Here is a 1,138,398-nt window from a genome sequence, read left to right on the forward strand (position 1 = left end):
TCTAGCAGATGTAAACAGACATGAAAGTAATTTGTTAGCCAATCTGGTTGTGTCTGTCCAGGTACATGATGATAATTTTTTCTCTTTCCTTACTCTGTTCTTCCAGACTTGGGGTCATGGACTGAACCTCATCAGAATGAATCCCAGAAGCAGAAAGACTTGTCCTAATGCCATTATCTAGTAAAAGTATTGCTTAACCTACACATGTTCCTGCTTTTACCTACTTAAATTAGCATGATTATCGGACTGCTTTATTTGATTTGTTCCTTCTTTTTGTCTGATCTCCACTATAGCAAGCTACAGGAAATATTAATTCCTGTTTAAAAAAACCCCAACATTTGCTTTTACCATCTTTCAAACTTGGAAATCTTCTTGAATCTGCAGAGAGTTTGTGCAGCTTGGTCCACCTATTCCAACCGTTGATGACAGAAATAGTTATTCCTCAATTTATTGTAAAACTTATTGTAATACCTATGTACCTACTGAGCAAAAGTAAGGAATGCTGCTTAAAGAGGTTACTGGTGACCTTGGTGCTGCCACTGATATTTCTGGACTGAGAATTTGCAAGCTTACAAACTCCTGAAGGAATAAGTTGGAGAAAGAACATGATCTCAAAGAAGACACTATTGCAATCAGAGGAAAAATTGTGGATTTCTTTCTTCTTTTACAGAAAGCTATTCAACTTTATCCAGACATGATTTAGACAATAAACAGGAGCATAGGGAGCAGTAATGTTTAAAACAGTAACTTTGTAAAGAGCTGTAGTCCTCTTCCAGATCACACCAAAAAAAAAAAAAAAAAAAAAAAAAAAAAAGTAAAAGAGGTAGATCTTTCAAAAGAGCTACATCTAAAAGAACCAAGGAAATCTCCTGGTCAGGAATAGGTAATAAATGAAAGGTGGACAAACCCACAGAATCTCATCAGATCTTATGCTGGAGTACATCTGCAGCTCTTCAGTGTCCCAGAATCAAGATGAAAGGTCACAGCAGACAGGCAGAAAGGATCTCAGAGAGCACGAGAGGTTCACGGGCTTTCATGGCAGGCAAAAGCTTCAAGACTTCAAAGGTTTGGGCATGTCACAAGCTGGGATAGAAACAGGAGGTGGGACACAGTGGTGGGACAGTCTTTGAGAAACCTGTTGTGGGATGAAACAAAGAAATGTGTATGATGGATAAAACACTGAATAATTTCTGTGCAAGAGATGTTGATTTGAAGATAAACACAGCTGCCAGCTTTTGTGCATGTGAGCAGTACATACAGAAATTAATTCCTGTTTTAGATGTAAGAATAGTAATTCTATTAATGGCATGCATTAAGAAGGACAAAAAAAAAGAGAATAAAAGAGAAATAAAATACTCTATTTGGGGTTGTAAGTGGATGGGGAAAAACATTAAATGAAAACAAATAGGATAAAAATGTCGGAAAGTCTGAAATGGAAAAACTGTTAATCTTCCTATGGATATATGCAAATAAACAAGAGGTTAATGTTAATTTAGCTTTATTATAAATTTTGGAGTATGATAACCTTGTTCAGGATGTCTTAGTAATTTCTATGGGACCAATTCTTACTTTGTTAGTTGGAGGGAACAATGCTTTTCTCTTTGTAGAGTCTTGGTAAAGCCAGGCCCTTCAAAATTCTGTTTAAACTCAATTATACCTCAATATATCTAGACTTTTGAATATTTTCATAGAATATTCCTTTGTATATGGGTTTAAAATTAATTGAGATTCACATACACACAGGTAGTCTTGCAGAGCTTGAAAAGTGAAGGAAAGTCTACACTATTAAATTATAAAAAGAAAAAACTATTAAGATAATGAAGCTACATGGCACAAAATGCAAGGGACAAGGATTGATCACAGCCTTTATTAAAGATGTTGAAGAGGATATTCACTTGCATAAGCTACTCTTTCCAGCAATATAACTAGCAGGGAGAAGAAACAGCAGCTTGAAGGGAAACAAAAATCTCTGCTTCTCTTCCTATTGGGTACCAGTGTAAAGTCATTGCATGAATCAAAAAAACACTCCAAGAAACCAGGAATGGCAGGAACCTTAGAATAAATTAGAAACCTAAGATAACTTAAATCAAGTGAAGTAACCCATATTTGTGTAGGCTAAATAAAGCACTTTATAACAAAAGGTGTATAATAGAAAACTACAATGTTACTTTCTTATAATGCAAAGGTTTGGCAGGCAGTAGTGCTGTGATAAATACATTCCTCTTCTGGCTCTGGAGCTTTCTTTCTGTAGAGTCTGAGGCACAAACGGGGCAGGGAGGTTGGGGGGAGCAATCAGGCCCTGAATGAAGGCTGCAGAGTTTGAATCTTATTTTCTTCCCCCTCAAGGCGTCTATTTTTATTTCTCATTTACTTGTCTGGTGCCTCAGAGAAAGTGCAGACAAGTATGCTTAGTATATCAAAGCACGATCTGCCTGTGTTTTAATAATTACACTGTCTCTTGTAAAATAACTTTGCAGTCTCTTACCAGATTCTGCCTTCAGACAGCTCTGCTTCGCTGCTCCATGCAGAACCTTCACAGGTTGGTGGGAATGGCTCCATCACAGTGATGCCCTCACTTACTGCAACCCAGGCATTAATAACTTCAGAGGTCAAACCTATAATACTTTCTCAGTCTGCTTTAAATGTGAAATCCCAAATAAGACATTGATCGTGACTCAGAGAACATTTTACAGTCTGAGGGCCAAATTTCATCTAGTCTTTCAGAAGCACACCCTCATAAAATAAATAAAAATTAATAAAGACGTGATCCTCCTATGTGGTGGCAGTGTCTTCTACAGATCCATACTTACAGCAAGAATTTTGTCATTAGGGCATTGTTTTATTGCTTTCTATATGACATGTGTCTACACTAGTTTTTGCTAACTAGGTAGGGAAAATCAAGGAATATAGTCACTGAATTATGACGGCAAAGATTGCCTCCCAGAGCACTACTCCACAAATACTGAACAAATTCTCTCTACTATAAAAGCAAGTTATCTTGTTTAAACAAATTATCTTTGATGCTGCAGTATTTCAGGAATTTGGTCACAAGGAAAGAATTCTCATATTGCATTTTTTTGTCAATTTGCAATCTATATTTATGGGAAAGCAGGATTTATGAATCATGTGCTTATAAATGTGAAAATGCTAATGCATTTACATTCTTCAAATTAAAAAAAAAATGTAGGCAAAATTCCACCAGGCTAGATCATTTCACTGACATATGCAATGTAAGAAGCAGTTTACATTACTCACAGGACTGAACACTGTGAAGACTGTATAGATTTAGGAAATATCAGGAACATCAATCACCATAATTTCTTTTAAGTCTGTTCTTAAGAAAAAGAGAGCTAAAATATATTGCTTTATCACTAAGAGCAGATGTTATTAGGCACAATAAAAACATTTCAAGAAAATTATTAAACAGATTAAAACCCACCTAAACTAACCAAACTCAAAAAAACAATGTTTTTTTAAGTATTTCATCACCTGTCACAGAACGAAAATATATTTTTGCAAGCAAAACATTAAAAGATGAGAATGCTACCCATATATACTTACTCAGGTCTAAAGATGGACTTCTTAGAAGCATGTGAAAACAGTAGCCTGTTTTTGTACACTTTTGATTGGGAAGATATAAATTATATTGCTGCAATCAGAAAGAAGGTGGCTGCTGGTGGAACTACCATTAAGTGCAGGGTATGTTGCATTTTCCCTCCAGAAACACTCATATGTCACTTTCACCTGGGGTGATGATCCCTCTTTTTGTCTTTTTAGTGTCACCATAAAATGGTGACAGAATAGTAATAATAACTAATAGTAGTCTCTAGCACTGATATCTGTCAAATTTGCTGCATAGCTGTTCCTCTGAGTTTTCCATATGGACTAGATTTGACCAATGTTAGCTTTTTGTTCCCCTTTAAATATTCTTAAGATTATTTGGCTTCCTGTATTTGAATTAGTATCTTTGCAGGGTAAGTATACATATAAATACCAAATGAGAAAACAGATTGATTTGGATAAGGCCAGTGAAAATAATGTTGCTAAGAACACAGATCCTCAAAAATACCTGTTCTGCAAACAAGAGAGGAGCACAGGAGTCTTGCTGTTCTTCGGGTGTTTGTAGCAAGTTGTTCACGAAGTCTCTTACCAGGGCCCTTTGTGTTTCTCAAACCCCAGCCACCCAGGCACTTTCCTGGCTAGCACCAACCATGTCAGCATTAACTTCCAAACCCCAAGACAGTTGGAGCACTGTATGTAATACTGGCAAATACATCTAAAGATATCATTTATGTATCAGTAAAATACATTAATTCTTGATTTAGTGTCCCACTAAATTAAATTGCCCTAATTTTTTGGGGATTCTCCCCTTTTGGAGGGAGAAAAGGTCTACTGTTAACTTGCACAGTCAAGTTGCAGGTATAGGAACTTCACTTATTTTCTTTTTTTTTTGAGAAAAATCAGCAGAAAACTGGTTGACAGCTGCCTGCTTTCTCTGTTTTCAGCTTTTCTTCTGATTTGGTTTTTTCCATTTGTCAGACAAAGAGAATTTCTTTCAATTTTAAAAATCAGGTTACAATTTTAATGCAGTCCAGTAAAAGTAATTGCATACACACTTTCCTTATGTCAAAAATATTATGAAAAATTTTGCACTTGGGAAAAACACTTAGGAAATACAAAAACAATAACAAAAGTAATCAAAATTTAGCCTTTACATTAGACAAGCAAAAAAAAACTGTTGTGAGTGTTCTAAGCCAGAGAAAAATAGAAGCATGTAAAAAACAGAATTTAAAAAATGTCAATTTTCCCTAGTAATGCTGCAGACTTGCAGCTTGCCTTAAACAAGACTTTAGAAGGTTTCTGTAGTCTAAATCTGACATTATTATTCTAAAACAATGTTAAATGCAAATGACATCTAAATTCTTCCAGCACATTTGGCAACAGACTTGCACCCCTGCACCCCTAACTATAGTGCCCTAACCAAAGCATCTTAATTAAGAGGTTAGTAGCTCTAGGCTCCTTTGCAGTCCAGAAAGACAAGGATAGACTTTTCTGGGACAAATTACACCATAGGCAGATGCTATTTTTTATAGTAGACTTTCTATATAAGTTCATTTTGGAGGAGTTTCAGCTTTACCACCTGCTAGGTCTTACTAAGCAGGTGGATGTGGATGTCAGTGTTGCTTGCTGCTTCTTATTCTGGTCTCCAACACAACTGCTTAGCAGTGCTATTGTGGGGGTCTACGCAAGAGAGGAGGGAGAAATTTGTATAAAGATAGGATTTAGAGTTGAAGGCTTCCTACTGGGTAACTCCAATGACTTCTCTTTTTTCCTTTCATCTTTTCGAGGCACCTAATACTTCCCGCAATCTGGGAGACCACAAGCTTGTCTTTGATATTCCTTGGAGGTCAGGTGGGCTATTCCAGCAGCTATTGCCTTGATGTCCAATCATAATGTTGATGTTCAGTCTTGATGCAATCAACATCAGTGCTTGTATGTCAGGACAAAGGGCAAGGAAATTCTATTTACTAGAAATATTTTTCTTTTCCTTTTTTTTTTTTTCCCCCTGATGAGATTAGCATATTTCAGTGGGGGAGATGGAAAGCACATGTGATTCTTTGTGGGACCAGTTTAGTACTCAGTGTAGCAGCATGCCAGTCAGTCAGCCAGCCAGTCAGTTTTCTCTTGATAGAAGTGAATTTCCTTGGAGGGTTCTGACTAGGACTGTTTGTTGTGTCTGTTTTTAAAAATAAAATTTTGCATAAATATTTTCTATCATTTCATATGAACAGGAATTCCTACAGTAATAGCTAAACACTCTTTTTAGACTCAGTTTCCTGAGGAGAGGGGAGAGATAAAACAAAAAATAAAGGCCATTTTATGACTTCTATAGTCAATGGGCAAGGGCACAGATGTCATTTATCTGGGCTTTTTTAAAGCCTTAGATATGGTCCCCCCACAGCGTCCTTCTCTCTAAACTGGGTGGGTTCAATGAGTGGACTATTAGATGAATAAGATAATGGCTGGACAGTCACATCCAGAGGGTCATGGCCAACAGTTCAGCATCCCAATGGACATCAGTGACAAGTGGTGTCCCTCAGGGGTCTGTACTGGGACCAGTGCCATTTAATATCCCCATTAATGACACAGATGGAGATGTCCAGTGCACCCTCAGCAAGTTTGCAAAAGACATCAAACTGAGGGTGCAGTTGCCACACGTGGATGATGGGATGCAATCTGGAGGACCTGGACAGACTGGGAATCTCAAGCTGGACAACTGGGAAGTCTCATATTGTTTAACAAGGTAAAGTGTAAGGGGCTGCACCTGGGTAAGGGAAACCGTCAGTGTAAACTCAGGATGGACAGATCAAGAATAGCCCTTCCCAGAAGGACCTGGGGGTACTGGTGGGTGACAGGCTGCATGTGAGCTGGGAATGGGCATTTGCAGCCCAGAAAACCAGCAGTGCCCTGGGCTGCAGCTGAAGCACTGAGGGCAGCAGGGTGAGGAAGGGGATTCTGCCCCTCTGCTCTGCTGAGACCCCACCTGCAGTGCTGCCTCCAGCTCTGGGGTGTCAGCACAGGAGGGACATGGACCTGGTGGAGCCAGTCCAGAGGAGACCACCAAGACAATCAGAGGGATGGATCACATATTCTTGGAGAAAAGGCTGAAAGAATTGAGATTGTTCAGCCTGGAGAAGAAAATGCTTATACATGATGTAGTTGTGGCCTTCCTGTACCTGAAGGGAGCCTACAACAGAAATGGGGCAAAACTTGATTTGAGAGTGACAGTGCAAGGGGGATGGATTCAAACTTAAAGAGAGTGAGTTAAGGTTAGATATCAGGAAGAAAATCTTTACTGTGAGGGTGGTGAGGCACTGAAACAGGTTACTCAGAGAGATTGTGGATGCCCCATCCCTGGAAATGTTCAAGGCTATGTTCAATGGAGCATTGAGCAAGCTGATCTAGCAAAAACTTGCCCTGACCATGATTCAAATTAGATGATATTTAAGGTCCCTTCTAACTGAAGCCATTGTAAAAGTCTAGAAGAGTTTGATTCTATTTAAGTGTTTGAGCTATATCACTTCTCCTCAGATCCAGATCTCTGTAAGCAAGCTGAGTAGAAACTGACAATCTTTAAAATGTGATATCACAGTATTCTTTTCTAAACATTATAGCCTCACTCCCAGAATTTAAGTTTCAATACTTATTTTTCAGATAAAAATTATGTTTTAAAGGGTCTGCTTAAAATTAAATGAAATTAAAATGTGGTTATAAATTTGTAAAAAGTCATGGATATACTGGATAGCAGGATCCCATTATGATTGGTTTCTTGTGTAGGGTTTTTTGTAAATAATTACTGTATTTAATGCTAATTAGGAATCCTTCACACACCTAGAAATTATGCCTTCCTCCTGTTGAAGCACATCAGAGAACCTGAAATTACATTATTTCTACTGCATCTAAACTAATGGGTATCGAGATATTTTTGGATTCATCTGTATTCAGGGAGATGCAACACTCCCCTGTCTGTCTTCCTTTCATAACTGCTATTATAAACTCCTCCACTTTCTTCCTATTTCCAAAATTTATAAAAAATAATGGTTGAGAAGATATTTCTCTTTTTCTTTTCTTTTCTTTTCTTTTCTTTTCTTTTCTTTTCTTTTCTTTTCTTTTCTTTTCTTTTCTTTTCTTTTCTTTTGTTTTCTTTTCTTTTCTTTTCTTTTCTTTTCTTTTCTTTTCTTTTCTTTTCCTTTTCTTTTCTTTTCTTTTCTTTTCTTTTCTTTTCTTTTATTTTCTTTTCTTTTCTTTTCTTTTCTTTTCTTTTCTTTTTTCTTTTCTTTTCTTTTTTCTTTTCTTTTCTTTTCTTTTCTTTTCTTTTCTTTTCTTTTCTTTTCTTTTCTTTTCTTTTCTTTTCTTTTCTTTTCTTTTCTTTTCTTTTCTTTTCTTTTCTTTTCTTTTTTTTCTTTTTTTCTTTTCTTTCTTTTTCTTTCTTTCTTTTGCTTTCTTTCTCTTTCTTTCTTTCTTTCTTTCTTTTTTCTTTCTTTCTCTTTCTTTCTTTCTTTCTTTCTTTCTTTTTCTTTTTCTTTTTCTTTTTCTTTTTCTTTTTCTTTCTTTCTCTTTCTTCCTTCCTTCCTTCCTTCCTTCCTTCCTTCCTTCCTTCCTTCCTTCCTTCCTTCCTTCCTTCCTTCCTTCCTTCCTTCCTTCCTTCCTTCCTTCCTTCCTTCCTTTTCTTTCCCCATCTCTTTACCCCTCTTCCTATACTCTGTCAGTCTCTCTCCCCCCTTCATTAGTTCATTCATTCATTTTTATCATACATTCACCAGTCTCTTGAAGATTTTGGTGCAGTTAGGTAGATTTCTTATATGGAAATACAAAACTGTCTCAACAGCTTCACACAGAGCTGCAGCATTTTGTAAAACCCTATGTGAGATCTGGCCTCATTACCCAGAACTCAAACAGCTTAAAAGAAAGTCACAGAGGTTTCAGGCTCCAGCTTGATGGCATAGTGCTGGAAGTGAACTTCAGACATTATCCTGGTGAACAGTCCCCAGCCAGCAGCTCACCATGTACATTGACTAGAGTTGCACACGTTGCTCTGCTAAAGTCAGCTGAGGAATGTGGATATTATTTCTATCTCAGGCAACCAGGATGAAGAGTCAAATTTAATACTCTCTCAGAACATTTGATATTAAAATTTTGCTACAGTCATAAAAAATCAGACTTGTGGGTCACCCTTTCAAGCTGTTTCCTGTCTCACTCCACCCCTGATTCAAGTTCTTTTGCAGCCCAGTAGTACTCCTGGCCACAGGTAAAAGGTGAGAGCAAAAAACTGGGGAGACTGAGCTGAGCATCAGTGTAAGATACTCAAGAAAACCTTACCTGAGAATAAATACAAGGTCAAATGTCAAAACAGGAAGGTATAAGAGGCAGGGAAGAGATGCAGGAAAAAGTAGCATCCTTATTTTGTTCTTTATGCTGTACTCCATGCCTTGTCCATTATAAATCATTTCTGCTTTAGTGAATGAGTGGCTGTTCTCCCTTGCATGCACACTTTAGTTCTGAGCTGCTGATACTTTCCAGGAATATTACAAAGGGTGACAGTTTTGTGTAGCCTTTACACCAACTAGACAATGAAAACCCAGAAAGCCCTCAGAAACCAAAAATATGACCCTTTGAACACTGATAATTTCTTGTTACTTCATTATTTTTAGAAGAAAAATCAGTATTTATTAAAAGGAAACAGAAAGAAAAATTGTTCCAGATCTGATACTATAATTCTCACCTGATTTTAATAGGTTTATTTGATTGCATAAATCAAATAGAAATTGCTAAGGATTGCTCATAAAACTGTATTGGTGTTTTGTTCAGAAGGTCAGAAATTATTAAAAAGAAGAGGGAGAAATTGTAACATTAAATACTTCACTGAATACACAGCCCTTTAATGTGTTACCTAATAATTAACTGAGAAACAAAGATAGTATAACATACTTACCTGTAAATCAATTATTTTTATTGTGGGCAAAAATAAACAAGAGGTATTTGCTTTAGAAAAAAAAAGATAGATATCAACAGTTTAGTGTGTTGTGAGAATTATTAAATCCCTTTTTTCTTCCAGAATGGAATTCACCTACATGCAAGTTTTCAGGAACTGATTGGCTTCAATTATTCTTTTGAACATCTAAGAAAGACAAACCATAGACATAAAAAGCTTCTGATATTTTGCATATTCATAATACCTCAGTGAATCACCAGGAGTGGCAATGCTGCTCTCTGAATGCTAATGTAGATGCAGCAGACAAGTTGAAGGGCAAAGCAACGTAGAAATAAACCAGATTTTCCCACTTGAATTCACCACTTACCTGTGAACATATTTTGTATTTTTCTTTTTTCCACTGTTACCACTACCTCTTATCTTTTTTTCATTAAAATATCTAATTATTTGATCTATAACACATATATGATAAAGTGACTAATTTCATAGGATTTTTATGTCAACAACAGTCACTACATAAGATGTCATTTTTAGTGAGAAAACCAAAGATCTTCAATAATTGTAGACTGAAGCTTATGTCATAAGAGTTACTAGGTATGCATTATAGCATGGTACAACATCCCTTTTTACTCAGTCTAGCAAAGAATACATGCTCACAACAGGAAATCTTAATCATCATTTATCAGTGTAGCAGGTAGCACTGTTTTCAAAATGTTACCTTCAAAGGACATATATCTAAACCTTTTCTAAGCACCTTTTTCTATTCTACCATAAAATTAATTAGCCTTTTAGTTTCACTGACTATATTTCAGAATTGAACATGAAAAAGATGAAAAATGTACTTGATCTGTAATAGAGCAACATTTTTATACACAGATGAAAAAGAAAGCCAACACTGCAAAACAACTCTTTAAAAATTTTGAAAAGTATTTTTCTTTATGTCTGACTGCAGCTGTCATTTCAGTGATGCTTGTGAGGGACAAATGTAAATTCAGGGTCATACTGTTCGCAATTCGTTCCCTCAGATAACTTTGCAAATTACAAAGGCTTATTTAGAAGAATTCTCTGGAAGGGCACTGAGTATCTCAGAAGAATGTATGTGATGAGTGATGTCAACGCTGTACTGGGTACTAATTATGCCATTTTAACAAAGGGAGGAACTATCTCAGCCCCTATATAGACATGAGAACCCCAGCCAGCACCTGTCTTAAATAGGAAACACATTTAATATACAATTCAGGCTTGTTTGCTGAAATCTACAAAAATATACAAATATATTGAAATACACGACTCAAAGCTGTTTGCTGAAAAGGGTTTTGTTGATGAACAGACACTCAGAGCTCTGTAGTTTAATGGAGAAGAGTTTCAATGTGGGTGTAAGGTCTCATTTGCCAGCTGTGGAGCACAAGCCTCTTCCAAACACACGGAAGAGTCCTGTAGATTTGATGGTCAAGTCTTTGCAAGTTCAGATTCCTCCCATTCTCCATTTCAGAGAGCATCAGAAAATTTAATACTTAGCATTTGCACCACAAAAAATTGGGGAATGCTTTACCCAAGATTGTTACTAAAGTGATTAACATGATTCTTTGAGGTGCTGAGAGTGTCCCTTGAAATTTAATCAGAAGCAGAACTAAATTAATCTGTTCTGGTGCATTGTGTCCTGAGGCTCAGTCATGTCAAGCTGCTCCTGCTGCCCATCTTAGAGCTACTCAGAAATGGATTGGTGTGGACCAATCCATTTCTGAGTAGAAGACATCGAGTTATCCTCCTTTCTTGGACTTAGAGGAAATTTTCTTTATCCTTTCTAAGTATCGGCTTAAAAGGAGTGACATGATCAGAGCAGTTTATATATGAGTGAGGTTTATATCTGTGAGAAGTTAAGAACAGCCCCAACAAGCTGGATTAGCAGAGCCCTGTACTCTCAATGCTTCTGGCAATGGCAGAAGAAGAAGGGTGGGAAGAGCACATCCTGCCTGTTCTGATTGTCTGCATTCCATTGCTCATTGCATTCCCCAGCATCTAGAGTACTTTTAGGGGTTTTAAATAGTAGGTCCCTGCCTAGTTCTTTACTGTCTGTTTATTGCTCTTTCAACCAGTTTGTCTAATCCCTTTCGCAGCTAGTGATGTTTGCCTTTGCAGCAGCCTGCAGCATCAAGTTACATAGATTCATTACATGCTGTGAAAAGAAATGCTATCTTTTCCATGTCTGAACCTGAATTTCTGCCAGCTTCAGCAGGTGAAGGGTGCCTTCAGCCCAAGCATTGTTAGAGTTGATGAATGAATGGTCCAGCACAAGCTTGTAAACCACTATATTGCTTCTCAGTTTTGTCTTATATAAACTGAGCCCTCCCATCCCTGAGACTCACTTTGTTAAGTCACTGGGTCACTTTGTGAGGCACTTGCTTCATCCATGCGACATCTTATACACCATTTTTGCACTTTGTTATTTCAGATTTAGGTAGTAGTTCACTGCAAGTTATAGTGTTATCACACCATAATTTTTGGTAAACGAAGACACTTCCTGGGAATCCCCAGTTATATTTTGAGATTTGTTAACTTTATATATTTGCAAACTCCAAAGTAGATTTACTGGTTTTGCTACTCAAAGAGTTTTTATTTCAGCTTTCTGTTGGAGAAATGTCAGCTTAGGACAAATCAAAATTGTCTGTGACAGTGTATTACAACTTTGCCAGCTATGAAAGTGAACTTACTCCCCAGCCTTTTTCATGCACTAGGAAGGTACAAGCCACTCTGTGTGGGATTCACTGCAGCTAACTTTAGACATTTATAGTTTAGTCGTCTACATCTGAATTAGTCACTTTGGGTTCTCTTTATAGCTATCTGAGAGAAAAGGCCTTTTAGAGCATGACTCATCTGACCTATTTAGATATCTACTTAGGAATAAGATGAATCATGTCCTATAACTTTTTCCCCTCCCTTGACTACAGAGGGAATTAAAATATTGACTTCTGCAAATAGAGTTAATTGCATATATTCCTCTCTATGTTATTTTGACACCATCTTTCTAACAAAAAGTTACTCTGGGTATCACAGGATGACTCAATTGTTTTAACAAATTTTCACCTGAGTTCCTGCTAAACTGTAAGCCACTGCTACAGCTGCTGTGGCAGGTATGATGCATTCAACAACCTTCACATCTTTCTTAAATGATGGGTCCTAGAACTGCACAATACTCAAGGTGAGGCTGCACACAGAACAGAACAGAACAGGATAATCACCTCTTTGATAAGCTGTTGGATGCATTCCTCTTCCAACCTACCCCTACAGGCAAGGGTAACTCAGGTACTTGTTAATAGATGCCTTGGGGAGGATTTGAGTGAAATTACACTGCATGATCAGTGTTTTTATAGATTTATATATATGTATATATAGGTAGGGTTTATTTTAGAACAATTTGGTTGCAACGGAAAGAAGATATGTAGCCATTTCAGTTATTAATATCTATAGTAATACAGAAATAGAAAAGTATAAAGATATCACTTAAGAAAATACATAAAGAAAAGAAAAATACAGGAAATTTTAAGAGTTTATACTGGCGATGGAAGTTACAACTACTTGTCAATCCACACTGAGACTCGATGATGCATTTTTGATGTCTGTTGGTTGAAGTGATGGTCTTGATCAGCCACAGGTGGGAAAAGCCAACAAAACACAGAGTTCAATGGGTTAATAATGTTCAGGCTTAAGTGAGAACATCCAGGTACCTTTATGAATTGGAAAGAGAAATAAAAGGGGTTTTGGGTTTTGTTTCTGTTTTTTTTTCTTTCAGATGGACAATCAGATAATATCCAACTGTGATGAGTTTCAGTGAGTTTTTAAAAGAATCTTCAGAGCTAGTGGTGATAACGTAATCTATTAGTACTGGTGTCTACAAAGTGTTGTAGTGCAGAATAATTTTTGCATTTTTTTTCCAAACACTGTATTTTTTCTTCATTCTTGTTATTTAATCTTAACCTGTAAAGTATGTTTTATTCTGTGTACTGCAGGACAGGTCCTGATAACTCTTCCTATCCAAGTTATCTCCTGCTTATGAATTTTAGACTCTTCACTCTGGCAAGACAATGTAAGCACAGCCCACCCTTAACACACTTCAGTGTGCTTTACCTTTTTCAATGTGCTTTACCTTTGCTTGTCAAATTCTATTCTTTGTAAAAAGTTACATCTCAATTTCTTGACAATTTTCAGGCTTTAACTTTTTTCATTATCTCATCCACAGCATACCTCTTAGGTCCAAACCAAAATTAACCTGAATACTTTCTGGTTCTTTCCCTCCCGGTAATAAGTATTGTTTTCAAACTCATCCTCAATTTTTTTGCATTGGGTGCTGTACTTCACATTTCTGTACAGGGAATTTCATGGCTAGCTTTCACTGCCTGACCCTACTGTACACTCTTTAACAAATATCAAGAGCTTCAGAGCTATTATCAGGATTGAAGCTTACTTCTGACTGCCTTCTCCTCTACTTTCATTCATTTCTTGCAGTTAGTGTTTAAAGAACTGTTTAAATCTTCTGTACTTTTCTTCGCATTTGCAGAATTATAGCTCTGGTGAGACTAGTATTCTTCTTTTCAGAATATCTTAGTAGTTTGCTTTATTTCTCATTTTCACTGATAAGAAATTAGTCAGAAGTGTCATTCCCATACTTCCTGTTTGGCTCCCATTCTTAGGATAACCTTGGTTTGGCAGTGTGACCCATAGACACCCTGGCTGATTATTGTCCCTTTGTGTTACCTTTTACAATCCTGTTCAACCATACCTTTAACATGGCCTCTTTTTTCTTGGCTAGTTCATGCTTTTTCTATTTCTAGCTTTTTCAGGTACAAAGCCTGAAGACTTTGGCCCTAAATCTATATTGAGGATTCCTCTCCCATTCTCTCTCATTAAAATCAGTATTCTGAATGAGCCTCTATTTATTAACTAGTGTCTAATTTTATTTCTTCCCTCGTTCTCTCGTTTAAGATTTTTTTTTCCTTTCACTCATTCCTGCTATATCCCTAAAAGTTGATTTTCTGTTATTTAGGAACTTAATTTTTTCTAATTTGTCGATGAACTAAAAGATCTTTCAACACCTTCAGATTTCCTATAAAATGGGACATCTTTTAAGTTAATGCATATAGCACCTAGCACAAGGATTTCCTGCTATATGAAAAAAAAATCTTAAACACAAAAGAAATAAAAATTATTTTAAAATATAAATATAAAATAATATTATAAATATACTTTAAATATCAATAATTTTATATTTAAAACAATAAAAATTAAATATTTGCACATTAATTTAATGCTTCATTTTCTGTAACTAACGTTAGTAATTATGTGGTATTGCAACTGTTACAGTCTTTTCTGTAATATATTTTCCCCTGTTATTTTGATAATCAGCTCAGAAATTAGCATGAAAGACTAATGGTGTGCAGGCAGTTTTATGATCTATGGAACTAGACTCTTTTCCCCACCTTCAAGGAAGATCTTTCAGTTATTAAGTGGAATTAATGGATATTAATTTGTTCATATTCCCTATGAAATGCCTGTACAAATTAAGAGTAAACAAAAAAGGAAACTGCCCCTCATAAAAAATTATAAATATGTCCAAAATGTTAGTATACTCATATACAAGAATCTTAGAGTTCTAATTTGTGAAATATTGTTCCTCAATAAATTATATTCTATTTCAGTGAACAGTAATTGCTAGGCATACTCAAATTACTGCTAACATTTCTTCTTCATCTTTTGCCATAGTTCACTGAAAAATGACAACTATCTCTGTGATTTCTTCAGAAATTTCTGTAGGTTTAGACTTATGCCAGTATTTAGAGTTTTGTATTCTAATATGGATGAATTTAAGGTAATGCAATGAAACACAATGGGGTCAGGCAGAAAGTAACACTTTTAGAGAAATAGCATAATAACATTTAACTTGGATCAGACTGAAGTGTCATATCTTGCACCCAAAAGCGGCCTTCTTCAATAGTTTTATCAGATTTTGAAGGACTACACACTGTTTTATTTAGCATCCCATATTTGCCAGTCAGCCAGGGCCCTCAGTTATAAATAAATAGAATTAATTCTAGTGAGGAACACATGTCACCACCAAATGGAAATATCAAGAAAGTATGAGCTGAACAGCAGCTCCACTCACTTCACCAGGTTGTCCAACATTTCAGCAGCTTTCAGTGTTTAAAATCTGCTAACAGTCAGGGAATCTAAGCAAATATAATACCAGATCTACAAACGTTGTGCTATCTGTGCTGCTTTCTTCCTGTCATCTTATTGGAAACCCATTTTACTAAACCTAGATTCAGTTGGACTGTTTTAATTTGAACAAGGACCACTTCAATACTAAATTGACTTGCAAAGATAACATTATAATATGTTAGGAATTTGGCTTGGAGGTTGGTTACCTATGCAGACTCCCTGGTTTGATGAAGTACCCTTCTACTACAAGGTTGTGGCTGTAAAACTTTTCACAAATTACTTTTACAATTAATAATACCTTGAAACATGGGGCGTAATGAGATTATTTTTAGGTAAAACCCACTTTGATGCTTGTCCCAGTAAAGTCAGAATACTTTAACAATCTTTGTTTAACAGTTACAAAAATATTTCCACGTGTGTGCAATCAAAACAATAGAGAAAGGCATTATGAGGAGATTTCTGTCTGTCTTGTTGCACTATTCCAAGGATGTACCCTTCGACCAGTGTGCTGTGTTTCCTTAGCCAACTGAAAAAGGATCTCAATGAGACATCCCTGTTGCCTTGATACCAGTAGCTGGCATTACAGGATGTACCTTTGTCATTCAAAAGGCATTGTCCATGTGTAGTGGAAATGAATTATTCCTTCATGAAGTGGATTGGGTTCCACTCAAGGTGTTGAGCCATACAGTATACTGTGAGATCTTCCCCATGTGTTAGTGAGATCAGTGAAAGTTCAGTGGGCTGCTTTGAAATCTCATCACTTTGTCCTGTCCAAAAACGCTTTAGATATTACTGCAGAGAAATTTAATTTACTGACATTATCTGTTTTACTGTCCTGTGTGTGAGTCCTGTATGTCAGTGGTGCTCTCTGATGTTTATATACATATGATTTTCAGGTTTGGTGGAACAGCTAGCTGAAAAGACCCTTTTTTTGGTTTCCAGTCATTATCAATGTGAAAGTACTGCCATGGTTCCCTTAAACAGTAGCTAATGTTCTGGTGCTTTATTGTCAGAATAATTTTTCCTCCTTTATTTTCACTGTAACCATGTAAACACTTAGCATCAGAAAAAGAAAACATGGAATATAGGACAAGAACAAGATCTACTATTAAGCAACAGTTGCTACCAGCTTTTATAGCTTAGAATGCAAAATTACAAGTTGGAAAATACCTCTAAGATCACCAAGTTCAACCATTAACCTAACACTGACAGGTCCCCCCTAAACTATGTCTCTAAGCAAGGCATCTACAGGTTTTTTAACACTTCCAAGGATGACGATTCCACCATTTCCCTGTTCCAATACCTGACCATCCTTTCAGAGAAGATATTTTTTGTTAGATTCAATCTAAACCTCTCCTGGTACAACTTGAGCTATTTCTTCTTGTCCTATCCCTTGTTGCTGTCACTCTGTCATAGAAGGAGATCAAATTGGTCAAGCAGGACCTGCCTTTCACAAACCTGCGCTGGCTGGGCTGGTGCACATGTCCGTGTCTGGCACAAGCAATTGGGAAGGTTCCTTGAATGTGTCAACAACTTTCTTAGAAGTGATTGAGGACTCAACAAGAGGTGCAATACTGAACCTTGTGCTCACCAGCAGGGACGAGCTGAGGGGGTTGTACTGCTCCAAGGCAGCAGTGACTGCAGTGACTGTGAGATGGTGGAGCTGGCGGTCCTCAGGGCAGTGAGCAGGGCCCACAATAAGCTCATTGCCTAGAATTCAGACTTCGGGCTCTTCAAGGACCTGCTTGGTAGAGTCCCATGGAAGAGAGCCCTGGAAGACAGAGGGATGGTTGAAATGCAAAGATCATCCTCTCCAAGCTCAGGAGCAATGCAGATCAGCAACGTGGAAATTGGGCAAAAATGCCAGAAAGTCTCCATGGATGGATCAGGAGCTGCTGTGCAAACTCAGAGTGAAAAGAGAAGCTTACAGGAAGTGGACATAAAATCCTATCAGGGTTTTATCAGGATTTTCTGAAAACCTGAAGCCACACAGGTAGTACCAAGTGTACTTGCCTATGCTAATTACATATCAAAGAGGACTTTGCAAGATTATGTTTGCTAAAGCTCCCTCTACATACCCAGATATATTCAGATAAATTTTCCTACTGACTTCATATCCCTTAAAGAATCCCAACCCCTACATGGAAGTACATCTGGGAGTAAGGCCTGTTGGGATTTTAATCTCCTAGCTCACTGTGGCAGGATACTTCTGTTTGAATTACATGTCCTCCAAGCTAATAAATTTTGATTGCTCTGCATTGTTAGCCATCTGCTCCCACCCCTTGGGATCCCAGTTCAAGATGGAAGTTAAAAGACAACAATTGAACCCCCCCAGCCAACATAGGGCAACAGAGTTTGTACAGAAAATTGGCAAGCAAAGGAGCCAGTGAAAAGTGATTGACACACATAGATGTGCACCAGCTTTTCGCAAGGACTGCCGATTTATTAGAAGTAGCATAGTAGCTATAATTGAAGTTTTCTATTTCTTCTTATTATCATACACTGTTTTCAGATTTTTATGTATTTAACATATTTTAAACAGTGGAAAAAAAGGCAAGGAATGAACCTTAAAACTCACAGCAGAGAAACATATGGTAGGCTGAACCGTATGAGGAAACTCTCATATACCATGCCAGCAGTCTTGAAGATGTATATTCCACTGCTTCCAGCAAATAAATTGGTCTAAGTGGCAAAATACATATATAAACATCACGTGTGACCAGCCAACTGGATTTAACTTCATTTCCCACCACTCTCTAGGCCCAGCCATCCAGACAGTTTTTTACCCAGCAAACAGTGCACCTGCTCAAGCTGTGAACAGTCAGTTTCTCCAGGAGAATGCTTTAAAGGCTTTCCTGAAGTCCATGTAGACAACATCCACAGCCTTTCCTCATCCACTAAGAGGAGCACTTTGGCATGGAAGGTGATCAGGTTGGTCAAGTAGGATCTGTCTTTTATAAACGCATCTTGACTATGCCATGTTGTCCTGTATGTGCCATATGGTAAATAAAAATTGTTTATTCGCTAAATGACATATAACCCTTTGGAAAATATAGGATATTTCATGGTGGACCTGTTATGTGTTTGCTCATAAATGAGAGAGCTGTAGAAATTTAGTTTGTTGGATATTTTTCATGACTCCTAAAGAATGCCCAGGAGACACTATCTTATAAAGAGTAGTTATTACATTTTAGCATACTCTCCAGTTTAAAGTAAGATAATTTCAAAGACATTAAATGATCCTTGTATGGAGTTTATTGCTTCATTATCTAAGGTATTCTTTAACCATTTTTTCTCTCATTATCCTGTCTAAAATGAAAGATATAAATAAGGGGCCATGTTTTCATTTGAAATGGCACAATTTTCGTGTGTGTGTGTGTGTAACAGCTGCTTACAACCCTAAGACCAGACAGTATATTGCTTTCTAAATAAATAAATGCAAAAAATAAGAGTACTAATCATCTTTTTATCTTCATGTTCAATCACGAGTCTCTGAAATTGTGTTTTGGTGGTGCTTTTTCTCTTATTGCCAAGAAAACTTACACTATATAGCACTGTAGTAGGTGTTAGTTGTTATTCCAGATAGCTGGAATTTGGGAAGACAGTCTTTATGATATTTATTAGATGACTTAGATCAAGGAGAAATTTATATGGAATAAGTAAAATTAAATCCTTAATTAATGAGACTATTTTTATTTCACAGGTTTCACATTAATAGAAAAAGCATTAATTTTAAAACTGCTTCATTTTGGGAGACAATGGTAGCAATTTTATAAGGAATTAAGGAATGGGTTTTAATAAAACAGAATTGTAGTGACAAACTGAGTAATAACAAACAAAAAAGAAAAAATACTTTGATTAATAGATTAAATAGAAAGACGCAATTTGCTTTACAATTAGATAGTTTGCTGGGCTATCACATGTAACAACAATGTGCACGGACACCTCACAAATGCTACTTTTCTTCCATGTTGTGTCTTACCTCCCAAAAGCAAACAAAACAAAGCAAAACAAACACAAAAAAATAAACAAATACTAATCAACCAAAAACAACCCAAAAAACCAAAACCAACAAAAAACCTAAAACCCATCAAAACCACACATACACAAAAACAAAACAAAACAACAAACAAACAAACAAACAAACACTCCAGGAGCATTGTGCGATTTTTTTATTTTTTTCATGTGGTCTAGAAAATTTAGACAAGTTCATTAATAATTACTGAAAGCTTTTCCTCAGGATATATTCTTCCTTTGTCCAAAATATTCATCCACTGTAGAGAGTAAAGAGATGATGTAAGACCAGCATTAATATGTGGTTTACTATATTTTCTGAGGTTTTTTCCCATGTTTGTACTCAAAAATTCTGATATCTGCCATCAAACTTTTAAATTACAAATTAGTGAAAAGTAAAATCTTCAGAAAAGAGATAATTTTTTTCAAATTAACAACTAGGTTGTTAAAAATTTATTTTGTTTTAGAGTGGAACACAGATTCTTGGCTTCTTTCTGTTCTTTCAATCACTTCTACTGGAATACTGAAAAGAAAAGAAAGCAACAAAATGTGACTTAAGTAGTTACCAGAGATATTTGGCTGCTTACATTTGGTCTACACTGGGTGTTCCTAAGTACAAGTTATGTCTCTATTCAAGACTATACACATTTAATTGCATTATAACACAGCAGATTTTACTCACTTCTATGTTATATACTCACAAAAAGGGAAAGGAGATGATCTTTCCCTAGGAATCACACTGAACTTTGATCTATGACCTTAAATGAAAGTGTTAATTAACACTCCTGAAATGGCTTTTCTGTGTCTCAAATCCAGAGATGCTTTAGTACACCTTAAGTATATCACAATAAATAGACCACATTTCTCCTGTGGTCAATATATGGTACAAGCATGAGAAAAAGCAGGATCAAAAAATGATAAATATTAAACAAAGGGGAAAAAGGCAAGAAAACAAAATAGGATTAAAGTGAACTTGTCATCTATTCTTTAAATGTGGATTTTCATGTCCTATTAATCTATTCATCCTGTCCCCACCACTCCCCCCCAAAAAAAGCCATTTAAGACATTTGAATATCCTTTTAGAAGACCCTTAGAACTGGGCATTGCAGTAGGCTCCTATTCCAGCAACAATGATTTTGAATTAAATGCTATGTACTTAAACATCTAAATGCACTACAAAAAAGTAATGTAAATTTTTGTACATCTGCAGGAAAATATTTCCACAGAGGGTGTAAAAAAGGGTATGTTAGAATGCTTCACGTTTAGCAACAAAACTGAGCTACACTTCAAACTGTGGACTTCTGCTTAGTTAAAAAAAAAAATTCAAAGAAGACTATATTTTATTCAAAACTAGGAAAACGCAGGGGATGGTAGCCCAAATATGGATGGACTTCCTTTATATTCTACTGCTGAAGAGGAAGGGCTGGTCCCAGAACAGATGGTTACATTGATCTCCCCGGTGAAGAGATCAATGCCCTCATGTCCATTTAAAAAGCAGTTCAGGCAATCAGACCTCTGCAGGAGTCAGACCCCAAAAGCCTGTTTCCATTTGGTGTTTCAGATGAAAAAATGAGATGGGGTCAGGAGCATATTCCCTTCTCGCAATGACCTGGGGAACTGCAACAGCAGTTGATGGCCTTTCAGAAAGCAGATATTGCATCTTCTTTTTTTTTCTCAATTTTCTAAGGATGGGTCATAAAAAGCAACAGCCCCAGCAACTTCATAAAATCCCAAAGGAAAGTTTGTTGTTGTCATTTACTTTCTCATGAAAATCTTCACATATATTGTTTGTGGATGACAGCAGAAAAGCTCAGAACAGAATGACTGATACATATCTGCTATAAAAGCTCTCTCTGTGTCAGCAAGAATGCTTCATGACAATTGGACAAGTGGAATTTTTGCAATTTTTGTGGATACTGCCATAAAATAATCTGATTTTAAAGAATTTGGGAGTTTTTCATTATGTATTTTACTCCTGTTATTTGAGAGACAGTAGAGAGAATGGCTGCAGTGTAATGAAAAGAACATGGTATATTTGATACTGGTTTTCTACACTGATATTTTTATCACACATATTATTGATTCTCTATCTTTCTAAAATGGCTCCTTTATTTGAGAAACATGTAATGCTTATCTTACTATTCAAGTCCTATGCCAGATAATTTTCTGGTTATTCTGTTTTGCTTACATGTGATTTGAAACCCAGACCACTCTTTGCTCCTCTGATGTCTGGATAGCATATATTATAAATACTTGAAAGATCTATGCCATTTGCACTTTGGCTTGATATTTTATATTCACATTTACTTAACTAAAGTTCCTATTAATGCTAAAATCTCAAAGATCAGACAAGTGGAATGGTTTCATAATACCCACAGATTTATCTCGAATCATTTCAGTGAAGAACTCAGTCATCTTTTTTATATTATTTGCCTATATTCAGAGATGTTATGTCAAAATTTACTGACCTACTGATATAAGTCAATCTGTTCAGACATGATGCTCTTGAAGTACAGTAAATGCAGGCTCAGAAATTGTTTGTATATTGGCCTAATAGGATAAGTAAATTGCGTAATATCTGTAAAATTTTCACCAGATATCTCTCAAAAACAAGAAATGCAAAGCATCCATGTTTAGGCAAAGATTATTTGCTGAGGGGTTTAAGAGATTGTTTATAGGAGCATGCTGAGCAATCACTATCTGGTGGTAAATGTTTTAGTTCCAGCATAGCTTGCCCAAAATCAACAGACACAAACCAATACAGAGAATTTGAAGATCTTGGGAAAAAAAAAAAAATCCTAAGAAGCTTGATTTCATGAAATCATACATTGTTTTGTGTTGGGAGGGACCTTAAAATACTGTTTAGTCCAACTCCTCCTGTCACGGTCAAGAACAGCTTTCTCTAGATGAGGTTTCTCAAAGCTTTGTCCAGTCTGACTTTGAACACTACCAGGATTCAAGGGCCATCTCATATCCAACCTCTCAACCTCCAGCTCTCCCAAGACATTCTTGGCAGGGCTGTTCTCCATCTGTTCATCTCCCAGTGCATCCTCATCCTTTAGAAAATGTTTTTCTGTTTAATTACTCTAGCATGTTATAGAGATTTTTGTCCATGCTGAAAAAAGTGTGTACAAAAAATATACTTTATACCTGGAACTAACATGGGAGAAGTTGAGTCATTTTTGACTAAAACTGCAGTTATATTACCTACATCCATAAGTTTTTGGAAGACCACTGCCTTTTGGAAAAAAATATTTAACATGTTCCAAAAAATAAGTAAAATCCACCAAGAGTTGCTAACTCACTTAAATATAGAGAGTTTCATGTTTTTTCAAGGCACATTTGGAGGCCTCCAGTGACAGGCTCGGAGCCATAACTCAATGTTTTATACTGGACTTAAAGTTTACTGAGAATGAACTCAACTTCTGTGTTTCATGCCTGCAGTTATTTTTTAGTTATAAAAGAAGAAATCCTGAAATTTCATGTTGTTTGATTTTGCTTTCTTTCTATTTATATTTTTTAAACAGCTCTAGTGCCAGAACAATTATAAGCAGAAAGTTGAAGTTTGACCTTCACTGAGAAGTACCTTTGCTCCTGTGAAAAGGAGCTTTGACAAAGGGATTCTACAAATTGCAGTTCTGAAGAGCAAGCACTTCTTTGTGTACAACTTTAATACTTTTTGTCTGACATTTGCAGTTAAACAAATTAATGGCAATTATGACACAAGGCTTTCTAGCTAAAACAGTGATAGGTTTTCATGTAGCCTTCTCTATTTCAGCCTGTGGTTTCACTGACAATTTTCTTCTTACAATTCTAGTATCAGATAGTTCCTTCTGGTTCTTTAAAACACAAATATAAAATGAGGATGCCAGTTCCACTCACCTTTGACCTACAGATTTCTAGTCATGCAAGAAAGGTAGAATATTAGATCTGAAATGTACCACACAAAGTTTCATACAAGTTTTGAGTTTCAAAGAGATTTTCAAAGACTGTCGCAAGGCTATTAATATATAACTAATAGCACAAATGTACAAAATAAAAATATTTTATTCCTGAAACTGCATAATTTTCTAAAAACTATTTTATTTATCTTCTATTCAATTCAATTCATTATGTGCTCCGTGAGTAACAGCACAAATACCTCTGTGAATAAGGAAAAATGCCTTCTGGCCTTCTGTTCTTTCATACGGGTGTAATTGTCATAATAACTAGTATGTTAATGAGTGCAAAAGAGGATATAGATCTATCTGGGTCTGAAGTGATAGTACTATTTTCACTTGTAAATTTGGTAATGAACATTGATATAGAGAATGTCTTTCTAGAAACAAATAATATATATAAATATTCATGAGGAATAGTTCAGCATGAACAGCAGAAAAACAATTCACCCTGACTGACACTAAGAAATGAGAAATGTAATATTGAAATAGGCTGTTGGAAAGACTAAGGTGTCTTTTATGTTACTTAAAACAGTGGAGGGGGGGAGGAAAGGAGGCAAATAGTTGAACATTATGTTTCAATAAGCTTCACTAAATAATTTAAGTGAAGACTTTACCTGTTTGTTGAGGCTTCACTTATTCAAAGAATCATAGAACCATTGATGTTGGAAAAAACCTCTAAGATAATGTAGAACAACTGTTAATCCAGCACCACCCTGTTCACTACTAAACCAAATCCCCAAGTGTCACATCCACACATCTTTTGAATGCTTCTGGGAATGGTCAGTCTGCCACTTCCCTGGACAGCCTATTTCAGTGACTGACCAACCTTTCAGTGAAGAAGTGTTTCCTAAGATCCAACCTAAACCTCCCCTGTCACTTGTTACCTGGGAGAAGAGACTGACCCCACCTGGCCACATCCTCCTTTCAGGTAATGTAGAGAATGATAAGGTCTCTTCTCATCCTCCTTTTCTCTTGGTTTAACAATTCCAGCTCTATCAGCTGCTTCTCTTGGGGCTTCTCCTTTTGACTCTTCTACAGATCCATTTCCCTCCTCTGGACATGCTCCAGCACCTCGATGCCTTTCTTGTAGTGAGGGACCCAAAACTGAACATGGGATGTGAGGTGTGGCCTCACTAGTGCTGAGTACAAGAGATCCAGTTTTGATTTTCAACTATGAAGGTCAATTTTAATTTTCTGAATATCTATTCCAATTTGCTCAAAACAAGACCACTCAAGACCCTAGGCCCTAAACATGGTAGGATTGATCATCGGTGATTTGGACTAGATTGAAACAGATAATCACGCAAGACAAACATACAGCAAAAGCTTGATAATTTCAGTGTGGGTAAGCTGTACTCATACTTTTGGTTTCCATATTTTGATTCTCTTAACTAGCCTACATGTTTTTTCCAAAAGCAACTTTCTCAGAATCTGATATAGATGTTTGTTTAAACAACTGATAATCTGTTTTGCTCTACAAAAGAACAGACACAGCAGCCTCCAAAAGAAGCTGATTCATTTTTAATAACATATCAAGAAAAATCAAAATTCTGTAATAATGCCTGGATATGACTAATACTTGTCTAAAATATATTATTGCAGGATGTTGTTCTAAAATACTCTGAATGGTACCACTGACTCTGCTACTCAGCAGTGAGAGCTCAATCAGCTGATGATGGAACATTCCTTTGATCTGATTAGCACTTAGAAATATATCTTCCCACTTATGTTTACAAGTAACTCCCTTCTTTTTCATTGATGGGGAAAATACTTCTGGAAGAGAGAACAAGATCATTAACTGGCTGACTTTGGATGTTCAGGCTGTAGCAATTAATTTTGTACTATTGGACACACTTTTTTTACAAAAAGCCTTGAACACCTGTGTCCAAGTATGCACAGTTTAATATTATATAAACTTCCCAGATCTGTTTACTCCATGGGTAGAGAAAAATCCTTCATGTCTTAATCAATGAACCCACTGAAAGAACATGAAAAATTATGAATTGACTTGCCATGTTGGATAACAAAGTTTTGAAGGTGCATAAAACAGAATTTTCTTTTTAAAAAGTTTATAGACCAGGATGAATTTAGGACAATTAGTTCTAAACAGTATGGAGATATACCCAAAAGCAAAAATGTTCTCCCATATTCAAGGCATCATGTCCTATTATCTTCAAACTTGGAAATAATGTTTCCTGAGGACAGAAACCATGTGCAGTCATTAGAAAATAAAAATCACAATGTCAGTGAAAAATAAAAAATATTATTTGTTGAGTTCCTGCCACAAACTTTCACAGAATTAGGGCTTCAGGGTATAAAAGTCCTTATCTTAACTTATTTTAAACAAGGAAAGCCATTATTGAAAGTTTAAATTAGAAAATAAAATAATTAAAAGAAGAAAAATAAAATCATTTCTAAAAAGACTACATCCACTGCCCTCCAAAATAAAACCCCAACAAAACACCAGATTAGAGATTTCGTATTTTGTAAGTCTTATACAGATTTCTTCTCTTGGTTTGTCAAGGCATTTATCTGTCAAAAATCAATTAGGAAACACTAAAACATCTCAAATGAGATTTTTCCTGTGGCTTTTCTTTCTGATTTGTTGGAATCCAGACAACTTTCAATTGGAAAACTCCCTTTGAGGCATCTCCCTGTGCAATACTAGAGCTCCTTGCTCAAACAACCCTGGCAGATTTCTCTTAGAACAATGCAAATTCCCATTGCAAATTCCTTCTTTAACAGATGCAAAGGGAAAGGGCACTGGTGATGTCCTGTGATTTCCTTTCAGTCCTTGTAGAAGGCTGGATCATATCACAAAAGATTTCCTGACATCAAACAATAACATCATAGTATCAAGAATACAAAATTCCATTGAGTAGTGCAGTCTTTGTCAACACATAATGCTGTGGAGGGATGTCACAGCAAATCTTTGTGATAAGGCTAGGAGACCAAACATTTTGTGATTTACAATAAATTATTGCTGTTTTTCACTAAATCTTGAAGTGTTTCCAAAAAAAAAAAAAAAAAAAAAAAAAGTGGATTTCCACTGTTCTGACATTCAAACATCACAGTCCTGAAAACTCTCTGGATTACTTTAGACATGAAGACTTACCTGAGAATAGCAGATGCACCCTGAGCAGCTTTTTAACAGCAGCACAGACTTTGTGACTATTTCAAAACTAATTGCAGAAAATCCATATGAATATCACTATACTGATAATTTGTGTCTCATCATTGCTTTTTCAACCCTCTCATTCTGTGTATCCCAGTCAGATATATTGTATCCAGTCACACCATGTACTTTCCTTTTTGAGATTAATTTGGTTTCTACAGGATGAATGACTAAAAGAATGACTAATCTGTCCTTTTACTCTATTATAATGCAATATTTTTCTCTTAATATGAATTTCTATGTGATTATTCCATATTTTCATCAATGTAATGGACAGTTTCAGTTTGCCCAAGACACATACCTTTTTTCTCCAAATCCTTTTTAATATTTCTAGTCTTTAAAGCTATGCCAGTAGCTTCTCTCTATTTCTCTCTCCCTCTCTCTATTTTATTAAAGCATCCACATTTTTAATAAGCTTTCTGCAGACTTAACTACCTCTTCCCCCAGGAAATAATTCCTGTTCTTATGCCCCAATGATTTATTTTAGTGTTTCCATGGAATAATCTTGTAGACATTTATTCACGGCCAGTGAAGTCAGTAATGTGCTTTAACTGCTCCATCCACCCCCATATCAGTGGAGAATATTATTAACACCTGTATTTCTAGTTATGTACATATTTCTTCCACATCAGTTCCAATGCATTGCTCCCTTAGGATCAGACTAATAAAGGTAGTATAATGTTTACAAATTCTAAGAAGCTTTTCTCATATGAGTTTCCTAGTGATAAGCTAAATAATAAATGAGCATGACCTTTATGAATTTGAGTTGGCTGCATTTCCTGAAGAGCTCCTATGCTCTTTATTGTGTCCTGATTCTTCATGTTACTCCAATATGAGCTCCAACAAATAAAGCAAAGTCATATGAACTACAAGAGCAGCACCAGTTATTGCCTTTCTTACAAACGCCAGGCCAGTGAAGGTGAGTGAAGTTAATGTCTCCAACTACGGATTTGAACGAGGCCTCTTTAAAAAGTTTAAATCTGTGATGAACAGCCTGATGGAATAATTTTTTGTCTTTGGAAGAAATTTTGAGGCAAATGAGAAGGAATCTAGAAATTTGTCACTCTAGAGAATTCATAAAAAGCTGACTACAAAACATTGTCTCAGTTGTGATCTTTGCTACAAGACCAGCTCACAATCTCATATTCCCCACAAAGTTTGGTACATGTGGTGAATTAATAAATGTAATCCAACCATACATACAATTCTATATCTATCTTGCTAAAAGCTATAAACTGCTTTTTAACCCACATCTATGTATAAAGATAGTTTCTACTTATATAATTTCTGTCTACCATATGTTTCATCTTGGCAGTCTTGTTATTTAATTTTAGAGTGTGTGGTTTAATATCTACTGACAAGAAATTATACATACACCTCTTTTTGACTATTTGTTTCCCAAACATATATATATATACTAGAAAACTAAGAAATTTAATAATAATTTACCTTACCTATTGATATTTCTGACAAATAAGAACTTAGGTAATTTTAATTAAAATACAGTACTATAAAATAGTACTATCACATTAGTAGAAGTCAGCATTTTGTGAGGACTAGTGCACCACTCAGGGAAGTGACAAACAGATTGTAAGCTGTTTACTTTTATTATTATTTAACATTATATACCTTAGTAGATCCATGTCATGTAACAAAATGTGCTACGCCTTTAGCTTCCATCAATTATGGGTCATACAGCAAAAATGCCTTTGCCCGTATCTAGATTTCATTAAGCTAAAATCCATTTATATTTAACTGCCTGACATTATTAAAACCCTACAGAATTAGTCAATAGTCTTTGAAATAAAATGAGTCCTAAATAAGTTTGTCCTTGTTTCTTTTTAGTAACTGGTACAGGGCTGAGTTTTGAACTTAATGCAAGAATAATGTCAATAACCCATTGATAGTTCAGTTGTTGCTGAGCAGAGTTTACTCTTAATCAAGCACTTCTCAGTTTCCCATGCTCTGCCCGTGCAGGTGCACTAGAGAGCAGGGCACAGCATCGACAGGACAGGAGACCTGAGCTAGTCAAAGGGACATTCCTCACTACAGAACATCATGCTCACCACACACACTGGCAGGATTTTCTGCAGGGGATCAGAGGTGGACTGGGGATTGGTCAGCAAGTGGTGAGCAGTTGTTCCTCTTGGTGTTTATTCACCTTTTTATTACAATTTCTATTATTACTATGACTATTTTGCTGTTTTGTTGGGGTTTTTTTTGTTGTTTTTCTTATCATTGCTGTTAGAAATATAATAATTGTATTTTATTTTTAAAAGATTATTAATCATTCTTTTATCAAGCCATGAGTTTGACTTTTTCTTCTCCAATACTCCTCCCCACCTGTAATTCATTGCTGGCTCAGATTAAGCCATGACAAACTTGATTAAGCTAAGAAAGTATATTGGTGGTTGAAGAAAAATGAGGAAAATGCAAGTGAAATTTTAACTTTAAGACTTTTTTCCTCTTTTGCATGGTTTGATACAGAACTGCAAGAGAATAGCAATAAATGAGCAAATAAATAAATAATTCTCCATGATTTTGTATTTTCCTCCATGTAGTCCCTGATAACTCAGTTTTATGCCCTCTTCTCACAAATAGTAATTCTTAAATCACCTAGGTTTCTAAGTTCAGGGATAATGTCTATACAATCTAGCTTTACTCAAAAAAAGAAAGTCCAGATGAGATAACCATGATAGATTAAGAATTTCACTGAGTAATATTTTAAAGAAAAAGTGCTTTAGAAGGCAGCAATAAGAGAAATTATTTCAACTGACATTTTCCAGAGAAGTTTTTAAAATTTGATCAAATGTTAGAGTAAAAAAAAAAAAGACCACTGAAAATTCTTATATATACATATTTTCTTAGGTATATGTATGTGATTTGAGAAAAATGAAAAATGAAAAATTAATTTCAAATTTGAATTAATAAAGATTTGCAACTATTTAACTAATTTTAATTAGTATTAAAATGTTTTCTTGTTATTAAAAAGAAATTGTTATTATTGTTAATTATTGTTAAAAGAAAAGTTATTATTGTTATTTATTTCTGCAAGGGGTTCTGAAATGGGCCCAGGGTCAAAAAGAAATGCATTTACCTATCAGTGGCTGGCTTGAGGCTTGCATAGGCACCTTTTAGTTTCCTCGAATCAGATCTTTGTTCAGTATAAATGAAGGTGAAAGTACTGATGACAGCAGTTATATATGGACTTAGAGATGCTGAAAATCCATGCTTTTTGAGATCAGAAAAGGCCATCCATCAAAAACGATCTTCTGAACAGTATAAGCCGTATATCATCATGCAATAATTGTGGTTACAATTTACAATCAACAATTTACTTGTGATACCTCTTTTAAGATGTCATACATCCAGTCCCATTCTATTTTACTCCATCCTTTCTGTCTCATTCTGGATTCTGAGTTTTTCAGACTGAAAGTGCATAAAATACCACATACCTGGAATACTGTTCAGTCCTGATTTGGATCAGTATTTTTTTTCTGGTGTCTACTTATTTCTCAATGTTAACTTCACTGCTGAGTTGTCAGTCCATTTCTTGCTATGAAGTCAAGCAAATAATAGAAACTACAAACATCTTTGATACTCCACTAGGTTGTTTCTGTTTAAAGCTATAATTTTTACTGAAAATCAAATCTTGGAAAAAGCTAATCAGCAAAACAAATATATTTTCTTGGTCTTCTTATATGACAAAAGTCTCTGTAATGCACTTAAAATATCAAAAATAGACAAAATACCTTTTGTCAGAACTTAGTGAGAGTTTCTTAAAACAGTAAATGTATATACATCATATTAATTCCTTTTATCAGCATGTACATCATACCACATTTTACTACTCCAATGCAGCAAAAAAGTCTCTCTTGTAAAAAGTTTAGCAAGCAGTCGAATAAAGTAGAAAGCTTTTTTCACTATAATGCATTTTGGCAGAGGCTATGCTCTGAAAATAAGGAGTTCTTTCCTATGCCAGAAATGTTCAGAAGGAAAATGCGACATTCAGCTACAGAATAATAACCATGAAAAAAAAACCTGAATTCACAATTGTATTGCTACCAGAAACTGATTTTCAAAATTATTATAATGCAAAAATAAAGCTAAAACCATAGCCAGAAATTTTATGCACTATGTCAGCATTCATCAAATATTTCACAACAGTGAATTATTTAAAGTTTAATATTTAAATTTTCCATGGACTTTTTTAGGAAAATAATAGCAATTTACTCAATAACAGAAATTTGTTAAACAAAATAGTAAAAGAGATTGCAGATCCCAAGAAAAGTTGAAGAGTAATTATAGCTCCAACAAATAATGATTGTGATTTTTTTCCTCTTTAATCGATTAACAACTGATCAACTTAAAATTCTAGGGCACAGAGTAAACATTTTAGGCTTTGAAAAATACCAGCATTTTTTGACAGAATTACATCATTTCAAGATGCTTATTATGGAAAATAAACACCCAAATAATTGCTAACATTAGGTGCCCCCGTTTTTACTCATTTCTTTTTCTAAATTAATCTTAAACCAGCTAAAATTAGACATATGAGTTCCACCATCATAACTCCTTCTTTCTGCTAAGTGACAGAGAAATCCAGATAAGGCAGGGATAAGGAAGGTTTCAGCAGCCCATGTGATAGCTTGGAGTGTTTTCTCAGAAAGAATGATCACACCTAATTTCTACTTTTCCTTCCACCCAGCTTACAAATTATTTGTGATTACAGCCCTGGAGAAGAATTTGCAGCACATGACTGATAAATTCAAAAGGTACTGACAGGCCAGCAGAGACACGTAAGCGATGCTTCTTTTTATAAAAGTGACCTGCATGCAAGTGCATAATAAAACAACAGAAAGATTATAAATAATCCAAAGACCAGCAGAAACATTGTTCAGGATGGCATTTCATATTTGCCATGCTTCTCTCCATGACAGCTCAGTAGTCTGTCATGTTAATTGTGTTGATGACCCTTGGGCAAATGCTTCCATTGTATTTAACAGATTGGTTACCCAGTAAACAACCTGAGGTCAGAGGTCTGTTTTCATATGCTACAAATCTGCTCTTGAATTTGCGTTAAATTATTATTTTCATGGCTAAAACCAAAGGACAAATAACAGACATTGAATTGAAGCAGGTAGATTAATAAAGACAGCATTAGCTCAACAGTATTTATACAAACTGTGAATGCCTATGAATAATTAATGTGTTTTTGAAATCAAGTCTAACCAAAACAAACCAGCACGAACTCGATTGCAGCTCAAGAACATTTGGGGTGTAATCCTTTGGGACTCTGGTCTGTTCCAGGGCACTTTAAACTCTGTTACCTTCATTCTTTCCTGCTGAGGATGGATCTGATCTCTGACACTAACAGCTGCTCAAAACACTTCGAGCTCATTATTTACCAGTTTAATCAGTAACAGCAATGCACCACTGGACCCTGTGCAGCCCCACATGCCATGATCCTTTCCTTGTCCCAACCCAAGACTCTCTAAATGATGCCTTCATCTGTTTCATGTAATTTTACCACAGGGCTCAACGGGTACAGAGGTGCTCACACTGGCCTTCACAGCACAGACAAATGCTGCCTCAAGGATTAAGGTATTTTTCACAGCAGATTGCTAAGCATTGACATTCTTTAACCTTCAATCTCTTTTCATGCTTACTCTTCAACTTTTTAGAGCAGTAGGTCATAAAAAAAGCTTGAAGCTGAAATGCTGCCTTAAGCTGATTAATTGTAATTTTTAATGGGTCATTGCGCTTTTAAATTTGCCATGTACATAGACTAAAAGAAAAGAAGAAAAAATTCTAGAAATCTCCTCTAAAAAAAAGCTTACTTTTTCATATGAGGCTGTGGTTGGAAGATCTAACAAGAGAATGGTGTGAAGGAAGTGGCTGAAGAGGTGACAGACAGAAATGCTTCGATTGGCATAAAGGGTGCCTTTACTGTGGAGAGCACATGGTGCCTTTACTGTGGAAGCCTTTTCTAGGTGAAGAAGAGTGGTTGTTGTCCTAAGGAAAAGGTTTTTACACAGTCCTATCAAGAAAACAAGCTTCTTATATTCTGCTAAGATGTTACTATTATTCTTGAATAAATTATTCTCTAAAGCAAGGGAAGGTGCCCCTTGATGCTGTTATGCAACTCAGAACCTTTTTCTTTCTATTTCACAGAAAGCCCTGTGAGTCACTTGCATGAAACCACATGCTTCCAGCTTTTTAAGGCTTCCTATAAAGAAAGCACCTCAGAACAACTAACTGAAAATCGTTATCCTGAGTTGAGTTAGAAGATAAAATATACATTTATTTGCCTTTAAGTAATGTGTTCTTCTTCAAGGCTTTACACATTCATCCCAACAAACAATATTTTTTTTAAATTTGCACATTTCTCATTAAAAAATCCATCTAACCAAAACATTTAAATTTCTTCTTCAGCTTTTAATGATTTAATATATTTCTTTAAATGCATTTATTGAAATGTATTTCTGTGTATATAAATTGTTTTAATTTTGTCCTCCATTCCCATTAACACTTGTGGAATGACAGTACAGCAAGGAAATTATAGGAAAGAAAAAGGATGGGGTTTGGGGTTCTTTTCCAGATCAATTTATCACCCAGTCCAAGGAGCAGAAGTTTAGCATGTAGACTTGATTTCTGTAGAGCCTCGCTGATTTCCAGGTTTTTCTGTGAATACAGAAAATATTTCATTATTCTAGTTAAAACAATCTTTTTTTTTCCCAGAAGTAGGAAGATTTTCTGTTGAAATAAACAAAATAATTAACCCTTTTAATTATAATAATGTGAATGTTTCATATTCTTAATGACAAAAAGTTATTAATATTCACCATAGTGTATTTTTCTCTTAATGAAATAAATTGACATGGATTGCAGTAAAAAAAGCCCTATGTTATACTGTATAGTGTTATTCCAGATTGAGGATGGGTACAAGTCCAAAGGAGAGTCAGAATTTTACACTGGAATCAAAATTTTCTTTTTAGGCATTCACAGCTCGATGGATCTTGAAAAGCCTACACAGCTGACTGAATTCAAGGGTGTCCTAAAGTAAGCAAATGCACAAACATTTATTTATTTATTTATTTTTTAACAGGAGATGTTTAGTAGCTAATTCTGTAGGTCGAATAAATCTCCCTGTGCTGGACACACACTATGACCCTGTTGGACACTGCATAATGACCCTGGTGCTCTTTCACCTTTACTGAATGAAATAAACTGCAATTTTCAAGAGTTGTCACTTCTCTCTCTCACTCCCCCTCCCTTTCACTCCCTCTCTTTCCATCTCTTCCTTTTGTTCTCATCCAAACAAACATAATAAAAACGGGGGTCCCTCTGAACACTCTCCATGTTTTGTTGAACTTCTCTTGTAAATATTAAACCCTTTTGTCTTTCTCTATGGGGTTCCCTTGTCTCCAAATTTCATTATGCAGTGAACAGTGGTCAAATAATTTTCAGAAAATTTTTTGTCAATATGCTCTCCCAGTTTACATATCACATGTAAAATACAATTTCCTTTCTTGTATGTAAGTTGTTTGAAGTATCTATTTCAAGGTAAAAATCCAAGTAAGTGAGATATTTTCTCCAAAACAAATAAGTTATAAAATGTTAACAATTTCTTTATAACCATCCTTCTAGTCCTAGATCCTGCACATATATTAGTGTCCCAAAATTTTAGCTGAATAAAAACAAAAATATAAGCAACTCTCCATACAAAATGGACCAAATCTACATCCCAGAAGGACAACACAAAATATCATGATATGCTTTCCTTTTTATACACCATATAATCAGGAGAGACAGGGAAAAAGAGTTCCACTTCTTGTAAAAATAATTTACAAAGTAATGCATGGAGGTCCTTGGAAGTTTTCAAGACCAGATTGGATGGGATTTTGAGCAACATGACCTAGTGGAAAATGTCTCTGCCCAAGGCAGAGAGGTTGGAACTAGACAACCTTTAAGGTCCCATCTAACTCAAATCATCCCATGATTCCATGATCAGTGGTGAAGGAACTTAAAGGAACTGGCTTGTAAAAAACTGTCTAAGAGGCATCCTCATAAATTTAAATTATTGAAGACACACAACTGTTCCACAAATAAGAAAGAACAGTAGAAATGCTTTGGTGTATTTGGATAACAGCAGTTGATTCTGTAAGAACTTGTACTTTAATGTTTCTAATCTAAAACAAAAGTAAAATTTTGTATGACAACAGCATATTAGAAAGCTACAATACAGAAGAAAACATCTAACTGTGAAATCTGATGAATGTGTATGGAATTAGCATGGTACATGGAGGATGTCAGAATCTGTCTTCTAGTGTCTCTTTCACTGGGTCAGGTCTAATAAAGGATTAAATAGATCTTAATTTTATGATTTCCTGACCACAATTTTGTTAAGAATCATTTTATGATGTTGTTGGGCTTTTGTTTGGTTGATTGGTTTCTTGGATTCTTTTGCCATCCTACAAGACTGCTTCTGTCTTTCAGTTTCTTCTTCCAAACTTCCTATTTTCCACAACAAAGTCTCAGCCTGTCACCTCTGATCAGATTTGTTTTCAATAAACTTCCTTTTGTTCTCCAGCACTCAGGCTTATCCTTATAAGTGTTCATCAGTTTGACCTTGTGTCTTTTTCTTGTCTGATTCTTCGCCTGGCATGTTCAATTCCATTTAAATCATTACCTGCCTGGTCAGTCCAATTGGTCATTATAGGTCAAAACTATAAACTGGTGGATGGAAAGTTGTACAGGTGCTTCAATACTAGAAACCACAAGTCCATTAAGAAGACATCAATGGTTAAAAATTAGGCTAAGTGAGAAAGTGCAAGTGTCTGAAGTGAGTACGATGATTTTAGCATTTGACTCAGAAAAATGAACAGAAAATATAATAGAAATATTTCATCGATTTTGTATTTTAAAAAAATCATTATATCTATATCGTGGGAGATTCAGTCTCAAAATGGGACTAATAGTTCATTCATCAATGTTTCTGTCACACATGCAAGAAATTAGCCAAGCAAAAATGGCTTGGTGCAGAAATTTCAAGAAAATGTCTGATAGCTATATACAAATAAAACATAAAAAGTATATAAATAACTCACTGTTTTCTGTTATTACAGTGAATGGGGATATATGTAGAAAAACATAAACTTATTTTTGAATTAATATTTTTCTTGCTAGATGTGTATTTAATGATACTTAGAATCCAGTTCCAAGATTTCAGTGCAATTTTATTTTACTAAATTTTATGAAAAATGTTAGGAAATTTTTTTGCCTAAATAATTAAGCCAAAAGCCACTGGGAAAATGCCAGTTCATACCCATACAAAATTGTGACATTGTTTAATTTTCTGCTACAAAGAACAGAAGAAAAAAAGCTTGTTTGCTCCAGTAATAATCACAAAACAAATTCAATAGGGAACTTGCCTACTGATGCTGCAAGCACATTACAGACTCCTCATCCACAAGAAAGAAAGGCAATAAAAATGCTTTTCACTAGGTCAGCACCTTTGACACAAAACAGATAAACACATCCAGTTCCTGTCTGTCACAGAGTATTTTCTGATGGATCTTTAAAACACTGGCATGTAACACCTTCATGTCCTTAAAATTGTTAAACATTTGGCAGCATGTTATTAGCCTTGTACATACCAAAAATAAACCTTGCTCTTTCCTTCTTGCTTCCATGCTCACATATTTCAAACAACAAAAGCATATGTAATAATATTGCAAAGGGTTAGAGTTTAACACAGAATATTACTGTTAGCATTCTACCTTGCATACATTTCTTTCTTCATTTTGCATCCTAAATGCAGCAAGAGATGGGTTTACACTCTGAAAGAACAAAAAAATTACAAAATTAAAACCAAGTCATGTTTTACATTGCTTTTGGGTGACATTTTTCTGTATAAGGACCTAAAACTTCAGGCTGAAAATGTGCATATGCATTTATTTTTTATTTCTCTCCATATTTTACTATGTATGAGCATTGCTCAGCAATAACTCAAACACCCCTGTGTTCCCAACACTGTTTTAGTCACAAACCCAAACCATAGCCTCCTACAAACTGCCACAATTACCTCCATTGTAGTCAAAATCAAACAGTAGGTTTTAGTTAAATTTTAATGACTGTTCAGTAATGTTGCTTTGCTGTGACTTAGACCACAGGGAGTCACTGCAGTACAAACAAGTCATTGATACCTCTATAGGCCAATGGATTATGGGACACTTTATTGCTGAGGACAGTGTAGGTGCACAGTAACTTCCTCTAATTTCTGAGATCATCTCTACAAAATCTCTGCTCAGACAGGAGAATTTGCTGCCAGGCTGTTCATTTTCCCACCTTGCAAAGTAGGACTGAGATTTGTATTTTTGAGGCATTGAAAAGAAATGCTCAAGAAATTAATTGAGAATATTGCTACCCCTTGCAACATCTTAAGATATTGCTTGAATATGTACAAATAATTATTTAACAAGGTAGCAGCTAGTAAATTTGCCTTCTTAGTATGAGTATGGGCAGCAGAGCACTGCTTCAACATTTACATCTAGTTTTCACTTTTATTTCTGTTGCCTCTCATTATGGTGAGCTGGTAACAAGACAAAAATAATTATTAGCGGTGAAATCAATACTGTAGAAAATGGATTTTAAAGCACAATCTAAATGCAATGTTAGACACAGTTAACATTTGAATGGTGAATTGTCATTGTTAAGTGTGATAAAAGTGTATTAGCTCTTACTATCCTATATATAATTGGACTAGCATTCCATTGAGAAATTGTACAAACAGAGTCCTGTTGTGGGTCTTCCTTTTTTTTTAAGCTATTGCACTTTAAGTGTAATCGATCACTTGGCGATTCTCTCAGTTCTGTAGCATATCCTGATAATCTTGCTATTCTATTCCATATACCTTTGTCATAAAGCTCTATGTGTATCTGTGTTTATGACAGAGCAGTACATCTTCATTTTTATATACCTGATAATCCCAGTGGTCAGATTCTCAATGGTGTGGAACTGCTTTGCAGATCTCCGTGTAGTTTGTAGTTTCCATATTCTCTACATGTAGTTAGTTGGTTCCTTACTCATCTGCTACATATTTCACATAAAAGGTTGCTTAGAAATTGCCAGAGGGAACATAGCCTTCTCAGTTTGTTTTCAGAAATGTTTGCAACAAAATAAGTGCCAACAGTGATCAACTCCAATATTGACTCCTATCAATATCAAAAAAGGGATCACTATTAGAGGGAGTTGTCTGTGTATTTATTAGGGAGCAAGTATTCTAAGATTTTAAGAAATCTATCAAAAAAAAAAGTAGGAATTTTATCATTGTTAGGCAGGATCACATGTGCATTAATTCTGGAAAATCACAGGCTTCATGTTTAGGAAAAGGATATTCCCAGATATCTCTATCACCTCTTGACTGAGTTGCCCATTAGTTAGCTGAAATTTTCTTCTCCTTAGTCAATGAGGTGAGGTCTGTGCAGCATCTAAAACAACTTTCCAGACTTGACTAAGAGTGAGTTGGAAATAGGGATGTATGGTGATACTGGGCTTGGACACATTTTCGTTGGGTCTCTTCTCTGTTGCCTTTGTATTTGTTTTGTTGTTTTGGGATTTTTTTATTTGCTTGGTAATAGAAAGAGCAAATCATTAATATTGCACACAAATGTTGATAACTGATCTGAGACAGAATACATTAGCAATAAAAATATCCAAATTTAGGGCATTTTTCTAAAGTAAGATAGATGACCAAAATAGAAAATAAGTTTGATACTGTGCAGACAATGTCAATAAATAGGAAGTTAACTAGAGCAGGATTATGATCATACAAAGTCAAATTCAGTAATATAAAAATAATATTATCAAAAAATAATATCTTCTTGTGATAAAACACATCCTTTAAAATTGAATATTACATTTTTATAAACATGGGAGGTGAGAAATTGTCAGAAACAGTAAAGGGGCTTGATGGTGTGGTGGGCTGATATTGGCTGGATATCAGGTGTCCACCAAGCTGTTCTATCATTAAAAAGTGGGGGAGAAAATAAGAAAAAAAAACCCCAGCCCTCACAGTTGAAGATAAAGACAGTTTAAAAAGCAAGATAAAAGGTCATGCATGGAAGGAAAGGAAAATTCTGTACCTCCCATCAGCAGGTGATGCCCAGCCACTTCCTGAGAAACAGGACTTCAGCTGTGCAGAAGCTGCTACAGAGGGCAAATGTCATTACAGCAAATTTGCAGCCCTCTCCTCCTCTTCTCTCAGCATTTACATCTGAGCAGACATCCTGTGGTATGGAATAGCTCTTTGCCCTGGCCGTGTCCTCTCCTAAGATCTTTCCCACCCTCAAGCTACTGATGAGGGGGAATGATGGGAGTCGTTCTTGGTGCTGTGTGAGCCCTGCTCAGCAGCAGCCTAAGCTCTGCTGAGTTATCAACACCTTTCTAGCCCCCAGTGCAAAGCACAGCACTCTGAGGGCTGCTGTGGGGAAAACTAACTCCATCTCAGACAGACTCGGTACAGATGCAAAATTTGCTATCCTAATTTTGGCAATTATTTTCTATACATAATGAAGACATTTTCTGTTAAGAGAATGAAGACTCAGAGAAGTAAAGCAAAATTCTGGGATGTTATCCCCTCCCAGTTTACAGCTCTGAAGCACCTTAGCATAACAATCTTTTCACAATGAAGTCGAGAATTTTTAGTCAAGCAGTGGAGAGAAATTTGCTCTGAATGCTTCTTCCTAGGCAGGTGTTCCTTCTCCACCCTGTAGAGACAGAAAGAAAACAAACAAAAAAACTTTAGATGAAATCCAAACACGATAATGATTACTTATTAGCTGCTGTTTACTCACTCTGCAGTTAGGTGCTTCTATATCCAAAGTCATTCAGCCCTCATGAGATAATAACAATTAACATTCTTACAGCAGATTACAAAGTTAATTTTTTTTTTTTTTTAGAAGCTGAAATGGGTGAGCTGAACACAAGTCCTAAGTACTATTTTCTATGATTCTAACTGGAACCTAGTCTTTGTCAGTCTTTGTTGCTGTGAGATTTGTGGGAAAAAAAGCATGATTGTTTACTTTGTGATTTAACAATAATTCAAAAATTGCCTAGATTAAGTGTCTTTTTTTACCACTATTTTATTTAAAATTGAATATCAAAATATGCATAATTTTTATGCTAGAAAAACAGTGAAAGCACTTAAAGTTTTCAACTCTTTAAGTTTAAATACTTTTAAAAATACTAATCTTATTTTATCTTTACCAAATAAACAAATATGTGATATCTAATGTATGTTTTACTTTTTTTTTTTTTTTGCTATACACAAATGAACCAGAAATAGAGTACAGTTTATTAGGTCTGTTCTTTGCTTTTTCTCATCATTATTCCCTTTATAATGCCGAGAATAATTTGTGGTAATGACATGAATCTCCTTTGAGTTATTCTCCTTATATCCAACCATTTATGCATTTCTGTTTTATGAGTGGATAATGAAAAATAACAAATAAAGATTTGCAAGGATGTGCAAATACATGAAACACTGTACTATCTGCCTGCTCAGATACAATAGGAATATTTTCAAAACCGTAGGTAAAAATATTAAATTTATAATTCTGAATCTGCACAAAAGAATTTCTATGTTTTCTTAAGAAAAAGTTATTTTTTAAAAAAGTTTGCAATGAACACAAAAATTATATAGAGAGGAACCCTTTAGGTACTCTGCATACTCAGCTGATGAAGAATTCTGTGTGTCTGAAGGACATTCAGGGCTTGAATGGTCAGATGTGAAGTATGTATATTTAATTTTGAAGTAAATGTTTGTGCTTCAGGTTTTTGTTCTAGTTTTCCTTACTGCACTGTGTTAACCAAGACTTATTTACAGTTTGTCCATGAGGTCTGTTGAATAATTTTCAAATAAGGAAAAAATTAAATAAAAATATTGCACTTGCTTTTCAAAGTGTCCCATAATTGTAATCTTTGAGATTCGCAGATGTTCCTCAGGTTGTAGAATTTGTATGTAATGCTCTGTGGGAAAAATCAGAATCAGAATAGGAAAAAATAATTTGCATGCATTTTTAGTGGTGATAGAGTTAATTTCTTCATGGTAACTTCTTTGGTGCTGCGTTTATAATTTGATAACATGGATGTTTTAGGTTCTGCTGAGCAGTGCTCACACAGGGTCAAGGCCTTTTTCACTTTTCACACCACCCGTGAGTGATCTGGGGGTGCCCAAGAAGTTGGGAGGGTGCAGAGCCAGGAGAGCTGACCCCAGCTGCCCAGAGGATACCCTGGAACCATACGGGATCAGGCTCAGCAATAAAAGCTGGGTGAGGGAGAAAAAAGAGGGAGACACGCTTGGAATGGTGGTGTTTGTCTTGTCAAGTCACTGTTATGGAGGATGGAGACCAGCTTTCCTGGACATTGCTGAACTGCCTACCTTTGGGAAGGGGTGAATTAATTACTGACTTTGCTTTGCTTGTGTGCACAGCTTTTGCTTTACCTATTAATGTCTTTAAAGCCACTCGAATTTTCTCACTTTAAACTTGTGCTTCTCTCCTCATCCCAGTGAAGAGTGAGCATTGAGCAGTTCTTCTGTGGGGCTGAGCTGCCCATCTGGGGTTAAACTTCAAAAATATGATAGGTAAAAATGGCCATTTCGCAGGGGAATCCAGGAGAAAATTAAGCACATTAAAAAAAAAAAAAAAAAAAAAGAAGAAGAAAGTAAAACTTGAATACTTGTTTTGGGTAGATATATATATATATATATATATATATTTATTTTTTTTCAATTTAGCTCTGATGGAAAGTGCAGGTATCATAAAATGCCTTATCTGTTTTTAAATTCCTTGTTCTTTTTTCTAAAAGAGAAGATAAATCTATCAAACTGTTCCTTTATGCCTGATCCCTTTTGACTTTTTCCAGCTATTTCCTGACGTTGATCCTCATGATTAATATCCTTGTCAGGAACATCACTGCTGTTTTTCTTTGTGCTGCCATCCCTTTCAGCTTTGGCTGTTTATTCTCAACATGCCCCTACTGATGTGGGGCTCTGAGGAAGCACTTGTATCCAATGTCCAGAAGTTACTGAGGTGCAAGTGACCTTATCAGTGAGACAGACTTCACTTAGGAAGTGTGAGGCACCACACTGATTTTTAAAACAGATGTTCAATCACACAGACACGTCAACTGAGATGGAAGATGGAACTGATAATAGGTGGCTGTCTACCCCTGTGGCATTTCCACTGTGAAAAGATGATCTACTTATATCAATATATTGTCTGTATCAGAACATGATGAAACCAAGAGCACTGAGATACTCTCTTATGGCAAACCTTTGCAATTGTTTCAGCCAGAGCTTGCCTTTGTAGCACACTATTGAATTTGTATGTACCTAAACACAGAGATGGCAGAGGCAGAAGGAAATAGAAGGGGGGAAATAGATAGATTAGTGAAAGAAAATATAACATGCCACAAAGAAAGCAAAAGCGGAGGGGTTTCTGGTATCTCACTTCGTTTTGTTTTGATACATGTTAGGAAGAAGGTTAAGAGTCAGAGAGTTTTGGAGCAGAGGATGGTTGGGGATGGACAGCTCTTTAGAGTTTCGTGTGATTCCTGTCTGCAGGAACAACAGACATCTACCTTGTCTCGTTTTTGGCACTGAGGGCACATGGGAAAATCAGTGACTCAGAACTGTGCACCCTTATGCAGGTTCTTGCCCTCCTCAGCCACAAAGAGTCTGCACGTCACCCCCTGCTCACTCACTCAGGATGCCAGTTTGACTGTGCCTGCTCTGCTCTCCATGAGATGCTGAGGGAAACAGTGACCATGGACATGGCTAACAGTGGTTTTGCTCCTACTTCCTTAGTATTTATAGGGAGATTCCAAGGGCAAAAGCACTATGAGGAATTAATTAATCAGTAGTGTCTATGGTATATGTGCTTATTTGTAAACTACGAGGATTGCATAAAATCCACAGAGATAATGGCAGTTGTGTATTTCTCACACGTACACACTGCCCTTACACACCTCAAGAACTGTATTAGTCAGTTCAATTTATTTCTCAGAAATCTTAATTTCTTTCTGTCTGATTTACAATATTGCCTGAGAGATTGTTCACAGTAAGTTTTATACTTCTGTGAAATTCCATGGAGAGAGATTAATTGGAGGAGACTCATTCCAATATATTCCCCCAGGAAGAAGAAGATGGATACTTTATTGTAATATCAGTGTCAATTCAGAGTGTCTGCTTCTTCCAAAATACAGGTCAGCTGAATATGTAGCACTTTGTTATTTCCTCCATGCAATTTATCAGCTAAATTATACCATTGGTACTTTCCAAGTGTAAGATCTTAGTTCAACCACAGAAAACTCACAGCTTTTCAGAAAAGACCAGCATGGGGAACAACCACTTCCAGAAACCTGGAGCAGCTTTCCTGTCCTGATTTGGAGTGATGGAAAACTGTACTCTGAGTACTCATGTGAGAAACTCAGGTTAGATGTCAACCACTGATGCTACCTCAAACCGTTGCTTACCAGGTCTAGTTGACTTTGACTTCACTTTAAAAATTTATGGTAAATGAAAGACAGGATCTAGCATTTAGAGATATGTAGAGAAAGAGCTAATGGCACATCAGAGAAAAATGTTACAAGACCATTTGTATCTTGATGTCACACAAATTTATGCAAAATTCTTATGCCAAGCATGTTAATTTATTTAAGGAAAAAAAATGACATAACAAGATAATAGTGATAAATGAGTAGCAAAACCAAGTTAAGAGGCAAGCAAAGATTTTAAATAAGATAGTGTAATGCCATCTTCAGTTAATTAGTAATATTTCAAAACTGTAGCTTTTTTATGATTCAAAGGGAGAAAGAAAAAGTGGAATTATTTTAAATTTGCATATTTTATTTACTTGGTAAATATAACCTTGACTAAACCAATGCAAGAATAGCATCATTACACTAGAACCCAAATTACTTTGTTGTTGTTGTTGTTGTTGTTGTTGTTCAAACATTCTACTTATTTCAGGAAACCAAATTCTGATTTTAGATATAACACTGTGACTTCATCAGCTTACCCAAAATGAAAAAATATATTTTAAAAAAGTAATTTATACTTCTTTCTTATTATTCTTTAGCTATGACATATTAGTCATTGCATGTTGATAATTTATATTATTTTAGTCAGATATGCTTTATCAGTTCTTTTATATGCTTTACCTGGGTGTCTATATGTTCTCAGCAGTTAGGGTTAATCTCTGTTCCCTCATCTTTGTTTCTGTTAAATATTTGTTTCAAATTTCTAAGGCCTCACAACTGTGGTAGCTAGAATTTATTTAGATTAGTTGATTTAAAATGTCTTAGTCACCAGGATCGCAGAATAATTTGTAGATTACAAATGGTGTATGATTGAATAGTACTGTGGTGATGCCAACCAGTAGTTGAGTTTCTTCAGAGTTATTTGCTCCTTCCCTCACCCTTAGTGGGATCAGGGAAGAGAACAGAAGAACAAAAGCGAGAAAACTCATTATTTGAGATAAAGATAGATTAGTATGTGAATGGAAAGGGGGAATGAGAAGAGGACAGACACCAAACCAAAAGAAATCAGACCAACATATAGCAAGTCTCTGAGCAATGGCCTCCTGGAAAGCCAAAATGTTCTTACTCCAACTCTCTGTAAGGATGAAATCATATGACATTAAATGTCTCTTTGGCCAGTTTGGGTTATTTCTCCCAGCTGTGTTTCCTGCCAACCTTTGACCCACTCATGCTTGATAGTCAGGGAGCAGAGTAAGAAAAGAAGGCCTTGACACAGTGTAAGTACTGTTCACAAGCATCAAAACATGGATGTGTTACCAAAACTGTTTTAGCCACAAGTCCAAAGCATCATACAAGCTGCTATGAAAGACAACTAGCCCAGTCAAACTAAGTGTTTCAGATCCAACTGGTTTAATGAAAAAAAAAAAAAAAAGTATCTTTTCCATTAATTTATTCAGCTTAAATGCTCATTTAGCTTTGAGTTTTATATATTGACTCATATCTTTCCATGGATATATCAAGCCTCTTTCTAAATAGGGCCTATGCCAAGTCATCAAAGTATATGTCTTGAAGACTGCTTTCAGTTAAAACTAGTCTCATGTTAAAAAAAAAAAAAAAAAAAAAAAAAGTATTGCAAGATTTTGGGTTTATCACCAGTGTTTAGATGGTAAAATACAAGTACAGCAAGTTAATATGAAGCTTGTCTCTTGGTTGTCTAATGGCTGTACAAACAGAATGTTTGATAAATACAGTTACATCACATAATTGCATAAGAATAGCTGTGTGGGATTAGAAAAAAATCTTATATCAGAAACAATACTGAAAGGAATAGAAGGAAATAGTATTCTATTCTCGCAATATACCCATGAGGGACAAAGAGGAGTTATTAAAAGTGTGGCAATAATGATATGGCATTATTATCTTTCTGGTTGTGTGAACAACAATCTTACCAATGTATCCTGTTTAACCAGCATAAGGCAAAAGAATAATGAAGTTTTGTAGATTCATGTGCAGTGCAATCATGGCAATCAGCGTGAGGTTCCATTTGCAAGGCATTGCTGCTGTCACCATAGTTTCTGCTTTTCTGCTTCAGAGGGCAAGATATTAATATTTTTATATTGTGACTGACACAGCAATATGTAAATCACATGATTGACACAGAATCTGTTCCAATAATATTTTTAAAAATTACCTTTTCTGTAATCAAATGCACCTGAGCATGGCACCGAGGGTGATTTTTTGTTCCTGGATCACAAAAACGCAAACCCCACAGAAGCATGGCCAAAGTGCAACAATGATTTTCATAAATGTGGGATAGTGCACAGCCAGATATTACACACTTGAGTAAATTTTGTTTCCTCTTGTTTAGTGGGAAGCACTGCAGGTGCGTTTTTTGCAATTAAGTGAAATTATGATGACACTTTTTTTTTTTCTAAATGTGAGAATTTCATTTAAAGGATTCTACTCTAAATAACCTTTCACCTTTTTCCAGATTTCCAAACCCAGATTTTAATCTCCTCTGATTTAATGTTTAAAGACAAACATATCTTCTACAGTCTCCAAACAAACAAACAGAAAACAAACAACTAATGTCATATACAGATTGCTCCTTTTTTTTTTTTTTTTTTTTCTAGAGGAGATAACATCTGCTTCAAAGCTCCTGCAAAAATACCTGCGTAGGGTTTTCCTGTTACCTATAAAACAAATCTCTGTCATTCACTGAACTGGGAGAAGGAGACAGTAATGCTCTTTAGTGTTATTTTAGTAGCTATTTCAATAGTATTCTTGGCTTTTTAAATTTGGAAAGCAGCACGATGTTGCAGTGAGTAAACCATTAGCAAATGGGGCCTAAAAGTAGACAGGCAAAGATGATTAGGCAATTCAGTGTTGACAACTCTGATTTATACGTTGCTGTAAAAGCTAGAGGAGGCTAGATATCTCTTTTGAAATCAGAAAAAAGAAATACTAAAACTAGATGACATTTCACGATGTTATCGAAAGAGATATCATATTTCCTCTTAATTTCCTATAGGGATTATCTTTCCAAATCAGATCTTGTTGCACATCCCATCCTTAAAGCAGACAGCATAAGATGCTTCAAATAGGACAGCATAACTGGGATAACTTACTTACAGATGAAGCTTGATCTAAACTGGATAAAATGCATTCTTCTGATCATAATTTATTGACTTTTAGTTATTTTCTCCACCTAAATATTTATCAACCATGTTAATGTCCTGTCTAAACTACTTGTAAGCTACTGGCTTCAATACCACATTGAGTTAAAAATAATGTAATGTTATATTTATTTTAATTTTTCTGTTGCTTTTTCCTTGGGTTTCAGAACTGCAGAATGAAAAAAGAGGCATTTTATAATCCATTTTAAAAATACGTACCTGTATTTTGAACTGTGTAAATTGGTTTTAAAGTACTCTGGTACTTTCCATATTTCTAACTTTTGTCACCAAATTCATTCACTGCAATATAAATGCATTCTTATAATTGCATCCATCATTAGAAAGGTGTGGTTGTTAACTTCATTTTTTCCTTATGCAGTCTAACATAGATTCTTTCCTAACCACTGATGGTCACTGGTTTACACTGATGACAGCATGGACTTGATAATTTCCCCTACTTGATTCAGCTAATTTAACATGATCGATGTGTACAATTTTTTGATGTCTTCTCTTGTTATGTATGCTGCTGTTTTTTTGCCCCTAGAGAATTTAGACTACCATCCCATTCATATCTGCTTACCATTAGGTCCCCTAGGAGTCTTCACAGCTTTCTATGACTAATGTATATTTTTGTGGTATGCTATTTTGTCAGCTTTTTTCCTAGATTTTTAATTGCATATTCACCACAATCCTAGCAATCCTACGTAAGTCTTCTTCTAAGGTAAGATTTACTGATTGATGTTTGGGACTTAGGCAGTGCTTTGCTTAATAAAGCCAGAAGTATTCTTACTGTCACTCATACCAAGTTTCCAGGCTAAGTGAAAACCTCTGGAGGCCCTTCCAAAAGCCTTTAACTCACTTGTTTGCTACTTGTCTGCAGCTCTGTGTGAAGTATTACACATTCAGGTCTGAGACATATTCCTTGGCAGCATTCCAGTGACAATTCCATTCCCTACCTTTCCATTCACTAGTCCAGAAGCAGTGAGTGAGTCCTTCACACACTCTAATACACACATACACCCAGTGTATGGGGTGCAAAGCAACAGAAATGTAAGACCAGCCACGGTGCCAGACCTTAGAAACCAATTTCACTGCTTCTTTTGATCAAAGCTCTAAACAAGAACATGTTCTTGAAAAAATAATATACTAGAAAGGGATTTTAATTTTGTTCAAACTTTTTACTCAATTTTTTTTCAGTGTTAGCAAACAGCAATCATAATTATAATTGGAGACAGAAATTAAATCAAATGCGAGGGTGCAAAGTGTTGCTTAAATGAGTCTGTTTCTTGCATTTAATGAACGACATAGGAAGAACTCCTGTAAGAACCCAAATAACTAAATGCAAATGACTGTATTTGACTGAATATACTGCAATTTAACTGTAGCCTACTGATTTCAGTTTTACCTAAAAAGAATCATGAATATGTTGGTGTGTACATTTTCAACACCCTCATCAATATAAATATGAATCGAGGAAGGCTATGTAATGCCTGTGAAAATATTTTACTTATTTTACATTCTTCAAAATCCATATTTTCCTCCTATTTCTTATTTGCACGTTTCTTGCTTATGATATAAACCACTGATTTATTTATTATTTGAGTGTCTCTAGACAGTTATTTCTATTCTGATTCTCCTTCTACAGTTTCAAGAGACATTCCCCTTCTTTTTTTTTTTTTTTTTTGCTGTTCTGCAAGGGTTTTATCCTCCAATTTTTTCCCTGCCATCAGTGTATTTGTGGATCTCTTAATTTAATTTAGAAAATATTTCTTCTTATTTAAAAGCTATCAGATTGGATCAGAACCCTCTAATTATTTTTCTTTGCTCTTGCTTCCTTCCTATTTTATTTTTGTTTAAGGGTATGCAATTCTGTTCCAACTTAATTTTTTCTATACACATTTTTAATTAGCTGGTGTTCCAAGTCCAAGAAGTTAAATTACATTATGTTTCATTAAGAAATTTTAATTTGCATTGTTACTTGCCATTCATTATCTTCTGTTGTTTTAAATTCCTCTTTGGAATTGTTATCTCACAAAGTTAAATTTTGCCATGTCTCCATGCAACACTGAACTCAATACTCAAACCCAGTACTTGACTGCATACTCCAAAAACCTACATTACTTATATTTAAGGACACTCTCTTTTGTGCTCAGTTAACATGAAATGAAACTTGACCTGGCTATGAGAACTTCTTTTATAAATGTTGTGCACCTACGTTTCTTTTTTCAACTCCTGTGCAAAGTTCCACCTAGACTGACAAACCCTGAGGAAAACCACTATGAAATAAATTCACCATATACTTACCTTCTCAGATTTTCTTGGACCTTTTATAAATATCTCAGCATTGCCTGAGCAAATGAATATCTGAATTTTTGTTTCTTTGAAATTTTTGTCAATTCTTTTTAATATATTTTAACAAATCTAAGCAAAAATCCAAACTAAAGGAGGCTGCAAATCCTATTTGTCCTATTTTTCCCCACCAAGGTTATCAATAGTAGATACCATCAGAAACTAAAATTGAGAGCATTAACACTGATACCCACATCACTCTGCAAAATGTCAATATTGCAGAGAGAATCAAAAGACAAATTTGAATAGCTGTGTAAGTGAACTCCCTATTCAGTAACTGTAGAGCCCAAAGTGTGTTTCAGTGTTCAGAAGGTAAACACCAAAGGATTTCACATTTCTTAAGTAATTTTCCTGCATTCATTAGTATAAATACATGCATGGTTGAATTTGCTAACATAAATATTACATTTTTTCATGGATTTCATCAACCATTGCTCATGTATGTAGTCTTAGCAATATCAGTTAATAAATTGCCTGTGTAAATACCTATATGCATAGCTCTAAACAATCCTGAATGCTCAAAAGAAGTGCTTCTACATGAAATGATTCAATATTTGATTCTAAAAATGCAAAAGATGCTTCACAAAAATAAGCAACTGCTATTAAACAGATGAATTTTGCTGCTGTTATTTATTTCATATCAAGTTTATTACCTGTCAAAACTGAATCAATTATCCCACAGTACCTTTATATGTCTATTATTGATATTCTAAAATCTGAACAGTATTTAATGAATGGACCAGAATATTTCCAGTAAAAGAAGTTAACTTTATTTTATTTAATTTTAAAATTATACCTCTTGTAAATTCTTATGCGCTTTCTTCGTTCAAATGGAAAATTAATATGGTCAGAAAATCTCTCTAAGTTATCTATTCATGTATTTGTTTCTATTTCACGTAACATAATATTCTCCTTGTAGATATGCCAATCCATTACAAAATGATTTTAACATTAAGGAAGGTTAAACACCATTTAAATCAGCAGAATGCCAAGGGATGCTCTGGAGTCTCTATCACTGCACGTTTTTAAGAGTATGTTTGACAAACTTGTTGGGAACAGTTTAGGTAGAGTTTATCTTGCCTTAGGGCAGAAGGCAGGATGAGATAACCCCTTGAATTTCCTTCCAGTCCTAATTCTGGTGATTCCTAGCACCTTCAACAACATTATCTCTTGCAACAGTAAGAATATTCCAGGAAGTGAAATGACCTGTATCAACGATTTCAAAGATCCTTTCCAAAGCCTTTACTCTTTACTAAGATTTCATTTGCTTTGAACTGCAGCAAACAAATTTGAAGAATAGATTTTTTTATGCATGTACATATGTTTGTGTAGTTGTCAGCAGTTGTTGGCACTGAATTTATTGCTCTCTAAAGATTTAGTCTTCCCTTTTGTCTTTCAGGTATGGGGAGGACCCACTAGAAGAGAATGCCCACTTACTCTCCTGTGCCTTTTCTATGCTCTGGTGCTTAGACTGAAGTTCTGCTTACACTGGGGGTAAGTGGTGGTGAGACAGCCTCAAAGGCAGGACACAATTGGCACATGGCTCAATGGCCACTGTTCTTCCCAGGATGTGCTCTTTAAACATCAGCCCTCAGCCTCTCCCCATCCTGTCCCCCATGCAAGGCCACTCCTTGCTTGGAGCTGCAGCATCTTCTCCCCAACACCCAAAATGCCATGTCATCTAGCTTCTTTTTTTTTGTTTTTTCCAGGCAGTGCAGAGAAGTCAGAGGGAAGAAGCAGCTCTAACTCCATTATCTTACTGTTCACATAAAAATCCTAGCACAGTTTGCTGCCCAGTGACAGATTTCTAATCAAACAGAAACTTCAACTGCTCCATTTCTTTTCTATTTTATTCTGCACTAGCAGGTTCTTCTCTTCTGCCTTACAGAAATATTTTAATGACACTTTTTCAGTCTAAACATTTCAGATTCACAGAAATCTTTCAACTCAAATGTTGTCTCCCCCTCCCCTTTTTTTTTTTTTTTAAGTTCATTACTTTAAATGATACCTCGAAACTCATAAGGGGTACCTAGTCCCTAACCTCCACTGACCTTTAATTAAAGGTGGGTGACTAATTGCCCAGAGTGCAACTGAAAATTGCCCAGAAGCCTTTCTTATACATACTCCTTCCTTTATCATCTTAAATGCCGCCTTCTTGTACACTAAGTTGAGAATATAATTTTCTCTGAAAAAAAAATCCCTAAAAATTTTCATTAAGAACTAAACAAAAGGCACAAGAGCACAAAGGCCAACGAGACCTTCACATGTCTCCAAATTTCTCTTGTCAGTGTAGTATGACATTCATAGAGGAGGTGTACTCTGCTCCTCTAGATATAATTGAAAATATTCATTTGATTTGAATAACATATAATCAGTCCAATAAAGGGTATAAATCCTCTCAGAAATTATAGTAATAATGACTTCAATTATTTGCTCCTACTAACTATCTCAGATCTTCCCTTAATCTTATTATAAGTACTGTTTTTTTAATAAAAGGAAGAAGTACACCTAAATTCATCATGGACTTTGGAGAAATTACATTCAGTTCTGCATTACAGATCACCTTGGAGGTATACACTTATTAGTATGGACATAAAATGACACAAACAAGTTTGGATGAACAGAAAATGGTTTATATTCTTACATTAAACTCAAGCCAGGTCAAATATAAAAAGGAACTAATTTTCTATGCAAAGCTTGAAGGTTTCTACGAGATTATAGAATCCTCGAATCATTTAGGTTTGAAAACACTTTTTAGATTCAACCATTAACAAAAGACTACCTGGCCCACCACTATACCATGTCCCTAAAGTGCCACATCTACAGGTTTTTCAAATACCTCCAGGGAGGTGACTCCATCACGTCCCTGGGCTGCCTCTTTCAGTGTTTACCAATCCTTTTGGTGAATAACTTTTTTTCTAATATCCAGTCTAAACCTCCCCTGGTTCAACACGGGGACATTTTTACTCATTGTATCTCTTGCTGCTTGGGAGGAGAGGCCATCATCCACCAACCAGGAACTTCATCTCAAGTAGTTGTAGGGATCAATTACAGCCCCCCTGATCCTTCTTCCCCCAGATGTCTCAGTGACCCCTTACAGACTTCTCTAGATCCTTCACCAGCTTCATTTCTCTTCTTTGGATACAATGATAGACCACAGAAAATGAAATTGCTTTATTCAGCAAGGATCCACTACATGTTTGGAAAAGATCAATGCCTAGTTTCTGCAGAGAGTCTTTGAAGAAACCTGCCATTTGCTAATTGTGTCCAAAATAAAGCTGGATTAGCAATGAAATTCTTGGTGCTGAGTTCTCTGAGTGATACCAACCAATTCTTCTCTCAGTTACCAAGCCTTGCTTCATATAACTATGCTGAAGCATAGTTCCTGAAGGAAAGAATTGGGAGATAAATGCCATGAAGGAAAGGAAGGAAGACTTAAAGAGAAACATCAAAAAGTGTTCCATGAGTTCAAGATTTAAAAAGATGTCTTGCAAAAGAAGAAACACAACTGCAACTTCTAAAAGTGTGTGTGTGTATATATATATATATATATATGTATTTTAAAACAACAATAAACCTAACCACTACACAAACAAACCACCCCCCAAAAAACCTGGAAAAAAATCAACTCAAAACACCACAGATGAAGTGCCAAAAGGTTATTTATTAGGCAATATTTTTTGCCCAAAATGACTGTAAGAAGCTAATACCACACTGAGCAGTATAAACATTTATTTAATAGCTGTTGTTGGGAAACTATATATTGACTTTTCCACTACAGGTTGCTGCTTTTTCAATGGGGAAAAAAGGGTTTTTATTAAATTGAGACAGTGGTGGAAAAAAAATTTAATGTCAAAGAGAAGCAGTAATTGGGAAGACTAAATGATCAAAACAACCCAAATTTATTAGTGTTTCAATTTATTTTACTATAGTTTTTTCTAATTGTCACATATGAACTTGTTAATATTGCAGAAGCTGAGGGGGTTTTCTAAGGGAAAACTGATTTTCGAAAATTTCAAATTCTTTGTTTATCATAGTTAAAATAGTGGAAAACAATTGCAAAATCCAATTAGTTTTAAAAGAACCCATCATCCCTCCTGATCTGTTATTTATATATGATGGATTTTACTAGGCATTTATTAATTCTACTCTTCCTTTAATCTCCATCTCATTTTACATAAAAATGATGACTTCTTTATAACTATCCATTTTTATTTGGTTTTTATAAAAAAAGAAATTGTAGCATGATAGGTGAAAACAATTGCAATGACCAACCTGAGAATTTCCCTAACCACATCACTTCCACTGCTAATTTCTCCAGTGCCTACAGAATTCCTGCTTTAAAACTGTTCCCTGAAGCACAAAATCCTTGCTTTGTTTTACTGTACCACTGATGGGTTTTTTTTGGTTTACTGTATCAGTTACGTCTTCTGCAATAAAAAGGTTAAAAAAAAAAATCTACTGACAGAGCTGCTTTCTTTTGGTGAACAATTTTGTTTGGAACATCTATTTTCCTATAATGTAACTGTGAAAGCTTACTTCAGTCAAGCTAAATATGTATAAAGTAATCAATCCCTACACTCTATAGAATGCAAAAATTAATTGAAAATCTTAAATACTTAAGTTCTAAGAAACTTTTACACTAATATTAAAATGGGATGAATTAAAGTTTAATTTTTTTGCAATACTTCATTTAATTCCTCCCAGCTGCCTGGGATATAACCTTGGTAGACAGCTCTGCCCCACACCACTACTTGCTCACTGCCTCATGTTGAGACTGGGGAGAGTATCAGAAGGTCAAATTTGAGAAAACATGTGGTTTGACAAGTAAAGACAGTTTAATGTGTAAAGCAAACACTGCATGCAAAGCAAAGCAAAACAGGGATCCATTCATGCTTCCCATGGGCAGGCAGGTGTTCAGCCATCTCCAGGGAAGCCAGCATCCCTCACGTATAACCTGGCAAGACAAAACACTGTAACTCTGAACCTCCCTCTTTTATATTCCCCCAGCTTTTATTGTGGAGCACGAGGCCACAGGGTGTGAGGTGTCCCTTTGTTCTGCAGGGGTCAGCTGTCTGAGCTGTGTCCCCTCCCAGCCCCCTGTGCACCCCCAGCCTGCTCTCTGCTGGGTGGGGTGAGGGTCAGAAAAGGCCTTGTCTCTGTACAGGTACTGTTCAGAACTAACTAAAACATCCCTGTGTGCTCAGCACATCCCAAACCTAAAACATTCCCACCTCATCAGCTACTGTTGAAGAAAGCCAGCTCCTTCTTACCCGTAACATGTACAGCAGCAAATGTAAGGATGGTTTTTAGTGATTTGTTATCTATTCAGACAAAAAATTATTTTAGAAAAAAATATTATTTATGATAGAAAAATCCTTTCTTACTGAAATTAATGTATTTCCCTATAGATCTCACCATTTAAAAGACCCACTGTGTGCTTTTGACTATCTTGTTTTTAGTATGGTGCCGGGCAAGGCAAAATGATCTCCTTCTATTTTTGTGTATATAATTAAAACTCAGTCCAGCTTGCTATGCAGGGTGTTCATGTACCACAAACTTTTCTGCTTATCACTGTACTGGTCCAAAACTGTGCTGTGGGGAGGTGCACATTTTATTTTTCTTTGAAATTTTGTGTTTTTTAATTTCTTCTTACATCCATAAGGTGATCATCCAGCATATGAAGTTGGTATACATCGTTAAGAACATAAATCATGATATTTCTTAAAGTTTGCTTTCATCTTAAATAATTAAAATACTAAACACAGTTTTAAATTTCTTTTTAGAGCTCCCCTTTACCATCCCACTGTACTGTATTTTCTACTGCACTTGCCAGTCCCTGTATCTTTTTATTCATTTGAAAGGGGAGAAAAGGCCCCACTAAAGGTGGAAGTCAGTGGAGCTGTGCCAAGTTGCAAAACTTTCTATTGCTGATTGCAACACATCTAATTAAGGAACAGTGAATCTGCAAAGAAACAAGAAACAATTATTGCTGTTGTTATTATCCATAATGCCTCACAGGGTTCTGGCTTCAAGGGATAGCTATTGACATCCATGCTTCCACTCCTAATTAGTGTTCCAGGTGTAATTGAAATGTTTCATTTCTCTATCAGTATGATATGGAGTAGTTATTATAAGTAAAAGTACTGTCTAACACATTGTGTAAAATGTACATTTTCACTTCTCTTAGGGCTTTCTGGCAGATTATGCTTTATTCCATAACACAATTGTAATTTGTGGGGTGGGGTTAAGAAAATTACTCTAACCTAACACACTGGAGTAGATCAGAACAAAATACAAAAATACCTCTATGGGGTTTGGATCTGCTTTCCTCTGCTAGACACACACCCTGATTCACCTTTTCAGAACACCAAAAGGTATAATATGACCTGAGATTTTTAACATACATACTTTTAAGAAAGCCAAAGTTGCTGCTGACAGCTTCATCGTGCTTTGTATATTGATGAAACCTGCTTGTACTAGGAGTGTGAAATTATTTTTCATTTCATATAGCAAAGTGCCAAAGCAACACAGATGTTCCATTCAGGAGTCTGGGCTTAAATTTTCTTTTCAGAGAAGTGTTAATTTCATTTTATACAATGAAGAGGAAACATCTGTCATATAACACATTTGTTTTCAAGTACATGCTGCATATTTTAAATGTATTTCCTATAAAACTTGAAATCCAAGGTTTAACAGAATATACACAAATAAATTTATTGGGTAATAGTAGCATAATGATTTCTTAAAGATGAATCCCTGAATGCAACTCCTTCCAAGAATTTAGATGGTTATGGGAAGTACAAGATTTCTTAGGGGCATCTTAATACATTCTTCTGCATTTTTGTTTTTTTTTTTTGTTTTGTTTTAAATATCACTGCTTGAACACATTAGTACTGTTTTTCTACTGTCATATTTGAAATTTAATTCCCCACTTTCAATACTGTAATGTACTCCATTAATAGTTCCTGATCTAATTGTTAAGCTATTTCTAAGTACTGAATTACCTGTACCTGTTTCAGGTAGTAGAATTATGAATGCTGTTTTCAAGGGAGACACTTTATTGGCCTACTGTCTCTGTGTTTTTTTTTTCTTTCTTTGTTTGTTTGTTTGTTTTTTTTTTTTGTTTGTTTTTTTTTTTTTTTGTTAAGGGCACTGTGTAACTAAGAGGACCATTAATGTAAAGGCACCATTAGGTGGAGGTGCTGCTCATAATGTGCTGAGGAAATCTGTTAGTTAGAGTGCATCTTAGACAGGAAACATAACTTGACCTGAATATTCTGACCAATTTCCTGCCTGACAGTCTTGACATCTGGGAAAGGTTTCTGTTTCTGAGTAAGACTGCTAACAAAACACTACAAAACACAATCTGTCGGAAATATTTCAATCTCCTTGACTTTTGTCTGTCTAGGTTGACCCAGTAACTCTTCACTTGTTCTGATTTTCCTCAAAATAAACATCAAACATAAGTTAGAATGTGATTGGATCTACCAAGCAACTTTGATGTCAATGACTCTCAGGCACTGCTGATAGTCTAGTGCTTTAGTACGAGTAACAGCTGTGCTACCAAGACTTTGTCTTTTCTCGGTCTCTTGAAGAGGCTGGGAAATAATCAAAACAGATTATCTTCCACAAGACAGAGCAACTTCTTTAAAAAAATTACCTGCCTTTTTGTACAGTTTTTAGGTAGAATATCTGGCAGGAATAGTGTTAAACGTGAGTTTATTCTACAGTGCTGCTGTTTCATCTATTGTTTCCTCTGACTTCAATGGCTTGAAAGGACATAACTGACAAAAAGTGGTTATGAAAGAAAAGCTATTACCAAGCAGCTCAATAGGAAAAGTAATGGTAATAATTTTAACTAAATGGCAATTGTTGACCATTGCTTACCAAAGCCTATAGTGAAAGGATAATACTGATTTAAAATGTATTAAATTACAGGAGTTCAAAATGTTTCTTCTTACATCTGCACTTTGTTCTCCTTGATGTTCTTTGTACTCTATTATTTTTATCCCCTTAAGAAAGTCTGCGCTGTCTTTTCACAGAAAGGATGGTAGGGATGGACATAGCAGACCTATTTAATGAGGTAGGTGTTATAGTACATGACATAGTGAGTGTATTTCATTCACTGGAATGCTGTGAATTGCATTTGCTTTTTCTCATTTTCCAGACGGATATCAAACTGAGAAACCTTGATGTCTCAAAGTTTATTCTTTTCCAGTCTGATATAATTAGTGATGCAATTGTTGGAGGTGCAGGGGGAGATAATCTTTCATGGAGAGTCATCCTCTGCACTTTGCTTTCCTATTTTTAGTGTGATTTTGCTGACATTTGGGTTCCTGTCTATTTGGGAAGAGGACTACTCAAGTGTAGGCACGTGAATTTTCCTGCACTAGAGTATTTATCAGGCAGACAACTGTGGCACACCATGATTTTGATTCCTTTATCTGGGATATCACAATTTCAAAAAGCTCATAATGTAGAAGTCTACTTTTTAAGGTGTGTGGTTCTTTGGATCAAGTGGTGCTTTCTGAAATAGATGGAATCTCCTTTCACAGCAATTCCCATATAGACAGGTCCCATCAAGTAGTCTGGCACCCTTTTACCTTTTGTTCTCTTTTGTGCTAACTAAAGCATATGCTAATAAACAAATTAATATAGTTTTGATAAAAACCTATTTATCAAGAGAACTTCTCTTTTTCCCTTGGTCTTTTCTTTGGTGAAAAGTTTTATTATATAAAAACATACATATCTACTGCTCAAAATCTGAGAAACAGCAGATTATAGCAGACAATAAACTGAAAAAAGTATGGTTCAGCAACTTACAGAAAAAAAAGTAAGAGGAAAAAAGCAAAGAATTTTTTTTTTCTATCAAACACATTACAAAGAATTTAATTAGCTAATCTGGCATCTTTCAGCTTTCACATATTTCTCTATATTTATTATGACTTTTAAATGCTTATTTTCTGCCAAATGATTCATAGCAGGTTTAGAGAACAAATTCTGTCATTTTTAATGTAAAATATTTAGAGAGAAAGTACTGAAGAAATGTTAAGGGAATATAAAAGAACCTGCTTGTGTGGAGAATATTTAACTAATGAAAGAATCACATTATAAATTGGTAGTTGAAAGAGGCACAAAACATATTGCAGATCTTCACTGTTCCCAGAAATTTATATTTCCAAGGTAAAACCTTACATTTTGCTTCACTTCTTGCCCTACATTTGAAACCCACACAGACATTTTAACAGTGACCTCAAGAGACTCCAGTCATGCTGCAGGCCACAGGATCCTTGCTAATGCCACGTAAGGATTTGGCACTGTCTGACAAGTCAGCCAAGCAATATCTCCCTCCCAATGGGCACCTGTTATAAAGGGTGACATCCTTACCTGGTTTACTGAAATCTGGGAGTCCACCTCTAATTAGAGCTGACAAAAACTTGACACAATCAGGAGCGCTGGGAAACAAAATGCAGTTTCTTGAGCATAACAAAGCCTTCAGTTCTTTCCTTTTAACATCATTAAGAGCCCTGAGGATAAAAACAGAATGTGAGGGAAGGATAATATGATCAAAAAGAAGGAATCCTCCACCGCCTTTTTCTCTGGCATGAACCAGGTTTTAACAAAAATACATTTCAGGCACTGATACAGTAACAGTAGAAATGAGGAATAAAACTTTTGTAAAACTGAGAAAATAGTAAACAGAATGCTCCAAATATAAACTTCTATTTAAAGAGGGCTAATTTTAAAAATATTTTAGAAGCATAATTGAGAGAAATCAATGCATAGTTGGGATGAAACAAATACGCTATTTGTTTATAGTTATTTATAAAAACATTCAAAATATACAGACAGACATGTATTTATGATAGGTGTGTACATTTTCAGTAAAATTCAAAGACTTTAGCTTAGTGCTGCAAAATGAAATACTTTTTAATCTGTATTTTTTAAATGAAAACTGCTGTTCCAAGACTGTCCTTGTCAGTAAACATTGGCTGACCTGCTTGAGCAGAAGATTGGAGCAAACGATCTCAAAAGATGCTGTCCAGCCTCAACAATTCTGTGAATAAATAAATAAATGTAGTGAAAGTAGATCAGAGAGTTAAAGAACTAATCCTTAAACTCAGCAGTATGCCTCTGGATTTGATCTAAAATGAAGATGCATTTGATATTCACGTACTTGTACTGTTGCCCATGAAGTAAATCCAATATATGCAGCTGGATGCATGATGAGCGTGTGGTATTTTACTTCTCCTGACGGGAGCAGAGGCTGTCAACAGTTGAAGATACCTGGAGTGCTGTATGTGGATTGAAAAGAAAGCTCAGGGAAAGGTCAGGACATGCCATGGACTAGCACCACGAGTATGCGAATGGACGTTTGTTACTAGTGGTGTTTTAGTACTGCTGCCCAAAGATTTCAAGTTGTCAGTAGTAATCTGAAAAACCATTTGAGCCAAATTTATTGCCAGTAAGGATATGATGGAGTAGGGAAGAAATGGCTGGAAGACATTGCCAAGCTAGTACTCCTTAGTACTTGTGTCTAGGTATGGGCGATAGAACTCGGTTCTAGCTCTAAATGCAGATAGAAGCTTGAGATAAACCTGTTTGATAAGTCCTACCAGGCACTCTTGCTGGACTAGAACATACCAAAATTCACGTTCATTGATTTTGAAAAATTGTGCAATTTAAAAAGGAAATGTCATTAGTAATCTTAAAAATAAACAGTTTTCATTTATATATGGGTGACATGACTAAAAGTCAGATATGAGGCAAATGCTTCCAACCACATTGTACATGTATTTCAATATAGAATTAGACAAGAAAACACAGGCCAGAAGAAGCTCTTGAACATTAAATTTAAGTCTCTGTAATAGCAAACAGCTATAAAATACATATAAATTCAAAATGGGCCATGGTACTATATTACTTGTGGGTTTTTGTTTTTGTTTTTCAGATGTCTTCTGTATTATTCACAGACCAGAACAATTAGTTCAGTGTTTGGATTGATGCAGTGAGAAGTAAAGTTTTTGACATCCTCAGTGAAAGACATTTACCTCTAGAATCCTTTGCTGAAGGAAAACAGAAGCTATTCTCTGAGTACAACTCAAAACATTCTTTTTTTTTTTCAGCACGTAAAAATACAACCATTTAACAGATGGATATAGTAACCATAATAGGATTTACTCCGTGGAGAAAGCAGAATGTCCTAGTCTGCGAGCCAATTAGTCTATCTTTACTTATTCTGTGTCTCAGAGGAAGAATGTCGATTCAGGAATCCACCTCCTGCTTGATTTTATTTAACTTCAGGCCATTTTCTAAAGTTTGACCATTCCACCAAACTCCTTTAAGACAAACTGATATTATAGGTTTATATGCCATAGTGGGAAGTTTATTATTTCTTACTGTGCACAACTGTTCTAGTCCAATTGTAAATATGCTTCATGACAGAAAAAAAAAAAAAAAAAAAGTGAAAACAAAAACTTAAACCCAAAGAATTTTGCAATGCATGGAAAGTGAATATATTTTTTCTCTAACCAACTGGAGGGGAAAAAAAAACCCTTCACATTGTTATGATTTTGTGAAAACAGAGGGAATAGCTTAAGAGAGAGGGTGGGAACATGGGGGAGTTTATGATAACAGATTAAAGGCACGTCACCAAAATTCTCACCCCATGACCTCTAGGTCTGTGTCAGGTGAGTCTCTGTTAGTGTCTCTTCCCAGTGGAAAGTGAGTGAGAACCCAGTCTGAATCAATATTGCAAAGTGCACAATGCTGAAATGAAGCAAAGTAAGTGCTCACCTGTGCTTTAGGGTAAGCATACATAGCTATTTAAAAGTATTCCCTAGTAATTTGCTTGTCTTGATTCCCTTTTCCCCCGTCCCTCCTCCCATGATGCTTCACTTTCCAGCTTGGCATCCCAGCACTGACTCTTGCCAAGCTTCTCTTCTCCTTCTCCATTGTAATCGTTTATCTGGTAGCTCTAGGCTTGCCTAGGATTTAACCTTGTTGTTATCTTTGATACATTCAGTTAGGGTTGACAAATCTTTGCAGAACCTCCATAATGACAACTTAAGAGTTTCAGATTGTGGCTCTTTTTTCAGGAGTAAATGGAAGATTTTTTTTTTTCCCCTGGAAATAAATTTTCAAGGTCAACATATGAATGCAGGATCATATATGTTCTTAAAAAGTCCAAAATAAACACACCTCAAATGAAAAATTAAATGAAAAATTAAATCAAATTTAAATTAAAAATTAAATGAAAAATGGTAACTCTAAGGGTAGTGTTTTTATTAATATGAAATGGTGGGATGCCATTCAAATGAAGGCATAATATTTTTTGAATATCCTTTAACTGGAAAATGTTTGCGACATCTTCAGTACCTTAAATATTTTTTCATTCCAAAAAAATGAATACTTTATCATAATAAGTTATTTGTTTCCAACATGCAAACTGCTAAGAAATGTAGGCACTTAGAGGATAAAAGGAGAGATTAACTATTAATACAATGTGTCATCAATATTTGACACTCTACTTAGTATGACTATTATCTACTACAATCTACAGAAAATATTCTCCAAGCTCCCACTGCATTGCTCGAGTGCCATATGGCCATGCTTGTTTTTCTTCAAATAATTTTTACATAAACAGCTGGTGAGCTGTTTTCTTTGTAACATGGCACATATTTTTCAAGACAGTTAGGAAGGACTGATGTAACACCAGTGTCTGTAGTGCTTTTCGTGTCAGGGTTGTAAGGAACCTCCTATTTATTATTTAAAAATTCCTAGCTCGTTCTCTGTTTTGGTTGCTTTGGGGGGAGCTGTTTTTAGTTGTTTTTTTTTAAGTGACTGATGAACAAAAAGACTACATTTTCCCACTTTCTGCTGATATAATCTTTGAAATAAGACTGGGTATAAATGAATGCTTGATCACACAATAGACAGTCAAATTATAAAGTCTTGTGGAAGCTCTTTAATAACCATTTAATTAAAAGTGGTGTTCAGCTAGCCTAGAATTTGACCTCTGTCTCCTTAGATAAAGGTAAATTTGAGCTGACTGGTAGTACAGGGATTATTCCACTTACATGGTACTCAATTTATTCCATTTATTGTCTTATCCTATGCAATTCTGAGGGAACAATACTGCATAAACAATAACAAAAACTGAGTAAAAAGTGGATTTAAAATCTGTTCCTTAGATATCAGTGATGCTTTTTCAAGACTATGCACCAAAGTCTTCTTCACCCAGTGATACTACTTTGCAATAAGCTTTATGTGAAATTTAACTTTCACAACGTATTCACCTGAAAAGCTTTTCAGCAATGCTTCCTCTCACTTGTAAAGACAAAGTGATTTTATTTTATAAAACACACACACACATACATACACACACATATATATATAGAAAATCAAAACTTTTAGAGACAGGACTAAAAGATAAGAAAATGCCTTAAAGATTTTCTTCTAGAGGCTTTCTGTTGTTTTCACAAGTATCAAGAGTGATACATATTTAAAACGTTGTTTATACTTCTTATATGTATATAGTATATATTATATATATATACATTTAAATAGATTGTAAATATAATTTATATTTATATATAAAATATTTTGTATGTTGTTTATATAATAAAATATTTTATAATTTATAAATAATTTATATAATTATATGTTGTTTATATAATGGTTGCCCAAAGCAACCATTTGTGGAGAAAACACCACATGGTAGTTGAGAACCGTTGAAAACAGTTTAAACAGTTGAAAACTTTATTGAGGTTTGTGGAGAATATAAAATTTCAGGTGAGTCAACTGCTGTCAGAAATGAAGGGTTAGTTTCCCTGCCTCCTGTCATAACGTCACACCTGTTCACATGACAACAGAAAGTTTTTTGGAGGAATACAGAAGGGCAGTACTACACTGAAATGGTTACTCAACAGCAAGTGAGCAGATTAGCACCTGACAGCAAGCACCTATAATAAATTCTTCAGTTTGTGGATCTGGTACTTGATTAACACTTGATGTAGGTTTTCCTGCATGTTCCAAAAGACATTATCTGCAGATTAAAGCAGTAAACGGATGGATGAATTTGTGGTTTTTTGAATTTTACAGGGAATTGCAAACACTCTTGAAAATAAATTAAAATGCTTACCAAGAGCAAACAGTTAAAAAAAAAAGAAAAAAGGTACTTTTTGTGGAATGCTTAGAAACATGTGTTGGGTTTATCCTTGGGTTTTTTTCTTGTTTGCTTGGTTGGTGGGGGTTTTTGGGTTTTTTAGGGGTGGGGGGTTGATTGGTTGGTTCAGTTTGGTTTGGTCTTGGTTTGTTTTGTTTTTTTCCTATAGACTAGCTGCACCTCTTACTTGAAGCAATTTCCCATTATAAATTCATTTCAAGAATTAAAAGTTAATTAGTTAATTTTACCTGAATTTAATGATTTTTAGGTATAATCAGTGAGAGATTAAGAATGTGTCAGACCTGTTTAGGCAGATATGAGCAGAATTTATTCAACAGCTAGTTAAAATGAATGAAAGAATGAAAGTTTATCAACTCCAGAGAGGAAAAATAAATGTCCCCACTGTTCTTATTCATCTTGCTCCAAACCCAACATTCCCTGCTAAGCCCTGCTGCGCAGAGATCTATATCACTTTTTGCTTGTCAAAGAAATCTTGATTTTCTCTAGACTGGGGCCTGAAGCAGTCTACTATCTCTGCTTCCACATACTGAACAACTGATAGACAAAACGAATACCTCCTGGAGTTCTATCAAAAAAAGTCTACCAAATAAAAGGATAAACTGAATATATAAATGGCCCATCTCTCCAACTGCATGCATTCCCAATTAAGTAGGAATACCAAAGAGAGGCATGAACACCAGGAATGACAGAGTGTCACCATCAGGAGGTGACACAGACCCAAATGGACCTTCTGCTCAATGAGGAAGTGTTTGCAAGTTGAGAGCATAAGGAGGTCAAAGATGCCAACTGCATACTCAACACACATGCTCCAATTCTCTGTATTGGGCAGAACACTGTCATAACCACTCAGTGCAATTACTTTGTCCCATAAAACCAAATATGTTTGGTAATCTGTTGGCTTGTTTCCTTCCCCTCTCCCCCCCCCCCCCCCCCCCCAATTACTTATTACACATTTGCTGTGTTTTCTTATTGAAATTGTGCAGTAGTACTGCCTTAGAGTGGTAATATTGTTTATATGGGAGACCAATTTACATTGTTGAAATTGCCTTTTATGAGACTGCAACTGTTTTGATCTGGTACTCATATTCTGCTGTTTGTGTTTGCAAAACATAGGTATTGCTTCTTCTGTTATACCATACCAGTTATGAAAGACTTAGCACTCAAGTGATCAAAAGTCAGTCAAACTCTTTATTATAGCTGTAATAATAATAATAATAAACTTACAATATTTCTTAAGTTATGGAAAAATGATGACAATGTACGTTTGTTGAGGGAGTTCAGTGAATACAGTAACACTCAAAAAGTCTCTAAATATTGAGTTTTAGACTGGATGTGATTTGTATCCCCATAAATAAACTTATTTTGGAAAATAAAAGATACTTAAACTTTGAACATCTGCTGTATCTGTACAAGGTGTTATATTTTGACAGCTAAGAAGAATTTTGTTTCATTGAGTCTTTTAGTGAAAACCTAATTACTCCTGGAAAAAGTAGAAAAAAAAATGGGGAGGTGATCCTTTAGCATCGATTTTAATCAGGGAATATGTATTTTAAATGAACCGTTAAAAGTACTACTCTAACAAGCCTGTAAACATTCACCTTTTAAACAAGATGCATTCACTTGAATAAATATTTTGACACATCAGTCAGACATTGATTAAATTAGTTCTCTAAATCATCATCTAAATACTTCACTGAAACAGGGTAAAGTGATTACATCTTTCACACAGTAAATTCTCATTTAGTTCCAATACTAAAGGGGAAAAAAAGTCTTTGAGCTCCAAATTTGAAGTTAAGGTAAAGATTAAAGAACTGATCACTGAGTTAATCTTCTCTAACCTCACACTGGCAGGCATTGGAATTGCCTCGATTTAATATTGTTTGAAAAGAGCTCTGACTTTGATAAGGAACAGCCATGGATGTGAGAAAAATATATGTATTTTCATAGACAAATAAAAAAGTTCCCTGAATATATCATTGAGACATTTATTTGCATTTTTTGTTGTATGACAAAACTTCAGGACAGGTGGAAGTGCATGTAGACACAAACACAGACACAAAGGTATATACAAGTTCCTCTTTCATGATATGATCAATATTAAATCATAATATTAAACCACAACTCAAGATAGCTCACTATTTTTCCTCTAAGAGTCTTTTGTGAAGGCAGTTTATCGTTTCCTTGATATTCATGGAACAGGTTTTTTTCACAGACCTTTACACTTGGCCAAAGGTCAGAATAAGTCTCTGAAGGAACACATCCCATGTCCCTAAGACATTGGAGAACGTCTAAGACACGTGATTCCATCTAGGATGGCTTTTTAGGTCTGATCTTGCTGGGGTAATTCTCCTGTCCAAAAACTTAAAAAATAAATTAATTAAATATATAAAATAATTTAATTTCTATTGTAAAGAAAACTGAAGCCGAAAAGCTTATTATAAAGAAGCTAAAATCATTTTTATCCTGAAAAAATATATCAGATTTAATAATTTAAATCCAAATGTAAATGTTACTGATGCTCAAAAAATGAGTTAACTAATTTTGCTTCAGAAATGTTTCAATCTGTGCATGTTTTACTTACACCATATGTTTTTGTAGCTGAAAGATATTCAAAATTTAATCAATGCTATAGCAGAAAATGAAGTTCTACCAGCTTATTAAACAGTAGGAACTTTAGTTTCTAAAATCTACTCAAAGAAAAGTTTCACATTAAAAAGGTCGTATCATGCTATTTGGCTACATTAAATACAAATTCACTTGTGTGATGTAGTGAAAATCACTGGGTATTCTAAACTTTGCAGAAGTGGGGATGTGACAAAGTCACTGAAGTAATAGCACAGAAAGATTCTCTGATCCGCTGTGCAAAATTTGATGCTCCTTTTTTCATACCTCTTAACCAAAACGTTTTTTTCTGCACAATTTCTACTGCAGCAAAGGGTATTTTGCTGAGTGTTTTGTCCAGACTGTGCTGAACAGGCTGCAGGTGACAGCAGCACAGGTATGTGTGACTGCCACTTGGCTTTCAGTGCTCTCCACAGCAGCTGCCTGGTGACAAGGGCTCTGTGCACTTTGCAGCCTGGACCAGGGCTGAACATCCTCAGGCTTCCTGAAATTAAATAAAATAAAATTTTTTTAAAATATTTTTTTAAAATATTTATTAAAATAAAAAAAATTTAAAAAATTTTTTTAAATAAATTTAAAAAAAAAGCCACATGGAAATGCTAGACTGTTCTCTTCTACAAACATTTGACTCTTGCAAGGGGACTTATGAGCATAAATACATTTTTAACATTGGTGTCTTTATTGCTGGCAGAAGTAGGCAGCTTTCTTTATCTCAAGAGAGGATCTTTGAAAAAAAGAAGAAATAGTCCAGTGACACCTCGTGCTAGGCTCGTGAAAACCAAGTGAAGAGCAGCATTTACTGTTTCTTAGTGAGTAGCATTCCTTCTCAGTCACTTTGTGAGCAAGATGTGTGGAAAGAAAGGCTTGATGGATCAGCTTAGGGTGCTACTATGTGGAGATGAGGCAGGACTGCCCCATCTATTCTACTGTGGCTTTCACAGCTTTCTGGAAAATCTTATTTTCAATTCACTCTTTTAGTATAAAAACAGTTTAGGGAAACAATCTCTGAATTTAGGGATTTTATGTTTGCAAGGTCACCGCATCAGTACATTCAAGAGTCAAAACAGCTGGATAAGATTCTCATTATGATTGATCCAAGTGAATGAAACAGTCAAAGAAGATGGAAATAACTGCGGCAGAAACCAACAGAAATTATTTGATTAGTGCTATTTTGGACACAAATTATCCCCTTCTCACAGACATGCAATACTTCCATATAGTGTTCTGGGGACAATTCCATAGGGCTTACTGTAGAGAAAGCAACATCCAACTGTATTTGATTCAATTACACAGTTTTAACTCAAGAGCAATAAATATATCAATTGATTTAATTCTGTTTGGGAATCTAGAATAGTTCTATGATTTTATATTGGACAAAGGAACTATTTAATAAAAAAAATCTCAGAATTAGCATATCAAAACAACAACCAAAAAAAATTAAGACCAGGAATAAAATGAATAAAAATAAAATTAAAATACAAGACAATATAAAATGTATAAGAATAAAAATTACAGAATCAAGTAGGTTGGAAAAAATCTGTGAGATCATGGAGCCCAACCTGTGAAGGCATTTAGCTTTCCTAGAAGGAGAAATGAAGTTTTAAACTAAAATGTCAATTTTTTTTATTGTTAAGTTTGGTTTATAATTTGTGACTAGTGGAATTTTTTATTTCTGCCTCCAGATATTATCTTTTCCTGCTAAAAACTCTAACTCATTAAGATATGCAGGAAAGTAGAGAACAGAATTTGTTCTTGGCCATATAATTAAAAAAAAATATTTTGGTTTGTGCAACATCTTCCATTAACACTATGGTTCAAGATATCCTGTACAATACCTCAATAAAATTGTCACCCTAACCAATATAAATTAGAATTTATATTGGGAGTGAAATTACAAAATGAAGAGAGAATCTTTTAAAGGGCAATTTTCAAAGATAAACAGGAAAGAAGTGGAAAAACTTTTTTCTACATTTTATGTTCTGCATAAATAAAGATTATTGATAATGAACATTGTCAGTGTTAGGAATAAGCAAAAAGAAAAGAGGATGTCAGATGTAGGTAGTTGTAGATACTGTCTTTAGAAGAAGACCATGCAGTTCTTGAAAGTAAAATATAAAATATCATGCAGCAATGACCCCATTCTACTGACTGTAGTATAAAACCACAACTTGAGAGATTTTCTTATATACTTTCATGAAATACAGTTGTAGATTATTCATTGAAAGTTCACAACAGAGACTTGATGAATGGAGAGTGTGAGTTCAGAGTTCATTCCTAAACAACTAAAAAAACCCCCAAAAGTTAAGCACCAATAAAGCCAAGCTTATACAAAAAAAAAAAAAAGAAGAAAAAGAAAGAAAATCAAATAACATTATAATTTTAGGGGAATTCTTTAAATCCAGAATAAAACGGACATCAATTGAATGTCTATTCTTTCTGAAGTAATCAGGAGTTTGATTGCTTTTCCTCTGGCCAAAACCTTTCCAATAGATGCAATTCTTGTGCAGAAAGATGATTAGAGGGATGGAGCACCTTATGAGGAAAAAGCCAAAAGTGTTGGGGAGATTGTTCATCCTGGAGATAGAAAAGTCTTCAAGGAGGCTTTATAGCTTCTTCTTGTATCTAAAGGGGGTGTGCTGGAGAGGGACTTCTTACAAGGGCGTTAGTGACAGGACAAAGGACAATGGCTTTAAACTGAGAGAGGGCAGGCATTGATTAGATGTGAGGACTAAGTTTTTACAATCAGGGCAGTGAAACACTGGAACAGGATGTCCAGAGAATTAGTTGGTGGATGCCCTGTGCCATGAAACATGCCCGGTCAGGCTGGACAGGGCTCTAAGCAATCTGACCTAGTTGAAGATGCAGTGATGACCTTTAAAGATCCCTTCCAACCCAAACTATTGCATGAGTCTATGACTGATGGAAGCATTCTCAAGGGTTGTGAGTTAAATATAAGAACAATTTTTGTTGTGGCTGAAATGGAAGCTCTATCTTCTTCCTCTTATCTCTCTTTTTGAAACATGACAGATGGAAAGTAATTAATCTAGTTGTGAATGTCTACTGAGAGATGCTCAGTTTTGAACCAGACACCTCAGTTCTATTATCTATCCTTTTAAAGTCGATAGAGAGACACAGTGCTTTTACAGCATGAAACACATAGAGTAATTTAAATACCTATTTTAGATTAAAATAGTCATGCATTGTGCGTTTCCACTGCCAGCAATGGGAACCTGAGGAGATTCTGGTAGGTCTTAGCCCCACTTATTCAAATTAGATAAATTTAATTATATGCTAAGTGTGTGCACATAGAATAACATCTTCATGAAGAAACAATGGGTAAAAATAAAACACCAAGTTTTTATTTCCTTTGAAAAGATTCAAACTACCCAGTGGTATGTGTTAGTTATGACATCAAGAAAGTGAATTGTCTTCACTTATTGATGAATATGAATGTTCTTGCACCTTGAAGTTGAAATATCACTTTTACTTGCTGAGGCAGTAGGAAGAGACGTGTAACATGGAATGGGATGTCCTATTGAGCTAGTAGGAAAATAATGTGATCCCTACTGATATCAGAGACAAGGATGGGTGTGTACACAACAGACACAAGAGGGAACAGCAGAGACCCCAGTTGAGTGCTGCTTGCTTCTCTTTTAAGGCAGTACTTTATATTCTCCATTTTCCTTTTCCGTTTTTTTTTCCCATAAATAACTTTAACTCTAGGTTAAAAGTAGAAGCCACAAAACTGTTGGAGGGATCTATAAATAAACCAAAGGGAATTGTAGGAATATGGCAAGCATTCCTGCTGAAATAGGGGGATCATCATTTTTGGGATATATGCTGAAACCCTTGCAGAAACCAGACAAGCAGAAAAATATCTTCATTCTGACTTTAGCTTGTGGGTCAGGGGCACAAACTACCTAACAACTGCACTAGGGAAAAAGAATACTCTAACTGCAGTAGAATGTCATGCAATACATATGCAAATATTTTAATGCTTCCAAAAACCATCATCATCTGTGCTAGTTTCTGTCAGTATTCTATATTACATGCATTTATATTGCCAACACTGCCTCAGGCATCAGTGGCTAAATCTTTATTTTGTATGGATATATTAGGGCAATCTTACCTATATATAGCTAATTTATAATTGCAGAGAATGCATACAGCAGTAAATATATATTTTTGCGTTCTGCCTGATTTAGATGGTTTTATTTTTTTAGTTTCTATTGAAAATCTGAGTAATTTTATTCAGAATAAATAGTGTATATCTTTAACATAAACATATATACACAGACTGACAGATCTCTTTTAATTAAAAAATTGGCACAAGTTGTATTCTCCACCAAGGAGAAAGTTTAGAGTTCTGGATAGGTTTTGACCCACCTCCCACTTCAAGTGGCAAAAAACATGTAGAGTTGTAAAAAACATGTAGATTATTAGGATCTACATAGAACAAATATTTTTCCATGAACCAGGGAGGTGGGGTAGTATGATGAGTAATTAACTTATTTATAGATTTTTTATCAAATATGAACACTTTATTATATTTAGAAGAGTACAAGTCAAGATAAACAGTTTTCAGCACTTTTTTCATGTAGGATGGGAACTGAATGAGTAGAATTTAACTACAAATGGAACAACAGAAAAAATGAAATATCAGCATTATAACTAAAACTGTGTGCATTGTTTTCTTCTGAAGACAATAAACGACTTGCCCTACAGGTGTTGGAAAGGAGGATAATTCATACTGAGGGTGAGCAGTGAGAGACTCTCCACAAAACTCAAAGAAACCTTGGCTTGGAGAAATGTGTCTGAAATAAAGGTTTACTTGGTGCTTTAGCGGGACAAAATTACTCTTTAGGGAAAAGACATTTCAGGCAGGATTTTGTGTACTATCGCTTCTTTGCCAAAGGTGGGATATTGATTTTATTGCCCAAATTGTGGACTCTCTTTTGTTGTTGTCTCTTAAAACATACCCTCAAAATCTATCTTCTCTTTCCAAGTGTAGAATCTGGAAAAATCTGCAGAAATAAGCCACAGGACATGCTTGATACTACAGGATTTGGCTGAAGATACCACGGAGATGTCAGTGGTGATCTTTGCAGGTCTACTGCAGTTGGCACACAGGGGCCCTTTACTATTAAGGGGAATTAAGACACAAATCAATGCCTAGAAATGGTGCCAGTGAAATTACAAGAGAAGGAGAAAAGCTTAGATCCAGGAAACAGAGAGGTGGAGTGTTATATACCCAGTAATGCTCCAGGAAAAAAGGCTAAGCCACCACTTAAAATTGACATTTAGGGTTAGTTTATATAGTCTGAAGGAAAGGGTGATGGCCAACACTTTGCATAATTAGATGTATTTCTAATAGCCCATCTGCAGTCTTTTAAAACTGTGAGAAATATTTGTGCACAGGGAGCTTCTGATGAATTTCAAATTGAAATATTTGTTCTCGGGAAAACCACTGTGCTACTATCTTGGCAATTTATCTGATGCAGCCTCTTTGCAATTCATCCATGTAATCACAGTATAACAGGTGAGAATTAGTAGATCAAAGTGAAATGTTCAGGATCACGCAACCTATCTTTTGAGAGAAATAAAAACAAATTGCCTCTCAGCTTACCACTGGCAGAGATAGCTGCTCTTTATTTACTGCCCAGTGAACCACATGCAGTATTTAGCAAAGAAAATAAGTTTTTTAAAAAATCTCATTCTTTGAAGCATTATTTGACTACTGTTTGATTTTAATTTCCTGAAATAAATAGCAATAACTACTTGAAAAATTCTTACCAGTATCTGTTGTTGTCTTTGTAGTGCTGGCTTAAAAAAGAAAATAGCTTTCCTAGAGCTAATTTTGCATCAAATTTGCTACACAGAAATACACTTCTAGAAAACTAATGTCTTGCAGAATTTTTACTGAGACAAGAAGTTTCTCTGTGCAAAATAACCCCCAAAACCCAAACAAAGAGCAAAGCAAAACAAACACATGCAAAACCCCAACCCAAACCAAAATACCCAACCCTCATTTTAATTAAGGACAGGAAAGGAAAGCAATCCTAAGGCATACATCTGTTGATGAAAAAGGAAAATTAAATTATTAAAATATTATTTAGTTTCCAGTATATGTTCAGAATATATTCAATAACTGATTTCTGGTTTAAATGCTTAATATGGTGTAGTCAGAGTGAAGAGAAAGGTATGAAAACTAACACTTTGCACATATTTTCAGAGTCCCTGTAGGTATGTAAAATAGTATGCACATTCATGTAAAAATATCTTACATTTTCTATTAATTACTTTGATATCTAAGTTTGGTGTCTATTCCTGTATATTTGGTATACATCTCTGCCCTTTTAGCTTCAAACCAGCTCATTATGCTAACAAAAGTTAGTGACTTTTAAAAGCATAAGCAGTAATACTGGAGAGAAAACATATATCTGAAAATTCTCTGGTAGGAAATACCCTGCTTGAAAACTGAAATATTTCAGAAAAAAGAAAAAGTGTTTGTCAATTTAGAAGGAGAAGCATTTTCAAAATTATAGTACGTCCTGTACGGAGTACATTTTTGGCTTATTGAATTATATAATAAAACCAGGTAACTGCACAAATGAAGCATAGAAATAATCCTGCTGCCCACACTGTCTTCCCCAGGAGCAGACATCCTTTCCTTATATATGAAATACAAATCAGACAAAATGGATTTTAAAGTCCATCAACAAGGTCTTCTCCAAACCACACTAAGTTAACCATCACAGACATGATTTGTAATGTTACTTATATCCTTCTCAGCTTTTCTTTAATTCTCTTGCACTGAAATTAAGAAGAAAAAATAAATTATAATGCTATCTTAAAATAAAAGCCCAAACAACAATAATTTAAAAAAATACAAAATTACCCCAGTAACCCTTTTTTTCTTTTCCTACAGAGCCATTAAGTGTGTCAGCTCCTGTTTAGATTCCCTATTCCTTCTGCTTATCATCATCCCCCTTCCCTACTGTGCAGCCTCACAGAAACAACTTCATCAGCAGCTGTTTACACCCAAGCTTCTTTCAGAATGCTTCTTTCTATACATCTAAATCAGAAAGATGAGAAAAAATATTTCATAAATGTGAAGGGCTTCATGGAATAAAAGTGTAATGCTGGAGCTATGTTCAATGCCCAGCATAAGAAGGGCTCAGAAATTCTCTTCTTCCTTCATAGCTGTCAATGGAGGTGAGATTATCTCCTAGAAAAGATATTTCCTCTCTGATTTAAACACTTGAGAAAGTGAGGGTCCATTCAACCAGCCAGCATTCCAATCTCAGATTGCTAGATTTAAGGTCAAACTCAAGTTTTCCCTTCCATCTCATCCTATCCTCAATACACAGAATCCTTTTCTTTTTCTGCTTGTATGGGAATGTGTGAAACCATCAGCAATAAGAGCAAAACACTAGAGAGGAGAATATAATTTAAAGAGGAGTTTAATCTTCAGAGGCTTTGAGGTTTTTTTGTTCTAACAAATTATCAGAAAGTGCCTGATGGCTATGCCCTGGGAAGAAATAATCTCATCGTGGTATCATGACTAGAAGACCATCACCTTCAAGTCCTATATACATAAAACGTATTCAGGCTTCACTAACCCCATCCTGCATCTCACCAGTACATATTTTCTAAATTTCTTCTGAAATTACCTGTTTTTGCATCTCTACAGTAGTAATGGGGAGAGGAAGGAATACTAGCTATTTCGATGGACTGTAGCTATCATAATGTGCTGTTACAATCTATACCATAAAATCCTATTTTGTTAGAGCCCATGGACGTTATGATATAATGGAAGGGTGCCAAATGTGTACCTTTAATCTTAATGACTACTATTTCTGGTAAAGAACTAAACATCTGTAAAAGGATATTAGAATTTTATATGAAAAAAGGAAAATAAAAAGTAAAAAGGATTGGTGTACCTTACATTAGCATTCGATGAAGCAGTAGATTATAAAACTCAGTACAAATGAAGATTATTTCATTATTTCCAAAATTTAAGACATATTCAAATATTGAGAAAATTTATTCAGAAAAAAATTTGCAGCATCTACAGCTGGGACTTAAGAAACTACAGGACATAAAAAATCAATGAATTGTTTAAATTTTCTGTACATTCATGTGGAAATCATTACAGTGCTGTTTTTGTAATGCAAGACAGTGGCAATTAAGGAAAAGAATTTAAGTACAGAAGGAAAAATTCAACCAATACAATTAAGCATAAAAGGATGTTCAATAGAGCATCCCACATTAGTGCAAAATCAAAGTATGTTTGCTAATTATCAGAAAATGAAGGTGGGGTTCATTTAGATCTTGTTTTATATCTCGGTTTTATTTGTGCTTCTTACACTCTACACTGAGCTAGCAATTAGTACCAGTAGTCAATACAAGTGCTTGAAAATCTACTCATGTTAACTAAAAATAGAAACTGCAACATTGCTTCTTTAGTGATATTTAGAAGTTTCTGGTAATAATGCTAGCAGTTGGGATAGAGAATGAAAATTCACAGGCAAAAAAAATAACTGGAGAAGAAAATAGGAAGGACATAATTCCTCTCCAAAGAATCCTATAGCAATGGTGAAAATGGCTTTTTTCCTAAAGAAAAAAATCCGTTATCCTGGGTTTGAATTTAAATATAAGCAGAATTAGGTAAGTCAGGTAAGTGAGGAGAAATATTTCTCAGGAAAGAATGGGTTTTATGAATGTAGTCTCCCACTTATGCAAATGTAGGATGCAAGAGTTTCCACCCTATAGATTTTAGTAAGTGATCTGAGTCCTACTACTTTTTTTTTTTAGCTTTATTACCTAAAAGTTAAAAACCACTTCTTCAAAAAACATCAACAAAAGTAAGGAATTAAAGAGATTATCTTATGTTTCGCTGTTTCAGGTTATGCATATTTAATGTTGAAAAAAGGTGAATTTAAAATGTTATTAAAAATATTGCTGTGATTTGTACTTAATTTATTTCTGAGGGGAAACTGTATTTTAATTAACAGCGTGGAAAAATAACCTAATATTTGATTGCTGTTTTTTTCCAATAGAATTTCAAAATGCTGTATACAAACCAAATGCAAAATACACGTTTTCAAAAAACCTGGAGTACTTACAATAAAATATTAATGAATTAATTTCTTTTTGAGATAGTTAGGTTATATCTGGTTTTGTCAACACATAATTCTACAAACATCATGTCTCAGCATTTCTAACCTACTTTTTATTCATGGGTCAGGAATGGAAAGCAAGCTTTCATATTTTGTCTGTCAACAAATTTTGCCTGTTAACAAGATGGTTTACAGCTAGAAGGAAGCAAAGCAAATGTCTGTATCTGAAGAACAGTCTATGGTTTTCAAAAAATGGGTTGTGCACTCAATGATATTCTTAATTTACACAGTTTATTTGTTTAAAACTACAATGGCTTAAATTATTTCTCGAATATTTTTTGTTACATTTAAAATTTTACCAAGGACATTATAATAATTTTATACTGAAATATATTTGTCTTATAACTTCCTTTTAGTTTTGACATTTTTGTTTGTTTTTCTTTTTTTTTTTTTAATAAGGTGTGTGTTTAATTAAATATATTAAAAAAATCAGAACGCTTTCCTTATATTCCTCTCCACCATGTATATTTCAAACTTTTAATTAGGAACATTCACATCGATGATCATCTTTTGTTATTTTTATTTATCCATTCTAAAACTCCGTGTTCTGTGAATCATTTTCTGTTGAATGGAAATTATAGAAAAGAAATACAGAAAATAAAACAGAAGTTCAACTACTTGCAAAATAAAAAAAAATACCCTGAACTTGCAGAAATATATTTGCTATTTTGTCACAGTAGTGAATAACCCTATTTTCTCCAGAAATATGATGTCTGGATCAAAATAAATGAATGTAGATGTGCTGGTTTTACCTTGAAGCACCTTCAGGGAAAGGATACTAGGAAGTTTTTCTCCATAGGAGCTTCCTCTGTGGATTGATGGGACCAATTGCAGGCTGGGTTAGTTGTGGACAGCCCGACAAACCAATTGGAAAAGTCGGTTCGCTCCGTGAATCTCATTTGAAGCAAGTAAACGCCGGGAAAGCTCTCCGGCATCTCCGGGCTCTCCCAAGGTAACACCGACCTGGCCCGGGTCCCTTCCAGTGCGGCCCGGGCCGGGCGGGAGCGGCTCCGGAGGCTGCTGGGCCCCGTCTTTAACCGGGGGCTCCAGTGGCCAAGGGGAGCGGAGCCCATTGCTGGATTCTCGCCTTTTCCCGCTGTTCCCGTGGCTCGGGGGGCCCTGTCCTGCCGCCCTCACGGGCTGGGGGGAGGCAGCCGGGCCCGGTTCGGGAGAGCCCCCAGGGCTTTGTGTGCTGGGCAGGGCAGAGGGAGAACCCCCGGGCTGCGGCTGGAGCTGGGGGCGGGCAGCGCCGGAGGAAAGCCATGGACACACGGCCTTGGCACCCATTTCTCCTCTGCGTGCGCTTTGCAGTTCTCGTCCTGCCCCTCCAGCGTGGCCTGAACAGCCTGAGATCCTGACACAGCTCGGGCATGGCCTGGCCCAACTCCTGCAACTTCTGTGGGAGATTTTAACTTTCCCAGTGCTCAGATAAGACTTACAGACTTTCCATCTTTCCTTGGGTGAGAGGGAGAAGAACAGAAAGGATACACCAAAGTCAGTGAAGTAAAAGCTAAGTTTCTAAATGGAAGGAGAATGAGGAGATGCCATGAAGGTTGGCTGAAATATCTTTTTGTAAGTTATAGAGGTGGACTGTACTACGTGAAATAATTCCTTTAAACCGTGAAAAAAAAAGGAGACCTTGGGGGTGGAGCAAGGTGTAAAGTGTTTGAAGAATCCTTTGCCCCAAGGAAAAGAAGGGAATCTCTGTTCCTGGGAATGAAGTATGAACAGAGAGAAGTGAGCTGAAGAGAACTTTTGCCTTTAAGCAGCTCATCCTTAAAAGTAATTTGTTAACTTGGCCCACAACTCGGCTCTGGGAAGGCTGTGAAGGTGGGAGGAAATCCATGATGGCAGATCCTGGGCAGCTGTTAATCATGGAAAAATGGAGTCAAGAGAGAACTTGTATTTCCTCTCTTGAAAAGATCCTTATAGCTAAACAAAAAGAAACTCCTTTCCCTAAAGTGAACTGAAAACAATTATTTAAGCAAGAAGTTGACTGAAGTTTCTCTGTATGTTGTTAAGAGATGAAAAAGAGGAAGAAGGAAGTGGTCTGAAGATCTGCTCTGAATTTATTATTATTTTTCTTTGTGTTATTAATAAAGTTTATCTCATGTTAAGTTTTAAGCCTGCTTTGCTTTTACTCCTAATTCTATTTCACAATAAAAGGTAAATATATTAAAAATTAGCAAACCCAAACTATAACATTTTTGATGCTTTAGCCGGGAAACAAAAACTAAACCACGACAGTAGGTTAAAAGAAAAAGGATAAAATTATAGACATCTTTTAAATCCATCTTGCATGTGAGTGCTGTCCTGATTATAAATGTGGAGGTGGGTAACAAAGGAGAGAACTTCAGGTTTGAGCTCTGCTGTTCACTACCAAGTCCTGCCACTTGTGGTGCAAATATTTGAATGAAGCGTGTAAGATTCTGCTTGAATGTGCAGAAATACAATTGCCTATGCAGGAGCAGCACAGTGGGATGTGGCCCAGCTCTGTGACATGGTGTGTGCCAAAGCAGTCCCCACACCACGGAAAAGCAAGCCACGGATTTGAGTGTTGGAACAGCTTCAGAGCTGCATACAGGTTTTATCCATGCAGTTCTACATGTTGGAGTTTTCTAAGATTTTGAAATGCTTTGGACTACTTACACATCTTCAGCTTTTAGACAGAACATGTGTTATCACCAGTAGCTTCAGAAATGAATTTACTTCTTTGTGTTGTGGAAAAGAAGAATCAGAAATGTACATTTCTATTTCCCTTTGCATGCCTTCGTGATAGTACAGATGAATAATCAGCTAAGCCTGAGTCCTGTGCCTGACTAATATTAAAATGTCAGGACTTTATGGAAATGCCAGTGTTCTTCGCTCTGTTCTTCAGTGACACAGTGGTTTAAACATCCTTCTTGCTTTCAAAAAAAGGATCATGTATCTCGACAGCAACAAGATGTAGAAAGGTAGTAAGGTCCTGGAACAGGCATTCCAATCTATCCAGGTCAGGGTAAGGACTAATAAAAGCCTGGTGGTTTGTGCTCTGTCATATCCATATGGAGCTCCTGCAATGTACCCATGAAAATACCAGCCACAGTCAAAGAGAAAGACAGGACAATGCAGACACTCATGTAATTTGTCTTCAAAAGTACTTACTGAATGTTATAAAATAACTGCAAGTTTTGCATTCTAGTGAAGGTTTTACTCTTTTTAATTTGCAGAATGGTCATTTAAATAAAGGTCGATTGATTTTGGCATTTTAATTGCATAAATGCCTTCAGCCAGAAAAAAAAGAAAGTAAATACTTACTTGTTTGGCTTTGTTTTTTGCCTCGTGTAACTCTTGTAATGTCTTTTATGGGTAAAAATATAAAACACAGGTAATCAGCAAATAATCTCATCAGTGACTAACAGATTTAATGTCTTTATAACTGAATAATTTTTTTTGCTATTATAATAAATCCATTAGAATAGTAATTGTAGTTGCGTTAGCATGACTATAGTTTAGATCTATCCATTTTTACATTTAAGAAATAAGTATATTTCTTATATATGTGTGTGTGTGTGTGTGTGTGTGTATCATGCACATACCCCTATTTTTACCAGGGTCTACAATTAACCCCATGAAAATAACTTCACATAGAAATTTCAACTGAGTTTTTTCCTCTGTTTTATATTGTTATTCTTGAAATTTCATCATTTTGAGCTTACTTTCAAACAGTTTGGCCATTTCTAGTATGAAGAACATGGTCTTCAAAATTCAATTAAAACCTCCACATTTTCATTCTGTTCAAGTGATTGTGTTATTCCAGAATAGTTTTTTAAAGCTAATTAAGAGCAAGCAATTTTTATTGAATAAGTATTTTCTCATTCTATTAAAGACTTGTTAACAAAAAGTAAATTCACTTCAAACAATCAGCACATTACTTCATTTTGAAAACTTTGCCATGGTGATTAGTGAGTCAGATGAATGCTTGTGGGTAACACTGACCTTGACAGAACAGAGATGTCATTACAGGACTATAAAGAATAGAAAAAAATCCCTTATTTGGAAAAACTTCCAAAGAGACTTTGTGGCCATTGCATTAGAAAGAAAAAACCCAAATAATTAATTACAATTTTAAAAGTCACCCCAAATAAAAAACCCCACTATTAGGATTATGCTTGAAATCATTGTTGCTGACTAGTACTGTCAGTCATCATTGTCTGAGAATGTACAAGTTTTCTCACATGATATCGCACAGCCTAGGCAAAATCATTTGCTGAGTTAGAAGTAGAGATAATGGAGTCTGCAATCCAGAAAGGGGGTTCCTTCTTACATTTAAGGTAAAAATAGATCTGATAATAAAAATGTCTTTTTTTTTTTTTTTTAATTTGGAAGAGTCTTGAGCAAATGTTATATTCAGCACTTCTCTGACATATATTATGCAAGGTGACAACCACAAAAGCTGTAGGTGGGATGTAATTAGCTTTATTATCCCCATTTTACAGATCTGAGACATATAGCAATCAAAAACTACAGAATGCAGAGATTATAACACAGAAGCCTTTTTTTTTTTTTTTTTTTTTTTCTGGCATAAAAGAACTTCCAGTGATTTTATTAAGCATTATTTGTATCTCACTGGGGAAAAAAAAAAAAAAAAAAGGAAAGAACAAAAGCAAAGAAACAAACAAAAAGGACTCTCAATTTTGCCAATCCTCAGTCCTACACTAAACCCTCCAGCAGTTTGTACTGCCTTCAGGCAAGTCGCCTTGCTGCGACCAAAGCTGAGTCATGAAGATGCTTTACACGGGTTTTAGGGTTTTAGGTGTTTCACCATAATGAGGTGATCATCGGGGGTTCCCGCTGGGGTCTGGGTATCCCACAGAGACGAATTCCTAAGGAGTGAGTAATTGCAAGCTCTTTTCTGTCTGGAGGATCTAGGTGTGAGAACAGGCAACTGAGGCTCTTTGTGATTGTCAGTAAATTCTGCAACCTTGATGAGCCCATTAAGGGGGTCTGAAAAGGACGAGGGGTGTATCTAGTTGCATTTCTGAGGAAAGAGGGTGCTGGAGAACACATTGTACACGAAGTTGTGCTAGACAGCTACATACAGCAGGATTTTGGTTTGAGCAGGGTCTACTTTTTAAAAAAATCCCAACCAATTGAACACATTTTAAATCCTGGAGAATGCATCTGTGATTATTAACACCTAGCTCTGGCATTCTGTATGGGGAAGAAAGAATATTAGAAACATTGAGATTGTCTTTCTTAGAATTTCACTGCTTAAGACTTTTGTGAGTCTACCCATAATTTTCCCTGTTTTCCAAGATGCATATTTTTCAGGGTCTTTACAAGTAGATGGAAAAAAATAAAGGACAAACAAATGCTAAATCTTGTATATAGAAATTACCTATTTCTGTGAAGCTGAAGAAGACACAAAGTATTGCAAATGCTGCTCATAAATTTATTTCTATATTCTTCCGACATTCAGTCTCTCTAGGTTTTGGATGTTTTCTGGTTTTACAAGGAATTGTTTATCAGTTTACACAATGTTTTGTGGGCAGTTACTGTTCTTTGCTCTGTTTCACCCAGAAATATAAATTTGTGCCCGAGTTGTCATCAGAAAGTGTTGCACCCATTAAAAAACACTTCAAACTTTGTGGTAAACACGTTTTTGCATAGTTCTTTAGAGTTGCAGTCCCCATAATTGCTATGTCCTATGTAAATGAGCTATAATAACAGCATCTCTTCCTTCAGTGCTGAAATGCAGCCACCCTCAGGCGGGAGATGTGGTTCAGCAGTGCACAGCAGGACAGTTCCTGCCAGCTGGAATTCAAGGTAGGCTGGGTGTAATTATTTGCATTGAAATTTGGTAGACACTGCAGACCTCCTACACCTTTTGTTTTGTAGGACCCACGTTATGAGGACAACCTGAAGAAGATATTAGCACTTCTTTCTTCTTATTGATAAAAATTCCCCAAACAAACAAAAACAAACAAAAACCCCAAACCCTAAAGGCACTAAACTTCTTACTCATAGCATAACCTGCCCAATGCAAGACAATGCATACTTCTCACTACAGCAGGTCCTCTCTGTTCTGCAGAACTGACACAGAAATCCTTGTATTAACACTGGTCGGTCATAACAATTAAGGGAAGAAATACTTTGTTACCATTGCATTATTCTTGAGAAAGCTTTGAGAAGCTGAGCAGCGTTTAATGTCAGTTGCCTAAAAATGTCTGGCCACTTGGCAGTTGCACTCAAATCAGACTGGGTCAATTAAAAAAAAATGTAAAGAAGTTTTAAAATATCTAAAAGTTTCCTTTCCTTCTAGATTTATTTGAACCTTTACTAAGTATTTAATTTAAACGACATTAATTCAGTCTTCTTACAGTTTGACTGGTAATATGTCCAAAGAGGAAGATTTGTTCAATTCCTAAATCAAAGATTTAGGAGTGTTCCTGAAATTTGGGGGTGCTCAGAGGTCTAATCCTATACTCCAAGTTTTTTTCTCTTTTGCTCTCACAGTTGTTTTCCCCTCTATTTTTTCCTAATTCATCTTTATATATTCCTTGTGCCAAGTTGGCCCTTTTCTAACTTATCCAGCAGAATCTTTGGGGCTGACACGGCACTTACAGTTTTCCTTCAGGCTCAACATCCCACTCAAGGATGTCAGTCTGAATGTCAAATCTGAACAGGTTTTGGCTATTTTTGGGCCTCCCATGAAAATTTTAGATGTCACAGTCACCCGCAGTGATTGCCCCTTAAACTGGCATTTGTTGTCAGAAAGACTATTGCCTTGTATGCTGAAGAAAAAAATACTTCTCTCTTTTCCCCTATCTAACTTATGCCTGCATATAATTTATTCTTACACCATAAAAATAATTTTTAAAAAGCTTTGCTTATTTCAGTGTTTTTCTTGATTTCTTATAGTCATTTGTATGTACCTAATACTGTACAGCATTAGCTGAATTTAAATTTTAGTATTGGTAGTAAATTCCCACATGGAAAGATGTCTAGATACACATTTTTTCTAAGGTGTGTTTATAAATACAGTTAATTATCTTTTTCTGTGTATGATCATTATTGTAATGTCATCAATGGCAGCATAAATTAGAACCAGTGTTTCCAAAATCTGGTGCTTCCCTGCACAGACGATGAGACTTCTGTAAGAATTAAAGTTTTTATGGAAAATATAGGTAAGTAAAGAAACTTCCAGCAGCTTTTGTGATTCATAATGGAAGTTTATAAAATTTTAATTCTAATTTTCAGTTTCAAAACTTTGTCTTTTTGCATTTTTTGATTGGTTTGATTTTTTTGTTGTTTCCTTTTATTGTTATTTTTAAAGGATTATTCTGAAATATATTTCAGTATGTGGGTTTAGAATTTAATTAACACCTGTTAAACATTCCTGAACTAATCAAGCCAAGGAAAGAAAAAATTACCTCACTTTTCATTGGTTCAAAAAATCTCTCTCATTGTAGTCTCTTACTTAAATTCAGATAGATAATCCTTAAAGTTTGTCTGTTATATTATTAATTTAACCTTCCAAATGCAGTAATTGCTCCTATAGTGTCACCATTTACATCTATTTTCTACCAGTGGTAATAAACTGATTTTCATTCTTTTATATCTGTTCCGTTTTTGTTTTCAATTTTGTCTTCACAGTTCCCAGCTGTCTTAATCCAAGACTTTAAATAGATCACAAATTAAACACTGCAACTTCAGCATTTTCCATTGTTTACTCCGTCAGTTCTCTGTGACTAATCAAACACTAGATTAAGCTTGATTCAAGCTGACATTGTTGTGCAGTCCCTGGACAGGGAGTACTGTGTCTGTCTGGTATGTTCCTTGTTTTCAAAATTGTCTTTATTTCCATTTGAAACCCTACTGCTTTTATGCATTTAAGGTTCCTGCCAAAGTTATTCTTCAAAAACAAAGAAGACAAATAATGTTATATTATATGTGTAATTAACATATATAAATAATATGAATGAGTTCTTGCTAACAAAGTTTTAACAAATGTTGAGTTTCCAATATGAATTGTAGTTACATATTTGATTTTGGGAAATAGAACAGATAATATCCTGTTACTAGATTATGTGAATAATGTCCAGAAGAATATGTTCTACCAAAATTATCTTCTTTCATTGGTGTGCTAACTCAGTAGAATTTAAAAAAATGGTTAGTGAAATCAAATAATTCCTTTTAAGCTTTTTTTTTCCCCTGATGCATGCATAAATTGAGAATTTCAGGATATAAAAGTACTAAAATATAAGAAAGTTGCCCAACTATATCAGTTGGATGCTGAAGGAATCTAGCTTTTGCTTTGTTTTCGATGGAGTCAGGTGGAGCCTTTGGAAGTTTCTTCAAATATTCTTATGATAGAATATTGATAAATACAGTGATTAATGAACACTACAGTGTCAATGATCATGTCAATAGCTGTTTGTGGCAAAGTGTCTAAGTCTGTAAATTATCTGTTAGATACTTGAACTGGGGGCTAAAGACAGAGAGAGAAACCTACACAGTATTTTCCCTCCTTTGTAAAACATTTTAGATCAAGAACAAGCCCTGACTGGCATCTGATTGTGGAGAGCACTCCTTAAGGAGTGACAGCACTATTCAGTCACAGAGTCCTTGAGACATTCCTCCACGTACTTTGTTACAATACTTTGCCTTGAACAGCTTCTCTATTCTCTTTTTGGTGATGCCTCTTCCACACTGAATCCTGATTTCTTTGGAAGTAATTTATAACTTCCTGTCAATTTGCTGTCACACATGATGAAAATGTATTTATTGAGTGTGAAACAAGCTCTACAGACACCACTCTTCAGCAATCATGTTCATACTGCTCTGAGGTCTATGACTGGAAAACAAATCGCAGCTATTCTATGCAATCCAAACAGATATATGTGAAAACATGTATTACTGCATCACAAATATTTAGATTAATTTTTGCAAATTTTAAAAATAAAAAATAGTTTGCTGATACAATATTGAGTAAAGATTTTTTAAACTTCAAGTTAACGACGAATTATAAATAAAGAGGTGCTTGCATTTTAATTTGAGATGAGGCAAAATTTCAAATTACATTATCATATTTCTGATATGCATGCAAAATTAATATAGGGTAATTGGGCACAGAAGTCAACAGATTTAGAATAAAACTCTGTTGAGTTTGAGAGGTTGTTGTATTGTCTTAATCACCAGAGTAGTTTTTTTCAGATTCAAGAGAAATAAATCACAATCCACATATTAAACCAAACAAAAAAAAAAAAAAAAAAAAACCACCAACAATTCAGTTGAACAGGTAACAATTTCTTGATTAATTTATACAAGATTCATAAAAAGGAATGAAGCTACATTCTGAGACTTTGGGTATCTTACTTTACTTCTTTCAATATTCTCCTGTTTATCTGTGACCCAGTGTAACAAGACTGCAATGGATAAAAAGATGCTTTATCCCCATTAATATTCATGGATATATAATAATAAAATGTTTGAATGGTAATGATTATATATTGCTTAAATCTGAAAGAGCTATGCTAAAAACTCACTGTATTGATATACAAGCATTAAGGACTATTTACTCCAACTAATGGCAGATAAGCTTGATGTCACTAAGGACACAAAGGAAATTTTAGCCATTGCAAAATTAAAAAGACCAAGTCTGGAAATGTCTTCATGAGAGCTCTGGAAATCCTATGTAAGAATTTCCAAATAATGTTTTTTTTTTATATTAGTAGGAAAATTAATAGTGGGTATTGAGAGAAACTTTTCCCTTGCATTGGAGCAGTTAATTAGGCAACTAGAGCTGTTAAAAAATGACATCACACTAACCTCAGAGGAACACGTTCCCAAATCTCAGAAAGAGAGGATAGAAAACATAAGGTATTCTTAAGAACCATTTTTAGTTACCTCTTTGAATATCAGATTAGGTCTTCTGTCATCATAGTTCCTGCATTGACTGCTACTTAGTGAACACATCAATAATTGAACCACACAGTTTAAAATTCTGAAATACTAATTATGTATGTTGTCAATATGATTTCATAATATATACATATTTTGCAGAAAAATACTTAATTTCCTTATATTTCAAAAACACCATGATTACATGAATTTTCTCTTGGTTTCTTTTTCATTTTGTTGATTTTATTTTTTTTTTTTGTACTGCAGAGAGTCTCTTTACTATAGAACTAAACATTTTTATTATCATACTTGAAGTAGAGACTTCAGACAAGAACGATGGACTACGCAACATGTTTTACTCAGTATATTTGCACAGCTTTTAACTCAGAGACTGGGATTACTGGCCCTAATGTTTAGGATGACATTTAGCACCTTGTCTGGAACTGAAAATATCTGTTTGTTTTGTTTTGTGTTTTTTTTTTTAATCCAAGACCAGTTAAACATCTATTTACCCAGTTTCAACCCACAAAGTCTTTTTTGTACTGGGATATTTCATTTTCTGGCCAAATGAGCACTATGAGGTTTTTTCAGTGAAATCTTAAGACATACATCACATCCTGAAGTAGAGGAGGTTGTCTGCCCCACGTGACAGGGGGAGACAGATGCCAGGCAAGGCATCAAGCAGCAACAGGCTCAAGGTACCCTTCTGAGGCTAGGAGAACACATTCATGATGACAAACTCATGCGAGTTTGAGTCACAACTTTCAGGCAACTCCACTATGATGACACCAGGCCAAGGACCATCTGAGAAGTCAGCCTCTGGTCTGGGTCCAATCACACTGTGTTTCAGATACTATATTTCTAACTCTGTGTGAGCCATCACAGGTGTTGATTTTCCTTTTGGAAGAGTTATGCAGAGGGTGTTTACCAGGCAAAGCAGAAGGAAAATGTTTACTTAGCAATAAGTCATGGAAAGAGGGTACATAAACACAGCAATGAATATTTTTCTGTAAAAACAGTCCATACATTAATTTCATGTTTAATTTCTCCTCAATCCCATTCCAATTATTTTAGAAACTCTAAATGCAAGACTGATGACTTCCTTTTCTCTATGGGTGAAGAGGATGGTGTCAAATAGGATATTTCTAAGATTGTTGTTCCTACTAGTTTTTAAATAATTGTATCCCATATTCTGACGAGACTGACCTCAAGGATTCCCAAAGCATCTGAATAAATGTGATTAACTGCCTTTATTATTGTTTTAAAATCAAGTTCATGCTTGTGCTAACACCCCAAAACACCCAATCAAAAGTGACGTTCATAAGAAATCATATCTAGAGCTACCTATTATATATTCTTACCTATTTTAAGACAGATCCTCTTTAAAGCAGGCACCGAGCACTCACCGAACACCCACGTAGCAGAAGTGGGTTCTTGCAGTGAGAATGCTGTGTTCTGTATAAAATTCCAGTGCACAAAATCATACTTTGTGTTGTAGGAATTCAGTCATTTTCTCAGTGTGAGTATAGTAGACATGAAATGCATGTATCAAATGCATAATGCTAACAAATGAAGCTAATGATCACTTTGGCTAGTCCTTAAAACTGAATGGAATACTTATTATGTACATTTTTTTTTCCTCCTAAACATAGGCTATTACAGTAAACAGTAATGACCATCTTTTTAGCATTCTGTTATCAATGTAAGCTACTTAATGAGTACAAGTGTACTAATCATGATACATTAAATGGAGCCTGTGACATCCAAATAATTCCATTGAAAATCAAAATCTACAGCTAATTTTTAAACTCCTGGAAATTTGAGGATTTTAATAAAATCCCCAATTAGGACAGCATGTGGAAGGCAGAGAAAAATACTGGACAGGTGCCACTAAACATCTAGGACTACTACTAACTAATTAAAGAGCAAGAGTTTACAACCAGAAGTTTAAACAAGGTCTAGTCTGCCTACATTTGAGGAGAAGTTGTACCCAGGTACTGCTTGGAGCACAGGGCACACTATTAACAGAGTGTGTTCCAGCTACAGAACTTAGAAGTGCGCTTATCAGTTTGAAACAGACACTTTTGTAGAGACCTGAATGCACAAATGTTTCTGGTACCTAGCTTATTAGAATTATAATAAAACTAGTCTGTCAGTATTTAATAAGGAAATGCTTATTTAAAATTCCTATCTTCAAATGCTACAAGTACAAACCAGTGAGTCTTCATGAATCTTATGATACAGCTAGTTAAGCATGACTACTATCTTTTATGCCTAAAGTAATGTTTCTGGTGAAATTCAGTGGCTTGACATGGGCCACCCCAAAAGAATCAGTACTGGAGTTGATGAGATTAAAAATAGTCCCTTGGCTTTGTTCATGCTTCAGAACAATTTTGTGCTTCCTTTGTTTTTTAACAATTTTTTACCCATGTCTAGGTGAAAGATTGACTTTCTGTACAGCTGCCAATTGACTGGCAGTGTTCTATATCCAAATATCATCCTGGATGAAAAGAGAATGGCAAAATCTCTGCATGAGAGCTCTGTCACAGATATACTACATCTTCCTTTTGTTGTGGTCTAGGACTAAGTTCTATAAACGTGACTTTTTTCTCTGTCATGAGAAACTATAAGTCTCTCAAAAATTTTTTCTTCTTTAGTGGTTGAGGTGTGTTGCATGTATCATGGCCAAATGGAAAGAGCTTGCACAACCCTTTATTAAACTGGGAATGCCAATTTTTCAAAAATACACAGAAGCAAAATATAGCTTTCTTTGGTAAATATTTAGTTGGTTTGGATGAGATATCTTTCAGCATCCAGTAAAGAAGCACATTCTGGGAAATACAGTCCTTTGCTCATATTGATTTATTTAATGAAGCCTGAGAACCGACTTAAGAATGACTTGATACTGTTAACTAAAATAAATAAGTTGTAACTTGTATATCGCAAATACTGGTGGAACTCAGAAAAATGAAATAACATTGAGGAATCATAAATATGCCATTCAGCCAAGGATGGATATTTCTGGAATTGTGTTGAGTGGGGATTGCTTCATCGTAAAGCAAAATGGTTCCTTTTGGAACACTGCCCAGACTTACCTAACTGTATTAACTCCAAGCAGACATTGCTGCATAAATGTCAGAGCAAAATGAGCAATGGTAGACTAGACAGGCCTCTGAGACAAGTGTTTTAAATAACAAGTGCTTCCACACCACCACCAAATCTGACTTAAGAAAGAAAATTGGATACAAGGATATCACAAGAAAAAATTATCATAAATAAAAGTCTGATCAGAAGCATTATGCTGTGTGATTTATAGAAAGGAACAAGATTGTTTTCCCAAAAATGGACATTTCAATGGGTTTTCCAAAACCTGCAAATGCAATTTAAAATGTTGGAAATGTTTTGGAATTTGAATGTCTTCTTTTAAAGTAACTTATGATATATTATTGAAAGAGATGAAAAAGAATATACAGTAAATATGGTTTTCATTTGGGATTTTTTTTTTGTGTTAAGTCTGATGGAATATATTGTTCAATTGCAAGGTACTGAGGATAGAACTGCCTGCAAATATCGTTATTCTAATACATACCTCCTAATAATGGAAATCTTTCACACCAGTTTCTTCCACAGAGTTTTCCTCAGGAGGTGTTTAATGTAGTTTTAGTTATCATAAGAAAAGTGGTGCTCTAGCTGTACTTCATCTATGTTCCACTCCATATCCAGGACTGATACAAGTATACAATGTAAGTTACTCTTGATTCAGACACTTCCATTGATGCAAAACTACACTCTTTGACTCAGATGTATTAGCACAAATCCAAAACACACCCCAACAGCAGCCAGTGGGAAGGAAATTAACTCTAACCCAGCCAAAACCAGCACCCTTGTCATGTAGAAAAAGCAGTTCCGTAGAAAGACTGAATTATAAGACTAAACAAACAAAAATTTTGTTCAATTCATTTTAGCTATGTTTGCCTTTAACTTTTTTTACTAATTTAAAATGAAGGTTGGAACACAAAAGAAAAAAAAAAACAGCAAACAAAACCAAATATTTGTATTTTTGTGTGTGTGTGTATATTTTTTTTATTTTTTCCAATATGTGATATGTACCACATTAATAAGAAATTCCTTCATTAATATGAAACTTCCTTTAAGCTTTACAAACTTCAGTAGAGTGGCAGATCTATATTTTTATATCACATTCCGCACCTATTGCAAATATGGAAATTTATTCCTTTAAATTGATTTATTAAATATAATATTTTGAAGTTTAGAAAGTACTGAGATGGCTATTTTAGGATTGATTTATTAAACATGTCATACATTTCCATGATACATAGACTGAATCTTTAGCACCTTTATCTAAAATACAAAGGATACATCAAAAGGAGAGAACATGCTCTATAACTATTCATGTGTGTGAAGAAGAATTATTTGTGAAAGTATTTCTTCATGAGACAGGAGACTGTTCTAAGAATAGAAACAAAAGGTTTATCAGAGCAGAAGCAAAGGTCTGAATCTGAGAGTCAAAAACTACCATAAAACTTGTGAGAATCAGAAAAAGTAAAAGATGTGGGGAAAGCATTGTATGCAGGGGAAATAAATGCAAAAAGAATGGAAGGACAGTTTGATTTATGTCCTTGATGATCAACAACCTTGCAAGTTAAGAAACAAATTTAATTAATTATGTAGGACTGACAAAGAGTAAATTCAGATATAGCAGTAACTAATGATAAAACCTCACTGAAAGAGGAAAAGTTGGTATTCAAGTGGAAACTGAAGGCAAAGTATTCTTTTCAATTTAGCCTCAAACTGAATACATTCTCCAGCAGCAATCCCTAACTTATGCTTCACATTCTGCAAGATATAGAAAGGAGTTTTATTGATCTCTGGGAATAGAACTCTTCAACCAGCACAGAAAACGAGGCTTTTTTTTCCTGACTAGTAGCTCTGTCTGGTTTCACCAAAACCTTTGCATGACTAATTGTCTCATCACTAGTCACACCAGTGGCCAGGAGCACAAACCAATGAAAGGAACTCTGTCATAATACTTTCTCTGACAAACAGTGCATGCCAGGGTACAATAATAAGATAAAGTGAGAAGTTACATTACTCAGATAACAATTCAATCATATCTCTGCAACTTAGGAAAAAAATAAAATAAAATTAAATAAATAAGCAACAAAAGCAAGTGATTTGTCACTACAGAACAGCTCTACTGACCTCAAAGCTGAAGAGGAACCAGATATGGGTTCCAGTGAGACATCTGGGCCAAGCGACCCGGACCCATGGTACTCCACCAGCAGTAAGAGGTGAGGGATAATAGTGGATGACTGCCTGCTGCAAGGCACAGAGATGAACAGACAGAGAAACCTGTCTGCCAGCCTGATTTGTTGTCTAAAGAAGTTTGCTGCTTATGGAAGCCTGGATCCAAGATGTTGCAGGGAGAATGCTGAAGTGTGTCCAATCCTCTGAATATTATCCCCAGAAGTTTTTTTCTGGGCAACAGAAAAACTATTTTTGTGGGCAACAGTGGGAAAATCTGGAGAGTATCCATAGTGACTGAAGAGCTCTAGGGGCCTAGGTGGTGTTCTCAGTCCTGAGGCTAAAGGGGGAAAGATGATCCTGTATGCCAACAACTGTTTGCAGAGGTGATGCCAGAAACAGGGTTTAGTTTTTATGCCTCCAGAAACTGTTTAAGAATGAGCATCTGCTTAGGATAAAAATTGGTTTGTGGCACATGAAGAACAAGGTCATCAGGAGTAGTCATCTTAGCTTCATTGGGGGAAGTCGTGACTGACCAACCTGAGAAACTACAACAATGTCTTGGTAAATATGTGGATTTTTTTACCTTGATTTCAGTAAGGAATTTGACACTATCTCCAAGGAGATCCTTAGAAATAGCCTGTTGATGTATAGACTGGCTGAGAAGACAGTGAGGTGTACTGGAAATTAAATGGTAGGGCCTAGAAGATGGTGTTCAGTGGCACTAAGCCCAGTTGGAGGCCAGAAATTAGTAATATAGGCTAGAGTTCAATCTGGTTCAACATCCTCCTAAATAATCTGGGTGAGGGGCCAAAGTGCACCTGCAGGAAATTTGCTGCGGACACTGAACTGGGAGGAGTAGCTGATATTTCAGAGAATTGTGCTGCCATTCAGAAGGACCTTGACAGACTGGAGAAATGAGCTGGACCATTGGGAACTTCATGCCATTCAACATGGGGAAGTGCAGAGTCCCAAACCCGGGAAGAAAAGAACCTATACACCAGTACATGCTGGAGGCCAACCAGCTGGAAAGTAGTTCTGCCCTCCTTATAACTCTCCTGACTGTTATTTTTGGTACATCAGAAAAAGGGTATCTAGCAAATTGTTTCATGTACCAAGTCTGAGACATGTATTGAGTTTTAAATATGACATGTGTGGGTCTCTCAGTGACAGAGTCACAGTAGGTCTGTGATTATTTGTAATGCAAAATCTTATTATTGTTTAGCATTTGAGTGTTTGTCAAGCTAGGCTTGAGAAATGACTTCCAGAATTTCTTCAGAGCTGTACACACTACTTTCTTCTAGCTTTGCCCTGTCAGCACACAGCACACATGCTCAGGTAACCCAAATCTAAATGAGAAGGTCCTCCAATGATCTTGAAAGTGTGTCCTGCCAGGCTCTCTCCTTCCTGTTCTCTCTCTGTTAGTAACAGATGAGCATGAAGACAGTACACAGGCAGGAAACATTCCTATATCTCTGTTTCTTTGACCTAAGAAAGAGGTCTGATAGCCTTAGGACCTTGTTCCTACGTCTGAGTAAGGAAATCTTCATCACTGTGGGCTGTGTGCTCAGTACAACACTCATACATGTAGTATCGGATTGCCGAATTTCTGTGCAGAAGTCTCGTTCAGATACTTCCTTATGATTCATTTCTGCATACTCACAGCTATAGAATTGCTGTAATTATTCAGGATGGGCTCTAGGATTTCTGGGGACAGGTGTCACTGTTCAACTACCCTCATCCACTCTAGTGATTACATTGTGAAGAACCTTGGGAAAATGTGCCAGTTATTCCAGAAGTCAGCATGGACCCACAGACAAATCTTCACTGAAATTCTCTCACTGCCTCTGTGTGCAACCTCCCCCAAGTTTCCAGTTTTCAAAAGCTGAGTTTTTGATAACTGCTACTTCCAGGAATTTTTTTCACAATCTCCCCCTTCAGTTAAGCTTCGCACTTAACAACTTTCATGTAACTGCAATCTCAAAATTGTAACACATTTACTCTAATTCCGTTTATAAATATGGTTTTCAATGCTTGTTGTAACTTACATCTTCCTAGAGGCAGAAATCCTCTTTTTTATTTTTTTAATTTTTTTTCCCCTTTTTCTTTTTAATCTACAGTAAGATTTTTACCCCAGAACTAAGATATTTTACTGTAAGAAAAAAAAGAAGCACTGTCTTTTTTTCTCCCTTTCCCCTCAGTCTAGCTATGGTGTCACTTGTGTCTGGCTAGAGTGAGAACAAATTCACCATACAGCAGGAGTAGCTGCCTTTCTGTGTTGTACCATCAGTTTCTGTTAGAGACATGGAATCAGATTCAGTTTCCTAACTAAAATACCTGGTGCCATTTTTGGTGTCCTACGACCTTCATCTACTGCTCTAGAAACATGCAAATATTTTGTAGGCATTCTGTGTCACAGACAGAAACTACATGGACATGTCCCAAGCATTTTGCAGCTTTCAAAGTATCAATTGATGTGTGTATTTAGCAAACAAGATACTTCCCAATGAGTCATACTCATGACATGGCAGGGGATCTCACTTACGGAATTTGCCTTTATAGGACCCCTTGAAATCCCTTATTTCTTTTCAGATACTGTTACACACCGCTTGCTTTGCTGCTATTAGTGTGTAATTCTAAGAAATGTATACCTAACTCCACAGTTTTAATGTATTTGTAAAACAATATTTTTCATACTGTTTCCTTCTAACTCATTGAATTAAATATGACAGTGACAAGTTGGTACATGTCTTAATCTGTACTTCTTTGCAAAATGCTTGAACTTAAAATTCTAAACTTTTCTATTCTTTTCAGAGATTATTCACTTCAGTATAGCACTTATAGGAAAAAAAGAACCTACCCACAAACAGGCAATAATAGAACACCCCAAAAAACCACGCAATCTCCCCTGTTTCATATGTACCGTATTGTGTTTAGCTCTAGTATCCTTCAGTAAGGTTCTTTTTGGAAGGTGAAAATGAAACTGGGAAGTAGTTTCATGCTTCCCTTGCAGTTAATAGAAACAAGGATACCCTATTCTGCTGACATCTTTGACTTATTGCATGTGTACAATATCATTTCAGTACCACTCAAACTACCTCTAACATTCACTTGATCTTTTTAATTGCTAAAGTGACCTTCATGTTACTGTTTTTTTATACATTATCCACTTAAACTGGTCTCCTCATTTAAGTTGGTTTTGAAGGTAGGGAACATGTTCTGTCTCTCATGTATCTGGCACCCTCAATGCTAAAGCAGGCTAAGTTTATTCTTGAAAATAGGGTAAATATACACAATAATTTGTTAAAGATTTTTTCTTCACTGCATATTTTTTCACTGTTTTGTGAGGTTGCTCAAAGTCACTCTGTCTCCCCTTAATTTTTATGATATTTTTCATATGAAACAAATCACTTGATGTTCAGTAGACTAATGAAATCTAGTTTTCTATGAACTTTTTGATTCTTTGCCTGTTCCCTCTCTATGCACAGCCATGACACTCAGCACGAGACAACATGAGCCAAGGCTAATCCAGGCTGCAAGTCTGTGACTGACAAACATTGAAAATGAACTGATTTTGCACCTGTTGGTTATTGTCTCGTTTCATGGCTGAAGAGTTTTGCACTAATTCTGACTCATGGATGCCTGTCAGTCTAAAATATATAGTAGCATATTTTTAATCAGATTAACAGAAATTCTAGACTCAGCAAGATCTTTATTAGTCATGTCTTTCACTTGCAGATCTTGTTTTTGAGGGCTAAGAAATATCAAGAATATAATGTTTCTCCAAAGACCAGCAGATATTGATTTAAATGCCTTCAGTGTTTCTGGACCACCTCCTCCAGCTTCATGTCATCTAAATATTGCGAGTTTCTTTTGTGAAATAGGTGGTAAAAAAAGCCAATTCCCTTATTTCTGTGATAAATCACAGTTATTTAAACAACAATTACATCTCGATTTAAAGACTGGAAAAGTAAGCTTTTGAAATTTTTAAACAAGGCTTTGTCAATCAAGAACCTGCTTAGGTGAGAGCTCTTCCATGTGAAACAAATCTGCGCATAATAATATTAAAAAATAATAAAAATTAATAATTTCATAAACCAGCCAGCTGTTTACATCTTTCCTGGATATCAGTCTTTTAACCATAACGATACTTATCAGAGCTATCTGCCTATCTGCTATAAGTGTCTAGTGCCTCAAGAATAAAGCATCCAAGCTTCTTCCTTGATATGGTACCTCTCCCACAGCTGTCACAGCAGGCAATACCCACCAAAGCCTCACATATCGGCTGAATGAAGGACCCTGTATGTTACCTGTAATGCCTGAGTCCATCAGCATGTATTCTGTTCTTCCTCTCCTGTATGGCCCAGGATGCTGAAGCCCCACTGTGCCCTATAAACTTACAAGAGGTAATTTCCAGGTGGTCTCAATGAGAGTTTGGTCAATTGCTGGAAGTTCTGACTGAAAGGGATCATATACAATGCCTGAAAACCTTTGTCTTTACACTTGAATTGAACAAATTCAAGTAACAGTGCATCAGGAAGGTGCACTCACTGGTTTTGGAGCTCCATAAGACACCTGAGGGCAATGTATGTGGGATTTTTTTAGCTCCCCACAGCAGAATTATCTTATATCCTTTCTGTACTCGCTGGTGGGGGATGACAATGATGAAATCATATCACTGAGATGCTTGGCCAGCCAGTGAGACTTATAACTAAAATCCAGAAAATAATAGGAACAGGAAGTACAAAGGGGAAATATTTTGTAGAATATAAGCACTAGATAATAATTTTTCTTGTCACTTGAGCACTTGGCTTAGCTCTCCTAGTTCTTACTTAGGCCAAAAACTGAACGTGCAGAACGTGGAAGAGGAATAGGCACCTTGTCTGAGTGCAAAGGTGATGGGAGAAATTTGCAGAGCCAAGTATATTTTTTCTATAAAGATCTCTGTGAAGAGCTCTATCCAAGATACAAGGAAATTTTTATCAGAACTGAATGTCCCAGATAGTGTGGTGTGATAGTCTTTCCATCAATATGATGGAAAGAAATCCCTCTATCTGCAAGAAAGCAGTGAGAGATGAAGCAATGTGTTTTGTCTTGTGGGAAGAGGTTCATGGAGAGCTATGCTGTGGAATGAAATGAAGACAAAAGTGTGAAGCATACAAGTGGGATGGATTTTACAGTCTGTATGAGGATGGTGTCAGATAGAGCTGTCACTTCATAGAAGTCACAGTAACACTCTCAGCAACTTTATTTTGGGACTGTTCAGTGGTCCTTTCATGCATAGCTTCATGTGGTGATTCTGCTTATTATGTACATTTACGTTTATAAGAAAAGAGGTACTTCAGTGTTAGGTTATTTTATAGATTTTGATAAAATTTTGTAGAATATTGATTTCAAACATTAACACTGTATATTTGAAACCACTGTCAATTCAAAAGACATTTTAGCCAGCACTGGAAAGAGCAAATGACCACTACTGACTGACAAAATACTGAAGCCCAATAGAGTGTAGCTAATTAAGCCATTTAAAATTTCAAAAAAAAAATAAAAATTGCTGGCTTGCTACTGTATATAATGTATTGATAGTTTTAAAGTGGATTTACTGAGGCTAAACCATTGTTTCACAAACCTGTAAATGTCTAATGAATCTGGCTTTCAGAAGGCACTGATTGCACTTTCCAAGGCTACAATAAGGTAACAGAAAGAAGTGTACTGCCCTACTTGAGCCAGTTCTACCTCTGACACCTGACTTTGTCTGTCTTTCAAAACCCTGAAATTAGTTGTAGGCTGTTGCTCATCTCACCTTAGTCAAAAACAAGTAGAAGCATGACCTGAACTGTGAAGGCGTGGCTGTCTTAGCTGAGTGTCAGCAGCATCCAGCAACTTGGCAAAGAAACAACTAGAAAGTTGAATAGAGAAGTGCTGCTTTTTATTATGGTCATACTAATCACAATTGATAGAAGAGCATGATGAGCAAGAAGAGGCAGAAAACGAGTTAGAAGGTGCTATTTGCCATATTTACTTTCTTCTCCTGAGTTCCCTATTTCCATCTTCCTATTTTCTCAACCTTGTAAGGTTTTTCAGGGACAGTGGCATATGGGGCCTGTTTTGAAGGACTGCATGTCAAAGCTAAAGGCATAAATGAAATAAGAATTCTGTCAAGTCTTCCAGCTCAGCTAAGACAGTGGGAAAGTCTCTTGTGGACCTCACTGAGTGCTCCAGCATGAGGAAGCAGTTTTGTGGAGCCCACAGACAAGATCATGAGATTTCTTATAGTCTGTGATATTAGGCAGTGAAATTTGCTAAAAGCTGACAGTTTCACAAGCTATGAATAAGAAATTCCACTTGCCCACACTGCCACAATATCCGAACAGCCTGTTCTATATATTTCTTCAGTCCTTTGTACTACCAGATGCCATACATATATTATTCTGTAAAAAAAAATGCATTCTTTTTATAGAGGTGTTTCCCATATTCTGGCAGAGTTAATTGCAACACAGCATTCATCATTTATTTAGAACTTGGTTTCATGTGTTTGCATACTTTTTATGCATATCAGTTGCTGATTTTTTTTTAAGGTGTGATAAAGTCTGTGAATATTTTCTTTCTTCATCATGTTAGTTTTAGTAGTTTTATTTCTGTGTGCATGTAGTTAACATGAGATTTAACATTTTCTTATGCAATGGCTATAACAGAAAATGCATGTGTCAGCAGAACTAAAATAAGTTTCTGTGAAAAATCTCATAAAATAATAGCATGATATGGTAAAAAATATTCCTATGAAATAGGATGAACTTACCAAACTTTTATTTAAATGCTCCCCAATGGAAGATCCCGTGGCTTAAGAGATTACGTATTTTTTAATATTTTTCCTTTACTCATTTAACTAGATTTGTTGCTCTTATAAAAACCTTTAATTTTACTCTTGCTGTGTTGACGTAAATATGCATTTTCCACCATGCTGCCTTAATTGAGTCAATTGAAATTTTATAAATCTGCTTTAAGTATCACACTTTTGCCTTTCAGGGGCTTTTCCTACAAAAGTATTTATTTTCCCATATAGCACAGTTTTGTAATTTCATCTATGTTAATTGTAGCTTCTCCAATTAATTTCTTGGCAGGAATGTAATTTAGGCTAGTAGCATCTGTTTTCACTTTATATCTGTGCCATTAGTATAGAATTAACAAAAGCTGTACAGACGACACAAGTATTTGTATAAAAACAGTTACAGTTTTCTAACATTTGAATTCATAAAGCTATTTCAATGTAATTTTCCTGGAATATTCAGAACAGTATTAATAAATTTAATAGTATAATAAGTTGCAGTTTTATAAGGAAGGGAGTTTAATATAAAATATTAGTATATGATTTAGTACACTATTTATTCATTTGCAGTTAATGATTTGATAAAAAATGGAAAAGACTTTTTTTTCTTATTATGTGATTATATATTTTCTCATTAAAGAAACTAAAATGATAGTATTGATATAATACTGTAACTTATTTTTACAGTTAAAAACTTTGAAAGCTTTTAATTTGACTCAGTTTAATTCCTTTTGCTTATTTTTTCCCATGACTTTGACACACTATCTGAATTCCTGCTAAGGTAATATAATCCAAGCAGTAGAACAGAAATACTAAATACAAATGTTACTGAGATCTTATGACTGAACCAATCACTATTTTTAAGAGAATGGAGCCAGGTTCAGTGGTGCCCAGTGACAGAATTAGAGGAAACAGATTGAAACTAAAATAAATAAACTGAATATAAGTAGAATAAATAAACTGAAATCAACTGAAACACAGAAGGTTCTGCCTGGGCATCAGGAAACACTTTTTCACTGTGAGGGGGATCAAGCCCTGACACAGATTGGTCAAGAAGACTGTGAAAGTTGTAGATACCCAAAGATTTTGAGGTATCAAAAGGCATCAGGACATAATTGTGATTTGCTGTTATGTAGCCTTGCTTGGGCTGGGTGGTTGGACATGATCTTCAGGGATGACTTTAAAATCAGCTGCTTTGTAATTCTGTGAGTATGTTCATAGACATTATTTTTCTAGTGAGCTGCATCATTAGCTTGGATTTGGAGATAGTGCCCTCAGCCCCAAATTTTCCTTCTCTAAAACCATCTCAAATGTTTTTCCTAAAGACAAACTGAATAGAAGTAGTTTGTAATGGACAAGTCTAATTTAAATAATTGTGTCTGTCATCAGTTTTGAAGACAGGAAAAGGTAATATAAAAGCCACGTGGATTCCTACCTAAAGAGTGCTATGCCTTTGTTATGCAGTTAAAAACTGCATATTCAAAAGACTAAACTAATTCTGATGAAAAAACACTTAATACCAATACTAAGGCAAAACATTTTTGAGTGTCCAGCTTTATTGTCTTATTCTTTCCTTCTTTTTTCTTCAATGGTAAAGCTCAATGTTTTAATATTTTCTGAGGGTGTAGGATGCTTAATAAATTCTTAGCCTAAGAATATGTTCTGTGTTTCTGAGAGCAACTCAGTAAGGAGGGGGCTAGAATGAATTAGTCATGGTCACTTAGGTGACTTGATGTCCTTTAGTACTTTTCAAACTGAGGTAGGTCTTAAAACCATCCATCATCAGACATATCCCAAATGTCTCAGTGCTCCCAGGTTATCCACTTATCTTTGCTTTATTATTTATCATTTTAGCTTTACTGCTTCCTCTTGCTCTATTTCCTTTTCAGAAATTTCCTGCTAACAATGCAAACATCTTGCTGTAGTATCTTGCCTTTCTCAAAAACATTTAATGATTATTTCTATATTTCAAAATTTTAAAGAATCATTTATAAGAACTTCTGTTTAGCTGAACTAAATTTCATTTGATCTACTTTGTTTATATCAAGCTCATAGCATTTACATTTTCTGGGCAAAATCACTTGGCTTTTTATTTTTTTTTTTTACATATTTAAAAACTTTTGAAAGGAATGAAGTTTTCCTCAATCAAAAGTTTTCAGGAAAAAGACTATGATGTGGGGTCTAGCATGCCTACCAGACAGTGGAACTGGAGTCAGCCTGTAAATGTTTAATTCTACCAATTTTTGTATATCTTTTATTTCACTTTTTTTATACTAAAGACTGGGTGACAGAGCAAACTGTTAAGTTGGCCTTTTCATCCTCATATAAGATGTGAACAAAATTCTCTGTAAATAAGAGCAAGAAAATTTGAGAAACTGAATAGAAGTTTCAGTGCATGACAGAGAACAGCAGGCTTTTTTGAAGCAATGGGAGGAGACAATGTTATTAACAGAAGTTCATTTTAATAAAAGACATTGACAAAGACAGAGTCCCCATCAGTGGGAAGAATGGCAAATATCTATAAGGAGGGAATATTGTCATAATCAGAATTCCCCGCTAATAACAGACTCCATGGAAAAAAATGGTACAGACTAGTATTTGGGATGATGAGCTAATATGAAATAATATTAAATCCATAAGTCTAAGGGGAAAAAAAAGAGGTGTTGAATTAACACATAGCGGTCCTGTAGAGCTGAATGAAATGGCAATGACTGAATTTAGTTTTGTCCAACAACTTGAAACTTAGACTACCCATACAAAATTGTATTACTCCTTTGGAGCCTTTTTACTTTTGGAGCCTGACTTTTGTGAGTCAGGCACATCATTTTGCATAAGAGCCATAGCAGTATTAACTCCCTTTTCCCCTGGTTATGATGACACGAATATGTGCTAATTTATGTTAGGGTTTTTTTAAAGCTTCGTATAGTATAAAATGTCAGTAGATCCAGTAGTATTCAAACTGATTATTTTAGAAAAATTACCTTTTGTGGTCTCCTATTTGAGACAAAACAGAAGAGAGCACAGCAGGTTATTTTAGTTTTGTAGTGCTTATGTTAAACAATTAGCTGTAATTGTTGATTGCCCCCTTTAGAAATAGTCAGGTACAGTTATCTTATGACACATTTCTATAGTTGTTTTCATGTAGAATATACCCCTTTGGCTTTACATCTTGGGTACAGAAAACCTTTTTGCTGCTTGCTCCACTATCATTCCTATTTCAGACTGTAATAGAACTTCAACGTGTGCCAGTACTTGATGTTGTGATGAGCTTTGGAGCACAGTTTGTTCATGCCTTCAGGACCTGGAAGATGCAGACATGCAGAGACAAGAGCCAAAAAGTCTGTCCATGAAAGCTCTCGTATGACTGAGGCTTCTGGCACCATAAGGTACCATGTACATGAAATTATGGAAATGTTTTCCAAACCTCTCTTTTGTTACCACTGAAGAACAGTAAATCTTCACTAAATCATCACAAAATCCTATGGCTCTGTCTAGAAGCTCTTAAATGGCATAAAAAGGAAAAGCCATATATTCACTAAAATTGTAGTTGTATATTCAAATAACACAGATCAGAATGTCTTGCACATAAAATCAAGTAATTGTGTTTATTTGAGGTGGAAAAGGGAAATCTGAAGATTCTTTTGAAAATTTCTGTATGCTAAAATTTTTTCCTCATTCTGTGATAAACTTGGGCCTCCTGTGAGGACACCTGTTCCCCACAAAATAATAGGATATATTGCCCTTATATATATGGAGTCACTAATAGAGTTACAGTTACACAATTGCCAAAGAATGAAATAGACTCTTACCTTCATCATCACCATCCTGCCTGTGATGTGCTCACCAGAATTGTGAACTGGAATCTTTTTTTGCTTTTTGTTTCACATCTCTACAGGAATCTGTGTGGCAGAAACGGCAATAGTGTCAGACTCTATTATGTTTAATATCAATTATGACTTTCATAGAAAATTTGAAAATCAAGAAAATTTTCCATTGAAAATTTTTTTATTTTTGTAAAGAGTATTTTGAATAAAATAATTGTTTATTAAAAACAATTGGCAGCTATTTTGTCCTGAAAATAAATGCTGAAAATGCAAACACTTTCACACTTCAGATTCTTGACACGTATCCTAAGGAAAAAAAAAATCAAATTAAAAAGGTTTAAAATTAGTCCAATTAAAAAAAAAATATCCCAACAAGGTCTAGGAGGCTAATTCTCCTTTCCCTTTTGCTCAGAGTCACAGAAGAAGTTCTGGTAATAGATGAATTGATTTCCAGGTTATTCTGAATGGAGACTTTATTTTACTACAGTTTTTAACTCTGAATGCTTGCCTCAGTAAAAATAACAGTTATTCTTAGCAGCAGTTTCAAGTGGTTAAGCTTTACAGTCTTTACCAATGACATTTGATACGCCTTACTGAAAGATGTTTGTTTGTTTGCTTTCAGCATTTCAGCACTCTGCCTCTCTGAGTTTATGTTGACTTTAGTCCTGCCATGTATTGAGAGGAAGACCAACCATTAGAAGTAGATTTCTTCCTCAGATAAGAAGAAAAATAGAAAGATGAAGAAAGATGAAATGCAGAATTTGAATTTGAATGTTTAATGTTGGCCAAGTCAAAATCACCTTTTTCTTGACTTCTGCCATTTCCCTTCAGATAAGGTTGAAATATTTTTAGTTTTTATAAAATAAAATAAATATTTTATTCTGTGCCTCAGGTCACTTGTATACATTTTCTTTGAAATGGTTGGTAGAATCATTTAATACTGCTTAATTTATTTACTTTGGAAAAAAAATAAAAAACAAAAAATCCAAAAATTAATAAAAACACATTCATTTTGCTAAAAACAGAAAAAAACATTTCAATCTTATACCAATTTATTATGCTTTATTACTTTCCCAGCATTTTAATCTCTCTTATACTTTATGAAAGCCAGCACATCTCTACATTTCTTTCTGGGTGATTGACTCAATTGCAATCTCTCCGCTGACCTCGCTTGTGAAAGCTGTAGCATTCTTTCCTAGTGATCACTTTTATGGGACAAAGAACATCAATTAAAAATCAAGAGCAGAGGGACAAATAGCAGACACAAACTTTGATTACCAAAGAATTCAAGCTGAAAGGGTTAGAATTTCATGGTCATTTAGAACAGTTTGGGTTCTGTCATAGAACAATTGCTCAGTAAATTTGAAACTGTTTTAATATGGATCACATAATAGGTTAGTTGTGGTTTATTTCCTCTTTCTATTTCAAAATGACATTTTAAAAAATATTTGCATATTTTGAAAACAAATGTCATGCTCCCTCTCTGTCACTTTCTCTCTTTTTCTGTCACAATAAATATTTTATCATCACACAAGATATTATTGTATTGCCCGGTGGGTTACTGTCACTCCTGGAGTTATTCGCATTTGTCCATATAAACTCTGCTTGTGAAGTCAAAACAACTGAGAAAAACTTATTAATACTGCATAATCTTTAACAATTTTAGTATGAAACTAATTTTAAAATTTTATTAAGAAACAATTAACTTACAGTACGATTTTGGTCACTTAAAGTGGTTATTTTTGAGCCAATGTGTGAAAATTCCATTTTCTAACCTGGGGCTACTATATGTATCTGGCTGAAGCCAGAAAGCAGGACACTTAGGAAACTGCCTTTTAATATTCCAAGATTAAGGATTCATCCATTTGTGTGAAAAACTGGAAAAAATAAAAATCTCTTTTTATTTTGGGTTGGTCCTAACAAGAAGCGATCTCTGAAAGATCAAAATGGCACCAAGTAATATAATGGTGTTACAGATGACTAATATGAATAATAGCATCTTTAAAATGTTATTTCCAGAAGGCTAATATTTCAAAAGTAATTTTCACAGGAGTACATATTGTGACATGGTGAATTCTAAAATCCATTATACAAGTGGAAACATACTTGTGATTTCCAGGAGTGGCAGGTCAGCCACAACCCTTCATGATAGTCCCTTGACCAAGTAATGACTTGTGTACATATTCTTGTTGTACATAAAAACTAACAGTTTAAATTTCTAAATAATAACAGTTCTTTTTCTTAGTTTTGTTCCATGTCTTCATGTCAACCAAATGTCTCCTTCGTTCCATATTGAGATTTAATTTGGGATACTATGAAGCATTAAAATCCTCTCTGTACTGTGAAAATATTATCCTGTAGCCAACTTGCACCTCGTCTGTTTCCCTAAAATTTCTCTGGTTTACTGACTAGTTCAACGACCTCCCCCTTTTCATTAAGTTTTCTCAATGCCTTAGAACAGAGGCTAGACAGAGTTAGAGAATAAAGTAGATATTTATTAAAGGCCTTCGAAAGGTGTACTTTAGGCAGTGCAGGAACCTCACAGAGGCTACACCCAAGATGGACAATGGTCACAAGTTTTTCAGACAGATATACGTTTGGCCTATTTGCATATCAGGGGTTAATTGTCCAGTTACAGCTTCAGGTAATGAAGTCCTATTTCCCCAGTTTGCTCTTCCTCTTGATTCACTTTCATTTATATTTTTCAGGGCCTGAGGCTGTCCTTGGTTCTCAGGCTTACAAGGATTGTTTAGTCTGAACAAAATATGAAGAGAGTTTATTAATACTTCATATAGAGTTCAGAGTAAGACACTAATGCAGAACGGGATCTGAAAAATATGCAAACTAAAAACTTAAGGCATCATTCTCAAATTTTAAGTTTGTAGTAAAACTCCAGAACACCTGAATTCCATGTTTGTGATCTCTTGTCGCTCCAATTCTTTTTATACCAACCATAGGAAAATTATAAAATACCATATATCTGTCCTGCACTTTAGCAAGTGAGCTACCACAAAACCACCACTAACAAGTACTTCTGTGATTATATTGATCTATATCAAGCTATTACAAATTAATATGGCAATTAATTATATAGTCTCAGTCAATATTATCCAGCAATGAATAGCAGCAAAACCAAGGAGGTGTAGACTTTCCTATGACAGCAAAACCCAGAAGATATATTGCAGGTTACTACAAACTTATTGTTTGTGAATCAACTTTATCACCAATATAACAACACATATCCTCAAGGGTGTGCAGCATGGAAAGTTCCCAGAGACAGAGGCTCAACTTTGGATAAGACCAGTTTGAACAGTCAGTATATGCTGCTAATTTTTATTTTACACCTCTTATATTTTTCTATCCCATTTTATTTTCCCAGATTACTTACGCCTTTCAGAAAACAAGTTGTCATTACAATTGCTTGATTTTCCACTTTTTGATTGTATCTGAGAGTATCTCTAGTTTCTAGGTAACCCAGCTGTACTTCAGAGAGGCCAGCTGTACTTTTCAAGTTTCTGGCTCTCAGACCTTGTCCTGGGCTCACGGATTCCACGTTAGGAGACAATTTCTCTGCCCCTATTCTTCAGTTTACTGTTCCTTCTGTTCAGGATATTTGTTCTTCTAACAGGCCAAATTTAAGGCTGTTCACGTCAATCTTATTTTACATATTTAGTGACACCTCACTGTAAGTACATCATTGACCTTCAGTTCAATATTTTAATTAGCATTTTTCACTTCCATGATCTAAGATGAAACCTTAGGAAGTCTTAGCAAATAGTGCAAAAACCTGTTATTTGAAAATGTAGACCCAGATTTGGCTTCTAAACACTATAATTTATGGCTTGATGTTTTCATAGTGAAATCTAATTTTTAAAATTAAACATTTCAAAACATATTCAGAGTTTCTTTGAACTTGTTGTGCAAAGGAATAGTTTGATTAATTCAGTGTTCTCTTTCCTAGTATTTGAAGGGAAGGAGGTTGATTACTTGTTTAATGGATCTTCAATCATTCTGCATAGAAAACTTGAAGACATGTTCAGTTTGTTGCTATATTAATGTCTTTCAAATGCACTACTGCTTGTTCTGCATACACCTCCTCCTCGTTCTTTTCAACAAAATTCTGGGTAAACAGGAATTGTCGAGTATATGAAACATGCAGCATATTAAAAATAATATGTCTTGCACTGGATGCGAGTGAACGAGTTCCTCAGAGTACCTGAATGATAAGTGTGCTATATGCTATATTTTCTTATATGTGCGTGACAGCTTATAGCTTCAAATTTTGGTGGAGCACTGACTCATGCCAATGATTGTTCTATATTCTCCTCTAACATGTGTTCTCATGATAAGAAATGTGACAAGTACCAACACAAAATGCTACTCTTCTTTTTCTAGTTTGATGACAGAAAAACTAGGTTGGGATTATTGCCACAGCCAAAAAAAAATTGCATTTAGGACAGGCAGAAAAAGCTGTCTGGATCATCTGCAGGGTTAGGATGAGGGAAAGTCTCTACTTTTAAATGTCTTCACCTTCCAGCTGCTGGGGTTTATGAGGACTGTTTGTACCAGAAAGTGGTAGCTTGTCTCCAAACAGGATGAATGGTTGAAATGCTTTTGTTATGAGCTGAGGTTTCTTAGAGAAGCAGGTTGCCAGAATATCCATGCTCGAGGGTTTTGAATTATCAAGAAAGATGCTGGAATATCTACTGATATCTGCTGATACACCGACACCAGGTTCAGCTCAAAGACCATGAAGCTGAGGCAATGTCAAGTCAGACAAGGACAGTAGGAAGAAGACACCACAATTAGTGAAACTGAATCAATCCTGTGAATTAGAAAGAACAAAAAACTTGAATTTAGTTTTCATAAGGGAGTGGTCTTAGCATTTTAAGATATTGCTCTCTGGAAATCCTGTTCAGGTTTGACCAGAAATCTTATTCCAGTAAAGAAAACATATCATAAGTGTCAACCAGACATGCTTATTTTCAGTGGCTTCCCTTTTGAAAAGACAACATAATCTAAATGAGAGAAATTTCTGCTGACAAATATGAATAAGCTCCCTGCACCTTTCCCCCCAACAAAAAGAAGCATACAAAATTATAGGGAATGAATGCTCAAGATGGCAGTGTGGTTTTCTTTTCTGAAGAATTTTTCCCCTAGTAGTCACAGAGAATGATGTGGAACATATTTCTCACAAGGTCTACCTGATAATTATACTACATCCATAACAGTACACACAAATGGAGTTGCATTATTCATGTGAAAAGCACATTTCTTGTCTTGCAGAGTACTACCATTTATTTAAAAATACAATCTTTCAATTATTTACCTCCTGTCGTTATGCTTCATCCTTATTAGTCCACAAAAATAAACCCAAGGACTTTCAGTGACAGTAGCAACACAGCAGCTGAAGAACCAGGACGTTCATTTTTGATTCAAAAGTATCATGTCAAACCACTGAATCAATGATAAAAAAAAAGGCCATGTTTTCAAAAATGTCCCTGTTGAACAGAAGGTACCTTGGAACTGAAATTCTCTGGCTAGAATTTGACACAAACCTGTGAGTAGACATTTCATTCAGGATTTAAGATCACTAACTAACCTTTTTCCTGCTGAGTCTGGCCCTAATCTTGTGTTCTAGGGATGATCAGAAAGACTGTCATTCTGTATGTCCTCTCTGGGCATGTTTTCTTACAATCTGTGGCTGCCTTAGAAGTTAATAACATGCTGTGCTCTGTCCCAGAGCTGATGCAGAAATTTAACTCTTGGTCACTTAGACCACAATCCTAACTACAGTAATTCAGCACATTTTAATTGCAATGAAGCTACATTTTAGGAGCTATTGATCCAGCATGGTGTCAAGAAAGACTGTTCAAATAGAATTAGCCTCTTTACGCTACTGTCCTGGTTTGAAAGACAGGTGTTTGCTAAGGAAAGCAGAAGCTTCCCTTTGGACTGAAAAAACCCCGTGATTCTTCTGATTATTATAATTTTGGAATTAAGAGAGCTCTCAGGCAAAGATATGGGGGTAGGAATAACAGTTCGTTACTAGTGTATGTAACACGACAAACAAGAACAACAACAGCTATGAAATTACCCACAAACAGAACAGTAACTCAGTCCCAGTGTTTTTTGGCTGCAGGCACCTTTTCCCTGAGCTGCAGTTCCCGGTGCTGGGGGCGGGCGGGTCCCGCAGAGCCGCAGGAGGGCTGGGGGTGATGGCAGCGCTGTCCCAGGGGGAGAGAGAGATGGAGAGAGAGCTCTCCGCTCACGGTGTGGGTCCTGGTGCTCAGCAGAGTGCTGGATGGTGGTAGTTCACAGCGAGAAGACAGCCGGGCAGGGTCCGATGGTGGTTTCCCTACGCTGGGATGGCAGGGATGGGACACAGGTGGCGATCGTCCTTCTCGTCCGAACCCCGCGGGGGAAATGGGCCGAGGCCCAGCCTTCCGCTTCCTCTTCTGGCTGTTTGAATCTCGCGGGGTTCCCTCTTCCCTCCCGTCCCCTCCCCCTTGTCACCAGGGCCCAGTCAACAGGTATCTTAGCATGACAATGGGGAAAATTCCACAGAGGGAAAAGGGAAAGAAACCAACCCCCAACATTATCCACCCCGAATTTTCCCCTACCATCATGCTACATCAAATTAAAATCTTCAAATTATAGACATCCATACAGTTACAGATACAGGCACAGTATTGTAGGTAGTTCACCCTAAAACAAGGTCTCCTTGGGGTATGCATCGAGTCTTTCCATCCCTTTGCATGATCCACCAGGTACACCCTGGCCCTTGAGCAAAAACCAACCCCCGAATTGGATTGTCTTTGCTGGAGGCAGGGTTCACCCAAACAGTTTTTCCTAGCATACCTCTCATATGCACCACTGGAACCTTGTCCCCGTCTGGTGTTCTCAAGGGCTCAGACTGGGCAGGGCCTGCTCGATTAGTGGAACCTCGGGTGTTCACTAACCATGTGGCCTTTGGTAGATTAATCTCCCAGTTTTTGAAAGTCCCCCCACCCAGTGCCTTCAAGGTGGTTTTAAGCAGTCCATTGCACCGTTCCACTTTCCCAGCCGCTGGTGCGTGATAAGGAATGTGGTACACCCACTCGATGCCGTGTTCTCTGGCCCAGGTGTTTATGAGGCTGTTCTTGAAATGAATCCCATGGTCTGACTCAATTCTCTCAGGGGTACCATGTCTCCAAAGGACTTGTTTTTCCAGGCCCAGGATGGTGTTGCGGGCAGTGGCATGAGGCACAGGGTAGGTCTCCAACCATCCAGTGGTGGCTTCCACCATGGTCAGCACGTAGCGCTTGCCTTGGCGTGTCTGAGGCAGTGTGATGTAGTCAATCTGCCAGGTCTCCCCATACTTATATTTGGACCACTGCCCCCCATACCAGAGGGGCTTCACTCGCTTGGCTTGCTTGATGGCAGCACACGTCTCACAGTCATGGATAACCTGGGAAATACTGTCCATGGTGAGATCCACCCCTCGGTCTCGTGCCCACTTATAGGTAGCATCTCTGCCTTGGTGACCTGAGGCATCGTGGGCCCATCGAGCCAGGAACAACTCTCCCTTGTGTTGCCAGTCTAAGTCTATCTGTGACACCTCTATCCTTGCAGCCTGATCTACTTGCTCATTGTGTTGGTGCTCCTCATTAGCCCAACTCTTGGGGACATGGTCATCTACATGACGGACCTTTACGGGTAGCTTCTCTACCCGACTGGCAATGTCTTTCCACTCATCAGCAGCCCAGATTGGTTTTCCCCTACGTTGCCAGTTAGCTTTTTTCCATCTTTCCAGCCAGCCCCACAGAGCATTGGCTACCATCCACGAATCAGTGTAAAGGTAAAGCTTTGGCCACTTCTCTCTTTCAGCAATGTCCAGGGCCAGCTGAACGGCTTTGAGTTCAGCAAGTTGACTTGATCCACCTTCTCCTTCAGTAGCTTGTGCAACCTGTCGTGTGGGGCTCCATATGGCTGCTTTCCACTTCCGGTTCATCCCCACGATGCGACAGGAACCGTCAGTGAAAAGAGTGTAGCGAGTTTCATCTGCTGGCAGTTGGTTGTATGGCGGGGCTTCATCAGCCCGGGTCACTTGTTCTTGCTCCTCTTCATTGGCAAGACCAAAATTTTCACCTTCTGGCCAGTTTGTAATTATTTCCAAAATCCCAGGGCGATTTGGGTTTCCGATACGGGCGCGCTGTGTGATGAGGGCAATCCACTTGCTCCATGTGGCATCGGTGGCGTGGTGGGTAGAGGGGACCTTCCCTTTAAACATCCACCCCAGCACTGGTAGTCGGGGTGCCAGGAGGAGCTGTGCTTCTGTGCCAATCACCTCTGAGGCAGCTTGAACTCCTTCATAAGCAGCCAAGATCTCCTTCTCTGTTGGGGTGTAATTGGCTTCAGACCCTCTGTAACTTCAGCTCCAGAATCCCAGAGGTCGGCCTCGGGTCTCACCAGGTACCTTCTGCCAAAGGCTCCAGGACAAGCCCTTGTTCCCGGCTGCAGAGTAGAGCACATTCTTCACCTCTGGTCCCGTCCTGACTGGGCCGAGGGCTACAGCATGAGCGATCTCCTGCTTGATCTGGGCAAAGGCTTGCTGCTGCTCAGGGCCCCAGTGGAATTCGTTCTTCTTCCGGGTGACCAGGTAGAGAGGGCTCACGATCTGGCTGTACTCAGGAATGTGCATTCTCCAAAAGCCTATGGCACCTAGGAAAGCTTGTGTTTCCTTCTTGTTGGTTGGTGGAGACATCGCGGTGATCTTATTGATGACCTCAGTGGGGATTTGGCGCCGCCCGTCTTGCCACTTTACTCCCAGGAACTGGATCTCTCGGGCAGGACCTTTGACTTTGCTCCTCTTGATGGCAAAACCAGCTCCCAGCAGAATCTGGATGATCTTTTCTCCTTTCTCAAATACTTCCATTGCTGTGTTCCCCCACACAATGATGTCATCGATGTCTTGCAGATGTTCTGGAGCTTCACCCTTTTCCAGTGCAGCCTGGATCAGTCCATGGCAGATGGTGGGGCTGTGTTTCCACCCCTGGGGCAGTCGGTTCCAGGTGTACTGCACGCCCCTCCAGGTGAAAGCAAACTGAGGCCTGCACTCTGCTGCCAGAGGAATGGAGAAAAATGCATTGGCAATGTCAATGGTGGCGTACCACTTTACTGCCTTGGACTCCAGCTCGTACTGGAGTTCCAGCATGTCCGGCACGGCAGCGCTCAGCGGTGGAGTCACTTCATTCAATGCACGATAGTCCACAGTCAATCTCCATTCTCCATCAGACTTGCGCACAGGCCAGATGGGGCTGTTGAAGGGTGAGTGGGTTTTGCTGACCACCCCTTGGCCCTCCAGCTCACGGATCATCTTGTGGATGGGGATCATGGCATCTCGATTTGTCCCGTACTGCCGGTGGTGCACTGTGGAGGTGGCAATTGGCACTTGCTGCTCCTTCACCTTCAGGAGTCCCACTACAGATGGGTTCTCTGACAGTCCAAGCAAGGTGTTCAATTGCTTAATGTTTTCTGCCTCTACAGCAGCTATTCCAAAAGCCCACCTGAGTCCCTTTGGGTCTTTGTAATAGCCATTCCTGAGGAAGTCTATGCCTAGAATACACGGTGCCTCTGGGCCAGTCACAATTGGATGCTTCTGCCACTCCTTCCCAGTCAGGCTCACCTCAGCCTCCAGCAAAGTCAATTCCTGTGATCCCCCTGTCACCCCAGCAATAGAAACAGGCTCTTCCCCCACATGTTCTGATGGTATTAGGGTGACCTGTGAACCAGTGTCAACTAATGCCCTATGTTTTTGTGGCTCTGATGTGCCAGGCCATGGGATCCACACCGTCCAAAAGTCCCAGTTTTCCCATGCCTCTCCCTGGCTAGAGGCAGGGCCCCTCTAGCACTGGTTATTATTTCCTTCCTGGGCATACATGTTGGAGGTTCCCTCAAGGGGATCTGACAAATCATCCTCCCTTTTGTAAAACCCTGCATCTTGGTTATGGGAAGTTGAGGCTACCTTCACTTTAGTGGAGCTCCCTTGGTTAGTGTTTCCCTCCCTGAGTTGACGCACCCGTGCTGCGAGGGCAGAAGTGGGTTTCCCATCCCACCTCCTCATGTCTTCCCCATGGTCACGCAGAAAGAACCACAGGTCAGCTCGTGGGGTGTACCCTCTATCTCTAGCTGGGGGGCGTTGGGCTCTAACTCTGGGATCTGTGACTCACACTGGTGCTGCATTGACCCTCCTCATCTCCTCTCTCACCCCTCTTATCTCCTCCTTGAACTCCTCTCTGAGTTCCCTAATCACAGCAGAGACCTGAGCCTGCATTGGGCCATTCATTATACTCTCAAAATTTCTGAGCTTATTGGCAACAGAACCCACTGTCTCGTGGTTGGTGTCAGCATTAATGGCTGCAATGAATGTGGTGTATTGAGATGGCCCCAGGTGTGCCAGATTCCACAACATCTGCCCTGTGCACCTGACCTTGTCGGGGTCATTGTCCTGTTGTCCACCCCTCCCAAAGAGTACCTCCAGTATTGCCACTTCTCTCAGCTGTTGGATCCCCTCCTCAGCGGTCTTCTAGCGCATTCTATGGTGGTGCTCCTGCATTCTCTCTCTATGGACAAACCTCTCTCTTACACTCATTAAAAGCTGCTCCCAGAGGGAAAGGGGGCCTGGTTCCCTTACGAATATGTGATCCACACCTGAGTCCTGGGTCAGGGGTCCCAAATTCCTTGCCTCAGTACCATCCAGCTGCACACCTGTACCCATAAGGTCCCAGACCCGCAGTAACCACGTTGTAAAAGCCTCACGGCCCCATCGTACAACATCTTTACGCAGATCACGGAGACTCTCGTATGACAGGGACTCCGTGACAATCTCAACCTCTGGCTCCCCTGCTGGTTGTGAGGGCCCTGCTTTCTGATCCTTATTATCCAGGTGCTTTGTTTTCACCTTAGACTTTCTAGTTTCCACGGGGGCAACTGCTGCTGGCTGTGAGTGCCCTTGCAGTTCAGCTGGAACCTGGAGAGATGTAACATCTGTGGGTTCCACTGCTGCACCATCAGGTTCTCCCTCTTTAAGGCAGAGGGAGAGTTCCTCAAGAGCTGGGGAAAGGTACTCCTTCAGCATTTGGCCCATCTCCTTCACTAGAAACCCCACCCACTCTGGATGGTTCCTTTCTGAGGTGAGCTCTGGGGCAGAATCAGGCTCAGGGGCAACATCCTTAACCTCTGGGGCAGAATCCGTAGTCTCTAGGGCAGAATCCTTAGTCTCTGGGGGAGAATCCTTAGTCTCTGGGCCAGGGGCAGGGTCAGGCTCTGGGGCAGAGTCCTTAGTTTCTGGGGCAGAGCCAGGCTCTGGGGCAGGGCCAGGCTCTGGGGCAGAATCCCTATTCCTTGGGGGACATATCAGGGTTGTCATCCAAGTCAATCTCCCCTCATCTCGGAATGTTAAATAGAACAGGTTTACAAGGCCTATTAGCAATGTCAGCCACTGTATGATATCATTACTGCTTAGAAGAGATTTGAACCCCTCAAAAGCTGGTGGAGCAGACCCAAAAAACTGTGTAAGGGGTTGGGACAAAATTTTCCCTGGTGTCATATCCTCACAGTATGTACCATTATTAAAGTAACCCCAAAAACATACAGTTAGAGTGTGATAGCTCTGAATCCATGTGCCCACCTTCCAGAGGAAGTTAAAAATCCATGAATTTCTCACGTTATCAGCCCACAAAAGGAACTGGATAATAGTTACAGCAGCCTGAGTTATAGGACCCATGTTCAAGTAAGGGATTGCAAATGGGAGAGATAAAGCTGTGGCCACATGGAGCCCAAACCACGGTAAGCTGGACAACATGATGCCACCTAACACAAAACTGAGGGAACTCAAGAACTGTTATTCCTTTTTCACCCTTTTCTCTCAATGCCCTCAGGCCCCACGTTGGGTGGCCAAAATCTGTCCTGGTTTGAAAGACAGGCGTTTGCTAAGGAAAGCAGAAGCCTCCCTTTGGACTGAAAAAAAAAGTGATTCTTCCAATTATTATAATTTTGGAATTAAGAGAGCTCTCAGGCAAAGATATGGGGGTAGGAATAACAGTTAGATATAATAGTATATCTAACAAGACAAACAAGAACAACAACAGCTATGAAATTACCCACAAACAGAACAGTAACTCAGTCCCAGTGTTTTTTGGCTGCAGGCACCTTTTCCCTGAGCTGCAGTTCCCGGTGCTGGGGGCGGGCGGGTCCCGCAGAGCCGCAGGAGGGCTGGGGGTGATGGCAGCGCTGTCCCAGGGGGAGAGAGAGATGGAGAGAGAGCTCTCCGCTCACGGTGTGGGTCCTGGTGCTCAGCAGAGTGCTGGATGGTGGTAGTTCACAGCGAGAAGACAGCCGGGCAGGGTCCGATGGTGGTTTCCCGACGCTGGGATGGCAGGGATGGGACACAGGCGGCGATCGTCCTTCTCGTCCGAACTCCGCGGGGGAAATGGGCCGAGACCCAGCCTTCCGCTTCCTCTTCTGGCTGTTTGAATCTCGTGGGGTTCCCTCTTCCCTCCCGTCCCCTCCCCCTTGTCACCAGGGCCCAGTCAACAGGTATCTTAGCATGACAATGGGGAAAATTCCACAGAGGGACAAAAAAAAAGGGAGAGAACCAACCCCCAACAGCTACACATCAGTGGTCTGAACTAAAGAGATTTATGTGTTAGTATTTTCTATAGTACATTACTGTTCTATAATACTTTTTCACATTTGGACTTTACACTGAGATACTTCAGCTAGCACACTGATGGAGAATTTTGCAAGCTTTGATTTCTGCCTGCCATGAACTAAATAATAAAGTCATAACCTGATTCTTATCAGTCTCTTCCTTTTCTTAAGAAATAAAAATCCCACACATTTTCAACTCATTCATAAAAATAAATCTTGGAAATTCCCATAAAAATTATCAAAAATATTATTGCATTTGCAAGAAGAAAAAGATAAAGAAAACAAAACCTAGAAATGGATGTATCATGAAAGAACAATGAACACTTTCTTTGATCTTTTTCCTTTTAGAGGTACCCGAGTAGAGGCTAAACAAAATATAAAATTTTATTTCTGTAGTTGATCCTTGGTTAATCAGAGCATGAATTCCAAAATGGCTGAGGATGACAGTGAAACCATAAGATGTGTTAGTTCATGTTATAGTAAATTACAAATTTTGTTCCCTGAAAGTTGATTCTGCCCTGGAATAAGAGTGAGAATGGCATATTTGTTGCATCTGCCATGTAACTATGGCTACAACAAATTACTTTTGTTGTATGTTTTTAAAAGCTATTTCTACCAATTTAGACAACAGTACTGAAAATCAGATGATTTTAATAAGAGCTGGAAATGCTCTAAATGACAAAGATTCATCTACATTAGTATTTTGTCTTGTATCTAATGTACTATTTGAAGCCAATCACTTGGATTTGACACTCATTTCAGTACACATCACGGAGTAGTCTCAGAGTGCATAATTTGGATTTCCTCAGGATGCAAGTAAATCAGGTGTTTTCCAACAGCACACATAGAGCAATTCCACTATTCATATCTATTAAAAGAAGGTTAGAAACAGCTACAAACAGTAGTAAAACTCTCTGTAATTCTGATAACATGAATGTCATGTCATTAGCTTTAACATTTTGTTCTGCAGACAGTTTTATTGGTTGGCACTAGTTTTCCTCATTGCCAGATCAGAAGTAAAGCAGGCATGCAATTTCTTAATGGACCAGTCTAACTTCAAGGGAAGAATAATTGTGTCTTTTATATGAATACATGTAAGTTTTAGCTGTGGCCATCTCCCAGTAACACAATGAGAAATGCTGACCACGTGGGGTTTTTTTTTGTTTTTTTGTTGTTGTTGAGTTGGTCTTTTTTTTTTTTTTTTTGCTTTATCAGAAATCCCTATATTTGAATAATAGAATACTTTAAAATAATTCCCCAGGTTCACTTCAGTGGACTAACCACTTTTCATATAATGAAGCAACACTATTTTCCCCAAAAAAAAAAAAAATCCAAAACCAAACCAACAAGAACAGTGGTGTAGTAATTATGTAATTATTGCTGCATGATGTTATTCTTGCTTCTGTATTCATTATTCAAACCTGTTCGTGTGCTGGCCAAATTCCTGCAGAGTTCCATGCTGATTATGTGTATAAACTTTTTTTTTCATTTTTTTGGGGGCAGGAAAGGGTTGTGCTCTGGGTTTTGTGTTTGTTTTTCCCTTTCTGGTAATTCTTACTCTCCTAATTTTTATTCAGATTGCTCCATGAATATTCTCTTCTCTCTGTTGTTATGGAAATATACCTGAAGTCACTAGTCACTGCCAAAAACTGGCACATCTTTATTTTTAAAAGATACTATTGCTAAATCCTTTACACTGCTGAACACATATGCATCCATCCTTTTGTGAGAACTTTTATCACTCACACAGTTTCAGCCAAAGCCTGGCTAATCCTATAATATATCTTTTAGTGCTAAACCTAACCTTCTCAAGTTGTAAAAATAATAGTACTTACTTCTTTTGTAGCATTACACTTGAAACAGTTTGTTATCCTTAAGAAATTAGGTTTTCCAAAATGCCTATTTTGTTATTACTTAAAAGGACTAGAGTTACTATTACTATTTTTCAGTAATCAAATGCTATTCACACAGAACTAACCAACTTAACCAACTCTGAAATATTTGACAGAAAGATAATTGTAAGCATTTGGCCCACTTGACACCTTGAAGTAATCTGGATTGGTTTTTGTTCTTTGTTGTTTTTTGGGTTTTTTTGAGGATGTACTTAATCTAGTCACAATCCTCTTTGTGTTTTTCAAAATCAAGAAAGAAGCATAGAGAAATATTTCTAATTTTTTTTTAATATCTCAGAGAATGAGGTTTTCTTCTCAGTAGAAGAGAAGCAATAGCAGATTATTAGCACAAATGGAAGAGTGTTTGAAGAAATACCTTTTCATCAAAATATGCTGAGGAAAAGTTATTGAGTTTTGAAAGCTCATGATAGTCAACAAGGTTTAAGAGAGAAAGTGTCTGAGGCCCAAATCAAAATCCTTATGTCACTTCTCATGAAAGAACTGAGTGAAAACTCTGGGGTTTGGTTGTGGGTTCTTTAATTATTATTCTGGAGGTGTACACTTCAAATATATTCAATTTTATGAAAATATAACAACATTAGTTTGTGTTGGTTTGGGTGTTTGTGCAGGGGAGGGCAGGGATGAAAACCAACCAACCAACCAAACAACCAAACAGAAAACTGCAATACTTTCTTGATAAAGTGTAAGGAAACACTGTTTTCATTCTCTGGCTTGTTCTAAAATATCTAATTTATTTAATGATGTTTTTGATCTAGGAATGAAATTTCCATATAAGAAGTAGTAGACCATTGGATCCATTTAGATTGCTATTATTTGTTATCCTTAAAATAAGCCATCCATCACATTAAAAAAAAAAAAATTAAAAAATTGGAGAAGGCCAGAGCGTACAGCTGTCTAAAACAAGTACAGTATAGCAAAGCTGAATAACAGACTCTAAACACAAAGGACGGTTAAATTTCCTCTTTCCTTCAGATCTACAGAAATAAATAGGCCTAGAATTAGAAGCAATTACACTGTGATGATCTCCTCTGTGTAGCAGACATTTAAGGTTGATTTTGCAACAGTAACTCAAAAGATTTAACTCTAATATGATATTGCTGATATGCTGTTGCTTTTTTAAGAAAAGGAAAAATGGCACTGCTTGCTAATAAATATACTTAACAACCACAATAGAAATGGTCAGAGTAAATAAAATTGTGATTATCTTTCAACAGATGTAATAACAGACAAACACATAAAACACAGTTCACTGCAGAAAATTACATCTTTTTCATTGCCAAATCACCTGCAAAACCACAACACATATTATAATACAGTTTGTTGGGGGTTTTTTGCTGGGAAAATTATGATAGCTACTTCTGCACCAGCTGTTTTATACCTTCCCTTCTTGCAAATTAATTTAAGTACTCATATGGCAAAAGCCTTCCCTTTCCCCAATTTACATATGTAAATTATGAACTTCCCACCCTCAAGTGGCATCACTACTTACTTATTGTTGTCTTTATAGCATCCAGATTGACACAAAAGTGGAGACTCTTCTGGATTTGGCTTTGTAGAAATAAAAAAGAAAATTTTTTTTCTGCTTCATAGGGCAACAAAGGTTGGAAAAACAGAAATTAGTGGAATAACAGAAGCTACGAACAAGGAATTGCATTGGCTTTGTACTCATGTGCATTTGTGTTGACTACTTATACGTACACACACACACACATTTATATATATTGTTATATGTACATTTTTCACTCTTTTTTTGTAGTAACTATAGTTACATATCATTCATAAGGGTCTAGCATTAGCAGAATAATGAGTAGAGAACTCTCTGCAAATAGGGTTTCATGTAAAATTCACTTTGGACTGAGGAGGTAAGATTGAGTGATTCAGGCTAGCAGCATTCCCCAGAACATCAATTGTAATAAATGTATTTAGTATACCATCTAAACTAGCATTAGAAATAGAGTTATGATAAATAATACTGCACAACAAAATGATAGAAGTCAAGTTTGGGTAATCTTGTATCTAAGGTTAGCAAGAAAAAGGAAGATGCAAGTTAAGAGTACTGTGTTCTGTTCTGGGCACCTCACTGCAAGAGAGGCATTGAGGGGCTGGAGTGAGTCCAGAGAAGGGAAATGGAGCTGGGAAAGGGTCTGGAGTACAAGTGTGATGAGGAGCAGCTGGGGGAGATGGGGGTGTCCAGCCAGGAGGAAAGGATGCTCAGAGCAGACCTTACCATACTCTACAACTGCCTGAAAAGAGGCTGTGGAGAGATAGGCTTTTACTGCCAGACAGAGACTGAACAAAGGGAAATGGCCTCATGTTAAGGCAGTGGATGTTTAGATTGGATATATGGAAAAAAATTCTACCCTGAAAGAGTGGAACAATTTTGTTTAAGTTTTGGAACAGACTGCCCATAATGGTGGTGGAGCCACCACCTCTGGAAGCGTTCAAAAAATGAGTAGATGTGACACTTCATGATAGGTTTTAGTGACTGTGGTGGTGTTCAATCAAAAGTTTGACTTGATGACCTTGGTCTTTTCCAGCCTCAGTGATTCTATGTGGACAGATGTGAATTGCTCACACGGCTGTTATTGTTTGCTCCAAATAGAGAAATTCATTTTGCAGAATTGCTGTCTTCATAGCATTCAGGAGTTCTGAAGAGTGTGTGAACCAATGGAGCAGGAGCCATAGAGATGGATTATCAGGGAAAATTATGGTGTCAATAAAGACAAAAAGATCCCCACAAAATTGTAAACTGAGAACTTTTTTAAATTAATACCATCAGTATTTTCTTTCTTGTAATGTTAAATTTAACTTCCTGAAGATGTCTCCAGGAGTAGGTATAAAAAGTGAGGGGATGGTTAGCAGGCTTGTGGTTAGTAAGCTAGAGGTTTGGGTGGGCTCAAACAGCTGTAGAAACAATACTGAAAAAAAAGATCATAACACTGTCAACATTCTCCTAGCATCGGAGAGAAAGACTGGAGGGAGGACTTAGACATGCGAATGAGATAGAGACAATAATTAATGAAGACTTTCCTTTTATTTATGAAAATAAAATTATTACATACAGTTGCATTAAGGCAGAAACTACTTCTGATGCAGACTATGTGAGATTCTCTGTTGTGAGACCAAAGGTTAAGGGTACTTACCTTGTGTATCCAAGAACGCACGCAGGCATGTGGGCTTCCTTAGTGATCCCATAAATACTTTTTGACTCAAATTTAAGAGTTGGAATGCAGCCATTTGCATTTACAGATGACTGGCTGAAATTTACTGAGATAACTCTAATTTTATTATTCAGACATGACCCAGGTGTAAAAAAATTAGTTCAACTGCTTCTACATCAGAGCATCCTAGTCCAAAACTGAACAAACAAAACAATTAATGTAACAATTGTAATTGGTAATTTCCTGCATTAATTGGCATAAAAGTCCTCCAACAGTTGTATCAGTCAAAAATGCTTTATAGAAGATGTCATTTATTGCCAGTTAAATATTCCAGGTCTTGTAAAATATTTTTGGAGAGCACCACTAGATGCACTGCAGCACTCCCTTTCCCACCTGTCCCTTTCGTTCAGGCATGCAGAGGGAAACTTCCTGAGCAGAACACACCTAAGGTAAGAGCACACAGACATATGTAGAGCTAAGGAGGCAGGAAGCTAAGGATTAATATTGCAACCCAGTGCAGTCAGATTGCCATGGAGCTGGGAAAGAATTTCCCTTGAGATGTGCTGACACTCGGTGATGCTAAATGGCCAACTTTGAATTCTACCTATTTTTTTGACAATGTATTTCATATCTGTATTTTTCCCTTTGAATCTGTAATGACCTAAATCCCCTCTCAGTAACTATATGTATTTGTGGTTTTGTGGTTCTTTGTTATGCCAGGCTTCAATCCACACACCTCACACTGCAATTATAATTTTATCACCAAAGCTGAAGCACGGTCAGAGCTATGAGGCATCAAACTAAACCTTTGATCACCAGGACCTGAATTATAGGGCTAAAGATTGCATCAAGGTTTTTAGACATCCAGAAAATGGATTTTTGCTGAAAACAGTATTTTCTTAAAAGACAAATTACCTTTTCTGATACTCTTTGTTGTTGTTCACTCTAATTCCAACAAAAACTCAGTAATTTCCCACTCTTCTCTCTAAGCAGTAACTTCTCCATCTCTCAAAAGCTTAACACAAATTTTGAGCACTTTAGCAAGAAAAAAATAAAAAAAGAAGGGTCAGTGTCTTTCTGAAGCTACAGGTACATTCTGCCTGATATAAAGCTTTTCCAATTTCCAAACTGTCTTTTCCTCCATTTTTAAATTTTGTTGCTAATGTATTTTCCTTAACTTCATCACATTCTGTATTATGAGTAGATTTATGATCTCTTCTACTTTTCATTCTGGTTGGTTCAATTCTAAGCAGCACATAATGAAAAACATTTAGGCAAACCTGTCCACAATCACAGTTTCCTAAACAGGTTAAATGAATGAACTTATGGAGTAGTTCCTGTTATTTCATCACTTATGTAGACACTTCTGGTCTCTTCCAGCAAAGTTGTTCTGCTTCATTACAATTTTCTTTGCTTTATTTCAAATGATCTTCCATGGAGTTTTGTGTTCTAATCTTCAAAAAACACCTCAGCCCTTCCAAAAAACCCTAACAAATCAAAACCAGGAAAACAAACAAATAAAGAAAAAAAAAATCACTTCTATGTTCCATGTTCCCTAAATGAAAATATAAAGTTATGTACACTACTGGGTAACTAAACAAACAAACAAACAAGAAAACCACTTTGATAAAGTAACATTGGGATATATAGATGGAATAATGACAAAGTAGAAAGGGTTCACTAAAAGAAAAGTGAAAAAAAGTATAACTGGAGAAAATATTTACTGCTTCTTTATCAGTAACAAATGGTGAGATAATAGAACCAGGGTAAGAGTTACCATGTGGGCCTGTGTGTTGTGCCTTCCAGCTGATGTGAGTAAATGATCTGAAGGAACAATTTGTTCTCTTTCTGCTTCCCTCCTGCATAGAATTGCATTTCATCAACAAGTGGACACTCACTAAGACAACTCATAGAAATATCCCAGGGAAATCTTAAGAAGACAATGATGTCCACAATGACAGGAATGAGAAGCAGTAGAGAAGGAAATGGGACTCCTGAAAATTACAATAGAGCAACCAAATCTGATTTGTCAAAGTAAGGAAGAATAATGAACTGCTCTCCATCACTTTTCTAGAAAGGCTCTTTCAAATACATAGAGTTTCATAGTCAAAGTGTTTGTTCTTTTCTTTAGCCATTTTTTAAAATATTTGTTGTTTGGGGAGTGGTTTTTTCGCAGCCATGAAATACCATCCTATATCCCAATAGGTGATTTAAAACAAACAGAAAATTATATAATGCAAAGAAGAGCTTTAGTACCTATGCCAGCTGGAATAATACCTTTCTCATAAGAACTATTCTTCCCTCAATTTCTGTTTCAAAACTAATATCCAGGATCCTTGAGCTATGGTATTAAAATGATATAAATTATGTCCTATATGAAGAATACATACACTTTAGGAGTAAAAATGGAATTATACAAATGGGGCACATGCCCATCAGACTAGTCAAATTATTTCCAGGCTGAGATGTTGAGGGGTAATTAGGAATGCCTTCATACTGTTTTGTGACCACAGACTGGGTCGGAGTGAATTACTTTGTGCCAGTAAATCTCACAGTGCCAAATGCCTCAGTGACTTCTGGCTATCTTAGAGACAGGCATGAGCACACATGAAAAATGTTTTGCATATATACTTCATGTCTGCTGCCTTATTTAAATTGAATTCAGTTCCATTAAATTGAATTAAACACAAATTGTTTACTTAATAACTGCTGATTTATAAGTTGGCTTAAGGATGGGATGAAAAGGAAGAGGATCAGTAGGAGAGTAAAAACAGGAGAAGAATCAGAACATTTTGCAGGATTTTTCCTGTTCTAAAATTTGCTGTTCAAAAAAAATGGGGACTTTTTGTTTTTGTTTTTGTTTGTTTGTTTGTTTGTTTTGTATCTGACCTGCAAGAAGGAAAGAACATATGTTTTATTCAAAGTAATTTCCACAGTGTTTTCTAAAAAAATATTATATCACAAGTATATTTTTCAGGTTGGTGTAAGAATGTATTTCATTCACCAAAAATAAATCTCAAGGGTATATACCTGCCCACTTTATTCTTGTTTTAAAGGTGCATTTTTTGGGGGGGGTTATTTATTGGTGGTGGATTTGAGTTTTTTTTTGTTTCTTTTACATTATTCTGGCATGGATTGTATTGTAAAGACACTTTTAAAAATAATCTTATGTTCTGTCAATTTTTGTCTTGCACAAAAGGCATAATTAGCACTGTGAACTGAGTGCTTCCAGCTCTGCCAGTTATGTGAAGAATGCAGGTGCAGGTAAACAACTCCAACCTCACTGAGGAGTTAGTGCCTCTCTTCACCTGGATGTTGGAATACAGGCTGAATAATGAATGTGCTGTGTTTTATTGCTGTTCCAAAGGTGGAGTTTGTTAAAGAACTACAAAGGAATTTCGGAGAATATCTCTGTTACAAGACTTAATAAGATCATTGATTCCTTAAGTTTGATTGTGTGTCTGCTGCTTAATTTTTTTAACATACTGTTGAGCAGAAGAGCAATTCAGAGACATTAGATATTATACATGTTCAGTTTGAAAATGATTTGGTGCTTGCAGGTCTTGTAAGAGGTAGCCAATGAACCTGAAGTCTGCTTGGCAGAGGAGAAAACAAAAAACTTTAATTCAGTTATGTTATATTTAGACATTAAGTCAAGAAAAGTATCGCCCAAAAGACTCTTTTAATGTCTATGTCCAGGTAGCCCTAGCAGAAAAAATTGCATTAAGAGAGATGTAGTAACTTGAAAATTGTCTTAAAGTTTATTCCTGCTGTTTACGGAGTTTTACAGTACCTCTGAGTCTTCAAAACTGTTCCATTGCCTTATTAATACAATTAAACAGCAAATGGCACATTTTACCATTTAGGCACTAAGTTGGTAAAAAAGGTAAAATTGTTTGTCTGTACTGAAATGTGAGTAGGAGGAGCACAGGCTATCATGGGTACCAGTCGTTTGCAGCTGTCCAACATCTGTTCCCACCATCCAGCCACAATCCTTCTTGAACACACAAACACACACACACACACACACACACACACACACACACACACACACACACACACACACGTAGCTTTCCTGCCCTTCCTGGATAGATTTCAGTCACAAGGTCAGTAAGCACTGCCTCTCTAGGCAGTCAGCTCTGTTGTGATTTCATCTTTGCTCACAGGGACCTTCTTCAGCCGACGGAAAGAGACCGGGGAATGCAGAGCAGACTTTCCCACGGGCTTTATTTCTTCCTTGAAGGGGGTCAGGCAGAAGTCCAAATACATGAGTTACTATAGGTATTTTATAGGGTTTGGTAGGATCAAAAATAGGGTACAGGCTTGAAGCACCATCCAACTACATAGGAGTTCTATGTGTAAAACAACCAATTACAAAGAATCAATTCTAACCAACCACCTTCTAAAAAGATAAGCAAGGGTCTAACATTTTTCTAGCATTAGTCATTCTAAGTAAGTAGTTTTTCTTACCTCAAAGATAAGAGGCCCCAAGGGGTTCTCAGAGGGGTATCTGCAGAGGAATCCATCTCCTCCACACATATGCTCTCTTCTAAATGCAAACCTGCATGCAGTTGCAGGTAATTTGCAGAAGCAAGGTTGATTATGACAGATTTCTTTCCCTGGTTTGTCACTGGTTCTCAGGAAACTCGGTATTTCCATGTGTCAGAATTAATTTTCAGTAGAGACAGAGTTGGAGTATCGCAATTTTCAAATGCTTAAAAAAGATATTTGGGAAAAGAAAATAGTTTCATTTTGATCAATATTTAGCTTTTGAAAAACAAAATGTTATTGCTTATTTCAAGGCAAGCCTCCAAGACCTAAGATAAGAACAGAATTTTCCTGTTTCTTCCTCTGGTTCATATAATTTATATAATCCAATATTTCATAGTATAAATTGCTTAACTTAGTTCCTTTTGATATAGACAAAATTTGATGAAAATTCTTATCACATGTAGCAAACTAAATCAGTACTAGGCTATTAGCATGTGATTATCAATGATGGCAAAGAGGTTTTGCAACAATTTATTACTTAGAAAGATTGAGTTGTTCATAAGAAATAATTTTCTAATGTAAATATGCATATTTATATTCCTAAAAGCAATTCTACCTGGGTATTTTCACATAGTACTTTAAATATGCTTTTTCTATTAGACTGCAAATTTTTTGTAAAAGATAGCATAGATCATGAACACTCTCTTTGTAAAACTGGTTGAAAAGTTGAACAACAATCATGACTTGTTTCCAGTATTTCACATTTATAGAAATAAAGCAATTTGCCAAACTTACTTCTTGCACCTGCCTTCCAAATTACTCCTGTAGTTGAATCAATCACATTTTGTCTTCTATGGGAAAGCATTATGGAAGAGGAAAAAAAATCAGGATTACAGAAATAACAGCATTATAAGATAAAATACCCTTTTCCAAAGTCTGTGGAGGTTTCCAGTAGCATACTTCATTAGATTAAATTATTTTTAGAAGACAAGAATTATTTCTGGAAACCTGGTTACCTATTATGCATAATGAGCTTTGCATTTTTCTGCCCAGTGTCCAATCACTAAGTGCCACTTGGGAACATTTGCTTTGACTTGCTGCTCCTGGCAGTGTAAGAGACCATATAAAGCTATAAAGGACCACATACATCAAAATATGTTTTAGCATCAGACCAGTAAATGACAAATTTCTCTTTTTTTTGGTGTAAGTATGCTTAAGTAGCTTGTGAGAGAAATGACCAACTGTTAGAGAGTATGACTATGTTGAAGCTAGCTCTGAATTTTTTGTCTTATTTATTAAATGTGAGCATGGTTAAAATAACTGCATTTAAAAATTAGGACCCAGTATACACAGATTTATAGCTGTCTTCCAATAAATGCACAATTTGCATACAAGATTGTGTGTTCTCTAAGCAACTGAGATTCAGATTCACTCAGACAAGAATGAAAACACCAGCCACTTTAAATATGCCACATTAAAAGAAAATACTGTTGACAACAATTCCTCCTGTAGCTCAGTATGTGAAACTGTGAAGAGTGACAAGGAAACTATCTCTATGGTGAAAAAATTTAAATAAAAATGAAATTACATTTTAAAAAATCCAAGGAAATATTTTTATGAAAATCCCATGAAAACACCAGATCTCTATTCCTTCAATTACATAAAAGATTTATCTATTTATGTTGGTACATTTTTACAATCGCTGAAAACAAGTTGTTTAGCTAATAAAACAATCACCCTTTCCAGATGAGATTTATTCAGTAGTTGTCACTTAGTCTGCAAATAAAGCTCCTAGATAGTTATGACATGTTGTATCCAGTGATGTTGAATTGCTTCAATAGTGATTTTTATCTCCATATCCTTACAGTTATTAAACCCCTTTTCTTTAAACCTTCTCTCCATTACTGGCGGTATAATACTGTGACTGTGAGAGTGTACTTTTCAAACTGAAAGATAGCCATTCAACTATTATTTTGTTGAAATTGTTTAACGTTTTGGTTTAGATAACTTTAGATTTGTTTAAAGTGGCTCTTTCCAAAGTGTAGTTTGGTGATGAGAATCCAACAAAATCATGGTAACACTATGACTAGGATGGAATATTGTAGTGAAGGACAATTAATTTATTTCCAGATTATCTTCTCTGACACTGGAACCAGGTGCATTTTATCTTTTTGTTTTGGTGGTTTTTTTTATCCTTTGCATTATTTTTTTCCCATGAGGGAGGTTAATAAGCATTGTACAGCCGGGGTTGAAGGGAGTACAATAATTTTCTTAATCGGTTTTACCAAGCTTCTGCACCCTGTGTTTAGGTTTCTGGATGGACGTGCCATATCTATCCTCTCCTTACTCCTGGTAGAGATCAAATCATGGTTGTCAATACATCCTAGAGGAAAATTTTCATCTATGTACAGGTGGATACCTGAATAGTCACTTAACTAAGTTCCTTTGGGATAAATTGAGTATCTCTTTCACCAATATTATCAGAGATAATAAAAGACTGTACCCATTTGTAGTCACGCCTACATTGATGATACCTAAATCCAACTTTCCACATGTGAAAGTGAAAGTCAAAGATAAAAGAATTCTGTAATCAGATAAACCCTTCCTCATCAGAATACTTGAACATCTACAAAGTTTCCTCATCACTATTCTAGAGGTGGTGCTAGTCAGGATGATACTTCAGTTTTCAGTGGCACTTACACCATTAAACCCTGAAGAAGCAATTTAAAACAAAATTTCATTTTCTACATGTATATGGAATGTATTATTATGCAATAAGTTATACTCAACACAAAGCAAATTATTTAATGCATTTATCAGTGTGTCATTCACTGTTAAACAGATTTGTGGAAGATCAGACAGTTACAGAACAAACTAAAAGTATTTCAACATGTAAATATTGATTAAATGATCATGTTTCACATCTGTCATAGTCAATGATCTTTTATTTCCAATAAGAAATGTGTATATCCTGTTATGTTCTAATATATGGTAAGTTATCTTTATAGTCTAGGTAATTAATTTCCAAAGGTATGTTTCAGTCAAATGAATTATATTGATTTACATTTAGATAATTTCTTTACTTTGACTACAATAAACTTTCAATATAAATTTCAGCAATCTAAATTCTCTTTTGGCAAGTAATTATGCAGTTTGGTCTGATATTTTTTTAGTCAAGTAATTTAGGATTAAAAATTTACATATTTATGGATAAACTGCTACTTAATATCTGTTCTTCACAGATGCAACTTCAACAGAGGAGATATTTAGTACTAATTTTTTCTCCAGCATTTCAGAGCAAGTACTAGAGAATGTTTTTATTATACAAATGCATCTATTGCTTTGACACAAATGCAGGTATCAAAGTGATACTTTACAAGTGTAAGTATCAAAGTATACAAGTGTAAGCGTCAAAGTATCAAGTGTAGGTATCAGAAATGAAAATTTATGCATCTTTACCTAGTATATCTTTGTTATTCTTAATAAGTAATGGAAAATATATTGGAAAGACAGAGAAAAAGTCACCGATTTCTTTGATGCTAATATGCAATAAATAAATCTTTATCTTAATCTCTATAAAGAAAATCTTCAATATGAAATCAAAATCATGCTGTTTAAACATTTCCTGAGAAACTTTTCTAAGGCTTGAAAACTTCTGTCTAGGAAAAAAAATTGAATTCCGTTCATGTAAATTTTGTACACCTGTATGTATAATCCAGGAATAGTAGAAGAGATCATACAGGTTTTTTTTTATGTAGTTTATATTAATTTGACTCTTCAATGATGTATATATGAGGAAAGGAAAAAATCATCTCAATAATTTAATAAAGTTATCATAAAGGCTTTTCTTGCCTGTATTTATAAATAGTTATGAATAACAAACATTTTTCTTAAAATATGGTTAAAATAGATTTCTTTAAAAGTAGGTATCAAAAATAATCTACTGGCTTTACTTATAGAAGTTACACAAATATATTCTTTTTGATATCTAATTAAGTTTCATATATCATGATCCCAATCTCTGTAATTATCTGAAAATCTCATTATTTTCAAATTAAGCACACAACAGAAATGGAGGATTGCTAATTTGGCAAATATCTGGGGAAAATCTTTGAGACCTTATGTAGCCAATACATGAGTTATGTTTTTTAGTAGTAATGCATGACTATCTTAAAAAATAAAGGAAAAGGATTCTCATGTACGTATGTCAAAATTTATTTTTAAACATTTAAAGTATTATTCTTTACCATATTCTGAAAATGCCATTCCTGATCAACCTTCCTTAGCCATGAAGTTGTGAAAATTTTGGCAATAATCTGTAGCTGCTTTTGTCAGATATATTGTTTGTTTTTCCCTTGTTTTGTGCCTTGAGAGAATCCATTGTTCATACAAAGGTGTTTTAAGTCTGTTTTGCTTCATTTCACATTTGCCTTATGAAAATCATAAGCTTATGTTTCCATGAAGAATATGTAATATGTAGTCCTGCAAATAATTTAATCTCATGACCAGTGTTAGAAGAAAATATAATATTTACCTGAAACTGTTATCAATCTTGATCGTGTGTGTGTGTGTGTTTGTTTGTGTGTGCAAAATTATTAAAAACTAAAGGTAAGTTTTAATAAACAAAATATTTTGGGATATTCAACCAGTTTTCAGACTAGTATATGGTAGAAAGGGCTTGGAATATCTTTTCAGTTAGTACCCAATTGCAAGCATTACTGTTCTAAACCAGAAAATTATAATTATTATACATATCTATTAAAACACATTTCCATTTCTACTTTTATTAAACAGTATGCATATCAGTTTTTGCTCCTGAATACCTCATATTTATGCATAAATCTACTGGATTTTTGAACTTTCTATATTACATATTCTTCTAATATAGCTTCAGGTGGAGTAGGATATGATACATTTCTTTTCCACGATGACATACTTCACCGAGATGACCAGGCTCTTCAGGCAATATTTTGGTGCCTGACTGAAGTTAACATCTTTTCTTATTCACCACTGGAAGAGATTCAGATGCAATACAGACTACACTGGTTATTCGTCGTTGACTATATTGACTTTTCCTTCACCATCTTGTGCAAATGAGAGTTTAATTTCTAAAAACTAATGTTACATTTGCATTGTAAAATTCTCTGTATCACAAAAATAATCATGTGTCTCCTTCCTAATCAACAAATTATTAATATAAATCTTCTCTATAAACTACTTCTTAACTGTTTATATTTCTGCTGGAGTTAACTGTTTTCATAATCCTGTCTGAATTTTTTCTTGAATCTAAATTCCAAAGACATGGGTATACTGTCAATATTTTTAATCTTAAATACCACTTGGATCTTGTTTAAACTACTGGTTTTTCTCCTTTTTCAGCAAGCTGTTGCAGACTAGCAAGCACTTTGAAAATTTCCTATTGCCCTTTGTACTGATCACAGATATGAAAGAAAAAAAATTAAACCTAAACTCCCTCAGTTAGTCATGTAAATTTGGATCCCTAGACACATCAAGTTGATTTAGATAATTATGAAAGTTGATCCCACTTGAGGTACTCAAATATGGTGTAACATTTAAAATTATAAAGCATATGTGAAATATAGTTTATTAAAACAAGAGTGATACTGTATCTTTCTTTTTAATTATGCTTTCCCTCAGATAAAAATATGACTGCAAGTTTAAATCAAGTATTTGCTCTTGGTTTTACAAAGCCCTAAGCTTCTGTTTCAAACTTGCATCACTTGTCTGTACTTCCATCCAATTATACTTCTAAAATAAATGCGTAAGGCAGTAGGTTACTGTTTCACACAGCTCTAGCTGATACAGCTCTGAGAATAGGAATAGACTCGATGTTAGGAAGAAATTCTTATTGTGAGGTTGGTGAGGCACTGAAATAGTTTTCCCAGAGAAGCTGTGAACAAGCCATTCCTGGAAGTGTTCAAGGCCAGGTTGGATGGGGCTCTGAGCATCCTGGTCTAGTGGAAAGTGTCTGTGTCCATGTCAGGGCAGTTGGAATTAGGTGACCTTCAAGGTCCCTTCCAAGATGAACCATTCTGTGATTCTATCCCAGGGGAATTGTTTTATAGTCTTTGTTCAACACCAAACTCATTTGAACAGAAAGGGACACAGGGAAAGAGGGAGCTGAGACTCTCTCAGCTGGGTGCATCCAGCTCTTGCCACATCCAGCAGGTCTGAGTTCATTTGTCTCTGTTTTAAGCACCCTACACTGATGAGAAGCACTCTCATCTGTGAAACTCCCTTTCAATGATCAGGATGCTCCTAGTCCTTTTCCTGCCAATGACCGCCCTCTGGGAATGAGTCAGTATAATCATAGAATCATTAAGGTTTGAAAACACCTCTAGGAACATAAGGTCCAACTGTGAATGTGATACCACTGACATCTTTACCAGTAAATAATGTTCCCTAGTGCCATATTCAGACATTTTTGAACACTTTCAGGAATGGTGACCTAACCACTTCTCTGGGCAGTCTGTTCCCATACTACTCTTTTAGTGAACAAATTCTTCATAATGTCCAACCTGAATCTCCTGTGGCACTCCTTGACCACCACTTGGCTTACTTAGAGTTAGGATATTTGCACATGATTTATAAGGTTCACCTTAATTACAAAACCATCTTCCTGTCTACTATAATAACCATGTTTACTTTGCTCTAATTTAGTTTCTATCAGCTTATGCAGGGGGCAGAAGGTGGTGGCTTATCATGCAATATTCAGGTGGCAAAAGTCAATTATGTCATAATCAAAACAAACGTAAGTGTTGCAATTGAGACTGAGAAGCACAGAATGGAAGTGAAATTGTTGAGGCCTGTTCTAAAAGGCTGCCAACAGGAAAATCCCATTAAACCTCACTGTAGCAGATTGCCCTCTCTCTTGTGACTATGGCAGTTACGGGTCTCAGAAATCGGCTTTCTGCTGGGAGCTCACAGCTGACTGGTAACCAGAGTGCCTGTCTTTGTAAGGATGGTTGCAGGCTGTGCTCTGGACAGCTTGAGCCTGAGGTCTTTGGATTAAGTGTCACTTCAAGACACTCAGTGGAGAGAATCAGCCACATTTGCTAGTGAAAATATTACTGGGACAATTACTATTGGAGATACATTATAATAAAATAGGACAAGGTACATAATGTGAATATTCCCAAAACTAGCATTTCAACATCTCTCTCTAGTCAAGTTTTCCATATAACTCCTCAGAATGTTTTCCTTTGTGCTTGCTCAGCATAGCATTTATTGCTCTCCTTCCTAACTTTCAGTCATATACACATATCATGAAACTGAGAGCTAGTAATTTTCAAAATGGCTTTATTTGGTAAATAATATTCTTATATTAGACAAGAAATAGAATTATTCATTTTGTATAACAAAAGTTGGTATAAATGGAGATGAGAATGAGAAAAAAAGAATATGGGCTTGTTTGGCTATTACAGCTATTGAGCTTTAAGAATGAAAGGCTGTGCATTTTAATTTTATAAAACCTTCCCCCCCACACCCCAATATATAAATGTATCAAATAATGTATATATTGTATTGCCCTAATATTCACTCAGCACATCATTAATTGTCTGACTTCTTTCAGAAACCTAAACAAAAATGGGCCTAGAGGAAATATTGTGTTGCAGTGAAGAGGGAGGTCAATTGAAAGAGGAATGTCAAAGTGGTGAACTCAAGATAACCCTGATAGCACTTGTATGCCTACTTTATCAAGTACACCACACTGTAGCAGCCAAATGAAACAAAATTTTTCAAAGTAATGCCAGCTGTAAGAAAGACCTCTCAAGGCAGTGTAAGTTTCCATACACTCATCTCACAAAACAGTGTTGTTGCTAAGCTCTTCACATATATTACAGAATTTTTGTTTTTGCTAAATCTGCTTAAGGACACAGTGAAGTGTTTTCATTCCTTGATTGTATATAATACAGAAAAACTGCTAAGAAAGAAAAAAAAAAGGAGAGGAGAGGAGAGGAGAGGAGAGGAGAGGAGAGGAGAGGAGAGGAGAGGAGAGGAGAGGAGAGGAGAGGAGAGGAGAGGAGAGGAGAGGAGAGGAGAGGAGAGGAGAGGAGAGGAGAGGAGAGGAGAGGAGAGGAGAGGAGAGGAGAGGAGAGGAGAGGAGAGGAGAGGAGAGGAGAGGAGAGGAGAGGAGAGGAGAGGAGAGGAGAGGAGTCCAAAGTGAATGTCTTGAAAATGCCTTGTATCTTGTATGCTATCTCCCAGTTCAGGAGATCCTGAAAGTCATGTCTTTTCACCTTAATCTAACAAAAAAAAAAAAAAAAAAAAAAAAAAAAAAAAAAAAAAAAAAAAAAAATTTTTTTGCTTTTGCGTTAGGATAAAAGAACTTCAGATTTGATAAATTATAGCTAACACACATCCTCAAGGATGTTTCAGGGTGCGTGATTAGAAATCAGTGGCTTTCAATCTTCTTATGCTTTCAGTTAAATTTGGGTAATACTGACAGCCACATTCATCATCCTGCAGTGTTAGTCTGCAAAAGAAGTAAATGGGAATGCTTTGTGCTCAAGTTCCAGTGGTAGATAGGCATACATTTTTGTAGGCCAGAAATCATATACCTACATTAGTGTGAACTGCCAAATAATCATGCCCTGATGTTTCCTGCTGCAAAATTTTCAAACAAAATACAGTTTGCATTTAGGCAGAGCAAACTCAGATGTTTGCACCACTTCTACGTGGATGCAACTTGGATAAAACTTATATAAAAATATCACTAGTAGAACACATTCCTAACACAAAAGACCCCTTACATTCCATATTAAAGAAATGCAAAACTCTTAGGAACAAACCGTGGTATCCTTGAATATTTAACTTGAAGTTGAAAGATGTATATGTGAAATTTTTCTCCAGATTTACTGTTAATCAACACTGAGGATGCTGGGCTAATATTTTAACCATTAAACTGTTTTGAAAGGCTATCTTGGATTTCTTTTTCCTCTGGAAATTTCTTAAATAGACTGAAATCTCAGGTTGCTGGGAAGAAACTGTGCAGGTGTTTTTCAAAGGATACACTGTGAGTGACACAAGCAGGAGTTGGCTGATGAAGAATCAGACTTAGGTCCAAGTTTGTCCATCCTGTCTGCTGTCAGCTATTCTGCTGCTTTCAGTCCTGATGTTCTTTTGATCCCATTTAGCATTTGGTAACAGAGATTATGTCCCAGTTCCATTATTCTTCCACGTGATTTTAGCTTTGTCCTCTGTTTCTTGATTTTTTTTCCCCTATGTAATCATCTTTGCAAGCTTCTGAACAGTCCTGCCCTGCATGACCCCAATATTTTGGCAATATTGGTTTCCTCTGAGGATCTCTTGACGGTTTCAATATACCAAGCAAAAAAAGCAGCCTATGTTACCACACCAGTAGTCTTGAAATCTGCACTATAAAGCTCCTGCAACAATTGTACTGTTTGAAATCTGAAATGTAAAGCCTTAAGTTTTTCTTCAAAATAATCAAAGAATGTTGACCCTTAGTGAAAAAATGATGACCACAGAATTTATTTTTGGGTGTAGCATTCTAATTCTGGTCAGAATTCTTAAGTAGAAAAAAATAAAGAGGACAAAAGAGATATTATAAATAGAGGAATTCTTTATTGATTTGGACTTCCGCTCCCCATAAATATTATCTGCAATAATTACTAGTTGATCATTGTGAGGTTTTCTCCAAGGTCATTAAAACACTGACCAAAATAATGTACATGTGTGACTACAGAGACATTGTAGTGGAGTATCTCAATGCTCCCGCCATTACTAGATGAATGTCTTTTATCTCATATTAAAACCAAGAAATAGAATTTTTTTTCCATCATACTAATTTTTCAATGTAAAGGAACTTATATTTGTGATTTTATAGGGAAGTGTATCAACTGACCCTTGCATGGTTCTTGTGGAAAGAGGGCATTACCATCTATATGACTACTACTGTTCGTGTCTGAGACTCTTGCAGCCTTAAAAATGCACAGTTCATTCTGCAGATGGTGATAGCTCTACTAACACTTCTATTGTTAGTTTGAAAGTCAAGTGATGATATGTGTAGGTGTATGTGTGGGAGCAGTGCAAAGAATTACAAGGATTTTCTCCCACACTAATGATCCACATGGAAAAGAGGGCCTTATGAAACAATGTTCTGTTCCCCTGGTATTTTTAATCAGTCTGATATTTTGTTAGAATAGCATTTTATTACACATCTTGTAATTTTTCTATCTATGGACTATCTTTTTAAATTGAAAAAAAATCCTCTATGGTTTTTCTTCACACTTTCACATGTCACGATTTAAAAAAAAATAAGCTGTGTCAAACCAGAAAAAATAGCTGGAAAAATTAATGATTTATTCTGACACACATGTAATTTACTCTTCTAGCTTTTTTCATAATTATTCATTTGTTGAACCTGCTAGTAATTGGAATTTCCTTAAAAGACAGTGCCTGTCAGTTTTGCCATCTCTGCAAATTCCGTGGTGGCTGCAAAAGAGGAAATATATCAGTATTTGATGGTAAACATATCCTTCATGGTGCAGTCAGATGAGGATAAGGAAGTTGACCTGGATAAGCCAGATACATACTTCAGCTCCCAAAGGGCTTCTGCTTGATTCCTACAGCTCATCCAGGACATTTTAATATCCTGTATGGATTTTTATTGTTTCTGGTTACCCACCCAAATTACCTGCTCACTCTCAGGAAATATTATTTTCTTATAAGTAGGGTATGAACTGCTTCTGCACCATTCTCTTTTGTTTGTTTGTTTATGGGTATTTTGGGTTTTTTGGGGCTTTTTTGTTTGATTTTATACACACGTAGATAAACATATGTGTATGAGTATGTACAAATGTATTTATATATGCATACACAAATATTTTATACACAGACAAGCATATCTATGCACATTAATATATATGTCTAAATTTTGCATAGTTTTTGGTTCTTCTTCAGATATTATTTATACTCAGATAACAGAAAAAAATTCTCCATCCAAATCTTTCCCTGTCTTCCTCCTCTATTTCATTCTTCTACATTTGTTCCTGGATCCAGCCATTTTTTTCTCAATGCTCAGAAAAAAAACACCTTATCTGTGCATTTTGAATAATGAGGGCTCAGAACATCAGCCTTGGCTTATCTGTAGTTCTCCAATTGTTTTGTACTTTTGATGGCAACTGTGATTATACCTGCTGATAAATGTCCAACAAAATGCTATGCTCTATTAGAACTAAAAGAAATAATTCAACTATACACCCCCATGTAATTATATCTATTTTAGATTTGTTGATTCTTTTGTTTAAAGATTTAACCCAAGTCTATTCAAAATAGACTTTTCCATTCCCCTTACTCTGATATGAAACCTGTGCTTTCCTGTTATATATGGGAAAGTCTTTTGGTTTTATTTTTTTCTGAAATTAACATTCTGCCATTTAAAAAAAAAAAGAGCAAGTTTTCTTTACATTGGTGTTTCTGTTGGAAAACTTTTTTTAGGAAATGTATTGTTCATTTAACCAAAAACTCAAAAAAATGTAGAAATCTTGCAAATTATCCTTTACTTGCATGGCCAGAACACAAACAGGTTAGGATTCTCTCCTAGTGCAAACATTGTTAAGTGGTACAAAGCCACACAGTACTTAAAAATGATGATACACATCTGAATGATTCACTGAATGTTGAATATCCAACAGTTTTGTAAACTTGACTGAATCAAGTTTCTGCTGGTACATAGGGGTTCTTGGGAATTTTGAATGTGATCTTTCATAAGGGAAGTACTTCACTTATACTATATACTTTTTAATTCTACTTGTCTCATTCAGTAGAACTCGATGTCTTTGCATTTTCATAATTAACTACACAATAAAATATATATACAAGGTTCTATATAATTTCTGACTGTAAAAATTAAACATAATTTTCATCTAATCCTACCAACTATAAATTCTAATTTTGCATTTAAATTTACAGTTGGAGTTTTATTTTACATCATTATTTTTTGTACTACTACTGACTTGGTACACAGATGTAGGAAGGGCTTAGGAGAAAAACATTATAGGAAAACATTTTGAGTAGTAGTGTGATAATATATATATATAAATAATGTGTAGAGGATATATGGAAAAAAAGTTAAAATGTGGTTCTACCTGACTATGAGATTAGAATTATATCTAGGCACAGGATCTGTGGTTTCAAGGATTTTTTATGTGTATGGTTTCTTGGACTTTTAAAAAATTATGATTGGGAGGGGGGAGGGATTTTTTTTTAGGTTTTTTTTGTGTCCTTTTCAAAAAATTTGTTGTTGTTTTTGTTTGTTTATGGTTTTGTTGTTTGCTTTTCTTTGTAAGGAAAGAAATATAGTAGAAAAAACAGTAGAATTAAATTTAAATGAAATCATATTTATCAGTCAAATCTGTGTCAAAAAAGAGTGTCTAAAGGTGCCCATCCTTCAACAATAGTTTTGTCAGTAATGTGAAACCAACCCAATCTGCATGCTTTGTCTTTTACTGCACAGTGCTGTATTTTTATATTTTTATATTTCATCACTTATGAAGTTTTGATTGACTTTCTCTGTTTTCCTCTTTTGTCTGTCTGAAAGTAAAGGCCTTCAGGGAAAGAGGATCAAAGGAGAATGGTCTACATTCTGAGATGCAGACAAAATGAGAATAATTTTGTAATTATTTTTAATCCTCCAATAGTCCACAATCAAAGTGATGTAAATAAAACATTTTAATAAGTCTTTAGTTATGACTTCAGTGTTAAGATTTAAGGAGAAACAAAAACAAGCAAATGAAAATCAAACTAAATAGTTTTAAGAAATGGAAAATAGAAGTCATCTGACAAAAAAATAATCAATACTAAGGAATATGACTTCTTAATAGATCAGAATCCCCTGACAATTAACATCTTGATTTCTCATCCATTATACATGTACTTTAGAGATTCTATGGAGATGCTGTCTCCTGGCACTAAGCACTACGTAAATGCAGAGTGAGAGTGCTGAAGGTGAGAGCTTAGTCCTATACATGTCCCTGGCTGGAGAGGTGAGAGATGGAAAACATCATCCCTTTCTGCCACTTGTCAGCTGCATCCCAGACTGAAGTGGGAGGGAAAGCACTCACAGACGGTAAAAAAGAAAGGGAGGACCAAGCAATAGCCCAGGGAAGGCCCAGACACTGAAGGCCAAATCTACATCAGGTAGAGATCATACATCAGAGACAGATCCTATGTCTCAGCTCCGAGCAGAAGAGAGGAACGTGACTGATATTAGTAAAACTTGTTTATCCCTCTGTGTGGCCTAGTGCAAAAGCTAGAATACAAACACTGAAACACAATCCACACAAAATTGGGGAAATAAAGTTGTCTTCTCCTATTTTCCCCACAACGAAGCAAGGCTTTCTGAGTGTGAGAACTTGTAAAAGAAGCCTGTGACGCCAGTGAAAGTGTTCAACTACAGTACATTCAATTATTCTTATGCCTGAACCTTGAAGTATTTTACCTCTCCACTGGCTTCAGATGTTTGTCACCTTGTCAAAAATTACAAAACCTTGCAGATAAGCAAAAAGTATATAATGTTCACCAGATACTTCCTTATCCTATCTTAGATTGTCTGAATTATTTCCAGCTAATATCGTACCATTTCTGCCAAAATTTTTATTGATATGCATTTTTCAACTTCTAAGCAATAGGAAATCAACCTGGAAAGAAATTACAGGGTTCAGAAAAGTGGCTCAGAAATTCTCATCAGCAGCATCTGGGCTTTATTTTGTTTTGCCTTGGTGTGATATTCACATGTTCTGCAGATAAAGCAGAACTTAGTTTCATCTCCATTCTTGTGTTTTATATTTCTTTGTATTGGTTACAACTGTTACTTGCTGTTCCTTTGTGAAATGAAAGGGAGTTCTAATACAACAACTTGCAGATGATGAAACTTTAAAGGCTTAGAACATCAGTTACAGAATACTGCCCTTGATCACGGTTCATTGAAGTTGGCTGATTTTTGCTTTTCAGAAAAAAAAAAGAAAAAAAGAAGAAGAAAATTCACTATTGAATTCTCAGTGACTTTTGTGATCTGAGTAAAATTGAGTTATGTTAGGGATCCTGTTGCCTTCATTTTTGCTTTGCAAATGAAAGTCTCATTACATCTTTCTACATTATTCATTATGATAAGAAAGACAATTTTAATGCCTACATTACCCCATGACTCTGTGTGTAACCTTTTCAAATCCTGCCATTGGCTGCAATGCAGAGAAGTAAGCTGAGGCCATTGTTTGCATGATTTAATAATTTTACTATTGGAAAATGAATTGCACAGTGACTTGGTTATTCTGTGAGAGTTGGTTTGTTTCTACAGTTCTAACAGGAGTGAAAAAATTTAAAAAACTTTTTTCTGTCTGATGTGAAAAAGTTGCATAATAAAAAAACCTGTGGTGCTACATGATTTAGTAAGAACTGCCTTTTGAGATTTAATGCAGAATGCATTTTGGAGATGAAGGTGCAGATGTTCCTAAGCTTTTATTTGGAGTTTGTGTCAGGTTTAGGGATTAATTCAGTGAGAGAAGACCTTAAATAGCAAAAAAAAGTAAAACAAATGATTAAAATGTGAACAGGTCTAGAAGTGCAGTGAACAGAGTTAGGGTGTGGGTAATGAAGCTTAAATTCTTCCAGTATTTGTTCTCCAGATGAGTTCTGTTTCCTTTTCATAAGAGATACAGTCAAGTTCCATTTCTTTATAATATTGTAATAATTTTTGTACTGCATGTCCATATTATAATACTTTTCACTAGGACTTAATTGGTAGCTACTATGATACCACTTGATTTTCTTTAAATAACTTTGGCCTGTTCAGGATAACCATCAGTCAAAGCAAAGCTTTCATAAATGGTTCCATTTGGATATACTGTGAATAGACTGAAAATGTTAGGGTTGCAGATCATAGTCATGCATGGGAATTTGAGTGCTTTGTGCCAATAGTTGCATATAGAAATATTTATAGCAAGTAGCAAAAAGATATTAAAAATCACTCTTTGATCTTTCTCTCAAATAATATTTACACATTCTAACAAAATTCTCCATTTTCTTCCAACTTACAGAAAACGTTAAGAGAGTTACCCTGGTAAAACTGCAAAATTGTCCATCTGCTTGAATGTCTAGACTAGTACTAGATATTACGTGTTTTTTCAATTTATATTTTATATTAATTCAAATTATGCTTTTAAAAAGCAAATATTTGAAAATTATACAAAGCTCCTGTTTATTACTAATATTCTTGGACATTCAAAAAAATCAAGAAGTAAGGTTTGAGATTTTTAAGTTGTAATCTATACAAAAATTCATCTAGTTTAGATCCAAGACTATAAAAAAGATTCAGGACATTCTAGGTAATAGGCAGAGTACCAGCCTTTATATTTATATTAAATATTAGATTTCAAATCTGTTAAACTGCAAACTCTCTCCCAAATTCATAGCAAATTAACCCTCAATGATATGTCCAGCTATGAACATAAAGGGCAAATTTTGCAAGCAAAATATGTTTATAATTTTTTGTGATCTTGCTTATCTTATAGACAAGATTAGCATAATTTAGCACAAACATATTGCATAGTCAGCTCAGGAGAGAAAATAAAGTAGGATACTGAGATGCTAAGTGGAAACAGGTCAACAAATTCTGCCAGGAATTAAACCAAAAAAAAAAAAAAAAAAAAAACCCAAAAAAAACTAGTACTTTCTACTTATATATATTTTGCAATCTCTTGTGATTTTTTTCCCATTCCCCTGAAGTATCCATCAGTTTTAACTGGATTAAACAAACAAACAAACAAACAAACAAAACCAAAATACTAATAATACTAATAATAATAATAATAATAATAGTAGTAGTAGTAGTAATAGTACCTGACCCTGAGTTTATAGGTTTTTTTTGGAATGAGAAAATAAAGTTTAGTTTTAAATTAGTTCTAATTCCAGAAAGAACAATACAAAATTTTTACAAGATCAAAGGCCTAATTTTTGTCTTCCTTAGACAAGTCAAGGATACTTCTACAAGTACTAACCATTATGTACATAGTATGAGAGAAAAAACAACTCCCTCATCTCCTCAAGTTTCCTGTGAGATAGTGAGTATAATTTTCTTCAGCCATTACATTTTGTCCCACCCACTAGCTGAGTTCTCTGTGAAATGGAGTATGAGGTCCATTTACTCCCCAGTGTATAATTTCAGATGATTAGTTACACAGGAAAAATATTCAAAAGTAATTTCAATTGATTTTAGGCAATTGGAGGGGAAAAACATGCTAGCAAGAGCAGACAGAATATGAGATATTAGCAGATGATATAATCAGGTCATTTTCCGCAAGCTTTGGAAATGTTTTTTAAAGCTAATTTTGATTGTAGACACCTTTTTTCCTACAACTCTGGTCTTGCTGAAGTGCAACAGGCACTCTCCTAAATGGCTGACATAAACATGGGTTTTTTGTCTGAATGCAGCAAAAGGCAGACAAACACTGTCTGCAGTGTTTCATTTTGCTGCATTCACGCATGGGTGCTCTTTCCTTCCTGAGAAGAATATATGCTGCATGCAACATTTTCATACTGCCTTGCCTAACACATCTTAAAAAGACTATTAATTTTGTACATTACTACTAATTTCATCTACCAATGCATTTTAAAAATCTTGGTTGTTTATTTAAATTGTATGGCTACACTTCTGGTGTTGATTAAAACATGCCTGTTCTCAAAAATGGCAGAGACTCTTAATTACATTTTTCACTGGCAATGCCTCAGTTAAGCCTCACTAAGCAAGACTAGCAGGGAGATGATGCTGTATTTTACCTCCTTTTACCAAAGAGGGATAGAAGTATTTCAGTAATAGAAAAATGGGATTTTAATCCCATTCAAGTAGTGGAATAACCTTTTAGTTACAATGGTAGGAGCAAGGCATTAAATACATTTTAAGATATACTTTGGCAAATTCTGGGATAACAATGCATGTATTTAAAAGAGACTGTTTGAAGGTGGGATATTTCTACTGTGTTGTTACCTTGGACTAGTCCTTAACTGACCTCCATTGCATTCACAAACTGTTCAACTCTTTAGAGCTTTTATTGGTTGCCTTCTGGACAAAGAAGGAATCCTCCTATTCTTGATTCATGGTGAGGTTTCTCTCTTTGTTGATTTGTTTTTTGTTTTTTAAACTTTTCTTAGGTCTTCACTATTGACCACATTTATATAAGTTGTGAACAGTTGCTTCTAAAGTAGTAATTCTCACTAGACCATTTCCATCCAGCTCACAAATTTGAACTGGAAGCTAATATGAAATTTGTGGAGTTGAGGTGGACTTTTTTCCTCTTCTCATATTCTTGTCATAGGTCAAGTTTTTTTCCATCCTTTGGGCATTAAAAATTACCCTCCTCCCAGAACTATGCATGCAAACATTTGGGTTTTCACCTTTTCAGTGACACTTGTGCCTTTCATAGATTTGGGAGTTTCGTCTTATATTGGCTATTTAACTTATCTTCTGGTTCTAGAATTTAGTTGTACATGCTTTAGCTATTTTTATTGACAAGAATGTTGTATCAAAAACATAGTATAAGGTATACAGTAAAAATAAACAAAACACTAAATTTTGAACACATCCTCCTCCTCCTTCCTTTCTTCCTTCTGATTACATATTTAGGAACAAAACCTTTTTTTATTTTCCAAGAAAGTTAGTGATATGGCTGAGGATATAAAGGTTCACAGAGTGCTGAGAACCTACCATGTTAACGTCAATAGCTATTGTAGAAAAGCTTTCAATTTAATTTGAAATGGGACTGCAAAGTGGCTCATATGCTGACATATCCAAATGAATAATTTATTTCTCAGTTGGAGAAAGTATTTCAGTGGTAAGATGCCAACATGCTGATATTCACCCAGGAGATCTTTAACTTAAACAGCAGATATGTTTAGGTAGGTAAAAAATTATTAATGCAGCTCTAGGAGATAGAATCCTAGAAATTCTTCATACTTTATGCATTTATTTCCAGTGGAAGAACTGGAAAGATTTTTTCAAACCTAAAGACAGTGAATGAAGAGCATCAGAAATGCCATTGTATTCCTCTAGCAAAATCAACATTTTCTTCATAAAATCTTCCATGCTTTCTCCAATTTGCAGTGGCTTGAACAACACAGCCAAAATGTATGACTTAAAACACGTCCAAAATTTAGAAAGCTTTTTTTCATTGGTGTTAACTAGAAATTTTACAGACACGCACACATTTGGAATGGAATGGAATATAGAATGGAATATAGAATGGAATATAGAATGGAATGGAATGGAATGGAATAGAATAGAATAGAATAGAATAGAATAGAATAGAATAGAATAGAATAGAATAGAATAGAATAGAATAGAATAGAATAGAATAGCTCTGCTGGAAGGGGCTTACAAGGAACATCTATTCTAACTGTCTAACCACTTCAGGGCTGACCAAAATTAATGCATATTGATAAAAGCATGGCCCAAAATTTCTCTTAATCACTGAGAACCATGGGGCAACAACTACCTTCACCAGGAAGCCAGTTCCCCTATTTGACCACTCACTTCTTGGTAAAGAAATACTTCCTAAAGTCCAGTCTAAACAACCTCTGATGATGCAGCTTTGAACTGTCCCCACATATTCCATCTCTGGAATGCAGGGGTAAGAAATCAGTATCTCACTCTCTACTTCCCCTCCTCAAAAAGCTGCAGGAAGCAGTGATATCATCTCTCAGCCTCCTTTTCCCCAGACTAAGAAACCCTGAAGTCCTTAGCCGTGTCCCCTAAGATAAGGCTTCCAGCTTAATTCCTTCCCTCCCTGGCAGGGGAGGATCTTTTCATCCTTTTTAAGTGGTGGAGCCCAGCACTGCAAACAGCACTCAAGGTGAGGCCATACCAATGCTGAATACAGCAGAACACTCCCCTCTTTTGAGCCAGCTGTCAATCAGCTCCCACACATCCCTTTTGCAAGCTGGAAAAAAATTAGTTCTTCTTATCGTCTTTAATAGGTTTGTATCTTCTTAGCTTTTATATGTTAAAACTAAGCAAATAAGCTAATTCCTGTTAGCTAACATCACTTTTTGGTTAATAATTCAATCTATTTTTTGTCAGGATAGAAAGTTCAGATGGGGTTTGCATTTAAAGTTCTGTTAGCTTTTTTCCTTCATGTTGTCAAGTAAGTTCCAAATTCAAAAAGAAGCCTTATCTGGAACTAGTGGCCTTTGTGGTTTAAAAGAAATCCTACTGCACTGAGGGTAGTATACTGATTTCCCTTAGGGAAGATGGAGCGCATGTGCACACTATATAGTACAGTCAGATAATTGTACCAAAAGACATGGTTCTTCAGGTCAGGCATACTGGACTGGGAAGGCTTAGAAAGATATGGAAGTAACACCAGGAAATCTTTCAGAAACTGTAAAGCTGTCTGAAATCAAACAGTACCTTCATCTTGGCAGATCTTCACATCTCAACACAAAAACTGCCATACTAAACTGGCCAGAAGGTTCATTTAAAGCTACAACGAGCTGAAGGCACAATATAGAGAAGGAAGATGGAAATGCTATTGTCCTTCTTGTGTACTATAGCAAAATAAAGCCTGACTACATTTCCCCTGGTTTTCATGGTTTTATATTCAGCTCTGTCCTGTGATAGTGCTTTATTTTGTTAACTGGAGAGCTCTTATCTTCTTTGTCTCTTCTCTGTCAAAACCCATTTCACACTTGTTTCTCTTTTCTGTACAGAGTCTAGCTGTACAATACCCTTCCTGACAGAAGAATAATAAATGCCTGGAGAAGAACTGTGCAAGGAATGTGATGAATGGATTTATACACTGAGACATATCACGGTGGCTTTTGTTTCTTCCTTTCCTATTAATTTTTGAACATCTATCTGTTATTTTGTAAATCTAAGCACAACTGTTCAAACTTTTCCTGGTGCCAATAGCTAGTGTAGGACTTCTGATTTCATATTACTTTGTTTTAATTACTTCAGACACTTCATCTCTCATTCAATCACTTTCATAAGGGACTTTCATTTTCTCACTTTCACTTTCTCTCACTCAATATCTCTCACTCACTCTTTCGTAAACTTTCATACTGAATTATTGCTCCTACTTCCTTGAAAAACACCATGTCAGTTAACTTGGTTACCATCATACTTCTTCCCAGACCCCTCAGGGATATGTTGAAAGCATCAACTCCCAAGGATCTCTACATAATGGTAAAAGTAACTATCTTTTCCAACAGCTTATTTTTCTTCTTTAACCACTGATTAATGACTACAGGAAGACTTGATCCCTTTATCCCTTACCATGGCACCCTCTTTTACAGTGGTGCTTTTTCAAAATTATTTTTGAAAACCAAGTAGATATATCAGTAGTTATCTCTATCTACTTTATCACCTTTTTTATCTAAATTTTCACTATATTTGTGCAGCATAACTACAAAATCTGTGTTGACTTTCTACTACATCATATTTACTCATTTATTCTCTATTATAAGTTCAACAGTTTGTTGAGTGCAGATATAGACTTTCCATTTTATAGTTCTCCAAAGCCCTTTTAAAAAATGTGTATCACATTTGCCATTTTCAACTCCTTCAGTAAAAAGGACATTTTAAGTGATAAATTATACAATACAGTTAACAACTCAGCACTTTCATATTTCATTTTTCTTAGAACTCTATGTGAATGCCATCTGGTTCTGGAAGTTTGCTACTATTCATTTTATTAATTTATTTGAAAAGTCTTTTTATTAACATTTCATATAAGACAATTCCTGAGCAGTGACTTCTGCTAGAATAAACTTTAATATGTGACGCTCCTAAATTTTGCACATGGTTAAGGGGTTAATTAATTTTGGTTTTGTTCTAAGGCTTCTTTTAACTCAGACATCCTTTATATTATTCTTTGGCCCTTTGGAAGACTTCTTTGTTTTGGTATTGGAATTGGTTGGAATACATTATCATAAGGGTTAAATATTTTCCTAGGACAGAGTATTTCTCAAAGTCTCATTTTCCCTGTTTTAGTAGAACACAATTTAGAGTTGTTACAGTCACAATATTTGTATCTAGTTTTATTTGCTTAAATAAGACTTTCTATATTCAAATGGTCTTTCTCAAATTTGTTTAGGCATGACAGCTTTGTTATGTTACTTAACAAAAGTTGTTTTGTTTTTTTTTAAGAAGTACTACACTCTTAGAATTAAATTCTATTACAGGAGTAGTATTTTCAATACAAGAATTTTATTTCAGTAGAATTTCATCCTTCTGGTTACCAGTTCTATTTTCTTCAGCTTTACAAGTCCATTGTTTTAACAAGTTCATGTATTTCTTTTTCTTTTCCTATTTTTTACTTCTTTATTCATACACATATGCTGAATGCATAATGGCAGTTTTCCAGGTTAGAATTTTGCTAATTATTAATTTCCAAGGCATATGAAAAAGTAAAACAAAAGCTAAACTTGAGTATTGATTCAATAAAAAAAAAGCAAAGGAGAAAAAAGGCTTACAGAAAGCAAAGAACAGACATGTTAGAAAAGACAAACACCCACAAGGATGAAAACAAAGCAAAAATAGAAGGAGATGAATTGCTCCCACACCGGAATGCCAGCCCACACAGGATGCTGTGTCTCATCAATTCCCTTTCTTAGTGCTCGTCATGCCACATCTGGAATGCTGTGCTCAGTTTTGGTTCCAACTATACAAAAGAGATGTGGACAGGCTGCAGAGGGTTCAGAGAAGGGCCACAAAGATCCTCGTAACAACATTATGCATATTTTCTAATATTCATTTGTATAAGGCCATTGTGATAGCTTCATTTGCACGTTAATTATGTTTTTTAATAATATTTACATTTTTCATGCAAATATTGTAATAAATCATTCATCCAGGAAGGATCCTAGTAATTCCATAAATCCAGTACAGTAACTGGAACATAGACCAAGAACAAACAGCAATCAATAAAGATTCTCAAAAAAGTAATAAGTTCAAAGCAATAAGCTGCTTCTTTTCCTAGACTTTTTCTGTGACTTTTTTGTCACATTCCCTAGAAGACCATAGGCATTAATATGCATTATGAGCACAAAATCTGGAGTAAATGTGAAATAATATTTTGATTTCAACAAAAATAGCATAAATCATAATATAGCTGTAAGATTACGCACTGACGTACTCAGATCTGAGACTGCTGAACTGAGATTGCCATATTCTTAGCTTTGTTCTCTAGTTCCTACTTTTATAAATATATATGAAGTGCAATGTATTGTGTGAACATGACATCTACAGTGCATTATCTTACCAAGTAATTTGGCATTTTCAAATTTAGAAATATGAAACATGAGTTTAGCATGGTTTGTATTGATATTTTATTATTCAAAAATCTTCAGCAATTTCATTAGCCTGTACTTTCAAGAGTTAGAAAAAGCATTGAATTAAATGTCTTTATTTCTGTTTCCTTTATTTTTTTCCATGAAATTATTTTCATTGTATTAATGTATTTATTTCAATTACATTATTTTTGCTGGGGTCTATGGTGCAGCACAAAATGTTTGACCATACTGTTTCATGTACCCGCATACAAAAGTATTTGGATTACTGGTAAACAAAAGTGACACAGTCCAAGTCACCAGTAGTTCATGCAGCAGCTGATGCTGGCCTGTCTTTATCTCCTCAGGATTTGTGACACTTGGTTACCTTAGTCTAACACTTTCATAACATGATATATTTAAATATCACAATTTAAATATTGCACTATTTGAACCTCCTATCACAAGCATTCAGTCTTCTGAGATTTCTTGCCATTCATGTTTCCAAGGCTGCATCTGTGTCAAAGTTTTCATTCATCTAAGAGAAGAACAAGCATCTCTTTTGCAACGCTGCAGAGTACAAGGGCCTTCAGAGACTGTGCATTAACATCTACAGTTTGCAGTACCTTACAACACCATTCCTTTTCCCTTTCTTTCCAAACACATACAAAAAATCTGAATGTTCAAAAATATTCATTGCCAAATATACCTTTTAAAAAGACAACTGCTTGATACATTTGTTTCTGTAAGATAGACAAAGACTTTTTTCTTTTTTGCAAAATGTCATCCCTTTAAAGTATGGCAACCATACTTGGAGGCAAAACAAATCTTACACTGCCCCTACAAGACTCTTGAATTTGAAAGAGGAAAAGTAAGCTATTTTTAGGGCAGAGAAATTACACTGCACATGAAATGTACTATTCTGCTTGCTACCTAGTAGGGTGCCTTCGTAAATGCTGATAAAATGTATTTATTCCAAACACTACTGTTAACAGCTCATTGCCTAACTGAAAATAGCTTTCCTCTATAGGTGTCATTCTGCCCAAATTAAATTCAAGCAATTCATCTGATAAATTCAAAGATAGCAGTCCAACCACCTAATGCTAAATAGTTTATCAAAGCTATAAGGAGCCTGAATCCATAATGTGCAAGCTGTGAATATTTAATAAAATTATTAGAAGTGAGGAAAGCAGCTACTTTTAACTCATCCATCACAAGACATTTGCTATTTAAAAAAAGAAAATAAAAGAAAATAAAAAGAAAGAAAAAGAAAATAAAAACCCCAAAACATACTTATGTAATTACAACCTAATTAGGGCATTCTTAAATCTGAATGGGCATTGACAAATCACAATAACATTTTTGGTGGCAGCAGTAGGAATCCAAAGTTGTGCATATCAGTTGTTATACTGATTATATTTATTGTATGAAGGACTCTGTTCTGCAGTCTAATTCTTTTCAACTAAATTTATCTACTTATGAACAAAATAGACAAAACCAACCCCATAAATTTTTCATCAGTACCACTAGGTTTTAAAATTTTAATCCTTTTAAATTTTTTTTAATAAAAATCTTGTTTTATAAAGCCACAGACTAATTTATTCTACTAAAAACTTATAGTTCTGTGGCATTTAATGCAGTAATTAAGTACATATGCCTTACCAGGCTATGTGATTGAAATGTATCTTGTTTTCTTTTCCATGGAATTTATCTGCCAAAAAAAAATGCTGCATGAAATGTCACATGCTCCAAAGGATGAAGAGTGATACATTTTCCTGGAAATATATATGGTATATACAAGATATGTACAAGTCTTAAAAGATAAAAGTGAGCTACAGTTTTGACACTCTGTCATGTCTATGAGACTGAATACTTTGTTAGACTTCTGAGAAGCAGAGGAGTCCTTTCTTGAAAATACAAACCGAGATGCAGTCGCCACATCAAGTGGCATGGTGCTAATTTTTGTAAGTAGAAAGTGTCTGAGAATGTGTTCTTTGACGTTCTGTCTTTTATATTTTTTAAAATTTTCATTAATACTTATTAACTTTGTCACCATTTTACAAGTACATGAAGTTGGTATAAACTATGAGACATCATGTTAAATTCATATGTTCCTCCACAGTTCTGAGTTCTTGATAAAGTCGTGAAGAGCTACTCAGTGAATTTATAGTCTGTAGAGTATTTCATCTCACACTAAAGGAGACAGCTGGGTCTGGTCTACAATAAAATAATCTTTTACTGCATCAACAACACCTCCATTGAACTCTACAGGACCTAGACCACAGGAAGACTGTCAGATTTCAAATTAGCTGCCTAAAGAGAGGAATTTAACATTGTCTGAAAGATCCTTGGGAATCCAAGAACTTAATGTGACCCTGACTGGCATGACTAAGAAACTGAATTAATTGTACTCTGCTCTGGGGGTAGCAGAGCTAGGAAAGGTGTGAAAAAGGGCACCAGACACATGAAATCCACACATGCATGGAAGCACACAGACACCTTGATCTGAGCTCTGCTAAACCTAACCTGTGCCTTCCAGTACCACTCTAGAGTCCTTAGATTCCCCTACCCTGATAGATTTCCACATGCCATTCCTAAACCATGTGAAACACATATTGATCTGTTAGTGACTCTATTATCTCCATAAAAATTTCTTGGACATTGATGGACTGAGAGTCCACCTCAGATCAATGGTGCCCATGCCTGTATGCACATACAGTGTGGGCTGACTCCCTCTCTGCATTGGAGCACCAAGTTCTCCTTATATTCTCCTTTCTGATAATGTGGTTGAAGAACTTCTGAAAGAATAACTTGTTGGAGAATCTCCTTCACATTAAATATATATATATATATATATAAAAATTTTTTTTTAGTTCTTCCTGTTATCTAGATTTGGTTGTTTGTTTTTTTTTCCCAAAAATCACCAAAATGACATTGGAAATATGTTCTCAGTTTTTCAGAAGTCAATAACTACAGTGTTTAAATTCTCTTCAAGTATGCATTTATAGCATGCTAGCAGAAGTCCCTTCAAGTACATAACCCTATACTTTTCCAAGTTTTTTCTTTTTTCCACACAAAACAGACTGGCTCATTCCCAAGCTGTTGATTTCTCTGTTCTGCACTGGCTGATGCAGGTTCCTGGCAGCATAATTGCAGCTGACAGCAGCTGACCTCTCTGCAGAGTCTGAGACTTAGAGACAGAAATCTGAACAATTTTATGGACCTTATTTTGGTTTCTATGTTAAACTGAAATACCCATCTTCCATTAATTTGCAGCCAAAATCAGTTCATTAACTAATAATAAACAATTTGAATGGCTAAGGCTCTCAGACATGTTTGAGAGACTTCCATGAAAGTGCAAGTGTAAAAGATTAAATTTTGTATTTTGAATAATAGATTTATAGAACAAAATTTAAAGTCTGCTTTTAGAAATCAGTTGTTAAAATATTGGTGTGATCTTTTCCTACAAGAAGCAGAGGAGAAATGTTTTTGAGGTAATCTGTGAATGGGACAGTCCAGTATGCAGAAAATTCTGCTGTGGAGCAGAAGGTCTCTGCACTACTTACTAAATGGTAGACAGAATTCCACTGTTCCAGTGTTTTTGAGTTCTATTTTTCCATTTAGCTACTTAAGAGACAAACAAAGAAGTACAAACCCAAAAGGCTACCAAAATAAAATTCTGACTTTGTTTCAGTTCTGTAGCTGGGGGGGGGGGGGAGGGGAGGGGGGGGGAAAGAAAAAGAAAAGTTGGTTTATCCAAATCCATGAAACTGCACTGCAGATATTTGGACACATCTTTCATGATGTGCAGAAGTGGCTCTGCAACAGTGAAAATTCCTGCAGTCTTTCCTTTTCATTCTGCCAACACTCCTCTAGAACTAATGAGGTAGGATGCAGCAGAGCATGGAATACTAAGCAGTCTGAGGTGTGCATTCATAAGAGAAATACATAGACTTTGCAGGCTACATAAACACAGCTCTGCTTTTACATAGTGTGTAAACTCCATAAATAGCTGGAACTCCTCTAAAGAACTCTATGCAATGCAGGACAGGAGCTACATATATATTATTTTTGAAATAATAAGTCTTCCTGTCTCATTTATTTCATAGTCTTGGTAAAGATAATAGGGATGGGCAAGGGCAGAATTAGTGTGATACATATCTGGCAGGAACTGAAGCAGAGAGAATTAAAAAGACCTGGCCAAAATCCATGACACAGACCAAATGTACTACAAAGTAGATAAATCCCATCCTAAAATTTTATTTTCCCTCTATGATTAAAATATCCTTCTTCATCTTTTCTCTCATCAGGCCTTTTGATACCATTAGAATTGCTGAAAGGAGCCTTTTGATATGGTATTTTAGGCATCTTTGTCTTTTGGAGAAGGTTCGGAATCTGGTGGTTTTGGAAGTTTTGTTGTTTTCTTTTTAAGCTTCTCTTGAAACCTGTCCTGTATATGACCATTAACTAAGTCAAAGAGTTCCTGGCTCTCAGTGTGAGTCTTGATTTGGATGGCCAGAGCAACAGGGAGCATTGTGCAGCTAAAAAATAGCTTTTAGGCCATACTACTTTCATTCATCTGTAAGTGCTGTGTATCCATTGTTAATGTAGCTGATCATGCTAAATGCAAACAAGAGGCTTTTTCAGAGTATGAACTGATCTTCTGCACAAAAAATGCCATTCTTTTGATAACCACTGCCACCAAAAATTTCCTGTTACATAATCCTCTAGAAAGAATAAAAACTCCTATGATGTTATTTTACAGAGTAAGTTTGGCAACAGCTTTGCAGTGTGGTAACTTGTAATGACCTCGGCTCCAATCAAGCTTACAAACTTATAACAGAGTTGTGATTAACCCTGAAATATTTTCTAAATGCCCCATGCATGAGTTTGAGAGAATACAATTATTTGAGAATCCTGCTTAGAAGCTTTCAATCTCAAATTACTCCCTAATTTAGGCTATCACAGGAAAACAATATTTTACTATTCATTCCATTGAATAATCATTAATGAACTGCTCTAAATCACTAATATTTCACCTAATCTACAAAACGGCTTATTTTGTGTGTGTGCTTTTACTAGAGTTGATCTGGGAATGTCAGTTGAGTTTAGAAAAGCACATAAAGCTGTACAAACTGCAACAACTCCTATTTTTCATATTTAATATCATGTAGGCAACATCCTTTTGCAATATGCTCTCTACTCAAAGATTGACTACAGCCTAAGTACAGCTGTACAGTACTATAAAAAAACTGCAGAGGATTGTGCATCCATGTTTAAACCCTGCTAAATCTGACACCATAAAGTAGAATGGCTAGAATCTACATTCTAAGTACATAGTCAAATATTTTAGTACTCATTTTTTACTATCATTTTATAATAATACTTTTAGCAACATGTGATCGAGAAAGGAAACAAATTGCAGCATACGAATGGTTCCAAACCAAATTACTTGGGGATTTAAATGCACACTAATATTCAGATCCAAAAGAACACATATCTCTGGATGTTTTACTCCTTTCTTCTTTCTATCCCTTGAAAATATGTGTTGTTCATTCCAGCCAAGGATCTTACCTTCATCACCTTCTTCCTGAGTATGGTTTTTCATCTCATGACTAGAGGAACTGATCTCTTCATTATGAAAAAAAGTTAAAAATAAAAAAAAGAATAAAAGAGATTATGAAAATCCATTTCTTGAAAGATACATCCAAAGATTCAATGTACACTTATTAGGGTAAGTTATTTTGTCTCAGTCTGCCACTCTCCTTTGAAACATTTTATTATTTGTAAGAAGAACTGTTGGGTAGCATAGGTCAATGGATTTTAAATGTTCCTTCCTGAAAACACAAATTAAATTATCAATTAACTTCACACAGAATCATTCAGTTCTTGGAAAATACTTCTGAGAACATCGAGTCCAGCCTATGACCAGACACCAACTTGTCAACTAGACCATGCCTCTGAGTGCTACATCCAACCTTTCCTTAAACCCCTGCAGGGATGGTGACTCCACCATCTCCCTGGGCACTCCCTTCCAGGGTCTAATCACCCTTTCTGTGAAGGAATTTTTTTCCTAATGTCCAACCTAAACCTCCCCTGGTCCAGTTGGAGGTTGTGTTCTGTTGCTGCTTGTCTGGGAGTACAAACCAACCTCCACCTGGCTAGAGCCTCCTCTCAGGGAGCTGCAGAGAGTGATAAGGTCTCCCTTGAGCTGTCTTTTTTTCCAGGCAAAATAAATCCAGCCTCTATAGCTGCTCCTCACAAGACCTGTCCTCAAGAATGTTTAGCAGCTTCATTACCTTTCCCTGGACTTGCTCCAGCCCTTCAGTATCCTTCCAGAATTCAGGGGCCCAGAACCGGACACAGGACTCCAGGTGTGGCCTCAGCAGGACTGAGCACAGCTGAGTGAATCACTTCCCTGGTCCTGCTGGCCACTCAGTTACTGATACAGCCCAGGATACCAAATTTGCTACATTTGGAAGAATAGCACGTCTTAAAGGAGAAAAAAAACCAACTTGATGACTATAAGAATGATCAGATTTTTCTTGTAACATTATGTAATTTTCTTCTTTAGTTAAACAACAATCACTATGTTGCAAACAATGATGAAAATTTCCAAGCAAAATTATTTAAGAATTAAGAATTTCATTGTATTCTAAATGTGCGTAAAGATTAAGAATAAAATTTGAAATAGAACACAAGTCAGTTTTGTTGTATTTATTTTGTGATTCTCATCTGATCCATTAGTTTGGCTTTTCTCCTCCACCAGAGTTTCTTACAAGATAAATTCCCAGCTAACAAAAAGTTATTGGAGTGGGCACCATGCCACAGAATCTTCTGCAAGATATGTGCAGTAAATCAAGATGGGTGTCACTGGCTCCCCACTGCACCTATTTTCAGTTGGCAAAGCTGGTCCCATTTCCTCTAACAAATTAGAACTATGCTAAAACTTGATTGAGGACACATTGTCTCGAGCTGCATACCACAGACATTTTCTGCAGTTATGCATCTGGACAGTTGTCTCAATACTTACAGCCCCTGGGAAATGTTAATTTAAAATGCAGTCCTGAAATGGTGAAAATGTTAAATGTGCTGTGGGAAATTATTACAATTTCTACAGATATTGCAATGCATTTTGCAAGGGAAGACACGCCTGGTTAAATAAATGGGATGGGAATATGGTAGAATATAACCAGAGAAATACCATGAAAGTATAATTGTCAAGATCCATGGGGTTTGTTTGGTTTTGTTTTGCTTTCATTTATCTAAACAAGTTGGTTGGATGTCATTTGCTTACTTGTTTGTTTCCTGCCATCCCCTAACATTTGAGATGCGATTATCTGCAAAGTATAAATTTAAAACTGTCTTTATGCACTACTGTATATTTTGGATACATTTCATTAAAGCTAGTTAGTTCTTAGTTCTTAGTTTATTGTATTCAAGTGTCATTTTGTATTATATTTCACTGACTGTAAAATTGATTCAATAGCATAACTTTATTCCAAATATGCCACAAGTGATACAATAATTTAAATGTTTGGCCAAATGCTCTGCTGCCATAAGTATTTTGATGTTTTTGCTCAAGTATACTAGACATAAGAATTTCCTTTTACATAGTAGAGGATATTATTCTAAGGCACTTTCTGAGGTAAGAGATAAATTAGACTATTCAAATGCTCCAGAATTAAAATAAGTATGGAAATTTAGTAACCCAGGGTCAACTGATCCATTGTTTTATCAGAAAGAAAGAGGGTAAATCATTTGTTAGGAAGAAAAATTAAATGTACATACAGTTGACAAAACTGATAGCAAGATGGATTGTTATTAAAGTGATTCCTTTTAGCCCAGTGACATCTTCTAAGGTATTAAATAGTTTAGAACTCCTTCTGAGATCAGGCTGATATAAAATATTCAACATCCCTCCACTTCATGCCAAAAATATTTCACTAAAATTAGATTCAGGCATATTTAAAATAATTGGTAATATCAGCTTTGCACAGGAAGGCAAAAGGGCTGGGAGATTTAATAATACTTTCATTGATCTTTGCATATGAGAGTAATCCTCTTTGGAAATGAGGTTGCTAATGCAGGAACAAGCCTTCCTTTTTTTCTGGCTGTACACAAATTAACGATCAAATGCTTCTTCACAAAGTATTTCCTGTGAAAAAGAAACTTATGTGCTGTATATGAGTGGGGTAAAAAGAAGGTGATATCTGGTTCAAAAAAACCCCCAGGTATATCTGAATACTCAGGGGAATATGCCTATTCCATATGATTTTTTTTTTATTGGCACAGGAGATTTAGTTCTGACAATGTTGGAATTCAAGAAACAGCTAAAAACTGTAATTTCTGAATGAACAAACTATTCTGGAAAAACAATTGAAATTAAATCAAAACTTCATTTAAGACAAAATGCCATTGAAATTTTGTATGCTATTTATTGGTTCATTTGATAAACAGCTGGGTACATCCTACATGAATTCTTGAAGCTGTCAGAGATTGACATTGGCTTCTTTAGACAATTAAAACTCACGTAGAGTTTGAGACATCAGACATTCAGTTTTTCTTCAAGCAGTATTTCTAAACCCTGCTAAAATGGTTCATAACTCTTTAAAATGTTATGTTTTTAAGAGTAAGTGTAATTTATGAACAAACAATGCATCTTGATCTGAGAAATGACAGCACTTCATACACTCACACAAAGACTTGCAGAAAAGCAATCTCAGAAACCAAATGGCACTACTGAATAATCACAGAATCATAGAATGGTTTGGGCTGAATGATACCTTAAAGATAATTTATTCCAACCTCCATGCCATGGGAGTTTGGGGTTTTTTAGCTTTTGTAATTACAGATCTGTAAAACTCTATGTCAGTTGTTTTTAATACATACAAAAAAATTTTCTAAAACAATCAGAAAAGTTTGAAAGTAGTGGTTGAAAGACTAAGCATATAAAGCTTGGGATGTCAGGTTTAAGAAAATCAACTTATTCTGACTATTCGAGAGAACATTTGGAGGTGACTTCTTTGTGAAAATTACATCTAATAGTGAGAAAAAATTCCACCTTGCTGAAAAATGAATAGAAATATCTGGACATTGAAATTTGATTAATTTTTCTTGAAAATAAGCCTTTTTATCTTCTCAGCATGGGCAATTTTCTTTGCAACCATTTTATTGGAGTATCTGTTAATTATGACAATTTAGTTTGGCAATTTTTTTAATGATATTTTCCTAGTATATACATATATGATGCAGCCTAGCAGTGAGATATTTTTCTTCAGTTCACCATAAGCAATACCCTTGTCTTTAGCACATGTACTCATTTTCTAATTTTATATCTGTTACATGTAATAAATTACTACAAATAAATCTTCTCTGTCACTCCCCTCCTCACCTGGACATGGATAAGAAAATATATTCAAAGAATCATATGCTGAGATAAGGACAGGGAGAGAACACTCACCAGTTACTATCACAGGTAAAATAGGCCTGATTTAGAGATATAAAATGAATTTATTACAAATCAAAATCAGAGCAAGATAATGAGAAGTAAAACAAATCTTATAACACCTTCCCCCCACCTGTCCCTCTTTCCCAGCTCTACCTCCTCCCCCAGCAGTGCTGGGAGATGGGAATGGGGATTATGGTCAGTCCATCACTGGCTGGGTCCCTTCCACAGGGTCACAGGTCCTCCCAGGAAACCTGCTCCAGCATGAGTTTCCCATGGATTCATAGCCCTCTTTCAGGCATTCACGTGCTCCTGTGTGGATCCCCTCCATGGGCTGCCTGTGGATGTCTGCTTCCCTGTGCACCTCCATGGGCTGCAGGGACACAGCTGTTTCACCCTACCCTGCACCATGCCCTGCAGGGGAATCTCTCCCCTGGTGCCTGGGCCCCTCTTTGGTGACTGACCCTGGTGTCTGCAAAGTTCATTATCTCATATACTCTCACTCCACTCTTCTCTGCATGCAATTACTTCTGCACAACAATTTTTTCACCTTCTTAAATACCTTATTGCAGAGGTGTTACCACCACTTCTGACCGGTCCAGCGTTGGCAGCTGCAGGTTGGTCCACCTTGGACTCACCTGGCCTTGGCTTTGTCTGACACAATGGAAGTTTTTGGCAGCTGCTTACAGAACCCACCCCTGTAGTTCCCCTTCTGCCTCCAAAATCTTGCCACACAAACCCAGAGCACAATGTAAGAATAAAACTGACGTTTGGATTAGAAGATAATAATTTTGCTGCTGGGTACCTTGGAAGGCTTTCTCTCCATGAGCAGCACAGATATGATGTTTGCAGATCACCAAATGGAATAATCCATGCACACTTTATCTCATTTCTTCCTTCTCTGTTTGGATGCCTTTTAAGATTACAACACTTTATTCTCCCCTGTGCTTCAGAAGATAATATTTTTATCTTCTCAAATACTTTGATTTACCCTAAATTTTCATGGATAGCACTGTAACATGATAAAGAATTCATTGCCATACAAACAAAGCAGGGCAGAGGTTTGAGGGTAACCTGTCTCAGGTACAGGAAGTGACACCCAGGGTGGACACCCATTACCATGGGGCCAGAGGAAGACTTGCAGGTACCTTTAGGATTTTGAGTGGCTGGAGAAGGAACAAGGGAAACAGAAGGATAAGGGGATGAAAGAGGTTAGTCACGTAAACAGTGGCTGGTTACAGTAATTGAATAGCCGTGCCCTGTGCCTGATCTGTCATTTCTTCCATTAAACATTAAAAAATGTCTTCTCCTTCTGACATTTCAGTCCTCCATTTCTTCTCATTAAACTTCATTTCTGACTGTTTGTCTGGGTGAGCACAGTCTCACTACCTGTGTGCACAAGACCGTGGGAATTTCTGAGAGAAAGCAGCCAGAGTAGTGCCAGAGCTCACAGGGGCTGTGTGTGATGGGCCACCACTGCAGTGTGTGAGCGTGCAAGATCTAGCTAGTCTCATTCCTAGAGAGGAATATTTCCCAAAATAAATTGAGATACTTTGTCATTAGTCATTCAGGTAGATGAAAAACTGTTGATTGTTATGTATACGTCCTATATTTTGCTGAATTAGGGCCTGCAAGAGAAATGGCTCATGTTTGAAAAAAAAAAATGCCCTTGATGGAAATAAGAGACAAGTATCTGTACTGCCTGCATAAGTTATCAAGCATGGTACAGATGGTGAGGGACTTTGCACTGCAGATGGGAATGATTCAGAAGATGATAAAAGTTCTAAATCCAAACCCTTACTCCATCACTGTCTAGGGGTAGACATTGTTACAGGAAAATTTACTTATAAAGTTTACTTTCAGCAAATATGCATACTTGTGGGAGTGAAAGTTAGGGGACAAGAAAATGAAAGCTTTTCCAATGGTAATGGGAATCTTTCTTGTACTAAAATAATAAGTAAGTTATACATAGTATACAGTTCTTGAGATGCTGTGAAGATGATAATATCAGCAAATGAAACTGCTTTGGGGAGCTGTAACCTCGCAAGTAGTTTAAGAACATCAGGCTGAAACTCTACTCAGATCACTAACATGTAAAGTCTCCACAACCTCTACTGTGCTGGACAAACCTACAAGCTAAACACACAGGTATAACAAAGGCATTTATGTAGCAACTGTTATAGCATGTAAAAGAATCCTCAAAACAGCTAGCAAATTAATACCATCCCCTACCTGCAGTTTATCAGCTCTTTGATTTCAATGATAGTTTAAACAAAGGAAAACAACCACTCATATTTCATGCCAGGAATGCCTTCTAAGAAGGCATGCTATTGAAAAAAGTAATACAGCTATCCATTGTGTCTTCTTTTTCTAAAATCATAATATGATCCTTATATAGAGAAGGAAAATATTGTTCTTTTTAAGGTGTTTTTTAAGCCAAGACAAACAGCTGCTCTAAGAGAACTAGAAACTTGTAGTTACGAAAGTTTTTCCTAAATTGATTTCCTTTTCTAAACTTTTTTCCCAGATGTATTGAAATATTACTAAATTTTGGAAAGCTGAAATTACCATTTTGAACAGTGAAGGTGAGAAATAGGCCAAAATATGTTCTCTTCAAGACCCTCTGAAAAGTCAAGAAGTAAAGATGGCAAATTTTTAATAGCACTAAACTCTGCATGGGGATAATAAGAGTACATTTTCACAGTTTTTCTTGAATTTGGAAGCGTGATGTATCTTAGAATTTCTGTTTTATGTAATTTAAAATTTCCTCATGTTTTAGTTGATCTTTTATTATTTGCACAAGTCTACATTCAGAAAAGGAAGTGCGTTTAATTTTCTGGAAATAAGCATGTAGGGTTTTCTAAATGGCATTCACGTTTAGATTTTGCCAAGTTTCTCATGAGGTTGAAGATTTAACACCGAGCTGGTTTTGGCTGGGGTAGAATTAATTTTCTTCCCAGTGGCTGGTAAGGGCCTGTGTATTGGATTTGTGGTGAACACAGTGATGATAATACAGAGATGTTTTTTGTTATTGCTGAGCAGGGTTTACACAGATCCAAGGCCTTTTCTGCTTTTCCTGCTGCCACACTGGTGAGGGGGCTGGGAGTGCATGGGAGGAGACACAGCTGGGACAGGTGACCCAAACAGGGGACCACAGTCCAGACTGTGTGACAGCATGCTAAATGCATAAAGTGGGGTGAAGAAGGAGGAAGGGGCTATGTTTGGAGGGATGGAGTTTTTCTTCCCAGGTAACTGCCAGATGTGGTGGGGCCCTGCTCTCCCTGGAGGGCTGAACCCCTGCCCACCCTTGAGAAGCAGTGAATTAATTCCTTGTTTTGCTTTGCTAATGAGCAGAGGTTTTACTTTCCCTATTAAATTGTTATTATCTCAACCCATGATTTTTCCAGCTTTTACCCTTTTGATTCTCTCCCTGACCCTGCTGGAGGGGAGTGAGTGAGCAGCTGCCTGGGACTTGGCTGCTGGCTGGGGTTAAACTACAACAAACATTATGAAGTGCTTCTTATAAAACTTCTGTGCTATTATGTAAAGAAATGTTCTGCAGTCATAACTATCAGTTCTTACAGTAGACTGTCTCCTAGTATTTTTTTGCAAGTAATATATTCTCTGTCAAGTTGTTTAGAACTTCTGGTGCACAAACGTCTATTTATTTCCCGGAAAATGAGATATCTGTAAAGTTTATTAGCTCCAGCTCATATAATTAATCTTATTTTGAATTATGGAGAAGTGAAAACTAGATATACAGGCAGACAATTCAGATAACAAGTAACATTACACTACAGCATTCTAGGGACTAACAGATTTTTTTTTTTTTCGAAGCAAATTGTTTTCTATTTATGGAGGTACTTAGAAATCTCTTAAGACAGGAGTTCACACAATTAAAGTGGCTACTTACACAGGCCAAAGTGTATTTACTACTTGCTCATATTCAAACTGTTTTGCAACATCAAGTAAAAAGCATAGAAAATAGTCCTATAAAATAAGTACAGAACTGTAAAAAAGTGGTATTTAAGGTCAGTTCATGGGCAGAAATCTTACAAAGTCTTTGAAACCTTTTGTTTTAGCATCCTGCCCATGGAGCTCTGTAGAAAGCTTTACATAGTCAAGATACGGAGAGAAATTCAATAATAATTTTTTTTTCAGAAAGAGTCAAATACATTTTAGTTTCATGCTTTTGCAGCTTAGATATAGGTGAAAGCCAAAGATTATTTTAGATTCTTGCTCTGTTCTTGTAACCCCATGGAAACCCATGACTGCATAATGCAAAACTGAAAATGGCTGTTTTGTGTTCCTACCCATAAACACCTTATGAGAAGGCACTGAGTAGCAGAGCAGAATAAATGAGCTTGCACAGACCTGTGCCCGGCAGGTCTATGGGATTGCCTCAGTGGAGACATTCAAGAGCCACTGATAATTCATTGGTGGTTCAGCAGGTTCAGAGCCCACTCTGAGGCCAGGACTTTTCAGTGTCTCGTGTTCAGCCAGTGAGGGGTAGCATGAGCAGCTGGGGGGAAGGAGCATGGGCAGGGCAGCTGACCCAAAATGGCCAAAGGAATATTCCACACCATAGAACATGATGCCAAAACAATCAGCAGGGGGCAGCTGGCTGGGAGGGGTTGATTACTGCTGGGGACTAGGCTGAGCATCAATCAGTGAGTGGTAGGCAATTGCATTGTTCACCACATGTTTTTCATGGGGTTTATTCCTGTCTCTTTCTCCTTTCCATTACAATTATAATTTAACTTAAAATAATAATTATAATTTTTATTATATTTTAGTTAAATCCAACTATTAAACTGCTCTGAATTTAAGCCATGAATATTTACTTTTATTTCCACTCAGGACTGGGAGTGGTATCTATTTGCTGGCTGGGGCTAAACCAACAATGAAGTTGGCCCTCTTTGGTGAAGGTTCACACTGCCAGGTCATTATCAGCTTTATTGTTTACCTGGTCTTTTTTGTCAAAACTAATTCCTAGCCAGTCTGCCTTGGCTTGTACTGATGAATAAGGCTATTTGTCCTATTGAGCTTTGCATTCTCCCTTCTTGTATTTTTTGTATGCCTTTTTATTTCTTGTTTTAAAAATTATTTATTGTTGAGGTCGCTTCAGGTAGCAATGAACCATTTCTCCCATTTTGATATGAGCTGTGAGCTGGGTGAGGGTGCACACCATTCTATCACCCAGGTTGTTAGCAAAGATTATTTGCTGCAATACATATCCATAAACTGGATGCCATTTGTACATTGAACCAGTGATGAAAATAAGCTTTCAACCTGAGAGTTTAGCCAGTTTTGCACTTATTTATCAGCCTGTATTTCACTGAGTTGGCTGTGTGAATACTAGTGAAGACCATGCTGAAAACCTGTCCAAGGCCTTTCAGTACAGACTTCTCAGGTAGGGCCTATGGAGAAAAAGCTTATCGAAGTAATGATGACCATGACAGTCCTTTACTGGAATTGATCTTTATAAAATTATCTATATGTATCATGAGTAGATCAGCTTCGCTGTGGAAAATAAGTAAAAAATGCATATAAGGATACTTACAAAGATAAATATTTCCAGTATCACAAACTGCACAAGAACCTCCTGTTCATAGTATGCCAAATTACTACCTAAGAAAGAATATATTTGACTATAAAAAGCAAAAATAGAAGTCTTATCATGCTGCTTTTCTTCCAGTAGTGATTCAAAACTAGAATATATACCGATAATCTGCCGTTAGAAGTGTCATCACTCAAAAACATTCTGAAAGGGTTAAAGACAGCAATTTTGTAGCTGTTCTGCAATGCTACAGTCATGAAAAAGAGAGAGAGCAGAACAGAATATATTATTTAAGACATTAGGTGTTAAGTACCTAGCCCACATTTTTTCTCTGTAATCACACTGTATTTTATGTCTGCTACATGAAAAACACAGTGGCAAATGTACCAAATGTCTTTATATTCCAAGTAGGTAAATGGTCTGTTTTGCAAGTGAAAATGAGTGTTCATGCTTCACTTACTACAAAATACTATGCCAGTAGATAATGAGAGAGGAAATGAAAGAGAAAATAAATAAATAATACAGAATAAAAAAAAAATCATAGAGCTTTTATTGATGAAATAGTCCTGCTAGTCCAGGTTAACACTATCTTCATGACTGGCATTTTAATAGAAGAAATCAACTTCCTAAATAACATTTCATTGTGTATAACTCATTATCTATGAAACTTTCAATTTTTGTTTCTAAACAAATTGGGGCCCCTTTTTGGGCTACTGCAAACACTACATTTTCATTTAAGTAGCCTGAATACATGGAAATAAGTCAGTTTATCTCAGTTAGGAATTTCTCTCACATACCTTTAGATTGTTTTGTTCTCCCCCCCCAGAAAAGATAAAATGCTTGGACCTGAGCCGAGAATAAATAGGAGACAAAATTTGGGTTAGTTTGTTTTCCCAAAAATAATAGAAGTTTCCATGGTTTTATTATTGAGAGTAGATATAAATAACAGCTACAGGTCATCTTTGCATTGTTTCACATTAAAAAATAAATTAATATTTTACAATAAAACACCTAGTAAGAGTTTTGATATAAATCACTCAAATAGCCTGATGCAAGGCAAGAAAGACTACACTGGCTTGAAAAGGTTGGGTAAAGCCTGACATTTTCCCCAAAATGGGGAAAATTTGTAACAGAAAAAGAAAAACAAACCATTAGAGCAAGAAAAAGGACTCCACAACATCACATGAGAGCAAATAAAGTCAGGACATATAAATAGAAGAACTTGTCTGATAAGTCTGAAAAAGAAAAAAAACAACAAACCAACAAACTACAACCATCAGGTTATAGTTAGACTGAAATTTGATTATGGTATATATCAAGTAAGACTCATATCATAATAGATGCATATAGAACCCAAATCAAAACCTTACATGAAATCAAACTTAGAAAAACTAAAAGTATCTCTGACTCTGAAAATCTCTTTTTTATTTTAATATGGAGACCAAAAAATGAGCTAGGAAACTCAGCAGTTGAAAGAGTAAAATGGATTTATTTATGTTCCAACAGAAAACAGAATCTACAAAGCTTATGCCAGATCTATGTTCATGTAAATCAAGTAGAATCAGAAATTCTTCAGAAGACTTTTTCGGATCTTAAAAGGGGATATACAGAATGGAGACAGATTAGAAACCTTGTAAAAGACAGCTGGCACAAGGCATTAGACAAAAACTAATGGGAAACATTTTTTCTGCTTTTCAATTGAACATTAAATAAGGTGAGTTCTGAAATGGCACTTTTGTAATGAAATGAACACCATTTGCATTGATTCTACAATAGACTGAGAGCATCCAAAAGCTTGTAGTGCTTTGATGATTGTCAGAGGCTTTTATAGAAAAATGTTTTATCATGCGTTTGATCAATGGCTAGATCCCTGAAATTCACCCTTGTAAATAGCCAAAATCAGCAAATTCAAAACAGATCTTGTAAAAAACCCAAGTTCAACTGAACTAAGGAAAATCAGAGCATTTCTGTGTTCGGGTCACTAGTCCAGGAGTGGGAAGAGTTCCTTATCTGCTAGGTTATCTTCTGTGACCTTGCCAAATTCACTCAGACCAAATCCATGCAAGGCTGTGGGTAGAATTTAAGCATCAAAAGTTGAAATCCTCAAAAATTCTGCTTATTTGATAGCCAAAGACAGAAGAATTTAACATAAAATACACTTGAATATTAAAATTATCCCCTTTTACCTCTGGATATACTCCAAAGTGTCTCATCCTGGAGAACATTTGAACTATTTTGGGTACTTACTGTATTTCCCACTGGAATTAAAAAATGTTAAGGATGACAATGCAATCAAAACAAGGGGCCTATGAAGTGTTAGGAATGAGCAATAATGCAATATGGGAGATACACAGACTTATGTTAAACAAGGATTACATCACATGAAATTCATGTTTGTGCAATATAATCTTTTACTTATGCAAAAGTAGATAGACATGAGAAGTCAGTGCAGGCAATAGCATTAAATAGTTAATATTTGTCTAGAAAAATAAATGAGGTACACACGCTGTACCTCACCTCTCACCTTTGAAGGCAATTATGAAATTCACATATAGCACAGAAAAATGATATGGTGTTGGCACAAAGCAGTCTTTATGCCAACACATTACCAGAAATAACATCAAAAGTTAAAGGTTTTTCCAAAAAGAAATTGTAGAGAAGCAGGAAGAAAGACTAAATTATCCAGTCTGCTTCTGTTTCAGGACCTTGAATTCTCCAACTTCATTTTACCTTCAAAAGGCCTCTGCTGCTTCTATGACATATTTATAATAGCAAGATCTTAGCATATCTATTAATCAGTGGCAGTTTTTACGGAGAAAATTTATCAATGTGTACCATGAATCATCATGATCAGAAACTATTCTAACAACCTTCAGCTATTAAGCAAGATTTCAAGTTATATATATACGTGTGTGTGTATATATAAATACATATCTCACATATACATATATATATCGCACATATATAGAGATAGGCGTGGAATGTCAAGCAGATCAATGATAATTAATTTGTACAGTCTAGGAAATTATAACTATCTACCGCAGGCAATCAAAGATTTCTTTAATAATTGCACTGGAACCTGTTTTTCAAGCAATTAGAATTTAGTTGCCAGCAAACATCTTAGATTAAAAGAAATGGCATTTTAAAATTACATGAATAAAAATTAAATGGAAATTAAGACTACCGTTGTCTAATAGGCAATCAGGAACACAGGAAGATACAAATTCCCAGGACTACTGGAATAAGTTTAGTTCTGGATTTCCCAAGTTCTTTCAGTAATTTGAAGTGATATCATGGGAGTGATCTTGGATGTACTGATTATCAGGAGTTTCAGCGCCTTCTGTAGGGATTCTGAATGTTCTGTACCTAGGGAGGTAAGTCTATGGGACAACAAGTTTCTTTTCAAATCCTAGAAGTGTATAAATCAGAGAACGTACAGAAAACATTTTCCATTCTGATGTTATTTGCTGCTGGGGACTTACAATCCTAGTAGTCAGTGTTGGAAATCTATAATGTGTGGCAATATGTTATCAACGGATAATTGAGCTTGAATATTATTTATTGATATTAAACTTGACATTCAAAAGGATAAGCCTCAGATATTATGTTAAATACATTGTCCCATAGGATGCTTTGAATATTTTTTTTTAATTTAATGCGCTATTAGTATCAATGCAGCAGACATAAATTTAAGAAAAAATCCTAATGAGATTTGGGTGGGTTTAGATAATTCTCCAGTGGATTTATTATCTTAGAAAAGTGGTGTTCTAAGGCATTTTGATGACTCAGGGGATCATCAACAAAACAGAGTTTCTCTCATATCTTGGTTTCCAAACCATTTCATGTTAGTGCCTGAAGTTAGCATACAATGACTATTTAAGGCCCATAAGAATTGAGCAGTATCCTTGCCTCCACTTGGAAAAATATATCTTCTGAAAATAAGAGAGATATAAGAAATTTAAGTATAGTCTGAGCTCTAGATGAAATATAGTGTTCTGGTGACAAATCTGACTGACAAAATACAGTCAAGTGATAAGACAATTTGGTTTTCCCAGGCTTTAGTTCCTCTAGATGGCAATTGTTCTGCTGCAGGGTTTTATTATGAATTAAATTAATTCTGATTTTGGATGGACTGATGCTCATTAAGTTTTATATTTTTATAATCCCCAATTAGGGATTAGAATTTGTATGGAAAAAAGGCAAAACACTATACATGTTGCAGAAAGAAGAAAATAATTTTCCTGCTTCTAGAACAGAAGATTTTTCATCATACTGAACACTTACATAAATGGCTAACTGTGAACTCAGAGGAATCAGTCACACACCTAGAAGTTAAGCTATGAGAAAACATTTCCATTGGTGTAGTGAAGAAAATTAGTAATACACAAAGTTTTAAAGGAGAAAAAATTCTAAGTCCTCTATAAACAAAATCTAGATGTTTTTATAGATATAGATTTTTATGATAAAGATCAAGTAAGAATCCATCAGTCCCAGCTTCTGGTACTGCCCTGAGAGCTGCTTATGAAGGACTTAACGTAGAGTAATGGTTGCACATTGATTATTGCTGTGTATGATGATTCAAAGTAAAGTCTTCAGACTCTTATAGATGTATTTCATTTATAAGCTCATATTGTCTAACTGCTTTTTTGGGGAACAAGACAGAAAATGAAAGAAGGAAATGCAGGAGGATGCATTTGCAGGGATGTGAATTGTAACAGAAGATAAATAATAATTTTTCAATTAAAACCATATACAAAATGGAACTGTAGATCAGGTTAAGCCATTAGACCTTAGATCAGCAATGTGAAAGAAACCACAGGGTTTCTTATAATGAAGTTAAATGGATTTTGTTTTAATGTACATTTCCAGGACATGCTACTTCACAAGAAGGTGTTACAGATAAGGAAAAACAAGAAATTAATTCAAAATATGATAATAAATAACTATTAACTATTTCCTTATACCCATAGTTTCTCTGGTCAGACATAAATTGTCAGAAAGCAAATTTTGTTTTGTTTACAATATCAACAGAATGACTGGTGTTGGACACTCATGTCCTATCTCAGCTGATTCAGAATACCTTTTGCTATAAGTTTAATGAATAACACTCTGAGTCTCTTAAAATTTAAATTGTGATTTATACAAACCATCACCAAATCCTCATTTTTTCTATTGAATGGATTTCTGACTATGCCCTTTTTTTGAAAATATGTAAAAAATGCAGATATAATCTGCAGATGGTCTGAGTCTTGCACCTTAGCAAAAGAAGCTTTTGTTTCCAATGGTTTAGAGGATAAATACTGACTTATACAGAGTTAATCACACAACACCTTTCTTGCTGGGAAAAAAACAGTCTCTTTCAAAATGCCAGTCTGACTTTCCCCAAACATGTGCATCAACATAACTCCTCTGAAAGTGAAAAGACTTTTAGGCACTTTTTGAGAACATAAAAAGAACCCACAAGCAAACTCACCAACCAAAAACAACCCAGAAACTATAACTCACATGTTTATGAATCATCTGAAGCATTCTGTTCACCTGTTTTACTTATTTAATTTGTTAACTCCCAGTAAAAATGTTGAGTATGCCTCAATAAGTGCTAAAATGATCTAGAAGGCCAGCACTGACACCACACGAGCACCAATGGGAGAGATTTGTGCTATGATGAACTCAAATACCAAATAAAATTTAAAAGTCTGCCTCAGCATGGAAGGAAATAGACCAAGTGGCTGCTGTGATTAGGTGGTTTGAGAGCAATAGTTATCTTGAAATCTGCTCAGGGATTGAAAGCAAAATCTAACTACTTATGAATTTAGAGTGCAACCTGGAGATGTAGGAGATTGTCAGTACTAGTCTCAAGCAGCAAAGATATAAAAGCTGGTGGAACGCATTTTTTTCAAAGGGTACGTTTTTGAGGACTTTTGTCACATAGGTTAATATTTGGAAAATGGAAGGTTTTAATATTCTACTTAGCTTGATGGAGAATGGGGGCACTAACAAGGAACAGAAAGGACTATTCTAAGATGAGCACTGCACAAATATCACACTATCAAATTTCATGGTGCTCTTCATTTGTTTCACATGTGATAAGCAGAAGAATTGACAAGAAAAAATGAAGACACCCACAAAACTGCTGCTCAGAGATACATTGTAGAATTGTTAATATAACACCAAAACGAGAGAGAAATCAGAAAGGAACATTTTTTCAGGAATGAGTGCAATACAATATTAAATGTACTTACTGTGTCGCCATAATATTTTCTCTAGGACTCCGTCTCTGAGTTGCCCCCTCAGAACAATTAAATTTTGTCAAAAACTGCAACACAAATAATGAGTTAAAACAAGTCTTTTTAAATCCCTCTTTAATTAGGTAAAGCACAACAGCAAGTGCTGAATTGAAATTGTTAATACTGATAAAGTTCATGCTTTGCTTTACAGTGACCTTAGGTGTGTGAAAGATATTTATGGCCATAAAACATTTATTGTAAGGGGTGAGGGGCAAAGGATTGTGCTGAGTCCTGAGAACACCCCAAGGGAGAGCTCCAGGGCAGCCAGGAGTGGGGAATGGTGTCACTTCCCTTGACTGACTGATGTCTCAGCCATTCCTGGAATAGTAATGGGAGAAAGATCCAGAAGTCTGAGACCTTCATGTCTTCATGTCATGTATTGCAACTCCAGTCAGTCTGAGCATACATTTCTTCATGCTGACTGGGATTTATGTGCCCTGGTAAACCTTGAAAGCTTTTTGATTTTTTTTTTTTGTTTTTTTGTTTTGTTTTGTTTTCTTTTGTTTTCCAGGACACATACATAAAATCAGCTGTCTCAGGGGCAAGATATTTTCAAAATAGAAATGAGAACATCTTTTTTAGACTGCTGGTAACATTTTGTGATTTACTCTACATCCAACCTGACAGTGCTCTCTTAGCTTCATTAGAGAATGACAGGTGATTACACCATTACCTTTCTGAAAACAATATCCCACTTTGTTTCTCTCTGAACAGCACAATGCCTTACCTGATGAGAAGGGAAAGGTTAAATGAAGACACTGGTCCTACTTTGAGGGTTTGGAGAGTCTGGATTCACGACTGGTAATCTATCTCCACACAGATAGGGCACACTGCCAACATCTCTTTTGATGGTCTTCAGGCTTTGCTCAGTCCACAGTAGACATTTGTTTCCATCTTCTTATCTTCAAATACTGTCACAACCATGCACATTCCCAGCTATAGAAAAGCAGTCTTACGAATCAGATTGACATAACTCAGTTCTGCACCTTCCTTATTAACCATGTGATCACTGGCCCAGCTATTTCCAGGTATTATGTTCAATTCTTAGAGGCAGAATAAGAAATCCAGTATAAATTATTCAAGCTCTTTTTTTTTTCAATGTATAAAATACTGATTGATTACTGACAGATCACAGACCCCCTTCACACCTCTATACTGACTGTATCTCCGAACCAAGCTGAGGTAAGCTCTGCATTTCTAAGTAGCCATTTCTTTTTATGAATTATTGACTTCCTGTCTTATATTTAATCATGCTTCAGGGTATCATTTTCACCTCTTACTGCTTTCTCTATTGTTCAATTTTTTTATATGTCACTTTCTCCCTTGTTCTTCCATTTTCCTTCCATTTAGTTTTTTGCTACAGCTTTTTTGTTTTAATTAGCTTGAAGAACTTTAAAGAATTTATTTTTCTCCCCTTCATATATAGTCTCATTTCCTTGTATTGTTTCTTGTTTGTAATCATCTAGATGGTGACAGACAAACGTTGGCATTACATTAATGGCTGAGCAGAAGTTTTCTAATATAAAATTTGAGGAGTCCAGTGTAGATTATTTCATTAGAAAGATAGCATTTAAAGAAGGTATTTATTAGAAGATTTGTCTTTACGCTTCCTATTGTCAATAACCTGATACGGGAATTCAAGGCAAATCATCTTACTGATGCCATGAACTGCCATGTATTTTTCATTAACCAGAAATGGCCTGAATTCAATCATAGTCCTTAAACATGAAATGATTCCACTTAGAAGTCCAGATGGACTGTGCCTGCTGCTTTCATGGAAGCACTGCTGCTGGCTGATGCAAATATTCAGCAAGATTCCTGGAGTGGCTTGTGAAAGTCTGATATTGCACATTAGATCTTCTTTGCCCAAAGTGTCCCCACCGCAAACATAGAAAACATAGCCCTGTAGGTTATTTGTAGAAATGTCACATATCTTGTTAAAAATACTTGTTTAGACCAATCTTCAAAATTGTCCTTATTTTCTCACTTCTGCGTCTATTTATTCTCTTGGTTTTTGTCCTTTTCTGTTTGTCTAGAAAACCTTTTTTTGGTTCTCATTGTCATATTGTTTCTTTCTCTCATCATCTTCACATTTGAACTTCGTGTTTTTTTGTTTTGTTTTGTTTTTCTTTTAAATCATTGCACAGAGTTTTAAAGAATCATATTTTACCTTGACATATCACTGTAAACATAACGTTTCTCTCATGTCAACATCTGGCTATGTCTTTTTTTCCTGAGTCAGCCAGAAAAGTCAAGCTGGTGAAAAGAGGGGATAAGAAATAAATGAGATCTTTAAGCAAAAAACACTGTCATGTTTAGAAAGAATTTGCCTAGCTCCTGGGATAAATATCAATGTTATTATAAATAGTCATATTGTTCTCATGAGAAATAACTCTAAAATTACCAAATAAAACCTACTGTCATTATCTTTTACATTACAAAACTTCTCCCTCCCTGTCTCACTCACTTTCCCCTTCCCCCTTTCTCCTTTCCTTTTTCCCCTCTCCCCTACATTTTCCCCTGTTTCCATCTCTCCTCCTCCAACTTCTCTTCTCCCCATTGTTCCACATCCAGTTGACTCAATTGTTTTTTTTTTTACTTTTACCCTTTTGCAAAGTTTACAGTGTTGTTCTGTGTGTAGCAGAGTTTATATACTCACTTTTTATCTGTCATTTCCTTTAGCTCTGTGCTAGCCTTCCAGTGGGCTAGTTGTGCATCTGATCTAATAAGTGCTCCATAACATTGATGTCTTTCCCTTGTTGTCCTCATGCCCTTTTTGATATCATGGCTTCATGGGGAGAGCAACTCTGCTTGAATCTTTGCATTTTTCTGCTGGTGATATTTTGTTAAATGTTGTTTAGTGATTTTTTTGAATTGCTTTGACTTTGATGATATTCTGAGTACATCCCTCTCCTTGACATAGTGCTTTTATCAGAAAAGTTCAGGGTTTTTTTCACCAGCTTTTTCACCTGGACTTATCACAAGGTTCTGTTTCTCTGTTCATCTTTCTTCTAAACTTTTCCTTTTTCTACTTAGTACTGTTGTCAAACATTTTGTCTAAATTGTTGAAGTTTCTGCCATTTGATCTGTGGCCCTCATATGCTCAGTGTTAGCTTGGTCTCTGTGGCCTGCAGCATTTGTCAGTGGGTATGGTTTTTGATTCTTTATTCTCAACCTTTTATTGTATGACTGTGTGTTCACATGGCAAGCTGAGAAGCTTTTGGACAAAGTCTGAGGAGAGGTTTTAGTCCTAAAGAATGCATCTCAGAAGTAGAAGAATGAATGAGCAGATTCTGAACTCTTCTAAACAGATTAAGTGCAGGGAAATATGATGATGATGACTGTGGTGGTGATAGGTAAAGAGATGGTTGGAAGTCAAACGACACCCTAGACTGAGAAACTAATTGCGATAAATATGTATATCTAAGGAACAAGAAAAATATTTGATGGGGTTCAGAGGGTGGAGATATGGGGAGGAATAAACATGGAATTAAAGTGTAATTCCTGCTACTATTGGTATCATTTCTGCTGCAATGCCTGAATTCATCTCTTGTGGGTTACTGGGCAACAACTTGGCATCTTCAGTACTAAGACACCCCAAACCACCACTGCTGAAATGTATTTTCTCATCAGGCCAGGTCGACTGGACAAAAGGTTTTGGATAGTTCCGTTCAATTTGCTGCCCAGGAAGGGATTCTACCATGAGCAGTATGAATTTGTGACCTCACACAGGCCTTGTAGAAAACTGGCAGGACTCTGTCAATTTATTCAATTCTACCATATGTTCAAAATATTTTCCATTTTTGCCCCCCTTTAAAAATGTGGAAATACTCTGCAGTCATCAGTTGCTGTGGAAGTAGATTTTTTTCCCATAGAACTTATGCACACAAAAATATACTGTCTTGGTAGTTTATCAGGAGCTGCTAGGTGATTACACAGGAGGTTGTAAGTTTTAACTGCTGTTACACTTCACAGAACCACTCCATTTTTTCTCATGGGTAGTACCTATTAGCCATTATGTATTATTCAGTCTTTCAGTGATTATCTCTCAAGATATCAGAAAAATCCATTTTATCCAGGTGCAAAACCCCAACCCCTACTTTTAAAAACAGAACAATCACAGTACCCAAATTTTGCAGCTTTATTTTACAGCCTGGGTCATTAAATCAGCTTTCAGTAGTCCCTTCTGTTTCACAATTCTGATGAAGGTCTTATTCTACTATCTCACTTTTTCATGCCGCTTGGAGAAAAAAAATTATGCTAATAATAATTATGTTATTTAGGGTTATGAAGCATGGAACCTAAACCATTACAAACCTCACTGATCATCTAGCTCAGAACTTAGAGAATGAAATAAGAATCACGGATTTATAAAGAGATGCTAAAATGTCATCAATAGTCCAAAAAATATATCTTTTCCAAAGTTACTGTGCTTTGATTTGAAAGAGGTGTTTAAAGCATAAGGTACGTACATTAGATAACTGCATTATAGGAACAAATACATAATACTGTTTTTTTAAAAACCTGTCTAACAAAATAAAAACTATCCAATAGAAATTAAACAGTTATTGATGCACCCCATCACGATGGTGTTGGCAATTATTGCACTTGCAAGTAGTCTTAGTGCTCACCATGCTCTATAGATAAACATTATGCAGTCATGTGCATTGGCTGCAGATCAGGTGAGATGACAGAGTTTTTTAGGGGAAGAAATATTCTAGGAGCAGTATGGAAGTGAAAAATCTTCAGCACCAAAGTGCTCAGCAGTTCTCTCCAGAACACACCCCTTTTATATTCATCCCTCTGCAAACAAGGTAAACATTGCCTGTGCTCTGGAATCTTGACCACTAACTGAGACTAGGCACAACAGGAAAGGTACAAATTGTTCAGAAGAAGTAGGCCAAATATTCAACTAAATACTGGGGGTTTATGATGTATATGTGCATAAATTATTCCTACAGGGCAACTGAATGAAACAATACACCACGCCCCTTAAGCTGAGTCTAAACTGTTTTGCAATTGATGGGTCAAAAAGGAAAGAACCAGACAATATTTCTTGAAAATCTAGAACTTAGAAAACAGTGGGAAATTTGCATCAACCATGCAAATGTTACTCCAGACATCAGAATATAATAGCACTGTTAATAAGAAGACTTAAGTGGAAAAAACATCTTTAAGAATATGATTGGAGGGTGATTTTTTTATTTCACCTTTTTAGGTAACTCTGTTTCTTCCTTTGTCTGTTTGTGTATTTCTTTATTGGTTCTGTACAGAATGTTTTGGGACTGTTTTTTCATTGGTTTTGTAAGTATTGTTTTGGGCTGCTGCTTGCAGATGTTTCAATGCGAAGGCTGGATGGATTTTGTTTTATGGGCCAGGAGGAAATTGATGTTGGTTAGCTAAATCACACTATAGTAGTTGTGGGTGTGTAACATCACTCCACAGCCATTCAGTTTTAGATTTCTAGATATAAGGTTATTGTATGAATATCTGGTACAGAGCTGTTATCACAAAGGCAGCATTATAACTGAAGGCAGATAATATCATTCCTCTCATCTTTCACTGGCAATGTTCACTCTTTTCTTTATAAATATTAAACCTTTTACTTATGGTAGAAGTAACAAGACATTTAATCTTTCTCAATATGTAAAACTGACATGAGTTCAAAAGTTATATCACTGCAGCTGAGGAAAACTGCAGCTGCAATAACAGGGTAACCAGCCTTTGCTTATTTTTTTCTTTAAATATTTTTCTTTTTTTTTCTTTAAATTTTGTTTTAATCTTTTTTAAAGCTGATGCTAACAGGTCTTCCAAAAATGAGTTCACTGAATAAATACTTACTGTAAGTATAGGCCCAAGTTTGCAAAATGTTTCAGCTTCTTAATAACTATTTATCTAAAACATTAGAGAGTTTTTAATTTTAAAAAGAAATCATAACTTTGCATATCACATTGGAAAGCTTAAATTGATTTTATTATGATAGAATGACCCAGTAGGCACACAGTAGGCTAGCTAGCTAGTAATCAAAAAAGAAACTGAATATTTGTACATGCTTCATCAAGCAATTATCACTGCGATTAATTTTTTAAGGAGAAAGGAATTTTAGGGAACAATGATTATTTAGAATGTATATAATTATGTCATGTAAAATAGATGGTTCTAGCACTGTGTAAGTTTACTATGTTTTAAAATCAATAACATTTATTAATGGACTAATCATATTTGCTCAGCCTTTTAGTCTGCAGTTAATTGTTTAAGGTCAGGGGAAATTCCAAGCCTCATAGAGTATTTTTCAAGTGATAGGTGTAACAAGTATAATAATCAACCTTTTATTTATTTTTATTTTAACTTTTTTCTTTCCCTTTCTTTTAGTTGAAATGCTATTTTCTAGTATAGGTAGAAATAAAGCTGTGAGACAAAAGATTTGACAAAAGATTTGACAAAAGACAAATTTACACCTCTCTTATTTAATGCTCAATGGTTTTTCAATGGAAATCAGTAATTTCAGTCTCAAAAATTATTGTTGTCTTATTCACAGCAGAGGATCAGTTTACAGTGTTTCTTTCACTGTTGTCCTGAAATTTGAAAATTTTATCTATTTAATCAAAGCTCATTTTTTACAGTTGGTGGGAGAGGAGAATGAATCAATGTAGTTTCATTTTCTTTATTTTTTTAATTGCAAACAATGCTTCTATAATCTTTTTAGTATTATCTTAACAGTTTGCTGAAAAGTAATACCCATTAGCCCTTCCTTTTCTTCCTGCTTGTTTTGTTTTAGCCAGGTTACCACTGGTTAATAATAGACCTATGCAGTAAATGCAGTAGCCATTTCACTGATTTTCTAAATATTAAATTTTTAGAAAAAATTAGAAAATGTCCCTAAATCCAAGAGAAAATACCAAAATTTATTATCTGCCTTTACTGGAGAAAAGTAACTTTTAGAGCTAAACTTAAATCCGAGTTTATTTTGTAATGATTTTTGTATTTGCTTCTTGACAGCCTGTTTCTAATTTTGCTGGCAACATTATCATCACTAGTTTTGATTGATGATCGTGCTTTGGGAAGACATTTACAATTTATGTAATGTCCCATCAGAGAGTACCTCACTGCCAGCGCAAAATTGCTGTAATTTAAGACATATCATTTTCAACAACTATATAAGGGTTAAGTACATATAATAAATACTTAGACACCTCCTTAGTCACACCATTATAAATGCTTTAAACTGTGTTAATTTGACATTTACGTTCCGCTTGAAAAAGCATGAATACAGATTGGTACATGGCTACAGACTATGCCTAAAAGAAAGATTATTCTTTACACTTACAAAAAGTAGTTGTGACTTCTGAATGTCACTAATGGCATCTGAAATGACTTCACAGAGCTCTTAAGGGGTCATGTTAGTCCAGCTTCTGTGAAAAGGTGAGAATTCAACTGAAACTATCCACAGAGTATAAAAAAAAATAGTGGGGTAAAATGTAGTCTTTTATGGAAATAAAATAAGGTTTTGAACCAGAAGAATTTGATAAATCATTTGAGTGTGCTCATAAAAAAATGACAATATTTCTTTTTTTTAATTTTGATGTAGAGCAAAATAATATATGATGGAAAATAAAATGCAATGAAGTATAATGTGGAAGTGTGGATGTGTAAGATGCAATCATACCAAAGAGAAAATAAAGAAAAAGAACCATTCTACCTATGAAAAATGAAACATACTTCTTGATTCTGTAGCAGTAAAGTTGCTTGCTATTTGTAAGTAATTTACAAACGTAAGCACCAGTGACGGTCAATGAAACAAAAGGAAAAGGCAGAGCGGATGGGAACCCAGTGCTGTTTAACACCTGCGGCCAAGCACCACTCCCTCAGCACGGGGGAGAGGACAAGAACAGCGAAAGTGAGGAAACCTGTGGGTCGAGGTAAAGGCAGTTCAATTGGGAAAGCAAAAGCTGAGCACACAACAAAGCAAAACAAGGAATTCATTCAGTTCCCAAGTGCAGGCCGGTGTTCGGCCATGCCAGGAGAGCAAGGTCCGCAGTGGTAAGGGTGACTTGGGAAGAAGAACGGACATTCTGAATGTTTCCCTGTGGGAAGATAGGTTGAAAGGCTAGTACAGAAGGCAATCTCTCCTGCTGAATTCCAGCTGTACTGATTACAGAGTGTGGAAACCTCTGTGCCTGCCCAATAAGTTCGAGTGTTATAAAAGAGTACCTTTGCTGGCCATACCTTATAGTTATAAGTTTGAGTTGGAGCTTGAGATCTGGAATCTGCTGACTGTGCTGGGAGGAGGTAAGGGATGGATAATGTAAGAAGGTGTTGTGTGAGGGACAGACAGGTGTTAGGCAGCTGGGTAAGGGATAAATTAGGGTTCAGTCAGTCATGCTGAAGGAAACTTGCAGAGGGAAGGTGTTAGTGCTGTGTGGAGCTGCCTCTGAGGAAAGGAGTCCGAGTTGTTTGAGAAAAGCCCACTGACAGAAGGCATGTGAAGTTTTTAATAAAAGACTGGTGTTGGTGCCAGTCATGTCCACCTGAGCATAATAATTGCAACATTTCCTTTCACTCCTTCTTCCTTTTGTACACTGAGCATGGTGTCCCATGGTCTGGGATATCCCCTTTGTCACTTGGGGTCACTGGTCCCATGTCCTCTCACAGATTTTTGTGCACCTCCAGCCTCCTCACTGGTGATGTGGCACAAGGAGCAGAAGAGGCCTTATTTCTGTGCAAGCAGTGCCCAGCAAGAACAAAAATTTACCTGTTATTCAATGCTGTTTTCAGAAAAAATCCAAAGCACCGCCACATACGGGACACTGTGAAAAAAAACATTACCCCAGTCATAATCAGCTCAGTATCCAAGTGGCCCACACAAATTACACGAATATCATCATGGTTTGTAAAAGTGGCTTAGACATGCCAGATGATTCATACTGGAAAGAATACTTTACTGTAAACTGTCAGTTAACATAAACTGGAGAAGTAGAAGAGTTTTCTGCATATTTCTAGAAGTTGGTTTAAAATTACTCTGCATATCTAGAAGAAAAATGACAGAGCTGTCATAATAGGAGACAGATGTGGAAGAAAATATAAACTAATAGTTATAGTACAAGCTTTTCCATCATGAGACATCTGCACATGAAATAGATTTCGTGGTTCTCATTCTATTTATGGAAAAGTGGTAGGTGAAATTAAAATGTTTTAGGGTCATGTGCCATGAATAAAGGCACAGATGATCTCCAGAAAATGAGAAGATTGATATTTATATCACAAAGACAGAGAGGTGCTCATACAGGTTATGTTTGTATTAGGTGTTCACTGAAATCTGTTCTTCCTGATTCAACAGGAGCAGACCAATAGGTAAAATAGACGCTTCTGCTGTTCCTCATGTTTCTGTTGTGTGTGATTCACAGAGTTTACATTACATAAAGCTGGATACTTGGGCCAATTAGCCTTCTATACATATATTTTCAAGTTATCATAACAAATTATTCAGTAAACCATTGTTTCCTTGAATATGCACGCTTCCACTGTCTGCTTAGGAATCAGTGTCATTTCACCTATTTCGTGTAGATAACTAGCACATTATGGCATTTGTGTGTTCCCACTACCTTTACCTTTATAATCCATATAAGGATAAAACCTCACTTCTGTTCATGGTCTTGCTGCTGCTACCCCATATTTCAAAATTGCATTATGTGGGGGCTGCTGCCCAACCCAACTGCCCTTTTTGTTTTCTCAATGTCCACAGATACGTGTCAGAGCAGAGTGTCCATCCTTTGACTGCAGCAATTAATGCAGAACACTAGATTGCTGGTTCTGTTTTACTTCCAGTTTGAAAAGTAAAACAGTATTTGCTAGTTTCTCCTTTCTAGTGATTTAATTGAAGAACTGTCCCAGTTTGTGTGGAAATGTTTGGTGGTGAGGGAGCAACTCAGCTGCCCTGCCATGAACTGGTCTTTGGCATCCTCCCTTCCAATTTTCAGAGCCTACATTTATCTTCAAAGTGAGAGTGGGGGATAGCTTCTCTTCCAAGTGAGTTTTGCAGCCCATGACTTATCACTAAGTGGCAAGCCAGATCTAAGTGGGCAAACATAGTTAAGCGATGACCAAGCTCTCTGAGATGGAAGAGCAGTTCCAGGCTTATGAGTGGAAGATGAGAAGCTAGAAGGTGCTGAGTGCAGTGCTTGCCCCTTTTATGACACACAAGGACCACTTCAGGTGGTCAGAGTAGCTCAAGGGCCTTGTTACTAGCCTGTGAACAGTCTGTGTCATGCTACCCAGTGGCTGTATGGCCATGACCCAATTCACAACTTGATGCCCCCTCTAGACAGGAGAGCATATTTGGGTCTCGTGGTGAGATTCCTGTTTAGCTTCTTCACGAGGGAATATGTGCAAAAGAGAAAAGCTGCTCTGCACAGTCTGCAAATCAAATGCAGAAAATGGGCATAAGGGCAGGAGTCTCTTCAAAACCATGGTATTGTCTCATTTTAAACTGTTAATGTAGAGATGTCTATAAAGCTATAGAGATTCAGAAATTACAGGTAAATCTTAATCTTCTTCTTTTAACCTTTTTCATTATACAATGAAAAAAAGCAATTTCGTGTAAATGGAAATTGATACATTAAAAGCTCATTGTCTTCAGATATAATTGAGGCCAAGAGCTTAGCAAGATTCAGTGAAGGATTAGACACAAATGTGGATAATAAGAACATTCACTGTTATTTCAAATATATTAATTTTCTTTTTTTTTTTTGAAAGGATTTGCACTTTTAAAATTCTATTAATTGATAGGGATTATGAAAATTAACCTCTAGGAAGATTATTTCATTCCTGGGCACTACAGAGTTTATTTTTGCTCATTCCTTTTATGATTGACAGAATTTGGGATTTGACTGGTTATTCATGTAACGTAGTAAGAGAGTCAATATTCTAATATGCACTTTACTGTGCCAAGATAGCTGTGTCAAGTTTTATCAATACTGAAAATTTTGATTGCAAACTGAAATGAAGTTTTGAGGCATACAGAATAAGATGTGAACTTTCAATATTCTGAAACAGTTTTTATATTATTCCTCTTTCTTCTTCATCAGATCGTGAACATATAAATTATTCCTGTAGATGAATCAAAAAAGGATGAAATTGGTGGAGCTTCTAATCCTGCAGAGATTGCATTAGCAGAGCATAAATTTCTGCCAAACGCTTTGCTGCAGTTTTAAAAAGACTTTTTTTTTTGTCTCATACCTCTTGATTTGGTGCGTATAGTTCCGTATCCTGAGAATTCTAGGTAATTTTAAGTCAGCTCACCGAAAGCAATCCTGCTGAAACAAAACTATTTTTTGTTTTATTTGCACATATTAGTTTAATCTATGTAAAAAAGTTTAAAGCTGTAATGAAATGGGTTCCAAGAATAACAAATTAAGTTGGTCATAATTTGTGATTTTTGGATTTTCTTCTTTAGAATGTTTGGTCAGGCATATTGTAATTAATTCAATTATATTCTACAAGTGTGCAGTCTCCTATGCATACCTTTTTTAGCTTTTTATTCCTGAATGAAAGAGCATAACTTTATTAGAACAATGTTTCATCATGACCTGTCAAAGGAGTGAGGTATAAACAAAGGTTAGAAGGGAAAAACTTGATACTCACTAAAAATTAAATAGCACAGGGAGAGAAACTCAGTCTCTTTTCTCCTTCTTTTGTGGGGATATGAAACAATCAACTAAGTTATTTTCTTTTTTTTTTTTTCCCCAAGTGGAAAAAAAATTAAAATATCCAGTGGTGTATTTAAGCTGGCAATCTGAAATGATTTTTTTCTCTCAGTTTTCATCATGAATGTTCTAGTTTTACCAATGTCTGCTTCGGGATATTGACTATATGAAGAGTGGGAACATGTTTTATAAAATTTATGTAAAGATTTGGCGGCTGGAGCATGGAGGCACTTTCAAGGATTTCTGCACTAACATAACCCTATACATCTTGGTGAATCTTGATTTTTGAGCACTTGGGAATGGAAACAATTAAGACACATGTGGTGAGTTTGTTGTTATACTTCTGTATTCTATTGATTAATCACTCTGTCTTCTTTACACTGCATCATCACTGCAAAGCATTTTAATTTATTGAAAGTATACTTTATATAAAGTATTTTATATATTTTATACTTCATAGAAAGTATACTTTAGTGTAAATGAATAGACATTTTTGCAAAGGACAATGCACAGATGTCAATTCTATTGTACATTTTTTCCATTAACCCAGGAATGTGAGAAGTTGGTTGCACAAAATGCCAGAAAAAAAGCCCTTATTATATTATGAGAAACTGGAACACATACTGAACCTACTCATATTAAATAATTATCTACAAATATATCAGCAACTTATACTAGTTTTTATGTGTGAATTTGCTTAGAAAGTACCTTAATTTAAAAAAATGTGTGACATCAAATGCAGACTGAACGATTAAAATTCCTAATTTAGGCTTAAGAAATAGGGAGAGCAAATAAGTTTTGGGGTTGGGGGTTTACTTGCTTATAGTTTTTAAATTGAATGTTCATAAACCTAAGTAGCATTCACAGTTATGTCAAGTCACATCTGTCTGTACACCTTAACATCAGACAAGATTGTTTTTGCCTATCATATTAAAACTTTAATATTAAGTATCTCTAAATAACATCCTTTCATTTTCAGGTTAGGTTAATGAATTGTGAACATTGACTCTGGAACTCAATTGTTGATTAATCCTGAATGCAAACTCATTAATCCAACTTTTTAAAGGTTGTCCATCTGGTGTAAGTTTTTTAATCAGTGAAAGAATTGTTCCCTCAAAGGCCGATTATTTCCCTTCTAAAGGAGTTTAAATGCAATACTGACTGGGTTACCTAGGTACTCTTTTAATCCAAAAGAACTTGCCTAGCATCACCCAATAAACTAATGACAAAGTAAGGATTTAAACAGATTCCCGAAATTTTCGACTGTTCTTATATATTTAATTTTTTCATTTGTTTTTTTAATGCTGCTAGCTGTATATTTACATACTTAGATACAAATATATCTTTCTGAAACAGCTCTTAATTTAGAAAGGATTTGTCACCTTTTCATCCCTCATCTAGTGCATTTGTTATTCCATACATACAAATTAATTAAAGTTGTTAGGTTTTGTTGGGGTTAATCATTTGGGGCTTTTTTGTGTTGTTTGCTTTTATAAACTGAAAATTTTCAAATTGGTCTGGTGCAGGACTAACTATTGTATTATCTTGACATATCTGAATGGTTCTTCAAGACCTTATCAAGAAGAAAAACAATCTTAATTAAAACCTATGTTTCTGGTATTTGCCCAGCTTGAACTAGTGGGCCACAACTTATCCATTTTCATGAATAAAAAAAGAAACTAAAGATTTTTGTAGTAAAAATTCATTTAGTAAGCATAATCATGTCTGAATTAGAAAATATGCATAGTGACAGGTGCATCTTCCATAATGATTTGTCAAAAATGAAGGAAATGTATTAAATGAGATTTCCTGAAATATTTCAGTGTTTTGCTACCAGCTGTTTGGACTTGTACTTTAATTGCCCTTTTGCCACAGTACTTTTAAGATAATGCTTTTCCTTGACAGAGGGAAACATTGAATCTTTTAGACTACTCCTCTTGTTTATTTACATAAACCGTCAGTATATCTTATGCTTTAGAAAAGATATAAAAAATCTAAATCACTTCCCCTAATGGTGTATAATCTATGGAAGATTGTCATGCTGCCTGTACTGTAAAGCTACCAATCGATTTTTATGAGGATCATTAGGTGCTTTTGAGAATATCATCCAATAGTTGCACTTTCAAGGTACTGGATCTTTAGTTGACTAAAAACAAAATTTTCTATCTCTTGTGCTTGTATCATTATTTTTACGCTATCTTATTTTCATTTATCTACTCCTCTTTCTGCAGGAACTGTCATAATGATTAAATGTCCTGTGTAAAACATGTTAACTCTTATTATAGGAGAAGAATTTGTGGTGGGGGCAATAAAATTTCATTGTGTAAGAAAATAAGATAAATTGTGCCAATGGACTTAATTAATCAGAAATCTTATTGAGTGCTTGGTCTTGCATCTTCTTAATCAAGACACTGATCTGTAAACGGTTTCCACACTCATCGCTATCAGAAGGTACTAGACTTTATTATTATTATTTCTGTGTTATGATCACTGCAAAAAATGGAACAGATGCACTTGTCCCTTTGTAATTTTGGCCTACAGTTAGGTAGAAAAGCACAGAAACTGTTAAACAGCATAGCAATAAATGAATCCATCAACAAACATAACAACCTTGACAATTAGAGTTTAGTTTGGCCCAAAAAAAAGGAAAAAAGGAGTTATAAAAAAAGAGTTTGCTGTACCCATCTATGACTCTTTAATTGTTTGTTCCCATTACATAAATATTCTCAGGATCTAACTGCAAAACTGGGGATTTAGGCTGCTTAAATATTTTGGGAAACTTTCTATCATTCAGGCTCCATTATAGTTCTTTTTGTAATATAACCCATATTTAATTGCGGCAGTAAATGTGATCTATGTTTATTGGAAGAAGTGCACAACACAAAGAAACAGAGAAAATTAATGGGGCAAAATGAATCAGTGTAAAGAGGGAAAAACTCAGAAATATCAGAATATGGCTGTCATACGGCCTCTAGCTGACAACTTATTTAAGAGAGAGACCAATCTGTAAATGTGATCAACATTACTAACGATGATGATAATAATAGTAGCAATAAAAAAGATTATCCCTGAATGCATAACTGCAGTTTTTATTTATATTCTATGTAATGCATTTAAAGGAAATAGAATGCATGGCAATATGAAAGATTTTGGAAGCATATGACTGAAAAATATCCTTTAGTTATAAATAAACCCGTATTTCCTAAAGAATTGCATAATCATTAGCACCTCTTTTATGCTGAAACATGAAAATTGGAAAGTAATTTTTTTTATTTCTGCAGTTGCATCGGGAAAAAAAAGAAGACATTGGAAAACTTTTCAAAATGCATTTGAAAACATGGCTTTGATGCATTCATGTAGGCCTGCATGCATTGAATATACAGAACTTCTTGTTTTGCTCCTTGGTATAATGTTGTGACTTACAGTTGCTAGGGAATAGAAAGCTCAAAATCAAAACAAGATTGGCGCAGGCTGTTTTGCAAACACATTATTCAGATCTTGGTTTCTGATTTGTCTCTCTTTAGTGATTGACAAAGACTTCTTTCAAATGTGGAATGTACTAGCTGTCATATGTACAAACCATTCACTATAGGAAACATAAAATAAAGAATGCAACCATGTATTTTAATTGTTTAGTCAATGCTATATGACTAAATATTAGTCTTAGTATTGACTATAAATGTTGGTTTGTTTTCCCCTGATTTAATGGTCAAAGAAGAGGAACATATCAAATTGTGCAAGAGAGCTTCACACAAAGAATAGTTGTCTTTGTGTCAGCCTGATGAGACTATCATAATGATATCAGGTCAACATGTGGATTGGAGTGAAATCAAAAACCTAGAATGTTACAGAACATCCAGCAAGCAAAAAAACCACAGTCTCAGGTTCCATAAAAAATGAATTATAGTTGAAATATACATATCTGAATTCTAATATGGCTGTGCCTTTATACATGACTCTTGCTTAGCATATGCTCCTGGAAAAAAATTGCATAAATGGCAAATAGTTGCAAAGCTGGGAAACCTAATCATTCAGTGTGGTCTACTTAGTGCAGGATCTAACAAAAATCTCTAAAGAAATGAACTGTTCTTGTTTATTCTGGAGAAGAGGAAATACAACATGGATATGCTAAAAACAGATGTAAAGACAAAAGAAAGGAACCACTCTCCATGAGTCCTTCTGAATAGGACAAGCAGTAGCAACCATATTTAAGCCAAGAGAGTTTTCAAATGTAGCATAACAAAGTCTTTTTATGAGTAAGAAGTTAAGTACTACTGGCCAAGGTAGCCCACAAAATTTCTTTCAGAAACTCCAAACAGAAAATTAGTCAAGTGCCAGATATACCCATATGTCACAATGATTCCTTGATACATTCTATAACAAAAATTTTGATTTCTATATCAGTGTTATGTATTATTAGCTTGAGTTGTTTCACCATAGATGGGTGTTGATATCAAATAAGTAGTTTCTAACCATCTGCAAAGTTGGTAGCTGTTACTTGTGACCAGTTTTGGCAAAAGCAGAAATGATTGGCTGTCATAATGTGTCATTGTGCTACATTTATGCTGCTCTAAATTTGTCTTAGAATTCCGTTTATCCAACATCCTTCTGTTTACTTAAGCACAGTAGGTACTACCTTATTGGAATAAAATTGTACATAATTTCTATGACTAGTAAAGCATGTGAAAAAACAGCAGTACAAGTTTCACTGAAATTCTGTTCAAATTCAGCAGGTTGTTTGAACTGACTTTTTTTTTCCCTTGCAAAAGTAAATTGTCTAATTGTATATTAGGATTACATTGGCAAATCCTCCAAGTCAAGGTATATATCTGGTATGTGTCATTGACAGATAAAATATCTCAGGTAAGAGAATTAAAGGGTATGCTGAGTGGGAAGGGACCGAAGGAATCGGGGAGTCCAGCTCCTAGCCCTGCACAGAACATCCCAGGAGTCCCACCCTGTGCCTAAGATTGTTGTCCAAACACTTCTTGAACTCAGACTTGCTGCTGTGACCACTGCACTGGGGACCCTGTTCCAGTGCCTCATCCTCATCTAGGTGAAAAAACTTTTCCTGATATCCAACTTAAACCCACCCTGACACAACTTTAGGCCATTTCCCTGACTCCTGTGACTGGCCATGAGAGTGACAAGATCAGTACCTGCCTTTCTGCTTCCCCTCGTGAGGATGTTGAAGACCACAATGAGATCTCCCCTTGGTCTTCTCTTCCTCAGGCTGAACAAGCCAAGTGACCTCAGCCACTCCTCATAAGGAGAACACTGTGGAGAAGGATCCTGTAACAAACAGCACCAAAAGCTTTGCTGATGTCCAAAAAGATCACATCTACTGGCCTTCCCAGATCACCTAGGTGGGTTACCCTGTTGGAGAAAGAAATCAGAAATCAGGTTCAACAAGCAGGTCTCCCCTCTCATGAAGTTGTGCCGGCTGTAATCAGTGACTATTTTTTTTTTTATTTTATTTTTTGGTAACATTATCAGGGATAAACCACCATGAAAAGAATAAAAGATAATTACCTAAATGCTTGTTTCTTAGAGGAGGAGCAAGGATTTTTGTGTTATTTTCTGCATTTAGTGAAAAACTCTCCCAGTGTAACAGTTATTCAACTGTTCTAAATAACTCTGCTATTATACATACATTTCTGTCTTCTTAGATTAATTTTTAAGCTTTTTTTTCAGGCAATGTCCAGTTTTGAAAGGGGAACTAACTAACTGTAGATGAGTTTGGGATGCCAGCACTCATGTAAATGATCCATCAATATTCTGAGTGAACTTTACTCAGTTTCCGGAACAACACTGTCTCTTGTGGCATCCCCTCCTGCAGTGGGGACCTGGCAGGCAGAAGACATTTTGGCCAGTGCAGGCTGGCTGCCTGCTTGGGCAGCCCCCATAGGAGTGGTCAGCAGGTGGTGTCACTGACTGAGTCTAAGGGCTGGTCTGCATGGGGAAAGACACTCAGAAAAATCATTCTGGATTAGTTATTTAAGTCATATGACTAATTTGTGTTGAACCCCTGATTGGGCTGTCTCATAGAAAACTGTAATGACCTTAATGTGATTTGGCTTGATTTACTTTGGAAGCAATTTTAACTCATTGAATTAAACCCTGGTTAATTTTCATTATAGCTTTCACACAGGGATTTTATGCAGTTTAACTAAACCACCTGTTATTTACTCAGTATGTTAACTGGAATTGACTATCTTGAATTACCTTGTCTAGGAGATGTGTAAGTGAAGCCAGAAAAAAAAAATATTAGAATTACTTTATCCATTATTTCAGATTCTGATTTCACACATAATCTCCACACCCCCCCCCCCCCCCTCCCCCAAATGCTTGCTTAGAGATAAGTAAAAACTCTTGGGTTGCTTTTGAACTGACAGCTTTATTAAATGAATTCTTCAGAATTTAACAAAGCAATTCAATGAAATTTCCAAATTTGGTGAAAATGCTGTTTTTTGTTTAAACCTAATTCAGAAATGCCTGTTCTTGAGAAAGTTTGATCTTGTGTCTAAATGTGACAGTGATTCTGATACTCTAAGTTTTAATTACTAGGCATGAAAGTAACACAAGTTACTAATTAATTCAGCATATGCATGTTTGTACTTAATTTTCTTTTTGACTCTCCTCTCCTCTCCTCTCCTCTCCTCTCCTCTCCTCTCCTCTCCTCTCCTCTCCTCTCCTCTCCTCTCCTCTCCTCTCCTCTCCTCTCCTCTCCTCTCCTCTCCTCTCCTCTCCTCTCCTCTCCTCTCCTCTCCTCTCCTCTCCTCTCCTCTCCTCTCCTCTCCTCTCCTCTCCTCTCCTCTCCTCTCCTCTCCTCTCCTCTCCTCTCCTCTCCTCCATTAATACATCAATCTCTCATTCTTCAGTTTGTGGTTTTCTGGAATCTCTCTTGTTGTTTTTTATTGTCATGGCCAAATTTTGTATGTTTTTTCTTCTTCCAGAACAAACCAGTGCCTGGAATCACACTATCCAGTATTGTCTCCAAATGGACAATAGGAAAGGAGCTTCCTGGTTCAAGCACCTCCAGATATTGAAGGATCCAGAAGAGTCAGGGTCATGCATGACCATGTTTCTGAGGCTTTGACACTTGGCTTTCCTGAAACCTGGAACTCTGAATCAGTGCAAACTGAATCAGCTGCAAATGAGCCCTAACACAAAAGAAAGTTCTGGCTTTCTAAAACTAACCCTCAGAGTAAGATCTGGAATCTGGTCTTAGGTTCAGATAGCACTTGCAAGTGTGTGTGCATCCTTATGCATTACTAAATCTATAATATATTGGCAGGACAGAGTTGTTACACTTTATACTGGAATATTAGACATCTATATCATAGATAAATATTTCTCAGAAATTGTGCTTTCTGCCCAAGTCATTATTTGAATTATCAGCTTTCTTGCAAAGAAAGAGTTTTAAATCCATGTACTTATTGTTATCTGGGTTATTTTGTGGGTTTTGGGGATTGTGCTCCACTTAAATAAGGCTTTTGTTAAATGGCAAAATAATTGGTCCTGAAATAATGCATGGTAGTTTCTGAAAAGATTGCATGAAATGGAGGTGTTCTGAGGTGTGGTTAGCCACAGCAAAACACTATTATTGTACAACTTATGACTATCACTTTTACATGAAGTTCTGAATTTAATGCAGAAGACATTCAAATCTATCATGCAAAGGATTACTTAAACACTGGTTTGTGGGAAAAAAATGCCAGGAAGTTTGTACGAGGTATCAATACTCTCCCCTGGCTGTATTTTTACTCATAAGTGTACCCTTAATAATGACTATCTTTCACATCACTGAACTGTTTACAGCAAAGATTTAACATTGAAAAACCCAGCAATATCATAGCCTCTTACAGTTATCCTTGCTAGTTAAAACTACACAAGATAAACGCATTTGGGCAGCTAATTTCTTTTTTGATTCAAAAATATTTTGCTGGGACCCCAGGTTTAGTCAAACTGACAAGAGTTCCTACACCTACACCCTCACTAGAAGAAGGCTGATAAAGATTTTCTGTCACTTGCACTTCCACTCTTAGTCATTGAACTTTCATACTTGGTCATTGTAGGAGGCCTTGAACTCCCACAGTGGAAGTCTATTAATGCAGCAGGAAATAAAAAGTTTATGGATATCCCAGCCGGATGATCTGTTCCAGGGGTTAGACAAAGCCATTCAGATTCCTACAGAAAATATAAGAATGTATCGATATACAGAAATTTTCCATGGGATCAGGACGAAGATCTTTGGTAGAAGATATACTATGATGGAATATTGGAGTTAAAGAGCATGTTGTTGTGACAGTTTTACCTTTTTTTTTTTTTTTCAGTTAGGCAATTGAAATTATCAGGAAAAATTAAGCTATATTGGCCTCTGAAGGGTTAATTTGTTGAAACATGTCTTCCCCATGAATCTGGGATTTTATTTGGCAGAATACAGAAGAACCAGACCTATCACACAGAAAAACAGTAGGACTAAGTTGAGGTTTATGACCCTTTATGGGTCAGGAATATATCTTAGTTTTCTTGACCATTTGTGGTAGGTTGACCCTGGCCAGATGCAGCCAGGTGCTCACCAAAGCCACTCTGTCACTCTCTGCCTCAGCTGGATGGAGAAGAGAAAATAGGTTTGGGGGTCAACATAAGAACAGGGAGAGATCACTCACTATGTACCATCATGGGCAAAACAGACCCAGCTTGAGGAAATTAACTAATCACAAATAAAATCAGAGTAGGACAATGAGAAATAAACCCAAATCTTAAAAACACCTTCCTCCCATCCCTTCTTTCCTCCCTCTTTCCCAGGCTTAACTTTATTCCCTATTTCTTTGGTCAGCTCCTCACACATTGCTCCTGTGTGTCTTACTCCTCAGGGGGAGAACTCACACTCTTCCCCTTCTCCCACCCACCACCAAACTCCAAAACCTTGCCACATCAACCTAATACGTCATTTTTTTATAACACATAACTGTTTGGAAATGGAAGACACTTTGCTTCTGTATCAGTCTCTGAGCACATTATTGTTAGAAAAAGGAGAGTCCTCCTAGCCTGGAGACTTCACAGCTGCTCATCATACACTCAGCTATTTGGGTTCTCAGGCTGGGAAATGGATTTGTAAAAAGAGGTAGTTGCTTTTTTGGGAATAAATCTTACAAGCCTTTCAACTTGAACTCTTTTAATGACTCTCTTTACCTAGAAAGATGATTTCATGTTTGGTTTTTTGACTACCTTATATTGCCTATTTAAAACAAAATGTGATAGTTTATTATATTATTCTGTATTATATTATGTAGGAAAGATCAGCAATATAGTTGAACTCATGGGAAAACTGAACATTACAATGAATTGTGATCTTGAGCTGTATTATGATTTTATTTTGAAGAGTTGATGAATATCAACACACCTAATTTATCTGAAATGAAGTATATGCTAATGTACCAAAACATTCATAAGAACATCTGTAACAGCATATCTCTGCTAGGTATATTGTTCTTGATGACTAGCAAATGAAGATTGTAGAGAGTTGAGATGAAAAAGAGAAGTTATTTCTATGATATAACATCCCCTTTCATTAAACTATTCCAAGAGTAATGCTTCTAATTATATTTGCATATTATGACTAAAGAGCAAGATTCATAAATATGAGTCAGAGAAAGTCCCTAAAATGAAGAAGTTATTTTGATTTGCACCAGCTAAATTTGGGGCAGAGGTGCAATTTACAAAAATCATTGATTTCTTTCATCCTACCAGGTTAACTATTGCATATTTTATTGTACTAATACTTCCTACAGTAACTACAGTATTAATTTATAATTTTGACATTACAATCCGTGAAATCTTGTGTATATAAATCAGGAAACTAAACTGAAAGTTTAATAGAAAGATTTACATACTCACATAGTAAATCAGAACTCTGAAATTTAAGATTTTAAAATAAGTTTTATATGCAGCACACATGAATCAACACAATATACCTGATTCTGAAAGTAAATGTGCATAAATCAAAATTCTGACAGTATATGTTAATGAATCATGGCAAATAAGTTATACTTAGAAAGTGTTTTTAATGTGGCAATTTTCAATTTTATTTCACAGCAGATAGGCTTGCTTGAAGCAGTCCTTTCTCTTCTTCATTTTTGATGCAACATAAATAACAACCGTGCTCGTCATTCAAGAAAAGAAACTAGAAGTCAAAAAAGTAAAATACCAGACATGCATCAAATGCTTAATACACCTAGATTGTCAACTAACATAAAATCAAGAATGTGTAGCAGTTTAAACTGCATATAGACACTTTTGCTGGTTTTTCCTTTTAGGTAGGTAATTTTAAAGGCTTAGAAACACCCAGTTAGAAAATTAGTTGACTGAGTGTTAGTCAATATTCAGTCCTGTGTTTCGTGCTCTGTTTATTGTTGCCACTCCCAAGCCTTTTCTACAGCATGAGTCAAGGAGTAAAATTGTGGTAATTTCTCTGTCCACTGAGAATCCACTTCAGTGCAATCTGTTTAGGTGAAATAATGAACCTGCACCTAAGTTAGAAGACAGCTTAATATTTATTTCAGAGATAACAGCCTTCAGGACAACATATTACTGCTTTTATTATAGATTTACACTAACATACCAGACAGAACAGAACCTGTCAATGATCAGCTATGCAGCCTTGTCACTGGGTAGGCTTCTGCTTCATCATCATCATCATCATCAACTCCAAGGACACTTCCCTTCCATGCATCGCTTTAAATTCTTTGCCCTGATCTTCATACATGCATCCTCTGACTCTCAATTTCCCCATCTCAATCCAGTCAAACTTTGCAAGTTAGATAACTCTACAGTTCTTCTGCTTCCTTCTACCTTTTTAAAAATGATTATTCACACTTAGGTATCACCCAAAATTGTTGAACCCAGTTTAGGATTTGAAATAGCAATTGTGCTTCATTCAAAAAGCCTATGTGGGAAAGATCTTGCTCACTGTGATTTTTTGGAAGAATTTTGTCCTCACCCATGATATAGCCAGCATCACAAAAAGAAGTTTTGCATTTACCATATCCTGTGAGCACAAGGTTATAGAAAGTGTAACAAAGCTTGTTGCCAGAAAATTCGGTCCCTGTGGAAACTTTGCTCACCTTCAGACTACTCAAGACAAATATAGAATCTGAGCCTTGCTTCAAAAATCATGGATTTACTTCAGAACTATTTATATACTCTGTGACCATCAACATACTGTATTTGTCATGACTGTCACTTCTTATCAGATGTGTTCTTCTGCCCTTTCTGCTTCTCTTGCTGTGTTTTTTTCTTTAATATGAAGAAATCCAAATCCTGCAATATTTACATAGCAGTTTCAGTAGAAATCCAAGTAGTGATCAAGTATAAACTGAAGAGATATGGCACAGTTATTTGTAACCCCAAAATCATTGATTACAGTGTGAATTAAATACCCAAATAATTTTGTAAATCTGGTCCTTGGCCCACGGTGTAAAGCAGGTACCACATGGTGTTTTTTACAGATGGATCATATAAACTGTACATCTGTGAAAAAGTGTCACAGAGGTATTTCAGTTTCCTTTTGCCAGCTGACAAATAGAAATCAAACGCAGATGTTGCAGCAGGAAGAGGGAAAGAGGGAGAAAAGTCACTTCTCAAGGAATACAGGGAGCCAGCCTAACCCTCTGGTGTATGAGTTAGAAAAGCAGGCATATGTGCAACTGGGGAATTTTTCCAGACTCATTTAAAAAGATGTGATGGGCTCAATATTGTCAGCAGGAAGTTGAATCCTTCTGTGTATAACATTGGAGCTTGCAGCATCGGTGGTGAATTCACAAAGCACAGTGAAAATGAATAGCTTACACAAGAGATTTTTATCATACATAATTTCTTATTTTCTCTAAACCTTCAAGGTAGTAGTGTATTGCTAAAGCGTAGGGGAAATGTGCAACATTACGTTACTTGTTTATCATTTCTCTTACTCTTCTGTCTTTCCACTACATGAAATCAAATTGGAAAACAGCAAAAGAGAACCATTAAAGAGGGGGCTGAGTTCATAAAAGAGTGTTTCACCTGTGTTAATGACTAGAGACAAACATGTCATGTTTGCATGAATATTCATATATATGTAAAATCTAGGAAAAAAAACACAGCAAAAAGTGTTAAATAAATATATTCAACAGGCAGAGTCAAGAATTTTGGTGTCTTTTTAAAGAAGAAACAGTGGAAGATATCTTCTTATATTTTTCCCTCCAGGCAGAAAAATAGAAAGCAAATTCTAGGTCATATAGTCCTTTATCTTACATGTGGGGGAATCATTCTTTTTACATTGCTGTTTCATATTCAATGCAGCAGTACAATTCCTTTTGAGATGAGCACAAAGGAAATGAGACAGAGGGGAGACAGGGAGGAAGACCATAATTTCTTTACTGGGAGCACATGAGGCTGCTGAACTGGCTGATATTTCCTAGGACACCTTAAGTGCTTTCCTACAACACAAAAATTATTTCTCTCTTACTAAGGGGAAAAGTAGTACAGAGTCATGAAGGAGTGGTGAAAACCTTAAAGCTGTAGTCTTTAATTTTTATGGTATCTGTGTGTTTGGATCTACTAAATTCCCAACCCTGTTGAACTATCTTTCATATCTCAGTGAGTCACAACGAGGTACTTCATGACTCTACTCAGACACTACCTTTCCTTTGTAACCAAAAGCAGCGTGACCTCCATGCCAGTTCTTGGGAATCCATGTGCACCCGAACATTCCTTTTCCATTCTTAGCCCTCTAACAGTAACTGTGGAACTCTGAAGGGTGTTTGGGAAACCATCTCTACAGACCCATTCTGAGAAAAATTTGTCCTTTGTTAAGTTGAATGCATCGACTGCTGAAATCAAAACACATCTTAATAGTATGTGTTAATAAGGGTTAAGAAGGTGGGTTAATGAGATAAATTTCTAGCAACTTCTGGTCAAAAGAACAGCTCAACACATGTTCCCTGTAAGCCAAGTCATCACGACTGAAGTTACTATCTTGCAATAGATATTAGTACATGAGAAGCATGCAATGCACAGAAGGAAAAAAAAAGAAAGAAAAGAGATAGCTACTATTCTGTGGGAAATGTGTACATGGGCCATACAAAAAACCCCAAAAAACCTATCTCTTGAGCCACTTTTGCCTGAATTTTCTGTAAAATTCTAATTGCACTGCACATACTAAATGTCACATCAGCTATTCATTTCTTTTCTGAAAAATGTATGTTAACTCTATTTTTTTACCCAACTATTTCCAAGGTAAGGCCAAGGCAAGTGAATTGTTGAATAATCACATATTTACTTGTATCATAGCTTTCTTTGGCTTCTTTGCTTTTTTTTATAATTCCAACCAAGTAGCTCTATATGTTTTGATTAAATTAATGTTAATATGAGAGAAGTAATGTAAGAGCAGCATGTGAAACACAGTATTGTTTCACAAGTCGGTATTAGGGACTAGGCTATAGACTACCAATTTAGATCTTTAATATTTCTATCCTATTGTGATAATAAAGCTTGCTTCTTTGCATAAAATAAACTGAATGCAACTGACACAGTTGCACTTTCTTTTACATAGAAAAATAGCATTCTGCATGTTTTTTATGGATATTAACCACAATGAAAATCAAAATGGATAGATGATAAAATATATTTAGAAATTACAATAAGCATAAGATGTATACGTTTTATGCATATGAGTGTTCTTTTCTTGAACTCAGCTAAGTGATCAAATGTTTGCTGTAGCTTTTAATGCCTTTAATTAATTAATTTTTTACCTCTTTTTTTTTTTGGCTGGTATTCTACCCAAGGAATTTTGTCATTAAAAAAATCAAACAAAAACTCAAGACCCTAATGTTATCTCACTCCAGTACTTCTATCTCTAGCTCTGGGGAGCCCAGCACTGAACACAGATCTCCAGATGTGTCTCACCAGGGCTGAGAACAGGACAAGGATCACCTCCCTCTGCCTGCTGAGGATGCACTGCCTCCCTGGCCAGGAGCTGAGCTCAACAGCTCAGACTCTCTCTGCAAGGCCACCGTGACACAGCTCTCAGCCCCAGCCCTGGATTCTGCCTCCACTGTCCCCATTTCTTAGGTTCAGACAAGTGGAGAAATTAAAGCAGCATGTCCAGAGCAGTTTTGTGTTTGTAGAAGTTACAGAAATGCTGTAATGAATGGCAGCCTAATGCTAAACAAAGCTTGATGGCGGGGGGGGGGGACACAGTCTCTTGCAGGATCCAGCCAAGTTCAGTGAAAATCTAGGAGCACCCTGATTCCTGCTGAGAATAAAGCCTGCTACTACAGATGAAACAGCACAGATTCAACAGTATGTATGGCAATTAGCAGGTGCAGCAAACATCAGCTGATATTTCAACCAGTCCCCTGTGGCCTCAGATTTGGAAGCAACCAGACAAATCTTATTTGTACATTGGTGTTTTGCTCTTTGGGGCACTAAGTTTGATTTGATATTCTTGTGATGTTTGCACTGTGGAATCATTTTTCCTTTACTCTTGTGAAGAATGGTGAATCTGATATTTTGTCAAATTTTAGTTATTCTTTTATAAACATCAAAATATTATGAGATTTAGGCCTCAGGAAATTAAATATGTTTTGAATCTTTCTACTGTGATGAAAATGAATTAAAAATATGGTTCCAGAGAATAGTTATTTACTAAAAGAAAACCAAAGTAGCTGCATATCTTTCACTGTAATCAGCACGTTGTCTAATTAACGTATTCCTTTGTTCTTTAGTCTCTGCAATTGTAAAAGCAGATTTAGATGTACAGTCAAGCTCTGTAAAATGCACACCACTGTTTATGCCCCACTTTCTCCATGATTCCCCCCTTTCAACCCCAGTCTCCATACTCCAGTACAATGGCAATTAATATACAAAGACTAAAAACACCTTCTTTCTGTATCTCAGTCAAAATCCTTTCTTTCCTGGAAAATATGAGAAAGTGAACATGTCAAAACAGGTGAAAGACTGTAACCTGCAGATCAAACCTTGACAAGCTCGAGGTGTGAGCCCATGAAGGCCAAACTCAAGGTCCTGCGTCTGAGCCAGGACAGTCCCTGATATCAACACAGAGTGGGGTAAAATGGATTTAGACAGCCTTGCAGAGAAGGACTTGGGGGATTCTGGTGGGTGAAAACCTGCATATGAACTAGCAGTGTGTGCTGGCAGCCCATCCTGGACTGCAAAAAAAAGTGTGGCCAGTGGTCAAGAAAAATTATTTACCCTCTCTGCTCTCAAAAGGCACATCTAGAGTACTGAATCCAGCCCAGGGGCTCCCAGTAAAGAACATCTTTAATCTGTATGGGGCAGGCCAGAGGAAGGCCACAAAATTGATTAGAGAGCTGGAGCCTCTTCTTTGGAGACGGGCAGAGAGAGCTGTGGTTGTTCAGCATGGAGAAGGTTTTGGGGAGATCTAATCGTGGCCTTTCAATACATAAAGAGGGCTCATAGGAAAGGTGGAGAGGAGGATTTTACCAAGGCCTGTAGTAACAGTACAAGGATGAATGGGATTAAACTAAAAAAAAAAAAGGATAGCTAGAAAGGTATAAGAGGGTGGATATAAGGAAGAAGTTTTTTACTGTGGGGAAGGGGATGCCCTGGCACAGGTTAGCCTGAGAATTTGTCAATGCCCTATCCCCAGAAATGTTCAAGGTCAGCTGGGGCTTTGAGCAACCTGATCTAGTGGAATGTGTCCATGCCTATGGCAGGGAGGTGGGAAATAAATGATTTTTAAGTTCCTTCCCAACCCAAACCATTCTATGATTCAGTGCCACAAGACTGTAGCTCTTGATTTAGAGGTGGAGAGTTACCCATTACTATGAACAGTGGATTTCCTAGAATGAAACAGAGATGACCTTGAGAAAAATGGCCTCCCTGTCAGATCAGATATAAAATGCCATGATACATCTTAACCTGGAATAAGGCAAGCACTGGTTCACAATTTGTCCTGATTCTAGTAGAATTACAAACTACTACAGGTAAATGTGTTAGTACTCAAATTATGCCTCCTGCATCACTAAAAACCTGAAGATCATACTTGGGAATAAATTAGATGGAGCAAACAGTACTAGGATTTAAAGGTAAAATATAGTGTCAAATTTAAGCTAAACATGAAGAAAATAATCTTAGCAATAAGAACTTAAGACAGTGGAATATTCTCTTGGGAAAGTGATGGAAAGCCTTTCACTTCAGCAATGCACATGGAAAAGGGTTTTTTGTTTGATCTGTGATAGAAAGAAATTGGTGAGTCATTACAATGTACTTTGAAGTCCAACAGAAGAAGATTTTTTAAAAAATCTATGCCTTCCAGTCAAGTGTTGTAGCTGCTTCACTGCTCAGTTCTTGATATGGAGATAACCGCAAGAATTTTAAGAACTGATTTTTATGTGATGCCAGTTAGCACTAGGATCAGAAACAAAACGTTATGGACAGATGAACAGACTCATGTGGTTTTCCTACCAGCTACCTAAAGGGCCCACCAGGCAGTATAAATTACTCCATCCCACAGCTGTGTTTGACCTCCTTTCTGCAATGAAATTGCCCTGGATATGTCTGTCCTGAATGCAGGAAAAGAGCAGCAAGTCAGGTATATATCAACTACCCACACTGGTTATTTAAACAACCTGGCCCAGAACTGCTTGGGATGAGCACAAACCAATACAGGTTCCAATCACAGATGAGGCATTCAGACTCCACAGTCTCTGCAGCCCCTTCAGGAGTGTCAGGTGGTGGCCCCCTGTCCTCTCCCAGTGGAACTCAAACTGACCAGACTGCAACAAGATATTGCTTCTCTTCCTGCAAGCTCTCGTTCTGTCTTCATGGTAAAATTGTCTCAAGAGCCAGTCAAGAAATCTTTCCCCCCACGTTTTCTTGAAAATAAAAAATTGTATGTATTCCTACCTATTTTGCTGAAAATTGGGGTGGCTTGGTGAAAAGATGAGAAATAGGCAGAGATAAAAAAGATTATTTTTCTCCTGAGAAGAGATGAAACTTCTGGTTTCCATTTAAATATTTTAACTAATTCACAATTTTAGCTACTTACTGCCACAAGTGTCCATGCTGGTAACCTCAGCACAGTGTGAGAAGTCACACCCTGTTCCTGTGGTGATCAATGCAGGGGTGACTGGACAACCCAGTTTTGGCAAATCATTTGTTCTGGTGAGAACATGAGAATGTGAATACTGGGGAGGTGTGAATACCTGTGTCTTTGTGTTAGTATTGAATACAGAAACCTGTTTTTTAGAATATTCACCCAAAACCAACCATGCTTAAGAAGAAAATGATTGTCAGATTAAATAGTAAAGGGGGAATTATAAAGAGGATTTGATATAAAGAAGTAGTCACTGGGAATAGTATAAAAGAAGAACAAAAATTCATGACCAGAGGGAAAAGTTTTGCAGTGGAAAGGACAGAAATGAAACCTGATTTGGCAGTGACAGAAGTTGCCCTGGGGCATTACAGCCCCTGCCCAGCCCAGAGGGATGTCCCTGTCACTGTCCCTGCCTGATGCTGGGGAGTCCTGACTTGGCTGCTCCCTGCAGGTTAGGGACAGTGGGTGGGACCATTGCAGGTGTGTGCAAACACCTCTTTGACCCCTTTCCCATCAGTGTCAGGTTCTTGGGACTTCCACCTCTCCACAGAAGAATGCAGGCAGGGCAGCCCCCACGCCTATGTGGGCGGGAGTTACTGGTTAGCACCCCTGTCTTGGGGGAAATGTGAACATAACTGTATGTGTGCATACGTGATATGAAGATTTTGGGACTAGTCAGAGAAGAATGTTTAGGATGTTGGTTTTATTATTATCATTATGGGTTTTATTATTACCATTACTGGAATTATTGTCAGTATTTTTTGTTATTTCTTTGGAAAGTGTGTAATATTGCAGATTATTTACTGTATTAGATATGACTCCTGGATGTATTGTTGACTGAAAATTATTTACATGTTGTTCAGAAATCAATAAACTGCTTTGATTCTTTGATTTAATTTAGACTTTGTGAAATGAACACTTTCCCCCTTTGTCTATCAGAAAGCATTCAAATAATTTCCACTGGCCAAAAAACAACCTGCAAAAAAGCCTTGCAAAACCTGCCAGAATAAGGATCTGGAGAATCTACATGCCACTCAACTTGGCCTCAGTGACCAGCAAGGTTATAGATCAGATTATCTTGAATGTGACCACATGGCACATACAGGACAACCAAGAGATCAGTCCCAAACAGAATGGATTTAGGAAAGGCAGGTCCTGCCTGAGCATCCTGATCTCCTTTTATGACCAAATGTCATGCCTGGTGGATGAAAGGCTGTGGGTTTTGTCTACCCAGGCTTCAGCAAAGCCTTTGATGCTCTCTGCCGCAGCACTCTCCTGAAAAAGCTGGCAGCCCACAGCTTGGACAGCTGAACTCTTCACTGGGATGAGAACTGTCAGGATGACCAGATCCAGAGTGGTGGGAATTTGTGTTGCATCCAGTCGGTGGCCAGTCCCTAGTGGTGGTTCCCAGGGCTCAGTATTGGGTCCAGTGCTGCGCAGTAACTTTATTGATGATCTGGATAAGGGGATCAAGTGTATCCTCAGTAAATTCACAGTAGACACACAGCTAGGCGGGAGTGTTGACTTGCTGGAGGGTAGGAAGGCTCTGCAGAGGAACCTGGACAGGCTGGATGGAGGAAATGAGACCAGTGTGGCTCAAGAAGACCAAGTGCTGAGTCCTACACTTCGGTCACAACAAACCCCTGCAGTGCTGCAGGCTGGGGGAAGAGTGGCTGGAAAGGACTTGGGTAGCTGGATGAAAAGTGCATCTGGGGGAAAAAGGACCCGGTGATGCTGGTCAAGAGCAGCTGAACATGAGCCAGGTGTGCCCAGGAAGGCCAATGGCACCTGGCCAGGATCAGCAATGGTGTGGCAGCAGGACCAGGGCAGGGATTGTCACCCTGTACTTGGCACTGGTGAGGCCACACCTCAAATCCTGTGTCCAGTTTTGGGCACCTCACTACAAGAGAGGCATTGAGGGGCTGGAGTGAGTCCAGAGAAGGGAAATGGAGCTGGGAAAGGGTCTGGAGCACAAGTGTGATGAGGAGCAGTTGGGGGAGATGGGGGTGTCCAGCCTGGAGAAAAGGAGGCTTGGGGGGACCTCACTGCTCTTTACAAATACCTCAGATTGTGCTAGGGGTGGTTCAGGCTGGACATGAGGAGAAATTGCTTCATGGAAAGGGTTGTTAAGGAAGGGGTTATTAAACATTGGAATGGACTGCCCAGGGAGGTGCTGGAGTCACCATCCTGGAGGTGTTCAAGGAATGACTGGATGTGACACTTTGTGACGTGGTCTGGTGGACAAGTGCAAAGGTTGGACTTGATGATCTCAAATGTGTTTTCCAATCTAAATGATTCTGTGATTCTATGGAAAATCAAATATTTAAAAATACTTTCTTAATGGCAAAAATATTCATTTATATCACATTATTTCTTCTATCAATCTCAAAACATGATGTTGGATACATAAGATAATTTTATATTACTTGGCCTTTAGAGGTTTTTGAGAATTTTTCATAGCAGATACTGACTTTTGTGAAGGTAAAAACAATCCATCAGATTTTTGCAAAGATACATGTTTACCCACAGACACAGCATGAGGCATGTGGTGTTAAAAAACTTCAATATTCTATTTTATGCATTAAGATCAATTCCTCCCAAACTCAAATGCTAGAGCTGGAAAATTAATTTAAATTTTGTCCTCACAAAAAATTAGATATTTTCTTTCAAAATTTTTGTTATATATTTTTGCAGACTGAAAGTGTAAAATCATAAGACAAGAGGATACATGAATTTACAAGAAGCCTTAGGACATGAATTTACAAAAAGCCTCAGGACAGCTTTCAATAAGTCTAACTTGGCCCTTATTAAATGAAATCTAATGAAATCTAATGTCATTTCACGGCATCCTGTGAAATGTTATGCTAAGATTTTGTATGATAAATTTAAACAATATGAAATCATACAGCTAAGAAATTGCACTGGGAAATTCACTTTTCCACTTTCTCTAGCTTTTGACTCTATGTAGTGATTTTAGAAGAGTCTTGTTTGCAAATTATATAGGATAGGAGATATATTTGGAAAACATTTTCATAAGAAAGAAAAGAATAAGGAGATCAAATGTCTATAGAAGTCTGTGTGAAATCCCTGCACAAACTGGAAGCACTATCACATCTTCAGGCAATTGTCTTAGGAGCACCACATTTCTGTGGTTGAAGTTAGATATTTACTTGCAAATGATTCAGTAAAGGAGGTTTCCATAAAAATCATACTCTGTTTAAAAAAAAAAAAAAAGAAAAGAAAAACAAACCAACTCCCTGCAAAAATCCTCCACAAACTTGAAATATCTAAAAAACTTGTGAGAAGTAATCATCAAGATATCATTTCAATGACAGTTGCCTAACTTTCCAGTACCTGATGCACTCCACAGTGGAATGAGCTCAAGGTTTACCACCCAAAAATGTGAGCATTTTCTACACCCTTTGTTCATTTTGATATTTTTTTTGTTTTCCAGCTGTGAAAAAGCGTATGAAGTCTATGAAATAATTTTAAATATTATCGGTTTCTACTGGGCAGCTGAATGCTATCTTTCAAACAAACAAGCAAACAAAAAAGATTAAAAGAAGAAACACCTCTCCATTCAAAGATTCAGTATGCTTATTTTGGAAAGCTGAGGCTTATTCCACTTCACGAAGGATATTTAGTTCACTGAGATTTATGAATACAACTGCCTAAAAAAAATATATATTTCATTTTGTGTAAATGCATGTGTTGCAGTACAAATTCTCAAAGAAACCACTTATATTTTTAGGAAAATACAAACAGCCAGTTCTGGTAAACAGCCAGAACATGCAGAGACATCAAATTGTAAATTGTAAGGGCCTGATCCTGTCTCAGATTATTCATGATCAGCTCAGTGTGTATTAACCTAACTGCAAAACAAGAATCCAGTAAGATATTCAGTGGTTTTAGTAAGCACTCAGAAATTAGAACTGAACAAAACCATCTTTATTCTCCAGGAATTGTTTTAATTAAAAAAATATAAACAAAGAGAAGCAAAATGTCATTCAATTTTTTATTAGAATATGAAGATTTGTTGAAGTTTTTTAAAGATTAAAGAAAAAAATAATTTCTCTTTCCTTTTTGGGGTGGGGATATATGTGCACATAAGTATGTTTTAAATTCACTTTTCTTCCATTTTTTAAAATTTTTAATGTGGTTCCTTTTTATTGTATATCTAAAAATTATGGAATAAATCAGATGGGAAGAGGCTTCAAGAGCTTTCTAGTCCAGGCCTGTGTTCACAGCATTGTTAGGTATGAGATCAGACCAGGCTTCTTGGGCTTTTTCTTGAAAGTCCTACAAGGATGGTGACTGCCTGTAACTTTTTGTTGTGTTCCCTGCCCTGCTGTTGTTGGACAGGGGAAAGTTCCAAGGTTTGTGAGCGCTGGCCTTTCAGGCACTCAGCTTCATGGTTTCTCACAGAAACCTGTAGCTGGTATAAAAACACCAGGAGAGCAGCTCAGACTTTCCCCACAGGTTTTATTATCATCCATGAAGATGGGGGATCACACATGTACTTTTATAGAGTTTGGGGGGATCACAAGTAAACCAATGGAAAACAGGGTTAACACATTTTGGCCAACTACATTATCTTTCTTTGTTTGGGACAACCAATTATAAAGAATCAAACCTAACCAATAATATTCTAAAAAGATAAGAAGAGCTTGCATTTTTCTAACATGAGTCATTCTAAACAAGTAGTTTTTCTTATCTCAAAGGAGGTTCCAGGGGGCTGCCACAGGACTGATTGCAGTGGGATTCATCTCCTCTACAACTCAAACTCCCTGTACGACGTTACACTTCTGAAGCACTTCAACCAGCCTGGATTTCCAGTGTTTCCTGGCCACTGCTCCTCATCCTGCTGAGAAGCGCTGATGTCCTTGGCCTGGATAGAGGCAGGTGGCTGTTGGGATCCTGCAACAAGCCCAGCTTCCCTGGCACCTCCTCACACAGCCACTGCTCCCATCCTGACCATCCTCAGGGTCACCCTAGGATAATCCAAGTCTGTTTTTCACTGGCAGACCCAACTGGATGCAGGACTCTGGTGGAGGAATGGTCCCTTCCCTCATTCTGGGGATGGGAGTGTTGCTAGTGCAGCCCAGGGAGCTGCCGGGTCACAGCCTGGCTCATGTCCCAGCTGGAACCCCAAAACCTTTCCCACAGAGCAGCTCCCCAGCTCCTAGGTCTTTCATCCCTGGGGCAGGACTTGGCGTTCTTTGTTGAATTGCATAAGGCCTTTGTGTATTCATCCCTCTGACTTGGAGCTTTCTCTGAACAGAAATCCTGCCCTTGAATATATCCACTCTTTTTACTGCTCGCTCCTGTTTGATGTCATCTGCAAATCTGATGTGTGTCCTTTATGCCATGTCAAGACTGTTGACAGAATTATTAAACTGGATAAATCCATTCTTGTTTCCTGTTTTGTTGCTGCACTTTTAAAAAGGTGTTTCCTTAAATAGTAAAGTGAGGGAAAAAAAGATTAGTTTCCACTCTTATAACACCTATGGGATTTTAGCATTTTTTGTTGAATCCTTTTTCTTTCATCCTTTTTTTTTTTCATTTGTAGTAATAGGTGAAAAGTAGAATACATGATAAAATGGAAAAAAAAAACCTAAAAAGGAAATCTTTACTTGAATCATCAAGACTCTATTCCAAAATATTTATAATGTGAAATACAAGTTGATAGGAAAAGAACCTTGCAAAATAAGAGATTTTGATTTTTTAGATAATGTTTTTTAATTATTATTCTTATTTCTTCCAAAATAACATATATTCCCCCTTCTGAAAATTTCATTTAAATTACGCAATTTAAAAAATGCTAGGTTTATACTTACTCAGAGTTGATTAAATTGCAAGGAACCAGTCACATCCAGAAGAACTGGAAGCAATTACTCTGAATTAATGAATGCGATAAAGACAGAAAATCATAATCCGACTAATGAACACCCTTGATTATTTGTTGGATGAAAATTGGTTTAGATACTGTACAGATTGGGGAAATGGTCCTGTTGTCATTGCCAAAAAATTAGCGCAGAACCAAACAATTAACCAGGCAAGAATGTTACTAAACATTTTGCTACCAAGGAATGTGTGAGCAATTATTTTATCTCAGTGTGACAAGAGAAAATTACATTTAAACTGTGCTGCCAATAAACATAGCAACCTTCCCTTTTCCAGGATTGGTGCCTCAAGCAAGACCTGAGTGATTCAGACTGGAAAAGTTTCTGAGCATTTAAAAAATTCATTAATCCTGATTATCTGACATCTCCCCTGATAGATAAAACCCTCCAAGGTTTCTTTAAACCTCTTCTCTGCCAGAGTTTTACTTTGAGCTCTGGCATAACAGAACAGGACAGCAGGGATACCTGAAAATCACCTGGTCTGTATGTTTGGTATGAAAGAAAGCAGGGTCATATTTCAGATTATCTGTGACCCTGACAAGACAAGTATTTCTGTGAAGGAGACCACAGCAGTTCTCTGTGTAATTTATTCAAATGTTTAATTGTTCTCACCATGAAGATTTCTTTTATGTACCTAGAAAGAATTTTCCCATGTGTCCAAAGCCTCTTGTCCCACGCATCCTTGTACAGGGAGTAGCTTCTCCCTCTTTGTTGCTACTTTTGAGGTGTTGAAAGGCTCTGATTAGATCCCCCTCCTGAGTTTTCCCTCGGCTGGATGGTCCCAAATTTTTCAAACTTTTCTCCTATCTATGCTTCACCCACCTTGTTGACCCTGGTTTTTACACCTTTTTGAATGGAGGGTGGACCGAAACTGAGCACTGTATTTCATGTCTGGCCTAAATAATCTCACCTTATCACTTGCATATATTCTTAATGATCCATGCAGCAAACACAGAGCTTGCTGCAAGGGTTCACAGATGACCTATGTTCAGCTTGCTCCTCACAGCCCTCTAGGTCTTTTCTAAAATACCTACATCCCAGACATCCATCCGCAGCTGTTACTGCTGCTTGGGATTATTTCAACCTGGGTTTGCATTTCTCTTTGTTAAACATTATGCATTTTATGGTTCGCAGATCTCTCAACTTGTCAATACATCCCTGTACAATAGTTATTTATTTTGAAATGTCTGCTTCTAATCCCAGTTTGGTACTTACTTACCCTGTCACTGACAGAAATCAAGACAAGTCACCATTTCCACCTACCCAACGTGGTTCAGATTAGAAAATCTAAAAAAAATTAAAAATGCTCACGATAAAAGATTTGCAATCAGGAAAATACAAGTGAAGAGAATAAATAAATGTACAATATGTTTGAAGAAACAGCATTAAAGTATATGAAAGGATAAAAGTATATGAAGACTATTTGGAAGGATCAGACAGAATTTTAGAGCTATGCAATCCATTCTTCTATGTAAATGATAATAGTAGATTAATAATATAGAAAATAAAATAAAGACAGTTGACATACAACTCATATTTGTATTCAGTTATAACATTGTTATGTCAATTAACCTACCTCAGAAAAATGTACTTACAGAAAACAGGTAATAAATAGGCCATTAAATTAAAGGGAAGGACAAATGAAGATGTCTTACTTCCTCCAGTTGGTGAAGAAATGGCTGTAAAAATGCCCCTGGCCTTGGGTATGACTTAAATGTTAATGACAGTCGATTGCATTAACTGTGCAAGGGTACCACCCATAACTTTGTTGATAGAAGATGGAGGAAATCACACCAAAGAAAAGCTCTGAGTTCCTGCCTCTGAGCTGGAGAAGTTCATAGTGCCTCAATTAAATGGATGCTGAAGCAGCTGATGCTCAACAGATGCTGTAACTTGTTCTGTTTGGAATCAGGAGCTTCAGCATTGCCCTTGGGATACCCCACAGTCAACACAGCCTTTTTTGGCAATTATTTGCACCTTTTCCTTTCGATAAATTGGATTCTGTGACCTTTATAAACCAAGAGTATTATCTCACTGAAATAAGGAAGCTAAGAATATAGTCCAGCATACAGGAATTAGAAGTCTAAAATTTAGATAATCTGTTTATATTCAAAAAATCCTTCATCTTTGAAAGTTTCTATCTTCCTGCTCAAATGGCTTTAAGAACTTTTTTTTTCCTTTCCAAAACTAGATAACAAGCTCAGAAATATGTTTTCTATACATAAAAGCTCCAAATTTAAACAAAACAAATTAATTGCTTCTCATGAAACATTCAGAAATAAAAGCCTTTCAATTTCTTAGACACTTACATCTCTTCACTAAATTGCTGCAGGTGTTTATTTGAACATTTTCTTAAACATCTCTGGTAATGTTACAACTATGCTGATAAATGTATTTGGAATTACAAGTATAGACACTGCCAAATTGTTTATAAATTTTTCTTCTGAAATTATCTTCATCATACATTTCCATTCACTTTCTTGGCATTAAATTTCCAGTCAGAGAAAACTTTAATAAGATTCATTTACTTAATTCTCAGTCTGTCGCTGGCTCAGTCTGGCCTCTCAGACACACTAAAAATGTTAACAAGAATTTGCTGACTACACAATATAAGTATTAGTCAATTAATTTACCAGTAGTACCCATACCACCCAGAGTTTACTTCTCAAAATTGAAATTTTTCATTAGGACAGAGTTACTACTTCCAGGTTCTCTCTACACAGGTAACTGAATACCTAGCAATTTTCTATGTTAATATAAATAAATAGATGTATTTCTAAATGTTGCCTTTTTCAGGTAAGTGTATTACCCATTGGGAATTGTTTTGGCTGGTCAAATATAATTTCCAGTTTATTAACTGTACACCAAAATTTATCATGGCAGTGAAAGACAATCCAGGAATAATAAAAAAAAGAATGCTTAGAATTACTCACCTTAATATCTTTCTTCTCTTCCCTGCCAGATACTAAGAGAAAGGGGACTTTAAAACCAAGAATACACTTTGGTAAATATCCTATACAAATTGATTTCAAGACTTCATGTTACTGCTGCTCTTCTTTTTAATCAGTAAAGAAAAGAACATTTTATGGATAATTATCTCTGGGGGAAATTTTGTTATATGATCCAATAAAGAAAGTAAACTACACCACTACAGAAAATATTGTTTGCTAGTCATCAATAAACATTCTAAAAAACCTTTTTTGTATCTTTAGATTTTTTCATATCACATCACTAAATTTTTTATCTTCAGAGCATTATATCAGAGGGTTATGTTAGCACAGAAGGGCAGCCATCCTGGGACTTGGGAAACAAAGACTGTACTCAGCCATGCCAAAAATATAATTCACATGAAAAAATTCCCAAACCCATAAAGACAAATCCTTGTCTGGAGATGATGTGTAGTACAACAGCACACTGTGATGAAAAAGACATTGTGTGGTTCCTCTAAAAATTCCTGCTCAGAAGTACAGTCAGAAGCTATGCTTAAGCTGTCTTTGGTGAAATGAAATGATGAAGAAACTTAAAGGTTCAAAATGTTCCACAATTTAGTAAGTAAACCCTTCTGAAAGTAACCACTTGCAGTTAAGCACTGATGACAAGTCATCCAGAAAGAATGGTGTGATGCCAAGAGAAGGCTGTGGCCCTGAGCCCTGAGGAGCCACATGCCAGTGGTGTCTGAGCTGCTGGTGTCAGAGATGGGAAGGGACACTGAACCATGCTCACATTGTTTTGAGTAAAGGAAACAATTATTTCAACAAATGTGAAAGAAATTGGAACACAGGCGCGGGAATGGATTTAAAAGTGTTGTGCTTCAGTATTTTAACTTTACATTTTATTAGAGAAAATCAGAGTGGCCCATCCTGCCAAGATTTATGTAGAACCTTGTGGCATTTGCAGTTAGACTAAGCACACAACACAGCATGTGGAGAAACTTTAATGCCTTTGATAATACACCTTTTAGCAACTTACAGAGACTTAGTGATGTTATAGATAATGCTGCAACTCAGTTCTCTGAGGATTTTCAGATTTTGTCACAGGTGTGAATAGAAATAAATGAATAATGCAACATTGTTCAGTAGAAAGACTCTGAAGTAATGAGTCAGCTTAATGCAGGAGATGCTGTTCTCCTGGTTTCTCTACAGGGAAAGGAAATGAGACTAGAAAATGCACAATGGCAAAACAAAGAAACAAATGTGCATGACAGGACACGGACCCAAAGGCTTGAGAGAGTAAGACAGGAAGCTTTGGGCAATGAAGAAGTCTGCACAAGTTTACAGTGATTAACTGTGACAGTACCTTCAGTTCTGGGTTTGGATGTGTTTTTCTGTTTTTGGTTCTAGGGGCATACACCGTCTGTGTCTGCTCCCATGGCAGGGACAAAGTCTAGCACCTTGACTCCTCTCTTCACACTCTCTGTTCTGCAAAGGGATCTTTATTCTTCCTCCAGGCATGCAGTGGCCACAGTGTGCTATCGGGGGACACTGGGAGGCCCAGGATCCCAGGCTGAGCAGTGACTCACATGTGCCTGATGGAGCCACCTGCCATCAGAAGATGGTGCAGCACTGAGACAGGCTACAGGCTCAGTGGTTACAGAAAACAAAACCAAGCTGAATGCTGTAGGCTGATCATCCCTACAGCCTAATTTTTAACATGTCCACAAGGCACAATTGTGGCGGAAGCAAACTGGATTTTCGCTGGACAATTCTTGGCCATGATCCAGACAAGAGGATGCTCCATTAGGGGCCAATGAACTCCACAGGCAGAAGGGGGAAATGTGCACCAGCTTTGCTTCTCTTTGCTGTATGAGGTTCTCTAATAGTGTCTGGTGTCTTAGCACATGACTGCATGCCTTCTTTTTGTTTCAACACTCTGCTAAGCTGTGACATTATGCTCACTTTATTGCAGGTATTTTGGACTGAGCAAAGTACTCACAGAAATTACTTATGTATTAGAGCCACAGAGCAGCATATGAGGCACTGACTTACAGTTGAGTACTGTGGAGATGTATTACCATGTGTTATCATTCATCTCAGAAAAGAGAAGAATCCCTTTATTTAGGAGTACAGCTCCAACCCATGATTTGGATGTAAAGTCTGCTATAGCTCTCAACAGAATCAATGCTGGGAAAATGATTATGATTAAGGATTCTTATTAGGTTAGGAGCCTGTTCCTAAACCAAAAATCTAGAACAACCTCACAGACGGAATCTACACAAGCAACATTAACTGCAGTGAGCTGAGGAAAGCAAGGCAGCATGCTCCACAAACTCTGAGGAATCAGCCCTGGAGTCTCATCATCATAAACGGATCAGAAAAATAAAGCTCACATCTAGGAATGGAGCCAGAGGAACTGCTTACTGATCTAAGCAAACACACTGAGATTCAGTGTTTAAGGACCTGATTCATCAGCTTGTTAAAAATCCAACAGCTTTTACCAGATTGCAAACTTTCAGTTCAATCCTTGCTGCTGAATTACTTAGCACAGGCTTTGAGGAGAGCGGGAAATACAAATAAATAATTAAATAAACCCACTGGGAATCTTATACATGATACTTTCATAGAATTCTGCCCTGAGTCTGGAATCTCAACATTGGCAACTACTGTCACATACCAAAAATGTCACAGTATTTTCCAAAAGAAGGGCAGTATGGCAGCTCCTCAGCTTAAAAGAGCTTCCTACTCAGAAAGGCAGATGTCTAAAAGTTGTACAGCTTCCCCACAGCAGAACTAGTGCCAGCAAGGAAAGGTGAAAATCCTTTTTCCTCTTACCATCTGATATTCAAATATGACCTTCTTTAGTGTTTTAGATGGAATAGAGGCTCAGGTATAAGGAAAACTCTGAGAGGCCATTTCCTTTAACACATATAAAATTCTCAAGTTTCATTTCCTCACTGGCATATCTCTCCTGAAAATGTAGCAATTGTGTTCATTTTCATTGTAAGATAGAAGCATGGGAAAATAAACTGATTATTTGACTTTATATATACATACATATATATATGTATGTGTATTGACACACACACACACACACATATATATATATATATATATATATACACACACACACACACACCTAATATGCTGGGTATAGCTTCAAAATATAAAAATCATTGCACAAACTTGACATTATACCTATGTCAGCACACTCCATCTTTCAAATCCCAATACAGGAAAGAAAAAAGTCAGTTATTCATGCACTACATTCAGCATTCAGAAGCTAAGAAATTTTTCTTGAAGACAGCCATTATATGGCTCTTCTTTATTCAGTTCTCAAGAGGAAATGAAAGGCCTGTGAGGACAGCAACAATATGTTGTATATATATACTGTGTTGGAATTTGGAATTCCTTTGTCGTGCCGTATTAAGTGCAACCATGAGGAAAGATGAGGTCAAGGAGAAAAAAATCATGCAGGATTCCACTGCAAGGCCACAGTTTCCACTGCAGTGCTGAAGCTCAGACTGTCGCTTCAAAAAAGCTGTTAGACAAATACACAAAGGGCATTTTAAAATCATTTTAATAATAAAATATATGTCAGAACCCTACTGAAAACTAGACTTCAGTTCAGTGAACTGTGTTTTCATGCATTATACAGTGCCAATTGCCATGCAAATAGCTATGAAATAGAGTTAAATATAATTTAGGAGTTCTGTGTCTCACCAAGTAAGTGTCAGTAAGTACTTGGTGCATTACATTCAGAAAAATATCTTGTGACAATTAAGGTGAACAGGCACAGAAAGTCTGGGGAACAGAAGAGACTACTGAAAGTCCAATTTGAATTAAGGGGCAGAGATTGCCTTCAACTCAAAGATTGCCTTCAATTTCAAAAAATTCTCTGGGATTGAAGACGCACCTGAATCTTTAAGAACTCCTTGGGAATCTAAGGAGTGAAACACACTGAACATTTGGAGACTCTTTCCCATAATAACAAAATATTGAAGCTCATGATTTTAGGTACAAATTTCATCTTTATCTGGTTAAATGCAATAGAGATTACATCTTTCATGACAAAAAATATCTATAGCCTGTTTTTATAGTATGACTTTTCTCCTCAAAGCAGCTGTATTGTGATTGTCCTGTCATGCACACTCTCTGCCTGACATTGTGCTTGGCATCTGCTTTAACTTACACCAGCAACTTCTTGTGGTAGAGGGACCTGCACGTGGTGGAGGGACTAATTCATTACCCCTCTGGGTGGCATGAACCTGACTGAATTAGGCCTGGCAACAGCTTTGCTGTGCCCAAGTTTTTCTAAAGATGTTTCAGCAGGTCTTTGCCCCTAGAGATGCCTCAGAGTTCAGTATTTCCACTCCACAGCACTTGTCTCTGTCTCACTAAAAAGACAAAAAGAGCAGAGGACCTGTGTCCACTAAGCAGTGTGAAGATGCTGGAAAGGAATCTCCTGTTAGATAGTTCCAGTGATATGAACCTCCCTAATGTCTTCTGCTAGCAAAGAAACCAGTTTATCCAGGTGCCAAGACTTCTTTTCAGTTGACTCAAAGAAGCAGAAATTTGTTGCAAGTATTTATTTATAAAATAGTAAAACAATGCTACCAGTGCAGTGATCACAGAGTCACAGAACATGATAAATTGGAAGGGAACCATCAGGATCATCAAGTGCAACTCTTGGCCCTGCACAGGACACCCCAAGTGCATTCTCCAAATGCTTTCTGAACTCAGGCAGGCTTGGTGCTGTGACCACTTCTCTGAACAGTCTGTTCCAGGGCCCAACCACCCTCTGGATGAAAAACCTTTTCCTGATATCCAACCTAAACCTCCCCTGACACACTTCAGGCCATTCCCCCTGGCTCTGTCGCTGTCACCCCAGAGCAGAGATCAGTGCCTGTCCCTCCTTTTCCCTTTACAAGGATGTTGTAACTGCTGGGAGGTCTCCCCTCAGTCTCCTTCAGGCTGAGCAGACCAAGGGCCCTCAGCCACTCCTCATGTAGCTTCACCTCCAGAACCTTCATCATTTTCATTGCTCTCCTTAGGATGTTCTCGAACAGCTGGATGTCTTTTTTATATTGTGGTAACCAAAACTGCACACAGGACTCGAGGTGAGCCACACCAGTGAAAAGTAGAGTGGGATATGATGCGTTAATAAAAATAATACCTGGGTACATACACATCTTATAGTTCTTCTCCTCCTGCCTCAAAAGACAATTCTACAGCACTAATTTTATCTCTAAGGACAAATGCACAGTGTTTGCTGCTTGTTTTGGGAATTTGCTTTTTTTTTTAAATTATATTATCCACTGTTTATCTAAAAGAAGAGAGGCAGAACTAAAGGTCACAACTGAATAGGAAAAAACAAAAACAAAGATACAACTCCTCTCCTTCCTTAATCTCATGGGTCCTAACAGTCATTAATGGAAAAACACAATCTTGTCTTTTCAGATGCCTTTAGAAACAAATCATAAGTTGGGATTGTAGCAAGGTAAGATGAGTGACCAAGGCCTCCTGGCACTTGGCAAAGGCTGATGTGGCACGTATCAGCCCTGAAGGGAATTGCGGGTTTGGGGTGTTATTTGGGGTATAGGGGTATAATGGGCACACAGTGTGTTAGGAAAAAGTGTGCAAGAAGTTTCTGCTTGCCTGTAAGTCAGGAAAAATTCAGTCTCAGCTGAATACTGAGTGAAGCCAGAAACATCTGCTAAAGCTGCCATGGGAACAGTAGTTTCAGAGTAATGTGTGCTGAGACAGGAGAGAAATGGATGTTCAACTGGTGCCTCATGGAAATGAGTTAAAAACCCAGTGGTTTCACCCTCTGATAACAAGATAGCTGCACAGCCTGTATTTAAAGAATAATAAGAAGCAAATTCCTTCTCACCTTCTTTTTCTGTGAAGAAAATTGAGCAAAAAAAAAGTTTGCGCTACTTCTTTCTCTATTCACAGTCAAGTTGAAAATAAGCAGCATTTTATGAATACCCAGGCAGTGCATGTTTTATTTCTGCTTAGCAGATAAGCCATTCTGTGTGAAAGTTTTCACTCTGGAAATTGCTATTGCATTCTGCATATGTCACTCTACAATTTCAGAGGAAAAGATGAACTTATCACCTTAGTTGTTTTTTTTTTTTTCTTTTACATTAGGATGTCTATATGGCTCCATCCTGCTTCTTCTCTGTAAACAGTTTCACTTGCATTGAATGAGAAAGGACAGGAGAATAAATAAATTTTTCTCTGCTCTTGAAGTCACACTGCTTTTAACCTAAAGGAATCTGGGTGTTTCCACTCTGCCCTGAACAGCTTTAAAAGTAAGAGTGGAAGGTGAGAACATAAACTGTTACAATATTTCTCTTAGGAGCTGCTGTGCTGCAGATGGATTTGATAGTAATGTGTTTGTCAGACTTCTAGCACTCCTGCAATCCATCAGCAAAGGGTGAGTGTCCTGACTGATGATCACAGCAATTGCACCAGTGAACTGTTTCTAGTCTGACCATTTGGCTGTGAGGAGGTTTTACTGCTTAATGAAGAGATTACGTTATTAAACACTGGCAAGCTTTAGTTTTCAATTTTTTTTTTCTTTTCTGAAACACTGTATTAATGTGAAAGGCAAGCATTCATTGTGTCTGAAAAAAATGAGGTAATTGCAAAGGCCAAGGCCATATCATAATCACAAATTGAACAATTCTGTTACTACACATTAGATGCCCAGAAATTATTTGACGTTGAGGAAGAAGCAATATCCTTTTCCTCTTGCCCCCAGTACAAAATATTGAATAAAAAACATTTAATTAAGACTATTCTCCAGGCTACTGAATTGTTTCCATTAAATGTCCACCTCTCCTGACTTCTGCTCATTTTGGAAAAATTAATTGAAAGTAATTATGTCTTAGAACTCTTTAGTATTTTTGCTGTAATCAGTCGACTCCTATGCAGGTCTCCTACCTCTTAATGATGATATTTTATCTTGTAATCAGTGTGTGAGATGTTCTTTATATTGATATGTACTTCAAGCTGTGTCGATTAGCTTTTTGCAAAGTTGAAGAGCATCCTATTTCAATCTGAACAGACTCTACATAAAGTACAGAAATGTAATGTGAGTATTTTGCAGAAGAACTAGCAGAGGTATTATTTGTCTTTATTTAATCATAGTCCAATTCTAGGGTTTTTTGTGTGTGTATGTATACATATGTACACACATGTACATAATGTGTGTGCAGCTGGAGTTAAGTTGAGTGAGAACGTTGTGGGTAACCTCTGTCATCCAGGAAAGGACACAACACACTGGTACTACTTTATGTTTTGGAGAGGGGTAATGCCTACACTTTAGATCTGAAAAATTGATCATTGAAAAATGACAGAGATGTCACTTCTAGTTTCAGATACAAATTTTCCCCCCCAAAACTGAATAACAACCACATCAGCATTGGATTTTAATATCATTATATATTAGCATATCATATCTCAAAACCAAGACTCCTTTCACAGAAAGGTCCTTGGAGAAAAAGAATATTTCCATTGGCAAACTATTAAGTGTCACATCTGTAAGCACACATAGTCCCAATGACTGCACTGGAACCTCTGACTTGTACATTTAGACTTAAAACTCAAAAATGCTCTGAAAGTAAGTAATCTTATCAGACTAATATTTGAAAGCCCCAGGTGCTCTACCAGCTCTAACCTTTACTTATATTGTAGCATTTTTTAGTTGTAAGAACTGCAAAAAATCCCTTTTAAAATATAAAACCAAAATGGGTGTTAAAAAATATCATCAAGATTCTAAAGTGCAGCAAGACAGGACAATAGACCTGGCTGCTGAGAACTATCTCAAATATTTTAACTGTAATGCCTAAAAATCACTCAGGTTCAATTTGCCAATTTTTATAATGTAAATATATCACTAGTCTGTCAAAAAAATTCCCCGATTTTACACCCTAAAGGACTTAAGAATAGATAACACACCAGATAAAGGTTTACTGGAGGCAAGCTGAATGTCCATCCCAGATAAAAACATATGCATAAACCATTATAAGATTAATATTTCCTTTGCGATTCGATGCACATCCCAGTTTAACCTTTGCTTAATTTTTGCAGTATATTTAAGTGCACTGCTGAATCAGTGCCTCAAGTAGAGTAATTACATTGATGGCATCGTATCAGCTGGAAGCCTGGAGGTTTGGTTTTCTCAGCACTACCCTTTGAAGTAATTGTACAGACTTGTTAATGCTAGAGCTACCCAGACCCAGTGGATTTCAGAACATAGTGGGTATTTCCCACCTGATTGTGCATATAAGATTCTCAAAAGAGTAGTTGAGAGAAAAAGACCCTTCTAGAAGTTTTGATGGACATGTAGCCTCTAAGTGTAAATTTAGTTGTTGGATCTGATATCAAATGACTGCATTTAACTGTTACACTGAGAGAAACTGAAATCTTTGAAGCCTTCTGCTTCACTTTGAATCAAGGATGTCTGATCCACACACACAGAGGACTCTGTGGTCTCTCACCTGCACTACAGCCAGCCAGTCCCTAGAGCTGCCTACCTGCAGCAGCTGGCCTGGGCCCCTCAGTCCCTTCAGCCTCATGCCTCTCTTGTAGACTGGCACTTGGCATAACCTCACACCCTTCAGCCAAACTGACTTGCTGTTTTTCTGTGGTCATGCACACAGATCACGAAAACAGAGTGCACATGCATTTAAAACAATTGGAAATGGGATTCAGTGAGAGAATAGGAAAAACTATGCTGCCAGTAACCTGTTAGGGTATCACTAATGCCTTTTAATCTCCTTTTCCTTTTATTTTCTCATATTTGTGCCTCTTGTACTTACTTAGCTCATTCACCCAAACAATTCTTAAGCCACACCATGAAAGGTTATACATGATCCCAAAATGCTCTTCCATCCTGGATCCCATGGGCAGGAGTCTACTTTAGTTTACATGGTGGTGCAAAGAGAGCTTCTTTCAGTGATTCATTATTTGTAGTTTATAAACCAGGTTCAGCTGTCCTGTCCTTCTCCTTTGATAGTTTTAGGGACAGCTATTCAGCATTCTGTAATTTTCACCAATTAGATTTTCACTGATGAGGTTAGTAGAAGTCCTCCACCTGTCACTGTTCCCCTGGTCCTTGTGGGGTCTCTCTGGCTGATCTGCACAGTCTTTCTTTAGAAAACCCACGAGTCATGCTCCTTCCCCTCAGTTTCCTTTACCTTTCCTTCAGTTTTGGGTGTGGTGGTGGAAGTACTCTTGTACCACAGGCAAATCTTTGCACTTCCTATTTTCACCCATGTGTTACAGTCGGGACTATAATTTCTGAAACATTTTATGGGGTGAGTGGAAGGAGGTGACCTCAGAAGATACCTCCATGCTACTTAAGGGTGAAGATACTACTTAGCTGATCTTTATGCTCTGCCTTTTGTAGCTGGGGTCATGCTTTTCTCTGTCCACTGTCCATATGAGGTGTTTCATGAACCCATGTTAGGCAACAGAGTTAGAAGTGTGCATGTACTTACAGTAAACTATTACCACAGAAGAGTTCAGTAAAAGATACAATAATTTGAGAAAGGCAAATATTTGTACAATAATAGCACTTTTTGGTCACTGGCCTTGCCTAATATCAGATATTTTGCCTTCTGTTTGACATCAGTTACATTTCCTCAATAGCCTCACTCTGGGCACACATATTGTGAGAGCCACTTGTGAACTTCGAGAAGGATTTAGGTCAGAGATTAATGTACATTTGGAAGAAAAGTTACATTAATCCTTGTGGTATTGTCTATTGATAATATGTTAATCCTCACAGTATTTTCTGTGGATAATTTAAAGCAGCCAAGAAAAATGAATAAATTTTGCTCTAGGGAGAAGCGCATATAACGACAGCTTCTTTTGTCAGCCCCAGCCTACTGGGCTGATGCTGCAACTGTAGAAAACAAAAAATATTCTCACTGACCTGGAATGTGAAGACAAGTTTGCTAGTTAAAACAAAGAACCATAGGGAAAAGAAAAGTCCAGCAAAATGTGGTTAAGTGATACACTATTGCATGTGCATGCATGTGTTTAATGCTCTCCAGCAGAGGAGAAAAAGCATACATTCCATTTCACTTTTGAGATACTAGCAGGATCACAGTGCTGCCTGTAAAAAAAAAAAAAATGCTCTAAGAATATTTAAGGGGAACACTTGAAAAAAATCTGTTGTGTGATAGAAATACAAAGGATTTTTTTTCACTGGATAAGGTACAATGAAGCATTTTTAAGGCTTCCACTTTTAATTCTATAGAGAATTAAATTATATTCTTCTATATTTTTTTTAATCAACAGAGAATGTGCTGCATAGGCATATAAGGGAAAAGCACAGGGTCTGCACTGTGTTCTTTTCCACATTTCCATGAGTAAAACCTTAGAAACTGGGAGCTGTTGGACTGCAAGAGAAACCAGATCTACAAAAGAAAACTGTGGCTTTTAAGCATTTTTTAAATACAACCTGAAAGTCACAGACTACAATGCTAATGATAGTCCAATGCATTTCTAATGATAACTAATGCTATGGTGGCTCTTATTGAGTACTCTTTTCCCCTGTAGTTACTAATATAACAGGAAGATATTTTAGAAACTAAGGCAACAGAATCACAGCAAGCTTCTGTAATGCAGAGAGCAGCTGAAAGCCACAAAAACCCATCAGCAATAACACCGTCAGATTCTAGAGACAAGGAATGGTTGACAGTGCAGCATTAAGCATTAACTATTTGACTATGCATGACTATTTGACTAAGCATTAACTATGGCCTATGCAACATAGCATTAACTATTCTGTCTTGTAATAGCCTTTTGAAGGTGCTAGCATTAGAGCATGAAGTTTACCTTTATAAACTTTAAGTGTTCATCCACACAAGGGCTAGGATTTCAGCTTCAACCTGAGCAGCTTCATAGACAGACTGGGAGAACCTGATTTGGGCTTACTGAGAACTACTTTAATTTGTGACAACTAATCCTAGAAGGACTTTTTTTTTTTTTGCACCAGTTTTTTGGTAGGAAAAAAAAATGCATGTTTTGAACATTAACATGAACTGATAATTTATCCTTTTTTTCAGTAGCTTGTGTGTGCACATTTACAAGTTTACCCCAAACTGAGGGGTACTTCTATCAGTAATAAATGGTATTAGCACAGTTTTTCCAGGTATGTATTCATCTATTGCATTGCTTTTTAAAACTACATTTACCATTAAATGTAGATAATACTATTTTTAATAAATTTGAGCTTTAAAAAAGTTAATGATTCCTCCACCTCATAAATTTCTTTGTAACCCAACAAGAAATAAGGCTTAGGTGTTTGCTTTAAGAATGAATACAGGATATCCACACAACAATTTTTTATGGTTGTAATCGACTCTGATTCAATGTGAAGTAGAAATCTTCAAGGACTTCAGTTGCTCTCAGTGTAATAGTTAAATGCAATTATTTTACATTAGATGCAAGCTTAAGTTCATTCTTAAGAGACTGTGCATGTCCCAAATAACAGCTGCTAAAACGACCTTTTCCTCTCTGCTGCTGCACTGTTGTGAGATTCCTGAATGAAGCAATACATGACAAAAGGTTGCTCAGTCAGTATTAGCACATGCAGACCAGTGCACCCAAAAGGCAGTAGATTAATTCTTAGAATTCTAGTCAGAGGTCAAAACCAGCTGAAGACCACTTCAGCTTTGAAACTCATTATGTATAATCTTTCAAGCAACTGTCCATAGTGAGGAGGGTTTCCTAGCCTCAGCCACTACCACAGGTGATGGAAGCAAAAGGAGCAATAGCTGACTTGAACTGCATTCTTTTACACAGAGCCTGCAGTGGAGTTGTTGCTCTGCCATCGCTTGTGAACATAACTTTGAGCTCCATCAAAAGTGATCAATGGCATGAATACAGAGTAATAGAAAGAAGAAGCAGTACAAAACCTCATCCATTTTAAAATAATATAACATATCTGACTTCCAGGGATCGATTCCTTGTTGTCACATTAACATAGCACAACATGTATCAGCTAACTCCAGTTTTCTGCTATTAAAACCCAGTAGGTTTCCTTGGACTCTATTAGTAAATCTGACTTCAGTGGGTCAAAGAGGCTCAGCTGAAAAATTTTCCTGGAATTAGATTTTGAAGCTGTGGGGCATAAGATATTCTCCTCCTCTTGAATTCCCAGTTTAATTACTTTATACTAAGCATGCTGACAACAGAAAAAGCGTCTTTTCAATAAACACTTTTAATCCATACAAAAAAAAGAGAGTAGCTGTGGAGAGCTCTGTGGGGCTATAGCCTTTTACATAGTCTTCTAAGGTTACTCCTGTTCATTAGGAAAAACCACACACAAATAATTAAGGAAAAATGGAAAGATAATCTAGCCTTCCTGTATCCTAGCTGAACATACCAATGCTTTTTGTTGGCATGTAGTAACCACTGCCTACTGCAATGGATATTTTAGAAACCTGAGTATGTACTTCTGTCATTTGTTGAGTCAGACAGCCAGAATAGATTTTTTTAGTTTAGTTTTGACAAAAACGAAACTAACTTCATCAGTTTGTCAGGCAACTATACTTATTCAGTCTTATTTAGGCTGATTTTCATCAGGAGAGCTCTCTGTGCTTTGCTAAAATGAGAAAGCAAATCATCAAGTGCAAAAATGAATAAGGAAAATGGGATTTTTTTTTTCCTCTTTAAGCAGGGGCATTAGACATTAAGACTGGAGTAGGGAAAGTAAAGATTATAATGTCTCCTCCATACTACTCAGAGTTACTCTTGAGTGCAGGGGACAAGGACCTTTCTTCTCTTTAAGCGTCAAATTGACTTAATCGAGGCTCCACTGAGGCAGACCAGAGCAACTCACCTTAGCAAATTTATCACTCAGAAGGTGGAATATATTGGCCCAAACTGTTTCTTTTGTTTCCAAAGGGACTTAATTTGCTAGACTACGCTATCAGAAATCTGTGGTGTAGAAGCTGTGGCAGAGAAGTGGAAGTTGCTAATGGAAGTTAGGCTGAGTTTACAGATCCTTTCCATCTGGCGAATGGAAACGTGAATCTGTGACAGCAACAGGCATCAGCATGATGTGCAACACTTGGGTACCACAAGGGAGGAAGTGACTTTTGGCAGTCATCCTGATGCATTCAAGTTTCCCACAAAATTTCTAGACACATCAGTTTCTGCTTCTGCACCAACCTGGAAATATGATTCAGCCTTCACAGATGATTACATGTTCCAGTCTAGTTCATCCTCAATTCATTTTGGGCTTGCTAAATCATACTCTCCCTCTGCAGCCCCTTCAGAGCTCAGTTTGGGAATATTCTTCCAACTGTTTCTCTTACAAAAGCAGAAAAAGCAGAAAGTGTGTTTATTTACCTGGCTGTTAAGCTTCATTTGATCACCTCTCTGCAACAGAAAAGAAGTCCTTTACATTATATATTAATGGCAGAACAGCTAGTGATATGAGACAGATAGGAACTTTTTTCTGATATTTTTAATTTTTTTTCATTTTGAATAAATATTTTAGGCCTCAATCAAAACCTTTTTGTGCTGACAGATGGACCTGATTTTTCCCCAGACCATACTAAGTTAAATCAGGTGATAAAATTATTATACACTGAGTGAGAACAGTCCCGATTAAATTGAAAGGAGACTTAATCACATAATTTTTGAAATGTAGTTCCCTTGATGTAGCACCTGTGGAGGGGGTTTCCTTTCCTCTTATTTTATCATTTTAGGCTTCTTCAGAATTTTTCCTATTGGTTTAATATTAAGGTTTTAAAATCAAGTAATTTGAGATTATTTTTTCTCTTTGATTGAGCTCATATTTCATTAAAACCTGCTCAATAACTAAGGCTTTGCATGCTTTGCCCTTGCTGAATGCTAGCTTAGACTTTCATAAAGCAGCAGGCGTTGCTTAAAGGTGTACATTTAATTTTGCCCTTTTTTTTTTTTGTCAGAAAGGAGTATAGAATACTTCCTTGACTTAGAGAGATGGATTAAAAATAGGTGCATCTTACTGTGATTCTGAAATAAAAGTCTGCTTTGCTGCAGGATACTAGAATACATATGAGAGAGCCCTTTCTTGTAATAAAAGCTGGCAGCTGAGCTTTCATTACCTAGTCACAAAAAATGACATCTGGACTGAGACAAAGTCAGACGCATAGATGAAGAGAAGTTAAAAATCACTAGATCAGAGATAAAAATTGAGGTAAAACCATAACCAAGAGGTGACAAATGCCAAAGACAAGGGGAGTAAATTTCCCTGCCAAGGGATATAACCCTGAATAACAAAGAATTCAGGTCTCTAAGACTTACAGATAATCTGTTTTCTGTATGAGACTAATCATGAATTTATCTGTGTCAAAATGGATAAAAATATGTGCATCCAAGTCTCAGAGCTCCCACAGTCACACAAAGGAGCTCTGCAGTACCCAGGGGTAACTTTCAGGAAAATATTGCTCGAGGCTAAAATGAAATTAGCAGCATGGGCCTGATAGATCTCCTCCTAAAATAAAGTGGAAGTTTTCCATTCACATTTATGAGAGCTAGATTAGGTCTGATATTTATTTCTGTGATCCAGTACACTGACCATCAATACTGCCCTTTTGGTACAAATCCAGTTCATACCTGAGCTTTTAATTTGCAGATGACTCCCAAAGACACCATGAAAAAAGGGTTTATACCCTTGTTTTCTAACCAGCCTCATGGGTACTAGGTACAAATTTCTTAAAGTGATTCAGACATTAATATTCTGTGTCTTCTTTGTATTTTTCTCTGTCAAATATTGTAGAAATTTATTTTGCAAAGAGGTGCATAATAATAATTTTAAACTTTGCACATTTTAAACTGAATCACACAGTGAGTAATGTTGTTTGAGATGAAATACCAGTGAGATTGGTGATTAGAGGGAATCATTCTGGATTTAAAAGAAGTACACGTTTTAGCATGTAACTATAAGAATCAGACTACTCAACAGTTGCATTATTGTTGGATTTTTTAATCTAATTATGAAAACACATTAACATTAATACTTTATGGAGGGAAAAGAGTCTCCTGCTCTTGCCAAATGTTGCACAAATTATTAAATGTTTGTCAGGGGTAGTATTGTACAAGGACCCTGGGTGTATCACCTCTATTCACATGAATTAGCATTTTACATACAATAACAGCATCTTACCATCTATCCCAATGAATGCTGGAAAGGGAGCAGATTGCAACTCTTGATTTAATCTTTTATTTTAAGGACTAGTAAAACATTTCTAATATATTTTTAAAACTCATTGGTATTCTCCTACTCACAATCAGTGAAACAGTCTGTTGCTAATGTGGAACGAAGTACTGTTTTACCTGCAAAAAAGATGTTATTGCTTTAAACAGGCTTGGCCAAATCAGCTTCTTAAATCTTAACTGTGCAAGGCAAAAGGCTGAAAGATAGTTTATCACTGTCTGCAACAGGTGTGCTGCCAGCCAATTTCATTCGTGTTGAGCTGGCATTCAAGAATTATCTGCAATAATGGAAAGAGATTCTTACTTAATTTGTAGTCCAACTAATTGTTTCATGGTTTATGAGCTCAGCATTTCAACAAACAGGAGCAAAGCCAAATTCTGTTCAGAAACTATCTGCTTGAAAATAGATACTATAAGGGCTTCAACATTCAGTTTTCTGTTTAATTAAAAACAGGACCATCATTTCTAATATCCAAATTAAACTTTTTTCTGCATTAAAATCTTGGGGTGGAAAAAAGTTGAAAAAAAAAAGTTTTGAAAACATTAGCAAGTTACTGCAAATCTTAGAGTGATAATGTCTGCTTTCTACAAAGAACTAGAGACAAGGTGATGCCTTCCAAGGGATCAGACAGGAGGAGTTCTTAAAATAAAATTGTGCCAGTTTCATTGACTTATTCACCCAAAGACTTCAGTGATTGTTTCTAATATCATGTTGCAGTGTCTTTCATCTGCCAGTGAATGCTCTGCTGCACTCAATCACCATAATTCAAGTTGATTCAGATGCAGTTGCCAGGTTCAGAACCTGGAACATCCTCTTTAAAGGCATGGTTGTATTTTTCTTTTATTTTTAAATACCATCCCAAGAATGATCAGGGTAGCAATTTCTCCTAAATCCTTGTTCAGAAATGTAAGGGCAAACACAGTAATGAAGGGATCAGGAGGTACATATGTGATCAGTACAGAACAATTCACTTTTATCTGCTACAGAAAGAATGAACGTGAAAGAGGTTCACAAATTTCTCTGGAAATGTTAGGATAAAAAGAGACCAAAGCACAGAAGTAATGAAGAGGATGTGCAGTTATGATTGCCATTTGTAAAAGTCTTCAAGCAAAGCTGATGGCACAATGAAAAGAGAGAACCTACAAATGTAACTGCATTATGTGATTCACGGTTCACCTCTTGTGGAAAGAGAACATTCCTGATTCAGACCTTCTCCAAAACGCAAGTGAATAACACTATAAAATATGTTAGTGAGGGTTACAACACAAGCTTTTGTCTCATATTTCCACCAAGTGAAAGCCCTTCAAAAGACAATAAACACAGGTTTATTAAGAGAAATCTTCTGGGGGAAAAATGTTAATGTGGCTGCTTGACAGCTAAACACAGAAACCATATTTTGATGTTGCAAAGGTGCTTAGGTTAATGACATTTAGAAGGAATATAGCTAATATTATTTCTTAGCTTAGGAAATTGAGACACAGATGATTTGCTTATTTGCATATAAATTACTTTAAAAATTGTTTAACCAAGGCTTTTGGCCCCATAGTATCATGAAACTGAATTAAAGGGGTTTTTTTGTGGGTTGGAGGGTTTTTTAACCTACAGGAAGAAATCTCTGGGGATTTTGCTCTTGTATTTGTTTTTAGATTACAACTTGGACTTCATTTGAAGTCTGAAGATTCAATATCAGTAAGACACAAAATGAAGTGAATTATTAATTCAGGTCCTCTGTCTCAAGTTATTCACATTGGATGTTTGTAGCTTTCCACAAGCACCCTTTGTGCTTAAGCCACACAGAGGTGGGTGAGAGAAACTGTGAATTAAAGGCAGACTTCCTTATGAGAGGATAAGAACCCCTGACTGTGAAGGTGGTCCTTATTTAATAAGCTCAAACTAAGCTCTAAATGACTGAATGCACAAAATTGAATAAATGGGGTCTCAATTAACTTTTTTTTTTTCTGAGAGTTAGCCAATGGCAATGATAAAAGCCTACATACATCTGTCTAGGGAGGATGTAACACCTTTGCTTTTCATTGCTATATGCCTGTGTACCTGCTCAGCAGAGACATAGAAGTCTTGGACTCTATGAACAGTTTGAGAAGATAAAACATTTCAATTAGATCATGGTTTTATACTTTAAATTATTTGCTTCAATCAAACTATTTGTAATTTTGTTGTGTGGCTTTCAGAGCATTGATACATGGTGGCAATAATGCATTCAAACAGACATATTGATATTAGAGACAGCATGCTGTTACAGCTATTATGGCATGGATTTAAAAAGGTGTTCAGCATCTTTCCCAACCACTATGAAAAGTCAGCAACATATTTTCAAGCATAAGACTGCTTTCCCAAAATTGTGCAGTTAGTGCTTTTTAGCCTCTTATGTGGATTTTCCTCTACACAGCTCTCTTCCACTCGGGTTCACATCACTTTCTAATCTATTCCTGACTGCTTTCTTAGTCAAGTAATAGTCTGCATTATTGTATACCAGTGTGTACTAGAGATGCAGAATAGAGCCACAGAGAACCTCATACAATTTCTTCCCAATGCAGTCCTACGTCCTTTATCCGCAGTAGAATTCCACATTGTCGTGACAAAGAACTCCCTGGGCAGTGGAGCGGTATTGCCCAAATCTGAACTCTTTTAAAAACCAAAAATAAATTTCTAGTAACTTCAATGATCACAAAACTGGGGAAAAAGTAATTTCTCTAAGGACTGAGTAACTTGCCTTTTTTATGTTAAATTCTTACTTCTCTTGTATTAGTCTCTGCAGTGGAACTGCAGAGAATTTGAAATTGCTCTTTGAAATGCATTTAAAACTATTTCTTATGTTGGCCCCTTGCTTGCATATGAAGTTTTAATCTAGGAAGTATTTAAGTGTCCTCACCTTGATTAACTGTACCTGGTGTAAAAGGAACTCACTAAACTAAACATTGAAATGTTAATAATGTTTTTTTATAAATTTATCTTAGATAATTTTAAAAGAAACCCCAAAACATTCCTCTTGGACAGAAAGCCCTTTTTTTTCACATCTACTAAACATGTGTGCAAGGACCTTTTAGCATTAGAATTATTTGTCATTTAATCAATTCTCACTTTTTTAAAATTAGAATAGCTTTTTCTGTGTACAGTAATCAACATATCACTTATCACTTAAGACTTTTGTGATTATAACATCAAAACAGGTGTTTCAGATTGCAATATTGAGCACTAAGGAGAGAAATTTCTTGCTCTTTGTTTGTGTTCCCAAGGCTTTTTCTGTCTTTTTATTTTTGTTTGTTTTAATATTGTTTCCCTGTCCTTGACACTTTCACAGTTTTCCAATATGCTACTTCCAAGGGAAATGCAATAAGAATGGTCTTAATACGTTGGAGGTTTTTTTTAATTATTATTTTTTTTTCAAATATGAACACTGTACACGTTCAATTATGCTAAATAGCCTACACAATAGATCCCTTCCAAACTATATCAAGCACTAGAGGGATTAATTCCGTTAAACATACTCAAGTAGAGCAAGTATTAGTTTTCTACTCATCTGTAATAAAAAATAATTGGTTTATGTAGACCTACGCACAAACAAGACAAGTGGGTTTACAGAGACATTTAGGTAGAAAACCACATTATTGTTATTTCTAATTGGTTAAAAAAAATTGACAACACTTCAGCCTCTTTCTCCTTTTAGAAAAATTTCAATCACCTTCACATAACATGAAGAGTGATACTTTAAAGAAATGTTTTAATTTTTGTATTCTCCTTCACTCTCAAGGACTTTTTTCTTCCCCAAAGATAAAAGTATCTATATAAAACTAAGGTTGTTTGGAGTATCTGGAAATAGATTTCCAGTTCCTAAGGAATCCTTGAGACTAAGAAATTACTAAAAAAGAGGTGATTTTTTTTTTCAGTTCTTTCACTTTAGAGATACCTTGAAAACTTTTTGCAAGAACAATGCCTACTAAAAATCAAGCAAAGCAAAATTATGCAAACTATCCATTCATTCATGTAATGGGGAGAATTTATTAGACTCAAAGAGAACTATTTTTTCCCCATTCTCACATCCTTCCACCACATTTACAGTCTCCTGCAAATGTGTACATACTACAGGAAAAATGTTAACCTTAATGAGGTGTTGAGATAACAAGAGAATGAAAAAAGCTAATTCTGCAGCAAGTCCAGTACAACAATGAATCACCTTTCTTCCCCCCATATAAAAGAGAAAGAGGTTGGGAAGATGCCATGAAAACTCTGAATTCAATAAGAAGTCTCCCCTCTTCTATTTTATCAAAACTCATTGTATTCACTGGTCAGCAAGAAAGAAGGAAGGTAAAAGGAGAGAAAAAAACCAGGCACATTCCAGCATCAAAGGAAACATCTCTCTGATTCTGAGCACTGCTGGGACTTCAGTTATGTTGCTTAAGATGAGGCTGCAGTGCATTTCCATAGCACTTATTTTTCTTATCTACAATAATTAATTAAATATAGAAATCTTGCTGTGATTTAATAGAGAAGATTTTAATGTTTCAAGAAAAAGATTGCTTTGTATTTTGTAATCATGGACAAGGTGAAGAACATGAAGAACATGAAGAACATTTGGAAGATTCTGTGGTTCTGAAAAAAAATTGTAAGATTTTAATTATAAAATATTTCTTTTCTTTCCTGTTTATAATCTCAAAAAAATGTTTTATGTGACTTATTCACACAAACAATGAAGGTGTATGAACCTTCAAGAGGTTCCAAACTGAGGTACAATAAGGATACTGAAGGACTATAGGTTTTCAGCTTGCTGCACATAGTCCAAAAGGTTTTTTTAGTGACATGATAAAACTTAGTATTTGAAAATAATTTTATTTCAATATGCTATGATTTGAATTACAGCCTGATAAATCTCACAGTGAGGTAGACTCCCTGGACACATATAGAAAGGTATTGAGCTAATTTTATTACTATTTTTTCCTTTTCTTATATTATGCAATTTATTAGGGCAAATATGGTTACTTTTGCACAGTGCTATCTATGACATAAACACCCAATGAAATCCAAGAGATAACTGATCTTGAATAAAATTTTATTTATTGAATTATGTATTGGATTGCCTGCTCTATTATTAATCTTCTTGTTGTTGTTATTCCATTCTACAAATCTTCATTAACTGATTACATTCTCCACATGTTTTTCATAGGTTACATTAAAATCTTCAGCATTCTAGACATTGAGTAATCATCCTGTCACCCTGTGAGGGTGACTGAGCCCTGGAACAGGCTGCTCAAGAGAGGCTGTGGGGTTTTCTATCTTTGGAGATATTCAAAATTCTCTCTGCACTGTCCTGGGGAATCAGCTCTAAGTGGCCCTGCTTGAGTAGGTGGAGGACAAGGTGACCTCCAGGAGCCCATTCTCTACTTAGATTTGCTCAGGAGTTAACAACTAAAGTTTTTTAAACCATTTGGGCTTTTTTAAGAGTTAAAGAATTTGAAGTTCATATATTTGAACTGAGGGAATTATGAATGGAAAATGCACAAAGAAAGAAGTTTAAGTTAGTTGTTGGATTTCTGTAGCAGTGCACTTCTTGCTCCCTTACATGCAGAAACTCTGTTGTGGTGAAAAATGGGGAAAGATGAACAGAGTAGATACAGCACTTATTATAAAAGGGAGAAGAAAAATCATGAAGGCAAAGTAATTTACAGAAAGAGTCTTCACTATCACAAAGCAGCAGAGGCATTGCATACCCGCAATAATATTTTTGTAATAAATCTGTAGCTCCTCAGACAAGGCTGACAAATTTTACAGCTATTATACAATGGTAGAGTCATATATTGGTTTGGGTTGGAAGGAACTTTAAAGATATCTATGTGAAACCTCCCTGCCATGCAGGAGGAGCAGGAACAACTGTCACTAGACCAGGCTCTGAGCACACTTGAATGGTACCATTTAATGGTGTTACTAATTCTTGGGTATAGTGTTGGTTTGGCAATAAATTCCAATGAAATAAATGAAAAACAACACCACAACAACAACAAAAAGTAAAAAAAACTATAAATTAGCCTTGGTTAAAGGTTCTTGGGAACATGGAGGCAACACTGAGGTATTTTTATGAAAATCACTAAGGAGTGGTTGTTTCCTTTATCAGAGGGAGCAGAATAGCCAATGAAACAGAATAGCAAAGTCTAAACTAATGACCTTAGATTGACTTTAAAGATACAAGGGAAATTCATGTCCAGTAAATTGGCCAATAAAGTAGCATCTACGAATTTCTGTAGTCAGAAAAAAAAATTCAGTGCCCACTATATGAAGAGATGGTCTAAAATTAAACAAATCACAGAATGTGCTGAGTTGGAACTGACCCCACAAGGATCAAAGGCCAACTCCTGGCCCTGCACAGGGCATCCCAAGAGTCACACCCTGTGTCCAGACTTCTTGAACTCAGGCTTGGGGCTGTGAGCACTTTCCTGGGGAGCCTGTTCCAGTGCCCAGCCACACCCTGGGAGAAGAACCTTTTCCTGATACCCAACCTAAACCTCCCTTGACACAACTTCATATCATAAAAATCTACTAGCTAGACTAAAAACATGGTCTCAAAACAAACTTTCTTTGTCTAAGGCAGACTTCACATTATTTTGGATATTCAGTAAAATACTTGAGAATGAAAGGACCAGAAAAGAACATTAATAAGCTCACATCAAACACATGCTTATGCACTAAACAGAAATAATGTTTTAAGTACCTTGTCTGTTAAACAAATTTTAGTTGACAGTTTTCTCTTTTTCCCACAACCCCCCACATAAATCACACTGCTCCAATAAGAACACACAGAAGAAACAGAGCAGTATCCTGGCTAGCACGTCACAATCCACTAACTGCAAGATTTTCTGCATTTTATCTGACAACAATATGCATTCTCTTTCTTTTATTTTCAGCATTACTAAGTCAAGAGTCTTTTTAGAATAAAGAACATGGAATGAGAATTATGAACAAAATCTGATGTTACATTCTGAGCACTGTTGGATGTTTATACAATGTGACTTGCAGACTAGTACACAGCTGATATTTCACAGTGAGGTGAAATGTAGCAGCTGTTTCATTTTTCTGTTTTATCTCTTGTTATGTTTCTGTTATTTCTTTTGTTTTCCAGCAGAAATAGTTTCTGGAAACACACTGTTCATGCATTAGTCCAGATTTTTTTCCAATGGAATATATCCTCATCAGAGAAATATTCATATGACTCAATTAAAGCCAGTTTCTGTTTGCTATATGTACAGCCCAAAATGAGCTTTCTTAGAAAAAGTTTAATTTAAAAACTAACAGTAAAGTTAATCTTAAAGGATTTTGATATAGTTTTTAATATTCTCCTCCATCTGCCAAAATGGCATGGAAAAAAAAAAAACAAATATCCATCGATTTGCCTTTCTCATTTTTTCATCCAAGGATAGCTGAATAAGGAAATATAAAATGTTGACTACAATTTACAATTCTTACGGGCTACCATGTAAAGACTTACAGAATTTTACATCTCTCCTAACAGCTGGAGACTTAGTCAGATCCCTGGCAGGAACTGTAATCTTTCCTTTCTAGTTTTTTTTTTTTCTTTGGTGGAAGACTGAAGAGGTCCATAATTTATCATGATTGCTTTAAGAAACGATGCTGTGTAATAAAACATTCTGGCATGTTATTCTTTAAACATGGAAGGAATGGGAAGTATGGAGGGCTAACTTGGCTTGATGAGAAATAGTACATAACGACAGATTTGAAAAGTGCTCCAAGAAATCACTCAGAAAAACAGAATTATCATATATTTATGCTAAATAAATATAAGGAAAATGTATATAAGGAAACAACTATATTTCTCTTCTCTCATGCTCATTTATGCTTTGATACAAATGAAAAGCACAGGAATTTAATTAACTCTGAGCTGGAAGCCAAATGTTCTTTTATGGGGCCAGGGGTAGAAGATCAGGCCACAGTCAATATTGCGTTTCTGAAAAATGAAAATATTTCACAACTGTCTTTGATTTTTTTTACATTGTAAATGTATAATTAACTAAGCAAAATTTCTTTCTATACTTCTCTGGAATTATTGTGTTTTCTCTCTTTCAAGTTAAATAAGAAAGCTGAAAAAGGCCGCTTGTGAACACTGTGATATTTTGTACCCAAAGTTGCATACCCATCTTCTGTACTTTAAGTTTCTACAGTCTCTATTCCCTGAAATAATATTGGTCATTACATAATTTCACCAAATTTATAAAAATGTTTTAGAGAGTAAACATTCAGTCCCATGAAAGCAGACAAATTTTGCCTTTTGTAGTTTCCTTTCAGCACATATGTTTGAGAGACTATTTTGAACATTAGCAATAGAAATGTTTTATGGAAATTTTGAGAGAATAGGGGTTCCAACCATTCTCAAAGAAATGATCTGATGAATAAAGAACCAGAGAAGAACTTTTTTCAGAACTAGACCAGCATTGTTTTCAAGTTGATAAAAGGCCCTGGAATGTCTAAATGACCTATTGCTAGTCAGGATACTTTGTCCTATATACTTCTACTAAATATAATCAAACATTAAAATAATTAAAAATTCAGATCATTTAGGGCAGTTTAATTGCCTTGCTGCTACAGACCATCTTATATTCGCTGAATAATATATTTTATTTTTCTACGTAAAAGCTTGAGAATGTTATTTATCATATTTAAAAATATATGGCAAATATAGAAAGAATCATAGTCCTTTAGCTGGGAGAAAAGATGACATGACAGGCAGGCAGTACTTCTCTTTTGTTTCCCCTTTTCCTTTTCCTTTCCTTGCTTACAAAAGGAGGGGATACGCTTGTGTATACATACAAACTGAAGGCATATATATACATATACATATAACCCTAAGAATGTTTTTTTTTTATCTTTAGTGCTTATATAATAATATTTTTAGTAAAGATTGTCTCTTTGTAACTTTTTCTGAAAACTTTCCCTATTTTTTTAAAAAACTTTTCTTCTTAATATGAACGAGGAAAACCCTTTGGATCCATGGATTGAACATCAGGGATTTAGTATCTCCAGTTAGATTGTAGCCTAATTTCATTTAGAATATAATTTCAAGTATCTTTATGAAAAGATGGTGCAGAAATACAAAAATATATTTTACTAAGTTCTTAAGGAAAAAAAAAAGTGAAATATTTACTACATATGAACAAACTTTATGGTGTTTCCCCAAACACAAACATTTTTCCCACAGTACTCTTTGCTTCTCCTATTAGCAAAAATAAGCTCACTTTTTTTTTTGTAGAGGATACCAGTAAAACCACTGGGGTACCCTGAATAACCAGCGTCTCATGGTACTGAATTCAAGAGGACCACAGCCATGATTTTTAATCATGCATCAGTTCCCAACATTGCATTTTTATTAAAAAAACCCAACAAAACAACAAATACATACCCCAACAAAAAACCCCACAGAACCAAACCAAAATCCAAAGCAAGACTTTAAAAGAACAGCTAAGTCTGCATATGCTTGCTTTGAAAAGTTTTATTTATCTTATATACTTCCCTAAAACTGGGGGAAGATGTGTTGTCATAGAAGAGCCCTGAGATAATGTGTAGACAATCCAGCATGCCAAATTTCATTACTGCATAAAGGTTTATTTACAGTAGTTTAAAATTTGTTAAAATGTATCCCTTAAAAACAAAATAAAACCATAAAGGATGACAACACAGTAATGAATCGAAACCCAAGCAAAGGTCTTCTCTGACAATTTCATATAGATTAAAGCAATGTATTCACATTTCTTAACATTTATTTAATACCTTACCCTTGAAGTAAAAAATACATTTTTTTTCAGTTAAGATAAATTATTTTTTCCCTATTCGCAGTCAGATAAATAATAAAAAATTATAAATAATTCAGCAAACAGATACTTTACTGAAGATATAGAGCTGATTATAGCTATTATTTCTATTTGAATACACCATGGACTACAGGATGTTGTTCTTCTATACCTTTGGTAGAATAAAAACTTTTGTGAGTAGTTCAGACAAAATAAAAACAAAAAATCAAATTAGCTTTTTGGTATAAAAACTTAGCTGGCTGGTTTCATGTAAATGAGGTTACAAACTGCTCCTGTGATCCTTTTCCCATCACAGCTGAAGATGATAGGCATATGGATGGTGTTAAAGACTTTAACTGGAGCAGCTGTTTGCAAAATGAGCACCTGCTGATGGCAAAAGGGTAGGCTCTCACCTTCATTATTTTGAAATGTAGAGAGACTTGGCTAAGCATTTTCGGTGTGTAATGAAAGCCAGAAATCTTTAAGTTCTATATTTCCCTCAAACTTGCAAACAGTGCCACAGCTTTTTTACTTCCTGCACAGGCTCATGGTGGAATAAAAACATTTTAAAAGTAAACTGAGACAATAATTCTATAACAGATTTTATGTTTCCTTGAGTATTTGAGTAACAATTAACAGTGTAGCATGAGGAAAGCCACATGCAATAATTTCACCAGATTTAGGATGTCTTTTACCTTTTATCCACTCATACTACAGGCCCCATTCATTTTTGCTGTTCTATCCCGTTTCCCTCTGGAGCTGAACTTGCAGCTTTCTGTCTGTGTTGAGCAGAGATGTTCCAGGTGCCTTGTTTCAATCAGGTGACAATTCTTAGTCCATAAACTCTCCAGTGCAATTTACAGCCCCAGAAAGTTAAAAAGGCCAAAGAGAACCCAAAGGAACACTAAAATATGATACGGTGTGTCTTCTGGGTGCAAACAGATTGGGTTGCGGAGCAGGATAAGAAGTAATTACTGAAGACAGACTATTTGAAAAACTTTCTTCACACAGAAACACAACAATAGAATTTACCAGAAGACTCAAAACCTCCTGCCTTTTGCATTCACAGGTAAAGGTCTGAGATTTAGTAAAAAAAAAAAAAACATTTCTCAGCTCCCACTGAATTTTATACTTAGGACAGTTGTAAATTTCAGTATTTATAGCAAGACAGCAAGAGAGGTCTCCTTGTCAGTCTTGGATAAAACTGCTCAGTACAAACCTAGAGTCTCAAAGACAGATTTAAAGCTCAAGTGATATCAAATTCTATTTAAATAATATCTTAGAGAGGACATTGCAGGCTTTCTTGTCATAAGGAATAACAGATAAGGAAAGAGTAGACCTGAAGACCTGGATCTGCTGCCATTCCTGGCCTTGCTACAGAATATCTGATTGACCACTGGTAAAATGTTTAAACATTCTACAAAAGGGAGATAATCCTGTTTTACCTCCTAAGGACTAGGAGAAAATAGGTTCTTGCATTCCTTAGGCTTTTAAATATGCCACACTGAAAGAAAATTTTGATTCACAGTAACTGATTTTCTCTGTATAGACATGTACATGTGTAGAGAAAAATGCATGCATGAGTGTGTTAAACTGACCTCTGAAATATATATATTCAGTTTTGGTTTTTTTGTTTTGGGTTTTTTTTTTTTTTTTTTTTTGGGGAGGGGGAGGGCTATTCTTGCTTATTTATATGAAGAGAAATTGAACATGAATGTAACAGTAGGCATAGGTAACAACTGTTACTTAGGCTTTAAGGCACAGCCATGTTTTTTTACACTCCCTATGTTAAGTGCTTTTCTATTACATGATGACCTGTAGAATCCACAAGAACTGAGGCCAGAATAAAATGTTTAAACATAGAGAACCTTTCTAATTTAATGTGGTAAGACAATGTGCCAAACAACATTATTTTTCAAAGTTTGTTGCATATTTTTAATGACTACACATCCAGTAATCTCAGTTTTGTATCTCAGCAGTTTTAAAGCAATGGCTGCTCCAAAACCAGACTTCATTTTCTGCTCTTCTGGTTTCAGTGCTCAGCCAGAGGGAAGACTGCCACCTAATGATCTGTAGGTAAGTGCAGGTTACAGCTGGTATCTTTCCGTTCCAAGTTTTTGCATCCTCCACTGCTTGTAGGCTTAATAGACACTCAGGGGTGGCCAGTCGCTTTTATGGTTGGTTGTATTTACAAACACAACTGTGGAGCTGCTTGAATTAGAAAACTGAATGGGGAACAGTGATTTGGCTTTCTAACAATAAACAAGCCTGAAAGCATCTCAGCCTGCCTTTGAAAGGCTGTTGAGTGCAGCAGCAAGGCAAAGTCATCATGGGGGAAAAAAATGAAAATCCTGAAGTATCATAGTTTGCTTTGCTAAATTCATGGAGTTAGGCAAGACAAATATGACAGAAAGGAAGAACACATTAATGAGGAAAATATTACAATCTAATTGTAGGTTTATAGAGAAAACTTATTCTTCTCCCATCACAAACCTGAGAATTACTTGGTGGAATGAAAAGATAAGTACTTTCACGGTACATTTGAAAAATTGCATGCAAATTGCAAAGTTGTATTCAGTAGGAGTCTTATTTCAATGTATTGAGGCATTGCAGGGGGTGTCAGTCACATTAATACATGCCTCGGGTGGTTGAACGTTCAAGCGTCCCTTGTCTCCCATTGCACCAGAGGAATGTGTTAATGAGTCCATAGAACATAATCCTGTCATATTTTAATGCTATGTTAATTTAAATGGCTGAGGAAAAAAATCCTGGGGCTAGGAAGATCCATAGCATGGAGCCAAATGAAACCATGCATTTTGTCTTCATCTTCTGGTCACACAGACCTAGTTCTCGTGAGTGAGAAATTTCTAAAGACACCTTGAGGGAGGGGAAGCTTCTGTGTGACTTCCTTACTCTCAGCTCCATTGTCCTCAGGGATCAGTGATAATAAGACTGCTCTACCGAGGATTATTTGGGGGTGGATTGAGTATGACTTTTTGGAAACCCCGCTGCTTTGCTTCACAGAAAAGTTGAAGGATTTTTTATATCTCCTCTTTGTTGTGTGTTCTTAGCTAACAATTCCAAGGGAAAAATGAGAAAGAAAGTATTAAAAGGGCCTTTGCTGCTCAGCACTTCAAATACAGCCTTTTAACAAATGTTACAACTCCTCTTTTCAAAATGTAGTTTATTTTAAATATCGCAAGAATGAGAAGACTCATTCTGGCTTCAGCCTTCCCACAGATCTAGGGCAGGTATGACTGCTTAACTGGGCCAAGAAAATCCTGGGTTACCTTGTGCTTGCTGAAAAGTGATAAGTGATATGGCTGAACCTTTTTCTTATAAGCAGAGATTGCCTACTCAAGGCTTACCTGACATGGGGAATACTTGGTTCTACGGTGGTGACATCAAATTCTTTCATTCTTTTGGGTGCACATATAAGGATACTGGTGTCAACCCCCAGCCCTCTTCCTATTCAGAAGCTCCCAAGGGAGTTGTAAGCAAATTCAGGGAACCATAAGAAGTCTCTGAACAAATTTCAGCTCCATTTTAAATACAGAGAATCCAACATGGGAGTTTCTGAACAGCAAACAGTAATTATGAAAAAATACCAGAGCAATATGGGTGAAAATCATATTGTATGTCCTTAAGGATATGAAAGGAAAGCTTCAGCACTCTCAGGACTCCCAAGGTCTGCTGGAAATTTAGAAATCATAGCAATTTGAAGCTTCAGCAGCCCGAGAAGGGATTGGACACAAATATCTCTATTCTAAATACAATTAATGGGGAAGACCAAATTGCAAAATTTTTGTTACTTTCTCTCAGTTATCATTTCACTTCTGAATTCAATAAATTGTAACAAGACTTTACAATCCATTTTCTGAAATAGACCTTGTACTTTATTCAACATGGTTCCTGTCAACTTTCTTTCTGACCAGGTGACATAAGAAATAATTGGTAGACATTGCAAGCAGATAACCTGTACCCTCACAGTACCTCTGTCTCATAGTCCTGTTTCAGCTGTTATTTTGTGTCAGTTTCTCCCACAAAAAAATCCCCCGTGCATTTCCTCTTAAGAATGTCCTTTTGGCAACTAACTGGTGAAAAATCAGATTGGATTAATATGGAAAAAGAATATGTGTGTGTGTATGTGTGTGTGTGTATGTGTGTGTGTGTGTGTGTGTGTGTGTTTGCTTGGTCAGAGTCCCAGCTGTAAGGAGGAGGTCCTAATTTACAAAAATTTCAGATGTGAACTGGGAATTTCCTAAATTTCTTTTCCTCTTTCTAGACCCCTTCTCCTCATGATAAGCACACTTTTCCAAAAAGTCATTTTTACTCTGTTTTCTCCTGTTTAACTGAAGAGCCTCTCTCTATCTTAGGCTAAACTTGCTCCATTTACAGTCAAATTATAATTAAGCAAGCTTTAAAAAAATCAATTAATGACCAGATAGTTGTAACCACAAGAAAAAAAAAAAGAAGTGTATTTGTAAGAGAAAAGGATATTGATTACAATTCAAAGATATCTTAAGCACTTTCAACCATTGCTTGACAATACAAATGAGCTACAACCTTAGCTTTGATGTCTTTTTGCTTCAGTGTCTATTAAATTGGAATTTTATTGACAAACTATAGCTTACTTAAGAATTTATTCATGCTAAGTCATGCTGTCCTTTTAGCAAGGAGGGAAATTTGGGGAAAGATTTTTAATTAAGGGTTGTTGTTTTTTTTAATTCCCCTTTTGACTTTAATGGACAAAGGTGACATACCCCCTAAAAACTGAGTTCTTTTCTCTTACCTTTAAAAGCATCTGAAAACAATGCTGCAGGGAACAATTAGAGGTACAAGTGTCAAAATTATTAGTCTCAAGTAATAAAACTGCTTGAAAGATTGCTGCTTTCTTCACAATTAAACAATAGCCATAATGCCATTAGATGCCATCTTATAGAATTATGATCTCCAGTATCATTCCTTGTTTTCATGTGTAGATTCTTGTAAGCCAGTCACACCCTTATTGCCTGATACCATCAAGAAGTATTAATCTTTGAAGTTAAATTAATGTTATCGGTGCAAACCAAATTCCAGTCTGGAAAAGAGGGTGGGGGGAGAAAAGTTACTTGATAAATATCCCTTATTGTTGAAACTTTCTCTTGGGCAATTGAAACCTGCAGCATCTTGCCACTTAGAAAAGAGAAAGAAATTTAAATTGGTTATGAGTGATTTTAAAAAAAAACTAGCCAGTGTGGCTTAACCCTGAGGAAAGATAATAGCTGTTGATTTTTTTATTATGCCCTGGGAAGTAAGCATGAGAGATGTATGTCTTTCTTCAGTTCTGGCTCTATTTTCTATCCTCTCTGACATAGTTATGTAATTATTTAAACTAATTCAAAAAAGTTAAAACAATTTCAGTTGCAAATTTAGAGGGAATGAGTTGAAGTCCCCAAGGAATAATCCCATGCAAAACCAGAAATATGTAACATTTAATACCTACTTTCTGATGTAAGCCATCCGTTATGTGCTTTTTCACCCTTAGCCACAGGTAACTAGAAGAAACCAATGAAACTATATCAAAAAGGTTGTTCTTGAAAAGAGAGTGACTCCAGTTGTTTCCCTCCATTTGGAGATGCAGTATTCACAGAAAAAAAACCAAAAAAAAGATGACATGGTTAAACTGATTTTTACTGATGATTACTGACAGAGCACAATAGATGTTGGAGCACATTTCAACAGTGAGTTTTCTTAGAAACTTTATTATAATTTTCACTTTATTCTCCTTTTTAAAGAAATAAATAGGTTCCTTCTATAAGGCTTTAATCATTGTGTCAGATGTAAGCAGAATGTACAAGAAGTGATCTATTTGTGGGTTACAGAAAAGTGCCTTCAGGTTTATTTTTAAAGCTGATGGCTATTAGTCACAATTCCATAATTGCTTTTCAAGTGTTTAGAGATTTCAGGATATTAGTACTAAGTTCCTATTTTGAAAGAATCATTGAGTGTCTGTATAAGTATGTTATTATAAAGCATCACAAAAACCCAACAAAAATAGGTTTTTCTTTTTCCATGTTCCTAGGTATGTAAAAGGCTATTTCTGCAAGTGAGTCGGATTTTTTTAGCAACCACTTGGAATCCTTGTATTGCATTCACGGCCACAAAGATAGGGCAAATTGTTTTTAATAATCAGCATAAATTTTACTGAAGTTTTACTTGCAAATACTATTGTAACCATTGAAAAATCACTGTGTGTGTGTATATGTGTGTGTGTGTGTGCAATGTGAAACTTTCTAAATTTAGAAATTAATTTCTGCTTATTATTTTATATCCTCTTTACATATTAATGACAGGAATAACCTCATGCAGACTTAAGCATCTGTCATACACCTTCTATTTCCAAGCTTTTAATCCACTTTCCTGTCTAGCTGAGAGTGAAATAGATCCTTCAAAGGTGAGATTCACTTAAGATGTCTACACTAGAATGAGCTGAATCATTCTAAAGCAGCTTCTCTTTCTCCCCCATGCCTGTAAAGGTAGTCTGGAGCTCAGGATGATGATGACACTCTGATGATGGTGATGAGAGCCTAAACTTATGGAAGATTAGTTCTGCCCTAATTACCAGAGTTAGCAACACAAATTGCAGTGGCAGAAAATTTGTTTTAATTTGTTACAATACGTTGCAAAGTTGTCTCAGTATTGATTCAGACAAATCTTTGAAACCCAATGCAAGTATTCAACTTGTGATCCTCTGACAAAGATTAATGTTTTCAGTCACTAATGATAGTCAGACCTCTATTTAAAACCAAATACTGCCTTAAGAATGTTTTAGTTTTTCTCTTAGGGGACTGCCTTATATATATATATATGTGTGTGTATATATATATATGTGTGTATATATGTGTGTGTGTGTGTGTGTGTGTGTGTGTGTGTGTGTGTGTATGTATGCCCTGGTGGAAACACCTGAAATTGTTTCCATCTCTGCTGATATCAATAAAACAGATTTTGATTTGTATAGGTGTTAAAGTTTAGTTTGGTGTTTGATTTTCAGGTTTGTGAGTTTTTTCCCAATCATTGTCTGGGGATTTTACTGTATTTCCATTCTAAAAGAATCATAAATATGCAGTCAGACATACGACACAGATCTAGAATAACCTGAGAGTTACATGTCGGTAATTTATTTCAGTGGGATTTTTTAAAGTTAATGTCAAGCCACACAAAATAAATATGTGAGAGATAGGCCATTGTGGGGCAGAAGTGCAGGGAAATTGAACAGGAGAGAGTAAACAAATTATCTGAAAAAACCCTCTCAATACATAATCCTTCAATTAAGTTTAAATCATTCACTGTTGTTTCCTGTTTGCATCAGCAAGAAAATGCCCCTACTACACAGTGTAAAAGTGTGTGTTCTAAGAATCAGCCTGACCAGTATACCAGGTCAGGCAACCATCACTGCAGAAAAATTACACCCCAACACTAAACCTTGGGAGGCATTTGTTAAAGTTGTGGTGACCCCAGAAAAAAGTGCCAACGAGATATGGGACTGCCTATGTTAATACCTCATACATATTCCTAGTGCTCATTTCCCAATTAATTATCACCACTCCCAGTTCCTTGAATGTTCTCCCTTCCTTGTACCCCCATTTGCCCTCAGCTGATGCAGTGTTCCACCCAGCCCACCCCACTGGACCCTGCCTTCCCTCCTCCACCTCAGCACCACTTTCCCCTATACCCATTGGACCCTAACCTCAACTCCACCACCTCCCTTGCCCCATATTTATACCCTAAACCTCCCTTCGTCTTTGACCACTGGCTCCTACAGAGATCTTGTACCCTCAGCTATTGTATTCAGATTTTTGGGCCTCATCCCACATTTACTTTCATTATTATTAAAGTGTTTCATGTTGCTAAGTCGTGGTCGTCATATCGCTCTCCTTTTAGTTTTGCCACTTTTGCCCTGACATCTGAGAGCCCTAGAAGTATTGTCAAGGACCACCCTCGACCCTGACAGTGACGTTATATAGTGTAAAAGCAGTGACCAGAGATAGCGAAATTACTGGAAATTTACAGTGTTCATTGACCCATGAATTCCAAATCCCCAACTCCTGAGCAAATGCATTGCTTATTAGCAGTTTGTAATACCAAACCCTAATAATACATGCAGTTATAAAAGAGATGTACATTTTTCCGTATGTAATTTGTGCACAATTTTTTTATTTCTATGGGGTATTGCTAGTTAGTGTCTTCAGCCTAGTAGGAATTTTTAATTTTCCATAAAATAATTTTATGTAGAAAACATAACAGCAAATAATTCAAGGACATTCTGCTTTTGACCACTAAGATTTGAATTTGTCCTTCTAGCTGTCAGGTATTCTGTTCTGAACTGAAAATGTGAATTTTTGAAGAAAGTTGGTCTGATTTACGATTTTGCTTTCTTTTTTTTTTCCTCTTTATTTTCCCTATCTTCATTACCTGGTTGGCAACAAACATTGGAATTTCCTAATTATCCTAATAGATTAGTGTTGAATTAACATTATCAGCTTCTTTTGCAATTTTTGTCTTTTGCTCAGCCTGGGTGTGATCACATTAAGGTGTGATAGCAGTGACAGTACTTTGACATGCTGGTCTTTGTGTGGAAGCAGATGAAGGTGAGTTTGGGCAGTTATCATTCCTTCTAGAGCAAATTTGTACTTCTCAGTGAAATACTTAATTTTTAATTTAATTCCTCAAAAGATGGAGTCCAGATTCAATGCATTTGCACAAATCCATGTTACCACATGGTCACTGTTGTAATGCACACTGTCAGCAGCAAACCTGAATTTCTGAGGCTCCAAGATGGCAAAGCAGGAAGCAAGGTTACAGCCATTTTATAGTACCCACAAGTCTGATACTCTAGGCAACCACCTACCAGCTAAAATAGTGTTTAAGATGTCCTAGCAATTTCGCATTCTCTGCAGTCATATTTATTTTCTGTAACTACACCTGGGTAAATTGAAACATTATTTTTTTTAGTGGTGAAATAACAGTATACACACAGATATACATCAAGGTAACAAACCTGCTTTGATTCAAGCATCTCAGTAAATCACAGTGGATTCAAGACCTGAAGAATTTCAGGGAAGCCTTCCAGAAGTGTCTTCAAAAAATTCTAATGAACCTGTTCGGCATACTACTTGCTGTTTAAATATTCAACAATAATAAAATGTACTTTACCTTTATGAAGAGCTATATAAGTATTAAATAACTAAACTTCATGACTCCTATATATAATTCAAATAAATTTATAATGTAATTTTACTCTTCTTACGCAAATTAGCGATAAAAGTGAACAAGCCTTATACGAAAGAGTGAAGGATTTGTAAAAGGACCTTGGTTTCCTTGATTTTCTTCACTGATCCCAGTAAAATCACAATTTCCCTACAGCTGTACTATATAGAGAGAAAAACTAAAAAGCTTCTTATGCACTGGTTTTAAAAAGTCATTATACTGAAGGACAATAAAGCCAGTCTTACCTTAGATACAACATATAATTTAGATTTATATTTTTTTTTAATCTCAAGGCACAATTTTTTTGTCTATATATTGCAGACTTCACAGTATGACAATACATTTAGGTCCATGTTATACATATACTTATATCTGCCACTGTAGCCTGTTCTACACTCTGAAAAAGTATTTTCTGGGAGAATACACACGGTTCTGAGCACTCAGCAACAGCTGATTCTTTGATAGGAACTGCCATCAAAACCAATGGCTTGATGGCTGAAGAGTGACACTTTCCCCAAAGCACATGCTGAAACAAAAACATAAGCCGACCTCAATGTATCTACTATTACAAGTGTGGGTTTTTATTTTTAAAATTTGGCAAACTTCTAATTTCGAACATAATGTGTCTGCTTGTTTTTGTTGTTTTGCTTTGAAAAACAGCATTTCCTGTGAGTACTGACATCCAAATTACGTATAAGTAAAATATTTGAATATTTAATTATACTGTATGCCCTGGAGAGTGGGTGTGAATTGCGAATACCTCATGAACCTCCTGTTCTTGTAATGAGCCTACATTACTCAGAGAATAATCCTCAAACCTTGATAAAGTCCAGTTACATGGACTGAAGGGTCTCAAAAAGTGGGGGAGAAGGGGTGGCAGGTGCTGAGCCTTTCCCTTAGCAACTGTATTTCACAGAGGCTGTCACCAATACTGACTGTGAACCCTGTTTGTTCCAGTTTTGTGATATAAAAAGAGCGCAGGAGTGTGTCAACAGGATAGATTTTACACACTGGAAATGAGAGAGCGAGAGCGCGACAGAGAGAGATCTTTCATCTTGTCAATGCCTCTTCATCAACATTCAGATCACATTGCCTTCATTTCAGACCTCGCCACTATCCTCTGCCTTCATTCTTTTTTTTTATTCTGATTCGTGTCTCTTCACTGCTGAAAACAAAACTTTCTCCTGTGCTTTGACAGTTGTCTCTCTTCTGTCACGAAATGCTGCACCATCACTGTAGATCTCATAAAGAGCAGCTGTCCCGTTAGAAGAAAGAATCTTGGCCTTTGAAAAAAATTGGCATTTTTAGATTGAGTACGGCAAAACTACACATTGAAATGGAAGTTACATTTTTTCCAGGTCCCTTGGACAAAGTTATACAGGAGTGTTCTTTTAAATCTTAGTAATTGCCAACCCTTCATTTTTCATTATCTGCAGCTTTCTTTCTATGCTGTCACCGACCTTCTGTAACAATCATGCTAACCTTGTAGCATTTGCTTTTGCTGTTTATTTCAAGAGAATATTTAATGTAAAAAATAAAGCCAAAAGATGAAAAGGCTGGACATGGGACATTTGAATTTCACAGTATGGATAACAAAAGTTTGACAGAACTGTTTACAGATCTACAACAGCTGGCACTCTTCCTGAGCTGTATGAGGTCTCAGATTTGTTTGTGCTGTAAAGTTTTCCTGCAGCTACATAGCATTTCAGGAGGGTACAATACTCTCCTACCAAGGCTCTCTTGCTCCTTTATAGACTTGAAAAAAGATTCAGACAGAAACAGAACTCCCACACAGCCATAAGAAAGCCTGTTTCCTTTAACCCCTTTGCTGCCAATAAGACACAGGTCCTGCCATGCTGCCATCACCCACAAACAGATTTTTTTTTAGTCACTCCAGATCTGAGGGGATGTTAGGAAACTTACTGTCCTATGAACAGATTTTTAAACCTTCCTCAGATACTAGAAGCTCTCCTAGTAAGGTTACAGGTTATAGGCCATGAATAAAATGATTTAAAAAAAACCCCAAACAAAATATGTAAAAGTTAGTGGGTTTGTACCATTTTAAATGGAGTGGTATAATGAATATGGCACAATATCTTTATTAACTGTGCCTCACAGGCAGAAGTAAAATTGAACCTGGATTTCCTGCTTTTTCAGGATCTCCCATCTTTCTTCCTATTACGTTCATAATGTCTGTTTACTTATACCTCTAACATGAGCATTGAATAAATTCAGGAAATCTTACCTGGTAGCAGTTTCTTACTCCCTTTATGTTGAAGTAAACACCAATGGAAAATTAATTTTCTGTGCACTAACCCAGGCAAGTGACATTCCTTGTAATTTTTTTTCCAGATTCTGTGTTCCATTAACGGTGCATACTATGCATTAACTCTGTCAATAATGCAAAACTTTCAAGTTCCAGATAACTTAAAATGAAAACAAACAAACAAGCAAAACATATCCATGGAGATTCAGCACAAAGACCCAGCTAGCCCAATGTGTCATCTCTAAGAATGCCTAGTAAAAGAAACCTAGGCAAAGGGTAAAAGAAACAAGTGAAGCAGACTGTCTTTCTCTGGTGTGTCCTTCTGCCTTGGCTTCATGCAGTTTAGGCATTTTCTGGCTGGGAAGTTGTAGTCAGATTATTGTTGAATACAAAAGAGAGGTCTCTCCAACAAGAATGTACTTAATCTTTCATAACTGATTTATACTTCAGCCTTCAACATGTCCTGAGGCAACGAATGAATTATACAATTTAGTTATTTGTTATGCATCTGCTTTGAAAATGTCATAGAATAATTTCACTGGCTACCTCCTCATTCTTGTGCACTGAAAACACTGGTCCGTGCACTGTAACTTTACAGATCTCACATACTTCTCTTTGCATTATCTTTTGCAAACCAAATAAGTCTGCTCTGTTCAGTCATCCTCCATTTCTCTGAGCAAAGATTCTATTTGACTATTCCCGTGCCAGTTACTTTGCTTAATACTAATTACCAATTAAGACTTTCTTTTTGAGGCAGGATGACCTAATCATGTCTCATATTCCAGAAAAAGGTTTACATTTATTCTGTGGTATAATGTTTCTTTTCAGTTTTATTTTAATTTCTTGTCCCATTCATTCTTAATGTTTTGATTGATTGTTGGAAATTGCTTAATATTAATCTGACATTTTTGAGAAACTTTGATAGTAATATTGATAGTTTTCTTTTTGAATACTACAAGACCTTTGTGAAACAAAAAATATTTTAAACTATGGTGGCAATAATCGTTTTAACACCCTTAGATGCTAAAACATCTCATATGTCCTAGAACAATATCTATAAATTGACTACTTTTCAACTTGTTACTGCTCTATTGACTGGGGTTTTTTTCTGCTAATTTTCGTCCTACTGAATCATCTGCTGTTACCAATGATGGCAACCTTCATCTTGTAACGAGTTTGAAAATACTTTTTGTCTATGCTAAATGCTGTTAGTGGGTTGATTCTCAACATTTTTGTCAGGGCTGAGTTGCTATAGCTTTACATTTAATTTCCTATATGTAATTTATAACTATTTGGCTGTGAGTTTCATGTTGGAAAGAAAGGGTTTTTTAGTCTCTAAAAGACCCTTTACTATTTGTCAGGATCAAACTAGCCCTTTTATGAGGATATGATGGATTCTTTCACCAAGCTTGTAACATGAGATCCTTGAATAGTAATCTTTGTGCCAACTAATATTTTACCATTTGGAGTGTATTTTTTTAAATTTTATTTTAACTGACTTCCATTATATTTCCATATTGCCCCTCTTTACAGTAAAACAGTATTTCAGTAAGAGAAGGTGAGATTGTTTTGATATCTATTTGGAGGACTCTGGTGAGATTTGCTTCAGGAATTTGCATACTTCACAATGATTATTGTACAGTGGTACTTAACTGGCTCTTGAACTGGGTCTTGTGCACTGTTAAAAAGTAAAGAACCACTTCTCTTCTTGTGAGCTCTTCTCTTAGCTGTTCCAAAGAGCAACTGATATTATGCCCTAAACTTTAATCACCATGTTCCACCATAACACCCAAGCTGAGTTTTTTTATCACTAGCATCTTTAATTTTATTTTTTTTGCTTGCCTTCATAATCTTTCTAATCTCCTTTACAGTCATCGATCCCATCTTAGCTAGGGGGACCATAGTACACCTGTATTGATAAATTCTTCTCACAAGAGAAGAGAGAGCTTGGCAATCAAGACCTGTCATACATGTAATTAAGATGTTGATTTCCCCCCTCCCCCTTTCCACTGCATGTGCTATCCCTGCCTGCCCTCAGTAAATTATTCCCACATGTGCACCCCAGGTCTATATGTAGAGGTCTAGATCTCCCCATGGCATCCAAATAGGAAAATGAATCTACAAAACATATTGACTGCAGATGACACTAATCACTTATATTAATACCTGGGACAAACCTTTGCAGCTGCTGAATTGATGCACTGGTAAACACAAAATCAAGTTCCTTGCTATGCACACGTGTGCACATATAGTAGGGAGGCAGAAAATCAACAACACTGAATAATAAACATTTCTTAGGTTAATTAATTTTGACATGTGTAGCTTTATATGCAATTGATTCATGAGCTCTCTGAGGTAGACAATTCACACATCTTTGATTTTAGCAATCTCTTATTCTGCTTCATAACTTTCCAAAGGATATTTTTACTCAGGAACATTAAGCCAGTTACATTTTAGTCTGTTCCTGTCACAGTAGTTTACATCTATACAGGCAATTTATGGATTTGATTTTGTTTTTCTCAATCACGCTCTATGATGAAAGTTTAGTACTTAATGTACATCAGGATGAAAGTAGCCATAGTTCTTTGGGGACTTGCTCATATGGAACTGTATCTGAGTGAGGAACTTACTGCTCCTGGCAGTCCCATCACTCCCCTGGCCTTCATGACTCCACATTTTGGTTGGTCAACCTGCACCAAAGCTGCAGAAGTAATTCCAGTGGTGAGGGAGTGAATGCTTCAAAAGATGACCCTGCAATCAAAGGAACAAAATTTATAGAATGCACTCACTAATGACACGATGACCACATACATCCCATTCATGCAAACAGGACTGATACTGCATCTCGGAGAGAGAATGGGCAGGTGCTGACAGATGTGCAGGAGTGCACAGAAACTGTATTTATTAAATTGTATCTAATATCCACATGGATGGATTGGAGGGGGCTGCTGGGGAAGGTCTCTGACACCTGGCCCTATCACTGCCAGCCATGGCAGGCCCACAAGCAGGCAGGAGGCTGTGGAAACATCCCTTCAGTGCTGAGAAAAGCTATCAGCAACAGAAGGGTTCAGTGGCTGGAGTGGGCTGGGAAGGAGGTGCTGGGCAGTGTGCTGAGAAGGGGAGCAGCACAGCAGGGAGGGAGCAGCAGCCCATGGGAGCTGCTCTTCTGGCACATTTGCCACCTTCTGGCAATTTTTAGAATGAAAAAGGAAAATAAAATTAATAGAAAGAGAGAGTAAAAGTTTTCACAAAGCAGCTGGATGACTCAACAAAGTTTGCTTATGGTTTTGCTTTTTCCTTTAGGGTTTGGGTGTTGGGTTGTTTGGGTTTTTTTCAGATCAATTTGTCTCTTAATTTCTAATGCTTTTCACATTTGTGACTAGCACTTTCTCATGATGAAAAGTGAAAATCCCTGTACTGGCAGCTGTCAGGAGTTGGGAGGGGCATTATATGAGAATTGCTTTTGGATGTCTCCAGCCCTGTATTTTTCACCTGCAGCCATCCAGCCCTGGCCACTGCTGGGACACATTACTGCTGATTACTCTGATAACGTGGGTCACTCATTCTTATGCAACATTTTTCCAGATAATGCTTTATTTATGACCCTTGGTTAGACAACAGTAGTGCAAGACTGCTGTAACACCTACAGAAGCAATAGGAGTGTTTCTACATACTTTATAGGAATTGGATGAGATTTAAATTACTGAATACTTTAAAACTAAACAGACCCACAAAAGAAAATAATCCCTTATTGCTGCCTTCTGTTAGTTCCTTGGGGGAAAAAAATAAAGCAACTCTGAACTGAAACATACAGAATTTTTTAAATGCATGAATGCACCCCATCGTTTTAGTTTTCTCATCTTGTGATAGAGTAATGTTTAATTAAATAGATGAGGTATATCTTCTAAGCAGCTTATGGATGGGTATTATCTTCATCTGAGATACTCTAATGAGAGACTAGGGGAACAGCAAGTAACCATTTATTTTACAAAATGAAAAATGGGCAAGAGATGAACATTTAATTACCTTGACATTATCCTTTTCCATATTAGGTTAAAGCAATTAAATTGAAAGACAACAAAGCTAATATATACATATTTATTTATTTATGTACATATATATATGTACATTCTGTTTACTTGAATCAGTAAAAATCAGTGAAATGCATGTGTTAAATAGTAACAAGATATTTAGCTTTTATGCAATGTCACTTTTTATCCACAGGTTCTGTAATGCTTTGCTCAGGCCACCTACAACTGATGAGTACCTGGCACAGAAGGCTTGCCCTGGCAGAGCTGGGTACCAGATCACCTGAGCTGTCCAACATGCTCTGCACAAAGCTGCAGAATTAGTCCCACAAAAATGATACCAACAAGAAAAGCACAGTACAACTGTAGTATTTGGGACAACACAGCTCAGCAATGAGCACAGCACACATGTACTTACAGAAGGGTGTATGTGATTGTGGGGGGTTGACACTGTCTGGATGCCACCCACCAAAGCCTCTCTACTGCTCCCCTCCACTGATCTTGGCATCTGCAGAGCTCTTCTTCTCACATGTTCTCACGCTGCTTTTCTCTGGATGTGATTACAACTGCACAGTAATTTTTTTTTTCTTTCTTCTCAAATATGTTACTACAGAGGTGTTCCCACCATTCCTGATGGGCTCAGCCTTGGCCAGCAGTGGGTCCATCCTGGAGCTGGCTGGCCTTGGCTCTGCTGGACATGGAGGAACCTTCCAGCAGCTTCTCACACAAAACAGCCCTGTAGTTCTTTCCCCTACTACCAAAATCTGGCCATGCAAACCCAACAGCAGATCAGGAAAAGAAAAACGTAATTGCAATTAAAAGTATAAACAAGAATTTTGTTATTAAATCTCTTCTTTATGAGATTAGTGTTATCCCCTGACTAGGTATGTACTCGTTGGAGTCAGGCTCCTCTGTAAAGGAAATTGCTTTTGAAATTTTCACATGACACAGAATTAGGGATAATAATTTTTAAAATATTTTCTTTCTTGAACACTCTTTCCTAGACTTATGAAGGGGATGTAATATGTAAGGTGCAACATACAACGCACTCAACAAATAAAATGTAATTAATTATATATATAACCTAAAATATGAAAAAATTAAAAATATAAAATATGCACAAGAACACAAGAACTAGGAAATTAATCACATAGCAGATTTCAGGTTTTACTTTGTTCTCTCTGAAGCATTCAAGTCTACTTAGTCTTCCAGAAGTGGACAAAAAGGGAACCTGTCTCTAATAAGATCTATGCAGTTGTGTTTTGAAAAGAAAACAAAAAAGTTAGACAAAATGCTGAACTTTTTTCTTTACTGAAACTGTTTAGTAATTAGATTGAGAATGCAGTTTACATGATCAAAGGGTTCAGATGTAAATTTTTACATGAGCAGGGGTTCTGTTTGGTGTTTTTAGTGGGGGAGTGAAGGCATACTTTGGAAATTCTGATTTCATTACTTTTTAAATCTAAAAATCTATGCTTGCTTCCCATGCTGTCAGATTCATGTCATGTCATAGTTCTATTGTATCTGCACACTCAGCAAGAGAATGTGCAAGCACTGGTGTTTTGTGTTACCCTGTTTCTCCCACTGCATTTGCTAAAAAGTGGAAAATAAATACACAGATTTGAAAAAATATTTACTACCTAAAATCCACAGGCAGGTAGCAAGACATCAAGACCTGTCAGTCTTTGGACCCTCTGGACAAATTTGTTGGCAGGGTAAGCATGAGGCCATGAAGTTTTGTAGAAGTCCTGGCAGCTCAGGGTATCAGCTCTTGGGCAGTGTCCATTCAAGCAGATTGGATTTACTCACCAAGACCATTCTGCATGATGCTCATGTTCTCCAGACCCATATACTGTCAGCCCCTTCATTTAAGACATGTATTACTTTTAGAAAAGGTAGCTTACTTTGACTGCACTGTTTCACTTTCCCTAATTCACATTAAGTGTGATGAGCCTTTAAAAAAGGTATACATGAGGATGTGGTTTGTGCCTCTTCCTTTACTCAGGGGAAACAAGGTATCAAGATCACACACATGGTTCAGGTACAAGATACACTACTCATTCATATTAAACATTTCAGCATGCACTGAATGCCATGGAATTAGAACAATGTTTACAAAATAGACAAGATTATGCTTTTCTCTTTGATGAAATACCTTGAAAACACAAGTCATGAGGAGGAAAAAGGAGATCCCCTTCTATATTATAAAAAAACATACCTATTAAGGGGAGGATGAAGCAATTAGAGGTTAGGTATGTGGCTGAGAAAAAAAATAAGTTTAAAATCTGTTATGCTTGTGTTCATACAATTACATTGCTATTCACTGCAATTCAGTATCTGAGAAATGAACCGAATCTAGTTCCTTTAACCCTGGGATAAATTTAACTCAAGAACACAGGTGGTTGGTATTCTGCACGTGTGAATGGTCTACAGCTTTTCTGTGTTATTCGTCTGGTTTCAGCCATTTTAGCAGTTCCATTGTATTTTGTTAACAGCTTTTGACTTCCACCCTTTTTCATTTTCCATTTCTTCTGCCAGACAATTAATCAGCCTCTCTGGGAACTTCTATAGCTCCCATGACTACTGTGTAAGAACACCTAACAAACATTAATGCCTTTTTATCTTCACTGCACCCTTGTGAATAAGAGCAGTGTTAACTCACATTATACAGAGAAGGAACAAAAGGACGGAGACATTAAATGACTTGTGGAAGAGAAATCTGTAAAGCATCAGGAACTGAAGGCAAATGGTTAGGGTTAGCCCCAAGCACCTCCTTCCTACGCTCTGCCCCTTGCAGACTATGAGCAGCCTCAAGCATCTGTTGCTCTGTCAAGTCACAAGGAAGACTCCTGGAATTCCCGTAATGGAGGTGCCTGTGCTGGGAGTCTGTTGTCAGATCTCCATGGTGAGAAAGCAGCTCTCCCAAAGAATAATGGTGAGAATCAAAGTTGGGAACCCCTCTGTCTTTCTCTCTCACTCTGTCAAACAGCTAGGATGCCTGGGCTTCTAAATCAAGCACCCAAACCTGCTCTCTAAAATATATGGTGTATATGAGTCATTTAGCTAACATAAAATGCCCTATACTGATCCACAAAGAGAATCCCATAAAGTTTTTCATGTCTCTTTTACCTGCCCACGCATATGGATCACTCATCATGGTAGTATCTGAACGCCTGGTTTAACCAGTCACTTTTTTTTTGTGTGTGTGTGTTAACATTGGATTTTGACTACTGGTTGCTGCACTCATTTCTAGTTTCATCTATCTTTTTATCTGACATGAAGAATGCCATTCTGTTATAAGGCGAGGTGGGGTGTGAGCAAGTTCCACAAATTCTACAACAGCTCCCACCCCTCCTGCAACCCACTGCCTCTGCATGGCACATTATCTGCCTATCGATAATCCTTTATCATGTTCCATAATAAAATCACATTCTCCCACAGGCTGCTTTTTCTTTTCTCACTTCTCCTGAAAGGTATTGGAGGTTCAATAACTGTAGCAGTTTGGATTTCTCTCTGTGGCCCTACAGGAATCCAGGATGGATTAAAAGGTAAGTGGATGTTGCCTAGTTTCTTTGTCCCAGTTTTGGAGAGCGTTGTTTACAAATATATATACAGATACGTTACTGTACACATTTATCTCACATTGCTCAGCTATTTCCTGCTCCTCCCCATACAATGGGTTGTAAGAGTTCAAAATGCCTCTGATCCAACCCTGTACCTATGCACAGACAAGTCTGTCTCTTGCTTGTGTGTGTGCACCTGGAGGGTAAATGCAATGGAAGGGGTGCCTACTCCTCTGCACCTTTGTGCAGGAATGGGAATAAATGCATTGAGGGGAGTGTCACGATTTGAGTTATGTTTTATAGAATATTTGTTTAGTATAATAAACATCTGCAAATGACTATTTATTCCATGAAGTAATTAACATTCCTAATTAGATGCACCTTGCAGCTGCTGTTAATCTTAATTGGCAATAATGCAGTTACATTTTGATACATATCTTCAGAAGAGTTACAGAAGAGAAGTGAAAAAAAAATAAAGACAAAAATCTGAAGGGAAGGAAATAAAACTGTTCCCACACAGTTCAGAGAGTTCGCACAAAGAAGATCCCATGGCAACAGCGAGGCCCACAGTTTGCCTTATAAAAAATCCAAGAATAGATAATGTATCATCTCTCCTAAAACACTTCGCTTGGGAAACCGGAGGGGAAGGGGCGGGGGGAGAAAAATAAAGCACAAGAGGTGAAGCGAAGCAGGCTGACCCCCGGCCGTGCCCCCAGCGCTGTCCCGGCAGCGCGGAGCGGAGCGGCCCCGGCGCTGCGGACCCGGGAGGCACCGGGAGGCACCGGGAGGCGGGCGGCGCCGGGGCGGAGGGAGGCAGGGAGGGAGGCTCCGCTCCCCAGGAGTTTCTCCAGGATCCCTTCGGAAGGGCCCTCCTCGGCGGCTCCCCCCGCGGAGCGAAGCGAGTGCGGCGGTGTCCATCGGGTGGCAGTGCCGGCCCCTTCCTGCCGGCCCGGCGGAGGGCGCGTTCAGCCGAGCGAGCGAGCGAGCCCGTCTCGTAGGAACACAGGGATCGTTTATGCACTGCAGTTTCTCTCGCCTCTCTCCCTCCCTCCCTCTCTTCCTCTGCTCCCGAGGATATTTTGGGTGGATTGTGGTTATCAATCAAGACCTCCTCTTCTTTGCTGATCACTTGTCATTTTCACCGGGGATCAGTATCGTTCGGGGCAAGCGGATAACTGATTTTTTTTTCTCTTTCTTCTTTTCCATTTGGAGAATTTCCCCTCAAACCTCCCCCTCCTTTTTATTTATTTTTTTTTTTTTTTTTTTTTTTTTTTTTTTGGCGCTGCGGTGCGGGTGCTAGGACCCGTCAGGCACCCTCCCTCCCCCCCCCCCCCCCCCCGGGAGCGTTTTCCCCACATTCGCCCGGCACCAGGAAAGGAGCCCCCTCCGGACCGTCGCTCGCCGGATACTTGTGCGGGCAGCCGGGATCCGGCCCGCGGCGGCGGCGCGCTGGGCGCGGAGCTGCCCGCGGGCGGTGCGGGGGCCCCCAGGCCGGCCGCCCCCTTCCCCCGCCCCCCCTCGCCGCACCTGGATGGTACCTCCCGTCGGCGACGCGGGCACTTTCTGAACTAGGAAGGAAGGGGCGACTGGGGGGGGCGGGGGGGCGCCGAAGTCTGTATGGAATTACCTGCGCCCGCGGCGGAGCTGGCGGCGGTGGATGGATGGGCGCCGCGTCCGCGGCACTCGCGGCCAGCTGAGCCCCAGGAGTAAACACGGGGCTTCTCCGGCCGAGTGCGCAGTGTGGTGACCGGCACTCGCCTCGCTGACTGATCGCACCGGAGGAATATTTCGGGAGACTCTTGTGGGTAAGGTCATTTTATCCAGGCAAAAGCCCGGCATTGCTAAACTTGGTGGCGGGTGACTGAAATGGGCACTTTCGGGATTGCTGCATTACCCTGATGCGAGGGGCTCCAGCCGCTATTGGCAGTTGAGTGGAATAACTGCAGTAGGTCTTTTGGTGAGTGCTTTTTGCGATTAAAAAAACAAAAAAACGGGAAAAAAAACCACCACAAAACCCCTATCTCCTCCCTCTGTATTTGTGCATCCTCTGTATTTGGGAGAGTACTGCAAGAGCAAGGAGTCTTTAATTTTCCCTCTTTATATTTTTTATTTCCCTGGTTGTAATGTGTTTGACTGGAAAGGGTATGTGACAGCAAAGAAGCTCTCTGTGATGGAATTTAATTAATATGAGAGCAGATCCCATCCTCTGGTTAAATAGATGTTTCTAACTCTGTGCAGCGTTCTGCTGCATTTCATAGCTGCAATGGAGGTAGAGAAAATCTGCTTTTCAAGTTGTTAAACTTTAAGGTGGTGGTCTTTATCGATCGTGGTACAGTGCACTGGTGCTAAAGGGGTTAAATGCCATTGGTAATTTGGGATTACAACTGTTCCTGTAAATCCTGCAAGGAAATTATAAACTAAGGGGCGGTAAGGACAGAATTCCCTCAGCTTCATAGTAGAGAAATACCATAAATGTCACTAGCCGGAAAATATCTCATCCAGCTGCTCTTACAAAATATCTTTTTTACCCAATAACTTACCTACTGAAACCCCGGACCACGTGTATGGGAGTTGGGAGATGTGCAAACAGAGATGCTATCTTCGGTATTTCATACATACATGCATCTGGCTGAGGGACTGTGTGGGAATTCATTCCTGTTACTTGTGGTGTGAAGCGAGACGAGAGAAAAAGGAAAGATCATCTTCTTAAGAACAGAAGCGAGTGAGGGAAGCACTTCAGCCTTTAAAGATTTAAAGGGATCCTAGCAATGCACACTGGTAATCTCTCTCTGCAAAATCAGTCCTGATAAGAGGGAATGGGGGAAGGTTGAGGGAATCGATAGTGATGACGTTGTGCGTTGCGATGCACTGCAATGCTAAAGTTACATAGCGTGTGCGAAAATATGTACCCTTATGTACTGCTGGTGAGTTCATGCATAATGAATGGAAGAAGATATGCAGATCTGTCTGTAGGAAGATGGATGTATTTGTGCAAAGACGGTGATTATGTAACTTGATTACATCAGTGGCATCAGTCGCCGATAGTGGAATATAGCGTATCGATCACTTGGCTTAACTTTGTAGCGCTCCCGGGCAGCGAGGGATAGAGACCTGGGCAGAGGAGGGGAGATCCTTGCTCAAGCTCCTGACAAGGGGTTTGCCTCTTGCAGGCTGCCTTTTGCATCAGCGTGCTGCTGGCGGAGTTTCCCCGGGACAGGGAGTTCACGGAGGAGGAGGAGGAGGAGGAGGAGGAGGGGAGGCTGGCGAGGCGCTGGCTCAGCCACACCCGGGCAGAGAGAGGCTCCCGGAGCCCCAGGGCTGCACAGTGGTCCCGCTGAGCGCCCGGCTGCGCGCTCCTTCGCAAGGTCACGCCGCAACCTGGGATTTGGGTGCATGGCAACAGCTGGGCGGAGGAGGAACAAAACCGAAATTAAAATTGATCCTCCTCCTCTCCCCTCGCGTCGCCTACCTCCAATGGACACGGCGTTCTGCTGGCCGCTCTCTCTGCCGGTGCTCAAGGCAGAGCTGGGGCCGCTGCGCCCGGGTGTGTGCGGCGCCCGGCGCTGACAGTGTTGTGTCTCTCTCGGTGGGAGCAGTGACTGCTCACAGCTTTGGCAGGGCGCTGCTTCAGTGTGTCACAATACTGCGTGACTGACGGGAGAAAAAAGTATTGTCAGATACAACGGCTTCGTACACCTGTTACATTTACGGGAACCGAAAATGTGGTCCTTTTAACGCATTTCAAGCATCTTACAAGTGAGTGAGTGAAGAGCAAAGGTTTAAGAGGAGTCCCATTGGTTTAGCTCAGACATTTTTAGCAAATTGTCCGCGAAGGTAGCAATGTCAGGATATGCCTTAATGCCCCTTTTAGAATCCTGAATCGTTTCTCCTATCTGCTCAGGGGGAGGGGGAGAAAGAGCACTCCTTGAAGATAGGTAAGCTCACAAAGGCACTGCTGTGGGCCCATACCTCTAACACATGCATTTTCTGAAAAATGTAAGCCTGATGAAATCTTAACTCAGCTGAAATGAGTGATCTTATCGTCACTGACCTGTGTCCTTCCCACTTCACTCTGAATTCATTCCAGCAAAATGTCACTAAAATACTTTTCAGTTAAGAAGAGGTGAGGGCAGAGTGGGTTTTACATCTCTTGATAAACATGATCTTCACATACCTACTAGATTTAATGCACTATCAAACTCACAGTAATTTTACCCTACAGCAGCCTGAAAAATCGTTTTTTCCTGCTTCCCTGAAAACATCAGTATTTAAAGTTGTATCACCATTAGTTCATGACTACATTCATATTTCTGGAGGATAGGTCTGGGCAAGCACTAAAAATCCTGCTAATGCAGTTTAGAGTTTGACATTCATAGAGTATACTGAGTAAATTGGGAAAAAAGGATATGAAGTTAACTCTGTTTCCATCCTTCAGGGGTCAGAATAACACTATGGCAACTCCTATGCATTGCTGCAGCTCTTACAGTTTTCAGAAATGTCCATTGCATACTCTCTGCCACACAAAATTACAGTCATGCTCTTTCCATTGATTCCTTACAGGACCCTTTGTGACACACAGGGTACATACCTGTACCACCCATCTTAAAGGAAAGCACAATTGTTTCCAGAAGGTGTTATGAAACTGGTGCTGTAGAGGTGTAGGCACTGGCAGTGTAGGAATGTATCACATGATACATGTAAAGTGGCATGCAGCGTGTAAGGATTTGCAAATTCAGGACAATAGAGATTGGTAAGCAACCAAGTTTTATTATAGATTAATTTTATTGTTGTAGTTAGTAATGCCCATTTGGTAAAAATAGAGGGCTTCAGCTCCAAAGCAGTATCTCTTCAGTTTGCACCAAATGTAGCTTTTTTGAGAAAACTTTCCTTGCTGAAGTAAAGCTGTAAATCACTCGGACAAATGAAGAGAAAATGTGAAGAGAAATATTTACATAAAACATTCCCAGACTCCAAATCTTAGACCACTGAAATCAATGAGAGTTTGGCCACCCACTCCTCACTGGAGAGCTGGCTTTTAAAGAAAACAGCAGTGCATGAAGAATAATCTCAGTGCTTTCTGCTGAAAGAGCAGGCTTCTGACTGTCATTGTCATAGAAAACAGTAGACTTGTTTTAGTGCTGATAGGAAAATTTGAAGCAAGGCAGATCTTAATAAAACTTTTTTACTATTCCGTGATATTCTTGTAATGTATTCAGAGTACTTTCTGTGGCCATTATGTTGAACCCATGTATTAGGAAAAAAAAAAAATCAAAAAAAAAAGAATAATCAACTGAGGTTTTCCTTCTGTATATTTGCACTTACAGAGAAATGTTTGGATATACTTCTGTGTTTCATAACAGCTATGATATTTAGCAGCGGGGAATCTTTTTAATTTTATAGTTCACACTGCATGATAATATATGGCAATTGAAACATGAAGCTCTGATTAATATGATTAAAAACTAGCAACATATCTAGTGGTGCTGAAGTTGTAAAGTTTAATTATAGAAGCACCATTTGCACAGCTATAGGTAAGGTTGTCTCAGAATTTCTATTATAAAGCTCTGTCCTGTTTCCAACTCTTGTCTCAGGGGTCCATGAAATAAGAATTCATACTAGAGACCATAATGGCAGTTTTAGGTTATTGTCGTGGCCTGTCAGGTCAGTAATCCATGTGTTTCTTTAAATCTTTATATGAATGTCTACAGCAGCACCAAAGCAGCCATTATGCTCTATCAATTCAAGTATATTCTTTTATTTTAAAATGTAATTAAATATGCAGTGGTGGACCACTGTGACTTAGTGACTCAGGAGGGATCATTTAACATATCATTTTAATGCACTTTCATATAGTTTTCATACTCCTGGAACAAAAACAGATGAAATGCAGCAATTAATGCTTTTTGTGGCAGCTTAGAATTCATTTGCATTTAGGTGAAAACTCTTTTAGGGTGTGGGGAGGAAGGAGAGAATAATGAAGATGAAAATTTGTGGGTTTTTAATGTTAACATTCAAGCTTTACATATTCCCCTGAGGTAGTCACATATGGAACTCCATTCTGCAGAAGGGGAAAATCCTGTGTCATTTGTCAAAGCTCTGTAAGACCAGGGCAAGGAAATTCAGGTAGTGCTGGTTCTCTGTTTTAACACTGAGTACTCGGTTTTTCTAGGTTTCACTGTACCTGTGGTACCTCCTAGGTCATTTCATGGTGTTATATAGCACACTATTTGTGCCTCAGTAACTGGGTCTGAACAAATGAACCAAGGGCGTCAGTCAGTCTTACTGCTTTATGTGCTTTAAAGCTTCATGTTTATAGGAACAGCACACAGACATAACCATAATCCTTAAATAGTCATAGCATCAACTGCAGCATTTACTCACAAAGACTTTTTAATTGGGAATGAAGTAGGAGAAAGGGAGAACATGAAAACATTTAGATTTTTGCCAATGCAGTAGATATTGTTTCCATTTTATTTTTTACTTCTGAGAATAATTTAGGAAATGCTCAGTGTAGCTTATGAAAAGAAATACAGAAACTTAATTCATGTGTTGAGAAGACCAATACCATGTATACAAATCTATACAGTCACCAGGCAGACAAGGGGTAGTGATGTCAGAAATTCTGTTCTCTGGTCCTTCACAGCTGTCCACAGTGAATACAGCACTGTGAAAGACAAACAAGATAGAGATTGCACAATGGGTTAAAAGTGGAGGAGAAGAGTTTGTAAACATACAGACAATGCTGAAGTATCTTCTCAGTATCTTCTCTACCTTCTGAGATAGAATATATTTCTGTATTCCTTTTGCCTCTTCTTTACTAGGGATACCCAGATGCTTAAAGTTGATGCAGTTCCCAACTCCTACTGCTTTTTTTTCTTTTTTTTTTGAAAATCTTTAAAATCTTCAGTGCAAGGATCATCAACTTTTTACTTTCATGCCTGTTTGTAGTCATGCAATGAGATGGTGGTCTGTCAGCTGAGGTAACTTGAGGTCCTTCTCCATAAAATAATAAATTAATTTGTTCTCAGGAACATGAGAGAAGGAATGTTTTATGTTAAGTGAAAAGACTGGGAAGAAAAGGCCAATAATTTTAGAAAAGATAGTTAGTTTGCAGGAGTCACAAAGTACAAACCTTTGAATTTCCAACAAGGATCTCACAATGCTCTTGCAAGACTGACACCAAGGTAGTGCAATTGCTGTGTAAAGCTTCAATATCTCAGTTTTCCCTATTTAGTTCACTTAGTAATGTGTGCTTGGAGTGTCAGTAGCAATTTCTTCTGAATTCCAACCTAAAGTTTAGACTGTTTCAGGGGAAATGAAGTTGTAGTAATGTACATTCACTGTCATGTGAAGGGAAAGGCTTCTGCTGCTGGTTAGGAGTGGGCTTAACCAGCTCTGACCTGTTTGAGTTCCTAGACCATTTGTCTCTGACTGAGAATTGCTGTGCCTGAATGATGTCAGGAACCTTCATGTACATTTGTGCCTGCCTACATCCATTTGACAGTGCACCTTTCCTGGATTTGACTCTGAGCTCAGATCATATGCCCCAGGGATAATTCCTACACCAAGAAGATCTGTTGGTATGATGGAAACCTTGGGATAGAGCCACAATGTCTGCACAGAAATGTGTTTGGCCAGGATGCTTTTGTGTGGTACTGATCCCTGGCAACAGTTTTAGCCCCGTGTCTGTCAGGTTGCTGCTCAGTGCACAGAATTTCAGGATGGCAGCAGAGCACAGCTGTTACCATACAGCACCTTGGCATTCTGCATCTTTGACTTTCCTTTAATGCTTTCTGTCTCTTTCCACATTAAAACTTTTTTTCCTCCTCCCCCTTCTCCAGAGTGTTTTGTTTATTATAGAATAACATAACTGGAATTGCATGGCATTTCCTTTTCAACAAGTTGTGCATGTATGTTTGTGTACCACTTTCAGTAAGATCTACATGTTCAGGATACACATAGTTTATTTTATTCAACATCTCTTACAGAACAGACAAGGCCTGTGAACTTTCTCCTAGACATTTCTTTGGGGGATCCCATAGCTGAAGGTGGTGTGCTTACAGCAATGTTAAATCAGGCTGGCTGATTGGCACTGTCTCTCTGCACATACATATTTATTTAGTTACCATACACTCATAGAGTATGCCGAGTTGAAAGAGAGCCATCAGGATCATTGAATCCAGCTCTTTGGCCCTGCACAGGGCACCCCAGGAGTCACACCACGTGCCTGACAACATTGTCCAAACACTTTCTGATCTCAGACAGGCTGGAGCTGTGACCACTTTCTTTGGGAGCTGTTCCAGTGCCCGACCACCCTCTGGGTGAAAAATGTTTTCCTGATATCCAACCTAAACCTCCCTTGACACAACCATTTCCTTGAGTCCTGTCACTGGTTATGAGAGTGAAGAGATCATTATTGTCACCTCCACCGCCCCTCAAGAGGAAGTTGTAAATGCAGTGAGGTCTCCCCTCAGTCTTCTCCTGGCTGAACAGTAAGCTTTCCCCTCCTGACCCTTGACCATCCTCACAGACCTACTTTGGGTGCTCTCTAATAGCTTCATGTATACTCTGAGGGATCATTTCTGTAGCTCATTACTAGAGGAGAATTATGTACATGTACACATGCACAAATACAGGTACCTGTGTATAGGCCTGTGCAAGCATATGCCTTTACCTGTGCACTTATTCATACACCCAAAGGAAGACTGAGAGCCAGCCATAAAGAGGAAATAAAGACTCTCATTATTCCTTATGCAAAATGGAGGAAAACAAGAATCATTCAAGCAAGCCATGAGACAGTAGCTCCTTTTTAGGATTGATTTAGTATTTATTTTTTAATAATCTGTAAATGCAGCATATCTGAACACAACACAAGTGTATTTGGAATGTCATAGTAGAAACATACTTTGAAAGGACCATCAAAGGTCTATATGTGATCAAACGTAATTTTAGAAATGTACATGGTCAAAGTTTAGAAGGTACAATCTAAATGTTTCCTGTATATCTCCTAATATAACAAGATATTACCAAAAATCTTGCCCATTGTTGTGAGAAAGCTTAACCAGGGTATTTTCCTAGTTCATAGAAGAAGAAAGTTTTATATGTATTAAAAAAGAAATGTAAAACTTTGTGTATTATTTCTTGTATAACGTTTCAAAACACTTCACTCTCATACCCAGTATGAATAATTCATCTGCCTTTGGTAGCTTCTTATCCAGAAACCTATTAAACAAGAGGAAAAGACCAGAGAAAGAAGGCCAAAAAAAAAAAAAAAAATCTTCTATGTGAAAAGATTCCCATGTGAAGAAAGTGGTGAAGGTTCCATTTTATTCAGAAAAATATGGAAGTACAGATGATGCTGAACATGCTGCTATGGAATAACAGGAATGGTGAAGGCTATGGAAAGAAACTTTGGCTTATCTTATATATTGCTTTCCTGATGACCAGTAAAATTTAATTGTGGAAAATGTAAAGCGAATGAAGGAAAGCACTGTTTGAATAGTTCATTCAAGTCCTTTATCTCTTATGGACAAGGATACAGTGAAGAGAAAGCTGTGGTAGAATAGATTGGCTTGAAAAGGAAAGTTTTGAGATATTATATTGTAATGGATAACCTGGGTAAGAAGATTATCAGGCTGTGTAACAGATAGTTAGAAGGTTCTCACCTTCTGCACCCCAGTGGTGATGTAAATAGTGGATGTATGCGTCTGTGATTTCTGAAGTGTTAAAGGATGCATCTTTCAAAGGATTTGTTACTGGCTTCCCTTGGAGGTCTGACTGGATGGACTGTGTGTTCTTGAGACTATAGTTCTTCACTCTGTTCATTTTACAAACCCAGCAACTGTAGTACTGCTTAATAAAAATGTTATTAATGTTGACTGAGCAGCCTAATTTTGCTGTTTAAGTCTTCATTACTGAAGTCCTGGTCCAAAACACAGTGATGGAAATGGAACAAGGCCTACTGCACTCTGTAGGTATTGGATCAATCTCCAGTTTTATCATCTAATTCCTATTTTTTTTTCCTGTGGAAAAAGCCCCTCAAAAAACTGGCTTATGTTTAATAGGTTAACATTGATTACAAAAAGAAAATCTTGTAAACTTTAACAGAATCCAATAAAACCTACTATGTTATTGACAGTATAAACAGTCTTATTAATTTCCATCATTAAGGGATATGCAAAACCCATATTTTGTTCATTTATGGAAAGGAATGTCAAGTTTCTTAGAAGGTTGTTACACCGTCCCTGGTCTCTGGTACTGTGGTACTCTGGTACCAGTTGCTGTGATGAAAAACTCAGGAAGATCTTTAAAATCAATCACTAAAAATATATGTAGTGTTAGTGTACATCCTGAGCTAGTTCTTTCTAAAAAATAATTGCCAAGTTAATCAAAATACAGATAGGTTTCAGTCTTTAGTTACTTGAACTTATCCTCCTTCTTATTGCTTCTTCAGTACTTTATAACAAGGTATAATAATATAATATAATAAATATAATATAATATAATAAATATAATATAATATAATATAAATTCTGTCAAAAGACATGGCTCAATGGACAGGTGTTCTACTTATGGCTGTTCACTTACAAGGGACCTTTTTTAATTACTGTTTTCTCTTCATTTTGTCCATTTGTAGTATCACTTAATGCTTAAGACTGCCATATTAGCTAATGCAGTGTATGTCTTTTATTTCCTTGGTGTCTGAAAACAGGCCCTTTCATTAGTTCCAAATATTGCTTCCCTGTAAAACTTTGCTAAATTTGTCCATACTTCAATTTCTTGTCTCTAAACACTGAAAGACATAAACACATTCTGCCTTCTTGTATTTTAAGTGCTTCTTCTCTTTATAATATACGCTCCTTGCTTAATATTTCTATTTTATTATCTATGAAGTCGGGTTAGAGAAAAAGTTAATGTCAATTTTTCTTCCTGTCTCAGTGGAAATTAAATTTTTTGCCAGCCCTTGGAAATCATAGAAAGTATTTCCATTCTTCCAGCCTCCAGAAAAGAAGTAATTTCCATGTTGGTTGGAGGGTGAATTTTAAAATATTTTTTATTTATCTAGCACTTAGGTTTTGGGAGGATTGAATCAAAAGGTGCCATTTTAGTCATAAAATTTTAATGAAAACATTTTCTGCTCAGTAGAAAATTAATCAGGGAAGATATTTTCAGAGTACTTAATGCAAGTTCTTAGCAGAACAGGACTCTCAGCTAAGGTCTTTAGATGCTAAATAATACAAATATGAAAATAGTATTGTGAGTCATACTGCTGGGGGTGGCTGGGTCAGCTGCCTGTTTCCTAAACACTAATCAGTCTTTTTAATTTGAGATTGCTTCACTATTCATCTTCTCATTTTTCCTTGTTGGCTGACTTAATTATATATAAAATATGGATGGTCATGAATCAAAGGTAGCTTGTGGTTTTCCTTTCAGGGTTCAGGTGTAACCCACCTGGTTAAAAGAACAAAAATGGTAATAGTGATGGGGCTTTCTGGTTTTGAAGCTGAACTTCGACTCTGTATTTGCTCTTGCTCGTCGAGTCTTAATCCAGTTCCTGGGGTGTTGTGGGAAAGACTGCTGTTGGGCTCAGTGTGTAGTGAATTAGATTTGGGAATTTGAAAATCCTAGCAGCGAGGTTCTCTGATGTCCTGCAGTGGGTTTGCCTGTGGGCGCAGAGCCATCACCTGCTGCATGCTCGCAGGTACTGCCTGCCTTCAGCAGCTTTCCCTAAGGGAAAGCCAGAGCAGGGCTGCTCCTGTTTCTCTGGGAGATAATCCCAGAGCGAAGGGATCTCGGGTTTCGACCATGAAACCTCTGCTGTTTCTTTCAGGTCTTGTTACTGGAATTGCCAAGCCGTGCTCAGTGCCATCCTTTGGGCTGATTCCAGCTGACGGCTCTGGACCAGGGCTGGACCGCAGAGATGCGCGGTGACGCCGGCGGCATTTCCCCATCCCATCAGGAATGCCCCAGCCAGCGGGCTCCGTGCCCGGCACTACCTGTCGCCTGGAGACTTGTGGTTTCCATAGCTTTGTTTAATAGAAGACGTTTTTGTCTGCTCTGAAGATACTCGTGTTCGCTGATTTGGAATAATATTAAGTGAAGCAAGGGTAAACCGATTTCACACAGAATCTCCTGTCGGAGCTCTGTTTCGTCAAGAATAATGTTAGAGTAACTCCAGTGGAGCTGTTTCATTTGGCTTGCCAGACTGAGTCCAGTGTGAACCTTCAACAAAGATATTATTGCATTAATTGTAATGAATAAAGATCACAGACTTATTTAATTAACCATTGTCAGCAAAAACCATTGTCAGCAAGCAAAGAAGTTATATTGCACAGCCAGTCTAATGCAATCACAAGAGTATATTTTATGGCTATGAGAATATAATTTTCTTGTTAAAAACCTTTGATGTTTCTTGAAATATATGAAAACACAGGAAATGTTTAAATAAGGTTTGCCAGCCATCTCAAATGCCTCGTGTTAAAATTAATCTTTTAATTTTAATTTGTATTCATTTTGATGGGTTTCACATAATACTTATGTATATATACAAGCATATATAAAAATATAAGTAGAGGTATGGATATATATATATAACTTTTGTTATAAAATCATAGGTGTTAATATTGAAAGCACAACCATTATGTCAATTTTCATATGCTATTTTTACCATTATTTTAATAATTTTATTTGCACAGTTAAGGTCTGTTTAACCACTAGAGTTTTACTTCTCTTGTGCTTTCCTGCCTGGTCCAACTACACAGAAGATGCTCCTTTAATTTGTTCTTAGGGAATTCAAGATCGCTGTATTGGAGGTTTGCTTACTCCACCAAGACCCACTGCGCAGTCTCACCTACACATCTGGTTTGGAAATACACGTGTTTTTCCATCCAAGCTCCCTCATGTATTGCCACTGGAGCTGGTTCAAAGCTTCTGGAAGTCAAGGAGCCATCAGTCACCTGACTGGCAGTATCTTGTCATGTGCAAGGCAGGCTGCAGTCTCTGTGCTAGTCATGAATTCATAACTCAGAGGGAGTCTGTGTTTCGTAATAGGGAAGGCTGTGGGCAATAAACCTTGTAGTTTGAAAGGAGCTGCTTGATGTATAGATGGCTTTAGATTACCACTGGAGTCAAGATTTTAACATATACTTTGGTGTGTTTAATCCCACACTGATACAGAGTATGAAAGCCATTGCTTGAAAGCAATACTATATATGAAAGGCAGACTCCAGTTTGTCTCATAATGAAACCTGAATGCAGAAATGCAAATGTACAGTGTAGCCCAAAGTGCATCAGGCTGTATCAGTGCCACTTGAAATATGTAAATAAGCAAGTTTATTGTTCATTTGGCAGGGACTGTGGTTCTACAGTCCTCTCTTTTATTGCTATTTTTATTGACCTCTCAGAATTCTCTCAAATAAGCTTTCAACCTTATGCTTTCTTTTGTTGAATGAGGATGACTGTATTTTCAACTAGAGACAGTTTACTACAGAATTATCTTGTATTTTTTCTACCAAGATTGGCACAATATTCTTAGCTTGAGAAGGAAGTTTTTTTCTTTATTTATTATTTTACTGGAATTTTATGCTATAAAGATTATTGCAGGATAGAGGAGAAATGCAGTAAAAATATAATAGAGCAAGGTTGTGTTCATATAATAGCAAATCTTTTCACCTATAAACTTTATATTTTGTTTTGAGGATTAGCTATTAAGGCTCTAATTAAAAGAAAAAAAAATAACCCACACAACTTCCCCCCAGACAAAAGGAAAAGGGCAAACCAGAAAGAAAAAATATTTTATTTTGCAATTAAATTTAGATACACATTTATTTAAGTCCATAACTTGTTTTAAAGTAGAAATTGTCTTTCTGCTTATCTTAGAGGGCAGATAGACCCTCTTACTATTTAAAGCTTGTTTTTAAAATAGCTTCATTATGAAGGGGCAACATTTTTGCTCAGTCCTTGTCAAAGAATAAAATTATACAAAATATGCTGTCAAGCAACACTCACTTTACTTTAGATGGTCAGAAATAAAGCAGAGAGCCATCACTGATGTCAGTATCAAAATAGCATACGCTTCTAGGGGTTTCCATAAAATTTAGTTTATGGAACTCAAAAGTGTTGTAACAGAGTTATGGGAGTTTTACATATGGAATAACTGATTCTAGCAGGAGGTTGTGTTTTGTTGAGGTCAGGAATTCTAGATCACTTTTTCTGTTACATGGTGTGTGTGGTACATAGCTGTCGTGGTGAATACATGCATGAAGCAGGACTTAATTTATCAGTTCCCATAAGTAAATGGCTCCGCACACCTCTTCTTCTATTGAAAACTAGATTTTGTTTGAAAACAAGGACAAAAAGAAGAACATATCCTTAAGTGGTCCTGTATTTTATGTGCTGTGATACACAAATAAATCCATGAATTACCTTTGGCAATGTGGAATTTATTTCTCTCTATCAGCTGAGACGTTCTAGCTGTCACCAGTCACTGACAGTGATTGTGACACCCTGCTGCACACATTGCTTACATTATACAAAAATTCTCTCTTTATGTAGCGTGTTGTTCCTGAGATTTCATACCACAGGTGAACAATTAGCTGTATACCTGCCAGTTAGGAGAGCTGAGCTCTGCAATTAGATTTTGTGACAGGTTTTGATGACATTCAGCTTCCTTCTAGAGGCAGACTGTGAGCTGGCAGTGCCTGGCTGGCTGGCAGTGTGCTGGCTGCCCCAGATGGGTGGGCACAGGGTGTGTAGGCAGTGCACCCAGGAAAGGTGCTTGGAAAGGCACAGGGGGTGGTCAGCTTTCCCTTTCACTGCTTTCCCATCCTGTGCAGCCCTGTTGTTACCACATCCCTGTGCAGCAGCTGACAGGCATGGGGAAGGCTGCTTCTAAGATGGAAATTAAAGAAAAGCTATGAATAATGAGGGCATAGAGAAATCCGTGGTGCTGTTCAGCAGCCTCTGGCATGACTTTGGTTTGATCACATCTTTTCTGTTGCGTACATCATCCCTAAGGAGAGATTCCTGCCTCTTTGGCCAATGTCACCTGCCTTGGTGACATCAGCTCCCAAGAGAAGGAGAGCTTGGCTGGGAGTCTGTCCCCCCACCACTGCACTCTGTGGCCAGCCAGCTGGGTGGCAAGGAGGGGGACCAGCTTATGCTGGTTTTGGCTGCAATACACTTAATTTTCTGCGGGTGGTGGAGAGCAGTTCCAAGTTCCTGATGACCAAACCCTCTCAAACAGGTTGCTTGGGGCTACAGAATTTTTCATTTGACTTTGTGTTCCTTCTCAGCCACCTGTGGAGGACTCCTAGTCTTAGTTATTACTATTAAAGCTGTATTTTTAATGAAGTTTGTGGGGTTATTTTTAGCTTTGTTTGTGTGAAGTACAGCCTCCCCTACACTCCCATGTAGTTTTTCCAGACACAAAACTGGTAGATGTTGTGTGTCCTAGGCTACTTGCAGGGATAAGCTTAGGGATAGGATGGTACCAGAGGACTGTTTAATACAGACCAAACCAAGGCTGCCACCTTGGTGTTAGAGGCAATCTGTGCAGTGAACTGCCTTCCCTCACCTGTTGACTCCAGAAACCAGCAGTGAGCTCACACTGCAGTGTAGATGATCCCTGTGAGGGAGTTTGCTCAGACTGTGCTGCTTGGCAGTGCAGACGTGTTGTCTGACTTGGATTCCCAGGAGCAGAATGGGGTGATAGCATTTCTCACCTCCCTGGCACACTAAGGGAACAGACACATTAGAGACTGTGAGAAGTGAAGATATGGTTAGATGTGGTGTTTTGTGGTGTGATGAGAGTGCAAAAGACAGACTACTGTCTGAGAAGATGGATGAGTTCCCTTCAGTAAAGCTTTAATACATGCTGTATCCTTCCTCTGAAATGTGAGCTGGTTGTCATAGGCTCTGCAGTTGTTTCTGGGGATTTTGTTATGCAGATGGTACTTTCTGATTATCACATTTTAAGACTCACGCACACATGAAAGGGAATAGTGAAATGGAGAGGGGTAATCTAAATGAGTAAGAAAAGCATCCTTATAAACAGATTTTTTTCCCCCTGAGATAAATTAGCTCACTCTGAGCCTTACACATTGAAGCTCAGTCTCGCTATATCTGAGTTTATGAGATAGCTATGCATTTTTTTTTAATCGCCCTTTGAAAACCCCCAGAAACATGACTGTCATCACTGACATGCTGTGGAAACAGGTCCATGCAGAGCTGAGTACCATTCTCCCTGCCTGTTTCTCTCCATCAGGCTGGTCAGGTGTGTGCCTCCTGCTCTCTGAAGCAGGACTGGGAAGGCAAATGATCTCCAATGCAGGTCCCACTTGGGGCATCACCCTGTAACACAGATACTCTTCAGAAGTAAACTACAAAGCTTCTTAGTCTTGTACACTCCTTTCCACAAACTGCCCTGCCAAAAAAGGACTGGTGAAACAAAGGTTTGCTGAAATAATTTCATTTGACACAGCCATACTTTCCATTTGTAGGAGAACTGCACTGCATTCAGCACTCTAGCAGATCATGTTTGTTCAGCAGATTTCAATTAAAGGTGCTAGTGCTTTTAGAGGCCAAGCTGGACTTCTTCCAGAGCACACTTTTTATTTTCCACTCTGTACATAGCTCCATAAAATGTCTTTGTACAGGCAAAATGTGCATCTGCCTATACCCTTAGAAAGCCTTTGTGATTAAATTGTAGAAGAAATTCTTTTACCTTGCCCTGTCTGAATTGGAATAGTGTCTGCTTGTGGGAGGAAGCAGATATTGCGGTTCAGCTTTGGATGGGAATAGGGATTTTAATGTTAGTGAAGGAATTACTATGATTTCTTTCTATTAAAAGATAGCCCATAATCACCCAGTTTCCATTTCTCTCTGTGCTCTGCATGTTCAGAACCCATGCCATAGAGTTTACAAGAGAGAGAAATTGGATTGGGGCAGCTGGGGAGCAGGAGGTAATAACAAAACCATATTGGCAACACTCTTGACAGTATCTATCAGCTACCGCTTCCTTCTCAGTTTTTTGTAGGCATGACAGTGGAGAAGGGATTTGAAGGAACAGAGAATGGAGTTCATTCTCTTTTTAGTCTGCTCGAATGATTGAGGAAGGCTATAAAAAGCCACCTCAGGCTTAATTTCATTGTAGCCAATTCTCACAAATTGTCTGTCTGTAGGAAGAGCACAGAACTTCAGCAATGCCAGGCCACCTGCAGATGTCACTTAAGACAAATACAGCCCAGTTTTCATTGGACTATCAAAGCAATTAACTTGCTCGAAGTCATGGTGGTTCTGTAAGTTGATTTTAGCTATGGAACAATACATTTTTTTCAAAAATCTCTATGAGCCTTTCAGAATTCTGTATCCTAAATCACAACCCCATCTATGAAATCTCAGTTTAGAAAATAGAAAACTAAACTATCACTAATGAGGAGTAAACATAATTTTATACTACACAGTAGTCAGTGTATATAAAATAGTTGGGCTCTTAGTTTGATTTTGGACTTGTGACCTCGTATTAATAAGCAAGTTTTAATTTGAAGGGTTTTTAATTTTTAATGTAGTTTGTGTCATTTTACTTCTTTAATAATCAGAAGGTCACATGGTACCAAATGAAACACCTTATGACAATCTAAATTGAGTATATCATCCTTATTACCTTTATCAGTCAGAAATAATTAATTGAATTGTGAGTATTGCTCATAGATCATGATGTCTGCCCCTGAAAAATGCATTGACCTATAAATTGTCCTCCAGTAGCCATCCTCAGACTAGACAGCACTTGCCAGAAGAAATTTGTAGAAAGATGTCTTCTAAATGATGTGTGTTTACACAGTAAAGCTGAGTAAGAAGGCAGCTATTCAAAGCCTCTTTTTAAAGGTTTCCTGTTAGATCCTTTTTTTAAAAAAAATACAGTTTTCTATTTCTAGCATTAATTAACATAAATCACATATGAGATATGTTTAATTTATTTCTGTCTTGTTATTTTCGTGTAAGACAGGACACTGTTGGAACATAATACTAACCACCACATGAATTTATAGTTACATTTTCCTGGTGTCACATTAAGTTTTACCCAAATACAGTAAAATTGTTGAGCAGATGATTCCTGAAACACGTGTTTATTTTTAAAGGTTTATTTTACAACGATTCATAAACTTTAATTTACATCTGTATATAATTTGTTTTTCAGGATATACTCCAGTTTTTAATATATACACTCATTCTTAGGAATAGAGGACGAGGCCTTATTGTTATGCAGTCCCTACTCTCTCTTAAAACAGTTTTCTTTTAGGCTTGTCCTTCTAATCTGGTTTCTGCTTTCAAGGCCAAAATAGTTGCTGGACAGCTCAGATTCAGTGTCCTTTAATTGACATGACTTTTCCTCTGACTCATGTCTGTTTCCTGGTGCTATACAGAAAGAAATCATAACTTCTCTGATATTTATTGCAATAAGCAAGCTAAAACATTATATTCCATTTAAGAATTCTGTTCATCCTTACGTGCTTTAACAGCTGCCTTTGCACTTGTGGTCTGAGTTCTTTTGGAGAATACAGGAACCTCTACATTATGCCAGAGGAGGTCTTGCTAGTGCCATTTGCTCTCCCACACACCTGTCTTCAAGTGCAGAAGCTAAATTTGCAGCTTTTCAGTAATATGTCATTCTGATTTGTCACTTAAGATACTGTACTTACTGCATGTAGGTTTTCTGACAGCCGTGCTTCGCTGTCAGTCTGTGGCTGCCCCAGCTTGTGATGCTTTTCCACTCTAACTTAAGTGCGTATTTAGTGCTGACAATCTACCTAGAATCTGAAAAGTAGCAAAAAGTATTGCCCTCTCTGCTCTTGTAAGTGCCCATAACAGTGGGTTTTCTTCTGGCAATGTGGGGAATGGAATTAATTGTTCATAATCTGGTTTAAAAATTCATCCTGGTACCAGAAGGATAGACTATTTAGTAGCCTATATTATGCAGGATATCATGGTAGCTACTAGCATATAGGTATGCACGACTGAGCAGGTCATTCTTGCTCATGGAATCTGAGTACATTCACTGGATCACCAGACATAGTGGTATGTGTGAAGCTCAGACCTCATTGAATACATCTAATCTTCCCATAACAAGATGCTATATTTCTCATTGGTTCCTATAGTTATCAGATACTATTTAAAAATCCCCTCCTCTCAGCTCTAAAACCATGCCAGAAAATCTGGCATTTTAATGCAAGTCACAAATGCAGCTAAGGAAAAAATTATCCTTAATTTCAGACCAACAGAAATTTCACATGGCATATGTTTAGAGACGCAATACTCAGATACTTCATTATTAAAAAGTCAAGAAAGGGAAGAACAATCCACTTGGCATAGGAGGAGTACTAGCCTCCAAAACAAAACAAAACAAAACAAAACAAAACAAAACAAAACAAAAAAAAGGATTCTAGGAAAGTCAAGTGATGATAAAGTGTAATATAAGCATAATTTTAAGTAACCCCCCAGGATTTGGCTAAGTTTATCTGGGAGTGATGTAAATGAGCCTTTGTGGAGCAATTGTGTGTTTAGAGCAATTTTAAAGTAAACCCCATGTTTAATGTCCTAAATACTTTGTGGTTCCTCAGCCTTATGGCCTCATCATATACCAAATTTTTGTGAAAAAACAATTCAACTTACATGCAATTAAGCTTTACTGAGGATGTAAAATTACAGTATAGCCAGTGTGAAATAGGATCATCAACGATGGTGACATCTGTCAGACACAAGAATAAAACTGCATTATGAACCCCCAGCCCTGATTGTATACTCTCATTTGCGTAACCAGTGTTAAAAAATCCAGTTATGTTAGGCACTTAGCATTTCAGAATGGTCTTTAAGTGCAGGAGTGAGGCTAGGAGGGGGCACCAGATAATTTTAAATTGTAGGATTAGGATGCCAGAAACCAACTGGATAAGCAGCCGTGCCTGCAGTGGTGAATACAGCAGATCCATGGACCAGTTCAGTCTCCCCCAAACCATGGCTATGCCAGGGAGAGCACTAGCAGGGGAGCTGTGGGAATGGCTGCAGATCCAGCCTTTGAGCTTTCTTCCTGGCCTTATTTCCTGAGTCTAGCTGACTGCAAAAATGCAATATACGGTTAATTTAAAAAGGACTTCAGAGCACCAACCCCACACCACTTACACGCCAGAAGTTCCAAGCTAATAACTCCCAACATCCTATAATTAATTAGAACAAGAAAAGCTCTAGAAATTATGATGTGCCACAGAAAGAGAGCCGGAGAAATCAAGGGCATTTAGGGTGTCCTAGTATATATATGGTGCAATGGTGAGAGTAAGGACATAAAATTCTTTATTAAAGTAAATTAAGAAGTTTAAAAGAAGAAATTACTAAAGTCAGAATATAGGAACAAGTCCCATGTTGCATAAAAATCGTATAATTTTTCTTCATTAACGTGTAAGATGGGAAAGGACAGATAGGAAAAAGCAGTCCAGAAACAATTAGTTACAATTAGTTATTAGTTACATGAGACAAAGGAGAGCCAAATGGGACATCTAGGTGGGGAGCACCTTCACAGGCCCTTCTGTCTCAGCACTGGGCATACAGTGAAAATTGCTTTTCTAACTAATCTTGGGTATATTTAATCAGCTAGGCAAAGGTGTATTCATCCTGGCACAAGATGTAATAATTGCCCAAGGAAGCAGCAGGAAGAGGAAGGATTGCTTTAAGGCAGTTGCAGAAGTCTGAAGGAGCTAGCCAGGTGTGAAACAATATATCCAGAAGAGGAAGGCCACTGATTTTTCAGGCCTATGTCTTCTCCCCATCACCTTAGGTAAAACTGTTTGGCATTTGCTAGTAGTAATACACCCACATCAAATGAGTTTCCTCAGGTACCACCTGAAGAAAAATGACAGGAAAGAAATATATGTTTGTTAAATTTTATTTTGCTTGATTTTACTTTGCACTGCAGAAATTAGTATTGTGCATTTAGTGACGTTAGTAAATGTGAGGTCAATGCATTCACAACATTTACACATAGTTTTGAACATTTTCAAGGTGAACAGAATGCACATTTCTGTACCACTAGAGGAAACAAACTACATGTAGAACACAGGAAATTAGCATGTTTCCCCAAGCAGTAATTTTACAATATTTCTTTTCCGGTTTCTAAAAAAGAAAGGATTTATATTGCTCCATGAAGTAAAGTTTAAACCAGTCTTGTATACAAAAAAATGAGATGTTATATTTTTGATGAAGTATTATGTTCTTTGTATTTGAGATTCCAAAGAGAATTCATGCACTTTTCTCTCAAATAAGTTTTCCAAAATTAATAAAATAAAGAATAGAGCACTCTGAAGAACAACAACAACAAAAAAAAACAAAACAAAAAAAAAAAAAACCAAAAAACCACCACAAAAAAACAACCCCAAACCCATCTGCTTTTGTGCTGCGTTGGCCCTGGCTTGATGCCAAAGCTGTTCTGTCACTCCCCTCCTGAGCTGGACAAGGAAGAGAAAATAAAATGAATGGCGCATGGCTTGAGAGACCAGTCACTCAGCACTTACTGTCATGGGCAAAACAGACTCAACTTGTGGAAATCAATTGAATGTATTAGCAGGTGAATCAGAGTAGGGTGTTGAGGAATAAAACCAAATCTCAGAAAACACTTTCCCCCCACCCATCTTTTCTTCCTGGGTGAAACTTCAATCCTGATTTCTCTGCCTCCTTCCCTCCAGTGGCACAGGGAGACAGGGAATGGGAGCCGCAGTCTCTGTTGGTCCCTCCTCCTGAAACCCCTACCCTGCTCCAGTGTGGGGTCCCTCCCACAAGAATCAGTCCTCAAAAAGCTCCAGGTGAGTCCTGCCCATGGGTGCAGTTCTTCACAAACTGCTCCACCGTTGGGCTGTTCCAAGGGATGCCTTCCTACAGGAAGAGACTGCTCCAGTGTGAGCTTTTCTCTCCGTGGGTCCACAGGTCCTGCCAGGAGCCTGCTCCAGCGTGGGCTTTCCACAGGGTCACAGTCTCCCTGGGGCATCCACCTGCTCCAGTGTGGGGTCCTCTGTGAGCTGCAGGTGGATCTCTGCTCCATCATGGACCTCCATGGGCTGCAGGGTCACAGCTGCCTCATGTGTTCTTCCCCACAGGCTCTGGGGAAATCACTGCTCCAGCACCTGGAGCACCTCCTCCCCCTTCTTCTTCACTGACCTTGGTGCCTACAGGGATGTTCTTGTCACATATTCTCATTCCTCTCTTTGGCTGTTGTTGCACAGCATGTTTTTTTCCTTTTCCTAAATATGTTATCCCAGAGGTGCTGCTGCTGTCGCTGGCTTGGCCTTGGCCAGCAGTGGGTCTGTCTGTCTTTAGCTGTCTGTCTTTAGTCAGCTGGCTTTGGCTCTGTCAGACAAGGGGAAGCTTCTGGCAGCTTGTCAGAGAAGCCACCCCTGTAGCCCACCCATGGCCAAAACCTTGCTGCTTAAACCCAGTACAACTGGGTCAGAGTGAATGTTGCTCCGTGCTGAATGGTAACTGAGCCGAGTGTCAGAGAATGTTCCCAGTTACGTTGAGTCGCAGTGGGCTCTGTCTGCCTTAGCGCTTCGGTTTGAAGCAGTAGCACGATCTTGAAGGAAATCCCTTGGTTGTTCCCACTTCCCACACGTCAGTTCAGTTTTCAGGGCAGCTTTTGTACGATGTGGAACAGGTGGCCCTGTAGAGTGCACTGCTGGCAGAGTTCGGGTCCCCATCAGGAACGTGCGGCTCCAAGCGCAGCCTGCACTTGCAGCGAGCCTGGAGCTGGTTCCAAGGACGAGATAAAGCCTATTCTGCAGTGCAGTCTACAGCAGAGTGCAGAAATCGGGGCTTACATGCAATTGTTTTGATACAATTGTTTCGCTCTCTTTGCCGGGAATTGGCTGATAATATGGAAGAGATTTGTTTTGGTTTTGTTTTTTTTTTTGTTTTGTTTTTTTTTTTTTGGTTTTTGGGTTTTTTTTAGTTATAGCTGTTAAAAAAGGGGGAAAACCCCGATGATATGAAACCAGAATAAGTGAAGGTAATTTATATAGATACTGGTAAATGCATGAAGGGTATCATATGTGGACCAGTAAAATACAGTGAATTGAGTTGAATGAAGAAACACCTTTACCTTTTACCTTTATGGAAGAAATAAATTTCGTAATAAAAAATGAAAATGAATAAATAAGTAAATTTCAGCAAGATACTGCGATGTGGGCTAATATTTTATAAGTGCTCAGCCAAAGTTTTTTTTTCTAGAGCTGCCATTGCTCCTGTTAAAACAAGAACATCAGCTGTGGGCATGCACATTCCAGCTTCCCCATCCAGCCCTTCTGGGTTAAAGGAGGTTTCTGCTTCTTCAGATGGTCTGTAAATCTGACAACCAAATTTTCTTAAGCAGAATTTGGTTTAGGAATTTGACCCAGTTTTGCAAATAGCTTTAAAAGATCTGAAATGACACTTTGGCTCAAGAAGAAAAGAAAAAACAAAACAAAACAAACAAGCAAACAAAAAAAAACCAAACAAAAACAACCCTGAAAATAGGAAGAGGAGAATTTACACATTTCATAACACTATTTTGTCAGGTTTTGTAAGAAATGCATTATATAATACAGCCCTTTAATCCATAACAAGATTAAAAGTAATTGTTTTCCCATGTTCTGCTTTCCTCTGAGGCTGGTTCAGTACACATCCCATTGTTTGTGTAGTATTGCATTATTTAGTAAAATCCTCAGATATTGAACAGCTGTTTGTTGGATTTGACCTGCAACATTGGAGTAATGGCACTACAAAGACAACAGATTTTGGCAGCTGTAATTTCTGTACAGCTGAACTATGATATTTGCTATAATATGCTGCTTGCAAAATTGAATCTGCTTGTTTTTGTTTTCTGACTGTTTTTAAAGTAGCACCTCTTATTAGACCTAAAAAATTTTGGATGTGTACACAATTATTATAATGAGTTTGCATTTATTGCATTATACATTTCATATCCAAATCTAAATTTGAAGTTTTAAACTGGTCTGTTGAATATAAAAACTAGTTGATAATCAATGCTGTCTTAATTGCAAATGGTATCTTAATAGTAAAAATACAGTGCAGGTGTTGAATTTTGCATTTTCTTTTCTAAATGTATATTACTTTTTTCTTTTTTTTTTCCAAATGGCACTTGTCCCTGTTATTTTAATTGCAGTAATTGCAAAGTAGAGTCCAGATGCAGTTACTGTAATTTAGTGCTTTTTTTATTGACATAAATTCTGTTCACTGCTTAATTCTAAACTGTTATTTGTCTTAATATGTTTAGTTGATGATCATTCCATAACTGGAGGGAAGAGGTGTTAGATTAGGAGCTGGAAGATGGTGACTTGAGGAGACTTCACCAGCTGCGTAGACAAACAAGGCTTACTTTATTATTGCCTTAATAACAGCTATTGAGCCCTGAGTACAGAGCAGCTCCTTGGCACCTCGTTCCCAGTGTGCAGGGAACATCCGAGTGGTCTGCTCAGTTACCCTTCATTTCTCCTGTTTGTCATTGCTTTCCAGCCATCCTCTAGTCTCACTAAACAAGTTCCTAAGCAACTGCTGTAGAGCTCTTCCAAAATATAAGAAACATCCAGGAGGTGGATGCTGCTCCTGCCTGCTACTGAGCAGCCTGGATTCCCATGCAGGGCAGCAGGGAAGGGATGTGCCCAGCCTGGAGAGGGAGCTGGCAGGAGCTTGCATGAGTAGACCTGGGTTTAACACTCCATGGCCTCTTGCTGGAAGCGAAATTTGCACCCCCATGGAATTGCTCCAAGCTAAAAATCTGCAAGGTTGATTCTCTGTATTTCTTTTTGTTTAGTTTCTAAAGAAGATTTTGCATTAGTGTGCAAACTAATGCAAACTGTGTTTGCATGAGCCAAAACCAAGTAAATTTACCTGTATCATAAACTCCTGACCTTTTTTATATTGTCTTGATATATTTCTTACTACTGTCAGAGTCTTGACACCCTGGTACGATATATTTCCAAAGAGGAATTTTAACCATGACAGCCATTTTAATGACTTAAAGAATGCTAATTCATGGTGATGGAAAAGAAATGTTTTTGTAAAAGAATATTTTATACAAAAGTAAGGAAAAAAATTTAACTCCATGAAAGTCATGTGGAATAAGAGTGAAAACATATTTGAGTATTAAACAAATACCTGAAATAGTTCTAATTAATAAATTTCTTTGATACTTTTTGCAAATTAGAAGTACAGAATCTGTGCTTAACTATTTAATAGCCATTCAGAGAAATCTGTATTTGATCAATATTCTTGATGAAGGTTGATAAATATTCATTGTGCATTGCAATGAGCAATCTAGAAAGAGGTGATAAATCAGTTTGCAGTCCTGGAACAAAAGATAACACTGTAGCAGTCTGAACTTAGCCAGCCTGTCTCTGTTAACAATTCCTAGTTAACTATTTTGATTTTTAGCTGTAACTGTTGAGTAGAACAAGGGATTTTGTTGTTGTTCTTATATGTGAAAGAATGATTCAACAGGTTGCCAAGTGCTCTGGCATTCATGCAACAAAGCACATGCTCAAGTCCTTAAATGCCTTCACTCAAGCCTTCAGTCATTTTTGTTGGTTAGAGTTAAGCAGATGAAGAACAGTTTTGCTGGAGATATAAATAAATCATCTGATCATGTTTCTCTGTACATTAGTATACTGGATTAAGCTTGTTTCATTGACTTTGCTGCCTTAGGGCATTTGCCATTTGACAGAATCACTGTAGCTTCTTTGATTTATCAAGGATGGGGATATGTTTGGTGTTCTCTGTTACTATCACAAAACCGAGCAAGTGACTTGCAATATCTAATCCTGGAGAACTTTTTTTTTTTTTTTTTTTTTTTTTGATATTCAGAATGGAAAGAACTTGTAAAAGAAGATTTTCTCAAGTAGTTCTTACTGAAGTTGCATTTTATATTTAAGGTGGTCTGTTTATGCTCTCAAAAATTATTATTATTATTACTACTATTATTATTTTACAAGTCTTATTTTTATTTATATAGCTAATGGGAAATGCAGTACTTCTCTCTTAATGATATATATGAAAAATAATGGACACTTAAGTTTTGTAAGATGGCAAGGTTTATTTCAAATTTTGTTTCCAGACCTCAAAAAGGTACAGTTTTCCTGATTTAATCTGCTATATTTTTTTGTCTGTGAATTGAAATAGCCCCCATTATCCTGTTATTAAAAATCTTTTAATGACACCTGCAATTAGTTGTTCTTGCTGGTTTTATCATCTCTATGCTGCAGTGCTTTGCCATACATTTAAGTCTGACAGATGTAATATAGGTATCTATGTTTGCTACTGATCTTTTCAGTGTAGATCTGTCTCTTTCCAGAGATAGTGAGGCAGTGAGACAAAGTAATGGAAAGCAAAACAGGAGGTGAAGAAGCAAGGACCGTGCTGTGTGTGCCTCCTTCACTCCACTTGACACAGTGTGAGAGAGGAAGGGCTAAGGGCAAACAGTGCTGTGATCTGAGCTGGAAGGAGACCAGGCTCACTCCTCCTCCCACCCATGCAGCAGCATCCCCAGGAATCCCCGGAGCTCACTTGGAGCATGACAGATGACATTGGAAAAGACAGTTTTAATTAAAACAAAAGACAGTGTCTGTTAGATGCATCTATTTATAGATTAGGTAAATATGATCATCTTTTCATTGACTCGTAGAGAAACAGTGAGGATCATTACTACTAACATGTGAATATCAGCTTGGCTTTCATGTGTTGGCTTGGAGCCAGTTCTGAGAGTTTTTAATGATGCTGCCAAGTTTATAAGGTTCTCTCATGTAGCTGAGGTTATTCATGTGGATAAGTGGTTGTAGGGCCAAGGTCTGGTATCTTTGCAAACACCCAAGGCCTTCAAAAGATGTTTAATGGTAGAACTCACAGGCAGGGCCTCCAGTCTGAGTGCTTTAACAGTTACTGGTGTAGCTGAAAATATTTGATAATTAATGGCACTTAGTAAGTGAGAAATTCCCTTTTTTCATGCAGAAAGAATATAATATTCAGGTTTTATATTGAGTGAGCTTCTGTTTACCTTTCATCAATGGTAAAAGAAAAATATAAAGACAAGATACAAAAAAAAAAGTTGTTCCTTCCTCCCAGCAATTTAATTGGGTTGCAAGCATTAGTGCAACAGTATGGCAGAGAGTTTGTTTGTTTGTTTGTTTGTTTGTTTTATTGTAGGCTAGGTTCACAAAATAGCTTAATTGAAATTCAGTGCAAGTTGGGTTTCTTTTGTGTAGGCCTAAATTGGTAATGCTCAGGCTCTGAGGTATCTGAGGATGAGGACAAACTGTTTGTACAGGGACTGTGACTACAGTGCACTTCATGGACTAACAATGCTATAGTAATATTTGAAGAAAGAGGATGTTTTCATGTATTTTTTTAGTAATATTTTATTATTGGTACTTTTCAAAATAGGAAAATTTATTTTTAAAAACTCAAACAATTAAGATGCTCAAGCATTCAAATATGCTCGTTTAAAATTTCAAACAAGATGACTGAAGCGGTCTTTAAAATTGTCCCCATATTATTTATTATTATTATTCCACAGCACATGTTTACAGTTTTTTGAATGAAAATTTATAGGAAAAGAAAAAAGAACAGGTCAAGATACCTATGCTGCAACAGAGAAATTCTAATAACTTGTACTAAACTATTAATGAATTGTGACCCTTCATTGGTTCTAAATTATAAAGCTTCTTAGTAGTTTTTGCTGTCCAGGAATATGCATCTATCCTTATCTACCTTATCTACGAGTTCATGTAAAATTTGATCAATATTTACCAACTGATTTAAAATACGTGTAGGGTTTTGTGGACAAGGGACTTCAGCTTTACCTTTCTTTAAAAGGCATGAATCTTGTAACTTTTACAAGGTACTGTACAGACAATTCTGAAGTATGCTATCTCATGATGTTTTCCTTTATGGTTATTGATGTCTAGATAAACCTCTTTATTGTTCCCATACTTGGATATTTATGCCTAAGTTTTCAAAGCATCCAGTGTGAAATTTACGGAAGTTTAGGAGAGGCAGGTCCTTCGCGACTAAGAGGTCTCGTTCTATGATTTGGTGACTTGGTGAATGAGGAAGAGGCTGTGGATGTTGCCTAGCTAGACTTCAGTAAAACACTTAAAAGTGTCTCCCACAGCATTCTTCTGGAGAAACTGGTTGTTCATGGCTTGGTTGATTTCACTGTTCGCTGGGTAAGAAAATAGCTGGGTGGCAGATCCCAGAGATTGGTGGGGAATGGAATTATATCCAGCTGGAGTCGGTTCCCCAGTACTCAGCACTGGAGCCACTCCTGTTTATCATCAATAATCTGGACAAGGGCATCAGGACCACCCTAGGTCACTTTGCAGATAACCCCACACTGGACAGGAGTGCTGATCTACTGGAGGGCAGGAAGGCTCTCAAGAGGGATCTGCAAAGGCTGAATTGATGGCCCAAGGCCAGTTAGTTGTGTGAGGTACCTTGGACCTGCACTTGGATCCCAAATCCATGAAATATTCCAGGCTTGGGGAAGAGTGGCTGAAAAGATGCCCTGTGGAAAATGACCTGGGTGGGGGGGGAGGGAGGCTCGTCAATATATGAGCTGGAAGGCTGCCCAGGGAGCCAAGAAGACCAGTGGCATCCTGGGCCCTTCTCCACAAGGAAGACACTTGTGGTGCTGGAGTGAGTCCAGAGAAGGGCAGTGGAGCTGGGGAAGGGTTTGGAGCACAGGTCTGATGAAGAGAAGCTGAAGGACTTGGAGCGGTGTAGGCTGGAGAACAGGAGACTCAGGGGGGACCTTATCACTCTACAACTACCTGAAAGCAGTGTGCAGTGAGGTAGGGGTTGTCTCTTCTGCCACATAACAAGTGACACAACAAGAGGAAATGGCCTCCAACTGCCCCAGGTGAACTTTAGATTGGGTAATAGGAAATATTTCTTCTCTGAAAGGGTTGTCAAGTGTTGGAACATGTTGTCCAGGGAAGTGGTTGAGACAGTTCAAGAGTGTGTTCAAGAAGTGTCTGGATGTGATATTCAGGGACATGATTTGGTGATGGATTTGGCAGTGATGAGTTAACAATTAGGCTTGATAGATCTGAAGTCTTTTCCAACCTAAATTATTCTGTGAAATATTACAGGCTAGAGTTTGTTTTACTGTAAAGGGATCATATATACCAAGCCAAAGTATCATGGAATTGGTGAGGCAAAGCTTTTGAAGAAGTGAGATGTGTCTCCTGTTAGTGACCTCTGCCCTAGAGTGGTACTTCAGCCAGAACATATGGCATGTAGTTTTTCAGAATTTAGATGTCTTCTGCTGTTCTTTTACCATGATGTACATTTTTGCATAGTCTCTGGGGTCAAAGAGGGCTTCCCACATCTTCCTAGAAAGTGCCAGAAAAGGAAGCTGGCACTCCTAGGTACTGATGGATATTATATTTATAGAAATAGTATAAGAAATAGCAGGGATTTGTTCCTCACAGTAGCAAGATAAGACTTTCCTCCAGATTTTAGGAATTTCAGAAAGAAAAGTGGATTCTTCAAGTACTGTAGTTGCACAGATCACATAAAATTCAAAATAATGCAAAACACTCAGATATTTTTCCCAGTGCTGAGTGTCAACAGTGACAGCATGACTTTCAAGAGATGCTTGGGTAAGGTGGGAATTAACCTCTCTCAAATGCAAACATTTATAGACTGATTTTTTTTCAGGAGATAATGTAAATTTTATTATTTGCTTACACCTTGTGCATATAGGCGTTGATTTTTGCTGTTTGTTTCCACCTCTCACCGCTTTTTAAATCAGCTTGCTGTTTGTTTTGGGCTTTCTAATTATTTCCCTTATGAAAAATATGTACTTTTCCATGCCAGAACATGACAATTACAAATATTGAACTATCTTCTACCAGATAAAACTTTTATTTCAGCATACGTTAACGTTTTCCTGTCTGCCATACTATGGCTCATTTTGGTTTCAACGTATTAATGTGCTCTGCTTGGTGTTTTACACAGGGAAAATATGATTTTTAATGTGGGGACATCAGGTTTTCAGTACAATTTATATCTTTGCTTTAAGGTCTAGGGCTTCATAAAGGTATCAGGCCTTGCTGTCTGTGTGTGCAGAAGAGCCAATGGACCACACACTCCTGTAGATAGCAGCAGCTCTCCAGGGACAGGGTCCCCAGTCTTGGTAAACCTCTTAGAGTATCCTCACAGCTGTCATCCTCACAGCCATTGGGACTTGAACCTATAAACTTAAAAAAAATTATTACAACTCTGGTTAGAAACTCCACTTTGAGAACTGGAAATTCTTTTTCCTCAGTTGATCAAAGGGCTTTCATCAGAAAGGCTTATTTTCATGCAATCATCTAAAAGAGTTATGGCTAAGATCCAGAAAAAGTTTGTGCTTATCTTTCTTTGCATTCTGAATCAACACTGGCACAAATATGAGACTGAATGTGGGTATCAATAGATGGTAAAACTAAAATGATGTAAAAATCAGTATATACACATAGTGTTTGCAGGGACATTTGGGGGAGAGGTAAAATCCTTATAAACTCCTCTTTAGCACAGAATTGCAGAATGGTTTGTGTTGTAAGGGTACTTCTGGGATTGTCTAGGCCAATCTCCTAGGCAGGGACATCTTTAACCTGACTAGGTTGCTCAAAGCCTTCCCAACCTCACTTCAAGTCATAGAGCATCCACAATTTCTCTGGGCAAACTGTCACTATCTCACCACTCTCACTGTAAAAAAAAAAAAAAAAAAAAAAAAATCATCCTTGCAACATAAATGTACTCACTTTTAGTTTAAATTTTTGTCCTTTGTGTCTTTTGTTCCAAGAAACTCAGAATGGTTGGAGTTGGAAGGGAGTTCTGGGGGTCATCTAGTCCAAGCCCTTGCTAAAGCAGATTCTGCTTCTTTATACCCTACAGAAAAGTGAATCTTCTGCAACAGACCTGAATTTGTGTTTATGTGTGTCACCTCTGATGACTTTTCTGAGATAATTTTGGCTACTTGCCACTTCTGCTAGCACTAAAGATTCAATACAATTCAGGCAAAGCCACATGGTTCCCTTCTAGGCCCCTCAAATTAACTTCAGAGTAAGGTACTTTTACTGCACAAGATAGTAAATAAGGGAAGGAAAAAAAATAAAGAGATGAGGAGGAGAGGAGCAGGCTGACTTGCATATTCAGGAATGTATCTGCATAGCTGGCAACTCAAAAAGCCTTATTTATAGTTTAAATCCAAGAGGTTTTGACCTGAAAATAATTGGTAGGAAAATTTATAATAATATCACAATATTTAAATAACTTCTCAGACTAGAGATATCTTTTAAGTTGTGAATATGTGCAGATATTGCCTAGTTACACAAAATTAGTAAGAAAATTAGGAAGAAAAGAAACTACATCTCAGCTGTTAGGGATGTTCATCTATTTCCATGGTTACACCTTTCCATACAGAGTTCCAAGGTTTGGGTTAAAGGTGACTCATCTGACTTATGCTCTTCGTTCTTTTACTTTGCCATTCATTATTTGACTTATCTTTGAAACATTTAGAGCTCAACTTCTCTGGTTTTTTTTTTTGCAATGGAAATAGTAGTGATGATATCACTTATTCCCATTTTCCAAGATTTTTAAAACCTGAGTTTTAGACAAACTTGCTAGCCAGGGTTCCAGTATTTTCTCAAAACATTTACCTTTTATTGAATAAAATACACATTTTGAGTGGACAAATTGTCATTGCATCCCCAGGTACTTCCCACAGTGATTTCCATTGACTGGAGTACATGAGCTTGTGAAAACAGAGATGATCGACTGCACTGAGTCAACAACACACTCATTGTACTACCAGATGCTTTTATTTTCACATAGCAAGAAGAGCATTATGGGCCACTGTTTTCTTTTTCTCCCAGAAGGATTTTTCAGTGTACTTATAATTCCAGAAATGAATGTTCCATTGCATATTTAAAGAAATTCCTGTCAAGACCTTCAGAAATACAGGCTGTGCTACACAGACACATTCTTTATGAATGTACTGAACTCCCGGCATTTGTTTTAAGAGGTAGTTCTGGGGAAAACCAACAACAGCAACAATGAACAAATACCAGCCCCTCCCCACCTTCTTCTCTCATGACAATAATATATTACCCGATTATTGCTTTTTGTAATCCATCATCCATCATGTCTCACTGTATGAACGCAAATAGCACTACCTGAACTTCACCCCTGAGAGGTTATTTCTGTGCTTTCTCTGTGTTTACAAACAAAGTGTATTGTTTTCCCTCACACATATGTTATTATCTTTCTCTAAGTACTTGTTACAAATTGACTGTAATTTATCAAGTGCCTGTAATGGATGTTGCATATTTGGATATAGTTGGATTTCTAAATGTCATATTTATTACATCTTTGGGAAACCTATTATAAAAGTTTGTCAAAACCTTTCAGACCTGCTGACGGGTGTGGGAATATCACCACATTATTAATGAATTCTGCTTCTGCTGGTCTAGTCAGCAAACGAGAAATGCAAAATACCTCTGGTATTTTGTACTTCAGGTTGAAGCTAAAGCAAGAAGCACAGAATGAATATATTCTAAAAAATAGGCTGTGTTCTGGTGAATGCTAAGAAGAAAACACATGGATTGAAAAGCTACTGTTTGAATAAAGATATATTTTCTGTTTTTTCCTATTCAATCAAATTTTTTTTTGTGGTGTCACACATAAACTTTTAAATATTTACTCACTGTTTTTACTATCCTGGATTAAATTCAGCTTTAGTACAAGAAGTGCCATCACATTAAACTAAGGAAGATGGGGAGAAATATATATTTCCACATCTGTTAGAGAATTTATAGAAGTCATTAGAGCTGTAATAACGTGTAATTATACAGTTCTGACTGCAGTCAGAATCAAGACAAGTAAATGCTGGTATGCTAATAGCATTTTAAAAAAAAAGAAAAAAAAGAGAAAAAAAATCCTAGTCTTTTATTCCTTCATGCTCATCATCATCAAACAGGTAAGACAGTCATGGATGGATGCAACAAGAGATGAATGTGTGAAAGGTCCCCTTTTGCAGTGTAGCCAACCAGCTTGTCTGTGTCACTGTACAGCTGGAAGGAAGTGAGTGTGAACGTTTCTAGATTTCTAGTATTTGCAAGAAATGGAACCAAATTCAAAATACGAACATGAAAAGTACTTTTTAGGATATTTAACCAGGAAGAAGGAAGTGTCACTTTCTTCTTTAGCTGCAGAAGGGTCTCAGGTTTATGTACTCATTCCCAGCAAACTGAAGGCATTTGGGTCTTACACACTGCTGCATTTTGGTCTTATACGCACAGTGCTGTGTGTAAGCACTCTTGGAGCACTTCAGAGTGAGCTCTGAGATTGGCTGCTTGTGAGAGAGGAGAAACTATTTTCAGTTATGCTCTTTCTGCTTGGATCTGAGCTTAATATTGGAGATACACACATGAAGTCGTGTGAGAACTAAGAGCGCTAAGAGCAGAGCAGTGATTGCATAGCACCACATGGAAGGCAAGTATATTTTCAGTTCTTTTTCATGCATCATTTAATGCTCAAGGCTTTCATTTTGCATATCTCTTAAGTAATCAAGGTGTACAGACAGGAGGGAAATTATAAATAAATGAAAGGAGGAAAAGAAAGAAAAAAACTATAAGCAAGCATGGAAGAAAACGTCAGTAAGTGAAGTACCAATTGGAACATTGTCACTCTCTTGAACTCATATCAGGTATCCTCGAGTTTCAGACATAATTTGTGTATCTTGTAATGAGAGGGGAGCAGAAAACAGCAGGCAATTGCGTTCAATCCTTGGGAATTCCAGCTTATGCCAGTTAACTGGTATGTGACAGGATTTCTGAGACTTAAAAGCTAACTGGGGGAAAGATCACAGTCATGTCTGCAGCAGCCTTCCATGGCCCTGGGAGTGCCATGCCCTTTTATTGCCTAGGGAATTACCCAAATAATAGTGCCTTCATTCCTTACAGTAGTCTTGCTAAGAAAAAAACCCCTAAATATCCATGTCAACCTGTAGTTTTAAGGTGCTGTTTAATACAGAAACATAATACTCTAGTATGACATCATTAGCAGTGGCAGTTGTTGTCAAACACAAATCTCTCCTGGACTGAGCACATCAGATCAGAGAACAGATAAATATTGTAGAGACATTATCTCTGTGATTACTGCAATATGTTTAATAGTCCTTTGTTTTATGTTACGTCTCAGAAAGGATCTTTGAAGCTAAAATCCATTTTCCATCTCCATCAAGGTCTTCTATATTTTTTTCATCTGTACTTCAGCTGTGTAGACTGACTCTGATAAATATTTCTGATTTTTGTCATTCATTTTGGAATAAATACATTAAAAACTATGTATAAAACCACCATATTAAACCTCTTATTGCAACATTGAGTATTTCTAAGATTTTTCAAAACATTAACCTATTGGTGAGAAATTGAAAGTAACAATACCTTAGAAGAAACCAATTCAAAACTTGTCAAATTTCACAAGATAGACACTTCACCTCAGCTGCAGAGAAAGCAAATTTGATAGTAAGAGATCACAGAAGTGCAGGATGCTGAGTTTGGAAGAGACTGGTGGATGCCAACTGCTGGACCTTTGCTCCAGCAGGGTGAGTTGGAGCCATGCCCAGATGGCTTTTTAGTATCTCCAAGCTTGAAGATGCCACAGCCTCCCTGGGCAACCTGTGCCAGAGCTCAGTCACCCTCAGAGTGAACCTCCTATGTTTCAGTTTGCTCCTGTTGCATGTCCCTTAAGGAGAGCATGACTCACCCAGACATCAGCATTCAGGAGATGTATATGAGGGGTTCCTTCATGCTGTGTTTTCAGGCATTCATATAGAACTAACATTTCATGTCCCTTTTGCACAGATAAAAGAGCAGGTACTCTGAAGCAAGTGACTGAACTTGATCACTCATATCCTAATGGTTTCCTGCACTGCAGGGTATCCTGAGTAATAATTCCTTAGTGGTACCTCTTGAATTTAATCTCCACTGGAATTATGTGCTTATAGATGTGCACCATGGCTAAAAAATATTATCCATCCTTCCCAGTGTGTCATATATTGTATATTTTAACCAACACAAGAATATCGTGGGGCAAAATGGTTGAGATACACCACAGTCTGGTGATTAAACTAATAATCTAGCAGGTCAGGGATGTAAATTCGGTCTGTTCTCCATTTTAAGTAGAGATGGGATGAAAGCCTAGTTCTTGCCAGTTTTTAACTGCAGCTTCCATATTTCAGCTTTAAAATCTTACCTTAGTTGTGGTCCCTAAATCCAAGAGCGGACGAAGAGTAATATCTTCCTCTTACCTTATCCTGCATGTAAGGCTTAAGATTCAGAAAGTATTTTCTTACATTTATGGGGAACCTGTTCATTTAAATCAGGCATGCAGACACTGCTAGGCCAGAGGTTGTCAAGTGGGAAACTCTATAAAACTTGATTTGCAGTGACTGAGTATCTTTGTTGGCTGAGCTTTTTATCTTAGTTGCTTCTGCCTTTTGGTATAGCACCATCTAAATATTATTACCTTCTCTCCAAAAATACAGTGCTAAAATCCTTTCCAGCTGTTAACACCTTCCAGTTCTTATCAGCCAGTCTCCAGATACCAGCTCCAACCTCCTGAATAAAGAATTTGCCAGTAATACAGTGCACACCTTGCTTAGTCCCTCTTAGATGTAGAGTTTGATAAGACGGCAACAATGTTTGTGAGCTGATCACATATATGTGTACAGAGTCTCTTATAGGGCCTTATTTTTATTTTATATTACCTTTATGGCCTTTTGTCAGAGTTGACACAGTTATTGATGACATGTTGGTGTAGTTATGTAGAAGTATGTATTGGACCTAGCAATTAATGGATACCCATTCCTTTATCTATAAATCATCTGTAGCATTGCAATGTCAAATTTTAGAGACACCTAATTTTGAATTTAAACTTACGAGATAGAAGTTTTGAGGTTAAGCAACATATATTGTTATGACAATAAATATTTACTAATAGGATGGCTTTTTGAAAAGATTAAAAATAGTTTATGAGTCTAAATTACCTTCATGATGTCTGATAGGTCTCCGGTCAGAGCCCTTGCAGTCAGAGCCCTTCCCTTTCCCTCCTTACACCACCCCCATCAATACAGAACCTGATTGAAGCCAGCTAAAAAAAGGAAAATAGGTATGGGATTCAGCTCCAGATTTAGATTAGATACTACCTACAAAGCTCTTCTCCAATGAATGTCCCAGTAGAAATGCTGCTAGACTTTTACTGAATCTAGAAATCATGTGGAGCATTGTCCTTCTCATCTTCCATACTTATTCATGCTTGTAACTTTCTTTGGGCACACTCTTTACCCCTTCTTTGACACTATTTAACATTTGGAAGAGAACATTTTTCTAATGACGAAAAGGAAAATTGTCTTATTCATGATATGTAACTGCCATAGAAAATGATGTTATCTTTTTTCTGTAGAGACATTGCCTCATGCACCCTATACTTAAGTAAAGGATCTATGCAATCATGAGAATTACAAGTACAAGATGAAACAAAAATATAGAACTAGTCTTAGTTATCCCTCAGCTATGAAGCCTACTCTGTGGTCTTCTCATTAATGTCTAGACTGCAAACTAGAGAAAAGATGAGTAGTAAAAAAGCTATTTAATTTGTTTTGACTGAAAACAGTTCTTTAAATTATTTAATTTCATCCAATTAAGTTGCTTAAGCACTAGTGGAAACCAAACATCCTAAGAAAAGCTTCAAAATGTTTCAGTTCAGATTGGACAGTAAGGAAGTATTTTCTTCTTTTAAATATTGATGTATCAGAGATATAACACGGGGTGGAAAGAAAGGTCCTGCATTACAAATTCATTTGGATTAATAATGCCTTTTCTGTGAAAATATTTTAATATAATTAAATGTGAATCAGTTTCAAGCAATTTGGTAGCTATTTGGTTTATGTTAGTTAATAAATTAATGATTGTAATTAATGGAGGACTGAACATTCAGCACATCTACCTTGGGGCTAACAGACTGAAATAAAAAACTCCCCCAGTTTTGTAGGTCAAGGTGTATTCAATCAACCCAGGAACAGCCCTGGGTATTTTTTAAAACTGACGATATAATACTGGGAAATGATCAGTAATCTCTAGGTTGGGAGCATTATCTTACACCTTACAAATGTATATAATGTATATATATATATAATGTATTTTCTAGTTTCAATTGTCTTTGATAAACACTGTTTATGTAGTGACAAAAGCCAATCAAGTGCTTTTTTTTCTTCTGATGATCTTGATGCTGTCTTTACTTCTAAGGAGCCATGATGCAATAATTTCTATTGGAACTAAGAAGGTTTTTTTTTTTAAGAATGTAAACTGAAGAACATGCCAAGTCACTATTTAAAAAATGTCCCTGGCCTAATAATGGAAACCTGGAAAACTAATACAGATTCTAAATGGGGTTTTTTGTAAGGTAGTCTTTGAAGTTGCTGTATACGTGCTATAGTTTTGAAAGGCTTTTTTAGCTTCAAATAGCTAAGAGTACATATATTTAGCACATAATGTATCTACATCCTGAAGTAATGTTTTTGTTTAAAAATAGAAATACTGAAAGAGAAACTGATTGGAAACCAAGGTCACATGTCCATTATTTAAATTTGAGTAGTATAGAAGTTTCATTAGGATAAAAAAAATGTTTTCTTTTTCTGTTGATATTATCTTACTGGATTAATAAGTTAGCAAACAAAAGATGGTACTTTCCAGTGCTTAAAGGATGGGTAGGGTTCTTGGGGCTTAGCAGAATAGGGACAGAAAGATTCAGTAGGTGGCAGTCTTTCCTTTGAATATTTTCAGCGCCAAAATCTTAAATTGCTTTTGAAAGTTGTTGCCTTTTAAAACGACCCAACAATAAAGAGGTGCTCTCTAGTGGTTGTTCTAGGTTGGATGGGAGACTTTAGAAAAACTGCACTTGCCCTAACCAATTATTATATCAGAAAATTATACTCTAGTGACTTCCATTTCTTCAGTTGTGTCAGTTGGTTATCATTGGTTTTCCAAAATCTGGGGAATCATTGTTCTCCTTGAAACAATGGCATTATCTCTCAGCTGTTGTTGCAAGGAATTTAAGAAAATGCAGGTCCTTGTAACACTGTATTTATGATACCATGTATTGGTTGTTTTTTAGGATCACTGGACCGTGAGTGCATTACAACAGATCAGTATTTTTTTGTCTGGATAAGACTTGTAGAACCTAGATTCACCCTTTCTTAGGAGAAAAAAAATCACATTTTCTTAGGAAAACAGTGTGTTTGCCTCAAAGTAATCGAAGTGATATGACATTTTAAGAGCTGACAGACACTTCTCAAAACTAACACGAATTCAGGCCTTTTTCACAGACCCGAACACTTGGTGGACAGTTGTATTCTTATTTAACTAGGCAAGATGTAAAAGACAGTATGAATATAAACAGAAGATGCTTGGGACCGGTCAAATCAAAGAGACCTTTAGTAGTGACACGTGTTCTCAGAAATTTATACACATTTACGCACACAGAGCTTTGAAATACTGCCCATTAAGTTTTGTTTTCTCTTTGTCTGTTCATCTGAATTATTTTGCTTTTCATGTATTTATCGTTACTATAAGAAGCAAGTCACACACAGCTTTCCTGCCCTGATACACTTTGGGTAAGGTGTGACCCAGTGGAGTGCTCTAGGAGGAGGTCCCAAGGTACATGAAATGTCAGTACAAGCCATAATCAAGTTTCCAGCATGGCTCTTGTGTGTCTCCCAGTCCAGCTCTTCTGGTACTTGGTAACATCCAAAGACTAAATGTGACTGTTTGGTTTATTCATCCATGACAAATCTTTTGCAGATTTGCCATTTCATTCCCCTTTGGTGTTCTTGTAGCTTAACTGAATTACAACTCCAATACTAATAGTGCTGAAGTGAGAGTGAGGTTTATTATACAGACACTTCTCTTTTACTCCTCTAGGCATTGACATAATTTCTCTATTGAAGAGCACTTTTTCTTTAAAATTCATATTTGCAAGATGTCTTCTCATTACTGTGATTTTCAGTCTTATAATTTTATTTCAAGGACAAATGCACACTTTTATTCAGGCTAATTTTCCAGAGACAATGTGCTTCAAAGTGAGATTTATACCTTCTCTGATACAATTAGTCTTACTTAACTAAGTTTCCATTTTAAGACCTATTTTCTTACCTTCATATGAACGTTTAAGAGAAGTGAAGGATAATTGAATTGAATTGAATTGAATTGAATTGAATTGAATAAATGTAGGAACTCGCTAGTCTCTTTTTTACTCCTAGTAGTTGTTTCACTAGCAGAAAATATCCACTATATGGTCTGTGAGGTACTGAAGGAAAATAGTTGCTTTCATGCTGTTAAGAATTCAGTTCAATGTACTTGTAGTCCCTTTCTCTCTTTGTACAAAGTGGTTAGATACCATCTTGGCACTGTCTGGGAAATAGAAAAAGTCAAGAATACCAGTTTTGTACTTCATACAATGCTGCAGAGCTTTCTCTGATGGATGATTACATTCTGGATAGAGGTTGTGGTACTGACCTTGGCCTACAGAACCTGATATGATTTAGGGCCTGGATTGGTGGTGCAATCACAGCTGAAATTATTTCCCCTTCTTAAGAAAGGGTAAGTTGGTGTCAAATTATCTTTATTGTTAATCATTATTATTTGAGGGTAAGGAAGAAAAATGCGTCAAGTTGACGTTGATTATCATTCATCTGTTATGAGTTTTGAAATACAACAAAGATGGGCAAAAATATAGATAGCACATTTATGTTGTTTGGAAATAAATATTGACTTTACTTCTGCACTATGGGTGATACTGTCCAGACACTGAATGTTCACACAGATGATTTAATCATGTAGGAATAAGTGTTGAATTCAAAAATGGTCCAGTAAGAAATGAGAATCCATATAAAGTTTTGCACCACAGGACACTTTGCTTTCTGTTCTCATAATACTCCTTTTGCTGGCATTCTCAACCTTCAAATCCATAAGCAGAAAAACATGAGATATTGCGTAAGGCTAAGCAGGTTACAAGTAATAGTAGTCTAGAATTCTGACAGATAGTATCACACTACCCAAGTTAAAATGTATTAATATAAAATGTTTAGATTCCAATTTTCAATGCATTAAAAATATGATGGTGTTTTCTTTACCCCATGATTTCTTAATATATGATAAAAGTACTTCTTCTATCCAGGAGTTTCATAAATAGGACTGAACCAAGATCAGGCATCAGAACATTGTCTGTGTTAGCTCTTAAAGAAGGTTTCAATATATTGCCTTCAATACACTGAGTCTTTTGAGTTTGTCCAAAGGAATAGATGATTTATTATTAAATCCTTTTGTTTGTCACAATAAAAAGAAAGCTGTCCTCAGTCTTTCTGTAGATCTTTATAAGGTTTAAAATTTTAGATTGCTTGGGAATGAAGTAGTATGTGAAGCATTTCACACTTCTTAAAACTGCCCCCAGTGATATGGAGAAGCTGATTATAGTCAAGTCTGCTTTCCTTGTGTGCATTGTGCATTCATTTAACACTCAATATTTTACAGTCTACCTGCACAGTGCCAGAAGTGCCAAGAATGTTGAATAGTTATATTAGATTTGACAGAAATGTAACATTAGCTTCTGCTATTACTCCTGATGCCTAAAATGAGCACCTGCTTGAATCTGTTTGATCTGAACAGGTATTCAAGGGTGCATGTATTTGAACTTAGAGAAAATAGAGAAATTATTATGAAATGAAGTTGTGTGTGCATCAAACATCTTACATATCATGCCACCAGCTGGGAAAAAAAAAAAGTCTTGGTCTGTGTCTGAGGTATTTGGCTTCAAATCAGTCAAACAGATAGCAAAAAAAAAAAATAAAAATCAACTTTTCATTTGGAATCAGCAAAGCTCTGTGTCATCACTAAGACTTCCAGGCTCACCAAGGAGGTGATCAACAGAGCAGCCAAGCACTAAGAAGTCCTCTTGAATAGTTGGCACCAGACCAGAAGAGACACAGAGCTTGGGGAGTTCTGAGTTGTTGGGTTTTTTTTTAACTCGAAAAACAAAACAGCAAAATGGCCAAATCTGAAAATCAGAATCCAGACTACTGCTTAAACTGCACTAATCCAGATTTTGTTCATGCTTCGGGTTATCCAGAAATAACAAATCTGCATGAGAGCTAGCTAAGATTTCACTTTCTGCAGCTACTTATTTCAGGAACTAAATATTGTTTAAAACTTAAAAATATAGCTTACTTTAAATTCAGAATTTTCAATATACCTGCACGAAAGAGTGAATTAATTTGGTTTATATGAATCACCACAATATGTACAATATGAATTGTACAAGAAGTGCCAAACTATTCCAGATGTGATGTTTGATAGGAAAGGGCACTTAGTATTCTTTTTAATGAATCCTTGTTATATCTGAGTATCCTTAGTCAGTTGGTTTTGAAGTTAAATGTAGAAATTAGCACACAGAGGTTTCACTTCAGAAAACACAAATTCAGCTTTTAATTTAGGTCACTTTATCTCTGCTTCCTTCCTGTGTACTCACTTTCAGAAGGCTGGAACATAATGTGACTCAGCTTGACTCTCCTGGCAGCACCTCCTTAACAGAGGTTCACTGTTAAGACATTTGCAGGTCAGAGCTGATGAGCACTGGTGGGGCATGGCAAGCATTACTGTGTCTATCTGCTTAAAGTCCGAGTTATTAGTGCTTGCTTTTTATGAGGATAAGTTCATTCTTTTCCTATTTATCTGTTATTCCAATAATTAACTCATAGTGGCACTTCTATTTGCTTAATGACCCTTTTTTTGACCTAATTCTTAATATTTCTGCAAACATTATCCCTTAGCCTGTGTTCCAGATTAGCATATAAAAGACTTTCTGCAGCTTTCTGCTTTAACACTTTACCAGTCAAATTATTATTTCTGCTTTTAACTGGATTTTTAGCCTTGAAGTGGGTCAGTGTCATCTACCAACCTAAACTGGTTATATGCAAACATGCATGCACAAATTCAGGTGCCTTACCTGTGGAGCAAAGCATTTGAATAATAAAATTGATTCAGGTAACTCTGAGAGCATGCTCTTCAGTAGCAGGGATATAAGCAAATATCCAGCATGTCACTTTTCATAGGCCTTCTCTTCTTCACTTTTCTGACATGTGCCTAAAGCAGTGATCAAGAGACAGGTGTCTCTGAGGAGAATGGTAGTAAAATGACATAAGTGAGTAGAGGAGAAAGAGACATCAGATAATACTTCAAATAGAAGGTGAAAAGCTACACAGACTCCAGCAGCACAAAGCAACATTACTACATGGTTGTCCTACACTGAAAAAAAGAAAGCTTCAATAGAACAGTGACAGCATGATGTAATAAAATAGAGCTTGCCTAGTAAAGATTTTATGATTTCTTTTTGGCTTGTTTCAGGGACAGGAGAGAGCACTCTCCAGCTTTTCAAAACTGAGCCTTTGCATGATAAAGAACATACTTTTTTTTTCCTAATTAGTTTATTTTCTTATTCTGGAAGATAATGTCAACTAGATTTGTAATTTTCTCTTTTTTTTGTGTGTGTGTGTGTTATCTTTTTATTACTTTTCTAAAAAAAATCTGATTACAAAGTTAAAACTCGCCTAAATGCACCAAAACTTTATCAATAAAAGCATGTTCATGCCAGCATGTGTAAAATAATTCATTTTTTTTAAGTAAAGCTCTGAACATTACTTATGTTTTCTTAACTTCAAAATAATCAAGTTATAGTACATTGTTCTTTCTTTGGGATTGATCTACTAAATGAATTTCTGTATTTCCTGGGTTTTATTACATATTATCACAAGATTTATTCAGTTACATGTTGCATATTACATGGCTTATCTGCATGTTCCTTTACATCTGGACAGCAGGGACACAGTGTAAAGAATAATTCACAGAATTCACAGAATACATGCCCTAAAACACACTGCTGTAAAAATTTGTTGAATTTCTGTAAAGTACCTGCAGAGGTCTAACAGCTGAGAGTCAGCACAGTGAACCTATGCATTGAAAGCTTTTATATAGATGCCCTGGGCTTTTATAGCACTGCCTCTCTTCACTGACAATTTACTTTTCTAGATTTCACTAGGATCACACTATTACTCATTGTTATCACTAGCATGTCACTTTTACTCTAAAAGGTATCCTTCCAGTATTTGTAAAGCAAATTATATTTTCTACTGGTCTTATTCTTGATTTATTTATTCACCTTATAATTCTGCATAATTAGTATCTCTGTGTTTGTAGAATGCTGTGTAAGCTGTTTTCATTAAGCCTCTGGTTTTGAAACCAAAATGGGCTGTGATTGTCTCAAAATATATTTATTAGAGTGTGCTAATTAAAACACTTGAAATGTAATGTTCTGAAGTAATAGAATAATAGAGTTAGTTTGGGTTGGAAGATCATCTGGTTCCAAGTCCCCTGCCATGGCCAGGGACTCTTTCACTAGACCAGGTTGCTCCAAGCCCCATCCAGTCTGACTGGGCTGAAAGGGCACATTGCTGGCTCATGTTGAACTTCTCTTCAAGATCAGAAGAAACATATTACCAAAGAATCCCTGTGTAATCTTTTAAGTTCATTTACTAAAAACAATAAATTGAAGGTTTATTTTGACAACCTCCCCCTGCAGACTATGGATATATCCATGTAACCACAGTGCTGCTAAAAGGTACTTCAAAAACTGCAGTACAAAATCAGTATCATAAAAAGCATTTCGTTTCAATGAGAAGAAAATTCTAAAACATACATGCAGCCTTACATCATCTGCTTGTGTACTTTCCCTTATGTTCAATCACTTTTATTCCAGAAGAGAAACTAAGAGGTGAGAAAAGCACAGGGAGAAGCTTCTTCACAATCACTCCTATAGCAGTAGTAGCCTGAAATCAGGCTAGAAAAAAAAAAAAATCTCTAATCCTTGAGCTAGGAACATAAAGAGGAGCTAGGGAGGAAAATGTATTTTTTGCATCCTTTCTTTCCTTTATACTTAGGAGACTAACTTTTGGAAATAGGTCCCCAAAGACTATGTTTGAAAGAACATTAACTGTAGTTTTAAAGGATATTATAACTTCTTAAATAGGCAAGGTGTATCTCATTTCTTTTGAGCTCAAAGTACTGCTTGCAGAGGTCTTTGTGAAAACTTAGTTTCTTCATGAACAGTTTGCAGCTGGTAGTTTTCAGAGAGACTTAATTTGGAGAAGGTACTTCCCTATCACTTTCTGCTTGCAAGTGTTTAGACTGTGTAGTTTCAGAATGTTTAAAATGCTGGCATAGAAACAGCTGAACTTTTAAGCGTTTCACTGAAACTTATTCCACGCCCCTTACTACCTGGAAGATGTTGTTAAAGTTCAAATTAATTATACTTTAATGTTAAAATAGCTCATGCTCCTACTCAACTTTCCCCCAAACTGATTTAAAGATAATTTGCATATGAAGATTGTGTAGAATATATAGTAAGATTTTCATCCTGGTAAAAGGTGGTATTTATTGATGGTTCTGCTCAACGTATTTGGTATGTTCTCTTTGTTTTTTTTTTTAATATTTGTGATAGGTTTATATTGGGTTTTGGTTTTTCAGTGCTTTGGTTTTATGCAACTGCAATGGAAGCCCATGATTTTCACACTGAATTTTATGTTTTGGAGCAAAAGTAAAGATGAAGGGTGTAATTGCTTCAGCTCTGTAATTAAATCTTTCTGGTAGGCATGGATACATCTTAATTGTAATTCATTGTAAATACATGGATTTATGTTTGATTATTTGTTTGTTTGTTTTTCCTGGTCAGTTAATATATGTAATAAAGAGCAACAGTTTCAAAATACTTAGTTTAGCCAGTCCAAAAGGACAAGCTAATAAAAAGCTCTTTAGAAGACTGATTGAGGAAAATCCACATTGCCATATGACTAGATTTAAGTCTTCACAGCCATTGACTCAGACAATCGAACACTGAATGACAGAAACTAAGGTGTGACTTTTGCAGTCAGCAGCTTTATGATCCATGTGCATATAGCCAAGCAGTCATGTATCTTATGGAATGACCATAAATGATTAATAGAGCTGAAAAGCTGGGCCATGTGTCTCCTCTACTTTGAGCAAAACAAGTCCACCGCTCAATTTCTCAACATTTTATTCTACTGGGTCTCAGCTCATAAGTCTATCACTGGATCTCTGACTTGTGAGGGCTGACCATTTGCCATTTATCTGAAATGCACTGTATGCATAGACAGAAATTATGCTTGGACAATATTAATTTTTTACTTCCTTGTGTTTAGTAAGTTCAATTGTCCAATATACAATTAAAGAGTTGGTTTTGTTTTTGTTCTTTTCTTAATCTTTATTTGATAGATGTAGTCCATTTACCGAACTTACTTAGCCATAGGATTTTCCAATGCGCACTATTTTGGTGCTTCCAGATATATTTACAATCTATTGATTGAGTGTTTGGCACATTCTGATGATGAATCCTTGTCACAAAGAGCAGTATTTACCTCTCTCAACTGGGTTCCTGACCAGATCACATGCTATGGCACCAATATCATCCATCCATAGCAATCCAGGAACTTTCTTTTCTCTTCCATTTAATTTCATACCAGTCAGCTCTCTGAAATTTTCCTCATCCCATTGAATATCTATGTCAATTATAGGCAGCAAATACTGATGTTGGTCCTGTCATCCCATGAAGAAGTGATCCCACCAGCCACACAGCCACATCACTACTTATATCAAAGGAAAAAGAGGGTGTGGGGATTGGATAGTGTTTTTGTTTGTGTTTTGTTTTCAATTCACTTCTTTATACCAAGGTAACCCTCCCGTCAAATGGAGAAAACATCTCTGATTCACTTTGCTTACTGTTGGCCTTTTATGAGAACCTCCTTGTTTTTTAGAAGTTTGGTCCAGCATGACCTGAAATTCCCCACTCAAGTCTGACTTCTCTTACACAAAATACTATTATTTTATGATAATTCCACTATATTGGCTCATGTTTTCTTTTACTGTTGTCATCATTTATAGCTCTGGTCACTCTGAGGTGACAGTGTATACCTGTGCAATGGCTGTATTCCATGGGGACTGCCTTGGTGAGGTGACACTACCAGGCGCTACTGTGGCTGCTGAAGAGTTTCCTAACTGCTTTCCACCTTGAAAATCAGGTGTTTAATTTGCATCATGAAGGAGGTGGGGTTTATCCACTGTGCAATGTGAGCCTGTTCCTGCATAAGTGCTTCTGTGCTGGCTCCTCAAAGTTGCCTCTTTCGTATTTTACTTTCTTCTCCTCCAGAATTTCTCTGACTGCAGCAAGCCCAGCCTTTCTCCCAGGATGCTTACTGGAGGTTTGACATACAAATAGATTAAAAGACAGAACTGTGAGTTCTGTAGGAAGCAGAACAGATCATCAGTGCTCTGGTCACCAAACCCCAATTCCTGATTGTAACTGCAGCCAAGTCAATGAGTATTAGTTTAAAGCAGTTTTGAATCATTGCCATAATTTACTGAGGATCTGTAGAAGTAAGAGATGGATGTGGACTCCCCTGACAGTATCATTCTAGAAAATAGGGCTTTTCAACTTTAAAATGTTGGCCAATTTCCCTTTTTCTAGATAACTCTCCCCATACTCTCTCAGTGTTCTATTATTTTTAGCCCTTACATTGACTGCAAATCTCTAACCATAATATGACATCTGGTCTCTTCATGTTACCCTATATAAGAATGTCTCAAAGCCTGCCGGTAGTGAGAAGATTCATGTGTATGTTTTTTATGGCAAATTCAAAAGAAATTTTTGTCAACACTTCTTGCAGCACATTGTTGTTTTTGTTTTTTATTCATCTGGCTGTTTTCCTTTTCAAACCCTAAGCATCTGCCATTCACCCTGACTCTCTAACATGCTTGGCTAGTCACTTTTTTTTGCTCTTGATGACTGTCATCCTGCCAGCCCCCAGGGAGAGCTCTGAAACAGATCCCTACCTGCATTTGCTCAGCACCTTATTCCCCATCTGATGTTGTGAATTCCTGTTTATTTTCTGGGCTGCTAGCTGGGACAGAAAAGTGTATCTTCACACCCTGAGGAGGCATGGTTTGACTGCTTGACAAATAGCCATCCCAGTAAAAGTTTGGAAACATGGGCGGGGCAAATATGTGATTTGACTGTGCTAAATTCTAATTATTGTTAATAAAAATTGCAATGAGAACTTCTAAATTGCCCGTGGAAGAACATCCTTCTATTATCCCGGTCAGCTGAATCTCAGTTCCTGTGCTGACCAAGCCAGAGAGATTTAGAAGTCTTGCTCCCAAGGTCTTACAGTGTCAAATGAAACTGGTTGTGGGGATGGTCATGATCTCCAAATTCCTCAAGGCACTGTTGTGTCAACTGCTTTGACAGGGCTGACCCTGACATTGACCCCAGTGAAATAAAGCCACATACCAGCAGATTGCTCATACAATTATCACTACAGAGACTTACATCTGTAATGTCTCCTAAAGAAATAAAAGTAGCATTAGTAGCCATGCTGCAAACATATGGTGCCTCAGAGCAGCTGGGAAAACACGGTGCTCCAGCTTTCTTGATGGAAAGCACTTTTCCTCTGCCAACTGCATTTTGTAAAACAGTTCAAAGCCTTTTACCAGCTTTCAGGGAGCTGCTTGCCACAGGAAGATGCTTGTGAAAGGAGTGGGCAGGCAGGCACCCAAACAGCAGAAGTCATAAGATATCATGCTACCTCTCCCCATCTTCCAGTTTCTACACAGGGTGTTGGGATTATCTGCTGAGAGGAAAAATTACTAAAGGTACTTACATACAAGTAAACCCCCTACATCTATAAGATGGTCAATTCAGGTCATCAGATTAACTGAGCATTGGCCTTTTAAACATGCATTCTCTAGGAATGGTATTGCTAAATCAGTGTCTTCCTGCTGTACAAATTCTGTGTCTTTTTGGCCCACCTGTCTTCTCTGTGGTCAAATCCAGCACTGATCCAGTATCTTGACCAGTGTGTTTTCATACTGCTAATTTCAGATTTTACACTTACGTAAATGCAACCCCATGGCAGGTCCTAAAGATCAGCTGATTGACTTCTAAGAGCTTCCTTTCACCTTCTCCTCCAAGGGCATTTCTCTACTAGGTTCTGTCAAATACTGCATCTGATCTTCAGGTAGTGGCACTGTCTGTTCAACTTCTTGTTCAGGTTATTGTACTTCTCCTTCAGACTTAGAACCTCAAAACCATAGATCAGCCTGGGTTAGAAAGGCTTCAAAAGTTCACTCAGTCCAACCTTCTGTGGGAAAGAAAGCCTACAAAGAAAGGGAGACTTAAGAAAAAAAGAATATTATGAATATCAAGTCCATCTGTAGAAGACATCCTACAGTAGATAGGGAAAATAAGAATCAGTGTAAAAATGTTTTTAGGTCTACTCAATATAAAAACCTCTCTCATGGGATGGCCACAATGCATTTTATTTTCCCAGCTCAGAACATTAGCATCATATGATAGCTAGCTGCTCCTTCAAAGAGTAGAATAACCACAGGAAATACAGGTTTTAGGAATATAAATATAATAAATATATATTCTTACAAATATAGGAATTATATGTTCTTTGTGTGTCCTTGGTTTCTATGCTCCCGATCAGGATGAAGATCCATATTACATATTCTGAATTCTTCCTGAACAGTTTTCCCTCAAATTAAATGAATATCTCTCAGGAAAATAAAGCATCATTCTAAAGCATTGCAATGAGAGCACCTTTACTAAAAAAAAAAAAAAAAAAAAAAAATCTCACTTCTCTCTCAAAGAAAAGGAGGTAAAAGAAAGGAAAAGGTACAGATACAGGTTCTAAGAAACTCAAGGAAGGAAAGCCTTCCTTATTGAAGAGACAAAGATTTGTGATATAACCTAATAAGTCATTTTCAAATAATTACATTAACCATTGGTCATATCTTCTACATCTCTTCTTTCAATATTTTAATAAAAGTTTATACATAGCTATACATAGCTATATATCCCATAGCTGCAGTTTAGTTATCACAAAGTGTACTTATGGTATTTGGTGTATAGAGTAATTAAAATATATGTTTTACAGTCTTCTGTAAAACAGACATTCTTCCTGGATAGAAACGTTTTTTTTTTTTTTTTAAATCATCAATTGCGTTATTCAAGAATTGAAAGTAAGAGTAGGAGTAATTGAAAGCAAATCTGTCTCGGTGCTTCAGAGCAGTAAATGTTAACAGATGAAGTTCATAAATAAATGACAGTGAGGCTCCTGTTAGTACCTGTGGACCTGTGGAGAAAGGAGTCCATGCTGGAGCAGGTTTGCTGGCAGGGCTTGTGACCTGGCAGGAGACCACACTGGAGCAGCCTCTTCCTGAAGGACTATGTCCTGTGTTAGAGCAGTTTTTGAAGAGCTGCAGCCTGTAGGATGGACTCACCTTGGGGCAGTGCCAGAAGAGCTGCCTCCCATTAGTGGAACTCCGTGCTGGAGCAGGGAAGAGCTTGAGGAGGAAGGAGCAGCAGAGGCAATGGATAATGGACAGACCACAGCCCCCATTCCCTTTGCTCCTGCACTGCTGCTTGGAGAACAAGATAAAGACATGGGAATGAAGTTGAGCCCTAGAAGAAAGGAGGTGTTTTTTAGTTTTGGTCTTTATTCTCATTATCCTACTCTTATTAATCAGCAATTCATTCTGTTAATTTCTCCCAGATGAGTTTTTGCTCATGATGGTAATTGATAAGCAATACCCCAGTCCCTGTATCAACTCAGATGCTTGCTGTTGAATTTTCTCCCTTAGTTTTGTTGGGTGTGGTGTGATATTGTAACTTGGTGGACCCATGTCAGTTAGCCAAGGTTAACTTTCCACACCAGGGAAGAGTGACTTCACAGGAAGGCTAATGTAGGGGGTTTTGACCCTTTTGTTGCAGATTTCAAGAAATTCACCTTTCAGAGTCAGTCACAGTAAAGTGTATATAACTTTTACAAAGTATTCAACTTCTGCATGTCCAAAAAGAGATAGACCATTACTTCAAGTCCCATGACTTTAATGCAAGAGATGGAAAGGAAAATATTATTTGAAACTGCAGTTCAAAGTAGTCAGTGTTCAACATACATTTAAGGAAGTATGTTAAGAGAAACATGTTAATCTATAATAATTTAGAGCTATTCAAATTCTACAGCTTAACTGCAATACATCATTGGGATTCCCAACAGAAATAATATTCGGGGTTAATACAACATAATGAGGTAAAGGTTACTTGATCCAAACTAGTAGACATCTCCAGGCAGGTTTTAAAGAAGTTCCTAGTCACACAGTTAATTACATTCAGCCTTGCTAAATTGTCTCCTGGTTTCAATCATTTAGTGTTTTTTCTTGTTATAACTTGATGAAGTTAATTTCTTTCCTGTGTTCCTTAGAGCACATATCAACTAAGTACTATTGATTCAGTTAAATTGCATTGTCACAAAAAATGAGCCTGAGAAACGATCTTCAGAATTAAGTTGAATTTCTGATATTGTACATTGTAAAACCACTAGAAAATTTGAATTTGGGTTTTCAATTTTCAAATTTTCTCTGAATTTTAAGAATGATGATATTTTACCTAGTTGTTATACTTGTGAACTAAATGGTGCTCATGTGGATCTTAATCCAGGGTTTAAAATTAAGCACATGTAGCAAGTATAGCAGATCTGGTTGCAGCATAGAACGGAGAAAAAGCAAGTCCCTTAGGTAGATTATTATAAAAATATTACTATATAGGAGTCATGTCATAGACTAACGGTCTTGATTATGCAGTGACCTTATGTTAAAATAACTTATTTTTGCAATAAAACTTGAGTCTTTGAAGAAAAGGAGAATGGAAAGCAGATTAATATTTCTCTGAATGTTTTGTCCATTATGGAAAGAATCCTTGCCTATTTGCAGGCTTATGGTTTGTTTTATAGATTAGTTGCTTTGGAATTCTTCTCATGTAAACACAACAACCGCTTATTGGAATAAAAATAGAAAGTTATTTGCTGTGGCATTTGGAAATTTTGGTGATGAATGACATATACTAAAAAAAGGTAATACCTGACTCAAGAAAAGTATGGGGAAATAATTACAGCAATCAGGTTCATGGAAGAAAAATGGTGATCAAGAAATGTCTAATGATTGACAAAGATAGATGAGGCATATTCAGAATGCTAAAAAAAGTTGCAGCAACTGCTTTGGGAGTTGCCCATGTATATAGAATTTCACTGGAACGAAGGAGTTTGCAGGGTTATCCTTAAGTGCAGTAGAGTGGAAGGAATAAGTATCCATGGACCACAGTGTTCCACCCCTCTCCCAAAGGCAGGATATAATTAAGGTGAAGGGGTGCAAAATTAACAGAGACTGGTGTTTAACAGAGCTTGTGTATGTGAGAGTGTGAAGGGTCTGGAGCACAAGTGCTGAGGGAATTGGGTTTAACCTGGACAAAAGGAGGCTCATTGTGGGTCCTTATCACTCTCTTCAACTACACAAAGGGAAACTTTGTGTAGAGAGGTGGGAGGAGGTCTCATCTCCCAAGTAACAAGCAAAAGGACAAGAGGAAAATGCCTCAAGTTGAGCCAGGGGAAGTTTGGAGTGGATATTAGGAATAACTTCTTCACAGAAAGTATTATCAAGCATTGAAAAGAGGCTTCCCAGGGAGGTGATTGCATCACCATCCCTGGAAGTATTTAAAAATCTTGTAGATGAGGCACTTAGGGATGCGTTAGTGGTAGATTTAGCAGTGCTGTGTTAGGAGTTGCACTCCATGATCATCTAGGTATTTTCTAACCTAAATGATTCCATGTCCATATGAAAGGTACCAAAGGCACAGGAGACCACAGGCAGAATAAATGTGGACTTTAAAAAGCACTGATACAATGCTGCCCAAAAGGCTTGTATGATACCTTGCCAGGTATCATATCAAGGGTGTTATATATCTAGGATAATTTAATGGAGATATATTTCATTCATAGTTCTGAATAAAAACTTTATTGCATTGCAAGTGAAAAGAAATACAGAGTGACTGGTGAAATGTCAGAAGAATGAATATTATGGTTATCGTTTACCCTTTATAAGAAAGGCAAGAAAAGCTGCATCTTTCAGAAAGAAAACTTTGTACTTGAGAATGGGTAAACAAACATGGTCAGCAACTGAAACACGGGTTAGGCTTGATTATATTCAGATCTTAATTCATACTTGGATGTGGAGGGATCATTTCTGGGTTTCATGCTTGTCCCCAGTGGGATCACAACTAAGAGAAAGAAAGAAAGTCAGTCTTGGTGTTATTCTTTCAAAGGATTAGTATGTTCCAGGATTTGAGTGTAATTTAAGCTTCCTAACCATGCATATGTCTTCAGTAGATTATAAAAACAAAACTAAATTTCCATTGTCATTATAGCTGTTAAGTATATATTGCAATTCTTCTCACCCAGCAATGGGTTAGAGTGAAGTCATCTCTGGAGCAGATTTGCTATGGACTATTCAAAAAAGCCATGTATAGAGAAGGAGAATTGGGAGGGAAAGAGATAGGTATGTTACAGGGCAAGGAGGTGGTAAAAGAGGTGTAGGAATTTTATACGATCAAGAATAATTAATATAACATATGAGTCTGCATGGGAGAGGGAGGGAGTGAACTGTTCTGAACAGCACACATTTCAATGGCAAAATGGATTGCAGCATTTCTAACCGTAAGAGTTACATTCAAATGAAGGCAACAGTGATTAGTTTGGTTTATGGGGGCTATTTTTTATTTGGTTCACTGGGGTTTTGTTTGTTTGTTTTATGCAAACAAAACATTAAAGAAATGTTTGAAGGAATAAATGAAGATTTATAGGAACATATGGCTGTAGAGAAGAAAAAAAAAAGCCTAAAGTTCATAGATCTCGTGTTGGTAGAAAATTTAGACAAGAAATTGTTGCACAGGAATAAAAAGCTCATTAATAGCTACATGTAGCTCAAAATTTGTTCTATGATAAAATCAAACATGTCTGCTGCTACAACTGACTGGCTGTGAATAATTCCCTCATACTTTGGTCTCAATTGATAGCACCCTGGCAATTCCATGTTTATGAAATCAGATACATAATCATTGTTAAAAGATTTTGACATTCATATGCAAGCATAAAACATCACTGACTAATGTGCTGTTTATTGTAGAAACAGAATAATAATGGGTTTGGACTGGCACGATGCTATTTGGAGAACAGTTTACTTCTCAGGCAAAAAATTTCCAGTCCTTAAGCTTTTGGGAGGTTCTGATAATTCAATATTAACAATAGTTTCAGTCAAGAGACAGAAGAGCTTGCTACCTGTCAGGATTAAGCCTGGTTTGCATTTCAAAATTCAAGGTTGGACAAGGTTACTTTTTCTTTTTTTTTCTTTTTTTTTTCCCTGTAACAATTGTGAATAACAATGTAGCACTTCTAAAAATATCTCCAAGAAATAGAAATTAATCTGTTCTGCCTCTGTGAAGACTTTCACTACGTGTCATATACTGATAACATTACTCAAGTAATTATCATTGTCTCTGAGCAACTGTTTTCAAACATTTGATATCTTTTAATAAGGAAAACATAGTACATTCTACACAGAAGAGCTGGCAAGATTTTAGTTGAGATGGTTACCCAGGAAGACAACTAGGGGAACAGGAGATGTATTGGGGATTTAAAAAACAAGCAAACAAACAAACAAACAAACAAAACCAAAAATAAACGAAAAACCAATAACCAACCAACCAAACAAAAACAACAGAAAACCAGAAATTGAATACATAAAAAGAATACTGCTCCTGCACAGCATTATTGGTCAATAAAGAACATCATATCTCACAGGGGTACTGAAGGGATCTAGCAGAGAACTGCAGTTACCAATTGGATGTGGCTAGAACTGTAAACCAAAGTTCACAGAGATGTGTTCCAACACATCACTGAATTAACAAAATATCCAGTTCACTATATATATACATAGCACCATTTAAAACTTGTTTGCTTCACAAAAGCACTGCAACTGTTTACTTTAATTACTTCATTTTCACTTTTGGCATAATTTAACTTCAACACTCCAGCTGTAAGAATGATTAATGAACCTGCAATTAATTAATGTAATGGTATAAATAATAATGTATAAAACAGTGAGAAAGCACCACAGTGCTTTTTACTGTATTCCACAGGTGTCACATTTTCCTGGGTAACATTTTACGTCATTGAGAGTTAAATATTAATTAATTTGTCTTTCTTTGCCTTTTACTAAGTAAACTAAAAAGTTAGACATGCTATTACAGACCTGTGATTTAGAATGATATAAAGGAGTGCAGTGGTCTCCTGATCTCTCTTTTTCTTCAAAACTATTAGCTGAAATAACTGCAATTTAATTAGAAGAAGAGAACTTTTTATCTTATTTTACCATTTTATAATCAGGACACAGTGAAAACTTTACTGTCATTAACACAAAAAAATGATCTTTGTTTTTTTTTGGCTGCTATAAGTCATCCTGCCACATCCATTATCAAATAACTGATTTTCTTTTTTTTTTTTTTTTTTTCCAGTCTCTGGGAAGAAAAATACAGTATTGTTTCTATTTCTTCAATTCTTTGCTTGGTTTGAACTTTAGGGTGAATCAGAAAAGGTTTTCTTCCAACACTGTTGCTACCTAAATAGCAGTGGATACTCCAACAATGCACACATTCCGTTTACTTAAGCTTTAAAATTTTGGTTGAGCAAGGAGTTAATTGAAGGATCTCTTTCTCCTTTTGTTGTGTGTAATAGAAAGTTTAAAAACAAGCCTGTGCCATGCCAGCTTGGCAAGGAAAATCCATTCCTTCAGTCTGGGTGTCAGCCTGAAAAGCTGCTGTGAGTTTCTAGTTTCCTCAAATGCTGGTGAGATCTGTAAGGATGCTGTGGTCTTTCCATTGCCTCTGAGAATGTGCTGTGGGCTTGCTCCCAGCTGCAAGCAGTACTCTGTTTCCCTCAAAAGTGTCCCAGTTCAGACAGGCAGCAGCAGGGAAAGGGAAGCAGCAGTGCATACATGGCTTTACTTCAGATCCTGAAGCACTTTAGTACTGTCTGAATCTTCAGTACAGGCCAGCTGCTCATTGCACCTTCCAAGCAGGTTTCTCCAAAGGGAGGAGGCAAAATTACTCTCAGCGAAGCAAACTGTCCTGTCTGGTACTGGAGCAGAGCAGGAGGAGCAAACCAACAGCCAGTCCTTGGCTGTGCTGCTATTTGTAACTTTTTGTGTAGAATTAAGCATTCAGTAGAGGTGCAGTGAGCTGTAAGCAAGCAGTTGTTATAACGGTTGCTGTATCAAATGATCTAGATTAAATGCCCAGCTCAATAATGCTGGTTGATAAATCACGTCTCAATTCAACCTTCCCACTGCATCTTACGAGACCTGAAATATCCATGACACTGTGCAGGTCTGACTTCACCTTTCTGAGAGAGGACAGGTCCAGAAGCTGACAGCACTGCAGCATTTACCAGGCTCCATTGTGAGCTGACCAGGTTTTCCTGCATAATTCCTTGGAGAATGTGTGGAACTTATTTTTTTATATTTCTACTGGGGTGTGTGTCTTAAATTATGAGAAGGTAATTCAAAAATTAGTGTTTCAGTGGGAACTGTGCACTCTGCTCTCAGTCTATTATGTTAAATAATATGTTTAGAGACTTTCTGGGCTCCCTCTCCTCTTTCTGAACATCAGAAACAAAGAGGTTTTTCAGACAGGTGGGAGTCACTGGGAGAGAAGGTAAAGATTTAGGAAGTGCAGTGACTCAGGCCTTTCAGAGGCAGAGGAAGGAAAGAATGCATTTCCTCACCTTTATGAATATTTGCTGGATGAAGAAAATCTGACAGATAATAACAAGCCTTCTCCTTGCTTGTCTTTAGCATATCTCTGTGTAAGATCCCCCTCTCATAACCATTTTGTATTCAATCCCAGGAATGACTTTAATAATGAACAGAGGCTGCACCACTCCTGTCACTGTCTACTGATCCTTGTCATCCTCCTGCAGTGTGTGCTGAGCTGCCACAGTTTAAGATAAAGCTCTATTATTTAAAATCACTGAAATGAGAGTGACACTGTACAGCAGGAAAATGCACAAGAAGAAATTGTTTTAGCAAGCCTTATCTGTAAGAATTGAGGTTGCAAATTTATCCAGTTGTGTGTTAATATCAGTGTAAGTTAGTGAAGAGTGCAAAAGGCCTGAGTTGAAGCCTAATGGTTGACCTTATCCCCTTTTGCTGTCAATGAGGAGTGTGGCAGAATGTAATAACCTTCAGGCTTATTTAAAAACAAAACAAAACAAAACAAAACAAAACAAAACAAAACATTGAAATAGCAGTAAAAATAAGGAGACAATATGCTCTCCTTCAGGGAACAAAGCTGTCTAGAAAACCATCAGTGAATTGTGAACTGATAACTGAGGAAACTCATGATTCCTGGCTGGCCTGGACAAAAGGCATTGCTTCAATTATCTGCTTTAGTCCTTCTTCCTTCTTCTCTCTCATCCAGCTCTCACACCCCCTATCAAGTATGTGGAACTGGAAAAAAAGGTAAAGAAGTCTAAATGTAATTTCAGAGTTCACCGATTTAGCGTCAGTTGCACCTCTGACTCTTGAAATGTTGTGAGGCTCTGAAAGGAGGAAACAGTATGGAGAGAGCAGACATCATACCCAAAGGAACAGGATTTGTAAAGTCTAAAAGGAAGTCAAACAATGTGTATGAAACTGTGATAATAGCTCTTAAGCTGTAAGGAAAGAAAACAGATTTTCTTTTCATAAACTTATCCTTAAAGTGTTACCAATCGGTATGCGGATGGCTTCTTATATAAAAAACAGATTTTATGTACATAAGAAATATGTTTTGTGTATATGTGAATTCGATTACTTCTCTTTCCATTAACCACTGCAGGTCAATGCTTTCAGATTCTATGATTCTGTATTTTGAGCTGTAGCATGAAATATGCTAAAGAAAATGCTTAGACCGCATGTACCCCTACGTTTACAAAATTTTTTTTTTGCTTCCAGAAACTGAGTAAAGTCATAAGGCTTTGTATTGCTTTGATCTCTCTGATGCTGCTGATTCTCATATTAAAGGAGGGGAAAGTCTATAGATTTACTATGTATTAAAGTACTAAGTTTGGAAATGGTGGACAATATAAAACATTAAGGAATTGCTGATATTATTTGCATGTTGCTGCTGAATATGGTTGCTTAGTTAGTTACTGTGAAACTTTTATCTCCAATTTGTCCTAAAGGGTCATATTTGAGAACCTGGATACAAGTAGTTATAAAATTATTTGGATTATCTTGACAATGAACATCACCTTTAGTATGGTTATGCAACAGTCAGTTGAAAAAAGCTTAAAAATGCCTGTTTTTAAATTTTAGAGAATGTTCATGCTTTGGAAGATGAATCTATAGTTCAGTAAGTGTGCTTTTTCTTATATATAGCATATCCTATGTTAAAGTGCAGATTAGGTTTAATCAGTCTGCATCTGCTGCAAAGCTGCTCATGTTTATAGAGCATTTTTATTCTGACCTCACCTGGCTTATTGCTGCAGGAATTGAAGAGGAATTCCTTGCAGTTGTTCCCCCCGTGGAGGTTCTGCTTGAAGATATAGGCAAAGACATTTGCAGTCACACAGAAATCCTGTAATTGTGTAGTGCCAGAAGGAAGGGAAGAAATGTGAACAGTATGGTGGATGGAGAAAGAAATAAGACCATCAGCAAGTGGTTTTGGGAAGCAAAAAAAAAAAAAAAAAAAAAAAAAAAAAAAAAAAAAAAAACCAAAAAACAAAACAAGGTTAGAGGAGAAAGAAACTATTCTGTAAATAATAAAGCACTGATTCTTGCAAGTAATGGAAATGTGGAGCTGTGAATAGTTTCATTAAAGAGCTGTCATATGTACTGGTAAAACTCATGTTGCCACTCCAGTAAATCTCTATTAGAGAAGTCAGCAACTCCAGACTGCTCCCTACAATTGCCTTTTTGATGTAAAGTCCCCATACCTGATTATTCAAGGTTAGGATGTTTCTATGTTAACAAAGTCAACATTTCTTCTTCATTTCACCTAAAACAGGGAAAAGGGAATGTAAATTTTATGGCCCTGAGTCTTTTTAAACTACATTAGGATTTTGTTTTGCCATGAATAACTAGACTCTTACACTGCTCTAGAATATAGCCAAATGTGCAATCTTCATTTGTGTCTAGTACCTGTGTTCGTCATGAAAAACTAATTCTGTTACATGTTTCCAAGTAATTTTTGGATAAGAGCTAGAATTGGTTTTGCAAGTTCCATTTACACAGATTTGGAGCACCTCACTGCTGAAGTAAGAAGGTCACATGTTGTGTGGTGTCCCTAACCTGCCTTCCTGCTCAAGAGCTTTGCAGGGAATATTGCAGGGAACTCTGGTGGGAGCTGGAAGGGAACTGTAGGGAGGCCAGATAACTGCAAGTGGTGCTGATGAAGATGCATCCTTAGGACACAGAAAACACAATTAGGCTTCACTGGATTTCTCAGACAGCCACAGCTCAGCTCTGACTAATTTAGAGAGTATTAAGTTTGAACTAAATTATACACCACACATACTCACCTGCAAGATTAAGGGACATCACAACACTGTAGGCATTTTTGTTTCTCAGCTGCTCCAAGCTGTTACAGGAGGTGCCATGCAGGAATGTTTTCCAAGGGGACATGAGAGTGGAGGAGGTCTTGGAAAATGATAGATCATACAGACATGAAACACAGAATATGAATTTAAAACTCTTGTAGTAGTCTGGAGATAGAATTTCTCCAGCATTTGTCAGAATTCATGCAGGAGATATTTTTTTATTTGCTTTTTGTGCCTGTCCGGGAGAACTGGGGTAAGTACTTTTGTTCTTTGTGATGTTCCTGGTCGCAGGAAGAACAGCTGTCATGAATAAAAAAAAAAACAACATATTTCTTCCTTTGCCTTTGTAGAATTACTTCATGAAAAATATTTTCTTCTGAGGAAGGATGCAAATTGATCATCATTAATCTTAAAGAGAAGCAAAGGAAAACTTTATTTCTCTACAGACAAGGGAAAAAAAGAATTTTGGGAAAACATTGGAAAATACGAGAGTTCCATCACAACACATACTACCTTTTAGCTCTTATTCTTCTGTCTGACTGTATTGATTCTTATTTTTCACCTTTCTGTATACTCACCTTGTATTGCTGTTTCAAGGTGAGGGATTTACTTTCTGTTGAATGCTTTTCCCAGTGAAGGCATTAATTTATTCCACACAAAAGAGACATTGTCTCTTTAATTTTCATTGAAATCTTTTGCTGTGTTATCTACACTAATCTGAAAGCTGAGTAAAATCAGTGTACACATAAAATGAAATTATTTATTCAGTGCTTGTTCAATCTTATCAGTCATGTAAAGATTGTAACATACAAAGCAGATCTGTATCTATTTCCTTCTGTTTCCTTTCAAAAACTTTATCCTGTCTCCTTGATACTATCATTTTATGCCTACAGAATGCAGAAAGAACATGTTTTATGCTTGTTTATATTCTCTGCATTCTCACTGAAATAGGTGGAATTCTGGAGATATCAAATTTGTATTGATAATTTTGGTATATAGTGAAGTGGTAAAGAATATTTATAACATGCTTGAAAATAATTCTCAGTGATACAGTTTTTGATAACATGATAATTTCATATAATTCCATGATAATTTCATTTTGTCTTTACCACACCCTCACTGTTGCAAATTAAAAAGCCTATAGTCTATTTCTGTATGCAGGAGACATGTTCCCAATTCTATTCTAGAAATGTATACACTTCAAAGAATACACATCCTGGGACTGACTTACCAGTGCGTATCCACTTGTATAATCTTGCACAAACAGTCCTGTTGAAGTTAAAACTCCCAGATACAACACAATTACTCACATGCTTTATGGTTGCATGGATCTTGACAATTGCATTCTGCCCCTCAGCTAAAGGTTTGCGTTAGCTTCATCTGATAAAACCTTCTAGCTGAGTGCTCCCTTCTGTGAATATATATTTTGAAAGCTGACAAGGGTTAAGAAGTAGAGAGTATGGATTAAGAAGTAGAGAGCCAATTATAAACTGCCACACAATTTTTTTATGAAAAAACAAATACATTAGCTTTTAGTATTATAACTCTCTTTTTAGTGCTGTTGAGCTTTGCTGTTTACCTCACTTTACAGAATTTGTTCTCAAGGAAGAAATGCCTGATTATAGATTTCTTGCTGATGGTAGGGGAAAGAAGAAAGAAGATGTGAACATTTTCAATACCAGTCTTGACAATGACTTTCATTGTTGGGGAAAGAACTGAGGTCATGTTTGGCACCTAGCCCCAGACTGTTCTGCAACAGTGCTCTGTCCCAGAGTAGACCTTACCAAAGAATTCTGCTTTCAAAACTGGAGGCAACTATTTGCAAAACAGCAGTGCCAAAGCTGAATTTTCTAGTCTCTCAAGGACAATAGTAGGTTGGCTGTATTCTAGGTTATATTGTGTCATGACTGCTGGGTACCCACTGTACATATACAAACAGGCTGTATAGACAGAATTTGTCTTCCCTATGATACTAATAATGATAAAACTTTCAAAGTGAATGGTGCACAATCTAGTACATTATCTGGCTTGGCTTTGCTATGATAGCTGTCATAAATTGATTTTACATGTCAATAGCGGCTGTTAGCTAATTGCATAATTTGGCTTTTGGATGTGCTTCACATGCAGCCTTACATTTAAACAAAGCTGCCTGTTGAAGAAGGAATGAAATTTCCTTTTTAGTCCCCCTCCTTTGAATTACTTAACTCTGTAACCATATCCTTATCTTCCACTGAATGTAATTTAATGACTCTTAGAAAATTATTGAGTCAAGAAGTCTTTGGAAAGCAGTTATGCTTGTGAATGAGTGAGTGCATGTGTGTGTGAAGCAGAAAGGGAGTGATGTTGGGAGTGGGGGTTTCCTCGTTGTTATTTGAACAAACTGACTTAATGAGTGTTTTCCTGCAAATACCCAACTCTACAAAGAATTTCCCCTCAGAATATTATAGTAATAAGCATTGTGCTTCGGGAGCTCCATCTCTCCATGCTGAATTTCTCTCCACATTACAGTGGGATTTTTGGCAGGAGCTACAAAGAGCATATGGGATCTCAGTATTAGACAGAGATGTACTGCTGATGGAGAAAGCCACCGTGCCCTTACCTTGCAAAGATACGTTATCATGCATGGGAATTATGTTAGGGTATCTGAACATCATTCCTGGTTTAGTTAATTCCAAAAGAACAATACAGAATTATGTCAGTCAAAATGTTGTGGAAGCAGAATAATTAAGTCATTTACTACCTATTTATATTCTGTAAGGTCAGCTTATAAAATGTCTGTGGTATTTGCATGGCTGTTTGAATCAAATGTGTATTTCTTCCCTGTGAAATGAGCATGTACCTCTGCTTACTCTCTGCCACAGGAATTTTTGCGGCTCCATGCAAGTGAGCAAAATAGGGCAAATTTATACCAGTAACACTATGACCCAAATACTTGCTAAGCTTGTACATGTCACCTCATTAGATGCAAACTTGCTACTGTGGATTTTTCATATCAGCTGGCTGCAGCATATTTTCAACTGTTTAGCCCATGTGTCTGTTTAGCAGGCTGTATAATTACTGCTGTATGTGTCAAGACTATCCTAAGGTGATAACATCTTGTTCCTCTACTCCATTTCCCATACAAGAAAAAAAGAACAACTCAGTGTTTCTTCTCTTACACTGGTGCACATTTGCAACAACCTTTCCATGGTGAAGTTGCCAATTTACAAATAAAGGCAACAGTGAAAAAAATTGCACTTCTCTGCTCCATGTCACATGGAACACTACAACCCTCCTCTTTTCTTTTGCACTTCTGCTACCCACAAAACTAACTCAGCTTTCTTTGTGTGGTAAAACCCTTCTGAATTATTATAGTTGCAATGTACTTTCCTCTGTAATTTAGAAATGTTTTGTTGTTCCAAACACTTTTTTAAAATAAATTGACAAATAAATGAAAACCTTCTAGCTGCTTATTTACTTCATGAAGAGTTTATTATAACAGTCAAAAAATTGACTATAACATTGGAAGAAGTACTCCATGAGGACAGTTCAACTACATTGTAGACACACATCATGTCTCATTCACTTGGATTCATTTATTATTTGTCCATATGAGTTCTTTGTGTGTATTAAAAAAAATTGATACAGCTTTTTCTGTCTCATCTGCATTAGACAGCTTGTAAAACGGAATTTTCAGAGCACTGTGACCAGCAGAATTGCTTATGCAGTCTTAGCATTTATTTTTTAATAAAAGCCAGCCATGATCTTCACCTAAATAATATTCCTGTCTTCGTAATGGTTGGAGATGGATTTCACTTTGCCTTTAAAACTTCAGTAAATGCCATAGGCCTGCAAGAATAAATTGAGAAGGATTATTTACCTTTACCTCATTATTCTTTCTCTATTTTTCTTTTTCTAAAGAGATAGGTGTGGCTACTAAATAGTCCTCAGTGCTTTAAGAAGGAATGGATTTTAAAAGAATGTAACTTCATATGTTTCTACTAAGAAAAATTAGCATCACATTGTAAATCTCAGACTATCAGCCTGTTTGATAAGTAAATGAAAGAAAAATGTTTGGTTTTGTTTTTTGGTTTTTTGTTTTTTTTTTTTTTTTTTTGTTTGTTTGTTTGTTTTGTTTTTTTTTTTTTTGCAGATGGGAATTCTGTATGGACAGGATGTTAGGTTGTGAATGTCTAACATGTTGGACAGAGACATGTGGCACTGGGCAAAAGACTGAAATAGCTTAAATGCTTGATTCTGTTCCTGAATAAGCTTTTCTCAGTGAAATACCAGGTAGTTAAATCCAATTTATAAACCTCCTGCCTCTATGATGAATACATGCCTTTTGAAGGGATTTTACTCTTTTGGTCCGTTACCATTTCACCAGTATTTCATGGAGCAGCATAATTATTTTAACCCATGGGACACATACTAGCAGGGATGTCAGTATGGGAATGGAAAGGCTTGGAGAGTTCAGGAACAATTGTATTTCATAGAAAGAAGTTCTAACTAAGATAGCCAGAAATCAAGAAGACAACTTCTAGCCCAGGAGGTGGGAAGCAGCTCTTCATTTACAAAAATCCATTGGAAACCTGTGTGGTTCATTTCTCTAGGTTAGGAACCAACAGAATTACTGAAGAATCTCATATTCTATTGACCTTCAGAAATACTCAAACCCCATCAAAATGTTTCAGATTTTTAAAAGTGGGCAGGGAGGTCTAACTATTTCAACAGTATTTTCATTTTCTTGTCTCTGGGATGATACACAGGGAGAGGAGAAAGCAAGTCTTTCTTCCTGAAGATGTGCATTTGTTCCATGTAAAAGAAAGAAAAAGGAAAACATTTGAGAAATTTGCTCTATGGCATTCTGTAGATGAACATATATTGGTGCCTTACCTAGAAGAACATAGTATCCAAACAGGTGTCATTGGTGAAACATCTCAACTGCTGTACCATGCCAACCTCAGTGTACTAAGGACATGGTTTTTTATTACTTTTAATCTAATGCAGGGGTGTAAAGACATGATGTTCTTCTTTGGAAAAGAAGAAAGAGAATTAAGAAAATCAGATTGCCTAGAAACTGTTTATTCTTTGAAATGAGCAGCTATTGTTAGTGCTGCCATAGAGATTATATTTAAAAAGTCTGGTGTTTCCTATCTGCATTGCATTTATATTATTTTATTTTATAATCCTGTGAAAAGAAACATATTGAAAAAGTCTGTGGAATGTCATGATTCCAACTGATCTCCTTTGTTTCTGTTATTAGATTAGATTTCTCCAGTTTCATCCTTCTGCAATAGCCCTTGAAAGAGTATGCAGCTGCTAGTATAAAAGTCAGACATTTTCAATGTTAGGAGATAATTCTGTGCTTTTATGAGAAGATGTGTATCTTTTAAACATTTGAAACCTGCTGCCAAGTACAGCTCATAGTGTGAAGATAAATAATGTCATTAAACTAAAAAAAAAACCTTTTAATGATTGGTGGCTATTCAGTGGACTTAGCAATTTAACCTAACACTTCCTTAGAAAAATCACCACAGTTGCTCAAATTTCTAACCCCAACAATAATTTCAAGACAATGTGGCAGCATTCTTTTATAAAGTGGGTCACTGGTGATTTCCTGAAAGCTTAGCCCAGTAATTTTCATATTCTTTTTTATTGCTATGTCGAAGAAGAAATACAAAATGTGATTTGGGTTGTTAAAATGGCATAACATTATTTCAATTTAGCAGGGACTGTCTAAGAATAAGGCATGCTTTGGAGGTCATTCTTAATTCCCTTGAGGACAGCTGCTGTGAGCTGACAGATTTATACTTTGCCAGCACATTGTTTTGCCCTTTGTAATGGTGAAGAAAGTGATCAAGCAAATTTTGACTACAGTTCTCCTGTTCACTCCAGTTTTCACTGTTTACTGTGTCTTTTACTGCTGAGTATCAGCAAACTAAAAAAATTAGCACTTAGCTCATGTACCTTTTTTATTTTACACATGCATAGTAAATATTTTCTCTCTAGAAATACCCACAATATGATGTAATTTGTAATTTTTAATTGAAGAGATGTTCGATTAATCTTAAAGCAGAGGAAAACAGGAATACACTCAATACTAAAATGAATAAGTGATGAGTAGTATATGAACAATTTTACCAGAAATTAAAACTAAATCTTTCTGTAATTCTAAAGATGAAACAATTAAGCTTTTATTCATTTTCATTTTAACAAGCAGGAATAGGGAATAAAAAGGTGTTAAGAAGTTAGTAAGTTAGATTAATAAAAAGAAAAGAAACTTGCTTTTTTATTGTTACTCTAAATGTAAAATCTTTCCTAAATTCAGGTCAAAAATAGTCAATCAAACATGAATCTAAAAGTCCTCTTCCATTTGTAGCAGAGAAGGTGTTCTCAGAATTATGCCACATGTTAAAGATAAGGTCAGAGTGCATTCTTGCTGATTCCATAGCGCAGCCCGCAAGGAATGATGCACTGGAATGGATATTCCCTGCAAAGCTCAGCATATCCCTTCCCTTGGGCCCTTTTGTAATTTGACATCTCTTCTTTCTACCCACAATTACTCACTTCTAGAATCTTTAAACGCATTAGTTTTTAATTACAATTTTGGTGAACTTATTCTCTTGTCCACTCTACTGTATTACTCAGAATTTATTTGGCTGGTATTAAACACTGAAATTATGTTTACTCTAGCACTTCCTAAAAATATCAACACAATTGTATGCAAAAAATCCACACTTTTGTAACTAATTGAATTGTTTGAAAGGTCGGGGATTTTCCAAACAGCATTTTAGCAGGATTATTCAGGGTTTTCCAGGTTTACCTTCTTAGAAGTCATATTCCCAAACACTGAAGCTTGTGAGAGCTTGAAAAGATTTTATTAATGTGATCTCTTCTGTTTCAGATTCCTATGTGACTCGTTTTTTGCTTAAAAATAAGTAATGCTGTTTGACAAATACATTTTTCTATGAAAATGGAATCTCTAGACAGGTTCTTGGAGAGATCCGTACCTTGTTGTTTTTTCCTTAAAGTACAAAAATCTAAAGGCATGGTGTCACATGCCTTGTGAAGGTTAATTATTAAATTTCATTTATTCCTTTCAGTCCCTCACAAGGGCTGTGTTTCAGAATATATTCAAACAAGGTTTGCTTCTATTTTTCAGCCTTTGAATAGGCATGACACATATATTTTTGTTCAGGGTTTTTTGTTAGTGGTTTTGTTTTTTAAAATATTTTTCACTCTTCTCCACTCTCTTTCCAAGTCTGCCTTTCATGTTCTCAATAGAGTCTGCCCTTATCAGATACCCAAACATCAGCAAATGTTTGGGGTTTTTTTTAATACATTAAATAATAGATGTTATATTTATCTGGAGCAGTACTCAGCAACAGACTTATTAGCTAGTGGCTTGAGAGTGTATATTTGGATTTATATGAGCTGTAATGAGTGAAGAAAATATTTAGATTTCCAGAAAAAACATTAACGTGTAGTGTTGATGCATTTAAAACTTTGTTTCTTTATCAGATTCCTGATTTTAGCGAAGGGTAGCAAACCTGGAAAACAAATGCATTTGAGAACAATTAATTCCAAAAGGTCATAATGACAAGAAAATAAATTATTAAGAAGTCCTTGAGTTTTTATGCCTGTGCTCTCATATAAAGTGAGAGTTTATTCTGGTGGAGTTTATATAGATGATTGTCTTCAGAGACTGTGGTCAGCACTTCAGCTTCTAGAAACAGAACAGGAATTCCCATCTTCTTGGAAACAATTTTCCTTTAAAAAAAGGGCAAGGGAAATCAAGAGAGATCTATTAATCCTAAAACTGGTCTCTTGGGTTCTAATAAGTTCTTCTGGGTAAGATCCTCAGATTTGGTTTGGGAGTTGTGGTGAGATGATAACTCTATTCAGTAATCTGCCTCCTTGTCTTGCCTGTTTTGGTAGTCAGACTGTGCTGAGAATAGGATTACAAACTGAAGCCCTTTTGTTTCAGACAATATCACACAAGCATCATCTGTTGTTAGGGAGATAGTCATCCAGGGAACAGTCATTCAAAGATAGCATGATGTCTCTACCAAATTCAAGCCCATAAAGACTGTTCTATTGAAAGCAGAATAGTCCCTTCCCATTTTATTTTGAGCTACACTAGCAGCTGCTGTAATACATAAAACAGCTAAATGATTTCAAAACAGCATTAATGAATTTAAATGAGACCTGCAATCTGCTCTTCTTCAGTCAAACTTTCCACTACTTGGGATGAACAGGGACTACAGTTTGAAGGATGTCATCCCTGCTATCTAAAAAACTCCCATTGGGAATTGTATATGTTCACAAATAATGAAGAATTAACCTTGTTTAGAATATTTTATACCAAATAATTCTAAACCAGCAACAGTCAGAGAAAGGACTTTTTTGGCTGTAACACTGGTATTTTCCACAGTGGGGAGACAGAAATATTAACAAATTTGTGTGGATGATGGAACAGAGAAGATTATATGTGGACATAATTTCAAAGCTTCCATTTAATGTACAGTTTAGAGGAAGAGATGCATGAAATATTCTAGTGAATGTAAACCAACCAAACAAAATCTTTTCTATTTAATTTTGACTATATATTTTGAATAATTCAGTAGGAAATAGGTCATTAAAGAATTACCTATTACAGTAAAGTTTTTGTAGCTCATTTTCATTTTAAGTATTGACATGTATAACAACATCAATTTTAGGTACATGTCACAATCTCATGAAAAATCTCTATTCCCTGTCTAAATACATGTTTGTATTGAGAGACATGGATTTGATGGATGGACCACTTGGTGAGTAAGGACTTGACTGGATGGCCACATTCAAAGGGTTGTTGTTGGCAGCTTGATGTCCAAGTGGAAATCAGTGACAAGTGGTGTTCCTCAGGGATTCACTATTGGGACCAGAGCTGTTTAACACCTTAGTTGGTGATGTGGACCATGGGATCGAGGGCATCCTCAGCAAGTTTGCCAGTGACACCAAACTGTCTTGTGTAAAGTGTGCTGAAGGGCAGGGGTGCCAGCCAGAAGGACATTGACAGGCTTAAGGGGTGGGTCTGTGCAAGCCTACTGATGTCCATCAAGGCCCAGTGCAAAGTCCTGCACCTGGGTCACAGGAACACAAATACATCCCAAGCACAAATATAGGCTGGGCAGAGAATGGATTGAAAGCTCCCCTGAGGAGAAGGACTCGGGGTTGGTGCTTGTTGAAAAGCTCAGCATGAGTTGTTATTGTGTTCTTGCAGCCCAGAAAGCCAACTGTCCTGGGCTGTACCAAGAAAAAACCTGACCAGCAGGTCAGAAAAGGTGTTTCTTTCTTTTTACTTTAAAAAAAAACAAAACCAAAAAACAAAACAAAAAAAAACCACAAACAAACAGAAAAAACATTACTTTGACACCCTTCTGATTTGGTCTGGTACATACCACTACAAAATTTCTTTGGGCCACTTTTATTGAAAAGTAGTTTGCCTCATCTGCTTACAAAATGAACATACTGTAGACTAATCAAACTAAGATTTAGTTTGTTTAGTAAAAGTCTTATTAAGCATGCCCTTAAATTCAAGGTCTTTGCTCTGTTGGTTCAAATGAAGTCTTTTAAATTCAGAAACTGCTTCACAAACACTGATTATTTGGGGAGAGCTCTTTTTGAATGTATGGAGTCAGGACCTCTCAGCAAGCTGAAAATGTAATTCTCTTCCATGGTGACTATTTTATCTGAAGATAAGTACTTGTTTGTGAACTATACAGACAGTTCATTGCTGCCTGATATCCCAGGATATTAATCCAGAATTAACAAAAGCGTTGTCCTGTCCCCTAACTTGCTTTGCTGATGCAAAGCCACACTCAGACATTGCGATAGGTCAGGTTAGTCAGCAAGATAAAATGATGGCATCATGAACTTTGTATGCAAGTTAAACTAGAGGTTCAGTGAGTACTAGCAGACCTAAGTGATGATGTCTGTAGCTCTGCCAACTATTTTAATCTGTTCTTTGTCTCCCACATCATATGATGCTTCCTTGAAGGTTCCTTGTTTACAGCAGAAGTGAATAGCACACTCACACAATTCAGGGAAATAAATGTATTCTCACTGCTGGCCCAAAGTCAGGTAGAGGCAGAAGTGGAAGTAGAATGGCTCAATAGATGTCTTTCAACTGTAGAATCAAACCAGGAAAAAATTAGGAGTGAAAATCAAGGGAAGATTTATGTTCCTTCAATGTGTTTGGAAGACAAATACTTAATAAAGTAAACATAAGGATGTACCTACACTGTAATCTTCATGTTGGATCTGACTTCAACACTGACTTGTTTTACTTCAACAAATCAATCTTTTTATCTACCTGTGACAATTTAAGTTAAATTTCTTTTGGTGGACACCTGTCATGCTGCTGTAGAGTTTCATTATATTAAGTCTCTGTTTAAAACTTGAAGAGTCTGAATGGCCTCTTGCATTGACTTCTACCATACCTTCTGTTTCATGCAGTGCTAATTAGCCACTTCATTTAAAGTGAGGTATTATGACCTGACCTTCCTTCCTTTCACCCTCCCTTTAAGAAGCAAAGCTTCTTAATTACCACACCACCACATTTATCCCAGTTGTCCTGCCTTGGGAGATGCACCAGAAGGCTAGCAAATAGAATACAATATTCATAATTTCTTAGCTAGCACAAAATGCATGTAGAAGATGAAGGGAACCACAGGCAGGGTGTGATGGAGCACAACAATGTTTTAAGACTCCTGTTTGATTGTGCAGTGTCTGCAGCAATGCCTTAAGCCTCCATCTGCTCCTCCTCTGATTCTGCCATATTTGTCCCTGTGCTGTTAAGAGTTCTTCCTCTCAGCCTTTATAAGTCTTATAGCTTTTTGTGAGGAGGGGGTGTCTTTTTCTTTTTCGTCAAACAAGGTTGTTTTTTTTTTTTTTAACTCTGCTTTGGGAACTGCTGTCCTTTGGAGCAGTTACCTGTACTTCCAGACATAGGGTAGAGAAAATATGTTTTTTCTCAAATGTGGTTAATACTTCAATTCTCCTAGATCCTGAGTAGTGCTTCACATCTCCAGTATAAGAGAATATACTGATTTTTATGTCAGGCTAGTTCTTCATAAGACTCTCAGTACAAGTCTTGTCTCAGTTTATGAAGCATAATGGAGTACAGAGTAAAAATAGGGCTAGAAATAAAGACCCTATTGATTCAGTAAATCAAACCAAAATATGGAAATAGATTTTCTTTAGTGCATACACTCATCTACTCAATTTTTTATCAGAAATAATGAAAAGTTTGTGGTTTTACGTGGTTTGAAAAGATTAAGCCTATAGAAGAATGTAGTGGATTGGAAACTTCCATAATATTTTGGTGTTGTTCTAAGGAGCCATAATAACTCACGTGCAGCTACTGTATACACAGGCCTGTGCAGTGCCACGTGTGCAGGTTTATGGAGGAATTGAGCCATGGGTTCAGGCTCCACTACCTGGCCCTGAGAGTGGCCCCATGGGAGGTGCTCAGTGCCTGGGGCTGGGACTGCCCTGGTGCCCACAACTGCATGAGGAGCCCTGCAATAGCCCCAGCCCATGGAGACCTGCAGCCCTCATGGTGCCCCCAGTGAGTCTGCTCAGAGCAAAAGACACTGCTTCACATTATTTGATTAATGTTTTTAAAGAAAAAAAAATGCAGTTCTGTAAGAGATTTAAAAATTATTTTGATATTCCTTAGCCCTATACTGTCATGTATGAACCTCTAGGCTTTATGTCATAAAACTGAGAAGGAGGCAATGAGGATTTCTGTCATCACACAAGCTGGGGTGCTCTGCTCATCATTGAAGCCATAGCTTTGCCCTACATTAGCTATATGATTAACAAGTTCTCCTGAAAAAAAAAAAAAAGTAAAAAAAATCCTGTTAAAAAAAAAAAAAAAGGTGAGGTGTTTTTGTGCAGGAGGCAGCCTTTTTACTAGTTGCCTGACCTGCAATAAGGAAACAATTGAGAACCCTTGATAATTCATATCTAATTAAATTGCTTTCATGAATCTGTGTGGGCATCAGAGTTAATAGCATTGCTAAGAATAAGCTGTCAGCTCTCTTGGTAAGTAGGAGTCATAAGCTCCTCATCTACCTCTGCACTCTCTGGACAAAGAAGTTAGTATTGACAAGCCCTCAAATCAGCATTATTGAAAGGAATATATTCTGCCCTGGTAACACTGAACATGCATAGAACTAATAATTGTTGAAAAATAACCTTACTGTTAAGGTTTTTTGTCAGGGTACATAGCACTCCATTTCTCTGGGAATTGTCCTCTGCTTATACTACTATATGTTTCACCAAAGTTTTTTATATTCTGTTCTTTAAATTTGCAATAAAAACTAAGGGATTCACTTTGTCCATCCAAATATACATACCTTAAAAAAAAATTCCTTGTATCAAATTAGTGTTTAGATATTGTAGACTGAAATATTTTGAAATACTGCATATGCTTATAAGATTTAATATAAAATAAAAGGTTTCAGTGACTATATAATAGCAGATACAAACCCCAGAGTATACCAGAGAATGCTAAATGCTTATCATGACTTCTACTTTAAAAGCTGGAAATTAATTGATTGACAGGAGACCAAAGCATATTTAAAAAATATTTATATTATAATTTGAAGTTCATAGGAGCATAAAATAGTTTGGGTTGGAAAGGACCTTAAAGATAATCCAATCCCATTTCTCCTACCTTAGGAAAGGACATCTTACACTGGACCAGGATGCTCCAAGCCCCATCCAACCTGGCCAACAGTTCCAGGGATGGGCACTGACAGCTTCTCTGGGAAACCTGTTCCAGTGCTTCACCACTCATACAATGAAGAAGTTCAAGTTAGTTGATTGAGACAATAGTCAAAACTCTGTCAGTGTCTAATGGCTTGTATATAATAGAGCTAAAAGCTTCTTGGTGAACAGCTAATACTTGTTCCATTACAGCTGTGCTAATGTCCTCCATTGCTAAAACCTCAGGATTTTCTTACTACACTTGTTTTCATTAGCTGTTCATTTGCACATAATTACTGACAATACATGCACATTAAACTGAAAATAGGCTTCTGTTCTGAATGGAAAAACTTAAGTGAAGAATGTCTTGACTCCTTTAGCTGGGCCCCCACTGTATGCAATGGTTGCAGCTATTAGGCATCACAAAACAGTCAAATGTACACAGCTGTGAGCAGGATTCCTAAGGTAATGAATAATGGTCAATAGATGGAGCAAGGATGTTATACATGGATCTTTTGTTTAAATGGGATCTAATACAGATCTGTGAGGCACCTCACTCTGAATGCTTACCTTCTCCCTATATTCTCTCCAGTGAGATTAAGGATGGAAATTACTATGGGGACATTTCAAGCATGACACGATGCTGGCAACTAAAAATCTTTAATTTAACAGATCTTTTATTTCTGAGATTTTTTTTCACTCTCCTAAATCACATTTTATCGTAAACCAATGACACTGATGCAATGAGTGTGTTTTCATCTCCTCAAAAACCTTCCCTTCCCTTCCCTTCCCTTCCCTTCCCTTCCCTTCCCTTCCCTTCCCTTCCCTTCCCTTCCCTTCCCTTCCCTTCCCTTCCCTTCCCTTCCCTTCCCTTCCCTTCCCTTCCCTTCCCTTCCCTTCCCTTCCCTTCCCTTCCCTTCCCTTCCCTTCCCTTCCCTTCCCTTCCCTTCCCTTCCCACTTATTGTCTCCAAATAATGTTGAATAGGTGAGACAAAACCAGTGTTTCTCCCTGTTATGACAGCACTGGATGATGAATGAGTCCTTATAGTACCATTGTTTGGAAATGACACATTCTGGGCAGTGGCTGCTGCCAGTACTGGTGGACTGACCACTGACTATGCTTTACACTCTTGCTCTCTCTCTTAAACAACTCTTATATTCCTTGTTTGTTTGTTTAGAAGAAATGTTTTCCAGAATGTGTGGACTTCATAGACATCCAGCTCTTATTTTCAGAAGAAGTTTCATGCAATCAAAAGTATGGAATGAAACTATTCCACTGCCCAGTGTCAAGTCATTGTGTATAAATGTCAAAAGTACTTTTATATGCAAAAGTACATTACATCTTAATGTAAAAAGATTTTTAGAGCCTAAAGATAAAGGTTCTATAATCACCCTACTCTTTGCGCATCTCAGGACGACAACTTCATTTTGGGAAGTGTAGTCTGATTGGTATTCAGCTTCTAATATAGTGTACTTGATACATCCTTTCCTGCAGGACCAATACCTAGCCATCTATTATTCATCCTCCCTGCATTTGATTGATTAGATCTTCTTAATTTGACAATTTACATTTGTTTCTCCGGAGTTTTATTTTTTTTTCATAGAATTTCTGTAGCCTGTCAGCATAACTTTCAATACTGTCACTTGACCTCAAAAAGTTATGCAATTCATCCCACCTTGTTTAATATTAAAATGTAGCAATCAAAATATTTTTCCCATCATGTAAAGAATTAACAAATAATGCTGAGCTAACAATAGGAAGTGTAGAAGTCCATTTGGCATTTGGTCTTCCAGAGTGTTGGCCTTTGGTCATCCTGATGAAACAATGGGAGACTTTAATTACAGAATTGATTTTGGAAGCTCTAGTTCACAATTCTTCATGACAATAATCTTCTTTAACTAAATGTAAAAGAAAAAAAAAGAAAAAAAAATAAAAATAAGAAAGAACTGGAACTTTGTAAACTGTTCTACTTCTATCTTACTTAATGCTTTTTACAGCTCTTATTAATCTCCTGGTGTTATAATCAATGAAGAGTTAATAAGATTTGTGTGTGTGGTATGAAATTCACTGCCTGTGAAATAAATTTACCTTGCATCTGCATCCACTTCTAATCCCTCAATCGATGCATGAGCACAGCAGCCTCAAGCAACGGAGAGACAGGAGCAGAGAGATGACTGTCACTTCTTGTGGGCCAGAAGCAACCCAAAAACACTGTGTTCCCAATTCATTTACAGAGGCAGGGCTGGCTGTTATTGGAGAAGGAGTGATCATGTTCTTTCTCAGTGTACATATGGCGAGTATGTACTAGAATCCAAAATCCTGTGTAAATAATATAAGCGTCAGCTGTTGTTGCATCTATTTTTAGAATGCACCAAAAATCTTTTATTTTAGACATAATTTTTCAAGGAAGTAAAACCTCAGCAGTGTTATCCTAATATAGATTTATTATTTATGTTTTATTGGCATAATAGTAGTCAGTCAATAGCACAGATTCATGGGCAAATACACTTATGCTAAGTTTTGAATTCTGCAGAAACTAGATGCACTTCTAGCGAGCTTTTAAAGCTTCCTGGGGGCTTTCACAATAGGAGCTGATAAAATTTTATGGAATGCTCCACTTTTATGTTTAGAGTATGATGGGAATCATTCTACCCAGTACAACAGGGCAGAAATTAACTGAATAGTTTTGAATGAGCTACCCATAAACATTTGCTGCATTTATTTTACAAGTTAACATTTTGCTCGTCACAAACAGTTCCTTTGAAAGCACACAATGTGTGTATGTATTAGAGAAGTACAGCACATGCCCAGGAAATGGAAGCATTATTTTGTAAGTCTTGATTTGAAGAAGTTGAACCCACATGTCCCAAATGCCTCATCCAATTATTTTGATGACAGCAATCTCTATAATTTCTGAGGAAAACAAGGTGCTGTGCAGCTGTGCATGCTAAATCCAGGGGCCTGGAAAAAGAAGCAAAATAAGACAAGTTCTGGCTTAATAATTTTAACACTTCTATAGGAAGGAAGGAGTCCCAGGATTACAGTATTTTCTCCTTTTATTTCTGATGTGCATTTAATCCATTTTAGAGAAAATGGTTTTGAATTAGCAGCTTGGAATCCCAAGCCTGATGTACCACGGATAAGATCAGAGTGATTCTCAGTCCGTGAGTATTTGAAATTCCAGTTTTGAAAGGTTACACAAATACTTGTCATGGTGGGAGAAAATACTACTATTTTCCAGAAAGTTATTTTTGGGAAGGTTTTATTTTTATCATTATTCTCAAATTAAGATTTTGAAGAATCATTATAATATCTCCCAGCTATGAAAATTGCTACCCCCACAGTGAATATATTGTAATTTTGTTTGTGACCTAATACTTGTGTTATTTAGCTCGTGACCTGAATATATGTAAATCTTTATTTGATTTGCATTTTCCACTGTTATACTCTGAAATTTTAATTTTGGAACAGCTATGGTTAATTATCAGCTATTGTTAATTATCAGGATGTTGCAGCTCTAAATTCAGATATTATGTATTTAGTGAGTTCTCATTAGTAATACATAATTGGTAAACTGGAAGGTCTGCCTCTTCTGAAACCATCAGCTTCCTCTTAGTGTCAAATCATAAAATGCAGCTACTAATAAACAGTACTATTCAGTGTCTTAAAACTGTAATTTACTGTAACGAAGTTAAATGTAGTCATTATTTAGGCCAGCCACACTGGTTTGTGACCTTGGATCTCAGTACAGGCTGAGATTACAGCTGAAGGTAAGCAATAGTCATAGATCTGCTACTTTCGACTGAGGCAATGAAAATTTCTCCTGTGTTGGGATTATTAGGTAACTGGTTCTAGGGCGGTGAAATAGAAAGCAGAGTTTGGCTAGAAATTAAAGGCGTTGAGATGTGCTTTTCAAAAGCTAGCTAAACAAAGCAGTAAGTTAACGCTAAAAATGAAGCAGGGCTAAAGAATGCCATCCCAGATGGAATGATGGGTCTGGGTAGTTTCAAAGTTCTCTTATTCAGTGCAGCTAAATTCTCTACAATTTCAACAGAAGTTTTAGTCCCATTTGCAATCCTTTCTTCTTTTACACTTCTACTCTTCTTTATAGTAATAGATCAGGGTGTATGAAATTGTGATGTGATATGATTGCCAGTGTCTCAGGAAAGCTGACTTACATTGATGGCATGCAGAACAGAGCAGAAGGAGCTGCTCTGCTCTACCCACCACTGGTATAGTTGCATATTATCAATGAGTGAGTTCTTTACAAAGCAATTAAATAATGATAATCTTTGTAGAAATTGCAAAGCTTTAAATTATAGTACGCAGGGTGATGTATCAAGATGGTAAAGCTGCCTTAAGCTTTGTAAGCATATTACTCTTCAGGTCCTTGTTCATATTCAAAAGTCAAATTCATCATGTGGACTCTTGTCTTTGTCAGGCAGTAAGCTGATTGTAAGATCTCATACAGATACTGAATTGCTGCTTCTCAAATGCTTTTATATATGTGATCTTGCTTATAGTCTGCTGACATCTTAAAAGAATTATCATAGATAATTGATAAAATAGTGAACTCCTAAGCGCTTTATTATTATTTTCTGTAAGCACAAAACTGTTTATAATCTATGCATTTTCAAGGGGAAGCAGCAACTCTTCTCAGGTTATTTATAGTATTAAAATGTGAGAAATTTTCTCCCATTGGAAGTGAGCTTTTTGGAGATGGACATTGGTGAATGGTTGTTCTGGATTTCAGACCCTTTTGAGGAGCAAGGCTGGACTGTCCACCCCCAGGGGTGACAATGGTGTAGCCTGTGCACTCACCCATGGGGTGCAGCTCCAGCGTCTTTGAACCTGGGCATTGGTTGTGGGGTCTGTCAGCAGCCTCTGGCACAGCAGTGGTGAGCCATGGCCACGGACTGTAGCCAGGAGCAGAAGAAGACTCAAGAGAGGGCTGGAGTTGGCACATGTGTGAGGAATCCATGCAGAGATGGGCTGCCTGGAGTGTTGGCAGCATCCAGGTGGGGCCAGAGGTGGAGCTGGAGCCCAGCAGTCCCCCAGTGTCACAGAGGCAGGGACTGACATCCCCAAAATGAGCATGGGAGGTCTCAGGGTAGGCTGGGCAGGGACACTCAGGCACAGTACTGATCTCAGGACCTGATGACAGGTTGTCAAAATCTGCTTTGAGCAAGTGTAAGGGGCTTGTCAGTTAGCCTGTGAGATCGGGGATAAATGAAACACTTCTTTCTCCCTTTTCACAACTCTAAAGTGCAGAGGGAGATCATATAGTAAGAAGTGTAATGTAAATTGCAGACAACTTCCCTAACATCACTAATGGAAGGATATGGCAAACATTAAATTAAAAACAGGTCATTTGTAAGGGTCTAAGATCACCTTGTGTTAACAAAATTGTGTTTCTAGTATCAGCTGTGGAAAACCATTGATGCTGGTGTGATGTAAACTGATAACCTGAGTGAGGGTAAGGGGAGGGGTTATTATTTTGTATATAAACATTCTGTCAGAATATCCACAGTGGAGCTTCATCCTCCACATCCTTCAGTCCTTCTTCATCTTGAGGGAAAATACCTTTCTTATTAGTGACTCAGATGGAAGATACTATTTATCGAATTTTTGGAAATAAATAATTACTGTAATGTTTATTGATAATCAAAATACTTTAAAACTTCTGTTAGTGTCTGAGAAAGAACTTGCTCATTTTATCAAGTGACTATTCATAAAACTTTATGAAGACTGGAGTTTTTAAAAAATGCTTTTATCATAACATAGGTTCAAAATCAGAGTCCATTTACTTTAAGTTACATCTTGCAAAATTATTTTTCAAATGTATTATGTTGTTCTATAACTGCTACTATTAATAAATTAGAAAAATGGAATAAAAGTACTCATATAGGAAACTAGGGAATCCAGCTGTTCTGCTGTGGTTTTGCTGCAAATGGCTAGTCTTTAGAAACTTGCCATATGCAGAAAAAGAGCTTGAATACCACTTGAAAACCCATAAAGTGAATATGGGTTGAATATGAGTATACCTGACTGGAAAAGGGGTAATATAGCCTCAGTTTTTAAAAAGGGAAATAGAGAATACCTGGGAAACTACAGTGTGATCAGTCTCACCTTGGTGCCTGGCAAGATCATGGAGCAGATCCATCTATGCTAAGGCACATGGAAAATAAGGAGGCAATTGCTGACAGCCAACATTCACTAAAGACAATTCATGGCTAATAAATTTGAGGGTCTTCTGTGGCAGGTTTACAGTGCTGGTGGATGGGGGGAAGAGCAGTTGGTGTCCTCTAGCTGGACCTGTGCAAAGCATTTGACACTGTCTCTCATGACATCCTTGTCTCTAAAGTGGAGAGACATTAATTTTATGGGTGGACCAGTCAGTGGATAAAGAATTATCTGCATGGTCTCACTGGAAGAGTTTTGGTCAATGGGTCAAAGTCTGTGGAGACCAGGGATGGGTGATGTTCCCTGGGGGGGTGGTACTGGGAGCATCATTGTTTAAAATCTTCATCAGTGTACTGGTTTGAAAAGCAAAACCAGTGAGACTTCAAGTCAGTAATACAATTTTTAATAGGGAAGAGAAAGGAAAAACAAAATACATGCAATAATAAAAAGTAAAACCACTGACAGAGTCAGAATACAACCTGATACCCTGTCAGTCAGGGTGCTGGTGCAGTCCGATTAAATGGTGGCTACAGTCCTCCTGGATTATAGATGTGGTTCAATTGAAGCAGTGGTATTGTAGAAGGTGCAGTTTCCTCCAAAGGGTCCAGCGACGATGTGGAAAAAGCCTGGTTCTTCCTCTGGAATCCAGTGGAAAAAGGCTGCTCTTGGCGGTCTAAACCTCAGTTTTTATCTAGGTAGGAAAGGCTTGGCTCGTCCTCCTGGCTGGAGCATCTCCCAATGGGATGATGTAATCTTATCAGTTATACAGTAGGACTGAATGGCCCATTAACAGAAGATACTTCCCACAGAGATAAGGATGATCACCCTTCTCAGATGGTAATAGAATGTATATATCCTGTATTGTAAACCAGGACAATCAGTGACATGGACATGTCAGCAACTTTAAGGTCCCTTCCAACTCAAACCATTCTGTGACTTTATGTGTCTGTATGCTACTGCTGTTGTAAATATTTTAGGAGCTCATTTAGTTGCCTGAAAATACAAACATGATTATCCAACAAAATTATACTTGCAGTATTAAAACCTTGTCAGTTTAGGCAGAGGTGGAATTTCATCTTGATAAAAGAACAAGGCTACTAACCCTGAAAAAGCAAAGATACAGACTGGTAAAGGAGCAACACAAGAGCAGATAAGTGGTGTTAGATATCTCATATCAAAATCGTGCCATAAGTTGAGTGATGGTCATCAATGCATGCAGATTTGGAAGGAATGCCTTTTTCTTTATTTGGAAGGGCAGCATTTCAAAATCACATTGATACTCTTTGAATTTTTCTTCTTAATCTGACTTTATGTATTTAATACTATAAAAAGGAAAAACTGCATTATTTATTATCTTCTAGGTCTCCCTTTAGAAGTTAGGTAACTCAGCAATCATCTTCCTTTGTTTAAACATTGTTGCTGAACTAAACTTTTTGATTATTGCCTGTAAGTTTGCTGCCAAGTTGCTATAAAGGCTTTTGTTTGCTGTCCAGAAAAAGAAGTTATGGTTTCAAATTTTTCAGGCCTCATTGGCATCATAAGAACACATTCTTATGTATTCTACTAGATATGTTGGAAACATCAAGTGCATTAATCCAGTTTGCTCACATTTTTTTTTTAAAGAACCTTTCCTTAATTCCATATTCTTATATCTTTATGGCCATGACTTTTGAACTATTAAGAGGGAGAGATCTACTTCTAATAACAATACAAGATCATTTTAAACTTAGGCTGACGTATTTTTTATCTCAAGTAAAAGGCTCCTAGAAATGAACAGAGGCTTCTGTCCATCCTTTGTTACCTTAGGCTGATAGTAGATAACTCACTGCCTCGCTATCCAAGGATTTTCTTTCCTGCTCTATTTGCATCAGCACTTCTGACTGACTGAGTCAGCTTGGTGAATTGTCTAGGACTGCCAAGGACACCCTGCTGACCTGGATCCCACAGGGTCCTATGAGACCATTGGAAAGAGACTATCATCTCCTTTTTGTATGTCTTTGCTGTATCTGTACTTCCTCTTCTTAGCCTCTGCAGCTCCCCAAAATTTTTGTCAGATAGTTTTCAGATATGTGACTATCTCAGTCTGTGGTTCAGAAGGACAAGATGCTCAACTGTTTCTTCAAAAGAGGTTCCTCAATCAAATGACATGTTAAATTTCTGCAGTCTGCTACAATTTATTTGTCTCATAATAGATAACACACAATCCAGAAATGTTATTCATTACATAGTACAGAAAAAAGCCACTTAATGAAATATTTAGAAACATGCTAAGCAATCTAAACAGTGTGCAAAATACGGATGTTTGCTAATCCATGTTCCGTTCAAATACTATTGGTGACATTACTTCTTTACATAAGACTAAGAAAATAAATATTCAGCCCATATCAAGATTCTTTTTCATTGTAGAATCCTTTTATATGTTTAAGTGATGCATGTTTCTTAATGGAAACTTTTGGGAAAAGTAGATTATATTTTCATATACAGAGATACATAGAATAATTTTGAATTTCTCCAGATAGTTTGTCATGTTTACTATACCTTGTATGATGGATGGAGTCAGTAAAAAAATATCTTTAAAGGAAGGAAATAATGAGTACGAAGTTTAATAGGAAAAGTCATGATTCAGTTGGTTGGAAACCCTCTCCAAAGGCTCCACTGAATTCCTATTCACAGTGAGCCCTGCAGGACAGATGACATACTGGCTTTTGGTTTAAAACACTGTAACCATGCCTTCAAGCCATACTGCTTGTTTAATTTTTTTTTTTTTTTTTTTTTTTTTTTTTTTTTTCTGTCATGAATCACAGGGTGCTTGAACTTAGGAATGCTGCTTAGCATAGAGGAACAGGGGTGATTTAGACAGCAAATGCAGTAGCTTATTGGCTTCCTGTTGCTTTTGACTGATTTCTCATGAGTTCTTCATAATTTGATTGCTGAATCTTTTTCTTTACTCAGACCCTGGAGAGGACTAATTTTATGGACTTTTGTATTTGAAACAGGTATATTTTCTTTTAGCTACCATTTTAAGAATTGTGAGGGTTGTTCTAGGTCAGTTCATGACAATTTATGAAATCACATTGACTCTAATTTTAGGTTTTCCTTGCATTTTAGGAATTTAAGACTTTTTGTTTGTTTGTTTGTTTGTTTGCTTGTTTTGTTTTTGTTTTGTTTTGTTTCAAGATGTTTGAATTGTGTTCTGGACATACCAAACTGTCCTTTACAGCCTGTGAGATCTAATGTCATCCTATTCAGGGGTTTGTAAAGAACTACCACATAAAAAGAGACTATTACTGGACAGAACTTTTTCTTTTTTTCTTATGTATTCAGGTCGTTGTTCTTTGTAATTTTGTTACTCATTCATAATTTACCATGACTTTTGTGTCATTAACGCAGAACAGTCATTAAATATCTTGCAGATTTCAGAGTATGTTGCAATATTCCTTTTCTTTTGCTTTGAAGGGCATATGGTGGAGTGAGGTAATGCCACAGTTTTTGACATGTATATAAAAAAATTTTCAAACAGAACAGCAGTATGGGAAGGAAAATAATTTTCAAATAATTAGTCAACAGACATCAGCTAGCATTTATATGCTAACTGAGAATCAACCCTTTAAAGTTATTTTAAGGGACTGAGCCCATGGAAAATTTCTTACTTCAGTTAAATTTTATTCAAGTATTGGGAAAGGCCCAGTAACCGCCACCATAATAAACATAAGTACAATAAGGAAATCAAAATTTTATGTTTTTCTGTCTTATCAGGAACTGCCTTACTATAGTTAATTTAATGACTGCTGAGCTGTGTTGGGAAGCACGTGTCTATGTGTATGCATTTCCCTCACAGTGAGAATTTATGACAATTGAAGAGAAAAAACATTCTTGGTATTTCCCCAAAGAATGTAAGTCTTGATATACAGATGTATTTCTATTTCTGTCTCATCTGGAAAATTAGATACTTTCTGATCCAAATGCTATGCTATGGTATTTTTGTGTCAAGCAGTGACACCTTCTACAGAAAAAAAAGTTATTACTATGCTCAGTTAAAATTTGTGTGCAATGTATTCATGCAGAAATATTTAACATTTTTTCAGTGCTTTGGTTCACACAAACAAACAACCCACTGCTGAAAATTTGAAGTTGTGAACATTGCTCAAAGATGAAAGTTGATTGTATAAAGAAAAAGCAGCCAAAAATCCCTGGATCTAAAAAGACTTTCTTAGTCTACTATTCACCCTTGGAGTATAGCAGCCTTATACCCAAAGGGTATGTAAAACATGTTAAAATACATTCAGCTTAAAAAGCAACAACTAAGTTTATAACTACTACCATACATTGTCTTGGCTTTTTAGTGGCAGTAACTGAAAATCAGAAGAAAGAACAACCATAAAAGAACAACCATAAAAACGATTTTCATAGATGCATATGTAAGCTGTCTATCTTACTATTGCTTAATGAAACAGCAGACTTGTTCTGCTTGTTAAAATCAGAATTTCTTAATATTATTTTTAAAAGAAGAAATAAATTACAGTTAAACAACTAGTAAAATAGTCTCTTCCTTAAAAAATTCATTGCTGAAAGTTGGCTATTTCCAATTCATGAGATATCACACTTGAGTTAGTGTTAAGAATTTGACTTCTCAGAATTATGCCTTTTATTTTGCTTCCTAGTTTAAAAGCTACCTTAATATGTTACAATGTCTGGGCCTCAGGCATACTCATTGCAGCAGTGAAGGCATTTTCTATTGACTTTGTTGACTTGTTGTGAGATTCCCCTTGGGATGTTCCTTTTATACTTTCTTCTGACTTGCTTCTTTTGTTTTCACAACCAATTTCACAAGGGTGACATTCTCTAGAATAGTCAATTTCCGAGGCATTCACCTGGAACAAGGGACAAGGGACGTTAAATATCTGTTTTGAATCACTCATATGAATAACCTGAAGCAGATTTTCCACCGCCCAGACAACTTCCAGAGCTGTGAAGCACCAGCTCCAATAAACTGATCTTCGCTTTTTTGCATTTTCTTTGGTTGAGCGTTTGATTTTTATAATGTAGAGAAGACCAGAAATACTTCTCCACCTTCACAAAAGGGAGTGCAAACAGAAGAGAAGGGTTGGAAGGCTCTGGGGAGAGCCTATGTAAAATCTGATTTGTTGCTTATATTGCTGTAAGGAGGCAGTGGCTGCTGTTGGTAGTCATCCCTCCCTTCTTTTTTTCCTTTAGCAGTAAGTTCTTTCTGGTATTTCCAAAGACAGCAGCAGACTTTACTTTCTAGGGATTTATCACAAGTCATGTAGGCAGCAGCCAGTTTAGCTTATGCCTTTAAGTTAGAACTGAATCTCTGAGAATAAATGCACATGAGAGTGTCTTCCACAGTGATGTGTTTAAAATGCAATTCCTGATATACAGTTATAATAATAGTTCCCCTTGTTGACTTGACAACTTAAATTAGTGATATATGCATGGGCCAAAAGATTTTCATTTACTGAACAGTTTCTTATTGATATTATTGTATTTACTGAGGCTTGCTTTGATAGAATCAATCTTTATACCTACTCCATTGTTTCCCTACACAAATATATATAAATACAAATTAATACATGCATACACATACATATGCTAATATATGTATATATTTGCATTTATTCACAGTGATCAGCAATATTATCTTTCAATGCATGGTCAAAAAGGATGTGTTTGGATATGCTTTCACAGTCAGAACCTATTTACGGGATTTGTAATCGCACAGTAAGATCCCATGGCTCTTTGGGCAATATTTATTAGTCTCACACAGAGCAAGGAGCTGACTCTTGCTAGTACCCTGGAGGCTGAAGATATCAGCTTCAGGATTTCCTGTGGCATCAGTTAGTGCAGTGACTGGGAAATGAGATTTTGATTTCAGAAAGCTTGACTAAGGTCTGCAGTAAAATGTGGCATAACACATTGTGGTATCTACTCACTGTGACCCTGGAAAATTAGCCTTTATTGCTAACTTCTTAATTTCTGAAGACCTGTATTATCTATAACTGCCAGTTGTCATTCTACTTTGTTAAATTTTAAACTTAAATAAAAATGTTAGCATTACACATAATTTACCTCCTAGCAATCCCATATTTCATATTTAATTTCTAAGTTGCCTTAATTTTCTGAAGCAGCATGTGAATGTAGGCCAGTGACAGTCTTTCACTGTGATGCAAGAATGCTGAAGCTTGTTAAAAACCATGAATGAACAAAGGGTTGTGTGTTTCTCTGAGAGTACAAATATTGTTATAAAAATAAGATATCACAAACTATTGTCAAAATATGTTATCTCACTTTCTCATCTTTATTAAATACATAATAATGAATGTAGTAGATTTGTGCTTAGTTCTGAAATGTCATGAAATTTAAAGCTTTAATACGGGTTATATATGAAGTCATCATGTTTTAAGCAATCCTTACCATAATGCCCTTTTTTATACTCCTGCTGTTTCTTGTTTCTAACCTGTTCTCTTCTAAGATGAAGATATTTTAAGATACCGCTTTCAAAAAATGTCTTGGTGCTCAGTAACCTTATTCTCAATGAAAGTGCAAAAGATTCATGGTCTCTTTAGAAATCAAAACTTGTACTATGTGGTACCTTCTGAGAATGTTTTCAGTTGCCGTCCAGGGCTGTGATTAAAAGAGGTTAATATCAAAACCATATTGGTTTAGTCTGGGTCTTAGTTACAATATTAAAGAACCATTGATCCTAGCCCTTTCTTGTCCCCATTAGACAAGAATATTTTTGTGTAAGCTACTCTAATGAATATAGCACAGATAGGCTGCTGTCTAGCTTGAATAGGCAGATTTGTCCTCCTTTACTCTTTCTACACTCTGAAATATGAGATACTATCCTTATCAACTTACCCTGAAGAAAGATGATAATCACCATGAGTAGATGACAGCCTCTTACTTACATAAGGAATTAACAAAATGTTTAGTCCCTGCTCTCATCAGCAGCTCATACCACTTAATACCCAGAGTAAGTAAATAGAAATGCAAATCTTTTATTCACATGTTGGAGGTGAAGGCCAAAACACAGTCTGTGCTCTGCTTATCTCCATTCTAATTAACATTCACTTCTGATTTATTGCAGTGAATATGTTAGTTTGAACTTGCATGGGAACTTGCTCACCTAAAAGGAAGTTACAGGTGTCTCTGTTGGTTACTTTGATGTTTTCTAATTTCCCCCCTTTCTCTGTTCCTAAGAAGATGATCAGATGTGTTTAAAATCAAATCTTCATTTTATTGTGAATCTTCTCCTCAATTTTTGGTATTAATAAATGAGAGCAAAACTAATGAAGATGGGCATTATTTTCTTTTTTGTGTTGCTGGGTGGAAAAGGTTGTATGATAAAAAGGAATACATGGATGTTTCAGGAGTTCTGTTATAAAGTTTCAGCAGGGACCCAGTGAATTTTCAATGTGTAGACAAAGTTGTAACTTAAGCTCCAGCATTAAATTTAGTGTGTGCATGCGTTTGTTTTATTGTAATTTTTGTTTGCATACTTTTTAAAAGAAAGAAGAAAACATTTTTAGTGCTTTAAATTGCTCACAAAAACTGTATTTAGCTTTTCCACAATGTCAGTATTATGATTATTTTCTTCAAGGTTTCTTCAGCACCATTCTACAACCAGTGTTTCTTTCTATTTTTTTGGTACTCCAGGAAGCAGCCACGGAAGGACAGAAGATGAAAGCTCCTATTCCCAACTTGATTCTCTTGTATGCTAGTCTGGCTCAGAGCTTGAAGGTTGTAACCAAAAGGGGATCAGGTAAGTAAATCTTTATCTCTGTGGTTACAATGCGGCTTGGAAAGAAGTGCTTAATGCTTGCAAGTATATACAAGGATGCTGTTATGGTGTTTTGGAATACAGATAAGTGGATTTCAAATTCTGCAGCAAGAGTTGGCAACTTTTTATTGTTTTATGTGGACTTGATGAAAAAAAAAATCAGATATGCAATGTGAAATAAATGCAAACTTTCACCTGCTAAAGGAAAGTTATTCCCAGAACTTTTTAACTTACTTAAGACTATGCTGCAGTCAGTGTTATTGGGTTACTGGATTTATCTGTTTTAATATATACTTTGGGAAATTAAGATCATGGAGTTTGGGTTTAAACAACAACAAATAGATCAAATATTAAATTTAATAACCACGAGAAGGGGACAGCAAAATGTGTTTTTGAACGGGATACCTAATATGTGGTTGAAGCGTTTAATTCAGCAAAGAAAAATAGTTGGTATTCAGACAGTTGGGTAGTTTTGGATTCATTTTTTCTCCATCACCCTGAAATTCTAATTTTACCATCTTTGGCTTTTCACTGGATAATGAAAAAAATAGGGTACTGCTTCTGCAGTCTCTCTTGCTATATTGCACTAAAGAAAACTAAATCCTTAATGAAAGTCTTAATTCCATGTTGGTGGATTAATGAAAATCTTATTCCCATGTAGATTGAATTAGTTAATTAGATTTGTTGTTAGTTGTAGGTTTCCTTTTTGGCATTGGCATGTTTTTGGTAGCTTTTGTTGTGCTGTTCTGGAAGTCTGCCTCTGATTTATTTTTGCCTTTTGGTTGGTAGTAGTTGTAAACTGGTGCTTGGGGAAAGCACAGCTCTTTATACATTTTTGGCAACATCTTAAATTATACCTTGCATTTTCAACTGATTTTATTTGTAATAACAGAATGAAACAGATTATGTCTGCAATATTTTAGTAGCTGGAAATGTTGATGTAGGGAAGGCAAACATGGAGTACTACTACAAAGTAAGGTATTCCTTAATGAAAACTTGATAACGAAAACTTAAGATGTATTTGGCGCTTTTTAAACTCAAGAAACTTGAAATACAAAGCCTGTGTGGAGAGCAAAGGATCTGATGATAGGCTGACATGTTTATAGGATGTGGAAGCCTAGATATATATAATGTAGATGTCCTTTGCATATGTCTGGCTAAGATTGTCCTGTTTGATTAAGATTTAATACTTTTAAGCTTTAAGTCAAGGCCCCTTAAGGCAAATTTAGTAAAAACATTATTGATCATTTTAAAGTAAATTTTACAAAGACATCCATTTTTAAGGAACTAAAAAAATCCAGTTATCTCCTGTTACTTGAAGGTGATAATGATAACTTGGGTTTTCTTTGTATTTTATTTCATGATTTTTTGCCTGTATCCTCTTCATCTGATTAACCAGTGCAGGGCAAAAATGGTAAATATGCTATTTAATTTATGTTTGGGAAAGTAATAAGATTTCTGTCCAGGAAAAGAAAAAAACATGCACAACTTTACAAGATATACAGAATTTGTTCTCATCCTGATGATGTAATAAAAAGGAAATCTATAATGGAAATCTTTGGGTCATACCTTGTCTGGGGTCTTGATGTTTTTGCATGCTTCTCCTGTGTAAAGTTTCAATTAGGTGAATTACCAAGGGTGCAGTTTGTCATACTGTATGTGCAAAGAAAAAAATCTCTGGTTTACTGAAATCTCAGGTCCTTCTGCCTTTGGCCATGCTGCTGTGTCATTTTAGATTTGAAGAACTTCTGTGCTAGGTGGAATGTAATAGTGTGTGATGGTTCTTGGCTTGCTTTTGTTGTTGTTTGGCTGGATTTGGTTTGGATTGGCTTAGTTTCTTTACCTCCCTTGGGTGCTCAGGAGGGCTGTTTTTGCAATCTTGAAGTGTTTCTGTGAAGAAAACCTTATCTAACAGAAGTCTTAACAAAATAAAATTGACTTATGAGTGCTGTGAAAATATAAATGGTTTCCTAATGTTAGTACAACTCATAATTGGAAATAGGAAACAAATCAACTTGGAAAGTAGAACTTCAGTTTCATGTGAACATGTTAGCCAGAGGCAGAGCATGGTGAGGGTATGGTTTAAATATCTTCAGTGAGTTCCATTTGTGAGTGCATTTTGTCCTTGAAATGTCACCATGAAAGTGAAGAAAAAAAAAACAACTTCTATACTTACAAGTTGTTAGAAATATGGAGTTGCAGTATACACCTTCTTGAGATGTATTGATTTTCTTCCTTCTCTGTTATAAATTACAGGAATGTAATAGAGTTAAAGAAATCTACATTAATATGCTAAATAGTTGTTTTAAGTGGGATTTATTCCTTCTAATTCACTTTTGTTGAACCTTTCTGATGACCAAACCTAAAACCACAGATCTTGTATACTTTATTTATTAATTCTGTTTATATATTTCCATATATATATATATATATAAAATCTATTTTTAAGTTTACTTCATTTATTTGGTATTTGATATTAAAAGACCTCTATCCTCAAAAAGATGTCTTTTCAATACTGTCAGGGTACTTCACCTCTTTTCTATGTTTATTTATCAGGTCTACTAAAAAGATAGCGATTAATGAAAGAATGAATTTGCCAATCTGGTAGAGATACATTTCCAATAATTTCTCCGATTTTTCAAGAACATGAAAACTTACCTTCAGAAAGTAATTTTCTAAAATTCCATAGCAATTCTGGCCATCTATTGGCTTTCAGGACTGAAGTTATATCAAATAATTAGCTATATGTGAAAACTATTAGATCAACATGGTAATCTTGGTTTTGTTTACTTGAAAAGAAGGTTAAAAAATCTTTACAATGGAAGAAATCTTAGGTTATGCTGTATTGGATTTGATCTCTAATCATGAGAGCGGTCCTTATATAAAGCACTTAAATTACTTAAACGTAGTCTTTGAATCTTTCTACACCACTGTGTTCTTTGAATCAAATAAATATAATAATATAGGGAAGAAAGGGAAGAGTGTTAATCAAATATTTATTGCATTAGCTAGAAAATATACTTTAAATTACTTTGCTCACAGCTTTTCATCTTACCTTTTTAACACTTTATCTTGTATGATTGTCTCTATCTGACAGAAGATACCTTTTTTCCCCAGTTAATATTTTAAATAAGTTCTGAATAGTTTCAAGTTACCCTTTAATATATATTGAATTTCTTTTACATTGAGAGCACGTGATGACCCTACTTGCTACATGAGAATGGATGGGTGAGCAGTTTTAGTAAAAATTCCATTTCTAAATACAGATGATGCAAGAAACTTCTTCCTAATCCACGTATGCAAAAGACTTACATGCACACCTTAACTTTTCCTGTCAATTAGAGTTGACCATACAACACCTACAAATTGTAATGCCTTCTCAAGAAAGAAAGTATTCTTTGCTGCAAGCTTCCCTATTCCAACCACTAACTTCGCAGTGGATGTCATGTTAATTAATTGGGTGTTTCAGGTATTCAGTTAAGTCTCCCTGAGCCATAGAGGCTTCAGAGCCTGCAACAGTAACTGCAAAGAGGAACTTCCTTTTGTTAAATAATAGATCTCAGATAGGATTTTCTAAATGGGAAGCTGACTCTTGCACTTCTCAGCTCCTTTAAATATTTTAAAGCATCTTCCTTCATTAAACAGTTCCTGTCTGATCATAGTGATCTGCTTGATGCAAAGGAAGAATAAATACTTAAAGCCTACATATTTTGATTCGTTCAGCACATGGTTATACAGGAATTGAGTTTTACAAGAATTGAATTAAACTTCAGAATGTAGAAGATAATGCCTGTTTCTTAGCATGAATCCAAACCACATATACATTTCTGATGTGCCTAAAAAGTGTGTAGATTTACTTTTTGTGCAGTTCAGTTAAGTCCTTGACAATATTTTGAGAACTTTATGGTAATGCATTTCTAAATGTTTTCCTTTCAGTGATTTTTCCTGAAATTATCTAGATTAATAGTTTGAACTAAATAGTTGATTTTTTTTTTTTTTTAAGTCATGTGGTTTTACATTCATAGAAACTTAGTTTTCTGAAAGTCTCTTCTTTAGAGATTGAATGGTATTTGATCACTTACTTGTGCTGAACAGAGGTTTGGCTTATGAATTATTTCATATTCATCAAAGAGGAAATAGGTTAGGAAAGAGAGCTTCATGCTGATGCATATAGACTTTCTTCCCTATAATGTATATGTTCAATGAAATACTTGAGCACTGCATTGCCATCTGGTGGTTTTTTCCAAGGATGCTTAATAGACAAAAGAAAGAAAGGTTTGGGATTTTTTAATTTTTTTTTTCTTTTTAAAACCCAACAAATGTGGTAAAAGGGAAAATGTGGAAAAAAGTATGAAAAGAGGTGACATAAAGCAATTATGAGCTGATCAGTATATTCAGGCAGTATTACTGTATTTGCTTCTTTCATGCTCAAATTGCCTAATAACAATCTGGCTGCCTTATATTAGAGAGGTGAGAGTTGCTATTACTGCCTCTAGTTTTCTGTTTTTCTACAGATTATTTTGCATTAGAAGTTAATTAATATTCTGTGTTCAGTTCTGCTGCTGTGAATAAGAATTTTCTTTTCTAGATCAAATTTATTCTACAATTGAATTATTTAACAGGGTTTTTGGGTTATGTATGAGATCCTTCAAATCATTATGATGAGATTAACGTCTACATATGTATTTTGTCATGTCACAGAAGATTACTTCTCTTTATAATGTCTAGTATTTTTTTTGCCTTAGCTGTTATTACTCATTATGGGTGGTTCTTGCTGTCGTACTTGGATGAAAGATCAATATTGTGAAAATAAGGTAGTAAAGACTTTGACACTGAGATGCTATTTTTAAGTTTTATTTTATTCTTGCATGAAAGAAGTATTAATTTAAATGAGGTAAAAATTATTCAAGGTTTTGTCTTTTTTTTTTTTCCCTAAAAGTAGTGGAACTCTGAGAAAGACTGGAAATACATAAAAAAATCTCAAATAATTACTTCTTAAGAACTATAAGGTTATATGTTTCTAAATTATGGCCATCCATGATTTTTTATGATTTATTGCTCATGAAATAATATTTTAGATAATAATAATATATTAATAGAAGAATATCTCTGAACAAAAAGACAGTTGCTGGTTTTGACTTTTTTTAACTGGAAAAGGAGCATATCTGTGCAATACTGGCCTTAACATCAACAAAGCCAAGAGTTTGCACCTCATGAGGAATGTCATAATAAGAACTCAACAATGTTGTTATTAAAAAAAAACATAAGGAATTTAAGTAAGTCAAGACAGTATGAAAACACTTTGCATCTAGGAAGAGTTTTTGAATTGAGTTTACTCATCTGTACTTAATAATTGAATTGTCAATATTTTACAGGGGAGATATAGATAGATATAGATATAGATATAGATATAGATATAGATATAGATATAGATATAGATATAGATATAGATATAGATAGATATAGATATAGATATAGATATAGATATAGATATAGATATAGATAGATAGATATAGATAGATATAGATATAGATATAGATATAGATAGATATAGATATAGGTATAGATATAGATATAGATATGGGTATAGATATAGATATATATATATATAAAATCCATCTTACATGGCAAAAACACTTTGAGAAATTGCACACGTTTAAGTGCTGAGGCTTAGCAGAAATCTGGTACCCATTATTTGAGTATTTATATTTTTAATTTATTTTTCATAACCCTTCCAGGTGAGATTTGGTGTCCTGATTGTGTAGTACTACATATATAGTCATATTCTTCTTTCAGTACTTCCATTCTGGTTTTCATTCTGCTTGTGTTTTGGTTGCCTAAGTATTTTCCTTTTGGCTTCTTGTCAAAAGGTAATTAGTTGATGGATGTCATATTGGATCTGGTATGCACTGAATAGTAATAAGAAGGTTAAAACATTAATTAATATACTTGTTCTTTTTCTTATACAATTTATAAGCAGAACACTCACATATACTGTACTCCAGGTACTGTGAGCTTGGAGCAAAGCAATTACAGCCATTAAAGGATATGCTCCCTGTAAACCATAGGAGTTTATGTCAATTGATATTAATGGCTCCTAGCTGTTGTTTTCACTCCGTTACAGAATGTTAGCTTCCTATTATTAATTGATGAGACTTGTGGCTTGTTGTGTGGTTATGCAGAACCTGAAATAATATTTACAGTCTATGTCTATTTGATGTGCAAGATTAACTTCCACGAGCAATGGCTTTTTAAACTGGAACAATCAAGACTACTCTTATTACTATGAAAACTTCTTTTCCATCTCTCTGGTGACAGGAGGAAAAAGTATAGTGAATATCACTCCTAAGCAAATATGTGTGTACCTTTCTTATTGCACTGGGGAATGGAATTATTTTTTGCATCATGACCTGATTAAGAAGTGAACCTTGCTTCTTATGAGGATTGTTTCAAAAAACTCATTTTGAATTGGCACATAAATATGCAACCTAGTTTATGGTTGTAGCTGTGGGGCTGAATGGGGAAAACTCTGTGGAATATTTTTCTTTTTGAGGGAGAAGAGACAAAAAGATTAGGCTGAATATTTACAGTTAAAAACACAATAGGATAAACAGAAATCCTTGTTTCATTCACAAGCAACTTTCTTATATTGTGATCTATTCACTCCATATAGATTTTATTAACACTAATATTCTTCAGGTTTTTATCCTAAGAATAAAAGATGTTTTCGTTTTGTTTTTGCACCTGTTTTGTTTTATTGAAAGATGTTTATTCCTCCCCACTTAAATATGCAGTAGAAATCACTGTTTAATTTTTAATGTTACAACTTCCTCTTCATAGTTGAAGAATTAATTGAGTGTATCCACTTTCTTGGTTTATTTTCTAATTACTCTGCAAGATATAGTTGTATGTCAGTGAAGGAGGGAGTTTCTTGCTTTTGTACTTGCAGATTTCTTTTAATTATAGAAAATCTTCAAAAGAAATACAGTAATGGGGACAGCTGAGATGAATGATTTCTTATACCTGCTGGGAGGGGAGTTCTAGATGATCTAGAGATACAATGAGCTCATGTCTAATGTGTAAATCCACTGCTACTTCTTCAACACTTGCACTCTTTGTGCTGAGCTTCTGCTCTCTGTTGGAAAGAATTGTAAGGCCTTCCATAATTAATACAACCCACAGAAAAGTTTTACATCTTCCTATTACTACATGGCACCAGGATGTCAAAAGAGCAATTAGTGTCCTTTAGCACCTTCTTTAGACTTCAAAAGTATCCATATCCCCATCCCGGAGCAATTCTGACAAAGCCATTTACACCAATTTTGATATGATCCTCAACTTCTTAGTTTATGAAGGCAATCCTCCATTTGATTATTGTTAGGTGAAAAGGCATGACTTGCTGTTTGTAAATCAAGAGATACTGGGAGAAAGTAGGAGTGAAGAATAAACTTATTTAGTAAATTTCTGCATTTTCTGGAAGTTAGAGGGTTCCTTTAGAATATGTTTCTGAACCTGGTGTTTGGGGATTTTTTCTGTTTGCTTGTTTATGCCAACAGTATATGGGAAGCATTAGATTTTTTAAAAATAATAATCTTTTACAATTGTCCATATTTATTTAGCTACAGAATATTGTATGTGCTGTACTACTATGAAGTAATTCTCAATGTACAGTTTTAATTTGAAAAATGCTGAATAATAATGTTGCTGGAAAGAACACCAAATTTTGCTAGTTACCTGTGCTTGGTCATGGGGATGGTTTGGTTCCAATGGTCTCTACTCTGCTTTTATAAACTGAAGATTCTATTCAATATGTCAGATGAACAGCAAATATGAGGATTGCGTACCAAGGGATGGCAGTGAGACTATACTGTAAAGAAAGAAAGAAGGAAATATGATTCTGTTCCACTGGAGGATTTGGGCAGTAAGGAATGATTGCATCTCAAGCATAAATCCTTTGTGACACATTACTTGTTTTGGAGACGCTGTGAAAGCAGTAACTGTTACTGGTCCTGTGAGCATTTATGAACAGGATGGCTGGCATTTTAAAAATAGTTATATGACCTTTTGTTGTTTATAGGATCCATCCTGATACTTTTCAGCAGCCTGGGAGATTGTGAATAATACCGCAGAATGTGAAAAGACTGCCTGTGTTTTGGCAAAGGGTCAATGTTTTAGAGCGTGCAATATATATTAAGAAATGACTAATGATAGGAAAGGACACAAAACAAAATCTGAAGACAAAAGGACAGTAATAGATATTCTTACATACTTTGGTCTTTGAGTTTTAGTAGCTGCTTAGGATGACTCTTTTCTTCTACAGTCCCTGTTTTCCCTGGGGAACCATTAGTGATTATTTTACTGATTGGCATCTGTTGGCAAATGGCCTAAAAGATTTAAAAGAGCCAGTGACCTTTGATCAGAAATCACTGTTGCAGAAGATTTATTTATTTGAATATCATCCTGTTAATTTTATGTAGAATAATGACTATGGAAAATAAGAAGGAAAAAACCCTCAAGTACAAGTAATGGCCATCTGATATATTTGTCTTTTTTATTTAAGTGCACTCAGTAGTCAAAATTATTAAAATATAAAAATAATAGCCATGAAAAGAGGTTCTGCCCATTAGAACATAATTTGTTATACTTCAAAAAATTGAAATTTATGAAATCTGTCCTATTAAAATACTTCCTGACTTGCTCTTCCTGAAGGCTTGAGGGAGAAAGTGCTATAAGTGCTATATGGGTACCAACTTAACATGAAAAGAAGAGGTTGTCCTTTAGACTGCAATTCTGAATTCTTCAGATATTCTTGCTCAGACTTGTTTCAGCTGTTATGGCCTTTGCTTCAAAAGCAGGATACATAAGGTCTTATAAAATTTGTATTTTTTTTTTTTTCGAAGTATTGTTTTGCAGTTATAAGAATTATCAGCCTGCTGTAATGGTAAATTACAAGACAGTTATGTTAGTTGAGAGGTGAGTGCTCCTGTAATTTCATCACCTCACTCCGAAGGCATAACTCATTTCAGGAAACTGTTGGCTGTACTGATGCAAAGCAGACAACTGTGTTGAAATGATCTGAAAATTCATTTAGTGAATTAGCCCACTTCCACAAATGACTCTTTTTCATCCTTGACAAAAAGGAGCAGTTTTTACTTTCTTGAAAATAACAGCAACATACAGGGCTTGGTCAGACCAAAAGAGATCATCCAGCAGTAAAGCTGTTGTTGGTACTATTTTTTTAACAAGTACAAGGTAGACTTGTCTTAAATTCCAAATTTTCTGCTGAATGCCATTAGTGATATAACCCAGAGTGAACTCTGTGGCCAAAACAGAGACAGGGAAAAATAATGCAAAATCCCTATATATGTATGTAGAGATATCTGTGCTATGAGGGAAGTCTCAACTCCTTCCTACGAATCAGGGAGCCTAAGGAGATGCTGTTAAGCTTTCACAGAGATGATTGCTGTGGAGCAGCACAGCAAAAGAGGAGGGAGAACATGGAACAAGAGTGGTAAACTCTTTCTAATCAAACAACCTGAGCCAGGTATGAGAAGGAGTCAAGCTGCCATTTCTAAAGTGACTAATGCATACAATTCACAAGGGTCAGGCCAGCAAGGAGGCCAGTCAGTGCATTGCCTTCCTTCTGATGACTGTGCCAGGCACGTCACACACTCTGCAAAAAAAATCACTTTTTTGTCTCGTACGTTTATTTTTGCCATTGGCACTGTCTTAAATGCAACTTATATTTTTGTTATTTGAGAGACAAAACAAAATTTTAAACTTTGTATTTTCCTAGGAAATTGAATAAGAGTCAATAACAAGGCATTTTATTCAATAATAAACATTTTTTGAAACAATTATTCATCAGAAATACTAGTTAGTAAAAAATTTGCAAATATGCACACTTACATTTTTTTAATGTACTACGTGCTGTGAATTCTTAGCAAAATGGGACTATTAATGAATGAAACAGGAAGCATAAAATTAGAGAAAGTCTGAAAAAATCTGTGGCAAACCGTATTTGTCAGAAAATATGTTTTTTATTGTGAAAAGTAGCTCTCATGTCAAGGAGAGAAGGAACAAATTGCTTCTGGTGATTAGGAATGGTAAAATAGAGCAGCTTATATTATTTCAATATTTTTTTTCTCTATACATTTGAAATATATACCATAAAACCAACTTAAAAGTAATATGTAAGATTTGAGGTGAAGGAAAACACTTCTTACTCAAATCTTCAAAATAAACAGTTTTATGACAAACATATTAATAAATTATTTAATTTTATTGGTTTGCTTGAAATAACCACTGTTACTATCATCTGAACTTTTTTTCTTATAATTCAAAGTTAAATTATTATAATTCTGTGCAGTGAAATAATGAGATGTAACAGAAACCAGTTTGGACAGGGTGTTATTTAATAACCTAAAAATGTATCACTAATAGTTTGCTCAACAGTACACCAAAATGCAAGATCATTGTCCACAAATTGCACAAAAAAAAAAACCAAACAAAAAAACCCAACAAAAACACACACACACAATACCCCAAAAACCTAGTGGACAATTTTCAGGATGTAAGTGACTGAATCCTAGTGTGATTACACTTTTACAATGCCTAGAGAAGCTGAAAACCCTCCTTCACAATAAGACTCCATGAAAAAGCAGCTGTCCTTATTATCATCTGACTAGTGTTGTGCTATCTGGAATTCAGGGAAACTGACAATAAATGAAATTTTATGCATATTAAAGTAGGTGGACTGCTTTATTCATTCATGACTATGTTTCCATTTGTCGTTGCTAAGCAATGCACATGTAATACACCTTTGCATTTCATAGTAGCTGATACTCATCCATGTCAAAGCTGGCATGTTTTTATTCTTTGTGTTTGGTATTGAAGGCAGTTATGTTAAAATCTGCTGTTAGTTCCAGCTCTGCAGTCAATGCTACATGTAGCATTGCTCAACATTGCTGCTGAGGATTTTATGCCCAAGTTCTGAATTAGTTTTCCTGATAGAGACAGTTGAAAATGTTAATAAACTATAGGAACTCTTGGAAGTGAATTACTTTGACAAGCTGTGCCATGTGGGGGAGGAATCTGAATTCATGGATTCATGGGCTGAGGGCAGTTGTATAAGGTTCAAGAAAGCAAAGTGCCAGGTCCTGCTCTTGGGTCACAACAAACCCCATCTGGTGCTACAGGCTGGGGAAAGAGTGGCTGGAAATGTACCTGGGGGAAAAAGGACCCAGTGGTGCTTGTCAAGAGCAGCTGAACATGAGCCAGGTGTGCCCAGGGTCCAGGAAATCCAATGGCACCTGGCCAGGATCAGCAATGGTGTGGCAGCAGGACCAGGACAGGGATTGTCACCCTGTGCTTGGTGCTGGTGAGGCCACACCTCAAATCCTGTGTCCAGTTTTGGGCACCTCACTACAAGAAAGGCATTGAGGGGCTGGAGTGAGTCCAGAGAAGGGCAGCAGAGCTGGGAAGGGTCTGGAGCACAAGTGTGATGAGGAGCAGCTGGGGGAGATGGGGGTGTCCAGCCTGGAGAAAATGAGGCTTGGGGGGACCTTACTGCTCTTTACAAATACCTGAAAGGAGGCGTTGACGTGAGGGTCAATCTGCACCAAGGTTCAGGCTGGACATAGGAGCAATTTCTTCACGGAAAGGATGGTGAAACATTGGGATGGGCTGCTCAGGGAAGTGGTAGAGTCACCATCTCTGGAGGTGTTCAAGAAAAGACTGAACGTGGCACTTAGTGCAAAGGTTTAGTTGACATGATGACAATCAATCCAAGGTTGGACTCAGTGTTCTTAGGAGTCTTTTCCAACTTTAATGATTCTATGATTCTATGTAATTTTAAAAGTATCTGATTCTCTAATTATTTATTTACATCAGAGATTTTTTGTTATACTCTGAGAACCTCCCAATTCCTTTCTTTTTCTACCTGCAGTTATTTAATTAATATGCTCAGTGAAATAGCGCTTTATTTTCTCTCCCATTTGCCTGATCTTAATGTCTATGCCAAATTTAATATGAAGGCTTTAAATCTTGTCTCTTGCTTAGGGGAAAGATCAGGCATCAAGTTCCATCACACTCTAGAGAGAATAATGTGTTATGTTATGCTTTGTTTACAGTCCTTCACTGCTTTAAGCAATTATGAATGACCTGTTACAGATGAGAGTAGTTTCTGTTAATATTTACTTCTGTCAAAGCAAACTTCTTACCTTTTCCCCTCCTCTTGAAGACCTCTCTTGCTGAGCTTTGTTGTGTTTGTGGATTGGTTTTGGATTTGTTATTTTTTACTGCAGTTAGTTTTGGTATAAGTAGTACAGTGTTGCATATTTTTAAATTTTTGGGGTGAAATTACAATACCTACTGAACAAGTCTCTATTTGACTTGCGGTAGCATAATGTCATTATCTAAATATGAATAATTAAGTTGCCTGTATATATGAAATATAAGCAAATATGGAGGAAAATTCCATTACCTGGAATCTACTATTCCCATAACTGGTGTGGATTTCCTTTGCTACAGTTGTTAGTCGAATAATATTGAAGTGCTTTTGACCACAACTGAAGATGTCTGAGCCAAGTAATAATTTTGATTTTTTGCAGCTTTGTTTTGTAGCATAATTCAAGTTGGAAGAGACCTTTGGATGTCTCAGGTTTAAAGTAGGTTCAGCTCTGACATCAGGCCAGATTGCTCAGGACTTCATCCATGTGAGTCTTTTAAAACCTCCAGGGAAAAAGCTTGCACAAATTCTCTGGGAAATTGATGGACTCTTGCCTTCTGCTGGGGGTCTCAAAAAGAATGACTTAATGCATGAATTAAAAAAAAGAGTCTGGGATAAAAAATACCCTAAATAACCACAAAATCAAAACAACTTTTTGTATGGTTTTAATTCATATTACTCCTTTTAATCGGGATAAAGTCAGAAAAAATTCTAAATCACACAGTTTTAAGCATTGAAGAAGTTGAAGCATACTTAGTGATGTTGTCTGTTTCAGATTGGATCAATGGAGTCTGTTGTCATAGTAAACACTAAACCATTCACAGATGAGTCTCCTTGACCACAACTGACTTTTCAATACCATTTTATTCTGCAGTTTATTTTTTTTTAAGGTGGAAAGAGCACTTTTTTAATCTTCTGAATTGGATATTACAGAATCTAATACTTTCCTCAGGACTCTGCTGGGTATCTATCATGCTCAAGGATGAACCCTTCAAACAGTGGTTTGATTATGTAGGGTTTTCTTTCTTTTCTTTTCCTTCTGATGTTGGCATACAAATGTATTAGTGTGTCATCGCGGAAGCTAATCACAGGTAATTAAATTGTTTTGTATGCATCTGAACTCAGAGTCTTAAAGAAGGGTTGAACTGCTTCCTCTGGGAAAAAAAAAAAAAAGAAAAAAGATATAAAGGCCTGGCCAGATGTAGGAGAGGAGGCTATTTAATAACAAACAAAATGAAAAAAAAAATGAATTAATTTTGTTTTATGTAACATTGTATTTCTTCAGTTCCCAACACAATTAGACAGCTGTGTCTGAAAGGATAATAAAATAAAATACAAATATAATTCTAAAGCAGTGTGGTTCATGTTTAATACTGAGACTTCAAATTGGTTTTCACCAGTGTTCAGTTACTGACTTTCTCTTAGTCTTGGATGCTTGAAGCTCACATGGGATTATAAAGAGGTGAAGCACTCTGAGATGGAGAGCTAATTTGTTTAAAACAAAATCTAGATGAGGAACTTTAAATTTACCTTGAAATGGATTGCAAGTCCTACACAAATTATCAGTGGCATGAATCTGCTTCATGTTTATGAAAGATCTACTCAATGAACTAGCTGCAAGCGGAGAGAGAGGTGAAAGTGCAGCATCAGACTGAAGAAATCTCAAAACACGAAAATTTGGAATCTTCCAGCCAGTTGCATATAATGGTCAGATCTTTCTTATTTAAAGCCAACTATGTTAGTTTATTTCAAATGTTGGAAGAACTGGGAAATATATTTACCCTGAACAAGTAAAAGATATAACTTAAATATTGAATATAATATAGTTAAGCATGGCAAATATATTCCCACATGAAATATTTTATAAGAAAAATGTTAACTTTCATGAGAACGGTGTATTTATTAAAAAAAAAGGCAGAAAACATAAAATTCTCAGTCTTTAGTCTACCAAAATAATTTTATAGCTTTTAACTAAATGCAATTGAATGTTCTTTACCTTTTCAAGTGTATTATTTCCTCCTTTCTGGATACTCTCCCTTGTTTCTACCCAATAATCCAATTTTTTGTCAAGTTTCCCTCAACATTTGAGCTGTTATTGAGCTTCTTGCCTTGACAGTCTCTGTCAGTCTCTGTGAATATAAAGTACTTACTCTAGATGCATTTTGAGATCACTGCTCTTGACAATCAAACTCCTCAAAAATCTTTAGAATGTGTTCAGAACAGATGTAAATCTTTTCAGCTTAAAGAAACTCAGTGGGTTTCTGGTGAATTGTACATCACTTTGATCTTTCACATCAGAAGAAGAAACAAAATGTCGAATAACTCAATTATAGTTCTTAGGAATCACAGAATCATAGAATGGGTAAGGTTGGAAGAGACCACATCTGGCCATCTTTTCTACCTTCCTCCTCAAGAAGGGCCGTCCCAGAGCACCTGGCACAGGACTGCATTCAGTTGGCTCTTGAATACCTCCAGTGGGGAAGACTCCACAACATCTCTGCACAGTCCCCGAATAATGAAGTCCTTCCTCATATTCAGGTGGAATTTCCTGTGCATCAGTTTCTGCCCCTTACCTCTTGTCCTATTGCTTGGTAGCACTGAGCAGAGCCAGTGTATAAAATTGCCGTGCTGCCCCTCAATACCAAGCAAGCATTGCATTAAGGAGCCCATTAAATGACCCTTGGGGATCTGGGATCTGGCTTCGCCTCACTCTGGGAACAGCTATGCCGATTACGAAAACCTTTCTGCCTCCCACGTCCTATTAAAGGGCGAACAAAAACTCCCCTTTTCTTCCGGGTGCCTCATCATGTCCTCTGCTGAGGAGAATAAGATAAAATGCCATTATATTTTTCATTGTGTCTGCAGCCTGCATCATCCATTCAGAACTAAGGACTTTCTGAAAACCGTGCTGGATGACTGTTTTTATCGGGTGGACGTTTGTGATCCAGGGAGGAAATTTAATTTGGATAGCAAATAGAAGTTTCAGAAGTCTTTATTTCTGTTCCATTCCTTTTCAGTAAGTTCTGCTTTGGTTTTGAGAGCAGCACCTTCTCAGCTTAGTGCTCTTTGTATCCTCCTTTCTCTTCTTCCTCCTTTGCTTGCTCTGTGTCCTTTCCTAGTATCCATCTGTACCTGTGACAGCTCAGCCAAAGAGCTTCACCACATCATTTTCCCAGTCCATGTGCTAAAACAATCATTATGAAGTTATGAAGGCTGGTTGTAAAATATCATTTTAATATCTTGCTCCACTTGGATTTTGGCCTTCTCAGAGTTTGCCTTAGAGGGCAGGAACATCTTTTTCTTGCTGGAAACTGGAATTCCAGACCATTGCAGTGTGTGCCATGGATCACAGGGGGGAATTACCAAGGCTTCCAGGTTGCTGGTTCTACTTTGCCTCCCAAGGGGAGCTGTGCAGGTGCAGGTGACAGGATCCTGAAGCTGTGTGGGATCCCAGAGCAGACAGCAAATGTTTGTCTGCTGGACATTTTCAAGCACATTCCCAGCTTGAAGCAGAGGAAAGAAGAAACGGGAACCAAGGAGCTGACAGAATCAGGGAATGCTTGCAGCTGGAAGGAACCCTGTGCAGGTGTTAGGATCCCATTAGGAAGAGATGCCTCTGCCCAAAATGAAGGTGCAAATGAGAGAACATGGCAACAACATATGGATTTCATTTAACATGGATTTTGTTTATGAAGAAAGGGGAGATAGCGAGATAGAAATAAATAGGAGTGAGGTCTCAAAAAGAGAGAGAGAGAGAGAGAGAGAGAGAGAGAGAGAGAGGAAGAAAGCAGAAGATAATCGCTTATCAGATGATCTTTTAAGTCCTTCCATTCATTCTGTGATTCTAGATGTGTGGATGTGTATTTTAATTTGATAGTATTTTTTATGACTACTACTATTTAATCTTCTTTATCTTAGTCTTCTCCCTCTTCTTCTATACCACTACTACTATTCCATTTTCTTCATCTTAGTCATTTTAATTTTTGTTATTCTTCTTATTGCTTTTCCTATTCTGTTCCTTATTTATTTCTACTCTTATTGCTTCTTCTTCTTCTTCTTCAACTTACTCTTTGTATTATTACTCTTTTTCTTCTTATTATGTACTACTACTATTTCTTCATCATCTTCTTATTATTTTTATGGGTTTTTTTTTCTGTTTTTCTTTCTTATTACTACTGTTTCCTAAACACAAGTTTCATTGTAGTGGAAGAATGGTCTTTGTTGAAGTCCTGCTCAGCCTGGAGGGACACATCCAGGCGAAAGTAGCCCATGTGGCTTGCACTGGCTATGACCTCAGGAGGGGCAGGGGGCACTGATTGTCCAGTTGTGACCTCAGGAGGGGCACTGGGCACTGACTGTCCGGCTGTGACCTCAGGAAGGGGCAGTGGGCACTGACTGTCCAGCTGTGACCTCAGGAAGGGGCAGAGGGCACTGATTGTCCAGCTGTGACCTCAGGAAGGGGCAGAGGGCAATGATTGTCTGGCTGTGACCTCAGGAAGGGGCACTGGACACTGATTGTCCAGCTGTGACCTCAGGAAGGGGCAGAGGGCACTGATTGTCCAGCTGTGACCTCAGGAAGGGGCAGAGGGCAATGATTGTCCAGCTGTGACCTCAGGAAGGGGCAGAGGGCAATGATTGTCCGGCTGTGGCCTCAGGAAGGGGCACTGGGCACTGATTGTCCAGCTGTGACCTCAGGAAGGGCAGCGGAGCAGCCCCCACAGTGCCCGCAGTGCCCACCTGAGGTGGGACAGGCGTTCCTTGGGGGGAGCCGGCTGCTCCCTGAGGTCCTCTCCTGGCTGGGGAGCTGAGGGGCCCGGGGGGCAGCAGGGACCGTGCGGGGCAGGGCCCTGGCTCTGTGCTCTGGCTGTGGGGGAATGAGGCGACTGCCTTGGCACATCAGGGGCTACAAGGCCCTGGCCCCGTGCAGCTGTGCTCCGGCCCCATCCCAGCTCCGTCCCTCCCCTCTCCCTCCACAGCTGGCTGTCACCTGGAGTCTCATGCACAAACCCAGCTGCTCCATGGCACTGGGGGACTGAGGGTTCACCCCCTTCATGCATCTCCGTCATGCTGTGCTGCTGAGGCTCTCAGGTGAGCTGCTTCCTCTTGAGACAGCAGCTCTTCTGGCACTGGGCACCCAGGGCTCTGCACTCCTTATATATGAGGGCCCTGACACAACGGGCCAGTGTCACAAAGAGCCACACTCAACATCCCTTCCACAGCCGATCCCACTGGAACCGGCATGGAGCAGGGCTCCTCGGACTTGGCACTTGTAGCCCTGATGTGCCCAGAGCCTGTGAGGGTTTGGACACAAACCTACATGAGAGCCTGAGCCCCACTCTGCAGAGCCCTGGCTTTGGAGTGTGGGCTATTTGGGGCATGAGGCATGGGCCAGATGGATGCAGCCAGAGGGTTGTGGTCAGTGGCTCTGTTGGAAATGATGCAACTTTTAAATTTGTTAAGTCACTCTTGTCATGGGTTTGTTTGTCTTTGCCAAGGTGGGGGGGTGGGGTGGAACTGAATCTTTCTTTTTTTGTTTGTTTTGTTTTTGTTTTGTTTTGTTTTCCTTTTTCTTTTCTTGTTTTTCTTTTATTCTTCTTGGTGAAAAATACTTTTCACCAAGGGTTTGCATTTTGCTGGCTGAGGCCTGATGGGCTTCAGTCAACACAAAGAATATTCCTAGACTCTGAAAATTTAGCATCTAGAGGTTGGGAATAGCCAGAAGATACAGAGGACATAAATGGACATTAGCAAACATTATCCCCTGGTGCAGATGGAGACACCTGGTTGGAAACACAGATTTGTGTCACCAGCAAACTGCCTGAAGGCACACTCTGCCCTACCATCCAGAACAGGCAGAACAGGGCAAGAAGAGCAGTGCCAAGGAGGGGCAAAAAGGGCAGCTTTCTTTAGGGGGAGTGGAGCAGAAGTATTCTCCTTCAGCCTGCCAAAGACACTGGTGTCAAACTCAGAGGTTTTGTTGGTTTTCATACAACAAAAGGTTTCCCCTTCTCTCAGTGTTATGGGGTGATGCTGTTTGCACACTAATCAGCAGCTGCAAAGAGTTACGTTAACAGCCCCACATATTTTCATGTGATAAATAACCCTATTAATGTCTCCTCTGGGCACTTGGATTTGGTTACCAATGGCCCAGTCTTTCTCCCCCGAGAAAGAAAGGTCATAGAATCTTCATGTGCAGGAGGCCAAGGCCTGCTCACCTGATCTGTGGTAGAATTACCTTCAGACACTTACTTTAGTATGGTCCTCTGTATATTTTAAAATAACCTGAACTTGTTTATAGTTTCTCCCAATAACCAGTTCTAGTATTGTATTGCCTTTATTAAGCATAGAAAGTGCAGCAGTTGAACTGCATTAGTTCATAAGATGCCCTAAAGCCATCAAAATTCAAACATGTTTTTGAGTCTCGGTGTCATTCTGGGCAAGGAGGTATCAGTTTGCTGCTGGCCTAACTTTACTAGCTCAAAGTTTCCAGTTTCTCTCCTACCTTCTCTTCCTATCTGTGTAGTTTCACTTCTCTGGCCAGGAAGAGCTCACTGATACAACTTTTTGACAGACGGAACAAGGAATGAAGGGAGATGTTGCATTGCATTTATCTTGAGGAAGTGCCTTGTTCAGGAGCAGCTGAACCCTTCAATTTTCATCTCTTTCCTGTAGGAGCTCTGTTGTGTTTTGACATTTATGAATACATATTAGAAACCAGCAAACAATAGAGCAGTGATTTTAAATGAGTTTTGCTGACAGTTCAACTTTTCATGTACACCTTTCATGTGTTTACTCAATGTTTTAAGGACAATTTCTAACCTATTGGTGGCAGCCAGCTTTCCTTCGGTGTCTGCAAAACAAATCAGTGAAAATATGGACTGCTTTAAAAAAAAATAAAATTAAATATCAAATGTCAGAAGTTAGAAATTGACTTCCAGAATTCTCTTTTTGACCATCAAAGAGGATTTTTCTCACTGTTTGTTTCTCTATGCATGGCTATACACCTTTTAATTTATTTTACTGTGTAGTACTGCACATCCCTTATATGTTGAGAACTTTTTGTAAAGTAATATAACATTTCCTGAAATGTTATGGTTCTAGTAGAGATTCTATTATATGACATCATATTTATTTCTGCTCTGTGTAGTGTATACTTGTGCAATTTAGTCTGAAATAGGTTAGTAGATAAAAAACAACACAAAGGGATAACTTGTGTGATTGATAATGGAGAGGACTGGCAGGACAGCCGTCAGGCAGACTGCATGGTATATTTGGCATTTCTACAAAATCATTGTATTAAATTAATGGACACATCATTTTCAATCCTATAAAATTTGGCTCCACTTTTAAATTTATGTTATGGTCACAGGGAGGACTAATTTTCTTTTCTAATGTTTGACTTTTATAAGTGTACCATAACTGAAAGCTGTGACAGTGTGGTGTTTTATTACTAAGGAATGAAGTTAAGCAAAGACCTTTTAGCTGATTTCAGGTTTTACAAAATACTTTGAGACAAAATTTGGGTATTAAAAGGCACATGCCACATAGCATTTTGGAATCAGGTACTTCTTGATTTAAATATCTCAGATAGAACATGTGTCTCAACTATTTTTGAAGCTTTTCTGCCATGGGAGCTCATATGGTAGAAATGCTGTCAATTACCAGCTAAAGAGTTGACTTGTAATAATTTTTAAAAATAGATGTGGCAGTCAATTTAGATTTTGTATTCAACAGAGCAGAAAAAGAAAGTTTGAAATGTGGATTTTAAGTGTAATAGTAAAACTATACTAAACCAAACAGATGTTGTTATAGAATTGATTTAATTAATGCATTGAGAAAAAAAATCTTGTTCAACTCCATTTTTAACATAATTCAGAATTCTCTTACTTCTCTGTGTGCTATTTCCAGGATTTGGGAATGTGGACTACTTTTATTCTGGAGATAAATTTAATCATTTCTAATTTTAAAAAGTTAAGGCAGATAGTGTTGAAGCAGATTTTCCATTATGAAGTTGTATTAAGCCAGCACAACATAGTTAAGTAGTCTTCCTATTTACCTAAACACTTTCAGTTTTGAGAATAAAGATTACTTGGCATAAAGGCAGTGATCCTGTTTTTAGGTCTGAGTGCAATTAACTATTTTTCAATACATGCGGCTATAGCTTATGTGAAAATATTTGTGCATATTTCAAAATTTTGGCTTTGTTTCAACAGAGAAAGTTAAAAAATGTAGAGAAACATGACTGAGGTCTCAGCAATGGTGGTTTTGTGGAAGCTCTTTATTTTTAGCGTCAAGAGTATAGGACCAGTTTATACACTGACATTCAGTTTCACAAAAGAGAAGCTGTTGAAGAGGAACCCTCTTCACAAGGGAACATGAGAGAGCACCTCTATGGATCTTTAGCCTTAGAGGCTTCTCAACATCCCCTAGGAGATCTAAGCCTCACTGAAGCCAGTACCGTACACTTCCATGAATGGTTTGAAGCACTTGCCTCCTTTCCTTTCCTCCCACATCTAGTCAGTTGATAAAGCTGTCTGATAGTCTGTGAAGAAGAAACGTTTCTTCCGTGATGTATGTGCAGAGCAGAAAACAACAATCCTTATTCAAGCTTGTTTTTCATCTTTTCAAGAACAGTAACCCTACGAGAATTTTCTAAGGCATCTAACATCTTTCTCATTGCACTTGAGAATCCAGAGTCATCTAAGGAAGGTAACATTCTGCTGAATAATACGGTGTAGTATTTAATCTCAGTGTTCCAATGAAAAAAAAAAAAGTTTTGTTCTCTTCCTCTGAGCTCCTGACTACATTGCACTTTGCTTCACATTTGTTTTCACCAGGCAGAAACTGAATATTAACTGAATATTAAATATATATATGTGCTTTTGTCCAGCTACAGTTCTCAGAGTTTGCTTACTATATTATATTATTTTAAAATATTTTCCTTGACTTTAATTATGTAATAACTATATCCATTCCTATTTGCTTGAATGAAGTATGCAGAGTGATGATCAAAATCAATGAATACCTTATTTTTACCTATCATTTTTTCAAATGCTCAGAAGTTGAATTTAAATTTATGAAATTTATATTCTTACCTTAAAATTCAACCTTCTTCAAAAGGTTGATAAATTAAGTTAATATTTTAATTTGTTTGATTTCTGAATTAATCAATCTTTGAAGTAAGCAGACCTACAAAACTGTCTTTAAAAGCTATATCACAGAATCACTAGGTTGGAAGAAACCTTCAAGATCAAATCCAACCCATACCTCAACTAAACCATGTCACTGAGTGTTACATCCAATCTTTTTTAAAACACATCCAGGGATGGTGACTCCACCACCTCCCGGGCATTCCAGTACTTTATCACTCTTTCCATAAAGAACCTTTTCCTGATATCCAACCTATATTTCCCTTGGTGTAGTCTAAGACTGTGCTCTCTCATTCTGCCAGTTGCTGCCTGGAGAAAGAGACCAGCCCCCACCTGACAACAACCACCTTTCAGGGAGTTGCAGAGAGTGATAAGATCACCCCTGAGTCTCCTTTCCTCCAGGCTAAACAACCCCAGCTCCCTCAGTTGTTCCAGCATCTCCAAGTCCTTCCTAAACTGAGGGGACAGAACTGGACACAGCCCTCAAGGTGTGGCCTCACCAGTGCCAAGTACAAGGGAAGAATGACCTCCCTGCTCCTGCTGGCCACACCATTCCTGATCCTGGCCAGGAGCCATTGGCCTTCTTGGCCACCAGGGCACACTGCTGGCTCATGTCCAGCCGGCTGTGGACCAGCACCCCCAGGTCCCTTTCTGCCTGGGCACTGTCCAGCCACACCTTTAACGTCCCCAGCCTTTAACACTGCAGGGCGTTATTCTGGCCAAAATGCAGGACTCTACTTGGACTTGCTAAACTTCATCTTATTGGACTCTGCTCATCCATCCAACCATTCCAGGCCTCCCTGCAGAGCCCTCCTACCTTCCAACAGATCAACACATGCTCCCAGCTTAGTGTCATCTGCAAATTTCCTACTGAATGACTCAATACCCTCATTCATGTGGTCAATAAAAATATTGAACAGGACTGGCCCCAGCACAGAGCCCTGGGGGACACCACTGGTGACTGATCCCCAGCTGGATGCAGCACTGTTCACCACCACTCTCTGGGCCGGGCCATCCAGCCAGTTCTTAACCCAGCACAGAGTGCTCCTGTCCGAGCCATGGGCTGTCAGCTTTTCCAGGAGTGTGCTGTGGGAGACAGTGTCAAAGGCCTTGCTGAAGCCCAAAGAGACAACATCCAGAGCCTTTCCCTCATCCACCAGGTGAGTCACCTGGTCATAAATGGAAGCCAGGTTGGTCAAACACGACCTTCCCCTCCTAAACCCACACTGGCTGGGTCTGATACCCCAACCATCCTGTAAGTGCTGTGTGATGACACTCAGTGTAAACTGTTCCATCACCTTACTGAGGTCAGGCTAACTGGCCTACAGTTACCAGGATCCTCCTTCCCACCCTTTTTGTGAATGGGTGTCACACTGGCCAGCATCCAGACATTTGGAACTTTCTCAGTGAGCCAGAACTGCTGGTAAATAATGGAGAGTGGCTTTGCAAGCTCATCTGCCAGCTCCATTATCACCCTGGGATGGATCCCATCCGGCCCCATAGATTTATGAACATCCAAGCAGCTCAGCAGTTCTCTGACTGCCTCCTCCTGGATAATAGGGGGACCATTCTGCTCCCTGACACCATCTGCCAAGCCAAGAGGACAGCTGTCCTGAGGACAAGCTGTCTTCCCACTAAAGACTAAGGCAAAGAAAGCATTAAGCACTTCTGCCTTCTCCTCATCTGCAGTTACTAAGTCCCCTCTGGCATCCAGTAGAGAACAAAGGTTGGTCTTACCCTTCCTTTAATATATTTATAAAATATTTTTTATTATCTTTTACAAAAGTTGCCAAATTAAGTTTGAACTGAGCTTTGGCCTCTCTAATTTTTTTCCTCCATGCCCTAGCAACCCCCTTAAATACTTCCTGAGAGATCTGACCCTCCTTCCAAAGATGATACATCCTCTTTTTATTCCTAAATTCTGTCAAAACCTTGTTGCCCATCCAAGCTGGATGTTTGCCTCGTTGGCTCGTCTTTTAGCACACAGGAACAGTTCCTGTGCCCTCAGGACTTCTATTTTGAAGCAAGCCCACCTTTCTGGATACCTTTGTTTTTAAGGGCTGCTTCCCAAGGAACTCTCTGAATAATTCTCCTAAAAAGGCCAAAGTCTGCCTTCTGCAAGCCCAGTGTAAGAGTCTTTTTGATGTTCCTCCTTATTACACCAAATATTGAAAGATCTGTCATTTCATGGTCACTGTGCCCCAAGGGGCCTCCAACCACCACATCTGCCATGGGCCTATCTCTATTTGCAAACAACAGGTTTAACATAGTGGTGAGGTTCCCCTGGTGGGCTCACTTACCAGCTGAGACAAAAAGTTGTCCTCCACACACTCTAAGAACTTCCTGGACTGCCTTTGTTCTGCTGCATTAAGTTCCCAGCAGATGTCTGGTAGGTTGACTTCACCTACAAGAACAAGGGCTGATGATCCTGAAACATTCTCCAGCTGGTATAGAATAAATTGTCCACCTCTTCTTCCTGGTTGGGTAGAGGATAACAGACTCCCAGTAGGATGTCAGCCTTGTTAGCCTTCCCCTTAATTATTACCCATAAGCATTCAATTTCATTGTCATTAGTTTCAGTACCCATGGCAGCAAAAGCCTCCCAAATATACAGGGCCATCCCTCCATCCCTCCCTTTCCTGTCTCTTCTGGAGAGCTTGTAGCCATCCAGTGCAGCACCTCAGCTGTGTGAGCCATCCCACCACGTTTCTGTGATGGTGACTACTTTGTACCTTAGCTGGTGCACCATGGCTTCCAGCTCTTCTTGTTTGTCACCCATACTGCATGCATTGGTATACATGCACCTCAGCTGGGCTACTGATTCCACCCCTAACTCAGGCTTACCAGCCTTGGGCCTGCTTCCAGACTGCCCAGCCACATCCCCTTCTCCCTTCAAACCTAGTTTAAAACCCTCTCTATGCATTCCACCAGCTCATGAGCTAAAATCCTTCTGCCCTTAGCAGAGATGGAACCCATCCAGTTCCTGCAGAACATGTGCTGAAAAAGTTGTCCCATGATCAGAGAACCCAAAATTCTGCTGATGATACCAACCCTTGAGCCACTTGTTGATAATGTGAGCTCTCCCATTCCTTTCATCACGTGTCAGTTCCACCAAAGGGACTGAGGAGAACACTACCTGTGCTCCTGCCCTACCAACCACTTGATCCAGTGCCATAAAGTCCCTTGTAATTGCCCTGATGCTCCTCTTTTCAATCTCATCACTGCTAGCCTGGAGTATCTGCAGTGGGTAATAATCAGAGGGCTGAATCAGCCTAGGGAGTCTCTCGGTATGCATTTCTATCAATGTCAGCTTTTAAATTCCACATATGGAATAGAAAGAAAAACGCCTACAAAAAGTATATTTTCTTTTTCTGAAAGCTTGGTGCTTATAATTCTCTCTCTAATTCCAAACACTATAAGTAGCTTCTTAAGGTGCTTAAAGTGTATATAAAATTCCAATAGGTTTATAGTCCATCCCTATTTCTTTCCCTGTTGCATCTTTGGTATAATATTGCCTGATCATGTATATTTTGGTGTATTCTGGGAGTAACTATCCAGTCTTTTCTCACTGGTTTGTATGAACAAGGATAGCTTTAGTTCAGTACTATCCTTTAGAAAGGGAAGCATGTGTTTATTTTCCCAACACAAGTTTTAATGGCATCTCAAGGTAATCAAATTCTGGGGGAAAAAAAAAAAAAGGTTTGGTTTTTATTTAACCATACTAATTTACCTTGAAGTTTTCGGAAGAATATACCTGTCTGTGGTTGTATACTTACCCATATATATGAATGAAAGCAACAAGATTATTTTCAATAGGATGATGAGAAACATGGAGCATACACTTGAACATTCACAGGCATTCTGTATCTTGCCCAAAGAATTTTGTAGAAGTTAGATCAAAGACAAAAATCAACATCTGACTACAGATATAAATAAAATAGACAAATACTTGAAGCCACGTAAGAATTCATCAGAGATCCACTTGACACATTATTTTATTTGGAAGTAAAAAAAAAAAAAAAAAAATATTCATTTACAACACATAGTCTCATCTTTTACAGAAATCTCCTATTCAGCTGTTGAATGCAGGACACCACCACTCTATTTTCCATTAATTTATTGTAATCTTATTTAATTCTTCAAAATTCTCTTTAGCCAATTTAGCTTCATCACAAGAGCAATGTTCATCTGAATCAGTCCTGTGGGGACGATTTTTTACAGTTAATTACACATTCATTAACTACTAGCCCATAGAAAGCAGGATGTTTCTTGGTTGAACTGTTAATCAATAGATTAACCCTGTTCTTCCTGTTTAATTTTGTAGACACTGAAAAATTCATGTAAATATCCTTTCAATCTTCTTGTAAAAATACTTAAGTTCTAAAATAAATGCTGAAGAGGATATGATAAACATTTTTTTCTCACTGATGTCAAAATAAGTATACAAAAATCTCAGAATTATGATTTTTTTAGAGTTTTTTTCCTTGATTATGCTGACATTATGGAAATTGAGTTTTACTTTATGTGATGTCTGATTCTACAAGCTCTGGCATTTGATTCCATATTCTGGAATCAGTCAGTATTAGCATACTCTTTTACACAGGTACATTCCCTTAAAAAAATGGAACACTTTTTCGGATACACAGATTACTTATATTTCTAAATGTACTCAAGTAAATCTCAATAATTTCAGCTCTTTTTTCTGGCAATTTTTCATTTCCAATGTTTTCATTCAACACACAGGGATTTTTCATGTTTATTATGCTATAATGGAAACCAGTTAGTCTTCTGATTTCTGCTTTCCTTGGAGCTTCAGAGATTTGGAAAGCAAAATAATTGAAGCTTGTTTTAAGTGACCAGTCTAGTATAGATTGATTCTCCTCATTTGCACCAATTTAACAGGGTCTTTCTGACTCTCATAGAGTTATTATCTCCTGATTACTTGTGAGTCAGACCCTCTGATAAAGGTCTGACATGGCAATGCTAATTGGAAACTAAATTGTTATATTATGTATTTTAATAAGTGCTAGAGACAAATCAATGGAAATTTTTTCTGATGCAGTGACTCAGTGAAAAAAATAGTCTCACTAGAGTCTGTAGAGTTTTTTAATGAATTAGAATGGCTTGCAAGCCAATGGTGTTCAAGCAGCTGTAATTTCAGCATTCCATAGGGCATTTCAACAGTTTGTCTGAGATTCACAGGAGCAAATTATGCAAGACATAGAACATTGAAGAGGAATATGCATATTTTTCATTTAATTTAACAATTTACACCAAATTCAGTAAGCTACTTCTTTTTTCTTTTAAAGGGCTTTTGATATGAGCATCTAGGTGTTCATAAACATTTACAAAAGCTACATTTCAGTGTAATTTCTGTCCACACATTAATAATAAAAGTAGTCTGTGTATCTGTTAAAGTAGTTAGGAAAAAAAAAAAAGGAAATTCTGTAAAGGATAATTTAGTATAAATGCTTTCTTAAGCAAAGAGGTCTTGTAGTGTGACATTTGTTGTTTCCAACAGATTTAAGTAATATAAGCTCCCTGTGTAACTCTAGAAACAAAACAATTCTCAGCTCTTTAGTTGTTCATGTTTTAGTGAAATAAGAGATGCTACAGGAAACACAATATAACTACTCCTTTTAAAAAGTTTTTCAAATCCAATAGAAATTGGAAGATTAAATACTGCATCACCTCTACATGTTATTCATTAAGGCAAAGACTTAAGGCAAATTCAAATTTTAAGGAAGAATAAATCACATTTTGCTCCAATCTTTTCTTCATTTAGTTTCTTTTTTGGAGGTTGTTATGTGTTAAGATTATTCATCTTATTTCAAAATTCCTCTTCTAGAAATGCAGTTAAGTCACACAAACTTGTACTATATAAGCTGTTCACTAGTGTGTGCTTCAGATTTCTTTTTCTGTGATAATTAATTCTGATTTTGGTCTTTACATTTGAATCTTCGTGACAATTGCAATAAATCCAAGTTGTTCTATACCTGTTAACACAAATGGTGCTGAAGTCACCTGAGAGAAGCAGAAGAGTTCACAGAATTTAAAGTATCTGAGGACAAATCAAGACTCACTTATATCTGGAACTCTTTTATTAATGCTTTCAGAAATCATTAAAGTTGAGCTTGGCACTCTTTTTCTAAATGAAGGATTATTTCCTAGGAATGCTTCCTCTCAAGGATTAAATTTGGAAAAAAAAAGGTTAAGGGGAAGAGGACAGTAAAGCAATCCCTAGGATTTTTCATCATAATTGTTTTCACAAGGAATTCCTAGAAACAAATAAAGCAATGCTGTACCTGTAAAAAAGCATATTAATAATTTTCTGTCAAAAAAATACTTTTTTTTTCTTTTTTTTTCAGAATTAGAATTTCTTATTTCCTTTCCTACAAATATAAAGCTGTAGAATACTAGTGGGGCAATTCAGGACATGGCTGAACATGTTTGATTGGAGCATGTCTTTGATTTTGTCAGAAAATAGTGTTCATCTTTCAAAGCCAAATTTGTCTTTTTTTTTCTGTGAAAATGAAAGTGTTCGAGAAAAGGAAGGAAACTGAACATTTGAGTAAATACAGTTTAATATGAGCCTTGTACCTGACCTGAAGATGCCATTTATCCAGTAGAAAACTAGCAGGACTTAGAGTTTCACATTTATCTTTTTAATAAGACAGATGGGAAGGGAAGGGAAGGGAAGGGAAGGGAAGGGAAGGGAAGGGAAGGGAAGGGAAGGGAAGGGAAGGGAAGGGAAGGGAAGGGAAGGGAAGGGAAGGGAAGGGAAGGGAAGGGAAGGGAAGGGAAGGGAAGGGAAGGGAAGGGAAGGGAAGGGAAGGGAAGGGAAGGGAAGGGAAGGGAAGGGAAGGGAAGGGAAGGGAAGGGAAGGGAAGGGAAGGGAAGGGAAGGGAAGGGAAGGGAAGGGAAGGGAAGGGAATGTATGTTAGCAGCTGAAGGATTTCTATTAATGTAGAGAAGATTTAGTGGGCCAGGAAAAAAAAGATGCACACACATATGAATACTGAGGAAAAAACCCCACAGCAGATTGTATGTCTTGTATCAAAGTCATTGAAGAATAATCAATAAATGAGAAAATATTAATAAGTCTTCCCTTATCTTTCAGACTGTGAAACAAAACACTGCAATCTAAATACTAAAATTTACATGAGCATTTATCATTCCTGTAAAACAGAATTAGATTTTTGAGGCTATGAAGGCATAATTAATTATTTGCTTCATTTAACTGATTTATTGTGTTTTTCAGATTAATATTGGTGGATGGCGGTGCTCTCAAGTTTAGGGTAAAATTAAATATCAGAAAGAAAAACTGGAATTTGGATTGTTCTGATTTCCGAATTCTATTCTAGCTGTTATAATTAAAAACATTGCTTATTAGCTTATTACAAAATTTATCAGAGTTGTCCTTTTAAAAATAGGAAATAGATACAGAATGCAGTTTTTATAGTTGACATAGTTCCACCTTTGCTGTTCCATGGCTTTGATCAAGGGCTCAGTGTGGTCACAATCTTGGTTCTCCTGGTTATATCAAAATAGTTCACCTTCACTTTCCAAGAGGCTAGTAAGATAAAACTGGAAAATTAACTGGAGAATATTTTTTTTCTTATTTTTGTTTTTCAACATGATGTATAAATTTTCATCAGGTCACAGTAAAGCACAGGGAAAATGCAATTATAGCTAAGACAAATATTTCACAAAGTATTCTCAAACTCCTAAGGAACTGCTGGAGGTGCTGCAATTAAAATATTTATACTCTGTGTTCTTATTGGACTCTAGTTTTCTGAGATTTATGAGCTCCAGTAATCAGGAAATAATTTCCTGTAAAAAAGTGTGACTTGGGCTTTTTTTTTCAGCTTTAGATTAAATAGAACAATGATGTGAAGTCTGGTTACTAGGGAGTCTTTCTGGATCTCAGTACTTCACATGAGAGAGGAAAAAGTACAGTACAAACAACTTTGTGGCAATACTCTGTTTTGTAGATTTTTGGGGGCAGGTAAGGAGTTTCTTTACTTTAGGACCCCAGGCTACTCTGAAATCATACAGAAGATTACCAGATGGGTAATATGATACTCTTTAGCTGATTCCCAAGGAAAAAGATTATTTTAATTAACAGTGTAGACTTTATGGATGTTATCCATAGTGTTGTTGTGTAAATTACTTCGTATACACTTTGAAATATTTCAGATTATTTCTAGTTCTATTCAATGCAAATAAATACATAGTTGGTGTTTTATCATGTTTTAAAATATGATATACTTTTATGCTTAATGAATAGCGTAGGAGTAATTTAAAGTGTTAGGTAACTTGAAGGTAGGGGGAAGTAGGAAAATATTTATTGGAAAAATTGAAATTCACATCTTCTTTAGCAGCATCTCAAGTGATGTGTAGCCAATCTGGTGTTGCTACATGGTCCTCCTAACCTCTCCTGAGGTTTAGAGAATGTATCTTAGGAGTATTGCTTTGCAAACCCTCACTAATGTAAAAGGCTCTTTGTTCTGCCAGGAAACAGACAATGCATTTTAGCTCTGTTGGAAAATTAATAGCTCAGCAAGATTTGCTTTAAGAAGGTCAAGTATTGTCTAAGATTCTACCTCTCATTCTATGAATACATTTTTCCATGGACTGACATCATTCCTATATACGCCCTGATACCCTGAACTAGTTTATACATAAAGTTACAACCTCTACTTGAAATCCAGAGTTTTAAACGCAGTCAGTTCATTCAGTAGATAAACAAGTAAGTCCAGAAATACTTCAGGACTATATCACATCATCTTTTCATAACGAAAATTATTCTAGTACAAACTGAATCTTATACATGATAACATAATGTAATCTTTAACACTTCTGACTTTTTGTCAGGACCAGTATCGGCATCAGTTTTTAAACTGCTCTGTGAGAACTGAATTCAGGGTTTGGCAGTCTCTAAGTAGCTTGGATTGCGTGAGATCTGTGCAGTAGTAAATTAGTCTTTCCTGTCCTTTCAGACTTTGCCACTACAATATAAAATTGACTACCCACATGCAATTAATAAATAAAGACTGTTTACTTACATCTTAGGAGCTCTGTTTCAGAATTTAATGTGTAGTAAAAACAGACTCAATACAGCATGTAGAGAGCTGTGTAACCTAATTACATTATTCAATGATTTGTTGAAATCAAAGGATATGAAGATGTCTTAATCTTTTTTCATCATTTCCCTGAAATCTGGAAAAAAAAAAAATCTCATCACTTTACATTCACTGGCAAGGTCTTTGAAAACATTTTATACTATGCCCTAGTTATACAGGCATTTAATTAAATCTACCTGTAGGCAGTATTGAAAATGTACTTATCGATAAGTGCAGCTAGGATAAAGTTAGAAAAGTGATTACAATGCAGATTCAATCCTTATTACAAATATTAAATCAAGTTAACATTTTAGCATATCCTTTCTCTTCTTTTTTCCCAGTTTAAATAAAAGTAACTTTCTTAATCACTGTTTGTCAGATGCAGTAATTAATATTTCATTAAGTACTAATAAATCCAATAATGACCATGGAGTAGTTTCTTTTTTTTTTTTCAAATGTGAAAAATATATTCTCGTGGTGTCACCTTTTCCTGTCTTTTCATTCTAATTAGAGTGCTGTCATATTTCATGACAATCAAAATACATTTACTGAATTTTTTTTTCATCTAGTAGAGCAGAGGCAATAGATTCAGACAACCTTAGAAGTCTTCAAATGATACTTTTATTTTAATAATAAATTTCTAAATTGAATAATTGAAGAACAACCTCTTCTGGGTAACTGTGTGAAATCCCAGTCATCACTATGATACCAGACAAAATTTTGTCGTAAAAGATTGGTTTTAATAAAATTTATTAAATTAAAGCCTGAAGGGGAATATTGCATTATCTGATCTCTAATGGCTCAAACTGTAAAATTCCATGTAGTCACTTTCTGAGCTCGGTTATGTACTTGCATAACAAGAAAGTGTTTTCAGAGTTATAACTACTGTTCTTTCATCTTCTGCTCCTGAAGTTTCAGATTTCCAGTTTCAGATCTCCATGTTTATGCTTAGACAAGTAGATGTTTGGGTTGTTTTGTTTGCTTTTTTTTTTGTTTTGTTTTTGTTTTTGTTTTTATTTGTTTTTGTTTTAGGAAGGAGAAGAAACAAAAGTATTATATCTTAAAATTGTTGATCTTTGAGGAAAAGAAAAAAGAATGAACTGATGAATCAAGGGATGAAGAAAGTATGGTCTTTAACTTCTAATGCTCCATTAACAAGTTAAAAAGAATAAAATAATTTTGAAAGTCACAGCACAGGAAAACAATAGGTTTAAGTTAGGTTCATTTTCATGAGAGGACACATCTGTAGATATTGGTGCAGTCTTGCATAAATAGTAGCAGAAACTTAATTATGATTCTTTATGAATATTTCAGTCAGTAAGCTTTTCAGCTGATAAACTGCTGGTTTTTCACATTTGAAAAACAAAAGCATTGCATTTTAAGTTGGAATATGTCTACACATAGGTCATTGTATGAGGATTTGATTTATTGTAGAGCTGTTAATGGGTCTATTTAGGCTTTTTGCCCTATTTTTCTTATAAGAAATAACAAGCAAACAAACAAAAACAGCCTTCCTGTAAGTTCAATAGGGTTTTCATACTTGTTACTTAAGAAATCTAAAACACTTCCCCTCCTTCTAGTTCTTTACTATCACATTGTAACCAGTGTCCTGTACATCCCTCTACATCCACAACTCCAAACCAACTGCTCTCATTATGAAATCAAGTAAAGCTATATACTCGGCAGCTTCTCATAGACAAAATTTTTAGCAGTAACAGTTACTTTTTTCAAACAGAGAAAGGGTCAAAATTTGTTCTAAACACATGTAGGATTGCCTTTTATTCTAATTATTTTAACATATAAAACCTCCAAAGCATGTAGCTGAGACCAAGACACTGCTTTAGTGGTTTAATTTTTATTACTTAAAGGTAAATTCTGCCTTCCTTTGTGTTTTCTCTTAGCGTGAACACAGCTTTGGGGAGCAGCTTATGATACTACGATACACTGAAATAATTATATCAATAGAGTTTAACCAATTTAATTTAGCTAAGAGGCTGAAAATTACTGGTTTTAAATCCCCCAAATTCACTGGTAGTTCACAAACTTCTGCCCCATGAGAGACAAAGAGAATTGTTTCATTTCTTTGCAATTACTCAAGGCAGTTCTGGAAACATTATAACCCAGCTGATTTGAATGTACTGTCAGGGTAGCTCTGTGTGTCAGGATGTGACTTCTGGAGCCAAATCACATACATGCTTGTACCACCAAAGAAGAAGGACGAGTTACAGAAAACAAGTTACATGCAACATTCCCCCAGAACTGCTGAGCTTTCTGCAGCAGTCACCTCTGCGCCAGTTCTCCTCCTCCTCAGCAAGACTAAATGACTCATCTCTCAGTCCAGTTAGACAACATTGTTTTAGTATGCTTCATGCTTCATTGCAGATTGTGCTTTCCTCCAAGAGTTGTATTTTGAGAGAACTGCTGAGAATAGATTGTGTATCCTTCACCTGAGTCTTGACTATACTTCTGGCAGTGCTTGGATACTTTGGGATGTCCTCCATGCTCGCCTTCTGAGGGTCTCTAAAATTTTTAAAATCTGTCATGTGATGATATTTTGGGTTCAGCTAAATTAGATAATGTAACTGAGTTTGTTTAATTTATGTACTCTTTTTCATGAAACATGCATTACTTCACTCACAAAGGTTGTAATGAATTATTTTTATTACGGCTTCTTGAAGTAACAAGCTGTGAGTGTAGCTGAGGTGCCATAAGAGGACAAAGTAAATAAACAATTATTTTTTGTGAAAGAGTGCAGACTGAATTTTGGTCGGAACTCACTTCTACAAATAATTGTTATGGTTAAGAACTGATATTTTTTCCGTCCTTAGTATGTACTGCAATAGTGATCTTGTTTAGGTAATAATTAGTCTTTTTTTGGTGAAATAGAACAACTTGAATTTTGATGGTGTTTCTATCAGCTCAGAAAGCATAAAATATGTCTGGGGCCTTTTTTGGTGATTTGTTTTTCTTTTTTGTTTGTTTGTTTGTTTTGGGGTTTTTTTGGTTTATTTTGTTTTTTAATAGAAGACAAAATTATAAGCCCTTTGTTCAGCAGAATTGGTCTTATTCAAAAGTTGCACAAGGTGAACGTTTTCCTGTCAAAAAAATATTTTAAAGATAGTTTGATTCATATTATGCCTGCTATGCCTGAGATTTACCTGCTCACTAAACTGTAGATTTATTGTACTCTTAAAGGTATTTGAGGGTTGCCTGGGTCACATGTTGGTGTTATTATTCAAAAACTTCTGTGTCCTTGCGGGTGTTTTGAAGCATATTTTGTGAAAATTTTTATCTAGAAGGTTGGCAGTGCCATAAGGAGGAACAAACTCTGAATGTTTCAAGAAGGTCTGGGAATTTGAGCCTAAATCACTACCAAATGCATACATATTATTTGTGAATATATTCTTATAAGTATTTTTTTTAATTATGGGGGTTTTTTTTCCAATTTTTCCTTAGGCTCCTCAAAACTAAACTTGATTTCTTTTCCTGCCATAAGGATTAGGTGGGTTAGGTCAATGAGAAGTAGCTGTCTGTGAATAAAACTCAGTGACTGAAGGGTTTAACAATATTATCAATAATTTTGAGGATATTTTAAATACTCTATGTAAACTTGTAGAGCTGAATTAATCTCTGCCTTCAATAGATTTACCACATCCAAAAACGAGTTGCTTATCATATGCTACAAAGGTTTCTTTTCTAAAGCCTCAATGTTTTAGCTAAGGATGGATGTTTTATGTATTTCTTAAAATAGAAATCAAAGATTTATTGTTTCATTTTTACTTATGATAGGTCTCAGTTAATAGAGTTACACATTTATGAAGATAGTATAATTTGGTAATCAAATGACCTTGTAAAAGTTTCTTACCCTCCCATAGGTCCTATTGACAAATGCAGTGCTCAGTTCATTTGCCAGCTTTCCTCCCTTTCCTTTTCTTGTGTTAAATGAAGTGTCTATACTTGAAGTGCTGCTGTTTAATTTGAACTGAGGTGTAATTTATTTTTTCTCCATGCTGTAGGAGCCTCAATATGGAAGGATTTTCCTAAGTGAAATTTTGTTGTGTACCAGTGTAATTCCTGGTCCTACATGAAACTACCTGTGCTTCCATAGAGCACTATTTAATAAAATGAATTAACCCCCCTCTAGGAAGTGTAGCTGGCAAAGGCAAAGCAATGAAACACTTCAATGTACAAAGCCATAGGAGAGATGGATGCACAACTGTATTTCTCTCAACCTTCTCTTTGTGCTGAGCTGATGGAAGGATGCTTTGCCAAAGTCCCATGCTGCCTGATTTCCATGGTGCCTGAGTCTCTTTGCTCCCTAATTCACACTGCTAAATGACAGAGCCAGAGCAGGGGGACACTGGGATGACAGAGTCCCCCAGGCAGGACCCAGCAGTGTTGGCCCTGGAGCTGGAGGCCCGAACAGAGCAGGGAGCCTGTCATATCAGAGAGGGCACAAATAAGAGCTTTTTCTGAAACACATAAATAAAAAACAAATAGAAATCACTGACAAGTAAAATTAAAGGAAATAATCAAAACTTTTCAGTCTGAAGCAAATCAGTTATTCTGGCAACTACCTGTACATACGGCCATCTGATTTTATATATATAACTTTTTTCCCCTTATATTTAACTATTTGGTCTTGATTCATGATGATGAAACTTGCTGTAGGTTGACGTATTTAAAATTCTAGCATTAAAGCATCTTGTACAAGAGTTTTCTAGAGAAGTAAAAAGTTGCTATGCATATTAAATGCCTTGCAAGAATTTCAGGTTTAGGGGTTTTTTGTCTAGGTAGGCTGTGTATAAATTTAGATATTATTTTGAGTAACACAGGGAGCAAGAACAATCATAAGTTTTAGCAAAAGACATGAATATGCTCCATATGGCCTATTTAGAAAAAAAATAAACACATTATGGGCAGGTATTTTATTGTAAATATTGGCTTCACCCGGCAACAATTTTTTTCAAAAATTATTTATAACTTAGTGTTTGCATTGCAGTTTTACAGCAAAAAAAACACTCAGGTCACAAAAGTGGGTGTTTGCAAAATGTTTTCATCTCCTATCAGTAGTCATATCAAATATAACTTGGATAATTTAATAGAAAAGGTTTCTTATGCAGATTCTGCCTTATATAGATTTTTCTGCTTTTCAGTGTATTGTTCCTTAATAGCTCATTGCTGCCATCATCTATTGAGCTCTTTCATGTCACAGAGGAATCCTGTGGGATTGGAGCCAGTTCAGGAGAGCAATGACAAATGGTGCATTGACTGTGAAAAGCTTCTTGGTAAAATATGAGTTTCATGTCATGCAGTTTAATAACTCTTCAGTTAAACATGTCAGGTATTCTTTTGACCTTTCACAACCTAATTTTGAACATTATATGATGATGTAATGTGATAAAAATTGGGACAATACCCTTAGCAGCAGAACTTTCAGATAAATAAGTCTTTTAAGAAAATCCTGAAACAAATAGCTTTCTTCTGGGAATGCTACTGCGAAGGTAACAAATACAAGTACATATGTTATTTCAGATGGATTAAAGAGAATCCAGGAATCTCAATGTAATCTTCACATGAGTGAAGGCAGTTCAGAATGAGTATAGCCATTATTAGAGACTGCCAGAAAGTATGCCAAACGGTGGAATATTTTAAAACTTTATTCTGGTTCCCTAGTTTTTAGCCCCCTCTCTTGTAGTAGAGATGCTGTATCACTTGTGGATGTTTCCTGTTATTCAGTGTTTCTATTAATATGTGTGTACATTTTTAATTATTAGTATTAGTTGGCATTTAAGTACATAAGCTGAATAATTCACTGCTGTAAACACTGTACACAAATGCATGTCTAAATTTATTACCAGGGAAATGAATAATTTAAAATATACAATAAAAACAAAAGACAAATTTCTGAAGCTGTATGTGTAACTGACGAAATACTAAGATAGGGAGAAGGATAAACTGAAATTTACCTATTGTGGCATAAAAGTGACTCATAGCTCTGCACATAACTATTTTTATACCTCCTGATGTTAAAAGAGACAAGAATGTTCTCCTGAAGAAATTCTCTTCTCAAACAAAACAAACAACTTCATTGTCAGCCTCTTACTAAAAGAGAAGTTACTAGGGATAGGTTTCCATTTTCTGACATTACTGCTCTCACCCTTTGGCCATTGCTGGAGGAGGGCCAAAATAATTAGAGATGGAGAAGCTGTTCCTATGAGGAAAGGCTGAGAGAATTGGAATTATTCAGCTTGGAGAAGAGAAGGCTTCAAGGGCACCCAATTGTGGCCTTCCAGTACCTGAAGGGAGACTACAAGAAACATGGAGAGACTTTTTACAAGAGTGTGTAGTGACAGGATAAGGGGGAATGGCTTCAAACTGAAACAGAGTAGGTTTTGATGAGCTGTTGGGAAGAAATTCTTTACTGTGGGAGTGCTGAGGCACTGGAACAGGTTGCCCAGAGAAGTTGTGGGTGTCTCATCCTTGGGAGTGTCCAAGGTCAGGTGGGATGGGACTCTGAGCAACCTTGTCTAGTGAGAGGTACTCCTGTCCACAGCAAGGGGTTTGGAACTAGATGATGTTATGGATCCCTTCCAACCCAAGCCACTCTGATATTCTATGATTGATTCTGTGAACCAGCACTGCTGAGTTGAGAGTGACAATTTATTGCAACAATTGTTGGAATGGAATGAGGAAATCAGTACCTGAGAACCAGCCTGGGTTATAAAGAGACTTGGAGCTGATTGCCTCCTCCTTTTGCTAGGCTGCTTGTGTGAATTGTGGCATATCTGGCAATCTAAATGCCGTTTTTCAAAGCTGTTTAAACACCTCAAGCTAGTTGTAATTAGTGGTGGTAAAAGATCTTTTAGAAGAATGTGTTGCTAATTTCCATTTTTCCTGCCGGTATTGTGGTGTTAGAGGTCATGGTGCTCCATGAAGAAAGGTAAGTTTCAGTGTTTAAACTGGTGAACCAAAAGTGAGAGCTTTCTTATTTATACACAGTTAAGAGTTTATTTTCTTTTGGTGTTAGTGGTGGAACAGTTTTTCAGGGCTGTACTCAGGTGCCTAAATATTAGTGTGTAGCTCTGTTTAAGATGCTGTGAGGAATCCAGCTTGGCCTCTAGCTGCCCATGCAGAGCCTTCCTTCACTCCAGCATCACATCTGCCAACCACATGCAAGTGGGAAATTTTGAGTGCCTAAATGTGTGACCATCTGGCATGAGGTACTGGAGAAAAAAAAATGCTTGAAAAAAGAGCATAAGTGTGATATTTTCTGTATTATATTGTACTAACATTTTAATTAGTCTCCAAGTATAAAATACAGCTGGTAGGAAAGTTACCATTGTATTTATGTAAGGAGCTACTGTGTGTGTGTAACTTTAATTTTATATTTGTGTGTGCATAAATTTTTCACAGTTTAGGATTGTAAGGATTTGTTTATAAGAGAGTAGTTTATTTTTTTTTCTGAAATATGCCTCTTTTTAATGCAGAAACTATAACTAGTAGATTGATTCATAATTTTGTTGTATAGCAAGCACATTATAATGGCCATCAGTCATACTATCCTGGGGAAGATTTTACAAATGCCCTAGAGAATTCAATGTTTTTTTCTGCCTTATTCTTTTGTATCTGATGCCACAGCTAAAATTGGGGGTATTGGTGATGCAAGGCTGCTAGAGAAAAAGGAGGTTCTGCCTCACCTGACAACTCTGGTATCAGCACTGGCAATTACATATCCATACAGAGTCACATAGGGTGACAAATCTGATAAAATGGAAATGTCCAAAATTAGATACAGGTGGGAATAGGGAGAAGGAAGATTTCAGGTAGATAATATCAGGCCGTTTGTAAAACTTTGTCTCAAAATAAACAGAAACAAAAATTATCTTCTTAGTACCAGTCATATTTTGTAAAACAGCATTTTTACATGTAACTTCACAGACTAATATCACTGTACTTTTCTGGTATCTGAAAGCTTGCATCTTTGGCTAAATGACACAAGGCGCATCTCAAAAATGTTCTTCTGCATATCAGAATGAAGAGTATGTACTTTGTTCTAATTATTTCTATATCTTACAAATGAAACTGGTAATTAATCTAAGTGCACATAGAATTTTTGAAACTAAGGCTGTATTTCTAGTAGAACTTTTTGTTGTTTTATAGCACAAGAATGAATACTTGGAAGATGTAGCAATTCTGATCTTTTCCATTTTGTGAAAAAAATCTTGATTCAAATAATAAAAGAAGGAAAATATTTAGCTTTTCATCTTTCATGCTACTAATGAGAAAATCCAGAGGAGGACTACCAAGCTGACTAGAAAAACGGAGCACCACTCCTATGAGGAAAGGCTGAGAATTGTTAGGATTGTTCAGCCTGGGAAAGAGAAGGCTTTGGGGTGACTTTAGAGCACCTTCCAGTACCTGAAGGGAGCCTACCAGAAGATGGAGAGAGACTTTTTACAAGGGCATGTAGTCACAAGACAAGGGATAATGGCTTGAAATGAAGGAGCGTTGAGTTTAGATTAAATATTAGGAAGAAATTCTTTACTCTGAGGGTTGTGAGGCACCTAAAAGGATTGCCAGATAAGTTATGTTAGAGATGCTCTGTCCCTGGAAGTATTCAAGGCCAGGTTGGACGGGACTTCGAGCAGCCTCATGTAATAAAAGGTGCTCCTGTCCATGGCAGGGTTGACATATCTATATGGTCTTTAAGGTCCCTTCCGACCCAGACTGTTCTATAATCCTGTGAATCTGTGATTCTGTGTCAGTAAGTGTGGTGGTTGACCCTGGCGGGATGGCAGACACCCTCCAAAGCTTCTCTGTCTTTCCACACCTCAACTGGACGGGGGAGAGAAAATGCAGCAAAGGGCTTGTGAGTCAACATAAAGACACGGCGTTCGCTCACCTGTTGCCATCACAGGCAGAACAGACCCAGGGCTTGCAGTCAGTTCACCTCACCTTGTCTCTGCCACTCCTACCTCCACACAGGGAGGACTTCTCCTACTCTTGACCTGTTCAAGTGCAGGGTCTTTCCCAGAGCAGACTGTTCTCCATTTCTCCAGCAGAAGCTCCAACAGTGTTTCTTCCCACAGGCCACAGCTCTTCACAAACTGTTCCAGCGTGGATCTCCCATGTGTGGATCTCACAAGCCCTACCAGGAAAGCTGGTCCAGTTTAAGCTCCCCATTCCACATGGTCACAGGTCCTGCCTGGAGCCTGCTCCGGTGTGAACTTCCCCCGAGTCCCAGTCTCCTTCAGGCACAGCTGCCTGCTCTGGTGTGGGGTCATCCAGGGGCCAGATTTGGATCTCTGCTTCACTGTGGACCTCCATGGGCTGCAGAGGCACAGCTGTCTCCCCTGGTGCTCACCACGGGCTGCAGGGGAGTCTCTGCCCAGATGCCTGGAGCTCCTCCTGGCCCTCCTCCACTGACCTTGGTGACTGCAGAGCTGCTGCTCCCACATTCTCTCACTCTTCAGCTGCTGTTGCAGGTTGGCTTTCCCCCCCCTCCTCTGACACATTATCAACAGAGGCACTACCACAATGCTGACGGGCTTTGTCTTGGCCCTGGTCCATCTCGGGGCCAGTTCCTCTCTTGCACAACTGGCAGCTGCTCAGAGAAGCCACCACTGCAGTCCCCCACTACCAAACCATACCATGCAAATCCAATGCAGCAGCCTCTGCTGAGCCTGAGACTAAACCATTTTGTGGTTCTTGTGGTTGTACAATACTCTTGCATCAGAACGTATTTCCCAGTTAATTTGCTGAATGATAATTTAAGTGCGTTTCTCTTGAATAATTTTCAATAAAAGTCTACAGTCCTGTCATTTACTCTAATACTCATTTTTAGCCTTTTCATCCATAGATATACTCACATAATCAAGATGCTATCCAGCTACATTATTCTAAATTTGTGCATGTTTTTGATTCCCTTAATTTTTGTTATATATGAAACACAGGAAAGAAGACAAGATTTTCACCTAAGAGCTATAGTGTTTGAAAAAAATTATTCTGAAAAGTATTTCTTTATTACTTTTCTCTATGGATTTAAAGTTCAAATTCAACACCGTGAATTTAAAACAGAAATATACAACACACTGACATTCTTAAAGCAATGTTATAGGAAGGATTAAAGATGTAAAGGTCTTTGAAAATATGAAGTGCTACAGAACATATTATTGTGAAGGAGAGCAGGTAGACATTAAAGAATAGAGAATAATCCATTGCCCTCTACTACTAGTGTCCTTTAATCCAGTTAATTAATATTTGGATTTAGATCTTCATAAACATATTAGAAATAAGTAAATATCTACACAAGTCTAGATCCATGCAACTTACTATGAAAAGAAATAATATTAGGTACGTGACCTTCTGCATCATCTGGTCTCTACTTGCAAATTCCATTACAAAAAGCAGTAACTGGTTTTATAAACAATGACCATGAATTTAAGACACAATAATTACTAAATCTTGGGTATTCCCTGTTTAGAAATTGGTAAATAAATAAACAAAATTACATGTAATTGAACATAGATATGAGAAATAACATTCTCAGAAAATGTAATTAATAAAAATATTAAAATAAAAACCAAAACCAGCACTTAAAATTAACACCATACTGTTCAGTGACAATACAAAAACAATCCTCACTGGGCTTCTATTATATCCCTTATAATATACCTATATCTATATCATCTATATCTATAGATTAGATAAAGATGATATAGATAGATTTTAGAAAGAGGCAATAAAAAAATCAGGTATTAAATTACTGTGAAGCCTGCATCACCCTAAATTTGAAGCATATTCATATACCTTATGATTTCAGATTAAGTTCCTGAAACAGAATTAAAAAAAAAAAAAAAAGGAAAAGAAAAAAAAAAAAGAAAGTTAGGAATACTTCATCTCTTTATCTGGCTGGTGGGGTTGTTCTGAGGTTTTGTTTATTTTATTTTTTTCTTTTTTTTTTTTTAGCTGCATCTCCTATGTTTCGTGTAAAGGGTTTAGGTGGTAGGTAGTAGGCAGTAGTCCTTCTACAGAAGGATAAATTCAAATTCAAACCTTGTTTTCTCTTACTAACAATTTATAACAAATTCTAAAGTGTTGATGTTTATGTGACAGAATATTGATTCTGATTTTTTTTTAAATCTTTATGTTCCTAATAAAGCTTGTGAGATCTAAGTTTCTGCTGACCGGTGTATCTGTATATCTGTGTATATAGACATATTTGATTTCAAATGTTTCTCTCCTAGAACATGACAGTCAGAGTTTAAAAATATGTCCTTGTTGGTGTTTGCCAGCTTATAGGATCTGTGTTTCTGTATTCATTATGCACTCAGTCCTGTATTTTACTCTGAATCCAATCATCTTCTTTTTATAAAATGTCAAACTGTTCCTCTCCAGAATTCATGAAGGGATAAAATGCAGAATACCTGGGAAGCTTACTGTATAAAACAGAACATAAGAGTGGAACAGCAAACATATGGCTGTCTGAAACTCTGCAGCAAAGTATTAAACCAGAAATAATTGGGAAACAAAATATCTTGAATATTTCTACCTTAACTAAATACTTATGTCTTTAAAGGAAATAATTAGAAAACTAGTGGGGAAGGAATTAAACAATTTTTTTTCTTTTTTTTTCTTTTTTTTTTTTTTTGGTAATAATTTCTGTTTAGAAACCCCTATTCAGAGAATTTTTCACTTCCCAGGGTCAACGAAGTAGCTGGAGGGTTTTGGCTGGATAGGACACACATTATCTGAAGTAACTGCACCATATTCATTCACTATGAAAGGAAACTACTCTGCAACAAATGGATAAAATTTCAGTTCTAATAGAAATTGACACAAAGGCATTTAAAAATAGAAGGCATAAGTAGAATTTGTTGTTCTTCATTCCAATTAAAAAGGATGAAATTAATTTTCCTATGATAAAGAAGTCCTTCATAAATGATTTATTCATAGCCACCACTTATCCAGCAATAGTGCTGCCATTATTAAAAGGAATGATGAGTTAGATGAAACTCTGCCTACACGTGCAAACAAATGGGATTCATTCCCTTTTTTTATTGCATGTTATTTATGCAATTTGTGTCAGAGGCTTGGGTATTTCAGTCATGTTTTCATGTTGCATATGCTGCCATATTGTTGTACCAAATTATTTTCTCTTTCCATTGTGTTCATTATGTTTCTTGTGGCATGTGAGAAAAATTATTAGAAATATTTAGGGAAAGGACAACTTTTCAATAATATGAAAAAATAGCGTTTGGAGTCTTGTCTGAAATAGGATGATTTGAATATTTTTTGATGCTTCAAACATCTGAGTAGAAGGACCTTTATTATTTTCCTTTCTGTTTTTGTTTTTTTTTTTAATACCCCAAAATCTCCTTTTTTCAGCATCTATTGTATCTGTTGTATGTGAAGCTTAATATTTCAGTAGACTACAAACCAACATTTACAGTTACTCAAGTTCCCTTGGGCATTCTTTGAAGTTGGTGACTGAGGAAGCTTTATATCTACTATGCTGTACTGTAGGATTTAAGCACTAAGCATATTTTACCTCAAGAACAAATGCTCGCTGCAGTTCCAGGTTTCAGAAGCAAATTCTGACCTTGGCTTCTACCAACCTCAGAGGAAGATCAGAGTTGCCCAGATCATTGATTAATGGGTAGAGGGGGCTCCAGGCTGGGAGTTTAAGAGGAGAATAAACAAGGATGGAGTAAATGAAGTAAAACAACTGCTTTCCTTCTGGATCAGTTAGGCTGGTGATGAGTTGCAGTGAACCATTCATCCATGTTTTGTCATACTTCTGAAGGATGTGTATAGTTAAAATCAACTTCTAGCTTCACTTCTGGTGACCCTGCAGTGGTGTAGCATGTAATGCTTCCCTTAGTCCAGCACTATCCTCTGGGATCTAACTGCTATTTCTTTTGACAAAAATTATTGGGGTTTTTTTTATGTCAGTTCTTTACAGTAAGATCTAAAGAAGTACAGGTATTCCATAAATATATATTTACAGAACAGCCTCTGTAAAACACAGTTAACTTTCTTAGAAGGCAAACTGAAAAAGTCACAGTTGGCTTGTAACAACATTTAATGGGAGCTTGAGGAAATAATGAAAAATTTAATGCGGGCATGAATCACTCCAGAGAATACCAATCTGCAATCACTAATTTTACTGTCAGAACAGAGATTTCACCAACAGGTACAGTGTAGGCACTAAAAGTAGAAAAAAAAATATTATGCCCTTTGGAAAGACACATCAGGCCCATAGATTACTCATGTCTGTATAAAACAAAATTTACTTGCAGCCTTCTTCACGGTAGTAGAACTGCTGAGTCCATATGGGGGTAGTGATTTATTCTTACTCAGACATCCCTAACGTTAACTAAATATTATTTTAGTGTACTAATTATTTTTTAAATGCACAAACTAAAATAATGTATAATGATTGAAATTCTAAGTTCAGGTAAAACATTGCTGCTGTACATACAGATATAAGCCAGTGAATAATGCAAGGAATGAAATTAGGACTTGAAAGTCTTCATCGGTGACAGTTTGAATCTCTTTTGCATGGGGATTCACTATTCATAATGCTGAATACTATTACATTTTTGAATTTTCAACTTTAAGAAAAAGGATATAAAGTATATAAAGTATGAAGTATGCATTCAACTTCTGTCATTTTGCACTTATTTGTTGCCTTTTGATAATTTAACTGTATATAATTTTGAATATAATATAGGTATTTAATAAATTAGCAGTATACATTGAAAATATGATGACATTCCTTCTCTCTGGGTATTTCATGACATATCAATATTGCAACCTCTGTGTGACCTATCTTAACCCACTTTATGACTAAAAGCAAACTGGGTTTTTAAAGAAAAGATCCATCTTTCCAAACCTTTGGACTCTTCCCTGTATCTCTGTCTTGGCTTAGTTGAGCAGAAATGAATATAACAGTGGACATTCATATGCTGATTATCAAGTGATTAAGATCATGCTAAGTGACAGCTGATATTTACATGTATTTCTGATTTTATGAATTTTTTAGCAATTTTAGAAACAAACATTACAAGAAAGCTTTCTGCATTGCAAAATTCTTGTAGCAAAGTAAGTTATTTTATTTCAATCAATTTATTAATTTTGAAACAAAGTGAAGATTCACTGATGTTAGTAGGAGACCTGTTTGAAATTCTGGGTGGGAGACTGAGTCTCTAAATTTTATAAGTGGTGTTCTGTGAAAATATATGTTATTTGAGACAGACAACGTTGGATATTAGAAATCGTTTTTTACAACAAAATATTTGAACTTCCCTTATTAATTTGATAACTCTTACTGATCTAGGTAGTTCCAGCAAATATTATGGACTTTGGTTCTCACATTTTTCACTGGTTGCATTCTGAGGAGCTCTAAGGACAGTGAAAAGCTATATATATGCAGAATTATAGCCTCAGTGGTTTCTATTTTCTTTTTTTTCTATTACCCATACTTGAATTAGAGGAAAGCAGGAGTTGAAGGGAGCAGTAAAAAAAAAAAAAAAATCCGTTGTGATATGAAGTGTGTGATGAGAGATATATTGGGTTTGTCTAATTTGTGTCTAATTTATATAAAACATTTAAATCATAGGCATGTTATTCAAATAGAGAAGATTTTCAAAAATCTTGTAAATAAGGGTAAAACAAGAATTACCATAACCCTGAGTGTTTCCAAGTGGTTTTCCTACTGCTGTAGAAACTAAGTGATGATTTATTTGTTTCACTGTGATTCCAAGAAGACAGAAAATGCAATGTAATTTCAGACAAAGCAGTGAAATAAGGAGCCAATTATTATCAGAGAAATTCTAATAATTTAGCTGTGACATGAGTACACAGTCTCTGGTAGTGTCTGTGAATTACAAATTCCTTTTGTTTTGCCTTTGTGAAAGGTCTTGCTAGATTAAAAATTAAAAAAAAAAGAAAAAAGAAAAGAAAGGAAAGGAAGAATGCCAAAGATATTCTCACTCTGAGAATATGTTGCTTTTATTTCTTTTCATTGGAATAGTATCTGTGTATCTGTGCACATATAAACTCCATGACTCTTTCAGGAGGGGTGGAGGGCATAATTTAAAACTATTAGGTTTTTCCTTGAGCATCTTTTCCCATTCCTTTAGGTCACAGGTCTCTAGAATATTCACAAAGCCTTCATGATTTTCATTATTAGGCTATCTTTTCCAGAAAATTGGTTTAAGGGGACGACTGTTTAACATCTTCTGGATTATCTTTCTTTAAAGGAAATGAATGTTAACTGCTGAATGTTTTCCTGCATGCATTGCTAAGTTCCAACTGGGAACCTGAAGTGTGTGCACTAGTACTGCACCTAATAGATATGGCTGGCAGCGCCACCAAAAAATGGTAAAGAGCCCTTCAGTGCAAGAATGCAAACCCTACTTTCTGACATTGTATATTCTGAATTAACTTGAGCATGTTTCAAATCTGTGTAAGTGACAAGCAGTGAAATATCCTGCTGACAATTCTATGCTTTGGAAAGATGATGATGATGGTGATGATGACTATAATCATTATTATCGTTGTTGTTATTGTTATTATTATTATCTAGGACACTTCAGTAGACATTGACCCAAGAGGTTGAGATCCTAAAAATAGTGTACAAAAATAACTTCTACTTCGATTAAACTCTCCTACTCATTACTTGAAGTCATTATTTTTTTAATATTCCATTGAATAGATGAGTAAAACTTTTCTTTTGACTATAATGTAAGTTATATAAGCTATAATTTGATGTGGTTTTGTAACTCTTCCAGTAGAATTCTTTTCTTATTGCAAAAGAGGTAGCAACACCAATTTCCCATGAGAGTAGAGAATAAATTAATGAGCATATGGTGCCTTTTGTTTCCTCAAAACAGCTGTAGTTTTATTTTCAGTTTTACAATTATCTTCACATCATTCTTGATTACTCATTTTACCTTTGCTGTGATCATGTTGAGAATAAAGAAAGCAAGGCCATGTTCATGATGTTGAAAGAGAGAAGAAAATACAGGTTATTCTGCATTAAAAAAAAGACAATATTGTCAGACTTATGACTTGTGTTACAGCCTTGTAGATAGGAAAAAACCCCACAAATGTCTTCACACCAAAATCTTAACTTAGCACACCCTCAGATGCTTATCTATTCATTTTAGGAAGATTGCATACAATGATTGAAATGAAAATCGTTACTATTGCTGGTACATATTTTTGTTTCAGTAAAATTATTAACTATTTTGTTCCTCCTTTCACCTGCACCAGAAGGGTAGAATCATTCCCAGAGGTAAATATGAAGGGTTTTAACTCAGAGAAATGCTTAAAAATCCATTAAATTTGCAGTTTACTAAGACCTAAGATATTTAAATAAATGTTTTAGAATTTACATATCATTAATAGTAAGCAAGTCTGTACATATTTGGGTCAAATGAATAGCATTTTTATATTTTTAAAAAATCTGTATTGGTAATAGGACGCTATTAACTTGGCCATGGATTGGTTTTCATGATAAAGATGGGATTTCCAGAGCATTCTATAAGTGCTCTGGGTAATATGAACTCTGTAATATGTGAAGTTCTCAAAAAAAAAAAAAAAAAAAAAAAAAAAAAAAAAAAAAAAAAAGAAGATCATCTAATTACTTGCAACAGAGCTGGTGAGTCAGTATTTCCAGTCCTGAAAAAGTTGATGGAGTTGAAATCACAGATTTTTCACAAAGCAAATAAATCTGGGTAAATTTGAGGTTGTTGATGAACTCTTCCAAAAGCAGGGGTTTTCTGCTAAAATCAAAAGTTTAAACAGTATACCTGATAATGTGTTTGCCTACCTTGATGAATAAAAGGTGTGAAAATTAATTTTGTTTATTCTGCAAGTGTGGCAGGTTGTTAAATCTAGTGCGAATGTGTAATTATATTTAAAAAGACAAGAATTCAGCTTTCCTAACACTAATCTCTAATGAAATACCAAACTAAAGATTAGGAAAATGTACTGAACTGAAATGTAGTGTTATTTTAGCACATCTGATAAAGGCAAAACATTGCAAGTGTTGATAGATCTTTCATGTCCTGTTAAACTGAAATTTATACCAAATTAAACTCACTTTTAATGTCTTTCCTTTAAATTCTTTATGAGGTAAGGATCCTTTGAATGTCCTGCTAGTTTTGTTGATCTGTTCTGTGTTGTCTCTCCACTGTTGTTGTAGGTGTTGCTCCTAACAATTTAATGTCAATTTGCTCTATAAATAAAAAAATAATTTTCTAAATTTTCTGTTTATTTTTTTCCTTCTTCTTGATGCAAACTGAAACTTTATAATATTGTTGTGGAGGGGCTGGGAATGTGTGGTTTTCCTGTCACCACAAGAATAAGCAGAATCCAACCAGCAAAAAATGGGGTCTTTCAGTTAGATAAAAATTCAGCATTATGGTATTTGGACTATTGCAGCAACTGTAATATCTGGGGGGGGGGGAGGGGGCAGCAGAAATAGTGTGAAATAGCTACAAATTCCATTGGATAACTTTGCAGTTTTGCATCATAGAAAAATTCTCAAATTTGGCAAATTCTGGCAACTTTTCATTCCTTCATGTTCCTTTGAGTAAACTTTTGACACTACTTCGATTCCTCTTCTGGCCCACATATCAAATGGTCAAGCTCTACTGCAAACCTTACTGAAATAACCATCTGCTTTTATACACACTGTGCACTTTAAAAACTTAGTTATTGATATCTCTCACTTGTTCCATACTGTTTCCTCAACTTTTTTTTTTTTTAAATAGCAAGATTTTTTTCCTCCATTGCCTTGATTTTTGTCTCTCATTTATCTTGCCTCTCCTTTGGTACACTGCTTAGTATGAATCCACTAAAAAACATTCCCTTACCTTTCTTATAATACCAGAAAATATCTGAATGTTCCTGGTTCTTCACCAAAGCAAGTATTTGTGAGTTCCTCTATTATGTGTAACTCCATGTAACTGTGACCCTTGATGGAAACATTAACAGAGAAGATGAATTACTTATGCAGTCAATATTAAAAGCTCCTGCATTGTAATTTCACAGTGTATTCTCAGCAGAAATTAAATGAACATGTCACATTATCAAGAAATGGCTGAGAATCGAGGAATAAAATGCAGTTCTGATATCAATAAAATATTTCCTGTGAAGAAGCAAGACATAATATATGGAATGCACACTTGGTAATTCAGCTGTCAGGTAATGGGGTTTTTTTGAGTAACTAGGGAAGAACTGGGCAATGTGGCCCGGGGCAAACTTGATGTGATACTATTCTAAGATCCTAATCAAAGCAGTTAAAAAAATCACTTATGACCACTAGACTGAATCTGCCACATTCTGTTTTTCTAGACAAATGTTTGTAGGCAGAGTTGTGCTCTTTAAACAGTGCACTGAGGATAAATTTCTTCAATTAAAAAAACTTCCATTAAAACTTGTATTCTATGAAACTGCAGAAAGTTATCTCTAAGATTCTGACATATTTGAATGGATGAGTGCAATCTAATAATCATGTAATCTAGTAATCCCTGCTTTAATGAACAACAGTAGAATTTTAGGAACTTTCTTTTTGGTCCAGATGACTTCAATGGAAAGAATTACATTTAAAAGAACAATACAATTGTTCACAGCTTTTAATAGTTGCTATTTTACATTAATTTTGCTCACTGTATAACGCTTTTCTGTAGAGCTAGTGGTGGAAAGTATTTCTTTTGCTTTACCTTTTAGGTTGCCTTTATCACTAAGCATAAGCAATTTCTGTCTTAAATAGAATAATATAATAATTAAAATGTTATCTGATTAATGTACATTAATTAATTAATATAGATGGATCACTCCCTTATGATCACTCCCACATGTTATTTCTTTCACTATACCCCACAAATTCAGAATAGTTTTCCTCCACAAAGCAAGGTTACATTTAGTGGATTGCTGCCTCCCTACCTCCCTTTTCTTCCTTTCTTGAGAAAGGGGACAGCAGTGCATGGCCCTGTGGTCAGCCCATAAATAACACACTGCAGTTGAGAAGTCTCGAGGTCTCCCTTTGACCTGAAATTCTGGCAGCTAAATATAAATAAGTCAATATAAGAAGGTAGGCATGCCATGGTAGCATTTGGTGACTGCTGACATTTTCTTTCTGGAGAATGTCATACTTAGCCTGACTGTAGATTATAGTAGCAATATTTATATACAGAAGGGAATAAAAACCAACTCAATAATAAAATATCAGCGAATAAATGCAAGATTTATTTGCTGAAACAAGTACCTGAATACTGGTGGTGCATTCTGCTGTGGCAGTATCCTTTAAAGATGAAAGAGTACTTAACCCTTTTAGGATGCTCCCTGTTGGAAGCATGTAAAGCAATGCATTTTTAAGGGTGAAAGATAATTATTACCTATTGTTATATAAGATCTATTTTACCAGCTCTGAGTATATTTTACAAATGTTAAGAGACTGATGAAAGCAAGGATATAATTTTTAGGAAAGTTGGAGGGGAAAAAAGAAATTCTTAATTGTATTTAGCCAACCAAAGATTTGGGGAGGAAAGTTTGAGAAGACTGCTAAGAAAAACTAAGACGACTTAATTAGGTGTTAAGAAGCATAATCCCAAAATCACTATCATTCAGGGTAATTAGTTGATGATTGCTGTTCAGTTTTTGACTACTCTCAGACTGTGATCTTATTTTTGTTTTTCAGAAGATTATTTAATGTTTATGAATTTATTTTATTTACAACTTTTAGCATTTTTTTTTGTTTTGTTTATTTGGTTGTTTGGTTGGTTTCGTTTTACTTGCTTGTACCTTACTTGCATACATGCTTTATAGATCAGTCATGATAGAGTGATCACAGGAAACTGTTCATAACAGAACATTCAGAGTTGCCAGACTATCTGGCACTCCCTAGAGTGAATGTGGTCACAGCAGAGATTCCCATGAAGCCAGGAATTTAGGGATTTCTTTCACATTGATTATTAAGGAGGCTGCTATAAATTCCATTCTCCAATTAAATAGCTGCTGAAAAAATGATTAGAAAAAATAAAATCTAAAATACATGAGCCTATAATATATATATTATATCTGATTCATATTATTTTTATGTTTTAACACATAATAGAATTTTGTAATAATAGAATATTTCACAAGAAATAGAATTTAATCATGTAACGCGTATTGTTACTGAAATTTGGCAGTTTAATACATTTCTTGTTCAAGTCTAATAATTAAGGCTTTCCAGCTAATTTAGACTTTTGCAAATTGAATACCCTGCATGATGATTAAAGAACATCCTGATATTTACATGCCTTGAATTATTTAAGACAAATATTAAAATCTATCTACTGTAAATATTTTTTTTCAGTATTCTCTGAGGTAAATAAAAAGATGGTCCTGGACTTTATTGAGCTACCTATGGACCTGGATTACATGGTTGAACTCCATTTTTTAGCGTAACAACAAATATCCCGATTTTGGAAAGAAAACAGTCAAGACACTTTTATATCATTTTATATCTATGTCCATGTCTCGACATTCCTTCTTGTTACAAGGACTATTCCTACAACTGGTCTCCTAAATTAGGCTTGAGCTACCCCTCTACTACATTGTTTATTTCACAGAGTTAAGGTGTATTCCAGGATGCTGTACATTTGTCACCTGCTGCTGGCTCTGGCCACTGGCATCACAGGGCCACCATCTCCTGATTGTATTTGGGCAGCACAATAATGTTTGTGTGAACCTGTATGTTGAGAAGGGCAGCAGCCTCTAATGTAATGCAAACCATGCACTCATTTTTCTGGGTAAAAGTTGACAATTTTCTAAAGGCTAAATTCAAGTCTCTTGAACATGACTGTAGTATATTTCAGTGGGTGAAAAGAGCCTTCAAAATCAAATGTGGCAAATATAAGAAGAAATTTTACTGGTGAAAAGATCTCAATGAAAATAATATTTTTATCTTTATTCTTCTTTATAGATATTTGTGAAAGAAGTAACTTTTTTTTGTTGTTTTCAGTAATTGAAAATAGCACCATCTAACCCATGCAAGAAAGTCATTAGAGATCAATAAGGAAAAAAAGGAAAAAATAAGTTACTGATGGGTCTGCAAAGAGTTAAAATAGCCAGGCTTTGTGTCACTTCTTTTGCTTTGTAAGTTGTTTTCTGCATCCCGCTTTGATGTCTATATGCACTGAAATTGAAACTAATATTGACACAGACTTGTACAAAATCTGTGTCTAACATGACTACTGGATGGTAACTCAAGGTTCAGGATTATCTGCTACACGTAGTCCTGTGCAGTATATTCATCAAACAAATAGAGATTTCTTTTCCTACAGATTTGCCTGGGCACTTTTTGTTTGGTTTCATTGCAGGATTATGGCATTTTTAAAACCCAAGTACTTAAATTGCTATATTTCTTAGTTTTCTTAGCTTTCACCATCTGCATATTGGCAGCTGGCAGTCACTGTTCCAAAAAGCATTTAGCTATGGATCCAAAATATAATAGAGGCCTCTTGGAAGATTTCTAGACTTTAAAGAGCCTCCAAGAGTTTGTAATACCTCTGAGGGTTGTATTTAGGGATGCCTGTCAAAATGTTTACTCTAGTATCTTTACCAACATTGATGAAAATACACTATTTAACAAAATAATTGGATATTTCATGGAACTTCACCATCATCGTTTCCATATTTAAAGGTATCCCTTGTGTATGCAGCTCCTTACTTTGTTACATTGATGAGAAAATACATTATTTGAGAATATGGAAACTATAAGCGAGGTTGAAATGAAAGCCATCTTTGAGATACCAAACCTTAGTTACTGAACAACATGAAAACAATAGTATGGCCAGCTGAAAGTACTCCCCTCTTGATTGAACAATTCCCTCTGCTTGCAGACAGCTCCAAGGGTCAGAGCAGACCCTACTAGCTTGGCAGAAGGGGCCCAAAGAGTAGTTTTTAGGGTTTAAAATGTAACACGGTATGGTAATGTAATGATTCTTGTAGGCTGTATGTAAATGCTATAGGATCTGTATCTTGTGGTAGATTGGTTAGTGAAAATTATAATATTCAATACAGAAAAAGATTTATGGTATGGTAACAGGAACCTTTCTCTCTTGCTCGTCCTTTTACTATTGCTCTTACTCTCCTAGCTCTTTACTTTTCCTCTCTCAGCCTTCTTCTTGCTCTTGCTCTCTTGCTCTTTGGTGCCTGCTCCAAGCTGTGGCTGGCAGCTCCAAGCAGGGCCCTTGCACCCGCACCCTTTGCAATCAACCACAAGTTCCAAGACCTGGCTTCAGAGATCTCTCGTCTCCGTCCGTCCCGACCGTCCTACCCCTCAAAGCTCCTACAATACATGTCTTGTACTTTAGAACATTTGGCCACATCGGCAAGATTATGTAGATGGGCAATGACCATGGTTGGAGGAAGAAAAATAACAATACTTCTATTTACCAAAGGGAACTCTGTTGGGAACAATAGTGAATAAACATCTTTTGTTAGTCTCTTCAGCTTGAATTCCAAAGCGCATTTCAATTCTTTTTATCTCTGACAGACCATTCATTTAATATCAAGAACAGCTTTAACTGTGGCTTGTGCAGCTTTTTATCGCAAGTAAATGCTGAGAGGACACATAGAAATTATATCTGTTGTATTTATTTTTTTTATATGCTGGACATGATGCAAATGTACAACATGCTGAGATCAAATATCTGTGGGGCCGAAGAAAGAAAATAAAGCAAACTATTTAGGTTTTCAATAATGAACACTGCTTAGGTTGCTAAGGTTGTGGTATCTAAGTATTTAAGGGAATTTTTATTCATTTTGTACTAGGAAAGGTGCAAGGACATTGTACATCTATTGAAAAGGTAATGAGATAATAATGCTTGAAATGCTTTCTTAATTCTCAGCATTTTTTGATATCTTATATTTTCTTCTTCATTCATCCATGACTCAATTCTCAAACAATCCTACTGTGGCAGTAATATTACACATATTTTTTCTCAATGTCTTGGCACGAAGAATATGTGGGAGTTAGCTGTGAATATTTACTTCCTAATAGGTTTTGCCTCTATCAGTGGAAAGCATGGTATAATGCGCAAAAAAAAAAAAATTATTTTCCCTTTCAGGTTGTCTAAAAAATATTTTAAAGTATTGTTGATTAACCTAAATATTATAATCATATCTTGCATATTTCACAGAAAAGCTGAACTTCATACAATGCTGGGTTATTGATGGCTCAGAACTGACAGTTGTTTACTGTCATGTACAGATGAGAGCCCGCTTCCCAGCAAACAGGAACCCTAAAAGTAGTCTTTAAAATGTGCCAGGAATCTTCTACCCAGTGCACTGATGCACCCATTCCCTTCAGATACAGCTGATAAGAATGAACCCTAAGCCTTATCAGTAAGGCAGAGAAGCAATTTTTTTTCCTTTTCAGGAATAATGAGCTGAGAGTTTTCTCAGGAAAGTTCTTTTGCAGACATCCCAGAGTAGCTTGAAATTAAAATAAAAATGTAAAGAAAATGTTCCAGCTACAGAGGCATCATGTCTAAAGTGTGTATTTGAAATTGTGTACATTTATTTGAAACCATACCTTAATCAGGATGTCTCATGACTGACTTGTTCTGTCCATGCAAAGAGGTGTTTCTAAATAGTGATACTCAGGGTTGTGACCATCCCAGGAAGTGTTCAAAATGTGATTTTGGGCTTGGAGACATGGTTTAGTGGTGAATGCCAATGGTGCCAAGTTAATGGTTGTACTCCATGATCTTGGAGGTCTTTTCCAACCTTAGTGATTCCATGATTCTGCCATTCTGTATTGATCTCTTCTGATTTTGGTTTAATCTAGTTCTTACATCTTGCTGTTTGAAGTCAGGAGAGAGAGAATTCTATCCGGAGGTGGGGAATTCCCTACTCTCAGGATGAAGTGAATCTTTTGTTAGAGCCTCTTTCCTTATTCTACTTGCAGGTCACATTAGGTATGGATGACTACATGGAAAATACAGACTAGGTAAAAAGGAGTAGCAAAAAAAGTGGAAAGATTCAAATCCTGTTAACACATCAATAGATCACTCATTGTAAGGCTTGCATGTGAGTTATTACACCCATAGAAAAAAATGAAAGGAATCTTTAGCCTGAGGCTTTTCAGGTTGAAGAATACAACCAGTGGTGATGATTCCTGCAAACTGTTTCTCTGCTCATGTTGTTCATTTCATGATCTTCCAGTTCAGATCACAGTGTTTGCTAATATATTATGTATCAGCAGCAACATCGATATCTAAGAAGGTCTGAGGCTTGCAAAGATTGAAGATCTTGCCCACGTTTGGCTTCAGCTGATGCATATTGCAGCACATTGATGCTTCATGGGCATGAACATTTTTATCATGTGAAGCACTTGTATGAAAAACATGTTGCAGAATATTATTTGGTGAGAAATTTGAAAACCATTTGAAGAAATCTGTTCCATAGGTCAGTCTCTTCTATTGCACACAAGGCCAGTGCAGTGGATTTCCCAGTACAAAGACTTGTTCCTCCCTATTGCATGACAGTGTCTGACTATCTCATGACTGCTGTGGGCAAACAAATGCGATGAAATAAAAGTGTATCTGCTTCATGAGAACCTCTGATTTATTTTCTTTACAATTTTGATATGGTAGAACTCCTATGGAAAGAATTACTTTTGGGTTTAGCTTACGAAAAAGTCAGCATTTCATACTTACATATGCAGAAAGTCTTTTACTGAGTAGTGTTTCAGGTTGCTTTCATTTGGATATAGAATAGGACTTTGTTTAATAAAGTTACAGAGATGTTTAATAAAAAGGACTATGTAAGTATGAGGATGAAGCAGCAACAACAGAGAGCCTTTACTGCAGTATTCATAGATCTTATTGCTTTCCTTAACTTCTTCTCAATCGATTTTCTGTTTTACTTCTGTGAGTTCCCAGATTTCAAACTGAAATCCTTTGACTCGGCACTCTCAAATTTCGACACACATTTTTCCTTATTGTCCTCAGTTTGACATCAAAGTGCTCTGCAAGTCCTTCATTGCAAAGTAATGATCTTCTTCTGTAAAGTGTAAAGGCATAAACTGTTGTTATATGTCATGGAAAAAAAATAATATTTAATTTTGGTTAACTAGGGAAATAAAAACTGGGATAATGCTGGGAAAATTTCTATTTTCAGATTCTTCCACTTAATTTCTCACAGCCATTTTCTGGACAGGCTTCTTTTACCAGCATGAGCACTGTTTAACTGTTATCAAATTTTCCAGTCTGTTAAGAAAGTTCTTGTCCTACTAACATTAATGTGTGATGGAATAATGAATCACCAGTAAGGGGGAAGAGCCCAATCCTTTCCCTTAATTATGGAGGCCAATTACACTGTGAAAAGTGCTAAAGGCCAGAAGTACAGCCGGGATGGAACTCAGCTGCAGAAGGCAAATTTGTTCATCAAGAAATCCCACATATCCTGGATCTGGCAGATTAAAACAAGGTGTTTGAAAATAGGTCTTCACAGTCTGCTGTGTCCTGTCAGGATAGGTCCTCATTCCAGTAGTTTTCAGTGCCTCCTTGGTTTTCAAAAATTTTGTAGTTTTCTCTGGATCTGTAGGAGAATTTCGCATTCTTGATATACCTTTGAATCTACTGGGACTGCTGACCTTCATTCACTGTCAGCTGCACTGGCTCTACTGATCCCACGATCATGGTTTTATTCTGAGCTGTGCATTTGCACTCAGAGATTATTTCTGAGCTCCCACCATTGCTCTCAAGATGAGAACTATGCCATTTTACCCCAGAAGCATTCCCATTTGAGCCACAGGACAGCAGTCAGGATGAAGCTGGGTGTCCTCTCTCACACCTAAAAGTAATGCAAAATCAGCTCTCATGTAATGCGTGTTGAACAAACAAATAAAAATCCATGTTTCAGCTCAATGAGGTGTCAGTGAGATAAATTTCCACTCAAGGGTGTTTCACGAGTGCAAAATTCATGGGCAATTCATCCATAATGTGGAAATCTCGCATTTTGTGTTTTAGAGTTGTGTAACTTCGTTGACTTTTTAAAAAATCAAAATCATCACTGTCTGCTGTTGGTTTGACTTCATATAATTTAGTGAACTGAAGAAATATTACTGTGGCTTTTCTATCTCTGATTCCTTTACTGCTGATCAGAGAGGCAAGATAACTTCTATGCATATTTTATTCTCACTATTTTATACAGAAATTCTGTGAACATTTCTCAGTCACTGCAGTTCTGAAGTTCTAAGGAGGCATCCTAGGATTTCATCATAAATATTACCTAGGGAAGAAAGGGTTATTCTAGTGATTTTCCCATCTTACTCAATATGTGCAAATGGCTTATAAAATACATTGAGAGATTGGGGGTGAGAAAAGCATTACTTTCCATTTCATTTGGTTCTGGAAAAGCAGAGGATTGTAAGCCAAGTTTTTTCTACTGCCAAGAAAATCCAGTCTGCTAATAGTCTTTCTAAGTGTTTAGTGAATTTATCTTGATGGCACTACTTATTAACTAAGGCCCAGTGCAGCATGAGCTGAAATAGAGTAATTGGTAATTCATTGTAAACATGACTAGTTTTATGTCCATTTTTCATTTCTTCTTGACTGGTGTGTTTATACTCCAAAATAATTGGCTCCCTTCCCGTCTCCCAGCTGTGGAACTTGAGGAATGTTTTTTCCCTGAGTGAGGTGTTTGTCCTGTATTTAAAGTGTCCATTTTGAGGTTTGTGGAAAACTCCTCTTTGTTTCAAGGAAAAACAAAAACAAAAACAAAAACAAACAAACAAAACCAAAAAAAACCAAAAAAAAAAAAAGAGAAGCGACAAAAGATCTAATTTCAAGAAACAGCAATCTAGTTTCAGACTCAGGATACTAGGCACAGAATAAGACTTTTCAGTGCTCTCTCAGAGATGATACGTTGCATGGTAAAAAGTGGAGGTAAAGGAATGTGTGTTTAATGTGAAAAACATCTCATAGCCATAGATAAAATATTTGAACACAGAACAGGAACATGCCAAATATTAATATGATACTGTGGTGGATTAATCTTGACTGGATCAAGATTGGTGCCCACCAAGCTGCTCAACCACTCCCCTCCTCAACTGGACAAAGTGAGAAAATACTACAAAAAGCTCATGAATCAAGATAAAGGGCTGAATCACATACCAGTAACTGTCATGGGTAAAACAGACTCGAAGTGAGAAAATTAATGGAATTTATTGATAATTAGCAAGAGAATAGGATAACAAAAACAAATCTAAAAACCACCCCCTTCCCTTCTTCCCAGACTCAACCTCATTCTCAATTCCTCCACCTCCTGTGCTTGGGCAGTGCAGATGCCCAGAGAATGGGGGCTGTAGTCAGTTCATCACACACTGCCACTCTTTCCTCCTCACACTGCCCACTCCAGGGTAGTGTCCTTCCCGTGGGACACCGTCCTTCATGAACTGCCCCAGCAGGAACACTTTCCACAGGGTGAATTCCTTCAGGAAGAGTCTGCTTTAGTGTGGATCCCCCATGGGATCACAGGTCCTGTCAGTAAACCTGTTCCAATGTGGACTCCTCTCTACAGGGCCACAGGTACTGCCAGGAAAACTGCTCCAGTGTGGGTTCTCCAGGGTCACACCTTCCTGCAGGGCACATCTGCCTGCTCTGTCGTGGGGTCCTCCATAGGCTGCATGTGGATACCTCCTCCCTGGTGTACTTCTGTGGGCTGCAGGAGAACATCCCCCCCCACCATGCATGGTCTGCAGGGTCTCTGCTCCTGAGTGCATGTAGCAACTCCTGTCCCTCCTTCTTCACTGGTGTCTGCAGGGCTGCCTCTCTCATGTATTTTCACACCTCTTTCCCAGATAAATTTGTGTATTTTTCCCCGTTTTATCCCATGAGCACTATCAGCGTAGCCCATAAATTCAGCCTTGGCCAGTGATGGGTTAGTACTGGAGCTCTGTGGAATGGCTCTGTTGGACCTAGGGGATGCTTCTGGCATCTTCTCACAGAAACCAGCCCTGTGGCTCTCCCACTGCCAAAAACTTACTAAGTACACACTATACATGTACAGTGAAAGAATAATCTTCAGAGAAAACCCTGGCCCAGCTAAGTTATGCATTCTCCCATTTCCACCCTCCTGTGTGTCACCAAAGCTATCTATATGGTGAAGCAAAGTCTTACTAGAGGTCAAAATTTCTGATTCCTGCTTTTTTTTTTCTTTTTTTTTTTTTTTTTTTCTGTTTGAAATTTAAGAAAAGGTCAGAGAAGGAGAAAGAGCTTGTAAGGTTTAATGGCTGGGTTAAGTATGAACACGATTGGGGTTTTAAGGCTTCTCTATGGTAAGGATCAAAGAAAACATGCTTTATTTAATAAATAATGCTTACAATGTACTGTTGTAATGTCATTACAACAATATTACAATGTAATGTTATAACAACCTAGTGTTAAAACCATCTTCTTAGTGCAACAAAATGTTTCCCATAATTTAAGCATTTAAATAAGTTGTTTTTTTTTAATTAAACCAAGGTCTTATAGTATCCACTTTCATATCCATAATATTTTCTTTTTTCTCAAGAAATCTATCAGGCCACAAACTTTACAGAAATTTACTTAAGGAGTACCATTTCCTACATGGTAGTAGAGGATGTTTTTGTGAAATGAATGTGTTCAAGTTGATTCTTTTTCTTGAATGGAATGGATAATGAACAACATTGCAGACAATATCTAAGACACTAGCTCGTCTATAAAGTATTTTTGAAGTAAGGAGAGTGTAGGAAGGAAAAACAACTGGCGAAAAATATGTTCCTTTGCATCTTCCCGTTTTAAAGGCAACTAAAAGCTTGAATTCCCAAAATGGTGCCAGGGTTTTACTGTGTTATGGTTCAGCTGATAAAGTGTATCACTAGTTGTATTTGGGTTTTCTGTTAGTTTTCCCCGCTCTTTTGTCACAGAGGAACCTGGTATATTTTTTAAGCATTAAAAAACGTTTACAACTAGCTTACCTTGATTCCTTTGTGCATCACATTATAAGTCACCCTTTAGAAAAGGGAGAATGCATCTTTAGTTGTTATAAATTCACTGTCCTTATTGACTGCAATAAACGTTTACAATATATAGCATTAAATGTCTGGACAGAGAGCTTTCCCTAAGTTGTAAATATAGGATATACACCATAATAATACAAGAGATAGACTGTAAATCCAATCAAGACTTCCCTTTACTTGTTCAGACAGAAATATAATCATGAGTTTAAGAGTATGTGGTATAACTTACACTTGAAGAACTTAATGTCCAATGTGTTCTCATAGAAGGCTCAATGATTACAGTTTATTCACTGAAGTAATTGTGAACATGTAATTATTTCTTCCATTACTAATAATTACCCACCCATTTTACTTAGACATAAAAACCAAGACAAAAAAAATTAAATTAAGGCAGTATTAAAAAGAGGAAAAAATTATGCTCTTTAGTTGTAAATTCTAAAATAAAATATACAGAGCCAATGGGCCAAAAAATTGCTTTTGCTAAACAGTTACATAACCCTTATTTCTTATTTTGACTTTCTGTAGAACTCCAGTCAAATGGAAATTTGCATCTTTAGCTTTTTTTTTTCTTTTTTTTTTTTTCTTCTGGCATTCAGTTTCTTGCTTAGTGTCTCATCATGTTTTGTAACGGTATGTGTAGAGTGCTGGTTCTTGTATCAGTGATTGCGAATATTTATACAATTACCCATGCATAGAATTGCAGCTGTGAAGATGGAACTTCTAAAGGTATCTATATAAATGAAAGAGCAAGTCCAGCTGAAAACCTTAGTCCTTGGACAGAACTGTTATCAGCTTGCAATGAGTGCCATTACACGGAAATGTTAACAGTGCTATAAAAATCACTTGTTAGAGGGTAGGTTCTCTGGGATAGGGATTCTTTCTTGAACTATAAAGTTGGGAAAGAAGTTAGGATCCAGAGTATGTAGTTTACCTAGATGAGAATATTATTATTTCCTCTTACCTGGGACCCATTTTTCCTGCATGAAGAGTGTTTGTTTTCAGACTTGATGCTGTAGATTGGGTGTTTAGGTATTCTTAGAAATAATGGATAATTGAACACCCCAAAAGAAAACATAAGGCATATTCATGCCACATTCTCTTCTTTTTGATTTAAGATAAAGGGTTGAGAAAGAGACAAGTGTCTTTACTACACTAAAAAATTTAGCCTATAACTCTCTCTGCTTACTGAAAAAGTTTTCTTCCAAATCTTTGTCATAAGAGAACTGGCAAGATCTCTGGGTATATTTACTGGGTCATGCCACAAAGCTGACTAATGCAAACATGCAAACAAGCTGTGGAGCAGAGATCCCTTCTAATCCTCCAACCCCTTCACCTCCTCCCATGGCAATGGGGCATTGAACACTGTTATTTGTTTTTCATACAAGCTTTAAGAAAAACAAAAACCAGCATCCTCTCTAAAGCTTTCTTCCCAGGAGCACCTGAACGGAATGCAAAGTTAAGTGTATTAGTTAATTTGATTTTCGGATAACCTAGTTCCAAGCAATAACTGCATAGAGTTTATCTATGCTGTGACAGTTTAAAGTGAAGTATTTGTCCTGAAAAATTGGACAAATCATAGACTAACATTTTTTTCCTCTGAAATATACTGAAGCCTATTAAGTACAGGACTGATTTTGTAAATGTGATAGCAGTACAGCTCTTCAGAGTAAATGAAAAAAAAATACGGGGAACATTTTCAAAAGGTTCACGGCAACTTTTCAGCATCATTGCTAACTTAATGAGTATTTTTCAGTATAATTCATGCTAAACACCATGGGAGGAATCAATTGTGACAAGTAGGAGGACTAGTTATTGAGTTGTCATCAGATTGCTCATAATCACATATCTTCCCTGTGGATTTGTGCTTCAGTTCACACACTTAAAGTCCATTCACATTTCAATGTAATTAAACCTTTGCTGTATCTGTTTGGTAGGTTGTATTTGATTGCACCAACTATGTGTATTTTAGAATAAACCTAGTGTGATGAACCCAAAACATATCCAGATCTGTTTCTAGCATCCATTCTTCTCATTCTTCCAAGTAAATTTCCTTAAGAAAGCCTGGGTACTTTTCCCATGCCCCAAATTTCTCTTATTTATTTTTATCTGTTGAAATCCCACAGCTTCACCAGTTATTTCAGTAGTGACAGCCAATCTGATGCTTAGGTAATGCCTCCCTCTTTTACTTAATTTCTTCTCCAAAGTTAAGTTGGAAATCCTAAATGGAACTACAGCTTTGTCCTTCCAACATACTCTTAGCTTGTTTAGGTTTGGGTTGTTTGTTTGTTTGTTTGTTTTTGAGTTTGTTTGTTTTGTTTTGTTTTTAAATTCCATTTTTTAAAATCATCACTGAGGTGGTGAAAAGGCATTTTACAAAAAAAAAAACAAAACGTCTGTTCAGAGACAGAACACCTTCAGCAGCAGTAAAAATTATAGAAGGAAAAATAGTAAAAAACCATTTCGAGGCATCTCACTTCAATGAAGACAGCATTTCTGTGGTTCTTTTATCACTGGAAGGTAATAGATCTCCATCAAATGTTAACTTCCATTGGAGGAAAACCAGACAACAAAGAGAAAATGTGCTCAGATTCCAATTTTTAAACTTTTCCTTCATTTTTTTTTACAGATCATTATAAGGTCTCAATTATGAAGCCAAATCATGCACTCTGACAAATGCATCCAAGCTTGACGCCTCTTCTGCTCAGGTTTCCTTTGTGTGTGATTAAATTTATGCACTTATTCAGGCAAACTGAAAACATCGCTGTTTATTAGTGATTTTTAAGCAGAAGGCTTTCATACAGAAATTGTGTGTATGTGAATTTAATTGAGGCTTTTGCCACCTGTGAAAAGATACCCTGGCTTATAAAAACTGAATGTGAAATAATTTTTATCAGATGAAAAGCAAAATAAAAAGATGAAGAAAAATAGAATCTAGATAGATTTGTTGAAATTACTCTGTATTCAAATAATTATTTGTCACTTTATCTGTAATAGGTTCTCCCTTCATTAGTCATTCCTTCATTCCTAAAGAAAAATAGGCAAACATCTTTTCATTCAATACCTCCATTTGTCTATAGAATTACTTTCAAAAAAAGGAAGTGATATCTAAATTTAGGGGTTTTGTCTTCATTTTCCTTGAGGGAGAATTATGGATGGAATTTGATATGTTTCTTTGCAGAAATGACAAGAGAGTGATCCCAATGAACAGTTTATACTATGTTTGTCATGGTACAACAGAAATTATGCTATTTAGAGTTCTACTGAAAATCTGAAATGCCTGTACATGTCAAATAGATTGTCTTCCCATAAACTTATATTGTGACCCAACAGCATTTATCTTCATCAAATGTAATATATTTTGTATTCTGTATTTACTTTTCATAATGACACACAGAGTCTTAATAAATCAAAAGCAGGAATATCATCAGTTTATGTATAATTTTTTGTTGTTCAATGTCTTGCCTATTACTGCTATTAATGTGGTCTGGTTTCAATATTTTGTGCTAAGACAGTAGTATTTTAATTTGCTATTATTTTTCATCATAGAGAAACTGTGGCATCTGTCCTGTCCAAGCCCTCTTTCCTTGCACATCTTGGCAGTTTGGCTTTAGATCTTATGTACCATGAAGGAGGAAGTTTCTCTATGTCCAGGTGACTGCTTATAGAAAATAAAAGCCATAAACAAACAACCAGCCCCCCAAAAATACTGGAAACAACAACAAAAACCCAAACCAACCAACCAACCAAAACACTCTCCCCCCAAAAAACAATTTTAATAAGATTCACCTCTAAAAATAGGTAATCAACTGAGATTCTAAGTTCTAAGCTCCTGCAATAAGCATACTATGACTTTTAAAAAAGATCCTCCTGAGGGGTGACAGTGCTGCTCTGTGATCTCTGGGACATAGAGTATGCTAGCATTCAGAACATCTTATTTTATCATTTGTCATGCCTTGGCAGAGAATAGGCTGCCAGGTGTGGGAATTCTCATGCTTTTACCACTAACAGAAACCCTAAATCATCAGCATGTCTAAGACAACAAGAACTATTTAGTCTGATTGTTCAGTTCTAGATTTCATCCTTTCAGCAGCTAATGGATTTCTTACAAAACTTCTGACTGGTAATGCACAGCTAAGACACCAGAATAGTGGAGATTTAATGTTAAAGTTATGCAATTCGAATTTTAGACATATAAGTTAATTGGTTATTAAAAACTTCAGGCACACAAGCAGCATTAAATCTAAATTCTATACTTACACATGGTGTTCCTAAGTACAAATAGATCATCCTGAGACACAGTCAAGTTGCTTAGTTAGCAAAATCTTTAGTTAACCCTGCATTATTTCCATCAATTCCAAGGAAAAATAAAAATTCCTCAAAGACGCAGATGTTCAGTAAATCAAAAATGGTCACAGAAAACTGGAGTAAAAGAAGTGTTCCTCGAGGCTGTTGGATAAGGCTCTGCTTCCATCCTGTTGTAGTAGTAGTGGAAGTGAAGGAAACCTGGGAGGTTTCCTCATCTTTGTAAACTTCCCAGGAAAGCAGATCCACAACCTCACCGTTGTAAAAATTAATGTCTACTCTCATTTTGAATGTGAGAATTTTTTGTATGTTGCTCTATTCCTTCCCCTACCCCCAAGAACTAATCTCAGTGAGTGTTCTGGGGCTGAGGTAAACTGTGGTTTGTCTGCCAGGCTGGTTGTTTCGTGGACATGCAGAACTGATCTGTCTTTTCGTGAAATTAGTGCCACTTCCTGTCACTCTTAATCATGCATAATATTTGTAACTTTTTGTGTCCTAATGATTACTGGGGTAAAGAGACAACTTAGCCTTCTAAATGCTGTCACCCAGGTTATACTATTAGACTCTTCAGAGAGACTAATTAACCTGAGCAATCTAGCATGAAATTCTGGTTTACTCTGTTTTTAGAAACCTTTAATCAGTGAATCAACAAAACAGCTGGTAGAGGGCAGTTTTATCCTCATTTATTTTGCAAGCTGATACCTCCTTCGCTTATTGTGTGATGGTGAAAGAGTTAGTTAAAACAACTGTGGCACTGACATTTAAATAATTCTGAAAAACTCATAATTATGCATATATATATTAAAAAAATCAACAACAACAAAAAACAAAGCAACAAACAAAACCTCCTATTCTGCTGGTATTTAATCATTGCTAAATTTTTTCTCTTAAATGACCAAGTTTAAAAGATATGTTGAAATACTGGGAGAAATTTCAAGACTGGAAAGCCTCTAGAGATTCCTGTCAGAGATCCTTCAGCACTTTTTTGTCGTATTAAAAAGAAGAAAAACCTATAAAACAAGAGGTATAGTTATCCTTGTCTGTCTGCTTGCTTTGTTGTGGTTTAAATAACAAAAAAAAAAACAAAGAGGTTTCTTTTGTGGCAGAGGAGTACTTTTTCCATTATAGTGGATATGATTGTTGTAAGAAGGGATCCTTGGTGTTCATTATTTCCTCAGAGGAAAGGGCAGATGGTGTCCTGCATGTTAGTATTTCAGAACTGACCAACTAATAATCCTATATGTATATTTTGCAGAGTTAGAGATTTGTTATGCAGAAGCTGAACAGTCAGGGATGGATTTTTGAGTGCTGGTGCATCAGTTTATTTACATATTACAGGATATTATTTCAGAATTTAATCAGTTAAACCTTCCTGATGGTAAGTGTTGGGTAAGCCTCAATGAATAATCAAGCAAGTATTTGCTAAGCTTGTCTACATGTCTATATCACAAATCTTTAATGAATTGTCTGGTGGCACCTAATTTTAATAGTAAACCAATACAGATTAGAACAAAGTTTTTCCTTATTTTGAAATTGGTATGACATCCACATTACTACAAAATTAATTTATTTCAACTACTATTATTGCAGTGAAGAGCAAGTGAAATTATGAAAATGAATGCTTAAAGTAATCATTCTAATACACACTGACATTAATGCAAATATCCATGATGTAGGAGAAAAAATCATGAAGACTGGAAGTTCCAACGTGGCTGGAAGTGGGAGCTGGAAAACCAGATTAGCTGTCAGGCAAACATTTTTATAGAGTGATTGTTTAACCTTGGGAAGAATGATTGTGGTGGGTTCTCTTTTATAACAAAAATGTCTGCGTGGGTTTCAGGCAGCCAAGGTCAACCCACCACAAGGAGGTTTTTCCTCCCAAAAATATTTTCCAGTTTAAGTAAAAATCACTTAATCACTGTCTTATAGCTAAATTTTATGTAGGTGTTGTGATATTAATGGACCTTTTTTGTTTTGGCATTTTTGAACTGTTGATAAACACAGCACAAATGTACAGTAACAGATTTAGGTTCTTCTTAAAGCTGAAGACAGTACTGCCCAGTATTACAAAACTACATCTATGCATATCTTCCCATTGAATATTTTTAAACAATAAGCTAGTTTTTTAAAGATATAATGGATATGACATTACTTTGTCTACTCTACCTGAGAAGTATAGAAGAGTTTCAGCTGATCTGACAAAATAGTTACTCTATTTCTGTATTTTCAGTGTGAATATTTCTAATTGTCAGAGAACATTGTTTTTTTCAATTCAGTCTTTTAATCTTTTGAAAAAGTAAAATTATATTTAAGATACATAATAAATGATACCCTGATAGTCTCAGTACTTTTTCAAAGCTCTATGATTATCTTATGGACCTTTGGAAATTAAAGATTTTATTAGAAATATTAGGCTTAAAATAAATCTGCCTTTTGCTATTCATTCTATTGGACTTTTTTATCTGGATTAATTTGATCTGTCTCTCCTTTTTTCATCTTAATCCCTGCATTCCTCTGTATTTCCAAGTGCAAAATACTAAATGCATTGTTAGACCTGGGCTAAGATTTTATCCTCTTCCCTGCCACTCCCTTCTTCCTCTCTATCTCAGACAGATTAGTGGTCTGTCTTCTTTTTTATTTTTTCCTTTTCTTTTCAAATCATTTGACTTCAGGAATTCAGGGTCTGAGATTCAGATAAAACCCTGATGCTTCAAGCTTTTGGTATTTTCCATTTTAGCTTTGTTATACTGTTTCAAAGGACATCAGCAAAAAGTTTCAATGCTGAATACAGGGTATGCAATCAATTTCTTTAAAACAAATAGGTATTTTGGGGGAAGAAAACTATGAGTAACTGTGGCTCAAATCGAGCCCTAAGTCTGGGTAACATCTGCAAGCCTGAAACACAACCATTCTTCTCTCCTGCTCTTATTTATGAATATTTGCTTGGTGATTGTACCAATGGATACATAATCACAAATTGTGTACCTTTTCTCTGAATAGAGAATTTAAGTGTCTGAGGAACAGGAACTTATCTATATCATCAAAAACCAGACATTTGTCTATTAAAACAAAAGAATGTTGCAAAGTGCTAATACTAAAGGTATCTTTCATGTCTGCAGGCGACTGTGGTTTTTATTTGATGGTTGCAAATAGAAGTCTGTCCATTCAGTGTTCCTGATTATTTATTTGTCTTTGGGCAAGGACAAAGAAAAATAATTCGCTCTTATCATTCCTTTATGATAGGAAATAGAAATGAATTGAAAAATTGAAGTATATTCAAAATTTTCATGGGTTATAATTACATAGGCATACAGTTAAATTATACCTCTAAGATCTTCGTATGAGTGCAAAAACTTTCTATTAGACTTACTTTGCACATTGAATCCTGCAGTTGTTCTGAACAGTAAAAAAGCCCCTTTAATATTAGATTATAGCAGCATACCAGTAGTGTATTTTAATTGCATCTTAAGTCTTTCAATCTCAGTTATGTTTAAGCACGTACTTGACAGACTATTTTTTTTATGTTTGGGCATTGTTTACACATCCTGAACATTCACAGTTTTAGTCCTCTGACATTTTGAGTTTATTGATTGGATTGGCATTTCCAAAGATGCGGTGGCACTTCCCCAGATATCTAAGACATGCCTTTGTCACTTTATGTTCTCATGTAAAACCTAAAATTTAGATGGAGAAAAACAATAAGTAATATCTTTGGTTACACAGCACTGTATATGACCTGAGGTTTTTTTTATTTTTTTCTTGTTTTGTTTTTGTTGTTGTTTTTTTTTCTTTTTTTTTTTTATTGTGAAGTGGCAATATGGCTTATGAAGCACAGCTTGAGCATGGGAGAGAAGTGTGACTGTCTTTGTCTGATGTGCCAGCAGCCTGCTGTCTCTCTCAGAAAAAAACACCAGACTAGTGGTATCTGTTACTATTTGTAGGATTAACACCCCATGTTAATTCCAGCTGTTGCTCCTGCCATTGTGTTCCTGGTAACCAAATGAGTCCTTCCCGTGCCCAGCTAGGGCAACTGTGTGTCAACTTGGCATTTTAAAAGTCCTTCTTGAATTACTCAGAAATATTCTCTCTCTCTCTCTCTCTCTCTCTCTCTGTGTGTGTGTGTGTGTGTGTGTGCACCAGAGGTCCCTTTCCTATGTATTTATGAGTAGAATAGTACAAATACCTGATACACTGTGGTTTGTATGTAGATGATACGTTGCTTACTGTGATTTAATTCTTTATGTTAAAAGTACTACTGCTTTCCATTTGCTTGTCCAGGACATTTTCTGGCTTTTCCTGCCTAGGAGCATAGCATAGTGTGTGCAGTGAGACATACGGAGGATTCTAGTGAAAACACTTCTCATTCTTTCCATTTTGCATCAGTCTGGAGGACTGATCTCATCTGGATGGCAAAGAGTCCTGGTATCATCAGCACTGCTGAGCCTTTTTGAGTGCCAGGGGCAGTCTGAGTGACTCAGAGCTGAGACAGTAGGGCTTTTGAGAGCTGTCTCTGGGGCAGAGCCACATGGAGTCTCACAGTCACTGTGCTATCAAACACAACAATAAAGCTTCACAATGCCTGTGTGTGAAAATACCAAACTGAGGGGGTTGCTTTCTCATACTGATAAGAGCTGTGAATGGTGCAGAAGTTCAGACTCACATAGTTGGGTTTATTTTCCTCATGAATGAAGTCATCATAACAGATTTCAAATCTCTGATTTAATTCCCAAACCTGGCTGTTTCAATGATTTCTTCCAGATCTCTCTGTCTTTATCACAGTGGCCTCGGGCAATAGAGGCACACCTGCCAACATGAGTCAGAAAAAGTTAGCTAAGAAGAAGCACTCTATATTAATCACCATCTTGCTGACAAGCTTGTGTGTGATGTATGTGTGTGGGCTGCTAGCAGATTAGTACCTTGTGTAAGTATATACATAACACACAATCTGGGATTTCATTGATATCTGTAAAATTTCTCTTACAGTAAGAAGTCTTTTCAGTGCAGCTTATTATACCAGACACAGATGTCCTAAACAAAAAACAAGCTAAGGAACAAAAAATGGTCTGTTCATCCTTGTATTCTCTTGGTGTCAAGAGATTCTATGTTTTTTACAAACTCTTTTTTGTTTGCTTTTGAAAGCCTTTTTGCAGAACAATTGTTAGTCCTCTAAACAAATAATTCAAAATTTCATGTGGTGTTTAGAGTTTATTTTTTTGTTAATTGAAATGTTTAATTCCATGTGTGGTGAAAAGTATTTGGGGCAGGGAATACCTTTTCATTATTTTCATCTATAACATTATAATTCACTTAAAAGCAAAAATCTAGAAGTTTCTCTTCCACATTTTTTCTGAGTGATCTCATAATGTCCTTAGGTCCAGCATTTCTATTTCTTTTTATTCAGTCTTTCCTTTCTTCTTTGCCAATAGGCCTTTTGGCTTTATCTCTTCTCTAATGACAGACATTTTTTATTTCTCTGGCTATTATCCTTCCCTGAAATTAAACTCTTACTCATTTTGTAGAAGGCTAAATATGAAAAAGAAAATTCCAGGGACATAGGATACTGCTAAATAGCTGCTGAAATTCACTGAGTGCAGAACTCCTACCCTAGTAGGAGTAGTAGTATCACCAACAGGACAAATGAGTTGCCTTAATTTGGGAAATGAAATATGAAATTTCCAAAAATGGAATACTGCAGTGCTGCATTCTGCTGTGTGGGAAAGCACCCCAACATGAAGGTCATCATTTCTCATGCAAGCTCCTCTGTGACAAGATTGTGTTTTTCTGGTGGTCCTGAATGTTTAGTTATTATGTTAGTTAGTATTATTAGCTATTTAGTTATTATGATTTGGGTTACTTCAGTTTCTTAAAATTCCTGTGTTTAAACTGTGTTTTTGTTTTTTTAATGAAATCCCAGGGCTCAATTACAGTGTAGCTCAGGAAAACAATGAGGCAAATTCAGCTGCTTTTTGAGTTTTATCACATTTAATGTCAAAAATACAACAAAAAGCTCACTTGGTTATAAGATATTTCTTTTTGAGCATTTTGGACTACAAAGCTACATAACAGAACCATTCTTATACCTGTATCAAGCATCTACAGCTGCTGATAAGAGCCCTAGAACTATATAAGAGGACAATATTATTAGTATTTTCCCTCAGTAATTAAATATTACTCAATGCTTTTTTTAATTAGAGGAAATAACAAAAGAAAAAAGTGTGATATTCAAACAGACATGAAAGGCCTTTGCAGGAATAACTAGAATACTTAAATTGTTAATGGATTATACAATTTTCCTTTTATTTTACAGTTTTCTGATGGGATAATATATATATTTGAAAATGAAATTATTGTTGTGTTCTTAATGGTTATGAACTCCATTGTGCTAAGCTCTATATTTATTAAAAGAAAAATAGTATGTGCAGCTATGAGATTAGAAATCATCTGCAGGGAAACAAATTCTATTTCAGGTTTATACTGGGGAAAAGAGGGTATTGAGAGGACTACATTATGAGGAGAATGGGATGTACAGTAGTCCCTTGATGTGAGGAAATGATTTCTATAGCCAGCTATACCTGTACAGAAGAACTAATGACTGGACTTGTGGTACAAGAATCAGAGCTCTGGGGATCCATCGCTGCTGTTGATATTTTACCTGAAGTGATTTCTATACAGGCAGTTATGGGCTGAGATACACTGGCAGAAGAACATCTGATGTGAGCTCTGTTTTAGGGAGCAGCCTAACAAACACCAGTTGTCTCTTACCCTGTACTAAATTGTAGCAAGAGAATCTTTCATTGTGGCCACCTCGGCTGATTTGTGCAGGTGAGATGATAAGTCTTCCACTGCAGTACATTAATTAACAACGTTAGGAACGTTAGGAAGAAACAAATAGCTTAAGAACATGTTTAGGATGAATTTTATATTCCTCCAAGATACTGATATATGTTCTCCTCTTCTAAGCTGTCTGTTATCATCCAGGGAAGCACACAAGCCACATCTTTTCAGTAATCAATAAACTTTAGTTTCCACTTGTCATTTTGCTTCTATTCATTTTTTTTTCATGTACAGTCAACAGAAGCCTTTCCAGGAATGTTAGTGAGGGTGTTCTATGGCAATCTCCTGCAATGCAGCAGTAGTTCAGCAGAATGTTTGGGGGGTTGCCTCTGCAGAAGATACTTCAAAGATTTATTACTTATGATAAGCATGTTATTTTATTTAAAAAAAAAAAAAAGACAACCAAAAATATGTCCATGAACATTTGTGAAGATAAAATTGGCTTTCAGAACTTTGCTAACACTGGGGGGGGGGGGGGGGGGGGGATATATAAGTAAATGATTCTAATTAATGTTTGAAATAAAAATTACAAATTCAGAACTTTGGTGCACTCATTATGACATGAGTTTGACATACGTTATTCCATAATATTTTAAAGAAAATACAAAAACCAAAAAAAAAAAATACCCAAAACCAAATGAACAAACAAAAAAGACCCAACAAAACCAAACAAAACTAAACACAAAAAAGGGCTGTTGGACGCTGGGAAGTTTCCCTCAATATGAAGACAAAATAAAACAAAATTTGTTTTTCATTAAGATCAATGTCCTTTTTAAAATGAATATTATATATTTTCTCTCATTTGTCCATACTATTTCCATTTCAATTATATGTAGCACAGGCACATATTCTTTCTGAATATATGAAAATCAGACTATCAATCTTTTCATGTGTTATTGTTCCATATTTTCACTACATCTTGCATTTCTGCAATCTCATTTCTCTATTATGGTCCCATCCTTTCCCAAATAATCACCTTACTGTGAAAAAAAATCTTCTTCCTAGAAGTACTGATTACTCTTTGGCCTATGTTTTCAGCATATTCAATGTCCATTATCCAATACAGAAATTATTACTGAATTTTTAACTCTTCTGAAGAGGAATAGCCACTAATTTATAAGAAAGTGTTTGGCTTTTATTTTTACTTTCTAAAGGTTAGGAGTTTATTTGTTATAAAAATAAATTTTCTGGACTATTAGTTTGCAATTTAATTATAAATCCTTCTTAAGTGTTATAGTTTGGGTTTGCCAATTTTAAATATATTTACCTTTTGTTGTGAAATAGAATTAAAAGTAAAGCAGGCTTAAAACTTAACAAGGGATAAATAAAAGGTTCATTAATAACGCAAAGAAAAATAACAATAAGTTCAGAGCAGATCTTCAGACCACTTCCTTCTTCCTGTTTTTCATCTCTTAACAACATACAGAGACACTTCAGTCAATTCCTGACTAAATAATCTTTTCAGTTCACTTTAGGGAGAGGAGTTTCTTTTTTTTTTTTTTCCAAGCTATAAGGATCTTTTTCAAGAGAAGAAATTAGCAGTTCTCTCTTGACTCCACTTTTCCATGATTAACAGCTGCCCGGGATCTGCTATCATGAATTTCCTCCCACCTTCACAGCCTTCCCAGAGCCGAGTTGTGGCCGTGTTAAAAAGTCATGGGGTATTACTTTTAAGGATGAGCTACTCAAAGGCAAAAGTTCTCTTCAGCTCGCTTCTCTCTGTTCATACTTCATTCCCAGGAACAGAGATGCCCCTTTTTCCCTCAGGGCAAAAGATTCTTCAATCACTTTACACTGCACTTCCCCCCCCCCCCCCAGTCTCTCTTTTTTTCATGGTTTAAAGGAATTTTTTTCATGTAGTACAGTCCACCCCTATAACTTACAAAAAGATATTTCAGCCAACCTTCATGGCATCTCCTCATTCTCCTTCCATTTAGAAACTTAGCTTTTACTTCACTGACTTTGGTGTATCCTTTCTGTTCTTCTCCCTCTCACCCAAGGAAAGATGGAAAGTCTGTAAGTCTTATCTGAGCACTGGGAAAGTTAAAATCTCCCACAGAAGTTGCAGGAGTTGGGCCAGGCCATGCCCGAGCTGTGTCAGGATCTCAGGCTGTTCAGGCCACGCTGGAGGGGCAGGACGAGAACTGCAAAGCGCACGCAGAGGAGAAATGGGTGCCAAGGCCGTGTGTCCATGGCTTTCCTCCGGCGCTGCCCGCCCCCAGCTCCAGCCGCAGCCCGGGGGTTCTCCCTCTGCCCTGCCCAGCACACAAAGCCCTGGGGGCTCTCCCGAACCGGGCCCGGCTGCCTCCCCCCAGCCCGTGAGGGCGGCAGGGCAGGGCCCCCCGAGCCACGGGAACAGCGGGAAAAGGCGAGAATCCAGCAATGGGCTCCGCTCCCCTTGGCCACTGGAGCCCCCGGTTAAAGACGGGGCCCAGCAGCCTCCGGAGCCGCTCCCGCCCGGCCCGGGCCGCACTGGAAAGGACCCGGGCCAGGTCGGTGTTACCTTGGGAGAGCCCGGAGATGCCGGAGAGCTTTCCCGGCGTTTACTTGCTTCAAATGCCATTCACGGAGCGAACCGACTTTTCCAATTGGTTTCTCGGGCTGTCCACAACTAACCCAGCCTGCAATTGGTCCCATCAATCCACAGAGGAAGCTCCTATGGAGGGAAAGTTCCCCGTATCCCTTCCCCTGCAGGTGCTCCAAGGTAATACCAGCACATTAAGGTAAGTAGATGTCCAAAATGATGGTAAAACACAAGAATCTATGTAACTAAACGTATAGTGTTCTGAATAAGGAATTGCCATTAATTCTGGTAATACAATATTACTATATTCAGGGAATGGCTAGATACCTGTTACACTGTATACAGAATCATAGAATATTTTGCATTTGAAAGGACCTTAAAGATCACCCTGGTTCTACTCCTTGCCATGGGGAGGGACACCTTCCCCTAGGTCTCTCAAAGCCCCATCCAACCTGGCCTTGAACGCTTCAGGGGATGGAGCAGCCAGAACTTCCCTAGGTAACTTTAAAATTGTAAAGTTTTGTCTTCTTTTTTTCAAGTAAACATTGGTACCTTGTCATAAGAAACTGTGATTTAGGAGCTATCATGGGAGAGTAAAGCAATGTTGGCTGCTAGGGGGTCTGTGGAGATCCAGTGCTCCAGACCCAGGAAGCCACCAACCTTCCCACAGAGAGAGTCCCACAAGGAACTGCCTTCTAGGGGGTCTCCTGGCTGCTCTCCCAGCCACCGGATAAACCTCAGCAAGTGATGGCCAAGGCACAAGTGATCAGCTCTGATCAGTGATTTCATCTCAGCCATTCCAGCTCTGCTTGCCAGGCTATCCCTGGTGGCCATGGCCACAAGTGATCAGCTCTGATCAGTGATTTCATCTCAGCGATCCCAGCTCTGCTTGCCAGGCTATCCCTGGTGGCCATGGCCACAAGTGATCAGCTCTGATCAGTGATTTCATCTCAGCCATTCCAGCTCTGCTTGCCAGGCTATCCCAGGCCGACCCAGGGACAGAGAGACGGGAATTGTCGCATGGCAAATTCCACAGGGATTCCTTTATTATCCAGCATCTCTGTGAAGGGAACCAGGAACGACTGCTCCCTCCTGAACTGGAGGAAATACTGGGGTTTTTATGGGGTAGAGCAAGGGTGGTACCAAGGGGGTAAGACCAATGGGTTACAAAGGATTAACATGGGTACTAGGGCATGGTGGGATAACAGAAGCTACTCGGGGATAGCTCACCACAGTAAGAAAAGGTGAGCCAACCTAAGGAGCATCCTTCCAGGAGGGTTGAGATAAGCTAATCACAGCCCACTCCACGGACATCCCTCCAGGGCAAGGCCATGGGTGGAGCCATGGCAGGCCCATGGGCCTCCACAAAGCAATACTGAGAAAAAAAAAATCTGTATGTGTTATATTCAATATATTACATATACTCTTTGTATATGTTTATGTTAATGCATATGCATAGAATGCATATATTTTTGTGGCCTTACATTCATGTAGATATCTCATGTAATGCCCGATGAAAGAGGATTCCTACTTGGTAAGTGTAACATCAAAAATGAAAAAAGAAAATACCATGTTTCTTAACTAAATCATTTTTATTTCCCATTAGATTTTTGTGTAAGCTGCATAACGTTTATCACTTTCTACACTCTTCTTGATGCTGTCAGCTCAGCTACTCCATGGACATCAGCTGTTTTAATCCTGATGTGTAGGCTGATGTGGTTGTCTGCCATCATGAAAGAATTCATTTGCTTGTCTTCATGATTCCCTTGACTATGTTTTCCTTAAAGTGAGGTGTAGCTCTGCTTTATACTCATGGTGCTGCTGCATAGTTAAGAATTCTTTTTAAATTACTGTTTGAATATATAAATTATAAATCACATTTATTTGCCCACTACTTATTGCTTATTGCTTTTAAAATATGGTAAGATTGAGCTTCCCCCCCCCCCCATCTTTTACTGCAGAATTGCCTTCTAATGGCTGTGTTAATCTTCATATGTATTATAAAAGGACACAGGTGTAGTTCTTTGCTGGTTTGCTGGTTTGACTTCAAGGGCTATCCAAAAGTCTTTAAAATAGGTTTTATAGTGTAGTGCAGCTGTGCCTGATATCACCTAGTATTATTTGGTTTCATTAACTGATTTAGAATGTTGTTTTATTGACCAACATCTGTAGGCAGGTTTTGCTTTTTTCTGATACTTTGTAAATGAATGCACACATTTTGAAGAAATACTTAACAGTGGTTGGAATCTGAAAGCTAGAGAAAGAAAAGCACGGTCTAAAAGAAAAGAAAGACATAGTCCATTAAAAAGACAAGTGATTATAAGTTTCATCTGCAATGGCAGGTTTTCAGGTGGAAATGCACCTTTATCTTGCTTTATACATACCTGAGACTCAGCCTCTGACATCCTGCTCTGAGTTTTAATTTTCCCCACAGGCCCAGCAGTATTTTGCTGACCTGGGTGTTTATGTTATTAGTCGTGTGCCACTGTTAGTCTGCTGTTGGAGGTGGGGAGGAATGGAGGCAGCCCTGGAGCACACAGCTGGCACAGCTGGGACACAGCTGTGCAGAGCCAGGCAGTCACTACCCTGGAGCAGGACATTCCTTCAGAAGATAAAGTTCCTTCCTTTCTCCTGCCTAATTTTTCTACTGAAATTAATTTATTTTTTTACCTTGTAGGCTTCCTTAAAAAAAAATGAACAAACAAACAAACAAAAAAACAAACAAAAACCCCCAAACAAACAGACAAAAAAAACCCAAACCAAAACAACAACAACAACGAAAAAAAACCAAAACAAACAAAAAAAACCATCACCATCCCACAGTTTCTTCCTAGCTCCTGTGGGAGCAATTCAGTGAAGTAAAATACCTCAAAGAAAGCAGAATTTTTCCAATCTCACATGCCCAAGGCTGTTAAGTAAATCTATTATATAACTAGAAATACAAAGTCCTCTAATTCTTTTAGGGGTGCCTTTGAAAACTACCCCTGGCTTTTACTTTCTGTCATTTAACTGCAATTCTCCAGGACCAGAGGCAATCCTTTAATAACCTGCATAGCACTAAAGGCCTCTCTCTGTGTGAAGAGTTCTAACTGCTGTATCAAAGATATTACTTGTCTTGCTTGAATTGAAACTGTGCATCAGAGCATAGTTATTAAGAAAAATAAAACTTTTTTTCTGATTTTAAATATTATATAAATCCAGCTGGTCATATCAGATGGTCCCTGAAAAAAGTAGGGGCAGACAGAAAAACTTATGATTCAGGGCTCTGCTTTATGTTCAGTCAAGTAAAAGGTGCATTATTTAAATTATTATTTGCCCATGCTTTTCCTACTTCCATAATCTCCAAATGCATGTGATTATAAATCAGGGAAATCTATTTTTATATACAATTAAACTTGATATAAATTTTGGTTTTCAAAAAACAAAAAAAGAAATCCCTACTTTGCATGCAACATTATGTTTGGTTTCTGTTATTCTATAAAGGAAACAACATTTCTCCTTCCATCAGTTGCCTTTAAGGAAAGTATGTATGAATATACAGTATACAGTACTTATATATATATATATCTATACTTATTTGTTTGGGGTTTTTTTGTTAGTCTCATTATAATTCTGTATTGTTTAATGTAATAACATTATCAGACCTTGGCTATATAGACAGTTCTTACTGATTGGTTCTTTGAAGATTCAAAACAAAGTTGTGCTTTTATGCATTCATACTTTTATCCTCTGTTTCTTGGTTTGAGCAGACATTTTCCTGACCTGGATTCTTTTCATTTTTACTGACCACCATCCTACCAGTCTTTCACGTTGTGTTTACAACATTCATTGTCATCATATTTTCAAACATGCACAATTTCAATTTCATTTATGTTCATAGACCTTGAAAAGAATAATTAAGTAATTAAGGGAACATATGGAGAGAGATTATTTTTTCTATACTGTGCTATAATTCCTACACATTTTCTTCCAGTTGAATAGTCTGTTAGTATAGAAGAAATCTTAACAGTCTTTTGCATCAAATGAAAAAGAATGCATCTGCAGTTCTGCATTTCTATACCAACCTCACTGAAATACCAAAGTGCTTGAAAAAGTTATTTTCATATGAAAGAAAGAGGAGCTGTATTTTAAAGGACTGAGTCCTTACTGGTGCAAGAGTCATCTACTGACTCCGAATAAAATCCTGCTTAATAAGTATTTATGTATCTTTTAGAGGATACGTATGAGAAAAGGAAGTAACATTAGTCCTCTTGCTATTTCAGCACACAAAGACATAAAAAATAACAAAATGCAATTCAGGCTTGGGTTTCTGCTAGTGGATCTATTTTTGTGTTAATTTAATGCACGAAACTCTGTGTCTGTGGTAAGTATATCACATCTTCGTATGTGTCAAAATCACTTATGGTATTTAAGCAATCTCTCTTTTGGGGGGGGGTAGGGGGAATAGACTTTGGAGCTGAATCAGAGTTCAGGACAAAAGACACCTCTAGAAGATATCTTACATCTGATTAAAAACCATGATATAGCAATTTATTTGACTTATTTGTACATGAAATTGCTGTGACTTGAATTCTGTTAAATTAAAACCTCTGTTCTATTTAGGTGTCAGGGTGTCTTGGAACATGTGGCTTCATTAATTTTCTTGAGAATTTCTGAGTATAAGAGAAAGTACCTGGAATAAACCACTTCTGTCACTATATAATTTAAAACTTCAGGTAACTCAGGGGTGTTTCTTTTATAAGCCAATGAGTTTAATCTCCTTTTCTAACTGGAAAACATAAATAAAACTGCAGATTGCTGTTATCCATACTGTTTAGAAACTACAGAAAGTAATTAACCTTACGGATTTCTTTCTGTTACAACTTGAAATGAAATAGAAACCACTATAAATTCCAGAATGGTACAGCTTTTGGAAACCAATTTAGTAGCACATAGCACCTTTTAGGTGGTTTTTTTGTTTCTTTGTTTTTTTTTTAAATTTCTCTCTTATGGAAGTTATGTATTAAATGCTACTTCATAACTCAGAATGACTGAAAGACTAATTTTAGCTCTGAAGTGTTTTTACATCTAAATTGATCAATAAATTAGATGGATTAACTAATTTCCACAGTCAAGGCCAAGGACTATCAGTGTATGTAAACTTGATGATATAAAATTTATTAATTTTTCAAGCAGTATTTTTTTAAACTCTGTGAATATCCCTTCCATTTTTAAGTCTTTGAAAAGACTATTGCAAAGAATAAATTTTCATCTGTTAGGAAAATGCTGGTTTTTTATATGTTACTGAATATTCTGTTAGTAACACAGAACAGCACTAACCTGCAAAAACATGAGAAAAACTCAGGATAAATGCAATTTGTTTCTAACAGTTGCATAAATTATAAAGAACTTTCCTGACAAATTAATGTCATTGCATGGGGTTTTTTTGTTTGTTTGTTTGTTTTTGTTTTGTTTTGTTTGTTTGGGGTTTTTTTGTTTGTTTTTTTTTTTTTAATATAGCCAAGGTTTTACCTGATCGGAATAAAATGTTGTAGGTGAAAACAGTAGAATTACTGACACGTGAACAAATATACATGAATTCCCATTCACTGAATGAGAACACTTTTATGTTTGGTGAAACCTTTTAAAAGAATTTAGCTTAAAAGATGTCATTCTCCTGTTCAGAATTTTCCTAGGTCATAATTAATTCAGAATTTTTTAAATAAATAAATGGCAGTACCTAAGGAAGACCTGGGCTCTTTCCACACACATCAAATCCTGGAATATGCTAAATCAGTAGAACCCTTATGTATCATGCCAAGGATCATGCTACAATTCCCAGCAATTCTGTCTCTCAGGAATAATTCCTTTAAAGAGTAAAGTTATCTTCTAAAATGTCATGTTCTAGTGACAGATATATACAAGAGAAATTAACAATAGATAACTTGGTAAAAATACAAAACAATTCTAGAAAAATTACCCAGAAATGAAGTATAATATTTCCAATTTCCTCTCTGTACTTCCTCATCTTCAGTTCTGTTTTAAATTCCTCTGTATTTGAAATTAAATTAAGTAAATTTAAGAAATGCATGAGAAATCATGCAAAAATTACTTACCATATATACATTCCAGACTATATTTTGAGAAATAAAATGAACGCTTTAGCAGAAAAATAGAATAGAATGCATTATACAGATTTTTATATGAAAACAAAGAATATACTCATGTAATTGTAACCCCTAATGTATGTTTTCTATATAATGTGCCATTTCAGAGTAGTATTTTTATATAATATTTGTATCTTATTCATTGCTTCTTAATTTTCCACCAATGGTTCCGGTACTTACTGCTGAAAAAGAAAATAATGGTATTTCTGAATAAATTACTTTGATTTGGAATTCTTACTGAAAACAGCTCGACTTCATCTGAATCTTCAGTATTTGTTTCTATTAAGCAAACCCATTTACCTTGAGTTGATAAGCCTTCATTCCTCTGATCTTTAAAACCTTTTAGGTAAGTTGATTTATAATTAATAGTCAGCCTGTTAGATAAAAGCCCTGGTTGGTGTGTTTGCACATCTGTGTTTGCACAGCTGATACAGGGTGTATATTTCCATCAGGACAGTTTGGAGTATTGAAAACTGACCAGTTCTTACATCCCCAGTTTTCTCTTCCTCATAAATATGACATTAAAAAAATGTGAGTGATCTTTATTTCTTCCAGTATACATCTATAAAAGCACCAACTTGAAATTGCTGTAAAATTTATGAGGTTCTGATTATCATTGCTGTAAAGTATAGCTGGCATCAGTAGAGGTAGCTGGATTTTTATTTTTTTTTTTGTTTTGTTTTTAGGGATGTGTCTTGGTCAGATAATCAAATGGACACATACAGAAGTAAAGAAAAAAAATAAAAAATGTGCTGGTCGTTAGAAAAATATGATTCTTACCAATTTCCTCTCTTCATTATTCTCTCTTCTATCCTGCCCTCACTTATTATGCTTTATGACTGTTAGCGAACATTTGCCCTTCAATCTCGTTAAGAAATCATTTGAAGAATATCAGTATAAAATTAATACACTAAATATTTGCAAAGTACTTCATCTTTATTTTTAAGACAGTAAGGAGAAGAAAATACATGCCTGATGACAGATCTTCCTTTGGCCAGATCTTAGTGAGCAGTTGTGAACTTCTAGGAATTAGTGAGTATCAGTAGACTCCAGTACACCCCATTCAAACCAAAACCTTGCCACCTGAGATTTTTTTCCCACCATATTTTGTGTTCTGTTTGTTTCTTAGTTACAGCAATAGGGTGTCAAGATCATTAATTTCAATGCAAATATCTATTTACATCTCAGAGAAAATTTTACTACTTACATATAGCTGTGGACAGTTTCTTTTGCTTTCTGTCAGCATTTCTTTTCATTTATATCAACGACTTCAACTTTCTTGTTAAAAGTTTATGTGTGGGTTACACCTTCACACTCAGGTAATACCTGGCTCAAGCTTATGATGCCACTGCAAGATATTAGATTTCTATATACTTAAAATAAAACCAGAAATGAGAGAGAAGTACCATGTGTCAGAGTCTGCACTTGGCAATGCATTTCTTTGAATACAGGGTGGCTGTTTGAAATGTTTTGGAATGCTGTGGGAGCAAGTGGTATGATGTAGGAATCTGACTTGCACACCCTCAAAAACCCAGCAAGGGATGAGCTGCATCATGAGATACCTAAATGTCTTTAACAATCTTGGTCTTGTTACTCCAGAATTTATCTAATGAAAGAAATTACTCAAGTAAAAAGTATCTGTAAAATGTTCAAAAATTATCTATAGGTGCATACATTCATTGTAGGGGTGCATGATCCCTCTCTTAGTTTAAAGATTAAAACATGATGGCATGTAAGGTGAAGTTTCCAAAACTTCAAAAACACTTGTGAGCTCCTGTGTTAGATGACCTTCATTAGTACATTTCATGAGTGCATAACTAGCTTTAGGAAATATTACACTTTGACAAATCTAGTTTTCATATTATGATGAGTTAATGACTTTCTCTTTTAACTGGTTAATTAACACCAGCATTGCACAAAAGATTTCAGTGGCATGATAAAACATTAATTTAGTCTTAAGTATTTCAAGTAAATTTCTCTGAAATAAGAGTAGCTATAAAAGTAAATATCATAGCAAGATGAACAGAGCATTTCAGAAGACTATTGAATATGCTTATATTTTGGAGTCTGCATGTACTCTGTAAACATAGCCCTAAACTGCCAAGATTTGCATGCAAAAATCTATTATGGACTTTTTTTGTTCCAGTGGAAAAAAAAAAAAAAGTAATGGGAACACATCCATTTATTGGTGACCTTTCCCCCCCCCCTCTCCCTTTTCAGCTGTTAGTCACAAAGTAGAGAAAATTCAGTCCAGGTAAGAAAAACTCCTTCTGTAGGTAGCACTTATTTTTCTCGAAGGAGCTATTTCCATATTTCTGCAATATTTAAAGTACAGATCATGTAGCTCAGCCCTCTCAAGCCCCATGAATTAGGAACGCTTCTGTTCCTATTGCATCCTTGCAGTGCCTGCAATTCAAGCTTTCCCAGCACTACACAGGGCTGTCTCACTGGATGGAATGTGGAAGACCAGGCACCATTTGTGTCTTTGTTTTTCTTGCTAGGTCATAGTAAAGAAGGAGGATCTGTCTGTAACGTAGCCCTGTTGGATTTTGAAATGAATGAGGATTAGGACAATCTGATTTAAATTATATTGGGAAAGAAATAGGTAAACTTCAAGAAAATAAAGGTGTATTTCTTTTCTCTCTTTTTTTTTTTTTGGCCACATTTTTAATAAGCCTTTATATATATATATATATATATACACACACACACACATATATATATATATTTTTTTTTTTTTTCTCCCTTCTATGAACCAGCTGCAAAGTGCACTGTATACCACTCACATTTCTGGTTAACAAGTGGGATTCTGTTTGTTTGAAAATGTGTTTACTTTCACAGTAGAGAGCTCTCGACAGAGTTGCAAAATTAACTAAAATGAAACTGCTTTGCCAGTTAAGTTTCAAGAGTTTGCATGTGGTTCTGCTTTATAAAAAAATTCAATACAATGCTGCAGTTGCAACAGTATAAAGTTTATTCTCTAATTTCAGCTGTCACAATCACCAACTTCTTTAAATGGAGGGACTCTTCACACTTGATTTGTTGCTAAGTTTGCAGTACTATTGTACTTCTCATGATTTTGAGTTGTTCTGTAGGAAACAATCATATGTTTGAGTTGCAATATGAGAGAAACCACAACCCACAGGTTCTGAACTCTGAAAACAACTTCCCATACTGGTTCAGGGAGAAAAGTTCCCCCTTGCTAGCCCCCACCCTGACCATTCTGGTTTGGGATGAGCAGTTGCACCTAGACTTGGCTGTTGAATTATCTGAAAATCTCCATTGGTAATTTAGAGGCATGAAAAAAAAAAAATCACTGTTGCAATATGAAATATTTTACTTAATTATAAGAACTGAAATGTTTGTATTGTTATGCAGGTTGGGAAAAATCCTTTTCTGAAAGGGGAAGCATTGCATCCTTATAGCTTAAAATGTATTTTCCTGTCAATTAAAGTTTAAATTTAAGAGTTTGGGTTGTTTTATTTAGGTAAAGTTGATATGCACATTCAAATCAAGAGAGAGTTTTCAATTAAAAATGAGAAAGACAAGTAGAGGAGCAAGGCACTGCGCCTCAGAAGAGTACAGAATCAAATACTAAACAAATAAATACAAATTTTTAGGGCACATCAAGTTTCCTGGAATAATCAATGACTGTGGTGATGTAGAATGTCTTAAGTGCTATCTACATTGTTTTCTGGATTTATTACTGTGATATAGTTGTTCATTCTAGAGGTGAATAATACTTGAAATTATCTTTTGCAAGTCACAGATTATAGAAGCGATGTATCTGTTCTGTTCCCTACTGTATGGAAATACTTAGAGCAATACATTATACCAGAATGCTCCATCTCCAGTGCTTTCAGTACTACTTGCTCTGTGATCTCTAGAAGTATTCATTAATTAACGAAGCATAATGCAAATTATGGAATTTCAGACTAAGACCAAAGTAAATGAATGTACCTTTAAAAGGAGAAAAGATGCTATTGTTAGAAAAATTCTAACTTGGTTTATTTAAATTATTTGCATAGCTGTAATTAAGCTATAGTGCACTTCATTTCTGCATTAAAATTAAGTAGAATAAAATTATCACTGTTTAAAAGCATGCAATTAAATGTCATTAATGAGAATTTAATCACCATGTTTCATATTAGATATAATTAGCTAATGATCTGTAAATCTGTATGAAACACACCTTAACAATATAACACTTTAAATAATAAAATACCTTATCTAAGACCAAGAAGCAATTAAGATTTCATATGTGCCATATTTCACTGTCCATGAGAGAAGATAATTGAAGCTCTGATAAAGTATACAATATTAAATTTGACTTGTCCTGCCCTAAGCCCTCTGTACTATTATTTATGCTTTTATTTGGTACTTTCTATTGAAACTAAGGGTCTTGAATTTCTTTGCATTTGTGTTTTGATAATTCATAGCAGGTGAGGTAATAGCATCTGTTGCAGGTTACTCATTAAACTACTGCATAGATTTTGCAATAGTTATTATTGCATAAACTGCATAATTGCATAGATTATGCAGTAGTGTTGGCTTTAGTTACCTTGGGTTGTTCTTTACATTAAGAATTTTCACCAGAGAGAATTTTGTGATTTCTGGGATGAATTTTCTCAGATCCTCTGGGTATAGTTTCTGCTCAAAATCAGTGAGAAGAGCTTCTATTTAGTTCATTGCATCAGTGCTACCATAGGACTTCAACTTTGATGACATTAGGAGCTAAACTACTCTGCAAGTCTGCTGAAGTCCTGTCATACTAACTCTTCTTTTTTCCAGTCATCAAAGGAAACAGAGCCATGCAAACCCTAAGAAACCAAATGCTGATGTTTTATTACTATTTCCTCTCAAAGTAAAAAATATTGATGGGACAAAAAATACTGTTGAAATGGTGTTTTTTTATTAACTTACCCCCTCATGCTCTTATCTTAGTTTATTGAATTTTGTCATCTCTATAACTGAGATATTTCAAAGCTGTCTGGACATGGTCCTGGGCAATCAGCTCTAAGTGGCCCTACTTGATCTCCTGAGACACCTTCTGACCTCAGACGTTCTATGATTCTCTGATTACTTTGGTACCACCTTGTTATTGATATCTCATCACCATCAGAATTTCAACATGAGATGAGCATATTGTCAACTATCTCTGATTAGACACTGTGAAAGTACCATGTTAAAACTGAGAACCTTGTTTGCTTTTAATATGATGCACCTGGCCTTGAAGCTGTCCCATCAAAAGATAGAAGAGCCCTTTAGTAAATACGTTGCTATTCAGGGCAGACTTTGCACTGTATTTAATTTTTAACCTTATATTTACCTTATTTTGTTCATTGATTTATCTGTCTTTGGAGGCTGAAACAGAAAGTGAATCTTTCCTTTGCACGTGTTTTTGTATGTTATAAAGTGATATACTGCATTTCTTAATAAAGATTTGGAGAAGTATAATTCATCCACTGATCCAGACACGTTAGACAGTTTTTAAAATGTTTATTATTACATCATATAACTCATATCAATCCTTGCTTAGACAATCTTAATAATCAAAATCATCAATATTAGTCTTAAAGAAGGAGAGCAATAATTTTCTTGTACTACAAAGGATAGCTAAAAATCGCTGTCATATTTTAAATAATTCAAAATTATTTCTCTATTAAAATTCTTAACATTGCTTCTAAATACAGACTGGTACAGCATTAAGCTACATTTAGGCAGAAAAGAATAATCAAATTACTTTTAAATTTTTTGTCTCAGAATAAAGCATGGAGTTTCTCCATTAATGCATTGAAAGAAAAATATTTTTTAATTCATGTAATAGTTTCCCTCATTATAAATATTTTCTCTGTAACTCCCACATCATAGAAAGTACAGCTATATAAAACTGAAAATGTACTGCTAAAATTTCACCACTTCATAATAATTGAATTGGATGTCTGAATCTTCTTTGGATTTCCATTTATTTCATACTGCATTCCTAACCTAAGAAATTTAAATGTTACGCTTTTATAAACGTTATGTTTGGATTCTCATTCACAAAATGTTGTATTCTTTGATTTCTTAAAGATTCTTCATCACCATCCTCAGAAGTCTTTTATCACAGAACAAAGGTACAGGTAGCAGTTCATTAGAGATCTTTGGTAAGGCAGGTGCAAGGTGATTAGGAGGTGAAGGAGTGGTCCATTAAGGGATACTGAAACCGGAGCTGATAACCCCTGTGCTGGCTGGAAGGGCGGACTGGAGATGTGCTGGGATGGGGCTGTTCCTGCAGTGGGATACTCCACCAGCTCAGTCCTGCCGTCAGGACCTTACCCATGGGGAGAGAAGCCCAGCTCGCAGCCCCCTACAGATCCTGTGTGATGCTGTCCCTGGCTGTTGGGACTCCTGATTTCCAACAGCTGAGAGTCTGCGCTCTGTGAGGTCAGGGAACATCCTGTCCTCAAAGCATGGCTGTAATCAGCAATCACTCAGTTGAGATTGTGATGATAATCATTCACTTTCTTCGTGGATTTGCAACAGGAGGTCAGACATTTTTCTTCTCAAGGCATTTGAAGAGTGCAATTGTGTGCATTGATTAGGGTAAAACTGGCTTGTGAACTGTAAAATGTTTGAGCAAATCTATGAAAGGAAGCATTTCTCCGGTCTGGAATACATATTTCACCTACTAAAAATTAAAATGTGGGGAAATACAAACACCATAATCTATTCCAAATTATATAAATGAGGAAGACTGATTTTATATAGCTTTTTATTCACATTTTCAGAAAATATAATTAGAAATGTGTAGTTCCTAGTAAAGTTTAGCTGGAGAAAAAGAAGACGGACATTCATAATTATATGGGTGAGGAAAACCAGCATAAGATGGCAAACTGCACAACTTTGGTACTTTCATTTTGCATTTCATTTGCATGGATGTGCTTTTGCCCTTTCATATGCCTTCCTGGGGCCTGAACTTCTAGTTCCTCATGGGAAATGGAGGAGAGGATGTGAGTTGTGGTGCTGGATTTTTCCAAGCCAGAGGACCACCCGAAGGTTTTGGTGTGAGGTGTTTGGTTTCCAGTATGAAGAAGCATGGAAGATGTGAGATTATACCATATTATGTGTGGTAGGACATAAGCACTGTTGGCTAAGTCAGAAAGTGGAAGGATATTTGGCAATATCATATTTTCTGTATAGCAATGTGCACAAATTAGTTTGGTGTTCAGAAAGTTAAGATTTTTCCCAGGACATCCAGAATTATCACCCATATTCTTGGCAGTTCAATGTTCTACATACTCCAGAGATGTCTGTTATTTGTTGATTTTTTAGCTGCACAATTAAAACAGCAACATGACTGGGTACCAGGTTTCATTTCACCAAATAATTTTGAGAAACTACTATAAATTAAAAGATGACCAAGTGTTTAAAAACCAGATACTTTAGACTAATTCAAATAGATGTTTTTGTTGCAGATATCTATCATAACATCCCAGCTGCTGATCACATGAGGCATATCTCTTGACTTAGTGATAAGGAGGATATAATTTCCAACTTTAGTAACAGGTAGCTGCTGGTAAACACCTTCCTTTTGAAGTTGGAATGTTTCAGGTTCTAGCTTGAATTTTGAATATTTCAGCAAAATAGTCTTCAATTCTACCTAAAGTAAGACTTTCCAAAAAGTATACGTCTCATCCTCATTTCCCTGTTCTGGAAGTTTCAACAGAGGTTCATCGGAGCTATAAATCAGAGGGAGGAATTAATAGGAAAATAATTGCACTGTCTAGCTGAAACAGGCTCTCAAAGAGGCAGGGTACCAGAGTCAGGTGGAGAAGCAGACTTGTCAGTATTCACAGTTTGTGAATATTAAATCTGGGGTTTCTTCATCATTCTTCTGAGGGTCATAGTCCCTCAAGTTCATTAAGAGCCAAGTGTCTTCACTAGCCTGGTCATTAAATGTAATATTTACCTGAGTTTTTCAGAAATTAGTATAAGACTGTATATAAGTTATGAGTCAACATAGCATTCCTAAAAAAAAAAAAACAAACCCAAAACAAACCAAAACTAAAAACCTCATGTTAAGTTATGTGGAAACTATAAAGTTTAGGTATTTTCTTATTAATTTCATTAGTTCCTGCAATGCATTTGTTACCTGGTAGGTAGTAAGTCATTACTCACATTGAACTATAGACTCAGACTTCTGCCTTTTCTCCATGGCATATCAAACATATTTGTTTATTGCACCTTTCCAGTTTGGAGTCCTGCAGTGTTCATTAGGAGATAGAAATCTATCTAAAAGGCTGTAATTTTAGCATCCTTATATGAGTTACTGTCTAGGAAGCAGTTTGTGATGTTGGAAATTAAGTACTGCTACAACATGCATTTTAAGTAATCAGATGCATTCAAAACTCTTATCTGGGGAATGTTTCTGAGTCATAAAATGCTGATGGCTGACTTTCATTGAAGGTTTCCATTTTAGTAGTTAGTCTTTTTTGGAACCTTGCCTTATACTTAAAAGTGTTTAAAAATGGGAATCTTTGATTTGAAGACTAAAAACTCTAGTAATCCTTGAGAATCATGTAAAATGGAGTTTTCATATTGTCTTTTAACTGTGTGGCAGCTTTATAACAAAAGAATAAGACCAGACGTTAAAAAGGACACTTATCTTCGGCACTTTCCTTATGTCAACTAGGAGAGGTTGATGTGAAAGTAGAGTCTTGTGTAAACTCAACTGCTGCATGTCAGGAACATGGATTCCTTTGCTTAATGTAGACTGAATTCTGCTTACACAAAACAAATACTTTTCCTTAAAGACAATACTTTTTCTGAGGCCAGTCTGAAATGTTATCTCACAATTTTATTTCTCCCTATTCAAGTGAATTGCATAGATTTTTAACTTTTTTTTTTTTCCCCACAGCACTTCAAGTCAATAACATAGTGCCTTTAAGTAAAAATCTATCTTACATTTTGCTGTGTGTCTGTTAAATTGATGAAAGGGTTGCAAGTGTCCTGGGCATTCTTTACCCCTACTTATTTTCTTCAGTGTTCCGTCATTACTGGTATTACAGGCAATAACAGTCAAAGCAAAGAGATTTTATTGTTTCCTTTGTGTTGCAAGTGTCTGAAGCCTAGCTCTTAAATTCTGTAGTTCCATAGAAATAATTGCCTCTAGCCTGGGAGTAAGCTTGCTACTCTGCTTCCTAGTAATAATGATAAGTGGTGCATTGTCACTTAAACATAACACCTATTTAGCATAATAGACAGTGTTAGTATTAAAAGGAAAGCAACATTTGACTTCAGGTAGGTGGACCTTTCCATTTCTGCATAATAGTGAAATCTCCTGGATTTCTGAGTGATATCCAGAAATATCTCCTCCTATCTCATGAATTTTGTAAGATTTCAGAAAGAAACCATCCTTTTAGTGAAACAGAATTATGACATAATGTTATCTCAGTAACCCATGCTTGCTAGGTGTTATTGCAAACTCCCTGTGTATTTTTCCTAACTGACACCTCTACAAGTGTTTAAGCCGTTACCGTTCACGAGGGGCTTTTGTTTGTTTGGTTTGGTTTGGTTGTGTTTGTTTATTTGTTTGGATTATTGTTGGTTTTTTGCTTGTTTTTTTCTTGTTCTTTTTCTTGGTATTAATATCACTATAGTACTAGCTAGATAGAGACTTACTCTGTACAGTAGCTATGACCTTTTCCATAATGGGATATATGTGGTTGGTTTTCACAAAGTTGGTTTCCTTTCCCAAAGCCTTGTCCATTCCCTGTGTGGTGAGGTCTTTAACCCGCAAACACCGTTGCCATACTCTACCAGCAATACACACAATTTGCTGAAGCTTGAAAATTTTTGCAAAGCAGTTTAATGCTGAGGAGCCTTAGGATGCTTTTTGAGATGCCAGCATATTTGTTCGTGCTGCTTGCCACACCACAGGTTGTATCCATGAGCTATGGTGTCGTGGAAACCAGCTGAAAACTTTTTATATTTTAATTACAGAAGGCTTTTCCTAAGTTTGAATCCTAACAAGTTTACAAAGATGTCAAAGCTCAAGACACACATCCCATGAACTTTGTTGTAGAAGTGTTGTGTTATTTTTTCAGAAAATTTGCATGTAAAACTTTAAAGGATTATCTACAGTTCATAATGTTACTTTTTTCTGGTATATTTTTCCAGATTCAGCTATGATGCTTATTTTTCTTCAAAAACTTTGTTAAAAACTGAGAAATTGTCTCTCTTAAGTTGTATGTGTTGCAGCCTAATCCTTGTCCTACTTGCTTTTTGTAAATTATCTGTTTTGGAATCCCGTGCTTAATTTGTATATGCATTAAAGTTTTGTTGTTAAGTTTTGCAGTATAATTTCAGTATCAAGTTATTCAGAGAGCTATTGTCAGAAATACATATATTTCATTAATATGTTTATCCTTCTGCCTTTTTTGGATTGGTCTTTCTATCATGTCTTTCAAGTGAACTATTTATACAGGAATGGGCAGATGGGTAAGAATACTTCTGACCATCATTTTTTCTTCTCTGTGTACACAGATTATTGATTGCACATGAATGCTTTATTATTTCTGAGGTAGAATGATTTTTCAGACTTCGTATCCTTGATGTAGTTTACTTTTCAATTAGTTTAGGATAAACTAGAAACAAAAGCAGAACAAATCCCTTGAAGGAGAATGAATTAACAAGTTAGGCATGAGGTCAAACAGAAAGTAAATGTCCATGGGCACTTCAGAACCATCCCGGAGAAACAAATATAAACATGCATGCATGCTTCCATATATTATATAGGCAAAAAGCAATAACAAGAAATCAGCCATGAGCCAACAAGGCTGAAATTAAATGGAAGAGAGGGAAGTACAAAGAAAAACATATGTTGTATTTGTCATAGGTTATTAGTGTATTTGTTAATCATTAGGCAAATATAAGTGCATCTTTAAGAAAGTTTTTCATAAAGAAACTTACCTTTAAGCCTTTGTTCTCATTTCAAAGCCTCTAACAAAACCTTATTTTCCTTTATAAGTATACTCATTGCCCCAAATATGTGCAGTGGATGATAAAATGACATTTGAAAGCACTCAATTTTCTTACCTCTAGTAATTTCATGTGTTTAGATTTCAAATTATGTTTAATCAGTATTGTATAGTTGTAAAGTTTTTCATTAATTATGAACTTCTGAAAGTTTAATTTTAAAAAGGGAGCTGGAGTATGAGCCATTAAAAGAAAAAATCCAAAGTCCTTAAGAAATCCACAAAGTCAACTAACCAATTAAACAAACAAACAAACAAAAACAAGAAAGCAAAACAAAAACCATTCGCTTCCCAATGAACAAGAACAATCTTAAATAAGAAATGAGGGATCAAAGTTAGGTATAAGAGCACTTTGATGTTTCAGGCACATTAAACTGAAAAACTGATTGAAACTTAGTTCCTTTAGAATCTCAGATTTAGTTTAAATCTCCAATATTTGAAACATCTCACATTTTGAAAAAAACAAAACAAACAAATAAGCAAAAAAAGAAAATACAAAAATCCCAACCCAACAAAAACCCACAAACCAGTTTAGAAAATACTGAGTTAAGGGTAGTAATCACCTGTGGAACTGTCAAGTGGGCATGTTTTCCTTCCTCTAGGGATTTGCCTGTAGTTTATCTGCTAGTTTTACACGCATCTTCACTGCCCTGGTGGAACAAAGAAGAATCAGCAATGTGTCAAATCTTCTATGTCAAGTATACTCTCAGAACTTGGTTCTGGCAACCTCTGCTCATATATTGCAGAGCCATATTTTATGAGTGATTTCTTTATAGTGTGCAGATGTCTTGGTGCTAGTAAGGAATAATCAAATGCATAAATATAATAACAGCCTCCCTGTGAGCATCAGTAGCAGAACATGTAGTGACTGCAGCTATTTGTAATCCTAGACTGAAACCAGAATATGAACAGTCATAGTGAAAACAGAAAATGAGTTTTCAATCATGTTGATGCTTTTTAATTCACTGTTTGTTTTTTTTTCCTTTTTTTTTTTGTTTGTTTGGTGGGGTTTTTTTGTTTTTTTTTTTGTTTTTTTTTTTTTTGCGGGGGGGTGGGGGGGGTATGTGTGTTTCCCAGGGGTAAAAATTTAAATAGCAAAGCCAAATTCAGAAAGACTAGCATTAGGATCTCCCCCTTGCACTGATTCTGCCCTGTGTCTGTTTCCTCTTCAGGTTTTACTGCGGTTTCCATGTAGGTGGCTGCAGATACTTTCAGTCTGGAGGGGCCACAGACATGTTCCTGGTTCAGTTATGAATGACTGTGGCTCATTTGTTTCCATGTTGGTCTAGCCTGAAAAATGAAAATACCAAATACTAATAACTTTGTGGTTAATCTTTTGTTGCTGAAAACACATCCTGCAGTAAGTTTGTACCATCTCTGTCTTTTATTAGAAAGACACAATCTATTTTTTAAAGGTCCAGAAAGAGTTTACTGAAAATTCAATTAGAGCTGTTTTTGTGTTAGAGCATTATGTGCACTGTAAAATAAAAGAGCTGTGGGAAATGGATACAGAAATTGATCTCTCATGTTTAAAATAGCAGAAAAATCTTTGAAAAAATAAATCAAAAACTGATAGCTTGCAGTCTAGTTTATCTGTGGGCAGTTACAAAGTAGACAAATTGTACATGCCCAAAGCCAAAGAATGGACTGGTGACACAACTAAGAGTAGCTAATAAAGATTCCCTCAAAAGTTATTCTTTTAGAGTATTTCTTCTCTGGAATGTAGAGTAGTATATTTTTACAACACTATATAGTTTAAAAGACCTTTTAACATAGGTCTGGGAATTGAACCAGCATAAATTAAAGCCTGGTTTTAAAATAGTCAGCATGAAAATAGAAAATTGTATATTTTTTTCTTCCCAGGGGGAGTTTCCATAATGAAATTATGATCAAATATACACTTTAAAAGTTTTTTTTTTTCTTTAGCTTTTCACCGTTTTGAGTAAAGTATTCAAATACTGTGGTTATAATCACAGAAAATCATTTCACAGTAGAAAATTCACTATAGATTCAGAAAGCTCAAATACTTGAAATACTGGAATTAGGGTAGAAAGAGTACACAAATTCCTATAATTATGGAATTATTCTGAAGACTAAGATCAAGGACTAGATTATTAAGGAATTCAAACCTTAGGATAAATCCCGAGCAATATTTTGTCACCTAGTGTTTAATTGTAAAATGAATTTCTCTTTCTTGTTGCTCATGGCGGGCTACTGAGCAAATTATATGGAAGGAGCAACATATGAAAGAACGTGTTTTACACAGCTAAATGAGCTGCAGTGCTGGTGTTACAGAATTAGTATATCTATCCTTGATGCAATATGTACACTCTGCTACATAAAAAATGCCTCACAGATTAAAATATTGCTATTTAGTAAATGCATCAAAATGCCAGCAAACAGTATATGAAAACATATTTTATGTTTAAGTTTATGATAAACAAAAGGTCATTTGGCAAAATTTTTGTGCCAGATTTATTGCTAACATGCTGTGCTTCTTACAAAATAAATAGAATGTCCCTATCTTCGAGTCCAATTTTGCTTGCAAATCCTTTAAAAGATACTTTATTTCAATGGGCCTTGAAAATCTCAATGAAGGAAATGTGACATTTCATCTACTTCCTCACACGGAATTTAGAGCTCGTTTATGATTCCTACACAAAAAGAAAATTCAAAGGGAATGATCCGTAATACCTGTATAGATAACAAACTGCCAACCTCAACCTCTCCCTTCTTTCATTCAGGTATTTAGACATTAATAATTGGAAAGCTGCTACTGAAAGTTGTGGAGAGCCATGGGCAACCCATTGATCTGCATTTTGCTCTGTGAAGTAGGAGGACAGAATCACTGATAAATTGAATTTTTTTTTAATCAGAGTTCCTAATCTTCATTTCTCACATCCTATTGTCTTTAGAGATTTGGTGAAAACTCATGCAACCCTCTATAGTTGTATAAAAATCATATACAAATCAGAAATTATATATAAATCATTAAATTGTTAATTTTTTTTGAGAAAAACTAAGTTTATTTAGCATTTATTTAAACCTCACTAAGTGCTTCTGATATTGTTATTTGAGATTGGAAGCCAAATTGTGAAGTTAAGAATTAAGCAAGGCATTCAGTCAGGAATTAAAAACTTCCTTTTTACCAAATAACTTGCTTTACACAAATGTGTTTCTATATATTCTGGGCTAATTTCTAGGGCCCAAGATGGAATTTTGTAACCCAAGAGTAAAAAAGACTAAGGAGTTAATTGAGAGTAAGTCACAATATTACATAATGGTGGTTGCAAGATGGGCTTGGGAGATGGTTCACTGCTCCTTTTTTTAACCCCCTTCTGCTGTGGTTGGGATATTAATGTATTTCAAACCCTCTTAGCTTTCATATAATTGAGTGATATTCCATTAACCAGTAGTAAGTAAAATGCAAGGGCTTTTTTGAGATGCTACTTACTTTGGGGACAACCTTATTCTTTCAACAGAAAAGATGATGAGAACATCTACACTGAGCTGGTTTTATGTCATGTCTTCAAATACCCACCTGAAAGTTGTTTACATTGTCAGAGGAGTTCTTAACCCTAAACAGTTGACACAGGAAGAAGATTTCTTATGTTTTGTGTTATTTTCAAAATAAATTGTATGTATGAAATTATAGAAAGTTATATTAGTTTTATCTCAAGCAAATAGATTTTCTCTTTTCCTCAATATAGTTGGTGAATATAGTAATTGCAACTTGAACAAGTAATAATTAGCAATTCATTCAAAAAACTGGGAAGAAAATCTCTTTCCTGAATAGCAAGATTTTTGAGGCATAAAAGAAAAAGGCATGTACACTCGATCTTTTCCTTTTAATTATGCTCTTTTCTTTCTATAAATATATTTCTATTGATACTGGTTTAAACTGTGTATCATGACAGTTCTTCAGATCCAGTCCTCCACATTTGCTGTATAATTCATCACCTGTGTGGCTAATTATAGAATTCACTATTTTAGACCTTGTTCTCTTGTGAGGAGAATAAATGTTAACACACATTGCTGCTTGGTCTTACTAGGACCAAGATTCAGACAAATCAGATGGATCAACTTCATAGGTAAAATCTAATTAAAATTATTTTAAATGCTCAAGATATGAAGTAAACATACTTCATAAATTTAAGTGTATTTAAACATATGGAGACTATCTCATGCAGAATTAAAATTACTTCAGAAGGGCTCCAGTTCATTACTCAACAGAGTGAACTGCAACTGGGCAGTTACTTTAAATAATAAATATCTCATATTTATGAGTAAAGATTGTGGTGCTGATGTGGATGTAGAGGGAGCTGAAGGAAGCAGAGCAGAACTCTCAGGATGCTTCACACTTTATTCTCCAGTCTCCTGCCTGCACAGCTTAGCTGTGTGGTGAGGCTGCAAGGAAATTATTTCAGCATCTTGTCAGGTAACTATCTACCAGCTGTAAGTTAACCTGAGAATATTTCTTAGCATTCATAAGATTTTCCCTTAAAACTGATTTTTTGTGCCTTAGTCGTTAGTAATCCTTTCAGATGTGGAAGATAGACCAGGTGAAATGGATGGAATATGATTGCATACGTGTTGTGAGAGGCATGATTTAATTTAAAATTTTATTTCTTGTAGAAAGTAGTAGTGCAGTTCTTTCCTGCTTACTATATTATTTAAATGCCTGAAAAGCTCAGTATATTTTCCATAGGTAAAATTCAGTATAAAGTTGAAGAGAAAATAGAAGATAAATCTGCACTGTCAGGGATTTTCAGAATCGTGGGTTTTTTAGAACTGAGCTGCTTTTGAGGTATCACTCTGGGGCAGTTTAATTCCAGAAAAGACAAACATGCAAAATTTGAGTTGTTTGGGGGTTTTCTTTCTCCCCCATAACCCTCATAATAGAAATACTGACATCATTATAAGTGAGCATGCAGTCCAGAATAGCACATTTTGTATATAATTTTTGTTGAAACAATAGTGTTATAAATATCTAGAGATGAAATAAGAGAAGGGTTCAGGAACATATTTAAGTGTTCATGTTTTCAAGCATCTTTAGATGAATTATTCTTTTAAAATTATTAAACTATGAAATGGAAATAAGTTTTTCTCTAGTGTCCAAAAGTTTCTGCATTTTGTTCAATCACATCAAAGTGCTTTCAGATGATTTTCTGAGAAAGGTTATGAACTGTCATTACATTCCTGAGGAGAAGTTTTGTTCATTATCACTGGATTTACATGTAAACTGCTGTGATGAGGTAAGATGAATGCACTCATACACTTCTGATTTTTTACCCTCCTAATTTAAATGTCGATGTGTCAAATCATTTGCCAGTAAAAACAGACTAAAAAAAGAGCACCAGTATTTTCAGGTAAGTAAATGCTGGCTAAATATTTCTTTTGCATCAATATGTTTGGTTAGTGTTTCAGTGAAATATACTTACAGCCAAAAAATTACATAGCTTAAAAATTATTTGGGGGGTTTTGTATCTTTTTGTGCTTCTTCAGGATTCAATGGAAACATAAGAACTTTATGAAAATATTTTGAGAACCAGCCAAATGTGTCACTGGATATAAACAAAGTCCCAGAAAATTCCACAAAATGTTGGCATTTTTCTTGAGCTTTAGGCAATATTATGTACAAATTTTCTTTTAATAATTATGAAAGTAACTGTAAGACCAATTTATAATTATGACATATTTCTGTGGGATTTCTGAGATTTTATGTAAGAAAAGGGTGTTTTTTTCATTAGCAGAGAACGGACTAATATAATTTGGGCCTACTTTGCTGACATCACTGGAGATTTTAATGTTTGTGTGAGAATAAAAAGTGACAGTTGAGTTTTTAAACTTTCACTAATTGTTAGTTTAGTGGCAATTTTATTTAGTATTTATAGCTAAAAAGAAATATAATTTTGTAAATTTTACTTGTAATTATTCTGAAGTATTGGATTAAATAATGTGAAGCACTTTTCATAATTGAAAATTTTGCGGCTTTGTTCTCTGATCCTATATTTTACCAACTTTCCTGAAATAATACTCAAATATTGAAAGAAAACTTTTTTGCTTTATTCATCTTAAGAAAGCAAAAAATGCCTGAGCCAGACAAGCAGCAGAGTAAAAATCAGTGTAATGCAGAAGAAAAATTCACAAAATTCACAAGACTTCATCCAGTAAGCTCAAACACACAAACACACTCATGCACACCCACACACACACAGTGGAGTACCTGCTTTTTGCTCACTGTATGCACTAATATCTTGCAAAGACAGTCATTAAAAAAAAAACCACAGAAAAAAAAAATCTTAATTTGTACCGAAGATTTTTGACACACAGAAAACACATATGAGAATATATGTATTTTTTAAAAAGTGATTTTTTTATCTGTTGTTATTACATGTTAGTGTGTTTTGGATTTCATTTTAAAGCCACAATTACTTTTTATTTTTGACTAATCTCAACAGATTTCACTAATAGTGGGAATAACATTAAATAAAATTAAATAAATATAATAAATTAATTAAATAAAATAACATGTAAACTGAGAAAACAGACCAACAATATCAAATTATATGAAGGTCACAAAGTGGCTTTCTTATTCTGACAGATGGGGAAGATAAGCAAACATATAGAAAGTCTGAAATTAGAAATCTGATCATTTACATTCCGGATAGGGATTTATAAATTATGGCATCATGATGGTATAAATATGTACTTTTTCATTCCTCCTAAGCCCAAAACAAAGTGAGAATAAGGAGTACAGATTTTCCTTCCACTTCATAATCTGAAATGTATTCCAAGGAGAATAGAGTGCTATATAATTGGAATTATCAGTGGGATTTCCAGAATATTAATTACTGCTTTTTAAATTGTTAAACATTAGTGAGTCATAGGACATGTCTACTTGAAATTATTCAACCTACAAATATTAAATTAAAAAGTATAGACTACTAAAATAATAGTGGGGATAGAGAGAAACCTAATTCCTTTTCTATGGCAATTTAGTATTTACTGACAATAGTGGGAATAGCTAGAAATTTCTGAGTTTTTCATGAGCATTTAGGCAAAGCAAAATACCTATGGCAAGATGATTATGGGATTTAGGTCATTTTTTGTGACTTGTATTAATGCTGTGAGGATGAACAGTCTGCTAGACTTGAGGACAATATACTTTATGTTTCATAATTTTTACTTCAGCTGAGCAAATAAAATACATGACATTTATCTTACTCTGCTACGTACTCCAAATATATAAATAAAGAAAAAAAAAAACTTTATTTCAGGTCTGTGTACCTCCCTGATCCTAAAATGGAGTGATTTAGGTGAAAACAAAGAAATGGATCTTAACATTTTGTTTCTGTGTAAAGCTGATGTGAAGCAAACCTCTTGAGACCATTTAGATCAGCAGTTATTGATCCAGTGTGCAGCCACAACTGTTCAGATGAATGCACAGGTTTGACAGGTGTGCAAGGGTAATGTACAGAGTAAATACCTAAGGAAAATTAAATTTGCTCTGTAATTAAGCAGTATGTTCTCTCCTCACCTTCTTAATTCTCGGTTTCTGGCACAGGGATTAGTGCTTAACTGCTGATTCACCTCAAGGCAGTTTTCACTCATTTGGGTCCAAACTGGTGAGCGGATTTCAAGACAAATAACAGGGAAAAGATGCAAATTTACCCCGCTTAAAAGTAATCATTCCAGCAGCTGTTTGTTGGAAAGGTCTGGCATGTTACAGGCACATGTTATACACACATACAAGGCATGTTGAGCCTCACCAGGGATTTTGTACAGGGTGTCACTCTTGTCTTTCCCAAGACTTTGCAGCCCAGCTGATGAAGGTATGAATTTTGGATAGGACACAGTGGGTGCTGGTGCAGTGGGAGCCCTGGAGTGTGGCCTTGTGGGGCAGGAAGAGGCTTTCCTTGGGGCAGATTTAAGTCTAGATTCAAGCACCTGAACCAAAGGAGGAAACAGGCTCTTCTGTGCTGTAAATAAGTCTCCTACCCAAAGTAAAAGGTAGCATCATGCAGCCAATGCCAATATCCTCACACTCTGTGTACATAATACTAATGACAATCTGGTGCATCAAATATCAACACTATTTATAATGAAATATTATTAATTGCGGTCATCTTGCTCTTGTGCTGTACTTTCCCAGGCCTGATTTCAGCAATTCTGTATTTTTGTTGCATTGTCTCCCTGTTTTCCAAAGCAAAACCCAGCCCACCTCTGTAGGGTTACCATGGAGCTCCTTTCCCACAGGTATTGTATGAGAGTCCTGACTTCTTTCCTGTCTCTTGCATCCACTACTACATCCCTCTGAAATGTGTCTGGGAGGAAAGGGCTGTGGGTCCATGGAGAGAGTCCACAGTGAGGGCTGGAGTGGTGTGAGGACATGAAGAATGTTTAAAGGAGTGAAAAGCTCAGGAAGCTTTTGACTTGGCCCTTTTCTTGGGAAGTGAATTGGAACAGGTAGATATGGGAGACATCCTTCAAATCCCACTGCAAGGCTGAGAGAAAAAAAAGGTGGAGATGGCATTCAGGAGGGTGGGCCTGAAGGGGAGATCCACACAGACAATAGGGCCAAAAGGACTGAGAGTGCTTTAGGGGGTGGGCATGGAGCAGTGCCTGGGAGGGGAGACGTGAGCAGCAGCACGACTGTTGGAGCTAGTTCTGGGAAATCAGATGCAGAAATGGGGCATCTGGGCAAGTGAACATGGATGAAGGAATCTGAGACAAAACCAGGGGAATGACTGTAGAAGAAAACGGGAGAAACTATGAAACAGTTTATCTAGAAAGGTGGTGTTTGGATGAAGCAAGTAAAGCAAAATGCCTGAGTTCTGAGGCAAGGAGTGGAGACTTGAGTGAAAAGTCAGAATAGGTAGAAAAAAACTATTTCTATTTGAAGGCAAATCCACATTTAAGAATTCCTCTGATGCTAAAAAAATAGACGCATTTCTTCAAACAATGTCTCACTCTCTAGTTTGGAGGCAGTAAATTGCTACTCATGTCAGTTTCTCTGTTTCATATATCTGTCAATAATAATTTGTATTTTAGTCATGATTAATTTGACCTATTGTCCAACTATTTGCTATTAAAATCATAGAAATTAAGTGTATAAAATATACTAAAATAACGGATTAAATGCTGGTTTAATTAATATTGTAGAAATACAAGAAGTCATTAGGAACTTCACAGCTTTGGTTCTGCTGCATTTGCATACTTACTATAAATATTTAATGAAAGTACTAAATCTGTACAAATCTGAGTGGTCAGTATGGTCTAACTTGAGCTCCTGCATGCAGGAACAAGAAGAAATATATTAGGATGAGGCATTTATAACATACCTGACTTCAATGATTGTGGGAATAGAAGCATGTCAATAAACAATTCCTAAAATAAGAAAGTCTTCTTCCTCTAGGGAAAAACAAAAAAAAAAATGAAACCAAAAATCAGAACAAAAGAAACCCAAGGAAATAGTTACAGGTTTTTGGCTTTATATCGATGATTGATACTGAAAACGTAGTACAAAAAAAAAACAATACAGATGTTTAAATCAAATATTGCCTTGCAGAGCTAGGTTTTGTCTCTCTGCCAGAGTTCCTGTGTGAATAGTTTCTCAGAACAACCATTTTTCTCTGTCATAATGAATTTTTATTTTCAAGTTTTGAACTTCAGATCTTGAAGTCTGATTAGTAACTAGTGGGAACATACTGCTGAAAATATCAAGTGCTTGTTGTAAATTTAGACACCTGAAATTAGAAGACACTTCTAATTTTCTTTCTGTGGTTCTATTTCTCTTCTGTAGAATGGGATAGTGACGAACTTCTCATAATGGTGCCAAAATTAATTTATTGATAGCTATGTAGAATCAAAAAATCTGATGAGATACTGCAATTTGTTTCCAGAAAAAATTTTGAAGGGTCTAACAATGAAGATGAAAGACGATATTGAGTGATTTGTCTTTAAACAAGTACCACCCATTATGAGATTGAATGCAGCAGGTTTCTAGGGGAAAAAATGATATATTACCGTGTCAATAAAACATGCATGTGCAAAGGGGTAAGAATATTTGGAACTCTGCTAGTTTAGCAGTACTCTGGGGACTTTTTTGAGTAGTTGGTTAGTATCTAATAAGTGAATCTTTACTCATAGTTTGAGTTCAATGTAGAAAAAAATTATTTCTCCTTTATGCAGGCACAACTAAAGGGACAATTAAGCAGATACATGTATAACAGAGGGAACTGCTAACACCTCACTTATACATCCTGAGTCCATTAACAACCATGGGAAACTTGAAGGAAGTTAGTAGTAAAAGGATTTCACACTGAGAAATTTTAATTTATTTTTCTTTACTGATTTTAGATACAGGCATTAAACATTTTATGTTTTAAATAAATAAATAAATAAAACTGTGTCTTGGATGCTACTCAGGTAAAAAAAAAAAAAAAATCTTCTTTTTTATGTTTCAAGTTTTTCCATTTTTAATAGTTTCTAATTCCAGTAATAAAAATAGCTATCTTTGTATGTATATATCTATCTTTAAAATACAGATAGATGGTTATTTTTTCTCTTTGTTATCTAAACTGTAGAAAGTACAGGAAGTTAAAAAACGATGGAATATACTGTGAATATTTGAACTCTATGTGGGTTTAAAAAAAATCAGTTCTGATTCTGGAAATTCTGTTATGTAATTTTTTAATATTTTCTTTTAATTACTACTATTTCAGGTTTAACTGCAGATAGACCAGCCTTAGCTACATTCTTCCTGCCTCCCTCCTTTCCACTAGCATGACTTTTGGCCAGCTTTGAGAGCTGGTTTACTTCCTCTAAATTCCATGTTTCACCTGACTTTTCCATTCCTCACCAACTGTGTGTGAATGTGCTTATTTAATGATTTTTTTTTTTTTTAAACAGAAGAAAAGACACTAATTGGTTTGCTTATTTGTGTAACAGAGAAATTTGTAAGGGTACAGCATCAAGCCCAACATGGACAGTAACTGGCTCTGAGATATAATGATGGAGATCACAGTCTCAAATGTCACCAAATGGCTTTCTTCTTGTCACTGATATGTGTTGAGGAACAAAACCAATCAACCAATCAAGCAAAACACAAGATAGTTGCTCTATTGTTCCGCAGAGTACTTAGACACATGATTCGAATCCTTCATCAAAGGAATCAGGTGTTAAAGTAACTGGACAAATCCCTTTCCAAATTGTAATCTCCCTGTCTCCTGCCCAAAGATTTCTCATCCCACTCTGACATACTCCTGGCTGTTGCTTGTACAGACCTTCACGCTACAGGAAAGTCAACGTTTTTCTTTGAAGTTCTGATAATGTCTGGCAAAACTTTACATTTTATTATTAACCAATCTAAATACTACCTGATTAGGAAAAGTGTCTCTAAATACTGAAGGTTTATATTTTTATTTTACTTTTTCAAAGGCTGTTGAAAGTGACATTTCACTATTTCTTCTTTTGTTTTAAAAAAAAAGTACAGACAGTGCTATTGTTTTTTCAACAGAATGCTTTGAATTTCTTGAAATAGGACACAATGGTTACCGATGTAACTGAAAACATAAAATAAATCAATCACATTAATTTATAGGGAGAGATTTTTCTGTCACTGTTTGTAACACAGGAAATTGAGCAGAGCGTGTCAGAAACAGTACTGATTTTGGAAATTGCACTTCAATGTTCTGGTAAATTATTTAAGAGAGAAAAGAGGAAGAAGAAATGGAGCTAAGAGAATGCTTGTAGCATTCAAATTTCTTCACTGCCTTGAGTGCAAAATAGTTATAAGTAATCTAACAATTCAAAATTCTATTCGCAAAAGATGCAATTGGTCAGAATCTTCTTTTTCTTGTCCTTACCTCATCCATTCATTTCCTTTCAGCTAGAAAGCAGAGAGCTGAAATAAACTCTTCCTTTCATTTACACGGTCTGTAAGCTTTCAAAAATTGGATGACAGGTTTGGTAGATGTGGGTAGAAGAGTCTGTAATATTTGTCTTGACTTTTGGGGCTGCCTTTCAGCATCACCACAGACAGGCTGATGAAGCATGGCTTCAATGAGTGGACAGTGAGGTGGACTGAAAGCCAGTTGAACATCTGTGCCCAGAGTTTTGTGGAGAGTGGTATGATATTCAAAAAAGGAAGTGCCGAGTCCTGCCCATGGGGTGGAACAACCCCAGCCACCAGTGCAGACCAGGGGTGGCTAGAAGGCAGCTCAGCAAGTATTTGATGGCAAAGGAATCCAGAGGGAGCCAAAGTCTTCTCAGTGGTGCCCTCTGACATGGCAGATGCCAGCAGGCACCAAATAAAACTCTTGAGACCCCTTGAGAACACAAAAGGTGACTTGTACTGTGAGGATAAACTGTGGGACAGGTCTCCTAGAGAGGCTGTGTGAAGTCTCCATTCCTGGAGATATTTAAAACCCAGACCTGGACACAGCCTGGATGCTGCTCTGGGCACAGAGCTGGGCTAAGCTATCCTTGGAGTTGCCTCCTTGTCTCTATGAGTCTGTGACATGGACTCCATATGAGGCTTGTATTGCGTCTCTGGGAAAGAGAGGAGGCAGGACTTTGTCTCGGTTAAAGATGTCTTTCTCTTCTTACTCATGATGCTTAATTCTCTGTACTTTGGGAAGATTACACCTGCATGTGTTCTGTTTTCTTGCTTTTCTTGTCATATTCTTGTTGCTTGTCAGAGAAAAAAAAGTGGTCAGATTTTGAAATGGCAGGAGGCTTGATGAAATGATTGTGTTTGGAGATCAAATGTTGCTTCAGTGTCAGTTCATCTCTCTATTGGACCCTACATGGTGAAGACAATGGGTTACATTTTTATTTGCCTTTGAGTTGGTATATGCACCATGTATGTAAGATATTTTGAAAAGTAAAGTAAAGTACACTGTGAATTTTCTTTACTTTCATGATCTAATCAGAAGCTTCAGGCACAGAAAAAAAAAATACTGGAAGGAGAAAAAGCCCATATCTATGTGCATTCACAGTTGTGTTGGGTGCGCATTTATTTGTATAATGCATTGGGACAGAAATTGAGTGTGCAGGCAAGTATCTATGTACACTGTGTATCACTTCTTAATTTTTAAGCAGTTCTCCTGAGAGATTTTCTAAGAATGTTTTGTATTTAAAGAAGGAACAATCAAAAGGTTTTCAGTCCATGTACTAAAGAGTTAATGGATTATATTCATTATGTCTCATTTCTAGAAAAACAAATTTAAAGAAAATTTCTCCTTATTATTTGTCATGAATAAGTTGTAAAACAATCATTATTCTAACATGCAGTTAAAAACTAAATGCACTCATCTCACTTTGTATTCTTAAAAGTGTATGAGGCTATTCTAGCTTTATATTTTTTGAAAGCATTGTTTGGTGTGAACTTTGTTGTTTTGTTTTTTTCTATTTCCACTTCCCCGCCCCCCTTACCTTTCAAGCACAGTGAAGAGCAAAGCTATTAAATTTAGTCATAAATCTTAACAATACCATTTATATTTGGGCTTCAGGAGTAGTAGGTCATCCATTCTGGCCTTGATATCACCTGGTTTTGTAGCTGCTATTAAAATATCAACATTTGCTATCAATTACTCCAAAAAACATACATGCAAATATTTCTCAGTAGCTAAAATAAGAAATAGCAGTAGTATTTTAGATAATTCAGGGCTTAAATTATTAGAAAAATCCATCATAATTGATAGTTTCTTGATTCTTGAAAATTATAAAAGGCTAAGGAGCAATAAGCAGAAAAGATCAGATGGAATATATATCTTGACAAAATTCAAGTAATTAACATCATACTAATTTTCTTGTTTAAAAAAATCAGTAATAAGTTTGTTTTAGAAAAAATACAAGATATTAGGAAACTTAGTCTTTCCTTTCTGCTTTGTTGCCTAACATTTTGAATTATAGGACACTGCCACTTTTGCAAGATTTCTTTTCTAATTTGCTAAGTGTAAACATGAACATTTACCTGAAAATTATTCTTTATGAAGTCATTAAAAAACATCTTTAATAATATTTTACTGAAACTTATAATTTTTTTCCAAAGATAAAGAGGAGACAAAGATAAAAAAGGGACCATGACGTTCTGAAGTCAATCAGCATCATTCTTATAATTTACTCATGACTACAATTTCTTTGTGATTTGTTTATTTTATGCTTAATTTAAACTACTATAACTAGAAGTGAATCTGACATAGAAATGAGGAAGTCCATTGTGATACACAACTATCCTGAGATACCCCCAAAACTCTTTTCTCTGAGGTATTGATGCTTTTTATATTAGTGTCAGATATAATATTCTAATCTTTTTTTCAGTGGAAATAGAACTGAGCCCTCATTTTGAAAGATCTCAAAGACCTGTTTTTCCACTCTGTGTACAACCAGGCAGTAATTACTGCAGGTCAGAGAAAAGAAATAAATTTTTTTAAAAAAAGTGTTTCTATATTGGCACTTTAATATTACACTAGATTTTGGTTGCTTGTTTCTCAAGTTAATAACAAGGGTTAGCGCTTACTACAGATTTTCTGACATCATAGAATTGTTTCATGCCCTCTACCTTTATCTCTGCAAAGATAACATGAACAAACCTTTGCTGTATATTGCGTGAGCACTACCCATTAACAGTGTCTGTCATTCAGTATAGAAATGCTTGCTCTTCTTGAACTATGTTCTTCAAGGAGTGAGTCTGTCTTGTCCATGACACTTTACTAAAAAACCTGGTTGTGCTGGAACTGTTCTGCATGACAGACTGGGGGGGGAGGGCAGTGCACGTTCTGTAAATAATTGTCTTTCTCATTTGGGAATTACCTTCATTTTGCATGTTTGTCAGAGTTCCATACCCTCTGACTAGGTTCTTTCAGATATTCCACATGTGGAGGGATATTTAATTTACCTGTATGAAGACAATTGATGTGCCATGGGATTTCTGATCTAGTGGGACTGTACAAAATATAATGTACAACACAATACAAATGTAAGTTACACTTAGTGAAATACAGCAATGTGTACAGTCCAGTCACAAGTTGTTTAATACTCACCATCACCATGCTGAGCACACCCCCTTGTCAGGAAGGCAGATGGGTTGGTTAAGTCAGCTCAAGCCTGTGGAGCTCCTTTGTTATTTTTTGGGGTTTTATACTCTTTGCTGGGCTAACCCACAGCTTCTTCAGATATTCAGTCTCACCTGTGCTAAATTGGCCAGCACAGGGAGACATTTCCATTCTGGTAATGAACTCGGGGAGAAACTTTCACAGTGCCTGTTGATCCACTCAGCTGTTGATAGCTGTTTACCTAAAACAAAGGCCGCCCTTGGGGCTGAGTCAGCTTCTGTATAACAGATTTGGTCAGTCAAACCCTGCATTATTCCGTGGGCTTCATGGAATGTCTCCTTGCCCACCTCTTCTGAACCTCCTTTCATTGTAGGAGTTTATTGGTCAGTCATAATGTTTTTTAGAAAAGTCTCTTGCTAATGAAGATGGCAAGGAACTCACAGAGCATTTTACAGTGGACTTAAATTTCATTTCAGGAGGACATTCTTTGGTTTAGAAAGTCCAAAACCAGTCACCCTCATTAAATAGAGCTGGATTCTTCATCTTATTTCTATAGTACTCATGTATTTGCCAGATCAACAAGACATTTGAGTTTAAGCGCTAAAGTAAAAGGACATGATATAACAAAAACTCCTGTGTATCTTGAAAATGAAGCTATAAGTTTTATTGCTTTGTCATGTAAACTTTCTAAATGTCAGTGTACTTCCTTGGTATTTTCAAGAAAACCCTAATAATCCAGACAAAAGTACACAAGCTTCTATTTAGGTCAGACCTGTGGACATCATTTGTAGATCCAAATCAGTTCTTACATGGCTGTTGCAATTTAAGTGATGATTTCCCCATCTCCTCAGAACAAGCTTCTGCTGCAATGTAACCTTTGTCTTTTTCTTTCCCTGTGTACAAAGACATGCATACCCAAGCAAGTACATGTATAAAAATAGATGACACAAAAATCTCTAATTTCTGCTTCAGCTGGGCTTGTGGTTGTTGTATGGACTTCAGCTTGATTCACGCATAATATTTGATAATTTCAGTAGGTAAAAACACTTAGAAATATTTGTGAATATTTTTTATTCTCTCCAAGTAACTTTATAAGAAGAGTGACTTGAAGGAAATGCTCATTTAATAACTTTAAAACTTCCCTTTTTGGATAAACAGTAGATAATGTACTGTCTGTGACTCTGTGCAATTATTACTTGGGAAAACAAATATTCTGTTAATGCAGTTTCTAAGTAAAGAACATCACTCTCTGCTACTGTGTGTTCATGTGTACGTGAGCTTTACCCTCCTTAAGGTTTCTTGTTATTCTGAAACAATGCAAGTTCTCTTTGCTTGTTTGCCAGTAAGTTTGGTGGTATCGAGGTATATCAGAATGTCAGTGACTACTTCTCATTCACATAATTGGAAGGAGGTTACAACAGATGCTCTCTAGGCCCAAACTGGATGTGCTAAAAAATGCACATGCTATTTTCAGAACATGTCTCCAGTGGTGGGAATGTAGACTATTTCTGAATTATGACATTAAATTGCTACCTTATTTCCATGCTGCCATTTTTTCCCTTCCCTTTTTATTCATTTTCCTATCCTATGGGTCTGCCCAAGCTTCAGACTCGAGCAGAGAAAAGACAAGAATTAAATAATCAACCTTCACTCCTACTATATGTTTTCTCTTCCTAGTATTTTACTATGGGTAACCAGAACTTTTAACATATACATTATGTGTTATATATATAAGTTATAACACTGGATAACCGGAAAACTCAAGAGATAGTTTGACAAATGATGCCACAATCAAACAATTCATCTTTACCAACAAATCAGAGATCTAACATAGGGATTTCCCAAGTTGAAGTGTCAGTGGTTAGAGTTTGTTGGACCTGTGACATGATTCCTCTGAAAATAGGAAGAATTCTGCAATATTTCTCCATCAATAGATTCTCTGTGATAAATGCAAAAGTAGTGATGACCAGAAAATCTGTCATCCATGCAGAAACCTTATGAATTTAATTATCAGAGTAATAAAAACATATTTTCTGTGGTGTCACATATTAAAACTCTTTTAAGATTTAATGTACTTAATATTTTTGAATAAAAATTAATTTTGATGCTTTCTTACCCATTGGGAAGTAGAACATCCTGTCACACTTGTGAATTCTTTATGCTTGTGGTAGCAGAATTTTTTGTTATTTTCCAAGAATTTATAATCCTCAAGTAGTCCCAACAATTGCTTGCGGTATAAAACAACAACATTTATTCCCCTTGTCAAAGGTGGTCTTAAACCTTTGTCTCTAACTGAAGGGTCTAAGCCCGAGTGTCTCAACCTCAGCATTATCATGTTCACTCACTAGAGATCTCAGCCCTGGATCATGAGAGCACAGACTTTTTTTTTTTTTTTCTTTTTTTTTAGGGTTCAGAGAAAATTTCAGCACCTTCTTTTCTTTTCATGGGGCTTTCCCTTAATCTTGCCACAAGGCAGGGTCTAAAAGTCTTAGCTTGAAAGTGAAGTCATGAGAGAAATAAGATTAGAGAACTGTGCATGGAAAAAAGTGTAGAACCTTAGATGTTTCCATGCAGCACTTTCTGTCAACCTAATTGTCTAAGAAAAAAATATTATTAAATTGCTGGAGAGCCTGAGGGCTCATAGGTCAAGTGGACCTCAAGGCACCATTTCTTTGAAACAGTAGCAGATGGAGGGTATCTCTCTTGGAAAGCTGCCAAAATCATCATGATAGTGATGGGCAGGGACCTGCTGAGAACAAATAACTTGATAGTTGCCTAGGTTTCACAAAAATTGCCGTTACAATGCTCTTTTAGAATGAAAAAGAAAATACTATTTTGATTTGTAATAGTACCTACAAAATTATTTCACAATATCTCTTCCAAAAAAACGTTTATTGGTACTTGTAGAAAAACAAATCCTTACTGTTTGTAGAGATAGCTATAATTTTATCAAATTAAAGCCATCTACAACTTTATTATAAATGTTTGTCATTAGTGTTTCCATGTTAATTAATGTTTCCAGAACATCAATGATGTTCTTCTAGACATAGACCCAAAATGCTAGTAATTTTCAAATAATTTGGAAAAAAAAACTCCATAAGGTTAAGCAATTATTCTATGTTTGAATGTTATTTATTCTCTTTTTTACTTATTTTGTGACCTTGATCTATCTACTGAACAATATAATGTAATATTGATCCTAATTCTGTAGATTTTTTTTTTAAATAAAAAAAACAAACAAACAAAAAACATAATATCTCAGTGGTAAAAAGATAGAGGATAAAAAATGGAAATAATGAGTTGCATTAAACTCAATAACCCTTATATATCTTGATTTAAAAGCCCCCACTAATAGTGGGACTTACTTTATAAATATGGATTTAAATGGGTGAAGCTAGGCAGTGACTCAGGAAAGCATTTGCATAACAAAGATACAGCACTCAAAGGGAAATTCCTGTAAACAGCATAGTAAAGTCAGATTTTGGAATATGTTAATTATTTTCTACACTTTATCAGTCTTTTGAAAAATAAACACTTCATCCTAAATAAGACACCTCCTGGGGGATATGGCTGGCTCTTGTAAAAGTGACAATGTGAAAATGCTGTGCATAGCAGCAGTGACCTTATTGATGACAGTATATGTAAGTGTTCTCTTCCCCTTTTATGTGTCAGTAAAACCCCAGACAAGAAATTTAAATACTTCTACTCCAAGCAAAAATTTTGTTACCTAATATTTCTGGAAATTTTCTGTACACAGCACATGATTTTTGCCATATAACTTCTGTCATTAGATTAAGCAATCAGTAAGAGGGCTTTGTGTTATTTGGTTTGGGTTTTTTTTAATTTGTTTATTTTCCTATGTTCTTTTTTTATCCAATTCTGATATGCTTATTAAAAGTAAATTCTTTGCTTAGACATACAAGTATCCCAATTAATAAGAAAATAGTAAGGATTATGTAGGGGGTTGTCTTCTTAACTTGATTAATAACAGAGAAGAGTAATTTCAAGAGACTGAGGGAAGGGTGTAATCACCAATATTTTTTAAAACTCTGTGCTGAATTAGTCTGTTTCCTGGTCTTTTGCCTATAGACGGAGGCAAAGTCCCCTAAGACAACTTTTATCCCTGGTACTCCTGTATTTTTGCTACCGTCAGCCTAGAATTTTAGCACACCAAAACCTACAGAATTGCTGTTTTGCAGTGAAATCAAATAATAGCACCACCTTTCCCACCGTTTACTTTTGTGTATTAGTTGTACTGAAGCACATTAAATCACAAATTTGCTGCCCTTCTTTTAACTGTACATATTCCATTTTTACACCGTACATCTTCCCCGTTTCTGTTTCCCACACCTTTTCAGTTAGAGGGAAGACAGTTCTTTGGTCTTTGCAATTCAATATTTCAGTGTTGTAGTTTATGGTAATTTCTTTACCATTCTTGCTTCTGCTGCAAGTCACTCTTGTTTACTCAAGGTTCTTTTGATCACTGAAGTTCAGTCACTGTATAAGGACTTTTTATCTTTACAGTTAAAATTTTGTTTACGTACTTGCCTGATACTAAACAACTTGAATGCAAATTCCGTTAATTTTGTTGAACTTTTCATATCCTTGCATGACAAAAAAAATAAGTTACATTCAAAGAATATAAATGGTTTTGTTCACCTTTCAGTTTTCAGTTTTTGTCTATTACTATTCCTTTCCTGGAGGGATAAGAGGTTGGTTGACAGGGCAGGTGTTATACATTTCTTCATTATGCATCACAAGCTTTTTTCCTTCCCCTAAACTTTTGTTAATAGGTAAGAGGAAACAGCAAAACCAGTGCTCCTAAGCATAAGGAATGCACAGGAATGTACTAAGGACATTGCTACTAAGTCAAACTCCACCTGACTATTGAACTTCAAAACATGAAACTGCCACTCTCACAGAGAACAGAGATAAAGAATATTTGGGTTTGCAATTCGTACTTGCTTCACAGGAAAGATTGAAGATATAGAAGATATATACATATATATTCATATATATATATATATGTATATATATATGGTTTTCTAACTTCATAAGCTGCAGAAAGGTCCCAGTATCTCTTCTATGAAAAAGTGAGAAGTCATCTGTAAGAAGGCATCCATTTGCATACGTATTTAATGTTACTCTGCAAAGACCATGGAAACTCCTCTTCACTGGGCTGTGATTTTATGGAGAATACTTTACTGGAACTAAATGTATATATTTGTGGTTTAATCTTCATGAATATAAATACTGAATTACTCTTCAGTACTTCATTATTACAATAGCAATAAATATTTTCTAGCCATGTTGAATACATTAAAAAACATGACTGTCAGTGAAGAGGTGATGACATTCTGTATTTTCACATTTAACTATTTTACAAGAATCTATTAATTGTTTCTGTCAGTTCTTAAAATAAGTAAGCAAGATGCCCTCTGCACGTCTATCAGGATGACTGGCCTAATCAGGCTCAGCAAATTCAATGAGTATTTCGCTAAGCATAATTAAAATTCAGCCCTGCACTTGAGCAAGCCGCAGTGGTTTGGCAGACCTTCAAAGGGCTACACTGCAGCACAACAATAAAAGTGATAAAGGCACACAAGAACAATAAATGTGATGCAAATGTTCCCATTATTTACAAATCAGGTATGACGTTACTCCTTTAACTATTTTCTGCTTTCTATGGTGATAAATTCAAATTTTTGCATTTTTTATTTTCAATCTCTGCAAGTGTTATTCTTATCCACATACCATTTTATGGTTCTAAGTAATTTAAATGAAGAAATTCTAATAATTTAAAAACATTATGCAAGTTATTGCCAGTGCTGAAAGAATTGCATGGCTTTGTTTTGGTAAAAATTTCAACGGGACTTTTGCTTTGCAGTGGCAAAACTTCAGATCCTTGGGGGGTATCACCTCAGCTCAACCAGTTACTCCTTCAGGTATATTCTTCATTTGCATTTCTTGACTGTATGACCTCAGGTCCAGGTTTCTCCTAGCATTATGTAAATTGCAGTTCTTCAGCATTAGACATGAAATGGAGCCTTCCCTGCAGGTACTTCAGTTTTGATTTAGAATTAGAATTTAGAAATTAGAATTGTGTACCATCACAAATGCTCCTTTCCTACTACAAAATCTCTACCATTCCCCACATATGTTAAATATCTTTGGAATGCTTATTTGTCACCCCTCATGAAAACGAAAAGTTAGCTAGACTATATTATTTCTTCAGAATTAGAATTTCCTTTTGAAGAAAACATCTATTATGGTACCTTTGAATGACGAGGGCACTGCATCACAAATAATTTACAGCATACACCTATGTCTTGTACATCATGATGGTTCCCTTACCCTTGTCCAATTAGCTTTGTATCCTGGCATGGTCCACTGATATTTTAATATTTTGTTTGCATTCTTAGCAAACACTACATTGACTATCAATCTTGGCTGAAGATTTTTTTTCCCCCCCTTGGAAAAGTCATTACTTGGAAGAGTTATGTCATTCCCTCTCTTCTGCTATAAAGTAAAGTAACAACTGTGGTAACAGATTTTATAATGGCAAACAAACCCAATTTTCAACAACTAAAGAAGCAAAAGAGGAGGAAACAGCAAAAACTGAATCAAATAGTGATTGCTGCTGAACAATGTTACTAAAATCTGATTTTGGTCATAGGAAATAAACATTAGGATTATTTAGAATGAAAAATAGTGATTCAGAGATAAACAATGATGGAAATATCACACAGTGAAAAGACATTCCTAGCTAATGACATATTGTGTACTCTAATGTTTAATGTTTGCTGAAGTTCATTATCTCTGTAGTGGCTTTTATAATCAGATTCATAATTGATTTTCAGCATAAAAAAACCACTTATATATAAACCGTAAGAAAATACACCTATCAATAAAAAAAATTCTTTGTCTGAAATTAAAAATATTCTTCTTTAAAATAATTTAACATGCTGCTAATGCTACTACTTTCAAAGCTGGACAGAGAATAAAGTGGAATCCTTATTCTCATGAACTCCATAAACCGTGACAAACCTGTACAAGCCAGCATGAAGCTTCTTACCATGTCCATGGGAGTAGGTGACCTATCTGCCATTTTTTCATTTACCTTTTCTGCAAATCTGATCTGCACTTCATTAAATGAAAACTTTTGCTTTCTTTCAACAGATTTGCAGAGAGCAGATCCTTTACTAGGTAGCTGTTCATCTATTAGTCGCTGGGCATTTGTCCTGCCTCCATTCAGCCTTTCTGTTGTAGGGATAGAAATGCTTCCAGATAATTTAGGATATTTACAGGTAATGACAAGAGAAATATAAAGAAGTTGCAGAGCTTCTGTTTTTGGTTTTGTTTTTTTTTCCATTATTTTTTAAAATTTAAGTTATTATTTTATTTTTAAGTATATTAAAGTATCTTGTTAAATGAGGAAGTTCACTAAGCATCCAAGGTGTATGACTAAACATTTAATTAATAGTAAAACCATTCTTTCCAATTCAGTAGTTTTTCCAGGTTTGTTTGTTTTTTTTTTTCAGTAGTTGTGTTGTGGCTAAGGATACAAAGTTGTATAAATCTTTATAAATGAGGATTCTTTCTAATTGTTTTCCCCAAATTTCCTTGATAACATATACAATTAATCACTGTCAGTAAAAGGATCACTTAGAGGCAAGACTTTTTTAATAAAAGTGAAGACTCAGAAAAAGTCAGATTCTCTTATAAATACTTACCTCAGTTCTCTTTGTGCCTTGAAAGAGAAAGTGTGACTAACACAATATATGGTAAAAACAGGACATAATATATTAGAATATTATTATAGATCCAATGAAATATTTTTAAACATTTATTTCAGAAAAGTTTGTAGTGAAATTAGCATATAAAATAACGTGTAGTTTCCTGTTTCTCTGAGCATTAAAATAGTATTAGATTGGATGCTCTGCTTGGTCCATAACAAAATTACTTTCAATAAACTTACATTAAATATGCTATGATAAATTTTTAAATAATAGGGTTCAAAAAAGTTGGAAGATTGTTTTAATAGCTTAGTAAAGAGTTGGCTTTCACATGCCAGAGTATGGAATGCAAAATTCCAGAGTAAAAATTCCTTATTCATAAAAATGTCTGCCTTTCTAAGTTTGAAATTCTCGAGGCTTTCTCAAAGTAGGATTTTTATTAAGTAATTTTAACATCAAGACCCTGCCTTTTACAAGCCAAAACAGACACTAGTGGAATTGAGAAACTGAGTTAGAGCTACCCTTTAATACAGATGTAGTAAAAAAGTCAGGTATGTACCTGTATATAATATTTAAACTGAGAGACAGTGGCATTCAATCAGCCTTTCCTTACACAAGACTTTAGCAGCATCTAAAGAGCAATGCCACTGAACAATTTTCTGGATGATATTTCTGTATTGATTCTTTCCTTTCTAGAATTAAGAAAGGCTCTTCAGGTGCTGGTAGCATTCATCAAAACTGCTGTGCTAACCACAGAAATTACTCTTTTGTTTCCCATTTCAGTGCTCACAATTGCTTTCTCCTCTTTCCTTCAGTGCTTGCAACATTTGCCACCTTGCAAAAAGTTTTGGGGCTTTTTTAACCAATCATATATTCAGGGTTTCTATGATAATTATATAATACAATATATCCCAAAGCACTTTACCAATTTGTGAAACGTTTTCATTGTCTTTGTCTGCTTTCATTAAAACATTAATAGTGATCCTCTCTAACTCTTTGGGGTGCAGTTTTGTCTGGGATTAACACATATAATTTTTTGCAAATTAGGAAGGAAAAACAGCACAGAATTTATGGCTGAATTTTGTATTATTCATAGGTATCATTTTAACTTTAATTAATCTGAAGAGACCTTATTAGAAAAACTAAATTGGAAACTAAATAAGAAATGGAACAGAACTGAAGATTTGTTTGATATCATGTCAAGTCTCAGCTGATTCAGTGGGCTGGTATGCAAGTGCCTGTGCCAGCATGAGGGAGTAAGTGAAATTTTACCTTTGGGTCAGAGCTGCAGGTGTAGATGAACTTTAAACAGGGCACTCACCATCACTAAGTTGTCAAATCTGACTTTCTGCAAGCAAAATGTCAATCGCAGCTGAAACTAGTATAAAACACCAGTACAAAGCATGAGATTTATAATTGCAGATATTACAATACTGGGCATTATTGCAATTCACAACGGCTACCAGTTAAACATTCCAGCCTCCACTGCAGTGCTGGGAGATGATCAACAGAAAACTGTTCATGTAGTAGTTTATATTAGTTGAAGGTTTAAGGAAAAGCTGATAACTGATGTACAGAAAGTGAAATTTGCTCCTACTTTTTCTTCTAGCATTTACTGTTAGAACTGTAGTTTTTACTTTGTGTTTTGTCTTGTTTCTGAAATTGCAGGATTAGTAACAAACTACACTCAGAGCTGGACCAAAAAAAAAAAAAATCCCAAAACAAACAAAACAAAAAAAAAAGAAAAAAAAAGCGAAAAGCAAAAAAAAAAAAAAAAAAGCTGTTCCCAGACTTCCCAAAGCGCTCACACATGATATAGGAAAAGCAGAAATACTAAAAAAATTCTGGCAATCAGGACCATGGACATCTATTGTTTGTAAAGACACTACTGCTACTGCTTTTTTCATTTATCTATTTTAAAAATAAAATATGTGGTCACTTTTTGCGTTTGGTAGGCAGTTTGTTGGCTTGGGTTTGGTTTTTGAAGGTGTTTTGGGGTTTTTTTTTTGTTTTGTTTTGTTTTTTAAGATATTCATATACATATGGTTAAAGCAGAAAAGTATTCATGGGACCTAAAAGCACAGCGATGGAAAAAGCGTCAGGCAAAGATCATGAGTAAAGCAGTAAATAAGTGCTTCAAACTCTTTGAGTATTTCAAGTTCTACAGTTTAATAATGTCTACACCAAGGCTTGAGAGCATCTTTATGCACTTTAGTAAAATCTACATCCCCTCCTAAAATTCTACTTTACGTGCAGTACTTCATAACTGCAGCGAGTTCCCAGGTACAAATAACCATGTGTTTGTTTGCATACAGCCCCAGTGCTCTGGCACACTCACCTCTGTGACTCAGCTTAGCAGGACTTAGGGGCAATTTAAAGCTGTCCAGGCTGCCTGAGCTGCACCTGCATATTGGTTTATCATCCACCACACAAATATCTCGTGGTGTGCAAGTGTATTGTTCGTGTGAACACCGTGTTCATATTTGTCCCATGCATGTTCATAACTATCTCATGCATGTTTAATATGCATGTGCATCATATTGCACGACCCTTTAACTGTGCACAAGAAGTTTTAATCTACCTTTGGACACATGACCATTTCCTATTGCTTCTTATTAGAAAGTATTTTTTCTGCAAGGTGGAAGTTGACTAAAGTGTATTTCAATATTCAAGTGTTCAGCAGCTGTAAGGCTAAAAATTAGTGTTGTATTAGAAAACATCATCTTATTTTACCCCGATATCTATAGATAGAATCATTTAATAATTCTGAAATTTCTACTGATAATTTTCATTCCAGTTCAGATGATCTCAAGAGTTAAGAGTTGAGGGGATTTAGTAGGGAAAGGTTTTTATATTGCTTTCTTACTCTTCATCTGGTAGTGTGGAAGGAAGCATAACAGCAATGTGATTGAAGTAGTTTTGACTGACAAAAACAGATCTATTATTATTATTTATTTTTTAAAATTGAAACTTTGGCAGTGACCTATGTGTAGCTCATTTCACTTCGTGTTATTTTGTTCTGATATTTTTGGAATTGCATTTTTCAGAGCACAAAAAGGATGAGAAATGTTTTGCAATTAGTTCAGCATGGCTTTAAACTTCACAACTTTACTGAAGCATGTGGGTATATGCAGAAACAAATTATTTTATAATCTTTGAACCTGAGAATATGTCAAACTGACTGCATTAATTTATTTTTTCTTGTGCCTTCTATTTAATGCTATCATCTCATGTCTGTATACTTGAAAAAATGGTTGGAGTGTTAGGCTCTAATCCTATAAATTTCTCTTGGTTCAATTATTTAGGCAAAAATGTGTTCCTGGGAGTTTCTGGGCGGTGTGAAGTCTGTGGTCCTGTGGGATAAGCAGCTAAAGAGTCATAGAAAAATTACTTTGTCTTCTTACTTTGTTGATCATGAAATTTATGATAAATTATTGTTTTGAAAAGTGTGGCTGGTTGAAGTGGATTTTGATACATGAGGTTGAGATGATGCTAACAGTGATATCTGCAAACAGAATTTGAATATTCATTTTTCAGTAGTTTCAAACACTGATAACATGGCTTGCATTCTTATGCTGCTAGATTTCTGAAGGTTTATTTTCGCTTACAGAAGTAAATAAGAAAAAAATCTGTTTTATAGACATGAGGAAAACTGTGCAAGTATTGTTTTCCTGCCCCACCCAGTAATAACATTATGTGGCTATAAGATTATATAAGATACATCAATGGGTTTCTTCATTCAGAAGTGTTAGTATTCCTATGAAGTGCAAACCCTGAATATCTCCTCAGGTACAATAGCGTCACAGGTCCTTATCTGGAATCAGTCAAGGTTAAATGTGTACACATAAATGTACAAGGCACTCTGTAAATGGATCTCACTGGTTTAGGTGTCACTAAGTAACCCTTGCATGTAAATGTGATGAACCAATCTTTCCTGTCGGTGTTGATCTGGTCCCAAATATGCTTCTTGTTTGGGAAATACAAAACTCTGTCTTGTGGGTGTGGCAAAATGAGAGAAACTGACAGTGATTTGCATAAGGCTACACAGTAAACAAGACAAGGCTAGGGATTCTGAAGGCCTTACTAGGAAATCATAATACATTTTATTAAATTAATAATATTTTAAATATAATTCTGTTTATATATTTATAAAATAGCTTCTTAAATTTTATGTCATACAAGTCCTTTAGTTACAGCCTTCTGATATAAATAGCTTGTGTGCAATAAAAATGCCAGGCATATAAACGTATGCTTAACTATATCAAATTAACAACCTTCAAGATGTGATTACCAGAAATTAATTTAATTTTATATCTTAGCTGTAGATTTAAAAATTCACATAAGCAAACATTGATTTATATGTTGAACTTCATATTTTGCTGAGGAAAGTTTTAGGAAAAGGTCTTTCATCCCCTTTCACCTTCACTTAGTATTCTGTTCATACTCAATTTTAATTGCCACGTTATAGTTTGCAAAGATGGTATGCAGCTGTGAAATGCTGCACTTTATTGCAGCAAGAGGAATATTTATCTGAACAGATACATTACTGTTACTGTAAAGAATGGGCCTATTTTACTTTATCAGCAGCTGAGGGGAAGGTTAATGGCTATGATGGATCTTTTACGTTGTCTGTGAAACATGGAGTGCTCTGCACTGTTAAGATTTACAGTCTGAAAGACAAAGTGTGTCCTATTCCAAGCACTCTCTTAACAGCAGACTGTAAACCTGGGAATTAACTTCAAAACCCCTAAATTTCTTAAAAAAAATATTAAGACTGGAAAAGAAAATAATTTCTTCACATAAATTCATACTTTTAAGCTGAAGTGTGTGGAAAAGACCGTATAAATTTTCAGGATGTCCTAAGCAAGTGAAGAATGCAGATGACCAGGATGTTTTCAATATTCGTTGCATTTCCATCTGTAGTGCAGCAGGAGGCAGGAACAAAATCATACAAAAATTGTTTAATTTTTATTGGAGAAAGAGTCAGTAGCTTCAGAGAGGACATTTTTTGTTGGTTTTTTTTTTGTTTGTATTTTTTTTTGGGGGGGGGGGGTGTGTTTGTTTTTTTTGCCTGTAGCTGAAAAACAATAGAATGGTGACATACCATCCCACTGGGGTGAGGCATCCTGATAGCTGGACTGCTGTAGGATCACTGCAGTTTTGGTAGGACAGACTCTAATGCCATTCAGTACAGGAATAATTAGGACTATGTCCATTAAAGATTATGTGCTCTGTGTTTGTGAAAGATAGTGATGGCACACATACAGTCTGATCACTTGGACACAATTCAGATCTTTTTTAGGTAACTGTGTCACACGTTGCCCAGGAATGGTTGAGCATGTTAGAGTAACACCATAAACCACCAGAAAGCCAACTGAGACCAGTCCCAAATGAGGGTGTTTATTAGAACTATCCAGTACAACAGAAATGTGACATTTATAATTTGTTTTTTTCTGCAGTCTAGATAACTTCTTTATATAGCTTGAGCTTTCATTTATGTGTCTGACATATTTGGGAGGGCTTTCATCCCACACCTGTGGAAAAAGTTGTGCTCTGCAGCTCCTGTGTGCCGCTCTCAGGTCCTGGAGAAGAAGGGAAGTTTCATTAGGTATGGAAAAGACCATAGGATGGTAATTTTCCCAATGGACAATTCAAATGTTTGGAGTTGTCAGTTTTAACCCTTGCTTCCACAGGGCATCAATATATTTGTATAAATTTAATAATTTAATTTGAAAGTAGTCCAAGAGGCCAGGAATCAGATTCCACATCTCCATCCTCCGAGATAATGATATACAATGAGAAACAACCTCAAGTTCCTGTTTCTCTGCTGTTTGTAAACCTGATATTGGAGTTCTCTTCAGCAAGCTGACCCACCTTTAATTTCAAGCAGAGGAGTAGTACTGATTTCCTCTATAAGACCATCATAATTAGAGGTAACAAACATTTCCTACAGCTTTGGTTTAAAATACAACTGTATCAGATATTGCAAATTGTCATAGTACCAGACTGTGTTTACTTAGGATTAAAAATTTAGGTTCCTGGGTCATGTTCTAATTTTCTTCCTGATCTAGGATCATAGTATTTCTGAACAAGTCCAAATGTAGAAGGAGCATCAGAACAAGAAGCTACTTTGAAGTCCCTCAGGTAATAGTAATGATATTAATTACTAAGTACAAAGTTTCCAGGTTGGACAGCAGATACGCTAAATATCTCAGAATACCTGTTAAGGTGTGACTTTAAAAAGACAATTGAGACAGTTCTTATGGTATCTGAGCAATCTGAGCATGGCTTTCTTTTTGCCATATGATTAGTTGCCATGGAATGGACTTTGCTACCTTTGTTACCTGCAGGGGAGAACCTGTCCACGGCCCTTCAGCTGTATTAGCAGACAGTTCATGTGCCTTGGAGAGAAAGTTGGAACCACCACAATATCTCAGTAAATAATGTGGTACATTTTCATGTTTTGAAATGTGAGTTTGTTCTGAGAAGTGGAAGGAAGGATATCACCAGGGTCCTATTGATATCACTTATTAGAGTACACAGAACTCTGACTTTCTATTTCATAGCTAAAAGAATAGTGTTCAGCAGATTCACATTAGTGCATTTTTTCTATTTACACTGAAATACTTGAATTAAAAGCTAGGCTTATCTTGGTAAAATCTTCCAATGATGATTAATTTTATTTCCTGAAATATACTGGCTTTTTATTTTCTTTTAAGCCATTTTGCTCTTGTTAAGTTTCTGAGATTCTTTTACTAGATTTTACTTTTCAAAATGCAATCAATTATAGCTTTAGAACTTCAGTTTGAGTATCTTTGTGGAATTTAATTCCATGGAAGAAATAAGTGTTTACCTAGTAAAAAAAGTATGATTTTGTTTTTGTTTAGTACTATGACAACCAGAGAAAAATTCATTGTAATTCTATATATTAAAATGAATTTTCCACAAAATGGTAAAGGGAAAGATAACTTTCTCCCTTTAATGAAGCTTTCTCAGTCCACAGGAAAGATATCATTAATTGCCTGTTTCTCTCTCTTCTCATTTGATTATTTCAGATAACTTTCACAGACATTCCAAACTTTTCAAATGAGAGCATCCTTCTTTTCCATATAGTACAGTGTTAAGAACATTAACAACCTTCCATCTGCAATATTTCATAGTCTTAATACAGACCTAGGGAAAAGAAAAAGAGAAATGTTTTGAGATAATTCTGTAATACTTTTCATTTGACATTCAACATCTTGGTGAGAAAGAGCTGTAATAGCAAATGTTGCTATTAATGTATACGTGTGCTAAAAGTAAGGGTGTAAAAGATAAAGCTTTTTCTTTAATCAAGTAACCAGACACTGGTTTGTTTATTATATATATATTTTTTTTTTTTTTTTTTTTCTCATGCACACTGCTAAAAGGAAGAAGACAGTGTGGGAAGCAGCTGGGAAATTTAGTTCTAGGTGCAAGTCTGATATCCTAATTTATCTGCTCTTCAGCTTTTGGAAAATTTCACATTTCTTGTGTCTCATTTTTGGTAACAAAGGGGATTTAAAAAAAAATAAAACAAAACAAAACTATGTGTTGGAACCCTGAAGCCCGGAGTTTTAAACTTTCTGTGCTTTCTGACACTGATCCCCAAAAGAGCACTGCTTTTGACTTGAGACCTTGGAGAAGGCTTCCAAATTTGAGTGATAGAGTTAGAATCACTGGTGTGTAGTTAGAATAGAAGTGTGTAATTTCACATGGTGAAGGGTTTGGAATTCGGGGTTTTAGAGTATAGTAAGGTAGGTATGAGACAAGATGGACATCCTTGGGTGTTGTCTCTTTCTCCCTTCTTTTTCCTTCTTCATGATTTCAGGTAGTGGTTTTTAGATTGGATAGTTGGTGTGGCACTACAGGTCACAGGAGCTTGGCTATTGGGTCAAAAGTATAAATAATAAAGATGTTAGTTTTTTAATTGGGTAGTTAGGCTTTTAAAGACCTTGTAACTATCTAGATACACCTCTGTTTTCTCTCGCTTAGAGCTTGTTAGCTGGAAGTGTTGCAGAACTCTCTGCACTTTAAATAAGATTTAATAAACAACCAAGTCCAAACAAGAAGTACATCTGTCGAGCATTCAGTCCTGACTCTGAGTGAAGGCAGAAGAAAAAAGCTAACCACTTTCACTATGTGCTATGCAATTAATACTGTGTTCACAGAAAACCAGAATATTTTGGATTGGAAGGCACCTTTAAAGGTCATCTATTCCAATCTCCCTGCAATGAGCAGGGACATCTTCAACTAGATCTGGTTGCTCAGAGCCCCTCCAGCCTGACCTGAGATGTTTCCAGAGATGGGGCATGTACCATGTACCTCTCTGGGTTATCTGAACAGTCTGTTCCATTGTTTCACTCGCTTCCTTTTTAATGATTTCATTATTATATCTAGTCTCTGTCTGCCCTCTTTTAAAACCTTTTTTAAAACCATTGCCCCTTTAAAACAGGTCCAGCTAAATTCTGCATTTCCAAATTGACTTACTGGCTCTTCCCATTGTTTTTCTTCTTTTCTGGTAACTAGGAAATGTCCTTTCTTTTTATCAGATGGAAAATTCATTGCTTAAAGGTTCTGTTGTGCATTTTTGTTAGTTCTGGTGGCATAAAGACTTACTTGTCCCCAAGATCAGCTCAGTTGGTCCGAGCATGGTGCTAATAATGCCAGGTTTCTGGGTTTAGTCCCTCTACAGGCCATTCACTTAAGAGCTGGGATTGATGATCCTTATGGCTCCCTTCTGACTCAGAATATTCTGTGACATATTCTAATGTATTTACTTTCTTTCAGAGATCATGTTGTCATGATACTTCTTTGAGAGGAAATTTCCTAGAAACTCTTTGGAGGATTGTTTGTTTGAATGTCTCGTATTATTTGTTTGTTTTATTGCTAAATTCAGTCTCAGTTTGTTGAACTACTCTCTGATTATGGTAGGTCTAGTATCCGTATAGCTCAAATTGATGGCAGGTTTGCCAAACCTTCTTTGCAGAAACTATCTTCCAACATATTCCAAGGAGTACAGTGTCTATGCATTTCTCTCATTCTTGCAGCCAAACTCAGAACATGACTTTCCAAGATGAGTGATGATACAAGTAAATAATTTGTGACCCCTGCAGCAATGCCAAAGCTGAAAAAATCCTGTTGAAGGCCATTAACAGCCATAACATCCTGGATTCATAAATCATCTGGTTCACTCTTGAGCTGTTAGGGTTTTTTTTTGGGTTTTTTTTTTTTTTTTGTGCCAGCCGTTAAGGGAAGAGGCTGTCACAAAGCAGAACTGTATAAGGTTTAGGTGTGAATGCCCTAAATTCATTCCATGGCTCCCTGTTCCTGCATCTGCTGCACCTGGTAAGGCTGTCTGCAAGCTTGCAGGTGAGAGAACAAGATGTAAGTGAAAAGACACATTTGTGTACTGCTAGCATGCAATGAAAAGACCAGGGTTTTGGTTTTTTGGTTTTTCGGTGGGTTTTGGGTGTTTTTTTTTGTTGTTGTTGTTGTTGTTTTTTTGTTTTTTGTTTTTTTTTAAAGGCTTTTAAAAGACAGTACAGAATAGAATTTACATAATGAAAGCTTCCACTAGAAAGCTACAGATTTAAATAGTACACTTGGTTTCTGAATGCTACATAATTCCCTTCAAACTAAAGTTATCATAAGCAAGTAGGTCTGGAATTAAAATGTTAATAATCAGACCACCTTTGGCAACCCAGAACTGCTCACTCTTCAGAAATTTGGTTCCCAACACTGAATTTTGTTATCAAATTAAAGGAATCATGTTAGATGCAAGCTTTGCCTCACACTTCAGTGGTATGAAAATTTAGAAGCTACAAGATTTCCTTTTCTAACACTGACCGTTTTTCCACATCTTGGTGTCTATCTAAAGACCTCATTGAATTCAGGTTCTATTTCCATTTTTCCTTTTACAAAACCTCTCTCAGTGTAATGCTATCAGTGAGAAGAAATTTCAACCATAAACCTGGGATAAATAATGAGAATTTACATTCCCAAGTCAGGTAATTTTTATTTTGTTTTGGTTTTTTATTTTGGCCTTTTTTTGTGTGTGTGGGTTTTTTTTTTCTTCTTCTTCTTCTTGAGATCACATATTCTTCAGAATTCCCACCCAGTAAGCTCTAGGTGCTGTGTGTAAATGAAATATAGTAGTGGTTATTAATGGTTGGAGATATATGTGCCACTGAGGGTTTTCACAAAGCATTATAGATCTGAAAGATCCCCAGTTCAAAACTTATGGTTATTTATGCTGGAAAATATTCCTATAATGTCTTACTTTGCAAAATGCATTGACCAAAATCATAAGATTATTTTTTCTCAACTGTTAAACTTTTTAATAATGCCACCAGTCTCATTATTTGAACTGCAGTTATGATCACTATGGAAACTCAGATTTGTGACTCAGTTTTTCAGATTCAAAGGGCTTATTTCATCTAATTCAGGTAAATAAAACTAGATTAACATCTCTCCTGAATAACAAAAACGGCTTTGTGGTTTTTGTTTGCTATCACAAAAATATCTTGTATTTTTATTTTTTTTCTGTTTCAGCTATTTCAGTAATCTAATATTAAGAAGTAACAAAAAACTGCCTAAAACAATGCAGATGGTTCTATTGAACAAGAGAAAAACAAAGTCACAATAGATTGGTATGAAGACCTTTTAAAAAACATTGAATAAAGGTCAAACTATTTTGAGAGAGATTACTGAGGTAAAAAGATATTTTCCATACGTTGAGCTTTGTTCTCTTCTTCTTGCCTCTTCTTTGTCCCTTTCCTCTTCCTAATTCCTATTTGGAAGATAAGAACCAAATAAGATTGTTACACTGTTGCTATTGCTATCACTATGGCAGTCCATATCACTATTCAATTTTTCTTTATTCACAAGTCTGAGGACTTAGAATGTGGTGTAAAAGCATCATACACAAACTTTTCTGGGTTTTTGTTGTTGGTTTTTTTTTTTTTTTTAAGTGAGTTGTAATATTATTTAGTTTTGTCCTGGTACAATCCCATAATACTATCCGTATGGTTTTGTCAAGTGATTTTCTGAACTTCTTCTTTGAGACATTTTTATTCTGGAAGTTATTAATTATGGTAATCCAAAACCACTTCCAAAATTAAACCTTCCTAAACTGTTGTAAGGATGAGATAGTCTTTCTACATCACTTCTATCAAAATGTATCTGCTTTAAAGCAGAACTTACCTCACGCTAAAAGCCCACATCAATAGTGTTTCTCTTAAAAAATAAGTTGAGATACCATTTAAAACTCAATCTCTATACTTAAATTTGAATTAAGTAAATGAGAATTCAGACCTATCAGTTTTGTGTCTTGAAGACATGGTGAAGCTGTTTTAAGGAGAAGTTAACAGAAACATGCACAGTATGCTCCCAGCAAAGGACAAGCAAATGAGGAAAAGAAATGACAAAGATGACTCGACAGTCACTTTTCTTCATGTCTGGTTTGCTTGGAACTTGAAGAAAATGTGTATGTGCCTGTAGGGTCTCTCTTCCTTTAACCTTTAGGTGCTGCCCTTTCTTTCCCTGCAATTGCATGGTTGTTGAACCAAAAGAAAATCCTACAACCCCAATAAAGCAACATTTAGTTAGGATCAGCTCTGAGAATTGGCAGATTTTAAGGATTTTCTTCTCTGATGTCTCTTGATGTCACCCTGAACCTCTAGTGCATTTTTGCTATAATAGTTCTAATTAACCCTTTGAAGGAGAATTATATGAGGACAAAAATTCTGAAATTGTCCCTGCCCTTGGCAGGGGGGTTGGAATTAGATAATCTTTAACATCCATTCTTAATTCTATGACTGCTGAAAAACTTTGTATTTTAGCTATTTTTTTTTTTGCCTGAATGCATGTTTAAATAAGCTCATGAGGCAGCAGTGACACTTGAAAACAATGCCACTGGTTGGATTAAAAGCAGATATTAGTAAAATGATCATTGTTGCATGAAGATAAAAAAGCTCAGCAAACGTTAAGCATGGAATTGGCTTGAACTTCAAAGTTTTCTGACTCTTGCCTGTGTGTTTGAGAGCACACAACTATGAACTCATATTACTACAAATCCCTTTCTGCAATAGTAAGTTGCTGTGAGAATCTTGGACCCAAGCCCTAGCTAAAATTACATTTCTTTCTTTATGCTCGAAGCACCCTCGTCCTATCACTACACGCCCTTGTAAGAAAACAATCTAGGGCTGCCTTGTAGCCCCCTTTAGGCACTGGAAGGTGCTATAAGGTCACTCCAAAGTCTTGAATTCTCTCAGCCTTTCCTCCTAGCAGAGATTCTCCATCCCTCTGATCATCTCTGTGGCCTCCTCTGGACTCACTCCAACAGGGCAATGTCCCTCCTATGCTGATAATCCAAGAACTGAATGCACTGCTCTGGGTGGGGGTTCATTACATTGTGATAAAAGCACTTTCACTGTAAACATTCTTCATGTTCTGAGTTGGAAGAAAAAACTTTGTTTTGCAGTTCAGCCTGGCATCTAGATAGCTTAAACAATTCATTGAGATAATTTTCCAGCATTGCAGTATAGAACTATGGAAGGTATTTCCAGGATTATAGCTGATGTAAGCTTGCAGTTACTTTATCTGAGATCGAGAGACAATTGGCTGTACACTATCTGGGTCTTTAATGATTTTCTTAAAATTAATTACTTCCTTTTCAATATGAAAAGGTAAACATGGTCATCAATCTGCTGTGAAAAACAATTCTGCGTTCAGGTGCTCAGCTACAGAATGAAAAGTGCATTATACGTTATTTATTTTGTTTATGATACTTTTATTATGCAAATGTTACACCAATATATTTCTATAAAATATACTCACATTTAAAGCTAGGATTTTACTTTTCTTCCTTAGCTGTTAAAAAATTTGTTAAGGTTCTTTTTCTGGTAGGTGCTCTGTAAAGACAGCATGTTACGCTGAGCCAGCAGAGATTAAACTAAATGAGAACACACTTGCTATAAATTTAACAGGGTTCATTTTCTAAAGCGACTGCTTTATGCTTCTGCAAATGGGAAGAAATAGAGCCACAAACTCCTAATTTTTCCTGCACATATAAAAACTGAAATAGTGAATGTCTTGATTCAAATATTCAAAGAAATATTGTTTTTATTAGGAATAGAGCAGAGAACAATGATCAAAATGATCAAATGATCAAAAAAGGGGAGGTGATGGAGAATTTTTGTGTTTTGTACCTTTAGTAAAAAAAATAACTGTTTGTTTTTTTACCTCTCCACATTTTTCTAAATGTTGGATTGCAAATCACTAGATTGTAATGTTCTGTAAACTTCTCCATTAGTGATTGTATGAGGCTAAAACATCATGTGAGTTTCAATAGTGCATGCAAAATCTGTTTCTACAGCATGTTTATGTCAGGTTCGATCCTTTTCCACTTCAAATCACTAATAATAATTCTACTGACTGGAAAGCAACAAGATCACTAGGTTGCATATCAATTGCTGTTAGCCCACAAGATGATCGAGTTTAAAGGCAGGAATAGCCCTTCTAGCAATTGACTTTTAAAACTATCCCAGATAGGTGTATACTTGAAAGATAAGTACAAAAAGATTTCCTTTCTGCACGTTTTTTCCTTATAAGTCAGCTTTTGTGGGTACCTAACAGAATGATAAAAATATAGGGTGTGGTCATGAATACTTACTGTTGACTTAACTTTTCAGAATTCTTTTTGTTGGAAAGTATTATATGCCATTAGTTTGGAGTTTTTAAGTTATACACACTCAGAGAAACTACTCTTTTCACATGGTAACATATTAAACAATATAATGAAATCAGGCTGCTCAAACATTACAAGTCTAGATAAGTCTTGGACAAAGTGAAAAGAAGGAAACAGCAGGAGACTAAAGAAGCTATTAATGCAGCCAACAGATATGTAAGATAACTGTCTTGCACAAGGAAGTTAAGTACTGATGTGAAAAAGAGATGTCAGAGAGCAGAGAGTAATGACACTTTAAAAAGCAATAAAATTATATCTATTGTGAAGTTTATAGTTAGTGCATTTTCAGGCCAGCTAAAATAACTTTTTAGTTATTTTTATAGAAATAACAAATACTTGGGTAGCTAACCTTGAGATGGCACTCATTTATTTCACAGAAATTTTCTGTGTGATATGTTAGATTTTTAGTAGAATTTTTCAACACAAATTCAGAAAACATTTTTATAATTGCATCTGCATCTTTCAGATCTATGAATTGTTCTTCATAATAAAATTCCATGTCTTTTCTCCCTCTTTAAAGTGAAATCTAATGTAGGGGTAGAATATCTTACATAGAATATTGATAATAACCAGCAAAAATAGGGATTCAGTATTGTGTAAAAATAAAATTTCAGGTGGGTAATTTGTTAAATTTTATTCTGACATTATTATATGTTAATTTCACCCTAGCTATAATATGACTATCACATAGAAAAAAAAAATAGTAATTTTTTACCCATTAACTCTGAGTCACATATAGAAGTCTTCTGCCAGGAAAATTGGCTGAATAAAAGGAAATCAACATTATTAAATTATGTATGTGTATATATGAATATTGTATTTATATTCTGGAAGAAATTGGTGTGGCAGATTTGTATTACTAGAAACTGAAATGTATAACATTCAAGGAAAATGTTCTTTATGTATGTTGTACTGTGTGAACTAACTTTATACTGACTTTGCATATTTATTACATCTTTTTTATATAATAGTATTAGTATGTTCACCTGGAAAATAGAAGTGAGCAACCAGGTGCCTTATATTGCAGTCTTAATATAATATACTCCAAAGCTATAGAAAACAATATGTATGTAAACGATTTCTTTTACAAAACTTAGACTATTTTATAAGAAAATAATTAATTAGTTGTGCAGAAGTAGTTTCATGCTACCTTTTCTTCTTTGCTTGAATATTTGAACTGAGTGTCATAGCTCTGAAAGGGAGAATTGGTAATGAAAATACCTGATTGTCCTTTTTTGCCCCAGCCAAAGATGAGAGAGGAAGGACAGAGCAGGGAATCTGCTGTGAGGTTACAGTGCCAAGAGGACATGCATGTCAGGGTTTTCCAAGATCTGTGACCACTAGAAATGCATTCAGATCTTTCAGGGTTTTGGTTTCAGTGTCAGCTTCTGGCCCGGGAGGAAGATGTTCCAGCTCAGACCATGGGGTGTGGAAGTCCATACAGCTGCACTCCAGGGTGTGTCAAAATAAAATGGCAAATTTGTCTGTCTAGAATTTTGATTTTAGAGCCTTGTCTGAGCATGACTTCATTGCAGAGGCCCTAAATATCCTATGTTGAGGTTTTTAAGTCGCTGAGGCCTCTGTAGCTTCCAGCTCCTGGGTGTTTTCATTAGGAAGTCTCCTATCTGTGAGTTGTCACAGTTTCTTGACATCATGGAAGTGATTATGGTCAATCACTTCTTTTCTCTGTACCAGTTGCCCCAAATGATATACTGACCTGTAATCAATTGAAATGTTCATGGTCAAACAAAAATAACTGATCTCAGTTCTCTTATCTTCGAAACTGACGTTTAATTACATGCCATTCCAAGTTTCCTGGACAGGGAGAAGAATCACCACCTTACTATTTCCTGTGGAAAGTCTGGTCTCTCCCAGTGCTATTAACAGGCTCTGTCTGCCCAGCAGAGTGCTATTAAATAGGAAGTTCTGGTGTTCTCCCCTTACCCAAATAAACTCACACAACCTACAATTACTTAAATTATCATATCCTAATGTCTGTAAAAATAGTAAAATGAAAGTGTAAATATTTTCCTGTCTTTGATATGACTTTTGATGCAGATAATGATGACTCATTTCACTAAATGTTAGGACTTTCATTTTCTTCTCTCTTACTAAACCAGACATTTATGTGATTTTGTTCAGCCTAAGTAGACCTGTCATTTAAAAGAATATTGAGAGTTGGATCCTTTTTGGCAATGAAATAAAAGAGGGAACATCAAATTACTCTTTCCAATTATAAGAGCATGTGCACACCATTTCAGGCCCCACAGTTGACCTGACAGTGTGGGTGCACCTTGGGGAAGCTAGCACATCTTGGGAATGTGCTTTAGGAATTGGGGTACACTCTTGACTAGAAGAAACTATTCCAGAAAATTTAGTGATCTTTTCAGGGGAAGATGAACATATTTTTAATGTGTAGATTTGAAAATAAGTAAAAGTTTTCAGTAATTGTAAGAAATTTATTTTTTTAAACTGTGAAAGGAGAAATAGTTTTTTGATATAGTCTTCCTTTACTCTCATATTTAGTTTGATACCTAGATTCTGAATGAAAAATAAAATCCAACACTTGTTTTTTTTTTCAAAATGGTTCCAAAGTTTTTCTTGTCAAACTTGCAACTCTTCAAACACCTCAGATTTATAGCATGTGGATCATATATTCTTGAAGTAGATGATGATTACTTTGGTATTGTGTCTTTGAGCCTTTGCTCTGAAAATATAGCATTCAAAGAGGTGAAAATAACCAAGAGCCGTTTACTCTAATTGAATATAATATTCCCCTTTCATTAAATGGATACCAAAGCTAAATGACATAACTCAGTGAGGACATCTCATTTTACAGTAGTGCTAAAGCAGCAATAACTGTTACATTATTAAGTCAATGGCCTTATTCTCCCCACCTACTGTACTTTGATTTGTGTCCTTGGACATTCTTGGAATGAATAGTTTGGCTGTTTTGGGGTGAAAAATCCAAATCTCCTGTCGTGGTTTTGTGTTCAGTCTGTGAAGCTAGAATAAAACAGTCTAAGGTAAGACCTGGAAAAATGTATATCATAGGGATAAGCTGCACAACAGAAGCTCTTTTGCTGTCCACATCAATTTTGGTGGTACATATGGACGTATAGTAAATACTGAATTTATTTATTATAGCAATCAGAAACCAGGAGTTTGTGATTTCAAGAGGGCTTACAAGGCATTGTATTTTCTGCTTTCTTTAATGAATGAAACTAGCAGTTTGCTAAAATCTGTATATTTCTGGTTTTATAATTAAATCTGTTCCAGTCCACACAAGCAGTAAAGGAGTAAATTCAATTATTGCATTAGTTAGATATTATTGGGTAAATCTCTGATGTATTATTGACAGTCTGTGAGGTCTTTGGAACTTATTAATTCTTAAATTAGTTTTGGTTATTAGACAAGGTGATGACGCAAACATTCCATAATATACTTACAGTCTTTGGAGAGCAGATTCATCATAAAAGCTTGGATTGGAAACACTGAAATTACTGTTTCATTGAATAACTTTTTTGGGTATGTTTGAACATAAATGTCACATAGATTTTTATATATCTGTAGTCAAATCCTCTTATATATATATATATATAAATAAATTTACAGCCCAGAGTCATACCTTCCATTTTAAACAACTACAGATACTAAATCTCTGCTTCCTATTTTTTATGGCTCTCATCTTCTTTAAACATGCATATGCACAATTGAACAAGACTGTTGGGTGCCCAGGAACTTTAATGGGCTGTAAGATGTATGAAACTTTAATGAGTCTCTTTGTCATCCTCATGGTTTTTCAAGCAGCTTTCAAAGTGTTACATATTCCCTTGCCCAACTCTTGGTAATGGAACTATGAGTCTAATGTAATTTCAGTCTCTCTACAGACAATGGAAAACTGGAATCACATCCACAATCAGAATGGCAACACTTCCTAATTCAGACTTCTGGTTCAGGAGGGTAAGCTGTGTCCCCTCCCACCCTCAAGATGAAACGCCCTTCTAGAACCTAAGAGGAAGAGTAATAACTTTGCAGAAGATACAGAGAGAGACAAGAAGAGTTAGAGAGCTAATAAAGCTGTTTTCATTATCAATTTCACTTACTCTTGCTGTTCACCAGTCGGTGGCATTTTAAATTTTTAAACAACTCTGTTGTGAAGGAAATAAAGGTGCATATCAAGGTGAATTCTTGCCTCCAATGGTTTTCACTCTGAAAAAAGAGACAAGAGTATGTAAAGCACCAGCTGATTTTTTCTATCCAAAATACAGGTCCCAGTGTGCCTAAAGGTTTGATCTCATTTTCACAGCAGCAGCATTTTTTTTTTTTTTTTAATGAGGAAAAAATCCCAGCATTGATACCAATAGGAGAATCAATGGCACAGGTTTTTTTGATCTGCCAAAACTTTTAATATAGTGTAACTGGAAACATATTTGTGAAGTTATAAACATTTCAGAAAATGGCTTTGCTCTGTGCATGACAATAGACCAATACTTTAAAGTAACAGTTTTGTCACTGGATATACTGCTTAAAATTAGCTTTATCTTCTAGAATTTACTGAGTTACCAGAAGGGGGGAATACTTAATGTTCTAACTATCTGCCACAGTTCTCAATGATTTGATTTTAGTGTGTTCTAAACTTTTATTAGCAGTTCTAAACTAGTATTAGCAGTACTACTGTGCTTCATTAAAAGTTCACCTGAATTTAAGTACAGTGCCCGGAAAGCCACAGACTTTATGTTTTGTACCTCCACCAGCACTGGTTCTCCTCCCTTGGCTGGTGTGGCTTCTCCCTCTGATTTTTTCCAGGTATATGAAAACTTGTGTACATGAATCTGCTTCAGCACACAAAGTCTAGACACAGCTCTCTTTTTCCCATACTGTTTTCCTTCTACTTTACAATAAACAATGTTGTTCTTATGACCTGTTGATGTTCAATTCCATCTTAGAGTTAGTTAAAGGAGGACAGTAATTGCTTTGTGGCAATGAATACTTAAGTGGCTTAATGTAGTTACACAGACATTTCTTTTCTCATGAAACCTGAACCAAAAGTTTCCTTGCAGGATGGCAGAGCTGGAGACTGGGACAGTGCCAGCACACACCGTTCTGGGATGTAATTTTTCTTATTTAGTCATCTGTTGCTGGCTACTTTGAGAAGGAAACTGGGCCTGATGAAATTCCAATCTGACAGAAGCCAATTCTCTGTTCTTTTATACCTTCAGAATATGTGTCAAATACAGTATGAGCAGCTCTTTCATGAAATAAAAGTCCAGAAATGCATAAATAAAATTCTGAAGAAAAAATATCAGTAATTTCTTTCCCCTTTCTGTTTGTTCATTAACCTTATGCCTATTCAAAATGCAAAATGCTTAACCATTCTGGAGCTCAATTATATCTGCAGCACACAGGCAGTTAGTGTCAGTTTGTAAATTGTATCTGCTCTTTGTTGCAAAGGTCCATTTAAATAGTATTACTGAAAAGAGGAAAGAGTTAAACCTCTATAAATTGTATTATGATGTTAATTGTAAACTTAATTAAAACAAAATGTAATTTAGCATCTTGAAATGATACCTGTTACTTCCTCTTGGGATTCACTGCAAATCTTCATATATTTTCACTGCAGTGATATTAAAAGATATAAAACTGTTCTTTCAAACACAAATATGTGTTTTAAAGTATAGATTTTAATTACTGTAGGTACATTTTTTTACAGGTACAGGTTTTTTATCCCATCTAAATGCTAGAGAATTCTAATCATTTAAGCAACTTGCATTTCATAATACTTATCTCCTAAGAGAAAATCCTGAGGTTTCTCTGAGGAAAGTATTTGTCTCGATTTGTTGGTCTTTACAAATCCCACACAGAGTCCAATAGCAGCCTTGCAATGCCAAGTTGGCAGAGGCTGCAGTATTAGCTACAAGAAGGCTTAAGAAAGAGACTGTCAACATTTCCTCCTACAGACCCTAAATAGCTATGGGGCATGAACGGAGCTTTGTATAAAAATGTGCTCTTGTCCGGCAAGTAAAGAAAATCAGTTCTGAATTCATGCTATGGCGTATCGTGACAGTGCCTCTACTGCTCTTCACTAGGTTTTTTCTCTGTAGAATTCCAGCAGAATATAGTCTCAGCCTGCCCTTTTGTAATGTTCATATTTTTAGTCGACTTAAGTGGTTTCTTGTAGAAAGACAAGGATTAGCTTTTGAAAGAATAATGTCTTTCTCTCTCCTTTTCTCTATCATAAATAAAGAGACAGATAGACTCCTCCTAACCGCAGGTAGTTAGGAACAGTGAAGTACATTGAGCTTAGAAGCCATCGGATCATGATTCCACTTCATCATTTCATTTTAGGAATAACTCACATTCAAAGTCTGTGACATGAACAAAAATGCTGCTGCTTCTGGCCCGATGGACATAAATCCATATATCTGTGCTGCTTTCCTTTTTCTCTTTAAGCAGGCATATCTCTTTGTGATTGATGCCTTTGTTTTCTTCCACCTGTCCAGTAGACTGGTTGTTATATATTGCTGTGGAGCATCATCTCATTTTAAACAGAATTCAGGATTTTCATCTTTGAAAACAAGCCAGTATAATGTCACTATGCAAGATTAGACATTCAGTCTTTCCTATAACAGCTCCCTGTGAAACAGACATTCACAAGGCATTTTGTTAATTTATTCCATTCTATAAAATAAAACAGCTACCTGAGAGTAAACAGTTTTTATGAAATGAAATCTCAAATATTACTTTGGTAGTTAGTGAACTGTTAAACAAAGTATTGAGAACAATTAAACTAGGACTGATTTTTTTATTTTTTTTTGGCTGTGTGTAAGAACACATTTTTGAACAATATATGTCTCCTTCTGCCATGGTATTTCAATTACTGTATAAGCACAAATATTTAATTTCTAGTAGAAAGAAAATATATTTTTTTTTTATTCCAAACTACAGAGGAAAAGGTCTTACAAGTTCTAGCTCAATATGGATGTGCCTGATTTAAGTGCTGATTTGTTCTCACCAAATTATCTAAATTTTGTGTCAGAAAGACATTTATCTAAGAATCCACCATTTGGATTTGTAACAAGTTAATTTTATGCGTGGTTTATGTGTTTCTATGCATTAGAATAAAGCACTTTTTTTGGTTTATTTTTGAAGGCTTTTTTTGTGAAATGATAGTGATACATCGTAGCAAAATGTCTTTGCTGAAATCAACCTTCTCTTATGAACTTCTGATGTGATATTTCAAAATTAAGTTTTTCTTTAAACTTAAAATGGTAAATCAAATCTCTGTCTTCTTCAGAAGGAAGAAAAAGGCCCTAGGGAGTCTACTTTTGACCTTTCAAATTCTAAATGGTTGCATTTCTTAGGACTTCTGAAGATAAATAGAAGAAAATAACATGCCTTGCCCCTCAAAAGACTACATTTTCCCAGCTCCTTCACAACTCAGCTATTACATTGGTAATTTTCAGCAGGTATTTTTTTCCATACTCTAGAAATCATTTGCTCTTGGCACTTTTTACTTTCTGTTCATTTCACTTAGGCTTTCGTACTCATACTTGATTTTAATACAGATTAAAATCTGTATAATTTCACTTTTCTTTTTGACACATCTTTGTAAAGACATTTCATTAGTTCTTTATTGCATTTAAGATCCATTGGCTGGTGCTGGTATTTATTTTGGGGACTCTGTGATACTGAGCATTTGAGGCAGGGATACCATTCTGGAATAAGTTATCTGTCTTCAGGTGTCTACAGGAATAACCACAGCTCTACCATGTGTTCAAAATTTCATTAGCATAAATGGGCACCTGCTAAATTAAACATTTAAAGAGCAGTTGCTGTCCTTCTGAAGTGGTCATGTTGAGCAGTAAAATGAATCTCTTGCCTCAGGCCAATCTCTGTATGTGCTAGGGGTAGGATTTCCATGTGGCCACCTGTTGGGGTGCATTTGGGGTGGGCTGGGGTATCTGAGACACCCTGATCCTGCTGTGTGGCTCAGCCTGCAGAAACTTGCACCTCTGGGCGATGTGAATGAAGGACACCTTTCATCTGGAAATTTGTGCATCTGCTTAGTCTGCTGAACCAGGCTACTGTGTAGGGTTCGCTGGCTGCCAGTGCAGTGCTTGACATACTGCTTAATATTGCTGTCTAATAAATCTGTTTAGAGGTATTTTATTATTTTGAGGTGGAAGCTTCTCTTGTTAAGCAAATTTGTTCTTCTCCAAGTGAAAGAGGTTTGTGCCTTTAGAAGTTGTATGAGTACTTAAGGGAAGTACATGCTGAAGCATCTGTAAATGTTGTTTTTTACCTTTGCAAGGGTTTATATTCCCAACTTCATGTTCAGATTGAGGGACTAACTTTCTGCCTATTTAGTTTTTCTTTTAGCACAAGCATTGAGATACATGACTGGATCTAGAATACTTTGCACTTTATTTTGCTCTTTATATATTTCTAAAGGTGAGATGATAAATTACTAAAAAAGTCAAGTAAATAAAAAAGCTGCAAACTTTTTTGATGGATGCAGAAAGAAATAGCTGATTTTATTTCAGTTAGAATGAAGTCAGGCTGAGTTGTGTGAGTTTATGTAAAAATAATAACTTCTGTAAACGTTACTTCAAAAGAAATGTAAAATTTATACTGTTAGGGGGTAATTTCACCTTTCTTTCTAAGATGTGCATCATCTTGAATTGCTGGATTGCCAATTTGTCTCTTGTGTTGTCAGAAATTGCAAAAACATAATTTTATCAGCAGAGATTTTTTTCAGTTGCATTTGCTTTCAGTTAATAAGACCATATTATGTGTGGGTTTGTCTGTGTGGGTTTGTCCCCGCATCAGATTGTAAATGAAGAATGACAGAGGATAAAAGCCACTTAGTTTTATCATTTTTTAAACCAAAATAAAGCTGTCTGATGAACTACAATAAAATATCACACACTGCCAATGTTACTAATTAGTAGGATTTACAGGGTTTGGTATATTCAGCAGTATGATTTGTGTTTGTGGCTAAAAATGAATGTTAATGATCTGTGTAGTGTTAAAATACAGATACTCTATTGTCAAAAACGATTATAAAGACTCTTTTGTGCAAAATCTTGAAGGACAAATAAATACAGCTGTGATTCCCAAATAAATTATTATCTTCTCACTTACATGTGCGGAACACTTGTTCCAAATTAAATTGTGGCTGTTTTCATATGTTTACTTTTCACGTGAGTTTCTTGATCGGGTTTAGAAGATTTTGTACTGATTTTGCTTTCTGTTTCAAGCGATGATGTGTGTCAAGTGAAGTCAAGTAAATAAAACAGATGGAAACAGGTGGACATTTGACTTCAATGTTCTGTGAGAATTCTCTATCTGATTATATCTTGTATTGACTTGTTTATCATACTTAGGTCCAGCTCTTCTCCTACTGAAATTTGTATCAGTTTCTTCATTTATTGTGCTGGTTATGAGTTTCACATTCCATTTTTCTGGTAATAACTCCCTTGAAAATTAACCAATACATTTTGTTTTCTACAAGAGGAAATTAGCCAAGGAATAATTTCTATTTTTTTTAATTATTTTTTATTTTAACAGTGAACACAAGCATCTTTTTGACTGCATGTAATAAACATACATAAAGTGTGTACACAAAACTGTGTATGATAATATTTCAATCTTTCCTTTGAGAGAAATAATGCATTTCAAAACTTGGTATAGTTCTTCAGCTTTCTAATTTTCTGGAGCGCAAGTGAGTCATGGGAGACAAGCAAATGTTAATTCAAAGATACAATTATATGTATCTTATATTTAATCACTCAAAATAAAAACTCCATTTAAGAGGAAAATATAAAGATTTAGGAGAACGTGATTGAATGGGGAGCTGTTCTAATAGAAATAGAGAGGAAAAGGAGACCCTCGCTTCAAGATTAGGGTTTTCCTCAGAATTTACATCTCTCAAGTCAACGAATAAAGGAAAATCAATTGTCATCTGTATTCACCTGTTATTGAAACAGTCATTATTGTCCAATTTTAAATATATATACTGTTATTTTAGCACCAAAATATTCTCAAGCTTTGAGATATTGACAAATGTCCAAGAATTATATTTGTCGTGTGGCAGTACGTAAGAAAGGATAGCAGTATTCTAAACTTCTCCAGTTTAGTCCAGGTTTGTCTTATCTTTAAGCTTCATGTAACTTTTGAGGAGAATAATCCAAAGACCAATCAAGATGGAAAGAGGAAGAGTTGACAAGATGTTACTGCAATGTTGCAATGTTTTGGATCTGTGTTGATTTGAGAGAGTAAATGATATTTGAGAGACGAGGGTTGATAAAAATTGAAGAAATGAAAAGTCCAACTGAAGCTGGGAACTTTACTAAGGAATATGATGAATAGCATTTACAGGGTAATGAGGACAAAATGGCAAGCCTAAAGAAATTTGGGGGAAAAAGTTATATTGCAGAACTGGAAGACCTTGTATGCAGGAAATCAATCCAATGCAAGCTACAGGAGCCTGCATAAGAAACTGAAAGATAAGAGAAGGAAGAGAAGGAACTGACTTAGGAAGAGATTAGGCTTTAGGTAGGGCCACAACTGTAATTCCTAACTGTCAGTCAATTTGATACAGCTCCCTAAAAGCTCATTTGTCTGTGACAACTTATTACAGACATATTACTCTGAAAGGAATAAGGATTTTTAAATATAAAGTTAGATGTCTGAGAGTTAGGCTATTCTTCCTTCTTGCAGAATTCTCTTGATTTATTGTAATCTTTCACTAAATCAGTAATACAGTAGTTTTCTTTATTTGCAAGGATGAAGCAAAAAAAAAAAAATCTGTATCCTAGAAGATGAAGGAAACAACTTTCTTCAACATAATTAGACAGCAGCAATTGCACCTTGAGTTAGAGGACTTGTAAAAGTAAAAAGATAAGATGTTCAATTAGTGGAAAGACAATAAAACTGAGAAATGCAGTTTTGTAGCAACTGTTGCCTCTATGAGAAAGACAGAAAATCATTTCCTTTGGAAAGAAAGATTTAGCACGACTCAGTTACTTTTTCAACTGTGAATATTTATCTTTTATGGAAAGAATACCAGTCACCTACTATGCTTGCTATAAATGCCAGTGCTCCTTCCAGTACATTCTTGGTACTTAGTTATTGCACATGCTGCACTTAGTTCTCTAAAATCTGAACTGTATAGTTTCAAAACTGCATTTTAAAGTAAAATTTTGATTAAAAAATATTCTTTAATCTCTTTTTCTTGGGTAAGCAAAGATGAATCTTTCATTTCAGAGTCATGTCTACCACCTTCTTAGTTATCTGGTGACAAATTCTCATGCTGCTAGTCATGTCTAAATACAATCAGAATATAGTGAAGTATTTTGTGGCATATGTAGTTTGAAGTGAATGTCCTTCTTTAAAAGGCATATTTCTGTATGGTTATGTTTTCACCGTAAAGTTTATGAATGTTCTTAAGGACAATCAAGATATATCAATCTATGAGTGTCAAACTGAATCTCATAAATACTGAATCTCATAAGTACTGGTTGGCAGTCTTTTTAAAGATCAATTTGAACCTGGGCATGAAGATTTTGTAAAACGCATTTTGCAAAACATTTTGCAAAAAAAGAATCCATGTAGTATATGTTGGGAGGAAATGGACATTTTTGAGTGAAATTAAACCAATTATTTTAATTCCTCACAGTCTAACTCTTGTGACTCATGTCACTTCCTTTATCCTCTCCATTCATTCTAAAGTCAGTGGTTTATAACTGAGTTTGTTAAAGTCTCTAGTGATCTGCAGAGAACGTTGTGCATCTGATCCCAGTTTTTGATTCTGGTAAGTACTGTATCCACTCACAGAATCTACTATTTTTTTTTTTTACATGAGGTTTTTGTGATGTTTGCTGCATTCTTTGCCCTCAGAGCAGCAGGAACTGGAAACCATACTACACAAAGAAAGTTTCAAATTATGAGTTTCCCTCATATTATGAAATTTCAGTATTGCATCCCCTCTGGTAGGCCTATTACCTGGCTTAGGAAGTTATTCTCCATGCATCCCATGAGTCTCCTGGAATGCCTACAGTTCACTGGGCTACTTGTCCACCAGACGTTGAGGTGGTTGAAGTCCCCTAGCAGGACAAGACCCTGTAGCTGGAGCAAAAAGGTTTTTGCAGCAGGCTCCCTTTGGTCGAGCAACCTGCAGCAGACTCCAAATGCTGGTTTCCCTTTGTTGCCTTGGTCTCTGACTCCTACCTATGAGTTTTCAACCTGCTCATGACTATTCCTCAGAATGTACTTCTATCTTGATGCAGAGTGAAACTTGAGTATTTTGAGTGGTCTAAATGTATCTAAAGTCTAAAGCATATGAAGAATAAATGTATGGAAGACAAACTTTTAACACAACATTCATCTGTACGACTCTATTCACAGTTTTTGAAAGTGAGAAGCTACATGTAGCAGAAAAGAAATCTTTGGAGAACTACCCTTGAGTGAAATAGGGCTTTTCTTTTTAGATGTATAATATTACTTAAACCTTAGGCACAATTCCCGCAGCCATGGGTCAGTTGCAGCAGTTCCGTGGGTTCTGCCTTTGCTGTCAGTATATGAAGGGAGGAGCTAGATGTAAGCTGGTCTCCCTGCTCTCTGCTCAGGTGAGGATAGTGTGTGACTGTGTGAGCAGAGGGCACCAGTAACTGCATTTACCTAATGAAATGAGTCATTCTCTTTAGAGCAACGGAGTGGAAGAAAATTGCAATATAAACCTTCCTGAAGTCTTGTTCCTAAATACATATTTGGACAAATACAGGATTATTACCACTGTCATGGATATTTTAATCAGATTTTAAATGTTACCATGATAGGCAAGCTATTGACTTTCCTTTCAAAATGTAATATGTGTTAAATTATATATAATTGCTTGGAGTATACAGTAAAGTTATTGCAAGGAAAAAAATGAGCCTTTGGTGATAGGCAAAAAGCCTTTCCTGCTTTTCAGTGCAAAGAAGTCTTGATATCAAACAGATTGCTATGCAATTAAAGTATTTCTGAAAGAAAATTAATTTCATCTATTGCAAAGCCCGCTCTACAAGAAAGGACTTGGCTGAAATAATTTTATAATTTTATAGTTACTGATCCTGGCTGTACTGATCCAGAGAGTTGTTGGCTTTTGATTACTTCAGTGGGAGGTAAATGCACTCATGATTTTAAGAGTAGGACATTTGCCAACTGTCATAAATATACAAAAGAGTTCCACTGTATCTGGAAGCACAAGTTTCTATTGCCAGTCACTTTACCACCTGTGCTATTCTAACAGAAAACATGTTCATCCATATAGAAAACTCTCTGTAGACAGATGAAAACTCTGATATAGTGACTGGGAAAAATCTCTTGTGACTTGAAACAAGTTAGTTGTCCTTTCTAAGCTATTTCCCTCATTTTAGTACCCCAAAGTTTTTATGTGTATTTTATTCTTCACATGTTATTGTTAGTGGAGTAACAGGTATATTGTCTAGATGTCATTTCCTAGAGTCTGAGGATGCACAGAACATTTTTAGCTTTGATCCAGGCCCATCTGTCAGTCTCAAACATGTAGAATACTTCTGTTACCCTTGAGATTTTATTTAATAATTTCCTCAAAGTAATATGATTTTCTTTATTGTTAGATTAAGGTCCACCTAATCTAAATCTAAATCCATTGTTACTTAAACTTTGTAAGTGCTCTAAATAATATTGGAAACAAAAAACCCCCAACATTTTGCCTGAATATGGCTTTCCCAAATATTAAGTATCATCCCACCCAATCAAATTAGTATTTAATAAGTATGATTTACTATTTTCCTTGCATATGAGAATAAATAAAAGATGCAGGGAAAGAAAAGTAGCATGAAAGGCAATCAAAACTCTTGTAGAAAACAAGCCTGTGCCATTTTCACCCCCAAAATTACTATTTTCAGTTTACATGTTTGGAACAAGGGTACCTTGAATGTATCAGCTCTTCATGAAAATAGTGAGTTAGAAATAACCTTTCTCAGCTTTTTCTCCTAGACTCCAAAGAACTTCAGAAACTGCAGCCACTATTGCTCACAGCACTGTCTTGTAAAAAAGATGAAAATACCAAGACTTCTCATGTATATTGTGGATTCATTAGCAGGAAATGATATGTTCTGTCTTCAGAATCTTGTGCTAATCACTCAAAAAGAGAAAAACAATCCCCTCAATAGCAATGGCAAAGGTCCAGTGACTTTAAAATAGTTACTCTTTGTTGTCAATGTTCATTGCAAGCAGAAACTGGCCTTTCACAAGAGACTCATTGGCTATACCCTACTTTTGTATCCTATTAAAAAAAATTCCTATATCACACATTTTTCCAATATGTTGCATAACAGTTCCAACTCCCAAGATGAAAAAAAAAAAAAAAACAAAAACAAAAAAACCAAACCCCACCAGTGTAAAAATCAGATATGTCGGGTTGACATTTGACCAGTGATTCATTTTTACTCTTAATCTTCCATATTTTGTATTAAGGGAAATGATTCATGGTTACTATAAGTCTAAGTGATTTTAACATCTATCCTAGAGGTATTACAGGTGTTTCATCCTGTTTCATTTATTAGAGCATTTTGTATTTATCTCTCGAGTACCTTCCTTCAAAAGGGATATCTACTGCATTTCTGCATCATATCCAGCATCAATCATTTTGATTAGGATCCCACTCCACAAACCAAACAGCTTTTCTTCCGTGGCAGCTCCATATGTTTGCTGCAGCTGTTACAGTTTCCAGGCAGAATGTGACCATGCTCTGCTCAGAGTTTGTCAAAGAGGAAGGAAATTATTCCTCTCCACTTTGATCTGCCTTGAAGTCGAGTGACTTGAAATCTGCTGAAGAGCTAGACTAGGATTGACTACAAAGACACAAACAAAATTGCATGTGCATTATGTTTTCACAGCCATGAGTCCAGAGAGTGCTCACTGCCAGGACTTGTTCCCACAGTGCTGATTGAATATCATGTCAAAGGAGTTTCATTGCTGGAGAGGTTCCTCCATGGAGTTTTTAGCCAAGTTCCAATGACAGAAGAATACTATCATAGCTATGAACATGAAATGTACAGATTTGATGATTTTATAGTTTCTAACTCAGGAAAATATTTCTCTTTTGTTGATTATTACTTGTTGTCTTGTACTAAGAGAGTATGTAAAGCTATGTAATACGCTGTACACTGCAGTACAGTATAGTATCAGTACTACCACAGTACAGTGAACACAGTGAAAAGAATGTACCAATTAGGAGATCCAACTCTATTTGAAGAAATACTACATATTTCTGTGGAGGCTGCCTTGAAGATCCCCAGCTTACTGTGATTTAGTTACATCTAAGATGAAACAGAGAACTCGGGTTATTAAAACACATATGTATGAATGTGACTGCATGAATGTGACTAAAACTTCAAAACTTCAAAACTTCACATCATTAAGGAGGTTTTTTTGTTTGGTTGGTTTTTTTTGTTTTTTTTTTTTTTTTTTAATTTCTCATCACTGGTGAATTCTGACAATAGTCATCATTGTAAGAACTTTATTCACCCTGGAAACATCTGCACTTGTTCAGCAACTAGGCATTGCTGTGTCACATTTTTTTTGCATTTCCTTAGCTGGCTGCAGAAATAAATATGCAACGGATCATCACATTTTGGTGACAAAAAACACAATTTGGCATGACTTAAATATGCTATTAATGAAATTTGTAATAGTGCACAGATTCTGATGACAAGTATTTTTAAAAGCCTTGTGAGTCCATAAACTCAGTTTGACAATTGAGGTTTGACACAGATGAATGAATGTCATGTATTCACTTTACTAGAGGTGTGAAAAATTACTTCAGTATCAGAATATCTTACCCTTCACTGATCCTCTGTCTCTGTCATTGCACATTACTGCTCAGGTTTTAGTAACTCAGTAGTTGGAGAGGAAAGTTGTTCCTCATGATACCTAGACACTGTTTCTCTGTGTGTGACACCGGGGTGATTGTAAATAGTTGAGCTGTCACAGCACAGAATTTTCCTGTTTCCCACCAAGAAAGGAAAGCAGGAAGCAAATACAGAATACCAAACACATGCACCATGGCAGCAATGCAGCAGCTCTTACTGGAGCTAAGGCTGTTTTCAAAAGGTAACTAGCTCAATGAAAAATCCAGTACAAACCAGTATCTAGAATTTTTAATTGATCGATGCAGATCATTGTTAGATCCCTTTGTTCCCACCTTCCCAGGAAATGTAAATGTTGGCTGAATATAAAAAGCTCCTGTCTTTAAACACTCTTATTTCTTCTGATGTACAGAAAACAGACACCTAATAGCAAAAGAAACAAAAATGTCTGGCTTTTGTTTTTCAATTTCCTGGCAAAATCCTTAGCCTTTTTCCCTGGAGGCAGAAATTTTCTGTCCCATTTCAAATTCAAAATAACTTTTTGTTGTTATAGTAAAAAGGCTTTCTAAAATTTTTTTCTTGGGTATTGCAAAAAGAATGTTCTTGAATGCCAGAATAGTAAAAAGTACCTTAATTATCTGTATGAATACCCTTGTTCAACAAAGCACTTAACTTTAAAGTGTGAATAAAGCCACAGATTTCAGAGAAACTTAAGTGCTGCTCTGGTTGTCGAGGGAAATTTTTAATTATTAAATTAGCAGAGGGACATATTTAACTGTAGTTATCTTCTTTGCTCCTCACATGCCCCTTTCCCCAGTCATTAAGTGTTAAGGGGAGGGTTCTTGTTGTTTAACTGTGGGATAGGAGTTGAGAGGAATGAAAACATGCTGAGAACACCAGGGAGGGGGCAAAAGCCCATCTGGGGAGTCCCAAAGCTCAGGTGCCCAATGGTGCCCTTGGGTTTCAAGGGGCTCAAGTCCTGTGCTCGGCCCTTCAGTTGTAATTGCAATCTGACAGTGTTATGATATGTGACCAGCTAATATAGTTTCTGGTCCCTCGGGAAGATTAAATTCTTGCAGATTTGTGCTGGCTATAAACCAGTTTGTGTTCTGGATCCAGATGCTGGAATTCTAGCTAAAATTATCTTCCCTCTGTAACCGTGACACTTAGGAAAGATGACTTAGGAAATCAGTTATGGTTATTGGCTCAGACCTCGAATGCCAACAGTTTTCGGAACAAGCCCCTTCCCTAATTCAGATTACATAGCATTTTTAAGGACATTTTTAATAGATAGTGTATATTACTTGTTAGCAGAGAATCAAAGCATGACAAATATTTTCAGAATGTAATTAATGGTTATTTTGTGTAGGACTCATGATCGGTGAGAAACAGACTGCAGTGTGTATGAATATTTCAGACATCATCAAGAAATCTATGTGTTTTCTGGTCATTTTTTGCTAATTAAAAATCAAATTTACCTACATTTTCCTCTGTGTGCTGTTACTTAGGTATGTTTTAATTGTGGTGAGTCAAAAATCTAGTCATAGCATGACACTAAATAGGAAAGATTTTCTGCTAGATTTTCTAGAATGTCAGTAGTCAATAGATGTATATTGAACTCCTGTATTTGCATTTCATTAAATAAAAAAGCAAAGTTAATTTAAAGGAAAACTTAAGCTCGTCCTACCTGTGCACAAAGTCAATCAATCACTCATATCTATTCTTAGTTGTACTCATTTAAGAAGTAGAATGTAATTTTGTAGTCAGTAATGCTCTTTTGAAGCTTTTCATTCCAGAAACAGGGCATGGTACTACCCCCACACAACCACTGACTGAGGTGTTTCTTCATTAGGTTCAAATAGAAAATATTTTGATTTTTTGTTTTATTACTTATGTAAATGTTTGTACAAAGGATTGTACCTTGTAATGTAATATTTGAATGAAACCAACAAAAATCTAAATTAAGATGGGAACAATAAGGCAGACTGCTTCCAGGTTAGACATCATATGTCCTAGATTCAGTGGTGATTGCCATGAAAATTTCGTAGGTCTCAAGCACGTGGATCCTGTATCACTTAATACTTGGCAATATTTTATTTCATGTGTTCACATGAAATCTCAGTAGCTGTAATGAATCCTTTCCTTTCTGGCAGGGAATTATATGATTCCCTAATATTGACTCAGTTCCCTTGAATATTCAATGCAAAATCATTGGAGGTTTCTTAATAGAAGAATTAATGTGTACCAAAAAGGAATTGCATCAGGGAGATTGTATTTTCTAGTAGATTTTTTTTCTGCTATGCTAAATTATATTCTTTCTCTATAAATCTTTATTAAACGCTGCCAATTCAGCATCTTTAACCTGATTGTTTCATTTGCATGCCTTGCCTTTGTGATTGGATTACAGTTTGTTGTACTTTATTCTTCATTATCATCTCTCTGGATGTGTAATTATGCATTATTAGTTAACATTCAATTTTCTTTGTCCAGTATTTGAGTATAAGGTATTGAGGCAGTAATTTGCAAAAATATTTTCTGCTTCTTCAAGCTCTTCTGCAGCACTTCACCTCAGCCTTTGTAACTATGGAAAAAATTGACTGGCATAAGTTTTTATGCACAAATTTCAAACATTTTTTAATATACTCAAGGACAGCAAAGTGGCAGAGGGAAACAAATAGTGATAAAATATACCATATTATATCAAAGGTATATGACAATTATTTAAATATGCTATTGTAACAAATAAAAACCTCAACTTCAAACTTATAAAACAAATATGCGTGCTTTCTGAATTACCTAGATTTAAATCAATAATTTAATCAATCTCTACAGTAGAGTGGCTTAAAGTGTACCTTATGGAAATAAAGTGAAGAGCTGTAAGAAAGATGAAGAACTGGTTAACTAAGAGAATGCAATTTATGTGAAGGGTTCTCTAAATAGGGATTAGTAATGAATTTTTTCAAGGATAATTTTTAATATTCATCCTCATTAGTATATTGATTAATGACATTACAGGAAGAATGACAAATATGCTAAGGGGAGCTTCGGTGAAAATGAAATGAACTGGGGCAGTTCATTGCTAATAATGATGCAATCCAAAAGCATATCAGTAAGAGGTGGTAATTCAGGAAATATCTCTCATTGAATCAGTCTCTTATGGATGACCTAATGGCAAATATTATATACCTCTGGAAAAGTCTGCTTTTATTTTAGTCATTGATCAGGCCTCACTTATAGAACCGTTTATATTCTGGTCTCTTAAGTTAGAGAAGAACAGATTCTCTTCACAAGTAGTCACATGAACAAGGTAAGGGCAACAGGTACAAATTGCACTGGGACAGACTATCTCAACATAAGAAGGAAATTTTTAGCAGGAACAATCAATCACTGCAACAACTTCCCAAGAGACATAGAATCATGGCACCCATGATTTGGGTTGGAAGTAGACACTGAAGATCATCTACTTCTAAACCCTCTGCCTTGGACAGGGGCACCTTCCACTAGACCAGGTTGCTCAGACCGCCATCCAGTCTGGCCTTGAACACTTCTGGAGATGTGTTCCACACATCCACAACTGCTCTGTTGCAGTGCATACATTCATATATCTAATCTAAACCCAAGCTCTTTCAGTTTGAAGCCATTCTGCCTAGTCCTGTCACTATGTGCCCTGGTCAATTGTCTTGCCTCGAGTTTCCTTGTAAGTTCCTTCAGGTTCTGGAAGACTGCAGCTAGATCACCCCAAAGCCTTTTTTTCTCTAGGCATGGTAGAGTCTCTACTGCTCCTTTCTGCATATGATGCTAATTGCCTTCTAATTATGTACTCTCATGCCAAGACAAAACCCATGGGACACGGCACAAGAAATTACTCTATTGCTAGACAATTCTCTAAGTCTTTGTCTTCCAGTTTGAAAGGCATTTTGGTTGATGAACTGGACACTGAACAACGTTTTGACAAACTAGAAGAATGGATCTGATTATCTAGTTGAATCTCAAATTTCTGGGTCATGAGGCATTAAGATGGATATTTAGCTTTTTTACATATGGCTGTGGAAGAAAAAGTATTCATTGTAGGTCAGGCAGTTTTAGCAGAAGCACTTGGAACTCCTTTGCAAACTTGATCTCAAAACGATGCCTAAAATCAGCTCTGGATTTACATAACAAAGCTGTAAAGTCTGTTATCTTCAGCTAGGGCTATAGCGAGCTGGTAAACATTTAACAGTTTTCAATAAAACCTGTGAGATTAAGCAGCATCATTATGTCTAGCCTTCTGTATGGACTGCTAATGAGTGACTGTCTGCAAGAAATAAGCAAATACAAATTTGAATATGGATGCTGACTAGGCAAAGCCATTTTGCAAAATGAAAAACAAAATAATTTAATCTTAAAATGCTAACCTTGGAGATAACTTCTGTTCTGAAATATTAAAATGTAGGGAAGATATTAAGGAAGGGTTCATCTTTCACTTCGTCTAGTACAGAGCAATAAATAGTGTGACAGAAAAAAAATAGATAAACCTGCTCATTTTTTCCAGCCGATCACTAAACACATGAATTTGTACAATCACTGATTGGAAAAGCCATCTCTGCTGTCTACAACTTTGTAGCATTCAATGTTGATAGAACTCTTTTTGATAGATGAGTAAGTGTCTACCTCTTCTCTGAGGTTGTTGTGGCTTGATAAAACACATCACCCTAGTATTTCAGTTTGGCTTTTACTTTTCTTTCTTTTTAAACCTGTTGGATTTCCTGTCATAGTCTACAGCATTGATGTAGATGAACATCCTAAATTACTTTTTAAAAAACTACTTTAAATCATGTCTGAACTAATATTGTTTCTTTATTTTTATTTTTTCTCTTATTCTTTTAAAAAACGAGAATCATACACATTTCTTCAGGGTGTATATATATATATCTATATCTATATCTATATATATATATATATACACCTTCATATATATATGAATGGATGCACCTGCAGAAATACATATGAACTCCTACATATGTTTAAAGGACCAGGCACTTTTCCTTCCAAGTTACTATTGCTAAGCAACCAGTTCCTCCTGCCTGCTGCTCTAATAAAAAGTGTTCTTAGCAGAATGCACAAAATTGTATTTCTCCTGAAAAACCCTTGTAGTCAATGTTGCAAGGCTTCAGTCACAGGCTTTTTAAAAATCATTAATGGAACATTAGTAGAATTCACACTTTAACAATACTGCAAAGGTATCTCAAACAACAGTTCGATATGCTTGCTTCAGCTGCCTCTTGGTAATTTTAACAATATTAAAAACATCTTGAGTGGCTCTAACTTTTATCAGCAGAGTCATGAATGTTTTTTTGATTCTTTGAATGGGATTGACTTTATTGTATATAGGTATGTCTGAGTTTGTAATACGAACTCAATGTCCTATTCAAAAAGTCACTAAAAATATTATTGTTACAGAAACATTTCCCTATTTGCCTTGCACTTCAAGGATTTTTCACTCTGTTAACTGTTCCAGCTGTTCATGGACCTTCTCCAAACAAAACCTAATCAATTACTACATAATGCCTGGAGATGCCCCGGGGCTTGGAAACTTCAGATTGACAAAACCAGAAGTCTTTAGCAGAACCTCTAAATCTTTCAAATGCTTCTGGAAGAGGTAAATAAATAGTAGGGTGACAAGAATATTAAAAAGTCCCCCAGTTGTTTTTTAAAATACAGGTTCAATACCATTCATCTCAGTAATTTAGATTCAAAATACCAGCTCTTAAACTTTGTCGTGTCTCTTGGCTTTTTCAGTGAGACCTGCACTTAGACCCTACATCTGAAACAGTACTTATGTAAATTCATATTCCTCCAAGTGGTCCAATTCCAAATCCTCCCTGCACTATGCTCATGGACATTTCCTGATCTCTCATAAGGGACCTATTTAGTTGTTCTGCACAGGATTTGTCAGGTGCTTAGCAGACCTGACCTGCTCGAGTGCTATGATTGATAATTTTTCTGAGCTTCTGCTGATAGAGCAGTTTCCACACTACAGGTTTTTAACTGAATTATTTTTACATCCTAAACTTTTCAAATCAGAAGAGTTTTCCTGGTAGCAAGTTTTTGTGACAGGTAGATGATAACAACTTACACAGGAAAATGAACACTCTTGGTGTATGAACTAATGTGCCCTGTTTTACCACTACCACCACTGAGCCCTGCTGTGATGGAGAATAAGCCATTCAGTGACCATGGGTGAAATATTTAATGTCTCCATGCAGCAGTTGCTCTGTATTTAAAAAGAGAATAAAGATTACTTACAGATTTTTGTACATTGTATTCAGAACTCTGGACCAGAATATGCTGTACAAGTAGGAGCGTTACATCCCCATCACTTCATGTGTAATGGATTCACCATCACTGCATGTAGAGAGGAAAGACATTCCTAGTACCAATTTCAAAGGAAGGTAGTGCATTTATTATGCTTTTAGGGTTTCCATTTGCCTGCTACCCAACCGATTTTCTAAATGCCACCATACTGTGATGTCCATGTCATCACCTATTATGTTTAAAAAAAACCCAAAAAACTATACTTAACATTATTCATACTTTTAGCTGCAATTCAGAAACTACCTGACTGCTTCTTGGATGAAAATCAGAAAAGCTACTCTAGTGACAGTAAGTAATTAGCAGGAAAGAAAAGAGAAAAATCACCAGACAGGTGATTTTATAGGCAACACACAAGAGTTTTTGTAAGTCTGAACTCACAACGTGCCTTTTCTAAAAAATAATGTCAAAGGATTTTTCTTTACTTGTTTTTGTGATTGAAACAAAAAAAAATATATGGTAATTTTTGTGTATTAAGTTTTCTCTCAACTTAGAAACTTCTAAAATTACAAATTTTACACTATAGTATATGACAGTACGCTACAATAGTTGCAAGAGTTGTGTGTGTGTGTGTGTGTGTGTATGGGGGGAGGGAAAGGTGTCATCTTGAGGCTCTGAGGATGTGTAAAGTAATTTACTTTTTAAATAATTTTCAGTAGAAACAGGTAATAATTTAACAATTTTGTCCCGTCATTTAGCCATTATACTCAGCTATATAACACCATGTTTCTGATATCAATGGAAATGATTACCTGCAAGAATAAAAATGTCTTTTCATTTAGAAACAATTGCGCCTGCTACTTGTTTGTAAGAGGCGTAGTGATAGCTAAGGCTTTGTCCTAAGAAAACATAAAAATCTGTTGCTACAGTGACAGACAGAAATGAAGGCATGAAAGAAAAATGTTCATTTCAATAGCTGAAGAACTTGGTTACTTTTAGGCTAATGGAATTTAAAATCATTTATTAAACATTTCAAATTTCTTTAAGTATTTAATAAATTTAAGCTTTGATACTTATGAAATTAAAATGTTAAGTAAAATGTTAACTAAATGTCTAATTAATTAATATTGTGACTTCCTTAAGGCTTCTTTTCATTCAAGTATTTGGTATATTGCAAAGCACAAAGTCTGTCAAGTCTCCCCATTACTGAAATGCCATTATGTGGTGCCCTTCAATTCAGGGAAAAGAGCAAAAGCAAACATACTGTGCATAAACAATAATATTTTTTTTTTCTTTCTGAGGATTCTGAGGTTGCTAACTATTGCAGGTTATACACGTTGATCCACTACTGAAGTGCAAAGTGGCAGCTGCTCAGGAGCACAGAACAGAATTCCCTTTCTTACACTGCCAAGCAGAGAATACTGCAGCCAACTTAAATTGCGAGTGGAGCTAGAAAGACGAGAGGTAATTACTCAGGGTGTCCTGGGAATAACACTTTTAATCCTGTGAAAAGTGCTGTGGGATACTCAGTGACCCACACGCTTTAAGTGTTCATCACCTTCTTTCGTCCAGAAGCATTTACCTCCATCCAGTTGTTTGAACAGGTTTGGCTTTTTTGTGAGCTCAAAAGAAAAGCTGTGTCTTCTGTGAATTTAAATTGCATCTTGACCTTTCTAGCTGCACAAACCCATAAAATTCATCCAGAAACTCATTAAATTTATCTTGACTTTGGACGTAGAGTCACAACATATAAATTGTTTAGGGTAATACTGCTTTATGTTTGGAATTATATTGGGACTTGTCTACATTAATGCAATTGTGAAAGTTAACCCAAATTGACTAAAGTAGTGAATTCAGAGCATCATTAATTAAAGTAGATTAGTGGATTCACATCCTGAATAAATTAAATTAAGCCAAGTGCAAGCCCTCTTTGATTCTGAATGTGAGTGTCCAGGCAGGAGTTTAATATAGTTTAACTAATCAATTTTTAAAGTTAATTCTGATTGATCTTAATGGGTATCCATGAAAATGAGGCATGGGAAGGTGGATATCTGTATGTGTGGGTGAATTCATACAGAAACTCAAAGTAATATAATCAAATTAACAAAATACAACTTTGTTAATTTACACTTTCCATTTCAGGAAGTGTGCTGATTAAAAATTCAAAATTGTAAATGTAGCCAAGATAAAAGAGTTCCATGTTTCCAGTGATAATAAGTTTGTAAAAATAATGAACTTTTAAAGTCAAACTGTATGTAGGAAAACTTTATTCACTTTTTCATGTGGATCAATTTCATTAAGCCTCCTGCTTAGTTTAATAGATATGTCAGTCTACAGAGGCAATATGAATAATTGTCCGTACAAAAAACCTTAAACAGGGTAGCATGGCAGACAATAAAATAAACCAAACAAACTTGAACATCATATACATGCTATTCCCTTCACAAAGCACAACCTGTCCTCAGTGCTGCAGCAACACAAGCTGGGGGAAACCAAAGAGCATAAGGACTTGAGGTTTAAGGACAAAATAGATTTTAAGACTCTTTTCAGCTTGTTTATTTTTAATTTACTATTTAATTTGCAATTTTGCATCTATTGCTGAAAATTTTTCTTCATTGTGCAAGTTGTAGTTCATGTTTTCAGCCCAGTTGGAAGGATGCTTGCATTTCCTTGCTATAAATGGTCCTTCATACTAATGTGGTGACATGAACAAAATTTGTTATTGCAGTTTCTAACTTTATGAATAATATTAATTATTATTCATTATAATAATTACCTATTTGTTCATAAAACTTCTTCAGCTAAAAAAAACATTACTGGGGTAGCACTTTATGTGCTGCACAGTTAAACTAGTCATAATGAGTGGGGTTTAGAGTGGAATGAATGATTTCTATTTTTATAATATTTTCTGCTAATCTTAATTCATTATTCTTCTCTGAATCAACACCTTGCAGCAATGAAACTGTGCACACAAGAAATTTATTCTAAATGATTGCAAATTTGAGCAAAAAATGCGGGCCTTTTAATGTAATGATGGAGTATTGTCATATGCAAATTGATAAACTACTGAAAATAGAGTATGGGAAAGAAGGAACACTGATTCTTAGGCAGAATGTTAATATGGTGAACATTTAGATCACTTAATCATTAAAAATAACAGCAATATGTGATGTGGAAAGTTTAACAGTCAGTAGTGTGAACAATGGGAAAGGTCAGATATCTAATTACTGAGTTTATCATTGCCTGGAAGGATTTGTAGGAACTGTAATAGTAAAATCTGTTTTTATATTGATTTTATGACTGGTCCCAGTTTTTCTTTCTGTATTTGCCAAGTTCCTCACTGGGTATTAGATCATACTTAGACTTCTTAAGAAAACTATAATCTCACATTTCAGGGCTAAAATGTCAGATAAAAGTGAGAAATTTGTTAATACTTTCCTTTTTAGCAGAATCTGCTAGCATGCAAATCAATTTCTAGCTTTTAGCCTCTGCAGTATATTTACTTTAGAATTATATTAAATAAACTTTATAAGTATTAAGCTAAAAATTAAATTCAGTTGTACCTGTTAGTTTAGAATACTGAAATTTTAGCCATAGTAGCTTAATAATGCCATATTTCTATAACATTTATTGAAAATCCAACTCTAAGATTGTGTTTCAACTTTTTATATTGGAACAATTACCATCTTCTATCTCTTGAAATAACGTCTGGGTTGCCATGCAGGCAACACTGAATGACATGCAATCTTCCCTCTTCGCCCTGAGTTCTGTGAAAAGGCCATGGAAACATGTAGGCCAAAATGGTCAGATCATGGAAGAGTTCAAAATTTTGGGACAACAGATCTGTTTTTGCTTTATAAGTTCAATAAACCCTTCCTGCCATCAGAACATGACTTGTAGGATTTTTTTGGTCATACTGTTTCCAAAGAACTGGGAGACTGGGATCTGTATCTGTGAACTGGTTAGGCTGATTAGAATCCTTCTTGTAAAAGGCCTGGGGAGTGTTATTTCAGGGAGAAAGCTTATATGGTAAGTTTTCAGTCAATAGGAAATATTGAATACAGAGTACAGAGGTGTATCTTGGTGCCTTTTGCTCTTTGAAAGTCTTCAGTATAGAACTTATGAATGGGGAAACACCCTGTGTTGTTGGGTTGCCTCTGTTTAGGTACCTAAGTTATTTATTATAGAAATGGAATAGACATTAGATCTCCATTATAAACCTCAGTGTACAATTTAGTACTGTTTTTTCTGTAGACCCCTGTACCCTTGCTATCATCTGAAAACTTCTTGGTGCATTGCAGTAACCCACACTGTAGGACCCCTGTGCTCTGCCCTCTGCACTGCAAGAGACTGAAGCCCATGCCTGCCCCCTCTTTGTTCTGAGCTGGGGGATCTAATACAGCTGTGATGTGTCATTAGATTTTCAAAAGGCAACAATGAAAAGTATGGCAAGCCATAGCCAAGATGCACAAAGAAACTTGACATCCAAGTTTTGGAGTCATCACATTAGAAATCAGTTTTGGAGACTCTAAATGGATTTTATCCAAAAGGCTTAATACAATCTGGGCTTAAATAGCTACTCTGAATGTTCTATGTGTTGAACTTTTTGGCAAGTGCTTCACTTTAAGAAAAAATAAATATTTTTAAAATATCTGCAGTATTTTTGAGAGACATTTAATGTGATGTCATCTCCTATAAAATATTGGTTTGTGTACAGTGCTCCATCTCATTAAAGAACAGTTAAAACAAGGACAGCAGCTATTTATTTTTTGATGCTTTAAGCATATTAGGAAAGGTTAAGCACTTACATTGCTCAGTATGACACAGAAGAATTTGTTTTCTCCTTTGCCCTATTTCCATTTTCACAATGAAAAATGAAATGAAAGTTTATAAGGGAGATTGTGTCAAATAGGCTAAAATTATATCAAATCTTGATGGCATATGGAGCCAGAAATTTTCCTAAACATGAAAACTAAGGATTCCTTAGAGGTCACAGAGTACTAGGCTAAAATGAAGGCATTGCAGCTAATATCCTATGTGCTTTGACAGGTGAGGACAATGCAATGGCGCTTGTGAGACAATCATTAGGCAAAACCGTCTGAAGCAGTTTTGTGGTTGTTCTGTCTTACAAAACAAATTAGACTGCAGCTGCCAAAGGGATTTAGACAATACAAATATCATCACATTTTTTCCCTGTTTTTCTCTTTCAGTACTGACAAAAAAGTCTGCAGATGTACTCAGAAATCTGTCCAGTAGTAATTAAATTAACATGGTAATTGGACTGTAACTTCATTTATTCATGCAAATGAAGACTAATCCATTTTTTAACCAGTTTGTTTGTTTGCTTAGCAAATAGAACAACTTATTTAGTATCAGATTTAGTTAACTTCTTTTTTTTCAGGTGTCAGATTTTTCAATAGGTGAGAAAGTTTCTTGAGGCTCAAAGGTTATATCATTGTATATGAACACGAGGTCTTGTCCCCTCAGTGAAGTAGCATATTTAAGAAATATATAATAAGCAAGCCCAGATACGAGGGCTAATTTCATTAAATACAATTTAGACTGGCCTTTGGGTACTATTTCTTTTTTACATTTAATATTATTTATCAAGTGAGAGAAAGAAAAAAGTAGAGAAGATGGTGACCTATTTAAATCTTTAATATCAAGATTAGGTGTACATTTTACTCAATTTTAATGTTGTGTATTTGGCCTGATTGCACAAGTCATGTGTTTCTGAACTGACTTCCTCCTCGATATTGTTAGTATCTAATTAGCTGGAGTCATCTGTGAGGATAAATATTGTTTTTTTTCTCTCAACTGACACGTATCATGCATACATGCTACATTTGTCTATTCATGTGTATGCATACATGCACATGTACGCACGCACAAAGACATGTATTTTAACTCCAGTTGCATAAAAACAAGTTTTTAAATTATGCACTGTCACCCTCTACACCTGAAAGACAAAAAAGAAAGCTGATCTAATCTGTGAATATTTTAGGAGTTGTTTGACTGTAAGATTGTTTTTCACTGATTTTGTATTTTGATACACACATATGCTGTAAAATTCAAACATCTTCAAACTGCAAGTACAGAAGTCTTGCACATACAGTGCAAACACTTGAACTTGCAAAAATACCAGAAATGACAGGAAGAACTACAGGGTAAGATTTATTTGCCAAGTTGTGTTGTGGAAGACCGTAATTCATGCTAAGCATGTTCTGTGGTTGAAGAAATGAAGACTGACTTCACCTCAACATCCTAACACAGTTTGATTGTCAGCTGGAAGGAGAGTGTTGATTAAACGTGTGGGATATTAATGTTGAAACAGAGGTGGACATTTAATATGAGGTGTGTGATTATCTGTAGTATAAACAAAGATGTAGCCTTGCCCTTTTGAAAAGGTCAGGTGCAACGTTTCCTAAGATGCTGGGCAAACTTGCAGAGCAAGAAAGGGCAAAGAAGGAAGTTTTCAGAGGGAATGTGGGATGCACAACAAGAAATTGTATGTGAGCATGGTTAAAATAGGAGAAATAGGCATAAACACAGTAATCTGATGATGAGCACTTTTAATACTCTGGGTCTCAAGAAGTGGCAGATGGATTTCCTCTCTCATTCAAAACAGAAGAATGGAATTCTTTTCAGGATTTTAACTTTATGTTGACCCAATCTCAGTGGTAGAGGCCACCTGGCAAATGATAAGAAATTAAGCACACAATGCCTACCTCCCACCCCTGGTTTCCTTCTTGTAGGAAGTTCTTTAAGTGCAAATAGGATATGTCACTTTGCCATTTGTCAGTGATTTTTGTTATTTTTTAAATGAAATAATGACTAGACTTAAACCAGGTTACTGTTCCCCAACGTACACACACACTCACATCAGTAAATCCCTACTGATCACTCCCATTTTATGTATATTTAAACTGGTACTAAGTGAGTGGGAACTGTGAGATTTAGAAGCCACTAAACTTCTGTTTCTGTGAGCAGCAAATGAGCCAGTGCTGTGGTTTAAATTCAATCAGAACTAAGCCCCAGCCAGCCATTTGGTCCCAGTGTGGTGGGGGAGAGAACTGGAAGAGTAAAAGTGAGGAAATGTGGGTTCAGATAAGGAGTTTAATAGGCAAAGCAAAAGCCATGCATGCAAGAAAAGAAAAACGAGGTACTCATTCATCAGTTGTGATGAATGGTGTTCAGCCATTCCCAGGAAAGCTGGGCTCCATCTCATGGAATGGTGACCTGGGAAGACAAACACCATCACTCTGTCCTCCTGTCCCTTTTTCATCCCCCAGCTCTATATGCTAACCATGATGCCAAATGGTTTGGAATATCCCTTTGGTCAGTTGGATTCAGCTGGTCCATCTGTGTCCCCTCCCAGATTCTTGTGCACCCCAATTCCCTTGATGACAGGGTAGAGTGGGAGACAGAAAAGGTCTTGACACTGCCCAAGTGCTGCTCAGCAATAGTTCAGACATCCCTGTGTTATAAACACTATTTTCAGCACAAATCCAAACTTTAGCCCTGCTTTAGTCACTATGAAGAAAATATTAACTCTACCCCAGCCAAAACAAGCACAGCCAATATCAGAGGAAATAATTCTACATGCTTTAAAGAGATAAATACACTTTTAGGTACTTTACCAAGTAGGAAGAAATTTAAGTCCAGGCTTACAGTTTTTGTTGAGCTGAGGTAAGTATGTATGTGTGTTTTTATATAGATACATGTCTTTTATCACCAATGAAAGATCTTAATCTCACTTTTAAGTCCTATCATATTCCCTTCAGTTCTATCAAGGACTACTGAAAAAAACCCAAAAATTGAATTGTAGTACATTTTTTTTCTCATTGTAAATAACTGAGACTGTAAGGTGTGAATTTCTACTGTATTTTTTTTTTTTGGCCTAATTTATTTACTAATGAATCTGGATGTCTGTTTAATTTGATGAAATTAGAGGAAACCAAATAATTTGCCTGAATAGTGTAATTTCTATATTTTAAAACTGATCAATCTTTTCTAATAAGGATAGGTACTAGAATAATTCAGTCAATGATTCAGAAAGGTACAGAGCATGCTGGCATGCTGAGTAAGAGAGGAATGCTCAAGAAGTGTCAGAAGGTGACCAGGAGACAGATTTGTTTCCCAGGTGTTGCTGCTGGCACTGCACCACTGTGTCTACCTTGTTCTTTGGAGGCTGTGGCACCATGTGCACTCTGCAAGGCACAGGGCAGGAGTGATCAAGAGCTCAGATGAATCAAAGTGATTGAAAGAGAAAGGAAGGTTAAATCTGAGCTTGGAGAATCTGTTTTACTCCATTTCAGTGTCTGCTGAGAACACCAACTGCCTGAAGCCATACTCTGTTAGGTTAGCTGAGCCTTTTCAGCAGTGCCAGGGTCCCAAAAAACTGTCAGCAGTGCCTGGTTAAAAGCTATCTGTGACCATTAGATTAAAATATAGTTTCACTTTTTTTTTTGTTTTTTTCCTCCACTGGGAAGAAAAGACAATGAGGAATGCTGGGTCTACTTCACTCTACCATGGCCTCTAGAACCACAAACTTTTGCAATAAAAACATCATTCCAAGAGCCTTCTATCCAAAAATTTTGTACTGCTACTCTAGAAAAACTCAGTGACAACATATGCAATTCAGGGTTACATTTTAAAACATTTTCAATTTTTTTTAGGTATATCAGAGACATATTTTTTGTATTAAAATATGTTGGTCAAGTCAAAATATTTAATTGGGTCTTAATTATCTTAATCGATCTTTAATTGATTAATAACTGAATGGAGCCCAGAATTTTTCTGTTACCAGTGGGGTTTATTTTTTACTTTTTTCACTATCTTGCAATTCAGTATTTTTTGTTAGTTTGTTTGTTTTGTTGGGGTTTTTTTGTTTTGTTTTGTAAATGTCCTGATAAGATTTTAAATACCTTTTTACTTCTCAATATTTTTTGAAAAGGGTAGGTGTCTGCAGTAGTCATTCCTTATAAGTAGTTCTGAAAAACTCTCAGAAAGACAGAAATGTTAAACTTCAGTGTTAGGTCCAGGCCTACACACTATCCTGGGACTTATTTTGCCATCCCACATCTCTTATGACCATTAGTAATCACAAAATCAATCACTATTGCCCATCAGAATTGAAAAAAATAATGCATCCAAAGATATATTAGAGCAAAGGAAAAGATTAAAAAACCAAACCAAACAAAATCCTTTTTGACTCACGGAGAAGAACATAAAATGCCAAATGGAAAAGATTATATTATAACCCTCACATACTGAAATTCCCTTCAAGGCCAACTGTGCTATTTACTGAATAAGCTGATCATTATTTCCATTCTGCATTCGACATGAAACACAAGTAGCATGGCATTAATTTGCTTTTCAGGATGATTTTTATTTTTCTGTCAGGTGCCCTAGATTTAGGAATTCACTGTTTTCTTGATGGACTCTGATCTGATGACTTTCAAGTACTAACATAACATTCTTCATTTTTCTCATGGTGAGTTGAAATGAGGTATTAAAGAAAATATAAAATAAAAAAATCCATAAGTCTCTAGAGTAAATAGCCTTATATGTAGTTAAAGGTGGCTGGTAAGTTAATATGCTGTAATTTTTTTATTCTGTATTTCACAAACGCTTATACATCCTGGAATGAAGACAAAAAGTAAATACACCTAAATACAAGTGAGTGCAAGCCTTTCATGTATGTGAAATCCATGCTATTTTTAATATACATTATTTCCTCCTGAGCTGTATTTTGTGCCAAAATCGTCTCAAAGAGTATGCTGTCTAAGGAACAAGCTGAGAGCAAAAATTGGTGCAAACCGCTACTAAGAAGAGAAAAAAAACCCCAAAAAACAGTAAGAAACTAAGTAGTTTGGAATTATAAAATGGTCTCTTGGGTCTTGCTTGAATTTTGAAAAATACCTCAGATGCACAAAGGTGAATTTGAAGACAGTAAAGATATTAGACTCCCAGCAAGAATTCTAAAAAACCCACATTGCGTCAGTGGGAGTTCATGGGCTGGAAATAAGAGAGAAACCTCCACTTTGGAGAAGAATTCTCATGAATAGTAAGATTGCAAATATCTTTTGGCCCTTTCAAATGAAATCAAATGAATTTTCAGTGGAAAATACATTCTTCTTTCATAAGTGCCTAGAGTACATTTGAAGCAAAACACCTCTCAGAAAGAGCCTCTTGCTAAGATTTATTGTGTTTATGTCATATGCAAAGTGCATCTGCTAGAAAAAAGAAAAAAAGAGAGAAAACAACAGGAACTGTTGAAATTAGAAGCTTATACTTTTCTATTGCTTTATATTTCTATTTTCCATTTATGCGAGATTAAATATGATATTTAAGTGGAACATAGATACATAGCCTGGAAGTAGATTTTTTTAAGATCAAAGTTGAAGTCTAGGAATTCATAATGGAAAGATGCGTGCTTCCTCTTTGAACCATGCTTTCTTCTTTCAACATTCTGAATATAGTCCTGCCATTTTTCCTCCTCTATAATCTGAAAGCCATTACCGTTTCATAGAAGTTTAATATAGTAGGGAAAACAGTGTTACAGAGTAACAGGGCAAGGAAGAGACCACAGATATGTAGAAATTTTTCAAGTAGATTTTTCATTGGATAAGAGATACTTGTCATTCAAACAGCCTTTTTTTATTTAACTTGCTCAATTAAAATCACAATTTTTAGGTCCTAAAGTTACAAAAATTGGAACTTTTTCAGAATGAAAGTTTAATTTTACTCCACATCACATTTAGCTTGCCAGCATAGTTACTGCATGCTTGAAGAAACAGGAGTAAAAAGATAATTATTCATGTGAAATATTTTTGAACTCAAGTATCATACAATTATAAATTGCTATATTTTTTTATTGCAGTTTGCAGTAGCTGATCTCAGAAAAGCTGAGAAGAGAAAATAGTAGGTCAAATTATTATGAGCAATCTCTGAGGTCAGAACATTATAAAATAACTAAAATAACAGAACTTCTTTTGTCTGCATGAATTTCTATGGCACTTTATAGTGTTTACCAAAAAAGTCCAAAAAAATTGCATTTGCTAGAAAAGTTTGTATTAAATTCTGCCTGTTAAGATTTTTCTTATGTAAATGCAAGAAAAATGCTATGTTTAAGCAAGTTTGTCGCAATGAATCATGCTAAAACTAGGTTCATGTGTTCTGAGAATGTTGTTACTGGTATATTACACCCTAGTAAGCTAAAAAAACCCACAAGGTTTTATCTCATCAAGCAGCCTTTGACATCTCATTGAATGATCACAATACATTTGTTAGGGAAAAACCCTGCCAGAAGAAAAGAAGAAGATACATACAGTCAAGTCACATTTGAATAGAATACATTCCATGCCCTGTATATTTGTTTTTTGGTGTGTTCTATTCTTGCTTTACCTGCCAAGTCTGAAAGACTGCATTGGTGGTCTCAGGGAAGTGACTCCACTTAAGTGTTTCTTTGGCAAGGTCATAAAAGGATTCAAAAGTGCTTGCAAGGATTTGGAAAATACATATTTAATTTAAAAAATTAGGACTTTTATCTATAGCTATTCTCTATGATCTATAACTGCAATATATATATATATCACTCCCCGAAGTTATCCTCCATTGGTTGTTTAACAGTGACATTCTACAAATTTGAACCATTAGGAGATTACAAAAAGATGGCAAGTTAAAAAGGAGAATCACATTTTCAGAAAACTTGAGTTGAACTGCTCAAAATCATACCAAAACATGAAAATATTAATGTTCAAAAATCTCTTAGAAACAGAAGTGCCTAATTATTATCTCTGATACATTAGTTCCCTCCTTTGCTCTCTATTAACCTCCTTCTATCTGCTCTTCTGAAGCATAGCTGATCCTTCCTTCATCTCTACAGGTATTTGTCAGTGTCTGAAATCTTTCCCATCCATCTATGTATGACAAGATCACTTTTTACCTCCAAAACAAAAGCACTGTCTGCTTCTTACCATCGTGCTAGAAAGGAAATGTTAGCAAGGAACTGGGAGTTGTTTCTGTCATTTTCCTGGATGATGAGCACTTTAAGATACTGTTATTTCCCACTTCCTCTCATTCCATATATCACAATTGCATTTTCTCAGGTGCATCTGAGGACTCTGTTTAGTAGTTTGCTTAGTTATAAGGGAGAGTATCACAACTATTGATTTTGATCATGTAATCACGTGCTCAGCAGCACCCTCCAAAAATATGAATCTCTTGCCATATGGAGAAATAGTACTACTAGATTCACAATGTTCCTCTTTAATCACTTTTGCAGCAGTTTGTGAATAAAAAACCTTATAAAAGTCTTTAATTTTAATAATTCCTGTAAAATACTCTGTAAAATGCTGTTGACACAGTTGAAATTGCTCAGTCATGTCTTGCCCACTTATAGGGCAAGAAGTTATTACATTTAAACCTATAGAAACCAGAATATGAAATATTAAGTCAAGCCACAGATTTATTCTGTGAGACTTGGTATATGGATTGACATCTTCCCTCACTACTGTTGCTCAATTATGTATGCTCTTTCCTTCACACTATGGAAATACCTTCATGGCCACACAACTTCACTATTCTCTCCTTCCCTGGGCTCTATTGGGACCTCAATTTAGGCAAGAGATCTCTGAGAACATGAGGGCTAGAGAAAACACTTCTCCTTCCCCTGTTTCCTCTGGAAGTGATACTGGGAACAAGAAGAGGTTCAAAGGCTCACAAGCTTCCAGTTGATGGCAGCTTCTTCATCTCTTTTTGGGAATCTAGGCCGTCAGAATGTGGTAAATTTAACACATAAAAGCAGTAATAATTCAACAGCTTCTGCTAAGGGATAGCATGAACTAGTTGTGTTTTCTGGCTTGAAAAACTTTTGAAGAAATGTGGAAAATATACAAGGAAATACAAGGGAAAGACAGTCTTGTTTAGTAACCTGTATTACAAATGTTATTACTCAGAGGTGCAATCACGCTGATTGATGGGCTTACTAGAGACAGAATTCAAGACTTTTTGATGCATTTGGAACAAACATATATTAGGGAACTATATGTGGCCTATTTTGCTTCTGGTTACTTTAAATATAAGGGTCATGTGTTGTAGATTTATATTTTTCACGATTTAGTGAGCACTGAAAAAAGTATAAATGTGTGTGTGTATGTGTGTGTGTACTTAGAAGACAAAAACTGAGAAGCAACTTTCAGTACACCAGGGGAAAATATTAGCATTAAGCTTGAGTAAGCCATATGCAGTCAGGAACAAGCCTGAATTTTAGAACTTTGTCCTAAAATAGTTATGAATTATGTACTGGACTTACTCATCAGTGTGTCAGATGAGTGTTCAGATTTAAGTAAGTAGGGGTGTTCTCCACAGAGTATTACTGAAGAAATATTAGGCAAATTTTAAAGAGAAATTTCATCTTGCCTTGCTATAAAATTTACATTTCAGAAAGAGATTATACAGAAGGAATCAGTGGATAACCTTAAGTTCATGACAGTTTTTTGACTGAGTTGGAGTGTAATAAAAATATTTTCATTTTATTGCTGTTATTGTTACATCGTTATACAACGTCTTAAAAAGGAGTTAAGTAAAATCTGGTCATTTTTGTTATGCTTCAGTATCTACTATTTTTATGCTATCTTTTCTGAAAACCTTCACCAGATATAAATGGTTTAGAATTACATATGTTTTGGAAAGCAAAATATTTGAAAGGGTCAGATCAGTGCCAGTGCATGATGTATTTTAAAACAGCCACTCAATACCTTTTTTTGGATAGTGGACCAAATATAGGTACTGAAATATCTTCAGCACAAAATGATGTTTGCTCATCATTAACATACATTAACTGCCACAATATTTCATTGCTTACCTGCCAATTTTGGCAACAGGGCTGCAGAGCAATCTTTACCCAAGACCATCTTATGGTGGAAAATTTCTCATTTGTCAAAATACATCTTCTCTCAGTTCCACTCTATCTGTCAGCTTGCAGCTGTAGACTTATGTTTGAGTTCTGCCCTACAGTTCTTTTCACTTTCCCTCTCTTTCTTTCTTATGAGTAATGTACAAAAACTATTTTGGTGAAGACTGCTTTTTGCTTGTCAAAACACAAACTAGAGTGAGGTCTTTTAGAAGGATACTGATTTTTATAAACACGGTTTACAAAATTCTCCTTCAACTTCGTGACTAAAATCAGGGGCACTGACACTTCTTCATCACTATTCTTAGTATATCTGAAAAAACCTCACAGCTGTTACATAAAAAACTATGATTGTGTACAAGAGAAAAACACCAGTACTCCTACAGTAAGTGAACTAAGAGAAGTTGTGGAAGAACAGACATAGAATCTTTTATCTCACAAATCTAAAAATTAAAATGCCAGTTTGCAATAGTGACTTTTACATACAGTCTGTGTGTGTCTGTAAGCATGTATTAAAATTTCTCCACAAAATTATCTAGAGACAAGAAGAAAGAAAAAGTATCAACACCATGCTTTTAAAAAGTAGAATTTAAGTTGCTATCCTTAATCTTAATCTTAGAATTGATTATTTTTTCAAATGAACAAACAGCTCTCCATCTTTCATCCTGTGCTAAAAGAATTCACATTCCTTACATTTCTTCTCTAGTGTACTTGTAGGGTTTATTTATTTTTTTTGTGTTGTTGTTGAACTTTATCAAATCTTAATGGGTCTACATGAAACCAAGAAATAATGTTTCTCAGATGTGTGATCCAGACCTTACAGAATGCAAAAGTTTGCCTTCATCTAAGAAATTCCTTTGATAGGGATTTTATTGAGTTTTCTGCCTTTTTTTTTTTTCAGAGTATCTCAGCAAATTACTGTTCTAGCACCAATACAAGGCTTATGAGTAGGAACGCATAGAAATTCTGGTATCAGGAAGAGAATCCTAGATCTTCATTTTCCCATAAGCTTTACAGAAAGGTTTCAAAGGGATAAGTACCCTTGGTTTTCACAGAATAACAAAATTTATTGCTCATATTGTAAGAGAAAGAAGCAATAGGAGCAGTTCCTGTCAAAGGAGATTTCAGATACTCTTTTGATCATTGCTGTCGTTTCCCTCCCTTGTATCTAGCTCTGTCCCACTAGCCTCTATCACTTGTCTCTTTTATCTGTATCCATCTCCTCTCCCAGGTTTTCCACCACTGAGGCAGAAAATGTATGCATTGCAAGGAGCTCCTTCATTCCAGCTTTTACCTTTATCTCAGATCTTAATATTCTGTGGCTGGTGTGTTCTGTGGGGGGATCTGCTTGGTTTGAGTTCTCAGCCCCCCTCAGCATTCAGTCCCCCTGTATACTCCACGCAGGCATGCACAAAGAACCTAAAAATTCTCTGCTAAGCCCTCATGATCTGTTTGATTTTTCAGGAAGTGTGTTTTCATTATTCTGTTGTCTTTTCTTTTCTCTCCAAATTAATTAAAGTTAATTGATTAATTGGTACTTTGCTATAGCAACTACCCAGCTGGAAAAACACCAATCTGCAGAGTAATCATATGTGTAGAGCATGTCTAATTTGTTATCTTATATGAAAAGGCCAAAACTCTCTTTAAATTAGCTTTAACAATGTGTATTTTCCAGGAGAAGAAGTTAAGATAAGAGTACGACATAAGTACTCACAGGTTCTTCCCAGCTTTCTGCAGCACAGGCACTTGAAATCAGATGCACAGATGTAGCTTTGTTTCCAGCCAGACAACTTCAGGAATCCATGTTCTGTTAAAATGTTTGGGTTTTTTTTTTCTGGCTTCTTGCATTCTATATTGACACCAGTACACTGGACAGATTCTCTGGTGCATAAGCTATCTACACATTCAGGGGGAAAAAAGACTCTATGTCCTTGAATAATGTTGGGTACTTCCATAAGTCAATGGTGGCAATTGAAATTACATGTTTAGAGCTGTACTTTCATTCCTGTTAGCATGCTACAATCAAACCTATTCCACTTTGAAGAGGAATTTGGAGAGTGAATTTGTAAAAACTGGGGCATTTGTTTCAGTTCATGGTATTTGCAAGAATGTGTAGAGTCCACTGCTCCAGTGAGTCATTCTGGAACATACACATTACCAGTCATCCTTATGTACTATATAAGAAAACTTTAAATCGGTCTAAATGAATCTTAAAACATGATGAATATACTAAAAGTGTTGGCTTGATTTAGAATGTTTCTTTATAATTTCATTTTGTAATCAATTCCAAAATGTTTCATTCTTCTCCTGATTCAAAAAATTGAAAATGCAAATTCCAAGTCATATTTTGCCTAGACAAAAAAATAAATTTCTTACTATTTGCTTTATTTGAGTAAATGAGTAAAGCAAAAAGATTACAGAATATCTTCTGGTAGTTGAAGTTCCTGTAAAAAGAAGGAGTTACTGTTGTTCAGAAGATGGTAGCAAGATACACATGTATTCACCACTGTATAGTTATTCCAGTATCTGTCAGAAGGTTAGGGCAAACCTGAGTTTGACGATTTTCTCTGAAACTGCTCACTAATGTATTTGCTTTCTGTAGAATAACTTGGTTTTGTGCCAAGGGTGAGCTAGAAAATTCATTTCTGAAAGCGTGTTTTCCTTATGTTCCCAGAAAATGGGGTAGAGTATATGGTGCGTCTCTGTAATTTATTGGAATGAGAAATTATGAAAATTGAGGTAAAATGTCAATTTATAAATTATTTATTTTAATAAACTATTCACTTACAGTCTTTTTTCTAAAATCACACATTTATTCCTAAATATTTTTTGTGTATTCAGAAGTGTAGTGTCATACCTCAACTTACCCAATACCTACATAATATCTAATGTATTAGATTACTTCTCTGTTAAACACAGAAATTTCACTTCACCTTATGCTAATGTAATGGTTTTGTGGTTAAAAAAATTTATTAGCACATTTTTCCTCATTTTATTTGGGGATTTTCTCTAAACCTTAAAAAGAATATTCAGATTCAGAGGCATATGTCACATTTGAGCAGATAATCACAAGTACTTTTATCAGATAAGTCCATCACTAGACAAATATTGACTTTATCCTTTTGAACAATGAACATTAAGGAGTTTATATTTTTCACGGCTGTTTAGAAATAGTTAGGAATTTACACAACTTTGTAGGGAAATGCAATTTTTCCCGCCCAAAGAACTAAAGGTCAGACCTCACTTTTAACATAAGTAAAGCTTCTGACATCTAAGTGAATGATGAGATAAATTTGCATATAGATTAAATTTTAAATTATTGTTTATTTATTTAAAGTTAGAGCAATTAAAATGCAATACAAAAAGACATCACTGAAAAGAAAAAGCAATATATCTTCTATTTACAGAATCTAATGAAAATAATAGTTTAGAAAAACAATCATATTAATTTGGTAGGAAAGAAATCACTATCACTTATACATCACCAACATAAGCAGGTAAATCACATAATTAAAATAAATTATATTTCTTTAAAAAAAAAAACAAAAACATTTCTAAACCTCAATAGAAATCATTAAACCTTAGCTTAAGCAATATCTTTTTCAGTTGTGGGGGTTATATAGTTTCATATTTGGAGAGACATAGTTACATTATATTTATTAAGTCTGTACAATTTTATTCAGGTGTATTCCTCATTGGAGACAGAAGTCTACTTTCCTTAAACAATTTTATTAATTGTTGGTGGTTCCTGGAACAAGAAACACAAAAGAGACTTTGAAAAATGTCTATTATTATCATTAATTGTTTTGCTAGGTTTTGTAGAGAACTGTAGCATGTGGATTAATATATTAAAATGCGATCGATTTGTTATAAATAAGAACATCAAGATTAATTGATTTGGGAATATAACAGATGAAAAAGCACAGATAATAACTTTTAGCAGACAGTTGACTTAAAATGATCCATTCTGACATGGATCCATCATTGTCTGTAAGCATGAATATCGAAGAAACATACACAGTATGCCTCAGTAATGAGTGTGCAAAGAGTGTGGGCCCTGGAAAATTCCCTGGCTGGAATTTTTTTTTTAACAGTCATTTTTTGTCATCAGTTGCATGAATGGAAAGTGAGTTATGTGGAACATAGTCCAGTGATGTCAACAGTTCAGGGTAGGGAGATAAAGAAACAAAGAACAGCAGACTCACTGGCTGTTTTGCTTCACCACTTTAGAAAGATCAGACCTGGATGTCTTTCTTGCAGGGGAGATGAACCTCACTCAGTGCTCTGTGTGCTGTATAAGAAGGAGTCAACATTTCATGTAATATTCTGTTCTGTGGGCTGGATCCACATCATTATGTGACATCAAACTCATATGGGAGGCTGCCAATTAGTTGCTGTTCATGTGCTACAAGCCCATGAAGCATGGAAGGAATTATTAGCAAAAGAGGACTTTGCTGCATCTTCCACCTCAGGAAAGATGGAACTTCCATGTGTTCTCCCCTGGAACCACCCATGATAGTTGCAATTGGTGTTTTTTTGTGGACAAAATGTTGATCAAATAACAAAATCTGCTGGTATGACTGACAGAATTAAATATAACAGTTCCTTGGAGCAATTGTGGACTTCAATGTAATTCTGTGTAACTACAGGAATTTTAAAATTGATATCATCTTTAAGAGACCATGCCTAATCAACCCCTTACAAACTCACCAGAGTAACAAAAGATGCCTATGAGGCAGAAAAGTATATGGAATATCTAGCATCAGTTGAAAAGTCACAGAATAATTTCTGTCTAGAGTGTCATTATTTCATATTTAATATGTAAATGATGACATAAGCCACAGACAAAGTCTGTCAACTAACATTCCACTATTAAGGGAGTTAATCTTGCATAAGGACTACTAGGGAGCAATTCTATAATGCAAATATTTAGCATTATATTAGACATTCCACAGTGCTTTCTCTGGTCTCCAGTTGCCTGCCCGGAAGGTGAAATACCCCTTCTGCGATCCGTGTCAATCAAATACCTCAGGAAACTGAAACAGCATCAAACATGGTTAATCTGAGTGTGAGCAGCTGAACCCCCTCTGTCAGATTCAGCCTTGTCTGTGAAAACAAGATATATACTGTGGCTGAGTTATGGGACCATATTTTACTTATTTTAGGACAATAAAATGCAGATAAATAATGATCTTTGGTCGCTTGTGTTTCAGGAAAACCTAATTTAAAAGGTCAACATAATTACTATTGTTGGGGTGTTTTTTATTATTATTATTTGAGGTGCAGGACTCGAGGGTAGTCTCCCTGACCAACCTTTAAGCGTTCCCTGATATCAGGGTGAAGGTGGCAAAATGAGGAATAGGTCCACGACAAAATCTGGAGCTAAATACTTTTAATAACTGTAAAAGAAAATGCAGGATAAGGCCCATGTGTATACACTACAGGAGACAAAGGTGGAAGACCAAGATGTGGGAAGGTCCAGGGTATAAATGTGGATAAGGAAAGGGGATGGAGTTGAGGTTCAGGTCTAATGGGTGTAGGGGAAAAGTGGTGCAGAGTGGGGTAAGGGAAGGTGGGGTCCAATGGGGATACAAGGAAGGGAGAACATTCTAGAGACTGGGACTGGTGATGATAACTGGAAAATGAGGGTTGGGTGTAGAGGAGAGGAATCCCTCTGCAGATACCCCTGTGTGGGCCCCCGGCACTTTCTTTGAGATAAGAAATCTACTTGCTTAGATTGACTCATGTTAGAAAAAATGTAAGCTCTTCTTATCTTTTTAGAATATTATTGGTTAGGTTTGATTCTTTATAATTGGTTGTTCCAAACAAAGAAAGATAATGTAGTTGGCCAAAATGTGTTAACCCTGTTTTCCATTGGTTTACTTGTGATCCCCCCAAACTCTATAAAAGTACATGTGTGATCCCCCATCTTCATGGATGATAATAAAGCCTGTGGGGAAAGTCTGAGCTGCTCTCCTGGTGTTTTTATACCAGCTGGAAACTACAGGTTTCTGTGAGAAACCATGAAGCTGAGTGCCTGAAAGGCCAGCGCTCACAAACCTTGGAACATTCCCCTGTCCAACAACAGCAGGGCAGGGGGGACAAGAAAAAGCTACAGTTGGGAACAGGTATGAGGCATTAACATGGGCAGTCCCATAACTCTTTGGAACTTCTTTTGGGATCGCCACAACTCAAACAAATGCCTGCCAAGGCCTAGGGTTGGGGTACATGTCTTCTTCAGTAATGGTTGCCTGACCTAGAATACAGGTCAGGCTGACTTCCACATACTGTATACTTGCAAAAGTAAGTCATACTCATTACCCCCGAGTGATTATTTTGATCACTCATTTTAAACAGTGAATGCAAGACAGAAGAAAGACTACATTTTACAGCAGGAGATTATATATATATATATATTCTAAAAAGGATTTTAGACTGAGTAATAAAAATAATTAAGCCTTTAATTATAACACTAGTCAATTTAAGGCTAATTTGAAATGCATATACATTCACTCAAATTCAGGTAAATGGATAGCTGCAATTTTCAGGTGAAGTTAAATAGGGTGAGCAAATAATTATCATTAAAACTTAGTTAACTGGGAATTTTGGAAAACAGCCCAATGCCTAACTATGTTGTAGTAATCTAAGTCTATGCAAAAACATGACCTTCAGATCTCGGGTATCTTGAACTTATCTTAAATCATTGCAAAGATCAGTGCACTAAATGTGTACCTAATGCATTTCTATTTTCTTTTTATTTTGAAGTGTACTTTTTTTTTTAATTCTTTAAAAATATGAGTACCAATCTTATGAGTTAGAAAGTCATGAGCAAATAACTACCCAATCCAGAGAGTACATATCCTTAAAATTATCATGAATTTACAGGTGGAGGAAAGCTTTCTTTCATGCAATCCAAACACAGCAGCTCACCCCTGATGCCATGCTGAACTATGGACTGATTTCCAAATAATGATATGAATCATGATCTGAACTATTTGCTGCACTGACAAGTCTTAGAATCACTCAGAAGAGAGGAGACCACAGAAGTTTCTAACGTGACCTTCGCTCAGCCAGAAGCTCCCGACAAAACGGAATTCAAGTCAGGTCACTTAGGGCTTTGTTGTGTCAGGCCTTGGAAAACCTTCAAGAATGAATAATCCACAGCCCCTCTGGATGACCTGAATCATCACTTAATTATCTTCAGAGGAATTTTTTTAAACTTAAATGTAGCTGAAATTTCCTCTGTTTATCACATTTAAATGTGACGTAAAATAATAAGACTTCATTTCCTTGATGGTTTTATGAATAGAGATAATATTTGAAAAGGTAGGGTTTTGTTTGTTTTGGTTTTGTATTTTGGTTTTTTTACTGTCTGTGCATTATCTCTTAAGTAAAATGTATCTGTTCTCCCATCTTTGAATGACAGGAAAATGCAGTTTAGGAGGAATGAATGTCATTTATTGATCATTTTTATCACTGGATTTTTTTAGCATCTACTTTCCACAAAAATATGCCCAATTCAAAAAACTGTGATAGAAACTGAGCTTTCTCTGAGATATCTGGATATGTAAAAAATTGGTGTGTTTTTGTCATATATTACAGCTTTTTCATCAGAAGGACACTTTAAACAATGTATTGTTAAAACTGCTGACTTTCTATTTATTTGTCAGAAGGGTAGGCTGGTCCTCCAATGTACATGGATGATATTTTGTCTACTAAAGCACAGAATGCACTTGCGGGGTTATTATAATTCAGGTAAAAAAGTGCTGAGACCCACATGATAACAATTTTGATAGAGGAATGTCATCTAGATTTGTACTCATTTGAGAAATCTATATAGTGCATAAGTAAGGAAAAAAATTCTTCCTATCTCAATTAGGAAAGTTGTTAGATTGCAATTTTATTAAGGAAGTAGTTTTATTCCCTCTGCAAAAACAAATTATACAGAAGTACATTATTTTATAAATCATGCATAATATAGCAGGGGGTGACATCAGAGGAAAGTGTGGCTTGTATGAAGGCAAGACTAAAGTTTAGGAGAAATTCCTGAGTGTAGAGTGACTGGAGAATAATGCCTAATTTGCAGATCTGTTCCTTCTTGTGCTCAGGAGAAGATATTGCCTACATTATTAAACTTGATCCTGATGATATATATTGATGCAAAATACAGTGTAGGTGAAATTCTGTGGCAGAATTTATTCTATAGTATTATTGACAGCTACTAAAATAAAAATAATAATAATTTAAAAAAAGGCCCAGGCTGCATACCTTATGTTAGGATATAATTATGATTTCCCTAATACCTAGAGAAAGATGCAATAATCACAATCCTCAAAATCCCACAAATTTTTACAGTGCATTATGTTCTAAAATAATCCATTAGATAGACATGGAAATATACAGCTAAACAATTACTTGGCCAGGAACAGAATAATTTTGTTCAAGGAAATGGTAGCATCAGTAAGATAATCCTTGCTTTAGTCTTGACATGGCATTTCAGTTTCTCCACTCTTTGAGCTATAATTTGCTGACTTCAGCAGGGAAGTGGTTAACCTGGGACATGATTATACATTTCACTACAGAAAGGGAGGGAATAATACAGGAGTCAGTGTACAGTGTACAACTCAAGCAGCACAGTGAATACAAGGAAAGAGGAAAAAAATACATACATAAGTGTTGAAAAGTAGGAAATTTGGTGGATGAAAGAAGCATCTATTTTTTGCTTATTTTTCTGGTCAGTCTTTTTTCTTCCTTCACTTCTGAAACTTTTGAGCTCTCACATGAATAATAGTGTGAAAGCAGGAACCCTTCAAAAAATTAGACAGTTGATCACTTGTTAGTTAAAAGAAAGGAATTTCTTCTGGGATGTTGATGTAAAAAAATTAAAGATGAGATGCTGAAATAAAATATAATGCATTTTAGGTGGATATTAAACAATGCCTGAACTCTTAAGTACAAATATGACTATTTGTATCCATGTTATGACTCCTGCAGGATTGTATCAGGCAAAGATACTGAGTCTTGAAAAACATGCACCAAAGGGGAAAACATTAATGTGTAATAACTCCAAAATCTGAAAATCAAGGCAGCAGAAAGAGAATCTTATATCCTCTCTTGCTTCCTTTCTTTCTTGCCCCAGCTGGAAGTTGAAGTGCTTCACAGGACTGTGACACTTTTGCCTTTACAGTTTGACCATATTGGCAATGAAGTGGCGAAGATGAGGGAAGAAATGTCTGGCACTGTCCTCAGCCCCAAAAGCTCTTGTGTAAAATGGCTAAGGCATTAGTGGGTGCTTGCCATGAGTATTTTCTTTGGTTTGTGTTCCATGAAGAGCTTAGCTCATCTCCAGCATCATGACAGACTTATTCTGCAATGCATAGAATTTTCTTTGCAGTCCTAGTTTTTATGCCTTTTTTTCTACAAGTTATATTTATTTTGACAGTAGGCAGAATATCTATTGTGGTCCACTTGTGCATGGATTTAAAAATCTTCACAATAAATGTTAGAAAATGAAATATTTTCTTCTAAACATAGCCTATGCTTGTCTGGGAGGGAGTTTGCTTCACTGAATAGAGTTCTGAACATGCCTGAACTATTTTCTAAGTGTAATAGTAGGTATCTCTGAAGTTCTAGAAAGAAGATTTAAGACTGTCTGAGGTCAATTCATTTCCTGTCTTTTCTAGAGTGATAAAAATAAGAAGAGCTAATGAAGTAAAAAAGTTGTTCTCAACTTTCAGAACATACAAAGACTTTCTTGCAAAAAGCCAGAAAAGAAAACTTAGTAGCAAAAAAGTTATTACTTCCTTTTACAGTAGTAAATTTTTGGAAAATAAATGCATGGCTATTTTACATCAAAATATTGTGATGTTAGTTCTATCAGATTTGTCTATAAATGCTTTATTATCACAAGTCACTAAAGCAGAATGAAGGACATGTTCATGAAAAGGAATAACACTCCCCAAAGCAAAGTTTTTAAACCCAAGAATAAATTACGGTATTTTTTATAAATAGCTCTGAAATAAAATGTGGTCTATTAATATATCCTTTAAAATATAAGATGCTGAAAAATTATCTGCAGGAATGATTGTTTGCCAAGCTCCACTATTTCTAAATGTCTAGAGAAATTTTCTGTATTGAAATAAAGAAAGAAATATATAATACTAATATATTTCAGCATCATTAGAATTTCACCAATCTCTCCTTCAAAGGCTGGATTATTTGCGTTTGCTTTAATATAGTTAATCAACATAAATAGATATGGCAATGCTTAGCTCAGTTAAGATGAAAACATCAGTATTGGGAAAAAGGTATTTTCAGATACGACTGAAATTTTAACTAATTTTCTGGAATATTTATAAAAAGTTGCTTATCTTTCTCTTAAGTTAATTAATAGAATTCTAATGATTTATTAATGCATTCAAATAAATGCAACATTCCTTTCAACAAACCAGCCTGTTAGCAGCCTAGAAGTTGCTTCTGCTTCCACAGGACCTTTTTAACACTTTTCATAATCTTGAATGGTCTTCCAGAAGGTCAAGTGATCCACTTTTCTAATTAGCTATCATTTTATTATCATTAGCTTGTAATGAAGTGTCACTATCCTGTGTACGATCTCTGCTGTGACTGGAGAGTGGAGCCCACTGAGTCTGCTGTCCCCAGAAGGCTGACAGACATGAGGGTGCATAATCTGAAGGACAAACCATAGATTGTTGGGGTTTTTTGAATGTGCTGAGGAAATAGGAGTTTATATTCCTTATTTGCAGATTTCTGTTTGTTGAAGGTTGGTTTTAAATTAAGCAATACCGTATAGACCAGAGTGCAAAAAGTAGGGGTCACTTTCCAACATGGAAATCCTATCCAGCTCTTTGAGTGTCTGTTTCAAATAGAAAAACTTGCAGATTGAATTATGAAAAAAAAAAAGGATTATAAATATTTGACATGAGTTGCTCATACTCATTTCCCAGAAGTTATTTTCCATAAGTGCATGCTTAAGTGATTGTCTCTTCTTTGTTACATTTTAAGAGTTCTTGAATAATCTTCCCAGATGTTACTAAAATGCACCATCACCTGCAGCTTCTTCTTGGTTTGTGCTAGGGTACCAATGTCTGTGCACATATTCTTTCAACTAATAACAATAAATAAAAGAGTAGTTTAGTGACTGTTGAGGTTTAAAGGGCTGAATTACAGCATGCAGGCTGCCAATTACTTCCATACAGACAGTAGATGCAAATGCATTCACCAGGACTTTTCATTCTGAGCCATAAGTTAAATTTTAGAAAGGAGCATTGTAATCTAAATGCTGCAATTATGTTAGAAGTGAGAAATCAAAGAAATGGTGTCTAATCTTTTCCTTCATGACATGCTAATCAGTGACTTTTATTAGACACTTAACAGCAAATACAAGTATTAAATATCAGAAATTCTTGTGCTGGAAACTGCTGCACTGACAGAACTGAGATGGTTCTAACCTAACCTTCAAATTTAATCAGTACATTTCTCTGCTTAATAGTGCTTTTTTTTTTTTTCCTCCTACTGTTAGCTTTCTGATGACGAAAAACACATTTTGTTTTTGTGTCAGTACTGGAAATAGGACTTGCAATCATAAAATCTTTTGCCACTCTGTGCTGTGCAAGTGATTGAACAAAAAATTCAGTCTGTCAAGCAACAGTCAATAGCCATTGTGGCCGCTGACTTTGTGCTGATCAAGGCTTCTGGAGTGAAAGCTTGTATTGTCCTGGGAATGCTGATGTCCTCAACTGCCCAGCAAAGTTAAAGGCGAGTAGAGTTAAATGTGAGGTAAAATGTTTTATATGATCATGTTTATTATGTTATATGATTACATTGTGTAACTTTACATATTTATTTATGCAAATCATGAGAGGTATAGAATGTAATGCAGTGAATATTAAGGTATATATGCTACATTCTGTATGTGTACCAGAAGAGGAAGATATTACATTTTATTAATAATTTACCCTCTCACTTTACCCTCACTTAATCCCTTACATTGGATTCTATACATGATTTTTTTTAACTTAATCATCCACTATGTTATGGTATTATTGGTTGGTTTCTGGGAGTTACCCTGTGAGACAGCAACGCTACAGTATTGGAAATGCTGTTGGTATGAGTCATTGCAGAATAGAATAGCTGCTTTATTAACAACTTCAAGTATATGCTATTTACTTCTAAGGGATAATTCTGGTTCTCAACTGGAGAAAAAACTTGCAAAATTATGTTAGGGAAGCTGAGTTCTGGTATTATCAAACGTAGCACTGCTGAAATGCTTACCTTTTCTTCTGTATTCCATTGAAATGTAAAGCTTCTGAATTGGCAAAGCAACAAACAACCGCTTAAAAAGAAATCTTTAGAACTAGAAAATAAACATTGGGTTTTTTGGTTTTTTTTGTCTCTACTGTGTTGCTTTTAACACTTTCACTATCCAGCATAAACCAACTCAAAACCCATTGTGGCTGACTATAACATCTAATCTAGGATGTCTTTTGTGAGATCATGTCCACCAGTCTGTGACTGATATTTCTTAAAGAAAGAGTTCAGTTGATTTGGAAGGAGTTTCTACAGACCCATTTATGATGTGCAGCTTGAGCAGCCTCAGTGCTATGTTGTAACTGGTAAATAGAGCTGGAAAGCTACAGGACAACTGGCAAAGAAACAATGGTCATTTCTTTTGCTGCAGCAGGCACTTAGATGTCATGTTGGGTTTTCAGGGCTGAGGAAAAAGCATCATTCAGTCTTCACTGAGGATAAAATGTAATACGAATTTTCTTGGCAAACAATCGTTAGCTGAATCAAAACCAGGAAGAGACAATCCAGGTAACTAAACAGATGGACTTCTCAATTTTATTTTTTAAAGTAATCAAAACAAAACTTCAATAAAGAAGCCATTCCATAAATATAACGATGTTGGAAAAAAACGAACTTCTTTAGGTTCTGGATGTCTTCTTTTCTTGCTATTTATTTTGTACTTTTGTTTGTTGTTTTTTTTTGGCAGTGTTTCATGTATATATCTACAGGGAAAAGCACTACTGCTGTGGACTCTTCAAATGTTCTTGCATATTCTCAGTGAGAAACAGGGGAAGTAACTTTTTACAATTTTACCCTGCATTATGCTTCCTGTTTCATTAAGATTTGCAAAAAAATCCCCAGACAAACCAAAACATTTCTGCTGTGCCACAGGAAATGGTTGCAAGGAAGCAGTACATTCGAGGGCAAAATCAAGGCAAGGAGTGGCAGGCAGAACATGTGAGAAGTTTCCCACAAACCTTTCTTCTGGGTGTGCTCACCCACACACAAGTGGCAGAGGCCTGGGAGATGCAGACTGTCAGTCTGGGGCTGGGCTGCACTGGAGGGACATTTGGAGGGGTATGGTCACCACTGGTCCACTCTTGCTCTGCTGCTGAATTAAGGATAAGAATTTAGCAGCCTTTTGATTGGAATTAATTGGTATACTCTGAGGATATAAGTGGAAGTGATAGGAAGAGGAGAATAAGGGAGGAGTTCTTACACTGAAGTAGAACCTGCTTGGCTGGGATTTTAGGATCCACCTGGGTTTGTTCCTAGATCGGGTGCTCCTGATAAGGGTGGTGGGATAGAGCTGAGCTCAGCCTAGTTGCCGATGAATATAATAAACATATTACGTAATTCAATTTTTGGAATGGAATTTTGTTTTCTTTGCTGTCGAAATTCTACAATTAAGTTTAAACTACAAATTTTGAAAATCATGGTTATGTTACTTATATCTTGTTACATTCCAGTATGAACAAGATGGAATTCAAGTAATGATCTTACCTTTCATTCATTTTGCTTATCATAATTTTCCACATTTGTGTTTGGATCAAAATTAAAGTCTTAGTTGAAAACGTCCTTTTATGTATAATTTTCCACTTAGGTTAAGTTTGTGTTTCTCTCACGTAATCGAAGTTGTGCTTCAGTATGTTTGAGGATGGTGTCTTGAGAATGCCAAGTGGTTTGTTTCCATAAAATTTTAAGTGAATTCAGATTGCCATGCATCGTTATCCTTTAACAGTGACTAAGACACATATATTTCTATTTTTATGTAAATGAAACAAGCAGCATTACCCTGCATATGTGGGGTTCTCTGGAGGTTCTCTAAAGACCATCATTTCACTGCCTATAATGAAAAGGTTGCATTGATGGCTTTTTAAATAGGTATAGCTGCTTCTTCAAAGTGTTAAGACAGTAAGGAACAGTATGTCTTGGATTACCATAAATAGGATAAGAGCACATTGAAGTTGTACCTTCAAACACTATCTCCAGAGAAATGCGTCTGGCAACTTTTATAAGTTCCACAGTCATTTAAAAACAAAAACCAGAGAAACAGCAAGGAAAATGAGACATTTGTATAATCTGATTAAAGCTATGTGTTTTCTCGACTTAAAAAATGATCTCTTATTCCTAGAGAACAATGGAAAAAGCTGGGGCCTCCTACCCAAAACAGGAAAGTTCACAGTAAGCTTTTTGTTTGTCTTGAAGTCCAGTCATGAGAATAAGTATATTATCTTTCATCCTACTTACTGATTAGATTAAAACACTTAGAGACATAAAAATATGTGTATATATTTTTAAATATTGGCCTAGAATATCAATCACAGACATGACTATATAATAAAAAAGGAAAGTCATAAATCAGCTCTGTTGCATGTCTTGTCAGAATTTAGGACAAAATCTGTTGCAGGAAGCTGGAAGACATTCATAGTTGTTATTTTGGAGCAGTACTATTTTGCCAGAAGGGAAAATGCTTTGCCTCAAGTCAGTGTCAAATTTTGCAGTTGAATCCAAAACTTTCTTATGACTAAAGCTTTTGTTTCTCTCAGTTTGTTTCCTGAACTTGGAATTCAGTAGAAAATATAATGAGGGTACAAATTCCTCATTAAAGTTCAGAAATTAATTCTAGAACCACACCACCCACTATCATGAAATTACCAAATTACCTAATAGTTCCTAATGTCCCATGAGCCAAGCAGAAAAGTACTAAGAATATATTAAAGTTGTACATAAAGTTGTTTGTGCATATATAATATATACAAAAATATGTGACATATAAATATATATATATAAACACAACATATGTATTATTAAATGTACAGGAACATTGGAAAATGAGATGTGCCTAAAAATGGAATTAAATACAGTCCCTTAATAAGAGGCAAATAAAGCAAGGATGATGCTACAATAGTAGATGGCAAGATACAGGAAGCAATGGTGGAGAGATTGGGAAGACATTGTAATGGTTTGAATTTGCTACTGGGTAGTATGAAATTGGCAATACCAAGTCAGAAAGCACATCTATTTCAGTATCTCTGTTTTGATCCCAGTCTGTGGCAAACAGAGAAGAAGCAAGGGGCAACCATATTATTATATTTTTTAGGGGTACTCAAATACTCCGTCAGTCAGCTATTACCATCTTGACTCATTCCTTGAAGTTTTCTTCTCCCATGAGTTAGGAGAAGTGTTTTGAGCCTATGCAAGCTGAGGAAATCATTTACCTGCCTGCACAGAGTTCAGCTATGAGCAAAGTGATAGCATATTTCCTGGTTTGAAATTCTAGTGTGATGATTGCAGTGCTTTGATTCCATTTTTGTTTTATGACAAGAACTAAACACTCATTGCTAATTCACCTTCTTCTTGGAATCCATAATTTCACAGACTTCTATTGCATGTCTGAGGTTTAAAGGTCAGATCTCTTTCAGAAGTGTTTGTATATCTTTGAGAATTTTTTCTGCCCTTCTTTGCTTCTTTTCAGATCTTATTGTCCTTGGACCATAAGTATTTTATACACTCTTCCTTTCCTTATAATTTTTGTATGCTTTGGTTTTATTTTTCATTCTTCAACCTTTTTTACTCTTTCCTCTTTAGATAATACTTTCACAGAACTCTCAATTGTAATTGCAAATCTTTGACTAAGTAATAAGTTTAACAACTTGTATCTATTACCACTACCAGTGGTAACTCCTTTTCACTGTTTCCATGAAAAAAAAAAACACAAAAAAACCCAAAAAATCAAGATTGCTTTCTTCAGTGTGCACAATTTCAATGTGTTCAGTATTGGTTTATCCATTGTACTACCAAGTACTATCATGATGTTATTCTTCTTTTTCACCTTTTGACACTTTTGCCAACACTCTGCTCATTTAATAGAAAAAAAAAATGTTCTTTTGAGGTTTGGGCATGTAAAAATATTCAGTGTTACTGACACATTTTTCCACAGAACATGGCATATCTTACACCCTTCCTAGAAAACAGTTGTCTACAAAATATCAATCCCTACCATTGGCTACCCTTTTAGGTTTAAATTGTACAGTAAAATATCTGAAGGATAGTAAGAAATTCTCCTTATTGTAAAGGAAATAGAAAGTAGACATGACCAAGCTGGCAGTCCATCCAATCTAACATTTTCTTTCTGGTGCTGTTGAAGATAGTATGTTTTGGAGAGTGCTGTAGCAGACATATCTGCAACAACCCACTTGGAGAGTGTATTTCTTTTTGTATTCATCAAACTTTATAGCTTGAAACAAGAAACTTCAATCCTTCATCCTTCAGGTAATTTCCATCGCTCTTCAGAGCACAAGGTAATCTTTAGCTGACAAGGACACAAAGCTGCATTTTAAGGAAGCATGTTCCTCCATCATTTTCCACACGAGTACATTGCATCTTTCTCTGATGTGTGTGGGCCTGGCCCATGTCAGAGAGAGTGCTGAGCTAATCACAGGTCTGCTCCAGCGCAGCAGATCCTAGAAGATAAGAGATGATTAACAATTACTGAATTTTCTATCAATAGTGCATAATTCCATCTGAAAACACATACTAATACATGTCAAAAGAGCCAATTGACTGTAATTGTGGATCATTTTATACTTTACCCTTTTGTAAATATACGTGCTGGTACGAAATTCAGTATATACAATACTGGATTTTATAACCTGGATTCAAATTGTGCAAGTATTCATGATTTTTTATATTGAGATGAGCAATTTAAATTATTTTTCTAAATATTTTTCTTGTCTCTGTGGGATGGAGAAGACAACTCTAGCAGACTGGAATTGCAGATTACTGTTACCTTTTCTTTAATTTTAAAGTACTAGCCTGATAAGTGAAAATAGTAACTGCTGTCTACACAATACTTTCAACAACCAAATAAAAAATAACAATTGGGACATAAAATAAAAATTGGGACATTTTTATTCCCTGATCCATCATGAGTAAATTTCTGTTCTGTGTTCAGTAAATCATTTGGCACCTTCTCGACAACTGAAAACGTGAACAGTGATATCTTTCTAACTCACAGAGGTGGTGTGATAGACTAAAACCACTAATCACAGTAAGTGATCATCTGATTAAAGATCTGAACATCCTAATCCAGCAGTCTTCTCAGTTAAGATCCTCAACTGTTACTTAGTTAAGATGCTTCACAAAAAGAGACATTGATTCACCAGAAAAATCAAATATGTATTGATAGCTTACATGTTTTAGGGGTTGTATTTTGAATAAGATGCAGAGTTGTTTGAAGTGTTCTTGAATTATCTGTTGACTTTTAAAATTGCTTTATAGTTTTAATTGTCTTACAGAGTAAAAACCATTAGGTCATTTCATGTAACTGTCTAGAAGCCATATATCATGACACTCCTTCAGGAAATACTTTAAATTTTGTCTGTCTGGAGGATGACTTGTGGATTGGCTAGCACACACTTTGAAAAAGACTCTAGTTTGGAATTTAGGCCATATTAAGAGAATATGCTATTTTCCATGGAGTATGTGTTAATTACATAAAAAGAGGGAAGATTTTTTAATAATTTTTTTTCCTTGCACAGTGTAGAACAACACTTCAAACTGGCAAACTGAAAATATTGCAGGAGGAGAAGTTGGCTCACATGGATACTATAGAATTTCATAAAATTTCCAGTATGACCAATGAATAAGAAGGAATATCATGAAGAATACAGTCTTAGCCTTAAATGACAACATGTCTACATTCAAAAGAGCACAAGAAACTTTGGGTTATATTTTTAAGGGCTCTTTCTTTTTTTAATTTTTAAAAAATTGATTCAGTCTATCAGTTCAGTTTCTCTTAGTCTAGAAATAAATATAACTCATAACTTCCAAACCTGAATACCTTCCATTCGAATTGAAAAAATCAGATGACATGTACCTGAAGAAGTTATTTTGTTCCTATTACATTCAACTCTGCAGATGCTTATTGTTCCATATATTTATTTCAAAATGCACTATTCCTTAACTCCAGAAAGTGTCTTAATGTCTCTTGTACATTGAATTTGAAGTTTTTATCATTATGAAAGTTGAAAATAATTTGGAAGACATGGAAGGTTGGAGCAGTCCAGTTCTGCCCTGAACTTCTGAGACTACTGAACCCTTTTCTTAATTGAGTGTGGATTCACAGAAATGATCAACTTATTTCTACACAGATTTTCCTCTAATGGCCACGATAGATTTAAAATTTTGAAAAATATCCTAAATATTAGATAATAGTGTAATTTGAGTCAATGCCATTTCCATATATCATTGTCATATGGACTTAGGTATCCCTGTGAAGGGCAGTACTAGTCTCCAGTAAATAAGGCATCTCTTTTTTGATCATGTGTCACTTAACACATCAGTGCTCATATAATTTTGTGATTTTTTTTTCTGTTATAAAACCCTGTACACTCACCATGTTAATGAGCACCTTAATTGTACACTCATATAACATCCTAGCTTTATTTCTGTTTGCTACTTTTCAGAGTTTTCTGTGGTTCCCCTGAAGATGTAAAGCACAGAACTTTTTCTTATACTGAGTGTACAGAAAAAAGCATATTCAGCTCAAATAAATGCTCATTGTCTTGCACCAATATGTATCCTAACTATCAGACTTACTCAAGTCTTTTTAACCAGCAGTATGCACAGAACATGAAGTACTATATAAACCCTTTGGCAGGTGAAGACATACAACCAAATTTTGTTTTCACCTGCATGTGTTTAAGGACAGGACGTGTGTATGTATATGATATTTCTGTAAAAAAAGGGATCCCTGAAGAGATGGTTTTCACTGGATAAAGCAAAATAAGCAACACAGCTTGAGTAGGAAACACACATCACATACAGAAGAAAAACACTGGTGGGTAAGGAAATGAAAATTAACTTTTGTCATGTTTCTTCAATCCTAATCTTTTTCACAAGTGCTTACCAGAACGGTGGTGACTCTTAGCAACTATTGCGTCAGATTCTACAGTCAGAAGTGCAGGAATGTTTTTTCATTACAGCGTTCTATTAAAGATACAAACCCCAATTCATTGTTTTCTAAAATCTCTGACCTTCTAGCAAATATAACTCTTCAGTTTTATCCCCAGTGAGACATTTTCAGCATTAGCAGGTCAAATCCTTGTTTGTTTTGAAATCAGTGATCCTGTGACATATATTTATTTCTCAGCATCATTTAAATTTCTAAAAAATTCAGCTCATAGGCCTGTGTAGATAAATACTGAAATACTTTCTCTCTCTGATTGCCATTAGTGGAAGAAATTAGTGACTTTTAAACAGCTTTATTGACATTTTATGCCCTGGATTAATTTCTCTCAATATCTTCCACAGACCAATTTGTAGATTTCTTAGTTTTGCATTTCCATGATAGTTCTGAGAAGCTGTACAGAATGCACTTCTCCATCTTATTCTTCCTTCTTATATCAGAGTATACCAAATTTCTAAACACTGATGCTGTTTTACTTTTATATTTGTTACTGGAACACTTAATGTGCTTGGAGTCTTAGAAAATGCTTCTCAAAAGCTTTGTCTGTTTTGAGGCTTCTTATATTTTTGCACATATTTTAGTTCTTTTTCAAAGATTTTCTATGAACTACGAGCTCTTCTCTTATGATTCTTCATGATCAATCATTGTGCTTTCCAGATTGCCATCTTGGATGAATATATATTGCAATTACCTAAGTTTGTGTGTGGATATACAAATAATGGGATGCTATATGCACATGCATATAGGCATATGCATATGAACAAATTATGCATGCACACTCATATGTGTGTGCATAACAGATAAAGAATATGCATATATGGATATTCACAATTGCATATTTAAGCATGTAAGGAGAGAGACAGGCCCAAGGTGCCAGAGTGGCGAGCTCTATAAAACTATCACAAAACATGATTTTCTTTGTTGCTCTTTCTAAGGACTCCAGCTCTTCATGTCACTTTGAGAAGTCTGCTTTACAGTAGTATCAGTGCATCACTGTGATAAAGCATTTTTTGTCCTCTGCAAATTCAAGTTCATTACATTAGTGCTGATGTTCTCTCAGCAGGTGGTCGATGTCAATTATTTTTTGCTTCTGTGTAATGAAATCTGCTACATATTCATTTCAATTCTGTTACAGAGCTCTGAAGTTTTGACAAGCTGTGAGCAGTTCTTCAATCAGGTAAACTTACGAACAGCTTCCTACTAGTTGGAATCATCTTGTCCTGACTAACCTGGATTTCTCACAATTTGTCTCTATGTTTGCCTCATACACAGTTGAGGTTGTCTCTTTCCTTCCTCAATTTTTAAAGCTTGTTGCAGAAGACAGGCATCCAAACCTCACTTATTCCCTTGCAACAGCTGTTTACAAATGTTGGACAAGGTGATTTTATTTTAACAGGTGCATGTACAAGATAATTTACATTGATCTGAGACTTGGATTATGAACACAGAAAAAAATTACCTTGCCCTTGTCCAAGCCATCACAAAGTCTCTAGTTAGATCAAGCTGAGTTCTATTCCTCTGGAAATAACAGCCCTTCTCTCAAGACTATGTGCCAGTTATCAGTCACATGGACACGAAACAACCTAGTCCTGAGTCTTGAATAAAGTGCTTCTTCTTGACTATACACTATTCAGATGAAGGAAAAAAAAAAAAAAAAAAGTTAAGCCAAACCAGAACATGGTATTACATTAAAAACTCTCTCCCAGTCTTCAACATGCTGCAGTACTCAAATTCCCAGTTTCACTTCCAGGATTTTGCCATAACTTTGATACATTTTACCCACAAGCACATACACGCACACACACATATACACACATGTATATAGCCCCTAACTCTGAATCTATGGTTTTTGTTTTTTTAAAATTTTCTGGATATTCAAAAAAATTCTGAAACAATTGATCTTCTTCCAAAGCCTTTGTTTGTCTTATGACTCATTAGAGGGACTCATTGGACACTCATTACACTGTCAACAAAATCTGTTGAGAAACATCCAAGTCATGCTCATACAAATCTCCCTAACAGCCAGCTGGAACACTCTACTACGTGCACACACACTGCCAGGCATAAAGAAAAGATGGTTGAAAATTTTTACTTTGTGTCCCTCTTGACAATAAGTCATCAAAATTAATTTTTATGACTGAAGATATAAAGAGTTTAGTGGCTGTGGAGCTGCCGCTGTTTGCCAGAGTTGGTTATCTGGACTTGCACAATGCAGTATGTGTTAGGTAGGTAGAAATTTGTTATCAGAGGTATAAAAACGTTTTTCATGCTGTCAAATTTTATGAGAGGGAAACATGGAAGATTGCAATCTAGAAATACAATTAGCTCTCTGGAAAAGAAGTTTGAGCCATATAACTTGTTCATTAAAACACAGAATGACCAACTCACACACTGGCTGGGGAAGAAAGGCACCTCTGGAGAACACCTGAGCAGGGTCAAGAAAAGCAGGGTAGCCAGGAATGTTACCAGCTGGGTTTTTAATATCTCTAAGTATAGAGACTCCACAGCTTCTCTAGACCACCTTTCTGGGTGTGACCTTCCTCTTCTCAAAGAAGAATTGACTTACGTTTAGGTCTCATTTTTGTGCCCTCTGCCTGAGTAACATTTGTCCTCTTTACTCCCGCATCAGGGGGTATGAGCCCTCTGAGTGTTCTCTTTTCTAGACTGACAAGTCACAGTTCTTTCAGCCTCTTTTATGCCACATGCTCCAGTCCTTAAGCCCCTTCATTGAATGCACTCCAGTATGTTCACATCTCCTTCCTGCTGGGGTGCCCAGTACTGGACCCAGCACATCAGATTTGTCTTGCCACAGCAGAGAAAAAGGATCACTTCCCTTGGTGTGCTAGCAGCACTTTTGCCTCATGCAGACCAGGTTACATTTAGCCTTCTTGGCTGCAAAGGCGAACTGCAGACTCGTGTCCAACTTTGTGCCCACCAGGACACCCAGGACATTCCCTGCCAAACTGCTCTCCAGATGGGGCATACAAAGGTACTTGGGTTATTCCTCCCCATGGTCAGGACATGGCTTTTACTGTTGTTGATCTCCCAAACTTTTGACCGATTTCTTCAGCCTTTTGAAATCCTCCTGAATAATAGGACACCAATCTGGTGCATCAGCCACTCTTTCAAGTTTTGTGTCATTGATAAAATCACTGAGGGGTTGCTGTATCCCATCATCTGGACCATTAATTATATTGTTGAACAGTATTGGCATTAATACAATTACCCGAGGGAGAATCTGTGTGATGTTGTAGAACTGACATTCATTGCTTATGGAAAAAGTTGTATTCAGACATTATATTAGAAACAGATTTCCTGCCATCTTGACTATCAGATCAAAATGTTTCTATTAGTTTTTTGAGTTGTCTTTTTTATTTAATCTATTTTTGAGAAAACTCTTCTTCTTTATTGATGAAAAAAATAATGTTTAAAAACCAAACCCTAACAGTTTTTAATTCATCTTAAACTATGAAAACTTTGAATAATATTGTTCATTCACTTTGTGTTGGACTTTTTTTTTTTGATAAACCTAATTTCAGTTTTCAGTACTGAAGTTTTCAGTAGATGGTCATCTAAAAGGCACATCATTGTCGAATGATAGAGAGATAAGTTATTATAGTTTATGTTATTCTTCCTTTTTGGTTCTTAGTGGTCACTCTATATTTTAGTTCAGAAGACTTTTGTATTTACTTTGCTCAGTTTTTCAAGAAGTTCAATTATGTTTCAGTAATTAAACTTCATTATGCTACCTGCTAGAGCTCTTGCACTAGACTAATATTCAGCTGCTGTCTTCTTGAATGACTTTTATTACTCTTGTTCATGTTCTGCCCTTGGAAATCGAACATTAGCAAAGATTTCCCCATTAGGGGTGACAATATATTAGACCATAAGGTGATAAAAAGGAAAGGGATGGCAGACATAAAAGGAAGTGTTTGTACATCTGTAAATGCTGCTAATAATACATCAGAAAATATTCTGGTATCAAGCTTCAAGTAAGCCCCGCTACTTTGATGTTCACATGAACCTTTATTTTTCCCACAGAAACTTATTTCATAGGCATGTATTATGCAAGTGCACAGTATATTGCTGTTTTCTTGTATTCATGACTTATGCCCAGATAGGATCCAACCACTAGAGGTAGCAAACATATTAGGGAATTGCCACTGTAATGCCTCACACATACTTGATAAGTAAAGATCTGCAAACATACTTGAATCAGCACATAGATCATAAAATAGTAGAATTGTTAAGGTTGGAAAAGATCTCGAAGGTCATCGAGTTCAACCATTAACCAGATAATGTTTATGTTTTGTTGGCATCTAAAAGAAGACACACTCTGATAATCGTGTTTCTTCAGAAGAAGAGGGCATTCAGGGTAATCAAGTCTAATTCTTTTGAACTCTGGGATATCACACCTTCAGCAATTGGCAAAAGGCCACCTTATTTTGTTGTCCACCTGCCCTATAAAAATCACACTTCTGTCATCCTGGCTACTTGCATCCATTTATTTTTGTGTCAGTCTGGTCCTTTAAAAAGGTTTTTCCAGTTCTGTTCTTTCTTCTTCCCTTTCTATGAACCCTTCTCCTTCACACTCCCTGCCAGAAGGAAATATCACAAGCCATCTTTCCTCATTGGTTGTGCAGCCTTATCAAGCCACACATTAGTCTTCCAGCCATAGTATTATCCTTTTTCCATTTGATAGCTGTTTCTGTTTCATTAATCAATCTACAAGTCCCCCCTGGAGTGCTCCAGTGTCTCTGCACATAGGAAACGTGCAGACAGAGAAGTACAGACGCTCTAGTATCATTGTTAATATAAATTTTTGTATGTTTAAATTCTTAAAAATACCTGTAGGCCATCATCTTCCTGAGCTAAGAAGAAAATGAACAAAGAAAAAGAGAAGAAAGGCAAAGGCTCAAGCCTGTAAATTTCACTACTATCCTTGCCCAGAGTAACTGCAGTTTTTAAAAACTTAGAATTAAATGAAGTATCAGTTAAAACCACAACAACCTACTATAACAATGTAACTCTATTTTCCTGGACATTGTACCTACATGTCTTGCTTTTTCCTGTAAATTAAGTGGCAGTCACTCAGCACTTTTTCTGCAAAGTTTGAAAGAAATTTTCAAAAGACAAAATGTTCAAAATTCCACTTTTCCTCCTATCGCTAGTTCAGCTCCTTTCCCTCCCTTCTGCCTAAAAATTGGTCTTTGTCATCGTCTGTGCAATGAGAAAAGCCCGCAGGGCCTGCATAATCATTGTGTTCCAAGTAGTTTGATAGGATTGTTTTTGGGTGAAACCTCAGGAATACTATTCAGAAACGTCAACTGTACATAAATAGTGCAGTGTACTGGCTTCATATAGGAAAAAATAATGAGCTACTTCCATGGCACTGTGTACAGCAATGTTTATCAGGCTCTGATTTCTGGATCAGTGGAGGTTCTTAAGTATTCAGAAGGAGTGCAGCAAAATGCCATTTTGTTCTGATATGGAAGAAATACAGGAACATTGAAAATGTAACCTACATTCAGTACAGCAGTGATTGAATTTTGTTTTGGCATTATTTCATATTATGGATGGATTTTCTTTTGTGTTTGTTTGCATGTGTGTGCTTGTGCATGAATATACTATATTTCTGTGTTTGTATGTTTCTATATTTTGACAAGGTATCCTGCAAATCTGAAAAGTGTGAAAATCAAAGCAGTTGTTCCTAATTATTCCTTCTATCTCTGTCACAGCATGCAACTGCAGTAACGAAGAAAGTCAAGAACTGTGCATGCCACCAGCAATATCAATGCTGAGGAATTCATGCAGCTTGTCTGAGCCCTCATCATTTCTTTTCAGCAGGTCAAGAACTAGTTCAAAAGTAATGATTCTCTTGAATGGCAGTGAATGTGAGAGGATGCCCTTCTAAGCACTGTGCTCATTCTTGATTTTTCATTGTAAAGAGTTAGAATTAAAGATATTTCTGCATTCCCAAATTTTTGCGCCAGACTTGAATCACGCTGACAGCCATTATGACCAATAATTTTTCCTCATTCATAAGTAGGTCACAAACAAGCTTTACCCCAAAAAGCTATTTTTTTCCAACTTTAAGAAAGGAGCCTACATTTGCATTTTTTATTGGATCGTGAGTTTGGAAAAAGAAAAATTGCAAAAGTTTATGAGACAAGTTTACATCTATAAGACATTAAGAAGTATTCTGGCTGACTCCTTCCCTTTACCCTCAATCTCAAATGACCAAAATATTTTCTCTTGAACCTCTTCACTCTATTCTTGTATTTATAGGAAGGATTATATTGAATCATATAAAGGAAGTTTATTCAAATTCTTAGGGAAAAAGGCAACAAAATCATGATAGCATTCATTTTTAATTGTAAATATATTCTTTTATACTTTTATGTGCAATATCTATTTTCTTCTGTAGATTGAAGTTTGGTCCTTCCCAATAACTTTGAAGAGACAAAGGATAGGCCCTTATAATTTATTCCCTACATACCTTCACTCACATTTATTGCAGTAGTAGAATAAATATTTACCTTTTCCTTTAACATTGAATTTTTGTTTTAAAATATGCAAAATGGAATATTTGAAAATACTGCTATCAAAAATTAAAGCTTACACACATTCTGGCATGGATCATATCTTTCTCAAACAGGGAAGAATGGGAAGAAGAAAGATTCCTGCTTCTAAGTTATCCTTTAGATCAGTTCAGCCAAGTCATGCCTCATGCAGTGCTATCAAGATCAATAACACTTGTTATAAAGTGACCTACTGAAGTCACTTTGGATAAATTATTCACCAAGAACTTCACAGATTTCATAGTATTTTAAGACAATGGTTTAACAAATCTCAAAGGCATGTCAATTTAAACTATTGATCCAAAGCTTGGAGTTTTAGCTAATTATACCCAAAGATCACAGGTTGATAAAGTTTTCAAAACTAGGCTAAAAAGTTATTTGGATTAATTCAAGTGATCTGTAACATTTCCTCCTTAGGGTCAAGTTAAAAACACTGGAAATGTCCCTTACAGCAACGGCAGCACGTTTGCCTCCTGCCAAAAGTGGGAAGTGTATAAAGCCTGAAGAGAAGTTATGTATATTAGGAGAATTCAGCAAATTTCCTGGAACTTTAGTTCCTTCTCACGTGTTCAGAAATTTATTATCATAATTCCCTGAAGATATAATTTAATTTGAAATAATTCTGCTGAATAATTTCAACCTTTTTAAAATTTTAACTCTTTTTACTTTGGGACTGTATCCTTTTGTGAGTGTCAAATACCAAGCATTTAGAAACATATACATAGACTGGTTATAGTTAATGAAAGAAACACATAACTTCACATTTAAAATGCAGAAATAAAACCTAGTTTTGGCACAGTTAAAAGAAGGACAGCATAGCATAGAGCATTTAGAAAATGCTGCAAATAAACCAAAAATGACAACATTCTTTTTTTTTTTTTTACTCTAATCTCAGAGAAAATACCTTAATTCAGCTTTATTAGTATTTTCAAGAGTCCTATATCCTTTGAAAATATATTTTTAGGGGTCAAAGGTAAAATATATTGTACAGCAATACAGCTATATTGAAATACCCTTGTTAAAGAGAGCCTTCAATAAGTGCTACTTTGAAACTGAACCTGAAAAATGGCAAATCTTAAAGCTTTATTTTTTGTCTAAAACAAGAAGTGATCAGTTGTTCTGCCACTGTCCACTCTTGCCTGAAAAGTGCTTTGGGGAAAAGTGAGAAAAATTAGGGGAGGATGAAATAATTTCCAGATGAAATTAGCTTTTTGGTTAAAGAAAACAGAAGCAAACAGAAGGAGAATAAACATGATTTATGTTTCTGTTTTGTGCCATATGCACCAATTACAAACAAATTTAGCTGCTGGTGGCCGGAAACCCCAAGGATCTTGTGATGTGTATTCCCGTTTGCTTCTAATCACATATTAAATATTGTACTGAGGCCTGTTAAACAATGATAAGCTTTTTTTTTTTTTGCACTGTAAGGTCCTCCGAGATCATTGTTCCTAAATTCCATAAAGACCTGGATTAGTTTTCTGCATTTTTATGGTGGTTTAGATACATCTTAGCACTCAGTCTTATCTTTCCAAGGGATAAAGTCAGCCTGACTGTATATTAATATTGGTATCATTGTAGTGATTAGCTGTTCAAATCTGAAGAAAAAAAAAAAAAAGGCAGTTTTCTGATTCCCTTTCTTCATTATCAAAGAAATTTTGTCAGTCTTTTATGGGAAATTTACAAAAAATTGCAGAATTGCATATTTATAACTTTTTATGTAAAAACCTTTGTAAATAACTCTACTTTTTTCAACTCATAAAGCACATTGGCTTGGAAACATTGTTTCACTATTTCCTTTGTTTTTTCTCAGAGCAAGAACCTTCTGTTTTGGTTAAATAGTTACTTCCTTATTGCCATACTTTTCTGACTTTTTAATGTATGGAACAGAACTGATTTTATGTATTTTTTTTTTTCCTAAGAGATGTTTTCAAGGCTAGGAAAAAAAAAAAAGCAAGAATGCTATCAAACTACACCCATACTTGAATTTTCAGTGCCATTTTTTGAGGTCTCGCATTTTGACTGAGATTGGTCCATACAACCTTTGTATATACATAAATAATATGTGCTCTTATGCCTATTGATCCAAATCATGAAAGGATAGACATAGAGACTATTTTCTGTGTGCAAATGGGAAAAGGACGGAATGGCACCACATATTTCTATGTCTGCAGCTTGGAGCATTTTCGTTTCCATCTCCAAAACCAGCAGCTGTTGTTTATCCTTCAGCATCTTTCTGATAAAGCTATACTACTAAACACACAAGTGTGCCCAATATGTCTTTACTCACTTTTCACTTAGATGTGCTGGTGTGTAGATGATCCCTGGATTTCTAAAAGCAGCTGAGTCCAGGGATATTGTTCCCTGTATCTCAGGATCACAGTTGTTCAAGGCAATTTCCCTAACAGGATAAATATATTTGCTGACATCTGTAAGTGGCTTACTACCAAGTGGGATGTTAGCCTGATTATTCTGTGCTGTTTCACAGAATGACATAGCTCTCTTCAGAGCATAAGATTTCCTGACACAAATTTTCTGTTCTTAACCCTTAATAGCACAACACTTCCCGCCCCCATAATCAGCTACTATGAATATTTAATAATACCTGTTTGATCTTTTGCATAGCCTTATCATCTTCAAAGAAAGAAAAAATTTTTCCAAAGGACACTCATCTTGATTATATCTGTTAATTTTGTATACATGGGAATATAATGTAATTTTGGAGCTTTAGATTTTGAGCTTTAAAAATACATACAGGGATCTTTTGTGTGTGTGTGCTTGAGATCACAGTAATAACAGCTTATTTTAGAAGATCTAAATATTATCTATTGTGAATTTATTAATGTCGATGCTTTAAAGAATTAGATTAGAAGTATATAAAAGATCACATATTAGGTTTGAATTTGCTTGAAAACCTACAGGAAGGTATTGCAGGCTAAAAAACCAAACCAACTTAAACAACAAGAAACCTGAGTTTTGCTTTTCCTATCTCAGGAGAGTGAAGGAACAAATTAATATTATGGAGAATTTTAGAAGCAGCCCACTGACTTTATTCTGAGTAGTAAATATCCCTTCTCTTTTTAAAAATCCCATTTCAGTTTTCAGTCGAAATAATAAGTTTTCTTAATCATTGTTATATCATGTATTTTTTAAGATCTCTACATAGTTCAGCATACATTCCCATAATCCTGATGAAATAGGTCATGGAAGAGTCATGCTATTATTTTGGCACAGCATAGTAGAACCCAGAACAAATTAATTGCTTTCAAAATGCCATGCCAGTAGAGAGCTGTGCAGCTTCCAAAGTCTGAGGTTACATACACAGTTATTTGCTTTAAACATGAGTGATGGTAAAGCTAGAAACTTAGTTGGAGTCTAATGTCTGGGGTTTTGTTTTGTTGTTGTTTTTGTTTTGTTTTGTTTTGTTGTTGTTGTTGTTTTCCCTTCTGATAATTGGTCTTTCCTGTGGGTATGTGGGTATAGCTGGCCACAGATTTTTTTTATTTCCTCCAAAATAGGATATATCATGCTTATATCTAGATGGGTGAAACAGAAATTAAAATATTACCACTGAATCCCCAAATCTGTTATTTAGTGGATGTAATGCCTTGAAAGATTATACCAGCTCTGGCTGATACAAACTTCTGCTGAGAAACTCGCTGAAATTGGAACTTTTATTCCAAAATATTTAGGTTGTGCCTGTGTGAAAGCACGTTTGATACAGAGGAAACAGAGACAAACTAAAGCGTCACTAGCTGTGCAGTGGAGGGATCTGTCCTTGGTTTTGTACTGTCTCTCCCATAGTGCTGCAGGTCATGGCATTCCCACAGAAAAAACATCTTCATAAGAACATGTCAAACATGTCAAACATGTTTTGACTGTTCTTTTTATCCCCCTTTCACTGTGACACTCCTTTAAACTTTTTCTTTCTTCTTTTCTTTTCTTTTCTTTTTTCTTTTCTTTTCTTTTCTTTTCTTTTCTTTTCTTTTCTTTTCTTTTCTTTTCTTTTCTTTTCTTTTCTTTTCTTTTCTTTTCTTTTCTTTTCTTTTCTTTTCTTTTCTTTTCTTTTCTTTTCTTTTCTTTTCTTTTCTTTTCTTTTCTTTTCTTTTCTTTTCTTTTCTTTTCTTTTCTTTTCTTTTCTTTTCTTTTCTTTTCTTTTCTTTTCTTTTCTTTTCTTTTCTTTTCTTTTCTTTTCTTTTCTTCTCTTTTCTTCACTTTTCTTCTCTTTTCTTCTCTTTTCTCCCCTCCCCTCCCCTCCCCTCCCCTCCCCTCCCCTCCCCTCCCCTCCCCTCCCCTCCCCTCCCCTCCCCTCCCCTCCCCTCCCCTCCCCTCCCCTCTCCTCTCCTCTCCTCTCCTCTCCTCTCCTCTCCTCTCCTCTCCTCTCCTCTCCTCTCCTCTCCTCTCCTCTCCTCTCCTCTCCTCTCCTCTCCTCTCCTCTCCTCTCCTCTCCTCTCCTCTCCTCTCCTCTCCTCTCCTCTCCTCTTTCATAAAGCCAATAGTTCTTGAATGAGCTGTGTCAGTCAGCTTGACAATTACTTACAGTTTTTTTTTATTTCCATCAAATTTCATGTCAACCAAGTCATGCTGCTGACTGAGAACTTAACTCCAGAAACTGAGCTGCTGCAATAACTCAGTGCTGCTATTGAAATCCTGTTGCTCCTTCTGTCTTCACTGGTATCAGCCCTGAAGTTCTGCTTCATTTCTACCAATTTGACACTACTGTTAAAATAAATTCCCACCCAGAAAGACAGGAGGTAAAAATAACTTGAGATTGCAACAGAGCCAGACATAGAGCAGAAAACAGTTCTGCATTCACTTCTGTCATAATCCTATGAAACTGAAGGGAGAGGGCAGCAGCCTGCCTGTTTTCATGTGACAATGCTGCATTTTTCTACACTGAGAATACAGAGAGGTCCTTTTCATTCTCATGACCACTTTAAAAAGAAATTAAAAATAAATATCTATTTTTTTTTTTAATGATGAACACAAAAAATTATTAGGCACAGTATTTATTACACAGGAAAAGGATAAGGACAATGTGTTCACCTGAATCTCAGTACCTTTCCACATTTACCATCTCAATCTTATTGGAATATTTACAGTGAATTTGGAGGCCCATGCTTCTATGCAAAAGTGCATATAAAATAAGAGTAGGTATATTTTAGAAAGGTAATAAAGCAAAAATTGCACTTGAAAACTCTAAAAATATGTAGTTCTACTGTGGGCAGCTTCATGGTGAGTGACTGAAGTAAATTGCTGTTTTGACTAAGGCTTGTATAGTCAGCAAAATCATGATGATGTTTTCTAAAATGCTTAGATTCAAATGATTTAGGTGGTCATCCATGAAGTTTAAAATATTTTCTATGTTAAAAAATTAGTATTTAGTTGGTTCTTATTAAACTACTTTTACTACAATGAATTGCAGTATACCAACAAATAGGTATTCTTTTTCTGCTGATATTGTGGGTTAATTTACAAGAAAATAGATATATAGGCTGCACATTAGGCTGTGCCTATTTCCATCAAATTGCATGAGTGGATGAACATTTCAGGTGAAATTTGAAAAATTCAGAGTTTCGAAATATTTTAAGGAGAAATGAATCAAATCTTGAAAGAAAGGAACATATATGCAGTATTATTTGTACTTCAGAAATGCAAGTTACCAAAAAATCATGTGGATTTATCTGAAAGATCTTTTGAGTTATTTGTGCTATTGTCTTTTCAGTCATCTGAGTTTCTGATGAATAGTTTTTCAATATAAATCTCATATATGTGTTGGCAATTTGTCATAATGAGGGTGGCAAAGTGATTTTGTTTCAAGTTTGGAATTCTTTAAATTGACGGGAGTGCTACCTGAATCTAAAATAATTAGAACCTGCATTTATAAAAAGTACATAATTCATAAAAAGAGTTTCAGAAAAGAGGTCTCTCAAAGTCTTCTGCTTTTTCTGTAGAATATTTTATCTTGAACTTTAGGAAATGCTTATCATTTCTAAGATACATTTTTTTTATTTCTCTTATTCATATACGTCTTATATAGGATATGATTCTACTGAATCAGGAAGCTTGTTTATCAGACGGACGAATAGGTACTACGCCACAAATGTGATAGAATCTGTTCCAATTGATTTTTTGCCCTATCAATAAATTCCTTTTCTTATATATATGAAAAATGTGAGGTTCCAGAGTCCTATTAATTCTTGAAAGTGAATAAGAATGCAATTTCCATCCCTATTTATAAACAGATCCTTTACCTGGATACATACCACCATAATTACAATTGACATCAGTAGCAGCCGTGCATATGTAACTAAGGACAAAGCTTGGGCCTTAATCAAAATCATTTTCTGCAGCAAAAATAGTTATTCATGATTATTCAGTTTATGTTTTAGATAAGCCATTCCGTTATCTCTCTTCCTTCAGTGTGTATCATAAATTGTAAACCTCCAGTAACTTTGCTGTGTATTACTACATTGCATTGTCAAATTAATTAATATGTAATTATATTATTCTGCAAACATCCATTATGTGTTCTAGGCAAGTCCTGCTATTCTGAATGTTTATGAGACAATCCAAGCATCAAGCCCGGTAACCCAATAAATGCATTATTGACCTTTCTAATGACAGATTTAAGGTTTCAAAGTAGCTCTGCAAAGTCTCGGGAGTGTTTAGGCTTTGTCAGGACTTCTCTTGGCCTGCTCACAGCTATGTTTCACAAGGTTCTTCTGTAAAAACAATATTCTAGTGGCCTATTTTCTTATGGCTATTTCCTATTTTGTTTGACTTTTGCTGAGTTTTGCATAACCAAATAGTGTAACCATAATTTTTGTATAGATAATACTACTAGGTAATTGTTTAGTGTAGAATGAGCTATTTATGTCCATACCATAATAATGAAGAGTAATGGAATAAACAACTGGGAATGAATCAGAGTCCCTAAATGTGGGGAAAAGATCATGAAGTGTAGAGAGCATACAGGGGTGGGATGATTACAGAGGTGGCAGCTGGTGATATGAGGACCTTCAGGGCCATAAAAAACTCATGAATGGTCAATTACCTATTGAAAGAGAAATATTGCCTTCTCACCTGTGTAAAGCCAATTTTTTTAGAAGTAACAGGAGAACAGTGAGCAAGTATGTGAGATAGGAAAGATGCTTGTTTGACATATGGGAAACTAAGATATTTTAGGGACAAATAAACTGCCACAGAAACCCAGCAAAATGAAACCCAACAAAACAAACCACAAGAAAAAAAAGGAGAGGAGAGGAGAGGAGAGGAGAGGAGAGGAGAGGAGAGGAGAGGAGAGGAGAGGAGAGGAGAGGAGAGGAGAGGAGAGGAGAGGAGAGGAGAGGAGAGGAGAGGAGAGGAGAGGAGAGGAGAGGAGAGGAGAGGAGAGGAGAGGAGAGGAGAGGAGAGGAGAGGAGAGGAGAGGAGAGGAGAGGAGAGGAGAGGAGAGGAGAGGAGAGGAGAGGAGATATATATATTTCAGGTCAAATATATATTTGACCTGAAATGAGGAGCAAGCTGTGTTAACATCAACAGGATGCCTGTGAGGGACAGACATGGATTACTGCTGACATGCTACGGTGTCCCACTCCTGCTGCAATGCTGCAGACTCTAAGACCTATGGAAGCAATGAAGGGGAAACAATAACCCCTTAGAAATGGTCCGAAACCCAAGAAGTTTCTTCATAGCAATTCTAATGGTATTATTTTCAAGATTTTCTTTCCTTGTTTTTCCTTTCTTGTACTTTTTATCACGCAACTAAATAAATTCATGATATTGTATTAAAGGTGCTTTTTTTCTTCTTTTTGTTGAAGTATTTTGAACATAACAAGTTCACCGTAATGTTTTTCAGCAGAGCGTGCAGCCCCTGAGTTGAAGAGTAGATTGTGCCATCTGCTCATGCACTTGGGGAATTTCTGAGTCTCAGAGGTACTCCCCATGTAGAACATTTATTCATTATATTCATATGTGAATTCTCAACAAACAATTTAACCAGCATGTATTTTTTCAATGTCTCAAATAAGGACTTTTTTCTAAGGCATATAAGAAGAGTATCCATGTTTTAAGTGCCTGCCCCAAAAGTGCAAATATTACATGAACTGTAACAAGGAAAGAAAGATGGGCTTGTGAAAGATTAGGTTCTGTATTCTTCAAATTTAGTTATTTGGAAGATCACAGAATATTTTCCCAGTCAACATCTCTGATTTGAGTCAAATCTTCCTAGAATGGTGAAATTTTACAGAGGAACAGGACAATGAGATAATCAACTAAAAATATTTTCCTAGGCATTTACTGAGTGAAATAATACCTAAAAGACAGTCAGCCTTGGTCCACACTCAGCAATGATTTTATCTTTGCTGTAATGTCCTTAAATCCCATTAGTTCCTTTTATCTATCAGAACTCAGAAGGTGATCTGTGTTATTCTCCAGCAAGGCTGGAAATGGCTTTTAATAGGAAACTTGGAACATAAAGCAACAAAACCAGCACATATTTGGATCCTAGTTCTCATTTTTAGAGAATGATGTAGGTCCCATGCCTCAGTGCACAATGGGAGTGGGGATAAGAGTGGGGATAACAGAAATAAAGATGTTGGAAGTACATTCAGCACCTTTATTAAGCAGGACTACAAGCTGCAGATGTGTTTGAGAGGATGTACAGATGTGAGCTTGTGGGAAGCTCCCTTCCCTCTTGGGGAAAGGTGGTTCAGGAGGAATGGGCATGTGTTCAGGGTGCAATCCAAGGGGCAAAGTAAACCTCACTCTGTCTTTTACCCAAAATCCTTACACAGGAGCAGTGAGTAAAACCATGGTAAAAATGCTTGGAAATCACTTTCTGTGATTTTTTTTTTTTTCCTGTATTCATCTTCATTTTTGAAGCCATGTTTTTGAGGATTGACAGTTGTTTGCTGAGTTATGAATGGCAGCATAACATTTATACTGGAGGCAACATTTTGCTTCTCCAGCAACCTGCATATGTGAAGAACATACATCTACCTTTTCTAGACCGAGCTAATACCCATAATCCTGCCTTTATTTTCTCCTTTACTTTTCCAAAAAATAGCTACTTGAATTTTAATTGTTACAAAACAAAAGTTCATAAAATTTATTGTGAAAGATATTCAAGACTTCCATGCTTCCATGGAAATATCTAGCTTATTAAAAATTTGTTTCTTGCTGCCATAGTATCTTTAAAGGAAAGCCCTCTCAAGTGTCATGAAAATAATTGCTCTACCTCTGCATAATATTTCAATCATTACTAATTAAGAAACATTATTAATTGTCATTAAAATTTCTTCTTATAAATAAAATATTCATGCCAATTAGGGCAACATTCTTACATATTTTTTTAATATATTGATAGATCATTGTTCTGATATAAATCATTACTACTATTGTCAGTAGAATATATTGGACCGAGTCCAAAACAGTGAAGATAAATAAATAGAAATGGAAATGAAACTCATATAAAATATTAAATATTATCATAATGTATTTCCTATTTGCATTTCTGTCCATCCTCCTTCAGTATTTCTAATGAAAGAAAACACACTGAATATCAAGAGCTGAACAAGAACTGAAATATATTTTAATGATAAAGAAAGTGACATGAAATTGAGTAGAACTTTTACCATCAACATTATTCATAAGGACCATTTGTTGATTAAACTATCTGTTGTACTCTCAGCATGTCATATCACATCAATCACATATGAATTTAAATTAAAGCCATATTCCAAAAAATAATAATTGCCAAGTTGCCACGTGTGCCATCTGAGTGCTAAATTTAAGCTTTTGCAGTACTTCAGCAGCTGCATGAACCTATGAATAATTCATTAACTATATAAAATAGTAGATTAGAATTAACCAACTAGTTGCACACTTTAGCTAATGTTTGGAATTGAAGAAATATGACTAGCCAATTCACCAGACACTTCCCAATGAAAAACAATTATTTTGTGCAACATTATGAAAGATTCACTTAATCCTTAATATAAGCTTTAGGCAAACAGAGAGGTATTGAGCTAAAATTCAAAACTGCAAGAAGAAAAAGAATGTAATAAATGATAAAAGGAGGAAGAAAATGGCTTCAGATAGATGATGTACAAGTGGCTTGTACATAGCTCCAGGGATTCTTGTTCTTGTATTCTACAGAATACAGGTGATTTTTTTAGGCTTGTTCATATTCACAATTTTTGTGGGTTTTTTTAGATTGAAGGAATCATGATATACTTTCTATGCACATAAATTATTTGTCCTTTTTTGTAACCAACTTGCATTAAAGTCCATATTCCCAATTGCCAGAGATATGTTGGTACTGGATTGGCCTGCTTTGTGTGGCTCGTAAGCAGCAGCAAATATCTGATGGAAGGAAAGTTGCAGGCATTAGGCATTCTTGTTCTCAAATAACTGCCAAGACATAAACAGCTCACTTTATACCCATGGGCTCAAAAGTAATGTATTTTTAAAGGCAAGAAAAGGGGTGTAATTTCTCTCTAAGGTGTGACTGAAATCACATGATTTTGTAGAATCTTAGAATATCTCAAGCTGGAAGGAACCCATAAGGATCATCAAGCAGTCTTTGCAGGACTGCTTAAAAGTAAACCATATGACAAAATGCATTGTCTAGACATTCCTTGAACTATATCAGGCTTGGTGCCATGACCACTTCCTCTGAGGAGTCTGTTCTGGTGAAAAACCTTTTCCTAATGTTTTTGAACTTCACCTGACACAAACTGTCTGGTGAAAGGATTTCCACTTTCAGGAAACTGCCGGCTTAGGAAGCTGCCAGGTGATTTTCTTCTAATCACAGGGGCAAGTGTGACTCTTGAATATTTTATTACACTTTATGTTGACCTCAAGCCACTGGGTTGGTCCCCTGTAAACTGGGAGATTAAAAATTAGGTTGCAGAGCTTCTGGCCATATGTGATTTCTGCTTGTTAGGGTTTTTTTTATAGTTTTCATAATGTTTCTCCCTTTTTAATCTGCAAGAGCAGGTACCATAACACATTATGCAAATTTCTGACCAAGACTGCATCATGACTCTTAAAAGGGAAATAATTAATAACACCATGTCTTATGTTTGAAAGGAGAAGCCCCAAAATTGAGCAACAGTATGAAGCCTCATTCCTAGATGAGCCCTTGCCTACTTTCTTTGGTAGGCATCCTTTCAGGTGTAAACTGGATGGGAAGGAGTTTGTGATACTGTCTGTAACTTGTGTGGGACCTAATGGGTTTTAACTTGCTTTTTTTTCATTAACACAGGTGCTTATTCATTCTTAGCAAAATGTAATTTTTATCTAATTATAATTTTTGAATTATTTGTAACAGTCATATCCAGGCCTTCACTTCTGGATTGTACTGCTGTCTGCAACTAGTAGAGGAGCACTTATCCAAGCTCCTGTGAAGGGGTCAGGTCATGCCAAGTAGAATTTAGGAATTTGTCTAATTTAGGGTATGACACACAAATTTGTTTCCTTGCTTTAAAATTACAGTCTGTAGTAGTAGTAGTGGTGGTAGTAGTAGTAGTAGTAGTAGTAGTAATGATGATGATGATGATGATGATGATGACAATAATAATAATAGTAGTAATAGTAATAATGGGAGGGAGGGCAGGAGGGAGGGAGGGAGGGAGGAAGCCGTGGGGAATGTTACCAGTATAGTAGAAGTAAGATGGCAATAAACAAAATGGTATTACTTTTATTTAGAGTAATATCTGGGTCCTTTGATATGAAATAATTAAGGTGATGCAATACTCTGATACAGGGAACTATTTAGAAGAGATTAAAGTACTCAAGCATTATTATTTGTGTTACAACTGCTTATGCATAATTTACCCAGGCTTTGCAATGACCAGTGCTCTAAAGATATTTAAATGGAAAAACTCCTAGTCCAGACAAAACACTCAGAAGAAATAAGTGAAAGTGAAGAGGCAAAATGAAGTAACAGTGCAGTGGGTATTTTAATTAAAAACAATGGATGAAGGTGGTGGTTGGTCTGATTAAATGGCAGAACAGTTGTCCTGGCAAATTTCTATTCACTGAGGTGAATGACTTTCTACACAGATAGCCTCCTTGTAGGCCTCTTATTTTACTTCAGCTTTTTCCCACCCTGTCAAGATCATTGAATAAAACATTTAGGATTTCATAATGCATTACTGTTTCTAACTTCATTTTTTGTTGTGATTTTTTATGGTGTTATCAAGCATGCACATAGGGAGACATTTGTTCTGTCACTTAAGCCTGTTTCTATAGTAATTTTAAAAATCTCCCAGTGTGATATATTTCTCAGGATCTCAAATAATTAGGACAATTGGTCAAATGGCACATTCCTGATTCCACAGGGGTATATTGCAATTAAGAAAATTATGCTCTATTAAGGTAATTTGATGGTAACAAAGAGATATATTAGTATGTATAGTTATAATGATGTTTAGCATTTACAATATTCCTTCTACCTCAGGATCTCAAAAAGTTCATCAGAAGAATTTGTTTTGCATTCAGACTGTGGCACACCTGCTGCTACCTCTGTGTTGCAGATAGGGTGAATAAATTACAGAAAGTTAAAATATGTGCAAAAGCCTATGTATTATGCCACTAAAAGAGGCTGATTGAAAGAAGCACAGTTTTTCTTTCTACTTTGGTCCACTCTTTCTGATGCATACAAAGGGCTAGGTTGCAAGTTGAGTTGTGTACCTCAGGCATGTGTCCTCAGAGGTCTCCTCTAGAGGGTACACACAGACAATGTTTGGGTTTAACCCACTTCATACGTGTTTCAAACAGATTAATCCAAAATTGCATATAATTTACATGCATAATTTAAATTATGATGAAAATTTGCATAACTTAAATCTGGGGGAAAATGGAAGAATCATGGCCTACAGATTTGTCTAAGAGGGTAACAGCTCAGAACTTCTCTTGGATCAGCAGCTTCCTTTATACCTCCTCCTCAGGTCCTGTCTGAGTCACAGTTGTATCCACACTCTTCCCAACATCTTTAATGCACAGATCCTCCAATGTAAGGACTTGGAATTATGAAATCATTGGAAATGCTGAGGAAAAACATCACTTCTGACAGATGAAAAGTGTAGAGAAACAGAGACGTTACACAATTTTATATTAGAATTTAAAGATTTCTCTTTTCAAGTTAAAAAAAAACAGCAACAATCAAACAAAAAAAATAGATTTCAAATATTTAAGTTAAAACTTTAATTTCTATCTCCAATACTTATCTCTATATCATCAACATCAAGCTCTACTGGCTCCAAATCCCTCTGGTGTCTTTCAGATATGATGTTTCAGTGCAAATCTACTATATTTCCTGTAATATAATTTCAGTTTCTTCCTAGTAAACATATATTAAAACATTTCTGTTCCATTTTAATAATAATCCATTTTTGAAAATATATAATCTGTGAACAAATTACAGAAAATTTCCCTGTCATATAGGGTCTATCTAGATGATAGGGAAAGAAGCTCCATGAGTCTAAAATAAATTGATGTTACAGTCATCCCCAAAATGCACGACATGAGTGACATAAAGCTCATCTGGGGATATGGAGGTAATATACAATAGTCCTCATAATCCACACTTAAAATGTTTTGCAGTTATTAGATCTTTTAAAATGTGTAGAAGAATCAGAGAATAAGAACAAAATTATTAGGAAGAAGATATTAAATAAAGTTTGGGAAGGAACTATTTTGCAATAGAAAGAAGACAAAATAGAAGGATAAAGAATAAATTTCCCATAATAAAAGCAGAAAGTCAAGGATTAATGGCCATGAACTAAACCACAAGAAGTTCCACCTCAGCAGAGGAAGAACTTCTTTACTTCGAGGATGGCAGAGCACTGGAACAGCTGCCCAGGGAGGTTGTGGAGTCGCCCTCTCTGTAGCCATTCAAAACCCCCTGGATGTTCTTGTGTCACTGCTCTAGGTGACCCTGCCTTGCCTGGGGGTTGGACTGGGTGATCTCTAGAGCTCCCTTTCGACTGCAATTATTCTGGGATCATAGCAATTGAAGAGAGAAATACTTTCTAAATCATTTTCATCACAAAACATGCAATTCAGGGTCACTGTGTCTTATCAGGGATTTAATAAAAAACAATAATCATTGATATAAAATGCAATTGGTTTTCAAACTTGTATTATTGATACTGAAATGGGTAAAAAAAACTATAGGGCTCGTATAAGTCAGACTTTCTCTGATTTTGCAGATTTAAGATTAATATTTCTTCACAGCTACTCTATGAATGCCTAAAACAGAAAACCTTCCTTAGAATCCATCTTGGAGATGGGATAAGAAACAATATGTTGTATTGAGCTGCTGCCAAGCACTGTGTGCTTTCTGCTACACAGCTCTGGGATGGGGAGGAGGGGGGGAGAATGAAAAACCTTGGCTTTGCTATGGGGTCAAAATATGTATTTAGGTCATGTTTTTCCTCTCATTCAAGGACTCAGGATGTAATTATTTATGACTCTGAACTAGCCCTTTGTCCATAAAATAGATATTTATCCAAGATACTTACAGATAAGTATGGTGCAGAAAAATACTTCTTAGACTTCTTCTCCTGTTATTGTCATTTGAAACCTGAGTCCCTTAGTTCAAATCTCTTGTTGCTTTCCAGCTGAACTGTAAAAACATGCCAATGTTGTGATGTGAACAAACAAGGACAAGGAAAACCTGTCTAACATAATTTTACTTGACACCTAATTTATAATTATGTTGGGTTCAGAAAGTAAAGAATTCGGCAGAACCCAAATGGGCTATTTTTTTCTTTAGTGTCAGTACATTCTTTGTTTTCATTTTCTGCATATCAAAAATATAAAGGTTTTCTTCTGAACTAATCAAGGCTAACTAAAATTTTAGGTCAAAAATATTTCTTTCTAGAACTACTTTGATCTTACAACTACTTTATTAGGTTGAAAAAACAGTCAATTCCAGTTTATCCTACTAATCCTAATGTTGCTATGCTAGATTGTCACTAAATTTGCTTTCATTTATTTTTCATGTTAGCTGGAAAGTTCACACAATTTTTCATTTGTACAAATCATCTTCAAAACTAAGAAAAATTAGTACCTTTTAATTCTATACAATTAAAACTTTCATTAAATACAATGCAAAATTTGATTTAATGTTTTATGCAATTTTTGTCTTAGTGTATAAAATAAATATAACATCATAATATTCCATTATTGTAATGATCACTGACCTATCAAAATGACCTATATATAATTTTAATGCATATAGAATGCAAACACACATTTGATGTAAAAAAACACATAAGGAAGCTTGCATTGATTTAAAACTCTTGTGTATGTCAAATGAATGTTGTGGAGGCCAGTGAACCAGTTGAGGAAAAAAGCTGTAGTCCCCTCCTGGAGTGAATACTCTTAAGCACTAACCTCCTTGTTATGGTGAGGAAAATTCCTCCCAGCATGCCTGTCTGCTTTATGCAGACTGCTTGTACTCCATTGGTCTTTTCCCCCTTGCTTGGCCCCTGATCCCTCAGCTGTTCTCTACCCCACCCCCTACATTTCCAATATAATCCCTGCTTCCTCAACCTGTTTTTGGAGCTTTCACCCTTGCATGTCCTTATGTCCTTATAATAAAGGCTCTGATCTCTGTGGAACACTAAATGAGGCTCCCGTTCCCTTCTTCTGCACGGCCAAGAAGCGAGACTCACAGAAGAACCGAACCCCTCCGGCGAGGGCGAGACGTGCCTGTGTGCCCAGGACTGTCTCAAGAGCTTCTCTGGGAAGGTCACGGCACCTTGACCACCGCCCCCTGCAACAGAATGTCATTTCTGCAGATGTTATTTGCTTATCTTATTCTGAGGAGCTGAACTGTTCCAAATTCTGTTTCAAGAACCTTGTCCACCTGACCATTGAGGCTAAGGCTGACCACTGTTGGCCACAGGCAGACTAGAGGGAATGTTGCTACTTACATGACTGGAGAATAAGGCATTGCCCAAGAACCCCAGGGCACAGGGACAGCCCACTTTATCTGCCTCTTTGTATCTTGTAACATAATCTCTGTGGACTTCTCTAAAAAAACCTGACTTGCTTACTTTTCTAATTGCTCCAAACTCTCTCATTTCATCAATTTTCCCTGCCTGAAAAGTGCTGATAAAAAGCCCTCATTCTGGCTGACTAGGAAATCAACAAAAAAGATGCTGCTTCTACTTTTCTTTCCAATATTAATATTAAAGTTTGAGGGATTTTGAAGAAAATTAAATTTTGAGATGATTAGCTAAACCTGCAGCTTTAATTAATCACAGCCTTAATCCAGCATAATACTTATGCATACATCAAGATTTTAGGCATGTGGACATGAGTTCACACAAGCAGGGTTTTTTTTAGAAAAGAAAAATATCTGAGTAAAGTTTAAACTGAGTTGGTTTTTTTAAATTTACTCATATAAAATTGTACAAAGTTGAAACTTCCATAAAATATATATATAAAATGTTCATTTTATTCTGATTTTCAGTTGCTGGAAACATCCAGTTATTATAAAAGTAGATTTTAAAAAAATACAAACAAAAAACCAAACAAACAACAAAACAAAACCAAACCAAAAAAAAAAAAAAAAAAACCAACAAATCTAAATTATTCTATTTCAAAGAACTAGAAATATGAAAGGAAATTGGGAAATTCTTCTCTGATTATTCTTTATTGCCTTACAGTGTACTCACAAAAGGGCCTTGATTTAGTGCCTGATACTTATTCTTCAGGCGTGCTATGGAATTCTCATCAAGGCTAGGGTGATATCACCAGGCTGACCAGAGACATGATGAAATTCCTATTTACAAAAAAAAATGATGGCTGCTTGTCTACTGAGAAAAAAAAATGCCTTGACTGATACATCACTGTCAATATTTTCTGTCATTATTTATTCCTTTCTATTTTCTGTGGAAGCCCTTCAGACTCTCTCAGTCCATAAATCATGTGTTATTCTACTGCTTGAAGATACTGGCACAGCATGACACATTCAAAATTTTTTCATGGAAGATCTGTAGAATGTTTATTTAGAAACCAGAAATGTCCACATTAATGAATAGCTGTGTTAGGAAAGATGGGTGGAAAAGGCATTATGTACATTGATACCTTTTTCAGAGGTTTTCCTTTGTTTTGATTGGTTTGATAAAATACAATCCATGTGAATCCTTGGATGCTGAATTTTTGGTAATTTTACTGGGGTTTTTTTGTTTGTTTGTTTGGTTGGTTTTTTTAATACGCAGACAAGTGGTTGAAAAACTTTATTATGTTTTGGAAAGCTGTAAAATCTCCCAGTCAATCTAAAGAGGATGAAGCAGTTTTCGAAGAAGCAGTTAAAGGTAGAAAATGTGGCCCACAGGGACTGGCTCACTGACACTGCCCCAACAGGGTGGCTTAGGTGATATGATTAAATCCTTTACAGCCATTTGAGCATACAAAAGAAGGGGGGAAAAGAAAGAAAGAAAGAAAGAAAGAAAGAAAGAAAGAAAGAAAGAAAGAAAGAAAGAAAGAAAGAAAGAAAGAAAGAAAGAAAGAAAGAAAGAAAGAAAGAAAGAAAGAAAGAAAGAAAGAAAGAAAGAAAAGAAAGAAAGAAAGAAGGAAGCAAGCTTGTGTGGTAAATAAAAGTCACGGGAAAGGGAAAGGTGATAGAGAGTCCACAATATTTAACAGTGAATGATTGATTCTACAAGTCAAAGAGTAATGGTATCTTGTTTTCAAATTGTTTAAGTCTCAATCCTTTGTAAGGAGCCTTTTGGAAGAGGGCTTTGTTGGCAGCTGTCAAGGCCCAGAAGGCCTCTGTGTCGAGTTTAAAAGTTTCCATCATTATCTTAGAGCAATTTGTTACCTCTGAGATGAAAATATCAACACTTCTTTTTTTTTTTCTTTTTTTTTTGTGTTGCAACTATGAAATCCATAGAAGTTATCTGGTTTGAGGTTTTTTCTCAAAACATCTTGTAAACAGAATAGATTGGATATGTATTCACAAGTTGAATAGATTCCTGTTAGGTTATTAACAAAAGACCTTCCTACCTCACTTTAAAATCGTGTGCAATCTTGGAGGTGCATTCTTGTCCTCAGAGCCTTGAACTGTGATCCACTCCTGCATGCTTTGACAGTGTCACAGGAGATCACTATCCTTGCTCTTTTATGAGAGCACTCCAGCAAAGCAGGACAGGACTCTTGACCCTCAAGACAGTGTTCCAATACTTCTGAGACATGTGGGGTAGCACAAAAAGTGCTTAAAAGAATCTCATTTGAGGTCTGGTTTTGGGTTTTTGTTTGTTTTTGTTTGTTTTTAATAAGCATTCCCTATACCAGGATGTCCTGAATTTCTCAAAAAGTTAGAGGTTCTAAATACTTTTAGAATAGAAGTACAACTTCTTTCAGAACCCTGGACAGTACTCTCTGTTCGAGCTCTTGTGTTGCAGTCAGCAGCATACCATGCACATGGGTTTTCCTCTTTCACAGCATAAAACCCCTTCTGTACCCCTTACATACCAAGACCCTCCAAATGTGCTGGGTCCCACAGCAAGGTCTGTTTATTCCTCTTCTCAGCAGTTTGTCTGTTGCTTAAGTCACAACAACATTAGAGAAGTACCTCATGATTTCTTGTCTTCCCCATTTTTACCCCAAATATATCCCCTTTCTCTATATCCACAATAACTTTAGTAACATTGAAAGTTTGTTTTGTTTTGTTTTGTTTTTTTTATTGAGGGATATTTGTTTGTTTGTTTGTTTGTTTTTTTCAAAACTTGAACAACAAAGAGTTATTTAAAAGTGCTAGGCACTGAAAGGAAGTGCTTGGGCTTCCTGGCCATATCTCTTCGGTGTAATGTTTACTATGTTACTATGGGAAAATTGTTTATATACATAAAGCAGAGCACACCATATTTTCACATATGCTAAAAGCCAAACTCCCACTGCAAGGTTCATAATAGAAATCAATCTGTTCAAAAAAGGTTTCTTTAACAAGACTCAGACATCATTTGCCTGGTGTGGATAGGCTTAGAGAGAGCATGGGTTACTAGCGCTTTTTGGAGTGAAACCCTCTTTTGTAGGAATTTCTCACCTTGTTTTTTCTTTATGAATTACACAAGTCTGTTACTTTCTCTGAAGTGGAGTGCTAACGTCACTTTCTGGAAGTCCGTGGGTTGGTGGGGTGACAGTCTGTTTCAGGATGGATCCAGTCAGGGTCATGCAGAGCTCTGCTTACCTTGTGGAGCTACTGGGAGTGCTTTTTGGAAGAATAAATGATCACACTGAACTGCTCAGGGTACACAAGGAGAATAATTTATCTTTAGGTACAGTGCAATATGCCCTGACAGTGTGTCTGGCACCTCTGCTAGCCAAGGAAGAGATGGGACAGCAGAGAAAGATGCTGACTCCTATTCTGCCCTTCACATTCACTGCTTGAAAACAGGGAGCAGTGCAGAGATGTTGGGATGAAGAAACAAGATTGCCTCCATGCACAGTGCCACTCTGCTCACACCTGTGTTACCTGTTCCTGGATTTGTCTCTCTTTGCCTAGAGAACGTCATGCCCATGGCTGTAGAGCTCTCTATCCCAGGGGAATTTAATTTAAAAAACTCACAGTTGACAGATAGGCATTGTTGCAGTGTCAGTGCATGATTCTTCAAGAGGCAAAGGCCCAAGTTTTTGAGCCCCTTTTTGTAGTTTCAAAACTCAGTGAATATAATGGAGGCTTACATTTGTTCTACAGGATTACATTTTTGTACTGAAACAGAGGTGTGCTCTGGGGTTTCTTTGCTTTCTGACAAATGACTAGGGCTGTTCACACTAATGGCTAGCTACTGGTCACGTAACACCCTGAATAGATTTCCTTACAGTAATTATAATACTCAGACCAAAAAAAAAAAAGCCAGATTTTTAAATTGCTGAACTGACTTGAAATGCTGAAGGTAAGATATAGTAGCTATCTGAGAAAACTTTAAGTATGTGCTTGCATTTCTATTTGTAGACTGTTATATTTTTAATGATATATTTATGGCTTGAAGTGAATAATGTTTTATAAACAGGAAAAATAGTTAATTTGCTTAGATGACTCATCCATTAAACCCAATGTCATGGAATTTTACTCCTGCCTCCGTTTCCTGGGAAATGAAACTCTCCTATTAAAAAAAAAAAAAAAAAAAAAAAAATATATATATATATATATATATATACTCAAATAACATCTTGCTGAAGTGTGCAACACAGCTGGCTTGTTACTTCCTTCAACCTGTTAGGAGAAGCACATGGGAAGTATTAAGGTACAGCAATGTGAACACTTTACACTGACCTCTATAAAGAAATAAAATCCAACTACTGCAGGAAAAAACAGCACAAATACTTATTTCTATTGAGTCATATATGAATCCACTGCAAGTGTTAGATTGCATTTCCATTTGAAAAGCTATATACAGAAATTATGGAACATAGTTTTTTCAGGTAAAGAAGGCCAAATTTGTTGGTCCTACTGAATCATATCTTTAGACTTCCCATTGATTTTCCCATAGAACAGCTTCACATGAGAAATAAGGAACCTGAAATGGATAAAGCCTGGGGCCAGACTGAGAGTAATTGTGTAAGAACCCTTTTTTCTTATAAGAACTCCTGAGAGCCACATTCACTGGGAGTGTGGCTGTGTGGGAGTCATGGTACTCACAAGGCTGTGCTAAGATATTACCAGAGATACAGCACATCAAAACAGTTTTCCTGGGCAATATCTCAGTCATCTGGTTTTGATGAAGTATTATATAAATGTTCTGTCACATTCTGGGGCATTTTGTGGGAGACCAGGGCATTTTGGAATGGCTGCTAATGTACAGGAATTTATCATCTATAAGGATTGTTCAGATAACAGGTGCTTTGTCAAAGTATAAATGGGACACAATGCTTTGACCTACTGAAACTAAAGACTCTTGGACTCTATAGCTCAAGCACATATTGCCAGAGTTCAAAAGTGAAGTCCAAATTCTCTATTTTTGTCACTTACTATGCTCAATACAAATTAGGTAAATGGTTTATAGTGTATTAAAATGTGTTGATATTACAGGCAATAAAATATCTGCTATTTTTTTTCTGTTGCATGATACTTGCCCCCATTCTTTTCTTAATTATTTGATAAATTCCATTTTATTAAGTCTAAATTTTAGAAGTCTCTGTTTTCTAGTGTCAAGCTTATGCCCTTGTATGCATAGTTTTTGGAGACACTGTCCAAAAGCATTACACAAAGGATGCATTATATAATAGACCAAAGGTCAAAATGTTCATGATTCAATGTGCCATAGGTCACTAGATTTCAAAATGACTGCATATTTCCTAAATGATGCCTAGTTCTGAAATATATTTGAGGAACTGACGACACATCCTCTAGTTTGGAAAAAACACAAAGACTTCAGAAATTCTTTGAATGATGACTTATGGGGTTTAGGGAGTATATATTTCTTTTGTCATCTCCTTGGTGGGAAAGCAGATTTTCAGATTCTGTACCACTGTTTAGCATTATTAATGCATTTAATGTGGTCCATGAGGAGTTCTTCTGTGACACTTTTAGGCCATATTTTTTATTTGTATTGCAACTCTTAATGACATTTTGATAGGTCCATAATGAGTCAGATTTTTTTGTTATGCCCTATGTATTTTCTTCTTTCAAAAGGATAAATGTGGTTGTCTGGCTGCTCTGACATGATATATTTTAGAAATAAACAGTCCCAATATCCCAGTGAGTTAAAGTCCCTTCTCTTCCTTCCCTGTGCCAATACAGAGTCTCATGTTTTTTGCTGTGTCTCATTGGTTGCTTGCTTGCTTTCAGTATGGGCTACTTTTCATATAAATTTGAGGTTTCAGGGCTTGAGAGTAGAAGATATTTATGTCACTTTTGGACTAGTATTTACACAAAGATTATGACTTCTGTTATCATTAAATGACTGATAAAAGTGCTTTTTCCCCTGCCTTTTATTTTTTTCCTAAATGTAACACTTTTTGAAACTCTTTGTGGACTATGTCAGGGTACTGAGGGAAACTGAAAGCAAAAGTTTAATGTAATATTTATTTTTGTATGGCAAAGAAAATTACATCTCTTTTAAGATGCATCAAAACTGTATTCAATATTTCAGTCACTGCAAATGCTGCCACATATAGCCATTTGTTATTAATTTTCAACTGCCTTGTGTATCCTGAAAGATTATTATGAGTTACATAAAAAAATACTGTTATTATTCTAAAGATACTTCATTACAGGGGAAAAAAAAACCCTCTAAACTTTGCTGAGTATTGTCAATACAGTCCTATTACACTGAGGTGTGTACAAAACTGCATTATTTTCAACACATCATAATGGAATATTGTATGCCACGATTTGTATTTTCATTTAGAAGTTATTTGCACAAATATGAAAATTATTAGTTTTCATCTTGTCCAGGAGTTGTATTGATGCTTAAACTTCCTCTGCCTGTTGGGACTAACAATGAATATGCAGTTTTCCACATGACATGAAAAATCACAATGCTGTGTGTAAAAGTTATTCCCATTGTAGTTCCATTCCTGCCAGTCCCACCAGGAAGTGTGATTAGCAGACTGGGTAAGCACTGCTGTTTTTCTCCAGTGCCTGTGCAAGAGCTTGGTTCAAACAGCTACTGATTTTTAGCTATGAATCTTTAGCAGCTCAGGTTTGAGCTGCTAAATCCACTCAGCACAGCATTCTCATTGCATCTTATTTACCTAGTTGTAAGATGAAAAAATATGTGAGTGCGCTAAAAGGTGCAGCACAAATTGTCTTTAAATTACTTTGACAAAGCTTGATAATTTGCATTATAGCAGTTTATCAGTCAGTATCATCACATAAGACCATGAAAGTTCCTGTCCATCATACTCAAGGCTGATGTTCTTTCATCTAGTCATACTTAAGTAATGGAGGTTGACAAGCCCCTGTATGATGAGGAATCTACCTAAAAAAACACTGAAAAGTCTGAATAGTGCACCTAGGATGTTCCTGTAGATCAGTGTCAAAGGCCCAGTCCTCTTCTAAGGTGAACTCAGCTTGTTGCATGCTACAGAAGGATTGTTGTGGATAAGGCTTCTAGCTGAGTGTCAGAGATGTTTAATGAGACAGATAAGAGAACATCCTCCTTTTGACACTAAGGGGCAGATAGAAGACAATGAAAGAGTGAAGGAAAGCAAAACATTTATGTCTGAAAAATAACAAGGGTCAGCAAAGCTGTGGTCTCAAATTAGAGTTGTGTGTTGGTCCATTTGTCCTTGCAACTTGACCCCTTCTAGCTGATAAAGGACTTTTAAGGGGAGCTGGTAACAAAATGTCCCCTATAGAGAAGCAAAAAGGATGAACAGCTTTAGTGGAAACTCAGTAAGACGAAAGCAGAATGCAAGCAAAAACCCAGAACTAGGTGTTTCTCAGAATGAGCTATTATTTTCTGTGGGTCTGAGATGGCTTTGTGGAGACAGGAAAAGATTAAGGCAAGTATCTTCAGCGAGGCTTTATTGAAAAAAAAAAACAACACATGAAAGACTAGTAACAGAAACAAGTAGTGCTGAAAATAGTTTATAAAATACGTAGCAAGTTCTAACAGTACAGGGGAGTTCATGACCCCCTCCCTCAGCTTCTTGGAGGGGGTGGATCAAAAGAACACAGTCAATATGAATGTCAAAAGTCATGAAGGATCTTCCTGTTAATGCAGATATACTGTTCATGTTGCAAAAGTAAAAGGTCATTCTTCATTCACTGAACTTATTCAAATGAGTACTTTTGTTATTAGCAGACAATTCGTAGGCAGAAAATTACTTTTTGAGATGCAAGAGTTTGTCATAATCAGAATCATTGAGCAATTTGCCATCTGTTTAAAATGCATCAGATCTCCCAAGAAACTTGAATGACAGAGTAAATTAGATGAATTCTCTTGATTTGAGAGTGTGTGGCAATACATTTATTAAACAGCAAAATTAGTCCTTGAGATGCTGGTATATTTGTATTACAATAAAAAGGGCACTCATATTTTAAAAAATTTAAATTTTTAGAAGGACATATGTCTTTAAGGTATTATAATTTTAATTTACGATAAAGAGCAAGAAACTAATAGAGTAAGAAAAAATATTTGAAAACATAAAAATTAAAACCTTACTGTTGGTAACTTATGAGTTGGTTAAAACTTGCATTTATCTGCAGTATAATTCATTTGAGACCTTCATTGGAGAATGTACAGTACTGTCAAAACAACTTAAAATGAAGATTCTTCCAGAACAGTTTAATTTTAAAATATCATAAATAGCTACTGATACTGTAATTGAACCACATTTGTTTAGCAAGCTGGTTTTCTGAATGTTTTCTGAGCATGCATTCTTTCTGTTCATTAAACAGCAATGTTATATAAGGTTAGTGCAGCAGATAAATAACTCAAATGAATAAAAGCAAAAACTTAGTACACTTTAAAATAACATAGAGAACTTCAAACTAGTGATGTCATTTACAAGACAGAAAATGTGAATGTACTGTTTTCACAGGTATAATGTTACAGTCTATCAGTGCAAGCTGGCTTATATAAATATAGTTGTTAAATAACTTTCATTTTAGTTTGGTTATCAAATGGATCAGTATGAAAATACTTTCTGTTACAGAAACCAATAACAAAATACACTTTCCAGGAGAAAAGAAATTAAGCATTGATGCTCCTACTTCCATCTAGTTGTTCCAATTAATCTCAAGAAAAGGATAGTTAAAGATTTCTTCAGTCTGGCCACATCTCAGGCTTTTGAGCCCTCCCACCAGACTCTATATGTGGAGGGGAAAAAAAACCCCACACGGGTAAGAAATAGATATTTTTACCTGAAATATAAAAGGCAGAAAAATAGACATGCTTTCTCTTTAACATGTTTGTAAAAGGGAAGTATCTTGAAGTTCAAATAGAGCAATTCTTAAACAGAAAGATTTAGTGCATAAAAAGGAAAATGCATTTACATTTTTTATCTTACATAAGAAACTGTAATATTCTAGTCAGGTTGTGTAAGGTAACCCAAAGTTCTTCATTTGGCACTATATAGAATTGTTTCCGTACAAAGAGAAGATAATACAGAATGAATACTCATTCTGCAGTGCTCATTACATTAATTCAGAATTTTATTTAAGAAATTGGATCATTAATACCTAAGTGAAAAAATTAATAGCACAAGTTCTTCCATGCATCAGAGACAGAAGCCTCACCTCTTTTTAATGATTTTTTTTTCAACAGATTACACTATTCTCTTCCCCTTTATAATAGAATCTTTCCCAGATTTTACAGCAATAGAAATATCCTGGTTTTCCTTTTATTTTCAGAAGCTTCCTATTTTCTTAATCTTCATTCTCCTTAATCTATCTTGGTTTAGAAAAGACAATTTTCTTGAAACTTTTATTCTAATATTCAAAAGTAATGAAATACAAATTCTCTAGACCTAAATGATAATTTTTAATAAGATAAGGTAGGAAATTAACTTTTATTTTACAATTGTGAGTATAAAGCAAGTTACAGATTCTTGAAACCTGGATGAGAGAAGGCCTCTAAGGGGTCAGTACAAGAGTCCATATCACAAAAGAGACTTCTTCTGTAACTTTTACAATAGCCTGGTATCGTTTTTTATCAATTGAGAAAACATGAGATGGAAGGGCGATAGGCAGACAGTAATATTCAAATTCTGCATATTAGGATCTTCCTTTCCATAGTGAAGTCAAGGTGTATCATCCTTATTTCCACCAGTCTGAAAGAAATCCATAAAGGATTGTTAAGCTCATTGTTAAGAGCTTCTGACGGGGAGAAGAATCTGGAGGCAGTTCAGGCAGGAATGCAGTGACACACATGAAAGGCAAGAGTTTGACTACTGGAACTGGGTGTGAAATTGCTCTGGCATATTGACACCTTTACAGTGAGCAGAAGAATCACTAAATACACAAGCAGGAGAGAAAATATTGTGAACATACCTATATTAATGGGGATTATTTTCTGAACCATTGAAAATTACTTTTTCACTTCCTATTTCCCACAGCATATTTTTATTTAATTGAAAGATAAAAGGGACAAAATATTGAATTAACTAAAATTTATACAAAATCTGAAGTAGAAACAAACCCACCTAAGAGGTCAAAAAAACCTGGTGAAAATGCCATTAAGAAAGAGCACTGCTCATGCTTTCTTTTTGGTTTTCATTTTGTTTTTAAAGAAATAAATGAAGACCTTATTTCACCAATAGTCATTTGTGGAGAAAAGTAATATAGAAAAAGATGTCAGGGAGAAAGGTATAGAAGCTTCAGGGAGAAAGGTACAGAAAGAGTCAATGCCTAAAGGAGGGTGCCAAATTCAAAGAGTAAATAAGGCCTATATTTTTTAACACTGAGCGCATTTTTCTACTCAAAAACTTCCCATGAGTGAGATTTGACCAGATATACAAAGTACTTTCTTCACTTAATTTCCATTAATGTGTGATGCTTCTTTGTAGGGTGGGAGAGGGAAGACTGGCACACTTTATAATCTCAACTGGCTGCATTTGAAATGAAGCTATATTTGCGGTTTTTATTTTTGAAAATCACTGCAGAAAACAAAGAAAGACTAATGGTACTCTCAGACATTTTTAATTCTGCAGACATTCCACTTACTTGCTTGAAGTTGCTCTTCATCCATACCAAAGTATATACTTTGAACCAGCTTCCTTATCCAGTATTTCCAGATGCCTATGATTTTTATTTTACATCGTTAACTGGATCTGCATGTACATGCAGAGATTTCTATACAAGGCATGCATTTACATTTCCCCTCCATCAAAACCACAGTTCAGCTGAGAGGCTGATTCATGTATGGGCTTCATCCAAAATTTAAAGCAGAATATGGCTGCAAACTTCCAAATCCTGTAGCTCGGATGCTATCTCTATAATCTCTTGTAGTCTTTGTAAAATAGGAAAATATTTTTGTGCTTTCATTGCATGAATTATAGATCAATGGTTTGGGGCACAAACACATCGCAAAATATTGTCGTTATCATTACCAGTATTTATTTTAATTATTTTTATGGGTATATTAGAATGAAAAAAAAAATGTCTTATTCTACTAGAATAACCCATATTGGAATACTGAGTATGAAGATACCATAGACTAAGATTACCTACCAAGATTATCTAACCTCTGTTTTGGTTCATGTTAAAAATTTGTTACTGGTGTGATGTATTTCACAAGAGAAACAGAAAAAAGGATGTGATCTGATTGTGCTCATTTGTCCTTTTGTTGTATTCACTTCTTAGAGGAGAGGTCTTGAAGTGATCTGATCATTTCTGGCCTCAAGCAATATGTGTGCATCTTATATTATACTGAATATTGCTTATGTTATAGTCAGTGCTGCTTATTTTATACTGACTCAGCTCTCTGGATCTTCTCAGGAATTCTGGAGAGATTCTCATTCAAATTAGACACACAACTTCATTTAAATCTGTAGGTTTCAAGTTGAGAACTGAAATCTTGCTTAGGATAATTGTGATGGGAAATGGGAAGCTATGCATTCAAATATATTCGAGGTAATTTAAAAAAAAAAATGTGTGTAAAGAAATTGCAGCAACAGAGCAGGAAAATATGAAAAAAAATTTAAAATTTAACTGAGTGCCTTCTTTCTCACATTTCAGAAAATATGCCCATGCTCTTGCTTGCACTGTCTTTCCCTATTGATGTGTTTAGTGAAAGCATTTTAAACCTTTGAAATAAAGACATGGTCTACTGAATTCTGTGATGCTGTGAGGTACTCAGTTTTTCACTTAAATAAAAACCCATATATTCTCAGGCTTCTGGATGCATATAATTGAATCAATGCTTAAAAGCCAATAGGTTCTTGGATGCTTTCAATTAAATTTAGTTCATGAAAATAGCTTTTTTTCCTGGCCAATAATCACATATGCTCTTAATGCAGCATCAGTAATCTTCTTATGTGTATATGTATAAATCAGGAGTGACTCTAATAGTCTTAAGGGCCATGTACTAGAGAAAGACCAGAATGAGACTAGAATCAGGATTCAAAATTCTTTCATGACCGTGACCTAATCAATAATGAATTTGCTTTAGTTTTGGAAATGTTGAAGTCAGGAAATGGTATCAGACTTTAATTTATTTTAACAGATGCATGTGAGTTAGTCACAGGGTCCAGAAATCAAAGTAATGTACACCTGGGAGCTCTGATACCAAATGAGCTCATCTAAGTGTGGGATGCAAATAGAGCAAACCTGGTGAGCAACATGTCAGCGTGCAGTCTGCATCCCTGGAGCTTGTTCTTCACATGGGCCCAAATTTCTTCAACCCAGATTTTTATCAAAGCATATTCAGTATGCAATAAGCAGAGTTAGCCTTGGTATTGATTCAAAACTAGTTTATAAAAGGCAGGTGCCATTCCATTTTAACCCGTTGAAAATGATTCAAGGTTTTGTCCACAGGAATTGGATTTAATGATCTTTATAGCTACTGACACATCAGTCTTTTTCAGAATGCTTTCTGTCTGTATAATTAAATTGAAAGTTGGCACCAGGGAATCTCAGGCTCTGTCAGGTAGTATATGTTTTTCCTGGCCTAGAATGGAAAGACTGTACAGGCAATGAGGTATTATTCTACTTCAGTGGACTGGAGGAAAAGAAAGAGAGATTGGTAGTAAGCTTTTTGTCCATGGGTGATTCAGTGTTCCATTCACTGGGCTATTGTTATTGGGGGCTCCAGTCTCAGGACTGTTTTCTTTGACATACCTATTTGCATGTGCTTGTTTTAAACAACATGCTATGTTTTTATGTAAATTGAGATCAAAGAAGGAAGTCTGCCTTTTTGTTCTGCAATGAAATTCCCTCCATTTTCCTCTCTTTGTTGCTGTTGGCAGGTCTAATTTGTCAACTGTGTGACCATACACCATTTACAGTCCAGCTGCCGTGTAGATTTATAACAAGGTTGGCACATTAGAAGACACACAGACTTTTGCTCCTGGAATACTATTTCTCTATCCTAATTTGTCTGTTTTCTTTAATCATTATTTCTCCACTCCATAAATACAAATATAGAGGTATATCATGAGTAAATTAGTGTTTACAAATGTGATAACTGCATGGATAGATATAAAGAAAATAATGCTTGCTTCCAAATATCGTCAAAATAGAGACAAAGAAAACTGAGTGATGGCAATGCAGTTGCTTTTTAAATAATTTTAATGCAAATTTTCACTGAAGGGAAAAAAGTTTTTTACTCTGATAGAAGAGAATAATTTTTTTCTGATTTATACAAAGTGAAAAGTATTTTCCAAAGAGATAGACAAATAGAGCTAGTGGATAATAACAGAACTGCATTTTTAAGCATCCTTTGCTGTCAGAAAGTTGAAAAGATTGAAGAGAAGAAAACTCATCTATATTTTGAGAAAACAAACTTCATAGCTTCCCTCCAGATTTACAGTCAGGTCATTTCAGGATTGCTACGGAAGCGTGGAAATCAAGTCACTAAATATTTATAAGATGTTAACAAGCAATAATTGCAAATAAACATCACATAGATATTTGTGATGGCAAACCTTACATCTCTAGAATTCAATTTGTAGGCTGTTTTTTGAGAATTTACCATGCAATGATTTTGTCTTTTGTACATAAAAAATGTGTACAGGAAATTCAAAGTCATCAGGGGAAGCAGTAAAACCTGTCTTCACTCTTTTCAGCAGAACACTATTTCTAAAATTATGCATATTATGATGCACACATGTGCCATCTGCAGTGCCTGTTCACTTATTAATTTAACTTTTTTTTAATCCTACAGTGTATTTTTATGTATTTTGACTTTATTAAGGACCTTGATCATTGACAAAACAACAATGGCAAAGTGGGATCTGTAATGGCGAAGGCAGAGCATTCATTTTGTTCCCTCACAGAGGAGTTAGTGTGGCATGATAAAAAAGTTAGCAACGGAAGTTCTAACTCCTCTTGGGAAAATTGCTTCCTCCACTCATGCATTTGAGAGATTTTAGCCAACTGAAGACTGACACTGGAATTTACTGTCTTTCTCTGCCATAGCTGTACTTAATCTTCAATTGGAAAGGTCTGGTGGGACTTTCCAAAGCACGGTAGATCTTGAAGGTGACACCACAGAGTGGTGGTCTAGAAATGTGCATCATCTCTTAAGAATTTCTGAGTTAGTGTTCCTAGTGGAACTAGAAATTAAGTATTTAGTATTTTATGGGCAGGGGGGAAAGGTAAAAATTCTTCTCTATTAGAATGACTAAAGTGAGCTGCATTGGAAATTGTGCCTCATAAAACTCATAAAATATTGTGGTTGTTCTTACTGTTATTTCTTTTATATTGCACTTCTAGATTTAAATAGTTATTCAGATAAAAACTTATGTCAGAAAAGTAATTGTTTCTGTTTCCCTGGAGCTGGTCTGAACTACTGCATCTAGTCAGTTGTTCAACAATCACTGCTGTTTTGGGCTTCACACTGAGAATTGGCTCTGATGTGATAAAGCAAAAAACCCACACATTCTTTTTGTAATGATCTCCTAATTCTTCCCTTTAGAGCAGTCCGAATCTCTTCTTGGCTTTCATTAAGCTGGTCCTTCTCAAACTAAGTAAATAACAATATTTCTTGCTTTGTGGTTATAAGATCCTCCCTTTGTGACCATCAAGAACTTACATGTATGGAAAGGCCTGCAAAAATGCTCAAATTTTATAGAAGCAAGATTATTTGATTTTTATAAGGATGTAGAATTTTATTGATCTTAAACACAATCTGAAGGCTCTGTTGTGTAGTAAAAAAGATTACTAGAATAGCCTTGTTGTAGCATGACATACTGAAAAAGAGAAAAAGTTCAAGACAAGTGGTTTACATTATCTGCTGAAGACAAGCACAATTAAAATATTAAAGGTCTCAAGAGATATGCCAAACAACTCTCTGCTTTAAATTGCTGTGGTATATGTAATTTTATTTAAAAGGGATTTGTGATTTGAGATTTGAGTTTGTGATTTGCATTATAATATATGTAATTGTTTTAATAGCAGAAGTCCAAAATGTCCTGAATATTTGCCAAGTTTCATTGTTTACTTTGCCCTTTTGAAGGAATTTTCAGTGAAATGAGCTTCACTTCTAAACTCGTTTTGTTGTAGAGGAAAGCATTTGTCTTACATTTGCATCAGACAGAAGTTCTGTTTATGAATATTTAGATGTTGCATTGTCAGGCTATTCCATCATGAATATCTTCAATCCCATAACTCTTCCCATGACAAGGGAAGAATAAATACTGGAAAACATCTTAATTCACACGTAAAAGTCATTTGGAAGGGTGAGTAAGGGGGAAAATTAGTTTGCACAGTTACAAATAATGGACAAGAGAGCTGTCCAGAAGAGGAAGAGACTCCTGCTCCTGTCAGTACTGGTCTGAAAAGACCTTTGGAGGCCTGGAGATAGTGGACAAAAAGAAAGGCCTTTTTTCAATGTGCAATGGATTGCACAGACAGATCTTTTGATCTGTCAGCAGTAGAGAGATGTGTTAAAAGAGAGTCTTGTTATTTGAAATCTTTGTTCATGTCCCTTGGAGTTTCTCACTCTTGTCAAATCATTGTCCTCCTCCCCAGCACAAAAGATTTTAATAGGGGGCTGTTGGACCATCTGTAAAGCAGTTAAAATATTTTATTCCAGCTGTGAGGAATTTCATATTGTTGTGGTTTCATGGTCTGAGATTCAATGCCTTTACATTTTGTACATGGTTCTAACAAGCTGATGTGAAGAAACAGAAGATAGAAAGGCAAAACCATGTAATTAATAAACAGAATTTATCCTGCCTACTTGCTAAACAGAGGTAGAAATGTAAACATTGATGTTATAGGTCTAAAGATGTATATTTAGTCCTTACTAGACTTACTAGTCTTTTTCCCCGTAATTTTCCTATAATTTTATTGTGTGTGTATGTGTATGTGTATGTGTATATATATATATACAGATGAGTATACATGTATGCCTGTGCATAAATTAAGTTTTATCAATCTACATTAGCGTTTTACAACTATTTGAAGCAGTCTAATGATCCCAATGTTCTTCAAAGTGTTGCCAAGGGATCCAAAAACCTCAAAAATCTCAATGATTTCATCCTGAGGCAACTAAAATGAAGGCTATATGGTATCTTGCATCTTATCTGTAAAAAGGACTCTTAAAGCCCCTTTTAAGCTCCCTGAAGATGTTTTAACTGTCCCAGAATAAGGAATAAGACTTCAGAATGAGACTGTTTTCAGAACTTTACTTCTTGGAACTATTAAAAATAAAATCTGAAGCTCAGGAGAGGAAGCATGTTATGATAAAAGAACAGAGGGCTGGCATTTAGTGTGATTTTCCTCAGGTTAGTCTATTTACTATTTACTATTAATCTATTTACTATTAGGTTTAGTGTACTCACACAGGTTACATACTGAGTCCAGCTATATGAAACACAAACATCTTGTTTGACTGTTTTTCTCCTGTAAAGCTGGCAGTTAAAATGCCAAGTAAGTCACAAGTCTGTACAATCCCTAAGAGTTCCACTAAATTCTTATAGATTTTACAAATAGCACAGTACTCATTGTGCACTCATTTTTCAAGGAACAACCCATTAGTATGATAAAGATATACCTCTGTCTGGAATTTCTTATTGCATTAAAAGATATGGGAGTTTTATGTATAAGGAGTTTGTCAACATTATGATATTACTAATTACTGAAGCAAACTAATGAAGCATTCTGGATACTGGTAAAGTCCTGAGGATATTTTTTTTCTCTCTCATGATCCTCCTACAAATAAAAAAGAAAAAAAAGATTTGTTATTAGTGGACTCTTCTAATGCAATCTTTCCTCTTTCCTTCTATTTCTGCTTCTGGAAAAATATCCTTCTAAAATCATTAATTTCCCTCAGAGCACATGGTATGCAGCTATACAGCATATTCAATAAGAATTTTTTCACAATTGGAGAAGTCTTATAAATTTGGAACTTGCTGTAGGTGGGGAGATTTTGTAAGACATTGGGCACACTCAGTGTCATGTTCTAACTCAAAATGACATGAAAAATTTATTTAAAGCTCAAGAACCTGTCTAAGTTCTCTGACTTAAAACCATCACCACTGTAAGTCTTAACTGAAACATGCTTGTACTTGTTCATATTGCAAACCCTCAGCCCATAGAATCGTAGAATATTCTGGGTTGAAAAGGACCCTCAAGGATCCCTGAATCCACCTCCTGCACAAGACAGCCCCAAAAGTAACACCATGTCTTGAAAGTGTTTTCCAGTAATTTCTTTCAGTCTGTCAAGCTTGGTCATGATCACTCCCCTGGGGAGATCATTCCAGTGTCCAGTCATCCTCTGTGTGATTTTTTTAGTCTTAGCTCAGAAAATTAGTAAAACTTTCTAGTTTGAGCCTAAATTGTGACAATAGATGGTCAAGGATCCTTGCTGTTGTTTCCTACAGAGCTCTGTTGAGTGTGATGTTTGCAGGAATTCCCCATAGTTTTGTGAGCCTGATAAACATGGCAGGTTGGATGTGACTGGTCCTTAGTGCTACAGTTCCAGAGAAACAGTCTTGTTAGAGACTTGACTACTGTATTTCTTCAGCTATGAATGGAGTTGATGCAAGCTGTGGTAGTCACAGAAATCTCTTGATGGGACTAGAAGAACTGTGCGCATCCCTTCACTTCCTGGTCCTCTCTCTCCACAGTTGGGGTAAAGGTTCTCAGTAGGCTAAGACAGCAGGAGAGGAAGACAGAGGGAGACAGCAGAAATTATTATTTAATGAGTGTAAGCTTCATGGTCTTCTCCAGGTATTACCAGATGAGTAATACACAAGGTACAACTGAGGTTTATAAGTGATAAAATTTGAAAGAAAAACATAAACCAGAAAAATCTGAATTATCACAGAGGGAAAAAGAAGACTGCAGAATCTTTATAATTTTTTTTTTTTTCTATGCATGGGTGTTTTGAATTATATCTTTCAGTCCTGTGGTCTCAAATTTTATAAGGTCCTCAGAGGAAGCTAATAATTTTCAATACAAGCTGCACTATTTTTTGGCTCCTAAGACAGCATTTCCTGCTCACAAGTGACTCTCATCCAAAAGTGTTCCTAATTCAGTATTTTTGGGTTTGCATATTTGCTGCATATCATTGACTTTCAGCTCAAAGCTGTTTGAATTAGCACTTGATATTGTGAAGTTTTTTAACTGTTTTCCCTGCAGAGAAACCACGACAAAGTCCTGCTGTGCTCTGATTCGTTTTGCAATGCAGTTTGTTGTACTAACCTAAAATGACTGAGATTGTGTTTAATGACTAGCTATCGATACACGTACACATTTTTTGTTCAAAGTAGCTTGTGTTCCCCTCTAAGAGTTTAACTTTTCTTCTGGGTTTTCACTTGGGGAAGGGAAGCATAATTCAAAATAAATTGTGGGGTTCCTCCTTTTGCATGGAAAACTGCAAAACCTTTTGACAGAAATCAAAAAGCCAGATTAGCCATTCTGTTTCAAATTCAGAACATTTTTCTTTAAATTATGTTCCCACTTTTCTTCTTGCTGTCAGTAATCCTGCACAGTTTTAACTGAGGTCAGAGTTTTGCTTTACCATTCATAAAACATGAGAGGTTCCAGCTGTCTTTCACATCAGCAAATTGGCTGTGCAGGGCCATTAGAAATCAACAGGGAAAAAAAGTAAAACTAGCTTAGTCATTAAACTGAGCGGATAAATGATGATTCTATATTCATCACATTCAGAGGAACAATGTCAAATGTCAATAGACACATTTTTTGAAGTTGAATCACTGCTTTACAACTTGTTTAACTTTTAAAGCAAATTGTATACAGTTTTAAGGACTTCAACTGATTCAAGGCCTTGTCTGAGTTAAAGCAGCTTAATTGAGTTTCAGCATGTTAAACTAAACTGATACACAGTGTGGAACCCAATTAAGAATGTCCTACATAAGCAGTATCAGATCTCCTTGTATAGTGTCTATCAGATCTCGTTTCTTTGGGAAAGAAATAAAATGTTATTATTAGTCGTCACTTAATCAACTCTATAGATCTAGCTCAGCTCAGAAATGCTCAGGAGAATTTTCTTGTAGCTTATGAATCACCCAGTTCCTGTTAGCATTGTTAAACGTTCTTTATTTGCATCTTGTCCCCATATGGTTCTGCTGAAAGATTTTTCTAAGGTGGCACTGGTGTAGAGGCGCTATTTAACATTAACAGGCTGTGTCTTTGTGGGTAAAGATCAGATTAATAGTAGCAAGAGACAGGGCAAATTTATTTGCCTTCTATTTGACACTGATAGAACTTGAGGTATAAGTAACTTGACCTACATATCAAGCCTTTTCTGTAATTTATAGTAACTGTTATTTAAAGAGACTCAAATTTGGAATTCCCAGAAGCTGAAAAATAACAGATAAACTACTTTAAATACTCAGGAACTCATTTAATTCAAATCAAATGAGATACCTTAAAACCCTAAACTGAAACAATGTTGGCTAAAGGGCTTTCATAAAAGGATTAATTCAGTGAGAATTAGCTAGCTTGAGCCTAGGTGTTAAGCTCCTAAAATTTCCTGAACCATTAGGGTGGGCTTAAATACCTGAATTCATCAGTAATACCTTAGTTAAATACCAGCTCCATGAAGAAGTGCTTTGAAGACACTTCAAAAAGAGAAGTATTTTCTCTTTAATTCTTGTCATAATTAGGTCACCTTAATTAGAAGAACATTAAATTCACGGAGAAATTAGAATTTTTTGTGATTTTCATAGGCTGTCAAATTGAAAGTTGCATCTTTTGAAATTTTGGGTTAAAAGCTTTGAAAGCATAAGATGCAGAAATGTGGTAAGTAAAAATATGAAAAAAAGACTGCTAGCTAAGACACAAGATGTGTAAGATGAGAAATTCAGATACTCAAGGCTATATCCGTAAGGTATCTTTCAGTGGGTTTCTAGGGTTATGGAAACTGGAAAAAGGAAGAGCTTTTAAGCAAAACTTTGGTACTGCAAACATCCAATAAGAAGATGAAAAATCCTGCCAAGTTATAAATAAGGAAAACAGAAGAAGAAACAGTGTGTTAGAAGTAGAACAAGTATTCCAAATTTTAAATACAAAAAAACTTTTAAAACTGTACTTTATTAAATTGTAGAGAAAATGATCAATAAAAACAAACAAAAAATAAGCAATCAAACCTAAAATTTCTCAGAAACTGAATAGAATGATTTTTTTTTTTTTAATTAAGAAAAGGTTTTTCACACAGGAGTGGCTGGGCACTGAGATGGACTCTCCAGGGATGTGGTCACAGCACCAAGTCTGATAGAGCTCAAGAAATGTTTGGATGCCTCCAGGCACATGGGGTGACTCTTGGTGTTGTCTTGTGCAAATCCAGAAGTTGGAGTTGATGATCCTTGTGGATCTCTTCCCACTCAGGACATCCTATGATGCTGTCATGCAGTGACTTTAGGAGTTGCCATTATATTTTCTGCAATGCCAACAGCTGTGAATTCCAAATATCTAGTATGAATTCTGAAACATTTATGCAAAGTACATCTTCATCATTTTGTAATTATTAATTTAATGAGATCTTGTTGTAATATTCTTACTTAAGCCATTACATAAATTCACCAAAATACTCAAACCAGAGAGTTCAGTACTGTCAATCCATTTCTTTCAAAGCTTTGTGTTCACTAAGACGTTCAACAAATTATTATCAAGTTCATTTATGCCATCAAGCCTGAAGAAGAAAGGCTCCATAAATCCTCAGTAGACGGGTGGAACACACCTGTATACACATGCAGCATTCTTTTTGCTTTTCTTGCATTCTCTTCTGAAGCGTGTTTTGTCTGCTGGAATATGTGTTTGTGCATACATTTATTGAAGGTGTTACATGTTTGGTAGTGGAATTATGAAACACAGCTTCTCTGTTGTACAGTATAAGCTGTGATCGTATAAACTGGAGTAAAATGGATGGGCCAAGGAGAGATCCACTTGGAAAGAGAGAGAGGGGACAACATGATGGGCTTTTCTTGTTCTCTGTGTCAATAATTATTGCAAGAAAGGATGTCAATTGACCAGCTTCCAGTCATGATTATCAGACTGCACTGCATCTTTAGTTAAGCAAACAAGTGAAATCATAGGATCACCATTTATTTTTGACTCTCACAAAAGAACTGAAATAGGGAAAACTTGTCAAAATCAATACATAGAGGGAAGGTAGCTTATTTATATCAAGTCACTCTACCATCTGTGTTTTCTCACACTAATTAAAACTATAGCTGTAGTCAAGCTTAGTGACAAAAAAATAGTTTTCATGGAAAAATTACTGTAAAGCTATTATCTCTGACTTCATTGAAATAATTTCATAAGGAACTTTGGCTTTACTATAAACCCTCTGTCTCATGTTTAATATTAATTCCATTCTTATAGGTATGGAGTGATCTGAGGTGAAAGAAGTTTGGTGAAACTAAGATCTTAGGTGTAAGTAGCCTTCAAGGACCATAATTAAACTATGAAAAGAAAAACAATAAAAAGGTGTAGCAGAATATTTTGTAAGGATAGTGCAGAAGGCAATTTTCCTCAGTGAATGACCGCTGTAGTGATTGCTGAGACGTGGAGACAGCCTCACCTGCCCAATGAGGGTGGGTGTTATAAGAGAATGGGCTAGCTGGCTGAGAGTTAGTTATAGTTGCAAATGGAGCTGGGCATTCAGGGTCTGCTGCAGTTTGGGATGGAGTCTGCTGGCTGTGCTGTGAGGAGGAAGGGACGTGCAGTCGTGCAAGGCATGGATAAGGTAAGAAGATGCTGTGTGAGGGACAGACAGGGTCAGGTGGCTGGGTAAGGGACAGGCTGGGGTTAGCTGGTCGTGCAGAAGAGAGAAAGAAACTTGCAGAGAGGAGAGAAGGAGTCAGAGCTGTGTGGAGCTGCCTGTGAGGAAAAGGAGTCAGACATGCCTGGAAGAAGGCACAAAAAGTTTTTAGTAAAGGACTGGTGATGGTGTCAGTCCAGTCCATCTTGACATAATTGCTGCAAAATATATTGTAACTTAAGTACAGATAAAAATTAGTCAGCTTCAGCTTATTGAAAAATTTGTCTTAAGGCTCCTGTAACTACCATTTAAATCAGGTGTCACTGAAAAATATGACTAGAGAAAACAGGTGAAATACTCTCAAGCTGTGAGACAAAATATTTCAGTGTTATTGTTTGACAATTTAAACATATTTAATTTTAAAAAACTAACTTAATTCGAATTTTACCATTCATGATTACCATCATAATTTGATGTGAGATTATTGCATGTCTGAAAATTAAATTGGGTTTTGTCTATTTATCCCATAAACCTCAATTTATGCTGCAGACATGAATCACTAGAAGAAATAATAGCAAATAAAATGTTTAAATTTAGGGATTCTAATCTGGCATAATAATTTTTTTGTCACTGTTTTGAATTCCAAAGTAACTCAAGATCCTTTATTTGTTAGCAAATGAAAGGTTAGATTCGAAAAATCCAGATAAATTTTATTGTACCTTGCATGGTGAATATATTCTAATGTCTTTTGGTGTATTCTTGGTTATTACAGTTGGAGAGTAAACTAATATTTTTAGCATTATTCCTTAAAGCTGATCTCTAAGTTGAATCTTGCCTAATTAAATAATATTCTTGTTTGTTATAATAAAGCATTCCTTGATTATTTTGACAGGCAAATAAGATCTGGGTAACTTCAGGCTGGATCTTATCATTAAACATTTTCAGCAGTAGTATCTGTTGAGGGGTCAGATTAAATCCAGTGGATCCGTTTCTATGCAGAAAACTTCTCATTCCCAGTTTCATGCTGGGAGAAATAATATAACCTGACAAAATTATAAATATGTACTTGATTTTGCAAATAGTCATTCAGAGACAGATTTATCAAGTCTCTTAGCAGCTAAACGCTTCTATTTTGGCATATAAGTTATCAGTCTCATTTTCTGGAATGCTGGCAGCTGCCAATTTTCAATAGAAACCGTTGCATAATTTAAAATAAAATTGAATATTTCCTTTATTGTTTATATCCCCATACTGAAAGCATGACCAGTCATTGAATACCTGGTTCTAAAACCCACTCAAGCTGAAATCAATTAGGAAATTTACACTGAATTCAGTTGGATGGAAGCCTGTTTTTAGCAATTTCTGATTACTTTGTACAGGATCTTTCATTTACCTCTCTGCTCTATAGCTGTAATGATTTTTGGATCTGGCATTCTCAGTCTAACTGGTCTGAGCAGTTAAAAGTTATGATACATCCTAGTCCTGTATTAATAGGGGGATGATTAGCACCCCACTGAGACTTTAGAACCTCAACAAGAGGGTAGTTAATAAGTTTTTTGTATGTCACACTTTTTTTTATCCATATCAATGGATTGATATATGAGTAAATTAACAAACATGCACAGAATTGTTTAGCTCTTTAATAAGACTTTATAAAGTAAAATTTCATCTGCTATCTGCATCTACAGAAATTTGCCACGACCATCTCCTAACTCTGTAACTCTTCACTATGACTGGCAGCTCCCTGAGCTCACTTTTAGTGGGTCAGTCCAGTTGGGCAGTTAAAGGTGGTGGTGCCAGGAATCCTTCCACGTCTGGGCTAATATATTTAAGTTAGATAATAAAAACCATAGAGGAGAAAAAAAAAATAGTACCTCGGCTGATACCCTAAGCAATGGAAATCTGTCAGAAAGGTTTGAAGGTCATTTTAACAGACACAATTCAAATTCAAACTGCAAAACTTTTTTTTTTTTTAACCACACATGCATGTAAAGATCTACAGTAGGAAGCTCCTTTTTTGTTTAGCCCACCTTCCATTTGCATTTTTTTGTCAAAAATGCCAGTAGGCCTCCCCCTACATGTAAGAGTCAATATTTCATTTAATCCCATATTCTATTTGTTTATTTTTCTTATTCTGAAAGGAACTGTGTTAGGGCAAAATTTTATTTTTCATGTTTTTTACAAGGGTATAATTGAATGATCTTTGAGAATAGTGTTCATCTTGGGATTTGTGTACCTGGCAAGAGCTAGCTAGCAAGATAAGGATTTTCTCGCAGACAACTGAAGGGATAGAGGACAGCTTTGTTCCTAAAAATTGTATGCTCTCTCAGATCTTTAAACTGAATTCTGCAGGAGGTATACCAGTTTTGACATGATACCTAATAATGGATATTGGTCAATTTATGGCTCATTTATACAAGTTCTGTACATGCTTATCCTTAAAACTGTGCTTCTTACAAAAATGGGACTCAGAAATTTGCATTTCAAAGCTAGTTATCAAATTAAAGAAATGGTTCTTGTTTTACTTTTAGAGTTATGAAATAATGGTCCATGCGCTTTGTGACACTTGCTTAAAAAACTATTCTGTTTTTTTTTAATATCTGAAATTATTAAGGCTATGAAAATGGGTGAAACTGAGTTATATTAAACTTCATGGCAAGCCTCCTGCCAGGCCAGAGCTTTACTCCAGGTTTTTCAGCAGAACAGGTACAAAGGCAAAGATTTATTCAGCTATTAGTTTATGTGGATCATTTGTGTTAGTATAGCTTTTGTAATAAAAGTCCTGAGTGTGTAGCACCACTGAAGTACCCTGAGGTGCTAAGAAATACAGTCCTTTGATTCTGCATGCTACGAGTGTTTCCTTTGAAAAAGCTTTGATTAAGAAAGAAAAAAGAAAAGAAAAAACAACAATCAAACAAATAAAAAAAAATTAAAACAAACCCTGTAATGCAAGAAGGTTTTAAATTGCAGTAATAATTTACTTTTGTTACAACTGGTGGAGAACATTTTTTCAATTGTATACTTCAGTTCATTGACATCTACGTAATAAAAATGTTAATATTTTATGATGATGGTAAATCAACTTATTCCAAATAAAACAAAATTTCATTTCTTTTCATGTGCAACACCTAAAAAGGTGCTTGCTGTTGTTTCACTCAATTAAAAAATACAATGCTCTATGGAAAACTACAGACAATGCATTATGTTTATTTGTAATATATAAACATTGCAAAACATTTTTAAAGGTTTGCTTATAACTTCACCAAAATATTTTTAATTACTTGAACAGTAGCAATTAAGTCATTATATTTTAACACTTGTGGCATGAAACGTGTGAACTGTATCTGCATTTGGTTTCAGATCTTGGCAGAAGCTGAAGTAAATACAAGGGTCTCAGCATGATTTGTCTTAGTGTATTTATTCTCATTAGAATCACAATATCACAATCACAATATCACAAACCTCAGGTACCAACAGATCAGTCTATGTTGAAGACTTAATTGTAAACAATTATTTTGAAGTTAGGAAGCATCAACCAAAATATTTTAATTCACAGAGCCTAATAGAACCCTACAGGCTGTGTACTTCGGGTTTTATTTTTTTAATTGATTTTATTTTCTTTATAATTAAGCACTTATTCTCACAAAAGAAGGAAAAGCTATACTTATATACAATATGTCCTGGCTACTGTTAGGGAAATTAAAATGTTTCAAGAGCCCTGACCCTAGAAGTCACAAATCCTACAAAGCAGATATCCATTAAGTTATAATTGCAAGTGACATGTTAACCTGCTCAAGATTCTGATGCAAAGTAATTATTTTGGGGGTTTGTTTAGCAATAATCACATTTTTAAATTGTTAACCTGTTAATGTTAAGAATTGTAATACTGGTTTTAATAGTGACTACTCCTTGACATTAGAAGTTTGTTCACAGCTGTCAGAAAGGCAGAGTTTTTAACTGTTTTTTGTCAAGAGTTACTCGGTGAAGCCCCAGCTTTAACAGAACTCCATGGTGGAACGCATTGAATGAAGCATTATTGATTATATGGATTCCTTGACCATCTTGTTCCAATATTTGGTGATTTACACGCTGAAAAAAAATGTCTATATTGGATTAATGAGATGCTTGTGACAGGGCAAATTTAAGCTAGTAATTTTGAAAGGTGTCTACAAGACTTCTGGATATAATATAAGATAATAAAAAACCCCTGTATGATGGATGAAAAATTCAGTTTTTTGAAATGTTGCTTTTACCCGCTACTAGATCTGTGTTGAGGAGCAAGTTTCTGAATAATGGCTTTTGGATGAATAAGTATATAGATGTAAGAATATTATTTCTGTTCTATTCTAGTCTTTAAAGATTTAGATGCTGTTTTGTTTTAAAGTCTTATTCTGGAAAATGGGTGATACCTGTGACATACTAGGGAGCTAGTGCCAACTACAATTGCATAGCTAGAGATGGTTATATAATAAAAAAAAGAAAAAGCCTCTTAAGATGATCAAGTCTTGGTGAACTTAGACCTAATTTTATAATCAACTAACTCATTAGTAATAATATATATTTCACAAGATAAACAGACCTAACTGAAAATATTAATTAGAAGAACACTGAAATTTTTAAATTATGTTTGTACTTAGACTATATAAATCTTGAATTGTTTCATCAATTTGTGTAAGGATTTTTAAATATACTTTCATAATGTATTATTCTACAGTGAACGTCAGGTGTACTTCTGAAATATATTGTGCTCAAACCTACATTTATATCTGCCTTCTGGATAAATGTCATCTCAATATATTTTGACAGTGATAAAGACCAAATACAAAGGATTTAGAATTTAACATTAAATTTATATTCCTAGGTCTTAGCATTTCCTCAGTTGTGATGGCAGGGAGAGGAAGAAATTTTTGTTCTGTTTTGGAAGACTATTACTGGAGATTCCCTTAAATGATATTGGATTAAGCAAGCAAAGCCTCTGTATCATAGAATCATAGAGAATCAGAGTGGATGCATCAGGGTCATCAAGTCCAACTCATGGCCCTGTGCAAGACACCCCAAGAGCCCAAACCATGTCCCTGACCACATTTCTTGAGCTCTGTCAGGCTGGTGCTATGATCACTTTCCTGAGGAGCCTGTTCCAGTGCCCAATCACCCTCTGGGTGAAAATCCTCATCGAAGACAGCAGGTAAAAGTAGAATGGTGAAGTTATTGGATAGTCAATATTAGAAAATCTATTGAGAATTCAATAGAATTAAGCTTTTCGTCAGCATCTTCAACTTATTCAAAAGCAGCAGCATACAGTGTGTCTATCCTAACCTTTGGAGTACATTAGTGACTGGTTTCATGACCCCTGCAAGCTTTTGCTTCAGGTATCTCTATAAAATGCACTGATTTGGTCAGTATCTAAGTAACTGGTATTTGGCTTACAGAGGCTTCCTTTCAGAGAATGATTAATTGTACAAATTCTCTTATCTGCTTGGTATATAAAAGATTGCGTTATGAAAATAGCTCACCAACAGCACCAGCAGAATGTAGAACGGGGCTTAAAGAGCAATTCTTACAAAAATATTGTCTTGTTTCTGGATTTGGGGTTTTGGTGGGAATTTTTGTGGTTTTGTCTTTTTTTTTTTTTTTCTGAGTGGTCTTGTTTTAGCAATAAAGACATTGTAGAGAAGAAAACATAAATGGGGAAAAAAGGAAAAGTGAGAAATATGAGAAGTTGAGAAAATTGTGAAAGACATTGCTTGGATAGTCAAGCTGTTATAAAATTTTCATAAAAGAAGAACTTGTCTGTTTCATTTGCCGTGCCTTATGTTTCGCAGCGATTTCCATTCCTGTGTGATCAAACTGTTTTCCTTAGATGACACGGAGCATCTGATTGAAGAAAGGAAATAAGAAAATAAAGTAGATTTTAGGCTGTAATAGAAGAGAACCAGGATCATCCACTTCACTCAGATAACTGGCAGCTGACACCACTTGTATTTGCATAGGGGTCTAAATCTTGGAGCTTTGGCTAGAATGCTACCAGAAGCAAGATCTGTGGCAGGAAGGGAAATAATGTAACACACACAATTTAATAACGTTGTTCTTTCTGTCCTAAAGAGCTATAGGTAATTTTTCTATAAGAATAATTTTAAAAATATATTGCAAGCTTGCACTATAGCTAATCTTTCTCTTTTAGGTAGTTGGTGATTCTTTTTTAATGATAACATTACTTTAACAAAATATATAACATTACTTCTAAGGCTGTGTTTCGTAATTATATTTTTAGCATTAGACTGGTTTAGTTACCAATTTTCACGTATTCTTTACTAGCGTATTTCAATTAAGGGAATTTTGTGTGTCCACACACAGAAACATATAAATATGCACACATTTAATTTAAAAAGCCCTCTACTTTTAGTCAATGAAGTGTGCTTGGGAAGTGAATAATGTATATGCAGATTATTTGCAACTGTTGCTAAGGTTGCAGTTTTAATTGTAATTCTTTATCCAACAGATTTATTGTAAGTTCAATTTGCATTTAAAGTATTTTAATCTGCTGACATGGACTATAGCTAGATTCTATTATAGATTATAGTTCCATAAAGTCTCTTTTATTAAGCATAGTAGTTTGGATTGTTTTTTCTCGGTTTCAGAACACTTAACTCCAGCTGTAGTTTTATGTTTTACATGTCTAAAACTTGGATTGAGTCCCCATGTTTCAAACATTATTTGAAAACATTTCTGTAAGCTTTCAATGATTTTTTTAGCATGTGAAAATTATTTACTAAAAATAGTGTGTCAATAATACTTTTTATACGCGTACTACTTTGAATAGGTAAGAGGATTTATTATTAAATTGAAGACTTGGCCATCAGTAACTAAGATATGGGATGAGCTTACATGTGTGTGCAGGTAGGAGCTGTGCCTGTAGGATTCTTCTGTTGAGTTTTTTTTTCTTATTAAGTTCTCCAGTCTTCCTTACATTCTCCCTCTTTTTTTTTTTCTTTTTGTGGTTTTTTTGTTTGTTTGGTTGGTTTTTTTTGGTTTTTTTTTTTTTTTTTTTTTTTTTTTTTTTGTGGACAATAGCATGGCCTGCATATAATCTTTCTGGTATCCTGGGGAGGAAGGTCCTTAAACAGTAATAAAGTTGTGACTAATGGGTCACTGGCAAGCAAAGAGATTTCATGTAGGCAGCAATGTCTAGAAGTGAAAAATTATGCTATAGTTTTATGATTTTTAATGTCATAGACTTCTAATATTTTGGAAGTTATAATTATAGGAAATCTCTAGCTTTGCTACTAAAACAATTTTTATTTTCAGTGGTACTAATAGCACATTTGAGAAGGAGGCTCAGAAATTAGAGAGCTAAAAAAAAGTGATTACCTTATGACTCAAATTTCATTAAAATATAAAAAAAGAGGCTACAATTTTTTAATACACTGATGTTAGCCTGCAAAGATAGCTTTTCCTCTCTTTTAAAAGGTTAACAATTTTCTTAATTTAGCATTAACACGTTTGCTAGTCTTCTTTCCTTAGAATATGCTATAAGGATGAACTTTGTAATTTCTGTGACTTCACCTGTATTGAAGACGCAGTTCTAGGATTAAAATTAGAACTATTGCACTGTAGTCTTGTAATTTCATTTGTTTGAAATTTCTCCTAGAGACAGGATACAATATGGGCTTTGATTTTGCGTTTAGTCCTTTCTCTGCCACAGAACTTGTAAAAGTATGTAAGGAAAGCTTGCCTACTTCTCACTGCATATAAATACATTTATTAGGACAAATGATGAATCTCATCTACTTCATAAAATAGCATTGCAAATATTGAAAATTTCTGTTAAAAGAATCCATTAAAACAAAGACTTTTTTTGAAGGATGAAGTACACCTTTTTTCTCCATTTGTTGTGACTGCCATTATTTTCTGAGTTTAATACTGGACCACTTATTCATATGAAAAACATAATAGGATAGTGTGGTCGTATCAAAGTACCAGTCTTAGTCACTTCCTTTTTGTTTTTTTTTCAGTGAACTGGACATTCCTAGTTTTCATTTGGGCACAGTCTACTGTATGCCTTAACTTGCAGGTTTTATTCCTTTTCCTAGCTCAAAGAATCTCATTCAAGGTCTTTTGGTATTCAAAAAATAAGATCTGCCAAGCTGCCCATTGAAAATGTTACCTTCTTTGATTTGAAAAGCAGAGGTATACACATATCAGAGCCTACTGCAATGAATCTGCCTATTTGTACATGCCTGTGAAATTCATGTTTACAGCTTGGATTTTCTTTCAAGTTTCATAATATCTTGTCACCTCTGCACAACTTGGAAAGGAAAGAAATTAAGACATAAAGATAGTGTGTGTCATGAGGTACCTTGTGTTACTTAATGGGGACTATGCAGTCATACCTAGAGAAGATCTTGGACTATTTTGAGTAGTACCAACCCAGCAGTGACTGTGTCAATTGCTGGAGATAAAGCAGAAGGCATGATCACACATGAAGTGTTGAGCATCTGGATTTAGTTGACAAAGAAATAATCAGAACACCAGGAGAAAGAAAAGATGACCCTCCATAGAAATATCATTGATGTCACCAAATCTTCTGGCACAACCCTTCATCCAGGTTTGTGCAGCATTCATAGCTCTGGTTCCAGCCTAATCCACTTGATCTTGGGCAGGGAAATGCTCAGCCCAAACCTAACATCTCCCCACAAGACATTTCCACGTGAAATGCTGAGCTCAGCTCAGGAATCAAACCTCTTGCCTGTCTCTGCTCCCAGCATTGCAGGGGCTGAGGATCCCCGGGCACTCAGGGCTGCAGTGCCAGGCAGCCCCAAAGCCACTCGGGGCTCTTGGGCAGGGGCTCCCTGAAGGACTGTGACTCCACTCTAGTGCTCACCAAGTTCTCTTGGCTACTCATTTCAGGAACAAGCAGTGAAATATCTGTGAAAATATCTGTTCAGTGTGAAAATAAAATGTGAAGTAATATTTACATTTTGAACACATTTTTTCCAGTAAAACCTGCAGAAAGTTGCTAACAAAAAACAGTTCAGTGAGGCTTTTACCAATAAACTTTATTTCTGCCTGCAAAGAAGATTGACTCCTATTTATAAATTACTTTATCATTAAACTCTTCTTAGGATTGCTTTTTCAGATTTGCTCATTCATTATGATTTGAGAAAAATTAAACTATCTTTCTGTAAAATTTGGGGCGGGGGGGGGTTGCCACTATCACTTCCTTAGAATTTGATTTTGAGTGTTTGATCAATCTATACCTAGCCTGGAGAAAATGTAGAAGGTAATTCTGTGGTGAATGCAGAAGAAAAATGTTTTTAGTGTTTACTAAAATTTTAAATGGTCTTCTGCAAAGTCTTAAACATAAAGCTAGTCAATGTGAAGTTTTTGGGGCAGTAATGCTCTGAGTGTGTATTCCTGCAGTGATATTTTGATCCATATTTTTTTTTTTGGCTATAAAATGTTGATAACCTGTCATGTCCTCAGAAATAATTATCTGGGTTTTTTTGAAATGAAGTTTGTGCTTTCCTCAAAATAGCTGATACTTTACTGAATTCAGAAGTTCTGCTCTGTAAGGGAAAATCCTGTCTATCGACATGCACGTGCATCAAGTATATTTAAAAGCTCATACATTTTTGGCCATAAATTTTGCTATAATGCTCAAGTTCCTCGTTTATTCTACTATTTAAAATACAAGTCAGACACAGATATATTAAATATCCACCTGAATATCTCTGAAGCTTTTTGCTCATCTCCTCAGTTTCCTTTGAAGAATTATCCTGAAAGGAACTCTCTGAGAGTTCCAAGATATTCACACCCACTTGGGGTATATAATTCTCTTATTTGCCTGTACCTTTAAGTGAAACAATTAAAGCAGGAAGAGATTTGCTGCCACTTTCATTGTTGTTCCTATTTTTGTATCAACGGGGGTTTAGAAATTAGTTATTTGGCTTTATGGAAATGTTTAATGATCCTTTTTAAAATAAGATACATGCCAATTCTTTTCTATGTTCAAAACAAACTCAAAATATTTATAGCATTAAAAAGTACAATATTTACATTCTCCTTTTTCTGAAAGTTATATCAAATTTGGATTTTAAAACAATCCATTGATTTAAAACCCAAAATTAATTTCACTATGATTTTTCTAATAAAAACCTAAATGTTTAGGAACATTAAAAACACTATGGTTGAGAGCCAAGAAGTAAAACAAGAAATTGAGAATTCTTTCACATAAGACATTTCTAGAACTTCCCTAACCTGTTCTCATTATCATATTCCCCATTGCCTCTTTTCTTCAAACTCAGTGATTGGTCAATCAAAGATTTTAATTTTGAATTTTAAGAAATGTTTTTCTTTCCAAGCTGAACACCACTACTCTCACCATTCCTGACACAACAGAACGCAATATGATATTTTGCTGCAGAAAAAGAAAAAAGTCTCATTAAAACTATCCAAAGAACTCTTATGCTGTTGGTAGTGACCAGAGGATGGACTAAACAATCATGACAAGTTTGATACTTAGCCCTTCAGAGGAGGTTGTTCAAAATATTTTTAGTTTTCAGCACTAGCATAACAGGGTGTTTAGGTATAAAAATGTGGTGAATAAAATGTTGTGGCACTGTATTTTTAGAATATATGTTTAATTTCTTTCCTCTCATACTTTTCTAACAACAATGATTTCAGGTTGAGATTTCAAAGAACATTTTGTTAATTCTGTATTTCGGTACCAGAAAGTAAAAGCATTTAATTTCAATTCTTGCAGCAGTTTTGGACTAGGATGTTACTAACACAATATGATGTGAGCAAAACTTTAAACTATTGCTCTTTAATGTGCTAACTGCCTTTTTTTTGTTGTTGTTTTTGAGACTTTTTTTTGTGAAAATCTATTTAAAGCAGAATTTGTGATTTCTAGCAGTACTTCCAATAAGATGAAGATTTTTTTTTTTTCCTTCTTAACATTATTGAAGAATTGTACTGTCAAAAGCTCTTGACTTTTGGTTATCTGAGGATGCATAAGATGTGGTATTCTTTCTGAAGACTTCTGAGAGGGAAGGGAGCTCTAATCAAGTGAGGGATAGACCTAAACCTGTAAACAGTTGCTGATTTAAAATGACATGTATGAGAGAAGCTTCTCCTCTTAAAACCTACCCACAGAATTTAGCAGAACACATAGAAACTGAAATTTTTGTATAATCTTGTAAGTGTCCTGGGCATTATGGCATTATGTGGGATGGGGGTTGACTGTTTATTTTTAGCTCTGTGTTAGACTGCTTTCCTGCTTTGAAAATAAAACAAAAATTTGGACTCAAGTAAGTTATAATTCAGTTATAATTTAAAGATTTTTACAATAAGAAAACATGGTGGAGGAAATCACTGTGGCTGAAGCGACTTTGACTGGAATAGACTATAAAAGAATAGAGTGATGTGAGAGTTCAAAATAAATTAGAGGGTAAAGAATGAGGGGTTTTTTTGTGCCATTGAAATTTTCACAAAAAGAAATGTATGGTGGATATAAAACATGTAAGCAAGTAAACTCCATGTTTGTCATATTGTAGTGGAAGATGAGATAGAGACTGGAAAGTGATATCTTTCTTTGCTGAGGAAATGGAGTACTTCTGATGTGCATCCTGAATTCAGAGAATTTTCTTCTGCTGAGTTAGAACAGAAACCACATGATACTCCATTAGGTAATTTCTGAATGTCTACATCTGTAGAAAGTTGCTATTCATATTCCGTGGCCATTTTTAAAATTCTCCTGGAAGCCATGTACCAATTTTGTGTCCTCCAACAAATATGTTACGTTCAATGCAGTCCTACATAACTCCTCTGCAAATCTCTAACGTCACAGCACACACATCCAGATGTCTTTCCCTCACTTTAGCATAGAAATTTCAGTTTCTAAAATTCAGGATATTTACTCATGGCTCTATATATCTGCTCATTTGAAGTCTTCCCAGTAGAGATATTTTTGTAGAATATGTTAAAAACAAAAAAGCAAAAAAAAATCCCTCTCAGAACTTAAATCAATGCATTGGCAACTAATTGAAGCATGCATGTAAAAATAGTGCATGCTGAAAACTCTAGTTGTTGGAGAGCTGTTTTTTAATTTTCATCACTAGATGTTAGGATTTTGATTTCCTTGGAGTGCAGATATCTTATGCAGACAGCTTTTTGAAGGACTGATTAGCTGACAGCAGAAAGAGTTTGGTTTATCCTTTTGTCATAAAAGTACTTTCTGTGATGGTGGGGGAAAGAAACATTTTTTATTGGAGTCTTTAGTGCTAAAGATGGCCACCAAGAAAGCTAATACAAAAATATCTCAGGATTTACTCTCCAAGGAGACTTAACTTATAAAGACTTTTAAAAATTTTGGGCTTTTATGATAAAGATCTGTGTCCCAATGATCATGGACTCATATTTTTAGCCTGTCAAGGCTCCTCTGGATGGCATCTCTTCCATCTAGACCACTAGCCACACTACTCAGCTTGGCTTTCTCTGAAGCCTTCCTGAGTGTGCAGTCAATCCCACTGTCCACTCTCCTGACCAAGGTGTTAAATAATATCGATTCCAGTATGGATCCCTGAGGCACATCACTCTGCTCTTCTCCACCTGGACATTAAGCCATTGACTGAAATCTTTGAGTGTGAACATCCAGCCAATTCTTTATCCACTGAGAGCTCCAGCCAGCAAAGCCCTGTCTGCAGTTTGGAGACAAGGATGTTGAGTGGCACAGTAGGAAAGGCTTTGCACAAGGCCAGGTAGCTGACACCAGCTGATCTCCCCTATCCACCAGTAGTGTAAGCCCATCATAGAAAAACATTACATTTGACAGGCACAATTTGCCCTCAGTGAAGCTATGTGGGCTGTCACAGATTACCTCTCTGTTTTCCACATGTCTCAGCGTAGTTTCCAGGAGGATCTTTTGCAGGGCTCCAAGGTGAGACAGACTGGTTTGTAGTTCTCTTTTTTTCTCTTTTTCATTTTTATAAGACTCTAGAAAGCCTCACCAAGGTGGTCTGTGATGGTAAAAATCTTCTCCACTCTGGATATAATTCTTCATTTCAGAGGAAGGAAAGCAAAACTAAGAAAACTTCAGTCAAATTTATCATTGTGTAATTACATCCAAACAGAAATTTCAAATCTGAATTTTAAAAATCAAAGCAATGCAGGAAGTAATATTTGTCTGAAGTACATTAAACTGTGTGATGAGAACATGGAATCATGGAATTGTTTAAGTTAAAAAATATCTTTAAGATCATTGAGTCCAACTATTAATGTAACACTGCTAGTTCACCTCTAAACCATGTTCTTAAGTGCCACATCTACACCTTTCAGATACCTCCAGGGGTGGTGACTCCACCAATTCCCAAGGCATCATGTTCGAATGCTCAATCACCTTTTCAAAGAAAAATTTAATTAATAATTAACTTTAACCTCCCCTGGTGCAACTTGAGTCCATTCCCTCTCATCCCGTTTCTTGTTGCCTGGGAGAAGAGACCAATGCCTTCCTTGCTACCACCTCCTTTCCGGCACTTACAGAGTAATAAGGTCTTCCTTGAGCTTGCTGTTCTCCAGACTTAACAAAACAAATTCCCTCAGCTGCATCTCATAAGACATGTGCTCCAGAACTTTCACCTGAAAGTAACAGGAGAAGAGGAACAGATGAACTGGTAACTGATGCAGAGCAATACTATTTCAAACTAAGCCCCGGTGACTGCAGCAATTTAAAAGTTGGTATTAGTACTACCAATATATTGGTAGTCGAGCAATATAAAACAAGAAGTGGTCAGAAATAATGAAATAAAGATTAAAAGCAGTGTAGGCAACCACATTGGCTTTGGCAATCTAACTGCAGTGTAGAGTTGTCACTTAATATCTAATCCAGTAAAACTAATGCAGTGGGAGTTGGCTGTGAAGTTCAATGAATATAAAATAAAGTTCTAACTAAATCAGTTTAAAATTATAACCTCATTTTTTCCTTAAAAAAAATATGATTTTGTTTTGAAATCTGAACTGTGACTCCTTAGCAAAAGCACCATATTATTGTATTTCAAGGGGTCACCTTCGCAATTCGTTAGAATTCAAAAAAATTGTATGAAACATTGTACTTAATTTATATGGATGGATGTCCAGTATATTCTAAAAACAAAAGGCTTTCTACAATGAACCATGCATTCAGCAGGTTTTCGTAGTTTGAGAAAACCCATTTAAATGAGAAAAAATATCCAAAATGTACAAATCAAATGCTGCATAAACTGTCTTTAAAATATGTATCAATTTAGACCAAAGAACTTGTATCATGTAGTAATACGAAGCTTTACAGAACATACTCCAGTCTAACTTATGTGATTAACTGACAGCTTATTCCCATCTCATACTAGCAAAACACAGATTTAAGCATTTATTGATGCTTTACAGTTGCAGCTGTAGCATGCAGTAAAAAATATATATGATGCTCTCTTTTTTAACATTCTGTCTTGGCAAAATGCAGCAATCCCCTCCATATTTATATTTTATCCATGATAAGGAGACAATAATCCTTTCTGGGCAAGAGAAAACATATAATTGAACATGCTTAGGAATCCAAACTAGTGATGTTTAGGAATTAGTTCTTAAGGTTCAGTTCATTATGAAGCCATAAAGAGCAAAGACCAACTGTTACTCCAAATATGTGGTAATACAAAACAGATGTTATAGTACCAGGGAGGACTGTACTTCAAATTTATTTTAATTACTCTTGAGTGCACCTTCTAATGACAAATCTTGTTTTCTGCTCCTTATTCTGAGTAGAAGCCATATCACCTAGCCACTTTTAAATGCATTATTAGTCTGAAATCTTGCTGGTTCTAAAATCTGTTAGCCTGAGGCCAAATCAAAGGCCTGTGAGTCTTCAAAAAATAAATGTGTGATGAAACAGCTTTTTCATCAGAGAACTGACCATAAGATTTTCCCACCTGAAGTATGGTTTATTCATCCATCCATCCCAAGTTATATAGCCTACAGAAGAAAGAGGTTAAAACAAAAAAATACAAAATACTTTTGTATTGTGCCTAAACTGGGATACTTCCTTGTTTATTTTTGACAATTCCTTTAGACTGATTTATCCCATCTTCCTTGATTGGACTGACTTTGCCTTTCAATGGACTGCTTGCAACTCAGACTTGAGCAGGTGTCAGGCTGAGGTTTATTTCATGTCCTTCATGAAACAGTACAGAAATGCCATCCTTTACTTTTTTTTCCCCCCTATTTCTCACCTTCCTCATTTGATTCAGTTTTTTATATTGAAGCAGGGTAGTAACATATAAGTAAATATATGCATGCAGCATTCATATCATCGTGTGCTCAAAGCCATCAATCTCTACAGATACATTTGAATCTTTTCCTAGATATATGAGCTATTTAGATTAAAAATAAAAGGAAACTAGGTCAAGAACATCTAAATTTAAACTGAAATTATATATGCAGCTAATAATGAAAAATGACTGTTGACATCAGTGGAGCTGCTATTACTGCTGCTGGTAGGGACATTTTTTCCCCTGTCAAGATTAAGATTTTGGTTTCATGGAAGAAAAAAAAAAAAATAAATAAATAGTAAATTTTCCTAAAAGCTGTAAATATATTGATTGGAGCTAAATGAATTTAAATGAATTTAAACTCCATGACAAATGGAGTTCATTTTTTACAAACCAGAAATTATTTGATGTGATATGCTGGGTTTATCACAGTGAAGTCACTGACATCTCCTAATCATCATAATTAAATCACCAAATTGTTATGACCCCCTGGCACTGGTATTGGGATCAATAGTGTTTAATATCTTTCAGCAATGATATGGGCAGTGGGATTGAGGGCACCCTCAGGCAGTGTGCAGCTGACACGGAGCTGAGTGGTGTGGATGACATGTCTGAGGGACATGGTGCCATCCAGGGGGACCTGGGCAAGCTCAAGAAGTGGCCCATGGGAACTTCATGAGGTTCAACAAGACCTGAGCCTGGGGCTGGGCAACCCCTGGAGTCCATCCAGGCTGGGGATGAACACAGGTAGGGCAGCCCTGCTGAGAAGGATTTTGGGGTGTTGGTAGGTGAGAGGCTGGACATGAGCCAGCAATGTCCCCTTGAAGCCCAGAAAAACAAAAGTCTCCTGAACTGCAGCAAAATCCCTGTAGGCAGCAGGGGAGAGAGGGAATTCTGCCGCTCTGTTCTGCTCTGCTCTGCTGAGACCCCACCTGCAGAGCTGCATCCAGCTCTGCGTCCCAACACCTGAGGGACGTTTACCTGTTGGAATGAATCCAGAGGAGGACACAAAGATCATCAGAAGGCTGAAACTTCTCTGCTGGGGAGACGACCTGATATAGCTGGGATTGTTCAGCCTGGAGAAGGCTGCAGAGAAACCATATTGCAGCTTTTAGTATTTAAAGGAGGCTTAAAAGGGGAGCAACTTTTTAGCAAGGATAGTGCTAAAGGAGAAGAGATAATGATTTTAAAGAGGTTAAACTAGATATAAGGAAGAAGGGGGCTTTTTTTCTATGAGGCTGGTAAACCTCTGGAGCAAGTTGTCCAAAAAAGTAGTACTGAGGAGCCTCATCTATTTGGGGATTTCTCTTCTCATTGCAGGGGATTGACTAGAGATTACCTCTAAAGTTCCCTTTCAACAGAAAGTATTATATGTTTATGTCATTCTATGATATTTAGAAATCCATAGATGAATAAAAATTCTTAACAAATTATGAAATTATTCTAAAATATTCTAAAATATAACCGATATTTTATTTTACTAATTTACAGTGATATTTGACAAAGTAGATTCAGAGCTAAACTCTTTCTTTAAAGGAAAACTTGAACATAAAAAGAAACCCAAATCATCAATACAAATCTTCAGAATTTCACAATGTCAAATGCAAATTTTGCTGATTGTGGAAAAATAGTGTTTATATATATATATATATATATAAGCAAATGCAATGTATGTATTTATGCTGATCTTCATGTTATCTTCTACAACTATTTCAGTTTTATTCTGAAATTGGAATCCAATGTATGTCCCATAAGACATTGTAAATGAAGAGATGTTTGTTCATCTGGGAAGCAGCTGTTCACAGCTCTGTGGCTGTTTTCTGAACTGCAACTCCCACAAACCATAGCAATAACATAAAAAACACAGCGCTTCTGGTTTCCCCTTCATTCATAGAAAAGAAAACGTTTTCTCTGGAGCAGATAGAAAAGAAGCAGAATTATCCTTTGACAAACATTAATAACTGACTTATTTAATCATATTGTAAAGAAAGGAGATAGGAATTCCAGTCATGACGGCTGCATTGTGTTTAGTTCCTCTGGCTTTGTCAGATATGGATTGATTTCTAGAGAAGCCATGGTGAATGCATTTGTAACAGAGGACTGAAATGTGAGATAGCAGATATTACTTCAAGGAATTCACTATTGAAGCATATATTCTAACAGCTAATATATCAATACTGTATTGCAAGATCACAGTTGTCTTGGGTGGGAGGACGTCAGTCAGTTTTGCTATTTCTAGGTCACAATCATTCCCATTTGTGTAAGTTTGGAACAGCATCCTAGGAAACACCTTGACAGACTGACTTGACAAACTGCTCCATGGCATGGCCTGTCAAAATCAGCACGGACCCCGTGGGGCATGAAGAGACAAAGCTGAGGATTTCCACATGCCATCATTCAGCTGCTTCAAGTCCCATGTTAGAATTAAGTTCCCTTGCATAAACCCAGAATCTGCAAAGTAAAGCACTTGATTCCTACTACCTCCTACTAGCATTTCTACATTCTCACACTTGGGAACTTCCCTAAGGACGAATTAAGGCAGTGTTTTGTCCCTGCAGAGGTACCTGGGGACCCAAAATATAAGAGGAAAAATGTAGAATGCAAAGACACCCTTGATGTCCCTCACTCCTTCAACTTCTTGAAGAAAAGGTCAGAAATGTGTGCAAATTAATCTTTTTTCAACTTAAATATGCAATTTGCCACTTAGCAAGGGAAGTATTTTAGTGATAATTGATAGTAACTGAGGAAGTCTATGCATAAATCATGAACATTCAGAAATATGAATTAAAATTATTTGGAAATATGCCAATTCACTTACATACCAAATCAGGGATGTTCTGTCGCTAAATATAAAATTAGATGCTTGTGTTGTACATAAAAGTAGCACTGCTTTAACCCTTTCTAATTTTAATGTGTGATAATTTTATATATACCCTCCAGCAAGGCAGATTGCATGAGGATTCAACCCAAGGGAGTACATTAATTCCTAGTTTAAGGTCCAGTAAGGAGGAGAAAGCAGAAAAGGATGAGGAAGAGGAGGACGATGACAACGATGATGTCCCGAGAGAAGAGCTGGCATGACTGGAACAAGGCTGTATTTCAGGGAGAGAGCTACACTCTCCAATCCCTGTGGCAGCAGCCTTCCTGTGCCCAGGCACAGGCAGTGACTGTGCAGCTGGTGAATGCCAGCAGATGGAGGCTGCTTTCACCAGTCGTGCCAGAGCCTATGTCACTGAAGGGAAATTATACTAGGATGAAGGCTTAAAATGAAAGGAGATACATAATTAAAAAGTTGAGACTCCTTATCATCATGTCATTTTAACCTTGTTCCATTAGCAAAAATAAAATAAGTCACTCAAGACCAACTGTATTTGAAAGCATCTATTTTAAACTTGTTCCAAATTGCCTCTGAGCTTATAATAAGCTGTACTGGTTTTTACTGACAGTAGTTTCTTTTTGCTGTGCTTTCTGTGCTGACATATTCTGATAATCCCTTGTATATTGAGGTAGAGAACTACACTTAGAATGTACTCCAATTGATGATAATGAAAACATATTAAACAAGTTAATAAATATCCTTTCCCTCCATTTTGGCTGTTACTCTTATATTCCAAATCATCACAGGCATTTAAGGAGATTTCTGCCCTGCAGACACACCAGAGGCAACTAAAATAATTGAATAGTTTCTTGGAGCAGTATGAACGTTTTTGCTGCTTTCACACATGGCTCTCAGTAGGAAAAGACATACAGCTTATTAGCAAAGAGACAGAGTTACTGCTCTTTGTGGTTGGGACCTGGGAGCTCATTGCACTTCTCTGAAACGGTAAATGTCAGATATTGGTTTAGTTGTGGCTGTTAGAAATTATTTTAAATATTTTCAGGGTGGAAATTCTAGTGGATCATTTTTATAGGCTATGTTTAAAGGCCCTCAAAAGTATGCTGTAACTGACAGGTAAAATGGTGCTTTCTGTCATGACCTGAGCTTTCTCCAACAGCTCCACTGATGAAAACAACTGCATGATACTTTTCAGAAACAAGGTGAATACACAGAACTTTTCTCTTAATTTTGACGTGGTCCTCAGTGCAGATAAAAATTATAATGTACTTTGTTCCGTAAGATGCTTGTACAGTATCTGTACAGTTCAACAAATAACAGGGTTATAAGATTTTAGATTTAAAGCCAACAGGAGTTATGACCTCCTGGAAGAGGGGGCAGGGTAGTTTGATGCTGGAGTTCACACAAATAGGTAATCTTGAAGGTCTGTGTGACAAGTAGTTTATTCAGCTTCCTTCTTTAAACACCTACTGTTGCTCATCTTCCCAACAGACAATTTCACACAGCCCAGTGAAAATACCACAAAAAACCCCCCAAAAAGCAAACAGTCAAATAAAACCAGAAGGAAAAGAGTTTGTTCTATATCCTAAGATGACAGAGCATCAGAAGATCCATTCTCTGTCCTTGGATTAAAACATCATGCTGGATTTCTTTCAAAACACTTTCTAATTTCATTAAAATAAGTTGTATGTTTTATATTGCTGATGCATTGTAAGAGTAGTGTAATATAAAATCTTGAAGCCAATGATGGCATTTTTCTGGTTCCATCTTGAAAATGGTTTCTTTAATCTCCTTTACTTCCATAAGATAAGTGTGGAAGGTAGGCTGTATTTATGAAAATGAAGGAAGTGAAAGTTGCTGAGAAAATTCAGTGAAAGTTATCTTCCATAATTTTGATTAAAGTTCCCTGAAGTTGTCTGGAGTCTGCTATAAATACATGGAATCTTCCATGCTTTATTTTTAAAATCTTTCCTCTAGTTTTTCCAAAATTGAAATTCTCAGACTTTGCATGAAAGAAAAGTCTCTTTTTTAAGAAATGGTCTGATTCATGGGACTTCTAAAAATAGTTTCAGTAAGGCAAAATTTGCTATCAGAAGCAGCTTAACAAGCAAACATTATCGAGTTGTCCTAACTGTCAGATAGAAGGAAAAGTAGCTCTTCCCTATTGCTTGTAAAAGGTACAAAGTTATTAGTCATCTTACAGCTGCCTTTGGTGCTTTGTATGAAACTAAATTTTTAACAACTTTTCTTTCTTGAAAAAGATAAAGCCGTATTCTTGTATAATTTAAATCATGTGTAAGCTCTTCCTCCTGGTATATTTGATAAAAAATCTTGGGGCTAGTAACAGCTATTTAAAAATATCTTCATATTAGCAACACAATCACTTGTCTTTGGAGAGGAAATGTTTTTACTTGTCAAATATTTTGCTCAAAGAGAAAAAAAAATGAACAAGGTCATATTCAGCTTCTTGGCTAGAGAGAAATATTCAAAATTGTTTAATATTATTATTCATAGGAACTAACCATAGCTGATAAAATGTGGAGTACAGGTGTAGTTTAGCAATGATGTCAACATCTCATTGCACTGGCACATGTTTTCCACCTTGTTTCAGAGTCAAGAAAAACAGTTTCAGGTATTTATGGTGCCATCATGTGGAGATTTCTGAGCATTGAAGAGCTTGAATTAGAAGAGCTGTATTACAAGAAAAGGAAAGATGGACCCCAAAATAGTGCTGGTAAGCCTGAGCTATAAACAGGTGTTTGAAATTAAGAAATCCTAGCTCGTTTCTGAGTCAAACTTCTGATCTGCCTGCCCTCCTTAGGTATCTTCTCGTGGCAATCACAGTCTACCAGAACTTGTGTATTTTACTTTAAAGAAAAAAGTGCCTGTGATTTTTTTTCCCCAACAGAAAAGAATAGAATTTTGTCTCAGACTTATGTAAATGAAGAAAAACAATAGTTTTTAACACTAGTTAAATAAACATAAATATAAATTGCATATTTTCTTCAAGGCATTCATGTTTTTTCCTGGACAGGACAGGGCAGTCCTAGGTTAAACTTACGCAGAAATGTGCAGGCTGGAAAGTTTTCTATGAGTGTATTAAAAAGACTAGGTCAAAGTTGCAAGTACCCAGGTTTACATAGATGGAGGGAAACAACTTTGTACATAATCTTAACAAAAAAAAAAAAAAAAAAAAAACACAGAAAAAATATTTATGTACTAGTAATTTTAATGTCTTGAATTTTTTCCATCTTTTCAAGGACAAAACTATTTAATTTACCTAGGAAGAAACTGACCTAGGTCACTTCCTTTTTTTTTCCCTTAGATTCAAGATGGAATATTATAATAGCTCCTTTTAATTCTATATAGATTGGCCTGCACAAATGCTGTGATTCATTGTGTGAGCCTATTTATGCTCTTTTATTGTGCTGCATAGGACAAGTTGTTCTTTATCAGTTCTTTTATGAGCATGCTATTGAATACCTCTATACATGCAGAATGGTACATTGTTTCCTAGACCTTTTTTTTTTTATCCTTTCTCAAGAGAAAACGAAAAAAATGAGCCCGCTAAACCTGCAGTAGATATTTTCCCACTTTTCTGCTCAAGGTATTTAATTTTCCTAGTCTTTCTTTAGACAACATAACACTCAGTTCTCTGCTGTTTCCAATGAAGAAACCTCTTGGTTGCTACAGCTGATATCTCAGCAGCTGGTTATCAGCTTTTTAAATCTCTGTATGATTTATTTTTTTTTTTTAGATAAAAAGTTGTCCACCCATTTTCAGTCTAGGTTTGAGAATAAGAAGTTCTTTTTTTTTTAAGTGTGCCTGCAAGAAATTTATGCAAGGAACCTAAATGTGGTGGTGTTTTCCTGTAGCACACTTACACTATTGTTAAAAAGTAACCTCTTACACAGACTAATCTGCCTAAGAGGTTAATCTGCATAATTTCTAAGAATGTATTTATGATTTCACATGATTGCGGAAAAGAAAGCCCTGTTCTTTTATCAAATATTTAATTTACCCATTTTGATTTTTAAAGAGTGATCAGGTATTTAGTTTATGGATATAGTTTGGTAAATTCCATTATTGAGGTTTAGACCATGTGGAAAATTTTGGTAACTAAAATACGTTATCAGGAGATAAAGATTTATCAGGGGACAAAGATTTATGTAAGAGAATGACAGGCAATAATTTTATCTTTCTGAATTTTTTATAAAGTTTTGATGGAGTGATAGATGAGCCTTAAGTGGTCTCTACAGGTATTTCAGCATATTGTGCTGCAAATACATTTTGCACCAAACTCCAGTGTCTTTTACATCTGGGTGTTAATTGTGAGACTTGTAGCCAAAATGGTGAGATAAGAGATAATGTAGTATGTGGTATTAGAAAATTATTGTTGCCTTGTGAAGGCAGCTTAGGGAAGGGAGGAATTGTATACAGGCAAAAATAAATGCAGTAGATAAATTGTGAGGGAAACTGGCTAAGAAAGTACAGGTGATCAGGAAAAAAAAAAAGAAAGTATGTGAAAATGAATAAACCCAACTTTGTTTGGGAAAGATCCTTTGCATGTAGGTAACAAGTTCTAGTCGGGCCACATCTCAAAATCCCAAACTTGTCAGTTTTTTCCCTGATAGATATTATTCTCACATAGGAAGAGAAACAAGCATTAAGTCTATTGGATCTCTGAGAAGTTACATAGGAAATGTTTTGTAAAATTACTGCTTAGGCTCTGGAGAATTGGGAATCTGGGTAACTGTAGTACTTTGTGAACTGTAGTACAGACAGCTAGTGGCCTGTGTGACTTTCTGTTTTGCAGTATTAGCATTCTGGTAAAAACATGGGATTTGTAATGGTTTGTAGTCTGCTGGAGAAGGCATTGCAAACATTATGCTTTCTGGCACTCTGAGACTTGAGGAGGGAAGGCAGTTTCCTTTTGACCTTAATTTATGTGCTGATAAAATTAACGTTGGACAGACAAATGTTTTGCCTTTCAGATTAGATTTGCATCAGCAACCCATTTACAAATGCAATGATGAGACACTTCCAAACTTCCCTTAAAATACTCACTCAAATTTCAGCCCAAGTCAGTGTCTCTTTCAAGCTAGAGAAGAAAGATTTAGTGGGTTTTTGACACTATCTGGAAACTGAGAAAGTTCTTGAAAAAATATAGGGAGAAGCAGGGAAGATTCCCTTTTCCAGAAAATTTAAATTAATTTCTTATGAGGTTGCTAATGTTAAATTGCATTTATTTTATCAGTGCTTTTGATACATTTTGATTATACTTGTGAACAACCGCTTGTGATAAAGGTCATAACCTAAATGGTTTATAAACCATCAGCTTTACTGAATTTGGATAGACAAATAGAAAAATAATTGGGAGATAAAGATGTGAAAAGCAGTTTAAATATTTGTTACATTACAGCATTAAATTAGTTGTTACATTTTGATATTTATTTTTAGTACATGCACAGTTGCAGGTGACAGTGGTATGAATATGTACACAGAGAGATGGTCATACCCACAGGGCTAAAAGTCCAAAATATGAAACCAAGATGTTAATGAAAAAAAAACCAAAAAAAACCAAAACCCCACAAGATATAAGGAGAGCCAAGAAAAAGTTAACAAGTCTGGTTAATATGACATATGACAATGAAGGTAAATTAATTGTGTTATATATGTCAATAAGCTCAACAGACTTTACAGCTAACGTATTCCAGACTTTCTCTGTTTTGGAGAGGAGGAAAAAGAAAACCAAACAAACAAACAAACCCCATCAACTTGCTGAGAACATAAGCTAAACGAGAAAGATTTATTGTTCAAATTAAAATTGTGACTGAGCAGTCTGTCAGAGGCAGCCAGAAAGGTTCATCCCAGTCACACCTAGAGAAAGTAAATTCAGAATTACTACTGAACTGTTCTGTTCTCAGAGCAATAAGTGGTCAGAGATTACAGAAATATATACTGTGATAAGGAGAATTTTTTACAGCACTGATGCTCTTGATAATGGGAAGGTAACAGCAAAATAAAATCACAGTAAAAATCAAGAACTAATGTGGGTATCTTCACTTCCTTTAAGGCAACTTTAGGGAGAAACTGAAATGCTAATACATGGGGATGTTTCCAGGCTTGTTATTATAATTAATATTGGTTACTTATGTGACACAGTGTGAATACGAGTCTGTTTTCCGATACAGCACAAATTATGTGCACCTTAACTTGCAGTAATAAATCATTTTTCTGGATAAGAAGAGAGCACCAAGGACACACTTACCCAACTTTATTTTTCAGCTATAAACCAGTCCTTGATAAAATTTGCCAATCCTATTGAGAGCTATAGACTGATTCCTTGAATTACTGGAATTAAGGAGTGTGAAAATAAAATTGATTTTTAAAAATATTTCCATGTTATACAACATTTCTCAGTACTATTTTTTTAACCCAGGCTTTCTTTTCACAGAAATATAAATTAATGGGCATTTCATCCTTGGTTTAGTAATAGTTCTCATCTCTATTCCCTAAATAATTATTTTAAAAATTCTCAGGTTTGACAGAGATATAAAAGTGTTCTATTCTTCATAATTCCCCACCTGTGTTGCTTATCATAAAACAGCATTTAATTGTGCCTTTTGAGGTTTTAGCTCTTTTTTGAATCTCAAGAGACTGTTACAAGTTAGAAGTGTCTTCTTATATTTTTCATAATAAAAAAATATGTATCAAAAGCAATAAAGATTTTAAGTTATTTTGTAAGACTGTTCATGGGTGAAAGGAGTGTGATAAGTCATAGAATCATGATGGTGTCTGCTACAGGCCAGAATCTGGCAGTGATCAGCACTGGGTATACATGCCCATAAAGGCACTATCCCAGCCCTAACTACCTTGAAACTTCCATGGAACAAATTGAAAGAAAGCTATGAGAGAACAATTTTCAGTATGAAGAGCTGATAAAGGACAGAATTTTCTAAGGGCTGCAATGTAAGTTTGTAGTAGTTGGACTATACTGAGTGATACCAGTGACATCCTTCTGAAGGTAATAAGATCTAAAGTTCCTCTGCTGCTCGTTACCATCTAACATAAAATGATTTTTTTATTCTCTGCCCAAACCTTGAGCTTCCTGATTTAATTTTGTATTGTCTCACAGCAAGGGACCAATGGTGAATTTTCGTTATGTGAATGTAGATAATTAGTTCTACAACTCTATCTTCCAATAAGCTTGAAAATATTTTTTTTCACCTTTGAGTTTCTTTCTTAATGTGCCAATTACATCATAATATTAAAATTAGCAAACTAGTATACCTAGCATGAAGTAAGTCCTGTACTTTGTGTTTCCCTCCTGTAGTGAATTCTATTATGAAGCTGTCATTTACTGCCTTGCTGTGGCATAAAGAAACCCTTTCTGACTCAGCAGTATCCAAAGATCCTCTGCTTTATTTCAGGTTTAGCACTGAGTAATGTCTGTCCTAGATCTTACAATAATGCAAACTGGGGAGGGTGGGGGAGCTAAGGGAAAGGGAAATCAACATTTGGAGATTTGGAGGACAAAAACCCAAATAGTTTTGTAATACGATGCTTCTGAGCACATGCAGAGAGGTTGGTGTTGAAACAACTGAGAGAGGGGAAGATATATTAACGATTATTATGCAGATGAGAAGTTCAAAAGTGCAGAATAAATGTTGCTTGTGCAGAGGTTTATAGCCTATCCATGGGATTCCTTCATCATGATTCTAGCAACAAAGCTAAACCTTCACTGCCTGATAGTTCAGTCTTAATATTTAAAGATGTCATTTGTGTGAAGTGGGGAATAACATCTGGAAAGATGTTGAGAAACTGCTCTTATCTGTAAACACATATAAAAAGGACTGTCCTATATAGAACAATTTGTGTTTTTCCCATATATGTGTAGACAATGGAATGTAGATTAAATCCTTATCATAACATTTTGTTTTCCTGTCTAACTTTTAGTGCTGTGAAGATGCATGATAATGTTTGCCTAAAAATAAATGCTGGATCTCATAGACTGGAATCATTTGTGTTAAAAAATATCAATGAACTGGTATAAAGTTCTGATACTCAAGCTGGACTTTACTTTGCATTGTATTTTCAAGAAGTCACTTAAAGCAAAACACTGCCAGCTGGAAATACATTTTAGTGTAACTTACTATTCACTCTTGCAGTCATTCTTTTTATTCCAGATTGTACCTCATAATGTTACACCAACATTATAATTGAAAAATATAATGGAAACAATTAGCATCAGAAATGTTTAATGAATAATATGTACTTGTATTGGTACAGATTGTGGCATGTCTTCTTAAAGGGGAACAGAAATATCTTTAACTCTGCCCAAATGTGGGCTTTTGACAAAGAGGTATGGCAGTGCTTTGGGGAAAAAAAAAAAAAAGAGTAATCAATCCTTCCTATTCTCTTATCCTCATTTCCATCTCCTGCTCTACTAAAAATGTAAAACTTGTACTTCTTTTTTATTCTTAAATAATTTATTTACATCTGGAAGCTGACAAGCGAGTAAGCAAAGGCTAAGGTCAGATCAAAAGATAGATCTAAAGGAATTTTAAAGCTTGACTAGGTGCATCCAGCCTAAGAGCATTTCTGGTTTTAACTACACATCACGGTATCACAGTCACCTTATGATTTCATCAGTAAACTGTAAATTTTAATTCTAGTCACAAGCGTCACTGAATGACAGAATGAAGCATAAAATGCTTTGGCATCAAAACTGTGGGCAGTGACATCTTCCACTCCACCAAATTGCTCAGGGCTCCATCCAGCCTGCCTTCCTTGAACACTTTCAGGGATGATGCATTGACTTCTCTGGGCAACTTGTTCCCATTCCCCACCACCTCCTGAGTAAAGGGTTTCCTCCTAACATCTAACTCGAATCACCTTCTCTTACAGTTTAAAGCCATTCCCACTTGTCCTATCATTACATGCCCATGTAAAAAGTCTCTCTCCAGTTCTTTTTTTAGACCCAACTACCAGGTTGTTATGACATCTGCCTGGAGCCTTCTCTTCTCCTGGCTGAGCAGCCCCAACTCCCTGAACCTGTCTTCCTAGGAGAGGTATTCCAGTCCTCTGATCATCTTTGTGGTCTACTTCTGGATTTGTTCCAAAAGGACCACGTCCTTCCTGAGATGAGGATCCCAGGGACACAGTGCTCCAGGTAGGGTCTCACCAGAGCAGAGTAGAGGGGAAAATCCCCTCCCTCAATCTGCTGCCCAAGTGTTTTTGGATGCAGCCCAGGACACAATTGTCTTTCTTGGCTGCAGTCATTCACTGTTGGCTCATGTCCAGCTTCTCATCCACCAGAACCCCCAAGTCCATCTGCACAGGGTACTCTCAGTGAGTTGTTTCTCCCAGTCTGTACTCATGTCTGGGATTGCCCTGACTCAGGTGCAGCACTTGGCCTTGTTGAATCTCATGAAGGTGACCTGGACCCACTTATGGAGCTTGTTCAGATCCCTCTGGATGACATCCTGTCCTTCTGTTGTGTCAGTTGCATTGCTTATCTTTGCATCGTCTACAAACCTGCTGCAGGTGCACTCGATCTCATCATCTGTGTCATTGATAAAGACGTTGAAGAGCATCCATTCCAAGTCAGAGCCCTTAGGGAAAGCACTAGTCCCTGGCCTCTACCTGGACAAAGAAAGATTGATCACAACTCTCTGGCTGCACCCATCCAGCCAATTCCTCATGCACCAATTAGTCCATCCCTCAAATCCATTTCTCTCCAGTTTAGAGATATGGAAGTCATGTGGGACCATGTCAAAGGCCTTGAAGAGGTCTGGGTAGATGACATCAGTCAGTCTTTCCTCATCAACTGTTTCAGTCATTCCATCACAGAATGACTGAAATACCATATCCATTGTCCATGGATAAATCATCCCTATAAGGATTCCATCACCTGTCTTAGCTTGAATTACTTATTCCTTGGTTTTCAACTCTAGCAGAAGATCTGACCAATAATCAGTTATTCTGCCTTAAGTGGAACACGATTAGTACTGAAAGCAATAATGAAGAACAATTGCTCTGGATTTACTTAATCTGGTTGTAATGTCTGTGCTTCTGCTCAGAGTAACTGCAAAGAACTTCAAGTCAGCATGCTATAGAAGTTATCCTGTCCAGAATAGTGAAAACAAAATTCATGTGATCACTGCTGAGAAGAACAGGCCCAGAAAACAAGAAACAAGCCTGCAAAAGTCCTTGTTAGCAGCTTTTCACCGCGAATTTCATTTTCCAGCAAGAACGTTTTGCTGAAGATTGAATAGTGTATTGATATTAGTATAAAATAGGTTAGAAAGAAGCTTTATCCATAATTTAAGTTACTCTCATAGAGAAAGTGCAAGTAAACTGATGGATTCAGAGAAAAATATCTCTACAAGGTGGCAAAGAAATATCTATTGTAGCTACTTACGTGAAATATCTTTTCCCAGTGGCCCAATTAACTTTATAGTGTGGCACTAAGATTCAATTTTTTGCCATCAGAAAAGGGTTTTTTTTTTGCTCTGAATTATACAGTAACCTTGTTTATATCACAAGTTCCAAAATAAGGTGACAATTCTATCATGTATTTCATGTAAAACATTTCAAAGAAGAAGCTTGAAGCTCTAGAACAGAGGCTTTTAGATAATATGCATTGTGTATTTGGTGTCTGAAAAAGTGACTAATAGTGTGTCACTTTTCTTGTATTCATATATTTTGGGGGAAAGTGTCAAGGCTATAAAATGCCAATGTAAAATTAATTTGTTTTGCAGTTATCTATTTTTGGAAAGCAGAGCAGCCTTCACAATTACTTCTCTCTAAATTAAATGGGGGAAAAAAAAAAAGAAAAGACTGCCATCTCTATGGAGCATTATGATTTCCAGCTGTGTAATTTAATTTTTGGCAGCAGGATTTCCTAAATTTCTTTTTTTTTTTTTTTGTTTGTTTGTTTTTTTGTTTGTGTGTGTGTGTGTGTGTGTGTGATGGCCAAGTGCTGTGTCATGTGTGTCTAATTCCTGATCATATTTCAGATTGGGTTTTTTTTGCTATACTCAAAATCAGTGGCACTTGAATGGGTTGGGAGGAAGGTTGGGACAACTGTAAAGTTTCATGAATGACTCATCAGAGAACTGTCTGGCTTCCCTATTGTGGAACAGCTGGAGGAAATACACTTTGAGGAAATACACCTTAGAGTACTGCTTGAGTCAAGTGCATCCTTATTTGCCTTGATATTAGGTGAACACCAGACTTTGTAGGTGCCTGAGAGTACTGCAAAGCTTCAGCAGACCTAAAACAGAGTGCAAAATTCAAAAACCCTTGAAAAAAAATGGCACGGCAAGATTTCCAGTTAAGTTATACTAAGAAAACTTTATCTCAGTGAGAGATGGTCTAAGTACCTCTGCAGGTCACAAATCAAATTAGAATTAAATCAAGTGAATAAAATTAACTCTTTCACCATATGTTATTTTGCTGCAGAGCAATTTTTCTAGGGGAAGCCCTGAATGAGATCACTGTGAGAAGTTCAAAGCTGAATTTGTGACTTGGTGTGCAAACAAAAAGCTGAATCTGATAACATTCAGGTATTTACCAATTAGCTTTTCAGTCCTGTTGATGGGCTTACCCAGCAGAGCCATCGGACAAGTAATGACTTTTAAATAAATGGAGTTCTTGGAGATTCAGAACCTAAGATTCAGAACCTGCAATGGCTCTTTTCAGCCATCTTTCCCATCATTTTTCTCTCTAACCTGCTGCATTCTTTGGTCTTGCAAATATTTAGGTTGGACTTTTTGCTACTTGTAATTATCACAAGACTGTCTAAACTAAATAATTTTTATTTTATTACAAAAGAACAATAGAAAAGTCACAGAGTTTTTATTGGCTTTAATGCTTGCATGCATACCATAAGGATTCAACATACAGGACAGTACAAATCCAATACTACATTTGTGCCATTTGAATGATCTTAGTATCCATAAATTGAAACTATAATCACATTAAAATATGCTTCACAGTAAGTTGATGAAACTAATAAGGTTCTTCGGACAGAAAAAGCCCTTCTGCTATAGGACACAAAAATTTTAGAAAATACGTTGTGTTGTTTGTACTATTTTACCAGCACTTCACAGGTTTGCTGAATTATTCACAAAGATGTATTCAATGCCTCTAATTTATACGAAATTGCAAATATAAAAATTTGGCTTTTATCCAGTGTTCCTTCCTTCTTTACTTGAATGCAATACCATCATCTGAAAAACTCTGTAACAAGGTAAAAGATTTAAGTATTATTATGAAATACTGCATTCATTTGTTTCTTTAAATGTGTCAGAACTGATTTTCAGGAAATTGTGATAGCTGCTCCTGGGAAATACATAACCTGGTGGCTGAGGTGAACTGCAAATGCTCTGGCTTCTTTTGGCTGCCTGCAGCTCCCCCTGGGCTATCACAGCCCTTCTGTGCTGTGATATTCACATGTAATCATCTTAGAACATTCCTCACCCAAGAGGAAGGCAATATAAGATGCATGACTACTGTTATTTTTACTTGACAGCAGTTTATTATGAATTTTTTTTTTCTTTTGATTTAAAGAAATGCATGGATTTTCTGTGTTTTCCAGTTAAAAAAAAAAAATTGGGAACACCTAAGAACTTTTCAGTCTTCACATGAGTTTTTTTCTCTTTATGATCAATCTGAAGAAAGATTATAGTAGAAATTATAGTCAGGCCTATGAAGTTGAGCAGGCACTAGTGCAAAGAAAGTACAGAAGTGCTTACACAGTCTAGGCACTGCTGAAAGGTTCAGCACATGAACTAGACATGAAATCTTGTTTGACTTACAAGGAAAAAGATAAATGAGGCTAATAACAATGTTTAAATGCTTATCTAAAATAATTTTGAATTTGAAAGTGTCTAAGAGTGGGGTAAATTTCTGAAACACTTCTATATTTCTGATATTAAGGTGATGCCAGCACATTAAGGCTCTTGGGGAAAATGTTTAATTAGGCATTATTTTCAAATTTTCATCTGTAATTTGCCTGGTATGTACTTATCTTTTGAAGAGTTGCTGCATCATTTAGAGTCTAATTTTAATCATTGAAGGATGAAATGGGAGAATTTTAATCCTGCTTTAAGTGCTCATCTCTATACAGCATTAACTGTAGTGCTGCTACTGATACCTTTGTAATATATCTGACAAAAGCAGCTTGGACAAGTTGGAACAGTTACTTCAAACTCAATGAATTTTTTTTTCCAACCATGTTTTCATATACTTCATGATGGAATCCTGTGTATTTTCCATGACTTAGGTTAAAATGAATAGGGGAAAATGGGTCATGCTTTAAATATAATAAAAGGATGAAAAAGTAATTACCAAATGTATGTGTGTGAAACAGCACCAAGGAAATAAAAGATTATGTATGACTTGGTGTTTTCTATTTAATTATCTTGGTTTTGATTTTGGTTTTTTTTGGGGGGGGGGGGGATATTGTGTTGGGTTGTTGGTTGTTTGATTGGTTGTTCTGTAGGGTTTTTTTTGTTTGTTGGTTTGTTGTTTGTTTTGTTCTGTGTTTTTTTTTTCCCCTGAGTTTCACAGCAGGTTTTTATTTTTTAAACTGTTTTTTTTTCTATGCATAGATGTGTTGTTTTTTTTCTGTCAAGTATTTTTCTTGTTCGTTTTTGAGCAAGGGGGAAAGGAGGTATTCTTTGAAATGAGGAAGTAAATAGAAGAAAATAGAAAAAAACTGCTAGCTTTAATGTTTGTTGTTACCAGATTAAAAGCATCCACAACACTCTTTAAACTCAGTCATACATATACTTATGCTTATACAGACACAATGAGTATATATGCCAGAGAAAAATTATACAAAATTCTAACTTTCACCTGCAAATTGAATGTGTTTGAAAGAATAACATGAGTTGGTTTTCTTACACAAGTCCTTTTTTTGCCTAATGAGGTCTGTAAGATGTGATAGGTAAATCTGAAGCCTGCTGCAGTGAATTTTTCTGAATATGTAATTACATTAAGCTTAGAGGGGAAAAAAAGAACTCTATTTTGAAAGTATGGAAGACTCATGCTGATATAAGGGGTTTTATTGCCACAACAACAAATGGTTCTCAGGTAGGGATTAATTCCTCTGTATGCTTCCTGAATAAATAATTACTGATGTCTAAGGCGTTGAAAGATTTGGAGAAACTCTATGTTTCAAGATGCTGGCTCATTTCTACCTACTCTGACAAAGCTTCAGAAAATGGGACTTCTCACTGGCACTTGGGGAGACACACTAATCACACTGTGGGTTTCTGTAAGCCAAGGGTACAACAGAGAAAGTTTAGCTTCTGCCTAACACATTAAAACTGCAAATACCAAAAACCTGTCCCTGCCTTCGTGTGCTTTGCCACATAAAATCTGCCTCACAGCTTCTTACACACTTGAAGTGGTTGAAGGGAAGGTGAAAACGCAGTCTGTTTGGTCTCACTTTTGCTGACATTTGACATCTGAAAAGCCCTCAGCGTGTGGGAATTCTTATTAATTTTAGTTATCAAATTCTTTAATATAAACTTGAGTGGATGCATTTTAGAATAAATGTTGCAATATCCAGAGAAGACCTGCCATGAATACAGCAGTTAGAACAAAGTGGCACCTACTGATAGATGTGCATCCTTCTCTTCCTCTTCTTGATCCAGCATGTGCCCAGGGGGCCAGGAAGGCCAATGGCACCTGGCCAGGATCAGCAATGGTGTGGCAGCAGGACCAGGGTTGGGATTGTCACCCTGTACTTGGCACTGGTGAGGCCACACCTCAAATCCTGTGTCCAGTTTTGGGCACCTCACTACAAGAAAGGCATTGAGGGGCTGGAGTGAGTCCAGAGAAGGGAAATGGAGCTGGGAAAGGGTCTGGAGCACAAGTGTGATGAGGAGCAGCTGGGGGAGATGGGGGTGTCCAGCCTGGAGAAAGACTCAGGGCAGATCTCATTGCCCTCTGCCTGGAAGGAGATCATAGCAAAGACAGGAATCAGCCTTTTCTCCTGGGGGACTACAAAAAAATGGCCTCAAGCTGCACCAGGGGAGGTTCAGGCTGGACCTGAGGAAGAGCTCCTTCACTGAAAGGGTAGTTTAACATTGAAATGGACTGTCCAGGAAAGTAATGGAGTCAATGCCACTGGAGGAGTTCAAGAAATGACTGGATTTGGCACTTACTGCTGTGGCCTAATTTACAAGGTTTACAGAGTCTAGCTGATTGGCCAAGGTTTGGGCTCCATGATCACGGAGGATTTTCCAACCTTTAATGATGCTATGATTCTATGATTTTTCCTTGTCAGGTTCAGTTCTCCCTGGAGGAGGCCTTAGCAAATCCCCAAAGTGGCAAAGCAAGCTAGACTATAAACATTAATTAAAATGTATATAACTAAGAACAGAACTCGGTAAGGAAAAACACACTTTCAAGTGAATGGAAAGAAATTTTGAAAGAAAAATAAAAGTGAAAACCAAGTATTTTTTATATGTCCTGAACTTTAGCTACCACCATAGTACAGTTGAAGTGCTGTCAATGTATTGTCAAAATGTAATGTCAGAATATTCAGGGCAGGTAGCTCAGAGTGCAGCTGCAGAGCGAGCAGCAGGCTGAGCTCTGGGGGATGGGGCATGAGGAAAGAGGTGAAGGTGTCACCCCTGTGAAGGGGTGATGACCCTTCGCATAACAAATGGCCCAGGACCTGTGGCCCAGCCAGGTGAGGGACACCCAGAGACATGGCAGGAGCCACCGACCCCCAGCCTTTCCATCATTTAGACCGTGAGGGCACAGAACCTTGGGGTTTGCATTGTTCAAGGTCCCTCCTCAGAGGCAGCTGTCATTTTGTTCCTGCACCATGATTAAATTATTGTAAGGATCGAGGTGTCTGAGATCCTAATCTGGGGAATCTGGGGTCAAGCAAATAAGGAAATTTTGTTTGATGGGAGTGTGGTCTGTGTAGCTGTGAAGGGTCCTTGGTCCCAGGTCAGGTGGTGAGAGAATGGCTCTCAGGGTGGCACCAGGATGGTCAGACAGGGAAGGAGGGGGAGTGCACTGGCTTTTTTTCATTGCGTTAATGTGGCCATGGCACAGTACCTCATCCAGTATCTAGACTCTTTTTATATGAGGGGGGAAAAAGCATGATCAGAACTTTTTTTCAAGAAAAAGATGTTTCACTGATTTACTGGATTTGTAAGTCAGTGCTAGGGGGGTTTAAACATTAATTGACCTTATCTCTACAGATACTTTCTTACTGCCCTTTGAGAATCCTGACATATATATCTACAGTACTTGATCTGGTATATGAGAGAAGTGGCACTTTTAATGAATTCCTATAATGCATATGCATCATAAACAGCTTTGTTTTGCACAACTGCATGTTTTCTGCTTTCTGTTTTGTTTCTGTTATTTTTTTTTAAGAGCATTAAATATTCTGGTAAGATATTTTGAATAATTTAGCAGGAAAGAGGTAATGCTTTTTCAAGACACATCAGGAAGGGGAAAAGCATATTTTTGACAACTTTTCATCTGAAATTATGAAAATTGAGCTAATCATTCCTGTGTATAAGTGAAACTGAATACAGATAAAAGCTTGTTTACCAGCACCATTAATGTTTTTGTTTAATAGCCAAGTAAGTACCCCAAGCTATAAGTGGTCACTTATCTTTAAGTGAAAAAAGGTGTTGAAACTGAAGAGTGATGAATGCTCACTTAAGGGACTTCTGAACACTCAGAGGACAAAAGTAATTGTGTGCTAAGTGCAGGTAATAAGGAAAAGTTATGAGGTTTTGAGTTTTTGAGTTTTTTCATCAGCTCACTCAAAACACCATACCTGTGAAATTCAAGCTCTCTGTAAAAGGAGAGAAAATATGGCTTGGTATTATCACTTTTTTGTGATGCTTAATCTGCCATACATTAAATATATTGCAGTTTTAATATTTAATTATTAGTATTGTTAATATTGCAATAATCACATACATTGGAATGCTGTTGCTTTGTAAATGCTATTGCTTTTGTTTTCCTTAGTCAGCAGTAGATCCGATTGCCCCTGAACTGCATGCCAGCAAGTGATCAACAGGAAGAATTAATTTTACACCAAAATATGCATGGACATGGCTATTTCTGCTGTGCAAAATAGTAAATATCAATGCTTATAAAGGTTTTATTTCCAGTTATGCCTTTGATTGCAAACTCATAAACTAATTATATACTAATGATGCTGCAATGACTTCTCTTTAAAAATATACATAACAACTTTACTGTTTGAGAAGAGAGTTAGCACACATTTGAAATACTCTTCTTCATCAATACAAGCACTGCATCACATTTATAAAAAACAAAACAACACAAAAACATGAAAAAAGTACTGTACAGGTCTAGCTATCAAACTGAATATCCAGCTGGAAATTGTAATGGCCTTTAAAAGACTTGATCATAGTGGTGAAATTCCATTTCTGAATTTCACAATGGGCAGCAGGAAACTGCCTATAATGCTTCACTCACTTTAATCAGAATTTAGAGTCTGAATCCATTTGACCAAATGACCCCTGAAAAATGGTTACTGAGAGTCATTGAGGTAGCTTCTATGTCTGTCAAACGGTGATTTTTTTTTTGCTTTTGTCATCCTATAGTCTGCCTTCTAAAAACCCCATAATTATTATTATTATTATTATTATTATTATTATTATTATTATTATTATTACTACTACTACTGCTACTACTACTACTACTACTACTGTTAACCTCTATGATTACCATTACTATTAACCAAAATTACCAGGTGACATCATCAGTCTCTATATTACACTGATCTACAGGTGGGTGAAAAATAAACTCTTTCTGCAAGGGAAAGTGGTAAGGTACTGGAATTATCTGCAAAATTTAATAGCACACATTTGTTGTGTTGCAGTTTTTATGCCATTTAGAATATGTTTTGTGGGGATTTTTCTAAAGTTCCAATATTTTCTCAGTTTTCTCCAACACCAAAAGACAAAATCCATTATCTTTGTGAGCTTCAGACTATCATCTGAAAGGTCTGGTGAACTGAAACACCATACAATTATTTAAAGTAGCATCTCCTGCCTTTGTTTGAGACACATCTGTTCAGGTATTTCTTCTCTAGCAGTGATAACATGGCTGTTGCCCAGCAGTTTAATTAGCACTAGCCTGCCTAATCTCTTATAGCAGATATTATTACTGAATTCAGGGACTCTGAAAATCCCATATCCGACAAAGCAGGCTTAATAATGAAAATCACTATGTTTTTACATTTTATTTGTCTTGGCAAGAACACCTACTAGAGCACATACATTTTTCACTAGGTAGAAAACGTGCAGTTCAGAGTTGCAATCCCCGAGTTGTTCACTCTTCAGAAAAACAGAATTGAGCAGGAATTAAAATTGAATGAAAACTGGAGGGGGAGTTGCAGAGAAAGACAAAGTGTACAACAGAGCATCATTTTCTAGACAGATGTTAATTTGTTTCTCACTGGGTGAAACAGATCTGCTGTAATGTATCTGTGTGTACATTTTGAAATGTTTTTGAGCAGAATATCTGTGAAGCACTGGGGGCTGATTTCAGCCCCTGGGTTTGTACAGTGATTCTTCACACAGGCTAGCTTACTTGGCTCCTGCTATACAGCTGCTGGGAGCTGAGATTTGGTAACTCACACTCTCTGGAGGTGGGAAGGGGGAAGTAATTTTGTGTTTCGCTGAAAGGAGGGGAAATATGCTTAGCTAATGGTGTTCAGAAGCAATGCCACCTTGGTTTTTTCTCTTCCTCTCTAGCCCTGCTCTTGTCAGGAGTGTGGGGAAAGTGAGGATGAAGGATATTGTTAGTGACTGTGTATGGACTACAAAGCTAAAAAGCTGAGCTATGGAGATAGGATTTTCTTTCACTGGCAAACTGGGGATTACTGTGTCCTTCTAGCAAAAAGTCCCTTAGCAAACATAGGTATGTGCTCTACTGTACAAGTGCTGACCTGTCTTAGAAATTGCAGAGGTTCTTATCTGTGGCTACACAGCATAACATTTCTTTGTGTTTTCCCACCCGTGTTACGGGACCCATCACAGTTCATGATCTCATATCTTCAGATAAACTGGCACCAATCTGGGTTTCAGTTCATCTCTTGTGCTGTAACTTGTCTTTGTTCATAATCTTCTACTTGGGGAGATGTCCTGTCCCATCAGCAGAGATGCAGAGGACAGGAAGGGGAGTGCTGCTTTTGTGACCCTGTGGTGAGGTCTCTCCTCCCAGGATTCAGTGCTCAGTGTCTCCATCTGCAAACATGGGCAATTTAGTCATCATCTAATTATAATTGTTTAACTTTCACGTTCCAGGTTGTCACCTTGCTAACCTTTCTCTACTGAGTAGTCAGGAAACCAAGTTTCTGTTGGGCACTCGAATTACATACCTAAAGTAGACAGTCTGAGTAGCCAGATCCCAAAAATCTCAATTTTCCGTATTTTTTTACAATGTACAAATTAAATCATTCTTAATAAAAGAATGGTAGTATGAGGAAAATAGAAAATGGAGTACTTATATATTTTTTTTCTTTCTTACAAGAGCATCTCTCCAATCTTTATTATTGTTGTACTGAGATTTACTACTTCTGTGTGTGTACTTTAGCAATAGGTGTAAAATATCAACAGTAAATCATAATGTTGAAATGGGTAATGAAAATTGAATGTAATGGTTCTCTTGGAGCGATCTCAAATTCTGCCAGGCAGCATATACTTGTTTTAATCAAACTGAAAAAATGTAAAGGAAATAACTGACTATAGTCTGATGTGATCATATTGAATATAGATAAAAATATTGATAGTGTTTTCTTTAATCTTTTATCAAAAGTAATAAATTTGCATTTTTCTTTTGACAATGCTAGACCCATCTGGGGGAAACTTGTAGCATCAGTAGCTGAAGCAATTATTTAATTGCTGCTGTTTTGTAATTCTGCCTTTGAAGTGCACTGGTTCCAATATTTTTGATGTATCTTCAAAAAACAAAACATTTTTTGTTAGTATAATTTGATGCTACAAAGAGGCTTCTTATTACTACTAGTAATATTCCACATGTTCAAAGGGGAGTTTTCTTGTTCTACAGTGATCAAGATACACATTAATGAGTCAAACTGTTTTTTCTCTCCATTTCAGATGAGGACAAGAGATGATCATGAGGTGGCTGTAGGGCTTTCCCAAATTGCTAGTCACAAATAAGAGATAATAAATTAAGTACATTTGCACAGAGAAGAGCAAGTATAAATTGACCACAGATAAATGTAAGGTATAAATTAAATATGGTTTGTGGTTTTCTAAACAATCAAAGATGGGGACTATGATGCAATTTCCAGCAGTAGTTTCAGGGGAAAAGAAAAAAAAAAAGTTTAAAAAAAAAAAAGTGGCATCAACATAAGAACTATTATAAGAATCTCTATTTCCTCCTTTGATAGATCTGATAGACCACAACAAATACTGACTCAAAAGACCTGGCCCTGTTTTGCCATTAAAAATATTGGATTACTTTATACTAGAAGAGAAAAAGTGGGCATTTTAAAATTCTTTCAAAATCTGTTCCTAGTAGGTGCATTGTAAAATAGTGTTTAGGATAGTTTTATTGCAATAAAATTTGATAAATTTCAGTTTTGTTTATGCATAATTCATTTATTTAATATTCAAATGTATATAATATTTTCCTGTGAAGGGTTATTTTCATTAACGTCCGTTATCTCTACATGATCATTTTAGTGAAACGGTTCTTATTATTTTTCTAATAAAGGATAGAATAATGCATTTATATGCAGATTAAATTAAAAGTTAAGCAGCTGCTGGCAACTCAAGAAATAGATTGAAGTACTAACTTATGAAATCTTCAGTTCTTTATTCAGTTTTTTGGATGATTTTTCATTACCTTATGCTTACTATGTAACTTTTTTGATTCTAACATTTTAGAATTTAATTTCAATGTCTTTTATTCACAGTGGTTAATTCTTTTACTATTACATTGTGTAGCCACCTTTTCAATAGGGCTTGATTCACAAGAAAGCTAATAATTCTACATCACTGAATGCCTTGATGGGACCTGATATTCTAATGGTCTTTAAAATATGCTTTCTACAACAGATCTGCAGGATATTTCATATTGGAAATGAAATATCTGTCACATAACACTATGAGTTAGTTCTGAAAACTTTTTCTTTTCTATATCCTTGTCAAGAGGTTTATTTGTATGATAGTAGCAACAATTTTATGTTATACTGAATTTTTTCCATAGCAGACTATTTATTAGCACCATGGTGCTATGTTGGATGTAAGTGGCAAAAATAAAACTGGAACAAAACATCAGAAAGAACCCACAAAGAAAAACACAAAAAAACCAAAACCAAAAACAAACAAACAAACAAAAACACAAAAAAGCAAACCCCCCCCAAAAAAAGAGAAGAAAAAAGTAACACAAAGGTAAAACAATACCTTAAATAGAAAGCAGCCAAGTCAAAGATGAATTAAAAACCTTACCAATTAATTCATTTTATAGGCTGAAAATTTCCAATATGCCTGGAAATAAAAAAAAAAAACCCCTCCTATATTTCTTTTGCCAGAGTGAAACACCCACTCTCTCATGAATATTTTGGGCACTTACCAATTTGATCCTTTCTGATGGTTTTACTATACTTGGCTGCAGTGGAGTGAGTTCTGCTCTTTTTTAGACAAATACATCTTTTAATACCTTTGTCAGTTAGGTGGGCTGTAGTTCATTTGTTGTTCTGGCCCCTTCCAGCAACATCAGAACAGGAAAAAATTAACCGAGAAAAGGTGTATACCTGACATGTCTGTGATGGACTAGACACAACATTTGAATGTAATTTCCCCCTTCTCTAATCAGAAACCACACTAAAGGACAGGAAATACAGATAGGAAAGCAATGAGAGGGAAGGAAAAAAGACATTTCTTCAACTGGTCTCTTGTTCATGAATAACTTTGTTCCGTGGGACTCACGTTGGAGAAGTCCATGGAGGATTGTCTGCCATGGGAGGGACCCCAAGCTGGAGCAGGGGCAGGGCTCCTCTCCTGGGGAGGAAGCAGCAGGAGATGTGGTCAATGTGTGATGAACTGAGCACAACTCCCACTGCCCATCTCCCTGTGCCACTGTGGGGATGGAGGTAGAGAACTGGGTGAAAAGTTAAGCTTGAGAAGGACAAAGGGGTTGGAGAAAGGTATTTTTAAAATTTGGGTTACATCTCATTATCCTGCTCTGATTTTGATTGGCAATAGGTTAATTTTCCCATGCTGAGTCTGTTTTGGCTGTGATGGTTTTTGTTGCGCAGTCTCTCCCTGTCCTTACCTCAGCTCATGAGCCTTTTGTTGTATTTCCCTTTCCCTGTCCAGCTGAGGAGGGAGTTATAGAACAGCTTTGGTGAGCACCTTGCATGTGACTGGGCTAAACCCATCACAGCATGTGCATAGTTGGGTGATTCTTGACTGACCATCAAGTCAGGGAACTTTCCAACGGAAGGAAAACAGGGAATTTTCCTAGATAGGCAAATCCAGAGGTAGGTAACACAATTTTGTGGAGGAGTGTTCATTTTAACATCCGGATTTGCTATGCATAGATGTTTTGACCATTTTGTCTTAAATAAAAATTAAAAAAATCCAGTATAGTAATTGTTTTATTTCAAGTACTTATATTTTGCAATAAATTCTATGTTGTTGTGCAGCAATATGAATATAAAATATAATTATTTGACAAGGAAAAGTGAATACATTTTTGAGTTTAATGTTTTCCCCTTTTCTTTTCCAACTTCTATTCCAAAAATATTTTTTTTATTAGACTGACCTAATTTTGGAGGCACCCTGATTTCAGTGAATTAAACAGATAATTTTGCTAGTTTCTGTAGTTATCTCTTCTTCAAAAGAGAGAGAAAAAATAAAAAAAAAACAAACCCTGGATGAAAGGTCATGATAGAGATAAGGTGAGATGCTGAATTGCAGAAAAGAGAAAAGAAGGTTTAGGTTTCTAATTCAACTTTTATGAGGGGGATATAATGCATAAATAGAATAAAATCTGTTTTGAAATGTAACCTGTCTAAAATGTGGTTACAAATAAATCTATATAATATAAATTTGAACTGTGTGATTGTCATAATTTTGAGAAGGAACATAGGAGGCATTAAGAAGATAAAAGAAATATCCAGAAGGAATTGATTTAATGTGTGGGTTTTTTTCTCGGAGAGATAATATTTTTGAAAAAAAGAAAATCAGTTTTGCTATGAAGATACTGTGTTAATTCTAAAACAGAGATTCAATCAATGAAGTGTGAAATTGAAGATTTTTCATCACTTTCAGCAAAAATCTCAGTGTGTCCTTAACTATGGAGTTGCTAATAATATTTTTATAATAACAAATTTCATATCGCCTAGAGTTCATAAATGATCATCTAAAAATAAGGGACCTGAATTTTTATTTTCATCACTCAATTCCTACAACTAAAAATAGTCTTTTTCTTTCTTTCTTTCTTTCTTTCTTTCTTTCTTTCTTTCTTTCTTTCTTTCTTTCTTTCTTTCTTTCTTTCTTTCTTTCTTTCTTTCTTTCTTTCTTTCTTTCTTTCTTTCTTTCTTTCTTATCATAATTTTAAAAATATCTTCTGAGGAAACAGAAGACCAAACTCCTGAGGATGAATCTGGGAGAATTTTGAGATTAATATTTACATATCTTATCCTGTCTATTTCCTTTATTAAATGAGTGAAATAATGCAGCATGTGCCATACAGTGAGGTTTAATCACATAGAATTTTACACATACAGTAGATGCATTTTAAGTTTGATTTTATTTCCTTACCTGCCCCTCTGGGTTAGTGGCACATTAAAGAAGGGATTTGCAATTGCCATTTAAGGAGGCATATAATCTTACCCTAGATTTTCTTTTTTATGTCTTTCTGCTAGTAGGTCTGTATATCATGATATGATTTTTTCTAAATAAAAATAATCCTCTAAAAAAGTGTTTGCCTCAATTTCAAAGGTTAGCTGAAAGAAAAAGAGATTTATGTCAAAATCTTACATATCAGGGTCATTTGTATTAATAAGCCTTTTCTGTAAAGCTATAATCTTTTTATTCATGTTCAAAGAAGACTTTGTTTGCTATGTTTAAGCTAAAAAAAGAATTAAAACTTTTCCTTGGGTACATTTGTTGTCATTAAAGATCAAGCCTTAGAGGACAGTGGTAATTAAGCTGCTGATGACCAGCATAAGAACTAGGTTTACTTACACACTGCAACATAGCAGGGCAGCAAACGTTTTCTCAACTTGAGACAATTTTACTCTCAAAGACAGTTTTCCCTTGATATTAAGAAGACTGTGTTGAGGAGAAGCTTGATAAATGCCCTTTCTTACTCTGTTGGCAAATCCAAGTGTGAAATGAGACTCAAGTGTCAAATGAGAGATAGGTATGGCTTCTCCTACTGTTTGGCTAATGTGCTGAGAAATGCCATGTGAACAGCCATCTTGAGCTGCTGGAGTGGCACTAATTTATTGCTGTAAAATGGGACAATGAACGGCAGCACTCGTGGAACCCCAGGGAAGGTGGGTGAGAAAATGAATGAGGGGTTGTTGTAACTGCTCTGACTGCTTCGAGAGGCTGAGCTTATCTTGGAAGGGGAAGAGGAAGTTATGTGTTCCTTGGAGATGCCTACACTGACAGTTGTGAACTTTGGAGCTTTCCAGGCTGGAAGCTGTGCGGTCTCATTAGCGCAGAGCTGCTCCCAACCTGAAGTACAAAACTTAACAGCTTGCACACTACTGTGCTGGTATTGGGCTGTTTCATGCCAGTCAGTGCAGGCCAAGTAAAGTGAGCCAACCTTATCCTGCCTTATATGTAAGCTGGCTTTTTCTTACTCAAGATAATAATGGCGTAAGTGCAAGTTAAGAAACAACATAGCAAACCAAAACCAAAAAAAAAAAAAAAAAATCTAAACAAAACAAAACCCCCTATAAAAACCAAACAAAACCACCCCAAAACAGCCAAACAAAAAAAGAAAAAAACAATGTATATGTGTATATTTGTATATGTTGCCTTTTTTTCCTTTTTTTTCTCCTGGCTTCTTAGAGAGCCCCAGTAAGCTATTCTCCTGCTGTATCCCTATTTCAGGCAGTTAACCTGGTCTCTAAACATGGCTTGAAGACACTAGAATGACCCAAGTACTTTTATCCAGAGGCATAACTGCTGTAGGAAGTCCAAGCAAAATAAATAACTTGGCTATCACAGGGGAACTTGTATTCAGGCTAAATTTCCTCCCCACTGTTTCAATTGCTTAGAAATTCAGAAGTCAGTGTTACAATTTTAGGCTCTTCTATATTTCTTCCATCTACCAGAAATTGCAGTACTCTCCAGAAAGAGAGACCTTAAGATTAACACATCCTGAAACCATCAAACATGTTCATGTGTGAACTTTGTGTTGGAAATTTTCAAAAATTGGTATGTATTATTTGCCCTGGGGGGAAAAAATTGGGGGTATATTAGGGTAAGTATGGGGGGATAATATGAACTATTGCAGGAATTCACTTGTTTGGTATTGTATTCACATGAAAAATACTTGAATGCTGGGGAGGAACATAATAAAACAAGACTAAACAAGGAGTGATATAAGCACTTCTCTTAATGAAAAGCATATGAAACTTTATTAAATATGTTGCTTTTTCGCATGTTTTCTTAGCCATTCAGGATTATCCAGTCTTGGTTCTTTCTCATATTTTTAATATACTCCAGTTTCTACTTCATTACTGTTAATTTTATTTCTTTTAGTTCAGAAAAGGTGGAAGTAGTTTCTATTTATTTCTAATAGAAAAAGTCCCTGGTCTTTTTTCTCTGCTCCATCTGGATGTAAACCCGCAAATTCATGTTTGGCTGTACAAATGATGGTTTCTATATCTATTTGTCTACTTCAGTCACTTCTCCTTTCTTCTGGCATAAATCTGATCCTATATTTGTACTTTCTACATGTTGCCTTCCTACAGTTTTAGCAGAGGGCTGTGACACCAGTGACCCTCAAACTGCACAGCTCCAGATTGCACTCAGATTTCATTCTCATTGGCATTTCTTGTACAGTGCAGCAAAATTCATCATTAATAATTAAATTGTATATTTAAGTGTGTCTATATGTGCAGAGAAGGACAGCAAAAAATACATAGAATGTGAATCGGTGTTCTAAAATTGAATAATCCCTGAGGAAGTTTTAAATAAACACAGATCAAAATCTATTTCAGCTCTGTGACATTATCTTGAAAAATATACTAGCGTTTTCTTTACCTCCGTGCATCAGAGGTAGCAAAAAGACTGTACAGAGATCAAACACTGAAGCATCACTCAATAAAAGATAATCTCAGAGGAATATTTGGGTTATAAGGTGCTCTTAGAACAATTTCTAATTTCATTGAATTCCTTTATATAAATGTTTATTTCTTCAGTGTGTGGAAAGGTGCAGTGTGAGTTTGCGGGACAGGTTCTTCCACAAAGGCGTGTGTGCAGAGCAGGATTGCAAGCACGAGTGGCTTTGCATGCAGGGCACCCCTGTAAGTGTGTAAAGAGGGACACTTACACCACTGAGTGTGTGTGCACAGCTCACTGTGTGTGCACAGCTCACTGGGGTGAGCCCCAGTGCACTGCTGCAGTGTGGTGTGAAGGGCACAGGAGCAGCAGTGTGTGCAAGGCACCACTGTGATCAACTGCTGCAGCACTGCAGAGTGTGAGTGTGCAAGGGCTGCTGCAGTGTGTGAGTGTGCAAGGACTGCTGCAGTGTGTGTGCAAGGGCTGCTGCAGTGTGTGAGTGTGCAAGGACTGCTGCAGTGTGTGTGCAAGGACTGCTTCAGTGTGTGAGTGTGCAAGGACTGCTGCAGTGTGTGTGCAAGGACTGCTTCAGTGTGTGAGTGTGCAAGGACTGCTGCACTGTGAGTGTGCAAGGGCTGCTGCAGCGTGTGAGTGTGCAAAGACTGCTGCAGTGTGTGAGTGTGCAGGGCACATTGGGAGTGTGCAGGGCAGTGCTGTCATTGTTGGATATAATGGAACAGCTGCAATGTCCAGGCTTCTCTGCAAGGACTGAGGGAAAAACAAATGAAGTGGCTTTCATCATGGGAGGCTGCTCTCGGCCCCCAGCCAGGACAGTAGCATCAACAATTTATTGTTTAAGGAACCAAGGGATGCCTCCAAATCAACTGTCCTTGTCCTTCTGGGTGAATTAAGCTGGTGGGTATTAATTGGGTACACCATACAGCTGGTAGAAACAGGAGATTCCTAAAACAGCTGGATGACAGCTTTTCTAGTACAGAACTCAAGGAGCTGACTCAGAGGGGTGCCCTCTGTGATTTGTTGCTTGTTCCCAGAGAGGTTCGTGTGGATGAAGTGGTGAATAGCAATCATCTTGGCCACAGCAACCATGCAGTGATTAAGTTTGAAATCTAAGTCGCCTTGTCTGCACCCATCTTGTTCCCAAGATGGACAAGGCACAGGCTAGCATGGCTGGAAAAACAGCATTTTTTTTTGTTTTGTTAATGTGTCCATGGCAAAGCTGCTTTCCCAACACGTGTACTTTCACATGGTGTGCAAGAAGCCAATCCCTCACAGAGTGAAAGTATTTGATTTATTTTCAGTTCTGCACAGAAAGGGCTGGATGGCAAATACACAAAGCCAGCATCAGGACTATCAATACTTTTCTTTATTTGCATATATTAACAAACTTATTATGTGGTTCTCCAATTAATTAGTATTCTATCTTCTGTTATTTAAAAGATTCCCTCGTATTTTATGCAAATTTTTCTGTTTGCTGTCTTCCTCTTCCCTAGAGTTGGTGGGTTTCTTGGACTGGTGAGCCAGGACCCAGTGGTTGTGATCTCCCCCTGCCAGAAGTTCCTGTTATTCAGCTGGGGAGCTGAGTTTATGAATTTCTTTCTGCCATTGTCTTCCCTTTGGGACAGCCCTTGGTGTCTCTCATCTTCCCACTGGGACAGCTCCTGGTATCTCATCTTCCCATTGGTACAGCTTTTGGCTACTCTATTCCCCAGTGGGACAGGTCTTGCTAGGGCAAATTTGAGCCATCTAACCTGATCATGAGTCCCAATGGAGGAAAAACAGTTCCACAATCAAATAAATGTTCTTGTGTCTGTTCATGTAACCGGAACAAAAAAATTATTTTATAAAATATCAAACAATTGTCTTTCAATTGAAGATGATATTTTTCTCATTTAAAGTATTTTCAGTATTTCAATCAGAAAATATTTCTATGGTATTTATAGAATCAGGATGCAAAAAATGTATTTCTGTATAGTAATGCATTTTGTTTGCTTTATCTAAAGAGTTTTAATTTTGAATGTCTTCTAGAATATAGCACAAGTAGAGAAAAGGAGATGCTATGATGTTTGTCTTTGAAATTCAATGCAGCTAAGCACATCAGTGTGCTTACCTGATCCACAAAAGTACCTGAGGAAGCTTTTTATCTGAATCTCATGGGATTTGGATTCCTAACTCAATTAAATCCTTTCTATTTCTTTAGATTTGCTTTAACCAAAACATTCATACCAAGCTTTAAAGTAAACTTTGGTGAAAGGTGTAAAGTTTTCTTCTCAAACTCAAATAGTAGTGATTTTAATTTCCTTTGCCTAATGAGATTAAAGTACTGAATTACTGAATTACTCTGATGACCTCTTCTCTCTGGTAAGCAGTCTCAAGTGAGGCAAACATGTGGCATGTGGCATGTGGGAACAGAGGAAATGTCAAAGTGGGGAGCAAAGATTTACAAAATTTAATAACTCTCAGAAGTTTTAGCTTCTTGACTTAATATGGACAAAAAAAAAGAAAAGGAAGGGAAATGCCAGATGCTATAATAATATGAGTTCTTTTAAAACAGAAAAAAAAGTGTACAAACAGATTTATAATGACTTTTTGTAATCCTGGAGTGCAGATTTACTATAATAATATTTTCTCTTTAAAGTTCAGTTAATATTGTTGTTTCTTGCTAAGTCTTTCATGAAGTTCCTTTAGGCTTAAAGCACCATGCTTGTACTTAGTAACATCTGCAGGAAAAGAGAATACATCATAAAAACATCTTAAATAAAAATTAGTTTCTGATTTATTAGAAAATATGTCCTTTCTTTAGGCATTTGATGGTGAATTATCCCAATGTTATACATTAACAGAAGGTTTTCTTGTGGTTTTGGGAAATGAGAATTTTTTTTTATTTTTTTTTTTTTATTCCCAGAGTCTGCTATATTCTATCTTTGATAGTCATTAAATAACAGGGGGGTTTTGGTGGTTTTTTTTTGTTTGTTTGTTTTTGTTGTTTTTTGTTGTTGTTGTTGTTTTTTTGGCTTTTTTTGGTATGAAAGAGGACCTACAAACTGACAATGACTACATTTCTTATATTTAGTTAATACATATTTCCTAGTCATTATGGTAGTTGGCGCTGTTTTGTGTGCTGGTTGTAAGGTTCAGAGTGATGTCAAGAACTTATTTTTCCTTTCAGTCATTCACAGAGAAAATGTTAAACACCTCATGAGGCTAAAAAAAATGCAAAAGAGAAGGAAAATACATCTTTCCCAGAAGCTGGGTGCTTGTCCACCTGTACACAAAACAGAGTACCAGTATTTATTATCAGTGTACATTTTTGAAACTTGTTAAGATATGTAATAACAGAATGGACTGTTGCAAGGGCAGTAATGTTTTAAAGTAAACGTGCCACCTGCTGAAGATACAGCCTTATAGAAGGGGCAATTTGTGGGGTTTTTTCCTCATATTCAGTCATTATTTGCTCCTGACTGGTGGAAGCACAGTGCAGGTCCTGATCTGACCTGTGCTGTGGAAAATCCCTCCAGTCTCCCAGTGGCCATTTCCACCCATGATGGTCCTTTCCAACAATGATGGTCCTTTCCACCCATGATGGTCCTTTCCACCAATGATGGTCCTTTCCACCCATGATGGCCCTTTCCACCAATGATGGTCCTTTCCAGCAATGGTGGTCCATTTCCACCCATGATGGTCCTTTCCAGAAATGGTGGTCCTTTCCACCAATGATGGTCCTTTCCAGCAATGATGGTCCTTTCCAGAAATGGTGGTCCATTTCCACCCATGATGGCCCTTTCCAGCAATGGTGGTCCTTTCCACCCATGATGGTCCTTTCCAGCAATGGTGGTCCTTTCCACCAATGATGGTCCTTTCCAGCAATGATGGTCTTTTCCAGGCCACAGCAGGGTGCCCTGACAGCTGTAACCAGGGAACAGAGCAGCTGCCCTTTCCGACATCTCTGCCCTGTGCCTCCTTCCCTCCCCCCAGACCCAGCCTTTTGGTCCAGCTCTGCTCCACTGACTTGCCCCAAAACATCCGTGGGAAGAAGACATTATTGTCCCTTCAAGTGTTTAAATGTTTCTGGACTGTCTCAAAACTACTCATGATTACTAAAGCCTTGCTTAGCAGATTCCTAATGGCACCATACATTTCTATTAACACATTGATATAAATATTGACATCACATCCCTGTTCAAGAACAGTGCAATCTCTAGGTCAATTCTTTGTTGCATGTAAATGCACACAGTAAACCAAACTGAAGCAGTGATATACACTAAAGATTATTAAAAAATTCTCCCTAGCGTTGGGAAAATAAATTACTTTGTCATATTAAGTAAAGAAATCCAAAAACTTCCTAGAAGTACTTTGTACTCTCTAATGCTATACTGCATTCTAGCTTCTATTTAATTGCAGTTTTAAACACAAATAGCTGTCTGACACATCTATGGCTTTAAATAAATCCATATTTGCAGTTTCAATATAGCAAGACTACTTGTAGGCAAGAAACAGCCATCAAAACCACTAGGAGTTGTATGCAGTTAACATATTCTTTCACAAAGAACATTGATATTTTAATTCCTAGATCCGTTTCCATATATTAACTTTCTCCCAGTATTTTAGGAGTGAAAGAAAAGTAGAACAGAATAATAAATATAAATATGTATTTTTTTAAAATATGTATATTTCTGGTAACATCATATATGGTTAGAACTTTTAATATTTGAAATTTTAAAATAAAAATGATACTTTGATTCAAAGTCTGTTTGAAATAAAATGTTTCTTTGGGTTTCAGCTCTTTCTGAAGCTCTCACTGCAATTCTTTGCATTTCTGCACAGTACATCACACAATCATGATAATGTAGTTTAAGAAATTTCCCCCAGATAAGTGAAAACAATAAGGTAATTGTACTGTCCTATACACGTTGTCATTTGATTAATTTTAATCCTCTTGAGTTATGAACTAATCTGCTGAATTTTCATATATTTACAGCAAGTGGACAGCTCTCACATATTTAGCTATTGCAGTTCACTTTATATTCGGCAACTTTGCTGAATTTTCATACTATTTAATATATTATTTCATGTTTAATATCACATTTGGTATTAACTGGTTGAGTTCTTTGTCAAAAAAGTTTAGAGGTATACAGTGCAGCTGTTATTCAAGTGCTATTGAAATTCCAACATGAAAAAGTCCTTGATCTTCCTCATAATCTCCAAAACAAAGCTACTGGTGAACAAAATGTATTTTCAGAAGTAGTTTCAATAATTGAGAGATTATGAAAGAGATTAAATAATTTGCCATCTGCAGTGCAACATGATACCCCAGTATGGTCCAGAGATTCTCTTTTCTGGGTAATCTCCTTTCTAATGGAAAAAACATACCCTTACATGTGCTTGTTCAATTTTTAGAAATTAGTTCAACCTCTCCCCATGGTAGTTCTCTTCAGGCTGAGTTGATCTTTTGTTTCAGTCACTTTGTTTAGTCATTCCAGAGGGAGGCTTAAGACCAGCATGTACCAGACTTGACTTCCTCACATATTCATGTTGAGATTCTATATCTAGAGATACATGTGTAATTTATATGTATAAGATTATATAAAAAGTTATACATTATATTAAAATTGTGTGATAGTGAGACTGGGTGGTTGTCTTTCAAAATAAATCACGGTATGTTTGGGGAGCAGGGACGAAAGAAACTTGAACTGTTAAGGTTCTAAAAGAACTGCAGGCAATCTGGTATAGCCACAGAAGAATACAAAGGATTTGGTGCTAACAACACCAAAGTTGTGGGTTTGATGTCAATATGGGCTGTTTACTTAAGAGCTGAACTTGATGAGATTTGCAGGTCCCTTCCAACTCAGACTATTCTCTGATTCTGTGAAAGAAACAGAGGATGTAGAACTGCACTTGAAGTTGTATAGTAATTATAACAAAGAAAAACCAATTCATTTCATATGGGCACAGAAAATAATGCCATTTGATATCAGGCTTTGGAAATTAATCTAGTAAACAAACTCTCGTGTTTTGTAGCTCTTGATTAAATTATGCTGCCATCTTTATGCTATAAACTGTAAATGTACAGACAGTCCCTGAGCTGAAAATGAATATTGAAATAAGGCAACAGAAAGAAGCACACAGACAACTGGGGACCTGTGTACCAGGTCTGGCCGAGATGGATTTATGTTTATTCACAGCAGCCTTTATGGTGCTGTGTTTTGGATTTGTGTCTAAAAAAGTGTTGGTAACGTGCCAGTGTTTTGACTATTGCTGAGCTGGGCTTCAGACTTCTCTTTCCACTTTCTTCTCTCCACAAGACTTCTCTTTTTCCCATTCAGCTCCCCAAGGGTGGGGGACAAGAGATTGAGAGGGGACACCGCTGGCCAAACTGGCCAAAGGGATATTTCACACCAAATGACATCATGATCAGAAATAAAAGTTGGAGGTTTTGGCTGTTGAGGTTGCCATTGTTCAGACACTAGCTGGACCTCGGTCAGCTTGTGGGAGTTAATGAGGCACTGCTTAAGCATCACTTGTGGGCTTTTATCTCTTCACTTACTAAACCACTGTTATCTTGACCAATGAGTTTTCTTTTGCTTTTCCTGTTCTTTCCCCTGTTCAGTTGCATGTGTGGCTTAGTGATTGAGAAGATGTGTGGGTGCTTGTTGCTGGCCTGGGGTCAATCCAGCAAAACCTGATCAGTCAGTCCAGCCAGGATACATTTAAAGTGTGTGTTTATGGAGCTTCCTAATTTATATGACATGGTAAAACAGAATAGAAGGGTTTGAAAGATGCAAAAGGGGCTTAATAGGCAACAGGGAAAAACTCTTGCTTTAAAGTAGGAACTTAAGAAGTGCAGCATTTGCTCCTGCATTGGTCTGTCTTGAACAGTACTTTTTTTTTTTTCTTAAAATAGTTTTTGTGGTTTAACTTTTTCTACAAAATCCTTGTGGTAGTTAAAGGATTAGTAATAATTCAGACAAAAATTCTATTTAATTTGGCTTAGTTTAGGTAAAAGAGAAAATGACATAAAAAACTTCCCACCAGATTGACATAAGGCTATTTTCATGCTTATTCTGCCTCTAAGTAACCCAATACCTAGCCATATATACTCTGTTTCTTATTTGTGCAGTATTCTGAAGCCAAGAAACACAACATTTTTAATTAATTTATGGCAAGACAGATTTCTTTTGTCATTATTCCTCTTCCTGTATGTGCATTTGCCAAAATTCCTCAACTACCACATCTACCATTTTAACAACTTCTCTAGAGTTGGGAGAAGTGCAATTTTTAGGAACTGACTTCTTTAATAGATGATAATATCCAAAATAATTTTTCTGTTTCCCTGAAATGTGATTCAGTATCTTTTTCCATTACTGGCACCTGCTCATAACAGCCACTACACAGTTTTAGACTGAGAACAAAATGAATGTTTTTAGCCTAAACCATAATTTTTGCATGAATTTTCAAAAGAATGAAAATATGGCATTTCAAAATGAAAATGCTGTGTCCAATGGAATTGCAGTATAACAATATGCAAAGCTGTAATAGCAGTAAGTGCAAAAAGAAATTTAATTGCATATAAAATACCTGATGTGGTCATTTGATAATATTAGTACTAATATTAATTCTTCTTTTTTAAAATTTATTTTTTATTTTTCCAATTTTTTACTGGTAGTACTTTGAAAGAGCAAAATCTAAGCAGTCTAAGAATAGAATTAACCATGTTCTCTCTCTTCTCCATGACGTGTTGTTTCTAAGCTCTGCTTCTTCATTCCTGACAGAGCTTAGTTTTATATCAAATAAAAGCACATGCAAGCCAAAAATAGACAATCTTTGCATGTCTTCATAATGAGAACCCACACTAGAATACCATGTGTTATGTTAGATAGAGTTAATTGGCTCAGTCACTGTAATGAATGTGCTATAAATTCTGGAATCTTATTTTTTTTATTTTTTTTTATTTTAGTGCTAGCTAATCTAAGCAAAAAGCAGAAAATAACAAGGATGGTAAAGAGAGGTAATCCCAAAAAGATTGTGATTTTGATTGTAAAATATTGTGGTGAAAATTGTTTTAAAGAAAGTAATCCTGAGTCTTATGCATCACTCAGTGAACTTTTGAAATGTTGTTTTATGAGCAGCCAATTAAGGAAAGCCTGTTTTCCTGACCTGCTCTGCCTGCTATTTGCCACCCTACCCAAAGATCTTACAGCACGTACACAACATCCTTTGTTTGATTTCTCTAGCCATCATATTTACTCTCCCTGCATACTGCCATCTTACTTCTGCATCCCCTAATGCCCTCCTTGACAATTTTCCAGCTTTAGGAAAAAGACCTGGAGCAAGACCTTTACACGCCCACTTTTCAGAATTTTTGTTATTTATGATATCACTTCTTTGTCAGGTTTGCAAATGCCTTATTAAAAAACCCTGAAGTAGTTGACAAATAAATAGAAGACAAAGAGATGTTGCATTATCATCTTTATATAAAATTAAATTAAGAACGTAATTACAAATACAGGAGAGCAGGGAAAAATAAATCTGTCGTTAATTTTTATTTCATTAAATATCACTAAGTGAAAAAAAATAGAATAATTTGCTATTTCTTTTACAAATGTTTTAGGAGAACTGTTTTTAACTGTCAGACCTAATTTGTTTAGATGTCTGGAAATAAGATTTTAACCAATGTATTGAAAATATGAAGACTTTTTCTAGCCCTGGAATCTAAATATTAAATTGAAGATTTTGCATGAGACCAGGTTGTTGCAGCAGAACCTGGAGTTATTAGCTTTATATTTTTGTCCTTTTAAGCACTGAATTTTACCTTGCAAATGATACATATGCTACCAAAAATTAAGGGGAAGGCCTTCTTAGTAATGTTAAACATTCTGAGTGTTGGGTCCTACCCAGCAGATACAGCCTGCAAGACACTTGTTCAGTAAGCAAAATAATCTAATTATTAGGACAGTGATGTGGTGTGGTTTGTGTCATACCCTGAAACAACTCAAGGTAATAACTGGGTGGATATTTATCCTGGACTCTGTATTGGACTATTATGTGCCGCAATAACTGGCAGCATATTAAAATAGAGATCAGGGACTACAACCTTTCTTTTGAAGGCAGTTCTGAAATTTCAAAGCTGTTGAATTATTCAAGTATTTTTCAATTTATAAAAGATGATTCACTGTTTGATGATGCAACGATAAAAATTCAAACATTGAAAAGTACTGAGTGTATTTTTCTCCCTAGTTGTTTTGAACCACCATAATTGAAGGTGTTGATTTTGTGTCAGTAGCAACCATAATTAAGAGAGGAAACATTACATAATTTATTTGGTCAAAGCCCTACTTTTGCATACAAAAAATACAGTCAAGGTAGAAATGGACACAGTTACAATATGAAACTGGATAGAAATATTCAATCTATTTAATATTAAAAAATCTGAATGAATATTAAACTTTTGTTGTTTTCTGTCCCTCTTTGCAAAGCCAGAAACAGACGTTTAACGTGTAAATATGTAACATTTTTAAGGTAGCAATATCAATATAAAAATCAAAAGAATTCTCTGAATACATCTTTGGGTCTTTTAAAATGTATTTTTATGTTCTTCAAGGAATTTGGAAACTGGACTTTTAATTATCTTTTGATGCATCCACATTTTTCTAGACTGAGATATGCATGTGTGTTGTACTCATCTCACATAGAGTGTACATAGAAAGTGCTGGTTATGATACATGCATGATATCATCATCTGAGTATCCACAGTAATATTTTTTAAGGACGTGACAGTCTTTTCTTCTTTTCATTATGTGGTTTTAAACCTCTGTTTATGTTCCTCAGTTACTGTGGAATAGGGAGCATTTTATGCAGAGATCGACAGTTATCTCCTGAAATATCAGCCATCAGAAAATATCACAGAAGGATGTCTGTATCTTATGATGGGAATGATGATCTTCTATTATATCTGACAAAATTGAATTAGCACCTTCACATAGATTAGCACATAGGCTGAGCAGTAGTGTGAGGATTTTCTGGGAAGATTTTTAAAGTATTAAGCCTTCCAGCTGTAATAAGGTTAATACAGTTCTAAGTGACTTGAATGTCACTGTTGGCAGTTTAAGTGGTATAATATTTCTGAAGCCAAGAAGAGAAACACTCACATGTTCATTCAAATAGAGCTTTGAGAAGAGGACATATGTTTCCTTAAGGTTATCATTGAGTGTCACTGTAATAAAGCACAAAATTACAGAATGGTTGAGGTTGGAAGAGACCTCAGTAGGTCATGTGGTCCACCTAGAAATGCTCTTTTGGTACCACGTTTCTCTGGCTTCTAAATATCTCCAAGAATGGAGAGTCCACAACCTCCTGTGTGAATTTTAGTAACCCTTACAGAAAAAAAAAAAAAAAGTAAAGGTGTTTGCTGGTGTTCAGAAAGAGCCTGCCAATATGTGCCCATTGCCTCTTGTCCTGTTACTGAGCACCAGTGGCTCTTTGCACCTTCTCCTCAGGTATTTCTATTCATTACTAAGATTCTCCCTAAGCCTTCTCCAGGATAAACAGTCTCAGCTCTCAGCCTGTGCTCATAGCAGAGATATTCCAGTCCCTTAATCAGCTTTGTGGGCCTTTGTTGAATACTGCAGTCTCTACGTATCACTTGTATTCAGGAGCCCAGAGCTGGCCACAGCAGTCCAGGTTTGGGCTCATTAGTTCTGGATCCAAAACATAGCACAGTAGTAGCTGCTGAAAAGAAATTAACTCTCTCCTAGCTGAATCCAGGACAAGTAGATATTCTCTTAAGATATCTAGTGGGACATTTTGGTGAGATTTGTGCCAAAAGATGAACAAATATTTGAGGGAATACATAGATAAATCAGATAATCCTTAGCAGGCTTTTCTAGAATCATAGAATAACCTGAATTAGAAGGCATCCATCAGATCATGGAGTCCAACTCCTGGACCTGCACAGGACACCCCAAGAGTCACACCATGTGCCTGAGAGCACTGTCTAAACACTTCTTGAATGCTGTCATGCTTGGTGCTGTGATCACTTCCCTGGAGAGTCTGTTCCATTGCCCAAACACTGGCTGAAAAACAGTTTCCTGGTATACAACCTAAATCTCCCCTGACACAGCTTCATGACATTTCCTCAAGTCCTGTCACTGGTCATGAGAGTGAGGAATTTGGGACCTGCTGTTCTGCTTCCCCTCATGAGGCTATTGAAGACCCCACTGAGGTCTCCCCTTGGTCTTTTCTCCAGGCTAAGCAAGACAAGTGATCTCATACAGCTTCCCTTCCAGTCCTGTCATCATCCTCATGGCCTTCTTTTGTATTCTCTCTAATAGATGAGGGTTTGTTTTTTTTTTTTTTTTTTTTTTAATATTGTGGCACCCCAAAGTGCCCCCATCACTGGAGGTGAGGCTGCCCCAGCCCAGAGCAGAGCAGGACAATCCCCTCCCATGCCCCTCTGGCCGTGCTGTCCCTGATGCCCCAGGACACGCTTGGCCCTCCTGGCTGCCAGGGCACTGCTGGCTCAGATTCAACTTTCCATCCACCAGGAGCCCCGGGTGCCTTATGAGAAATATCATGCTGAAATAAAGTCACTGGGATCTACCCTGCATAATTAATCCTTCATCCAATAGAAAGAGCTTGAAATATAGTTGATGTCATTCAGCAATACATTCTCATGGATTCTGCAAGTTAAAGCAATTGGGGGACCATTAGAACTGAATATCCTGAGAGAGAAAACATAACTTACAGACTAATAATGTAAACCAAAGTGTACTAGCTAAATGAATCAGTGAAAAGCAAGATTACAATCTGATGATAAAGTATGATGAAGAAGTTATTACCTGGCAACTTATATAATGAAATTACCACTGCTTAGATGTGGCTGTTAATTCATTTCTGGCGTTGGGATTTAGAAGTGGAGAGAAATAAAATCAGGTGAGAGAGAATTCTCTTTCAGAGAAGTAAAAATGAAATGATAAAAGATGTAATTGAATTCTGGAATAAATGAGAGTTAGTTCTTTGGTCCTGAGGGGAAGCTAATGGTGTAGCTTTGTTTCCATTCACTTCAATTTATGCATGAGTACAACTAAGTCTTGTTAGGGCCTTGTAACAGCAAGTCACTACATTTTAGGAACAGTTGTGTAGGAAAATTGGAACAGGGACATGTTATTTTCCCTTCCTGGTCATAAAAGTAAATGCAGAAGGAGACAGTCCAAAGATATATGAAATATTTGTTTGTGTGAATTCTGTTCACAATGCAAATTCACTCTAAAGTTTTTGTTTGTTTGTTTGTTTGTTTGTTTGTTTGTTTTTTGGGTTTTTTTGCTCCATCTATTTATGTTGGATCAACTTAGATTATTGCTTACACAGGGATGTGTGAAAATGTCTGAATCCTTCTTATTTTGCAATGTATAATAAATACTGTGTCATTATCCAAATACAGGACTCAAAAAAAAAAAATATCACTGTTTAGTATGTTTTTCTCCCAAGTAACAGATCAAAACATTGCAAGTAGCTGGAATTCTCTGTTCAAGTCAGTATCCAACCAGTTCTAGTATGAAAATGGAGCTTTGCAAAAGTTGATTTTCTGTGATGGATATCTATCTATCTGGGATCTTTTAAAGTGAATAAAATGTCAAATTCAAAGACAAAATATTTATATGAGACATAGATACTAATTTTAAGATTAAATCAATTGTCCTTTGGATGTACTGATTGCTTTCTACTGACTAGATTGGGGCCTATTGAAGTAGCTGGGACTACACACTGAGTTTTTTAGTGTTTGAACCTAGTGGTGAATTTTCATGGTTGAAATTGCTTAAGAAAAAAAGATATAAGCTTTTGTTAAGGAAGGGATTATAGAAGATAGCTCTTTACCTTTTCTTCTTTTGGTATTCTTAACTAAAAATACAGGGGAAGAGGGTGTGAGTTTGGTGGTTTCGTCACCCTAGGGTTTAGTTATGTTACTTGTGTTCAGAATAAATTTAGTCAAATAAATTTAGTTTTGCTTTCTGATGAGCAGGTATTATGGGACCTTATTGGTAAGGGCTGATCTTATTCAACAGGAGAAACATGAAAACATTAAGAACTATAATTTGTAATGTAGTTGTGGAAAGTGAGGAATTCCAATTACAATATGTTTAACATGTTCTTGAATAATCCATTTATATTGCTGTTCATAATTTTCCTGGAAGTATTTTTTTGCGCATCTGGTCTTATTGTAAACACAGTTTCTTTTCCTCCTTCAAATCTGCCCCAAACTTTCACAATTTTTTTTGGTTCAGACCACAGTTCCTTGTCCTAATATCTTCTGAGACTCTCACATACATGGTAACCCTGAAGATATTTGATTGATGCAATTTGGATGATGACATCCTGTGAACCACATGCCCTCTGTATTGCACTAATTTCACATTAGTATTTTATAACTGGTCATGCCAGAGTTCCACAAAAGAAAAGAGAGCAATTGCTCAGTTTTTGCTCAGAGATTATCAACATTTAGCAGTATACATCCACTATACACAAGTACATGACATAAACACAATGAAAATTCAGTTAATTTTTCAGGGATAAAAAGCATACTTCTCTATGGATTTTTTTTTTTTTAATGCAATACTTTCCCACAATAAAGACTGCTGTGTAAATAGTGCTTTCCAAAGCCTTTGACAATCTCTTGTCATTTTCTCTTCTCTTGTAGCTGATGGATGCACTGACTGGTCTGTGGATTACAAGAAATATCAAGTTCTAGTGGGAGAACCTGTTCGTATAAAATGTGCTCTGTTTTATGGATATATTAGAGCTAATTACACCCTAGCCCAAAGTGCTGGACTTAGTTTGATGTGGTACAAAAGCTCTGGACCTGGAGATTTTGAGGAACCTATAGCTTTTGATGGAACCAGAATGAGCAAAGAAGAAGACTCCATTTGGTTCAGACCAACAGTGGTACAAGACAGCGGGCTCTATGCATGTGTTATAAGGTACTATATTTTAATATACTGAATTTTAATTGACCAAATATGAAACAAGGCTCTTAATAATGAGACTTTTGTGCCGAAGGAACTTTTTTCTGACTGTGTTTTTTTTAATTCTCCTCCTGGCATTCCCTTCCCTGAAGATTTTTTATGCCTGACTAGAAATTGCTATTGAATGTCTTGAACATATTAAATTTGCTTTTGTATAAATTTAGTCATTTATAACAAACTCTGAAATTTATAAGGTGGTTGGGACTAGATGAATAAGTCATCCATTCCTTTCTCTGATTCTGGTTTCACTCTTAGAATCACTATTCTAGAGTAAAAACAAGTTTTGTTTTGTTTTGTTTTTTTTTACACTCAGATTTAATTTTATGTGGATTTCACAAATTGATTTAATTAACGTTTTTTGCAAAAATTTCCTATTTGATGTTAAATAGTAGCATTGAGGAAAACAGAAGGTTAAATTTCAGCATTTTTATATGCATTCTCTAGAATTACAGCTGGCTTAATCTGATGTTAGAGGCCAGGTGCCAGACATCTTCCAAAAATATTTAACCTTCTGATTCATGAAGTTTTATCACTGGAAACTGGACTGGATTCTGCTTCTGCTTTCTGCAACAGGTGTACAGCTTCATTCTGCATCTTTAATATGGTTTGCACTGAGATATTTTTATAGCCCCTTACAGTTTTCCTCTCTATCAGGATAACTATAAAAGTGGTCTTGCTATTAAGACACAATAGAAAGAGTCAAAAGTAAAGTGTAAAGCAACTGAGTGGCTGGAAAAGAATGCATGATGCAGCTAGTGCAGTGATGCAAGGAAAATGGGGAAAATATTTTATCACCAACTGGAAAGGTTTACCGTCTAGCCACTTTCAATTTTTTTTTTCTAGTTTTTTTTTTTTTTTTTTTTTTTTTAGTTTTTTTTTTTTTTCTTGGATAGAGGGAGGGGGAACACAGATTGCTGTCTGGCTTTTGTGTGCTGAAAAAGATTTTACTCAGCAATGTGTTTATAAAAACATTATTCTTTGAACACTTTATACAACATATAAATTTTGTATTACAATGTTTGTCCAATAGCATATTCAACATGGTTTTTCTGATGATGACAGTTTTCTTGAAAAGAAAAAACACAAAAACATACAAATTAAGCTCCGTAAGGAGAATTTTTTAGTTATATTTGGAGTAATATTTTCTGATAAGTGTGTAACAGTAGCCATGAAAATGACAAGTGTTTTGTCAATTATTCCATAATGTTATTTAAAATACCATAATTAATCTCCTCTGTTTATATAAAGAAAACTTTAATTATCTGATGTTTCAATTTCCAGCAAGTATAGATAAACGCTGAATTTAGCTACTCAGACATACTTTATATTTATCATCTCAAGCTGTATTTATGGCTTTTTTTCATGGATTTTTATTTAATCCAGAGGTAGGAAGGACCATGTTCTAATCTGCTTTAAACTACTGTGGTGGTTTGCTACCAGTCAGAAATTGGACCTACATATAACCCCCTCCTTTGGCAAGAGAGGGACAAAGGCAGAGACTATGGGTTGAGATAACAGTTTCCTGAAAGCAAACAACAGTGGAATTAGAAATACACAGTAATAGCAGCAATGTCAAAAACAAATAAAAAGGTGCTTTACAGTCAAAAGGTGCTCATCACCTTGACCTAGTCCTGCATGGCCACCAGGGCAAAGACAAGATGCTGGTGCTCCCCGTAGGTCACGTCCTGTGGTTTTCCCCACACAAAGACGAGATGGCACCCAGCAGCATCTGCCTTTTCCCAGACAAAGTTGGTGGGAGCTTCTCACAGATGGCTTTCCCTATCCCTAAGTCCAAGACAATGGGAAACAATGATGGACAAATCTCTGAAAGCTAAATTGTCCATGTCGCATCATGCTGCCACTTTGTTGTGCTGGCTCAGCTCCTCTCGGCCTGGTTTTGCAGCTGTTTTGTTCCCTGCAGCTGTTCCCACACCAGCACTGCCTCTTTTGACCACTCTGCTCCACTGGAGTGCAGGCTGCATTCACTGCTGGTCAGAACCACATCCCAGAGCTACACCTGAGGAACAGGAAGGGGATGGATGACAGTGGTAGAGGATGGGGTCAATCCTAGACACCTCCCTGCAAAGAAGAGAGGGATGTCACATCACAGGGTTGCTTTGTATTTAGCATATATGCACAGTGAATATAGCTGGATCAGCTGCACTAAGAGTTAATTCAACTGCAGCTCACAGGAATTAGGTATATGTTACACATATCTGGTATAATAGTAAATAATAAGTAGTTTCTGTTAAAAATTCTGCCTTTAAAGTTTAAAAAATAGCTGAAATATTGTTCCTATCAAGGGAGCACTTCCTTCAAGTATTCTTTTCCTTCCCTTCCAGGAAACATCAATTACAGTGTCTCTAGTAGTGGCCCAACATAATATCAGCATATGTCAGTGAAACTGGAGTTCTGTAGTTACATCTTAGTGAAGATTTATGTGATTTAGAATCAATTGAGTTGGAAAAGTTCTCCAAAATCATTGAGTCCAACATTTTAACAAGGAGCACCATCAAATAAAACATTGCATTAAATGCCACATCCAGTTATTTATTGAACACTTCCAGGGATGGTGACTCCACTTCCCTGGGCACTCCATTCCAGTGCTTAACTACTCTTTCAGGGAAGAAATTATTCCTGGTATCCAACCTGACCTTCCCCTGACCCAGCTTGAGGCCATTTACTCTTCTCCTATTGTGGTTGCCTGGAAGAAAAGCCCAGCCCCCACCTGGCTGTGACCTCCTTTGGGATAATTTTAGAGAGTAATAAGGTCTCTCTTGAGCCTCCTCTTCTTCAGACTAAACAATCCCAGTTCAGTCTGTGATTCCTCATTTGATTAATTTTCTAGATTTTCACCAGCTCCACAACCCTTCCCTGGACATGCTCCAGCCCCTTAATGTCTTTCTTGCGGTGAGGAACTCAAAACTGAACACAGGAGTTGAGGTGTGGCCTCACCTTTGCTGAGTGCAGGGGAACAATCGCTGCCCTGGACCTGCTGGCCACACTGTTGCTGATACAGGCCAGAATGCCATTGGCCTTCTTGGTCACCTGGGCTGTTGACCAGAACCCCAAGGTCCTTTCCTGCTGGGCTACTCCTGAGCAACTGTTTCCCCATCCTGTAGCACTGCACGGGGCTGTTGTGACCAATGAGCAGGACCAATCACTTCACCTTTTTTAACCTCATGCAGTTGGCCTCAGCCCATCCATTCAGACTGTCCCAAACTCTCTGCAGAGCCCTTGCACTATCCAGCAGACCAACATTCCTGCCCAGCTCACTGTCATATACAAAATTACTGAGGGGGCACTCGCTGCCCTCTTCTAAACCATTAATAAAAATATAAACAGAACTGGCCCCAGTAGTGAATGAACCATGGGGATGAACACCATGTGATGAATGAACCTCTAGTAATGGCCAACAACTGGATGTAGCACCATTCAACATACTCTTGGGATCCAACCATGCAGCCATGATTTATATTTATGAACTTATTTAATGTGTATGAACTATGAACATTAATTGTTTTTTAAGCTGTAATATTCAGTGGAGAAAAATGCAAATGAACAAGTCTTGTTCAGAAACATGAGCGTCTATAAAGAATAGATACAGGCAAATGGAGATAACAATAGGTGCTTAAATAAAGCATTACAAATAATATTATAGATGAAAAATCTTCTCCATCTTTAGCATACTTAAATTCATTAGGTACTTATTATCCATAAAAATACTGCCTATGATTAATTTAGTAGTATTCAGCTTTGAAGATTCAAATTCAGATGACAGCAAGTTTCAAACAGGGAATAACAACATCTATGGAGATTGTTCAAATCTATTTTCATCCCCAGTTTGTAAAAACCTGAGCATCTGCTTCAGTATTCTTAACTGTTTCTATTAGTAACACACAGTACAGCATTTCAGACACAGAGATAGAGACTGAAATAGTGTGAAGTATATAGAACTTTCAGAAGGAAGGAAGGAAGGAAGGAAGAGAAAGAAAGGAAGGAAGGAAGGAAGGAAGGAAGAAAGAAAGAAAGAAAGAAAGAAAGAAAGAAAGAAAGAAAGAAAGAAAGAAAGAAAGAAAGAAAGAAAGAAAGAAAGAAAGAAAGAAAGAAAGAAAGAAAGAAAGAAAAAGAAAGAAAGAAAGAAGTGTTGATAACAATGCACCATTCATATAACTGTGATTATTTTAACTAACTGTACAGAAATTAAAAGTAAATAGTTGCATTAATTTAGCCATAATTGATGTGATTTGACAGAATTAAATCTTTAAAATTATGGAAAACTGCTATATATATATATTCTATACTGTGATACTGATGCTTTTCAAAGATAATTTAGAAGCAGTTTTAACTGACAATTTTATGGAGACTATTAATATTCTGCATTTAAAATATCTCTCTATGGCGTTATATTTTATTTCTGTCAGATAAATAATATATACTAACTGAACAATATGGTAGGGACGTTATATGATTCAACAATGTGATGTCTGTATGTGTGGATGCATGTGCATATCTGTGTAAATATAAAATCAAAAAATACAACTGCTGTGAATTTGAATAGAGATATTTTAAACACAGCTAAACAGTAAAAATTAATTAGAAATAAATTAGTGAGAAATACTGCTGCATTTGAAGCCTCTACCTTCAGACAAGCAAGGTCATAGGAAGGGTAATCAAGCTAAATGCAAGAGTAGATAATAATCAGACTTCCTTCCTTCCTTCCTTCCTTCCTTCCTTCCTTCCTTCCTTCCTTCCTTCCTTCCTTCCTTCCTTCCTTCCTTCCTTCCTCTTTTTCCTTTTTTGCTCTCACTCTCTTGCTTTCCCACTTTCTTGCTTTCTCTCTTTCTTGCTTTCTTTGCCATGAAGGCTAACCATCCACAGTAGGAACTTGTTAAATTACCAATTCAATTCAAGAAGAATATATATTTTTACATATTCCATGTGCACATCATTGTTTAATTAATTTTCAGAGATCTTGAACACAGAATATATAAGGAAATCTTTGCTTTACTGAGGGAAATGGTGAGCAAAGAAAAAAAATAAAATCAGTTTTTATAAACCTGGTGGAAGCATATTTCTTCATAATTTCAAATAATGTAAAACATGTTTACAAATGGGAATTACTATTTCTCAACGATTTTTGAAATCTGTCTTACCCAAGGAGGACCTTTTATCCTGGCTATATATGCTTATTAATATTTTTATTTATTTATAGAGTTTTAAAAATTATTATCTTAAGAAAGAAGTAAGCATTCATATAACAACCACATATCAAATCTCAATTAAAAAAATAACAAAAAAAAACAAAAAAGCAAAACTAAAACAAACCAACAAACCAACAAACAACCCCCTCCAAGAAAGACCCAACAAAGGGGGAGAGTATCTTAAAATGAAGTCTCTTAAACTGAAGTCTTAAAACAGTTTGTCTTAAAAGTTCGTAAACATGGTGTTCCCTAGATTTCCTTGAGATCTTTGGTCATGTTTATGTGCATTACTGACAAAGAAATCTGACAATGAATAAGAGAAATAAGCTTTCTCAAAGGAATACCAAATTAACTATCAATACTCAGAAAGAAGGAAGTCTCAGAAGAGCCTGTAATTCCATTAATGCCTTTAGGACAGTATCACCACTCATTATCCTGGGTAACAAGTGATGGGACAGCAGGACATGGCTGCATAGTGGTGACTGTGGAAGTGCTACATCAACAGTGGCACTCAAGCACCTTAGAGGTCTTTTCCAACCTTAGCAATCCTATGGTTCTAAGAAAACAACTCCGACTGCCTCTTGAAATGGTGTGCAAGTTCAGGAGAGCACAAGATGGACTTTCCTTGGTCCCTGCCTTTGTGGTCATTGGATTTATAGAGAGCGTGGGAGCAATTAACTGTGTCTTCCTTATATCTACACTCAGTTTGTAAACTTGTCTGAGCTTTTTCCAAGGTCTTATCTTTTTGCGAAGACGGCAACCGTCACAAGGAATCTGGATCTTATTTTCTTAAGTTTGCTCTATCTCCTTTTCAAATGCAAGCTTGGTAGGCTAGTCAGATATCCATGTGATTTTTGACTGCAATTTAGGGAGGCTTGGTGAGTTGAAAAAGCCTTCAGGCTAACATTAGGAATTTATACACATTGGGTAGCTGGAGCTTACATTAAGTGTTCTGTACAGATGGCAAAAGCAGTTGATCCTAGAAATAAATAGGGGATTTTCTTGATGTTAATGCTTGTTGAAAGTCAGGAAATTGAAATGTACTCATTCTCCCTTCCCCTGTTTTGACACTGCAGGAGGTCAGCTGTCTGACATTAGCACCTTCATTACACACTATAAACACCTTCCACATGTGTTAGGACAAAACAAATACCTGATATTAAGGAGATAAGCAGTGAGTGCAGGGTACACCTTCTCATTGTGCAGTTGGTATAACTTATGCATAAAGCTAAATTCCAGTGTGTGTTTGCTATTTGCTTGGCTGAGTGAGAACTCAACAATGAAAAACAAGCAAACAAGCACGGTGATGAGTAGAAAAAGGAGCAATATGACCCTTACAGTGGGTGGAGTCATGAATAAGTGAGGAGTCTTGATGGGCTGGAACTGAACAGGTTAGTCCAGATAATTCTGTTATGTAAGACTTAAAGGATATAATAATTTTTATCGAGGGCAAAATAGCAAATACCTATACTTAGACAGAATAGGGGAAGAATGTTGAAAAATGTTGAATGTTGGAAAAGAAGAACAAATTAGTGTATTTGACTGAGCAGAGAGAATTGTTAATATTGCATTTTAATATCTCTGAACTTACAGGAGTACCACAGATAATGCTTGAAGAAAGATTTAAAGAAAAGCTTTTCTTGTGATATCCAGTTTCTTTTACTGCTATTTTTTTGTTGTTGTTGAGATATTACTTAAATACAGCAATGTGAAAAATAAGTTTGACTGTTGCTCTCACTGTTTTATTAGAGGTTTGTTAGTTTCTCCTTAAGAACTTTTTCAGCAAACTAGGTTTGTCCTTTGATTGTCATGGTTCTTCTTCTCACAACTAAATTAATAATTCTGACCAAAAAAGTAACACTTCAGATTTCATTTCAACACAATATGGTGTTTAGTTTCAACAAAATGTGGTGTTTGGTTTTGCATATGCAATTTAGGAGAAGAGAGTCCTAACAGATAGTCAGGTTGCATTACTATGCATTGTTCATAGTAAAAGAACATAGTTTCTATTTTGTTGAAGAATAGGCAGTATTTTGTCTGTTTTACACTCTGCTTCTAGTTTCATCCACCTTCGAAAAAGTAAAAAAAAAAACATGCAACAGAATGTAAGAAGTGGCTTTCCAGCTTCCTCTTTAGTTAATGCAGGAGAAGAAGAAAATACAAAGTTAATTCCATATAACAGATATTTAATTCAAGGATTGATTGTTTTCTTCACCATGCTACAAAAAAAGTGGAAGACAAAGGCAAAAAACTAAAATTACTTTCACTCATTTTCAAAACAGTGGCTTTTAATTGTTTCAAAATTTTATAGATTTGTTTTTGTTTCCTCTCACAGAATTCCAAACAACCAAGCTGTCTTGTTAGTAATAACATGGACCACCTAATTGGTCATTTAAGTTTTCTCTTAATATCTAATGTTGTATTTTGAATCTGCCCTGCAAGTACTTACCTCTTTGTATATAAGCTATCTGTGGACATCAAATTCAATTTAAGCATCTAGGTTCTGAAAAGCTGTCTGTCAGTTGTTTCCTTTTTAAGTCCTCCTTGTTCTCAGGACAGAAAACAATTTAACTGATGTTAAAATATAGCTAAGATTTTATTCCATTATATGGGGATAGGTGTCTAATGGTGTTTTAGAGGTTCTAGGAGCATTTCCAGGACACTTCTAAGGGAATGACATATTGACACTAGATCTGGAGGAGGCTGAATTTGGGATACATTTGGGTAAGCCACATGCCACTACTCACCCACTCTAAGGTAAATAAAATGAGCTATTGTGGCTTTGAAGTTAAACCATATTCTAGGCTCCATCAGGCAGACTGACAGCTACAGTAGGAGTTTAGATGTAGCACACAGGTGTATGAATGTAAGTGTATGACAGAACTGAAATGTCTTAAACCGCATTCCAAAGTAAATTAATTTCATTTGTGTGTTTCCATCACATACATTGGAATGCAGTGGCTGATATGAACCTCTGTACTTAGTGCTATGACATGAGGGCAACATTTTAAAATATTAAACTAATTTGATGAGTTTATAACGTAAGAAAGTAATGGAATTGAATTAATTTATGATAATAATTTTTCTGAAATACAAATCTAAAATAGTGATTGAGGCTCACAAAATTTATCAGACTGACTTAAAAGTCACCAGTTCAATAAATAAGTCTTCTAGTAATTAGTTTAGCATTTCCAAGGTTTCTGACCAAAAAAATATTACATATCATCCTTTAGAAAAGGGAAAGAAAAGCAGCAGCTGTGAACCTTTAGTCAGGCTCCCTCCCAGAAGTATCAAATATTAGATGTTCTCTGGTGAAGTTTTGCATGACTTTTCCAGAAGGGTTCAATCTGAAAAGGGGGTATATGCCATGACTCAGGTTACTAATACAGTAGAGACTCTGTAGAGAACTTGCCTACTGACTGCTTTCTGCTACCACCATGGTCAGGGTAAATAAAGTTGGGAAGAAGATACTGTGTTTTCAGGATGTCTTCGGAACAATTCATTAACATCTACTTCCCACTGTAATTAGACTAATTTCCCCAGGCTAAAACTGAGCTAAAACAGTCCTAGCAGCAGTGAGATTTTTTCATGGTCCTTGTTCTGACCTTTGCTTCTCTCTCATCTTCCTTCACAAGGCAGAGACAGGCACCCAATATTCCCAATAATGAAGAAGAGGTTGTGTAATTCCCAGCATAAAGAAGAGTGGAAAGTTGCAGGTGTCCCCCTTCTCTTCAATCTTCTCCTCTATTACAAAAATATATATAAATTAAAAAAAAAAAGGCTAGGATATCTTATCTTTATCAGCTATAGAAAGAAAGAAGAAACATCTTTATCACAAGTCTTCAAGCTGAGTCTTATTATTTGTCTAGGGGTTGTTTGTGTGTGCTATGGAAAATTGAGTAAATGTAAGAGGATGTGATGATGAAAAAAATAAAAAAAAAATGTTGGAGGGTTTTATTTTATTTTATACCTGAGAGGAGAAGTGTTCAGGAGTATTCAGATGCAAATCAGGTGGACAGTTGGAAACTTGTTATGTTAGTAACAAAATCAATGAAGGGGAAAACAGTGGTAGGATTAGCAGTGAAAAATAAGTAGACTGCAATTAAATAGAATTTTATTTATTTATTTATTTATTTATTTTCCATTTTCCAATGCATCTAACAGATTCATTTTACTTTTGACCATCCAGTAAACAATTTTATAGCATTTTTGGCTTCTAGTCAAAAATACAAGTAAGAGAAGGTATGGAGAGAACTGGAGGAAAAAGTACTAATATTGATGTTAATTAAATATTGCCTTGGAAATGCAGGGCATGAAAGAAGCAAGTTACTTGCTGAGTCTGGCAATGTCAAAATAGCAGGTTTTTCAAAGGATTGCTGATGCACATGATTCAATAGTTCAGTGTAAAGAGAGTAGAGTACTTGGAGAAATCATGTGAGATCTCAAAGTGACTCCAGATTTGATGTGCTAGAAGTACTAAATGACATCTTGTAACACCTAAATAATTTGGATTAAAATATTTTACTTCCTTGTTTTATTATTATAAAGCCAGAGTTGACATGTAAGCAAGAGGTAAATAAAGACCCATGCTTGCAGATTCTATTTCATTATTCAGTTCCAATGGTGCCTATAGAATGACTAAAGAGTAACTCTTTTTTAGTAAATATATCTGGAATTGATGGTAGTCTGAAAAATATAAATTTGCCCTAGTTTTTAATGTCTTCTTTTAAAGCTTACAGGCAGACTTAACAGATAGAACTTCTTTGTAACACTGAAAATTATATTGTTCGGACATTCCCACTATAGAGAGAAACCAATGAAATTTGCATATTTGGTGCATGTGTAGTGTTACCATCTGTCAAAGTAATATAGCCTGGTGGTCCTAATTTCAAAGGTGATGAGAGTGACCAAACAAATCTTGCGGTATTTAATTGAAAAAGCTGAGAAGATTATCAAAGGTCAAGGATGTCTCTGTAATCTTCATTCAGCCTTTTACTGGAGCATTATGATATAGCATTTGAGTGCTAAATTTGTATTTCATTTGGAAAATTAATCAAAATTAGGCAGTGAGAAGGGCTCCTATTTTCACTTATTGCAAGAGCTAGTTTGTGTGTATAAATATACACCCTAACACACACACACACACACACACACACACACACACACATATCTATAGGTGCTCAACTATTCTCAGGATACAAATAGATTTGAATATGCATATAAGTGCAATATTTGAAGATATATCTCTTTGTATATAGTAATGGAATCACAGGGGTTGGAAGGAACCTTTAAGATTAACTATTTCCAGCCCTTTGCCATGGGCAGGGGCACCTTCCACCAGACCAGTTGCTCAGAGCCCCATTCAGCCTGGTCTTGAACACTTCCAGGGATGGGGCATCCACAGCTTCTTTGGGAAACCTCTGCCAGTGCCTCATCATCCCCAGGATAAAGAATTTCTTTCTAACCCCTAAACTAGACCTACCCTCTTTTAGCTTAAAACCACTCCTCCTTGAGATATCATTATCTGCCTGTGGAAAAAGTCACTCTCCCTCTCTTTTGAAGCTCCATTCTAGGAGACTCCCTTCTAGGAAAGTCTCCTCAGAGTCTTCTCATTTCCAGGCTGAACTAACAAAGCTCTCTCATCCTATCCACAGATCCACAGATCCACAGATCACCTTCATGGCCTTTCCCTGGACCCTCTCCCACCCTCTCTAACCTCTCTCATATTTCTTGTGCAGGAGACCCCAGGCACACATGTATCTATAGATACAGAAAATAATGGGATTAATGACTTCCAGGTCCAGGTTCACAGCTATTCTCAATCTAAATACCACAAACATAATTCTTACATATTTCAGATAGCAGTCAGTAACTCCCAGCTGTGGTATGTTATTAATTGAAGAGCACATATTCAAATACACCCTTGTGGTGGTTGATAATGACACTCACAGGAAGTTTCTCTATACGTGACATTATATCTACTAAAATAGCTATTGTTCATGTTATCTTCAGTGCTGTTTAAAGTATGATTATTAATATAGTACTTTACAGGCGAAAGTTTAATCAAATGCATTCAAATTTGTGTGCTCATTATCAGTGTTACATAATAAAATTAGCTTTGCTGGTAACATCCTTGCTTTTGGCTACAGTTTTCTTGTACCATTTCCCTGTTTGTGGATCCATGGAAAAAGGCAAGGATTAACTAAAAAAAAAATTATTTCAGCATAACCTTTTATATTGAGGCAAAAGATAAAAGCCCTGATCTCATCTTTTAAGTATGCTTCCAGAATCCCTTTCCTCTAAATGATAAAGAAAGAAGGATAAGATGCATAGACCTTCAGACCTTGTATCTCTTCAGCAGCAGAACAGAGCAGATTCTCAGCCTCAGAAACCCCCAGATTTTTCTACCAGAATACAGGCAACACATATGTGTGATACACAGTCCTGCATTATGATTCTGCATAATGCTAATAACAAAGGGTAGAAACCAAAAGATGAGGCTTCTAAAGCAGCATCTTCACTTAATATGCTTCAGGACCCCTGGGGAGGCAATATTCCAGGACTGACAGACATTGGATTTGCCACTACTCTCAGCTGATCTGGAAAAGAGCATCTTGAGAATGAGAACCTAAATTAATACTGGGGAAAAAAAAAATATTACCTGAGCTACCATTCTGGCTTCAAAACATCTTCATCTCATTTGCTTTATAAGCAGTTCTTTCTCCAACAAGCGAGCGCTTACACTGCTACCAAAGTGCAGAAAATACAAGTACTCATAGAGAACTCTTCCCTCTCAAAGAGTCTGAGTTTTTGACTGAGATTCTGACTTAGTCACTGGAAAATGGCTGATAACTTCAGTGGGACCTGGATTTGCATCTGTCCATTTGTATTAAAAGTTTCAGAGCTGTTAAAAACTACAAAGACATTCCTTCCTTCTATCACACTAATGTGTTTTCATTTCAGGTAAAATTCAAGAGTTTCTAGAAATGTCCTTCATAACCACTTAGAGTTTAAACTTGAATGTGAGAGTCCTCACAGCACTCACTGAGTAATCAGCTAAGCAGCTGGAACTCAGGAATTGAGTCTACATTACTTACCCATAGAATAAGTAATTTTTTCAACTGCTCATGCAGTCATTCCAAGTACATGTCATTTAATGGTCACTTTCATTCGGTCAAGGTTTATTTGAGAGGGAGTTAATCTAAGGATCAAAATGTTCAGTTAACTCCTCTGCACTGAAGAAAACTAGGTCTTTAGGAATTGTTTGGCCTAGGTTTTCAGGTTGGGCAGAAAGAGGAAAAATATTTTCCATGGGAGATTGCAGCCAAATATTCTAGTTTGAAAGGTGAAAGTTTAATGAAAAACCTGGATAAAAGTGAAGTGATAAAACTATATACGAGTTTATAAGGAAATTAAATCTTTTGTTCATGATATGCAGTAAGTAAAACCAGGACCTGCATATTGAGCAGTAAGATAGGAAGAAAGATGAGAGAACATTTACATGGGTTTGCACATCCAGAGTACCAAATCTGAAAAGAAAGTGTCTGAGTGGAGGAAAGACTGGGGAAAAGAAGTGTTCTCATGCTATTTAAAGATAACATTGTAATATAGGCACATAGGGTGGAAGGATTAAGGAACCTTTAATTACTGCATTCCTTCACATCTAGGTTTATTATTTCACATTTTTTGTTCAGGTATTTAAAATATACAGATTACATGGCAGCAGTTACATGATTTTAATTTCAATGGGGTGTGCATACCTTGCTAAAATTAATATATTATCTCCAACTCCTCTGTCCTTTGAATTTTACCCCAGGCTCTGTAGCAATATAGGTAGAAAAGTTATTAATAAATCGTATGGCTTTAGTGCTATACAAAATGATATTGAATCCCTGTCCTTGTTAAAAACATCTCTAAGATGGCAGTGAGATTTAGTAGGGACACACACAGCTTTCACATTTTTTAGAGTGTTTAGACATTCTTAGTCTCCCAGGTAAGGAGTGAGAGGGCCAAGTGCCCCAGGCAGGCAGAGCTGGTTCTGGAGGGGACCCAGAGTGAATGTCCAATCTCTCATCTGCAGAGCACTTTCTGCTACATGCCAAAATGCCCTCTCCCCAAAACATTTCCTTCATAGTAGCATTGCTTTTGTGCTTGGTAAGTGACAGTTCCTTTTTCTGCAATGGCAATGTTGTATTGATCCATTCACCATTTGCAGTGAGAAGAAGAATGGCCTCAAATAATGTGAGATCTACTGCATTGTTATGATAACACTTACAGTAAATACTTTATTGGTGCTCATTGAAATTGCTAATTTTTCTATTTGGTTCTCAAGTGCTGAAGCCAAAACAGCATGCAGACTCTTTAGGGGCCTCAGGAACACCATCTCAAACTCAAGTCTGTTATTATTCAAGAGGTACTATTTTAAAACAGTTGTCTGACTTGAAATATTTTCTACTGCTTTTGAAGAAATGTTCAGTTTTGCCACTACAAGTAGTTTTTCTTATCCTAGCCAGATTTGTGGGGTTTTTCTTTTCTTTTTTTTTTTTTGGTTGTTTTTTGTGGGAACTTTATTTAGAGTCATTCTAAAACCATACAGGTCCCAGCATTAGACCTGTTGGTTGCAGGAAATGTTCAATAGGGAGTGAATGAAAACAAGGACTCTGTTAACCTCTCTTATTGCTCACCAGAGAGAAAATACTTAGTTGTTAATTAGGACAATAAACTGACAGTGTATGAAATAATGTACAATTTGTTAGAGTGGTACTTTTAAGCTGTGCTTTCCTATTCTTTATGAGAAAAATACACCCTCACAATTTCAAATCTTGTGGGTGTTTAGCGCATGAGGAAAATCAGCAAAGGCCACATGAAATTAAATCAGCTAAAATAGAAGAATTTGGATTAATGTGTTTATAGTCAAATTAAAATTATCAACAAGATTAATCAGTAAATGCCATTTCTGTTGTCACGATATGGTCTGAAGACATTGATTTTGCCAGCTTTAATGATAGTTATATTGTATCAGTGAAAGAAATAAGATGCAATTGCACATGAGGAAAATATGTTATGACACAGATTTTTTTTTTTAAATCATTCTTCAAGCACTGAAAATCAGTCTCTCAGCCCCATCAGGGCAGAGCAGGCATGGCTTAAAACCTTAAATCTGGGAAACTACAGCAAATCCTACTGTCAGCCTCTCTTCTCAAAGTCTCATTTATGGTGGCTTTAAATGAGCAATCTGCTTGTGTTCCAGTCCTTTTCTGCCACTGAGAACCTCATTGACATGCAGAACTTACTCTGACCATCATGTTTTGCTCTTTGGTGTTTGCAAAAACACCAAAGAAATTTAATTTGAGTGACAGAATAACTATTATAGACTCTCAACTGTGAAAAGTGCTAAAGGGGAAGCAATGTTTTTGAGTGAACAGCTACATAATTAATACAGTTTTGAGTATTTTACATGAACCAGTATCTAGCTCTTTCTGACTCTTCAACAATTCTGTTTAGAAGACGTATGAGAGTCAGTTATGTCTCCTGAAGTACTGTATGTCAAATTTGCAGATTTTGCAAGTTATAATGCAGAAATTATGTATCTTTATAAATCTCAATCATATAGTGGATGATTTTTCTATAAAGTGTACAAATAGTCACTGAGAATTGTTTGATGAGTTTGATTTTCTGTCATAAAAAAGGGTAAAATATTTAGTGTAAGGCACTCAATAATTGTTCGATAAAAATTGGCAAGGAAGTAATTTTCATGTGTTTAGGGTAAATTTGGTGTCAAAATATAGATAACAATCACAATCAAATGTGGGTGATTTGTTCATTGTGTACGACACTCACAATTGTTGCAGCTTATTTTTCTATACTATTTTAAAGTGCACTAAGGGTGTATTTATTTCAGTCATTCCAGCTGCACTAATTGGCAAATTACCACTTCAGTTAAAAGTCAAAGGTTGACATGCAGAGCATGTCAAAAAGCTTTATGATCCTAACGAGGTCATGAACTTTATATGAATTAGTGCATTTAGAAAATAAATGGAACTTAAAATTATGCAAAAATAATCTCCATCTTGTTCAAATGAGTCGAACCTCCAAAGATCAAAAAATAAATAAGGATACTATGATTCACATTATTTGTACTAAAATAAAACTTAACTTAAAATTTTTGTGTTGCCACTGTAACCCTACACAATTTATTTCTAGGTAGCCCTGTGAGGAACGGAGTCTTGGACTCAATCATTATGTCAATCATTCCAGTTTGAGATAATCTGTGATTCTATGATGACTGTGGAATTTTGATCTTATACTATAGTCTTGAAGATCCATAGTACTCTGCAGATACAATGAAAATTATGCCTCCCCTAAAAATTTAAACTTTTACAACTTAAAGAGCATGCAGTCTGGACAGGCATGGCTATCTTCTGTCAATCTTCTTGATAAAGTGATCTTCTTGATAAGGATAAATGGTTTCACCTGGAGAACTGCCCAACATTTTCAAAAAGTAATGTACTAAGTTTCCAGTTCTCTGTGGTATGTATAAGAAAGGAGGAAGAGAGGGATATATGTGTTTAGGACTTTCTCTAGAATATACATGTTCTTAACACACAGTGAAATAGGGGCAATTGAAAGTATTCTCTTCTAGGCAATTGACCATTATAAGTTTTATTATGTAGTACCCTCAGTGAAGAAAGCTTAAGTGGACTGGTGCAGTTAGAGATCACTGCTTTATCTAATTGTAAAAATTTTGAGCTTCAGGAGACCTAAAACATACTTTAACTAACTTAATCATGCCTTCAAAATAGTTTTAACTTCAGTAAACTAAACAAAATGAGAATATCTGGCTAAGCACAGTAAAATATTGTGAAAAATTATCTGATCTCTTATACAATGCTGTTTTGAATCCAAGTAAAATCAAGAATGCAATATATTAAGTGTAAAGTTTAGTACAAAAACAGCTATTTAATCAAACCACACTGTGATCCATGTTTTCCTACTTTCCTTTATTATGCAAACACTATCATAGCCACCATTATTTTAAATTCAAAACCGTAGCAGACAAGCATTACCTGAAAATTTTGTTTTAGCTTGAAAAGTTTAAGTGTGTCGTCAACTCTATAAATATGTAGCTACTTGCTTACTATTATATGTGCAGGTTTTTTTTAATGAGGAATTATTAGGAGTTCAGTTGAAATATGTGCATCTCTGCATCAGTTTTGCCACGTCCAGTAGAGGTAACTAATGAACTAAATCACATCCAGAATGATATGAGATAAAGGTTGAGAACCTTGATAGACAACAGCCAGAGACAATCCTACTGTGTTAGTCCTTAGACTTGTTTAAACATTTCAATCCCTTCTTTGGCCATTACAGATATCCTTTTTTCTGGAGAAAATATAGAACTACTCCTGGCAGATTTATGCAAGTGAGACATTTGGCAGATGATAAATTAGGTAGCTGTACACACTGATTTTAATTTTCATAGTGTAAGCCTATTCCAAAATGTGACCATTTAATCCCATGCATTAAAATTTCTAAAATGGAGAATGCTTCACATGCACAGGACGAGGAACTCTGTCCAGGAATACAGTCACTGGAAAGGTCTATGTAGTCATTTTAAATAATGCTCAGACTTGAACTTGTGCTTTATTTCTGCATCTGTTATCGTAAATATGAGACAGAGGACAGGAACATCAAGTAGGATGGCCCAGTGAAAGGAAGGATGAGGTTTTGTGACAAGCAAGCTGAGCAATGTGCACTCAGGCTAGAAAAAATGACTGACTTATGGCTAGTATAGTCAGAGCCTTTTACTTATTGGTTTGGGGAATTGTTCATTTGCTGGGACATTTAAACTGGATAAAATTATCTTTGCAAAATACATGCTACACTTCAAACAGAATTTACATTCCAGTACTAAAATCATGCATTTCATCGTGTAATTCTTATGGGCGGTTAAACGACAGGATTATAGTATGACCTCTTCAGATAAAAAAAAAAAAAAAAAAAGAAATAGAAAATCATTCCTTCACTAGAATTCACGACAGCAAAATGGTCAGACAACATTCAAAGGTTTTATGCATTAAGTTTATTGGCTTTGGTCTAGTGTTTAAAGAACTGCCAAAAAAATTTATTGCTCAGCATATGCAAGCAACATGAATATTATCTATTCATCTTGCTGATATAGATAAAGCAAATGCTAATGTTCTTAGAGTTAGCAAACTGAAAAACTGAGGTGTTTTGCTATGTACAAACAGTGCTTGTGTATTCGTGTATGCGCGCATAAAATTCAAGATAATATTGGGCTATCGTGATGCATTAATAAAGATAACTACTCTGAGGAGTTGTTGTCTACTATTATCATATTTCTCATTATAAAAGCTCAAAAATGCAGTTGAAAATTTAAATTCAGATATAAATAACACAATTTTAAAAATTCACGGTATACACTATGTAACACAGTACTTGTAGTTCCCTTTAAATATAATTTTCATTATTCCTTTGCCAGGTCAGAATGATAAGATTTCCACACCATATCCTACTACATTTTTAGAAATTGTGATCAATTGCATCTCCTTGTTGAAACTGGATTCTTCTGACACAGGAATTAATGACTTAATTTCGATGACAAAAGAAGGGGCACCCATCCAAGTCTTGAGGCATTAACCACATGAGTTAGAAGGACAAAAAATAAAAAAAGTAGCATCTTATCCTTTCTCATCCAGAAGAGCTGAACTTCTTCCTTGCTACTGAACTAGCCCTAAAAAGATATAAAGCATGTATCATGGAAAATAGTGCATGTTGTATTCTAAGAACAAGCAGTTAATGTTAGGCTTCATTTTTCTTGCAGTTACATTTATAAACTGCTGACATGGAACTTGTTTGCAAGAAAAATATTCTAATCCACTATAACTAATGCCTGTGGCAGCTGCTGTGTTATACCAAACACTTGTCTTAAAATGGCAGCCTTGATCTTAGGAGCATAGGACACAAAAAGGAAATAGATAAAGGTGCTTGCTGATACTGGGACAGAACTTTCTTTGTTTCTTTTCCTGTGACTAGGCATCAGTGAAGAAAACCAGGCTCCATCTTGTTCACACCCTCCCTTCAGGCATTTTTATACATCAATGAGATCCCCCTGAGACTTTGCCTAGAAACTCCCAGACCTCTTTGCCTTTCCTTCCAGAAGGAGGTCGCATGGAAGTCTCTTAATCAATCCTCCAGCGTGTCCCTGTCTCTCTTGACCTGGGGAGCGCAGAGCTGGACACTACTGCAGGTGTGGCACCACCTCCGTTGCTGGCACTGCTCCATCTCATGCACTCATGGCTATCTTTGGCCTGTTTTTCTGCAAGGGCACATTGCTGGTTCATGTTCAAATTGATGTTCCCCAGGACCCTCAGGTCCTTTGCCCCAAAGCTGCTAGGTGTCTCCCAGCACAATTTCATACCCAGCATTGCTCCTTTCCAGGCGCAGGACTTATCCTTGTTGAGCTAGATAATGGACCTGATATGAATAATATTATTATGATATGAGCTAGATAATAGACTTGATATGAATAGTAAGATTTTTCTGCAGACTGCCAATTTGGTAAACAAAATAACTAAAAGCTTATCAGTGGTCTTCTATCAACTCACCTATTTTAGTCTGCAGTTTCCTAATATTTTCTTTAGAGACTGCTTCACTGAGAGGGACTCAGTTCTTTCCATTCATCTTCTTTCTCTCTGTCATGCAATCTGAATTCTGTGCCAAAGAATGTAATAAATAGCACCCTATCAATCAATAAGGCCTTCCTGTGCAAGTACTTTAAATGTTTTTTGAAGGCTTATTTAACAACTAAGTTTCAAGCTCTCCTCTGTCAGTAACTGAAATCACTACAGAATCACAGGGGGTTTTGAAAAATGAAACAGGGTCATACAGTATTTGAAAGCTTGATTATTTGTCTTACAATCACAAAGTCCTGGTGAAATAATGATCTCACTAATAAATCTGCTTGCGCATCGTCAGTCTCTGATCTCAAGTCTGTAACATCTCTGATCTTCTTGCTTCTCTAATCTTTGGTCTGTGTTTCCTGATAAGAGCATCCAGTACCTTGCCATAAAGATTTTTGAAAGGTGTTTTAAAAGTAAAAAACCTGAAAAAGAGAAATTTTGTGTTCAAAGGAACACTAAGAAATTTAGGATTAGTTTAGACAACTTCTGTTTCAGTGGTTCAAGAAAAATAATCTCTAAATTATTAAAACTAATGCTAAACAAAGGAAATGCAAATTGAGAAAAAAATAGTTTTTGAAAGTTTTTCCTCCAGATTATATACAGTTGTGATATTCTTGGTTTCTGATATTTCAGACTTCTATGATATTACAGCATCTCTTCCTGTGATAGATGCATTTTAGAGTGTACTTATTCAGAAGTTTATAATTCCTAAAATTCTAGAAAATGTTTAAGAAGATATATGAGGTAAAAGCATATTTCTATAACAAGTTTTGACACACATGGTGTTTTTTTGACAATTAGGAAATAGTTGAACTTGATTTTGTTAGTTGCCAGTTCCAATTCCACCCCCAAAAGACCACTGTAATAACTCTTAAAGTATCTTCTAAAAGATAAAAAAATATAATGATTTCTTAATTGTTTCTCTTTATTATTCATGCTTGCCAGGAGATGCTAAAAATCTGATTATTAATATTTCAACTCATAAAACATTTTTAACCCAAGAAATTAAAGGAAAACACTTGTTTTATTAATGATTTTTGTGTCATATTAATAAATTTTAAGCCTTATATTCCCCCTTTGACTTTAATGTTACCAGAATGAATTGCTTTATTTTCTTCCTGTCATTTATCTGTCCTCTTGTTATCATTTTTCTTTGCCAAAAACTAAATGGTGAAGAATGTGTTGTTTTAAAGAGAGATTTTCAACACAATTACAAGATGGTATTTATCAAATTTACATATAACAAATATGAAGATGAAGTGCAAATTTTTAAGCTGTGTTTGGAAATCAGAGGATTGTGTCTCTGGTTCAAAATAACTGCAAAGGAGAGAGACTATCTTTAAAATGGGGAGAGAGAATGCCTTCTAAAATATGTTCCCCTCACAACAGCATGACCCAAACCTAAACTGGTGGTAATTTATTTTTTCTTTCAGTCATATACAAAAGCTCTTCTATTTTTTTTTTCGTTTTTTTTTTCTTTTATCCTAGTCCTATATGGTGGATATTTTAATTCCCTACATCACCTTTGAGACAGTGTTTACATAGGATTCTAAAGGCAGAGTTATGCTCTAGTAATTCCTACTGTAACTTGCAGCTTAGTCATGGATGCATAAGTTCCAAACTAGGATTATGTAATAATTGAAAATATGGTTTTGTGAGAGGAATATGATATTCAAAGTAAAAATACCCTAGTTTTAATTATTTATGTGTGCCCCTGGAAAGTTACAATTTTTAAATTCTTTATTGCTGCAGCTGAGACTGCAGCTGCACTAGGGCAGTTTTCCATGACACCTTTTCCCAGAATAGTTTCAGCTGAGCTGAATCCATTCATGATTTGAGAACTCAAGCTATTCTTCAAGCAAGTGGTTTTTTGTTTTTTTTCACATTGCCTACAATTCTGGATATGGCTTTCAGACAGAGAAGCAGTCAGTTGTTGTCATGAGTTCAGTAAGAAATTGTTTTGTCCTGTGGTAGAAGGAAGAGGTTTTATTTAAAATTTACTGCTTGGGTTATTATTGAAGTTTAACTTGTTGGTATTTTTAAAAGAAATCAGTTTGTTAAGATGAGATAAATTCTAAAATATTTTGCTCTTATGTTAGTTTTATTTTCATGCTAATGTATTTTCTCCCATTTTACCTAATGGTTATTTTTCAGTAACACAAGTAACCCAAGTAATCTGCTGTTGTGGCAGCTGACATATTTTCCTACTGAGAGTGTTTCATCGATTAGTTTATTTTTGTTCGTATTTTTGCCCTACTGGGGGAAACAGAAGTTTATAGATGTGATAGTCCTGAGCTGTAATTCTCACTGAGCTTACATCTGGGTGATTGCAGACAAACCACTTGACCTCAATATGACTCAATTAACCCAGCAGCAAAATTGGGTAAACATCAAAATCTCGTTGAAAAGCAGCTGCTGCAGCATCTAAATTAAATTGTCTGAAATTGCATTGTGACAGCATTGCCATTGGGTCTCTAAAGAACTGAATTTTAATTGTTTTTCAGTCATAACACTACATGAAAATGGCTCTAAAAGGCATGCAAATAATGATGTCTCTCCATAGTTTTGCAATGGCATTGCCTGTATGGTCAGTGAATGTATTTAGATAAATTCTATAAAGTATTTTTTTTTTTCAGTTTTCAGATCTTTTTTCACAACCATTTGCATGTATATCTACTTCCAAAAGATGTGTATTTTTATGATTTTGAGTCAGATAGCAGAATTTTCATCTTTAATTAATCATACAACAACCTTAAGAATTTATTCATCTTGAGGGAAACCTAGAAAAAAATGAAGATTAAAAGAAGTTTTATGACTTTTTTGGAAAATGCATGGCTCAATTTTGGGAAATATTCCATGACAGTCTTTTTTTTTTTCCCCAGTAATGCTGGAGTCCACATTTAAGAAGCCATGGATGGCTTAGGTGCTCTCTCTCCTGGTACAAGCAGTAGCAATATTTTGACAGGATTTGAATTAACATCTTAAGGAATTTTTTTTTCATCATAATGAATTTAAATTATGGGGTTTTTTTATCTATCTATCTATCTATCTGTCTGTCTGTCTGTCTGTCTATCTTCAGGCTTATCTTTCTCATTAAGTCCTTTTATAGGATTACAGTTTAAGATTTTGGTTGCTATTTTACTCATCATAGTGAAGAACTGTGCTATTCTGGGGTCTTTCATGTTCAGCCACTTGAAATATATTGACTATTGATACCAATCGCTCCAGTATTCTGTCACTAAACAAAAAAGACCTTTAGCTTACTTGGTAAACCCTAAACACAGGTTGAAATCTGAGTTTGTCCTGCAGGACACCTTATTCAAATGCAATGGCTAATAGCAAGCATACATACTATTTTTTTCTTATGCTGAAAGTTTTAGTGTTCAGTGAAGTCAAACTACTGAACAGCTGAGATGCAAACCTGGCATCCTGTTTTCTATTATTCACATACTATCCCTTAGTTGTTGCATCAAGATTTTTATCCCCTAATTGTCTTTTATTGTGAATTTCTCATCACAACGAATATACTCATTATTTTTTATCCACATGCAATGCGCACCTCAAGTGCCAGTCAGTACAGTACTGGCTGTATATACAGTCCACCTTTAATACCATACTTGGCTGTTTTTAAATCTACATGTTTTCTTTCTTTTATGGCCAGGAACCCCATGGAAGGGACGATTTTGTGAGTCACTTGATAACCAACAGAAAATTTAGTTTCATATAATCAAAAAGAGCTTCTGAGTTTATCAGTCAACCATTCTAACTCAAAACATTTCCTAAAGACAATCACATGAGGGAAAACTGATGTTTATTTCAGTATAGAAACAGCTTTATAGAGTAGAATTGCCTCTGTATGTGAAGAACAATTTTATTGTTTACTATCAATGATCTGCTTACATACATAGCAGTGGAGTGATTAAATTTCTCTTAATGTTTTAATAATTAATTAAAATTTTTCATTTTAAAAATCAAAGGAACAACATACATCTCATAGTATATGTGTTCAATTATTCAATCCTATATTCTGTTCTACTATATTTTCTATCAGTAGGGTAACGATAGCCAGATGATATTAAAAATATACTCCTGATAGGGATTACTAAAGAGTCGTTGTGTAATTTTTTTTAAAAGTTAAATATTTGGCATTTAGTCTCATGCAAAAAAGACACACTGTGCTTAAAAACAATCCATATCTTCAATATAGTGGGTAAGTAGAAATTTCAGTGGGAATCTCAAAGATGACTTCAGTGATGTAAAAATAACACAAAATGTACTAAATATAGAATAAATCAACACATATCACATAGCCTTTCACTTTCGATTCTTTTTTGCTCCTGTGTGACTGAAATTCTTGTAAGGAGCTAAGAACTTATCCAGAATATGACTCTCCTGCACAGAGAAGTCAGTGCAAGGGTGGTTGCAGATGGGTGTTCCAGTGGATGGTTATATGAAAGATGGAGTAGGAAACAGTTCATTTCCTGCCAGTAATAACAGAGCACTTTTTGTACAGCTTGGCTCCTGTCTCTAACTGGGAAAATCACTAGGAGCTTCAGCCACAAGTGTATGCTCAGAGAAGAATAATAACAGAAGAAACAGTTTTCATGGAGCACAATACACAAGCACACAACTTGATGTATATAGTAAATTTGATATATGTACTGCTGCCTTCTGCAAAGGGAGACAGCAGCCCAGCCAGCAAAGGTTTTGCTAAGGCAGATGACATCCCATCACTTTGCAGGATATCTTCCAGGGTCTGTTTGATCCTGTTACTTTCTTCTGTTCCAATGGAAAGAGCCAGCATGTACTCCTCAGGACTTTGTAATGCTTATTATTTACAAAAATGGAAAGAAACAATGAAAAAGAAGTATGTAGTGGACCAGAATTATTCAGATTTTCTTGCTTATTTTCTAGGCAGTCTGATACAATGTAATTCCAAACTTTATTGATACAAATATATATCCTCTCCACCGAAGGCATCTTTAAGAGCTACACTGTTCATATATCCCTGTGGATTAGATAGCTGAATCCCTGGTCTGAGGAGGGCAGGGATATCCAAACAAAATGTAAAATTCAGACTGTGCTGGTGAAGTACACCATCATCCATATACCAGATTTCCCCTGGAAAGAATTCACAAGCCAAGAAGGAACAGTAGTAGTTAGGAAAATAATGTGTTTCAACTATCTTTGAGGTTTCCTAATGTACCATTCCTTCTGAAATGTCTCCAACTAATAATAGCAACACTCAAAAAGCTGCTAAAGAGGATATCAGATTCCCAGTGTAGATTTTAAAAGACTGAGGATTTTACTTTATAGGCAGTCTTTTGATTTGCTTTCTTTTTGGGGGTGGAATATGGATTTCATGGTTCAAAATTGTATTCACAGCTCAGCTGCTGTAACACTGAAAAATGCATACTCATGGAATTATTCAGGAAAGGCTAAATAAACCTTACATTTAAGTCATCCTGGTTAAACCTATTCAAATCCCTCACCTCTCAGATGCTTACTCATTGTTTTACTGAATTTAATATATTCTATATAAATTATCTATGGACATTAATGTCATTTTTATGCTTATAAAATGTCAGTTTCATTCTTTATGTAAAGTATCAAATTAAATTTTGAAAGGTTTCAGAGTGAGTTTTTAATATTGCTGTGCTGACAATGTCAGTCTTATCTCTTTAATGAATTTTAATAGTTCGCTAGCTATGGCATTTCTCCTTATTATTCTCTGACCAGTTAATAATTGCACATTGTCATATGAAAACATGCTGACTTTCAAAGCCAGAATGAGCAGATAACATTGTATCTACAGGTATAAACTGCTGGTTATTAGGTTAAAGAGCAGGAAATTTAATATTGAAATGTACAGATCTAGTATCTGATTACTTGAAAACTAATCATGAAGCATAAATAACTTAAACTAAGTTACTGTACAGGAATTTTGAATATATGATGAAAATTTTATTTGAAATTACATTACCAACACTGAAGCGTTATAAAGTGGAGTGGCAGAAAAAGGCAAAGTTTTCAAAATCCAAGAAATGGATACAGTGAAATAATGTACATTAAATTCCCACATCCAGATAATCAATAAATGTGTTAAACAGGACTGGATCCAAAACTTTGCCCTGGGAACACCACGGTCACTGGCTGGCTGAAGCCATCGTGCTTCCTGAACCTTGACTACTGGGTTGTAACTTTTAATTTTTGTTTCATAATCTGCATTCATACCTGAACAGTTCAACAGCTGAGAGCCATGTTCCTGATGTTACTGCAATCCCAGGTTACAGAAATTATCCACCTTTCCTAGAGAGAATGCCTTCTGTGGCAACCCATAGGAAAGGTCTTTACACAGGTGTCCCGGTTTGAAAAAGTCAGGTGTGTGCTAGGGAAGAGCAGGACCTTCACTGGAAAGTGGAGCCAGTAAATCCCTCCCTCTGAATTAGTATAATTTAGAAATTAAGGGGCTCTCAGGCAAAGATATGGGGATAGGAATAACAGTTCTTTACTGATATATAGATATAGATGATATAGATAGATCTATATAGATTAGATGATATAGATATGGATCTAGATAGATATCTATATATAGATATAGCAAAGAAAACAACGATGAGGTTAACAGCAAACAGAACAGGAACCCAGTGACAGTTCTTTTGGCCGTGGACTCCTTTCCCCTGTGGTGTAGTTCCCATCCCAGCTGGGGTCCCACAGCCAAGGAAAGGCAGCTCCCAGTGTTGGGATGGCAGGGCGAGGTTTTCCAGCAGCCATCCTCCTCCTCCTCCTCCTCGAGCCAAAAACGAGCGAGAGAACGAGCGGCTGCCCACCCCCTGCTTTACCTGCCCCCTCATCTCGAGGTGTTCCCCCTTTTCCTTCCCTCTGCCCTGAGAGAGAAACTAAAAAAAAAAAACAAAACCAGGGAGTCTCCCCCTACCCCTGTCACTAGCCATCAGTGCTTCTTAGCATGTCAATCATGTCAATGGGAACAAATTCTATAGGCAGAGAGGAAAGGAAAAAAAACAAAACCAAAAAACCAACAGGTAAATAAGGTGTACTTGAGTGGACTACTGGCTAATTCATCTGTGTTGTTGTTTTTTTTTTGTTTTGTTTTGTTTTGTTTTGTTTTAAATTAGTGTAAATACTTTTCCTCACAGTAATTGCAGTAATACATGGAGAATACTTTTCTTTTTTATCCTTTAAGAGTGTCTGTTTGCAGTCACTAGAGATTGTTTATTATAGTGCATCCTGTGTGATTTTGTTTCTGTGTACACAACTGTTCCTTTTTTTGGGTGGGTTTTGTATTGGCATATGGGTTTTTACTCTGTTAGCTTTAACTCTTTTAAGTAACTTTAAGTTCTGCTCAGTTTTAGTATCTGTATCCTTCTGAACAGAATTCAAGAAATAAATATCTGACTGTCAAAATTACACAGTGTACTGTACTATATCTGAAGAAGCATATTTTTTCTTGGCACCATATGTAAGAAATTTGAGTAACAGCTGCTGACAAAGGCAAGAGCTCTTAAAGTGAGGGTTTTTCCCTCTCTGCTCTCAAGGCTATTTTGTTTCATTCCTCTGAAAACAAGAAATTGTACCATCACAGCATTTTCTCTAGTGTGATAGAGGAAGGTATTTAAAAATACATTCCACAGAGATGGGCTGTTTTAGGATGTCTTTGCCACATCTTCTCATTGTCTTTCCCATTTTATAAATCTACTATCTGGAAGTGTAAATCTCTCTTTAACCTATATCTCATGAGATGCTGACTTAATTGCAACTTAAAGACTCAGACAAATACATGTTTACTGATTGCTTCTGAAGCAGTGTCTATCTACTTCATGTTGCAGCTTATCCTTTTCCTACCTACTTAAAATATGTGCCTTATGCTCAGCAGCAGTTCTGCATGGATTTATTTTGTAACCTAATATTATTTTAAGGTTCTGTCCTCAGCTCTTCAGACAAAAATCCTGCTGGAAATTAGGATATTATGCACCAGCTTCTCCTGACTATTTGCAGTAGTTTCCTTAAGACTCCAATTCCCTAACCCTGTATCAATTGTAGCAAGATTTTTTTTTTTCACTTTGGGATATTGAAGGCCTCAGAAATGCAATTTGAGAAATGGCCTCGAGCAGCAGTGCTGGGTGTTGCTCCATGCTGGCCCCTCTGGGTGGTGCGTGCTGGATAATCCTGCTTGTGGAGCAGCTCCTACTCCTACATAACATCAAGTTATGGCATTCCCAGTGTTGCACAGAGATGACTCAGGAGACTTTATAGTCCTGTTTCCAATATTGGCTCTTGTGGGGTGAGCAGAGGAGACCTGGAGTCTAGTTAAGCCCTTGTGAAGGCACATGGTATCAAGCTGATTGATTTCTCAAAGAACTTCTTCCTCTTCAGACAGGAAAAAAAAAACCAACCAAACAAAAAAACAAACCTAGAAAACAGCCCTGCTATTAACTTACGCAGTTAAGTGTAAAAAATCCTGTTCACTGCAACTGTCTTTACATTAAAAACTTTTCTGTGCCACTTCAGAGATCACTCATGTCAGAGCTGACCTTCTTCTAGGTCACTCCTCCTGTCTTTCTGCCCTCTCTGCCTATGTTCTGCTTCTCCTTAAGTAGAAATGCTTTCAAAAACTTCCTTAAAAGTCCAGGGTTTTTCTTTTTAATCAGTGTTTTACCTGTGACCAGCACCAGTCTAAGCACACATCTTACTTATTTTTTTCAGTTTTAGGAAAAAATGGTACATTTTCTGAAACAAGAAGTAAAACAAACCCCATAGCTTTTATAAGAGTCCTAAGCACTCTTCCTTCTCTTTATGAAAGTTCTATTCTTCTTTTATGTAAGACCTTCAGTCATGTGCTTTCTTCTTGAGTGTTTGTACACAACACCTAAAAGAGGGAGGCATTCATTTTCACTGGTGAATTTGATGCCACTGGAATACCAATAATACATTACAATTCTAGGACTTGAACTACAGGAAAAACAGATGGAGTTTCTCTTAATTTTCAGTACAAAGGAATTTGTAAGAGTGGGTTTAAAACTGATGTGGAGAGAGCGATACAGATTTTGTAAAATCTGTGCTCTGTTATATTTATGTCTTTACTGTTGGGTATTTGTGACCCATTAAAGTGATCATAGAGGCCAGCCTGCTTAGTAAATAGCAGCTGCATCCAAGTTGCTTCAGTTGACTAGGAACTGAAAGCATCCAAACTCTTGTTTGAACCTTTTAGAATTGCAGAATGCTGTGTCCCATTCACTCTTCCCTAGGGAGCAGGCCAGATTGTTTGCAGGCAGTGTAACAGTGCTACCTCTTGGGACCTAGAGCAGTAACTGTGCTAGTTCTGCTGTGCACTAACGCTGCTTGGCCTCCTTTTCAGGTACTCCTGTGTGCTAATTAGAATATAAGATTAAACGAAATAGAAGTTTCGCAGAGAGATGCAATGTGTTTGAATAACAACATCAAAGTATGGCTAAAGAGGATTGCTCCATGTCTTGGATTTATTTTGAATGATTCATCAATTAAAATTATTTCTGGACCTCTATTTATTGTTGTTCTTGTTGTTATCATTATTAATACAATGCTAACAGCAATGATGGTTAAGAGTAATTTTGAAAAGCACCAAATATTCTATAAAAAAATGCATTTTCTTACTATATTTTGTTCCCTACTGGAGAAGTGGCTCTGTAGTGTACCTGTAGCTACTCATCCATCTCAAGACACATCATCTTTGAGCCAGTGTTTTGGAAAATATTTGAGAACTACTATTGAAAATATGTGATTCTGCATTTATTTGTCTGTTCATCGCTTTATATGACAGATTAAGATAACATTCAAGGTGTTTTTGCTATTGCTATAGTCTAGAGTTAAAAAGAAACCAAACAAACAGGAAGACAAAGTTAAAATAGCAGTAGTAGCTAGATTAAAAAAAAAAAAAAAGGTGGGAAACACATCTTTAAGAATTAATAGACAAGATAATTTACTTCAAATTTTGGAAAGAGCTCTGGCTTCAGCCAGCTGTATATATAGTCCTGTTACCGTCCTTCCTAAATGAGCCCCCCCCCCCCCCCCAATTTCATTCAAATAATTTATTTTGTAATGTTGTTTTATTCTGGTCTGTCTAAAGACAGCTTTTCAGTCATGCTACATTTTATGGTCTTTTTCTGCCTTTTATTATTCAAAAAATCTTGGTATTGTACATCAAAGTGATGTTCTTGTCTAGTCTCCAAAAGTGATGCTTAAACAAGTAATGCTCCTTCCTACCATGTCATCTTTGTGTTCATTCTGTAACTCTGCAGGAAGTCATGCAACTCATGTCTAATTTTTCAAGCTTACAATATATAATAGCCTATCTAAACCAAAGTCATTTTTTAATATATGAGGGTATTGCTGAGGAGGATAGTATAACTAATAAAATATCATGAGAGAATTAAACGGCAGTAAAAATTAAACCCAAGTTTTTAATCATAGCTTTGGGATTCAAAATTACTTTCAGTGCCATTAGGAAGGTAATGATTTGCCCTTGTGGTGTGTTAAACTTGGCTGGCTGCCATATGCCCACCCAACTGCTCTCACACTCCCCTCTCTCTATAGGATGGGGGAGGAATAAAGTGAAAAAGCTTGTGGGTCAATATAAAAAACAGGAAAATAATTTACCAGCAACCTTCATGGGAAAAACTGACTTAACTGGGGAAAAATTAAGTGTGGGATTGTGAGAAACAAAGGCAAAACTAAGAACAGCTTCCCCCAGTGTCCTCCTCCTCCCCAGACTCAACTTTATTCCTCTTTCTCAAGTCCTCTGTCTCATCTCCACCAACCCAGTGTGGCACAGGGGGATGGGGGCTGCTGTCAGTTCACAGCAGTTCATCTTTGCCACTCCTTCCTCACACTTTTACCCTGCTCCAGTGTGGGGCCCCTTCCACGGCACACAGTCCTTCACGAGGATACCCAGTGCGGGCTCTTCTGTGGGCTGTGGTTCTTCAGTATTTACTCCCCGTGGGTCTTTTCCACACGGTACAGCCTTTCAGGAACAGATTGCTTTAGCATGGGTCTCCCATGAAATGCAGCTCCTGCAAGAAAACCTCTGCACAGGATCTCCCCAGGCTGCAGTTCCTTCATGGATTGTGCACCCTACAGCATGGGGACCTCCATGGGCTGCAGGTGGATGCATCCTGCAGGTGGAAACGTGCTCCAACGTGATCCTCCATGAGATACAGGGAGCCAGCCTGTGTCACCAGGGTCATCTGCAGGGGGTTCTCTGCTCCAGCACCTGGAGAGCACCTTCCCCTTCCTTCTTCACCATGCTTAGAATCTGCAAGGCTGTTTCTTCCAGTTTTCTCCAAGTCCTCTCCCACAGCAGTTTGCACTGTGGTTTTTCTGAAATGAATCCTTAAATAAGCTTTCCTAGGGGCATGGCTCGCTTGGCTGCTGAGCTCAGCTGTGTCCTGAGGCAGATCTATTGCAGGCAGCTGGATCAGGGTCTCTCTGAGCTGGTCTCTTCTCCCACCTCCGCAGTGCTCTGCTGCTAACGTCTCGCCATACAAACACAATGCAGCCCTTTATTTTGCCTGGTTCTTCTAATCTGTCTCTTCTTCTAAGCTGTCTTCTGTTTGACACAGTCTTGGGCCCTGCTATTTAGTCTGTCTGCATCTTGATTTCACTCCTGCGATTTTCCTGATGTTAAACCCAAACTATAACATGTTACCACCCTGTTTTTACTCGCAGCTATGAATAGTTTGTATGAACAAGTGGAGGAAAAAATGGTATAGCCACAAGGATGCTGCAAATAAAGTAGGAAGGTAGCTTTATCTTTCATATATTTTTTCTGGCCTTTTCATCCTGTGGTGTGTTAATTTAGAAATAGGGTTGATTTTTGAGGGTAAATGTTTAGACCTGGATTTAAATGATTTTTGTCATATTACTATTTGTGAGGAGTGGGGAAGTAGTCTTTCTGTTTCAGCCCTTTGGCTGCAAAACAGCACTTTTACACTTCACAGATGATGAAGTAAATGTATTACAGAGTGTGAAACACTTGGCTGCTTTTGGCTGTGGTCGCAGACAAGTACCTGAGCAAAAGATGGATGGCATTCTGTGTCAGAAAACTTCTAGTGGCAAAGTGTACCCCACTTAGTTTGGATAGATGGTTACTGAATTATTTTGTGTGCTATACTCTCTGTGTCCCCATTGGATTGCTGAATTGGTTTCAGGGACAAACAGAGATAAATCTGAATTTTCTTGATTTTTTTCTTTCCCTTGGCGAGGTTTCCCTTTAAAGAGGGAAGATGGCTCTGTGAAAACACATCTGGATTAAAATGGTTATCAGATATTTATGTGAACACAATATCACTTTACTGGATGTTTGTATTTAGTGAATAAAAAAGGTGGTAATTTTTATAATGGTCACATAGAGCAGCTGTTTTGAAATCCAAACTGAATATTTATAAACTCTCTCCATGCCTGATTTAACTAATTTGAGCTTTCAGAGTCTAATGTTTCATCAGAAATTGTTCTAGAATTGTAACCAATAATCTTCCCATGTTCGTAAAACATGCAAACACACATATGGTGCATATAGGGGCATTATCTTCATATTAGCCAGATTTTGTTGACAGAAAGAAGATAGATCATTTAACAGATATATAATTTGCTGTCTTCATTGCAGCTTTATAAGAGACACTGTTATAAAAATGGGTATGACATTTGCATTTCTGTTTAATTGCTGTGGAGTGAACATAAAAAGATAAGAGAGCCAAGAGAGCCTATTATAACTGAAATGAGGGCAAGTGATAAAAAAATGATATTTTAGTGGTGCTGCAGTCAGATCTGATGCTTTCCCCACAAGAACAATCTTATTCAGGGATTTTTTGGTGAAGAGAGGATACAGGGATTATATAACAACTCTCTTCTCTTCTGAGCTACACTTGATACACAGGCTCTCTCTATGCCTGTATTTTAACTTGAGGGCTCAGTAGCCTTGGGGACACTGAGGAAAATAATGTGACTTTTTCTCTGTCCTGAAGTATCTTCCTTTTTTCGCCCTGCCTTTTTTTTATATATATATATTTTCTTTCTTTTTCTTTTTTCTTTTTCCTTTTCTTCCTGTGTCAGATTGCACAATGCTGCATGCAGGGTCTCCTGTGCCTCTCCATGGCTTGCCTCATAGCAACATCTCTGAATTTCAACCCATCCAATAAGATTTAATAATTGAGAGTAATGTTTGAAAGTATTGAAGCCACGTTTCAAAGTCTGAAATGTCAAGCGTTAGGAAACTAGTCTGTACTGAGCATGTAATGAATTAAGTTCACACTGAAAAGTAAAAGATAATCATATAGCTAATAACTTGGTCATAATGTAAGTACACAGAAAAGTTGAGCTAAAGTTATATAGTAAACATTTAAGTCAGGGACTTGCTACTCTTTGTTTTAATGACATAATTAAGGCAATGCTTTTATAAAGGAATTTGTAAAAATTCCTCTAGTTTTAAAATGTTAACTATTTATACATAATTGTGCATATGCTGCATGCTTCTTTAGGGACTTCCCTCTGGTTTTGAATATCAAAAACCATCTTGCTGGGTATAAACCTCCAGTGATATTTTTACTTGAGGCTCGAGTCTAGCTGTTCAGGGAACTACAGCAGGGAAGTGTCTTGGAGAAATCTGTGTGCTGGAACAGGAGGCCTATCCCTCCTCTGGCTGGGAATTTCAGCAGATCGTGGCAAAATTCTGCTTTGTCACCAGAATAAGCCCAGTTCTGCCAAGTGCTTAGCACAGCCTTCAGTCACAAAGTAATGATGAGCTGTCACTGAGCTGGTACAGGAGCAGAGCTCCATTGCACAGCTTTTCTCCAACAACAACAACAAAAAAATATTCAATTCTGTTCTCTGCAGGGAAATTCATAACTCCTGACATGAAGCTGTATTAGCTTGCACAAATATTGAGAAAATCTGCTCAAATAAGTAAAATCTTCCCAAACCAGACTTGCTTTTATGTGTCCAGTCTTGCTTCTCTAGAAATGATAGCTTACAACAAATCTAGAAAGGAGGAACATTCCTCTGAAATTCAAGAACTTTCTGGGACTATCTTATAAGTAGTGACATGGCCTGAATTATTTCTAAACCACTATAACCACTGGATATGACTTTTCCTTCAAGTACACATCTTGTTTGAATAATTGTGTATGTTGATGCTCTGAAGGAAAAATACACACAAGCCCCACAATTTCTGGAATTAAGTCATCCAACTAGTTTGGTTTAGCTCCATGGTGTGAGCAGGAATAAGGAACAACCAAGTATTTAATTTCTACTGTACCTTTATCTTGCTTTCACAGACAAGATTCATGTGCTAGTAGGATTTTTAGGTGCAAGGTTTTTTTAGTTTTTGTTTTGTTTTGTTTTGTTTTTTTCTGGGGTTTTTTTTTTTTTTTGGTTGGTTGTTTGGTTTTGGTTTTTTTATTTTGCAGTGCCTGTGTTTACTGAGAAATAATAATATCATTAGCATGCATTGTGAAATAGCTGAAAAACTAAAACAACCACGTATGAATCCAGGAAATCTGTTCTCATACTATTTTTCTATGAGTGTCTTTTACTGTGTGAAAGCAACTGGTTTTATAACTATTTTATTTTCAAACTAATAGACTGGGTTGTTTTCATGCTAAAGGGATCCTGGAGTAACACTGATTCTTATCAGAGCTATCATACATCAAAATTGATGCTTACCTTTATGCTGCAATATATTTGAACATATTTTTGAGTTCTGGCCTTCTAACAAAAAATTCCCATGTTTCAGATATTTTGACTTGAGGAGAAATTAGTTCCTTTTCTGATTCAAACATATGTAAAATGTAGAAAACTTCTATTTATTGTTCCACTTTTGTTAGCATAGCTTTAATTTCTGAGGCAATTTCCATTTCAATGTACATATATGTATGCGTTGATTAACAATTTTACTATATTCATTAGTATTTTGTGACAGGCTCAAAAAATATCTATTTAGAAAAGAATTTAACAAAATGACAAAAAAGTTGGCAATTTAATATGAACTCTTAAAGAAAGTGCAAATAAATTCTCAAGGGCCAAATATTCTGTTGTAAACACATTTTATAATAGCAATAATGGTATTGTCACTAACAACAATGAGCAGGAAATTGTAATGTGTTAAATGGAAAAATCTGCCTCTGTAGACTGAAGGCTGTAGGGCTTCTGATGTTGTTTTTAAAAGTATCAAGATTATCTCATACATTTCAACCTGCAGATGAAGGAAGCAGAATATAATATGAGGGCTTCAAAGTCATGTTCTTTGAAACATTTGTGTCGCATGAATGTCTTGCACAATTTAAAAAACTTCTTTCCTTGGATATTTTCTTTGGTGTATTACAATCAATTGTGCTCTTAAAGACATCAGCATTTCATTGTTGCTCTTCATCTTTCAGGAATTGGAAACTGAAATATTTATGAGTTATTTTTCTCCTAAAAAAAAAAAAAAAAGGAAAGGGAAAAAATTCTACGGAGAACATCAGTATTATGGAGTAGACATTGCTGATGCACAATTGCAGTGAAAGATTTCCTATAACAAGCTCTGTTAAAAAACAAACAACTTGTAAGTGGCTCAGAAAGAATAAGGCTTTTCTGATTTTTGTGTGCTTTCAGTCCCCCCTCACGCTGCAGTTATTTTGATGATGCTTATAAATTACTCTATCCTGAAATATTATCTGGCCTTTTTGATAGTATTATATATTTCTTTTATCTTAGGAGATAAATATTTCTGTTTCTTTCTTGAAAACCAAAACAGGAAAAAAAAAAAAAAAGATGTTTTGAGAATATTTAGGAATTACGGAAGTTACATTGGTACATTATCTATATGTTAGTAATTATTTATATACTGATGTAAATATGATGCTTACATAGTATGGACAAAATAATGGTTAAAATATATTAGAATGGGGGTAAAAATGATAGGTGGAATGATATTAAAACTTCAGAGAAAAACCTGGTAGAAAAAATACTGCTGTAAAACTGAAGTCTAAGAAAATAGAAGTTGTATTTCAAATTTTTTAGGAAGATACAGAAACTGATGAGACATTTTGTGTGCATTTGCTTTGGAATATAGAAAGTTTCAGAAAATCATTAGAAAACAATAGTACCAGAATACGAGATAAAAGGAGATAAAATACTGTTCAGTGCAAATATGCTGATGGTAGGTAGTCTAATTTGAGCTATATAATTTGTCCCATCTTCTCCTTAAAGGGCAGCTCTCCTTGTGGGTGTGTTCCCTCCACTAAGCAGGTGTTGGTGCAGGCTAGTGAGCTGTGAGCTGGCCTGGCTGGAGAGCAGGGTAAGTCACTGCAAACCCTACGTGCCAGTGCCAGCAGCTGGGGCAAGCAGAGGTCCTGGGCCAGCTCCTGGGATAAGAGGCTGAAGCTGGAAGCACCCACACTGAGTGCTTGTGTATGTGTGTATTCCACTAGCTGACTTCAACGTGATCAGCTGGACGAGAGGCACCGGGCTGTGTCAGCTCTGCAGTTCATTATGTCAGCAAGCACAGGGCATCTGTGTAGGTGTGTGTCTGTGTGAGCAGCCCTGTACGCTCGTGTGAGTGTGAGGGAGTGAGTGAGAGAGAGTGTGTGTGTGTGTGAATGTGTGAGTGTGAGTGTGTGTGTGAGTGTGTGTGTGTGTCTGTGTGTGAGAGTGTGTGTGTGTGAATGTGTGAGTGTGTGTGTGAGCGTGTGTGTATGTGTGTGTGAGCGTGTGTGAATGTGTGTGTGTGTGTGTGTGTGAATGTGTGAGTGTGAGTGAGTGTGTGAGTGTGTGTGTGTGTGAATGTGTGAGTGTGAGTGTGTGTGTGAGTGTGTGAGTGTGTGTGTGTGTGTGAATGTGTGAGTGTGAGTGTGTGTGTGTGAATGTGTGAGTGTGAGTGTGTGTGTGTGTGAGCATGTGTGTATGTGTGTGTCTGTGTGTGAGAGTGTGTGTGTGTGTGAATGTGTGAGTGTGAGTGTGTGTGTCTGTGTGTGAGAGTGTGTGAGTGAAAGTGTATGTGTGTGAATGTGTGAGTGTGAGTGTGTGTGTATGTGTGTGAGCGTGTGTGTGTATGTGTGTGAGCGTGTGTGTGTGTATGTGTGTGAGCGTGTGTGTGTATGTGTGTGAGTGTGTGTGTGTGTATGTGTGTGAGCGTGTGTGAGTGTGTGTGTGTGTGTGAATGTGTGAGTGTGAGTGTGTGTGTGTGTGAATGAGTGTGAGTGTGTGTGAGTGTGTGAATGAGTGTGAGTGTGTGTGTGTGTGTGTGTGTGCTCACCTGTGTTTAGCCCAGCTTCTGGATTAACCTGGTGCACGTGCTGCAGCCTCTCCTCATCCCTCTGGCTACTAAATTCACCTGACTCTATCCAAGAGATCAAGAGCAAAAGCAGAAGTCATGTTGCTAAACAAATGTCAACAAAACAGCTATCTAATTCAGGTTGCTCTGAATATTAAAATACTTGCAAATGGGTATTAATTCATCCATGAAAAATGTGACAAAGTGTTTAATCAATACAGGAATTCACAGGTTCTCTTTCTTTCCCCATATGATGAAAAAAAAGTGTGACGGAAAAAGATTGAAGAAAAAAATAGAAAGAAAATGTGGTACATAAATGACAAACTAGATGGTGTTTTCTACTCATAAATAGTTTATATATTCATTCATTCTCTACCTATTGTAGAAACTGGTGGCAGTGTTTTGAGCCGAAATGTATTTATAAATGGAATTGAACATTTTTATACAGCTATTCCTATATTTAGATAGTAGGGAATTTGTGGGTGAAGCTAGGTGACAAAGAACAGGAGATTATTAAGTTGGCAGCACCAGCCCAGCTGGAAGCTGTATCCTGCTGTACAAGGAAGCAACCAGCCAAGCCAAAGTGGAGATTCTGCATTTCTGACAAATGAAGTGGACTTTTCTTTGAGTCCAACACCAAGAAAAAAACATGTCTGAGAAAGAGGTGTCTACTACTGTCCCTCCTGCATCTGTGCTGAATGGTGTTGTATAAGGACTCTGGCATACAAATGTTCCATAGTAGGACAACTGAAAAAGAAGTGACTTTCAAGTATCTGAAATGTATTTAAACTGGTTCAGTTTACTATTTATGTTTGAGGTATGAATTAAAAGGTGTAAAGCAAACCTCATTTTTGTGAAATGAAAATAGCTTTCACAAGCACACTTGATTTAGGTGAGATTATTCGAAGCCTCTGTATAGAAATGGTCTCATACATTCATATTGCTGCTGTTCATATGACTGGATTTTCATGTCTGGATCTTCTGTGTGATTCATGTTTCTGAGGATGACATGTAGCAGCAAGCTTGAAAACTAAATCAAGGAATGAAAAGATTTAGCTATAGTGTCTGGCACTTGCCTGTGCCTTATCCTCACACACTGTTTGAGCAGCCAGTGCTGAAACCTTTTCATTTGTCATCAGAGTTGTTTACCTTGGTGGTAGATAATATGGGACAAATAACAGTATAATTTCATATCCTAGAAACTTGAGTCTCTGCTTTGAATTTGAATTCTCAAATGTGTTGTTTTGTACTTAGGCTCAGACACTGGAGATAGAAATGTGACATTAAGAGTGAAGGCCCACAGATACTGGTTTTATGCTGAGGAAAGAAAGAATTAATTTATTTGGGGATTCTGTAGAAGAAAGGAATTAATAATCCTTTAGCATGGAGTCACAACTCATACTTTGAAAGCCTTACAACAAAGAGTGTATCCCTCTGGCTGTCCCAACCTCTTCAATGAAATATTTCCAAAGATTCTCAAGTAATGCTTACCTAAAATGGTTCACTGAGTTTTTTTGGTTTTTTTTTTTTCTGTAAAGATTATTTTTTTCTACAGTTTCCCTTGACTGTACAAAAATATGATCTTTAGTACATTTAAGGGCAGACACTTAAACTGGATAGAAGCTCTGGAGGCTGAACTGAGAACACTCTCAGTGCTGGGCAGAGTTGGTAGCACGCGTGGGTAGAAGATTTTAATTGCCCATGTTAGTCTTCAGGGATGCTGTTGATATGAACATAGTGCAAATACTGGTTTGTATTCCCTGAGCTTCCATAACTCTGATCTTCAGATAGAGCCTGAAAGGTATCAGGATCACATTTTAAAGTTGGAGTGAAATAAAAATATTTTTTACATTGTTCGAGATCACATTAAGGCAATTTTGGAAACTGTTTTGAGGTAAAGCTCTTTGTATGAACACAATCAAAAATGATTAAAAGCTAAGTTTCCTGTGTCCTTTATGATCCTCAAATGAAGGACAAATCCAAATTTTGTTCTCTTTGTTTATTGATTTGTTTCTTCAAATTCTACTACCTTTGAAATTCAGGACTTGCTCTGAGACCTTCAGTTGTATAAGTTCATAAAAATACTTGCACATTTCTAAATTTCTGCTTTAGTAGCAGCAATAGCAGCTTTTCCAAAGACTGACTTTTCTGCAGAAAATTGCTACTTTCTTTTGAGTTCTGGCTCAATCTGTACACAGCAATGCTCTTACTGAGATGTCATACTACTTACTATCTTCCTTTTAATCTTGTGACTGGTAAGGAAGACTGACTGATATCTGAATTGTTCCTTCTTAGGAAAGTAGGTGTAAAACAAGTATAACTAAAACTGTAGAGGTTGGGGATTTTTTGGTAGGGTGTTGTTTGGGTTTTATTTTTTAGGGAGGAGTGGTTTAGGCTTTTTGTGGTTTTGTTTTGTTTTGTTTTTTTTAACAAACATAGGAGTCATAATTCTAGGAATTATTTAGGGATTTTTTTTTAAAATTCAGAATTGTCATTAAATCCCATTAAATAATTTTCAGGAATCTGAAGAGGTGTCATCAATATGCTAGGAAACAGCCTTGAACCCAATAAATGTGATGATTTTTTAATATAGTCCCATTTTTACTGTATATATATGGGAAAGAGTTATGGAGAGATTTTCAAGGGAATCTTATTCGTGTGCAAATGTCATTCCTCTAATATCTATAATAGATGTTGTAATTGTCGGATATCTCTGTCCATATCTACCATTAATGAGTAACTTTTCTATTCAGAAAAATAAAACACTCATGCAGAGTTAGCAACAGATAAATATCTAATCATTCAGAAACAAGACAGATACCTTCATGGGATATTCTTTATGCATCTGCTCGACAGCTGAACAGAAAATTAACTTTGCGTTTGAGAGTGAATGACGGGATCTGTCTTTATCTGAGAGCTGTGTGGGTTCTTTAAGCAAAAGAGGGAACAAGGGACAAGCCATTTAGCAGCACTGCATTTTCAATGTTTTCAGTTTTAGGACTATAAAAGAAGGCCAGTTGCATCTGCAAAAGGGATGATTTGGTGATTAAGACATTCCAGTATTTGTTGACCTTCTGAGTCATCAGGATGTGCTAACACTCAATTGTTCCTGAACACAGAAGCACAGCTGCTGGAGCAGGCTCTGGTACACCATACAATAGACACAATTTTAAGGACCTCTACCTTCAGAAAGTCTGCATTTTTTCTAGTCATACTCATACCAACCCTATTTTTTTTCCTGTCCTTTTCATATAGTACTTGGAATTTTTTTTGTTTTTTTTTCTTTAATGGTTCCCCTCCATCCGCTCCACCACCCGTGAAAACAGATGTTTCATGAACAAAAATGTGTGCAAATTTGAAGAAAAGCATTTGGGAGTTTTGATGAAAGCCAAGTTGAACATGAACCAGCAATGTGCTCCTGCAACAAAAAAAAAAGGTGAATAATGAGCTGTATTGCATTATGCAAAGTACTGCCAGCACACCAACGGAGGTGGCCCTTCCTCTTTACTCAGCAGTGGTGAGACCACTGGAGTACAGTGTCCAGTTCCAGACTCACTGATGCAAGAGAAACATGGAGAGTTCAATGAAGAAGCATGAAGATGATAAAGGAACTGGAACATCTCTGCTGAGAGAGCTGGAACTCTTTATTCTGGAGAAGGCACAGAAAATTCTCACTGACAAATATACATTTCTGAAGGGAGGCTGCCAACAGGATGGAGCCAGGCTATTTTCAGTGTTGCCTGGTGACAGGACCAGAGGCAATGGACACAAACTGGAACACAGAATATTCTATTTGAACATCAGGAAACACTTTTCACCATGAGGGCGACTGAACCCTGGCACAGGTTGCCCAGGAAGGCTGTGGATTCTCCATCCTTGGGGATATTCAAAAGCGGTCTGAACATGCTCCTGGGCAAGCACATCTAAGTGGCTGTCCTTGGTCAGGGGGGTTGGACAAGATGACATCCTTGTTTCCTTCTGATCTCAAATATTTTGTGATTCTGTGATTCTATAAATGAAAGAAATGGGAGGAATAATACAACTCTATTAGCTTGTAACTTTTGAAAGAAGCATTTCTGCTGTTCTGGTGTATGGTGCTGAGTAAGTAAGGGTAAGGGTATAAAAATTAGTCCTCTTCAGGATCACTGGCTCCCAAGAAAAAGCAAGTGCCATCGTGTCCTGGATTATGAGGACACAGTATACCTAGAGGCATTTCATGCTATGGTATTATCTCCCTACTGCAGTTTGTTGAAAGCTAAAGGGATTTTCATCTGTAAGGGAACACTTTTGCATGGCTCTTCATACTTCTGTCTCCTCTGGGAATATACATTGATCTGCTGCAGTGCAAACATTTAGTATCATTCTGACACATCTCCATTCTAGCACTTTATGACTCACTGGCCCAAAATTTCTTCACTAATGATCCTGGGAAGCCTTACTGAAATGAGTAGCTAATTTAGCATTAATTTGTAACTAGCACTAAAATATCAATTGCACAATTAAATTCAGATTAGTGGCAATCCATATCTTACTCACCCTATATGCCCTGTGCATTTTTTGATTTATTACTATCCTTTTTAACTACCTCTAACATTTTTACCTGTAATCCATAAGTGCTATTCTCTGAATTTCCAATAGCAAATATTTTAATAGAAAGTTATTTTTTAAATTGAAATTTTCTTATACTAAATAACATATAGGTATACTATTAATATGCTTTTAAATTTTTTATATTGTAACTTTCTTGAATCACATATATCTAGTATAAATTTTACAGTTATTGGAATCCACAGCATAACCATATATGTCTATAGACACATACGTATAGACACATTTTCTCTGTAAGAAATCTTTAACTTCAAATAAAATGTATTTAGAGTTATATTCATATACTGCAGGAGTGCAGACAGAGTTACATTTTAGGAATATTTTTGTATACCTGTACAGTAAGATTATGGACTTTGTTTTTTTCTTTAAATGTGTCTGAAAGGAAGCTTTAATGTGAAAGAAAATATTTGATAAGGAAATTAGTTAATTTTATATAATTTTGCCGTACATGTAATTGCCAGTAAAAGTTCATAATTAAGGTTATTGTCATAATTTTTTTAGTATTTTGTACTAAGAAAGTGGTGTTTTATTAAAATGTGGAAATAAATATCAGATTGAAGTTTCACTTTGATATTAAAAAATATAGAGATAATACAGGAAAATTGGTAACATAAAAATTTACACATTTTTCCCTAGTTTACCCAAAAAAGAAAACTTAGGGGATTATAAAGATGAGAAAATTAAACTCCCTTTGCAAAGGCTAATTTTTATTTAATTTTTATTGTTCAGGACATCAGTAAAAGGCCTTTCACATCAGTCACTAACTCCCTCTTACAAAAGGAAAGCATTATTCTAATGCAGTTAGACTTTGCATTTTGACATTCTCTTTTGACAGGTTTGGAGTGAAGGGGAAACTCAGGATGGCAGTGCATACCACTCGTGTCAGAAAAAGATAAAATGTGAAGGTTTATCTTCCAAGGATGGAAATGGGCGTTAAAACTAAAGAATATTTTCTGGTGTGTCCAATTCAAATCTACTGAAACAAGTGTCTTGCAGAGTATTGATATTCAAATAGTCCTGGAGGCTCCTGTGCACTGGGTTATTTCATAGTATCATGCACATAATTGGGTGACCCTTGAGGGAAGAAATCAGTGCTTATGTAATTCAATTGAGGTCAAAACTGGGTTTCCAAACTGGGTTGGCCCCCCAGGGTATGGAAGCAGGAGATAATTTCTAAGGCACAGAGGAAAATTCCAGCTGGCTTCTGTCCATCTCCCTCCACTTTTCTTCTCCTTTCCCCACACCTGAAGCACTGCCCCAGCACTTGCAGCTCTGTTGTCTCTGGAAACTTTGTGGAAAAGGCAATCTGTGATTTCAGACATCAGAACCAGCGAGTGCGGGAGTCAGCCATTCCAGAGCCAAACCAAAACCCATATCCAATAAAAGGGAACCCTGCATATAAAGGGTTTGAACTGCTGTCCTGAATGAATGCTCCAGAAGCCACTGGGGGAGCAGTGACCTGCTGGGGCCATCAGATCCTGCTGCCAAGGGCACCTTGGTGAAGGGGAATAATCCTGGCTGCCCCGCGTGCCCTGCCCTTCCTCCGTCACCGCGTGCCCGAGGCCTCAGGGGTGTCCTCAGAAAAACCCTGCTGCTATGTAGAGGCTTTAAAAATTTTTGTGTGCAAGTTGAAAAGCTCACAAAGAGCCTTTGGAGTCACAGGCCAAGAGCACGAGTAGATTATCAATAACATGTTTTTGTTTCTGTCTTGAATGAATTCTTTTCTCTCCAGCTTTCAGGCATCCAAATAACTGTAACAGAAGTTACTTGGGCTGAAAAAGGACAAAATTGTGTCTGCAAAATCATGAAAAAACTAATTAATGAAGTCAACAAAAGTTTGCCCCAGAAATGTGGTGGACCATTTATAGAAAGTGAATATGGACACAGTGGCTCAGTCTGCTTATTGAAATTTAAAATAAAACTGCAAAGAAAAGATTTTTCTCTGTCTTTCTTTTAAATGTCAAGACCTGAAGGAGTTGGAAATAAAGTTACTTTTCCAACCCAGAAGAAAATAACGTTATTTTCCAACTTTGCAAGATGAGGAAAAACATAACAGAGATTTCCTGACTTCCTGTTTGCTTTCCAGTTTGTTTACCCTGGTAAACAGTATAATGGCAAAGCACCAGTGTGGACAAGTAACAGGAAGAGTCCCACTTTCCCTTCTGTCATGAATAGGGATGATGAGGGATGCTGCCTGGACAGTACTGAGCTGTAGAAATCCATCACTGAGCTCTCTCTGGTGAGGCTGGAGACTGACAATTACCAGGAGTCTTTTTCTGAAAAAAAAAAAAAAAAATAACCCAGAGTTTTGTAAGCATAAAGACCCATCTAGCACATTTTGGAGATGCATTTATAAAGTAACCATTCTTTAAGTGGTTAGTGTTCAAAGTAACTCCTTTAAATGTAGATGGGAATATTGCAAAAGCTAAAGTTTAGAGAAGCTATTTTTTGTCTGTGTGTGTTCTCTTGTCTGTTTTCAACCTTGTGTCTCCCCTTCTCCTTTTCTCTCTAACAAGTTCATTTAATTTTAAGATAAATTTGATTTAAACAGGTTTATTGTATTAAATAAAAAAATACCAAACAGCTTTTATCTTCCTGTTTTTGTATTTTGTACTTTCAGATCTCATTATTTTAACACTTGAACATCTCTTGAATAACAGATGAAAATGAAAACCTTCATTTATATGTACAAAAAGGTTCTAGCTAATTTTATACTTGTGAATATTTGTGACTGGTACATTAGGGGAAGATTAATTCGATAATTTGACACCTCCTCTTTCACCATGTTCAGGAAAAAAACAAAGGAAAACAAGCAAACAAAAGAAACGCCCCGACGATACCATGTGATAAGTGAGTTAAAGCACAGTTAATTTAGCTAATGCCAGTATTTAAAATCCCTTGAACTCATGTCATATGGGTTTTTTTTGCTTGTTTTATTTGTTTCTTATCTGGTCCCTCCAGTAAGAGACATATGGAAAACTTTCTTACTTGTAGCACATGAGCATTTTTTACCCTCTGCATGCTCCAGAGAGCTCCTCTGCCTGCTGCTTTTGCTGTTGCCTCAGAGGTTTTACAGCTACTATATCCTTCATGATCTAGCTGTAATCAGCAAACTCACCCCCTTTTTCTTTTTCTTTTTCTTTTTCTTTTTCTTTTTCTTTTTCTTTTTCTTTTTCTTTTTCTTTTTCTTTTTCTTTTTCTTTTTCTTTTTCTTTTTCTTTTTCTTTTTCTTTTTCTTTTTCTTTTTCTTTTTCTTTTTTTTTTCTTTTTCTTTTCTTTTTCTTTTTACTTTATTCCTACCTGGGGACTATTTAATTTTCTTTCTCTCTTTCTGTACTGTGAGCCCATTATCTTGGTTTTCTAACCTCATACTGTTTGTGTTGCTCTGCCTTCTGTACCTTCCTCATTTCATTCCAACAGCCTTGGTTTCTGACACAGAGTATGAGATGAGTCAGATTGACAGTGCAGTTAATATTTAGAATTGAAATAAGGAAGTTTGTGTCACCAGTGGGCATCTGGAACTGTAGGGCTTTTTGATAATACTTTGAGCTTTTGAATGAAAATTATGTTAGGGAACTCAGCTGATAAAAATCCACCCAAAATTTTTCAGTACCTTGTATCTGACAGTTTAGAAAGATACCCTTCAAACAATTATTTTAAACATTCTGAAATATTTCCAAAATGCTTCTCTTATGGAGTAGGAAGCCTTAGCTGCATCTGCTAAAGGATCTGCTGTTGCGATGGAAACTTGGATGTGCCTCAGACAAAATTCTGTCTCTGGCAATTGACATTGTCAGTGTTGCAGAACAGAATTCTTTAGTACATCAAAACATTTATTCATAATTTTTGCAAAATTCACTCCAAATACTGAAGGATGCCTATGCAAAATTTTTAGTAACCTTGGTTCTTCAGAGACTGGTAAGACAGCAAAGTGTCCTCTCTCTCTCTTTTATTTTTTTTTCCCCACCATGTACTTCTAGAAATATTTAAATAATGCGATTCAGTAACATGAACAAAACATGATGCATAAACACACAGGAAGGAGTGAAAGAGAATATTTAAATGTGAAAATTGTGTAGCCAAACAGATCCCTGTCACCCAGTAAGAGGACACTCTCATCTAGTTAGTTTGCTCTTAAACCTGAGTTTGATGAATTGTTCAGAACCTGTTTCCAAGCGACGAGTTTTCCAAGAACAAAGAAAAATCCTTTTAGCAATTTGCAAATACAGAATTAATTGACATTTTATGATATTTTCAAGACACATGATATACAGATAAATAAAATATTCCAATTAACTACTTAATGGAGAAATAATTTGCACAAGTAAAAAAGTATTCTTTAAAAAATGAGTGATTTTCAACTGCATGTGTGGGTAAAAATGGGAATTGGCTCTTTACCAGCTTAAATGCAGCAAGAGTGATCCATATTCAGTGGATTCTTTTTTTGATTTGCATAAAGCTTAACTTTATTTGCTTTATACAGCCAGATTTTCAAACATGGTAACAAATTATACTTGTTCATTATAAGGAAATAATATTGTGTTTGTTTTTCTTACAAGTCCAAGAATTAGATCAACGGCTAAGGATCATTCTGTTCAAAAATTTACATTTTTAAGACTTTTCTCTAATTTCAAAATTTTACAGGGCTACATTTTCTGTAGAAAAATTGACTCTAGAGTTCTTGAATTAAGTTTTCGTATTCTTTATCCTTAAGTATTAAGAAATTGATCTTTGAGGTTCTGCCATTTCTGAAACACACAAGTCCATTATAAATAAGCAATCAGCTCATAGGGCATGAGAGTGGTGATAAGGAGGTGAATGTTTCCTCGATGGTCTCTGCAGGATCCTCTGTCAGCAGGCCAGGGGTAAAATGCATTTACAGAACAGTAGGAGAGAAATCTTACACTGTCACAGTGTGCTCCCAGGGAGTACTCAGCTTTATACACTCATTTGCTTCACCACCTGGAAACTTAAGTGAGGAAAAAAAAATTCAAGCAGTTTTGTCTTTTTCCCTGATTGAATCTCAAAGTGGAATGTGGAAGGGCAGACAAAGTTCCCTGGTCTCTGGCTGCCTTGCTTATCAACAACCAGAAGCAGATGTAGTAACAAGTTTCCAGAGAGAGCACAAGCTCATGAAGTCTGTAGATAATGCAAAATATTTTGTCCTGGGAGTATGGGCATTGAAGGCTATGGTCAACAGTCTGGCAGTGCCTGAGGCTGAAACATCCTTCATCTTATAATTAATCACAAGATTCTTTTTAATTAACTTCTGTAAAATGTTGCCACTTCCAGTTTCAGGCATACTCAGCACTGATGAATATGTGGCTCTTGGTGTGTTGCTCAAGTTCCAATTTATTAGACTTTTCTTTCTATTTTTATTGCATTACAGAAACTCAACTTACTGTATGAAAGTGTCCATATCGCTGACAGTGGGTGAAAATGACACTGGACTCTGCTACAATTCAAAGATGAAATATTTTGAAAAAGCTGAACTTAGCAAAAGCAAGGAAATCTCATGTCCTGAAATTGAGGATTTTTTATTTCCATTTAGGGAGCCTGAAATTCTGTGGTATAAGGTAAGAAATGCAAGAGGTTTATACCTTCAAATATATATTATACAATGTTCTTATGACTCTCTTGATCTAAATGTTTTATGAAGCTTTGATTGTTTTTAATTCTGTCACAAAAAGACAACAGAACCAACGGTAGGAAAGAATTTACTGAGAAATTCAAATGTTTCCTTTAGTAAACTGTATGAGGTATCTACATATGGTTTACCTGAATAAACAGCTTAAGTTTGCAGGATAAAATTCAGCAAATACTACCAAGTCTTCTGTTTCTATGTATATACTTAAGGTTATATTTGCAAATATAATTCCATTGTTTTTATCAATAACTTTAAATTCAATATTGGGTAATGCTTTCTAGAACATTCCTTAAGGGCCAAGTTCTTGCAAGTTGTGTTGCCTGTGGGCAGTGCAGTAGAATTAATTATGGCATACAAGACTGTGCTGCCTAAAGAGTAAAATTTTGTGGCCTGGAAAGATAACATCCAAATTGACTGATAGCATATTTACGATAGGAGAAATGTAGCCAACTACTTGCTTATTCTCATCTTGGATTTTGTGTCTGCAATAAAATACTTTTTAGATTAAGAATGCATGTTTTTTATCTTAAGAGAGCTTTGATTCTAAGATGGTTTTTGAAAGAGATATCTAGCATTCTTATTTCTCCTCATTCTCTTCTTCTGTTTCTCTAAGTTTTTAATTTTTATAAAATTGAATTAAAAAGAAAAAAAAAATATTCCCTGCAGCCTGAGCTGCTGGTAATACAAAAGTCATAGATTGCAGACATAAGTGTAATGTTAAATAAGTAAATTAAATACAAGCCACTGAGCAAACTAATGTCAGAAAAATACCCACCGAAGCAATCAACTCCCTTTTCTAGCCAGAGGCATAAATATCAAATCAGGTGATAAAACCAGGTTTTTTTTTTAACCAACATCCATATAGACTGAAACTTTACATATTTAGTTTTTATACATTTATAACTAGCCTGAGCTCTTGCTTAACCAACTTGACTTTGGACAGCATAGTCCACAGTGGTCCATTTTAAGTGTAAGAGCAAAATCCCTGAAGTTTGATATTCTCTTTAAACAGGAATGCAAGTCAAAGACGTGGAGATCAAGCATTGTGTTTAAAAAGGACACTCTTGTCATTCGGGAGGTTAGAGAGGATGACATTGGAAATTACACTTGTGAGCTAAAATATGGATTCTTTGTTGTCAGAAGAACCACGGAGTTGACAGTTACAGGTAATTACAGGTTCTTTCTATCTCTTATATTTTTTTAAAAAAGCCCACTGAATATTGTGGTTCAAGCTGTGTGTTTTTGAGTTTTTGAGTCATTAACACTTGAACACAACTTTGCTGTGTGCTTAAGTGTGGATACTATGAATGGTTGATACATCTGATATATTAAAATTGTCCCGAATACTTCACAGTGGTATCTGTAATATCTTGACAATTTTGAGTTTTGTTCTGTTCCAGAAGCTTGTGGGCAGTTGTATTTTTTTTTTTTTTTTTGAGTGGAAGGTGTGGTCAACGAACAGGTAAATTCAGGAAGCATGTCCTCTTACAGAAAAAAAAAAATAATTATGTTTATCATACTCTGTCATGTGATTAAATTATTTGGGACATAAGAACAGCTTTAGCACTAACTCCACAGTACAAGCTCTAACTGTCTCTGGACATGAGAGCAGCTGTAGCCACAACCCAAGAGCAGTAGCTCTGCCCCACTGAGACCATTGCCAGTCTGTGACAGGTGCTTGAGCAACACGTGGTGACGGACAGGAGCATTTTTTCTGTGTTCTTCTCTCCCTACTTTATCTAGTGTATAGTTCAAGAACTTCCTGATCTGAGTGCGCTGTGGTTACTAATTAATTTATTTTACATTAGTCTGATTATTTTTTAATCCATTTAGTCTTGGCTTCAAAGCCATTTTGAAGTATTAAGTTCCACACAGTAATTATGTAACATGAATAAACTATAATTCAGCAAACAGCAATTGCATAAGATGCATTTAACATAAACTGCTTTTAAAGCTACCATATCAATATTTAAAATCCGTTATCAATGAAAACAAAATATATACTGTAATAGTAATATCCACAGCAGCAGAACACTGTGAAGAATGATCCACTGATTTTTCCATCCCTCACCAGACCTCTAACCTCCATTTTACAATTATGTAAAACATGTAGATGAATATACATGTAAGGTAAAAAATGAGCTTTTACAATTATAGGATTACAGTGGTAGGCAGGAGTATGTCATGATCTCTGTAATGCTGTGTAGTTTCATGGTGTATTTCCTAAAAGAAGGCACAATGAGGATTTTCCTGGCAAAACAGAGGTGAACTAAATCCATATGGTTGACAAAGAGGCTTGCATTTATAAGTTCTTGAACCTTCAAAGTATCTAAAGAACCAAGAAACAAAACTTCCAGAATGATTATGTAGGTTGTTCTTGATCCTTTTTTGTACTTAATATATAAATATGAGGTACAGAGCAACTGGTAACACATGTTAAGCGTTAGGTTGAGCTGCAACAGTTTCCTTTAATGGTGAAAAGTTTGTTTTCTCTTTCACTGTATCCTGTTTTCCCTCCACATTAACAGAAATCATAGTCAATTAGGGAATGAAATTTTCTGCTGTTGGATGTGTCTGGAAATCATATTGTTTATGTTGTTTTTGGGAGACTTTAGTAGTCAATCATGTTTATTTAAACCCAATAACCAGGACCTCTTTGTTGTTGTATAGCACTGATTTATTTAGTCAGTACAGATAGGCAATTACTGTCGAGTGATTAACCTCACAATAAACATCCATATACTCTGTTTGAAAGAAAACAGAGAAAGATTCAAGTGTGTGATTTATACCAAGAATAATGTGAATTATCTTTTGCAAAATTTGATACCTGGATTTCAAAAGTACATGTTCCCTGCATCTTTAAGTGATCCCTTCTGTCCCTTTGGTTGGTGCTCCACTGCACAGCAGTATTTCAACAGCCTCAGACTGGCAGAAAAGAGAAAGAAAAAAGCATGGGAACCAGATTCATGTTACTATTTGTAGAAATAGTTAAAAAATGCAATTCATCACTTGTACTGCAGGTAGGAGTTCAGCATTTAATGTTTAACTAGACAGAGACAGAAAGAGACTTGGCTGATTTTGATGTGTTAAAAATGAATGAATTCATAGGGAGGGAACCATTCAATTTCCACCTCTGCAAACCCCAGCAGATTTAAGGACAACCTCCAAATTAGTAAACTCTAGTAGTACTGTGGGTCTTCATATTATCTTTATAATGTTTTGTGAATAAACAGAAAAAACCAGATAGATTTACTCATAGTACTAATTTTTGTTACACCTGGTCCTTACCACCTCCTTTTCTGGGCAACTGTGGATAGTCACCACTGAAGGATTCCTTTATTTTTCCCACATAATGCATTTGTCCAGAATTGCTGTCTCCTTTAGAGAAACCTGCTGCTCGTACAGACTATTAACGGTGGATGTAATTATAAACATGTTCTTTTCAATATTGCTGTTGTATATTCTTATTATAAGCTCTGTGCTTTGCACCTTAAATATCTGAGTGCCTCATAGTGAAACCTGGAATGGCTCATATTCTGATTTACCATTCAAGTTGAAAAATAAGAAGGCAATTCACACATTTTGAAAAAGACCAAACTCACTTAGTAGGTAGTATCCATCTCATCTAAGTATAGCAGCTGAAAACCCCTAAGCTATGGAAAAAGATAATTTCCATTCCTGTTAAAAAAAAAAAAATTGCCCATTCTTAGCTTAAATTATAAGCACTCAGTGCCACCTTGGGTACACCTTTACAGTAAGAACATGGCTCACTTTTTTGTTTGTTTTTTTTGGGGGGGATTTTGTTTCTTTGATCTTTCCATCTTAATGGAAACTTTTTTTTTTGAAGATCTGTATCTCACACTGAATAAATATTGTTGTCTAAGTGATTTAAATCAATTTCATTATTGTCATGAGATGGGATTTGGAAATTCCCTGTTTTTCAAAACAAAAACTATACACTGATTATTTAACTTGTAACTAATCAAAATATTCACATAAAGAGCATAATTAGTAGGTTTTTTGGGTTTTGATTATGCAGTTACACATTCTAAAATGTCCTGCAATGTACAAAGTAATTTGTAGATTTTTATACTTCAGATTAGCAGCTTTTCTTTCATATGGGGAATTTTAATTAAGGCATACCTGCTGTCTCTGACTTAATTAATTAAGAATGTGGTTAGTATTGGGAAAGAATCCTATCAGGAAAATATAGTTTTAATTTAGTCATAGTGAACAACATGGGTCGAAAGTACTTTCCTTCAGTGATTTGTTTTATTTAAATATTGGGTTTAATAATATTATTTTTTACTTATAGTAACAAGGGATTTGTAAACACTTTCTGCTTTTGAAAGGTTTCTTTCAGGTCAAATGAAGTCCAGCCTGTGTCTGAGAAAGAATATACATGTCCCCACTGAAATAACATGTAATTCTCCATCATGAATATAATACAGCAAACAGACCCCATCATCCTTGGAGCTGGAACATTACTCATCCTGTTTTAGTTTTAAATATTAAAATACTTTTTCTGTTCTGTCAAAAATAAGAAAACCTTATACCTTGTGGATGGAATCAGAGCTAATCAGTAGCTTCTTAATCCTGAAGCCTTTCTGCAGAGGTACCTTTTTTTTCTTTATTCAATGATTAGACCCTGAGAAATTCCCTTGGAAACAACTCTCGCTGGAATGAGCACAATTTTAGATTTAATGATTCCATCATGTTTACAATTAAGCTATAGAAATAATAAATTGACAGAGTAATTTTTTTTATTATTTAAATTCAGTCTGCTCAGTTTAACAAATTTCTGCAATAATCTTGAAAGTACCAGTTTACTCTTTTCCATCTTCAACCCATGAGTTTTTCCATCTTTAGGTTTTTTTAGGAAAAAAAAAAATTCTCATTCAGTTATGCTCCTAGTGCTGCTTACAGTTTGGGTTATGTTGGATAAGCTTTGTCTCTTTTTCTTTCTGACAGATTTAGTCTTCATTAGTGTAATGGGAAACCTTCAATGACTACATGTATGTATGTATTTTTAAAGCTGAAAAGATCACTATAAAAATAAATAGTATGAAGAAATAATTGTGATTAAATTATATACATAGCCCCACAGTTCAAAAAATGTGGATCTTTTATATACATATCTTTTATACCTAGCCACAATATCTTGTGAATAAAGAACAAACAAAAAAAGCCCTGAAAATGACACACACACACACACACACACACACACACACACACTTTGAAGGTTATAGTGTGCTTTAAGTGGACTGCATTTTAACTGTATAAGACAAAATCTTTACCATTTTTTTCCCCAAAAGAGTTGTCTTCCATTTCTTCCAGGTGTGCTGCTCTTTCTCATTCAATACATCAGAATGCAGAGAGGCGCTGCCATAAGTATGTTCCTCTTTATTTTTATCTGGTGCTAGATGAGAAAAGTATTAAAGAACAAAGAGAGTTGTTTTCTAAGCATTTAGAGCTTTAGCACAGAATGCTTGGTTTCTGAAGTTAATGACAGGTATGAACTATATTGGATGTACCCAGTGACTCCTTGATTCAGCTGATCCTAATAATTATCAGAGCTGACGTTCATTCCTTTTGTTCATCATTAATTTAATTTAATTCAAATCCAGAACATATTCAGATAGAAGTTCTATTTACCATTATTGTGTGCAAAGACTAATAAAATATAAAGCTAACAATAGACTCATTATGGAAGCAGCATGTTCAAAATACTAACTTAACATTTTAAAATGCATAAAATCATGTAGGTTTAGCAAATTTATGACTGAAGAGTGGGATTTTTTTTTCTTTTTGTAAATTAGAGATGAGTGATTTTCTTTCACAGTGCAATCAGTTTAATGCACCTGAAAACAAGGGTCTAAATTAATTTCTTGTGTGTATTTGAGTAATAATAATCAAAACATTTTGTTGATGTTTGATAAAATATTCTCTGTAAATGTTCATTTAACACATTTATTGTAAATGGGTTTGGAGAGTTATTCAAAATCAGTCTTAAATGAAGACAGCAGTGAGCAAAGCTTTATGTATTTTACTTCAAAGGAAGTGCAGATGATGTCATATACTCTATGGTATAAACTGAATTGATGAATTAGAAAACCAGCTTCAGCAATTTAGCCAAAGAAGAGTTGCAAAAGTTAAAGGGAGAAAAAATTCCAGATTCATTTTCAACCTTGCTGCTGGTGACCTTTTGACATTTCTTCCTTTGTCATGTGCTGAGTTGGAGTGTTCAAAAAGACCAGTTTTAATTATTAGAAATTATTCCTATCAAACTTAGGGCAGAGAGAAGATCCTCTAGATAATAATTCAAAGTAGGCAAAGCAGGGTGGCCAAAACTTACGTGATAGAACAGACTTGATGGGCTTTAGAAGGAAAATTTTCTCTCCCTAAAATAAGGCCTGATGAATAACCTGTTCCCTTTGGGCAATGTGTTTATATGCTCATCATTCTGGACAGTAATAAGTGCAAACATATTTGGTTTTCTACATCAGGTGAAGGAAAAAAATAAGGAAATGATATTTTCAAAATGGAAGTCTGTTTGTATGAGTCAATTTCCCTTTCTTCATGAATTTTGAAATCAAAACAATGTGAGTGGGTGTTGTTACCAAGATGATTGTTTCAGGTTAGTGTAGTGAGGTTGTTAAGATGAGCTACATTCTACAGAAAGAAAGAATTTGCAGACAAAAGTTTATCACAAAAATGTGTTAGTGACTACTAAAGATATAAAAGACATATGTAGTTCAATAGCATCTCACAAAATTAAATAAATCTGTTGTTAAAGCACCCAAGATGCTTGTTAAACAACCTTTTAAAAAGCAGATAAATTACACTGAATGTTAATGTTTCACGTTATTGCTGTGGAATCAGAAGACTTCATTTTACTTTTACGTTCCCCTAGAGTATGTTAAATCTACCAATACTGTCCTAACTGAGCACTTGTCATTTCCAAAGCTTTTCTTATACTGCTTTAGATAATTTATATGTACCGTGGAGTCTTCCAGGATGGTACTTCAATAAACCAGGGTATAAAATGTGCCAGTACAATAGCATAAGGAACTTATGTTGCCCCATCCTAAAAACAATCTATACACATTTTTAAAAACAATCTATACACAATTAGACTAACTGAATATTTAGCTTTAAAATGGAGACCATTTTCCCAATGTTTTCAGTGTCTTTTGAATGGCTTAGGCAGATTCTGAACTCAAGACTTCCTAAGCAAAATTATATTGGTAATGCATATGTCCAGAGAGAAATTCCAGACAATACATGTACCTCAAATCATTGCAATTGTTTTTATAAGCAGAAGATTTTTGTTTGCAGAAGAAAAGTAAAGACACCTCATTTTAACTGCAGCAATATCACATGGGGACTTGTGTGTTAACAGAATAGTAGTCTCAAAATAATTTAGAAGATATCTAATATATGTCCCACGATATTAAAAGAGTAAGTTCTCTTAAAGAGCATTGACCTCCTCAGAAATATTGTCATCTGCCCTTTAATACCCCCCAAGAAAAAAAAAAAAAGGCTTCTTTTCATACTGTTGTCTCATAGTATTAATTAATCACCCAAAGTATCATGGTAGGTAAACAATAGAAAAATAGTGGATATGAAATTTAAGAAACAAGTTTTTACTTGGAATTTTATTTATCCTTGGAATTCTACAAGTGTGAATCAAGACTGAAACCTTAATTTCTCTGAGATTGATGTTCATTTGTCCATTGACTTAAAGAGTCAATATTTCATCTTTTGACTTTCTGGTTATGAAAGATAAGAACTGATATCAATTTTAAAAATTGAAATCAGTTTTTAAAAATTCCAGCTCTGCAAATCACCTTGATGTTTTATTGGTTATTCTGTCACGCAATTTTTTTCAGTAAATGAATTAAATAATTCTCTAAATGTAATTTAAATATCTTTCCTTCATGCCTTAATAACAGGCAAAATGCATGGTAACTGCATAGTGACCCTCCAAAACAGGATGAATAAGAGCTGGTTTTGTTTTTTTTTTTAATCATAATAAGGGAAAACCTACCCATCTATTTCTACATTACTCTAAAGTAGAGATTTTAATTCTGAATCTCTCTCAAACTATAGTTCCTCCCAGTTTTTACTCACTTTGGTAAACAGTTTGTTTCAGTCCTTACTGGAATAAATTTGGGTAAAACACCTACTGACTTATTGGAAATAATATAGAGATAAAACTCAGCAGTCAAGTGAAATAACTCTGCACTCTAGGGTACTTTATCTGAGAAGTTTAAAAATTAAAGATATGTTAAAGGGAATAGAAATTACTAAATTTAAATTGCATAATAATTTAACTTCTGATGCTTTACTTGTCTCTGTTAGAGCTTAATATAGGAAAACAATTTCACCTTTTTTTTTTTTACTCTGTGAATGTGATAATACACAATAATTGTTTGAATATGAAAAAGAAATTTGAACCAACAGTGACATTTTTTCATTTCTTTAATGCAGTTTTTACTTTTGCTTTGGAGTATTATATTCATATCCAGAACTGGATTCATTTAAAAGTATTAGAAACAACTTCACAGAAACATGACTGAGGAGTGGTATAAATCAGTGAATTTCCTCCACATTCTTTAAACGAAGTGAAGATGAGGAACTAGAGTAGAAAGATGCCTGTGAATTTTCTCCCTTTCTAAATCATTCTGTTTCACCTCACTGCATTCTTCCCATGTTCAACAAGAAGATTACATTTCTCCAGGTACCCGATATGGCAACAAACATTCCCAACCCTTAATAAGCCCTTTTTGAAGGCACTAGTCCCATGGCATAATTTTACTCATGTTGTGGAAAGTTTATTTATCGTGCATACATGACCTGTTTTGGGGTATTTTTGTTTGGTTGGTTTTGTTGGTTTTTTTTTTTTTTTTTTTTTTGTTCTTTTTTTTTCTTAGAGCTAAGACTCCTTTCACCTAAGTTTAATATTTACACCCACTGGCATATGAGCTGGCTGCTCTTTGTGACAATTCCATGGCATGACTGATGTTCTCTTTATGCCAATGCACTGAACATCAGATGGGCTGAGTTTTACAGAATTCCACTTCCATCTCTTGACTATTCAGGGGTTTAAGTTGACAAACTCAAATGTAGACTTATAATATAGGCATCTAAATCACAAGAATCCTACTTTAAGGTTTCACAGCTGTTATGGCTATAACCTTTGGAAATGGCAAGCTGGCTCTACATAATATTTTCTTGTTATAAAACAAGCACAAAAACTCATGACGGGTTTTCAAAGCAGACAAGTACAAATTTGTAGTAGAGATATTATTTATTTTTTGAACAAGATGTACAGCTGGGGAAAAAAATGAAAGCTTTTGGGTGTACAAGGCTGTCTTTAAATCTCAGGGGCTTAATATACCAGTTGGTCTAATAAAATATATTGCTTTTACCTCGATATGTCTAAAACAACATTACTGTTATTATCTTTCATGGTATTTAAGTTTTCTTAGGATGGGATCACAGCATGCATTTCTTTAAGCTAGCTGCAGTGTGCAAAATAAGTATAGGGTTTTTTATTAAAATATAGCTATTTTGATTAATTTTGGCAGTTAGAATAAACTGTGCTTCACATGTAACACAAAGTTTCCCTTTGTCGTTCTGTGCTTTCTTTGAAAGTGATGATTGTGACTACAAGACAACTGGAAGCCTTCCTTTTATACTTCACTATTCTCAATTCAAGGCAAACTAAATATAAATATAAATAAAAATGAGACCTTTTTGAGAACAAAGGTTTTGGTTCGAGAGCTGCAGTAAACAGAATAAATGTTTTATTAGAAAGTAGGTGGGTTACGATGCTTCAGTGTAGAGATGGTAAATTTATTTTAAGCTTTAAGTTTATCTTCTAACAGGACATTTTAATGTTGCTGTCAGTAGTCTTTAATGGCCAGGTGGGTAAGAACTGAGGAGGGAGGTGATTATTGTATTGTTTCCTTGTAATATAGCTCTGCCAGGAAACCTTGTCTCTTCCAGGCACATCCAAGTGAGAAGTGCAACTTGCCATGAACATCTGTTTCCTCCACAGCTTTGAGCCTGGCACCAGAGCCCAAGCACCACCTGCCGTATGGCATCCCATGCTGGACCTGTCCTACCATGCCACCCCCTCTGACTCTTTGCATTTTGGCTGAAAGGTTCCTATCTCTGTAGTTTGGAGTTGGTAATTACCTCTCAGTTTGTGATTTCAGTGGCCAAAGCCATTCACTCTCAAAACCTCTTTGCCCAGCCTGCCCCATGAACGCACAAACCAGCAACGCGTTTTGGGTCTTGGTGTCCTATCTGGGATGTGCAGCAGCTGGAGGTACCTTTCAGGGGCCACACTGCCTCCCCACAAACATTGCTCTGGTTGTTCCTGCCCTCCAGCAAACCACCCATCTGCCCATCCTGCCCTGGGCAAAACCCAGGTAGAAACAGTAGATGAGCCAAGTCTGGGAAGAGAGGCAGCACAAAATAATCCCCTGAGACAGAGGCAGCAGGCACCTCTGCTCCTGCGGGGCCAAAGTGAGCACCTTCCCACCTGGCCACAGCCCCCAGCCCAGCAGCCACCCCTCCATGCAGTGGCAGAGCATTGCTGACATCCTGTTGAGAATTTTCAGGTGTTTTATTCCTTCAAAACAATTCCATCAGTTTTTCGGAATTTTCAAGCTAGCTTTCAGAATTCAAAAAGTCACTCATGAATAACTAGGCAAAGGGCAAAAAATGCATTGTGATAAGCTCATTTAAATAGAAATAGGCTCATTCCTTTGTGTGGGTTGCATATGCTTTTCTATTATTTTTTATTTAATATCTAAATTTTTATGAGCAAACTCAGTTTTCTGAGAAGCTACCCTGACACCACCAGGAAAAACAAAAAATTAAGGCTAGGTGAACTGTTTGTCATTTTCATACAGCTAGCACTGTGCAGAATTTTTGCTTACATTTGAGTAGTGACAGTTTATTAGGACGAATGGGGGGGGGGGGGGGGCAGGAACCGAAATTTAGGAAGAAAAGACTCTTGCAAAATGTGGATGTATGACATTTAGTGGAGAGTATGTGATCACAACGGGAAAAGCATTTATTTTTTTCCTATTGTTGTCCACACATAAAAAAGCTGTACACTTAATAGGAAATGGTCCTATGTAGCTATTTCTCTTACTAAGAGAAGTTCTAAAGACTGAAGAAAAATTCTTGCGAGATGTAGTCTGGCTTTTGAAAAGCCAAGGACATTTCAAAATGCTTTTGTGTGCATTCTGTAATGTCTTATTCTAATATATTATAAATGGTAGTTGGCAGATTACATCTCATATTTTCAAAAGCTAACGTCTGTACTGTTCTGCTGTAGATGTCTTCTTGTGTATGTGGTTCAAAACCATCTTTTTGATCTGTCATAGTAGTTTTGATATGCACATAAAGCTGAGAGAACAAGGATTTATAAACTCCACTCAGAAAGACATACAGGTAGAAGTGCCTGCTAGGGGGTGGGCAGAAAGCATGAAACATTGAAGGAGTCTTACTTTAGACTATAGTATATATACACTGGAGTAAAATATTATAAATACAAGTTAAGGGTCCTGTTTTTACTTACTAGTCCCATAAGACACATGATAACTGTTAGTGTTGTATTTTTTATGATCTGTCATTTGAAAAGAGCAGTTCTTGAAAATGCTCATTATTAAAACAAAACAAAACAAAACAAAACAAAACAAAAACAAAACTAATCCAAACAATATAAATTATGGGGGGGAGGGAGGGTGTGGAACTTGCAGGCCAAATTAAAAGACTTTCATGACTTGAAAGTTTTCTTTCCATTTTTGAATGTATGGCAAAATCACTCCTCTAAGAGGGCATGCGAACATGAGAGCTGATCTGGTTCCCTTATTAAACTGAGTGCTTCAGAGTATCAGAGGGCAGAAATATCTCATTAACTTGATTAAAAATACTATACAGAGTCAACAGAAAAATGAAGAATTTACTCTTTGTATTTTAAAAGTATTTTATGGACAGAAAGGAGAGGTATTTTTTAAGAAGCTAATTGTTGCAGAATGAATAACTACATCTGTGGAAATTCCTTATAGGTCCTGGTCATATAAATTGTGGAAGAGTAAATAAAATTAGTAGAGTAAGAAATGCAATTCTGATTAAAAAAACTGAATTGGAGGTGGTCTAATTTTTTTTAATGGAAATTTATAACATCTAGTTAAATTAACTGAAGTACTGTTAAATTTTCAGGATGTGGATTTTGTCTTCAACATACATGGAAAAGGTAATTTATTTTTTTAGAGGCCTTTCAGCACTCAGTCAATAAGTTAGGATGGAAAAAAAATGTTTTCTGCAATTTCAGCCATTAAAAGAGAAGTTAAGCCAGTGCTAAACTTGTGGTTGTAAAGGATTTTGAGAAAAGAAAAAAAATTGTTTTCATTGGATTGATGGGTTGTTACATTAAAAATGTGAAAGAGGGTGAAAAGTGTATTCATCTACAGCTAAGAGACACTTAGAAACTTTTTTACCTGTCCTAATAAAAATAGTAGTCACATTACTATAAAAGTCAGTTTAAACTCTTGTAATTTTAATTATAAATATGCAAGTGTTTTAATTAAACACATACACACCCCCATTCATTTAATTTGAATGGAGCTTGCTGACTAACAGTCGACAGAAAGAAATCTCTTCATTTTCCAAGATCTTTGGATCTCTCCTCCAAGGAGAGGAGAGGAGAGGAGAGGAGAGGAGAGGAGAGGAGAGGAGAGGAGAGGAGAGGAGAGGAGAGGAGAGGAGAGGAGAGGAGAGGAGAGGAGAGGAGAGGAGAGGAGAGGAGAGGAGAGGAGAGGAGAGGAGAGGAGAGGAGAGGAGAGGAGAGGAGAGGAGAGGAGAGGAGAGGAGAGGAGAGGAGAGGAGAGGAGAGGAGAGGAGAGGAGAGGAGAGGAGAGGAGAGGAGAGGAGAGGAGAGGAGAGGAGAGGAGAGGAGAGGAGAGGAGAGGAGAGGAGAGGAACACACAGGTTGCTTTTGTGTTTGTTTGTTCTGTAAGGAGCAAAATAATAAACAGTTTTAAACGTACTTAGCTGTATTTGACCTTTACCAAATTTTGAGTAACACATCATTGAAGAAATATATGGAACTTTCTTCCCTGGCAGGAAAATACACTTTTAACAATAGAAAGACAATTTGAAAATCCTGCTATATTTTTAGGAAGTTCTTCCATTAGATAAGGGGCAGACTTTCAATGCCTATAGTAATACACTAACACTTTTTCCTAAATAAGATGACAGTTTTACTGGGTGCAGGAGAAGAGTAGCTGTGAATTCAAACCAAGGCAGTAGAATAGCTGTTGATAAAGCATTTGTTTAACACAAACATATATTTCTTTCTACTGTGCAATGGGAGCCTGGGAAGACTTCAACAACACCCCCTTAAAGATTTGTGGTGTACAGGAGAAAATGAATATGCAACTAGAGAACGAGCAAGAGGCTTCCACCAGTAAAAATGAGGAAAAATACATATAGAGAAGACAGTGATTTGTTTTCTTCTACAGCAAGTCCAGTGTAAATGCAACTATGATTTTCCCTAATGTGGGAATCTGTACCATTTTTCACAAGATTGTATTGACACTAAAGAGTGGTGAAATAGTCAGAAGTTCTGAATATATTTAAATGAATACAGTTGTATCTGTCATCATGAATGGCTGCTATAATCACAGCTTTTAAAACCCACTGTTGGCTTCAACACTCCATGGTACAATGGAACTCTTCAGAACTACAATAGTTGTTGACATTCCATTAAAGAAAACAATAGAAGTGGAATGAATATGCTTAGATTTCTTTTTACTCTGTACAACTGATTTATAAAAAGAAATAGAAAAGGGAGAGAAAAACAAGACAAACCACTGTGAAAAGTAATTAAAGATACATATAATTGGGAAGGGTAAAATACTGCTACAGCTATAGTAGAGAGTATTTGTCACTCTTTAAACTATTAAATGGATTATAAAAAAAATTAATATCACTATATCATTAGGATTGTCATAGCTATCACAGTGAATTTTGTTTCTAATTTCTGTTAAAAAATAAGGCTATGTAAGGTTTTTAATTTATCATTTATGTACCAGCAGGCTGTATAGCGACAGTTATACAAGTTTTATTCAGTTTCAGCTATAACAATTTAGATTCTAACTACTGAGAAGTTCAGAGGTGATGGATGTTTAGTTAAATTTTTGCATTATATATTTCTGTTTATATTAGTTGTGATGAATGTAGCCTACCTGAATCTCATTGAAATGATGCTTTCATGAAAGTTTGCTGCCCAAGTTTGTATAGAATGATCCTGTCAAAACATCAGCCAAAAACACAGCTAGACATCATTTACTTGTTAAAAAAATCATGATTTCCATCTCCTCCTCCAAAGGGTAGCTCTCAAAATCATTTTGGAATTTATATGAAATACGTTGAAGAGCTTTGCCTTTACCTGTCAGCTTTGCCTTTACCTGTCATAATGAAATACTTCAGCTGCAGCATGCAGCCTTTTCCTGCTTGAAAACCTCTATAACTGTTGTGCTCATTCTAAGGAATATAGAAAGTGAGAGGCTCCAAATTGCTTTTGAAGCTATTACTAGGTAATCCACTGCATGAGGTTCCTTTACTTGCTTAGTTGCTTTTATTCTAGAAATGGCATTATAGCAAAATAAACAGCACTGTCAAAAATATAAACGTATTTTTCTCCCTCCCTAATGTTATGTTAGCTACCTGTACAGACATTTGAGAGATATCTCTGCATCTTATACACAAATGGTAAACAATATTGAAATATAAATACATGAAGAATATTAGAATGGGTTTTTAAAATACTAAATTAATGTTTAATATGGCTTTATTATACAAGTAATCTGTCACAGCCAGTAAACCCTCCTCCTTCTTCTGCACTGAGCAAAAGCAGAACACCTTGGCTAGGAAAAATTAGAAATACTATTAATTTTGTCTGCTAAATTTAAGGTGGGATTTTTTACATCCACATACCAAATTGTTTTAAAATAACCTTGGTTTTCCTTTGAGTCTTGATCCACATGCCTGGAACTTCACCAAGCATTGTTAATCAGAGTTAATTAGAGTGCAAGCTGTAAATATTGAAGTTTTGACAAGCATTTAGAATTCTTCTAATCTTTTTTTCATCTGTCATCTGTAATAAAGTAAATGCCTACATTAGAAATCAAGCCTTTAAAAATTGCTGTCTATTCCCTAGTTTTCTTTCTGGAAGATTTATCTCTGCCTAATACACCACGAAAAATTAACTAAAATTATTTAGAATGACTTTTTTTTTCAGAGTCATGAGCCACGTCTTAATGGTCAATGAACTAAGAATGCATAAGTAAATGAAAAGAAAATACAATTGAGAACTTAGACTGTGTGGAAGTGAATAAATTTGGGAGGAGGAAATGTTAGAGAAGACAGATATTGCAGCAAATGTGGCTCAAAAACTCTTAGTAGCGCTCATGGGAATTAACTATTAGGATGTGCCGCCTGAAAGATCACAATGTTCACAAAGTCTTTTTTCTGAATGTCATAGTTTTGTTACTTTTATAGTAGTTTCATCAAATTATGATTTTTGTGACAATGCGGGAGTCAGTGAAATGTCACTCCTGTCTGGCAATCATTCTTGAAAAACAGGCTTACCAAGAAAATAAGTAAAAACACATTCTAAACAGCCACTGCAATTACAAGAACAGTCATAAGCAGGAGTTTTCTGGGACAGTTCCAGACAGTTCCAGGTTTGGAGATGTTCTTAAAAAAGCACTTTCGTTTCACTACTGATGAATTCCAAGACTCAGAACTCAAAATCTCTCTTAATCTCTCTGTACTAGATTCATGAGAAGACGGACAAAAAGACACTAAATTCCTGTTTATAAATTAACAGACATATCTCATTGTAATTCCTGTCAGACAATGTCTACATCACAGAAAATGTAGTTACAGTCAGCAGTAATTTGCACCCTCTTTGGTCATCTAAGAGAAGATGAGACTTGAGTGGTTTTGGAGGTTGCACTACCAGCCTCACTATTAGGCAGAATCCCAAAAGTACATTTGAGTACAGGGCGGATGAAGAAACAAACCTCTCTGCTATGGTTCATAGATAAAGAATTTGGTTCATGACATCATGATTCTTTGCTACTCAGGATAAATGGTCTCTGCCCGGTTTCTAGACATCTTTCAAAAGCTTACCTGCAGCTGATATAGAAATGGAAAAAAATAACTCTTGAATGACAAATCAAGATATTTACTGAAGTGTGGCCTACATCCAAATTGTTTTTTGGTTTGGTTTTGATTTTTTGTTTGTTTGTTTGTTTGTTTTTTACATAGAAAAGAATAAAATTGGATTATCTGGATTACAATTTAATTTAAATGTATTGATCCCTACTTAAGGAGATGCCCATATTACTCCTAGATGGTGGTCTGCCTTGGGATCAGTCAGAGTTTGGCTAACCTGCAGACATTTATGTTGAGGGACTGTGATGTATTCTGCTCAGCTTGTGCAGTGTGTCAGCTTCAATATTTGTTTAACAGTGTCTTTAGCAGTTGGATTTGATGAACTTAAGGATCTTTTCCAACCTAAAAAATTCTGTGATACTATGATTCTATGACAGTAGCTGTGGTATTCTATTATGTCACTATGAGAACCCTTCAGCCCAGCCATATTTTGCAGACTTATAGTTCAGCAGCTGACAGTGGGTATCAGTATTAGTGTGTACACTAACCCTTGACAATGGCCTGAAAAGAAGGTGATTGTTTTGTCTTTGAAATTTGAAATTCATCATTCCTCTGTCAGGATCCCAGACTTCACTTGGTATTCTCTGAATATTTTTTTAACTTCAAAGAATATTTTGGAGATTTAAAATTAAGTTGGAGACAGTTTTCTTGAGACCAGTGTGGTTTTATATATATATATATATATATATATGGTATTAAACTCATTAAATCATAAATATTTTTTTTTGCTTAAATCATAGATAATTGTTTTCAAATAGGAATTCATAGGATAAAAATCAGTATTTCCACTCAGAAAGGTAGCATTACTTTAAAACAAACAAACAGAACCCCACCAGCTAACAGCAGAAGTCAGTGACAGCTGGTACTGCCTATCTCAAAATGGGAACAGAAAGCAGAAAACTTGCACTCTGCTGTCAGTATCCTGTCCACATTTCAAGCCATTGCCTTGAAGTTCATGGCTGCATTGCACTTCTAGAGCTCCTATCTCATCAAAACTGCTGCAAAATTAAACACTGAACTTATCTCTGAGAGCCAAGACAGACATTGGAATTTTCCATAATGGTCAGCTGAAATTTTCCCGTGCTGCTCCCTGCTGGATCTTGGGCTGCTCACAGCTCTGCTCCTTGAAGGTGAGCTGTACAAAATGCTTTCCAGAAGCACCCAATTTTTCTGTCTAAAGTTTCCAGTGCTTCTAAACTAGGTAACATATCAAACTGGCAGTGAAAACTGCACGATACGTGGTTGCCTGTGACTGTCAAACCTCCCAGAGTGGTGTTGGCAGGTAAGAGCTGCTCATTTCTAGAAAATCTAGATTTTTTTTCTAGTAAATTGAAGACAGATTGGATGTGGCAGTGCTGGGATCAATCTTTAGCTTTGCACTCAGTAAGTTGCAGAAAATGTTCTCAAACATTTTCCAATTCCCTTATTACAAATAGATGCATGCAAAACATCGTGTGCTTGCTTGTGGAGTCATCAACTCTTCTGATCACATTCTGAGGGACAGGAAAGTCTTCAGATAGTCACTTCAGATTTTGTAATTCCAGCTTGGTTCATAATTTTATTATGTGCCTAATAGCATTTGGACATCAGAGGAATGCATCAGTCACCCTGAATGATTTATAGAAAGGTTTTTTTTTTTTTTTAAGTTGAACTAGCTATTTAAAAAATAAAATGTTTTGAATTAATACTGCTCTGAGTTTCATAATTGCAGACATTGAAAAGGACACCTGTGAAACATCTAGAGCTGCAGAATAGGTAGTTGCAACTTTATTTACCCAATAAGTATTGTCTGGATAATAATGCAGGCTAAAGTTCCTCCCTGGATTATCATCTTTCATGGAAAGCTTTCATTAGCCCCTCACTGACCCTCAGACCATTTCAAGAATTACATGCCCTTCTCCTGACACGAGAGTGAAAAGTTGGGTCCAAGTCCTTCTGCTTCCTCAGGAGGTCAAGGCTGAGTGTTACAAGATTTCTCTCTCTGCCATTAGTGCTGCTTTGGGGGGGAAAAAAAAAAAACAAAAAAAAAAAAAACAAAAAAAACCCCAACCAACCAAACAAACAAAACCAACAAAAAAACCCCCCAAAAAATAACAAAACAAAACAAAAAACAACCACCCACAACAGGACTAAACTCTTTTCTTCATGTAAACCATTCCTCTCTGACTCTTGCTTATCAAGGAACTAGATACCTTACAAAGTGAAAAATAGGCAGGACATTCATAGAACCATGTGTGTATGCATAGGTATACATATGAAATAAATAAGAATTATTATTCTTAGTTATAAGTTGTTCAGACCTGAAACATAATTCCTATGAACTCAATTTCGCCCCTAATTTTGACAAAAACTGAAGACTATGTCTTTCCTGGTCATCTCTGGTGTTAGTCATAGTATATCAGGCTCTTGGTGACCGTTTTTAATTCTCACCTTTATCATATAAACTATAAATATCCAGCTCATTCCAGTGATTCCTTTCACTAAAGCACTCTGCCTTTTTTAGACTTACATCCCAGAAAAGTAAGAATTATGAAAATAAAATTGTCGTGCTCCTTTTTCTTATGATTTCACCAAAATAAATTTGCATTAATAAGATTAGAACTGTGTTCATTTGAAGGACCAGAATATAACCAAGCTGGAGTAGGACTCCATTGTCTTGAAAAAGGGACTGATCTTTTTTGATTTGCTTCTCAATACCTACTTAAATAAATAAGCTTTTAAAACACGTTAGAGCTGATTAATTAACAAAGAAATTACTTTGGAAAGAGACTCTACAGCAAAATAACCTTGAATGACTGTCCTGTTCTTTCAAAAGAGCTTATCTTTTTGCCATTTGCAAGTTTCCAGTTCTTTGCCAAAAAAAATGTTTAAAAACAAAATAATAGAATGACAGAGGGGGAAAAAAGATATTAAATTGGGTAAATACATTTTCTTCAACACTTCTGTTCCTTAAAGGATAAATATTTCTATTTCTGAATCCTATGAAAACATTGTAATAAATATCATTAACTGTGGAAATATGAAGCAGAAGCAACTGCTTGAAGGTAGGAGGGATATTTCTTCTGCATTTGGCATTTAAAACACATCTCAGATTGGTGAGAGCTTTTTTAGTATGATAGGCTGCAGCTGATACAGAGATATTATCCATTGCTGAAATTGTTTCTGAAGATAATAATTATCACAGAAATTCCAAGAAAGTTTGTTGGGACTTTTGCTTTGGGATTTTTTGTTTGGTTGTTTTTTTTGGTTTTGTGTTGTTCTTTCTTTAAAAAAATCTCTTTGAATTCGAGCTAATACTTTTACTGGAAAACCATGCAGCATGTTTTCCAAGCAGATTTTATATTTTCTTTCTTTGATATATATATATATTATATATATATATATATATATATATATATATATATATATATATATATATTCTATATTCTTTCTTTGAGATATATATATATATCATATATATATAAGTAATAATGATAGAGACCAAGAAAGGGGGAAAAAAGGAGCATGAATTTATGTGTAATCTTAGCTGTATTCTTGAAGAAGAGAAATGCACACTGACAGATATAAGATGGCATTAAAGGCCCCTTTGACAGAAGCTTCCTCCGTATTACTATTTCACAGGACCTGAAAAATGATGGTTCTTTCTTCATAGTGGGAGATGGAGGTCGGGAGAGAGAAAAGAATTGAAAAATACTGCCTCTCAGATGAATGCACATTAGTGTTAGTATCATACTTTATGGAAGAAAAGTCAATTTTAGGCAGTTGGGCTTTGGTTTGGTAAGTCAAACCTCACTGATAGGATGAATTGTCTCCTTATAAACACTGACATTACCACCCAGTATGTGTCAGAATTATAGTCCAAAGCATAATAAGACCTCGGCCAAATTGTGATTTTAGATCAGGTTTAGCTGTAAGAAGGTAAAAAAAAAAAAAATCTCATAAATTGCTTTTTTGGATTGATATCAATGCTACAATTTCCTGCTTCCTTCTTGAGGCATTTCTATCCATCAGAAACTCCACTCTCCCCTTAGAAAAAGATATTATTCATGCAAAAGAGTCTTTAAAGGTTTTTATTGATGTGAGACTGTTTTAGTTGTCACTGGAACTGCCTTATGTTTGCATCTATCAGGTACTTGCAGCATATCTTGTTCCTCTCTGGGGAAATACATCTATGAAACAGCTGACTGGAAGTCCCTGTTATCACACAGTCTGCTGCCAATAGCTGACATCACTTTGGGCTGTAACTGAATTTTAGTTTTTGAGTAACTTTCAATGGTGCATGAAATTTCTATTTATTATGTGCTCTCTCTATTATTGTTATTATTTTTTAATTCCTCATTTTTCCTGTTGTCATCCAGTCTCATCTCTTAGTTAAATCAGAACTAAAGGGTACATTTAAATTTATTGTAATGAAAACATGGATATGTGTTCTGCTTTTGAAATGGTAAGAGTGCATAAGGTAGTGAAAGAAGAAATACAACAAAATTAGCCCAACTTTTGCTTTAAATAAGTAATTTATAGGATAAAAATGGATATATCTTAATGCTGAATATCTTTATTAAATTAGTGGTTTTCAGAAGTGTAGGTGTGACATGACTTACAGACCCAATATACTCTTTTGCAAACCCAAATATATAATTATTACTAAGATCCTAGTTTAGAAATGCTAAAAACTTCTGGAAGATTTTGTTTCATCTTTGTAAAGTTTTCCTGGCATATTCATCATTCTAACTTAATAGTGTTTCAAGGAAGGTAATTTAGTTTTTTACCTTTTATGAGCACATTTATCACTTTCCTAATCGACAGATATTCTGATTGCTATGTTTTTAGGATAGATAAGAGTATTTCAGTAATTCTGAATACTTTGAATTAAAAAAACAGGAAAAAAAAAAGTCTGGTGTTGTAGTAGCAACTAAGTAAGGAGTGATTTAATCTTAAAACTGATACTATTGACCAGGGGTGCTGCTCTTAGAGCTATAAACAAATAGCATATACAAGTAATTTTGGATTAAATGTATGTAAAACAAGATGGATAATCAGCTTTCTGTCATGTTCTCTCTCTCTCCCTAAACACGCAAATAATTTCAAAAAGCAGAATTGAAACACTAATTTCCCAACAGATAGCAAACCTAGTGAACAAAACATAGATTTGTAGCTTAAGACATGAATTTTTCATTGAAGTAATAAGAGAGTAGTTACTGTGTGTATTTATGTTTTCTCTTAGACAAATGAAGTAACTACTGAATTCTGCATCGAAGGCAAATGCTGAGAAATTCAAATAGGACACATTCATACGGAATATGTTTATTATTGGTTGTATATATCATTTAATATTTAAAAGTCATTTTATCATGTACTGTAGCTCATGGAAATAAGCTTTCCTCTTATTTTTAATCTTGGGAAATGGTTTTCAGTTAGAGAATTCTGGGATTTAATTACAGAACTTTTCAGAAGCTCTTGTTAAAGGCACTAATTCTACCCCTAAGAATCCGTATCTCCACATTTGGTCTACGGTAGTTACATAAGGAGAAATGAAAGAACTGAATGTCATGACCATGACATTTCCCAAGAATACCTCTCTGTCTTCTCTTACTTAGAGTTCATGGAATTTTTCCACACCTCTCTGTAATAATAGTCTTTCTCCAAACTCCATTTCACTTTTTTTTTTACAGTTCTATATACCTTTAAAGCCTCCACAAGATCTTGCAGGACGGAGTTCAAATCTTGTAATCAAACATTGTGTGAAAAATGGTATTTTTTGCTTCGTTTGGAACTTTTTTTCTGTTAGTAGTTAGAGGCTGATTCTCTTCTAAGTTATGTTGCTGAAAACCAAGAACAAAGCTGCTTTAAAAGTTTTAGGAGAGAGGGTTCAAAAAGATGCAGATGTTATGCTGTTGAATATTCTGGTTCTCAAATCTAAACGTATATTATTTCAAATCCTCCAACTAAATGGTAATGCAAAGGATGCTCAAACCAATTGTACTGGTTTGAAAAGCAAAACCAGTGAGACTTCAGGTCAGTAATACAATTTTTAATAGGGAAGAGAAAAAGGAAAAACAAAATACATGCAATAATTAAAACCACTGACAGAGTCAGAATACAACCTGATACCCTGTCAGTCAGGGTGCTGGTGCAGTTTTCCTCCAAAGGGTCCAGCAATGATGTGGAAAAAGCCTGGTTCTTCCTCTGGAATCCAGTGGAAAAAAATCTGCCTTTGGTGTTCTAAACCTCAGTTTTTATCTAGGTAGGAAAGGCTTGGCTCGTCCTCCTGGCTGGAGCATCTCCCAATGGGATGAAGTAATCTTATCAGTTATACAGTAGGACTGAATGGCCCATTAACAGAAGATACTTCCCACAGAGATAAGGATGGTCACCCTTCTCAGATGGTAATAGAATATATATATCCTGTATTGTAAACCAGGACACTAATGAACATACTTTATAATTCTCAGAGTTACACACCAGGTCTCAAAAAAATTAGGCACCCTGGGATTTTAAGTTGCTCAAGAGGGATGTAAAGTCAGACTTTGGCTACTTTGGAGGTCTTCAATCTCTCAATATTTACTTGGAGTGTTAGTTTATTTTACAGCCTCAGAAGTTTAAGCATACAGATAAAATAGTGATCAATTGAAAATACCAGTTGTGTAAGGCAATCACCTGGATATACTCCCAAAGTCTGAAGTCATCTTGAAGACCCTCAGAAGAAATACATTTCACAAGAGCACAGACAAACATGCATAATGCATGTGGTGGTGGTTCTGTGTGTAGCTTTGTCTCACCTGTTTATAGCCATTTGGGCAGAAAGCCACCAGTGATTAATCTGAGCTGGTCATCTGGGCTCTTGCCACAATCAGTGATGGGCTGATTCGTACAGGTGTGTCTGTTTCTTGCTTGGTTCCTTAGGGTACACAGTATTCTCTTCCCATGGCTGTGGTCGGTGAGATTATATCCATTCAGGGTCAGCAGAAACAAGCAGTCCCTTAGGACTGGTGGCAGCTGAGCAGCTGTAGATGAGACAAAGAGCAGGCTCATGGCTGATGTGCTCAGGTACTCTCAGCTTTCTACTGCTCTTTTTCATTCTGACATTTACCTTACAATATATCTCTTTAGATTGCCCTTTTCTCTTGTGTGTTGAGGTCTCTTGCAAGTTCTGCAACATAAATACTAAGTGACAATGTTCCCTATCAGATATGCTGGATTTAAGATACATAATATTTTTCAAAAATCATCACTTTTTAATCTAACCCTTTTATCTTGTTGCTCCCAATCCAGAAATTAGTAGGAAAGCAAACCCAATACCAAGTTACTTATAGTAAATTATTAGAGTACCTAAATATTCAAATCCACAAAATAAGCTTTCAATTGCTCGCATGTAAGGATTTCACATTATTAATCATCAAATAAAGAAAAAATTAAGCACCTTTTCTTTTTAATTTAGTAAAAATTACCAACGCATAGTTGTCATTAAGCAAAGCAAAAGAGGTCTGGCATCTGCTAAAACTGGAACAAGTTTTTCGATATGATCAGGTACTTCCACTCTCATCCTTACTCTCATCCTTGAATCTATACCAGTATAAAATATTTATAGTAACACCCTGGAGAGATGTAGGCCATGCACTTCTCATGTAGAGGTGTCACAGCACACAGGAATTAAAGCTTGATCACATAATTACAAACACCTTGTCATATAAAATGACGACTCAGAAAGAACACGTTAGGCCAGGATTTGAAACCGATCAACGATTTCCTGTGCTGCTGTTGTACAGCACAATTAAGATGAGGAGAATGCTAATAAGAAATACTCCCATCTGGTAATATGTATTTTAACCTCATTAGACACTCAGTGAATAGAGTTAGGCTTATGTCTGAAAATTAAACACTGATGCCTATAAAATATGCCACTTGATGCACTAATCTTGGAGAATTTCTGTAATGGAAATGTTAAATCTGTTCTAAATACATTTAGAGGCAATAGTAAGGGTTTCAAGCATTAAAAATCAGACATATTTTACCTTTTAACATTATTAATACATTTCTTATATTAGTTTTGCTGCTGAATTAATATGGCTGGGATGAGAGAATTGGTATTTTCTCACCAGTTTGAATTGATTTTTGGACTGTAACACCATATCTCTCAGTGCTTTCTTGCTATAAAATTGTAAGCATTACCAAAACATGCAGACTTTTCAGAAGCTCAGAAGGTTTAAAAATCAAAGGTGGTGTTAAGAACGGTGCTCAAATTAATCTCTCTCTTGACTGTTTTCCTTTGCTGTGCCTATTTGCATGGGATGGAATATTTGATCCATAAAGAAGGTGATGGAGGACTGGTTTTGAAGACTTGATGGGAGAAGAAAATCAAGGTTTCAAAGTATCTTCCTTGCGAACCTTTACATTTTCCTTTATCAACCTTAAAGATGTTTAGAGTTTACCATTTTGTGCTTTTATTTAAATGTAGTCCATCCTCTTTCATAACAACTGTTTGATATGTAAAAACTTTGATTTTTCAGTAGAATGAAAGAACAGAATTTAATAGACTAAAAATAGTTGACAAAGAGGGTGAATTTTAGTCATTACTTCTTAATAGTTGTCTGGTGACCATGGTATGAGCACAAAAAATTTAATTTTATCAATTTATCAGTGGTTTCTGTGGTTAACCACTGAAATCCTACTTCATATTTCCATCTTCATCTTCTGTAAATCTACCCCCTGAAACACTTAACAGGGAAGTCTTTTAGTGGGTTAAATAAAATTACAAAAACTGAGTTTGGTGACCACGATTAGTATTTAAGAGTGTCATCCTAATAAGGAAAACATTGTCTTACATGTTTTTAGCAACAGTTAATCATTTGCTGATTTCTATTGAACTCTTACATGCTGAGATCAGTTAAATCCTTTACATATTTTCCTTTCACCCAATAAAGCAGAAAACATCATCAGGAAAAAAAGGGTTTTGAGGTATCTTTTTTGGTGTCTCTGTGTAATTCTATTTCAAAACAGAGTATATATTATCAGCTGGTCTTCCTGAAACAAAACAAAAATTAAGCGTAAGTGCTCTTAACCTGTAAAGCAATAACACACCCCCATCAGTATCCCTCAAAACTCTTCACTGATTCTCCACGCAAAATTCCTTCTGTGTTTCTATGCAGGATCTTTTTAAACTCACTGTGCCCATTAACATGCAGCAGCCTTCATCTCCTTGCAATCCAACATAAGTAATCCAGATTTCCAAACACTCCTCTCTGATTGTATAGGTCCTGATGTGAGATTAATAACATTTCTTAAGGATCTAGCTCCACATTAAAGGGAATAGAAAAGATGTCTTCCCAGTGCCTTTTACTGTTTAAGTGGGCCAGAGGAGCATCTTCTGGCTGAGCTGCAAAGTACTGAGCAAAGTGTAAGTTTTCAGAATGTGAGAGCCTGTTTAGGTTTTGAATGATGTCCAGATGGTCCTCTTTCTCAAATGATTTTATGGAAGTGCAGAAGTAGTTTGGGATGGAAAGTAATTTCCTGGTATGAAATACAATAAAATGAGTTTTGAGGGATACTATTATTCTATTCAGTGTTCTATATGTTTAATATTCTTAAGCGCCTATGCTGGAATTCTTATTGATTATTCAAATGAAATTATGATGTTATTTTAAGTAGAAGTCAAATGAATTACAAAGTATTTTCATTGTAATAGTGCTATCTTAAATATAATTTAAATATTTTTCCTAACAGTTGATTTGTCATTATGATTACAGTTTATGTACTTTTTATGTTTTACAAGAAAGCTGAAATTTTCAGGTGACTGAAAATAGGATCAAATTAGTAATGCCAAATGGAACTGTATGTGAATTTCAAAGATATTCAGAGAATTCCATATATTATGTAGCAACAAATTTATATGGATCCATTGTAATGCATGCTTAAAAATGTGAGCTGTATTGTCAGTTGGAGATGGGAGTTGTGACTTTTTTGATGACACCATCTACAGAAAATTAGTTATTTTTCATACAGGTCAATTTATCTATTCCTGTTCTCACTATTTATCTATTCCTGTTCTCACTGAGCATGAAGTCTCCAGTTATGGTCTGTAATTGGTATTACAATAACTTGTAATTGGTATTACAATTGATAGCTTGACAAATAACAGCAATAGGTTCCAGAGAGTCATAAAACACTCAGCTTTCCTGCTTATTTCTAAACTGTTTCCATAGCCCCCTGAAACACTATATTAAGTCTTCATGATTGAATTTTCTAAGTGCAGTAACTTTTACTGCAGTGAAGAAATTTTCCATAAATATTACAGAAATGTTAACAGCAAATTTTCTAATGATAGTTTTCAAATGGTTCATCTATATTTCCCCTAAGTGTTCATTTGTCCTTACTCTTAATTTCTTCTTCATCTTTCTCACTTAACTCCCACACACAGAGAAAGCCCAATCTGCAGCACCTGAGGCTGATGATTGTTCCAAATCCTTCACTGGAACTTTCTTCCCTTCTGTTTTTTCATACTGATGATAGCACTCAGAAGGGTGTGAAATGGGCACTGGACATTGTTGCTCCACTTCTGCAACTCTACATCTTCTCATAAATTCATTTCCATTGTGGGTCAAAGGGGTTCAGATAGGGAAGCACCCTTGCACCTATTGTGTCTTCCAAAACAGTCTCTGCTGGATCCACCCTGAACCAGAAAGAAAACTTCATGTAGTTGATTCAATTAACCACCTAATTTCCTAAGTGCATTTGCAGCACTTCTTAACGGTTTTATCGTAATTAATCCTGACAATATTTTTTGGATAAACATGATGAAAGAGACATAACTATCATATTGTTCTTAGAAACTTGAGAACACATAAGTACAATTACTTTATAAGATGCAATTTCATCCCTTTATCATTCATCTTCAATTTCTTTTTTTTTCTGGAAATGCTGAAACTTCTGGGATTAAATACAAATAAACTTTGGACTTAGATGAGAAAATTATATAAGTATTTTCATGATTTTATGTATTAACAAGTAAATACAAGCATTAAATCTAGTAATAAACCCTCAGGTGTGATATTATCCATATTTCTTACAGAGACAAACCCATTAATCATTCATTGCAAATATTCTTTTGCCTCAGCAACGAATTGGAGAAAAGTGCATAAACTTGTCACAGTTTAATATACCTTAAGACTCAATAACCTTTAAGCCTTTTTTTTTTTTACTTGCAATAAAATGAATTAGATAGGTTTGAATAACTTAGTATATATATAATAGCACATACAAAAGCAGCATGTACCGAAAGAAGTTCTTCATTTGAGAAGCAAACTGAAAGTAAATTTAAAAATTATGGGAGATTCACAGTAAAATGAGTAATTATGGATAGAAAAAATAGAAACTGAATTAAAGAACTTAGTTATGTACAAAATGCGTTCATACATTTATTCTGAAAACTCCTTAGTAGATGTTGTGGTTTTTTACTGACAATAATAATAAATTTCAGGACCAGTATTTTAGGTATGTTGCTGCTGGTTTTGGACCATAAAATTAAATTTTAGCTACTTCTCAAACGGATATGACAGCACAACTGTAGTTCTTTTCTTAGAAAATAATTCTCAGAAAATTAACTTAAAAATGGGCATATCAGTTGAAGTGAGACATGACTTACCAGAGCAAGCCCAGGGAAGGGATACAAATTAAGGATCCAAAAAAAGGATCCTTATTATTAAATCAGGATCCTTAAATTAAGGATCCAAAATAAGGATTTTTAGTATCTGACAAATGAGGAGAGGCTGAGAGAGCTGGGACCACTCAGCCTGGAGAAGAGAGGGCTCAGGGGGGACTTATACATACCCATAAATACCAAAATGATTCAGCAGTAAAGGGAACAGAGACAGATTCTTCTCAGGGGTGCCCAGAGACCGATGAGAGGAAATAGACAGGAACAGAAACACAGGAAATTCCACTAAAATAAAAAATAAAAAAAAAAAAATATAAAAAGAACAGGTTGCCCAAAGTTGTTGTAGAGTCTCCATCCTTGGAGATATTCAAAACTCATCTTGAGCAACCTGTTGTCATGGACTCCTCTCTAAGAAGAGGCTTGGACCCGGCAATCCCCAGAGATGCCTGCCAGGCTCATCCAGTCTCTATATCTTTGAAAATGTATCAGTGAACAAAGCATGGTAATATGAATAGATGTATGTAAGAATTAATGCCTCTGTTGAGCACTGTTCTGTCCCATGCTTCTTGCCTTATCCATTTCATTTATTTACTGGGAGGCTCTGGAGGTCATTGCAAGCAAATACAAAAGCAGGTAGAAAAAGCACAAGAGTTCTGAGTTTAGTTTATGCCTTAAAGTTTTATATTCCTTTTTTACTTGGTGAATTCTTTTCTGGCATTAGTAGCCACATACAGAACAAATAGGATTTCAATGTCATAACAAAAAATAGGTGTCTGACAGGTGCATTCAGAAAATGTCAAGTTAAACTTGACTGTGAATATAATAGCTTCCTGAATTTTGGTGATACCAGTTGGAAAAAGATAAAGTTATGTCAATGGTGGCTTTTTGAGGCTTCATTGAAATTATCAATCAGCTAAAATGCCTACTGACTGAAGCACCTTTAATTGTGACAATTACTTAGTCAGCTGATACACAGAAAGGAAGTACATGCCTGAGAAAAAGTACAGAGATGAGGTTTAATTATTGCCTGATAGATTGCTGACAGTCTCTTTTTGCTGCACCATTCTTGTGACAGCTTCGTTGGCCAGCCCGTGAGTAAGCAGCTGCTTGTGTGGAAGCCAATGCTCGGCACTCTCACCCCGGGCACTTCTCTTTGGAACCAGCTTCCAGACTCACTGAGCTGCTGGTCTGGACCTGTGTTCTGGACAGATTCCAGCAAGGGTTTGCAGTCTGCCAAACGTAATTATCCTCTGCACTTTTAATTGGCTGTGACAATCACTTCCGCTCTTCTGTGGTTCTGTGAACTGTTGTTAATTGCTTCATTTTTATACTAGAGAATGCTGTATTTCAGTAGAAAATTAAATTATTCTTTGCCCTCTTCCTCTCTTTCCCTCCTCCTCTGTCTCTGGATATACATGTGTGCATATTTATTGATATGGTACAATTGGTTCCTCTTATTGCAAGCTCCTGCTAAATAGAAACTGTAATGTAGTTTATCAGTTATTTATGGCATGTACTTTAATAATTTTCAGATTCACTGATTTCCCAAGTATTTCAAAGAGAATGAGAGAGCAGATAGCAGAATAGCTGATATCTCAGCTCTCCAGCAGAGGAAGGCATGGAATGTTTCCCATACACTCTGTGGTAAAAGTACACCATAGCTGTGCCACAGTTACAGCACTTCTGTAGAAAATGCAAATTGTGTGTTTTGTCACCTCTCTGTCTCACCAGCCACTTCCAAGTTTTTTAAGCCTCTGCTGATGCAACTGATATTTAAAGGGCACTACCTTAGCAATACTGCAGTAATCTAGGAAAGCCATGTACATCTATAGAATGCTTTCAGACAGGTTATATTTTTAATACAAGATATAATTAAAATAGCAGCGAGGATGTACATATCAACCACTGATTTGCAGGGGCAAATGTAGGGGAGGCTGGCAGAAAAAAGTAATTTATTATTTTTAATGAGATTGAAGCTGTATGCCTCCAACATAAATTAATATGCAGAAAATTTACTATACAGCTGGAGCCTGCAGGTCTGTTCTGAAATTCGCCTCTGTTCTTCCTCCCAAAGATATAATTCACTCACTGAAACCACATCTTGGCTTGAGTTTCTGCATAACCACTCACAATAGAGTCCCTAAAGTAAGAATTCTGATTTTGCTGGAAAAAAATAACAGAATATGTCAAATGTTCACAGTCTTGGGTTGTTTTTTTTTTTCCTATTCCTCTGAAATAATATTGACATCGTGAACCTCATTTAGTTTGCTTTTTCATTGTTTATCATGACTCAAATCCCAAATGATATTGAGATGCCTGACTTTCAATTCAATCTATATTTACTGAGACAGTTGCTTAGACTGAGTTTAATATTAGATGCCTATTGCATTTGAGCATGTGAGTATAAATGGTTGTGAAAAAAACCCCTTATAAATCATTATTTTATTTTAAAAGAAATGGCATATTTTCCAGTAATCTGATATGCATTTGACAATAACCAAAAGTGGGGGCAAATTATTTTTCTGTCTCCTTGGTAACCTAATTTTATTTATGATTTTGGTTATAGATGTACAGCTAAGGACATCAGAACACTTTAATTCTTCATGAACTCAGATATTTGCAGATCTTCTGTATTTTGTAAGCATCTTTAATGTGAGCGAAAATATAGAATTAGATGCATAATTTTTCACATTTCTGAAGGTTAAATTTAGATTTTTAACATCACCCTATTTCAGCAATAGTTATAAATGTTCCTCACTTTCATATGCAGCAGGAGTATGCAAGACAGCTGAATGCTATCTCATTTATGGTGCTAAAAAGAAAATGCCTGGAGCACATTTTGCAATATCAACTAGACTGAAGGGATTACTTGATTTGAAGAGAGATGTTAAAGTTTGCAATGTCCTAGTCATGTCAATGAGAAATAACTTTTAGAGCTGAACTTCAAAGGTAATAAAAATATAGAAGTTGCCATGCAGTATTAGGTATCACTAAATGCTGTCCAAGACAACCATGAAGAACCTTCTAAAAATTTTTAACTTTAAATTCATGTCAAAACTTTTGCCCTAAATTTTGACTTCTGAACCTGTAAGAAAATTGTTGTCATTCTATTTTGTACTATTGAATACTCACCTTCAGGTCTTCTGAAATGATGTTTTATTGTTCTGAATCATTGCCCTTCTTGTGGCACGTAATGAAAGTGACACCATCCAGTGTTGCACAAGTGCTGAGTGTAACATTAATGACCTTTGTGTATCTTACTGACGACATTCAGTGTCAGATTGCTTCCACTTATCATGGTTAATAGGTAATTCAGATACAGCATGGAGGAAAATGTCGTGCTTTGAACACAGTTTGAAGGCTCTCTGTCTGAATGGGTCTATTCCTCTCTGTCACTGGAATTTATCAAATTTCCAGGTACATGACTTCTCATGACAACTACTTAAAAAGCTCATTAACACTAAATATAGTTGATACATATGAGAAACTCCTCATCCAACAGTTCAGCAACTGTTTATGAATTAACATATGGAGATATGAGTAAATGTTTTAATGAAAATTTTTCCTCAAAACCACTTTCCTCCGAGTTCACTGTGAATATTATTAGGTCTGCTATAGTCTGCTCCCTCTGAGACTGAAGATAAGGCACAGAAAAAAATTTCTTTGCTATAATCCTTCTGCTGAAAAATGATAGGGAGGCACTGATGAAGTTAGTACCATTCATGTTCTCTGAACTAGAACTCTTTAAATTATACAATACCATATAATGTCTTTTTTAAGAAGAAAAAAAAAGATTTTTTGAACAAAGAAGGAAATAAATCTTTTAAACAAAGGCATAATAAGGCACCCACTATAAAAATGGAGAAATACATCCCATATTCTTCAGTCCCATGCAAACAAGGACATGGTCATGCACTTTATTTAAGCTTTCTCTAGTAATGAATAAAGGAACATGTCTTCCTCTCTCTGTATGACAACTTATATTTGCAAAATACATTAATGTGACAGTAATCATTAAGAGAATCTTTGTCTTCATGTGAGCAGTTGCTGAAAGATTTTAACTTTGGACTTAGGGATATATTACATATATATGAAAAAATATAGTCATGGGTATATTACATATTTATGAGGCTTTGCTTCTCAAAAGCTCTCCCAAGTCTTGGGAAGCAGTCACAAATTTTTAGCACAGCTTAGTTAATTAATATTAGCAATGTTGAGCTTTGACTGAACTCTGTAAAAGGTTCTACAATTTTTCTTGCAAAGATACCTTATATGAGAATGAGATTTTCTCAGTATTTGCATCTCTATCTCCCTATCTTAATGATGTAGACAACATCAATTGAAATGGAAATTCTATTATTAAAATACTGGGCACATCACCCAAGATATATTTTTTTAATTTGATGAGTTTATATGGAATAATAATTTAAACAGGGAGAGTTTACTGATTGTTCAAACTAAGTTCTTGCTGAAAGCAAAGGCCTACCCAAGTATCTATTTGCCACTGAAATTCTGTCAGGCACTGCCAATGAAACCTTTGGATTACCCTAGGGTGGCATTTCATACAGTCGCCACCAAAAAAATACACTTTAAATTTTATGGGGTTTTTTGGCAATTCATTACAAAGACTGCTGATGAGAGCAAATGAAAAAAAAAAAAGGTTTATAGGAGAATGCTGGTGGGCATCAAGATTTGTCTTTTTATGCATAAAGTCTGCATACAGGAAAATAAAGGGGTCCAACCATCTTGGATAAAGTTGGATCAGGGCTTTTAAGAGGCAAAAAAATCTGTCATAGTCTGTTGGGTAAACCAAAACAAGAAGCAAAGCAATGAGAAATTAAATTATATGAAAGTAAAGGCCTGAGGGTTTTTAGCTGAAGTTTCCATTAAACATAACAGGACAACCTATGTATTTGAAGGGTAGAACACTGTTTGTTATCTGTGCTTTTAAGTGCTGCTTATGCCCTTGAAATGTGTAGAAAAGAGTGTTTTACGTGTTTATCAATGAACAGTGGAAATACAGAAATAAAGAACTGAGAAGAAATTTCTAAATATTTCTAAATACAAATTGGTAGATATAAGTTCTTATGCCTTACATGTTTACTATGTATATGTTTTCATTTCAGATTAATCTAGAATTATTAATTGCTGTTTGTGTAAATCTTCCTGAAGAATGTTTCTTTGCTTGTTTGTTTAGGTATGAGCTACCTGATCAGAGATGACTGGTCAGCTGGCAACATCAATTTTGCACTCAGAAACCAGACTAAGTAATTTGGAAGTTGAATGATCTCTGGAGGCTGAAAAAGCCAATTTCTGCCCATTTTAGCCAATTAAATAAATTGAATGTAAGAATATAATGATTGGCATTGCAGAATGGTTGTTCATGCTGAAGTAAAACAAGTCAATGTAATCAGATGGATGATTAGTGAAAAAAGAGGGGGGCCAGTAGAACAGTTTTTTTGACTTCTGGAGGAAAGTCTGTTTAAAAGACTGTTTGACAAAGTCCCTTTGGAGATAGTCCTGAAGGCTAGAGGAGTCCAGGAAGGCTGGACTCCTCTAGCCTTCAGGACTATCTCCAAAGGGACTTTGTCAAACAGTCCAGGAAGGCTGGACTCCTCAAGATGGAAAATTTCAAGGGTCAGGAGTGTCTGTGTGATGAAAGGTGAGCCAAGAGGGAAGAGGACTGGTTTGACTAAACAGAAAGATTTGGCTGGAAACCAGCTGGAATTCAGGAAACAAGAGGAAGAGAGTTTACCACCTTTGGATGAAGGGAGAGGCCATTTAGGAAGATTACAAGGATGTCAGGAGATTATGATCGCATAAAATCAGAAAGGCTGAAACCAACTAGAAATTAATTTGGCTATTGTCATAAAGATCAATAAAAATATTTCTATAAATACATTAACAACCAAAGGAGAGCTAAGGAGAATCTTCATTCTTTAGGTGTGCAGTGAAACACAATGACAAAGGAGGAGGCTGAGGTGTTTAATGCAAGTTCCATTTGACTCACCTGATCTCTTCCTATGACAAGATGATCCACTTAGTAGGTAAAGGAAAGGCTGTGAATATTGCTTCTCTGGCTCTAGAACACCCTTTGATATAATTTCCAACAGCATTCTTCTGGACAAATTGCTTGTTCATAGCTTGCACGGGTGCCCAGTTTCCTAGATAAATACTCACTGAATGGCTGAGCCCAGAAATTGGTGGGAGATGGAATTACATCCAGCTGGAGATGGACTCCAGTGGTGTTCCCCAGGACTCAGAACTGGGGCCAGTTCTGTTGAATCTTTTTTGACGATCTGGATAAGGAGATCCAGGGCACTCACAGTTTGCAGATGACCACAAGCTGGGCAGGAGTGTTGATATGCTGGAGTGTGGGAAGGCTCTGCAGAGGGATCTGAACAGGCTGCATTGGCAGACTGAAGCAAATTACCTGAGTTTCAACAAGGTCCAATGCTGGATCCTGTACTTGGATCTCAACAATCCCAGACAATGCTCCAGGTTTGGAGGAAGAATGGCTGGGAAGCTGCCCAAAGGAAAAGGACTTGGGGATGCTGGTCAACATCAGCTGAACATGAGCCAGGTGTGCCCAGGAAGGCCAATGGCACCTGGCCAGGATCAGCAATGGTGTGGCAGCAGGACCAGGGCAGCGATTGTCACCCTGTACTTGGTGCTGGTGAGGCCCCACCTCAAATCCTGTGTTCGGTTTTGGGCACCTCACTACAAGAAAAAGAGGCTGGAGCAAGTCCAGAGCTGGGGAATGGTCAAACCACAAATGTTAGGAGGATTGTCTCAGGGAGCTGGGGCTGTTTAGTCTGGAGAAAAGAGGACTTAGGGGAGACCTTCTCACTCTCTACACTCGCCTGAAAGATGTTTGTAGCAAGGCAAGTGTTGGTCTCTTCTCCCAAGCCAAAAGCAATAGGACAAGAAGAAATGGTGTAAAGTTGCACCAGGAGAAGTTTACATTGGATATTAGGAAAAAGATTTCTTCATGGAAAAGGGAGTATCAAGCACTGGAACAGGTTTCCAAGGAACTGGTGGAATTACCATCCCTGGAGATACTTAAAAGACTTGTAGGTGTGGTACATAGGTTCAGCAGTGAAGCTGGTGTTCCTGGGTTAACATTTGGACTCAATAGTCTTAGTAGCCTTTACCAAACTTAACAATTCTGTGGGGTTATGAAAAGATAAAAACAGAGATTAAACAAGAGAAGACCCAGCTCTCTTCCATGGATGTTTTTTAAGACTACCTAAAGTCTAGAAGTAGTCTCAAATGATGGTCCATCAAAATGTCTCTCCTTCAGACTGCCTGCATTGTATAAGTTTTTTTTTTATTTTTTTTAAATTGAGTTTCTAATTGGAAATGGAATTTCTCTGTTGAATTTATGAATGCTTGTCAACTTGGATCCTCTTCATAGCATACAAAGCCACATTTCTAATAATCTTGTGACATGATGGCCATTTATCAATTTCTTAATCTTTTTATCAAGAGTGGCTGAAAATAAATGTATTTTCAAAAAGGTTTTAGAATATATTGTTTGATCCCTGCTTATGCCATGCAAAGATCACTATACTTTTATCTATTTCAAAAAAGTAATTCCAAATGTGAAATTATTGTCTTCAAGAAGTCATAGGGGGATATATGATCTGTCATGTTCAGGTCATGAGTTTAATTTCATACAGGTCGAATACATCTGAAGATCATTATTATCTGTAGCTCACTGAGATAAGAAACTTGTACTATAGTAGTTTTGGTAAATAAATAAAGTTTCCATTACTGTTATTCCACACTTTTCATCTTCTCTGAAGTTATTGCATCCATGTCAGAACCTAAAACTCCTTTAGTTTTGCAGTTCTTTATGCAATCTGTCTTCCTGACCCTTGAGTTCCAGACATCTCTGAATAATGTATGGTTTTGCTCGCTAGACCTCAAACTGAGTTAAATGCCCCTACAATACTTTTGATCGATTAGGGGCTGGCATGATCAATGTCACAAGGTAAAGCATAGCCTCTTCATGATTAATGAGTTTCAGGTCTCATACTTCCTTTGGAGGAGCAAAGTTCAAAGCTGTAGGCATTATGCTTATTCAATAGCTACACTTAAAAAAAAAAAAACAAACAACAAAAAACAAACAAACAAGCAAACAAAAAAGAACAAAAACACAACAAACCAAAACAAAGAACTCTAACAACCCAAACAAATTAACAAGCAAAAAAACCACCCAAAATGAAGCAAGCAAGCAAAACCTCAACAACCTAAACAATACTTAAAAATAATTATGAAAGAACATATAGTTAAACTTCACTTTTCTTTTCCCCTCTACATGACATAATTTTTAAGTTGTTCAGATGTTGAAACTAAAAGAATGGGCAATTGTTCTTGAAGTCAGAGATTGTGATTCAAACAAGATGCAAATTAAAAACTGAATCATTAAAATTAAAGGGGCTGTTTTTGAGCTCATTAAGAAAAAAACAATAAAATAAGTCAGGATAATATTTGATACTTCTAGATCTGCTTTTATCATCTGAAAGAAGTTGTCAAGTTGCATACTGAACATATTTCATATAGAGCAAAGTAGCATGATGCATTTTTATTACTGTTCTAGTTTGACAACTGATGATGGAAAGGAAGAACTAACAAACTGAAACAAGACAGAACTGATGTTCATGGATCCTATCAAAATTGATTATTATAAGAGCTCATTAGTGTAAGAATGTAGTAGCTTGTATGTATATATGTATTGGTATATCCTATATAAAGAAAAGTGAGATTTGATAGGGCTCAGATACTGCTATTTCTCATGATTCTCTCCTTGCCACTAACTAAGAACATAATATTTTTTTTAATAATTGTTTTTATTTTTATTTTGAAACCATAATTTTCAAGTCCATTGTGTTACAATACCACAACAGGATTTTACAGAATGGTAATTATTAGGGATTAATCTTTCTTTGTTTTGTGAATTTTGAGTATAACTCTTGTTGAGCATATATTATGATGTCTCATTATTCTGCCCATGTTAATTCATCTTGAGAGACATTGACACACTTTATATAAATTATAAATATTTGAAAGGAATATCTTTTTTGTTTATATGTGTTCTTAAATATGGAGTATCACACTTGACAAATGTTTCTGAAAACTGAGGTAGAAAAGATTGTGAAAATATTTTTACATGCAAATCCAGAATTTATGGAAGGAGGTATGGCTGTTCAGGGTTTTCTTGTTGGTCTCCTAAGCACTTAAAAATTGCACAGAAGGTTTTTAATGAACAATTAAAGTGCACTTTATTTTTTCCTGTTCAAAAGTTGGTTTCTGACAGGTGTTAGGAAGGGGATTGAATATTAAATAAAAATCCTGAAGTGTGGATTCTATTCAGGAGCTAAATTGAGGATTAGAAGTTAAAAGACCAGCTGTGAAAACAAGCTGTCACAAAGATAAAAGTTAATTTATATGTACAGCAAAAAAAAAAAAAAAAAAATTTAAAGAAAGTAATAACTTTCTTAATTTCAAGCTTAGATTGATAACAAGTGTAAGTTTTAAGGAATGCCCTCATCGTTTTACTACACGAAGATGTTTCAGCATGGAAATTGCAAGGAAACATCTGTAATCAATCATTGGTTTTATATCCAGTTTTCCTGAATACTCAGAGACTTGTAGGTTAGGTTTCACATACCTCCTGCCTCCATGCTCTATCCACAGAGACAGTTTCTTACATTATGCAAACTACTCAAAAATTGTGGGGGCAAAATATCAAGTGATTCATTAATTATATGTCCCCCCTAGCCTCTGTTTAGGAATTGATCTGATTTGCACAGGTGGACTCTCCCTTAGCTCTTAGCAGCTGACTAGAATTTAGAAAATGGAAAGATCCGTCAAGACGTCCTTCAAGAATGATACCTGGGGTTCTCAGTTAAAATTTCTTTTCCTGCTCTGTTGCTGTGAAACAGGGATGTTTCTCCTGTATATGTACCTCATGAACCAGCTGTGTGATATCAGCCTTTTGTGAATGGCTGCTCTGCTGTATTTATGTCTAGGCTGATAGTCTTGTGGATGTTTTCTCATAGTGCCTTGGCACTAAATGCAGTTGTGAATTTTAATCTAGTTGCAAGTAATACAGGTCCTCTGAACATGGATAATTGACCCACATTTGACAGCTGCTTGATGCCAATCCCCAATGGGGTGAATTTGGTCTGAGGTGAGCTAGATGTACACTCACTTGCCCTTTCTGTGTTTTTGCATGGAAATCTCATGTATTGCATCATACCATGGTAGAGTGGTAGATTAATTCCCAATACAAATATTTCACATAACCTTCCTGCACCACACTCAAATTTTCCATTATTTCAGCCTACTAAAATCATACTTTTACAGTACCCACAGATGACATGAAAAACTCATAGATGATAGCAAATTTCATAACTCTGAAGGTGTTTTGTCGCTTCTGGACTGTTTCCTTTGATTTCATTAAATGTAATTAAGTAATTATGCAATTTTACTCAGTTTTCCATTTGCATTAGTGTTCAAAATTACATCACAACTCTTAGCAAAAATAAATAAAAAATCATTTACATTTCAATTTGCTGTCAGAATATTGGAATTATTTCATTCTATGTGGATGCCAAGTAAAAATGCTGCATTAATCTTAGAAAATAATTGTACTTTTCATGACTATATAATATCTAATATTTATATCAAAGTAATTGTCATAATATGACAGTACAGCTCACAGAATACCTGTGGACTGTACTTTGCTAGTGTTACTTCACTTAAAGTAATTTTTAGATAGCAATTAAAAAAATTAATAGTAAGGATTCAGAGATATGAATTTATTGAGCTAATTCATTTAACTGTGGGTCACAGAAGAGGAAATCTCTCCCTGTGTCTTTGAATGCAATTTTGGTATGAAACTCTCCTGTTTTACAAAATATGGATCCAAAAATTGTGCATTATACACACACACACACACACACACATATATATATATAATTCTCATAATTCTATTTTCACAATAGAAGTTCTTGTCCAGGCCCCACTTAACAGGTGTTTGTATAATGAAGAAAAGCTCTTCTTTCCATAATTAGCTTGCAATGTAAGTGCGAAAAAGAACTCAAAATAGCATTATGATTATTACACAAACAATCACAAGGAAACAATAGTTCATAATTAATTAGCAATAGGTAACTGCCCTTGAGGATATGGAGGGGGAATTACTTAGTGAGCACTTTGTGAATGGCAAGTGCAAGGTGAATCCTTGATATTGAAGAATAAATGAAAAGACTATTGACATACTGTGAAACCTTTTGTCTCTACTTTCATGTCTGATATGATAAAGAGGGGAATTCAACAGAGAAATAAAATGTGGGAATTTGTATCATCAAAGTAATAGGAGTGAATTATGAATTTGTCATGTGCATCTTGAATGGCTTTTCATTTGAGATGAAAAAAAAGGACTAGGCTAATAAAGGTTAAAATGATAGGCATTCATTGTCTTGGATGTAAAAATAAAACTTGTCAAGATATAGATAACCTAGATATGATGACTTGAGTAAGAAATATGATTTGAAATTGACATCTGAGAAAAGAGTCTGGATGGATGGAGATGAATAGAGATTATTGGTGACAAGAGCAAGGCAGCAAGGAGGAACAACTGAAATTTAGGCAACTGAAATTAAATTTACAGTTGGGCATCCAGTAAAATATTAATCAAAAGTCAAATGGAGATCTTAGTTTTGGTGAGTATGGGGATATGTAATGCTAACAGGTAACCACCCAAACTCTTTCATAGATGAAATAAGACACAACTAGGAAGTAATTCTTTCTAAATTAGTCATCTGAAACATATCAGTGCAAACACTGGGTTTGTCTTAGCTTTTATTCTGCAATAAATATTAGGAGAGATGTGGTTTTCTACTACAGTTATAAGATCTGAAGTTACACATGGTAAACTTTTGGGTAGGAATACGGTTCTGGGATGTGTTGCCATGTAACAATAGAAAGTAAATTTGTTTTCTTTGGAGAGGTTTCATGAAAGAAATAATTTAAAAGGAAAATGCAAAAGGCCAAGTGAACTCTGGTAACCATGAAGAAAATTATGACAGGATTTGAGATCATATTTTTATGTTTAGAATGGATTGAAATAGTGATTCAGGTGAGGTAAAAAGAAATTTGAGAAAGGATCAAGTAGCAGAAGAAAGACAAAGATGGGGGAAAATTAGATTAAGGAAGCTACTAAATGAAAGAAGGAAAATGGGGTACTTCTTTTCATATAATCTGCACAGCCTACTGAGGATTCTGTTTTAGTGGTTTCTGTAAAATACATGGAAACTCAGCTAGGGATAGCTATTGAAATATTCTGTGCCCATAGTAATTGAAGAGAAACAACAAAAAAAACAAAATGTTGCTGGAGAGGAACTTTGAATGTTTTTTTCTTTAGAAAATGGAGGTGACTTGACCATGTTTGTATGAAATGAAAGGAGACAAAGGGTGATCAACTCTGTGGGAGAATGGTTTGCAGAAAATGACAAGTCTCTAAATAACATTTCCCATTGATGTTGCTCAGCTAGATGAAACCAGATTTCTGAGCTAGAAGCAATATTGTCCGTCACAGTTGGATATTTATTATGCTCTTAGAGTAAAATGCAATTGAGGAGAGTGAAAACTAAAGGAGAAATGCAGGGAGTAATTTAGATTTAGCATGATAAGCTGCAGTTGGAAAATTAAATCCCTTTTCATGTCAGCAAAGGCTTCTGACCATGTCTGGAAGATTGGCAGGTGCTGAGGAGAGGAGAGTCTGAAAACAAATTGTCAACTGAGCGCAAACTTAGAATTGCTTGTGGCAAGACAGAATCCTGCATTGTATGTTGAATTACTGAATGAACATAGATAGCAATTCATTCTGTTACACATTAATAGATGACACCATCGTGGCTAAAACAGCCTCAAAACTCATTATCCGTGGATCATTCCTGGAGCTGCAACCCCCGGATGAAGAACTGCAAACAAGGACTGAGTGATCAAATTGCTTTGGATCAGAGTAAGAAATATCTCTCTGTCTCACTGGGAAGAGTGAACCATCTGTCAGGAGAAACTGTCAGGGGAAGGACATGAAGCTGTAGGTCCCAGAGTGAGGCAGGGAAGCTGGCAAGGCCACTCAAAAGCTGCGGAAGAGAAGGGCAGAGCACAGGAGAATGAGCCCTGCAGAGCCAGGCTGTGAGTATCAGCTGGTACCAGGGAGGTGAACACCTTCTCCTGGCAGCCTCTGCACACCAGCAGGACACCTGTGGGCTTGCAGGGCTGACCAAGTGATCTTGCAGTCCTTTGCAGGTTGAGGTGAACTCCGGAAACTGGGGCTGCTTGTCCCAATGGATCTGGTTGTGCTTAAGAGTAACAGCAACACTGCAGTACTAAAACTCAACATCACTGTGTGCCACTGTGTTTATTAGAGTTATCCTCTGCCAATTGTCGTGTCAGAATTATTTCAATCACGGACTGAAATTTCAGGAAATGTAGTTGACATAACTTTTATCAGTTATAGCTCTGCTTCCATGCTGCTTTCTATGTAGGCTGTTGGAATTAACTGCATATATGCTTTGTGTATAAACATTTTTTGTTCCTTAAACAGCAATAAACTTTTCTCCCTCAATATCAGCATTAAGAGGTGCTAAAATACAAACAGTGATTGAGGAAAGCATAAACAGATAGTTCTGTGTCTCAATGAGAAGTATAGTGGAAGAAAGCTATAAAAGGGCAATGTCATGTTATTTTAAACTACAAAACAGAGTGATCCTGTTTATAGGAAAAAATAATAGTAATACTACAAAAAATTGTAGCACCTTATGGACAGAATTGGATGTGGCAGGTGTTAAAAGGTAAAAGAGAATGTATTTAAACTTGAAAAAAAATAATGCATTGCTAGGAAAGTGTGTGAATTGAATGTAAAGGAATCAAACTCTTTAAAGAGAACATATTGTGAGAGTAGGAGAAAGGATAGACAAAACTGAGAATTGGGAAAAACCACCTTTGCCATAGAGCAGTGGTGAAAATAAGAAAGATTTTTTTCTAGAGTGAGTTCTTAGAAGCTGCAGAAAAATTTGTGGTAAAATCAATTTTCATTAAGAATCCAGTGGCAGATATGAGGATAAATAAAACAGATATTGAGGACAAATAAATATGCAGTAAATATGAATCAGGAGTTATGATGAAGAGTGGGAAAGGGAAAGAAGTTCAGAGATTCTAGCACAATCAGAGGAAAGAATAGATTCTGATGGATATGACTGGCAAACATAATAAAAGTTTGCATAATGCAAACATGATGCAGTGTGTAGCTGTAAGCACATGGTGGTCTTGAAATGGTTCGGCTGCTCCTTGACCTGGGTACACTGCCTTGGTCTGCCTTGGTCTCAAGGATCTGTCAGGGACATGGTCAGCACCAAGCTATCAGCTTGTCTCCACTGCCTTCTGTTGTCATTTAAATAAACAATAATAACAATAATTTAAAAATCACCTAAGAAATATCCTAATGTAATTGGTCATCAAAATTGGAAGGATGGGAATTAGTATTTTACTGGTGACCATCATGTTTCTGAAAAGCAATTTGATACAGTTGATGGGCCCAAAGATTCTTGGTCTGGCTGTATTGCAGTCTATAGTCTATAGTACTCAGTTTCTACATAGGCATATTTTTGAAAATTTTGAGGGGAAAGAACACATTTGAATAATTTATAGGAGGCACATTTAAGTGTACAAAATATGTGACTATCTTCACTGTACAGATATGTTGAGATTAAATATGCACTTTTTTTCCAGTCAGGTTTCTAGAAAGGACATGAGAGTTTGACTAAGCAAAAGCATTTAATCAAGCTTTCTTTATTCCCTGTTCCTCCACACAAATCCACTGGTCTTCCACCAGATTCTTAACTCAACAGACCACACGTATTCTGGAAACCACCTCAGAGAACCTGTGTTTACTGAAATGTTTTTATTCCTGATACAAAAGTTAGACAAAAAGACCAGTGAATCAGTGTGGTAGCTGTTTACAGGAGATGAAGGAAAAATGCATTTTGTATAACAATTTTTCCTCATAAACAGTACGTAATATCAGCATTTTACCAATCCTGCCATAATGTTTTATTATAGGCTTTACAACTCCAATGGATAAAAATGATATGCACAAATTTGTTTAAACAGAGCTATTTTGCAGCCTTTTCTATTGCCATTTCTATTGGTTTAGCTCTTTGTGATTACTAAAAAAAATAAATTTGATAATTTTCTTTTGTCAGAGTGTAAGAAATATGTGTTAGGGAAAGGGATTGAGTGTTTAATCTCCACACAGACAGAGGAAAGGTTAATGGGAACCAGAAAAACTTTCCCAGGAGCACAAGAATACAGACAGATAATGAAAGTATTACTGTCTATTTCCTTTGAGCTGTTTTGAAAGTAGATGGAGAAGAAAAAACGACAGACAAATTCTAGGATTGAGTCTATGTTTCAAGATAAACTGGAAACTTGGAACATATCCAACATATATGAAGAGGATTAGAAAACTATACTTGGGGAAGGCTGAAAATGTTCAGTTCCTGTTCCGTACTCCCTGGAAAGTACCTGTGCTAGGGAACCCCAAGGGCAGGACAAGGTTTACTGAAAGAAATTTACTAAATTCAAATCGGGGACGTCAGCTTCCTACGTAAACACAAGGAATTGGCTCTTCTGGAATAGGTATGTCTCATTCCTTCTTAAATGTATATTTGGCAAAATAAGGCTGTCAGCTAATATTTTGTCTTCTTTACTGAGGTATCTTAGCCAAGAAAACAGGGCTCTCTCTTTTCATTGCTCAGTAAATTTATCGACAAACAGTTCTTAAAAACTAAGAGAAACCTCATAATCCCCAAAAGCTCATAGAGCCATAGAAATCCTGAGTTGGAAGGGACTCACAGTGATCATGTCCATCTTCTGGCCCTGCACAACACAACCCCAAGAATGACACCATACCCAAGAGTACTCTTGAAATGTTTCTTGAACTCTGTCAGGCTTGGTGTTGTAACCACTTCCATGGGGAGGCTGTTCCAGAGCCCGGCCACCCTCTGAGTGAAAAATCTTTTTCTACTACCCAACTGAAACCTCTGCTGACACGGCTTCAGAGCATTCCCTTGGGTCCTGTCGCTGGTCAGAGAGAGAAGACATCAGTATCTTTTTTGTATCGTGGCACCCCAAAGTGCCCCCATCACTGGAGGTGAGGCTGCCCCAGCCCAGAGCAGAGCAGGACAATCCCCTCCCGTGCCCCTCTGGCCGTGCTGTCCCTGATGCCCCAGGACACGCTTGGCCCTCCTGGCTGCCAGGGCACTGCTGGCTCAGATTCAACTTTCCATCCACCAGGACCCCCGGGTGCCTTTCCACATCACCGCTCTCCAGCATCTCGTTTGTATGCACATTCAGAGTTGCCCTGTCCCAGATTCAGGATGTGGCACCTGGGAGAGGGCAACCATGGGTGTTCCTCAAAATCCAGCAATGAACTGTGTAGGGAACAGCAAGGATTTTTTTTTCCTCTGGCAGACCTAGATAGAGTAATATACTGTGGGATTTAAAGTCCTCTGTGTTTCATCTGTGGTTGTTTGTTGGAGGCTTTCTTCCCGCACCACAGGAAAAACAAACTCAAATCAACTTTTGTCTTTCCAATATTTTTTGCAATTCTGCCTCTATCTGACTTTCACCAGAAGCACCAAAATGGAAAGGTGAATTCTTCCTGGAAAGTCTGCTAGGATTTGACACATTGTGCTTTTGGTGTGAGCCTTTGCTGGGATCTCCCAAATTCTCTCCCATAGGCACACACCCACACTGCACAGGGCAGCACTAAAGCACCCTGTCAGCTCAGGCTTCATCCAGGCTAAATATATATATTGTGGTCCTTCAGAGTATCCTGCTATTGAATAATTCATTATTCAGTGGTAGCACACAGTGAATGTTGTTGTCTTTCAAGATCCTTTTAGTGATTTCAAAGTTATTTCCAAGTCCCCTTTAAAAATACTTCTCCTTAATAGGGCATGAACCCATATAAATTTCATTTGGGTTTCAATCTTCAACACGAAAGCACTGTGTATTCTTTCACTCTCTCTAGCAGTTGTATCTGGAGTATAAACATCCTGTCAAAGAGAAAACGTCTGCTGGTGGATGAACTATTGTAACCCTGAATGGAGGCTTTAAAGTTACATTTTTAATCTTCTTAAGGCATACTTAAGGCAAGGATGATGGTTTATTTGTAGAACAATTTCTGTACAATGCTTTGGTAAGCTACTGTATCGAGAATAAAATTTGCAATACAGGCAGATTTTGGTGACTTTTTAATGAGGATGGATATGTCTCTGGATACCTATTCCTAAATGTACACATAAAAGCAAATTTTCATGAAATCACATTGGAACTCATGTTACTTAGAATTTTTTCTATCTTATAAAATACTTAGTTTCTTTCTTCCTTGAGTTTTGAATGTATTGTGCAGCCTAGTGTCTGAATAACTTATTAAATAATTTGTTAAATAATGAGCCTTGAAAATTCTGAAGGAGTCATGAGTACTGCAGTCAATGAAAGACTTTATTCTTCAGACTTTGATTGAGAAAACCAACTAAATAATGTTACTTCTCAGTTCCCCTGCCCCCTCTTCCATTGCAGAATTACACATCTGCTCTTGGCCAAGTGCTTTATTTAACTCAGTCAGGATGCTGCAAAACCTTATCCAGGTTCATAAAGTTTGAAGGATAGTTTCGATAGTCTTTAAAGATCAGTCTTAAAAGGTACATTTGAATTTTGTATTTGTATTTATTGTACATAGTCAATATAACAAAAAATCTAGTTCACACTATTCTCTAAATGATAAACTAAAATAATTTGTTTTATTTTAAATAAGCTCTCTGAAACAATGATATTTTGGTGATATTTAGTGCTAATAATAGCCAGAGACAGTGAAAACAAGATTATAGAAAGATTAAGCCAGTGGAAATTATTACATTTTAAAACTTGAAGTCTAAAAGTATATTGGAAGACATAACTTTGTGTCAAATACCATTTTTCAATAGCTTTTGGAAACATTTCAATTTTGAAATAAGGCTTTCAAGTACCTTTTTCTTTTTTAATGTGTTTATTCCTACTCATATTTTCAGTGGAACACAGAGTGCATGGAATCCATCCACACACGGTTCAGCAAAAGTATTACAATTAATTTAAAGCAGAATAATTTAAAATGCTGAAGTCACTGAGAGTCTGATACAGGTCTAATGGGAGCTGTGGACAGTCACTGCCACTCAGAATAGGAACGTGGGAAAAGCCAAAGGCAGAGCTGCTGGAGTGAGCTGGAGATGAGAGAAGAATTCCTGCTTGACAGCAGAATATTGTGTACTGGGGATGTTTCAGATGTTTTCTCTTAAAAGTTGGGGGGTTTGCCCTTTTTTCTCATATATGGCTTCTCTTAAACTTGTCTGCATCAGTCCAGTAGTTTAATTTATATATTCAGAAAACTATTTGTTTTTGGGATCTGATGTTATGTGTGTTGTAACAGTCATGCCTTTAGTGCAGTGCTTGTTGGACAGGCAGTCAGTGCCATCTCAAAATATCACACTTAATAAATCTCTCTATTTTCTTCCTGTTCAACACAATGAACTTGTCAAGACCTGTAAACCCAGAGCAGAATACACTATCAGCTTCAAAATAACTGCTGGATTAACCTCAGGGGTTTAGATGAGATGGAGGGAAGATTTAGACACTACAGTAAAGTAGTCTGTCTGGAAATAAAGGAAAGTGGTTTAAAGTATTATATGCTGGCTTTTAGATCAGTATTACTTATTATTTTGCTGTATGCCTATATAATCCGGTATTCACAAAAAGCTCTAATGAATACAGGCGTAGTGAAAAAATTTCAAAATAACATTAAAGCATTTCTCATGTTTTTTTTCTTAATTTTCAAAAATATTATGTTTCCTATGAGCTGTGGTCATTCATTAATATGTCCTGCAGTTCAAATATATTGCAATTAAAAGAGTGGGTTCAGGGGAAATTTTCTTTAAAACTATGTTTCACGTGTTATTGAGGGATAGTTCTTCTACATGTTTCAGCTATCAATCATCTGTATCTCACATTTAAATGGCTACTGTTTATAAGCAGCTGATTCTGTTTCTCTTTTCTCTTTCCTTTTCTGTTCTTTCATTGCATAACAATTTGTGTATCTGCTCTTTTATTTCAAATTAACTTTTAAATTTTATTTATTTTATTATAAGATTTATATTTATAATATATATTTGTATTCTTATATATTTCTTTTAAAAATATGATTTTTATGAAATGTAAAGATATGCAAAATTATAATAAAATTGTCTTGCTTTCTGAATATAAAATAGAAAATCATACACTGATAATTCACTAAGCATGCACTGAACTAAATGTGTCAAGTAAATACAAATTTCACAGTAGATTTCTGTATTTAGCCTACAATGCCATAAAGGTGTTCATAATTCTTTATGGTGTGTAGAAGTGTGAAGAAGAAGAGACACTGTTTTGCTCCACTGTAAAATAAATTGCTATTAGTGTTTTAATGCTAAGCTTATTGAATTGTGTCTGATCAACCTAGAAGTCTGAGACACCGTACATAATTATGCTAAAAACTTCTGAAGCATTTTAGTCCAAGGAAACCAAAAAAAAATTACTTCTAAATGTCACCTACCTAGTTTAAATGCTACAGTGATGAGTAGAGGCTTAAAATAAACCTTGAAGATCTGTGATCTTAAGTAGTTTTCTGCCCAATAAACATCAGTTCTCACATTACGTTGAACATGTTAATGCACATCAGCTGCAAAAGCTGTAAATGGTCACTGATAGATCTATGGGATCAGGATAGCACTAACTGTAATTACTGCATTCATATATAAATTACGCTTTGATTATTTTAATGATAAGTAAATGCAACAGGATAAATGCATGTAAATACAAGCAGGAGGAGAGCCACCAAGTTAATTAGAAGTATGGAGCACCTCTCCCATGAGGAAAAGCTGGGAGAATTTGATTCTTCAGCCTGGAAAAGAGAAGGTTTAGGGATGACCTATTTTGGCCTTCCAGTACCTGAAGGGAGCCTACAAGAAAGACAGAGAAAGACTTTTTGCAAGGGCCTGGAGTGACAGGACAAGGGGAATGGCTTCAGGGTGGAACAAAGGGGGTTTAGATGAGATAGTAGGAAAAAAATTCCTTACTGTGAAGGACGTGAGACACTGGCACTAGTTGCCCAGAGAGGTTGTGGATGCTCCATCCCTAGAAGTGCTCAAGACCAGGTTGGATGGGGCTCTGAGAAATGTGGTCTAGTGAAAGGTGTCCCTGCCCACAGCAGCAGGGTTGGAAGGAACCTTAAAGACCATCTCCTTCCAAACCATTCTGTCATTCTATGATTCTATGAAAATATCTATAGTCTTTAAGATTTTGTTTTATGTTATTAATCTACCAAAATTTAAATAAACCTATGCAGACTGAAAATGGTTATGGAGTATTTGGTTACGTCTCAGATATGTACCATCAAATTGAGAATTTCCATCCATGCAAATGCAGTTTTTTCTAGTAAAAAAAATAAAAAATAAGCAAGGCTATGATTCACACAAAACTCCATTTACCATTTAAATTAATCTATCATAAATGAAAGCCCACTCCAACACCGATTGTCTGCCAAATGTAATTGTTATGTACAACACTTCATTTTACCCTTTTTTTGTTTTTTGTTTTTGTGGGTTTTTTTTTTTGTTTTGTTTTGTGAAGATACTCTCACAGGAAACACTTGAAAAGGCACTTAAGTTATCTCTCATAGTATCATAGTATCACTTATCCCCCTTTCTGAATTCTAGGCACAGCATCAGTCTGGAAGTACAACACACCTTCCCCCAGGTCATCCCCTGAATACAAAACATTTTTCCTAAGCTAATTTAGATGACTGTGCTTCTATTTAACACATGTTTCTTCAAGGCTGCACTAATTGCAAGCACTTACACACAAAAATGGCTTTAGTGTGCTGAATCTCTCTCTCTGGTCTTATCTATTACACTGCAAATTTTCCCCCAAGCTTATATCTCACTTAGGCCTCTGCCTAAATTCCTACTAGGACTCACCTCTCTTATATTTTTACATCATAGCATGCTTGCCAATTTCTTGGGTTTTTGAACAAAAGAAGGACTTATACGAATTGTGTGAAGAATTACAAAATCACAAGGAACTTTTAATGTATCCGCCAGAAAATTCTGCAAGGACCCTCAAATACTTGTACATAGTACTAATCAGAGAGTTGACTTCTTAGAAATAACAGTCTTTTAGAAGTGTACCCCTCGGAATATATCATAGCTAATTTAAATTTTTTACCTTACATGTTTAAACTATGCATTTTATTAAAGAAACAAGCCACTAGCATCTGATATTCATATATTAGTATCAATATTTTCAATGCCATGTGTTGCCAGAATTTGTAATAAAGGAAATAACCATTACCATAAAATAGTTTTTTCTCCATATTTGGCTATGTGACTTTGTGCTTGCCTCTTTCCTCCCAAAATTTTGTATGGAAATTAAAGTTATTAGATGTTTTGCTTATCTCAAATGAAACAACTGACAGTTGATTGCAAAAGAGAATTGCATAACCAACACCCTTGGCTTTACATTAATCTAACCAGTTTGCATTTTCAGTCTTTATTACATGTTGTTTGCTACTACTTAAATTGAATCATACTGCGTGGCTTAATTGCCTAAGGAATTAAATAAGAATAACCTCAGATTTGCACTATATTTCTGACTTTGTGTAGAAATTACATCCTTATTATTTATTATTTGAGTACATTTTAGTATACCATAGATTGCAAATATGCCAACAATCAGAACAGCATCCTTGATCGATATGGGTACGTGGCTATGCCATGCACAGGAAAAAAAAATAAAACTCAGCATAAAGGTAAAATCAATTTTTAATGAGAAGTCAACTTTTTTAGTGAGTTTTCTGTTGTTGTTGCTATTATTAATAAAACTATTTCCTTTTACTTGACATTCTATTGTATATGGACTGTTGGATGATTTAATGACTCATGAAACTCTTCAAAATGGAAGCAGGATATTATAACAAAAAAAACATCTTCAGTAAATCACTAAAACATGGCTCATTTGTGTTTATGGTTAAAGTGTTTGTACAACAAGAACACAGTGTCAATATAAATAAAGATACTAAGGTTATAAGGCTCTTATTCTTAAATAAATGTTTCCATAGTTTTAAATCCTCCCAACAAAAATCCAGAAAGTTTTATCTACAGAAAAATAGAGAGGATGAAGGATTTGTTCAATTCTCAGCACTATCATAATTTTTAAAAATCAGGCTAAAAGACGAATGTGAAATATAAGTTTAAACTTCTCATTTATCAGGTAGGTGACAGTGCATGGGTGTGTATTTTCACTTTTATACAAAAAATCTGGAGAGCTGCTGGTGGCTCTGCTGAGGTCCTTGCTGCAGGCTGGGCACAAGAAGGAGCCAAGCCTCAGCCACCAGCACAGCCTGGGGCTGGGAGTGGCAGAGCATCCCCTCACTCAGGTAGTGGAAGAATTTCCTTGGACCCAGGCAAGGAAATACAGGAATTTCTGCCATGCAGAAAGACACAGAAGGAAGAAAACTGCCACTGCTATTCCAGCACTGTCTTCTCTAATGATTTTAAGTTTTTCATTGAAAAACCTAAAGCTTTTAGTGCTAATCTAATAAAGCAAAACACTTTTGAGTCTAAAAATGGAGGAGCTGGAGAGGAGTGGGTGGATGTAAGTGGTTTTTGGGAGCTTAATGTACTTGGGTCTAGATATTTACTACAACATTTTGTTTATAATTTAAATGTTTTAGTTAAGACAGACATAATTCTCACCATTATGGTTTTTAATTAAAATGTTTTCAAATTTCCTGGTTGTACCTCATTATAAATGGCTGTATCATTACATTTGTACTGGCACATATAATTAAAAATTATGCTTTCTATCTGATAAAGAAATAAACTTCTGTTGCCACTAATTTAGTATTGTTTCCACATGATTTCTGAACCACCGGTTCAGAATGGATGTAGATTAGAAGTCTGACATATACAAAATTGATTTTACGAAGTAATCATTTTTAATACTTCTCTTAAGTTGCAGAGAATATTTTATGTAAGAGGGAATAAATTTTGTCTTGGGGAATAAAGTGAATCTAAGTTTTATCGAAGCATTTGAATTCCTGTAAGTGTAATAATTTTTAACTAGAAACAGCACAAAATAATTCTTTCTTTCTTTCTTTCTTTCTTTCTTTCTTTCTTTCTTTCTTTCTTTCTTTCTTTCTTTCTTTCTTTCTTTCTTTCTTTCTTTCTTTCACCATTTAAATGAGGCTTTGCATTTTTTAATATGTGGAGAAGGTAATTTCATTTCAAGAGTAAAGAAACAATGAAATCTTCTGCCCTGTATTGTGCAGGAGGTCAGATTATATTATACAAAGTTCTGCTGTCTGGATTTATATTAGAAATATCTTTAGCCTACAAAATTATTTTATTAGTTCCTTGTTTGATCATTTATATCAGGGAAGATGAGCCTGGGTTTTATTCTAGGTAAAGTTTTTGAAAGGACTATTGCATTTTGGAAATACCAACTTTTCAGTTCTGTGAGTTGTGCTAATCCCCCTTGTACCTTAGGAACAGAAATGTCATTCTCCACTGTCTCTGAAATGCAAAGGTTACCCCCTGCACTCATGGGGCTTCACGGGGTCAAAGTTGGATTACAGGGGAGAACGCAGCAGAATATTACCAGGGGAGAGATGATGCCTGCCAGGGGAAGGCAACTGCTACAGATAGCTTTAGAAATCAGAGCAGAGAAATTGAGATCTCCCAATTCATCTGGGACAAAGCATGCACTGGCAGGGTCATGTGTTCCCAGGGTCACTAGGCTGATGGCCATTTGTGTTTTGTGCTAATTATGGCTGTTCTAGATGGGTGCTTTTGGGCCTGAGCTGGGGTAATCAGCCCTCATGGTACAAAATATCTGGTCTGCTCAAGACTTTTCCCATGGGAAAAGTTGTGAAGCCCTGACCAGGCCTGGACTGTTGGTACCTGAGTAGCCTTTACTAGTGCAGAATCAAGAAGGAAACCTCTCAACTTATCCTTAAGATGTCAGCCAGCAGATGGAAACATAACCATCCCAGGCCATCACCATAGTCATAAAAAGCCTTTCCTACTCTTTCCAAAAATATCAATGCAATCACAGCTTGATTGACTCATAACAAGTTTTTTTTCAGGTCATTAATTTCCTACAGCCTCCTAAGAAGCTGAGAGGAAGACAAAAGTATAATTTTTAATAAGGTACTAAGTCAGTAAAACTCTATGGGATCTCATACACCATGTCATCTTGTTTCTCTGATCACCTTTCTGAACTGTGAGTTGAACTAGATTTTTTTTTTTGTTTTAAGTCAGGAGATACTTATTTAAAGGAATACAAGATTCAAACAACCTACAGGAAGGGTTATTTTGGTGGGGAATTTAGTATTTTGCCTTCTGCAGTTGTTAAATATTATAGGCAGTGAAACTTTGATTTTTCATGCAGGGAATTCTTTTTCCATGGCATGTTTTTTTCTCATCAGCTTTAACATTCCCAGGGGAAGGGCAAGCTACAAAAGAAAGTTGCCTGGTTAAGTATGCAAAATCTATACATACGTGAACAAACCATCTTCCCTCATCATAGAAATAGTGCTTAATCCACAGAAAGATATCCTTTGGAGATATACATCAGTCAATTCTCTTAGTTATTTTATGGGGAGGAGTTTTGTTTTTTTAAAATTTATTTCAGATTTGTAATGAATAATTTATGCTTTCAGTAATTTGTTTGGGCTCAATCAAATAAGTGACATATTCTTTTGAAATACACATTTTAGAGTAAATTAAAATTATAGCAGCCATTTTACATCCCAAAACCAGACAGAAAAGAGAATAGAAAATCACTATACTTAGTGTTTGTACTCTTGTACGCATCTAAACCTTTATAAGCAACTTTGTACCAAGTTACAAATTTTTCTATTTGTAAATGAGTCAAAGCTGGAGAAGTGAAACTTCGGTTTTAATGTTATAACTTTAATGTTTACTAGTTTACTTGAAAGGTAATAGTTCCTTTCCTTGCCTCAACACATAAGATAGAGGGAGGCTGTTAGTGTAACTGGGCTTGTCAGCTTTCCTGTCACAATTATTGGTTCTGTTTCAGCAAAATGTTTTCCAGAATTTCCTGCCACATCAGCAAAACTGTAGTCTGATCTTACTGTGCAGTTTCTTCTTATGAGGAAGTGAGAACTCTGATGAAATCTTTATAGCTCTAAGGTCTCTATCAAAACTTGCTTTATCCTTTATTCAGTTCACTTCCTGTCGCCCCTCACATTTCATCAATAAATATATGTGGTTTTACCAAGAAAGTTTGGACCAGGTGATCCTTAAGGGCTTTTTCCAATCTTCTTTTAATGTGCTTGAGGAGTCATGGACAATTTTTTGTGACAGCAATCGAACAAAAATCTGGTGGCTAAGTCCTTCAATATTTACAAAAGGCAGATAAGAATCTCTACAAGGACTTCATTACATCTAACTCTTGTACCAGTGCTAGGATGATAGGATGCTAAGATGATAGGAAGAAAGAAGAAAATCAGCTGGTTACACTAGTTATTTGCTTAACATTTATATCTCTCAAGCTGAAGGGCACAAATACTGCATTAGCTTTAAGGCTTTTTCCTACAGCTTTAGAGTTCCGTATCAATGTTGTGTTTCATGAGGTTAATAGCACTTTAATTTCACTTGAAGAATGTCTTTATTTCTTTCTTATTTACATATATTGAAAACAGCATTTCCTATTCATATATATGTTTAAAAAATTAAACCAGGATAATATCATATTTCTGTTAACTGATTTGCAGCACTAAGGGCAATCTAATTTCTCTCTGAGTCACGTGTATAATGAATATATATGGAAAAAAGGGGGTTTCATTTCTTTATCCAGCCTTGCTAGCTAGTGTACATATGAAAACACAAATAAATAGGAAATATTAAAAACCCCTACCCTGTTAACACAGTTTTGTGTGCTGCAACTTTGGTGGTGAGAGGCATTATGGGCAGGGTGACATTAAAAATCTGTCCAGTTTTGTTTTGGTTTAGGTTTTATCATTTGAAATTCATTGAGTGATTTTTAATGCCTGTGATTACTTTTCATGTAAAAATCTTCTCTACAGACCAGCCATTTTCAGAGTCATTCTAGATCTACCACTGTAACACTGTAAGCTTTTACGGGAGAAAATGTCCTCCTCATGCAGTTCTACAAGCCCACGGAGTATTGTTGAAACAAGCAAATGTTAAGTGTTAATCTTTATTGGTCTGTGAACTTAATCATGCATAACCAGGAAGAGTTCATTTTTTAAATTAAATCACCACCCATTCATTACTTATGTTATTCTCAAAGGAATATCAGTGAAAGGGTCAAAGTCTGCTGGACCTCTTGCTGTTCATTTAAATTAACATATCTGATTACAGGTATACATGTTGTGCTGAGTTTGAAGATTTCTACATATTAGAAAAAGGGGAATTCTTTCTGAATGACAGAATGAGATCAGGATTTCTGGAAAAACTCTTTTTCTGTAGCCTGTGTTTTTGAGTAATGTGCCCATTATTTTATAGCAGCTGACATCGATGTAAATTCTGGAGCAACAAAATGTCTGTTGCAAATTGCTTTTTAAAAATTATACAGGCTACTTTAATAGTGTCAGAAGAAAAATACGTCTTCTTTTATTAGATTGTCTATGGCAGAACCAAATAACTGTTTGAAAACAATCTTCGAGACAGAAATAAAAGGAAGGACTTTACCTCTGTTCATATGCTTATCATATTCATAAAAATCACTCTTTGAGAAACTACAAATTTTTCTTCATTCACATAGCATTTACTTATCCCAGTGGCTTGCCAAACTAGATACCAGAGCAAGGATTATTCACATGCATATGTTTTTCTCAGAAAATAATTAAATTTTGTGTTCACTGTTTCCTTTTTGAAAGACATTTTTCAGTGGCTTGTAACTTCCTAATAGGTGCCAACCAATGTTTTTAATTTCAGGTGGTTTATTGTGGCTTCTTTGTTGAAGCTGAAAAAAGAATACCACAAAAAAACTCCACCAGTTTGTGGGTTTGGTACCATAAAACAGATTACTATAAGGAAAATCTCATCTATTGATAGTTTGTTTTCAGAGAACAGAGTCAAGGCTACACAAAGGTTTTGTCTGGAAGATCTAAAACATAATTTATTGTCATTTTGCATTATTTCACATTGCACTGACACTGTCAGCTAACTCAGTGTTTGTGGGATGTTAAGGATTTTGCTAAAATTATTGCAACTCTTCAGTCCTCAGGCTAAAAATGACAATTTCATATACCAACTTCTTTTGCATCTTTCAAGATTCTCTAGAAAAAAAGTATGTGTCATATGTCTGCTGTCTTCAGTCCTATTGTACCTATTTTGAATGCATGTAAGTAAAACAAGGAACAGTATTAATTATTTTAAGTTTCCATACAGCAATAGTTTTGCACTGATGATCCACTGTGTGTGATACTTTGTTATCATTGCAAAATTTCCTTCCTATTGCTGTTTCTCATTGCTTCGAATTTGTCTGTGTAAAGTCACAGGGCTGAGACCCCCAGGTGAAATGGGCAGCTGTAATGCAGTGGCATCCCAGGCAGGACATCCTGGAACCAGGGTGGATGCCACAGTCCTTTTTCCCTGGAGTGATTGAGGGACACCTGGCAGGCCCATGTAGGCTTGTTCTGTGCACAGCTTGGTGCAGCTTGGTATCTATTTTAAACCAAGTTGTCTTTGTGGCCATGTTTGCCCTTCTATTTGCAAAATAGTGTTTATTGAGTGCTGCAGAAGTGTTAAGGCAACCCTGCCTGAGCAAGCTAATTCTGCTCCTCTTAATTATTCAAAAATTACAATACTTTCCTCCATGAATAATTTATAATTTCCTTTTCTGGGAATGCACTGTATGTCTTTATTGACACATCCCCAGATGTATCTTTACTTTCAGCCTTATTTTCACTGTGCACCAAATGGCCAGATAGAGGCATCTGTGCTTGTCCCATATGTATTTTAACCAATTAATATATACCCAGGGTTGACATCTGTTCTGTTCCATTGAACTAATTGAGATTATATAACATTTTCATGCAAAGGAGTAAGCAAAATAGAATTTTCTGCTTGCTACATATTCATAAATCCTCATCAAAATTGTATAAAGAGTTATCATCCTCCTTAAAAGTGATGAAAGACAACATTGTCCAGCCAAAATTCACATTCAAATTTTTGGCCATGCTAGTGCATTTGCTGATGGAAAACCAGACAAAGTTCTTCAAAACTTCCTTTCAGTCAAATCTGGTGTTTGGCAGTCTCAATTATGCCTGTAGCCTGAGGCAGTCAAGAGATAAAAACCAACAACTTTAGAGGAGCTTCCAGTTAATAAATTGCAGGTTACCACAGAGGATAAGTTACTAACGAATCCTTTCTAACCAGAATGAAAATAAAAATATAATTGAAAGAATTTGTTGCTGACCTCATTTAAAAGCCCTCCTGTCAGGTACACATTATGGAAACATCTGTTACTTGCCCCAGTAGTTCATTTACACTCCTTTGCTTAAAAGTTGTAATCTTGCCAAATATTTACTTTTTCATTTCACTTGCTAATTAACTGTCATTGCTGTGAATAGTGTATTTAGTATAAAGAGAATTACATATTCTGATCCTTATTAGTGTGCTTTAAAGCCACCCCAAAAATACACTGATACTTGGCTGCTGCTTTGTACTCTTTCAGAAGTAAGTTTGCAGTTTGATTGATTAGTTTCCACCAGCAAAGAGAAGCAGCTGCAGCTCTGAATAAAATTGTGCTAATGAAGATTTCAAAGTGGTGATCAAAAGCAGACTTTGCTCTTTCAATTGTACAATTTTCTGAAGATAAATAATTGTGCTGTTTCAGCAAAATGTGCATATCAAAGCAGCTGAATCATACATTTCAGTGGGAACTTTAGAGCATGCTTAACACATTATGACGGCTAATCTTTGTCACATTTGGTCTGTCAGTTGCAGAAGAGTAGAAAGTGATTAACTATTTTTAGCACTGATTCATGTAGTCAATCAAGAGTCTGAATACGAAGAATTTTCTATATTTGCTCTTAGACAACCATATTTATATGACGTGTCTAAATGACTAAGTGTTACCTTCTTCATCCGTTTCTGTAAAATGTACAAATCCCATAACTTCAAGAAGAATTTTGGTCTGCTGGACAGAGGTAGCAAAGCTGTGTCAGGGGTTTGGGCACAATGCCGTAGTCTGCCACAGGCTTTCTGACAGAATTTAATTTTTGACACATATAGGTACCTAAAGACAAAGCCGTGAACCTTCAGGAATTTCCATTTGTATGTTCCAGCAAAGGTGAACTGTTCTCAGCTCAGTTAAACCTCTTTGTATTTCTGCATTTAATTCAGAAGATAAATTTTAATGGCCATACTCACTTCTGCAAAGCCATTTTCAGACTGCTCAGTCACTGAAGCCACCGACCTCACAACAATTCCTCCACTTTCTGAAACACACTTCTGTCTCTTCTACACTGTGGGAAAGTAAAAAATACCTGGGGCATACTTAGTCATGCTAAAACTATCAGCAATATAAATATTTTTTTTTTAAATTTGAATAAAAACAATAAAATAATAAAACCAACTAATTTAAGTATTTTTAAAAAATCTCACATGGAGTGAACAGTTGAACTGAATTACTTGCAATGATATTTTATATAATTTTTTAACTTCCTTTTAAAGTTTAAATGAAGCCAGTCCACTTTTCAGGACACACAGCAAAGAACTTCTGGCAGAACTGCTCAGCTCTCTTGACAGAAGATTTCTCTTTTCAGTGGTTGTTAATTGATTTTAGTTATGGGTTTGCTCACTTAATCCTAAATATCTGGCTTTAAGGCTTGAAGTGAATTTTTTTGGGATATTAAAATGTTAGTAATAATTACATATCCATAGTGCAGTATCCCTTTCTTGGCCACTTCTGCACTCAGCTTTAAAAGCATGAAGTGAAGACACCCTGGGACCCCTTAGGCAAAATATGCTATTCTAAATGATTCAAAATGGTTGCAGATGTTGACAAAACAACATGTCCAATAATATTTTTATGTTTTGTATCAGTAGAGGGTAATTTAGATGGTATATAGAAAAACCCTGACCTTTCTAAATGCTTATCAGGCTACTAATAGGAATTATTATTGCACAAAGTCCTTACTTTTTGTATTTATTATAATGTTCTACACGGCCTTCACAAAAAAAAAAGATTAATTTGCTCTTTCATTCTGTCTTCCTTTTGTTTCTCTATGTTATATATCTTTTTTTAAGTGAGTTACAATTCAGAAAAATTACATTATTCAGTCCTTGTTGGACAAAAGTAATCTTCTTGAACTTCTGTGAAATACTTTACTCACAAAGATAATACCATGACAACAGACAAGAAAAAGGTCAAACTAAGACAAAGCTTCAAATTCTTTTACTATCTCTTAAATTTTCTTCATCTATAATATATTCAAAATCACTATCTTTATTTCCATTCCTTATCAAGGCAGAAATTAAGTGGGAAACTTTCCTTTCATTAGCGCTGTAATAAGTGTTTAGCCAACACTGCTTTCCATTCTCTATTATTCAGTATCAAGCAGTACTTTCCAAAAATTTATACTATTCTGTGAATTTTCAACAGCAATATAAAAATATGTTTTAGGTGAAGCATTTCCAGAATATGCTGGAGTGATTTTTTTGGCCCATAAATTTAGGAGATCACCTAAATGTTACCAGAGTGTCCAGACTTGTGAAATTAATTATTAGTATCTAAATACTCCACAGGTTGAAAAGGGAAGATAGGGCAAGGGATAAACAATAATAAGTGCTAATTAAAAATAAAATTATAAAGAAAATTCAATCTCATCTACACCTTTGCAATTTTCACAAAAAAACCATGTCCAGTTAAAGCAACTCTGTAATTCTATTTTCTGCCCTCAAATCCTATTATTTCTTGCACTTTTCAAAAATCTTAATATTGAGACTTGTTTAGCTCTTTTAAGGATGCAAGCATAGAAGTGTAAACTAAAGCAGTGGCACCTCAAATTTCATAAGTTTGATTAATCAAAATTAATTTTGATTAATTTTTATTAATTTATTTGAAGTACGTGATTAATATGTCAGATTACAATAATACAAGTTGATTTATGATGAGAATAAAATCAGAAAAATAAATTATCAGAGTGACTGCATGTCAGAATTGAACTCATAATTATCTATTTTATTATATATATAGTTATGTATTAGGTACACATAAATATATGCATAAATATTTGTGCTTATTTAATGTTTTACATTGCAGCTGTCAACTGCATTGCTCTAAAACATAACTCATCATTTAAAGACAGTCATTCATTAGATCTATTTCATAGTATTTTGTCTTAATTCTTACAAGGTTTTCCTGGATTACCTCGTTATTTCACTTGCTCTTTGCACTCTCTTCACTGTTGACATGATCTTTTTAAATGAAGGCTATTAAAAATGGACAAATTACATGCTCCATTCTGAGAGCTATTTAAACAGAAACTGTTGAAATCCAGGTTGCTGACGAGTATATTTGCAATCAAAATGCCCCCACACCAATCAGTTTGAGGAACCTCTGCAGAGGTGAATTAGCAAGGCAGGTGAGGAGGTAAATGACTTCCCCAGGGCTCCAGTGAGCACATGGTTCACTGCTGCCATTTATGGTTCATACCTCACATTCTGGTCTGTTGCACTGGAGATTTTTTCTAAGCACATGCATGTTCTTACACTTCGAGATGATCCATCAAGAAAGTCTGAGGTAATGCGAGAATCCCTTCTGCCATTGCCCAAACTCAAAGCTGTGCAAAAAAGTATGACCACAAGAGGTTCTTTCCTCAAATAATCTTTGGGAGTTATCTATTTAAGTAAATTTTATTCATTGAAAAGTTGCTTCCAATTATGGTTTAAAAGGATTTCATATGATGGCTTAGCATGGTAGAAGTGGGCTGATTCTTCTGAAATAGATGCAAATTGAGGTAATAGTCAAAATTCAGATTTTAAATTAATCTTAGATGACCAAGTACCATGTTCATTTGACTTTAAAAGCATTTTCTGGATATAAGAAAGTAAAAATTAAAGAGTATATTCATTGATATGCCTGCTTTCCACCGTTATACTTTCTCCAACCCCCTCATCTTTTCCCCCCCAAAAAAATATTTTAAAAAAACCCTCACCTTAGTGTTGAATTAAGGGAATATTTTCATTCTACTGTCTTGTTAAGTTAAAAATATAAAACCTGTTTATGTCACTGGTTTAGAAATCATTTATTTTCTTTTCTATTTTCTAAAAAGAGGAGTTTATTACTGTTTTCACCTACATGTGCCTTAAAGTTTCTTTTTCTTTTATTTATCTTTCCAAACATACTGTTAACCTCCAGTTTATTTGCTAAGATAATTTTTTTTAAAATGGGTTGTGTAAGTATCTTGGTGAGAAAATGTTAACATTTCGGCTGCTCTTCATAGGAAAAATTTATTAATACACAGATGAAGACACTCTGCATGTCCAGTGAGAATTCAGTTTTAGATATCTTGAATGCCGTAATATGTTTGCCTTATTTCTTATGGTGAGAACCAAAAATGTCATTACAAAACCTTCTATAGCAAATAATTTACTTCAGAAATGAAAAAGTGTTTTAAAATCAATGGTTTATAACAGATCTGGAAAAAAACACAAGCTGCTGTAATTCTTATAAAAGAAATAGAAAAGTTACATTGCACATCAGAAAGATTTTTCTTTTAAAAAGAAAAGGTCCAAGGCCAAGGTCCTATTAGTATCCTTCCATTCCCTGCCACTGAGCCACATGTTTTGTTTCCCTAATTTCACCCAAATCTTGAAAGGATTTCTTGAGTAATCCCAACTCGGGGAATAAAGGAGAGGGCTCAGTAGAACCCTCTTCTCTCATTTATGGCACGTTCAGTACTAGAGAGTCCATGATTTTGTGTCTGTGTCTGCTTTCTGTTAATCTTGGTGCTAATGACCTGCACAAAATCTACATGGGAAAAAAATAACTGTAGGGCAGAAAATATGAACTGTATAGCAGTGCTATATGAAATCTTAGGCCCTTGAGCATCAAAGTGGTTTTGCTTGTTCTGTAATCAGAATAAGATAGGAGCTGGGGGATGTTACACACCATCAGCAAGACACTTGACATGGTGCTGGGAACTGCTTTTTTTTCCTCTCAGAAAATGCGTCATTAGTTAATTCCAGGGTACAAGACAACCTTCATTATTATTTATAGTTTCAGATTTCAGACTCTGTAGAGATTTCTTTAATTTCCATACCTTATGATTGCAGCTAGAGAAAAGCACCCCATTATCCTCATTATTCCTGAGCAGACAAAGCTGTAGGAATGCTAATGATCAAAAGCAGAAATCTCACCACATGTTGCATAGTACTAATTATATTCTCATTGTCTACATTTATTTATTTCTTTTATCCTCAGACATTTGACATTACTAAGATGTTTTTATCTCCTATTTTTTTTCTTTTTAATAAATGACTTTGTGAATGTGAATCTTGTCTATGCTGCATTAAACACTTGCTGAAACAGAGCAGCGCACAGGCCATAGGAAATAAGAGAAGCTTGCTAGGAAGTTAGTGCCAATTAAATTAGTGGAGTTACTTCTTAAAGGAATGTCCATAAATACTGAAGTGAACATGAAAGTAGCACTGCAGTTAAGCAGAAGACAGATAGAGGAATCAGGCTTTCCAGTGAAATTTTGGCTTAGTTCAGTTCACTTCTCATCTCACTTGCTCTTTCCTGCCTCAGCCTGAGATCCACTCTGCCAGCCACTTCTTGAAAACTGGGTTCAGCCACCCAGCTGCGCCTCATTTCAAAAGTCTCAGGTGCAGTGATGTTCTGTCTGCAAAAGCTGTGTTGGTATGGACACTCCCCTGGGAAAAACAGAGAAAGGTGACTTTTTTCTTCCCCTTCATAAACTCCAATGAGGTGGGATATCTGGGAGAATGCAATAGTTAAATATTTTTCAGTTAAAGCAAAAAATAAATAGACATCTTTGTTTTGAAAGAGTTCCTTCGGTTTTCCTTACAAGTGATTAAAAAGTGTATTCCAATATTACTGCTTCTGCTAGTTGTTATTTTCCAACCCAGTTCTCTTACCCTGATACAAAGCAGGGACTAATGGCTAAACACAGACTCTCCCTTTCCACTTCTGTATCCAGGGTCCGTGCCAAAATGGTGTAGCATCTCTTGTGCAGTTTCCATATGCCACAGTTTAATCCTGATTCAATGTGACAGCAAGATACTTTTCCTTCTGTCATCTTATTCTGCTTGCTGATGTCACTTGGTATTCCCAGTCCACCTTTCCTTCGCAGCAGTTCCATGAGCTGTGTAGCTGCAGAGCCCTGCTTGCATCCAGCCCTGCAGCTGGAGAAAGGTGCAGGTCTTCTGTACCCATGTCTGTGACAGAAGAACGTGCTAATGAATTCCAGAGACTATCAGAATTTTTCAGTTAGTTTGGAATGCTGAGGTTTTTTTGTTCTGTTTTTAATTTTTTGTTTGGGGTTTTTTTTTGAGTTTTTTGTTGTTTTTGTTTTTGTTTTTTTTGTTGTTGTTGTTTTTGGTTTCTTTTTTCAATTCGGCTGCTGACAAGTTTTACTGGGCATCCAAACAGCATATCTGGTATCTTTTGGTTGGTGCCAAATTTGTGCTTGTTTCTGGCTGCAGAGCTCATTACCAGACATTTGATGGGGAAAATGTTTTCCAACAAGGGCTTCATTATAAAATATGTTGTCAGAAAATTTCTAGTTACTGATTTTTTTTTCTGGCATAAAAATAAGGTCAGCATAAGTGCAAGCATAAGAGTACTCTGTTTTTTTTTTTTCTTTCTTTCTTTTTCGTAGCTCAAAATTTTCTTGACAAATTTCCATTCAAGATTTGCATTTATGCATACTTTACATGGCATTATGACTTAAATAAAGTACAGTGTACATCTCTATTTCATGGAGAGAAAAGCTCAAGTATATAAGTGAACACTTAACTGAATTTGTGCTTCATTTCTTCTGAAGGTTTGTTAGGACAGTAGCCTAGGCATGTGATATCTTTCTTTCCAGTATTACCAAAGACATCCTGTGTCACCTTGGGTATGTGATTTAAAGTTTCTGCACCTTAGTCTTTACCTACAAAGCATTAATTTCATACCTCATGTGTGAGATAAGGGAATATTGATATTGTGAAGTTCCTTGGTCACAGGGTAACAATATCTGATTCTGTTTTAAATATGAGCTATTAATTCCTTTTCTGATTCTGGTGGGCTGAAAGTGTTGTAGTGATAGCTCAGCAGTGAGATCCAACATGGAGAAAATACTGGTGACTACCTAGTGCTGTCATGCTGTTTAATCATCTATAGCGAGGGGTTCTGCAAACAGGCAGCACTAAACCCATCTGCAGACCAGAACTGTCATTTTTAAACTTATCTCTGCCTCCTCCTTATCCATTTCTTAGGTTGCCTCTTCTCTCCCTTCACTCCTACATCCCTCCTGAACGTCTCTTTCCCAGCATCTCAGTGGTTTTGACCCCCCGTGGGTACCACACGCTCCACCTCTGCCTTCCCAGCCCCACCTGCCCCAGCTCTGGTGCTCTGTGCACTGCTCCCCCAGTGCTGCTTTATTTCCAGCCTTGCAGACATTCATGTCGGTGTGCTGCTGCTCTCCTGCCAACCCCGTTTGCTTCCACAGATGTCTCCTGTCCTTCTTTGGATCCTCTTTGATGTCAGAGAACACAAACAAATGCAGCCTTCTCACTGCTCTGTGCTTGGAGAGTGGACCCTGGGAGCCTTTCCTGTGCATGCAGCAGCATAAAGAGCTGCTTTTGCTTTTCATGACTTGGGGCTGATAGGAAATTTTGTTTTCCTCTCAGTTCACCTCTTGTTTTTCTCACATTGTCAATTATCTAGGGAAGATTACTCCATTAAATTCAATCTAAATATAGATATCTCTGCTAAATAAAGGGAAATTTCAAGGATCTTTGGATGGTTGGACGAGGTCTGCATTTTTTAATTTGACTGTAAGTGTGTAAATGCACACATAATTTTGAGATTTATTTTTTTAGGTAGGGTTGTAGGTTTTTGATACTTTGGAGAGGATTGGTTACTTTGTAGATCTTTCTTTTTCCTGGAATAACTCTGTGTTGTTTGGTTGTTACTTTTAATTACCAGGAAAAAATGTGAATAGGACTCAGTATATCCCTCTGAGGAAAATTGATCTCCTAGTTATGAAGCTGCTCAAAATGGAAACATTCTTAAACATCACCAAAAGAAAAAAAAAAAAAATGACCTTTGTGTTTTGTTGGGGTTTTTTTGTGTTTTTTTTTCCTTTAAGAAATGAAAGAGCAGCAAGTACCTTTTACGAAGTATTATCAGAGACGTTTGAGTTTTGTGAAAACAGTGATTGCCGTTTATCCTTAATAAGTTTTTGATAACCCTTCTCCATTTTAAATGAATGATGGGTGAGAGAACACTTCAGGAAGGAGCTAATGAGTCACTGCTAACACAGATCTTCCTCCATTGCCCTTCCCTCTTTCAGCAGCCTGCAGCATATCTACATGAAATTTGTATCCTTTTCTCATTCCTTTCCCTGTTTTCTACAAATATGCACAGGGATGAGAATATGTTCCCGTGTCTTCTTTTGTCTATGTCAGTGAGAAGTCATGATAGTCCATCTGGTTCAGTGTATCAGGTTCTGTAGATCAGCAGTGTTCTGTAGTAAAAAATGGTGCTACTTTCCTTCTTTGCCTCTATTATTTGTGTCTTTAATACTTGTGTAGTTAAGTTCACAGTGTGGAAAGTATTTTTGTACCTCTTGTGTGGCCTGAGGTTAGTTTGGTGTGATCTTAATATTGATTTTATGGTTGGTTCTATTGTTTGTTTTTTGTTATTTGTTTGTTTGTTTGTTTTTTGGGTTTTTTTACTGTTTTGTTTACTAGAAGAGGAACTTGCCCAAGGAAAGCAAAAAAAAAACCCAAACAAACAAACAAAAAAAAAACCCCAAAAAACAAACAAACAAAAAAAAAAAAGAAACCCACAAAAAAATCCCCCTGAAATGTAGATTGTACAGAGGAGAGACCTGGGAAAATAATTTCTGAATTTAGGAACCCATTGTAGCAATTATGCAAATTTTGTATAGTATGGTCATGTTTTATTTAAGTACAGTAATAAGGAAATGAACAAACCAGCATCTATTCTATTAGTGTCTTTCTACTACATAAAATGCTGTTTGTGCCCTTGTAAATTAGTCTTTAACTGCTACTGTGTCACAACCATTCACGTTTAATGCTAATGAATTGATAAGAAATGTGAAGGATAGATGAGCCATTCATTCCACTATATTTGCTAAAAGGAAACTGGAAGGCTGAAGAGCAGAAACACTGGCAGTCTTTTAAAGTTTATTTCTGAAAGCTCAGAACTGTAAATAATGTAAAAAAACTGTAAATACGGTGTATTTTCTTCTGTTTTCTGTATTAGCTTTACTTCCTAGAAAAACAAAATTAGAGAGTTTGCAATTATTTTTAACACCCTATACAATTACTTTTTTGGGGTATTTTCATCTTTTGTATGCACATTCATATGTTGTTCTCATTTCAATATAAACATTTTCCTAATGATCTTATTCCTATAAAACATCAAACTAGGGGTTTAAGGGTAAAATTTTCTCTTCTGAAGACTGTTTTCTAACTTTGAACTTGTTAGCTAGATAAACATATTCAATGTTGCCATGGTTATCTAAAGGCATAATCAAATTTTCACCAAAATCCATAAAATCAAAGAGTCTGAAAGTATCATGGGATTCCATTAAGGACACAGCAATGTCACTGCATTATAGGAGAATTCCATGGTTGTTATCTACCAAGAGCAATGTATAATTATCACAAGGTAAATTAAACTAGAACTTGAAAAATTACAGTTCTTGTAAGAAAAATTCTGATATTTATGAATTGGAAAAATTTTAATGTTGCATAATGCAAAAAATCCTTCAGTAATATTTATATTATCATTAATTATCCAGTAATCTTTTGGAGCATTTTGCATATACCCCATTAAATCCTAACGCCTTTTCATATGTTTCCAAATAAATTATTATTTAAGAGACAGTCATCCTGCAGTTAAATTGGAAAAGATTCATTTTAGTATTTGTGCACAGCAGATATTTGATAAATATAGCATTTGAAGTGGTGAAATTAAATGCATGCAATATATTTGCTGTTCTTCCTGTCTTTCCTGTATTCAGTCCTGTCTTTCATTTATGACTTGCCTCTACATTTATGACAGACAAATACTTTGGTTTTGTTTTCCTTGACTTTTGTATTATGTGTGAACAATTTTATTTTCAGAGACTAAAGCATGAAATTGGCAAAAATAGTCTGTTTCTATTTATTTTGTTCTAATTAGTTAGGGGTGAGGAACTTTAAATTTTGTGTCCTGTGATCTCAGACCTGAGGAAGAGAAGCAGACAAGTTCCAGATGTTATTGAATGATAATCCTATTTTCATGCCACTTTAGACTTGTCTCTACTGAGACAAATTACTTCAAAATATAGAGTACTAAAACATGCTTAAATGTTTTAGGATTCTGCTCATGAAAAAATGTTCTGAGAGAATTCTCAGAAGAATTCTTATGTCCAGGACATGTCAAATTTGCATTGTTCCAGCTGCAAAAAATGAGATAAGTTTAAAAAGTATAAATATATTAAGATAACTTCAAGGCATGAGTCCAAAATCTGGTTATTAAACAGAAGAAATCACTCTAATTATAAAAACAGTCTGAGACTGTTTATCAATAGCTACCAAATTAAAGGAAGGAGAAAACCCACACCAACAAACAAGTAACCAAAACTTTTCTTAAAGGAGAGTTATTTAGACAATATGAATTTATGAGTGCTCTAGTTATTCCACATAAAATGTATCACTGTTTTGTTTTGTTTTGTTTTAATTTCTATTTTTAATTTGCATTTTGTTATCAGTTTTCTTTGGCAATACAGCTTTCCAAGCTGCACAGTTGCAAAGTAAAAAAGATTTAAATTTCTAAAAAAATGCAAAATTTTCTCCTCCACACGAATTAGCAGAGCTCTCTAGCACACACTGGTCTTATTACCCTGCTACAGCAGAAATTTGGTCTTGCTGGACACACTCTGTGGGAGTGTGAGCACCTCATCTTATTCATGTAAGGTATTTTTTGTCTTAAAATTGTGTTCATAGGAATATCAGAGAATACGACGTATAAACTCTATAAATTATATGTATGTGATGGTATCCATATCCTCCTAATTCCAAGCCCAGTCTAAGGAAATCATAAATAACATTTCCAATGTATCATCAATATATGTGTGATAATAACATTTCCATGTGAGAAATGTAAAATATTGCACTATTGTTTCTATAGGTCCAGGGTGAATTCTTGATTAAGAAAATGGAATAAGCATGCTGCATTCAAATGCAATGCATAGAATAGTCTTGTTATGGTAAAAATCTAATTACTTAAATCTCAGAATTTTCATATTTCTTCCTTCTATAGAAAACATGATATATTCCCTGTCAAAATGTATTTGGTATCAAATTTCATATAAGTGGTATTTGATACTATTAAAGTACTGCCTGCTTGAATCTGGGTCTAAGTGTGAAGAAAATATTCTTGATTTTGTTATTAGTCTTGATTTTCCTGGGTTTTTTTAAGAAAACTTTCTTATACAATTTGAGTTGATCCTGGCTATTGTTCTTGCAATTGTCTTTCAACCTGAGATGGTAGAAGAATTGTTTTCATAGTTTTAATTTTATTATAGTTTCACATGACCGTGTCTCTCCATTATTCTTTACCTCTTTAGGTTGGCTTTGTGTTTTTTTCAGGCAGGAGCATGTATGCCATCCCTTTTCCACTTTTTTGCAGGCTGTCATAGTATAAATGCGTAAATGCAATCTCCACCTTTTGTGGTAAGTCACAGTTTTTATCCTGGTTATCTCCTAGGAACAAGGTGTGTCATTAAAGTATAGGAACATTTACTGGTGCTGAGTTCTGATAGTAGTGTTTGCAAGCTGAAAGACATCAGTATATTTTTTGTGCAAAATGTATTTTCTCAGGCTATGAAATTGTGATAGAATATCCATGTATTGTGTACAGAACAGGACAAAACCCAATAATGTCTGATGAACACTTAGATCTGGTAGGAACTGAGAGAAACCTTCTGAAAAATATAGGTTGGTCCAAATGGCAATGCTTTCTTATTGTTAGTTATTTCCGTGCTATTTTGGTGTATTGCAGTGTAGGACAATACCACTGAGGAATATTTGATTGTAAAAAGGAAATCAGAAATCTATGCAGATGAGGTCTCTAACCTCTTAATCATTGTAGAATTGCGACAGTGTAATAGGCACAGTTGAGTATGTGTGTGTGAATTTATAACAGTATAATCTTTTTTGAAGTGCAGAGCAATCTATTCTCTAAGACTAATTTAGGAAAATTTTGTGCAAATGCACGTAGCAGCTTCCAAGCATTTCCATCATGACTAAAATGAAACAAAGAAACACTTTTATTGTGAATCCAATGAATCAAGCTTTTGTCAGTAAAACTATATTAGGATTAAAATATTTTTTTAGTAAAGGCAAGAATCATTGATCTCCTACATATATATATATTTTTTTCTTTTAACTTGATTTTGTGTAACTTTCTGTTTTTGTCTTTCCACTAAATTTACATTGGTCAGGTCCACAAAAGAACTCCATGATTTAAGAAGAAAACTGTGATTTGGCTTAATTGATAGGGTCAGAATTTTCATAAAGAATTAAGCATTTTCTGTTCCTTCCAATTTACTTTTTCTAGTCTGCATCAAGACATTTGTTCATACACAAATTAAAAAATTGAAAGGACCTAATAACTGATGATATATAATATGTCAGCTCCATTCTTCAACTTGTCACACTGGCCTGCCAGTCTTTGTGTTGAACTTTCCTAAGTACTATTAAGTGAACTACAGCATTTTTTGAAAAAGATTATATGTCTTAAACTAGTTCTACCAAACTATGCATTGATTTTGCTCAGTTGTTTAGCCATAATCATCTTCAAAACCTTGGGGATTTTTTTTTTTGTTTGTGGGGTTTTGTTGTTGTTGTTTTCTTTCTTTTGTATTTGTTGGTTTGGTTTCTGTTTTTTGGTGGATTCTTTTGCTAACTTGATCTTTTATTTGGTATCTTTTTTCTTTGGGACAGAGAATCTGACTGACAAGTGTTTTCTCAATTCCTGTAGGGATTGATTTGCTATGAATACTGCAGGAAAATACAACTTTGCCAGTTTTATTTATTAAAATTTAGAGATTAAAACACACATGATGAGTTTTTCATAAATTACTCAAACTAAAGGAAACTTCCCTATTTAATTATATAACTATAAAGATTATTACAGTTTAGCTCTGGTTCTGAATGTGCAGTCATTTTTATTGGCCTTTTTCCAGCATTCTCAAATCACATAAGGCTGTCTTGTCAAAGAGAAGATGGCAATGTCAGTGCCTTGATCAGAGTTTCCATTAGTTCATCCAAACAAATGTAAATTAATGTTATTATTTGGTGCACCTCAGTGTATTCTATACCTGAAGTTCATACTGAAAGAGAAATATTCTTTTTATCCTGCTGAGTCCTTCAATCTCTTACTCTCATCTGTTATGATTTCCATATCATTCTTAATATTGATTAAGTCTCCTGGAAGGATTTGCTCTTTTCTAAAACATCAACATGAAGCTTTTGTTTCTTTTGTACATCCTGAGATGCATGTCCTGATGTGTCTGTTTCAATGAATATTTTAAGTAGGAAACAGGTGAGAAAGTTGAGGTGCTACAATGGAAACTGATTATAAACAAACTGAAACAACCCACGTCTTTCATCACTTTCATGCTGCATAACTACAGAAGTACTGTATTCTTCCACGTGGCAATTTTCTTCACATTCAGCAGGAAATTCATGGTTACTCAAGAATAAAGCAAAACTTTACATTTAGACAGAAGATATAAATCCATCAGTTCTGACAACTAAAATAGGTCTTTAAAATAAAGAAATTAAGAAATTTTAAACATACATTTGAGTAATTTTAAAATAATCGACTGATGTTCATATGGTTCATAAAAACCCATTCAATGCATAATGACTTCTGAGGGAAGAGATCATGTTTGTTTCCATTTTATATGGATTGCAAATATACTCAGTAGTTATGTTTAAAGAAAAATAAACATATTAAGAGAGAATTTGTTTTAAAATCACATATCAGTAGTTTCAGTCCTACTCAAACCAAGCATTTAAAAGAAATCTGTGTGAGAAAAATTCTGCCTGGTAGAATCTTTGCTTAGCTCCTCATTCATAAATTGAATGTATAAATTAATACATTCATTTATACATGAATGCATAAATAAATACATTCATAAACTGAATGTATAAATATTGGTTCTTAGGAAAAAAAAGTCAATAAAATAGAAAAAATAGCAAAGACCTATGGCCTCCCAATTGTGTCTAAGCTATTTAGGTTTTCTTAAAATATTATGTTCTACAGTTATCAAAAAAAAAAAGCTACAATAAACATTAAACTATTTGTCAATAGCAATTTCCCCAGGATGAAAGGACAAAAGTTCTTTTAGTTTAAATAAAATTAGTCTCACTGTCTCAAATGCAGAGTCACTGCTACAGCTGATGTCCAGTTATTAACATGACAGAGTCTGGGATCCTGCTATGCTCCAGCCCACATCAGATTTTTCCAGTCACATTGCCTGGAATCTTTCTCATACTCCCACTTTCCTCATGACTAATATGAATACTGGGCTGTTCAGCATCCCCATCTCCTTCCTTTCATGGATAGAACTGCTCAGGAACTACGAAAGAAAGTCATAAAGCAGATATTAGTAGAATTCTACTTGAAAATTGAAAAAAGACATGGATTAGATTAAGTGGGGAAAAGGTCTAAAGTATAATATATATATATATATATATATATATGTATATATATATATATGTATATATATATAAATTCTGCCCTGCAATGTTACCATGAGAAAGGAAAATTAAGAAATTTCCTGATTAAAAAAAGAGAAAAAAGCGATTCTGGGACATTTGTTTATGTGCCCTTCATAGTTGTGGATTTAGTCCATGTTGTGATTACAGAGAGATGATGCAGTTGTCAGCCTTATATGCTGTATCTTAGGATACACTGTGTGATTGTATTGCATGTTTGTTTATTTATGGCATCAGAGGTTCAAACATACATAGAATGAAAATCTAAGTGGAAATACAGAGTCACTCCTCTTGTCCATAATGTCATGAACTATGCAAACTTACTTTGCAAATTAAAAAATTTGTTGAGGGCAGAGGTGTTGGCTGGTTTTTTGTTGTTTGTTTGTTTTTTAACTGAACTACTTGCAAATGCATAATTCAGGGCATCCTGTCTTCTTTGAAAAAAAACACCAAAACCTAATAAATTTAAAACTATGCTTTGTGTTCTTTGATTCCTGAGAGTTTATATAAATCTTGATACTGTGCTTGATAATTATAATTTTATCAGACAGTTTGTACCAGTATAATGTATTTCTCATTTAGAAATGAATTAATAGCTTGTTGTCATTACAAAGAGAAGGTACAACATTTTATTTGGATTCATTTATCTTCACAGATGATTAACACAGAAGCTAGAATGTGGGTAGTCATTGATACTGCTATGGGGGTTGCATACTCATTATCTCAGCATATTTCTATCAATACCTTAATGAAGGACCCTGCAGGACACACCACACTGCTGGTTTTGGTACACACTCTGATTTTTTTAGCTTCAGACTGCAACGCTGAATGTAATCAAAGTGCCACTTCATCTCTAGGTACCAGTGAATAATACAGGTTAGCATACTTTAAATTTTGCCTACTTTTAGGAGCTAATAAATAGTGGACAACCACCCATGTGGTGCTGTCAGCCCCATAGTGTATTCCTACATTCTGAAAATAAATCTAGTTTAAGTTTGAGTCTTTTGGAAATATGAAGATGGAGATTTCCTTGAACTTTGAGCATCTTCAGAAACAGAAAACACAAGTCCTTGTGGTTTCAGTCAGTTCATTGGAATGGAAAGTTCCCACTAAATTTTCTTTTTCCACAGTTTAACAAACTGTGCTGAGGTGCAGATCCACCAGATGAGTGCCATAATCTGTCACCAGTAGGGAGATTTTACACTGTGAAATAATTTTGTTTGAAAACAAACATTTCTTTGATGTTTTCATATGCTCCCTGTGTTCCCATGACTTCTGCCCTAGTTTGAAAGGCAGGTATTTGCTAAGAAAGGCAGGAGCCTTCCTTTGAACTGAAAAATGTGATCCCTTCTTCTTACAGATTATTATGATTTTGGAATTAAGGGAGCTCTCAGGCAAAGATATGGGGATAGGAATAACAGTTCTTTACTAGTATATCTAACAAGACAAACAAGAACAACAACAGCTATGAAATTACCCCCAAACAGAACAGTAACTCAGTCCCAGTGTTTTTTGGCTGCAGGCACCTTTTCCCTGAGCTGCAGTTCCCGGTGCTGGGGGCGGGCGGGTCCCGCAGAGCCGCAGGAGGGCTGGGGGTGATGGCAGAGCTGTCCCAGGGGGAGAGAGAGATGGAGAGAGAGCTCTCTGCTCACGGTGTGGGTCCTGGTGCTCAGCAGAGTGCTGGATGGTGGCAGGTTACAGTGAGAAGGCAGCAGGGCAGGGTCTGACAGCAGTGAGGATGGCTCCCGACGCTGGGATGGCAGGAATGGGGCTGAGGCAGCGATCGTCCTTCTTGTCCGAACTCCGCGGGGGAAATGGGGAGAGCCAGAGCCTTCCATCTGCTCTTCTGGGTGTTTGGATATCGAGGGGTTTCCCTCCTCTCTCCCCTCCCCCTTGTCACCAGGGCCCAGTCAACAGGTATCTTAGCATGACAATGGGGAAAATTCCACAGAGGGAAAAGGGAAAGGACCAACCCCCAACAGACTTCACAAATGTTATTTCTCTAAAAAGAGTTCATACTGGCTAAATAAATATCATACTGATTAGAAATTAAGTACATCTTCTTTACTGTGGAGGAGATCCCTGTCTCTCCTCACCCAACATTTTTCCTTTTATGTCCTCAGCTGTGCTCCAGTAGGGTTTAGAAGGTTCTATGGACTGAGAGGGAGTCCTCTCAGTCTTTGATTTTCTCTCTCCACAGTTCCTTTCAGCCTCTTCTGCTCCTCTCTGTACTGCAGTAGGTTCTTGAAATTTGAAGTAAAGTTATTTTAAAACATCCCAGAAAATGATATCCACCAAAATGCACCCGTTGTGTGTGCAATATGACACTTCTTGGTAACAACTTCGTTAGCTGTAGCAGAAAAACACTATTAAACTATGGGGTTTTTTTCCCCCATGTATTTCCTTTCTGGTCTTTCAGACCTTTGACTCTGCAGGTCTTGCAGCTTCTTTCACCTGAATGCAAAGCTGTGATGAACTTTGAGCTGCACTTAAGCATCCTGGTGGTGTAGTTGACATCAGGGATGAAGCAAAGAAAGAAGGCAGTACTAGCTTTGCTTAAAAGTAGCACATCGTAGTAAAGTTGATTACTGTTCAACATGGCTGTGGGATTTTATAAATGAAGTAGAAATACAACTTGAAATGGATGGGGGGTTTTATTCATTCTTCAAAAAAGATTATCCAGATATTATATCCTGCAATACTTGCTGAAGGTTGTTTTATGGTAGATGAGCTGGGGAGCTTTACAACATAGTTTTAATATAGATAAACTACAATTAAAAATTTTACTATGAAAATAGCTCATTATGTGGTAAACTTTTGCCATACTACCACCATCAATTGCTAGCATAAAATTTTATTGTTTAGCTGCAGCAAGAGAAGAGAGCTGTACAAGCATGATGTCCTTAGTTTATCACTTCCACTTTTGAAATTAGTCATTCTTTTCCCCTGAATTCCTCTGCAAGACTTCAGCAAGAGAGGACTGTAGGAACAAGCTACAGATGCATAAAAAGGCTGGAGAGAACTAATTGCATTTATAAAATTCTATTACATAGTTTTTGTAAAAATTTGTTATACTGCAGTGAATTCAGAAATTAAAATTAGAGTTATGTTTTGGTTTGCAAAATGAAATATAAATCCATGGAGCAAAGTAACATGCATAAATATATAGACATGCACACATAGTGATTACTTCAATGTACCATCATACTTGAGAGAATTTTCTGTTGCTTTCATAGCAATTGTTCTAGGCAGGCTCATTCTTTTTCTCATTTGCATACAGATGAGAAAAAAAAAAACCCCAAATGTAAAATGGTACAAAATTCCATGGGATCATCATAGGCAAAGCTCTAAAAAATGTGTCATAGTAGCTGAATAAAGTCATGACTTGCATGTCCCCTGGTTCCTCTCCTGTACTGCAGATGTGCTGTAAGTCTGCATATAAATTATAACAAGGTCCAAGTATGATCGGGTCATATGTAAAGTAAAATTGGTTGCCTAAACTCAGCCCACATTTGTAAGGTCTATTTGAGATTTTTAAATTATGGCATGAATTAATATCCATTATGTGAGTCTCAGAGGGCATTCAGTTTTAGGAGTCCTTAAAAAATAAAGACATTTTCTGCCATCTCACTGTGTTTTCTCTTTGTTTATTTTTCATCTTTAATGTTTCCAACACTCACTTTAGAGCCATGCAGCTTATTCATTCTAAGGCTTTGTGCTGATGGCGGTGCTTATGTTTCTGACTTACATTTTCTCTTCTCTTCATTGATTCATGGTGAGTAAAATGGTGAAATTAACAACATAATACAGAACAATATTAATGAGATTTTTGTTAATCAATTTGTTGACTGTAAAGTCAATGTAGGTTTGTTTTTTTTTAGTATCTGTCTTCAATTACTAAAGGATTGGAATTAATTATACTTGCTTAAGAGGTGTAAACAAAACAAAAACTGCACTCAATGAACTCCTGAATGAAAAAAAAAAATCAGACACAAATGACAGGTAAAAGTAATATTGCCATGATATGTGTCTCTCAGGCAGACATCATTCCTCTGTCAGTAGAACTGCTGCATAGAATTTCTTCTGTTACTTTTCTAATGACTTTGCAGAGTTACATTTATGCAAGAACAGCTGTCACTGACAAACAACCAACAGGACACTGGTACTGCTGAAATACCTGCCTTGAGATTAACGTCACAAGTAGCTATCCTGTGTCTCAGACTATAATTTCATATTTGGAATCAATAGTTCCAGTCTAAGTAGAGCAGCAAAAGCACCAGAGAGCTAGAAATACAATTTAGAAATTACTGTGTTTTTTTTACAAAATTTCCACAAGATGAATACTTCAGTTTAAAAATACTTCCTCTGATTTATTGAGAATTTGGTATGGGAGGCAATTGCCTCTATGAGACATAAACTGACAATTTATATAGGTTTTTAGCAAACTCAGTACATGCTTCATGACACAAACTCCTATCACTGTAAGCAGTAAGAAACAAAATATTAATTTGTCATAGCTGTAAACGTGGATTGATATCCTTTATGAAAATCTAAAAATATGATTGATGTTTCTTGTACTAATATTGTTCAGTTGAACTCTGAGGGCAATGCTCATGAGTAGAAATGGTTTTCAAAATAGGGTTAAAATTTAAAAACAATATAGTAAAAGTTTTGGTTTGGTGGGGGAATTTGGTGGATTTAGATAGCTTAATCTCTACACAGAAAGTCCCACAGTGACAGGAACTTTATTGACTACAACTGTTTGGTGTATGCGATGACAGTCAAAAAATACCCTGATTTGTTTGGGTTGGACAAAAGCTTGCATACCAACCCATCTTTGTACACTCTGTCTAGTCACACACAGTCCTGTGCCTTTACCTGGGTTAGACAACTCTGACAGTGGCATCCCAATAAGTGCAAAACATCTGATTTATCAAATACTTCAGTACGTGTGTCTCACCTTAGTTCAGTTAACACAAATCATGTGGTCAAAGATGGTTTCACACTTTCAGGAGTGTAGTAGCAGTGATATTTTATTAAGAGAAAAGATGCCAGTGAATTAAAATTGATTACATTGATAATTACAGCAAAAATAATTAATAACTCATGGCTTTATGATTATTGGAGCATGTGTGATCTGCAGGACTGAATTTAGAACCAGGATTTGGTCTTTTATCTATAATCATTGTTAGACATGATATGACTTACTGAATGAATTACCCTGCAAATAGGTCTAACTGCATCTTTGCTCTTATTAATAGCATTAAAATAAAATTCAAAATGTCATCGCAATTTCAGCCTTTTAGAGCACATAGTAGAGAAGGATCTTACTCCCCTTCAAAAATGTCTATTACAACAACCTGATTAAACAAATGTCCTGGGAAAAGCATAATTAGGTTTGTGAACAGAACAGGTTTCACTGGTTTTCAGAGGGACATCAACTTTCTGTCATTCCTCTATTGCAAATCAGAAAATAAACCCACTAAGTATTTTTAAACATAGGAAAACATGCATACATGTGTACTTTAAGTATTCCATAACACAATAATACAATTATGCTGGCAATTGGCTCTTTTATAGCACTTAAAAATACTTCAGAATCATTAGGTAATTAGTAGAGTAATTACAAAGAACAATAGTACACAAACACATTGAGAGTGTGTTGAACCACTCAGGGATAATTTGCTTTTCAGCACAAATATATATTTACTTCAGAGTGTATGCTCTGATAAATCCTCCCATACTTAATCATTTTACTGGGGTCCAGTCATTTCTGAAAATAAATTATCTTCTGTTTGTGTGTATGTAACTTCTCCCCAAATTAAAGAAAGCTCTTTGTTTTTGTTAACCTCCATCTTTCATGTGTACCTTTCTGAGTCAGCTTGTATGGATTGTGGACCCATAATTTGAATGACCCGAGAAGGAAGGACTCTTAGGGGCCAGGTTTCATTTCTGTTAGCAGAGGTGTTGAGAAGAAGGCACCTTACTAACTTTGGGCTTTGCACTGGCAGTTCTGCTCAGGCTGTAGCTGATTTGAGCAGCTGATTCAGCTGTTCCCACACCTGAAAATAGGCCCTAAGCACTGGCATCATGTTTGAGTGTCCATGCTAAGCACTGACCCTTCTTGCACAGTTAAATGCATACAAGACAAATGGATGGGGCAAGTTTAGAAGAAAAAAAAATGTTCAATATGTTTTGTCCAAAGTGAAAACAGCCCCTGGAAAAACATATTCTGAGGTGGACCAGGGTTTCTTGGGCAATCATGATTTGGCAGCTGGGAGACTTTTACTGGGGGGCCATGTGGCCACAAACTAGTTAATCCTCAAAGACTATTATGGAGAGAAAACTCTCTGGGTTTCTGACAGAAAATTATAAATGGTCATGTTTTTAAAAGCTTCTCATTTCTGCTTCCATATACCATAGTTAACGAATACACAAGGACCTTATTTATATTAGACTCCTGATGTTATGCAGAAATAGTTTTTTATAAGCAAAATGCAGAAAATTTCTAAATATAATTGCCACATGTGATAGTGTGACTTCAGCCTGTTACTCTTTAAATGACTCATAATTTCTTAATACTTCAGCATTTCACTGCACTTTTTACCATATCATTCTAGAGCATGAGTGTTCAACTGCTTCTCTAAAAAGTCATCAAACCTACATCAATGAAACGGCTCTTATTTTTAACCTGTATGAGGAACTTGAAGTACAGGAACAGAGCTGTTAAATGATTTTTCCGTTTATCAGCCCTTTTAACACTATTGACTTTGGAACAAAAAGAAAGAGTCTTTACTCATCCTCATTCTATAAGTCATCGCGTGTATAGAAGTCACCACTTTGGTGCTTTTCATGGAGTTCAGATACCATTCTGATTCAACAGAAATCTAAAATACTTGTTGGATTTTGAATGTTTATTGGATATTATTCTCAACCACCACTTTTGCATCATGGTTCTGGAAATACTTGAAGAACAAATTTCCCCTAACTGCTCAGTATAATGGAACAAGAAGTGCAACAGGGAAAAACTGAAAATATGAATAACTATTTTTTAATTCTATTCAGGTATTTGGAACCTTGAGTGGTCATTCAAGGGAACTTCCAAAAGTCTTTTCAATTCATTTGGGACAATAAGGCATTTAATGGTTATTTGACAAGATGGTCTGTAACAACTCCATGACACCAAAATTTTGATTGAATGTACTCATTTGGGCTAAAATGGAGTATATCTCATTTTAAAAATATATACTTGTAAGTATAGATAATGTTACATGGGATTTAAATGTAATGCATACAACACATTCCAGATACTTCACAAGAGCTGCATTATTATTATGGCTGTAAGTATGATAGACAGCAAATGCAAGGTTTGTTTTAGCAAAAATACTCAGGTTTATAAATAATAAATGTTCCTTTGCTGATTTTATAGAAAGATTACCTTTGTGAATTCCAAAATATATATTAGAGCAGCATATGGAGAAGAAAAGAATTTTTGAAAATGTATTTATGCCATACACACTGTCTGAAGTTAAATAGAGGCTGAGAGTCAGTCTGTTACTTTATTTGTGATAGCTGAAAGTCTGAAATTACTTCAAGAGGAAATGTTAAGTTATGAACTTCACAATTTACAGAGCTAACCAACTTTACATCAAATTATTCAAAGTTTCTTCTTTGCAATTGGCATCACATTAAGCAGCAAAGTGATGGGAATCCAAGTGTTTGCAGCAAAGACACACATCTTCATCCTATTTGGTTTGGTACTGAATGCCTAAATTAATTGTGATCAAAAAAACCCAAACAAACAAAAAAAACCCAAAAAACAAAAAACAACAACAAAAAAAACAAAAACAAAAACAAACACCAAAAAAACACCAAAAAAAACCAAAAAACAACCTCCTGGTATAATTGCTGACAAACAGTACAACCGTTTAAGTAATGTATAATTATAATGTATGTATAATGTATATGATATTAACGACTTGACGTTAACGAGGCCATTGGTGGGACATGGCTTTGAGTCAATTATTAATTCCTTCCTATTGTACTGAGAGAATAAATTTTCTAATTTTTTTGCAAAATATATATTTCTTGCAAAGAAGAATTAACCTAGCTACCTACTTTTTAATATTAAATATATGGATATAATTAATTTTGTAAGATACTTTCATGTTTTTTCTATATTTATAAGTATGCATATACACTTATAAATACATACATACATATGTATGTATCTATATATATATAGATAGATTTATAAAATTATATATATATACATACATACATACATTTATAAAATAATTGTTTGCTTAGAGCTGATTGACTTGGAATAAAAAAGAAAGTATAGAGTTGTTATTTTTAAATTCTCACCAGAAAACTCTTATAAGATCTCTGAAGCTTTTTGGTTACCATGGCAGTGGTTATCAGTTTGTCTTTAATATAGGTCATAGAAGTGTTACAAGTGCGTAAATTCAGTCTCCACGGTAAACTCAATCAAAACAAAATGCTCTTCTTTTAGATATTCTGAATCATTCCAAAAAGCTATATTCAAGACAGATTTCATTAACAAATGTATTTTTAATCTTTAGCAAAGATCAGAGGTTGCAACTAATTAGCAGATTAAATGAATGTGATCTCCATGTAGTATATGGCAGCAAATTTCAAAGCAGGAAATAAATTAAAATCAAGATATTTGTTATTGTTTTTATCCCAACCTCTTGATGAGCCAATGACAGCATAATTTTTTCTGGCCTTTTGATGAGAATATAATGATCTGAAGAACATCCCATCAAGTTAAAAACACTCAGTCTCATCTGTGTAACCTTCTTAAGTTTGATACAATGTGAATGTGATAAGAAGTTCACCTTCTATCTAAGACAGGAACTGACCATTCAGCCTGGTCAACAGGACACTTGAGGATGTGTGGCCAGCACCTTCGGGCAGACCTGCTGGAAGCTGGCAAGGTGGCTGATGCTTTCACTCACCCATGTGCAGCTCCTGGCTGGAAGGGCAGTGGGGCTTGGGTTGGACACCAGGGTACAGCTCCTGCCCCCAGACATCTATTGCATCACATAGGTATGAGTATGGAATCCTACAGAACTTGGAACAAGCTCCCTCAGCCCAGGGCATGCTTAATTCTTGTTTATGTAGGGTGACTGGGGTCAGTTTGTGGGGAGTGAACTCTCTAAGAGATTGCTGCTTTAGGGGCTTTACTCTCCTGGCCTTGAGAAGAGCAAGGTGCACCTCAGGCTGAGAGTTACTAGTTTTCAATTGCAAATAGCTCCCCACACTTCAATGTCTAAGATACTCCTGTCAGGTTTTTTAACCAGTGACATTCTCATAACTGTTAGCTGTAGTTCAGGCAGTAGTGAAGAATGTTGTGTCATCAGCTTACCATTAATTAAGCTGCAACTGGACACATCAGAGGCACTTGGCAACTGAGATGCCATTTTAGGATTATAGCATAGAGCTACAGTGTGCTTTTAGCTGAGCGAAATAGTGGGTTGTTTAATATTTGAATGACTTTTTTCAGATTCCTGGGGAAGGCCACTGTGATGAATCAGAACACATAATACTTTCAGCATTTATGATTTCAGGCTGATAGAGGTGTGACTCCATTTGTTGCTCTGTTTATTTCTGATTCATTTCATATATTATTTCAGAATTACAAGAGAGAGAAAGTTCTTTCTTTTCTACTAAAAGAACTCTTACTCTTTAGGAGCGTATTTATTTCATGGACTGGTGACTCACAGAGGAAAATTTGTAAAGAAATGTGTTGAAGAAGCCTTGTATCCCAACCTCAATTCTGTAATCTTTGGAAAGAAAAAATACATTTAAAAATATGCTTTATATAATTCACAAGGTCAGGAGGCTAACATAGCCCTTGCTTGGGACTTAATCCAGAGTAGTTACAGAGCTCCAAAATCTCTCTGGTCCTCAGTTCTTCAGAAAATGGGTTAGTTGAGTTACAGCAAACTACCTTTGCAAATGTGTTTTTGAATATATATGCATATACACACATATTACTACCTGTATACATGATCATATATACTGTGCAGTGGAAAAATCTTTATAGATTCCTGCTAAGCTTCTGACAGAGAGTCCCTGTCTATAGTGACTGCATTCCAGGATCTGTGGCTGATGGTAGAAAACCATGTATGCATTAGAATTCGTGTTTGACCATCTTTCAGAACCAGCCAGTGACCTATTTGTGAATACTCTTCCTTAAAATGTCCGATTCAAAAGCTGTTATGTGTGTGCCTCTTTACTATGGCATCTCATCTGTGCTTCCCCACCACTCCATGGAAAGTGTGCTGCCAGAACAGGTACTAAAAGTGTTGGTTTGGTTTGGTTTGGTTTGGTTTGGTTTGGTTTGGTTTGGTTTGGTTTGGTCTGAAGTATCATGCATGCTCAGTTAGGATCTCTTTAAAGCAAAACAGGGATTACATTCAAGCAATAGATCTCCAGAAGTCTACCTAATATATTTTGCCTGAAAAATATATGCTTCTGATTTTTTAATTACCTATAAAATATAAAAAAAATGCTGAAAGCACTCGTTCCCAAAACACTCGCTGCACACCAGTGAGGGACAGTTGTCCACATTAATGATTCACAGCTCCATTCCCTTATATAAGCACTTGGTTATTACACAAGAGATGAAAGTGTCTGAGGCTGTGTGCCCCAAGAATTCTTTGTGCACATGCCAATAACATTTTCCGTCACTGTCTTTACTATGAATATCGATGTTAAAATGGAATTGGGTGTTATGTGGAACAGGAAGCGCATTAGATTTTGATCCCCTTTGTTTGGTTTTCTGTTCTTTACTTGCTCTTACTTTTACATTTGCATTTGACATTTCTATCCATAATACCTATGAAATTAAGTTCAAAGTTTTAATGCTGACAAGCAGCACTCTGATAAGCTTTTGCATTTCAGTAAAAGATACAACATTAGACAGGAGGTTTTTGCCTTTCCCCCTCCCCCCAAGAAGAAAAGACTAAAGTCAAAAGTGGCTGTTTTGTCTCTCTTCTCTGAGCAACAGAAGAAATGAAACCTCATATTCGAGATTCTAACCTGTCTACTTAGAAGGAGAGGTTAATCTGATCATATTCGTTGTACCAAAAATTTGTTTGGAGAGTATTTCTTTGTGCTTAGATTAATGGTCTCATAAAGTTAGAGAGATCACATCTTCAATTGCTGGTTGACTTGAAATTGTAAACAAACATGCACGCTTAAGGTACATTCTTGTGAATGATGAGATTAATAAAGTATATATGACTAGGGAAAGACTGCAAGTATAGAAAGACTGCAAGTGGTTTTAATTCAAATAAATAAAGTTTTGACTAGTTCCCCTTGCAGTACTTCCAGATGAGCCTAATTCTTTGGATATCACATGAAGAATTTGAATAGATAACTTAATCAATTTAGTTTTATTCTGATGTTCCTGTATTGCTCACGAACTTGCTCTTGCTTACACAGCCCTATAATATTTGCTACACATATTTGTGAATGGTAAGTGCATTGACACCAATCACTCTTTGTCCCACGTGTCTAAGCAACACAAGATAAATAATTTCAAAATACAAATAAGATTTTATAAGTCATGCATGGACTGAGGATAATTTTTAGATGAAACAAAAAATATAGATCCTTATGCAGAAGAATATAAGTTGTGGAAAAAAGTGATTTTTTTTTTTTGTGGAAGCAATGCATTCAGATGTCATTGCCCATTTTTATAAGATTGAATAATTTTCCTGATTATAACTTAATTTGGAGGAAAGTACATTAGGAGGTAGAAGACTAGTATTAGTTGCAATGTGTCTGCCTATGAATAAATAAATAAATAAATCAATCATTAAAAAATTAGATACTTATATTAGTTTGATGGCAACTTGGTCCTGTTTCAGAAAAGTAAGTGTAAACAAAAGTCCCAGTTTAATTTTGCTGCTGAAATAGCCTTTTCCTTTATGTGAAAATTCCTAGGGGGAATATATGGTCAATAGCTGGGAAATTTTAAAATGTTTGAGGTTTAATATATTTTGCTGTTTGGTTCACGAGATAAAGAATTTTATGTCTTAAATGCTAAATAGATTTAGGTTTCAAGCTAGAGAGGTATTTCAGATAGTAATGGATTATTTTTCTAAAGGATACAGGATTTCATAGGAAGGCAGGTGGTGTTCAATATATTCATCAAATGTCTGAAAAGAAAGGTGAAGTAGGATGTGAAACAGATGAAACAATGACACAGGTCACTGTCTGAGATAGGTTATTCAAGGTAATAGAATTATAATTCAGTAAATTGTGGATTTTCTAATTTGATTCGTAAATTCTCTAATTGCATTCTTTTTCTTCTCTTCTGCTTATTTGTTAGGATACTTTGTAATTCCAAATATCCATACTGTGCTTGGGTACAGAATACTTGAAGACAACACTTTTCACCTAGTTTAAAGACATATTTCACCTCTACATGTAGTTAACAAGAGAGAAACCATATTTTTTCAATACACACCTACATCACAGCATTTTTTGCTAGCATCTTATAATGACATCTTTAAAACGTGTATTATTTGGCTATTTATTAATAAACAAAAAGGAAAGAAAACCAAGAAATGTAACCATCTCAGAAGAAATTCGTTGTTTACTACAGAGTTGGAAAAATCTATTACAAATAGCCATTCTTTAGTAGGGATTAATTATCAATTTCATAATGGTTTCTTTTATTCCCCCCATAAGTATCTTTGGCATATTTAATAGGTTTGGTAGGGTGTTTTTTGTGGTTAATTCACTATGTGAACCAAGAACATTTTGTATTTTAATTTTCCACATTCTTTTTGAACAAGAGCCATCATAATCTTCATTTTCATTCCACTTCCTTCTTCAGACACAGGATGTACAAAAAACCCTCATTTTCCTGAAAATCTCCTCTAAGATTTCTCTTCATCTCTATGCTATTCCCCCCCACCCCTCCCCAAATACTGCTTGACAAGGTGCTAGCAGCAAAAGTTAAAGTTACTGATTACATTTCATTCTCTGCAGCTCTAGTGTGTTGCAGTGCAGGTGAGGAAAAGTGTTTCTGGAAAAGAGCGGTGGCTCCAGGAACCACGACACTAACACGGAGTGCCCCGACAGAGGAAGAGCACTCGTCCTTGATTGATGTGATGTGAACTTTACCAAAAGCATCCTCCCCTGCCATCCAGCTGAAGGCAAATACTTTATGCGTGTTGCCTCCAGCAAAATGCAAGTGAATTAATCGGGAGACAGTGGGAAAAAAAACCTTGAGGATTAATGCAATTCGGAAAAAGGTCATTAAAAAAGTTCTCAGTGATTCACACAGCATTAAGGAATTATCATGGTCAGAGCGTTGGCGTTGCATAAAACTGACGTGCTTTATTCAGCAACATGCCTATAGGTAAATGTATAAACTGCTTGAATAAAAAGAAATTAAAAGCAGTTTAAAGGTTTAATCCATCACTTCTGTCAAGATACATTATTTTAAACTTTTGCTGTTAAAATATTCAGAAGAACATGGAATTAGTTATAAAGTTAAATTAATAAATCATGGTTGTTAAAAATACATTTTCACTGTTAGAATTTGTGGAGTGACAAGACTGTTTCAGGCGAATGCAAGACATCAGATTGTGACCTTTTACCAAACAAGCACTTCTTGTAATTGCAATTGCCTTGGGGTAGTGAATGCTACTATTACATTCATTTTCACAATAATTGTACACGTATTTGAAAAGATGTGTCATATATCTTGAATGCCTAACTTAAAATACTTTGGTATGATTACAGCTAATTAAATCAGATGGGAAAACTGTACTTAATCATGTTAATTACTTGAATGAAAAGATATAGAAATTGGTGGATAAGACCTATAAACTGTTTCCTATATTCTCACTTTAAGTCCAAACTGTGAGCTTTTTCCTTTTTTCTTTTTAAATTTTATATCCTCTATTGTTCAAAGTCTGGGGAAATTAGGATCTCTTGATTTTCTTTTTTTCACTCTAATATAGAATTAAGTATTTATTTTGAAATTATTATTCAATGTTTTTTTTCCCCCAAAATATCTAAGCCTACCAAATAAAATTTCAATAAAAAAACCCTTTCCATTCCTAGTGAAACAACCAACTTTAGAGGAGCTCCATGATGATGAATTAGTTTGCTCAGTGGACCTGTTAACTACAGATAAAACAGAAGAACAGACTACATGGTGAGTCTGGTCTCAGATTGGACCAGCTGGCCCAGAGGCAGAGCTTGCTCTCTCTAAACTTGTGGGGAAGTTGTAAACACTGCTCATGATTTTAGCACAAGTCATCTGCATCTCTAAGGAGCTGTGGGTCCTGAATACACATACAATTTAAAAACCTGTGGAAATTATTTCTGCTGAGAAGTTCAATGGTTGAATGTAAATACAGACAAAAGTGCTGAGCAGCAGGGAAATCTTTAAGAAAAATTAATAGATTTGAGACATTACTTTATTGACATAATTAGTTTAATACATTATAACCAAATAATTGTCAACATAATTTTCACTTCTCAAAAGCAGCACTTTTCCTGTTTATAGACAGAAGATAATAGACAGTCTATTATATGCCCATAAATGTCCTACTTTCTTTATAGGTCAGTGTTATTTGTCTACTTATTGTTCCAAATTTAGCCGTCCCAGAGTTACAGAAATGTGACATTGTCGTTGTTAATCCCATATGACCATCAACAATTTATTACTCATTTTGAAACAAGTATATAGCCATCCATCTATTCCATATTCAGCTCCTGTCTTTTTCCATTTGCATACATTCAAAACACAACAAGAAATGCTCATTAAACCTACTTAAATATCTGGGAAGGATCGGAAATGGAGAAGTTAATGGTCTGAAGCTATCTGCAGACTATACAGCTACAGTTTGTACAGAAGAGTACAAGAGTACAATGCTCATTAATGAGGTAATATCATTTTACTAAGTGCATCTTAAGGTGCATTTACAATAATAAAAATTCTAGCATGCATGGAAATGATCACAGAATATCTGATTGTTCTTTACTTCAAAGAAAAATTTTCTGAGGCTGATTAATAAAATAAAATCTATTGTAAGAAATAGTTCTTGGGATTGAAAACATATTTTAAATATTCCTAAATCTGCTGCCAATGCTCAGCTATTAATAACTTGGCTATCACTTGCAGGCAGATTTTAGTAAGTCTGTTTGTTTTCAAAAAATGGCAACACTTGGCAAAGAAATTGTCCCTGATTTTCTTTGCAAAAGTTTAGCAGTGAAAACCCTGTTTCAGAGAAGTTGGGAAGAGTTTCATACTCTCATGAGTTCCTATGTCAGAACTCTGTCATGAGGCTGCTCTCTCATAGGCAAAGCAGAAAAGGATGGGAACTACATGCCTCCTTTCTTCATCCAAAACATCTTTATTAAAGAAAATAAGCAAGATGAAAAGGAAGATTAAAATTTATTAATATAACAATTTTTTTTTTAAGATTCCTAGAACAGGAGTTGGTAATTTTGCCCTGTTTTGAGCAGGAGTTTTGGTCTAGATGACCCCCAGTTGCAGTTCTTTGCAGCCTCACCTAGCTTTGATTCTGATATTTCATGCAATAAGTGCACACTTAGAAACTCTCTTTGAAATATCCACATGTTGATGAGGTATTTTGATAAGTATTTGTATAAGGCACCTGGTATTGAAAAATTTACAGAGAGTTCAATGATTCAGTTCAAAAATATTTATTGCATGCATCACGCTTTTAATATATTTAAAATATTTGTTTATGAAATATATTTATTGAAATCTGTCCAATGTTACACTTGAAAATTTTCTATCATGATTTTTTTATATAGTCTTAATTGTTTTTGCTTTCCTTGCATTGCTTTTGTTTTTATTCTCTGGTGAATATGGTTTGTACTAAGAGTAAATCTTCTCCTTTCCTGCCTTTCCCTTTAAAAAATAAGAAAGTAGGAGCAAAAAAGATGTGAATACATCAAGAAACATGCATTCACTGACACTCCTTTTGCCTTTCACATCTGCTTCCTAGTTTGAAGTCTTCTCCTGGAAAATGACTATGGCATGGCTCCATAGTTCTATCACACAAAAAAATTATTTCAATTTCTTGCTTGTTGATTTCTGATAGTTTGAATCTACCTGGTAATTTAAACTGAATTCTACTCTCAGAAAGAAATCCCAGAAAAATGCATCTGGCTCTGCATAATTTTTATTATTTTAATAATATATATTTTGGTTGTTGTCATAAGTAAAATATATTAATTTCAAATTTATCACAATAAGCCTGGCTGAAGAATATCTAACCTGTATCATATTGATAAACATTTTTGAAATATCGATGAAAGATAAAGATGTAAATATGGAATTGGTTTGGGACCCCACCAATATTTGATAAATTCACTTCTATCAGAATAAGTAGCAAAGCAATCAAAAAGGGGGAAAAGCTCCAAGTGCTGAAAGCTGCACTTCTACACCAAGCAGATAATTTCACTAGAAACATGGGATGTTGTCATGTCTTCCTCTACTCTTCCTTATGCAGAGTCAAATTTTGAGTGATTTACTTTTCTTTCTCTTAATTTTTAGCTCATGTGAATACGCATGATGCATATTCCTAACACAGAAAATACTCTCAAGTTTCCTTTTATTGGAGTGCTTTTCCACTCTTTTAAACCTCCATTGTGGTGAGCTCAACATTAGCAATCTGTGATTAGTTCACCCAATGACTAATTTAAGTTAGTGCCCTAGAGCCTACTAAGCTTTCCTCATCCTAGATTAGGTAACATTCCCTGTTACATCATCTTTTACTGCATGTTACCCAGTAATCAGCTCTGAACAATTATGGTGAGACTTAGCTGAATTTATTAGACAAAAAGGAAAACTGAACAGAAGGGAAGAAAGCAGAGAAGAATACCATAAACATGGCACTTCTCAAACCGCTTAAAAAAAAAAAAAAAAGGAATAATAGTTACCTTTTTTTGGTTTTTTGAAAAATAGAGTCATTACTTATTTTTCTGTACTGATCTGCTAGTTTCAGTGTTTCTTTCCAGGATTATATATTATGAATCAGGTATGAAAAGGCCCTGTAGTAGCTTCTGAAGTCCTATTGAAACCCATTTGCAATAGTAAAACCTATGACATCTTACCTGTATTGTGTATGATAAAATACCAGAGATATGTTCCATGTGTGCCACTAACAAATATTACAGGTAAATTAAATTCTGGATCCTCTCTGGAAGGAGTTACATGGAAGGAAACAAAAAACATTGCAACTATATATAGCAGGGATGTAATTCACTCAGAAAGAAAATATTAGAACTTTCATTATGTTTTGACAAGTCTTACGACTCTATACATAATACAAGTCTGTCTAGTTTTCCTAAATGCCAGGTATCTGTGGGATACAATCAGAATGGGATATCCAGAGACTTTTGAAGATCCATCTAATAATAAAAATCCATCTGTATATTTAAGTAATTAAAATATAGACCTCGTTATGTTTACTGTGAGGGTAGTAAGACACTGGAGCAGGTTGCCCAGAGAAGTTGTGGATGCCCTGTTCCTAGAAGTGCTCAAAGTCAAGTTGGATGCAGCTCTGAGCAACCTGATCTAGTGGAAGGTGTCCCTGCCTGTAGAACTTAAGAGATTCCTTCCAACCCAGAATGACTCTGTGAATGTAGTATAGGAGAAGAAGGTATTATCTGTTGTTCTTTTGACTCAGGAGATCTTTTTTTCTTCCTCTGATATAGTAGCTTGCTGTCCTGCAGTGGAGGCCTTGCATACTAATCTTTACTACCTAAATATTAATAGGACTGTTTTTATTACTGAGAATTTAGAAATATAGAGACGCCAGACTTTTGGACAGACTATTCCCAGCCAGTGCACTACATAGAAAAGATATGACAATTACTGCTGGGTAATAACATTTACTTGCCTTTTTTCTCTCTTTAAAAGACTCAAAGCCGTGTTAACAATTGCTACTACACACAGCTGTTTGTGGAAAGAAAATGTTCTTTGCTGTCAAAATGGAACACAAGGACGAAATATTTCTGGCTAACAATCCTTCAATCAATATAAGAATGAGTATTTCCTCATGAAAATAAAATTTTCCTATTGTCTCTGTAATTTTTATTTGTCATCTGCAAAAACTGATACAATTCTGATTTGAACTTTTTATTCCTTTTTGTATATTTTTTATTGTAAAAACAACTTTATTTCTTATAGGAGTGTTACAGTTCTACATTTTAAGGTTACATACAGTTTTGGGGGCTTTTGTTATCTTGTATATATTTCATTTCACTAGCATGGCATGTAATGTACTTTGAGCATTCAGAGAAAAGTCAGCCATATAAACAATAGCCAAGAGTTATTTGTATGCAAAATGGGTCGTGGTGCTACTTTCTACACAGATTCTGCATTCCAGATTTCTTATTCACCGGGAGAGGGTTTAACTTGCTAGAAAATTGCATTTTTGAAAAAAAAAAAAAACAAAAGCCAAAAAAACTTTACAGGCAAGTCACTTGTTTTATTGGGATTTAGGTTCCTGCTCATAGTTTTAGACAAGGATTATGGCGCCAAGTAGGATTTACAAAAGCACAGGAATTAAACAAGGGGGATCCATAACAAGTTTCTGAGAACTGACATGACAGTTGGGCTCCTAAGTATCCACACCATTTTTGGAAACTAGATGAAGGCTCCTGAATCCCTGGTGATACGCTGTACTAAGTACTGTGCCGTGGCATGGAGCTCAAACACTAGAAGCAGTAAGGATTTGTTAGCAAAAATTCCCTTGCTCACCAGCGCTCATTACTGAACTTCTGAAACAGTTTTTTATCCCAGACAATGTCCTCATATCTCCTTCTAATGGGGATCCTCTGTATGACACTCAGTAGTGCATTCAGAGTAGATAAACTCTGAAATAGATGCTAGAAAATTCTAGCATATTTAATTAGGCCCTTTACTGGAAAAGTTTGGAGTTTGCTCTACATACAGTTAGTATATACACAACTAGGGTGGATATTTTTATGCACCAAGCATTAAATATGGTTCTGTAATCATCAGCTCTGGTAACATTTCTGCAGACCAAATGTTTATGATGGCTAATCTCTGTTTGTTGCCAAGTAACCATATGAAATGTGCTAATATAACATCTGCCATACTGGGTTTGTAGACAGAGCTTTATTTAAAGCTTGGCACATTAAATGGACAATATGTGTCAGATATTATTGTTCTCAGGCATGTTCTTCTCTCTCTCCTTACATGGACTGTGTAACTTATTTTTTGCCTCTCATGTCCTATGGTAGATTTCGATTTCCTACCATGTTACCAACCAGAAAAGGTATGGAAACAAAAAGCTGCACAGCTGAGACTTCAGACAATATTTGTATAGAGATAATGCAAACCTGAAGTCTTCTGTGCCAGAGTGCCTGCTGTTGTAATGGAAGGATCTGTATGCACAGTATAGAACCAGACACAACATCTGTATGATAAACTTTGGAGCTCTGCAATGCAATCTGTATGGCACATCCCCCATCCCACCTTCTGCACAGACACTAAATAGGATGCCTGGGGAATTCTCCAGGCTTTCTAAACCTGATTTAAAAAATATTTGATAAAAATTATATAACAAGTGAAGACCTGCTAGAGATATTTTAGTCCAATCATCTGCTTGCACTAGGATCAGAGAGGGCAGGCTGCTGAGATTTATGTCCAGTTGTGTTTTAAATCTCCAGTGATGGAGTCAATAAAGTATCTTTGGGCAACCTGTTCCTGTGGGTGACCACCTGTGAAGAGAATAACGTTTTTCTTATGTTTAAGTGGAATTTCCTGGGGTTTTTCTTATCCTGTCCCTTACCCTGAGAATAGCATGATTCTGTTATCTTGGCTTGAACCATGATGGTTTTTTAGACATGGACATGATCCCTCTGAGGGGTCTCTTCTCCAGGTTGAGCAGTCTCAGCTGTCTTGGTCTCTTCTTGTCAGAAATACTCCAATCCCCTAGTCATCCCTGCAGCCCTTCACTGCCCTTATCCCTCTATATCTCCATATCCCTCTTGTGTTGGAAAGTCCACAGCCAGGCCCAGCACTCCAGATGTGTCTCATCACAGCTGAGAAAAGGAATCACCTTCAACCTGCTGGCCATGCTTGATGCAGCCCAGGGCACTGCTGGTCTTCACTGCTGCAAGAGCACAGTGCTGGCTCAAGGCTAACTTGTGTTCTATGAATCCAAGCTCCTTCCATTCCAATCTGACTTTCAGCTGCTCAGCTCCAGGCATGTATTAAAGTTTGGGATTATTGCTCACCTGGGACAGGATTTGCCAAGTCACCTTGTTGATCTTCATGAGGTTCCTGACAGAGTGAGACCATTTCTCCAGCCTGTCAAGGTCCCCCTGAGTGGCAGCAGCCCTGTTGGGCATCAACCATTCTTCCCAGTTTAGGGTCCCATTATCCCGATCACTAAAGAAGTGCTGAACCAGCACTAATCTTTGTGCTACAGGCTGCCCCAAAAGCTTTGTGCTGCTTGTTACACCCCTTTTAGTCCAGCAGTTCACTCAGTTTTCAACCCATCTCCCTACTCACACACAAAATCCATTGGGTTTGTCAGTGAGACAAAAGCCTTTCTTAAGTAAAGCTGAACAGCATCAGCTGGTGTCTGCAGGTCCACTGAGCCCAAAGTCTCATCCCTGAAGGCTATCAGGTGGGTTAAGCACAATTTTATCTTTGTAAATTCATACTGACTATTCTCAATCATCATCTTGTTCTTAATAATCTTGGCAATGGTTTTCAGGACTATTTGTTCCATCATCTTCTTAGGGATTAATGCAAGGCTGGCCAGCCTATGCTGCCAAGATCCTCCTTCTAACCCTCCTTGAAGATTAAGAGTGATATTTGCTTTCTTACAGTACAAATTCTCTCAACTTAAAAGCAAAACCCTTGTCTCAGTGGAGTAGATTTTAAAAAAAATTGTCTGAGAGGACAGAAAAAAACACGTACACTCAATGAAAAGTACAGAAAAGAAAATAAAAAGTCTTCTCATTGTTCATGAAAGTTGATTTTTTTCAGTTTTTAGGTCACAAGACATGATAGTATGTCCAAATTCCTGGCAGAGCAAAGACAGCTTCAGAAGATTAAATCATTAAAATTACTTGGAGAAAAAAGTAATTGTTCTAATCTTACAAGTCTAAGTCAGAAATCGAGCAGAGAGAATGAGAGCAGGTCACCTTTTAAATCAGATGATCTTTAAATGGAGCAACAGAATTAAAAAGTTGAATACAAATCCTGAAAGAGAAAATTCTATGAAATATGTAAAATCTTTAATTGCAAGGCAGTTAAATGTCAGTTCACTGGAAGACTTGAAGTGGTCAGGGTTCATGGGGTCCTCTTGTCTTTGCAAGGCCTCCTCAGAGGCTGAGAAATACTTTGAAATGTCAGCATTATCAGAAGATTTATATTAGATTTAATTATATTAAAAATTATCTAGAATTTGTCTTCAATAGGTCATGAAAGAATAATAAAAGCAAGGCAGGAACAAGTTTCCCAATATTACCATACATTTCCTAAAATCACTGTTCTACTGATGCTACCTTCAATGGGGTACTTTAAATTGTGGCTGAAAAATCTTCCTGGCAGAAAAAGACCTGGAGATGCTGAACATGAGCCAGGTGTGCCCAGGGTCCAGGAAGGCCAATGGCACCTGGCCAGGATCAGCAATGGTGTGGCAGCAGGACCAGGGCTGGGATTGCCACCCTGTACTTGGTGCTGGTGAGGCCACACCTCAAATCCTGTGTCCAGTTTTGGGCACCTCACTACAAGAAAGGCATTGAGGGGCTGGAGAGGGTCCACAAAACAGGGATTGGAGCAGGAGGTGCTTAAAAGACCAGTAGATGTGGCACTTGGGGGACATGGTTTATTGGCTTGGACAGTGCTGGGTTAGCAGCTGGACTTGATGATCTTGAAGGACTTTTCCAGGTTTCTTTATGATTCAAATTATTCTAAAACACACTCCATTTCCTTGGGTTTGAAATCTAAATTTAAGATGGGGAATGCAAATAATAGGGAAAAAAAAGGAAAAAAAATGGAAATTATTGCTGAATTTCAGGGGGGAATTTTAATAATTATGAAAATATTGAGGACAAGAAATAATAGTAAATACTTAAATCCTGTGAAAGGTGTGAAGGTGGGCTGAACAAGAAAATGTAGGTATCACTGAATATTGGACTGTATAAATGAGAGATTCTCTGTGTCATCTGGAAAGACTGATAGACTAATTGTTAAAAAATGTGTATTTTTTTAGTCACAGAAGATAAAACCTTATGATACTTCCATCCCCATATTTTCTGTTTTAACCTAGAGATAAAAGGAAGTAGAACGGGTTAAGGTAACAATATAAGAAGGCAGTCTAGTATGATATGCTGAGAAATTTAAATAGTGTGTTGCAGAATGCTAGCTTGATGATAATATATTAGTCTGGCTTTTCTTATAGGTTTTCCTAAATCATTATTATTTATATAGCTGTTTTGCTTCATGAATATGACATTTTCAGGTAGCCTCGTTGTTAAGAGCACGGCGTGTGTTTCTATTTGTTTCACAAGCCTTACACAAGAGTTATAAACACACCATTTCCCTAAAGACTCTTATAAACAAAGGCATGAGCTAACACGTAGATACAGGAGCAGCTTAGAACCTGACAGGTTCTAACTGCATTGCTGCTGAATGACGTGCTGGTGAGCTGCTTCATTAAACTGAAACATCAGAACATCTGCTGGTGGAAATGCTCCTGGCTACATCATTTAATTGTTTTGTTAACAAGAAATTTTATTTTCAATAAGTGCACTGACAATATACAATCTGAATTTTTGTATCAACAACATTCCTTTTTTCCCCCAGATAATCTGGTATCTCTAAGACTCAATTGCAATGAAAAATTTAACAGACCATTCAGACATGACATCCTATTCATAAATCTACATAAGAAATCTCATTTCCATTATCTTGTTTTAGGAATCAGTTTTGTACAAAAGCAGAGGTGTAGTGTAGAGAAACTTTAGGCAAGAGAGAAAAAAAATATTTCGCATATTTCAGATACTTTAACATTTATAATTGGCTTTTTGTATTATGGGTCTCTTGTTTGTTTGTTTGTTTGTTTGTTTTTGTTTGTTTGTTTTGTGGGACACAGGGAATCCTGTCACTATAATTTTAAAAAAAATTAGAATCAAAGCTTTGTTTTATTCCTTCCCTTCTTCTTTATAAGATCAATATATAAATCCTAAATCGGCCACACAGAAAGAGACCAAGAGCCTATCAAGAAGTTAGGCTGATATTTCACTCAGTAGTTAACTACATATACTCTTTTGTTCTTTTGCATTTTAAGACTGCATTCACATCTGCCATGGAAGCATTTGACTATGTGTACTTTTTCCATGGAGATGATCTCTGGGAAATGTCACTGTGTGTTCAAGAAAACTAACATCTCCTCTGAAGTCATAGGGGCAGCACAAGTGCCACATCAGATTCAATTAGACATGAGCAGATAATGAAAAGCCCAACATCTGGCTGCATTTGCTTTTCTCCAGTATTCAGTGTGTTGTTAATCTCAGGGGACTTACAGGCTTAAAACATTTTAAAAGCCTTCTTGGAAATATTCTTCACATCTTTCAGATTTCCTTTTAGCAATGTCTCTTCTCAATATGCATCATGAAAACTTTTGCAACCTCTTTATTGAATACAGGTTTAGCTGTTTCTGCACTTTCTTTTAGGAAGGGCTGGTATTCTATTCAAAGCACTATAAAGGTTTTTTTTAAAAAAAAAAATTCTTATTGAAAAAGAATTAGAGATTATAGCCAGTTTGGGAAAAAAACATCAGAAGAAATTATTAGGTGTGAAAAATAAAAACCATTTTCATTTATATGCCCAAAGCTGTAGGGGTGGCAAATTGTTGTTTTGTTGTTTTTGGGGTTTTTAATATGTGGTTAGTAGAAGACAATGTGAATGACAAACTGAAAGGGGAAACATTTTTGTCTTGCAATGCAAGATTCATGGGAACATTTCAGAAGATAAAAGCTGATCTTCAGTCAGTCATAGTGGAAACTAAGTCACATTAGACAGCTCCTTTCCTGTCATATGCCTGTGGCTTCTCACACATATCTTCAATATACTTATATACATCTGCCCTCGGTTTGAATTGCTTGATTCAGCATTCACACAGTGGGGCAGAATATTTTTGCAGGGCTGCTGTGCAATTCATGGCATATGTGACTTTAAAAGATGCCCTTGTGAATGAAAACTAATATGAATGTAACTGAGAGTGGAGATTTAAGGTTGTTAGAAGTCTCAACCAGGTATAAAGAATTCCCATCTTATGAAAGACCTTGCCATATATTTAGTTTTTAAAAGGCATTGATCTCCCTATTGGTAGATCTCAATACATAGGGTTATACCTAGGTAAAGAGAAATAAGGAAAAAATAGCATTCCAGCATTGCGCTACTTTTTTTTCTCAGCTCACATTTACTCTGAGGAATCTGAGTTCTCAGTGAGTATCCATCTGGACAAAGATTGTGTAGATCAATGTTTCAAGACTGCAGCTTCAAGCTGCACATAATTAATTTTATTGCAATCTACTGTAGACTAGTGCTACTGCATTTTCTTTTACAGACATTTCTTTAAAACAAAGAAATCAAACATAAAAGTATACAACAGAATTTTTCAAGGTACTGCAAATTATCAGTGGGAACACTGTAGTTTTTCCTTCTATTCTTTTAATTACTTATGATTCCTGAATATGGCCATCAATGTCAACTTTTCATAAATGCTGGCTTTCCAACAACAGTGCTTTATTTTCAGAGACCTCTCATGACACTTTCACATAGCAATCTAAACCCAAATCCATTGTTTTAATCTAGGTTCAAACCTTCTCCACTGATTTTGGCATAAGATAATCATGTTTGACAGTGCTTGAATAAAGGTTCAGATGAGGTAGTTGGAAGTTGGAAGGGTGAGTGCACCCTGTGCAGGACAACTCTGAGAGTGTGTGGAGCAGGCAGCAGTGCCAAGCACTGCCACAGAATTATAGAATGGTTTGGGTTGGCAGGGACTTCAGACATTATCTGGTTTCAATCCTTCTGCCATGGACAGGGTCACCTTCCACTAGACCAGGTTGCTCAGGGCCCCATCCATCCTGGCCTTGAATACTTCCAGAGGCATCCCCAGCTTCCATGGGCAACTTGTTCAGCTTTATAGTCAGTCAGACCTCCTCTATGCTCTCCTCAGTTATGCCTCCTCTGACAGAAGTACCTTGTCTTCACAACAATCTGCCTATGAAAAAATTGGCAAAACAAATAGAGGAGAAAAAGAAACACAAGCTCAGAAAATTAGCAAGAAAATAAATGCGAATGAGGAATTCTCTTAAGTTTCTAACCACAAACCAGGAGATGGAATCTTTTTGAACTGTGGGTTGAATTCAAAGAAACAGCTCAGACTTCATGAAAAGAACTCCATGTCTCTGATGTCCTTTGATTTCTAAGTGTAGGAATATTTTCCCTTTGCATAGCAATGGATTCTTCCCCCTGTTTAATCCTGTGCTATAGTTACAATATTTCCAGGGACAGGTCAGTCTTTTTTTTTTCAAAAAATGGTCTGAGTTAATAAACATAAAAGGTTTAATGTCATTGAATTATCTTAAATCTCAGAAAGATCAGAAGTATTTTCATCCTCAAAATGTAGTTTTTACTTCAATAAAACATTTGAACCAGAAATGTTCTAAAATATATATAACTCAGACTAGACAAGTTAGGCAACTATTCCTGTGAATTTTTGCCTGGAATGAAATGTCCAGACAATAAACTGGCTTTCTGATTTGCAGAAAATTCCACAAAACCCTGTCTTTCTCTATGAAATTAAAACCTTTTGCAGTTATTTTCAGGGGAGAATCCCAGAGCATTTCATAAAAGAAACATAAACCTAGATCCTCGGAATTATAATTTTTCTATTATAAAGCTCGTGCATTTTGAGGCAGCTCCATTTTGATGTCCAGATTAGTGCTATTTTAATACACAGGTTGAATTAAAATTTCCTCATTGTATGTGTTAAAATCTAACAGTTGGCTGTCTCTCCAAATAACAGTGTTTTGCACAGAGCAAATGTATGTATGTATCATGTGACCACATTCATCTAAAGCTAAAGCAGCAGCGTAGGAAGAGAAGTATGGAAGTCAGTGGCTGATGTAAAAATATTCTTTTCTGGCCAGTTTCCAGCAGGGTGACTGATTGTGGTGGCTCTCACTCTCATTACCACAAGACAAATTGTTCAATATATTTTAAATGTGCATCAAATCTGATAGACGTGGAATGTGAATTTAGTCACTTTTTCTCTGAGCAGGATCAATATGTCTGCAGCTGACTGGTATCTCTGAAGCTGTATATTAATTTTTAATAAATCTTCAGAATTGGTTACTTCACCTTTTATTTTTTTTAACTTTAGTTTACTTCCAAGTTTGACACATATTTGTTTTCAAACCATTTATCAATGATGGTTCAGAAGTCAAACATAAGATGAACTGTAAACTTGATTTATGATCAAACAGCCTTCCTTTAAAAGGCACTGCCCTATCAATCCCCATTGATTTTAAAGAGGAATATACCAATTTTGATTAACTATGTCTGGGAAAATGTTCTTGACTCTTAAGTGGGGAGGGGGTGAAAAACAAAAGAAAAAAGAAATTAAGGGAAGAGAAAGAAAAAAACAAGAAGGAGGAAGGGAGAAGTGAATCCATGCATCAGTAGATATTCAAGAACTAAGATTCTTGCCAGGAGACTTGAGAATTCCCTCATGCAAGAATAGGAATCCGAGCACTCTGTTCCTCTTTTGTGATAGCCATGTTGATAAGTATTGCCTGGTGGGAAGAGGATCTTCTCTTTATATTTTTAAACATATTCAGAAGAATTTTTTGTTCTTTTCATACAGTAAAGAACAGGAAGTGCTTTTAAATCGTGGATATTTTTGTAGGACATGAAAATTATTGCCTTTCTGCACCTATTTATAGAATAAAAGAATAAAAGGTATTGAACTTATTTAAGAGACCAGATGTAGTTGTGGGTTTTATAAATTTTGTTGGTTCTTGCTATTTAGTAAAAGTTTAGGAAGAAAAGATTAAATTAAGCTTTTGCTGTTCAATTTAGTAGACAATTGGGGCTCAACATATCTATCTAAAAATAATATTGATTTTGCATAGCCTTTCACATGGCCTAGTAAAGAAGTCATGATTTTAAGCATATGAAAAAGCTTATAGAAGACACATAGGTCTACTCCAGAGTTTGTAAACTAAATGAGGATTGCAGTAACTCTGTGTTGTCCATTAATGTTGCTATCTGTGAAGAGTGCACACTTGAGAGATATAGAGAGAAACAGAGAAATTCCCACCCCTGCATCAGTCCACTGGGATTAATATGTCAGAACGTACTTGCATACATTTTTAGGCTAAGAAATGGATCAAATAACAGACACTAAAGGTCCTGATTGACTGGGGAAAAGTTTCAGATCACCTTGGAATATTTGATATTTTAAGCACATATAATTAATAAAACCCTTTTCCTTGCCTACATGACTCATATTCACAGTATTTGCCTACAATCTAAAGCTCTGAAATGAAGAGTACCCAAAGATACTTTTACTTTTCTGGACAGGTGAAGGAGTTGGCTCTGGGAAATGTGATTGCTTATAGGACAGATATACAACAGTGTGAGTTTGGTAGACATCTAAAGGAATGCAATGCTGGGATACTTTCCCCAGTTTAGAGTTTTTAGTGTTGCATTGTCTCACTAAATATTAGCTCTTACTGGCTACAAACATTGGTAACCCTACCTTTAACATAAGCATTTGATACAATTAACTTCTGTTGTATCTTTGTTTTACTATTGATTGGGGGGGGGGGGGGGGGGGGGAGATGTACTCCTGGGGGATGGGACAGAGTGCACTCTCAGGAAAATGGGAGGAATGGGTGACAAAGTAGAGAACAGAAATGCTCCTTCAAGAAGCCTTGAAAATTGGAGAAAATCATGGAGCCTAAAAAAGGCAAAGGCAATGTCTTGGTCTAGAAGTGGAATAATCCTGTGCGGCAGAACAGAACCTAGGAATGACTGGGTAGGGAAAAGTTTACATGAATGGTCATCCCAGGTGCACAATAAGTTGAGCGTGAGTTGGTGAAGTCCAACTGCACAGCTCTTCAGAAGAATTTAGGCAGCATGTCCAGGAGGGTGATCCTCCCCAGTTCTGTAGTGTCTGTGTGGCCACACTTGGGACACTGAGAAATTTTCAGGTCTTTGCTGTTCAAAAAAACAGATGTACTGAACCAAGTCCAGTGCAGGGCCACTGGGTGGTTGGCAGCTGGAACACCCAAAGTGGTGAAATCTTCATCCACAGAGATGTTCAAAACGTGACTGGATGAGGTTCTGACAACCTGCTCTAATGGACCCGCTTCCGACAGGAGGTTGGATCACTGATCACTTGGCTTCCAAAGGATCCTTCCAGCCTACATGCTCCTGTGATTCTCATGCATCTGTTATGTGACTAATATATTATTTTCAGTAACATTTTATTTGTTAAATTATATCTTAAATCTCACAAATTTTGGGCATAAATTCTATACTGTTGAAGGATGGTTTGTCTCAATGCATCCTGGGCCTGTTCATTTAAAAGTAGAAAGCTTCTTAGAGAGCTGAGACACAAGATCATAAAAGTAATGTTGATTTTTGCTTAAACTGATAAAAATGCTGGTTTCCAATCTACTTACTCATTGCATTCAGATTAACTCCACAAGTTACTATATCTTTACTTACAATGAGGGAACTTTACTCACAGTTTCAAAACAGATTTAGAACAACAGTGACTCAGAAGACAGTATTTGATGAATAGCAATTGAGTTGATAATGACAGAACTGCAAAAATTAAATTTGAATTCATAGTGGATGTTTAAAAAAAAGGCAATATGATGATGAATTACGAGCCATTACAGAGAAGTAAAGAAATGGGAATGACTAATTTTACAGTTTAAGAAGAAAATATATTTTGAATCCTTTTCCTTTCCACCCACTTCATCCTTTAAGGAAAAAAAAAAGAAGAAGAAAAAAAAGAGAGAGGGAGACAAAAAGAGATAAAAAGAATTAACATCGGTGTGAAGAAAAGTAGCAAACCAGAGATTATGACAAAAATCTTTCAGCTCTCTCCAAAGCCTGTAGCGCAGAATGATTTCCCATAGAGACTCAGAGCTGTAAGAATGAACTGAGAGAAGGTTTGTGGACTAAGTATGCATCTTTTACCACTCCACTGAATTTTGACTCATTGCTGGGTCTGATGGGTTAACACCTCTAATACTGAGTGGGTTTATGCTTTTATCATATAAAGAATAATCTCTGTAAAGCAGAAATATGAGTTGATAATAGTTCTATTCTGTCATTGTTGCAAAGTCGAAATTAATGCTGTGCTTTTTAAAGAACATTGATAAATTACTAAAAGACCAGAGGAAACATAGTGAAGAGAATGCAGCTAAACTTCTCCTGCTCTTCCACTGACAGGAGATGAATCTGTTTAGTAGATCAAGCCCATACACATATGGGTATGTGTGTGTGTCAGTAGGAAAAGAAACATTGATTTTGACAAGTTGAAGGGAACAAATATTCTAGAGCTATATCAAAATGTCAAATGTATTTTAAATCTGTGACAGCCCATAATCTATGTTAAAAACTGAAGTTTGAATTGATGTTGAAAAGCAGAATATCAAAATGTTGCAGGTGACTAGAAAAGTTGGAAATTTCCCATGAATATTTACTATCAGTATTAAAGGGGAAAAAAAGATCTTTTTTTTTTTTTTCAATATGGCAAGTACTCATCTGTCAGACATAGTAAAGAGTACACTTGCTAACAACAAAAGTAGTAATAATCAATGTCACTTCTACAAATTAAGTAGACAGATGTTATATTTAGTAGAATAGCATGGTTTATATACCTGCATGGTTTGAACACACCTCAACAACCTTCAGAAGACTTTTTACCACTACAAAACCCTTTCTATTCCATTGTTGCATAAGTCTATTAATATTATTTCAGGGTAGACCAAAAGGGAAAAGGGAAACCATAATATTAGGAACCTTGACATTATTTTATTGCATCCATGCCTTGGATTTTGAAAACTTGGTCTTTTTCTAGTACTCTGCTTTACAGAGTTTCAGTGTTGGTACTATATTTTCAAATTAAAAAATTCATATTCTATTCTATTCTATTCTGGATTTTGAAAACTTGGTCTTTTTCTAGTACTCTGCTTTACAAAGTTTCAGTGTTGGAAATATATTTTCAAATAAAAAAATTCATAAAATATTCGAAATTGTTTTACAGTAACTTAGTCTATGTTTCCTGTCTTTTAATGACTATACCTTATAGAAAAGAAATTCAGTATCACAGATAACTATAAAATTCTGGATAATAATTACAAAAAGAGAAAATTGCAATGTCAATGCATTTTTTGGTTTTATAAGGGGTTTTTTTTGGTTGGTTGGTTGATTTGGGGGTTTTCAATTTTTGCTGTTGTTTTGGTTTTGTTGCTTTGTTATTTGTTGGGGGGTTTTTTTGGGTTTTGGTTGTTTGTTTTGTTTTTTTGTTTTTTTTTTTCTTTTTTGGTGGGAGTTTCAAGAGATTACTTATTTTAATACAAGAGCCCTTAATTTTGGAGCTATATTTACTGTCTAAGCAAAAACATTTACAGCTACTGAAGGCATGACCATTATTGAAACAAAAGAAAAACCAAAGCCTTTTTGAAATGATAGGTATAAAGCCAAGTCTTAGGCTACCCAATAATAATCAGAACACTACATATGTGAATTTCTTTCTTTTCTAGCACCACTAACAGATAAACCACCAAAGCTTTTACACCCCTTGGAGAGTAAGCTAACAGTTCAGGAGACCCAGTTAGGTAAGTAGAAAATATAACCTCTGTTCAGATTTTATGAAGGAATTTGATGTGCTAATGTATGTATGGTAATGATATGCCATGTTGACATTAATAATTTAATTTAAATTTTTAATTTAAAAATTGAAATTGAAAATGTTTACTCAACATTAAACAAATGCTGATTCCATGCAGAGATGTATGATATATCACCTACAAGATTATTGCTCACAAAAAAAAATCTTAATAATTAATGCTGAATGCCAAGTCTTTGGTTACTGATACTAGGTTTTATCATGCTGAAAGTCAATAGTTACAAGAGTATCTGAACTTTTCTTTCTAAACTTTCCTTTTTCTCTATGTTTATACATACTTACTGTGGGATTCATTGGGATATTGTGATTTAAGTTCTAATTGGAAGACTGTGCTTTGTTGGCTGCTTACAGAATTGCAAAGATATTCCATAATTACAAAGGTTGTGCTGGGCAAATCATCCAGCAAACAGTAGTGTTATCATAATGGCATCTGATAATTCTGAATGCATGGATATTTATGTATAGATGAATGAAGATAAATTGATGCATGAAGAAAGCATTTAGTTTCACTTTTTCTAGTCCAGTAGATGGTGGGTATGATTGGTCACTTTAGTGTCCTACTGCTGCAGAGGTAATGAAGGCTCCAAAACTGAGTGCATGAGTTACTAGATTTTGCAGGATGTAGCGATTTATCTCTTTTGTGGATTGGCAATGAGGGCAACTTGTAAGAAACAAACAGTATGTTACTCTGGAATTATGCCTTGGTGTCAGAACAGTAACCTATTGATAGATTTTCATGTGTGCTGGCTAAAGGAGAAAATGGAAACCAATCTGGTAGAAACAAATCTTGTAGTAATATATATATATAAATGTCACAGAAAAAAAGATACTGCAAGTAAAGCACAGTACATTCTGCAACACAACATCAGAAAAAGCAGAAGGCTTGCAAAATAATTCTGACAGTCATTGGCAGAGCATTTTATGGTGATTACCAGCTAACGGCTAATAGTGACCAGAGAATAACTCATATTTTCTTTGATATTAATAAACCATTACTTTCAATTACTCAAGCTATCCAGGTAAATTTCTGATATGCTGATATAAAGGTTTTATAATAAACTATTATATAGAACAGGAGACATGTAGCATGTTTCTTTCTGGAGCTATTTTCTATTGATCTGAATTGATAATGTTTCTGATACACTGACTCAGAAAATCTTTCCTGTATGACACTCCTAAATAATTTTCTATTGTTTGAACACAAGGCTGGGGAACAGAGAACAAAGTGACTGCACATTTGTTCTTTAACTGATGTTGCTTACTGAGATATTTTTGATGAATAAAAAAACCACCAAAACCAAAAGGCAGAACCTTTCTGGGCTTTGATGTTGTCCTGCTAAATATACTGTATGGTGAGACTAATTCAAGAAGAGTGTAATTATTAACAGCTAGCTAAAGGCTTTTTGTCTATGTGTTTTTTAATTAATTTCAGTTTTAATTTCTCATGGTTCTAAGAAACATATCAAATAATTTGAAAAGAGCTGGGTTTGAAAAAGACACATTTCAGAAAATTAAATAGCTGTTGGTGAATATAAGAGTTAACTTGGAAATGTCACTTTCAGACACAGATGGGAAAGTCTGACCATAAATTAATGTGAAGTTACAGTACTTATATCAAGGAGCTCCAAGACAATATTAATTTGTTGTTTAAAAGCCTGTGAAAAACCTGTGAGAACTGGAACCAGTGAAAAAAAAAAATGATAGTTCCCTAACATGAAAACTGTTTTTCTGCTCTTAGATTTAATGCCTTGGTCCTGCTGGATAACCTTTGAAAGGTCTATGTTTCCCTGAGGAAAGCCAGTATTCATTTCTGGGGGTCAGTTCATACCATGCAAAAGATGCAGAATATTTTAGTGTTGGAATAATGCCAAGGTTCATTTAGACAGCTGTTGAAGCCAGGAGAGTCCTGCTCAGCTGAGACTTGGGGTGGCCACATTTTGTAGCCAGTTTAGACACTGCCAGAAAATGTATTTGGGATGGTGTGCTTGACCCTTGCTTGGAAAATAAAAGTGTTGGTGGATGTTGGAGAATTGGAATGGGTGGTATTCCCATTGCTTGGAGCAGTCCAGGATTTTTCTAGCAGGTCACCAGTTGCTGGGGAGCTGGGGCAATCCCTGCTCTCCTCCCACATTTCTGTCCTTCTCATCTTGCAGTCCTCCAGCTGGAGTTGGAAATGAAAGAGGTTACGTGCATCAGAGGATGTTCTGGGAGATCATACCTACCTTACAGGGATGTGTGGAGCTCCAGGTGCATATGATGTACTGAAAAGTCTGTAGTGGTGGTTTGCCTCCAAATCTTCCCCTGCTGGCAGGCCCCTGTGGAGCAGTGCTGGGCACATTTCTGAGGAAGACCACAGTAATACCAGTGAATTTCTGTTGAAAGAGCTACTGGAATTCAGTTCTTAGACAAGACAACTCCATGCAGTGTCAAAATCAAGGTGTAGCTAAGTCCCAAGACATATCTTATTCATTTGGCTCCAGTACTGCAGGGTTACAGGTATATGAGACAGAGTGGTTTCTTCTGGCAGTTAAAACTAATGTCATGGGACCACAAACCTACTGTGTTTTTTGGCTTCCATAAAACAACACCAGACCAGGATGTGACTGCAGGAGGGTGTTTCTCTGAGAGGTGACTGATATGGCATAAGTCAGACTTGCTGAGGCAGAAGGTGAGAAACAGGAGCTGGAGAATCTGCAGAGCTCAATCCTAGGAGCCCCCATCATGCTCAAGTCACCCACAGCTGCTGGAGGAAAAGGTGTCGTGCTATTCAGCTGGTATTTGGGAGCACGGTGTTAAGCATGGCTTCAACCAGCAACTTTAGAGGGTCACAGGTATCTTGATATCTCATCAGAAATATCTTTTCGTTACACTGAATAGTAACCAGAAATGCCTGAGATAGAAGCACAGGATAAAAAATGAAGGAGAATTTCTCAAAGGTTTCTCATTAAAAATAGCATGGGTGAACTAAGGAAAGAAGTACAAAAAACCTAGATGAGAAAAGAAAGATTAGATTCTAGATTAGTTTCTGGACTTTGTGGTTTTTTGTTTGTTGCTTCACTTCCAATTTTGCAATCAATTACATAATCCTGTTGCAACAACAAAAAAATGCTAATTACTTTTAAGCTTTTCTCCTGTCAAAAGGGCTTTTTGGTAGATATGTGACCCCACTATAAACTACTTCTCTGGAAGCATTATCTCCAGATAAAATATTGTGTTAAATACAGTCTTCAAAAAATTGTGTCCTCAAAGCTTGGAGCTGAAAGAAGAGGAAGATTGTTTTCAGCTCTGAGTGCTGTGGCAGCAGCACAGGCCTGGGAGAGAAAAGCTGGCAATAAACAGGAGGCCAGGGGAGCCAAGGCATGGGAATGAGGAACACAATGACCAAGGAACTGCATTCCACAATATTCTTCTTCTTACCTTCAATGTGCTAACAACAAAATCAAGTGTACAAATCCCTGAAAACGTAAGACCCCTTTGTAATAATGAAAACACAAACCTGAAAACACAAACGCAGACCTGTTGAGGAAGGAATTAATTAAATTGTTCCTTATATATCATAAATCCTAAAACTTTGGATAACCGTATTTTTAATTATAGAGTCATGCAGGTGTAATGTATTTATGATAGAAAAATATTACATCCATTATGTGTAAATTTATTTTGAAAACTATATTGTGGGATTTTTTATTGGTAAGCTCTGAATCTTTTCAGTTTCACCTGTCATGTTTCAGTGTTTTTCACACCTATACTGTCCAATATCTGCCCCCCCCCTTCAAGGAAACAAAGAATACTACTAGCCTGACTCAAAAAAAGTCTGATTTTGGTAACCAGTTGGTTAATGTCAAGTTACTAAAAAAGACAAATATGATTCCACAAAAGACAGAAATGGATCTGGATTAGAAATTGCTAAACATGAAATAATTATTTCAAACACCTTACAAGCTACTTAGCCTCTGTCCTCCCCACTTTTTCTAAGTGTCCTGGATCAGCGCAAGGCTGTAATTTGACATGCCAAAATTCACCCAGAAAAATAAAGCTATTGTTGTATTGTTTTTAGCTAAGTAGGCTTGATGTTAGAGAAAAAACAATAATGACACCAACAGCAAAACAAACACCAAAAAAACAAACAAACAAAAAGGAAAAAACAAACAAACAAAAATTAATAAAGTATTTTTATCACTACTTATATGAATGGACCTAAAATATAAGTGTACAGGAACCAAGATACTTTCCCTATCATCTGAATAAAGTGAATTTTCCTGAATTGTATCCAACCCAAAATGTTACTTGTGTTACTTGTGACCAAATACCCAGTGAATACCCGTCCTGTTTTTATCTAGGGCGTTATTTTGATAAAATTATATTAACTATTACATAGTAAACAGGGAATTTCTTCTTTCTCACCCTTCCCTGCACAGAGTCAAGAAAAAATTTCATTGAACTACTTTTAGTATATTATTTCTAAGGTAATAATGGAAAGAAGCTCCCTATGAGGGAGAGAAGAATGCTGGTTCAGTTATAGCACTGTGCTGTCATAAAAATCTTCCACAGCAATTGACCCTGTTAATGATAAAAGCCATCCTTAACCAGATTAATCAGTAGATGTACAAATAAATTAAATAAAGTGATATGGGATAACTCAGCGACTCCTTTCAGGATAGAAATTTAACTGATAGATTATTGAGAATTTTAAGTTTTATTTCTACAGATTACATGTAAGTGCACTATTCTCTCTGCAGTGCAAATATATTTTTTCACTGTATGAAAGACTTCAAGTTTATTTGATTACATCAACTGTCTTTAAACAAAATTGAACCATTTTTTAATCATGTGTTTCAATTTGACTTTTGCTCTTTAATATATTCTATGTTTAAATTAACATAATATGGGCAACAGTTTCACATGGGAATAATTAGAGCTGTAAATTCAAAATTTGCTTCCTCAATACCACATAATTCTTTTTTCTATTTATCTAAGCGCTTGGATTATCCTTTCAAAAAACAACTTGGGGTGTTTTGAAAAAAAAAGAAAAAATGAAAAGTCTTTTTTCTGTTTGAACTATTTATTGAAAAAAAGTTAGATTTAAACAAACTAATATTTTAAGAGGTTGTTGGGTTTTTTTCCCATTGAAATGTATAACCTCACTGTTCTGAAATGTTTTGATTTAATATTATATCAATTCCTGGGCTATACTCACTTAGTGAAACACAAGGAAAAAGCTTTGCTGAAAAACTCACATAGTTAATGACTTAACTACAGACAAGCTCATAAAAAGTGAAATATTTGAGATCTAGTGTAAATGGATAAAGAATATACATGCTATCAGCATATGGAAACCACAACAACCAAAACCACAACAAAACCTCGACTGATTTTCCTTCCACTCTTTTCCCTAGTTCAATCAAATCCTAAAAGGTCATGGTTAAGGTATTTAAAATAGCATATATATTTTATAGCTTTTTTTTCCCCTCTCTTTATGCACTTATGTGTGTCTAAGAATAAATACATATACATGTATACCTAATCTCTCCCTATATTTATTTATTTATTTATTTATTTACTTACTTACATATGGACAATGCATTTGTTCAAATTTTATCCCACTTTATTAATGCCTTCTCTGGGAAACATTTATCTGATTTAATGATGGAAGAGTAAAACTTTTTTATTGATGCTATGTTATAATCCACTGAGAAATGTCTGCCCTAGAGTGCTATATACCATATTTACCTGTGTTAAACATCTAAACAGGATTTAATGAAATCAAAAGTGTCTGTTCAGTACCTCTGCAACTATGTGCATTTGATTCTTTATGTACTGATTAAATATATGAGAATATTCTGTTTCAGATTGCTTGTGCAATACAAACAGTTGATTTTGATAATCTGAGAGAAGACTATGAAACCTGAGAAGACTTTGCATATCAGTGGATAATCCTGAAGACTGGGTTCCTATTTAAAACTTTAAAAATCAAAAATTATATGTTTCTTACTAGTGGAGTAAAATATACTGATACAGCAGAACCTTTGCAGCGATACTCTGTGGCAGACAGCAGGGTATGAGTTACTGTAACCAAGATTGTATTAAGTACACAAAGCAAGAAATGCAGTTTAGGCACATATAGTACATTATTTCATGTGAAATTATAGTCCTAAGAAGACTTTAATTTTATGCATTTGAAACATCAGGAATCATATTGTTCTGTGATAATTTTTTCCCAGATTTTTTGCTTCAAGCTATACTTAATGTTTCTGAATTATATGTAGGGACTTCATCATATATGATGCTGAAAAGCAAGCAAGCGTTTATTTGTGTTTTAAAAAAACCCAAACCATCATACAGTGATGCTATGCACAAACATTAAAATGCTAAACTGAAAATGTCAAACTCAAAGTTTAATGTTGTGCACCATCATTAATAACTATATTTAAATTAACTAACTCCTCCGGAATATTTTGCTATAGGGAAACAGATCTCTTGTGAGCAGAAAAGTTAATCATGTATACAGCTGATCTCAAGAATAATGTACTGGTGAAATGACAAACAGTAGTTTTAAGTCAGGAACTCACAGTCTTTACGGGAATTAGTCTGTTCTCTTGTTCTAGAATAAATGCTTTCCAGCAGTTTGAGGTAAATTTCCAGCATTATTGGTAAAGTCAGCATGTGCTCATGCAGTTCAAAAAAAGAGTAGATTTACATGAAGCTGCATTGAACACCGTTTTTGTCTTTGACATAATGTGGATTTGTATTAAGATTTAGTGCTGCACACAGGTTTCATTCTGAAAAATCCGTCTCAATCTGCATGCATTCTTAATAGCAAAAATTATCGTGGATTTGAGAGCTTGTCTGGTCACTAGAAAATAGAAAGGTGTTTGAAGGAACACTAAGCATTGGGGGGGTTAAATGATTTTGATGAACTCTTATAATTTAGAACATAATAGTGTGAATATTTTGAAGCAATCAACTGAACAGGATCTTGTTTTTATATTTATTAAAAGATGTGAACATTGAGACTCCAGATTGTGGATTCTGAAGTGCTATTCCTGTCTGTTTTCATAGGATATTATAGATGAACACACAGGATATATCATCTCAAGATATAATCAACACATATTTGTCATAAATATCCAATTTGTTACCTATGTAATTTTACATATTTAACATCTGAAGAACTTGAAAATAAAAAAAAATACTCACAGAAATTCAAATTGATGCTGCATAGCATAATTGATATTAGAAAATGAAAATAATTCAAACAACAGTTTACATATGGCATGTATTATAAAGCTTTATATAGCATTTTTTAATAATGAATGCATGATGAACTATAGGTCAGTGCACTCCTCTGTTTGGGAATAGGCTTGAGAATGTTGGGATACATATAGCTATTAGTCTAAATTTCATATTGACAAAAAAAGGCTCGCAGTGTGTTCAACATTCACATGCCAACCATAACTGGTGTCCTGTATCTGTCTGAGAATGCTCTAAAGACTTACAGAGAAAACATAACACAGCACTATTTTCCACTATTTTCTCTTTTAATTTTTAATTCTTTTGCCTGAGGTAAAATTCTGACAATGGACTACTTAGGTGCTTTTGTTCTTTTCCACACAAGAAAGTAAAATATCACCTGAAACAAGAGGTTAATTGAGCACTTAGTTTTCATGCCAATCTGAAAGTATACACAAATAAAGGCCAAATGCAAAATGCTCCAGGTGTTAAACACTTGTCTCACTGCTCAGAGGTAACTCTTGAGAACCATGGAGCTAGGAAGTTAGAGGTCTTTAAGAGAAGGCATCCAGTTCAGTAAACCCAAAATTTTAATTTACAGGACGTAGATGTTTGTGAGACCTTGTGCTTTACCTGTAGCTCTGCAGCAAATGTCACCTTCTAAGGAATCAGACATTTCAGCTGCTTAAAATGTCCTTCGTGTAGCTGTGTGTTAAATTGCCAGTATGATGGTGTCATTCCAACAGCTAGTTTACAACACATTAAAATATTGGAAAAGAAATATTAGACAAATGTTATACTTACCATGAAATAAAATGTATCAAGTGACTCTTCATGTTCACTACAGAAATAAATGAAGCACATACTTCAGTTAACCACATTAGGCTTATTTGGAAAAAATTATAACAAGCATTGCAAAATTACTTCTCTGTACACTAATGTAATGAATAGATTGGAGATGTGAGGCTGTAGGGTTGTGAGTTTGGTTTCTTTCACAGCTTTCAAACCAATTAATTTGAAGTGATAAATGCTTGTAATTTTTAATCATTCATTCACGGTCAGATTTTCATGAGATATCTAAGAGCATGCATGGTACATTTCTCCTCATTAAAAATCAAAGGAGGATTAGGTTCTTGGTGCTGATTTTATAATATTTTTAGAGATTGATACAAAGATACCTGTAGGTTTATAGTAGAGAATTTTTGTGGTTTTCTTGTGTGTAGTTTTAATGTCCCATAAATTTCTATTAAAAAGGGAATTCAACCCCTTAAGTCAAAATTAGAGGATTTCTGTTTGGAAGACCTTTTCAACTCTTAATAAAGAAATTCAATACTCATATAAAGGAAGACAATTTGAAAATACAGCAACCAAATTTTTTTTTATTTTTTTTTTTTTTACCTCTCTCAATTGGCAGTTAATTTCACACTTGATATTTTATAATAGCTACAGCATCCAAAGTGTCATTTGCAGTCTTCCAAAACTTTGTAAAGGTCAAGCACTTAAAAAAGCTTATGCAAATATTTTTCATCATGTGATACTCAAATCAGTGAAATTATTCTTCTTTGCAAAAACAAACAGAAGTTACATTTAGAAGGGCAAAATCCAAGGCAAAATATTTTGAAACTGCTGTTAAGGAATTAATGATCTTTAAAGGTTTTTTTAGAATGTTCAGAATATTTTACTTACTATAGTGGACACACATTACAAATATGTTACCAACAATAATAGTTCAACCTATTTAAATAAAAAATTTAAATGAGGATTGAAATGTTATTGTAGTAGTTACTGGAGGGACACGTACAAGGGATAACTCAGTGTATTTGAAAGACTTTTCTGAGAGCGCTGATGCCCATTGCAATTCACTGCCTACATTTTAGTTTTCTGAAAAATCACATCTTTTTTCAGAGGGGTTTTATTTGGGGAGCTCCTTATATCAATCTGTCCCTGAGGTAAGGAGGAAAATGGAGGTAGAAAATGGAGTGTGGTTTCCAGGGCAGACTGAGCCAGCAATTCAAGAGGGAAGTGACTATACAGGCTCCTACTTGTACAGCAGAAAGAGGCCTGGGGAGGAGGAAAATGTTGCTATTGCTTCCTGCAGTTTCTAGACATTCAAACCCATTAGTTTTGTTGTTTTCTGTTCAAAATTATTCTGACACAGTCACCTTGAAAGAAAAAATTGCCAAAAAAACCCCAACATAAAACCACTTTTAGAGTAAGATGTATGAAACCCATTAAGATGCCCAACTTCTCTTGCTGTCAATACTTTTGTGTTCCTGCTATTTATATATTATGAAGAGTGTTCACTTTTTTCAGTTGAGACCTGTCTCAAACAGGCTCCTGAATTAGTAGAGCCTCTGGAGAGGACACACAGTTTCACCTGGCAGCTATGCTAGCCATTAATGGTGTGATGTTTCATGATTGCTTTAAAGAGGTGTAAATCTGTGCTGCTCTGACACCTGCCTCCTGTTACACTCCTCTTTTTTCATCCAGCTTCAGCACTCTTCCTTACAGGGCCGAAAAGCTATTTAAAGGGGAGAGAACCAATTTAAGCTAGATGACTTTCTATGCTGATGGTGACATGAGTGCAGCAAACCCTCATGCCAGTATGTGGAGAGAGTGGGAATTATAGCCAGGGAATAAAAATGGGAGAAGGTGTTTTGGCTCAAATTGATTATGAAACATCACTCTAAGTCCATACTTGGTCACAGTAAGTTCCCAGAAAATGTCAATACACATCAAGAGGCACCTGTATGACATAAATCATATCACACCACAGTGGAACTGTTTCACAGCTACCTTCATCTTCCCATCAAGGTCACTTTGCCTGGACTTTGGCAAACTGACTACTTGTTCCATTCCCTGTATAGGATTTTAGACTGTTTTTTCAGACATTTGGGATGAAATACCTGAACTTGGAGTGTGTGAATGTCTTCTTTCATGATACCTCTATATAACAGGTGAATGAATGCCAAATTCCAAAAATAAATTAAAATATAGCTTTCGATTTTACATTGAGCCATATAAGAAGAATTTTATAAGATGAAATGAAAGAGATGTGGTATATCATAGAAATACATAGCCCAGGTCTTCTAATGTGTTTGTCTTTTTCACTGCTAAATTCATTGAAATTTAGCTCCATTAATTGAGATGTGTTAATGACTTACCATGACAAGGATGTCATTATTTTGATATTATTTAAAGCTATATATGAATCATATTGCTACTAAATTGACTATCTGGTATCCAGTTAAAGAAGCTTGAAAGCAAAGCAGACATTTAACTGTGATAAAAGGAAAAAGGGTATTACTCATATCAACTCTTTAATTAGATGTTAAGTTTATCTATTGTTCTTGCTCCATCTCCTTTGTACTCATCAATATGAGTAATAAGCACATTGGATGATGGTTCTTGTTTTTCAGCAGAAGTGCACATGATAGATTAGTGATACTGAGAATAACAAAGCAAATAATTTTTGATGGTCATACTTCCACAGCTTAGCAAAATTGAAAGATAATTTTAATTTAGGAAGATTATATTTTCTTTGGTACGTTTTCAGTCTATTAATGATGTTATGTCAGAAGATTTTCAGGCATCTTTTAGTTGTTTCTCTTAGTGGCATAGAAAAAAAAAAACGAAAAAAAACAACTGCTTTTGAAACATTGCTTTGTGATGAAAAAATGCACTGATTTTAATACAACCTGCACAGTAAGGCTGTTGACTCAACCTTATCTGTACAATACATTGAAAAAGTATTTTATGGCTAATGTTAGGATTGAGGGATCTTATTTTTACTTTTGTCTGACTTTATGTTACAGGCAGTTATCAGTGAAAATGGTTCCAAATTAATAATTTTAAGAGTAAATCACTTTTGTTTTGAATTTCTTTCCTTTTTCCCTTACACTGGAAACTCGATTTTTCTGTGGGAAAATTGAGTGGCTGTGTGTGCTCATGCCAAACTACCAAAGCTTCACACTCACTGCATTCAGTGACTCTTTGCACACCTCCCTTTTTTCAACTCCATATGATTAGAAAACAGAGTTCCAGCCTGAAGCAGATCAAAAGAGAAGACTGTAAAAGTCAGCATCTCTCTGAGTTTGAGCATCCCCTCCATTGAACTTTGCTTGTTATTTGGAAGTGTTATCCTCATTCTGGCACGATGGAGTCGCTGCCTGATCCAGCGCCCACCACTCTGCAGGACCCCTGCCCCTATCTCCGGTTTTGCTTTGTGGCAATCCGTTAAAAAGTGTGGGTGTGGGCCAGCTCCTCTGAGCTGTCATAAGATTCCAAGGCATGAAATGCAATTCATGAGGTTTTGTGTCCTAAATTCAGTATGATTCCTTCTGAATTAACCTAATGGACGAGATACAAAGTGTTGAACTGCCAGTAGCAATTTTCGAGCAACCCAAGGATGAAATTAAGGACTTCAGTAGTTTGAGATGTCTAAAGAGGGAAGCTGGTGAATGTATAATTGCTGGTTACTTCAAAGCCACTTAATTTGGGTCTCAAGTGTGACTGACTTGTAGATGAGCCGAGTCCCAGTACTTGACCCCAGCAGCATTTTCTGAGACGTGTATTCAGTGCATGGTAAATGGAAGGTAAAACATTGCAGAAGTTTAAGGCTCTGGGGCTTCCTTTGCTTTACAGAAGGCTCACAGTACATGTTATCCCTTGCTGTGGCACAGATGTTTTGCAATTCCTTGAACTGTGGTACCACACTTGTGATTTAAAGAACAATACAGAATCCTTAATAAATAATTTAATATCGTATTTGTCTATTCAATATGCAACAGCTTCTTACCAGTTGGTAATGATTAGTTTATTTATTTATTTATGAACAGTAATTTAGTAACACCCAAATGCATTATCTATCATATAGGCAAACACATAGATAAATTTGCCTTGCTTATGAAAATAAAACATGATATTATGTTTTAATTAAAACTCTGGGGTTATTTGAAAATTAATTAGGAAACCCAACACAGACAATAATATAAAAAATATTATCAGCTGTTTCTGCAGTTCATAGTTTGCAATACAGAAATACATGCAACTAGGTTAAAAGAAAAAAGTATTAAAATCTGAGCAAAAGTAAAGCTTTTTTAATAATTTTTTTACAGCCTAAACTGGAAAAAAATGTGGGACTAGAGAGTCTAAAGAATGAAAAGCCAACATGATATGTATCATCAGTGTTACTCTCTAGTTTATTCTATGCATAAAATATTTTTTTATTAAATATATAGGACAAACTATTTAAATCCAGAAATGTACCATTAAAAGTAGCTTTTATAATGGGAAAATCTTTGATTATAGCATCCACATATAGCCTATGTATATTATAGGCATGAATGTGACCAGAGCACTGTAGCTCTAGATTTTACAGGCTGTATGGAAAAACAATAAATTAAAAATCCAAACATTTTCTTATGCAGAGATGAAAACCCACATCCCGCATCATTGTTCACAAGGTAGTTACCCATAAAAGTATTTTAAAAGACAAGGAAAAATTGGGTTTTACAAATTGAGTGTTTTCTAAGAGTGTTCTTTTTTTAAAAAAATGCTACATTGTTTTTGTTTAAACTTTAACAGGGGAAAAACAATAAAAAGACAGATTTTGTTTTTTCAATAGGTTTCCTTCCTCATGCATCTGTGCTACTCGATTCTGTACACTTAAAACATTGATCTAAAGAACATTTATTTTGCTCTAAGCAAAGATTGAAGAAGTTAAAAAAAAAATGAATCAATGATTAATGAAGGTCAAGACTTGTAAAGATCCATGCTGCCTCCTTAAAAACATAAGATGATAACAGAAATAGGTGGCTTGAGAGAGAATCTCTAACGTGTAAAGGAAGGGAAAAGGAAAAGCTAAAGGAAATAACTTGTGTTCCATTCATGTTAGGATTTTTTTCCTTTAATGACTAATCCTGGGAAAAAAAGTGACTCTGTCAGAATCTATACATTAATTTTGATTTAAATAGAAAATGCTATTAAGAATGTTTGAATTATAAATGTTCTTAAAATTTCACTTTAAAAAACAAACTGCTTGTAGTCGTAAGTTAAAGATATCATGAGATATAAGTCTGGCATATGTAAGTAATGCTATAACATTTCAGAATCTTGGCATTGGAAGGCATTATAAGAATTTCTTCAGTCTCAAACTTTTTGTGATTGTCTTAAGGCTGACATCTTCAGTTGTTTTTTGCAATTCAAACCCTTTCTAGTACATAAGATGAGATTCGAGTTTGTGTATCTCTTTATGGATATAAATGTTTATGGATATAAAAGCCTGAGGACAATTTAAACAATTCTGTATTGGAAAAACAGTATAATTGATTCTTTAAAGACTTAAAATCACACTCTCAATATTTTATGCTAACTGCATGTAAAATGTACCTTCTCTCCTTCCCAGGCTTCAGCGTATAGAGAGCCGTACACTTTTCCCTATAGTAACCTTCCTCACCTGCTGGAGATAGAGACTTTTACACACAGTGCTGCTACCATCTATTTCCTTCCCATAAAGGGCATAGCTATCAAATATTTCATGTATTCAAATTCTATTTCTTACTTTTCTCTTCAAACATAGCTAGCTTTCTCTGTTTAGACAGTCTCTACCACCTTACCATAAATGTTTGTCTCTTGTCATGAATAATTATTACTTTCTAGTCTGGGTTCTTCCTTCTTTTACTGTTTCTTAGGAAATTCTACTGTAATTCTTAGGAGTTATTCTAATGTAACTAATGCAAAGGATTACCTGGAATTCAAACACTGTGCCTTTTGCAGAGCTATAATACCTGCCAGCAATGGACTGTTCTCCACTTTTCTATATGAGAGGCATTTTAAAGAATTCAGTTTCCAATTAGTCTTTGGTTATACTGCTAGCAGAGGTGGGACAGACACTTCTTGTATCAGTAATGCAAAAAAGATTTCTGTGAACGGGCATTTTCTGGAACAGCAAAGTCTTCACAAATGGTAGTTCTTGTAATGAAAAGGACTTCCTCTCCTGCTGAAGTTTCACCCACATACCCTGAGAGTAGAAGAGACTTTCTCCTTCTCCAGTATCCTCCATAAAAATGACAGTCATTGAACAAAATAGAGTCATTATCTCAGAAACATCTTCCTCCTCCCACACCCTTACCTTAACTCATCAGAAATTCAAGAACTCTGAACATCAAGAATGTACCTCTGAACATCAAGAATTCTTTAATGCTCATCTGTGCATTTCATACAAAGCAGGTATAGCTAAGACAGGTATCATGCTCTTTCAGAACCATTTATTAGTTAAATACATTTATTGCTGATGGCCAGACAGAGTGAAATGTAACTGAAATTATTAAAACTTGCTTGATTCATAGTCTCCACATGAATTTCTATAGGTTTGCTCACCACAAAGACTGCAAATTTCTTGAGGAAATACTTCCATTCTACTATATACAGACTATAGAACCATGCCCAACTAGTCATACCTGGTCATGGCAGCTGCTACCACAACAGAAATAATTGTTCTGCTCTTTCTTTTGAAAGAACTTTAGATTACAGTTATTGCTTCCTAGTTCCTCTTTCTTCAGTGCACACCATGAACTCTATAAAGGTCTAAACCCTGTAAAGAACATTGCCTTCTTCCTCACTCTCTTACCACTATCTTCCCAGACAAGAAGGGGAAGAAAGGCGAAGAAGAGCAAACTTAATTCCATACAGTAAGTGTCACTAAGAATTAAACTGGATGAATAAAAAGTTCTACACAATCAAGTCAATGCCCTTCTTATTAGAAGGCATCCTACAGGACTCTACAAAGATGGAAGCTACTAGTTAGCCTTTGTAGTTTTCATTTGATTAGCATCTCTGGATACTGAAAATTTTCTCAAGTTATGGTGCAATCTTGGCATGAGTCCTTGCACTAAGATCCAAATATATACTGCTTAGCATGCTTTCATTTGGTATTTCAGCACCTTTTCAAGGAATAAAACCACGTGTTGGGTGCATCCATCATCTAACACACTGACAATTTTAATGGGAAATAAAATGGAGAAAATCTTTCATATGCAAATGTGCAGTAGAATCTGTAATCTCTGTGTAGAGATGATAGATTTCAATGCAGTATTTATTAGTACTCTGCTCCACACTGATCCCAAGTGTTCCCATTATTTGCGGGCTGAAGCCTCCTTATGTTTAGCAGCTCAGAGAACACTACCTTACTTCTGGAAGGGATTACATTATAAGTAATCTGTCTGATATGACTGGTACTTATAATGCATGATACGGAGTTTAACCCACCTTATTTTAATGATAATTGTGATATTTAAAAATCATCCAGTATGTCGTGTCTGGTGTTCTGGTCAAATTTCAGTGAACAACCTAAACTATAGAAATAGCTTCAGTGGAATTTGAAATGTCCTTGAAAGACTTCCAGTCAGACAATTGGCTCTGAGAAGGCTGAAAAAATACGTATGGCAATTAGTGCAAGAAATAAGAAGTAGATTAGGTGTAGGTGTAAGTGGCATAAACTGAGAGCCTCCAGCAAAATGAAAAATCCAGCCTGTTCAAAATGAGAAGTTCAGGCATCAGGAGTTGGAATGCAGGAAGCCCACAGAATCTCTGCAGGGGTTGAGTTAAAACAAGTAAATACTGGCAAACAGCAGAAAAAGGAGGAGGAAATCTTGGGGTGCAACACAGCCACTTCAGTCCATTACTGAATACCATTAGGAGAGCACATGGTGCCTGTGCTGTGTCAGAGGAAAGGGAAATCCACAGGGCCTCTGTTTGGGGTACGGGACCATGCTAAAAGCAACAGCTAAATGCAGAAAGGAAAGAGGATGTATATTGTGTGGTTGGCTTATGACTGTAACAAAAGGGCAGAAAGAATCTGTCGTGTTCATGATGCCAGGATTACAACAGATATTAAGTCAGAGATTCCTTAATAACATTCAAATTAACCTGCAAAGCTAATACTGTTTTCTTCTGTTTTTGAAAGAGATAAAAATAAATTATATATAAACATATATTATAAAAATATTTAAACTATATTTATTTTATAAAAAATAAATAAATAAATAATTGCAGGGAATATATTAATGTGTGAATTATATTAGACCATGATGGGTATATAGATATCCAGTTGTATTTCTGTTTAATACTTATACATAAAAGCAGATTTCAATTAATAAGCATGAGAAAATAGGAGAAAAACCAAGAAAAAATAGATAAGATAAAGAAAAAAGGTGGTCAACAAGTGCTCTGTCCTTTGAGAATGATTGATAGAGCACCCCTCATTCGGCCTTTGAAGCTCTAGCTTTTCTACATCCATTTATCTTAACTATTGTTTTCCAGTTTTAAGCTTGTTACTGTCACGTAAGATTTGTGAGTGACTGCTCATGACTAAAATCAGCTATAGGGGACGATGTAGATCCTGCTTGGGAGAGCTCTGCACCATCTTTGATAGGAGTGTGCTTGCCTTCTTGTTCCTCTGCACCTCTCTGGACCATGTTGACCATAGGAAATTGCATTTGTTTCTGTGTTGGTCTGTGATAGTCTGTGCCAAATTCTCTCTGTTGCTCACATTTTTTTCTGTGCTTGCTAGCAAAATCTGTGCAATCATCAAAAATCCAAGCAGAGCAAGAATGCCTTTAGAGGTAACTTGAAAGTACTTTTGAAATTATCATCAGGTGGAGAGGCTGTTCCTGACATTTCAGTGTCCACCCCTGCCCCATTATATATATTCATTCACCCACTGATATGCACAAACAGTTCTTAGATAAAGTGAGATTTTGTCAGGCAATTTGTCATGTTGACAAAGCTTTGATAACCTGAGTCCTGGAACTAATTCTTCATTAAAGTTTTGGTTCAGATGATTGGAACAGAGAAATGTATATTTTTTTTTTCCTCCCCAGGAGTCATTTGTGTGAATCCAACTCATTAACTCACCAGGAAAGGCTTTTACATGGGGTCTAACTGTGTAACCAGTATTCTTTTTGCAGTCCTCACAGGGAGGCAGAGGCTTGTGTTAGTTGGAAAAAAGGAATAACTGTCACCTCCCAAGATGGGCCAGGAGCTGTGGACATTTCCACAGTGATCCTGACAGCCTGTTGTAGTCAAGCGACTTCTTCTTCCCTGCTACACTTCCACTTTCACTGTACACATTCAGGGCTATCCTTTGTCAGAAAAGAGCAGGAAGAGCCATTGCAGAGTTACTAATAACTAACCAGTTCCTTTCATAGAGGTCTTTTAGGTTAGTGGTGTCATTAGTTGGGAGGAGTTTCTTCAGTGTCCCCGGAACAACTTATTTTGAAAAATGCTGATGAAAAAGTGCTCCACAGCTTGAAGTTTGGTTGCAGCAGTGCACCTATGTGGCACAATGTCAAAGAAATGTCAGCAGGAGAAACATGGATGATGCTTATGTCTAAGAGTGTAAATAGAATAGAACAACCATGATAAAGTCATATTTTTTAAAATCAAAATACAGATCTTAAAAGAGGAGGAAACAAAATAATGGTTAAGTAGTAATTTCCTCTTATGCCTGAAAGTTTTAAAAAATGGGAAATATTTTTCCATTAAATGCTATGGGAATTAATGTTGAGAATATTGTATTTACTGTTAACACTCTTCCTGCTTCAAACATAAATGAATACATAATAATGGGTTCTTAGATTTTCTGATATTTTCACAGTATATAAAACCACTGGAGTTTTTTTTTTCCATTTTTAATTTCTGAAAATGTTTAGAAAATAATTTAATAAGTGCAACATTTCAAAGGATTTTTGTATATGTGTGGCTCTTACAGATCTCTGTCAAGAGAATACAAGACATGAAAGCTGAATATTTAACAACTCACCTCTTTCCCATTAATCACTGAGTTGTCAGGAAAGCACCTTTACAGTGATCAGAGTAGTATAGTGCAAAAGCACAGTGGGAATCCAGTTATTTCAGTGTGGCTACTCATTGTGGAATGTCGTCCAAGAGTAAAAAGTTATTTAAAAAGCACAGTTAGAAAATAAACTTTAATTAAATATTCATAAATTATTTTAATGTTTAACACATAGCTTTTATGGTTTCTTGTTTATGTCTGTAGGTACAGCATCTATCATATAGTATGTCTTTATTCTATATTTTCTGTGATATCTCAAGATTTTCATAGGATGAGGAATAAGTAATTAAAATATGATCTAAGGACAAAAAAAATAGGCAGGAAGGACAACATCTTCCTATTGACTCACAGTATGTGAAAGATGCATTTTTCTTTAGGCAGAAGAAAATTCTGAGTCAAAGGAAGACAGAAAGCTCACTTATGCTGGTGCTGGGAAAACAGGACATGAGGCTCTATTGGTCATGCAGCATGGAAAGACATTAGAGATGCTGTGGGCATCCTGCCTGCCAATGAAAAAATATAAATTACTATTCAGTTTTGTCCCCAGCATTTGAAATAGTGCTTCCCCAGATGCATTGACAAAATTCCTTCCCTTATATAAGAAAACCTTAGAGATTTTCTAATTCTTATGTCCCAAATCATGGGGATATAATTTACTTCTTTGCACCTACTTGTGCAGCAAAGGTAATTCTTTTTATGAGAGTTCTGTATTTTAATGTTAAATAAAACCTTAAGGTCTTCCATCTTTTTGCAAAATTTTCTCTTCAGAACCTAAATAAGACAGTCTGATTTGAAGCACCAATTCCATGTAATATGTGCACAAGGATTTTCTTTAAACCCATAAATATTTTTAGGCTGTGTAATGGAAATATTTTCATGAGAACTATACCTAATTCATGATGAAAGAGTAAAAGAAACTAGGTGTAAAACACAGGGAAAGGAATTCCTTGTGGGCTTCCCTTAACCTGCTTTTTTCTCTTGCATATCTCAGGTTGCCATCCCCATTGATAAATGGGGCTGACCCTCTTTAGTGTCCCCTCATTTCAATATCACAGGCAGGATGGTCACACCTCCATCTGTGCACATGGGGACAATGGAGGCATTTTGTTAAAACATTCCAACTCTACCTAAGAGAGTCTACCTGCTCTCACTCTCACGCCAGAATTTCTCTTTTAATAGCAAATGCATCCACCTGCTTTGTAGAAGTCCAGATGATTTGTCTGTAGTGTTGTCTTAGAGTGTCCTGGGGAGGAGAAGTCCAACATGACCATCCCTGAATAAACGCTACAGGAGCTGCCTGTCACTCTAAAAGTGTCAACAAATCACAATTCAGTAGTTAACACAGTAATAGTGTATTTCATTTTTTATAGAGGAGCTATTCTTTCAAAGTATTCAACAATTCCATGTTGTAAATTATCAGAATCAACAATTACACTGTGATCCGTTTTTCCTTCAAAAGTGTTTAATATTTTGCCCCACCTCCTTTTAATCTCTTAATATTTGTGTCAGATGGGTAACTACTGCCTTCCACAAAGAGTTTGCTGTGTATATGAGCTGCTCAGTAGCAGCAAGGGGTGGATGCTTTCACGATATTGTACACAGTGTGTTTTTTAATCATCCTGAAGAGATCTCTTTTCTCATCCTATTTCCACTCCTATTGCTTTCTTTGCCTATATGGCTTTTTCTGAAGCTGTTCTTTTATTATTTGTTGTATAGTTTGTCTCAGAAAGCTGTTAAACTAGTGACAAGCAATCTATCAGCAGGATGATTGCACAGTGATTTTAAATTTGCATTAGCTGAAAGATACCAGACTTGCTCATTGTTCAAGAAATTTTGTGACCCAACCATCTTGCATCTCATACTCTGCCTGCAGGCTGACCTTGTCCTGTGCCTCTTCGCTTCACCAATACCTGAGCAATAGTCCTTTCTTTCCCACCCACCCTATCAGGACATGGGATCACAAAATCTAGACTTGTTCTTTCCCTATTACTGCAATAAAGTTTCTCATCAGCAATACAAAGGGTGAAATTCTGTGTCCTTAGATGGCTTGGGTAGAGTGCAATAACCTGAACAGAGAGAAAGGAAGGAGAGAAACCCAGTGCTGTCATAGGTTATGACAGAATTTTACCTCTGGAGAATCTTCTGCTCTTAAGGACATTAAGGATGAGACGCCATGGCCTCGGTCACACAATAGTTTTCTGACCTACCTTAGTCTTTTGTGCAGGAAGTTTGATAATAAATAATGTTGAAGCATCGGTGTTGGTGGGTGGGTGTTTGGGTGGGCATGCAAGTCATGAAACATCTCACTGACAACTCCCTGAGCACACCCAAAACACAGACGTGCTTGTGCCTTAGTGAGTCCATGTGTGTACCTCAGACTGCCCATAGAAAATAAAAAGAACTTAAAAATGATCTAGTGGCTGCTGAGGCTTTTCTACTTTTTGCAGAGGCCGGGCTCTACTCTGTACTCCAGCCTCCACTAAAGCCCAGGTTTGGAGGCTCTTGCACTTGGTACTGGATAGCTCTGTCAGAAAGATAGAACTTTGTGATTTAGAGCCAACTCACCAAATTTGCAAAAACCAGGTTTCACATTTCTAGGTTATACTTTGTTGTTTTTTTTATTTTCCCCTAGAGTCCTGAATTCTATCTCAAGAAAGCTGCTTTGAAGGTGTCTCTCTTGGGAAATCTGTCTAAAAGACATGCATTTTTTCAGCGCCAGGAGGCAAAATCAAATCTCGTTATCTAGTCCAGTGAAAAGGCATGGTGCTCAGCCTTATTTTGTGAAAGATTCACAAAGGTGCTTCCAGGGACTGTATCCTCAGTAATCCATAGTACTGGTCACTGAAAAGACATCGCAGGACTGGTCTGTGCATTCATGAGATGAGCAGGGCACAGAAATACCAAGTGATACCATGGTGGTGTTAGATGTCAAATGGGATGAGAGCCAGCACCAAGCATGGGTAGGAACACCTTCATCTACCTGCTGGCAGTTACTGTTATGAACCTTCCCTATTTGGGATAACTCAAAGAAAATCAAAGGTATTAGCAGGTTGAGAAAAAAAGAGAGCTGTGTATTTTTGAACATACTAATTCCTGAATTTAATAAAAAATACATAAGTACACACTTGAAAAGTTCTCTCTGGAAGGGAACAGTCATGTTTCAGGTTTCTCACTGTCCTACTGAATATTTGGGCTCTTTTTGGTATGTGTTCTGTTACAAAGAGGTAAAACACACTCTCCAACAACACCACCCTCAAATGAAAAATGAAGATAATTATAATTGTTAATTTCCTGTTTCAAGACTAATTTACAGTGACTTCAGATTAAACTCCTTGAAACCAGTATTGAGCTGTATTATAAAACAAGCCACATTTGTGAGTGTTGTTAACTTCTTGTTTTTATTTGCTTTTTTTTTTGTTGTTTATCTGTATACTGAGATACACCAAGGCAATTACTTTTCAGCAATTTTAGGCTACCAGTTGCCTGTTCTTTTTTTTTTTAATTTTATCTAACACATTTCTTAAAAAGAAATAAATATTTAGATTAAATATTTATATTGCTGCTTACTGGCATAGAATATGTTGAGAAGACATGTCATGTTTTTGCAGCTTTTATTCAGAACAACTGAAAAAAATAACCAATTTCCAGACAGGTTCTCTGTGTTTCTATTTGCATAACTTTCTTGTGTGTCTCTTGCCTATGCTGTAATAGCTTGTCTTTGAACAGCAGCATGGCTCCTGTGGTTGTGTGTTGGCTTACAATTCACTCACAGTTCACTCACAATTCACTTAAAATTCACTTTAAATTCACTTACAGTTGCAGTACTGGCTAATATTTGATGGGTGCTATTAAGAAACAAAGTGGTGGCTAGAAGAAAATCACACAGAACTTCTAAAGGAGTTATTTAATTACTGACTTTAAGTTATTAACAACTATGCTTCCACATTTTCTGATTGTAGTTATATTTTTGGAAATTCACTATAGACTCAGACCAAGGTCTGAAGGCCAATGAAATAGATATCCAATACCTTGTGACTACACACCATTGCTTTATATGATGGTGATTTCATGTTTCATTACATTCTATAAAATATGAATTTTAAAATGTACAAAACAAAGCACCCACGATTAAACAAATATAAATTACTTTGTACTTCTCAAAATCCATTTGGTTTTAAACCTGGTTTAAAAAAATTGTAATATTATAACAAGTTTTACTTCAAATTAAAGATGTCAGGAAATACATTAAGTGAGTAACAAGAAAATACAGATTCTTCTGAGTAACAGCTTGTTTCCTACTTCTGTGTGTTGAAGAATTTTTTTACAACAGCAGAAAAGGCTCCTGTGTGCACACAAACCTTATGTATTTTCTAGCAATACTGGTGCAATTAAAAGTCAAAGGGAAAAAAAAAACAATATGTCAAAGTTATTCATGAGTCAGTGAGTTAATTTTTCAATGGAAATAATAGATTAGATTAAATAAACAACCACAAACCCATTAAAAACAGAATCTACCTAAACCTAACAGAAATCCACTATTGGCCAGACAGGTTAAATTTTCTACTTTCTCTGTATAATTTCAATTAAAGATTAATTAGGCTTTAACTGCTGCCTAAACAGGTGTAATAGCACATATTACAAGCATGAATTCAAAGAGTACCTCTCAGACTCATTTGCTAAGTATGTAAGGTTTATTTTCCTGAGGGGTCTTCTTTTCTTTTAAACTCTTCCCATGCTCTTAATGTAGGGAGAGAACTGAAAAAATTACTATAAGACCTATGAAGTTATAATGCATTATTATTGAATCTTTCCCTGCTTGAGTCAGTAGATTTGAAAGCTAAGACAACACCTAAGTCTATTTTGCAGAATAATTGAAAGTGGTTTCTTTGCACATTTTGAAAGATCATATTTCTTTGATTTATTGGAATTTACTTAAACATGCAAGCATGAGACAGGCACAGTTATATTGCCTGGATAGCATTAATAGAAAGGGCAAGTTTCAGTTGTTCAAGGTACATACAGAGGCAAAATGCTTTTGAAACCTCCTTTTGTGACCAATTGCATCCATAAATAGTCTTATTTTTCCCTGTTTTTGAGACTGAAGTACTGTCTCTTGGCTAATAGGAGCACGATTTTCAAAGTTCAGACATGGTCTTATTGAATGAAAGGTTATACTGTTATTTGAGTATTAATATATTAATTTTATAAATGAAACTAGCAAAAAAATCTGCTAATTATGAATGTAGATCAAATGCAGGCAGGCATGTGAACACCTGAGCAGATTATGTGATCTATTAATTACTTTTAAGTATTTCAGCACAGTGATAAACAGGGTAATCTTTGAAACACACATGTACATGTGTTCACATTGTAGCTGCAGACTTTCTAGTATTTGTGACTGTATCTTCACTGATAAAAGCAAAATTTTTACCATGTACCCAAACAAATATCCCAGGACAACTGATGTATTTCTCCTCAGGAGTAGAGACGCAGACCAGAGGAGTCACTCAGCAGATGACAATGTCTTTATGCAGCAAAGCCTAAAACAATTTATAGGTACAAATCTACAATTCTGCATGCAATGCTGTGGATTTCAGTGCATAGATTCTGGCCTCATATGAATATCCTACTGCTGAACTTAGAGAGGTGGAAGATACAAATGAAACTGTCTGTTAAAATCATCCCTGGTTTTATTCTGGCCCAGGGTTGTTGGAGCTGGGTGGCAATGAAACGAGATCAATGTCTGCTTGAAAGTACAGCAGTACTGTGCTACCTCTGCATTTCAGAAAACGTGAGATCAATGGATAGGTCTACCTGAACATCTGGGAATGCTTAAGACTTTTTTTCTCTTAAAAGAAGAAAAGGGGTTTGGATCACCCTTTCTCTGGTTCATGCAAGGGGATTGGAAAGAGCTGATAAACTGTATTAAAGTCTGGCAAGAAGGCCAGCAAAACTGAAATAGATTTTATGAGGGTATATTTTTTATACTATCAAGAAATTGGATGTTAACTCTAGGACAGGAAGAATAAGCATGGCTTGTACTCTGGAAACAAATCATGAAACTTGAAAAGACATAAAGATAACAAGTTTCAAACAAAACACAGTTCTTTGCTCTAGGCCAGATTCCTTAGAATCATGGAATTGTTTAGAATGGGAAAAAACCCTCCAAGATCACTGAGTCCAGCTGTTACCCCAGCACTTCCAAACCCACCATTAAAACACATCTCCAGGTGCCACATCTACACATCACCTGGTCCTGCAGGTACCATGTGATGGCACTCCAGATGAGCTCTCCATGATTTTCCTGTCACTGATGTGTGTCTAAGTGGTGTTGCTCTGCAACAAAACACAGGATGAGAAAAGAAAAATCTCTGCTTGTTACTCTGATAACAGAGTTTAGCTTTCATATTTCATTATGTCAGTTAGGGGCTGAAATTTTCTTTTAATGGGATTTTGGCTTATAAATTTCAGCAATCAGCAGAAGTATTTATTCTTCACTTACATTGACTAGATAATATAGTTTTACTGCTGAGAATGTGCAATATCTTGGCATCTCAAAAATGTATTTTGAAGCTTTTTTTTCATATTTGAGGTCAAACTTAATTTTTGTTTAGCATTTAAATGATTATTAATGGCTAATGCTCAAGCATATAAGGTTTTTGTAATGAGTTTTATGGGACATGCTGTCACTGAAAGGAGGATTGTCTCTTTTTTCTGAGTTCAGAAAAAAGGCCAGAAACATTAACACAGCAGATGAGCCCTGGCTGTCCTGTCTATCTACCTTCTTTTCATGATGTACATATCAGTGTCACAGATTAATGTCTGGCCCCCAGAGAAGAGGACAAAGCACTGCTTATTCTTGGTCAGTAACACACTGCATTATTGTAAGGAAAACTCAAAGTTCTTTCACCCAGTTCTTTGCACATGACCTTTCACCCATCCTTCTTAGCAATGTGCTGTGGGCTTTTCTTCAGAACTGAGAAGGATTTTGAATATCTTTTTCTCCCTCCTTATGCAGCTGTTAAGGTGTCTCCTCTCCTTTGTGAGTCAAAAACTTTCCAGAAGCAGCAAAGAGCATTTTTAATAATTTCTTACTGTCCATCTGTCTCTGAATATACCTGTTTCTCTCCACTGCTTATTTAGGCAATTTGCCCTTAAATTGCAGATCTATTTATCTATCTCATGTTACTAATCTGAAGAACTGCTCCTTTCCAGGATATCTATCCACTCTGGAGAATCCCCATGGGGATGCGGGATGAAGTATAACATGAGTTTATCACTCCTGCACAGAACTCACAGATATGGGCTACATTTGCCATTAAAAGGCTGAGCACGCACCATGCCTGCTCCTCCAGCTGTCCTCCTGAGGGAACAGTTAAGCAAGGTGCCAGGGGGAAAGGAAACCTAGGGAAACCTTGCACTAGGAAACTGTGGACTGAAATTTGGTGTAAGATGTCAGAGTCTGGAAGTCTGTATTTAAAAATCCAGTGTGGCAGTCAGTGTAAAGAGACGAGCACATTGTAACAGTGGACTGTAGCTGCCCAAAAGAAAGCCTTAGAGCAAAGTCTACCATTCCTTTATAGCAGAAGGGACTAAGTCAAGGTAAATTCATTTCTCTTTAAAGGGCTCACACCAGTCTCATACTGTGTATGGAAGATAAGGAGCACAGGGTGGAAAAAGGTTGAAAATGAGGTATGTGTAAGAATCCAGCAAAGCATCTTTTGCCAATGTCAGTTTTGAAATGCTAGAAAAGGAAATGAAAGAAGTCCAGTGTGTAGGAATAGAGATTAAAGCTTAAATTGATCCACCTTTCTTATAAGGAGTACATTGGAGTGGTTGTCAAACTCTCGTTTTAGTATCAAAATCCAGCTGTCCACATAAATTGTACCTTTGAACACATTTGATTTCTGCAGCTTCACCTTCAAACTTCAATTTATACCTTTCATATATCTTTCCTATTAATATTGATGCAAGGTGGTATATGCAGTTTGCTTAATCACTCCAAACATAAGAATCTGCTCCCACCATGAAACAAGCACAACCCAAGCTCATGCTTACAGCACATTCATTTGCAGAGCAAGGTAGTAATAGATTCCATCAGGTTCTTAAATATTAAAATTTTCCACTTGAAAGAAGAATTCAGGGATGCCAGGTATGGTGTCCAAAGAACAATACAGCAAAAACGCATGGGCTTTTCCTTTCAGAACTGAAATTTTCATAATTAGACCTGTAACATCTTCAATTCTGTAAAAGTTTCTGACTAAAAGTTTTAATAACAAAAAAAAAAAAAGCATTTCTTACCATGCACAACCCTCTGGAGTACAATAACAATTCCACAGTTTTAAGATACAAGTGGAACTAAATGCAAAAAGCATGAGCAATTTTTATGTTCTCTGAATTAGTCAGAGTATCATACAGCGAGTTAATGGGTTATGCTTTTGTATTCCATAACATGTAATAGAATTTCTATTAAAAGCAATCTAAATTGGAAGTTAGTTAAACATTTTGGTTGGTGAAGCCTTTTAAATATTAGCAGTATCATGAATGCTAAGCATTACCCATATATATCCTTTTCTTTATATTAGAAATAATTAAAGTAAATTATAAGTGCCAATGTAAATAAGGATTTCAGTGGCAATGATGATCATAAATTATACATTTCTTTAAACTTTTCTTCATGATTTCTGCTATAAGTCAGTCCTATTGATATTTCTACCAAATATGTACTCAGCAATTAAATTAAATTATATACTCATTATTTGAAAAACTACAAACATAAACTTTGTGCTGCTGAGCAGGCATCTTTATTCTCACACATATGGATACATCAAATAGTCAGCCAACAAATATTGTGAAAACTATGCACCTTTGTGGACTCTGCACCCTCACTTACTGTGTGTGTTTCTGTGTGCGTGTATGTTTAAATCTGAAATTTGTGTAGCTCCATAGATTTTGATTTTTATTTTTTTTTTAAAGAAAGAACTAAGTAAACATTCTAAGCAGTCTAATTACTTGTGAGTTATCTTTAGGGGTAATGTGGTTGCTTCCTGTACAGTTCTGCACTTCTTCATCTCATCCTCTCTCCATAAGTCTCTACATCTTCATCTAACCTGGTATTCCCCTGTAGGTGGCTTCATGGCAACACCTGCCCTTGTAGCACAATGCATAGGACTCAAGGCAACTTCTGCTCTGCTTCCAGCACAAGGATGGTCTTTCACTTGGTAATATTCTCAGGTTGCCCTGAGATGTTCTTCCATTGCCCTTAGAGGAACCTCAGAGAACTCCAAATAACATTTTCTAATTTGTCAAACTAAGTAACTTGAGGATGTCAGTGAAAAAGAGAGAGAGAAACAGTTGCAAAATGTATTTATTAGTGATGTGAAAAGAAAATCTAAGTTCTTTTTCAGCTGTCAAGTAAGACATAGACCTATGGAAACCCCTAATTTCCTTTGGCAGATTTTTCCTGCTATATTTATACCAAACTTATAGGTCCATAGGGAGTCAAAGAAGCTCCTTGCTACCTTCTAAGGAGTAGAAATGATTCACCTGCAGTGATCCATCTTTCTATCTCTAAGTTAAATCATTCCTCTCTAACAAATGATGAGAATTGCATTTTTATTTCCTGCCATTGGAGGCTGGGGAGAAATACTAAACATGTTTTGGATGGCGTGCTGATAGTACTAGCCAATGGTTTTGCAAGCAAAGTCAAATACCAAGCACAATGTAACCTGGATTTAGATAGTCAAGACTTTTATGGCATGTCTAGAAATTCTTTTCAGAAGAAGCATAATACCACTTCCTCCCCCCTCTATATATGGATTCCAGCACTGGAACTTGGATGTCAGCTTATGTCAGCCAGAAATGCAGCCACATGCAGCACGTTGAGTGAGAAGCTTGAATATCTTGCCTTTCAATCCAGAGTAGATTTTCATCTGTCTGGTGAAGACTAAGAGCTAAGCAAGTCTCCATCTTGCCTGGGAATTTAGAACATTTAAAATATGGGAAAGTGGTGAGACTGATCTGAGACAGAGTAGTCGTTTTTAGACTCTGGAGTAGGATGGGATCCCCTGGGCACAAGATTCTCTATTTTCTCATTTGGAATCTTATCCTTTTGTGCTGCCCTTTAAATCCATATTATTACTTGTTTCCTTTGATTTTTTTTTGCAGGTCTGATACCCCATGGTCATCTATAGCTGGTCCCATCTAGACTTACAGGCTAATCCATATTTGGCCTATTTCAGACCTTTTCTTCTTCTGTCAGATAAAATGCTTCACTTACCAGGTGCAACTTACCAAGAAAGAATTTTCAGCTTTCTTTTGTGGTGCCCTTGCAGCTAGAAATAAGTTAGCTTCCACAAAGCTATGCTAACCTTCTTCTTCAAAATCTACCCTAATACTCTCCTTTGCTGTGATACTGTGATGGAATGTGGAAAATAGATAACTACTATGAGAATACTGCTGTTTTTAATGCCATCATCTCATTTTCCTTTGCATTTTTGCATCTGCCTATAACAATCTGTTGCCTCTCATATTAAGTGTCTATTACACATTTAGGAACATCAACATAAGGGTCAGCTGTGAGTGTTGTAGTCTGCAAGGATAATGGTCTGTAACACACCTGAAATTTTTAGACATTGTAATGTCAATTAACATCATTTGTCAGAGCCCAGAGGTTATGATTTCTTTCCCCTGTACTTACAGCTAAAAGCTAGAAAGTATAAAATCATAATTCTGTTTTATAGAATAATTTTATCAATTAAAAGAGGAAAGTTGTTTATAACATTGTTGCAAAGACAGCAACAAGGAAAGCTCATGTGAACTCATAATTCTTTCTTTCTGAAAAGTCTTGTGTGATGGGGGAAGTCCTATTGCTGCTTTTAAAACAATCCAAAAATATGTCTATTTTTATTCATAGTCAGTAAAATGTCTTTAAAATAGACACGAGTAAGGAGATTAAATCAAACAGAATCATGAAGCTCTATTCATGCTATTTCTACATGCAAACCTAGAGTACCAGGAGTGGCCAAAATGACACCCTCCCAGGTGAAGGGATTTCACAATTTAAAGTGATCAACAGAAGACCCTGTAGCTGCCTGCTTTTACAGGGTGCACAGAAATCTAAGTGATGTATACAAAATATTGGGAGGTGTGAATTGCATAGAGGAATTGAGCTTGTTTCTGTTTACATTTATTTAAGATTTTCTGAAATTTGCACAGAGAATTGAATTAATATTTAGTAAAAACAAAACAAAACAAAACAAAAAAACCCCCCCAAAAAAACAACAACAAAGAAAACCCAAAAAACCCCACAAACTCATGTTAAAACAGATTAAATACTTAAACAGGTATTTTTCTTGTTATCTGCAAACTTTCCTTTATAGGGTACACTTTCTTTCAAGCAATTATTGCATAATAGACACTATAATGGCTATGCATAGATAACAAATATGAGTATTTAGAAAATAACAAATATGAGTGTTTAGAAAATATCTGTAAAATATATCAAATCATCTATATTTTGCTATTAGATCATGTTTATAAATGTTTGCAATCAAATCAGTAATTCTGGATTTCACTGTTAATTCTTTACCAGCTAGATGTTACAAGCTTCTAAAAGACAATATCTACAAGGGAAATGATAGTTTAGGAAGTCCTAACAGTGTTGGTGATGCTTTCCATGTGCCTGGAAGGTGATTGGCCCTCAAAGGAGCAAAGGCTGGGATCTATAATTGTTCTGAAGCCACCAGGGAATAGGCTCTCCCAAACTTCAGGATACCTCTTACACTCCACACCAGGTGCTTGATACATTTCTCAGAGTGATGAAGCCTCCACTTCCAGATAAATATAATGGCGAGTTTTATCTGTTGCTTAAATCCTTACTTTTATTGAATATCCATATTTGAATATCAGTGGCATATCAACTATCAGCTCTGATCAGGAAGAGGAATGTGAATATACTGATTCAGATAATCAGCAAGATCTGTAGCAAGTGAAATAAGCAGTAAGAGAATCAGATGTTTGAGAAAACTTACAAAATTAAATACAGTTTAATAAAAATGTGTTGATTAGAATAATGACCATATCTGCAAAAGTTACTGCTGTTCAACTGGAAAGCAATGAGAAATGTTTATGAAATATCCATAGTTGCTATAGTTAAATGATAATTGGAATTTTAGAGAAGTAGGATTTTAGAAAATGTCTCTCTTTAGTCATCATGCCACTCATTCAAAGAAAAGATACAAAATAGATATATGGCAGAAGATCTCTCATCATCTGATCATAACTAACATATTGGGATTGTATTTTCATGAAGCACTTGGAGCAGGTTCATATTTACTGGTCAGTAATGAAATTTTTATATTGTTTCAAAAAATAACTATTTCTGAAACATATCCAAAAAATTAAACTCAACACCTCCAAACTTTTATTCTTTTTGAAAGACAGGTCAGTCTCATAATAACCACAATATATGTGTTTTCATTCCTGTTGGAACCATCATCCAGGAATCAAGCCTTCCTTGCATTACTGCTCCACAAGAAACAACATTAAGGTTATATCACATTATAACATAAAAAAAAAAAAAGTCAGTCTTAGGATTAGGCAAGAAAACAAGTTATATTTCCTCTAAGTGATGGAGTCCACTAATTTCCCTACTCTTGCTTCCCAGGGGAATAGCACTTTTCACCTTTGTCATGGAGTATCCTCTGAGATACTCCTGATTCTCTAGGATTCAGAATGTATTAGTGTTTATCATTATTCTTAAATTTGAATTCATAGCCTTAAGGAAGTTAAGTCTGAATCCTATAAAACCTCTACCTCAGCATCCCTGCACCAAGTGCTCAGATGTATAATGTGAATTTTAGGCTTCTTCCTGGGGTAAAATAAGGAATATTAGTATATGGTTTGGACCTCAGGCACCTAATCTCTCCAGAAGTGACTGTTATTGTATGTGAAGGAAAATTTTATTTATTGATTTCTTTCTAGTACTTTTCTGAAACGAAAATAACTAACTGAACAGAAGTAGAGAGCTACGTGTTACAACACTTTCTCCCTCAATTTATAAACTCCGTGCTTCTTCAGAGAACAAAAACACTCCTTTAAAACTAAAAGCCATTACTTAAAGTTTTCCAGGCTGGAAGAAAATAGCTTATCAATTATGCAAGACCAAGAGATTTGCCCGAGCCCAAGGGCACCTCTCTGGTAACTTTCCTTGCAGTCTGACAATCCTCTTTCATTTCCCCTTTGTCACGCAATCCCTGAGGTGATTCTGCAGACTGCAGCCCCACCGTGCTCAACAGAACGTTCTGATAGTAACATCAAGCATTTTCTCTTCAGCATATGACTGCTATCAGACACTGGTAACATTTTCCACCCTGCTCACTGCCGACAGGTAGAGCTGGTCCAGAGATGGGATGGAGTCCAGGATTAGCTCTTTACTCAGGTGTCTTTTTCAACACATCAGGTGGAACTCCTTTAGCAGCAGTTTCCCACAAAGGAGATCTGGCTGGTTAGGAGGAAAATAAACCAGTAGAAAATTGAGGAAGCCTCAGGACAGATATTAAATTCAGGAATGTTTTATGTGTAACAATGTGTGGAATGACCAGAGTAGCAACCAAGCTTTCTTCGTGTCTTGGTTTGAAACACAGGTATCTGCCAGGGAGGGCAGAGCCTCCCTTTGGAATGGGGAATTTGAATCCCCTCCCTCCAAATTATTATAATTTAGAAAATTAAAGGGGCTTTCAGGCAGAGGTCTGGGGATAGGAATAACAGTTCTTTACTAGTATGTATAACAAGACAAAACAAACAACAATAATAACTACAGCAATAGAAGTAAACAGAACTAGAGACCTTGTGGGGCTTTGCTTTACAAAACCTGAAGCAGTCTGATTCTGGTGCGGAGCTCCAAGAGCACCAGGCTGGAGCAGTGGAAAACCCTGGGCTGGTGGGTGAGATGAGGAGCTCTGTCGGTGACAGGTGGGAAAGCAGGGATGTCCTGGCCGGGCAGGTGGGTGCAGGGCCACAGCGTAGCGAAAAGCCCCAAAGCAGTGCTGAGGGAGCAGCGGTGGTGGTGGGACAGCGCTGGCCCAGCTCCAGCAGGGCAGGAGGAGGCAGCTCAGAGTTCCGAGGGACACGAGGAGATGATGGCAGATTCCTCAGGAGCAGCCCCGGTGGTGATTTTGAACTCCTCCTGACACCCTGCTAGTTAGGGTGGTGGTAGCAGTCCCGATGAAGCAGTCTAGTTGAAGCAGTGATCTAGAGAAGGTCTGGTGACCTTTGTCCTTTGCGAAAGATCTAGTGGGTAAGGGCCCAAATCCCACATGATATCCATGTGAGGATCCTTGGCTCCTCCCTCTGGGTGGAGCACATCACAATGGGATGCAGTAGGTTCTTGATTGCCCATGAACAGAGAGAGCTCCTGGAGGGAGTTATGGATGAGTCTTGGCAAGGCATTGATGGGCCCATTATCAGTTCATGAAGGTGGTGATAGAACAGATTTTGGGCACGTCCTGGGTTGTCACCTTCCTGCCCAAAGATCACAGATTTTTCTTTATTCCATTGAGGACATGCTCTAGGATGTGCCCTTTGTCATTTAAGGAAGCAGAGGTGATGTCATTGATTGTCTGGCTTGAGCAAAACAAGGCCAGTCACACATTTAACAGGTCACATTAACCTGATTAACCTGTTTACTGCCAGTGCCATGTGGCAGTTCTCTGTTCCTAATTGAGTTTATGAAATGGTGGGAAAAAAAAGATCTCCTTTGGAATTGAACGTAAGGAAATTATGTTTGCTAATACATCTCTTTCTCTTTATTTGTTTTTTTTTTCACTTTGGTATAGTTTCCATCTTCTTGTACATGAAAGTCAATTTATGAGGAAAAAATGTGGAGTATTTAATAATATATTCCTATTCTTCAAGGAACATTTTAAATAAAGATTTCAAAAATATTTTCATTGGGCTTTTTTTTTTTACTATGGAGATGTCTGGTTTTGCAATATTTCAATTAAGAGATAGAAAATACTTTTAAAATTAAATTCTCAGATAAATACATATGTGCAAATGATGGAGGCAGAACATTTACTCAAACCAGAGTTTATTGCCATACATTCATTTGCAGTTAGTAACATCTTTTCATTTCTGTTAAAAAAATTGTATTCATAAATTGCATTAAAGTACGATGCAAAATTGCTCACTTATATCAAATTGAAAGTCTCTCTGATGTCAAATTTTATCTATAATATGTATTTTTTTTCTATAAGGGTTTACATTGCATGTTAGTTTTATGATTATTGTGGAATTTAGTACTATTTTATGGTTTTGGTAACTTAGAAATTAAAATGGAAGAAAATGAAGCATCCTATTGTTAGAAATAACTTTCTTCTGTACAAGTCAGCAGGTTCTTTTATATTCCAGTGTTAACAGGTTTTTTTTTTCAGAAATTCCATAGAATTACACTTAAATATCATGAACACATAAAAAAGGATGATATTTTCCTTTGAGAGTCCCAGAAAGTTGTGATTTGTCATGTCACAGATGCATTTAATATCAACTCTCTCATCATGCACTGGGTATAATTTCAGCTGCCACAGTAATTATGTGTATTCTGAGATTAAGCATTTTGAGAGCCCTAATATCTGTTTGTATGGTTATATTACAGTTGTTTTTCTAGAGATAGAAGTGCACATACATATATATATATACACACTTTATATAAAAGCACACATGCATACATAATTGCACATACATGTATATACATATAAATTTCTTTGTATATAAAGATATTTATATTTTAAAATATGCATTAATAGTGGTACAAATCAATAATAATAATAATGATCCTACTGCTACTACTAGTACTGCTACTACTACTATTAATATTAATACCACTACTAATGTTGTATGATGTATTACTAAATATAAACATAAAAATAAATATCTGGTTGGGAAGAATTCACATAATGTTTCACCCATTCAAAAGTCTTTAAAATGTGCTATATAAAAGAAAAATCAGTTTAGGAGCAGATTAGGGATATGTTTTTAAGGCCCATATCTAAGCCTAGAAGAGACATATGGAAAACTCTAATATTGCCAGCCCTGAAAAAGCTGGTAGAAATTCCCATCTGGTACAAATCGTTGCATCACAAGGACTTCATTTTACTTTGTCTGCAGCCTGTTTTCTAGTGGGGAGCAAAATTGTTTGGCTCCAGTGTAAAAGCTGATTATTGATTTCCTAGTTAGATTTTACTATGTCCCTATTGGCATTAGGTTTGCAACAGAAAAATCCAAATCTCCTGTCTAAAATTATGTCTTTCTGCTGTGCTCATTCCTAAGATTATATATGAGAGATTAATAGAGGTAAATTCTTTCAATGTGTTCTTTCTTCACAAGGAATAATATACTGTGTCTTTCTTTCTTGTAGATAAAACATAACTACTCAGAAAAGCTGTTTCAGCTGTTGAAATGTCCATAATTTCTATTTATTTCTAAATAAAATCTTATGCACAATGACTTCTGGGAACACACTGAGAAGATATTTCTTGTAGTTCTTACTCTCTCAATCTATCAGCAGAGAAGATTAACTGCATTGCAACCTGTGTACTAAAGATTGAAGAGAAAGGAAAGCTACTCTCATTACAAAGCAAAAACATACATTAGGAAAACAAACAGCATTATTGGCTGTCAGTATTGTTTTTCTCTAAGTTTGGGATGAATACCCCATCTGTTGGCTACAGCAGAAAAAGGCGGATTAGGTAATTGTCTTGAACTATAATGATGTCTTAGCTGAAATCAGGATGCAGTTCCTGAAATTGGAGTGAAAAAATACTTTGCGCTTTTGCCAATTAGAACACAGAGCCATCAAATCCTTCAGCTCTTCTTTGTCAGCTCTAGGGCAAGATGTGGTGCATTCCAACCATAAGCTTACTTTCTGGCAGCTATACATGTTTTAAGTTTGGACGTTTTTATACTTAGTGGTCCAAAGATCACTATGAACATAACATGGTACCATAAAATCAGTGCAAAGCAGCCAATATCTAGGCTTTTGGAATCAGTGTTAGATTATTTATTCTTAGACACATTCTGCAGCTAACTGAAACCCTTTCTTTTGCTGTGAACAGGCTTCACTGGGAAAAGAGCTGATCAGGAAACTTAGGAAACAGAGATATTTTGACATTTTGAGGTTAAACTGAAAAGACACTTCCTGGCAGGGAGCACATTTCATGTTCGACAAAGTGTCGCATAAGTACTGACAATTGTCACCTTTTCCCATCCTTTGCAAAGTCAGAATAAGTAAAGCTGCTATCATATACACTGAAGGAACTGTGCTCTTTATTCCGTAATTCAGCCAGCCTCAGACATTTTTTTTTTTTTTTTTACTTTTTTACACCTGTTTAGGAATCCATCAATGATATAAAATACTTCAATAAAATACATCAATGATATAAAAAATTTAGGCATGAAATTGTCTAGGGTGCTCACCATCTTTCATTCAGTACCACTTGGTGGTCCTATAGTTTCTTATATTCTGATACCTAATTTCCCAATTTTCTGTTGAAGCACAACTAGCAAAATGTACTGCTAAATTCACTAGTGCAGCAATGGATGTGCATTCACAGATGCAGCCCATACGCTTTTCTAAATGCAACTTTTGCAATCATTGTAAAATAATCATGCTATACTTTGTATCCTATTATGGATGATTATATTTTATCACATTTATAAGTTGCTGGTATAAAAAAAAACAACACTGTGTAAAAGCATGGAGGAACATAGAGGGTTTGGCAAATGTGGTTGCCAAAATGGTAATACCTGTTTAGTGTGAAGCTAAGCAACTGGCTACCATAAGTATGGTTTTCCTCTAACCACAACTTATGTAGTCAGCTCCATGGCAGAGCTTGGCTTCAGGACATATGCTGAAATAATTTTAAAGGGCAGTGAGGGCAGAGGAAAACATTTTCTTGTGCACTGTTACCCAAGTGTAACATGCCTGCTCCCAGTGCTCTCTCATAGAGCACCTTTACATAAGCAAAATCAGTGAAAAACTTGAGTTAATTTGGCCATGCTATGGTGAGAAATCTTGAACAGCACTTAAAGCAAAACAGGCTGTAACATGGTGAAAAACAAGAGTGCTGAATACAAATCATCTTGCTGCTAACTTCAACAAGGAAAAAAAACAGAAGAAGCATCACAGAACATTCTGTACTTGTCATGATCCCTGATTTGTAAATGTCTCATAGCAGAGTTCTGGCAGATGCTTTGTGTAAGAGTGATTGACTCCAGTGAAGTAGTTAGCCCAGCCCAGCCCTCCCTAGTGATCTGAAACTGCTTCTCCTTTGCTTCAGGCTGGGTTCAAGCTCTTGCAATAAATCATGCTGATGCCTATCCCTGAGATATACAGGTTGGACAACAGGGTGTCTCTTCACCTCCTGTTGCAGTTCACCGAAGCTGTTAAAATACTCTAAAGAGTAGCTCATTTGTCACATTGGCCTGGTTAGGAAAGATGCCTTACACAGCTGCCTTACTACTTATGCAAGAAACTCAATGTTTTCTCAGAACTGAAGGCTTCTAGGACTCCAGTGAATCAAAAAAAGGTTACTATATATATTCCAAAAGTAGGCAATTTATAGAGAACATATGTTGACATCCTTCTAATCAACTTGTAAAGTAACAATTTTAATAATTAGATTGATCTTTCCCAGAAATTCCTCAACTAATTGAAACATTCCATATTTCTATGTGTCTAGATAGTTTTAATATGTTTTTGTGCACTAAGCTATGACCACTGCTTGAGATGTGTGAGATGAGGAATTGTAGAATCATAGAATGGTTTGGGTTGGAAGAGATCTTAACAATCATCTAGTTTCAACTTTCCTGCAATGGGCAGGGACATTTGAGCTATACCAGGTAGTTAGTCAAAGACCTATCCAACCTGACCTTCAACACTGGGGGTAATATTGCTTTATCACCAACTGTGTGAATACCCTTAATTGCTGGTGAATGCTGAGATTTTATATCAATGTATTTGATAAAAGAGAGAATAACCACTGAGACATTCATTCAATCCAGAAAAGCATGCAAGAAACCCTATTTTATAAATTAATATAAAATAAATATATAAAGTAAAATGAAAAGAAAAATATGTACAAGCATATAAATATAAGTGACAAATTCTGAAGTTTTCAGAAATTCCACACAGGTGAGATCTTTATTCTGAGATTAATTGGTAATGGTTTGTTAATTTGGAATTTTATGGGTTGGATCCTAACTGACTTGGAATAAACGTACTTGATAGTGTGCCATCCACTTAATATTTCATCTAGTCTGACTCTGGTTGAGCTGCATCGTTCATTGGAAGAGAATTAATAGTCACTGAAATTTTGTCTGTATTCTTGCCTTTAATTACTGATGACTATAGTATGTATGACTGTCAGAGAGGGTAATTTTATTTACCAGACTTTCTTGTATTCTGTGTAAGTTAATTATTATTCTGACAATACAGCAGCATACTGATTAGTGGCACCGGAGAGTTTGGAGTGAAGGTATCTGATAACAACCATCAAAGTGCTTATTTGTCATCTATTTATTTACTCAACCTATCTAAAATTAGTTAATTAATTTTTAGAAATGTTAACTGCATATTTAGAAATATTAAGTCGTGTGTAATAAACCTAAATTAATTCCCCTCCCTCTCTTGTTTTTTATAACAATTCATTTTGTGCAATTTCTCAATTCAGCTTGTTTGAAGTAAATTCACTTTATATGCAAAAATGGTCTTCATTTTGCTAGTATTGGACAACTACTTTCAAGTGACAGAAAATTGTGCCCAAAATTTATTTTACAGATGAAAATGCCCAACAGTAATCTGGTTTTGTAAATATCTTTGTTGATCATGGTTTTAGTTTTTTGGTTTTTTGTTTGTTTTTTTTTGTTTTGTTTTGTTTTGTTGTTTTTTTTTTGTTTTGTTTTGTTTTGTTTTTGTTTTTTCTGGTGTTTTGGTTTTATTTCCTCTTTGGAGAAGAATCATTCCAGTCAGTAACATCAAATAAACCTTAATGAGCAAGGAACCCATAATCAGTCATGGACCTCATTGCTCTATAACTACCTGACAGCAGTTCACATTGAGGTGGGGGCAGATCTCCTGTACCATGCCTGCAGTGAGGGAAACAGAGGAAACGGCCTTAAGCTGAGACAGGGAAGATTCAGATTAGATACAAGAAAAAAAATTCCATTTTAACATGGTCAAGCATTGGAATGAGCTCCCTTGGGAGGTGTGGGGTCACCATCCCTGGAGGTGTTCAAGAGGTGTCTGGCTCTGGTGCTGGGTGATGTGGTTTAAGGGTTCACTAGGTGCTGCTGGGTTGATGGTGGGACTGGATGATCTCAAAGGTCTCTTTCAGCTTTGATGACTCTATGATTCTATAATTCTGTGATTCTGTCATTGTGTAATTCCATTAACTTACGTTGGTCGGATTTTCTAAATGTAATATTTTTTGAGCTTTTTTACAAGATTCAATTAATGATATTCAGGTTTTCTTTCTGATACTGAATTTTGGCATTTAGACAAGTACGTCAATACCTGAAGAGCAGTAAGTACCAAAAGTGGATGATTTATCCCTTCCTGACACCACTGTAAAGTAGTTGGCTGAATTCCCTAAGGAAATATATTATACCCTTCAGTGACTGCTGAGGTGTCCTTGATAGGCCAGCTTTGGCACTTAAAAGCCAAGTGCTGTTAGCACTGCATTTCCCATCTGAACAGACTAGTGAATTCCCACAAATTACAGGAAGCCTGTATTCTGGTACAGCTTCTGTATCAAGTCAGGCATTTTTTGTAGCAAGATCTACTCAACCAATGTTGTAGTCATCCAAACACCTCCCATATGGAGAAGAATTTCCTTCAAATGGCCTCCTCTTCTGGGAGCAGTAGGACATTCAGGGTTTGTCCAAGAAAATCCTGGGACCTGCCCAGGGACTATGCAGGGCTTGGTTTGACCCTCATAAAAATCCTGTTGCATTAAAGGACATGAGTAACATAAGTAAGGACATCAATTGCTTTTCCTAATAGCTAATCTTGTTGCTAATTTTGAAGAATAAGTGGTTGAGTATCTTATGTAGCAAGTTGTACTTTCTCTGGCTGGGGTGGAGTTAACTTTCCTCATAGCACCCCACAAGTTGTTATGTTTTGGATTTTGTCTAAAACAGTGTTGGTTGGTAATGTTTTTGCTTTCACTGGACTGTGCTTGCACAGCACTGAGGCTTTCTCTTTTTCCCACTCTGTCTCCTTTCCCCCAAGCAGGTAGGCAGGCTGGGAGTGGGTAAGAAGGTGGGAAGGGACACAGCCTGAACAGCTGACCCAGACTGGTTAAAGGAATATTAATATCATGCTCAGCAACAAAAACTGAAGTAGAGAAAAACAAAGGAATTTTCATTTTGGTTTCCAAGGCGACCTTTGCTCAGAACTGGTTTGGCATCAATTTGCTTATAGGAGGTGGTGAGGGATCTTCTTTGCATTGTTTTGTTGTTTTTTCTCTTTCTTTTGCTTGAAAAGTTGTCTTTACTTGACCCACAGCTTTTCTTAGTGTTTTTTCTTCCTATTCTCACCCCTGTCCCTCTGGAACAAGGACTGAGTGAGCACTGGTGTAGATGCTTGGCTGCTGGCAGTGTCAACCCAACACAGATCTATTTGGCTCTAGGGATTCGAGCTAATGACAGATCTGATCAAAGTGTGCTAGACTGAATTTAAAGCTGTTATATGAGTTTTGCTCTGACTTGGAGGGCTGCTACTTTCTTTTGCTGGTCTCAGTGTTGACTTTTTTGCTCCTTCACCTGACCTGTTGTTGTTATAATCTAAATTTTTGAAAGATGCCTTATGTCAAAGTACAGGGTTTTTTTAACAGTAAATGTGAGGCAAAGATAGAAAGAAACAGGAAAGGAGGAGGGGGGGGGGGGGGGGGGGAGAGAGAGGGAGACAGAGATCAAGCAGAAGGTAATTACCACCTCGTGGAGCATTGCTTCCTTTCCCGTAATCTGCCACAGTGGGAATTTTTGTCTGGATGCATTAACTAGAGTGTGCTCACCTCTGCTTCCAGGGCCTTCCTGCTACTAGTTCCTCTCTTCTCTGCCTTTCTCAGGTTGCTGCTATGGTAGCTTATGGCAAGTTCCTTCTGTGGCCTTGACAGTGTTTAATGCAGTTGTGATCTTTAAGTCTCTCACAGTTGCTCGCTCCCTTTCTTACTGTACATTCAATTCCAGGGATTGTTTGTGACTGCTGTTTTTGCTGCTTGCTCTGCTTTAAGGTTTTTCCCTTCACTTGTAAAACTTCCCCAAGTCACAACTTTTTTTTTTTTTTTTCCCCTCCCCTGTTCCCCCGTAGAGAAGGAGTGAGTGAGCAGTTATACAAGTGATGATTAGCTGCTGGCTGGCATCAACCCACTGCAAAACCCAATCCTTTAAATTCAACTGTTATCAAACAAACAGAATTACACATTCACATTGTGTTCCTTATTTTACACCATATTGATATCAATGAAACCAGTAGGACTTCTCAGTTTTATATCAGAATGGTTTTTTAACTTCTCCAGTACCAACAAGTTTGGGTTTCTCCAGTATCAATGAACAAGACACAAATATTTGTGGCAGTGAGACAATGAGCTGGACCTGCAGCTGGACATGGAGCTGGTAGTGTGGCACTGCATAAGGGCAGCCTGCAATGTCCAGAATCAATTCTCAGCAGAGCTCAGAAAAGAAATATATTTTTTCTACTATTCTCTCTGGTTTATACTTTCTCTGCTTTCAATACACTACAGCATCATAAGCAGTTTAAGCCTACAATAAAGAGGAAAGTTTGTTGTAACTGCCTCCAGTTTCTTTACTACATTTGTTTCTGAAAACCTAAAAATACACATTTACTGCTGCTTTTGCAGGTGTTTTCAAATACAAGCAAATATATTTATCTGTGTATTTATATTTAGTCTAGAGATATTTTAATTTATTCTGTAATGTTATGAAAAAATTCTTCTTAGTTTTCCCTGAGTATTTAAAATAATTGAATTATCTTAAGTTCCCATTCCAAATAACTGAGATGGAAACTGATGATTTCATTAAAAAGAATTGTTCAGAATGGATTTATTTGGTTGTTGGTTTTTTCGGGTTTTTCCCCTGGTTAATTAAAATTAGAATGTAGTTTAAATTGCCTTGGAACCATGATAAAGCCATTTGCTATATAGAATATTAGAAAAAGTAGAAGGGTCATGCAAGGCCAGTATATGCTGTCAGAAGCATTTTATGTTTGTGCCAAGTTTTAGTAGAGGATGACACTAACTGGCTTTTCTACTAAAAAATCTTTGAAGTAAGAGCAAGTGTCATAGTTTAACCATAGAAAAGGTGCATGAACATGAAGTGGACGCAGACTGATCTTTCTCTTCTTCTTCATGTTAGATAATTAAGCACACTGAACTACAGCACTCTTGCTAGTCCTGACCTGGAGACACTCCTGATTTGACATACATTTTCCAAATTATAAAGATATTCAGAAACTTGTAAAAGGAAGTTGAGGGGGGAAAAAAATCTTTTATTAAGTTTCTATTGGTTGTGTTTAGTTTCTTCTCAAATAGATGTACCTTTTCTCAAAGTGTGTTTTGAAATAATATTTTTAATAAGACAGTTGCAAATACTGTATTTCTTGATAAATTTATCATCATGTATTCTATGGCATATGACTGCTAGTATAGGTATAGCTGCGATTTTAATGACAAATGGGAATAACTTTAGGAACAGACTGTCTGGGATCTAAATGGATCCTCTGGCCAGCAAATAATAGATCTCTTGGTTATGGACAGATCAAGGCTGTTGTTGGTATCTGTAGGTTTGGGATAGCAGGCAGAATGAAGTGCCAGAGTAAACATCAATCCCTGTTCCTTCTGCTTCTCTCCTGTCATATTCCCTCTAGTGCATTTCCACCATACCACATCTGCTGCATTTCCACACACCCACATTTCCAGATTAACAAAGTCAGACTTGTGCAGGCTTTTCCATCACAGACAGACTGATGAATTATTTTGCACAGCTCTGGCATTGTGTTTCCCATATTTCAGGGGCATGAAAATGAGTGAAAGAATGCACAGCCTTGTTCCCATAACACACTAGGAAAAGAGCAATATTAGGAAGCAGGGAATGAATGCTGTCCTAGAGGCCTGATACCTGCAGCCTTCATAGAACCTCCTGTCTAAACAAGGAGACATACAAATGCAGATTAATTATCTTCCCTGGAAATAAACACCTTCTCTTTTCTAAATAGATATGAAATATTGTTTTTTGGTAGTAATTAGGACATTATAATCAGGTAAAAAAATGTAATCCACCAACACATCAGAGTCAGTAAAATGCCCTTGGAATTGGCTTAGACCACAATTTTCTGTGAGATTCTTGTCCTAAATATTTATTTAAGAAATTATTTCTCTGGATAGTCCAGATAAATGCTGAGCTCCTTTAAGTCAGAGCAAGAGAGAAGAGCAATACTTTACAATGTGTAGGAAACTGAAACTGAACTTCTGTCATGATAAATACCATGATTGATGTTGTATGACCATCAGTAGGTTAGTTCATCTTCCTTTAGCTCATTTTTCCTATTAAGAAAACAGCAATAATGACCTGTTTTTGAAAGCTTAAAAATTCATTTTTAATGATATAAAATATAATAGAAGCAGAATTAAAATATGGGTGATATTCTGAAAAGCATGATGGGCACAATGATAAACTGAGAAGATCAAAGGACCTGAAACAACTCAAGCATTATTTTTAGGTTCTTTGTCATTTCAGGGATTTGTGTATATGCACACAAGTGCACACACAAAATAGGCAATTTGCTATGTAGTTTTAGTTCAAAGTAATATTTTATGAAAGCAAGGGGAAAAAAGCAGCAAACTCAACCAAAAAAAAAAAAAAAAAACAACAGCAAAATGCTGTAAAGGTTTATTTTCTGAAACTGTGCACATACATAATGAAAAGAGCAAGTTTTCCATGGCTGTCCATATTACATAAATAATAGTTTATTAAGCATGTATTGGAACATATATATTTATATGATGCAAATCTAGTATGTATTTGGTATGAGCTGGTAGTTTGCTAAAGTCAAGATATTTGTAGAGGACATGATTTCCTGACAGCTCCAGCTTGTCACCACATTTTCAGTAAGCAGTGCAGTGAAGAAGTTGGCAGTAGTAAGATCAGCAAGTGTTCTTACACGATAAGAAGTGGCAGTTGCTCACACTGATCCTTTGAAAAAGAAATGCACTGAAAGGATACTGTCAGAACTGGTAGGCTTGAAGTGTGACCTGCCTCGATGGTATTTCCCTACGGCAAATCTTACTGTAAAGATTGTAAACATTCAAGGTGATGGGATTTGAGGGAAGTAATACAGGGTTGCAATTCAGGAAATTTTAATTTCTGGTCACTGTGCCCCTGACACAGGGAGAGTCACTTGGGGTAAGCTGTTCCTCTGTGACATCTCTTTATTTTGGTGGACATCCACTTTACTCAGGGCAAGCATCTGCCAGATTTCCATAGCACGGACTCCTGTGGCAGCAGGGCAGGCACCACTTCCAGGAACTGGTGTCTTTTTCAGCTCCATAAGCCACTGAAAACATCCGGGCAGTTCTTAGCCACACTCCAAGAGAAATTATGCTTTTTCCCTGCCTTTCTCAGGAGCCTGGGCTGTACAAATGTACTGACTAGATTTTATGCTTTCATCTTTCTTACTTTTCAAAATGAGTGCAGTAAAACAGGGCATGCATTAATGTCAGAACTGGTGTAGATGTTTGCACAGTACAACATACATTTACACTTATGAATTCCCAATTTCTCTGAAAAACTTGATTTCTTATAGGCTTAATATGGCTTTTCTTTTTCACTGGAGAAGAATTTTATCTTTTACTCATCCTTAAATCTGATACTTCTGAGTTTAAATAATTCAAGGTCAAGAGTATCCTACTCTCCTCAAATCTATATAAATTTCAGGTAATTTTTTTAAATAGATAAATTATGTTACTGCTACTTAGGCCAAAGTTTCTGTCTAAACTTCTAAGAATCTGTGAATAAAATATGATAACTCTGGGAACAACAGAGTGTTAATAACTTTAGCTGCTTGAGTAGACATATCTTTTTACCCAGCTCAGAGCATCTCTCCTATAATATGTCTGTAACTTTACAACAAACATATATCAGAAATATGACCTGCAACACAAGTATTTCTCACCAATTATCATCTTCAAAAATGAATGGATAAGAAAGAAAGTGCTATATTTTTGAATGGTGTCTTAAATTATACATCCACAGATACCCATTTTTACAGTGAAGGAATTGCACTAATTCTTTTCTCCAACACACTTCCAAATTAACAGTATATATAATTACTAGGGTAGGACAGCATCAAGTTTTATAACAAAATTTATCAATTAAAATGTATTTTGAAAAATACATTTACATTAAAATGTCAGAGCAGTTATTAGGGAGCTGTAGATTTCAGCTTCCCTTGTTGAAATCTTCCTGCTTTAACATTTCTGAATAATTTCAATGATTTAATATGTCTATAAGATTACAGACTACTTATGGGAGGGGTGTATCCTAGAGAACTGATAATATTACCCCAGAAACAGTTAATCATGGATAATTTGCACATACTGTTATTATTTATATTTATTGCTGTGATGATGCATGGAAACAAACAAGAATAGCGCTTGATTGTACCAGACAGAAACAAAGCAAAAAGAAAAAAATAAAAGCAAATCCCAAGAAGGATATGTGTTTTGCATTCAGCAAATTTCAGTCTGGATGAAATACATGCATGGGAAATGAATATTTCACAGAATGTTGTGTAAGCAGAACTGGAAGAAAATTGACATTAATTCCATGGCTGTAAGTGGGGGCAGGAGGAAAAGGGAGAAGGTAAGAACAGGGTGGGAAGGAAAGGAGTCAGAGAGGTGGGAGTGGAGTTGGGGCTGTGGGGAGCGCCCTGGTACCTGACTGGCACAGACAAGCAGGTTCTCCCCCAGGCTCCCTGCCAGCATGTGAGAACAACAGAGGGGTTTCTTGGATGGCAGGCATCACCCCAGAAAAGCTGCCTTCAAAGATCAGGGTGCTGCCAGCACTATACTCATCTTCCTTTCTTGCAGGTGGTGGAAACAGGGCAGGAAATGATGCAAAAATAAAAATATTGTGTGTAGCTTTCTCAACAATCACCTGAACAAATGTGGATTTCTCAAACTGATCTTCAGCTCAGCCATTGCATGGTGCTCTGTTCCTTCACCTTGCTTAAGGGATTCACGTCAAATCCATTTCTTCAGTTGTATTTACTGTTTCCTGGCAACCACCCACCTTGGAAAAATAAAACCCTGTGCAATGAGAAAGAATGGAAGGCCATCTCCCACCCCCTCTACCCACCTCTGGCAAGGCTTCCTGTGCTTCATTCCACACACAGTCAGACAGTCTGTATCTAAGTTACTTTCCTGAGACAATGGTTATGCAAGTTAGGGGCATGTCAAGTCAGTTTGTTATTTAAACTCTACAAAGCTTAATCGTATGAATAATTCTGATTTATAAAATTAAAGATGTGAAGTTTTCCTTTCATTTCCTCAGTATCTTCATACATATGGCCTTTTTCAGAAAGGAAAATGAAATTAATTTTTAAAAGATGACTTCATACAAATAGCTTTCTCATATAACATGAGAAGATATGGCAGAAAATTAATTGAAGCATAAAATGAGAGATGACAGAATATTAAACAGTAAACAGATTTTGCGAGTGATTTAAATTCACATAATAGTTGTGGTTGGTGTTTTGTTTTGTTTTTTTTTGTTATATTCCTACAAATTGCATAGGGAAAATATATGTAGACATTCATTCAGGAAGCCATCCTGCAGAGTTCATGGGGAGTTTGCTTGCAAGGGGAAACAAAGTTTTTCACTGCAGTTTGTGTATGTTTGCGCTCAGGTGTGGATTTCTCAATCTGTTGTTTCTTTTCCTTTTGTTGTAGTCAAATGATGTGTCTTTCTCATCCTTTATTATACAGTTAACTTATTCTTGGGCATAGCTAACAAGCACATTTGAAGAAAGCTTCAAGAAGATAAACAGAAAGATGCCAGCAGTGAACCACACCAAAACAAAGATTTCATTCTTTGCTCTCATTTAAAGACAGACTGTAGCAAAAGCATAGAGGAGAGCAAATATATATTAGTTCCCAGTATATTCTAAAATTTATTAACTTGCACATCAGGGACTTGAATTCTCAAGTTTAACTTTTTCAGGGAATAAAAAGAGACTAATGAGGCTACACACAACTGGTATAAATTACAGTAATTTGTGAAGAGTGAGAATCAGATAACTTCCTGAAATTAGGCAAGGTTCACCAAAAGCTTAATGACCCACCTAGAAGAAGAAGAAGAAAAAAAAATGCATAGAATCACAGAATTACTTAGGTTGGAAAAGACCTCTATGATCATCACATCCAACCATTAACCCAGCATTGCCAATTTCACCACTACACCATGTTCCCAGGTGCCACATCTACACGCGTTTTTGAACACTTCCTGGGATGCTGACTCCACCACCTTCCTGGGCAGCCTTTTGTAATGCCTGACTACCACTTCAGTGAAGAAATTTTTCCCAAGATACAGTCTAAACTTCCCCTGGTGTGACATGTAGCCATTTCCCTTCATCCTATCAGTTGGCCCTTGGTGAAGACACCAATGCCCCCGGCTGTCTACAGATCCTTTCAGGTAACTCTAGAGGGCAATAAGGTCTCCCTGAATCCTTCTTTTCTCCAGGCTAAACACCCCCAGCTCCTTCAGCCACTTCCTTAACTGGCACCAGCCTCAGTGGTGCATCCTTTGTGCAGAGATGGAATCATTTAGGTTGGGGAAGGCCATCTGAGATCAACTACAGCCATATAAACACTATGCTGCCCCATGGAAAGAGCAGCTCCGTGTGAGTGCTTGGGTACACGAGTGTCCTGCAGATCCTCAGTGGCAAACAGTCCTGAATGGCACAGCACAGCGACACCCGAGATGCAGCTAGAGTTCAAAGAGCCATTGTCTTCTAGGACAGAAAGAATCCTTAGGGAAAAGGAAGGGGGAAATCCTTCTTCACAGTTTTTCTAAATATATCAAATATTATTTCCTTTCAAAATAGGTAGGCTAACAGTAATAGTAAGTTTATATAAAATAAATTTACATTATTACTGTATTATTATTTTTATATTATTACTATTACTATATTTTTATTCATATTATTTATATAAGTAAGTTTATATTATGACTATAACAATATGTCCTGGTTTGAAAGACAGGTGTTTGTCAAGGAAAGCAGAAGCTTCCCCTTGGACTGAAAAAAAAAAATGTGATTCTTCCGATTATTATAATTTTGGAATTAAGAGAGCTCTCAGGCAAAGATATGGGGGTAGGAATAACAGTTCTTTACTAGTATATCTAACAAGACAAACAAGAACAACAACAGCCATGAAACTACCCACAAACAGAACAGTAACTCAGTCCCAGTGTTTTTTGGCTGCAGGCACCTTTTCCCTGAGCTGCAGTTCCCGGTGCTGGGGGCGGGCGGGTCCCGCAGAGCCGCAGGAGGGCTGGGGGTGATGGCAGAGCTGTCCCAGGGGGAGAGAGAGATGGAGAGAGAGCTCTCCGCTCACGGTGTGGGTCCTGGTGCTCAGCAGAGTGCTGGATGGTGGCAGGTTACAGCGAGAAGGCAGCAGGGCAGGGTCTGACAGCAGTGAGGATGGCTCCCGGCGCTGGGATGGCAGGGATGGGACAGAGGCAGCGATCGTCCTTCTCGTCCCAACTCTGCGGGGGAAATGGGGAGAGCCAGAGCCTTCCATCTGCTCTTCTGGATGTTTGGATATCGAGGGGTTTCCCTCTTCTCTCCCCTCCCCCTTGCCACCAGGGCCCAGTCAACAGGTATCTTAGCATGACAATGGAGAAAATTCCACAGAGGGAAAAAAGGGAGAGAACCAACCCTCAACACAATAGTAACAGTAAGTTTAAACAAACATGCTACTGGTGCAATGAAGTTTAGAATCTATGGCAAAAAATGCTAGATTATATTCACCTTGCAAGGAGAGGAACAGCTGAGGTGGCAGCTTTTATAGTAGCTGGTCTCGGTGATGTGCAATGGGATTTAGATGCACGAGTCTATTTCAGCTAATATCACAAATATATTGAATTTTAAAAATTCAGAAAAGTACTGCAAAACTATATTTGGAGGCAGGAACATCAGAAGCTTTTATTTTAAGAGGCTATGTAGACTAATCTTATTTACTGTGGGAAGAAAAGCAAGACTTGACATCATGTGATATGCAAGATCATGAATTGTGTAGATTAAAATCTATAGCCCTTTCCAATACCAGATGGAGAAGAGAGCATTTAAAATGAAAACACAATAGATTCAAAACAAGAGCTCCTACTTTATATAATATGTAAATAGTCTGTGGAACTTTGATTTCAGTGTACTGAGAAAGCAAGAATTTTTCTCCCCAACTTTTTTTCTTTCCTTTTCTAAAATGAATACTCTAGATTTCCATTTAAAATTTACTTTAAAAATATTTTTATATTCTAGTTAGCTGCTGGGTTTGTGTGTGTGTGTGTGTACCTGTGTTAAAAAAAAAAAAAGAAAAGAAAAAACAAAACCAAACAAATAAACAAAAAAACCCCACCACCAGAAGTAACACTGAATTCTCATTTTCTTAGTATAATAGAAGAAAGATGTGTGTTTACAGTACAATGGAGAACCACATAAAAGGAGGAATCTTGTAGATTATGTTTTCTAGTGATTAAAGAAATACATGATTTGTAGTAAGAGAGAACTTGATGTACTCAGGCTGCTACCAGATGAAGAATGCATCAAAGCACAGTTTCTGACACTGCTTGAATTTGTTTTTTGGGTTGTTTTTCCCTTGCAAAAGGGAAGGACAAAAAGACCTTTTCAGTTTGACTGTGATCACTGAAATTAATTATTTGATTCTGACTCATGAGGCCCCATGATTCTCAAGGAAAAAATGGAGAAAGAACATCACAATAGAGACAAGGAGCCTAAAGAAAGCAAATTTTAAACTCCAAGGACTGGTATGTTAGACTCTTAAGAGGAAATACTGAATTTTGTAAAAAGGGAGGCTCAGGACAGTTCTGAATTCCTTAATGACACCCTGTTGAGGAAATGTTAATATTTTTCAGTGCAGAATGTTGGATCAGAATTTTGAAAAGGAACCATCATGACTGAATCACAAACTCTTCAACTACATGAAGCTCAAGCTTAAAGCAGAAACAAGTTTAGTATGTTACAGATGAGCACAGTGGGAAGCTCAAACATGTGGACAGAAAATCAGAAAAACTCAAAGTTTTCCACAGCTACCAAGAGAAAAAAAAATGATGTTATGGAAACATTTTTTAATTCTAGAAGGAACAAAGCTCTATTTCTACCACAAATGTAATTTTTTTTTTTATTGTTGCAATAGACAACCTTCTGTCGCTTGTGAAGTACTACAACATTTTTCCTTTAAGTTTTGGATGATTTTGGATTTCCATATTTGAGCCAGGCTAAGACTAAAACTGATGCCTTTTTCTGTTGAAAGAAAATTCAAATTATGCTTCTAGTAGTTGTCTTTTTTAAACTTGAATTGCAAAATATTCTTTTATTTTCACTCCAGATAATGCATGGTGGGAATAATCTGAAAAGCTTGAAATCTCTACCTTATGCTGCATAGAAAAATGTACTCCTCTAGAACAAAGATATCAAGGCCTGGATTAAGGAGATCAAATTTTAATGTAGTCAAAATTAATTCTTTTTCCAACACACAGCAGCAGTGTAATTGACAGATGATTATATATCAGCCTTTGCCAAGAATATTGCTAAGCACTTTAAGTCTGGCAAACTCTGTGTTACTTTGTGATTGGTAGAAAAATCTATAATTTTCTCTTGGGATAAGGCCAATCTCATATCAACTCAAATGTTACACCATGCTCTTTCCTTCACAAAATTCCAGCTGCACACACTGGATGTGCTCCCAAAAAGATGGATTTTATTTATTTTTAATAGAATTTAAAATCCATTTATGGAAACAAGCTGACCAAACTTGACTTTCCAACTCCTAACATTTTTGAAGATATTAAGATGCTCTTGGCTTCATCTCTGGATTTCAACTCACAATTGAGTTATTAAATTAATGGTAGCAATTAATTATCAAGGATTATAGCAAGTCATTGAGCCTCTGGAGCCCTTTCCCCTCACTGAGTCTGAATCTGAGTAAGTTTCTGCTTGTGCAGCCCAAATACACTCTGAAAAGCTTTTGGTCATATGCTCTTGTGATTATTTTGTTTGGTCTAATGGAATATTTGGGATTATGAAATCTTTTTAAGAAGTGTGAACCACTGTAGATAGCAATTGCTTGAACAGTATCACACATTGCCATATCATGCTTGTAATGTAGGATTATCTATATGCATATATATGCACAAAGAAAACTGCTGAAATCAACCTTATGAGAACTCAGTATATTTAAACAATCAGTTTTACTGTGTTATTGAAATAATAGGTTAGCACCCTCCTTTCCAGAAGAAGGCATTGACCATCTCAGGCCATAGGGCACATATAATTCATCAGTGGCTTCCTTCATCAACCAAATAATTTTGCAGCAATTTGTATATAAGAAAGAACCAATATCAGATCTCATGAATTTGTTACTTAATGCAAATTTAAATAGGTACTCAAACTTTACTGAATACTCATGCCTTTTTTTTATTCTTTTTTTTTTTTTTTTGGACATTGATCTTTTCACATTTCCCTCTGTGGTGGTTTCAGTTCAATGAACTGGGCAGAAGCACTAATAAAGTGTAATGGTCCCAATTAGCTTGGGCATGGTTTGAGGGTTTTCTAAGAGGTAAACATTGTTCACCCTTATGTGTATGGCTGACGAAGCTTTGATATTTTTTACTCAAACCATAAAAAGATATCATTAAATCAAGTTAAAACTGTGGGCCTTGACCAATTTGACACTGCATGCCTCGAGGGAGTTGCATTTGAACAGCTGGGTGCCATCTCATCCTCTCATATCTGAGCTGAAAATGCACTGCTGGTAGATGGAACAACTGCTTTTACTTGAATGAGAAACTGTATAACTGATGCTAACTACAAGGGTATTTTTGGGTTGTAAAAACAAGAATAGAGAACCATGAGCAGGTACAGTTAATTGCAAAGACAAATTTAACTGACTGATTATTACTACATTTCTTGCTAACCTGCCTGAAATATTTTTCACTGATCAAAACAGTTAGGTTGCAGTTATGCAAATATTCAAACAAGTTATTTGCTGTCCCAACAAAAAGGGAGAGCAGGTAATATGTGTTAATCCTTTCCTTTAAAGCAATTGAAACACTCTCTTTACTGTCAGTTGCCATCCTTTAGGACAAATAATCCATATAACTCATGTAGAAATATAATCAAAAATGTCTGCATAATGAAATATGCTTCTTTGAAAAAGTAATTCTGGAATACTAGTGCAAAAACTCTTCTGAGACAAAATCAGTGAAGCGGTTCATATTTAGCCAAAGGACCACTTTTCCCAAAGTACACCCACATTCTGATTATGATCAGAAAGTACATTTGACTGCAGAGAGTCCAGATCTACATGTCATTAAAAGGACAAGCATAAGTAACCTTTTCTTTTCTAGGAAAACTGCAAATGCTTAATTAGGATTGAAGTTGTCTCTGGAGTGACAGTACCTTTACATGTATCCTAAATGACATTTATTACCAGAACCTCATGCATTCAAATGCAAGAAAATCTGGGGAGCAACCTTAGCTGTGAGCACTGCAAAGGAAGCTCAGTAATGAATCCTGGCAGTGAGGTTCTAATCATTGCTTTCATGGCAATTATGCAGTGTACTGAGCAGGACTTCAAATCATAGAGGAAGATGGACAATGAATACTGAATTTTAACCTGCCTTTTAAGACATTCTAAACTAATTTAATTGGGATCACATAATTACTCAAAAGGCAATCTCAAGTGCATTATCATCCTCCTGTGTCAGCCTTCCATGCCTTGTTATCCTGTTAGAGTGTGCCAAAAAATTGTCACAGGAGACTGAGTCTTACAGAGGATAATAACCCTACTGCTGCTTCTTCAAGCCTTAAACCTGAGATTTGAAATAATGAGAGGGCTCTGCTGCTGGGAAGAACCTTTTTTATTTTGGGGGTATTTTTTGTTTTGTTTTATTTTGTTTTTTGTTTTTTTTTAAGGTAGACCACCAGTTTACATCTGTCATAGGGCTTTCAAAATAGTATTTTGAACAGTGGAATCTTCATGGCTTTTGTTCACTGATTTATTATGCATTATTTGCAGAGATGTCCAACAGTCCCTTGCTTGCTGTGCTATATATATTCCTAATGATCCCTTTCCATCTCTGTAGAAAAGAAAGAACATGGAAATTATAGTTCTTAGGATGGCATCTCATCTATTTTTTTAGAGAAAGTTTACAAGTAGAATATATTCTGGTTTTCTTTTCCCTTTCATTTGAATCCACAATGAAGTTTGATAGCATGCTGCAGCAATATGTGTCTTGGTGTTACTGTTCGTACCATTTGTTACCAAAGAGAGAAAAAATGCAAATGAGCATTACGAACTAAATTCGTCGATTACCTGTTATTCATGCCCACTCCCAAAAGCTTTGAATTCTACCAAAATGAAGGACTCTGATGGAATAGTTATGATAAATACTTTTCAGACAAAGTCTTCCATCAAACTTGCCTTTTATGTGTCAAAAAGCAAGGTAATGAAATTCTTCTGCCACTGCCATCAGTATTTGGATTAGGAACTTAATGATGCACAGGGACATTGTCATTGCCACTCTGTCCTCGAAAACAAATATTAGACTGTCTTTGCTGCATTTCTTTTTACTTGGAAATCATTAATTTCACCAGCAGCAACTGTAGGCCTTCCTGAACCTACTCCCTCCCACATTTCCAGGGGCCATAAGTAACCATGTTTTATCTCCACAGGCACTTTAAATTCTAACACTACTCCCCAGCTGGAAGTCATTGTGAATTCTTAAATTTAACCTGTAAGTTCATTGCTCTGCATTCTTTTGCCAGACCATACAAAGTTCTGTAGCATGCATAGTGTGGGATTCAGAAAGGAGAAGTATCCCTTTTCATTTTGCTAATTTTCTGGGTGACGCTTTCAAAATGAGCTGAAAGAGATGAGCTATTGCTGACAGCAGGCTTGGCTTGAACAAAAGAGAACAATCTATAGCCAGATCAGTCACTGCTGCAAGTGCTCCCAGCAGCATTCATATCTTTTTACTTGAAGTGCTTCCATTTGGAACTGCTCTGCACAGATTTTCTTCCTCTCCACTTTTATCAGCAATGGTGATTTGATGTCAGGTTTTAAGGCCAAGTAAATCAGCATAGAGCAATTTGAAAATGACTGAATTACTCCATTTCTAAATTTTTTTTTTTTCAGACAGAACACCCTAGGTAATCAGGAACGGTTATAGATCAGGTTTAATGTGGTGACTGGGCATAGCTTTATGACCCATAAGTGAGAGTGGATGCACACTAACAAAGCTAGTTCAGCATATAATGGGTTCAGAGATGAGTGCAAAGCATTGTTGGCACACAGTGCCCCATGTACAACCCAGCTGAATCTACCCTTGCTGCACATCCAGAGAAATACCTCCGTGTATTTTTGTGACTTGATATGACAGTGAAAATTGCTAGAATTTAGGGGCAGAAGTGTTGGAGTATAAATAACCTGTGAGTCATGATGGCATTTCTGGTGTGGTGAGAAGCAATTAGGACCTCCCTAACACAGAAGGGATTAGAGCACTTTGGAAAGGACAATGCCTTCATGCTATTTTCACTTAGGGGAGGAGAAGGAAAGGAAAATCAGTAGAAAATGTATCTTCCAGGGACACACTACAGAAATGACCAGAGAAGGCCACTGTAGACAGAACCAGATACCATTGTATATCTATTTTTTTACACTCCAGAGCAAACAGAGTTAATTCATCCTATTATGTAGAAAAAAACCAAAACATGTCAGTTATGTGACCAAAGAAAATTTAATTATATTGAAATTGAAAAAATAAAAAACAACCAAACTAAAACCGATTGACATCATGACTGGTATTTGTCTCCTGGCCAGTACATGAAGGAAATAATTATTTAATATTTTATAACTTTGTCAGTATATCACCAATACATGTGATGACATTTTAATAAATATCAATTGTATGACAGTGACACAGTCAGCCCCATATTTTTACATAAGCAGCAGTAACAGTTTGGAGCTCTTAATATATAAATAAGTATGTACAACATCCTTCAATTTGCTGACAGCACCCTTCAATTTTCTGAAAACTGAAAACTACTACTTTTGGATCAAATTGACCATAAAACAAGATATCTGTATGACAATTATATTATTTTAATAAATTCTGTTTACATTTATTAAAATAAGTTTTGAAGAAACAGCAAACCAAACCAAATTATACTATTTTAAAATGTCTTAAAATATTTTTGCTCTTTAAGCACATGCACTTAAATCTAAACAGCTTTCCATTTCTCTATGAATTAGGAAATTATTTCATAGTTACAGAAATTTGGTCACAAACTCTAACAATTACCAAATGAAATATGTCAACAGAAAAGCAAAACTTAAAAACCTGTTGTCTCTCATCCTCATCTTTCATCAAACACAGACTAATTAAAATCTGTACTATGGTAAATTAGAATTCATTGCATGTAGTCAGTAGAAAAAGGAATATATTTTTCTTTTTTTCTTATTGCTTTGTTTTCTATACTGGTGTGCGTTGTGCAGTCATTAAACATATAATAAACTGGATTGATATGAGCATATGAAAAAATACTTTGGGGTTTCTCTTCAAAGGAGCTTTCTATTTTAAGAGGTATAACTCAGCCCTCAATTGTTTCTTAGGTATAATTGTAATAGCAGTAATTATATACTCCTTTATCAACATATTGTCACTCACAGTTATTTACATGTGAATTCATAAATGGCATTTTACTTACTGCTAGGCAGCTGAGCAGTGTCACTTGTATAATTTATAACAGCACTAATTAAAATGAATGAGTTTTCTATGATGTTCTTTTCAGTGTTTACTGCATGAAGTTTATTAAAATATTCAATGCAATAACAATAAAATCCTTATTCAAAGTAATAATAAGCATATATATTTAATTCAAAGTTAACTTGCTTTCTGTCAAACTGAAGGTAGATTGAAAACTCTTTAATGGCACCATGGTGTTTTTGTTTATCTTCCTAATGTTTTCAAACACTTCTCTGGAGGAGTGTCCTCAGAGAATAATAGAATGGTTTGGGTTAGAATGAGGCCTTGGAGATCATCCAGTTCCAGTCCCCCTGGCAGGGATGACTTCAACTACACCAGGTTGTCCAGAGCCCCACCCAACCTGGTCTTGAATTTACCAATTCTACTTCACCTTCCTGGTTATTCATCCCTGGAACCAAAGATTTAATAGGACTTTTTGTGTAATCCAACTTACTGTGTTTCTTCATATTTTCATAGTTGCTTGGAGAAAACAAGGATGTTATTGATATGCATTTCAACAGCCTGTAGCTGTCATTGTTTTTAATATTTTTTTGCTAATGTCATTTTCAGAAAATGCTATTGGTTATTTTCTCCAAACTACATAAATGGCTCTTGCCACCTCTTTGCATCTGCCTCTGAGGACAATACACTGCCCTCCTTTATCATAGTCATGAGAGGGTAATAACAGCATACAGTGTTCAAGGTCACCAACTCCTCCACCATAATCAAATGTAGAAGACTACACTTTAATAAATTACTTGTTACAAATACTCTAAATATACATTCTTGCTGTGGGACCATTCTATTAGCACAAAGCATCAAACTAATTAGCAATAGCACACATGCAAATGAAGTTGTTCATCTTAAAGGACTTTGCATAATTCCCTTATGATTAGCAAAGTGATTAAAATAGCAATTCCATGTTATTATTAATCTTTTTAATAAATTCTGTACACTAAATTTAGTTATTTTAGGTCCTAAATCAAAATATTTCTTTGCATTATATTCAAGGCTTCATACTGTTTCTTGTTTATATTATTAGTTTGTATATTTTTAATTAATAACTCCAGCCAATTAATTGAAAAAGTTTTCCATTACTTCTCATACTTAAAAACAAACATTTATAAGAACATTGTCTTAATATGAAAAAGTGGCTATAGAATGGCTGTGTCCTTATGACATTTATTCTAGCAGGAGAGAGAGTTTTGCATTATTAATCTCTATCCGGTGTCTTTCTACAAGAGACAAATAGACAGTTCTGAGCTTAAACAGGAAGGAATAAAAGTACTTTCTTTATGCTCATACTCTCACCTACTTGGTTTCATGCACAAGTAACAGTGCAATGAATTCAAACTCTTGTTTACTACTCACTGACCCCAGGGATAAACAGTTTACATCTATGGCTGAAGAGGCAAGTCCACTTCTGTGCTGTACCTGTAAGAATCTATGTTTCAGGATAACACATTTTCACAGTAGAAAGATATAAGGTGAGAAGTACAAGCAGCCAGCCTTTCAGCTGTTTGCTGAATCCCTTTTTTGCTCTGTGTATTAACCAGGCCATATGCCTAACACACTGATAGCTTTAATTTATCAGTGTTTAGAAAATAAAATCAATTCTATCTTCAGAAAGGGGCTGGTGTAACATTCCTTCCTGCTTTATCTCATATCCTCCCTTCACGTGACCTGTGAGCCCTTCTCAAGATGAGAAGGAAAAGCTGAAAGTGTTGCCCTCAAAGATGCTCTGCATGGGCAAAAAGTGAATCCTTTTGCTTTGGAATGGCAGAAAGAAACCCAAGGTGAGGGAGAACTGCTGGGAAACAACTCTGCAGAAAAGGTCCAGAGAACTCAGTTTAACAGGAGCCAGCAGTGGATCCTGTGGCAAAAGCAGCCCCAGCAATCTGGGCTGTGTTGGCAGAGATGGAGGCATCACATCTGTGGAAATGATCCTTTCCCTTCATTGGCCACAAGTGAGTCTGCATCTGGAGTAGCACCAAACTGCTAAGGAAAAGAGGGAGAGTGCTCTGGAATGTAGCAAATATGTCAAGATGGTCTGGACTGACACCATCATTAGTCTTTTCTTAAAAACTTTTCATGCCTTCTCTCTGTGGACTTCTTTCAAGGCAACTCCACACAGCACTGACTCCTGTCCTTCTCTCTGCAAGTTTCCTGCTTCCTTCTACATGAGTGGCTAAACCCCAGCCTGTCCCTTGCCTGGCCACCTAACCCTCTCCATCCCTCACACAGCATCTTCTTACCTTATCTGTCCCTTGCCCAACCACACGTCCCTTCCTCCTCACAGCACAGCCAGCAGACTCCATCCCAAACTGCACCAGACTCTGGGTCTCAAACTCCAACTACAGCTTACTGTCAAGTAGCTGGCCCACTCTTTTATAACATCCATCCTCACTGGGCAGGTAAGTCTGTTCCTACTCCTCAGTAATCAGTACAGCTGTAATTCTTTGGGAATTCTTGCCTTCTGCACTATCCCTACAAAGCATCTTCCCACACTGGAGTTCCAGGTAGGACCTCCCAAAGTAGCCTTTGTTCTGTGTGCCATGGAAGGAGAGAGGTTGTGTCCCATTCCATTTCATTTGTCCATCACTGTGATGGCAATTCACACTGGTACAGCTCATCTGGTATGAAAAGGGAATTTCCTCATGATGTCCTTGTAGCTGTCCTAGTTCCCACTCCACCTACTGTGACTCAGGATGCCCTCTACTTCTACAGCCAATGCTATTTCATTCTCTTAATTTCTGTCAAGAAGGGGGGCAAGTCAGCTTTACACAAAATAGCCCAAACCCAAATGCTGAAAGAGCATCCATATTTTAACTAAACATTACTATCTATCTTGAATTCCCCCTGAAAAAAAACAGTGTTAAAAAAAAATTTACAGGGTAGCCCACATTTTGCTCTGGTCATTAAGAGCCATGTACAAGTTCTTTAGCCTTTTCTCCAACCTTTTCTCCAGTAAGTTCCTTTCTTTGCCATCCTAATCAATATGACTGACTGCTTTTCCCAAAAGCTTCTTCAAAATGCTTTCTATTTCAGGGATTAGTGCACTGTATTGCTCTCCTTTTATCCCATGCTCTTAAAGCCAAATGGTTTTCATTTTAAGATGGTCCTATCATCTGAGGGCAGTGGAAAAATGAGCACTGGAAATTTTAGACTACAAGATAATTTCTTCCTTTGCTGACCAAGCTGAAAATTGGTATTGTACCATAGTTCCCAGTACAGCACATCTTTACATTGAATCAATATGGATGTGTTGGTTACTCAGGTGTGCTTTGATCTTATTTTCTTTCCCCCAAAGAAAACTTACACAGAATATTATATGTATGTAGCTCTTTTCCAGCTTGCTCTTTAGCTCAGATGACATGGTATGCTTTGATAAGGAATGCTGCTCAGGAAATGTGGGAAGAAAGAAAAGAAAAAGAAAATAAAAGGAAGCAGCTAATATGAAGGTATTGAGGCTTTCAGTTTTGTTGGACTTTTTTGTTTTGAAATCGGTTCTTGGAAGGCAAACAAAACCCCGAAATATTTTTGAATATCAGAATTATGCTGGCTGAGCATTTTGGGTGAGAATGTGATTATCTTTATGCCTATCTCTGAATTCCTTCTCTCTCTCTCTCTTATTTTTCTTTTTATTTTAAAAATCTTCTTATTTAAAAAAAAAAGTTCCTCTTTGTCTAAACTGACATATCTCTGGGCAGTTTTTCATCTTTGCAAAAACCATTTTGATAGTTACATAACTTCTCTTTAAAGCAACTTATTCTCCTTTTGGAAATGATCTGCACTGTATAAGCCTCCCAAGGATCCATTTGAATAACCCATGGCAGATTAAATCTTACAGAAGTGCAGAAGGTATTTTGGGTGTGGTGCAGAGCACAGGGAAGGTAAGGGATGGGAGGACATGAAGACAGTGCCCGTCCCAGTGTGTCTCTGCTGCTCATGTGTGAGGGTGGCAGGTGAGCTTTGCCTGCTGAGCAGCTTGAGGACAGCACTGCTTTACCCCAACAGGAGATGAAAGGAGCTGTGTGCATCATCACCCTCTTCCTTTCACAGGAACGTCGGTCATGATAACATTTGTTTGCAAAGACAGTTTTAGATTTTTAATTCTACTGACTGCTCTGAATGTTTTCACTGAGCAACCCATGCCTAAGGTGTTTCTGAGTTCAGATCAAATGCTTCTGTTTCATCTAGAAACCCTCCAGTGTTTCCATCCATATTCAACTTTCCATTACATCTTCCAATTTCTAAATTGCTCAGAGAGAAAAAAAAAAAAAAAAAAACAAACTTCTACATTGTCAATTATTCCCTAAGTCAAAGGTTTTGGTATAAAAAGAACTGGAAGAAGGAGGCACACTGCCATTTATAGACATTTATTGCCAGCATAGTTTTTGTTTGTTTCAATCTCTCACCAGATGAGATATATAACTAAAGGTAAACTCTTCAGATTACCTATTCTTTTTCACTATCTCAGACTTCACGAGCAGGTAACTGCTGAAAAACTTTTACCCTTCTCAGAGATGTCATTACTGCTTTCCAGATTGGTTCCTATTGCAAAATCAACAGAAACACAAGTGCTACAATTCAAGCTTTTCAGAGGGTGGTAAAATACCACTGGAGAAATGAAACTGTAGAAGATGTCAGCCATCTGTTGTTTAACCCAACCAAAATGTATTTATTGCCATTCTTTCATGAGGACTGTGTCTATAGAAGCCAACACAAGTGCATTTGTTGGCAGCAGAAGGCATCTTTTAATTGCAATAGGAAGAGGAAACATTCCCCTTTCCCTGATGATACAGAATTTGGAGAAATAGCATCAACAAACCCAGAAACTTCCTAAATGAAGAATCCAGCTAACAAACACATTGTACTCTCTTGTGTGGCTGACAAGATGTTCTAATATGAATCAGTCAGATGTTAAGTTATAAACAGAAGTCTGCAACACATTCTTTCTTACTGACTCACTCCATTTCATCCAACATGAGGTTGTCAGAAATAAAGATGGCAGCAAAATGAAAATCAAATGTGAAAAAGACCTAAATGTGGAAAAGATGCTAAAAAAAATGCATCTATCTTTATTAAATTTCAAGTCTTCAGAGACTTTTATGAAATTGTCTGTTTTAGTTCAGAAAAAAAATCTGATATTAAGTGATTTATTTATTAAGGTATTAACAGCACTTCCAAAGCAAGTTGATCACCAAAATGATAGACAGATTTTCCAAGCATGGATTTGACTGATGACAACAATTAGCAGCATAATAACACATTTGTTTCAAGTCCAAAATAAAATTAGAGTTTCAAGAAACTGTTGTTCTTTGGAAACCTATTTAAGTACATCACAAGGATTTTTTATACTACTGAAGTGAGAAAATTCAGCAGTTCTAATTGTACTGAAAATGAAGCCAATATTTTCAAATATGGAAAAGCAGGACACATAGAAGTATGTCACAGATTAAAGCATTCTTTTAAAATAACCTACAGAACAGCACTCTTTAAAATGGCATTACGAAAATAAATCAGGTAGATTAGTGTACAGCTTTTTTAGTACTCAACTCTACTTAATTTATTAATAAAATTATTTTTCCCCCTTTTGTTTGTAAAACCATAGGAAAATATTTTTTTTCTCTTTCATTGTCCCTTTTTATTCTTTCCTCTGGATAAAGATACATTTTACTTATAGGAAAGTGTGAAAAAATTGTTCATTATTATGTTATTAAAAGCATTGGGAAACAAGACAAATTCTGCCTCTGGAAGCTGTATTTCCTACAGTAATAATTTTAAGATTAATTTGAGCCTGTGTTATGAAATTCTGTCTCCAATGAATGGACATAAATATTGCTATTGATGCAAATTGAACCAGGATGTTATCCATAAAGTAATTTCCTTCTTAACAGAAAAGCTGATTTAAATATGGAACTTACAACAAGCCTAGTAGAGGAACTAGAGTCAAGAGCTGGGTAAAGAAAAAGCAATCTGAGTTTTGATACTTTTATCAGCATGAAGGGAAGCAAGTGAAACAGGATGCTCTCCAAAATGGTACCAGTAAAAGCTAATTACCCCATGCCACAGTAATGTGTGCACTGATATGCTGTCAAAATATTTTTAAAACTTTGCAGTCTTAGTACCCATGCATCCCTTGTCATTAGGAAAGTTAGGTGCTGCCATCATTGTAATTCCGTTTACGTTTCTGAAATGGATCTTTGAACTTATGATTAATTGAAACATAGCACAGATTTTAATCAGAATCTTTCTGGCCATTCTGGCAAGTTGGACTCTAGTAACCAAGAGATTTTGTTTCTTCTTGCCATAAAGCTACCACTACAATTACAACTTGTGATCTCCATATGAGGGGGGCATCAGTTTTCATCCGTGTCTTGGTCTTTCCATTGGAGTGTTTTATTCCTGTGCACTTTTCTGGAAGAAGCACTGAAGCAGTGGGGTAACAGCAGCCTTGTGGTTCTGTCAGTAGTGTGAAATCCACCCCACTCCAAGAAAGGGAGAAAAGATAAAATCAGAAAATACTGAAGGTCATAGAATGAGTCTCAGGAAAGGAGGCTGCTAGATAGGTTGTGTGTGAGACAGCAAAGTTCCTGGATGCCCACGAGCAGTAACAACAGTCAGAGCAGCAAACCCATGGGATACATCTGAATATGTGCTGAATGTCAGGGACATGTGTGCTCTACCTGTCTGGACATGAAATGCAGTAAGCTGATCATAAAGTATTTCTTTTGTATTTGAATACACTTAAATTGAGATTGTTCCCAAATTAATTCATATATTTTACATTAGTTGCATCTAAAGGCTGTGTAAAACACTACAAGTGCTCTCATATATAATAAACTTTTCAGTTTTAATTAAAACTTTTCAGGTTTTTTTGATGTTTCAAAAATGTCATTAAGTAACTCTTCCTTTTAATCTGCTTGTTGCTTCATATTTAGCTAATTGATAGGACTGTGTGTGTAATCTTCCATATAAACCCACATTTTCACCTGTACCATAACAAAAAAGTTAAAGCATGAAGTTTGGTGGGGTTTTTTTGCAGCAAAGAATATCTGACAATAAGGGGCAACATTTTCTGTTCTACAGCCTACTCTGAAAATTGTTCTTTCAGACAAGCAAAACTTCCTACATTGCATATTGCTTATATTCATAAGTTAGTAGAATTTAAGCCTTTCAATGTCATGAAAATTAAGCCACTTATTGTCATCAAATAGGATATACCTGAATGTAAAATCCATAACACCTAGTTTTATTAATATTTGAAAGAAAATGCTATTAAAAGCAAGATTATGGTTCAATTGCCTATCAAATGAATGAAAGTACAATCACACAAGCTCTGATGCTTGTTTGATTCTGCTTTGTTTCTGTAGAAGCTATAAATAGATAATTGTGGTACTCTTACAAATATTTTTACCTCTTTCTTTCCTAGCAATGGATGCTGGTTGTTTTATGGACGGCAAGAGTCTGTGCAGGAAATATTAACAAATTGCTGTATGTTGTTCAGAAATCCAAGCTGATTTATTTATATAATTAGCCTTTATTATAGCTTAATTTATCCTAAGTTAATAATTACAATAAATAGCATTTTGTTGACTACAAGAATCTAGTGGCTTTCCACAGGACATGACTTTATTATCCATCTTGATTAATTTTTGCTGTGGAAGCTGGAATTATTCTCACATGAATATTTTTTTACTGATGATACATAAAACAGGAGAGAGAATTAATATGTGGTAATGTTGCTACAAAGAAATAATAAAATTTATATTGAGATATAGTATTTATGGGAAGATTAGAAATTTAGCCTAAAATATCAGCTTGGATAAAAAAGAAAAAAAAGTGAACAAATACAATTCCAGCAAAATAATAAATTTTCAGTTCAAGACATTAAGCAAGGTCTAGCAACACCCTAAAATGCATTCCAGGGACCATAATGATGGACAGCAGGTGAAGTCAATCTTCCATGTAATACAGGTGCTCAGGAGGCTTTCAAAACTTTACTCTGAACCTGACAGGAATTACTTATATTTCAGCATGGAGCAGGGCAGAGCTCACATTCAGTCTAGGATATTTCTCTGGGACAACTAAACAGATGAGCATCCTGTGATGTTTGGACAAGAAATCCTCACAAATAGCAGCAAATATTTGTACTTGGAATTCATGGTGTGATTCTGTATGTTTCCTAGCAGAAATGCATTGTTTTCTATGACTAGACCCAAGATTGAGATACCTGACTACAGCAATGCTTATGATTTATATCATTTACTGCAATCTGTACTTCCAAAATGGGTCCCACAGGGGACACCTTAAAACTCTCCAGGGCTGCAAATTCACCTTTGTCTATGAAAATGGGTACCTGTTAGCACCGTGCAAAACTTTAAAGCCAGTGTAACAGAACAGAGGAACTGGAGGGCTGCACAGCCCCTGGGAATCCACCCAGGTTTGGCTCTGCTCTAAAAAGCATGTGAATCGTGTACTAAGATGCTATTTGCAATTCTGTAAGGAGTTCATGGTTTTGCATAGTTTCATATGTAAAGAGTACCAAAATTTGTCAATCTTGCTTGAGGTTTAGAATCTGTCATAATCTGGCTCTCACAGAAGTTCCTCAGCATGCACAAGCAGAACACCAATGAGAAAAGGTCAAAGAAACGAGAACTGAATGCACACTTTCCAGCAAGTGAGGATTTCAGTTTCACACTGCTTTACTAATGAGAAAGCAGCTAATCACTTTTTATAAATAATTGCCAAAAGTTATGAGGAAAAGAAGGAAAATACCCCCAGTTTTGTGTCACTGAAGCAATTTTTAGTAATTTTTTTAGGAGCAGAATATAAAACATACAGTTCACCTACCAAATGTCACTAGTCCCTAGATGTGCAGCAGCTTCTCTTACCTGAGTGAAAATTAGTGGTTATTTCAGAATATCAGAAAGGCAGCAGTTATACTGAATAAATACCAGCTGCTGAACTTGTTTATAAGGACCAGTCTGAACATGTGGAGGATGGATCAGCTCAAGCCTGTGGGTTCTCCTTGGATGTCTAATATAAGAGGGGAAGCAGAAATAGGGAAGTAATAGTGTTCATTCCTGGTGGCTCTTTTGTGTGGCTGTGTGTTCATAAGGAGTCTGGAAAAAGGGTGATGGCTCTCTCTTTCCAAGGTCTTGACAAGTGTGAAGTCCCACAGAAGCAGAATATGTAGATTACAAACCTGTGGTAGGAACTAACTACTGTCTTTTGTCCATTCCATAAAATACATAGTGCAGCAAAGTGAGACTGAGTCAGGGATAAGTAGAGGGCAAAGGAAAACATGCTCCCCAGATTCCTCATTCGCAAGAAGGAAACCTTTCTTATGCTGAGGAGAGGATCAGTCTAGCCTTCAGGAAGATGGACAATCATTACAGCAGATGCCAAGAACAATGTTACTTTATCACTAGACTGTGAATTGTAAAATCATTTTAAATTTAAAAATTTAAGTTTAAAAAAATATTTGGAACAAAACCAGTCCAGTAACTGATTCAAACTTTAATTCACATTTAAGCTGTTGTCTTCTAGCATAATTCATCAAAATTCTGTGAGGACAGAAATGCTGCCAGGAGTGAACACCATAACTAGCATCCCTCTGCTGCTTGGATACCAAAACATGGGTGGTAAAAATGTTATAAGAAAAAACTGAAAATATATATTTTCCTTTTGTCTTGTCTACTTACTTGGAGGAGAAGTAATATTTACAGTTTGACTGTAAACAGAAAGGTTTTAGATACAAAGAAGATATTTAAAACTTCAAACTAATTTCTTGGACTGGCATTGTTAGCTTAAAACCTCTTTTTGTCAGAGCTATTCAGCACATCCTTCAATGTCCAGCTTAGTAAGCATAGACGTTTATGCATTTAACAGCTGATAGTTAAACCCCCTGAGCTGATCTTTTACATTACCCAAGCTTAAATTGTTTTTAAGCAATTAAGCAATTATTTATAATGACTTTATCTTTTTCTGATTAATAAATTAAATTGTTATAATCGATATAGTATTAATTCTACTTTATTTATTTAAATTATTATCTATTCAGCTAATGAATTGTTCTATTCCCAGAATAATACATGCATAGGAGCAGGTAGCTTTTTGGCTTTTTCCATATATACAAGAATTTGTTAACATGGTTCTGTTTGAAAATTATTTAGAAGTATAGCTTAAAGGAATCTCTATCTAAAGTTAAAGATTTCAAAAGAAATTATACCAGTTCCCATAGAGCAGCTGGAGGTCACAGGGCACAGTCATCTGAACTTGAGGTTACAAAGTGATTTTGTGGCTCTGAAGCCATGCATGGACTTTGTTTTAATAAAGGTGAGAGTAACAAGGAGGTGGTTAGTGCTATCCATGACAGCAAGAACTTATCAGAATTCTTCGTATAGCTCTCATTTAAAAAAAAATATAAAAAGGATGTCAGCAGTTTGGAAATTATTTATAAAAGAACTCAAAGAATAATGTAAGGTTGAAAAACCTGTCTTTACTGTAAAAGACTTAAAAAAAGTTAATCTATTTAACTAAACAAAATGAGGGTTAAGAGGTGACTTGTTTGTAGTCTGCAGCTGCCCACATGAGGAAAGTATTCTGGTGGTAGAAAGCTCTTTAATCTTGCAGATGAATGGAGAATGAGACCCAGTGGCTGGAATCAGAAACTTAATGAATTCAACGTCAAAAATGAGGAAGAATTTTCAGCAATAAAATTTAATTAAACTGTGCAAAATATGCTGAAGTTTGTAGTGTATCTTCCACCATTTGAAGTATTAAAATTAAGATTAGCTGTCATTTTAAAAGACATGTTCAAGCACAGCATTGTGGGCAAAGTGAAGAAATCAATGGTTGAAGCTTTTGGAGCTGTTTTGCAGGAAATCAGATTTGAATGAACATAAGAGTACCCCCTGGATAAAATCCTATGAAACTTCTGAGGCTTATACTCTGTTGTCCTTTCTCATAGTGAACATTATTTTCCTTTGCAATTAACCTCTTTTGAAGCCATTGACACTTCATGTCCAGTATGAATAAGAGAATCTGTCTCTCAGGAATACTGCTTTGCAACCTCATTCTGTTTTAGTACCGGTAAGAAAAATAGCATTTGAATTTGTAAGACGTAGTTCTCATGTGTATTATGATTGTAACAGAAATCATGGTACAGTCTTTAGTGTTAGTTCATTATTTGCCCACCTCCATTCCACCGTGGCACATCTGTGCAGGGTAATGAGTGACCTTGGCTCACTGAGAAGACAGCCTTTGGAGAATTTTTAACCCAGAATCACTCAATCCATGGAAGCATCCTGAGTTCTACTCAGTGGAGCCACTGGAACCTCCTTTTTACAGGGTAATCTTTTGGTTAACTCTGGACTTCAGTGCTACAAGAACTGGATAGTGACACCTTTTCTGGTCCATTTACAGTGGACCTGATCACGACTTCCTAGAGTAGGTATTCATCTTCTCCAGATAGGAATGCCACGTTTATGCCTTGAACCTATATATATAAACAAAATTGCACATATGTAATGATCTTGTTTTGCTGGGACACAAAAGACCTACTTCTTACATACAAAACATGCATAAAATAAAGAGGACTTCGTAGTGAAGAGGGCTCTGATGTGTCTGGGGTGTTTTATAGCATGCTCAAAGAAAGTGATTTTAGCATGCTTGTGAAGTTTTCCTTGGTCAAAATGTTAGCATAACTGCGACAGAAAAATTATTCACAATAATTATGAGTGTTAGAAAAGTACAGTAAACCCAACATATTTTAGAGTCTTCTTAGAGAAGTAAATACTCAGATGTACACTAACTGAAGGAATGGACAGATGGAACCCTGCTTCTCCCCCCCACCCAGGTAAAATAACTCAAATTAGACGGAAGATGAGTTGGGTCAGAATACAATATTTATCCTTTATGAGAGACTTTTTCCTATGCTCTGGTATGTTCTCTTGTAACTGCTTATATAAATTCAGTTGATATTACAGCGTACAAATATTCTCTTGCAGTACATAACTTTACATGTGCAACAATGGTAATTCTAATGGTAATTCTTTCATCAACTAAACTGCAGCATATTCTGTAGTTAAGTATTTAAAACAGACTCCTGAAAAAGGTTAAATTGAATCCACAAATTTCACTTAACTGATTAAAATTTTCCATTGAGAAAATGTGGTGTTCCCTATTTGTGATAAACAAGATAGTATTCCAAATACTTACCTTCCACTAAAATAAGAAAATTACATCGCAATTTAGAGGGCAGCTTGCACTCATTTTATAGGACTATTTCCAGAAGGCATAACTAGCAAGCTGACAACATGCTTTTGAAATAGCTTATATACTTTCTTGTAAAAAATGTACTGCTCAAATGTTATTAACTTCCCTCTCTGTTTTATACTTGCATTATTATGCTGCTCCATCTAAAGCATGCAATGCAAAAACCAGCACACAGCCCAAATCATATACATAGAACATATTCAGGTATTCAGATTATATATTTTATTCTTAATTTAAGTAATTATTTTAGATTCTATGTTTGCTTAATATTTCCTTCTTTTATTTTCTAAATACAAAAAGCATAATAATTGCATAAAGATGCAATCCTATTAAACATATATTGCGCAATTCAACAATAATACCCTCAGACTTGGATATTATTCCATAATTATTTGAAATTATATGAACTCATGTCTGAATGTTCCACACACAAGTGACTGCAGAAATCTACCCACCAAAATCTTGCATATGTTCACAGTAGAAATTGCCCTTCATAATGAATGTTTGGATGTAAAACTTCTGCCTCTCTAAAGGTGGGCTTGAGATGGTCAATAGTGTTGTGGTTAAACCCCTTTGGGCAGACAAGTACCACACAAGACCTTAGTGGGAGGAAGGGAAGAAGTGAGAAATCTCATGGACTGAGATAAAGGAAAAGCCACATACACGAGCAAAGCAAAACAAGGAATTAATTCACATTCCGTTCAATGGGCAGGCAGGGGTTCAGCCATCTGCAGGAAAGCTGAGCTCCATCAAGGCAATGGTGGCTTGGAGAGATAAATACCATAACTCTGAAAGCTACCTCTCCTTCTTGACTCTCCAGATTTTACTGCTGGGCATGAGCTCTGTTTAGTCTGGGATACCCCTGTGGCTGGTTGAGTTTAGCTGTCTCAGCTGTGTCTCCTCCCAATTTCTTGTGCACTGCCAACCTGCTCAAAGGGTAATGGTGCAAGAGGCAGAGGACACTGTGAGCTCAGCTCAGCAACTAAACAACTAAAACAACCCTGTGTTATCAACCTGATTTCAACACAAATCCAAACCACAGCAATTTATGAGTTGCTATAAAGAAAGTTAGCAAAAACAATAAGAAAATATAGTTTTGCCTCAATTTACAATAATGGAATAATTAAGTGTAGTAATGCAAATTCTGCAAATATAGTGTCAAATCCAACTTTTAGATACTGGCTCTTTGGTGACAAAATATTTTGGGTTTTTTCTTTAAAAAGTAATTATGCCATCAAGCAGTGAAAGCTATATCCTTCAAGTCCAATAATGAAGGCTAGCATGTCTGGCATTTACCCTTTTTACCTACTTGGGAAGCAGTCTAGTTCTAATTTAATATCTGCTAGGGATTCAGGTTGATCTGCTTTGCATACATATAAATTTCCAGTTCATATTTCAGTATGGCAGCCAAATTCTTGATGTTCATCTTCAGTGGAGAGGTGGGGAAGTGTGCTGAAAGCTCAGGATTTACTCTGAAACCTCATCTGCATTACTGATGTACGTGGTTTTTTGTCTATTTTGCCACTTGGTAGGACAAAATGTGGAACAGAACCAGATTTTGAAAGTTATTTTTGCTTTCAGTCATTAGACTTAACAGTGAAGTGGATACCAGGTTTTTCAGGCATGTAGAGCTTCTTCATTTCTTCATCACCTTGATATAATAATGTTTCTCAATATGCTTGGATGCCTTTTTTTTTTTTATAAGATACTATTTATTTCATGCACAGTAAGCTCTATTTACAGGAATGAATATTACTCTTTGATAGTTGAATATTTGATACTACAGGAAAAGAACAGAAATATTCTTGAGAAACCTCCTCCTCTCTTCCATCGCCCCTTCTGCTTCCCTGCTCCACCCCCTCAAACTTGAGAGGATTCCATTTCCTAGTTTTGTCTATGTGAAAGTTAAGCATTGTTGTATCTTCAGGGGCAAGAGAGGGACATGATCCAATGGAGGTTTACTCCATCTTAAACATGAAAGGTTACATTTCCCCAAAGAAACAGGTGTTTACTAATAATAGCAGAAAGAAGATAGAAATTTTTTGAACCAAATACACACTTTTCATATGGCTGTCAGGCACTATGAGGATCACAATGGAATTCCATGTATATGTTCCTATACCATCTGTATTTGTCCATAGTGTCTCTTGGTGAAATAAGCAGAAGAGGAAGCTCACCACAGCTTCAGTGCTGGAGGATGAGTAGCTTGCATCTGAATGAAATTCCTCCCAGCTCAGTAGACCCCTTGTTGCAGCTGGTCATATTTCTTACCATGGCTGCCTCAGATTACATCCTGCTGCCATGTACATCCATGTGATCTTTTCCCTGACTGTTGCTGGAATGCTGTGCTCTTTGTTGTCCCACCTCAGCGTACTCCACATCCTACCCCTCCGATTTTTTTTTTTTAGTGACCTGTTGTACATTTGTGGTCACTATTGCTGTCCTGAGTGCAGCAAGAGACTCTTTGCCCTTTCTCAGATGCCAGTGCAGGTAGCAGTGCATAAGGATCTGCAGAAAAATAATATCGTAACAAGTTAAAAAAAGTTTCAATTTAAATTTGGGAAAAAAAAGTCTGTTCTGTTTTTGAAAATTATATATTATACTGCAATTGAAATTATTAAAGGGAGCACTTTTTCAGTTTAGAGGCTTTCTCATTATCTTAGATTTTAAGTATGATTGTGGGATTTCCAGCAGAGAGAAGCAGTTCTGAACAACATTTTGCTACAGCTATTTAACTCTTCCCTACATGTGCTGTATTCAATGAGTCCATTTTAAAACTAAATGAGACATCTGTCTTCTTTAGAATCCACAGCAAACCCTAGATGCACCAATTTTAGTGTATGCTCATTTCTGTGGGAATATGGTATCCGAACTTTTATTACATATTAAAATTAAAATAATAAATATAGAATTTTGCATATTAGCAGGAAATACACAGGTGGCTGAAGGATTTTTATAGTTTTTCTTTTGCTTGCCTCTTAAAGCTCAGAAATATAGTTTTGAGAAATGTATTAAGTAACAATACCCATGCCTGTAGAACAGTCTCAGAAGACAATTTAGGTTGGTCAACTCATTAAGCTCTGAGTATTTTGCCTGCAATGTATTGACACGTTGCCAAACAATTCTCTCCAGTAGTGGCCATTCATGACACCAGATTGAAAACCAGGTGTCATAAAAAAAATTAAACAAAACAAAACTAAACTAAACTAAACAAAAAATAAAAATACTTTCTAAAAACCTGCATAATGACCTAGTTCTGCCTCCTACAGTAGAGTCTGGTACAAAAAGTTAGGCACTGGAAGGTGTAGGGATCTTCAGACCTTCCATAGGAACCACTGTAATATTTGAAATAGCACTTAATTGCTACCTCTAGCAGGAAGTTTTAGCTTTATTTGAGAGTAGTTACTTTTTTCATTACCAGACACATCTGTGACTACACATCAGTTCCCAGAATTCTCTGCCATACAGTGAAGTCAAGTCCTACAGGATCTAAAGAAAGGGGTGAAAGTGATCTTAATAAATTAAGGAGTCTGCAATGTAGGTATTTGCTTCTGATCTATTGACCTGGATGTCCTTTGGAGAAAACACAATTGGTGTCTGAAGCACATCAGAAATATTGCATCTTACAAATGTTAATTTAATTTCATTGACCAAGGTCAATTATGTAGACTGTGCAAATGTAGACTTTTCCAAAGTTAAAGTAACATCCAGTCTTATTTATTCCTCTGCTATGAAAGGAATTTAAATTCCCTTGCTCTTGGCATGTTTTCATTAAGGAATCACAAGCATGATTAACTACAACTCAGGAGCACCTCTCTCCTCTCTTGTCATGAAGGAGTTGTTTAGGCTACTGAAAGAATCATTATCAAAGGTACTGGTCAAAGCAGATTTTACTATAAATTTGTGGAAGTGTGACTTTAAAAGAGTCAATGGCAAGGTTCACTCTATTACTTACTATATGGTGAAACATGCAAAGGAAAATCAAGTTAGAAGCAATTTGACTCACATGGAAGCCAGGGTTGCAAAAGGGTAAGCGTGTAAAAGAGTTTAACAGCACTTTATCATTGACTTATTTAACATTTACAAATTTATTTGATAGAGTTTACCACAATTGCAACAGTGATTTAATTCTAGATCTGAGCAGAAACATTCATACTGTACTAGCTAGAGGGCATCTTAGTTTTTCTCCACACTCTAACATACAAAATAGTATTCAATAACAAATATAATGCAATGGAAATTAGCAAAGTGGTTATGGGGTGCAGCATCTGATTTAGAGTTTCTGTCACTGTTGGTGACCACATGAACAAGGTGTCCCAGCTACACTGATTTCATTATTCACTCTTTCTAGGACATAATATATCTTCTCTGTGTCATGATGGACATGGATTACAGCTTTCTGTCCATTGTTTCAAGCATCTTCTAGCAGTTGACACAGGCCATCATGTTGCAGTAGTTCCTTTAGCAATGTAAGATTCATTCCAGTGTGGGGTGGGCAGTAAATCTTTTATATGATGTGCTGTTAGATTATAACAGTCAGTAGGTTGTGACATGAGCTGAAGAACTAAAGTCACTTCCCACAATTCTGGTAAAACTACAGATATTTGAGTGATTGCTCATCTCTACAGTGGTGGTTTTGGTAAGGATGGTGCCACAAATAGTTCTCATACAGACCCATCTACACAAGTACATATACAAGTACAGTTTCAGGAGTTTCTTCAGAATGTATTTCAAAATGGCATTTTTTTAGTGTCAAAGACAAATGCTTTCGGCCCTGATGGCATTGCTTTCACAAATAAATATTCTTTTCTTATACAACACATGCATCAACATTAACAATTTAGCATTTTTTCCCATTTTGTTGGGCTTTTACTCCCTGTTCGATTGGTCAGAGTATAGTTATATTGTGATCTTATCCCAATACAATGCCTCCACACAACCTTCTCCAGGCTGAAATTTCTCCACATGCTTCATAAAGGAGGTAATTCCATCCTCTTATCAACGCCACGGCCTCCTCTGGATTTACTCCAACATTTCCATGTCTTTCTTGCACTGGGGACATAGGAACTGTACACACTACTCCAGATGGGGTCTCACAGGAGCAGAATGGAGGGGCAGAATCCCATCCTTTGACATGCTGCCTGTGCTGCTTTTGATGCAGCCCTAGATTTGGTTGGCTTTCTGAGATGGGAGTGCTCAGATAGGATTACTGTTAGATATGGTTTATTTTGATGTAACACCAGCTAACCTCAGGACACCAGCCTGAAAGGCCTCCTGTCACTAGCATTTTTACAGGACATTTGCTACTGTCATTGTTCCAAATTCATCTGCTTTAGATTCTGATGCTGCTGGGAAACCTGTGGCAAATAATAATGCATATTTCTGTTGTTTGAGCTGTTGATCCTTACATACAATGTAAGTTTTTGCTCTCGGACTTGTACAATTTTTTCTGCCCATCCTCATATTTTCTCCTTCTTTGTGGTCACTTCTCCCAGTAGCAGTTTTGCTGATACTGAAAGCAACAGGATACAATGGGAAGCTACTACTTATTAAATATTTCTTAAAAAAAAAAATTATTACATAAAATTTTGACTGTGTTCATCCCTGTCCATTGGGATTAGAAGTGGCCTATTATTTTCCATTGTCTCTCCTAGTGAAAGAATGGCAGTTCTTGAGGAGAAAAAAAAAAAAAAAAAAGAAGCCAATGAAAAGGACATGTGATTTCATATAATTAGATTGGTAAATTTAGAGCTATCATCCCTATTTACTCCATCCTTCAGTGTTCATATAAATTATGACCTAGATATTCAAAATCATCTACTTATATGTTCTTTGTCTAACCTGAGGGGTTCGAAAGGTACCTTAAGGGAATGGTAAGGCTGCTTATAGAAAGTCTTGACAATGTGCAAATGTGTAGCCACTCAAGATATCTGAAGCTTTTAAATATCAATTTTTTCTGATCTTCCTCATCCCATATACATTCAGTACTTCCCTTTGTATCAAAGAGCAAAAGCCTAAAAATATCTAGGGAGACAATGTCCGGGTTTTCCTAACTAAAAGTGACTTGATCCTTAGTCATTCTTCTGGTAGCAATTGTTATAAACCCACTCGCATTCCATGCTCTATACCACCAGAAAGAGATCTGTAATACAGTCTAATTTATATCTTCTGAATGTCAAAACTCTTCATTGCCCATATTTAGCTCATGCAAAATATAGAAAGGTGAGATAACTTTTGTCTCTAATACTTTTCCCCTGAACCATAAGTTTTACTATGTCATTTATAACACCACAATTTTAAAAGAAAAACACCACAAAATCTTTGCAGAAGAAAACACTCATATTAGCATTGCAGATTCATTCTTTTATATAGCTGAAAAGTAGCTTTTTTTTCCTCTCTAGCAATATGTAATTTCAGAATCATGACATGTTTGTCCTCTGACTTAGCTGGAGAATAGCCAAAACATTTGAAATATATAGTCTTCATGAGATTCATTAAAGTTTTCTTTTTTGTATACTTATATCATAAACTCCATGAGGTCTATCTATATTTAAGTGTGCTACTTAATTGTAACTTCCTTCAGAAAACTGAAATTTCTCAGTTGAGAACAGTTGCGAGTTCATGTCTGACCCATTTAGACATCACAGTAGTGTCTCAAACTCATTTGTGCAGAAGTATGCTGTGGATCATCTGCTGAAATTTGGTGTGCTGTAAGAATATCTTGGAAGTATATCTCTGAAGTGCATGCCATCCATATATCTTTAAATCATTCTAAATAAATGTCGTGCCATTATGAAAACAAATTAATATGCAAAAAAAGAAATTAAACGCAGCCAAAGTTATAAAGACAGAAGTGTCAGAAAAGAAAATATTTGGATTATTTCAAAATCAAATCCCTGTAAAGCTGGATGGAGATCTCTCTAGAAATTGTACCAAATTGACACACACTTACCCTGAATTTTAGAAACTTGTATCTCCTGCCAGATGTACATCTTCAGATTATGTTTGTAAGAAAGATGTTTTGGACAGAATGCTAACTTGCATGTTTATGCCATTTTATTTAACTTCAAAAATATTTTCTTGTCATTGAAAATGACGACAGACAGCTTGTCATGAAGAAGTTGCTTTTCTGGATCACCAGTGGCTCCTAGTTCTCTTTCAATGCTAATGTAGTTTGGACAGGATCAGTGCAGACATATTTTCTCTCTTCCTCAAACCGGCAAGTCACTGACCTCTGAGTAAAATGTTCTTTCTTACCTAGTAGAGAAATATAGATATTTCAAATGTCATTTGTTTCTATTTGTCAAACATATACTTTACCAAATGACGAAAAATAACAGTTATGATTGTTTCAAACTTCATTTGCACAAATAAAGGAGATTAATACTTTTTCATTATGAGCTCATAAATGAGACCAGATGTGATTGTAGATTAGTGTCTCTGAAGTGATGGCCACATTTATGACAATTGACTTCAAATTTTGGTTCTGAAAAACCTTATAAGATTCTCTTTTTTCCAAATATAATGTAAGACCTGGCCTAAAGCATAAAACAAAAGGAAGGGTAGAGAAAAAACAATGAGTTCTTCTGAGAAAAAAATGCCTGAACAATGTTTGTAAGATTTAACACATTCAAGATATATATAAACTAGTTTATCACTGGTTACATTACACAATTAATATAAATTTCATATTTTTAGCAGGAGGATGAGTTGCTTCTCCAAAGCACAAATAAAATAAGAAGATAGGTTTGCATTGATACCATTTTAGTCAACTTGAATGATGTCAAGAAAACAGCTGTTCATTTTTTCAGTTTCACTGACATTTTCTTTTTCTCTGTTACTGGTGGAACTTGAGTCTGAGGACTGCAACAACCAGTTTTTCTCTCCTGTTTTTTGCTTCAAAAGCAATTGTATAACTGCCACTACTTGGTGACCTTTTCCTCCTGGTGTGCGAAGTTTCTCTTTCAATGTCTCTTGCTTTATTGCCCTGTAAAGTAATACCAGCCAAAACAGTGGGAATGCAACCCTTTTTATGCTATCAGAGAGTACCCACAGGATGCTGACAGTGTATTTTAAAATGTTTACAATTGTTCACAATTCCAATTCTTCCAGCATAGATTTGTTTCACATGGATTAAATTAGTTTAGGTTTAAGAAGTCTTAATTAATTTTATAAAAGAGAATATGCTATAGCCATTACTGGAATACACCATGCTGATCATCAAGCTGGCAACCAGTGATTCCATAACTATCCATAACTTCCATTCTCCTTGTAAGAATTAGAAAAAATTAAAATGCAAAGAAAATCTGCATCCTGCAATCCACCATTATTGCCAATGTTTTGGGACATTTTCTAAAGATCTGAAATCAGTTATACTTTTAAATCACTACATTTTCCATCCGCTCCATAGAAGAATATTGCCCAACCCAGAAGAAATGCTAATTTATTTTTCTTTTTTGTCTCAAAACCCATATGTGTCCTTGTGTAGCTTTTTAAACTGATGATTTTCTTGCTTTTCTGAAGTGCCCTTGTGTCTCCTATGTATCAATTTCACCTTAAACTGGTTTCCATAAGAGATGCTATATCTGTAGTTAATGTTCTGTTCAAGTACAAATTTACCAGCCTCCATACAATTATACTGTGTTTTATGCTGAAATCGAACCTGAATAATGGAGAGTGAATTCAATAATCAGAAAGGGGATTGGGACGAACTTCAACTCATAAACATCTTTTTGTTTCCTCTTAACATACAACTTGCTGTCAAGAGTCCCACTTATCTGCTCTGGCTTTTGATCTAAAATGAAAAGCTGTATTTGTGCCGCTGAATGGTTTAATAATACTGACAGTTGAAAGATAGATAAAACATACACAATCCTAATGTTTTCCTTCCAGTGTGGGGAATTCTGAGATTTAAGAAGCCAAGAATCACTTTCATACTGAAGTTTATAAACTGAAATCAGAAGCTTGGAGGCAGTGAGTATCTCTACCTTAACAAGTAATTTGGTGCAATATCAGCAGTCAAATAGACTGAGCTGGTTTGTGTCAAGGCCTAAATTTTGCATCTTTTTACATTTTGGAGTTTTACTTCAGAAGAGATTTGGGCCCATCCTTGTGACTGCGTGCCACCTTCATGTGTGTGGCTCAAAGCTGCCCACAGGGAGCAGATTTGGTGCACACATGGGGTTCTCAGTGAATGGAGTTTAATTCAAGCCTTCTGTGTAAACTTTATATGTGGTAAATGGATCAACAGCCTATATAGAACTGCATGGTAGCTCTCAACAGCTTGATGAAATCCACAGGAAGGACTTCTTAATGGGCTGTAGATTCATCATTTCTCAATCCAGTCCTGATCACAGTCATTCACACTACAGAAAATAACAGAGGACAAGCAGATTTAAATGCTGGAGGAAGAGGAGCCTTTCACAAGCTTTGAGACCAAGGTCAAGCAAGAATCTACGTGCCCCAACATACACTGAAATATTTTCTTAATTGCAGAATGAACATGGTTTCTGCTTCAGTTTTGACCTCTCTAGCCTTCTATTTGTCCACCATGAAGCCTGAGTACTGGGCTAGAGGGAACTTTGAACTGACCTAGTATGAGCAATCTCAGCCCTAGTCAATCATAGTAACCTTTAAAACAGAAGTTTTAAAATGTGTGTGGAGAATGCCAATTACTACTGAAAGACTCACTATTATTCCACTTTTTTGTCAGTCTGGAGCTTATCAGAAGTGCAAATGTTTGCAAGAGTACATCATATACATATACATATACATATACGTATACGTATACGTATACGTATACATATACATATACTTATTTATTTATTTATATTATATATTTGGTGTCCTGAACTCTGTCCTGACTGTGTAGCCCTTAACTGTGAAGAAAGTGGTACTGTTTTCTTAGTGATTATGTTTTGACTAAAGTTCCAGAATTGACTGGTTTATTTTCTACCATATTCTAGTTCATGTATCTCAGGAAAAAAAAAAATTAAAAACTCAACCAACCAACCAACCAAAAAAGCCTCATTAGTTAATTGTGCAGAACCTGCTCCATGGAGAAATAAGTGATGGTGGGTTTTGAAGTCTCACTAAAAGAGGATGTAAGCAACAGTCATATTTTTATAAGGAGGAAACTATTACTGCAATATAAACAGAAAAATCAGCTTCAAATTCAAACTCTCAAGGAAACTAAGAGGAAACTGTGGTGTTTGAATTGAACCTATAAGATAAGTAGGGAAGGATTCACTAACCTTTATGACCATTCTTTCTGCAATTGCAATGCCACGGGTCTCCCAAACCCATCCCATGAAGCACTTTGGGCAAGTGCAACTGAAATGGCACTTGATGCCTTTGCACTGCTGTCTGAACTGAGCCACAGGCACCATCTCCTGCCATCATGGAGTGGTCAAATGCTGAAAAGAGCGAAGTACAAATTGTTGTGCACAGATACTTTCATCAGAAATGTAATATGGGATCCTTCTCTTTTTGATTTAACACTCCTCTGCAGTCAGACAGCAAATGAACTAAGGTCAAGTGCTGATCATACAGCAGAAATGTGAGTAAGACATGAATGTGAAAAAGAGCAAAGTGTCACTTAAGTCATCAAAATGGTTTAGCTAGTGATTCAAGAAAGATCTTTTCATTTAAGCATGCACAAGGTTATGCTTAGGGCTCTCAATTGTTTCTAAGCATGAACCATGTGAACACAATAACAGAAAAACTGTTGCAATAATCCTTTCTATTAAGACATATTTTAGTTTAAATGTTTTTATCCTAAAAATTCTGCATGTAGTAGTCAAATGGAACGTCTTTGCTGATGTAGCCATAGAGAACTGAAAAGGAGAACTGGCTGTTTAAAATCTCAAATGGCAAACAAAAGCCTCTTTGGCCTAGATCTACAGTACTTCACTTCAATTCCTTTTAATGCATCCCAATTAGCAGGATTTGCATTTTGTGATTTGTTTGTATAGAAACCTTTGTGACTGATCTTGGACTGAAACAGCAGTAGCACAGGTCTGAAATCTGAAATGCAACCAATAAAATGAATCATCATCCTAAGTCTTAGTAAGATCAGGGAAGAGGAATCTGAAGTAAATAGAAAGAGTGCAGTAAATCCAGGAAAAACATTCTCTTTTGTGAGGCAGGGGTACACACTAGTAAAACTGTCCTTGGAGCAGTAGGAGGTATATAAAAGAAAAAATGCTCCAAAATGTTTCCTCTATCTAGATTGTAACAATAAAATCTTAATAAAAGAAGACACAAAAGGGCAGTTGGAAGAATTGTAATCACTATGATTTCAGATGTAATACAAAAAATTCAAATAGCAGGTTGTTTGAGAAAAATTGGTTATTGTGTCAGACATCATAATCAACTTCTCTGCATTTTATCAGGACACTGAAGAACAGAGGGGAGGATGGAGCAAAAGAAAAAGAACACTACTTTTTTGATGCTACTTTGCTTTTGGAAACATATCTTGCAACTATTTCTCTTTAAAATCTGGGAGTTTCGAGGTACCTTTGTAAGGAAAATGTCCAAAGGCTTCCTCTGAAAAGCAGATGTGTTTTAAAAGTGCACTGGATACATGCAATTATTAGACAAAACATGGGTTACCTATTACTTTTTTTTTTCCCTGTCATTGTTTTAGTTGTGATAAACATGCAGCGCTTCTCCATAGTGCTTTGAAATGTGTCACACTGTGATTTCTTACATAAGTTTCTTCAGACTACCCTGGTCATGAACCTAGCTTTCCTTCCTGGGAAAATCAAACAATGTATTCCACATAGAGTTTACTTAGATAAAAGCAGGTGAAAAAGGAGGATGTAAAATTATTTTATTTCCCAGATTTTTTTACAAAATACGTGGCATATAAGAGGTTCAGAAATTATTATTCTGCTCAAGTTCTGATGCTGCACCCACTATCTTATTTTCTCAACACTTACACAGCTTGATAATTTTTGCTCAGTATCTCCTCATAAATTGTAAAATCTTGCCTTATATTTCCTCAGATGTTGCAATTTTGTTACTGATATTGAATATACAGATTAAAATATCTTCATGTGCATGTCTAGACATGAGCCAGACTTCTTGCTACTGTAGTAAATGCAGGTGTAGACAACACAGTAGACTCCAATACATTATTCACCTAATTGTTAATTTGACCCTAGGACAAACTTGTCACACTCACTGTCTTCTTCATGACTCAGAAAAAGAATATTTAGATGTTCAGTGTTCCTTTTTCTCTGAAAGGTGAAATGTGTCAAGATAAGACAATTATTCTGCATTGCCATTTTGGGGGCTCACTAGAAGCTTACCCAAAATGGAACATTTCATGCTAGGAATCTTTAGCCATTTTTACATCAATACATTCTTCTGGGATATTCAGTGGGGCCTTTGGTACTTACACTCAGATGTAAAGAAAACCAGAGGATCATGTTTCATAGCTGAATGGTTTGAGAAAAATCCTAAAAATTTTGCTTAGATATGGGATCACTCCTAGTAGTTATGCTAACAAGCCTGAAACTCATATGAGAATGTCAATATACATATGTTTCAATATTCCCTTTCAAATACCCAAAATACACATAAGGGTAGCCTATCTGAACTTGTTGGGCAGGCTATCTGAGTCATGATGACCTGTATGGTTTCTTTGCACTCCAAAATATGTATTTTATCCACCTAAAAGCATCTTTGGAAAAAGCACTTACAGACTAAAGTGCATTCCCTGTTAGCAGCAAAATTTTACCCAGGGAGGAGAGGCTGTTCGCTCTCTCCTCTTTCTCAAGGACATAGTAAGATAAAACTTTCCTGCTCTTCTGTATATTAATGTTTATGAAAGAAGGCATAGATACAAGGGATACATTCAATTTATTTGAGTAGGTTTGTGTTGGTTTAGCTGTTCTTCATCTAAGGCTTACTTATTTGAGAGAGAGACATTAACAAGGAAAAGATACATCTGAGCATCACAAGACAGTCTATTGATGAAAAAAAAAAAACAACGTAGATCACTTGTGCTTATCATGATATGAATAATGTTCTAAGGTAATGACATGCAAAAATCAACCAGTCAACAGGAATTTAATCCACAGAAATGTAACTTAACAGCCCTGACAAAGTATGCCTAATATAAAACATAAAAGAGAACCTTTCCTTTTCTTCTTCATTGGTGGAACTGTGAAAGTAACTCATGCAGAGAATTTAAAAGTAATTGTGTTTCTTGGAGAAAACTGTTTCAAGGATTGAAGAAGATTGCTATAATAAGGTTATTCACCTCTTTATTGAAAAGGACAACATATGCAGAAGAATTACTGTAAACTACTAAATTTTCTTTTGTATTATACCATTTCTCACAGATTTAAGTACAGGGGGGACGAGTCCCTTTTTGACACTAGTACTTCACATGTAGTATGTTTTCAATAGTGATATTTTTGTTTTTTATCTGATAGTGACAAGCACTTTGGTTAAAATATTGAAATGTGTTCTCTTGTGTTTACAGAGAGTTCTGAAAATATCTGAATAAGTATACTAACTTAAAATTCAGCTTCATAAAGCAGTGAGCTGTTTATTTGATGCCTGCAGCTATCTCTACTTTGCAGGTAGCATAAACATCTCATTTGTCTTTAATACACAGCACTTTGTTATGGAAATAAGTCACAGGTGTTCCCAAATTATATTAGTGATAATATATTTTGCTTATTTGACCCTCCATTTTTTGCAAAGCATTATCTATGAAAAAAAGTTAATGGATCTTTAATTGATCTATTTCTTATTTCATGTAAGCAAGTAAACACATTTTATACTCTCATATAAAGAAGATTTCTAGATTTGTGAGTGCTTTTCCATATACTTTCTTCTTAAATTGATTACAAATTTATTTTTTAATAAGTACCTCAGTGACAAGTATTGCATTTAAATCCACTGTGCATGAAAGATGTGTACTTTCATTTGTGTCCCTCTCTAACTCCATCCATACCAAAAAAAATGATGTAATGTGGAAGTGTAACCATTTTTTCAGACCAGTTTCTTTTCATGGAATCGTAGAGTGACAGAATAGTTTGGGTTTCAAGGGACCTTTAAAGGCCATCTAGCCAAACCCCCCTGCAATGAGCAAGGACATCCCCAGCTAGATCAGGCTGCTCAGGGCTCTGCACAGCCTGGCTCTTAGTGTTTCCAGGGCTGGACCATCTTTCACCTCTCTGGGCACTCTGTCCCACTGTTTCACCACCCTCATTGTAAAAAATTTCTTCCTTGTATCTTGGGAGCTTGTTCTCTGCTATCCTAATAGCTGGTTTGATCGAGCTATTGATTTTCTCTCTGTGAGGGAACACTAGCTTGCTGCAGGATCACCACAGTTATTCCTCTGCTACTGGCAGAGAAGCGTAGGCAGAACAACATATTGTATTTTCCTGTCCTTTTATGAACGGATATTTTTTGTTCTGTTGTATTTAGCAAATTGGGAAGAAGGGTACAGAGGCACTACAGCCCTGAACTTTGACCAAGTGCATTATAACAGCTCTTCAGCTTTGATTTGGTTATAGTGAAATGTATAGAAATATGCACATAATTGGCAAAAAATAACCCAAAAGGACAACTTTTTACATTCAGATACACTTATTTAAATTAAAATGGATTTGATAGAAGTAAACAGTTTATATCCACATGAAACCCTTGTAAACGGGAGCAGAAAAAGCCTGTTTTCTGCTGTTAAATGGCAGCAGTTCTCCATAATTTGTTGCAACACTTAGGAGATTTTTAAGACACACAAGTTCAAACTTAAATATCCCCAGACACGTGACTTTTTTTTTTTTCCCCACAAAATCTGTCCAAAAAGATCTTTGAACTCCATTTTCACATGGAGGACTTGGACAACTTGTTTCCTGACTGAATCTGTACTTCAGTAAAATAGAAATAATAGCAAAATATTTATTTAAGGTACAGTGAACACCATTAAAGCATCAAACAGGTTCAACAATTTTTTTCATTTCATTCTTTCTTTCATTTTTTATAATAAATTAGGTCTTGTCCATACTCATTGTTTAAAACTCACTAAAAGAAAATGCCTTTTCTTATGATTATTCCAAAATTATGTGGAGTCCTAACACTAAATAGAGATGCTCAATCTTTTTTATCTTTGCACAGTAAGGGAATGAACTAAAATGAAGCTTCATTATGAAAAATGTCTGAGTGAACAATTAAATGATATTTGAACACTCATTTAAAAAATGTTCCAGAGTCTGACACAGCTTAGTTATCACCCAGTATTTTGGATATTCTTCCTCATTATTGTTCACTGCAGAGGTGGTCTCATTGGTTTCATTACTTGAGCAATTAATGGCACTGACTATAAATTACTCAACAAACACTGATAAAATGGAAAAATTTTGAGTCACTGTGCACTGCAGCTAATATGCAGAGCTAAAATTCAGTAACAGGACTTTAAATTCCCTTCTTCATATTCCATTCTGTCACCTTCATTATCCTGAGGTGATGAAGAATGTGGGTTTGCGAATAATGTAAGTCATTTTATATGCAGTCTGAAGTGAAATTTTCAGTTCTCTTAGGACACTCTTCCATTGCATAATATACTGATATGAGAAAGGAAAAAAAAATGCCAACAAATTGATTAAATTAATTTTTTCCCCCAACATATTTCTTTTATCCTTCAATAAAAAAGAAAAAAAAAAAGGCTCACAAAGATCCATCTCATGTTGCATTACAAGGATGTCAGAAATACTGTTTGAACTGCTCAGCCTCATGCAGAGGTTAAAGTCTAACTTTCAACTTGCTCATCATTAACATTTTGACATTCACTTAGCCTGTTGGTTCAGAGAAAGATGAATTCATTAGAGATAGGTAAATAATAAAAAAGTTATTTTCTCTCTAAATTAATATAATGATACACTTTCATGATGAATTTTCTAAATCATTTTCAGCTTATACTTTCCTTTCTATGGGTTCAATTATCTCAGTCATAAAAAAGAGCATTTTCATAGACAACCTTTAGCCATTTTTCATGGCCTAATTTAACTATAAAGCTGTTAACATTACATTTCAAAGATGGTGATAGATTGCCTTAATTAGAAATTTTCAGATTAGATATTCTAATATTCATAGATATAACCTAAAAAATTAGGAAGAAAAACTCAAAAAACCATAAATATGGCTTTAACCTTGAAACCTGACTGGGTTTCAGGTATGAAGCTGTCATGTCCTACCAGTGCTTTGTCACTGCAAGTTCTGAGATGTCTCAAACTGGCTGAGACATGTGAAAGCCAGATTCTTCTTGGTCTTTGGTTTGATGCTTCTGCTGTAGCTGATTTTACAGCCAGTTTCTCAGGTCTTTCACATAGTTTTTCTCCTCGCTAGTTACTTTTCCACTAAAATGAATATTTTCGTTTGTTTTGAAATGGGGATGGAATTTAGTTGCTTTGTTACCATGCTGGTTTTGCTTTGCCAATTTTGCTCTTATAAGTTAGAGAGCATGTTTTAGCAAAATAAATAATGACATACTTACATGATTCACTGAAATATTTTCTGAGTACTTGAATAATAACATTGATCATAGGGGAAATGAGATGTTTCTGTTATGGAAAAGATTCTCTGAATTAAAACAGCATTGGTAAGTTATGTGTTAGAATTTCACAGAGATGTCTTATACAGACAGCTAAAGAGAAAGATCTGTACACCAACACTAAAAGCCAAGTTTTTTCCAGGTGACTCATGCTCATGAGTCAATGAGAATCTTCCTTTCACCTGTGGACTGTATTCTCAGAGCACAGGAAAGTATCTTTTATAAAGTGATAAAAAGGAAAGAAACAACTTTTATTCTATGCCTGTGAAGACTTCTATTGAGCTAAGACTTTTGTTAGTTAAAAATGTATTTTATGATTTATCAAGGAAAGCAAATTAATTTTACTTGCCTGACATGATCACTGTGTCAAAGTCCATCCTACTTGCCTCGTTAGATTGACTTTCATTATGGCACTTGCTTCAGTGTTTAGGGACAGAATTCTTTGCCGAATTAGCCTCTTTCTTTTATGCTTTTTTCCTCTGTGAAAGTCTCACTGTGGTATCAATATAAGGCTGCAGGTATCTGGGGTGTAAAGAGCAGTAGCAGTTACCTGGAACTCACTCAGTTGGCAAACAGGAGCACAAGACTCAGCAGCAGCAGCACTGGCTCCTGCAGAAAAGAGCTGCAACTCCTATAGACTTTCCCTAATTCAGCCGTAATGAACACATGGAAAAATGAGGTACCAGGCCACCAAACAGAGTGTAGCTTCCTTGTGCTCATCCTTGCTAAATATTGGGACTTGTGGCGGGTGGCCCTGTCCCCTGACCTCATGGCAAAGAAACTCAGGCAGCCTGTTGTGGCAAGTGGTTCTGTGAGCAGGCTGCCAACTGCCTGTCTTCCTTCTGTGACTGAGGAATTGCAGCAATGGACAGTATTATGTGTGGTTAAGGGTCTAGATTAAATCCATTAAGGTAATGAGGGCTAGACTTCAAGATGAAAAACTGAAGTATGTTCTTGATTCAGGATTCTTGGAAGAAATTTAATTTTATACTGTGAATGTGTCTTCCAGTGAGGTACAGACACACTTATGGTATGTTTTTAAATGTGTTTTTAAAACAAAAATATACTCAGACCCTTAGAATATGCAATTTTTTTCCCATTTAATTTTTCTGGGAGCCACTGTTTCCAGAGGATTACATTGCTGAAATTCACATGTTTATGACCTGAGCACAGATGGATTTCGTTTCCTGAAATTCTGTACCCCCACTTCCTGCTACTCTTTTTCATTTTAATTTGAGTGCCCCCACCAAAGAAAACTTCCTCTTCTGATCTGATCATGTCCCTCATTCTCAGTCCCTTTATTGACGATCTTTCTCCTTTCCATCATGGTAAAACTATTAATTATTGATGACACAACCCTTTGCAATCACACCGATATCCCTATTTGTAGTTTATTTTCATCTGCAAGTACTTAACTTCTTCTTTTCCCTTTATTTCTTCTTCTCTTGACTTGACTTAATTTCCTATCATACTCTCATTCCCCAGCTAAATCAGTACTTTTTTTTCTGCTGTTCTTTTCCAGCATTCACAGACCACTCCCAAGCTTCCTTCAGCCAGACATTTCTCATTGTCATGAGTAACCATCTTATCCAGTACTGCCTAGTGTCTGGAGTTGGCTGTCACAGAAAGCTCTTTAATAAAATGCCTTGGAATGTATTTGCACAATATTGTGTAACCAACCAAACACAGTATAGATCTTTTTAAACTTAGAACAAGTGCATATAAACAACTTGGTCTGCTCTGAATATCAAGTCAAGGCTCAAGATCATAAGGTAAACAAGAGAAACAATCGCAGTCATTCTCCATTATGTATCTATTGCATGTTTTCATCTTGATTAGACTCCCAGAATTCAGATCTGAAAATTTTTAACAGGGCTTTTTAGCAGACCACACTATCTAACACCTTGCAATCTGGGTAAAGCCAGTGTTTAGCCTACACAACCCTGTAGAACAATTTTAGGAAAGTCTATTTAAGCACCTTTACATGTAGCATGAATACCCAAAGCACCCATATTTGAGAGCATCTAAAGCTGGACACACAGACACCACTACCTTGTCCTTGAACTGCAGAGTGCTCATCACTTTAGAAAATCAAAGCTCTAAGCTGTTCACAGTTAGAATTTAAGAATCAACTTTAAGGTACCATTTTTATCTTCTTAACTACCAGGCTCAAAGCAGATCTTTAATGGAAAGTTGCACCTATTTTTCTCAGCTCAACAGTCTGAAAGCTGACAAGGTGAGACATGTCTGTATCCCTGAATAAATTGCAACATGTTTACTTTTTGGAATATTTACTTGTCAATATCATTCTCTCCTGAAGTGTTGTGCCATTTATGAGGAGTTCAATATGAGGGTGAAAATAGGGTGGGGGGTTGGGGGGGGTGTCTTGCTTAAATACAGATTCAAAAAACTTAGAAAAAATACTAAAATCTAAATATTTAGCAATGTTCTTTTATGCCTGCTTCAGCAACTACTGAAATAGAACCAGTGTGTTTTTACAGATTCCTGCACTGAACTCTCACACCACCACTGTCACAAATCACATTGCTTTACAGTAATGGGTCATTTCTAGCACTCAAGAATAGAAAGTTGTTTGAAATGCAATATTGCTGTGAATTCACAACAATTTATTTGTTGCCTTTAATATGCTCTTAGGTGACATCTCTCTTTTTTGGCATTTTACAATGTCTTGCTTATTTTTGTTTGCAGTACTACAGTAAAAGGGAAGCAGAGCTTTTTAATTTTTTTTTTTTTTTAAGCATAGAGAGTTTGCACTAAAAATTCATCTTGACGTGCGAGTTTTCTCGAGTTCCTATCCATTATAAATTTGGAATCTGCATTATTTATTTATTTATTTATTTATTTATTTATGCAAAATATTTGATGAGATTGTTACTGTTTCTAGTGGAGACTTACAAAGATAAAGGGAAGGGGAAGCTCAAGAACTCAGCTCTTGATGTAGAACACTTCTTGTCCTCAGATTCAGTCAACCCATAATAATGCCCATCTGATTTGACTTATATATTAAGTATATAATTAAGTCAATCACTTAAATATACACAATATATTGCTCAAAGGAAGAAGAACTTATTCAAAAAAACAGGCAGTTTTCTTCACTTTTTGGTCATAGTAGCTATCAATCCAAGGCTCTGCTTTTCAAATCAAAAAGCTGGCTAAGAATTCTTTTATTTATTCTCTCTTAAAATACAGGTCCAGCTGAGGGCTTTGCATATCACTGAGGTAAAGATCCCTGTCCCACTTAAACTTTACAAGCATACAATACTTTCTTCTTTTCCTGCTGTCAGATTTTAATCTTTATTGCAACGTTGGTTTATACCCTATGGTATATGAGACAAACACCTTGAGCATGATGAAGGAAATGTCATAAACCTTCACTGTATCATTATAGCAGTTCCTGAAGGAGTTCAGCGAAAGAAATTCTCAACTAGAGAATTCAGATAGAAAGATGTGGGTTTGTTGCCCATGCTGGAAATTGAAAGAATCTTTTTGAATCTAAGAATAAAAGTTACAGACATTGTATAAAAAGTTTGGACTGATCAAGGGCTGATGGCTAAAATGAACCAGCCTTTCTCAGTGTTACTGGCTTACTAGGAAGGAAATAATAAGGACTGAAAACTAATAATTATTATTAAGTTTGTCAACTCCTTTACCAAAAGAAAATTTGAAAGAACCACTTGGAGAATGTGGTGAAAACCCAAATCCTAATTTTCTCAGAATTTAGGCTTTTTCAGCTCCAGGATTTTTGTTCAGAGTTATCTCTATTATGAACTTTTGCTACAAAGATGTGTCATGGACTTAAAATCCTACACATTGTAGGACCAGATGTCTTGTTGAGCAAATTCTAATTTGAGTCTTATGCTCACAGAAATAATGCATCTGTTTCTACTTAAACATAATGCTCCTGTAAAATGTTAAAAGTCTGGACATCACCTGCTGATGGGGAGTGAAGAACAAATCTTCTGATGTTCTTTGCTTCCACATATGTCTTTGCTTTTGCTTTTATTAGCTGCTTTGACACACAAGCTTTTGCCATCTTATTTTCTTCCTCTACTATCTGTCTGATTGGGAAAATAAGGGCTTGGTGGGCACCTGATGTTCAACCAAGGTCAACCCATCACAATCCCTTTTGGTGCCTGACATGGGGCATGAGGAATTTGAGATAAGGATGGTAATTGGGAGAGGTAACAGAATAAACATGCACTGAACATGCTAGAAAGCAGAATGAGGAGTGAGGACTCCTTCCCTGAGGGGGAAAGAGTGGCAGAAATGTGTGATAGTCCCCATTTGCATTCCCCCTGCACTGCTGCAAGGAGGAGACTGAGAAATCTGGAGTGAAGTTGAGTCTGGGAAGAAGGAGGGAATGTCCTACACAGCGTGACCTTACTTCTACTTACTCTGCTTTGAATTTATTGTTGATAGGTTAATTTTGCCAATGGCAACTGGTGAGTGATCTCCCCACTATCTCAACCCATGAGCCTTTTGCTATATTTTCTCTTTCTTGTCCAGATGAGGTGGGGAGTGACAGAGAGACTTTGGTGGGCACCTGGAGTCCAGCCATGGTCAGCCTACCACAATCAGTCAAAAGTTCAGATATGTCACTTTATTATCACTTCTCACTCAGGCAAATAGCCTTGGCTGGAAGGAAGGGCATTTCTTAGAGCAAAAGTGCTCATGTTAGAGTATGAACAGACCTGGACTAGGCCAAGAACTGGCAGCAGCATTAGTAACTGCATTCAGGGTTGAAGACCTCAAATGCAAACAGCTAACATGCCTATAACATGTTTAGGACAAGAGCTGCCATCCCTACACAGCTGTGTCATACTGATACCTCCTCCTGTTGGGAAGTGACATTAAATTCCTGGATTGCATGCTGCAGGCACACCTATTGCTTTAGGGGCAGGGGAAGACTTCTAGTCAGCCTGGTCTCCTCAGTTAATGCAACAGAATGGTGTAAAATGCCTTATTTTGGCTTCTATTAAGGATCTTTTTATTAGGTCTCATTGGTATATACATTGAAAAATTGAAATATATTCCGTTTCTATAACAGATCAAAACAAATCGTGAAGTGATAGATAAATACTTTGCAGGGGAAAAAAAAAATATATATATATCCCAAGTAACAGAAGTCTCAGATGGACAGAAGAAAGAAAGAATTTCATATCAGGTTGGCCTCAACACAACCATATTTTTATCAGGGAACAAGCTGAAAGAGACCAAGTATCTCAAAGGGGAAAAGCAGCTTTGTTTGAAGCATAAACAGGATTTCTGACCCTATATAAGTTAATTAAAGTTCAAGGAAAACAAGCCATAAATGGAATAAATTACTTTTTTTTGTTCTTAAATGATAGGCATATCTGCTCTCAGAAACGGTGTGATGAGACTGGGACAATTTTGTCAGGCCTTTTGATCATCAAAAGGAGGTCATGCCCTCGCCTGTGTGCTGCTTGCAGTGCTGGTTCTGCAGTAGAGAGAAGCTGATGGTCATTTCATGAAAGTAAATTTCCATTTCTCCAATACGTAAAATTTTAACAGAATCTGGGAGCAAGCATTTCGTAAATAAGAACGCGTGAATTAATTCACTTACTCACTTATCTGTCTGATGCCCTTCTAAAATATTTATTTCCTGAATGAGGTGTCTGGGTGAGCTGCATATCAAAGTTATGGGGCATTACAGGTCTCATAACATCTTCCTGCCTTTGATGGCTCAATAGCTGCCTCTGCAGGGCAGGATCCGAGCTGTAAAAAGGACAAAAAAGCTGCTGACTCACTGCCATGGTTTAACCTCAGCCAGCAGCTGCTGCCTCACTCCTCACCAGAGACATTGGGAAAGAAGTAGAAGTGTAAAAGCTGGACAACTCATGGGTTGAGATAAAGACAGTTTAACATGGAAAGCAAAAGCTGCATGTGCAAGAAAAGCAAAACAAGAAACTAGTTCAGTGCTTCCCATGGCTGGGCAGGTGTTTGGCCATCTCCAGGAGAGCAAGGCCCATCACAGGTAATAGTGACTTGGGAGGAAAAATCCCATCACTCCAAACACCCCCTCTTGCTCCTTTTTCCTTCAGCTTTGTTTGCTGAGCATGGCACCATGTGGTCTGGAGTATCCCTGTGGTCCCCTGTTTGGGTCACCTGTCCCAGCTGTGTCTCCTCCCATGCACTCCCAGCCCCCTCACCAGTGTGGCAGCAGGAAAAGCAGAAAAGGCCTTGGATCTGTGTAAACCCTGCTCAGCAATAACAAAAAACATCTCTGTATTATCATCACTGTGTTCAGCACAAATCCAATACACAAGCCCTTACCAGCCACTGGGAAGAAAATTAACTCTGCCCAATTCAAAACCAGCACACTCACTCCACCTCATTTATAATCAATGACAATGGCATATTATCACACCAAGAGCACATTCAAATGAAGTAGGTTTTGATAAAGAAAATGCATCTCTCTGTGAGCCATGCAGGGAACAAATTGGGTCAGAAATACATTGGAGCAGGTGAGAATTTTCCTTCCTTAAAACAGGAGGCAAAGGAGAGCTTTTTAGGTCTAAGCTTTGTCAAAGAATCTCTTACCTCAGACTTGAAATTCTGGTGATTTGGGAAGCTGCTGGATCTGATTCCCACTTAGTGACTTGTGAGTTTTGATGTTGAAGGGTAGGGAATATTCTGTCCCAGTGCTTATGCACTGCCAGCAGGAATGTGGCAGTCATCCTGCCTAGCTATCACAGTAAAAATAATAATGACAAAATTGGTGCTACCCTGTTTTCCCTTGTTACATTGGGAAAACAAGAAAAATCATATTTTATACTTTTTAACATATAAATGACTGAATTCCTGTATGGCATATTTTATGACTAAGAAAACTAACACAGGGTTTTAACAAACACTGGAAAATACCTGAGACAGATCAAAATCCTCACAATTTGTTTAATGTGAACTATCTAATTCTAGCTTGCCTAACAGTTGACATTGTTGCATCTTAATACAAAAATGGATGACAAAATTCCCAGCTTTCTGTGTCTGCAATGACTAGAATTGCTTTTTTAAAAAAAAAAAAAAATAACCTATCCTTAATTAATGCTAATTCATTGTAGGTGTGATGGAAGTGGAAACGGGGAGAAGTTGATTAGGAAGTTTTGCTTTCTAAATGCTGTATAGAAATCTTGCCTTCTGAAGGAGTAATATGCCATTTTGCAAGGATCAGTAATGATCTATTGAGAGAAATAAGTTTTTTTTAGTATCACTGGAAACACATAGCAAACACATTTCCAGTTCTTTCATTTCCATCCCTTAGTTAAAAGTTATTATGAATTCTTGAGTCTCTGTTGTTGAGTGAAACTTTTAATCTTAGCTTGAAGGTACGGGTGTTACACATCCTAAGGAAAGGGTGCTGCATTATGGTTGTTGCCTCTATTTGCTGACAACATGAATTAAATTTGATGACCTAAGACATTTCTTTTGTTCTGTTTATTAATTTTTCCTGATTAAAATCTTAAATAGTTTTCTCTCCAGTGCTTTCACTCCTAAAGTCCTCACTCTTGTATCTGAAATCTATAAAGATCTTGAAGGATAGACACATAATCCATTCTTTGTGCAAAATATTTTATAAGATGTATTATATGCTATGACCTTCTGTTTCAGAGGATTTCATTTAATTCAATGCATTCACAGGTAATGTGCTTCTTCTTGTCATCCTAATTTGAATCCCTATATGTTTAAGATTTTATTATCCTTCTTGATGACTAAGATAATGTTAACTCTTCTGTCTTCTAAAAATAAATTATATAAATTCTAATGAAAAAGTTGCTTTTGCCTTCAAAAATATTAATAGTCAGAACATATGAACTTCAGAAATTTGAAAGCATAAGGAAATAAAGACCAAAAGGGAGACCAGGAAGGGATGACAAACAAGAGTACCCATAACATCCCTGATTCATCATGACAAATTACCTATTCTGAACATTTGCATCAAAGCTAGAAGATCAAATAAATAACTACAAGAAACCAAATTTTATATGTGAAAAAATTTAAGAAAAGTCTTGGCTATGAGACACACACACAAAAAAAAACCACACCCAAAGCCAAACCAAACAAAACTGAAATAAAGCCCTGGTAATCTCAAACCATAAAATAAAAGGAATAAGCATCACAGAAACCTGGAGAGAGAGGATGCAAATGTGTGTGTATGTATGTCTGTGTGTGTGTCTGTATGCATTAGTTACTCCTCCCTTAGCTCATCTCTACAGCTGATTTCAGCAAGTTTTTTGTCCTATTTTGGGTTGTCATTTTGTGGGTTTACTTCCTATTGGTCCAAAAGCAACAAAAGTAAAACCCAATAGATAACTGAGACAAATTTTGTTGATGTGTGATTTTGCTGCCATACAGATTAACCAGGGGTAGAAAATAAGAAATGTGCACCAATTTATAGACAGTACATGGAGAGACATTTTTGTCTTTGGTGGGTGTGTGTTAGTGATTTTTTTTAGTGGGGGAGACAGAAATTTCTAAATTAATCAAAGCCCAGAAAATTTTCTTGTTGGAGACAAGAGTAAAGTGATGTATACTCAGTGGCACACAAGCAAACAACTGAGAATCAGATTTTTCTTATTACAATAATTTGAAAACAGTGTTTAGAGTTAGATGGACAGCAACAGTACTGAAGATCTTTGGTTTTAAATTATGCATTCATTTGTTCAAACTCAGTAAACTGCACATAATCAAATTGTTTGACCTGATACTTGTCTGGTCTTACATCTCGCTCTCACTTTCACTAGGCAACACATGTTACAAATGGAAATATAACATGATTTCAAGTAATTGTATTTCTCTCATTAATTCACATCAGCATTTAATAAGAATAAATTGTATCCATGCTGAAAAGGAAAATATTGATCATCTTTAAAGATATGCAGTTATTAGATTTACAGCGCCTCAATCCCATTAACAGCTTGCTTAGCTGCAGTAATTGTAATTCATAACTGCAAAAAATAAAATTACTGGTAAAAATTGCTGCCCTGAAATATGTTCAGATACATATGAGAATTAATGATGATTTACAAGATAGAAATCATAGAAATAAACATTTTTCAACTAGGAATAAACCAAATATTGCATTTTGAGCTGGACTTGTGATGTAGTCAATTCCTAAATCTGATTTTCACCTTTTCATCTACGCTGAATTCATCTCTCCCACCTCCTAGGAGAAAGAATAATGCTGCAAAGATCATACAAAAAAAATATGAGAGCGGCAACATAAAAGACGGAGGTCAAATATGAAGAATTATTAGTTCAGCTAATTAATCAGATGCAACTCCATTTAATTATCCAGACTAAGGAATGTAAAGAATAAAATATCTGTAAATAACTGGGCAAGCCAGTGAGGAAGAAACAAGCTATTCTTTATCAAGAACAAGATCTGATTTTAGAAACCCAGTGGTGATTAAAATATTGCTTCTTGACACTTTAGTCTTTTTGAGGCTGACAGTGTTGATATGTGTTTTATTATAAGTGGCCCTACCTTGAAGTTGCTCACACTGGAGCAGAGCTCAGGTCCTTGAGGGTATGTCCTCTCCACTGGGAATCTGGCTTCAGGTTCTGCTTTCAGCAGTCATGGTAGTGAATCACTTACATTAATAACATATATCAGTTTATATCCATTGTTTCACTTGCACTATATTTTATAAACTTATGTTTGAAAGTACCTAAAAGTTTTAATGCCAGTGCATTATTTTCAGGCAATTTCCTTTTTTTCATTTCTGCACCAGTCATGAGAAAATAAGTAAGCATCTGTGAGAGATTAAACTGTGCTCTTTAGTGCACTCTAAAGACACACTTAAGTCATCTTACAATCATCTTATATTCTTTTTGGCTTGAAAGCAGTAGTAAGATGTTAACTATGTGAAAGGGAGCAGATAAAGCTACATATTACATCATAAGAAGAGACAATTAGAAAAAGAGTATGAGATGAAGTACCTGTTTAGAAAGCTGCAATTTTGACTGGTAATTAAACTCAAGTGTTTCATTTTTTCTAGTCAGCTCATCAGTGACTCCAGAAAATAAGTTATCTGAAATTGAAATCTGTTAGGTGAAACAATAGTAATTAATTACATATCTCAAGGGACAATATATTCCCAAAGCCTGTTCCTGGATAACCTCTTGAGCAATAGATACTATAATGTACAGGTGGCAAACTGCAGATCATGAGAAAAAAACATGCCTTAATCTCAATATTCATGAAGCTTCCAGCCTGGCTTACAGTCTACCATATTTTTCTTAGGAAAAACAGAATTAGGAAATTTTTCCTATGGTAGGACACCACTTTTGCCCATGTGAATGCAAGACAGTTTTCTAAGGATTTGCTGAGGTGGTTTTGCTGTTAATTACATATACCAAGAAATTGGAGATAAAAAGGACCTAGAAGGTCAGAAAGTAATATTTCCTTGCAATGAGGGAATTCTCCCAAGAGAACACCCTATTATGTTTTTCCTCTATGTTGGATTTAAGGCTTGAACTGTTTGGAAATCCCCTTTTGTTCTGGGAAATTAATCAATTCTCCTTTTCCTTTTTTTCTGACTAATTTTCGTCTGATTAATTTCCTTCAGTTGCCTCAAGTTACTGTGTTTACTCCCTGCATGACTATCAATCCTTTCTCAGTTTTTGTTTAGCAACTCTACACATATTAAAATTTTAATCTATTCTTGTATGTCAATCCCTTCAGACCTCTTACATGTTTCAGTATTTTTCTCCATAATCCTTCTGTTCTGCATGCTCATTCCAGTTATCAATCATCCACAGTGAGTGTTGAATTTAAAGCTTCTATTATCTACCCAGAGATTTTATAGAGTGAAGTAAAGACATCTTCCAAAAAAGAACTAGCAGTTTTGAAATTGGTGAAGTAAAATACGAACCTGCTCCTTCCTCCATTGCAGAAAAGGTGCAAAACTGCACCTTTAATGGCTAACACAAGTTGTGTGTTATGACAATGGCCTTAAAAGATGAACTCAAATGAAGCTTTTCATGATGAGAGAGTTGAAAAGCACACAAGAGATGTTTCACAGCCAACGTGGAAGATAAGCAAGCATGATACCTCAGCAACATGAACCTCCAGGGCAGGCAGCAGAAACAGCCATGACAAGAATTATAGATTTTTACCTTCAACAACAGTCCATGATAATTTGGATTAACTTTTCCTGGGATATGGATGAGCTTCTTGCCTGCAGCAGTGCTAGCTTTACCTGGCTATGTAAAGTTGGTTACCACAGCTCCTGAGCTGCCCAGGAAAAGCCAGGCAGAAATTTTCTGTTTAGGCAAGAAGAGTTCGATATCATCCTTCTTCACTACCACTACCACCACTCAGGCTCCAAAGTAGATTTTTTGCTATTTTCAGTAAGCCAGCATGCAAATCCTCCAGAATACAGGAGAGTGTTCACAATGCCCTGACCAAGCTCTAGACAAGGTTGGGCGTAAGAAACAATATCTCTAATTAAATTACCAGAATTAGCAATCAAACAAACAAACAAACAAATCCACAATAAAATATTGAGAATCTTAATCATTATTCATGGAACACAAGTATTTTATTCCTCATTAACATATTTTTTTCTGCTCTTGCCTTTAGAGATTGCTCAGTCTTGTCCTATTTTTATCATATGGTCCTTCCCATAAAGATCAGACAAGCTCGCATCACTTGAGAATACAACAACAGCTGTATGTATAAGAATAATAAACATTTGTCAAAAAAGTATTTTCCTTATCAGCCTATACCTCCTTAAAAAATTCTTGGCTTGTTATGGACAAAAGCCCACCCATCATTCCCATATCAAGAATAGTATGGTTTCAAATTTTCAATTCCCTGAAATTAAACATTTTAGCAGCATAAAAGAATAATAGAATAATTTAGGTAGGAAAATTGAAGAAATCAAGATGATATCAAGGCTCTTCCTAAGCATCTGAGACTATCCTTTTACCTTCAATTACTTCCTGAAAGTTTTTGTATTAAGAGAAAAAAAATCATATTAGTATGTTAATTAGGCCACTTTTATAGCTAAAAACCAGTGCTAGAACATCATTCATACTTAAAGTAGCCAAAGTTATGAAATAGCTTGTAAGGAAAATTCCCTGGTTTCATGCAGGTAAGTGTCATAAAAAGATGAAAGATGAAAAAGCATAGAGTTTGTCTGAAACCTGTTTTAATCAGTGGCTTGTGGCTAAAATTCTACAGCTATGAGACAGATTTTCAACATAGGATTCCTAAAGATTTGGTGAGTCCAATACACCAAGATGACACAATTTATGTGGCACTCAGTGACTGGAAATAATTGTACCGACACATGCAGAAGCAGTGTTCCCATCCTCACAAGCTGTCTGAAGAGCAAAGACAGGATGGCATAAACAACAAGACTCAAACCCAAGAATAATAAATAATATTTATAAATAATTCAGTAGACAAGAATATTACTCTGAATTTCTAAACCAAAACATTAGTAACAGATTATTAATCCAAATTTCCTACAAGATTTCAAAAAATGAGGCATATCAAAACATCTGAACAGACTTGCAATGTTGGATTTGCTGATTATTTATTTATGTATTTCTTTACATTGTGTTAGTGCCCTGGAATAATTGTACTAGGCAACAGGCAAGTGCATTTATAGAGGGATTGCCATTTTCCAGGAAAGCTTGGATTGTAATATAAGATAAGAATCATGCACAGGGACCTTTGTCACTCAGCTGTCTTTCCAACTGTAGTTCAGTTCTCAGGATATAGCACAGATCTGTGAGCAAAAAAAAGAAAAGAAAAAGGCACAAAAGTAGCTCAGAAGGTACAAGGTTGTGTGTTTGTAACAGTATATGAAAATCTCTGATGAAGAGCACTCTTAGACATATTCTTAGTCACTGGTTTATTACATTAATATTGCTTTATGAAAATTGGATACAAACACTACAAAAGTATATGACTCTAAAATAAAAAAATAATAAAATTCCCTAAATCAGTTTTTAATCTAGTAATGACATTGAACTTTTAGTTTAGCCAACTCTTGCTTAATCTGTATCTATATTTACATGAAAATAATACTTAAAATATTCTAATGCTCTGAAGTGTCACTATATGAATTCAGTATTAAATTCCTTCTTCATCCTTGCAAGTTTGAAACTTTCTAAAGATAAAATATTTGCCAATATTCTTTAGCTATCCCTTCACATATGTTAATACCATGTTACTATAGCCATAGGGATTTCAGATGCCATTTAGCAAAGCATCTTAATTAAGAATGAGCGTAACCTACAACATTCTTCTTTCACACCTCACAAAATACAAAATGTTGCATAAGCATAAGCAAGGCACTTCTTATTCAAAGGAGCTTCCCTTGACAAAGAAGAAGAAATGAATTATATTCGGCATATAATTATTTTGAAAAATTATGGAATAATATCACTCAAATGACAGAAAAAGAGCAAACTATGAATGTGACTATGTAAATACACAGCCACAACTATGTATTGAAATTTCCTCTTAATCAAATATTAATAATTTGGACATCAGAACTGACAGCTTCACTCACAATCTTCATTCAAAATCATATATAACTTTGCTATGGGAAGTTAATCGGTAAAGTCATATAAACTCCTGTTTTAAAATTGCCATATGATCAAAATCCAAATCCATAGAAAACTGCCATAAATACATATTAGTATTGAATTCCAATTATTTATTATCATTATTTGAAAGTTTTTAAAGTGTATATTATTCACAGACTTTGTTAGCCTCCACTGACATATAGAAGAAAAATCTGACTTTGATATTTTAGGTGAATAATATATTTCCTGCTTTTAGTGTCTTCTAACTATTACCTAGGAAAATTGGATTAAAAAATCAAATAGGATTAGAGGACAGTCTTTCGCAAATATTGAAGTTGAGGGAGTTCATGTTGATGATGAGAGGAAAGAAGATAATTTTTCTTTTTCTGCTTGATGAAGAGCAGATACTTTTAGGCATCTAGGCAGTGCATTAGAACAAATTCACTTGGAAACTGGAACAGGATTAAAGCTTTTTTTAAACTGGGAAGCTGAACTTAAGTGTCTTTGTTTGGATTTTCTGAACATAACAGGTATCACTGAAAATAAAATAAAAATAGCTGGAAACTAAAATTTCACCTTTATTTTTGCAGTTCTGGGTGTTTTTAAAAAGTATTTTCCTTGTGTATTTTGAAGAGGAAAAATCCTTAAGTTAGCAATCTAGCTGCTCAGAAGGGTTGAGTGGAAGGAGTTTTCTTGAACCCTACTTTCTTATAGACAGACAGCTTACTAAGGAATAAAATACTGCCTAAAGGAAACAGATTCATTATGCTCATTTTGTACAGACATTTATGGCCTCATATAACAAAGAATGAAGACCAGAGTAAGATCACATGTATGTGACCAATTTTGTTTCTTAAAATAGATAATTGTTCATGTACGTAACAGACATTATGAGAGAAGAAAAAAAAAATCCCATTTCTGAAGTATGGATAAAGAATCAGACAGAAATGTATCTGACCAGATAAAATCATCCAAAATTTGCTGCAACTCATTTTGAGCTGCCTGTCCGTTTCCAAAGTCAATTACAGCAAACAAAAACGGTGGTTCAGTTTGAATACTGGTTTAGTCTAAATTAACATGCAAAATTTGCAAGTCTTATTTTTGTTGTTGTTTTTGCACAATTATAAGACTGGATGAGAAAAATTAAAATCAATCATAATGAAAAATTGCAAACCACAAAAGCAATTGGCATATTTACTTCTTCAAATCAGAGGAAGTGTTTTAAGGGAAATTTATATTCATTGATTAAAATTTTTCTAAGAATATTTTGGTGGTCATATAAAATAGAACAGAAAATCTTGTACAGATTTTCTTAAAACTCGCTATGAATTTAATAAAGAATTTTTTCTCTATTAATTTTGCCATCATTTTTTTGTAATGGAATAGTTTAAATTCTAATATGGTTCAATATATGGCTTTGTTTCTGAAAAAGTTTTCGTATTTTTTAGTTTTGGTTATAAAATTAGCTTTTTGAAGCCTTCAGTGTTGAGCAAGTGTTTCCCAACATACTACAGATTTGTATTTTAAAGGATTTGTTTTTCCTAAGTATTACACCTTATGATTTATTCTCTCCTCAACAGTTTAGTGGCCTGTGTTGTAGTGGTGTAATCACATCCTTCAACTCTTGCAGTTTCTTTTGGAATGTTCTTAACTTTTTGTGTTCCCAGCTGAAGAACTGCTTAGGACTCTATTAGGACCACTATTTGTCATTTATTATGGTGATCCATCTTTGGGAAACATTCACATCCAGCTCCATATGCCATAGAATATAAATAAGGAATAGGTCTTGCCCAAAAATTTAAAGACAAAGTAGATGGACAATCACAGAGCAGACATGTTATAGACAACAATTACAATAATTTTTAATCTTGAATGCTCTTAAAAAGGTTCACATCCAGACCACTATGCTAATCTAGTGTTTTTGAAGCTCCTATCAGTTCCTTTGCAATATCATGAACCCATCTCGTTAGAGCTTGTGGAGGTTCTCTAAGGAAGGGTGTTGAGGAGCAATCTGAAATGAAAGGCAAGAGATGGGGCACATGCTACATCAGCATCTGTGTGGAAAATAAAATGAACTGAAAGAGAAAGTTGTACAGGCAAAGTGAAAGATTAAATTTGAGATGTAATTGGAAAAATGCCGAGCATAAATCCTCAGTGGAATATTAGGGCGGTGCAAGGAATTGTGGCTTTTTTCCTTTTTCTGCAGTATATTTTTAGAAAACTTTCTGGATGGAACATAGAAGGTCTAGAGAAAGTCAGCGACTGTTGGGATGCAGATACTACTCTGGTAGAAAGAACAAGGAGTCCTGATTTAGCACCTAAATAAAGCTGCAAGTGGCAGCAGTGTTTAAGGAAAATAACAATCTGACCTTTGTGGTTGCCATGACTTTTCAGCCCAGGAAGAACAGAGAAGGGATTGTCATGATTGCTGCTCCTCAAAGGCTGTTGACTCAGTCAAAACGCTCAAACTAGCTATTAAGATTAAATTGGCAGGAAAATGCATTAATACAATGATGATATATTGTTGGGGTTTGTATCTGTTTTTTCTTAATTTTGAACTTTACATATAAACCTTTGAAGGCAGTAGTGTTTGCAAATGACATACTATCACAACCTTGTTTTAATTTATTTTCTCCCTTGCTTTACAACAAAGATTGAAAGATTGAAAAAGCTATATAATTTTCCTGTAATTTTCTCTTTTTATTTTTTTTTATTACTGCCACAAAATAAATAAGATGCTTGGTTCTCTTTCTGTATTTTTTGATTTCTAGCATGTGCTTCCCACAAATACCGTTTCTTAATACATCAAAACACAAAACCTAACATGACATAAAACATAATTGATAAATTGTAAAAATGAAATTACTGAAAAGAGGTAGCATTGTGGGTTGAACCTTTGAGGCACTATGACATCTGAAAAATGTTAGCTTCTGCACACCAAAGAATATTTCCAGACAATTTTCCAATTTCATATTGTTTAACATAGAGATTCAAATAGTCCAGCTTACATACTGAAGGCATGTTGTGAAATCAATAGAATTTAGCCTCAGCAGCAGCTGTAAGAGTTGGCCTCTGGACAGTGTAAAAGAACAAGAAAAAAACATATTCAGGAAAGGCATATATTTTATGAGTAGAAACAGCAATGCTAATTGAATTCTACAAAGAGACTATCATTGAAATGTGAAGAGCCTTTGAGCAAATTTATGGCCACATTATGCCTTCTTTTTGCATCCCATTGTGCTCATCTGGCTCATAACTTGGCTTCAAGAGCCAGATCCTCAGCTGCTATAAATTGGTGTCATTCCACTGAAGACAGAGAAGCTGCACTGATTTATACCAGCTGTGGACCAGGCATGTTCATTCCTTCTATTTTTTCCCACTATTTGAATGAAGGTGTAGCCAGAAAAGCTACTATGATTTAAACAGCAGATGAATAAACATAGTTGGAAGCATATCCACTATGGCTATAACATTCCTATTGTTTGAATAAAAAGAGAAGACCCAAACTACAACTGGAAGTCAGTTAATTGGGCATCCAGAGACCTCCCTCATTCAGAGACCTCCCTCCCTTATTAATCACCTACTGTACATACAGGCACATTCAGATCAGAATCATTTAAAACTTCATTTAGTTTGTAGAAAGCCAAATAGAAAATGTGAATTTGTTCTAAGCACATTTAGTTACTCTGTGTTTGGTTTTGAATTTTAGGTTTGGTGTTTTGTTGGGGTCTTTTTCCTAAATCAATGAGTCATATAGCTGTCGGAATTTCTGTGTTGATTTTTGAAACTAAAAGGCTTTTGATAGAACTAAATTGTATTAGTTATATTAAAATGTGAATGGCATGCATTTATGAACACCGTCTAACCTTGGGTAATACACATTGGCTTCTGAAATCAGAGTTCCCAGTTTTATTATATCCACTGCCCTTTTGTTTGTATCCTGTTTCATATGAATTTAATGAACAGGAGCATCTTAAACAAAAAAATTGAAATGAATATTGCTATTATTTTTCCTTAACAAAAACTTAGTATTATTTCCCTCAGCATGGTCTTCATGATGAAGGCTCCTGGACTTATGAATGTATTTTACAGCCTGAATGTTCAGCATGACTCACACAAAGTTAAGGTTTGTGTATTATGCCCAGAGAAAATAAGATAGCGTTTCCTGATATACTCTCTGCACTCTGACATATACCTTCAAAGCTGCAGATGTACTTAGAATAGCTACTCTATTCTTCACTTCTTCACAAATTAATCTGTGAGATATGTTATGCATCAGACTGCCTCTGCCTGGATAGACCCTCAGCATGGTGAAAGGGGACTCCTAATTTCTGGGTGACACATCCCATTCTTTGATGCCCAGAATTAAGAAAGCTAAAAGTGTATGTCAAAACATTAAAAAAAAAAAAAAAAAAGAATGGTTCTGAAGGGCTTTGGTTGAAAGCATCTTGAAATTTCCTGAAGTGACTCTTGGTTCTTTGGAGGAACCAAAATCTGTATTCGAACACTGAAGTGACAATTCAGTGACTGGCTTTTTTAAATTTTTTTTCATTAATTTTTATTTATTTTAAATGCGTCTTTTTCCATGGGAACAAGTAAATTAACCAGGACAAATTAAGGATAAGGGGCTAATTTGTGGCAGGCTGGTACTGGCTTAAATGAAAGGTTCCAAGGACATATCACTGGGAGTAGGGGTTCCCTCTTTAAAAGTATGAGGAAGAAAATAAATATGAAAGAAGTTTTTTAAAAAATGAAAAGCATCCCTTTTACAGTTTATCGCTTTTAGGTAAATAATAATAATAAATTATAAACTATTAGCTGATTAAAACTGATCAGTTAATTAATAATTAATACTTAGGTGGATGTGATTAGTTACTAAATAATTATTAATTCACTGATGATTTATGGTGTTTATTTTTCATTATAATTATAAATTCCACTTCTAGTGTGTCTGCAGTAAAATTATTTATTCGTTTCTCTAAGCATCCATCCTCACAGCACCTAAAGTGCAGATCAATCAAATTACAGGGAAATGAGATCCTTGTTCTCTTTAAGAATGTATCTAAGTGACTTTACAACTGTTGGGTAAATGGATAGAGCCTTTGGTTTGTCTGTAATATCCGTTTGGATACGGTCTCTGTAGTTCCTGTTGGATTTTTTTACCAATTCTATGCCAGCAGGATGATTCTGCTTTTGAGGTAATGTGCTTGTAATAATCTAAAATGCTACTTTATAACAGAAGTGTGGAATTGTCCATTATGTTTTGCATTTAGCTTGCCATTCAAGGAAAAAAAAGGCAATTCAACACGGTATGAAATGGCAGCTCTTAAGAGTGTAACAGATGAGACAGTAAAATGAAGCTTTTAGAATATTTTTTCAGGAAAATTCTACAGACTGAGCTGTTCATTGTAAAACTCAGAGTTGGAGTAATAAGGTGTAACCTCGGAGTTTTGAGATCAGCTGTTATGCAAGGACATTATGAAATTTTAGAAGGGAAAAAAATCCATTTTAGGAATTTGGATTAGACCCTTTTGAAACAGGCCCATAAACTGGATGTTTTAGAGTCAAGATGGCTAGATCCCAAGAAAATATGTATATGGCAAGAGAACCTTCAACAGCAAGAGGTAAAACTAAATTATATCTGTGACTACTACGTAGTGACATCAAATTTGGACCTGGTTAAACACTGGCTTCACTGAAACTTTTGAATTTTTGCTATTTACCACTCCATCAGCCTCCAGAAACCCAGAGCCATTAAACCTCTCAACTCCTCTGTGACCATGCCCCTGTTCAGTACCCCCAGGGGAATAAAGTGGTGCCAGCCTGGAGCACAGATCTGAATTTTACCCCTTTCTCTATTTGGTCACTTCAGTATTACCTCCTGAGGGACTTAAATGCCAAAACCAGACATTCTGCTATCTCCAGCTACACACACTTTACATCTAGGGAGAGACTTTGGCTCATGTTTGAGTTCTGCCTAGGGAATCAGAAGCTTAAACGTGGCAAAACATTGGCCTGTCATGCAAACCACGTCCAGGCATATTTGCTCGGTGTTCCATGACCATCAGTCTCTCTGGTACTGCAGGGTGAAGTTTCACCTTATTTCTTGTGTGGAGTCAGTGAGGGATAGAAATGTTCATATCTGTAAGCAACATGATTGCAGCAAGCACTGGAGCCCTGAACCCCATCCTATGGGCGAGGCACTATTCAGTGTGTATAGAGTGTGCTCACCCATTGACATTCCAAAGACGTGCCAGTTCTTTGGTGTATGAAATGGAAAGTGACAGTAGGTTATAAAATTGTGATGGATGATTTAGGTGACTGTATTCAGCTGTGAGCAATAAATGCTGAGCTCGGCGAAACTGCTAAAGGCAAAACTGCAAGTGATTTACTAGCAATTTAAAGCACATGAGATTTGTAATGCATGAGGCCCTCAGGCCCATCACTTCTCTTCAGTAATGGGAAACAATATTTTGTTGAAAAATGGCATGTTTAGTTTCAACTTTTTTGCTGCAAAATATCCGGGTAGCATAGTTTTCTTCATTTCTAAGGGTGGTAGCTATTTATATCTTATTCAAACTGCAAGTTTACATTCAAAAAAAGTTGGCAATATTAATATTCTTTGAATGAGTTTTGATATGAAGGAAAATCAATACTCCAAGATAACTAAAACAGTGTAGTTTTAAAACTTCTGGTCTAAGTGATTCACATTTCATCTTATGTTCGATAAACTTGTGTGAGATTAACTCCATAGTAGGCCAATTCCGCTACCCTTTGAAGGAAAAAAAATGAAAATGTCATCTATTTCTGCACACATGCCAATACAGTTAAGTATTTCAAATACTAATTCTCATTTAAGAGAGCAGTGCTGGGTGAAGGGCTGCTGGCATGAAGCTGGATACTGAGATATCACATATTTGGTCTGACAGAGATAAACACCATCCAGCTGGGGGTTTATGCTGAAGTTTTCCAAACATTCCAATTTTCAAGGTCATGAGACAGCTTTCAAAATACTGCTCCATTTTGAACATGAGTGAGCATGTGTAAACAGTTCAGTGAATATCACTGTGGTTTTGGAGAACCAGGAATTCAGGAAAAATCCATGTCTTTGTTTTCCAAGTATGTGTGACCTACACTGTGGAAGGCACAATAAGCCTGCATTTTACAACAACACAGTCTGAGACAAAAGGCACTTCCACTCATCAGAGGGTGGGGTAGGACAGGACGGAAGGAGCTGAGAGATCTCTGAAGCCAGGTCTTGGAACTTGTGGTTGATTGCAAAGGGTGCGGGTGCAAGGGCCCTGCTTGGAGCTGCCAGCCACAGCTTGGAGCAGGCACCAAAGAGCAAGAGAGCAAGAGCAAGAAGAAGGCTGAGAGAGGAAAAGTAAAGAGCTAGGAGAATAAGAGCAATAGTAAAAGGACGAGCAAGAGAGAAAGGTTCCTGTTACCATACCATAAATCTTTTTCTGTATTGAATATTATAATTTTCACTAACCAATCTACCACAAGATACAGATCCTATAGCATTTACATACAGCCTACAAGAATCATTACATTACCATACCGTGTTACATTTTAAACCCTAAAAACTACTCTTTGGGCCCCTTCTGCCAAGCTAGTAGGGTCTGCTCTGACCCTTGGAGCTGTCTGCAAGCAGAGGGAATTGTTCAATCAAGAGGGGAGTACTTTCAGCTGGCCATACTATTGTTTTCATGTTGTTCAGTAACTAAGGTTTGGTATCTCAAAGATGGCTTTCATTTCAACCTCGCTTATAGTTTCCATATTCTCAAAATCTTTTGCCAGGCAATCATATTTATAAGGTTTTCCTGATTAATGTTCCCCAACATCAGAGCTAATCAGGTTATGCCACTTTTTCTTGGATTATTTTCAACATGATCATGTTACCTTAACTCATGAGTTATGATCTCGTCTCTGTCAAAGGCTCAGATGGTGAGTCCTGCAAACAAGCAGATAGTGACCTAATGACTACAAATCCTCCCCTAGATAGAAAGGATCTGGGATATGGTTTGTCCTATTGTATCAGTAGCTGAGCAATAGTCTACTGATAATCCAAGATGGAGATGGATGATTCGTCCTGGATGGCTCTGAGCACTGCCCTGAATATTCCACCTTCTGTCTGTTCCCTTGTCAGTTCTGCCTACCACACATCTTGTGTACACCTCTGCAGAACAGATTGTGTTAGTTATAAAATAGCTGTTGCAAACATCCCAAATTCCAAAGGTAGTACAAATGTCCTGAAATACTTCTTCTGGATAGGTAAACGTATAGGTGAAAATTGTATCCATTCATTCATTTGCTAATGAAGATTAAAGCCCCGTAATAGGCAATGAAATTATGCTTCTGGGTTTTGGGTTTTTTTCCCAAATCTCTAGTTAAGAATTTCCTTTACTGAAAACTTTAACCTTTTTAAACTTTATTTATCACAGCAAAACTCTAAAAAGTTTTCTATCCAGAAATATTGTTACTTGACACTACAAATCCTTAGATTGGCAGCATGAGGCAGGAGGGAGGAAGTTAAAGCTATGAACAAGATATTTATGCTTTTATCCTGAGTCGAATGAAACCATGGTAATACATCTGTCATTTCTGTTCTGCCAGTGAAGCCCCTCCTAACTTGGTCAATAGAAAGGATTAAGATGAAAGAAAAGTAGTAAAAGCACTTTCCACCTGGCGGCAGTACACATACCCACTTAAAATCAAGTATTTATACAAAGAGCTATAACTTCTGAGAGACAGTTTTCATGTTCTACAATGACTTTCCCCCCCATATTATTCAATTGGAATTAAAAAACATAAAAATCACAAAGCTTTCAAGAACTAAGGTAAAACAAATCAGTCAAAACTTTTCACCATCGTTTCTGAGGGGATCTTTTTAAAGTTTTGCTTCCACTTTTAAATAAAACTTCCATTTATTTTTCCAGCAAAAGGTTCACCTTTTAAAAGGTTGTGTTGGGTTTTTTTATTTGGAGTAATTTAGGAGTAGCAAAATGTTTAGATAATTAAACAAACAAAACAAATTTTTGAATAGTGAGAGAAGATTATTTTGGATAGCCTTTCATGTAGGTACATAAAGAATTTTTGACAGTCAGAGTCTGCTTTAAAAGAAGTAGATCTTAATAATCTGGTTTTATGGCAATGGGTGAGAAAATTTTACAGAACTTCTAGAGAGAAGGCTGATGTAGAAATTACATGAGACGTGGATCTTCAGAGGTTAGGGATGTCCAGAAAGGGCAGATAACACAAATGCTGTGGAAGAAAATAACAAGACTTAGGCACATTCATGACATGAGGAAGAACAAGATCTGGATATGTTCACAGTTGCTTTTCTTCTTTCACACACAAGCAATTGCCATAATTCAAAGTGTTTTTTCCCATGTGTGGGTGCAGAAAACAAATTGTATTTTCATCCATTTCTTCTGCTTCTGATTTCCTCATTTTTAGAAGTGTCTAAACAGCCAAATCTTTAAAGACATAAAGCAATTTTCTTTTGACTTCTTTAATGTAATTTCCCCTTATACTCTCACTTCTCCCCCTCATCTAAAACCTGTGGAGCCTTTTTTGGTTGTTTGTTTTTGGTTTTGGTCTTGTTTGTTTGTTTGTTTTTGGTTTTTTTTTGTTTTTTCTTTTGTGAGCATGAGTGTTTATAACATTTTAAATCTAAGATATTAGATCCTGGGATACTAAAGATTTCAAAGTTCAGAAATAGGAAAGGATTTGCAGTTTATGCTCAATAATTGGAGTGGAGCACCCTCTAAAAGCACATTAGATTGTTTAATATAGTGACAAATGATGAGAGACACTGATGTCCAATGACTCGTAATGTAAATTGATTTCAGATTACTGTGGAGTCTCTCTTTAGTTGACAGTGATTGTGCAAACATCCATGAAAAGAGTTTGTGTGCTCTAAATCCTACTCTGTGTGTTCAGGGGTTTCAGTTGCATGCTTTTAATGAAGACTGTGGAAGCTGTGACCACATAGAATTTACTTTGAATAACATTCTTTTCCATACCAGGAGACTTCTCTTTTGTTTCTCCCCATGAGTGATATGGCCACAGTAATTACTGTCATTTCACACTCTGGGGCCTGCTGAGAGGCAACAGTCACATTTTTCTTGTCTCTTTCTGTGGACTTCTGCCTGAAGTCTTTCTTCCATGGAACACTCTATTACAACCTGCTCAGAAACAGCAGGGAAGCAGCCAAAAGATGCAGTGCCCAAAGAGGAGGGACCCGTGAGTGTGTGCCTGCTTAAAATGCACCTGGTGTTCAGATGAAACTGTGGCATGTACAGGAACATTTCTGCAAGTGTTTAGACCCAGAAAGATTGTGGCCATTATTCATCATATTATATCAATGGATTTCAAGCTTCCTGTTATAACAATATAAAACCAGAAGATCCAGATTGTGATTATAAAGATTGTTTTTTAAGAGGACAACAACAAAGGCAATAACTTTCAAGGAACAGAAAGATTTTAGATCTATTTCCCTCAAATCCTCTTTTTGTAAGATAGATATCACCTTCTGCTTTGAATTTTATTAATGCCAGTAGGTCTCAAGACTAATGGTGCCTGTTCTCAGGAATGTTACCATATGTAAATAGTATTTCAATAGACGTTCAGGGTGGGATGGGAAGATAGAGGATTAAATAGGTTTTTCTGACATTTTTGTCAGTCATTTAAAACATTTCACATTTTAATAAAGGCACATTAAATGCAGACATAATTATAATCTGAAGATTTATCCTGTAGTCACTGGAAGCCAGAACTGTGCAAATGAAATATTTCAGAGTAAACTGCATGTAAGCAGATTGTGTATTTCTCTTTGCATGTACAATTTCCATTTGTGTTCACATCTAAGCCTAATATTTTTAGTTCCTGCCTTTAGAATCTTTGAAATAGAAGACTTACGGTATTATATAATTTATTATTTTGCTGATAAATACTCTGCAATCAAGAAAAATTAACATTAATAACTTATAGATTTGGAGGGACTTTGTGATTGGCAAGGAGAGTCTACTTTTATGATGAAAATTTGTATTAAATAAGCCATGCTTAAAAAATGAAACTGTATTTCTCACTATTTTGTTGACTTGTACAACTTAAATATGGTTAATGAAAGAACAGTGTGACCTACTTAATATTACGTATTTAATTCTATATATTTTGAATACCTGAAATTCTTTCAATTAATCTTATCATCAAAACCAAACTTTTACCAAATATTTATATTTATCCTTTTTGAAAAGATTGTGCTACTTTTAACTAGTCAGATATACGATATGCACCACTAACATGGTAAATTATGCTTAAAAATTATTTTTCCCAGTTATGTTCCCAATATATGAATTTAAACTATAATGAAAAATGATGAAAATGCTCATGAATAAGAACTTTTGAGTTGGATTTAAAAATAGGGGTTCTTTCCTCACCATGCTGGAATTAGCCTGTATTTTTTTTTTTCAAATATAATTAACTTTTATTGGTTTTGTGCATAAAGTTCATTTATACTTAATTAAAAAAGGGTATTGGTCATGAGTCAGATTGAGACAACTCTTGGAAAAATTCTAGAAACGAAAGGATTTTCTCAGAAGTTAAAAAAAAAATTGAATTTGGAAAGTCTGATAAAGTCTTAATTACAGAGAATTTCTACTAGGAAAATTCAACACTGTGAGATACTTGTCCAACAAAACAGAAAAAAAGAAACCCAAACCAAACAAAGAATCCACTTTGTTCTACCTACAGAATCTGAATAAGGCAGTAAAAGGAGCTTAAATTTAAGCAAACACATACACCAGTGTAGATCTTTAATCTATCTCTGTAATGTCTGTCCAACCTTTTGATGAATGAGTTTAATGTTTGTAATAAGGACCGTTACAAGAAAGGATAAAAATGTGATATGGGTTTTCAGTAATTCTGTGGTATTTTTTGCAATGTTTATTACGCCATCAGTGAGATGTGGATGGAAATTTTCCCTCTAGACAGTTTGATACTAGTTCAATTTAGTTCTTAATTATTCACTTTCTAATGTAACCTGTGATTTTTTTACCTACTTTATTTTATTTGTGTGAGTGCAGCAGACGAGTGAAATGTTTAAAGGAAATCCATATTCTTCACCACAGTGCTGAATCAAAGCTACAGTCAGATATAAAAGAAGAGTTCATCTCCAGAGTATTTAGACTTGGTCAATGTAAAAGACTGGTATCCTACCTCTGTGGTTAATTGTGGCTATTTGGCAGTTTCACCAGACCCATGGGTCAGGTGCTCACAGCACCTTGGAATGGGGAAATATCAGCTGCACATTTACTTCAGTAAATTACCTCTGTAAATTAAAAAACACCAAAAAAAAAAAAAAAACAAAAAACCAACACAAAACCAACTAAGCAAACCTTTCTGTAAACTAAAATTCTATCTAGCTCATGTAGTGCGTCTCGATGGTTCAGGAAAGTTTAACTCCTTTTGTCTATTCTTGTGACACTTACAAGCAATTCTCCTGGCTTTATATAGAATAGAGGTACTAAAACAAAGGTCAAAATGACCTCAACTCAAGATGCTGAAAGCACAGTCACCTGGATGGAAAATGTTCCGGGATGTTCATATTTTGTTCCAGGCCTAAGGATTTATATTCCATTTTAGTTTTGATACACCACCAAAAAAATGTTTCTGGAGTATTTTGCATTACAGATGGTAATAGATAAACTTCTGTTTGTTAAAATTTTTACAGTAAATTTCTGTTTACTGTAAAAATTGTTTCATCTGGGGAGATATTTTGCCCTGAAAAAAAACCAGGAAGTATCTACAGAAAATTTCTTGACATGTGGTCTTTACAAGTTCTTCGGTTAAGTCTTTTGTATTTAGAATACTGAGAAGTCAAGTATAATCCATGCAGGCTCCTCCATGATTTTAAGCACTGTAATTCTGTGTCCACATTGCTTCTCATTGACACAAGGTGACAGTGACCATACAAACATATGAACTGTCCCAGGTCACTCAGTTCAAAGGAGATTAGAACTCACAGGAGATAGCTTAACCTGAGTCTAAAGGGCTTGAAGGAATATAAAGTGCTAGGTTGTGTTTACACATCTCACCCCTTGGCACAACTCAAGTATCTGGAGGTGCAATACCTCTTCCTTATCCCTTGCTTTAAAAAATGCCATTTGCATGAGGGTAGAAAAGGACAATTTAGACATGGGAACTTAAAACATTAAAGAAGTCTGTTCTCACAATAATTAGCACAGTCCAACACTTGTGATTTGAATCTGTATTGGATCTAAGTATTGACCAATACTTGGCTAAGAAATGTGTACAATTTTTAGGGTTGAAATTTAATAATGTATTTGGTGTAACAATGATGCAATGCAGTGTCTCATTTTGGAGAAGCCAACTATGTCTTTCAGCACAAAATAATAAGTTGCATTTCCTTTCCAGTTTTCTAATCCCCTTTAAAAAATCCTTCCTTTGTCAGTGTTGTCAGGGACATTTCCCATAATAAAATAAATTAGAGTAAAGAATAATGAAATCTTTTTTTTAAAAAAATATAAGAAAGACCTCTCTTGGTATTTTCTACCCTTCTTTGGCCAAAGTTCATCTGAATTCACAAATAATTTTCTATCTTTCTTCCTTTCTATAACTAGGCAATCACTGGAAAAAAAAAAAATCTCTGTCAAGGCAAGGTGAATTTTGTAAAAGCTTTGCGCACATCTGAGGAACCAGGCATCCTCATGGTCTGTATAGTATTTTACTGGGAATTCTGCTCCTTGCCACCTCCTGAGTAACTGGAACTATCACAATTCTAAATGAGACCAAATGAACCCAATTTAGACTGTCTCTGTTCGAAAATGAGTCTATAGTGGGTATTTCTGCCTTTTACCCACGCCAGTTTCTTCTGCTTTTAAAGAAGTTCCCCCCTTTACCAACAGGATTACAAATTTCACCATATTTTTATCATCATCCTCGAATAGCTCCAAGCAATTTATATGCATGAACCTTTTAATTGACTTAACATGCCTTTTTTAGGAGGATAAGAATTAGTTATGAAGCATTACTAAATAGGTCAATTCCCACGATGTTATAGTCTCTGTATACTCCTCAATTTTATGCATAAAAAGCAAAGGAATTTCTCACTATATCTTTAGTGTATAGAAACCTTATGTTTTCTGTGAAATCAGAAGAGGAAGACAGAATTATTATTTAAACTGAGTTATTACCCATACCCCTACCCCTAGAAGATATAGATTGTATCCAAGCAAGGCACAGAGATTACTGGCAAAGTTGGAAAAGGATCCATTGCCCCAAAAGTTTTATTAGGCAGTTGGGAAGAGAATGGGAATACACATTTACTTCATGGGGGTAAATATTCCTACTAAAACTCTCACAAAGGGAGTATATTTCAATCTACCAATAAAGGGTATAAATTCTAGACAATTTTATAGTGAATTAAAACTAATTATATAGTATTTAATCTAAAAGCGTTTGTCTTGGCTTCTTTCCAAATTATACCACTTTCTTGCTGGTCTTTTGGCTAGGCTCCAGTAAAACATACTGAGTATGTTAGAAGTATGAAAACTATAGGAAGGATGGATGGATGGATGGATGGATGGATGGATGGATGGATGGATGGATGGCCGGAAGGATGTGGATCTGGTGTTCTGAAAGGTCTTTGCTGTGTTTCCATGACTGCCTTTTGAATTAGCAGGAAGTGTTCATCCCCTGTCACCAGAAATAAAATACCCTCTTGCAAGGTATGAGTTGATTTTGTTCCTCTCTCTTCACAATTAGCCATTTTCTCCAGCTAAGACTTAATCATCCATCTTGGTTCTCAAAGGAGTTTTTGTCATATTTATTTCCCCAGTTCACCACACTCTTTTTTTGGTCTGTGATCATCACAACAGCTTTTGGTGGGGAAGATAGGCAGCACTGGACTGGATATTAGTAATGTGAGCCAGAAATACAAGAAGCACATCAGTAATTGTTGTGAGCAGTGAAAATTATTCAGAGACTCATGAAGGAGTGATTGACAAAACCCCCTTTTTCTTAGTCCACATAAACACCCAGGTTTGATTTCCCTACTGTTCACCCATTATAAAAGACTCCAAAGTGATGCACCTTTGCATAGGAGTTATGTGGATTCAACTCGTGCATTTATCTCACAGCAACAGGAGCTTTAAATAGTTTTATATTTCATTACACTATTACAGCTGTTGAGCTGGGCAGTGGTAATGATGAGGGTTATTTTGCCAGCCATAAACAGATGGAGCATTACTGTGCAAAATGCTGTGGTGCTGTGAAGACAGTGGGTAAAATCCCAGACTAGGATGGGAGTTCTGCTGGCAGCCCAGATAGTTCTTTAGCAGTTGCTTTCCCATAATAATAGTCACCATAAAAGTGTATTAATTGTGTTCAACTGAACAGAAATTATAGACCCAGCCATTTGTATCAGAAAAACTGTTGTACTGTTTAAGAAGACTGCAGAATACCTTAGGTGGTCTTTACAAAAGCAGTATAGAAATACAAAGTGCTATCCATAGAAGATGTGAAACAAATCATTTTTTAAAAATAAAAAGATAATTTTTAATGTAATTTGAGGACCCAAATTTTCCCAGTGCATTGCCAAAATAGGAAAAAACAGTGAAACCAGGAAAAAATAGGAACCCCTTTCATCATTGTAAGGAGGCAGGACTTGATGATTTTGGGAGAGCCCTTCCAAATCAAAATATTCTATGAGTCTATGAACTAATAAAATACGGGAGACACAACAGTTTTATAGCTTGCAAGTTAGAATGATTTTAATTAGAGATGAACAGGACAAGTGTTTGTCCTAACTTTGAGATGAATGTTTCCAGTTCTTCATATCTTCATCTTCCAGCAAATATTCTCTCTAATCAATAAAACCCCATCAGATTATAGTGTTAGGGTCCAAATTTATCACTATTACAATACCACTCACAATAGTAATGATTACAGGTTGTATTTTAAAAGATGTATTCAAATAGCTCCTGAGCCATTAAGCAGCACATGAACATCCATGTAAGAACAAATACCTATTTCTCTATCATATTTTTCATCTAAATTGTAGATTAATGATATCCAATATCAATATGACAGAGCAGGGACCAGCACCCATTTTAATTCCACATATATTTCCATCTCTAATGCAATGAATTACCTTCCAAATATTTTCTCTGATTTGCATCTTTACTACTTTTTCTTCATTTTGCCTCTGACTTTCTGATACAAAAGCATCCCAAAAGCGCTATGTTTACTACAAGTCAGTAGTGAAAAGAAAAATAGGTAAAAAGATATCTGGCATGTTATAACTTAAACTGCAAAGATATTCCTACTAGAAGCAGGAAGACTACTAGAAAAAGAATTAAATTTTTGGTGTGTAATGAGCATGGGAGAGATTATTCTCTTCCCCCATGGAGGTTATGATGCAATGCCCCCAGCCTATAAACAGTTATGTAAATGCTTAATTTGAAGCATATGAGTCATCTCAGAGCTTACAGAGTGTTAAGCAGTTTCCTCATTGCAGAAATGTAGCCTAGACAAGAGTGATAACAAGGGTGCTTTGCTAAGGTTTCACTTCCAATTTTGTTAGAGCACTTTCCACTGCCTAGCCATTCTGATTTTATTTATTCTTTTCCTAATAAGTTGAAAGTAATATTGCCCTACAGATTATAGTGAATTAGACTTGACACCCTTTATATAAATGCATTAGTAAATATTCTCCTTTCTTCACACTTCTTCAAGTAGCCTGCCAAAAAACAAATGACCTCTTTGAGGAACAGATGAAGAAATAGTGAAAAAAGAAATGAGCAATCACAAATGTAGCTAGCAGAGCTTGGTATCACAGTGACATTTACTGGCCTCCACCAGAAGGAGGTTCCATTGCAATTTAAATCAAATTTGCACAGAAAAAAAAAAACAAAACAGTGTTCATAGACCTACAGTAAGCAATTCATGCTGCACTTATAAAGCCAGTGGGGTCCAGAATAAATAAGTTATGGTACAGAAGCAGTGCAGATGATCCAATACAGCATTTTATAGCTGTTTGGAGGATTTTAGCTATTTTTTTCTGAATATTGGTTTACTGACATACTCAGGCCTACCATTAATTCAGCTGATCTTGGAGGGTCTCTGTTGTGGAATCTCACTGACTTGCTGCCCTTGTAGTTGAATTTAAGTAAACAGAGGATTAGACAAAAAGTTTTTCTGAGCTCTTGTGGACAGGTAAATTGGAACAGCAAGTGAGAGTAAGTATCCCAAAGTCTTACAGAGCACATGCAACAGAGCTGGAACTACACCTAAATGTCAAGGTCAGTAATTTTTGGGAAAAGATAGTCTCAGCCAGAGAAATGGGTTTCACAGCATTTTGATAAATCAAACAGATTTATGGCAAGTCAGTAAAGATCACCAAGGTTACAAAGCCCTGGTCTTGAATATTGATAGCCATGTGGAATATTTCCTACCTGATCAATAGAGCTGGAAGTCTCAGTTTCCTGTGGGCTGCAATTGTCATCTTGGAAGATGCCTTCCTGTCCAACATGACCAGTGTGCCACTGGTCTTGGTGCATCCTGGATCTTGTAGTGGTCAGCAGGGAGGCAGTCAACGAGCTACAGCTTTGAGAAGCTCAAGCTGGACTTTCAAGGACTGTGTTTCCAGGCAGAAAGACATGTGAGACTTTCCAAAGATCATTGATACGAAGCTTGCTGTCAGGAAAACCTTGGGATCCCCAGACCCGAGTAATTTACTCTCCTTAAAAGAATTTTAAAACTCTGGGAAAATAGGTGTTCAAAGTCCAACTAGGTAGCCAAACTCCTTCCTTCATCACTTGAATTTAGATTCTGCAAGTCCTGTCAGAGATCCCAAAATCTTGTTCAACAGGCCAGCCTAACTTTTGTGACTATCCTGGTCTAACAGTTCTAAGGAGCCAATCTACTAAAATTAAATAAACTAGCAGAATGGAAAAAAATCAATAAAATAAAATGGCAAATCTTTTTTGATCAGAAATCATGTCTCCTGAAAATCTCTGCTTTTCATACCACTGTCTAAGCCACAGAAAATTAATTCTGTTGAAGCCAGTATGACCAGTCTATGAATTATTCCTTTATAAGCAGTTGATAAATAAAACTGTAAAAATCCTATCAAAGATTATTTTATTCCTGTCTAATCTATTTAACAGCTTGCTTTTGTAATTTTAAATAATCTACTGGAGGTTTTCATGTTCCCACTTAGTGAAAGGGTGAGCCAGTAGCTCTGCATTTTTTGTCTTAGTGAAAATCTGTGGGTTTGCAGTTCTTCACACAAACAAGAGCTCATCTGCAATATCTCCTATGGCACCAAGATAAGTTTTTATTCATGAAAGTGACACATGAGTAACTAATAGGTTTTTAATACAAATACTTCTACAATGAATATAGAGAGTGGAGATTTTTTTCTTCTGAGTCGTCATTTATGCAGAAAATGTCATGTCAACCTTTTTCTTCTGCCTTTTCGACAAATGCTCTTTTCAAGCTTAAGTTTCATATTCATTCTAATATGCAACATGTGCTAATCATATCAGGAATTATTAATTTTATTCAGAATGGCAAACTGCTGCTCTTAGCTAGTTCCTATTAGTAATGCCACTCCTAAACTTACAGCAGAAGAATTTTTCTCAAGGATGAAGGAAAGTGGCTATTCTCAGCCAGTTCTCCCGCACGTCTTCTGCAGTGTTTTATTTTGTTGGCTTTGTTATTTTTCATGATCACACCTCAGAGTAATTTCATAGTATTTAATGATCTTTTGTGTTAGAGACCTGGCAGGTTCTAACCTCCCTAACTTTATGTGTGAAGACAGAGGTGTAAGGTAAATTTACATGTTAACAGGGTTCTGATGCCTTAAGATACTACCTAGAACAGAGGCTAGACTGAGTTAAAGGAATAATGTAGGTATTTATTAAAAAAGCCTTCAAAGGATACACCTTGGGCAGTACAAGAGCCCAACCACGGCTACACCCAAGATGGATGATGGATCACATGTTTTCACACTTTTGTAAGTTTTGGTCCATTTACATATTGGGTTAATTGTCCAATTATAACTCCAGGTTATAAAGTCCCATCTTCCCAGATTGCCCTCCTCAATTCACTGTTTATACTTTTTGGGCCTGAAGCTGCAATGGTGTCCTTGGCTCTCAGGCTGGAAAAGGATTGTTTAGTCTAACTAAACTGTGAAGAAAAACTGGTAACATTTCATATGAAATATAGTTATATACTAAAGCAGTACAGAATCTGAAAAATAGCGAAAACTTAAGGCATCAGCTGAGGATGCCTCTTGCCTGTCCTGAGTGCTGGAGATCAAGGTCTGGAGTTTTCGCCAAGCAAGGAGGTATTGGAGATTGTAGGACACCTATAGGATAGGGAGGAGGGATGAAATGAGACAGGGTGGGAACAGGACAACAGGAGTGTTGAGGGCTTTTGTTTTGAGAAGAAACAGCAATATCCTCCTCTTTCAGCTCAGCCTTTTTTGGAACCTGGTTTTAGGCTATTGCATTGTCACTGGGTAGATGCCAGTGGCCCATTCCTGAGAGGTACCTTATTACCATCATCCAGCTTTCCATGTACATATCCTCGAAGAGCTCAGGTCCTAACCTCAAAAGGAATCTTTTTCTGCTTCTCAGATACTCCTTCTACACAATACTGACCTGAACATTCAAGATGGAAATAACTTTTAGAAGAATTCTTTATTGCAGTATAAGGGGGGGAGGGGGGGGGGGGGGGAATGAGCAGGTGAGCAGGACATTGAAAAGCAAATGCTATTCCTACTGAATTAGCTTTCTCCTCACACTCATCAGGACAGATATTCATTTTAGAGACTGGCTGAAATGAAATAGAAAAGATACAGGACCAAACACCTGTGGTTATCCCATTATCTGCCTTTGACATCAAGGCAGTGCTGCCTGCCATCTCAGTTTTGGAAAAAAATCCTCACTTCATCTTTAAATGACCACCTAAAACAGAAGCAATTTTGCCTTTTTTCCCTCTGTCTTTTATTATTTTCCTCTGTTTTATTGTGCTTCTTAAATGAGCTCATTATTTAGTAATTGAACTTCAGCATCTCACACTGAAAAGTGGTTTAGGACAACAATTTATGTAAAGTATAGTTTGACATACTTGCTATCCAAAATCAAATGCATTAAAAAAAAAAAATCCTAAACAGCTCTCTCCAAACTTCAGTTTTAGCTATCTTTGATTATACTAAGAGGTGGAGAAAATAAACGATAAAAAGTTGGAAGCAAAGCACTCAATTGGAAAGATCACTTAGCTTCTTCCTCTACCAATAAATCCACATCTTTTAAATTCTCATATAAATGCATGTTTTCTTGAAAAAGCACATTGCTGAATTTTCATCAGAAGGCCTATTTTTTTATTTTTTATTTTTGTATCCCAGTGCTAATGGACCTTATTACTGATCCTATTTTATATGCACATCCTGTTAGAACATCCAGACTAACTGCTAACAAAGGACAGATACATGACCTTGATTTTTACTATTTGCATTGCTGTAGTTAAAGTCTGTCAAAATTTTCATCATAAAATTAAGGTTATATTCTGGGTTTCTGACACTCATACTTAGATATTTACCTCTCATGTTATTGAATGGTGCAGGTACAGGATGCTGGGGTAATAAGTAGATCTTTGCTCTGATTCAGTATGGATGACTGTTTTCTTTCTCACTTTTTGTGTTTGTAGATCAATGATCCTAAATTACAATTGCAGTGTTTTAAAGGTTTTGTTTGTTTGGTTGGTTGGTTGGTTGGTTGGTTGGTTTGGTTTGGTTTTTTTCCTCACTCTTCTCACCTCAGATGATCCATATTACTTCTTTAAGTATGAATTTAAGCTCCATTGAGAATGTATACTATACATATACAGAAAACTTACTGGATATGTGTTGGAGGTTGGTTCTTTCCCTTTTCGCTCTGTGGAATTTTCTCCATTGTCATGCTAAGATACCTGTTGACTGGGCCCTGGTAGCAAGGGGGAGGGGAGAGAGGAGGGAAACCCCTCGATATTCAAACAGCCAGAAGAGGAAGCGGAAGGCTCTGGCTTGCCCCATTTCCCCCGCGGAGTTCGGACAAGAAGGGCGATCGCTGCCTCCGCTCCATCCCTGCCATCCCAGCGCTGGGAGCCATCCTCACTGCTGTCAGACCCTGCCCTGCTGCCTTCTCGCTGGAACCTGCCACCATCCAGCACTCTGCTGAGCACCAGGACCCACACCGTGAGCGGAGAGCTCTCTCTCCATCTCTCTCTCCCCCTGGGACAGCTCTGCCATCACCCCCAGCCCTCCTGCAGCTCTGCGGGACCCGCCCGCCCCCAGCACCGGGAACTGCAGCTCAGGGAAAAGGTGCCTGCAGCCAAAAAACACTGGGACTGAGTTACTGGTCTGTTTGGGGGTAATTTCATAGCTGTTGTTGTTCTTGTTTGTCTTGTTAGATATACTAGTAAAGAACTGTTATTCCTACCCCAATATCTTTGCCTGAGAGCTCCTTTAATTTCAAAATCATAATAATCTGTAGGAAGAAAAGAACACATTTTTAAGTTCAAAAGCAGGCTTTTGCTTTCCTTAGCAAACACCTGTCTTTCAAACCAGGACAAATTTTGGCGCCCAACGTGGAGCCCGAGGGCATTGAGAGAAAAGGGTGAAAAAGGAATAACAGTTCTTGAGTTACCTCAGTTTTGTGTTAGGTGGCATCATGTTGTCCAGCTTACCGTGGTTTGGGCTCCATGTGGCCACAGCTTTATCTCTCCCATTTGCAATCCCTTACTTGAACATGGGTCCTATAACTCAGGCTGCTGTAACTATTATCCAGTTCCTTTTGTGGGCTGATAACGTGAGAAATTCATGGATTTTTAACTTCCTCTGGAAGTTGGGCACATGGATTCAGGGCTATCACACTCTAACTGTATGTTTTTGGGGTTACTTTAATAATGGTACATACTGTGAGGATATGACACCAATAAAAATTTTGTCCCAACCCCTTACACAGTTTTTTAGGTCTGCTCCACCAGTTTTTGAAGGGTTCAAATCTCTTCTAAGGAGTAATGATATCATACAGTGGCTGACATTGGTAATAGGCCTTGTAAACCTGTTCTATTTAACATTCCGAGATGAGGGGAGATTGACTTGGATGACAACCCTGATACGTCCCCCAAGGAATAGGGATTCTGCCCCAGAGCCTGGCCCTGCCCCAGAGCCTGGCTCTGCCCCAGAGACTAAGGATTCTGCCCCAGAGCCTGACCCTTACCCTGCCCCTGCCCCAGAGACTAAGGATTCTGCCCTAGAGACTAAGGATTCTCCCCCAGAGACTAAGGATTCTGCCCTAGAGACTACGGATTCTGCCCCAGAGGCTAAGGATTCTGCCCCAGAGGTTAAGGCTGTTGCCCCTGAGCCTGATTCTGCCCCAGAGCTCACCTCAGAAAGGAACCATCCAGAGTGGGTGGGGTTTCTAGTGAAGGAGATGGGCCAAATGCTGAAGGAGTACCTTTCCCCAGCTCTTGAGAAACTCTCCCCCTGCCTTAAAGAGGGAGAACCTGATGGTGCAGCAGTGGAACCCACAGATGTTACATCTCTCCAGGCTCCAGCTGAACTGCAAGGGCACTCACAGCCAGCAGCAGTTGCCCCTGTGGAAACTAAAAAGTCTAGGGTGAAAACAAAGCACCTGGATAATAATGATCAGAAAGCAGGGCCCTCACAACCAGCAGGGGAACCAGAGGTTGAGATCGTCATGGACTCCCTGTCATACGAGAGTCTCCGTAATCTGCGTAAAGATGTTGTACGAAGGGGCCGTGAGGCTTTTACAACGTGGTTACTGCGGGTCTGGGACCTTATGGGTACAGGTGTGCAGCTGGATGGTACTGAGGCAGGGAATTTGGGACCCCTGACCCAGGACTCAGGCGTGAATTGAGTATTCATAAGGGAGCCAGGCCTCCTTTCTCTCTGGGAGCGGCTTTTAAGGAGTATAAAAGAACAGTTTGTCCATAAAGAGAAAATGCAAGACCACCACCATAGAATGCGCAAAAAACCCTTGAGGAGAAAATCCAACAGCTGAGAGAAGTGGCAGTACTGGAGGTACTCTTTGGGAGGGGTGGACAACATGACAATGACCCCGACAAGGTCAGGTGCACAGGGCAGATGTTGTGGAATCTGGCACACCTGGGGCCATCTCAATACACCACATTCATTGCAGCCATTAATGCTGACACCAACCACAAGACAGTGGGTTCTGTTGCCAATAAGCTCAGAAATTTTGAGAGCATGATCAATGGCCCAATGCAAGCTCAGGTCTCTTCCATAATTAGGGAACTTGAAGAGTTTAAGGAGGAGATAAGAGGGGTGAAGGAGGAAATGAGGAAGGTCAATGCAGTGCCAGTGCAAGTCACAAATCCCAAAGTTAAAGCCGAATGTCCCCCAGCTGGGAAAAGAGGGTACACCCCACAAACTAAACTATGGTCCTTTCTGCGTGACCATAGGGAAGACATGAGAAAGCGGGATGAAAAACCAACTCCAGCCCTTACAACACCAATATGTCAACTCAAAAAACAAAACATTAACCAAGGGAGCTCCACTAAAGTGAAAGTAGCCTCAACTTCCCATAACCAAGATGCAGGGTATTACAAAAGGGAGGATGATTTGTCAGATCCCCTTGAGGGAACCTCCAACATGTATGCCCAGGAAGGAAATAATAACCAGTGCTAGAGGGGCCCTGCCTCTAGCCAGGGAGAGGCACAGGAAAACTGGGTCTTTTGGACGGTGTGGATCCCATGGCCTGGCACATCAGAGCCACAAAAACATAGGGCATTAGTTGATACTGGTTCACAGTGCACCCTAATACCATCAGAACATGTTGGGGAAGAGCCTGTTTCTATTGCTGGGGTGACAGGGGGATCACAGGAATTGACTTTGCTGGAGGCTGAGGTGAGCCTGACTGGGAAAGAGTGGCAGAAGCATCCAATTGTGACTGGCCCAGAGGCACCATGTATTCTAGGCATAGACTTCCTCAGGAATGGCTATTACAAAGACCCAAAGGGACTCAGGTGGGCTTTTGGAATAGCTGCTGTAGAGGCAGAAAACATTAAGCAATTGAACACCTTGCTTGGACTGTCAGAGAACCCATCTGTAGTGGGACTCCTGAAGGTGAAGGAGCAGCAAGTGCCAATTGCCACCTCCACAGTGCACCACCGGCAGTACAGGACAAATCGAGATGCCGTGATCCCCATCCACAAGATGATCCGTGAGCTGGAGGGCCAAGGGGTGGTCAGCAAAACCCACTCACCCTTCAATGGCCCCATCTGGCCTGTGTGCAAGTCTGATGGAGAATGGAGATTGACTGTGGACTATCGTGCATTGAATGAAGTGACTCCACCGCTGAGCGCTGCCGTGCCGGACATGCTGGAACTCCAGTACGAGCTGGAGTCCAAGGCAGCAAAGTGGTACGCCACCATTGACATTGCCAATGCATTTTTCTCCATTCCTCTGGCAGCAGAGTGCAGGCCTCAGTTTGCTTTCACCTGGAGGGGCGTGCAGTACACCTGGAACCGACTGCCCCAGGGGTGGAAACACAGCCCCACCATCTGCCATGGACTGATCCAGGCTGCACTGGAAAAGGGTGAAGCTCCAGAACATCTGCAATACATCGATGACATCATTGTGTGAAAGAACACGGCAATGGAATTATCTGAGAGAAAAAAAAAAATCATCCAAATTCTACTGAAAACCGGCTTCGCCATCAAAAAAAGCAAAGTCAAAGGTCCTACCCAAAAAATCCAGTTCCTGAAAATAAAATGACAAAACAAACAACACCAAATCCCCACTAAAGTCATCAATAAAACCACCGCAATGTCTCCAGCAACCAACAAAAAAACCCCACAAGCTTTCCTAAGTGCCATAGGTCTTTGAAAAATACACATTCCTAAGTACAGCCAAATTGTAAGCCCTCTCTACCTAGTCACCCGGAAGAACAATTTCCATTAAAGTCCTAAGCAGCAGCAAGCCTTCGCCCAGATCAAGCAAAAGATGCTTTAGCCCCTTAGCCCAGTCAAAATGAAACCAGAAGTAAAGAATGTACTTTACTCTTCAGCCGAAAACAAAAGCTTGTCCTGAAGCCTTTGGCAAAAGGTACCTGGTAAGACCCAAAGCCAACCTCTGGAATTCTAAAGCCGAAGTTACAAAAGGTCTAAAGCCAACTACACCCCAACAAAAAAGAAAATCTTGCCTGCTTATTAAAAAGTTCAAGCTGACTCAAAGGTGATTAGCACAAAAACACAACTCCTCCTGGCACCCCGACTACCAGTGCCAAGGTGAATGTTTAAGAAAAAAGTCCCCTCTACCCACCACGCCACCAATGCCACATAAAACAAGTGAATCGCCCTCATCACACAGCGCGCCCATATCAAAAACCCAAATCACCCTAAAATTTTTAAAATAATTACAAACTAGCCAAAAAGTGAAAATTTTGGTCTTGCCAATAAAAAGAAGTAAAACCAAGTGACCCTAGCTAATGAAACCCCACCATACAACCAACTACCAGCAGACAAAACTCACTACACTCTTTTCTCTGATGGTTCCTGTCACATCATGAGAATGAACCAGAAGTGAAAAACAGCTGTATGGAGCACCACATGACAGGTTACACAAGCTACCAAAAAAGAAAGTGAATCAAGTCAACTTGCTGAACTCAAAGCCATTCAGCTGGCCCTGGACATTGCTAAAAAAAAGTAGCCAAAGCTTTACCTTTACACTAATTCATATATGATAGCCAATGCTCTGTAAGGTTAGCTGAAAAGATTAAAAAAAGCTAACTGGCAATGTAAGGAAAAACTAATCTAAGCTGCTGATAAGTGAAAAAACATTGCCACTCGGGTAGAAAAGCTACCCGTAAAAGTCTGTCATGTAAATGCCCATGTCCCCAAGAATCGGGCAAATAAAAAGCACCAACACAATAAGCAAATAGATCAAACTGCAAAAATAGAGGTGTCACAAATCGACTTAAACTAGCAACACAAAAGAAAATTGTTCCTAGCTCAATAAACCCATAATCCCTCAGGTCATCAAAACAAAAATGCTACCTATAAGTAGGCACAAGACCGAAAAGTGAATCTCACCATGGACAGTATTTCCCAGGTTATCCATGACTGTGAGACGTGTGCTGCCATCAAGCAAGCCAAGCAAGTGAAGCCCCTCTGGTATGGGGGGCAGTGGTCTAAATATAAGTATGGGGAGTCCTGGCAGATTGACTACATCACACTGCCTCAGACACGCCAAGGCAAGCGCTACGTGCTGACCATGGTAGAAGCCACCACTGGATGGTTGGAGACCTACCCTGTGCCTCATGCCACTGCCCGCAACACCATCCTGGGCCTGGAAAAACAAGTCCTTTGGAGACATGGTACCCCTGAGAGAATTGAATCAAACAATAAAACTAATTTCAAAAATAACCTCATAAACACCTATGCCAAAAAACACAGCATCAAGTAAGTGTACCACATTCTTTATCATGCACTAACGACTGGAAAAGTTAAACAGTGCAATGGACTGCTTAAAACCACCTTAAAAGCACTAAGTAAAAGGACTTTCAAGAACTGAAAGATTAATCTACCAAAGACCACATGGTTAGTAAACACCCAAAGTTCCACTAACGAAGCAGGCCCTGCCCAATCTAAGCCCTTGAAAACATCAAATAAAAATAAGGTTCCAGTAGTGCACATAAAAATATGCTAAGAAAAACTGTTTAAGTAAACTCTGCCTCCAACAAAGACAATCCAATTAATGAAGTGGTTTTCATTCAAGAACTGAGTTGTACCTAGTAGGTAACGCAATAGAATGAAAAGACCCAATACATACCCAGAAAAGACCTTACTTTAAAGTAAACTACCTATGATACTGTGCCTGTATCTGTAACTACATGTATATGTATAATTTAAAAATTTTAATTTGATGTAGCATAATGGTATAGAAAAATTCGAGGTGGATAATGTTGGAAGTTGGTTCTCTCCCTTTTCCCTCTGTGGAATTTTCCCCATTGTCATGCTAAGATACCTGTTGGCTGGGCCCTGGTGGCAAGGGGGAGACGAGAGAAAAGGAAAACCCTTCAAAATTCAAGCAGCCAAAAAAAAACCCAGAAAGTTCTGGCTCGGCCCATTTCACCCCCAGTCCTCCTGCTGCTCTGCAGGACCCGCTCGCCCCCAGCACCGGGAACTGCAGCTCAGGGAAAAGGTGCCTGCAGCCAAAAAAACACTGGGACTGAGTTACTGTTCTGTTTGTGGGTAATTTCATAGCTGTTGTTGTTCTTGTTTGTCTTGTTAGATATACTACTAAAGAACTGTGATTCCTATCCCCATAACTTCACCTAAAAGCTCCCTTAATTTCAAAATCATGATAATTTGTAAGAAAAAAGATCACATTTTTCAGTTCAAAAGCAGGCTTCTGCTTTTCTTAGCAAACACCTGTCTTTCAAACTAGGACAATACGTGATCATGCAATACCTAATATTAAGGCCATCCATTTTGGGCTGTTTTATAAATAATACTCATTTTCATGTCTGCATTTACAACACATTTTTAAAGGGATAAATGTCATTTAGATGGCAAAGGACTGAAAGTAAACACTGTACTAAGCACTTACTAAAAATCCATCAATATTTTACTATCCAGTAGTTTGTAACAGCATTTGCAAATAATTGCATCAAAAAAAATCAAAGCCTGTGGCTTCAATATTCTTTAGAGCTGGTGATGGGCTATGTAGTACAAGGGTTAACACACCTTGTTCTTCTTCCCCAGGCTTGGACTAAATTTCTACCTCCAAGCCCAAAGTGCAAATGGGTTTTGCAAAGTTACTCTGGTCCCTTGTGGGCAGGTGTCTCCATCAAAAGCCATCATGCAGCATGGGGACACTGGTACCCTCAGCTCTGGGGGGACAGGGGACTGGGTGAGAGGTAGCACACACACCTCTGCAGAGAGCTATGCTCTTACAGAGCCTGCCACCTCTCTCCTTGGATAGTTTGTATCATAAATATTGCATAATGAATATTTGTCTCTGTTCCTGTAACCAGCAGCTGTCATACCTTTTATTTCTATTGTCACTCAAACTCTGCTTTTAGTCCTTGCTTTGAGACCTCCAGAAGCTGTTAAAAGCACAAACAACATTGTAGACAGTGTTCTGTATTCCCAGGGCTTAAATAGAATGAGGTGAAATTTTCCTTCATTTTCTTCTAAGTTTTAGAAATGCCCTAACTCCAGTGCCTCTCAGAACACTTAGAAAATATAAAAAAGAAAACACAAAAACCAACAAAAAACCATAAACAAACAAATTTTAAAAAGAGGAAAAACAAACAAAAAAAAAATTAAAAATAAAATACAATAAAAACAAAAAATAAATACAAGGAGAAATTACAGCATTGGTGGGCATGCAATAGGAGGAGGGTGGGTTGTGTAGATTGTTCAGGAAATTCACAATTATATAAGTAAAGAGGATTAATATCCTGCTTGTTGACCTCAAGCATTTGGCTTCAGACACAGGAGCCCTAAATCTCTCAGAAGGTTTGCTGGCAGGACCCTGTGCTGTTCCACCATGGAAATTACAGCTGAAGGACAATGAAGATGGACTCAAGAAACGAGGAACACATGGCTGCTGCAAGAAGATAAATCATTTCGGCCTTGCTGCTGTTCAAACTTTCCAGCATTGAAGAACATCTCCTCCTGAGAAAAATATGCAAGAAACCAAAATAATTTGATGACTAATTGCTCTTGAGAAGGAAGTTGTTTTGGTAGAATCATATTTTATGATGTGCAGGACTGTACCTCATGGGAACATGAGGCTCTGCTTCTTCCTACATTACCTCCAGTCTGGCCAGGTCATTTTCCCATTAAAGAGCAAAAGCCAACATGAAGCCAGCCCTTGATCAGATGTTATTTAGGAGCACAAGAAACTCTCCCCCTCTAGCCTGTGAGATACAGGAAAAGCTACTCCTTGCAGAAGGGAATGAAGTTCGCTGACCCTCACCCAAATTAAAACCAGAGTGAGATAAGGGGCTGGGAGCAGTGGGCAGGCTCTGCCATAGAAGAGGAGTTTTGATACCGAGTGAGGACCTGGAGGGTGGAGCTGTGTGGCTCAGGAATGTGTGGCAGGAATCCTCCCTTTGGCCAGACATATATTTTTCCCTGTGGGAATTCTTCTTGTAACTCAGGTCTCTGCTCCACAGGTCAGAAAACAGGGTACAGCATCAAGAATTCACAGTTGCTACCATTTATGAACTTTTTTCCTTTAAAGGCAGGTAGCACACATGAAGTGCTAGCTGGATTTTTCTTTATTCCATTGGTGGTAGTTGTGCAGCTGCCTTCACCAAGCATTGTCTATCAATCCACAATTTACTGAGGTATAATCTAAAAAATGCCTGCCTGCCTTTCATGTGGAAGGGAAGCCAATCAATAGCAGTGGATTATTCCAGCATGTGTATGGTCTAAGAGTATAGCACATTTGTCACTAAGAAGCAAATCAGTTTCTCTATTTGCATCTTTGTGAACCAGAGGGTTTTGTTCTAATTGATTTTGTTTCAGTATTTTCTTAGGAAAGCACTTATTAACTAAAAGTTAATTTCTTAACACATGTAAGAGAAATAGAAAGACCACATAATATAATTACTACTGTGCAAAAGCAGAAAGCCTAGTGCTCTTAGGAACAGCATGCATTTCCCTTTTTTATGCAACAGAAACATTTGATGTGCTAGGATTTTAAAATTATATAAATAGATACTACTCCATATGCTAATTAAACGGCAAATTGTTTCTAAGCTTGTTCTAAGAACCAGTATTTTCTCTGTCCATTGCATTGCACCTTTTTGATTTAAAGTAGAAGCACATTTAAACTATGCATACATATAACTCACTCGTTTTTATTCTTTTGTTAACATAGATAAACCCAGTATGAATAACCATAAAATCCCTTTCTACCATCAGAGGCTTTACTGCAGTAAACTGAAATTTAGTGCTGATTTTATTTACCTGTTTTACTAGTAATCAGTAGGTTCATTTCATCAGGGCTCAAATTTTCAGTGGTTCTTAATGTCTTTTCTGGCAAAAATTTGAACAGACTAGTGGTATCACATATCTTAGAACCAAATTGAAATATTTTGATTTACATAATAGATGTGGCTTATTTCAATTCAGTTTATTCTGTTGTGCCACATTTCTTCATGGGAGCAGCAGTTTTCCCCATTCAAATGTTTGCCAAACTAGTCTGAGTCTTTTCCAAATGACATTTTCCATCACATCATCTGATATGACAGAACAGATTAATTCATTAAAATCTTAAAACTGGTGATGTTTGCAGTGTGTGCTGAAGAGAAAGATCAACAGAGGAAGATAGATTGTTTAATTATTTGTTGTTTGTAAGCTGGAGTCCCAGTTTCCTTAATAAGAACCCAGGTGTAGGTGACACTGTGTATGCTACTTTCAAAGACTAATTTTTTATATTTTTTTTTTATCTTCCATACCCAGCCCATCTGTACAGCATTTTTCAGAATACCTCCTTACCCAGATAATTCCCTACTCTTATTCAGCCTGTGGTAGACTTGTTTATGAGGAAAGAGTAAAAAGAAGAAAAGAATGGTCAGGCTGACCAATGGAAAATAAACCCACAATTTATTATTTAGTATATATGTGTGACTCCTAAGTTGAGACTGTGATTATACAAACCTAATGATACCTAATGATGATACAAACACTGCAGTCCCTCTCTCCAAAGCTGCTAAAGAGCAGCTACTATAAGACATTCCAGTAAAACACATTTTCTAATGCTGTTTGTTCAAGTCTATGTCCGAAGATTTCAACTGCATGAACAATTAGGAGCTGAAAAGAGTCACAAGAAGTTGAATTTCTATTTCAACTGAGTTGATAAGGCTGTTCCTTAAGATTGTTGATATTTACATTTAATTATGATCTGACATATTGTTTGTAAATTTTGGGAAAATAAGTGTGTTATTTATCATTATCTAGAATCCAGAACATCATCTGCTATTCTTTGTACAGAACATATTTTGCAGTGCACCTGAAAGGGAGGCTGGGAGAAGGTACTGGTTTTCATGATTTATGAGCAGAGTTTTTTGACATGGGCTAGCACCTACAAGAGGCCAAAGCAAACCCACTATATAATCTGTTCAGAAAGATGAGAATAACAGGATTTATATATATATTAAAAAAAAACCACTAAAAGAAACCAACTCCACAGCAAGATATTTGAATGCTTTTATCTTCTGAAACAGCACTTTTCAGGTTTTGGTTTTTTGGTTTCTTTTTTGTGTTTTGTTGTATTTTTTTAAAAAAGGCAATTGTATCTACAGTTTTCACAAGCAAAATAAAGGGGAAAGGAAGCTGTGCTGTTGTGTGCTATTCAAGCAGTTCCTCAGCAAAACAAGTCAGGCAACAGCTGTGTTCTGGCTAAGAGAGCCACTCAAGTCCCTCTTTGAGCCTGCTGCTGCTTTACCTCTGTATCCTGTTTGGGATAGAGAAATATGTCGTGAGAACTGCAATGGCTTGAAACTGTCCTTCCTTAACCACTAGAGAAATTATCCTAGCTTTGTAGTTTCTTGAGGCTCAGAGCCACCTCCAGGAGCTTATAGGTCCTATTGCATTTCTTACCAGTAAATATTCTTTAGTAGAGGGACATACATTGACATTTTTTTCTTTTTTTTTCCTTAATAGAACCTCTCTGATATATGAAAGCCTTAAGCAAGAAACCCCTCTGCTTTTCTAGGAGTTTTCCAAAATATGGGTCAGAGCAGGACATTGCAAAGCTAAAGACACAAGGTCTTTCTGGACTGCTGAGGGGCAGTGACAGCCCCAGGTGTGGGACTTGGGGACTCTTTTCAGGCACAGGAAGAGAACATAGGGTCCCTTTTGGGAGCCCTTTTTGGATTCCTTTGTGCAATGGGAACTTTGGGCTGTCATCTAAAGCTGGTTTTTTTTTTTTTACCATGTATCATTAAAATGAAAAAACCCCCAACACCATAATTGAAGACAGTGCAGTTTAAAGATAATACAGAAACAAAACACTTAACAATATTAAGCTGTGCATGGTATGAGCAGATTTAAAGCTCCCAAGACACAAGTCTGTAAAAGGTAACAAACATGTGAATTTTGACATTTAGAGCCACCTCTTTCTCTTTTATTTTTCTCAATTAGAGATATTTTGTTACCTAGGATATTTTCTTGTGATTTATATATAAAAACAGCTAAGCTTTTTTTAAAAAATATATCTTTTGATCTCATAGAGAGGACACAGCAAAAAAGTGTTTATAAATGCATCTGCTAAAAAAAATAGAAAACATGAGCTTCTAGAATAAAAGTTAAGCTTGCAAAACAATTGCAGTGACTTTCCTTTTCTTTAGCAATACTTGTTTTATGCTTGTGATAGTTGTCTCCCACTCCAGCCTGTACTTCTGAAGAGGAAGGAGTGAAAAATACTTGCTGAACAGCTAATTTATCAGCCTGACATTACCATCTATCAAGAGGAGAGGCCTGCTGTTAGGAAAATCAAGATTATTGGTTCAGGGGTTTTGTTACCTCTTGTGAAATGAGGGCAAGTTTGACAATCTATGCACCTGAGGGATGTTCTGGACATTTTGAGTCCCAAGTCCCATACATCACTTCTTTTTCTGCAGCCTGCTCTGGTTGTTGCTGTCTTCATTGACTCATAGTCCTGCTGATAAAAGAGCCCATTCAAAGCAGAGAGGATTTGGGTTTCTTTTCCTTCACAAGCTGCGAAGAAACCCACTACAAAATTTTTATATTCACAGGTTAATCTTAGATCTTACCATGTATGTTTGAATTCAGCACCTTATAAAGTGTTGCAGACTCCAGTATCTTATGTATCTTAAGTATGATGGCAGGATCATGTCAGCAGGAGCATGCAGACACCTCTCTCTTAGGGGTCCTGCTCTTGAGCTGTAATTCAGCAGATGGAAGCCCTGGAAGGCAAAGGGCTTTTCATATGGCAATGGATAACCTGGAACAGGTGAATGAGTTCAGCTCTGCGGTGAACAAAGACTATCTGCTTAGTAAAAAACCATCAAAGAAAAATCTAATGAACAAGAATTAGGCTTTTGTTATTTTCTTTCCAATTTAAATTTAAAAAAAAATCAGTAATTGATGGAAGGGATTAGTTTAGCCTCTCCCTTAAATAGTGATATTTACAAATTCTACAAAAGTTCAAAAACTATAATCTCTCTCTGGTCTTGTTGGGAACCTGCTGCTGATGTTTTTTTTTATTGTGGAGGAATGGCAGTGTGTACTCTAAGTTTACACCACTGTAGCCTAAAGGACATATTTAAAATGTGATTTAGATTCCAATGCAATCAAAATTCCACTCTGCAGCACAGCAAAATATGGACAGGCCTATTAATGAAGAAATACAGCTGTGTAATCACATTCAGCACTTTGTATGATGCTTGCATGATAACACTTAGTGGAATGATTATGTCCAACCCTCTCAAACTTGTATCTACTGAATTCAAAATAGACAGCATTTGCACATTGTATCTTCACAATTGTACGGATGCAAGATCTGATGATTTGCCAAAAAACTTGATAAAACTATTAGTCAGTGATGAGATTAGAATTTTGCAATTCCCAGGTTGCAGATATATTTCATAAAATAATGTTTGGTTTTGCTTGGTTTTGTTTTGGGTTTTGTTTGTTTAATTTTTCCTAACTCGCTATATGAAGCTGGACATTTGCATTGTGTTAAGGGAGTACAAGATATCAAGATGCAAGAATGTGTATGAAAACTGGAGTGCAGATAGCAGTAGGTGATGATTTGTTCATGCAAGGAAGGAATCCAGAGGAATATCTGCAATTCACCCTCTTCTAAGAGGATGCCTAGAGATCAAGGGTAGATGATCATATGATGAAGTCGCACAACTGAAAACAATTTGGTACCTTTTTCTTTGATTTTTTGGGCTTTTTTGGGTTTTTTTTCCCTTAATCACATTTGCATGAAGGCTTTCGAATACTGTTGAATTGTTTTAGGACACAAGACTTCTCTGAGAATGAGAGCAGCTTCTACTGACCTGCCCACTGCCCTTGTCAGATGACATTGGCAAAACAAGTGCCTCATTGACTTGTTTCTGTCAATGCTGATCCATCACACCTAGGAAGTTACCAGCTTTCACAGCCTACCACTTGGAAGACTGATGTTTAAGCAGGTTTATTTTTTCTCAAATGTGAATGAGAAGAATAGCATTTAATTTCTGTGTGTCAGATTTTGATTGCCTCTGTCTTGACCTTTCATAATTTTGAGACATTAACATTAAAAAATAAATGGCATAATTGTAAGTGTGCAGGTATTGCCTAAGTATTTCCTGTACATAAGTTGTATAAATGGCTTACATTGCACAGTAAAAGAAAGTCCCACATTTCACTTAACATAGTGCACTTAAGATTTTCAGTCTTTTGGCCCTCAGTATTAGATGTTGAGTATGGCTCTCAAACACCTCTCTAACATCTCTTTGAGAGATCTTCTAAACAGAGGTTGCAGAGTATTTTTGATTATTGCAGTTACTGCCAACAAAAGTGGTTGCCCTTCACTGAAGAATGTGTCAGACCAAAGGTGACGAAGGTGCTCTCGTGCTGCATGGTAATTTGTTCAAGTAATGGTGCAAGTGGAATCTCAGCTGACCATAGAAGATGGCATTTCAGTAATCACAAAACATTCACTGTTTCCTAATTACAAGTAGCTCGTTCCTAGCAGGCTGATGTTTTTAATAAGTAGTTATTCACTAGGGGGTTTTTTTGGGTTTTTTTTTTGTTTTGTTTTGGTTTTTTTTTATTTTTTTATTTTTTTTTTATCTTTGGAAGTTAGACATTGCCCTCTGCTGGGAACAGGATCTCCTAGCAGTGGTTTGCAAAGCACCCCAAATGTTGACAATTCGTGAAAATGGACACAAAAATCTGTGTTCTGCTCAAGATATTTGCTGGTTTCAAGGACCCATACTTTTTTGTGGTCCCTTCTTGCATTCTGCTCTACTTGAAAGTCTAGTGTGCAACAAAAACGGGTCTCAGTTTGGATGAAAAAGAGCTTTTGACTAATTAAATTTGAACCCCGTTGGCTTGAGCTGACAGTGTAACTTTATCACAGTGAGCAGCAGGAACATGCAGTGCTATACATTCCAATTTTTACAAAAAATAAACTTAATACTGGAAAAAGTATATTCATCAGAAAAAAGGGTGATGGAGAAAAATGCAGTTGAATTTACTTCTTATGTGTTCTCTTGCATGTCTTTATTGCATTATTCAACAATTTGAAAAACTTATAATTATACTGAGAAGTCAAAAGTGTTATTTTTCATTTTATACTTTCATTGTTTTGATTTGTCTGATTGTTGTTTTGAAGGGATGCCAATAAAAATAATAACATTTTAAATTTCACTTAATAGTTCTATTCTGATGCCTTTGGGCTTTTCCAGGGTCCATTAAAAATACAAAACAAAACAAAAAAAAGAAAAAACACAACAAACAAACCCAGAACAAAACAAATGTAACTTGAGGATGTAACTTGAATTTAGATCTTACAGAAAAGGGGACAGAAACAGATGAACTTCTCTAGTAATGTAATAGAAAGCATTTAGTAAATTTAAAATGTGAAATCAAAATTCTTCGAAAATAGTGGCAATAAAACTGTAGTGATCCAGCATTTACAGAAAACTTTGAGCTGATGGCATGGAAAGCATTGTATATCCATTCATTAAACTTTTATGACTTTCAGATCTCTTCTCTAGTTTTTCTCAGTACAGAAAACACATGGAGAGAAACAGCTGCCTAAGGTTAACTGTGAGGGATTTCTATTAATTGACTGACAGGTTTTTTGTACCTTATCTTAAAGATGAAGCAAAGCAGCACTTGTACTTATTGTATGTTTCATGTTTTCAACAAATCTGCAGACTTTTAAAAGCAGATTGTCCATGCAGAGCAGCTGCTCCATGACAAAACTGAGATTTTGTCTGTCTGCTCACTTCAAAGGTGAACTTCTAGGGGAAAATGCAGCCCCTACAACACCAGCCCCTCCTACAGTACACACTCTCATGATGGCAGCTCTGGAGCAGAGATGAAGATGTGCTCCCAAAATACTCTCAAAATACCCAATATCCATCCATAGCATTGCCCTGCAGTCAGCCTTTATTTACATGTGCCTGCAGCTGGAAGCCTCTTTGCTTCACCAAGGGAGCTCCGTGCCCTCTGCAAGGAGCTGTGAGTCCTGGAGTAACAGACCCCCTTATTAATGGTCACAGCTGGTCATTACCTGATCACTGAAACTTCCTTGATGGCCAGCTAATGAGCGCCCCACTGTCTTATTGTGAAGATTGGTCAAGATGGACAGTGCAGGTAATTTATAGCTGAAGCCCCAGCATGCTAATGGCCTTCCTGGAGTAACTGCAATCAACACAGTATTACTAGTGGCATTACATTCTTCCTAATTTACTTCTCTGTTGCAACTATTTCATGTTGAATGGAAACTTCAGATTCTACGCTTAAAGATATGTTAGCATGTTTTATTTAGGGGAAAAACCTACTTTCAGATTTAATAAGGAAAACAACCTTAATCTTAAAAACATTTATTTTTGAAATTTTTTCCCCTTATCAGAAGATTTTTATTTTTAAAAACAAAATCTATGCTCATAATATTCATCTCTGGAAGGCTCAGAAGCCCACTCAGAGCAAAAATCTTCTCTCAGGGGTAAATGTTAGCTGCAGGAGCCTGGAGAGCTTTGATAGTTCAGCACCTGTGGTGTCTAATCTCTGTGAATCATGGATAAATTGGCCAGAAGTTATAGTCTAGCTGTGATCTTGCCAGCTCTTAAAAGCTATAAAGTTTCAACCAAGGCTTGGCTTAATACGAAAGCTCTGGAAAAAGCCCAAGAAGTGGCAGTGATGCATTAGGTAGCATCTCTTCTCTCCAAGTCTGGAAGATAATACCACAGGGGTTGTCCAATTATCACAGAAGCCTGCTTTGGCTTTCAATATGCAGGTACCTTCTCCCATTTCAAGAGTGCACAGATTCCACTGTGGCCAAGACACTCATAATCCTTTAAGGTTTTATATTTTCATTTTCATAAGTTCAAGTATTATAATTATGATGCAAAACCAAAACAAAATCAAACCCCCAAAACCACAACCCTGCACCCCCACCCACTCCCACCCTCTACTTGGTATATATCTGCAATGCAACTGCTATGAGAAACTGGGCTTGCATCAAGGAATTTATCATGTTCCATTACAGGTTTTCATACATTTGACCCATCTTAAATGGTGTCTCCATGCTCATCTCATTCCCAGCAAATGGTTTCAAGATTGCAAAAATCTTTCCCCCAGTGATTCCAAATTGCACTTCTTGAACTGTGGAGAGATTGAGAAATTGGGTTTCCAGGGAGGTGTCCTGACCATTGCTCCCTGGGGATGTGAAAACAGGACCTATGCTTGTCTTCAGAAAGAGAGTATTTGCCCTCTCACTGAAGATCCTCATCTTATATTTGGCAACTTTGCTCCAGAATATGTGAGATTATTAAAATTTCTCATTATTCAGAGTTTCTATTTAATACTTTTTGATCATGGATGTGTCCCTTCTCTCCATCCTGGTTTCAACTACTGGAATACTCCTGTCTCCTTAGCAGGCATTGCTTGCAACAGGTATGGTAGCAACCAAACCTTCCTGAAATTACTAAAATAAATGAGTTCCTAAAGTACCAAAACAAATTGTGAAAGTAGCAGAGACGGTACTTGCCTTGATGTTACACATTTGGGACACAAATGTTTGATTCCGTACCTTTCATGGCATGATGTGAAATTCAAGCCAGACTGGAGTAATTTATAACACAGTTGCTGAATAATTACTTATCTTCTTGTTACACAGAATCCTGCATTTGTTTTCATGCTTAAAAGTAAATATGATATTCAAATATTGATGCTGTATGTTTGAGGAGGACCAGGTCCTAACCCAAAACAGTGTATTTTTAAGGAAATTAATTTAATCCAGATAGACTTATGGCATCTTGGTACAGATGAAGTGTGCTAACAATGTTTTTCTCTAATTTTTTGTCCAGGAGCTGTGGTCAGTCAGCTTTAAGGTCAATAAATAAATAAATAAATAAATAAATAAATAAATAAATAAACCTTGACAGTGTCAATAAAATATGACTTTGGTCTCAGAAGTAATATAAGCTCCATGGAAATACTCTCTCCAGGGGGAAAAAGACCACTTCTTAAATCCCAGTACTTCCTTAAGTTACTGTGTAATTATCCCCTAAAAGAATGCACATGGCAGTTTAGAAGAGTTGGTGCATGTTGAGACAAATCTCTTCACAGCAGTGAATGGGAGATCTTCAGCTCTCCTCTTGCTTTACCCAGCCTTACCAACACACAAAGTGTGCAAGTTACCATTTTGACCCCTGTATGTGCTTGAGATAAAGCCCAAAGCCAAGTGGTACAAACACAATGTAAGATTCCATAATTAAAATACACAAAGCAAAGACATATTAGGTTTTTAAATTCTCATTAGAACGATTTAATAAGTAATCCTGTACATTTATATGAAATTTCTGATCCTTGCTGCATGTTTTGCTAATGGTTCTTCCCATTCTAATGGCTTATAATGTTCAGAATTAGTTCACATGTGCTTTTTTCAAGCGTCAATGCTTAAAACCTTCCTGCTAAAGTAGTTTAGCAGTGAGCACGTTTTTCTACCAGATCCCTTGGGAGTGGAATTCTACAGGAATGTACCAGCTTCTTTGTAGAAACCATTGCAAGGCTGAACTAACACAGATGTAACTGCACGTCTATTTTACCTTACTTTTATCTTTTTCAGAGAAAACAAAGAAATATTTTGTTAAGTTAGCTCCTTTTGAAACGACATAGTCTCTGATAACCCTACCAAACAGAAAACATATTGAAAAAAAATGGTCATGTTTTTACATATAATTTAATCACATTTTTATTGTATTTATTTTCAAAAAATGTATTGAACCTAGTGTCAAGAAAAGCAGATACTCTTGGAAACTTTCAACAGCTTCGAAACTGAGGAGCTCTCTGAATATTTTGGTTTTTAAAAAGCAACGGATTTTAAATTTTGAAACAAACATATTTTCTTACATTCTTTGCAACAGGCGGTTCTGCTAATCTAACCTGCAGAGCTTTCTTTGGATACAGTGGAGATGTCAGTCCTTTAATCTACTGGATGAAAGGGGAGAAGTTTATTGAAGATTTGGATGATAGTCGAGTCTGGGAAAGTGATATTAGGTAAAATAAAAAGATATTTTTTTCTCTATATTTTTTGATAGTTAATGTTGTATTTTTATCACAGATTAACTAAGGAACATATTGGGTCTGATTTTTGTTTTTGCAACAGCCATCCTTTTCCTCTTTGACTCCACCACCAGTAGAGAACAGAAAAATGCCCTCCTCAGCCAAATCTGATGTTAGAGACTTGCAAAAAACAGAATAGCTACCAAAAAGACCTGTAGTGTTGACCAGCTGGAATTTACCTAGTGACTCCTGGTGACTTTTTCAAAATGTGGTAATCTACAAAAACAACCATGAGGACACTCAGTAAGATGAAATAAAGAAAAATAAATATCTTGAGAAAATCAGCTCAAAAAAAGTATTTTCAAACATGAATCCTTAAATAAATGGTGAAGTTTGACTTCCTTTTTGGAATGTTTTGACTTCTTCATGAAAGAAAACTCAGTTTCCTGGGATGTTATCTGGCTTGTGAGAGCCAAGCATCCTGTTATGTGGGCTGCTTATATCTGCTGAGATACTTGTTTTGGAAAGGATCTGACAATTCATGCATGTACTTCTACTGCTCCTAAAAGTGCTGCCTCATTTAGAAATTAAGGACAAAAGTGGATTTGTATTGAGAATTACATGCTTGACATAGCATGCTAAATCCTATCCAATATGAAGTATCTGCTTGGATCTGAAGAGATTCCTTTTCCATTTATAACTCTGTATGTGTGAATATCACTGTTTCTATGTATCATAGAAATTAAAACTCAGAAAATCAGGCAAATCTTTGTGTGTCTGCTGTGGTTTAGCCTCAGCCAGCAAGTAAGTTCCACACAGCCACTCATTCACTCACTCTCTCACTCACTCACTCACTCACTCACTCCCCTCTTATCCCCCTCAGGTGGGGAGAATACAGTTTAATAATTAAGATGAAGTGAGAGATTATAATAATAGCAATAATATTAGTTATAATCGTAAACATACATTATTAATAATAAATGTAATGAAAATGAGACATACAGGAATAAAACCCAAGAAAAATAAATTATGCACAATATAGTCACAACTAGAAAAATCAAGAAGACTACAAAGACTTTCAAGATCATCATCCCCAGATACAGGCTGAAAGGAAGTGTATGTCACCCCAGTGTAGTTCAAGTTTATTCTATAAAAGTCAAGACCAATAGACTAAATGGCACATGACAACCATATTTTATCTTTAGACTTTTCCCAAGTCCTTCAGCCGGTGACTTGGCTAACTGATGACTGACAAAAAAAAAGTGACAAGAAACCTGTTACAACTTTCTTGTTTTGTTGAGGGAGGAGCAGAAAAGCTCATTTCCACTTCATTTGTCAGGCCTGGAATAATTTGTCGTTTGTTTTCCTGAGTTCCTGAAACCACTGATGATCTTGTTAAGAGGGAGAGAAAGTAATGGGAAGACAGGTGGAGTCTTACACAGGAAGCCTTTATTTATTAACTGTCTGAACTAGCAACACCTGGTATACCAGCTCTTCCTACTGTTTGATAAAACATTATCAAATTGTATAATGCATTCTAGAAATTATCTCTCAGTTCATGGCATGAACACGTTGTTTCTGAGTGGCATGTCGAAGATCCTCAGAAAAAGGACAAATAATTGTGTTTGGCCCAGACTCAGTGTTACTCTAAACCCCCAGAATAACTGTTTTCAGTTTTCTCTCTTCTACCATTTCAAGACTTCGTGGATCAGGGTATTCATCAAAATGTATAGTGATATATTATCTATGTGCATATCCTTCTGCTTAAAAAAGACAATGAACTGCAGCTCTCATTAACATTTACAAAGCGAAACCTCCTCATTAGAAGTGAGGAAGAAAAGGGCATGATATAATTAAATTAAGATTGCATCAAACCATAACCAAATTTGAAGCCAGAAAGTTGTGAGTTGTAAGTAGCATTATTATGTCATGATTATCTAAAGTTTCACTGTGATACAAGCAGAACAGCAGTGATGGTTGTTTTTTTCTCAGGGTTCTCAAGGAGCATCTCGGGGAACAGGAGGTTTCTATCTCATTGATTCTTGACTCAGTTGAAGAGGCAGACCTAGGAAATTATTCCTGCTACGTCGAGAATGGAAATGGACGTCGGCATGCCAGTATTCTTCTACACAAAAGGGGTAAATATGCAACTTTTCTCCATGAAAGGGTAAAATGTAGCGGCGGTCAGTTTGTAGAGATTCCCTCTGATGCAAGCATGAATTTTAGCTTCCTAAGAATTAATAGTCAATAATTATTTTTCTCCAGGAATTTGTACGACTTGCAAAATAAAAGAGAAAGGTTGTTGTTAATTATGCCTGTCACTAGAAAAAATACAGTAACGCCTTTTAATTAGATCCCTGTAAAAGATGGATTTAATAATTCATTAACTTTAAAATTAATAAAGGCTCAATAGAGGAAAAAATAATAGGAAACAACAGGTGATGCAACTAATCATTTTCTGTAAGAAAAAAAAAATCAAATTTTAGGAAAACAAAAAAAAAAAAAAAAAACCTCTTCCACTTCTATCCGAAATGCCGCCTAAACCCCATGCCAGGGGGACCCCTGCATAGCCTGACATGGACATTTTCCTTCCAACACTTCTATTTAGCATCAACATTTCTGAAGCGAAACACCTCAACAGAAGCTTCTAAGAACCTTCCGGTTTCTCCTCCCCACTCACATCCCATAATTCCAGCCTGCCTAACGGCCACAGCCATCTCCCACCGAGACGATTACAGGGACATAAAGAATCTCCTGCAAATCAAAGCTCCCAAATCCACTTTGTCCACTTTACCTCCCAGAGGGTGCTCCACATGCCTGGGATTGCCACTCCCCACCCTCATGCAGCTTCCTGTTGACTTAAGAAAGCAAAGAAAAAGCAGGAGCTGTGTCTGCATTTTGCCGACATTTCTGTGCTTTTTTTAGACTGTTTGTAAAAGTGAGCAAACCAGGATCTTACTGTGGTGCTAAAGTACTTGTGGCAACTCAATTTATATCAAAGCAGTGATATCTTCCCTAAATTTAGTTCTGTAGCATGCAAAGTCTGTCTAAGCTTAGAAGGAAACCATAAATCAAGATAGTGTGACCAATTTATTTAAACATATTGTTGGGTGCTTCCAATTACTGGAATAGAACTTCATTTTTCTGAACTCTTGCTTCTTAAAAGATGCAGATGTGAATTTACCAGATGTTCCGTTTAGCCTGGCATTTATCATATTTTCTTGAATTTACTGAGATGAGAAATTAATTTATTAAGTAATTGAACCTCAACAGTATACCAGCTAATATTCATATACTCTGCTTCAGAGACATTTGAACCCACAGCAAGAGCTTAACCCAAAAAAAACCACTGAAGTCCAACAGCTTTTACTTAATAATCAAATTACTTGATGGAATACTACAAATAAAGAATTTTTAAAGCTCAAATTACTTTTAAAGCAATAGTTATTTAACTGATATCTATGAAGTCATATGCTGATGATGAGTCTTTATTTTCTCTTCCATACAAGCAGTAGCTCCAAGACTGAAAACATGTAAGTTTTCTCTGTTCTGTGACCACCAGATTTATAATTTAACTTTGTGAATGCATGAATTTTGCAAGAATCTACTTTCCTTGCTCCCTTTCTTAGGGAGCTAAGTCAAACATACAACAGTATGTGGCCTCATGATGACATGCTTAAGAGGGAGTAATCTTAATATTTAATTGACCTTATAAATAGTAAAAGGACAAAAATAGCGGAAAAAAACTCCCAATTTTTTTTCCTCTTTAAGTAAGGCTGAACCTGAAATAGATGTGGAAGCAAAATCTGTTGTGCCCTCGAAAGACAAAAGATACCAGATACAAGCCTTCTACATATTTTGCATGTTGACAACTGTTTCAGTGAAATGATAAATTAAGCATGACAGATAAAAATTTGAGCTAGTCTCTCAGGTCTCCTAGGAAGAGCAGTTTTGCACTGCTTGCTTAGTTTCCTGTATATCACCATGACAACCTTTCAGTTTAGGTTTCCTTGTTTAGATCCATATTTAGTTTCTGCTAGAAATGAGTTAGCTGTTTATTAATTTCTGATTATTTGGCTGACTTAGAACAATTGGGACCTAACAATTAAGTAAATTTGCTTCCTGAACACCAAGACATTCACAAATGTATTCTTTTTGGCTGGTTTTCCAGTTAGTGATTTTTTCTTCCCCAGCATTATAAAAGTACAAAAATGATGAACCTGGAATGTTCACTGCATACCTGAAAAAGAAATTATAATCCTTCTTAAATTTCCCATGTGGAACATTATCATCAAGGTCAGAAGGGACAGCAAAGTAGAAAATTCTGCCACTGAACAAAGAGAGTTCCTGGAAAAAGAGGTATTTAGGGCTAAACGCTGCAGTGGGCATTCAGGTACAAAGTTTAAACCTTTCAAACACCCTTGCAACTGCTGCTTCACCCAGGTCAGTAGAGTCTCTGCACCCTTAAAAGTCCAGGGGGAGATTTTAGACATCCCTACATTTACACAGGCCCTGAAAGCATAACAAGTCAACAGTCTAAATCCTGAAAAAGCCCGGATGCATCTTCCTTGATACTCCCACTGGTCAGCCCAACAAGGACACATTCTCACCTCACAGAAACCCTGGGCAGGGTCCATCAGAGGGTGGTCCCAGCCCAGCCCAGAGCATGGCACGGTCAGCCAGGGAGAAGGGGGCTTCAGCTCTTCCCCTGCCACGGCACTGCAACAGAAAGCCAGAGCCTCTCCTCTCCTGACATGAGCTAATCTACAATGCCGTTTGTGCAGGGAAAGTGAACCCAGTTTCAGCATCCAACACTGGGAAAAGCTGGGGCCCCTGGTACCTCCCTCTAGTGCAAACACCAGTCCTCTGTATCTCAGGGAGCCCAGCCTTATTTTCTCCTGAACTTCTTTTGCTTCTTGACGCCAGTGGAAAAAACCTATGATCTATGTTTTCTGCTGCCAGCTAACCATTTTTATAGTCCTAAATTTCCTCAGATGCTGTGCATAGGGAGCATTTAACTCAAAGCTAAAGGCAATAGAGTATTTTAAGCATGACAATGCCAATGCTGTTTCTTTTTCTCATTCATTCCAACAAAATTTGTAAAAAGAATAGGAGAAAGATGAAAGATTTAACTTTCATCCCTTTCCTCCACCTTCTGACCAAATTCCTGTTGCCCTTACAATAATCAAGTTATTTTCACTTTTGTGTGGGGAAAAACAACCTACTTGTTATAATCTATGGTTGATTTTGTTACTTACTAGTGAGAAGTGCCATTGATCATCCAGAACAGTTACAGGTTAATCTTCAGCCAGGGAGAGGAACCTTCTAGAAATTAATTCTCAGAGTGGTACTGACAGGAGCTAAGCAGAAATTGATTAATGACAGACCACAAATTGCAGATTATATAACAGGTGGAGCACAGACTACAATTCTATCTTTTTCAGAAGTTTTTTAGTTAAAGAAGACAAGTTTACAGTCTATCACTCTAGTAATAAAAATGCAATGCATAAGGAGAAAGAATGCTCATCTGCAATGTTATGTATTGACAAGTATGACTTTCATGCAGGATAAAAGTCTTCATAATCTTATTAAATCATAGACTGTGCTGTAAATACGGGTTATTATCTAATTATGTGATTATTTTTTGGAAGTCCTCTCTGTATGTCTGCAGGTAGAACTCTACAGCAAAAATAACCTCAAATTCTACCTTTACATTACTCTTTTAACTGTATAGGTATTATTTTAAAAGTTTAATAATATACTGGTGTTTTTCCTGGGACAGACAGCAGAGCTAAGGTAACATGTTTTTGTGCATTTTTCAAAGTATCTCCTTCCCTTTCTTCCCACTGTCATCTACACAGTATTGTCATCTACACGTTATTATCATCTAATTTCCTACCCTTAGCCTCTTTTATGCTTTTAGTTTGTTTTTATCAGTCATAGGTGTTCTCAGTGGGCATATATGAATCCTGTTGACTGTAAATTAATGAGGGGTAGTTAAAACAAGTTGGGTTTTTTTCTGTCAAGAAAAAAAAATAAAGATTTTCACTGAAATAAATTGTTTAGAGAAAGAGCTTAAAGTTGCCCATGAAAATATATTTGAAAAATATGCAAGGTAATATCTCCTAGATGGAAATAATTTTGAGGAAAACCACCTTGTTTTAAACTCATTATTTCTTAATGCATAAACATCATATTAATATTTCCTGTACAATGTAATAGCAAATTCTGAATAGAAAGTAATTCCAAATTATCTCCATATGATTATTACTGATAACAGAATTGCTGACAAACATTAAATTGTGGTACCATTCACATTATAGTGTAAATCTGGTTTATTACTTACAGACTTGAATGTGTTATATGCATTTTCAGTGAGTTGAATGCAATTTCACACAGTGGTAGTGATGAGTGACAATTAAGACTTAAAATAGAAAAGAAACTAGTTCTTTTCTAACCTCTGAAAAGAAACCCCAGGTGTTATATCTCCTTTTACCAAAAAGCTTCACCATACTTCTGAAATTTCTGAAAGAAAACTCATTATATGAAATACAGAACAATGAGTTATATTTCCACTTCTGTTACTTGGACCTGAGTACTTGTTCAGTCCAGTGAATCTCTGAGTTTTGGTGGAAGCAAAACCGTTGAAGAACTCCAACCCACTTGGTCACTACCGACCTCATACAAGTCTATCTTCCACTGTATAAAGCATTCAGTTTTTATTCTGCACTGCAGGAAAAGTTTTTCCAAGACCCTCATCAGGTTTTAGAATTGGAATTGAAATTGGATTGGATTGGATAGAAATTGATTTTTCATTTACCTATGGCCATTGAAGAAGTCTTCAAGTTATCACTGTGCTCAGCAATGCACAGTTCATTCTCCCAGTAGGTTCATGACACAAGGCCAAAGGTCAAATATCAGCTCCTTTCTTGACCCAAACCTAACTAAAAGTGACTAATCTTTCAAACTCAACCTCATCTAAAATCAGTTGAGGAATAGAATACTAAAGACTTCTGCCTGAAAGAAACTCTTCATAAGATCAGTCTTTTAATCAGTCAGGTTTTCCTCATCCTTTAGACAATTGGACTAAGATAACTCCAGTAAAAAGGTTTGCAACATTACTCAGCACGTGCCTAAATCTAGCTTTCCTCTGACAAATCTTAGTTCTGACAATGTGTCAAACAAGTTGGTTTGTTTAACAAATTGCTTTTTAAAACTACTTTTGTATGGCTTTCATCATAGTTCTTCATTTTGTGTAATGTCTAAGTGCAAGTCTAACTTTGATTGGCAAGGATGAAAATATTTTAAAATAAAATGTCACATATTTTCCCATAATCCATGCATAGTTAAATTATTCATTAATGCTATCCTCAAAAAAAAAAAATGCAAATAGTATGTTTTATGATCTTACATCCTTGGAACTCAGTACTCAATTTTTCCCCACATTTTTTGCACCCCTTGGTACCTCTTATATTCATTTCTGTCAGAAGATCTAAACAAAGTAGTACTGTGGGTTGTCTGATTTCTGTAGTACAATTGAAAAATAGAAGCTCTCCTATTAAGGAAGATTCAGGTCATACACAATTAATTAATTTGGGAGGATAACCAAAGATTACTGCAGTTCCACACCATGAGACTTTTTTCCTTCAATCTATATCATAAATTGTCTTTAAAATGTGTTGCTATGTATTTAAATGTAGAATTTTTCAGTAATATTGCAGCTTCTGTATTTTCCCGACCTTATCCTCTTTTGAACTAACATACTGTTGGAGATAATGTAATTAGTCTCCTACTGGGAACAGGTATCCTGAACTTCTCAGCAGGAATAAAAATGCAGTCGGTAAGAATATACTTCTATTACAATAATTTACTATCTCTCTTCCAATAACACTGGAAATCCAACAGCACCAAGACTCAGATATGTTTCCTGCCATACTAATGAATAGATTAGCAAGATCCCTGCATTGCATTTGCACACATGTATGCTTATGTATATATATAATTCCAAACCTGACTAGTTCTTTTTCATAAGGGAATCAGGAATACATATTATTTATTTTAATAAAAAATAAAGAAAGACAACCAGGTCCAAATAACTCTAATAAATAAAATTAAACCACTGCACTGAAAATAATTTTGAAAATCATAAATACATTTAGTTGGCTTCAGTCAATTCTGCAGACATCCACAGGCACACATGACCTATGCTGGCAGAAAGCATATGTGCTAAGAAATAATTTCATAATGAAGCTAATGAGTAGCCCAAATCCACTTCTACTGCTTTCAGAAGTACTATTGTCATGCAGTATCAATCAGTAATTATTCACAACAGTATCCGTATTGAATATCCATACAGGATATTCACACATATCCATCTAGGTACCTTTACTACAACCAGATGATTTTTTTTGGCAATTTAAGGCAAACAAACAAAAAGCTTAAAAAGTAAAGAACATATTTTATACATAGGTGTATTAGATGCGTGCATGCTGTATAAAGCTGTGGTTCCATATGCTATAACAAATACTGTACTAAGTGGGGGGATGGGGGGGAAGGGGGGAAGAAAGGGAAAAAAATAAAAGAGGAAAAAAGCCCGTACTTCTTCATTTTAAAACTGTGAGTATGTTTTTTTTTGTTGCTAACTTAAACTCTGGCTACTCTTTATGGCTGATCTCTGAAATGAGACTCAGAGAAGTGTTCTGTGTTAGCCAGGAATCCTTCCTTCTTCCTTTAGAAGAAACGCACCCCTGCCTAACCAAACCTTCATGTTACAACACAGCAGTTCCTCCTCCCCTTCCAAATTATATTCAATGTCTTTATCATTCCTTTAGTAACTGAAGGCTATGGAAGTATACCTAAACAAACTGAGAACTGCCTCTAACCAAACCCTATCTCTTTGTGAGTTAAATCATCCAAGACAAGCAGAGAATGGAAATCACTTTAGGCCACAAAGTTACAAAGATTTATTTATGTGCTAACCTGAAGCTCTGTGAATAGTCCTGTTGACTTCAGAGGGATTACTTATAGTCCATGAAGTTGAGCAATCTGCATAAGTGATTGCAAAATTGAAACCTTAGATAGACTGTAATTGGATTTTGAAAAAGGCTCAGAAAATGAATACACAGCTATAAATCACATGTGCTCAAATAGTTATAAATCACCAAAAAAAAAGAATGCTCAAAATATAATTCTTTTTCTTAGTAGTTCAGCTGTATGAAGGCTAATTAATGAATAAAATTAATTTTATATTTTTACGGATCACTGAAAATAAAGTCCCCGAAGCATGTCATACAAGTCAAAAGATATGAATCTTTGGCACTTTTGTTTACTTTCTTCTTACAACTTCCATTATGATAAGTGAATTACCTGTAGGACGCAGCAAAACGAAGTTCATTAAATATTAGATCCAGGTGAAAATCAAAAACATAACCTACAAATGTTTCCAATAATTAAGAAAGAAAACGTATAAAATGAGTGCATTTATTACAAGCCATATATGCTAGATGTTTGGAGAAGACATGTGCTTTGTTTTAATTAGCTGTCTGTTTCCCTGAGTTGCTTGGCCAATGCCTCCTGATAAGGAGAAAAAATTGTAGTCTTTTGTCAAAATGCTTGTAACAAATCTTGTTTTAAATTGAAGCTATTTATTCAGAAACCAATCTACTACTGCTGCAGCAATCAATGTGTTTTCCTTGGAGTAGAACTGCTCCTGTGCTACTGGAAGACTATTGTTAATTGCCTGTAACTAAATGATTGCTGTGTTTCTGGATGTAACTTTCTGGCACTTGCTCGTTTGTTGTGTTTAACAGAATGCCTGTTGCCCCAAGGGTTAGCCGAGTGATTTTCCTCTACTATTTTCAAAATTCAGTCTCAGCTCCTTAAGGAGGGCCAGGTCTGTAATTTGAGCAACACAGCACAGGGACTAAATAGATTTTAAAAGGTTTGCATTTCTCATAACTTGCTTCTGATGTGGAATTGTGGTGGAATTGAATGTTTTAGTACGTAGCCACTACAGGAAACTTGAATTTCAGCTGGAAAAACAGATCACACTTCAAAGGGAGTGTAATGCCTGCTGCAGCAACTGTGCCCAAATCACACTGTAAAGGGAACAATAAAGCAGCAGAAAAAAATGTTGTTGTAAAGGTAACCATGGGCTGCAACCTTGCTGCTACTCTTTAACTTGCCTTTAACAGGCACTATGTCATTGCTAGAACTGCTGACACACACATCACCAACCCCCTTGGCACTTGCAGAGCGTTTTTCAGGAGTAAGCTATGGTAGGGAGGAGCCAGAACACCTCCCCCAGTTATCTTTGGGAAAACCTAGGCATATAAATGTGAAGTGCCTTCAGACACCTGAGGGGACAACAGCAGAGGCAGGACTGAACCTTCTGCTTCTTGTGCCTACAGTTCAGCTCAACACAGAGTAACACCATTCTAAAATCCCTGAGGCATCTCAGAGCCAGCCAGTGGCCTTTTAGGGTGCAGTTTCGCATCCTGCAGAAACACAAACTCAGGGCCCAAAAACAATCATCCACTGTGCCCAGGCCAATCCCCCTGCCTTCCATAGTACTGCACAGATGGTGCTTCCACAGATGAGGCTGTCCCACTTCCAGCACTTTGGGGCAAGCTCAGGCATCTCATGGGCTGGGTGTAAGGATGCAGCAATCTGCTGGGCTAGTCATTGCCCCTCTCCGCCTCTGAACCCTGACAAACTGCATCCAAAACACACAGTGAACATGTGCTGATAGATGCTGTCCAGCACAGAGGAAAGTACAAGCTGGCTCTGTTAGATCAATAAACCATGAAACTTCCTTTGCAAACAAATCTGTTTAGAAAAGAACCACTTTATCTGTGTACGATCACCATGGCTCAGCAGTAACACATGAAAAGGTAATTGCTAATATGTTTCAGGCTGACTAGAGAATTTTGCTGTTTGCTTTGATGGCCTAATTAAGAACAGTTTCATGTGCTTTCAGATAAATTTTACTGAAGCAAATATAAAGGCATAATCTTACTTTACGAGGAAACACATAACTAAGGGGGACTCTGATGGCAAAAGCGATGCAGTGTATTAGTCTGATTTCATGCACAATGACAGAAGACAGATGAATACCTGCAGTTATTTCTTTCCATCTAATATGAAAATCATTAGTTTAGAGAAAACTTCTGTTTTACACTTGTGAAGATTTTCTTTGCCTTTAGTGAGTCATAACAGCAGGCACATAAATAGAGTACTTTGCACCTAGCAACCTGAAATATTAAAGCCTTTCTTCTAGTTACCATTGAACAGCTTCATCACCTGTATTACAAAATGATAAACAGGGTATAGTAAGCCAGTGCAGAGTAATTTCCATTTCCATTTATATTCTAAAATACTGCATTACTTGTCTATGAAAACCATATTTTGTTGAATATTTTTCATAACATTTCCCTCTCTGGACTAGAAAAGTATTGGGAGTTTGAAATAACCACGTCAGTCTTAAAAATATCTGACACAAAGGAGTTTCCAGTGCAGTTTTGGAAAGAATGACATGGAATATAAATGCCTTTTTATTTTATGTTATTACACTTTTAGTGTCTTCTAGAGAGCAATGAAATCATCTTATAGTTGCCTCATAATAATAAAAAAAGGTGCGTGATTCTCAGTAGATGCTGTCAAATAAATACGATTGTCAATTTTTCTTCTAACCATTTCTTTCTATAATTCAATTGTATTGTGCTGTATTATCAAATCTGCTCAACCACACACATATACAAAAAAGGTTACTCCAGGTCCACGCTACTTCACTCAGACAGAGGCTGCCCACCAGAAGAGGACACTGTGAAGATAACCCTTGTTCCAGTGCAGATTTTTTTTATGAAGCAGACTCTCTGTCTTATATTTCCAAGATCTGGTGTTTTTTCATTCCTCAAAACTGGTGATTTTGAAAAACATGGAAGGTCTTCAGACAAGCCATCTAGTGATTTCAAATTACAAAATTGTTAGCGACTCTTCTCCTACCCTCCTTTTTTGAAACTACCTCTTTTCAGTCAATGAGCAAATGAAAACAAAGCTCTGTGAGCTTCCTTCAAACTGGAGGCAGCAAAATTCCATGGTGACATATTCCCTTTAGCCTGAAAAGTGGCTCCATTGCTGGTGCTGGACACCTTTGGTGGCTACAACTGACACTCCCTGTCCTCAGGAATGGAGCTCCATGGTGACGATCTCAACCCATCCTGTGAGCACCACAGAACACCAAGGGGTCAGTCTGAATGGGAATGTCACAACAGACAAACCAGGACTGTGTGCTGTGTCTACACATCAGCTAAGCCCACTGGGAGAGAAGTGATAATAAGCTGCATACCTCTGGGAAACTGCTAAAAATATTAACATAAATATAAATCAGATGTGACATTGTAGGGTTCCTTGGATAATGTATCTTCACATCTCTCGAGTGTTTTATGAGGTTTTTTAATTTTTGTTTTTATTTTGGAATAAAGAATCGAACCCTTAATCTTGTCCAGTTTGCCTACATCCTATTTGTATATGGAATAAAGGAAGAGCTGGTTTTGCATTATAGTCCTCAAAAAGGAAACATTTGCCTTTCCTTTCACTCTAAGTCAAATGGCAACATTTATCTAGGTAAAGCAAACAGTGATCTATCTACAGAAGGAAAAAAAGAAGAGAGTAATAAAATATATCGTATAAATGCACATACTCATAGACAAACACACACACATATCCTCAGCAAAATTTATTTTTCAAATTAGCAATTCATATGTTGTATCAGAGGGAAAAAACAGCTTATTGAAGAATAAAAAAATCCACCAGTTAGGTATTCATTCAAGGGCTTTATAATGAAATAAATACATAAATAACCCATTGTTCATTATCTTATTTAATGTTTAACAGAAGTGAAAGATCTGCTGCTTATCTTACTGTGGTTTGGAATGTGGCTGCTACTGAGTTTTGTAATTCTTTGCAGAGCTGATGTACACAGTTGAGCTTGCTGGTGGACTTGGTGCTATTCTGCTGCTACTTGTTTGTTTAGTGACTATCTACAAATGCTACAAAATAGAGATTATGCTCTTCTACAGAAATCATTTTGGAGCAGAAGAACTAGATGGAGGTAAGGGAGCTTCTTAGAACATTTTCTACTTTCTAAGAATATCTGTCTTTTATTTCTCTCCACCAAGGCCCAAATTTCATTTCAGTTCAAGATGTGTTAACAGCTGCAATTTTAGGTGCTGAATTGAATATACATTCCTCTTACAGCACATAAGCAGTCACTGCTGAACTGATGTATGTGCTGCTCTCAGGAGCTCCAGAAGACATCCGTGTCCTTTAGATTTTTATTCCCAACACTGAATGTAAACTGCGAACATCTATGCATTAAAGATTTTCACTTCCTGTCAGTACTGAAAGCCAGCTTTGCGTCTCTGTGAGCAAGGGGGGTTCTCCCTAATTGTATTCAAAAAATAGGTAGAGGTTGAAGTGAATCTCAATTTACTGCTTGTTCAAACTGATCAGTTTCAATAAACTGTACTGAGTTTTTCAGAAATGTGCTCAGTAGTTTACTTGCTTGAGTTCATTTACTTAATCACTGGGCAGGCTGCAAATGGTCATTAAAGTTGCTCTGTGATTCAAGAACATACAGCCTAAACAAAAGTAATCCACAATATATGCACCATCTCTGTCAAATGTTAGATGCATTTTAATCTTTATCTTTTTAAGGACTGAAGGAGGAAGTCTTCTTTGCCTCTAACCTTACTAATCAAAATTGTTGTTGAACAGCAGACTGGGTTGAGCTGCAGTGTCTGATTAATTAGATTTGGTTTCTAGGGTCAGAGTTCCTGATGTTTTGGGTTACTACTATGTCTTTGGTCACAGGACCTTTTTTTCTGCAGAAATAGTAATGAAAGGGGGTTTTTTTTGCAGGTCAGGGTAGTAGCCTGTAGGCAGAAGCTGCTGTGATATATTAAAGTAAATAAGTACTGATAAACAAGTGATGACTAAATCTGTCACTGATAAGGAAAAGAGCAGTTGAAGAATTACAGGTCCTTTTATGTAAGACTTCCATAATAAAATCACTGGAGAATGACCCATTTCTGCCTCTTATCTAAAAATGCACAAGGATTCAAAATAGAAAATTTTCAAAACAACAAGCCCAAGAACATCAGAACATTTTGTAACCTTCTACAGTATTTACAAAAAATGAATTAATGTAGGAACTCAGTGAGGAAAGAAGTCTGATTTTCCCATTTATTTTGCTGAGGAGGAAACTGAGGCCCAGATGGACTGTGAGTCATGGAGCATTTTGACAGACACCTTCTTTTTTTTCAGAAGATGAGATCCTCTCCTATCCACAAAGCAGCTACCAGTTTAAATGGACATGCTTACTTCCATAAATTATGGGAATTTAGTAATAGTCATATTAGAATATATAGAAATAGACACTTAAAATAATAGTTGTTTAGATAGATGTAATTTACTTTTTTCTCTCTTAGTACCAGTAATTCTTGCTTTTATAGTTGTCATTCATAATTTTCTCAAATAATTCCAATTATTTGGTGGACTTACTCTGCCAGGTGTTACACCCTTGCCTCTCTTGTGTCATCCCAAACATTGGTCACTTGGGGACAGCAATACTTGAATCATGGGTTTTACACATCAAAAAAGTTACCTCAAAAGGATACTGTTCTGTGATTCAAAAGGCTAAAAAACAATATCCATTCAGTTTATCCTTCTCAGCAAAGATCATTGTTAAAGAAGGTCAAGCATGGATTCTCCTTAGAAGATGAGTGCAAACACTAATATCTTGGGTGGTTAACCACAGCAATATAAAAAGAAAAATACTACTTACAAATTCCTAATGAAAATATGTAGATTTTACCATGTTCAATATGCTGGATAAAACCCATTGTGCTAATCAAGTGACTGCAGCTGCACATTTCATTCTGTTTCTTTCACTTACACTCATGCAAAAGAAGGATGATGAAGAAAAAATGTTCCACAGAAGCCCAAGACACGGCTTGTACAGAAATAAATTGCAGACATACACTGAGATCCCTTCCTTTGGCTTAGTTTGTTATTGACAGACACAAAATACTGAACTCTAAAATCCTATTCTAACCTCATCTCCTGCAGTGCAGTAGCAGAGCGCCCACGTTCTATTCATAATTTACACCATGTTCTGTCATTCTTCAGGACACCATGGAGATAAGTAAACATCTAAATATCGCAGTCTTCTCTTTTTTTATTTTTTTTTTTAATGTACCCTGTATTGTTACCAGAGAGGATTTGAAACACTTTAAAGGTGAGGTCCAATTAAAGTCTTCAGTTGAAAATCTATTTTAAAATTCAATGCTTCATTTCTTCCCTGATCAGAGAACCAGCCCTTCAGGATGTCAAATCTCCTCACAATTCCTTTTTCCTTTCCAAGGCTTAGACACATTAGTTTTTCTCAGGCTAACTAGCGTACGCATTTTTGTGGGAGGCACGGATAAATTGTGAGGAATTATTTGAAAACAAGGTATTTAACCCTTACAGCTAATGCAACTCAATTTATTACTTTCTGTAGGGATACTGCAGATGAAACAAATGATCACAGCTGTCGATTCCTCATTTCTCGAACTTACCGTGTTGCATTTCCCAATGTTTTTTCTCAGCCTGAGGACAAGACTCTCCTGTTTTTACTCTCTCCTGCAAACACTGCAGCTCAGTCCTGGGAATGTGAATTGAAGTCCCCATTTTGTGTTTTCATGGTTGATTCCCTGCTTTTCCTACTAATTTGGAATATAGCAATATTGCTGCTTCTCCTCTCACTCCACGCCTGTACTTTCCAACCACATGGGAGCTGGCACCACACATGGGGATGATGTGATGGACACCACAATGTGTCCTTCAGTGCAGAGGAGCACAGGGTTCCCCTGTCCAGCCAGGAGACCTCACTGGGAATGTCAGACAGCTCCCTCGGCTGCTGGAGCACAAGGGCAAGAGAAACACTCTGACCCTTGACAAAGCAGTAGCTTTTTTACCTGCAGGTGTTTGGCATGACCTTGCTTCTGTGAGCCATAACTCACCACTACCACCTTGCTGGCCAGAAACTCCCAAATCTGTTTAAGAGGAAAAATCCAGTTCAAGATCTCTCCTCATATGCAGTAAAGATGATAGCTTGAAGTGCTATTCAAACAAAGAAATGTCCTGTACTATTCTGAAAACAACATTTTCACAAATGGATACTTCACTGGAAACTTCTGAGGGCTAATCTTTGTCAAATGTCAGGTAACCTTTTTAGTTTTGCAGCTTTAAACTTAAAAGCTTATTTTTAAAAGCCTTGTCCATAAAGCACACTTTAGGGACTCAAATGATATTAGTGAAAGCCACTTTTAGAAGTGATTTCTTCTATTTTATTGTTCATTGAACTTCAACAAAAGAGATTTTATACCATACCATTCTCTGTGGATCGTTCTAACAGTTGCTTTTCATGTATTTTTATTTTCCAAGGACCTTCTCTTGCTGTTGTTCCCAGTTCTTAAATTACTTTATGAAAAAAAGTATTGTACTTTAACTGACAGAGTGAAAATACAAATTACCATTTATGAGTACCTGTGATTAACACATGCCCTGACTTCTTTGTAGCTTGCACTATGTGACCTTTGTATCAGAAGAGATATTACTACTGTATAGAAATCTGCTCTTTATCTATATATAAGCTGACTTCCAGGCACCCTAAAATCAGTGGAAATTTTCCCATTATTATATCTAGAACAACTTTTTCCTCTGTACTGTTCCTGCTCATCAAATTGTGCAAAGATCAGTCCCCAGGCATGACAGCTACATCAGCCACAGTGAGGGTGCAGAGTCACTTTTCTCAGTAGTGCCAGTTATGATGCTGCCTCAGAGTGGACAGGAGGCTCAAAGTGGCTAAAAGAGCTATTTTCAACTTTTTTTTTTTTTATTCCATTTCAAGACATGAGAGGTTCCAGTGCATACATACATGACTGTAGGCCAGTTTTAATTGACATTATAGATAAATCCAGAAGTCTATGGATGACAGGCTAAACACTATTGGACATGGTCAGATAGGTAAGAGTACTCAAAAGTTTCTATGTGTGTTTGTGTTTTAGATTCTAGTTTCAGAGGCAAAGCTATATGATACAGCCAGGAGTAGAAGCAGTTTGCAGGTATCTGCCACTACTGCTACCTGGACAGATTTTTAACCTATTAAATTGGTGGAAATTTTTTTATCAAGAAATTAATAAGCAAAGGTGAACACAATCTTAAAATTAAATTTTTAAAAAATAAAAGGGACAAAAGAAGAACGTTTAAACTTTGAGGTTTCCAACTATGAGGTTGGAAAAACAAGTAGTAAATGAGGACAACATCTGATCAAATGTGTTGTAAATAGCTTTCTAATGAAATGTACATATATATACTTTCTCACGTCTGTGCTCACAAGAAGTTAAGCTTTAGGCTCTAGAGCAAAAAGAAGAGTGTAGACAACTGATAGCTAGGAAGTGAGAGCTTTGTTTAAGAGCTGAAATTATGAGCTTCACAATGACCCTTGGTGCCTTTAGGTTCTATCAGGTGTTTCTTAAATATTTGGCAGGAACTCATTGTGGTGTCCTCAGTCTTCTTCTCAGCTTTCTTTGCCATGGAAACCTTGGTGAATTGAGGGGAGCCACGACCCCTGTGCAGCTCCATTACAGGGAAGGCAACTGGGCCCACGCCTGGGGAGTTTCAGTTCTGGAAAAGGGAAAGTGGCTGCTTTGTTTGTTTGTTTTCCACCACATTATTGAAATAAAGCAAGGTGCTCCTAATAAGAGTAAAATGTGCCACTGCTGAGCTCTCTCAGTTCCTGAAGTCTTGTTTGGATTTGGAACATGGCATCTGTACTGTTTCTTGGCTGGGCTGTTTGCCCTTTCATGAGAGATGAATTTCTGCTTCTTGCTGAGGGAAAGCAAATCAATGCTCAAATTAGGAGACTGATGAAACTGGTTCTTCCTTGTAGTTCCTGTTGCACTCGGGAGTCCTTATGATTTTGTCCTTGTTATTATTTAGCTGCAAAAGGCTAGCAGGGTTCATGGATGAACCTATGGGAATGCCTAGTTAATATCTTATTAACTGTCCAGGACAAGAGAAAGTAAGAAATATTTCTTAGTGATTTCCTGGGTTTCATCCCAGTGAAACTCTTGAGCAGCAAGAAATGACAATGCTTTTCTGTGTGAAATGGCAAGGTTCCTGTGTGACTAAGTTATTAACTTTCAAATATAACTTTTACCATTGGTTTAAGCACCACCAAAGCACTTGTGCTATGCATGTATAGCTAGACTGAAATTACTGCTGAAGTTAGTGACTTTGCAATTACTGAATCTTCCCTGGGGACACACAAAATAAGTTTGCAATAGCAGTCTCACCACTCATTTATATACTCTTATTGGCTATTGGCAAATTGTGACGATAAGAAATCCTGCTCTATGAATATCAATTTCAAATTCTATTAAAATCACCTTGGAAAATGCAGCTCTCTTCTTTCTAAACATTACAGGTGATGAAAAGGGATTTTTCTCTTCTTTAATTACGATTTTATTGCTGGAAAACTGTTTCTTTTCACTCTTCTTGTTTATGCTATTTATTTACATCTGAAATGCAATTCAAACAATAAAAACTCAATTTATGTCTCCACTGAATATGGGATTTTCTAGATTCTGTGCATGAAATGTGCTAATTAAAAGGAAAATTTTTGCTTTTTTCTCCCTTCCTATTTCATAGCATCTAAAGTGCCTGTGCAATTTATGTTATATATATATATCTTTAAAAATAAAATATTAACAAGATCATCTTTAGATTCCAAACTAAGAGAGTGTTATAGATTAGAAAGTTCAAATGTAAAGTAAAAAAAAAAAGAGACTACCATAGAATTCAACATTGTTCACTTGCACAGGAATATGAATCATCCTGAGGAATGCTACATTTAAAAACTACTATGCCATGGACAAAAATGTGTGGGTAGTTCTTAATTTTTATTAACATTAAAAGGGCTTGACATTTAAAAATAATAGAAAACGTTACATCAGCAACAGTAAATAGTGTGAGGAAAAGTAAAAGTATTTTGAAAAACCTAGGATTTGAGCATGTTATTCAACTCAACATTAAATGACATTTTTTCATTATGTTAAGGATAACCACTATCCCAATGTATATATTAAATATGGTCCCCAAAATAGTATAGCAAATACACATTAAGAAGTGTCATAATTTCGAAGCAACTACAGTCTCAGAGAAATTTCGAAAGGTTCTTTGCAACCTTTCCTGAAAATGGCACTTTTTATAAGACAAAAGTTTCCTGCATTAGTTTGACTCCATCTCCCTGCAGCATTTGGATTGATCCATTCTCTTGTATCCAAAGCTCTTCTTGAAATCCTGAAACACTGAGTTAAACCAGCGCATTGTTCCTAACTCCTGTAGGAGTATCAGAGTATTTAGAGGGGAGCCTGTGCTCTGCTGAAGGAGAGCAATCAGCTGCCCAGTTTCCTGTTGGTCTGGAAATGGAAGATCTGCCCAACCTTGCTGGCTACACCGAGCTGTGGATGGTCAGCTGCCTCCAGTGCACTGAATATTTCTGAAGGCACTGCAAACTACTCTGAGGATTTCAGGAGCTGACTCCAACATGAGCTGACTCCAGCATCTGGGTCTTAGGGCTTCACTGACATATGGTTCACTATGAAATACAACATTGTGGGACTTCTTCTTGTTTTGATCTCTTAATCTGTCCTGTGCTAAAATGTATCATGCCAGATAAAAGTCAGAATTTGTCACTGGCTTGAACATGGCTGATAAGAAGAAAAATTACTCTGGAAAGTCACTGTGGTTTTTTTAATGTTTATAATTTTTCATGCATATATATGATTTTTCTGTCCCCCATTAGCAAAAATATCTTCAACGTTTAAGTCTAATAAACCCTCAAAGGCCCAAACTGCGGACTTCTTGCAGTGCAACATGGAAATCATCAGAAAACACATACATCTATAATGCAAATTTGATGTTAAATGTGTTTGGTGGTCCCTGTAGAAGAGGAAGTTTTATCTTTCTTTCTGTAGGCACCAGCTTATCATTTCTTCATGTGTAGCTGTTTAGAGCATGCATACAGATGAGTTCTTAGATGTCTGATAGCAATTTACTTACCCAAAGATCCCATTTGCATGTGAAAAAGTAGATGCATATAGAGTCTGGGTTTCATTTTATGCTTACACTGAGCCTTTAAGTGACTGCTGCTGAGCACATCCTTGGAATAACAAGAAGCATTTACAGCTTCATCCCCTAAAATTTATATCACTTCTGTTGGATTAACATTGTAGAAAGTTAGAAGGAGTACGATGGTGTACTCTGCATTTAGATGAGTACCAGAAGGAAAGGGCAGTGTTAAAGAATCCATGTTCCAATGATGCAAAAGGTGCCTTGGCTAGAATCCTGGGGCATTAAGAGAAGTAATCTTTCCGTGTGTTATTAATGAAAATGAGATTTGACCCTCAATGTTTACCCCTCAGGTCTGTCTAAAGCTGTGGCTGAGGGTAGCTCCATGACCATTGCTCACTTACAAACTTCTCACTTTCTGCTCCATAGAATTGTTGAAATGATAGGGCAGTTTGCAATTCACAGCCTGAAGTCTTGCAGTACCAGTGGTTTGGGGTTGACTGAAGCATTTGTGGACTGAATACATCACACCTCCAGCACAAGCTGCATTTGACCTCACTGTGATGAACTTCCAGAGCTTCCCCCTGCCTGATACCTGCTTACATCTCTGCAGATATGCTCTAGACCCCAGCCTTTCTTTGCCCTAAAAATATTAATAAAACTAGGAGGAAAAGATATTTTCCCTGCAATACAGGATGATGCAGCTATGGTTAGTGAAGATGCTTGAGCCACCATGATATGAAAAGTCTGTACTTTTAATAAATGCATAAGTGAGATATTTGCCTATGCAATATGACATCATAGGACAAATAATTTCCCCTCCAATTAAGAAGGTACAAACCATCTTAACAAACAATACTCAGCCTTTAAAATAGTTTGAATTCTGCATTATTTCTTATTATTTATCCCTTTGAGAAATTATGCATTCTCATATTTATTCAAAGACTTTAAACAGAACAGCACTAGTCTCAAGTATGTACCATGGTCATGACCATGAATAAGGTGACAATAGAATATGTCATTGCAGCACCAGCATTTTGTCAGTTGCAATAATTTCCCTATATATTTGTTGACCTCACTGTGCTCTAACTCTTCTGCCGAGTTAACACTGTATTACTGCAGAAACAAAAACCTGCTGTGTATGTCCCTCTATATCATACATGATCCAATCAGTCTTTGTTTAAGACATTGTCAAAAGCAGGAGGTGCTGGTCTTTTATTGAAGGACATTTCTTCATAAATACTCCAAAAAATAATGGAAAATATGAACCATAAAGACAGGGTTTTCCTTTATCCTAGTTTCTTTCTTTTTTTTTTTTTTTTTGGCTGTTGGTTTTCATTTGTTTAGGGTTCCTTTTCTGCATCTATCACAATTTAACAGATAATATCTCACAAAAGATTTGCAAGGTACAGGATGAGCACATGGCCATTTCATGGGCTTAGAAAGTTTAAAAGTAGTAACAGTACAACCAAATATCTTCTGTCATCTGCAAATGTTAATGATTATAGTGCACATGGTTCCTCAGAAGGGAGAGAGGACTGCTCAAGATTAGCACAGCTCCATTAGTTTCATTTACACTCTGCATCCAACCCACAGCTGGCAGGCTTTTAAAAATAATGCTTCCACACTACAAAAAGATACAAAATGAAGAAAGGAGTGGCTCAATAAATATATAAAGTCAGCTCTGACTGAATATAACATTACTTATGACGCACAGTATTTAGAGTATTCAATCAGATCTCTTTTACAAGCAATTGATATTCTGGGTAGTCTGTTCATAATGTTGTCAAGAGTTAGAAGGATGTTAACATATCATTACTCTTGTCATTGATTTTCCTCTGCTCTCTTCACAACAAAAGTCAAAACGTGACCTCTTATTTCACTGAATTAGTTCCAGAGCACTTGGCATTATTGACCTCCTAATGAAAATTAATGGTGGCTCTTTTGATTCAGTATTTTAAGTACACCAAGTACATTTAAAACACAGGCATGGTTATTCCTCATACTGAAGTGAAGTAACACACTGTTAAGTAATGAAATGTACATTAATAATGCAACATTAAATTTGTAAATTTAAGTGCACAGAATTCAAGAAACTTAAACTGTATTATCAGGAGTTTATGCTGGAAAGATTTAAGCTTGGCAATAATTTCAGACCTGGAGAGCTAAAGAGTTTTACAAGGAATGCTGTATGTGCATTTGAAGCATTTTAGCCCCACTTTATAGTAAAATTCTGGAAAGACTGAAATGCTTTTACTGTGCAGCAGAGACATTTGCATATCATGTTAGGTATTTACATGCTCTTCTTTCTCCTTTTATACCAGAGAAGAATGAAAATTCTTCTCAGTGACTTTTGATTTTTGTGCTCATGAGCTATCATCCTGCAGTCGAGTGGATTTCCTTCATGCAAATTCTTATATAAACTGACTTCTGTCAATAGATATGGACCCTCCTTCCATGCATCTGTGTAACTAAGGATTATCTCTACCAGGTGAAACAGGAAAGCTAAATGGAGGCATATCTGGAGACTGGGTGAAAACTTCCCATTTTATCTAAACCATTTCCTATTCCTCAAAAATTCTCCCAGAAACAGTACCTGGGGAAATACCTGGGAAAACTGCTAGAATAAAGAATAAATTAACTTAATTTCCCTCTTTCCTTAGACAACAAAGACTATGATGCATATCTATCCTATACCAAAGTGGATCCTGACCAGTGGAATCAAGAAACTGGAGAGGAAGAAAGATTTGCTCTTGAGATTCTACCAGATATGCTGGAGAAGCATTATGGATACAAGCTGTTCATACCAGACAGAGATTTGATTCCCACAGGAAGTAAGTCATGTCTTTATTCTCATGTGATATTGAAGAAGAAAATGAGTGATTGCAGTGATTGTTTTATCCTTGTTTCTGTACCAACTCCTTCAGAATGTCATCTTTTCTCCTATGTCTTAGAGAATGATGAGGATAAACCACCAAACATTAATTTTCATTTCCTAGTTAATCATTATTAGATTATTATTTAGTAATTGTATTGTTTTAATCGAAGATAAAACAGTGAAGAAAGGCAATGTATAAGTAAAGGAAATGAGACTAACATTTTTCACAGCTTTTGAGAAGTTGCATGTCTAGGAATGAATATCCAGTCATTTCTTTTCAGTTCCTTAGATTTTGTTTGGAAATATTAGCCATGATTCTAAGTATTACAGAAATTCACACAAGGAAAAGGTTGTGTTTGGACTAAGGCAATGGTTGAGTAGTAGCTTCTACACCAGAAAAAAAGTAGTGAATTCTGTCACTGTCCACTGTAGACAAATGTATAGTGGATGCACTTGATCATTCTCAGAGACTGAATACTAGAATTGATTCCAGCTGGTACAAGTAGATCTTTTTCATGTTTCTGTCATGTATTCCAAGTACAGTAATGTTTTGTCAGTGGCAATATTCTTTATGTCTTCAGTGTAACCATATAGACTAAGTTCAATACCGTTAATGAAAGGTAAAAGAAAGGATACTTGGTATAGACAAAGCACAACACAGAATACCAAACAATCTCATGGATATTCTTTAAATCTACAGCAAACTAAACACTAGTTTACAGGTGACAACACTGTTTTTATGAATATGTGTGGCAGGAGCATGAAAGAAAAACAGAATTTTAGCCTATGAAGAAACTTAGAGTATCATTTGGGTTTGAGAATGAGGTCCTGAAGCACATGGCTTCTGCTCTGTTGTCTAACTAGTTGTCTGACTTTGCCTTTTTAAAGGTAAAAATTGTGATGGACATATTTGTTCCAAAGCGATATAGGTGATACAAAGCCATAAGTCATGAACAAACATTCACCATCCATAGCACGTGTGGGAATAGATGTTTTGCAGGATCACAGAATGGCTGAGGTTGAACGGAGCCTGTGGAGGTCACATTTTCCAACCCCCCTGCTCAAGGGAGTCCACATAGAGCAGGTTGCTCCAGATCGTGTTCTGCCAGGCCAGCCTGGCACATTTGCAATTGGTGCTTCTGCATATTTCAGTGAGATCTGGGAGAGGGGATTTGCTTCTGTTGTTTCTCACCAGTATATGTGAGCAGACTGTTTTCTTAGATTGTTTTTCTGAGCAATTGTTTTGTTTTGTAGCCTACATTGAAGACGTGGCAAGATGTGTAGACCAAAGCAAGCGACTGATCATTGTCATGACTCCAAGTTACGTGGTAAGAAGAGGCTGGAGCATCTTTGAACTGGAAACAAGGCTTCGAAATATGTTAGTCACAGGAGAAATCAAAGTGATACTGATTGAATGCAGTGAACTACGAGGAGTTATGAACTACCAGGAGGTTGAGGCACTAAAACATACCATCAAGCTCCTCACTGTCATTAAATGGCATGGACCAAAATGCAACAAGTTGAATTCCAAGTTCTGGAAACGTTTACAGTACGAAATGCCTTTTAAGAGGATTGAACCCATGACAAATGAGCAGGTTTTAGATGTCAGTGAGCAGGGGCCCTTTGGGGAACTGCAGACAGTCTCTGCAATTTCCATGGCTGCTGCCACCTCCACTGCTCTTGCCACTGCCCATCCAGACCTGCGCTCCACCTTCCATAACACATATCATTCACAGATGCGCCAGAAACACTATTATCGAAGCTACGAATACGATGTACCTCCTGCTGGCACCCTGCCACTTACCTCAATAGGTAACCAGCACACCTACTGCAACATCCCCATGACACTTATAAATGGGCAGCGGCCGCAAACAAAAACTAACAGGGAGCAGAACCCCGAAGAGGCTCACACAAACAGTGCCATACTGCCCCTCTTGCCACGGGAGACCAGTATATCAAGTGTCATTTGGTGACCGACACACAAGGGGCTGTCAACCCCCTTGAGTAGGAGCAGAGTCTGCAGTCTGGTGCCTGGAACTACATCCTCGACTGCTGCTGTTAAACATGCATTACAATCGATAACAAACGAGGAAAAACAGGGTCTTGTACATATGTTTTTGCAATTTCTTTGTAGCATCAGTCTTCCTGTTTTACCCATGTCTCTTCCCATTCACATTTTTGACTTTGTTTTATATGTCATTGGAATTTGTATATTTACATTTTTTTAAATGAAGAGACTGCTGTATAGGTAGGAAACTTTTTTGCTTCATTAGTATAGTTTTAGACTTTTTGTTTGTTTGTTTGTTTATAACCTCTCTTGGGAATGCTTGGACAAAGCTATGTTGATAACAGAAGCACCATCCATTTTGTTGGCCTGCCTAGCCATGCCTGCTGCAGCTCACCTCTTTTGGAGAGTTTTTGTTCTTAGAAGGACCCCATTGCTCACTGAGAGCTCCAGTTTCATTTCTACTCCTGTAATGTGCACTGCTCCTTCCCTACCCTTACAAAGACCTCCATTTGGGGTAACACTACAGTCTGATCATCTAACATGTAACTTGGTAGATACCTGTCAAACAAGAGAAAATACCCAGTCTGTATTGGTTGCTTCACAGTAGTCACTAGAGTGTGTAGAAACTATAGCCAGTTTGGTTTTTGCTTTTTTGGGTTTAGTTTTTCTCTTAACTCTTATTTTAAGAATGAGTTGGTTGTATCCCTTTTATAAATATGAAAGCAACCCTATTTTTAACATGTCCTGGAGAAGTATTTATGTGGTTGTGGATTTTATTTTCTAAGCACTAAATTTTTTTCTTTCTCAACTTTCAAAATCCTGCAAATAACATTTGCAAATGTCAGGCAAGTAAGACAAGTGAGGCAATAGACACTGAAGTGCAGAGTCCTGCTGATATGTACAGTGCTGACTTCCAAACCAAAGGGGAATAAAAAAGACAGTATTGTAGATGGTTTGTCACTTTGTATTATAGAAAGTGTTATTTTCAAAAAAAAAGTAAGAGCAAAACATTATTTTCCTGTGGATTTCAGAGTCCCTTGTATTTTAATGTTCCAAAAACTGTATTTGCTTTAAAATGATATATTCAAGATTAAGAAATCTTCTTTCATTTGGTTTTAGCTTGTAACGATAAATAAAATTTTATTAATTTCAACATGATTTCAGTAAGAACTCAGGCAGAAAAAATGACATGAAATATACCAGAAATATAATTGTTTTCAGAATAAACTTTATTTATACAAAATTAATATTTAAATCAGACCTGGAAGTATTAAAAACAATTTATTCACTTTAATGAATAAATAAATTAGTTTTATTTTTATGTATGATTCTATCTTTGAGGAGTTGCAAATAATGCTTGTGCCATGGCTGACAGGGAAGAATAAAAGCCCACCACAATGTTTACATCCAGTCATCTTTGTGACAAATTAAATAAGCACCTTGCTCATGTTTTAAGTAACAGAAAGTCCTTTCTGGTTTTAGAAAGAGAGAGGAGTGGTGCAACTCTGCAATATATTCAGGCCAAGCTCTCTGCTAGTCCCTGGTGGCAGAAGAAGAGGAGCTGGAGTAGAGTTACTGGTTGCAGCACACTGTCCTAGAGGCTTGCATTTGATTTACAGAATCAAATCTGTAGAAATTTGATTTCTACAGATTCGTAGCTGGTGTCACGGCAAACAAACCTTAGAGCCTATTTGTGTAGTTAATTAGCTTTAGGCATTTTTATGGCAGCTGAATGATATCGGCCAATATAATGGATGTTGTGTGGTTTGCCCATCATGATTGTCACAATGAGAAAAGTACAGGTTATAATATTTTGGTCCTCTTAATGAGAAGCTGCAGTTTGGGGGATGTTTGTGGGAGCAATCCAGAACTGACAATGTGGGAGGAAATGACTGCTCCTGTTGTGAAAGCCAAGAAATCTCAGTATCTGCATAAGAAGCTAATAGACCTTTGAGGTGTGCACTGATTTTTAGTCACTTAAAATGTTTATTTCTCTGAGATTAAGCTCAAGTCCTTTTCTAGAATCTATTCTTTATTATAGTGTCTCTGGACATGTGCCAAACATCCACAAAATGATAATTAGGCTGCTAGGTCACATAAAATTTTAAGAGAGCTTTGCACATCGCCTTTAAGAAAGCTGTTATGTATTTGCTCTTACAGACACCTGTCAGGCACTGATGGCATTTTTCTTCATTCATCTGGATGCCTGTCCTGATTTTCTCTGGGCTGAGGTGGGGAGAAGGGGAGGGATTGAGTGAATGGCAGTGTGGTGCATTTCCATCTAGCCTTAAACACAACAGTCCCAAATACCCCAGGACCCTCTGAAAACAATCCCTTTACATGCCCTGGTGTAAAGACTGGGATGTGGAATAAATGTAGGATGTAATTATTTGACCACTATCACATTTAAAAAATCGGTAAGTCTTTTCTTAGCCACATGGGAAGCACTTTTCTGTTCTTCTATTTTTAGTGTAGATTTAAGTACTTTGAATAGCATGATTCAGGGGTTGACAAATACTATTTGATATTCTCACTACTTAAAGAAAGCTTTTCTTAAAATGTTTTCTCATAATATTGAATATAAGAAAAACAAAGAAAACTAAAAAAATATATAAACAAACCACAGAACCTGAAATAAGTGGAAGTTGTCTGTGGCTTTAGAAACATTCCTCCTTAGTACTCCTCTTCTGTGAACAGCTCTGTGTGGGGGACAGCAAAGGAAAGTGTTGTGTGTTCACATGCTCTATGTTTGACAAAAATTCTGTTGGAATGTAAAATAAAATGGAAACAAACAAACAAACCAAAACCAACAAAAACTGTCATTGCCCTAGTGGTTAGGCCCCATCATTTTTGGTGAAGGTGTTTTTGGTTTTTGACAATGCAGCCTGAACTGTGCATGCAATAGCCACATATAAGGTTTAGCCATAAGCAAGTAGCACTTTATTTTTGAAAAGTTACAGTGTGATGATCAGGAAAACTTACTCTGTCTGGTCAGTAACTTTGGGTCTGCATGTGGATTCTATGCACGTGAATTATCCACGTGTGGTGCTCTGTCTTTATAAGGCTCTCTAATCATGGTAGTCTGTGTTATAAAAGCACTCTTGTTACACTACCTGTGTAAATTCAGTATATAGGTTCTCCAGACAGCCTATATGGCTGGACAGAAATGGGAGACTGTGTAGAATGCAGATAATTACTTTGAAGGCAAAATGCATTGCTGGGTCTGATTCTGTTCTCAGTTACAGTGCTATGATTTAAGAGTAAATGTAATAAATCTGAATGAGCGCAAGATTGATTTGTGTGGGAGAAGAAAATTGGAAAAGCAAAGAGAAAAGGAATTCATACTTGCAGTCTGTGACAAGCTGAAATCTTGGCTGCAAGGAAAGGAATAGTAAAATGCATTCTGGACTTTAGTGGGGACCCAGTTCTGACCTGGCAGCCAACATCAAACACTTTTGGTATAATCTGGTTCACAGTTCAATACTGTTAGGCTTAGATGCAAGCTAAGATCTTTCTATTCCTGCACAGATGTGAAAAGAATGTGTATTTTAAATAATGGGTGATAATTAGTTTCAAAAGAGTCAGAAAACTTGTTTGTTATACCTTCCTGAACAAAACTCACAAAGTTTTATTTGGATATTGTGCATTGATGACCCATTTAAATTATAGCTAGAACGGTGAGATTTGGGGAAAAGTGGCCTAGTAAACAGTATTCCTTCATTTTTAAACTAAAACAAGAAGAAAAAAAACAAAAAAACAAAACACAAAAATATCAAGATATTAAGCCTAAGAAGAATTTAATTAAAATCCAAAGGAAGAAACACCACAGTAGTAAAGTAAGCTCAAAAATAGAGCAATGGTAAATGGAGAATAAAGGGCCAAATACCCACGTGCTTTTCGACTGTATTGTGGCTTTTTTGTTATGCAAAGCTCTGTACTCTGGCTGACCTACATCAAGCAACTGGCTTTTCTGGAGGCCATCCAGACAGACCAGCAACACAAATATGTCCCCCTATGTCTAATACACTTCTGAATGATTTTGTACTTGTTGATAGTTTAGTACGGAGAGAATTTTGTTGGTCTCTTACTGCTGTCATTAAGAGGACAGCAAAAATCTGTCAGCACTAAAAAAATCTCTGCAACAGATTTAGTTTATTAACTAGAGTAACTATATTCCTTCACTCCCACTCCCTGTCTGGTTTGCTGTTATTAGAACACTTTTCCAACCCAGTTGAGAAATAGGTTAAAGTGGCTGGCAACAGAAAAAAAGCAAGCAACCTCATAACAATGAGTTTCCTTGTACTATGAGGGCTGCAAGTTCCCTTGCTTCTTTTTTTTTTTTTGCTTTTTTTTTTGCCTTTTTTTTAAATATAAACCCATCTCTTCACCTCCTAAATAGACTACTGAGTGGAGGTTGAAGAACATCATTGTGTCTTTGATTTCAGATTCACTGAATTTAGCATGGATACTGAGCTGTTTGTGATGCAATTCTGCTGAGCCATTTGCCATTGACTCTGTCTCTATTCTCCAAGATGACTTTGACAGCATCACACTTCACCATACAGCCTTGACTTGATATTCAGAGTTGTTGCCTTGGGGAGAAAAAATGATGAAAATGTTTCAGTTATTAAGAGTTTTCTTATGCCTTTTTTAAATTTTGGGGGGTTTTTTGTTTTCTTTTTTTTTGTTTTGTTTTTCTTTTTTGTGTTTTTTTGTTTGTTTTGTTTTGTTTAAATTCTGTTTGTAACAAAGTTTGACTTTTGCTCTGGACTTATAAGCTGTGGGTGTAGCTTTAGAGTCCACAGGGTCATGAAGTAAAGAATAAATTACAAGGCAGGTCTGATATGTTATGTGGGAAACATGTCAATTCTGAAGCTGTTCAGATTAATGAAAAATGCGTATATTTTTATTGAGAGTTTTTAAAGGCAAATATTCAACTTGTAATTACAACCAGCCCCATCCCAAAAGCTTATCAGCATTCTTAACATTAAATAGCTAATACCTAAAATAACATAATTTCAGAAACATTCAGTAGTTAATTCAATTATTTTTATTTGGGTGGACTAAGATTTACATGATCTAAAGATCTTTAAGTTCTTTATGTACCATCTAAAATCTAAATGTTAAATAAAATAGATTATCTAGTACTGAGCATATAGAGAGTACAAACTTTTTTCTTGATCACTAGTATTAGGAAAATAATTTGAAGTAAAATGGAAGAGCTAAGAGTTTGAGGGATGTATTATTGATATATTTTTAAAGACATCTCTTAATCATCAGAAAATGTCAAAAGGAACACACAGATTTCGAAAAATAAAATAGATGTGTTTTTTAACCCTCTCTTTCTCTATTAATCAAATATTCGGTCTCTCTCTGCCCTCCTCAAAAATACAAAGTCATCCAGGAACAATTAATACCTACTGATCACATAACTCTCAAACACATTTTGTAAAGAAGGTAAAGAAGTGAAAGCCAGAACAGGCATGTCTACAACAGAGAAGCTCCACAGAGGGGAAAGTGTGTTCCTGTGCATGGAGGAGGAGGGCAGCGGCCCCTCTGGGCTCGTGTTTAGTCACTCCTGTGCCAGGTGGCTGCAGAAGGAACCGTGGCCTCCAGGTATCACCACTGTCCTACCTGCTGTAGGCAACACACAGGGAAGGTGGGCAGTAAGGTGCTACTGATGTTAATGAAAAGAAAGGTGAGGACAATCAGATGTCGAGGGACAGATACCCTATGGCAAAGAAGCTGGAAGAGCAGGAGCAGATGACAGTATTTCCCATTTGCTCCATGTTCAAAGTAAACACCCGCGCAGAGCATAGAAAGAGGTCAGTCCCTCTTTGCTTAACTAATTGCTTGGTTAGTGTGCTGTCCACTAAATGAGAGCTACAGGAAATTGCCGTCTCAATCAGGTAACACCACACCTGAACACTCTCGCAGGAATTTCCAACTCATCCTGTCCCAGCCCATCCCATCCTGTCCCAGCCCATTCTCTCATATCTGTTTACCTTGCAGACTGAATTGGAAGTACAAACACTCAAAGCTTGTTGTAAGGCCTTGGGTTGGGGTCCATACAGAAACTCTTTGCAGAGATGTTTAGAGTGAGTAGATGTCTTCTTTCCTGAGACTTACAGAAGTAAATCTTTGAGCTGAAAAAAAGGCTGTATCTTTTGTTCTCAGTACACCATTTTTCACATCCACATAGACTTCTCATATGAAGCAACATCCTGATACTATTCCGATCTTCTCTGAGGTAAAAAGAAAGTCTTGAAAATGTCATTTATGGGCTCAAGATATTCCATTTAGCTGCAGGCTGCACACACACACACTTGGAAAGCAAACACAAAGAAAACCAAACTAGCAATGTAATTATTTAATCATTTTAAACCTGGGTTTAAACAATTTTTTTCAAGAGATGGTTGGTTTCTTCTAATGTTTTGTAGGAAGTTAAATAAGATATTTTTCCAAATTTTCTCTCCATTTTTTGCATGACAGGTAAATCATAGATTTTTTTAGGAAATCCCATTATTCATTGCAAATTTAAAACACAAGCAGCAGTGAATTTACAGACATACAAGGAGTTGTTTGCTAGAGTTAATATTCTCTGGTGAACAGCTCACTGCAGCCCTAATTGAGTTCTTAGGAATGTTTCAGTAGAAAATTTAAACAATTAGTATTATACGTTTACTGTCAGTGTCACATTAGAACGGTGTACATTTGTCATCTTAAGACACAGGCAACTTCAAATGGAACAATTATGTAAATACAAAACAATGATGAGAACAGCGACACAACTATCTCTCCATCTTAGCAAAATGGTTCAGTGACACCTGGCTCCTTCTTTGAGACCACTAACCTATGCCTACCTCAGCAAAACACTTGAATCTGCAAACTGTGCAGATATCTGGGACAAAGTTGTTGCAATAAGCACTCTCAAATCTTAGTTACACCACAAAAAGCACTTTATGTAATTTTATTCCTGTACATAGGTATTTTAACTTGCAACCATTTAATCACAGAACTGTACAAAAAAAAAATAAGTAGCACTCAAAAAAATGCGAGGAAGTCCCAAAAATCTGGGTTTTTTTCATAGCAAGACATTTCCCACATGCTAGAAGGAGATGATGAACTTGTAGCCAAGCCATTGCTAGGGATACTGTGACACAGATACATTGCTGGGGTGACATGGGGTGGGAGAGGTACAGGGAAGGTCTTTATTGGTCATGCTGTGACAAGGTAGGCTAGCACAGCTAGCATTCCTCATCTGGTCCTGCTGCCACAGAAATTACAGATGTCTTTTGCCTGGAAACCCAAATTTAGCAGATACTTCCTTCAACATTTGCTATCTGAAGCCATTTATATAACCTCTTTAGAGGTAGGAATTTTTTTTTCCTAGTTAATAAGACCTACCTAAATATCTGCCAAATTTCCTATTGTAAATAATGGTTTCAGTACAGTTTATCTCTTATTTTCTCTGATTACCTCTTCATTCTTCTAAACAAAAGTGCTCATGAATAGCTCTCAGTACCACATAGCAAATGCCATTCCTACTTTTTTTAGTGTTAGTTATTTGAAGAGTGAGAAGCAGCAGCAAAGATGCTATCTGCTTGAAATGACATTTGCCAAGTTGTTCTTTAAGGAATGTTGAAGAAAAATTCCCTTTTAGTAATTTTGGGCACCTTACCAGATACACAACTTTCAAGAGCCTCTCAGACAGCAATCTAGAACACAAGGAGTTGGACACAGACTGTGATGCACATGCATATAATTTTCAAGAATGTTTTTATTCCTTGTAACTGCTTGAATTGTGTTTTTGTTTGTTTGGACTTGTTTTGCTTCATTCTGATTTTTTTTTTTTTTTCATAAGAAGGCACCAGGATTGAGATACAATTGCACTACAGCAGTTTATTAGAAAGAACGGAGTGGTGTCCAAAGAACTGGAGCAAAATAGTCATAAACAAGGCTGAAAGTCTCTTAACTGTGCGCATGGCAGCTGTTCAAAGAGCTGCTGGATTTCCTTAGCTCCCACTTCAGTCAGTTCTCCACTTCATAGCCAATCCAAAAAATAGGTATTTTAAGGGGAAATTGTACTTTCAGGTGCCATTATACCTGGAGTCATAGGCAAAGTGAGTCTGATCCCCCCTGCTCATTGAGAAATGAGCTTCCTTTGAAAAACTTAGGTTTCCACCTCCAGCCTTCTGATTGTTATCTGCTGGCTTTCTAAGGCTCTCCAAAGTCTTGAAAAATAAAATAAAATATTTCAAAGTCAAGGTGAATCTATGGGTCAGTCTATAGACCCAGTCTATGGGTCTATAACAAAATCATCATTGGTTATTTCAAATACTTTACTAGAACACAGACATCTGTCCCTTCTTCCTGTAACTCTCACTGCTCTTCTGCCCTAGATAACAATTTGCTATAATTTACTTTACATGTAGTGTAAAAATATGACCTAAGATATTTTTATGCTATTCAGAAAACTCATAAACAGTTTATTACATCTTCATCAGAAAGGTTTGCAGATTTGTTAATGATCCATGTTCAGCATGCTAATAAAAAAGGTAGTGCTGGGCAGTGGTGAAACAGCACCAATTAGTGAGTGGAGGATGCTAAAAGACAAAATACTAATCTTAGCTTTTACAGTAAAAGGGAACCATATTATCTCCCAACAGTGCATCTAAATATCCATTGTTGTCAATCACAGCAGTTTTGAGCCACCTGTCAATTTTGCCAGAAAAGCAGACTATTAAATTCTGTGTTGTTACTAGTTCTCTGCACCATTTCATAAGTAAATCTTTTTATTAGCATATTGTATGTTCTGCAACTTCATCAGATGACAAGAAAACAAAATGACCAAAAATATCTTTAACACAAAGAAAATATGTCTAGTTAAAGTAATAGAAGAAAAATGTCATCACTTTCTCTTTCATAAAAAAAGCTGCAAAACTAATACAAATAAATCAATTTGTCTAGGGCGTTCAGTTTTTAATTTTAATTAGTTGTTTCATTCATCTCTCTCAGAAGGAGCTGATGGTCCATATGCAAAATGCACAACACAACTCCAGCAGTAACAGTCCCTTCTTGGGAGCCCTCTGTTCAAAATTAACACCTGGATAAAGCATCTTGTTAAATTACTTTGTTAATAAAACTCTCAGCTGGTCTTCCATAATCTGAGGAACCAGCAGAGTAGAACTGTTTTGTAGTTCCTATTGAATACATGCACATACATTGAAGATATAAGTGGTCTACTTACCATATCTAGTTTTGTATTGATGGAATGAAACATGGAAGTGCCAAACTAGGCTTTGGCACCTTCTATCTTAATTTTCTTTGCAGTTGATCAAAGTAAAAAATATTTCTGTTAAAGTCAGCAGAATTAATTGCAGCTGTATATAAGTGGTGCAAATAAAAAGCAGAATCAGGGCCAGAATTTGTGAACTTGATTTTCTGTCTATTCTACAATTTAATTGACGTTTCAGCATCATTGCCTTTTCCAAATGGCCATAGCTATTGCCATGCAAACCATAAATTAACATATGCACTCTTGTCAAGGCTTTCTTTAAGGCTACAGGTAAGACTACAAACTGAAAAACATGTCTCTTTTATACATTTTGTTCAAAATCATTAAAGTTAAAATAGAAGCACTAAAGTTAAACAGAAATGCATCAACCTATATTTATGCCTATTGTATATTAAAGATTTTACCTAAAGAGATTAACTCATATTTATTTTTTAAAAAATTAGATGGGTCATAGCTAAAAGGAACTGCATTTTTGTAATAATGCTATATTATTGCTGAGAAGCAAGAGAGTAACTATCAAAATGTCACCTATGTTCAGTGTATGTTACTTTAAAAAGAACATGATTTATGTTATCCTAACTTTTTGAAAATTCATCAAGCCTGGTATAAAAAAAAATAAGATCTTATTGTAATAGCTATAACATATTAAACTTTTTTGTATTTTCATCAATTTTATTCTTACAGGAGAAAAGACATCACTCACTAAATATGAATGCTGCACATGTTAGCAATAGAAACATTGATTTTTGTAACTTTGCACTTGCCTTAATTTTCAACACATATATATAAACACAAATAACACATGGGGTGGGGGGGGGAAAGAGGATTGAAAGAAATAAAACCCACAAAAGTAGGCAAGTTTCACTTTATTTAATGCATAACAACACAGGAGCTTTTTCAATATGATCCTTGTAAAGAGCACATGATGCCATAAGTTTGTTAAAGCACAAGGTGTACTTTGTCTAGATTAAAAAAACAACAAAACAACACAAAACCAAACAGAAAAACCCTTTTGGTGTAAATTAGATTTAGGTTTTAAAAAGTTCAGTGTTTGAAAAAGTCTTTATTACTTGCATATGAATATTTTTGTATGATAATACACAAGAAGGTTTTGAAACAAAACAAAAAAAACCCACTTGCTTTATAGTGTGCAAATTTTAGAGAAAAGTAAACAGGGTATGCGTCCAGTTTGTAAAACAATGTTCTCCTTTCAAGATTACTCTTTCGCTGACTAAATGCAAGGTTATGACAACTTGAAATACTTTTTTTTTTGTGAACTGGCAAAGAAAAAATAAAGCAATGTGAATAATTTGCGTATGCAAATTTTTTGAACTCTTTTTTTAAACTTTTTTTTTTTTTTTTAATTGCTTCTGGTAGCAATGCAAATTTAACAGCATGGTAGGAAAAGCTTTGAAGGTACCAGTTCAGTGATTTAACTGGAAGGGCATACTGGGCCAGAGCATATGCACTGGATAAGATGGCACAGCTCCCCTGGAGGCTGGAGCTGCTCCAGATTACACCAGCTGAGAATCTGACCTCTAATATTTTCTTTCTTGTTGTTGCCTCTTTTTCTGCTGTTTTATTTCCTAAGGATATTTTCTTTAGGATATTTTTTTTCTGTGTACTCCTTTTTCTTTAAAACTCTCTGGGTTTTGGTTATAATCATTGTAAAGCAAGAAGTGCAGTCTCATAACTCTCTGGGGCAAAGACTTTGTGTGTGGGTGGTGCCTATGTGTTTGATTTGTTACAGCATTGCTCAAGTTTTGTGACAGTTTAGCTCCACTGGAACCACAGGGTGACGGGGGAATAGAATGACATGGTGGGGAATAAAGTAACATGGTAGGGAATAATTTTTAGCAGTCCATCTGTGTGTGGTGTGTTTGTGTGAGCATCATGGAAGACCCTGACTGATACAGAAACTGTAGTGGAAGAGAAGGAGCTCAAATCACAGCAATGTTGTCATTGTGCCAATGAAAACTAATAACACAATGTCAAAAAGGGCATTACCGAAAACCTGAATGAGTGCTATTATTTTTTTTAAGTTTGTTGAATATGACATTATGCCTGGGTCAGGACAAATTCCATCCTTGGGTTTCTGGACAGACTGTTATCTTTGTGGCTCTCTTCTAAACTGCAGTGGCATAAATCGTTATCCAAGACAATGGGTTTATACCCATGTTACACCAGTCAAGTAAATTGCAATCAGCTTATTTTTGGCCTTCCTGTCAAGACCTTCACCTTCTGAAGTCCTGAAAGATGCAAGAAACACTGAATTTGTTTCCAGTCTTATTATTTTTTAAAGCCGTGGTTCTCCTCAGATGCCAAAATTGCTCCAAATTTGAGCCTCTGTAACTCAAGAATTTGGGGCGTTGCAATAAGAGACAGGCACCAGTGCACAGCAGCTCTTACAAAGGTCTATTGTATGCCATAGCTAGAGCTTAAGTTGTCAAAAGGGCTGGTGATCTTGTGGCTCCAGAAGCCCAGGCCAGAGACCTGTGCCAGGCCTGTGTCTCTGTAGCTCATGAGTATCACAAGACTTTTTAAGATGTGACAACTGAATTGGTTTACCTGCAGCAACTCATATTTAAATGCATTTTTAATATTACTGTATTTTGCACCTGCGGTCTGAAGTCAAAGTGAACTATATTAAAAAATATTGTTTCTACAGACAGTCACCCTTTTGAACTCTTTTTTTCTTCATCTCCTTCTCATGAGATTTTTTATCTTTGCTATTCAAAATATTAGTAAGATCATTTGAATAAATGATCATGGTTTCACCACTGTCAACACAATTCATTGGCCTGGTGTGGTGGCAGGAAATGCATTTAGCATTTGATTAGACATCATAAGAGTTGTGATTATTCAACTACCAGCATGTGACATGCACAGAAATATGGTATCCACTGTAAATTCAAAAAAAAATATTTATGTATATTTAGTTACATTTTTTAAATATTGCTATTTAACAGACATTAATAAAAAAATTGAGAACATAATACTCTATTCTTTACTGAATTACTCTGCATTCCTTGCAATTCTTAAACACATGACTGAGACAAATACAAGTGCAAAAATTTTATTAATTGCTGGTATTCTCTCCCAAAATCATGCATGTGTGAACAGGCTGGGAAGCCACATAGGGCTTCATGCTTGGAGAGGGAAAATCGTGGGAAAAAAACAAGTAAACAAGACTGTTGCTTGAAGAGTGCTGGAGTCTTGATTTCAAAAAAAAAAAAAAAAAAAGAGAAAGAGACAAACAGAAAGAATAAAAGCACCAACAGGCACTAATATTGATCAAAACATTTAGAGTACCTCTAGACATCTTTCTTGGATTCCCCTGATATCTACCACTTAGTGTTATTCTTACAATCAATTGCATTGATTGATTAAATTCAATTTTCTCTCTCTTTATGAGTACTTATTTCCACTTTTTATTTTTCCCTGTGTCCTGGGTGACTTTATGATGTTGTATTCTTGTATCCTTATCGTTCCCTTTCAAATTCATCCCAAACCAGAACACTCAGCCTACATTTTTACTTTGGGAGTGGGTTTCTTCATATTTATTTTATTTTGCATAAATAATTGAATTTTTTATTTAATAAAAAATAAGTATCATTTAAGTACTAAGTTTGTGTTGTTAGGAATTTAGTGTTGTAACTGTAATTGAAACAGGTTTATGAAGAGACCTGTGAAATGCAACTATTCACATGCTGTGAGCCTGCATGTCAACTACTGGGTCAGGGAGATTGGAATGTCATATGGAGTAATGCATACATAACACTAATTGCTCAGGTATTTACAGTACCCACTGAAGTGCAAATAAAACTGTTGTTTGCAAGGAAAAAGCTGTTTTAATTAAACTGGAGAAATTTAAGAGGACGTCTTCTGTTAAACAAGAAACATAAAAGACACCCTGATAGTCATACATTATAAAAGGTGATGTTGAGAAAAACAGACATTATGATGCAAGATAGATTTGTACTGGTAGTTTAAGTTTTCAAAATTGCTCCAAAAGGTCTGGGAAATACACCTTCACCTCAAATAGACTCATGGATTGTACATAAGTTAGTTTCAAAGGTAGGTGAAAACAAAGTAAAGTAGTAGTTGCCAGAAGTAAAAATGAACTGTAAACTTATTTTTCTACAGAAGGGGAACTGCAGTATTGAGAATAATGCAAACAGAGGAGATAAAACAGTAATGTGGAAGAGATGTCCAAATGCATTGTCTAGAGATTGAAAAATAAGCTCCAGAAAATCAGTCAGAGATCTTTAAAGTGTTTTACTTTCCGGTTGCATGCAGAATGGGTTTGTTCTTTTAAATCAATATGCAAACCAGAAAATCAAATAGCTATTCTCTGAACACTGATGAACCTTACCCAGGTCAGCATGTTCTCCCTACTTATACTGCAGGGAAATGAGCACTGAGGAAGGTAAAGCTGGGACAAAGCCTGTGCCCCTTATGATTACTTTATATAGCACTCTCATTTCTGTCTTGAGGAATTAGGTGTTGAATGTTTTCAGATTTAGTATTGGCTGTGGTGGAGACAGCTGTCGGAAGCAACACAGCCCAAATATTTGATGTGAGAATATACTGTGGTTTTCTGTCAGCAGCACTGGATACACTGCCAACAACGAGCATGAGATTTTTGTTCTCCAGTGAGCATCATCTTGCCATTGATAGTAGCACCACATCTACTGGACAGAATGGAAAGGATACAAAAGCATTAAAGGAAGAATATACCGTGAAAGAGGGTGCAAGAAAAAGAACTATTGCTCCTCTGCTGGTTGACTTTTCATCCCACATGATAGATAAATTCTTTGTTGTTTCCTCCAGGCCTTTCTCAGTCCTGGTTTCTGGTCCCAAATGAATAAGATCCATAGGCAATGCTGAGCCACAACATTTGAACACCTGCAGGCAGCACCAGCTTAGCCACCTTTACACTCCCCACTGCAAGAGGTGATTTCCTCCAAGTTAACTTCCAAAACTCCCCTAATTGTAACTATTTATTATATGTTCTGCTTGGCCACAGAATTTTGTGTGCTATCAATACACTTCATTTGTGTCATTGTTTTTTTATTTCGATATCCTGCATTTTTAATATATCTAAGAGGACATTTTTGTTATGAAGATTGGTTGTAAAGATAAAGAGTATAAATTTGAATGTACAAAAGAGAAGATCTTGTTATGTGGTTGTTTGACCTTGACTGGACCACAGATGCCCACCCCAGCCACTGTCACTGCCCTCCTCATCTGGATAGGGGAGGGTAAATATAACAAAAGGTTCATGTGTTGAGATAAGGAGAGGGAGAGATCACTCATCATTCCTCCTCCTCCCATGCAGGAGCACAGGGAATGGGGGCTGTAGTCATTTTGTCACACATTGTCTCTGCAGCTCCTTCCTTCTCAGGGGAGGACTCTTCACACTCATCCTGTTCCAGTGTGGGTTGCCTCCTACAGGACATAGTCCTCCATGAATTTCTTCAGCATGAGTCCTTCCCATAGGCTAAAGACCTTCACAAACTTCAGCATGGATCCCTTCCTTGGAGTGCAACCCTTCAGGAACAGATTGCTCCAGCATGGGACCCCCATGGGTCTACAGATCCTGTCAGGAACTTGCTCTAGCACAAGCTTCATGTGGTGTTACAGCCTCCTTTGAACATCCACCTGCTCTGGAACAGCATCCTCCATGGGCTTCAGGTGTTTACTTGCTCCGCCGTGGAGCTCCTGGAGCAGGAGCACATTATGGGCTGCAGGGAAATCCCTGCTCTGACACCTGCAGCACCTCTTTCCACTTCTGCTCCACTGACCCTAGGTGCCTGTAGTTCTGTTGGTCAAATATTCTCACTCCTCTCTTCTCTGGCTGCTGTTGCTTGTTGCACATTTTGGAATTTTTCTGTCTTTGCTTTGCTATCCTGGTGGCACTGCACCCAACACTGGTGGGCTCAGCCTTGGCTGGTGGAATGTCTCTCTTGTAGGCAGCTGGCTGTGGCTCTGTCAGACACGGCAGAATGGCAGATCCTTCTCTGGCAGATTCTCAGAGAAGTTACCCCTGTTGTTCCCAAAAGTTACCCCGATGGTTCCTCTGCTGCCAAAACCTTGTCGTGCAAACCCAATACGAGAGGTGTGAGAGTGAGTTTGAAACTGTAGTAACATAAGGAGAGGTCGTGGTTTTAAGGCTGAAACCAGGACAGAAGTGCAATAATTTATTCTAATAATTGAAGTGACAGAACATACTCTTCCAAGCAAATAGTTAATTAGCAATTAATGTGCTCAATAGATGCCTGGGGAAAAAAATCCCCTTTGGTTATTTAGTAAGTGAAATACAAAAAAAATAGACAGCAACCTAAACAATCATTTGCCAAAAATATTTGAACATCTTCTAAAGGAGCTCTTTCAAGCTATTAAGTTTAAGAAAAAAATCCTCAAAAATTGTTTTCACCCATAATAATTTTGTAGAAGTTGCCTCAGTCTCTCTGGTAAATAATTATAATTTTTAAACTGATTAAATAAATATTTATAATAGAGATTAGAAGGGATTTCAAGGATTTATTATAGACTCTGTTTGTTGTAAATAGGATGAAATGGCTCTGATCTAATCTTCTGGGTAAATAACAGATTTTATAACTTTTAATTAAAAATGGGAGAAGTGAGAACATTTTAAACAAATACTAAATACCATGAAGGATTTGATTCAAAATTGACAAAAGACATCTGATGTAAAAATAACCAGAAGAATATTCTATCCTTGATTTCTGCTTTCTTAATAAAACAGAATGCCAGTTGCTGACAGTTTCCTTCAGAGCTTGTAATGTGGGACTGAGAAATGAGGTCTGGTCTTTAAACTTGCATGGACCACTTTACAAAAACAGTTGTGGTTTGAACCTGGCTTAACTTTAAACAGACAATTTTTAAGATTTTATGTCTAATATATTTTAGACATCAACAGAATCTGGACAGCAAGGGATAGAGATACAAAGATTTTATTTCATTGTGGAAAGAGACAACTTTGTTCCTGAAGAGATTACCTTCACAGGTCAGGAGTTTTTGTAACTGTTCATCCCCACATTAGTCTTGATTTTAAAAAATCCACTCAGAAACAACAGAAAAGCAGTTAATTTTCCTTCTGACTACTGTTTGTAGGACACTTAATCATATGAAGGAGAGAGTTTCCAGAATTATGAATGAAATTACAGTGGTTGTGAATTAATTTCCCCACCATTCCTTAACTGTGACATTTTTTCTGGGGAAATTTTTCTCCCTTGAGAATATTGTTGTCTTGATATACTTTGTAGGATGTGGCCACTATGGAAAATATATTGGAAAGGTGTGAAGTAGAAATAAGCCATGACACAAAAGAAGTCCAAAAAAAGCTTGGTACCCATTTCAGATAGGTCTTGAAGGTGCCAGAGAACAGAAATTAAGGACAGTTCTACAAATATTGCATTAGGAGAAATGCTACTGGCTGTCAAATCCAGTCCTTACTATAAGTACCCTAATTACCCAATGTTCTACATTTCTAAAACTTAAATCCAAGTAGTTTTTTTTATTATAGCTCTCTTAAATTTATTATCCCAGGGCATCAGTTTCTACCATTCAGAAGTCATTATACATTTTCCCCAAATGTACTGTTTCTGAGACAATTTTCTTTCTATGCACGACTAATTCTTTCATTTGTGGCATTTACTCAGTAAACATTGGGTATTTTGTATCATCCATAAATCTTGGCCTTTAAAAAATTAAGATAAATAAGACAAGATAGTCTGGTCTTCCCATAATTCTCTTCCCCCTCAGCACCTATAAGGATTCTCCATGATAGTTCTGGTTTGGTATGTTGTTGGAGATCTACAAGAAATCTTCCACCAAGCCTTGCCAAAATGTCACTGATATGTCTATCGCTATTTTTCACATGTAATATTCCTGTTTAACAATTCCTCTTTATTTCCTATTTAATAATTTTCTTATTAAAATAATCTTTATTTTATTTTTTTAATGAATATCTAGAATTACTCAGAATTGCCTAATGATGAACTACATGCTCTGTACATAATACTCTATACATAAGGTTTTGGGTTTAGTCATTATTTTTAGTAGTTGTTTTTTTAGATTCAATTGTTGAAATCCCTCATCAGCTTCCAGGCTTTAGCTAAGTCCTCTGTTGCTTGTGTGTGGTATTCTTAGATTTACTCGTTGATAGTGCATCTCAAAACTCTGAATCAGAACTTTTCCAACTTAAAGCAAGGACAGGATGCAAAGACTGTCCTCAATGCTCATCTAAGAGCATCATTACCAGCTTCTCCTGACTAAAAGATTTGCTTTCAATATAGTCCATAATCCTTATTTTCTATTATTTTATCAATTTATCTGTATTGTCTAATAATTTCCCATGCATGTTTTACTGAAATCTGGAATGATAAATATCACAACCCCATGGTGGTGTTTGGTAAATTCTCATTAGGCTGAAGAAAGACACCAGACCCCATTGTCAAGGAACTCTTAGGCTTTATTGTACAGTAACCATAACTTTGACAACCAGCCCACCGTTTAGACTGGAAAGACACTGGTTAACAAGCCCTTAAATTTGTACAATAGTTTTCCCCAGGAGTGGAGGGAAACAAGCCCTTAATTTTGTACGCTACACTTCAGTATTCACCTGTTCTGGCTCACAAGTCACAACACACCTCCATAATCCCCTACCCCCACAGAAGTGTTCAGTATGCAGTAAGGGGTAAAATATTACACACATGTTTTCCTCAGAAGACAAAGAATGTCAGCAGCCCTTAGATCCCATGTTGGTCCTGTATTCAGCTGTTGCTCTTTCTCTGTTTATTAAATATAGGTGCTACAATTCCAATTGTTTAGCCAAGAGGTACAGTTATCAGCCTTATAAATGTATTAACAATTCTTGGTATTTGACTTAGAGTTAATGTGCAAGTTTTTTAGACCTTTGGAATGGATATCTCCAAACTGAGTTTCACTTCAGACTTAGATTTAGTAATTCTGCTTGCTTAATCTGTCTCCTATTATTTTGGGGGATACTTGGCTAATCTCTTTCATCAATCATACCAGAAAAAAGACAAAGCTTTAATTTACATTTGGGTTCATGCTAACACTGCCTTTAATCTGTGCTATCCTTACTGTATAGCAGGAGTAAGGGTAGAGATTGGACACGTTTTTTTGGTCTTGATTATTTATAAGACTATTTTTATGGTATAAGTTAATTTGCAAGTTCTAAATCAGTTTGACTTTTGCTGTTCCTGATATTATTTGACCATAGATTTTTAAGTTCACTTTGAAAATATGTATCTCATTTTTTGTATTTCTTAGTTAGGTTTTTGTTTCTTTTTTATGAGGAAGAGATTCTCCCAGTGACTCTTCTGCTTTCCCCTACACATTTTCCAAATGTATTTTCACAAGGCTTCCTCACTTTGGTCACCTTGAAAGTAGCAAAGGAAACAGTGACTGGCCCATTCTTTGGCCCTGGGGCCAACTTGTGCATCGATACAATTAAAACTCTTTTGGCATCCAAAAGAGGTGCCTTATCCAAATTGTCTATTAGGAACAATCATGCAGACTTGCTTAGGCACTGACTAGGAGAGCCCTTGGTGGCCCAGAGTAAAATCATGCCAGAGACCCTTTTAACAGCATGAGAGTGAGATAATAGAGCACCACAGGCAATGTTTAATTAACTCATGGAGATGAGTCACTGTGTTCCCCAGTTCTTCTTACACGTTTCCTGCAAACAAGGACAGAAAGTTGTTAATTCTCACAGTCTTATCATGAGTTTCACATATTTTGGATTATATCTTAAAGTGTAAATACTCTAAAAGAAAAATTTTGGAATAGTTTCACTATCCATTCTACAAAAAAAAAAAAAATGCTCAAATTTTTTGTGGTTTTTTTTGTTTGGTTGGTTTTTGTTTTTGGGGTTTTTTTTTTGTTTGCTTGATTGGTTTGGGGTTTTGCTTGGCTTTTGGTAGTTTTGTTTTGTTGTTTCAGTTCATTTGCTTGTTTGTTTTAATTTACCAGTGGAAAAAGAAAAAATATAATTTACTACTTGAGCACAAGACTAAAGAAAAAATATCACTTACTACTTGAACACAAGACTTTCAATAAAATGTACTCTAACCCCTGATATTTATTTTCTCCTCATTTCTATACCAGCAATAAGAAAGGTGTTTTGAGTAATTTCTCCTGAATTTCCAACTAACTATTGACATAATCTAAAAATAATCTTAAGTGTTTTTCTGGAGAAAATAGCTGGAACATGAATCAGCACACATGCTTCTCAAAGGCTGCAGCAACTTTTGATGTGAAGTATCAAACCGTGGCAAGTCACGGATCAAATGAAAGCACAAAATAGCATCACAAATAATATTTGAAATGTGCCTTTCAGGGGTTTGAGAGAACAGCCAACTAAAAGAAAAAAAAAAGCAAAAGAAAAAGAAAAATTAGAAAGAGAAGCATGAGATTTATTGTGTACTATTTAAAAGGGAGACTCAGCTAGTTCACAAGTTGAAACAAAAATATATTTTTAGTAGTGCAATATGAGAAAAAGAAAGAGAAGAAAAAAGCTGGTACACGTTAATCTTTCACTTTGCATTTGAAACATCAGTCATTAGCTTTTTTGGTTTGTTTTTTTTTTTTTTGTTTAGTTGGTCTTTTTTTTGTTTTTGTTCTGTTGAACAAGCTTTTTCAGGACATGATTTAGGCCTCAAAAAAACCCATGTTTTTATGGTAGCTCTGTTTGAATCTGTTGAAAAGAAGTTTTAGTTTCCTAAGTTCATGTTCTGGATTGACACACCAATAATTAAGTTTAAAAAAAAAATTTAAAAACAGAAGCTATCACTTTTTTTTCCTTTCCCATGAGACATTTCTCTGTAGTGGAATTATTGATATGCTATCTTATGCAACTATTACTAGTACTAGCAGCTTTCTAGATAAGTTTAAAGACAGACCACTAAAGATATTTTCCTTTGATTTTAATTTAATTTTCTGGATTGCTTAATAATTATTTTATTTCACATATCACAATCCATGCTGCTATGGTGATTTTATTTTGTTTGTTTGTTTGTTGTGAAACTATTCCTGTAGAATCTTGGCTTTTCTCTCTATTTTCATTTGGTGAACTGACCTTGACTGACTGCTGGGTACCCCCAAGCTGATCTTTCTCTTCGCCTCCTGAACAAAAGGATAGAAAACTTTATGGAAGGCTTCTGTGTTGAGATAAGGACAGGGAGAGATCAAACCCCAGTTACTGTCATGAACAAAAGAGATTTAAGTTGGGAAAATCAGTTTAATTTATTAATTATCAAATCAGAGTAGAATACTGAGAAATACAAGCAAATCTATAAACACATCTTTGTTTCTCATCATCTCAGCTTCATTCCCAGCTTCTCTACCTCCTCTCTCTGAGTAGCCCAGGGAGCCATTTCTTTCTCTTCATACTTTTCCTCTGCTCCAGGATGGAGTTGTTCCCATGGGAGACAGTTCTCAAAAGCCTCTCCAGCATGAGCCCTTCCCATAGGCTGCAGTTTTTCGTGACCTGCTCCAGCGTGGGTCCCCTGTGGGGCCACAAGCCCTGCCAGCAGACCTGCTCCAGCGTGGGCTCTCTTGGGGTCACAGCTTCTCTGCCACCAGAGCTTGCCAGGTACACCCACTACATTCTATTACTGTGATCTGCAATGAGTTCAGCTCATCATTTTCTGCAAAGCTTTCCTGTTTCTCTTCTAAGTTGTCACTGCGTGTATTTGCCAAGAAAATAGTGCCAGTTTACAGAGGTTCAGTGCTTATGCAAGTCAGCATTATGTTGAAAGATGATTGTTGTTCTCTAGAAAGCACTGATTATCTAGGTTCAATATCAACCAAATTATCACAGCCAACGAAATACCAATTAAGGCAATTTTAACTGAATTTTGACTTTTCAGTACTTCCCTTGTAAAATCTGTGCACAGATGATTCAACATTATTTTGGTTTGCTTCACCCAGGGGAAGCATCTTTGATTTATCTTAGTTCTTACATAGCTTAACCCCATACCATTGTTTAGAATTCCTTCTTTGGTTCTTTGTGCCTGTGTGTATGGTTTTTCCACACTGTAGGAAGTAGTTTTCCAGTTATGGAATGTACCAATGTAATTCAGATTACCCCAGTGGTCTAAGAGTATCCAGAAATCTAAGGTGAAGGTACCTGATATGTCCTTGCCACATGCCACTGTATTGAATTAATTGAAAGAGGGAAAGAAGATGGCACCACAATAAGGATTATTTATGATGTGTCAGGCATTATTTTAAATCCTTTTATCTTCTGTCAGTTTAAATCAGATTTTTGAAAGGTGCTGGGGCAGAGAACAGGACTGCAAAAGTACAGAAGTTTTTTTTTTCATTTTTACCTATGAAACAGGATAATTTCTGTTACTTATTCAGAGTATTATCTGTTAAATGTGGTTAAAAATGTAAGATTTTATTTCTTCTGCTGTTACAGGCAGCTACAGCTGTGTTCAAATGAAGGTTTCTCCCCAGAAATAAACAAAATAACACCAAATGCAATCTGAGGCAATGATCCAATTTACTGATGCCCTCAGGTTGACTAGGTGCCACAACTGACTCTAAATGAAGATAATGTGACTATACAGCTGTCACCAAGGGAATGGAGAAATAAGAGGGGTTCCAAAAATATACACAGGAGTATGATTTGAACCGGAGAACAAAGAATTAAGAAGGAGTTCGAAAAGCCTGATTTTGGTGCCCCAAGTTGGATGAAGAGGGAAAAACAAAAGTATCATTTTGTTAGCATGCTCTGCCCATCTCTGGGTATTTCAGTGTCAGCCTCACTGGCACCTGTCAAAGCACAGGTGTATGCTGGGTCCATATGGATGCATTTGAGACAGCTCAGGAGAAGTTAATCTCAAAATGCAGACTGACAGTTCAGTGCCAAACTTTACGGTGCAGTTACCTGGCAACATTCACAGCCCTTCCTAAGGGTTTATGTTCTTTGCACAGTACAGGAATAAAACCTCATGGTTAAGAAGGAAAATCACAGAAAATAGCACACAAAGTAATGAGCATTTATGCCAGAGGATACAAAAGTGGGAGAACAAACATACATAATAAAATGTGCCTTTCTCTCAGAGTTAGACACTTCCCTCAGGCCAATATAGATTGTCTGTCCCCAGCAGAAATTTAGGCCCTGAGCTCAGTGTGCCTGAAAACTCCTCAAACTCATACTGGTGCAAGGGCTGTGGCGGCTTTGCTCTTTTCCTCCTCTGTTCCTGCCAAGGGCAATGGGACTGATTTAAGCATTATCAGGTAAGGGTTTTTGAGGCTGGATAGATTCTTTCCATTGAAGCCGTTCTACTTCATATATAGTAATTAAATATTCAGTAGTCCAAAGAAAGCATAGGAAAAATGACTTTGTAGCCTGTGGATAAGCAGCTTGTTTATGGAGAAGATGTCCAAACTCATATATGTCCTCCCTTCATTCTTTTCAGATGTTGCCTAAAGTTTGCAGCTTTAACCTCTCCAACAAATTAACTATTAGATTTTTCCAACCAACATGAAACAGCCAAAGGCATTGGGTCTCAGAATGTACTGGGGTTTTTTCAGTGGATGTAGCCTTCCTCTTGTTTTGTGGATGGATTTTTTTTTTTTTTTTTTTTTTTTGCAATGCTCTTTGTTTTGGTCACATATTGCTTCATACACTTTTCTAAAGCAATTAAGTAAAGTAGTAACATCAAATTTTATTTTTCTAAGTCAAGATAAAAATACTACTGGGGATTTTTTCCACAGTTTTTTTCTACTTGGAGATTGAGAAAAAAAACTGAACACAGTTTCTTTATGGATTTGACACCAGATAATTGCTGAGTTTTCAGAAGTCCCTCATGACTTCATTGTAAATCCATACAACGTATGCCTGGATGGGACAGAATATGAGATTAATACCTGAGAAGAAATGCAGAGATTTAGTGGAAGGTGAGTATCCAGAAAATCCCTCAGGTAGGATTTTTGTCTATCAAGAAGCATGTCTGAGAACATGTCTCAAACAGAAGGGATTTCTTACAGCCTTGATTAAAGGTTATAAAGTCCCTAGAGTCCTTCTCTTTTCCTTATACTACTTTATTCTGCTTTCTTCCATTAAATTTATTTGTCGTTGTGAAGTTTGAAGGTTTTCATAAAAACCTGGCAAACATATTTATTCATTAATTTACTGGCCCTAAAGTTGAGAAAAAAACTGTAGTTGTTTAGGCATGAAAAGAAAACTGTATTGACACGACCTACCTTTAAGGATGATTCACATCTATTAATAAAAAACTTTCTCCTGTTCTGTCCTTGTCTGCCTTTAATGCCTCAGAATCTCTTCCTAGCCCTTTTCTTTGGATGCAATTAAACAGGTTAGTTGTCGAGGGTTTTTTTTGAATGCTTATGGCGCGAGACTCGAGAGCAGTCTCCCTGACCAACCTCTAAGGGTCCCCTGATATCAGGGCTAAGGTGGTGAAATGAGGAACGGGTCCACACCACAACTCTGCAACTAAATACTTTAATAACCATAAAAGAAAAAGTGGGACGAGGCCCAAAACACGTGCACATGCTATAAGAGTTAAGGGTAGAAGACAACGCTGAGGGAAAATCCAGGGTATTTATAAGGGATGATGAGAGGTGGGTCCAGGGTGAGAATCCAATGGGTAAAGGGAAAAGTGGTGCAAGGGAGGAGTAATATGGGGCAGTAACCAGTAAGGTAGGATGGGTGGAACAATGCGGTGAACATAAACCAATGGGGGTACAAGGATACAAGAACTTTCCAGAACTGGGAGGAGAAAAGGGATGACATAACTGGGAACAGAGGAACCAATGGGAAATGAGGGTTATAAAGCTTTACCATAAACAGTTTTAAAACCTTTGACAACTTTCTTAGGAACTGTTATAAACTTAAACAAATGCCCTCCAAGGTCTGGGGCCAAGGGGCAACGCACCAAAAACACTGGTCTGGTTTGGGAAGTCAGCCAGTTCAATTCCTACAGTTAGTTTTAATCTTGCTTTTTTTTTTTTCCTTTCTGTCCCCTTTTCCCAACAGGAACAAGTAATTTATAAATATATGACAGGACGAGTTATGCAAACAAAATAACTGAAATATTAAAGTGGGTGAAGTGACTTCATAATAATTTGCAATGTATTATGAGTCAGATACATATGTTAATGAGATTTCATTATTATTGGGTTGTGGTACAGACATTGTATACAGTGGTACAGACTGTGAAAACAGGGCAAAAATTCTTGCTTCTGACTTAACATCTTCAGAAAAGCCTTTATTTTTACTATCCTTATCTTGTTTTCTTGATAGTGCTGTACTGATGTTCATGGCAACTACTGCACTAGTCCCACAGAGACCTGAAAATTGAGTAAAGTCTGTATTTAGGCTCAACTTTCTCATGTTAGGTTTTCACATCTTTTGTACGCAATCTTGTAAACACACTCTAACAAGGCTCTGTGCTATCAAGCAGGCTCAGGTCTGACAGATACCTAACTTGAAAAAGGCACAGTGTTTCCAGCAATATTTTTTGCACCAAGCATATAATCTTTCAGCTGGAGCTTTCTGGCATCTGTTGGGTGCAGAATACATTATGTACCTCTCCAACATACAGTTTATTGTAGCACCATCATGGTTTACCCCAGTGGGCAACTAAGCCCCCTCCAGCCACTCATTTACTTGCCCGTGGTCAAAAGGAGGAGAGAATCAAAAGAGTAAAAATGAGAAAAACTCGTGGGTTGAGATTAAAGACAATTTAATGAGTAAACAAAAGCCGTGCACACAAGCAAAAGCTGAGAAGAGTAAGGAGTTAATTCAGTGCTTCCCATGGTCAGGCAGATGTTCAGCCATCCCAGGAAAGCTGGGCTCCATCATGCAGTGACAAACACCATCACTCTGAACATCCTGCCTTTCCCTCTCGTGCTCTGAGCCGTATGTACCAGATGGTCTGGGATGTCCCTGTGGTCAGCTGGGGACAGCTGTCCCTGCTGTGACCCCACAACAACTTGTGCACCCCCAGGTAGGTGGGTGAGAAACAGAGGAGGCCTTGACACTGTGCAAACGCTGCTCAGCAATGACCAAAACATCCCTGTGTAATCAGCACTGTTTCCAGCATAAAATCAAAACAGTCCCATACCAGCTACTATGGAAAAAAATCAGCTCTACCAAAGCCAAAATTAGCTCTACCCAAGCCAAAACCAGCACAAGCAGGCATATGGAAATTTCACAAAAAAATAACCTGCAAGGGAATAAAAGAATAAAGCCTGATTTGAACAAATGCAGCACTAACCTAAATAATTTTAGGCATTAAATGGTTATTTTGTAACAGTCTAAATGCTATAAAGATCTCTAAAGCAGTTCTAAGTAACATTATGCTAATTTCTTGTTAGATTAAGTGATCAGGAAAATTAATTTAAAGAAAATCTATTTATACATATATTTAATATTTTTTTTCTAATCTTCATAGCCCACATCCAGGCTCAGCATCTACATTTCCTCTTCTCTGAGGTTCTTGCTTCAGCAATAAGGAATATCAAAGCACCTTCTGGGGGTGGGCTTGACACTGGAGTCTGCCATCTAGACCAGACAGAGAGAAGTTTCACAACAGACAAAATACTTTGAAGGTAATTCATAGGAGACTATTGTCAAGAATTGTGTTCAATTTTTTCAGATAGATGATTTTTCATGTAACACTGATCTGTCCCTGGATTCCCTCTCCCTGTTCCGTATCTTCCAATATCATCTTCTTGCTGGTAAGAAAAAATCTATTTTGGTAACAGAAGTAGAGTGATTCTCCAGCTACCTTAAAACCTAACCTAAATCATCACCATCATAAGAATATAAACAAAGACATAAGACCCTTCTGTGCTCATTCTTGTGATCACATGAATGAGCAATACATGGTGTTGCTGCAGCATCTTTAATTGAATGTCTCAAACTAACTTTCCAGTAATTACCAAATTATAACACATACATGACTTGAGATTTTCAATTGTCCCACTTGTTTCAACAGCAAACTTCATGTTCCTAGAGTTTAGAAGATAAATTTTAAAATATGCTTTATTTTTTTTTTGTCAAATTAAGAAAAGTTAATCGCTTTTAGGATTTAAAACTCTAAATTTTAGTAGAATTTTAAATGTATCATTATACAATTTTAAGAAGTTTTTATGGTTATTTATAACTCGAACCTTCTAAAATTCTGAAACATGAAGTTACCCTAGACAAATAGCTTAAGCATTTTCTATCAGTGTTTATATCTGTTTTCAATAGCAATAAAGAATCCAAACTTCAGTTGAGCAACATAGAGAAATGGAACTAAAACCAGACTGACTTTAAATATTACCAATATAGAATATCTCTCAAAATTATTGCCCTAAATGACAAGGGGTACTAGACATTAATTATTTATGTGCATTTATTCCTCTTACAAGCAGCAACCAACGAAACCGTCCTTTGCAGTTGTCATTTAGGTTTGCATCCAGACAGAGGCAACAGAGTAAGCATTCACAGCATTTTAGTCACTATAGTACTCTGGACATGATCCTTACTAGGAAGGTGACATACCTTCACTAAGACAGAGTGGGGCTCAAGTTTGATGAGAGTTTAAATTAAGAAAAGCAAAGAGTATCATGGTAGAATGTTACCACAAACCATGTCACCATCTAGATTAAAACGCTACAGTTTGGGAGACACAGAACGAGGGCTCTGAGCAGCTCTGTTACGGGCCATGACAGACACTCAAAGGATCTGGAATGGAAAGTCATCTCCAGTAAGAAGCTGTGTCCACTACCAAGTTTTGGAAACTTCTACTCTTTATTTGCTTGATTGCTCACTATGTTTAAAAGAGCTGTACAGAAACTGCTGTCAGTTTTAACAGAGTAGCTCTTTCTCTGTCACGAATCAGATGCAACTATTGTTCCATATATACAACAATAAAAATTATGCTAAGTGTAAAACACAGTGAATATCATTCTTAACCGTATTACTACTTATGCAGCCATTCAGGGTCCAACACAACAGGCAGGTAATGGGAAATGTGGTTCAGGTGAAACGTGTACATAATATCATGGACTAAATTCTTATTGTGTCTGCTTAAGCTTCTCAGGAGGCATTGCCATTGGATTAGTTGAAATGGAATATCATGGTCTCTAAAACAGAGCACTCTCTAGTGTGTGTAAGGGGGAATTGATTGTTCTTATTTCTTTCGTGGTCATATTTTAGAAAAGCTGTGAATTTTCTTGCAGACAGGATACCTGCCAGGTATACTGTATTTCTATACTCTCCAAATATGCTTTGGGGCCACATTCTGGAATAATCCATACTAGTGGCTCCTTAAGAGGTGCCGCTTGAGGTATTTTCTAGCACATGCTTATCAAATGGATTTTCCTGGCACTCTGTGAAAGTTACAGATGCCCTTGCAGAGTTGGCACCTGATACAGAAGACTGTCATAACCTTTCCTAGAAACCCACAGCAGCTGGAACTCTGCTGAACTGGGGCTGTGTGCCAGGAAAAAATGATCAAATGTGACAGAGTTTTTTGGGAACACACCAAACAGTGGGCACACATCACTTCTTTCTTTAATATCTTTGCATATCAGGCTGTATATATATCTGATTAATATATATGATATACATTGTGTAATTGATATAATTGGATTAAATATAAATAATTTCTAATAAAACATAATTCAGCTTCAACAGAAGTAGCCTTTCATTTATATGGTATGGGGACCTCAGAGAGAAAATTATCCTTTAAGAACACCAAACGATAATGATAAAGCTGAAACAAAGGTAACATTTTTGGGTTTACTGAGAATAACAGAAACATTTACATTAGCAACATAAAAAGTGGTTAAAAATAAGCTAAGGCACAAATAGACACTGCAAGGAATGGAAAATCCAGATACACACCGATCTTTTCTTCCCCTTCAGTTTGCCTCCTCTGGATTTTTGTCTCCAGGATTTTTGGAAGAATTTGGACACAAATAAAGGATAAATCTTTTTCATTTCAAATCCTTGGCTAAAGATTTGCTTTCACTTTAGAGAACTTGTACTAAGGTTGTGTTTAACCCATTGTCTTCATCCATATGAATTAGAGAGGAAGCATCCAAGTGTGAAAGTTCAGAAGCCTGCATAGATTGCCTAGTGGCCCTTCAAGAAGGCCTCTCCCAAGTCAGCACACATCTGCATAATGGTTTTGGAGAGGCAGAGACCTGTTTCTGCCACTCCCTGATCTGGGAAGAAGATGGAAAGGACAGCAGCAACAGCGCAGTTTCCCCCTCCCCTCCTATCCTCTTTTCCACAGTCCTCTTCAACTCAGATTTGCATTCACTGTATTTACAGATAGCCTCAAAAAACATGAATAACCTGGTCAACATGAAAATGTGCAATCGTGAGATACTTACTCATTTTCACAGCTTTATTTTTCTTCCTGAAGATAAAACTGATGGGAATAATTATACAGCTTTTGCATGTAAGCACATACAGTTTACATATAATGCTTTGAAAAAAATTAGTATGTTCTCATTTCTACATTTTGCATACCTAGCTCTTTGGGGCATATATGGGAAGTGGGAAAGCTATCTGCTTTATCTTCTAGGAACACAGTGATATTCAGAAGCACTTTCTTCCTAGCCCTTGGGTACTGCATAAAAGCTGAGGACCTTGAAAAAAGCCTTAAGTGCAACTCAGCAAGACTGGCAGTCCTGGCCTGGGCTGTCCCACCTGTCCTGCTCTAGAGCCTGCCCCACCTGGGAGGCAACTTCTAGTGGAATTTGTTATTTATGACCATTCACATTTCAAAGGATGCTCACAACATCCAGATGAAACACAGGACACTGAGAACATACCCTGGTACCATGGCTCTGATCAGCTTTTCCTTAGCAGAAACTTGACTTGAAACATTCCAATAGAGCACTTGTGAAGAAAGATTAATGTCTCTGTTGAAGAGAAAGTAAATCAGGATCCTCTTCACTTCAGTGTTTGAAAAAGTTGCCTCGGATTTTATTCTTCTAAAGTTTAAATCTAAAATGACACAAAGGTTCACACCTATTAACTCCTGAAAAGCACAGGTCTAGTGTCTATAGAAGACCCCTAAACATAGTGGCACCTTACATTTTTCTTCTGCATTAGAGACAAAAACCTGTTTTTCTTTCTACCTTATATTTACAAAGACAATCCATCACCAATACATTAAGAGATTTGATTTATTTTGATAGGTAACCAAGCTCATAGCAAATTACAAGTGAATGCATGTACTGGTTTGAAAAGCAAAACCAGTGAGACTTCAAGTCAGTAATACAATTTTTAATAAGGAAGAGAAAAAAAGGAAAAGCAAAATACATTCAATAATAAAAATAAAACCACTGCCAGAGACAGAATACAACCTGATACCCTGTCAGTCAGGGTGCTGGTGCAGTTTCCTCCAAAGGGTCCAGCAATGATGTGGAAAAAGCCTGGTTCTTCCTCTGGAATCCAGTGGAAAAAGGCTGCTTTCTGTGTTCTGAACTTCAGTTTTTATCTAGGTAGGAAAGGCTTGGCTCGTCCTCCTGGCTGGAGCATCTCCCAATGGGATGATGTAATCTTATCAGTTATACAGTAGGACTGAATGGCCCATTAACAGAAGATACTTCCCACAGAGATAAGGATGGTCACCCTTCTCAGATGGTAATAGAATATATATATCCTGTATTGTAAACCAGGACAATGCAGCAGGTTGTGGAAGGACAAATGGAAGTTTTAATGGAAGAAGTAGCAAGTATGATTCAGTAGTTGAAAAACAGTAATACTATTTCCTATTTTATTTGAAGCTACCATCTTTTCAGCATGTCTTACTGCAGAAGGGGAGAAAAAAATGAACAAAAAACCCGGTGTCTTCATGATAAACCCCACGATTCTGTCTCCAGTATTAACTGGTAAATATGCTAATGCTTCACATTTCATGATGGACTATGTCTGACTACATGACTTGTAAGTCATGTGAAATCCTTTAAAATTAATGCCCTTGAGAGCTGTAAATTTTACGAACCAAAACTGAGCATTTTAAACAACCTCCCGGTGGTTTTTATGAGACTTTTCTATACCTCATTAAAAACCTGGTTTATGCTTTGACTAACACAAATTTTCTTTGCGTCTTCCCCCCTGCCCCCCACCATTGCAATACTTAAAAAATGCCCTCCAAGCTGAAATAATGTACTTGTAGTGATTGCAGCGGTATTTTCTTGTCTTTCACTCTTTTAACAGTTTGCAATTCTATGAAACGGAAACTTGCCTTACTCACAAATTAGAATATGGCTTTTACTCTTCATTTTATCCAAGTCATTAATTCTCAGAATTAAACAACATTAACTATCACAAACAGTAAACAATTGCTTCTGTGTATTGATTAAACTATAATATGTTACTGTGACCTAAATGAGAGCATTTAAACTCATATCCCCAGTGTAATTTTGGGCTAAACTGCTGAATACTAGCATTTCAAAATCTATTTGAGTGTTAAGGCCCAAGTGATAGATCACAGATGTGTTGCCTATTAAGAAAGCACAACAACACTATATTAAAAACAAGTCTCTTGCTAAATACACTTGCATTTTTCATGCTCAGAAAATATTTCTTTTTTCTTTTCATATGTAACTGTCTCTTGTGACAAAATGATAGCACGTTTGTCATCAATCAGTTCTAAGATGTACAGGAGATTGTGAATACACAGCAGAGCTTCCTCAGCATTTGACTGAACTGGATTTTGAAATTCAATTAAATTTTAAATCAGTAAAAGGCCTTTTCAAATTGACATTTTCCATGGTCTGTATTTATTCTGTTTAAGTAATTTCTAGTTCATTTTTTCTTTTTCTTATTTTTTTTCAGGCCGTATATAGCAAACTCATAGTAAAATCTGCTTCTTATTGCACACATTTCTTTAGTTGCTACCAGTTTGGTGATTTCAACAAAGAATTGTGAGTGCGGGTAGAATAGGTAACTTAGCTTTTCAACAGTTCACTAAGGAAAAACTTCTTCTTGCTTGGGTGCCTGGTAATTTTGTCCTAGAGTGCCTTGCTGCCCTTAACCCTTCTGCTACTAATGAAAGAAGAAGATAACCTCACTCTCTTAATCAGCAATTTGTTCAATAAGAAAGGGATTATTTCCAGTTGTTCACTTAATAAGGACTTTATTCCCACACCTGGATAGGTTTTGGTGTCATGTCTGCAATTAGCAGTGTTAATATAAGTCTCAAATTTTCCTGTTATAGTCCCAGAAAGCAGAACTTACGATAATTCCATTTTTATAAGTAAACAAGAAAGGAATGTCTTTGCTTCACCTCAGGTGGTGATGGTGAGAGGCAAATTGACTCCTGTGTCCTCAAAACTCAAAGCAGGAGAAAAGAACATTTTATTGTCCTTAATATTTTCCTCATTGAGCATTGCATTATTGCTTTACTTGTATCAGGAATACTATTTCAAAATGTGGGAACTCAGGCCATGGAACCAAACACGTCTTGGCCTGAAACCTCCTTTCCCCCCCATGCTTGAAATGTGTGTACCATGGACACAGAGTGCTCAGCACTGTCCAGTTTACTCACCAGGGCTGCTCACATTGCTAAACCTGACTGGGAGCAGAAGCATAATCCCTCTTTTTCCTTCCTTTTACTCACAAAATAAAGTTGTTATGAAATGCAAATGCCTGAGAAGATGAACTTTGGAAAAGCTTGGTGTCGATCACTCTATGCTAATATACATGTAATGAAATGCAAATGTATGTTTATAAAATTAGTTTCACAAGGAATTGCTTAATGTCTGTTGGTCTGATATTTTTCAAAGATCAAGATTAATGCAGATATATGCATGTTACTTTTCACTTATGTGAACAAGATTACACAAAGCTGGTTGGAGAACAGCCATCCTTACCATAGGCTCCATTACTGTAGTTAAGGTTGTTTTAAAATTGACATTTTTTAGAAAATAATTTCATATTCAGAAAGATGAGTAGGTTTACCAGATAGGAATAGGAACATACTGATCTCATCTAAATGGGTAGAGGCTCATGGGAGCACTTTTGATGAAGGTTTTATAAAAATGTCAGACAGAATTATTTTATAGACAGCAGACCCCATGAACCCTCAAATGGTATTTTCAAAAGTACTTGCATGCACTTGTAAAATGATGAATGCACTAATAATATGACAGAGGAATAAAGCAAGCTGCAGAAGATCTAGCTGGGTGTCTAAGTTCAAGATCAAAATAATGTCCTTTTTTTTAATTTTAAAACTATCCAAATGTCAGAGACAGGATTATGACCTCTTTGAACTTGCTACCATTCTAATATTGGAGTGCTTGCAACTGAAATATTATGGTTCAATTTCAACAAACAAACAGGCAATTGTAGATAAAAGCACATACTTTTTGTCCCTATTCTGTTATTACTTTAAACAAACTTGGGAGGCTAGAGTGTCTCCAGAGAGTAATCCATCCAAAGAGTATTCAAGAGCTAAAACAGGAGGAATTATTCCCATTCTGAGGATGCCTATCACTCTAGTTGAAAAGGGAGGATAACGTGTAGTATATGCTGACTAGTTCAGTAATCATAGTTCAGTATGACAATTCCCATTCTCAGTGTCCATTTAAATTTTTTGTAGTGGATGAGAAAATTCCCTTAAAAATCTTTCTCTCAGTGCTAGCTTCTGTTCTCAAGTCCTAATTCTTTCCTCTTTTTAACTTACTAGGATTGTACATATGATATCACTCCATTGACACAAATGGGTGTTTGAGCAGATTTCTGAGCTCAGGTCAATGCTGTTCACCATTAACCATCAGCTTTTTTTCCTTCCCAGCATTGTCTTTGTCCAGAAGGAGCCCAGACTTCATTAATTAAATATCATTGTCAGAGCTGTTTCATAACCTAACTGCGTAGAAATGCTCAGATTCACTGCTCAGATCTGATGCTCAGATGGGACCAGAGTCAATGAAGAAATAGGGTTTTGTGAGCCATTGGATAGCAGTGGCCTATACAGTATTGTAACCTCAGGGCTTTTCCTGAGCTTCGTTGCTCTACCAACCTCTTTGCAACACTGTGGGTGCCGGTGAGAAAGCGAAAAGGTGAAATCAGTATAACCACTGCTGCCTGGAGCACCGTATTAATTCCTGCCCCACCTGGAATGTTAAACCTGTGATTACCCAGTGTTTTCATGGGTGGGAATGAAGGTCTGTGCTGCTTTAGTGCAAGTGTACAATTCTCACTCATCATCGAAGAACCAAAGGCAAAGAAATCCTCATGGTTAGCCAGTTGAGTTTTCCTGGCTTTGAAATAGGGCTTCACTTAGTTAGTGTATGTAAAAGGCAGTATGTTGAGGAGAGGAATCCCACTGCAGATACCCCTTTGAGGGCCCCCGGCACTTTCTTTGAGATAAGAAAAACTACTTGCTTAGAATGATTCATGTTAGAAAAAATGTAAGGTTTTCTTCTTATCTTTTTAGAATATTATTGGTTAGGTTTGATTCTTTATAATTGGTTGTCCCAAAGAAAGAAAGATAATGTAGTTGGCCAAAATGTGTTAACCCTGTTTTCCATTGGTTTACTTGTGATCCCCCCAAACTCTATAAAAGTACATGTGTGATCCCCCATCTTCATGGATGATAATAAAGCCTGTGGGGAAAGTCTGAGCTGCTCTCCTGGTGTTTTTATACCAACTGGAAACTACAGGTTTCTGTGAGAAACCATGAAGCTGAGTGCCTGAAAGGCCAGCGCTCACAAACCTTGGAACATTCCCCTGTCCAACAACAGCAGAAAAGGTTGCAGCAGGACATCCTTCCCAAAATTATATGATGCTGTTTCTCAATATACAGTAATTCCTTTATTTTTTCATGGAGAAAATTAGTAAGCAAAGTAAGTAACACATATAATTTTAATTCAGTCTACCCCTCTTTAAAGCAAGTGTTCAAAACCATTTTGCAAAGCTTTTCTATGAGTTCACACATTAAATCTGATCCTTTCAACTGCTATACAGCTACATATTGAATATTTATGTCATAATAAAGATTTAAATTTCTGAGATTTTAGAAAAACTTACTTTATTTTCTTAAAATAAAAGTTCCATTTGAAATAAAATGTAGATATTTATATTTTATTAATATTTCCAGTGGAATTATGAGTATAATTTATTCTAGTTGTTGTTTCCTTTCAAAAAAATAGGAAATAAAAATTCTTACATTTAGAAAACTCTGAACACCATATATTTCATTTACAATAGTCACACCATTACAAAGGATCAGTATTCACAAATATTCTTATTTCCAGATCACAGAATATTGTATTTTGGAAGGGAAACAAGGATCACCAATTCCAAATTTTCTTGCAATTATGTTCTCAACTTTTGTAGAATGAGATTTGTGTTTATTGGTTGGATTTCTTTAATTTTTTGAGGGGGATGTTTGATTTGTGTTGTTTTGTTTTTCCATGAGATCAGCTTTAAAACAGTGAAGTGTTTCTGGGCAATCTCAGCTATATCTGAAATAACAAATCCTGATGTGCCTCAGGTGCAGAATGTGTCTGTGCCCAGCCAGAGCTGTCCAGTGCTCTAAATTTCAGCATTCATATTAGCTAGAATCCACTGCTGTATCTGAGCAGAACAAATCTGTTCTTGGTACATTTATTTGAGCTATGCAACATTTCCAGCTTCAGAGTGAAAGGGATTCATGGTAGCCTTAGCTTTATAAATTGTAATAAAAGTAAGGTTATGCAATGAATTTCAAGGCATGGGTATTCTGAGAATTTTTCATGACCTGGACTATCCCACCCCACCCCCCCCCCCCCCCCTTTATTTTTTTCTTTTAAATGGGGACTCATCTACATAGTTATCCTATCTGGTATCTCACAGCCCAGAGATAATTACATCCAAAACAAACAGCAAACCCACTTTCTCAGTTTGACTCCTCTCCAGCCTGCTGGCCTCAGCTCTTTAGTTCTTGACACAGCAAATTCTAATCACAAATTTAACTCAGAAGAGCAGCAATTCTTGTTAGTCCCTGCACTTAGTATGACCTATTTAAGATATCATCCTCGCCCTGCTAATCTTGGAAATTCAATCGATAAACCTGGCTCTATTCTTTCAGGTGCCTGCCCTAACACAACCATTAAATGCAAGTGCAGTGACCTTCCCCAGTCCTGATATCAATCAAATGCCAAATGCCTCTTCTAGCACTGACCTTCATCTTATCTCTGCAAGTTTTGTAGGACCTCTCAGTGAAACACGGTGGTCAGACTTGATTCTAATTCTAAACCAGATTTTGCCACTGGTATAAAAACAAGATACTGTAATGATCTTGATTAACTCTAATGACCTTGATTAACTCAAGCAATAATCACAAACTTATAGTTCACTTGATTTGTTATACCTTCCTTCCAGTGACACTGTCTGGATCTAAAATAAAAATGGTTTTTACCTCATGCTAGTTTATTCTCATATAATCAAGAAATTCAGCTAACCCCAGATAAATTGCGCCAGTTTTCCCAAAGACTGACACTAAGTCTGACTCAAAGGTAACAATACCTTTAACAAAGTCAATCAGTAATCCTCTGTTGGCATTCACTCCTACTTAGTACAATAAAATACAAAAATTCTTCTTCATAAAGCCTGACACCAAACCTATATTTAGCATAGGAGTTTATTAGCTCCATTTAACCAGGACCAGAACAAAATGTATCAAAAAGCCCAGCTCTGTGTGCCAGGCAGGATTCATACTTGACCTTAATTCTTGTACTTCAGCTGTCCCAAACCCCGCTAGAGGCCCAAGAAATCATCAGCGTTAGATGTGCAGGAGTTTCAGTCAGAAGCATGGGATTGTTCCACACCTAATCACAGCCATAATGAAAACCATTCTAATTCATTCTCCTCCTGAATTCTGTGTAAGATATTTGGCCATGTCAGCAACAACCTTTATTGATCTTAGCAGTACCAAGATATACAGCTGTCTCCACTGCTCTAAATTTTACTGCTGCTCTGGCAGTGGTAGCAGGGATCTCCTGACAGCTCCTGGTCTGACAAAGTGTCCCGGCTGGGCTTTTTCAGAGAAGTCAGTCACAGTACTAACGTGCAGCTTAATGTTAATTCTTGAGCCAATGACAGATTCTGCTGTATCTGTCAAGAAGAGATTAAGACTAGAGTTAAAGGACTGGACAGCAAGAGGGCACTGGGAGATTTATTGCTCACTCCTGTGAGGCTGGGGTAGGAGTTTTTCACAAGTCAATGTTTTAAGACACTGTTAGGAATTGATGAGTGGTGCCACCGTAATTTCATTAGGGCTAAGACTAGAAGTACCAGGATTTAAAGAACAGAATGTATCTATGTCATGACAGATCCACAGAGTTAGGATGTAACTTTTATGTCCTTATAATATCAGTCTTCTCCCCTTGCTCTGACAGGCTCCAGGGGGAAAATCAACTTCCACCCTCATAGGGGCAGCAGTCATGAGCACAAGTCTTAATCATAAATTCTAATAAAAATTGTGCTGCATAGAATCCTAGTGCTATCATCAATATCTCCATTTCACTATCAGTCCTCAGACTTCATGTTGGTCACAGCCCACAGATGGCCTGGAGGCACTCACTGGCATTATAGAATCAAGCAGGCCATTAGATCACAAACTTGTGCTTTCAGATTTTCTATTTCAAAAGAGACCCAAGTAGCATTCATAAAGGCAGGGACCAAGCATATTTAATAGGAATAGTAGTTAACTTTTTTTAACGAATCAACAGTAATGTTTGGATTGTCAAATTGCAGTCTCACAAATAATCAATGAACTATTCCTTCCATCAAACACCAAACACTTAGCTCCTTGGTTCCTGCAGAAGTCAAATAAATGTTGGACTCTATCACTGTATGTATAGAAGAATTTATATATGGAAGAATAATTCTTATTCGTTAGCAAGCCACAGGTATTTCTAGTTAGATAAAATTTTCCCCATCCATTTTTAACTTCTGTTTCTTCATCTGGAAAAAAAATACAAAACAAAACAACAAACTCTAATTTTTCTTTTTGACACATAATCAAGACCAAGTATCTAGACAATTTTCCAACTTACTTATACATGTTTATACATTTATAACTGTTCATCTCCTGAGCCATCACTAGTTAAGACAGACTTTAATGCTGATTAACTTGAAGGTTAGGGCCTTCATATGTTAAGGTTCATTCCCTCCAACCCTGCTGTCTTAAACAGTAAAGTAAAATCAAGTTCTAACTCAAAACATGCCTGTCCCAAATATAACACCATGTTTGTTCTTATCCCATGCTCATCTGTTTTCCAAAGCAGGAGGAAAGAGTTGTCATAGATGAGAAAGACAATTACTGGTCTAAGACGTGCAGTTGTTGTGAGGAGTAGCCTAGGTTATATTTTAGGAGGATTTAGGTCACAGGACTGCTTTAAATATTGCAGTAAAGTTTGTGTCTTGAATACAGTTCAGACAAAACAAGAATAATGAATAAACTGAGTCATGCAAGGCTGGTGAGAATGCTCTGGTGGAAAGAAATAAGTATCATACTTTAGTCTGATGGGTTCACTTGTCAGCAAAATATATTAAAGTTTAAATCAGTAAGTCTAAATAAATAGACATATTTATTTATAGAATAATTTTACTGCTTAAATCTTATATCTTTGTGGCTAAGATGATGAAAATTTACAGAAAATATTAATGTTTTTTAATAAATTCTGGATGAAGAAGATGTGACTCAGCTTCAATTCAAGGGTCAGGGCAGGAAGACTGAATAGCTAAGATTATTGCTATGGTCAGAAATAGTTTTACATTTAGTAATGAGGAATATGATCATGTCTGGTCTAAGGGCAGAGTTTTTGCTTTTTGAGGGAAGCAAGATACAAGACTTGTATCTTCTAGAGTTAGGCTGAGCTGCAATGTAGTTTTAACTTGAGAGGTAGTCCTGAAGAAGAGACTGAAGGCTTTTAGAGCTCAGAAAAGCAAAGAAAGATACTTGGTGCTCAGAGATAGATTACAGTTTGGGAGTTAGGTTTGTGTCTTCCACATGTATAGAACTAAGATCCTGGGTGTCAGCAGGAATTGAGATTATGATTTATAGTCCTAGCTTATATTGGTGTAACTATATTGGTGTAGCATGGGTCAGTTCTCAACCTGAAAGCAGCAGCTGATCAGGCACATTAACTTCTGTATCCTCTCAAGCAGTTAATACTGGGATCAGAGCCATCAGCAGAAACAAATAGTTCAAAATCTGATTTTCAGGGATGTGATTGTAACCCATGGAGTTTTGCAGACTAATTATGTTTAAAGTTGCATTATGGGTTTGGCTGAGGTTAAAGGCAAGAGACCTCAATCTCCTATTGGGAAGGGCAAGGAAGGACTCACACAAGGCCTGTGAAAGTGCAAAATGTTGAGACACCATTCTGACAGCAGGTAGGATTTACTGCAGCTCTGGAAGTTTCATGTTGATGCTGGTGTTAGATTTGAAGTTAGGACTCAGCAGAACCTGAAATGCCAAGTTTGCTTCTCAAATACCAGAGGACAAAAGCGAGGGTTTGTAACAATGTATTGCCATCAGCTAAGGGGATAATGAGGTACTTTGCTGCAGTGGTAATTTGGGTCCAGTGGAGACATATATCCTAAATTATAATACTAAAATGAGGATAAGTGACAATAGGAATGTTTAAGGGAGACCACATTGGAGCTGCAAGGTTAGGACAGTTAATTCAGAGTTAGGAATTCATTTTAGGGGTGCAGGGAGTAATGACTGATTTGAATTCATTGCTGGTCAAAGGCAATTGTCAGTAAGTTAAATACTATGTTATCATTCAAGGGTAATAGCAGTCTCTGTGGTGCATGAGCGAGCATGATTCCACATGTGTATGTGTAAAGATCTATATATGTATGGAATATATTTGTATAAAATACATGTATCTATACATGTATGTAGGTATTCACAGAGATAAATTTTGGCTTAGGACTGAATCTAAGTTAGTTTTCAGGAACAATTCTGAACTGAATGTCCTGGATAATTGACTACTGTATTCTATTCCTTACATTCTTGGAAAAAGTAGTCATTTTAAGGCAGTCTACATTATTAAGCATGGAAATAGATTTCAAGCCACCAGACTTCCCAGAACACTAACTTATTGCTGAATTCAGAAAGCCCTACCATGTCCTAGAGACACAAACAGATTATTTGCACTTCAGAAGTCAAACAGGGCTCACCTGGCTCTGATATGGGCATATATGTGCAGCTGTGAAAATGATAAAATTCAGCACTGCCTTTAGACACAGCTAAAGGGAGCAGCAAGAGCGTTGTCTTTAGACCCCAGCTAAAGCTGTGTTGGTAAAGGTATCAGATTGTGTTTCCTTTCAGCCTAGGACTGATCATCCAAGCAGGAAAGAGTAGAAATATTTCAATTTCTACAGTAGTTGTTCATCGATTTGTTTTTTGTTTTCTCTCTTCAACATCCATTTCATTAATACATGCAGAAAAGAGGAGAATTTAGATTAATTATTCCACTGAAAACACCAATTTGGGGATGCAGAATATAAAAAGGCTGGGTAAAAGGAGAATTTTAAAATAATTAGTTCAGGATTTAACTTTTTGTCTTACAAAAATAGGGATCAGATAGATGAAAGTAATTACTTCATTGGTTACATTGTTCTCTCTTGTTAACATATAAAGCCAATTATGAAAAATGTAGATATTTTAATATAATTACTACATTGATTCATTTTTTTCTTGTTCTTTTTATTTTAAAAGAGCATGGCAGATAAGTTGCTGCTACAATCAGTTTGAAGTGAATTCTGTGCTGGTAAATGAGGTCAGACTAATGGTCTTCATAAATGAAGTTTTCAGAAGTACTGCTAGTTAAAAAAAAAAAAAATTGCAACTGAAAAATTTTAGTTTTTTTAAAATATAAATTGGAATGCTTAATCTAGTTTCATTTATTTAGAAATGTGACAATGATTCCCTATAAGATTTAGAATATAAATGACATTTTACTACATTCTCCTATCAGCTGGGGCTAGCATCCCACTGTGGCTTTATATTTAAATATATACGCTGCCTATTTTCTCATTATTTTCACAGTTGTTAAAGAAAATGTTATATAATTTAATCTGGTGAAATATGTGATATTTAATAAGGCAGAGTTTGTCCAAATAAGGCACCTAACACCTGTAATTTCTTAGTCTCTGATTGAAATGGAAACCAAAATATTCAAAGGATAACAGAAGCTGAATGGAAAAAAGGTTTTGAAAGGAATTTCTATTATTGCATTTGACACTTCCTATGGTAAACTACATTCCAATCTAATAAATTCATTTGTGAAAAAAGTTCCCTAGCTCTGACTGAAAACCCATTTCCATTAAAATCAGTGCACAAGCTCTTGTAGCTACGAAGGGTCCAAGACTTCAGTTGTTCTTATATATATTTTTATACCAACTCAGACACAGGCACACAGGCACAGGGTCTCTCCCTGAGTAAAGTGGACCACGGTGGTGTGGGTTTCTAAAGTTTTCATTCTTCTGTATATCCCCACTTATTTCTCTCCTTGAAAATCTACACGTCTCTGTGTAAGAGAGGATCAACACGAGCTCATAATCTCAAATCAGGCTCAAGAGAAAAAAACTACAGCCAGAATGAGGTACCTACTTTTCTCCTTTTAGCTGCCTTGCACAGCTCTTCTCAGCCCTTTGGCCTCTGTAGCAAGGGACCCTCCAGATGAGACACTTTACCCATGGCTTTAGCTCCTAAAAGATTGAAAACCTCATTTCTCATGCCTCTTATCAACTGAACTTAAGAAATTACTTTTTTAGTATTTTAATCAAACCATTTAATTCTTTTAGGAGAAAAAGAAAGATTTAAAGCACTGTAAATCTTATTTTATGTCATAATTTTGGAGCTGTTAAATAAAATTCATTACTTTTGGTTCATTTTGTGGGAAGTGTTAATCAGAAAAGCGGTGCAACTATAGAAGCCTTTTCATCACATATATGCATTTCATCATTAAATGTGGACTCCAATCCTATTTAAGTAAAAGACATTTTGGCAGCAGTACCCATGTGTTGTTTAAAAAGTGTCCCTCCTCCCCTATAGTCCTTTACGGCATATGGAAGTATTTCACAGATAAAACTGATCAGCTGAAACTCACTGTTCTACAGGGGAAAAGTTCAGGGTTATAACAAAACGTTGCCAGTCTCAGAGTGAGTTCCTGTTTGTACATTTCTCAGAAAGAACACAGTTTTCATTTAATAATTACAATTTTTTTTGTGGGTACATGATGTCACCCGAGTACACGGATACAGTTGAATAAATGCTGTCAAGAAGTGGACAGAAGTTACCATTAGTTGGATAAAGACAGCCACAGTTCCATTCCAAACCCTTGCAAGCATTTGCCATGTGGCAAACTCTAAGTTTTAGTGATTTCTAGACAAAAAGAGATATCAATTTCACTTGCCCGAATAGTAAAATGTGTTCTGGAGTAGTTTATTTTTCCAATGCTGGGGAAAAGTGACAGAAAAATCTGTCATAAACATCAAAAAGAGGGAAAAAAAAATCAGAGTTAACACATCCTAACACATCAACAAATTACAGATTGGGAAAATAACAGCCCTAGATTCCTCCTAGAGTTCCTGCAAACATTTGTACAGCATGGAATCTTCACAAAGCTTTTGAAGTGTTGGTCTCACAAAACTGACTCTGTTCTTGTAAGTGTCAGTAGGAATTTTACAGTGAATCCTGAAGAGTTACACAGTTACTTTTGAAACTATGATATCAGGGTGGATATTTACATTTTAAAATTTCAAGGGGGAAAAAAGCATCACTACTATGAGGTAGTTCTTGATTTCATGTAACACATATGAATATACATGTATACACAAATTTCAGTTAAAGCTATGTAAGATCATGGCAATGTGCAAGTGGAGAGATTGCTAAATTAGAGTTAATAATAATTAATATGCCTATCCCATTTAGAAAGATTTGAAAAAAATCATAATTCAAAACCACAAAATGGGCACGACTGTGTTCAACACACACTTCTGGGTATTTGAATGAATAAAAGCAAATTGAAATGTCTTCATTAAAGAGAAAAGAGTGAAAAAAAGAAGAGAAAACACCACCCATGCGTATGCTATTTGCAGAGGCAAACTCTATTTTCTGTGTCTCAGGTCTTGACTGTGAGGTTCTGAAAACATGAAAAAGAAAAGAAAAATAAAGATGTGCTTAGATTATACCAGTTATTGTTGCTTTCCTAGCACTAGTAGTATTTTCAGTTCTGCCACTCTGTTTTAAGGAAGCAATTAAGAGAAAAGAAGTAAAAAAATTTTAAAACTTAATTGTTTGTGATGTATTTCAATGGGCAAGCTTTTTAATGTGCATACAAGACAAAGGCTATACGATAAAAATACATAAAAAGCATATATAATGAAAGAGATATATGAAATAACAGATGTCATTACAAATATTCACGTTTCATAAAACAAAATAAGTGGAGACACATTAAGTAAAAATTAGATACAATGGGAAGAGTTTCTTTCTTTCTGGAGGAAAATGCAATCATTGCGATCCAAGGCATGCAAGAAACTTTCATCGTTATGTGGATCATAATACCATCCATGCTGTGTCAGTCACGAAAAAGGATCGAGCATTAAGCTTCCAGCCTTAAAGTCTTAAACTAAAGAGGAAAATGATCCATAGTAATTTCTGTCGCGAAGGGGGAAAGTGGATCCAGATCCACTTTCAGATCCAGATGCCAGAACAGGAAATAGTTGAGGTTTTGCACTGACAAATACTGCCTCATGAGAGGAGGCTCGATAGGGTCAGCTGCCTGGTGCTGAGGGCACCCATCTGAGGAGCAGGAAGGGGGGAGAATCCCATCTGCTTTTTCCTGAAGTATAGGAAAATCCTTGGGAGTGGAAATTTTTTTTTACTGTCATTTTCCTTGCTTACTTGTTCTGAATTTATGCCTGACCAGATTGAAGCACACGCCCAGATGCAGGATGTGCATGGTGAGATTGAGAGAGGACTCACCATCAGGGCCACAACTGCCACTAAGTGCCTGCTGCTTTACTTCATTAGGCAAGAGCAAAAGCAATGCATTCTGCCATTTATAGACCTCAGAAACATTATTATTGACCACACTGAAGCATATATGAGCTGTCTTGAAAGGAAACATTCAGATTTCCCACTATGAGTAAAGCACCTGCTCTGATACTTTTAGAGGAATTAATGAAACCCCTAAATCTCAGAGCAGTTTCCTGATAGAATTAATGAATAGCTGTCAGCACAGCTGGCACTAATTGGCATGCTTCTGGGTACCCTGAAGGAGAAGGAGCCAAGTGGATAATAATCTCATACTTCTTTGATTTATAAATGTTCAGAGCCAGACTGACACTTCATTTCTGGGACAGTACATTTGTAATTTTGTTTGTGTGCTGATCCTTGTTCTGTGCACATGCAGGGATGATAATGTCTCCAAAATGTCAGTTTTGTGTTTTTTTAGAAAGCCATGTGGAGAATTTTAACAAAAATTATCGTGTGGGCAGGAAGGAAAAGGAAAAACCTTCAAGTTATAAAACGAAAAAATATCTAACTTGCGTGTGATGCTTACAACCTCAATTTCATCAATCGTCTAGCTGTTGTGCTAATTTAAGTAAATCTAGACATCATTGATTCTGCCCAGACTACCCCTAACGAGGTCTCTGGCTTTTAAAGCTTTGCCACAGTCAGAAGTTTTTCATGAGTGAGTGAGATTTAAGTGCAGGTTGAATGCTTGACAGGTTATACCTGCCTCAGAGAGAGAAAAGGATCTTTGCACAAGAGTTATCAGGGGTCAGTGGAAGAGCTTTAAATGGATTTGAAGGGAAAAGGGATAAAACCAAACTCCCTCAAGATAAACCAATATTTGAGGGATGGTTCCTGGTAAGATCCTTTGGTCTGCTGTCTCAGTGGGGCTGGAGATCTGTGGAACAATAAAGACACAAGGGTTATTGATGTTAGGAATTGTGGAAGTGCCTGAGAAAGATCACACAGGAATCAGGGCAATTAGGCATTCAAAAGGATTTTAGGATCAACAGCCCAGCTGAAATCCCCCTACACTAATGCGCATGGGCAAAAAGCAGGAGGAACAAGAAACTATTGTGCAACTGGAAAAGCAGCATATAGTGTCATCACAAGATGTGGTGGGATGACTCACACAACTGTTACAGACCTCCCACCCAGGAGGAGGAGGAAGATGAAATATTCTGTAACCAGCTGTGAGAAGTCTCATAATCACTAGTCTTTGTTCTCATGGAGGACTTCAGCTTACCAGATGTCTGCTGGAAATAGTGTAGAAGCTTCCTGGAGTGCATGGAAGATAACTTCCTGATACAGCTGGTGAGGGACCCAGCTAAGGAAAGTGCTTTGCTGGACTTGCTGTTAGTGATTAGAGAGGGATTGGAGGGTGACATGATGTTTGGTGGCCATCTTGTGATCAGAAATTCTCAATTCTTAGGGACGTAAGGATGGTCAGCACAAAAGCTACCTTGGACTTCTGTAGGGCAGACTTTGGCCTGTTTTGGAGACTGAAAGTCCTCCAAGGAACAGACTTTTAGACCTCCTTTGGCTTCAGAGGATACTGAGGGAGGTGGAAGAAGAGCTGACGAAGCCACTTTCTGTCATTTACCAGCAGTCATGAATAACCAGGGAGGTTCCAGTTGACCAGAGCTCAATGATGCCAATCTGCAAGGTCTAGAAGGAGGATGCCTACCAGTCTGATCTCTGTGCCAGGGAAGGGTGTGGAATAGATCATCCTGAGTGCCATCATGTGTAGGACAACTGGGGATCAGGCCAAGCCAGTATGGGTTTATGGAGGGCAGGTCCTGCTTGAACAACCTGATCTCCTATGACAAGGTTGCTTGTTCACTGGAGGAGGGAAAGGTCGTGGATGTCGCCTACCTGGACTTCAGTAAAGGCCTTGACACTTTCCCACAGCATTCTCCTGGAGGAAACTTTCTGTTGGACCGGATGGGTGCTCTGTTTCCTAGGTAAAAACTGGCTGTGGGGCCAGGCCCAGAGAATGGTGGGGAATGGAGTTACATCCAGCTGGAGCCAGTCACCAGGGGTGTTTCCCAGGGCTCAGTAGCAGTCCCAGTCCTGTTTCACATCTTTACTGATAATCTGGAAGAGGAGAACAAAAGTACCCTGAGAATCTTTGCAGATGAGACCAAGATGATTAGGAGTGTTGATCTTCTGGAGGGTAGAACCCTCTAAAGAGAGACCTGAACAGGCTGTGTGGATGGTCCAAAAGCCAATTGTATGAGGTTCAAGAAGTCAAAGTGCCTGGTCCTGCCCTTGGATTACAAACAACCCCAGGCAGAGCTACAGGCTGGGCAGAGTGGCTGGAAAGGAGCTGGAGGAAAAGAATCTGGGGATGCTGATCAGCAGCAGCTGAACATGAGCCAGGTGTGCCCAGGAAGGCCAATGGCACCTGGCCAGGATCAGCAATGGTGTGGCAGCAGGACCAGGGCTGGGATTGTCACCCTGTACTTGGCACTGGTGAGGCCACACCTCAAATCCTGTGTCCAGTTTTGGGCACCTCACTACAAGAAAGGCATTGAGGGGCTGGAGTGAGTCCAGAGAAGGGCAGCAGAGCTGGGAAGGGTCTGGAGCACAAGTGTGATGAGGAGCAGCTGGGGGAGATGGGGGTGTTCAACCTGGAGAAAACGACACAGTGGGAATCTCACTGCTCTCTCCAGCTGCCTAAAAGGAGGTTGCAACAACGTGGGGGTCAGTCTCCTCTTCCAGGTAGCAAGTGGCAAGAACAGAGGAAATGGCCTCAAGTTGAACCAGGGGAGGCTTAGATTGAGAATATAATGAAAATTTTCTTCAGGGAAATAGTTGTATGGTACTAGAACAGACTTCCCAGGGAGCTAGTTGAACCAGCAACCCTGGAGGTATTTAAATGATGTGTAGTTGTGACACTTGGGAACATGTTTTATGGTAGACTTAGCAGTGCTGGGGTTGCATTCAATGGTCTTAGACTTACTTTCCAAGCTAAATTATTCTGTGATTGCATGAGAAGTTATTTATGTTTAGAATTTTCCAAAAATATCTAGTGTGTGCATATGCCTTTTGTAACACCATTCTTGCCAGAGAGTGGTAGCCATGGTTAGAAGACATCAGCTGAAGATGAGACATCATTCTCAGTAACTTTTTCACTTTGCTCACATTAAAATGTTAATGGTTAAGTTCTTATATTTAAAAAAATTGACACAAATGATTATTTAGATCTGCTCTGTTCACAGAAGTTACAGTGAAGGTTGCCATATCCTCACACAGATTCTATCAGAAAGCTCAAGATCAGTTGCCATTTAGCAGAAAGTGATTAATTTTTAAAATTTATTCAGCATTTCATTTCCACCTGTGGATTTTGGCAGAAGTTCAGAATTAGAGAAAAAAAATTGTAGTAGTATTGGTAACAGCAGCTTCTTCTATAAAGAGATGCATGTTTTCTCTTGATTGTCTAATTTTTGGGATCAATAATAATCTTTGAAAACATTCAAAATTGCAAAGAAGTCAAACTTTGCTACAAGAATGTAATTCCTTAAAAATGAAAATTTGAAATGTAAAGGTAATATACTAACATAATTGAATCAAAAGAAAAGGAAATGCAAATATCTTCTTGGAACAAGGGCTTTTTAATTATAATGGTGACTGCAATAATCAGATGTCATATTAATACCTGTAATAAAATGCCTTGTGGAGCATTCTCAGCCTACCGAAAATGTACAGAAAAGAAGAGTGATGAAACCAAATGTTAAAATAATACAATTATGTTGAAGTCTGGACAGATAAAAAGTACAGATAGAGTCATGTGAATTCAGGGGTATAATTTTTTTTAATTCCTAGAAGTTAGGCAATGAAAAAATGTGTATTTTAAAGCAATGTTAAAATCAAAGGGTGTCCTTAGACTTCTAAAAGGAATTGCAAGAATTGGTCAGTCATATCCAGTGCTGTTAGTCCACAAAGACATCCTATAAATTTTACCTTATCAGTGGCATGCCAAATGAGACACCAACTACCTGCAGCTGGAAATTGCATCCGGCTGATGCAGTAACATTTTCAGGCTTTCTGGATAATGAGAGTGAGAGCCGCTGAGTTTTGTTCTCTTGTGGATTTAAAAATGATTATATTCCAGGCATGGCTCTCCATTTATTGCCACAGAGTTACTGGCTGTGTGTGAATCCCCTGGATGCAGCCTCTTCAATGCACTCCCGAGGGGATGGGCACTGATGCCTTCCTCCTTCTCAGCAGACGGGAAGCACAGCCTGCTCCTGGGGACCCCAGCTCAGCCCATGCCTTTCTCACCAGCAGCACGAAATACACACTTTTTCAAATACTTCAGGGGATTTAAGTTGGTGAAATTCAGGCATGTTCACTAGCCTTATTTTCACTGGGTCTTGTTTCGTTTTCGCTCCTGCATAATGCATGAATAGTACAGAAGAAAGCAAGATATAATGAAAGTAGCAGCTATAAATAAACATGAAAACTTACCCACATGTTTTCTTAAAGGAAATCAGATAATGGAATCAGATTCTTACGGAAGATGGATTCTTGTCTTTTCAAGTAGTAGTCTTATGAATATTTTCATGACAATACTTTGAATGTTTCAGTACCTACATCTACCATGTTTGGAGTACTGAAGAGATATTCTTCAGCCCAGAGATATTTCCAGAAGAAATCTGATGCCCTTAATACTACCTCTAACGGCAGCATTGCCTGCTGAAAGACAAAAAAAGAGCTTAAAAATCTCAATTCACTTTCATTTTCAATTCTATTTAATTCTGTTCCACTGGATCAAGCCCTATCGTTTAATAAGACTATTTCTTGCTTTCTGCTTGAATAAAGCAATGAACTCAAAAGTTCTTTTAATCATAATGAACAATGAACTAGGTTAGGTTTCTTTTCAATTTTTGCATATTGGCAACAGATAATTATATCTCAATTTAAAATGTTTCTGAAAATGTTCTTGACTGATCCACTAAATTTATTACGTATATATTACAACAAAAAAAAATAGTTCCATGGTTTTAGAAAAGTTTGGTCTGACAATGTTTGCTTAATTACAGCAGCTGTAAAATTATAATATGCTTGGGCTTATTTTAGATGAGCAGATCCTGTGCTATGGTGAATAATAGTTCATTAAAGAAGAGCGTCCTAGGAGAGAAGTTGTCTAAAGCATAATGATTCAGATTAGCTTTTCAAAGGAATTTGGAATAGTCAGAGCCATCTTTGATCTTGTTTAGTACACCAAAATAAGGATTCTGTATATCAAGCCTGCAAGCTAAATCCATGGCAAAGGAAATTGAATAAAATGAATTATTTCCTCTGTGAGGTCATTTGATAGATTTAGTTCTAAATTCTCTCTCTCTGGAATTGCATGAGATCCTGAAAGCTGGAGAACACACAAGCAGGAAGATATGAATAAAGCTGCCTGGTTAAATCCATCAGCAGCTGACAGACTCTGAGGCAAAGTTGAGTGGATTTTTCAAAGTGGAATAATAAGGCCAGTAAGGAAGTTGTTACTATTTTCCAAAGGGTATGTTTTGGTCCAGCTTCAGTTAAAAAGCATAATACAGCACTCTTGCTAACCCAACCCCCTGCAGTTCTCTCCCCAGGTTGTTGGAGACTAAAAGAAGAACCTTTCTTATACTGTCAAAACCCAGATAAATCCATTAAGTTCTTGTTCTTGAAGTTCAGGTTGCTCTTCTCTTCAATCTTCTTGTTGTTTTCTTTCTCAGGTCACATTCTCACCCACACTGGAAGCATTTTTAAATTTCCGTTATAGCACATATCTTTCTTCTGCCAAAGAGTTTTGTACTTATCTTTCATTTGTCTTACTTCTTTGGCAAAATCACAGAACAATTTTTCATTCTTTCATTATGCCTCAAATTTGGCATTTGATCATAAAATCTGGTGATTGGACATTAAATCTCATAATTAAACATCTCTGAAAAATTGAAGATTAGCTGGGGATTTTCCATGATGCAGCATTGTTTTACAAGTCCATGTCCATAAATTCTCTAACATGCACTAACTCCTTGGTAGAAAGGAGACAATATGTTATAGAAATACTCTTTTAACAAAGTATCTGCTTCATGTTATTTAGTCTGGATGTACTTTATTGAAAATGTTGGTACATTCAAGAATACAAGATTAATCTTAAACTTTATACCATCACTATAATTTCTTGAAATACTGGATATATAAATTCAGATTCCATATACTTGACAACCTACAAAAAGGTAATATCGTTTTGGCAATTTCTGAAAAGTTAAAACAGGCCTTTAATAAGATAATGTAAATCACTTTCATGGAAAACTAAGGCTTTTTTTTTTTCTTTTTCTTTAAACCCAAAACAATTTGAGGTAAATAAACAACCGTCTCTAGAAACAAAAAACTAGGTTAATAGCTTTTATTCAGAATTTAATATAGCTTTTCTACAAACAACATATATATTTAACCACCACAAAACAGAGTGTTTCTGGGAACAGCCCATATCTTGCACCTTTCTTTTGATTCAATAGTTTTCTTTTGATTACCATAGTTCTGTGTTTACTCACCATATCATCAACTTTACAGATTTGTTTGCTAGTTATTTCAAGCGACCTCCACATTTTCATTCCAATATCCTTTTTCCCATCACCATGGGAACCACTGTCTTTTTTATCCTTCAAGAATATTATGTTTTAGAAAAGCTCTCATCCTTGTAATGGAAATTTGCAGGTGAGAACAGCTTCATTCTGCATTCTTAACTTACAGACAATTTTGCTACTTGCAGTGATTTATCATCTCTGTCGGTTCTGTCTCCACTGTAGCCAGAGGTACCACTGCACCTCCTGGAAATGCAATCACAGTGTCCAATTGAATACTCACTGCAGTTTTAGCACTGGACAAGGGTGAGTCTGCAGTAGCAGCAAAGGGCTCTGCAGCTGTTATAAAAGCTGCTCCATAAGTCTTAGCTGCATCCAAACGTGCAAATTTTAGAGCTACTTTGGGTATGCCTGTGTAATCTGCAGTTACTTCAGGTTCACCACTGCAGATGTTATTTTGGGAGCCATCTCTGTGTTTTTCTCATTTAGTAGTTTGCATTGATAAATACTAAGGAAACCAGGGGGGAAATCTAGGAGAAGAATTGGAGTATTAAAAGATCTCATTACAGAATTAACATTAAAAAGAAAAGAAACAGTGGAAGGGAGATGAATATAATTTTCAAGGCTTAAAAGAAATTTTAAATTGCCCTGAAGGATAAATAGAAGAAAGACAAGCGTATTCCCAGAACAAAATATTCTGTGCTGGGCTTCCCTCTCCTTCACACACTCCGGTTGTAGGACCTTGGGGGCAGCAATGTCTCAGAAGCCATCACAATAAGGAAAGTACATAAGATTTGGGAAAGATAGCTTAATATTTGCATCCCATAGGGTCATCTAGAATTTCACATCCATGAACTATAACTGTCAGATGACATAGTGTTAACATTTCATGGTAATGTTAATTCCTCGTGGGTTTGCTAAATATTTGGGGTTTTAGCCACAGTTTTTCTTACATGTGAGAGAAGGGGACGGAGAAAGAAGGTAACTATTTCCTAATCAGCTCATTTTGTCACCCAGGTCTCTGGTGACAGTCGGCTTCAACCTGAACCCAGAAAATAGCTCCCACTTCTGTGTCAGGGAAGAAGGAAATGACCGGTGTTTTTCCAAATCTAAGGTGGCTGAAACATTCCTCCTGATGCTTCTTTGCTATGTGCAGGCACACAGTGAAATACAACTTGGCTTCTAACTGGACCCCCAAGCACTACCGTAATGTAAAAATCAGCGGTTCATCACATGGCAGTCAGGTACAGCCCGCCCATTGAAGTAATCATATTTCCCATTCTGTTTCTACAAATCTCCTGTCAAAGCCTTTCAGTCATGAGTATCTGTGGACATAAGTCTTAGACAGCATGAGAACCTTGCTTCGTCTCCATTCTTTAGTGTACCTGTTGTTTTCATCCCCTTCCTGTCACCGTTCGTCAGGCATGCAGACCTAGGTCTGTAAGCTTAAAAACAGAGAACCAGCTTAGACATTTAGGTGGGATATTTTTCAATTTTTTACTTTTTTCTAAGAGATAAGCAATTTGGTGCATTAGTGCTCATGTCAAAATAAAATTCTCAGACTCTGTATCATGTGTCAGAGTCCTCATCTTTCCTGCAGAAGGCAAAGTATTTATTTAAGTAAGCAATATAGCCAGTTTATGATTTACTGATGGAACTCAAAGTTATTTTTATCTACTAATTCCCTTTTTGTTTCCTGGACCTTGAACATTCTTGAATAATTTGAATCTGTGATTCATCAGATTTTCAAAAACTTCTGAGAAAGTGCATTATAGGAAACTAGTACAGAACATAAGTTTTCGTGGTATGAAAAACATAATGCTGTTAGGGAGCAAGAAAAGCTAAAGACAGAAAACTAAGTGGGAAAAAAAATCCATTTTCAGCAAGGTGAAAGGGTAACAATGAGGTGTGATCACAGACTTGTTGCACTGCTCTGGTCATCTAAACTAAATATAATGTTACATAAACCATGACTGTTCCATGAAAAGTAATAAAAATAATTTTAAAATTAAAAATAAGTTGTAAAGAGATTAAAAAGATTAACACTGGTTTTGTGTAAATGTCCTGAAGAAGATAAAAACTTACGTAGTTGGTAAATAAAACAAATAATTTAAAAACTCTTCTCTATTTTCAATTACACAAAGTGTCAGACTCTAAACTGATGAAAGCAAGTGTTTATTTTAGAAAATTTACAGCTAATCTGTAAAATTCATGTGGTAATTCAAACAAAGCAGTATAGACTTCAGTAGAATAAAAACTGTTTATAGTTTTCCCATCAATGATCATTTTGCTGAAAAGCAACACTTCAAACATATTAAAAATTTTCCTATTTGCAGAGACTTTCCCTTTAAGCAGAAAGATTTAATGTATGTTTTCTAAGAGAAATCAAGCAAACTAAAAATAATGCTTCCACACTGTTTAATTCAAACTTTTCCAACTCATTACTATGTGATTTTTATTTTCTTATTTGTTTTGCATAATTTTCTTACATTTATTTTCCTTTCATTTCAAAAGTTGAATAATTGAAAGAACTGACGTACAAAGATTTACAACAGAGAAAAAAATAGGCATTTTTGGCTAAGTGTTTTGATCCAAAATGTATGACCATTTTAGCTTCATAGAATCATAAAATTGTAAAATATGCCAATTTGGAAGGGACCCATCAGGTCCAGCTCCTGGCCCTGCACAGGACACGCCTAGAATCACCTCATGTGCCTGACAATCCAAACTATTATTTTAAGACATTTTTGCTTATAATTTGAAAAGTATTACTAGAAAATTTTTAACATGCTTTCAGTTATTCAGGAGAATTTCAAAGATTAAGGATTCTGTTACGTGAGGACACAAGTCATATCCTTACAGTAAAATTTATATAATTCTTTTATGCTATGAAAAAAAGATGTCCTGTGAGTGGGTCACATGAGTTTTTCAAGCTTTGTGCCAGTTCATCAGGGAGCAGGCACACATCACTGCGAGGTTTGGAGGTGCTTACAAAGCTGTAACTTTTTGTTCCCTCTCCAGGGAGCTGTCACACATTGCTCGATGCTTGACTGTGTCTAATGCTTCACACTTATCCTCCTCTCCCTCCTGTCCCTTCTCTCTATCTTCTTGCATGGGACTCTGGGACCGAAGCCTGAAAATGCAGACTAATATCCTTAAGGACTGAAAGTTTCCCAAAGCATAACAGAGTATGTAGTCGAGACACTGACCAGACTAAGACAGATATATCTGCAGCCTCTCCATATCAGTGAGAGCAGAGCACACATCCCTTATTGCCCAGACTGCAGCTGTGTGTCTGTGTGTCCATGTGTCTGTTGTTACAAAACACCCAAAAACACCCATCCACCACGTTATGTGTAGCACAGAGGTCTGATGCAGGCCAGCAGGTGAAGAGGGGCTCCCCAGATGTTGACACTGTCACAGAATGTGCAAGGGATTTTGGGAGGAGGGCAGATGGGCTGTGGGGGGTGATCTGGCACTGTGATGGTCCGACCAAGCTCATGCCATTCAGGCAACTTCTGGTGGGGGACAGACAGCCTGTCTGGAGTGCTTTGGAGAGGATTAAGGATTAAGGGTTTATGAGGCAGTAGCAGGACACTGGCTGGAGTTAGGAGCAGAGTTCAAGTGGGGCAAGAATTCAATGGAAGAAGACAAAAGTTTAATATACATAAAAGAGCACGCAAGTAATAAATATATAAAATATATAAATGAATATGCGTACCCAAATACATCCATGAGTAAGTGGGAGGGTCATGCTGGGCTGTGTTTTCAACCTTCTGTTTGCACTCCTGAGGCCTGGAGCACCCACACAATGGCACAGGCTCCTGACAGCAAGAAAATCCCTTTCCCTCATCCACTTTAGCTGCCACACTGCTGTACAGGAGAGTCATCATTAAAGTACTTCCAGCCCCACTGGCATGTCAGGGACTGATCTTTTTTCCAGATTTGTTACAGAGAAGTAGAGAGGCAAACATTTCTCCTGTGCCCTCTGAGCACATTTTAGGAGCATGAAAATGTCACATATCCTGTTGATCAAGGTGCCAGGGGAATTCCATACAGTGAGACCCATTTGAGGCTCATTTTACTGGGGATGGGGGAAGGAAAGAAGAGGCAAACGGCCAGGCTCTTACAGGAGGCAGAACTCTAAGCTGTGATTCTTTGACTTCACTGTCTCTACAGAGACCCTTTTCTATAACAAAAAAAAAAAAAAAAAGCCAGTGTAAGTGGTTAAAAGAGAATGATAAATTCTGTTTCCCAGTTTCTTGAGTTTACAATTCCCAATAATGATGTTTGGAGTACATTTTGTCTTCAAAATGTTGTATTAATGCTTGTTATTTTTTCTCTAGGAATATTTTCTTGCCATTCCTTTGTCTTCAAGAAAGCTTTCCATTTCTCTATTTTTTAAGAGTCTTATCTGAATTCACAGAAATTAAGTGAAATGTTATGCACACATAAACAAAAACTATTAAAACTGTAACACAGTCTCCAGAATGACTAAAAAATATGGAATAAAAATCTTCCTTTAGATTTGAACAGTCATTAGATGCAACAAAGGTACATTCCTCTAATCAAAGATAAAATATGACATTCTTTTTTGTTTCCCTCGTGACATCCTTCACAATGATACTTCTTGTCCAGTGATAGAATTTCATTTCTTACATTGCATTTTCATCCATGGACCAAAATAATTGGACATTACAAAAGGAATATAGTGTAAATTTTTCCTGCACTCATTTTTGTTAAATTTCATTTTTGTTTAAAATCCATCATGTGATCTCCAGGAGATTTTTGACAGTATCTCATCAAATTTGTTGAAGATTACTCATTTTACCAGTCTATTCCTATCCCATGCATACTTGTGCCCCATCCTACAACCTTTTCCAGTATTATGCTGGTAGCATCTGGCATGGGAAAAGCTTTGGGGATTCAACAAATCCTCCTGGGAGTAAAGGCCTTCACACTTAATGAGGTTGTTTGTAAAGTCTACTGAATCCACTGGACAGGAGGATTTCTTTTGGATTTATCATTCAAATTCCTGTACAACTAAAAATATTTGCTGGCACATACCAGGGTCTTATATTTGCAGATTCTATTAACAAATCTGGCAGCTTTATGGAGCATGAATTGAGCTGCAGTCTCTTTCATGAAACAAGACACAAATCACACCTCACATCAAGTAGTATAATTTTCATAAATGTTTAATCCACAGGCACAAATGAAAGATTAAAAAGAAGATTTTATTGTATAGTATGTGGTGATGCACATATACATGGCTGGTGCTTATTCCAGTTCAAGTTTCCCTTAGGCAAATAAAGGTTGGGAAAACCTCAGACATTACCAAAGAACTTTCCTAGACCAACACATTTAACTTCTTAGATTCAATTTTAAAAACTGATTTTCTGTGGGGTAGAAGCACTTTCCCTCTCTAAAGTTTCTTTTCACAGTTATGGGAGGTGTCATTTGAACAGGAATTACAGCTCCTGTAGAAGATCTTGTTGACTGACATCCTCTCCTTCATTCCATCTTGTAAATGCTTTTAAATCCCATCTCTGTAAAGTTTTTTTCTGTGTTCTATATCATTATTTAAATGAACTCTGACATTTCCAATTACAAATCGATGGGAGACTTAGCTGCATTATGGAAGAGATGGTGGAACAAAATGCCTATCTAATACACTAAGTGCAGTAAGATGTTCTCAAATTGTCAATTTACCTTTTTACTTCTTCCACTTCATCAGGTTATGACTCTGTGCATGTTATCTATGGTTAAAGTGTCTCACTGGTCATAAAGCTGGTTTGCTTGTACCACCACAACTGACAGGGAGGATGTGAGGATGCATGAGAATGCACATGTCTGAATATGTGGGCAAATACATATGTATGTGCATAAAAGACTACATAGAGATGTGTGTAAATTTATACATACATACATATATACATATATATATATTTGTAGCAATCAGGATTGTGACTGCTTAGGAAATTTGCATAACAATAAAGATTACACTGGAAATTCCCTTCAGAGGCAGCGTTTTTGGGACTCAAGCAGAGACAATAGTTGGTGTCAGAGGAGAAGCATAACCATGAGATAAAAATCCCTGTCCCAGTGAGCCCAGCTTCCTCGCCCTTCTGCAGTACCATTTTGACACAAGTGTGGCATTTCCCCTCCCAAAGCTAATTTGCTTTTGAAGCACATATGGTGCAAAGGACTCTGCACCAATGATGAGAGTAGACTCAGGATTTTGTCTAAGGCAGCCACAGAGCCCCATGTGTTTCCTTTACCATCCTAGGGCTTTTTGTGTCATTCAGGCACCAAATATAGTCGAGAGTGAAAGCAAATGTAGGAAAGAAGAGGAGACAAAGAGACAGATCATTTGTCTTCAGGTTTATGTGAAATAATTGGCTACAGAGAAAGAAATAAGGCAGTGAGAAGGCTGTTCTATCCATGTTTTCCTCCCAGCAGAGAGGAGCAATGGGGAATGTTTTGGAATGAGAAATCTTTTCTGATGCAAAGCAAAGGCACATCTCCATGAATTCAAACAAGCTTTTAGATTGATCGTTTGCTGAGAGTAACAAATTATGTTGCAAAGAGAGAAAAAACAATGTCTATTGCAACGTCAAAGTAATTTATATCTCCTCAAACACTTTGAGGAGTATCTGATGCTGTCAGAAATATTTTTCAGTACTATTTGTCTTCAACTGAACCTTTCTATGATTTCAGGCAGCACTTTGAATGCAGCACATGTTGCATGCACTTTCATTGTATGCCCAGGTCTTTTTTAATCACTTAATTAAATAATTTGTAATTGTTTTGGGAAGATAAAAACAACTACACCTGAGTTAAATAGTACTGAATGCAAGGAAGTTGTTATTACCAGCTTTTGTCACTGATTACATCAGCGTCTGTGTGTTCACAGAATCAGAGTGTCCCCAGATGGACTTCCCTGGGAACAGTGAATCAAGTCCAATGGTCTTGCCACCCTCCTTCCCTGCTCCTAAGATGGCTTCTATGGCTTTGGCTGAGGAGGAGAAGATGCCCTGTTTACTAAATCTTTCCTCCAGAAAACTTAAGGATACTGGGTCCAAGTGTGTCATAGGGAAGGAGAGAATGAATTTTCCACTATGACATCTGATTATGTCAGCAATGTAGAGCAGGGACTGATGAAAGAGGATTCCAGTAATCTCCCCACCTTCAATCCATCTCATAAAATATGTGCATTGCTCTGGAACAACATATAAATTCTACCAGCGTTTAGGAGAAAAAGCCAATGGGAGGTGAAAGGCTCTCACAGTTGCACTCTTATAGGACTGGGGAGATCTGCATGCTGAGAGAAATGCTTTTCAATCCTAGGATAAAAACTGCTATGGACAGACAAAAGATGTGTAGAAAAAGAAATAGCGATATCTCAACTGGAGATGAAACTAGAAAATAAAATTGTCTTGAATGTAGAACTGAAACAGATTATCACAGTTGGAATGACAAAATGGGGGCCTGACAACAGGGCTGCAGCAGAAACAAGGCTGAGGACAGGCTGGTGACTGGGAGATAGGACAAGCAGTAGTGTGAGGCTTTGGTTTCCCAACTTCTCTGAAACAGACCTACACATCTGGGATAAAATTTGTTGAGGTGAGATACAATCTCAGCCACAAATATATTTTAACACTGCTTTGCTCTTTACTTTGTTACCTAAAAAACATATCTGCTTTTCATTTGCACCTGCAGCTACTAATAACTTGGTTTTTAGTGAAAGCAAAGTCTTTCATTACAGCACCTGTGCTCTGCAAAGAGCTGCACATACAGGCACAACCATATCCCACTGCATGTGCCAGCTCTGCCTCAGTGGTCAGCAGGACTTCTCCTGAAATAACCAGTTAAAAACAAATTATGATTTGTAAGACTTGGATGAACCAGTTCATCAAAGGCACCATAAGTGTTCTTGTTTGAGGTATTCACCAAGGCTATTTTTCAGCTATTGCCAGCAGGGCTAAATGGATAGGATTGCTGATCTGTGCCACTTAGAGCTTTCAGCCATACCAGTTGCATTGAAAAAGACTCTGCTAAGATGCAGCTCATTATGTCACCTTTGTGACTCTCCTGCTTTGACAGCAAGTGGTTGAGATTCTTCCATCTTTATTTGCTGTTTGGGAGCTTTTTCCCAAGAAAAATCACTAGTGAAGACTGAAATCAGAAAAGGATACTCCAAAATCATTGTAACAGTTACTACTAATTGTTTAATCTTATGATGTGTGTCTACCCTATTTTTAGCGACTTTTGTGGTTGCCCTAAAATCTGTTTTTTGTCAGAGAATCTTTTTCTTCGTTCTTGATTGCCATACAATTCATTATCAGAAAGAACATATTTTCAAATATCTTCCAAAATTAACCTGTTTGTTGTCTTAAATAAAAACTATGTGATGGTAGAAAATGTCTTGCTTGTCTTAGTTTTTAACTGTAATTGCACACATTTAATTTTTAGGATAGCAACTAACACTAATGATCTTGGTAGCAATCTCCTAATATGATTGACCCCTAAGTCCCAACTATCTAGTAATTAGAAAATACTGTATAAATCTTTAAACAGAAAATGCTGATATGTCTGAAACAACCTAGCTGGTTTCAAAATATTGGAAAATATTTCTAAATTGGTGTTTGACCTCCTGGAATTTCCCTCCACCCAACCACCCACCAGTAGACACTTCCATAGCAGTCAGTAACTTAGTGGTAGGAGAGGAAACCTACAGTTTGATACTCTGAATTAATTTTGTCATTCAAATCGGGGTCTTGAATCTTGGTGTCCTCCATCCATGCTTGCTTAATCCAGCTAAATCCAGAAGCAGCCTTTAGCTCTTGAATTTATATGATGAAGGGTCTCATGTCCCCAGTGCTACTAGGGGTATAACAGAATCACAGGATGATGTTGAAAGGAACTTTTGGAGGCCATCTGGTCCAACCTCTCTGCTCAGGACCATGTCTTGATGGTTTTTGAATGGATTACAAAACAGAAAGACTTGCATAATTAACATATCATTGATTTTTAGTCCATAAAAAAATGCCCATTTTTAATCCACTTGTACCTGTCATAAAATCTACTGTGTATCACAAAAGAATATTCTCAATTTTTTTTGTATATCAGAAGATCAATACAAAAATAAATTCTATTCAAACTAATCTGTTCTATCGAGGCCAAATTTTTACTCTTAAAACTAAGAAAGTAGACAGATTTGAGACAAAACGAAGACACAGTTGTATAGTGAGCTTGCCATTTAAAGCTATGAATATTGGATGCTTATGAGAAAGTATCAAATCTGAGTAAAAAGATAATCCACAATACTTGGCATCCATCTTTAGGAATGGCAAAATGAGAACTTTGCATTGGCCCAGGAAAAAATGGAGCTGCAGTGGAGCAAAGGATTGAAGGTGATGGGCTTAAATGGAGAATTGTCATTTGTGATGTGATCATTGCAAACATTGGAGGTATTCCTTAACAAGGATGTGAAGACAATTGAAAGTTATATATATATATATATGTGTGAGTGTGAGTGTGTGTGTGTGTGTTTGTGTGTGTGTATATAGTTTTTGGGATTTGTTGTTTTTTTGGGGAGGATTGTGTTTTTGAGGTTTTTGTATTTGTTTTTGTTTTGTTTTTGTTTTGTTTGTTTCCTTTGGTAAGTTTATTTTTAAACTTTCAGAGATACAGAAGAGCAAGACTCACCTCTGCAGATGTGTTTGTTTTGGCTGGGGTATAATTAATTTTCTTCACAGTGACTAATACAGGGCTAGGCTTTGTATTTATGCTGAACACCATGATTATAATACAGAGATGTTTTTGTTACTGCTGAGCAGGGCTTACACAGATCCAAGGCCTTTTCTGCTTTTCCTTCTGCCACAGTTGTGAGGGGACTGGGAGAGCATGGGAGGCTGGAAGGAGACACAGCTGCTACAGGGGACCCAAACTGACCAAAAGGACATTCCAGACCATGTGACATCATGCTCAATGTATAAAGCAGGGGGAAGAAAGAGGAAGATGGGGATGTTTGGAGTGATGGTGTTTGTCTTCCCAAGTCACCATTACACATGATGGATCCTGGTTTTCCTAGATATGGCTGAACATCTGCCTGCCCATGGGAAGCAGTGAATTAATTCTTTGCTTTTCTTTGCTTGTGTGAGTGACATTTGCTTTTCCAATTAAACTGCCTTTATCTCAACCCATGAATCTTCCAGCTTTTACCATTCCAGTCCTCTCACTGATCCTGCTGGTTGGGGGTGTCAAAAGAAGTGCAGAGCAAAAGATTTTGAGGTCTACAGAAAGGGAAAAGGAAGAATTGAAATATGACATTGAAACAGAAGATGCAAGTGACTAGAGCTGGAAAGTTATTTCAATTGTTGTTGTTCCTCCACTGGACCATACCTCTGCAGTTGACCTGGAGATGACTGGTGAGAGGGCAGACAATATTCTTCTTTGCTGAAATTGCTGCCATTTAGCACACAGTCTACACAAAGCTGAAATGAGGCTTTTAATTAAACTAGAGAGACCAGCTTCAGGGCAGGCTGTTTCCCTTACTGTTTTAGTTAGAAAAGATGTCAAAAATGCAAGGTGAGAGAGGGCACAGACGTGAAAAAGTGACAAAGTGCAGTCATTCCTTCTAAAGCTTTGAACTATTCATGGTCTCTTTCCTATTCAATCTACTTGTGGGAAGATTAAGACAATGTCTTCTGGCCTGATTGTCAAAGGTGCTGTGCACTTGCCACTGCCATTGACATTTTGCTCCATTTGCCTGGCTTCTTGCAGTAAAGCATCTCAGATTTCTCACAGGAGCAGCCCCTTCTCAGTTTATCTGTGGGATGCTGGAGATCAGCTCCACCTGGGGCAGGAAAATGAGAACTCCCTACAGTTATTCAGTGTGGCTGTAAATGCTCACACATCTTCCCTGTGGGAACTACAGCAGGAGCAGCACTCCAAGGCACTTCACTTTACCCTTGACGTATCTTTATATAATAAATATTTGTAGCTAGCACTGGCAGCAACTTCTCCTCTTCTTGGTATAGTAGGCGTTAAGAAAATGTAAAAGTACTGCTTTTTTTTTTACATTTCGCAGCTTTTTACATTTTTTGTTGTACCCAAAAACATTATCATTCTCCATTTGAGAGCATTTTGCTGGACTGGCAAAACACCTAAGCTGAAATCAGGACTATGCCTACCACTAAATTGCTGGTACTTGTCATATATAAAGTGAAACTGTTTTCTTTCCCTTTCAAATAATCTGAAAGGAACCAGTTCATTAGTCCCCCTTCAAATAATAAAGAAAATTATTTAATTTGCATTTGTTTGCTTTTCAGTGAGAAAAAATGACTGGCCTATTAGCTGTTTGTGCATTTAATGTCATAGAGTGTGCATCAATTTTTAGGAAATTAGTCTGTGTTTAATATATTAAAAAAATGGTACATGCAAAATACAAGAAGTCGAGGTGACAAGGTGCAAATTAACTTTAATCCATTTTTATTCTAATAATCATGGGGCCACTCAAAAGACAAATGGCAGTGGTTTTGCTTGAAGGGGTGGTCTGTTCTGCATGGTACTCCATCATTTTAAGCAGAGGAGTGGCAGTTTTCTATTGTGCATTAGCATATATATTAGATCCAATCTATGCACAATTTTTACATTAGCTGGCATTGATTGCGACATGAAAGGGATTAGTAATATAATGCTACATCCCAGGCAGTTGTAGCAGTGCTTCCTGCTGGTATGACTTTCCCACTGTAGCATACAAACTTTCCCAGTATAATCGACTTGCATTGTTAAGAGAGATGAAGATGTGGAGATTAAATTGTAGTCAGCCTTTAGTATATGAATTGGTGAACAGCCTACCACAAAGCTAGAAAATTAATTTACAAAGCCAGGTCATTTGCACAACCATTCTTTGGAAAATGCAAATTCATGTTATAGTTGCTTGCCTTTGAGCAAAAACAGCATTTGCTACCCCACAGTACATTGTGTGAGAGGAGTCTGCCCAGGGCAGTTAGTATAGATTAATTGCCTGTCTGTAACTTCATAGACTGTAGCATGTTTGTCACACATCCATATCCCTGCATTACAATTTCTTATATTAATGTAAATAAATTTAAAATGGAGAAGGGAATCACTGCCTAGATGATATAGGTGGATTTACCAGTATCCGAATTGCCTTTCACAATACTGAGCCCATACTTATCATTCATAGTACCCTGAAAAAATTATTAAGAGCTCTGTGATCTAAAGTCTGTCCCAAAATAAAATATAATGCTGAAACAGGGTTAGTGGATATTCTATGTCCCCTGAAAAATAAGCAAATGGAGTTGGCATGCAGACACATATGGGAGAGTCTGCTCTTGCTAATTTTGCTCTTTAAAAAGCTGAGTGAAAGACAATTTATTTTCTAAGGAAGTCAGCACTTTATATTAACAAACTTTCACCAGTTTTCCTCATACGACTTCTTATATGAAAGAATTTGTTACCCCAAAACAGTCATAACTAGGGAGTAATTAACTGCTTTTTTTTTCCTATTCCTGTGTTGAGCTGGATGAATCTGGGATAATAAATATAATGAGAGTAATCACAGGGCTGTATTTCAGTCTTGACAGATCTGCTGACAGCAGAAACTGCCAGGATGGCAACACTGCCAGGCTGCCATGAGCTGCCACCCAGCCCAGGGCATAAACAAGTTCTGGGCAGTTCCTCCCCTGGGGACAGTGCTGCTCCAAGAGATTTTCTTCAAGCCAGACACTTTCCAGAGCTGCAGGGGTGAGCTCTGGTGTGAGCAAATGTAACTGTACCTTCACTTTTTGCTGCTCCTTAACTTCCCTGAGGAACAGTAGAGAAAGAATACTTCCTGAAAACCAAGACAACCAATAATGTAAATGGCATATCTTGAAAACCAGATCATTCACTTAGAATTAGATATAGAATAGTAGTGCCAAAAATAAATAAATAAATAAAGCTATATAGAAAATAAACAAACAAACAAAGAGCAGTTGCTTGTAAAAACAAGCAACTTTCCTTTGCACTTTCCCTACTTTCCCTCCTGTCCTTGAGCCAGAGAAGACAGTTTTTAAAATGTTTGTTTCAATCACAGTGAGTATCATAACAGAGCATAAAAAAGGATACCTACATCTGTTCATGTAGGCCTAAATAATCAGAATTTTTATTTAAATTTGGTATGATTGCATTTTTATTTTAGCTATATCATCTAATTATTTTTTTTTTACAGCTGTACTAGTGTATAGAGAACTCCAGTTACAGAGTCTGTAAGGTCTCAGCAGAAAATTGATGCCTTGAATGACCATCTTCAGATGTTTCTATTTCCTGGGTTGTTTTTGTTGTTTTTTGGGGGTTTTTTTGCATCATATAAAGTGTGACTATTTACAGAACAGGATGTTCACATTTTTCTCTGAAATAACAGTGATCAGACTTGAAAACATTTCAGAACACCTCAGAACTAAGTTTGAAATATGGATTCATATGTCTTCTTTTTTTATTCTTGTTCTATACAATTAGGGTGATAATGATTTCCATGAGGGAGGTTTTGGTTATTTTCAGAAAGGTGACAACTTGTTTTGAACTATCATAGTCTTTATTTCTACAATAAAATTAGATGAAGATAATACATATTTCTTAGTTCTGAACTAGCAATTTTGAAACAGTTCTTGACTGGAAATACCTGCTCTGTGTTTAATTTAATTATGTTAGTCAATTAGACAATCTGAAAGAAAAATGTGGTGTTACCAGTCAGGAAAAGGGGGATGTTAGAAAAAGAAGATATTATAAGGTCATCAGTTCCTGAGAGACAAGAACAGAAATAGGAAATTATCAGCTATAGAACACTGAATTATCAGGAAACAACTTGGGAAAAACCACAGTATGCCATAACACTAATATCTCAATTGGCTCAATGGCTTTTAGTACCTTTGGAGGTCGTTCAACTTTTAAAGGTATATTTTGTGAATTCCTGCTGCTACAGTAGCATCAACAGTCCCACATAAAGTTTTATATGAAGTTCCAATCAATGAGGTTACGTCTAGATGAGTTGGTCTTATATCTAGCATCCACTGAAATCAATGAGAAGATTCTCAGTCACCAAAACCAGAGTTAATCATGATTATAAAGACATCATTTACTGCTACTGTTATTACTGTCACTGCTACTACTATTACTCTTGTTATTTTGTAGATTGTAAACCAACATTTAGAGAAAAAGGGTCTTTCACTTAGATGGAGTCAAATATTTGGTCTGGAACCTTCACTAAGGTGCTTGAAACCAGCGAAGGTGCTACAAATGCTCTCAATGTTAATTTATTAAACCAAAGATGCCTTACAATTATGAATTCAAATCCATGGTTACAACTGTTCACAAGTGCTCTCATTTTAGCTAAATAACACTAGAATTTATAAAGGAGAACAAATTGCAAACCTTATGTAGGTAACCTCCCGCAGTAACTCTAACATGCAGGTAAATTAGCATTACTTTTTTAAATTTTTTTATGAATGGCAAACTGAGGCAGAAGTCAATAAAACTTCCAGTTTCACAGAGCTGCTGACTCTTTCCACACTTTCTGCTCTAAAGGACTCTTCCCCAGACTGTGGAAGAAACCAGAACCCAATGTATCCATTACATGCATTGTCTTTTCATTACATGAGATCTAGCTACTCAAACCTAACACAAATTCCCTCTCATGCATGCATCTTGACTAGAAGCAAACGCCATGTTGAGACATTCCATACAACTGCACTCCTGTCACAAGAGAGCAGTTCATTCAGGAATAATGGCAGCTGGAAGCCAGAAAGGAGCACTTGAAACACAGATAAACTGAGTCACTGCAGAGCAATGACTGTTAGCCAGCTTCTACATTAGATTAAAATGTACTGAAAACAGTAAGGGTTATTTTAAAGTGATTGCTTTCAGCACCAGACTAAGCTTTCACAAGCTCAAGCTCATGTGATGTTTTCCTTTCATCAATTTACTCAGCTCCGAGGAACTCATTCAGATAAAACCAAAACAACCCAAGGTTCAGTTTTGTTGGTTACTCAGGGAATAATGCAGAACTCAGATCTCTAGAGTGCCCAACATATTTTGAAACTGAGGACTTCAAGTTAGTTACCACAGCATTTAGAAGATACCCTGCAAGATGAATCATACAATACAGATCTCCTTTACCAGATTTTGCTGATATTTCGAATTTTCCTGGAGGCTAACTCACACATTTTTCCCATAAATCCTCTGCCTTGTTTGTCATCACTGGTAACTCTCTCATTTCCTGTAATCATCAGTGTCACAAAGTTGGTGCTTATTTTTTTTACTTGTCCCTTCATTTCTTTCCCCCTCACTATTGTCATTAAATCCTGCTGCTATTTCTAATATATCTGAGAAATCCAGTCATTCCTCTCTGTCCCTACCAGCAAAACATGTGTTCCCACTACATTTTGCTTCTTTGCTGCAGCAGAAATATTCCACTTAATAGTGTTGTCATTAAACCCAGCTCATATTCATTCCTCTAAGCAAAGGAGTGTGATCCAAACTCATCTTTGTTTTCTCTGCCTCATTGTGCAGCTCAGGCTCTGCTGCCTTCTGTGCATTTGACTTTTCAGACAATGTCCATTGCTTTACTGCCCTCCCAAGAGAATCCTGCAGGATTAGTTAAATTGTTGCTGTCATATTTTTCTGTGATGTGGTTAATTCTCTATGTCTTCCATTATTCTGGTGTTCTCTCACCCTTTATGGAAGACACAGACTAGTTCCAAGAGAAAAAGAAAGAGGAAACTGTGATAATGGAGAGGCAAAGTCATTGGAAGAGGAAGAAGACAAAAGTTTGATATACATAAAAGAGCACGCAAATAATAAATATATAAAATATATAAATGAATATGCGTACCCAAATACATCCATGAGTAAGTGGGAGGGTCATGCTGGGCTGTGTTTTCAACCTTCTGTTTGCACTCCTGAGGCCTGGAGCACCCACACAATGGCACAGGCTCCTGACAGCAAGAAAATCCCTTTCCCTCATCCACTTTACCTGCCACACTGCTGTACAGGAGAGTCATCATTAAAGTACTTCCAGCCCCACTGGCATGTCAGGGACTGATCTTTTTTCCAGATTTGTTACAGAGAAGTAGAGAGGCAAACATTTCTCCTGTGCCCTCTGAGCACATTTTAGGAGCATGAAAATGTCACATATCCTGTTGATCAAGGTGCCAGGGGAATTCCATACAGTGAGACCCATTTGAGGCTCATTTTACTGGGGATGGGGGAAGGAAAGAAGAGGCAAACGGCCAGGCTCTTACAGGAGGCAGAACTCTAAGCTGTGATTCTTTGACTTCACTGTCTCTACAGAGACCCTTTTCTATAACAAAAATAAAAGCCAGTGTAAGTGGTTAAAAGAGAATGATAAATTCTGTTTCCCAGTTTCTTGAGTTTTACAGTTCCCAATAATAATTTGCATGATGTTTGGAATACATTTCATCTTCAAAATGTTGAATTAATTCTTGTTATTTTTCTCTAGGAATATTTTCTTGCCATTCCTTTGTCTTCAAGAAAGCTTTCAATTTCACTGCTTTTTATTAAGAGTCTTATCTGATTCCCATCCAAGTAAATGGAAAAATAGTGCTTGTGTTACAAATAAAGGAAGATGTATTTGGATTTCTCCTCTGGGATATTTTTTACTTAATTCTTTCCTTTTTCTTTTGATGTTTTTGTCATCTGTGTTCCCTTAGAAGATTTTTGACTCCTTTGTTTAGCTTGTGTCAGTACATAATTTGTTCTGCTCTCTATACTGTTCATCTCATTCTTGTTTATTTACTTTAGGTATTTTATTAGTGTTACTTGTCTGAATATGTCCTGTTTCCTTTCTCCTTTTGATCATTCATTTTCCTCTCTCTTTTTATATTTCTTCCACTATAGCAGATATTATGGAATGCTGGTCATGTAGGAAAAACATGATGGTTTTGAGTTGAGTCAATAGGGTTGGAAATAAATAGAATATGCAGGCATATGAATAAATCTGTTATGCCCCCAAACTAATTTTATTAGTAATTTAAGACTATTTTTCTGAAAACATCTATGAAACTCAGTGGTGCCACAAATGGACTATGAGATTAAAAAAATCTATTCAGCATCTCTGAAAAAGGTTGAGGGCAAAATCAGTACAGTGCCAGTGGTTTTTAGGGATTGTGTGTTGTGTGGGCACTGTTCATTTGGGTGGTTGCTTTGGTTTTCTTCACAAAGCCTGTTCTTACATTTTAGCTGTGCTTGCCGTTGCTCTGTGTTGGCAATGTAACTTGAAACCCAACACTGGATTTCTTACATAACAGAATAAGGTAAAGCCACTTGCAGCAATTCCTGAATAAAAGGTGATCACCTTTTGTGCTACTATGCGCAGCCAAAGGAGATTTTCCTGTTTTGCCTCCCACAATTCAAGGCCATATGCAATCAGAACCTGATTTTGATCAACTAAAAGTAATGCTCTACTGCTGTACCAAAGGACAGGATCAAGCCCTTGATATTTCTTTCCTATTTATCATATTGTTTTCTAAATCTCAGAGGTCATTAATAGGATAATTTTGTGCCATAGTTTCAAAGGACATTACAAATTCCTTTAATTTCACCAGTTTTAGAGAGAGAGGACTTTTAGATGTTGATGTACCAAATTATGTTGGTTTTTTTTCTTCTGAATGTCTAAATGCATCTGAGATTTTTCCTGTTTCCTAGAACAGCAGTTGTGCTTCTTTTTCTCTCAGTTGTTTAGGGTTTTGGATTTCAGTTTGGTTGGTTTTTTAAGGTAAATGAGATACTGCCTTAAAGCCTGAGCCAGGTGAGAGGTGAGAAAGGCACCTTTCTCCAGGTTCCTTCTACCCTGTGATCTGTGAGAATGTTTGACAGAAGGAAGAAAGAATAAGCCAAAAATATAGGTAAGAGTCACTGAGCTATAACAAGCTTCTTCCCCACAGAACTGTGTAGACAATTTCAAGCTGGTTCAAGAGGATTCAATGGGGCTGTGTCCCATTCATTCAGTGAGGTCTGAAAATGGGGCTGGTTCACTGCCAACACTTTGGGCTGCAGAAAACCTGGGTCCTTGCTTGTTGAAACTGAAGTGTATAAATAAAAGTATATGTTCATCAGCTTCTATTGCTGCAGGAATTTTGGAAATTATTTGTAATACTCTATACAAGAGAGGTTAGTGATTTTGACTGCATGTGGTAAACCGGAGAGTAATAGGCCTGTCTGGTCATTAGGTACAAAAACAAGAGAAACTCTCAACCACAACTCAGAATCTCTTAAACGCCATGGAAAGCAAAAGCTGTGGGACAAGTGAAGCAAAACCAGGAATTAATTTACTGCTTCCCATGGCTGGGAAGGTGTTCAGCCACCCCAGGAGAGCAAGGCTCCATCACATGTAAGGGTGACTTGGGAAGACAAACTCCATCACTCCAAACATCACCCCCCTTCCTTCTTCTTCCCCCCACTTTATATAATGATGATGACATCTCATGGTCTGGAATATCCCTTTGATCAGTTGGGGTCACCTGTCCTGGCTGACCACATGTTCAAAATAAACTACCTATCTCACTTGTAGCTTACCCTCAAGAAATTGTTCCTCTGGAAGATGAGAGGTGTCAGAGGGACAGGGTCAAATATGCTGAAACGTAGGGGATGACCCTCATGACTCAATTTCTGAATTATTGATATTTTCAGCATTCTTGTATTGATTTTAAAGTACACACCCAAAATATGTCAAGTTCTATGTTACCTTTAAGAACTATGTCAGCTTTGTAATTTAGCTAGTAAAGGGTCCAACAGGAAAGGCTGAACAATGTGTCATCCATCTTGAAGTGTTGCACCAGGGCTGTATTGCCAGGGCAGAAGAACTGTAATTTTTCCCCTGCTTTTCCTCTCCTTTGACTGAGAGTTTACTTCTTCCCTTCAGATAATTCATACAGTATTACTCGTTATTTCAGCTACTCTGATTGCTAATGAAAACAGCAGAGAGTACTGTAAATACCACTTAAGGATCCAACTACTCTCTAACACAGCTTGCATCAAGGGGCACAGAGAAGGTTCCTATAGCACACTTCCACTCCAAAAGCACTGAGGGGAGACCAAGTTCAAAGGCAGCTCTTTGTTCCCTACACTATTCTGTGAATCTTTTTGCAAAAGCTGCTGAGCTTGTTTGGTGTCTAAAGAGTATTTGCCTGTTTGCTCTGTTTTGGCAACTCAAGAGAACATAAAGAAGCTCAAAGCATGCAAATACTAAAATATCTATCAGGTAATTTCTGTGAAAAAAGAGATGAAAGCAAAATTTACGCTGATGGTGAGTTGCAGTCACCCCACTTATAGTACCTAAAGTGCTCATCTCATTTCTTTTGCTGCAGAATTGCAGATCAGAGAGGCTGAGGTAGATACAGTGTGAAATTAATGTCATTTATCTTTAAATGTCAGGATAATGTTACACTTGATGCCTACATTTTGACATATTGTGCTATGCCACCTAAATTTTTAACATTTCTTTAACCTGCGTTATTAAATTGTTGGAAGTGATGAAAGTGAATATGGATATGGAAAGAGAAGTCATCTTCAGGAATGCAGATGCACACAGAATGATGGAGGCAGTTGTATAATGTCCCCATTCACTCCTATGGACACTTCCATTACAACAGATTATGTCCAAACTTTTTTTATTCTTCTTCTTCTTTCTTTTTCTCTTTTGCTTAGAACAGCACAATAGCAGCAAACCTGTACCATGAGCAATTTCTTCCTTCCCTGATTTCTTTTTCAATACCATTTGATTTGATAATTCCATATTGGGTTCCTTTAGTGCTTTACACTCTTCTATAATGAGCTAATTAAAGATATACGAGATCTCTTTATTGAGGCATATGCGGGCTGTTCTTTTCTGTGTTACTTTTTTGTTTCTGCTGTGAGTCAGACCTTTCCCTCCTCCCACAGTCTCCTCTTGCTGGGTGGGAGGGTGGTCTTTTTGAGATGGAGGTCAGAGAAGGTTATTTTGAAGCTCGTTCCCCCACTTTTCTTCTGGCACTGTACTAAAAGGTTCCCCATGTTCCCTGGGATTTTTTTTGCCTTGTCAAATAAAGTACACACAGCATTTCATTGCTTAGTTCAGCTGCCTTGCTTACCAAAAAAGATAAACCCTCAGCTGCTCTACTGAACATGAGTCTGCTGTATTTGCTTTCTGGAGGAGCAGAAATGGGATTTCAGCCTCCTTTGCCACAACTGACATCAGTATCAGTTATTTGTTCTTCCTGTAAAGATGCACTTTGAGTGTTGTAGCTTTCTGCAGGTGTTATCTCCCGCTCATATAAAAAATCTCACTGGTCAGCTCTGTAGGTATAGAGTTGCAGATGCTTGTGGCCAGACTTTTAACTTGAAAGCAGAGGTCTTGTACTGTACAGCTACATGTATTCAGTTTTTCCCCTGTGTTGACTAGTATATTCTCTTAAGGTGAACTGAAAACCTCAGGAATACAGGTTTTTTGAAGCTTCCTGGTGAGATGCAAGGAAAGCTCAGATCTTTCCTGGGATATGGACAGTATGCTGGTGGGTGTCCTTATCAAGTTTCAGGCTGAAAAGAAGGTCCAAAATTTGTGAAGTGCAACATTTCGATCCACAGTCAGCTGGAGACCAAGCCATGATCTCCATTTGGGATTTTAATTTTTCTGTCTTTTCTGGGTTTGGAGATATTAGAGTGGACCATGCAGCTCAGTTGGGCTAGGGTAGTTTGAAAATAATGTTGAACTCTGCCTAAGCAAAGGAAATTGGTCAGTGTGCTCTTGAGATCAAGCTGTAAGCTGTCAGTTCCTGGTGGAACAGTAGCTATTATGGTAAGTAGAAGGACAGGTAAACTGGCTAGCACCATCTCCATATAAATGGAAATGCACTGTCTTCCAGAGATGTCTCCTTGTGGGACATGCAACACCTTTTTTGCACACACACACAGTCACTAAGACAGGACAAATCAGGAAATTTGTAGCCATCTATTCCCTTCCTGAACAACTCGTTCTGTGAGGAGTAAGGGAACATTTAGATTTGTCCATGTCTCTTCCCTCCACCTTCACTTAAAGCAAGAGGTCCCTCAATCAAACTTCCAAGTTCTTTCTTTGATCTAAGCCACTTGACAGAGTAATTTAGAAAAGAAAATCTATATTTTAACAAATATTCTGGTCATCTCTTTAACTCATGCACCACAGAATCTTGCCTTTATCATCAACAGGAAGTATTGTGACCCATGCACTAGTGTGTTATGAGCAAACTAATAACTGATACCTATTATCTTCCAGTAAAACAAAATAAAACCATTCTCTGTTCCCTACTTTCAGCCTTTTATTTGTAGCTGGAACTGTGAATGATTGCAACTATCCTAAAAACATCTTTCTTATTCATTCCTGAGGCAGCCATATAGAATCCCCAGTACACTTTATATCTTCTCTGCACACCTGCAGAAGGACCTTTTTGCCCCAGTAGCCTGAGTGGTATAATGTCTTTACATATATTGGTAGAATAGCAAGAATTTTATAATGTACCATATCAATGGTTCTGTGATAAGAGAAGAAATGGGAAAATATGAAAAATATTAGACCTTTACATCTGTTAATACTGGTTTCCTAGGTTACACTAATCCCCTGTTATTACATATGGACAGCCAGAATGGTAGTCAGAGGAGAATTGCTTAAAACCAATAATTTCACTGGGGAAAGAAATTTGGGGGTTTTATCTGTCACAGATCAAAACCAGGGAGTTTTTAAACCTCAGTGTCAGTAAAAATGGCACTGCATTTATTATCCTACAATACTTTCCACATTTAATTTTTTTATTTCAGAAGCCAAAACAATTAAACACAGTGTTTGCTTGTACAAGGCAGTACAGGAAACTCTATAAAAATTCATAAGAAGGTTTGCTACATTTGAGTGGTAAATGAATTCAAGAGGACATATATAAAAATGATAGAAGTTTTAAACTAGTGTAAAATAATTAAATCTGACATTTGTGCATGAGATTATGCTGAGAAGTAATGTAGCAATATGTGATCAAGTGACTTGTACATTCCTATTGTTGATTTTTATGCTGTTACTTAATTTAATCCCCATTTAGTTCCCAGACTGCAACAAAATACAGTACTCTCCTAGTTATGTTTATACACATTATTATGCCTCTGGCATTACACATTATTATGTCTCTGACATTATGCATAAATCATGTACAGGATTACCTATCTGTTAAAATTTTCCTGCTAAAAAAAATGGGGCTGAATTAGTAATAACTGTGAGAAACCTCCAATTCAGCTTTGCAGCAACTTCAAGGATGCTGTTGCAGTGCTGTGACAATTGGGACAGGATACCCATTAGGTTTTCTCTTCCTAGGGTTAACACATTAAACTAAGCATATAAAAGGATATAAAAGGATGGATGCCTCCCCTCACCTAGAGACAGCTGAGCTAGCTATAAACACAAGTGTATGGCTGGAAAAATAAGATATCTTCAGCAACACACACCTTAAGGAAATCCCAAATTGTGGCAATGAGCTTGTTTCTGGTACTTGAGCTAAACTAATACAAAGCTGATGACACTGAAAAACAGACATAAGATTTTAGGGCTTCTTGCTGTAATCATGTTTTCAGAGCTTCACAGGTGGCTTCTGAATGTTTTTCTGCTATGCTGGAGATTATTATCTGCAAAATATCTAACTCAGAAAAGCTAGTTCTATTCCTACTTTATCTTTTTCCTGTTGGTATATGAATATAGTCACATACACGTTTATAGATGTGTATATATGTATATATATATATATAAATGTTGATATGTTTAATTGCTGATAGATATTGACATACCTCTTTATATATATAAAATCTTTAAAAGGAATTAACCTGTTCAAGCCAGATCTTTTGGGGCAAATGCATCCTTTCCCTGATCCTTATTTTTAGCATAGAGTATGCCCAGTGTACTTACTGAAATGCTTGCTTCTGACATACAGTGATAACATAGATGTTATGAGAAATGGGATTTACAGGCTTGATCTGAAATGCATAAAATAATATAGCTCCAGATAACTATTTCCTTACTGACTGTAATAAGTTGTTTCAAGGAGTGACAACTCTTTAAATTCTGTCCCATCTCTGACTCTGAAGTTCTACAGAGAACTGGCTGTTACTAAGAACATTATATAGTATCTCCAGGAAGCAAAAAGAAAAAAAAAAAAAAACAACACCCCCCCCCCCCAAAAAAACCAACAACAACAACAACAACAACAACAAACACCACCACCCCGGGGCTTTGCTGACCAGCAGGCTGGTTTACAAGGTATATGTGATTAATATGCACACAACATAAAAGTAACTTTCAGTTAATCCCTTGATTTAACTTTCAAAAAGAAATAAAATAAAGATTATTTTAAATGTTTCCCTGAGGCAAAAGCATTGGAATAACCCATCAAGTACAAACCCTATGTTTTACCTTAAAGGTCTTTGTGAAATTCAGCTTTTTGCCCTGAAGCTATAAAGAAAGACATCAAGTTTGATTCATCTTCACATTAAGTTATACTGGCATAATTGCATCCCTTCCAGTGGATTCACATAAATGCCAATCAGGCCCTCTCTATCTTACATGAAAATAATGAGATTTTTCAAGTTCGTTAAGGCATTATCTCTACCCCTTTAATGAGTTAATTCTCCTCGCTTACCATTTTAGCCATAAGTTGTAGGAATAAAACAAGGTGAAATGTGATATCATTTAGAGTCTCATGTCTCACTTTTCCACCTATCTTTACAACTCCTGAGAGTCAACTTAAGGATCAGAGATTATGAGAAAAAGCTCAGGTGAGTTTTACAGTCTCTCACATGAGCAAGGTAAAGACTAGCATTTTCTTCAATGCTTTTGCTATAAATACCATTTTTCTCTTCTTGACAAAGACCCATTTCACTCAAAAGCTTTTTGTGAATCTCAACGAAACTACATAAAATATTTCATTTGCAATGGAAAGTATGAAACAAGCATATTGCACATCATTTATAGTACTAATAGGGACATCACCTCTACTGCAGCCAAGCAAGTAATTATCAACAGAAGGACTTGACTGTAGCATTCATGAGATGGTGTTGGCACCGGAATCCTTTCAGAGATGGGTTTTCCTGGACTCGTTTTGTTTTATTTTGCCTTTGATAGTAATGTGGTGATGGAACCCACTCTAGTGAAACCCAATAATGTGATTTCAATAGACACAAACACAACTATGTTAGGAAGATTTGAGATAAGTCTGAAGAATTTCATCCTACTTATTATCTACAAGTCCAGAACCCCTGCTATGTAGAGCCGACATTCCTCTTTTTCCCAGGAAGTTGGGTCCCTGAGCCTAGGGCTTCCTTCAGCTGCTGCCGTGTGCTGGCAGTAATATCACCTTCTTCCATATTGTGTCCTGAAATTAAAACTCAAAATCTCTTATTCAGTTTCTTTTGCAATCATGTAAGCCATGCTGTGTATTTAATAACAAGGGTGTGTATTTAAAGTGGATATAGGTTACAATTTTTAAATAGAATTTCCACAATCCACTGCTAGAGAAGCTCAAGCTTTCATGTGCTACAGCTGAATTTAAGAAGGAGTGGATAATCTTATGAGCAATGCTTGCAGTTACGCATAATAAACTGGATAATCAAAATTCATGTGACAGAGGATAAAATAAATCACATTGGGTTCAAACAAGAATTTATAAGCCATGGAACATATTGCAAAACATGACCAGGTATATTACATTTTTTTAAAATATTGCCTTTTGCTTAAATATCAATCAGTGGTCATTGGCAAGAATGAAACAGCATTCATCTGACCAAGCTCACCATTCTGGTCTGAGAACTGAGCTCTCAGCCAGCTTTAATTGCACCCTGCTTTGGACAAAATCCAGTGACAGGGTGTAAGAACAACAATAAAGGTATTTAGGAAAAGACACATAAGAGCAAATTGTTGCCAGGCACATGACTCCTCTAATTCATAGGCATTGTTAGTGTGAGCAACATCATTAAATAGCTTATCACAGTCAAAAACATTCTCTGAAGGCAGATGGTCCACAATTACATGATTTTATTTAGGCTTTTATTTACATACTGATCTGAAAGAACTTTATTTCATTTTACAAGAAAATGAAAAAGTTACTTGCATTTTTGTACAGATAACTTCATGTGCTTAATTATCTCAGTAGGATATGTTTTATTAATGAACATGTTTTGCTTTGAAGATATTTTTATTTGCATTTGTGGCAAGAAGTTTCAGTCTTTCTTCTGCATGATTCCCTGTCCCACCAGCATCCCTCTTTGGCTGGAGGTGGAAGAATATTTGGTTTCTTGTTAACTGTAGTATTTCTGAACCAAGTTTACTGTCAGGGCCCCGACTTCACTAATTGGTCTTGATGGCCCCGACCAGTATCACCAGAGTTCTCCTCTCAGGTACCCTCATCCCCTTTGCCCAGGTGCCTCCTCAGCTCAGATCCCCCCTGTTCCTGGCCTGAGCAGTGTTCCTGCCAGCCCAGGCCCTTATCAGACCCTGACTCTTCTGTCCTGTTCACCATTCCCAGCACCTCTGGTGAGATGAAGCCACTGCAGGAGTTCCCTGTCCCACTCCCCTGCCATTGCCTGTCCCACCAGTGCTGCATCCTGATAGTCCCTAAGACATGGATATTTTTAGCAGTTAAATTGTTCCATGTGGAAGTTAGACATGTGATAATCATTTGTCAAAAATGTCTTCTGGAAGCTCCAGCATTCAGTGACAATTGGCTGACAATGAGCTCATTTGTGTTGAAGGCTGAGGTTGGGACTTACTCCCTGGTTTTGTCTATAATACCAATTTGAACCCATCTACACTGAGAGGTTGTTTTTGTATCAGGGTGCAGAGTAACTCAATGACAGCTCCTCTCAGACTCAATATTTGTCTTTAGGCAGAAAGGAGCTGAAGGGGCCCTACAGCCCCCCTGTGAAGGTGAATCTTCCATCTGTCCTTCAGTGACAAAGAATCTGGATGAGCACAAAGTTCCAGAACTGGTCCAACCCTAGAAACAGAACCAAGGCAATGTCATAGTGAGACATTGTCTGATAGTGCCAAGGCGTGTCCCTCTGGCCAGGAGAATGTTAGAGATTTCATCTCAGCTTGGGATGGTAACTTCCAAACCAGTGGATATGCCCTCATTTTGAGAGCTTACACTTGGTCTTTCCTGTAGAATCACACACCCTCTGCCTCCAAACAGCCACAAGCCCACTATGTCCAGAACCAGTGCCTAAAGGTAATGTCAAGAAATATTTCTCCTCTAAAATTTGGACAAAACTATCCCATTTCCAAAGATAAATAAGAGAAGGCATTAGTGGAATCTACAAGGTAATGCTGAAGATGGGAAGCATATCTGCAATTCAGATGTTATAGTAAGATGGCCAGCTGTCCTGTTTGATAAGATGATTCCTTTTTTCTGTAGTCAGGTGTCCTGTTGTTTTGATGAGTTAAATACAGGCTGCCATTTGTCTTGCATTGTGGCTATAGGATAGATATTTTAAATTGTCCGTTTCATAATGCAGATGTGAGGTGTTCCTGATTACCATGAAGAAGCTTACTGAGCAATTTTATTTTAATGTTGGAAAAATGAGCTGGAAATTATCTTGGCATCATACCAAAATCTATAGAATTAAAAAGCAGGTTGGTTGGTTTTATGCTTGTATTCCGACTGGAAGTGTTGTAATGAAAGTTTTGCTTTGTTTCATCTGCTCTTTCCTCCGCAGTTCTTTGCAAGTGGTTTTGAAGAAATGGTCTTTATTTGGCCTACTGGTCGTGTGTTTGTCAATTTATTATCACTTTGCAGTACAATAGAGATAAACCCTAATGTGATAATTTAATGAAATTTTAATTGCTTAACTTTTGTTTCGGTACCTTTAGGCTTAAAGAGAATAACAATATTTTTTGGGAAGTCATTTGGGTGTCATGAAACATAAATGAACACAACAGTCACAATATAATTAATTTTATTTGAAAAAAATATGTTTGGGATGAACAGAGATTGGGATGAACAAAAGAGATTGCTTCCTCTTGCTTCCCTTAAAGAAAAAAAAAAATCAGCAGCTGGTATACCCTGGAGGGTAAGTGAACTTGCTCAGGAAACAAATGGTTCTAGATGCTGCCAAGTGTGGCAGGAGAATAAAATTCTCAGCAAGGAGTAAATCAAGCAGGTCTCAAGGTCAAATTCTTCTGGTATAAGGGCAAACTTGTGTGCAGAGAGCCTTTTGACAATCAGCAAGACAGAACTGACACAGAGGTAGAATCATGTTTAGGGTATTCTCTTTGTTTTTCCACTTACCTTACCAGTTAGTATTAGTTTTCTCTGTTCAAAAACCTCATCATTCTAGTTTAAGCATAAAAGAAAATATCTTCCTGGTACTTAAAACAGCTCTTTTTATGGGAAAGATTTGCATGGACTCATCACAAAACAAAGATTTCCCTGCATCAGAAGGGTGATGAAAGACCTCAGTTAAAAAAAAAAAAAAGTGCAGACCTAACTAATTCTTCATGCTATGCAAGAAGTTTGGGGTGATTTGCTTTATGAAACTCACTTCTCCCCTAGATGTTGCATCAACTGAGGTTTAGCTATTAGCTATTTAGCTATTTTTGCATAAGTTATACCCCTGGGATATCGGAGAGAAGTTGGTTCAGAGTTTTTAACTTCTCAAATTCAAACTGTGAGAATGCAAGAGATATGCCACAGAAATCTGGGGGAAAAAAATTCCAAAACTATTTAACATACATTTTTGCTGCCTTTTGAATGACAATCTGAACCCATTTTTCCATAGGTCAGGAAAGCAAACACAACAGGCATATGGAGAAAGCTAAATAAAATAAAATCTTGAAAATTAGCATCCTGGTATGGATCATTTTGTCAGAACTGCTGGGAGAACTAGGATAACTTCTCTGTTCAGTCAAAACAGCTTTGACTTAGTCAGTCTGTTGCTGAAGATGCTGCTTCTCCCTGACTAGGGGATGCAGTAGGCAGGTTTTCCTGCGGCACACCCAGCTAACCACCTGCAGCCTGAATTGCTGTGCACCCATCAATATTTGAACAAGCAACGTGGATTTATGTGGCTTGTCTCACAAAATCTCAGACTGTCAGTCCAGAGGTAGTTATAAGATTAACTTTTTAAAGAAAATGTTACTATAGTAAATGTGCTGGTTTGCCTGCCCTAGCTGTTATAAGATCATAAATCAGTGTACTGGGTTGTAATTCTGTCATTCACATCCTTTGGGAAATCCAGACACCAACATCATGCAAAATCTGAGATCATCACAAACGTGTCAATTGGGAGATGGTGCAACTAGTTTTGCTGTCAATTGGAAATAACTTCTGACTCGATTATAATATAGCAATTGTATTTCAGTCCACTCCCTGACGTTGTGCCACAACAGTTCCCACCTCCACAGGCAGGGGAATAATAATTTTGAAACTCATCCTTAACTACAAACTCCAAGAGGAGCTATCCCTTAGGATCGCAGCATGCAGGCTATTTTCACTGTAGTCACATGCCTGCAGGAGGTTTGACCTGCAGCTTTGAGCAGGGTGCCAGGATTAGATGATCTGCTGAGGTCCCTTCCAACTTGGATGCACTCTGTGATTTTTTGAGGCCATGGACTGATGTCATGGACACTCAGTCAGGGCTGAGCTGTACTGCACTGCCCTGGCATCAGTCATCAGTGATGGGATCCCTGCCCATCCCTCACCAGATGACTCTTCAGACACTACCATGCTCTGCTCCACTCTCATTTCTCTTTGAAAAATACTTCTGAGAGCCCTCTGACCTTCTGAGGGATTTCACAGATGGGTTAACTTATTTTTGATTTGACACTGGGACAACAAAACCTTTCCCGACAAGATCAGTAAAGCTGTGAGGCAGGGGCTGCTGGTATCAAAGCTTGTTCATTCTGTTTCATTAATAGTTCCTCTTGTGCAGCTCTCACTGGTTTTCCTGAGCAACATGAGTCTGCAGGGCTGGGAAATGAAAACCAGAGGAATTTCTGTTGCGCACACAGAAATTTGAGCTGGTCCTCTGGGTAGCTCCCATCAGCTGCAAGAAAGTGCAACCCAAACCCCACAACTCCCATAATCACCACAAACCAGGTCACCCAGATCTTGAAAAATATTAAAAGAATTGGTTACCTCTGCAACTTCATTCTAATCAAAATCAATAAACATGTTGACATAAATGATATTTTCCCCCTCCCAGGAGGAAATTTGAGCTGTTCAACAGCCCTGCTGTGGCTATATTTCATGTTTTTGAGGTGGCTACAAAATGTTTTTCACAATAACCACAAAATAGAAGATAATAATATCTTGGCTTGTGAAATGGGAGCAGAATTTGATTTTTCTAACTATGAGATTTAAAAACAAGGATAAAGAAAAATTTTAGACAACAATGATCAACTTTTTGCGAACAAAGCTTGAATTTTCTGCGACATCACTCAAAGAAAAGCAATTCTTCTTCCATGAATGCTTCTGAATTAATTAAAAAATTAACTTCTTGGCAAAAAGCTAAAGATTTTATGACTTGCATTAATGAAGCTAACTGCAATACATGTAAAAGAAGCTAACCTTTTTTATTCAGTTCCCCCATATTTAAAACAAAACAAAAAAAAATCAAGTGCCAAGTGAAAGTTGAAAATAAATAGCAAGATAATAGTTATGCAGATAAAGGATGAATAGACGTATTCAAATATTTGGTTACACTGCATGTACCTTGCAAAAACATGAAAACACAAACTGAATTTTCATTGGCAGGAGTAAGAACTACTACATAATTAAAAATGTTGCTTTCACCTATGAATTCTTTATGAAGAGATGAAAAGTTTTGTTTTAGCATTGGAATTATTAATACTGTTATCACAAACCAATATTTTTCAATATATTTCCTACTAAATATTTTATTCTGCTTTTTCAAAATCTTAGATTTTACAGAGATACACTGTTCAAAGGAACATGAGAACTGAGAAGGGTCAGTCCTACAGCTGCAGAGTATGTAATTGCAACATCCAGTAAGCAATTCAGTAATGTTACCTAAAAACATTGAGGAAAGTGCTTTCCAAGACAAAACACTTGGCTGCATTACTCCTATTGTTTCTAGTAGTTGCAGCTTTGGACAGATAGACAGATAGAAAAATAGATACAAATAGATATATAATAGATAGAGATAGATTTTATTATAGTGGATTAGAGTGATAGAGAAAGATAGATGATAGAGATAGAGATAGAGATAGAGATAGAGATAGAGATAGAGATAGAGATAGATAGATAGAGATGATGATAGAGATAGAGATAGAGATAGAGATAGAGATAGAGATAGAGATAGAGATAGAGATAGAGATAGAGATAGAGATAGAGATAGATAGAGATAGAGATAGAGATAGAGAGAGATAGAGATAGAGATAGAGATAGAGAGAGATAGAGATAGAGATAGAGATAGATATAGAGATATAGACAGATATAGATAGAGATAGAGATAGATAGATAGAGATGATGATGAGATAGAGATAGAGATAGAGATAGAGATAGAGATAGAGATAGAGATAGAGATAGAGATAGAGATAGATAGAGATAGAGATAGAGATAGAGATAGAGAGAGATAGAGATAGAGATAGAGATAGAGATAGAGATAGAGATAGAGATAGAGATAGAGATGATAGAGATAGAGAGAGATAGAGATAGAGATAGAGATAGATATAGAGATATAGACAGATATAGATAGAGATAGAGATAGATAGATAGAGATGATGATAGAGATAGAGATAGAGATAGAGATAGAGATAGAGAGAGATAGAGAGAGATAGAGATAGAGATAGACATAGAGATATAGACAGATATAGATAGATATAGATGATATAGATATAGATAGATATAGATATAGATATAGATATATAGATATAGATATAGATAGATAGATAGATATAGATATAGATATAGATAGATAGATATAGATAGATAGATAGATAGATATAGATAGATATATAGGTATCTTAACTTTAATGAAGCAAAGGTAATTAGCACATTTAGCCTAAAATATTTAGTATATTAAACTTATGTGTCCCATATACTTCATGAAGTGCAAAGATGTGTAAGGTTGAGAATTTAGGAAGTCATGGTCTGACACAGCTGCAAGCAGTAGTTATGTTCTGCAGAGGACAATGTGATCTAATACAGAATGTTTAAAATTATTAGACATGTAATGTTTTTTTGGCTCATGCAGAATTTGGAATAATCACAAGGCAAGCACAATTCATTTTCTAATTGGCGTGGTTCCTTGTGTCTTTTTTCTGATCCAAGAATAATTTTCACTCCAAGGCTTTCTATTTTATTCCTTTTTTCCTCAAAGCAACACAGTTCCATATCTTCATCAGCTCTAGCTATAGGAACCCTTTTTTAAGTTGTTTTGCTGTATGTGTTAAAATTTTCTCATTAATTTATCTTGATAAAAATTCAAAATAAAACCTCTAGAAAATGTTAAACTTACCTGCTGTAAGCTAAAAGCCATGATCATAATGCAAACACATAGACACATCAACAAGGTGCAGCTTTTACTGTATTAACATTGAATTTAACTTTACTAATGTCAAATAAAACCTATATTAGCAAGTAAAGATCAAGGCTTAGCCAATCAATGAAAGCCAAGTAACCATCACTGCACAATAAAAGAGAAACACTAGAAATTGATGGGAACCTACCAGCTATTTTCAGAGAAAAAATCTGTGGGAAGTAGTTAAGTAATTAGAAACACTTAAAGACGATTAGCATTTTAGGCTGCAGTTTCTTTTAAGCCAAGCAATTCAGTGTTACGTATTTACTGAACCCCTCCCAAACTGAGGAAATGCTGTAACTGGACTGCATGTCTGGGACCTGGCACTGCAGGGACCTAAAGAGGAACAGCTCCTAGGGGCTGCTAGAGGAAAGTGCTGCTCAATTTTCTTCTGAAAGAGCTCCTGACCATTTCCTATGGAGAACCCTGTACACAGGGATGCCATAACATTTCCAGAACTTTCATGCAAAGCCCATTCATCTTAATATTGATCCTTGTCTATGTCTGAAGCGTACCAGAGCACAGAGAAACCAAAAAGGAGCTGCAGCCAGCAGAGAAATCCACATGAACTGCTGCAAGACCCCCTCTGTCTGGGAACTGCAGGGAAGACCCAGAATAATTGTTGTGGCAATGACAGAGGCAGCTCCTTCTTAGATTTTTATCTTGCCCAAGGTCATTTATTCCTTACTCATTTATGACTTCCTGTCTGGGCATGTTGTACAGTCAAGAGTAATCACAGGGCTCCCAGGAAAAATTAAAAACAGAATGAGATGTCACTGCCAGCATAGCTGTTTGTCAAGCCTGCAGTTTTGAGGAGCTCTTGGGAAAGATGCTCAAGTAGAGAAAGAAGGTTGTTAGCTGGATGAACTAAGTAGCAAAATCCACTCTGAAACACCATTCTTTTGCCATAAATACCAACCAGAATCCATTCCCTCATGTTTTTCTCTTATTTCTCTGTGGTATTTAGGATCTCCAGCCTGCATAGATCATCCTTTCATCATGAGAAGCAATTCTGAAAGGAAGTGGAAAACAAAGCAAATCTATGTGACTGTCCCACAGAGCATTCTTCACTGTGAGCAGAGCTTCATGGCTGTGGGGACCACAGAGATGCCTGTGTCCATTTTGGATTTCTGTCTGCAATCCATGAGTCTCCTTTCGGGGTGCAGCACGGCCAGGGCAGGTAGCAAAGGGTCCCATGGGACAGACTGGGGCAAGGACTTTCCCTGGAAGACTTGTCCTTCTGTGAGGAGTAGAGCTGAGCCAGGGGTGGTGATGGGACACCCCAAGAACCTCCCACGTATCAGTGCCTGCAAGAGTTCAACTCAGGATTTCTCAAAACCATTTTGGGAGCCAACACAAATGACCATATGCTACCCAGACGGTAGAAATGCATTTGAAGAGGAAAAATGAAGCAGGAAGAAAAATGTTGTCGATAACTCTAAGCTCGATGCCCTGTCCCTGAGTTAATGTCCTTGCAGCAGCAAGAGGACAGTGTGTCAGAAGCTGGCCGGGAGGAGGCTCTCACACTAAACTGTGCACTGCAGCAGCTGAGCCAATGAGCCCCAGCAGAGCAGGACTGCCCAAAAGCACTGCGGGTGCTGGGAGCAGAGGCATCTGACACAGCTTGTACACGGTGATTTATAAATGTAAGAGAGGAAGCTTGTGACAAAGAGCCTGTTGCAAAGGGAGAATCACATAAAAATGCTGCTGTCAGTATTAAGGTAGAAGAGTGATTCACCTGGCAGTCTTTCAGATATACTGCTGCTACTTTTCATCTCTGGAGAAAATTGTCTGTATTTAGTATTAGAACGGAGAGCTTATGAATAGAAATGTGTTGTCTATTAATGTAAGTAATAGTAACAGTAGTAACAGTAAACATAGTTTAGTGAATACAGAAACACCATGTAGAAGGAAAAAGCAAATTATACGGTTATGTTTATATTTTTAATAAGTATCTCAGCTATTTAAGCCCAGCTCATATTGCTGTCTACCATATCTCACAGCAGATTCCTAGTAACTTGCTGGAAAAAAAATGGTTTTCCTGAAGTCTTCCATGATATCTAGAGAAGCATTGATGCCATGGCCCAGTGAGCTATATATCCACTATGTGTGGAAGGTAGAGGACTATAGCTGACTGGACTTTGTCAACATACGGATAAGGGAGTGCAGTCAGACCACACACACCACTAACACATGGCTTCACAATAGAAGTTCAGTAAATACCACTGGCCAAGGCGCGTCTCTGGGTCTCATCCCTCCTGCCTAAAATACTGAATGGATGCAGAAGTTACAGCCATGGAATAAAGGGCAGAGATTTAATTTTGGCACAGAATAGGCTCATTAAGTATATTTCACCCATGTTCCTAACATTGTTAATCTTTTTTAAAGTGCTGTGAAATTTGAAGGCACACATAAAAAAATTCTGCTGAAAACATATCCATTAACACAGGCCACAATGACATCTCTAAAGCTTTTGCATAATTTCAGCAGTGCTGTTTATCACATGTATATACTAGGCAATATATTTTTCAGCCATAGATAGTTAAGGGATAATAAAACAGGAGTCATCTTTATAAGGTAACAATCCAGTTGCCGATCCCAAGTGCGGCACCCACAAGGACATGGCTCAATTTCTATCAATACTGTATTAGATAACTGTGAAATAGCATTAATTTCACCTTTCCTTGCTCCTCCCATTGTACATGGTACTTCCTCATGCTGAGTTCAGCTTCAGAGCTGAGAAACTCAGAAAATACCTAAGGGGTCAAGGAGTACTGCGTCAGCCTGAGAACAGAAGGGGTGATATTGCTAATGCTTAATGTTTTCTAAATTGTCAACACCGAACAATGAAAAGGGGAATAAAAGAACTGATTACATTTTGGCAGAATAGCAATAAACTTGAAGATGAAGTAAACATAGGAAATTATTTTGAGCATCAGAACACAGCTGGTGACCAGAATGAGATGTGTCAAAGAAAGACTGTGAAGAAAGCCACACTGCCAACCTTTGTACAGAAGGATTGGGAATACTTTCTCAGATTCCTTTTCCATTTCTGTGAAGGAGTACATTTGATAGGCTAGATTAAGTAATAGCAACCCAAGAGTCATAATTAGCATCTGTTGATGGTGCTCCCTGGAGACAGTAACCATTTAAGAATTTAAACAAGGAGTAGAGGCTTGTAAGGTGCTTCAAAACATCTGTTGGAAACAAGAGAAATGCTGCATCAGCAACCTCTGTGGTTGCCTGATCTTCCTCACTGCACTGCTCTGCTTCCCACATGTCCAGCAGATGCTCCCAGGGATGTTTACCTATCCAGACCTGAGCCTTTCAAGCAGAAAAGCATGCTACATAATAATGGGGATCTCAGGACTACGTGGATCACAGAACTTTCTGGCAGGATGGATTCAGAAAACATACCCTTTTGTTAATCCTATTAAGTACATTTATTACTGCCATTTAATAATGGGAGTGTTTATGATGGTAAATGTTGCTGATATCCATAACCTTTAGAATTAAAACCCGGATTCAGAGATAGCTATTCCAAGGCAATTGCAGGAAATTCACATGCTTGACTGCTGTACTCAGCTTTACCTCTGCAGGTTGCAAATTCTGCCACCTTAAAACACAAAAGATACCACTGTTAGGAGAATAGGAGGGCAGAATATTTTGTTACTGTTATGAATGCATCATCAGTACTTTAGTTGAACTGAAGATAAAGGGTTGACTTAAAAAATTCCCTCAAGAATGACTACTGTGTGTCATCAGATAGAGCAACACACATTGTTCAGAGCCAAAGGCAGAAGACAAGAAGCTCACCAGTTTCAGGAGATGAGAATAAAAGGGGCCATGGACTGATGATGCAAAAATTCAAAAATTCAGCCAAGACACCCCAAAAAGATGGCTACAGGCACCTTGAGTTTCAATACCATCAGTGCAGATTCTGAAATCTCAGAGGCAGTGTCTCAAAATCTCACATTATCACTTCATTATCTTTATGTTATATTTGTGTTAATTATTCTTTGCACAGCTTTACTTATTTATTTTCTTTTGGTAATGAAATTACTATAGCTTTCCATCTGATTTTCTCTTTGCTCTCTACAGTAGGTTTCTGCTTTAGAAAATAATGCATCTGTTGCCCCAGTAAAAGTTATGCAATTCTCCATTTACCCATACAGTTTTGCTCACTTTTATATTTTCCTGATCATCAGTATGCATACCATCTGTGCCTCCACTACAATGTTCTGACATGGCCTCCAGACTTAATGGCTTTAAAGTTTTATTATTTTGCCCTTCAGTCTCATGTTAATAATTTTGCTCACTGTTTTGAAAATTTGCCCTTTCAAACCTTGTTCTTAGCATGTCACCCACAGAGAAATTCAGTCGTTCCCCCCCTCCATGATATCAAACCTCTTTGTATGGTATGGCTGTCAATCAGTGGAAATAATGTAAAAACAAGAACTAATCATAGCACTTATATTCTAGAGGACACAAATTTATTGATTACACAAGAAAAGCATAGCATGCAAAAAACAGAGAGAAGGAGCTATTACCAATGAGTATAAATGAAGAAATACTTTTAAAATAAATTTGGTCACTTTTTTTAATGTAATGATCGAGAGATCTCAGCACCTACAGCTGATGTATGTGATGAGAGCTGGAAATACATTGTCACACTTGTGCTAAATCCCTTCAGTCTCTAATAATTTGTATTGTGAATCCTGCTAATCAACCCTCTAATTTAAATTTTGCCTAGTTTAGCTAGGGAGATTTTGGAGACTGGGAGCTTTTGCAGACAGATTCCATAGAAGATTTGGACTCAGAAGGGCTGGACAATATTATTTCCTCAGACCCAGGAATGTTTTGCAGCAAAGCTGGTCACTTTCAGGCTGCAAGAGGAATAAGGGTTTTCTGATTAAGGCACTGAGCAGCGAGATGAAAGTGTAAATCCCAGCTCTACCAGAGGTTGCATGTGTATCCCTGGGCAAGTCACATCACCTTTCTGTGATTTATGTCTGCAGCTACAAAAAGCAAATCATTATTTTTCCATCCTCAAGCATTTCTGAGAGTGAGAGCTCCTTTGGAGTTGGACTTTTTCCAACAGTATGTTTATAAGGACCTAACACAAGAGCATTTTATCTAACTGAGACTTCCAGATGTTCTGTGGAATAGACCATTAAGGCTTCTACTTAATGCATAGTATGAAAAAGAAAAACTGCAAATGATCTTTCAATTTTTCTTTTGTAATGTAAGCTAGGGAAAACATACACTAGGATATTTGGATTTATATATGTCGTTATAAAGGCACCAATGAGAGCACAATCATGACTTAATCATTCTGAAAGATTTTACTATCTAAATCTGATTTTGTTTGTTGGTGTTTGCAAATTTGTGGAACATGAAAAGGAAAACAAGAGATGCTTCATTTTGAAACTGATAAGCACATTAACATTTATTGGGAAAATATCAACAAACTTTGCAAGAATACAGGATGCTTCTTTGGTACCCAATCAATATTCTTGAGGGAGAGCACAGTGGAAGACTTCCATGCAAAGTTATTCTCAATGACAACTGACTTACTTTGCAATGTTTTATATCATATTAAATATGGTTAAATTTTATTATCTTCTACAAAATCCTCTTTATTGTTTTCATTTAACCAATTAAATCATTTCCATGTTTAAAAAATATAAAATTTTAAAAATCTATGTCATTTTCATCCAATTCCATCCGTTCAATTTTCATTATCGCAGTTCCAGTGTATTAGTATTTCATCTCGATCAGAAATAATGAAAACCCAAATTGAAACAGTTGTTATTTGTAAGAAAAGCTTTTGCCAACCCAAGGACTTCAGCAAAGATTATTTTAAATTCAAATTTAGTTACTTAACAGAACTACAGCAGTTGACTACAAGGTAGATAAATACATGCAAAACATTTGGAAGAAACCAATTCCAGTGCAGCTTTATGGCATTGAAAAGACAGCACAATCCTAAACTTTTGAATATCTAAATTAAATTGAGGTTATATTTCCCAACAGGATGAATATAGGGAGAATTGTGACACAAGCAACAGTAAAGTAATTTCAAAATCATTACTAATAACAACAGTTTGGAAATATAGATTCTGTGTTTGAAGTATACATGGGCCAATGTCCAGAATTAAAACAATTAAATACTGTTAAAGAGTATCCAGATCACAATGACAGAAGAAATTAACAGTAACAACTAAAGAAGTTTTGGAACATTATCCAGCTAAACCTCCTTCCCTTCTTTTTCTTAATCCTTGAATTACTGTCTGTTCTTTCATGTAAAATTATTTACCTAAATTATGAATCTAGAGGAAACTTTATAAAAATTTCCTCATTTAAAGAGTTTACAAAGCAGTTTTCAAAATGAGTTCTTTTCTACCTAGGGGAGGCCAAGTATTTTCATCATTTATTGGTGAAACACACAACACGTTCTGTTCCTTTCCGGTATGGATTTTTCCTTCAGGCTTTTCCATGAGGTTTGCCACCTTAGACTTACATGTGCCTTAGAGGCACATGTAGAGATTTTTATTCAAAACAGTGTGATGATATATGGATTTTGTTCCAGCCATACCTCTTATTTCAGCAGCTCCACTGAAACTTAACTTTAGCCTTCATTAAAATTTCATTTTTGTTGTTTGCTGAACAATGGAAATCTTGGTCATCTCTTTAAACATTTCTCTTCCAAATGAACTGAGAATGCTCAATCTGCCAGTGAAATGGCTTGCTCTTAGGGCATTTTTGGGACCTAAATATCTGAGACAATCAGATGGTTTTCCAATGGGCATGATGAAAAACATTATTTTGTTAATGGTGTATTGTGCAAGAAAGCAGCAGCCTGATGGTATAAATAGAATTATCTGTTCTTGATAGTGAATCTGGATCAGGTCAGGTGAGAAACACATCAGCTGTTATGGAATAACAGCCTGTATAGCTCAGCCCTACATTATAAGCAGCTCTCCCCAGATCCTAAATAACAACAATCCATTTGCTGAGCTCTGCCTGAATTATAGTTGCTTTCAAATGGACAATAATATTTTTTGATTTTTCATTTTTCTCGACTGTGTTTTCCAAAATGACTTCAAGCTGCCAGCATGGTACTCTGCCATTAAATTAAATGAAATACTCTCCCTGTTTTTGTAAGGACCTGAATCTTGGAGAATATCAGTCTGGTCTCTCACCCACATGTTCTCATCCCATTTCCTTCATCCACACAGCATATGCTTCAGGTCAGGGTGGCTCCAGAGGGCAGCCAAACAGGAATGTGTCTCTGGAAGGAATGTCTTCATTAGCAATGGAATGGTCAGCATGTCACAATGCAGTCACAGATACCACAGTCTAGATTTCAGTGAAGAAATCACAGATTGTCAGATACAGCTGGGCCATTCTAAGGGCTGGGCAGCGTAACTTAAGGACTATTAAATGGTCCTGAGATTACAGTTACAGTTCATTCCCTAATGAGGATATATAAATTCTTTGATCTCTAGGACTAACCACACACTTGCATCTTTTTGTAAGGGGCCTATTTAAGTGATGTTGTTAAGAGCATAACTCTGGTGAAAGATAGACAGTGTGGAAGTCTCCATGATCATTAGTTCTCAAAAATAATTTTAAAAACCAAAACCAAGCAAACAAACAAAAAAAGCAAACTCAAAAGTGAAAGCACCTAAAACATGTAACAAGGTAAAGATTTTTATGGAAATACGATTTATTTTTATGAAAATACAAATTCATAAAGTTTAGCCAGTCTTGCTGTTTTCTTTTTTGTTTGTTTGTTTGTTTGGGTTTTTTTGTTGGTTTGTTTTTTTTTTTTCTTTAAAATATAAAACACAGTCACTCTTCTGGTCACAGGCATGTGATGAAACCTCCTGGAGCCTGTCACTAGAATCAACAGTTTTGGAGGAAAAGCTGTGATTCATCCTTCTTACCATCCTTGCTCATGTAATACAAGAAAAAGTAAATCCTGAAGTCTCTTTTACCAAGTTTGCTGCAAAGCCCATGTCCTTTGCACTGGCACAGTGTCACTTCTGGACTCTCCCAGGTGACAGGTCAGATCTCCTGCTCTGACTGGGCTCTGTTACACTCCAACACCAGGATAATGTAAGTACACCATGGTTCCCCTCTGGAAGTACAAACCAAGATTACAAGTTGAAGAGATGTGCACCCACCCATTTTCTTATCCCACAGAGACATAATTATTAGCTGTAGCCAGCAGTTTTTCCAGATGTCCTCTTATGTTTAGGTTACAAAGTTTTGGTGAGGGGTATGTCCTGATGTTGGTGTTCAACAATACCACTAGGCTTCTATTTACTGCAACTTTCCTCACCAAGTCTTCCCAGGTTCTTGTGGACTTTAGGAAACCACTCAAGAAGCATTAGAAACAATCCCCTAGTCTTCAGATCATTTTTGTTTCAGGCCCTATAAGTGCTGATGGTCAGACAACTTGTTAATTCTTGGTGTGGTTCTAAAACACAACTACCAGTTTTGAAATATATTGCAGTTTTCTAAAGATGCCTGCCCAAGGACAAAATAATGTCATACTAAATCAAATTATCAAAGCTTTACTTTCATATGGCATTTATTTTTCAATAAGAACCTCTCCAACACTTTTCTGTTTCTCAGATTGAAGCACTTTGAAAGATGCTTTCAACGTAAATGACAGCTGCTTCCTCATTGCCAGAGGTGCAGCTCTCTCCACTGGCATCAACTGGCTTTTGTTACCTATAAATTTGCTCTCTTCCCTTTGAATGTCATCTGCAGTCTTCTTAGCACAGAAATTTCTGTTCTTTCCAAGACTATTTGTGTAACTCAGAATAATTACAAAATCAGCAGTATTCATGAGATTAAATTAGTTTTTGAACGATTCTGCCAGGACACCAAACAGATTTTTTTTCTGAAATTTTATATTTACTTTTAAGAAGTTCGGTTGCTCAGACTACTTATTGGACTAATTTACATAATTATGCTGACACAGAACACAGTGTTTCAGTATTTGTAAAAGTGACTAATTAGTTATGTAATACCTTGATAAACCTTTGAAACACTCTTAAAATGGCTATTAAAATGAGGTTCCATGCTCATTTTTCCTTTATTTCACGGGATGTGTAGGTGGGCTTCCTGACTAAATAAAACCCAGGAATAAATTAGAGAAAATGTTTTAAAAATTAGTTTAGCAAGCATTATCTAAAAAGTGGCATGAAAGGAGTGCAACCTGTACAGCTATGAGAAAAATGGCAAAGAGCAGATATGACAAGTGTGTCTAACTACTTCAGTAGCATAAAATACGAGGAGGAAGTGTTTCAAATTATAAAAGCAATATAATAAGCAGTAGGTGAAACTTGAAGAAAGAAAATTAATTTAGGTTATGCACAAGGAATAAAAATGCTAAAACCAAGGACAATTAAACAATTGAACATACTACCAAGAGGGGTCATTGGGGGACTACCATTAGAAGTACTCCAGAATAGACTAGATAAAACATACACAGATTTTATACTGAGAGTAAATCCTGCCCTAGTGCAGTGTGCAGAGTGACAGTAGCCTTTCCTAAGCTATTACCTAACTGAGTGTCACAATAGAAAAAAAAAAGTTGAAGTACAGATGAAGGCGTTTTAGTTGAGCTCTGATTTAGCAAGTTTCAGAGAATGATTTCCTGAGTTGAATTCCTCCCAGAGATCCTGAAGAGCGAAATGAAGACTGACAAAGCTGAGCATGGAGACCTGACAGAGGATGTCAGACAGAAATGAGAAGAAACAAAATTCAGAAGGAGCAAATATATCTTCCATAGGCGTATGCTGCAGTCACAGTGAGTGCCTCACTCCTCCTGCAGACACAGCCTCGTGCGCCGATGCCCTCTCGGATCCTCGGGAGCGCATACGGACACACCGACGTGTGCCCCAGTGCACAGCCCTCCAAAACTGCAGCACAACAGCCTCACAACTGCAACACAGACCTCAGCAACACTTCCAAATGTGCATTAATTACTGGATGTGTACTCAGCTAAGGCAAGCTGTAATTCCATTTAATTTCTATTTTTTTAGCCAAAATCGTCCTGGCACTAAGCAGAGGGTAACAAGTGCTTTTCTCGGATGTGGAGTATACAGTAGCTCTATTATGAGCCCATGATAATTCATGAGCAGTTTTACTCCTCATCTTAATCTGTGATCTAATTTGGGATCTAATTTTCCTCCATCCTTATCCCATCTCCCCCTACATTATCCTCCAAATAATATACGCTCTCAGAATACCAGAATAGAAATAGAAGTCTATAAATCTTTCAGAAGCATTTATAGAGCTGCTCTGCATTGTGGCATACATTCAACTGACAGCTGCTGCATGCCTTTGTGTTCTCATTCATTAGACGTTGCTGTCTGGATTACATCGGCATAGTGGAATTCTTTATATCTTAATTATCCTTCTGCTCTTTCACTTGCTTCACAAGGTAGGTGCTTTGTAGGTAAATTAGGAAGAATGTCTGAAGTAACTGCTCTGGTTATCCAGTAAAACATCAAATGTTCCACCGAATCTTCTCACAATCAAAAAAATATCTGAGCAGTAGGTTGGGGCAGGTCAGTGTGTTTAGGGAAGGAATTAATAATAGACATTCAGAGGCACAATTAAAGTAAGTGAAATAATGGTCTTCCTTTGACCTCATTATTTAAAGAATTTCAGATATTTTGTAAAAAAAAATGAAGCAAGGTCAAGTGGGCAGCATAAAAAGGCTGTGGTCCTAAGCTCAGAGAGAAAATAGCTTTGTTAGTTTTAACAATGCTGATCTGTTAGCTTTGCCACAAGTTTCAAAAGTACTGATGACAATGTAGCTTTCAGAAGACCACCTCCACATAAACGTAAATGCTTTGCCTTTATCTAAATACCAAGGACATCACTATGCCATCTCTGGTAGCAAATGAGAGAAAAGATCAGAGATGTGTTGGACAGGAATAGCTTATTCACTGAATTTTTAATTTCTTCAATTTACTAATTAAAAATCCTCCTTGGACAAAATGTTAATGATATTAAAATAGCACGATTTTCTCAAGTGATGGTTTATTAAAACATACGCATGTAATGCCATTTGGTTTTTATAGTTCCTGGTCTACCTAGGATCTTATAAACAATATATGTTTTGTTTATTAGCAAATAACACTATAATTATATTTTCCGCCTTAAAGAGTTATGACTTCTGCACCAAAGAAAGAGCTGTTTCTCTTTGGTGCATGCTAATGGGCACCATTTACTTCATTGCATCTCTTCAGGGCCTGCTGGCCTCGAGACTGACTGTGACCATGTCCCAGGGGATGATAAAACAAAGATGACACAGGGTGTATAACTCTGGAAGTGGGCTCTCAGATGGAATAATGACACTGATATAGTCCCTCAGTACACTGAGCAAAGATTAAAGCTGATGCTTGTTACAGTTTTTGAGTAAAAATGTCACCTGACCCTCTTCTCTCGAAGTCTGCTTTTTGCCTCATTAAGGCTTCATTTAGGTCCTTGGATTAGCTTGTATTTCAGGGGAAAAAAAAGGTTTCTAAGTTGTGGCAGGGAAGGATGAGGCTGAGTGGCACTTTGTAAGTCAGCCATTCCTAGGAGATTAGTTTAACTCTGTTGAAATTTGTGTATGTTGCCTATATACATTTATGCTCATGCTTTCATGTACCATCTTTATATAGGAGGAGGTGCTAGAGTACTAAGAGTGGCCACTGCTTTCTCACAAGGTTTCTCTTAGATTTCTTTCAAATCTAAGCTAGATGAATGTTTGTCTCACAAGTAGTACAATTTCCCCATCTTTAAACACTTACAGATTAGGATATCTCTGCATTACACCACGCAGGCTGGAAGGCAGAGGCCAGTGGGAATAAAAACCAAGACTCTTATTAAAAACGGTGGGTGAGCAATGCAGATTCACCACAGCTCGGGGCATTTCATACTCACAACTGTGATTTAACAGAGAATTGGCAGAAAGTACATGAGACTTAACACATTGGGTGGAAAAGGATTTAGTCATACATGTGGTTAACTGCTGAGTGACAGGATAGAGAAGGCACTCACCACAGCAAACAACTTTTTTGTACCAACCCTGTTTGGATACCTTTGGGGTTTTTTTCAGCCTCTGAAACAGTAGGGTTCAGAGGGGGATGTGCAGACCAGGGAATGACCAAAGTCAGACCAATGTGGCTTGTGCATGACCAATCCCATGATCAAACTTGGACTGCATGCTCAACAAATTACTCCGTAAAAAATTTTTATTAAGAAATACATGGCCAGTACAAAAAAGGTAGGTGTTTCTTTTTTGCTAGAAACAGAGAATATATTATAAAAAACTAAGGCACAAGTCCCCCTATCTTTTACCAGAATACAGAATCCACCTGGCTTTTTAACAACAGAAATGTTTTCTCTTAAGACCTGTGGTTTCTGCAGTGAAAATAAACCATCTTCAGAATGTTCATTCACTAGTTGAAATTATTGTAGCATTCCCCCTCATGCAGTTGCCATGCCCTCTGGCCAAAAGCACTGACACATCAAAGGTCATTTGGGCCAATGATTACTTGTGTCAGCTGGGTAGTTTCTTTCACTTGGTTAATTAATCATGCTCTGCATATTTCTCAGCCTCAGCCTGTTTCAGGGAAACAGTATGTGTCACTACTGGTACTGGGTTTATTAAAGGCACAGCAAAGAAACAAATTTGTAGATAATACAAAATTACAACTACAAAGGATAATATCATAATATTGATATTATATAATTGACTGAAGGAAATATTTTGCTTTACTTGCAACTCAGATATTACCTAATGGGGCATACAGAAGGACAAATAAATAAATCTGGAAGTCAGATAGTTTAAATCCTCCAACCTTGTCAGGTTTTAATTTGATTTACAATAATTTTACAAAATTATCCTCTTACTATGATGTACAGTTGACTTTCTTACCATAACTTAAGATAGGAAAAAAAGATATTTTGAAACATGAAAGAGTAAAACTCCTGAGATAGTGAGGATTACAGGCAGAATTATGAAAATTATGACAGAATTTTTGAGAAAAAACACTAGATGCTTGTGAGAAAATACACATTTTGGGGCAGATTCTATGTAGCATACTTCAAAATTTGCAATTGCAGTCACAAGTTGTCTCTTGTTTATTTCATGTTAGGAGTCGGTCTAAGCTTAGCTTAGCCTTTCTCTACTCCTATGAATACAAAAAGCTGTGGACAATAAAACAAAATAAATAAACATGAATCCAGAAAGTAACTCCTGTCAAATCTTGCATGTTAGATCTACAAATTGAAAAGGGAGATGAACGAATAAGGTACCTAAGATCTAGTTGTGGATATAAGCTCAGTTTTTAATGACTTGTCTTTCCTTCCTTTAACATTGAGGGTCTTTATTTTGGATGACTAACATAAGTTGTATATAGAATATTGTTTGCATTTTGGCAAAGATTGGAAAGATCAGAGGATATCCTAAAGTTTATATTTGAGGGAGCGCTAAAAACATAATTTTCTATTTTTCTTTCTAGCTCTTTACCTACAAAGTTATGTTCTTCTTTCCATGGGACAGCACCAGTAGTTTTAGAGTTTGTTTAGAAATGGATTTTCCAAAACCAAAGAACATATTAAAAGATGTGTAGGTAAAATTAATCAATATATGAGAATTTAATTAATAGACACAGGGGAGGTAGAAACCTCTACTGTTAAACTTGTTCAGTGTTTCCCATAAGAAGGCAATTTTCAGGTGCTTGCAGATTTTTTTTAAATTTTATCTATTCCACATAAGGCAAGCACATTATTTAGTAAATGTTTTTAAAAAATACAGATGTTTTATTTGAAATGGCTGTGCTGTGGTTTCATACTCAGGACTATCAGGAGGGGTCTTCTCATGAAAATACTCTGACCTCTGGACTAAAATCAGCTTTTGAAAAATAGAATTACTTAGGTTGTTCAACCAGAAATAACTTCTTCCCCTCTTAACCCATACGGTTGAGAAGACAGTGAGCACACAGTCCCTGCAGGAAGAGAAGTAGCTTGCAACAAAGGGCTATGAGGATTTGAGAACACCTTTCCTGCAGGGACTGTTCCCAGGGATGCTGGAGGTACCATAGATAGTGAAATTGAATGTGGAAAGTTTCTCCTCTTTCCTCTCTCTCAGTCTTTCTGAGAGTGATTTTAAAAACTGCATTTTCTTGCCCTAGAAACATTCTCTTTCCTGATGAGTGCTGTGGCAAAGTCAAATGCAGAACGGCCTCATGCAGGAAGGAGGGAGAAGTCCAACAGAAGACCAAGGAAGGATCGTGTGTGATGTGAGACTCTGGGGACCCCTGCTTGGAGAAGGAGGCTGAGGCATCTCAGGAGACAGGACTGGGGGAAGGAAATTTTGAAGGCAGGGGAGAGGTGATGATACCAGAGAGAAACAAGCAGAAGAAGACATACCGAGCAGAACACATGCCCAGAGCTTGGAACAGAAAACATGTCTCCAGTTTTAGGTTTCTCTGCTATCAGCTGATAACTGTGAAACTTGCTCTAGAGCATCTTCCCCCTAGCTGAGTGTTGCTCTGCCGAGGAGGGAATAACTACTCTATCCAAAATTCTGTCAGCTCAGAGGGCCTAGGTCTCTGGAACACGGACACAGACCACAGTAGCTGGATGATTGTTTCTCTGTTTTCTTTCTTTCTATAACTTGACAGTTTCAACTCAAGAGGCTTAAAAATGCAAAAGATTATTGTTAATGATTGGGTGGGAATTAGGTATCATTTCTGTTTTATTTTTCAACTGCTAGCTGTGGATGTTGCAGATATCATTATCTTTATTTACATGTTGCACACAAGTCTACATTTCATTTTTTTTCCAAAGGCACCTGACTGCACTAACACAAATAGATAATTCTTTAACTGAATCAACTATTTTATAGATATATTTATGTATTTATTTGTGTGTGTTCTGGGTGCATTTTTATGTCTTTATATATTATATATTTATATTTTCTGTTTAACAGTGGCTTTGTGTCCTTTTTTACTGTACATTATTAATTCCCTGCTATGAAAATAAAGTACTATTAACTTTCTCACAGGGTTTACTATAGCTATCTTCATTAATGCATCTCAGTGTCTGAGAGTTATTTTGGTCACATCATCACAGTGGTGGCTGAAATGAGAAGGACCCAAATTTATTCCAAAGCAAGCTCTGAAATATTTTTATCCAAAATTGCCAATAATCTTCATTATGTCTTTGACTTTGACTTGAACGTTTCGATAATCTACTTCTATATAATGTGCAATGCATTCACAGAAGTTGCAAAGATATATGCCCATAGTCAAACTGAATTGGTGGTTTGCTTCTGCAAACACAGCCAAGATGGGTCTGTTTTGCCACAGGGACAGAAGAAACCAGAGGCAGAGTCAAAACTCTGCGGGTAGCATCTGAGGAGGGCTGAGAGAACAACATTTTTGCTCCTGAAAGTGTCAGAATCAAGTGGATTCTGGAGAACCAGGTTTGCTGCTCCTTCTGCAACCAGAGGCAGGGCAAGAAATGCAGAAATAACTGATACTTCTAAGTGGAGTTTTACATCTTCACAGCCACATTTACTGCCTTACATCCACAAAGTTTCTCACAGTCACAATAAAATTCAGCTTGTCTTTGCAGGACCTTGACCAGGGCAGAGCAGTAAGTGGGGCACAGCCACTTTGCAATTTTCCAATTCCCTACTTTTACTCTGCTGATGTGCTCCACTGCCTTTTTTTCACATGCTTGGAGCCAATCCTAGATACATCACTTACCAAACAATGTTCTCTGTATGTCATAGTTTGTCAAGTCCTCTGACAACTTTCTTTTACTCAGTATTAAAACCTATTCATTTTAAAAGGGAGTTAGCACATACCTTTGTTAGTGAATCAACAGTTCAATATTAGCTCATACAACAGGTGTTCCAAATACCTCAGTCCAATTGTTTCATTTAAAAGACAGCAGTAATTGTTAATCAGCTTTCATTACCTGAAGTGCTTACTTTTAAGCCCTGATAAATATTTTTCCTTCATTTTCTTGCTTAAAAATCTCAGTTTGTAACATCATATAAATTGGTTAGTTGTTTTTCTGTTTTTAAATAATCCAGTTAAAAGCCTTTTTGTCCAGAGATAAATGCTGTTCAAACCCACAGGGGTGGCTGCAAAGAAAAAGCTGTCAGAGGTACAAAGAAAACTGTTCATCTACCTTGTATAAAGACATGAAATGGAAAAGTCAAGAGAGAGTAGTAAGGAAAGGTCAAGGAAACTTCAGAGGAGTCAGATTAGAATGAACCAGAGGGAAACAAGGTGGGGCGAGTGAGACTAGGACAGCTTTTCAAAGGAGAATGCATAGAGAGTGTCTTCAAATGTCTAACAGACATATTTTTATTCAGATAAGTATCTCTTCCTTATGTGTATAGGCCACTGGCTTTTTCCAAGAATGCCTTGAGCACAGGATATTATTTTTTTTTTCTTCTCAAAATAGCACATTTGGAACAGTGAATTCTGTAGAGACAATAGAACAAAGAATCCTCATCTAAAACTCATTTTAGCATATTTGAGTTTAAATCAGCAAGACTCACAGTTGGGGTAGATAGCAAAATAACACTTCTATCATTCTGGTGAATTTACAGAGATAATTCAAATAGGAGCATTAAAGAAAATGGTGAGCTTGTTTGTTCATGGGGAGGGGAAATGGCAGCCATCATTAAGCACACACAAAGAAAAAAGGGAGTCAAGCAGCGAGCAGAAGAAGCGTAGCAGGACTGCGAGGAGAAAAGGCAAAGGATGGAATTATTCAGCAGTTCCTCAGGAATATTTTAGATACCATCTGCTTTGAGCTTTAGTCCGATCATTGACTTCAATGATACTTGTATCCAGCTAAACTGTGGTCAAATTAACCACTAAAGTTCCTTTAAGAGGAGACATACCTACCAGTTGGCTAACAGTTTATAATTTACTGAACTTGAAAAATATGCAACAAGTCAAGAATTTGGGCTTTCCTTTCCTCTGTGTACCTGAAGAGCAGAAATACGATGCATTTGCCCAGACGTAGCAAACTCCTTATGATATGCAACAAGGAAAAGTGGCTGCAACCTCAGTACCGGCATGTGGGGAGCAAAAAGAGTCATCATCTTTCCAGTTATTTCCTCCCTTTCAAATAGGTTGTCTGTCACTGCCTTTTTAGGAGCATGAATGCTACATACCCCTTGAGATCTGCTGTGGTGTAGAAATCCCTTGCTGGCATCCTTGTCTCATGCATGTGCACTGAAGGCAAGCTTTGCAGTACAGTCTGTGCAGTGTTAGGAGCTGCACCTGCAGCAGCAGCAACCTTCAATTCTATTTTTTAAACTTTGCTCAAGACAGATACCTGCAGAGCCTTCTGTAGAGTGGAGTGTATGCCTAGCACAAACTGAACGCTGCAAGATTTTTACAGCCAGTCTCTAAAGAGTTCTGCTAAGCATGTAAGAACATGGTTTTTGAAAGGCTTTATAAGCTGGGCAAATCAGCGTAAACAATCAAGCAGAAGTAACGGCCACCTTCATGTCCTCAAGATAAGTCCCCTGTGAAAACTGAAATCCATTGCCTAAAAAAAACAAAGACAATAGCGCTCTTCAAAGGAACAACTGGAGATGCTGTAAAACTTAGGCAAACCATTTCTTTTTCTAACTTTAGTCTGGAAAACACTATGAAATGTTAACTGCAAGCATTACTGCTCTCTCTGCGGATAGATAAAAGGAGAGCATGCAGTCACCAAATTACTACAGCGTGTTGCTTCCCTTGCCATAGTCTGGTGTTAAATTCTACCCAGCATTGTTTACTGAGTGCCACACTGCAGAGAACAGAGAGGAAAACTCTTCCTTGTCCAATTTACTTGCTAGCTTTGCATATTCAATGAAAGCCTGATCAAACATAAGCTGCTGCCTGATGTAGATTATATTTTTTTATTTTCTTAGTGTGTGTGTGTGTTTAAATGTATTCCTTTAATCAATTCACCTGTTTGCTTATCAATTGACAGATATTTTTGTTTTTCTTACAGAAACATCCTGGTTTTCATGCTACTGCAAGGTCTGTAAGTTTTTTAGTGGTTGGATTTTTTTGGGTTTTTTTTCTAGAAACAAAGGAATTCCATACTAAATTGGACAGAAAGCAAGGGCTTTAGTCCACTGAACCAAGAAGAGCAATTTTGTTTAACTGTATGAGCAGCCTGGTGCAAAAGGTACGTGAAACATGGCCCATCCCAATCTTTGAGGGTTTAACAGGATTTTCATTGCTAATATTGCATTAAAGAAGAGCTCATTTTTCTGTTTGTGGCTCAGGATGCACAAAGTAAACATGTCCCTAGGAGAAAAAAATAATATCTTCAGTACAAACTGTGAGTCACGGCTTGCCTGAGAGGAGCACTAGTGAGGGAGCAGTGCCACCTGCGGGCTACATCAGCCTCAACAGGGCTGGCTATCATGGTCCTCTCCTTCAGGCACTGACATGAGCAAATAAAAACAGGGTCTCTCAATAATCTGCCATATGTATTTGACTACCTGTTGGGGACGCAGAGAATAAATTTTGTTCTCCATTATTTCCTCTGCTTACGATCTCTTTCTAGCATGCTCAAAAATCTGGCAGCTTTTCTGAAGAAGGGAGAGTACTTTATTTTGGAATTGAAATCTGCAGGTCTGCAATGTGTTTTGAGAGCAAGAGGTTTCAATGTTGAAAGGAAAATACTTCTTTCCATATTACAGATTTATACAAAAAATCTTCAGGGTTGAGGAAACTTCAAATGAGCAATGCGTATCCATGATATCCTACCAGAAGACTAAATGTCCCTGCTAGGTACCAAAGCAACGACTATGAAGAATATTAAATAAACAAAAAGCACACTGATTTGTTTAATTTACTGCCAGATGTTACCAGGGAGCCAGGATTTATATGTGTTCAGAAAGGAGTTAGACCTCTGCACAGATGGGAACAGCTGGTCCTTACATGCTAGGAAAAGGAATAGTCTGGGGGCCTTTTTGTCAAGGAAGTTTCTAAATTTCTGAGTGAGTTCTTGTGCACTGTTTCTTGTATTTGTTCTCTGTACGGCTGTATTTGCTACTGACAGGGAGAAGATAACAGTGGAATTTCACCTCACCAGTGCATCTATTACAGTTGTATTTGAAGAAATACCCGAGTATGCTCGCAGGAACTAATCCTAATACAACACAAAAATCTCAAATACAAAAAAAATTTTAAAGGGCTAATAAAGGTCTAAACCATAATTAATGTTAAGCAACATAATGGGCTATGCATGGAATTTTCTTCACTGTGACATATCAGAAAAAAAAATCTTGGTATCTTGCTAGATTGTTTCCAAAAAGAAACAGACCAAAATCTAGGCATGCAGGTTGGGAGAGAAGCCTGCTGCAACACAAGATATGAGAGAATGAGTAAATGAACCTTGTCACTCTGAATTTTTATTACATAATGATAAAAGGCATTGATAAAAGTGATTACATATATAGGCCTATTGTCCCTATTTTAGGAGAACCCAAACAAGTATTTTCCTACATTTGGCCCAGCTCTTTAAACTCACAAAGAGTCTGTAATCAGCAGAAATGTAGACCTCATCAAAAGTTGTTGGCTAAGAAACATGTGTTTTCTCCCATTCATTTTATGCCTAGAAGCAAATTCTTGTTGTTACTCATGAAATGGATCAGTACATCTGATTTTAAAAGTGACTTTCTATTTTTCTCTTATTCAGTTCAGGATTTTTCCCTATTATGAGCAGACACAGATGTGCTGCCCATTACCAGTGTTTTGCACTTTCTTATGCTTTTTATTAACACATTTTGCTTTGGCCTTGGAATGGCAGCAGTCCTGAAGTGGTTAGTTAATATCAGATAAGCTGCATGGTATTCACATGGTACCAGTTTGAAGCTATTTTTTTTTCTGCCTTCTGCCTCCATTTAAATTTTGTTCATTTAAAGGCTATCATATTCCCCCTGGAGTTCTCATATGACTTCCCATCTTCTCAGATATAATCAGACGAGACTTACAATGTTAATCTCAGCTCTCTAATCAAAAGAATGCAAATTTTACTGCCCTATCTCAGTTTGACATCAGTAGGACTACTGATTACTACTAAGGGACAAGGGTTATGCTTAAGCTTGCTCTTCCAGGGTAGAAATATTTTATGGCTTTATGCTGTTGGTCCTCATCATCATCATCATCACTGGTAATCATAGAATAGAATTATACAATCATTTTGATTGGAAAAGGTATTTAAGACCATTGATTCTAACCATTATTCCATCATTACCAAGTCCATCAAAGAAAGAGGTCCCCAAGCATCACATCTACAGACCTCTTGAATATCTCCTGTGATGGTGATGCAACCGTTTCCCTGGGCAGCTTGACAAACCTTTCCTTGAAGAAAATTTTCCTAATATCTGAAATAAATCTCGCTTGGTATAACTTGAGGTCATTTCCACTGCTTCTGCCATTTTTACTTGGGAGAAGACACCAACCCCCACCACACCTTCCTGTCAGGGAGCTGTAGAGTGATAAGGTCTCCCCTGAGCCTCTTTTTCTCCAGGCTAAACATCCCCAGTTCCCTCAGCTGCTCTTCATCAGGCTCCAGACCCTTCCCAGCTCTGCTGCCCTTCTCTGGACTCACTCCAGCCCCTCAATGCCTTTCTTGTAGTGAGGTGCCCAAAACTGGACACAGGATTTGAGGTGTGGCCTCACCAGTGCCAAGTACAGGGTGACAATCCCTGCCCTGGTCCTGGCCAGGTGCCATTGGCCTTCCTGGGCACACCTGGCTCATATTCAGCTGCTGCTGATCAGCACCCCCAGGTCCTTTTCTTCCAGGCACCTTTCCAGGCACTCTTCCCAAGCCTGAAGTGCTGCCTGGGGCTGACTCAAGTGCAGAATGCAGCACTTGGACTTTTTGAGTCTCATGCAATTGGCTTTGGACCATCAACCCATTCTGTCCAGATCCCTCTTTAGAGCCTTCCTACCCTCCAGCAGATCAACACTCCTGCCCAATATGTCATTTTCTGCAAACAGTGCAGTTGTCCAGGCCATGTGCAGACAGTTTCTGCTGGAGAATTCTGTGGGAAATGGTATTAAAGGCTTCACCAAAGTCCAGCTAGGCAGCAGTAACATCCTCTTTCTCATCTACTAAGTGGGTCACCTTGTCATAGAAGCAGATCGGGTTGGCTGGGTAGAACCTGCCATTCCTAAACCCGTGCTGGCTGGGCCTGATCCCCTTGTTGTCCCATTTATGCCACATGATGACACTCAGGATGATCTGTTCCACGTCTTTCCCTGGCACTGAGCTCAGGCTGACAGGACTGTAGCTCCCTGGACCCTCCTTACAGTCCTTGTTGTAGATGGACATTAGGTCCTTTCCAGTCAACTGGGATCTCCCTGGTTAGCCAGGACTGCTGGTAAATCATGGAAAGCACTTCCACCACATCCATCAGTACCTTTGGGTGGATCCCATCTGGCCTCATAGACTTGTATCTAAGGGATGTTGCAGGCCTCTGAACATTTACTTTTAGATTACAGGGGCTTCATTCTGCTCCTCTTCCTTATCTTCCTGTTCAGGGAGCTCAGCACTCAGAGAACAACAAGTCTTACTACCAAGACTGAGGCAAACAAGCCATGAAGTACCTCAGTCTTTCCCTCAGCCTTTGTCACTGCGTCCCCCCTCTTCCATGTATCAAGGATAAGGTCTCTCCTTAGCCCTCCTTTGGTTACTAATGTATTAATAGAACAGGTTTTATTGTCTTTTACAGCAGTAGCCAGACAATTTCTGATCAAGGTTTGGTTCTCCTCATTTTCTCCCTGAATAACCTCAAAACATCCTTGTAGTCCTTTTACACAGACTGCTCCTTCTTCAAAAAGTCATAAAGTCTTCTCTTAGTCCCGAGTTTCAGCCAAATATCTCTGTTTAGCCAGGCCAATTTTGTTCCTCTGTTCATGTTTGGCTCAACATTATCATTAGATCACACAGTAGGGGTAGAGAATGACCATTTTTATTGCAAAGACTATGCATGCCCTTTTCCCTAATTGTTTAATCCCTGCTAGGAATTTAGAAAAATTGAAATTTAATGCAGAGTATGTTTTCTTTTGTGAACTACATATATCTGCTCTGGAAGTGGTTATCAATAAAGATGCTGTGCCACATTGCTTGCTGCATATGGACTTGTTAAATTTTTAATGCATATTTCTGGCTGCTTAAAAAGTAATTCTGCTTTTCCTGTAGAATTTTTTTTTTTCTGCTTTACCTATATGGTGCTTAGGACCATTTCTGCATTTCCTGCTGCTGTTTTCACTACTGTTCACATATTCCCTGGATACTATGAATGGGAACATAGCAACCATTCTGGATGGGATTGCCAGTTGAAAACAGCTAAAGCATGGAGATATGCAAGAGATTCAACTACTCAGAAATCAAAGTGGGGGCAGAAATAGATAAATAGTAGTCCTATAGCATTTGACTTAAGTAAAGTTCAGTGCTTTACTTTGGCCCTTTCAAGACCATAGCACCTCTCATACCAATATAAGAATTCAGTATTATTCAAAGGTAAATCTCTAATACTAGAACTGATAGTAAATAAGTGAAGTGTAAGCTCAACTTTTCATGGATGAAGATGTGCTTCAGCATAGGGCAGAAATAAAAATCTGACATACACACAGGAGCTATAAAGGGATTGTCTATTATCTTGAAGTTGATAAATATGCAGCCAATTTCAGATATGATAAAAGCTGCTCTATGGAAGAGGTTTTTACTTGTCTGGTCATCTCATCCATACTGGGATACCCTGATTCTTAGTGAAAGTGTTCCTTGGATATACACAATACACAGGCTCCAGTTTTAAAGTAGGGTTAATAAAAGTGAAGTGCCCTACCACTTAGTCCACCTCAAAATATTAGAGTATTGAAAAGTCTGATTTCAGAAGAAAGGATGAGGGAAAAACAGAGCAATGGAGCTGAACAAATAGAAGTGGTTTTTTTTATTTATTTTTGGCTTAAACCAGTACAAAAAGCAAATACTATTTCAAAGTTCTGAGAGGTTTGTACTGGAACTGAAACTAAATCAGTTACAGTCACAACTGAACTCAAACTGGCCTAGGACAAATGTATTCATTATGTGGGACCCAGAGGCCAGATGCTGAAGAACAAGAATGTGGACCCAATATGAGTTTATAAACTCAGTGATGTTCAGGTGATTTTGCTCTGGTCTTTCTCATCTGTTTAATACCTTTCCTTTGGCCCACTATTCTATCAATTTAATGCAAAATCCTTTTGGTTTGTGCAAAATTTTCATATGTGAATTATATAATAAATATTTTAAAATAGAAAATTTACAGACATTACTCCTGATGCATTTTCCAGAGAAGCTAACACTAGCCAAAATTACCCTACCTATAAAGACTTTATTTCATTCTCTCAGACTAGAGCTAACATTATGGAATCTGACTCAGTAAATAGGAACATTTAGAAGTTGATTCTGCCCCTTTTGAGCTTTTGCAGCACAAGGTGTCATTCAGGGAAGCTTGAATTGAAAGAAAACCAAATGTATGGAAGCAGCCTACAGTCAGCTGAAAAAGCCCTACACAGACTTCCCTTGAACCTCCCTGGGAAGGAGTGGAAAAGTGGGGGAAGAGTGAGAAGAATCACACCAAGTGTTCCAGGACAACTTAAGTTGGTTTGAAGCCTGATTTCTATCCCAAAATACTTGCTTCATGCTGCAATTCAGCCAGATACTTTGTCAGAACAAGAAGCAGAACCTGATATCCAAAAATTTTATATAATCTTTTATGCTGACAGATCCAATGCTGCATTCTCCCAATAAGATATATAAAAAATGCAATTCTGTGTGGTCAAAAAGCTTTATTTTTAGTCTTTCTGTCAGTACTCTTAATAATGGGCTTGTTTATCAACATCATTCCTGCTGGACTGCCCCTGTAGCAATATTATGTATTCTGATTGCACAGTGCCTATTAACCTATAATGCTGTTGAGTCAGTAGCAGACATATTTGAACATTCAGTAGTTTAACCTTGAAATAAATGATAGAGAGATGTCTTTTCACCACACCCAAATGTGTTCCTGACTAATCTTTTTTTTTTTTTTTGGGTACTTCCAATCCCCTGTCATTATTACAATTCCATTTTTACAGCAGGAAAAATCATCTTCTTTAAAATACTTTCCATTATCCATAAACAAATGGCCCCACACTATCATGCTTCGTATGCATTCATTTTGTGGGGGTGTTTGCAGGGTTTGTGTGTGTGGATGTGGGAGTGAATGTATGTTCTTCCTAAAATTTCATCTCAAAGTTAAGGTGAAAAAACTGTGCTTTGGTTCCAGGCAGGAAAGCAGCTGCCTGGTTCCTAAGGGAAATAGGGAGCCTAACAGTTGGCCCTGCTGGAGCAAAAGAAAAACAGATATTTGGCTTCAACAGCATCTGGATTTTGCCCTCCTTATGGTGGAAACTTAAAAGTTATGAAGGACTGAATAAACAGCATTTCACATATAATGCTGGGTTACACAAATTTGTGTAACTCATCAATAATTACCTACACCTGCCAGGAATTCAGTGCCATCTTTAGGAACAGCACCCAGTAGGAACTACTAGGAACTACAACTAGCACAAACATTATTTAAAAACATTCAGAAACACAAAATCATGATCCCTGACATCCCTTCTTCTCACATAGATGCAGTGGTACCTCAAATAACACAACCCTGTAGTGACAGAACTCAGGAAAGAAGGCTCTACAAAAAGTAATTTTTAGATGTCGCCAGAGGAATGGTCACTTATTCCCTTTGTATGCCTCTGTAACTTTTGAAAGCTGAAATATGTAGGGGTTACAGCATGAAGTTTCACAAAGCCATTATGGCTCACAGGCTGGAAGTGGGCCACTCTGCATCAGAAAATGTGAACCTTTGTCAGCCACCAAAAGGTTTGAAATGCCCCAAGGCATAAGAAAATGACTGAACATGAAATTAAATAGGTACATGGCCAGCAAGGCAGCACTTCTTATTATAATATATCCTTATTGCTACATATCTTAACTGTTAATTTACATATTCCTACACAGAACTCCTTCTGGACTTAGCTTAGTAGGCTATAATTTATAACTTTTTCTATCTACAATAAACATACATAGCTGATACCTTTCCCTGTCTTTCCTCTTCTTAATTTTTTTTTATAATTTACTGCATTAAAAGAGTTACCAAAGAATCTGTAAGAAGCCTGCATATCAGATCAACTGGCAAAGAGAAGTCTGGTTATGATAATATATACCATGTAGACTGTTTACATTTTTCTCTGGAAGATTAGTTATTTGGCAGTAATTCAATGAAATGTAGTGGACCCATAATACTGAAAAGTCAGAGTGTTGCTAAAAACTGCTCATTAAATTTACATAATAATAGTAATAAAAGTTTCTATGCATTGCAGTCTATAAAACAGTATAGTCATAGTTAATCAATAATGGGGTATTCAGGAAAAAATAAAAAAGAGTTCAATCAAATGATAGAAGAAATGCTCATTTTCTTTACAATTCTCTTGTTACCAGAAAACAATTCAGCTTATTCTGACAAAGTTGGTTTAATTTACATTCCTTGTTTATCATAATATTTGTTCAAATGTGCTCCAAAATTTTTAGACTTAATGTTGATCTCCAGGATCACGACTAAAACTGATTAAAGTTTTTAATTCAATTATAGCAAAATTTTTATATATGGCTTTAATTTATTAAAAGTTAATTCATTAAAATGGAATAACCTATTTTACAAAGCAACATAATAATGTCTAATGTTTCAATTTCTCAAACTTAGATTGCCTCTGCCCCACTATGATCTCTTATTAGTGTTCCCTGCAGGTGTCACTGAATGTTTCAGTATGGTTTTGTATTCTGACACTGATTTTCCCAGAGTGCTTTTCTCATTTGTGTCTGGTAAATTTAGCAGCCAGCAAGGTGATGGCCTTGTAGGATGGGCTGACTGCTTTCCTTCTAGAGGATAAACTGGTTTTAGGTTTTTGATAGGTTTTGACATTTCACACAGTTCTGAAATGACTGCTTACTGAGTTCTCAAAATTTTCCAGCTATGTGCAAATTCTGTTTGTTTCTTTTTTAAATAGAAATTTTAGATGTAAAAAAAGAGATGTGGAACAATCCTATCTCAGAGGAAGGAGAGTTTACTAGTATAAGCAGTATGGCTTTGAAGTAAAGTAATAAAATTATACAGTACCCTAAATAATTTATAAGGAAGACAATAATAGAAGACAATAAAATAACTTGTTATAACTTGCAATAACTCTTCCTTACAAAGTCTGTAAAAGATTATGAGACTAATTAATCAAATGGGAAAAAATTTAGCATTTAGGAAACTAACACAAAGCAAAAATTATCCTGCCTACCTTACAAAATAAATCAAAGCCAGTAATGAGCATAAAATCTGGACAATTGCCTTTGAGGAGTCAAATATTTTAATGATGCTTGACAAACTTTAAGACTTGAATATTACTATATTTAATAAAAAACATTGTTAAGACTGGGAAGACAAAATTGGTTTTCATCCATCTGAGCATACAGAATTCATATTTATTGCTGTGGTAAGCCATCTAAAAACTCCAAGGAAGATAAACAGATCAGATGAGATGATGGGTAAATAATTAAAAAAAAAAAAATACTACTACTGGTTTTGTTCCCACATATCTGTGAAATTTTCATTAGCATATACTAATGAGCATTTCTTGTCAGTCCTCAGTAAAATTAATGATTTAGGCTATATTTATTTGTTTACCTCAAAATTGATCCTGTAAAGCTTTTAAATACAGTCTAAAATTGATATTGCAAATCCTCCTGCTTCTTGCTCCTTGTTCCAGTATTTTAGCTAGGTTCTAGTGAATCTTTCACCTGCTCAGTTTTCAAAGCACTGCCTAGGGTACAAAACCTATTTTTCACCAGTTTCACATTTCACACAGGAGACTGTTTAATTGTGCTTCCCAAAAGCAGTGATCTGCTCTCTCCTCTGCCACCTTCTTAATGTATTTTTACTTTCTTTATTACAAGTGCAGCAAGGATCACTGTGCTTTCTCAGTAGGCTACAGAGAGCTTACAAAAAAATTAGTGTTTTAAAGGTAGTGCCTTAGCATCAGAAAACTGGCAAGAGGGCAAGGCAGTGGAAGTTAGATCTGTGACATGAGAGCACAATATTTCATATGCAGAGAGGCTTTGATATGGGTAATAAATGGATTCTCAATAAGAAACCTCAGATGAATCCTCAGAAAAATTCAGGCAGATATTTCAAAGGCATCCCTCAACCTCCTCCTTGAACACAAACTAAAGCATCTTCCTGTTCCTCAGCAGCTCATCTGCAGACAGGTGCCTTATCAAAATTTAGCAGTAAAACTGCTATAAGGCCACGTTATTCTACCCTTCAGATAAACTTAAGCAGCAAACATGTGTACAGTCAGCTCATTTCTACATTTTTGAGGGACCCAGCTGGCTGTGTAAGGAGCTCCTTTATTCAGAGCAAGACATGAATCAAAATTTCAGATGTAGGTGTATCAAGTGCATGGCTTCAGGTTCCCAAAGCAGAAGGTAAATTCTGTCATAGATTTGCTTAAAGTGATCATCCTGCATCCCTGTTACACAGAGGTAAAATTTATATGATGCTCCAGTAGGAAAACAAAGCCAAATTTGCTCTGCCACTACAACAGAGCTCTCAGACATTGAGGAGAGTGAAGAGGACAAGGCCTGGCATATCCTCATTAATTAAGAGGTGCAGGAGTGTGCTGCAGCTCTGTTCCTGCAAGGGGCCAGACCCACTCATCACAGTGTAGCAGCATGTGGTCTGGGCTCCAAAGGCCAAAATAGAACTCACCTAATGTCATTATTCCTGCAACTTACTATTTATACATTGTATGAAAGCATATTTATATAAATGCAATACCATCCACATTAAAACCAGAATAAAAACTTACTGTGAGAGCATATTAATGTAAAGCTATATAAAAATGTAACTATATAAATTCAATGCAGTTATATTTGCATAAATGCATTAAATATTTGTACTTTTAAACAAAGTAAGTGTAAGTATAAATATATGTATGCTCATCTTGAAATGACTAAGATTTCAGAATTTTTTTCTACATAATTTAAAAACAATATTCCATAGGACACTCACTTAATGAACTGTATTTTAGGTATTTCTCTGTATTAGAAGTAGGCATGACAGAACTACTTCATGCCAGGTTTGTTCATTTGAGAATACACCATCAAAACTAAAATATTCCTAATTCAGGTATGCAGTTTAACTTGCTATGTCTTTTGTGCTTACCATCTGCATTAACATTTATTGGAGTAAAAAGCAATATTTCAAGAAGCCTTTTTCACAACTAAAAATTCATACACTATTTCTTTGCAATTTAAACAATTCTAGTTGAAAAATGACAATTGCTATGTTTAAAAATGAATACAATTTTTTAAAAAAGAATAACTCTTCTGTTTGCTTATTTTTCTGAAAGACTATGCAGCCTGTTTCCTAATATTTCAAGTGGAAGATAAATGCAGACTTCCATGAAATTCAGTGTTCCACTGAAGTACAGGAAACAGCAGTCACAAAAAAACACCTGGAAAAAAAACATTCCCTTGTGACAAATTGTGCTGCTTGAGAAGAAACCCTGTATTGGTTTAAGACCTCACAATAAAATGCCACAAGTTTCCTCCAAGGAGAGTGATTGTATTTAACAAGTTGCCATTCACATTTTTTGTATCTCTGATGGCAGCTGCATCTTCCTTCACTTACTGGAATATATCCAAATATGACAGAAGTAAATGCAATACAGCAACTTATTGGCTTTATGCATAACTACCAAAACAGTTTTCAAAAGCCTCTTTTTTTTTTTTCTTTTTTTTCTTTTTTTTTTTTTTTTTTTTTTTTTTTGCTTCTCCTAGGATCTTTACCATTGATGTGTCACAGAAAAATCACTTTCTGTTTATCTGGGAGTCCGTGTGACCTTCAGTTGACTTCCTAGGGAGGGAACCACTGTGGTGACTGTGACCTGGCCACTCTGGCCAACATGGGGTGACCATTGATCAGGTCCACATCTGCACCTGCCCTGTAACCACCAGAACTTCTGGTGTTCAACTACAGAAAGCTGCATTCCCTTCCCTCCTCTCCCCAAGTTGTCAGATTTCCAGACTACATACCTTATTTATGCATTTTCCGTAGCTACTAGTCCTCTTTTCTAATTTCTTATGGAAATCATGCAAATGTAGATGTCATCTCATTATGTAGAAATCATAGTTGTGTTTTCCCAGGATATGCAAGTCTTTCAGTTGGAAGCATCAGCTTCCATCCATCATACTAAGGAGATAATAAATCATAACCATAATAAACAGGCAGATCCACAAGTGCTTTGACCCAGCCTGAGCACTAAGCCAGATGGACCATAATGTTATGGGGATTATAGAAGATATCAACTGCAAGGACTGTTCTATGCATGCACTTTGAGAAGGCAAGAAGAAAAAAGAGGGGTGTAGTAGGTTGACCCTGGCTAGATTTCAGTCATCCACTGAAGCCGCTTGATCACTTCCTTCCACAGCTGGACAAGGGAGAGAAAATATAAAAGGTTCACGGGTCGAGATAAGGACCAGGAGAAATCATTCATCAAATGCCATCATGGGTGAAAACAGGCCAGAATCAGAGACAGTATTTGAATTTGTTACTAACAAAATCAGAGCAGGATAATGAGAAGTAAAGTAAGACCTTAAAAATTCCACCTCTCCCTTCTTCCCAGCTCTAACTCCTTCCCCAGCGGTGCAAGCAGGCAGGGAATTGGGGTCATGGTCAGGTCTTCATCACAGCTTGTTCCTGCTGCTACTCAAGGAGAGGAGTCCTTTTTCCTGATCAGCCTGAGGTCCCTTCCACAGGAGATAGTTCTTCATGAACTTCTCCAGCATGTGTCCATCATAAGCAATAGCTCATCACAGACTGCAGCAATGTGGGTCACTCTTCCACGGGGTCAGCTCTCCAAGGACAGTCTGCTTCTTCATGAGTCCCCCACAGGGTCACAGATCCAACTAGGAAACCTGCCAGGAGCCTGTTCCAGCACGGGACTCCAGCGATCTCACAGCTTCCCCTCAGGCATCCCCTGCTCCAGCCTGAGTCTCCTCCTTGGGCTGGGGGAGGATCTCTGCATCCCTGCGCCCTCCATGGGCTGCAGGGGCACAGCTGCCTCACCATGGGCTGCAGGGGAATCGCAGTTCCTGTAGTAATTATGTCAAGATGGACTGGACTGACACCATCATCAGTCCTTTAATTAAAAACTTTCCACACCTACTTTCAGGCAACTGACTCCTTTCCTCACAGGCAGCTCCACACAGCTCTGACTCCTTCTCTCCTCTCTGCAAGTTTCTTTCTCTCTTCTGCACGACCAGCTAACCCCAGCCTGTCCCTTACCCAGCCACCTGACCCTCTCTGTCCCTCACACAGCATCTTCTTACCTTATCCATGCCTTGCACGACTGCACGTCCCTTCCTCCTCACAGCACAGCCAGCAGACTCCATCCCAAACTGCAGCAGACCCTGAATGCCCAGCTCCATTTGCAACTATAACTAACTCTCAGCCAGCTAGCCCATTCTCTTATAACACCCACCCTCATTGGGCAGGTGAGGCTGTCTCCACGTCTCAGCAATCACTAGAGCTGTAATTCATTGAGGAAAATTGCCTTCTGCACTATCCCTACAAACCATCAAACCATCTTCCCACAAGTTCTGGCACCTGGAGCACCTCCTTCCCCTCTTTCTCCACTGACCTTGGTGTCTGCACAGCTGTTCCTCTCACATGTTCTCCCTCTTTTCTTCTATCCCTGAAATTATACCTGCAAAGTAACTTTTTTTTACTTTTTCTTAAATATGTTATCACAGACGTGTTCACGTCATTCTTGATGGGCTCAGCCTTGGCCAGCAGTGGGTCCATCCTGGAGCTGGCTGGCCTTGGCTCTACTGGACATGGAAGAAGCTTCCAGCAGCTTCTCACACATGACACCCTGGTAGCACCCCCCCCCCCCCCCGCCCACCATTACCAAATTTGGCCATGAAAACACAATACAGGCCCAATGAGTGCCTTCCCTTTCTCATGAAACAAGCATACCAAATATCAAAGGAACTGTAATTTTCGTTTTCCTTGGCATCATCTCAAAATCAGAGCCAAGAGAGAGAAATAGTCTCTATCACCAATGAGTACATGACATGTTGGCTTTTCCAAAACAAATTTAGTAAAGCATTAATCTAACCAACAAATGGCCGGTTTGGTTCTGTTTTGTTTTCCTCACCAGTGTCCGGAGAGGATCCAGGCTCCAGAACTGCATTAAAACCTGCTTGTGGCAGAAGTAGGACACAGCAGGGTCAAAGATCAAGCCTATATAGGAGTAAAGCAACAGAGAAGTATACTGAAGACCTATTATTCACATGATATGCCTAGAAGACATTTTACTTTGAACTAGCTCTTGCCTAGTCCCATGAACTACATGCCCACAAGCAGCTGAGCTCATGCCCTGCTTGGTTTCCAGTGAAGGGAACCCATTCCTGCTCTTCAAAACCTTTCCATGGTGTGAGCCAAGGCAATATAAATGGGAGTGACTGGAAAACCCTTGTCAAAGGTTTCAAGTGTTGCTGCTAAGGATGGCTACTCATGCTGTGTAGAGGTGCAGAAGCACTCAGATAAAGCCTTTTTTTTTAAACAACTGCACATCCAGTACACTATTGAGAGAAATAAGAGATTTTTAGCTGCATAGCACAATTACTTCTTTCTTTAAATATCACTTCAAAAGCTGCAGATATTTTGAACTAGTTTGAGGATGGATTGGGGCTGAATTTTATTTGGGTAGGGCATTTATTTTTATATATATATATATATGAATTCCACATTTAATTTAATTCTCATTCAGGTCTAAAAAATACAAGAGATCCAAGTGAAATAATTATGTCTATGTGTTTCCTGACTCAGATCAATTCTGTTGGTTTCCAATTTTACCATTACCACACATTTAAAAAAAAAAAAAGTGTAAAAAATAATATTCAGAACAAAACCTAAAAAGGAGGTCCTGAACTTTTTCCATTTTTTTATTTTTGAATTAAAAAAACTTTGAAGAAAAGAAAACAATATGCCTACACAATCACAAAAGTTACAACACTATGGTCATTATCTTCTTCTATTTAACTTTGAAGGAAATAAATTTTACACAAGTTACAATGCTGAAAGGAAAAGAATATGAGCTTATAAGAACTTTAGTTTTAGTTGTGAATTAATATACCTTAAACGTTTTAACAAAATGGCAGCTGAAGCAGTAATGCATAAAGTTAATATGCATCAAATGACAAACAGGAGATGATCTGTTGATAGGCTGGTCCATTAAGTTTGTATGCATAATTCAAATTATGTTTAGCAATTCATAAATCTCAGTTATAGCCCCTTTTTATTTCCAAGTCACAGACTGTACTTGTTCAAGTCAAGATTAATATCGCTGTTTTCCACGGCGAAGTTTAAACAATTCAGATGTCAAGTGTTTGATCTGCCCATGAGCACTTTAGAAATGGGGAGCAGGACTGGGAGTAAATAAATATAGCAAAGATTTTACCAGAATCAAAGACTCACTTTCTTTTTTTTATAACATCAGCATAACTTTAGCTCCTGGAGAGAGACTTGTACTAAAACTGAGAAGTATTTCAGTTTTCAAGCTGATTACTTGAACATTACTGAAATACAAATGCCTGCAATTTAAGCTATGAATAACAATATTTCTGCCTATAGAAAAAATACTTTGAAAGGCCTGAGATATAGAATATTTGTAAGTGGTATAGAAAGAATTTATATTTAGTAATTGAGAAGGAGTCTAACATATTCTGCTGACATATTTGCATTTGATATCCAGATAGGATATCTAGTTGCTTCTCTTAATGAGAAAAATCTTGAGCTTTAGTCCTTTTATCCCAAGATTTATAACGTGGGCACAAAGTGCTGGTCTTTGAGTCTTCAGGAACAGTCAGCCAGCAGTGTAATTGTGACAGATATCACAGAATGATGTGTTCTCATTATATATCTGAGAACATGGATGGATTCATAAACAAGGGGGGGCGAAAAGAGAAAAGGAAGAGGCATACATCAGATTATTACACAGTCATGCAGTTCTCTGCTAGTTGGTGCAAGAAGTGCACTGAAGTTAGATATGTATAGAATTTAGATTTCACTAATTTTTTGTTTGTTTGTTTTTAGAAATAAACTGGGTAGTTAAATAGAAAAGAGTACAGTCAGATGGGCTTTGAAGAGTCAGTATAAAGGTAGTTATTATTGTTTGTGTTGATGTGCCATGGGAAACGTTATGACCACAGATTTTAAACTAAACAATTTTTCTTCCTCTGCGACTGTGTGCCTAGGAGAGGCCAAATTAAGGTAATAATTTGGCTAACTGAGAGTAATATATTGGAGAGAATATCCAACGGAAAATACTTTCCAAGTGTGTTCAAATATTTCACTTACCATTAGTGAAAGAAAAGCCCAATGGTAAAGTTGTATAAAAACCAGAAATTCTGTTCCACAGAGAATTTCAAATTTTTCTTTGTTTTGATTGTTAGTCAAACATCCATTTTTTTTTTTTACACAATCTGCAGATGAGCTCACTTGGGGAGGAGGGGTAGAATGCTGTCTGTCAACCAAACCTACATCTTGCTACTTTATATTGATGCTCATCAAAGCCAAATGTAAAATTAAAAAGAAAGTGAGACAAGCAATTTGAAAAAAAAATGCATCTTATTTCAGTGACTTAAAGAATGATATTTGACTATAAAAATATTGAATAGATTTCTTTTCAAATAAAATTTCTATCAAGTGCAGACAATTCCTGAAGCTTTAATATCGATAGAATCACACACTCTCAGAGGATTTAGCTCTTCTGACTGAGAAGCTGCATCTAAGGAAACGTAGCCACTAGGGGCCCACATACTAGGAAAAAAAAACCAAAAAAACCTCAGTTGAGCCACAATCCTGTGCTGCCTATAGAAATAGACTTCATGCAGCTGGATTGCTGAATGGGCCCTGTGGAGACATGGGACCGTGTAGCCCTGAAAAATACAGTTGATATACATCATATTTTTTAATATATTCTCCCTTTCTAAAGGCAGGGTATGATTTACATAGTGCTCCAAATTAGGAGTTTAAAAATAAAAATAAAAAAGTATTAAGTTTATTTAGAATTCTTTTTGGACACTTTTAGTTGCTTGGAAAGAAATCCTAGTTATTCTAATTTTTCAGGGAGGGTTGATGGTGATTTTTAAGTATTCATTATTTCTTTCACTCCTTAGTGTCTATTTCAGCATTGCAAACTTGCATTTAGCCTTCTTAGTCATTCAGATTCTCCCCTACGACAAGAAGAGAATGATTTAATATTGTCAGGATAAGAGTGGAGATCCCAGAGCGTTATATATTTTTTTTTCCTTTGATTACATGCTCTCATTTTCTTGCAATTTTATTCCTTTGTCCTCTTCTATTTGATTTTCTTGCTGAGCATCCATTGTAATAAAGTGCCATGTTCAATGAACTTGCAGTGAGCAATTTAAATAATAGCAGGTGTAGATGTGTAGGAATTTTGATTGTAATGCACTGCTGTGAAGAACTCATGCATTTATAGTGCAGTATATTTCTGAAAGCATTATGGCAATAAGCCAATCAACTCAAATGTGCCTGGGGCAGTGCTGCAAATGTATAGAGTTGATGGAATTCATTTCAGTCACTTATTCTTGAGGTAGGATTAGAGGAAATTTTGATCACTTCACGCATCTCCAATTTGGCCTGCAGCTTTGAGCTCTGGCAGCAGCAGAGCTCTCAAGCTGAACACAGATGGGGCTGGATAGTATCTGGGTGAGAAGCTTTCAAAAAAATCAAAATGCTGCAGTGTGTAGGTGTTGGTAACTCACTAGGCAACATGCTTCCCTCAGGTCTGCTCCTTAAATTCCTGCCTTTCACCATGTTGGAAAATGCCATCTTGTTACATGTATTTGAAGATAAGAGTTATAACTGAGTTCCTTATCAACAATAATTGAAAATCTGAATTTTCAATTGGAATTGTTCCTTTCAATAATAGTTGAAAATCCTATTGTATGTTCTCCACTACTAGCCTTGATATTATGTCTAGCTTCCAGCTCCAGCAATTCCATTACATTCTGTCTGCTTTTTGCCATTTTATTTTCAAAAGGAGCAAGGTCAGGACTGCTGTCAATATAAAATGGCTATGACTACATTTTGCAAAGAATTAGTTGAGGCTATCTGTGTTAGAAGAAAAGGGAGGGTTGTTCTGGGTACTAGTCACAACTTACTGCAAACGCTCTCTTTCATACATACCTGTTGAGAAAATTTAGTACAGTTATTTTGATAGTGTAATCTCTTTAATCTCTTCAAGTTGTCCCTTAACTTGCACTTTAACTAAAGCATTAGTTTTCAAGCTACACCTTCAGTTGTGCTAGAGGAGTTCAGTTAAAAGTTCAAGCACTGCAGCTGGAAGCACTTTTCAGCTTGTTATGCAGGTAAACATATCATGACTTACAATTTACGTACTGTAGGAAGCATTTGCTCACCCACTGGACACAATGTTGAACAGGAATTTATAAGGCATGGTCTGTGACAAAGTGGAAAAGGACATGTTTTTCAGGTGTTTAACAGCATTTCTTACCCATTGCTTTTAACACTACTTTGCAGTCTGGGGTAGGTGTCTCAGATCCACTTCTAACACATTTGCCACTTAGGAAACTCTGTTAAGTTCTTCAAACATGAAGGAGTTTTTTACTGAGTTCTCTCACACCACAACTGTGCAAGGAAGCTGGGGAGTGAGTGTGGTGCTCAGAAGCTCTGCTGAAATACCTCTGGGGACAGGGGTGGGCGAAGTGGGACCACGGCTGTGGGAAATGTCAGTCATGCCATGGCCAAGTTCTGCTCAAGTTGTTTCTCCAGCCTGTACAAAGATCAGTGAAGTTGCATGAATGTATAGCAATTGGGAGTCTGCCTTAGCCTGAATTTGCTTTGTAATTGCACAACAGATTGTTGATTTTTTTTTCTGCTTCATATTGCTTACAGGTTAAATGTGTTGGTCAAGGTATAGTGGAGGAAGGATAGGTGACACTGTAAAGTTGCATGCAAGAACATTACTTTTATAAAGTGCTTAGGAATCAAAATGTACACATTGACACACCATCATCACATCTCAGTAACCCGCCCCCAAAACTAACAAATGTAGACAAGATGATAATTGGTGTAATTTTGGTGAAAATATCTGTGATCTACCAAAATTTAATCAAGAGATGTTATCATCCTGAACTTCTTCAAATAAATACAGAAAAAAAATATTTTCTGTAGTGGTGGAAGTGCATTTTGAAAGATGGGAGATAAAGCAGCCTAACATGTAAATAATATCTGTAGTAGAATGGCCCTAGCTATCATATATTATTTTTTAAAAGCACATGGGAGATCTCAGAAGGGAGAAGATTAAGATCTCTTTTTTTTCTCTTACAGCTGAGAGATTTTCTCAGTCCTACTGAATTTTTGGTCCCTGTAGTTACAAAACAAAATGAATGTGTTAGGTTATCTGATAAAACTCACCTGCACACCCACAAAAAGGCCCAGAGACACAATGGAGCAGAGACACCCCAAATAACACCCTGTGCAGCCAGTTCCAAGCCCACCCCTGCAGCCATAAACCCAGAGGAGCACAGAAGGACATCAGGCAAGGAGGAAAGCCCAATTCAAGACTCAGAGGAAGGGAACCCTGTCTGTGCCTTGTCCAGGGCTGCCCCAGCACAACCTCAGTCCCAGTGTCCAGGTGTGGAAACTGTCACCATGAGTCACTGGGGGAAGCTCTCTGAGTCATCGTTTGGACTAAGGATGGCTCCTGTCTAGGCAGGGGACACACCACGGGATGCAGGGGAAGAATGTTTTAGGATTGCACAGGATTTTTATGGGATTCTTAAGGGAGGACTCAAAGATGAGAAAAAAGAAGGGATTTGGGGAGTTTGAGAGGGAAGAAAGGAGCGAAAGGGTCCATTAACACATAAGCAAGGTCTGGTCAGTGCAGTTGTCTGTCCCTGTCTTGCACTTTATCATCACAGGTTTACCTCTCAATTTATTAAAGTCCACCTCCAAGTGCTTTCCAGCGAGGGACTTTTCCCCCTCTGTGCGTGTCCCTGCCTGCCTGCCTGTGAATGTGTAGTGCCAGCAGCTGGAGTGGGGCAGCATCCTTGGGAGCTCACATGTGCAGGTGCCCTCAGTGGGGAGACCGAGCAGCCTCACTGCTGGATCCACCTCGTGCGTGCGTTCCTGGACTCCCATGGATGGCCTGCTGTCCTGCAGCCAGACAGGGGAGCAGGACAGGGCTGGTGGTGCTGCCTGTGCTTTGGGAACGCCCTGGGTGTCTGTCAGTGCAGGTCACCGACAGACACATCTGTATGTGCCCTGTACCTGCTGGCAGTAATTTTTCAGCCTCGCTTTCAGCTGGACCTGGGGACACAGAGTGGCAGCAGCCCTGTCTTCCTCAAGCTGCCAGCATGATGCACTTTATCATCATATATTTGGAATTTCCAATTCCAAATACCCCCAACGGAATGGCCACCAGTTTTAACAAGTCTGAGCAGGTCTGCTGCTTAGCTTCCTGAATGCAGTTCTTTCCTTTGACAGGACAGATTTTTTTCTTTTGTCAAAAGAAATGCTTACCCTGAGAGTTCACTGATCACCATGATAGCCATGAGATTCTCACTTGGTGCTGGCAGCCACAGTGTGCAGATTACCAGTTAAACTATTCAAACACATGAACACATCTTAATGTACCCTGCCACTAGTGTTAGATCATAAAATGTGACTCAGACATCTGAGTTACAAATGGAAAAAGTTTTTTCAAGTTACAAAGTATAATTTTCAAAACTCCATGCCTAAGAAGTGATTGTTCTTCTAAATTAATAACTAGGCTCATTAATGAGACCTTGCTTAGGTACACAAAATTTATGTGAATCCATATGCTTGTTAACTAATATTTGTATGCGAAATATTTTGAGGGAGAAAACAATTAAAACTAAGAAAAAATAATCAATACAGATTTTAAAAATCAGATTTTAAGGAAAACCGCAAACTGTCACAGAACAAAATAGATAAAAAATATTGACTTTTATGAAGCAACACTGTAAGTTACTGTAAGACGATTTATATTTATTCTATAGATTTCTGGGAAAAAAAACCATAAATGTTTAAAAACTTTAATTGGCTATTCCAATCTCGAAAGAGAGAAAAAATAAGCCTGTTATTGAGAAGTCCATGAGCAAGAAAGAAAAGTTTTGATAGTGTCAGCCTGGATCACAGTCATTCTTTCACAGGCTTAAGGTGAATATTGATCTATGTAATTTCCTTGTCTTTTGGATTGTGCTTTTTTCCTCACTTCTCTAAGGAATTTTCAAAACAGTGTTCAGTTGGCTGTTTTTCTTCTCATTTCTTAGTATGCATATGAACAGCATCTGCTTTCTTCCCCAGCAATAGCAATGATACTTTTCTACTGCCTCAGTTCTAACCAGTTTAATGTGCTGAAAAGCACAGTGTTGCACAATAATAGCAATTCTGCAGAGCAAAATGTTGATGAAAATGGCAGGCTGCTGTTAGAGGCAATGATGGGGTAATGGGAAGACCAGATTCTCTGTGAAAGGAGTTGGTGAGGGTCTCTGGGAAAATATGGATCAGCAACATCTGTGTTTCACTAAGCTTTCATGAGAAAAAGTGTTCTGGATGTATTTTATTGCAGGTTTTTGATGAAACTGAGATGACACCATAGAATGCATCCAAGATTAGGAATGTTAACATTTCCTTCACCACACTTGGGAGCTGCTTTTCACAGAGTATGGCATAGCAGACACGGGGAGACCTGCTGTGTAGCAAATTTTGCCAGTCTCTATAGCAGCCATCATATGCTCCTTTAATCTTTCTGCCTTCTTTTTATTTTATTTCATTTTTCCTCTTCTCCAGCAAAATTCCTGATGTAGAAAACCCTGCTTTGTTTGTGAAGTAAAAGGTCTGCAGAAATGATAGTGCTTCATTTTTGATGTAAAGCATTCTTCTTGTTGCAAACAAGATTAGCTGTTTTCCTTTCATATTCTCTGCATACTAATTCCAGAGGAACTGCTATGTTAGACATGCACTGGGTTTCTTTTCATTTCTTTGTTTAACACAGTTAAAATAAGTACATTAAAATCCATCCTAAAGTAACATTTATTTTTTTAAGAAAACAAAATCATGGTCAATGAGACAATGGCATATGCTGATGATGCAATGAACTGCATTTCATAGATTCAGGGCAATTAGGCACTGAAAACTACGCATCCACTAAGCTCATCCACCCACACTGACAGTTTAAGAACAGTCCCACTAGGGAATTTCTAAGTGTTTTGAACAGTCTTATTTTTAAATTTTGCAAGTGTCAAGACCACCTTGAAAAAAAGAAAATACAAAAGATACTTCAAATATAACTGCATATAACATTAACTACTACAACCATGGGGTTAGAAAAGTATAAATGCAATCTATGCAGAATGTTTAGAACTGAAGCTGGAAAATATGTTTTAACTGTGATTATTGACTATTAGAAAGCGCCAGAGTGACATAAAAGAAGTATTTATAAAAATTTCTATAAAGGGTTCATTGTGCTATTTAAAAATTGATGACAGGATAGTGTAGATGGATCATAGAGGACTATAATTTATGACTTGTATTTTTTTCTATTCCAGTAGAAAATCTATGAGTTGAAGTTCAGGAAAGATATTGACCAAATGGGTGTGTAGAGGAGGCCCTAGGGAACATGGGTGATTGAAAGAATCTTGGCAAGAAGCTTTTCACAAAATGTAATATTAACAGCCTTCAAATATGCAAGGGTCTTCTGCCACAAAATTTGTCCAAGTGGCTGGTGAATAAGTTAAGAAAAAGGGAGATTATGCTACAGTATAGAAGGGCCAGCTCAGATGCCTGGAAAACTTCAGAATTTTAAGGGTAGTGACACAAAAATAGACTGAATGGAGGTGTCATAGACTCCCCATCACTAAAATATTTAAAGGAAAATTAGACAAGCTCTTGCCATGTATGACATGGTGTACAATTCATCCTGTCAGGACAGGAGGATGGATTAAATGATCCCATGAAATCCCTTCCAGCCATATGGCTATGTAGAAGAACAGAATATACACCCACTGTAATTTATAGCCTGTTTCAGCTTTACTGCTTCTCTTCATACTTTTTTCTTGTCACCTTTACTGTTCTGTAATAAAATAACTGATGGAAAAAAGGTTCTTTGCTGAATTACATCTATGGTTTGTATTAAGGAAACATTGAGACCACAGCAACTCCAAGAATACTGGATTCTTCAGGAGCCAGGCAAAACTAAATAAGCAGTGCCTCCTTCATACTATCAGTAATTGCTTTACACTTATAAGGGCTCTATGTTTGTCCCATAGACAAGGTAGAAAATATTTTCAAATACTTGTCCCAACGTGCAAGATAGTGACAAGGAGGGAGAGACATGGATAACAGAAATATGAATTGCTCAGTATTGACAAAAGGAGTGGTCTGCAACTTCCCCAGTTCATCTGGAGTAAGCAAGACAAGCTGCCATGTGTGTGGTTGTCCAGAACAGCAACTTAACTGGAAGGAGCAACAACTTCCTTTCAGCCCACATATCTGATCTACTTCCTACAGAAACCAAAGCACTCTGAGGGAGGGAAGGAGGGCAGAAGAGAACTGAGAGAGGAACCTGCAGGCATGACACTGGTTTCACCAGAGCAGAGCTGGGCTGTAGCTTTCTGGAAGTTCTTCTTAAAGATCTCCTCCAGCTCTGGTTTTCCAGGACACCAAAGTGTATTTGACAAGGAGTAGTATACTGAATGGCTGCTGCCTGCTAATTTGCAACATTTTGAGGACAGAGTTACATCCATTCCTATACGTCCCTGATCTGGTAAAGATAGCATGGGAAAAAAAAAAAAATAATTAAACCCCCTATAATAACAACAATAAAACCCCCTCGATCCAGTACTGAATTTTTGGTAATTTGATCAGTCAACCCCTTTCAGAGAGACAAAATAAACGGGATTGTCTCTTCCTTCGAAGAAAAGATTCAGTTTTTTTCAGCTAGTTCTTACTTAGAGATAGCAGATATTAGTTGTGCACTTAAAACATGGAACTGCAGGCCTGTTCCTAGGGTGAATGTAGTTACATGTACAAAAGGGTTTTTTTCCTAAATATTTTTTGTCTACTTTTGGACGCTTTACTGTATTTTTGTTATTTCTATTAACCCAGCCCTGCTAGAAGAATAGGATATCATTTTTCCTGCTACATTTTGCTATGTATGTGTGTAAAAATACTACATTTCCATAACTTAAAATAAATTTTAGCAGTCCTAAGACAATATGTGTGTTCAAATCTCAAGCTGCATTTCAAAATTCCAAAATTTTTATATATTTGCTTACATTGTATGGGACTTTTTTTTTCAGTGATTTAAAAACTGATAAATTGCAATGCCCAGAAGGTCCATTAGAGGAATAAATTCTGTCTGAAAAGAGGTGAAAGTGGCTGACTACCATAATTTCAAGCCAACATATGAGGCCAATTCAAAACAAGAAAATTTAAGTTGCAGAATCCCACCTTTGGTAGTAAAGTTGCTATTCATTAGGCATTAACAATGCTCACAGTCTACCCACAACAGCAAAATGCTGCAAAGTTTAAAGCAAGTTATTAGAAAAGTTACCAAAACAAAGGTTATATAAAAAACTTGGGAAAGTAAGATTATAAATAAATGCTTTTCCTTATCTAAAAGGAGCATTCATACAGCTGAAAACACAACTCGGTTTTTAAATTATCCTCTCTCAGATCTTGTCAGAGAAAAGGACATGGCAAGGCTACTCTGGCACATGGTGCTTTGTGATTAGGAGCTGGTGTCTGGACTGCTGGAGTGGCAGCCCTGACCAGGAGCAATGGGAATCTCTGCTGAGGTGGGTGGGAATGGCTCTTTGTGCAGCACTGCTTCTGCTTGAGGCACTCACTCTGGGGATTGCAGGATTAAGTTGCTAGGGAGGCTGCTCTTAGTTAAAATGCTTCTAACACCTGGGAGGGCTGGAAAAAAATGGTACTGCTTAGGAGACTTGTGCTTGGAATGACAGGGATTGAGAGCAGTGCTGAAACATCCTCAGAAGCCATGTCAATATCTGATCTGAAAAGTAGTTTTTACTGGTACATTTAGGAACATGAGGAGAAATTCTGTGCTTCACGTGGCAGTGCAGAGCTCCCAGCACAGGGCAGAGCTCCAGGACTCGACGGATATATCACAGTGACCTTTTTGCTCAGTCTCTGGTTTGTTTTGTGTTACAATCTCTCTCCAACTCCTTCTACTCAGCTCCTGTCACACTGACCCGCAGTAAAATCAGCCTCTTCTCCACCACATTCCAGAACCACATCCAACTCTTCTCTCTCATACTCGCATAGTTTCCCCAAGCCTTCAGCTTGGTCCCGCCTACAAATCTCTTTTTAATGCCATACTTTTTCATTCCTCTTCCTCTGACCTCTGAAGAGACACTTTTTTATTTTGCCAGTTCTCTGAAAAAACCTTGATAAATTTGTTTTCCCATTCAGATTTCCTACTTACTGTTTCCAGGTGCTTCCATTAGAATAGGCAATAGGTGAATGATTAACAGTAATGCTGGTGCAAGAAAAATATGATAGAGTACAGTTCAAGGTGGTTTTTCAGTGCACATTTCTCATTACAACTTCAGAAAAATGAGCAGAATATAGAATTTGTTGAGACATCAAACGTGGGGATGTAAGCAGGTACCTCTGAGTCATGAATACTACAGTATTTAGGGGCACAATTGACCCAAGATGTCTCAAGGTGACTGTTCACCTGAAAATACTGGCCTGTGACCAAGGCTCAGTTATTACAATTAATTGTTAGGAGTACTGCCACCAAGTTTCTTCTGCCACTTAGCAGAGAATTCTGAGCATTAGTGTGAATATTAATTAATTCTGTGGGACAATGAAATTGTTTCAATCTGAGGCTGTTGGAGTTCTTTTCAGTCCTTACCCAAGATTCATCACCTGCCACTAACCACTATTTTAAATATTTTAGCATCATGCTTTGTGCTTTTGTGGGAAGAGACATCCTTGAAAGCTAACTATTGTGAGCTCATAAGCTGCCTACAAAGAGGGAAACATATATATTTATGTTACAGAGATATCAGGTAAGTTCAAAAGCTTTTGTAAATTCACAGAACATTTACATATGCACAATAAATATTATTCACATGTAGATGTTTTTTATAGGTGTGAATATCAGTGTGTGTACATATATTATAAGATCAAACGAATATAAAAACTAAGCCTGCTTTATTATGGTCTGAACCAATCTGAAGTCTAAAAAGATCACTTTACTTACTTATTTTTTCTTCTTTTGAGTTTTTGGGAAGTTCCTCATGGTACACAAGCCTACACAGTTATGTGAGCACCATAACACTGTTCATTTATCGACCACCATTGTTTTTTTGGGATGGGGGTTGTGTTTTTTGCTCAGTTATTTTTCCTCTGTGACAGCATCAAAGTCCGTGAGGAGATCCTTAGCACCATGGCAATGCAAATCTCAGTGATATTTATGAACAAACTTGTACAGCTAGGAATGTCTGGTACTTCTCAAACAATTTTTGCTTCCCATAAGTTTTATCTGGGTAGGTACAAGACAACAAAAGTGCCCCTGCTCCCTACCTTAGTGTAGGAGCTGTGATTATCCTTTGCGCAAGGTGGCAGCAACAGAAAGCTCTTCAAACTCCTTCCTCTCTCCCCTGAACACCTCCTCTTAAGGGGTGGAAATCCTTCAACTTTATTGTGTTTTATAAACCAGCTGTTGCTAGGTTAATATATGTCTGAACAATACATGGGGTTACTGATACCTTTTACTTTGGGAACATTGACACTCTTCTCTATTTCTTTACCAGTATTCCCCTAGGAAAAGCTAGAAATTGAATGCAAAGAAAGGAAAACCATGAGAAAAATCCCCCTTAAATCACTGACTTTCCCTTTCTGATTTTATTTTTATAGCAGGGTTTTTTTTCAAATGAAAACACAATGACTGGAAGAAAAGATCAAGACCAAGAAAAAAATAAAATAAAATAAAATAAATTAAATTAAAATAAAATCTTAAGCTCCATGCTTAATAAAGACATCATCACATGAACCGACAAATTGTGATGGATGTACCATGGTACACCTTGTTTCAGCATCATAATTTTGTTTTTTAATAGGAATAAGTAGTCTGGTGAATCTGGCTATTGAAATCCCAGTAAGCCGTTATCTAGAAGAAATAGAAGTATGGAGTCCACCCTGCTAGTTCTCCTTAACTTAATCAGCATTTGCTGTTTGCATATTTTTGGAAGCAGATTTTATTTGCTTGTTGTTTTGGGGAGCAGATTTATTTCATTTTCCTGGAACCCAAAATGTGCTGAATGGAATGTTTTACTCCAAATATTAGAGTTTATGAAGCTACTTTAAGGTTCATTAAGCCTCAAAATGCTCCTAACACATCTTCCCCATATGGAAGAAAACCTTGGGAAAATATTTAACAACCTTCATAGATTTGACTCTGGTAAAGTCAATAGAAGTAGTAAGAATAGCAGTGACACTGTGCTTATTTTGAAAAGCACGATTACTCACCTTGAAAGTACAATATAGTAAACACATTCTTTATTCAGAGGCATGGTAAAAGAATAGCCAGTTGACTTTGGATATGAACATTGTCTACAACCTTAAAGCTTGTTTTGATGACCATAACCTTATTCCAATACCACCATGTTTAATAAAAATTACTTTCTGAACTTGAAGAATATTTTATTATGGAATACAAAAATACTATCTATGTAAAAACAATAAGTTAGTTTATTTACAATACTTTACACTATCCTGCTCTGGGGCTTCCTTTGCACTGGGCTTCTTTTCAATTTTACACACCTTTATAATTTTACTTATAATTTTGCACAAAGCATTTCCAAAAGCATGTCATCCATGTTCACTGCTCCAATGATGGGCCTGAAGAATAATTCAGCAACCACATTAGCATTAATAGATCTTAACAAGGAGAGAACAACATTCAGCTTGGCAAATCTGGCTTCATCACCACTGTGAATGAGTCTGACATGTTCATTTAGAGCTTGTTGTGCTTCCCTCTGCAGTCCTTCAATGTATTGTGTACACTGCAGTCCTGGTAGATCTGAAAAGAAAAAGAAATTATTTTGTTTATATATTTTTTGTTTCTGAAACATTATTCTTGCAGAACAACTCCTAACAGCTCACAGACTAATTATCACTCAAGGAAAGAAGAAAATTAAATCGCTAGAGGATTTCTTGTATGCAAAGTCAAAATGCCAATGAGCAGGTCAAATTCTTATCATATTGATGTTCTGGACATTTAATACTCTTCTTCACAAACCTGAAACATGATGTTTGTCAGCATTCACTTAAGTGTTAAAATAAATTAGTTGATAAAAACTTTGCCTGAAGAATGTTCTCCAAAACAGCATTACAGTGGGGAAGACAACAAAAATAACTTCTTCAGTTTTTCACTTCTGCAAAAAAGCATTGTTTATATTTAAGGCTTCTTTTGAAAACTGTTTCTACTCCAGTTCATGAGTGGCAAGTACTGTCTTCAACATGCAACAGGAGGTTTCCCAATGAACCACAGTAAGGATACTGAAAGATAGAAGGTGCAGAATGAAGTCTATATATGACCACAGAATCATTTTGAGAAAAGACCGCCAAGATCAGTGAGTCTAACCATTAAGCTAACACTGCCAGGTCCACCACTAAACCACATTCCTGAGCAACATATCTACACATTTTTGAACACTTTCAGGGATGGTGATTCAACCACTTCCCTGGGCAGCCTGTTCCAACGCTTGACCACCCTTTCAGAGAAGAATTTTTTTCCTACCAGAACAATGGTTCTATGTTTTTGTATTAGACCAGCTTCCAAATTTGACTTGTGCAACATAAGCTTCACTTTAACTATTGTAATTTTTCTTCTCTTATCTGTATAGAAAGCAAAGCTACACAAGCAGGATGATAAATGCCGAGTACCACTATAGGAACCTAAACATCAGTTTGGCAGTGGGGGCGCCAGCAGAGCCCTGTCCCACTTTCACAGGGTACTTGGGAAGTGCCATATCCAGCCTGCCTTTCAGGTGAGTCACCGACGTGGTAAATCCCTTGGTAGAGCTGAATCTATGGGAGTCTCCGCAAAGAGAGACGGCAAAAAAAAAAAAAAATCTTATAGATGCTACACCCAAAGCCACAACAGTTGGAGGAAGCCCGAGCCTTCCTTGCCCTGCTCTCCTGGGGGCGCAGAGCCCCGGGCACGGCGCGGCCAGACCCGCTGCCCTCGGGCCGTGGAGGAGAGGTCCGGCCGCTCCTGCTGAGCGGAACGAGCGGGGAGCCGCTGCTGACTCCCAGCTTTACCGAAGCGACTGCCAGGCGCCTGGAACTCGCTTTGTTCATGGAAAGAATCTGTGGAAAGCACCAGCCCTCAGGACCTCAGACCGAGCCGCAGCCAGACCCGCTCCCTGCCTGCTCTTGAGCAAGGGGCAGAAGGTGAAGCCTTGCACCGCGTCCCTCTCCTCCAGCATCTTTTTCACCCTGAGGGAAGCCCGTGTGTGCCCCGCAGACATATCCCTGGGGATACAGGCGGGCTCTGCCCGCGCTCCTCGCTGCCCTGTGGCTGTGGGACCCCGCTGCCCCCAAGGCCACTCACCCGGGTTGAAGAGCACCGTTCCCTTGAGGTAAGCGTACTCCTTGGTGCTGATGTCCAGGCTCCAGCACTTGGCCAGGAAGCCCTTGATAGCCTGGATCTCGCCGGCCGAGGGCAGGTGCGGGCCGTGGTGCGGCCGGCCCGGTGCCGGTGCCGGTGCCCGCGGCGGGGGCTGCTCGCCCTGCTGCCGGGCGGTGAGGATGCGCTGCAGCATGCTGGGCTCCGCGCTCTCCACCGTCTCCAGGTGCACCCGCTCCTGCGCCAGCCCCAGCAGCAGCAGCGGCGCCCAGCAGCTGCGGACCAGCAGCAGCTGCTCCTCCAGCGGCAGCTCCTGGAAGCAGGGCACGTTCTGGACGAAGCGCAGAGTCTTCACCAGCACGGCCGAGGCCGCCTTGCAAGCCACCTGCGGGCTCCGCAGGGCCACCCTCCGCCGCGACCCGCAAGGGCAGCCCCGGGGCGCCGGCCCGGGGAGCGGCAGGGCCCGCTCCTCGCTGCGGAGGATGCTGTAGAGGATGCTGCTGTGCCGCCGACCCTCCGCGCAGCAGCGGCAGCCGCGCTCCGCGCACGCCATGGCACCCGCGGGGCCGGGGGCCGGGCTGTGCCGCCTGGGAGGCTCGACGGAGCGATCCCTGCCTCCCGATCCTCCCGGCAGGCGCGCACCGCTCGCCCTCTGCCCGGCTCCGTAACTTATTTATAGCCGGCGGGGCTGTGTGCGTGTGTCTGTGTGTCCGCGTGTGTCTGTGTGTCCGCGTGTGTGCGTGTGTCCGTGTGAAGCCGCAGGCGCTGTACCGGCGGTTCAAAGGGGCAGACACTACTGGCTGGAAAAGAGGCGGAGGGGAGGAGGGGAGATGAGAAAAAAACCCAAACTCTCCTCCTCCTTCCCTGAGACTGCGATGCCCTGGGGGAGCCGGCGAACCGGCCGCCTCTGCTCGCAAGCTGCGGTGTGACGAGCGGCAAATTGCACCCTCCTGGCCCAGCGCGGGACCCCGGGATGCCTCTTCCCTGCCCTTCTTTCCGAGCCCCAGTCCGGCTGATGTTAAGCCGGGATGCTTCGGGCAGGGCAGGGCAGCTCCCGCCCCGCGGGACCCCACCGAGAAATGACGACCGGCCCCGCTGCCTTCGCGAGCACCCGAGAGGTCTGGGGGTGAGGAAAGAAGAAGATGTGTTGGTGAATAAAGGAGCGCTTAATTGGTTCAAATAATTAAATTCCCGCTGTAGGGGAAAAGGTGACACCACTAATGACATAGAGGACTTTTGTCGCCTAAGGAGCGATGCCTTGTGTGCCAAATGAACACCTCAGTGCTGCTATGCGGGGAGGGAGAATCGGACATGTCTTGCCCAAATAAGTGTGTTATGAATTTACTCACCACAGTCAGGTAAGTCAGTCAATAAGGTAATTTATTAATTCTTTGATAAGGAACGGGCAAGCAGCGCTGGGGACGCGGGGAGTCCGCGCTCCACCAACACGTCCGTCCTACCCCTGGTCACCGCCCCTTTTATAAGCAGCTTCTTGTTGGGCTGTGTGATGCCTCCTGTGCTGGGGCACAAGTCCGAGCAAGCCCCAACATGTTGGCTAGCACTCAAGCAGCAGTGGCTACAAGCACCCACCAGGCCTGGACAAGGCTCAATCATGTTCTCAGGTTACACTCCTAGCAAGCAGGTAACAGCAGTAACAAGTCTGTTCGCCTTCGTACAAGACTGCATTTTCTTTACAGGAAAAAAGTAGATACAATTCATAATTATAGTGGCAAAATAATAAAAATACATAAAAACAAAAGCTAACAATTCACAGCAAAATGATTTAAACAAATATAATGAAATCATTATATTTTCCTGCATCTCATGTCCATGCTTTGAGTTCAGTATTCTTGTTTATATTGATTTCATGGTGTATTTTTATAATGACACGAATCACTATGTAATATTTCACAAGTGCTCTGTGAGAGCTGAAAAGAGGGCTTTGTCAGGGTGCAGCACCCGCTGTGATCCCCCTGGAACCACTCCCACTAATAATTCCCTTGATCTGCTTTTCAACTCATGGCCCATCTTTCTGATGTCATGTTGTTCCAACCCATTTTTATTATCCCTTCAGGCTCTGCTTCTCCATGAATCTCTCCTCTTAGATACCTACTTTTCTGTGACCCATGTCCTTCCAGTGGCATATAGACTCCAAAGCAAGGAAGCTTCCTTCCATCCTTCCAAACCTTGATGTTTACACAGGAAGGACAGGGGGATAGTGATTGTCCAAATGTGCACTCTTGAATGAAAAATACGTGCCTTCTCAGCTGGGATAAATAAAAGTGGCAGCAGCAGAGCAGAGTAAATAAATACCACAGAAAATAATGTTACTTCTGTCTGTTGAATATAGGCTAAAACAGAAGCATTTTCTGGTTCATGTGATCTGGAAGAACCTTGACAGAGAGTCAGAGGAAGTAGCCAGTTTTAAGCAGAATTCTGTACCTTCTCCATCAGTATCTGCTACCAAGAGAAGAGTGAATCACCGCTCAGAAAGCTGCATTTTCTTTCCATACAGTTGTAGGTTTTAATTTTTGTTTGTTTCTTTGTTTGTTGTTTTGGGATTTTTTTTTTAAAGCAAATACCATTGAGTGTTTTGTAATTTTTAGAAACAAAGTAATCTTGGGGTGAATCTTGTCAATTTATTTTCCCTGTGAAGTCAGTCCTACCCTATCAGCTTACACGGATATAAAGTCATATAGTCTTTTCCCTCTAAGTGTTTCTTCACAATTGGACTCAGAGGGGATATGCTTTACAAATGGCTTTTACAAATGGCTTGTGCTTTTTCATAGAGAAAGTCTCTTTAAAGTTATGCAAAACACTGATGGGCTACCTGCCTCAAGTAAACCTTGTTTTCCAAATGCAAACTATCCAAAACCTAGATTATCATACTTTTGGTTTTCCCAGTGAAATGCATTTTCTTTTCCACAGCCCCAGGCATAATTAAGCCCTTTACTGGCTTTGCAGTAGAAAAAATCTGCTACAGTTCACCAATTAAGTGATGCCTAAAGTTTACTGACAGGTCAACCATCTCACCAAACATCCTTGAAGAAATAAAAGATGCTAGATTTACAAACAAAATGTACTAATACTAAATATTACCAAAATTTTTCATTTGGATAGTATCACTGGTAATGGGAAAACAGTCATTTATTTGTCTAAAATATTTCTTTGCCATTCTAGATTGTTTCCTGTTATAGTCATCAGTGTTTCCTCAGCATTAGTATTTTAGATGGTTTCTTTCTGCCTTTTTAGTCTTTTTCCTTCTTAGCTTTTTTTGGGGAGGGGTTGTTCACCAATTTCAGAGGTAAGTCTTTCCAATTTTTAAAAAAAAAAAATCTCTTCACTTTTAGTTGTCTTAAAATTAACTTCAACTAGTATTTCTCCCATGAGGTAAAGATTAGTAGTCTGACTGGAATCTAGATGTGATTTTTATGAGTTTGTAACTTGAGAAATATCTATGGGAAAGCACAGTACAGCTGAGACTGGAATCATTGCCTTTGCAGCTTTGACCTTGGACTATAACTGTGGGAAGGTTCTGCTTATTATGGGAGGATGCTGCTTACACAGGACTATAGACAAAGGAAATATTTGTAAATATAACTTTTATACCAAGTCTACAATAGATTTTTTTCCCCTGATGTAGCAATATTGGTTGGAGGTGTTTAATTTTTCAAGGTATTTCTCTTCCAAACAAGTCTCAGATGTAGATGCAATGCTTCTGTTACATAATAATTTTGCTGGCTCTTCATTTTCCAAACAAACTTATACAAAAAGTCTTTTTCTTTGATAATTAAAACAAAATGTGTACCCCACACTGGAACTGAAATTCAGTTTACTATTCAGTGCCAGAAATCACATTGCTGTAGTTATAAAGTTTACTTCCTTCTCTGAGAAGTACATGTAAGCACTCACTTCTCTCATTATAATTCTTAATGCATTCTGATATACATGGAACTTTATTTTATTCAGGGCAGATAATCTCTTTCCCAGCTAAAATACTGAGAATATCCTATAAATATTTATTTGTATTTTTTCATGCTGAAATTTAGCAATTTGTAGTCTTTATTTAAAAATCTATGTCCTACCTTTCCATAACATTCAAATTAAATTAACAACAAACATTCTATTCACAACCAAAACCAAAATCCCTCACAGAAACCTAACTGTTTGATGGAAAATGCATGAAAATCCTTTTAGAATGAAGTGGAAGTGCCTGGTTTCTCCTGGAAGATCTGATGTTACATGGGTACTACTGAGCTTCTTGTGGTACAGTCATGGACAAGTTTACAAACTTCCAGACAAAGGATTACTTGTTTGTATTGTTTGCAGCTTTTTGAAAATTGTTTTTGTTTTGGGTTGGTTTTGTGTGTGCATGTGTGGTTACAGGGTTTTTTTAGCTCAGACAAAGCCTTGGATATGGAGGTGATACAGTGCAGCCTTGGCAGCCTCAGTCTCTCATGTTGCTGCTCAGTGTCTCTGTATCACTCATCTGGTAGCACATTTGGTTCTTGGCCAGAGGGCAAGACTTCAGTTTCAGAACAAGACCAAACAAGCATTTGTTTTTATGCCATCAGTGCTTCAGTGCACCACTAGCTTGAGAAAAACCTTTTTTCCAGTCTAGAATTTGACCCCAATATCCTATAAATACACACTATTCCTTTTAGTATAAATGCTGAAAAATAAAATTTGATTTTAAGAATCAGACATAAAACAAACTCAATTTGGTGATTAGCACAAGAGAAGTTAACTTTTCTCTACAGAAAAAAAAAGTTTAATGCGGAATATTGTTGTAAGGATATGATAAGAAATATGTCTTTTGTTAAAATAAACACTTTATTAAAACAAGGTTTTGGAATTGAAGTATATTGCTGCTTTTCATTGTTTCCTCGTTGGGACTATCCATTCATTAGGCTACCATTTACATCTCCCCTATTTTTTCTGCGGCATTTTTTTATATAAGTGAGGAGTAAGGGGAAAGTAGTTCTACCTCTCTGCTGTTCCACATACTCCTGATGGCACTATTGTCCCCTCCCTGGATGGGCAATGGATTCCTTAGGAGGAGCATACTTTGAGCCTGAGTCAAATATAATTGAGATGGACCCAGCTGAGAGATGGTGACCAGAATTTCGAGAGCTTTTTCAGCTTCCCTAAGGCTGTGATTTGACAGTGTTTCTGTATCCCACCACCAGGTCACCTAAAAGTGTGCTGGTTCTGGAGCAGGATGAGCAAATGGTGACATTTTTAGGAAATTAGCCAGAGTATATAAAAAGGAGTTTGTCCCAGGTTTAGACCTTTTTGCCAGCTGCTTGAAAGCAGATACTATGTAATGTAGTATAAACTGTAATGGTGCAAAATCAGTCTTTTGACATATCTTAAAGAAACCAGCATATGGAAAAGGGAGTATGTTGTTGTTGTTGTTGTTGTTGTTGTCAGATCAGTTCTTTGTAAAATATGGCCATGGCAATTTGGACACAGAAATAAAAATTCTGAATTTCAATTTACTCTTATTAGGCCATGCACTCCACTACCATATTTCCACTGGCAGATAGCAAACTTAAGGAGGCCTCACATACCCCAGGCCTGGCCTTTTTTTGTTATACCTATATGCTAATTAAACGTAGCTAATGCTAGATAATTCTGTTAGAGTTAACTAGGCTTTGGGGTAAGCAAAATTAGGGAAAGAAGCAAACTTGTAAACTTTTTACAGTGAAAGGCACTCAGTTGTTTCACATTAAAAAAAAAAAAAGAAAAAAAAAAGATTAATTGGTCTTTGGGGTATGTAAAGGGCTGTGAGCCCCAGCAATCCAAAACTGTACATTTAGATATGCTGTCAGTGTTTCAGCGTTTAGATATAAGTAATAACTTATATTTTGGTCCAAAGCAGGTTCATGGGGCTCCCAAACATCTGCCAGAGTGGAGTGTTTCAGGGTGCAGTCCCATAATCTCCTCTGTGCCAATCTAGCAGCTCACAGGAGCTGAGAGAGGTGACTCCTACAGAAGTGTTGCTGCCACTGCTTTCCTTGCCCCAGCTCTGGCACTCTCCTGATTCTTTGGTGAACCACATCTTCTTTCTAACTTGGTAGCATTTTTGTGACAGCCATTACAAGAAAAATAGCAGAGAAATGAGATACCCTGAAATGTGCTTTCCATGCTTTATTTTACCCAGAGATACTTTTGAAGTTTCTGCCCCACCTGAGAAGTTGGAACACTCATGATACAGCAGAACTGTGCCTGGTGAGTCAACAAAAACCAAACACATCAAGAAGAAAAAACAAACAAACAAACAACAACAACAAAAAAAGTGGTTTTATGCTAATTGAACTGAACTGAATTCAGCTATGGCTAAAATAGGTGCCAGAGCAGATGGAAAGGTTTGTTCTTACCACCCTTTCAGGAGAATGGGGAAAGAGCAGGAAATACTGCTGCAAACCAGTATTCCACTCAGCCACCAAGTGCAACTGCTCCCTCAGGGAGGTAAAGCATTAAATCTTGAGAGCAGAACGTAATAGGTGTTAGGAGAGAGATTGTAGCAACCTTTGGTTTTAAATTATTCTTTTAAATATCATGCAAAATTGATCTATACTCTTGCTAATGGCACTTGAATAAGGGAATTGTGTTATAAAATGTTAGCATACTTACCTTGAAGAACACACTGCTGATACAGAATAACAGATGGGTAACAGGCAAAAAGCTCAATTAAGTTAGATACTGTTCAAGGCTGTGATTTAAGAATAAAACACGTACTAGCTCTACAGTGGCAGGAGGATATTATGTATCCATTGCTCCAATTTTTAAGTTTAAATTTCTGTCTGTTACTACAGCTAATTGTTTGAGACCAGTGAGTTCACAGGTACGCTTTCATTTGTGACTAATACAATAGGATATTTTGCTAATAAAATTTTACATTCAAATAGGCCTATAATTTGGAATGTATTTTTTCTGAATATCAATGTGCAGGTTTTTAAAATCCATACATATTTCTATCGGTTTTAATTCAGACATATTTTATCTAAGTTGGGTATTTAAAAATACTGTGCTCCGGTGAATCAGTGATATAATTTCTCGTTATATAAAGTTTGTGTTATGGTATTAAAACTGTATTTATTTCTTTTTTACTATTCTTCACACATGAGTTTGAAAGGTACATATTTAATTTAAAGCTCCACCTGTAATCTCTATCACAAATCTTTATGATCTTCAAATAACTTCAGCAGTTCCTTGCATTCTTTGCTTCCATCACCATTCACCAGGTTTCTAAATTTTCTACCCATTCTGTAGCTAACAGGGAAATGATTTGGCATTCTGTTCTGCTGGCAGACAAGACAGGCTGCATCTTCAGTTTTGTCAAAATAATCACGTTAGCTTACCCTCTTTAAAGAAAGGATTTTTCCAACCTAGATCTTTTCAACACAAGTGGATTAGGGAGTGACCCAGCAGTTCTGTTGGTACATTCTGTGTACTTGCAGTCATTGATAGCCCAAAGTACAGTGGGAAGTGCTAACATCTTAATCTGTCCGAGCTGCAGCCAGGCTGCATCCTTGGCTGGGCTGCAACTCAGACTTTGAGGCTGAGGGCGACCATCAGCTCCCCTTTCTGTCTTCCTGAGGGCACTGTTAAACTGCTGAGCTGTTTCTGTCTGAAAGTGCAACTTCTGCTCTGCTCTCTGCCTCGGCAGGACATCATTCATCTCAGTTTGCAAACTCATCCAAGGCACTAAAGCCCATCAGTCCACTGGCTGTTTATCCAGGTTTTTACCCCTCTTACTGTATAAAATTAGCACTGTGTTACTACTTTCCAGATTCAGCTTATAACTTCTAGGCACACATTTCCTTATTTAAAATCACAGGAATGATCCCTGTTAATACTCACTCTTTTTTAAGGAGTAAAACATATTTTATCTTATAAACAGCTTTCAAGCTAAAGCTTTGAAGGTCTTTTTGCTCTTCAGACCTGTTTCTTAGATATCCTTTGTGCCCATTGCAACACTTTTGCCAGTTTCTAAAATCCTTTGAAGTGTGGACATCAGAACTTTGCAAAGGGTTCCACTTGTGCTGTTCTCCCCAGTGGCAGGGAGAGAGGCATAGAAACTCTCCAACTCACACTCATTACTCTACACTCCTATGTTAAAGAATCACTAGTCTTTTGGGATCATAGTTGCATATTGCACTGGGAACTCATGTCAGACTGCTCCTCTTTGTGACATCCTACATAGTTTTCTGATCTTATTTCAACAACAGAGCTGTCAATTAGCAGAGATAGGTTGTCCTGTTTCAATTCCATGCTTGGTTGCATTATGTGTTCCATGAAAATGTGTTCCAGAAATCCAAAGGGAGAGCTTTTCTGGTCTTCAACTATTTTTCCTCATCATCATTGATCCTCATCTTCATCTATGAATCCCTACATATGTCTTGAGTTGGCGATGGAAATATTTTCCTCAGTAAGTGTATTTTTTCATTGTAATTTTGTAAATTTCTTAAGTAGCTTTTTGCTATTGCATTGTGCTGATGTTTTAAATGGTATGTCATGTCAGTCAGTAAAAAATGCCTTGCCAGAATTCTAAAGAATGTTGAATCTGAGTTGTTATTTTTGGGTTGACCTAGACAGAGTTGAATATTACAGTGCACTACTACAAAAAAATTATGTAGGCTCTTCATAACTGAAAATTTTCATGTAATGTGTTATTAGAAAGATGTACATAGTACTTTATAATAAAAAGACCAGAAAAAAAAAAGAAAGAAAAAAAAAAGAGAGAAAAAAAGTGAGTTTGAATTTTCTGATTCTTCTCATGTCTAAAGGCTTGAGTGGTAAGATCTGCATTTTTTTAGGTCCACTTCTTGAAGCATTCTGAAACCTCTAAATACTGGGGTAGTGACACTGATATCAATAGCACAAATGTCATTGAAAAACTCAGACAAATCAAGGATCATATGATATTTTAGAGTTATTTGTTCAATAAGAATTTAATAGGCAATCAATTTAACAATGTTTAGGTTGTTCTGCCTTGAATACTAATCAAGTAATAAAGGAAGTACATTGTATGGTGACAGAGTAACCGTAACATATGATGTAGAAACTAAGCATGTAGAGGAAAACTTTAGCTTAGAAAACTGGAAGAAGAAATTTGGAAGTGATGAGAAATAAAGAAAGGAAAATGAAAAAGAACTGAAAATACAGAAGGGCCTGCAGTGAATGGAGACATTTTAAGAGTAGACAGAATTAAGATAGTCCCATATAAATAGGAAAGATTGATAAATACTTCTCCCTTTATTCGCATGCAAAACATACTTTACATAGATCTCTCTTTTTAGTGAAATGTCACCAGAATATGATTATTTTGCTATTCCTTTACTTCCTCTATTATATCAAAGCATATCTTTCTAGGTTTTGTCTCCAAAAATTTGGGTTCCTTAGAAGACACTGATTACAAATTCCTTCTTTCACACTTTTGTTGTTCATTTTGCTTACTTGTGTGCACCATGCAGAGGGTCCACCTCAGAAGAAACCCCACAATGTCATCATAGACACTTCTTTATCTCTTTCTTACATCCAGAAACATACTCAGTTTAAATCTTCCACTTTTTCAGTCAGGTTTTCTCTGTACACCTGTAGCAGAGTAAATCACATCATTAACTTGTCCTTTTAATGTCAGAACTGCAGTAGCTCTGAGAATTGAAGCTGTTGCTGACTGTAGATACTAATATTTAAAACATTCACCAATTGTATGAAGGTTAGTTTGAGTAAAAATGTCATGTTTGCTTTTGATTTTAAATATGAGTTTTTACTTTTTATTAACTATGTCCTATCCCAACAATAAAAGTTTTTCATAAAGCATAGAAAATTTAAACAGATATTTTTGTAGCTTCTTTTTACTCTTTCTGAAGCAAAACTGTGTGTTTTCCTTTAACTAGGAAAGAGTTAGTGCTTCACACATGCAAATTCCAGAAGTTCTCTGGAGACCTTTTTCTCCTATCAGCCTCCTCCCCTCCACCTCTAAAACCTTTGTTGGTTCAGGTCTTTTAAAGCTTTCAGTCATAGCCAGCCTGAATCTTTGACTTTTTTTCCTGGTAAGGAAAGAGACCCTAACTTGGAAGCTGGTCAAGCTACAATTAAGAATGTGTAAAGGAGAGTGAGAAAAATTACCTTACTGTAATGGAAACTGGCTGAGCGAGTTTTTTTCCAAGGTCTTGCTTACCAAAGGATATAGAGTCTGAGCCACTGCCACAGTAGATATTGAACTTCAACCTGACTCCTGGCATTCTTCTGTGATCACTGGAATTACATCAGTGTTAGGGCCTGTGTAAAATTTTTGGTGCATTGGACTGTTTAAAGAAAGTCCTCTAAGCTTTTTTCCATCCCACAAAATTAAACAAGAATAGTTTTATTAAGCCTAGGAGGAGTAGCAATGACATGGTGGAAATTACAGTCAGCGTCCAAGTCCTCTAGGCTGTCAGCTGTATTACCTTCATTCTAATGGTTAAATTAAACCTTCAGTGGCCTCACATCTTCATTTTGATGACTAGAGGTACTCTTAATAACTTTGATTTTTTCCCAGTGATAACTACAACTCCTGATGTTATGAAGTAACAGAAAAAGGAAATCCTATGTGTTCCCAGCATATAGAGCCTGTGCTGTTCTCTGAGATTGCAATTTGGGAGGGATGATACACTATTAAAAGAAAATTAACAGTGTTTTCCCAAAACATTTAAAAGCGGAGGAGATGTTGCTGAAGCACCATCATTTCACGTCTATGCTGCTGACACAGCTTGTGTAGAAACAGTTTTAATAAAGTCATTACAGGGTCAATGGAAAATCTCTGTACATATCTGAAGTATTTTGAGTGATTTATGTAAGTCCATGGATATTCATTATGAGGATATTCTTCCATGTTTCCATTGACAGGCAGAGTAATGTCACTGGTAATGTCCAAAATAAATTATATCATCATAAAACTGGACCTTAAATGCAACAGAATTAAATTTAAAGTAACTGTTAAAGTCTGACAATTAAGGAAAGTTAAAGGACACATTTCAAATAGTAAATTGCCCTGCTCTGGATAAGTGTTTCCGTTCAGTAGGATTTGTGACAGGGAAACAGACATATCATCCATAATCTGAGCTACAAGAACAAGGAAGGGAATGCAGTGAGAGAGCCTGTTCTAAATTCTCTCACCTTGCCTGGTCTATAGGTTTTGTATCAATACACTGTTTTCAATGCCCTGTGTCTCTGAGCACCTCGGTTTTCTGTGTCAGGTGTTTGCTGTTGTCTGTAACCATCAAAAGATTCTTCAGTGACGGTTCATGTGTAAGATTTCATGACTATCCCCAGCAATTGTGCAACTGGATCCAGTGAAAATAAGGAGAGCTCATGGATTTCCTGACACAGCCCTGTTTTGTATTGCCATTTATGTGGATGATGATAACTAGGCCTAGGGTCTCCAGCAATAAGAGGCTGTCAATGGTTTGGCACAGGGGTTATCATATTTGCCCGAAGAGGATTGAAACCTCAAGGACAAGCAAAAAAGATATGAAACTAATTGCCTGAGATTATTCATAATCAAAACCAGAATTGTGAAGAAAATCAAGCAGCTTGTTTAAGACAGCAATAATTTTTCCCCTGGGTTCAATGAGGCCAAGGTTCATCCCACATATTATAGATTCTCCAATTTTTACTCCCTTCCACACCAGGCCTAGCATACACCTTAATTTTAAAATACTGCAGGCCATGTAGAATACAGTGTGTTCATCTTGCTGAAGATACAAAACCGAGCTTGGTTCTCTAATCATCTGAAACAGATGTTGGCCAATTTCCTCACCAATGAAGTACTGAGGAATGCAAGCAGTATTCACAAAGTTCTGAATCACGCTGGCTATTAAATATTCTGGGTCCAGGTACCACTTTCAGAGAAAGAGTGGAAACTAGCATTAAAGGGAGTAGTCAGTATTTCTGGCTACTGGACCTACACTGGGAACATTTAACTTTTTATCCATCACCAGTGATGCGCAGAGCCCTCTCCACCCAGTAAATAGTCCAGGGCAGAATCAATTCTGCAAAATTTCCTATTTCACTTTCATTAATCTTGTTTCCTAATGTAGTGATTTTTTATGCAAGTGTTCATTCTCTAAAGCTTGAAGTTTTTCTCTGAAAATGCTTTTGTATGTATTACAGGTCTCCTAAGTTCAGGATCCAGTCATATCTGCTGTAGTTTTCTCCAGAATATCACTGATACATATCTGTGTCATGTTTCTTGAAAGCATTCACTGCTCCTGGGGAATGGGGCCCACAGAGAGAAAAAATGCTTAGAAAAGCTGGATGGGAGGGCCTATGTTCTTTCATAATCCTCTAAAGGCATCAGAGTGGTGTTTTAGTTCTTTGTAATAAATGAGAACAAGCAGGAAGAAGATCAAGTGAAAGAGAATATAATTTTCCTATGTTGAAACCTATCACTATGATGAAATTAAAAATATGATTAATATCCTTAAGGACACTATCTGGAAAAAAAAAAAAGGCAACATTTTGAGACTCCAACTCAATACACAGAATTTGCATGCTGTTATCCTAGATTTGACTGCTAAAAAGGAATGAAAGCTTCAGTGTTTTAATCCAGTGATGCATAGTGGGTTAATGAGAAGGGAGAGGCTTTATTTTCCCCATTTAAAGTTGTACCTGCATGAAAGCCTTGCTGTACATCCCAAATCTGCTATCGGGGCATATAACTGTTCAGCCCAGCAATTTTGGTCGGTGAAACACTTCAGCTAAACAGTCCTATGGTGAACCAATGAAAAAAAGGTATAAAAATAATGAATCTTGGAGTTGTGTACAGAGAAAACATTGCTCTTTGCTTTAGCAGCTTTACAATTGTGCAGCTGCTTCACTGCAGACCAAGAGCCATGCAAACAGGAATGGAAACAAGATGGGTAGAAACAGGCAGAGTAAAATTTGTAGAGTCAAAACATGTCTGCAGTTTCCCACTATGTAAGACTGCTTGCTCATATTGAAAGCTTTATTTGATACTTAATTGTATGCAAGAGTTATGTGATTTTTTTAATTAAAAGGTAAATAATAATAAATAAGTCTCTGATTTTATTTCCATTAAATTCACCCTTGAATGAGTGTTTTGTACGGAATACTTTTGCTGACTTTTTAAGTAAAACGGTTCAGTTGTGATCTAATTTAAATAGTTTTATGGTCATATGGACTTACACTCCTAGCCCTTTATTCTGGTGCTGAGAATTCTGTGTTTCACTCAAGGCAATTAAGAAAATCCAGTTCAAGGAACAAATCAGCTTCTCTACTTTTCTTTGTTTGTGTCAAGAGAAATGGCTATTTCCATAAATTTATATACCACTAAATTCATAGCAATTTTTATACCAGAGATAGTAAATTTGCTTCAGAAATACGTATTCATACATATTACCAAATGGATGTACTTTACTCATTCTGAAACAATGCAGCTGCTTCTGAAGAAGGCCATGGCTGGATTAATGAACCGAAAGCTTCAAGATTTGATGACTACTGAAAAGTTGATTGTTTCCTTAAAGCATTCTAATCAACTAGAGAGGCCAACACAAAGCAATAGAGATTCATTTGATTCACAATTAGATTTACATGTTTTAATGCAGCCTTCTTTGCCATCTTTGGTTTTCATTTTCATGTATTTTCATTTTCATTTCATGCATAATAGGAATAAAATCAATTTTCCAGTATTTTTCGAAAATGAACAAGTAAAATGCTTGAACCTTTTAGCTCAATGTTCAATTTACCGGTCTGAGGATGCTCTAAATTTTTTGGTTAAAAATTTGAGATTACTTAAGTAAGATCACTGTTTTTAAAATTAACTAGATGGGGGGTGGGGGGGCGGAACCAACAAAACATCAGGATACCATGAGTGACTGAAAAAAACACAACCCACTGTGTGAATCAGACAAATAGTTTATCAGAAGGTTGTTCTGAGAGGTTGTGAACCCCTTGATTTACCCTCTAGCTCATTTTATTTTGACTCTGAGAGCCATTCATCATCCATCTATCCATCCTTTTCCCTCTATTGCTACTAGTTTCTTCTATGACTAATATACTTTATGTTTCTGAGCTAGTTTTTACTAAATCCTCTAGATATGGTGATTTTTTATTCTCTTATTCAGATTCAGTACAGTGTGAAGAGGTCATAGGCAATCTAAGTCTTTGTAGTGCTCAGCCAGTAATGAGGGGGAGCAGAAGCTTGACCAGTGTTCATATAAATTGCATCCTACCTTTCCAGGGTCAAGTCACTCCCTAGTTTTCCATTTCACATCCCGTGTTTTGCCATGTCTGTTAACAGTCTCATAAGACCTAAACCTATGGAGAGTTCTCTCAGTGCTTAAACTCAGTGTTTTAACTTTAAAAAATCTGATTATTTACATGAATTCAAGAAATCTGCTGAAATCTATGAATTTTGGAGAATGTGCCTTTTTGACTCCTAATTATAATTAATTAAACCTCTCCCTGTCAGTTCACCTCTTTATCATGAACTCACAATTTAGTCCTGTAATATCTAAATTCAAACCAAATTACTCAAACAGATTTGGATACTTAGCTTGGTTTATTCCTGCCTTTTTGGCTGGGCTTCTGCTGTCAGGAATTTTCAGCAAAATAAAGAATATCTGCCTTGTTTGTGTCTTTCTGTCCTAGCTTCATGTGTAATGAGAAATGGATGGGAATGGCATAAAGAGACTCAGAGCAAAAGTAGCTTTAGCAGAAGAATTCAGAAGAAACATTCTTCAATAATTTACATAATCACTACAATATTGGACCACTCTGTGATTTACAATTTGGACCGTAGAAACGCTATAGCATGCTCTGTGTGAAAAAATCCAACTGATAAACTAGAGACCTAATCAATTTTGGTTTCTTTCCCCCTCCCTGTACTTGTGTGATACTAGACTGTGTCCAGGCAGGCCCAGCTCAAATTATCTCAAAGCAATTTGTCTTACCACAATATAAGGGAGGGGGTTTTTTGTTTTGGTTTGGTGGGGTTTTCTGTTGTTGTTTTTGTTGTTTTCTTTGTGGGTTTTTTTGTTGTTGTTTTTGTTTTGTTTTGCGTTGGGGTTTTTGTGTGTTCTTTTATTGTTGTTGTTGGGGTTTATTATTATTATTATTATTATTATTATTATTATTATTCCTTAAATAAAATTTCATCAGCAAACAAAAAACATCTGGGCCATTTTTCAGGTAGGAGGCAATAATATGTTCCTGTCACTACTGGATAAACAGAAATACAGACTGTATCATGCATCACTGGTGAAGCAGGATTATAGTGTTTGTTTCACCTAGTTTCACCTACTGTCTCAAACACCTCAAGTGTTGTCATGGGTAGAGAGACTGTGAATAACCACAGGTTATTTCAGCAAAGCTTCTACTACACATTTTCCACTGTTTTTTTTTTTTTTTAAATTTTTATTATTAACCCCATATTAAATAACAATCAGGAGAAGCCTTTTGTCCAGAAAATGTGTGATAAGGCAGTGCAGATGTGGTTCAACTGTGTCATTTTAAAATAAACAGGAGGCAATTTTTCCTGATGTACAACAGCTGTCTGATATCAGTTCTATTTGTTATCGGTGCTATTAGAAGAATGATCTATTACGACTTCTCTTTCCCCTAGAGAAGCTTAAGCTAAAACTCCAAGGACATCCCCAAATAGACTGTAATAGTTCAGACATTCTTATCAGCAGCACATGATGAAACTGTGCTTTCTCTTGCTTTTTCTACAAGCCTACAGGACTTTTCTCAAAACATCAGCAAAGGAAAGGCAAATTCTATGCATGTAAGTGAAAAAAGAACATTACCAACCTGCATGGTGCTAGCATATAGACAGCTGTAGATGACTGCACCTTTTCTGAGTACTCAATCTTCCATACTTATTGTCTGCAAGTTATCTGTTGAAATTTCATTTGTCCATACCTTACTGATGATTGAGAGAAAGACAGGGACTACTGAATCATGATCAGAATCCAAATTTTACTGTGAGCTACATGTGCTTATATAACATTTACAAGAAGGCTAGTAATTTTTTATTACAATCATTTATTTAAACATCACACAGACAAACTTCACATTTCTACTTAGTAAAATCTTCTTTCCCATCAGCCATACTTGATCCAATCTTATAATCTTCAGAGCTCTGTTTGCTCTTGCCAAGGCATCTTGGTTATCAACCCGCATACGCTGATTAAATCTATGGTACTATCAGTCTCATTTACATTTACTACAATACCCCAAAGAGAGCTGCAGTGGATTCACAGGAGGATGATACGCTTTGTAAAATGCAATGAGCAGCTTGTGGTCTTAGTGATGAGGCTATCATTGTTTAGAAAAAATATTCAGCATGGTCCTCCACTTATTCACAAATACTATTTCAGAATAGAACATTAAAGTCTAGAACATGCTAAATCCTGCATTGCTAAGACTATGGCCTCTTTTTCACTTTGGAAAATACTATCTGATATTTAGAAGTGTATCTGTTTTATAATGACATTAAAACCAAATTTATCTACCAGATCAGAATTTAGGCAACAGAGTAGGCAAGTAAATTCTTATCACATGCTACAGCCACTTCTTCTATTTTTCTGTTCTTTGATACTGCAAGGACTGTGCATAAAAATCACCTTTTTTTTTTTCTGATTACCTTGCACAACATCCTTGTTGACTCATGTCCACTACACCACATCCATTGTTTTTGTGAAACAGTTCTTTGAGAGAATTTTTCAATTCTGCTTTCTTGAAATTCACCTTTCTCTATGCCCTCTGTTGTGACGGTCATTGGGCCATGAAAGTGCAGTGCTTGAGAACTGTATCACAGAACATAGACACAGATAAGGTGAAGAGAAATGTGGTATAGCTCTAAATTACCTCAACATGACAAGGGTTTAGCACATCATCAGTGCCGTTTTCAGACTGCTGTTTATGGCACGTAGCTGTCAGTCTAATGGTTTCAAGCACACCACACAGACACACTCTGTCACATGAACTCACACTGTGCTGTGCTGTGAAGAGAAAAGAGCAAAGGTCCAGGGATTTAAAGTACACAGCAGGCTGATACATTTTCTTTAATGAGAAGCAATCATTCAGAGCAGAGGCATTTTGTATTTGACTATGCATATGTATATATACATATACATGTATGTGATAGTTTCTAATATGGTATGAATTTACACAATAATTCACAGAATTGTAGAGGTGCAGGTTGCTGTCCAGAGGAGTTTATTGCATCTGTTGAAGGTGTCCTGGGTTACCCTGAGCTCCATTAGCAGGATTGGAGCTTTGTTTGGATATTGTGCATAGCAGTTCCTAGGTTCTTCTGACTGTCTTTACTTTCATCACCATAACATGTAGTGACAGCAGAGACTAGAACTTGGTTTGCAATATTGTGATTTGCCTTTTCCCCCATAACTCAGTAATGAAAAATGGTATCCTGTATTTGCTTATTTATTATTAAATTTCCTTGCGTTGCTTGACTTAGGGGTTGTATCAAAATTTCTTTGAGTTTATTTTTCTGAGCTTTAAAGGGATTATGGGCAGTGCAAAAATACAGATCAGCCCTGCTTCTTTCTCAGTGTTTGTGTTTTGACTGTCAGGTAAACAAAAAAGAAAACCAAAAGTATTTATTACTTGGTACACCTAAGTAAGGGGAAAAATAAAAACTTGTTTATTTACTAAAAGTTCCATCTATGACCTTTAAAAACATGATTGCATTATTCAGAAAGCAAAGAACAGTGACAAGCCAACTGTTCTGTTCACTACTGAAACACTCTTCTGAAATTACTTCATAATTACAAAATTTTATGAGATACCAAGGACAATAGAAATATAATGTTCCTCAGAGAGTAAGAAAAAAGGCATTGTTTAACAAAAATGCTGACAGTGCAATGAAGCAATTCAAGAAACTCACAATAATATGTTAATTTAATTTGCCTCTTGTGCTCTCTTAACAGAATCCTTTATGTATTTTTGTTTACCACCTGTTTCATCCTTCTGCTTGCCATTAGATGTTACATTATTTCTACCACATGTTAATGGCTCTCTAAAGCATGACATAAGAGGTTTTGGCTATTTTTGTTTCTGATGGTTTTTTCATGCAAAGAAAATTAAAATTATGGATATACAAACTGGAAGTGTTGTAACTGTTACCTTGATTTTAAATGTCTACATAATTGGCTTCATAATATAAATATGGCTCTATTAATTTCAAATTTTAGATCTAGCATATTTTACCATGCTATAAGAAAAAAGGACCCTGCGATAATATGGGCTTTAATAGCAATGGAAGGTGTGACATTACAGAGTTCACGTTTAGAATTGTGAAGAACTGAAAAGAAATTCTGTTTCCATATTTGCACTATATTTAAAAATATCATCTTGAACATAACAAAGTAGGATTATTTTCCTGGTGAATTAAATATTAACTTTGATTAACTTTGTGTTGCTGTACCATTTAATCCTTGATGTTGACCCACTTTTCTCATTAATCATTTGAAAAAGTTATTGCATTGAGACTTATGTCCTTGTTGTTCAGAGAAAAAAATGTCATACTCTTGTAGGCTGTAATTAAAATAAATCGTATTTACTGAAAGTTTTAGCCTCACTGTGTTAACTCCTTACAAACTTGCAAAGAGGCTTGCAGGCAGCAGCTTATTTTAAGGTGATGGCAAGTCTAAATTAAGGTTATATTCAATGCTAACATAATGATAGAATTAGATGGAATGCTGGCAAAGCAGTGGTGCAGGGCAGTGCAGGTCTCTGCTCATTTCCCAGCTCAGACAGCAGATACTGCGCCCGACCTTGGATAAAACTCTCTGTCTCAGACTCCAATTTCCCTGTGAAAGGGGACTAAATATCTCACTGCTGCAGAGGTCTGTTTTGAAAGGGGTGTTTATTCATGACAGAGAAACATTTACTCAGGGAGGCTTATATAGATACCTGATAGCTCCAGCAGCTGCAACACCAGGAGGTGGTGCAGGTTATGAATATTGTGCCTGGGAAGGAGAGGTTCTACCTGCCAGAACTGCTTGCTCCTGTACAGCATCTCAGAACATGGCTGAAATCCATCTTTATCATCTTTATGTTCATACTATTCTTTTATTTTCTTTCTCTTCTGTTTCATATTTCTCAGTTGTATTTGAATGCACTCTCCCTCATGATTTCCTAAGTTTGTAAATTAAGATTAAATGAGACTGGCCAATAAATCCCCACAAGGGAAAAAGGTGCAAAGGAGATGGGCAAGAGAATGCTCCCAAGAAGCTTGGAAATAATGCAGGGTTTGACCGACCAAAACTGATATGTAGAAGCTCACTCAGCCCCAGGGGGACCAGAGGGAGTTTTTGTTTTAGGTAAACAGCTGCATGGATTAACAGGCATTGAAAAGGTTCTGCCTGAGTTCATTAGAAGAGTGGAAATATCTCCCTGAGTTAGCCAGACCAGGAATACCTGACTTACCCCAACAAAAAGTACAAAAACTGAAAAACTAACAACAGAATCTCAAAGAGAACAAAGGCTTGTTGAATGTTGATGGCTTGAAGCCATCTACAATTTCCTGGTGACTGGGGAACCCATTGTCATGGTGGTGAGCATTTTCTAAAGGCCAATAATGGGAACCACACTGATATTGTGATTGAACTCCATATTGAAGTTCCTATACATGCACTTGGCTAAGTGCAACTTACATTTGTATTGTGCTGTGCAATATATTTTGTATAACTCTGACAAGTCAGAAATCTCATGTAACATAACCTTTGAGTTAGTTACATTTGATGTTAAACATTATACCTCCCATGGAATATCTAAAAGGACCTGATCAGACAGTATTTGGGCTTTGGTGCTACTTCACACCCAGCTTCTGAAACATGTAAAAGAAAGTGGAGGCTAACAAAAGTGTCTAAAAATAAACTTTTAAGTAAGAACTCCTCTGCCTTTTAATAGATGTTAGTCAACAATTTTGGTGCCTGAACATAATGGCTTTTTTTAACATGTGTATTTTCCCTTTTGTTTTCAGTTCTCTAAGCCAAAGTTTTAGCTGCTCTGCAGAGTTCATCTTCTGGCAGCTCTGTTTGGTTTTCCTCATGTTTTGCAAGGACAGAATTTTTTAAAACTCATCTTCAAGAGGATCAGAGATGCTATTGTTAGCAATAAGAAAGTTGTGGTGCTGTATAAAATATAAGGGGTTGTAATAATATAAGGCTGTGCTGGCACCACACCATCTTTTACAAGTGTTCCATGCAAAGACCAATTATAAAAATGTGTTTAAATCTAAATACTGCCACACTGCAGAGACAGATAGTATTTTAAAAATTATTTTAGGCTGTGTTACTATCTCCTGGTCACCCAAATAATCCCAAATAAAACAAGGATTTCCATTGTATTTAAAAAGAGCATAGAAGGCCAACTATTTAGAGCTTCTTGTGATAAGAGTTTATGTATGGACTTCAAAACATAGAAGTATGTCTTTGTAAAGTACACTACAGATAGGAACTACTGGGTTCATACTTTGTTCTTGATTAAGAATTCTCAAATAGTGTTGAAGAATCATCTCTTACAACTAACACTAAGTACATGCTGCTCTGTTAGTATGGGTCAGAAATTACCCCCAACATAAAGAAGGTAGGAGGGAATGATGGAAATGCAACTTCTGCAAGATTTCCACTTCACTGACATTAAATATGAACATCTTTTCTTGTCGAATGTTTCAGACTAATATAGTTTGCAGGTGGGACTTTGTCTGAAGGCTGAAGTTCATGAGCTTCATAGTAGGTTTCTAACTGGACCTCTGCTCCCAAACTATGCAATAATGGCTAAAGAAGGCACATTAATCATGGAAAATTTAGTTGCTGATCTTTACAACCTTTTGGTTTCCATTAACCTTTCTTTATAAGCATCACAAGCAAATCTAAGTGGACTTCATATTTTGATATAGATACATATAAAAGATAATTTGCACAGATGCTTAAGGTGGCCCTAAAGGTAGTTGCCAGTGGAAAGCCTTGCCAGATCCCTTTCTTCATTGCATTCTTTAGTATTGCAAATTTTCCTCCTATCTGTAAGCCACTCTTTTTATACCACTAGTTAGGCAAAAGGTACCATGGGTCACTGTAATGTCCACGGTTTACATTGGTCATGAGCTGTCAGTGGGACTGAGGAAGAGGTGGGACTGAAATATTTTAAGTGGTTATGTTAAGAATTTGTATTGTTTAATATTGGCATATCATGACTGGATGGAACTTAGGGGTATTTTCCAGTTAGACTGTGTGCTTATAGTGTAAACACAGTTGAGTAGAGTTTCTGGAGGGACCATTGTTCAAATTCCAGGTCTGCTCCAAGGAAAGACTACATTAAAAATAAATGCTCTCACTAGCTCAGTGCTGGGTGTATTTGGGCTGAGCACTAAACTTAATCTCACACTGCCTTTAGCTCATAATAGTGATTTCAGACTTTTATATCTGTACTTTACCCTTCATTCTCTTGTGCACTAGAATTTCTGAGGAGTATGACCACTTTTTTCCTCAGATAGTGACATATGGTTTAAGGTCTGCATTAATGAAAATGTGTAAAACTGCTGAGGGAAATAATTTTTTTATTATTATTTTATAATGTTTTAGTTTATTAAAGTAGTAAATGCCCCATCTTCTGTAGACTAGAGGTATATTCTCTAATTTTTTTCTTGGATGTGGTTAGTCTAATTTGCTCCATTTCAAAGTAATTATGATTAGAAGTTAGGAACAAGAAATCTTAATTTATTTTGGTTTTTCAGTGCAAATTCTTATACATAAAAACAACTTGGTATTATTTGGGATAAATGGAGTTGTAGAAATTTTTGGCTTTAACTGTGAAATTGTATACAGACAAAAAATAATTCTGGGAAGGTGTAGGTCTTGAAATTACACAGGCAACTTCCTAGCATTTAGCATTTTTTCTTCAGGGGTTAGTCTATTTTTGCTATGTTTTCTTCACAGAGATACTATAACAGCATTTCTGACCAACCTTAAGTTGGCTGCAGATGAGTGAAAACTCCAAGTTAATTGCTTCTTTCTGTCAAGGTCAGGAAAATCTTAATTTGGATCCACTGAGGGAGAAAGTTTTTCAACCAAGTTCAGCCTATTAGAGTGTCCTCAGCTTTATATGACTGAGAGCTTTCAATAGCACACAAGGGCAAGCTGACCTCATCTTTCTTGTGAAAACTTATTGCCAATTTATACTTTTTATCGTTTGAGAACTGCATGTGCACTGCTGCACTGTGAATCTGATTTTGTCTATTTCCAAAGCCTGTGTTTTGAATCCCTTTCCTTCTCCAGCACAGCCCTTTGTGAGTGTGCTGATCTCAGCCTGGTTTTGCACACAAGAAAGGTGCAGCAGCAAACACGTGTAAGGTTTGAATGAGGTTTTTGAAAGTTTGAAATATGAATTGTCTTCTACATGTTTAAACCATGATACTGTGCGATTTTTTATATTCTAAATTTTTGTTTGGAAACCACAAATTTTAAATAGGAAAGGTAAGGGCTGGCAGAAAAATCATAAGGGAAGTACAAAATCTCCTGAACTTCTAAGAGATACTGGCTTCATAGAGGTTTATTCTGCATGCACTCAGTAATGGATCTCTGCTGACACCTTCTATAGGATCCAAGGGAGGCCTTGCACTGAGGGAGTAAGAGGCAAATTTGATACCCAGAACAAAGCAGTTTACTGCAGTACAGCCTCATAATGTTTTATTTTTCCTTACTGCTTCCACTCAGATATTTTTTCTACAAAGCTGTTTACAAATAAATTGCATTACCAGTAAGAAAAGTTGTGACATTTTAATAAAGCCAGTGGTATTTATGAGGGAATAAAGTAATTGCATTTGTCTTTAATTGATTGGTGTGTTCACAATTTCTTGCAGTGACTTGATATGAAAACTCATGCCTTATTTCTAGTATTTTCTGGGGTTTTCTTTTGTTATTCTCCCTGCTGGGTTCATCAGTGTTCAAATGCAGGTGAAGTGAAAAGCACAAGCAGTGGTTTCAGTGAGAAGAGCAAACCCATTCAGGAGACAGCTCCAAGGCCCCTCTCTGAAGCTACAGATCAGTCTTTTTTTTTAAAGGAATATGTTTTCCTACATTTCTTCAGACTGTTACTTTAAAAATCACCTTTGTCCATATATTAATTGATGTACTTATTTTCTGGAAACTTATAAGTGACAATTTTCAATTTGCACTCTCACTTTTTTATTTTCTTCATACCATGTACATCAGCTAAAATGCAAATTTTGATTCATTTGCCTTGTTCAGGATTCTGTGAATAAATATTTACTATCTTTGGCTTGCTTATCTTCTTTAAAAATCTTGTTTCATTCAATAGTTGATGCTATTTCTTCCCTTCCTATCTTGTTTTGGTGACAGTTACGCTTCATTAATCTTCTTTCTTCTTAACTTAGGCAGCTCTACCAGTTCAATTTATTGATCACATTTCTTAAGAAACAGCTTGTCCTCTGATATCAATGAACAAGCCACCCCTAATAGTTCAGAAACATCCAAAATAGTATATAGGCATAATAAATGTCAAATTTAAAGACTTCATTAGAAATATATTTTGCTTTTCTGTGTACATTCTTTCACAATGATTTAGCTGTTTTCTTCTAGTCTTGTGATGTGTGTCTGCGTAACATTTTTTTTGAAAAATATCCAAGACAGTAGTTTACTATCTGCTTCTGCAAATATTAAGCAGAAAATCAAGAGAATGAAAGTGCAGTAAAGCTGAAAATATTACCTCAGGTGTGGCTTCCACCATCACAGGTGCTACTGCTAGTGGAAATACTCTATTTATTTATCTCAGAGAGCTTGCTTCACATCCAATTCAGATGAACGAAGAAACATGGGGAAGAAAGAAACCTAATACTAGTCAATATTTTAATTCAGCTCAATACCCCTGCAGATTGTTTGCACTGCAGAGTGGTTTTGGATTGTGCAAACCAGATTCTGGGCAAAGCTAGACTGAGATATTATCCCCAGAAGTGTACCTGATGCTCTCCAGCTGACAGTGGGATTGGTTCACCTGACCAGACTGGAGTCAACCCAAAGGAAAGACCCTGGAATAGAGAGAGCATCACTGCTGAATCCTCAGCACTGTTTTATTCTGCACATGGCTCCCACTGTGCTGCACTGCAGAGCTTGCCAGCGTGGCTGCAATCTGGTTCTGTTCCCACTTTATACAAAGTTGTCCATCTACCCCTCACAAAATTGTTGTAGCAAATCCCAGCAAGAGGCAGATGAGAGACAAAATTCTTCCAAGGGAAGGAAGGGCAAGGCTGCATTTCAACAAGGAGAATTGCTCTCTGTGGAGGATGCTCTTGGAACTCTATTACATAGAGAACCCTTAGGGAAAAGGAGAATAAACTGGATTCTTGCAAGAAATGAATCAGCATCAGGAGACAACTTTTCAGAAAATGAGTATTTTATACATGACCAGGCCAGGGTTCGGAAAGACAATGAACAGAAAAAGCATACATGCATGTAGAAACCAGGAAAAAATTTTCTTTCTCTGATATTTTGGTTTTAGAAGGAATAAAGTTTTTAAAGGAGACAGTCATAGAAGGGCATTGCTTCTTCCCCTGCATGCAGTTTTTCCTCAGCAGCATCAATCATCATGCATAACTTCTTAAAAATTTCCTCAATGTGTGTTAAAGATAACTTGCTGTCGAGTAAGATTTTTGAATCAAAGGCTGGAGCAAAAGTATCACTTTTGCAGACACAAAGTCAGTCTGTGTGGTGACCTCCGAAGTCACAGATATCACATATTCTTGTGCAAGTGTCAGTCCCAGACTACCTGTACTATGCTTAAGACCCTCATAACAAAACTAAACATGGAAAAGTTCTCCAGGAAAGCCAAACTGCATTTTACCAGAGGGAAAAATACCTCAATGATTAATGATAGAAAGTCCTGCAAATGTGTAAAATCCTCCCTCTTTCCTGAAAGGACATGATGTGGACGGTCTTTGGTATCCCTTTTATGAGAGGGTCTTTCATAAATAAATTTAAACTTATAGAATTTTCTTTATTTATATCTAATAACTAACTTCATCAGGTCATCAACTTGTGTCTCAGGTCCTTTGTCCTGTAATATTGAGGATGTATGTTATATAAAAACTACTTTTAAATGTTCTTCACTGCTGGCAGACTCAACTGAACACAGTAGGTAGATAATAGTAAATGAATTCTAACTTGATGTTAGTGAAAAAAATAATGACATTCTAGTTTGGATTATCATAACCAAAACACATCTTCTTCAAGTAAAATTCTTTTCCTTAAGATGAGGAATCATCCTTTTCAGGCCATTTATTTATATAGTATCTTGTAGCCGATCTTAAAACTTGCTTTTATTTTTTTTCTTAAATTTCATCTTCATCCTTCTTTTCTCTTATATTTTGGTAGCATGCAAGCTTAGGTTCAGCTTTGCAGAGGAAAGCAGTTGCAGCTGCAGCTGTGCTCAAAATTCAAAATAGTCTTAAAAGTCTGAGGCACATGTTTATTTCCTCTAAATGCATTATTGCCCTATGTTATGTTATTCCTCCAATGATTGATCAACAGACACTAGCAGCTTCTTTTTAGAAAGGCTTCTTACATTAAATAATTCACAAAAGAGTAAATTGGTATTACAGAACTTTAAAGTAATTCAGTTAAACTTGTGTGATTAAAAACTTTTCCATTATTCACTTTATCAGGGTTTAATTTTAAAAGTTAATAGGAAGGTCAGCTCTCAAAGTCACCCTTACACTACCCACAGTTACTTCTTTGAAGTTTCTGATCTCCATCATTGTACATGTTCTCATGCATTCTCAGCTGTCCTATTCATCTATTTCTATTTTTTATTGATGATGCAGAAATATCTGATGGATGCAACACCAACTTCTAATTTCTATTTAAATACAAATTTTTCTCTTAGCTGTTATTCTTTACTGCATGATGAACAGAGGTATGGTGATCCAAAAGCCCTTCATGGTGTGGAAAATGGTGAAGTAGTTTCTGGAATTACCCAGAAACTCCTCACTGAACTGGTAGTGCAAGGAAATAAAGGAATACAAGTATTGGATTCACAATAAATTGTCTAATTTGATATAATTATGCTTAGAATCTACTGTTTGTAAGAACTTTGCCTTTGTGATGGCACTTAATGGTTTTTAATTAAAGCTGATGGGTTTCTACAGACTTTTTAACTTTTTATGTAACCAAACCTAATGCTACTTCCCTTTCAAAAGTCTTCAAAAAGAGAAAAGTGAAATCTTATAATGAATCTTCATCTTTCTGCTGAAGGCAATAAATATTTTAATTGTGGTCAAGGATTCAAACAAGAATTCTATAGTGAAGACAGCTTTGAAAACTATGCACAACATTTGTATATATTGCTGTACATTGCAAATGTGTTCCAGGGATCTGTGATGGTGTTCACAAAGTGCTACTCCAATAATCTTATACTTGTGGGGATGAAGTTAGTATAATCTCTTAGCTTTTTTAATACTGTGGATATAGTCCTGAAATTTCTGTTATTGGAAATTGCTAAATTACTGCATTAAGAAATGTGTTCAGCATCATACTGTCTTGCAAAATGAAATTCTGGATGACTTCTTCCAAGGCTGCCTGAAAAGTTTCTTGGACAACATCCAGTTACTGCAAAAGCATTTCCAGGATTATCAGAGGGTGAGGAATTTCTCAAATGTTCAGAAAGGCAAAAGCCCCAGGAATGTTTCAATGCTTCCTGTTTGTGGCACACACACACTTCCCACACAGTGTTCTCAGTGCCAACTAAAAATAAAACAAGGTCTGCCTTTGGGTCTCAGGAGTAGGTACCAGTACAGACTTTTTAGATGTCTAAAAAGACAGAAATGTGTAAAGTAGCCTTTTTTTAAAGTAGAACCATTAATTGAGTTCCTACCCACTGCATCAAGTTGCTTGACATATAGGAATGTAGTGCTTTCATGACTTAAAAGTTACTGAGATGGAGAACAGTTATGCAGATTGGTGAGCAAATTTAGGGCGATTTCCTAATTATTATTCTTCCCCTTAGAGATACAAGTTAAAATGGAGGTGGAGTAACAGTTCATAAATGACTAGCAAATATTCCATACATCTCTTTCACCATCACATCTCAGTATGGATTATAGTCAAAATTTATCTACTTTAAAGTATTTTTCTGCATAAGCTCACAGACCTGTCTTGTAGTGTCCAAGTCCTACATAACTTACGAAATTTATGTGCTGCAAGCAGTTTTGGATTACCCACTGCAGAAACTCAAATGTGGAAATGCTGGTTATTTCAGCATGCATCCAGTGAAAATGGTCTCATGGCTGCTTTCTCTACTACATACCAGTGATACAAACAGTAATATTCCTTTTAGGAGGAATCAGTGTTCAGAGTCCTTTGGTTACAGCTTGGAATGCTTTTGAAGGGCAGCAGAGGTGAATCAGAATTCTTTTAATTCTCATGAAATAATTGAAATAAATACTGTTAATCTGGTGGGTGTTTGGCATGAGTGTGACAGTGTAAATGGTAAAACCAAAATGACTAGTTTGTATTTTTCAATGTCTGAATGCTTATTTATTTTAGTCCTGTAAGTGTTTATGTTCCTGATAGGCCATGCATTCATGAAGGTTTTGTCAATAGGATTATATTGCAGCAATTGATTTTCTTTCAATGAGTAAATAACAAAATAATCCTGCTTTGCCTAGGCCTTAATCAAATATAGGTTTTACATTTTTCTGTGGGAGGCTGCATGCTCTTATCTTTCAATAGGTTATGCATCCACTGATTAACTATTTCTGCAAGTAGCACACTCCTTCCAAAGTCACCTGTTCCTACTCACATTTCCCCCATACACAATACCAACAAACACTATTTTTGCAGGCAGGTACTATCTTCATGGTGCCAGCCTGATTATCTTGGGTTATATCAGCTCGTCACTAAAGACCTTAAAAATAGGTCTTTCTCTTCTGTGGTAGGTTAAAAAAGTAGATTACTTTTCATTTTAAGGCAATGCTATTTATTTGAAAGAAATAGCACCTAATTATTTCTTTCCAACGTGTATGTTTGACAAAATATCTTTACAATCAATAGGAAGCTAACATAATTTCATTATTCAGTGGAAGTGTATCAGTTTACAAACAAGTTAGGATCTTTTCTTTATACTGCCATATCACAACACCAAAGTGCTTATATTCTCAGCATTTTATGTATTTTGTTGTCAGGGCAAAACCTAGAGATGGTGAGGGGAAGTAAAATTTAAATAACAGTGTAGTGACTTTTGAAGGGTTTTTTCATTTGTGTGGTTTTTTTGGGTTTTTTTTTTTAGAGAAACTAGAAACAAGATGAAAAATCATAAAATATTAAGAACATCCTGTTTGGACTTTGAAAATGAATGCTGAACAGTTTCAGTAATCAAAATAGTAAACAAAAATAATGTCTGAGATTTAGCTAAAAAAAAAGGTTTTCATAAATTTCTTTGTGCAACTTCCTCTGAGAAGGCAACTGATCCTCTGCTGGACCAAACTTCTTCTGCAAGGGTTGAAAAAAGAGGTGATAATGTGTGTCGTCCTATTTAAAGTAAAGAGATTGAGTGTGTATCCTTCAATATGCTGTTGTCACATCAATATGCAGCTTCAATAGGCAAAGCTATGGAGATATCAAAAGGTTCTGTGATTCTACAGCTAAAGTTGCATTTCAGAATAGACTTTCTGTGAAACACAGATGTAGCTCTTGAAAAACCTTTACTGTAAATTTTCATACAGAATTATGTCATTGGATACAATTAGCAGAACAGCATTTGATGTACTTCACAGAGACTTTGTTTGCAATTCTTGTTGTATCCCCAGATCATTATTTTTTCCCAAGATGCTCATAAAATCTATATCCATGCTCATTAGTAGGTTTGAAGGCTTTTACCAAGGATTAAAAATTTCTAAATGTATATGTATATGTATATGTATATGTATATGTATATGTATATGTATATGTATACATGAAAAGCTATACTTTGAAGCTTCCAAAATTACTCACAGAACCTACCTGGAAAGAGCTGCAATGTGGGTCTCATAACAGCATGTTTTCTCCACACACACTGAAGGAGTCTCAGTAAGGCCATTAAACTTTTGTGATTTCCTCTCCCATTCAGTCTTCTCTCAGATCAACATGTTTCTGTGCCAGATTCCTCAGAAGCTGATAAGAACAGCTTGCTCAGGATATAACAAAGAGAAGGGTGAGTAAGGAGAAATAAAACTGCATGTATTTACTATTTTCTAACATGTTGTGGTAAGAAGAATGCATGTTTTAACCAGGTGGTTTAACTTCATTGCTTTGCTTTTGCAAGACTGATTACATTGAATCGTTTATGAATTTCCTATGAATCTTCAAGTTAATAAAATTCTTTCATATAAAAGCCTCTCTTATGATTTTTCATGCTAGCCTTACCATAGGGAAAGATCACTGACCTAGTGCTTTTACCCAAGTGAAAGCAGAAGGAGAGCTTGAGCAAATTTGCATTTTGCAATTCCCTCAAAATAGTGAAGATCAAAATCCGCTTTGTTTGGCTTCTCCTTCTGTAGCTGAGATCCTGGGAGCAACAAGAAAGTTTTTATTAGACATTTTAAAGTGAGTGAAATCACAGCTTGAGCCAGCAGCAGGGCAGCTGCAGGAAGAGCTGGCATCCTATGGAGGGATATTTAGCAGCTCTCTGTTCTGAAAGGTAGCAAGAGACAACTGAGGCTAAACCAAAGAATATATAGATTTGGGGGATAGGGGTTGAAGACATTAGAGAAGTTGCAGTGCACGAGACAGACAAATTATTAGTTGTAAAACAGTTTATACTTGCTCCCAATACCTTTTGTCCATTATTCGTTCTCCTATGAATTAGAGATAATATTCTAAGTAGAGCTGACAGCTGTTGTGAGATGTTATTACCTGAAGTATACAGACTGACAAAATGAAACGTTTATTAATAATAATCACACAATAAATGCATGGAACAGTCATTAAATTAATCTGTTTCCTGTCAAACCTACAATGGAAAATCCCTGTGTGAGGTGAACTAAATAAATATGTTTCCATAAGTCAGACTAAGGTTTTCTGTGATTTTTCCTGTGATGTTTATTCAGCAAACAAGCCCAGTATCTTCTCTGCGTTATCCATGGCTGAGATTCATCCAGTCTGTGAAATTCCCTTTTAAATCTTTTATCACTGTGCAGTGTTCCAGACTTCTTTGACAGATGAAAGGTGACTTTGGACAAATTTTTATGGCTATTTTTGCTCCTCTGTTTGTGTGACAACTTATTTTGATATTGGTGGCTGCTGAGGATTTACTTTTTTGGGTTTTCATGCTTTTTCACTTCATTTAATCCATGAGGTATTTAGATTCCAAGTTCGTGTGAGAAATTAAGATCCTCAGATAGACACAATGGTAATGGATTTGAATTAAAGGAATTGAATTATAAGTTACCTAATTAGGTGGGAGTAAAAAAGAATGTGAACAGAATTACAATAGTCAGGAATAACTGCTGATCTGGGGGCCTCCTCAGGACTCTCCTTAGGTGTTTCCCTCTTTAGGTGAGGGATATCCAGTACAGGTGTGAAAGTCTAGGGCACAGTCAGTACCCAAGTGGGAGGAAAAAATACTTAAATTTTATTTCTTAATGTCTTATTTGAATTTCTTTCTTTTTTTTTTCCATTGAAAACATTCATATTTTTGAACTTTGTGATTAAGAGAATATATGTGACAAAGAATTATCTCCTTTCTTTTATCAAAAAGTTCTAGGGAATGAAGATATGTATATTTTAATTATCCATGCTAACAATGGCATGACTTATTGTATAGATGGTATCCCTTCCTTTCTATCTGTAATAACAATCAAGCAGCTGAGCCCCAAGCAACATGTGGCTCTGGTTCATGTCAACTCTTAATTTTCTTAATAATAATTTTAATACATAATCAGCCCAAGAAATATGAAAAACAAAATTAGAAACTTCATTTTGACAAACAATCATGTCTATTTTCTTTTAATGAAAGATCAAATGGCTTTGTGCAGAGTGTAAAAAAACTTGGATGGAAGGCATCCTGTTTACATTACCATATATATTATCCCATTTTCAGAAAAGTTTGTGTTACATTTTCAATCTGAAAACAGGCATGAAGACCTTCTGCTACTTGCAAAAATTAATGTAAAAACCATGCTAATTCCTTTTATTTGCTAATGACACAGTTAATTATGATTTTTGGAAAAATGTCCTAGAGTTTTGACCAGAAAATATTTCTTATGATAGAATGAAATACGACAGAAAACTCCTGACCCACTTCAAGTGGTTTTCTGCATAGTTCACAAGTAAATCGCATTACTCACAAGTATTTTTTAAAAATTGTGTTCACTTACTGGCACCTCCTTCTGCACTTCCAGATAGGATTTCTTGTAACTTCAGAGAAAATAAGAGAATAGTCTGCCAAAGAAACACTAGAAATAAGAAGTTCATGTTCAAGCCTGAGAAAGCTCAGTAAGTGTTTGGACAACACTCCCAGGCACATGGTGTGACTCTTGGGGTGTCCCATGCAGGCTCAGGTGTTGAACTTGATGATTCTTGTGGTTCCCTTCCAACACAGGATATTTATTCTATTATTCTATTTCTATATTTATGGGAGATACAAAGAGAAGACAATACAAAAGGTAAAGTCTAACAGAATGAAAAAAAAATAGTTGAAGCCTGGTTCTGTTTCCAATTAACTTGTTAAAAACCCTAAGCAAAAACTGTCAAAAGATGCTGGAGGTATCTGATTAAAAACCATAAAGATACTGAAATGGAAAATTATGCCATTCCTTTTTTATGTATACAACTTATTGTTCTTTCCCAGTCAAATACACGGGGAAAAAAGAATTCCCTGTGATTAAAGCAAACTTTCCAGTGAGATTTTTAGTCTCTTCTGAAACTCCCTGAGTGATTTAACTTTAGGATCCAAACTGGGTCGATTTATTTCTGTAGTTGTGGGATTTCTGGAGCTTTCCAAAGATATTTCATACCCAAGAAAGGGATAAGAGATGTTGTTATTAAAAGCATCTTCCTGGGTTTGTCTCACAAATATAGTTTTGAAGGCCTTCATTATCTATTTTGCTAGTACAGTGCTTGAATGAATTATGGCTGAATGTGCTATCTATAAAGAATTTCTGCTCTCGAAGCAAAGATGACACAACAGAAAAAGTTCCAATTTATTCTCAAAGGGTTGCAAGAACTCAGAACTCCATTTTGTAAAGATCTGACAATCAGATTGTAGCTTCCTATTATATTACTGTTCATCACCTGTGCCACTGCTGCTGCACGATGCCCTTCTTTTATTCAGGGCAAACCTTTGATACTTAGGCTGAACAGTACAACACAGATGAGCTCACACCTCATGAGGTGAAATTCATCCCAATCCAAAGGCAGACTTAATCAAAGCAATTTAGGCTCCCTTCAGAGAGTTAATGAGGGGACAGAGGCACCCTTTGCCATCATTCATCTCATCCTAGACTGCTGTTCTAGGTAAGAATGATGAACTCAGTCTGGAAAGTTTCCTGATGGGCTACTGTAAGTTGTTCATGGGCTTGAGCCCTGAAGCAGTTCTTCAAACTGGTCAGCAGCCTGCAGGATTGATAAATTCCACCAGAAGAACTGTCAAACAACTGGTCAAATGCTCTGTTCACCACCTTCTCTTCAGTACTGTATTGAAGTGGACAAAGGTGACTTAATGCATTATTTCTGGCACATGAAATTATTTCCCTATGTCTTCTACCCTGTCTGGTGTCCAAAATGCCTTTGCTTCTGTCATATGGCAGATGCAGCCAAACATTTGAGAGGGGCTGTCCTTCTGCCCAATAGACATATTATGTCCCATCATGTATTGAAATTCTATCCCAGGACTCATCTGGTTTTTTTTGTCTTTGTCCAGTTCCAGTCAGGAAAACAATGTTTTGCCTGTTCACCTTATGGCCAAAATATTCAATCCTTGCCTGTGGCCATTTTTTTTTTCCTAATATATTAGCAGGAACATTCTGTAAATGTCACAGGAGAAGTTCTGATATATATCAACTTCCCTTTTAAAGATAAGGTTCACACAAGAAGAAGAGCTGACATATTAGAAAAGCTAACTAGAGGAAAAAACTCTTCAGTCTATAACACATCACTATAATGAGAGATTAAAAGCTTGATAAAGATGCTGCAATCAGTAGAAAATATTTCACATTGTGCAGCAAGTCAAACCACCTGATCATGCTCCCCTCAGGTCTCAAAATCCATGTCTTTAGTCTGCTTATTCTTCTGTATTGGAATTGTATTTCTCTAGAAGTGATTTAGATGCCAGACTAGTTGAAATTTAGGATAACCATGGAGTTTTAGTTGTTATGGAAATGGGAGTAGTCCAACTCTCAAAAGGAAAGAGAAATGAAAAACAGTGAGCCACCAGGAATATGAGAGAGCAGGTACTTAACTGTGTTACAGACCTTTCTGTGACAATAACACAATCATGGCTGCACAAGCCTAGGGGAAATTAATGTTGTGAGTCCTGGAATATTATTTTCTTTGTAATTGCTATTTAATATTTCTGTAATTATTATAGTCTTGATCTTTATAGAAGGAAGATAGACTTTTTTAAAACATGGAAATAATAGAGATTTTAGCTTAATATATTTTGTTTAAGTTTCTGAATATCCAGAAGGCAATTGGTAACAAAAGCAATTAATCTAATCTCTGAATTGAGCTTGGACTCCCTGCGAAGAAGGTCAGAAATATCTGCTAATTTTTGCTAAGTCTCTAATGTGTGTTTAATTTCTTTCTTCCAAGTGATAACTTAGCCTCAAGAAGCAGATTTGTGCATCTTTGAGTCAGTAATTTGTTAATGATTATCTAAACACTGATACTGAGGTGCACAGGGGTGCCAAGGACTGATCTCGTATTGTTCATTTTCAAAGGGACATGTCCCTACACTTCTGCAAGGACAGGGCAATCATCTGCTCGTGGATTAGCACCCTGCCTGGTGAGGTTCTAAGCAATTTCCAGCCTCAGCTTCAGAAAGAAGCACCTAGAAACCATTCTTCCTTCTCTTGCACACTCAAGTCTTTTATGCCTTTGTCTGTGTGTCTCTGAAGTATATTTTCCCTAATTCTCTTTTCTCTCTTTATTTCATCCTAAAAAACCTGTAGAAAATAAGTTTCTACTGTGCACCGAACCAACAAAACTAAGAGACCTGCCCAGCCTCTTATATTTTTTTCCTAGCTGGGATCTCAGAGCACCACAGAATTTATGAATATGTCTTAAAGATGGACTTCAGCTTCTACCATCTTTTCTAACCAAAGAATTGAAATATTGATTAAGGGTATAAATCATTTAAGGTTAAAATATGTACTTTAAATCAGACACCAACAGATGACCCCAAACTAGATATATAGCTGAATTAATTTTGTTTTCATGTGACGTCAGTGTGGCCCATTGAGTGAGTTACAGCCTTGCATTCAGTCTGAGACTATCTATTATCTAATAATAATTGATCTTAAGTTTCAGGGAGGCAAATTGACTATGTATACTTGCTTGTGTCAGTAGCTAATTTTAGGTAGCTAATCTAGTTGAAGATGTTATGCTCCTTTAGCTTGTCAAATAGAAATTCACATTTTCTGATTAATGTGATTCATTTATATCAGATTCAACTTGACAGGATTGACAATGTGTAATATAGAACTGAAGGATGACAGGGTTCTCCATCTCCTCCATCACATTTCATTATGAATTTTCTAGTCAAGGCTGTGGTTTCAGTTTCTTACCCGAGATACAACAAGATTTGAGAAGTACTGCAGCCACATATGGCCAACACAATCTGCTCCCACAGCTGGGGATGTGCTTTCAGAAGGGTGACAAGCTAAACTGCTTTCTCATATTTGTAACAATTATACATAACTGACTTTGTGATATTTGGACATGATTGAAAAATTACTGAGAAAAACTTGAAGAAAAATAAAAAATCCTGAAAGAAAGTTTAAAAAAAACTTTATGCAAAATAGCAAAAAGTATTTTGGAGGAGGGAAGTATACAAAGAAAGTTATTGTCAATTAACACATCAGCTGGTGGAAGGGAGAATGTGCTAGATGGCGAACATGGAGTGGTATCTAGATCTTGAAAAACATGTCAAGAAATAAAACATGGCAGCAAATAAAAGAATACCAGTAGTTCCAGCACAAAGGAAAAAGAGGAAAAAGCAGTAAATAATATAAAAGTGGTCCAAAGCTGTGTCCATGGAGAAGGAATACGCATAAGCCCATCTGAAGCAAGAGGCTGTGAGTCAGAGATGCAGAGGGTGGTCTGTCAGTCCTGAGCCTCTCACACCCAAGGTCACAGGAAGCAAGCAACAGAATCTCACCGAGACTACAGATGATATAAAATATGTGGGATTAAATGGAAAACTGGGTATATTGTTGCCTCTATAGGTTAAATGCCTTGCATATATCCAGTGCATCTTGAATACTCAATTTCCTGTGCCACAACATTGTCCTTTCTAGCAGTGCTGCTAAGCTCACTGCCTTCCTGATAATTGTGGCAAGGGCAGTATTTCACCTGCTGGAACAGATCAATCTGCACAGCCAATCCTGCTTCTCCTGCCCATTGGTGCTACCAAACTCCCATCAGAGCTGAACATGTGCAGCTGCCACTGACTCATAGCACCACTGGGTTTGGATGAACCCTTGAAACATATCTGGTCCAGCCTCCTGCTCAAATTAGGTTCAACACTGTGTTTGGGTGTTTTGGGCTTTGCACAACTGGGTCTTTGAAGGAAGAACTGTCACCAAGAACAGAGATCTTAAGCTTCTAAAATGTCCAGGTTAAAGCCCCAATCTCCCTTCTGTTGAAAGAACTCACTTCAAGCCCTTCCCTACCCCCTGCAAAACTGGATGTCCTTCCCCATGCTTACTCAACCCTCCTCACCCTACAGTAGAATAAGAGAATGAGAATAGAGAAATCAGTTATTAAATGGATCTTAGTCAAGGTGAAAGCTAAATTCAAAAAGCAGTAGCACTACTATGGCCACAATGGATAAAAAGCAAGGCACAGCGCTAAAGACAAATCTTTTACTAAAACCAAGGGTGTCAGGGAAAATAAATAAACATTGGTATTTCCTGCCAACCAGTATATCATAAATATATGTCCTTCAAAAATCAGATACTTGAGATTCTTTGTTCTTTATGCATACTATTCTTACACTTCCATCTTTGCAATTTTGCAGTTGTGATGCTGTTGTAGCTTAATGATCTAAGGAAATTTTCCGCAGGTATATTCCATTAAATAACTCTATTTTTAAAACACGGGAGAGAATTGCGGTGTTTTGTGGCCAGGGAAAATATAAATAATAACTGAAGAAAATTTGTGAAGTACACTTAAAACAGATAAATACTTGAAAGTGAGGGACACCTACACCATATGCTCTTTGTAATGTGGATATTGCAGAAGGTGTAAGAAGTGGCTGGTGGGGTTCTATTTTTCTAAAATAAATGAAAGATTTTTTTGTCTTGTCCTTTTTTTCATTTACCACCTATTCTCTCCATCCTTAATTTTTTAAGAGAAATTAAAGAAAAGATGAAAAATATAAAGACATGTTTGAAAATAATTATTTTCTATTGCATGGAAATAGTTTTTCAATGAAAAAATGTTTATATTCCACACATACTTCAGTTAGCATATTAGTGCTAATATTTGTGAATAGTAATAAAGATCTACAGGTGACTTAAATGACATTGGCAACAATCTTGAGCTGTTCTATTTCTTCATAAATACAGCAAAATGTTGCCTCTGTTTTTGTGAGTAATATATATGACATTACACATAGAACTATAAATATGAATACAAGAATCATGCAAGTTGTGTGGAAAAACTCAGAGCTGTGTTTTGATAGGTCAAGTATAAGTGGAATCCACTGTTCAGGAATCCACAGAGGAGGACCAGGGTAGGTTTGACATTGTGTTCCACTGTTGACAAACAAAAGATGCTCCCCTTTTCTAAATCCTTGTTAAAAGGGTTTTTTCCAAGGAGCTATGATTCAGCCTGATCTTAAGAGCACTTCTCCTGTTACCTGCTCTCAGCTTGTCTTATCAGGGTCCTTGTAGCTTGAGTGGCAAGGCCAGTCCACTTTTATTCCTCCATAAAAGTATAGCACAGATAGAATTGTCCCAATGTCATCACTGATGTTGCCCTTTCATCAATTTCTGGTTCTTGTTTCTCTTCTGACCATTAAATAAAGTCTGGTGTCTCAGTATATATTGTAACTTTTACCGAGATTGCATTTATTTCAGAATTCCTGAGACAACCATGTGTGCAATTATCATATTCCTTCCACAGATACCACCGTGGTAGCTGATACAGGTTTGGAGGTGAAGATAATGGAACCAGAAAGTTTATGGTAATAATAGATCTCTTTCTCTTTATTACATGAGTCATTCTAATTCATGTAATGTCCCTTCTCCAGTGGAGGACTGCAGCAGATTGCCCGTTTTTGAGCTCAGTATTAATTATGCTTACTAGGGATTCTGTAGTTGAAGGTCCCATGATAAACTCCTATTTTATTTTTAGGGGTTCATAATTCATCTTTAAAAGCCTACTTTGGGCTGAAATATGTCACTACCATCTAACACCGACTTATCTGACCCAGCAGTAATATATGATATATATGGAAAGAAGAAGCTGCACTTTGAATAATTCAAGGTGATTATCTCATGAGCAAAATCATTCTTTTCATGTGCATGTCATCAGAATGGCCATATAACTTTGCAGCTAGCATTGACAGGCTATATCTCATCATAGCACTGTGTCAATAAACACAGGCTGGGTCCTCTAACCTACTTTTTCTTCCTGATACAATTTACATAGCAAGAACTGAATTAGGTATTTTTTAAAAGTCAACAGAAAATGTGAGAAAAGCTAAATTTATCAGCCTTTGGACATTCCCTATGCTAGGATGCATGGTAGAAGATTTTTAATAGGAACCTTAAATTCTATGTCACTAAAGGAAAAATCATCTCCTTCGATTCTTGTATGTTTTTTTGTGTGTGTGTGAATTATGCAGTTATTTGATTTCAGAGCAGAGTTACAGCTTTAGAGGACAGGTGTTTGCATTACAAGGCCTGACACTAATGAATCTTGATCTCAACAAAATCATTAGTTATAGTGCTCTTTTTCCAATCTATAGACTCAGCTCAAAACTGAGTATCAACTTCTTTCTGCCAAAGAATACAAGTAAATTATAAATCAATGGAGCCTGTAGCTGTCAAAGTAGAGTAATCAGAATAGTGATTAAGCTGCCCTTTGTAAAAAGGAAATTAATCTTCTACTTAATCCATCTCCATCACAAGGGATTGTGAATTAATTCCCCCTTCATTTTTTCCCCCAATCCCAATAGTGATGGGGAGCACACCAGGTTCCCACTGAGAGATGGGAACCATTAACCCAACATGAGCTCTACCAAAGTATAACAGATTCTCCTCATTTTGTTTGTATGATTATCTTCTAGCCTTCCCAAAAAAATTATATTGTACACCAGGAAAAGCCCTCCAAAAATGCAAGGATGGAAACATGGATGTAGTCATAGCAGTGGAAATAACCACGCTACAGGGAAATAGAGATCTTTTCTCCTCTAAAATATATTGCAGCATAGTTTTGGTTCTCCATTTGCTAGCTTTCACTTCACTGAAAATGAGGTAATGTTTTGAATAATTTAAATTCACAACTATAGTAGTTGCAATACTGCTGTTATACCTGTCTCTTTCCCACCTTTCCTATTACAATCTTGACTTCCATCTCTCTTATTTTTTTATATTAGTGGACAGAAATACTTCAGAGAAAAATGGCAGTTGATATATTTGTTGACCATTTGACATTGATTCCCCCTTTCAAAGTGTACTGTGTACTTTGCTCATTCCAGAGCACATTCCAGAACTTCTCTTAATCTGTACACATTGCATATCCTTCCTGGGTAATTTGTTTTTCAGACATTCTTTGCTCTGATGAACTAGACCATCAATAATTCCGGATTTTTTGCTTGGGTATAGACTTACAGGATAGCTCCATGACTGAGATGCAGCACAGTACACTTCACTTCCAAATCTCTCTGTACCACAACTGTTGAGACTAAAGCACTAACATTTTAAATGTATTCCTGTACTTTCAGCCTTCAAGTAGATGCAATATGAGAACTTCTCAAAGAAAAATAATGGTAGAAGTTTTGCTAACTATTAAGAAACACCAGGGAAGGCAAGCACTGTATTTTTAAAATATGTGGACCAAAACTATCTTAAAAGAATATTCTTCAGGATTCTGCAGTCTGTTGCAGTCATAAGCAATGCTTATTATTTCATGTCTTCTACTGGAGGCAGTATGATCCTCATAGAATTTTGTTTAAAATTTAACTTGAAATGTTTTAAGAGCATTGAGGATCATTTAAAGAAAATAATTTTAGCATGTGTGGGACCAAGGATGAAATATTCTTTATGATGAGATAATTATGTATTGTCAGTAAAATGTGTTTGATATTTCACAATTTTTTCATTTAATAAATTATTCCTAACTGGTGTTCGAAGCATAAGTTTAAAAGCATAGAATTATATTATTATAATTTAATAGCATATTCCTGAAATTATTCCACTATCTCTTTTTGTAAAGTTCAGATTTAAAACTCTTGCTTATTCCCTACTGTTAATGGATGACAGAATGATGTATAGAATACAGTTTCAAAAGCTGACAACAAGATGTACTTACTAGTCTAAAATAGTACATTTTTCTCATTAATAAAAATAGTACATATTCCTCATTAATAATAGTTGAAATAATTGCTATCATATTCAAAATGATCAGTGTAAATTATAGTCACAACATATTTTAAATTATTCCAGGATCCCAAATAAACTTAAGAATCACAAATTAATTAACATTTTAGGCTTTCTCCCCCCCCCCCCCCCCCCCCCCCCCCAAAATGTGAAAGCTGTGCCTCATTTACTCATTCTTTCAAAAGGGTGAGCTTAAATTTCTGAGAAAAAATTATCCAAAACACTGAAGAGGATTGAAAAATTTCTTTTAAGAGAGTTCGCCATCTGTCTCAGAGGCAGCACTGCAAATCCATGTGTATTTTGAAGTTGATTTGTGCTTTTCAAAGATAGACTAAATATATGAAAAGTCACTGCTGCAATACAGCTGGATGTTAAATGAACATATGTAATATAACTTCTGTAAGAAACAGCTGATAGTAATATTATTGCTATAATACAATTCTCTGATGCCTTCTCTTTTTCTATTAGATGAATACTATGTGAAGAAACAGCACTAGCAAGGAAAGCCACCACTGCTCTCATAAGACTTGTCTTGTTCCCTCAGCAATTCTGCACACAGGATGAGGAATCACTGCTTGGGTGCAGTGGATATTCTGGCTAAATGAAGTTGATAAGGGAAAAGCCAAAATCTTCCTTTAGTAGTGCATGTGTTCTGGCTGGCTGTGCCTCTTGCATATTTTGCTTTTAGGGAAATTGTCCTCATCTCATGTTATTCAATGTCACTTTATCAAAGCCCTTATTTGAGGAACTTGTTGAGAAAATTAGAAGTGATGAAGTAGCCCAAGGAGGTAATGCCAGAGTGCACAGGAGATTCTGATGTGAAGCCCTGGCTTCCTAATTGTTATTATGTTTACAAGGACACCCTTAAAAGAAAAATGAATGCCTTGTTTCACACCTGCTGTAAAAGGTGCTGAAAGTGGAGCTTGCTTAAATCATTCTTCCTGCAGCAAAATACAGAATGAAACTCAGGCCATTTAATTTCCAAATACCAGTAATTAAAATGAGTCACATCATCAGAGTTTGGCAGGGCTACAGCTTTCTTTTAGTTTTTCATTTTCACATAAATTTCAGTGAAGGTCAGATTTGTTGGGGGAGGAGAAGAACCTAGCTGCTTTTGTGCTTGCAGGAGGTTAAAATATGACTTGTTCACAGTGTCCCTCATAGTTCAGGACTTAATGGTCCTTGACGGGGATAACCTAGAAGTTAATTTTACTTTGTGTCCCAAAAGCAGTCATTGTCACTGTAATCCTTCTTGCAGGCTGAAGGGTATCTTCACCACCTGATCAGACTTTCAATAGCAATTGATGAGCAATATCATCAGCCAAGAAGCACTTTCCTAGTGTTTTCTGGTAAAAGACAAAAAGAAAAAGAAAGAATTGCGCTAGTATGCCTTTTCATAAATGTAATCCTTTTCAGGGCTCCTTACTTTAAATGTGAGATTTTTGCTATTTATAAAAATCAAAGTCAAGTACTGCAAAATGAGAAACTGCTTCCTCTTTGTTTTCCTTCATCTTGTTCGAGGCCTGCCAGGGAGAAGGATGAGTACACAATGGAGATATACACCCTCTTTTCAGATTTTTTTATCCAGAGAAAAGGAATATTTGAAGCCACAGACCAGCACTATCAGGAAGACCTCTTCTCTAACCTCCTGACAGCAAAGTGCCCCATTGTGCAAAGAAACCTCAAAATAGATTTCCTGACTGATAATCTCTAACTAAGCCAGTTTGGATAGCACATCTTTGAAACATGTACACATGTGATTTCTTATTTGTATAAACTTTTCCAGATTCAGGGATTCTATACATGGTAGGCAGGGAATTGGCAGAAGTGCTGCCCTCCAGCCCTGTTTAAAGTCACTCTTCTAAGACCCGAGCAATAAATCTTCTCAAGTCAACAGTTGTAAAAGTATTTTAACATAGGCATAACAGAATGCTTTTTTTCTTCCCAGACTTCTGTACTAAAACTGAAAAATCTAATGTTTCATTCAGAATTCTATGCTATGAAGGATTTCCTTAACTGGAGTCAACCTACAAAAGCACTGGATTTAGGGCAGCTCTGACACTGCAGTAGCTGGGCATTTGTGTCTACAGAACTGCACTAAATGATGTCAAGTTATGGCAACAGAAAACTTTGCTGCATGATGGATTTTATTATGTCATTCCATTAAGTTCTGTGGAGATTGGACAGAATCACTTGAATTGAGTTACAGAAAAGAACCCCTACATTCAAATTTCTCTAATTGTCAAAGTATTGCTTCAATAGCAATTATGATCCTAATCTTATTTTTCAAAGAAAATGCCTTTAATTTTTTTACCCCAGTGAAGATGTTAACGTGATAATTATATTTATTCCTATGAATGCTAGTTTCTGTTGGGAAGATTTACAGGGTATTTTGATGGGTTTAGTCATTCTAATGGTTCTTCAAGGACATGTGGCTCCAGAAGCATCTCTCTGAGCAAGGTAAGATATTTATTGGAATTGTCAAAATAAAAAATCATGATGAAAGTATTTTCAGTTCTGTTGCTAGAGAAGTTAATCTGACTTATTTTTCCTAGAAGGACCAGTCTTGCCTACTTAAACAGGCTGGTAAGACTGACTTTGGGATTTCAGCAGAGCCCCTGAAAACAACAGATCATCTGCACGAAGGGTAAATTGGTGCTGTGGCTGACAGCTCCACCCTTCCTATTTGTAGTGGCTGCCAGACCAAACCTAAACATCCTTTGGTATTTGAGGAGGGGCCCACCTGGCAAATTTTGCACTATAGGAATTGAATGAACCTGAGAATTACGTTTTTTTTTAAAGATGTTTAATGTTAAATAAAAATAAATTATAAATATATCTACAAATGGGTAATTTAATGCACTGCATGCTAGAAGTTTTTATTGCAATTGATGTCATTAGAATCAAAGCTGTGTTGTTTTGCATAACCAATAGTAAACATTCCAAACAAGGTTCAGATTGTTTTCTCTTACAGCAGAAACTTTAGGTTCATGTAACATTGTCTCCTAACTATGATAAAACCTTCTGGCCTTGAAAGATAAGAAAATACATTTCTTGATCCATGTTACCCTTGGTAACTGATAACATCACTTTATGAGTATTAGTGACTGGAAAGGTGAAAGCAGTTTTTGTGTTCAAGGGAAAATAGGCAACTCTTTTTTCCACTTATATGAAAATGGAATCTTCTTTACTCTGAACAGCTGGTATGATGGAGATCAGCCTCTCTCAATAAGCATCAAGTTACTTATCAACCAGCATATGCAGTTAGAATTGGTTTCTAATATGGAGAAGACTATGCAAAGAAAATAATTGCTTTTTATACAAAGCAAATAGTACTTGAATAGTCAGCCATGGGGAAAACTCCCTTCTCTGACCCTGCTCACATGAGTGAGGATTATTCAGTTTCACAGGCCCTGTCCTTGAATTATTTTTCATTGGAGTCATCTCTTGTAGAAGATTAACACAAAGAAGCATTTAGCAGTACTAGGAATGATCAAACATATTCCCTAAGATGAAATTTCATAGTGGTGATAATAACAGACTAAAGGTGAAGAGAAAAAAAAAATGCAAAATATTCCCTAAGGATGCATACAGCCAACACAGCAACCATTATCATCCTCTTTGACCTCCCCTGCTATTTCCAGTTTGGCTGCAGTTGAACAATATAAATTTTCAATTCAAACACTATTTCTCCTTCTGAACACACAAAATAGAATTAATATAATTATTACAGGATTAACAGAGTAGAATATATTGAGTGTGAAAATGAAATGTGACCTGATTTGATCTAAAATAGGTATCTCCTAGCTCAGTGCTCCTGCTCACTGACACAGCCCACCTGCAGCTGTGGGGTTTTTTATGACTGTGAGCAGGTTCATATTTCCTGCACTAACACTGAGCAGCAGCAAGAACAGCAATGGTGACTGTAGGGCTGTGAATTCCTCACAGTCCCATCATTCTTGTGCCAGGCTCAGAGCCACCCAGTGTCCCCAGACTCTGTCTCCCTTTTCTCCCTTTCTGCTCCACACAGGTGGCTCATCCTGTAAGATGGAAGGAACAGGATCATAGGTGGGTTTAGCCCTTTACTGCACAACACCTCAAAAGCTATTTAAAGTGAAAAAGAGGGAAAACGTAAGTATTTTTTCAGTACATGCTGAAAGCTCCTCAATTTCTCCTCTTTTCTCCATCAGGCTCCTCATTAACTCAGGTTCTTCTGTGATGTCCTGGTATCTGTCTGCCAGTGGGCATCAGAGCTCCTCTGAAGGAGACTGCTAAAGTCAAGTAACATTACTATCTTCTCTTAACACTCCTTCAGAAGTTATTTATAGGAAACTAATTGTCTTTGAGATGTCTGTCCCCTGACAAATTTAGATAAAATTGGTCAATGAACTGAACATCATTATAAATTGACATATGAGGGTATATAGGCATCTACAAAGAAGGTGAGTTCACATGCAAGCCTTAGGAAACCAAGCTAAAAAAAAAAAAAAATAAAAGTGAGACTATGGAATGATGAACAGAAATGAAGGAGGCATGATTTTCCATTTTAAAACAAGACCTAAAGATTAATTTAAAAAAAAGGTTTGGGCCAGTTATACCAATTATACAACATGAGGAAAACAAAGGGGGCCAACTAATTGTTTTGAAGGACAACAGAGCCCTTTATGAAAACACAAGGTAATAAACCCTAAATAGAATGTGCTTGAAGTAAGCTTAAATTTTAAAAAGGCTCCAACATGCAAAGGACAACAATTGCACTTGCTGTAGCTGAGATGACAATTCCAGTAATTATTAATCTTAATAATTTGGAGAATAAAATAAATGCCATGATCCAAAAAGTCAGTCTTTTCACCATGATATATTATAGGCTCCTATTAGTGGTGTTACAGAACAAAGCCCTGGAGCTTCACGTGGGGCTTGCTGTGGACTGAGCCAGCACACAGGTGAGGATGGGGAGAGCTGTGCCCTGCCTTGCTTTGCAGTTCCTCTCCCTCAGCTGCCACCCTAAGAGAGCAACACTCAATAGTAAATTTTAGGAAAAAAACATCTCCTTTCTTATGTCCCTTGTTTGTAACAGCAGGCACATCCTGCTACTCTATAATCAGCTGTATTGCTTAGTAAAGAATTCAAAGGGTTTGAAATAAATAGCACTTCTCCTTTGCAGGAAAGAATAGCTAAGTTTGACTGCTGAAACCACAAATATTGATTATCCTTGGAACTACAACTTCTTCATTTTACTATGGACAAAATTTGGGTTTATAATGGATTACACACACTCCTGAAGACAGCAGAGAAATACCATTCAAACCTCCTATAAGAGAGGAAAAGTCATAGTATTTTGACTGACCTCTACAATGTTCTAATATTTTCACTAGGATTGGTATTATCTTATTTCATGCTTCATTTTGACCCTGTTCACCTAGATACCATGAAAACATTTTATTTTTTTTCCCCCTGACAAATATGCTGAGGCCATTACTGAATCAATCACAGGACATCTTCAAATGAAATTGTCTCTAAAACAAATTGTGATTCATCAGTATATTGTGGCATTTGTTTTATGCTTGTACACTGAGCTCTTAGTTTTATACAATCTGCTGTTTGTTAGTCTCCTGTGATCTTCTAAACTTTCTTGTTTAGTGCTTGAAGGAACAAATAAACTGACCTTTGTATTCCAATCTTCAAATTCATCCAACCTGGGGTGTACCTAGATACAAGTCTAAATATATTTTAAATTACTTGTGGTACTACAGAAAAACTTGCTTGAGAAATCTGAAACTGTGTTAAGCACCTCAAAAATCTCAGTAATTATTTTTACATTGCAATAAAGCCCTCTTTGATATTTTATATGCACAGGGGGTGAAAAAAAGGTTATTTTTCCACAGGTTTGAAAACTTATAATTGTTGTCTTTTTATATAATTTTTGCTCCAAATTTCTTTACAAGAACTTAAAAATGTAAAACTGAGGGTTCCTGAAGTAATTCCCCTCAATGATTTTAGAATAGTTAATTTGCTCCTTAGAAAAAGACATAAAATTACCTGCTGGTTTACTTTTGTTACCTATCTAATCCCTATCCATTTGAAATATCTCCAAATATTTATGTATTAATTCTGGGAGATACAGAGTGCTATTATTTTTATTTTACAAGAGCCTCAGGTCAGAGAAGTGTGTTTCAAAGCAAGCCAGTGAAAGAGCCTCCAAATCACAAGTTAGCTCAGTCCCTTAAATATTTGTATCTCTATGAATTTTTGTCCTCTCTTAAGATGAATAAAAATTTTGAAGCAGATCAACAAAAAATCAGTGGATTAGCATTCTTATCTATTCAACTAGTCATATTTCTATCAATTCTTTTCTGGTTAACCTTGTAAGAAGCAGGAGATAGGGAAATCAAACTCTTAGCATAAGTAGTAGAATGGGCTAATAGGGCATTAACCTTTTATATTTTGCCCGCAGTTTGAACAAATGCAAATGTTATTCTGAAGGAATTTCTAGGTTAAAAAATAAATAAATTTAAAAAAAAAAAGGGGTGGTGGAAGGAAAGACAATCTAACTAATGTCATTTCTCTTCCAGTACTAAGACATTCAGAAGCTGCCAATAACCCACCATAGGATGAGCAACTATTGACATGAAGAACACCAAGAGACTCGGTGTGCTTCTTTCAGGATGGAGCTGTAAGACTAGAATTCCTCTGCAGCTCACAAAATCAGCATTAGACTTCACTTTAAGAAACTAAGGAAACTTGTGGTGTAGATAGTCGAGTAATATCTTACTGTTTAATACTTCTACACATAGACAGATAAATGCAAGCAACCAAATGTGAATCTGGATTTCAAGTCGCAATCTGATGGATTTCAGCATGGTATCAAGGTTCTCAGATGCCATAAGACAGCTTTTCTCATCCCAGTTCTAACATTTCCAACATCAGTAGTCTTCAAAGTTCCAGCTTAAGAAATTTTTTTCCCATGAACTTTATTTATTTTATTATTTAAACAATTTTAATTTTTTTCACTCTTAGGTGTAGCTTTGATTTTAAACATGCACAAAATTCAGGAGCTTTGGATCTTATTAAACAGGGAAGCAGGTTCATTTCTGCCTTTGACCATAGCTCTCAAAAAGGCATCACTAGAAAAACAAAAGAAAAAAAAAGACAAAAAAATCCCAACAAATCAAACACATCCAACCCAAAAACTTTAATTCATCACCATACTTTTGTCACCAGAGGAAGACTGGGCACACTGAAAAATTAGCAAATATCCTTTGCTGCTATCTAGCTATACACTTACACTCCCACCTGCCTGTATTGGCCAGCATGGCAACCAGGTTGAGAAAGGATGAGACAGGACATACGGAGTGTATCACAGAAGGGACAACACACATCTGGGAGGGAATAGCAGTGCAGCATGACCCACAGTGTGTTATCTCAGAAAAAGGCATCCCACTCATGCAGTGACACCACGGGCATGTCCAGCACCATTTGGAATGTGCACGGATCCTCCAACCTTTGCCTTGGTGTGCTGCAAGGAAGGAGAGAGATATATAATGTGTTCTTCCTGGGTACTGGGTTCTTTCTTGCTTGCTTGTTTCTGTTGTGTATACCTTAAAATCAGGGAGTCCCTTCACAGGTTTTTCCAGAAGGCTGCAGGAAAGACCTTCAAATCCAGAACTACACTGAAGCATGTTAAAGATTTCCATGGGAGGCAAAAGGGATGAAGCTAAACAACTTTAAGCTGGTTCACCTTGTCAAATTCCAAAGAAAAAGGGCCAGTGCTAGAAGGTGTACATGGGTTCTACATCTAACTCATTATAACTGCCAAAGATTTCTTAATACCTTATACAAACTTAGAGAACATATATAGTACCTTAAGCACTTGAGAGAATGAAAGAACATGGGTTTTTCATTATGTAACTTGATGTGGAAGCTCACCTGCATATTGCACTTCCAAACTCTGAGATGAGTTCCACAAAACTGAGATGACATGAAATCATACTGTCCTGTTCCTTTATATCCCTGATGAGAAAAAGTAGTCATTCCTAAAGCCCAGCAGTCAAGCCTGCTGCCAAATCCCCTCAAAAAATCTTTCCCAGGCAAATGACTAACAAGAAAACTAGAAAAAAGTAATAATGAAATGCCAAAAATGTTTCAAATAAGAACGGGTAAAGACTATGTTTCTGGGACATGATGACCCAACCACCACCCTTATTTATAACTGCATAAATTAGGCTAAATTGTGATTATTTGTATACTGCCTATTGCTAGGCTCTGCAAACACTGGTCTTCAAGAGAATTCTCATCCCAAAGAGTTTGCTGACCAAGAGCAATTTATTTAAAACAACAACAACAACAACAACAACAAAAATCCACCACAAGATTATTGAGTCAGACCTATGACATTGCTATAATTAAATTCCTAATTCTCACAAAAGGCACACCCCTTTTATTGCTAATTACTTAAGGAGTTTAAAAATGTTCATTAAAACACTTTGATTTCTAGGTGATAATACTCATTAATTTTTTTTCTTCTTTTATACATTTTTTATATTTTGTAGCAGCATGAAGCAAAACAATCTGGACTACCTAGATTAATTTTGTTTTCCTAAGGACTTGAGTTGCAATAAGATTGTAGAGGCATGGGTGGAATGCAAACTTTTTTTCCCTGAAGTTTAAGTTAAGATTTCTATTTTGTTCATTTTACAAAAGTCTATTTATGTTCAGTGGAGCAAACACATTACTCAAGAGAGTTGGGTACACATGAGATAGAGCTGTGAGTCTACCACCCTAACAGAGCATTAATCCTACACATGTAAGGGATTTGTGTTTTTTCCCACATAATAGTCTGAAAAAAATATTATTACTGGAGTTTTTTGCATTATTATTTTCATGCCCAGAGGACCAAGCTGGCAAGGGTTTCACAAAAATGTATTTTGAGAAAGTTCTTTTCTTGTAAAGATTACAATTTAAGTAGAAAAGAGAGAAATTAGAAGGGGACGTCTGACAATAGAGACATTACCCAGGGTTTTGTAGAATTTTTTATTGTGTTTAATTACTATATTTATTTGTATCTAATCCCAACAGCATCTCTGTTCTAAAACCAAGAACAACAATGACTAAATCTTATATTTGAGATTTCAATGAACACTGAGAAACAACTGAAATTTTTGTTTGTGTGTGTGTGTGCATGAAATGTATTAAAATAGGCTCAGTCTTACAGAATAGCATGTGGGACTTTTTAGGGGTGTTTTTCAAATATCATGTCTCATGGAATTTTTGTTATTGCAATTCTTGGCCTAAGGAGGACATCCCATGAGCCCAATCAGGAGTAATAGCTTGGAACCATAACGTACGTGGGCCATAGACATAAACACAATATCTCTAAGGCCATGACAAGTCTATCACTGTCATTGGAATTTAAAAAAATGTTTAAAGAGGAATAACAGACAGATGGCAAACTCACAAAAGCTGTGTTTGGCTAGGAAGCTATATTGGAAAATGTAAAAAATATACCAAACTCCAGTGTCTTGAAGGATGGTTATTTTTGCTTTGGTTTGAGTTTTGAACTGAGACATGTCAGGAGCTGAGATTTAACCTGAATCTATTAGATGAGTCCTAATCAGTCTATAAGTCCTGCCTGTGCTGAGTCCTAAAGGTTTGGATATCCCAGATGAGATGCTGGGCTCCATAGTGCATACATGAAGATGTTACCTTCTCTGATCAGGTTGTGGCATGATATCTGTGTCCAGCCACAAGGGACTTAGTTGTCATCCTTCAAAAACTTTTTTTTAAAAAAATATTGTTTTATAATCCTTTTTACATTCAGAACCATATGCCTTTTGGCTAATAAACATGAACTTCAAATAAAGCACCAGCACCTCTTAACAATATGGCATCACATGGAACTGTCCATTGAAATTTTAGCAGTACATTTGTAATGCCTAAAGAGTATTCTATAGATAATTTCAGTAGGCCAGTAGTACTGGAGAGCTAGGACTGAAAAGTGATTCACTCCCAGATACCCTTACCATACTACATACTGCTGATAAACCAGGCACAAAAGAATTGGTGATTCAAATTAAAACTTCTTTCAAGTACAGTATATACTTTATCATTGCTGAATCCTGAAGAAACGTAGATTAACTGTGACAAATTTGCCAGACAATTTTGTGAAACATATGTAATAGTATTAAATAAATTATTGTCTCATATATTCCTGGTTCCATAATGGAAGGAAAGCAGGGGAGACATTCACATTCAGCAGAATTACACTGCCTCCTGCAAAACAAGATGCACACCAACATGCACGCCTAATCAAACATTAAAAGAAAACATCTACTGTGTTCTCTTTCTTCTATCTACTTTCTCTCTTCTCACACCTCCCAGGTGAACAGCCAGGGAGCAGATAGGCAGCTGAGCTGCCAGTGAGATTGATGTACCACCAGGATTTGCTGTAGATTCCCTGCTCACTTACACTACAAGATCATAGTCTTGAGACTGGAAAACATCTCAATCCCCAACAGCCTGGCCAGTTAGTTTACATTTAAGTTTCAGTTTTCATTCAAATAGAAGGATTACGTAGCTATAACTGTCTTGTACTCTTCCTGATCTACAAAACAACCCACTGTATTCAGCACATTGTCTAAGGGAACTCCAGTCCAGTGTTTTGCATAGGGCCCTGGTTGGAAGGGACCACAAGGGGCTTTGGCCCAACCTGCAGCTTGAAGGAGGTCTGGTTACAGAAGGTGGCTCTGGACTGTGTCGTGTTGCAATTATAAATCTCTCCTGGTTGGACTTTGTACTGCTGATCATCCCAGTTTTAGCCCAAGAGTCCAGACAATTTGCAACTCACCATCCAATTTACAGCTCACCAGTTGTAAAGGACATGCTGACAAAGGTCTTGCTAAAGGCAAGGTAAACGTCCACTGCCCATCCACACTGCCAGCCCCTCAGAGAAATAAGGTTAGTCAGGCATAATCTGCCCTTAGCAAATCCACCTTCATGTTCCATGTGGCTGGAAGTAAAAAATATTGGTACCCCAGAGATTGAGGACAGGCTGAGAAGCCTGTGGTTCCCTGGATTTCCCTTCTTTCCCATCACCTTTCCAAGAAATTATTTTCTCTGAAAGATGCAGGGAAACCAGAGTTCTGCTAAGTTACAGTATCCAAAGTTCACATCTCCAAAATTCCTGCTTGCTTTCAACTCACCTCTGAGAACACCTGAACCTACTTTCACAAATACTTATTCACAGGAACATAGAAGCTACTAGAGGGCATGCTCCAAAAAATCCCTATGTTGGAAAGTGTCTAGATGAAAACTGAAAAGTGACTTCAGTAAAGTCCCAGCTACTTCCCTTTCCAGACTCAGCTAAACATGTAAAGCAGGCTTCCTGAATCATTACTTGTTCCCTTTCCCCTGGAAGTTTCTTGAGTAAAACTCTTATGCAAAATGGGAATTACACAGATTTCCTCTTCTGCCTGAGGAAAGCAAAGCTGTATATATAATTTCTACCAGAGCTGTGTCTATCTTGCTCTTAAAGCCCTACATGGATAGAATTCCCTTCACTTCCCAAAACAATTTGCTTTATTGGTACATTCTCCATCCTTTATTTTCATCTTTTTTTAAAATGAAAATCTGAAACAATGATTTCTTGTTTCCAGAATGGAGAATACTACATACACTTGTTATGGATTTCCATACCAGGAATGTAAGAATCACTTTGATCATCATATTACCCTTCTGTGCACACTCTCTATACTTTGAGCACAGTGTCCAGAGCTGGATAAAGCCAAGCCTCATCTATGCTTAACAAAGATGGAACAGTCTTTGACAAGCCTTAGAAACAATAGCCTAGTTTATGCATCCTAATTGGTAGTATGCTTTTTTCACAGCATGGCATTCCTGACTCACACTGAATTTGTCCCCCACCGTTGCTCCCCAGATCATTTTTAATGGTCTGGTTCTAGCCAGGAGTTCCCCATGTGAAACATTAATTGTCCCTCTCTTCCTCATTTTGTAGTGTTTGGATTTGGGGGTTTTTGTCCTTTGGCATTTTGAGTCAGCTTTTTTGGTTGTTTATTTGGGAGGTGGGGAGGGACGGTGGGGGAATGTGTCTCAGAGGTTGTAGGGGATGTCACAATGTTTGATTTTAAAGGTTATACATGCAGTTCTTCAAGAGGGATTTCAGCCTGTGGAACCCAGAAAACTGAGATGTCTCTGTACAAGACAGTGGTGAATTATTCATCTGTGTCTCTGTTGCTGAAATATTTCTCCCACAAAAGCATTTTGAAAATAAAATTCCCAAAGTATCTTGAGACTCAAAGGCTCTGCTGAGGCATCTGGTGCTCTTTGTGTAGATCACTGTTTCCTGAACCACAAAGACTGGACCTGGTTACCTACTCCTCTAGGGATAAGACATTTAGTGAAGTCCCCATGTCAGTTGTTCTCAGCTCTATTCACTGAAACTTTTGTAGCACAAAGGAAACTGCCAAGAGTGAAGTTCTGATGAAAACCATCATTTAGAAGAGAAATGCAGACAAAAAAACCTTCTGGATCCTCTGACATTTCCCTTTGAGAGAGTCACATTTGACTCTCCGTGAATTCTAGTAACATATGCCTTGTTGTAATGAACAATGCATGCCCTGTTTGTACTTAACCTGAAAGCTAAACTAATTTTGAAGTACTAGGAACCAAGCAACATAAAATAGCTTCAGTTAAATACCTTACTGCAGTAGCCTGAAATGAATGTGACCCAGCAAGGTTTTGTCCAGAGCCAAGGATTTATTTTGAAATTATATATATGTACTTGTCCATGGTACGCACACACACACATACACACACACATACACATACACACACACATACACACACACACACACTATTTTTGCTACCCAGAAAAGCAGTCAGGAATGCCCTCATTAGCATTTCACAGCAGGCTTTTTTTTAATGCAAACTGGACAAGCTTTTGTCCTAATGAGAGGTACACCTGGATGAGGACATCACCTGTTTCAGAGCAGCTGCCTCTTTCTCAGGTAAGGGGAGAGAAGGGGATAGGCAGGAATTCACCATCCTGTCCCTTGGCTTGTCTCCACCTTTGGCCTCCAACATTGGCTCCACACAACAGAGGAGCATAAAGGGTGCTGAGCACCCCATTCTGGCCCTAGATTTGAAAGCAATTGAGTGTTTTATTTTGGTAAATCTCTGGTAGTTGTGAGTTTGGGTGCTGTGACAGCAGCTCTGAGGTGCATTGGTACACACAGAGAGCTGCAGGAAGCAATGCTGTTCCACACTCTGTGTCCCTCCCAGGCTGCATCCTTCTGAAGGCACCCCACTGAAATAAAACATCAGAGGGTTTTTGTTGGGTTGGTTTGGAATTTTTTCCTAAGTGAAGCCAGAAGCTACAGTGACATGAGAAACTGAGTGTGATCTGATTGAATTAAAATGATTAGGAACACATGGTGCATGCAAAGGCTTCAGCAGCCACAAGATGAAACTGAGGCAGCATCCCCTGGAAAAAGTATTTACAAAAGGCATAAAGATAATTTAGAAAATAAGGACAGTGAAGAAACATGCTAGTAACCTATGGGCAATCAGCAGAAAAAAAGTGGTAAGAGGAGCTGAGGGACACACATGGCTGTGCAGACACTGAAAGGGCAAGAGGCAGCCACAGGAGGAGGAGGAGAAATAGGGGGTGCAGGTGAAGGGCACAGGACTGGAGGCACAGCTGGAAGCACACACTTTTCACACTTTTTTGGGAGAAGATGCTGGGGCGTGGCACCATGCTCACACCTGCTAAAACCCTGCTGGAAGTGATGGCTTCCTACACAGTTTGAGTTATGGTGCTGTTGGTCCTGGCCAGGACGATGTTTTCACACAGGCATCAATAATTTGGGTATGCTATAGCTAAAATCATGTTTGAATACAATTTTTGAACCACCCTGTCCAGAAGTAGGGTGCTGGCCACAACTTAATTGTCAATGGAGAACTGAACAGAGTGAGTTTTCTTATCATTCAGACATTAAAAGTAAAAAAAAAAAAAAAAAAAAAAAAAAAAAAAAAAACCAAACAAAAAAACCCTCAGATTTTATTCTTTATTGGTATTGAATAAAACCTCTAAAATTTTTCAAAGGATCCGCTGATGTCTTCAGCTCATCACTAGTTATTGCCAGGAGTAAAAACAGTAACATTTTAAGTTGCTGGGAGCAGGCAGGAGAAAAGTCCATCAGCGTTCCATGATGTCTTTCACGTATCATTCCTGAAAAAAAATGGAACACTGAACTATGCTGTAAATCCTGCAGCAGCCATATGAAGCACTCCCATTACTTCTATTTGACCAACTGATACTGTAGAAGGAGCTAATATATTTTCTGCTTCTCAAAGTATCATGACAGTACAAAAGTGATTATAATTGCCAGCCAACTGGCATGATACTAATGTGAGTTCTCCAAATGTGCAGCTGCTGCCCTGGCACCCTCTGTTCTTTAGATAGCAACAGTTGCATATATTAATTATGCCAGCAGGGAGACAGCAAATTTATGACAGTGCTTAGGGGAAAGCTGAATGCACCTGGCATTTACACAGAAGAGCAGAAAAGGGAGCAAGCAATGATATTGCCTTTTTACTGGTAATTTAAACAGTTCCTCTTATAACTTAGGCACTCTGGCCTAGGTTGAGGTGAGTGGAAATGTATTTTTAAGCTAATGCATATATTTAAACCCTTAAACTGGTTTGGTTAGCTCTCAACAAGGTCTTTAGCACGTGTCAGCTCGGATAACTCGTGCCTGCAGCATCCTGCTGGCTTGTGTCCCTGCTATGGTGTGAGGATGCTGTGCAGACTGCGGAGGTGAATCCCGGGCTGTCAGGGACCCTCGGGGACTGCCGGAGCCCCCGGAGGCAGAGGCTGATGGATCCTGGCCGCAGGTGGAGCTCCCACTGCCGCAGAGCCCTTGGCAGCTCCCTGAGCCCTCCATCCTGCTGCTGGAACAAAGCATCGCTCCTGCATTGTTTGCTGCAGCAGCTCAGCCAAGGAAGGCACGAGAAGACAATAGACATATAACCTGATAACCTTGTTGATTTGGTTGAATCAGAGCTCTTAACTAGTAGAAGAGTTTAGTAAAGTGGAATAAAAATATTACAAATATTTCTCGTCAGTGGCTTTTCAGATGTGCTGTTGAAAACATAGCATTTCTTGTGCTTTTATTTAAGATTAAAGCTAAGCTCAAGGACACTAAACAACATCAGCAAGGTCAGAAATTACTTTAAAAACCCTACTACAAATGCTAACTAGAGCAGGGAGGCAGACTTCTTCATTGTGTTCAAATATCAGCAAGGAAAATGGCATAAAAATATATGGATGTGTCATCCCAAAAATCTCTGTGCAGTAACAATCTACAGTGTGCTGTTTCATATTTTATTAGGACCAGACTGTGGCAGTGCCGGAAATCCTAAAAGAAAGACAATGTCTATTAGCACTGCCACATTAGCAAGAGAAGAGCAAATTGGTGGTCCCAAGCATATCAAACACCCATTGCTCCTCTCAGAAAATACTCTGAGCTTCCCTTCCCACAGCAGTCACCCTCATCTGATGTGCCCCACAGGAGGATAGCAGCCAGAAGGCAGCACACCCCACACCACTGCTGCCCCTGGGCTGTGCTTCCCGAGACAGGGTGTGCACACATGTGTTCTAGTTAACTAACAACCAGAAATCAGTAAATCCCACTTTTCTTCTTCTGTGATTGCCAGTTTTTTCTCCATTACCTAACCACAGTAATTGCATCTTTCATTTCGAAGCATTCTGCCTTAAAATTCATTGAAGACATTTATAAATACTTGAACAAAAAGTTGTAGGCAGTGGTAAATAATGTCTACAAAAACTAGAAAGAGAGGATGTGTTACGTGTGGTCTCAACTTTCTTCCCTTGGAGGAATCATATATTACACGGGATAGGAATGTCATTTTGCTTGTACCATTTCCCAGAGGCTAGTGAAGAGTCATAATGTGAGATGCTGTTTAAGCAAGGGATTTTTTTTTTTAATTCTGGGATATAAAATTAATTTAATTGATAGCATTTTGTCTATTTTTAGGCAAGATGAGCAGAAAAAAAATCTACAATATATAAATAGTTGGAGGAAACCCTTCAACCCAGATTTGTCTGTCTTTCAGCGTTTCTAAAAGTGATATTACTTACCAAAAAATAAACTGTTTTCTGGGAATCTGCCTAGTGCTGAGCACTCAAAAAAAAAAAAATCAGATCGCTTGTCTACATGCCAGAAAATAGATTGAGAGATCTAACTTCAGGCAGCCAGACTTGAAAAGGAAAAATCAGTCTTGAGGAATCTTACTGCTACACTTACATCGGTGTAATTTTTGGTATCAGCATTATTTTGTAGAAGAAATTGTCTTGTATATCTTAGAGAAGCTATTTTAGGGTCTGCTTTCCCTGGCAGAAGGTAGTTGCAGTTATTTTGGTAGGTCTGTTACTTGTTTTTGTTTAAAAAGCAGCACTGTAAAGCCACGAATTTTGAGGAAAAGTATCAATATTTTAAAAATGTATTTTTGGTAGTAGAAGTGCAACTCCCTGTGATGTCCTGATGACACAACTGCTTTGAAGATTGCAATTTGTACCTCTTCAAACTGTGCTAGAATATTCAAGCTTGCAAGAATGTGAGAATGTGCCTGTGTGTGATGGCAGGACAGGGTCCTCACTGTACTGGATGGGAAGAGGAGGAGAAGCTCCAAATCTGTTTCACATGACCAGAAAGGCAGGGGAAGTATCCTAAATGGAGCTGCTAGGGAAAGAGAAGTGGACCCAGATTTCTTTGACCCTTTGAGGCAAGGGGATATAAAATTTCTGAGACTATGGCTAGGAGAGGGCAGGTGGTCACCCCCTTGCCTGGTGCTGCTGGCAGCCAGCTGCCCAGGGACAGGGTGGGTGGGCAAGGCTGGCCAGCCTGGTCTGACACCAAAATCACTCTGCTTTAACCACGAGCCTGGGCCATGTGGTCTTCAGAGGTCCCTTGCATCTTAGTTTATTTTAGGATTCTGCACTGAGATAGTTCTAGAGAAAGGAAGGAATCAGCATGTTCCCTCTCCTTCCTCTCTCCTCTGTCATGAACAGGGTGATGTGCAAAAAATTATTCAAGAGTCAGGAGATTATTCCAACTATAAAAGGACAGCTACATAGTAAGCATTTTCCTTCACAAGTTTCTCCTCAGTCTCATAAACTGGGCCTGAATGCTCCTTGTGTCTTTAAAAATCTCATTGTTTAGCAGAGATCTTTCAGTTCTTTAATTAATATCCAGCGGAATACTCTGAATTTTCTGTGCTTAGTACATTATTGAAGCCTTCCTTCAAACCACAGAACTTGGGACTACTGAGAAAAAGACTTTTGGGGGAAGTTTCTTGATTTTAATTTTCAAAGATCATAAAATAATTTAGCAGCATCTTTTTTTAAATAAATATGGATGCTACAAATGCAATACTATTTCACTCAATCTCCATCTGCCTCTGAAAAAATCATCTTTTGCTGAAATTCAAGAATCCTAGTGACAGTCTTGATCCACCATGGGTTTAAAGTGAGTGTTATGCACTTCACCAGAAAGGATAAAATTTCTGTTCTAGCAAGCAGCCTTTTGAATAATAGAGATGGGAACTATCTGAAACCATGCAACCACCTGCTTAATTTCTGCTACTATGCTCCAAAACCTTGTAGAAAATGAGAATTTTTAGTTCTGCTAATGATGCATCATGTGAAAGATTAATACTTGGATAGCTTTGAATCCCCCAAAACCTCTGTGAAGAAAGAAAAATTCTTCACCGAGATGCATTAAATAGAATCAAAATAATTCCACTTTTTAGAAAAATTGCATAGAATTAAAAGAAAAGAAATTTATGTTTCCAAATAATTAATTCTTTATTAGAGCTGCAGTGTCTGATGGCATTATATTGGATATTTTTAAGAATACAGAGAGTATTATTTCTTATTCAGTTCAATATTATTTGTCATCTGTATTTATTTAACACTAGACAAGGAAAAAATACTTAATTTCTACCTCCCCTTTTTTAATTAAAGGTATATGCGGTAAAATAATATACATCTGCATGGTGTTTACAAGTTCTCTCTTATTATATTTTCCAATACTTTCAAGTCCTGTGTGATTTGAGGACATCACTGCTTTTCTCCAAGGTGAAACTTTGAATAAAATAACATTTACTATACCCTTGTTTAATGTTTAGTGTTTGTCTTGCTATTTATTGTCTTAATTAATTTCAGGTTTAAAAAAACAAAGCTCTTTTCAGCCTTGAATATTAAGCCTATAAAAGCAGATTTTGGAAAGAATTTTAGATTTACTTTACAATTTGTAGAGTACAGAGAAGTCTTCTGCACCTTGATATATCCCCTCTGGATTTCAGAAAGGTGCTGAGCATTCACATCTTGTGGGTCTAAAGAGGAACTGGACAAACTTTGTGCAATCTCTTCTTTGATGGCTCAAGACATGCAGGCTGATTTGTTACCACCTTCTCAGGATGCACGTAAATAAAACTCTTGCAGAGAGTAGCCATTTGCCCCATTAAACATACTCATATTTTGTAGTTTCTGCTGTAAATTTCTTTATGCTATTTTGATTGAAGATAAAATAAAAATTAAAATTAAAAAAGGCATCCCAGAATTGGCTCATATATTATGAAGAAGTCGTCCAAGGTTGGTAAGAACATAGAAGCAGCTTCCATTTTCACTACCAGTGGAACCTTTTGTTGGTGCCTATGTGCAGTCTTTGGACACAGCTAGAAAATAACACAGGACCTTTTGTCCCATTGGTAACAATGCTGCTGGTTCCAAATATAGAAAGCAAAGCAGAAATCTTGACTTATCCTTTTGTTTTGGGATTTTCTTTGTCTTATTAAAATCTGCCTTTGATAGAAACAGCTCCAGTTGAGGATATATAATATATACATAAACATATATAATATATACATAAACAGACCTAAGCAGCAGAACAGCTCTCCTGCAGAATCAGCAAGAACTGCTCACTCTGGCCAAGCTTTGAATGATTCACAGTTGTTGTGCCTGTTTACAGCCACACAGCAGGTCAGACAGGCCACCAGAAACCAATCCCTAGAGTGAAGCCATTCCAGCTGGAGACTTGGCTCTCACCCTCTGAGTGCAGAGTTTCAAGAGTCTACTCCAGATCCAAATTAGAATGCTAATTTAAATACATCCAGGAGACTGGCTGAAACGTGACATACTTTTACTCTTTCCCAGAAATAAGAGTTGCTAAATTAAAATTTAGACTCCATCACTGGAGGACATGAATTTTCTGCACTGTGAACTCAATACTTTCCCACCTCTGAAAGTATTTGTCTTGCCACTTCCCTGTCCTATCTAGCAATCCACCAAAGAAGCAGGAAAATGATGAAAGCAAGCAGATTAAAGCTTAGAAAGCTATGTGCAAATCTTCTAGGTAATCGAAGGGCTACTAAGGAGGTTATGAGGAACTCAATTTGGGCACATGTAGTGGTTCTGTAGCCCATGCTAAGAGGGAAGGAGCAGTGTCTGTCAGCCACTGGAGTTTCACTCTAATGGCTGGGGACTGTGCTTTAAGTTAAGATACAACCTGAATGACTTAGCAGGAAATAACTTATCTTTTCTGAAAAAGCCCAGGATCTTTTCTTTGCCATAAAATATAGATTTGTAAATCCATATTTGGTTTGCAAAGCCAAAGAATAAAATATTGCCAGACCTGAAATACTATCTGCATTTTGGGGCTTCTTTGCCTCTCCCCAGCTACCATTATTTAATTTAATTCCAAATAAAATAAATGAAGATAGGGAAGGTGTCTTCGAATATAAAGAGATTCAATTCATTCCTGAAATTTCGCTAAATCTATTGTTTTTAATAGCTTAATAGACTTAATTAAATTAAATTAAATTACTAAAAAGAGGTATTAAGTCTAATGAGATGCAACCCAGTAAATCAACATGGCTTTATAATATAGCAAAAATATCCTGTTTTACCTTTTTTTATACAGACAGTATTGTTATTATTATTATCGAGCGAGTATGTCAAGAGCATGAGTGCAACATTCATATCAAAGGGGAACATTCATATTAAGCATTCAAATTAAAAGGAACTCTTGTTAAAAAGGCGAATGAAGTTGTTTTTCATGCAGAAGTCACCAAGGTTTATCTGGTGCTGTGATGTCGCTGTGCTCAACAGCATGTATTAAGTAATAAAATGTGACAGAGAGTGCAATGCTGAAGGTTAAAATATGACTAAAGGTGCATTATGAGTCACGAGGCTGAGAGAATAGAGATTTCAGTCTGGAGAGCAAGGCAGTCACCTTCTGAAAATGGACTGCCCAAAGTGACTTATGATTATAGCATAAATGTAGAATATCTGTAATGCTGTGGTTAACTACAGATTCTCAGATCCAGGTCATTCTATTACCTGGTTGGAGGTGAGCACTGACAAGGGAGGCAGCTGCCTGCACTGTCAGTAAAGAAGTATGGCCAAGTCCAGATGTACATATTGACCAGGAAGTGTAGATTCAAGTTGTTAATTTCTTAAAAATTTCTAAATGCTTGAAGTCTAACTCGCTGAACTGCTTAACACAGCTGATAAACAGGATCCTCATGCTTTGCTCCATATTTTCAGGTATTACATAAATCATATTATTTTGGAAGAAAAGATAGTTTTAATGCTTAAACAGTAGCTTGGATATATTGATTTCAAGATAAATCACTTTAAAAATTCTATTTCTGACCGAAGATATTGAATAAAGCCAAAGTTAAAACCTTATTGCAGTGTCATGTTGGACTTATTATACAACTTCATTTAAAATAGAAAAAAAAAACTGTAGCCAAATTATAATCTAGAAGATGGCAGTAAAATTAAACTGTCAGTTGTTACTTAGAAAAATCAGAGGAATTGTTTTTCTTCCTTTTGAAGTTCCTCTTCTTTTCTTCCTTTGAGTTCTTCTAAGCTGTAAATTGATACAGAAATCTAATTAAGACAGTGTCTCTTATGTATTTCAATATTCTGAAATCCATTTCTTATTTCTCAGTAATCAGTATACAGTGATCAGTATACATTTCAGAGTATATGAATAATTGTCCTCTCTTTATTTATAGAGCTCTCTTTATTCGTAGAACTGTCAGTGCTTTGTGTTTGTCTACAAGAACTTTAGGCAAATTTAAACCTGAACCAGACTCCTTGAGATACATCACTTCAAAAGAGATGAAAATGACACCTGCCCCATTCATGAATAGTTCCTCAAAAACAACAGAAGCTTCCAATGGGAAATTTCTACTTGTGATCTAGCAGCTTAAATAATCATTCTAAAACTAAAATATAAAGCAAACACTTTGCCAAGTGCATAAGCCTGTGAAAAACCCGAAAACATAATCTCTAACTGGTTTCATTGTTTTGAAGGGTGAAATACATCCTTTGTTACCTAATTAATGGTGGTTTAGTACAGCCAGAAGCAATGACACATCCTACCACCATGACAACAGCCACTGAGAAAACTGGTCCCCAGCCTTTGTTCCAGCAATCTAATGGTGGAAAACTGATCAGAGGATCAGCAATCAATTCCCCAAGAGATATTTGTTCCTGCATAACAAAGCCTCTTGCTTTAACCTTTCCCTAAAACTGTGGATCCCACAAAATAATTCAGAAGTCTGTTTGACAAAAAAACTCTTGATATTTGTCCTTCTCTTCCTGTGATCAATTGACTTTCCCTTTAATTGCACTACCTCAGCTGAGGTCCGCAATGCACCATTTCTTAGGCTGCTTTGATAAAAAACCTCAGCCTCCTCTTACTCATCTCTCAGGTTAGGAGCTTATTTTGCCTTCCAAAACATGCTACAGGGCATTTATGGTTTTACAGATTAAACAGTCTTAACTAAACATAAATTTAAATTGTTTAACAATAGAAAGAAATAAGGAGAGAGAAATATAAGCATGAAAATTCAGTGAAGTATTTTCTGTCTCTGCCAGCATTCACTCTTGTAATTAGGTGTAATTGATAAAAATACATAGATAAAAGTTTATGGTTCAGCTTCAATAATATGCTCCCAGGCCTGTGTGCAGGTTTCCAGGATTATTTCTGCCTTTCTTTCAGTGTCTTTATTCTTCTATCTGTCTTGCTTCTCTTCTCATTGCTCTTGTCATTATCAGACATTTTGTGCTTAGAGCTCTCATTATCAGCACAATTTCCCACAGAAAAGTTCAATTTTATAAAGAAGAAAATAGAAAAGGAAAGAAAAAAACCTGTGTGTAGTTATACAGCAGAGTCTCTTATTCAACTATACGTAATTGTATTCCCAGGATAAATAAAGCACTTTCTTTCCTATATTTTACTTAGCTTTACAATCAAATATTTTAAGTTTCTGATGTATCCAGGCATAGGTATGAATGTATGTTGAGTACGTGTGCACACAGAAATAGAAGCAAAGATGAAAAAGAGCTACTAAATCAGCATGACAAAGACTCTCCAGCTATACCTGAGGACAGTGATCCCTAAAGAAATGAAGAATAAATCTCCCATTAAAAGTGAGAAAGAGAAATTTTTTCTGTGCTGAATTGTGAGACCAGCCATGACATGTCAACGCCTGAAAACAGCAGAAGGAAGCTTGAAACGTCAGGCAGTTCCTCCTTTGCAGGGCCTAATTACAGGACTTCAGAGCATCATCAGATTAGAACTGAATTGGATAAATAGAAACATTGGGAAAGGGCTTGGGAAGAGACTACATTGGTGATTTGAGGTTCATAAAGATGTGCCTTACAGAAAAGAGGGTGGTGTGATACTTAACGTGTGATGAAGAAACCTCTGGATGCCTGCTTGCTGCTTTTATGTCATTTACAGAATGGAACCATTTCAGAATTTCTTTAACTATCTTTACCTTCTACATTAAACTCTTAAAAATCTGTGCATGCGCATTGGAAAACAGTTCTATTTTCACAAATGGAGGAAGTCTGTGTTAAGTGCTGCTATATTTTATAATGCTCGTGAAAAAGAAAGAACAGTCCTTTCTGTTCCAGAAATGTCTTGTGGCATGACAGAAAGATTCAATTGTCATAACAATTCATTCCTCCCACTTTCCAATTTGTTGCCCATCTTTTGCTTTGTCAAAGTAGGCTCAAGAGTTTTTGCTATATTGGGTCTTCAAGCATTTGTGGATTGTAGAGTTAATTTTCATCTGCTTCCAAAATTCAAACATTCACACTGTGACTCTTTAAATTACACACACCACTAGAAAGGTCTTCAAGACCTTCCTGTCTTTACAAACCATACCCACATACTCTGATGAATGGGCTCTGGATATGCACACTGTCTGCCAGTATTCCCACAACAATTATAAGTATCTTTTCCTATCCCTTTAGAATGCCCCCCTTTTTCCACTCAAATATGATGCCAGTCATTTTTAGCATTATTCTAAGTAAATTCTTCTAAGTATTGCCACTTTCCTTATGAACCTTGTCCTATATTCCTTTTCCCTATGCTTCAGCATATTAAGACATTCCTTTTTTGGTCACCAACAGATTGAGCAATCCAGAATGCATGATCTGCCTCTTTTCATTATTTAAGCACCTTTTCATTTTTTGACTGCCAAAAAATAGCAGCTAAGGTTTATCTTTTCGTCCTAATAAAAGCACCAAATCAACAGCCAATATCAGCAAAGGTTTATAATTTCTTGTCTATAAAAGTAGCAAATATTGCAGTGGCAAGCAGTCATTCTAGTGGGAAGACTTCAGGCAGACTTCTATTCAGTATGGACAAGTGCAGGTGGAGAGCCAGGCTTGGGTTTGTCCATTTCATGGACCTACACCAGAGACACGTGACACGATCTCAAATACTGTTCCCCACCTTGTAAAGATAATTATTTCCATTCCCTTTCAGAAAACAAGAAGCCTAAGAAGCCCTACCTAAGATTAGGTGGCTTGAGACAGAACATAAAATTGAAAAGTAATGTAAGACAAAAAACAGTATCCTTAAGGTCACATTGCTGTGTGTCATCTATCTATATTGCAGTCTTGTAACCTTCCTGTCCAAATATTATGAAATAAAATTACTCTTATTGTACCTCTATGAAGTCAGGAATCTTCCATTAAGAAGGGTCATCTTAAGGCCACAGCCCTTTGTTATGTTTCTTCCACATTGTTCTCCTGCTACCATGTCCAAAGGGAGGAATAATGTAGACATTGCTAGTGATTGTAGTTCCAATGTTATCCAACCAAAACTTGATTAGAGTATTAAATGTATGATACTTGTGTGAAGGACAGTCTGTACCTTAGGATTTTTTTAAGAACTGGTAATAGTCAGGCTGTTAAAAAAAAAAAAAAGGATTAAAATTAAATGTGTATTTGTCTCCATTGTGCTGCATCTGTTTTCTGTCAGAATGAATCCTGCTGATCTTGGTTTCAAGGTTTCCATTCTGTGTGCTTTTAAACCAAGGTCAAGCAGTAGGCAGCAGAGGGACCTTGAAGGTGTCATTGGCTAGAAATACATAAGTTTTATAGCTACACCACTAATTATTTATCATTCATAGAAAGAAATATAGATGGACAAAATGATACAGATCCTGATACTTCTATAGCGGTACACAAATAAGAATGGCAAAAGACAGAAGCTTAAGATTATTTGGCTGTGCATGTGACTATATACATACATTTATTAGTGAGTGCAAATGTCTGTATGGTGATATCTGTTCCAACCTCCGTGTCCAGAATGAAATTGTTTCCTGTATGTGCTATATTGCTCACACATATGGTCTAAGATGCCTGAGAAATCTATGAAGGGAAAAATCATTTAACAAAGCTGTCTGCCTAGTATGGTTATATACTACCATGCGTTTTTTCAAGGTGGTTTCTTTTCATTAAAAATAAAGCCCTTGGAATGAGGCCTTATACCTGAGAAAGCTGATATATTTTTTCGTGGAAAAAAATTGAAAAGATTACTTTAATAAATCGGGGCCTTCCTTGTTGTGTTTTTCCTTAATTTTGTGTTTGCCTTGAAGAAGGTGCAATATCCTTGTACACATTACCAGTAACTTATGGCCTCTCATGCATTATCTGTTTTACTTGAATTTAAAGCAGATTTTATAGGGATGGTTAATGCATATTCAGGGAAGACATCCTGTTTTTCTAAGGCAGATGTGACTTCTGAAAAGCAGCAGGAGCAGGGCTTTATATTTGTCAGACAGACACCATGCAGACTGACACACTGGGCTTTCAGGAGATACAAAAACCAAACCCCAAATAACTCATCCTCTGAGTGTCCAAGGGCAGGGGCAGTTTTTCCTCTCCAGCTGTGCCTGCACTCCTGGACAGGCAGTCTCTATTAGGATAATGACCCATCTGTGCTGACCCCCAAGGCCAGGGAGCTGTGGAGGTGCCCTTAGCTCAGCCCCTGGTTGTGGACGGGCTGGGCATCCAGAGCCAGGGCTGGGAAATGCCCCTGAGCCCCCCGTGGGTTGGGTGCTACCTCGAGCACTGAGTGCTGGCACTTTTAAGCTGTTTCCATTACCAAGACTGCTCACACAGATCTGCTGATCGGAGCAGTGGGTGCTGAGCATGTGTCACACACACCAGAGGAATCGGGGCAGGAGGTGGAGGGGCTATGCCAGAACAGCTCTGCCCTGGCTTGATGGATTAATTCCTCATTAGCAGCTGAAGTGTCTTACATAGCCACCAGGACAGTGTTTGCCAGTTCACTTTCATCAAGGAATCTGGTTTGCATCCTTCAAGACAAATCTCTGACGTGAGATGCAGTAAGCAGAGACAAAAATGAAATCCTGGTTCAAACTAAAATACCACACACGGTCATTTCACGAATGTGGCATATTGATATACTGCACATGTATGTCTTTCTGCATTTTCTGTAGGCAAAGTATGCAAAAATATTCAGGCTTCACAGATAAAAATATTTTTCATAAGAAAAACCCCCAGTGTTTGAAAGAGGAAATGAGCTTGATTCACACAGTATATGGCTTTTTTATTCAAACTGCCAAAAAACACTGAATTTATGCTGACCTAATAAAAAAGTTGGAAGAAAAATTCCTTTAATAAACTTCCTTCTCTTTTATGTATGACTGAAAATGTTTCAGTCTATCTATCAAAAACATCACTGATGTTAACAAACTCATATTTCACAGATTTGCCAGGGAACAATGACATTCCCTTACTAGGATATAAAAATTCAAAAATACGCTGTTTTAATTTAAGGGAAAAAAATAGATATACTCAATTTAGGCCACAGCACACTGTTTTCCTTCCTCTATTGCCTTGTCCTCTCTAAACAATTCGGTGAGATAAAGATCAGCTCCTAAAATTTCTCCTTTTATAGAAGCAGTACCAACACCTACATTTGCTGACCATTAGTGCTGTGTCATGCTTTAACATCTTTCTCAATTTCAAGTTTTTCCTCTCAAAGGAGGATGACATTTTCTCCCTTCCTTCCACGCCCTCGATCCCCTATATTTCTATGATTACTTCCAATTTTCTTCTGCCTTGTTTGCTGCTTGCTTTCTTCCCACTCGTCCAGAGTGGTGGAACATTGATAAGAACAAAAAAAACTTCTTTGTTTTAAGACTGAAAATTGCTGCCTGCATGAAGGTGACAAAGGTTCACAAGAAGCTCAACATGACCCAGCAATGTGCACTCATAGCCCAGAAAGGCAAACGTATCCTGGACTGTGGGCAGTGGGTCAAGGGAGGTGATTCAAGGGAGAGAAGTGATTCAAGGTCAAGGGAGCCCCTCTGCTCTGGTGAGACCCTCCTGGAGCAATCCATCCAGCTCTGGCATCCCAGCACAGGAAGAACACAGACCTCTTGAAGTGAGTCCTGAGAAAGGCCATGAAGATGATCAGAGGAATGAAGCACCTCTCCCATGAATATGGGCTGAGAGAGTGAGGTTGTTCACCTTGGAGAAGGCTCCAGGGAGACCTTAGAGCACATTCCAGAGCCTAAAGGAAGCCAACAAAATAGAGAGAGAGAGAGAGGGGGGGGGGGGGGGGGGGAATTTTTTCACATGGACATGCGGGAATGGTCTTAAGCAGGAGAGTAGATTTAGATTAGATATTAGGAAGAAATTCTTTAGTGGGGCACTGGCACAGGTTGTCCAGAGACGTTTTGGATGCCCCATCCCTAGAAGCGTTCCAGGCCAGATGGAGCCTTGGGTCTGGTCTAGTGGAAGGTGTCCCTGCCTGGCAGGAGGGCTGGAAGCAGATGATCTTCAAGGTCCCCTCCAACCCAAAACATTCTGTGATTTTACAATCACTTGACATAGAAAACTGGAAGTTTTGTTTAGATTCTACTGTTGAGAGAATAGTAGAGACAATGGGAACTAATGACTTTTGGCTTCCACAGGATTAATTGCTTATATGTTTTGTTGATTTTCTGATGACTGAAGTGATGAGGCATTAACTCTCCCTGAAATGTTTCCTCTGGGAGAGGCACTACTTTTCTCTATGTATGGAGCCTCAGACACTTCACATGAAATGGATATTTACTTCAGCCTTTCTTCAAAGTGGGCCAGGAAAGCACTTTCCTTATCCACCCAACTCCCTAATATGTGAAAATATAACAACTGAGATTTCCACAGGGTGGTCAATCTGAAATCTGCATGCAGATACAGGTTTATGGTGGAAGAACTAGGTAAAACTAGGCCTAAAAATATATTTTTATTTTTACTTGGGGAGAAGGGAAGGAGTAGAAGGCTGAATTGCTTATGAAACTCAGCATATATTGACCAATTATTTTAATTTCTCTATAGATACATTTCAAGAGAGTAATATATTAATTTGAAAATTTCCATGTAGCTGTATTTGTGATTTGCAGTGCCCTGACTGAACCCCATAGCTTTACCCAGTGCTCCTGCATCTTCATTTCATACATCAGTCTGGTCCTGGGCACTCCAGACTTTGCACACCAAGGTCTTGTAGCAGTTTTGCATGAGATTCTTTACAACCGAAAAATAGCACAAATAGCATGTTTTATCAGAAATGGGTTTTGATAAAAAACTCACTCCACAGGGAGCACATCTAAAACGGAGCTTTCTCCACAGGCACTCTCTTTTTATGCACATACAGCATCTGTAATGGAAATGAACCTCCCAAACTGCTGCTGCTTTTAGGTGGAGAAAATGGGAGGGGAAAATGAACCCACAAGGCAGTTTCATTATTCTGAAGGCAAATTGATGTATACAGGATTTATTATTTTTTTTTAACTGATCACTGAACTTGCTAATGTCTTGTACTGCTAACTGGGAGTAGACATACGACATCTCTGTTCCTTTAAATGTGTCGGGAGTTTCTGAATATCTGCTCTTCCACTGTTAATACTGCCAGTAAATTGTTGCTCATGCAAGGTCATCATAATCCTGGATATAAACAGCAATACTTCAGATTAATAGATTTGTTGGGAATAGCACTGCTTGGACAACTCTTAAAGTTGCAGCCTAACAAGATTTAGTTCCCAACAATATCTGTGCTTCTTCATTATTTTTCCCCTGCCAATTAGAATGAACATATTCCTTTCTTTTATTCTCTTTCACATCATCCCACAGAGTAGCAGCAAGTCAAGGTTGCTGCATCCTGCAGAGAGAGTGAGAAGTTGATCTGTTTCTTGTCAGGAGAAGTGTGGTAGATGGGGGGGATCCCAGCAGGCACCAGCACTGGCATGCTCCTCCAGGTAGGCTTCCTCCTTCCTTTTCCATCCTGGTGACTCCTCCACTCACAAGGTCCCTTTCTCCCCACATGGTAAGCACCTCCCTGGTCTCTCTCTTTCTCTACCATTCAATTAAATTATGATTTTTTGATTAAGTATAAAATTAAATGCAATCTGTACTAAATAATTCCTGTATCACAAACCCATTTGTGTGCAGTTATTTTCCCAGGAATATTAAAATAGGTAGCAGTCTGGTCACTGAAACTGGTGAGGGCCCCTAACATCTGTGTTTTCATTTGTATTGTGGGAATTGTAATTCCTGAAAAATTTCACTTGATAAAACTACTTTCTGGATTTTTCCTATACTAGAACACCAAAAAATGATTGAACTATGAAGCACAAACTCATCCAGGCTGATGTCTGACTGCTACAGATGTGTGCTGGAAAATTATTGCATATGAGTTGAACCAGGCAAAGATTCATATATTTTAATCCATGTTGATTAAATGAATATTTTTTCCAGTGACATTTTACATTGCACAGGCAATCTGGTCTCTTCAAAGTTCCAAGAAACACTAATCATAAAGGGGCTCTAAGAGTCTTTATTAACAATTTAATTTCTCTAGGGTATTTAATTCAGAGCCCTTTAATACTGTATTTGATCTTTCCTTTCCTACAAACTTATTTAATATTGCTCCTAAAAGTGGGTTTTGGGACACTGTATTTTTAACCTTTTTTTATTTTATTTTTTTTTAACTGTGAAATACAGCTTACTCTCATTTATTTGTTTCTGAAAGCCACCTTGGAGTCCACAGACAAGGGCTTAGAATCTTCAGGAGCAATTCTCTTCAGTTTCTTAATGTACATTCTTAAGCTTCAGTCTCCCTAGAGAAATACAGTCCTAATGAGCTAAAACACACAAATGAAATTATCTACCGTTTGGCATTACCTGTGCCTGGTGTTTAAATGAGGTCATGTGAAATTTTAGCTGTAGTAAAACTTCCGTTTCTACATCAAATGGACAAAAATTTACACCTCCTTTAATTTGTTTCAAATTAATGTTTTTTTCAACATGTTGCAAAAAATGTAGTTAAGCAAACAAACCGTATCACACCACCCTGCGCTGGTCTTAGCAAAAAAATATTTTGTCTTAGGAAATGAGCCTCTGTTTCCTCCTATATTCTACTACAATGTGGTGATTAAAAATATGGGTAGTGAAATGCTAAAAAGCATTTCAGTTTTCCTGTATGAAGTTGTGCTGTGCCTATTTTAGCACAAGTTCTGCCCTCTGGTTCGCTCTCCAGGTAAGCAACAAGCCAGGCAGGACCCCACGTTCAGGAGCAGGTCCCAAACCAAGAGCCAGGTCAGGACCTAAATCCACCAACACATCTGAGTGCTGAGGCATCTCCTCCTTCCTCCTGCTCCTTCCTCTGCCTCCCCACCTCCAAGTTAAAGTGAGATTCCCTTGTTTTCATTTGAAGTGAGGTACTCCAGGGAACCCCAGCTTGTTCCCTATTGTTCCCTTGTTCCCTGGGCAACTCCCAGCTCCCAGTTTATATTTGCTCTCAGTTGCTCTGCTGTACCACACTCCACAGGGCCTGGGTCCTTGAGATTATTACTTCTTAACCCTTCAAGCAGAAAATATCTGGAATTACCATTTATTCCAAGTGCAGACGAGCATCTCTACTTATCTCCTTCCTTTTCACACACAGTGAAATGTATGCCTTTTATTACAAATAAATGCAAATATTTATTAGAAATGTGTGCAACCATTATTATTGTTGTCCTGGTAAATGCTTTCTCTGAGGCAATGGCATATGAAATACTGCTTATGGCATCCCCAAGTGGAAGCAAAACTGTTCTTAAAATGTTCTTTGCAGAGTTAAATACAAAGAGTGAAAATAAATAATGTCAGGTCCTTGCCATGATCTGCCCATTTTAAACTTTTCAATGGCACAAATCATCATTAATGAAGCACTTAACATTACACTCCCGACAGCACAGCATAAAAATTACTGCAGTCACCCAAAGGATAAGAAGAAACATGGCAGATAACTTCTGGAGGGGAAAGATTTACACTCTTTTGATTAAACTTTATGGGTTGCAGTTTACATTAGAATAAACCAAGGAAAAAATGCTTATCTCTTGAAAGGTTTTGGGGGGAGATATTTGGAAGCAAAGTGTGGACTTTTTCCCCAAATGAATGAAGAAATGTCAGAGACCAAGGTCTCAGCAGTAGTGAAATCTGGTTTGCATTGCCAGCTATTTTGGTATAGAATACCATAGCTGGAGTAATAGGACATAGAGATTTGCATTATAATGAAGAATAAAGTAAATTCTATTATGCAAGTCCCCTTGTTACATAGATTTAGTCACAGTTTGCTCCAAAATAGCTGACAATAAGCTCAACAGCTGGTATCTAATGCTAAATTTCCTTCCTGTTTATTTGTAAAAGCATAATATCTTGCTCTTTGTATGAAATTATTCATAGAAAGCAATCTCAAATTCATATGCCTGAAAGGCATGGATCAGCACAAAGGCTCCTGTTTGTGATGAAGGATATGACAGTCCAGGTGGAAGTCTGTGAGAAGCAAGAAGTTTCACTCACCTCCACTCAGGGGTATGGCAGGGTTTGTGTGGAGCTGCAGTGGAGACTGAGAAGGTCCTGGTGATGGAGGGGGAATTCTTTGGGGCACAAGTTGATCAGTGCTGTAAGAGAAGACCACTCAGTCTAGACTGCTCCCTGGTGGGAAATAGGTTTTTAGGCAGGACCTGGCCAAAGGGGAAGAGAAATAACTCTAGAGAGTAATTAGCATTGGTGATCAGAGGACAGAAAAGTGTAAGGATGGAGATGTCCTTTAGCAAAACCAAAATGAACAAATTAAAAATTTCAACGCTGCTTTTCGTCATGCAGCAATTTTGAACAGAGCCAGCAGAAGAAAGGGGTAATGTTTAGGTTCCACAATGCACATAACTAGAAAGAGAAGACTTGTATGCTACGATGCTGTCCAGGTGGGAAAAAAATTTTTTAAAAAAATACAAAAAAATAAAGGTAAAAAACCTCAACCAACCAAAAGGCCTACCATTCGTCAGCATTTCACACCATTCAGTGCAGTGAACACAGAATTCTGTTCTCCCGTAGAAAGTGTTTTGAGGAAAACTAAGCAATATATTATATTCAGAGGAGTGTTTTGCTCTCCTGAGCTTATAAAGATGGCATCTAGATTCTGAAATTCAATTTGTCTGCTTATCAAGAGGAACATTTACTCTCCTCATTGCAATCAATTCCTACTCAAAAAAAGGTGATGATGTTAAACGCACATATTTTCTCAAACTTTATCCACTTGATTGAAAATTGGGAATTTTCTCTCTATTTATTAACCAAAGTATTTCTAAATTTAATCCTAGTTTATGTTCTATGCAAGTATGTGATCTATTTAAACCCTGTTTGTATTGCTTCACACTTTCTCAGAGATTCACCTCATTCACTAACCTATTTAGCTTATCCTTTGAGAAGAACAGATTGTCTGTGTGGAAGGATCATAACCATCTTAAAGTCTTCTGGTCTCTCTATGTTCTATACAGTAATTCTCTAGAGTATCACAGACTCTCCCAAATGCTTCTGGGATGAAATAACAAATAGCAGCATGAAAAGCAATAGAAAATTGTGATGCATTCACATGTTACTAAGCAAGGAAACTGCAAAAAGAAAGGTAGCCTAAATTAAATTCCTCTTGATCCTAGATCAATATTTTACTGTTATCTTCACTATAGATTGTTGTAGCTGTCAAATTTATAATCATTATAACCATATCCCAAACAGGAAACACAGATTTAACTCTGTTCATAAGTTTCTAGCAAGTGTATCACTAGAATGCCACACAAAGGTGAAAGTAGTGCTTTTCTTTGACCCATTAATTTTGCTCTCTATCAAAAACAGGTCAAACAATCCTACAGTATAATCTTTTTTTTTTAATTAGAATAATTTAGAGGAATTGTTGTGTAATGCACACCCCATCTTAACAATTGTGCAAACAGCTTTCAGAAATAACACTATAACTGTGCCTCTGATTTTGTCATGGAATAATGTTTTCATTTGACCTATTTTATTCCAGTATTCCTGATGGTTGCTCTGGGAAACCAAGACAATCCTGAGCTTCTGCTAAGCTGAAATGTGTCCCTATGGTTATTAATATTTTTGAAATATAGGGCTAATGCTTTTCAGCACAGAAACTGGAGAAGGTAGGAATTACTGGGTATGTGATAAACGTTGAATATGATGGACTGCTGGAAATGTGTTCAGTACCATGAGGGGAGAATTTCAAAGGCAAAAATAGGAGTTAAGAGCCTTTGAACATTAATGAGACATTGGTAGATGAGCACCTGTACCCCTGATTAACGTAATGACAGTGGGAAATACAAAATAATTTGGTCACTAGAAACCTGTTTCTTATGCAGTCTTCAGCACCTCTTTATATTGAGATGAGATATTTTAAGGGATCAAATTATTTTTCTCTTTATTTTTCCACAGAGGAAAATCTTGCACTTGAATTGCCTGTCCAGTTAATCACTACAGTCTGGTTTGGAATTGAAAATGCAGGTTAAAGCTGATGAATGTAAAACTTGGCTGTAAGGAAAGTCCCCTCTAATCTCACCGATTTTCTCTTTCCCGTGTTGAAGATAATTTTGATCTTCCCTGCTGCTGTATTCAGCATCCACACAGCTCTATTCTAAAGTCTGGCATGCTGTGACAAAGGGAGTACCAGAACTGGGCAGTCTGGCTGCCACTTCTATCACCATGTCACCGTGACCCATGTGAGCCTTTGATATGGTCAGTGGTTATTCTACATGAACACATATTCAGGAGCATATCTGACCAAGCATTGAGTGTTTTCACTAGGGGGCTGGGGGGCAGCCTGTTTTGCCTGGAAGGACTCTGAAAGGACAAATACTTTGATTTCTTTTGTCTTTTTCTTCAATTTATGACAGCTTGAGTGTGCTTAGAATGAATCTACCACATAGCTCACTGTGCATCAAGCAGGACACACAAACATGGTACATGGTAACCCCCTGCCTGGACTGTGCCCAAGGACCAAGCTGTGCCTTCATGGGCAGCTTCTGGAAATCTAGGAAATGCCAAAAGCTTTTTTGAAATGAGTATTGTCAAGCCCTGAAAAGAGTCAGGACATTTCTTTGCCTTGCTGCTCAGGAGGCCAGAGACATGTTTTCAGGGAGGTTGAAGCAGCGCTGGGGCTGTTTCTCCCACAGTGGCAGAGGAAGAAGAGCCATGCTGAGACCTTTGGTCAGAAGCAGACTGGGGTCCACCTCCAGAAATCCCCAAATGCCATCACAGCCACAGCTGCAAGCAGTGACCAGAGATGCTGCATCCACTGCTGCATCTGCAGTGGCACACAGGGAGGCAAAAGAGAAGGCTGAAGCCTCACCTCTTCCTAGGATCAACAAATAAAGCACTCATTAAAAGCTCCTGGTTTGATGGGAGCTTCTTATGATGGATGAAACTTTATCTTTGTAACTGTTATGTGACATTTTGAGCCCTTCTGTGGAAAGCATTTTCCATCAGAACTGTTATCACTATTTAATATTTTCCCTTTGGTTTGAGGTGCAGTTTATACACAAGTTATCTCTCTCAAGAGAAATAGACATCCATGGCTTACAGTTAGAGCTGGAAAGAGATCATTAACATGGTGACATTTGTGCAATCATTAGCAAAGGTGATAGGTACCCTTGGCAGCCTGAGGAAAGATTTTACACAGTGCATAAAGGTCCTAAAGGCATTCCTCATAAAGATCATAAAGACCTTCTGTCCCAATGACACATGTCATGTTCTGACTGACAGAACAAGATTTAACACTGGTCCTGTGAAGACTGAATTTCAGTTTAGATACTTAAAAGCATGCATATGTTGGCTAGGGAAGCCTAATGAAAGCAGAAATAAAAGCAGGGTGAAACAGCTAAAGAGAGAAAAACATGTCAGAGAAGATGTGCAGCAGTGTGAGCTGGAAGCAGGGCCAGGTGAGGCACCAGCACAGAGTGCAGTGGATTCCACACTGCTCACCTCTGCTGCCAACACCTGCAGGAGCTTCTGGTAAGAGATAATTGCACCAAAAGCGTGACTTGTTTTGTGTATTAAATCAAAGACAAAAGGATGTGTTTGGTACATTCACTGGTAAGCAAAGAAAGGTAGATGGTCCAGAGAGAATTATCTGTGTGTTTTTTTACTACTGACTTTTTAGTATCAGTACTGAATGACAGCTCTCTGGCTGCTCAAAAAAAAAAAAAAAAAAAAAAAAAAAAGTGTCTCCAGCTAACCAGCGTTAAAATTCAGAAGAAAAGTTGATGTAACAGAGGCATAATTTCATCTCTCTACAGCAAACTGACTAAGGCAATTACATATGATGTCTTTCTGAAATCCAGCAAACTCCTGTGGATAAATCCCCTCTTTTCCACACTTCAACACTCTTCAGAGTGTCATTCTTTGTGCACAAAAAGGTAATGATTTAGACAGCAATTTCCAGCAAACTTTTCACATGCAATTCTGTCAGTAATCTTCATCCCAGGATGAAGAAACATTTCCAATGGTTTTGAAGTTTTGGAAGGTCCGCTGAGATTTCCAAGACTAATTACAAAATGAAAGATCTACTCACTGCTTTAAACATTCATTTTCAACTGAGAGTGATATGGTTCAATGCCTAGGATATATGGGTATATTTATTTTATTTTATTAATATGCTGTTAGATTTATAATTCATGGATACACATAGGATGGCTATATCTGGACTTCTTAACTCACAGTCTTTGTCTCAACATTGGATGTCTGTATAATACACCAACAGGTTCCTACTGACACATGAACATTTCTTATTAAACCATCCCATAGTGGGAACCTCAACTGTCCTCCCCAAGGTTGTAAGTACCTGGGGAAAAAATTCCAAGCAATAGCAAGAATTCCGAGCAATGAATGAGGATTCACTGCATGACATACCTTGTTATACAACACACAAGTCTCTTGTTTCCCAGCAGTTCTCCCATTCTTGCAATTGGATGTCGGGTCTCTCCTGCTGTTTTTGTGAGCCAGCTCGTCTTACTCCCTCCTTTTCCCTCTCTCACCACCTCTCTTTTCTCAAGGTTTTGCATCATGGTCCAGCCAGCATTTCTGGCTGTCCTGAGCACAGAGCAAACAGCTCAGTGGCTGAGCAGCTTCCTACGTGGTTCCAACTCAGAACAGAGAAATCCTGGCTGAGCAGCCAACTCCCAGCACTGCACCAGGCAAGCCCTGTAGAAGTGATGGATACCGGCTTTCCCCCAGGTTTTGGCAGCCTGGCAAGCCTTGGGCAGGTTTTTTCCCCCATTTTCTCTGAGAAATTCAGCAATGTTTTGGCAAGTAAGCATCTATCTGGAAAATATCCTGAATACATAAATATTCCTAGGGTTTACTAGTGCTCGAGTCCATTCTCTTCCTGTGTGTTGTTAATAGTAGAAGCTCTTCTTTGCAGTGAAGCTCTTCCTGTTGTGTGTGTAACAGGCTCAGAGTCACACTTTGAGTGTGACAGTCTGCTTTGGTAATACCAGCACAGCTGCACAGGCTGACAGAGCTGGGGCTGTGCAGCCTGGAGAAGACAAGGCTCCTGAAAAATCTTACAGCCCCCTTCAATACATTAAAGGGGATGCAAGAAGGACAAAGAGGGCTTTTTTAAAGGACTGCAGTGACAGGACAAGGGCGGATGGCTTTAAATGCAAAGAGGTTTCGATTAGATATTAGGAAGAAATTTTTTACCATAAGGGAAATGAGGCACTTGAACAGGTTGCTCCAAAAAGTAATAGAAGCTCCATCCCTGGAAACATTCGAGGCTCATTTGGGTGGGGCTCTGAGCACCCTAGTAGAAGGTGCCCCTGGCTATGGCAGGGTTGGACTAGATGACCTTTAGAGGTCCCTTCCAACCCAAATCATTCCGAGATCAAGCCAGCAGTGAGGCAGCCTTCCCAGGGCAAGCTCCGGGCAGGGGCAGCAGCAGAAGGGAACTGGACTTCACCTGAGCGGCACAGGAAGATGGGACTGCCCAAATGGCACATGCCATCCTCTGAGCCTTCAAAATAGAAAAGTTCCTTGCCTCCTGTCGAGGTAAGGGGATCAAATGGCCACACAAAATATCTCTGCTTTGGGAAGGGAAAAAACAACAAACCTGAAGACCTTGAAGGGCTGCTGGTACATTAGTAGGTGTCAAAGGGATGTTTCTGATTTGGTCTTTGACAGGTTGCTATTTTCTACATTTTTCTAGCAATTAAAACCTAGATAATTATCTGTGTCTGTTTCCAAGTTCTTAAAATGCCAGATGAAGGAATTTTTTTGCAGATTTTCCTATAATGCGGATTTTAAAAATCAGATAATGGTAAAACAATGACACCTTGTGGCACAGAGAGGCAATCAAACCCACACAGCCACAGGTTTAGATAAAACATTGCCAAGAAATAGATTACATTTCCCAGAACTACTTTGAATTATTGATGAGCTAAGTTTTCAGCTACAAGTTTTTGCTTAGATCTTTAATCTAAAATTGTTCTTGATGTTTACAACGTTTGAAAGCATCCTTCTAATGATGGGAATAATTTAGATGCTTGTTCAGGAATATAGCAACCTTCCAAGATAGTTCTGTAACTATTCTTGCAGTGAGCAATAATTTTTTTTCATTTATCTAATATATTCATGCTGTTAAAAAACAGAGTAATTGTTCATCTTTTCAATGTCCCTGACCTTACTTCAGGCAACCAGGTGATTTAAATTGCACTGGCTGGCAGGAGAAGTTTAGTGCTGAATTGCTAACAAGAAAGATGTGATGCCTGTTATTATCATGTAGGTTAAAGGGAAGACTCCAGCTGTCCAAAGTTTTCTCAGCAATGAGTATTTTCTGTTGTAATTATTTTAAATGGGCATAACTGAATGGAGCAGATGTGGTGCAATGTCATTTTAGAGGTCTTATCAGATTTTAGAAGGTTTGATAATGGTGATTTTTATATCAACCCTATTAAGTGCAAGAAACTGGAGAGTTAATGATTTGAAGGCAATTCTTCCTTGAATTCGTGGATCTGTTCAAATCAGAAAACATTAATGGCTGAAAGTGGATGAGAATTCCCACAAACTAAAAAAGACCCCAAGATTTTTGCAGCCTCGCAAGTAAAACATTTCAAACTTTATACATTTCACAATTATTTTCATATCCATTCCAAGTACCAGTTTTCAGTACCAGCACTGATTACTGACCTTACCAGTATCTTCTTTGACCTCCATTTAGACAAGGTATACTGCAAATTATCGAGATTTTTGAGTGAATTTTGACCTGATTAAGATGACTAGTGAGCTATTCCTGGTATTACATTATGTAACTAAAACATTATGCCTGCATTCATATATTTTATAACTGTCTAAAAATTAAAATCTTTTTGTCAGCATAATAACATTGCTGGGACAGCACTACTCAGTTCCAATGGTATTCTGGGGACAGGAATGAAACCCACAATGTTACATAAAAAGCATATCATCATCAAAGAAGTGATATACAGGAACAAGGTATATTTGGTACCTCTGTCATTTGTTACTGGGGAGTTTCAAATCTTGACACCCCTTTTACATCAAGAGGTAGGGTTTTTTTCCAACCTGGTGGCAACAAAATATATGTTTTATACTAGCACAGTGGAAATTACAAAATAAATCTTAAATAGTATTCACCTCAAATGTTAAACAACAAATAAGTCAAATATATCAGCAATGGCACATGACTAATAGTGCACTTACATAAGACGTGGAAATCACTTCTGCCCTTGTAAAGAAGCCTGTACTCACCAATTATTGCAAAACCTAACGGGGCATTAAGCGATTTCTGCTGTAGGCAGTGCACACCCAAGGAATCACAGAGCTTCTCTGTTGTGCATTAAACCCAAAATCCCACCCTTGTGCTGCCTCGGGACTGCAGCACAGCCCTTGGCATGTGCTCAGCTGCATCTGCCATCCTTCAAAGGTCACAGGCTGACACAGGGCATCCTGCACCTCGTGGTCAGTGCGGGGCTGGTCTGGGAAGGGATGCCGAGAGATTTCTTGTCTGACAGGAGTGGTGCTGGTGGCCAGCAGGGCAGACAGTGACAATTTACACCTCCCATTTTCAGTCCCTGTAAACTTTCTCTGCAGACAGAGACTAAGCCAGCCCTCAGTTCCTCCTGGGCTTTGCCAGCTCTGCTGTAGCTGCAGAAGAGCCAAGGGCAAGTTCCTGACAGCCAATCCTCACCCATTTATTTATGCCTCTCACCCCACCTGAATCCCAGCTCACCCAGATGCTGCCTATTTCTTGCATGCAGCAGCGATACAAAGCTCACAGGTGAGAGATTTTCCGTGATCATTGTGTATGTGTTTTATTGCCATCGTGTAGCATCCTCTCAGGTATGCTCTGTATTCGCTCGGTTTCCATCGGTCACTGACCTCAGGGACTCCCTTTGGGTTTGCAGTTTTAGTAGCCATGAGGGAGCTCAACTGCCTGTTTTTAAGAAACTATGGAAATGCTGGAAAATGACAGAAAAGAGTTATTATGCTTATGCGCAGTAAAATATCCAGATGACTCCAAGAAAGGGATGTGCTCTTTTACTCCTTGTTGTGGTGTGATGGAGATAGAATATCTACGTCCTGATGTGCAGAGCAAAGCAGATGCTTTTACTTATTGTCTCATTCACTCATTAAAGTGAATTGATGAACATTAATTTTTACATCAGAAAAATAACCAACAAAGGGTCTTCCTTTCTTCCTTTGTTCTCACCTTCTGTTTGTAAAGTTCAAGAAAGTAATGAAGACTGTCACTTTCACAGCTCATAAATGAGAATTAACCATCCCTATTGTGAGTTTGGAGATTGATTTAACGTCCTTTGGCCCTGTTATGAACTACACCTGGGGCATTTTTAATGTTTTACCACCTTAAACAGAAAAGTAGAAAATTAAATCCTGAATCTTCGAAAATCCCTTAAATATATTGTTATTTCTTGTTTCTGAAAAGTACCCAAACGCCTCTGTTTCTTCTGACCTTTTGCTTCCTTGGGTTACCAATCTTCTGATTTGCAGCCACTTCAATCCACAGGGGAGCATTGCTCCACCACATAAACCAGGGGTTCAGGGAGGTCTGGTTTTGGGAATACCTGGAGGCTGAAAGCTTCAGGCATCAGTAAGGTTGTGTTTCATCCCCCCAGAAAGCCTCCAAAATCTGTCTGCCTAGTAAAACTATGAGCAGTAATGGCATTTTAACATCAGCAACATGTGAACTGCATGTCAGGATGATAATGCACTCTTGCACCAGCCTCTTACAATTAATTTGCTACAGCCCCTGCCGTATGTGCAATCCTGACCAAAAAAACTGAAATCTTTCCTCACCACGGGCTGCGTGTCCCTAATATTGGAACTATAATTAAGAGTTTCTAGAGCTCAGAATTCCTCCCCTCAAAATACAACCACGAGAAAAGCTCCAGAAAATCATCTGGCAGGTAATCAGATGGCACAGGCTCAGATTTCCCATCTTGAAGTGGAACAGACATATTGTCCAAAAGGTAATGAGCACTTTTTTTTGCCTCCATTTCCCCACCCTTACATTCAACCAGTCATTCCTGTTCACACCTTGCCTGCCACTGCAGCCCAGCCACTGAGCTTGTGCTGCCCCAGCACTCCTCTGCTGGTGGGGAAATACAAAATACAGTGACTCAACAGCCCTTGCTGGGGTGAAACCTGCAGGAAATGAAAGTGGGTACAAGGATGAAGATATTCAAATGTGG

At 36.5% G+C, this 1,138,398-nt stretch overlaps 2 protein-coding genes across 2 annotated transcripts; one reads left to right on the forward strand and one right to left on the reverse strand.

The window, feature by feature from the left end:
* The first annotated feature begins 333,704 nt into the window (after window positions 1-333,704).
* Window positions 333,705-929,597, forward strand: IL1RAPL1 (interleukin 1 receptor accessory protein like 1). The gene is made up of 10 exons (XM_062515161.1): window positions 333,705-333,786; window positions 618,670-618,949; window positions 665,201-665,387; window positions 666,471-666,624; window positions 767,441-767,515; window positions 904,430-904,562; window positions 906,561-906,706; window positions 917,536-917,679; window positions 927,410-927,580; window positions 928,879-929,597. Exons 1-10 carry the CDS (start codon window positions 333,705-333,707, stop codon window positions 929,595-929,597), a joined length of 2,091 nt encoding a protein of 696 aa, XP_062371145.1.
* A 126,676-nt stretch (window positions 929,598-1,056,273) lies between these two features.
* Window positions 1,056,274-1,058,622, reverse strand: NR0B1 (nuclear receptor subfamily 0 group B member 1). Its single transcript, XM_062515162.1, has 2 exons — window positions 1,058,055-1,058,622; window positions 1,056,274-1,056,518 (listed from the first exon to the last, which is right to left on the reverse strand). The coding sequence occupies exons 1-2, from the start codon at window positions 1,058,620-1,058,622 to the stop codon at window positions 1,056,274-1,056,276; spliced, it is 813 nt and encodes a 270-aa protein (XP_062371146.1).
* Between the last annotated feature and the right edge of the window lie 79,776 nt (window positions 1,058,623-1,138,398).

The sequence above is a fragment of the Cinclus cinclus genome, chromosome 2 (assembly GCF_963662255.1).
Source record: "Cinclus cinclus chromosome 2, bCinCin1.1, whole genome shotgun sequence".
In the NCBI taxonomy this organism is placed as follows: domain Eukaryota; kingdom Metazoa; phylum Chordata; class Aves; order Passeriformes; family Cinclidae; genus Cinclus; species Cinclus cinclus.

What these genes read in the sequence shown, in the direction of transcription:
- IL1RAPL1 (XM_062515161.1), top strand. Translation starts at nt 333,705, where the DNA reads ATGAAAGCTCCTATTCCCAACTTGATTCTCTTGTATGCTAGTCTGGCT. An exon ending in GTCTGGGAAAGTGATATTAG is followed by an intron (nt 904,563 to 906,560) that starts GTAAAATAAAAA and finishes TTTTTTTCTCAG; the next exon opens with GGTTCTCAAGGAGCATCTCG. An exon ending in AGATTTGATTCCCACAGGAA is followed by an intron (nt 927,581 to 928,878) that starts GTAAGTCATGTC and finishes TTTGTTTTGTAG; the next exon opens with CCTACATTGAAGACGTGGCA.
- NR0B1 (XM_062515162.1), bottom strand. Translation starts at nt 1,058,622, where the DNA reads ATGGCGTGCGCGGAGCGCGGCTGCCGCTGCTGCGCGGAGGGTCGGCGG. An exon ending in AACGGTGCTCTTCAACCCGG is followed by an intron (nt 1,056,519 to 1,058,054) that starts GTGAGTGGCCTT and finishes TTTTCTTTTCAG; the next exon opens with ATCTACCAGGACTGCAGTGT.